Source organism: Pleurodeles waltl, chromosome 1_1 (assembly GCF_031143425.1).
Source record: "Pleurodeles waltl isolate 20211129_DDA chromosome 1_1, aPleWal1.hap1.20221129, whole genome shotgun sequence".
Classification (NCBI taxonomy): Eukaryota; Metazoa; Chordata; class Amphibia; order Caudata; family Salamandridae; genus Pleurodeles; species Pleurodeles waltl.
The window spans coordinates 210,058,868-211,212,300 of NC_090436.1; the positions used below are offsets into that span (position 1 = coordinate 210,058,868).

At 46.0% G+C, this 1,153,433-nt stretch overlaps 2 protein-coding genes across 4 annotated transcripts; both read left to right on the forward strand.

Annotated features, from left to right (window-relative positions):
* Window positions 1-29,068: 29,068 nt before the first annotated feature.
* SPEF2 (sperm flagellar 2) lies at window positions 29,069-765,398 on the forward strand. 3 transcript variants are annotated; one of them, XM_069220893.1, is made up of 35 exons: window positions 29,069-29,219; window positions 85,459-85,561; window positions 103,887-104,139; window positions 118,164-118,334; window positions 124,340-124,480; window positions 133,655-133,734; window positions 139,115-139,310; window positions 142,505-142,693; window positions 147,356-147,543; window positions 160,342-160,510; window positions 206,248-206,467; window positions 216,963-217,093; window positions 228,556-228,659; window positions 254,091-254,347; window positions 276,160-276,199; window positions 299,089-299,246; window positions 318,481-318,636; window positions 321,940-322,020; window positions 335,560-335,699; window positions 343,058-343,185; window positions 343,304-343,442; window positions 360,037-360,174; window positions 389,679-389,839; window positions 398,650-398,833; window positions 443,303-443,459; window positions 452,892-453,011; window positions 537,879-538,017; window positions 579,354-579,583; window positions 591,701-591,807; window positions 657,995-658,177; window positions 684,574-684,666; window positions 710,888-711,064; window positions 718,618-718,809; window positions 721,011-721,133; window positions 764,949-765,398. In XM_069220893.1, the coding sequence occupies exons 1-35, from the start codon at window positions 29,162-29,164 to the stop codon at window positions 765,027-765,029; spliced, it is 5,187 nt and encodes a 1,728-aa protein (XP_069076994.1). In that variant the 5' UTR covers window positions 29,069-29,161; the 3' UTR covers window positions 765,030-765,398. The 3 variants fall into 3 exon arrangements, with proteins under 3 accessions (XP_069076994.1, XP_069077002.1, XP_069077008.1); XM_069220901.1 differs by lacking the exons at window positions 343,058-343,185; window positions 343,304-343,442 and having other exon boundaries at window positions 764,949-765,172; XM_069220907.1 differs by lacking the exons at window positions 206,248-206,467; window positions 216,963-217,093; window positions 228,556-228,659; ... (20 more) ...; window positions 721,011-721,133; window positions 764,949-765,398 and adding an exon at window positions 175,629-175,697.
* A 132,922-nt stretch (window positions 765,399-898,320) lies between these two features.
* On the forward strand, window positions 898,321-978,931 carry LOC138282903 (uncharacterized). The gene is made up of 2 exons (XM_069220919.1): window positions 898,321-899,013; window positions 974,854-978,931. The coding sequence occupies exons 1-2, from the start codon at window positions 898,500-898,502 to the stop codon at window positions 975,066-975,068; spliced, it is 729 nt and encodes a 242-aa protein (XP_069077020.1). The 5' UTR covers window positions 898,321-898,499; the 3' UTR covers window positions 975,069-978,931.
* The last annotated feature ends 174,502 nt before the right edge of the window (window positions 978,932-1,153,433 follow it).

The window sequence follows — 1,153,433 nt, forward strand, 5'->3', positions numbered from 1 at the left end:
CCATTTAAACATGAAAGTGGGTTGCCCTTACAAGTTTTACTGTGAAGAGTTAACTAACTAACCCTTACATTCAGAAGGTTTCATGACAGCTGAAGTTTACAAGGTGCCAAATGTAGTATTGTTCAATAAAAATAGTTTTTTTCTTTTGCAGGTTAACAGTGAGGCTTGGCTGCTGTTTGCCATAACTGATTGGTTGTCCATTTCCTAGGTTTTACTCCACAGACAAGTGGCAAAAAACCTTGCTAACGTCCACATGTGGTATTTGACTTTTACACCGCCTGCACTTTCTAAGTGTGCATTTAGAACAGACGTTCACAAGAGTCAAATAGATATGTTAATCACTCGAAATAGTTTGAATAGTCTAGAGAAAATTTCATGCACTAAAGGGCTGTTTATCAGTTTCTCACTCCCCAGAAACACCTCTAGCTAGGTAGTCAGGGCAACAATGCAAAAAGTTTGATTTGCAACCAACGTCTCTCCCACAGATGAAGGTCAGCATGGAACAACCCACCTACTTGGAGATTTTTGTCAGAAAAGGGGGGCAAATGTCACTATAGACATTAAAGGCAGTAAACCAGAAGCAGAAGTTAAAGACAGAGCAAGGAAAATTAACCTCTTATGCTTCCTTTTAGAAATGTGGTATCTAGTTGACAGACCATTTACACCCTGTCCAAGTAGGGACCCTCACTCTAGTCAGGGAACGGAAGGTACACAGCTCAGATAGCCCCTGCTCACCCCTTTGGTAGCTTGGCACTAGCAGTCAGGCTTATCTCAGAGGCAATGCGTAAAGTATTTGTACCAACACACACAGTAACACAGTGTAAACACCACAAAATGACTCCACACTAGTTTAAAAAATAACCAATATTTATCTAAATCACAGAAGACCAAAACAACAAACATCCAACATACACAAGCAGAAAATATTACGTACCGAAAAACCCACTTACAAACACAATAGCTCCAACTGGGGCTACCACGACGTTGTTGACAGAGTCGTTCCCCACAATTCAACGCTACTCACCGGTTATGAAGTTGCACTGACCCCCAGGTGCAGCACCTTTGGTAGTGGGCAAAACAAGCACGTTCACAGAGTCAGGGAGGTGAGGCGTCACTGGATCTGATGCAACATCCAGTCCTTACTGCAGAACAGGGGAGGTAATTCGGCATCAGGGCAAGGCTTTGGTTCCTTACGATCCGGCAGGGTCATTGAATCCGATGGGTCAAGAACCCGTGGGGCGACCTCTTGGGATTGCGGTCACGCCACTGGGATACAAGTACTGCAGCGGGTCGGGTGTCACAGCACTCAGGACTCACGATGTTGCAGGATTTCAGCGAGGCTGCGGCAGCATCAGTTGGGATTGTCGCACTCCAGCGGGGACCACAGCTTTGAGTTGAAGGCAGCTGCACAGAGTCGTGCAGCGGTGCCGGTTCTGGAGTCATCCTGTCGGTGTGTCTGTTCTTTCTTGGTTTCATGCCAACTTTCACTCCCAAGGGCTAAGGTACTGGATTGGCACCACTTGGCAAGTCAGGGTCCTCAGCAGGAGTACCCAGGTGCTGACAGGTGAAGTCTTTGATGTCCCTGAGACCTCTTAACAGGGTGCAAGCTCAGTTCAAGTCCTTGGAGAAACTTCACAAGTAGGATTTCAGAAAGCAAAGTCCAGGCCTTTCCCTCTTAAGGCAGAAGCAGCAGCAGGCAAGCACAGCAAAGCAACAGGCATAGTGACAGGTCCTTCTCAAGAATCAAGCTCTTCTCCTTGGCAGAGGTTCCTCTTGATCCAGAAGTAATCTGAAGTTGTGGGGTCAGCAGTCCAATACGTATACTAATTTCTGCCTTTGAAATAGGCAAACTTCAAAGGAAAGTCAAAGTCAAAGGAAAGTCTTTATAGTAGTATAGTCTGCCTCTGCCTCTTCCTTGCCCTGCCCCAGACACACACTAGGAGGTTAGGGACTGTATTGTGAGAGGACAGGCACAGCCCTTTCAAGTTCAGGTGTCAGCTCCTCCCTCCCACTCTAGCCCAGGAAGACTCATCAGGACATGTAGAACACACCCCGGCTCCCTTTGTGTCACTGTCTAGAGTGAATTCACAAATGGCCCAACTGTCAGTCTGACCCAGACAAATATTCAGCAGCCAAGCAGAGGCACAAAATGGTTACGCAAGAAAATGCCCACTTTCTAAAAGCAGCATTTTCAAACTTACAATCTAAAAAACAACTTTACCAAAAGCTGTATTTTAAATTGTGAGTTCAGAAACCCCATATCGCTATCTGCTCCCAATGGGAAATTATACATAAAAGATATTTAAAGGCAAGCCCCATGTTAACCTATGGGAGAGAAAGGCCTTGCAATAGTGGAACACAGACTTGGCAGTATTTCACTATCAGGACATGTAAATCACCCGAGCACATACCCTACCTTTTAATTACACTGCACCCTGCCCAAGGGGATACTCAAGGCCTACCTTAGGGGTGACTTACATGGAGTAAAGGTGAAGGTTTTGGCCTTGCAAGTGGAAAAACGTGCCTGGTTGAATTGGCGGTACAAAACTGCACACACAGGCCCTGCAATGGCAGGCCTGAGACATGTTTACAGGGCTACTGTTGTATTGTGCACAAACATGTAACCAAGAGAATTGGAGTTGGAACGTTGGGGATAGAGTGTTGAGTAGTGGCAGCTGCTTGCTTGTAAGCTGCCCTGCTGAATGTGAGGACTTGTACTTGCAAACAAAGCAAAATAAAGAAACTTACCAGGAGTGCCGGTACTTCTCATCAGGTGGCGACGAGTTAGAGCTACGCGTTCCAACAGGGCGGCGGTTCGTTCCATTATTATTATTCTCTTTTTTTGGGGAGCGGAAGTCATTTTTGATGAATACGTTGGATGATCCTCGACTTTTCCTTTGGCCACGGAAGGAGCTACTGCGGAGGTGAGAAGTACCATTTTTATTTTGGGACGTTGTCCATTTTTCCCGTTTTGGGGTGAGGATCCGTCCAGCTCTGAGAGCGGCTCATGGGAGAGGAGCAAGCGCATGTTGGCTTCAGCTCGTTACGGAGGAACTAGTGCGTGACAACAGCTGTTGCCACGACTACGAGGAACACGTGCTGTGCTTCCAGGACAACAAAGAATGCATTTCCTGGAACAACGAGGAGTGTGGTGCAACGGCAAGAGAGACGTGAGCAGCGCGTGGTGGGTGATGCGTGTGGGTGTTGCCAGACTTACTGAATGCGTTACTTGGTTGCCAAGGTTATTGGTAACCCTGGCTGTGTGGTCCGTGCAGTCACCTTCTTTCCTTGAACACGTTACTTGGTTGCAAAGGTTATTGGGAACGCTGGCTGTGCGCTCCATGCAGTCACCTTCTTTTCTTTGAAAGTCCTTTCCTGGAAGTCTATATCGGCGTTTCAGGCTTCTAGCTACCCGGGAGAGACAGCGTCAAAATCGTAATCAAGCAGCAAGTAACGTGCATTTCCTCTATGGTTGTTTGGTTTGTATTCTGCATAACTTAGAGTGGATTCTTCTTTTGCTGCATGGGTTTCATTCTATTGCTCATTTAACCAGCATATGGAAGTCTGCATATCTCAGGTGTTGATTGCATATCTCTGTACATTTTGTTTTAAAATAAGAAAAAAAAATGCAGCAAGCTGTGATGCCTCCAATTCCATTTTTGTCCTCACCTGGACTACCTCCTATAGAATGGGAGCAATGGAAAGATGGTTTTGAGGCATATTTGGATGCAATTGAAGGAGAAGTTTTCACGCAGAGAAATAAATTCGCTTTGTTGAAACATTCATTGGGTATGGCGGGCAGGAAAATTTTGAAACATGAGTATGCAGCAGCTATAAAGGCTTTGGACGTTCGTTTCAAGAGAAGAAGAAATGTCATAATGGAACGTCATAAATTTTATAGGAGGTCGCAGATGCCAGATGAACCTTTTGAGAGTTCTGTGAGTGAACTCAGAATTCTAGCTGTGGCGTGTGACTTTAAAACTTTGAGGATGAGGTTATTCGAGACCAAGTAGTGGAAAAGTCAAGGTTCAAGAGAAGTTGCTTACAATTGAGAACCTCACGCTGGATAAAGCCATAGAAATTGCTAGCATCATTGAGTCCACGACTAAGTATATGGAACAAATTAATTTGAAGGGTGAAGTGCAAAGTGTGCAGACGATTGGCAGCAACAAACAAAAAGAGAAATGTGTTGGGGGAACTAGTGAGAAGAGGAAGTCCTTGAAATGTTATAGTTGTGGGAGTAAGAAGCATTTGGAGAACTCACAGTCTTGTCGTGCAGTTGATAAATGGTGCAACAAGTGTAAGAATAAAGGCCGTTTTATGAGAGTATGTAAAGGAGAATGGATAAAGGACACTAGGAATGTCAAATCGGTTAATGATGTGGGGGCATATTCAGCGACAAGAAGTCAAAGTGACTCTAGCAATGAAAATGTTGTACTAGTGGTGGAAAAAAAAGTGAAATTGAGGGGGGACACGGTTGAAGTCTCACAAATTCTTTAAAAAAAACGTTGTGGGCTCTATTGAAATTAATGGTGTCAGCTACAGGATGATGGCTGATTCTGGTTCATTATTCACTTTGATCAATCTGGAAGAATATAACAAGTTACACTGTATTGACTTGAAACAATCTGTAGTCAAACCTGTGGCATATGGGGGTAAATCGATCGATGTGGGGGAAGAGTTTGGAGCGTGTTTGGGTTTTAAAGGTAATCAAACACAAACTACTGTGTATGTGGCACGTACCGGAGGAAATTTGTTGGGGTGGATGGACCAAAGAAAATTGGAAATTGTTTTGGATCCTAATAGCAAGGAGCAAGTAATGTTACGCAAAGACATGGTGAATTTGATTTCTGTGGAAAGTAGTAACTGGGCTGAAGACTTTCCAGAAGTATTTAATAACAGATTGGGTAAGATTAAGGGATTTACACATCAAATTCAATTGAAGGCCGGTGTGAAGCCTGTGGTCCACAAACCCAGACACGTTCCAATAGCCATGAGAGAAGAATTAAAAAGGGAATTGCAGAGATTGTGTGATAATGATGTGATATAACCCAATGACTGTTCTGAATGGCTTTCTCCCATAGTTTTAGCAAAGAAATCTAATGGAGACCGGAGGATGTACATCAATTTAAGAGATTTGAATGAGAGAATTTGGGTTGATCGGCATCCTTTGCCCAATATTACTGAGATGATAACAATGATTAAGGGGGCAAGGTTGTTTGCAACATTAGATTTATCATCAGCTTATCATCAGGTAGTGTTGCACAAGGATTCTCGACATTTGACGTTGTTTGTCACACGATATGGAGCGTATTGTTTTAAGGGAATGCCATTTGGTTTGGCTTCGGCTTCTTCTGTTTTCCAGAGAATTATGGAGGCTATATTCAAGGGCTTAGACAAGGTTAAGTGTTTTCAGGATGATATTCTGATTTGGGGAGCTGATAGGGAAGAGCTGGACAGAATTTTGAGGGAAGTGCTAAGCATACTGAAAGAAAGAGGAGTCACCTTGGAATATAGCAAGTGCAAGTTTGATATGGATTATTTGGGTCACACTTTATCAGAAAGGGGTGTAGAGCCAAAATGAAGTTTGGTGAAAGCCATAAGAGAATGTCCTGCGCCACTGGACAAGGATCAACTAAAATCGTTTTTTAGAATGGTGGAATTTTATGTGAGATTTTTCCCAAATGTGCGGTAAGGACGAAGGGATTGCGAGAGTTATTACAGAATAGAACCAAGTTTGAATGGACTAAGGATAGGGATCAGGAATTTAACAAGATTAAATGTGAATTGGCAGCTGCTATACCATTGAATCCGTTTGATACAAGTGATTGTAGCATTTTTGTGATGGATACAGCCAGTTTGGGTTAGGAACTGTGTTAATGCAGTCCAGGAATGGCAAGGATGAAGTTGTGGCTTTCGGGTCCCGATCTTTGAGAGGGGCTGAGAGTGCTTATTCAGTTATAGAGAAGGAAGCGTTAGCGTGTTGGTGGGGTGTGAATTATTTTAGGAATTTTTTATGGGGAACCGAATTCATTGTGAGGACTGATAATAAACCCCTAGTTAATCTGTTTTCGACTAGAGGGGCATGTAAAGCGACACCTTGGATTGCCAAATGGCATTACAGGTTGCAAGAATTTCAGTTCAAGTTGGAGTATATTGCTGGTGTCAAAAACTATTTTGCGGATTGTTTATCACGGCTTCTCGTAAATGAGGGTGAAGGTGAAGATGTTAGTGATGATCTCCAGGTGGTGTTGTGTACTATGTTGGATGAGAAAGGATGTATTGATGAGGGGGAGTGGAAGGAAACGTTCAGACAGGATCAGGTGTTGTGAGAGTTGATTGGATGTTTGAGTAATGGATGGAGCACGAATGAGATGTGTGATGAAGTGAAGATGTACAAGGAGATATTTCAGGAGTTAGGTTGGTCTGATGGCATAATAAGAAGAGGACATTTATTGGTTGTGCCTCAGACAATGTGTAGGAATGTGTTAAATTTGCACATGAGGGGCATGTAGGAATGAATGCAATGAAAAGGAGGATAAGGGAAACTTTTTGGTCGCCAGGGGTAGACAGACGGGTCAAACATTGAGTGAGAGAATGCATGTCTTGTGCGTTGAGTGACAAATCACAAGTAATAACATCCAGTTCTTTGGAGGCTGTGTCTTTTCCGGCGAAACTCTGGTATAAGTTAGGTATGGACATAATTGGCCCCATGAATATGTTGGAGGGAAAAACACAGATTTGGAATTGTGTTGGTTGATTTTTATTCACATTGGCTTGAGGTTGAATGGGTCAGGATGCCAAATACAAGTGAAGTGACCAGATTTTTGAGGAAATTGTTCATGAGCGAAGGTTGTCCATCTGAAATAGTCACTGACAATGGAGTACAATCTGTGTCTCATCAATTTAAGAAATTTGTGGAGAATTGGGGAGTGAAGCATTTTACAACGTCTTTATACCATCCAAGAAGTCATGGTTTGGTGGAGAGATAAAACCGTGTGGTTAAGGATAACATACAGTTGTCTGTGGTGAATGGTTTGGAATAGAAGAAGGAGTTGGAGGAATTATTGTGGGCGTTATGTACAACGCCCAATGCTGTCACTGGTGTTTCACCGTTTGCCTTACTTAAAGGCAGGGTAAAGCAAGTTGGTGCGTCCATGGATGTGTGATGAGAAGTCGTTTGAAGAAAGGAAAAAATGTGTATTGGACAGGCGAGAGCATGCTCAAAGTAAGTATTTGAATCTGAGGAAGTGCCAAAAGCAAAATGTTAGGGTAGGTGATTGGGTTCGTATCATACTACCGGGAATTATTGTCAAAGAGAGTTCCAAATTTTCTGTTCCTAAGAGGGTGGTGTGTGTGAAAAGGTGCTTAGTCAAGTTGGAGGATAGTAAGTGGTGGAATAAAGCGAGAGTAGCTGTTCAAAAGTATGAGGAAGGTGTTTCAAGGATGTTGGGTGGAAATGGTGGAGTGGTCAGAAACGTTGGTGATAAACAACCTATGAATCAATCAGTGGAATGCAGAAGTTCGGGAAGGGAACGGAAAAAACCTGCATGGTTGCAGAAATATGTTGAATAACTTGTGTAATAAGGTAATGGGACAAATTTAGTTTAGTTTCCATTTTTCTTTTAGAATTCAACTTTTGTTATATCTGTATTTGGTTGTGATTATTATTATTATTATTATTATTATTATTATTATTATTATTATTGTGTCCATATTTCTTTCTTTTGTTTAAAGGGGAAAAGATGTGTTGTATTGTGCACGAGCATGTAACAAAGGGAATGGGAGTTGGAACGTTGGGGATAGAGTGTTGAGTAGTGGCAGGTGCTTGCTTGTAAGCTGCCCTGCTGGATGTGAGGACTTGTACTTCCAAATAAAGCACAATGAAGAAACTTACCAGGAGTACAGGTACTTCTCATCAGCTACTCGTGTGGGTGGCACAATCAGTGCTGTAGGCTCACTAGTAGCATTTGCTTTACAGGCCCTGGGCACACGTGGCGCACTATAATAGGGACTTACCAGTAAATCCAATGTTCCCATCATGGAAAATCAATTACCAATACCTTTTAGCCAGAGTGCACTTACACCTTAGCACTGGTTAGCAGTGTTAATGTACCCAGAGTATCAAAATCAGCAAAAACGAATTACAGCACAGGGTCCAAAAACAGGAGGTCAGAAGTAAAAAGGACAGGGAAACCAAACCAAGATCTGCCAGGTCTAACAATTCCCATGTTTTTAAATCCTACTTTTACATCTGTGCAATGTATACACTGTTCTGGAGGGACTTTGTGACACTGAATATTTCCTAGAAACACATGAACTAAAACTTCAAGATGGGACCTTGCCCGGACAAATGTGGAACTCTCGTTTGTCACTCTGGTGAAGGTATGTCTTAAACTGCAACTGCAAACAAAATCTTCCTTAGTTAGCACTTGGGCCAAGCCACCCAGAGGCTGCACATACCATCTATGTTGGCTTGTCAGATGGAAGGTAAAAAAAAGTGTCAGGGATCCATACAGAAGCAGATGTTTCATCAACAGGCACAATGTAGACATTCGTTCACCTCCTCCGCTTCATGTGAGAGCCCGCAGTACTCTGAACTCCGCAGAAGAGGGATTTATAAGTGCGAGGTTCTGGCAGCCTTATTTACAGATGTGCACACCATTTGCACTGTGGATGAACGCGAGACCATATTCATGTGGTTTGAAGTTTGCATTGTATTTGGAATATAGCTTTACCAATGACCTTTTCGCACCAGGGGCCATATTTATACTCCGTTTGCGCCGAAATTGCGTCGTTTTTTTTGACGCAATTTCGACGCAAAACTAACGCCAACTAACGCCATATTTATACTATGGCGTTAGAGGCGAATAGCGCCAAAGTTCCCGGAATGTGCGTCATTTTTTAGCGTGAACCCCTTCCTTGCGTTAATGATATGCAAGGGAGGCGTTCCCGTCTAAAAAATGACTCCCAGGCCTTTACGTGGTATTTATACTCCCGGGCAAAAGAGACGCCCGGGAGTTGGCGTGGCTAAAAACGGCGCATTTGCGCCGCTTTTTAACGCCTGGGTCAGGCATGGCGTTAAGGGACAAGTGGGCTCAAAATGAGCCCAGAGTGCCCTCCCCTGCCCCCAGGGACCCCCCCTGCCACCCTTGCCCACCCCAGGAGGACACCCAAGGCTGGAGGGACCCACCCCAGGGACATTCAGGTAAGTTCAGGTAAGTATTTATTTTTTTTTTTTTAATAATATTTTGTGGCATAGGGGGGCCTGATTTGTGCCCCCCTACATGCCACTATGCCCAATGACCATGCCCAGGGGACAGAAGTCCCCTGGGCATGGCCATTGGGCAAGGGGGCATGACTCCTATCTTTACAATGATAGGAGTCATGTTGATGGGGGATGGGCGTCGTTAAAAAATGGCGCAAGTCGGGTTAAGACGATTTTTTCGACGTAACCTGACTTGCCCCATTTTAAGACGCCCATGCGCCATTTTCCCCCTACGCCGGCGCTGTCTGGTCTACGTGGTTTTTTCCCACGCAAACCAGGCAGCGCCGGTCTGATTGCGCCGTCTAACGCCATTCCATAAATACGGCGCCCGCATGGTGCTTCAGAATGGCGTTAGACGGCGCAAAACTTTTTGACGCTAAACTGCGTTAGCGCAGTTTAGCGTCAAAAAGTATAAATATGGGCCCAGGTTCTATCATTCAAAGGTCAGAGATTAATGACAATATTCCATTATTCTAACTGGGACACTCTGCAGATTGTCTGTCAGAAAACATATACAAGCTAGAATCATATAATTTTAAGTGGTTTCCTCTGCTATCACTTCCCATAACTGTACTCTGGACATGTCAGGAACTGCAGCCTCGCTGTGGCTGTTGTCTGTTGGACTGCCACTGCTGGGACTGTGGGCACAGCAGTGTGCTGCTCAGTACTGCTTGTGTCTTTGTCCGTATCTGTGGTAAGGCCTATTAAAGGAGCCCTGGTTGTGGCATTAGTGCAGCCAACTACTAATCGAGGGTCATGCTGCAAGCATCAGGAACTTCTCTCTTGAGGCTTCAAGTTCCTGCAGCAGGTGATATCCATTTGACTATGAGTGTGCGATAACAGACAGCCGCACCCTCTCAAATTTCCTCAGCTTCTCATGTTCCAGGTTGAAGGTGGCAGCAATCAGGTGACGCTCCATTTGCATAGACTCTGAACACATGCAGGAAGCAGTCATCTCTGGTAGCCAGTTGCAGTAGTGACACCCTGGTCTGTTCCAAAATCTCAGTGGAAGTACAGCAGTGAGTCTCTGTATGGACATTACAGTGTCTAACACATACTACAGTGTTGAGGTGGCCCATGAGGACATTTTTGAGTAGTTTGTGTGCTTGATAATTCCCTGAACATTGTGTATGCATGTTCCGGCCACTGTAATGTGATGGCTGTGATGGAGCAGGCCACTTGCGCCGAAACATTGTCCAGTGCTGTTCAATAGGCATTGATGAAAAAAAGAATCCTTTGTTAACATTAACCATGCACAGCAGCACATTCCAAGCAGATATTAAAAGATCCACATCCTAAACATTGTGTATAATTGATTTTGAAGGAACACTGTAGATACCTTGTATCACAGTTTAGTATACAAGGTTTATGAAAGATATTTCGAAGAATCACTACTAACACTCTAAGCTCCAATTGGTAACTCTGGGCCATATGTACGAAAGCTTTTTCCCATAGACACAGAATGGGTAAAATCCTTTCGTACATCTGGCCCTCTGTCTTTTCAGCCTGGTGTTCCCTACTTTGAGGTGATGACAATTCTTTACTTCAAGCTTTTAAGTAGATGATAAGCATCATGTTGTTGCAAGTAAATGTATAATTGTTTTGGGGGATATCTGGGCCCTTATTATGCATAGGGCTCACTTTTCCTGTTTGCGCCATGGTGCCATGGCGCACCTTTAAATAGGGGGGCTGGGTGCAAACAGGGAAATTGAGTCCTAATACAGTGAATGCAATGCCCTCAGGGCACCCACGACCCATGCTGTCCTAGGGACAGTGCATGCAAATGAAATACGGAGGGCTGCTTCAAGGCCGCTCTGTGTCTCACAATTTATGGGGCACTTGCCTGCACTTTAAAGAGGAATTAGAGATCCCTTTGGAGAGAGGTGCAGTAAGTGACTGCACTTGCCTGTAAGGGTATGTCTTGGGTGAGGAGGAGGGCCCATGGACCACAGGGGCCTGCCATCACGGAGTGCACCACTAGTGCATCACCTGTTTGGGGCACACTTTCAGTGCACCTTGTGACAGCTTCTTTATCTCCATGCCTGTGTCCATAATACGACGCGGGCACAGAGGAAGAGAGATTCCCTCATTTACAAAGAGCCACACCCTTTTGAGATAGCACTGGTGCTACATGTGTGCCAGCACTATCTGTATTAAAAGAGGGGCCACACAAGTGTGTGCGGCCCCTCCTGTAATACTAAAATGCCCTGGGGCGCACAAAGTGGGCACACATGTCCGTTATGCTCCCAGGCACTTTCTGTAATACAGCCCCTGGTGCCTGATTCTTTGATCTCGTTTTATAAATCCATTTCTGATATGCAGCAAACAGAGTCAGTGCTGCCAACAGGTGGGCTTGTGAAAGGCGTGCTGCTCCTGAAAAATCCAACCCCAAAAAGAGCATATACCGACAGGGCAGGAAAGATAAATTGGGCGATGTAATTATTAGACAGGCTATTGACCTGATGTGCTATCACAGTTCAAAACCAGGGAAATGCAAAGTGCACACAAGGCCCTCATGTATGAAGAATGGATTAGCTCAAAGGGGGTCTCCATCTGCGCTCCGACTTTTACCAAATGCATTCTTATTTTGCTAACCAACCTATGTATTAATAGGTTGGTTCACAAAATACAGAATTGTGGTGGGTCGCAATTAGACTTACTCATAAATATTAAAGAGGGAGGTCACAAATTGCGACCCACTAAGATTGGCTACAATCAGAGGCTTGGTGGCCTGCTGTGGTCAGCCGACCACCATGTCTGAGATGGCTTTTAAATAAACCAATCTTTTTTAAATAGAGTGCATATTCCTGAAAGGAAAATGGGATGTGTTTAAAAAACATAAAAATGTTCACAAACTATTTTTTTAAGATTAGGTGCTGCTCTTAAAAAAAAAAAAATTCACCATTCAGAAAGGGGAATAGGTCCCTTGGGATTCTCTTCACTTTATGAATGGGTTACCTTCTCCTTTGATTTGGTTGTAAAATGTTAATATTTTCCGACCAGACTTTGTTTGCAAAACATTAATACATACATTAGGGAAACAGTATTTGTAAGGGACTCCCTTAAAACTCTTCTCCCAAATAGTGGTTCCCTAGTGTTTCCTAAAACTGCATTCTGTTTGGAATTACATCTGAGGGAGCAGGCAGCGGTTCTGTGGACCACTTCCTGGCCCTCCTGAAGGTGCAGACATGTTCCACAATGGGGAAGTTATCCCTTGAAACCTCAATTCAGGGGTCAGTAACTGATCTCAATTGCGTCCTCAATTGTGCTCGGAAACATTGATCCATCCCATTCCAAACAGTAAATATGACTGGGTGTTTCTTTCAGGCCCCCTCTTATTAATGAATCAGAAAGGGTTGAAAAGCCTTTTTACAAGATGGAATGGCTTTCCCAACTCATAAAAGGGCTTTTTAGCTTTGTAAAGGGCCGTTTTGCATTTGCAAACCCTATAACCGCAAAAGGGATTTGCACATCTGGCCCTATGTTGAGTAGTGTTGGCTAGATACTCCTTCATGATTCCTTTCCCAGAGAGATCTTGCCTTTTTGCACTACAGCTTTTTATCCACGTACTTACCTTATCTCTGCATGCAAGAGACTCTCTCTTCTTAGGTACTAACTGCTCATCTATCTCCTTCTGCCCTGTTTGTGATCCTGTTTGTGATCCCCACATATACACCGCGAACACGGCCTACAAGGCAATGATGCAAAAACACAAGGCAGTTAAAAGACACGGAAATGAAAACACGAGACTGTGAAACATTTAAGAATAGAAAAACAAAGGATTTACATAAGGCAGGGGTGTAAGAATCCAAGGACGTAAAAGGTCAAGGATGTAAATAACGAAAAATGTAAATAAAAAAAAACTAAACATAAAAAAAAAATGAGGCTCTGAAAATCTATGCAAAATGGCATGATGGGTGGGAGCAGGGCAAAAAATTATTTGTTCATGCAAAGCCAGATCAACTAAAATCACAAAGTAACATGACCTGGCATTGAGTGGAATGCTGGGTATTGGCATGGACGTCAAAACACCAAAATGCCAGGGGTAGCCGAAGTGACATCACACGCCCTTTTACCTCCACTTTCACTCACTGGCGCATACTTACACATACACACAAATCCACACTTACACACACTCTCGCACATAAACACGCTCTCACCCGCAAGCACGCACAGAACATACATTTCAAAACATTTTTACTTACCTGAGCTGCCATGAGAGGGCACATTTATATTACACAAATAGTGAATAATATGTTATTATGCACTATTAGTGTAATAAAAAGTTGACAGAAAGCAAACAGAGCGGAGCCCCAACTGACGTCCATAACAACGAGCTGACTCTGTGATCCTGGCACTGAATTTGCCACCTCTGAAGCCAGGGGTCGCAAAGGGGAAGCCAGGGGTCGCAAAGGCCAAGCCAGGGATTCCTTGAGTATTGGTCTGCACGTAGAGGTTTGTACTAATGGTGTGAAAAACCCATGCAAGACATTCTTGCTCGCCTTCAGCCTATGGTTCTAAAGCAGGGTTCGTGTGGGCAAACAGGGCTTTTTAATAGGAGCGTCAGTGATGACATCGTCAGAACGACATGGTGCAAATGTGGCGATGGGTAATATGTTGCCACAATTCAGCGCTGCGTATTTCTACACATCGTTGCACAAATCTTAATACATCTGGGCCTAAAGATGTAAGAAAGTCAAGGGGGTACAAAAACATGGTTGTAAAAAAACAAGGACGAAAAAAGTAAGTAAATATAAAAAATCAGTGCAGAAAAAGCAAAGTTGTAAGAAATAAAAGTTGTAAAAAACCCCAAGGGTATAAAAAACCACAAACATAAACAATAAGGATGTACACAACACAAGATGTAAAAAAACAAGTTGCGGTCGTACTACAGCCCTCCCTGCTACCTAGGAATTATAGGCCCTCATTACAAAATTGACGGTAAATCCCGCTTACCGCTGTGCAGAAGAATGCCAACACAACGCTGCGGCAGCGGAATTCCGCTACAGCTATTACGACCCACAGCTCGGAATCCGCCATAATCCAGACACCCACCCAAGTCCGCCACACCAAAGGTCAGTGATAAACTGGCGATAACAAAACCTCCACTATCACACCAACAGGAATACGCCCACACTATTATGACCCACGAATCCATGCAGCGGTCTTTCAACCGCGGTATTCCATTGGCGGTACACACCGCCGCGCTCAAAATACACACACATTTACAGGACACAATCACATTGGACAATTCAAAATACACACACCTGATACACATACACACACCACTCCCACACACCCAATCCAATGTAAAACACACACCCACATCACCCACAAACCCTTACTACCAACATTTTGAAAGAAGGCCAGAGAGAGACACCACCAGAAACAACACTAGCATCCAGAGACACACAACATCATCACTCACACAACATCCACGCACCTTAAACAACACACAATAACACATCCCCTCACACATCACAACACACACAACCTCACTCATCACCCACACCACATCATGGCACCTCAACGACACCCCAGGTTCTCTGAGGAGGAGCTCAGGGTCATGGTGGAGGAAATCATCCGGGTAGAGCCACAGCTATTGGGATCACAGGTACAGCACACCTCCATTGCCAGGAAGATGGAGCTATGGCGCAGAATCGTCGACAGGGTCAACGCAGTGGGACAGCATCCAAGAACTAGGGATGACATCAGGAAGAAGTGGAAAGACCTACGGGGGAAGGTGCGTTCTATGGTCTCCAGACACCAGATTGCAGTACAGAGGACTGGCGGTGGACCCCCACCTCCTCCCCCACAACTAACAACATGGGAGGAGCAAGTCTTGGCAATACTGCATCCTGAGGGCCTCGCAGGAGAATGGACTCTGGTAAGTCAACTCTTAACTATTATCTCCCCCACCCTACCTGCATGCCATCACATATCCCCACACTCACCCCATCACTCCAACACCTCACATATGTCCCACTATCACAACTCACCCATCCCAACACCAAGCCCTGCATGCAACACCAAAGCATGGACACCCATCACCAAAACATGTCCACTACAGATACCCACACAGGCCCCAAACCAAATATCACACAAGGACCTAGTCAAGAATGCAAGCACTGGAGTACAGGGTCACTCACCCATTGCACACGATGGCACACACAGATGCAATAATCATGCCTTTACACCCCTGCAGGACCCCTACCCAACGTCACCGGACAGGAGGTTCCAGACATATCCAGTCCCCCAACAGAAGAGGCCCACAGTGATGACAGCAGCTCTGCACAACTGGATCAAGATGAGCAGCCCGGCCCATCTGGGACCTCGGGACAGTCAGTTCCCCTGACACTGACACAAGCCACCACAGAGCCTCCCCCCTCATGAAACACCACCACAGCACCCACCCAGCGGGCCCATCCCTCTGTCCCCAGGACACGTCAAGCAGCAGTGTGTCCACCAATACAGGGAACCCAGGTAAACCCACCACCCCAAGAAAATCAGGGACCTGGGGGCAGTGGCAGTGGGCACACGGTTCAGTGGACAGAGGAACAGGAAAACAGGGGAACTGGAGGACTGCTGTGCGACAGGGGGAGGACAGGCCCAGGGAACCCACTCTCCATGAGACACTATCCAACATCATGGGAGCGTACCATCATTCCCAGGAGACGATGGCAACGGTACTGGCCAACTTTCAGGAGACCCAGCGGCTGCAGGAGGAACACTATCTGGGGATCAGGGAGGAACTGAAGTCCATTAACACCACCCTGGTCACCATTGTAGGGGTGCTGCAGGACCTTGTCAACACCAGGAAGGAAACTGTGGCCCAACAAGGGGCCCCTGACACTAGTCTGGATGATGAACAGCCCTCCACCGGCGCTAGTGGACAGGAGGCACCACCACAGGACCAAGACACCAGCACCCCACCCCCTGCAGATGGACAGCCACCCCGCAAACGGTCCCTGAGATCCAGGAACAAGACAGAGAACATTGCCAAGATCCCCGCCAGGAAATGAGACCCCCCTGAATGTCACCCTTCTGTCCCACTTTGTCACCCTGTCCATCCTTCAACTGCCCTTGCTCCACTTCCTATGCCCCTTTGGACAATGCACCTGTGAAACAAATAGACTGGACTCTGCCACGGACATTCCTCCACCATCACCCCTGCCCATTTTACAACCCCCTCCACTTATTTGCACAGAAATAAACACACATCAATCACAAAACAATCTGGAGTCAGTCTGTGCTTTCACAAATGTGTAATTGCAATAACTATGGAATATAGCAATGTCAATTTAATTGTCCACATACCGATGAAACACAGCTGTAGGGCTGGAGGAAATATAGCAGAGGTCACAAAGTGGGACCAACATCTGTTAAATGGAAAGGCAAAGTGACAAGTCAGGGTCCATACACTGAGTGAAAATGACAGACTTATGATAGCTCAAACAATAGTATGAGATGTGTGAGGCAGTGACATCTTCTTACCTGTGTCTCACTGGATGTATTGCTGGATAACGTTGTTTCTGTTGTCAATATCCTCTTCTTCTGCCTCCTCTTCTTCACTGTCCACAGGCTCCACAGCTGCCACAAGACCTCCAACTGGACCATCCTGCTGCAGAAAAGGCACCTGTTGTCGCAAAGCCAGGTTGTGCAGCACACAGCAGGCCACGATCATCTGGCACACCTTCTTTGGTGAGTAGTAGAGAGAGAACCACCTGTCACATGGAGGCACCGGAACCTGGCCTTCAGGAGGCCGAAGGTCCGTTTGATCACCCTCCTAGTTCGCCCATGTGCCTCATTGTAGCGTTCCTCTGCCTTTGTCCTGGGATTTCTCACTGGGGTCAGTAGCCATGACAGGTTGGGGTACCCAGAGTCACCTGCAAATTTAGAGGGACAACTGTTAAACACTCACTAACCCGTAGGGACAACCCCATACCCAGACAACTATTCACACTGTATAGGGTCCTTGTCCTCACCTATTAGCCACACACTGTGCCTCTGGAGTTTCCCCATCACATAAGGGGTGCTGCTATTCCTCAGAATGTAAGCGTCATGCACTGAGCCAGGAAATTTGGCATTCACATGGGAGATGTACTGGTTGGCCAAACACACCATCTGCACATTCATCGAATGGTAGCTCTTCCGGTTTCTGTACACCTGTTCACTCCTGCGTGGGGGTACCAAGGCCACATGTGTCCCATCAATGGCACCTATGATGTTGGGGATATGTCCCTGGGCATAGAAGTCACCTTTCACTGCAGGCAAATCCTCCACCTGAGGGAAAACGAGGTAGCTGCGCATGTGTTTCAGCAGGGCAGACAACAATCTGGACAGCACGTTAGAGAACATTGGCTGGGACATCCCTGATTCAATGGCCACCGTTGTTTGAAAAGACCCACTTGACAGGAATGGAGTACTGACAGGACCTGCACTAGAGGGGGTATCCCTGTGGGATGGCGGATAGCTGACATCAGGTCTGGCTCCACTGGGCACACAGTTCATGGATTGTTGCACGATCAAGTCTGTAGGTGACTATTACGTGTCTCTATTCCATTGTCGACAGGTCCACCAGCAGTCTGTACACTGGAGGATGCCGCCATCTCATCACCTGCCCCAGCAGACGTGCCCTGTGGAGGAGAACAGCGAGCAGAGAGTCAGCCAACACTGAGGTATCACAAAATGTAATTTGCACACATTTATTAATCTGCAATGTGCCTGTTACTGTGTGTATGCAAGGCCTAGATAGGTGTGACGCAGTTATTATTAATGACATGTGGCCCCCTGAAATAGCGGCTGCCTGACCTGTAAGGAGGGACAAGGGGATATGAGGTAACTGCATTGGCGTTCTACACCGTCACGGTAGGCGGTCGAAGACCGCGGCACAATCCTGCATTGGTTAACATTGGACCCTATGGGTCCTAGGAGCCAATGACGATGTACGCCGGCAGTGACGGTACGCTCCACCGCGGGCGTGACCGCTATTTTCTGTCTGTTCACTCACATGATACCTGACCTTCAACAGGAGAGGACCTACACTGAAAGTGCTACTGTGACCTGTTCTGGAAGCGACAATGGCTCATGTGTCTGGGGAAAAGGCCCCTGCCTCACTTCGGAGGAGTTGGAGAAACCAGTGGATGGGGTCCTCCCCAAGTACACACAACTGTACGGTCCTCCAGACAAACAGGTGAGTACACTGTGAGCATGCTGCATGGGAAATGCCTGTTTGGAGTGGTGTGGATGGAAGATACATGGGGTGGGGGCTGAGGCCTGCATGAGCGGACGGTGAGTGTATGTGCATGAGGGCAAGGGTGGGAACGTGGGCCAATGAGTATGACGGTCCGGACGGGTAAAGATTTTCCTTTTCCCCTGTACTATTCCTCTAGGTCAGTGCCCACCAGAAGAAGGATATTTGGTGTGCCATCACCAAGTACGTCCGGACCCTGGGGGTCCACCACAAAAGGGGGCACCCACTGCCGGAAAAGATGGGAGGACCTTCGCCACTGGAGCAAGGAGACGGCGGAGGCCCAGATAGGGATGGCCTCCCAACGTGGGAGGGGTGCCCATCGCACCATGACCCCCCTGATGTTCCGGATCCTGGCGGTGGCGTATCCGGAGTTGGATGGGCGCTTGAGGGCATCACAGCAGCCACAAGGGGGTGAGTACAGTCACATTCATCTGATTGTGCGCGTATTACGAGCTGTCTGGGTGGGGGAGGCAGGCAAGGTCCCTTGTGAGGCAGGTTCAGTGGAACCCCAACCCCACTAGTGGTTAGTGCCATCTACACCTAGTCAGGCTCCTGTGACTTCCATGTGTGCAGCAATCAGGCTTAGGCCTTCTACCCCATGGGCATGTGAATAATCTAGGAACTATAAGTGCATGGCGTAGTGCAGAGGGCTGCTGTGTCTGTAGTGTCCGCCAACGGTACTGGTGTTGTATGCACTGAACATGTCTTTTTTCTGTCTCCCCCCCTTTTAGTGGTCTCCCTGTTCTTGTGTGCAATAGCATCATCAGGCGGAGGAGCAGTGGCACCGGAGCAGGAGGGCGCTGCATCCCACTTGGCCCTGGAGGGCGAAACGACGGAGTCTGAAGCCACCAGTGGGACGGTGGGCGAGGGGAGCTCCATGGCGGGGACAGGAGATTACAGCAGTGACAGCGACTCCTCCTCTGATGGGAGCTCTCTTGTGGTGGCGGGCCCCTCTGTGCCCCCGCATCAACAGGTACAGCTCCCACCCCCCCTACCAGCACCGCACTCCCAGCAGCCCCTCAGCGTGTGTCCTGTCCCCGCTCACCCAGGAGGGTGGGCATCTCCTTCGCCCCAGGCACCTCAGGCCCTGCCCCAGTCAGCCCTGTTGCCCTCAGTGAGGAGGCTATTGACCTCCTGAGATCCATACTGTTGGGCAGTCTGCCATTGTGAATGCCATTCACGGTGTTGAGAGGCATTTGCAACAAACAAATGCATACCTGGAGGGCATTCATTCTGGCCAGGCAGCCCAACAGAGAGCATTTCAGGCTCTGGCCTCAGCACTGATGGCAGCCATTGTCCCTGTGTCCAGCCTCCCCCTCCTACTTCCTCCACCCAGACCCAATCCCCTGTACCTCAGCCTATCCCAAGCACACCATCAGACCAGCATGCACACACCTCAACACACAAAAGTGGCTCAGGTAAATATAAGCACCACACATCCAACAGGCACTCACACAAGCATCATGCCCATGCAGACATACCAACATCCACTGCCTCCACTGTGTCCCCCTCCTCCACGTCTCCCTCCTCCCTCCCAGTCTCCTCTCCACTCACACCTGCATGCACTACATCTTCAGCCACTACCTTCATCTCCAGCATGCGCATCACCACACACCGCTTACGTGCACTCACCACCCCCACTACCATTCACACATCCCCTGTGCCCTCTCCCAGTGTGTCAGTGAGCCCTCCTCCCAAAGTACACAAACTCAGGCACACACCCACCCAACAGCCATCCACCTCACAACAGCCTCCGGCCAATGCACCTTCACCCAAATTGAGCAGACGTACACCTCCTACAACCACTACCTCTTCCTCCACTCCCAAATCCCCTCCATCTACCCATCCCAGTGTGTCTAAAAAACGTTTCCTGGCTAATATTGACCTCTTCCCTACACCTCCCCCCGTCCATCCCCTAGGGCCAGGCTTTCCAGGTCCCAACCCAGCACCTCAGCCACCACATCCCCAGCCAAAGTGGTGCCAGCAACTGCGGGCTATTGGAGTACGCCAACCATCAGGGCTGCCAGTGTGCCACGGAGCGAGGGCAAGGACATTCCGCCACCTGCCAAGCTAAAAAAGATGCCCACATCCCGGAGGGAGAAGCAGAAAACACCTGCCACCAAGGTGTCAGGGAAAACGAAAGGGCATAGTGGCAAGACAGCTGCACCACCATCAAAGGTGGGGAAGGGCCAGAAACTGAAGGGCAGGTCAGGAGAGGGCATGGTGGCACCAACTGATGGACCACTGTCACACCTTCTTTCCACGTCGACGCCAACCTGTACGGCGGAGAAGACCACCACTTGCACCGCCACCTGCACCGCCACAGACCCCGCCGCCAGCACCGTTGTCACAGACCCCACCACCAGCACCGCCGCCACAGACCCCGCCACCAGCACTGCCGCCACAGAGCCCGCCGCCAGCACCGCTGCCACAGAGCCCGCCGCAAGCACCGCTGCCACAGAGCTCGCCGCAAGCACCGCTGCCACAGAGACCGCCGCCAGCACCGCTGCCACAGAGCCCGCAACCAGCACCGCCGCCACAGAGCCCATCGCCAGCACCGCTGCCACAGAGCCTGCCACAAGCACCGCCGCGGCCCCGCAACATCCTGAGCCAGTGGCACCACCGCAGACATGGCTTCCATCCCCAGTGGTCAGTCGTCCATGAAGCATCACTTTCAGTGGAGAAAGGCATCCGCTACCTCAGTCCTTGGCAGGATGAAGCACTCTGGGCACCAAGCCCCTTCCAGAACCAGTGGAGAGATACATCCACTACCTCAGTCCTTGGCAGGATGAAGCACTCTGGGCACCAAGCCCCCTCCAGAACCAGTGGCGAGATACATCCACTACCTCAGTCCTTGGCAGGATGAAGCACTCTGGGCATAAAGCCCCCTCCAGAACCAGTGGAGACTGTTATCCACTTGAGAGATTGTGGCTTTGCACTCCCCCGGATGCAGCAGTGGGAAAACCACCCACTGGAGAGACTTGAGAGACTGTGGCTTTGCACTCCTCAGGATGCAGCAGTGGGCAAACCACCCACTGTAAAGACTTGAGAGACTGTGGCTTTGCACTCCCCAGGATGCAGCAGTGGGCAAACCACCCACTGTAAAGACTTGAGAGATTGTGGCTTTGCACTCCCCAGGATACATCAATGGGCATGTAGCCCCCTCGTGGAGCAGTGGCATCGTGCGTTCATCAGGCTGAGGTGCCCCCCCTCCCCCTGAGGTGCCTGTATATTTTCTATGTGATGCCCCTCCAGTGCTCTCTCCGTTTGGAGTCAGGTATGTAGTGTGGGCCTCGCCCATGCATTTTGGACCCAGTGGTCCACGGACAATGATTGGTGCACTATTCCTACTTGTGTAGTTGGTGTACATAATTGTATATACTGGATTTTGAGTTTTGACTGATGGATTCTTTTTATTACAATCATTCAGATCATTTCCTTTTGTCCTTGCGTTATTCAAGGTGGGGGTGGGGGTGTATATGTAATGTTACAGCATGTATTTGTGTGTATGGTGTTGTAGGTGAGGGTGGGGGTGTTGCATGTTGCGTGTGTGTCACTCTCTTTTCCCTCCCCCCTCTCCTGTGTTGTAGGTGCAGTACTCACCGTGGTCGTCGCCGCCGTCGGTGGAGCTCCTGATAGAGGAGCAGGAAGACCATCACCGGCAGGATCTGCAGTTCTGGCTCGATGGCGTCCTTGTTCCTCGTGGGATGTGGAGAGGTAAGTGTTTTTCCTTCTGTGTACTGTTTCTGCCGTGTTTTTATTCGCGTTGGTTCTGCCCTGGAAAAGGTGGCAGATAGCTGTGTTGTGATAGGGTGGGCGGTACATTGTCTTCCGTCTGTCTGTTGGTGGTGTCCGCCACGCTGTTTGTTTGTACCACTGTGGCGGTCAGAGTGTTAAAGTGACTGTCTATGTTGGCGGTTTCCCCCACGGTCGTAATCCCATTTTTATCCGCCGGCCTGTTTGCGGTATTACTGCCGCTTTAACACCGACCGCCAGGGTTGTAATGAGGGCCAAAATGTATTGTACTCGTCGTTAGTATATTAAAAAGACAGCATAATCAATCATGCTTGTGTATTAAAATGACAGCATGCCCTTATGAAATACTTTAACAGAAAATATTTTATTGTCACAGAAGTCAACATAAAGACCCACAGAAGCCCGGAGTAAAGTGGTGAAGGTCTGTGACAGGTGAAGCCTATAATTCTTCTCCTCATCTAACCAATTTACAGCGACCAGTCAGCTTTCTACTCTCCCTCAGGTGCGCCCAGCCAAAGTGACAAAACCGAGACTCTCTCTGATGATCCTCAACCCAAAAGGCTAGAGGGTCATTCTCTTCCAAGGAAGTGGCATTTAAATGTAAATTAAATGTAACTGATTTAAATGACCTTCCACACATGATAGTGTTCTTGCAAACAGCAGTCCTATCTCTAAGATGCGTTTTCCATTTCAGTTATTTCAGAAAGCCTACATTAGTTCATAAAATGTTACTGGAAGTAGTACTCGACTCTACCACCACCAGTTTTCTTCCCAGTGATAGCAGTTCCAGCCTCAGCAGGCGAGTGCAGCGAGGGGGCCTGACATCTCCTAGGAGAATCCAGGACGGACTGTGCAAACTTTGAAAAATAGTGCATTTTAAAACACGTTGTCGTACATTTGTTAATACAGCCATATTCTCTAAAAGAGAAGTAATTTATTATTCAAGTACTTTCATGATGTGGTACGTCGGTGTAGCCTGATGCTTCCCCTGTGTTCGCCCTATCCTTTCCAAACTGTGGCATTGGTGCCCCATACCTCAGTAATAATCAGGGCCACTGGAATTATGCGATTGGGAGGCTGCGACGATTTTCGCATAATTACAAATGTGCTGCATTTGCCACATAATCCACTATCTGGCGCATAATCTGCATCCCAGTTGAAGGCCCTTCCTAAAGTTAAATGTTTGTTGCTATATTGCTAAAATTGGGTGTTAACCAGATACTAATGAGTTCCAACAATGCCCAGACAATGTTAACACGTTTGAAAATTAAATTACAAAATAATTGAGTATTACTATCACAAAATGTGCCGCGTTATCCTGCATTTGCCTTTCTTGCCGCATAATTTACTCAACCCTGACACATAATTCGTGTAATAATTACATACAATATTCCGTTGTGAGGATTTTTTCAATTGATGCCATCCATTCGCCATGTCTGGACCAACAGTTTGGCATAATTGCACCCGGGACCATGTGTGTCCTACCTTATGCCACGAAATACCAATTACTTTCAATATGCTGGCACCAGCACTTTGCACAGTTGCCTCATATGCCAGGATTTTCTTCTAATATACCAGTGGAAGTATTTTAATACCCCAAAAAGGCTTCGTGTGTTGCACATCTTCTTGTAGGAACCCTTTGTGATTTCCTTTAATCTTTACAATTGCATGGGCATGCCACAAAGAAATATCCGCCGGGGGCTACATTCATATGACCAGCGCATGGCACCCCCTTTCAAAGGGCGTGTCGTGTGCACTACCAAAAAAGGCCTGTGCCCACTTCATTTACATATTCCAAAAGTTATTATGAACCTCAGTCTACCAAAATCGGAGTTCGTATTGACTGACGATCTTTGTAAATTCATTATTGCATTTTAATTGTATAAACTTTGGAAGACGTCGATTTTTTAGGATTCATCGCTAAACTACATAGCATAATACCTGATGTTCAGTCCACGCCCCTACACATTGCAGCTGTTTAATTCTACTGATCATATATCCCAGAAAGGAGGATAAGGGTAAAGATTTTGCATCCATACCCATGTAATGGAAAGTGAGAAAAAAAGTTTGTGGAGGCCTCCACTAGGTGACCGAATGTGGTGCGTATACTATACCTGTTATTAGAGGGTGAATAATGACTGCATGGTAAATGACTAGGTAAACATCAATTAAACGTAAATTGCATGTTCAAAGCAAGTTTCCATGGGCTTAGTAGTTTCATGGAGGTGTTACACCCACCCAGTGCTTTAAATGGAAAAATAGAAGTGCAGGTACTCTGTGCCAGAGTACCTGCTTGTTTCTGAGAAGTGCCTGTACTCTCCAATTAAAAGTATTACGTTTTTCTTGAGATGTGCCGGTACTCTCCCTCTCAAAATAAAAAAGTGCCGGTACTCAGTTCCGGACAGTACCGGCCCATTTAAAGCACTGCACCCACCCCTAATAAATGAATTACCTAGCGAACAGTTGGATCCAGGTGTTTTCGGGAATTGAGAAGTGGCTGTCGGATTTCACCTAGGATTTTTAAATGAACATACAGACGAAAACACACACTCTCTTGCTCTCTCTGTTCTCTGTTTTAAAGTTCTTAAAAAATGTTGATTATTTTACAAAATATTTTGTTTTAAGCACCACTAACAACCCGCACTGCTCTCTCTTTCCATTGCCCCTTAACCTCCCCCCATGTCCTATTTCTCAGATAATGTATTTTACCATGATATGCCAGTATGATTGTTGGGGAATCTGAAGCTCAAACAGCACCCCCCCCCCCAAAAAAAAAAACGCCCCAACCCCAATCGCCCCTCCTAGTGTTTTTTTGCTGAGGCGGTCATTGCCAGATTAAGACAGCTCAAGGGTGAAACATGCATGAGTGCTCGTAACATATAGAATCCAGTATTCAGATCACATCACACCACATCACTTCACATCATATCATATTACGCTATATCCTGATGAAATACATGCAATATCACGTACAAGGCCTCTAATTGCTGACTACCGACATCATTTTGGGAAATATATCCCTTGATAGTTTCGTAGTCTGCATTTAAGCATCACTTGTCACGCAAGCACTGTTTCTACATGTTTTTCACATATTGAGTACTGGAAGACTAGCTAAGGTTGTTTGCTTTTGATATGGCGCATGCTTCTTCAGGTACGGAGAGCAAAAAATGTTTGCATGTGTTGTTCTTGATCTTAGCAGCCTCATTGGATGAGCTGTATTTTTATCACCAGTCAGGAACACACATACTTACAGCCTGTCCATGCATGCCATGAGTGCTAACTGTGTAACCCCAAACGCAGAATTATTTCAGTGCTAAATGTGACAACTGGATTCTATGTCATGAACATTCATACATGGTACATGCATGGGCTCTTTTATTCTGTTTATGATCATTTGCATTTACTCTTACACACGGGCTCGTTCTCATTTTACTTACTCACACTCACTCTTACTCACTCATTACCTCTTTCTTATTTCTTCACACTCTTACATTCAGTTTCACTTATTCATTCTCACCCACTCCCACTCACTTCCACTCATGCTCACTTTCACTTACGTTTACTCTCACTCACTGGTTCTCAGTCACACTTATTCTCACCCTGACTGACTCATACACACTGTCACTCACTTTTACTCATCCTCACTTGCTCCCTGTCACTCATTCTCACTCACTTTCGCTCACACACTCTTACTTACACATGTTCACACATAGACACACAAACACATGCGCTTACATATATCTGTGCTCTCTCAAACACACACCCTCACCCACGTGCATACACAAAATTTGATAACATTTTTTAGTTACCTCAGCTGCTTGTGCAGGTTCTGTTTCTGCTCTCGGTTTGCCATTGACCTTCAGGGCGAGCACACAGTTCCCCCTGCCTTCACCCCACAGTTGCCTAACCTGCTGATGAACTGTGGAAGCATGGGGTGACAAGCTGATCACTGTGTAGCCCCAGGCTCTGCAGGGCTTAAGTCTAAAGCACTCAGGGCTACATTTACCATTGATGGTTCAGTGTGTCACAAATGGAGAGGCACTGAGGAATGGTAGGCCCTTTGGGCCAGGGATTGGAAGTTCGCTTGCTCTAAACAATATGCCTCAAGGCTGGTGCAGGTGCCTCTTTGCACCTGGGCTAGCCAGACAGATGTCAGTCTCTGCCTCAGGCGGCGGCCTGACACACGCTCTTAGTGGCGAGGGTCAACATTTTTTTTAAATAACACTAATAGTGAATAATTTAATGCCCATTATTAGTACAAAAAGCAGCATAAAACAGTGACAGCAGAATCTCAGTGCCACTAAGGACGAGTCAGACCTGGTCAAAGCCTCTCCAGTACCAGGTTTGAATGAAGTTGGTTACAATAGTCAGGCCTGGGTCCTTGTGAGTAGCCTGACTATTGTCCACTTTGCTCGGCTACCCACAGCGTGTGAACTCCATAACAATGGAGTTGAAACATTGTTCTTGATAATGCAATAATGACAATTTTGCATTTGTACGCCTGATCTTTCGATGCATGGTGGACTTTTGGTTGGTTGAATATCAAGCTGGTGACAAGTGCCTCGTGAACCATAATCGTAAAAGTTCGGTATAGACATGGGATTATGCTTTTTCGGGTGTTCGGCTCCTAGTGGTGTATTGATTGAAGCATTCAGTGAGTCGGGCCAGGCCCATGCTGGGTGACCATGCCTCCTTTGTCAATTGGACTGTCTTGCTTAATGACTTTTGACTGCCGTGCAATATGAGAACAGGCCTTTGTTACAAAATAGAGAGGAACTTATTAGAAACAGTGGCATGGTCACTGACCCCTCTGCCTGTGAGCAGCTGTTCAGGGTTCCTTTAGTCCTGGCTCTCAGGACGTGGTGTGGACTTTGTTCGTGCTCTACCTGGTCGATTGTGGCACTCCTGGTTGATGCAAGACTGTGACCTGGATGGAAGAAAGGATGCAAAGAGGAGGTCCTTCTGGCAGCTGCCACCCCAAGGAAGTGCTGATATTTTGAAGGCGAAGGAGTGGTTAGGCTTAAATATGTTGCTATTTAATATGGTCACAAGACAGTGCTTTGCTTTCCAACACATGTATCGTTCATCATCTGCAATAAAGAACTACCAACATTGCATCCTCCAGTCATTGACATCCATGTAATTTGCTTAAGCAACATGTCAATTGATGGCATGAAATAGGGGCTTGCTGTCTTGAGAATAAGGGCCTAATTTAGATTTCGACGGAGGGGTTACTCGGTCATACCAGTGACAGATAGCCCGTCCATTGAAATTTAAATCCCATTGTTTCTAATGGGATTTAAATTTAGGCAGACAGGATATTCGTCACAATTGACGGGGTAACCCCTTCACTAAATCAGGCCCTAAGTTATATGTTTGGCCTGTTTTAGGAGGATTACTTAATATATGACTTATTGAGGTAAAATGCATGTAACACTGTAGCTGGCCATGCCTAGGAACAAACGAAGGAAATAAGTGTTTGAAGAATCCAGGGTTAATTCTAAACTCTTCACTTTTTCAGGCTCTGGCATAACTTGATCTAAGAAAATGCTGCCATAAAGCATTAATGCTTTTTAATTGAGAGTAGGGCTGGTTTTCATAAGGACACTGCTAAGTTTCACAAATGTGTCATCCTGCTCCTGAATGTTTTTACCAAATACGAAGCATTTGGTGCTATAATTGAGGTAATTTGAAATGCTTTTGATCACCCTTCTTATTTCTTGTTGGAAGACATCTGCTGCAGACAAGACACCAAAAGGTAAACACTTGCATCTAAGTAGCCACATGCATATGGAAAAGGTGATGACATAGCATGATGATTTCCCTAGGTCTGAGGGTAACTTTTGTTGAAGTCAAGTTCTGGGGAGGAATTGAGCCACATTAAGTTGATGTATCGTGTACTGAATACAAGGGCAAAGTGTCTCTCACTTTCGATAGCAAGGTGGGGCTACACCATACCTCTCTGACTGTCTATTGAAGCAAACTGTCCATTGGGCACAGGGATTGTCGAGAAGACCCTTGTAGTGGGTTCCAGTATTGGCTTACTTATCTTCTTTTGTAATAGACTCCAGATCCACCTACTACTGGATGCTGAGGGGTATCAGAAAAGTGTTGAGTAACTGACCTAACATAGTCATTAATGTGTATCTCTGTGTACCTGTCCCTTCATTTATTAAGTCTTTCAAAACCCTCTGCAACAGTTTCCCTACTCTTTCATTGTCCTAATGTTGCCAAAAGGGTTCAATTAGGTATAAATCAATTCTTATTATCTAAGAGAACACACAACCCTGGTGTCACCAAGCACTCTTAAACTATACTCCCTACCAGTATGGATGACATGAGACTTCTACACCTTGTAGTGCTATGGCTTATGTAACATTTCTATACACTCATTTACACACTTAAGATTGATTGTCTCAGTGTAATGTGTGTGTGGTGTAAAGTGCTCTGACACCCTACACGGGAATGAGTTGCGCTCCAAAAACCAATTAAATGCATCTGAAAGAGAGAGGTTATGGAGGCTTGAAGGCCACTGCTAAAGGGTGGTAGTGAGGGGCTCCGTGGCGGAGGAAGTCATTGGGTGCGCCAACAAACGTAGCACAGGGCGCCTCCGGCGCCAAAGCCGGCCTGGGCAAACGTATGGCGAAACCATTACGTCGTATTGTCAATGACAATGCTGAAGGTGCCGCTGCAAAACAGCACAGCAGATGGCGCTGTGATTTCCATCCGCATCTCGCGGAAGAGGTAGGCAGCTCTTTCACGACCAGCTCGTCAACGTCCATCACCTTGGTAACGAGACGCGCCTCTGTGCCCAGGGGTACTCTGGAGTTTTTATTCCTGGACAATAACTTCGCCGCGCCCGCTGTACCCCTGGCAGTCACATCATGTCGGACATCATGTGCCAGTGGCTGAACGAGGAGCTGCGGCTATCCCGGCCTGTGGGTGAGTGAGGCGATGAAAGCCAATTTACCGTGGCGAGCTGTCTTGTCCAGCATGGAGTCCTCAGGGGTCTTGAACACAACTGCATTTTAGGATGGGGTACACTCTCACCGTGTAAGCGAGGCTTCTGTGAACCTAGTTTCAGTGACCAAACAGTAGCCCGGCGTTTTGTGAGTACAAATATAAAATGGAACAGATGGGCAATTGCCTCGCTTTCTTTTCCCCAGGGAAAGCATAACACAAACGGGGACCAAAAACAAATGAAGTAGCAGGAGAAACAGGAAAAGCCATTATAGAATCTGTTTTTCATTTAGTTACAAAGCGTCCATATTGAATCGTTAAGCCAGCTATATTTCTGCTGGGGTTCGCATCTAATTTGTTTGCCTTTCGTTGTGGTAGGATTTCTCAACAACCTAAACAAGATGGCCACTCCATTGACATGTTTCAAGTGGAATTGCAGGTATACATGCCAGTGTTTTGTTACTGTGGAAACTCTTTGACGCTGTTGAACTACGTGCCCAGTCATTGGTGGAAATTCTTATGTCTGCTAAGACCCGCACCACTGGTGGGTCTAATTGGGAAACGCCCCCCTCTACTGGTATCAGGCAGAGGCCTCGTATTTAGCGTATGCTGTTTGTCATCTCGCATGTGTGTTAAATTGAAACCACATTAAATGAGCTTTGCTTTTAAAGATATTTTAAACATCTTGTCTGTTGTTGCAGTTACAATCTTTACCCACCATAACCGCTAGTTTTAATTTCGAATTATTATAGTACTTGGGGAAAATGTACCTCGCTAAGTGGGATTTGTTTGTGATGAAAACAGATTTTGCTAGGTATTGTGAAGGAAAGTGTTGATTTAATTAACTTCAGACAAATATTATGTATCTTATTTTTACTTTATCAAAATAATGGCAAGACACTACACTTCAGGACGATCCCCTCTTTCACGTAATGGTGATAAAGTATAATGGTGAAAGGCTGCACCTTGACTTTTTTAAGTTTGCAACAGTATGAATTAGGGATTCTCCCCCCTGAATCAGGTCTGTTGGCATGTATGTCATTTTGGTGAAAAATATGCCTCCATAAAATTCGTAGTTGTCTCCCGCGTTTCATCCGGCCTTATCCTCAAAAAACCTGTTCGTTCTCCATCTTAAAAATCTGAATTCATTCTCTTCTTAGAGGCAACAGGTTTGCATGTAGATACGTGATAAGTTCGTGCTTGTGCGTACAGAGGAATGGATCAACAGTAAATTATGCACACAGACCACCTCTAAAGACCCAACAGTCCCGTAAACAGACACCTACCTACAAGTACCCATGCCCACAATCAAGAGACAGGTTATGTTGGTTGCGTATATATATGAATTACGCCATCGCAAAATTCTAGAGGTGCAGAAAAGTGCAAATTAGACTACTAGAGAGTGAATCGTAAAACTCCTTGGGAAAGAAATGATATTCCTCAAAATGAAGCATTAGTGAATGCAACCGCCTTATGCGTGTATTTGATTATTTATTTAATTATGCAGTTTTCTATTGAGCAGACATGTCCCAGAGGCATTAGAACAGCTTACAAAGGCGATACGTTACATCTAGTAGTATATAGAATCAATCAACCGTGTGAAATCCAGGATAAAATCAACAGCAATCAATGATCAGTGACTTATAACATTACCAACAAGATAGAGATGAACAGCCTGAGGAGTGGGCAAATATGGAAGACGAGTTCAACAATGTAAAGGAAGAGGAAAAGCTAAAAGATGAAACACAAGATAGGTAGAAAGAGTTAGAGGGGCGAAAATACTTGAACAGCAAGGGGGAGACTGAATAACATGTGGCCGATCAATGGATTCAGTTATAGGGATTTGATATAAAAAGAGTAGATAATGATCACAATCTCAATCCAAGCGTCTTAGATCCAAGAGAAGTTTAACTTCCTTTTTAAAAGGTAGGAATTGCTAACGTAAGTAAAACTGTAAACTTCGCACTTCTCACCCGTTAGGGTCTTAAGGCGCTGTATGCATACCGCTGTGGAACCCCTCTTGGCTTTTCCCTGTGAGGCGCCCACTCCTGGACAGCCCCAGGGTGAAGCCAGGCCTCCAAGCACTGTGAGGAGATTAAGCAAGCAACCAGAGTGGGACCCATTACTTAGATTAGGCACTGAGGCAAGAATTATCTGGTCTAAGGGAATTGAGCCCAAGACCCGCTGAGGTGGGAATTGATCCCTGGTCCCGGACCAGATCTCTGCATCAGGGTCTGCCGCTCTAACCATTGTGCCACACTTCTCCAAGTGAACTCCAAATCCTTTTGGTGCTGCCAGAGAAACATTGCTTCATACATTGTTTCCATTTATAAATGGAGGAAGCTGAAGTAGGAGAGAGTCTACATTTCTCAAGCCCCCATTGATCATTGGAGACTTTCAAATTCTCAGCCAGAAATCCATGTGAGCATAGCGGTCAATTGACCAGTAGGATGGATTTTTTAGATTGATTACAGAAACTCAGTTTTAGAGGGGGTGGGTGTTATGATTCAGTATCGATCTTTGGATGTTTTTCCAGGGTGTTAAATCTTTAAAATTGCATTTCTCTGATTCAACTGATCTGATCTGATCTGATCTGATTTTTTTTTCTTTTTGGTATTGTTTTATGAATTAAAATTACTCTATGTTTCTAAATTGATGTGGGATTGTTCTTGTGTTGCATTTTCACTCCATTACTGTACTATAAATACTTTACACATTGCTTCTAAGTCCGAGGTCTTCAAACTGGGGGCGCACACCCCCCTGGGGGTCCATGACTGTTTTCCCAGGTGGGAGCAAATGCCTTTACATTTGCTTGTAATTGAAGATAGCCCCGAAGCGCATTTCCAGGCTGTCTTCATTTGCATGTAGTTGAAGAGTAAAAAAAAATAAGTGTAGGACTTTTACACTTAGGGCCTCCTCATTACGAGGCTGGTGGTCTATAGACCGCTGGCCCTGCGGTGGCCCCCAGGACCGCTGCTGCTGTGGCAGTCCGGCTGCCACATAAAGACCCTGGAGGTCAAACCGCCAGAGTTCCGCCAGCACCGCAAGGATCCATGATCCCAGCAGCCTGGTGGTGGCGGAGATCGTCATCTGCGGGGGCAGCGCTGAATGCAGCGCTGCCCTGCAGATTACAACCTCATTCTCTACCAGCCTTTTCATGACGCTTTTACTGCCATGAAAAGGCTGGCAGGCAACAGGTGCAGGGGAGCCATGGCGGGGGGGCCTACACTGCCCGTACACCTGGCATGAGCAGTGCAGGGGTTACCGTGCCCTGCACCTTCGCAGTGTTCATTGTCTGCTGGTGTTGGTGATCCAGCTCGATTATGAGGCAAAAACAATGCTGCTGCGTGCTTCCCGCCAGGCTGGCGGGGAGAGACCTCAGTTTCTGGCCACAAGCCTAGCGGGAATCTCTTAATGGGTCAGACGGGGAGGTAGCCAGTGTGGCCGCAACCTCCCCGTCGGAAGTTCAGCGGACGGTGTAAACCATCCGCTGAACTCCTAATGAGGCCCTTAGTGCCATTGGGACAGTGTCAGTGAGTGTGGAGACAGGGTCAAAGAGGTGGCTAAAAAGAAGTCAGCCGGTTCTGGGACTGCCGCCTCGCCCACTGATTGCCTGTTTTCTCAACTACAGAGATCGGGATGCGATATTGCAATACTACCGGAACAAAGGCCCGATACGACACAAGGGGACTTCTATTACGGCCTATCTGGGTTTCACCGCAGAAGTGCATGTCAGCGTTACTCCTACATGAAGGTCAAACAATGTCTCCGTGAGCACAACATTAAATATGCCCTGATGTTCCCTGCTAAGCTCCGGGTAGTTGCGGAGGACCGCGCTTATGTCTTCGCTACACCAGCTGATGCTTGGACATAGATGCACGCAAAAGGTATTGCCAAACCATCGCAGCAGATGGGGATCGTGGTGAATGGCTGACCTCGCCGGCTCGCAGGAAACCAAGGAGACGCTCCAGAGCGCAACCCACGTGAATGCAGGCAGCTTTTGAGCAGGCAAAGGTGCTGCGAGAGGCGTCGCTGCACACTCATAACTCTTTCACGGTGCTCCGGATCCCCTCGGAGAGCAAACGGATTCGGACTCTGGGGGATCTGATTCGACCGTCACAGATGTGCTGAAGGGACCTGTGATTACACCTAGGACTGCAGATGAGTTGTGACACCTGGTCAGTTCTCTTCCAAACTGATGGGACCCATACGTAGGATTCTGATTGACTTGGAGATGTGGTGATCTGCACCTAGGGCTCTGGGGCAACGAGATCTGTATCTAGGATGGACACCCGGTTGGCCCTTGACTGGAGTCCTCGGGGATGTGTTGCCCCTGGTTGTTTGCAGTGGCACTGGTCTCCTCTTGGTCCGTGGAGTCAGATAGACAGCAACATGGATGTATCTGTTGGAGGCGCCAACACTGACTTTTACTGTCCAACAAGGAGGGCCCCTCAAAAGGGCCTTCATGAATAGTTACCATGCTCCCCCAGATGGTATCCATATGGACAAAGTTTTTTGGTACTCAAGATATGTTTTATTTTTTGTTCTCATTGGTGGGGCTCAAAGAGGCATATCTGTGCCACCATTTTTGGGGGTTGAGGGTGTTGTTGTGGGGGTGGTGGGATACCTTTACTATGTTTAACTGGATCACAATGCATGTTTTTCCATTTACCAGACAGATGCCTTCTCCAGGACTGTAGTCCTATATCCGTACTGGGGGTTACCCCTTGGGCACAGCAAACACACATATATTGCCTATCATGTGTTGGGCTGTCGCGAGCTGCGCACTATGCAGGTCTATAACATTATTACATGGAATGTGCACAGGATGGCTGCACTGGGTAAGAGACATCGTATACACACTTATCTGAAGCGCCAAAGGGTGCACTTTGCTATATTGCAGGAAACACACCTGTTGGGGGGGTGACATACAGGCACTAAAAAAACATTGGCGCGGACAAGTTTATGGCACAACTTTCTCAGCTTATGCGAGGAGAGTATTAGTGTGGATAGCCGCAGGGGTACCGTACATCCAGCATGCACACAAGATAGATGAGGGGGGCAGGTACGCGGTGATAGAGGGACAGTTCGATGGCAGACCGCTCGCTATAATAGGGATTTACACTCCCAATAACGTGTTATCTGAATTCCTCCAAACACTGACCCCAGCACTACTGACAGACCCTGCAGCGCCTGCCATCTGGGGTGGGGACTTTAACTGTGTCCCAGATGTACTGTTGGATCGATCGGCGTTGCCCTAGCAGGGAGCGGCGAGCAGACACAACTCCACCTTGTTGACAGCTTGGGCCGGTGACATCGGGGTGTATGATATGTGGCATGTGGGTCACCCGACACATAGGGAGTACTCATTTTACTCTGCACTTCATAAACTCCACACTAGAATAGACTTGCTGTGGGGAACTCCGGCCATGTGCTCCTTGATCAAAGAATCGAGCTACCTGGCCAGGACATTGTCCGATCACTCTCCACTGCTATTAACTGTACAGTGGGTCAGAAAGCACTCCACGATTCCCACTTGGCGCTTACAGAGTGAGGCACTGTTGGACCAACCCTTTAGAGAAGATTTAAATGCCTGTATCCGGCAGTATTGGGACTTAAACGCGGGGTCAACGGACTCGAGGGCGATGGAGTGGGATGCACTTAAGGTCGTGGTGAGGGGTCATTGTCTCTCAACTTCTTGGGGACCGCGTCGCTCATTGCACATCAAGGTCGTTGCCTTGGAAAAAGAGCTGCGGGCCCTGGAGGTGGCAGTGGCACAAAACGGGGTGTCGCTGGAAACTCTCCGGGCCAAGCGTGGGATGTATGAGGAGGCGGATCAACGCCGTCGTCGACACGATTACAATTATCACCTTACGCGTCTACAGATGGAGGGTGACTGCTCGGGGAGATTGCTAGCATGGCTGCTGAGGGACGATGAGAACAGACCCCTGTTGGAGCCATACAGCTGGGCAACGGAAATTTGGCCACCACACAGGAAGCAATCAATAATGCTTTCAAGGAATATTATTTGGGACTGTATCAGGGGCAAACGACATGTGATATCTGGCAATTAGAGGCCTTCCTTAGCGGAACGCCTTTTCCGCAGTTGTCAACAGAGGACACGGCAGCACTGGACACACCCCTGCCAATAGAGAAGATAGGCGTAGCCATAGCACAAATAGCCCGTAGTAAGACCCCGGGGACGGATGGCTTGCCGATAGAGTACTATGTCAATTACGCACAGCACCTGTTGTCAGTGTTCGAGAAAGCGTGGACCTCCTGGATACTCCCGTTGTCTCAAAGAGAGGCGTTGGTTGTGGTCCTACCCAAGCAGGGTCGTGATCCCACGGACGTGAGGTCATACAGACAGCTGTCTCTCCTTAACCTAGACTGCAAAATTCTGGGTGAGGTGCTGGCTAACAGACTCGCCCCTATAATACGCACCTTCATCTATGAAGATCAGAATGGCTTTATGCCAAAGCGGAATACGTTCCTGAATATTCGCAGACTCTTAAGTATTATTGGTGATACTCCACCTGAGGCATATGACAATGTGGCAATGTCGTTGGACATTGAGAAGGCATTTGACACGTTAGCCTGGGATTTCTTATTCGCTACAATGCATGGTATGGGGTTTGGGCCGGGCTTTATACGCTGGGTACAGACCCTTAACGCTGGGCCTACGGCTAGGGTGAAAATGGGAGGAGTAATATCAGACAGCTTTCCCATCGGCAGAGGAACTAGACAGGGATGGCCCCTATCGCCTCTACTATTTGCCATCGCAGAGGAACTAATGGTGATCCGACTGAGAGCACTGGCCGAACAATGGGGGATATGCCATATGGGGACACATCATATTATTTCATTAATTGCTGACAATGCATTAATTTACCTGGAGAATGGCTGGACGACGCTTCCTGCTGTAATGTCCCTGTTAGATGCATATGGGGAGATCTCGGGGTTAAGGGTAAACTGGACTAAATCCTGTTTGTTCCCTTTGACTGTTCTGCCTGTGAGGGTGAGAGAGGATGCTCCTGTGGGGAGGGTAAAGTGGTGTTATGACACGTTCAAATACTTGGGGGTGCATATATATCACAAACCTGAGGACTTAAGGGATGGCAATTTGGGTCGCACGCTGAGCTCTGTGAAGGGTTCGCTTCGGTTCTGATGCTCGCTTTCTTTGTCTCTGTTGGGCAGGGTAGCAGTTGCAAGGATGTTAGTACTCCCACGGTTCCTTTATTATTTAGCTGCTTTGCCCATAGTAGTGCCCAGGAGCTTCTTCCACAAACTGAATAGACTGTTGTCGAAACTCATATGGGGGAGTGGGAGAACACATGTGGCACTTGCTACTCTTCAACACCCGTTATGTGAGGGGGGTTTGGGTGCACCGAACTATGAACATTACTATGCTACTGCACAATTGCAATGAATACTGTATTGGATACGCAGGCCTGAATCGTTGGAGGCACTGTGGGTTCACGCACAATTGCAAGGTGTTCCTGTTTATACGTGGCTGACGGAACTCACGGTGAAATATAACACCAGCAACTCTTTATTGAGTGCAGCTCATGCCTGTTGGAGGCGATATGTGCAAAAGGGAGGAAAAGGTTCCCCATATTCACCTCTCATTCCCCTGGCTCAGATACGGGGTGGCACACATTTGCTTGGTTCTCAATTTTTTGCCCCATGGACAGAAGAAGGGATAGAAACAGAAGGTGATTGTTTTGACGATGGTGTCCTGATGTCATTTGAGGCCATCAGAGACCTTACCTCAGTGGGATCGAGTCGTTTCATGTCGTATTACTCCAATTGTCATTTAATAAGAAGTGCATGGATGAGGGGCGATCAGGTGCCTATTACTTCTCCCCCACTACATTATTTGCTCTCAGATAACGGCCTCACAAAAGTGATTACAAATTTGTATAAAGCCCTAAACGAAGGGGATGTCAACAGATTGGTGATTGCAAGACAGAGATGGAACACAATTCTCCTGGTGCCCTTGACTCCCGGAGATTGGTCGATTGCCCTTCAGCAGGTACGGCGCGTATCACGAAACCCCAGGTTCCGGTATACCCAATTTCATTTTGTCCACCAGACATATCTTTCTCCATCCCGTATTCAGCGTATGTACCCTGCCTCCAGTCCGTCGTGCCCCCGATATGGCTCCCTGGTGGCTTATTTCTACCACATGGTATGGGAATGTGGGCCCCTCCAGACAGTATAGCATGACACAGTGGCTGACGTTACTGACATTACGGAACACTCGTTCCCACTGGAACCGAGATCTTGTCTCTTGGGGATACGGAGCAGGAATAAACAACACATTTATATCCATAGGTTGCCGACTTGGCATTTATCATGTTTAAAAGGATGATTGCCATGAACTGGAAGGCGTCCAGGGCGCCGGACATCCAGGGGTGGCGTACCATAACATTGCGCTGGGCTCGGACGGAGTCCCAGGTGCTGCAGGCATTGCAGGATAGGGGGCAGGCACATACAGTACATGACACTTGGGAAACGCTTGTCACTAGACTGGAAACTAAGAATGATGAACGCCCGCCGTGAAACAAAGAAATAAAGAAATATGAAGGCTATGCTTAGGGGGTGGTGTGCTGGGTGCTTTTGCACAGAATGGGGGGGTACCGAGCAGTTGTAAGAAGCCTCTTGCATATTGTATATGTTAATGTGCTGATGTTGTACTCCCGGAACACCAATAACAAATTGCCTGTACCCAGCTGATTAAATCCCCACGGGTAAACAGATTTATAATAACCAAGCCATATAGACGCACATGCAAGGGTAGATGTGCAATAGAATAGATCCACACAACACATACAAGCAGCAGGAAGTGACACATGTTATTGAATTGTACCTTGCCACTATTTTAGTCTGTGAGTGTAACACCTGCAACCCCCCGAAAAGTTTGTGCAATGAATCAATAACTGATTGTGCTATTGACTTTTGGAGAATGAAATGCTTGGATCCAGTTTTTGACATTTTGATATTTGTATTTGTAACTGATTGCATATGTTGAAAACAATAAAACAGATATATTAAAGTAAAAAGGACTGTAAGGCCTACTAGAGGGGTGACTTACCTATGCCACGGGCAGTATTTTTTGTGCATGGCATCCTGAGGGGGATGCCATGTCGACTTTGCCTTTTTCTCCCCACCAACATACACAGTCTGCAATGGCAGTGTGCATGTGTTAGGTGAGGGGTCCCTTAGGGTGGCACAACACATGCTGCAGCCCCTAGGGACCTTCCCTGGTCACAGGGCCCTTGGTACCACTACCACTGGTACCTTTTACAAGGGATTTCTCCGTGTGCCAGGGGTGTGCCAATTGTGGAAACAATGGTTCATTTTTATTGAAAGAACACTGGTGCTGGTGCCTGGTTAGCAGGGTCCCAGTACACTCCTCAGTCAAGTCAGCATCAATATCAGGCAAAAAGCGGGGGGTAACTGCAACAGGGAGCCATTTTACTACAGATAGTTTAATAAAACAGAGACTCATGAGCATCTAATCAAACAACTTATATAGAAACTATGCAATGATCTATCAACACGTAAAGCACAGAATAATGTATATATTTAATCATAAGTACGTGTGTATATATATATATATATATATTTTTTTAAACATAGTTAATATACATATTTGTACAAGAAATATACATGTCAAGATATATAAATATAATCAAATTATACATGTTTACTTACACAGGGATATGCTGTACAATGCTGTTTGAGTTTGGTGGTTATGTATGAAAGAGCCAACTCTTGAGTAGTCTTCTGAAGATAAGATAGTTATCCCTGGATCTGATATTTGGGGATAATTAATTCCATAGGTATTCTTGTATGGTGGGGTTTTAAGCCGCAGTGCCAATCTTTAGAGGAGGTTGCTTTGTTGAATGCATTTGGTGATTTCATTCCTGATGAAAAGTCGTCCTGTTCCATGTATTGCTCTGTGGGTGACACAAAGCAGATTGAAGGTGGATCTTCTGGGAACCAGTTACCAATGTGGGGCCCTCTAGGCAGGGGAGATGTGGGCTTGTGGCTTTACAGGTAAGAGTAGTCTGGCAGCAGAGTCCTGAATCCATTGTAGTCTTTTAATAGTAGATAGAGATGATCCATGGTAGAGGTCATTGGCATAATCCAGTTTAGACAGTACAAGAGAGATAGTAGCCTGGACCTTTTGTGGAAATCCCAGGTGGAGAAGATGCATTGTAGACTTTTCATGGTGATGAAGGTTGATTTTGCTAATTTGTTCACTTGGGCAATCACTGTTAACTTGGAGTCCATGGTAATTCCAAGTTTTCTTACTTCCTTAGATACTTTAGGTGGTCGTCCCAGATCATCAGGCAAGGCACAGAGTGGGTCATAATTTTACCAGTCATCACATTTAAGTATTTCCGTTTTGGAAGTGCTCAGTTTGAGATGGCTCTGTCATCCACTGATCCAAGGCTCTGAGGCATCTGAAGATTTGTGAATTCTCAATGTCTTAGGGGCTTTCCAGTTTAAGGAGTATTTGTGTGTCCTCTGCATAGCTGTAGCATGTGAGTTGAAATTCACGGATCATTGCCGGTTATTACTTCATGTAGATGATGAAAAGCATGGTTGAAATGGGACCCCTGTTTTTGTGAAGTACAGTTTGGATGAGAAAAGGGGAGTATGGATGTCATTTGTTCTGTTTTGATGGTAGTATGTGATCCAGTCAAGAGCATTCCCCTCTATTCCGACTTTGTAAAGTCTTTGCATTAGGGTGTCATGGTCAACTGTGTCAAAGGCAGCTGAGATGTCCAAGACAAGTAGTACAGCAACTCCATTGCGGTCTACTGTGTTTTTAAGGTCATCCCTTATGGCGATGAAGGCAGATTCTGTGCCTCATCCTGGCGGAATCCAGTTTGGTAGTCTGAAAGTATGGAGTTTTCTTCAATGCATTGTGACATCTGGACGGAAGCTGCTCTTTCTATCAGTTGCCCAGGAAAGGTCCATTAGTAATCGGTCTGTAGTTGTTGGGGTCATGTGGGTCCAGGTTTTTATTTTTTTAATACTGGGTGTATGTATGCCTTTTTTTTAGGTCTTCTGGAAAGATTCCCATAGTTGAAGAATTATTGATGATTCTTCTTACTGGTGTGGCAGCAGGGGTAGATAAAAGAATGTTCTGGTGGACAAGGGTCAAAAGGGCTGCCACAAGGCCTGCTTGCTTTGACCAGATCCATAAATTCACTTAGTGATATTTGTTTGAAGGAATGCAGAGACTGGGTTGGCTTACTCTTAGAGGGGATTTTTGGAAGCAGGTTGGTGCTGGTGGATCTTCTTTGTTTTAAATAGGAGTCCAATGTATCTGCCTTGGTTAATCATGTAAATCACAATGCTTTTACAGTGATGATCATGACGTTACAGCCTTTTTGTATAACGTTCGATTTGTAGTTTGGGCACGATTTTATGTATCAGTATAAGTGTCCAACACTTCCACAATTGGAAAAAAAACGGTATTAACATTCACATGGTATGTCAGTGCCTCTTTTTGTTTCATGCACCATACAAGTCTTACAATATGCTAATCGTTAGTACTGTAAAGAGAGTAAAAGTTGCAGCATTCTATCAAGTCTATATTAACCGTGTTCACATTTAAAATAGTGTCAGCAGATCCTGTATATATGGTAACAACAATTATAACAAATAAACCAGTTTGCAATAAGGTTATTGCAAGGGCATCTACATCAGGGCCGAACCACTAAAAAGAAAAGGTGACATTACAAATACAAAAAGAAAGGAACATTTAATTGGTGTTATATGCATTTAAGGGCCAAGCATGCTGTTACCTCTGTGAGTGTACAGGTAATCAACTGGTGGGTGGGTGAATCGTATGGTGTGGCTAGACAGCTGAGGTCTAGCCAGTTGAACTATGAGCTAATATTCAGATTAGGTTCCATTAATGAATGGATTTTTGTTTGCGGTTACTTACGTGGGGACAAGTGTTCTTCCACATCTGTGGTGTTTTCCCATTAGTGAACCAGATTTGTGTGTGGGCACGTTAGATAAAGGTGTATGTAGGTCTATGAGTATTGAGTCTCAATTAGTGGTTATGGGGTACTTATGAAGACCGAGAGCATCCTCCCTGTGTAAGGCAGTACTTTCTGCCTGTGCCTAGATTGTCATTGATTATAGCTAGGATTTATATGTGGGGGAGGGGGTTTCTGGTGACTGCCATCTACTAGTAATGAGCCTCTTTGCTTGTATGAATCCTAAATCTAGAAATCTCGTAGTGACCCGGTATTTGTTAGCCCTTTGGAAGAGCCCCAATATACAGGTTCCACACGTTATCAGAATTGTATGCTTCACACTGTGTTGTAATCATTGTCCTACCACATCCCGGTAGTATGACCGGTGGTATGACCACATCATATGTAGTAGGGCTGTATTTAGTAAGTGGGAGCGTGGGCAGTCTGCATCAGTACTGTGGAAATATTGATTGATTTTTGCAGGTGTCAAGTAGGCACATTGTATAATATAGGATGGGATAAGACCAAATCTACTGTTGCGTGGTACCTTCGCTGGGCTGTCCAACAAGTTGTCCCATTGTTTCTCTGTGCACAGTGTGCCCTGAGCAGTTTCCCAATTGTGATGGAGTGATGTGAGTGGTGTCTTAGGGACTCTGCCAGCCAGTGCACCAAGTGTCTACCAGTTCCAAACACATGTAAATACTGCATTGTAAGATGCGTGGAAGGTTTGGAAGTCATTTCTCCCCATGTTTTCCTCAGTGTGCTGATGATGGAGAGGTGTAGTAGGAACACTCCAGGAGGCAAATCACTCTCTTCTCTCAAGGAGTTATAGGGGAGGAGAGTGTGGTTGTCATACATATCCCTCAATGTTTGGATTCCAACTTCCTTCCATAAAGCCAATTCCGCAGTTGAGGTCATGCACATACTATGTGGTGTCCCTAGTAATGCAATAGCTGGTGCATAAGGGGTTGTTTCTCTAGTGAGATAAAGGCTCCTGCGGAAGCAGTGATATGCCACATGCAGTAACGGGACTTTTGGTGCAGTGGGTTGTACGCATGGGTGGAGCAAACGTATGTCTAGAAGTCTCCAAAGTGGGGATGATGTGGCCATGTTGTGTAGATTTCGGGTGGCCAGCCATCGAGATATCCACTGTAACTGAGCTGCTAGGTAGTAGTCCTCGAAGTTAGGGAGGGCCAACCCACCCTGGTCTGTAGCTCTCTACAGTTCAGTTAGTGCTACACTGCATCTAGAGTTATGTGACATAAATTCATGGATGGTTTGTTTGAGTGCATGAAAAAAGGAGGTGGAATGTGTGGGGGCAAGTTTGCAAAAAAGTAGAATAGGCGAGGTAAAGCTACCACTTTTAAAAGGGCTACTCGGCCCATTACCAACAACGGTAGGGTCTTTCAACATGCCATCTAGGATTTTAAGTTTGTCTTGATTGCTGTTTTGTTTTGAGCCAGGTTCATTGCAGTCTTCTGGTTTGTGTGATCTTTTTTAGTTCTGTATTTCTCCAAGGTGCTTGTTTTCCTTTGTCCTGTTTTGCTGTTCTTAGTTGTATCAGGATATTCAAAGCTTCCTGTAGCCACTCAGAATGCTATTGAACTGATATATTGTGCCTAGATCAGTGTTGACTGTTGGTTGTGTTTATAAGTATTCAAAATTTAGTTTGTTCCATGAGCGATAGGTGGATGCATGTAAGATGGTCTTGGGTATGTTTTATTTGTCGTGTTTTATGTTGAAAAGCTACTGAATGGTGGTCTGGGTAATCCTTTGAAGGTAACCAGCTCAGATTTTCAAAAATGACATCTAGGATATGCCCAGTGATGTATGTGGGATTGTATATGATCTGAATGGGGCATATTACGTTTGACAAACCAAATGTTTAGGTCCCCAAGAATACATAGTTTGGATTTTAGTGTTATAAGGTTTGAAACTGTGTCTAGAAACATGTATGGGAGTGTTTCATTGCTAGGTAGTGGTCTGTAAAGGAGGAGGAAGTTAAAGGAGGAAATTGGTATAGGGTTGTATCTGGTGATGAGGGTCTCAAAACCTTGTATGGAGATGTCGTCAGTTTTGGTAAAATTTATTGTTTGTTTGAGTTGTTTGGATTTTGTGTGATAGTTTGAAGGAACAGCTTCAAGCAAAACTGGAGCCATGTTATCTCCCAAGCATGAATCAGTTCAGAAGAGTGTTAGACCTGACAGCCTTATGTTGGTCATCCCCCAACGTTTTGCCTGCCTGCCTCCCTCCACTTTTCTGACAATGTTTTTGCTGGCTTTAAGACTCTTCACACTTTACCACTGCTAAACAGTGCTAAAGTGCATATGCTCTCTCCCTAAAACATGGTAACCTTGATTCATTCCCAATTGGCATATTTAATTTACTTGTAAGTCCCTAGTACAGTGCACTACTTGTGCCCAGGGCCTATAAATGAAATGCTACTAGTGGTCCTGCAGCACTGATTGTGCCACCCACATAGGTAGCCCCTTAACCATGTCCCAGGCCTGCCATTGCAAGTCTTGTGTGTGCAGTTTCACTGCTACTTTGACTTGGCATTTAGAAGTACTTGCCAAGCCTTAAACTCCCCTTTTTCTACATATAAGTCACCCCTAAGGAAGTCCTAGGGTAGGGTGCTGTGTTGGTAAAAGGCAGGACTTATACAGGTGAGTTTTATACAGGGAGTGCAGAATTATTAGGCAAGTTGTATTTTTGAGGATTCATTTTATTATTGAACAACAACCATGTTCTCAATGAACCCAAAAAACTCATTAATATCAAAACTGAATATTTTTGGAAGTAGTTTTTAGTTTGTTTTTAGTTTTAGCTATGTTAGGGGGATATCTGTGTGTGCAGGTGACTATCACTGTGCATAATTATTAGGCAACTTAACAAAAAAAAATATATACCCATTTCAATTATTTATCATTACCAGTGAAACCAATATAACATCTCAACATTCACAAATATACATTTCTGACATTCAAAAACAAAACAAAAACAAATCAGTGACCAATATAGCCACCTTTCTTTGCAAGGACACTCAAAAGCCTGCCAGCCATGGATTCTGTCAGTGTTTTGATCTGTTCACCATCAACATTGCGTGCAGCAGCAACCACAGCCTCCCAGACACTGTTCAGAGAGGTGTACTGTTTTCCCTCCTTGTAAATCTCACATTTGATGATGGACCACAGGTTCTCAATGGGGTTCAGATCAGGTGAACAAGGAGGCCATGTCATTAGATTTCCTTCTTTTATACCCTTTCTTGCCAGCCACGCTGTGGAGTACTTGGACGCGTGTGATGGAGCATTGTCCTGCATGAAAATCATGTTTTTCTTGAAGGATGCAGACTTCTTCCTGTACCACTGCTTGAAGAAGGTGTCTTCCAGGAACTGGCAGTAGGACTGGGAGTTGAGCTTGACTCCATCCTCAACCCGAAAAGGCCCCACAAGCTCATCTTTGATGATACCAGCCCAAACCAGTACTCCACCTCCACCTTGCTGGCGTCTGAGTCGGACTGGAGCTCTCTGCCCTTTACCAATCCAGCCACGGGCCAATCCATCTGGCCCATCAAGACTCACTCTCATTTCATCAGTCCATAAAACCTTAGAAAAATCAGTCTTGAGATATTTCTTGGCCCAGTCTTGACATTTCAGCTTATGTGTCTTGTTCAGTGGTGGTCGTCTTTCAGCCTTTCTTACCTTGGCCATGTCTCTGAGTATTGCACACCTTGTGCTTTTGGGCACTCCAGTGATGTTGCAGCTCTGAAATATGGCCAAACTGGTGGCAAGTGGCATCGTGGCAGCTGCACGCTTGACTTTTCTCAGTTCATGGGCAGTTATTTTGCGCCTTGGTTTTTCCACACGCTTCTTGCGACCCTGTTGACTATTTTGAATGAAACGCTTGATTGTTCGATGATCACGCTTCAGAAGCTTTGCAATTTTAAGAGTGCTGCATCCCTCTGCAAGATATCTCACTATTTTTGACTTTTCTGAGCCTGTCAAGTCCTTCTTTTGACCCATTTTGCCAAAGGAAAGGAAGTTGCCTAATAATTATGCACACCTGATATAGGGTGTTGATGTCATTAGACCACACCCCTTCTCATTACAGAGATGCACATCACCTAATATGCTTAATTGGTAGTAGGCTTTCGAGCCTATACAGCTTGGAGTAAGACAACATGCATAAAGAGGATGATGTGGTCAAAATACTCATTTGCCTAATAATTCTGCACTCCCTGTATATCCTGGTAGTGGGAAAACTCCTAAGTTCGTTTTCCACTGCTGTGAGGCCTGCTCCTTTCATAGGCTAACATTAGGGCTACCCTCCTATATTGTTTGAGTGGCAGATTCTGATCAGAAAGGAGTAGACAGGCCATATTTAGTATGGCCAGAATGGTAATACAGAATCCTGCTGACTGGTGAGGTTGGATATTATATTACTCTTTTAGAAATGCCACTTTTAGAAAGTGAGCATTTCTCTACACTTAAAATCCTTCTGTGCCTTACACCCTGTCTCCAATCCACATCTGGGCTGGGCTGGTTGACCGGTCCCTTGTGCATTTCACCCAGACAACCACAAACACAGGCTGCTCAGTCACACTTGCACACATCTGCATACTGAATGGGTCTTCCTGGCCTGAAAGGGTGGAGGACCTTACACTTACATTTCAAAGGAGAGTGGCCTGCCCTCATACAAAGGACTGCAAAACCCCCTACTGGGACCCTGGCAGACAGGGTTGTAATGAAAGGGGGCCTTGTGCACTTCAAAACCACTCTTGGAAGTCTCCCCCACTTCAAATGCACTTTTGGGTATATGAACTGGGTCCTTGACCCTACCAACTCAGACACTTCTGGACCTGAGCCTGCAACCTGTTAGGAGGAACTGCCTGGCTGCCCAACGGACCCATCTGGACTGCTTTGCTGTGAAGGACTGCTGCCCTGCTGTTGCCCTGTTGCCCTTTGACTTTGCTGAGAAGTGCTCCCCAAAGGCTTGGATTGAGCTTGCCTGCTGTTTTCTGAAGTCTCAGGGCTAAAAAGACTTCATCTCTTCAAGGAACTCCTTGTGTGCCAAAAATCGACTCACAGTCTGCCGGAAACGATGCACAGCCTTGCCTAAGACAAGAAAATCGCCGCATGGCTGAACCGAAACGGAACAGCCCGACTTCCAAGTGTAGAAACGACACATCGCATGCCTTGCGGTTGTAACTCCAAAGCACAGCCCCACCGGATCGACCCACAGCCAAACTGGAACGACGCAGCCTGACTTCCCGAGTGAAGGATCGTTGCAGCACCTGCTGTGTGACAGAAAATTAAACGCATCGCCTACCGGACCGACGCAATGCCTGTGACTTCGGCCCGCAGGCCTAGAATTTCCCCGCATCATCCCTGAACGTCAAAGAGAAACCCGCATCGCAGTGATGAACCAAGCCTTCACGCCGGAAATCGACGCAAGCCCCTTGTAGCATGGAAATAAACAACACATAGTCTGTGTCGTGCCGGAAAATCCAACGCACACCTTATTTTTAGACGCATCTCCTCCTCTGCAGTCTACGTGCATGTAATTCCTGATGCAAACCAGGTACTTTGTGAAACCAAGAGACCATTGTTGATTTCTAATATCTAAGACTCTTTTTAATCTTGTAAAAGTGATATTTCAACTTGTATGTATTGAATCTTTATGGTTTTGACCTTAATTTAACCAGATAAATATCTTATATATTTCTAAACACTGGTGTATTTTTGTGGTGTTTTCACTGTGTTACTCTATGTTTATTGCACAAATACTTTAGACATTGCCTTCTAAGTTAAGCCTGACTGCGCAGTGCCAAGCTACAAGAGGGTGGGCACAGGATAATTTGGATTGTGTGTGATTACCCTGACTAGAGTGAGGGTCCTTGCTTGGACAGGGGATAACCTGACTGCCAACCAGAGACCCCATTTATAACATTGGTGATCAGCGGTGAGGTTAGGACTTGTGTTTGTGCAGTAACATACAAAAGCTATGTGTACACTACCTACCCAGAGTTAAAAGTCAACTTGATTTTTTTCTCTTTCTCTGCAATTTCGTTTTTCTACTTAACATTTTAACCTAATCCTCATACAACATGTCTGTGTCTGGGTCTGAAGGTGGAGCTGGAGAATTTGACCTAGCCAAGCTGGAGACATACACTGTCAGCCAGCCGAAAGGGTTCTGCAAGGGGATGGGAGTTCCTATCCGGGGTGCCTCCAGGAAGGAGGAATACCAAAAGGTACTGAGGGCCTGGGCAGAAGCCCGTACACAAGAGAATGTTGAGGTGGAGGAGCCAGAGGATGCCCCCTCAGATGATTTGCCACCAGCAGTGGGGGATGTTACCCCTGGAACTGTGCCCCCTGCTGAACCAGGGAGCAGTGTCTCTAGCCATGGCCTGACCGCAGAGGAAAGGAGGGAAAAGAGAGAGAGTTTCAATTGCAAATGGCAAGGTTAAACAGGGAGGCAGACAAGAGGAAGGCTGTAAGGGAAGCCAAACAGACTGAAGCTGAGGCTGAATGGACCTTGGCTGAGGAGAAACGTCTTCTGGCTCATGAACTGAGTCTCAAAGAGCTGGACCTCAAGTCTAAGCTGTCTGAGTCCAGCAGTGATGGTGACAGCATACGTGCAGGACCTGCTGGAGAAAGGAATGTTTGTATACCCAAAAATGTGGTGCCAAGTTATGTGGTGGGAGATGACATTGATAAGTGGTTAGCTGCTTATGAAGTTGCACTAAGGGCTCATGGGGTTCCTGAAGAGCAATGGGGGGCAGGTTTGTGGGGATATATGCCAGTCGTGGGGAGGGACACACCTCTCACATTAGAACCAAAGGTTCAGAACACATACTCGCCCATGAAAACCACTTTACTTGCCAAGTTTGGGCTGACACCTGAGAAGTGCCGTCAGAGGTTCAGGGACAGCACCAACATCTCAACACACACTTGGTTAGACTTTTTTGATTTTTCCAGTAAGGCACTGAATGAATGGATGGGTGTGGGGCAGCAAAGTAAATGATTACACAGGGTTGTACAATTTGATTCTGAGAGAGCATATGCTCAGTATTTGTTTAATAGAGTTGCGCCAGTACTTGGTAGACAGTAAGCTGACTGATCCCAGGAAGGTTTCTGAGGAGGCGGACCTCTGGGCTAGCACCAGAGTGTCCAAAAAGGTATCTGGGGGGACACCCACAAAGGTGGTCAGGGGCCTCAACAGAAGAAGGAGGGGGGAGAAAACTTAAGAATAAGGAGTTCTCAAAAGGTCTCCAAAATAGTTCCCAAGGGAACACCGGTAACCAGTCCCAGTCTGATTCTAAAAAGAAAGGGTTTGTGGATCATAATACAGGGAGGTTTGTACCCCTTTGTGCAGAGTGCTCCAGGTATGGTCACTCTAAAGGCAACTCCAAGTGTCCCAAGAGGGCACAGCCCACCACTGGAGGGCAGACACCTTAATTGGCTAGTGTAGCGCTCGGGGAGGAGGTAGTCCCAGTTAGCTTTGGGGAACAGATAGAGGTAACCCTAGTGTCCCAGGGTGATGCAGAGATGGTGCCAATAGCCCACATTCCTGCCAATACTTCCAAGCATAAGCAGTGGGTCACCATCAATGGACAACGAGTGGAGGCTCTGCGTGACACCGGAGCCAGCATGACCACTGTCAGGGTGTCAGCAGAGCAGGTCTTCCCTAATACACTCCACCAAGTCATAGTCACCGACAATTGTGAGAGCCACCTACCGGTAGCTCGGGTTCCCTTTGAGTGGGGGGGGGGGGGGTCTCTGGTACTATGAAAGTAGCTGTGAGTCCTGCCATGCCTCTAGATTGTCTGTTAGGCAACAACCTTGAGCACACTACCTGGAAGGAGGTAACTTGAAAATGTTGGGATTCCCTGAGTGGCTCTGCATGACCACACGGTCCATTGCTGCCCGGGGGGAAGTCAAGGGAGTCTGGAGCCTGGAAGAATGGACCAAACTGTGATGTTGAGCTTAACCGCGGCGTCTCTGTTTACTACTGCGGTCGGACAGCGCCTCCGATTGTTGGAGCGCCGTCCTCCACGTTTTTGTCCTCCTTTTGTGATACGTGCCAAGAATCATTTTTTATGCTCCCGGTCGCGCCGTTCTTACCTGTCCTTGTAATATTTTTTTTCCCTGTCAGTGGTGGACTCCTTCCTTTTTTCTTTTTCTTCTTTTCTTATGTCTTTTCTGTGCTCTTGTCTTTTTCTTCTTTTTGATCTCCATGATGTCTTCCTGCAGGGATCCATGTTGTCTTGTTCTGTTCCTTTTTCCTAGCATGCCTTTTTTCTCTTATACTGCTACTTTTTTCTCAATCTTTTCTATGGGCCTTTTCCCAATTCAAGATGGTGTTGTTTCCTTTTCCTGTGTTGTCACTTCCTGTCTTCCTGTATATAAGTCACTCAGTCCTGATCTGCGTTGCGTTGCAAACACTTCCTCTTGGTGGTGATCTTCGCACCTGTTCATCGTTTGTTTTCCAGTTCCTGCTACTCTGTTTGCAAATTTTTATTCTTTTTTCCAGCATTCATTTCTGTTTTTTCCTCTGTTTCAGGCGTTCCTGTTTTAGAGGTTTTTTCCATTTTTTTTGTTTTTTTTCCTCTGGGACTCCTTCTGGAGGGTACGGTCTGCCTTGGCATTTCTCTGTCAAGCAGCATCGTGGCTACTAGAAAGGGTCGCCCCTATCTTGGTCTATCCAGAACCAGCAGAAGACCGGGTGCTCTTTCAAACCCTTCCATCAAAGGTGAGAAGCATTGTGCAGACCGTGACACAGAGAGCCACCAAGGAGAGGTGAAAGGGGCGTGGGAAACTGGTCCTGGAAATTCCCACGATGGTTGACCAGGTTCTTGAGGAGGAGGCCCCTGAGACAACTGGGGAAGACATTGCTGCCCTGGGTGACATACCTGAGCTTGCTGGCTGGCAAGTTGAGGATGGGCCCACCAGGGAGGAATTCTGCAAGGCTCTGAAAGAGTGTCCCACTCTTGTGGGTGTAAGGCAACAGGCCTCAGCCCAAGCAGCAGGTGAAGCCTCTGGTGATCGCCTGACCTATTGCGAGAATGATCTCCTTTATAGTGAGCTTAGGGTTCCGGAGGCTGAGGCAACACATGTGCTGGTGGTCCCCCAGTGTCACCGGGACTTCCTACTGGGTCTTGCTCATGACATTCTCCTGGCAGGACATTTGGGGCAAGAGAAGACCTTTGCCAGGCTTGTCACCCACTTCTATTGGTCTCGGATGAGGACAAACTCAGATGCTTTCTGTAGGTCCTGTCCTACCTGCCAGGCCAGTGGGAAGACAGGAAAAGGCTAAGAGCCCCCCTGATCCTACTTCCTGTCGTTGGCACCCCCTTTGAAAGGGTGGCATCGGCATTGTTGGTCCATTGGACACCACAACCGCCGTAGGCAACAGGCTTATCCTGCTTTTGGTGGACCATGCCACCCCCTACCTAGAGGCAATCCCTCTGAGGACGGTGACTGCACCGGTGGTGACCAGAACTCTGATGGGGATATTTACCCATGTGGGATTCCCAAAGGAGATTGTGTCTGACAGAGGCACTAACTTCATGTCTGCATACATGAAATCCATGTAGGATGCATGTGGGGTAACCTACAAGTTCACCACACCGTATCACCCCCAAACCGATGGTCTTGTGGAAAGTTCAACAAAACCTTGAAAGGCATGATCACAGGCCACCCTGAGGCATAAGTGGGACGTCCTCTTACCATGCCTTCTCTTTGCTTACAGAGAGGTACCCCAGAAGGGAGTAGGGTTCAGACCCTTTGAGCTTTTCCATGGGTGCCCTGTCAGGGGACCCTTAAGCATTGTCAAGGAGGGGTGGGAGAAAGCTCCGACGGCACCCCCTCAGGATGTGGTCAGCTACATGCTGGCCCTCAGCAACCGGATCCACTGCTTCTGGAAGACAGTAAAAGTAACCTTAAGGCCAGTCAAGAGGTAATGAAATGCTGGTATGACCAGAAGACCACCCTGGTTGAGTTTCAACATGGAGACAAAGTGTGGGTAATGGAGCCAGCAGAGCCTAGAGCTCTCCAGGACCGCTGGTCTGGCCCATTTGAAGTCAAGGAGTGGAAAGGGGAGGCCACTTACCTAGTGGACCTCCAATCCCCTAGGGACCCCTTAAGGGTGCTCCATGTCAACTGACTGAAGCCTCATTTTGAGAGGACAGAAGTCAACATGCATCTGGTGACAGATGAGGGTGTGGAGGAGGAGAGTGAGCTGCTCCCTGACCTCTCTGCCAAGGAAGGTGATGGGTCAGTGGAGGGTGTTAATCTGTCTGACTCCCTGACCCTGGACCAGGGAGGGGACTGCTACCAGTTACTGGAGCAGTACTCCTCTCTGTTTTCTCTCACCCCTGGACTCACACACCTGTGTGTCCACAGTATTGACACAGGAGACAGTCCCCCTGTAAAAAACACATTTTACAGGTTGTAAGACAGGGTGAAGACCAGCATCAAGGAGGAAGTTGCCAAGATGCTGGCTATGGGGGTGATTGAGAAGTCCAGTAGTCCCTCGGCCAGCACTGTGGTGCTGGTACCCAAGGCTGCAGCACCCGGTGCCAAGCCAGAACTGAGGTTCTGCGTTTGGGTCTCAGCTCAGTCACACGGACTGATGCTCACCCTATCCCCCGAGCTGATGAGCTCATAGACAGGCTAGGCGCTGCCAAGTTCCTCAGTACTTTTCATCTCACATCAAGGTACTGGCAGATCACCTTGACTGAAGGGTCTAAAGAGAGATCAGCTTTTTCAACTCCTGAGGGACATTACCAGTTCCGGGTGATGCCCTTTGGACTGCAGAATGCCCCCGCTACCTTCCAACGGTCGGTTAATGGGGTCCTGGCTGGTAAGAATGCGTTCTGGCAGCCTACCTGGACGACATTGCCATCTACAGTTCCAAGTGGGAGGAACACCTGCTCCACCTCTCAAAGGTGCTCCAGGCCCTGCAACAGGCAGGCCTGACAATCAAGGCCAGTAAGTGCCACATTGGGCACGGTTCTGTGGTGTACTTGGGATACCTAGTAGGTGGTGACAACGTGCAGACACTCCAGGCTAAGATTGAGACAATCATGGCCTGGCAACCACCTAGAACCCAGACTGGGGTGAGGGCCTTCTTTGGCTTCGTTGGGTATTACCGTAGATTCGTTAAGGGTTATGGCACCGTGGTGGCCCCCTTAAAAGAACTCATTTATAAGAAACAACCTAGGTTGGTGAATTGGACAGAGGCTTGTCAGAAAGCCTTTGACTCACTGAAGGAAGCCATGTGCACGGCACCCGTACTCAAGGCCCCTGACTACTCCAAGGAGTTTATTGTGCAGACAGACACTTCAGAGCATGGCATAGGGGTGGTTCTAGTACAGCTGAATGAGGAGGGCCTCGACCAACCAGTAGTCTTTATTAGCAGAAGACCATTACCACGGGAACAGAGGTGGAGTGCCATAGAAAGAGAAGCATTTGCTGTGGTCTGGGCACTGAAGAAGCTGAGGCCCTACCTGTTTTTGACTCACTTCCTGGTTCAGACAGACCACAGGCCCCTCAGAAGGCTCATGCAGATGAGGGGTGTAAATCCTAAACTTTTGAGGTGGTCCATTTCCCTACAGGGATTGGATTTTACGGTGGAGCATCGTCCGGGTACTGTCCAAGCCAATGCTGATGGTCTCTCCAGATACGTCAGCCTTAGCTATGAGAGCTCCCAAGAGGTTGGGTAGCTCCCCCTACTTTCAGCTGGGGGACACACATGTTAGACCTGACAGCCTTAGGGTGGTCATCCCCCAACTTTTTGCCTAGCTCCCTATAATTTTCCGACACTGTTTTTGCTGGCTTTAAGACTCTGTGCACTTTACCACTGCTAAACAGTGATAAAGTGCATATGCTCTCTCCCTAAAACATGGTAACATTGGTTCATTCCCAATTGGCAAAATTGATTTACTTGTAAGTCCCTAATACAGTGCACTGCATGTGCCCAGGGCCTGTAAATTAAATGCCAGTAGTGGGCCTGCAGCACTGATTGTGCCATCCCCATAAGTAGCCCCTTAACTATGTCTCAGGTCTTCCATTGCAAGGGCTGTGTGTGCAGTTTCACTGCCACTTCGACTTGGCATTTAGAAGTACTTGCCAAGTCTTAAACTCCCCTTTTTTTCTACACATAAGTCACCCCTAAGGTAGGCCCTAGGTAACCCATAGGGTTTTATATAGAAAAATATGTTTTCTTAATTTATTTTTAGTACCACAAGTTCAAGATTTGAAGTAAATACATAAAATGCAAGACACTCCACACAGGTAAGTTAGGAACTTTGAATTAGAGCAATATCATATACAGTTTTTGTTGAAATGGCAATAAGCTATTTTAAAAGTAGACAGTGCAAAGATCAACAGTTCCTGGGGGGGGGTGTAAGTATTGACTAGATTGTGAGGTAAGTAAGACACGTCTCAGTTCCTGGGTATAGGCAGTCCACCGTTGGGGGTTCAAGGCAACCCCAAAGTTACCAGGCCAGCAGCTCAGGGCCGGTCAGGTGCAGAGGTCAAAGAGGTGCCCAAAACACATAGGCGCCTATGAGAACAGGGGTGCTCCAGTTTCGGTCTGCCAGCAGGTAAGTACCCGCGTCCTTGGGGGCAGACCAGGGGGATTTTGTAGAGCACTGGGGGGGCACAAGTAGGCACACAAAACACACCCTCAGCGGCACAGGAGTGGCCAGGTGCAGTGTGCAAAGCAGGCGTCGGGCTTTGTATTGGTTTCAATGGAGGGACCCGGGGGTCACTCTAGTGGTGCAAGCAGGGCACAGGGGGGCTTCTCTGGCCAGCCACCACCTGGGCTAGGCAGAGTGTCGCCTGGGGGTCACTCCTGAACTGAAGTTCGGTTCCTTCTGGTTCCTGGGGGCTGCGGGTGCAGTGCTGGTCCAGGCATCTGGTCCCTTGTTACAGGCAGTCGCGGTCAGGGGGAGCCTCTGGATTCTCTCTGCAGGCATCACTGTGGAGGTCCAGAGGGGTCGTCTCGGGCTACTCACTGGGTCGCAGTTGCCTGGGAGTCCTCCCTGTGGTGTTGGTTCTCTGGATCTCGAGCCGGGGGCATCGGGTGCAGAGTATGAAGTCTCACGCTTCCGGCGGGAAGAGGAAGGACTTTAAAAGTTGTAGAAAAGTTGCAAGAATGTTGTTGGTTGTTGAGCAGAGACGCTGTTCATGGGAGTTTCTTGGTCCTGGGGTTCAGGGCAGTCCTCTGAGGCTTCAGAGGTCGCTGGTCCCTGTTGGATGCCTCGCTGGTTGCAGGTTTTTGAGTCAGGAGACAAGCCGGTAGGGCTGGGGCCAAAGCAGTTGTCGTCTTCCGTTGTCTCTGCAGGCTTGTAGGTCAGCAGTCCTTCTTTTTAGTTCAGGTTGCAAGAATCTGATTTCCTGGGTTCTGGGGTGCCCCTAAATACTAAATTTAGGGTTGTGTTTAGGTCTGGGAGGTCAGTCGCCAATGACTACTGTCCTGAGGGTGGCTACACCCTCTTTGTGCCTTCTCCCTGAGGGGAGGGGGGCACATCCCTAATCTTGCTGGGGGAATCCTCCAAACTTAAGATGGAGGATTTCTAACGGCAGGGGTCACCTGAGCTCAAGACACCTTAGGGGCTGTCCTGACTGGTGGGTAACCCCTCCTTGTTTTTCTCATTATCTCCTCCAGCCTTGCCGCCAAAAGTGGGGGCAGTGGCCGGAGGAGCGGGCATCTCCACTAGCTGGGATGCCCTTTGGCACTGTAACAAAAGGGGTGAGCCTTTGAGGCTCACCGCCAGGTGTTACAATTCCTGCAGGGGGAGGTGAGAAGCACCTCCACCCAGTACAGGCTTAGTTCCTGGCCACAGAGTGACAAAGACACTCTCCCTATGTGGCCAACAACTCGTCTGGTTGTGGCAGGCTGGCAGAAACTGGTCAACCTAACACTAGAGGTCGGATTGGTATTCAGGGGACATCTCTAAGTTGCCCTCTGGGTGCATTTTTACAATAAATTCCACTCTGGCATCAGTGTGCATTTATTGTGCTGAGAAGTTTGATACTAAACTTCCCAGATTTCATTGTAGCCATTATGGAACTGTGGTGTTTGTGTTTGACAAACTCCCAGACCATAAACTCTTATGGCATCCCTGCACTTACAATATCTAAGGTTTTGCTTAGACACTGTAGGGGCATAGTGCTCATGCACATATGCCCTCACTTGTGGTATAGTACACCCTGCCTTAGGGCTGTGAGGCCTACTAGAGGGGTGACTTACCTATGCCACAGGCAGTGTGAGGTTGGCATGGCACTTTGAGGGGAGTGCCATGTCGACTTTGTCTTTTTCTCCCCACCAGCACACACAAGCTGTGAGGCAGTGTGCATGTGCTGAGTGAGGGGTCCCCAGGGTGGCATAAGACATGCTGTAGCCCTTAGAGACCTTCCCTGGCATCAGGACCCTTGGTACCAGGTGTACCATTTACAAAGGACTTATCTAAGTGCCAGGTCTGTGCCAATTGTGGAAGCAAAGGTACAGTTTAGGGAAAGAACACTGGTGCTGGTGCCTGGTTAGCAGGGTCCCAGCATACTTTCAATCATAACTTGGCATCAGCAAAAGGCAAAAAGTCAGGGGGTAACCATGCCAAGGAGGCATTTCCTTACAGTCGTGGTGTCTGTCTCGTGCCAATGGTTTTGTAGTTGTAAAGGGTTGTGGGTAATGTGAGTGTGTGTTTTATAGTGGTGTGGGTGTGTGGGTGTGGGTGTGGTGTGTGCATGGGTGTCAGGTGTGTGTTGTTTGAATTGTCCAATGTGGTGTTGTTTTGTTTGAGTGTGTGTATTTTGAGTGCGGCGGTATGTACCGCCATGGTTTACCACAGTTGAATGTCCGCCGTGGTGATTCGTGTGTCGTAATGTGGTGGGCGTTGTTCTGTTGGCGTAAAAGTGTGGGTTTTGAAACCACCAGTTTATCACGGACCTTTGGACTGGTGGATTTGTGTATGTGGCTGAATAGTGATGGATTGGTGTGTGTGTGTCATAATATGGTGAAAGGATATCCGCCGCGGCAGCGGTATGGTGGCAGCAGTCAGCGTGGCGGTAAGTGGGATTTACCGCCAATGTCATAATGAGGGCCCTAATCTCTTCAAGGAACTCCTTGTGCGCTGCAAATCGACGCACAGCCTGCCTGAAACGACGCACAGCCTTGCCTGCGACAAGAAAATTGCAGCACAGGCAAACCGGAACGGCGTAGCCCGACTTCCATGTGAAGAAACAACGCATCGCCTGCCTTGCGGCTGGAACTTCAACGCACAGCCCTACCAGATCGACGCACAGCTGAACCGGAACAATGCAGCCTGACTTCCCAAGTGAAGGATCGATGCAGCGCCTGCTGTGCGACAGAAAATTAGACGCATAGCATACCGGTTCAACGCAACGCCTGTGACATCGTCCCGCACGCCCAGGATTTCCCCCCATCTTCCCTGGGTGTTGCAAAGTATCCCACATTGCTTTGAGGAACCAAGCCTTTGCGCTGGAAATCAACACAAGCCCCTTGTAGCTTGAAAAAAAACGACACATCATCTGTGTCACACCAGAAAATCCGATGCACACCTTATTTTTCCACCTATCTCCTCCTCTGCAGTCTCCGTGCGTGTAGTTCCTGACGCAAACCAGGTACTTTGTGAAACCAGGAGACCATTGTTGATTTCTAAGTTCTAAGACTCTTTTTAATCTTGCAAAAGTGATATTTCAACTTGTACTTATTGAATCCTTATTGTTTTGACCTTAATTTAACCAGATAAATATCTTATATTTTTCTAAACACTGTGTGGTGTATTTTTGTGGTGTTTTCACTGTGTTACCCAATTATTTATTGCATAACTACTTTACACATTGCATTCTAAGTTAAGCCTGACTGCTCGGTGCCAAGCTACCAGAGGGTGGGCACACTTACCCTGACTAGAGTGAGGGTCCTGGCTTTGACAGGGGGTAACCTGACTGCCAACTAAAGATCACATTTCTAACAAAGAGTAAGTCAGGTTGTGTGTCAGTGAGTATGTTGTAACTATAGTACTTGTTTTTAGAGAGTGTCAAGCATTAATTATTAGGCAGTTTAGAAATTAGGTTTTGATGGTGGTGTGACTTTGTTTTGTAGAAGAGTGAACAGTATATCTTGAACTTGTAGCAGTTGTGTCATTTCTGTTGATTTTAACTGTATAAGGTTCACTATACTGTTGTTTTTCTATATTGTGTTCCTCATCTGGCAGACTTAGAAGGTATTTTGTTGAGTCTGTGTGTGTCTGTGGTGGGCATGGTGGTTGAGAGTGAGATGGTGAGCTGTGTTGTTTTTGTAGAGTAACCTTGTTGTGTAATAGATGGGAATACGAAGAGGTGAAGAGTGTTGTTTATTTTGTTTGCATCTGCTTAGGGTGAAGGAGTATGGGTTAGGTGTGGTGGTGGAGGCTCTAAATTGTGCAGTGGAGGAGAGGGGGCTAATTCAGAGTTATTTTGATATATTTGTTGTTGGTAACAATAGAAAATTTGTGAGTAAGGATGGTCTAGGTTGTGTGTTATTTGTGTAGTCATAAGGGAGGGAGTGGGTGTAGCTTTCTAATTTGTGACAAAGTATTATGAAAGTGTGTGATTTTGTATGTTGGTGTGTGTGTTTTTGCTTTGTTTTGTGGAGTAGTGAGAGGAGATATTGATGTAGTGGTTTCTGAGAAGGATTTGTATGTAAAGTACTGTTGGTGAGCGGTATTTGAATTATACAGGGGGTGGTACTGTGTTTTGTAGAAGAGTATATTTGGTGTGTAAGAGGGGATGGACAAGAGCTATTAGTGCTAGTGTTAGATTTGATCACGGGAAGAGGTAATATGTGTGGTAGAGTGTAATTATTGTTTGATTGCATGTGTTTGATAAGAAGAGGAGGAGGATGTTGGTGGATGATATTATGGATGGCTGAATATAGGTTTTGTTGTGATAAAAGGGCCTGTTAGGAGGAAGTAGAGGATAGAGCTGGTGTTTTGTATGAACAGAATGTTTGTGTCTGGATGTATTATAGCTATGTATAATGTGGCTTTGTGCTTTGTTGGTGATGTGTGGAGTGGCATAGGACAGAGTTGTGTTTTGTGTGAGAATGAAGGTACCATATTGTGGTATTTGGTGTAGAAGTGTGTATAGGTGTAGTTTGTGGGATTTTGTAGTGGTTGTTCAGACATTGAAATCTGTATGAGGTTTGTTTGCAGTAAGTGAGTAGAATGCCTTTGCTGATATTGTGTTTGGATGTTTGTGGATGTGGAAGGCTTAAGGTGGTTGCGGTAAAGGAACAATTGGGCAGCATCTCTGGCCCTAGGCCTGACCTGGCTAGAAAAGCCCAAACGGGCAACTGCCCTTGCCCTCTTCACCCTTAGCTGAGATGCCCTGAACCCTAGGCTTAAATAACCCTATTGGCCAATGGGAACTCTAGCCCTATCCAATCAGAACCCTAGTCGTGGGGTTCCTTCCACAAACTTAAATAAGGGGCAGTGCAACTGTGGGAGGAGGGCTCAGGGTTGCCCGGGAGCTAGAGGGTCAATCAGCAAGCACAGGCTGCTGCAGCAGTGAGGTGCCCCTCTATTCACTATGTCCTTTGATACAGACATGCTCAGTCCACACTTTGAACCTTCCTGATTCAGCTCTACAGGTAAGGCCCAATTCTGAAACCACTAAAATACTGCTTATTCGCACAGTTAAAGGAATCACTTTTTCAAGTCCAAAACGAGTTCTTCATACACTTTCCAAGCACAGTTTAAACCATAAAGCAGATCAAGCAGTCTCTTAAACACACTCTGGTTAACCACTGGGGTGTATTTTGCCCATTCACCTTGTAGGCAGTGAGGGGCTTAATACAGTACAGGAAAAAAACTAGGACAGAAATTTAAATAGTTGCTGGTAGAAATGGGGCATTGTGACTCATTTTCCTTGCTGGCTTTACAGCAGAGGGCACCTTTGCTGCAAGAAGTGGGGGGCAAAATTCAGGAGGTCATTTCTTTTCAAAAAGGGACAGACAGCCTGTTTCTAGATTGAAGTGATGGTCCAGCAGTGTATGGAAGGGTGAGAAAAAGTAGAGAAGATTGCTTGCACTGCAGGGTGGCAGCTATCATTAGTGCAGCAGCTGCAGTTGCACTGTGGCCAAAGTGTATAAGGGACTGCCAGTACCACAATTATGGAGAGTAGTAGTTCTGATCAATTCAGTTTTGTTTAATGCATTTGCTCTTTTATAAGTCTTACATTTAGTGTGCATTGTGAGCTACAGGAATCAACCCCTGAAACGTTACCATAATCCCCACCCCCTGCGATCAGCCATGTCCCCTCACGCTCCCCCAATTTTTGCCATAAAGTTTTTGATGGGGGGCCCGACTTCAAACTTTATTGCACTGAGCCTCTACTAAGTAAAATGTTTTGAAGACTTCTGCTCTAAATTAAGCCTACCTGCTCTGTGCCAGGAACCCAGAGGCTAGAGCGCAGGTTAATTTGAGTTTTGATTTTGACTTCACACTGACAAGGATTGTGGTGGCTGCTTTTGTATGCTTTTACCCCCCTCAACCAGTAACCCAGTTTCTTACAGTTGCAGATTGATATTAATAGATACAGATGTTTCAATTTTAACAACTGGGGTTCTGTTTGACAGATAGGAGGTGAATCAGTATTATACTACAACTTCAATGCCTATCTATTCTTTTAGGATGAGACCGCCAGCCTCGTAGGACCGCAGCTGCAGTGGCGGTCGGATCGCCACATTATGACACGGTGGGTCAGACTGCCAGGGCACCGCCCTTTCCTCCAGGATCGACGATCCCAACGGGCTGATGGTGGCGGAGGTCTGAATCACCCAGGGTGACGCTGCATGCAGTGTCGCTCTGCTGATTGCGACCTGGTTCTCCCGGCCAGAGGGTGGGCCCCTCCACTGCCCAAGCACTTGTCATGAGAAGTGCAGGGGTCACCCTGCCCAGCACCCTCACAGTGCTCACTGTCTGCTGTGCAGAAACCTTGGTTTCTGCCCATCAGCCCAGTGGGAAAGTTGTAATGGGTCCAGCGGGAAGGTAGCCGGTATGGCAGAAACCTCCCCATCGGAAGTCTGCCGCTAGTCAGCACTGACCGCAGTGCTCTTCAGGAGCAACAAACAGGCTGGTAGAGTCCATGTTTCCGCCATACCTATTACGAGGTTGGACTCCGCCACTGTGAACACCACGGTCCAACCACCACAAAGCACCCGGGGGAAACGAGCAGTATAAAGGGAGACAGTCACCTGCACACTGCAATACACGTCCGGAGCCGCCATGGAGCCATACCTTAATGTCATGCCGCTGCTCGCCGAAAGACAGCTAATTCACGACAACAACCATAAGTGCACACACCTACATATATATTTTTTTCATTTTTATTAAACTTGTACCGGTATGGTGCTGGCTGGCAGGGGGAGCCAATGGAGTTCCATCAGGGTAGTGGTGATTTAATCGTATTTCTTCAGGCCCTGGATGAGACATACTGTGGTATATAGGATGCCCCTGGGGTGCCATTGTGGAATTTGAGAGGCAATAGTGTAGGGCATTACCCCTAATCAGATGATCGAACAGCAATTCTGATGTCACTTTCTGGAAGAACCACTTTGTCTTTCTTTAGACAAGAGAGCTGATACCAGGCAGTCTTTGTTTTTTGGTTGTGTGTTCTTTGAGGATGAGGTTGGTGTCCAGGGTGAATCCAAGTAGTTTAGCATTCGGTCAGAGATTGGGTTCAAAACCGTCAAGGTTCATGTCACTAAGCCAAGTTTGTGCTGTATCTTGTTTGTTGTTCTTGTCAAATAATAGGAATTGTGTCTTGGTTAGGTTGAGCTTCACTTAGACGTTGGACATGCAAGGCTGGATGATGTGCAAGCAGTTTTCAAGGTGTTGGATGTCTAAAGCATAGCAGGCTTTCAAGGAGAGTTGTGTGCCATTGGCACATTGGAGATTCTTGATTCTGGTATCTTTGAGTAGAGCACCAAGCAGCTCCATGTAAACGTTGAAGATGGCAGGAGATAGTATGGAACTCTGGGGGACTGCACATGTGATAGGGATCTTTTGTGACCCTGAGGTGGTCATGGGGACAAACTAGTGCTGGTTGCAAAGGTAGGAAGAGAGCCAGTGAATCACATTGCTGGTTAATTTGATTATCAAATCTAGGGTGCGTATGAGAGTGGGATGGCTGACCATGTCATAGGTAGCTGAGAGGTCCAGCAATATCAAGAAGCAGGGGCCATCTTTATCTGTGGTCAGGAGGGCACTGTCTGTGCTGTGTAAGGTGGCGGGCTCCATGCTGCAGCGTGAGCTAAAGTGAGACTAGTAGTCATGGGAAATGGCTAGAATTGATGTGATCTTGAAGTTGGACAAACTGCTTTTCAGTGATCTTACCGAAGAATGGTAGGTGAGTGATGGGCCAGTATTTGGTGAGGCTATCAGGGTCCAGATAAGGTTTACTTAGGAGTGGGAGTAGCTGACCAGCCCTGGCAGTTGCTGGGATGATGCCTTGAGGTATGAAGACATTGACAATGGTGGGTAGGGATAACAAAGCTTTCCCAGAGACTGCTTTGATGAAGATGATGGAAAGACAACACCTTCATAAGAAATGGATGTAAGAGACTTGAGTATATCAGCTAGATCTGGGAGAGATAGGACTTTGAAGGCTGCCCATTGTGGGATGTACAGGAAAGGGTGGATGTGAGAGATGAAGCAGGCTTGGTATCATTGATATGCTGTCAGAACTTAGGTATTTTTCACTCAAGAAGAGGTTGATGAAATTGCACTTTTCTGTGCTGTGAGGAATAGTTGGGTCTGGCAAGAGGTTGATGTAGTGCTTGATTGCCTTGAAAGTATTCTAGTTCTGTTTGTGGCTTGATTGATGGTGATGTTATAGTAGTTTGCTTTGGCCGATGTGATGAGATGTATGTGTTGCACAGAAGGCCTTCAGTATCAAGAGGTCCCCAGGAGTTCTGTTTTTCTTCCATTTTCTTTAATGTCTGCAAATGGATCATTAATTGTCAGCAAGATCTTTGGAATGCCAGGGTGCTCAAGGCCGCTTGCACTTGCATGTTCTAATTGAGGCTGGGACATTCACAAAGCTTTCCAAACAATTGTTGAAGTTGTTTAGAAGAGGTTGGCATAAGATATGGAGTTGATAGGGTGAGAGATGAGTTCCAGCATTAGGTTGTCTATGGATTAGTCTTTGAAGGATCTGAAGGCTTAGTCTTTTCTTTGTGTTGTACCTTTGTTGGTAGTATGTTGAATAGGGATATAGGGATGACAGAGTGGTCAGTCTAGTCCAAGGCTATGGGTGGTTTGTATTAGATTGTTGCTAATGCTGAAAAGACAAGATCTATGATGATGATGTGGCCTTTGGAGTTTGTTGGTTGTGTGACATGCTATGCATAAATAAGGTTTAAGAGAGGGGCTCTTTTTTAACTTTCATTGTCTGGGAGGTTAAAATCAACCAAGAGGGTAGTATGGGCATGTTGGATGGATGAGGTGATGGGGAGATGTTGAGAATTCATTAAAGACGTCCTTGTTCTGCTCAGGAGGCCTGAAGATACAATGGAATGTGGTGGCTTGAATTGCAGAGAGAGAGAGAAATGGCATGTTAGCAGCTCCAGCTCCATTGAGTTGAGTATTGCTTGCATGACGTGCAGAACCAGGAGGACTTATGGAAGCCAGCGAGGCCTCCTCCCTTCTCATATGTACGGTCCATACAATAATGTGTAGCCTGTAGGAAGAAGGACGTCAAGGATGTGAGAAGATGGGATGAACCATGTTTCTGGAATGAGAGGGCACCATGCTTGTGATGAGTGATGACGTCTGTGATGTCTTGTGCATGAAGTACTGTAGAGTGAGCATTAATGAGCAGGATTTAGAATTCTCTTCTGTTGTTGGAGGGTATGTGGTAGTTAGCAGAGTTGGGTCTATGTGTTGTGCAAAAGATATCTGAGTATCTGGGCTCTCTATGTATGGGTGCGATTGTGTAGAATGGCCGTATGGGGTGATGAATGAGGTGCATGATTATAATCTTACCTTGTAGGTTTTACTGCAAAAGGGGGCCTGGCCCAAGGCCTTCCTGGCCATTGCAAGTAATACCCTTGTCTGTGTCTACCCTATGCTTGCGATGCCCAGGTGATTGGACGCCATGACGAGTTGATTGAAATAGGGAGAAGGAAGTAAGTTATGGCACTTCCTGTGCAGATGGATGATGGGAAACCCAGTGATGTCCACTTCCTGTGCAGATGTATAATGGGAAATTAAGTCTTCTTGCTTGGCTTCTTCTTTTAAAGACGGTTTTGGTGGGAAAACAGGGACATCACTTCCTGTGCAGATGGATGATGTGAAATGCAGTGATGTCACTTCCCGTGCTAGTGGATAATGGGAAATGAAGTCCTCATTGTTGGGTTCTTTTTTTAAAGATTGTCTTGGTGGGAAACCCGTGTTTTTACATAGTGTACAGATGAATGATGGGAAATCCAGTGATGTAATTTCCTGGCCTGGCGGATGATGGAAAATGCAGGAATGTTGTTTCTGGTGCTGATGGATGATAGGAAATGAAGTCCTCTTGCTTGGCTTCTTCTTTTAAAGATGGTTTTGATAGATAATCCAGTAATGTCACTTCCTGTGCAAATGAATGATGGGAAATGCAATGAAGGCTGCACATCTATCTACTGGTGGTCAGTGAAGTGCTTGCAGAGTAGTACATGTGATTGCATGGATGAATGTGTAGTTTTGTTGCATATTTTATTCTTTGTAATCATCCGACTAGTATTAACAAGGCCACAAATAGAGTCTATTTGCATATTAAAAGATACACATGTTGAGGACAAAGGTAACCCAAAAAATCTTGGGTACGCCTTATTGAGGGAAGATACATTGGAGAGATGGCATAGTGGAGATGATGCCTCTTGTCACTTGGTTCACTAGGGAACCATAGACATGCTGGACTCCTTGAACACTCCCAAGATTCTCACTTGCATCAATGTTTCTGGTGCCCCATAATCCTAGGTTGGTAGCTTTTCCGTTCTTCTATATTTAAGGTGATGCCCCAGTCAGTGTTCCTTTCCTGGGCATCTAGATCCCTGAGGATGGATTTCTTTGTCTAGGTCCTTATTGGTTAGTCTCTTTAGAATGATCTGAGTATTGTTGGTGTAGCTGTAGCATATTAGGCTCAAGGCCTTCATGAGATTAAGTAGCTGGCTAAAGTAGTCGTCAAAGAGGGTTGGTCAGATGACATAGCTTTGAGGTATGCTAGAGTTGGTGCTGAAAGGCAACAATGTTAACTGAGTCTGTGAAATGATGCTAGATATGTCATGTAGAATAATAATAAATATTCATTTGTTTGTTCTTGTGTCGCCTGTACTGCTTGTAAAGTTGATGATATATGACTCATTTTACTTTATGGGGTAGGCTTTCCAGCAGACTCAGAGAGTTGTTCTGTATAGGCTGGTCTTCTCCATGCTCTTTGCTGGTAGATCTGTGAAAAAAGTGAAGGATGATGTATGATGAAGGATATGGTGGGGAGACCTCAACGTCATTTCTTGTCGCTCAAGGAGCTTTGCCAAGGATTCCAATGCAGAGCCAGCGGGTGCCCAACTTTGCGTGCCAATTCATCTTGTGATTCTGGGTGATTATGGATGCAGTCAGGTGAGTGTAAAAAATTGGGTTGTTGGATGACTGGGCTGTGAGTCCTAGTCAACCAGCAACCACAATGCTGGTCTGGGTAGGATACAAGCAAACCTCAGATTAACCTGTGCTCACTCCTTTGATAGCTTGGGACAGAGTAGTAAGGCTTAACTTAGAAGCAACATGTAAAGTATTTGTGCAATACCTCAAACAGCAAAACAGAGTTTGAATAACAGAGCGGACTGTAATAAATGAAACAAGACCAAAATTACAAAAATCCAATTAGTAGAACCGGAGCTATTGATTTTTAAAGCTTTTCGTGAAAATGGCACCACGAGGCATAAAGTGCTAACTGTGGGTATCTGGTCACCACCAACTGGGACAAAATCACAAGTTCAGGCTGACTGCAATGGAGCTACAGGGACCCAGTTAGGCCCGCCGGAGAAAAGTGCCTTGAATCCAGATTTGCGGAATGTTGTGTGGATCCACGTTGAAGATGTACCACGCAGGTGAGGTGATGTGTCTGTTCTGAGATGCAGGGGGGCTGCGATTCAAGGGCCTGTTGCATTCTCACTAAAGGTACCATCAGCGAGTCTTACGATGAGTACTCCGGAATCAGGGATGCGGTGCACAGTTGAGGCAGTGCGTCGGTTCCAAAGTGCTGCAAAGTGCTGCAAAGCTGCGATGCGGAGTTTGGCGTCGTCGATGTTGCCGTGGACGAGGGGTGTGAGGGCCAGCTCTGTGGATGCGCCCCACAGCAATGGTTCCAAATGCAATGTAGGCTGCAGCAGTGATGTGGGTCTTTACAACAGTTCCAATCAATGTAGCAGTGGAGATACGTCTTTTCTGCTCAGGGTCGTGCAGCACAGCAGAGGAGATGCATCAGTTCTGCTGGATCCACAGAGGCTGGCAAAGCACCTTAAACCTGCTTACAAGGGTCCAGGACTGGGGTGGCACCACTTGGCTGGGTAGACCCATAGATGGCAGAGTCCAGGTGCAGATGCAAGTTTGTTGGAAGCCTGTTGTGTGCCTGAGGCTTCAGGTCAGGAGGCAAGCCAGCTGGTCTTTGGAGACACTCTGGGTTCTCGGTTCAAGAGATGCAGGTCCAGTCCTTCTCACCCAAAGAAAGAGCAGCAGGCAGAAGGTCAGCAATCCAGGACTCCAGGAGAGTGCAGTCTTTTAGCAGCATAGCAGTCCTTCTTCATAGTTTCATATCCACTGGTCCAGAAGTGTACTGAAGAGGTTGTGTCTGAGGTCCCATTATTATAACCTGGTGCCCTGACTCTAGAATGTAGGAGAAGCATCTAGACAGTGACTCTGAAGTGCAGAGAATTCCCTGCCTCCAATGCTGTGGCTCCAGGCTGGCTGAAATAACAATTTAGGGTTGTTAGGGCCTTTGTATGGAGACAGGACACATCCTATTCAGGTGTAACTGGGACTGTGACCTGCTCCTCCCTATCATCCTGCCAGTGATGGTCCATCAAGTCAAACCTAAGATCCCATTGTGTGTGGCTGTGTACACAAATCCCAACTGCCAACTACATCCATTTATGTGACCAAAGACAGACTGCAGGCACCACATGGCTAAGAAAAGAAAATGCAAACTTTCTAAAAGTGGTATTTTTAGAAGTGTACTTTAAAATCCGACTTCACCATAAGTTAAGATTTTAAATTAGGATTCCAGAGACACCAACCGTGATTTGAAAATCCCTTCCAATTTGGAAATTACTCTTATAAAATGTAATAAGGCAACTCCAAAGTTATCCTATGGGAGAGACAGCCGTAGCAGTGAAAAACTAATTTAATAGTTTTTCACTACCTCACTACCAGGACATGTCAAACTTGAAAGTACTTGTCCTACTTTTTAAATATGTTGCACTCTTCCCTTTGGGCTGTCCAAGGACTACCATAGAGGTGTCTTATATGTATTAAAAAGAAAGGTTTGGGCCTTGCAAACGGTTTATTTTGCCAGGTGGAAATGACAGTTTAAAACTGCACACACAGGCTCAGCAATGGTAGGTCTGAGACATGTTTAAAGAGCTACTTTAGTGGGTGGCACAATCAGTGCTGCATGCCAACGGGTAGCATGTAATTTTCAGGCCCTTGATACATGTAGTACAACTTAACTGGGGACTTATAAGTAAATTAAATATGCCAATTGGCGATGAGCCACTATTACCATGTTTTAGTAAGTAAGCACATGCCATTCAGCACTGGCTACCAGTGGTAAAGTGTGCAGAGTCCTCATGTCAACAAAAACAAGATCAACAAAAATGGAGGAGGTAGGCAAAACGTTGATGGGAAGACCACCCTAAGGCTGGCAGATCTAACATTGAACGAGTAAGTTAGTGGGTGAGGGGCCACTAGTCTGCCCAGTAATACAGTGCGGACTGGTCTACCTGCCTTTTATGCACCACTTCTACCCTGTCCCTGATCTCAGGGACCACAGACATGTATTGTGCTGGCTTGTTATAAGCCAACAGAATATTTCCACAACTCATGTTGGGCCAACATTGTGCTTGTAGGTGACTCTTGAGTATCGGGTACAATGCCAGCTTTATCATCCACAGATGGTGATCGGCTCTAATATTCATGGATTTCTGATAACTTAGTTGCCAAACCATCTTGTCCTCCATATCCTGAACATGTAAAGGTATAACGTTCTCTGATTGGATCTGGGCCTTGACTTCATCCCTTACATCAAGTGGCTCTATATGGCTGGGTGCGAAGAGGCACATGCTTGCAGATGCATTAGATTTGCTGTGATCTGCTGTGTGGGCTGCGTTGACATGTATTGTGGCTTTTTTGAGTTGACAGGTTTTCAGTTAGCTGAGGTGGCACTGGCTTCAGCTGAGGTAGCATGGTAGGTTGTGTATGACAGCCTTCTCCCTGTCACCTTCTATCAAATTTTGCCTTACAATCTTCTTGTCCCTTTTTTGCAAATAAACACATTATCCAAAAACGCTCTCATGGACTCAACTGGTATTTTATTTATACATTCTGCTAATGCACTCAGCCTCGGTGTGTGAGAATACTTTACATGACATTGAATGAAGTAGGACTTCACAGTACAAAAAAGCTTAGTAGGACATAACATGACCACAGCAATCAAGAAAGATGGTGAAAGAAGATTTCAAAACGGGATGAAACAGGAGGGAAAGACGTAAAAGAGGGTTGAAACTGAACTGTATGAGGCAAGATGTAGAGTAAGTAGTACTAGAGAGATTAAGAAGCAAGGAATTTGCGGGAGAAAGTAAGGAGTGTCTAGTTAACTAGCAGAGATGAGAAGAGAGAAGAAATGTGCACGGAAAGAGTTAGGATAAGGTGAGAAAAACACGAAAGGTAGCTAGGAGAGGGGGAAAAAGGGAGGAAAAGATGGGACCAAGAAAGGCACTTCGTGAACAAGTATTAGTAAAAATGAATTATCCAGATCATAATTTGTTAATAATACAGATTTGGTTCACGTGTAAGTTAAATAAGATGGTGTTCATTTATGATTAGATGCAGCACTATTTGCCATGTGCAATCTGGCACAAGCTATCATCACTTAGTCAAGCCCAGCACAAATGCTCACATTATGTCCACTTCATTGCGTATTATTCACTGTTCCATTGGGCCATGCCTTATGTGTGCATGGGGTTACTACGCAGAGGCCATATTACTCTGTGTAAATGAATGAACATCCTTTTGTTTGGTCTTGGGAGCCTCCGGTCTTTGATGGCTTCCTCAATTGCAGACATTGTTGATGCCCCAATCACCTTCTCCTCCTAAGTTAATAACATGTAAGATGATGGTTAAAACCCCTGTGGCTATTGTCTCACACTTTTGCCGTGCTGTGATGTCGTGGACCAACCCTTACATCCTCCACATCCCATGGACACGAGGATACTGCCTTCACTTTCTGAAAGATTTCCTTCCAGAGTCTCATGTACGTTTTGGGTGGAGTTGAGCCTAAGGTGACCTAATAAACGAGCGAGGTTGCTGACGTCCTCCTGTGCCTGTACTTCGAGTTCAAGATGATAAAACCAATGTTTTCTGGCAGCCATTCTTGTGAAGTGGGGATGCTTTCAACTTCTGATGTTGGATGGTGGTGGAGGATGATGATGGATCCTTCCTGCCGGTTTACTCGCTGTGCGCTATTCACAAAATGGCTGCCCCCTTTGCCTGCGTGTGATTTGGTGGTGGTTAGAATGCTTCTTGGTATCAAAATATGATATCTGGGTTGTAGAGTGTGTGTTTCTGGCTCCTGTAGGCCGTCGTTGAGAACAATGATTTCCGCAGGCTCTGCACATTCATGTTTTATTCTGTATGTGGTATATTTTCATGTGGTATATTTTCATGTGGTATTTTACACACGTTTGATATGCAAAGCATGTGAAATGTATTGGACGTGATATATAGTGATGCTGCAGGGCTGTGAAAAATGCAGACTAAAGCGCAATTCATCCTGCAGTATTGATATTTTCTGGATGTGTTTTCTATTTTGCCTACCTTTGCAGCGAAACTTGTAATCAAGTAGTGAAAGTGTTGTGACAGTACTCTCATTTTACCATTCTCTGGTGATCTGGCAATCACCAATGTATGTCAAAGTTTAGGTCAAAGAGTTCTTTGTTCATAAGTAAAGGGTGTTCAAGAAAGCATGAATTCATTACATCAGGATTCAGACGTGCGCTGCGTCAGAACCGAAGGGCGCGCTGTCATACTGATTTCTTTTTAGGTTTCGCCTGCACTGTGAAACATATTGGCCCTCATTACAACCCTGGCGGTTGGTGTTAAAGCAACGGTAGTACCGCCAACAGATCGGCGGTAACAAAAATGGAATCACGACCACAGCGGAAACCGCCAACACAGACAGCCACTTTAACACTCCGACGGCCATGGCAGTAGCAACAAACACCGCAGCGGTAACCCCCAACAGACAGGCGGAAGACAATGTACCGCCCACCCCATTACAACCCGCCCATCCACCAGCTTTTCCCGGGCTGTACCAACGCCATCAAAAGCACAGAGTAAACAGTACTTGGAAGGGAAACCACTCACCTCTCGACACACAAGGAAGAACCAGGACGCCATGGAGCCCGAACTACAGGTGTTACCCATGCTGGTGTATCTTCTCATCTACCAGGAGTACCAACGGCGGTGGCGATGACCACGATGAGTACTGCACTTAGAATAAAAGGGGGGTAGGAAAAAGAGAGTGACACACACATACGCAACACCCCCACCCCAACACCATACACACAAACACATGCATCAACATTACATATGCACCCCGTAACCCTCTGGAAGAACGCAAAGACAAAAGGAATGGAGTCAAATGAGTGTTATATTAGAAATTGTCAGACATACGTTATAAATTCAAAAACAGTATTTACAAAATATACAATATGTACAAAAGGCAATACAATGTCCGTGGCCACTGGGCCAAAATGCATAGGCCAAGCCCACACTTGACTCCTGCCTCAATACGGAGAGAACACTGCAAGGGCATCAGGTCGAAAACACACAGGCACCTCAGGGGGACGGGGAAGGGGGGCACCTCAGCCGGAAGAGGGTACTGCTCCTGGGGGGAGCTCCATGCCCACAGCGATGTCCTGGGGAGTGCAAGGCCACAGTCTCTCAAGTCTCTCAAGTGGGTGGGTTGCCCACTGCTTGGTCCTGGGGAGTGCAAAGCCACAGTCTCTCAAGTCTCTCAAGTGGGTGGGTTGCCCTCTGCCTGCTCCTGGGGAGTGCAAAGCAACAGTACCCACTCTAGTGGGTGCCTTTCTCCACTGGTTCTGGAGGGGGCTCTGTGCCCAGTGTGCTTCATCCTGCCAAGGATAGGGTGAGTGGATGCCTTTCTCCACTGGTTCTGGAGAGGGCTCTGTGCCCAGTGATGCAGCACCTGGGTGGTGCCACGTCACAGTCCCTCACCTGGGTGTCAGAGCCACGAGATTTTCAGTGACCAGGATGCATGATAGTCCATTGAGGCAGGGCGAGAGTACATCCGGCGGGGGCTACAGCTGCACAGTGGTGGTAGTGCCGGTGCTAGTGAGGGTGCTGCCAGTGGTGGGGGAAGGCTCCAGCCCCTCTCCTGCAGCCTTGGACGGGTGGCCACTGGGGATGCTGCTGCTGGCAGTGGTGCTACTATCAGCGGTGCAGGTGGCGGTGCTTGCAGCGGGGCTTGCGGCGGTGCTTGCGGTGGTGCAGGTGCCGGTGCTGCCAGTGGTGGGGGGAGGCTCCAGCCCCTCTCCAGAAGCCTTGGACGGCTGCCCACTGGGGCTGCTGCTGACAGTAGTGGTGCTAGCGGCGGTGCTGCTGGCGGTGCTGGCGGTGCTGGGTGTGGTGCAGGTGGCAGTGCTGGCGGTTGTGCTGGTAGCCACCAGGCGTTCACCTGCAGCCTCGGACCGCTGAAGTGCCTTGCTTGTTTTTTTTGTGCCCCTTCCTGCCCTTGGCAGCTGGTGGTGTCACCTTGGGTCTGGCAGCTGGAGTCTTTGAGGTGGCCTTGATGGGTGGTTGTGGCTTCTTCCCCTTGCTGGATGCAGTCCCCTTCTTCACCTTGCCAGGTGGCGGAATGGTCTTTGCCTGGGCAGGGCTTGGTGGCACACTGGCTGGGCTGACGGGTGCCCCCTTTGAGCCTCTGACAGCTACAGGAGCCACAGCGGACGTGGACTTTGTGGCTGAGGTGCTGGGCTAGGTTTTCGCCACCCTGGCCAGAGAGGAAGGACAGGTGGGGGGGAGAGGTAGGTAAGAGGTCAATGTTTGCCAGGAAAAGCTTCTTAGGGACATTGGGGTGGGAAGAGGGAGAAGGTTTGGGAGTGGAGGAAGAGGGAGTGCTTCTAGGAGGTGTCAGTCTGTTTTGTTTGGGTGCAGGTGCATGAGCTGGATGCTGTTGTGAGGTGGATGGCTGTTGGGTGGTTGTGTGCTTGTGTTTGTGTAATATGGGAGGAGGGGTCACAGACACAGTGGGAGAGTACACAGGGGACGTATGCATGGTTGTAGGGGTGGTGACTGCCAGTGAGGGGTGTGTAGTGATAGGTGTGCTGGTGATAGAGGTAGTGGATGAGGATGTAGTGCATGCAGGTGTGAGTAGAGACGCTACTGGGAGGGATGTGGACGAGGAGGCAGTGGGGGACACAGTGGAGGCAGTGGATGTTGGTGTGTCTGCATGGGGATGGTGCTTGTGTGAGTGCCTGTGAGATGAAGTGTGGTGCTTTTGTTTGCCCAAGCCACTTCTGTGTGTTGATTTGTGTGAATGCTGGTCTGAAAGTGTGCTTGGGATATACTGGGGTTGAGGGGATTGGGTCTGGGTAGAGGAAGTTGGAGGGGGGAGGCTAGAGACAGAGACAGGGACAATGGCTGCCATCAGGGAAATGCTCTCTGTTGGTCTGCCACGCCAGAGTGAATGCCCTCCAGGTATGCATTTGTTTGTTGTAAATGCCTCTCAACACCCTGGATGGCATTCAGAATGGGTGACTACCCAACAGTGAGGGATCTCAGGAGGTCAATAGCCTCCTCACTGAGGGCAGCAGGGCTGACTGAGGCAGGGCCTGAGGTGCCTGGGGCAAAGGAGAGCGGGCAGAGGAAACACGCTGCGGGGCTGCTGGGCTGCTGGGAGGGTGGTGCTGGTAGGGGGGGGGGGTGGCAGATCTACCTGTTGTTGGGGTGGGCACAGAGGTGTCCGCCACTGCCAGGGAGCTTCCATCGGAGGAGGAGTCGCTGCCTGTAGTGTCCCCTCCTCTCTCCGTCGTATTGCTCCCCTCGCCCTCCATCCCACTGGTGCCCTCACCCTCGGTGGATTCGGCCTCCAGGCCCATGTGGGATGCAGCTCCCTCCGTGCCTCTGCTCCACTGCCAGGTGATGCTAATGCACACAAGGACAGGGTGACAAAACAAAAAGGGGTGGGGGGGGAGGACAGAGGATACACTTAGTCAATGCCAGCAACAACTCTACCATTGGCGTACACAACACACAGGGAACAGCCCTATGCACTATCCCATGCACTACCAGTTACAATGCTAGTCACCAGCCCATGGGGTACAATGCCTAACGCCATCAGCTGCACACCTGAAACAAACAGAGCCCTGACCAGTAGTAGATGCCCACTAACACTATTGGGGTTGGAGTGCTTCAGGATCCACCCTAGCATGTTTGCCCTGGCCTAGGGGCACCAACAGCCCACATCCCCCACCCAGGTAAAACCTTAACGCGTGCGTGCAAAGTCATGAATCTGAATCTGTACTCACCCCCTTGTGACTGCTTTGATGCCCTCAAGCACCCATCCAACTCCGGATAGGCCACTGCCAGGATGCGGATCATCAGGGGGATCAGGGTACAATGGGTACCCCTTCCTCGTTGGGAGGCCAGCCCCAGCTAGGCCTCCGCCATCTTCCTTTCCCAGCGGCGCAGTTCCTCCCACCATTAGCGTCAGTGGGTGCTCCGCCTGTCAAAGACCTCCAGGGTCCGCACCTCCTTGACGATGGCACTACAAATAGCCTTTTTCTGATGGGTTCTGACCTTCAGGAAAAATACAGCAGGAAAGGGATTAGTTAACCATCCGGACCGTCACACTCATGGCCCACCATATCCCTCCCATCCCCTGATGCACATACATTGACCAGCAGACATGCAGCATTCTGCCCAGGACCCCTCAACTTCCCCCTACCTGTGGCTTACACACACAGCACTCCATACATTCATGGCCCACGCATCATGCTCACAGTGTACTCACCTGTTTGTCTGGAGGACCGTAGAGTAAAGTGTACTGGGGTAAGACCCCATCCACCAGTCTGTCCAACTCCTCTGCAGTAAAGGCAGGGGCCCTTTCCCAAGACACTCGAGCCATTATCGCTTCCAGACACAGGTCACAGCAGCACTTGCAGTGTAGGTCCTATCCTGTTGAAGGTCAGGTAGCAAGTGAGTGAATAGATAGAAAATGGCAGTCACGTCCGCAGCAGGTGCGTACCATCACCGCCGGCGTACATCGCCATTGGCTCCTGGAACCCATAGGGCCCAATGATAACCTATGCGAAGTTGCACGGCGGCCATCGACCGCCTACTGCAACAGTGCACAACGCCTGTGGAATTACCTCATTTCCACTTGTCCCTCCTCACGGGTCAGACAGCCGCCATTTCAGGGGGGCACAGGCCATGGCACCTAACAACATCACAGCAGACGTTGGCACAGCAACTGACTCTCGGATTCACATACTGGTTCTGTAAATGAAGAAATGCATCATTATTGCAATAGATGTGTGAATATGACCCTCTGCTCACCGTTTTCCTCCATAGGCTTCAACCGATGAGGATGAATATGAGATGGAGACATCCTCCAGTGTACAGACCCCTGGTGGACCTTACGACAATGGAGGACAGACACATTATACTAACATACAGACTTGATCGGGCCACAATCCAAGAACTGTGTGCCCAATTGGAGCCAGACCTGATGTCAGCTATCCTCCAGCCCACAGGTATCCCCCCTCTAGTGCAGGTCCTGTCATTGCTCCATTTCCTGGCAAGTGATTCCATCCAAACAGCAGTGGCCATGGCATCAGGGATGTCTCAGACAATGTTCTCCAACGTTTTGACCGGAGTGTTGTCTGCCCTGCTGAAACACATGCGCAGCTACATCGTATTCCCCCAGGTGGAGGATTTGGCCACAGTGAAAGCTGACTTTTATGCCCTGGGACATGCCCCCAACATCATTGGTGCCATTGATGGTACACATGTAGCATTTGACCCCTCCCCCATAGAAATGAACAAGTGTTCAGGAATGGAAAAAGCTAGCACTTTCTGAATGTGCAGATGGTGTGTTTGGCGGACTGGTACATCTCCCTTGTGAATGCCAAATATCCTAGCTCTGTGCATGATGCCTTTATCTTGAGGAATAGCAACATCCCATATGTGATGGCCCAACTCCAGAGGCACCGGGTGTGGCTAATAGGTGAGCCCAAGGTCCCTACCCAGTATATGTTGTTGTCTGGGTATGGGGTGGTCCCTAAGGGTTGGTGTGTGTCTAACAGGTATCCCTTGGTATTTGCAGGTGACTCTGGTTACCCCAACCTCTCATGGCTACTGACCCCAGTGAGGAACGCCAGGACAAGGGCAGAGGAACGTTACAATAATGCACATGGGCAAACAAGGAGGATAATTGAGAGAACCTTCGGCCTCCTGAAGGCCAGGTTCATGTGCCCCCATCTGACAGGTGGATCCCTATACGACTCACCCAAGAAGATGTGCCAGATCGTGGTTGCATGTTGCACAACCTGGCCTTGAGACGCCAGGTGCCTTTTCTGCAGGAGGATGAGCCTGGAGATGGTCTTGTGGAAGCAGTGGAGCCTGTGGACAGTGAGGAAGAGGAGGCAGAGGATGAAGATGTGGACAGCAGAAGTACTATCATACAGCAGTACTTCCAGTGATTCACAGGTAAGGCACTGTAACTTCACTTATCATTTCAGTTTTGTGTTGGACATTGGACATGGCAGCATGATTTCCCTATGTCTATGTCCACTTACTGTACCCTTTGGCATCTCTTTTCAGATCTCTGTTGCCGACTCTGGCTCCTGGTGTGTTTACCGCTGCCAACCACAGGTCATGCCAATGTATACATAACTGTACATATGAGTTGAAATGTTTTCTGATTGTTGTATTAATACAAATTCCAATCAGTTGATAGACTCCAGATTTGTATTTGTTCCAAGGGTGTTTATTTAAGTGCTAATAAGTAGAGGGGGATGCGCAATGGGCTGGGGTGATGGTGGAGGAATGTCCAGTTAGAGTCCAGTCTATTTGTATCACAGGTGTATTGTCCAAGTGGGCATAGGAAGGGGAGCAATGGCAGTTGAAGGTGGACAGGGTGACAGAGTGGGACACAAGGGTGACATTCAGGATAGTCTTATTTCCTGGCGGGGGTCTTGGCAATGTTTCTGGCTTGTGCCTGAATTGCAGGGACCGTTTGCGGGGTGGTTCTGCAGGGGGTGGGGTGCTGGTGGCCTGTTGTTCCTGTGGCAGGGCCTCCTGTCCACTAGCGCCGGGGCGGAGGTGAAGGGCTGTTCTTCGGTGTGGCTAGTGTCAGGGGCTCGTTGGTGTGCCACTGCCTCCCTCATGGTTTTGGACATATATGCCAGCACCCCTGCAATGGTGACCAGGGTGGTGTGTATGTCCCTCAGGTCCTCCCTGATCCCCAGGTCCTGTCCCTCCTGCAGCCGCTGGGTCTCCTGCAACTTGTCCAGTATCTGGCCCATCGTCTCCTGGGAATGGTGGTATGCTCCCAGGATGTTGGTGAGTGCCTTGTGGAGAGTAGGTTCCCTGGGCCTGTCCTCCCCCTGTCGCACAGCAGTCCTCCCAGTTTCCCTGTTGTCCTGTGCCTCTGTCCTCTGAACCGTGTGCCCACTGCCACTGACCCCAGGTCCCTGATTGTCCTGTGTTTATGGGGTTGCCTAGGGTCCCTGTAGTGGTGGACACCCTGCTGATTGACGTGTCCTGGGGACAGTGGTATGGGCCCGCTGGGTGGGTGCTGTGCTGGTGTTACCTGAGGGGGGAGGCTCTGTGGTGGTATGTGACTGTGCCTGGGACACCGACTCTCTGGAGGTCCCTGATGGGCCAAGTTGATCATTCAGATCCAGGTGTGCAGAGCTGCTGTCATCACTGTGGGCCTCTTCTGTGGGGGGACTGGATGTTGGTGGCACCTCCTCTCCGGTGACGTGGAGTGGGTGTCCTGTGGGGATGTAAATGCAGTGTTATTGTATTTGCGTGTGCCATCTTGTGCATGGGTGTGTTTCCCTGTATGGTTGTGATAGCCCTGTCAGCTTTGCCTTGTGTGCATGGTGATTCTCTCTAATGGGCATGCTTTGGTGACTGGTGTCCATGCAGGTCTGTGATGGGTGTCCATGTATAGGTGTTGCATGCAGGGCTTGGTATTGGGGTGGGTGGGTTGTGATAGTGGGGTATATATGAGGTGGTGGAGTGATGGGGGTGAGGGTAGGGGTTTGTGATGGCATGCAGGTAGGGTGGGGGACATAGTAGTAAAGATTTGACTTACCAGAGTCCATTCCTCCTGCTACTCCTGCCAGGCCCTCAGGATGCATGATTGCCAAGATTTGCTCCTCCCATGTTGTTAGTTGTGGGGGAGGAGGTGGGGGTCCACCGCCAGTCCTCTGTACTGCTACCTCGTGTCTTGATAACACGGAACGCATCTTTCCCCGTAGGTCGTTCCACCTCTTCCTGATGTCATCCCTTGTTCTGGGGTGCTGACCCATGGCATTGACCCTGTCCACGACTCTCCGCCATAGCTCCATCTTCCTTGCAATGGATGTCTGCTGCACCTGTGATCCGAATAGCTGTGGCTGTACCCAGATGATTTCCTCCACCATGACCCTTAGCTCCTCCTCTGAAAACCTGGGGTGTCTTTGTGGTGCCACGGATGTGTGGGGTGATGTGTTGGGGTGTGTGCTGTGAGGTGCGTGGATGGTATATGGGTGACAGTGTTTTGTGGCTCTGATTGAGTGGGTGCTCCTGGCTTGTCTCTGTTTGCTATCTTTTTTTTTGGTAGAGAGGGTTGTGGGTAATGTGGGTGTGTGAGTTTTAAACTCTACCTAAAAAGTTGCCAACTTCAGCCCTGTAGTGTTCTGTTCTGATTGGCCAGTCTCTGGCACCTTGATGAGCTGCGAAGTAGCTTGGGCTGAGCACAAACAGATGTGCCGGGGGGAAGAGAACTTCCCTCAGCAGATGGAGAAAGCAGGAAGCGGGGAGGGCTGCCAAACTGGTCTTCAAAGCAGGGGACATTTAGAGCAACCCAGCACCTCCCTCACATCCTGCAAACTCAGGCAATTAGGTGTCCCCTTGATTAGATTAGGAGAGGGCAGGACAGGGGTGTGTTTAGGATTTTTAGCCACACCAGTGGGTGGGCTCAGCCAGATGTACCCTCCAAAAATCATTTTCAGCCATGATGGATTTTTGAGGAATATTGTTCCCTGGGATTAATTTTTTTCCACACTTCCCAGGAAGTGGTCATCACAGGGGGAAGGACCCTGCACCTGACTGGAGAACCAGGACCCCCTTGTTTTTCACCCAGGAGCAAGGATAAAACTGGCAGACCTGCACCCACACCTCAGATCCCTACAAGGAAGAACTACCGGAGAAGAAGGACTGCCCTGCTGGACCCTTGACCTGCACCTGGACACTGCACTCTGGAGGACTGCACCAGCTGCACATTTGGGCTTCACCACAAGAAGGACTTTGCCTGGCTTCAAATGGTTCACAGAGGTGTCACGTAGGCTCTCATTATTCTAATGAGACTACTGGATTTTGAGCAGCAGAATCGCCCGCGGTGTGGGAGACTAAGGGGGTGATTCTGATATTGGCTGGCGGCGGGAGCCGCCCGCCAAGCGGGAACCGCCAGAAGACCGTACCGCGGTCGAAAGACCGCGGCGGTCATTCTGGGTTTCCCACTGGGCTGGCGGGCGACCGCCAAAAGGCCGCCCGCCAGCCCAGTGGGAAACAGCCTTCCCACGAGGACGCCGGCTCAGAATTGAGCCGGCGGAGTGGGAAGGTGCGACGGGTGCAGTGGCACCCGTCGCGTATTTCAGTGTCTGCATAGCAGACACTGAAATACTTTGTGGGGCCCTCTTACGGGGGCCCCTGCAGTGCCCATGCCATTGGCATGGGCACTGCAGGGGCCACCAGGGGCCCCGCGGCACCCCCTACCGCCATCCTGTTCCTGGCGGGAGACCCATGGCGGGCAGCGGAAAGTCGGCGGTACACCGCCGACTTTCAGTTTCTGGCCGCGGCTGAACCGCCGCGGTCAGAATGCCCAGCGGTGCTACCGCCAACCTCCGCCATGGCAGTAATTACCGCCAGGGTCAGAATGACCCCCTAAGTCTAATCCACTGCGGGTGACACCTGTCGCTCCAATCCGGGTTTTGCTCCGGCTAACTGGGCAGCCGAGCGCATGACATACCTGGCTTCTCAGGGAAGTCGTGGTCACTCAGGTCTCATCTGTTTCTCTCATTAACAATGCAGTCTCATATATAAATGACGAAGAGAGGCAGTATATGTTTTAATAATCAATTTAATAAAACAACTGCATCTTAGGTAGCAAAGCGTGAACTGCAATAACCAGGACGACACAGCATGACAGTATTAAAATTGTGACGAGAAGAGTGAAGCATAAAAACAACGCCATCATATTGTCACTACAATCAATGGACTAATTCCTACCTAGGCTATGATAGAGCACATCATGTTACTCTCTAATTCCCTGGGAAGACATCGACCCCCATATCAGAGCAAAGGCCTGCGGTCTGCGTTAGAATCTGAAGCATTCAGCAATCAGCATACAGTCGTGGTTCACTGGCTGGAATCTCCCTCTGACGTGTAAGGGACAAGGACATGTTTTTATAACAGCACATCTGATGTTCTGAGAAAATGTCCCTACGTAAGTATGTGTGTTTTCTACGAATGTTGGAGACTAAACTTCTACCACATTTACCAACATTGTACTGTGCAGTAGCCTTTGAAGAAGCACAGAGTGATCAAGAATGTTTGTTTGAGAACAGAGTGCTGGCCTAGGCAAAAACAGTTAGATAAACAGAAAATAAAACAAGACCGTAAAAATGGTTAGTGTAACAATAATAAGATGAAGCTGAATAAAATATAACTAGGTTAAGGTGCACAGCAGCCTAGTGTGTTAGAATAACGTGCATGGAGCTATAACCAAAATGGCTACACAACAGTGGGACTCCCTGTTTGCTACAGGTGAAAAATTGCTAACCAGAGTCCCCTGCACCAACTCCTGAAGAAACTGAGGAGCTAACCACTGTCCAGTGACCAAATTGGACTTTGTGCCAAGTGCATTTTGGGAGTTGTATTCCGCACCCTCGAGGAGCATCTCTGGAACCTTGGGGTGAGCTGTGGACCTAAAAAACCTTAAAAGAACATCTGTGAGAAGATCCAGAAGTTTAGAGAACTTTTGGAAAAAAGGGACCAACCCACTGCGACAACTCTAGCTGGCTTGCCTCGTCCCGGTGAAGAAAATCTCTGAAAAAGTGACTATGTCCGAATGTAGAAAGTTGACCGGGATCTCCCAGGCAGTGTATCCGAAGAGGGCTCCAACGATGTCGGATTTAGAATCAGGTTTGCTCCGGTTGAAGGATTTTCATCTCGCACAAACGACTTAAGTCCGAAGGTAAAAATCTCCACCGAGGGCTCCCGCGACGCATATCTGAGGAAGAGTTCCAGGAAGTCGGATTGGAATGGCTACTTAGTCTCGCTGAAAAGAATCTTCAAGAAAACTACTAAGTCCGAAGATAAACTTTTGACTGAGGCCTCCCCTGGGCTGTAGCCGAGCAGGGCTCCATCGCGGTCAGCCTTTAACTTTGACTTTGCCCCGGTCGAGGTGCGACCAGATCACCAGATTGGCACTTTGTTTGTTTCTAAGTGCTGAAAAGCATTAATTCTTTAAAAATTAATATCTCCGGTTCCCTTTATCCGATTTTATTTGTTTTGGTGTCATTGTAAAGCTAAAAATACTTCCTATTGTTATAAATTGGTTTTGGATTTTGAAACTGTTTCATATGTTTTTTTTTTATTACTGTTTTGTGATATTTGAATGCTTTACTTTTTGTCTCCTAACGCCTTGTCGCTCGTTGCCGTTGTCGCTCATTGCCAAGCTACCAAGGGTTGAGCTAGGTTTTATTTATTGAGACCTAACTGGACCTAAGTGGACGTTAGTGGTTGTTAGAAATGGGTCTTTGGTTGGCAGTCAGGTTACCCTTTGTCCAAGCAAGGACCCTCAACCTAATCATGGTACATCACACACAATCCATATTATCCTGTGCCCACCCTCTGGTAGCTTGGTACTGAGCAGTCAGGCTTAACTTAGAAGGCAATGTGTAAAGTGTTTGTGCAATAAATCATATACTAACACCATATAGCACCACCAAATAAATACACCACACAGTGTTTAGAAAAATATATAATATTTATCTGGATAAGGGCAGGTCAAAACGATTAAAATGCAACAAGTAAATGTTGATATATCACTGAAAAGTGATCTAAAGTGTCTTAAGTCTTTTAAAAGCAAACAAAGGCCCTAATTTTAACCCTGGCGGTCGGTGACCTGGGGATTTTGGCTTCCCTTAACGCCAGCCTGTCCGTGGCGGTGAATACGCCATGGAAAGGCTGGCGGTAAGGGGACTCAGGGGGCCCCTGCACTGCCCATGCACTTTGCATGGGCAGTGCAGGGGCCCTAGGCACAGCCCCATCACGATTTCCACTGTCTGCTTGGCAGACAGTGGAAAGCGCCACGGGTGCTGCTGCAGCGGGGATGTCCAAATGCAGCCAGCAGGTTCCTGGACGCATAGGCGACTGTCCATCCAATATTGGCGGTCGGCCTCGGCCAAACACCAATGTTGAAATGAGGGCCAAAGTCTCCTTCAAACACAAAATATACCTGGTTTGCGTGAAAAATCTCCACAAAAAAACGCAGAGGAGGAGATGCGTGGAAAGAAAGGGGTGTGCATCGAATTCTCGGGCCGCACACGGCGATGCGTTCTTTCGTTTTCACGCAGGGATGGCTGTGCGTCGATTTCCGGCACTCGGTCGTGGATCCTCTTCGGGTTGTGGGGTTTTCAAACACCCCGGGGACGATGCGTGGATTTCCTGCGCTGGCAAAACGAAGTCACAGAAGCTGCATCGATCCGGTGGGCGTTGCATTGAATTTTCTACTGCACTGCAGGCTCTGCGTTGATTCCTCTCTGGAAGTCAGGTTGCGTCTTTCCGGCGCGGCTGTGCGTTGATCCAGTGGGCCGTTCACTGAATTTCTGGTCGCTACTCTGGTGCTGCATCGATCTTCTCATTGCTAAGTCGGGCCTCGTTGTTCTGGTTTGGCGTGCAGTGAAATTTTCACCATGGTGCAGGCTGTGCGTTGTTTCTGGCAGGCTGTGCATCGAATTTCGCCGCACAAGGAGTCCTTCTTGTAGAGGTGAAGTCTTTTTGGTCCAAGCCTTTGGAGAGCACTTCTTCACCTCAGCCAGAGAGCAGCAAGGCAGCAGGGCAACAGCAAGGCAGCAGTCCTTAACAGAAGGCAGACAAGTGAGTCCTTTGGGCAGCCAGGCAGTTCTTCTTGGCAGGATGCAGGTTCTGGATCAAGTTTCTTCTCCAGGAAGTGTCTGTGAGGTAGAGTGTCTGCCCCAAGAAGTGTCTAAGCCGGTAGGGTCAGAGACCCTGCTTAAATACCCAAATGTGCCTTGAAGTGGGGGAGACTTCAAAGAGTGGCTTAGAAGTGCACAAGGTCCCCTTTCAGTTCCATCCTGTCTGCCAGTGTCCCAGTAGGGGGTGTGGCAGTCCTTTGTGGGTGGGCAGGCTACTGTCCTTTGACATGTAAGTGTCAAGCCCTCCACCCTCCCAGCCCAGGAAGACCCATTCAAAATGCAGATGTATACAAGTGAGGCTGAGTATCCTGTGTTTGGGGTGTGATTGAGTGAATGCACAAGGGAGCTGTCAACTAAACATAGCCAGACGTGGATGGGAAGGCACAGAAAGATTTAAGTGTAGAGAAATGCTCACTTTCTAAAAGCAGCATTTCTAAAATAGTAATATATAATATCCAACTTCACCAGTCAGCAGGATTTTGTATTACCATTCTGGCCATACTAAATATGACCTTCCTACTCCTTTCAGATCAGGAGCTACCACCCAAACAATATATGAGGGTAGCCCCAATGTTAGCCTATGAAGGGAGCAGGCCTCACAGCAGTGTAAAAACGAAGTTAGGAGTTTTACACTACTAGGACATATAGAACACACACGTACATGTCCTGCCTTTTACCTACATAGCAGCCTACCTTAGGGGTGTCTTATATGTAGAAAAAGGGGAGTTTAAGGCTTGGCAAGTACTTTTAAATGCCAAGTCGAAGTGGCAGTGAAACTGCACACACAGGCACTGCAGAAGCAGGCCTGAGACATGGTTAAGGGGCTACTTATATGGGTGGCACAACCAGTGCTGCAGGTTCACTAGTAGCATTTAATCTACAGGCCCTGGGCACATATAATGCACTCTACCAGGAACTCATAAATAAATGGGTATGATCCAATGTTACCATATTTTGAGGAGAGAGCATATGCACTTTAGTACTGATTAGCAGTGGGAAAGTGCGCAGAACCAGCAAAAATTAGGTCAGAAAAAGAGAAGGAGGAAGGCAACAGTGGCCTATGACTAAGTGTAGGTACTTACCAGTCCTTACCAATAACCCATTTTCCAACACAAGTCCACTGAGGAACAGAACCCAACACTTAAGTGCCATGCAAATTAAGTCACAGTGATGGGGACATTGTTTGCAGCGATACGAGTAATGACTGAAGAAATACCTCTCATGACAGTTTAAACTATTTGTATTACGATTTTCATAGATTATCATGTGCGATATCAAATTCCCTTTTCAGGCATGAATATGTATTAAAAAAAAAAAAAAGCCCGTACGGCAGCCATCATCCAATGTGCTGGTGGTGCACACAGCAGAACACGCCAGCAGCCACCCTTCTTGCAGGCTGGTCACCTGCTCTGTGCACAAGAACCACTTAGGCATGAACTTACTAATAAATAGCTGACAGATGGTACAGCGGGGTCACTCGTTTCTTTTTGGGGATTACATTGTTTCTTGTTTTCTCCTTCCGTTCTACTTGTTTGGAGAGCAGGTTCTGTAACTGTGGGCAGCGTCGCCGTACCTGACTTTCTGCTCCCAAAATGACCCAGTTGTAATTGAGGAGGGCAAATCACATGAAATAGTCGAAGGTTGTTCTTTTGTTATTTGGAGGTTGCTCAATGCACCAGGGAGCTTTTGAAATACTTGTGTAAGTTTAAACTATGCGTGAATTTTTTTTTATTTATCACACGGTTGCTTGATCCATTCACTGGCAGCAGATGGGAAACTATACTGTTTCCTTTATTTTTGTAAATAGCCATGCTTTGGAACATGTCCTGGTTTGTTGATGTTGCCTAGAACACTTGTCGGTGTTGCATGCTGTTACTTTTAGGGGTGCTTGTGGCAAGTGCACATGCAGCAGAATATGGAGAAAGGAGAGGCTGGAGGTCACTGGGGGCAGAAAGACAGCTATATTGTCTTCATTTTAAGTTAATATCAAAATGCGGTCCCCACAAAGCCAGGGTTTGCTTCTGTGTGCACATGGATAACATCCAGCTGACCTTTGGGTTCTTTCATGACTTGCAGCAGGGCGTCCAGTTGTACAGCGCACTCATCAGTTGCTTATTTCTCACTCACTAGTGGCATGGTGCTTACTACACCGGGAGGTGTTGAAGGGACCGCAATGTAAAAAAAAAGCATTACGTGAACTGTGGGTATCACTAAAATCTATATTTTGAAAGCACCATGTTTATCTTTAAACAGTTTACGCATTTTGTAGCAGTGTATCTTATACTGTGTGTAGTACAAGTTTAAAATAATAAATTACATATACACATTGCTTTCTGTCACAGGTTTGTCACAGGCTGTGACATTGTAGCACTAAAAATGCTCACCAACCTAATCTTAGCACACACAAAAAAAAAAAATTATTCACATAGGAGGAACCTAATGTATTTACTGATGCTTGTTATAGCCAGCCACCACCTAATACCAGAACTGGGAATCTGTTACTGTAGATGAAAATAGTCACAATTTCCCATCACCTCACTATGGATAGTTACAAATCAAACGCCTATATGTTGGTACCATTATCTTTAATATATTTCATTAGGCAACTTTAAAATTGAATTGTATTATTTAAAGGTGGGCGCTGAACTTCGCTCCACACGCGGTTTGCAGTTTTTCCCACTTCATGCTCCTGTTAAGGCACGGAGTTCAAAAAACTCTGCATCGCAGAGTTTTTTTTCCTCATTCACGCTCGCCAACGTTAAGTCGACGAGCAAGGAACATCTTACACAGACCACCTCCCAGCGAGATTTCTCAATGCGGGCGATCACGGATGGTTGCTACCGCTCGCGTTGAGAAACTTTCCGGGCCCGCTCAAGTAGAAAATCTATTCGAGTGGCAGAAAAGAAGCAGTGCCCTCTTGTGCTGTGTGTGGTGTGGTTTGCGCTGATTTTTCAGCACGGGACAAACACCCAGTGCTAAAAATAGGCGCGAAAGACGTGAACTAATGCACTCTGCAGCTTGCAGAACTCCTCGTTGCTTGGCAACGTTTTTGGACACTGTGCGAAGTTCCACATAGTGGAACTCCACAAACTTCGCTCAGGCCTAGTATTATTCTGTTACTGTTTTAAGTTTACTTGCCAAACTCTTTTTGTCAACTAACTGCTCAAGTAATCTTTTCTCTCTTTCTAAATAACTACATTCTTGCCTTCTGTCTCTTCCCAAGGGAATACAATATGGTTTAATAAAGACTGAGCCCATTGTTGCCAGGGTCAGTCAGTCTTGTACACAGCACATGTGTCCATTGCCTATAATCTTCATATATTTAAGCCATCTTGTTAGTTTGCTCCTCCCTACTCCTACAACTGGGGTCTCCCTGTGCTTTGTAGCTTCTACGCTTATTTCAGTCTAACTTCTGTTTTGTATTTTTCCCACAGATCCGAAGTCATTCGCTAAGGATTTTGCCACTGGTTACCTCATTGGAGAAGTTCTATACAAATATCAACTCCAGGATGATTTTGATCAGTTTTCACAAAGTCGGTTAGTATGCTTTCAATTACAGTAAGCTAAAAATCTTAGTTTCAGTATCTAGTATTTCGTTGATGCTAAAACAAATTGCAGATTTGTCAAAGAATCTTTTGAAATGTGACTTCACCAGCTCATGTTTTTAAATGCAGTGGTTGTGTAGTGATGCACAGGATTGTTGTATTGGTCATGTACTGAAACAATAGGTTAGTGTGAATGCTTTTCGGCATGTTTTTAGGGTCTGTTGTTATATGCTAATGTCACTGATCATCAGCCTTACTGTGCACCGCCATATCGTAGATGTTTACAAGTTTACACAGTGTGCTGCTGAATTCACATTAAGGGATTTGACCTGACATAAAAAGTGCCTGTAATTTAAGATGCATGGATGAATGACGCCACTATGTGGCACAATATGCGCCTGTATTATTACCCATTTAATAAGAATGCAAACTATGCACGTGTCATTTGGTAATGCTTGTTTTTTACTGCAAGCGTTCGCTATCATCACTCAATGCGAGCAGAATTGGGCTCCTTCTGTGTATCAGATATGCCCGATGCCAAGGACTTTGATCTGTACAACATAAAACCCCCTGTGTCTAAACCTCAAATTTCATAGCTTGCTCTGTTCACATAATAAACATCAAATTTACATTGAGTTACTTAAAGGAGACTTCACATGAATATAAATGTTTATTGTAATAGTTAATTAAAACTCTCCCTCGCTCTCTCTCTCTCTATATATATATATATATATATATATATATATTCTCATCCAAATGCTCAATACTGAGCTCAATCAACCCTAGAGGGGTTGTGCAAAAAGACCCCCACAAGCAGACCGGTAATAAATAAGCCAAAAGAAAATGAATAATATTCGCACACTCAGGGTTCGAGGAAAAGCAAAAATCCTTTAATCACAAACACAAAGCGTTTCGACTGACACAGCAGCCTTGGTCACGTGATAATTACCACCAATAGACATCTACTAAATATTGCCACTTCATAGACATAGAAATTAGACAAAAATAAATAACCATAAGAAACAAAAATCGACTATCAAAGTACATACTTGAAAAATACTAATTTGTCTGTCACATTATATTATGCTGAGTATAAATATATATAAACAATATACTGGTTCATATAAAAATATAGTACACAAAACCTCACGGAGGTAAAACTCCTTCACGTGTTACCTCCAAATTGAAACTAGAGGACCTGCTCTAATTATCAATACGTGGAACTTTATATATAAATATTAATATATATTAGCAAAGAAAAGGGGTGCGATATTACACAGATTATACTCCACTGGACCATAATATAAATAATCAAATATCGTCAATTTAAGCCCAGTGGTGGTAATCACAATTAATAAAACGCACTCCCTCTAAGCCAGAATTCCTAACCAAAGTGACCCCGTACTGATAATAGTCATCATATTCAATTATACTCGCAAATTTGTAATAAAGGTCAATAATAATAAGACAGAAAAACAAACTATCAAATATATAATTGAAAATCATTTTCTTATCTGTGAATTTGCAATAAAAAATCATCACCCTGTTATAACGTGCAATATAGAGAAAACGTTTGCAAGCAGGGCTCAGTAGTTTTCCATCCGGCCCACAACATCTCTTTGGGAATGATCCTATCAAATTGTGCGTTATTAAGTTGACGCATAACTTCCTCAATATATTTTTGTTCATCCATGAGCACTATGTTCCCACCTTTGTCGGTCGAACAGACAATGGTTTCACTATCACCGGCCAACGTTTTAATCATGGTTCTCTGAGTCAGATTTTGATTACATCTAGGTTTAAACCATGTTTTATGTCAAATTGAACAAGATCTTTAACCACCATATCATAAAATGTATCGATATTATCATGGTTCATTATAGGGAAAAATTTTGATTTAGGTTTAAATCTAGTTGGAACAGATAAATCATAGGTAATATTCAACTCATCAAGAATTTGATAGACGTTATTCATTGCATTGGGATCTAACTCAGTTTTCTCCAGTTCATACAATACTATTAACGAGTGAACATCACTGATACTTAACACATCGTTTTGATCATCTTTTTGGAATCCTCCATCACCAACATCAGGGGAATTTTTCAATTTGAACCATGTTCTCAACTTCAATTTCCTAATAAATTTGAAGAGATCAATCCGTGTCTCAGCGTAGTTGAAACGTTCAGTAGGACAGAATGAAAGACCTAGACATAATGTCAATTTATCACTCTCAGATAGTACAAAATTAGATAAATTTACAATTGTTCTATTCACCATATTGATATCCATTATGTCTGCAAGTTGGAGCTTCTTGTGTTTTTTTTCCACTTGCCCCATGTTGAGATCTGTTCTTATTGCGATTTCTGAGTCTTTCTCGCCTGTTCTGACTCCGCCCGTCTTCCTCTTCGGCCGGATGTCCTGCCTTTGTAGTTTGAAATTTGTCCTTGTTGATTCGTGGATACTTCCCTGCCCCATCACAGCAGGCGGTATTCGTCTAAAGGAGTTGCTGGTTTGTTGATAACTTCATCAGTAGACTTCTCACTCTCCGTAGAACTAGGAGTGTCAGACTCCTTCATACTTTCCACTTCACTTTCCGAAATAGACTGTCTATCATCTATTAGGTGGAAAGCAGAGGATGATTTGTATAAATGATCAAAGTTCCTACTAAAAGTCAGAATTCTTCCACTTTCATAATCGCCTATGTCTCTATGCAATTTCTGTTGTTTCTTAATTTTGATATCATCCTCGTATTTTCTCAATCTTACATTTATTGTCTCCAAAGATTTCGATATAGTTTCCTTTTCTGATCGTAGATCAAAATCATCCTTCAATTTCTTAATGTCCCCTAATAAAGCTTCCCGATCCTGCCATGCATATTTGATAAGTATCTGAAGAATATGTCTTGAACTGAGGGCTGAGTTGTCTGCCCATTCCTTTAGCATCTCCGGATTAGGTGTTTCATAAGAAGGTGTAATAAAGATACGAAGGTCCCTTGGGACCATTTGTTGATCAACACACTTTTGCAGGGATGTGGCTTCCCACCATTTAGATATTTCAGGTTTGCATAATTTCTCCAATTTATGTAACAAAATATTCAAATCATTACTACTTTCCTGGCTGCTGGTATGGGGACTCCTCTTGAATGCATTTTTGGAAAATAATGTTTGTGCTGCCAACCGCCTCTCATTTTCTACATCATCATTCATTGCACAACAATCCTGCAACAAATTATGATTAAAACAGAAGTTCGTAATTACCTAGAGTCCCCTAGGAAAATTCCTAGTTTCCCTTGCCTAAATAACCAAAAAATAATACTGTTATAGCTGTAACAAGTTCAGTTCTGACTGCGGCAGTCAAAGTTATAAGATTTATCAAGTGCGTTCCAACAATGAATAAACAACCGTCATTATTACTTCCTCGAAAAGAGTCTTTATGAACCATGATAATATCGATACATTTTATGATATGGTGGTTAAAGATCTTGTTCAATTTCGACATAAAACATGGTTTAAACCTAGATGTAATCAAAATCTGACTCAGACTCAGAGAAACATGATTAAAACGTTGGCCGGTGATAGTGAAACTATTGTCTGTTCGGCCGACAATGGTACGAACATAGTGCTCATGGATAAACAAAAATATATGGAGGAAGTTATGCGTCAACTTAATAACGCACAATTTAACAGGATCATTACCAAAGAGATGTTGTGGGCCGGATGGAAAACTACTGAGCCCTGCTTGCCAACTTTTTCTCTATATTGCACGTTATTACTGGGTGATGATTTTTTATTGCAAATTCTCAGATAAGAAAATTATTTTCATTTATATATTTTATAGTTTGTTTTTCTGTCCTATTATTATTTACTTTTATTACAAATTTGCGAGTATAATTGAATATGATGACTATTATCAGTACGGGGTCACTTTGGTTAGGAATTCTGGCTTAGAGGGAGTAGGTTTTATTAATTATGATTACCACCATTGGGCTTAAATTGACGATATTTTATTATTTATATTATGGTCCAGTTGAGTATAATCTGCGTAATATTGCACCCTTTTTCTTTGCTAATATATATTAATGTTTATATATAAATATTATTGATAATTAGACCAGGTCCTCTAGTTTCAATTTGGAGGTATCACATGATGGAGTTTTTCCTCTGTGAGGTGTTTTGTACTATATTTTTATATGAACCAGTATATTGTGTATATATATTTATACTCAACATAATATAATGTGACAGACAAATTATTATTTTTCAAGTATGTATTTTGATAGTGGATTTTTGTTTCTTATGGTTATTTATTTTTTGTCTCATTTCTATGTCTATGAAGTGGCAATATTTAGTAGATGTCTATTGGTGGAAATTATCACGTGACCAAGGCTGCTGTGTCAGCTGAAACGTGTTGTGTTTGTGATTAAAGGATTTTTGCTTTACCTTGAGCCCTGAGTGTGTGAATATTATTCATTTTTTTTTGGCATACATATATATCAAACCAAGGCCCTTTCAGGGTTAGAGTGACGCATAAATTATGCAAAAAACAAAGGAGAACTCTGGGAAGTTCCCAATTTAGGTGGAGAGCTGCTCTAGTAAGGAGCACTCTGCAACACCAGCGACACTCTAGATTTGCTCACCTCAAATGTCTGCTTATCTAGCAAAGTTTTTAAGCATAGGATCAGCACAGTGCTATCCTCGCCGAGCTAGATAGTGACAAAGTCTTTTGCCACTTGTACAGCAAAATCTTTAAGCATAGGATTGACATAGTGTCATCCTCGCCGAGCTGTAAAATGACAAAAGTCATTTACCACTCCAGGCAAAGTATTAGAGCTTTGGACTGGTCAAATACCGTCCAAGCCAACCTGGAATGAGTAAAGCAATCACTATCTAGCTCTGCGAGGATAGCACTGTGCTGATCCTATGCTTAAAAACTTTGCTAGATAAGCAGACATTTGAGGTGAGCAAATCTAGAGTGTCGCTGGTGTTGCAGAGTGCTCCTTACTAGAGCAGCTCTCCACCTAAATTGGGAACTTCCCAGAGTTCTCCTTTGTTTTTTATATATATATATATATATATATATATATATATATATATATATATATAGTGTTAAAATATGTACAAGTTGCACACCAGAACATAAAACACAATTACAAATGGTGTCAGTTCACGTTTACTTGCATATGTACTATGATAAGAATTCATTATAATGTGTTAATCAATAAAAGCAGACAGTATATAATATTATTGCATCTTGCATCACCTTAACATGACTCAGCTTATAATTGTGAGCTAGTCTTAAAACATCATTATCATAATCTTTATTTGGTTTACCAGTAGAACCATAAAAGACAACAGCCCTACAACATTAAAAACATTATACATCTGATAAGAATTTACGTTTTCTGACGGCACCTAATGAAAAGTTAGCCAAATAGATGCACGTTTGCACATCAGATAACATTAAATAAAGCAAAGCAGGTCGTATTTGAACACAGTGGGTTCCATCTGGCAAAGGTACAATAAAAGAATTATGACCTTTTTTTCATAAAAAATAACAAACATTGTAAAGTGCAATGTGTTGAGGTGCCATTACAGTTACGTAGAGTCAAAACAGAGTCAAATTAGCTACCACGAGGAATGGTCAACAGGGAATGAATACAATTTAACCCAAAGCAGGTCAAAAGAAAACAATGGTGGTTTGACATGTAAAAAGGTAAGTAAGGCTCAATAAAAGGCGTAGCTGGACCGATAACCCAGAAGAAGAAGCTGCATCCGCAGGATGTCATCTAAGAACCATAGACCAAGTACCTCATGGATAATAAAGGATGGGAGCCTTGAGGAAGGCATAAGGCCTTAATTTATTCACTACTACTAATAACCCCTTCTGTGCCGCGGATTTAATGGGTACGTCCTGCGGCACAGTGCTGCTGTGCCCAGGACGTAACCATTACGTCCTGGGCACACAGCCCAGAGGGAGCGCTAGGGCTCCCTCTGGGGTGTTCCCCCTCCAACCCCCCCAAGTCAGGGATGGAAGGGAAAGCCCTTCCCCTTCCACCCCCGACCCCCCCCACCCCCGTGACGCCAGCGCATGCTGATTGTCACAGAGCCTCCCCCATCACGATCAGAAGAGAAATGCTTTGCATTTCTCTTCCGATCACGTGGGGGAGGCCGAAAGAGGCTTCAAAGGGAAAAAAAGTTATTTCCTTCCCTTTGAAGTCTCTCTCTGCGTTTTGGCAGCCGGATTGAAAGCAATCCGGCTGTCAAAACGCCCACTAGACACCAGGGATATCTTTTTAAAAATGAAATGGACATAAGGGAGTGACCCCTTGGGCAAGGGTCGCTCCCAGGGGCGGCATTTTTTTTTAAGGCTATGCAGAAACCTCTAGGCACCAGGGATAATTTTGTTTTTTTTGTTTTGTTTTTTGTTTTAGAGGTGGAGAGTGACCCCTTAGGCAAGGGTTGCTCCCATAGGGGGGAAATTATATTTAGGCCATTTCTGCCCCCCTTGGGGGCAGATTGGCCTATTTTTATGAGGCCAATCTGCCCCCAAGGGGGACAGAAACCACTAGACACCAGGGAGTTTTTTTTTTTTGTTCGTGAATTTCACGTAAGGGGAGCGACCCCTTAGGCAAGGGTCGTTCCCCTGGCGGGCAAATTTATTTTAGGCCATTTCTGCCCCCAGGGGGCATATCGGGCTATTGTTATTAGGCCGATCTGCCCCCCGGGGCAGAAACCTCTAGGCGCCAGGGATCCTTTTTTTTTTTGCGCCGTCACACAAGGGGAGCGACCCCGTAGCCACGGTCACTCCGCGGGGGGTCTGGGGGGAGCAAATTTATTTTAGGCCATTTCTACCCCCCCTGGGGGCAGATCGGCCTATTGTTATTAGGAGATCTGCCCCCGGTGGGGCAGAAACCTCTAGGCGCCAGGGCTGATTTTTTTTTTGTGTTTTTTTTTTTGTTTGTTTGTTTTTTTAGAGATGGGGAGCGACCCCTTAGGCAAGGGTCGCTCCCCTGGAGGGGCAAATTGTATTTAGACCATTTCTACCCCCCTTGGGGGCAAATCGGCCGATTTTAGGTGAATCTGCCCACAAGGGGGGCAGAAACCACTAGGCACTGGGGATCTTTTTTTTTGCGTCTTCACGCAAGGGGAGCGACCCCGTAGGCAAGGGTCGCTCCCCGGGGGGGCTGGGTGGGCAAATTTATTTTAGGCCATTTCTGCCCCCCCTGGGGCCGGCTGAGCTAGAGGCCAAAATCCAAAGGTAGGCACTTTGCAAAAAACACCTCTGTTTTCTGTGAAAAATGTGATGTGTCCACGTTGTGTTTTGGGCCATTTCCTTTTGTAGGCGCTAGGCCCACCCACACAAGTGAGGTACCATTTTTATCGGGAGACTTGGGGGAACGCTGGGCGGAAGGACATTTGTGGCTCCTCTCAGATTCCAGAACTTTCTGTCACCGAAATGTGAGGAAAATGTGTTTTTTTTAGCCAAATTTTGAGGTTTGCAAAGGATTCTGGGTAACAGAACCTGGTCAGAGCCCCACAAGTCACCCCATCTTGGATTCCCCTAGGTGTCTAGTTTTCAGAAGTGTGCTGGTTTGGTATGTTTCCTTAGGTGCCGGCTGAGCTGGAGGCCAAAATCTACAGGTAGGCACTTTGCAAAAACCTCTGTTTTCTGTCAAAAAATGGGATGTGTCCAAGTTGTGTTTTGGGGCATTTCCTGTCACAGGCGCTAGGCCTACCCACACAAGTGAGGTATCATTTTTATCAGGAGTCTTGGGGGAACGCTGGGTGGAAGGAAATTTGTGTCTCCTCTCAGATTCCAGAACTTTCTGTCACCGAAATGTGAGGAAAATGTGTTTTTTTTAGCCACATTTTGAGGTTTGCAAAGGATTCTGGGTAACAGAACCTGGTCAGAGCCCCACAAGTCACCCCATCTTGGATTCCCCTAGGTCTCTAGTTTTCGAAAATGCATAGGTTTGGTAGGTTTCCCTAGGTGCCGGCTGAGCTAGGGGCCACAATCTACAGCTAGGCACTTTGCAGAAAACACCTCTGTTTTCTGTAAAACAAAAATGGGATGTGTCCATGTTGTGTTTTGGGCCATTTCCTTTCGTGGGCGCTAGGCCTACCCACACAAGTGAGGTACCATTTTTATTGGGAGACTTGGGGGAACGCTGGGTGGAAGGAAATTTGTGACTCCTCTCAGATTCCAGAACTTTCTGTCACTGAAATGTGGGGAAAATTAGTTTTTTTTCAGCCAAATTTTGAGGTTCGCAAAGGATTCTGGGTAACAGAACCTGGTCAGAGCCCCACAAGTCACCCCATCTTGGATTACCCTAGGTCTCTAGTTTTTAAAAATGTGCTGGTTTGGTAGGTTTCCCTAGGTGCCGGCTGAGCTAGGGGCCAAAATCTACAGGTAGGCACTTTGCAAAAAACACCTCTGTTTTCTGTCAAAAAATGGGATGTGTCCACGTTGGGTTTTGGGCCATTTCCTTTCGTGGGCGCTAGGCCTACCCACACAAGTAAGGTACCATTTGTATCGGGAGACTTGGGGGAACGCTGGGTGGAAGGAAATTTGTGACTCTTCTCAGATTCCAAAACTTTCTGTCACCAAATTGTGAGGAAAATTTGTTTTTCTAGCCAAACTTTGAGGTTTGCAAAGGATTCTGGGTAACAGAACCTGGTCAGAGCCCCACAAGTCACCCCATCTTGGATTCCCCTAGGTCTCTAGTTTTCAGAAATGCACAGGTTTGGTAGGTTTCCCTATGTGCCGGCTGAGCTAGGGGCCAAAATCTACAGGTAGGCACTTTGCAAAAAACACCTATGTTTTCTGTAGAACAAATGGGATGTGTCCACGTTGTGTTTTGGGCCATTTCCTTTCGTGGCGCTACCCACACAAGTGAGGTACCATTTTTATTGGGAGACTTGGGGGAACGCTGGGTGGAAGGAAATTTGCGGTTCCTCTCAGATTCCAGAACTTTCTGTCACCGAAATGTGAGGAAAACGTGTTTTTTTAGCCAAATTCGGAGGTTTGCAAAGGATTCTGGGTAACAGAACCTGGTCAGAGCCCCACAAGTCACCCCATCTTGGATTCCCGTAGGTCACTAGTTTTAAAAAATGCACAGGTTTGGTAGGTTTCCCTAGGTGCCGGCTGAGCTAGAGGCCAAAATCTACAGGTAGGCACTTTGCAAAAAACACCTCTGTTTTCTGTCAAAAAATGGGATGTGTCCACGTTGTGTTTTGGGGCATTTCCTGTCGCGGGCACTAGGCCTACCCACACAAGTGAGGTATCATTTCTATCGGGAGACTTGGGGGAACATAGAATAGCAAAACAAGTGTTATAGCCCCTTGTCTTTCTCTACATGCTTTCCTTCCAAATATAAGAGAGTGTGTAAAAAAGACGTCTATTTGAGAAATGCCCTGTAATTCACATGCTAGTATGTGCACCCCAGAATTCAGAGATGTGCAAATAACCACTGCTCCTCAACACCTTATCTTGTGCCCATTTTGGAAATACAAAGGTTTTCTTGATAGCTATTTTTTACTCTTTATATTTCAGAAAATGAATTGCTGTATACCCGGTATAGAATGAAAACCCAAGGCAGGGTGCAGGGCATTTATTGGCTCTGGGTACCTAGAGTTCTTGATGAACCTACAAGCCCTATATATCCCCGCAACCATAAGAGTCCAGCAGACGTAACGGTATATTGCTTTCAAAAATCTGACATTGCAGTAAAAAGTTACAGAGTAAAACGTAGAGAAAAATTGCAGATTTGTTCACCTCAATTTCAATATCTTTTTTTTCAGTTGTTATTTGCTGTAGGAAACCCTTGTAGGATCTACACAAATTACCCCTTGCTGAATTCAGAATTGTGTCTACTCTTCAGAAATGTTTCGGTTTCTGGGATCTAGCATTGGTTTTATGCCCATTTCTGTCACTGACTGGAAGGAGGCTGAAAGCACAAAAAATCGTAAAAATGGGGTATGTCCCAGTTAAATCGCAAGATTGTGTTGAAAAAGTGGGTTTTCTGATTCAAGTCTGCCTGTTCCTGAAAGCTGGGAAGCTGGTGACTTTAGCACCACAAACCCTTTGTTGATGCCATTTTCAGGGAAAAAAACACAAGCCTTCTTCTGCAGCCCCTTTTTCCCATTTTTTTGAATAAAACAAAATTTTCACTGTATTTTGGCTAATTTCTTGGCCTTCTTCCGGGGAACCCACAAAGTCTAGGTACCTCTAGAATCCCTAGGATGTTGGAAAAAAAGGACGCAAATTTGGCGTGGGTAGCTTATGTGAACAAAAGGTCAAGGTTGTCCATAAAGTGCACAAAGGAGTTAAGCAGATGTTCCAGCCTCAGTGCAGTTCTGGAAGTAAGGATAGCGTCATCTTCATAGAGTTTCACAGGGATCGAAAACTTAGCAATCAGGGCATATCAGTGCCACTGTCAATAAGAACCTTCTCCAAGTTTTTAATGTAAAGGGTAAAAAGAAATAGAGAAAGAATGCAGCCTTGTCAAACTCCCTCCCCCCCGCTTTAATTTAAAGTGCTCAATGCATTGCCCATGAGGCCAAAATCGAGCGGAAGCAGAGATATTAAAATGAAGATCATGCAAGAGTAAGACTAGGTTAGGTTCCACACCAAGACACAGCATACTGTTCCATAATTTTTCCTTATTAACACTATCAAATGTGGTACTCCGATCCATAAAAGCCAAATGTAGAGCCCCTTGCTCGACAACTGTGTATTTGTTAATAATAAGGTAGAGATTGGGCCATTGATAAATCGTCCCTAAACCAGGCTGAAACTCATATTAACTATCAGATAAAATGCCATTTTAACGACCCAAATCCTCTACCCTATTCAAAACTACCTAGCTAAAAAACCTTGATCACAGAACAGATCAGAGAGATAAGTTGGTAATATTAATATTGGCAAGATTACTTTTTTTTAAAACAGGTACTATCTCCGAATGGGACCATAACTTCGGTATAGGCTTAGGAGGAATCACATTAAGGTATAATGCAATGAAGAAGGGTCAAGGTGCTATATTGGATTTAAACACATCAAAAGGGACTCCATCCAAGCCAGGAACCTTGTTATGGGGAAGAGCTTGGATAGCCACAAAAATCTCATCATAAGAAAAATTGACGGGGCATTGTGGACATCGAGCACAGAAAACTCCAGAGGACTAGAAGTAGGTATGGGCTCAGCATATATACTCTCAAAATGTCTTACGTAGACCTCAGGCAAAATTGTGGAGAGCAAAGCAGGTTCAACTGCAGGCCTCAGGATAGGTTGATTATTAATCTCCCAAAATTGTGAACTGTACCGTAGCCTGCTGGCACAGAGCAGTTCTTTCCATGCCTCCTCGTGTAAGGATTTTTTGCGCTCATCTAATATTCTCTTGTATAAAATCTCTCGGGGTAGCCTGTATAGCCTCCAACAAGGGACAGTGAGCCCTAGAGCAATTTGCATCAAACCATTTGTAGGGCTTAGGTCCCTTAGATCTAAAATTACTATTCAACAGGGATTAGGCTTGTAGATGTAAAATTGCTAGTCAACAGGGATTTAATGTTATTATTGCAAATGACAGAAAATAAACTGAGATTCTGAGAATCTGTGGGATTACTATTGAAGCAAATATTTAACTCAGGATAATAACTTCTGAACAGATTTAAAAGAAAAATGTTAGGAAGGACACTCTTCCAATCAATTCCATCATCTGCATCTTACCCACTTTATCCATAACAAAGCATGTAGAAGAAGCTTTGTTGAAGTTCAAACTAGATGAAGCTGTTAAAGAATTATGGTCACTCAAAGAACTCTCGACCACCTCAAAATCTAATAAGAAACTAACCATAGATGAGACAAAAATATAATCAATTACACTAGCAGCATCTCTATCAACAAATTTAGGTACCAGCACTTCAGACTGAGTCTCAGCCAAGGAGGGAGAGATAGAAACAAAAATAAGCTTGGCAAAATCAAATTTAATAAGGTTTCACTCAAATGCGTATAGGAAATGCATAGACTCAAGATCAAAATGATCAATAGCACTATGCTGATTAAAGCATGCTTGCAAAGGGTGCAAGTTGAAATCACCAACTAACACGATAAAGCTAATTTCTAACATGGATTTAAGCAAACTGTCAATGACATTTTTAAGGGCATGAACTTGACCAGAGCTTCCATGCTGAGAGAAAGCATTATAATAATTAATTCATTATAAGTAAATTGGGAAAATTATGAAATTCCATCAAAGTGTAGCTAGGTTGGGTGAACTTGTGTGAATCACTTTGGTTGTGCACCCTAAAGTCAAAGAGCCCAAAATAAGAAGACCATCAGATGATGGGATAGCTTGGACAAAAAAGGAAGAGTAACCATGAAAATGGAAATTAGTATCAATAGACCGAGTTTCTTGTAAACACAGAAATTTAAATCTCTGTAAGAGAAAATAAATAGCCTCATTCCCCATTTGTTGGAAAGCCCTGCAGTATTCCAGCTTAAAAGCGTACGAGTGTCCAAAGTTCCCAAACACGGCCAGGAATCAGCTTGACATCAGGACGCGGCCAGAAAGGGTCTCCCGCCGGTTTACCACTGCCCTTGTGAATCCTCCATGGCGGCGGAGCGCGCTCCGCTGCCATGGGGATTCTGACACCCCGTACCGCCATCCTGTTCCTGGCGGGTCTCCCGCCAGGAACAGGATGGCGGTAGGGGTGCCGCGGGGCCCCTGGGGGCCCCTGCAGTGCCCATGCCAATGGCATGGGCACTGCAGGGGCCCCCGTAAGAGGGCCCCACAAAGTATTTCAGTGTCTGCAAAGCAGACACTGAAATACGCGACGGGTGCAACTGCACCCGTCGCACCTTCCCACTACGCCGGCTCCATTCGGAGCCGGCGTCCTCGTGGGAAGGTCGATTTGCCCTGGGCTGGCGGGCGGCCTTTTGGCGGCCGCCCACCATCCCAGGGCAAATCTCAAAATACCCTCAGCGGTCTTGTGACTGCGGAGCGGTATTTTGACGGGGGAACATTGGCGGGCGGCCTCCGCCGCCCGCCAATGTTAGAATGACCCCCAATGTACCTTTGTGGTTTTTCAAATGTAGTATAACTAAGCTTGAGTTGCTAATTGAGAAATAGCTACCCTTAAAATTAAACTGTCTGTGTACGAGTTTCCATTTTAGTGCATCCAAATTACAGAAAGCTTTAACTTAGTAAACTTGTGACCATAGAACATGGTAGCATTGTAATATGCTCACAATAACAGGACAACCAAAGCTCCTACAAAAAGGGATCAGAGGCATTTAAACCCATACACATTCTTCTAGACTTACCCACTGGAAAGGTAACTTCACGAGTGACCATCTTAGGAATTCCATGATTTGTTTACATAAAGAAGGAAGCAAGTTTTGTAAGCTTTAAGGCCCCTAACATTCCTCTATGTAATTTACTGCAAAAGGTAGTAAGGTCCCACAAGAGCCTCATGATTGATCTAGAGATGTGTTCTCCACTTGTACACACACATAGCAATGCACCAGCACATTTAAACTTCCTCCTTAATTGACTCGCTACATCATTATGGCACATGTCACGATCCCATACACCTATAGCTCATATGCACAAGTGTAGCTTTTGAGTAGTACCTGACAGTCACAATACTTTAATGATAACATGAAGACCTACCATTAGGTAAGGAAAAAAAGATCTAAGTCCAAGGTACCAAACAGTCAGAAATACCTTGATGCCCTTCTACATTGGCCCATCTCCTTTGTGGGTCTCAGGCACAGGCTTCTGTATGAGAACCAGGATACCAAGCCGGTTTCCCCCCTTCCACATTTGACCATCATGTAGAATTTAACACGTGAAAGAAACATATTATTATTGTCTTATAGGAAAAGTGCTGTAAGCAATGGCAGACCTACCACCCTTTGGGTCTATGGACGTAAACTTAAGAATAATTTACTATTGAGTTAAACCCTTGTGAACCCAGAATTCCAATCCTAGTCAACAGAGCTCTTTAAGTTAGTATGCACTTTCAAGGCAACTACATATCACCACTTTTAGTTACCTAAATCAGGGTGTTTTCTGTGCTTTGGAAAGGATGCTTGTTTTAGTATTAAAATGAGTTGTAAGGAATAAATGAGCAAATTGATGGCTTGGTGGGTCGCTGAATGATGATGCAAAACTGTCAAATTAATAATACGACATGTGTACATGTGGGTTGAATTTAAGAATGTACTTATTCCAAACTAAACAGTATATAATAGGAGCACTTGGACAACGGGCAATATATTTTCTTTCATTCTACCTGCTGAACAGTATCTGCATCCTGGTGCTAACACGTGGTATGTCTGTATAACTGATTACTCAACAGCTTTCATTATTGAAAGATAGAATTTGGTTTTGGCAAAAATTAAACACTAGTGGAAAAATGTCTCACTGTTATCAGTAATATTTGCATACAGATCACACTTGGAACAGATAACACTGGCCCAAGCGTTTTCAGACTAATCTCATTAAAAACAGAAGTACCTGACTATATCTTATATTAAAACTATAGTCAGCGACCTCAATGTAGAGCTGGAAAATAGGTGTGCTACAACTGTAAGAAATATTATGTGTGCACATGACACTATTGTACTGACCAGAAGGCAGGTAGACCTCTACATTATGCAACTTCAATCATTGTAGAGGATTAACATTACACTTATTCACAACCAAAAGTGGTATTTAGCCACTGCAAGTCAAGCTTCACTAGCCTGGAGGTGGAATCACCATCATGCACAACATCAGCTGCACCACCTCCACAGACACATCATACTCCAAAATGGAAAGCTTGTTGAATTTATTGTCATAGCCAACTTCACTTTAAGCGCCACTCTCATCTACAGACCACGGAAAACATTCACCAACTTCACCTATACCATCACGGATGTCATCGCATCACTCATACTCAACACAAGCTATTAGAGCTTGCTCCCAGACCTGAACTTCTAACTTGAATACCACACTGACCCCAACTCAAAAGCACTCATTGCAGACCTCTGAAGCCTGGACCTCACCCATTGAGTAAGGGACACCATCAACAACATCAGAGTCCATTGCCCCATACCAACTTTGGACAGACCATACCTTCAGGTTTAGCATCCCTGGCCGTGTCCAATACACAAGCACCATTGCCAGAGCAACCTGCAGAAACTGGAACAGCATCACTGGCAATGACTGGAATGCCACTCTCAACACCCACTGGCCCAAACACAGCTATAGTCTCCCTCAAGCCATCAAGAATTTCAACAATTGCATCACCTCCTTTGCTGACTCCCTGCCCCTTTAAGATCTAGACTCATGCCAGTTGATACATGAGGGAACTCAGACTGATGAAATGCCACTACAAACAACTGGAGTGAAAATGGAGAATGAGCCAGAACATGCAGACAGGAACATGTTCAAATTCGCCCTGAGACATAAACAACCACCAAATAATCCAGACCACCAAAAGAGCCACTCTAGTGGAGCGCATCCATTCTTGCACCAACAGAAGCAAACAAATCTTCGCCAAAATGAAGTATTTAATCTCACCAGCGGTTACCTTTAATTTGATTGCCCCTTTGCAGGGCCTCTGTGACAGTCTCTGTCAATTCTTCAGCAACAGAGTCACCGCCATTCAAAGCAACTTCAACCTGCAACAGATGTCTCCACAAATCCCCCGATCTAATTCTTAGAACCGATCCTAACTATATGGCGTGTCACCACCCCTGAAGGAACAGCCACTACCATGAAGTCCATCCACTCAGGGACACCATCAGAACCATGCCCCCATCATGCCTACTCCGAAGGACTGCAACCTATTAGTGCCACGCCCACACCCATTCTAAATTCCTCACCTCTTCTGTGACCTTCCCAGATGCTTGGAAACATGCAACAATCCTGCCATTGCTGTAGAACCCTCATGACCTCTCCATCGCTTGCCAACTAAAGACCAATCTCCCTGCTACCACCCTAGGAAAAGGTCTTAGAAAAAATCATCAACATATACCTCACCAAATACCTCCATGACAACCATCTCCTTGACACCACTCAGTCTGGTTTCAAACCCAACCACAGCACAGAAACTGCCCTCATTGTCACCAGCATGTCATCTGCATGGCTAGATGGAGGTGACATGGAGGTCCTCATCCTGTTGGACCTCTCTGCAAGTTTGACACAGTCTCCCACTCCATCCTTTTCTAATGCCTACACAACATCCGAATCCAAGAATACACATTCTGATGGATCTGCTACTTCCTGACTGGAAGGACCCAGTCAGTCAGCCTGGCACTGTGAACCTCAGATATCAGCGATCTCATCTGTGGAGTTCAGCAAGGTTCTTTACTGAACCCAACCCTCTTCAACATTCTTTCCTATATTGACAGCATGCAACAGGTTCCCTCCCATATGAGCAAGGCACCCAATGCCCGAATCAAGTTCAATACATGTATGATTGAAGTCGCTCACTGGATGACGGGCAGCTGTCTCAAACAGAATATCGACAAGACCGAAATCATGAACTTTGGGAAGAACACGTCACAATGGGGACTCCACCAGGTGGCCAACAGATCTAGGACCCACCCCCTCCACCCTTGCAAAGAACCTTAAGATCTTCAGCAACAGCAGCCTCAACATGACTGCCCAAGTCCACTGCCACTGCCTCATGCTTCCATAACCTGGCTCCCCATACACAAACGAATACAATTCAAGCTCCTATCCACACTTTCAAGGCACTACATAACACTGGCCCAGCATACCTCAAAAATCGCATCTGCTTTTAGAGACCTTCCAGATGTTTCCAATCGTCTGGACTCCAACATGCACACATCCAGATCAGGTGGCCAAGCCTTCTGCTACATTGCTCTTAAAGTGTGGAACGACCTGCTGCTACCTATAAAATCCTCCTCCTGTAAGAGCGTAATGCAGGCCCAGCAGCCCCTGCAGCGCAGGGGGTCCCAACCCTACCGGGGGCCAGCAACCCTTGAAAGGAGGCCCTATTCAGACAGCGCCCATGGATATCTGTGAGGTATGGGAGACTAGAGGGGTGGCCCTTGTCATATTCTGCCGTAGGGCCCCATCATTTTGCGTTTCAATACTGTCCTCACTTCTTGAATTCCGGAAGAAGCTAAACATCTGTTTTTTCAGGTAGTCCCACAAGGCCCTAGATTTAGCTATACTCAGGTCTTGTCAGTGCCAGGATACCTTCCTGGGTGATAGTGCACCTCTACAAATTTGCATAACATAACAACCCCCATATGGCATTTGTTCACAACAAATCTAGTCCTACAAACACTTGGGAGTTAATCCAAATTTTTGACCTAGGAAACTCAAATGGTAGTAAAGTAAAAACCAATGTCAGTAGCCTATGGGGTTGAGGTTCAACAGAACACACACAGACCACTATATGGCGTATAACATTACAACTTAACCGATGCAATTTTCTTTCTGTTTCTCCTTCCCAAAGTAAGGCTGTCCCTTAGTGCAGCTGACGCTCAGTGCTGTTAATTTGCCTTGTCGTAATAATGTTTATTAGGCTTAGTTTTCCATAAGACAAAACAATACATTCTTTTATCATCGCCACAATTAAATCACTATAATGACAGGAACATTAATTATATTAAAGCATATTATCTTACATAAATTGTGCATAAAGACTCAGTATTAAAATCAGTACATACATTGTGCATAAAGACTCACTATTCAAATCAGTATGTAGTTAATAGCAAGCCCTTCTTGCAAGCATTAAAAAACACACGGCCACCAGCACGGCAACCCCATGTGAATCCAACAAAAAAAAAAATCATAATGTGGCATTGATGCCAGTGTGTTGGTGTTATGGACTGATGCTGTCCTTCTGTATGGGAGACACCCTCGTAAATGGACCAGATGGATTTACTAAGCTGTATAGATTTCCTCGCATTTCGTATCACCTTTGCAGTGGCACACTGTTATTCATCATTTTAGATTTGTTTTTCATATTTCAAATACTTATTATATTTCGTAATCATTATGTCTTAGTTATCCCTATAACTTTCATACTGCAGACGCGTGCGCTTCGTCTTTGTACATAGACATACTCTAGATAGGTACACGCTTGCTATCTGCCTTAATTATTTGCAGTATGTTTATTTAAGTGAATATATAAAGCCCTAACCCATTCTGCTGAGCAGCAAAGACCAGTACAAGAAAGGGAGGTGGGATACCGTGCTTCTGAGATTACAAATAAGTAGCTTTTTGGTGGCCACTCTCAATTGACGTAGATTTTCAGATGTTGATGTTTTTTGTGTATGTTTTCCTACAACAGAGCGACCCACTCAAAGCTTAATAACTTTTCCCGCATGGAGCCAACGCTTAACCTTCTGGGTGTGCAGTTTGATCAGAATGTGGCTCAAGCCATCATGTCAGAGCAGCATGGAGCTGCCACCCGCCTTCTGTACCAATTGTACATTGTTCTGCAGAAAAAGAAGAAGGCGGGGCTAACCGGCGTTGCCCTGGAAACTATGCGAGCTCAGGCCCCCGCAAAACTTCAGGCCATTCAGACTGAAATATATCGAGAGGTAAGCGTGCTATAACGTGTGGACCCCCAAATGCTTTTCAAATAGTTACATTATTTTTCTTTTTCCAACTTATGTTTGCTTCATATGATTGTGCTTTCTGAAATGCTGAGTTCCTATTACAAGGTTTCAAATTTGCAACCCTTATATTTGATGTTGTCAACATGTTCCTTAATCACCGCAGCTGTGTTCCTGTTTGTTCTGCATGTGGTTAAATATATTTAATTACACGCCCCGCAAAAGTCTTCTCTTACATGCTCGTTTTCTAAACGGAGAGTGCAAGCACAAATATCTTTGGCAGTTTTTCTTTAATTCACACGTATCAGCACTAAGACAATACTTCAATTGTAAATGTGACTATTGTCCTACATGAGGTACAGAGACTTAATAAAACAGCGAAAAGAGGTATATGACACAACAAACTGGGAAACTGGTAACTACACAATCCAAGGACGCTTTATATCCATGGGGGATGGGGGGGGGGGGGGGGGGGGTTGAGAAACTGAGCACGTGTAGGAACAATCAGTGCTTAATTAAAAAAAAGAGTTCCTCTGTCCAAAAACGCTGTTCAGAATCCCTCGGCTGGCGCTAATAAATGGCAACACGCCCAATACTAAGGCTCCATTGTCCTGAATCTACATCAGGCCTCTTTAATCTTCTGTCAGCCACTCCCTGCCCTTTATCTCACTCTTACAGGCTCCTACTGTCTCCTTTGGTATTGTTTTACCTGCCTTTCTCTTCCTCCTTTATTCGCGTGTGTTTGTTTTTAACCCTCTTACTCTTGAGAAATAGCTGATGAGTAAAAATAAGCACTGGTCCACAAAAATGAGTGCTGGTGTCTCCCACTGGCAACCACTGGCTCAAATTAAGCATTGTTAACAATGTAGGTTAAAAAAGAGTGGGTGTGTGAAATTGGGTTACTGATTGAGGAGAGTGAAAGCAGCCTACACTATCCCTGTCTGGGTGAAACACAAACAAACCCCAAATTAACCTGTGTTTAACCCTCTGGAACTTGGCACAAAGCACCACGGCTTAATTTAGAGGCAATAGGTAAAGTGTTTCAAACAGTAATAAAGTGAAAACACAGCACAAGAAAAATAGCATACCAATTTAGAAAAACGGAGTGAAATTTAATAAATTATTTGTGACCTAAACAACAAAAATCCAGTTATTAGATATGCAATTTTAATGATTAAGTGAAAATAGCACTTAAAAGCACAAAGCGCCGGCTGTGGTTATCTGGTTGAGCCAGACTGGGACAAATTCACAATTTCAGGCCGACCGCAATAGAGTGTGGACCTGATAGAGGGAACCAATTCAAGCCCTCTGTTTTATGAAGGAAGTCCTTCCATTATAGGAAATTCTGTTCTCCATGCCTATAGAAGTGCCTTCCCAGGGTGTTTTTGTGTTTTGAGTGTCTGCCATTTAGTGCAGTATTATACCTCTACCTGTATTTTGTACTCGTTTGTAACATGCACACGGCACCTTTCCTTTTCAACGTATCATTTGCTACCTCTTTTATCTTGTTTGCTTTTGATACATGCACAACGGCCACCACTGCCTCATGTAACGTAACTATTGTTTTAGTGCTTTGAGTGTCTACCATTGATTGCAACTTTTTTTACCTCTATTCGTACTTTATTTGCTCTTGTAACCTGCACACGTCACTTTTTCCTCTCATAACGTATCGTTTGCTACCTCGTTTATTTTTTGCTCTTGATACGTGCACAATTATCACGATTGCCTCATGTAATGTAACGCTTGTTTTTGTAACAGGCTCACTTGTATTTCTTCTCCTCTTGTAAGTTTACTTTGCCTATTGTGAAGCGCTCTGACACCTTCGGGTAAAGTCTGCGCTATATAAAAACGCATTAAATAAAATAAATTTAAAAAAAACCATGTTAGGCCTGCTGAACAAAGTACCTTAAATCCTAGTTGTGGAGTGGTACAAGATCCTGCATCGAGGATGCTTTGCGCAGTGGCTGTTCCAAGGACCATCGGGCTGCAGTGAAAGGTCCTGAGTTGTTGTAGAGGTTGTCATCGATGGGAAGCTTGTGATGTGTAAGGCCTGTATTGAGAATGCATTGCGCAGCTGCAGTCATGAGGAGTTGTACGCTGCAAGGCGAAGTCCTGCATTGTTGTTGAGGATGCTGTCAACAAGGGGCTTGGGATGCAAAGTCCTGCATCAACGATGCATCGTGCAGCAGCTATTCCGATGGGGGGCTGCGTAGAGATACTCTGCGCTACATCAGTTCTCCCCACAGGACCACAGCTGGACTGGTGGAGCACCTTGAGGCCCTATTCAAAGGGCCTAGGGGCACCAGTTGGGGGCATGACTCACATCTGACCGAGTCTAGCTGCTGGGTTCAAGGTGGTTGTAGCATTTTCTGGTACTGAGGCTTTGATCAGGAGGTCTAGCCCTTGAAGTCATTCTGGTGGTCCTTGGTTCAAGATGCAGGTCCAGTCCTTCTCACTTAGGCAACAGGGCAGCAGATTAAGAGTCCGTCTGGCAGAATAGTAGCAGTCCTTCTGGCGGCAGAGCAGCACAGCAGTCCTGAGTCCTCCACAGGCCCACATGTCTCTAGAGTTGGGTCTCTGGGTCCAATAAAGGAGAAAGTTATGGAGGTTTCCACTTCCAAAGGTATTCGGAATTTCCTGCCTCCCTACGCTGGCCCCAGCTAGTCTGGAGGCACAGAATACTAATGTCAAACCCTCTGTGATTGCACTCAAGCAGAAGCTTTGTGATGTGCATGTGCAGTAGGTCACAGCTGCTCCCCCGTATCAAGTCAGAGTTGGTCCATCTTGCCAACATCTATTCCCCCTCCATCTCACTGTCTGGGAGCAAAATAGAAAGTAAAGTATACAAAAAAACATGGATGGAATCTTTGAATTAATCTCTGCCACTGATAATCACTCAGGCCGCATAACAATTCATTGTTATTTTGCTCACTGTGCCACCTTAGTTCGGACCCAGCTATGTTCAAATCAGTCTTGACCCATCTCCAATGGAAACAGTATAGCCCAAACTGCCAAGCCAGGTCCTCTGTGAACTGGAACATAAGCAACACAGAACTGGTTTTACCCTTGTTATAGGCTCATCAGCCAGGTAGAGCTTGGTTCCAGTAACAAAGTGTACACAGGACCCACTTCTGGGCATATCCGTCTCACTTAGGGCGGCATACTAAAGTTTACAAAAAGTGATAGATGGATTCCTTGATTTATCTCAACCACTGGTAATTACTCAGGCCAAATCCCAGTCCTTCGTTATTTCGCACACATGCCACTTCAGTTTGGACCCAGCTATATGCAAATCAGTCTTGACTCTGCTCTATAGTGAACAGTCCAGCCTGAACTGTCAAGGCATGTCCTCCCTGAACTGAAACACAACCAACCCAGGACCTGTTTTGCCCTTGTTGTGGACTCATCAGCCAGGTATACCTTGGTCCCAGTGACAAAGTGTGCATGGGCCCACATCTGGGCATACCCATACCACTTATGGTGGCATACTAAAGTGTACAAAAAGTGATGGATGGAATGCTTGAACTATTCTCAGCCACTGGTAAGTACTCAGAACACAAGCAACCCAGGACCTGTTTTGCTCTGGCGCAGCAGTTTGGGTTGGACTGTTAGTATGAGGAGGTCCAGGGTGAACTGGACACATGGATGAGATGAGAATATGGTATGTGGTGGAGTGCTGAGGGTATGGCCTTAGAGCTAGGACTGCCAACTTTAGAAATGGGGAACCAGGGTCTCTGTGTCATCGACTCAACATCATTTGAGTCTTCACATATAGCGGTTTGTTCTCTTGCTTAGAAAAATGAACGTAACCTTGTGCAGTGTAACTGATGCTCAATTAAAGTGCTCTAATGCACCTTGGGATGGGTTGCTGCTATGTATATTAAAAAAAACAAAATAAGAATGAGCAATATGGGTGGGATGGGGAGGACAAAAGCACACAGGTGAAACACAAGCATTGGGGTTGCACAGAGGCACACAGTGTTTGGGAGCAACATGGGGGTTAGAGAGAAGCATATAAGGGAGACAACAAACTAAAACATGCACTCTCAGGGAGTCAGCGAAAAAATAAAAATCCCAAAAAGCAAGCACTCGAGGAAGAAATGAAGAAGCCAGTCAGAGAGGTGGTAAGGAGGCTATCCTCTTCGAGAGGGTAAAAGACATACTGTAGGGGCTAAGACAGATAGAGGCAGTGAATAGAATGAACATAACTGTGAGTGACATAACATAAAGCCATTAGTAATCAGTGAGCAAATGCTTTACTAAGTAAACTTTCAGCATGTGTCTATTATGGCTTTTCAACCAGACAGCTATGCTGGATTAGATATTAAATATCATTATGATTTCATTGAGTTTATTTCTATCGCATGTTCACCCTCCAGCATAGATAACACCATTTTTCATTCCCCACAGTGCCAGATCTCATGTGTGTGTATGTATGTATGTGTCTGTTTGCATGTAGTTGCATGTGCATACACATTCTTTTCTGTATGAATTTGTGCATATGCGTTGTGTGTGTATTTGTGCACTTGCATGTGCATGTTGTTAGGGAAAAGTGTGTACCCATGGAAAAGCTTAACAGATGAGCTCAATGCCATGGGCTAGGTGAGCTGCCTGAAGACAGTGATTGTGTCAGGAGTGAGGAAGTTAGAGGCAATCTGGTTAAGGCTGCATTGATCATTGTTGTTGAAAAAACTAATAATCTGGCCTCGTTTTGGTGTCACTTGATAGAGTAGATCTTTGGAGGAAAAGGGCAAGTATGAGGGGCAGGCCAGGGCTGGCATGCCACCAGTTCATGAAAAACATAAGGCAGTAGTCTTCATAAAAACAATCAAATTAGAGGCATGTGTAAAGTACTAACTTATCTCTTGGAAGCAGATTACAGACTGTGGCCATTAGGAAGTCTTGACCTACCAGACAGTAGGTCAGAGCTCTGCTAGTTAAACCAGATGCACTCTGGGAAGAAAATGATTTTCAAGGTATCTCAGGATCAAGGAACCCTTTCGCTTGTAATTGAAAAGTATGTTTAAGGAGGCCTCTTCCTGAGTTGAGAAACATTAATTAAATATAAATGGATCTATATAATGTTATATGCTGAGGAGTTAGAGGTCTCAATTAGGTGTAAATCAGTACTGCTTGTGAGTGTGGAGGCTAAAGCAAAAATGGTTACTGGTGTAACTGAAAACAGAATTAAATGCAGTGTGTCAACAGTACCTAAGACCATTTATATTCAGGAATAGTTAGATAGTTTTTGAGTTGGTTATGTTAGCTGGCTATTAACAATTAAACATATTGGTAAAGTTGCATTCCTACTGTTCCTACAGCTTCTACCTCTGGATTATTCAAGCAAACACATATAACATGACCTTTTGAGGCCAGCGACAAAGCGCTGCCTGGGAAGTAAGCTCATGTACTTAACAAATTCCACCACAAGTGTGTTTTTTTGCCAACATGCATGTGAGTTCACCACACAATGCTGCTGAAACCCGGCATCCCAACCTCTTGGCCAAACTCTTGAATCCATTAATTACTTATTATTACTTTTCTTGTCTTCATGGCCTTTTGGTAACACATGCAGAGGGTTTCAAAATGTGCATATTAATGGAAGGGGTGAGAAGGTAATCTTGTGTGTGACAAATCACAGATCAGCAAGGGCTCAGAACAACACTATGTGATGTAGGCAATAAAACACATTGTACACATCATGCCTTACACTATGCCAGGCAGCAGGAGTGTAAAAAGCATGTTATTCCTAGGCCCCATGCTTGCCTATTTACTCTTAAGGTGCAATAACTTGATAAGAGGTTCAGTAACTTGATAAGAGTGACTGGCAGTTTATATCAGTTTATGTCAGCCTTCAATCAGGAGTGTCACACACAGGCTGTACAACATGCAGACTCATCTTAAAACAAAAGCATGCTGCTAGACAAAACATGGACTTATAGACCAGTTTTCACAATTTGTGCAATTGCAGCTCAAAATGCAATTCTGACAGAGTAGCGCCAAGAAAACATCTCTGAAAAAAATTCCACTGTCTTCACTGCCAATCTGTGGCTAGACTATAGGCAGAGCGAGTGCAGTATATTGCGGTCTCGGTGAGAAGTGCCTGACCCTTTGGGCTAGTCACAGCTCCCCGGCCACTCCACGGCCCTCTTGCCTGCCGCTGACAGCTCCGCCATAATTGCTGAGCCTGATGGTGACAGCTCCGCCTGCAATCCCGAGCCTGATTGCAACAGCTCTGCCCACATTCCTGAGCCTGACTGCGTGTGCTGACTCCCCTGCCGATGCCTCCTTCGCGCTATCTGATCCCACCCTTCCCACCTCCCACCCTGCCCCCTCCCGCCTCCCAGGACATATAATGGAGGCTGCAGCGCAGTCTCGGTGAGAAGTGCCTGACCCTTTGGGCCAGTCACAGCTCCCCAGCCACTCCACGGCCCTCCTGCCTGCCGCTGACAGCTCCACCCACATTGCTGAGCCTTACTGCAACAGCTCCGCCTACATTCCTGAGCCTGACTTCAACAGCTCCGCCTACATTCCTGAGCCTGACTGTGTCTGCTGACGGCCATGCCAACGCCTCCTTCGCACCACTGCTGCTCCGACCCTTCCAGCCTCCCACCCTGGACCTTCCCACCGCCCAGCACAAATAATGGAGGCCACAACGCAGTCTCCATGAGAACTGCCTGACCTTTTGGGCCAGTCAACAGCTCCCCAGCCGCTCTACTGCCATCCTGCCTGCTGCTGACAGCTCCACCTGCATTGCTGAGCCTGACTGCGACCGCTCCACCTGCATTCCTGAGCCTGTGTGCGTCTGCTGACGCCCCTGCCAATGCCTCCTTCGCTTCACTGCCCCTCCCGCCTTCCTGCCCCTGTCCCTCCCACGTCACATGACATATATTGAAGGCTGCAGTGCTGCCGCACAGTGGCCACACCACCAGCGCACCAAAGGCAGGCCTGTCTGCACCAGTCTGCGCCTGGACTGTGCCCAGCGCCAGGACCCCTGGTCCTCCCACCCCCACCTCTACACCACCGAGGAGCTCCAGGACCTGAACGTCGGACACCCCATCAATAGCTGCTTCACAGCCTCCCCACCCTCATCCAAAGGACTTTTCACCTGCCTTCTCTGTCCTTTCAATGCGGGCCCTCCTGCATTCACACTGCACCCACACAGAAGACTAGGAAAAACCAACCACCACTCCAGTGCACCCTGCTAAATGCCCATTCCATATGCAAGCATGCCATAGAAATCTGGGACACCATCAACACCCAAGACCCAGATGTCGCCTTCATCACTGAGACATGGCTAACACCCTCCTCAAACCCGACAGCGCCACAGCCCCCCCTGACGGCTACTAAATGATACATCAAGACCACACCAACAAAAATGGCAGGGGCATCACCATCATCTTCAAGGAATCCATCCAATGCACCATCACTGATGACGACCCAATGTCCCTCATGGAGAACCTCAATTTCTGACTCCAGCTGATGCCAACACCACAGTGCGAGGCACCCATGCATACAGACCCCCGGGCCCACGCCCAGCCTTCAACAACACCATTGATAACCTCAGCACCCCCCCTGGCCATCGACTCCCTCTACTACTTCTACTCGGCAAAACCTACATTTCCACCTTAACGACCCCAATGACACCAGCTCCACTTCCTTCCTAGAGAACCTCAGCAACATCAGCCTCACCCAACTGGTCACCAAACCCGCACACAAAGCCAGACAGACAGTGAATGCTTCCAGAGACAGAATTAATTTCACCCACGTGACTTAACTCACCTGGACCAACTATGGCCCTCATTCTGACCTTGGCGGTCGGCGGAGAGGCGGCGGTCGGACCGCGAACAGACCGGCGGTCAGAAAAATGGCATTCTGACCGCGGCGGTCACCGCCGCGATCGACCGCCACTTCCCCACTCCGACCGCCTAGGCGGTCATGACCGGCGGGCTGGAGTTTGCGCACTCCGGCCCGGCGGTCGTCCCAAGACCGCCAACGGTATCATGACCCTGCCTACCGCCGCGGTTTCTGGCGGTCGGGAACCGCCATGCGAACCATGGCGGTAAGCACTATCGGGGCCAGGGAATTCCTTCCCTGCCACTGATAGGGGTCTCCCCCACCCCCCACTTCCCACCCGAGTCCTCCCCCCACACCCTCCACCCCCCTGCCACCCCCCAGAGGTGGTACGAACCCCCTCCCCACCCCCACCCCGACATGCACATACATGCACCCCGACATGCACACACCCCCAACATGCACATATACACACCCCCTACACACACATACACAACGGGGACACATACCCGCACACATACATGCAGACATGCGCACCTGCCGAACAGCACACATTACCCATAGACACAGCAGCACCCCCCGCCCGCATACACGCACTCACACACCCCCTCTACACACTCACACGCACACCCCCATGCACGCCCACATCACACAACACCCCCCCTCCCCCTCCCCTCACGGACGGTCAACTTACCTTGTGCGTTGGTCCTCCTGGAGGCGACGGGAGCCATGGGGAGGTGACCGCCAACAGAACACCGCCAACAGAAGACCGCCACACAGATATGTGGGTCGTAATTCTGTGGGCAGTGTTCTGCTGGCGTGGCGGTGGAGGTTGACCAGTCTCCACTTTTCCGCCGACCGCCAGTGTGGCTGCTGGCGGTTTCCCGGCGGAACGCTCCCAGCGGTCGGAATGCGCACAGCGGCATACCGCCGCGGTCGGCGGTCTTCACCGCGGCGGTAACTCGGCGGTCTCGCGAAAAGACCGCCAAGGTCAGAATGAGGGCCTATGTCATCATTCACTTTACTATCTCCAATTGCCAGCACACCATCTCCAAGGTACCTCAGCACTCCACTTCGAAGCTGGGGCAGGGTAACCAAGACTCTGTGGGCACAGGCCGTAGGCACCACACAACCAGAGCACATGGTAGACCTCGACCTCTTTCAGCCCGTCCAAAATTTCCCCACATGGATCAAGAATCAGTTGACAGAGTCGCCCTGCTGAAACCAGCTAAAACCAACAACACCTCCAAGCCAGCGAGATAGTACACTCTGGATCTCAGAAACTCCAAACGCGACTGGCACTGACTTGAAAAACAATGGTGCGTGACAAAGGACCCCTCTGACAGACCCACCTGCAATACAGTCCTCAACAACTATCATCACCACATCAAGGGAGCAAAAAGAGCAGCAATCAATGCCCGCATCCACACCACAGCCAACCATATGAAATAACTCTTCAGAATCATCAAGGAATTCTCTAACCCGATAGGCACAGAGACCACTATCCTCACATCCCAATGAACTCTGCAACACCCTCTCAGACTACTTCCACAGCAAGATCACCACCATATACAACTATGTCGACCAGCAACCCTCCACGTCAAGCTTAGACAACATCTCCCAAGCTGTGAACACCAGCCACACGATGACCTCCTGGTCCATGATTACCACACAGACCACTGCAGCCATCATGTCATCCATCCACTCCGGCGCACCCACTGTCCTCTGCCCCCACCAGCTTTTCAACCTTGGAGCCAACACTATTAGCACAGAACTAACCCACATCTTCAACATCTCCATCTCCACAGCAACCTTCCCAGATGAATAGAAGCACACAGAGGCCAGACCCCTCGTAAAGAAACCCTCCACCGACCCCAGTGACCTCAAATACTACAGACCAATCTCCCTGCTCCCCTTCCCAGCAAAAGGGCTTGAGTAAACCATCAGTCAACAGCTCACCGACTACCTGGAATGAAACCACCTTCTCAACACCTCGCAATCAGGATTCCATTCCAAACATAGCATGGAGACGGCACTGATTGCCGCCTTGGACTTTATCAGTACTCTCCGCGACCGAGGAGAGTCAGCAGCTCTGATCCTTCTGGAACTCTCCACAGTGTTCAATACAGTCTCCCACCACACTCTCCTCAACAGACTCCACAACATAGGCATTCAACAAAATGCCCTGAAGTGGGTCACCTCTTTCCTCTCAGGCGACACGCAGAGTATCTACCTCCGCCCCTTAACTTCTACACCCAAGAACATCACCTGTGGCATACCCCAAGGATTCCCCCCTCAGCCCAACCCTGTTGAACATCTACATGACCCCCCCTCGCAGCCATTTTCAAATCGTACAGACTCAATATAGTCTCCTACATCGACAACACTCAACTAGTCCTCTCACTCACCTAAGACCCCCACAATGCCAATATACTGCGGAGGAAGTGTACGTGTTGGGCATTAAAGTGCTCCCATTAGGCTTTTTTTTTATTCCTCCTGCCAAGGTCAAAGGCTAGGGGGTCATAGCCATGTGTATCCCACAAACAGGAGCAAATTAAACCCACGCAATAGAGGACCTGTAGCGCACTTGAGTTGAGGAACAGATTTCAACACTTTGAGAATCTAGAATGTAATGATTGACTTAGAGTAGAATCGAGATGCCCCAACCCCCTCCAGAGTTTAGTCAAGTCTATTGCTGAGGTCCAGGATAAGCAACCACTCTTTTTAAGATTTGTATTTGGAACATCGCTGGGGTGGGCAGTAAAAGCGAAAACAAAGTTTGGCTAGAAGAATTAGAGAATTTGAAGTAGTGGGAGTGCAAGAGACCTGGGAACCAGAACATCGTTTTCATCTAGATGAATATATCTCTTTTTCTGTACCGGCAGAACCTTCATCGGAAGGCACAGCAAAGGGTGGTTTGTTTATGTTGATTTCCCTGGGCATTGGGTGTACCCCTATGCAGAGTATGCCCAATACGAGCAATCTGCAGGTTGTCAAAATAGATTTTGAGGCTTTAGCTAGCATTTTATTGTTACATTTTTATAATTCTTATGATTGAAAATCCCCTACAGAACATTTATGTACCCAACGTTCCTTTTTACAGACCTTCGAGGGGAAATACAAATCCCACTATTCAGTTGTTTTATTGGGTGATTTCAACTTACATCTATGTCCACTGAGTTGTTATGGCACTGAATGTACTTTTGATTTAGGTTCCAAACAGGGTAATCTCTTTGAACATTCTCCTGAGGGTAGTATGCCGGATGATGTTTTGGCACATTCTAATCTAGTAGACGCTAGCGGGGGCTTGGAAGGGCCTATTGTCTCATCTTTCAAGGGAAGGGGGCCAATAGGATTATTGATTACGTGTTTGTTCGGGCCTACCTGGTTCAGTTTGTGTATAGTTTTGAAGTACAGTGGTTTGAATTTAGTGACCATAACCCTATAATTATTTTTTTGGATTGGGGAAGTCCAAAGCTCGTGGTGACCGATACTGGCCCTACTAATAAAGAGATTAGGGGCGCTGGTTAAAATGGAGTAAGGCCCCACATGACACCTTCCTAAATTCTCTCTATGATATATGTGATATGGATTTTCAACTGTGTCTGTGTGACACTCAGAATGATGAGATATTTGTAGAGACATTTTGAAGAATTTTTAAGCAAATTAATAACTATTGCGGGCCGCAAGCAGTCTTGGCCAATGTACAGATGATATATGGTTTGATTCTAACTTCTTTAAGGTCCACCATAACATGAAAATGGCTTTTAAGAAAAACCCCGGATGCAGGACAGAGATAGCAAGGAGACGGAAGGAGTATAAGCTTGCTATGCTAGCCCACAAGAGAGAGATTAAGGAGAAAGCTTGGGAGGATCTTGTGAACCCTCTTGCATTAAGTAACAGTGTCATATTTTGGGATATTATTAATTGTATCTTTTTGTCTGGTAAAGCAAATAGAGTGGTAGACTGTACAATTCCAACTGATGCATGGGTAAAGCATTTTTCAGGGATTTATGGTGAACTAGAGGTGACTGTGTCTACTGAATCTCTGGGTACACCCCAGAGGATGCTGTAGCTTGTTTTACAGAGAAGGAGGTTGGTGCTGCCATTGTAACTATTTCTATGAATAAGGCCCCATAGCCTGATGGATTCCCCACTGATTTATTTAATTTTGACACTCTGGTTTGGATGACAATATTATCATGTGTATTTCACATAGCTTGGAGGACAGGTCCCCTCACTTCTTGGCGATGTTCGGTTATTGTCCCTGTCATTATGAAGGGAGACAGGTTGGACCCCAGGTGTTATAGGCCAATTTTTTTAATTGATTCCTCTGTTAAGATCCTGGGCAGGATGATTTTGGCCAGGTTAGCAAATTGCTTGGAACAAAGAAATGTGATCTCTTGCTTTCAGTCCGGGTTTAGGCAAGGGGAAAGGAACACATGAACAATGTCTTAACATGCACTTGATATTTGGAAAATACACTGTGGCCAAAAGAGGGTGGATATACATAGCCTTTATGGATCTGTCACCGGCCTTTGAATGAGACCAAATTATGGTTGATGCTCATTGATATAGGCTTTGACCATAGCATTATTAGTTTCCTACCTGACATTCATCAGGATCTCACAGCCACAGTCAGATTTAATCATGAAGGGTCCCTGGCAGTGCCAATAAAAATACTTAAAAGGGTGAGGCAAGTTTGTATTTTGACCCAACTATTGTTTACCCTATATATTAACACTCTGATCCCGTTCTTGTGTATGGCTACTAAGGATATCCCCCGGGTTGGATTGCTGCTAATTCCTGCACTTGTCAGTCAGTTTTTGTAAAGTGCAGCTATTCACCCATGAGGGTCTCAAGGTGCTGGGGGGAGGGGAGGGCCCTGATCCGAAGAGCCATGTCTTGAGGTTCTTCCTAAAGATGGTGAGCGACGGGCTTTGTCTGAGGTGCAGACGGGTTTTGTCTTGTATATGCAGATGACACAGTTATGGTAGCCAGAACTGCGGTGGGCCTTCAAAGACTTCTCAACTCTTTTATAGAGTTCATTGCCTCTTTTGATATGGATATAAACTATTTTAAGTCTTATACCATGGTTATTGGGCAATTGAATAAGCGTTATAAGAGACTTTACGGGGGTGATCAGGAGATGACAAGAGTTACTACCTTCCCATACTTAGGGGTTATCTTTGATGAGAGAGGATCTTGGGCCCCACAAACAAGTGTTAAAAGAAATTTGTTGGCCAGGTCAGTAGCCTCAGTTTTCGACTTTGCGAGTAGATTGGCTGCCAGACCGACACAGGCACTGGTGAAAGTTTACCAAGCCAAATGCCTGTCAATTGGTAATTATGGAAGTGATCTATGAAGCTATAAAGACTGTGGTGAGAAACAGAGAGTCGAGAATGACTTTAGAAGAAGACTGAAGTCTCTCCCACAGTCGGTTGCTACTTTTACAGTACATCAAGAATTGGGTCTGGCTATATTTCGGACAAGTTGGCCCTCTCCGATATAGTTAGATGGCTCAAAATCTGATCAAGTACTGAATTGGGATTGAACTAGGCAAGAAATTGTCTTGCTTTGGATAAAGGCCTTAGTATTCCTTGCTGGCGTTATATTAACGCCTGTCTGGGGAAATTGTGCTGTGCTGCCCTTTTTGGGGCACCTGATCAAATTAAGAAAAATTATGTGCCCTGGATTAAAAATCAATTTATGGCAAGAGCCAAAACTGGGAGAGAAGAAAGAGAACTTCAAACATCTAGGGCTAGGGTGTACATACCTTTGAAAACAATTTAAGTATGCAGCCCTACCTGTGCATGGTGACTTCACCCAATCACTATTTCCTTTATCTTTATGCCTTGAAAAAGTCCGTGTGGACGAAACACGTGTTGGCTGTCTCTGAACATTGATGTGATTTTTCTCAAACATGAGGAAATAGCTGTCTCTGAACATTGATTTGGTATTTCTCAACATAAGGAAATAAAGAAATCTGCATCTTGCTTCATCGTGGACTTATTACTCGGAGTGCCCTGGTTTTGTTTTGTCTTCAAAGATTATTAACTGACTGAGAGATGTAAAATGCAGATCTTTTTAGAAACGCCATTTTGCTAAATGCATTTCAGGGCAAATTAGTTTGTATAATTGGGGCATTCTACAAATGTATAGTGGTAAACGGGGTAAGTGGTGCTGCAAATTCATTTCTTTCAATTCATATTTAGCGCCTGAAGACTATTGTGCCTCGACAGACTGATTTGAACCTGCAAAATGTAACTGACCAATTTGAACAGAAGACTAGAGAGATTGATGAGAAGATGACTCGGCTGCAGAATGAAGAATTGAGAAAAGTTAAACAAATACAAGACGAGTTGAGATTTCAAGACATAGAAAAGGTATCCATAAGCTTAAAGGCACTAAGATTACTGAAGTGTGCTTGTTTTAAATGTGAATCTGTTGTACTGTCTAAGAATTGTGTCATCTTCATCAACACAAAATATGATTGCACGTATTTTCTAATAAATCACCCTAAAAGGCACTTCTGTTCACAAAGACATCCAATATGCATGTTTAAGATTTACGAATTCATAGATTTAGGTGGCGGCGAAAACGTAAAATCCAGCAATCATAGTTCAGAGACATGATGAGTCCCCCAGGGAAACAGTACTTATGGAGAGCTCAGCCTAGCAAATCATGAGTCTTCTGTGGGAACAATGCTGAACTGCTCCCTGATTCAGAGTCAGAAGCACTGCATAGGGAGGAGCTGGGGCTGGCAACAGGTCTGCTGGTATGAATGAAGTTACAGAGAGGACTGCATCTTGTCTTCCGTCGAGGGCCTGCTGCGGAAAGGGGTTGCTGTGCTTTCCCTTTTGACAGAGTGGTCTCTTATGTCCACTCAAATGTGGACCTCGTGGTCTCAGGCCTCCGGGAGTTTGAAAAATGTTGCTCCAACCAATCCCATGCTTCTTCTGTGACATCAAATGTCTTCGGTTTGTGAAGCACTTTGAGTCTATCCGGGAACCTGAGGGCGTATGAGACCAGTCGTGTGGAGTTGTTGTTTGACAGCTTTAAAGGAGGCTCATTTATGCTGAACTGCAAGCGTATAGTCAGGAAAGGCAGAGATGTGGCTTTGTCCAGTAAGATTGGCACTTTTTCCCTGGTATTACGAAGAACTATGTCTCTATCTCTGTAATTCAGTATGGATGTAACCAGTGCTTTAAATGGAAAAATAGAAGTGCAGGTACTCTGTAATAGAGTACCTGCTTGTTTCTGAGAAGTGCCGGTACTCTCCAATTAAAAGTATTACGTTTTGCTCGAGATATGCCGGTACTCTCCCTCTCAAAATAAAAAAGTGCCGGTACTCAGTACCGGAGAGTACCGGCCCATTTAAAGCACTGGATGTAACAGATGGTCTGGGTGGTGTGCCCGGGGCAGGTCTTCTCATCAGAACTCGGTGCACCCGCTCCACCACAAACAGATCAGACAGACCTTCTCTTGCCACTTTAGTGTGGAGCCGGTCTTCAATATATTGCGTGGCATTGGGGCCTTCTATGCCTCCAGCATGCTAACAATTCTGACATTATTACGACCTCCCGCCATTCCACATCTTCAGCATGCTCTTGCAGCAGCTCTACCTGTAGCTGAAGGAGTGCCACTGTGGTTGATTGTTCCTTTTTCCACGGGAGCAATGAAGAGAGGGTACATTCAGTTGTTTTGACCCTGTTGTTTAATTTTTTTATGGTAGTCTTTAGGATACTGAGATCCGTGGTGAGTGATCCAAGATGTTGTTCAATGCCAGTCTAGAGAATCCTAGTTTGTTTTAATGGGATAACAGGAGTTAGCTTAGCTTTCGCTCGCAGACTCGTGCCCCCGTCATTTAACCTACTTAGCTTGATCTGTCTTAGACCATTGAGTTAATTAAATCTTTTAAGATGGCTGCCTTGTTTATAGTTAGTCCCTTTTGTTTAGAGTTATGTTATCAGTGTCACCTCGCTAAGGCGTCAACTCATATAACAAAGACAAACAAACTATAGGGGCTCACATTAGAAGTTACTGTCCCAAGCATGCAACGTTATCTATTGTTTTGGAACAACCTACGTCAGGGGTCCAATTTCCTGTAAAATGATGTCTAACTTGTGCACAGAGGGGTTCAGCATGGTCGGTGGGTCATCCAGTGTTGTCACCGAAGAGCATTCAGACAGGGGAGACGGCGTGTGGGACATATCTGTGGTTCAGCCTTTTTGGCCTTTGCATGACAAATATCATGACAGGGTGTTTGTTTGTGCAGGCGCTAAGGTGCTCGTCTTATGCCAGTGGGGTGTTCACATCCACTGTGTTGTAGGTAAGGAGTATGGATAGAGGTGGGATCACGCCACCCAGTCACAAGGTACTACTCCTAAAAGGGTTAAGCCCTGGAGTAAGCATCCAGCCTAGCAGAATTATTGTAGGTGCCACCTTTATGGTTAAAATGGTGCTGGTGCTGCTGCTGTCAGCTTGTGTCCAGTGGTGAGGCAGGTGAGGAGTCAGTGGGATGTCGCCCCAGTCAATCTCTGCTGGTCAAGATTGCACCTCAAGTAATAGCCACAGGGAATATGTTTAGTTGCTGCTTCCTCTCCAGGTATTGCAGAGGAGAGGTGGCATGGACCAGGCTGCTGGTATAAAGGTTTTGTGTGTAAGCCACAAGTGTTCACCCAAATCCACACCCTCAGTGCATAGCCTCACCAATTCGCAATTGCACATACCTGCATTCTAGTTGGGTGGTCAATTTCAGCTAACTTCCAGCCTCATTCAAATCTGGCATGGCCGCACCCCCGGCCATCATTCTTAAAGGCCCCAGAAACTCCATTCCACACCAGGGCATCGTGGGTTGGCAAGCAGCTCAGCGCAGCATAGGAGCACAGGAAATGCCCAACAATAGTTCTGTGTGCATGCAACCTTCCTCCAGTACATAGCTGCTCCCGCTTACTCACAAGCAAGCCTGCTCACACCTGGGCCTGCTCACCACCACCGCCTCTCACCTCGCTGCCCACAGGGTAATGCCATGATGTCTCCACAGCTCTGGTCCGTCCTGCAAGTTTTTTTCAGCAGCCCCCTGATGTAGGCATGTCGCAGCTCGGGGTACCAAAGTCCCAGGCCGCTGGTCACCGGTCTTCTGCCAAATCCCGGGCCCCACAAAGCCCTGCCAGGACCGAGCTGGGTCGCAGTCCCAGAAGTGATATGCTGGGTATCCATGTGCCTCATCTTGCATATGGATGCCGCAGGTTCATACAGAGGCACCAATCTGTTGCACAGCAGGTGCCTCAAAATCTAACCAGCTCTCCTATGGCGTGGCGGCTCCGGCCACTTGGGCCGTAGGTCCCAGGCAGCAGGCTGCAGCACTAAGCCAGCACGGGGCCGTCAGCTGAGCCTCCCAGTCCGCTGCCACTCTGTGAGCTCAGGGAGCTGTCAGTGGTCACCAGGGACGGTGTTAGGTGAAGGCACGATACTTGGAAACCGCTCATCTTATTTCGATAAAGTGAGATAGCTGGGCTGGGCTGGGAGCTCAGTGCTTATGCTGCTGCTGTCTTCGCCATTTAGCCATGCCCCCACGGCTCATCACCTGATATAATATCCAAGTCGTCTGTGAGGCCATGATAGAACCTCCATTTCCTCCCAGATATTATCAAATTTCCTGGGGAAGCCCCTGCTTTCATGCACAGCCCCCTCTGCCTCCATGCAACAGCTCATACCGTCACTCCACATGTTTCTTGTGGGAACACTCCCTCCCCCCCCACCACCAAAAGCAGGCCAGCTCTTTTTTAGGAACAACAAAGCCCATCATACAGAACTGTAATTGCTTCCTTGAGAAGTCCACCTCATTAGTTATACCTAGTACAATCCATTGAGGTGTCATGGAAATAACAGTACCCACCACCTTCTCCAATTCTTTAACAATGAACTCCAAAAAATGTGTTGTACCTTTCTGTCCTAAGGTCTGAAGTAGAGGATTCTCTACATTATCCCTCTAGCAGTCGGTCCTTCAGATTTGCCTAATTTCAGCTTCTTGTATACTTTAAACCTTTTTCTTACATGGTGGTCTACGGAGTGAGTAGAGGTATGCACAAGCTCCATTCTTGTTTCAGTTACACCAAATACGGAAAAAACATTTCCATTCAGATTTCAAGAAACCCATAGAAGTGTCTGCTATTGTATTATTTAGTCCCTCTGATGTGGATCTGAGCAAGGCCAGTTATAGTCATAGAGTCTATGGGAAAGGATGCTGCTTCTCTGGCTTGTTGATGTAAGCTCCGGAAAATAGGTTACAATTGAGCACATGTGTTGTTTTAAACCTGAGAGCCCCATGTTAGGGTTAAGCAGTCCTGGCATCTAAGCTCTAAAGGCTGGCCATGCTCTTGAGTGCATTTTGTACACAAAAATACCCATGCTGACTTGCAGCACAGCCTGTGCTGCATGTAACATTATCCACACATTTATTGAATCTATGCATCACATGCTAAGGGCTTTGGAATTTAAGTATCAGCAACGAGAAGCCAAGAAAGTGCTTCAAGGGCTGAAGAGATGTGGTGGCATAGATAAACATGTAGCAGTAGTCTTTCTGTGGCATTCTGGATTCTTTGTAAACAACTGGGCTGGCGTTTTGTTGATGAGATGAAGTTCTAGCATCTTAGCTTTTGTCATAAAGTTATCTTTGCTGGTGTTTCAAAAATGTTGAGACGGAGACGTTTTTGCCATGTTGCACTCCCAGGGGTGGGATTCTGTAAAGATCTGAATGTTCCTGGTGATGCAATTGGTTTTGGAGATCAAGTTCAAATACTGCAGTCTTCTTGCACTTTTGAGTATGGATTTGTAAATCCTATTGAATTGCTGGAGGCAGATTTTGTTAGGCACGTTTCTGCATTTCTTCCATTGACACTGGAGCGCAGCTATTTCTAAATGTTATCTCCTTTATTCCTCCATTTCTCCTTGGTCTCTTATGTCATTGTTTAGGGTGCCTGGATGTTTTGTGAGGGCTGAGTTTGTTAAAAGCTCTGTAAAATTAGTTAAACAGTTGGTTGCCATCTTTTTTTATGGCAATGGAGAGTGCTGAGAGGTGGGAGTTGCGTTCAAAGAGGTTAACTTTACTCCAGGTTCTGTAAATGATTAATGTTGGTGTGGTAGTAGTGTTTGGTATTGAGGAGAGCTCGCCCATGAAGGAGGCTTTGTGGTATTGGTGGTATTGCTCCAGTACGTAGGTTTGTTCTCTATGAATGAGAGTGTGAGAGAGAGATAGAGTGAGGGAGAGAGAGGTCTCTAGATACGTAGGAAGCACACAAGACAGTAGAAGTGGGTGCACAAGTGGACTAGAATAGATTAGCAATTTGTCAAAAACTTGTCTTCAGTGTTGGTGTGCTGTAATGAGTCTATGAAGATAACATCTTTCCTCTGGCAGTTATGTATTATGGAGTCTGTAGTTTGGTTCAAATGCATCGTGAACAATCAGTGAAGTGTCATCTCCAAGCTGTGTTTCAAAGGGTAGGTGTGGTGTTCAGTTTGATATCAAGTCAAAGGTATTTTGTCAGAAAGGAGATGTTTGAAGAAGATTGGGAGGAGATGGGAGCTAGGAGAGAGAGAGAGACAACTGGAAGTTCAACAAGAGGATAGGATGAGTGATCTTCCTGCTCGAGAAGGTTGAGCAAATACTTAGCCTAGTTAGAGTTGGCAAGTAAGGCGGTGGCATGTCATTGAATGGTGAATGAGAATGTAGGATGTAGGATAGCCATGTGTGTTTGCTTAGGCTGCAGGGGTTTGTGGTGGGGAACATTGGAGGGAAGGAAAAGACAGCTGATTAGAGGAAAAGAGAACGTTGGTTAAAAAGGGTTTACTGGAGGAGGGAAGAGGTGAAGACAGCGTGGATCAGCCATTACATTTTGCACCCGGTACGGATGGTGTGGCGTATGGGTTAGGGAAAAGGAAGATCACGAGAAAGTTGACGATTGTGCCATTAGTGGAAGGCTGAGATGGAGGGATAGAAAGCACGTTGATTAACCCTTTAACGACCAATAGGTCTTAAGTTCGAAAGCAGACTAGAAGTGCACTTAGATTCGTTCTTCAAACCCAACAGTACATCTGCCTCCATTGATTCACATGAACAAACATGGAATCACCTTTTCTGTACACCTTTAGGTACAGCTTCACAAATAATTAGCATATGGTTCCTCCTTAGTATGCTACAATGCATCGGACATTTGGATATGTTGGAAGAGGTACTTGCTAAGGAAACTCTTTTACACTGTAAAAATAACTGCTTTATCTCAGGGGAGTATGTCAGCTAGATTAAAGGAGGCAGAAGAACAACTTTGTAGCGCCAGTTTGCATTGGATTGAAATACAGGTGCAAATAACAAGCGGTTTTGTTTATTTAGCTGCGACAAGCAAGAAGGAAACAGAATGAAATTATGGCACGAATTCAAGCAGCTATTGTACAGATCCCTAAACCACCTGCGAATCGCACCTTGAAAGCACTTGATGCTCAGAAACAGTTGAAAAAGAAAAAGGAAGCAGAGGTGAGATGTTACAGTGACTGTAAAAATACTTAACTTATGGCAGTGTTCGTCATAAAACATCTGTTTATTTGCTACTTTAATTTATGTTTTCTTTGTAGACAACTTCAATCCAACATGCATTGGCACAGCTATCAGGGCTGGCATTGGTCGTAAGCCTTTTTGGTTTGTCAGGGCATGTTTTTATTTTGCCATGATCTTTGCAAAACGTTATTGGTAGGCAAGCGTCTGGATCCTCGTCAATCTAAAAAAAAAAATGCCTAAAAGCAAAATATTTTTTTGTTCCAAACACACATTACCAAAGTAGTCCTTGGAACTTAGGGGACTACTTTGTGTGTGGATGCGCTGCTTGTGAAAGGGGAAAATTCCGTCACTCACTTTGAAGTTAGACAGCGGCGGACGTAGGCTGACTCTTTCACAATGCTGTACTCTGCAGTGGGCAGAAGAAAAGTGTGAAGGACACAATAACAGACCAATGAATAAATAAGGCTGGCTAGAAGCCCCTATAAGTAACAAATATTATACATATAATTTTAGTAAAGTGAAAACGTTTTGGCTAACGCTAGATCTAACAAGGACCTGTAAAAGCAGCTTTGTGATTTCTTTATGTAACTCACTGGACAGACACTGTGTTTTGGACCTCATCTGCTCTCCGGTGTGTTAACAATTTTTGGTACTCCTAAGCAAAAGTGTGAGTCCATTTTCTTGCCATCTAGTGACAGTGATATGTGATTCATGTTTAAAAAACTATCATGCTCCCTGACACTGGCACGTTCGTGTGTTACTATCTTGTCTATGAGGATTCCGCAACGCCAGGGTTCAGTACCCTCTGTCTCAGCTGACAGGGGTTCTGCCCTTCAGTTTTCACGTCAGCAGGACTTGCTTATTTGACTTTACCAGCATGCAAAGAGATTGATTTAGGCAGATCGGGCTCCATTTACTATGCTTTGTGCTTTTCCAGTGTAGCACAGTGGGCATGACTTCGTCCCCAGATTTCTTACTCTTCCCTATGCTCTTGCTATAAAACCCTTCCTTGTAAAACAGCCTTATCACGTCGTCCCTTGTTTGAGAACTACACTTCATATCGGTCTCTTTTCTCACCCACTCAGAGATTAAATGCTTCGGTCTTGGGTCATGGGAATTCTGAAACACTGTTATGTCTTTCATCTGTGTTGTTCATTAGCAGTCAGAATTATTGTCATTGCTTCCGAGTTGTGAACGTAGTGATTCAGCTTTACATTTTTTTCCAGATAAAAGTATCCGTATGAGCCTCAGCATCTTGTCAGTGTAGCACTGGGACAGCAGAAAAAGGTTCCAGGCACCAAAACGGAAGTCACCCATATTTGTGAACACAGTACTTACTATAATGGTCCACGGTTGCAGTACGAGGCAACTCTGAATGTTTTAAGACATGCTATGTGTGTGCTTTGTGAGGGGAATCCCCACACATCAATGCCTGCTGCAGGCAATGTTTGTGGTAATATTAGACGTGCTGTAGTGAACTTTACAGTGCTCCTCTTGTATAAAAACAAACTTAAAAACAGTAACATATCCTACTTTTACACCCAGAACATGCTTGGTGTGAACAGCATTCTCAACACACCCTCATTCTGTCAATCTTTTCACCTCCTGGTCCCACTTTCCAATCTTAAATCGGCCCCAGCTGTGAGGTGACTGCTTCATTTTAGGATTTGAGTATCTGACGGGATTGTTATCCATAGTGCTTCGAAGCAGGCACGTATAGATATTTAATGGTTATTTAAACATGCAAGCAGGTTACACACAAACCTCTTTAACCTGTGCATAAAGAACCTGAGCTATTATAGAAACATTAAGGGCAGTTGCTGGTTGCACACAGATTATTTTTGGAACTGGTGTGATAATGCCATAAACCAGTTTACCAGAAGACACACTCGAACAGCAGATATGGTTGTTAAGGTACCTCAGTAGTCAATGTTGCTATTGTGGTTATCTGAAGGCAACCTGGAGATGGCAGGGTTGAATTGTGTTGCTGCAAGCTTCTTTTAGGAGGAATGAAATAAGCATCACTAAGTGGGCACCAGTAACACTTGTGTTGCTGTTGCCACCTTAGCCTTATATTCATCTACTGTGAATGAAATAGGCACCACTGGGTGAATGAAATAAGCACTACTGAGTTGATTTACAGTATCTCCTATTAACATTGCTACTAAACTGCAAAACTCTAGCAACAAGAGTTAAGTAGACACACACATGATGGTTGACGATTGTCCATCTGTGTCTCCATACACCTACTTCTGAAAAAAAAGTTTTGCAAAAGTTTGTTTCATTTTCAGGTTCTCGTAATTTCCAGATTTCGTTTTCAAAAGTGCCAACACCATCTCTGGCAAATCTGATACCACCCTAAAAATATTTCCGAGACTGAGAGGTCAGCCACATTGCCCTGCAGTCTCTATTTCTCCCTTCTATAATGGTGTCTGTGGGTGACATCTGCCAGTTTGGAAGATAGAAAGTAGGGACAAAGCATCGTGGTGGATGACACAGGCTGCACCTATCACCTCTCTTAGAATCAGACTGGCAACCCTTACTCACCTAAATTAATAAAAAATTTTTTACGAGTGGATGGAAAATTAACAACAACATACAGACCAGGTGTAATTTTGTAAAATATGTTTTTTGCAGTACCCGACTGCACGTGAATCGGGCAGCAGTCGCCCTCAAAACATGGCAAGCAGATGATGCAATCAAAGTCAAAAGGGACCAAGAGGGCAGCCTGCCTTAGTGACTTTATAGTATATTCTGAGCTCATTTTATCCTCAGAAAATACTGTCCAGTTAAATGGGAAGATGGAAAGAGACAGCAAGGGGAATAGCCTGGGGCCATACCACATCTGTATTTTTTTTAAAAAGTTTTTATTTCAAGTTTTCAAAATAAAGAAATGTACAATACTAACATGCCAGCAGCGTAACATTGCAGCATTACTCCAGCGATTAAATACACCGATCCCATGGACCCCTTACTAGTGACAAGTGGGGAGGAGGGGGCGGTAGGGAGGTGGGTGTCGAGGGGAGGTGATTCCATCGTACCACATCTTTATGAACGAAAGGGTATACCAATTGAGCCCAGGCCTGCAGGCCCTGCGTATATCTTCTTCAACGGCCACTCTACGGAGCTCGCACACCCAACAATCTGCAGTTAGAACTCAAACCTACACAACCACTTCAGGGGGGCACTGGAATGTTGCTCCCCTTCTCTTGTGCCTCGTCTACCAACCGTTCCAACATCTCAGCCTAAGGCTCCAATTCATGTTCCGTGTATTTGTCTACTCACACCTTTTTATAGTCTGCATTCCTCCGCTACAGCCCACTCCTGCAAGTATGCACACCACCTCTTAAAACTGATATCCATCCTAGTAGGGGATGCATGTTCTCTTGTCGCTGCCCCACAGAAAATAGTAGGTAGTGGTAAAGGAAGAGAGCATTACCTCGGGCTATAGCATTGCAGCTGTAAAGCTGCAGGCAGCCATATGATTGTTGTATATCTGTGGTTCTTAACCTTTTGACTCCTGTTGACCCCCCACTTAACCTTTATTGGAACTCATGATCTCCCACTGAATCATCATTGGAATCTGGGGACCCCACTGCGTTATTAGGGGAAACCTGGATCAGGACCTAAGCATTTTCAGTGATTTGAACCACAAAACAGTACACAAAAATACAGAAATAAGCATTAATCAAACAAATACGTACAAAAATTAAAGCTTTTATTTAATATGCAAATAAAAAAATCAAAATTTCAATTTTAATAGGAAGGTCGGAGCGTCTCTAAATTTGAGCAACACATTATCCATACTATATTCTGTTTGATGCACTTTCACTGCTCCCACGAATCAATCTGAGAATACTAACTTAATTTTCAGCCTCCAGTTTGAAACTCTTTCATATTAATTAGGGGTGGTTGGAACTCGCAGAGTTGTACTTCGCAGAATTCCGTGGAATTAACTAAAAACTCAGCAGAATTCCCCAGGGTTCTGCAAGCGGCAGAATTATGTTCCACGGCGCTGCTTAGCAAACAAAACAACTACAGTGCACTCCGGTGAGTGAGACTGTGAGCGCACATCAGCAGTGTCTAACTGAGGATGTCTCCTAACACCCTTCTCCCCAAGAGGATGCCTCAATGAATTCACAGAGAGTGACAGACAATAAAACTCCACAATAAACCTCCAGAGACTGGCAAGTATATCGCCACACTGTCCATGGATGGCACGCACAAGATTATAATGGACTCAATACACGCAGCCATTATTTCTACTACTCTACTCCACGTGCATGTCTCTTTTGCCCCCAGACAGACAAACTGGCAGGTTCACCCCGTCTGTTACACCATCTCCCCCACAAAACAATAACTCTCGCCTTTCCCTTCCATGCCACCCCCACCTGTGCTGTTTCAGTGCTCTCCTTCTCAGACGGTGCTGGGCGTGGCTGAAGCTCACTCACCTTCACCCTCTCCTCCGCTGGTGGCACAGCCTGAGCACCTCTGTGTCCGGGACAGGTCAGTTGTTTCACGTGCTGACCTCCGGCGCACGACCTCTGACTGGTGCTGGCAGTGGATGGGGGACGGGGGACATACTGCCACTTTCAGGGGAAGAGCGCTAGGGGCAGAGACATAAAAGAAAGACTGTCGGACAGAGTCACCTCAACATGCATTGGCATGGCAATGCACTTATGCAAGAGGCATGCCTGCTATGCTGCTATCAAAATGTTAGGCATACATGTGAGCAGTCAGCATATTGGTGTGATTTGGAGGTCCATGCATCTCACATGTTTGTTGATGACTAATTACAGAGCACTGTAAAACATTGTTGGCAGGGATTTGCTTACGAAAAAAACACAAAGTGGTGACCACATATCCCATTGCATCACCCCGCAGCAACCGCACTCCTGTGGACAAAAAGCCCCTCCCACAAAGCGACCCGCCAAAAGACTAGTAGTATATAGTGGAACTAGTAGTATATAATGGAACTTATTGGTTGTGATTAACAATGTTACTTTCTAAAACTGACACATATTTATATATTCAGAAGGATGGCTGCTAAACTCCACCACGCGACGAAGCCGTAGTTTTTGCCAAACTCCGTGTTCTAAGCGGAGCATGTAGTGGGTAAAACACTGAAACCTTCACCAGCAGAGCGCAGTTCACCACCCACCCCTAATATTAATGGAACGTTTTAATATTTTAATTTGCACATTTTGCTTCTTTATTTATATACTCTTTAGTAATCTATTAATATTTAATTTCCTTAGCAGCTGAGGATGCCCTCAGTATGCGCTATGGACCCCCCCAGGAGTCCCCGACACAAGTTAAGAAGCACTGTTTTATGTCTCCCCTTTCTGATCATGTCTAGCTATTAGGCACATTTAGTAGATGCTCCCCTGTTTTTCTCCAGTCAGCCTCCTGTGTGTGGGACTTCTAGACCAAAGGCATGAACATTGCACCAAGGATATCCTGGAAGAGGATTCTGTCCTGTAGCATTTTACCAGCTCTTTCTTTCCTTTTTTTAACTTCACTGGTCTGCAGAGAAAGCACTTTACCATCCTCCATGCAAGTATGGCAGAGGGGACCTGCAAGGCAGGAGATGGTGGGGAGAAGAAGGCAGGAAGAAACAAAAACATAGGGAGAGAAATTGAGGATGAGCAAAAAGATATATAACACATGAGGAAAAGGCAAAGAGATGGGGCAAGGGAAAGCATTAGGGGGAGGGTTGGTCATCTGACGTGTGAGACTAATTTCCTTGCTATTCTAGGGACTATAGCAACAATGTTACACCACTGTGTAGTTCAGTACCAGTCAAGAGTTTCATTACTGGCACAGTGGCATAGGTTAGCAGAGCCTGCTCATTATTATTGTATATCTTTGCAACCTAAACATCATTGAAGATTTTGACACTCTAGGCTCCTTTCCATTTAAAGGCCCCTGTGGAAGTCCTAGTACATATTGAAAAGAAAGTAACTTATGCATAGATACACATTCATTTTTCCCACCCTTGTGTCTTGCTAGACCTGTCAGCTTTAGGATGGTCTTCCCTCAAACATTTTGCTTTACTACTCCTGGTTTTGCTGAATCATTTTTGTTGGTCCTAGGACTCTGCACAGTTTCCACTGATTGTGTTCTCTTCTTTAAACATGGTAAAGTTGGCTTATACCCAACTGGCACATTCAATTTACTTGGTAATGCACGTACTCAGGGCCTGTAAATCACATGCTACTAGTGGGCCTGCAGCACTAATTGTGCCATCCACATAAATAGGCTTTAACATATCTCAGACCTGCACTGCAGCCAGTTTGTGCAGTTTTAAACTGCTGTTTCAACCTGGCAAGAAAACCCCCTTGCCAGGCCCAAACCTTCCTTTTTAATACAATTAAGTCACCCTTAGGGTTAACCCTAAACAGCCCCCAGGGCAGGGTGCAGTGTAGTTAAAAGGTTTGACATGTACTTTTAAGTTTTACTTATCTCATAAATGCATTTTCACTTCTGTGAGGCCTTCCTTCTCCATAGGATAGTATTGTATTCCCTTATTATATTTAATAAGTGGGAACTTTAATTTGGGAGCAAGTAGGAAATCAAGTTTGGCCGCTAAAGAAGTTTAATTTAAAACCCTCTTTAATGTTAAATTGAATTTTAAATCGCATATCTGAAAGTGACACTTTTACAAAGTTAGCATTTTCTTGTCCTAATCATTTGATGCTTGCAACCTTTACCTTGGGTCTCACGACTAGGTGTAGCTGGCAGTTGCTCTTTGTGTGTTACTCCCATACAGTGAGACAAAGGGGGAATAGATGTTGGCAAGATGGGCCATCTCTGTCAGGATGAGAGGGAGGAGCTGTCACCTACCATACTTGCACATCACAAGGACTCTGCCTCAACACACTAACAAAGAGTTTCACACCAGTATATCATGCCCCCAGATAAGCCAGGGCTCGAAGGCAGTAAATTCCAGACATGTCTGTAAGGAGAGGACTTTAGAAGCTTTTCCCACTTGAAAGCTGGCACTGAGTATTAATATTGGCTCTTCAGACCCAATTCTTCAGTGTACTTTTCTGGATCTGTGGAAGATTCAGAAGAAGGACTGTTGTGATGCTCTGCTGCAAGAATGACTTCTCTACTGCCCTGATGCCCGAATGAGAAGAACTGGTCCTGCATCTACAACCCAGAACCACCAGAGTCACTCCAAGGTCTTGTTGGCTGGCCTCCAGATCAGAGCCTTAGGGACAGAAAAGGATCCTGGACTCTTCCACTGTGAGACCTAACTCCCCCAAGTGATGCTCCTCTAGTCTTGAACTCTTGGAAGCGGAGATAAACGTGTTCTGCCAGGCCAGCTGCGGTCACATCAAAACTGACGCAGCCCGATGCAAGCCAACGCAGCTCTTCGCAGTGCCTCATTGGAACCAATGCAGTGTTATGCAGCCTCGACAGAAGCCCGCATTGCAGCCTTCACAGCTCATTCTCACTGCCGCTGCGCAACCCACGCTTAACGCTCAGCTTCTCATTGGAACCACTGCAGCACAACTCAGCCCTGCTCCCTGCATTGGCTATCCCTCTTTGAAAAAAACAACAAAGACACATTGAAAAATGTCCTAAATTGTTTCCCAAGGGATTGTGTATGGGTTTTTCTAGCAGAAGCCGAAAATAGCTTCTGGTTATCCACAGTTTTGCTATTACCTATAGTCACTTGGACTGAAGGGGAGCTATTGTGTCCTTAAGATAAAGTTTTAAATGCCATTTTCAGCCTTCTGTGCAGCAGCACACGTATCCACCAAGAGAAACAATTGACTCGGAAATGACCTCTCAACCTCATGTTCCTGGCTGCTCTTTGGTTTGAAAAAACCTGACCACAGGTGGGCAGTTGCTCTAGCTCCCAGTAAACAAGTGCATGGTTTTTAAATCAAGGTGCATTTTGCACTTAGTTGCTTGTCAATTTTCTCCATCTTTTGTGGCACACATGTTTGCTGTGCTCAGTACACACTTTCCCTACATATCCCCTAACTCAGAAGGCCCGAGTCGTAGATAGAGCTTTCAGGATTACAGCCAGTCCAATATGAGAACTCCTTTTCCCCTTTCTAGTGGACAAAATACTCTACCTCCTTTGTCTTTAGAAATCTCTTACAAACCTACCTCCCGTGATGTGACAAATTGCGCACCAACATTTTGCAAATTGAAAATAATTTTGCAAACTAACCAATATACTAAAAGATTTAGTTAGGGTTTGCAGAATTCCGAATTGCGGGGGTTCATAATGCTACCTACCACATCAATATTAATCATGTAGGTCGGATTGCGACTCACTTTGATTGAATACCATCACTGATGTGGTGGCCTGGTGGAGTCAGGAGACTACTATGTCTGTGGTCGCATTTAATTTTTAAATGCAGCCCGTTTTTCTTAAAGATAATGGGACTGCATTTAAAAAGTAAAGTTAATTACTTTCTTAAAGTCTGTTTGAGAGTTGTAAGTAGTCCCCTGTACCACTGCATATTCCCCAACAATTTTAGTTTTGCATTCAGAAAGGGGAATTGGACCCCTTTCCTTTTACGAATGTGTTACCATTCTAACTTGCGAGTTGATAGCTTCTAAATGTTTTGTGACTAGATTATGGTTGCAAAACATTGATACATCCATCTAACGATTATTTGGAAGGGACACCCTAAACACTCCTTTTCCAAATAGCTATTTGTTATGGGTTTCAAAACCCATTTTTCTATTGAGTAGCCAGTTACTGAACTGTAAAATGGGTTTACTACATAGGAAATAGCCATGTTGTGGCCGCAAACCCTGTCATTTGAGGGAATCACAGGATTTACGACTGTAAAATGGCTTTGTACAGGCCCAAATTTCTTTGGGAAAGAAGTAGACATTTGGAGTTTCCAACTCTGAAGGCTGTCACTTGGCCTGATATGGATGCTGCTCAATTTGAGCATCAAATAATGGCTGTAACAATCTAAGGTGGTCATGCTGTGCAGAATGCCCTTTTTAAGCTGCACATAATGCACCACACTCATTACTCTCATTGGAAGAATACTATGCACTAGGCTTATAGAAGGTCATAGACACACATGACACTTTCCAAAGTATGCTGTCCATCAATTTTGTCAATGTTTTAATTGCTTTTGTTTAAAGAAATATTTGTGCTGTTTTCTGAAGGATGTGTACACTGAGATTATGAAGTTTGAAAAGCAGCAGAAGAAAGACAGTCCATCAAGCAGCATCCAGTCTCCGGAAAGGTAATTGTTGGATAACTAACTTAATCTTATGCAGCTGCCCCACAAGTACATTGAGGACATGTTACGACTAGTGTTTGAAACTGTTAAAGTGAAGTGTGTTTGAACAAACGTTATATTGCTGCACACAGTACAAAAGAAGTTGGCTGAACAAGAATTTCTGATTGTGCACCAAAGAAGGTTGAATGTGTTAATGCTCTAATCAGTTTGACATTAAACAAAATGTTTGGGTAGAAGCTAAAAACACATACAAATGTTGATAAGAACAAGATTCTGTTATCCTCCTCAATATAAAAGCAGAGATAGCCGGTCTTGGCAGAATCTTTTTGTACCTCTTACCTACAGTTAGTTTTAGCTGTATGTTGTCCAAGAGCTATTGTCTATAATAAATAGCGTGGCCTTTGGGTCAGCCATTTGCTAATGACTTGGATGGCCTTCTTATCTATCATTGTTTGATGCTTCTGATTTACTGACTTTGCTCCCTATTCTTGGTTTTGTCCCACCTCTGAATAATAACTTATTTACAAACATTTTGATTGGTTAACTTGTATCTTTCAATTGCTGATATCAGGGAAGTGTTTTTATAATTTCTATTTTAGCACTTTATGAGAGTGCATAGCTTTCCTGGCTCTCTATCTGTCCGCTCTCTTCCTGCTGCTTATGACTCCTCACACTAGCCTATTGCCCTAGAATATTTGAGGAAGTTCAATCTTCCCCAAAATATCACAGGAGATACATTTACTATTTTAACTCAAGTCCTCCCACTGTTTCTAAACAAACAAGAATTGGCAACACCAGTAGCCCAGTGCCTGCATTGACTTTGCTAATGCTTGTGTTATGTGCATGCAAAATAAACTTTTTTTTAAATACAATGAATGTATACTCAAAGTGTTGTATTAAAAGAAATCAATCTCATGCAAAACATTTCCAATATTTAGAAGACTTTGTATTAAAAAATGTAAAATGCAATATGTTTTTTTTTTTTTCTAAACAGTATTTTGCAAAGTTTGGCCAGAGAATGAGAAGCTGTCTCTAAGGTTCCCAACTCTGTTCAGCCAGAGGCAAATATGTTAGCCCTTGTTAAGTGATTTCTTTGTTAGAGAAACTGCATCTTTCCTATTTTTGCAGTAACTCATTGTTTTGTGTGCTCTTCTAAAACCCCATTGCAAAGGGAGGTGGTATACTGAATTGCTATTCCTCCTCTTGCAAGTACTGATTCACATCCATCTATAATTCGGGAATGCAGGAATACAGGATTCGAGACAGCCCCTGAGAAATGTAGAATAGCATGCGTGAATCTGTGATCTCGTTCTTGGGCCTTTTTTCACTGGACAGTTCACCAGGCCTGAGTAGGTGAAATGTTGCGGTGAAAAACTTGGGAGCTGCAGTTTTCCGGCAACAGTTGTAAATCTTGATGCACTAGATAATAGGAAATGTAGGCCGCATCAGGAATTATGTGCCTCTCGTAATTAGGGCAGAATATTTTTTTGTCAATCAGGCCAGCTTTAATAAACATTGATTAGCAAAAAGGATGGACACTCAATATGTGTTTTCCTCCAACATTGGACTGTTCATATATTGACATGCTTAAATCATTTCCCATTAACAGGTTGGGAATCTTCAGTAATTTTAAGTAGCAGTAAACGCTGTTAAAGTGGCCATAACCCTGAACAACAGTGTTTTTTTAGTAGCACATCCACTTCATTTGAAGCAATCTGAATTTTAGCCAATGAGGGGAACGTGTCAGCTCTCCTAAATCCCCTAGAGACTACCAGAGCTCAGATTTCTACTGCATGTCATGTGAGGGAGACCGTAGGCAAAACTCTGCTCTAATCTTTCAGTGAAATTAGTTTTTTTTATTTTCTTGCTCTACCCCAGGACTGAATTTGCTCTGTCTTCAGCTACCAAAGTACTGTTAGTTGTTTTTAGGAAAATGTGGTATATTTGCTGGAAAAGGAGAATTTCCCTCCTTCTAAGGTGGATACCCCTTCATCAGGGGAGCTTCTGTGAAAAATGCTCCACCAAGCACTTCCATGAAGGCAGCACTGAAAAGGTAACTTGTTCAGTTTCCTGAATTTGACTTATTTGGTATAGCCCTTGATGCTATCTCCTCACAAAGAAAACCTGGAGCTGGAAAACAATTCAGAAAAAAGATTCTTTGTCTGCACAGAAAACTACACTGCTACTACGGGGAAAAAATCATCAGCACTCCATCAGCAACAGCCATAGAAAGGACCTTGTTGACAGCTACATCGTTGAGGACAATCATACTGTCAATGGCAGCACCTTCTGTGCCTCCCCTAGTGCTGTCAGGAACACTTATGGTTTTGGTGACGATGTCAACAGCAAAACCTACGACTTCTTATCCATTGACAACACCATTGATGACGATATCAACAACACCGTCAATACTGTCGACGAGGGCACAGTTGAAAACAGTACTTACTACACCTGTTTTTCCAACGTTAAAGGAAACAACATTGATAAATTCTGGAATAAGCGCAGGAAGAGGATGCTAGTGACTTGGCATCACACACTGCATACAGACCAACATAACTGGTTGTACACTACGTCAAAGATTTTCAGGATGCAATGGATGAGGAGGACATTTTGCATGAATATGGTTACCAGCAAGATTATGTTCCTCATTATTCACATTCCTATGTACCTACTTGATACAGCAGGAAGTCATAGGTGTCTTAAGTATCTGTGACTTTTATGAATACATTGCAACAAATGATGGAAACTTTCAGAAGAATCCTACAAAAGTATCCCGCAGGTCGCTTCTTCAACCAAAAAGACCTGCTGTACCTATCCCACCACCTCATCCACCTGCCCCTTTGCCATCTAACATCCTCCCTTACCTGCACCTTCACCACTCCCTTCACCTCCAGGGGAACCATCTCCCAGACCAGCCAGGAAGCCACTTGTCCCTCCAACTCATGAGGACATGGAGGGTAACGTAAATATTTATAAATATATATATTCAGATACATACGAGGAGGATGGAAAACGTTCAAAGAGATAGTAGACGTAGTAATCAAGGAAATGACTTTCACTCCTAAGGAAGATAATAACCAGTCGAGTCCTCCAGATTCGTCAGATGATATAATCTGCTTTCACTCTTTAATGGAAAGGGCTGTCAAGATGTTCACCCTACCAATGGCATCAGTAGAAAAGCTATGTTTTCTTTATGACTTTAAGAAATAATCCTGAAAATCTATAAGACCTATACCAATCCGTGGTGTTGTCTAGCCTGAAGGTGTTGACACCTGCTACCATTCCAGCTTTAATACTATGTCAGGAGAAAAAAGTACAGAGCCTCAGATTCAGCAAGATCTGAAGCTGGACTCATTGATAACACAGACAGCTCAGCGGAGGTCTAAGAACATCTTTACACCATCCTCTAGTCCTCCAGACAATGATAGTAGACGTATTGATAATCTGGGATGAAGAAGTAGTTTAGTGACAGCAACCTCTACTAAAGCAGCCAATGCACTGGAAATTTTGGGATGTTATGATTACCAGATTTGGCATAACATTGCAACATTGCTCGACCCCTGAGACTAAATAGAGACTGCTAAAGCTATCCTCAAAGAGGGACAAATTACTTCAGCAGCCAATACTGATGCCGCAATGGACACTTTTTACAGAAAAAGTGTTTTGACTTCTTTTCTTTAAACCATGCACTTCATTTCCTGTATTTTTCGCTAATCCAACAGCTCCAGCAAAGCAGTCTATGTAAATAGTAGATGTTAAGCAGGCTTTGAGATATTACCAAGATAAAAATAAAAGGCTAAGCAAAAGTAAACAGTATTTTGTCTCTTACTCTGATCCAGGACAGAGCTTCAGTTTCTAAACTGGGAACAGAAAGATTTACAGTATCTTGCATTGCTTGCATTATCAAAATGTAGGCAGTTGTAATTTAATTGTAGTTCTTTGGCATGGGGATTCCGATTATGAATAAGTGAGAAGTCAGTAGTTGTCTCAAAAAGCTTCAAATGGCATTGAAGTTTGTTCCTGCTGAAGGGAATTGTGAGGGCTACAGAGCTGACAGTTTAGAGGATGAGTATTCCAGGATCCCGCTGGAATAATTCTATTGGTCGTCAATGAGAAGAATTCCCATCACAGAGAACAGAAACGGGTACGAAAGGTTTCCTTATTTTTTTATTCCGATTTCAGTTCTCCAAAACTTTGATTCACTGAATCAGGATTTGAAGAATTTTGAACCAACAATCCACTAACAATCATATAATTCGATAACTGTAACATATGTATTACATTTCAATGAGGAGATTGGGCACTGAAGCAGGTGCGAGTGTTGCCATTGGAAATGTGAAAATGTATGAAGTTGCCACTTTGTGCATATCCACAAACATTCCTGATGGCTTCTCATTCCTAATCCGCCTGCCTATGTCTAGTGGTAAAAATACTTCAAATTGCATATAAAAGCACCCCAAGCAACATTATCTTGGTTGTTGAGAAAGTATTTCTCTGCATACAGGGCTGTTTGTATATCATTTAAACGAGTACCTTCATAACAACCCTGAACATAAATATACACCTATTGTTTTTTTTTTTTGTCTAACCATGCCACCCCAGTTTGGACCCAACCATATGCAAATTAGTCTTGACCCTGATCCCCATGGGAAAAGACCAGTCTGAACTGCCAGGCCAGGTCCTCCCTGATGCTCAAACAAGCATCATGGGACCCGTTTCAGGGTTCCCCCCTCATCAGGCAGGGCCTGGCAGTTCTGGCTGGGCTGTTCCAATGGGGATCAGGGCCAAGACTGATTTGCGCATGGCTGGGTCCAAACTGGGGTGGCACACTGTGCAAAAAAACAAACAGATTCAAGCCCAGATCTATGACGGGGGGTGAATGTTTTAAATTGTTCAGCATTCTGTCCATCATCTGTTCTTTTTGCATTTGTCGCCTTATGTGCGCCGGGTATGCCCAGACGTGGGTTCCAGGCTCACTGTGCCACTGGATGCAAGCGCTTGGCTGATGAGGGGTGATCCGGTGAAAGATTGTTCTCCCTTTTAGGCATTACTTTGTTTTTGCCTTATGCACACACATCCTGTCTACTATGACTATAGGGTACTTAATCTTTTGTCTCAAGGCACCTTAGTATAGTATTCTTTCACTCATTTGCACATTCATGAATATGCTTTCCAATATTGCCCTACTTTTCTGGAACCCCCCCGAGGTGGCTATTTTGTTCATTATAGAAATCAGTAAATATATTATAGAATGTGCCAATGTATATATGATTTCTTTTTTTTAAAACACATCTCTGGTCTATGCTTTCTACATCTGCTAGTTAAAAGTTAAGTCTCCAGTTTTTGCTGAAAACTTTATCTTTCTGAATTATTTCTTTCGTAGATGTATTCAAACAAAAGTTTTAGGAAAATTGTCTCCAAGAACAACCACTATTGATCTGGTCAAGCCAGATTCAACTGATGAATACATTAAAAAAATTCAGAAACGTTTGGAAGAAGATGTGTTTGCTCAGGAACAGCGGGAGAAAAGGAGACGCAAAATGTTAGTGGAACAACTTAAAGCTCATGAGATGCAAGAGGTAGGTGGAGAACTGTATACAAGTCGATTTGATAATTATACACTGTGGTGCAAACCTTTTAATGTATTGCTTGTTTAACTTTTAACTTGCAGCAACACTAGGAAATAGGGTTTATTTAGATCCTGGTGAAAGATCTAAGCTGCCACAGTGGCGTAGCTTAGTCAGTGAGAGTCGGGGTGTGAATCTCAAATTTCTCAACTAAAACCTCATTGGGCCACGGGGTGATTGTGTCAGGTGACCAAGGTTTTGGGATGGACTATTCCCACGAGGGAAAAGATCAGTACTGATTGTATTAGATGGGCCTCTGTGGCTGATTTAGTGTTTGGTAGACAGGGCATCTGTTGCTACTGTGACAAACCCTGTCTGATAAACTCAAGCTCCCCCACATGATTTTGAGTCGGGTGGACCACAGGTTTTACACTAGTGGAGTAAAATTTACTCTGTCAGTTAAAACGTCTTTCGACGGCCAGACGGAGGAAAGGCAATCAGTAGTAAGCCATCCGACTGTTTGCCCTGTTTAGAGTGGATGATCAGATGGCTGATTCTTTTCCTTTTTACTGACTGTCAGGGACAGTAAGAAAAGAAAAGTGACCCTCCACACCATTGGAGATATCTGGTGTGGGGGGTTAGTTTTTGTTTATTTTTGAAAAACAAACTCCTGCTTTGGGAGTTTGTTTTTGAAGCATAAAACACTTTGGAAAAGTTTAACTGCCAGCCATCATATTTGACAGAGCAGTCCGTTAACCCTTTCCTACGTTAACAGGAAATGCCATGACGGCAGTTCATGTCAATGTACAGAGATGTTTGCTAGGCTGGCAGACCGCTCCAAATGTGGCAAGCAGAGTAAAGACAGCAATGTCCTCCACCACCCTGTCTGCCTTTATTCAGTCTGCAAAATCCTTGATCAAGCCCTCTACCTAGAGTTGCGCAGTGGGTGAAAAACAATGATCTGGAGTACTGCCTCAAGGAATTGGCAGTGGTTATGCTATTTGCGCCTCAACGCCTTTTGTGTGTTTGATTACCAGTAGTATGCCTGGAAACCTGAGTCTGGCATAGCTTTCCAAGTCTATTACCGCCAAGGTTGATGAATTCTAAAAAAAAGTCGCAAATTTGTACCCATTCAAGAAATACTTCTAGGGGTGAAGATTTGCTACGATTTTGGTAAACCTGCCATTAAGGGGCATATTTACAAAAATGTGATGCAATGCAGACCCACAAAGTTGCTGCTCTGCTTCATCTGAAGAGAGCAGAACTGCGCCATATTTTCAAAGAAATGGCACACTTCTACTCTCTCCATGAGGTGGCACACTTTACGCTGTCTAGCACCTACATAGCCACCCTTTCACCATAGTGCGAGAGTGTATGCTTTGGTCTGGATAGATTTTGGTAAGGAAGGCCTTTCTGTACAAAAAACTACCCTTGGAGGCTCTTTTTTCTTTTTTCCTCTTTCCTCGACCAGGACTCTAGCAGACAGCCCACCATTTTTAAAATACACTGACACATGGGCGGAGCATTTCTGTAAAAAGTTCTTGCCATGAAAAACTGAGAGCACTTGAGTCAGAACTTCTTCTTCTCAGAAACAAACACCCATAGTAGTGTCAGGTGGAAAAAGTGTGTATTGAAAAGACTGCCTTAAATAGGGAAGGCCTGCTGATGCATTGATCCAGCATCCCTTTGATGGATGTGTTTACCAGGTCTTGCGTTTTCAACAGCAGAGGCAACTGATGCTTCATTGTCTTAAATCTTGCAAATCCCCTGCCTTTAACTAATTGGTTTAGTACAGCATTTTAACTTCTACATGCCTTACATCTATCCTCTCTCTACACCCATGTTATCTCATGTGTCATCATACTTTATGTTACTGAGCTCAGTACCTAAGAAAAAACTACAAGCAGTTAACTCTACAGATTACATATATAACTCAGAAGTATCCCATTGTCTATATCAATTGTAACATAGTTGATTCATAAAGGAACATTTTACATAAATTGTACAAATCAAAATGTATAACTTAAATTCATAATTTATTTGCACAATTACTTATTTTCGTTTCCCATATACATAATAATTTATGTTATTCAGCATGTTTGCTAAATCTAAGAAATTCACAGTAGGAATACGGACTCCAAAAAAACACTACTCTCTCCCTTAAGCCTCACCCACCTATTTAAGAACATGAGAAACTCTACCACCTGTCTCAATCATTCACACTTATTTCAAGCCACAATAACATCAGATGAAAAACTGTATTTTCTTCTTTGATTCAAATGCATTGACCTCTACTGTGTTATTCTTTATTCAATAATCATAATACCATTACATGAACAACTGAATATCCTAATACAATCAATTTTCTCCTATTATCACTTTATTGTGATATTGTGATTCATTGTGTTTTGCTGCGTGACCGCCTGGGCCATACACCTTCCTGAGGGCACTGTATTTCAGAGAGCAGAAGATAAGATATAGGAGAGAAGATACACGTTGTTCTAACGAAATGAGTGCAAAAGGCAATCTGATGCTTTCAGGTTCAGGTTCCATTTGTCTGATGCCTTTTTAAGCTTCAACTGTGAAGATAATAAAACAGGAGCACATTCTTTCAGTAGCACAATTCGGTCCCCTACATTTCACATGCCTGGCCTGCTTTTGCCTGGGGGGCCCATTTATCCTTCTATGGGTAGGTCTGCCAGGAACTTCTGTAATAAGAAGGTGTAGATTATGGTGAAAAAACCTGCTTTTCAATGCCTAGGCTCCATTCCATTACTTGGCCAGTCTATCAGTTTGTGGACCTACTTAATTTCCTACATCTTTTGCAGCAAGAAATGTGTTCTGAATTAGTCTTGCACAGCATTCCTCAAAATCTCTATATCCTATTCCCCTATATACCTAGTTGGCTTAAAACGAGAGGGATAGCTGACAATCTGCACTGTTCATTTTTCACGCATTGGGCCTTTCTGTGCGTCAACTCTGATCAGATCAGAAAACTGTGCAGTGGGCTCACTGGATACCTCTAAAAAGAGAGGACACAAATATAGGGAAAATTAACAATGATTGCAGCTTCTTAGTCAAGGATAATATTCTGGATAACAAATTAGAAAAAAGTCTACGTAACTGGTTTCTGCTGTGTTGGTTTAGCATCGTATATGCCAGCAAGCCCATTATGTAGTTTTCATGTACGCCATTTTGTCTATCAGGAGGCTTACCGGGAGGAGCAGCTCATCAATCGATTGATGAGGCAATCCCAGCAGGAGCGCCGGATCGCAGTGCAGCTGATGCATGTTCGGCATGAAAAGAATGTCTTATGGCAGAACAGGATTTTCAGAGAAAAACAATATGAGGAAAGACGACTGAAAGATTTCCAGGATGCACTCGATAGAGATGCGGTAATAATTAATTATTGTTTACTATATTCACCTCTGTTTTTCCCCCACAAAGTTAGGTTCATTGCTGGTTTCCACACATTGCCCATGTTCTAACCTAGCATTGTGTGGATAATGTTCTGTTTGTCCCGCCTCATGGTCCGGCCACTTACTGCAATTTGATTCCTAAGAATAAAGGTATGTTTGTATGTAATGTGTGTAGAAAAAGTACCAACATAAATGAGCAGCAGCAGAGTACTGGTCAGCTTGCAAGGTCACTGGCATACTGCCCAAGGTCAGTCACAAGAACTGGGTAATGAGTGGGTTCCTGCTGCTGAACAAAACTCTGTCTCACATTTTTGAGGAGTTTTGAAGTGTTTTATGGCAAAAGAGCATAATATTTGGCGCATCACAAAGTGCACCAGATAGAGGTTCCCCCCTTATTGGTATATGGAGACAAACTCCCCAAGATGCACATTTATACTGTATTACAGGGAGTTTCTAATATCGATCACATGATTAAAGTCTCAGCAACAATACGAGTAGGTGCATAGTTGACTTCATCCAACTTATTACATGGCCTTCAAAAGTGGCAATACGTTAAACATTTTAGCTGACCGGCTAGTTTGCAAAATCTACATCTCGACTGATAAGGGACGGGTTGCCGCAGCTGGAGATGGGTGCATTCAGTGAGCAGAGTTAGCATGAGCAAGAAAACACTGTACTTACATGTTTCTATAGTCAAGCATCAGATTTTAAAATTTCCCATTATTGTGTAGGACAGTTGTGTTTTTTGAAGAGCGGTGTCTAGTTTGTTTTGGAAGAGCTGGGTGGTTGGAACAATTCTGACTTTGACAGGTGAATTATTCCACATTCTAGGTGTGTAGATGTAAATCCTTTTTCATCCTCCAGTCTGGTATTGGTTGGTCTACTGGTGTGGTACTGTTTGCATGAGGTTGTTAGTTTCGTGGCACATATGAGGTGTTGCTTCTAATGGACTTGGAAGTCATGGAACTTGTCTTGATGATGATGATGGCGACCTAGAGCAGGAGATACTGTAATTCCTTCAGTGTCACTGAAGGCAGAAGACACCTTCTTTTCTCTTGAGACCTGGACGCATTCCGACTTCTAAGTGCACTTTGTTTCAGATGCCAGTGATTGCCGTTTTTCACTCATTTGAAATTATGAGGTCAATACAGTACTTGTTCAAAACAGATTAAATCCCTGGGGGAGAATAAGGAAGTTGAACCCTTAAATATGGATTACATGCAGCAATTCCTCAGAGGATTCTTGGGGTTCATTTGGAATCCCCCTTAATTCTGTATCCTTCTAGTTAAACGGACTCCGGCAGAATTGAGATTCCTGCATCTAGGAACGTTGCAATGAGGCCCTGTGAAATCAATGTCCTTGAACTAGCCACTTTTGTAGTTGAGCAATAAACCAGAGGTGTGGAATGATGCATCCTTCTCTGCCTCATCAATTTTATTAAGCGACCATAAACTATCAGGCAGCAACAGTTCTATTGATATTTCAGCTTTCAACTGAAAGCATTCTCCTTGCTCCTCTGCTTCTTCTATCAATGCACAAGAACAGGACAGACTGGGGTGCCTCGGGGTTGTCAGAGTTTTACATGACTTTCCTGGAGTGTCTTTAAACTGAGTAGGGTACTCGTGGCTGAAGGTTTATCGACTAGTTTTGTACCTGCTTACTTGACAATATATGTCTGGTGAGGCGTAAGGGCATTTGGAGTAGGGGTGGACAAAACAGCTGGGAATTGGAAATGTTTTGTTAAACCTTTGCTCTGTTATCCTTCACTTACATCACTTCTGAATACTTTTAGCACGTCATCATGAAAGTGTCATAAAATGGCAATAAGGATAAAGCATTCGTGTATTGTATGTCAGCTGTAGACCCAAAATGACCAAGCAATGTCAACTTTCATCACAGAACTGATGAGGATGCATTTATTATACTGCACAGCTATTGAAATATTAGCGGGCAATCTAAGTGTTTCTCCGGAACCAAGAAATTGGAATGATGAATACATATTTACAAGTGGGGACCTTATCAATGCCAGTTTACTTGATTTATTGACTAAACCTAAATGGTTAACCATATGACATTTTGCATTTATGCCCAGCTTTAGATCTGTTCCAGAAAAAATAGTTAAAATTGGTAAATAACTTTGAAATGAAAACAAGGACTTGGAGTAAATCATTACATAAAGATAATATATCTGGATTTTTACATTGGGGAGTCTTGAATCTGCGACAAAACCCAGTGTATTAATGAGCATCAAAGGGCTTATCTGATGGGTTCAAAAGTTAGAGAATTTGCAAATCTAATAGATTCTCTGTTGAGGGCACATAATAATTCATAAATAAAATTAAAATGTGGAGACTGGTTTGATGAAGAGTGTCTTTGAGTAGAGGCAAAGCGCAGAGAGGTTGCCCTTCTACCACCATTTCGGGAGTTCCATTAGTATGCTTAACACCTGGTTAAACGCAAGAAAGGAGCATCCCCATTCAGGGACTGACATTTGATGCTCACAGCAAAAATGTTAGGTCACTTAAACATTTCGATGCAAGAGGAAAATGCAAAAAACAAAACATTAATGTCAGTGGTGCTTTTTTTCTCCCCAGAAGATTGAATATAAGGGCATTTGAGGAGACATCTGCTCTCACTTATTATCTGCAAGCAAGATTTAAAGTTCGCTTTATGTGATACATTTCACAAGGTAGGTGGCTCAGATAGAACCCCAGTTCCTCAGCTGAGACTCAATGGAGGATGGTTAGCAAGATTTCTACCTCCCAAATAATACAACATTAACTGTAGGTAAGATACCTGGCCATTGCCACAACATTTTACTGCTTTGATTTTTTTTTTTTTAAATGAGCATCTTACAACTCCGGGTACAATTACAAAAATATAGAAAGTTTCAGTTGTAGCTGTCCTTGGCTGATTCACATACACTTCAGAATTGTAAGGAAATCACAGATGTCCCTAAGAGTCTGCCCATTAATCTGTGCAAAGACAGAGTTCCTGGCACTGGCGACAATCCACGGGAGGAAGAAATGGCACAAATGTGCATTCATATATGTAACTATTTTTACTCCTCTTGAAAAAAAACTCATGTAGAATAAATTCCTTAATACAATCCATGAAACTTGAGGGTTTTGAGGCTTCTCATACAAAATGTGTCCAGTTACTCAACATTTCATAGCACTTGAATTAAGTGTACATGTGGTGTTTCAGTAGGCATTAGACATAGTTGCAATTGTAAAGAAAAATATGCCTTTGTGTTCACCACATTCCCAATAGATGTTTCTTGGCAAACATTTGAATCCCACCGTTAGCCCTAAATATACAGATGCCGAATTCTGTCATGCTTGAAAAAATGCATATTCACGTATAAAAGCAAATGTTATTGACACCACGGAGGAGGGCACATCAATACTGGGCCATCCGCTCCATCAACGTTGTCTGAACCTATTGCTGTAGAACAGTTGACAGGACTAGGGTGCATCCTACTCCTCAGCTTTGCCGATGCTGTTCGAGGTGCACCAGTGGTAACTATACTCTCAGGCAGTGCTTAACTTGAGCCAGTGGTTTCTGGTGCTCAGCACCAGCACTTAATTCTGAGTATGTGCACTAATGACAGTCCACCACATGGTGGTGCTGTCTGTCTGAATTTGAGATGAGCAAAACAAAAGTGTTTAATAATTCAGTATACATTAAAAATGACAGTTCAGACTAGTCAACGCGTGGCCTAGAATAGTCTGAATTGTAACACTTGTAGGAGTGAGGAGCAATGAATGGTGCACGCTGCAATACCCTCCTTAGAAGGGCCCTAGCACTTTTTTTATTAACTTGTTTTTAATGTGTTGTGCAAATTAAGTGCAGTGAAAGTCCAAGATTGTTTGAATGCACCTGTATGTTTGACTTATAGAGTACCATCCTAGCTGCAGAGCAACAGAGTGCTGCACACTGTGTGTGATAGTCCAAGCAGAGGATGTTTGGAGAGTAAGGATACAGCATCAATGCACAGGTTTAGAGTGGAGGGTTTACAAATAGTTTATAGAGTGCACAGCTGCTTCTGAAGCGGGTTAAGGGGGAGTGTTGACTAGCTGTGGCTTACAAGGACTTTCTGGTCTGTAGTGGAGTGATAGAGCTGCAGGGGCAGAGGAGACTGGATGAGAAGGGGTGGGAATGAACTTTTCAGGGGTGATCCCTCATCTTGTTAAATGCGCTGTCCAAGGTGTTGTTTGAAGAGATCGATTTTCAGCTCCCTGTAGAAGAGAAGAATGGATGGAACCCGGACGATCCATATTGGAATAATGTTCTAGACATGAAGCATAGGAAAAGGAAACCTGGTGTCTCGGCTAATCCTCACTCCATTTCCCGATTTCTAATCTGCTAATGTGTTTTGCGAGCTCCATGAAACCTCTTAATCTTGGTTACCAATTACCATGAAAAGCTGTTATCCATAATTTTTAAAGATATGTGTATATTTAAATTTTTTTAAATACTCCATCATAACGTCTCAAACTTTAGACTGGGAGCAATGTTTCTTGCTTGTTTGTCTTTAAACCTATAATTATAGTGGAGAATACAATGCATGTTCAAGATGAAATAAAATGTTTTCATAAATATTTAACTTACTGTATTTTGTTTGATTTTATTCAGGCTATATTGAAGCAAGCAAAACTTGACAACGAGGAACAAGCGCGGAGAGATTTAGAACTCCACGATAAATTAGCTGCGGAGCGAGTGGAGGCTCGATATAGGAAGCATCATTCTATATGTAAGGAAATATTAGACCAGATAATTGACATGGTAACTAAAGTCGGAGAATATCGAACACTATCAAACAAGTGAGTAGAGTTTTGTATATCTTAGAGGCAAAGATCTTAAAAGCCAAACAGTAAAAATAAAGAGATTGTAAAGGAGGAAGTAAATATATAAAACCCGACGATGAGGGTTTAAACGTCGTCACCTTGTAGTTCATTTGTTGGTTGCCATAACTTTCAGGTTAATAGTCCAGGACAATAGTATATGTCAGGTGATGGTCTTTTGTCGTTTCCCAGAAGTAAACTGCCGTTTCTGCTAAAATAACAACTGGAGTGATTTCGATGAAATAGCAGCCAATTTCATCTTTGCTTTAGACATTTCTAACAATGTTGGGCATTAATTGTGGACTTTTTGGATCTCAGATTTATTTACATAATACTACAAGTTATAAAGAGTACTCAGCAGTACTTTTACGAATTCTTACAGAGGTAGATAATACCACCTGTTTACAGCACCAACATGGGTGAAGAGTCATACTAAAATAACTTGGAAAATATAAATGAAATAGTTTATGTAATACTCTTTTAAGGGGTACTTCGCCATTCCATCTCATCTGGTGTATATCGGTAAACTGTGCATATTTAACTTGCAATTTAAGTTTATGGCACTTCGTCCCAGAAAGACTCATGTATTTATGGTTTGCACACAACAGATTTGTCATGGATTTACAAGGCTCCAGATATCACGGGATCAAGCACGGTCTGCTCCTTTTTTAAGTTCATGGTGCTCTTTGTAAGTTTAAGAAGCTTCTGGAGCACGTTGCAAATATGTATGACCTTCACAAAGGTGTGATCGAAATTCTTAATCGCCCACATTTCTTGTCTGAAATTCTTTCACATTTTCACCTTAACTAGTCTTTGGATTTGCCAGCGTTTTTGTCACCTTCTAAGAAGTATTTGCATGCCAATAGTGTTGGGGTGTGTGCGCATTATAAATTGGGTGTGATTTAGAACCTAATGTTCTAAAGACAGCTCTTTATTTAGTTTCTCTTGGTTTGTGTGGTTTCTAACCTTGCCAGAACTACTATGCACGCACATTTTCATATTTGAGCTTGTTTCTATGAACTGAACGTCGTAATGATTAATAATTTTAAGAAGGCGCTCTGGTAACATTCTACAGTGTATTTGTGTTGCTACTGGCATGTCCCTGGATATGTACAACAATTTCACCCCATCTACACGCTGTTAGAAACTCATTCGGTTTCTTTTTATTAGATGTTTCTACGTGCTAATAAAACATGCATGTGTCAAACAATGACATCATTACCGTGTATATTTTAGGGTGACATGCTGTTTTAGATATTTTTTTAAATTTTATTAGTATTTTGTTTATGTTTGAAAAAATACATGCCTCACTAAGGGGTTGATTATAAGTTTGGCAGACGTAAAAGCCTGTCCGCAAAACTCACTACGGTCAGGTTGCCGCCAGTGCGGCCGCCTTCCCGCAAGCCTTATAACAAGTTTCTCCTTGGCCCTGCAGGAAACAGCCTAATTGAGCCGATGGCAATGCTGTAGTGCGACGGTTACGGGAGCACCGGTCACGATTTTGACTGTTAAGTGCATGGGCAGTGCAATGCCCCCATCTCCGTCAGTTTTTACATGGCGGTGGTACTGCCATGTAATCGACGAAGGAAAGACTGATCGTAATCTGCAGGGCAGCACTGCTTCGATCGCTGCCCTGGCGGATTGAGACCGCCATTCTGTTGGGTGGTGAAAAAGTGACAGTGCTGGCAGCCCAACCGTGGAGCTTTCACCACGGTCGTAATGTGGCTTTCAGACGGTGTTGGAAAACCGCGCTATGTGGGGTTTGCATCCTTATCAACAGCCACAAATGGGTGTTGTCATTTCTACAGCCGCGATGCATTGATCTCCCAGCCGCAATGCAGGTGGAGCATTGATTTCAGCCAGGAAGTGGGTGATGGGTCGTTTATCAGCTGCGTTGCAGATGCTGCATTGAAAATATCCCTTCATTGTGTTCTGTGCGTGGATTTCAGTCCTTGTTCTGCCAACTTCACCTTTTTAGGGCCCAGGGACTGTATAGGGCACCACTTGGCAGGGCAGGAGTCTCAGCAGAGAGTCCAGGTGCTGGCAGAGGAAGCTTTGATGGCCCTGAGACTTCAAAACAGGAAGCAAGCTCAGTCCAAGCCCTTGGAGATTCTTCTCAAGCAGGAATGCACAACAAAGTCCAGTCTAGCTCAGATTGCTCATCAGGATATGCAGGCTACACCCCAGCTCTCTTTGTGTCACTGTCTAGAGTAGATTCACAAACAGCCAAACTGTCAGTCTGACCCAGACAGGGAATCCACAAACAGGCAGTCACAGAATGGTTTAAGCAAGAAAATGGCTACTTTCTAAAAGTGTGATTTTCAAACTAACAATCTAAAAACTAACTTCACTAACAGATATATTTTTAGATTGTGAGTTCAGAGATCCCAAACTCCATAATTCTATCTGCTGTCCAACGGACACTGCACTTTAAGAATATTTCAAGGCAGACCCCATTGTTAACCTACACGAAAAATAACTCTGGGAGGGATAGGCTCCTAACCTTGAGGGGTGAGGAGGCAGACTCATACCCCAGTATGAAGAGATGCTTGACTAAAAAGTTTGGTCTGACCCCAGAGCAGCATAGGCTCAAGTTTAGGGACACCCAAAAGGCAAGCACCCAGTCCTGGGTGGACTTTGTGGACATTTCAGTAAAAGCACTAGAGGGCTGGATACAGGGCAACAAGGTAAGTACCTTTGAGGGGCTGTACAATTTGATTATGAGGGAGCACCTTCTAACCAATTGTGTCCAAGAGAAGCTCCGCCAGTATCTAGTTGACTCTAAGTTGACCAACCCCAGAGAGCTGGGGGAGGCAGCAGATGACTGGTTAAGAACTAGGGTTAACCAGAAACCCCCAGGGGGTGATCAGAAAAAGGGAGGACATGGTTCTTCTCAGGGGAAGAACCAAGGGAAAGATGATAAAAAGCCCAAGGAGTCCTCACAAGAGTTCCCAAAAACGTCTCAGGGTGGGGGAGCCCCGAGCCATTCCACTTCTAAGGGGGAAGGGTATCAGGGAAAGAATTATGATCCTGCTAAAGCAGGAAGGTTTCAGGAGCTTGCTAAGGCCGACAAGTGTTTTGAGTGTCATCAACCTGGACACAAAAGAGGAGATGCTATCTGCCCCAAGAAGCCCCCCACTGGTGGGCAATCCCAGGGGATTGCTAGTGTAGGCTTGGGGGTGGAAGTTGGCCCAGGGCTGGGATCAGGGTACACAGAGGTCACCTTAGTATCTGTGGGTGGGGTGGACATTGCAACTATGGCCACCTTACCTCCCAGCATGGAGAGGTATAGGCAGAGGCCTAAACTCAATGGGACTGAGGTGGAAGCTTTGAGAGATACAGGAGCCAGTGTGACAATGGTCACAGAGAAGCTGGTTTCTCCAGAACAGGTCTTACCTGGTGTCTTCCAACAAGTGACTTATGCAGATAGCAGAACCAAACTCCATCCCATGGCTATGGTGAGTCTGGAATGGGGAGGTGTGACTGGCCCTAAGAAGGTAGCTGTAGCTCCTGCCCTCCCAGTAGAGTGTCTGCTGGGAAATGATCTTGAAGCATCTGAATGGTCAGATGTGGAGAGAAGGGTCCATGCACAGATGCTGGACCTCCCTGAATGGGTGTGTGCTGTGACCAGGTCACAGGCAGCACAACAGGGAGGTGCTGGACACTTGGACCCTGGAACAATGGGCCAAGCCTCCAAGAAGAAGAGAAAGGGCACTGGGTCTGGCTTGCCAGCCCCTACAAGTATAGAGGGTCAGGAGGAATCCAACCCTGAGGGGGAGGATCTGACCTCTGAGGGAGGGACACTTCCCCTGCAAGCTCTGCCTGACTTGGCAGAACTGCAAGGGGCAGGTGGCCCACTAGAGAAGAGTTGTGCCAGGGACAAAGAGTGTGTCCCACTCTTGAGGGCCTGAGGCAGACTGCTGCCAGGCAAGAACAAGGGGATACCAGTGAGACCCACAAGGTTTACTGGGAGGATAGAGTTCTCTACACTGGCAAGGGCCCTTAAACCAGGGCCCACCAGGAGAGTAGTGGTCCCCCAGAAGTATAGAGAATTCCTCCTTACCTTAAGCCATGATATCCCCTTAGCTGGACATTTGGGACAGACCAAGACCTGGAACAGGCTGGTCAACCATTTTTATTGGCCCCAAATGTCAGAAAAAGTCAAGGGGTTTTGCAGCTCCTGTGTCACCTGCCAAGCCAGTGGCAAGACAGGGGGCAAGCCAAAGGCTCCCTTGATACCACAGCCAGTGGTTGGGACTCCCTTTGAGCGGGTGGGGATTGACATTGTTGGTCCCCTAGACCCACCAACTGCCTCAGGTAACAGGTACATTTTGGTGGTTGTGGACCATGCCACCAGGTACCCTGAGGCAATACCCCTCCGGACAGTCACTGCTCCCACAGTGGCTAGGGCCCTACTTGGTGTGTTCACCAGAGTGGGGTTCCCAAAGGAGGTGGTCTCATATAGGGGCACAAACTTTATGTCAGCCTATCTGGAAGCCATGTGGGATGAGTGTGGTGTTACTTATAAGTTCACCACCCCTATCATCCACAGACCAATGGTCTGGTGGAAAGATTTTATAAGACCCTGAAGGGCATGATCATGGGTTTGTCTGACAAACTCAGGAGGAGATGGGATGTTCTCCTCCCATGCCTGCTGTTTGCCTACAGAGAGGTGCCACAGAAGGGGGTTGGATTCAGCCCCTTTGAGTTACTGTTTGGGCACCCTGTAAGAGGCCCATTGTGCTTGGTGAGAGAGTCTTGGGAAAGGCCTCTCAGAGAGTCCAAGGAGAATGTGCTAGATTATGTGCTGGGCCTGCGGTCACGCATGGCTGAGTACATGAAGAAGGCAAGCAGAAACCTGGAAGCCAGCCAGGAGCTCATGAAGCTCTGGCATGATCAGAAGGCTACCATGCCTGAGTATCACCCAGGACAGCTGGTGTGCGTTTTGGAGCCCACGGCTCCTAGGGCACTTCAGGCCAAATGGACTGGGCCCTATCCAATTCTGGAGAAAAAGGGTGAGGTCACCTACTTGGTAGACCTTGGCACCCCCAGGAATCCTCATAGGATCCTGCATGTTAACAGTCTGAAACCCCACCAGGACAGGGCAGACATGACCATGCTGATGGTCACTGATGAAGGGAAGGAGGAGAGTGAACCTCTGCCAGACCTCCTGTCCTCAAATGCACAAGATGGGTCAGTGGAGGGAGTGGTACTCTCTCCCAAGTTGACAGACCAGCAACAAAAAAGACTGCAAACAAGTTTTGGAACAGTTTGCTAGTCTGTTCTCTCGGACCCCTGTACTCACCAATTGGTGTGTCCATGACGTTGACACTGGTGACAGCTTGCCTGTCAAGAACAAGCTGTACAGGGTGTCTGACCAGGTCAAGGCCAACATCAAAGCTGAAGTGGCTAAGATGTTGGAGCTCAAGGTAATTGAGCCCTCTGACAGTCCTTGGTCCAGTCCAGTGGTACTGGTGCCCAAACCTAATCCCCAAGGTGGGAAAAAAGAATTGAGATTTTGTGTGGACTACAGAGGTCTAAACGCAGTCACTAGGACTGATGCTCACCCCATACCTAGAGCTGATGAGCTCATTGATAGGTTGGGGGCTGCCAAATTCCTGAGCACGTTTGATCTGACCTCAGGATACTGGCAGATTGCCTTAAGTCCAGGAGCTAAGGAGAGGTCAGCATTTTCCACACCAGAGGGCCACTTTCAGTTCAAGGTGATGCCTTTTGGCCTGAAAAATGCTCCTGCCACCTTCCAACGGTTGGTGAATAGAGTCCTGTCTGGGTTGAAATCAGTGCAGCTTAGCTGGATGATATAGCTGTATTTAGTTCCACCTGGGAGGACCACCTGGTCCACCTGAAGGAAGTTCTTCAGGCCCTGCTTCAAGCAGGCCTGACTATCAAGGCAAGCAAGTGCCAGATAGGGCAAAGCTCAGTGGTGTACCTGGGCCACCTTGTTGGTGGAGGTCATGTACAACCTCTCCAGCCCAAGATCCAGACTATACTGGATTGGGAGGCACCTAAAACCCAGACTCATGTCAGGGCCTTTCTTGGCCTGACTGGGTACTACAGGAGGTTTGTTCAGAATTATGGGACCATAGTGGCCCCTCTGACTGAGCTTACCTCCAAGAAACAGCCCAAGAAGGTAATTTGGACCCCAGAGTGTCAGAAAGCTTTTGACGCCCTAAAACAGGCTATGTGTTCAGCACCAGTGTTACTGGCCCCTGACTATAGCAAGGAGTTTATAGTGCAAACAGATGCTTCAGAGGAAGGGATTGGGGCAGTGTTAGCACAAGTTAATGAAGAGGGCCAAGATCAACCAGTTGCCTTCATCAGCAGGCGACTACTCCCCAGAGAGAAAAGATGGAGTGCCATTGAGAGGGAGGCCTTTGCTGTGGTCTGGTCCCTGAAGAAATTGAGGCCTTACTTGTTTGGCACTCACTTCCGTGTACAAACTGACCACAGACCTCTCAGATGGTTGATGCAGATGAGGGGGGAGAACCCAAAACTGTTAAGGTGGTCCATTTCCCTACAGGGGACGGACTTCACAGTGGAGCACAGACCTGGGGCTGCCCATGCCAATGCAGATGGCCTTTCCAGGTTTTTCCACTTAGCTGATGAGGACTACCAGGGTGTAGGTTAGTACCCATCACCTTTCATCTGGGGGGGGGGCAGTGTAGGAAAGTCCTCCTTTTTGCCCTGGTCACCCCACACTTTTTGGACAGGTACTGGTGGTTACTGACTCTTGGCTGTGCCCTGGGCACTGCTTACCAGTCCCAGGGCCAGTGCTCTGTGGAAAATGGATATGCAAATTAGGCTAATTATAATTGGCTAAGTTAACCTACCTATAAGTCCCTAGTATATGGTAGGGCATGTAGGTTTAGGGACCACAGCATAGGTAGTGCACCCATAGGTGTACTGCTGAGGTGCCCAGTGTCATTTTAAAGGCAGGCCTGCCTTCCTGGCTGCTTTTAAATTAAAGTTATATGCAAATTCGACTTTGGAATTAAAAGTAGTTCCAAAGTCTTAAACTACCTTATTTTGTACATATAAGTCACCCCTAAGGTGTGCCCTATGTGCCCCTAGGGCTGGGTGCCATGTAACTATAAGCAGGGGCTTTATAAAAATAGTTTTATAAGCCCTGGTGAGGTAAAAACAGCCAAATTCGTTTTTCCCTCATTGTAGTAAATGGCCTTCATAGGCTAGAATGGGGAGACTTTATTTTAAATTTTAAAGTCTCCTTAAATGTTGCATACCAAGAATTTGGTATCAAATTAATTGTTGTAATAAATCCCACAACTTCCAGTTGTGGGATTTAATATAACTTGTTCAGGTAAAGAGTTTTAAACTTTACCTGAAAAGTTGCCACTTTCAGCCCTGCATTGTTTTTGCTGCTGTGTTCTGATTGGCCAGCCTCTAGCAGCTTGGCCAAGCTGCCTTGATGAGGTGTGAAGTGGCCTGGCTTCACACAAAGGAATGTGCCTGTGGGAAGGAATCTCCCCTCAGCAGATGGTGAGGCACGAAGGGGGAGGGCTTCCAAACTGGTCTTCAAAGGCAGAGAAGGACATTTGGAGCAACCAGCAACACCCCCACATCCTGCAACCCCAGACAACTAGGTGCCCCCTTGATTAGATTAGGAGAGGGCAGGAGAGGGGTGTCTTTATGATTTTTAGCCACACCAGTGGGTGGACTCAGCCAGATGTAACCTCCAAAAATCAGATTCAGCCATGATGGATTTTTAGAGAATGTTGCCTCCTGGGATTGATTTTTGCCACACTTCCCAGGAAGTGGTCATCACAGGGGGAAGGACCCTACACCTGATTGGAGAACCAGGACCCCCCTGCTTTTAACCCAGGAGCAAGGATAAAACTGGCAGACCTGCACCCACACCTCAGTTCCCTACCACATCCAACAAGGAAGAACAACAGAAAAAGAAGGACTGCCCTGCTGGACCCCTGGCCTGCACCTGGAACCTGCCCTCAGAAGGACTGCACCAGCTGCACACTTGGGCGTCACCACAAGAAGGACTTTGCCTGGCTTCAACTGGTTCAAGGAGGGAGCGCCTAGAAACAAAAAGCGCCAATCGGGTCATCTGGTTGCACCTCGACCGGGGCAAAGTCAAAGTTTCAGGCCGACCGCGATGGAGCCCTGCTCGGCTACAGGCCGCGGGAGGCCTCGGTTAAAAGTTTACCTTCACACTTAGGGCCTGATTCTAACTTTGGAGGACGGTGTTAAACCGTCCCAAAAGTGGCGGATATACCACCTACCGTATTACGAGTTCCATAGGATATAATGGACTCGTAATACGGTAGGTGGTATATCCGCCACTTTTGGGACGGTTTAACACCGTCCTCCAAAGTTAGAATCAGGCCCTTAGTCTCTTTTTCGACGATTTTCTTCAGCGGGACGAACCTGCCAGTCCAATCCGACCTCCTGGAGCCCTCCTCCGGATACGCAATGCAGGAATCCTCCGTGGAGATTTTTACCTTCGGACTTAGTAGTTTTTTCGAGGTGAAAATCCTTCGACCGAGGTAAACCTGGATCTTGATCCGACGTCCGTGGAACCCTCCTCGGATACGCTGGCTGGGAGGTTCCGGTCAACTTTTTACCTTCGGACTTAGTCTCGGAGATTTTCTTTACCGGGACGAACCAGCAAATCAGGCCGGGTCGCGGTTGAGGCAAGCCGGCTAGAGCTGCCGCGGCGGGTCAGACCCTCTATGGAGCTTTTTTACAAAAGTTTTCCAAATTTCTCCAAACTTCTGGGGCTTCTCCCAGATGTCCTTTTAAGGTTCTTTTGGGGTCCACAGCTCACCCCAAGGGTCCAGAAGTTCTGAGATGGTCCTTGGGGGGTGCGGACTACAACTCTCAGAATGCACCTGGCGCAAACTCCTTTTTGGCCACTGGAGAGTGGTCAGCTGGTGGCTTTCTTCAGGAGTTGGTGCAGGACACTTTAGATAGCAATTTTTCACTTGTAGCAAACAGGGAGCTAAAAAAAAAAAAATTCTTTAAAAATTCATATCTCCGGTTCCCCTTATCTGATTTTATTCGTTTTGGTGTCATTTTAAAGATAAAAATATAATCTATTTTTATAAATTGGTTTTAGATTTTTAAACTGTTTCCTGTGTTTTATTTAATTACTGTTTTGTGATATTTGAATGCTTTACACTCTGTCTCCTTAGTTAAGCCTTGATGCTCGTTGCCAAGCTACCAAGGGTTGAGCTGGGTTTAATTTACTGAGACCTAACTGGACCTTAACAATCGATTTACAGGCCCTGGGCACCTCTAGTGCACTTTACTAGGGACTTGACAATAAATCTAATATGCCACTCATGGAAAAAACAATTGTCAGAAGTGGTAAAATGCCCAGAGTAACAAAAACAGCAAAAACAGAGTCCAGCACACATCAGCAACCTGGGAAGCAGAGGCAAAAAGTTACGGGAGACCATACCAAGGATTCCAGGTCTAACACATAGCAATTCCACTAATCAGCTGTTTGAGGGGGCTTATCAAGGCATCACTTTGTAAGCAAGAGCCTACATTAGCAATGCATTTGTAAATAGAGGTAACCTACTCATCTCAACCACCCCCCACCTGTATTGCCGCTAATCAACATCCTAACATAACAAGACAATGGAACATTAAATAAGAATTTACATATTTCAGAAAATGCCACCCCATCAAGTCATGATTGACAGGCACATGTAGGTAAATGACACATGCATGCAAGTTTATGTTGGGTGTGTGCAATAAATGCCTCAATGAATGAAGCTGCAGAAGTGTATAGAAGAGAGCAATATGGAAAAAGGGAGTGAGAGGGGGGTGAACAATGCAGTTATATAAAAAAGTCGTATTTGGTAGTAGATTTACAAATGTTTATAAATTCTAATTTATCCTACACATGAGTAACAAATGAATGCATAGGGATAGTGAACCCCCCCCCGAATATATATGTGAGTGACCAAAAGTCCTGATAAGTGTTGGCACCGCTCAGTACTTTTTCTTCTACCCTTTGTGAATCAGCTGCAGTATACAGGTACGGTACGGTAAAACTACCATAGTACACTAAGGCCCTCATTTCAACCTCAGCGGTCTTTTTCCAAGACCGGCGAGGTTCCTCCAGGCCGAAGACCGCTAGTGGTGGCGGTCTTCCGGCAACCATATCATGACTGATGGCAGCCCTCCGCCCTTTTTCAGACGGAGAGCCGCCAGCAGCCATACTGGCGGTCGGCGGTGAAGTGGAGGCTGATCCACTGTCACTGCCACATCATCAGAACACCCCCCACTGAATTACGTCCCAGTATTCGGCGTGGCAGTGTACTGGTGACGGGGTGCTGGCAGCAGAGCAGCCCCCATGGATCCCGTTCCCTACTGGAGGATCACAGGGAAGGTGATCGTCGGTTAGCGGACGGGGTGGGGGCGTGTTGTGTGGTATGTGCGTTCATGGGGTTGTGTGTATGAGTGGTTAGAGGGGTTGTGTGAGTGCGTGTATGCATGCGGGGGGTGTAATGTGTGTATGGGAAATGTGACGTGTATGTATGTGTGCGTGTGTGCAGGTATGTGTGTGAGTGGTGTAAGCGTGCGTGTAGGGGGTGTGTGTGGGGGTTTCTGTGGGTGGGGGGTTCCTACCACCTTTGGGAGGTGGTAGGGGGGCCGTGGGTGTTGGGGGAGGACTCAGGGGAGACCCCAATCAGTGCCAGAGATTGAATTCCCTGGCACTGATAGTGCCTACCAACATGGATTTCGGGGCAGCACAAAACCCCACGAAATCCATGGCTGTATGCGGGGTCCTGATACCGCCAGTGGTCTAGTGACGGCCGCCGGGCTGGAGACCGAAATCTCCAGCCCTGCGGTCGGTGTGTGAAAGTGGCGCTTTTGCCTGGCGGTAACCGCCATGCTCAAAATCCCTTTTTTTCCGCCGGCCTGTTGGCGGTATTACAGCCGCTTTCACACCGACCGCCAGGGTTGTAATGAGGGCTTAAATGTTGTTCAGTAGAGTATAATGCATGTAGCTGGTATCTACACTATGTTATTGATTTTGTTAACCAGTTCTTTGCCATATGTGGCTCATTAGCTCAGACCAACTTACCTAAAGCACTTCACAACAGCACAACCCAGAAATATCACATGGCATTATTATCATGGGAAATATAATGTTCAAATGCAAAACGTAGCATCGGCTGCCCTAGTTTGATTAGCAGTGTATTCTAGATGATGTCTGCCTGCACTAAGAATGACCAGCCTCCTCTTCTCTGTTTTCTATACTTGAGATCCACAGCAATTCAGGATTACAAGGTTGAGGGTCAAACATTGTGCAGTCCATCTCAAATATTGTGCAACTAAAGGAAAACTATTGCTTATTGTACAGTCTGTGAATAGCACAAAGGCTTTGAGCATCAGCATTGCCAAGTAGGCAACCAGTGCAGCAAGGCCATTTCTGGAGTGATGTGTCATGTGGGGCTCCATGTCAAACTAGGAATGCTGTAGTTTTCTGCAAATGTTGGAATAACTGTAGCATATAGGCAGCTCCCCATGCTGTTATGCTAATTGGTAGCATAGTCAGTTTGAACAATGTAAAACTGAGAAGGAGATAAATCCACAAAGCTCCTTCAGATAGAAAAACTCTTATTTGTCACACCATTAAATTGGGAAATTGGCAACATTTCTGTATTGAGCTGTGTATCTGGAATATTAACTGGGTGAATGCTTAACAAGCACAGGATAGCTATTCACTGGGGCAAAATGCATTTGGTCAGGTATGTATTGTCAGCCCTACCATTAAAATGTCCATTTCAGAGCCAATTATTTGGCTGACTGACAATAGCAACCAGGGTGAGGGCTCCTAATGCAACTACCAGCTGCATGTGTATAACTAATTGGGACCAGTGGGAGAAGGTAGAGGTTTATGCTCCAACGTCTATGGTTTCCTTGTGGTTAACACGGCCAACATCATGCATAAAGTCATCCAACAATGGGGCAACACCTTTACTCTGGTCTTCAGAGAGGTGGGAAACTGGTTTGTGCAGAATGTTCTTTGATTCAATATAGTCCCGAAGTTCAAGAACCTTTGCACTTGCCAATGATTTTCGCAGGGAAGCCTGGCATGGTTTTGGGAAACAGAATAGTCTGAAAAGTCAGTATGGAGCTTGCACAGAAGAGGTGTAACAATAGCACACCTCAGCTGTGAGTGTACTGGCCAAATGAGAGGCAGGTATTACTAAAGGATATCAGTCTGAATAATGTGAGTTAATTGAATACCTGTAGGAGATGCTTTATTTTAGCATTTTTTTTTATAATTAAAATTATGTTTTTAAATATTTTCCTGGCTCTCCTCAGAGTGTTTATGGAACTGTTTCCATTTAAACATAAAGCAGTTCTATTTAAAAACATAATTTGACTCCAGAAATCTGTTCAGTATGCTTACGTTGCTTTAATATTTAACTCAGAAATGCTATGCAGTTAGGCGGGTTAGAAAAAGATGCAATTTCTGGTGATGAATGTTGCATATTGTGACATGCATGCTGAATATGTCATGTTTGCACTGATACAGAAGATAGTCAGCATGGGAGTGTAGCTCACGAGAACATTTTGTGATGTGCTTGAAGGGTGTAGTGTTTCTCAAATGGTAACAATAACTTTATTTTGGTTGCTATAACTATGCTTTCTTAAGATGTATTTTACAAATGATACTCAGAATAAGACATGCCATGCAAATGACAAGACCACCCTATATTGGCACTTGTAGATTTATTTTACAAAAAGTATTTTTTGCAGCCTGATCCCAGTTAAGGTGATGCGTGAGTGGAAGGAGATTTTCTTTGCCGGGCAACCACTCTACGAGCAAGCCTCTATCGACTCATTACCACCTGATCCAAGTCCAGAGCAGCTGCTAGAACTGGAAAAAATGGTCTTGTTGGATGAGCAAGACTTTGAGGAATATAAGGTACATTATTTATTTTTTACCATTTTGTTAATTAAATGAAGACTGCTTTTACTATAAAATAATAATAGTTTTTAACATATTTCTGTAGATATTTTAGAAAATAAACTATTGTTTCTGGTAACAAATTAATAAAAAGTATACAATCTTCCCATTATTGTTTGTGTTGCCATTGAAATTTTCTAGGCTAGTAGATTAGAAATAGTGGTGGTGTGATTGCCACATGGGTTAAATTAGGGGGCAGACATTACACTTACTTGCTGACATGGTGTCCCTGAACTAAGTTCATTTTTCTTTCTAACTTAAGAGGACATATCAGGTTCAAAACCCACCTTGGGAAAAGGCCCTGGGGACATTCATCAAGGCCATACCTGGAGGAGTTTTTTTTCACAACCTGTGGTGTCTGCCCATGCATATTTCACCTCATTCAGAAACTGAACTCTGATGAAAAAGCATTTGCAACTGACTCTAGTTCTATCCTAGCAATTGGATTGAGGTTGCAAAGTGTCTCATGATAGCTAGGAGTGTGTAACATGGGCAGAGAAGCAAAAGTTGGCAGTTCTTAAGCAAAACAATCAGAACTAAAAATTGGGCCTGATTATGAGTTAAGTTGACCGGATCACCCGTCTGTCGAACTTCTGACAGTGAGGCTGACGCCTTACTGGCTACCTCCCCACCGGGCCCATTATGACCTTCCTGGGGGGCCACCATGAAAAGGATGGTGGGGAACAAGGTTGTAATCAGCAGGGTGGCTGACTATAGGTCTGATTCTGACCTCCGCCACCATCAGATGGTGGTAGGTTGGCAGGACTGCCCGCCAACCAGGTAGTGTGACAGTCGGACTACCACAACCGCAGCAGTCCGACAGCCACTGCGAATGTGGTGGTCCAGGGACTGCCACACTCCTTATCAGGCCCATTGTTTCTAGCGGATGAGGTGGTACACATAGTGATTGGGACACCATATTTAACCCATTCGCTGCCAGGCCTTTTCCCCCTCAGGTGCCAGGCCTTTTTTTTGACTATTTGGGGCAGGGCGTGCTTAGGCCCTTATAACCTTTTGTCCACATAAGCTACCCACGCCAAATTTGCGTCCTTTTTTTCCAACATCCTAGGGATTCTAGAGGTACCCATACTTTGTGGGTTCCCCTGAAGGAGGCGAAGAAAATAGCCAAAATATAGTGACCATTTCGTGTTTTTAAAAAAAATAGGAAAAAAGGGCTGCAGAAGAAGGCTTGTGTTTTTTTCCATGAAATTGGCATCAACAAAGGGTTTGCAGTGCTAAAATCACCAGCTTCCCAGCTTTCAGGAACAGGCAGACTTGAATCAGAAAACCCAATTTTTCAACACAATTTTGGCATTTTACTGGGACATACCCCATTTTTACGATTTTTTTGTGCTTTCAGCCTCCTTCCAGTCAGTGACAGAAATGGGTGTGAAACCAATGCTGGGTCCAAGAAACCTAAACATTTCCGAAAAGTATACAAAATTCTGAATTTCAGCAATGGGTAATTTCTGTAGATCCTACAAGGGTTTCCTACAGAAAAAAACAACTGAAATAAAAAAATATTGAAATTGAGGTGAAAAAAAAACAGCAATTTATCTCTACGTTTTACTCTGTAACTTTTTCCTGCAATGTCAGATTTTTGAAAGCAATACACCGTTACATCTGCTGGACTCTTCTGGTTGCGGGGATATATAGGGCTTGTAGGTTCATCAAGAACTCTAGGTACCCAGAGCCAATAAATGAGCTGCACCTTGCAGTGGGTTTTCATTCTACACCGGGTATACAGCAATACATTTGCTGAAATATAAAGATTGAAAAATAGATATCAAGAAAACCTTTGTATTTCCAAAATGGGCACAAGATAAGGTGTTGAGGAGCAGTGGTTATTTGCACATCTCTGAATTCTGGGGTGCCCATACTAGCATGTGAATTATAGGGCATTTCTCAAATAGATGTCTTTTTTACACACTGTCTTATATTTGGAAGGATACAAATATAGAGAAAGACAAGGGGCAATAACACTTGTTGTGCTATTCTATGTTTCCCCAAGTCTCCCGATAAAAATGGTACCTCACTTGTGTGGGTAGGCCTAGCGCCCGCGTCAGGAAATGCCCCAAAATACAACGTGGACACATCACACTTTCCCCAAGAAAACAGAGGTGTTTTTTGCAAAGTGCCTACCTATGGATTTTGGCCTCTAGCTCAGCAGGCACCTAGGGAAACCCACCAAACCTGTGAATTTTTTTAAAACTAGGGACTTAGGGGAATCCAAGATGGGGTGACTTGTGGGGCTCTCACCAGGTTCTGTGACCCAGAATCCTTTACAAACCTCAAAATGTGGCTAAAAAAACACTTTTTCCTCACATTTCGGTGACCGAAAGTTCTGGAATCTGAGAGGAGCAACAAATTTCCTTCCACCCCAGCCTTCCCCCAAGTTTCCCGATACAAATGGTACCTCACTTGTTTGGGTAGGCCTAGTGCCCGCGACAGGAAATGCCCCAAAACACAAAGTGGACACATCACATTTTCTCAAAGAAAATATAGGTGTTTTTTGCAAAGTGCCTACCTGTGGATTTTGGCCTCTAGCTCAGCCGGCACCTAGGAAAACCTACCAAACCTGTGCATTTTTTGAAAACTAGAGATGTAGGGGAATCCAAGAAGGGGTGACTTGTGGGGCTCTCACCAGGTTCTGTTACCCAGAATCCTTTGCAAACCTCAAAGTTTGGCTAAAAAAACACTTTCCCCTCACATTTCGGTGACAGAAAGTTCTGGAATCTGAGAGGAGCCACACATTTCCTTCCACCCAGCATTCCCCCAAGTCTCCTGATAAAAATTATACCTCACTTGTGTGGGTGGGCCAGGTGCCTGCAACAGAAAAAGGCCCAAAACTTGTAGAGATAGAGGGGATAGCACAGCGAGTTGATAAGGACATATTCTTCTTTTCTACATCTTTAGGCTGACTCTGCTTTGGGGATCCACACAAATGAGGTGTCATTGTACTTGGGAGACTGAGGGGAACGCTGGGGAGTAGGAATTTTGTGCTGGAGCGGTGATCCTACTAAGAAAAGTCAGGAAAATATGCTTTTTTAAGCAAATTTTGAGGTTTGCAGATGAGTCTGGGTAGGAAAATTTGGGGGGATCCACGCAAGCCACACCTCCCTGGACTCCTTGGGGTGCCTAGTTTTAAAAAATGTCTGTGTTTGGTAGGTTTCCCTAGATGAAGGCCGCACGCACCCCCCAAACACAGTTAGTTTAGCAATATATAATTTTGATGTGTCCACGTACGTCCGTGATGTGCCAAACACAAAAATTGTGAAAAGAAACGCACTTAGGTTATGTGAAAAAAGACCCCTCACCCACCAACCAAGTTGGTGGCATGCTTAATCATCGGGGTCCCACCTGAGACACCTAGCGTGTCACAAGTGTGCTGCGACGCCTGATCATAGCGGTGCAGGTTTTGTAATTTGTACCACACATACTGGTTGGATTTGGCACTAGGGTGAGTGATGGTTCAGTAAATCACATTTTATTAACAAGAGATGTCACAAAAGTGAAATGCACTGTTAATAACTGAAAGGCCAAAAAACTGAACCAACGACTCACAGCTCGTGAGCTGTAAAGCCGCGTCAAGGCACCAACTGTTTTACAGTCCATTCACACACCTTTCATACATGACATGCACAAGACCATTCACGCCGCTAGCCACGGGCCCAGCACATTACAACACTCGCATCGACAGACAGCACCACTCAAGGGTCCATCACTTACATATGCCCACATACCGGATACAGCAGTCACACTAGCTGATGGGAGTGTGTGGACTGACGTTTGGCCACCCCAAGCACACGCCAGCCAAGCGCCACCCCACGCACACCGCCAGCCAAGCGCCACCCCAAGCACACCGCCAGCCAAGCGCCACCCCACACACACAGCCATCACTTTTTTTTTGTTTATAAATAACAAAGAAATCACTAAATAATTATAAAATAAGTACTAAACTACAAACACAAAAGCTCTAACTAAATACATGATAGTAATGCCAACCGTGAAACTGAACATTTGAAAATATAAAATAGGCAGTTTCCGTTTACGGTATTTCCCAAAAAATGTTCTGAAACAGCCGGGCACACAAAGCCCAGGCTTTGAAAGGTAATCGGGGCAGTACATCCGGCTTTCCCTCCGGATACCTCTTCGGGCACATACTCTACATTTCTTAGTGGGTAAGTCTTTTTTGGGAGTGGGAAGAATGTGATCTGGAAAGTGGAGATCTTTCAATCTAGCCACAGCCTCCTTCACTGCTACTCTAGGAACTCTTGCCTGTTCCACCACAATAGGGCTCTCTATCACTGACTCCTGAAATGTAACAAATTTCATCCTTGACTCAGGTGAACAATCCTTGAACACAATAAAAGCATTAAAAGTTGCCAAATGAAATAAATGTAGGGCCAACTTTTTATACCACACGTAAGACTTATGAAGAGCAGTGTAAGGTTCCAACCTCTGATCTACTCTATCAACACCACCCATGTGCATATTGTAGTCCAAAATGCACGCAGGTTTGCGTACTTCAGCAACCTGACCCCAAATTGTCACAGGGGAAGTACTCTCATCATGGATGGTAGATAGCACGTACACATCCCTCCTGTCTGAAAATTTCAGAGCTAGCAGCTCATTATTCCGCAAGGCACTGCACTGTCCCCTCTAAAGTTTTTTTACAGACAAGCTCCCTTGGATAGCCTTTCCGGTTAGAACGGATTGTGCCACAAGCAACAGTGTCCACTCTAAACAACTCCTTGAACAACTGCACTCCAGTGTAAAAATTATCTACGTACAAATGGTGACCTTTGTTAAACAGTCATCTACCAAGTTCCCACACAATTTTTTCGCTAACTCCAAAAGTGGCCGGACAACCAGGAGGGTCAATACTGAAATCCCTACCAGTGTAGCCCCGGAAATTATACACGTATCCTGTACTGCTTTCTGACAGCATATACAATTTAATCCCATACCATGCCCTCTTACTAGCAATGTACTGCTTAAAAACTAAACGCCCTTTGAAAAGGACCAAAGGCTCGTCCACACTTATCTCTTTGCCTGGAACATAGACCTCTGAAAACCGATCTACAAAATGATCAAGGACAGGCCTAATCTTAAAAAGACGGTCACAATCAGGGTAATCTCGTGGCAAGGCTAAAGCATTGTCTACAAAATGTAGCATACGAAGAAGAAGCAAATAGCGATTACATGTCATAGTTGCAGGAAATATAGCCGTTGCCATCAAGGGACTAATAGACCAATAAGAAGCCAGTGACAGCTTCCTTTTCAACCCCATCAAAAAAGTCAAACCTAATAACTTTTTCATCTCTTCCAGATATGTGGGAACCCACTGAGTAGCTATAGACTGAGGCCTAAGTCAAGCAGCGTTGTCCCTCAAATATTACTCAGCATACAAATTAGTCTGCCCCACAATCTCTTCTAAAAATACATTGTCCATAAACAAGTGAAAGAAGTTGACAGGCAGAAAGTTTTCCGTATTGACTCTACACCCTGGGAGACCAGTAAATGCAGGTAACTGTGGCTGCTCCATGTTTGGGGCAATCCAGGTGTCAGGTCCTCTAATGGGAAACCCTTCAACCCCAGGCTGCTGCACTCTTGGCACATCAATGTCCTCCTCTAAAACAGGCCTTTCATCTGCACTGAGAGTAGCTTCCTCATCTGAAGAATACTCTTGGACAGAAAACTCACTGCCAGAATCTCTCACTTTCTACTCTGCCTCAGATGCAGAGTCAGTCTTGTAATCATGGTCTGAAGACGACGCTAAAAGCATGCCAACAACCTGCTGAGTGGTCACTCTGCAGCTAGCCATGATCTTCACTAACAACAAATGGATTGCCAACAACAACTAGCACTAAAACAAGTAATAAACAAAGTGTAGCTTTATCACAAAGAGTTATGTTCTAAAAAACTATACCACTCACTTGCCTGAAAAAGCTACTCACCAGCAACTACTCTACACAGACACAGCAATTACCAATGATATCCCACTAAAAAGAAAAAAGAAAACTACATATATGACAACACAAATATCATTGTGCTCAAATATAAGGACAATTTCACACATAATACTGCATTTAGTACACCACCTACAAACATGCCATTCATGCATGTCTACAATACTCCTTTGGAGTAAATTGCTTTCACTTACCTAAAACATGCAACTATGCAACCTCAGGACAACTACTGCCAAAACCGCAAGGATCCACAGCACAGGAAGCAAAAGCTTTGAACTAGAACAAAAAGAAGAACTAAACTGTTATAATCACAAATACAAATACTTTGCCATTTGACAAACACCCCGCCACCAAGAACTTAGAAATTGTGCCGGGTGCCTAAGTGGCTTCAGCCCCCCTTGGGGGAAGATGGGCCTAAAATAAAATCGGCTGATCTGCCCCCAAGGGGGGCAGAAATGGGCAACACCTCTGTACCCTGTTTGAGGGGGGCGACCCTTGTCAAAGGGGACGAGGGGGCACCCCCAGCACAAAAAACTAAGGGGAGAAAAAAAATATATATATTCCCTCATGTCTTAGTGGCTTATGCCCCCTTGGGGGCAGATAGGCCTAAAAAGAATAGCCTGATCTATGTGCCCCCTTTAGGGGGCGACCCTTGCCAGAGGGGGCAAAAGGGGGCACCCCAGCACAAAACAAAAAAAGGGGAACAAAAAAAAAAAGAATCCCTGGCGTACTTGTGGTTTCTGTCCCCCTTGGGGGCAGATAGGCCTAAAACAAATAGCCCGATCTGCCCCCAAGGGGAACAGAAATGGTCGTCAGTAATGTGCCCCCTTTGGGGAGCGACGCTTGCCAAAGGGGCCGCTCCCCCACCCACATAAAACACACACACAAGATCCCTGGTGCCTAAGTGGATTCTGCCCTCTTGGGGCAGATGGGTCTAAAAAAATAGGCCAATCTGCCCCCAAAGGGGGCAGAAATGGCCAACAGCTCTGTGCCCCCTTTAGGCGGCGGCCCTTGCCAAAGGGGGCAAAAGGGGGCACCCCCAGCATAAAACAAAAAAAAGGGGAACAAAAAAAAGAAATCCCTGGCGTATTGGTGGTTTCTGCTCCCAAGGGGGGCAGATATGGCCAATACTCATTTTTCCCCCTTTGGGGGGCGACCCTTGCCCAAGGGGTGCCCCCAAACACACAAAACAAACACACATACCACATAATCCCTGTCGCCTAGTGGGTTTCGACCCCCCCCCCCACCCCGGGGGCGAGATCGGTCAAAAACATGGCCAATCTAGCCCCGTGGGGGCGAAACACATAATAAATTAGTGCTCCTGGGGCAGCGACCCTTGCCTAAGGGGTCGCTGCCCAAAAACTTACTGAAAACAAAATCTTTGGTGTTCTAGTAGTTTTCGACACCCCCCACCCCCTGGGGGGCAGATCGTCCAAAAAAACGGCCGATCTGCCCCCATGGGGGGCCAAAATAGGAAAAATAATGGCCCGAGGTGAGCGGCCCTTTCCCAAGAGGTCGCTCCCCAAAATAAAACCATAAGAAAATCCCTGGTACCTAGTGAGGATTCCTGGTCCAAGATCGCGGGCCCCGTCCGCGATCGTGGACCAGGAATCCACTGAAAACAGGCACAGGGGGAAAGGAAAAACTCTTTCCTTTCCCCCCGTGTCTTTCTTCCCCCCTCAAAACCCCCCAGGAGAAGGACTTACCTGAAGGGGCGTCCTCTCTTCCCTCACGCTGGAAGCAAATGGCTTCCAGCGCGTCCTTAGCAGCTTCTGATGACATTGGTGCGCTGTGAGCACGCTGACATCATCAGATTGCCGAGGGGGGGTCGGGGGTGGAAGGGGAAGAGATTCCCCTTCGATCCTTGACTTGGGGGTGTGGGTGGGAGGCCCATGAAGGGAGCGCTAGCGCTCCCCGTGGGCCGGGTACAGGACGAGCTGGTCTGGTTCAGGGCCTACAGGAACAGTGTGCCTGGACAAGACCAGCTCGTCCCAGGCACTGAGGGGGTTAAAAAGCTAGTAGCGATAACAAACAAATAAGTGCAACTTCCCCCCCCCACACACTTCTAGTAGAGTACAAAACGGCCTGTAAGAATCTCAACAAACAGGTACCTGGTGCCGCAGACAGAGCACGCTCTCCATCGGCTGCTCCATAATACAGATCGGTCCCCGCGTCAATTCCATCCCAGTGAGAAAAAACATGCGAGAATGGACTGGATTCTTGGTCTCTTCAATTTAGTGTTATTGGTACATAAAATGGAATGGTCTGGTTAGTTATGGTAAAATAGACAAGCACAAACTGCAACGCTGCTTGTTAATATATGAAATTATATATCTAAGCTTTAATGATAAATGCAAACAGTATATCAACTGTGCTTTCAATGGGCAGGTACTCACCAGCACTCAGTACTAGCACTTATTATTTTCCTTCCTTTCAGTTCCTACACTTTTCCTTGCACAAGAAGAGTACCGGTACCCATGAAATTGGAGTGCGGCATGAATAGGGACGATGGGAAGGGATTATAATGTTGAGTCTGCCAGAGGTCTATTTGTCCTCCTTTCTGACAGCTGAATGCCAGTGTGCTTGCACCCAGCTGAGCCGGAGCTGAATAATCCAGTTGTGGCTCTTTTTCATAGAGACAGGGTGGCTCACTGATACGGACATTGTAGGTGCTGCATCACACTGACTTTCAGCACCATAATCAATCAAACTCTGTGCTAACTTCGGGTGTGCTGTCTACCATGTCACTTGACACACAGGCTATTCTAATACTTGATGTTAGTTTACAGAGTGTAGGCTGAATACTGTTCGTATGTATGAGCATCTGCTAGTGTGTGTGTAAGAGAGAGAGAGTGTGTGTGTGTGTCTCGTGCCTAGTTTTCACCCCTGATAAAATTATGACAAAGGCACCAAAGTGCAGCCATGAAGGCCTGCCTCATAATACAGAAGCACACCATTCCAGGTAACACACACCTATCATGGTCTTCTGCTAGTGTATGGACTTAACCTGTGAGCTCTTGCCACTTAAAGCCATTGACATCAGGTCCAACATAAACAGACAAGGTGTCCGGTCCTTAAGCCAGTGAAGGGGATATGTAGAGGAATTCTGAGAGGATTGGGAGGTGAAGCTGAAGAGTCACTCGGAATCTGAAGGACATTCATAACTCATTAGCAGGAGCACCACACCAGGAGAGTACAGGACCAGAGATCACACTTCACCCTGCATGTCCCACATTCAAGTCTTTAATTGACTCTCTCTGTGACCATAAGAGTGCCATTCACTACCCTATGTATCCAGCTTGTGAAAGTAGCCCACTTATCACACTACATGTGCCTCACTCAGCCCTTCCCTCTGAGGAAGCCATGAGCAGTATCCACTCATTGCCCTGCTTGTACAGCTCCTTACTGATTCACTGACTGTTTGACTGGGGAAATTCACTTCGTACTTTTCGCTTCTATCTCCTGACAGTGCCAAGGACCACGTACCACCCTGTGTATCCAACACCTGACTCAAAGACTGACTCCCTGGGTAGCCTGAAGCCAGCCTCCTTACCACGCATATGTGTCCAACTAAGATACTGGCTAATATTGGATATCACCACCCACCACTTTGGAAGTGGTGGGTGGTAATATCCACCTCTGATGTACGCCCTGGACATCAGATGCCATTCAGTGGCCCTATCCTTGCCCTTCTCTAAATCTAATCACTAACCCCATCCCAAACTCTGCTATACCCCAATTCCAAACCCTGCCCTATCCCCACAACCTCTTATTTGTGTGAGTACCTGTGCTTCTGTTTTACCAATTAAAGCCCTGCGGTATGTATAAAATCAATCACTATCATTTGAAAAAAGGGACACAGATGTTCTTACAGGGAAAGTTTAGGATAGATACTAACCTAATTATACTTAAATTAAAACTTTGCATACAAGTCTATGGGCCAAATTACGAGTTTGGCAGTCCGAGAACTGCCAAACTTACTGTGGCAGTCGGACCACCGCACTCCTGGCAGTCGGACTGCCAGCTTGCGACACTGGCAGTCAGACCGTCAGGGGGACCACTGTCAGCGCCAGGATCATGGTTGCCAACAGACAGTCAGAGTTGTGGTTAGCCACGGCAGCACTGAGTTCAGCACCGCCATGCTGATCATGAGCCCCCTTTCCACAAGCCTTTTCATGGTGGGGTTCTGCCATGGAAAGGCTGGTGAAAAGACAGTGCTGGGGGCCACTGGGGGGCCCCACAATGCCCATGCCTGCCCCCCTGCCAGTACCCTTGGAATGTGCACAGAATGCGTACTGTCTGCTCAGTGCGCATTCCGAGGGTGCTATTGTAGACAGCATTGGCCTCAGCTCCCATAAGTGGCCAATGCAAATGTCGTAATATGATGTTTCTGCCGGTCAGCCCAGTAGAAACATCAAAATACGACTTGGGGGGAGGCTGCCTAAATGACAGCATCCTCCTCACCATGGCTTTGGTAGTTGGCTCTTCGACCGCCAAAGTTGTAATTAGGCCCTATGTGTTTACACAGGGCAAATGGAAAACGAAATGCATTTCATATCTCAGAAGGGGATTTCATTTACAAATAACTAACCTACAAAGATGCATACAGCTACAGTATCTAGTACAGAGATGAGCATATGTTCTTTTGTCTTTTTATATTGGTGACCATTGAACAAGTGTGAACAGAAAATCACTTGGTCTACATAGTACACCATAGGGAATATAAGCATCACTTAATAAGATGAAGAAGAACAAGGAACGAAAGCCCACACATGCCTTGAATGAAGGATTCTCCAAATTTATTTCAGGAATTATCTGCTCCCGATTTCTTGTGGTTGGCTACTCTCATTCCTGGATATAGATGACAGTCTGGATGAAATCTAGACATCACAGGATTAATAAAGCATAACGAGCTGTTGAGAATGTGGGAAGCATTGTCTTACTCCACTTTAGATGTTTCTGAAGCTAGGTTCATCCCTGTACTATCTTCCTTTTAACACTTTACTCCTGTGTCTCACAATGATGTACCAGGTGGATTAAACTGATTAACTCAAATTCACAAACCGTAGTCCCTGAACTTCAGCAGCTTATTAGTGCCCCACTGTGTACTAACTGTTCCTTCTGACTTAAAGAAAACTGTAGTTATACCAATTGACTCCCTATTTTAAACGTACCTTGTCTTACCTTAGGGAACTTGATGCACAGTTTTCTAGCAGGCACTTATATGGCTGTCCTTCATGCAACCTCCTACTTGATCCCTCCCAGGCAAGGTTTAAGCGAAATTAGGAAGCAAATATGGTGTAGTTAGCCTTTGTTGATGAGCTTCTTCAACTATGAACTTTTTTTTTTTTTTTTTTTTAAATCTGCTTGCGCCATTTGATATTGTTGGCCACTCCATTTAATCCTGTGGAATAAAGGGAATAGAGTAAGGGCAGCAGCCCTTAGTTTAATTTTCCCCTTTTGTTACTAGACCTCTTGCACCTTTTCTCTCAGATGAGTAAATTTCTGACTTACAGAATCTCACAGTGCCCGCCCTTACGTCTATCACTTATTCGATGTCTACGTCACCCCTTTAACAAAACCTATTCCAAGTTTTGGGCTAAATTACATTACATATATTTGATGGTACACAGATGTTATTTCTGCACATTGATGCTACTAATCCATCTGCTGTCACAGCATTTCGATTTTCCCTAGAAGCCACTCCTTGTTGAATGTACCATAATTTTCGTATGTTAAATGACACGGAGTAGTGTAGTAGGTTCAGTGACAAAGTATCAAAGACACAAATATCGTGTCACAAAAATATTGTGTCAAAATATTGATCACAAAAATATCATTTTCCTATACATATAATAGTAAGTTTAAAAATATCGCAAAAAAATATAGTTTTACATTAATATTCAAAAATATATTCAAAAGTATCGTTTTTTTAAGGTATATATAGTTCAAAATAGTAAATATCAAATATATTAACATGTAACATTAATATAATGTAAATTATATTTAAATAATATAGAAAATATATATAAGTATATATGTAAATATAAACATATTTAAACAAACACACATATATGTATGTATTTATGTACACATATATAATGCCAAATTATTATTAAAATAATGATTATAATTTATATTATAATTTTCTTTTTAAATGTAATAATATAACAAATATATATATTTATATATGTATATATAAATATATAAATATATATATATATCGATATATTACAACACTCGCCTCTCCTCTGCAGAAAAGAACGTCTGAGACGCTCCTGAATTGTGCATATCACCAGTTTATTCATGCCCTAACACGTTTTGACGCCACTGGGCCTTTCTCATGGGTGTAACGCAAGTTCATTTCTCACAGTGAATATATGTTTACAACTAACACAATAGAAGGACTAACTCAGCATGGATGAGTTTGTAAGATTACAATGAGCGCTATATTGAAATGTCACTGAATTAAAGTGTTGCGAGTAATTAACAAGTATGGGACGTGTTACATGAGCACCATCCAAGTGAAGAGAACTGTGTTAAATCTCAAGGGAGTATAAGACTGCATATTAATATTTTTCAATCACATCTTCGCACGGATGAGTTTGTAAGATTACCATGAACGTTATATTGAAATGTTACTGAATTACAGTGTAGCGAGTAAGTAACAAGTATGGGATGTGTTACATATGAGCACCATCCAAGTGAACAGAACCTTGTTAAATCTCTAGGGAGTATAAGACTGCATATTAATATTTTTCAATCAAAGCCCTCGTCGGATACACATCGTGGGAGGGCTTGGTCCAGGTTCCTACGTTCAGACTTGGAAACTTTATTGTGATGGAAATCTTTGTCTGGGACGAAGTCAAAAGTTGAAACCAGCCTCGATGGACCCCTGCTCGGATACACTGCACAGAAAGCCTCAATCAAACTTATATCTTCAAACTTAGAAACTTTTTTGGAGCTTTTCTTCCCCGACGTCGGAGGACCCTCCACAGCATGCCGATTTTATGCTAGGTCGTCAGATTGCCTCTCCACGACCCCCCTGTGAAGTCTTGGAACACTGGGGCTCCGGCTGTCTATGTCCCTCACTGGTAGGTACATATGGCAGGCCCTGGTCTCTATAGGCTGAGCATACAGAACCTACATGACACTCACATTTCATTTACTTCCATGCATAAAAGTACATCATGTGCCAATCCTCTATGTGGGTTGTGGCTTGTGTGGCACTCTGAAGGGCACAGTTATTTCTATACGGTTCGATACAACAGTTTGCTAAGGCCAGATGTGGGCTGAGTGCTCTTGGGCACTATACACATTATTAACAAGATCCTGAGGGACTCAAACAGTATACATACACAGCTCATGCTGTGATCACGTATATCAACACAAAAGGATGATGGGCTGAGTGCTGAACAATGCAAACACTCACCCCCAGTCACAGATCTCGGTTTAATCCATCAATCTTTTGCTCACCATGCCACCCCAGTTTGGTCCCAGCCATATGCAAATCAGTCTTGACCCTGTTACTCATGGGAACAGTCCAGCCCGAACTGCCAAACGAGGTCCTCCCTGGACCGGAAACAAGCATCGTAGGACCGGTTTCAGGGTATCACCCTTCATCAGCCAGGCTAGCTTGAATCCAGTGGCACGATGAGCACTGCACCCACGTCTGACTGATGGATTAAACCCGGATCTGTGACTGGGGGTGAATGTTTGATTTGTTCTACATTCCATCCATCAACTGTTCGTTTTGTATTTGTTGCCCTAAGTGGGAAGGGTATGCCCAGGCGTTGGTCCCGTGCTCAGTATGCCACCAGATTCAAGCTAGCTTGGCTGAAGGGGGGTGATACCCTGAAACCGGTCCCAGGATGCTTGTTTCTGGTCCAGGGAGGACATGGCCTGGCAGTTTGGGCTGGACTGTCCCCATGGGGAACAGGGTCAAGACTGATTTGCATATGGCTGGGCCCACACTGGAAAGGCATGGTGAGCAAAAAAACTGATGGATTAAACCCAGATCTGTGACTGGGGGTGAATGTTTGGTTTGGTCTACATTCCGTCCATCAACTGTTCTTTGTGAATCACATATATGGCATTAGACATTTACAATCATATCTACAGATATGTCATTGTATGGCTGTAAAGTCTCCTTTCCTAGATATATGAATGCAACACAAGTAAGATCTACGACTTATCACACATCGCACAATACAATGTTAATCTGAAAAACGTAGAGTACTTTTCTCCACTACCTGCACAATGCACATCCCACGTATGGTACACAAAATGTGGCAACAATCACCCAGAAAGTCTAACTGGCACACACAGACATATTGTAGCCTATGAGGAAGGAAAGGATGGTGTTGAACAGAATCAAATATGCCTACCTGCTCCTCTGGTGAGCCATAGAGCTGACCATACAAGAGAAGGACCTCCTTAACTGGCCTCTCCAGCTCCTCAGGAGAGAAGGAAGGGACCTTTTCACCTGCTTGGCCTGGCATTACTGCTCCCAGAGGCGGCGACACACAGCAGCTGAAGTGGTGGAGGTGTTGATGGCAGCAGTGTCAGGAATCAAGTGAGTGAATTTGCAAAACGTGGCATACATGTATGCCACGTATGCGATCATCACTGCCGACGGCCACAGCCATTGGCCCTCGTCTGTCACAGGCAAGAATGTTAGCCTATTGCTGTGTCCACCACAGTTGGATCCATTCACTGCTCAGTCAACTTCCACCAGCTGCCATTCCTAATGTCCATTGAAGTAGGTCAGACATTTGCCATTTTGCTGGTTCAAAATACAGGATGGGCCCCTGATAAATGTTTCACAACACCAGTATGTGTGTTTTTGGCATACTCTGAACAGAGTGTTACGTTTTTAGGGCAATTGAGGAGCAGATAGTTGGGTGTTGCCCAAATCCATGTTGTGGACACATGTGTTGACAACCATGGAGGTCACATTTGACCATTGTGTAGTTAACAGCTGTGATGTGTACTGGGTGTAATGTATTTCTAGTCAGTAAAGCTTGGCCTCTTGATTTTGTTGCTATACATCAGGTATGTTGGTGTGGACACAATGAATAATGCTCCAAATCATGTTTTTTCAGAAATAGATACCCTGGGAGTGGGAGGAGGCAAGAACATCCATTGTACCGTCCAGTGCCAGACCCTCAAACCATGGAAGAAAGTTACATCATCAAACAGTACGATCTGAATAGGAATACAATTGTGGATTTATTTTGTTAGTTGGAGCCAGATCTGATGCCTGCAAATACTAATCCGACATGCATACCACACATCGTTCAACTCATGGCAGTATTACACTTCCTGGCCACAGGGCCCTTCCATTATGCAGTGGCCATATGTGGTGGTATGTCCCAACCTAACTTCAGTGTTGTGTTAAGAGATGTGCTATCAGCAATGATGAAACACATTGAAAGCTATATCAGGTTCCCCAGGCGTGAGGGTTTAGCCAATGTGAAGGCTTACTTCTATGGTTTTGCTCGCCTCCCACATGTGGTGGGACCCATTGATGGCACACGTTGCCTTGGTGCCACCGCAGGCCATTAAACAAGTCTATATCAGCAGGAAACACTTCCATTCTATCAACGTGCAAGTTGTCTGCTTGTTGGACCTGTACATCCCAAACATCTGTGCATGGTTCCCAGGTTCAGGCCATGATTCCTTTGTAATGAAGATCAGCACCATACCCCAGCTGAAATCACAGCTAGGAACCAGAGAACTGCAACCAGAGAGGGCCTGGCTGGTTGGTAAATCACACCTGTCCTGATTTTGTGTGTGCAATGACAGGTGCTGCAATCATGAAGTGTGGGACTCATTGTTGCACTTATGTCTCCTTCCTTAACAGGAGAATCAGCATATCCAAACTGATTTTGGCTATTGATGCCTCTGAAGATTCCAACTATGACAGGGAAAGTCCGCTTCATTGAAGCCCATGGAAGAACACAGCAGGCAGTGGAGTGGTATTTTAGGCTCCCGAATGCCAGATTTTGCTGCCTGAACAAAACTAGGGGAGCCCTCCTCTATTCACCCGGGAAAGTGTGTAAAAAAACTGTGGCATGCTGTCTGCTCCATAAAATAGCCCTGCAGAAGAATATCCCTTACATCCCAGAGGAGGGGAGCCTGAGGTGCCACTGGGTGAGAATCCTGAAATGCCAACTGAAGATGATAGTGGTGAAGAAGAAGGAGCTGAGTTGCAACAAGATCTTATCAACAGCTTCTTCTCATGAATTTAAGTATGTTATGAGATGTCATGACTTTGACTGTACAGTGAACTGAATTTGTGCTAATGTAAGGAGTTCATTCTTGGAAATAGTTAAGGAGCTTATGCTCTGGAAAAATTACCCAAAGGGTGTTTGATTAGGTAGCTTTTGACACATCCACATCTTGATTAAGCTGCTTTGTGTGTCAGATTTATTGTAATGTACTGTTCTCCAGATGCTTGCTATGTGACTTGTATCAGATGTATGGTTTAATGCCTATACTCCTCGTTTTGTTCTTTGTTCAGGTACCTTTACCATGGCATCTTCATGTGGGCATTTCAGTGTTGTCTTATTGGCAGGTATGTGACATACCAAGTGGACATGGATTGTTCCTGGGAATGCAGGGCACAGACTTTGGGTGTAGAAGACCTGTGACAAGACCCCTTGCACAGTGATAGGATGGAAGTGCCAAAGACTCCATTGGACTTGTTCCTTGGTGTGTGGTGACCCCGATGCATCATGTGCGTTATCATGCAGTCAGAAAATATGTAGGCCTACTCCAATTTCATCTTATTTTCACTTCACATTGGCTAAACACTCTTTGTGTGAACTGTATGTAGCTTTTGATGTGTTTCACCACTGTAGGCCAACGTGCCTGTGCCACATCACTGACATTTCTTTGTGTCATACCACCAGATGCAGAAGCACTGGATTGTAATGACCCTGTGATCAGAAACAGGTTGTACTGCCATCTTCCTGAGTTATGCATTATAGGGTGTTGGATTACTTTTGTGTGGTAGGCTATATGGCTCCTGCTGTTGACATCAACCACTTTAATGTTTGCATACTCTATAGGACAATGTCTGGTAAATCCCTTCCTTCTATGGTCTGGAAGTCTGTACCCGTAGATTTGAACATTTACCCAGTATGATTCAATAATGTATGATTTGCTATATTTAAGACATAATGTAATACAATGTCTTCTTTGACAAGACACTTGTATGTTTGTGTGGAATGGTTGTACTGCTGAGCTGGACACTTCATGTGTGCAACACATCCCTGCTTGCACAAGTACCTTGGATCATCATTGTATGCTTCATATGGTCTGACATATCTATGTGGCTAAATGTAAAATTTAAGACAGCGGACAATGAGTTTGTGATAGGTGAATTTATTTCAATGCTACTACATACAAAAATATTTGTGACAGAAAGAAACAAAAATATAGAGTGAAGGGATCAGTCATGGTGAATGCAATTATTGGAGTAGATGTCACACCCCTTGAAGCCCAAAGTCCAGAGTATTGTTCCCATTGGAAATGGAACATAGTACAGGATTAGTCCACAGAGTGTATGTATGACACACAAAGAAGGACATTAAGGAAGAGGTTTATTGCTGGCAGTGGTGGATGTCTTCCTATCCACATCTTCTGGGTTCTTTGCTGACACCCCCGCTTGGGGGGAAGAGTGGGGGGGTTGGATCAGCCACTGCAGAGGCAGGGGTGTCTGGGTGGTTGCACCTCCGGCAGAGCCTGTGCCTGCAGCAGATGTACTTGGGTGTGATATCGTTGCCACACAGGAAGGGGTAGACAGTGGGGTGAAAGCCCTGCTCAGGGTAGTGTTGATTTCCCTCAACACCTCTGTTAGGGTGCCCATGTTGTTGTTATTGGCATCCATTATTTCTATCATGACCCTGTGAAGCTGCTTCATTACCCGGAGTTCAGTCAACACATGGCCTATCATGCCTTGGGACTCCTGATAGATCCCCAAGACGTGACTTATGGTGTCCTGGCCGACAGCAGCCCCAGTGGCCTCACTCCGCTGGCCCACAGCAACCCTCCCACGCACCGTAACCCCATGAGTCTGTGCCCTTGGCACAGGGTGCCCTCTCTAACTAGGTCCTGAACCCTCAGTGCCAGTAGTGTTGAGTTGCACCTCAGGATGTAGGACAAGGGGGAACAAGATGGTGGAAACTGCTAGGTACACAGGGTGGGGGTGCGTATCATTGTTTGAGATGTTGATGCAGCGGCGCTGGAAGGTGACATTGTGGCCACAGTGAGACTCACTGTTGCCATCAGACCATGTTGCCCAGATGGGCCAGTACCACAAGTACATTTCCAGTTAGCGTTGTTTTTCATTCAAGCTCTATGCAACTCCCAGCCTCTACTCTTTCACAAGCAACTATTGCATCTGTTTAAATTGGTACAGATTACAACAATATTTAGAAGTTGCAGGTACTTAGCTGATTATGAGTCTCAGCGTGTTGGAATCACGTACTATGGAGGCTACACTTCGAGGGAAAGTTATCATGATATTGTGTCCAGGATAGCACATCGGCGTAATTGGACTACACTACAACTCGCAGAGTGCTCCTTGATGAATTATAAATAGCACAGCATGACTGACAGACTTATTTATGCTTTTTAAAATTCCATTTGAGAATATATAAGGTTGAAACGCGTTGTGGATAAAGAGATGATATAGATGGATGAAAAATGCAATGCATGGAGACTATTGCTAATAAATAAGGATTAACTATTCCCGGGAGTGCAGCTGTATTTTTGTGTGGAAGTATTATTGGGGTTGGTCAATCCCCGCCGTTTGCACCAGCAGTTAGGCGCACTGCCATGTGGCCACCATTGTTGTTATATATATATATATATATATAACAACATGTATGCATGTTATAATATGTATGCATTGAAAATATATATATATATATATATATATATAGATATATATATATATATTTTTTTTCAATGCATACATATTCATTGTTGATGCATTGTACGTTTTATGCCTGACATTGTTTAACTGCTGTGAAAATTTTAGCCTTTACACGTGTTTTGCTGCATTCAAGTTAAATGTTCATGTTCATATCTTTGTGTGCATTTATTTGCTATCTGGGAAGTGCCTTAATAAATTCATTACTCAAAATAGGAGTGCTGCATTCCTTGGCGTCATTTTCTTCTTGGTTTGAAACAAAGCAGAACACACACACTAAACAATTATTGGGTGATACATACCTGTAGACAGACTGCATTTAGGTTTGAGCATACATTTACATGTTAAGACATACCATGAGTCCCAGGATGCTTTTTGATATTGAAAGACTTACAGGCACCATTTCGACTTATGGCATGTCATGGGCCGTGGTAGCTGTGTTGTTGGGTCCAACAATACACATGACAGTGTTACATCTCAGATACTCTGGGTATTGAATGTTCGTGAAGTACATGAACAACACAGTGGCAAAAGCTGAGCTGTGAGCACGCAGGACATTGCAATTTTGTGACAGTTTTTTAAATAACTTTTATTTAACTGGCTTTTCAATTAAAGTTCAGTCAGGTACATCACTCACTTGATATTCTGTACATCACACTACATAATATATGTATATACGTTGCATTTATGTTACACAGGTCAAGTGTAGTTACACCGTCATATGCTAGTACCTTTGAATTGCTGAAATGGTCACCCCTTTACATGTATATCTAATGTATGGAAATGTTCAGTGGTTTTCTATAACTTTCTTAAGTAGTGTGGGGGCGGTGGGCAGGGACGATCGAGTTCTTGCAATCCTTTAGCCAATGTCTATCATAGTGTGCCCAACTGCAGGGTTTCCCCACCTGCTCATGTTTTGCATCGCGCTTCCAGTGGGGATAATCAGGATCTAAGCCAACAACATAACAGAACCAAGAATAATAAAAAAAAATAAAAAAAACAACAATCTGCCCATGGTCCCTAGGTATATATGGTCAGTACGTGTAGTATCATTGAACGTGAACAACTGCACTCAGGGACTGTGTCCGGGGCTGCGTACCGACTGGGTGTGCAAGGGGGAGGGACTACTTACTCCTGTATCATGACTCTTAGGTACCAAGGGCACCACTGAGGTATCTTTCCTACCATCCCTTCTAGAAGCTCATCTCAGAGCTATCCGTATTATTCTCGGAATCGGATTAAACTCCAGTGGCTCTATTCACCCAGCTGTCCATCACTTCAGACCATAGGGGGGGGCCATTGGTCTGCGCCTCATCCCTCAACTTTCCTCTCTCTTCAGGGCACTAACCTCCGCTCTCCCCCATCTCGTGACATCCTGTGTCCATTCCTGGAGGCTAGGACCTTCAGCGCTCTTCCAAGGTATGGGTATTCTGCGTTTGGCCAGTGCCAGTGCTAGATCTACAAATCTATTGCCTACTTTCTTGGTGCGTGGCCGATTAAAGAGTCCCAGGAGGCATATTTCCATTGTGGATTCTAGGTGTCTATGTAGTGTACTGTTAATTTTATGTATAGCCCCCCTCCAAAACTGTTGCAGCTGAGAGCATTCCCATGTCATGTGTCCAAACCCAGCGTCTGATAGACAGCACCGTGGGCAGCCCATTCCAGGCCTTCCATAAATGAGTAAGAGTCGCCATGGGGTGAGGTAGGTCCTATGTGAGTAATTGTATTGTATATATTTCAGTCGGGTGTTTCGGGAGACCAGTGGAGCATATGCAAGGATTCTACCCCACTCCTCGTCTGTGAGGTGCCTACCCAGGTCAGTCTCCCACCGGGCCCGCAGGCCATCCAGTGGGTGCTGTATCGTATTAAATAGTGATTTGTACAACCAGTAGACCAGGTGTGAGCCTCCCCCAATGGAGAACATAGTATGTAACACCTTGTGTGTGGGGGGCTCGCCCATCATCTTTTTCCAGAGGGTTCAGATAGCTCCTGATAGTTCCACATAAGTCAAGAACTGTCCTTGGGGCAAGCCAGTCTGACCGCGAGGTCCTCAAACGGTATCAGCGATCCCTGGTCGTACAGTGCCCCCAGTGTGGTCATTCCCGCAGCCGTCCAACAGCGCAGTCTTCCCTGTGCAAAGCTAACAAGAGGGTCCCTGCAAGGCATTCCCACCAGCAAAATAGCCATGGCATAGGGTACTTCTGTTTGTGTTCTTATAAGGGCTCTCACCCAGTTGGCAAGGGCCGTCTTCAGCAATACTTGTCTCTTAATGCCTTGTACGGCAGGTCAGAGCAATCCTGTCACTAGTCCAGGATCGTTGGGCACCCCTCCATCTATCCCCAGCTCCTCCAGCCCCACTCCATGGAGCCATCTCGCCAGCCACTGTAGCTGGGCAGCCAGGAAGTAGAGCTCAAAGTCAGGGACCCCGAGTCTCCCGGCATCTCTGGGCAGTCTCAGAGTGGTTAATGCCACTCGTTGTCTTCCACCGTCCCATATCAGTTCCCTGAGCAGCGTGTCCAGCGGTCGAAACCATGAGGGGGAGAGGGTGACAGGCAAGTTAACAAAATAGTATAGCAATCTAGGCAGTGCCACCATCTTTATAAGAGACACTCGCGCCATGGTCGGGAGACGCAGGGAGCGCCAGAAGGCAACACTGGACCGCAAGGCTCTAACCGCTGGGGCCAAGTTTCCCTTTCTGAGGTCCCACGTCTCATGGTATATCTGTATCCCCAGGTAGCGGAAAGTATGCGTTGCCCAGGTCACCTCTTCAGGGCATGAGTGCCGTCAGCCCGGCCCCCAAACTAGCAGAAAAACATACGTTATACGCCTGTTGATGCGAAGGCCTGAGCAGGCCCCAAATTCCTCTAACAGCTGAAACACCTGGGGCAGTGTCTCCGGGCCGTCACGGAGGTAAATAAGCAGATCATCTGTATGTAGAGATACTACACGAAAAGCTCCTTACCGATAAATACCCCATTCCTGGGCCTTGCCCCTGAGCCTTGCCGCAAGAGGATTAATGGCAATGGCAAACAACAAGGGGGACAGAGGGCACCCCTGACGGGGTCCTCTGTATATCTCGAGGATATCTACAGGAGATCGTTCTTCCCGTTTTAACCCAGGCTGCTGGCTGCGTGTACAGTAATATGACCCAGGCACCCCAGTTCTCCCCCAGTCCAAATCTCGTCATAGCTGCATCTAGGAATTCCCAACTTATTGTGTCGAAGGCCTTTTCAAAGTCCAGTGACACGATCATTTCTGTAGGGTGTTGGGGGGGTGGGGGTCATCGTGTAATAAGGAGTATAACCGACGTAGATTGTTAGAGGTGCTACGGACAGGGATGAACACATGCTGATCCGGGTGTATGAGGGTATTCATATTCGGTAATAGTCTTGCAGCCAATGTTTTGCTGAGGATCTTAAAGTCTGTATTAAGCATGGACAAGGGTCTAAAGTCCGTGACACGTCAGTCAATCTGTGTGGTCTTGGGCAAAGGGATCACTATGGCCTCCCTAGTAGTGGCCGGCAAGAGCCTAATTTCGAGGGCCTCAGCGTACATCTCTGCCAACCTAGGGGCCAGAACCTCACACCCCAGCCTAAAAAAAGTCCGGAGGTAAGCCATCTGCACCTGGAGTCCTGCCCGTCGCTAGTGTCTTAATGGCCTCCTTAATCTCTCCTACAGAGATTCAGTCCGCTAGCCCCTCCCTAGTTGTGTCAGTCAGTGCTATGCCATATAGAGCGTCCAGAAACCTCTCTCTTGCGGCGTCGGGGTCCACAGGAGTATAGCTATACAGTGATTGATAGTATTCCCTAAATTTGGAGTTGATTTGGGAAGGTGTATAAATTACGATTCCCTCCTCATTCAACAGGCGGGTGATCTGTCCCGCTCCAGCGTCCGGGTGAGTGAGCCACGCCAATAGCCTCCCGGCTTTACCTTCGTCATATTGTATTTTGGTCAGGTAGGTCCTATAGTCATGGCACCTAAGACGTTTCAGCGCTGTGGCATATTTCCCTCGAAGTTCAAGTATCCTGTCCCGTGTGTCTGGCAAACCATCTAAGTCGTTGTTGGCTTTGTGTAAGTAATCTTCTAATTGTGAGATGTCACGCTCAAGGTCACGACGAATACGTATGGACTTCCCCAAGCAATGGCCTCTCACCACCACCTTTAGGGCCTCCCACTCAATGCCCCTACTGGTTGCCGAGCCAGAGTTCAGCGTCAGATAGTCTGATATCTTATTGAGTAATTTTGTGCGGAATACTTCATCTTCTAGTACTGTTAGATTCAGGCGCCACGTCGGGATAGGCTGTCGCTTCTCGGTCATGGCCAAGTGGATCAGCACTGGACTATGGTCTGAGACAGTCCGGCCCAGGAATTCCGAGTATAGCGTCAAGCCCCTAAGGGAAGCCGAGCAGAGCATTCTGTCTATTCTGGTATGCACCCGGTAGAGGTGGGACTAGTAGGAGTAGTCTCTTTCAAGAGGATGCTGGATACGCCAGACATCCACCAGGTTCCAGTGTGCGATCCAGTCCCTCATGCCCTTAGCAACCCTGACCGTAGTTGCCCCCGACAGCGGAGCGGTAGAGCGGTCTAGGTCCGGGTCTAGCACCCCGTTGAAGTCTCCCCCAAGCAATAACAGGGTGTCTGCAAAACGTGCCAGCTGGGCAGATAATTTGTGTAGGAATTGAAGCTGATCCTGGTTTGGGGCATAAATACTCCCCATAACCAGTGGTCTGCCATATAATAGCCCTTCTACTAATACATAGCTACCCTCTTTGTCAATGTCGGTGTGTATGGGCTCAAATGGGACTCCGACTCTCACCAACACCGCTGCCCCCCTTGCATAGGCTGAGTATGTTGTTGCAAACAGTTGCCCCCTCTAACGTCTACGCAATCAGTCCGATTCCATCTGTGTGGGCTGGGATTCCTGCAGCATGGCAATCTGCACCCTCCGCCGCTTCATATAATCCAGTATTTTGTGCCGTTTCGCCATCGAGCCCATACCTCGGACATTCCAGGACAATACTTTAGATAAAGGACGTGATATAGCAGTATCTTTTTAGTGGTCCGTCAGGAGGCTCGTACCCTCCCCTCCCGGGTCTCCGCACTGGCAGTTGCAATAGCATGTCACATTTGTCAGAGGCACCATAGGCAAAAACAAACAGTTTTAACATTTCCCAACTCCCCATCCCAAGAGCAGGTGAGCAACTGACTCCCGCCCCAACTATAGTAACCAATGTACAAACAGTGACTGTCGTCGTCCGGCCGGGGCTTCCGGTGGGCGATGTGGTGGCAAGCATAACACGCAAAACTGAACCATCAGTGCTCCTGCCGGCCCACCATTAATCTGTTGAGGAGCGACAGGGCCGGGAGCTCGCCGACCCCTCAAGCTCAGATGATGTCCCCAGACGTCTGAGGGGTCACATGGGGAGGCCCTCCGCCACGCTGATCCTGGATTCTGTATCTGTAGAGTCTTCTCCGTTCAAGGACTCAGGTTCAGATCTCAGGCCATCTTTGGAGCTTCTCGTCTCCTTCAGGGAGGCCGTTGCCTGCAGTGCGGCCCTCTTTCCCTGGTGTGCCTGTTGGCTCGTAGGTTTCATCACTGGGCGATCTTTCTGAGAGTCACGGGCATGCTGCTTCTTACCTCGGCGGCGAGGCTGCTTGTGTTCCGTCTGAGTGACATCTGTATACCCCTAATGGTAGGCCTCTAACCAGGTCCACACCTCATCAGACTCTTGGAAGAAGTGTGTGTTACCATCCAGTATAACCTTCAACTTAGATGGGAACAGTAACGAATAGCGGAGACCTTCCTCTCGTAAGGCACGTTTCACCTCTAGAAAAGTGGCCCGCCGTGTTTGTACTGCCAATGTGAAGTCCGGGAAGAAGGTGGCACTGCCCCCGTCCACCTGAAAGGGACCTTTCTCGTGAGCCAACTGTAGCAGTAGGTCTCGGTCACAATAGTGTAGAAGTCTCGCTACTATTGGTCTGGGTGATCTTCCCGTCTCCAGTCTACGGCTAGGGACTCGGTGTGCTCTCTCCAGTGCGAAGAAGGGCGTGAGGGGTCGTCCAGCCGTGATAGTACGCAGCCATGTCTCTAGGTAGGCCACTGCATCTGCGCCTTCCACGCCCTCCGGCAGTCCAACGATCCGTATGTTGTTTGCTTCGACTACGCCCTTCGGCATCCTTCTCCCGTCGTTCTAGGACCTGAACTCGTTCGGATGGGCCTGTAACCTGTGCCTGGAGGGCCCTGTGTGCGGGCTGCAGCTCCTCCAGCGAGGTTTCAATAGTTGTTACCCTGTCCACTAACTTGTGGTGATCTGATCGTAAGTGACTCAGTTCAGAGGAGACTTTCCCGATTTCCTGACTGAGGGTTAACTTAGTGTCTTCGATCGCTCCAAGGATTTTATTCAGTGCATCCTGCATCTTACTGGGCACTGCCCCCTACCCCCCGACCGGTTCACTGCTGATCGACGGACGCTCAAATCCCCGCTCCGCTGAGGGTGAACCCTGTATCCTATGCCTAAGTTTCCCCATTGTTCAGTGGGCGCGCGGGGCGACCAAGTGTTATCGCCCGTCAATGACAGAGGAGATGATTGAGCCTCACCGCCTAGGGCCCTGGTGGCCCCTCGTCACAAAGTCTCTTTTTCTAACAGGGGGACTCCCTCTGGCAGCTCTTCACATGAGAATTAGGCCTTCACCCCTATGACAGCCTCCTCAGGCCCCTCCAGTCCACACTGAGTCAGATCTGCCGGCCACCTGAGGCTACCACGAGGCCCACTGCAACTTCAGGCGCCTCCGCCAGCACCTCCCGCTAAAGCTCTCCGACGTCTGCAGGAGGAGGCAGGGCAAAGGGCACCCCCCCAACGATCCTCAGAGGTGGCCTCCTCTCCACCAATTCCCCTCCACTTCCGGGCAACACTGTCCAGGGGATACCCTCTGCCGCCACTCAGCCTCCTCACTTGGCAGCAGGGATCACTCGCTCCCCACCTCTGTGTCCGCGGAGGGCCACCTATCTCCACCCCTCCGTCAGCCCTTGATGCGGGTCAGTCCTGTGCACAGTCTCAAAGTCTCACTAGCTGAGAACAAGGCTTTGTCGCACTCTGCAATGGGGCCGTGTCCGTCTCTCAAAGCAATCCAGGGTTGAGTGGCCACAGCAGCTGCCTCCGGGTGCCACCAGGACCCAGACAGGTCCCACCATTAATACTTCACTGCACAGGGCTATAGGCAGTACAACACTTTCCACCGCACTACCGCGGTTCTTCAGGGGCCGCTGTGCACTTCCGCGACCTACTCGGGTCTCTTCAGCTCGCTTCTAGGTAGGGCTGCCCATCAACTTAGAGTCGCCACGGGGTCCACCGCCGCCCCAGGCGCCTCTTCCGATTCCCCCCGTTCAGGCCCCCGACATCTGCAGGGGGGGCATGGTAGAGGACACTCCTCAGCAGACTCCAGAGGGGGCCCCCCCACAAAGCCTCCCCTGCTTCGGGCCACACAGTCCAGGGGTCCCCCACCAACACAATTCAGCCTCCTCACCGACTGGTATGGGTCACTGGTACTCCGCTTTGGTCCTGCGGGGGGCTTCCCATCCCCCTTCCGCCGTTCGCTCGCGATGTGAGGGGTTGGTCTTGTGGTCATTCACGGTGCCTCCTCTTCTGGGCCCAAGGCATCAGCGCGCACCTCGATGGAGCAGTACTCGACTCCCAAGGCCGTCATGGGCCCAACAGTCGCATCGGTCGCTCCCGGGGGCCCCCGGGATTCAGTCGGGCCCCCTGTCTGTATATTGTTGGCCTGGGCCGCAGGCAGCGCAATACTTTCTACCTCGCCACTGTGGCCCCTCAGGTGTCGCCCTGCACATATGGCCTGTGTTCGCCTCAGCGTCCGCAGTCTGCAGCCGCTCCCCGGGTCCACGTACCACTTGGCCGACCAGCCGGCGCGCCCTTCAGACCCCCGCCGTCCTCCGCAGGGGGTCTGCAGCTCCCGGGGTTGCACCATCCAAGTCTGTTCCTGTTGGGGGGCCTCTCCCCGTGTAGTGGAGCTCAGGGGGTCCTCCAGCTGCCGATATTACAGGAGCTCCAGTTTTAGGTGGCCGCCATCTTAGGCCGTCAAGCCACCGCAGTTTTGTGACAGTTGTGTGTAGTAACTTACTAGACTCCACTCCCCAAGGTATTGCTGTCAAGCCCTCAGGATGCAGGATGGCCAAGACCTTCTCCTCCCAGGGAAAGAGTATTAATGAGACAGTGGGAGGGCTACCGCCAGTCTTGTTGGCCTCCAATCTGTTGCCTGGAGGCCAGGGAACGCACCTTGCCCCACAGGTCGTTTCATCTCTTCCTAATGTCCTCCTTTGTGTGCAGGGTGATACATACAGCATTCACTCTATTGATGATCCTTTGCCACAGTTACATTTTCCTACTGAGAGGAGTATGCTGGACTTAGGTGCCAAACAAATGTGGGTATACTCTTATAATTAGATCCACTAGGACTCTCAACTCATCTTCAGAAAAACATGGATTTTTGGGACGTGACATGGTGGACAACTAAAGTGAGTGACAGCCTCTTAATTAACAGGGGAAGTGCAATAGGGAGTGCATGGGCAAAAGTGTGTGCAAGGTGTTAAATGTAATGTTGAAAAAAAGATAAGCAATATACACTTAACCCTTTCTCCAGCCCTTGAAAAGCTGTAAAAACAGTTCCTTAGCCCCTTGTACAAAAACAGCCTTTATCCTTGCGGTGGATGAATTACATACCATTCTAGATCTGGAGAATTCTGCTGCTTTTATTGCACTCAATCTCTTGGCAGCATTTGATGTGGTGTCTCCTGAAATACCACACATCTGACCAACATTGGCATGAGAGGGTCACTCAGCCTGTTTTTTTTGTCTTTTCATGAAGGACAAACCCAAGCAGTGACCTTTTGATCACTCCCATTACCCACTGTTTCGATCATCCTAATTTCTTGTCACATGGTATCATAGAGGGCACCTCTATTTCCCCAAATACATTTTTTATCTATGTGCGCATTTTGAGTGATTTAATTGGATCTTTTTTCTGCCTTGCGATCTCTTAATCAGATAATACTTAGATGGTTGTGCGTCTCAGCCACCAGGTACTGTATTTCACCAATGAGTTTACTTCCCTTTTCCTAGAAGTTAAACTGTGGATATCATAAAAATTGCTTAAGCTCAGTGCCAGTCAAATTGAGGTCCTGTGGGTGAAACATACCAGCAAATGATGGCTCAGTACCGTCCATTGCAATAAAGGTGAAGGCCTTAGGAGTTATTTTGTTTGAAGATCCCTCTCTGAAAGCCCAGATCATTTCTGCCATACCTTCCACACCACTTGCACACACAGGTAGTCTCTGTAATCCCAGAATTGATTATTGCATTCTTTTGTACTAGGGCCTTCCAGAATCCTGATCAAACACAGGAGGGTCCACAACTACACGGTCCGGCTGGCAAGCATCCTGTGTAAATCTGATCACTTAACCCAGACATAGACCCATTTACATTGACTTTCGATAATGTTCTCCCTTTTGCTCATGGTCTTTCACCAAGTTGAAGCATATCCCTTGTCTCAATATTTTACTTGTTAGATCCCAGAGGGAAGCCTAATGTCCACTGAGCAGCTTCAGTTCTCGGTTTCTGATTTTAAACAGTTAAGCCTTGGCAGTTATGACATTCACCTGCTGGGGTTTTCTTTGTTTTGTTTTTCCGTGTATTTTACTTTAGTCCCAAGATTGCCTATGTTGGTGAACAAGGGTTCTACAAATAATAAATCAAACCAAATCTTTCTCTATAAGATAAAGACATCAAGGTAACAAGAGGGGTTATGTTTGATAGTACTTTTTAAATGTAAAGTAGTCCCTCATGCATTACAATATGAGCACTTAACCCAAGGGGCTGCCCCCTTAAAGAAAACACACACACACACCAATCCCTGGTGCCTAAGTGGTTTCTGCCCCCCCGGGGGCAGATCGGCCTAATAGAAATACGCTGATATGCCCCCAAGGGGAGCAGAAATGGCCTAAAATAACCCCCCCCCCCCCCAGGAGAGCGATCCTTGCCTAAAGGGTCTCTCCCCTTGTGTGAAATTGGCGCAAAAAATAAAATCATCGGTGTCTAGTGGTAACTGCTCGCCAGGGGGGCAGATTGGCCTAACAAAAATCAGCCAGTCTGCCACTAAGGGGGGAAGAAATGGTCTAAATACAATTTGCCCCCCCCCAGGGTAGCAACCATTGCCTAAGGGGTTGCTCCCCACCTCTAAAAAGCTTCCCCTTCCTTCCCTGCCTTGGGGGGTGGGAGGAAAGCCCAGAGAGGCCAGTGCCGAGGACGTAAACATTACGTCCCCGGCAAAGAAGGGGTTAATAGGCAACAGAGTTGTATACAAAACAGTCAACAACATTATGGTGAGAGAGAAGTACTCGTGTGCTGATCTGTGATGTGATTAACAATGCCAGGAGCCAGTGGGTGAGTGTGGCTGGTCCAAAGGCAAAGTAGGTTTTGCAGAGAACTGCGCTCTCAAATCACAACTGCACCATCAACTAGAACGAAAAGAGGGTGGTATAGTATGTGAAATGGCATGCTTTAAGATTGGTGAGTCTGATAGAAACATCTAGTTGCAGATTCTTTACTTTAGAATTTCCCACAGTCGTCATTCTAGATCCAGAGATTTTTCTTGAGCAGTACCCCTGCTTGCCATTAGGTGGCATCAATTGGTTCTGCGTGTGTTGCCGATGTCATCCATGCCAGATATGATGTTGCAGGCTCTATATAGGCAACACGCTAGGTAAGCGCCACAGAATGCTTCCTTATCAGCCAGGACCCTGTTAACCAAACTTTGGAAGGTAGCAGGGGCATTCTTCAAGCTAAAGGGCATTAGCCGGAACTGGTAATGTCTCTCAGGGGTTGAGAATGCGGGCCTTTCTTTTGCCCCCTCAGTCAAGGCGATCTGCCAGTACCCTGATGTTAAATAAAAGGTACTGAGGAATTTGGCAGCACTTAACCTGTCAATGAGCTCATCAGCTCGGGCGATGAGGTGTGTGTCAGTTTTAGTGATGGAGTTGAAACCTCAGTAGGCTACACAAAACTGAAGTTCTGGTTTGGCGCTCCGTGGGGCAGCCTTAGGTACCAGCACCACAGGGTTGGACCAACGACTGTTGGAGGTTTCAATCACCTCTAAATCTAGAATTTTGGCAACTTCTTCCTTGATGCTGTCCTTCACCCTGTCTGACAACCTGTACCCTTGTTCCTTACAGGGGGACTGTTTGCCCTGTCAATATCATGGACACACAGATGCGTGAGTCCAGGGATGAGAGAAAACAGAGAGGAGGACTGTTCCAGTAACTGGTAACAGTCACCTCGCTCGTCTAGGGCAAGGGAGTCAGCGAGGTTGACACTCTCCACTGACCCATCACTATGTTGTGCAGAGAGGAGGTCTGGGAGAAGTTCAGTCTCCTCTTCCAATCTCCCGTTGGTCACAAGGAGCATGCTGACTTCATATCTCTCAAAGTGAGTCTTTAACCTGTTTACATGAAGCACCCTTAGGGGGTTTCTAGGGATCTGGATGTCCACTAAGTGGCCTCCCCCTTTCGCTCCTTTACTTCATATGGGCTGGTACAACGATTCTGGATAGCCCTGGGCTCTGCTGATTCCATGACCCATACTTTGAAGCCAGGCTGAAACTATACCAGAGTGGCCTTCTGGTCATACCAGCATTTGATTACCTCTTGACTGGCCTCAATGTTGCTTTTGGCCTTTTTCCAGAATCAGTGCATCTGATTGCAGGAGGGCCAACATGTGGCAGATCATATCCTGGAGGGGTTTCCCAGGAACTTTCTCCCACCCCTCCCCGACAGTGCATAGGGGGACCCTAACAGGGTAGCCATAGAGAAGCTCAAAGTTACTGAACTGTACCCCTTCTGGGACACCTCTCTGTAAGCAAAGAGAGGGCATGGCAACAGGGCATCCTACATACACCTCATGGCCTCAGGTAGGCCTGTGATCATGCCCTTTAAGGTCTTGTTGAATCTCTCAACTATACCATTGGATTGAGGGTGATATGGTATGATGAACCTGTATGTTAAACCACACGCATCCCACATGGACTTCATGTATGCAGACATGAAGTTCGTGCCTCTGTCAGACATTATGGGCCTCATTACGACCCTGGTGGCCGGCGGAACACTGGCGGTAACACCGCCAACAGGCTGGCAGTGTTCCGCCAGCATAATATGACCGTGGCGCATTTGCCACGTTCATACCGCCGGGCCCTCCACTATACCTCCAGGCTTCCGCAGGGGGGTCATAATCCCCACGGCAGCATTGCCTTGGGGATTATGAGTCCCAAACCGCCAGCCTGTCCGTGGTGGTAAACACCGCCATGGAAAGGCTGGCGGTAAGGGGGACTCGGGGTGCCCCTGGGGGCCCCTGCACTGCCCATGCACTTGGCATGGGCAATGAAGGGACCCCCAGGCACAGCCCCATCGCGCATTTCACTGCCCGAATTTTGGGCAGTGAAATGCAAGATGGGTGCTGCTGCACCCGCTGCACATCAACATTGCCTCCAGCTCTATTATGAGCCGGCTTCAATGTTAATATGACTTTTCCGCTGGCCCAGCGGAAAAGTCATAATAGGGGACCAGCCATACTGCCAGCACTGGCGGTATGTTGGCTCCTGCGGCTTCGGCGTTCTTTTTGAAAGACCGCCAAATTTGTAATGAGGGCCTATCTCTTTGGGGAATCCCACACGGGCAAAAATCAACACCAAAGCTCTGATCACCATAGGTGCAGTCACCGTCCTTAGAGTAATTGCCTGTGGGTAGCATGTGGCATGGTCCACCAAGACCAGGATGAACCTGTTGGCTGGGGCTGTCTTGGGGTCCAATGGGCCAATGACGTCCATGCCCTCCCTTTCAATGGAGCTGCCAATGATGGGAAGTGGAAGTAGGGGAGCCTTCAGCTTTTTTCCTGACTTCCCACTGGCCTGGCAGGTGGGACAGGACTACAGAATGTATCTGAGGCTGCCTTCATTCTGAGCCAATAAAAGTGGGTGACAAGCCTGGCAAAGGTCTCGTCTTGCTCTAAATGTCCTGAAAGGGGTATGTCATGAGCCAAACCCAGTAAGAAGGCCCAGCAACACTGGGGGACCACCAGCACACTGCTGCCTAGTACCCAGAGAATTAGGCTCACTTTATAGGAGATATTTCTCCCAGTAGATCAGGTGATCCCCCCCAGAGTCTTCGCCTGCTGCATGTGCTGAGGTCTGTTGCCTCAAGCCCTCAAGAGTGAGACACTCTTTCTGTGCTTTGCAGAATTCCTCCCTGGTGGGCCCACCCTCAGCTTGCCAACCAGCAAGCTCAGGCAGGCCACCTAGGGTGGACATATCTTCCCCGGTTGGCTCAGGAGCCTCCTCCTCCGAGACCCCATCAACCTCCACCACACAAACTCCAGGGGCTGGTTTCCCAAGCACCTGCCCCTGTCCTTGGCAGCTGTCGGGCCATTCTTCCAGGCTCCAGACGCCCTTAACTCCCTTCCTGGGAAGCCATGGGCCGTGTGGTCATGCAGACCCACTCAGGAAATCACATCATCTCCAAGTGAGACCTGAGCTCTACCCCTCTCCAGTTACTGAGCTTTAGGTCATTGCCTAACAGACAATCTTCAGGCATGGCAGGACTCACAACTACTTTCCGACTGCCAGAGACCCCCCCCCACACTCAAAGGGAACCAGGGCCACTGGTAGATGGCTCTCGTGATTGTTTGTGACTATGACTTGGTGGAATGTGTTTGGTAGGACCTGCTGTGCTGACACCAGCTGACCTTTGACAGTAGTCATGCTGGCTCCTGTGTCACGCAGAGTCTTCACCTGCTGCCCATTAATGGTGACCCACTGCCTATACTTAGAAGTAATGGCAGGCATGTGGACTTTTGGCTCTATTTTCGCATCCCCCAGTGACACTAGGGTTACCTCTGCCTGTTCCCCAAAACTAACTGGGTCTACCTCCTCCCCAAGCGCTACACTAACCAACCCAGGTATTTGCCCACCAGTGGGGGGCTGTGCCCTCTTTGGATTTTTTGAGTCGCCCTTAGAGTGACCATACTTGGAGCACTCTGCACATTGATGTACAAACCTTCCTGTCTTATGATCAAAGGACCCCTTCCTCTTAGGATCAGACTGGGACTGGTTACCACTATTCCCTTTAGCATTATTTTGGGCACCTTTAGAGGACTCCTTATTTTTAAGATTTTCTCCCCTCTCTTTCTTCTGTTGGGAACCCTGACCACCTTTGTGGAACCCCCCACCCCAGATATCTTTTTAGATACTCTGGTGCTAGCCCAGATGTCCGCCTCCTCAGCAAGCTTCCGAGGATCAGTCAGCTTACTGACAACTAGGTGGTGGTGCAACTCTGTAAAGCAAATACTTAGCATATGCTCTCTCAGAATTAAATTGTACAACCCAACTTAATCACTGACTTTGCGTCCCATACCCAGCCATTCACTACCTTACTGGAAAAATCAATGACGTTTACCCAGGTTTGGTTGCTACTGTCCCTGAATCTTTGGTGATATTTTCCAGGGGTCTGTCCAAATTTGGCTATTAAAATGGTTTTCATGGGAGTATACTTGTTCTGGTCCCCAACCTTTAATGTTAGAAGTGTGTCCCTCCCAAGTGTAGGCACGTGTTTCCACAAACCAGTGCTCTTCAGGAACTCCGTGTGCCCTCAGTGCAACTTCATAAGCAATAAAACACTTGTCAATGTCATCTCCCACCACATAACTGGGCACCAAATCCTTGAGTAAATAAACCTTCTTGTCTCCATCAGGTACTGTACATAGGCTGCCACCATCACTCCCGGGTTCAGGCTGCCTAGCTTTGAGCTCCAGCTCTTTCAGATTCAGTTCATGAGCCAAGATAAGTTTCTTCTCAGCTAAGGCTCTCTCCTTTCCTCTGCGGTCGGGCCGTGACTTGAGGCGCGGCTCCCTGGTATTGCAGGGGGAACATATCAGGGTGTCATCCCCCACTGCTGTTGGCAGTTCCTCTGGAAAGCCATCCACTTGCTTCCCCAACTCATCATGCTCTTGTGAGCAGGCTTCTGCCCAGGCCCTCAGCGTCTTTTGGTACTCCTCCTTCTTGGAGGCTCCAAGGGTAGGTACCTTCACCCCCTTACAAAAGCCCTTCAGCTGGCTAAGAGTGTATCCCTCCAGTTTGGCCAGGTCAAACTCCTCAGCTCCACTTGCTGACCCAGCCAGAGACATGTTTATAGGATTGATTAGAAAATGTCAAGCAGGGAAAGGGTAGCAAAAAGAAAACAAATCAAATTGATCTTTAACTGTGGGTAGGTAGTGTACACGTAGCTATTGTATGGCACTGCACAAACACAAGTCCTATCCTCACCACTGATCACCAGTGTTAGAAATTGGGTTTCTAGTTGGCAGAAGTATGCACCCTTGTCCAAGTAGGGACCACAATCCCAGTTAGGATAAGTCACAGCACAACCTAAATTATTCAGTGCTCACTGTCCTGTAGCCTGGCACAGAGCAGGCAGACTTACCTTAGAAGGCAATATGTAAAGTATTTGTGCAATACATCATACAGTAACACAGTGAAAACACCACAACACTACATCACACAAGTTTAGAAAAATAGATAATACTTAACTGAATAAAATAAGGTAAAAACAACAAAAATCCAATAAGCCCAATCTGTAATATCACTTTTAAAAGGTTTAAAAGTGTCTCAATCCTTGGAAATCAATAGTTGTTTCTTTTTAACAAACAGTACCTGGGATGCATCAAAAATAACAATGCATAGAGGCCGCAGAGGAGGCGATGCGTGGCAAAATAAGGTGTTGCTTCAGATTTTCCAGCGCGGTACAGACGATGTGTCGTGTCATTTTTCAGGAGCACAGTCTTGGTTCCTCACTGCAATGCGGGGATATTTTGATGCCCAGGGACAATACGTTGAAAATCCTTGACATGCTGGTAGGAGGAGCAGGTGCTGCATCAATCCGGTAGGCGATACGTCTATTTTTCCGTCGCAAGGCAGGCTGCGTCGAATTTCCCGTTGCGAAGTTGGTGCTGTGTTGTTCCAGTCGGCGATGCAGACTTTGCATTGATGTTTCGACGCATGAGGATTTTCTTGAAGAGGTGAAGTATTTGTTGGTCCTATGCCTTTAGAAACAGGAGGGAGGCTCAATCCAACTCCTTGGAGAGCACTTTAGAAAGAAGGCAAAGTCCTTTCAGCAGAATCAGGAGCACCAGGCAGCAGGGCAACATACAGGAAAGCTGTCCTTCAGCAAAACAGTCCATATGAGTCGTTTGGACAGGCAGGCAGTCTCTCTGACAGAGTCCAGGTGTAGGTCCAGAAGTGTCCGCTTTGATGGGGTCAGAGACCCAGTTTATATACCCAAAAATGCCTTTGAAGTGAGGGAAACTTCAAAGAGTGGTTTTGAAGTGCAAAGGTTCCCCTTTCAGCTCCATCCTGTCTGCCAGGATCCCTATGGGGATTATCCTTTGTGTGAGGGCAGGCCATTGGACTTTGAAATGTAAGAGACAGCCTATCCACCCTTCTTGTCCAAAGATACCCATTCAGCATGGAGATGAATGCAGATGTGACTGAGTGTTCTGTGTTTATGGCTGTCTGGGTGGAATGCACAGGGGAGCTGTCAAACAGCACAGATCAGGCATGGTTTGGAGACAGGCTGTAGATGGCAGTAAATGCAGAGAAATGGCTACTTTCTAAAAGTGGCATTTCTAACAATATTAAGTCCAACTTTACCAGTAAGCAGGATTTTCTGTCACCATTCTGGCAATACTCAACACTTCCAGATCAGAATCTACCACTCAAAAGTATATGAGGGCAGTTCTAATGCTAGTCTATGAGAAGAGCAGGCCTCACAGTAGTGGAAAACAAATGTATGAGTTTTTCACTACCAGAACATGTAAAACACATAAGTACATGTCCTGCCTTTAACCTACATAGCACCCTTCTCTGTGGGTCGCCTAGGGCCTACCTTAGAAGTGACGTATACGTAGAAAAGGGGAGTTTAAGGCTTGGCAAGTAATTTTAAATGCCAAGTCGAAGTTGCAATGAAACTACACACACCGGCCTTGCAATGGCAGACCTAAGACATGGTTAAAGGGCTACTAATGTAGGTGGCACAATCAATGCTGCAACCCACTGGTAGCATTTAATTTACAGACCCTGGGCACATGCAGTGCACTTTACTAGGGACTTCCAGGTAAAAATAAATAACGCCAATTTGATAGAAACCAATGTTACAATGTTTAGATGAGAGAGCATATGCACTTTAGCACTGGACAGCAGTGGTAAAGTACAGAAAGTCCTAAAACTATCAAAAACAGGGTCAGAAAAATGGAGGGCGGCAGGCAAGAAGTTGGGGGATGACCACCCTAAGGCTGTCAGGTCTAACATGCACCTTATGTGCCAGTGGTGTCTGGAGTGTGACCATGACCCAAAGTGCTCTGAGTGCTGGACCATTAAACCGAAGGCTTTGAGTAAGTGGACCACAGGAGGGAGGCTCAATCCAACTCCTTGGAGAGCACTTTAGAAAGAAGGCAGAGTCCTTTCAGCAGAATCAGGAGCACCAGGCAGCAGGGCAACATACAGGAAAGCTGTCCTTCAGCAAAACAGTCCATATGAGTCGTTTGGACAGGCAGGCAGTCTCTCTGACAGAGTCCAGGTGTAGGTCCAGAAGTGTCCGCTTTGATGGGGTCAGAGACCCAGTTTATATACCCAAAAATGCCTTTGAAGTGAGGGAAACTTCAAAGAGTGGTTTTGAAGTGCAAAGGTTCCCCTTTCAGCTCCATCCTGTCTGCCAGGATCCCTATGGGGATTATCCTTTGTGTGAGGGCAGGCCATTGGACTTTGAAATGTAAGAGACAGCCTATCCACCCTTCTTGTCCAAAGATACCCATTCAGCATGGAGATGAATGCAGATGTGACTGAGTGTTCTGTGTTTATGGCTGTCTGGGTGGAATGCACAGGGGAGCTGTCAAACAGCACAGATCAGGCATGGTTTGGAGACAGGCTGTAGATGGCAGTAAATGCAGAGAAATGGCTACTTTCTAAAAGTGGCATTTCTAACAATATTAAGTCCAACTTTACCAGTAAGCAGGATTTTCTGTCACCATTCTGGCAATACTCAACACTTCCAGATCAGAATCTACCACTCAAAAGTATATGAGGGCAGTTCTAATGCTAGTCTATGAGAAGAGCAGGCCTCACAGTAGTGGAAAACAAATGTATGAGTTTTTCACTACCAGAACATGTAAAACACACAAGTACATGTCCTGCCTTTAACCTACATAGCACCCTTCTCTGTGGGTCGCCTAGGGCCTACCTTAGAAGTGACGTATATGTAGAAAAGGGGAGTTTAAGGCTTGGCAAGTAATTTTAAATGCCAAGTCGAAGTTGCAATGAAACTACACACACCGGCCTTGCAATGGCAGACCTAAGACATGGTTAAAGGGCTACTAATGTAGGTGGCACAATCAATGCTGCAACCCACTGGTAGCATTTAATTTACAGACCCTGGGCACATGCAGTGCACTTTACTAGGGACTTCCAGGTAAAAATAAATAACGCCAATTTGATAGAAACCAATGTTACAATGTTTAGATGAGAGAGCATATGCACTTTAGCACTGGACAGCAGTGGTAAAGTACAGAAAGTCCTAAAACTATCAAAAACAGGGTCAGAAAAATGGAGGGCGGCAGGCAAGAAGTTGGGGGATGACCACCCTAAGGCTGTCAGGTCTAACATGCACCTTATGTGCCAGTGGTGTCTGGAGTGTGACCATGACCCAAAGTGCTCTGAGTGCTGGACCATTAAACCGAAGGCTTTGAGTAAGTGGACCAATCCCTCAAAGCCTTTGGACTAAAGCCGAAGGCAGCTCTGCACTCGGCTGCAGGTAAGTCCCGATCTTGTCCGAGAAAAAAGTCTCGGAGCCTCTCATCTTCTTCATCCCACTCCAAGCCCTGGGGACATTCTGGTAAGTTGAGGCATAAGAAGAAGTCACAGAAGCCGAAACGTTCTTCGACCTCACCTTGTCTGTCGACCGACGAGACATGGGAGCAGCAGTATTGTGGATCGAGGCCTGCATCTGCAGAGCCTGCTTCTGGGCTGACTTTGCACTTCCCTGGGTTTCTGGAAGCCAGAGAGACCCCCTGGCCAACTTAGTGAATTTTATGAGGCCATGCACCTTGTTTTTGGGCATTCCGACTCCACTGACGTGCCTTCTGGCCCCGCGGAGTCAAAAGGGGCCCCTCCGTGTTCCGCAGCAGCAGCTTTGGCTTCAAGGGGCACCCAAGGATTCATTCAATATGACCTTCCCCAGCACCGGTTCTGACATCGACACTCCAGGCCCTGCCCCCCTTCCTCATTGCCAACGCCGACATGGAGCAAGATGGGCATCGTATGACGCAGACTCCAGCGCCGGTAGGGGCCTTGCCACCTATATCGGACCTTGAACTGTATTACTATGGGCTAGGCTACAGTGAGTAAGGGGAGGGATAGCTGGGCCCCTTAGGATACCAGTTGCAAGATCCCAGTGTATGGACCTGGGTGAAGCCAATGCACTGGATACATCCCCAGATACTGGCATGCTCTCTCTCCCTACTATGGCTACGGAGGAGGGAACTTCATATTCAGTGGTGGTGAGGAGAGCAGCTTGTGGTCCTGGACCTTGAGCTGCCTTTATTGACAGTCAGGACTAACCTCCTGACAGAGGTCTTTCAGCCTGGGGCTTCATCCACTGAACCCCTGCTTCCCTTAAATGAAGCCCACATGGATGTCCTTCTGGGTACCGGATCTAAACTCAACACATGGGCTCCTGTGAACAGGACAATTGCTCACCGCCATCTCTCTGCACTGGATGACCCAGGGTTCCTCACGCAACACCCTACCCCTGACAGCTTGGTTATCCAAGCCTCTACTTCAAGGGGGGGGGGGCTCTTTCACACCCCCGATAGGGAATCCTAGATGCTGGGCACACTTGGGAAGAAGATGTTTTCTTCTGCTAGCTTGCCATTGCAGTTGATGAGCACCTCATGCCTTTTAGGCCATTATTCCCACATGCTGTAGGATGCAATTGCACAAGTGTTGTCACAGGTACTGGAGGAGGCCTGTGCTATATTTTCCCAAGCAGTTGCTGATGGGAGAGACACAGCAACGTTCTCGACCTGATGTGGGCTTGACATGATCGACTTACTGGGCAGAGCAGTTGCTTTGACAGTGGCCTTGAGGCGCTACGCCTAGGTGAGGGCACCTGGCTTTTCGGGGGATGTCCAAGCTAACACTATGGACATGCCCTTTTATGGCACCCATCTCTTCAGAGAGAAAGCAGACTTGGCTCATGAACGCTTCAAAGATTCTCGTGCTAAGGCCAGGTCCTTGGGCCCCAGCAGTGGCCCCTCGTCCTCCTCAGTCTGCTTTTCGCCCCTTTCGCTGCTAGTGGCACGGTTGCTGCCCAGCATCTGCGTGTCCGGGCACGTGCGATCCATTAGCATGGATCAGGGAGCCAGCGGGCTGGCCAGTCATGCAGCTTCTTCCAAACATTACCAGTCTGTCACTTCACCACCAGGGACCAGTCGGAAACAGGATCTGTCGTCACCTGCTCTGAAGGCAGTCCATCACATCGGACAGGTGGGTTTTGCAGATAGTCTGAATGGGCTACTTCCTCCCCTTTAAGTCTGCCCTTCCATCCATGCCACCATCCTACGATCGAATGATGGAGGATCACTTGGTACTTTTCCAAGAGAACGTTATGGCTCTCTTGGCCAAGGGAGCCATAGAGAGGGTCCCTGTGCCAGAAGTAGGTTGTGATAGCTCTTCCTGCTTCCTTCTGGTGCCTAATTCTCTTTCTCAAGAAGGAGAAGTTCAAAATGCTCATTCTGGCTCAGGTTTTATCTGCTCTCAACCCAGGAGACTGGATGGTAGTGTTGGACTTGCAGTATGCTTATTTCCATATTCTCGTCCTGCCTGCCCACAGCCGTTACTTGTGGTTCATGGTGGGCCACGAGCACTTTCAGTTTATCGTGATCCCCTTTGGCCTTACCAGCACCCTTCAGGTGTTCACCAAGATGATGGTGGTGGTCACAGCTCATCTGTGCAGGTCAGGAATGTCAGTCTTCCCCTACCTCAATGACTGGCTGTTGAAGGCGGGCTTGCCCCAGACTGTCATCTCCCACCTCCAGACTATGGCAGACCTGCTGCATTATCTGGGGTTCACAATAAATGTGCCAAAGTCACACCTGACTCCCTCTCAGACGCTTCCTTTCATTGGAGCTGCTATGGACACAGTGCAGGTTCTGGCTTATCTTCCTGAGAAGCGAATCCAGCATTTTCAGGCTATGATACCGATGTTTCAACCTCTACCCTGGATTGCAATGAGAATAACTCTGAGACTGCTCGGCCTCATGGCCTCTTGCATCCTGTTGGTGACACGTGGCAGATTGCATATGCAGGCTCTGCAGTGGGCATAGCATCAGGAAAATCTCTCCGACATGGTCCAGATCTCAGAGGGAACTGCACAAGATTTGCACTGGTGGTTAACGAACTGAGATTCGGTCAGAGGCAGATCTTTCTCTCTTCCCCCACCAAATCTAACAGTAGTGAGAGATGCGTCACTCCTGGGTTCTCCGGCCGAGTACGAACTCCATATCATATCTAGGCCATCAGGCTGGCATTGAAAGCAATTCTACACTCTCTCAAGGGGAAGGTGGTACAGGTGTTCACGACAACACCACCACCATGTGGTACTGCAGTAAGCAGGACGGAGTGGGGACAATGGACTCTTTGTCAAGAGGCTCTTCAACTCTGGAGATGGCTGCATCATCAAGGCATTTCCCTGATGGTTCAACATCTGTTGGCTCTTGTCAGAGCAGGTGAACTCAACAATTCTTAGTCGATCACGAATGCCTTCTCCATCTGGACGTGGGGCAAGGTATCATTCAGAAGTGGGAAGAGCATTGGTTAGATCTGTTTGCCTCCGCAGAGAACGTGCAGTGTTAGCAGTATTGTGCATGTGAGTTTCTGAACCAGCACTCGCTCTGCAACACTTTTTGTCTCGAGTGGAATTCAGCCCTCCTGTACACCTTTCTGCCCAGACCACTTCTGCCCAGAGTTCTTAGGAAGATCAAGAACAACCGGGCCTAAGTGATCCTTGTGGCTTTGGACTGGGCATGAAGAGTCTGCTATCCTTAGCTATTGAGCATGGCGATCAATCCTCCAAACATACTGCCCATTTGGGAGGATCTTCTGTCACATCAGCAGGGTAGGATTCTTTACCCAAATATATCCAGTCTCTGCCTTCTTGCATAGAGATTAAGCAGCAGCAGTTGACAGCTTTAGACATTTTCCCAGAGTCTGTAATGTTCCCTTGGCAGCCAGGCATGCCTCCACCAAAATGGTATATGCCTTCCGTTGAAAAAAAGTTATGGCATGGTGCACAGTCAAGTCTGACCCTCTTTATGCCCCTTTTTCTGAGGTCCTATGTTTATCCTTTCTGTGGCCCAGTGGGGCTCTGCTTTGGGCACTCTCAAATGTTATTTATCTGCTATTTCTTCATTTTTTGAGGTTGCCTGAATAACCTTCTTTGTTTAAGTTTCCTATTGTTTCTAGGTTCCTAAAAGACCTTACTCCATCCCCATTCATTATGCCCCAATGGGATTTTAATTTGGTTCTGACATTCCTAATGTGCACTCCTTTTGGGCCTCCTCACAAGTATCCTTTCAGGCTTCTGACATTAAAAACAGCCTTCCATGTAGCCGTTACCTCTGCCTGCAGGCATTGTCATCCAAGCCACCCTACCTTTCCATCTATCCTGATAAAGTGTGGCTTCATTTTTGCCAAAAGTGGTCACGCCCTTTAATGTAGGTGAATCCATCACTTTATCTACTTTTTATGCACCCCGACATCCTTCTAAGGAAGAGGAGAGACTATGTTGCCTGGACCCCAAAATAATGTTGGCGTTTGTTGGACTTTTTTGCTTATGCAGGGTCATCACCAATCTTTTTGCCTCCTGCCTCCTATTGTTTCTGACCTGTTGCTGTTGGCTTTTGAACTCTGAGCACTTTACCACTGCTGACCAGGGCTAAAGTGCTTATGCTCTCTGTGTAAATTATATTGTTGATTGGTTTAGCCATGAGTGGCATATTTGATTTACTGGTAAGTCCCTAGTAAAGTGCACTAGAGGTGCCATGGCCTGTAAATCAAATGCTACTAGTGGGCCTGCAGCACTGGTTGTGCCACCCACATAAGTAGCTCTGTAATCATATCTCAGACCTGCCACTGCAGTGTCTGTGTGTGCAGTTTTAACTGTAAATTCGACTTGTCAAGTGTACCCACTTGCCAGGCCTAAACCTTCCCCTTTCTTACATGTAAGACACCCCCAAGGTAGGCCCTAGGCAGCCCCCAGGGTAGGGTGCAGTGTATGGTTAAGGTAGGACATATAGGCCCTCATTATGACCCTGGCGGTGTTGCACCGCCAGGGCCAACGGGGGCGGGAGCACCGCCGACAGGCCGGCGGTGCTCCCTTGGGCATTCTGACCGCGGCGCTTTGGCCGCGGTCAGAACTGGAAAACCGGCGGTCTCCCGCCGGTTTTCCGTTGCCCATTTGAATCCCCCATGGCGGCGCAGCTCGCTGCGCCGCCATGGGGGATTCTGACACCCCCTACCGCCATCCTGTTCCTGGCGGTTCGCCCGCCAGGAACAGGATGGCGGTAGGGGGTGTCGCGGGGCCCCTGGGGGCCCCTGCATTGCCCATGCCAATGGCATGGGCACTGCAGGGGCCCCCGTAAGAGGGCCCGCTAGTATTTCACTGTCTGCATAGCAGACAGTGAAATACGCGACGGGTGCAGTAGCACCCGTCGCACCTTCCCACTCCGCCGGCTCGATTACGAGCCGGCTTCATGGTGGGAAGGTCGTTTTCCCCTGGGCTGGCGGGCGGCCTTTCGGCGGCCGCCCGTCAGCCCAGGGGAAAAGTCAAAATACCCGCCGCGGTCTTGCGACCGCGGTACGGTATTTTGACGGCGGGACTTTGGCGGGCGGCCTCCGCCGCCCGCCAAGGTCCGAATGAGGGCCAAAGTAATGTGTTTTATCTGTCCTGACAGTGAAATATTGCTAAATTCGTTTTTCACTGTTGCAAGGCCTGTCCCTCTCATAGGTTAACACGGGGCTACCTTAAATCTGATTGAAATGTAGATTCCCTATGGGAGTGGATGGACATGTGGAGTTTGGGGTCTCTGAGCTCACAACTTAAAAATATTTTTTTTAGTAAAGTTGATTTTAAGATTGTGTGTTTGAAAATGCCACTTTTAGAAAGTGAGCATTTTCTTGCTTATACCATTTCTGGGACTCTGCCTGTTTGTGGATTCCCTGTCTGGGTCAGTTTGACAGTTGAGCTGGTTGCACCTCACACTAGACAGTGACACAAAGGGAGCTGGGGTGTAGTCTGCATTTCCTGACGAGCCATCTGTGCAAGGAGGGAGGGGAGCAGTGGTCACTCACACCTGAAAGGGCTGTGCCTGCCCTCACACAATGCAGTCTCCAACCCCCCAGTGAGTGTCTGTGGCCTGGCCTGGGCAAGGCAGGATTTCACATTTAAAAGAGACTTTACTTTGAAGTAGGCCTACTTCGAAGGAGAAAATGGGTATAAGAAGGGCACTCAAAACCACAGACTTTAGAACACTTCTGGAAACCAAGAGGAACCTCTGCCTGGAGAAGAGCTGAGGAAGAAGAGCTGCCCTGCCTGTGACTGTGCTTTGTGGAGCTATCCTGCAGTTGCTGCTTCTGCCAGAGTAAGAGGGCAAAGACTGGACTTTGTGTGCCTTCCATCTTGAGAAGAACTCTCCAAGGGCTTGACTTAGAGCTTGCCTCCTGTTGTTTGAAGTCTCAGGGACATCAAAGACTTCTCTCTGCCAGCACCTGGAGTCTCTGGAGAGACTCCTACTCTGCCCTGTGGTGCCCATCCAGTTCCTGGGACCCTGAAAGGAGAAGCTGGCAGCCTAAAAGGAGGAAATCCACGCACAGAGCGCCATGCGGGGAAAAGATCGCCGCAACTCCAATCTACGGCTGAAGAAACGAGGCGCCGCCGGCTCCGCGGCTAAAAATCAACGAATTGAAGAATCGACGCACGGAGCTGGAGAAATGACACGCAGCATTGCTGACGGAGGCTGGGAGAGCACAACCCGCGCTGCGTGGATTTCGGATCATCGTGCATCTGGATTTCCAATGCAAGCACCGCTGGGCGTGTAAAATACAACGCAAGGCCTGCCCGGACCCGAGAGCGCTGACCGGATCGACGCATCGCTCTCCTGCGGAGAGCAGAAACGATGCGCCCCGACCTGACGAAAGGAGAAACGACGCAAGGTCTCACTCGTGAGTGAAATCGACGCATCGCAAGCCCTTTTTGACACACACTCGTCTGTGCGGAGTTATTTTTTACGCACCTAAGTTAAATTTTCACGCTAACAGTGTTAGTGTGTGTTTTAAACTACATAAAGACTCTTTTTGCTTTTTAATTGATAACTTGACTTGTGTATTGTGGATTTTTGTCGTTTTGGTTTTGTTTTGTTTAGATAAATATTTTCTATTTTTCTAAACCTGTGTTGTGTCATTTTTGTAGTTTTTTCATAAATTTTCTGTGTGTGTTGGTACAAATTCTTTACACCTAGCACTCTGAAGTTAAGCCTACTGCTCGTGCCAAGCTACCAATGGGGTAAGCAGGGGTTAGCTGAGGGTGATTCTCTTTTACCCTGACTACAGTGAGGGTCCTTGCTTGGACAGGGGGTAACCCGACTGCCAACCAAAGACCCCCCTTTCTAACAGAGTTCTACCTTGATCGTACAAAAGAGTTCCGGGTGGATGATCAGCTCATTGTCAGTTATCTGGGTGCAAATAAAGGTTGGGCAGTGCAGAAGAGAACCATCTCCCAATGGGTCATACTCTTCATTAAAATGTGCTACACACTGGCTAGGAAGCAACCCTCTGAGGGTTTGCATGCTCATTCTACCAGAGCTAAAGCTGCAACCTCTGCATTAGCACGCGGGGCTCTAGTCCTTGACCTCTGTCAGGTGGCAACATGGGCGTCTCTGCACATGTTTACTAAACACTACTGCCTAGACAGTCAGGTCTGTAGGGACGGGCACTTTGGGCAGTTTCGGTCCTGCAGGACTTTCTTGTATGATCTTAGTTGGCATCCCACCTCTGGGGATGATATTGCCTGGGTATCTATTTTAAGGTAAGGAATCTGCAACTAGATGTCTCTATCAGATGGACAAGTTATCTTCAGTAAACCCTCATCTGGTAGAGACAATAACTAGTTGCAGATTCCTTACTTTAGAATATCTCCCAGATGTCAGTCTGGACCTGGAGATTTTTCTTGAGTAGTACCCCTGTGCACGGTTAAGTAGTGCAGACCTTTAAGAGTTGCATATGCATCATGTGCATAGAAAGTTTTACTATATTAGCAAGATATCTGCTAATTGTATTGGTGCATGCTCTTGAAGGACTCTCTTTATTGTGTGTGCTATGGGATCATCTTTTTTTGTAATTTGGTTATCAATGCATGGTAACAGCTGATTTAGCTGCACAATATAGTACAACTTGTTTATATATACTTTTTTGTACTTTATGCACATGAAAATAAAGGATATTCAACAAAACAAATATTGTCACATGTACTTTGCACCATATAAGTTCTGTTTTTCACATGAACGATTATTACATTAGAACATGCTGCTTAAATATTCTCTTCATGTTTTCATTTTTCGTAGACTATGACAGGGGAGTGGATCCCTTTTGAAGATGTGAGTGTGAAAAGCCATGCAACCAACAACAATATTTTGGGCTATGTGATTCGTAGGATAATGGAAATTATTAACCCACCTGAACCTATTGCTCCACCACCCGTGTTCCCTCCGGTCCCTTTCAAGGGATGTATCTTGGGGAAAGTGTTGTCTGGGAAAAGCTCCTGCCTGAAATACTTGGAAAAAGGTATTGTTTGATTCCTTATTTATTTTTTGCAGCCATAAAATCTATTAGCTTCTATCCTTACAAAGCTCTGTATATACTAGATCAAAATGAGTGCACAGAGTCCAGCGGTTCCCCAGAGGCTTCACAGAGGCTAAAGTAGATAATACTAAAGCTCTTTTTTGTGGTAGTGTGGTCGAGCAGTTAGGCTTATCAGAGGGTAGTTCAAAGCATTTGTTGTAAACACATAGTCAATAAATTAGGCACACACTCAATGACTAACTCCAGGCCAATTATTTTTTTATAGCAAAAATAGATTTTGTTACTTTATTACTAGAACCAGAAGAATTTTGTTGCAGGTAAGTTCAGTTGCAAGTAGGTATCAAGCACATGTATGAAATGTACTTTGTTTGGTATTATCAGATAAAGCAGTTTACAAGTAAGTAGAAAATTTATATTTCAGAAGGTGACACAGTGCAATTTTCCATAGGAGTCCATAGAGTTCTAGGGTGAGAAAAGTATTAGAATAGACAACAAGTAAGTACACAACTTACAATTCCAGTTTTGGGGTTTTAGGATGTCCACTGGTCAAGGTTTAGGCTGACCCTAAAAGTGCAGCCCCAGCAACACAGGCCGGCTGGGTGTAGAGATCAAAGTTAGCATCGGGTTTACAATGGAATTTTATGTGGACAGGGGGTTGCTTAGAAGAGATCTGCCTGCAGGTAAGTACCCGCGTCTTCGGAGGGCAGACCTGGGGGATTTAGGCAACCACTGGAAGGGTCACAGGTTAGCACTAAACACACACCCTCAGTGGCACAGGGGCAGCCGGGTGCAAACAAAGCGTTGGTCTCCCAATGCTTTTCAATAGGGGGACACCAGGGGTCACCAAGATACTGCAGACTGGGTCCGGGTGGTAGGTCCCGGGACACGACAGGCTGGACAAGGAGGAGGCCTGCCTACTGAACATTGCTGGACCAGTGGTCAGATTCACCAAAGCCAGGGGGCTGCGAGTGCAGGGGTACCTTTGGGCATCGGGTATCTTCATCCAGTTTGCTTGTGTTCTTGGGGGTACTTTGGATTTAGGCTGCAGGTGTCATAGTGTTGGCCAGGAGGGGTCAGCCCAGGGTGGACACAAAGTCAGAATCGCCTGGGGACCTACTCTGGACACAGGACATGGGAGTCTGGTGCAGAGTGGGCAGGACTCGCGGATCCGAGGCGGTTATGGAGTCCTTTCATGGAGTTTCTTGTGGACAGGGCCACTGTACTTGGGCGTTCTTGGTCCCCTGGTGAGCAGGCAGTCCTCTGGGGGTTTTGGGAGGTTGCTGGTCCTACAGAATGCATCGCCTTTCGCTTCTGAAGCTGCAGACAGACAGGTAGGGCTGGGGCCCAGTCAGTTGGTGTCTGGAGTCTTCTGTGCTGGGGTCAGCTTTTAGCAGTCCTTATTCTAGCTTCTTTCTTCGTTTCTTCCTACGATCGCCAGGAATCTGGTGAGCTAGGTTCAGGTGAGCCCTTAAATCCTAGATTTAGGAGTGTTACAGGAGTCAGAGGGCAGTAGCCAATGGCTCCTGTCCCTGAGGGTGGCTACACCCTTCCTGTGCCCACTCCCTTTGGAGGCACACTCCTAACCCTACTGGTCCCTGTCCTCGAAACCAAGATGAAAGATTCTGCAGGGGGGTTACTTCAGCTCTGGACCCCTTACCTGTGGTCCTAGCTGGAGTGGTCTCTCTTTCCTTTTTACCTAATTTTTGTGCTGGACTTGCCGCCAAAAGTAGGGCTTCATCCGGGGAGCAGGCATCTCCTCTAGCTAGAGTGCCCTGGGGTACTGTAAATGGAGGCCTGAGCCTTTGATGCTTATTGCCAAGTGTTACAGTTCTTGCGGGGGGAGAGGTGTGAAGCACCTCCACCCAGAACAGGCTTTGTTTCTGGCCTAAGAGAGCACAAAGGCTTTTAACCCATGAGGTCAGAAACCTGTCTTTTAGTGGCAGGCTTACACAGACTGATTAGCCTCACACTAAAGGGTTGGTTAAAATACTGGGGACATCTTTACAATGCCCTCTTGATGCATTGCACAATAAATCCAACACTGGCAGCAGTGTGGGTTTATTGTGCTGTGAAGTTTGATACCAAACTTCCCAGCCTTCAGTGAAGCCATCATGGAGCTGTGGCGTTCATGATGACAAACTCCCAGCCCATGTACGTAATATGGCCACACTGCACTTACAATGTCTAAGAATGGAGTTAGACACTGTAGGGGCATATTGCTCATGCAGCTATGCCCTCACTCGTTGTATAGTACACCCTTCCTTAGGGCTGTAAGGCCTGCTGGAGGCGTGACTTAACTATGCCACAGGAAGTGGTTTGTGGGCATGGCACCCTGTGAGGGATGCCATGTCAACTTTACCCTTTTCTCTCCACCAGTACACACAATCTGTAATGGCAGTGTGCATGGGTTTGGTGAGGGGTCTCTTAGGGTGGCACGGTATGTGCTGCAGCCCTTGGGGACCCTCCCTGGTCACAGGACCCTTGGTACCACTGGTACCTTTTACAAGGGACTTATCTGTGTGCCAGGAGCGTGCCAATTGTAGAAACAATGATACCGTTTTAGGGAAAGAACACTTGTGCTGGGGCCTGGTAGCAGGATCCCAGCACACTCTCAGTCAAGTTAACATCAATATCAGGCAAAAAGTGGGGAGGTGACCATGCCAAAAGGGCACTTTCCTACACCTTTATAATCATCATGAAGGAGATGCTGCTTGTTATCCTTAATATGCTTTAAATTTAAAATAAGAGTTGATTGTAATAGTAATGTGTAAAAAAAGAATTTCTAGTAAATGGACTCTCACTTCTCAACAGAAGGCACTGGAGAAGTATAAACACTAGTGTTCATGCACCTGATACCAGCCACCCAACTATGAAGTCTCCATTTAGTAAGTGGAGATATCATGATTAAGCCAGCTGGTGGCAGCTTTACACTCATACACATTCAGTGTGATGACACACTTGATGGAATGTGTTTGGCATGGAGTGGTGCAACAGTTCTTGTAGTATGTGATGTCATCTGGAATTACAAAAGAACAAAAGGTAATTATGGTAATGTGACAATGAAGCAGTTGAAATAAAAAAAGGCTAGATCGGACTGAAGAATTAGAGGGGGTGGATGAAAGAGAGAAGCAAGGCAGTAGTGAATTGCTGGAGGAAAATAATGGTGGGCAGGATATGGGTTGATGTAATAGAGTTGCATATAGAACCATGAAAGAAGGATTAGTTAAGGACACCAAAATGAATAAGAGGTACAGAAGAGTATAATGCTGCTATAGAAGAGGTGGTTTGGAGTATGGTACTTTCGTCCCTATAAGATTTTGAAATAGTTTGTGCCAAACCTAAGGTTCCATAGAAAAGGATCTAATTAATGTGTTGCCAGTGCTGTGAATGCGGGGAGAGACAGGGAAAGGGAGGGAGAAGAATTAGGTTCCCAAATAGAATTGTCTCAGGGATAACAGTGTGCAACCTCTGTGTTATGGAGTTCTCTCCAGTTTAAAAACAGAGGACAAGTGAATATATTGAATCCACAGGCGAGAATAGGTGATCAAAGATAAAGATAAAAGCTTACTGATTTTGACAGTGGAGGTTATCGTATTTAGCCTAGGGCCAACAAGGATCCCAGCTGTAAACACCAGGACACTGCTGTAAACACACTGGTAATCTAGAACTATAAGAGGCAAACACAGCAACAAAATGTAATGAGGAAAAGGGAACTAGGGAAAGACAGCAAGGATCAAGGTGGGCCTGCAGCACTGATTGTGCCAACCACATATGTAGCCCTGTAAACATGGCTCAGACCTGTCACTGCAGTGTCTGTGTGTGCAGTTTCAAACTGCCAATTCGACCTGGCAAGTGACTAAAACCTTCCCTTTTGGTACATATATGGCACCCCTAAGGTAGGCCCTAGGTAGCCACATCGGCAGGGTGCAGTGTATGTTAAAGGTAGGACATGTACTTGTGTCGTACTTGTGTCTTTTTACATGTCCTAACAGTGAAATACTGCCAAAGTCAGTTTTCTGTGTTGCAAGACCTATCTCTATCATAGGTTAACACGGTAGCTGCCTTTAAATATCCTTAGAGTGTAGTTTCCCTTTGAGAGCAGATAGAAATGCGGAGTTTGGGGTCTCTGAACTCACAATTTAAAAATGCATCTGTTAGTGAAGTTGGTTTTTGGATTGTGTTAGAGATAGGGTTTTTGGTTGGCAGTCAGGTTACACTCTGTCCAAGCAAGAACCCTCACTCTAGTCAGGATAAGTCACACACAATCCAAAATTAGCCTGTGCCCACCCTCTGGTAGCTTGGCACGAGCAGTCAGGCTTAACTTAGAAGGCAATGTGTAAAGTATTTGTGCAATAAATCATACAATACCACCATATAGCACCACAAAAATACACCACACAGTGTTTAGAAAAATATATAATATTTATCAGGATAATTGTAGGTCAAAACTAATAAAGTTGCAATGTGAATTTGTAGAGATATCACTGAAAAGTGATATGAAGTGTCTTAAGTCTTTAAAAAGCAAACAAAGTCTCTTTCAAGCACAAAGTACCTGGTTTAGAGTGGAAAATCTCCTCAGAGGGCCACAGAAGAAGAGATACATGGAAAAAGGGTGTGTGCGTCGATTTCTCCCCAGCACACACGGACTTGCGTCGTTATTTTCCACGCGGGGAAGTCGTGCGTCGTTTTCCGGCGCGCGGGCAGTCTCTTTCTGTGGATCGCGAGGATTACCAGATGTCCCGGGTCTGTGCGTGGATTTTCCTGCTTGTTTTCCGGCTGCGCGTCGTTCTGCGGGGCTGAGCATCAAAATTTCGATCTCACAGCAGGTGTTGCGTCGATTTCTCCTCTGGAGGTCGGGCGCATTGTCCTTGCGAAGCCATGCGTCGAAGTTCCGGTCGTCCCGAAGGTGTCGCGTCAATCAGCGTCAGTGTGCAGCGTTTTTCTCGCCGCGGAACAAGCTGTGCATCGAAAATTTCGGCGCACGGAGCGTCCAAGTGAAAAAGAGAAGTCTTTTTGGTCCTGAGACTTCAGGGAACAGGAGGCAAGCTCTATCCAAGCCCTTGGAGAGCACTTTCACAGCCAGACAAGAGTTTAGCAAGGCAGCAGTCCTTTGTAGAAAGCAGACAGGTGAGTCCTTTGAGCAGCCAGGCAGTTCTTCTTGGCAGGATGTAGTTTCTGGTTCAGGTTTCTTCTCCAGCAAGTGTCTGATGAGGTAGGGCAGAGGCCCTGTTTTATACCCAAATGTGCCTTTGAAGTGGGGGAGACTTCAAAGAGTGGCTAAGAAGTGGACCAGGTCCCCTTTCAGATCAATCCTGTCTGCCAGGGTCCCAGTAGGGGGTGTGGCATTCCTTTGTGTGAGAGCAGGCCCTCCACCCTCCCAGCCCAGGAAGACCCATTCAAAATGCATATGTATGCAAGTGAGGCTGAGTACCCTGTGTTTGGGGTGTGTCTGAGTGAATGCACAAGGAGCTGTCAACCAAACCCAGCCAGACGTGGATTGTAAGGCACAGAAAGATTTAAGTGCAAAGAAATGCTCACTTTCTAAAAGTGCCATTTCTAGAATAGTAATATTAAATCCGACTTCAACAGGCAGCAGGATTTTGTATTACCATTCTGGCCATACTAAATATGACCCTCCTGCTCCTTTCAGATCAGCAGCTGCCACTTCAACAATGTATGAGGGCATCCCCAATGTTAGCCTATGAAGGGAGCAGGCCTCACAGTAGTGTAAAAACGAATTTAGGAGTTTTACACTACCAGGACATATAACTACACAGGTACATGTCCTGCCTTTTACCTACACAGCACCCTGCTCTAGGTGTTACCTAGGGCACACATTAGGGGTGACTTATATGTAGAAAAAGGGGAGTTCTAGGCTTGGCAAGTACTTTTAAATGCCAAGTCGAAGTGGCAGTGAAACTGCACACACAGGCCTTGCAATGGGAAGCCTGAGACAAGGTTAAGGGGGCTACTTAAGTGGGTGGCACAACCAGTGCTGCAGGTCCACTATTAGCATTTAATCTACAGGCCCTAGGCACATATAGTGCACATTATCAGGGACTTATAAGTAAATTAAATAGTCCAATCAGGTATGATCCAAAGTTACCATGTTTAAAAAGGGTGAGAGCATATGCACTTTAGCACTGGTTAGCAGTGGTAAAGTGCGCAGAGTCTAAAAGCCAGCAAAACAGGGTCCAAAAAGTGGAGGGAGGCAGGCAAAAAGTTAGGGGTGACCACCCTAAGGCATGTCAGGTCTAACAGATTGTTAGATTGAAAATGCCACTTTTAGAAAATAGACATTTTCTTGCTTAAACCATTCTGTGACTCTGCCTGTTTATTTATTTCCTGTCTGGGTCCGACTGACAGTTGGGCTGTTTGTGAACCTCCTCTAGACAGTGACACAAAGGGAGCTAGGGTGTAGCCTGCACATCCTGACTAGCCTATCTGGGCTAGAGTGGAGGGAGGAATGGTCACTTACACCTGAATGGGCTGTGTCTGCCCTTACACAGTGCAGTCTCCAACCCACTGGTATGTGTCTGGGACCTGGCCTGGGCAAGGCAGGATCCTGTAAACAACAGAGACTTCTCTTTGAAGTTGGGCAACTCCAAAGGCAGAAAGGGGTATAAGTATTGGACCCAAAACCCCAGACTTTAGACCACTTCTGGATTCCAAAAGGAACCTCTGCCAAGAAGAAGAGCTGAAGAGCTCAGGAGAAGGGCTGCCCTGCCTGTGAAAGGAGACAAAAACTGCACTTTGTTGTGCATTCCTGCTTGCGAGCTATCTCCAAGTGCTCGGACTGAGCTCCTGTTTTTCAAGCCTCCGGGACAGCAAAGTCTTCACGAACCAGTCTCTGAGTGTGCATTCTGTAGACTCTAGCTTGCCACATGGTGCCATTCCAGTTCCTGGGCCCCTGAGAGTGAATTTCTGGTGAAATCTAGTGAAACGAGGGCAGATGACACAGTGCGACTTCCTAAGGACGCCGCTGCGCGGAACCCGTAACACCACCTGCACCTGAAGACGTGGACCTTGCAGAAGTGCGATGACCCCACTGACCTCGCAGGCCCTGCATCACCTACGCAGCTGACTTCTCAAGAACTCACAAGATCGGAGTGTCGTAGCACCGATGTTCGTGACACCCGACTCTGTCGCAGCTCCTGTGACGTGAACGCAACCCCATAGGGTCACCCCGCCGCATTGCGACTTCGCCGGATTTCGACTTTGCTGGAAGTACCGCAGGACCGACTCCTCACCTCCACCGCTCCGCATCAAGGACCTGACGCTTCCGCTCCTTTGCGTTGCAGCACCGGAACTGACGCTGCCACAGATCCGGCAACACCTCCCACTACGACTCCATGCCCTGGCCTGTTTTCCACACTTTTGCTAAGGTTCTGTACCTGGGGTCCGTGTGACTCTGTAAACGGCTCCAGTGGCATTGCATTGTGGGAAACAACTCCGTCACAACGCCACTTAACATCAAATTGCAACATTGCTGCTTCTAGGCACTATTTTTGTGTTTTAATTGCTAAAATCATTTTTAATTGTGTACTGTGGATATTTTTTATATTTGGTCTTGTTTATTTAGATGAATGTTTATTATTTTTCTAATCCTGTGTGGTGTCCATTTTGTAATGTTTCACAGTATTACTGTATATGTTGTTACAAATACTTTACACATTGATTTTGGGTTAAGCCTTTCTGCTTGTGCAGAGCTACCAAGGGGCTGGGTGGGGGTTAACCAGGTGTGTTTCTCCTTAAACCTCACTAGAGTGAGAGTCCTTGCTTGGACAGGGGGGAACTTGACTGCCAACCAAAGACCCCATTTCTAACACTGACAGATCATGTTACAGTCCACAGATTATCTGGATGGTCAGTTCTCATGGTCTCTGTTCACATCATATCCACTTGGTCATGGCCCCAAAGCTCCCAAATGCACCCTAGAGTCTGGAGCAAAGGGGTATGTAAGAGGGGCAGTCAGAAGGGCTAGCAGCCCAAGTAATATAACATTTAAATGATATCCTTTTAGTAGAACACTTAGGAGCTATTCAGTGGAGTTATCAGGGAATCTGACCTGTGGGCCGAAAATGAGACAATTGTGAATAACTAACAAGGACCATATCACCTCATGAAGATAGACCCATGGCCATCGTGGGTGCAGGTTGGGCAGGAGTGAGGCAGGCTACAGTATAAGTGAAATGTAAGTTAACCAGGGAATCAGTGCCTCATGCTATGTGACTTTCACAAAATGTTCCTGTGAGAAAATACCCATTTTTGGGGTGGTCGCTTGACCTTATACCATGGCCAATAGGGGTGCTCTGACCCCTGCAACATGTACAAAGTTGCTGATTACTAATTGCTATATTTAACTCTCATATAAGACCATAGTGTGCAGTGCAGAAATACACCCATGAGATGGAAAGCTAAATTTCACTTGTGATTTCAGTGCCTGTTGTGCCACCCACTAGCTTCAGGCCTCTTTTTGACAGGGAAAACCTCCCTTTTAAATATTAGTAAGTCACCCATCTGGGCTTTGTAGCCCACAAGGTAGGGTGCATGGTGCATTGTGTATTTAGAAGTGGGGCATGTAGAAATGTGATGTTACCGTATCACTACAGGGACAAGGCCCCAAAAACTATTTTCGCTGTGGGAAGGCACTGAGTTGTCATGAAATATTAGGATTTAGTTTCACACGCCCTCTTCAAATTGCAGTGCAAGCAGTTCCTGCCATCTAGTCCAGAGACATGTCGGGGTTGGACTTGAGAATTTAAATTAATAAAAGTACCATGTAGACAAGATACCACTCCTCTATATTGTCCTTAGATTTTGAACTATTTTCTGACGCAGGACCATGGAGGTGAGTAGGAAGTATCACCCAGTCTAGTTCCCACACAGTTACATTTCCAGATGTGATACGTGTGTAAACCAAATTCTACACAATGGTGACCAACCAGCAGCAGATCCCCTGAAGAATGGATCCCTGCCTCTCCCCACATTGGCCACTGCCGTTCTCAGGTCATCAAGTCTCAGCCAGGCCTTGCCCCATAGAGGCGCAGTTAAGTGACTCTGGAATCACCCAGGAGTTTGTATCACTGCGCAATACAAGAGCTGTCACGCGAAGGAAGGGGTTATTGCTCACAGAAGGCTTGCGGTTTTGCCATACATCAAATCTAGATCATATTTTTGTGGAAAGAAGCTGCAAACTGAGGTTTGCTCGTACATGTCGGCAGCAAATGCGAAGTGAAGGCCCGTTGTGCACCGTTAATTGTATCCGCATTCTAGGGAATTGTGAAGTTTACAAGGTGATATGTGTGCTGTATGTAGAAACTGTTTCTCAATGTATGAATTAAATATTCGTCCAACGGGAAATCTAAGGTCATATGAGTGTTTAATATGAAGGCTCGTCCTTCTGCCTGATAATGCCAATAACCTCTGAATTTTGAGTAACTTGCATTAAAAGCTGACACACTGATGAGAAGCCTCGGGCCTTAACTGACATCTGTCACAGTCTCTGTGACCTGTTGAGCAGCACTGGCATTTCTAGACTTTGCCCTCGGCAGGTGGACATATTGAGTATCTTATTTAAAAAGATTTTGGGCAGCACTTTAACCATTAACTGTCAGGTCACATTTTCGGGCCCATCAGTCGTGACGCGCCGTTAACTGGAACTTGAACAGCGGTGATCATTATTTCTGGCCCAGTATTTCAAAATAGCATTTATTTTTCTCTACAGGATTCCCCATTCCCATTGTTTTTCCTCTGGGCACGCTGAATCAGAAAGATAATCAAAGTTGGCACTGTAATGCACTTTCATCATTAACACATCCGTGAATTACAGTGATCGAGAAATATTGCTGTTGGGTACTGTTGGTTAAGTTTTGGAATTTGCTACTAGTTCTGCTTCACAACAACCTGTAAAACTCATAGCTGTGCAGCCAACGCAGTTGGAAATTGTGCTGCAGAATGCACGGTTTGGCGTTCATTTTTCCATTTTTTTAAAAACGATAAACGTGCCTGAGCGCAATCAGAAAATTCATGCTCTTGGTATAATGTGGGTCTGGAATGAACATTTTTGAAAGTTTGAAAGTAAGTGCCAGTTCCTGCCCTGATAAGGCATTGCACATCTGCATTCAACTTGTTCTCCGCGACAAACTTGTTGAAGATATATATCACACACATATATATAACGTATATATACCGTATTGCGAAAGTTAAACTTTTAGAGAAAGGTTTTGCATTTGCCATCGTTTGACTAGAGTGGAAATTATTTTGGAATCCACTGGAAGACTTCCACTGATGAAAGCGAACGTCAGCCAAGAGGTTTAGCAAACTTTGCACATTTGAAAATCAAGACTTTCTCTAGTTTAAAAAACGTTGCACTTTCCCAGTTTAAACCCCTTTTCTAGTGTACTGTGATATGTTTATGGTCAATGTGTCCTGTAAAAATGAAGCCTGCATTAACCCTATTCCCTGTTTGTGTTAGCGCTCTCCGTTCACGTGGTCGACATCGATCGTTTGGTTGAAGAAGCTATCGGGGCATTCAGCGACAAAGAGGCAGAAAGTGAAAAGCCTGAAACGGAACAAGAACAGAATGGCAGTGGGAATAATCAGAATGTAAGGCTCTTTTAAGCTTACATATGGAGCTAAAAATATGTTACCCCACGTTTTAGAAGAATGATCACTATGTCAACCATTTCCTTAGGCACCGAACAAGCGATTTGTCAGATGGGTTTTCTTTGCTCTCATTCCCTACCCCTCTAGTAAAGTGTGACTTTTTATCACTGCCTCCCCCCGCAACTTGACATTGGAAGGCATTATATGCGCCTGAATGCTTAAGTATTTACATTTGACATTTTCTTTCTGATTCAGACGTCTAGCTGCAGATTCCTCACCTTTTCAATATTCCCAAAGGCATCAGAATGGATGGGGAACTTTTCAGCAATATCTGCATGTCATTTCTGGAGCGGAATGGCATCTGTTCAGAGCCACACAGCGCCACCTTCTGGCACACAGAGGTACTGCTGAAAAGTTTCATGATCCAGTCTGGCACCTTGGCAATACTCAAAAGGTGAGAAATCTGCGGCTAGACCGAGTCTCAACCAAAAAAAAATCAGCAAATGTAATTAAGTGTTAACTTTAGCAACAGCACTTCCTGGTTTCATTAGAAATATTAGTGCAGCATCTCGTCATTCAGCTCTCAATCCTTGAAACAAAAATTAGAGTTTATATTATTTTTCACGAAATCTGTTTTTTTAAACAAACGCTTATGAGCTTATGTAAAATTTCTAGCAAGTATCAAAATGATTCAGTACAACTAAAAATCATAGTATGTGTTCTTTACTTGAGGAACCAGTTCTCTCCTTTTCTCTTAAATGTATCTGCCAAAAGATCAAACCAGTATTGGTGTTCCATTACAGACTTTAAGCCCTTCCCTTACCCTGGTCATGCATTTGCATCTACCAGTGCAGCTGACAGTAGCTTGATATTGGTTCCATACATGACAGTGAAAAATACTGCAAGGCTGCAACTCGGAGTTTATTTTTGGGTGTAAATGCGTGTATTCTCAAGGATCAAACTTAGGGTTCCATCTATAAGTTGAGCTGGGCAGGTGCTAAGACAAGGCATGGCGGTTACCCCTCTTAGAGAGAAAAGAAAAAACAACTCTGGAACTCTAAAGTCTGCGCACAGCTCCAAAATATAGATGATCTTGTCATGGTCAATTGTATCGGAAGCCATTAATTTACCTTAATGGGACGACAACATGTTAGTCCCCTTGGTCCAAGGTGCAATGCACACTATTCAGAATCTTCATTGTTGCTGTTTCAAACCTAAAACCAGAGGGAAGCACAAATGGCAGTCTGCCACCTGATGTCCCACACTAAACAAACACAGACAACCAGGGCAGATTTTTCTAAATGTCGTAATTCCCATGAGCAGAATAAAAAAAAAGTTTGAAATAGACGCCTTACCCACAATTTATTGTAGCATGCTTCATCATAGGCGTCAATCCACACCATGGCAGATGCATACCACCATGGTGGACTCAACCACCTGTGGGAGTTCTTTGATAAAATACTACTGGATTTGGCGCAGGGATCCAGAAAAGTAAAAATGTTTTATGGTAACACAGCAAAACCACTGCAAAAATACACAGCACTCGTGAGCATGCGTTCTTTTGCTTATTCATGCTGAATGCAAAATGTCCATTCCTACTCCGTACCTTTATTTTGGGGTGATTCCGGAATCATGCGGGTAAATCAGGGAGGCACTCCCCTGGAGTCACACACTTGCACAAGATAAACTATCTCAGTTATCTTTAAGGGTTGGTATATGCTGCTGTTTATAAGGAGGGGGCGATTTCCCTCATTGCGGCTACTATTAAGCTTACATATTCATAAGCAAACTGCTCCCTTTGAGTAATAGTATAACGCATTTAACATGCCCTCATTGTTGAACACATGGTGCGCAAATCATTATGTCGAATGGGTGTACATGTTATTATTTGTTAATCTGGTGCCTTCTTGGGGTTCCTTAGAAGGAACCCTTTGTACACTGTTTGTCAAGGTAATGTGACTCACACAGTTCCTACTTACTTTGTCAAAGTGGCAGTGCCTGCTTCTGAACCTAACTCGTCCCCGTATATACCAACCGCCGATGGAATAGTCAGGTCAGGTATTTTAAAGGGGAAGAGGCCGGCTTGCTCCTGAATAGAGTGACGTCATGACGCGATCACTTGTGATAACATCATATAGTGTGCATTTTCTCACACATTGTAGAGATGATGCTTAATTAAGTCTTGATTACGGGAAGCGCAATGTGCGTGTACTTTTAGTCCGCAGTATTACTACCACTCGTGTGTTAGTGAGACCGTTTCCCTGTTTTGAATGCCCAGAAATGCCTAATCTTGCCTAATCTTGCTTTTTCACAGATGACCCATTTCAATAAAGTGGCACATTAATTTTGTGATCCTTTTTTGCACCTAAAGGTGCTTCTGTGTTCATTAAATCGCGTACAGCTCTTCCTTGTTGTCATGCCAACATACTTTAAACTACATGGGCAGACTAGGATATAGATTACATTTGTAGAATAACAGTTTGTTTGGTGTTTCAGTGACCAAGGTGTTTTACATTTTGGTCCAGTACTTTTACTTGCTTTTTGAAAAGGCAGATATTACAACAGCCACATGGGTAATGTCCTAATACTGGGGCAGATTCCAAAGTGACTGTATGGTAGTTTTTTGTGTTTAGGATGGTTTCAATCTTGTATGCACTAGTGAATCCCTTAGCGACCTAACACGCATATGTTCCTGACAGTCAAGGATACCTGACGTGATGACCCTCCAGTGTCTATTGCTTATTTTCTTCATTTCGTTTGAGTATGTACCATAGGTGGTGACACAGATAAGGCGTTCATTCTTAGGTTTGTAGTAGTGATTGCCTAGGGTTGTTGTGGGCTCTTTTTCTGAACTTCTTTATAAAATTGATAGGGTATTTTTTTACCTGTATTTTGTTAGTCAGTAGCCTCGCATGCTGGTCGTAGTCATTTTTTATTGTACAATTCCGCCCCACTCAAAAAAAATTGGCCTATTTGTAAATTATCTCTTAGGGCCGCATGTACAAATGTTTGGAATTGCTATTTCCTAATTGTGATTCCATGAGAATAAGCGAAGGCCATGCCGCAAACCACAGTTCAACGATCATCAGTGTCAAGGCAAAAATCTATTTCTCAGTCGACTGCAACCAGGTGCCGTTCAAGGTCGAGACACACTTCACTTCTGCCATCACACTCAACTTCAAGGCATCACTCGATGTCGAGACATGAACATTTACGTTCTCCGCCGACGACCATACAACGTCGTTCAATGTCGAGTCACTGCTCACCGGCAAGGATTTCTTCACCTACTATTTCTCTATTTATTTCAGTAATCCAAACTGCGACCAGACATGATTCACCTTCAGCCAAAACTATAGGAAGTAGATTTTCTCTGGCATCCTCAAGAGCTTCCTCCCATTCAGATACAGGAGAACAGTTATCTCCAATTAATATGTCACCAAGATGGCTAGAAAGCCTTCCTAAGGGCCCGGACCCACGCATTCTGGACTCGCAATATTCAAAATGTTTTCATCAACACGGTCGCCCCCAAGGACACCTTCACCAACGCCTCAGACACAAAAAACTGGTCGTACAACAACACCTGGTTCCACAGTTCATTCCGGACTACAAAGAACAGACAGGACTCCTCCTCACACACAAGGAGCAGAACACCACAAAGATTTAGAGCAAGGTCACCCTCTCCTACCAGGAGATCTCAAAGTTCTCTATCATGTCATCGAAGACACAGATGGTAGGAACCTGGCTTGTTGTGTGGTGAGCATCTATGGTGTCATCACCTTATACCAGGTCCAGGTATCCCCTATTAGTGAGGTGTAGACAGTGTCTATGAAGCACAGGCTCTCTAGAGATAGCTGTGGATGAGCAGCCAAGACTTATCTAGGAGACATGCAAAGCTTATGCAGTACCACTATAGTCACACAGCACTTAGACACATGAAAGAACTACACAGTGTAACAAAAATAAAGGTACTTTATTATGGTAATACAAATACTAAAATAAAATACTGTATAGGCAATACTCCACTAAGAGGTGAGTAAACACTCTATTATATTCACATTATAAGTCAGTGATTAGCATAGAAAGCAATAGTAAACAGTAAAATAATAAAAAATAGTGGAGGCCCTGGGGAAGACCGAGCCATATACTAAGTAGGTGGAATGTGAAAGGCAGCCCCCCACCCAAGGTATTCGAATCAGTAGAGGAGAGTTAGAGGAACTAGGAACCCCAAAAGGTAAGTACCAGAGTGCCCCCCAGCGACCAGGAGAGAAGAGGTAAGTACCTGTTTTTTCCCCAAACCCACAGGAGAACTTTGGAAAAGGTCTGTGCAAGACCCAGACAAGACTGGAAGAAACCTTGCTTTCTTGATTTTTCAGCGGTGGGTGGTGGTTGTGGCTCTGAAAGAGGCTAGGTCTTTGCTGGTTTGGCTGTTCCTCCATTTTGTCTCTAAACATCTGCGGGTACGCTTTGATTCTTGGAGTTCGGTGGTGAACCAGCTGGCTTTCTTAGGTATGCATTTGGCCGATGTCAGCCGGAGGGGGGCTAGAGTGTTGGCACATTCGGTGATCCATGCGTTGAGATTGACGACGCTTAGACAGCAGCATGCAGAGAGAAGGATTTGGTGAGAGATGGGGTGAGTTGCTCGTTGGTGATTTCGTTCCATTTCCTGTGGGGGTTCTGGGGGTACGGGTGCAGCTGCTGAGTGCAGTGATTGTGAAGGGTATGCAGCGGTGGTGGGTCCAGTCTGGGGTGGAGATGGTCTCAATGGTGATCAGGTTACTTGAGGTGAAGATGGGGTCCAATGTGTGTCCTGTGATGTGTGTGGGTGCAGAGACCAGCTGTCTGAGGCCGAGGGTGGCAAGGTTGTCGAGTAGAGGAGTATTTTTTTGATCCGTGCGGTCCTCATGGTGGAAATTCAGGTCGCCGAGGAAGAGGTAGTCATCTGATGCCAGGGCCTGGGCGGTAGCAAGGTCTACAACGTCATCTATGAAAGCTGGGCAGGGGCTGGGTGGCCTGTACACCAGGGTGCCATGGATGGAGGAGTTGTGGTTGGAGTGGACCAGGAAGTGAAGGTGTTCCATGGTGGTGCATTGTTCTTCTGGGACAGTCTTGACATGTAGTGAGGACTTGTGTACGATGGTGAGTCCTCCGACCCGGGCAGGAGGGCCGGTATTTCCTTAGGATGCTGTATCCATCAGGAATGGCGATGGCGATGTCTGGTCCAGAGGTGGGGTTGGTCCAGGTCTCGGTAAGGAAGGTGATGTCCGGTCGGGCAGTGTCAATCAAATCCCAGAGTTCGGTGGCGTGTTTGTGGAGGGAGCAGATGTTCAGGAGCAGACAGTTGATGGGGTTGTGGAGGTTGTTGGTGTCTCTGTGTGTGGAGAGTACCTTCAGCTTGTTGAGGCTGGCGCTGAAGTTGCAGTTCCTGCAGGTGAAAGGTCCGTGGGTGTCTTTTGGGGGAGATGATGCAGCAGTTGCTGAGACTTCTAGTGTTGAGGCGGAGGAGGGTCTTGGCGTTGTACTGGTGGCAGGCCATGGGCTGGTTTGACGGAGATTCAGGGTTCCTGGTGCTGGAAGTGGTCCGTGCATGGACCGGCGCAGATGAGCTTGCCTTTGGTGCGCCAACGGCGCTCCTGCTGCGCGCGGCCCACTGCGGCTGCCATTAAGAAGGGGAGAGGGGTGGGTGGAGTGGTCAGCTGGGAAGCAGGGGGTGGGAAAGGTGCTTCACGGGAGGGCACCGGGGCTGGAGCGACGCAGGAGGGGGGCAGAGGAAAGGAGGGGAGATGGAAAAGAAAGGATAAACAAGTGGAAAAAGGCAGAAAGAGCAGGGGTGATTGAGGGCAGAGGAAAGGAGGAGAGATGAAAAAGAAAGGAAAAACGAATGGACAAAGGCAGAAAGAGCAAGAGTGAAATAGGGCAGAGGAAAGGAGGAGAGATGGAAAAGAAAAGGAAAAACAACTGAGAAAAGGCAGAAAAAGCAAGAGAGCAAGAGCGACAGAGAGAAAATCCTTACTAGACCAACAGGGATGAAGCACAGGGACGAGCCTGCGGGTGGAGGAGGGCCTCGAACTGAGAGTCAGGAGGCTCTCAGTTCATCCCAGGCAAAAGGCAGAGGCAGCATCAGCCAGAGGAGCTGGTGAGGACAGCAGACGCTGACTAGGAGGTCAGTAAGGTTGCCCTCTCACAGGGCTCTGGCCGCCATTAAGAAGGGGAGGTGGGTGGGGGAGCGGTCAGCTGGAAGGCAGGAGGGCAGGAAAGGTGGGGCCATAGGGGCCGGAACGGTGTGGGAGAAGGGCAGAGGAAAGGAGGGGAGATGGAAAAGTAAGGAATAAAAACGAGTGAAAAAAAGGCAGAAAAGCAAGAATGAAAGAGGGCAGAGGAAAGAGGAAAGAGGGAGGGATGGAAAAGAAAGGAAAATGAGTGGAAAAAGGCAGAAAGAGCAAGAGTGAAGAGGGCATAGGAAAGGAGGAGGGATGGAAAAGAAAAGGAAAAACAACTGAGAAAAGGCAAAAAAAAGCAAGATTGAAAGAGCGACAGAGAGAAAATACCTACTTGTGATGGCCACTAGACCATCAGGGATGAGGCACAGGGACAAGCCTACAGGTGGAGGAGGGCCTTGAAATGAGAGTCAAGAGGCTCTCAGTTCGTCCCAGGCAAAAGGCAGAGGTAGCAGCAGCCAGAGGAGCTGGAAAGGGCAGCATACGCTGACCAGGAGGTCAGTCCAGTTGCCCTCTCACAGCGCTGCCATTAATAAGGGGTGGGGGGAGCGGTCAGCTGGGAGGTGGAAGGGCAGGACAGAGTTGCTTCGCGTGGGGGGGTGGTCCACAGGGGCTGGAGCCATGAGGGAGGGGGCAGAGGAAAGGAGGGTAGCTACTCACCCATGAGGGTCTGAAGGCGCTGGGGCGGGGCCTCATCTGAAGAGCCACGTCTTGAGGTTCTTCCTGAAGATGGTGATCGATGGGCTTTGTCTGAGGAGCAGGGAGAGGTTGTTCCAGCTCTTTGCTGCGATGTAGGTGAAGGATCATCCTCCGGCGGTGATTTTACGAATTTGAGGGATGGTGGCCAGGGCCAGCTGGGCGGAGCGGAGGGATCTGGTGGGGGTGTGGAAGTTTTACAATTGTGCTGTTCTGTGTATTTTGGTGCAAGCATTCATGTGTTAATGAATACTTACATCAAAATAATATTTGTGTAATGCAGCAGATGTTTGTAATGCAGGGGCGTCTTCAATAATGTTTTGCAGTCATATACGTCATGAGTTAGGAAAAAATAATACTATGTCGTATATGACTGCACTGGTTCTGAGATGATGTTAGGTGCTAACACAATGTTCACAAGCCATACAAAATGTTTAACTTTGAGTCCAGTGATGGTGGGGTCGTGCGTCCTACGTAGTCCAGTGGCAGAAGAGATGCAGGTCGTGTCCAGTCGAAAACAGTAGTGGAAAAAAGTAGGTTTTTACCTCATTTACTTTCTGATTGGCCAAATTAAATATGGAGGTATTCCCATCACAGTTTGCTTGGCGGGCAGGCACATCCAATTGTGCTTGGCGGGAAGACTGGCTGGAGTCCCACTGTCAGTCGCTTTCTCCTATGGCGCCGTCAACATGGTTGGGAATTTCTGGCAAAGTAGCGGGACTCGGGCGGGTTATCGGCTATGGTCCTGCCAACATCTCAATTGGGTGGGCAGACTGCCTATTAGGTGGATGGGTTTTCCATTGAAAAAATCAATGGCTGAACCGCTACCATCAGGTTCTAAATCAGGCCCCTAGCTCTCTGCAGTGGTGGAACACACAAAACTTGTTACAAGGGTGGCCATTTCTCGACCCTGTTTCGAAAATTGTTCTCCCAATGGACACCTCTCGCACAGGATGGGGTGCTCACCTACAGGATCTCACAGTTCAGGGTCCCTGGGACACCTTACACCAGGGTCCCCACATCAACTACCTTGAGCTTCAAGTTGTTCACCTGGCACTGAAAGTGTTCTACCTCATCTGATAGGTCATGTTGTCTTATTCCGGACAAACAATATAGCAGCCATGTATCACACCTATCTCAGATCATTTGGCATTGGGCAATATTTCACAACATCCACGTGTTAGTGGAACCCCTCCCAGGGACGGACAACAACTTTGCTAACCTCTTCAGCAGGATGTGGGAACAAGTCCACGAGTGGGAACCCCACCCTGAGTCCTGCTCCTAAACTTCCTCAAGTGAGAGTTTCCACATATAGACCTGTTTGCAACCGCAGACAACACAAAATGCCAAAACTTCACCTCCAAGTTCCCGCACCCACTATACAAGTGCAGTGCTCTAGGGATGAACTAGTCAGGGATATTTCACCCACACTTTTCCGCCTCTCCCTCTTCTTCCATTTGTGATTCGAAGGCTCAGGCAAACATCTCTCACCCTCATTCTAGTAGCTCCCACTTGGGCTCGCCAACCATGGTTCACCACACTACTTGAACTCTCTGTAGTTCCCCATGAGAAGCTTAATCTCAACCCGGAGCTTCTCACTCAGAACCACAGAGAAATCAGGCATCCAAATCCAAGGGAACTAAACATTGCGACTTGGCTCCTGAGGTCATAGAATTTGGTTATCTGAATCTCCCACCTGAATGCATGACCATTCTTAAAGAGGCGTGTAGGCCTACAACTAGAGCATGTTATGCAGCTAATTGGAAAAGATTTGTCTTTAACTGCTGCAATAAGCACATTGATCCATTGATTGCAACTGCAAAGCATTGTTTCCTACCTTCTTCATTTACAGCTCTCTGGCTTTTCCTACACTTCCATATGTTTACATCTTGCTGCACTGGCTGCCCGTCTTCAAAACAGGCAATACTTATCTTTGTTCAAAGTGCCAATTATTAAGGCCTTTATGGAGGGCCTTAAAAGAGTAATCCCACCCAGAATTCCACCTGCACCCACATGGAATCTCAGTATTGTCCCCACCAGACGTATGGGTCTACCTTTTGAACCATTATATAATTGTCCCCTCCAATTCATATCTTGGAAGGTCATTTTTTGGTTGCCATTACTTCACATAGGCATGTCAGTGAGCTCCAGACACTAAATGTAGGAGTAATTTTCTTCCAACTGCACAGGGATAGGGTAGTCCTTTGCAGCAACCCACAATTTCTTCCAAAGGTGGTTTTCCCTTTCCACCTTAGCCAATTAGTTGGGTCACCTGTTTTTTTCCTCAACCAGACACAATTGCAGGAAAGGACCCTTCATACACTAGTTTTTAAAAGAGCTCTAATGTATTACCTTGACAGAACCAAAGATTTCCGTAAAACCAAACAACTCTTTATTGCTTTTTCGCCCACTCACAAAAGAAAGCCCATATCTAAATTAGGTATTTCTAGATGGATACTTAAATGTATCCAGTCATATAATGCCAAAGCTTAAAGGACTCTACCTACACCCCCCAGAGCACACTCTACTTGTAAAATATGGGCTTCAATGGCTTTCCTGGACAATATCCCAATAGCTGGCATATGTAAGGCAGCTACAAGGTCTACACCACACACTTTCTCTAAACATTATTGTGTGGATGGTCTAGCATGCCAACAAGCTAATGTAGGTCAGGCAGTGCTACGTACACTTTTCCAAACAACTGCAACACAGACTGGTTAGCCACCGCTTTTGGAGGTTACTGCTTTATAGTCTGTGCAAAGCATGTGTATCTACAACCACAGATGCCTCAAACGGATTATGTTACTTACCCTGTAAGCATCTGTCGTGGCAAGTAGTGCTGTAGATTCACATGCACTCACCACCCTTCCCAGACACCTGTGGCTGTTGCAGTTCGTTATTACTATATCATTTGGATGGACATCTCCTTACTAATACTTACTCACACTCCATTCTCCCCCGCCTCCGGGAAAACAATCTAATAATGGAGTTGATGCTCATGCGCATTATCACCAGGAGGAGGAGTCACTTTAGCTGGTTACTCGAAAGACTTCTTCCAAGAAAAATAACATGCACACATCTGGACCCAACAATAGATAGCAGGAATATGCAAAGCATGTGAAGCTACAGCACTACATGCTTCAAACAGATGCTTACAGGATTAGTAACATAATCCTTCTTTCTGAGGCCAGTGTTTTGTTTTCGTTTATCTCCACCTATCATAGGCTGATTGGCGAAAAAAAAAAAAACAGAGAGTCAGATGCAGCAAAAAAAATCAGCCAGTTCCGTCCTCAGGTGGAAAATTTCAGGTTTGGGTGTAAAGTGTAGGGTCGAAGCCTAGGCCTTTGCTTAATACGTGGATTTGCTGTTCTGCAAAGATATGATCTCTCAGGTTAACGATTCCGTTTGTGCTTTGCTCATCTCTGGTGGGAATCAGTGTTCTTTTGTTTTCGGTGTTGTTTTTCCCATTGCATTCTCTGCTTTCTTTTTTTCCACGGCCTCTGCTTAAAAAATGGTTATCCGGTTGTTGCCAGCAAAAAACAGGTTGTACCCTGGGATAAGGCGGTTGTCTATAGGTATTCCACCCAAAGAAAGGTTAGAGGTACTATGTTTGGATGTAGGGTCTTGGATTCCCTGATGTTCCTTGGCAATGAAGATGTTGAGTTGATTAGCAGAGTTTCCTTCCATGACTTTACCTGGCCAGGGTAGATAAGAAATAGGACAAACTGTCACAGATCAAAATTAATTTTCTTTTTGATTATGGGGGTAAATTGTTTTATCTTTTAAATGTCTTGTATGGCTCAGTGGAAGAATGAATCTTTAATGAGGCCATACCAATTGCATCTGAAGATATCTGTTGACATTTGCTGAAGATGCATAAGGCATCATTTGTTCAGCTTGAGGTTATGACTATGGAAGGCATGTCTGGAAGGTGTCCCATTTCTATGATTTTAGGTAAGCAAACACAATTCAGTAATAACTCAGAACTGATTTTGTTTCTGATGGCATATATTTTATCAATGAACAAATAGAGGAATTCCTCTTATTGAGAGTAAGATAGTAGAATAGTGGCGTTAGGCTGGGGAGTGAAGTTGGATCTTATGCACCAGAAAAGGAATCAGATAATGTTGGGATAGGTTGGAAAAGGTGGAAGATATGCTTTGTTCCTCAATGAAGCATGATTTGACTGATAAAAATAACTCCTTGTAGTCTTACTCCATTTAAGGTCTGACCTTTAAGACCGTTTTAACTGTCTTACCATCCCAATGTTATTTTTAAATATATCTTTATAATATGGGATGCATACATACAGTGGTTTTTGGTTGCCCTCTTCCTCCAGTATTATGCAAGAGCTCTTGTTGCGATTCACAGAAATATACGTTGAATCAAAGTCTAAGGAATAGGTCTGTGACTCCTTGATTAAACATATTACTGTATCCCTCTTATGCTTTCCCAGTCTTAAACATATGACTTGTGTTATTTTAATGCCATGCTAGATTTTACTGCCAAAATGCAAGAGTTTACGTTCTTTTTGTCTATTGTTTCCCACAGCTATCTCTCCGTGCTAGGTTGGGTGAATCAGCGTTGAAATCATTGAATATGGGCCTAAGTGTCTCCGATGAATTACTGATGGACATTATCGTGCTAGGCATTAAGTAAGAATGGATTATTATTTGTTTATTAACATGTTGGTAAAATGAATGCTTTATTTGCAGATTGCATAAAGCACTGATTAAAAGTGTCATATTGCAAGCATACCCATAAATCCTTTGAAACAGTTGCACATTTTGCATGTTATTACACGTGTATTGCATCAACAAGCTGTTACTTGTTTTAGTGTACACACTTCCACAGAGAGGCAGCAAGGCCAATAAAGAGCACTGTAGATTTCCTCAACATTATGGGGGTTATTACAACTTTGGAGGAGGTGTTAATCTGTCCCAAATGTGACGGATATACCACCAGCCGTATTACGAGTTCCATAGAATATAATGGACTCGTAATACGGCTGGTGGTATATCCGTCACTTTACCGTCACTTTTGGGACGGATTAACACCTCCTCCAAAGTTGTAATAACCCCCTATGTGCAATGGGAGTGCTTGGGAAGACTCTAGCAGCTTAGAGCAAGTCCTCATCAGAGGTCATAATCTCCAGGGTATCTGGCTGCTATGTTGTAACACACCATACAGGACCAATTGAGCACGTTTGATTTATCTGATTTGAATTTCTTCACCTAGCACAACTCAGCAAGCCCAAGTTGCCCGACAGTATTCTCAACTGTGCGGTCATTAGTGTCTGTATAGACACTGACTTCTTGATAGATTAGCAGTGTTGCTTGCAATAATCTTTAAATTAATCATTATCATTATTTCTGCAGTGCATATCATAAACTGAAGCGTCTCTTAGTGATGCAATCATAGGTTCAGTAATACCGTACCCAAAAGTATTCGTTTAATTTACATTAGTTTGAGGAAAACACACACTTGACACAACTGATGCAACTCTCTCACATACACACACAAACACACAACCAATACTCAAACACACACCTAAGACCAGAAGACCTCTGGTGGAGTGTATTTAAAAAACAAATACATTGATCAGTGCTTTGCAGAAAATTATCTTATTAAGGGCACATCCCTGTCAAAAGTTTAGTCTTGGACATACACAATCAGCAGACACAGAAATGTAATCAACAGACACAGAAATTAAACGAAGTTCATTTTTCACAGTGCAAGGCACTGTTCTGGTCCATTATTCTGTTTAGGTTCTCCATCAAAAGTGAAGGTTTGAAAAACATTTTCGTTTCAATACTTGACCTCACCCTAGTTTTCTGCCAGGACACAAAATGTAGGGCTGGCAGTGTCAGTAGATGTAGTTCCTTCCTCTGCCATACGGCTGGTACAATGTACTGGCATGTCAGTACAAGAGGCCACTGATAATCGAACAAGTATTCCAAGCCTAAATAAAGTAGCTTAGATGGGCTCAAAATACCCAACAAGAGATTCAGAAATGTTTGAGAATAGTGCAAGTTAATGATGATGCTATCACCATCACTTGCCAGTTACAGACAAATTAACTCCTTGGCTGCCAGGCCTTTTCCCCCTCAGGTGCCAGGCCTTTTTTTGGCTATTTGGGGCAGTTCGCGCTTAGACCCTCATAACTTTTTGTCCACATAAGCTACCCACGCCAAATTTGCATCCTATTTTTTCCAACATCCTAGGGATTCTAGAGGTACACTCGAGTTTGTGGGTTCCCCTGGAGGACACCAATAAATTAGCCAAAATACAGCGAAAATTTCGTTTAAAAAAAAAAGAAAATAGGGAAAAAAGGGCTGCAGAAGAAGGCTTGTGTTTTTTTCCATGAAAATGGCATCAACAAAGGCTTTGCGGTGCTAACATCACAATTTTCCCAGCTTTCATGAACAGGTTGACTTGAATCAGAAAAACATATTTTCAACACAATTTTGGCATTTTACTGGGACATGCCCCATTTTTACTATATTTTGTGCTTTCAGCCTCCTTCCTGTTATTGACAGAAATGGGTGTGAAACCAATGCTGGATTCCGGAAAGCTAAACATTTCTGAAAAGTTGACAAAATTCTGAATTGAGCATGGGGTAATTTGTGTAGATCCTACAAGGTTTTCCTACAGAAAATAACAGCTGAAAATATTGAAATTGAGGTAAAAAAACAACAATTTTTCTCTACGTTTTACTCTGTAACTTTTTCCTGCGATGTCAGGTTTTGGAAAGCAATATACCATTACGTTTGCTGGACTCTTCTGGTTGCGAGGATATACAAGGCTTGTAGGTTCATCAAGAACCCTAGGTACCCAGAGCCAATAAATGAGCTGCACCTTGCAATGGGTTTTCATTGTATACCGGCTATACTGCAATTCATTTGCCGAAATATAAAGACGGAAAAATAGGAATCAAGGAAACCTTTGTATTTCCAAAATGGGCACAAGATAAGGTGTTGAGAAGCAGTGGTTATTTGCACATCTGTGAATTCAGGGGTCCCTATATTAGCATGTGAACTACAGGGAATTTCTCAAATAGACCTCTTTTTTACACAGTGACTTGCATTTGGAAGGAAAAAATGTAGAGAAAGACAAGGGGCAATTACACTTGTTCTTCTATTCTGTGTTCTCCCAAGTCTCCCAATAAAAATGGAACCTCACTTGGGTGGCCTAGTGCCTGCAACCGGAAACGCAACATGGACACATCACATTTTTACATTGAAATCTGACGTATTTGCCTAGCTGTGGATTTTGGCCTGTGCATTTTTTTTAACTAGATACCTAGGGGAATCCAGGATGGGTTGACTTGCGGGGGCTTTCACCAGGTTCTGTTACGCAGAATCCTTTGCATACCTCAATGTGGCCAAAAAAACACTTTTTCCTTACATTTCGGTGACCGAAAGTTCTGGAATCTGAGAGGAGCCACAAATTTCCTTACACACAGTTCCCTCAAGTCTCCTGATAAATGGTACCTCACTTTCGTGGGTAGGAAATGCCCCAAAACACTGTGTGGACACTTCAAAATTATCAAATACAAAACTACCTGTTTTTGAAGGGGCGGGGGAACTCCTGTGTTTTTCGTCCTGGGCTCAGCAGCCATATAGGGAATCCTGCCAAACTTGAACATTTCTGAAAAGTAGACACCCAAGGGAGTCCAGGGAGGTGTGACTTGTGTGGATCCCCCATTGTTTTCTTACCCAGAATCCTCAGCACACCTCAAATGTAGCAAAAAAATATATTTTTTCTCACATTTCTGTGTGGGATCAGCGCACCGGGACAAATTTCCTACCATCCAACGTTCCCCCTTAGTCTCCCAGTAAAAATGATACCTCAATTGTGTAGGTGGTCCAAGTGCCTGTGACAGGGAAGAGCCAAAAACATGTCGAAATTGAGGGGGACCCAAAGTGTGTCCAAAAGGGCAGTTTGAAATAAAACATTTTTAGGCTGACAAGTGGGTCAGAATTTTTATCGGCATACATGCAACAATGTTAAGTGGTAGGAATTTTGTGGATTCCTGCAGATTCCGGAAGGTTCCATCACAAAAATGTGGGGAAAATGTGTGATTTCCAGCAAAGTTGGAGGTTTGCAGGGCGTTGTGGGTAAGAAAATGGTGTGGGGTGCATGTGAAGCACACCATTCTGGACTCACCCAGATGTTTAGTTTTCAGCTGTGTCTAGGTCTTGTGGATTTTTCTACATGGCAGCGTCCCATAGTCCAAAAAGTGCAGCCCTCATCATTCCAAGTAGACACTTTTGAGAGTTAGACAAGCTCTCATGGCACAAATGTAAAACCAAAACCCCAAATAATCAAATGTCCTCTTGCCGTGGTATAACATGTTTATGTGTGCAGGGGAGAGCTGAAAGACTGTTACCCCCTTCAGTTGGGATGGGGGCATAACCATGCCCATCCTGGTTGGTAGCACCACCCCACTATTTTTTTTTTTAATTCCCTGGCATCTAGTAGGCTTTATGCTCCTCTGGGGAGTGGATTTGGGGTAATTGTCAACTTTGGCCCCATTTATTTGGGGTGGGAGTATGGCCAAACCCCCACCCTCTTTTTTTTTTAAAAGAAAAAATCTTCCCTGTTCTCTGGTGGGCTTTCTACCCATCTTTGGGGCAGGTGGGCCTTCCAAAAATAGACCGATCTGCCCCCAAGGGAGGCAGATAAGGCCAACAGAAATGTGTCCCCATGGGGAGTGACCCTTGTCCGAGGGGCTGCCCCCCCAAACAAAACACACACATACACACACACTAATCCCTGGTGCCTACGTGGTTTCTGACCCCCAGAGGCAGATCGGCCTAATAAAAATAGGCCGATCTGGTCCCAGGGTGGTAGTAATGGCCTAAAATAAAATTGTCAACCAGGGGAACGACCCTTGCCTAATGGGTCGCTCCCCACGTCTAAAAAAAATAAAACAGCAAAAAAATGATCCCTAGTGCCTAGATGTTTGTACCCCCAGGTGAGGAAGAAATGGCCTAAAACAAATTTGCCCCCCCCCCCCATGGGAGCGACCCTTCCTAAGGGGTCGCTCCCCTAGCGAAAAAAATCCCTGGTGTCTAATGGTTTCGGCAGAAGATTGGCCTAATAAAAATAGGACGATATGCCCCCAAGGGGGGCAGAAATGGCCTAAAAAGATTTTTTCCCCCAGGGGAGCAAAAGTTGCCTAAGGTGTCACTCCCCACTTCTAAAAAAAAAAAAAAAACATTTTTTAAAAAGGTGCCTAGAGGTTTCTGCCCCCCTGGGGGCAGATCTGGCTAATTCCAATAGGCCTGTCAGCCCCCAAGGGGGGCATAAATGGCCTAAAACAAATTTCCCCCCTAAGGGGAGCTACCCTTGCCTAAGGGGTCGCTCCCCTCATGTGAAACTGACCTAAAAAAAAACTGTGGTGTCTAGTGGTTTCTTCCCCCCATGGGGGCAGATTGGGCTAATAAAAATAAGCCGATCTGCCCCCAAGGGGGACAAAAATGTCCTAAAGTTAATATTGCCCCCAGGGGAGCGACCCTTTCCTAAGGGGTCGCTCTCCACATCTAAAAAAACATAAAAGAAAAAAATAATAATAATCCCTGGTTTCTAGCGGTTTCTGCTCCCTCTGGTGGCAGATCAGCCTAATTACAATAGGCTGATCTGCCCCAAAGAGTGGCAGAAATGACCTAAAATAAATTTGCCCCCCCTCCAGGGGAGCGACCCTTGACTGAAATTGACAAAAAAAAAATCCCTGGTGTCTAATGTTTTCTGCCTCCCTTGGGGGCAGATTGGCCTAATAAAAATAGGCTGATATGCCCCCAAGGGGGGCAGAAATGTCCTAAAAAGGTTTTCCCCCCAGGGGAGCGACCCTTGCCTACGGGTTGCTCCGCACGTCTAAAAAAACCCCCAAAAAAAAGATCCCTGGTGCCTAGAGATTTCTGCCCCCCCACCCGGGGCAGATTGGCCTAATTAAAATAGGCTGATCAGCCCCCAAGGGTGGCAGAAAAGGCCTAAAACAAATTTGCCCCCCCACCCCCAGGGGAGCGACCCTTTCCTAAGAGGCCGTCCCCTCACATGAAACTGACCTAAAAAAAAAATCTCTGTTTTCGGTGGTTTCTACCCCTCTTGGGGGAAGATTGGGCTGATAAAAATAGGCCGATTTGCCCCCAAGGGGGGCAGAAATGGCCTAAAGTTAATTTTGCCGCCAGGGCAGCGACCCTTGCCTAAAGTCCCCCATCTAAAAAACATAAAAGAAAAAAATATATATCCCTAGTGACTAGCGGTTTTTGCTCCCCCTAGGGGCAGATTAGCATAATTAGAAAAGGCTGATCTGCCCCCAGGGGGGCAGAAATGGCCCTAAAATAATTTATCCCCCTGAGGAGCGACCTTTGCCCAAGGTGCCACTCCTCTTATTACATACATAAAAAAATAAAAACTCCCTTGTGTCTAGTGGGCATTTCTGATGCCCAATCTCGATCAGGCAGCAGAAATGCTGAGAGTCATCAAAAGAAAGGAAAGGCCTTTCTTTTCCTTTGATGCCTCTCTCGCCCCACGTGATCAGAGGAGAAATGCTTTTGCGTTTACTTTAATAGTACAGAGTTTTTTGATAACTCTGCAGAATTCTGCGGAGTAGAACTCCGTTCGCTCTGCCCACCCCTAGTATAAATGCTATAGCTTAACAAAAATGTACTCATGACAAAAGCAGCCCCTAATATCTTGATAAAAGTCACAATTGTTTGAAAGTGGAAATGAAAATGTGTGCCCATAAGAAAAAGAATAAAATAACAGTTGTGATGGTAAACACCCGATCACTCAGTGAATCCATATAACCTGAGAAGAAGTGCTCCCAACATGCAGTTCCAATGGTTATATGTGTGTTTTAGTATACACAAAGTGTTGCATTTAGATGTATAAGCAATGGAATGTGGAATGGTGGGATGGAATGGAAGAGTGTTGTGGATTCTTGGGATGGCAGTTGAAAGGATTGCTGGAGGAAATGCTTACGATCTTCAAGAATAAATATTTTATTACCTTATTTGAGAATATATAGATTTATCAGTGGCAATGAGTTGGTGCCCTCTGGCATACTTTCACAGACTTCCAAGATGGATGCAGCTCATAAGACATACTGCTGTTTCAACGTCGGCTCTGGAGCAGAGTGATCCAGTGGCTGTGTGGCAGCGTAATTCTGGAGTTATCTTGCAGGTGGTCTGATGTTCTGATATGTTGTGAGGTGGTTAAAGGGTGACTTTATATTAAACTGATGAGGGGAGACAGCATTTTCAGTGTTACCAAGCACCATTGAATACATGCTGTATTGATATGCACATTCATGCCATTTGTGTTAATTAAGTGGCCTTCTTTTATGCCAGACTTGTTTGAACACATTTATATGATCTGCGTCTGCTGTGATTTCTTGAACGGATGGGAAATTGATACAACATTTCTGCGTTGCTGCGCGCTCACTAATTAACGTGCTGTGTTGGAGCGTTTGGGAGCAGTTGCATGCTGATTTATTCAGCGGGTGTCAATGTTGCTGGCAGCTCCTTTGTGATGCAGCAAAACAGTGGCAAAGCATTGTTTCCTGACTTCCCTCACAGAGTGAGATTGAGGCCTTTGTTAATGCAGCAGGCAGTGGTCAAAGTACTGTTGCCTGACTTCTGTCACAGAATGAAGTGAGACCTGAGCATTCATTTGTATTCTGTGCAGCCGGCCCATTGTAAGTCATGCAGCAGGGAATATGTCAGGACATCTTACCTGATTATCATGGATGAAGGCCTCAGGCAACATTAAAACTTGATCGATCTTATTGACCCCATTGCTATTTCCACTCGGTTTGGTTGGATGCCTCCTGAATCGCACAGGTCGTTTTCCATTGACCCCAGGACACGTGGGCCTTTGCTCTTCGGGGCCTTCAGTGAACCTTAGACGTTTCTCCCCCATCTTGTTCACATGGTGATAATACAGAATCCTTTCAGCTACTGTCCTCTGTGTCATGCTAAATACCCTCTGATGGATCTCCATCAGGTCTGTAATATGTGTGTCTCCACCAAGCTGAACAAGGCTGACTGCAACACTTGCTACTCCTTCCATTTGAAGAAAACTCTTCATGACCATTGGGCCCAATGACTCAAAATGTCATGGAGAAGCAGAGACAACACACCAGACCTTTTTTGGTACTGAGGACATATAGGGGGAACATCATGTTCAAGCATCGGCCATGGATGAAGGGTCCTTGTTCTCAGATGACAACTCCGGCTCTGACCTGGAAGTCCAGGCTATTCCGCTAGCACAGCCATACATGAGTACTATACCCCACCTCCTGAACACCAACCCCACTCAGAGCAACCCTTCTCAAAGGTGCAAAAAGTTACACTGGAGCACCAAAGACAGAACGCTGGGCCAACACTGCCTTCGGGCTGTGGTCGGCACTGACCAACAACTTCGGACATAACACCCACCCCCAGCTCAGTGCTGAAAAAATCATCGAGGTAGCATCAGCCACTCCAGCCTCAGAGTCAACAATTTTGGCGTTGAAGCAGGAACCGGTGTCAGAGTTGAGACCATTAGTGTCAGAGCTCAGACCATCAGAGTCTGAGCCAAACCTTTGGTGCCCATCAGCAAGACCAGCCACGGATCAGGGACTGTCCAACCGATTCTTCATAAATTACAAAAAGAAATCGACAACTGCCAAAAACACCTGATGATCTATCCACATACAGGCCGAATTATCACCCGCCTTTCTTGATCTTCTGCTAACCATCGAAATGGCAACTGTTCTCTGAAGAGGCCTTGGTCATGTCGACTCCACCAAAGCAGCTCAAGAGAATGGAGAAGATTACAAGTCCTTTACTATTCCACCACCCCTACCCTCTCCACAGCACTCACCCTCACCTCCTGCTTTTCCAGGTGTCCCTATATCATACACACGTCAAGGGTCACCTCATTTAGATATAGGGGGACAGGGCCATGGGGACACTTTTACATCTCACCACAGGTTGACCCCTGGCATAGCTCTGACACAGATCCACCAGCGGATACAAATCCTGTCCTATATCCTGCAAAACCCTCCCCTACCGATGATACCACTTCCTACCACAGCCTCATTGGTATGGCTGCCACCTTCCATAAAGTGGACCTGCATACTGAGCCCTTAGAGGATGATTTCCTTTTTAAAACCCTTTTCGTCACATACAGGGAGTGCAGAATTATTAGGCAAATGAGTATTTTGACCACATCATCCTCTTTATGCATGTTGTCTTACTCCAAGCTGTATAGGCTCGAAAGCCTACTACCAATTAAGCATATTAGGTGATGTGCATCTCTGTAATGAGAAGGGGTGTGGTCTAATGACATCAACACCCTATATCAGGTGTGCATAATTATTAGCAACTTCCTTTCCTTTGGCAAAATGGGTCAAAAGAAGGACTTGACAGGCTCCGAAAAGTCAAAAATAGTGAGATATCTTGCAGAGGGATGCAGCACTCTTAAAATTGCAAAGCTTCTGAAGCGTGATCATCGAACAATCAAGCGTTTCATTCAAAATAGTCAACAGGGTCGCAAGAAGCGTGTGGAAAAACCAAGGCGCAAAATAACTGCCCATGAACTGAGAAAAGTCAAGCGTGCAGCTGCCACGATGCCACTTGCCACCAGTTTGGCCATATTTCAGAGCTGCAACATCACTGGAGTGCCCAAAAGCACAAGGTGTGCAATACTTAGAGACATGGCCAAGGTAAGAAAGGCTGAAAGACGACCACCAATGAACAAGACACACAAGCTGAAACGTCAAGACTGGGCCAATAAATATCTCAAGACTGATTTTTCTAAGGTTTTATGGACTGATGAAATGAGAGTGAGTCTTGATGGGCCAGATGGATGGGCCCGTGGCTGGATTGGTAAAGGGCAGAGAGCTCCAGTCCGACTCAGACGCCAGCAAGGTGGAGGTGGAGTACTGGTTTGGGCTGGTATCATCAAAGATGAGCTTGTGGGGCCTTTTCGGGTTGAGGATGGAGTCAAGCTCAACTCCCAGTCCTACTGCCAGTTCCTGGAAGACACCTTCTTCAAGCAGTGGTACAGGAAGAAGTCTGCATCCTTCAAGAAAAACATGATTTTCATGCAGGACAATGCTCCATCACACGCGTCCAAGTACTCCACAGCGTGGCTGGCAAGAAAGGGTATAAAAGAAGGAAATCTAATGACATGGCCTCCTTGTTCACCTGATCTGAACCCCATTGAGAACCTGTGGTCCATCATCAAATGTGAGATTTACAAGGAGGGAAAACAGTACACCTCTCTGAACAGTGTCTGGGAGGCTGTGGTTGCTGCTGCACGCAATGTTGATGGTGAACAGATCAAAACACTGACAGAATCCATGGATGGCAGGCTTTTGAGTGTCCTTGCAAAGAAAGGTGGCTATATTGGTCACTGTTTTGTTTTTGTTTTGTTTTTGAATGTCAGAAATTTATATTTGTGAATGTTGAGATGTTATATTGGTTTCACTGGTAATAATAAATAATTGAAATGGGTATTTATTTATTTTTTGTTAAGTTGCCTAATAATTATGCACAGTAATAGTCACCTGCACACACAGATATCCCCCTAACATAGCTAAAACTAAAAACAAACTAAAAACTACTTCCAAAAATATTCAGCTTTGATATTAATGAGTTTTTTGGGTTCATTGAGAACATGGTTGTTGTTCAATAATAAAATTAATCCTCAAAAATACAACTTGCCTAATAATTCTGCACTCCCTGTAATGTTCTGCTCAGTACCTCTCCATGCTCAAAGCCATGCTCCATCACAAACTCGATATCTTCCACAACCCAGTTTTAGCTAGGGTCATTAAATCAAGGGTGGATAAGAAATACAAGGCCTCCCCAAGTGACCCATTCTACATCCGGGCCAGATTACACCTGATTCACTAGTGGTAGCTACTGCACGAAAAAGAGGCAAACCTCAAGGCACTGGTGATGCCCCTCCACCAGATGAGAGTAAAAGGATAGATGCTGCAGGCAAAAGGGTAGCTGCATAATCAGCCAATCATTGGATTGCCGATTCCATTGGGCTGCTTTGTCAATATGACTGAGTCTCGATGTAAGCATATGGAAATGAAGGAACTTCTCCAGTACTTCCCAGATAAACACAAGAGAGGATATGAGATTGTCTCTGAAGGGAAGCATATCTCAAACACCACCATATGCTGTACCCTCAATGCCGTGGATACTGCTGCTATGAAGTTTAATTCTACCGTCCTTTTGCGTAGGCATGCACGGCTCCATGTCTCCTGGTTCAAACCAGAAGTCCAGCAAAATCTACCTAATCTGCCTTTGGATGGAGAACATCTTTTTGTCCCACAGGTAGATACCTTAGTAGAGAAAATTAAGAAAGACAATGTAACAGCGAAACCAATGAGTGCCCTCCAAATGCCCTCCTATTGCGGCTCCTTTTACCGCTCATTATACCATGGAGGTTCCAAGACCACTTCTCACTAAATCTCCACATCATACCACAAACTTTAAACACTTCTCCCACAGGTTATTCTCGGGGCTCCTACAGAGGGGACAATTTAAAAGGCATAGGTAAAGGTGGATCTCCCAAAGGATCTGCCACCACCACTAAGCCCGACTTACCTCTCAACCACTCCCCGATCACATAACACCAGTCGCAGGCCATCTTCAAGTGGTATTTCTGATGGCTACAACTACCTGTGGATTTCTCACCTTATGAATTCTCCCAATGCGCCAGCATTCGACTGAAACTTTCTTCCCAGCTCTTCACGTTGACGAGGACTTCACAATTGCACGCCTCCGCACGCGACTCTGTCTGATGTCATTGTGGCAATAAGAAGTCCTCGTCAGCGTGCTGACGTCAGTTCCCTTTTTTCTGTGCCTTCAATGCTAATGGTTTTTCCTGGCTCTTGAACAGCTACTGTTTTGAAGGTGTCTTGCTGTACTTGTTACAATGTCTCCACCAAAGAAATCAGGTTTTAAGCCTTGTCGTGAGTGCGGGGGTCGAATGTCAGTCACAGATCCTCATGAAGACTGCTTGAGGTGCCTATGTTTGGACCACGACATGGAGGGTTACGTGTCCTGCCAGAGGATGAACCCAAAGGCCTTAAAAGAAAGAGAGGCTAAGCTCTTCTTAGCAAAAGCTAAGAGGGGACACAAGGGTCATCGAAGATCTAAGGCGAGGGACTCTTCTTCTCACAATTCCTCAAGATCTCATAAGAAGTGGCGCAGGCACGATTCTCAACGCCTTTCTTCCAGAGATCGGTCTCGGTCCCCTCCAAGACGATGTCGTACAACGTGGGAGGTCAGTTCAACGATCACTCCCCAGCCTCAGAGTCCACAGGCTTCTCTGGCGCCGTCACTGATTGAGGTTGTCAAGTCCCCGGCAAGTCCTCCGACTCCCTTTTCACCCGTGTTGGCTCAGGAGCCGGTGGCGCAAGTTTCGGATCCAACCAAAGCACCTCAAGATGAGCAGAGGTTTCCTCCCTTCCCTACCCTGGGAGTGGATCTAGCGGCTTTCCTTAATACTCTGTTTAGCATTTTCAACAAGGCTGTGGCCCCTGCTGGTGCACCGGCTGGTCCCACGGGTCCATTAGCGTTCTCTTTGGGTTCGCCGGCGCCGTACAAACAGGCTCTGTTTGTACCCTTCTGTCCTGCTGAGAGTGCTGGTTCGGCACCGATGATGTCGTCGCCTCAGACGATGGTGATGCCGGTGCCGGATGGATCCCGGTCGGGATGCAGTGTATCTCCACCATCTCCTCCACCACTTCCATCTGCCTTGAAGCCGGCGTTGTCGACGTCGGCTAACTCTGTCAACGCTGAGATTGGAGGCCAGATTGAGATCAAGGAGGGAGAGCCTTGAGGCTCTTGGTGGAGCAGGAATATCAGCAACACCTGTTGGTGGAAGGAGAGATTCCTGAGCCTATGGGGGAGTTTCAGAGTCTAGACTCTGCAAGTGGACTGGATACATCCCCTGAGTGGGATCTTTCATCCCCGGTTGAATTTATAGAGGAGGCAGCATCCTATCACACTGTAATAAGGAAGACTGCTGAATTTTTAGAACTTCCGTTACCAGCATCGGAAGTGAAGACAAACATCTTGACGGAGGTGTTGCATGCTTACTCTACTTCTGCAGAGCCCATACTCCCTTTTAATGATGTCCTTACTGAGCCAATTTTAGACATTTGGACAAAACCTGTCGTGACTCCAGCAGTTTCCAGGACTGTGGCTAGGAGGTACAGGGTTGCTCCTGGGGATCCTCAATTTTTATCTCAACATCCGACTCCTGAGAGCTTGGTGGTTCAAGCTTCTTGTTCTGCCTGATCTGCACCTGGCTCGTTTCCTGCTACTACATCGGGCAGGGAGTTCAAGAGAATGGAGCAAGCAGCCAAGAAACTCTTCTCCTCATGTAGTATGGCCCTGAAATCGGTCAATGCTACCTGTGTGCTGGGGAGGTATGTTCATACCCTGATGGACACGGCAAGAGCTGTGGTGCCAAGCTTGCCTCAGGATGTGTAAGGGCAGTTTGATGAGCTGCTTTGGACACTCAATCGGTGGCCAAACAGATTATCCAGTCAGGTCTGGATACTGCGGATTCAGTGGCTAGGGCAATGGGCCCTTCGGTGGCGATCAGGAGGCATCAGTGGCTTAGGTCTTCTGGCCTTTCCACGGATGTTCAAACAACTCTGTTGGACCTTCCGTTTGATGGCGAAAAGTTGTTTGGTCCAAGGCCGACTCTGCTTTGGAACGTTTTAAAGACAGCAGGGCTACTGCAGGATCCTTGGGGCTACAGGCTTCAGCATCCACACCCTTTAGATCCTATCGGAGGTTTAGGGGGTTTGGTCGTGGATCCTCCTTTCGTGGAAGGCCACAGTCCAATACTCAACAGGCTGCCAACCCTCTCAATAGGTCTTTTAGAGGGCAGGGGATGGTTAGAACACGAGGAGCCTCCCAACAACATCCTGCCTCACCCTCTTCCTCTGGGGGAACCCAACAAGGAAAGCAGCCCTAGTTTTCTATCCATCTTGGATCATGCTTCTCCCGTAGGGGACAGGATATTTCATTTTCTCCACGATTGGGAGCTAGTCACATCGGACTCTTGGGTACTAAATATTGTGGGGAAAGTTTATGCCCTTCCTTTTCGGGAGTTTCCTCCTCCCATCCCTTCCCTTCATTCCTTTTGTTCGAAAGATCATCTCCTGTTGCTTCAGCAGGAGGTACAAGTCCTTTTGTTAAAGGGTTCAATGGAGTTGGTTCCAGAGCAGGGGTCAGGGATGCTATTCGTGATATTTCCTGATTCCCAAGAAGGATGTTTGATTGAGGCCTATCCTGGACCTGAAGATTTTGAATTGGTTCCTCAAATAGGAGAAATTCAAAATGCTGACTCTAGCACAGGTATTTCTGGCGTTGAACAAGGAAGACTGGATGGTGTCTGTCGCCTTGCAGGATGCTTATTTTCATATCCCCATTCTGAAGTCGCACAGGAAGTGTCTCCGGTCTACCAGTTTGCAGTCCTTCCTTTTGGTCTTACTTCCACACCTCGTGTCTTCACGAAGGTGATGGCAGTGGTTGCAGCGGACATCAAAAGGAAGGGAATATCTGTATTCCCTTACCTGGACAATTGGCTAATAAAAGCCAAGTTCCCAGAGCTTGCAAATGACAACACGGTTGTTGTTCAACCTGGGCTTTACGGTAAACGTGCCCAAGTCCCACTTGGAATCCTCTCAGTGCCTCCTGTTCATAGGGGCAGTACTGGATACCACATTGAATCGGGCCTATCCTCCGCCTCAGCGGATTCAGGACATTCAGGCGTTGATTCCAGTGTTTCAGAATGGAGCGGTTGTTCCAGTCCTCAGGGTCCTACGTCTGCTCAGTCTGTTCGCATCTTGCATTCTGTTGGTCACTCATGCACGTTGGCACTTGAAGGCTCTCCAATGGTGCCTCCGCAAGCAGTGGTTTCAACACAAAGGGTATCTTGAAGAGTCGATAATGATCTCCAGAGATGCTGCAACGGTTCTACGATGGTGGGCTGTGGATGGAAACCTTTCACAAGGAAGGCCGTTTTGTCTACCACCTCCGCTGGCCACGGTCATAACGGATGCTTCCACTCTAGGGTGGGGAGCTCATCTGGGGGACCTGGAAGATCAAAGGTCGTTGGTCTCCAGTGGAACAGATGTTTCACATCAATCTGTTAAAATTACGGGCGATACAAGGCCTTCCTCCCGTCCCTTCGCGGTCAGTGAGCTCAAGTCTTGACGGACAACATTACCGCCATGTGGTACATCAACGAGCAGGGAGGAGTGGGGTTGTGCCTTCTCTGCAGAGAGACTCTGCAGCTCTGGTCCTGGGCACAGGACAATCAGATTTGCATAGTAACAAACCATCTGGCCGGGGTTCTCAACGTACGTACGTGTGGACAGTCTCAGTTGACATTTCTCTGTTGATCACAAGTGGCGTCTCCCATCCAGACCTGGTTTTTCACACCTTTCCACAGATAGACCTGTTTGCCACTCGGGAGAACACACACTGCCCGTCGTTCTGCAACCTCCAGTATCTGGCATTGGGGGACGCATTTCAGATGTCTTGGTGCGACCAGTTACTTTACACATTTTCCCCCCATACCCTTGATTCCTCGGGCTCTGAGGAAGATTCGTCAAGATCGGGCCCAAGTCATTTTAATAGCTCCGGATTGGCCAAGAAGGGTGCGGTACTCAGACCTTCTCCAACTCTCACAGGGCAGACCTCCTCTCGCAGTTGTAGGGGTAGATGCTACACCCCCATCTCCAGAGCATGCACCTACATTCCTGGAGACTGAACGGGCAATCTGAGTTCTTTTTCTCTCCCTCCAGAAGTGGTGGATGTTATCTTATCGGCCACACTTCACCAAATCTGTCTATGCAAACACATGGGAAAAATTGTTACTTGGTGTGGAGAGAGGCAAATTGATCCCTTAAAGGCCCATTTGTCTGATGTTTTGCTTTTTGCCCTTTCCTTGTCACAGAGAGGTTGTGCAGTTGCGACTCTGAAAGGTTATTTATCGGCGCTGTCGGCCTTTCTGTGCCTTCCTGATCAGCCTTCCTTATTTAAGTCTCCTGTTTTTGAGAGGCCTGCATAACAAGTTTCCTCCCACTCCGTTTCTCATACCTCAGTAGAATTTGAATTTGGGGCCAGATGTAGGTAAGAGACAAATTGCGACTTGCAATTTGTGAGTCAAAGCGACTCGCAAATTGCAACTCGCAATTCACGGTGCAGAAAGGTGTCTCAGACACCTTCTGCGACTCGCAATGGGGTCGCAAAGACCCACCTCATAAATATTTATGAGGTGGGTCGCAGTTTGCGACCCCATAGCGAGTCTAGGCACTCACGGGGATGGTGGCCTGCTGGAGACAGCAGACCACAATGTCCGTGACTGCTTTTAAATAAACCATTTTTTTTTTCTATTTGCAGCTCGTTTTCCTTAAAGGAAAACGAGCTGCAAATAGAAAAAATACCGAAACCTTTTTGTTTCGTTTTTTATTTCAGAGTAGGCAGTGGACCCCTCCCTGTTTGCGAATGAGTTACCATCCAAGCATCCCGGGACCGGTTTCAGGGTTTCACCCCTCATCAGCCAGGCTAGCTTGAATCCAGTGGCACAGTGAGCCCGGGTCCCACGTCTGGGCATACCTGGCGCACTTAGGGCGGCAAAAGCAAAGCAAAACACAAACGCTGTGGGATAGCGTAACTATAAAAAAACTGATGGATTAAACCCAGATCTGTGACTGGGGGGTGAATGTTTGATTTGTTCTGCATTCCGTCCATCAACTATTCTTTTTGCATTTGTCGCCCCAAGTGGGAAGGGTATGCCCAGATGTGGGTCCCGTGCTCACTATGCCACCAGATTCAAGCTAGCCTGGCTGAAGAGGGGTGATACCCCGAAACTGGTCCCAGGATGCTTGTTTCTGGTCCAGGAAGGACCTGGTATGGCAGTTCGGCTGGACTGTTCCCATGGGGAACAGGGTCAAGACTAATTTGCATATGGCTGGGTCCAAACTGGAATGGCATGGTGAGCAAAAAAACTGATGGATTAAACCCAGATCTGTGACTGGGGGTGAATGTTTGATTTGTTCTGCATTCCGTCCATAACTATTCTTTTTGCATTTGTCGCAAATAGGAAGGACACACCCCTTCCTATTTGCGAGTCGGAAACACATTTTGCGAGTCGGTACCGACTCACAATATGTGTTTCTGCATCGCGTGAGGGCATTTACGCCTCGCAAATGGCATTTTTCCCTGTTTGCGAGGCGCAAATGCCTTCCTACATCTGGCCCTTGGTTCTTTCTTTTTTAATGGGTTCACCGTTTGAGCCTATGCATTCTTGCTCGTTGAGATTTTTAGTTCTGAAAACATTTTTTCTTACTGCCATCACGTCTGCTAGGCATGTGAGTTTGCTCCAGGCTCTTAGTGTGAAACCTCCTTTGACCTCATTTCATGCTGACAAAGTGGTTCTGAGAACCAGGGCGGCTTTACTTCCCAAGGTTATTACTACCTTTCATATGGGGCAATCTATAACGCTGCCTTCCTTTTACCCTCTTCCTCATCCTTCAAAGGAGGAGGATAGACTTCATCGCCAAATCCAGGAAGGGCTTTGAGTTTTTACATTGAAAGGACAAAAGACTTTCGTATTGAGGATCAAATCTTCATTGGATATGTGGGCAAGAGGAAGGGCAAAGCCGTCCACAAGAGAACCCTTTCCAGGTGGGTCATTCTTTGCATAAAGGTTTGTTATTCACTGGCAAAGAAGGTTCTTCCTGAGGGTATTAGGGCCCATTCCACCAGGGCTAAGTCTGCCACTTCAGCCTTGGCTAGAGGTGTGCTAGTTGTGGATATTTGTAAGGCAGCAACTTGGGCTTCCCTTCATACTTTCGCAAAACATTATTGTTTGGATTCGGAAGTTAGGAGGGACGGCCATTTTGCACGTTCTGTGTTGCAGGATTTCTCGGTGTGACCGGCCAGGCACCCACCTCCGAGTGCGGAACTGCTTTGGGATTCAATTCATAAGGTGAGGAATCCACAGGTAGTTGTATCCATCAGAAGAACAAGTTACTTACCTTCGACAACACTTTTTCTGGTGAATACAGTAGCTACCTGTGGATCCCTCAAAGTCCCATCCACCTCCCAGTTGCCTGTCTGGTCATACCAAGACCTTTTATTATATATATATACGTTTATACGTTTTAGGTGTTTCTATATAAACAAATATTGTGGTTTATATTTGTATTTGGATTGGTATATATAGTGTACTTGTGAAATCGGTTTTCACCTGTTCGCCTCAAAGGCTTGTAAGAAATGGTGAAACTGACATCAGCACGCCGGCGAAGACTTCTTATTGCCACAATGACGTCAGATGGAGGCGTGTGCGGAACCGTGCAATTGTGACGTCCTCGTTGACATGAAGAGCTGGGAAGGACGTTTCCGTCGAATGCTGGCGCATTGGAAGAATTCATAAGGTGAGGAATTCACAGGTAGCTATTGTATCCACCAGGAAAAGCGTTACCGCAGGTAAGTAACTTGTTCTTCACACTTGGTGGAATGTCACCTCTAAGTAGTTGGTTTTGGATACTATCCAACATGGTTATTGTCTGAAGCTCACTTCCAAGCCTCCCAACATTCCTCCTTGTAAACATAAACTCTTCCCACAAAAAACTACTCAGGGAAGAAGTCCAAGCGCTCCTCCACAAAGAAAACATAGAGCCTGTCCCTCACATAAACAGGGTACAGGGGATTACTCTCTATACTTCGTCATTCCCAGAATGGATGGGTCCCTGTGGCTAATTTCGAAACTCAGGTCCTTAAAAAAATACATCCTCTTAGAGCATTTTCACATGGTCACTCTTCAGGATGTCATCCCGCTACTACAACAAGGCAACTTCATGCCACACTTGACCTCAAGGATGCGTATTTCCACATTCCAATCCGTCCAGCAAATCGCTGGTACCTCAGATTTGAAGTAGGAGAACAGCATTATCAGTTCAAATTGCTTCCCTTCAGAGTCAAAACCGCACACATGCTCTTCCCCAAATGCCTTATGGTGGTGGCTGCTCTACTACGCAGACAAGTCATCCACATCTTTCCCTATATGGATGACTGGGTCATCAAAACTGCCACCCCTCTAAAACGTCACCAATTAACTTTGGTCACCATCAGTCTACTTCACAAAGTAGGCTTTACGTTTAACGCTTCAAAATCTCATCTCCAACCCCTTCAGAACTAACCTTATCTAGGGGCAGTTCTCAATTCAGAGATGGGCATAGCCTACACAAATGCCGCCAAGATAAAGTTCTTTCAGGCACTCATTCCTCTATTTCAGCTAAATCAACAGATTACAGTCAGGACAGTTATGCGCCTCCTCAGCATGATGGCCTCATGCATCGCTACAGTTCTCCATACCAGATTACACATGCGTCCATTACAGTAGTGCTTAGTGCACCAACGATCTCAAGCAAAGTGTCAATAGAAAGATCTGGTGTTGGTCGGCTATCAAACTTGCCACTGTCTGCAATAGTGGAACACCAACAACTTGTTAAATGGGCGTCCATTCCTAGACCCAGTTCCACAGAGGACCATAACAACGAAAGCTTAATTTATGGGATGGGGAGCCCTCTCACAGAATTTGACTGTCCAAGTTAGAGGAATCCCAGTCAATGAACTCTCCATATTAATCACCTAGAGCTACTAGCTGTTCACCTTGCGTTGAAAGCTTTCACGAAAGTAGTTAAAAGAGTTATTCCTCCTTATGCCCACCAGCCCCAACATGGAATCTTTACATTGTATTCACAAGACTAATGCATTTTCCATTTAAATGTCTTCACTCCAGCCTCCTCCAGGTTCTGTCCTGGAAGGTAACATTTTTGAATGCCATCACTCCCCTTAGATGTGTCAGTGAGCTTCAGTCATTACCCTTGGAAGAACCCTTCTTCCAAATACACACAGATAGAGTTGTACTCTGCACCACCCCTAAGTTCCTCCCAAACTTCACCTTATTCACTCTATTGAACGTCCTGTAATTTTCCCTCAACCTCACTCGGTTGTGGATCGGACTCTCCATACATTAGATGTTAAAAGAGCCCTTGTGTATTATATTGGCAGAACTAAATATTTTAGAAAACCCCACCAGCTTTTTGTTGCTTTTTCTAAATCAGGGATTGGTAGATGGATTATTAAATGCATCCAGACATGCTATTCTAAAGCTAAAAGGACCATAACTATCCCTCTATCCTTCCTATAGCCCGTTTCACTAGGAAAAAAGGAGCCTCTATGGGTTTCCATGGGAATATTCCTATTGCTGATGATTGTAAAGCAGCTTCATGTCTACATCACATCACATACTTTTACAAAACATTATTGTGTGGATGTACTGGCTTGCCAACAAGTCAGACAGGGTTGGTAAGGCAGATCTACGTACACTTTTCTAAACCACTGCAACTCCCACAGGCTAGCCACTGCTATTTTGGGAGGACAGAATGTGCATCTACAACCACAAATACCTCGATCAGAGAATGTTACATACCCAGTATGCATCTGTTTGTGGTGTGTAGTGCTGTAGATTAACATGCGCCCACCCTCCTATCTGGACACCTTTGTTAGTTGCAGTCAATTTAATATTTCTAAATTTCCTCTTTGCATAGACATCTCCCTATACTACGCTTCACTTAATATTTCATCCTCACCCTCCTTGTTGGAAAACAATCTAACAATGGAGTTGACGACCACGTACATTACCAGAAAGAGGAGGAGTCACAATATGTTGTGACTCAAAATAGTTTCTTCAAAGAAAAACAACTTGCACACATCCAAACTGTAAGGAAATGCCTCCTTGGGATGGTTACCCCCTGACATTTAGCTTTTTGTTGATGCCAGTTATGATTGAAAGTGTGCTGGGACCCTGCTAACCAGGCCCCACCACCAGTGTTCTTTCCCCAAACTGTACCTTTGTTCCCACAATTGGCACAGCCCTGGCAGTCAGATAAGTCCTTTGTAAATGGTACCCCTGGTACCAAGGGCCCTGATGCCAGGGAAGGTCTCTAAGGGCTGCAGCATGTCTTATGCCACCCTGGGGACCCCTCACTCAGCACAAGCACACTGCCTCACAGCTTGTGTGTGCTGGTGGGGAGAAAATAACTAAGTCGACATGGCACTCCCCTCAGGGTGCCATGCCCACCTCACACTGCCTGTGGCATAGGTACGTCACCCCTCTAGCAGGCCTTTCAGCCTTAAGGCTGGGCGCACTATACCACAGGTCAGGGCATATGTGCATGAGCACTATGCCCCTACAGTGTCTAAGCAAAACCTTAGACATTGTAAGTGCAGGGTAGCCATAAAGAGTATATGGTCTGGGGGTTTGTCAAACTCTAACTCCACAGGTCCATAATGGCTACACTGAAATCTGGGAAGTTTGGTACCAAAATTCTCAGCACAATAAATGCACACTGATGCCAGTGTGGGATTTATTGTAAAATGCACACAGAGGGCATCTTAGAGATTTGCCCCACAATACCAGTCCGACTCCTAGTGCTAGGCTGACCAGTTTCTGCCAACCTGCCACAACCAGACGAGTTTCTGGACACATAGGGAGAGTGCCTTTGTCACTCTGTGGCCAGGAACAAAGCCTGTACTGGGTAGAGATGCTTCTCACCTCCCCCTGCAGGAACTGTAACACCCAGCGGTGAGCCTCAAAGGCTCATGCCTTATGTTACATCACCCCAGGGCAACCCAGCTAGTGGAGATGCCCGCCCCTCTGGCCACTGCCCCCACTTTTGGCAGCAAGGCAGGAGAGGATAATGAGAAAAACAAGGAGTCACCCACCAGTCAGGACAGCCCCTAAGGTGTCCTGAGCTGAGGTGACCCCTGCCTGGGGAAATCCTCCATCTTGAGTTTGGAGGATTCCCACAATAGGATTAGGGATGTGCCCCTCCTCTCCTCCAGGAAAGTAGCCATTAGCTACTGCCCTCTTGACCTAAACACAACCCTAAATTTAGTATTTAGGGGCGACCCAGAACCCAGGAAATAAGATTCCTGTAACCTACACAAAAAAGGACTGCTGACCTGAAAGCCCTGCAGAGACGACGGAGAAGACAACTGACTTGGCCCCAGCCCTACCGGCCTGTCTCCAGACTCAAAAAACCTGCACAGCGACGCATCCAACAGGGACCAGCGACCTCTGAAGACTCAGAGGACTGCCCTGAACCGAAGGACCAACTCCCGAGAACAACGGCACTGTTCACCAAAACTGCAACATTTTTACATCTTTGAAGCAACTTTTAAAGAACTCACTCTTCCCACCAGAAGCATGATACTTCATACTCTGCACCCAACGCCCCCGTCTCGAGCTCATGAGAACCAACACTGCAGATAGGACTCCCAGGCGACTGCGACCTCATGAGTAACCTGAGATGACCCCCCTGCAGCCCCACAGCAACGCCTGCAGAGAGGATCCAGAGGCTCCCCCTGACCGCGACTGCCTGGAACAAAGAATCCGATGCCTGGACCAAGCACTGCACCCGCAGCCCTCAGTACCGAGAGGAACCAAACTCCAGTGCAGGAGTGACCATCAGGCAGCCCTCTTCCTAGCCCAGTTGGTGGCTGGCCCGAGAAGCCCCTGTGCCCTGCCTGCATCGCCTAAGTGACCCCCGGGTCCCTCCATTGTTTTCTATAGCAAACCCGACGCCAACTTTGCACACTGCACCCGGCCGCCCCTGTGCCACTGAGGGTGTGTTTTGTGTGCCTGTTTGTGTCCCCCCCAGTGCTCTTCAAAAAAACCCTGGTCTGTTCCCCGAGGACGCAGGTACTTACCTGCCAGCAGACCGGAACTGGAGCACCCCTGTTCTCCATAGGCGCCTATGTGTTTTGGGCCCTCCTTTGACCTCTGCACCTGACTGGCCCTGTGTTGACTTTGGGGTTGCCTTGAACACCCAACGGTGGGCTGCCTATGCCCAGGGGACTGAACTTGTAAGTGCTTTATTTACCTCAGAAACTTAACCATGCTTACTTCCCCAGGAACTGTTGATTTTTTGCACTTTTAAAATAGATTACTGCCATTTTAACCTATACTGTGTGTTCTACTGCTTTAATTCAAAGTTCCATACTTACCTGTGTGGAGTACCTTGCATTTTATGGTTTTACTTCAAAGCTTGAATCTTGTGATTTTAAAATAAATTAAGAAAATATATTTTTCTATATAAAAACTATTGGCCTGGAGTTAAATCTTTGAGTGTGTGTTCCTCATTTATTGCCTGTATGTGTACAACAAATGCTTAACACTACCCTTTGATAAGCCTATTGCTCGACCACACTACCACGAAATAAAGCATTAGAATGATATAATTTTGCCACTATCAACCTCTAAGGGGAAACCTTGGACTCTGTTCATACTATCTCTCACTTTGAGATAGTATATACAGAGCCAACTTCCTACACAAGCCCAACACTAGATGGCAGGATTATGCACAGCATGTGAATATACCACACTACATGCCACAAACAGACATTTACTGGGTGAGCAACATTTTTCTTTTTGGCATTCATCTATTATTCTTTATAATGGCAAATCTAAAATTCATAATGCCTCCTCCTGCATTTTTGCCTTTTCCTGGTGATCCCTCAGTGTTATGGGAAGACTGGTGTGAGGCTTTAAAAACATATTTAGAGGCTTTTCGAGGAGAGAAAAAAACACAGTCGGTGCACCGCCACACAAAAGCACATGTAGTGTAGATTCAAAGAAGAGTCCAGTGCTCCAATGATGCAGAAGAATATTTCCTTCTTTTTAGTATTCCTGGACAAGTTCAGTGCTTGATATTTTCAAACTCCGTAAATGAGGTACGTAAGGCAATGGATAGACAGCCAACGCGTTTCGCCCACTGTTGGGGCTTCTTCAGGGCTGTAATGTAACATGAAAACAATATGTACAATATACACTAGATAACAAGAGCCAAGTTGCATAAAGAAAAAATGTGATTCAGAATAGAAAAGGCAACTGAAGAACCTACTGCGTACCAACACAAATGTAAATGACAGTGAGACTGGATAAGGACATACAAAGATCATAAGTACACCCAAAACAAATACATGTTACAAATGTTAAAAATATGTGATATGTATATAGTCCTGGACTCCGAGCACTGAGTATAAATGGACAAACCCGAAGTGATAAGACAGAGTCCAAGAGGTTACTGACGTCAAAGGAATAAACATGTAAAGAGAAACGTTTGTGGGAAGAAGGAAAAAAGAAAGAAGGGGGGATGTGCCCATATTTCAAGAAACCAGTGAGTACAAAGGATCCCAGTGTGTTAAGAAACCAGAAACAAAATAGGTGTAGGAGATAGTGCGTATAAAGTGAAACATACCGTAATGGAATCCAGTCAGTCACAGGAGCAAATGGTAACAGTATGTTTTTAGTACCTAGCAGAGAAGACACCCATAAGTCGAAATGCAAACAAATATAGAAGAGCCAAAGGTAGAGGGGGGGGAAGGGGAATACATATAGTGGCCATGTACTCATCAAAGTACGTAGTGAGTATATTCAAAGGGAAAGGTGAAAAGGGCCAAAAAGACGCCCAATATCGACACCTAGAACCAGTGAAGCAAAAAAATATATAGAAACACTGAGATATATTATTAAGAGAACCGCCGAAAAGTCAACAAATTGAGTATCACCATCAAGGGAGAGTATAAACCGAAATAGACCAAATTAAAAGTGAGTACAAACAAGAACAAGTCTGTGTAATATCTGAATGAAAGGCTAAATGCAGTAAATCTAGAATAGCTTTTCGAGGAGAGGTATTTTTACCCAAGTGCAAATTGGCCATTTTAAAGCATAATTTGCTGGTTAAAGGAAGAAAAGTTTTGAAACAGTTACCTATTCTTCCTCATGATTCAGAAGGAAATGAATATGAGATGGATATAGAGGATGAGGATGATGAATGTTTGCAAGCCATGTGGGCATTGGAGGATAATTAAAAGGCCAAAACACATATTGCAGCAGAGTTGCATAATTTGTTTTCTTGTGGATAATTGGTGGGAGAGTCTGTGGATCAATATATTGCTTTATTTAGAATGTTAGAATCTACATGTGAATTTAAAGAACCGTGGGATGAAATTATCAAAAAACAATTGGTGAATAAGACCACCAATAGTAAAATTGAAGAAAAAACTTCCTAATATAAAAGAATCATCTCTTGAAAAGGGTATTATGATGGCAAAAAGAGTTGCGTGTACGTACCTCCCAGTATGTGAAGGAGTTACAGCAGCATGAACAAGATAGGGAGTGCGCGTCATCTACTGTTGTAGGGATGGTCCAGAAAAATAAGAAGTTGGAGTTGAAGCGGATGAGTTTGCATATTGATAAACTGAGAATTTAAACAAAGGTCGAGCAGAATGAAGAAAATAAATTGTGATGTAAATGCTACAGTTGTGGTAGTGAAAAGCATGTTGCCTGAGCTGCTATCTGTCCAGTTGTTGGTGTTAGATGTTTCAAATGTGAACAAATGAGTCATTTGTCTCGAGGCTGTAAGAGGCAAGAACAGGACGATAGAATGAATGCTGTAAGTAATGAGGAAGAACCAAGAGTGAAAATGATGAAGTGCAGGTGGTTGCTGAGTTGGAAGTTAACTCCTTGATAGAATCATATTGTCCACCCAAGTGTGAGATTCATTTTCAAGGAAAGCTTACTGAGGTTTGGGCGGATTCTTACTCTACATACAGTATACTTGATGAGGCAACATTCAAGACGTCGGGTTAAATCTAATTATTGGAAGTCAAGATAAATGCTGTAGGTTATTGTGGGAAAAGTACTTTTGTTGGGGTGTTTTATTACTGACATTCACTTTGACGTTAGAATATATTGATTAGCTCAACAATTTAAGCACTCAGTGTTGGAATCCTTGTATGTCTTGAAATCCATAATTTAGAATGTTCGTTGGTTAATTTCCTGTTTCATTCTTTCAAAAGATGGTACTTGGATTAAGGTAAAAAAATTTACAAGTACACCTGCTTTTTTTTACCGCGCTTTGCAATATAAACACTGCGGTAGTGCTTCATAGTTTGCTTTTATCATTTTAGTGGTATTCCTGAAAACACTGGATGGATTATGGATGGATTCCCATTGACGATTGATCAGGCAAAACTGCTTGAAAAAGCTCTCACCGGGGTTGATCCTGTCAAGGAAGAGTACAAGGGTAAAAAGAAAAAAAGTTCCAGATTGGTAACTGATGTTACAGCGGCTAATGACCCTCCTGCTCCGCCCCCGGCTCTTGATTTTGCAGTTGTGATTGATATTTCTGACAGAGAGGTGCTACGTCGTATTTCAGAATCGAAAGGTATGGTTGGAATTAATTGGATTAATTTTAATGTCTCTAGTACAGTAATAGTAAAAAAAAAAAGCTTGTTTATGATGCTACTTTACCGTTAATACTATGCGTAAAATGATATCTGACATTGTATCAGTCTATTCCAATAGGTATTCGACTATGCAAACCTTGTATGTTAAAGTTGGACTTTTAATGCTACAAACTGCGTTTGTCAGAATTAACCTTTAGTTGTGAGATAAAATAGTTGGCTTGGGAAACTTTGTTTTTGTACACTGGAAATTAGAAAAATGAAACGCACTGAGCTGTACCTGGCATGTGTTCTGGAGAGATATGGTTCTTGTAACAACTTAGAAGAATATGACAACCAGGCAATGACAAAATAAATATACAAGGTTGGAGTAATCCTTCTAATGAAAGTTCACAAAATATCTTCACTTCTTTATACATTTCCTCACCCAAACCATTCCCCTTCCCTGGTGAATGGTATGTCTTGGAAGCCATCTCACTTGTACTCAGCTAAACCGTATTGTGGGGCCCTGCCCTGATAACTTTATTTTTTTAAATATGTTTTTGGTTTTCTTTTTTTTCTATACTCTTTGTCGAGATAGGGTATCTTATCCCTCAACATTCCAGTTTTAAGACTTGAATGTCATGTCATCAACCATTTTCGACAGCTAGCCTGCAAAACCTCTTCATTGTCTGGTCTGCCATTATTACAAGATCGCTCCAAAGTTACATGCAGACTCATGGTACACAAATGGCACTGCAGATGGTGACTATATCATTATGGCGATGATTCAGAAGGCGGGTAAAGGTTCTCATGCACCAAGTGTGATACAGAGTATCCCTCCTGCTTTAAGATAGCGAGGCATACCCCTCCCCCCCAACTGATGACTTCACACTCCTGCTAGCGCCCAACAAAAATGATGCAAGTAACCCAGGGGAAGACAAAAGCTTCTGGTCACAAGATGTTTTCTCTTTGGTGCTTTCAGTCAGATGCCGTTTGTTACATTCCACGGAGAGGTAGTCAAGAGCTCAGGGCCCTTTTGGGGACCAAATGCTGTCTTGATCTGGAGAGTTAAAGCACATTTTTGTCTGTGTCCAAAAGTTCCATACCTGCACTGAACAAATCCATCCAATGCGGGCAGGAAAACAGGTGAAAAGTCCACTCCCAGCTGGCGGGAGCATTGTTCATGCCTGCTGGAGTGGACTTAGTGATTGTTCCCACTTGGTAGGAATTTCGAAATTGCTACCACCAAGCAAAAGCAAGCACAGGTTTTCCCGTCCACACAGGTGCGAGCAGGGAAAACGCTATGTCCCTGAGTGAGCACCCTGGGACATAGCAGATGGTGACCCTGGGATGTGGGTTCGTCAGGGCCATTAATGGCTCAGAGGGGAGCCCACACAGCTCCCCTCTCTTTTGAAATTGCGGCTAGGCCCTGGGGGATGGGGCCCCCAGGGCTGAAATCAGCCTGGGCAGAGGAGCTGCATGGTCGTCCTCCCCATTACTAATATGGCCAGGCCTGGTGGATAGAGTCCCTGATGCCAAAGTTTGCCCAGAGGGGCTGCGTGCCCCCTTTTTAAGTATGGCCAGGCCCTGGGAGAGGAGAGAGGCAGCATGCCCCCTCTCAGTGAAAGAATGAATGAATGAATCTTTATTGTACAGTTAATTAAAACCATTACAATGATGTGCAAAATATTGTCAACATAAAAACAGAAACTTTTTTACATGTAAAAATATGTAACTATTACATTTAATAAATACGGTTTAAAAAGGTAAAAATTATACAAAACCCTCTTCTTTGTTTGTCCCCCTCCTATCTCGTTGTTCTATTAATTTCCCTAAACGTTTCTTCTCAGCCTTTTTAATTTTTTTTTTACCATATGTGCATTCAAGATTGGATCACCTGGTTTTAGGCATGCTATTACTGCTTGTCTGCATGACCTTATGCCACGTTGATTAAAAAGGGATTTTAGCAAGCATTTCCTCTCTTGCTCTAAGTCAGGGCACAGACATAAAAGGTGAGTTATATTTCACTTCCCCTTATTACATAACCTGCACATTTCCTTAGGGCTCTCCTTCCCCCCTACATAATCCTTTTCATCACCAGGAAACTTTCCTAGTCGGATATACAGAAATTCCATTCTCAGAGCAGGGGATCAGCCTTCTTCAAAATAGAGCTGCTGTCATAGACATTTATACTCATTTAGTACCCCCCAAGCATGCGATCTTTTCGATAATATTTCTCTGTCCTTCAGTAGAGATAACATCTTGATTTTATTCTTTACTACTCTTTTGAAACATGCTACCGTTAGATTGCTTTCCCAGCTTTCATTCAGCCCTAATTCATTTATTGCCTTTTTCAGATAGAGCGCAGCTGGGTGCTCACCATTTTTTTTGCAGTTCTTGCCACAAGCCCTGACACAGGTCATTCCTCTTATTGGTTTTTATTCTGTGCCAAGTTTTCATATAGGCCCCTTTTCTTTCTATTGTTTGATTTATTAGCCCGAACTCCAATTGTATCTGTGCTGGTGATGCATATGGAGGTATACAAAATAACTGTCTGTACGTTCTTATTATACTCGTATTTAAACATAGTTCATCACGTCCTCTTAATGCAGCACTGCCATATGTTAAACTAGGTGCCAGCTTGGCTGATATCACCTTTAGTAATGGTAAAATGCTCGGACCGTTCAAAGTTCTTTTTAGTTTTGAGAACGCAATGCAAAGTATTAGACCTTTCCTTTTCAACTCCTCCCTATGTTGGGTAAAGCACCCCCTTTCATCAAATGGCACCCCCAGGTAGCAATAGGAGTGGACTAATTCCACCTGTTCCTCATTCATGAACCATCTATATTTTTTGTTTATCCTACGACTACATTCCATTACTTTCGTCTTTTCTAGGTTTACTGTCAAACCATTTTGCTTTGAATAATTTGCTAGACCTCCCAGTAGTCTTTGAAGCCCAACTTGTATTTGACTCATCAAAACAACATCATCTGAATATAGAAGATTAGATATCGTTATTTGGCCTAAACTCAGTGCATGAGACTGTACGGCTTTTAGTTCTTCTGATAAATCTGCTAAAAACAAATTAAAAAGATATGGTGCAAGGACACAGCCTTGCTTTAGTCCTTGAAAGGTGTCTATTTTTCTTGATAAGACAGATCCGTCCACTATCCGTATCCTCACCCAGGTGTCAGGGTACAGGAGCTGTATAGCTTTCAGAAGACTCGCTGGAATGTCCAGTTCTATAAGCTTCCTCCATAGCAAGTTTCGATTTACAGTGTCAAAGGCTGATTTAAAATCAACAAAACAAAGATATATTGGTAGCTTCTTTTGAGTTTGTTTATCCATTAACATAGATAATGCTAATATGTTAGTTTCTGGTCCTATTCCTTTTGTGAAACCAGTTTGATTTAGCGGGACTATATTTCTATCCGTTGCCCAATCTCGTGGTTCCTTTAGAAGTAGGGTAGCAAAAAATGTAGCTTCTATATCTTGTAACGTAATTAGTCGGTAATTTTCTGGTGCATCTCTGTTACCTTTCTTATAAACAGGGTTTATTATAGACCCCCGCCATGAATCTGGTACTATCTGTAGCTGTAGCACACAGTTATAAACTGTGGTTAGTACCGGTATCCATAAATCAGTATTTGACAAATATAAAACTTGAGGAAGACCATTTGGTCCTGGAGCGCCGTCCTTCCTGGATTTTAATACTATTTCCCTTATTTGATTCTCCTGGAAGGTGTCTTTAATGCTATTGTTATTTCCTTTGGCCCCATTCCTGATGTCTTCATTTTTTTACTTTTCCTCTCTAGGCCCTTTAGTTATTGGTTTAAATATTTCATTTAAAAATTGAACCCATGTCTGTTCTGCCATGTTTGAATTTACTACTGGTCTTTGTGGCTGATTTATTCCATTTACTGTTTTCCAGCACTGCCGTGCACTGTTTTGTTTAGCCAAAAATAGTATCTTAGCCCAGATCTCATAGTTTCTTTCCCTTTTCCTTCCCAGACTAGTCTTTGCAGACTCTTGTTTACTTTCTGGAAGCTATGTTGTAAATCTTTGTTTTGTGGGTCTTTCCTGATTTTCCTTTGCATTTTGTTCCTTTCTTTTCTTAACTTCTGAACGGCTGTAGTTAACTTTATTCTTCCCCGGGTCTCCTCCACTATTTTTCCTCGCTGGCCCCTATGGGGTTTCTTTGCAACTCCCTTTTTTATTATACTATTAAGAAAAATCCCCCACTGTTTAACTTTATTACCATATCCGTTTGCTAGAGTTTCCTTTACTAAAGTTTCAGCCATCTCTTTTACTTGGGCGCTCACTTCACTAGTCCATATTAACCTTTGATAATTTATTGTTGTGTCTTCCCCTGCCCACATGGGTATTTGTTGGTAATATTGTATTTGTGTTGAAAGCACCACACTCTGTTGTCCGTGTTCGCTACTTGAAGTTTTTTTTATATTGAAAGATTTTATCCTTCCTCAAAGATTTATCGTTACTATTGTGTAGTCTATTATCGAGCAGGAGGCGAGTGAGTAATAGGTCCACTCCGAAGGAGTATCTGATTGAAATCTCCCATTTAGGGTTCTCATCCCTAGGGACTCCAAGTCCTTTATTAGGGAGTTCGCCCTTTTATCATAAGTTTTTCTTGAGTGGTCCCTATTCCTTTGAGGGGGAATTGACCATACATAATCTTGGTGGATTAATTGCTCTTCACGCTCCGATGTGTGCATCAAGTCCATATTAAAATCTCCTGTTAGTATTATGTCTGGAGCATTTTGTTCCTGTAATACGCCTATTATTACCTCACGTAGCTCATTCGCGATCGTAGACTTTATTTTTTCGTTTGGGGGAAAGAACACATTCATTATATACAAGGGATTATGTGTCTCTTCCCTCCAACTATTTAGTTTTAGTATCAGGATATTATCATTTGCTATGGGTACCTGAACTACTTCTATTCTGAGCGCTGTCAATAAAAATTGCTAAGCCTCCTTTTGGTCTGCCCTGTTTGTTACTTTTTGTTGCTAGTCTATAATATCCTGCATACCCCACTATATCGAAAGGTTCTGTCACCCACGTTTCCTGGAGGCATATTATTTGACTTCCTTTTAGCATCACAGCTATATCTTTCTTCTGGGACTTGGTTTGGGCTCCATTTATGTTCCATGAGCTAATGTCTAAAACGTTGTTCCTTCTATTTTCCCCTCTATACTCATTAGTTCATGTCCTACACTTTCCATGTAGTGCCTCAGTAATCCAACCTGCGTTGACCATTATTGGTCTTTCCTTACCCTCTATGATGTTTACCTCTTGACTCTCCACCAGCTTTTCCATCCTTCCTTTCGCCTCTCTAAGAACTGAGTATGATTGGCCTCCCCCGTTCTTGGGTCTTGTTATCATAAACGGTGCTGGATACATATCTTTTGGGGGTAATGATATTTGTATTCCCCAGGCTGCGAATATACATTTTTCTCTCATCACTGCCTGGGCCAGTGGTCTATTTTGAAATGTGGCTGTAGTGGCTTCCTGTACACTCCCCGCCGTAAGCTTCAGAAATTCAGTTGACACTATATCGTACGATGTTATATTTATCAGTGATGGAATTGCATGCAATAAATTTAATATGTTACCCCTGTTCAAAATGTCATGTGCACCTCTAGATTTATATGTGGGTATTGTTATAAATTGGGTTTTTGGTTGGCAGTCAGGTTACCCCCTGTCCAAGCAAAAGCCCTCACTCTAGTCAGGGTAAGTCACACACAATCCAAGATTATCCTGTGCCCACCCTCTGGTAGCTTGGCACGAGCAGTCAGGCTTAACTTAGAAGGCAATGTGTAAAGTATTTGTGCAATAAATCATACAATACCACCATATAGCACCACAAAAATACACCACACAGTGTTTAGAAAAATATATAATATTTATCAGGATAATTGTAGGTCAAAAAGAATAAAGTTGCAATGGGAAATTGTAGAGATATCACTGAAAAGTGATATAAAGTGTCTTAAGTCTTTAAAAGGTAAACAAAGTCTTTCTCAAGCACAAGTACCTGGTTTAGAGTGGAAAATCTCCTCAGAGGGCCACAAAAGAAGAGAGGCGTGGAAAAAGGGTGTGTGCGTCGATTTCTCCCCAGCACACACGGACTTGCGTCGTTATTTTTCACGCGGGGAGTCGGGCGTCGTTTTCCGGCGCACGGACAGTCTCTTTCTGTGGATCGCGGGGATTACCAGATGTCCCGGGTCTGTGCGTGGATTTTCCTGCTTGTTTTCCGGCTGCGCGTCGTTCTGCGGGGCTGCGTGTCGAAATTACGATCTCACGGCAGGCGTCGATTTCTCCTCTAGAGGTCGGGCGGCGTTGTCCTTGCGAAGCCGTGCGTCAGATTTCCGGTCGTCCCGAAGGCGTCACATCGATCAGCGTCGGTGTGCGGCGTTTTTCTCGCCGCGGAACAAGCTGTGCGTCGAAATTTTCGGCGCACGGAGCGTCCAAGTGAAAAAGAGAAGTCTTTTTGGTCCTGAGACTTCAGGGAACAGGAGGCAAGCTCTATCCAAGCCCTGGGAGAGCACTTTCACAGCCTGACAAGATTTCAGCAAGGCAGCAGGCCAACAGCAAGGCAGCAGTCCTTTGTAGAAAGCAGACAGGTGAGTCCTTTGAGCAGCCAGGCAGTTCTTCTTGGCAGGATGTAGTTTCTGGTTCAGGTTTCTTCTCCAGCAAGTGTCTGATGAGGTAGGGCAGAGGCCCTGTTTTATACCCAAATGTGCCTTTGAAGTGGGGGAGACTTCAAAGAGTGGCTAAGAAGTGCACCAGGTCCCCTTTCAGTTCAATCCTGTCTGCCAGGGTCCCAGTAGGGGGTGTGGCAGTCCTTTGTGTGAGAGCAGGCCCTCCACCCTCCCAGCCCAGGAAGACCCATTCAAAATGCAGATGTATGCAAGTGAGGCTGAGTACCCTGTGTTTGGGGTGTGTCTGAGTGAATGCACAAGGAGCTGTCAACCAAGCCCAGCCAGACGTGGATTGTAAGGCACAGAAAGATTTAAGTGCAAAGAAATGCTCACTTTCTAAAAGTGGCATTTCTAGAATAGTAATATTAAATCCGACTTCACCAGTCAGCAGGATTTTGTATTACCATTCTCGCCATACTAAATATGACCTTCCTGCTCCTTTCAGAACAGCAGCTGCCACTTCAACAGTGTATGAGGGCAGCCCCAATGTTAGCCTATGAAGGGAGCAGGCCTCACAGTAGTGTAAAAACTATTTTAGGAGTTTTACACTACCAGGACATATAACTACCCAGGTACATGTCCTGCCTTTTACCTACACAGCACCCTGCTCTAGGGGTTACCTAGGGCACACATTAAGGGTGACTTATATGTAGAAAAAGGGGAGTTCTAGGCTTGGCAAGTACTTTTAAATGCCAAGTCGAGGTGGTAGTGAAACTGCACACACAGGCCTTGCAATGGCAGGCCTGAGACAAGGACAAGGGGCTACTTAAGTGGGTGGCACAACCAGTGCTGCAGGCCCACTAGTAGCATTTAATTTACCAGCCCATTATGTGCACCTTACTAGGGACTTATAAGTAAATTAATAGTCCAATCAGGTATGATTCAAGGTTACCATGTTTTAAGGGAGAGAGCATATGCACTTTAGCACTGGTTAGCAGTGGTAAAGTGCGCAGAGTCTAAAAACCAGCAAAAACAATGTCCAAAAAGTGGAGGGAGGCAGGCAAAAAGTTAGGGGTGACTACCCTAAGGCTGTCAGGTCTAACAGGTATAAAAACTAGTTTATCTAAAATATTCGAACTTTCTATGTCAATGTTCTGGTCTTCTCTTCCCCATGAGCTTCTTCCTGTGGCTTCCGTCCCATCACCTTTTCCCCATTTCCTGCTTCCTTCCTCTTCATTATCCGATAGTCGGCACATCATGTTTTTTCCAATTATACTTTGCATTTTTGATGCATCCTCATTTATGCCCCAAAATTGCTTATTCCTATCCTTGTTCTTCCCCTTGCTGTTTACCTGCTGAGGTTGGTTATTAAATCCTTTATTTCCTGTGATTCCCATATTTCTGGGAGTTTCATTTAGCTGCTGTTTTTATGGGCTCAATTCAAGAATCGTGTTTCCCCCATCTTTTACGGGAATTGTAATGAGAGTCTTCTCTGTTCCCATTGTGGTGTTTGCAGGTTTAGCTCCCCTAATTGATTTTACATCTGCTTTCTTTCCGGTGTTATCCTCATCTCCCTTCTCATACTTTTGAAAGATTGGGAAAGATTTTATTTGTTCCCTTTCCTGTTTCACTGTTTCTAGTGTTGACTCACAGGTTTTCTGCGTCTTTTGCCTTGTGATTAGGAGTTCTAATTTAGCTGTGCTTATTTGTTGCTTTTTTCTTGCTTTATGCAATTTCTTCCTCTGTTTTTTTGTTGTCCCCCCGTCGGTGTATGATTTTTTTCTGGTTGCTTAAGTACCGTGGATTTTCCCAGATTTTCTGGCTCGTCATTTTGTTTATTGCTCTCCTTTTTTCCTATAGTGCTCTGTTTAATACCTACATTGAGATTTGCAGGGGAGTCAGCTTTGTCGCCTCTTATTGTTTCATTTACTTCCATATTTATTTCATGATCTTTCCTCCTTGGGTAGTAACACATGTCCCTTTCGTTCTCTGTTTTATTTCTGTGTCCTGTAGGATTATTCTTTTTTATATCATCTATAATAGTGCTTAAGACTTCCAAAATTTGTTTCAGTTTTTCCACTATCGGAGCACATGAACATTCCATATTTGTTGTTTCTACCAGGTTTTGTGCTCGAATAATCAAATTATTTAGATTCATCAATTTCTGTTCAATACCTGATATTGACGTTGCTATTATGTTTAGGAGATCTATCTGGACATCCATTTTATTTGCTTGGCATGTTAGTGCCTCAAGTGTCAGTTGTGATGTTTTAAAAACCACTTCCCATATGTCTACCGTCTTACTTTGTTGGTCTGCTGAACTTTCTTGCCTAGCATGTGTGGCAAATGACTCTTGTCGCACTTTCGTCTTTATGCTGTTTTGGTGAGACACATGATTTTCCCTTTCTTCGCCTTCACACTCCATATCCCTTTCAATTATTTCTGTTTTATCCTTTCCCTCTGATTTTAATACTTGTCCCTTTGTTTCGCCTATTTTGTTCCCAGTCACTTCCACAATCACTTCTATAGGCGCTGGCTCCCCATTTCTCAGCAGGACGCTTTTATTCTCCCTTTTGCTATTTTGCTGGAAGGGGGATTCTGGCAAAATTGATAAAAGGTCTGTGTCACTTACCGACCCCCACCCTAGAACTACACTATCTTCCATTTCCTCCTTATTTTCTTGTTGTCGCTTGGTTGCTGCACTTTCCAGCTCAGTTTGCTGCGAGCTCTCTCTTACATTGATTTTTAGCTCCTTCGCTTTCACTGGGCTGGATTTTATTGGAGTAATTGGAGCAGTAAGTACGTTTGTATCCTTTGGGGTGGAGAAGATTATCCCTACTGGGTCTTTCAGGAAGTTGAATTTTTCTGGGATTTTCTGTACCTTGTCAAACATTCTTGCGACGGGTGATATTAGGGCTGTATTTTCCCTTGCTACGTTTGCCTTTACTTTTTTTGAGGTTTCGCCCGTCTGCATCCCTCTCCTTTTGTTTGCTCTTGTAGTAACTTGTCTTTCACGTCCTGACCTCATTTTAGTGGGTGTGCTGCTGTTGTTTAACTGTTCTCTAATGGCGATGGCCCGCTCTCCTCCCGTAGTAGTCCTGTACCTAGGCAATCACACAGTACCCCCCACTAGAACCCCCCTCTAGAACACCTGCAAGCTGCACCCAACGTTATCGGGCCGCTTCCGCTGTGCTCTATACTGTACTGCAGTGCTGCCTACCCCTCTTCCTTGTGGTGGTGGCCCGGGTTGCGTGGGCGCTTAGTTGTATGGTTGTATGGCTGTATGGTGATATATCGTGATGCTGGGGGTAGATGGGGGTGGCAGAGACTGCTGGTCACTCAATCTTCCTCCCCTTACCGACCCCCCACCTACCCCTCTTCTCCTAACCACCTCACCTCCTCACTGCTGTCGTGGTCCTCTTTGCTTCTCCCTGCTTCTTACTGGCTCTCGATGGCTGTTACAGTAGCTCCACACACCTTGCTTGCCCCTGCCTTTGTCGCTGAACGTCCTTTGCTTGGTTACTGCCTTCGGCTAGGCTCGTCTCCTTCTGGCGCCTCAATACTCTTTAGACTGCCTTTGTGCGGTAGGGGCCACACCCCCCCCCCATGGCTCCTGCGGTCTCACTCCTTAACCCGTATTTGGCACTCTGTGAAATCTGTCCTGACAATGGGGCAGCGGTACAGCGGCTGTGCCAGCTGTGCCAGCTCAACCACCGTAGGTAGATTCTGCAGGCCCATGCTCCTACCAAAACCCCTCCTTCCGCCACTTCCCCCAACCTTCCTTGAGGGGGGCAGCAGGGCAGAGGTCCTCAGCGGTAATGTTGTGCCGTCCCCCCTCCGCACCTTGTTGGGGCGCTTCGGTATGGGTCCGCGGGAGGAGCCACAAGCCATTCCGCCACGCTCCTGTGGCCCTCTGACCCTCTGCCTCACTCCAAGCCTCAGAGCCTTAGGGGCCGGGTGCCGTGACGGGTGCCGCGGCTTACAGTCTGCTGCGGGACCCCCGGGGGTCTGGCCTAACGGTGCGGATATTGTGCCGGGTGCACTGCTGCAAGCGCCGGCTCCGATGTTCCACGGCATCTCCCGGAATCTCCCTGATGCGTTTTGATGTTTCCGGTTCCGGATCCTGGGTTCTCGCACAAGTGTTCCTCTGTCTCGTCTCGTTACCTCAGAGCAAGCGGTAACCCCCTTCTCAGTGTATTTTTAAGGCAGGACCCCGGTGGGTTGGGTCCCTGTTGCTGAAATTGGCCCAGGGGGGCACATGGCCCGTCTGCTCCTACTTGTAATCAGCTAGGCCCCACAGGATAGGATCCCCAGGGCCAAAATCGGCCTGGGGAGGGGTCCACACACGCCTCCCTTCCCCCAAAAATGTAGATTGTTCCAGCCAGGACCTGGCCCACCTGAGGGGCAAAAAAAAACCAAGATACTGCACTTGTTTTTATTTTTTCATTTTGTCACAGATCCTCCACGAAACCACCACAGACTTTAAAAAAAATAATAATTAGGACCGTAGGCCTCGGGGTTTAGGATATTTCTAACCTGCCCCCTTTTTTATTCATGTTTTTTCTCGGGACTCGGCCGAGTCCCAGTCCTATGATGACTGCCACCACTTCCTAGTTGAAGTGGTGCAGCCAATCAGGGCATTGCTGTGTGCACATGGATCCGCTGCATAAATATACATAAATCATTTTTCTTTGGTAGCTCCAAAAGTACTGAACAGATTTACACTAGATTACAAAAATAGATCTTTCTGGACCATGATATACCTTTCTACAAAATTTGGAGTAATTCCATTCAGTGGTTTGGGCTGTAGTCTTGTCTAAAATCCCTATAGGAAACTGCATGGGGAAAACACATTTTGGACCCTCCCCACTTGTTCTCGGCCCCCGCTTGACGAACCACCTTAAAACTTTCCAGACAGCAGGTGAAGTGAGTGGCAATTGCTTTTACTATGGAAACTAGGTCCTTACTATAACTACTTACTGATGTGTATATATGTATGTGTGTATATATATATATATATATATATATATATATATATATTCACTGAAAAAAACAACGGTTACAGGGATGTTATAGTTAGTTTCTGAATTTACTTGCACAAAACCTTAGAAATTCAGCAGTTATAGTTATGTTTAACTATAACTCACGCCCTAAGGTAACTATAACTTACGCCCCCACAATGCACATTTTCCGCATCAATAATTTTATTGCAAATGTTGCAGTAATAATATCAATGATGCCATAGAATGTGTCATCAATGATGTAATATGATGTAATATGTGGAGTAATTAGCTGTGCATGGCGAAGGCGCAAGATATAGTCACCTTAGGGCGCGAGTTATAGTTACTTGAGTTACCCATAACTATACATGCTGAATTTCTAAGGTTTTGTGCAAGTAAATTCCGAACTTAACTATAACGTCCCTGTAACCTTTGTTTTTTCAGTGAATTTCTATGTTTTTTTTATCATGCACAGACGTAGATATAAGCAGAGCGCCGCACACTGCCTTTGGGCATGCGTGGTGGGTGTTGGCCACAGGGCCTGGCCTATGGCCAGACCCGGAGGCCGACTCTCCTGCATGCACCCAAACCGAAGCTGCGTACGGCCTCTGGCTGTGCGCAGAAGTAGTTTGGATGCAGTCGGTGGGTTTTTTTCTAAAAAAAAAATCTGGATTTGCGGATCCACAAGTGAATTTGTGAATCCGGGAACCATAGACCCACTCGTGGTTCCGGGAATTCACTAATTGGATGAAAAGAAAAAACGAATTGGGCAATTTTGCCTACAAAAGGGACCCCTGTATGTATCGTATGGGGTCAGGGTACCTGTATCCTGACCCCTTATCTGTTTTTACACTCTTCTTTTCCCACCCCAGAGCCGATTCTACAAAAAAAATATGGCAGCTGCAATTTTTCTGTCAGGTGGCGGCAGTCAATCAAGGCCTTGCTTTTCCCCCGAATCAATGAATCCAAATCCCCGGTGCTAAATATCTATATTTTCTAAACCATAATATCTCAGAAACTACTGAACAGATTTACACCAAATCACAATAAGCACAATCTGCGGACTACGATCTAGCTTCCTGCCAAATTTGGTGTGATTCTGTTCAGAAGTAACCGTGTCTAAAGAATGTAAAATCCCAATAGACACAGAATCAGAAAAAAGTGTTTTGGGAGCCCCTCCATTATTTTGGTCCCTGTTTTATGGATCACCCTGAAACTTTGAAGACAGCAGCAGAACTGACCAAAGTATACTTGTTAGAAATGGGGTATTTGGTTGGCAGTCAGGTTACCCCCTGTCCAAGCAAGGACCCTCACTCTAGTCAGGGTAAGTCACACACAATCCAAATTATCCTGTGCTCACCCTTTGGTAGCTTGGCCCTGAGCAGTCAGGCTTAACTCAGAAGACAGTCTGTAAAGTATTTGTGCAATGAATCATGCAATAACACAGTATAACACCACAAAAATACACCACACAAGTTTAGAAAAATATAGAATATTTATCCTGTTAAAATAAGGTCAAAACGATCAAGATTTGATAAGTTCAAGTTGAAGTATCACTTTTGTAATGAAAAATATACTCTTTAGTTCTTAAAAAGCAATAAGTGTCTCTTGCAAGCACAAAGTACCTGGTTTGCATCTAAATCATCCACACGGGACCGCACAGGAGGAGATACATGGAAAACGGGGAGGTGTGCGTCAGTTTCTCCGGGCGCACACAGACTTGGATCCTCTTCGGGTTGTGGGTATTTGGACATCCCGGGGATGATGCAGAGAAATCCTGGGTGTGTAGGGCAAAGTTACAGGGGCTGCGTCGATCCGTTGGGCGATGCAGTGAAATTTATATCGCACAGCAAGCGCAGCGTTGATTTCTCTTGCAGGAAGTCGAGCTGATTCATTCCGGCTCAGCTATGCGTCGATCCAGTGGGCCGTGCGTCGAAGTTCCAGTCTCAATGCTGGCGCTGCGTCGATCTCCACTCGGGGAGCCAGGCTGGATCGTTCCGGTTCGGCGTTGCAGTGATCTTCTCACCGCACAGCAGACTGTGCATCGAATTTCGCCACACAAGGAGTTCTTTGCAGAGATGAAGTGTTTTTGGCCCTGAGGCTTCAGAAAACAGGACGCAAGCGCAATCCAAGCCCATGGAGAGCCCTTCTCAGCAGAGCCAGAGGGCAGCAAGGCAGCAGGGCAACAGCAAGGCAGCAGTGCTTTACAGCAAAGCAGTCAGGTAAGTCCTTTGGGCAGGCAGGCAGCTTCTCTTAGCAGGTTGCAGGTTCTGGTTCAGAGTTCCTTTCCCAGTAGGTATCTTGTTAAGAAGTGTCTGAGCTGGTAGGGTCAGAGACCCAGTTTAAAATGTGCCTTTGAAGTGGGGTAGACTTCAAAGAGTGGTGTAGAAGTGCACAAGGTCCTCTTTCAGTTCCATCCTGTCTGTCAGGGTACCAGTAGGGGGTTTGGCAGTCCATTGTGTGAGCGCAGGCCACTGTCCTTTCAAATCTAAGTGTCAGGCCCTCAACCCTTCCAGCCCAGGAAGACCCATTCAGTATGAAGATGTGTGCAGGTGTGACTGAGCATCCTGTGTTTGGGGTTGTCTGAGTGAAATGCCCAAGAGAGCTGTCAACTAACCTTGCCAGACGTGGATTGTAAGGCACAGAAGGATTTAAGTGTAGAGAAATGCTCACTTTCTATAAGTGGCATTTCTAGAATAGTAATATTAAACCCAACTTCACCAATAAGCAGGATTTTCTATTGCCATTCTGCCCATACTAAATATGACATGGTTACTCCTTTCAGATCAGAATTTACCACTCAAACAGTGTATGAGGGTAGCCCTAATGCTATCCTATGAAAGGAGCAGGCCAATTTGCGACCCCCTTGTGATTCCCTGCACTCACAGGGATGGTGGCCCGCTGGAGACAGCAGACCTCCATGTCTGTGACTGCTTTTTTAATAAAGCAGTTTTTTTTTTTGTATTGCAGCCCGTTTTCCTTAAACGAAAACGAGTTGCAATACAAAAGAAAAAATGAAACCATTTGGTTTCGTTTTTTCAGAGTAGGCAGTGGTCCATTGGACCATTGCCTGCTCTGAAAAAATATTTATAGCGACATTCACAAAGGGGAAGGGGTCCCATGGGGACCCCTTCCCTTTTGCGAATGAGTTAGAACCCACTTGACATGGGTGCTAACTGCGAATTGCTTTGCGACTGCGTTCACAGTCACAAAGCAACTGCATTGCGGTGCAAATTCATAAATTGGAAGGGAACACCCCTTCCTATTTGCAAGTCGCAGTCCCATTTTGCGAGTCGGAACCAACTCGCAAAATGGGATTGTGCATCGCGATGCACGTTTTGCAAGGCGCAAACTGCGAATTTCGTAGTTTGCACCACACAAAACGCTTCGTACATCTGGCCCAAAGTCTTTTACCATTTGTACAGGAAAATCTTTAAGCATGGATCTAGAGTGTAGCTTGTGTTGCAAGGTGCTCCTTACTGGAGCTGCTCTCCACCTAAATTTGTGAACTACCCAGCGTTCTCTCTTCTTTTTTGCATATACGCATATTTGCATATATATATGTGTGTATATATATATATATATATATATATATATGTATATAACCTACTGCCAATAGCCAGTAGGTAGTTTTAGTTAGGGCCAACTTTTCCCATGGATGAAGTGTTTTTTGTTTTGCTACTAACTAACTGCTGAACGGAATTAAACCAAATTTGTCAGAAAGGTAGATCTTGGTCTAGAAAGAGCCCTTTTTGTAATTTAGTGTAGATCTGTTCAGTACCTTCAGAGTAATTAAAGGAAATAGAATATAGATATCTAGGGATGTGGATCCTTTGCGGATCTACCTGAGGGGGATCTGCGGATCCAGGGTAAAAAGCAAGGCCCTGATTGACTGGCCGCAACCTGATAGGAAATTGGAAGCCTCCATTTTGTTGTCGCTTGGACCAGGGGAGGGAAATAGAGTGAAAACACATAAGGGGTAAGGACACAGGTATCCTGACCCCATAGGACAGATGGAGTACGCCTCATGGGCAAGAAAGTGGCCAAAATGTTTTTTGGGCCCGATCCACATGGCTCAGCGCAGCCCCTAGTGTAACTTTGCAAAAGATCCACAGATCTGAGGCACAATACAAACACAAAAACCAAAATAAATACACCCACTCCCACTCAAGGCCCTGCGCAGCAGTGTTGTATTAAGGTACAGTGATTATATAGTACTTTACGTTAAAAAAACATAGAAATTCACTGAAAAAAAAATGAAGGTTACTGGGACGTTATTGTTAGGTTGACATTTTACCCACGCAAAGCCATAGAACTTCAGCGTTTACAGTTATCCTTATAGTTATACGTATCTGGAGACACTATAACTCATGCTGTAAAGTAACTTTAGGTCATGAGTTGCTGTTTCATAACATAAGTAAAACTATAAGTATAAATATAATTGCTGAATTTCTATGGTTTTGCATGGGTAAAACGTCATCCTAACTGTAACATTCCTATCTATATGTATAAATAAATATCATACAATAGCGGTCGTAAGGGATGTTTAAGTTTCAGGTATCTTATGTTATGTTGTGCAGATTTGTAGAGCACACTCTCACCCGAGAAAGTGACTTAGCACTGAGCAGGTGTAAGTCTAGCCATACCAAGGGCCGTAAAATTCCTGTCAAAAGGTTGCACTATGAGACTCATTAAATCTCTAAAATGTTCTCTCCTATCTCTAAACTTGCTTATCAGCCCCTTACCATTCCCCCGTTCCCTGGACCATATCTTCAGTGTCTCCTTCAACCAACTGTAACTCTTTTCAATCCTTAGACCTTTTAGCTCTCACTACTTAGCTGTCTGTTGCCAAATGTCTGACCTCTGACATCAAAAAGCAGTACAAAGAAGTCTAGAAAAAGTGTGTGCTTTGGCTAAGCCCTCTTCAGCCATTGCCTTTTATGCGTTTTCCATGGTTGCTGTTGGTTGAATGGGTTATCTGTCAAGCATTTTGAGAATGGTTAAAGTGACTTAGTTGTTTTTCCATTAGATTTTGGTGAGGGGATCGAGTAGGTATGCAACGTGTTGTGCAATTAGAAATTAATACCTGATGTGTCTTTTATGAGTTTATTTTGCTGGCACTATGGCATTCTAACCCGTTTGCTGCCCGGCTTTTTCCCCATCAGGTGCCAGGCCTTTTTTTGGCTATTTGGAGCAGTTCACGCTTAGGCCCTCATAACTTTTTGTCCACATAAGCTACCCAGGCCAAAAATGCATCCCTTTTTTCACAACATCCTTAGAATTCTAGCAATACCCAGAGTTTGTGGGTTCCCCTGAAGGAGACCAAGAAATTAGCCAAAATACAGCAAAATGTTCGTTTTTTTTAAAAAAAAAAGGGGAAAAGGGGCTGCAGAAGAAAGCTAGTGATTTTTTCCCTGAAAATGGCATCAACAAAGGTTTCGCGGTTTTGAAATAACCAGCTTCCCAGCTTTCAGGAACAGGCAGACTTGAGTCACAAAACCACATTTTTCTACACAATTTTAGCATTTTACTGGGACATACCCCATTTTTACTATTTTTTGTGCTTTTAGCCTCCTTCCAGTTAGTGACAGAAATGGGTATGAAACCAATGGTGGATCCCAGAATGCAAAGTATTTCTGAAAAGTAGAATTCTGAATTCAGCAAGGGGTCATTTGTGTAGATCCTACAAGGTTTTCCTACAGAAAATAACAGCTGAAATAAAAAGAATATTGAAATTGAGTTGAAAAAAACTGCCATTTTTCTCAATGTTTTACTCTGTAACTTTTTCCTGCAATGTCAGATTTTTTAAAGCAATATAGGGCTTGTAAGTTCATCAAGAACCATAGGTACCCAGAGCCAATAAATGAGTTGCACCTTGCAATGGGTTTTCATTCTATTCCGGGTATAAATCAATTCATTTGCTGAAATATAAAGAGCGAAAAATAGGTATCAAGAAAATCTTTGTATTTCCAAAATGGGCACAAGATAAGGTGTTGAGAATCGGTGGTCATTTGCACATCTCCGAATTCCAGGGTTCCCATTCTAGCATGTGAATTACCAGGCATTTGTCAAATAAACGTTTTTTTTACACACTGTCTTACATTTGAAAGGAACAAATGTAGAGAAACATAAGGGACAATAACACTTGTTCTGCTATTATGTGTTTCCCCAAGTCTCCCAATAAAAATGGTACCTCACTTGCGTGTGTAGGCCTAATGCTCGCAACATGAAAATACAGCATGGACACCTCACATTTTTACATTGAAATCTGACATGTTTTTTGCAGAGTGTCTAGCTGTAGATTTTGGCCTCTAGTTCATCAGGCACCTAGGGAAACCTACCAAACCTGTGCATTTTCTAAAACTAGACACTTAGGGGAATCCAGGATGGGATGACTTGTGGGGCTCTCACCAGTTTTGTTACCCAGAATTCTTTGCAAACCTCAAAATGTTTCCAAAAAAACACCTTTTCCTCATATTTTGGTGACAGAAAGTTATGAAATGTGAGAGGAGCCATAAATTTCCTTCCACTCAGCGTTCCCCCATCTGGACACATCAAAAAAATCAAATACAAAACGACCTGTTTTTGCGAGAGGGGCAACTGCGTTTTTGGTCCTGTGCTCAGCAGCAATCTAGGGAAACCTACCAAACCCAGACATTTCTCAAAACTAGACACCCAAGGGAGTCCAGCGAAGTGTGACTTGCGTGGATCCCCCAGTGTTTTCTTACCCAGAATCCTCAGCAAAGCTTAATTTTAGCTAAAAAAAAATCAAATTTTCCCACATTTCTGTGTGGGTTCACTGCACCGGGACAAATTTCCTATCAGCCAACGTTCCCTTGAGTCTCCCGGTATAAATGATACCTCACTTGTGTAGGTGGGCCAAGTGTCTGTGACAGGGAAGAGCCAAAAACATGTCGAAATTGACAGGGAACCAAAGCGGGTCCAAAAGGGCAGTTTGAGAAAAAAAAGATTTAGGCTGACAAGTGCAGCAGAATAATCGGTATAGATGAGAAAATACTAGGGGGTAGACATTTTGTGGATTCCTGCAGATTCCGGAAGCTTCCATCACACAAATGTGGGAAAAATGTATGATTTCCAGCAAAGTTGGAGGTTTGCAGGGCATTGTTAAGAAAATAGTGCGGGTGCATGTGAAGCACACCACCCTGGAATCACCCAGATGTTTTGTTTTCAGATGTGTCTAGGTCTTGTGGATTTTTCTACATGGCAGTATCCCAAAGTCCAAAAAGTGCAGCCCTCACCATTCCAAGTGGGACAATTTTGAGAGTTAACCAATCTCATGGCCCAAATGTAAAACCAAAACCCAAAATATTCAAATGTCCTCTTGCTTGCTGTAGGATAAGGTGTTTTAGTGTGCAGGGGAGAGCTGAAAGACTGTTACCCCCTTTAGCTGGGGTGGGGACATAACCAGGCCCATACTGATTGGGGTGTGGATCGGGGGTAATTGCCTCATCTGCCTACTGGTGGATAGAACAACTTTGGCCCCATTTATTTGGGGTGGGGTTATGGCCATACCCCCACCTTCTTATTTTGAAAAAAAATCTTCCCTTGTCTCTGGTGGGGGCAGATATAGGCAACTGTAATGTGCCCCAATGGGGAGCGGCCCTTGCCCAAGGGGCTGCCCCACCAAACAAAACATACACACACACACCAATCCCTGGTGCCTAAGTGGTATCTGCCCCTACCGGGGGCAGACCGGCCTAATAGAAATAGGCCGATCTGCCCCCAAGAAGAGCAGAAATGGCCTAAAATAAATTTGCCCCCCCCCAGGGGAACAACCCTTGCCTAAGGAGTCGTTCCCCTTGCGTGAAATTGGCGCAAAAAAAAAAATCCGTGGTGCCTAGTGTTTAAAAAAAAATAATAATAAATAAATAAAGATCCCTGGTGTCTCCCGGGGGCAGATCGGCCTAATTATTAAAGGCCTCAAAATATTCTGCCCCCCTGGGGAGTGGCCCTTGTCCAAGGGGCTGCTCACCTCATTCACAAATAGCAAACAATTTCCCTGGTGTCTAGTGTCATTTCTGCAATCGGGCAGCAGAAATGCAGATTGAGATATGAAAGGAGAGGAAAGGCCTTTCCTCTCCTTTCATGCCTCTCTCGCCCCCTCCAGTGATCGGAGGAGAAATGCTTTTGCATTTCCCCTCTGATCCGTGCTGGAAGCTGAGCTTTCAGTGCGGAGGGGTAGGTCTCTGATGAGGTCAGCGCCTGATCGCATGCTGACATCATCAGACACCATGGGGGGGGGGTCAGAGGAGGGGGTGTGCTTGGAAGGGGAAGGGATTCCCCTTCATCCCTGCCCAGGGGATGGGGGTGCCAGGCCCTCGGGGAGCGCTAGCGCTTCCCCCAAGGGCTGGTAGCTGGAAGAGGTGGTTACGTCCCTGGCGCCTCAGCGCCACAGCAGCGGACGTAACCACCTCGACCTGGGCACCCCAAGGGTTAATTGCTGATATATGACTTTACGTCTTGCTGTTTGATTGCCTAAGACTAACTCACATAACTTTTCTATCCTCTAATTGTCCTTGAGCTTGTGTTTGAATTACTTTACTGTCATAAAACCATATTATTTTACGTTGTTTTGTTCACAAAGTAAAAAAATGTTTTTTTGAAATGCACAAAAAATAATGTCCATTTTTTAAAAACATCTACCATGCAATATTTATTTTGCTGGTTATGTCTTTTATGTTCACCACTTTCAACACCAATTTCATCTTCTGTCTCAAATTCTTAACACACTTCTTTGAGGGTGCAGCTTAACTCTGTTAATGCAGTCTATGCAGTAAAAGAGCCCTTTTTAATCATTATCAATTTTGTAAATGACCAATCTTTTGCTTCTCCTACGGGACTTGTTCTTTTTATATTTCAAACTATGAATTATACTTAGCAAGTATAAATAGTTTACAACATTAAATATGATATACCACTCATCTCTAAGCAGGAAAAGTCTGCTTTACCTCTTTCATCTCCTCATTAATAATCTTATGATGTGCAAGCAAGAAGTGTTACAAAATGTTTTAATATTGCACCTTTAAAAAAACAGAAAAAAATGTTTTGTCCTACTCTACCTAACCAATTGCACGTTACCTAGCCTACCGTTTGTAACCTACCATACCAACCTGCTGTACCTTCCTACCATTCCTAATCTATACTACCTGATTTACCTACCACATCTGTCTACTATACCTACCAAGATTACCTACTATACTTACCTACTGTACGTACTTACCATACTTAAACTAACATATTTTACCTTACCTACCATACCTAATCTATTACACCTTCCATCCCTATCATACGTATCTACCATATCTAACCTATAATACTTAACCTATCATACCTACCTGCCATGTCTGCCAAGTCTAACACCCATAACTACTTACCTACTATACCTACTTCCTTACCATACCAACAATACCTACTCACCATACCTATCTACGTAGCTACAATACCTTACCTTCTATAACTTGCCTAACCTACCTCATTTAACCCACCATAATACCTACTTGCCATGCCTAACCTTCCACACCTAATGTACAAACCGTACACCTAACCAGCTGTACCTAACATGCCCAACCTACCATTTCAAAACTACCTTGAATTCTGCAGTGTGTGTATATCTTCCATTTTATTTTTTTAAAAGGCAGATGACAAGTTCATGAGAATCTCTTGTAGCGGCGCAAGGTCATGCAAGTCAACAATAGGAAAGTGAGGATTGTAACTTGTGAATGCCCCTTTTTGTTTAAAAATACTGTTTGCTGTGGCAAAATGTATTTTCATTTAGCCATTCCTTCCTTTCTCCTTATTTTCAGTGTGCAATCGGTCTTTTTACATTTCTGACACTTGCCACTGTATAATTTATGTACTAGGAACTGTTTGGGACCCTACCCTGTGTTTCACTGACCTCTCTATTACACTGTATTATGTTGTAAAGCACCTTCTTGAACAATTAGGTTGCACTACATAAAATAAAGGTACACAGTAAGATATACAAATAGTAACCCTAGTGTTTTCCCACTAGTATATATTTGTAAATGTTTTAGCCATACAGAATGGCTCTCATGTTTAAACTATTGACTAAATGTTGTGCACCAATTCCACATACGGCATTTATATGGAAGCTACTTTTTATCCCAACAGATGACTCAATGTTCGGTCGATTTCAGGAACTACAGCACAGGTAAATTATGCCAAGTAACCATAATTTAAGAACTCTGTTTTATTATTACTAATATGATCCTAATATAAGTGGACAATTTCCACATACTCTCCCTCTCTTTCTTTCCCTGTTCTGCTCCCTAGAGCCACAACCTTTTTCTGAGACATAAAGCTATTGGAAAGGAGAATGAATTGTATTTGTTAATGTAGTGTTACATGCAACGTGTAAGGATCTTTATGAAATATCAGTGGGCAGCAGATGACGATGGGGAGGGGAAGTTGGCATGGGAAGGGAAAACTGCCACGCCCCAGCCACCACTGGCCTCTGAACACGGACCGGAGGTGGCCATAGAACCAGGCAGTAAGACTGCATAAAGCATAGGCACAGATACATTGAATAATAACAGAGATGCAATTTAAGAAGACAGTTATAATCATTTCTTTCAGTTATTGAGCATATTTCCGTAATGGTATTGAAAGTTGCACAGCTGTTCACTGCTTACACGCTATGTTAGTAAAAGTATTACATGTGCTGCCTTAACTAGACATTTTACCACACATCATCCTTCAAGGGTAAGCATTGAGTGCTCTAGTTCACTCCCCCTAAAAGCCAATCTCTAAAATGAAAGTACTTGTAATTTTAGGGAACATTCTCTAGTATTTACTTTAGGGCACAGTGGCAGTCAAATCAATTGTTTGTCTGCCTTAGAGTCACACAAACTTCGAGGAAGTACCCTGACAAAGGCAAGTTTTCTCATATTACAAGATCCGGGTAAATTTGTATCCCTGCTCAAATGGAAATTGGCACACCGATCACAATTCTAAGTTGTGCGATAGTTATTACACTCTTCCTGTTATGGCCTGACAGATTTCACCAAGTAAAACCTGGCAACATATATCATGGGTAAATGCCTAGTAAAAAGCTAAATATGATAGATTCCAAACAATAAAATCTGCTTGTTAAGCCTCATTATGATGTGGGGAACTCAGAATGAAATATATTTCCTGCACCTGGGTAATACCCAGGCTGAGGGTATCAGTAGTTACTTTGGGCCAGATGTAGGAAGATAGCAAATTGCGAGTTGCAAATTGTGAGTACTTCCGACTCGCAATTTGCAACTCGCAAGTTGCTATGCAGAAAGGTGTCTCAGACACCGACTGCGACTCGCTATGGGGTCGCAAAGACCCACCTCATTAATATTAATGAGGTGGGTCGCAGTTTGCGACCCCATAGCGAGTCTGGGCACTCACGTGGATGGTGGCCTGCTGGAGACAGCAGACCACCATGTCCGTGACTGCTTTTAAATAAAGCAGGTTTTTTTTTCTATCTGCAGCCCGTTTTCCTTAAAGGAAAACGAGCTGCACATAGAAAAAAATACCGAAACCTTTTGTTTCGTTTTTTTTCAGAGTAGGCAGTGGTCCATAGGAACCACTCGCGGTGCGAGTCGCAAATAGGGAACAGGAAGGGAACACCCCTTCCTATTTGTGAGTCGGAAACGCATTTTGCGAGTTGGTTCTGACTCGCAAAATGTGTTTCTGCATCGCGTGCGGGCATTAGCGCCTCACAAACTGCGTTACTCGCCGTTTGCAAGGCGCTAATGCCTTGCTACATCTGGCCCTTTGTGTGGTAAATACCTCACCGTATTGTGCCCTACTTTGAATCATGCCCTCAGAGCTTATCTATTGTCAGGCTTCCATTGTAATATTGAACTTCTCTGAAGCAGCTAGAATGATGTGACTTTTCAACAGGGCAAGCTCAGGTCTAAATTTATGGCTTTGATAAACAGACTAAGGGCCTGATTACAACCTTGGCAAGTGGGATACTACATCAAAAACATGACGTCTATCCCGCCTGCTGTTTTACAAGTTCCAAAGGATATAATGGAACTTGTAATACGGTGGGATATCTGCCACGTTTGTGACAGAGTATCCCATCCACTAAGGTTGTAATCAGGCCCTGAGTCTTTGAGAAAGGAAATGTCCCTAGAGTTGTACCTCAGTTTTCCAAATTAAATTAGGATTTGAAGGCATAGAGAAGTCTGTGAGAGATCTTTTAATCACATACAGTTTTCAATGTTGTCACCTTAGTTTTATTGTGATGTGCAAAGAAAATGTTGCAATCATGATCCAGAAAGAAGATAGCACATTTGCTTTCTATTTTTGGGCAGAGGAGTCCTTGGATACATTTAAAGAAAATCAGATTCCAATTATCAGAACACAGATACTACAGATAAAGTTTGTCATCTGTAGAGACTTCTAGCTGCAGATTACTTACCTTAGAATTTCCTGGTGTCAGCTTTGAATCTGGATTTTTTTGCTGAGCAGTACCCTGCGTGCGCCATCGTTCCGATCCATGTGGCATCATCGGTGTCATTGGAGCCGTCGGTGTCATCATTGTCGCCGATAAAGGCACCATCCCAGCGTGCGTACATTAGTTCTTTTTCTTCTTCACCAGTTAAGCGCAGGTCTGGATTTGAGCTACCCTCAGACATTGAGGAAGACTGGGTTCAAATCGTGTGTTGCATGCCATTGCGCCATGTCGGTGACGGACCCCCATCAGGTATGTCTCTGGTGCCACTGGGAGCCCAACTCATTCTGTGTGTTTTTTTCCCTCTGTGTCATCACAGTCACCTTACTTTTTGATGTTCATTTTGAAACCATTCTGTATATTCTGTATATTTCTGTGTTAGGCATGTTGGATTTAAAGTCTGATGGGGTTAAAGGCCAGCAACCTAATGTCATTCTCTTACATCAATAAATTCAATGGAAATCCATTTAGCTTAGATGGATGGATATGGATATTCATAACAAAAAAGGGTAGCTCAACAATATGTGGTCAGAATGAAAGGGGATAGGATGCATCAGCACATTAAATCCTTATGAGTATTAGTACCTTCAGTAACATTAGTTGAGGTTCCCATCTTTACCTGGACCAATATGTGGAAGTGCATTTCCATTAATATTTGCAAAAGAGTAAATAGGCCTGTAATAATATGCACCAAAATAGTAATCTATGTATTGCTGCAGTGCCACCAAAACAACCAGTAGAGTTTGCTTACATTTTTCCGTTCTTTGGTACCATGTATGTTTGAAGTAAAATGTTTAGGACCAATTTATTATTTGCTGTAAAAGTGATGAGAAAGGTTGAGCTCAATTCTTGTACTTTGATAAGCATTTAACACGAAGACTTCAAGAATGTAATCAAGTTCCCCTTCAACAAAGAGGACATCACTTCTGCCTTAATGGCTGCTGTGCTTTGTTAAAATGATTTACCAAGCTTTCACTCATGTTAAGAATTACTTTTGAGAATGAGAGGCTATCAGATCCTGGTACTTACAAAGTTTTCCTTTTCTTCATTTACTGGATATTTTTCACTACTGTTGCTGGAACAACATCACTGGTCACCCGATCGGATACACTTTGCTATAATTCCAGAATTATTATTTGTGATTAATATTTATGGTATGCATCTAGCCTCCTAATATATACAGTCCATTTTGTAACCCCAATGAAACTTTTTTTCTCAACTAAACATAAAGATCTAGCTACACATTAACAAAACTCCCTGCTACAGTTGTCGCTTATTGCCATCTGATCTTTGATCTATTTGTGAGATTGAACTTGACTTCCACTTTGGTTTGCTGTTGTTTCCTAGTTCCTCCTACTATTATTTTCCACTTAATTTCAATGATTGTGATGATGAAGCCCCGGGACATTTTTCTTTCTTGTACTCATCACATCCCTCATGTTTTTCCTTTTATTCCTTCACTGACAGGTAAAGTCACTTAATGGGAAATTATTTTTTTATAATGCAATGCACACAGCAATTAGAGTGAACCAGCCCTTAAGGACCATTATATAGGTTGTTGGTTTATATTAAAATCTTCACATTGACCTCAAAGGTTCACTGTTCAATGTAAAAACTGAATAGTGACTACCAATGAGGACACAATGTTACAAAGGTCATAACCTCTACAGATCTAATTAGTATGTGAAGATATTTGGCTCCTGATCTGAGTATTTGTTCCTGGGTTGCACATGAAGGCCTATCATTAGATATGACATGATTTAAAGAGGTGAGCAACGTAGCATTACATTTCCCTTTTTGTTGTGACTAACCTACTTGGATCAACAGTATTGCTACACTTCATTCATCAAATATGATGCAAAACCTGCATTCACATTAGAATTATCCACTAACCTAATTTTAGCGATAGGATGATGTAGTACTCTTTTCATACTGACTTAGTGCACAACTAAAAATCGTATTTTTCTAACTCCAAGGCAGTATGTAAACCTTAATTATAGTTAATTCTTCAATATTCAGTGAGCCTCACACAACATTTCTATTACTTCTAATAATGATAGACAATTAGTATCTCATTTAGCCACTGACAGTCTGGTCTTAGCAGAGTTGCTAACAATACTTTTGCAAGTTCTTTTTCCAAAGAGGAAGCAGGACCTCAGTGCATAAAAATGGTAGATAATGATAGGATTTAAACATCCAAACTTTTGTAAGCATATCACATCACAATCCAATATTGTTTCATTTTTGCCCATACATTACTGTCCAAACCCATAGTATTCAAGTTCTAGTTATAGAGGTTAAGAATAAATCTTCACTATCCAATTTTCTGAGGGAATAGTGGAAGGAAGCCAGTTTCAGGTTTCTAAATTCTATTTACAAGAATTAGAGACCAATAAAAAGTACTGACTAGACAAGGATGGACTGCCTTACATTATTTACTGTGGTTTTTATCTTAGATTGTGACTATGGGGGTCATTACAACATTGGCGGTAAAAGCCAATGTTGTAATGACCGCCAACACACCGCCACGGCCGCGGAATTCCGCTACAGCTATTATGACCCACAGCTCGGAATCCGCCAAAATTCAGACACCCACACAACTCCGCCACACCAAAGGTCAGTGCTAAACTGGCGAAAACAAAACCTCCACCGTCACGCCAACAGAAACACGTCCATGCTATTACGACCCACGAATCCACGTGGCGGTCTTTCAACCGCCGTATTCCATTGGCGGTACACACCGCCGCACTCAAAATACACACACATCTCCAAAATACCGCCACATTGGACAATTCGAAATACACACACCTGATACACATACACACACCACTCCCACACACCCAACACTATATAAAACACACACCCACATCACCCACAAACCCCTATGACCAATTAATCTGAAAGAAGGCCTGAGAGAGACAACAGCAATAGACAACCCCACCACACAAAGGCACACAACACCATCACCCATACAACATCCACGCTCAAAACACCCCACACCGCCACACATCACCACACTCATCAACACATACACCACCCCACACATCACCTACACCACCCCATGTCACGCCAAAGACACCCCAGGTTTTCCAAGGAGGAGCTCAGGGTTATGGTGGAGGAAATCCTACGGGTAGAGCCACAGCTATTTGGAGCACAGGTGCAGCACACCTCCATAGCCAGGAAGATGGAGCTATGGCGAAGAATCTTCGACAGGGTCAACGCTGTGGGACAACATCCAAGAAATCGGGAGGACATCTGGAAGAGGTGGAATGACCTACGGGGGAAGGTGCGTTCCGTGATATCCAGGCACAACATCGCGATTGAGCAGACTGGCGGCGGACTCCCACCTCCTCCCCCACAACTAACAACATGGGAGGAGCAGGTCTTGACCATCATGCATCCTGAGGGCCTCGGAGGAGTCGGTGGAGGAATGCACACTGGTAAGTCAAATCTTAACTATCATATCCCCACCCTACCTGCATGCTATCACACACCCCCACCCTCACCCCCTCCCCTATCACGCCAAATCCTCACTAATGTACTCATAACACAAACCACACATCCCAACACCAAGCACAAGCATGCAACACCAAAGCATGGTCACCCCTCACTAAAGCATGCCCACAGCACATACCCTTTACACTCCCCCAACCATCATCACACAAGCCCCCACACTGGAATGCTAGCACTGGGGTACACGCTCACCCACCCATTGCACACCATGACACACACACATGCAATAATCATGCTTTTATACCCCTGCAGGACCACTACCCAACGTCACCAGACAGGAGGGTCCAGACATCTCTACCCCACCCACAGAAGAGGCCCACAGTGATGACAGCAGCTCTGGCCAACTGGATCCAGATGACCAGCCCGCACCATCGTGGGCCTCGGGACAGTCGGTTCCCCTTGCACAGGCACAGCCCAACACTGACCTTCCACCCTCTGGTAACACCAGCACAGCACCCACCCAGCGGGTCCATACCTCCGTACCCAGGACACGTCAATCAGTGGTGTGTCCACCACTACAGGGAACCCAGGATAACCCACCACCCCAACAACAACAAGGACCTGGGGGCAGTGGTAGTGGGCACACGGTCCAGGGGACGGAGGCACAGGAACACAGGGGAACTGGGAGGGCTGCTATACGTCGGGGGGCGACAGGCCAAGGGAACTCACTCTCCACGAGGCCCTCTCCTCCATCATGGGAGCATACCACCACTCCCAGGAGACGATGGCGACGGTCCTGGCCAAGTTTCAGGAGACCCAGCGCCTGCAGGATGAACAGTATTTGGGTTTCAGGGAGGAGCTTAGAACCATCAGCTCCGCCCTGGGCACCATCGTAGGGGTGCTGAAGGACATACAACATACCATGAGGGACACCGTGGCACTCCAAGGGGCCCCTGACACTAGCATGGACGATGAACTGCCCACCACCTCCGCCGGCGCTAGTGGACAGGATGCCCCGCCACAGGACCACCCCACCCCCTGCAGACTGAGAACCACCCCGCAAGCATTCCTTGAGATCCAGGAACAGGACAGAGCAAGATGGCAAGACCCCCGCCAGGAAATGAGACCACCCTGATTGTCCTCCCAATGTCCCACTTTGTTACTCTGTCCAGATTGGAACTGCCCCAGCTCCACTTCCTATGCCCATATGGGCAATGCACCTGTGTGACTAATAGACTGGACTCTGCCATGGACATTCCTCCACCATCACCCATCACCATTTTGCCACCCCCTCCAATAATTAGCACTTAAATAAACACCCTTGAACCACAAAACAATTTGGAGTCAGTCTGTGATTTTGAAAATGTGTATTAACTATGACAATGGCAAAATCCGTTCGAAAATGTAATGTCAACATACCTATGTCACACATCACAAGTCCATGAAGGATGCAAGCAGATGACACACGTTGGTAACCCCACCTGTGAAACCGTAATGGAAATGTACAACTCAGTTACCATATACTGCTACTAATTGACAGACAGGATAGAGGTAGAAGTGTGAAAGTGAATGTGATATGAAAATAATTGTTCTCACCTGTGTGTCACTGGAAATATTGATGTATGACTGACTCCCTGTTGTCTATGTCTTCTTCATCAGCTTCATCCTCATCACTGTCCACAGGCTCCACAGCTGCCACAACACCGTCATCTGGGCCATCCTCCTGCAGAAAAGGCACCTGGCGTCGCAAAGCAAGATTGTGAAGCATGGAGCAGGCGATGATGATCTGGCACACCTTCCTTGGTGAGTAGAATAGGGAACCACCTGTCATATGGAGGCACCTGAACCTGGCCTTCAGGAGGCCGAAGGTGCGTTCGATCACCCTCCTAGTCCGCCCATGGGCCTCATTGTAGCGTTCCTCTGCCCTGGTCCTGGGATTCCTCACTGGGGTCAGTAGCCATGACAGGTTGGGGTAACCAGAGTCCCCTAATAGCCACACATGGTGCCTCTGGAGTTGACCCATCCCATACGGGATGCTGCTATTCTGCAGGATGTAGGCGTCATGCACTGAGCCAGGGAACATAGCATTCACCTGGGAGATGTACTGGTCTGCCAAACATACCATCTGTACATTCATGGAATGATAACTCTTCCGGTTCCTTTACACCTGTTCACTCCTGCGTGGGGGTGCCACAGCTACATGGGTGCCATCAATAGCACCTATGATGTTGGGGATATGTCCCAGGGCATAGAAGTCACCCTTCACTTTAGCCAAATCCTCCACCTGAGGGAAAACGATGTAGCTCCTTACGTGTTTCAGCAGGGCAGACAACACTCTGGACAGCACTTTGGAAAACATAGGCTGGGACATCCCTGATGCCATGGCCACTGTTGTTTGAAATGATCCACTTGCAAGGAAATGGAGCACTGATAGCACCTGCACGTCAGGGGGTATTCCTATGGGATGGCGGATTGGTGTACACAGTTCCTGGATTGTGGCACGGTCAAACCTGTAGGTGATGATCAAATGTCGCTCCTCCATTGTTAACAGGTCCACCAGTGGTTGGTACACCGGAGGATTCCGCCATCTCCTCAAATGTCCCAACTGACGGTGCCTAAGAAGGACAACAGCGACCACAGAGTCAACAAAATCCCAGGTATGTACCCACAGTTACACAGAACACAACACCAAATATAAAACTCATCCTTTATGTGTGTTGAGTGTAGGCCTAGGTATGTGTGACGCAGTAGTAAATGAAGCCATGTGGGCCCCTGAAATGGCGGCTGCCTGACCTCTAAAGTGGGACAATGGGGTGTGAGGTATCTGCGCTGGCGTTGTACACCGTTGCGGTAGGTGGTCGTAGACTGCGGCGCAATGCTGCATTGGTTAACATTGGACCCCATGGGTCCCAGGAGCCAATGATGAAGTGCGCCGGCGGTGATGATACGCACCGCCGCGAACGTGACCGCCATTTTCTGTTCAATCACTTGATACCTGATCTTCGACAGGAGAGGACCTATACTGCAAGTGCTTCCGTGACCTCGGTCTGGAAGAGACAATGGCTGCTGCGTCTGGGGAAAGGGCCGCTGCCTTCACTGCTCAGGAGTTGGAGAAGCTAGTCGACGGGGTCCTCCCCCAGTACACGCTACTCTACGGTCCTCCAGACCAACAGGTAAGTACACAGGGAGCACGTTGTATGGGCTATGCTGGGTGGAGAGGGCTGGATATCAGTAGCAAGGGGGCAGAGTTAAGCGACCATGAAGGACTGTGAATGCATGTGCCACATAGCAAGGGTAGGGATGGGGGCCACTCACTTCGACGGTGCACTTGTTAATGACTTCTCTTCTTCCCCCGTACATGTCATGTAGGTCAGCGCCCACCAGAAGAAGGACATTTGGCATGCCATCGCCAAGGACGTCCGGACCCTGGGGGTCCACCAGAGACGGGGCACCCACTGCCGTAAAAGATGGGAGGACATTTGCCGCTGGAGCAAGAAGACGGCGGAGGCTCAGCTGGGGATGGCCTCCCAATGTGGGAGGGGTGCCCGTCGCACCATGACCCCCCTGATGTTCCGGATCCTGGCGGTGGCCTACCCTGAGTTGGATGGGCGCTTGAGGGCATCACAGCAGACACAACGGGGTGAGTACAACATCATTCTGTGGACTTTGCGCACAGTGGAGGGGTCTGGGTGGGGGAGGAGGGCTGTGGGTTCCCCTAGGCCAGGGCGAGTTAGGTAGGCTAGGCCCCTCCGTAATGCATGCCATGTGGCACTCCACCCCACCTCTGTAGAGTGCCAAGTACAGGTATACATGCCCCTGTGTCATATATGTGTGCAGATGTCCACCATAGCCATGTAGGCCAGATCCCAGGAATTACATCTGTAGAGGCCAAGAGCACGGCGTAGTGCAGGGGGCTGCTGTGTCTGTATTGTCCGGCAATGGTAGCGGTAAGCTATGCACTCAACCTGTCTTTCTTCTGTTTCCCCACCCCTTTTTGTGCATCAGCATCATCAGGCGGAGGTACAGTGGCACCGGAGCACGAGGGAGCTGCATCCCACATGGCCATGGAGGGCCACACCACAGACTCTGAATACACCAGTGGGACAGAGGGCGAGGGGAGCTTCACGTCGGTCACTGGATCACCAGACAGCGACACAGACTTGTCCGCCGATGGGAGCTCCCTTGTGGTGGCGGCACCATCTGTGCCCCCCACTTCTACAGGTACAGCCGCCACCCCCCCTACCAGCACCGCCCTTTCAGCACCGCCCTTTCAGCAGCCCCTCAGCCTTTGCTCCGTGCCCGCTCACCCAGGAGGGTGGGCATCACCTTCGCCCCAGGCACCTCAGGACCTGCCCCAGTCACCCCTGCTGCCCTCAGTGAGTAGGCCATTGACCTCCTCAGGTCACTCACTGTTGGGCATTCTACCATTGTGAATGCCATCCAGGGTGTAGAAAGGGAGTTGCAACATGGTAATACATTCCTGGAGGGCATTCATTCTGGTCTGGCTGCCCTTCATCGAACCCTGCAATCTCTGGCCTCAGCACTGATGGCAGCCATTGTCCCTGTGTCTAGCCTCCCCCCTCCAACTTCCTCCACCCAGACCCAATCCCCTGTACCCCAGCCTATCCCAAGCACACCATCATACAAGCATGCACACACCCTAACACACAAAAGTAGCTCAGGGAAACATAAGCACCACACATCCCACAGGCACTCACGCAAGCATCACCCACATACAGACACAGCAACATCCACTGCCTCCACTGTGTCCCCCTCCTCATCGTCTCCCTCCTCCCTCCCAGTGTCGTCTACACTCTCACCTGCATGCACTACATCTACAGGCACTAGGACTCGCACCAGAACACCCAGCACCACACCCCGCTCACCTGCACTCACCACCCCCACTACCATTTACATGTCCCCTGTGTCCTTGAGACCCTTGCGGGTATGTAGCGCGCTTTACAAATGCAGTGATTGATTGATTGATTGTCCACTCCCAGTGTGTCTGTGATGCCCCTTCCCAAAGTACACAAACGTGGGCACCCACACACACAACATCAATCCACCTCACAACAGCCTCCGGTATCTGCACCTGCACCCAAATCACCTAAAGTGACACCTCCTACAACCACCTCCTCTTCCTCCACACCCAGACCCCCAACAGCTACCCATCCCAGTGTTCGCCAGAAACTCTTCCTCAGCGACGTTGAACTCTTTCCCACCACCCCCACCCCTCCAATTCATAGGTCCCGTAGTAGCACCTCAGCCAAAAAAAGTCCGGTACCAGTGGTGCATGTTAAAGGTGTGTGGAGTGCACCGGGCACCAGGGCAGCCAGTGTGACACGGAGCCATAGCACTGCCAGTCCACTCCCTGTAAAGCACCTTAAGTTGGAAAGTGGCCGACGGGAGAGGGTGAAAACTCCTGGCGGAAAAACAGCTCACAAGGGTCCCGGGGGGAGTGCTGAGTCTGCTGTGACTCCTCCCAAGGTGTTGAAGGGGCAAAAGAAGTCTCCAAAGTCTGGGAAGAGCAGCACGGCGGAGAAGGCCGCCATCCTCCCCACCGGCCGGGACGCCACCGCCAGCAGGTCAGGAGACCACCGCCGGAGTCAGTGCCCTGGAGGGCACCAGTATCGTCACAGGTCAGGAGACCACCGCCGGAGTCAGTGCCCTGGAGGGCACCAGTATCGTCACAGGTCAGCAGACCACCGCCAGCGTCAGTGACCTGGAGGACCCCGGCAGCCACAGCCCTGCTGGGCACTGAGGGACCGTAATGCCACACACCGCTGCACAGGTCAGAGACAGCAAAGCACCGCTGAACAGGACAAAGACCGCCATGGTGAAGACCGCTGAACAGGGTAAAGCACCGCCATGGTGAAGACCGCTGAACAGAGCAAAGCACCGCCATGGCAAAGCACCGCTGAACAGGCCAAAGACCGACATGGAGAAGACCGCTGAACAGGGCAAAGACCGCCATGGTGAAGACCGCTGAACAGGGCAAAGCACCGCCATGGCAAAGCACGCTGAACAGGGCAAAGACTGACATAGTGAAGACCGCTGAGCAGGGCAAAGCACCGCCAAATCAAGCATTGTTAGCCCATGTGCAGCTGGGACAGTGACGGAACAGTGACCGTCACGGGGAGCGTGATGCACTCTGGGCACCAGTCCCCCTCCAGAACCAGTGGAGACCTGCATCCACTCTGTATGTCCTTCACAGGATGAAGCACTCTGGGCACCAGTCCCCCTCCAGAACCAGTGGAGACTGTTATCCACTTGAGAGACTGTGGCTTTGCACTCCCCAGGATGGTACAGTGGGCAAGCCACCCACTGTAGAGACTTGAGAGACTGTGGCTTTGCACTCCCCAGGATGGTGCAGTGGGCAACCCACCCACTGTAGAGACTTGAGAGACTGTGGCTTTGCACTCCCAGGATACATCAATGGGCATGGAGCCCCGTCGTGGATCTGGTGTGGTGCTGTAATCCGGCTGAGGTGCCCCCCCTTCCCTTCTCCCTGAGGTGCCTGTTGTATTTCTATCTGATGCCCCTGCAGTGTTCTCTCCGTTTGTGGACAGGTATCTAGTGTGGGCCTCGCCCATGCATTTTGGGCCCAGTGGTCCACGGACATTGAAATGTGCATACCTGCACTACTAATCGTGATGTATATATTTGGAAAGTGTATATCTATCTGTATATAGTAGGTTACTGTATTTTGATACATTACAATGTTTGAACTGATTTTGTTTTGTCTTTGCATTCTTCCGGGGGGGTTGGGGGTTGTTACTGTGCTGTTTGGAACTGCATTGGTGTGTGTGTGTTGTAGTGTGCGAGGGTTGGGTTGGGGGTGGGGGTGGGGGTGTTGCGCGTGTGTCCCCCTGACTTTTGCCTCCCCTATGTCGTAGGTGCAGTACTCACCGTTGTCTTCGGCGCCTACGTTGCTGGTGATCGTAGATGAGCAGGAAGACAAGCGCAGGGAGTATTTGTAGTTCGGGGTCCATGGTAGCCTCCTTCCTCGTGGAGTGTGTTAAGGTGAGCGTTTTCCCATTACAAAAGCTGTTTCCGCCGTGCTTTTATCCACGGTGAATCCGCCCCGGAAAAGGTGGCAGATTTACGGGTTGTGATACTGTGGGCGGTACATTGTCTTCTGCCTATCTGTTGGCGGTGACCTCCACGCTGCTTGTCTGTACCGCCGTGTTAAAGTGGCTGTCTATGTTGGTGGTTTCTGCCACGGTCATAATTCCTTTTTTTGTCCGCCGGTCTGTTTGCGGTATTACCGCAGCTTTAACACTGTCCGCCAGGGTTGTAATGACCACCTATGTGCTTTCCCGGGCAACAGTTATCTTGCCATGCTTATTTTTTCATGTCAATTGACAACGTAGACTCGGTTGTTTCTCACTTCATTTAACATGTTTTTCAAAATCTCTACAAGACTAGTTTAAACAAAAGTTATCAATTCTATTTATATGACTTTCGTATTGCAGTACCATGGTACCAGTTGTTAGTGATTTACATGTTACAGCTGCCCAAGAGTGAAGCTACACTTGGGAGTTGCATTTTTCAACATCCCTACTATTCAAACCTCGGAGAAGAAGAATTGTGTGAAGGATCACAAGAACTTTGAACCAGTTTAACTGAAAAGACAATTTAAAATAGCATTTTCACAATTTGTACATTAACAGAATTGCTTTAAAAATATTAAAAGAAATATTAACAGTCTTCAAGATTACTCTAAAAGCCTCTCTTAATAGAACAAAACTTTTTTAGAACCCAGAATGCTATTTAATTACTTGTTGGATCTTCCCTTTGCGAATGTCTCACAGAAACACTCCTTCTCTTCCAGGGGATCCTCATCAATAGTCATAAACACTGAACATTCACGCCCACGTGTGGGGACCCCGGAGCATATACAAACACACATGTATATGTATGAAATATCTATGAAAAAAACATTTTTTTAGAGAATTTCAATACAAATATAATAATATATACATGTGTAAACAGCAATGCAGTCTATGTTGAGAAACAGGCTAACAATGCTTTATTTTGTGGACTTTTTGTATTTTAAAACATAAATGTAAATCTTCAATTAAATCTAAAAACTTTCTGTAGTCAAAGTAGAAGGCATAGAAAGTATAAGCAATCCATTTTAAAAGAGAAAGACTACATTGAAAATAAAGGAGCATCATTAGCCAATAGGCTGCATGCAGGTTAACACAGCAGAACCAAAAAGTTGGCACTGTGCCTTTCAGACCTTGAGCACCTCCAGTATCCCACCATGCCTCAGGGGTGAGAGTGAGGTGACAGATGGTTCACAGTTAGGTGAGTTCTTTTTTCCGGCTTCTTCTGTGAGGATCCTGGAGCATTGAACTCTCATTTTTTTGGTTATTTGGCTAGAAAAATTACCTAGATTGTGTTTTTATCTGATTTATTCGACGATTCTAAATTTTTCCTGAGTGAGAGACAAGTTTTTTCTCACAAAAATGCCTTCATTGTTCTTTAAATGTCCTTCCTGTGGGAAGAAGAATGCCCCGTCAGACCCACACTCTGTGTGCATAGGCTGTTTGCCTCAGAGTCACTCTACTGACACCTGCAGACTTTGCAACAATCTGTCCAAAAGGACTCTTAAGGACAGAAAGAGGATTCAACTTCATTGTCTGCATGAAAGAGAGAAAGTTTCCAAGGAATCCACACAACGGCGAGCCAGATTGACGTCAGCCGGTATGAAGGTTCCTACTGTTGACGTCGTCCCTTCCATCGTCGCATCACTGGGTCTCAAAGAGCACACCACCGCCAACTCTAGCGATGTTGAAAGAAAAGACGTCAAAGCTTTTACCTACTCATCGGGGTAGTTCTCCGTCAACGGTTGCACACTGATCGACGTCAAGCAGGCACATCTGTTCTCACACACCATCAAGAACTAGGTTGAGGTCCCCTCATTGTGCGACGTCGAGACACTCAATGTCAAGGCATTCAACGTCGAGGCACATTCCTGGTGCGGATCACCACGCGTCGTCGAAGCATGTGGCGTCGAGACCTGAGAAGACGGGAAGGTCTCGCTCGACGGCAGAAACCCATGGATCCCTGTTGACGGCAACACAGCATCGATCGACGTTGAGACAACCTTCTCCTGTAACATCTGTCTTGCACAGGGTTTCTCTGCATACCAGCCCCCATCAAAGGTCACCTACAAATCCTGAGACTGGCCTTCTTCACCAAGACCCAGTAGTCACGGTTCAGAGTGAATCTTCAAGGGCATCTAGAGCTTCATCAGCACATATATCGCCTATAAGCCTGTCTCCAAGGTGGTTAGAAAGCCTGAATAAAACTCCGGCTTCTCCGGATTCTCAATACTCGAGACCCTACTCATCATCGGCTTCTTTGCCTCGTACGCCTTGCCAACAGCTCTATCTGAACATGTAAGACCTGCTGCTGACCTCAACGCAGTCCGTCAAGGGCATACACAAGAAGTAGATCATGATCCAGGAGAAGGTCTAGATCTAGATCCAGATCCTCTAGATCACGACAAAGTCGGCGAAGATCTCCCTCATGGTCTACGGCATCTGAGTCCTCCATAAGAGACTATTCACCTATCTTGACTAACTCCCCTCTAGCAAGAGTATCGCCAATTGATGATATTACTACCTTCAATGAGGATTTGGTCAGAGGGGCCCAAAAACTGAACATGGAAATTCCAGAGCCAACTACGTCATCGTCAGTGATCTTTGAAACCCTACATCAACGTGCCTCCTCCAGGCAATTACTGCCTCTTGCTCCTTGTCTTTTACAACCAGCTATGGACACATTTCTTACTCCAGCTAGCCTTCGTTCAGCTCTGGCTCGGATACTAAAGAAATATAAAGCCCCAGACCAGGATCCTTTGTTTCTTAGAGTCGATCCTCCTCCGGACTCTGTGATTTTGGCTGCTGACTGTAAAACTCATTCCCTGGCGACGTCATCTACGGTCCCTCCAGACAAGGAGAGTAAACATTTAGACTCATTGGGCAGGAAAATGTGTGGCACTTCAGCAGCATACATGAAGGTGTCCAGTGCTTCTGCGCTACTGGGAAGGTACGACTGTCCCTTGTGGGACTCTTTCAACAGATTTGTTGACAAATTGCCTATGGAAGATAGGCAAGATTTTCAGGAGATCCTGCAAGAGGGGAGTTTAGTATCCAACCAGGTGATTAGTGCTGCTGCAGACGGAGCGGATTTGGCTGCTCATGGCTACGCACATGGCATTTGTGCAAGGAGGTCCTCATGGCTTAGCCTCACAGGGTTGAGGTAGGAGGCACAATACCGCATCTTGAAGCTTCCGTTTAATGGGACCTCATTATTTGGATCTCCCACTGACGATGAGAGGGCAAGGATGAAATCGGGGGTAGACACTATGAAGGCGGCAGGCCTGGATAGTTGAAGAGAATATAGAAGGAGGTACAGGCCTTTATGACAAGTGCCCTTTTCAGCAGAGTGTTCAAGCCCCTCACTGGTCCCAGAGGCCTAAACAAAAACAAGGGCGGCCTTTCTTTCAACCATGCAAAACTGCGAGAGACCGTGCTCCAAGTAGACCACATCAGTCTACTCCCAAGGCAGCAGAAAAACAATGAGGATTTGCTTCCCCTAACCCCGTCCACCACTTCAGTGGGGGGAAGTATTACCAGTTACGCTCACGAGTGGAACACCGTTACAAAAGACAAATGGCTGCTAAACTTTGTAGAGAATGGTTACTCTCCTCGGTTCAAATCTTCTCCACCGTCTCTGCTGCCAACGAGGTCAGCGCCTGCTCATTACTCGGTACTGCGAAAAGAAGTTTGCATCCTGTTGCAGAAAAGAGCGATAGAAAAGGTTCCATTCGCTCAACGGAGAAAAGGAGTGTATTCCCAATATTTTCTGGTGAGGAAGAAAGGCCAAGAAGGGGTCTTCGGACCCATTCTAGATCTGAGACATCTGAACAAATATTTCTGAAAAGAAAAATTCAGAATGCTGGCCCTTCATCAGATTTTCCCTCAGCTACATCGAGGAGACTGGATGTGCTCCATAGATCTACAGGATGCGTACTTTCACATTCCAATCGTACCCAAACATCGGAAATGTCTTCGGTTCATAGTGGCATAACAACACTACCAGTTCAAAGTGCTGCCCCTCAGACGTTCTCCAAATGTTTGGCAGTGATTGCGGCTCACTTGACAAAACAGAATATCTTTTTTTATCCATACCTAGACGACTGGCTGCTTAAAGCTGCCACCGCTGAGCAGGCTGTAAACCATCTCAACCTGGTTCTGAACACTTTCAGCTCTCTAGGTTTGCAGGTCAAGTCCACTCTCATTCCAACTCTGACCCTCCATTATCTGGGGGCAATACTGGATACAAAACTAGAAAGAGTGTATCCTTCGGAGGAACGACTATCATCAATAACAAAGAAGTGTCACACTCTTCTCCACACTCTCAGACCTACGGTCCGTCAGGTAGCATCTCTGTTGGGCTCCATGGCCTCCTGCATTTTCATTGTCCCGAATGCCGGGCTACATATGAGGCCTCTTCAAGAGGCTCTAGAGGATCAGTGGAATCAACACACAGCCCAATGGGAGGACAGAATAGCTCTTTCAACCGGGGCTCTAGCATCATTACAATGGTGGATGCGCAGACATCACCTATTGCTGGGGGCTCCTTTTCACCAGTCCACTCCTTCCTACACCCTGGTAACGGATGCATCGCTACAGGGATGGGGAGCTCACCTGGGCCCCCTCCAGGCTCAGGGCCTATGGTCCAGCAAGCAACAGAGATACCACATCAACCTACTGGAACTGAGAGCAGTTCACCTTGCTCTCAAAGTGTTTGCCCCCTCGATCAAAGGAAAATACCTTCTGGTCCAGACGGACAAAACAACTTTGATGTATTATCTAAAGAAGCAAGGGGGCACGAGATCTTGTTCCCTGTCTCGGGAATCTCAAACCACCTGGCACTGGCTAATAGCGAGGGGAATGTCCCTTCCAGCGGTCCATCTCCCGGGACAGCAAAATCAAAAGCAGATTTCCTAAGCCGAAGTCTTATAGACTCCCACAATTGGGTCCTTCACGACGAGGTCGTAGCAGATATCTTCCAACGGTGGGGTCAGCCTCAATTAGATATATTTGCAGACGTCAACAAGAAATGGCCAGACTTCGCATCCAGGTTCTACCGTCCGGGGACGCAAGGGAATGCCCTGTTGATAGACTGGTCAGGGATATTTCTCTACGCTTTTCCACCGATTCCCGATACCTGCTGTAATCAACAAGTTTTACAGATCCAAAGCCAGGATGATACTCATAGCCCCACAATGGCCTCGACAATACTGGTACACAGATCTCCTCCTGTTATCAGAGCAACCGCACAAGAGGATGCCGTGCAGACCGGATCTCCTCCACAGATTAGGGGGAAAATTCTACATCCCAACCTCCCCTCACTGAGCTTGCCAGCATGGCTCCTGAATTCCTGCAATATGGAAATCTAGGGCTCTCGCAGGAATGTATGAACATTTTAAAGGAGTCTAAAAGACCGTCTACACGAAGCTCCTACGCGTTCAAGTAGAAAAGGTTCTACATGTGGTGCCGGCAGCACAATCACAATCCTATTTTGGCCCAGGAGGAGGTTATCTTGCCTTACCTGTTACATCTTGCGAGGTCAGGACTGCAGTTCTCTTTTATTAAGGTACATTTATCTGCCTTTACAGCTTATCGTAAATCACCCTCTCAGAGATCCTTCTTTGCTATGCCAGTAGTTAAGGATTTCTTAGAGAGCTTGAAGAAAGTCTTTCTACCAATTCAGAAACCCTCACCTCCATGGGAATTGAATGTGGCCTTGTCTAGACTCATGGCCTCCCCTTTCGAATCAATCCACAATGCTTCTTTACAACAACTTACGTGGAAGACAGCTTTTCTGGTAGCCATTACCTCTGCTAGAAGGGTCAATGTTCGAGGGAACCCTTCACGGTTTTCTATGATAACAGAGTGGTTCTGAGAACACATCCATCGTTCTTGCCTAAGGTGGTGTCCAACTTCCACATTAATCAGACGATATCTCCTCCAATGTTTTTCCCTAATCCTGTTACTCCGGCGGAGAAAGCCTTGCACTCCCTGGACCTTAAGATGGTGCTCAAATTTTACCTTAATAAGACTAGGTCAATTAGACAATCTGATCGTCTATTTGTTAACTATGGACATATGTAGACAGGGGAAGCTGCTTCAAAACAAACCATTTCTAGATGGATAGTTGCACGTATTTTGACTACTTATCAATTGGCTAACAAACAATTATCAGGTAGGCCTAAGGCTCACTCAACGAGAGGGAAGGTGGCGACTGTAGCCGTTCTTAAGAATGTACCCATCTCTGAGATTTGCAAAGCTGCCACATGGAGATCTGTACATAATTTTACCAGGTACTACTGTATAGATTCAGATGCCAAAACAGGCACTCAAGTGGGTCAAGCTTCTCTAAGAAATTTATTTGCATAGCGTATGGTTTTTTTCCTGCACTTCTGTCATTCCATCAGCAGAGGTTTGGAATGGGCTTGCTAATCTATTCAGTGTTTATGACTATTGATGAGGATCCCCTGGAAGAGAAGGATAAGTTAATTACCTGTAAATCCTTGTTCTCTTCCAGTGGTATCCTCACCAAAGTCATAAACAATCCACCCTCCTCCCCGGACACGATTTTTAGAAGTGCAGCGATACTCATGTGTCTATTCTATTGCTCATTATCACAGAAAAAAAGTACTGACCTAACTATGAACCAACTGTCACCTCACTCTCACCCCTGAGGCATGGTGGGATACTGGAGGTGCTCAGGGTCTTAAAGGCACAGTGCAATTTTTTGGTTCTGCTGTGTTAACCTGCATGCAGACTATTGGCCAATAATGTTCCTTTATTTTCGATGTAGTTTTTCTCTTTTAAAATGGATTACTTGTACTTTCTATGCCTTCTACTTTGACTACAGAAAGTTTTTACCTTTAATTGAAGATTTTAATTTATGTTTTAAAAAGAAAAGTCTGAAAATAAAGCATTTTTAGACTGTTTCTCAAAATAGACTGCATTGCTGTTTACACATGTATATATTATATTTGTATTGAAATTCTCTACAAAAATGTTATTTTTCATGGATATTTCATACATATACATGTGTGTTTGTATATGCTCTGGGGTCCCCCACATGGGCGGGAATATTCACTGTTTATGACTTTGATGAGGATACCCCTGGAAGAGAACTAGGATTTACAGGTAAGTAACTTATCCTTCAGGAGGATGTTTTATTCTTATCATGTAGTGTTTGGAAACATTATGTTTGACTCCTGGCTATGTATTAGGTGTTACTGCATCCATGTGTTTTTAGATTTGGCTTTAAAATGTAGTTGTCAACAAGACCTATTGTCACCAATTCTTTAAAATTTATACAGAGTGAGATTTGGTTTCTACCAGTGGAATATGTCTCTCACTCCACACCCTTTTGGGTGTTTGGTGTTTTATTCCACCTCCTATGGAGTGCTCACAGGACAATACATGAATGGCCAATTTGCATCTCAAAAGTACATGGAATGATCACGCATTAAGGGCCTAATTACAAGTTTAGCAGTCCACGGACCATCAAACTTGCGGTTGCGGTCAGACTGACGTAATCCTTGAGGTCCGACCACCGGATTATGATCCTTGCAGTTTGACTTCCAGGAGACCGCCACCTCCACTGGGATCAGGGATTCTGACGGGCTGGTGGCGGTCAAAGTCATGGTCATCCTCGGCGGTGTTGACTTCAGCAACACTGTGCTGATCATGACTGTGCTTTTCACCAGCCTTTTCAATGCCCATGACTGTGCAGTGGGTAGTGTAGGGCACACACCCCACAGCCAGCACCTTCAGAATGATATGGCAGACTTTGTGCATTCCAAGGGTGCTGTGTGCGAAGGCATACGCCTCTGCTTCATAATGGAGCCATGTCCAATGCCCTGCACTGTTTCCACCGGGCAGACTGACAGAATAGTCATAATACGACGGTCAGCCCGGAGGAAACTTCGTAATATGACGTTTGTGAGGCCACCGGCTTGATGGCCGCCTCAACACCGCCGTATTGGAGTTATAGTAGTTCATCCACCCAACTCGCAATAGGGCCCTGGATTCTTAATCTCAGAGATACATTTTTATTAAAAACTTGTTTCTTGTTTTGTTTTTTACTGCAGCAAGCCTTCTTAATTATTTATTTAGGAGTCAAATTGCAACCCAGGCGTTTTGGCTTTGCCAGGGCTTGTTTTGTTGCGAGAACTCTTTCCTAACCAGATGAGATGTGGGTAGAGTGAGACATCAGAAAAATCAATAATTAACCTAACAGCGAGAATACCACCAATATCATAATGGCTTTCTGCACTTTTGCACAGGGGACGAGGGGTACTGTGCACCAGTTTTTTTTAATTTTTTTATAGAAATTACAGTATAAAGAGCATCAACTCTATCCATGAGTAACCACATACTCTGCAGACAGCACAATTTGGAACCATGCAGCAGCGTTTCCCTCTTTCTGTTTCAAGAGTGCATGCTCCAGCTTACTCAATTAATGCATGACCCACATTTCTTAAAATACAGAGATGCAGCTCAGTTCTGCATCTGTGTACAGGAGTAGAATGATTTTAGAATACTTCCATGTAGTCTTGTCATTGGTTTTCACGCCATCACTATGGCTTGGCCACCAGCCGTAAATGGCTTAAGTTGTCCGACTGATGTGTATTGTTGCAAAAGAAAATAATGGAACAGGGATAGCATAGTTAGTGACCTATGTGGAAATGGATGAGTTTGCATGGAGAAAAACACAAAAGTGAATTCCCTTTTCAATAGTTAAAGATACTTAGGGGGTCATTCTGACCGCCAGGGCCACCGACCACGGGAGCACCGCCAACAGGCTGGCGGTGCTCCCACGAGCATTCTGACCGCGGCGGTTCAGCCGCGGTCAGAAGCGGAAAGTCAGCGGTCTCCCGCCGACTTTCCGCTGCTCGGGGGAATCCTCCATGGCTGCGGAGCGCGCTCCGCAGCCATGGGGATTCTGACACCCCCTACCGCCATCCGGAACAGGATGGCGGTAGGGGGTGCCGCGGGGCCCCTGGGTGCCCCTGCAGTGCCCATGCCCATGGCATGGGCACTGCAGGGGCCCCCGTAAGAGGGCCCCGCAAAGTATTTCAGTGTCTGCCATGCAGACACTGAAATACGCGACGGGTGCAACTGCACCCGTCGCACCCCTGCAACTACGCCGGCTCAATTCTGAGCCGGCGTCCTCGTTGCAGGGGCATTTCCTCTGGGCCGGCGGGCGCTCTTTTGGAGAGCGCCCGCCGGCCCAGAGGAAATGTTAGAATGGCCGCCGCGGTCTTGTGACCGCGGTGCGGTCATTTGGCGGCGGAACCTTGGCGGACGGCCTCCGCCGTCCGCCAAGGTTAGAATCAGGCCCTTAGTTGGCTGAAAAACACATTTTGACCTCTTTACTGCATGAAGGTAAGGGAGGCCTTAAAGTACCATAATCAGCATGGTGGTAATTTTACCTTATTCAAATGTTCCTCTCTACCTGCTTCTCATCTGTTTACGGACACATCCTTAATGTAGAGAAGCTTTACAGTTTCAATTTGTACTGTGTACCTTATTCCAGTTGGAGACATCTGTCTGTCCATTAAGCCCACCCTCCAAAGAGATATTGATACTAGGGGTACAAGTACCTCAGGGAGACTGGGGGAGCATAGTTAACATAGATAACCAAGTGTACCCTGAGATTCTCCTTAGCAATAAAGATTTTTTGTGGAAATCTGTAACTCTGGGACTGATTCATCAGTGACCCCTCATTTTACACCAGAGTTAAACCAGAGATTTCTTATGGAGATTCTGCTTCCATCAGGTGTCCACTGGGGCTGGTAACAGTCGTTACTGACCTCTTTGGGATTACTACAGAGCTTGTAGTGAAGTACTATATGTTCTCCTTTGCTCCATGGACATGGTTTGAATGAATCTTTGTCATTTTAATTAATTACTCCACACAGACGGCATGCAGATGATCACATATTTAATAATGTATTACATGCATGTATTCAAATAGTATGTCATTGTAAAATATCAGCCTCATAAGTAGATTTTAGGTTTTTAAGATGCACTTAATTTTTACAGAATAGGAAGCTTCACTGACAACTGGCAACAATTAGAAACCTGGTTTTCTGAGCAGCAAAATATTCTTATTAAAGTGAATGGGGAGATGGAGATGGAGGAATTATGCAAAAGGGTCGAAGAAGTAATTTTGGAAGCAATTTTTAAAAAACACAATAAAGGTAAGATTAGAATTATTAACTTGAGTTTGGCATGTCTACTTTCATTTGTGCAATTGTTTACATTCGCTTATATTCATTGAAAAGGCCAGAGGTCAAAGCAACGTTATAGTTAGGTATTGAAAGTAATTAAAAACTAACCGAAACAGTGAAATTCCACAGTTACAGTTCTGTGTAACATATGACCTGACATATTCCATCACTCATGACATGTTACATGACATGATTGATTCCATCACCTGTGACATCATCCAAGCTATTGGTCCTCAAATTATTCTGTAAACCACTAGATCATATTGGAAAAGAATGTAAGCAGCAAAGTGTCCACAAACATACAGCATAGATTGACTGTATGTACATGTGTGCATCTATGAAATATGAATATAGTAGTCCTGGAGAAAAGTCTGATTCAATATGGCAACATTTATATTGTGCACATTTTAACTACTGGTAAATCTTTAAGTGCAAACAGTACTTCAGTTAAAGAAGGCAGAGACTGAGCACATCTACTGTGTGCTGCAAACATATGTTACAAATAGATTGTGACTTAAATCAAAGTCCTGTTGATAAAACATCTGGAAAAACTAAAGCATATCATTACAATACATTATTCACATGTGGATTTCTGTGTACATGCTGACATTAAAGAGTTGTCATATGGTGTAATTGACAATTTTTATAGGAAAATGAGATTTATAACATGCACTTATTTATTGCAGACCTTCAGTGAAAATTCTGAGACATTCTGCATTGTTGAAGAATGTGTAATGTGTAGGTGACTCACAAATGGTTCAACTCGCGGTATGACTGTATTAATGGTGTACACCATTCTATTCATTTCAGAATAAGTCTAAAGTAATTTGTATAAATATGCCTTATGCACAGACATGTAGCTGTTGACTTAACATCTATACCATATAGGTACTTTAGAAGTATATCTCATTAAGTTAAATAAAGTCCAAGCACTCTTCTGAATAGTATTCAAAGATTAATAAATTGCTGATCACATTCATTTCTAAAGAGACATTATGGGGACGTGTTAAGACCTCCAGGGGCGCAGTGGCAGTTGGATCGCTGCCAATGTGGTGTTCCGACCGCTGCATTACGACTATGGCGGTAGCGCCACAGTTGGACTGCCAGCACCACCAGATTAAGAGTTTTTGTCGGTCTGGCGCTGCTGGTGGTCCTAATCCATCAGAGCAGCGCTGCAAGAAGCGCTGCCTGGGGGATTGCGAGTCCCTTCTCTGCCATCGATTAAGTGGAGGTAGCACTGCCATGTAAAGAATGGCGGAGATGGGCTGCTGGGGGCCCCTGCACTGTCCATGCACTGGGCATGGGCAGTTATAGCATACAAAGAGTGGCTGAGCAAATGGTTTGCACTTCTTATGTGTAAGAAGAGTAAAACAAATCACAATAGATTAATGCATAGGTAGTTCTTCCGAGGGTGCCAAGCTGGTGTCACACCCAGGCACTGGGGGTGTGGTCTTGTCAACCAGAGATAGTCAACACGTAGTAATACAATGTTCAAAATACCATGGCACACCACAACATATTCTGGTAGTCCATTCAGAAATGAGTTAAAAGTAGTGTACGTGCTGAAATTTAATTCTTCCAAGATTCAGGAAACTGTAAAACGAACAACTAATCCGATGAAAAAACAGCTGACACGTGTTTCATCACATAGACTTTCTCAAGGCTAGATGTGTTGTCTCCCAATAAAAAAAACCACAAGGGCGCAGAATCCAGAACACACTATACTCCCAGTGTGCACAATATGGGGATGTCCAAGTGTGATGTGTGTCAGTATCTGACTGCGATATGTGTCACAGAGAAAGTTATATATGCGAGACCATGATAATACGTGTATATAAGTATATCTACCTTGAAGGTAGATGAATGCAAAATAAGGCCTGGGCATGGGCAGTGCAGGGGCCCCTCTAGCCAGCCCCGTCGCGATGTTCACTGTCTGCTTTGCTGGTGCACCCTACGTACTACAGCATTGCTGCCAGCTCTATTATGAGCCGGAGACAATGCTGTAGGTCGTTTCCCACTGGGCCAGCAGGCAGAAACACCGTTTCCGCCTGTTGACCCAGCGGGAAACTCCTAATGGGGCCTGCAGGAAGGCAGCCACACTAGCGGCAATCTGCCCGTCTGGACTTTGGCGGGCAGGCTTTTCCATTCACCGAACTTACACACCTAAATTACAGTGAAAACTAAATGTAGATATTTTCATTGATATGCTCCATGTCCTGCATGTTTTGAAAAGTTACACCCATTACTACTACAGTGGTGATAGAACATTAGGTCTAGGTGTAACACACTTAGCACCTTCTAGTATGAAATGAACATTACAAACTGTAACATTCATTGGATAATTTTATCAGTGATGTCATCAATGGTGTCATTTGAGATGTCATCATTGATCTCATCAATGATGTAATTTACCATGTCATGAATGATGTAATATTTGAGGTCATAAGCAGTGCATGTAGGGGGCAGAAATTATAGTTTGCTCACTGGGCTATAACTGGTGAGTTTCAATGGTCCTTTGGTTTTTAAATGTTTCTTTTTTTAGCTAATTCAAAACCGAACTATAATGTTCCTTTAAACTTTGTTTTGTGAGTGATTTTTTTAGGGTTTTTAATCATTTGTTAAGTGGGGCCAAACTTAAAAATCAGAACACACCTTTCCTCTGTTTACTGTGGACTGATTGTTTGATTTAGGATTTTTGCTACCTTTGTTATTTTTGTACATGCAAATGTATATATACAGCTTTTGAAAACCTGGGCTGTAAGTACTTGAGATTGATAGAAGTGCTTGTGTATTTGTCTCCGTCTGTGTGATATTGAGGATATATTTGCAATATGAACCCCACCAATGTAGTTCAACACAAATCAACTGCTGTGATGGCAGGTGTATTTTGTACATATTGTTGTAAGTAACAAAATACTCTGTTGCCCTTAATGGTTGCTTAGCTGATTTGCCAAATTTAAATTTTCATAGATGTAAGGCTCACCTACAGTTCGGTACTGCCTTTTGCTCCAATTTTAGCTGAGTATTACTGTTATAGAGCTGTGTAACAATTTACCTTCTTCAAAGCACTTCCACTGAGACAGAGCTTTAGTAATTTTTTTTACAGTAATGCCATCTGTGTTCCAGAAAGCAGTTCTTAAAAGCAGTTTTAAAAGGGAAGAAAGAAAAGATTGCTTCCAGTTTCACATCATGTATGCTTTAATTTACAAATGTGGGTTCGCAAATCCCACATTATTTTATCTAGAACCCTCTGCATTTTAAGCATGTCTAGAACGGAACTGTTGCAGGTGGATTTACAGGATGCAAAGGTACAGTATGGGTGCACTCTGGGGGCGAGGCAACCTCCCTCGCCGGCTTGGCCCCTGTCATTTTAAGTGTTTTGGGTGGCTCGGACAAGATATACTTTAGGGGCCTAGTCTAAGAAGAGCTTTGTATTTTATTGCCAATTCCTGCTAATTCAAGCCCCATGATGCCAAACAATACTGTAGGAAGCTGACTCTTTATGTGGTATATCTGCTGTGCAAAGAGTCCTGGGGTTGATTGGACAGGGCTTGTTATGCAATCCCAAAGTGCTCTGTTTGGAGGTAGTGTGGTTGAGCAGTCTTAGGCTTAACACAGAGGAGTGCAAGACATCCACAAATACACACAGTGGTCAATAAATGAGACACACGACTCAAAAAGGAGATCCACACCAATTTATAAAAATAGCATGTATCTTTATATATGTTTAGGCATTAGAAGAAACTTGTTCATATAAGTATGTTTTTAAATATACATTCTTTTCACTTTCAAAAGAGGACACTACCATTTCTGAGTCTTGCAATGTTATTTTATGGGAGGAAGAACTCGTCCTGCAAACAGGTAGAGTACAGTGACTTACAAGCCCAATCTCCAGGAGTTAAGGTGAGTGGTGGGCAAGGTCCAAGGCAGCACCATCAGTACACCACCAGTGGCCCGGGGGCTGCCGAGTGCAGGGTGCAAAACAGCGGTGGGTGCCCAATGCATTTCAATGGAGATTGGTCACTGCGAAAAGAGGCTGCAGGCTCTGGCCAGGAAGCCAGTCGAGCTGAACCAACAGCTAGGCTGAGGTCTCACGATGCTCGGGCACATGTAGCCACCTTTGGTCCTCTTCTCCATGGCTCAGGGGCAATGGGTGCAGAGGTATCTTCAGGTGTCGGGGTTTCCTTACCAAAGCAGTTGCGGTAGAGGGGGCTGCATGCAGAGGCTGTAGATGTCATTGAGTAGTCCAGGAGGGATGAAATCATGATGGACTCAGACTCTGGAGTACTGGAGAACCTTGCTGGCACCGGTGGTGCACTTCAGCTCGGGTCGGAGACGGCAGGTGCTGTGGTGACTCTGGGTGTTGGGTTTTAGTGGTTCCTGAAGCTTCAAAGTCCCGTCTTTGGAGTTTGCTGGAGAAAAGGTCTGCTGTTCACAGGAGGTCTCGAGTCTTTTTCAAAGGCAGACAGTCCTCCCGGGTTTCTGGAGACACAACTGTAGTACAACTCGACTTTGGTGCTGATTTCGACAAAGGATGCAGACATGCCAGCGGGGCTGGTACCAGGTCAGCTGCTTCTTTCTCTTCTACTGCTTTCGTGGCTCTTCAGGGTCCTTGGGATTCTTAGGTCATCAAGATCTGCTTCTGTGGTGCCAGGGGCTCCCATAAACACTGAATTTAGGGGCATTGCGGGGAGTGTAGGATAGTAGCCAGTGGGCTACTTACTCCTGGTATCACTACACCCTCTATATGACCACTTCCTATGGGAAGTGGACATAACCCTGTCCCAGAATTCCTAATTCTGCCAGCACCAATATGGCAGATTTTGAAACGTAATGTCCACATCAGGCAGCTCCCCTTGGGGGTGGGATTGATCTGAGGGACTGACACAACTCTCTGAATACAAATTTCCTGCATGTCCAGGTGCCAAATGGGCCCTGGAGCACGATGGTCGGCATTTTCTTGTGAGGGAAGCCAGAGATTCATAGCAAGTATGGCAGGCTTGTTTGAAGCTTCCCTCCTTGGAATGTAGATTTGCAGGTAATCCTGTTGGGTGGGGTTGTGTAACGGCCCCCAAAGCAGGCTTTTTGTTTGACCACCCGAGAGCAAAGGCTCTCACCTTAGGGGATCGGACTCCTCTCTAGTGGTAGCAGGCTGGCTCAAGCTAGTCAGCAAGCACACCATAAGCTGATAGGTTTTCAGGGGCACCTCTAAGGTGCCCACTGGGTGTATGTACTGATAAGTCAATCAGTGGGCCTATCAATACGAGATGTTTGATACCAAATATCACTATCTTCAGAGAAGCCATCATATAGCTGGGGAACTCGAATTGACGAGTGTCCAGCACATGCATTTAAAATGGCTTCCCTGTCCACTTACTGCACCTGAAGAATTGACAAGAGATAGCAAGGGCATATCTGGTCCTGCAGGAATGCCCTCACATTTAATTTATATGTCAGGCCTGTTGTAGGGATGACTTACATATTGCATGCAGTGTTAGGGGACTTGGCACACAGGTATGTGTGGCATGTGTTTTCACTTTTGTCTGCAGCAAGGCATGCAGCTTGCAATGGCAGCCTGATGTGCTTGGTGAGGGGTCCCTTAGATTGGCACAATTCGTGCTGCAGTCCTTTGGGACTCTTTTTAGTACCTCAAGTTCTAGGTACAAGGGGTATCATTTACTAGGGACTTACAGACGGTGCTAAAGGAGTTGCTAATTGGGGAAACAACTGTTCAGTTTTGGGGAAGAGATCTGTCACTGATGACCTGGTTAGCAGGAACCCAGTGCACTTTCAGTCAAAATCACATCAGATAGCAGTCAAAAAGTGGGGGTAACCTTGTCAAAAAGAGTCCGTTTTCTACATGGCCCTCTACCAAACGAAAGAGGATGAAACTCACCTTTCCCAAGAGAGTCTTCATTTGCTAAGTGGAAGAACTTGGAAAGGCCATTGCATTGGCATGGTCAGTCCCAGGTCTGTGCTCTATGGTAAAGTCCAATAAAAAGCATTGGCTGGAAGGTGCCTTGTCTGTGTCAGACCTGTGCTGCCACAGAAGGGTTAAAAAGCACCCAAAGTGTCCAGTTCACTTCATTTCCTGTACACAAGCAGGCGTTCCTTGTTCCTGCAGGCACATGCACTGAGGGACCACAAGTCAGGGGCCAATGCCTATCCTCACTGGAAGTTAAACAAGCATTTGCAATGCAATGGGTCTCACATTTGCTCGAGTTAGAGCTATTGGCGTTGTAAATTCCTAACGGGACTTTTCTTGGCACATAATTTGACAATGAAAAGTAAAACAGTTGACATAAGCGAGCCGATTCAAAGCACCACGCCCGCCATGAGCATGAGCGCAAAGGAGAAACACAAAAGGAAAAAGCAGTTCGCTCGCAGTCATACATATCGGCAAAAGCGTAGTTATCCATGAAACAGGGTCGATTGCCAAGACGGTAGCAAAACTCCCCAAAGAACAACAAATGTAGAGCATTTACCAATGATAACAAAGGATTTTTGAAAGGCAAGCCCATGAACGAGTGATAGTGATGGGCGTGCGGTGGGCGTGGTCAAAAGTCCACCGATTTATTACAACACATCAGAGCACTTGTGCGCTCGACCGAAAAAGGTGGCAAGCAAAGCAGATATTAAGTGGCTATCTGCCTGCAGGCCAACTAGTGCATAATCGCTGATTTCAACCTAATGACCAGTAAAATAGTGCATAATTTCGGCTATTCAGCCAGAGGTCAGCTAAATATCTGAAACTTGATTGTTTATCTGTCCGCAAGCTACTTTGTAGAGTTAGTGTAAAGAGATGGGCCAGGTTTAACTGATAACCCATCTCTCTCTGTCCCCTTCCACCCCGCTCTCTCATAAAATAAATAAAACGTTCCTGTTGAAGGAACCTGGACTTTAATTTAGGCAAATGTTCTTGCAAAATGTTATGCACTCAGAATTGGTGCGCTCTTTGTTTATAGATAAATAACAGAAGGCGCAGGGTTCCTTGGGAAAACTACATTTGAGACTGAATAGCAAAACATGTCACTGATTCATTCGAGCTGTTGGCAAAAAAACAGATTAGCAAACACTCACGGTATTATTTTCACTGATGATTTAGAATTATACAATTTAATTCTTGCACAGCAGATATTGCTGTCTATAAATTGCAGGAAACCAGCAAGCACCTGTGTGTAATCTATTTTTTCTTTGCTATTATCTAGAATTGCATTTCTGATCACTGAAGCATAGAGGCAAAAGGGTCCTGTCAAACTGCAAACCGGCCACAGGCGTTCATTCGTGTGTGTGTGTGTGTGTGTGTGTGTGTGTGTGTGTGTGTCTGTGTTCAAACGTGCACGCACAGCAGAGAAAGCAGAATAAACTTAGTCACAACGTTTAAGTCACGTCTACAAAACACATTTGAGTGCTTATTCTGTTCCGTATTTAAACCATCAACATTTTATTACTTCCCCAGGTAATTTGAGGCAAATTTGAAATACTTCCTCCTTGGATCTCGGGTGCAAGTACAAATATACTCACCGTTTATTTGTTTAACTGATTTGTGGTACTGCGCCGGTCAGTGCTTAGTTTGTAAATAAAAACGTGCCGGTACCCAAAGCCCTCCGCTTAAGCATGCGGCTGCTGCAATTAAATGTGCGAACACAGAATACTGAGGCAGCTAAACTTGAAGCCATCTCGGGACTCTTCAGTCCGTTTAAAGCCACTCCCTGCCCCTTAAACACACTCTTGGAGCTTTCTGCTTTCTCCCATTGTGTTGCTTTTTCGTTTTCCTCTTCCTCCATCCCACATGTGTCTTTTGCTCGCCGTAAATGCTTGAAGCAGAAAAATAAGTGCCAGCCCTAAAAAATAAGTGCAGGTGCTCCGCACCAGAAACAAGTACAAATTAAGCACTTGCACTGGTACTGTAATGTCGCATTAGGTCTATGCGAATGTATGATGGAACAATGAATGCTGGAACCACGCATGCCTGAACAACATGGTCGGAAGAACGACCGCGTTGTTTTTCGTTGGAAAAGCATGCCTAGTAAAGGCATGTGTGCGAATGGCATGCGTGGTTCTAGCATGCGACCCCCACTTGCCCTAAGGCCCAGAAGTACCCCACCCCTAATACTAAAACTACCCTGACCCCCCACCCCTAAAACAAAACTATCCCAGATACCTTCCACCTGCCCTGAGCCCTCAACCCTTCCCCGACCACCCCCAACCGCCCTAAAAACAACTGCCCCCACCACCTCTAAAAACTAAACTACCCTGATCCCCCTCACCCCACCCCCAAAAACCAAACTACCCCGATCCCCCTGCCCTACCCTTAAAAACAAAATCACCCCGATCTCCCCACCCACCCCTAAAAACCTAACTACCCTGATCCCCCCACCCCAAATTCAAAAGTACCCCGATCCCCCCATCCCGGCCCTAAAAACCTAACTACTCTGATCTCCATACCCAAACCCCCACCTCCAAAAACCAAACTACCTAGCTCCTCCCACCCCAAAAACCAAACTACCTCGATCCCCCACCCCCAAAAACAAAAGTATCCCAACCCCCACCCCCAAAACAAAACTGCCCTGCCCCTAAAAGCAGAACTACCCCGATCACCACCCCGCCCCTAAAAACAGAACTACTCAGATCCCCCCATCCCGCCCCTAAAAACCAAACAAACCCGACCCCCCCCTTGCCCAGCCCCCCAAAAAAAAAAACTAACCCGACCCCCCCACCCCAAGGCCTTAATCCACTCCCACCCCTAAAAACGACCCCCTAACCCTGCCCCAGCCCCACTTACCTGACCACGTCCTCTCCCAATGCACTTTCCTTTTCTCTCTGCCTTAACCACGCATGTGCATTGTTTAGCACATGCGTGGTTAAGGCAGAGAAAAAGGAAGTCATTGTTAACGCAATTGTGGTTCCGCTTGCGTTAACAGACGTAATCGTTGTTCCGGAGTCGTCGTTCTGGACGTTTCCTGGTCTATGCTGGGTACCGCAGGGCTGCCTATTTCGCACTGCAGTACCACCCTCCCAGGGCCGTGCGAGCGGTGCCACCACATCGGGTTCTGACCTGGATTGGGGGCGCAGGCCTCAAGGGGCTGCTGTTTTTAGCAAAGACTTACGAAACTTGCGATTTAAAAGCACCTGCTTAAAAGTTCCTTGTGCGTCCAGCCTTCAGGAACCAATTCAAATGTCAAGATACCTCTTGTAATTAATGTTCCTGCTAGGGAGAGAGATGGGAGTTTTCTCTAGCGGCAGCTTTGACTCGCCATAAAGTAGCTTGGAGGGTTAATGTGCCTGCTGCAAAGAACGGAACTATATTTTATGTGTAAAGCCATCCTTTACAAGCGCTTTAAAACAAATTTCAGAGCACTCAAAGAGCTGATGTGAAACCTGGGCTAGGGTCTGCATGAGAGATGAGGGGCACATTTGCTTGGTGTTAGTGAGGGAATCCAAGGAGGTGTTCATAGGGTTGGGGTCACCATAAAAGACTGTCACACAGGGCGCCACCAGTGCTAAAGCCGGCCCTGGACCTGCCCAAATTATTTTGTTTTTAGCCTACTTGGAGGGGGGGGGAGTCCCCCTACAGACCACCTTACATGGCCCTGGGGTCAGGGTGTGCCCATTCTCACCCATTATGGGTTTTTGCAAAACAATTCAGGCCTCAGGGACAGGGACCCAAAGTCCTGTGATTGCGACTACAGCATTTTGTTTTTAGCTGCAGCCAGCCTTTCGATACCGCAGTATCAGCCTTGGTTTGTATGTACTGAAATGGAAAAAAGGCTCCCTATGCCAACCAGAGAGACCGTTTAAAAAAACACAAATAATGGTCCTGAGGTGCCAACTGTTCATATATCTCTAGCTTTTTAACCTCATCATGACCATCCAAGCACCTCTTTAATAAATACATTTCATATTTATGCAAAGTCTGATGCAGATTTCTTCAGTGGTCTGGACTGTTAAGACCCAGTAATCGAAGTGACAAAAGAATAAGACAGGCTACCTCAAGAAATTATGACGACCTTTTGCCAGAGGATTTCTAATTAGTTTGTCCTCAACAATGGCAGTTGGTAGATAAGAAGGAAGGGAAGTCAGAGGATTCTGTTTTCAAGAGTGAGAATGTTTCTAGGTAGGGCCTGAACTTTTGCCTGTCTCTGATCATTTCTTTAGGAAGGCTGACAACAGCCAGTTGCATAGACTTCACACATCATTGTACTTATGTTCTAGATACTCCTTGGAAACAGACTCCTCACTACCTCTGCGAGAGCTATCACCTTGCACAAGGACCTTACCAGCATTGTAGACAGAAAATGAAATTTGAAAGGACCCATTCCAAAAAGTTCCATGACCTTAGATAGTGGATCCAGATCCCCTCTCTGGAAATGACGTATAAGAGTCAGAAACAATTCACTCCACTTTGTTCCAATTCCATGTTTTTCTTGACCAAGTAAGGGAATGCTTTGCAGAGTACTCAAAGACCTTGTCCCAGAGCTGAAGGGATATAATCTGAAGCCTGTATCACTTGCTGGAGAAGCTGTTGATCTGCCTAGAACATTGATGCCTTACTGCCTTCTCATAGAGGTAAGGGTAGTACCTGGCCCTGCAGGAGACAAGGTTATCAAGAAGGCAAAGCCCAGCTGTTAGATCTGACAGCCTTAGGGTGGTCACCCCTAACCTTTTCCCTGCCTCCCTCCACTTTTTGGATACTGTTTTTGCTGGTTTTAAGACTCTGCACACTTTACCACTGCTAACCAGTGCTAAAGTGCATATGCTCTCTCCCTTTAAACATGATAACATTAGATCATACCCAATTGGATTATTTAATTTACTTATAAGTCCCTAGTAAAGTGCACTATATGTGCCCAGGGCCTGTAGATTAAATGCTACTAGTGGGCCTGCAGCACTGATTGTGCCACCCACTTAAGGAGCTCCATAACCATATCAGGCCTGCCATAGCAAGGCCTGTGTGTGAAGCTTCACTGCCAATTCGTCTTGGCATTTAAAAGTACTTGCCAAGCCTAAAACTCCCCTTTTTCTACATATAAGTCACCCCTAAGGTATGCCCTAGGTAACCAATAGGACAGGGTGCTGTGTAGGCAAAAGGCAGGACATGTACATGTGTAGTTTACATGCCCTGGTAGTGTAAAACCCCTACATTTATTTTTACACTGCTGTGAGGCCTACTTCTTTCATAGGCTAACATTGGGGCTACCGTCATATACTGTTTGAGTGGTAGCTGCTGATCTGAAAGGAGTAGGAAGGTCATGTTTAGTATGGCCAGAATGGTGATACAAAATCCCGCTGACTGGAAAAGTTGGATTTACTATTACTATTATAGAAATGCCACTTTTAGAAAGATAGCATTTCTCTGCACTTAAACCCTTCTGTGCCTTACAATGCACACCTGGCTGGGTTCAGTTGACAGCTCCCTTGTGCATTCACTCAGACACACCCCAAACACAGGATACTCAACCTCACTTGCATACATCTGCATTTTGAATGGGTCTTCCTGGGCTGGGAGGGTTAAGGGCTTGACACTTACATGTCAAAGTACAGTAGCCTGCCCTCACACAAAGGACTGCCACACCCCCTACTGGGACCCTGGCGGACAGGATTTAACTGAAAGGGGACCTTGTGCACTTCTAAGCCACACTTTGAAGTCTCCCCCACTTCAAAGGCACATTTGGGTATGCGCCCCTACCAATTCAGACACTTCCTGGAGAAGAGAACCTGTAGCAGAATCTGCAATCTGCCCAGAAGAACTGCTTGGCTGCCCAAAGGATTCACCTGACTGCTTTCTGTAAAGGACTGCTGCCTTGCTGTTCTCTGGCTGTGCTGAGAAGTGCTCTCCAAGGGCTTGGATAGAGCTTGCCTCCTGTTCCCTAAAGTCTCAGGACCAAAAAGTCTTCATCTCTACAAGAAGGACTCCTTGCGCAGCGAAAATCGACACATAGCCTGCCAGAAACAACTCACAGCTTACATCGGGGGGAAATATTCACCACATGCCAAACCTGAACGATGCAGCTCGACTTCGAAACAAGAAGATTGATGCAGCACCAGCGTAGCAACCGGAAATTCGCATCACGGCCCACTGGATCGACTCACAGCTGAGCCGGAACAACGCAGCCCAACTTCCAGAGTGGAATCGACGCAGCGCCTGCCATGCAGTAGAAAGTTTCACGCAGTGCCCACTGGATCGATGCAGCCCATGTGACTACTTCCTGTCAGTGGCAGAAATCCACACATCGTCCCCGGGGCATCCAAAAACCTGCAACCCGAAGAAGATCCATGACCGAGTGCCGGAAATCGACGCAAAGCCTTCCCTGCATGAAAACTAAACAACGCATCGCTGTGTGCTGCCTGAGAAATCAACACACACCTCCCTGTTTTCCACGCATCTCCTCCTCTGCGGTTCTCCCTGGAGATTTTGAACGCAAACCAGGTACTTTGTGCATGAAAGAGACATTTATTGCTTTTAAGAGACTAAAGACTATCATTTTTACAGTGATGTTCCAAAATATACTTATTGCATATTAATCGTTTCGACCTGCATCTTATCAGATAAATATTATATATTTTTCTAAACACTGTGGTGTATTTTTGTTGTGTTCTACTGTGTTACTGCATGATTTATTGCATAAATACTTTACACATTGCCTTCTAAGTTAAGCCTGACTGCTCAGTGCTAAGCTACCAGAGGGTGGGCACAGGATAATTTGGATTGTGTGTGACTTACCCTGACTAAAGTGAGGGTCCTTGCTTGGACAGGGGGTAACCTGACTGCCAACCAAAGACCTCATTTCTAACACTAGCCATTTTCCAGATTGTGGAGGGCTCAGAAGAAGCTGACTGCTATCAGGAGTGAAGCTGATGCAGCTTCAAATCGTAAATGATTGTCTGGTCTCCCAAAACGTGGTCAACTGTGTGAAAATAATGAATGCTAGAACAACAGTACATCACTGGGCAGCACAGCAGCATGACCAGAAGACTGGTGCTGCCACTGCTAAATGTGTGGTGTATTCTGTGAGGAGCTATAATAATCTCCAAAGCAGAAGATCTGTCCCATGGGCCAGAGCCGCAAAGTGCCAAAAGAGCACTCACAGATCAAGCCTTCCATGCTGATCTCTGATCACGGGCATTAGTCCAAGTGAAGATTTAGTTCATTGCCACTGGTCCAAGATTCATCTTTGGTGCCAAAGTGCAAGACCCGCTCATTGCTGAGAGGCCACTACTACAGTGCTTATCACCTCAGAAAGGCAAATGAGAAATAAGGTTTCTGCTTCCACTGTCAAGTAACTCCGGAAAAGACACTGATGGGTGACCCCATGAGTACATCATCCAGCACTTTAAGAGCTTCATCTCAGTTGAGCAGGTAACATGAGGCCTGTGCATGTAAGATGATTAGACAGTGTCTTGAACACTCAAAGATAATTCTGCCATTAGGAAGCTAACCATTTGCCAATATGAACTCTTTGGCTCAAGAAGTATTTGAACTGACCGATGAACTACCAATATAGTGATTGCTTTGTAAATTTGCACTTGTGCCTAATCTTTGCCTATGTCCATACCTCCAAGAATTCACTATAGATACTGGGGTAACACCTTAGAGTGCACCATAGTTGCTGTAGTGCTCATCAAGGTGCCCGTACTTAAGACTCTATACCCTGTAGCTATAACGCATAGAATTGTGCAGTATTTCATTTTGCTGTGCTAGTAAAATACTTTATTTTACTAAAGACAAACACAGTGACAGCAATATATTGTGCCTGTTCTTTAACTGTTTGAATTCTGAGTCTCTGCCTTCACACTACTTCCCTGAGAAGCCTTTGAGTGCTCACCCTTTCTACCCTAAGTCAGGTTTGAAAAGTGCATGCTTGGCCCTGTTTACAGAGTCATAGTATAGGACGGACCGCATAACACCAGTGGCAAATGACCCATACCACTACATTGTGACCCAGTAGTCCCTCTCTGCCTCTTTGCCCCCTGAATGTGGTCTTACACTCACCTAACAACCTGAATGAAGTCACATAAACTGAATCAACAAAAGGTCTTTTACCTATGACGACGAACATACAGGAATGTCCTGTATTTCCGGCCTCTGACATCTCTTGCCCCAAAAGTGCCCACACAGTCTCTGCTTAGATGCTTCACCTCTGAGAGAGTCTTTTTTTCCCAGAGTTTGCACAAAAAATACGTTTAGATACCTTGTCTATCCAAGACGGAGTTTCTCTGTGCACAAGAGAAACCAGCACCCAAAAGCCAAATCAGGTAAGCATAAGGTTAATCTGCAGAAATAATGAGAAAGTGGAGTAAACATGATAGGTAACTTGGGGAGCGTGGCTAACTGCAGATGTGGTGAGACTTGAAACCCCCGGATCCTTCTGAAAGATCTCCCATCCACGACCATCTTGCCCACTAATTTTCTCCGACACGGTCGCTGGGCCTCCTGCTGTACCTCCCTTGCTCGAGGACCTCACTATTGCACACTCTATGGCAACAGACGAGGAGAAAGACGCCCCTGCTGGCCCTGAGATGGAGCCATGGTTCCAATATGTCGGCATGCAGTGCTCCAGACCGCGCGGAGAAGTGAGAGGACGCCCGCTGAAGCCACAGGAGAGCAGAGTGAGTCGGTGTTGCAGGACCCCAAGAGGCTTGGGGTCCCTGTCCTGCTGAGAGTCCTGAGATCTGGCTGAGAGCAAGAAGACTTCAAGGGTCCACAGAGCTGAGTGCACAATATCCCCGGGGCCTGGATATGACAGACGAGCCTGAGGAGAGGTAAGGAGGCCTAGCAGACCTGATGGCGAATGAAGCTGATTAAGGGGAACGCGGCCCACAAGCTGGTGAATATCAGGCCCTCATCTGCCCTGTGAGGTCTGTGGCGGCAGCCCCTCCCGCCGTGGGACCATGAAGCCCCCATAGTGAACAGACAGAAAACGCGATGTTTGGCTTTATCGTCTGCACACTGGGATAGCCGTTGAGCTCACTGGCTTTCCATTGTGGAAGAGCCTCGCCTCTGGGGTCGCAACAGACAGCGAGGCCCCTGCCCTTGATCCCACCACTCTCTCTGGTTGAGATAGGACCCCGGAGGCCATCAGACGGCACCTTGAGGCTAAAGGACTGAGGCATCATACATGTAGGCCCCAAGGGGTGCACCCTTCCCCACCCCCTGTCGTTTGGCCTATCATTGGGGGACCACACGGAGGCCTAGCCGGGGAGTAGTGGAGAGCCCCTACCTCTGATCTGGGACGATTGACCAAACTGCAGGTCAAATAGCTCCCATTGAGTGTTCCTGAAAATTGATGTGTGCCAGAGGCAGCCCTGGAAGGTGCGAGGAGTACTTTATACACACGGAGGCTGGTGACGATAGGAGCCGGGAGTAGCCACAGCAGGCCATCGGTGCAGAGGCAGAGGGGCCAGTGAGGCCCCTGAGACATAACTTAGCCTGGGCTGGTTGGCTATGATGGCCTCGAATGACTGGTAGTGAGCGGCCACTGCAACTATGAGAAATAGGACCAGCTTACACCCCAAACTGTGCGTGGGCACAGCCTCGGACTGCTGGAACCCACTGGACCCCACCTGTTGAAAATGGGCAAAATTGCACAAAAGTGCGACCTGGACAGTGGCCATTACCCAATATTCTGTGGATAATACGATGGAGTGGGACACATTTAAAGTGGTACTCAGGGGCCAGTGCCTCACGGAAGACTCAGCTACAGGAGATTCTGACTGCTGCGGAAGCACTGAGTACACATGAGCAATGGTGACTGGGGCGCCCAGAATTGCAGACCGACCTCCTCAATGTGAAAAGAGAAAATGGTGGAAATGGTTAAGAAGCTGTGCTGCTTTGATTACCGAAATTATATGGTATGAGCCGATGCAGAGAGGGACCGTACCGGGCCAAATGAGGATCAGTGATTGTAGAGGTTGCCACTGACTAAAGGTCTAGGGCATATCAGCAGGAAGATATTAATCATGAATTTCACAAACATTACACCACTCTTTACAGCAGTAGCGCAGTGCATTCACTTGGCAGTATTGAGAACTTCCTGGCACCATTACATCTTCTGGCATGCCCATAGAGCCTGTTAAAACCTTAGGGGAAATATTACCATTCAAGAGATCAGAGCTGCGGTTAAGTCAGTGACCTTGAACAAGACACCTGGGACCAATGGGTTCCCCGTGGAATTCTACTCTACTTACACGGAGACCTTAGCCCCTAAACTGGTTGAAATGTATAACGTAGCTAAGGAAACTGGGCTACTGCCACTCTCCACCCGAGAAGCCCCAGTAGTGCCTTCGTTAAAACCTGGAAAGGAGCAATCTGATAAGCTTGCCTAAAGGCAGTTATCAATGTTAAACAATGACTATAAAATATTGAGTAGGATCCTGGCTACTCGCCTTTTGCCACATATGCCCACTTTTATCCACAGAGACCAAGCAGGATTTATTCCAAGCCGTAATAGGGTCAGAATGTCCGCTGATTATGCACAATACTAGTGGTTAACACCTACGATACAACAAGCGCAGTCATTTTCACAGTAGACATTGAGAAGGCCTTTGATAGCCTGGAGTGCCCATTTCTTTATGGCGCCATGGAACGTGATGGGCTAGGCCAAGGATTTATTGCCTGGACTCGGCTGCTCTACATGGACCCACCAGCTAGGGTTTGCACTGGGCGGACAGTCTTGGAGAGGGTAACCCAACAGAGTTGTCCCCTCTCTCCCTTGTGATGTGTCCTGGCTATGGAGCTGCTGGCATGCTATGCCCGGACAGGGGCTGTGTACCCTGATATTGAAGTTGAGGCCCAAGACCACCGTATAGCGCTAGATGCAGATGACTTGCTGCTATTCCTGCATCATACCCAGACCGCTTTGTGTAATGCCCAAAATCTGCTGGAGCGATTCAGATCCATATCTGGATTCCGAGTTAATTGGTGCAAATCACTGACACTTCTTTTTGCATGGCGCAGTCATTGCAGCCATCCACAAGCACTGGAAATTAGATGTGGCAGAGCAGCAACGAGCGGCATGCTGCTAATATGTGATGACTGCCTTCGGAACTTGTTTGTGTAGACAGTTGGGAGGGGACATAAGTTTGCCAACAATGGCACTGAAGGAACTGTGGGAGGCAGACCTTAATATGGGCATAGGGGAAGGAGAATGGGAATCTATCCTAAACAGTGCAGCAAAGGCCTCTAGAAATGCCAGATTCAAACATGTCAACTTCTGTGTCTTACACAGGACATTCCTGGGAGGATAAACAGATACTATGCCCTGGTGGATACGAAATGCCCCTGGCAGGAAAGGGTGGGGACAGAGTTTTTTCATATGCTTTGGGATTCTCTTGACCTACACCATTTTTGGGCGAATGTCACAGGGACTCTGGCCGTTGTCAATGAGAGGGAGATCTCGTGCACGACAGCACAATTTTCCTCATACCTCTAAGAATAAAATTATAAGCAAGTTCCAGTACTTGGCTTTTGCTCTTGCTAAAATGGAGATCATGAGGAACTGGAAATGCCTGACCCCAAACGACCATGTGGAGGAAAGAGCTCCTTAGGGAAGCAAAGCAAGACTTTGTGACGCTAAAAGGGGGCATGTCTCTATCGAAGTGGTCCAAGCCTGGAGACCCTGGTGAATACCATACAGGACCCGGATACCCAGACCCCGGATGGGGATTAATGTGTTTCCAACACTGTAACATTAGTTATCATGCGATGGCCATAGCCTTGGATGACATAGCTGTGCGAGACCTCTTGTTTCAGCACACTCCGATCACTGCACTACTATCTACCACTGAGCTGGTCATCATTAGAGTATAACCAGAGTGAATACTCCCCTAGGAGCAGGTACACCACAGGACACACACTGGGGGGGGGGGGAGGAGGGGATTGGGTGTAGAGACTGTTTGATGTTTGTATGACTTGGGAGGAACATGACAGCTGCAAGAATAGCCTATAGCTGACCACCTGCTTGAACTACAGTATAATTAACAGGAACTCTGTGTATTTATCACCCCTGTAATTATTGTGATTAATAATTATCCTCCTAAAAGGATGCGCAGAGCCCCCTTGGGAGCATGTACCTTGTACTGATGAAAATGCAATAAGGTTTGTTTAAAAAAAAAAATAATTATAGGTAACTTCAGCAGAGTGGCAGAACCTTATTTCAAACCAGTTTCCCATCAAAGTCAGAATAAATACCCGAAATTAAGTAATGCTTAAATAAACACCAGGGAAAATATTAATAAACCCGCCTGTGCCATCTCTAATTCATATTTCCATGAGACGTCTGTCATAACAAACTATCAGAGATCATTTTAACATGAAGACCAGCCTGTCTGAGGTAGTGTATACGTAAATGACAGAACACTGTGTTTGTGATGAAGCAGAGTTAATCCAGAAAGTAAGCACATCTGCTGCTGTGTTGAACATGCATCTGTGATGTTTTGTGATCAGTCATCTAACCACTGAGGTGGAGTTTATATGTGTTTGTAATGAAATGTTTAAGTGCTTCTGTGGATTTCTTTCTGTAGTGGATACTGAACACTTATCTGGAGCAAGATCTGGACTAGTGTTAGTGATACTAAAGCATGTTTTTGGAGTTGTTGTTGGAGGACTTCTAGGGCACGGTTTCCAGATTTTTCCAGTACTATGAGTATGGTCATAAGTCTGAGTTGGCGATCAGTGCATTATGGGTGGGAAGAAGTCAGTGTTTTATATGGGTACATGAACATGATGGTAAGGATAGTCCTTGGCGGTGCTGAGTGGGTGTATATAGATGGTCTCTGGTAAAATATGGATGTGTTTCTTTGTGCTATGGGCACATGTAGCATTGTGATAATAATGTCTAGATTGCTATTCTGTTATCTGTCTTCGACTCTATGGCTTCATAGTTTGGGTAATATAGATGGGTGCCCTAGCTTGAGGTGGCGGCTTTCTTAGAGAAAGTGGGTAGGTGTCTGGTAATGCACATCAGAAGTCAGCTTTGAGTGTGCACCTGAGGAATGGTATGGGCACACATCTGAGGGCAGGGTGTATGCATGCATCTGATACATGGTTTGGATGTCCCCACCTTGGGACTTTGTGATCAGGCTTAGGGGAGATGTTAATCTGGTTGTTTCTCACAGCAGTTTTAAAATAAAAGTGCTTTGTGGATTACATTTAACTTCCAATGATTCTTAAACCATTGTATCATATTTATGTAATCATTTTAAGGAAAAGAAGAAGAGAAGAAAGAAGATATTTCTGCGTCTGTACCACCACCACCACCAACTGAGGTACCCCCACCAGATCTAAGTAACCAGCTTGTTCCTCCATCACCCACACCTGAAGCAAATGGCAGAAAAGAATCCAAATCCAAATCCCCAAAAGGTGTGTTAATTAATGTTTACCTTCTAAAAGGTTCAAAAGAATATGCACTCTGTAAATTGTTATTATGAGATTGAATAGCCTAGATATAAATTATTTATTAATTATGTATTTGCTCTTATTATTGCCTTTATGCAATATCAACCAATGTTTACTTGGTAGAACTCAGTCTCAGACATGGACCATGACTGGTTGGGACTGCCTTGCTTTTTTCTGTGCATCTGTTTTAAGTCAGAAGGGGTGGTGGTATGGTACTTCCTGTGCACTGAGATGTTCATGTAAGGGTAACTGTAGGGAGCATTGTGTGCCTGCTGGAGATTCTACTTAGCATCCATGATGTTAGTGCACAAACATAGTGCCACTGAGGTTTGACCCTGTTACTTATCAGAACGAAACCACACTCAAACACAGAATAGTAAATGCTTAGTTATTGTTAAATCTCAGTTTCCAATAAGTGAGCATTTTTGGTTTGTTGATAAATTTGTCACATTTTGGCAAACTTGCACAGACTTTGCGACAAATAGCCTAAGTGACAATGTTTCAGCATGACAAGTTTCATGTGGATCAGAATAAATGGTGAATAGAAAACAGAATGTTTTAATTGAATTCCCATAGGAAATGTCGCTCTCCAGTACAACAAGATCTACTGTACCCAGAATGACATCATACTTGACATGAAAATAGAACAGTACTCATAGGAATGCCTTTGCTTGGTTTATTGTAAATGCATCCAGTTGTTTTTGAGAAGTAGTTGTAATTTGAGAAAGGCTTTTTTTATTATTTTGATTGCTAGTTCACTGATCTGAATCCTCCAAGAAAGCTACATTAGGAAACAAAACAAATTTGATTCGAAGAGGGAGCATTTTCACCCTTAGCTAACTGCAGGGCCCATGCAGAATCCAGACAATCAAACTGACTTTGGGAACTGAAAATTTGTAGTGGCCATTAAAGAATGCCAGACACTGAAACCCATTTTCTGGAGAAAAAAATGACTAGAGTTGACATAAGGTGTAGAGTGAGCATTGTGAATGTGCCAAGTTGTCGGTAGATCCATAATGTTTTTTAAAAATCCGTTATCTTATTTTTGTGCAGTTCCTGAAAAAATAAACCCAGAAAATAAAGTACACAGCATAACTTTGAATGGCAAAGACCATGCACAGTGAGTACTGATGACACTGTAAGCACGGCACTGTTCCCAGACCCTGTAATGCATAAGCCATAGGCTGTCCACAGATAGTTTGCAACACACAGCCTACACAGCAGCTTCTGATGAATAAAAGCAGGATCTGATGCATTTTTTGAAGTTCTTTTCAGAACACAGCCCATTAATGAGTTTTTCTATACCCACTGCAACTAAGGACTTAGTCAGTGTGCCCACTGGAGACATTAAAACCATTAGACTACAACCACCCTGCAACTCACTGAATTGTGCATTTTAGGTAGCAATTAGCCATGTGAGACCTCATAGGAATAGTTAGTGCAACCTTCTACATGAATAGGCACACTCACACACTAGAAACCTTAAAAAATATTTTCAAGATTTATGAAAATTAAAGTCCTATCCTACTGCAGAAGATTTGAAAAGAAACTATTATGCCTAAAAATAACCAAAATAGTGGTACTTATGCTTCTCAAAAGGAATTAGAATAGAAAACATTGTAACAGTGTGACAGTATTATACATCAATAGCCCCAACACTTCCTTTCCCTACACTAAATAAGTTAAACCTAGCACCAAAGAGGGGCGTACACAAGTTTCTTCAATGGTTCACACCGCATATGTTTTTTGAATAATCAAAGCAATGTTGAGCAAAGAAACAGCACATGCTTTTCTTGTCTCTATGCCCTGGTGGCTATGTTATTCTTAAGCCATCAGAAAAGCTGGTAAGAGATATGATGTGCCTCTTCCGTAGCCTTTAGCAAGGAAAGGTATTTATGGCTACTGGATAACTGTCTTGTTCCCCTGGATTGAAGTTCTCTCTATCTAATAACATTCTGTTCATGTTTATATACTCCGCTTATTGTTGAACATTTTCAGAATAAACAGGAACAATTCCCCTCCAACATTTTTTCTGATTATACTCTGTGGCACACTGCATTTGTTTGAAAACCACCAAGAAAACAGTATATCATGTTCAATAAAACCTTGCTCATTATTTAACATTAATTAGACAAACAATTCACATAATTCTAAAACATGAATATATTCAAGCAAACTGAATTATCAAGTTCAAATGAAAGATATATTTTATTGTCTCTGACATTTGTGCATTCACATTTAACACATACCCCTAATTAAATGAACATATATAAATCAAAAAGGGTGATACCTAAAACTAGAAAATATATGAAGATTGTAACAGCATAATGCATCGCTGTAGTCCTAGCCTAGCACCCAGAGCATGTCTTTCACTGCCAAATCCCTATGCAGCTGATTCAGCGGCACAGGCACTGGCTTATGGTCGGTTCCCAGAGACTGCTATGACTGGCCGAACACATACATGTCCATCACACAGCATAGCCAGACCTGAGAAGGAGGTTGTTTGTGTGACCTGGGGTTGTGCACAACAGGAGTTGGGTGCACAGGAGGTTGAGTTCAGGGCTGGGCTCAAAGACATGCGCAGCTGGTGTTGGACGCTTTGGAGGTTACTAACACACTGGTTTGAAGTATAGTATCAAACAAAAAACATTTCAGTGAAAAAAGACGTTAACATATATTTTAAAAAACTCAGAAATTCTAGAAACATTGTTGACTGTGAATTAGAGGAGGCTGCCATTGTTGCTGGTGTGGCTTACGTCTGCAAACCTAGATTTACCTACTATATGCTGGTCACCTTGATTAATGGGGAGTGGTATGACAATAACAATTGCTTATGTGTGAAAGGTAGCCAAGAAGCCTCATTGTGTGGCACAATTGGGTGGTGAGGCCTAATGACAGTCAGAGGTGGGTTTGGTAAATGGATGTCTTTTAATTACACTCCTGCACTCAAAATCATAGCTCTGTTTCCCAAAGATATTTTGTCTAGGACCTCCTAAAACACTGTAAAGATTTTTTTCCTGCAACAACTGCACTGACTCTAATCTTTTGCTGTCTGTGAACCAGAACCCGGATCGTGGCACCTGTGATTGTTTTTGGTAGCCGTATCACTTTGATGGTTAATGGTAGAAGATTTGTGAGGAGTATGTTTTGAAACGTTTTAACTGACTATACCTCATATATTATATTATATTATATGTATAATATGTGATTTGAAATATTTTTTAATGTATTGTATATCTTTATCTTTATTTGGTTTTCCTTTACAAGGATCTAAAACACGTACAGACTCAAAAGAAAAGAAATCAAAGAAAGGCGATTCTCCGTCAAGAAAGAAGTCTGGAAAACCAGGTACCATACATTTGTGGTTATTGCTGTTTATTTTTAGTATGTATGTCTTATTCATCCGTTATTGGACTCATACATTTCTCAGTATACCATGTAGTGATAGTTCCAATCTAATTTTCTAATCACTGAGCTAACAAATGGACCTCCTAATGAAGGACAGACCCCTGGTGTGCTGAGGATAGTTACTGTCTCTTCCTTCCTGATGGACTTTTTTCAATACCTATCTCCAGTGGAGAACTGCAAAGCCATTGTGAATCTATTAATAATTTCCAAGACCTTAAGAAACATACTGTCTCTGAACCTTAAACCTACACACAATGGTTTCATGTACTTGTCAACAATTTTTCATGATTATATGCATGGCATTTCACCAAAACACCAAGGGTAGGGAAAGTGACATCACCAAGATGTGGCATCAAAGAAAATAACATCACAAGACCTTTACTCTGATGACAATGTAACTAATGTGACATTTGGCCCTGATTTAATTTCAGCAAGTGAGATCATGGGCAATGTAAATCTGGTTTGCAATGTCCCCTTTTAGGTCTAGCCTCCTCTGAAGACAGCTTTAGTTGTCCTGGCAGACCTTTTTTAAGCTTAGCTGCTTTAGTCAGCCGTTGTCATCAAGGGAGCAGTTATGTTATGAGTCACACCTTGCTTCCTTCCACCACAACATATACCAGGGGGCAAAGAACTGTCTCCCTTCTATGGCAATGATGGCATTCTGTCTGTGAACAATGTGATCGTTCACACAGAGAGAAGTCTAAGCAGCTCGTTGGGCCTTTGTTGTGTTTTATATTATGCCTTTTTCATTTGAATTGTGGGAGCCCAGCAACTCTCGCACAATCCTACTTGCTTGTATTGGTATGTGTGCATACTTTATTTATTTTTTATCATCCCAAGATGGCCGTCTGTGCGTGCACATGCATGCTTATGTTTATGCACTCATCGGCAGCCATTTTGAAAGGCTTTTTTTGCTGTACAGTTTACAAAAAAAACAATCTTAAAGGCATATCTATGCATGCACATAGAAGCACATACGTATACAAGCACATGTGGATATCGGGGAATGGTTATTGTAAAAAAAGACTTTCAAGATGTCCATCGATGCATAACCACACACACATTTGGGTGGCCAGTCTGAAATACTTCTTAGCAAAAATTGTTCCAAACTGGTCCTCCATGTGTGGGCATGCACACACATGGCTGGTCATCTTGAAATACTTGTTTTACACTTTATTACAAACAGCATCCTACTGTATCTGGCTGTGTGTGCACATGTAGCCATCTTAAAATATTTTACTATACTTTATTAAAAAATGCATTCCAAGATTTCTTCACCTGTGTGCATATGTGTCTGCACTCACAGGTGGTCATTCGGGAATGATTGTTGCCATAAAGTATGTCAAAGGCAAATAAGCCTTGTTAGATATTGGGTCTCTAATTGGCAGAGGTATGCACCCTGTCCAAGTAGGGACCACAATCCTAGTCAGTCAAGTCAGTTACACAGCATGAATTAACCTGTGCTCACCTTCTGATACTTTGGCACAGAGCAGTAGGGCTAAGGCTTAATTAAGGAGACAATGTGTAAACTACTTGCACAACGCTTAAAACAGTAAAATAGTGAAAATACCAAACAAAAATAATCGACACCAGGTTAAAAAAATAGAGTTTAAATTAATGAACAAAACAACAGAAATCAAGTAGAATACGAGATATGAATTTTTAAAGAATATCTATAAATATAAGGCTTAGAAACTTAAAGCGCCAACCCAGGCTCTCTCGTTGCACTATACCAGGGTAAATTAAAAAATTCAGGCCGACCACAATGGAGCGCAGGCAGGCTACAGGGACCAACCTTGTCCTGCTGAAACAGTACCTTGTGTGGAGGATTGCGTTGACGTTGAAGATCTGATGCAAGGAGCAGTGGGGACTAATACGAAGGTGATGCATGGGTTCTGATCCGTACAGGCAAAGATGCATTATCTTCAAGCCACACAGTCATCGAAGCAATGACCTCGAACAGTGGTTTGGTGCTGAACTGTTTGCAATGAAGATGATGCTTAGTTGTCGAGGTGCACAGCAGGTGATGCAAACGCAATCCGCCGAGATTGAGGTTGATGCCCCAGTTCTGAGCTGTGCAGTTGGTGCTGCAATGTCCTCAGCAGCAGCGATGTATCTCCATCAAGGAGAGATGCAGTGGTTCCGATTTGTCAGTGACAGTGATGCCTGAATTTTTGTAGACAGCTGCAGAGCCCACCCCCAAGGGCCCAGGCCGGATTGTCACCAGTTGGCAGGGTGGGAATCACAGCTGGCCAGAGTCCAGAAGCTGTAGCAGAGTTGAGTGAAGTCTTTGATGCCCCCTGAGACTTCAGAACAGGAGGCAAGCCAGCAAGCCCATGGAGTCACTTTGGTACTGGAGATGTAGAGATGCAAGTCCAGTCCTTCATACTCTCAGGCAAGGAGGCAGCAGGCATCAGGGCAGGCACAGCAAAGCAGGAATCAAGCAACATTTAGCAGAGTTCCAGCAGAGTGACAGTCCCTTCAGCAGCACTGCAGTCCTTGTTCTTGGCAGAATGTTCTAAGGTCCAGAGGTGTACTGACTTGGTAGGGTCAGAAGTCCGGTTCTTATACGCAGTGATGCCTTTGAAGTGGGGTGACTTCAAAGAAAGGCCTTTGAAGCGCACAAAGTCCCTGCTCTTCCTGCCCTGGCTCCAGACACACTACAGGGCGTTATCAGCCCTTTGTGAGGGCACAGGACCCAGCCCATTCAGGTGTTAGTGTCAGCTCCTTCCTCCATCCTAGCCAGGATGGGCCATCACTAGCCAGCAGATAGCCACACCTAAGCTCCCTTTGTGTGTGACTGTCTGAATGGAATGCAAAAGAGCCCAGTTGTTATCCACCCAGACATGTATGCAGAGACAAGCAGAAGGCACTGGGCGACTTAAAGTAAGAAAATGCTAACTTTCTAAAAGTGACATTTTCAGAATTACAATTTAAAACCTGAGTTCACCAAAAGTTGTGATGTTAAATAGTGATTCCAAAGACACCAAACTAGTGGGTCCCATCTCTTCCCAATTGAAAATTACACTTACAAAATATAATAAGGCAATCCCAATATTAATCAAATCAATGGGAGGGATAGGTCTTGCAGTAGTGAAAGACAAATTTAAGAGTTTTTCACTACTTGGACATGTAAAGCGTAAAAGTACATGTCCAACGATTAAAATACACTGCACCCTGCCCTTGGGGCTATACATGGCCTACGTTAGGGGTGACTTATAGTTATAAAAAGGTAAGGTTTGGACCTGGCAAGAGGGCAACTTGCGAGGTTGGCATGGCAGTTTTAAAACTGCACACACATGCTCTCAAGGGCACTCCTGAGTCATGTGTAAAGGGCTATTTAAATGGGTGCCACAATCAGTTCTGTAGGCCTACTAGTAGCATTTAATTTATAGGCCCAGGGCACATGTAGTGCACTTGCCTAAAGTCTTATAAGTCTATTAAATATGACAATTGTGCCTAAGCCCATGGTAATGGTTTAGGGAAAGAGCTCATGCACTTTAGCACTGGTCAGCAGTGGTAAAGTGACCAGAGTTCTGAAGGAAGCAGAAGTGAAGTCAGCAAACATGAGGTCAGAAGGCACAAATTTCAGGGGAAAGCACGCCAAGGATGCCAGGTCTAACAAGCATGGTAAAACCAATAACTAATTGACTGAATATTAAATGTGAATCCTTGTTGCCCTTTTACATCCCCTATTTTGTGAATTCAGTGATTAGTTTGCTTGAGAAAGCATTGACACCTTGCAAGTTTAAAATTGTGTCTAGTTTAGAGAATTATGGCCCTCATTACAACCCTGGCGGTCGGTGATAAAGCGGCGGTAATACCGCCAACAGGCCATCGGTAAAAAAAAAAAAATTATGACCACGGCGGAAACCGCCAACACAGACAGACACTTTAACACACTGACCGCCACAGCGGTAGCAACAAGCACCGCCAACAGCCAGGTGGAAGACAATGTACCGCCCAAAATATTAAAACTGGCCTATCCGCCACCTTTTTTACGGGGCAGTACCAACGACATCAAAAGCACGACAGAAACAGTACACAGAAGGCAAAGGACTCACCACTGGAGACTCAGGGAAGAACCACAACACCATGGAGCCTGAACTGCAGATCTTCCCCATGCTGGTCTACCTCCTCCTACACCAGGAATACCAACGCCGGTGATGGCGATCACTGTGAGTACTGCCGCCTAGCACACAGGAGAGGGGGAGGAAAACGAGAGTGAAACACACACGTAACACCCCCACCCCCAGCACCATACACACAAACAGATGCAACAATATTACATATCCACCCCGCACCCCTCAGGAATAATGCAAGGACAAAATGAAGTGATTTAAAAGAGTGTAATAAGATAAAATACGAGAAATACACCTCAAAAATCAAAACAGTATTTACAGATATACAAATGGAGGGACACTGCCCAGTCCATAATGTCTGTGGGCCAGAGGGCCATATCACATAGGCCAAGGCCCCACTTGACTCCTTCCTAAACATGGAGAGAACACTGCTGGGGCATCAGGTCGAAGATACACAGGCACCTCAGGGGGAAGGGGAATGGGGGGCACCTCAGCCGACAGATGGTACAATGCCACTGGTCCTGGGGCAACATGCCCTCTGCGATGTCCTGGGGAGTGCAAAGCCACAGTCTCTCAAGTGGGTGGTTTGCCCACTGCTTGGTCCTGGGAAGTGCAAAGCCACAGTCCCTGAAGTGGGTGGTTTGCCCACTACTTGGTCCTGGAGAGTGCAAGGCCACAGTCTCTCTAGTGGGTGGTTTGCCCACCGCTTAGTCCTGGGGAGTGCAAGGCCACAATCTCTCAAGTGGGTGGTTTGCCCACTGCTTGCTCTTGGGGAGTGCAAGGCCACAGTCTCTGGTAGATGCCTTCTTCCACTGGTTCTGGAAGGGGCCTTGTGCCCAGTGTTCTTCATCCTGGCTAAGAGGGGGTGAGTGGATGGCATCTTCCATTGGTTCTGGAGGGGGCCTTGTGCCCAGTGTGCTTCATCCTGGCAAGGATGCGATGAGTGGATGGCTTATTCCACTGGTTCTGGAAGGGGCCTTGTGCCCAGTGTGCCTCATCCTGGCAATGATGCGGTGAGTGGATGCCTTTTTCCACCGGTTCTGGAGAGGGCCTTGTGACCAGTGTGCTTCATCCTGGCAAGGAGGTGGTAGGTGGATGCCTTCTTCCACTGGTTCTGGAGGGGGCCTTGTGCCCAGTGTGCTTCATACTGTCAAGGATGCGGTGAGTGGATGCCTTCCTCCACTGGTTCTGGAGGGGGCCTTGTGCCCAGTGTGCCTCATCCTGGCAAGGATGCGGTGAGTGGGTGCCTTCTTCCACTGGTTCTGGAGGGGGCCTTGTGCCCAGTGTGCCTCATCCTGGCAAGGATGCGGTGAGTGGATGCCTTCTTCCACTGGTTCTGGAGGGGGCCTTGTGCCAAGTGTGCTTCATCCTGGCATGGATGCAGTGAGTGGATGCCTTCTTCCACTGGTTCTGGAGGGGGCCTTGTGCCCAGTGTGCTTCATCCTGGCAAGGAGGGGGTGAGTGGATGCCTTCTTCCACTAGTTCTGGAGGGGGCCTTGTGCCCAGTGTGCTTCATCCTGGCAAGGAAGGGGTGAGTGGATGCCTTTGTCCACTGGTTCTGGAGGGGGCATTGTGCCCTGTGATGCAGATCTTGGAGAGTGCAAGGTCACAGTCTCTCACCTGGGTGTCATACCCACAAGGATTGCAGTGGGCAGGATGCATAACACTCCATGGAGGCAGGACTACAGTCCATCCGCCGGCAGCGACGGCTGCACAGTGGTGGCAGTGGTGGTGTTGGTGTCGGTGTTGCCAGTGGTGGGGGAGGCTCCAGCCCTTCCCCTGCAGCCTCGGACGCCTGTCCACTGGGGCTGCTGCTGCTGCCAGTGGTGCAGGTGGTGGTGCTGGTGGCGGTGCTGCCAGTGGTGGGGGGAGGCTCCTGCTCTTCCCCTGCAGCCTCAGACAGCTGAAGCGCCATGGTTTGTGGTGGGGGCTCAGATCCGGTCACAGCACCAGGCCTCCTGCCCCTCCTGCCTGCAGGCCCTTTGCCCTTGCCATTGGCAGCTGGTGGTTCCCGCCTTGCCCTTGGCAGCTGGTGGTGCTTCCTTGCCGTGTGGTGGTGCTTCCTTGCCCTTGCTGTGTGGTGGTGCCTCCTTGCCCTTGGCAGCTGGTGGTGCCTCTTTGCCCTTGCCGTGTGGTGGTGCCTCCTTGCCCCTCCCCCTTGGCAGCTGGTGCAGGCACACTGCCAGTGCTGATGGGTGTCTCCTTGGAGCCTCTCACACCTGCAGTAGCTGCCCAAACTACAGTGGCCGGGGACTGGGTGGCTAAGGTGCTGGCCTGGGTTCTGCCCACCCTGGCCCGAAGTGAAGGATGGAGAGAGGGGTAGGGAAGAGGTCAAGGGTGGAGAGGAAAAGCTTCTTAGGGACACTGGGACGGGAAGAGGGTGAAGGTTTGGGAGTGGAGGAAGAGGGAGTGGTTGTAGGAGGTGTCTTTCTAATGTGTTTGGGTGCAGGTGCATGGGCTGGATGCTGTTGTGAGGTGGATGGCTGTTGGGTGTCTGAGTGCTTGCATTTTTGTACTTTGGGAGGATAGGGCACAGAAACAGTGGGAGAGGACACAGGGGATGTGTGCATGGATGTGGGGGTGGTGACTGCCAGTGAGAGGCGTGTAGTGAGAGGCGTGATGGTGGTAGTGGATGAGGATGTAGTGCATGCAGGTGTGAGTGTAGATGCTACTGGGAGGGAGGTGGATGACGAGGAGGAGGGGGACACAGTGGAGGCAGTGGATGTTGATGTGTCTGCTTCGGGATGGTGTTTGTGTGAGTGCCTGTGGGATTATGTGTGGTGCTTGTGCTTGCCTGAGCCACTCCTGTGTGTTGTCTTGGGTGCATGGTCTGAATGTGTGCTTGAGATAGGTTGGGGTTCTGGGGAATGGGACGGGGTAGAGGAAGTTGGAGGGGGAGGCCAGGGACAGGTACAATGGCTGCCATCAGGGAGGAGGCCAGAGCCTGGAATGATCTATGTTGGGCCGCCACTCCAGAGTGAATGCCCTCCAGGAATGCATTTGGATGTTGCAAATGCCCTGCCAGCCCCAGGATGGCATTCACAATGGTTGACTGCCCAACAGAGATGGATTGCAGGAGGTCAATAGCCTCCTCACTCAGACAGCAGGGCTAACTGGGGCAGGGCCTGAGGTGCCTGGGGCGAAGGAGATGCCCACCCTCCTGGGTGAGCGGGCACAGGAAACTCGCTGAGGGGCCGCTGGGAGGACAGTGCTGGTATGGGGGTGGCAGCTGTACCTGTTGTTGGGGTGGCCACAGAGGTGTCCGCCACCACCAGGGAGCTTCCATCGGAGGAGGTATCACTTTCAGAACTGTCCCCTCCAGTCCCTGCCGTGGTGCTCCCCTCACTCTCTGTCCCACTGGTACCCTCACCGTCTGTGGATTCAGCCTCCTGGGCACTTGGGGTGGAGCTCCCTTCGTCGCTGGTGCCTCTGCTCCTCCGCCAGATGATGCTAAGGCACAGAAGGACAGGGTGACAAAACAAAAAGGGGGGAAAGAGACAGAGGATACACTTGGGCAATGCCAGCAACAACACCACCGTTGGCATACACAACACACAGGGGACAGCCTTACGCACTAGGCGATGCACTACCAGCCACAATGCTAGTCACCAGGCCATGGACAGGAATACCTAACGCCAGTTGCAGCATACCCGAGACCCACATATCCCTACCCAGTTGTGGATGCCCAATAGCTTGTTTAGGGGTGGAGTGCATCAGCCCCTGCCCAACATGGAACCTACCCTGCAATGTAGGTCCTGGCCTAGGGGCACCAACAGGTGCACATCCCCCACCCCGACACCACCCCTCCACGCCCAAGTAGTATATTAGGAACTGTACTCACCCTTTGTGGCTGCTGTGATGGCCTCAAGCGCCCATCCAGCTCCGGATAGGACACTGCCAGTATGCGGAACATCAGGGGGTCAGGAATTGACGGGCACCCCTTCCTCGTTGGGAGGCCATCCCCAGCTGGGCCTCCGCCATCTTCCTTGTCCAGAGTCTCAGGTCCTCCCACTGTTTGCGACAGTGGGTGGTCTGCCTGCCGTAGACCCCCAGGGTCCACACATCCTTGGTGATGGCACGCCATATACCCTTTTTCTGATGGGCGATGACCTGCAGAAAATTTTAAATAGAAAAAGGTATCAGTCATACTGTCTGGCCTGTTACCCTCGTGGCTCACCATATCCCTCCCATCCCCTTATGCACATACATTACCCACCATACATGCAGCAACCACCTCCCCCTTACATGAGGTCTTCACACACAGCACTCCATGCATTCATGCCCCATGCATCATGCACAAAGTGTACTCACCAGTTGGTCTGGAGGCCCATACAGCAATCGGTACTGGGGTAGGACCCCATCCACCAGTCTCTCCGACTCTGCAGCGGTGAAGGCAGGGGCCCTTTTCACAGTGACTCAAGCAATGGTCGGTTCCAGACACAGGTCACAGCAGCACTTGCTGTGTAGGTCCTCTCCTGTTGAAGGTCAGGTAGCAAGTGAGTGAACAGATAGAAAATGATGGTCATGTCCGCGTCGGTGCGTACCGTCACCACTGGCGTACATCACCATTGGCTACTGTAACCTGTAGGGCCCAATGATAACCAATGAGGAGTTGCATGGTGGTACTCAACCGCCTCCCGCAACGGCGCAAAACGTCAACGGCATTACCTCATTTCCACCTGTCCCTCCACACAGGACAGGCGTCCGTCATTTCAGGGGGGGCAGGCCATGGCTCCTAACTGCGTCCCAGCTGACATAAGCACATTTTGGGACTAAACATCAACATACTGTTTCTGTCACAACATGCAGTGCATTGTACATTGAGGAAATGTCAGAAACTGACCTGTTGCTCATTGTTTTGCCCCCTAGATTACAACCACTGAGGATGTATAGGAGATGGAGACATCCCCCCGTGTACACGCCCCTGGTGGACTTGGCAACATTGGAGGTTAGGCACATTATCCTCACCTACAGACTTGATAGGGCCACAATCCAAGAGCTGTGTGCCTAATTGGAGCCAAACCTGATCTCAGCTATCTGTCAGCCCACTAGGATCCCCCCTCTTGTGCAAGTGCTATCTGTGCTCCATTTCTTGGCAAGTGGCTCCTTCCAAGTGACAGTGGCCTTGGCAACAGGAATGTCACAGCCAGTGTTCTCAAACGTGATGACCAGAGTGTTGTCTGCCCTGATGAAACACATGTGCAGCTACATTGTTTTCCCCCACGTGGAGGATTTGGCACAGGGAAAGCTGACTTCTATGCTGTAGGACATATCCCCAAATTTGTTGGGGCAATTGATGGTACACATATTGCCTTTGTCAGCCCCCCCCCCCCCCCCCCCCCCCCCCCCGGAGAAATGAACAGGTGTTCAGAAATCGAAAGAGCTTTCACTCGATAAATGTTTATATAGTGTGCCGCTGGATCTCCTGCAACTTGGCCAGTATCTGGCCCATCGTCTTCTGGGAATGGGATATGCTCCCAGGATGTTGGTGAGTGTCTCCTGGAGAATTGGTTCCCTGGGCCTGGCCTCCCCCTGTCGCACAGCAGTCCTCCCAGCTTCCCTGTTGTCCTGTGCCTCTGTCCCCTGAACCGTGTGCCCACTGCCACTGTCCCCAGGTCCCTGATCATCCTGTGTTTGTGGGATGGCTTGGGGTCCCTGTAGTGGTGGACACACTGCTAATTGACGTGTCCTGGGGATAGAGGTATGGGCCCGCTGGGTGGGTGCTGTGGTGGTGTTTCCAGATGGGGGAGGCTCTGTGGTGGTGTGTTACTGTGCCTGGTTAACCAACTGTCCAGAGGTCCCTGATGGGCTAGGTTGGTCATCCAGGCGACCAGAGTTGCTGTCATCACTGTGGGCCTCTTCAGTTGGGGGACTGGATAGTGCTGGCACCTCTTCTGCGGTAACATTGGCTGTGTTACCTGTGGTGGTGTTTCCTAAGGGGGGAGGCTCTGTGGTGGTATCGGACTGTGGCTGGGTAACCAATTATCCAGAGGTCCCTGATGAGCCAGGTTGGTCATCCAGATCCAGGCGATCAGAGCTGCTGTCATCACGGTGGACCTCTTCTGGGGAGGGACTGGTTGTTGCTGGTACGTCCTCTCCGGTGACGTTGGGTGTGGGACCTGTGGGGATGTAAATGCAGTGTTAATGTTTCTGCGTGTGACATCTGGTGCATGGGTGTGTTGCCCTGTATGGTTGTGAGTGCCCTGTCAGCTTTGCCTTGTGTGAGTAGTTATTTTGTGGGCTAGGTGACTCTCTCTAGTGTGCATGCTGTGGTGATGGGTGGCCATGCAGAGCTGTGAGTGATGTCCATGCATTGGTGGTGCATGCAGTGCTAGGTACTGGGATGGGTGGGTTGTGATGGTGGGGTGTATGTGAGGTAGTGGGGTGATGGGGGTGAGGGTGGGGGGGTTATGTAATGGCATGCAGGTGGGGGGGGGGGGGGGGGGGGGGGGTGAAAGTACTAAAAGGTTGACTTACCAGAGTCCAAGTCCTCCTGCTACTCCTGCCAGGCCCTCAGGATGCAGTATTGCCAAGACTTGCTCCTCCCATGTTGTTAGTTGGGGGGGGGGTAGGGGTCCTCTGTACAGCTATCTGGTGTCTTGCAACCACAGAACACACCTTCCTCCGTAGGTCGTTCCACCTCTTCCTGATGTCATCCATTGGTCTGGAGTGCTGCCCCACGGCGTTGACCCTGTCCACTATTCTCCGCCATAGCTCTATCTTCCTTGCAATGGATGTCTGCTGCACCTGTGATCCGAATAGCTGTGGCTCTACCCGGATGATTTCCTCCACCATGACCCTTAGCTTTTCCTCTAAGAACCTGGGGAGTCTTTGTGGTGCCATGGGTGTAGTATGAGTGGTGTGTGTGTGGGATGATGTGTTAGGGTGTGTGCTGCGAGGTGCATGGATGGTGTATGGGTTGTGGGCAATGTGTGTGTGTGTTTTATAGTGGTGTGTGTATGCGTGTCAGGTGTGTGTAGTTTGAATTGTCCAATGTGGTGGTGTTTTGTTTGAGTGTGTGTATTTTGAGCGCAGCGGTATTACCGCCAATGGTTTACCGCGGTTGAATATCCGCCGCAGTGATTCGTGGGTCATAATGCTGTGGGCATAGTTCTGTTGGCGTAACGGTGTGGGTTTTGGTACTGCCATTATAGCACTGACCTTTGGGCTGGCGAACTTGTGTTTGTGTCTGTATAGTGACAGATTGCTATGTGTGTGTCATAATATGGGTAGCGGTATACCGCCGCGGTCATGGTATGTTGCCAGCCGTCGGCATGGCAGTAAGCGGGACTTACCGCCAATGTCATAATGAGGGCCTATATTTCTTTCATAATGCTTTCTTGACTTTTCCAACAAATTGCAAGTAGGTGGATGCCGCAAAATTAAGAAATGTTGACCACCACTTAAATAACTGCAAAAATAATGTTGGAAAATGGCTGTGCTCTGGAACAACATCCCCTTCCTTTGTCCGGGAATCAATTTGAACTTCTGCAACTGCAGACAGTACCGCAGAGTCACTCATACATGTTAACATAAGTTCTCTCAATCCTAGACATAATTATCTTTACCACCTAAACTTGGCAGGGAGACTTCTAGCATTACACATGTCCCTTTCTAAAAGAAAAAAATAGATCATATTTAATATTAAGAATTTTGTTTTAAGTTAAACAATAAAAATACATTATTTTTCATAGTAATCACTTCTATTATGCTCTAATTAGTTTAGAATTAATGTACATTTTCACTATGAGAAATATGTTATAGCGTTTGCTGCTGGTTTGGTTTAGGGGCCTGACCAGTGGGAATAATCGTGTTACTGCGTACAAATATTATATGCTACCAATGTGGTCAGTTATCAATATTTCTATAACTATTTTGAACCTGGTTTCTTGAACTGACTCCCTGCAGCACAGTGCTGCAGTTGCATGGATTGTACTGAGATGATGACATGCAGGTGCCTGAAGGCACACATGCACAGACGCACAGGCATCTTGAAATATTTGCTGTCACTACAATTTCAAAAGCATTTTACGACACTCCAATGTTGATCTCCAAAAAAGTAACACTAGTAATGTTCTTGATTACATACACAAATATCTGATATAGGTTGGAAGACAGTTATGATACAGAAGCAGACATAATTGAGAGAAGGCAAACTCATATGTCAATATTCATTTCAGGTTAACTCTAAAGCTAGCCTGCTTTTTGAAATGTATGATATATTGTAGACTTGGTAATAATGCCTGTTAAAGGGACCAAGGGCAAGATGTACAAAACTATTTTTACAGTCACAAAAACTGAGAATCAGTGTTAGCAACTGCAAACAGGTTTTCCTTTTGTGCCAATCCTATTTCAAGTGTCTGTAAAGTTTTAGCAACTCCGTAAAGGGGATTAACAACTGGATTGCATCCTGGGACCGGTTTCGGAGTATCACCCCTCATCTGCCAGGCTAGCTTGAATCCAGAGGCACAGTGAGCATGGGATCCACGTCTGGACATACCCTTCCCACTTAGGGTGACAAAGCAAAAAGAACAGGTGATAGATGGAACAAATCAAACATTCTCCCCCAGTCACAGATATGGATTTAATCCATCATTTTTTCTGCTCACCATGCCACACAGTTTGGACCCAGCCATATGCAAATCAGTCTTGACCCTGCTCCCCATAGCTTGAATCCAGTGGCACAGTAAGCACAGGTCTTTTTACATATGTAGCCCTGAGTGGGAAGGGCATGCCCATCAGATTCGAGCTAGTGTGGCTGATGAGGACTGCTCACTCCAAAACCAGTCCCAGGATGCTTGTTTCAGGGAGGTCCTGGCCTTGCAGTTTAGGGTGGACTGTTTCCATGGGAGCAGGGACAAGACTGGTTTGCATATAGCTATGTACAAACTGGAATAGCATGGCGAGCAAAAAATATGATGGAATAAATCCAGAACTGTGACTGGGGGTGAATGTTTGATTTGTTCCGCATTCTGTCCATCATCTGTTCTTTTTTCTATTTTCTTTTTAAGCTATTCCCAGTGGGTCACAAATTGTGACCTGTCTCATGAATATTGATGAGGCAGGTCCCTTGCGACCCATTTGGAAATCGCAGACAATGTCTCAGACACTTGTACATCACATTTTGCAAGTTCCTCATTGCGAGTCACAAAAAGTCGCAATTAGGAAGTTGCAAATTCATGCAATAGTACATGTGGCCCTAAATGTTGTTATCCCTTCAAGGACACATCTTGTGGTTACCGTCATTCAAAAAGGCAGTCATGTGGCATGCTAGAAACAAACTTACCTAACATCTAAGAGTGGAGGTAGTTGTGGTGCAATAAATTGCCATATGTTTTGAAATTGCTTTGTATGCAAATAATCATGATAGTGCCTTTTTTGTGCATGCATGTTTAAGATTCTCGAGGAAGATCACCCGGCAAGAAATCAAAACCTTCTACCCCTGACGAGCCACCTCCTCCTTCCGAACCCCCAGGACCTCCACCAATCCAACCGGGATCAAATGAATGGGTATACGTAAATGAACCACTTCCAAAGGTAATTCACTGAAGAACAAGTAGTACTTTATTGTACCTTACCTCTATCTTGTTTTAACCTCCTGTTTGTGTTAAAGCAAGTGTTTTTCCTTGTCTATCAATGCTTCACTGATAAAATTTTCATGATTCTATATGAGAAACATACATTCATTGTACACCATTAAAAAATGGAAAACCAGTCCAAGTATAATTGGTTAGAGCGGTATCTGACACAGTATCTGACACCAGAATACTGTTTCTAATAGGCTTCCCTACCTAGAGAGAAAAGATAATAGAGTTAGGGATATACAATCTTGTTATGCAGTACCCACAGTTCACAATAAAACATGCACCAGTTTCTCTTTTGTACCCCTGTAATGAGATGACATTTTCATTTTTAGCAGCCATAATATTAGGTTAGTAAGTCCGTAGCTAGGTATAAATAGCCATTTCCTTGTACTGCCTGCTAAATTTCTCCAGTGCTTATATATTGGGCTTGAGGATCAGTATGTCTTCTTATCCTGTCTTTCCCAGTTCAGTTGACAACTTTAAACACAAATCTAGCAAGTGATATGAATTACAAATTCCAGCCCTCCTTTACAGAGAAAGAGTAAGTTTGATTGCCCCATAAAAGTGGATCTTAAAATGGTCAGCACTAGACACAACCCTGACACAATCCCATGGGAAGCTTAAAGGGGGCCATTAAATGTCCATCTAGGTAAAAATAAACCCTTTGCTATGTGTTCCAAATAGAGTTGTGCCATAACTCCAAGTGGTAGTTTTAGCAACTATAATGTTGATTAAAGTTTGTCTGAGCCTTGTTGAATGATTGCCTAGCGTGACCTGTTGCCCGCAGCTGGCACTTTGCAGTGCTGAAATTTAATTAAAACTTTTAAAATTCCTGTCACAGGTTCCCCTTATTAGATTTTAGCCATTTTGGTATCATTTTGTTCATTAAAATATTAGTGATTGTTAAACATTTTGGAGTGGGATTTTATTATGTAGCCTGTCTGCTCTGTGCAATAGCTACCGGGGTTCGGCTCAGATTTAAATTACTGAAACCTTTACTGGACCTAACACAAATGGTGCATTTATTACTTGTGGTAGACTAAGATCTACCCCAACTAATTATTCGCTTTCTCTCATTATGCAAGCGTATGTTTGTTTGGTATCTAGAGCCTTGTCTTCACGGCCTGTTGTTTGCGTGTTAAGAAATAAATACAACTTCCTAAGTTATATGGCACATTGAAAGCCTGCTTGACACAGAGAACAAATGACTGGAATACGTGTGCTTTTTGGTATGTAAAAGTGTTTTCTGTTTTGAGAACAAATTGCACATTTGTACTACTAATAACTCACATGGGTTGTGTGATGTGTTAGGAACACTTAGGGAAATAGATCTTTCTGATAGTCTTCTACCCCAAGATTCCTCACCTTCTAAATATTTCCCTAGTGTTAGACTTGATCTGGAAACTTTTGAGCAGTACCTCTGCATGCTGGTAGGTGGTGCTGTGCGGCCCAACACTTATTCGATTCTGCTGCTGAAATTATCTGCGGGACCTATATAGCCTATCCGATGCCATGGCAAATTAAAGTGTTCCATGAAGCCATGCTCTGACTTGTCAGATCCTTACAGATTCCCTCTGGTGCATCTTCAGGCCCCAAGGAGCCGAGAGGCCCTCCACCTTGGAGTGCAACTCACTGCTTCACCCTCAGCATCAGTGGAACTCTCTGAATCTACCACTGGCCCGCCTATGCTCCTGTTTTGACTCCCCCTCCAGTGTTAAACTCCTCGCTGCTACCAGGAGCCTCAACGCCGATGCAAACTTCATCTCCACGTGAGGACTAGCTGCCCATTGTACTTTCTTGACTCCAAACTGCTATGACCACGACTGAGGCCACGCGTGACTTCCATTAATGCACCACCTCCTCAATTTGACTTGCCACCTCCACAAGGAAGGACACATACAGTGCATTTCTTATTTGGCGTGGATTCTGACAATGATTTCTATATGGGTGATGAAGGTGGGAAATTTTATCATAAGGAACATTGGTATGATGGCCTTCAAGAAGCCAATGGCCTAGTTACTTACCTTGAGTCGGGATCCACCTCACTCCCTAGTCCTGCTACTGAGGACAGCGCTTATTACACCAGGGTCATGTGTTGGGCAGCTTAAATTCTTGACCTCAAGCGTCCTACCTAAGAGGCCAAAACCAGTGCCTTACAGGAAATGCTTTAGCCAAGGCAAACATCTACTGAGCCTCTCTTGCCCTGCAATGAGGCATTTACAGATACCCTTTCGGGCCTTCAGCCAAACCTTGCTCTGGCCCCTGGTCAGTCGCCAAATTGTGAGACGCACCACCCCTTCCCAGAAGACCTAACATTTTTGTTTCAGCACCACTCCCCTGAAAGCTTGGGGGTGCTGGTGTCTACAAGTCAGATTAACCCAAATTTCTTTCTGACTACTCCTCCTGATAAGAAGTCTAAACGAGTACAGACCTTTGGGTAGAGGGTATTTTTTTTTCGACCAGCTTGGTCCTCAGATAAGTAAATGCCAGCTGCCTCATGGGATGCTATTTCCACGCTCCTTGGGATTTGGTGGCTCAAGTCCTATCAGGTGTCCCAGGAGACCTCCAACCTGTCCTCGCCCAAGCCATACAGGATGGTCAAGATTTGGCTGTTTTTACATTTCGTTGTGGCTTGGGCATGACAAATTCCAATAGGCGGGCCTTTTGCAAAAGCTTGCCATTCACTTTCACACCTGGCTGCGGTCAGCCAGATTTTTTAGGCAATGTCCAATCACCTCTTATGAACATGCCTTTTGAAGGGACTCACCTGTTTGGAGACAACAAAGATTCTGCTCTAGAGCTGTACAAGAAGAGCAGGACCACAGCATGCTTTCTGGGCTTGTTTGCCCTGCCAATTCATCCCTACCGTTCTTTTAGAAGCCTCTACGGAGATAGCCCATACCCTCAGCCAATTCAGCCCAAGCAAGGTTCCCAGCTGTTTCTGAGCTGAGACTGTGGTGCCCACTGCCCCTGTGGTTAGGGTCAGCATGCCTCTCCTACTCCTCCTCCCTGCAGCTGCACCTGCCAAAACCCTTTAGCATGCTCTTAGTGGAGCATAGCTATCTAGTTTCAGGCAAGATCCAAGGACCTTGCTTGGTTGGTAGACCATCACATCGAACATATGGTCCTCTAGATAGTATGGAAGGAATACACCATGCCTTTTATTCATTTTATTGCCCCTCAACCTCACTGTTCATCATCCACAGAGTCACTGCTGGAGGACCATCTGTCCATCTTAAAGCAGGAAGTGCAAGCCCCAAGGGGCAATCGAAAAGGTGCCTGTGCAAGAACTAGGTTGTGATTGTTATTCCTGCTACCTTTTTGGTGCAGAAGAAAGATGGTGGACTTTATCGTATTTTAGACCTGCGCCCTCTCAATGCCTTTTTCAGAAGGAAATATTAAACATGCTCACACTGTCCCTGGTCTTGGCTGCCCTCAACCCTGGAGACTGGATGGTGGTTTTAGACTTGCAGGATGCCGATTTAGATATACTCATCCAGCAGGCCCATCGGCGTACACTGTAGTTTAAGCCAGGACAAAGCATTTTTAATTTGCTCTTCTTCCCTTTGGTCTTACCAGTGCCCCTTGAATGTTCACAAAAGTAATTCGTGAGGTAGCAACACATCTTCAGAGGTCTAAGGTGCCAATCTTCCACTTCTTTGACAACTGGCTGTTGAAGGCTGGTTTGCCTCATGAACTTTAGGGTTCACTATCAATGTGCCAAAGTCACACCTGACTCGTTCTCACATGCTCTCTTTCATCAGAATTATTCTGGACACAGTTCTGTTTCATGCCTTTCTCCAAGAAAGGATAGTCCAGGACATGCAGGCTATCATCCTGATCTTTCAGCCTCTGTTATAGATTTCATTACGTTTGACTCTGAGGCTACTGGGACGGATGGCCTCTTGCATCATGGTGTTCAAGCACACCAGGTGGCATATGCAGGCTCTGCAGTGGGAGCTAAAGTCTCAGTGTGCCCAAAATCAAAAGGACCTCTCTGACCACCTCCATATTTCTGAGGAGATTGTGAATGATCTGCAGTGATAGCTTCAGGACCATGATTGGGTCAGTAACAGAACCCTCTCCCTACCCCACCCCGAGTTGACAGTGGTGATCGACATATCCCATCATGGTTGCAGCAGCCATCTAGTATAGGTAGAGATCTGAGGTCTCTGGTGAGGCCTGCACCATATCAACCTAATGGAGCGGAGCACCATTCGCTTGCTGTTGAAAGCCTTCCTTCTGCCCATCAACGGGAGGCAGGTAATGGTGCTTACAGACAACACGACTGCCATGTTGCATTGCAACATGCAGTGTGGTGTGAATCCCGGACCCTGTGCCAGGAGGCTCTACGCCTCTGGAAATTACTGGACCATCAAGGCATCTTCCTAGTGGTGAACTTTCTGACAGGATCTTTGAGTGCTAGGGTGAACATCTCATATGTCAATGCCTAGTTATACTCGGAGGTGGTGCAAGGTCTCTTCTGCGAATGGGAGGAACCTTGGCTTGATCTATCTGCTACCGCTGAAAAAACGCATGTCAGCAGTTCTGCAAGCTGAAGTTTCCAAGGCTCTTTCACTAGGAGTGGAACTCAGGACTTGGGTATGAAAAAGATCAGGAACAACTGCATCCAAGTAATGCTAGTGGCCCCGTATTTGGAACAGAGTGATATGATATCCAGAACACCTGGGCTTGAGCATCTGACCTCTGATCGGGCTGACCTCATTGCAGGACCTGCTGTTGCAACAACAGGGCAGAGTTTTACAATCTGGGCCTTCACAAACTCCACCTCATGCATGAAAATGGAGCATAACCAGCTGGACACCTTCAACCTTTCTCTGAAGGTGATTAATGTCAGCTTGGCAGCCAAACATCCCTTGACAAAAACTGTAAACACCTGTTATTGAAACAAATCTGCAGTTTGGTGGGACCCACAACAGAATGATCCCCTCCTGGCCAAGTTATCTGATGTTCTGTTGTTTGTTTTCTCTGCTGCCTGACAAGGCCTTACATTAGGACTATTTAAGGTGTTCCTTGCTGCTCTTTCAATCTTTCTGCAGTTGCCGGGACAGCCCTCATTGGTTAAGTCACTGGGTGTGAAAGAGTCTCCAACATTTGTTTCCACTATACTCCTTTCATCATGCCTCAGTGGGACTTAACTTGGTCCTCACCTATTTAATGTGCACTCCCTTTGAGCTGCTTCACAGATGTTCTTTACAGTTCCTTGCTCTTAAGACAGTGTTCATCTTCGCCATCACCTCAGCACAGCGAAAGAGTAAGCTTAAGGCTCTCTGTGTTAACCTACTGCACACCAACTTCTTCATATGCAGGTATCCTTTTACTAAAGATTGTGACACCTCTCCACTTTGGTCAAACCTTTACCCTGCCCTCGTTCTATATTCCACCTAACCCCTGTAAGGAGGAACAGAGGCTCCATGTCTTGAACCCCAAACGAGCCCTAAAACAATCATACAGGTGGGCAATCAGCTCTTGGTGGAGTTCACTGGGCTGAAAAAAGTTAAGCTTGTACAGAGGTGGAACGTCTCCCGTTGAATCGTACTGTGGATCAAGAGCTGCTATGCACAGGTGAAACAGCTGACTCTGGAAGGTCTGCAAGCCCATTCCACCAGGGTCAAAGCTGCTACCACTGTGTTGGCTCACAGAGCCCCGTACTATATTTCTGCTAAGTGGCCACTTGGGCGTCACTCCATATGTTCATGAACACTGCTGTATGGACAGCCAGGTACACCGAGAAGTGCATTTTGCCTGCTTGGTCCTACAGTACGTCTTGGTATGAGTCAATTCACAGACCTGCCTCCTAATAGTTACTGTTCTGGTATCTATTCAAATGTGAGGAATCTGCAGTTAGAAGTCTCTATCAGAAGAACAAGTCACTTACCTCTGGTAATGCTCTTTTTGATAGATACTCTAACCACAGATTCCCCACCGACCCTTCCATTCTCCCTGTTCTGTGAATTGGGCTCTACCTGTTCATAAGATCTCAATTCTAGAAATCTACACACTGGTCAGAGCCTATTTACTTTTCGGGCTCTGTGTCTGGGGAGGTGGACAACCTCTAAAGCAACTGATGTGGGGGCACAGGAGTTGCACCTATATAGGTCCTGGATGTATTTCCAAAGTGGAATGGCTGCACTGCTCCACCTACCAGTGCCCAGAAGTACTGCTTAAAAGTTTCCTGATCCAATCTAACTCATGCTGAATATTCAAAATGAGTGGAACCTGCGGTTAGATAGAGCCTCTACCAGAAAGACTGTTACTAAAGGTAGGTTACTTGTTCTTTGTGCATTTCTCAATGTACTCCTTGAGATTTATTTAAGACCCATGGAATTCAGAAATCTACTCCAAATGTAAGCTGAGTCCTAAAATAAGTAGATTTCCACCTAATGAGCAAATTATAAATGTCAGGGATCAGCAAATGGAATAGATTTGTTATAAAATAGGAAAACATTTTGATGTATTAGAAAACTGGAAAATATACTCTTTAAGACTTAGGCCCTCATTATGATCTCCTGCGCTGGTGGTCGACAGAAGACCACCAGAACGAAGAACCCCCGGCTGGCCACATAATGAACTTCCAGCTGGGCCGGCGGGTGGAAACAGTGTGTCCGCCCGCCAGCCCAGCTGGAAACAGGGCCTGAACATTGACGCTGGCCCCAAATGGAGCAGGCGCCAATGTGGCAGTGCGGCGGGTGCAGCAGCACCTGTCGTGCATTTCACTGCCCGTAATTCGGGCAGTGAAATGCGCAACGGGGCTGTGCATGGGGGCCCCTGCACTGCCCATGCCAATGCATGGGCAGTGCACGGGCCCAGAGGGGGGGCCCGAGTCACTCATTCTGCCAGCCTTTCCCTGACACTGTAAACCGCCAGGGAAAGGCTGGTGGAATCCCTGGCCTGGTGGCGGCAGCATTTCAACCGTAGCGGTTCATCCACATTCAGAATATGGTGGTCTGGACTGCTTTGCCGTTGGCGGCAGTGACCGCCGGCGTGGCGGTCCAGACCATCATGTTCTTTATGAGGGCTTTAATGACTCATATGCAACCTTTTAATGGGAAAATAGTATTTAAATATGCACAGAAACTTTTTTATCAATGGAACATGCAAAATACAAGTAGCTTTCTTAGTTGATGTTTGATGACTGCACTTTTTCGGCTAGTGATTCTGGGGGCCTTGCAGTGAAATGTATTAAATTGAAAATGAAGCTATGCTTCTTTTTCCAATGTATGCAGTGAAAGACCAACAAAGAAAAGTGTTTGGTATGAAATGTAATAATTGCTTAACTTAATTGCCTAGGAAATACCGGAGTACCTAGCACCATACTGGGAATCCGTGGAAGACACATATGCAAAGACTATAAAAGTTGTACTAAGGAACTTAAGATCAGAACGAGACAACGTAGTTTTATATCTACACGATATTAGGTAGGTTCATTTTAATGTAACATAATTTATGAAAATCTAATTCATTAAATAGTCTCTATTTTGACACTCATGTGACTGATCTTCAATGCTAAATCTGTTGCATTTTAACTCACCTCAGAGTGAATTTCAAGGAGTACCTTAGGCGTCCAGATCACAAACAGGAGTTTGTATCGCAGTGGCAAGCAGATTACAACTCTATTGCCGCAGACCTCTGGGAACAGGAAGGAACACAGGCAGAACTACACCAAAGAATCGATGTATGTAAAATGAACCCTGAACTCAGTGTAATTAAATGAATTACCTACCGAGCCAGTTTAAAACGTAGGCACGAATTTGCATGAAAATTGACATAATATGCAATGGCATGTATTAAGCATATCTTAAATATTTGATCTCAAACCAAATTGTTCTAATGTTTAGAAGCAATTTAGCGAAGCACTAGCTGAATTTAAATATTCTTTAGTAGGTTGTACTGCCTGGTGTTTCCTTTTGTTATTACATGCTCCCAAACATTTGATCGTCACAGCGGCACAACCACCATTAAAAAGATTGCTCCGCAAGTTAAACTCTTGACTGTGTGGTCATCTGCGCACCACAACTTCACATCGTGGCAGGCCTTCCATATTTCAGAGGTCGGTGAATAGAGTGAACTTTTTACTAAGGACGGAAGTGTGATATGAAAACAATTTATCATTATCCGTTTGAAGCAGTAGCCTGTAGAAGAGGTGAAGATGAGGTAAGATTATCTTACAATACGAACCAAAACGTCCACTGGTGGCGGGGACCAAAATAAAGAGGCCAGAAAGCCTCCCCTGTTCCCCTCCCCCCAGAGATCCTATCTATAAAAGCAAAAATAATGGCTCTAGCCAACCTGCAGTAAATGCAGCAGCTAATCTCCAAATGGGATCAGAGGTGTGGCCTGACCATGTCAGTTATCCCACAGAGGCAACATTAGTCAGGGAGGGAGCAGTAGAATTATCCTATGCTGCCTGGCCAAGCAATGTGCACAAATACAGGCAGCACCTTTTGATTAATGGGAAGAAAGTTGAAGTCCTGAGGGACACAGGAGCTACCATAGTATAGGCACTCGGTCCACTCACATCAGTTCCTAGTAGGGAAGTCTTATCCTCTCATTAATGCTGACAATGAGACAAAGCTCCATCCCGGTATATTAACTGCTTGGAAATGACCTGGAGCATTCCCCTTGGGCTGAAGTAGAACTGAAGACCCATGCAGCCACGATTGGATCCCAGAACGGGCCTGTGTCAAGACCAGGGCTCAGAATAAACTTCAGAGTGAATAGGAGAGTTGGATCTTGAAATAGTGGACCAGTATCCCAAGATAAAGGGCAGGAAGACTGGGGAACCAGCTTCAAATCAGATCACGAGTCAGAACCCCTCTTTCCAGGATGAGGACTTGCCCCCAGAGGGAACTAAGCCTGCAGAGCTTGGGCCTTACCACCCAGAGCTTTTGGGCCCAATGGTGGCCGTCTAGGTAGGACCTGTGCCAGGGGCAGAGACCCTGTCCCACTCTTGAAGGCCTGAAGCAGCATGCTGCACAGAAAGAAAAGGGTAGTGTCAGTGATACCCACAGGGCTTATTGGGAGGATGGGCTTTTATACAGTGAGGCCAGAGAATGCAGGCCTGGTGCAACCAGGAGGCTGGTATTACCTCAACAGTTCAGAGAGTTCCTCATCACCCTAGCCCATGACATTCCCCTATCTGGGTATTTGGGCCAAAATAAAACCTGGAGTAGGTTAGTCAACCACTTTTACTGGCCAGGAATGTCCAAAAAAGTGAAGGACCTTTTCCATTCCTGCACTACCTGCTAAGCCAATGGCAGGCAGGTGGACACTTAAAGACTCCCTTAATGCCACTGCCTGTGATTGTGGTTCCCTTTGAAAGGGTAGGGGTCTACAGTGTTGTCCCCCTTGACCCTCAAACAGCATTAGGACACAGATATATCATAGTGGTAGTGTATCATGAGGCTATACCCCTTAGGACCATTACTGCTGCTGCAGTTGAAAAAGCCCTCCTTGGTATTTTTACCGGAGTAGGGTTCCCTAAGGAGCTAGAATCAGACAGATGTTCTAACTTCATGTCTGCATACTTAAAAAATACACATGTGGAAGAAAGGTGGTGTTGGTTGGAAGGTTTAACCAAACCCTACAAGGCATGATTGGAGGACTCCCTGAAAAACTCAAAAGGAGATGGGATGTCTTACCTCTATGTCTGCTTTCTGCCTACTGGGAAGTTCCACAAAAGGGAGTAGGATGCTCTCCATTTGAACTATTGTTTGGGCATCATGTTAGGAGACAATTAAGTCTTATAAAGGAAGGCTGGGCGAGACCTCTCAAAGAGCCAAAACAAGACATAGTGGACTGTGTACTTGGCCTTGGTTCAAGGATGGCAAAGAACATGGAAACCTCCAGCCAGAAACGTCATGCCAGCCAGGAGCTGCAGAAGCTCTGGTATGACCACAAAGCTGCTATGGCAGAGTTCCAACTAGGGCAGAACGTTTGGGTGTTGGAGCCTGTTGCTTCAAGGGCTATCCAGTATAAATGGTCTTAAAAGGAAAGGGGAGGTCACCTACTTGGTAGACTTAGACAGTTGCAAAATTCCCAAAAGAATTCTACATGTCAACCTCCTAAAACCCTATTATGACAGAGCTGATGTGACCATGTTCAGCGCCTTGAGACCCTCATGGGTGAGTAGCCGTGCTTTACAAATATTGATTGATTGATTGATGCTCATGGTTACAGATGAGGGACAGGAAGAAGAGAGTGTCTCTCCCTGATCTCCTCTCTAGCAAACCACAAGATGGTGTTGTGGATGGAGTGGTCTTATCAGACACCCTCTCAGAACAACAGCAGGCTGCCTGCAAGCAAGTCCTCAACCAGTATGCTGGGTTATTCTGCCTGACCCCTGTCAAAAACAACATTTACAGACACTTGCACCATGTCAGGCAGAGCATACAAGCAGAAGTCAAACATTTGTTGGATTTGGGTGTGGTTGAACCCTCAGAGAGTCCTTGGGCTATCCCAGTAGGTTTAGTCCCCAAACCTCACTCTGAAGGAGAGAAAAAGGAAATTAGGTTTTGTTTGGATTACAGGGGCCTCAATTCAACTCACACCCAATCACGAGCTGACTAGGGGCAGCCAAGTATCTGAGTACTTTTGATTTAAAATCAGGGTACTGGCAGGTTGGCCAGACCACAGTAGCAAAAGAGAGGTCAGCAATCTCCACTCCTACTGGGCATTATCAGTTCACTGTCATGCCCTTTGGATTAAAGAATGCACCTGCACCTGCCACCTCTTTGGTGAACCAAGTCCTGGCTTGGCTGGAATCTTTTAGTGCAGCCTCCCTAGATTACATGACTGTCTACAGCCCCACCTGGCAGGATCACCTGATCCACCTAGAGAAGGCTTTTGAGGCTCTGCAGAATGCAGACCTCCCTATCAAGGCCATCAAGTGCCAGATAGTGCAGGGTAAAGTTGTTTACTTGGGTAACTGGTTAGTGGAGGCCAAGTTCAACCCCTCCAACCTAAGTTTCTGACCATTCTGGCTTGGGAAGCTCCCACAACCCAGACTCAGGTCAGGGCATTCCTTAGCTGGACTGGGTATTACATGTGATTTGTGAAGGATTATGGCACCATAGTTGCCCCCCTCACAGAGTTAACCTCCAAGCAAGTGCCCAAAAAGGTTAAATGGACAGTGAGTTGTCAGAAGGCCTTTGACTCTCTGAAGAATGCTATGTGCTCTGCTCCGGTTCTACAAGCTCCAGACTACTCAAAACAGTTTATTGTCCAAACAGATGCCTCAGAACTGGGGGTAGGAGCGGTCCTAGCCCAGAAAAATGATGATGGACATCACCAGCCTGTTGCTTGTATAAGCAGAAGACTACTTCCTAGGGAACAAAAATGGAGTGCCATAGAGAGGAAAGCCTTTGCTGTGGTTTGGGCCCTGAAGAAGCTGAAGCCATATCTGTTTGACTCTCACTTAATAGTTCAGACTGACCACAGACCTCTCAGATGGCTACAACAGATGAAAGGTGAAAATCCCAAACTGGTTAGGTGGTCCATTTCCCTACAGGGAATGGACTTTCAAGCAAAACACAGACCTGGGACTGCCCATGCCAATGCAGATCGCCTTTCCAGGTTTTTCCACTTAGATGATGAAGACTCACTAGGGAAAAGGTAGTCTCATCCTCTTTCGTTGGGGGTGGGGGGCGACAGTAGTGTGAGGCCTCTTTTTCATGGTTAGCCCCCCATTTTTGTGCCTGGTATTTGATGTGGTCTCAAAGTTGTTAGTGCCCAGGGCCCCCATTAACCAGTTTTCCTGGACCAAACCTCTTTCCCTAAAACTGTTGCTTTGGCACAAATGGCAACACCTTTAGCTGCTACTATAAGTCCCTAGTAAACAGTACTTAGGTACCCAGGGCATAGGGCACTAGGGGTAGGCCCTAAGGGCAGCAGCACAGATTGTGCCACCCTCTAAGGCCATGCATCCAGGTGCACCATGCACTGGCATTGCAGGCTGAGTGTCCTGGTGCAATCCTAAAATGCAAACTCAACATGACACACAACCTGTGTACCCTGTCCACTATACACTGCATGAGGTATAGGTACGTCACCCCTCTGGCAGGCCTTCCAGTCATAAGGCAGGGTGCACTAAACTGTATGTGTGGACATAAATGCACGAGCAATATGTCCCTACTGTGTCCTTGCCAAACCTAGGACATAGTAAGTGAACAGAGCAGCCATTTTTCAATCATGTGCTGGACACTGGTCAGTAAGTGTTTCACAGCTGCTTGGTGGCAAATCTGGACCCTGGGTTGTTTGGTATCAAACGGCTCAGAATGATAAATCCAAACTGGTACCGGTATTAGATTTATTGGAAATGGTACCCAGGGGCCACTTTAGAGGTGACCCCTGCATGGCTAACTAACCCTGGCATGGTTGCTGACTGGTCACAACCAGCCTGCCACCATCAGACAACATTCTGGAACCCTGAGGGGAGAGATCCTGTTCTCTGGGTCCCAGAACAAAGCCCTTCCTAGGCAGAGAAGACCTATCACACCTTCCTCCAAGAATGTATACTGCCCTGCTAGCGAGCTTCAAAGGACTTACCGCCCTTGGAACTCAACCCCCAAGCCTGCTGCTAGCAGCAGATGGCTGCCCTGTTCCAAACCCCCACTTTTGGCAGGAGCAATGGCAGGAAAACACAAACAAGGCAGGAGGCGTGAACAGCCCCAACTTGCAACACCCTAAGGTGTTGTATGCAAGGTGACCTCTCCATTTCATTTTCCTCCATTTTGCATGGAAGGAAAATAGCCACATAGGCATAGGGAAGTGTCCTCTGCATACAGAAAGAGGTCAGATGATTAATTGGTACCTACCAGTAGCTCCCCTAAATGCCCACTAAATACAGTATTTAGTGGGCATCTCCAGACCAGAGACTCATACCCCAAGGACAAAAGAAGACCAACAGCAAAAAAGACCCAAGGCTCATCAACTGAAGTCCTTCTGCAACAAGAAGAAGGCGCCAAACCCTGCCTGCTGCACCTAGGACTCGAAAATCACCGCTGAGGGCTTAGTCGGACATCAAACGGACTCCACAAACCCCAAAAGGACCTTCAGACTTCTGAAAATCACTGAAGATTTCCCTTCAGAGTGAAGGATCATTTTCCCGCAACAAAGACCAGAAGACCAGTGAAGTACACTTCATTGACCGGCTGCTAACCAGGGAACCAGATGCTGCAGCTGGACCAAACTCCACCCGACCCAGTTTGAGAACAAACCCCGCAAGTGTACTAAGTTTGGTGGCACTGCACCCTCCAGTGGCTGAACCATGCCATTGCCCCAGGTGCTGGTCACCTAACGCCGGATGACCGAAAGGACAGTCTACCCCGGACTGGAAAAGGGACCAGGAGGAAGCCCCACTTGAGGGGCTTCAGAAAACACCAGGACCTTTCGCCAGAGTGCCCCCGCTGACCTGCAAGAGACCCTCAACGCAACCTATCTCCTGCTTCCAAGGACACTTTTGTGCACTGGTCCTGGCTCACCGATTTGCTCTGCACCCGGCCGCCCTGTGCCCTGCACCAATGATCCAGCTGTACCCTAAGCGTTCCCCACACTTTGCGACCTTGACACTCCGGACTCACCATGAAGTGCACCCGTGCAACGCTTTTCCAGTGGCCTTGCACTAGCTCAAACAACTTTCTGCAGCTGCTCCTGCCGAAACCAGGAGCTGCCAAAACTTCTTCAGCTCGCCCACATGGCCCACCGAGGACCTCGACCTCTCTGCAAAAGGAGACATTGGTAAATGCATTGACTGATTGTATATGCATTTTTAGAGTATTTATCCATTGATTCCTATGGTGTGTAATTACGCACAGAACTGAGATGTTTTTCAAACTTTGAAAATTCATAACTTAAAAAGTACTTACCAGATTCTGATGATCCTCTTCTTCAAAATGTTATTAAACTCTGAAGTATTTTTGTGAATTGGTCTCAAGTTATTTTTTTGTGTGCGTGCCTTGGTTTATTGGTACTGTGAGTGCAAAAATGCTCTGCACTTCTCCAATATTAGCCTAACTGTTTGACAAGTTACCAGACAAATTAAAGAATTAGGTGGTCTAGGTTTTACCTGTGTAAACCATCATGTGGTTGCCTGGACCCTCTACACAGTGTACCTGATTTTTCACACATCCTACAAAAGAGGAGGAAGAAATGCAGTCACCACAACTAAAGAGAAAGGTCATGTGATATAAAAAGAACAGAAATTCTAGCTGTGTCAGCCTTTGGGATGGAGGAAGAGGAGAAGGAATGAGGGAACCATGAGAAAGGGCATGGGAGTGTGAAATTGAAACATTGTTAATTGTTGAGTGTACCTTTCTAAACACCTTTTTGCCCTTCATAGGATACTAAGCTCATTCAAGCATTGAGAATGCACGGCTTAATACCAAAGCAAACTTATAACCAAACGTTTTGAGAGATGTTTTTGTGCCAGGATTTTGTGACTCTTTTACTGTGTTGAGAACTTTCTAGAGCCAGACATCCTTTTATAATGCCCACATGATGGTCAGCTCTGAACACAGAGTTCCCGATGCCTCCGACATGGGGATCAGGGGCATGTGGAGCTAATGGTTGCTGAATGATTTGAGAGAACAATGTCGTGGTTCAACTGTCCAATAAACATTTTTCGTTAGTACAAATGCACGCCTGTGTAGGACCTGTTTACTTATTCTGGGTTTGGTTCCTGAAAAGTTACTGCTACATCTGGCTGCACGTTTTTCAGTGGTTCACCAAATCAGATCACACTTGTGTGTTTAAATCCCCTAAATGACATAAACGTGGAATAGCAGGTGTAAAATAAGGTGCGAAGGACAGGCCAGAATCAAATCACAGTAAATGGAAGCATTCTGGTCCGACTACAAAATGGACCTCTAAATAGCTACATGACTGTTTGTGTCTGCTGTAGGTTTCTCTGATTTGGGTGACATTCATGGCTCATTCCCAGGAGACTTTTTTTAATGTCAAGAAACTTCAAACCACTTCACTATTGTTCTTCATGCCGTTAAAGATCTCACTTAATTATTGCATGAAGTAGACATATCCTATCATTCCATGGAGATTTACAGCACTGCCCAGTGGGCTCTGACCTTAACACATAGCATAGGTGAGTTTAACCAGTGCATGAATATGGAAGGTACTGACTGCATACATGTCATAGCTAGAACTGTTATAAGAGTACAGCGGCCAAAATATTGCGAAGCAGTGTAAAACCCCCTTCTAAGCTTCCTACTAAGGAAATGTCACAGTTTAAACCATTATACTTGCCATGTCCTGGCTGAGGTTCCTAAGATGACAGCACAATATACTCAAGGCTGAGTGTACGCATCTGGGACTGCCTTTGTTCATGAGTAGAACTGAATATGTAACTCCCACTGCACTATAACAATACGTGCACTGCATCAAGATGTCTGATCCCTGCCATGGTAGGGTGATTGTAGCAGGAGTAACAGAACTTTGTTACGTACCATTTCTGTTCTGCTGACGTCTCGCATATGTAAAATTTAGGGCTGGATGTAATTCGGTGTAATAAACTGCACAGCACCTCAAAATGTAATCCTTCGCGTTAAACCTGTAATGCATTTCACCGCAGCTGGATGAATGATTTTTGCACAATGAAAATGGCTGCCGTATCCCAGATGCTTCACGACACAAGATGGTCCTACCCTTGCTGCCAAAGGCCGCGCGTGCCACATCTTATGTTATTTCATCACCTTTTATTTCTGCTCCTGCCATGGGACTTTATAAAATTTAGATCAGAAGAAATATGCCAGATTCTTTGTTTCATTAACACACTGAAAGTCCAGCAACTCACCTCGCCCTAATTATATTCTTGTGGGTAGATCCATACATCAGACATTGTAGAAGATGGAGTTGTAGTTTATAACATGTACTTTTCTGCAACACAAGGAGGACTAGCCACATTCTTTATTTTAATGTAGATTATATTGCGCTGACCCGTCCTCAACACTTTATTTAGGGCACTGACTACATGCACAGATGTATTGCTTACTAACGTAGTGGTGGAATACAAATAACACAAGGAATGGTGGTTACAAAGGCAAAGATCAAATAGATGCTTGAGTGCAAGAGCTACTTGTAATAGCAATAAAAACAACGCAGACCATTAACATAAGATCAAAGTTACTCAGACAAGTCAGAAGTCAGTTAACAACAAGGTTCAAGTCTACGCAGAAGAACCTCTCAAAAACATAAGCCCAAGCTTAGAGTAAAGGTCACTGTAGTAGGAGGCTGGCGTGGCAGCATATAAAACAAGCATTGACAAAGCCAATCGGTATTGCCTTTGGGACCTATTGGCTTTGCCAATTGTTTTTAAACATGCTACGCCATATCCCAGATGCTGTGCAGCAATAAAGAATATAAATAAAATCATTTCACGTGGCAAACTGTGTCATTTCGTAGACACGCGTACCACTCATTTGTGCGCCTACAAAAGGAAGTGGGGCTTTTTTCATTTTTTAGTTACCTGTTAAAGTTTGACGGTAACTAAAAAGAATAAAACATGCAGAATATTTTTTTTTAAAGCAGGTGAGCCTGAACAACACGCGGTGCGGAAAACAAAATGGGCTGGCGTGGGGGCAGAACCTATTCAGGGGGTGCAGGTGGGAGTACGGATTGGGCAGACAGAAGAAACATGTAACACAGGTCGGGGAAAACAGATGACAGAGAGAGAGAGAGAGACAGAGAGCAAAATGGAGTGCTGAGGCAGGAATGTGTGTAAGATAGGAATGTGTAGTAAGAGAAAAAGAAGCACATAGATGACAAAAGAACGGCGGTTAGTACATGAATGTGTACGCAACATGGGGTGGGAATAGAAAAAGTACATTGGTGACAGGTAGCAACATGGAGTACAGGGGCACAGTAGTGCACAGGAGAGACCGCTGGTAAACATATGCCCTGATATGGAGTTCTTAACCAAAACAAACAAGCATTGGCATAGCCAACAGTTCTCGCCTTTGGGACCTTATGAATTTTTAGCCATGCAGCAACTTATCATGGGTGCTACAATATCCCCTGTTACTTCACGTACCACTGGTGACGGCCACACGCACCCAACAATGGGCTTCCATGGTATTTCATGAAAATATGCATGGGACCTTATGAATATTTAGCCATGCAGCAACTTATCATGGGTGCTACAATATCCCCTGTTACTTCACGTACCACTGGTGACGGCCACACACACCCAACAATGGGCTTCCATGGTATTTCATGAAAATATGATAAAGTCTCTTTAAAATACAAAAAAGTGTATTTCTTTAACAAAGCTTTGACACTAATAGTCACATTATAGAACTGCATTGAGAAGTACATATTTAAAGTATTTTTTGTACAACTGGTAGTCAGAAGTTATATATCTGGAAGCCTAAATATGTGGAAATCTCTGATATCCTGGACGGAAAGTCTTTAGCTTGCATAAATGCTTGCATTTGAGGTATCAGTAATATGCATTTGATAAGATGAACATGTAAAAATGACAACATGAGCCCACACCGGTATAAGGCAATCTTTTCATTCGTCATTCTGTTTTACTGCATGTCAGGTATGAAAGTATATTTACAAATACACACTTTTTTCATTTTAAGCTTTTGACTCGTTTGAGCATCACTGGTGCTTAACTAATACACAAAAAGTCAACAGACATGAATGTCGTGTTTGTAGATGGGGTATATTGAATAAAAGCTGGGGAGCTGGCTGGATCACACCGGGCTTCATCATGAACCTTGCATTTGTGGACACGCTGCACTCGTTTTAACTATTTTTGGACATTATGGTGCAAACCAAAAGGACATAGGTAGAATAAAATAGATTTTTCTTAGTTTTTTTTTATATATAAATTTTACCCATAACTGGATTAGCCGAATTGCCTAAGCTCTACATTTGCACAATGACTACATATTTCTTTGTGACCCTTGGATTAAAATTACATCTTGTATCCTATTCTTATGGTACACATATCAAGCAAAGTGTCTTTGTATGGTTTGACTAGAACACAGACCCATTCAACTGCCAGGGCTGTGACATCTCCTCCTGTGATGAAGCAACATCCTTGCATTTTGCCTGCGATATTTAATCTCTCACTGATTTTTTAATCTTGTTCCCTGCTGTCCGGGTTCAAGGTATGGTAACAAAGGTGCTATACAAAAATAATACTTTAGAAGTTTATAAATATATCAGGACACTGTCAAAGTGCAGCTGATTCTGGATCTTTTTAATTAAAAATCAGGCACATGGTCATGTCTTCCTATAGAAGGAATGGGTTATTGGGTGTCATGTACCTCATATTACTTTGCATGCGTCCCACCAATACCTTGGTGAACCTGGGTCTCGTGGTTGTGGCACACCTGCACACCTGCCTTACAGAAGTATGAAGGCTGAATGAAGCACGCCCATATTTATGGGAGCGCCCTACCCTCGTCTCTTCGCACCCCTACATTGGCAAGGAGAAGCATGCAATATTAAAATAGTGACTGAATCTTTAACTAGAGACGGAAGGGGACATTTGTTTGGGCCTTTTAAACTCAACGAATAGGTGCATCCAGACGGGGTTTCAGGAGGAGTGGATGTGCAGTGAAAGTGGCTAGCCAGAGGTGTTCGCCAAAACTATTGGATAGATATTCTTTGCATAGATAGAACTGCTGGTTTGCGGCAAATGAATAATTAGCAGAAGTGTCCAATAACAAACAATTTTGGTGTCATAATTTGTAACTTTGGAAATAAAGGAAAGATCTTTCAGATCAGTCAGCCAGTTCCCAAATGCAATAATTTGGTATCCCCTTCCATTCCTAAAGATATCAGTCCGGTACAGTTTAGAGTGGAAGGTTTCAGAAGAGATTCCATGCTCAAAACCGTCAGCTCACCAGTTACACTAGACCTGAGCGTAGCATTAGGGTTGACAGCTCAACAATTTGCATTTAGCCAAAAAAAACAATGAAATTGTTAAATAATGCACTAACTGAATCCACAAGATGCCGATAACCAGTCAAAACACAGAATCAACTGAAATGTACTTGACTATAGTTCAGCAGATAGCAAAAATCCCAAAACACATTTATAAATGGGCAGCTGTGATTCCACTGTTTCTATCACATGGGAGGCTGTATCACAGCCACTACTGCCTCACACGGGCTCCCTTCAAATCAAAACCCCACCCGCATGGGCACCTTGCGGGTAGGAACTATGAGGGAGCACAGCAGGGATACAGCAGGATTGTATAGTGGTTCCCGAAAGACGCAGTAGAACTTGACAGGAAGTAAACAGGCCAAAGAAAAGCCTAAGTACACCTCAAGAACAGAATCTCGCTAAAATAAGAAAAACAATTGACATTCAACTATATGTTAATTCCAAAGTTAGGCTATCTTAACAACCACTGTAGATGGGAAGCAAAGTATCGTCCATAGTGCCACCGAGCTCATCATTTTTTCATACATTTCAACTCATAGGAGCAGTAGCATTTGTTGTGACATAAGAACAAGATTTACAGCCCTCTCTACAGCCTCAGAGCAAGTCACACACTATTTAAAAAAGGCACAGAAGACAGGAAGCATTGTATCGCACACGCTGCCCCCGAGCTCAGCAGAGCGACTGAAAACATTGATCTCTCGTATTTAGTGCTCTTAGACAATTAAAGTGGTGGTCCCTTTTCCATGTGCTAAAATGTAACAAGTGAAAGGCTGCAGGTACTGGGGTGCTGCTCCATGGGAGTGAACAACAGATGAAAAGAAAGGACAAATAGGAAAGATTACCACTTGGAAGCAAAGAGTTTTAAAGGGCACTAAAAGAAACAAATGAAAAGCAAGTGGCGGACTGTAAGCATGCAAGGTTGGGAAGATACATTGCAAGCACTTCCTAGGCTCAACCTAAAATGTACTGCTTGAAAGCAAGCAAGAGATGCAAGCATATAAACCACCCAATTAAAATAGATGGTTATGCTCAAAGGAATCTACAAACATAAGATTCACAAGCATTCACAAGATTCATAAGCAGGATACGAATAAGAAGGAGGCAAATGCGAGTGACAGGAAAGCCAACCAGTGGGCAGGCTCTAAGCCCCTGTATGTTCTTCTAAAGGCCACAATATGCCCCGCAACAGACCTAAAAATGCCATTGCACTACTTTTGTCCATTGGCAGGTTAACAAAAGACACATTAACTTTTTGTATTTACCTGCATCACTCACTTCCAGCCTAGTTGCTTCTTACCACAGAAAACAAGAGTGAATACTGTTACCAAAGTCCATGGTTCTCATGTTATTAACCTTTGATGGATTGTAGGACGAGTGAACCCCACAAGAGTTTGAGCTTAGGACAAAACAAATACACTAACATATGTTGTTAGGATTAAAAACTACAATTGACTGGATAAGGGCTTGGTATAGTGATGTATTAAGCCATTATACTAGGATTTTAGCTGCTGACTCGATCCACTGAGCAAACTGGAGGTAGCTGTTGACTACCAGTCGAAAGACACATGTTGGGTAGCTAACACCTCCTGAGGAATCACATGAGTAAGTATAACAAATGCCAGCCCGTGAGAGCACAATGCCAGATTCAAATTACTGTCATTGGTTTCATAATTCTAACTTCAAGATGCCAGCAGAACCTAATGCCGCTCCAACTTCTGTTGTAAACAAGCATTGGCAAAGCAAGTAGGTCTGGTGTCGTTTGGCAGCCTTCTGGCAATTCTTGTTTTGTCATGGATTTTTCAAAGTGGGCAAAGTTTATTGAAGTGCTATTGGTGGAACTGAGTTTAGAATTAGTGTGTTCTGAATAATTTTCCGCTTGTAAATCCACATGTATGATATTGCAGCTTTCAGTAACCTAATGGAAAGTGTTTCAAATGGAACCAGTCTGTTATGCTAAGACATACCAACAGTCAGACAGTAAATATAGGACACTTCAAAAGGAATTTACAAAAGCATTGACAGGAGACAGGAGCTGAAAAAACTTGGTATGTTCCTGTGCTCACATCTGGTATATCGTCCTACTTTAACAGCAGACTCTAAACAGAAAGGCAACATCAATGTAATACATTAAAGAAAAACACACACAGAAGGGAACTCACGTGTGTGGATGTGTGCTCCTTGTGAAAAGCAAAATGCAGTCACTCAAAGTGAAGTTATCCAGTGGCTATAATTGGCTGACCCCCTCCCCCATGCTGTGTGCTGTGGTGAGCGGAAACAAAATGTGAATGACACACCAACAGACCAATGGATGAAGAAATAACACTTTGGCAATTTTCATGAAAGCATTGAATAAGTATATTGTACAGGAAACACTGCTGAGTCCCCACTCACTTCCTCTGTCAGCAGCGTAGCAAGGATGCCTTGGATCTTGGTGCAAGCAAGCGGTACGAGGACCTCCTCACGATTCTGGCCCCAGTGCTACTGCACCTGCTGCACCAGTGGCAGCCACGCCCCTGCCCTCTGCACATTCACCTGTGCGAAAAGATTTCTGTGAGCTGCCTGAAGGTAGGTGTCCATCTCACTTGACAAAAGCTTCGGCAAATGGAGCAGGCCGCGCGCCTACCTCTCTGTCACCAAGCATTGTTTACCAACCACCTCAGGCATGTAACTGTGAAACAAAGTGAGTCCGTTTCTTTATTTTTACGGGAATGTTTTATCTTGTTAAAGTTATTTTTAGCTGAACATGAATACTGCCAAAGTATTTTAATGGCATATTTGGTGTCGTATTTTCCTGGAAAAAAAATTTAGTTCCTTCTCTTTTGTTTGCTTTATTGGGAAAAGGAGCAGCGGATGTGAGGGTGATGTGATTGTGTCGAGGTGAGGCAGAAGAGAGGCTTGAAAACACATGTACACTCAAGTGCCTAAGGAAAAAGAAACAAGCAATGGTAAAACCAATAGGTCTCGTCTATGGGATGGCTATTGGCTTTGGCAATCGGGTGCACGTTGACAACAGGAGGACAGGTGGGTGGGAACAGGATGTTAATTTTTTTTTTTTTAAAGCACGATGAAGTGGCCTGTGCTACCCGTGTCATAGCGCTTTTTTCCCTTATGGCTTTTGGAGGGGAAGAGAATAAGCAACAGGGACAACATGGGGTGGGCGATTGGAGGGGAATAAGAAGAATGAACAGGGTGGGAGGGGAAGAAACAAACTAGACGGGGTTGGGAGAAGAAGAAGCAACAGACAGACGTGGTGGGAGGGGAATAAGCAACACTGAAAGTGGTAGGAGGGAAAGAAGCAGCACCGGCAAGGGGGGTAAGAGGGGGAAAAAGCACACAGATGGGGTGGTAAGGGAAGAAGAAAGACATTTTAAAAAGTAGTATCTATCTCAACCACAGTGCCGGAAGTGGGAAAGCCCTAACCTAAATGAAGCAATCAGTAGCTGGTCCGTGCTTCAGCTGAAAGAAGAAGTGAAGCTAGCATGTGCTATCCAATTAGAAGGCAGCAAATGAGAATGACAATGAGGCCCGCTAAATGGTAAGCAATGGACGGATTCCAAACCCCTTGTAGAACATAGTATCTCTTGTAAGTGAGAGCGCATGAGTTAGCGGGTAAAACTTGAAAATGCAGTTCCCTAAAGTGAGCAGTGGTGGTAAAGGGCCTTTACTCCAGGGAAGGGACAAACACAAGATATACAAGGCAAGGGGTTGAATATGAGTCAAGCGAATGAAAGTGACCCATGGGTGGGCGTTAAGCCCAACCTAAGATGTTGGTGAACTGATGGTATGTCTTTTGTCAACAGATACCGTACACATTCTGGTAGTCTGTGTGCCTAATGAGGTTTATAAGTTCTTTCCAGAAGGACATCAGCATGTAGTCGACGAATCTGGTTACTTCCAAATATTTCATATATATAATAAATACAGACAAATGCAAGTTACATTATCTATTTCTAAACAATTATGAGTATGTAGTTGGCTTTCACACTACGAATTGGCCTTTCTTTCCTGTACCTATGCAAGCCTAAAAAGGTTGAGCAGGGCTTTCCCTTTCTGTGCCATACGCCTAGGACCTTACTAAAAGGTTACATGTGCCAAGTAAAATTAATCTATTTGTCACCAAGTTTTAGGGGTTAAGGTACATTCTACGGAGGTTGTTTAGCAGTTTCCCAGTGTCAAAATGCCACGAAAACCAGTCAGAAACGAAGGGGGGATCACAGAAAAAGTTGGCTGAAAGAGAAGTTGGAAGGTGCCCCGGTGCCCTCGGTGCTTGTCACTGCAAAGCAGTAATGCAGTAAAAGGGAATGTATTTGTACTTCTATTATTTTTTCAATACAACGCTGTCATGACGAAAGAACCAGAATCGAACGAATGAAGATATCTAGCCTTATATCCCGTAACACTCAAACTGTACTACGTTTTGATGACCTGGGTCCAGTTCTCATGTACCCACTGTAATTTGAAGGGTTTAGATTAAATCATACCGAGAAGGATTAACACGCGGCGTATTCCAATTTCGAGCCACACGGAGAGGCCCTGAAGTTGTTTGTAAAACGAAGATGTTTATTTTGCTTTAATAGACCCAAACCCAGCTCTAAACTCAGGAACAGCTAGACACGGGGTGGCCTTTAAATCTAAACTAGAGACCTGGTTTACTGAGCACAGCCCTAGTCTAGCCAGCAGAATGGTTTACTTAAATATCTACAGTTCGTAATATACACGATAAAAGGTAGTTATATGATAGTTCAAGTGAATGCTTATTTTTATAATTAGATCTTATATGCACTGCATTATTTATATGTGTTGTTTCACTGAGTATGTTTTAAAGGAATGCCTGTCTTTAAGGAATGCCTCTCTTTACATGCATTATTCATAAATGTTTTATATTATTTATGGTTTCATTTGCCTCATGAATTTTTAATTTGTTAGTTTCGTTGGGATGGGTCTGGCCATCTCATGTGGCACCTAGAAGAAATCGGGTCGAGTGGAGGAGCTAATATTAATATTAGGAATTTGATTTATATGGATTTGGGGTAATTCCCTGTTATCAATGAGGAAAAACACAGACCCAATACAGAATCTTTTATAAACCCGACAACTTTCTACCTCTGTTTCTGTCTAGGTGCATGAAGCTGAGATTGCGTCAGGGTTGGGTTCCCCCTCATTAGATGATCTCTCCATCCACACCAGGCATAGTCTATACTCAACATGTTAAAGGGTGGGGTGTTACAATGGAGGAATATCTACAACTGTTTATTACTTTTTTCATAATATTCCAAAAGATAAATTACCGCTGAAAGCTCAGTGCGATTGGAAATGCTCATAAGAACATACCTAAACTACGTTATTTCTTGTAGGACCTACGAGATCGCCTGTGGGACATTTGTGATAACCGGAAGGAGGAAGCTGAGCAGGAACGCAGTGACATCATAAATAGTGGCTGGCTGCAGGATCATTTTGGAATTCTCATCAACCACTTCCTTTCTCTCATGCAGGTAGGAGAGACAAGGTTTATTTTTGCATGTTTGACAGATGCCTTAAGAAACACATATCGGCATCCACACCTTGGTATAATAATCATAATCGCTCCTAGAAATAAAGAATCTTGTGATCTCACCTCAACGGACCTCATGAGGTGGTGTTGAATATAGACTGATTCCTCCAATCAAATATAGTTTTGTTTGTGATATAGGAACATAGGAACCCAAGAAAGAAGCTTTCAAGTTGCGAATGCGTTTTACTACCGAGCCTGTAGCATCTGTTTAAAAATAACAAGTAAAGACAGACTATAGCTGTGGATTTGTTTTAGTAGTAAAAAACTGTCTATTTTTAGCACAAAATGTGCTTGTTTTTCTATATTCTCCCATTATTGCCAGTGTCTAAATGCTGTGTAGCAAGTGACCAGTTTCCTCATGCAAAGTAACAAGAAAAACCTTTGTAAAGGTTACCCTCTACGAGGATGGCCAGGTAGCCACACGCCTCACAATAGGCAAGGCAGTCTGGTTATTATTAAAATTATATCTGAGTAACGAACATCACATTAAGAAAAGATTACAAGTCCCTGAGGGTAATTTTTTGTGACAAGGGATTGCAAGGATCTTAAATGGTATATGTCAGTGCCCATCTTAATTAGACAGAACCTTTTCTTTGCAGCTTTACTTTCGACCTAACATGGTAGATATGTAAGTGAGACTAATGCGCAGAGCAGGGGTCATTATTCATGTCTTATTTGAACTAGGTGCTTGCTGGACTGCAAGAGGTAACCTTCGGCCAGATGTATGAAAGCAAATGGTGCGAATGCCCATTTGCGAATGCAAAATGCCATTTTAGAATGTATGAGATACATTCTGAACGCAATTTTAAGGAATCACTAAAATATCGATTCCTTAAAATTGCGATCCTGTGTAGAGAGTCGCAAATTGCGACTCTCTAAATTAGAAATCGCAAATAAGGATTCCTTAATTGCGATTTCTTAGCACATGTATGAAGCCATTCCTAAATGCGATTTTGGCATTTAGGAATCGCTAATTACCACCAAGTTGAACTTGGTGGTAACCATGTGCAAAATTAAAAAATGCATTTAAAATGCATTTTTAAATTGTACATGTAAAGCACACATGCCCTTTTGGCATATGTGCACCTTACATGTTCCCCCAAAAACTTTTGGGGTGCAGCAGAGGCGGCCTTATCCCCCCAGCACCCTGGGGTTTTGCATCTCCAAAATTGCGATTTCTGGTTCCGAAATCACAATTTTGGAAATGCAAAAAATTCGCAGAAATGGGCCAACGGGCCCATAGGTGCGACTGGGGCCGGTATCGCAATTTGCGAATCGGTAATAACATTTGCGATTTTTAAGAAATCGCTATTACCTATTCGCAAATGTGATACATGGCACTTTGTGAGTCGGAAATAGCGATTGCTTAAAAATCGCTATTTCCGAATCGCAAAGGGCCGTGATGGTACATCTGGCCCCTTATCCCTAGTCATAGTTCACATATAGTGCACTTTACTAGTGACTTGTAAGTAAATTAAATATGCCAATTGCGATTAGGCCAATGTTACCATGATTTATGGGAGAGAGCACAAACACTTTAGCACTGTTTAGCAGTGGTAAAGTGCACATGGTCCTAAAACTAGTAAAAAGAGGTCAGAAAGTGGAGGGGGCATGCAAAAGTTGGGGGGAAGACCACCCTAGGGCTGTCAGGTCTAACAGGCAGACACTTGGAGTTAAACAGTGAAAACCGTCAACAACGTCCAGACCTTCATCAACACCTGTCTGAGGAAAATCCTCCAAATCCGCTGGCCAAACCCCATCAGCAACAACAACCTATGGAAGCAGATTTTCCAACTCCTTGCTCATAAAGAAATCCTGAAAAGACGCTGAGGCTGGATGGGTCACACACTCCTCAAGCCCGCATCAAAGTCCACCAAGCAGCCCCTGACCTGAAATCCTCAAGGGAAAAGGAAAAGAGGAAGGCCATGAGGCACCTGGTACGAGGCCTTGATGCTGACTGCAAGGAGATGGGTTACAATTAGAGGCAGATTGAAAGATTTACAGTTAATACTTTAAATGTAATGTACTTCACTTAGATACTTTAGGAACCTTGAATGAAAACAATATCATGTACAGTCTTTGTAAAAATGGCAATAAGCTATTTTCAAAGTGCAAAAATCAACAGTTCCTGGGGGAGGTAAGTAAATGTTAGATTAGGAGGTAAGTAAAACACTTAAAAGTCTCAGCCCTGGGGCATAGGTAGCCCACCGTTGGGGGTTCAGGGCAACCACAAAGGTACCACACCAGCAGCTCAGGGTTGGTCAGGTGCCGAGGTCAAAGAGGTGCCCAAAACACATAGGCGCCTATGGAGAACAGGGATGCTCCGGTTCCGGTCTGCCAGCAGGTAAGTACCTACGTCCTCGGGGGGGGGCAGACCAGGGGGGTTTTGTAGAGCACTGGGGTGGGGGGACACAAGTAGGCACAGAAAACACACCCTCAGCGGCACAGGGGAGGCCGGGTGCAGTGTGCAAAGCAGGTGTCTGGTTTCAGGTAGGAAACAATGGAGGGACACGGGGGTCACTCTAGCAGTGCAGGCAGGCACAGGGGTGGCTTCTCTGGACAGCCTCCAACAGGGCAAGGCAGAGGGTCGCCTGGGGGTCACTCCTGGGTTGAAGTTCAGTTCCTTCAGGTCCTGGGGGCTTAGTGACCTACCCTAGCATCAGGGCCCTTGGTACCAGGGGTACCAGATACAAGGGACTTACCTGAGTGCCAGGGTTGTGCCAATTGTGGAGACAAAGGTACAGTTTAGGGAAAGAACACTGGTGCTGGGGCATGGTTAGCAGGGTCCCAGCACTCTTTCAAATCATAACTTAGCATCGGCAAAGGCAAAGGTTAGGGGTTAACCATGCCAAGTAGGCATTTCCTTACACTAAGCATTAAACTTGATATGGAAACTTCTGATGAGCGGTACCACTGCACACTAGTAGGTGGCATTGTTCGGCTATGCGTGGCATCGTCCACCCTGGAAATTACATGTGTGGTACCTATATAGGCACCACACCAGCACATTGATTCCAGTTCTTTTCTTTCCAGTAAAACCAAGGGACCCAGTGGAGGATCAGGAGCAGCATGCCAGTTGAGCGACCTCGACCTTCCCCGGAACTGGTCCAGTGCCCATGCCCCCATGCCACTGATGCGCATCTGAGGCACTACCGCCATCATCATTCATGACTCCAACACAAAGCTGAACGGTCATCGCCTGACACCGGTTCTGGCACCAATTGGGGCACATTCCCAATGTCAAAACCAATGCCTTAATCTTATGACAGGCCTAGATTTGATGATTAATGGGAAGGGTCTTCAGACCTTTATGGTTATGCCCTGATAAGTCCGTGAAGACACCTGGTATGAAAATCTGGTGTATGCCAGTGAACTGGACACCTCACCAGACATGGCCTAGTATCTCCCCCTACCGTGGCTATGGAGGGGGGTGCCTTCTTTACTATGGTGGTGAGGAGGGAAACTGAGGTCTTAGACCTGTTATTGCTCTTGGTGCTAATAAAGACAAATTTCTTGGCAGAGGTGCTTCAACCGGGAGTCACCCCATCCAAACCACTTCTCCCAATTCACTGACATCCTGCTTGGACCTTGATCCAAGCCCTGCACAAGGGCTTCTGTGCATCGGAGAATTACTTTCCGCCATCACCCTGCCCCAGGGGACTCCAGTTTCCTCACCCAGCACCCCACCCCAGAGAGCTTGGTAATTGAGGCTTCCACCTTCAATATTAACCTCAGTGCATTCCCTACCACTGCAGTGGATAGGGATTCCAAGAGGATGATTACCTTTGGAAAAAGGATGTTCTCTTCTGCTAGCCTAGCACTGCGATCGGTGAACACCTCCTGACTTTTGGCCAAACCTGAGAGAGAGAAATTGAGAGAGAGAAAGCAATTTAGGCTTTGATGAATGATGTACTTAAAACGAGATATTTCCGGACAAGTTGAAAATAAAAATGTTTCTGTCAATTAAAAAGAGTGACATCACCTTTCACCATTAGGCCAGAAGGGACCCTTGTCTGCTGACCAATAAAAGGTCAGTACAACATTTGTGCCAAATATCTTGCTAGTTTGACGCTTTGAAGTTATTGCATGGAGTGACCATTACAATAACAATGTCTCTCTTTCTCTCTCTTCCATCCTATCATGGTATGGAAATGAGAGAGAGAGTGACAGGGCTGCAGTGGGAGCCTCTAGGCCCCCATTGTCCTAACCGGCTCCCTACGTCCTGCGGGAGCCGGCATTGCTCCCACAAGCAGGGAGCATATTTGTGTGCAGGGAAATAGGGGAGAACTCCACTTTCTGAACATGAGAGCTGTTTGACAGCCGTTTGCTCTGACTTGGTGGGAGCTGTCAAAGATCCCACAAAGTCAGAGCAAACAGCTATGTCCCGAGTGTGGGCACCCTAGGACATAGCAAGAGCCGGCACAGGTGGTTGGCGGTCCCCAGGGCCATCTATGGCTTCTGAAAGGGTGCTGCGCAGCCCCCCTCCAAAGTAAAATAGCCTCGGAGTTCTTGTGATCCCCTGGACCGTGGCTCCACAATGGACCCCCCCCACATTATTTCTGATTTCAGCCCCAGGAAGGTTACAATTCACGGGCTATTGGGGTCCGCACGGTCCCCCACATTCATTATGATTTAAGCCCTGGAGAGGAGGCGGTCCCCAGGGCATCAAAATGCCCTAGGAGAGGGGCCAGTGCTCCCCCCGCCTTTATTTCAACAACCCCCCCGGACCTGGCCCACCCATTACTATCTATCCTGTCATATGCTTTACCACTCATTTCTATTCATATGGCACCCAAATCTCTTTTGATCCTACAGTTGTGTATCAAATGACCTTTCTGGGGCAGAAGTGAAGTGCTAAGTGCCATTCGTGCAAAAAATCATCTAAAAGGGTATACTACACTGATGTCTCTCCATGTCTTACGAATTGGGTATCATCAGACCATTCAGGGACAGCCATAAAGTGCTCACAATTGTATATCAAATGACATATCAGGGACAAATGCTAAGTACCACTTGTGCAAAAATTCATCTGAAAGGATATATTGCACTATTCTAAAGCTATTGTTTTGGGGATGAGGATGCCAATGCTGTTATACTTCTCTATAGACGCCAATGCATTCATAAATAAGATATATCTATTTCAAGCCTATAGGTTCTTTAGATTTCCTGTATATCGTGCCCTCATCCATACCTATTTTAAAGTGTCCAGTGCCTCTATCCTACTAGAGTGGGAAATACAATTGTAAAATTGGCATATGCATTCTTTGCCTTTTCCCTTGTTAAATATTCATGAAGACCATATCACTCTAAGTGTATTTTGCTCTTATACAGTTGTACAATAACACAGCCTGAAGTACATCAACATTGCACTTCCCAGCATCCAAGATACACAAGCTACATCAGATAAACTCTAGCATAATACATTCTGGTACCCATTCTACTGAATTAAAGGACCACCCCACCTTCTTTGGGGTTTGAACTGTGATTTAACCCACAACTTATCCCATCATAAATGGACATGTAAGTCTGCATCTGCATTGAGTCCTCACTCTATCTCAGTGCCCATCAAGAAGATCCATTGATTCAGATCTTCTACAAGCAAGTCCCCGATCACCCCCTCTGGGCCCCTGCACCACATGTTGGATTCCATAGTACATCAATCCAATTTTGTTGCTATTATGGTGTTACCAAATATGTTTGGCCATAGAATAGGTTAAATCTTTGTTTTTGATGGCTCAAAGATACTTCAAAATCTGGTAATTTCAGTTTGTTAATGGTACTACCAACATACCTCTTTGCACAACTACACCATCACCTTGCCACTGTGCATATCAAATGATGTTTTATTTATCCCAATTGAGCATGCTTTGCATTTACGGGACCTCCAGAAACCTTGTTGTTTGCTAATTATTAGCATACATATATATATATATATATATATATATATATATATATATATATATATATATATATATATATATATATATATATATATATATAACCTACTAGCGGTCTGGCGTTATAGTTAGGACCTAGTTTCCATATGAAGAGCTTTTTTTTTGGCAATAACCTTGGCGCCACTTGACGAATCTTCACAAAATTTTGAAAACTCAAACTTTGCTTAATTCAGCTGCTGTTTTGAAAGTTTCGGGGTGATCCGTCTAGTGGGAGCCGACAAAAAAGGGGGGTTTCCAATACAGGTTTTCTCCATTCATTTTTCCATAGGATCTTTGGACACGCCTGCACCCCAAATTACTGAATGGAATTGCACCAAATTTGGCAGAAAGGTAGATCTGGGTGCTCAGATCGTGCTTGTTGTAATTTGGTGTAAATCTGTTCAGTTGTTTTGGAGATTTTGGGAGGCAAAAACTATAGATATCTAGGGGTGTGGATCCTTCACGGTTCCAACTGTCCCTCTGCTGATATCTGATTGGCTGCCAACACTTTAACAAGGAAGTGTTGGCAGCCATCTTGGGACCCGGCTTCTGCGGAGTCCCACAAAAATAGTAAGAAAATGAAAAAAGGGGCCAGGGTTAAAAAAGTATTCTAAAAAAATGTTGGTAGGATCTACTGAAGATTACCCCCAAAAAACCAAGCATGGGCTCCTGCCCTTGTTTCATTGAAGCCCCTGGGTGGGCCAGGTCCCAGGGGCATTGACATTTTGAATGGGGGAGGCCACCGGCCATGCCCGCATCCCCAGGGACTGTCACTTCCCTGGGGCAAAGTTTATAAATGCAGAGGGGACCACCCGAACCCACCCCCCACAGCACCGGGGGCCACCACCTCCTTGGGGCACAATGCTTCATCAAATGCGGGCATTCAGCTCTCACGCAGCTACGGCGACCACTACCTCCCCAGGGCACAGTGATTCATCAAATGTAGGGGGGCTGCCAAGCCCACCCATAGCCCCAGGGAGTGCCACCTCCTCAGGGCTACATTTAAAATAGATAGGGTGTCCATTTCGGACCAATGGCCCCAGCGACAGCCACCTCCCTGTGGCTATTTGTGTTAAAGAGGAGCCACAGATGGCCCTGGGTCCACCACTCCCCTCGGGCCAGGGCCGGCTCCTGCTATGTCCCTGTGTGCCAATCGCCAGGACATAGCTGTTTGTTGTGGCTTGGCAGGATCTTTGACAGCTCGAATCAAGTCAGAGCAAACACTCCGCTCGCAGCGATGGCAAGTTGTCAAACAGCACTTCCTCACTGTGAGCGGAGGTTTCCTCTGTTTCCATGCCCACAGAGATTCAGTCAGGGAAACTGAGGAAACATTGCTCTCAAAGAGAGGGAGCTGCTTTAGCAGCTCCCTCTCTGTGACAGCAGTGCTGGCTCCCACAGGAGCTGGGTAGCCGGCTGGGACCACGGGAGCCTTCAGGATCCACCCCCAGGGTACCCAACATTATGACAGGGTGCTGGGGGGACACCCAGGTCACATGGCCGGGCCCTGGGGTCCCTGTGGACGAGATCAGCCCTGGGGAGGGGGGCCGTGCAGTCCCCCTCCCCCCCCCCCAAGAAAAATGTCTAGGCCAGGCCCTATAACTATAACTCACACCCTAAGATAAATATAACTTGCAAGCTTGCTGTGCACTGCTAATTACCCCACAAATTACAGCACTCATTACATCTTTAATAACATCATTGATAATGACACTGTAACATCTGCAGTAAAATTATTGATCAGATAACTGTGCATAGCGGGGCGTGAGTCATATTTAACTTAGGGCGTGAGTTATAGTTACTTGAAAATACCTATAACCTTAACAGGTGACTTTCTATGTTTTTTTATGTGTAAAATGTGAGCCTAACTATAACATCGCAATAAGCTTTTTTCAGTGAATATCTATGGTTTTTTAACTCTATTTCCTAACTGTAACATCTCTGCAACCTTTGGTTTTTTTCAGTAAAAAAAAAAAATATATATATATATATTTATATATATATATATATATATATATATATATATATATATATATATATATATATGTGTGTGTGCCCAGCAGTGCTTAGAACGAGGAACAATGGTCTGCCAACTAAAGCTATTGGCTGCCTTGCACTTATATTAATTTAACCATGTTGAGCCCTTAAACTAAATCCTCAACTTGTAATATTTGAAAGCCAACAGGACCTTTCCTTTGCACCTATAATAATCATGTTTTCTTGTGATGTGCTTTCAAACTAAAAAGAGTTTTGCCTGCTAGGATGCACTCGAACTGTGCTACTCCTCTATTAAGATCCTATGCAATAAATATTTTCTTTTACATTTTTATGGGGCCTTTTCACATAAGCATTTGAGAGTATAGGAAGTAGTACTGTTGCATTCATTTACATACCCTTCATGCATTTGTAAAAAAAAAAGCCCCAAAACGTCAAATACATCATTAGTGAAAATGCAAAGAGGGTACAATCCTTTCCATTTGCCCTAATTGCATATGAACATTCTCTGACTATTCCCTCAAGATTCCTATTTCAGATTTTGTGGGCCTGTTCACAAATACATGCGAGAGTACATAAAGGTTTACTACTGGAGTATTACTTTACACGCTCCAAAATGCCATTGTGATTATGCCGTAGCTTATTTATTGCAAGCTCATTGTTGCAACATTGAGATGGCTGCATGCTTTCCTATTTTGTGCTTCTTTTTTGTCATATGCATGCAGTTAAAAACTAGAAACAAAATGTAAGCATCACACCAGCTTACTTATTACCTTTGCCAGCTCTTATTATTTTAAATAATAATCACTTCAAGAGTACTGAAGGCAGAAGAAGATTGCTTTAAAAAAAAATATAAACAAAACTATTTTGTAGTATTACTGTGCTCTGCTTAAAGCACTGAATGTAAATCTATGATTTTTTTCAATAAGTTCTTAATAAACATAAAAAGCTTTCCTTTTTTGAAAGCGTATGTACACAGAGGACCTGACAAAGGTAAACTGGCACTTTTGTAACGTTTACTTTTTTTTTTTTTTTTAATTCACAAACTACGAGTTAGACTCCCGAGTCTCCGCAGTGGTAAACGCACTGTTCTTCTGTGTCCAGCCAGAAATATTCCCTTTTTACCTTTCTGCTAGACAGTGTTCGTTTATGAGAGTTGTGACCACTTATTGTGAATGTGGTTTTGCTCACATTCCCAGGGGCTTGCACCACAGTTTTGTCAGTTAGAAGTATGACATCGACTTTGGTTTTTCAGTTGGGCAGGTGCCACATTGATGCATGCCGCTGAATGTATGCACTGTTGACTTACTCCAAGACGTACATTTGTTTTTCTCTTCTCAAAGATTACTTTTACAAGCAATTGTTAGATCATTGTAAAACAATGTATAACCCTGATGCCTATATAGCTTGTTGTACACTGTATTTTTAAATCTAAGCACGAGTTAGTTTGTGTGAATTTCCTTTCTTTTTTAGAAGCTATTACCTGAAGTCTTACGATAAAGACCCCTATGCTTAAAACAATCAGTGTTTTGTCTATTCGGCTACCTCTGAGATTTTATTTGTTGAAGAGCAATTCAGATCACGAATGCCTGGAGAGGACATGCCATGGCCTCCCTCGGCAAATATATTTAAAATCCCTCTTCATATATACCGTACTGTTTCAAAGGTTTGTGACTTAAGAGTCTTGGAACAGTTTGAAATTAGTGGTGAGGTGGGAGACTTTTTTGATCTCCATTGTCGTCTGCAGCCGATATTTGCTAACCCAGTGCCTCTGCTTAATTATCTGCATCAGCGTGGTGGTGTCTGGCTCCGCAGGAGTTTCCATCGTGTGTTATTTCTCTGATTATCTTTATCTGGAAGCGATTAAGCAGTAGTGGTCTGTGCTTCATCAGATACATGTTTATTCTTATTATGCAGCCTGTGCTGGAGAGGCAGGGCTGTTCTTGAGAGTATGGTATTTATTTTCCTTTGGACAGTGGGCCCTCCCTATATATCTCTTTGATCTCTACAGTTTTTAGGGGATGAACAGATGTAGCCTGTTCTGTAGATAATGACTGGAATAAATAATTATACTGTCCTACTTTGTTCATAAACAGCTTACAGCATGTGTGAAGATTATGAGAGATGTTTAAAGACTAGCCAAATATTAACTACATCATTTCAGCACCATTTATTACACGTTCTCTCTTGTCAATAAGAAAATGTTGCACGCTGGTCATTTTTATTGCACTCTTTAAATTGTTGTTTGAATCTTGCATCAAATAGACTAGAACTTTTGATAGGATACATGAAAACACAAAAGTCCCAGTGAGATGGTGAGACCTATTTTTGTCTACATAAATTCAAGCTAGTAGGCCTAGAGGTTTAGTAGAAGAAAGGGCATGGATGGCCTCATATGACCAGTGTTCATTTCTGTAAGCTTTTACATTGCAGCATGCTTGTGCTTTAAAATGCACAGTTTGTCCATAGAGGCTTCCATCTCTGGCGCTTCGCCTATATGGGTCTGGACAGAGTGGAATCGTCCTTACTGAAAGGAATTCCTAAACAAGGCCAGACAGATGATTGTTATTCTACAAAGTAACTGATGCTGTATGAAATTTCCACCTGTACGTATGGATAACAACCATGTCTGTTTTCAAATATTATTACATTTATCTGGCTTACACAGTGAAGACAGTGCTTCTCTGGTACACATGCTCGCCGCACAGTGATAGGTACTCCACTTTGCCAGCATCATTGTCATGCAGAGTACTAAGTGCAGATGCGTTGTAAAGTGGGGAGGCATTTGGGGAGGTGGGGGGGGGCAACATAGACTATTCTTTCTCAAGCCATTATTTGGATACACAATTTTCTTGAAAGAATAGGCAGATCTAATCTTGTATTCACAACTATCTTAAGATGGTTCTATCTCAAATGTCCCAAACAAAAATTATGTTACCCTCTTTTCCAGGGATTTAGGGCCAGATGTAGCAAAGGGTTTGCGCCTCGCAAACAGCGAAAATCGCCGTTTGCGAGGCGCAAAAGCCTCTTTGCTATTCAGAAATGCATATTGCGAGTCAGGACCGACTCGCAATATGCATTTCAGAATCGCAAATAGGAAGGGGTGTTCCCTTCCTATTTGCGATTCGGAGTGGAATGCAATTCCATTTGCGACCGCATATGCGGTCGCAAATGGAGTCGCAGTTACCATCCACTTGAAGTGGATGGTAACCCACTCGCAAATTGGAAGGGGTCCCCATGGGACCCCTTCCACTTTGTGAATGGACCCACAAATATTTTTTCAGGGCAGGGAGTGGTCCAAAGGACCACTCCCTGCCCTGAAAAAATACCGAAACTAAAGGTTTCGTTTTTTTTTTTTAAGTGCAGCTCGTTTTCCTTTAAGGAAAACGGGCTACACTTAAAAAAAAAAAACAGCTTTATTTAAAGCAGTCACGAACATGGAGGTCTGCTGACGACAGCAGGCCTCCATGTTTGCGAGTGCCTAGACTCGCTATGGGGCCGCAATTAGCGACCCACCTCATGAATATTAATGAGGTGGGTCATTGCGACCCCATAGCGAGTCGCAGTCGGTGTGTGAGACACCGTACTGCATACCAATTTGCGAGTTGCAAATTGCGAGTCGCAGGGACTCGCAATTTGCAAGTCGCAAATTGGCGTTTTGCTACATCTGGCCCTTAATTTCCTGTCTTAAGTAAATATAGCAAGCCTGTTCTTAATGATGGTGTGCCACAACCCTTTCTCCTGATTTTTCATTGTGTTTTTCACCGATTGCTATTCTTTTTGATTTGTGCATTTTTTTTCCATCAGGATTTTTCATGGGTTTCATCTTCAGAAAGACTTATGTTGGGCTCTTTCTTAGCCCTGACTCAAAGTGGTTTTAGTACCTCATTTATTCCACCTTAGTCTTGCTTCTCCATTACATTCAAGAAGCATTAGGATTGCCAAGTAGGGTTTTTGCCATTGTGTGTGTTACACCCTAGCCAGGACCCTTTTAAGTTGGCACCTTTCATGAGTGCCAAAGTGAAGGGTTGGCACCATGGTGATTTCATGTTGTCACACTTCCCTCATGCAATCAAGAAGAAAGTTAAAGAACCTCCTTTTCATTCAGTCCTTGACCATCTGTGACCATGTATGTCATACTACAGTCATCTCATCTTGTCTCCTAGTTGGTCAGAGTAGAAGAGAGTGTTTTATGCTGTGCGTTAGACCTGTTAGCCTTAGGGTGGTCTTTCCCCAAATGTTTTGCTTTCTTCCCTCCTGATTTACTGAAAATGCTTTTGTTGGCTTTAAGACTCGGTGCACTTTACCACTGCTAATCTGTGCTAAAATGCTTGTGCTCTCTCCCTAAAACATGGTAAAAGTGGCTTACACATGATTGGCATATTTAATTTACTTATAACTCCCTAGTAAAGTGGTATACCATATACTCTGGGCCCGTAAGTTAAATGGTACCAGTGAGCCTGCAGCCCTTATTGGGCAACTCACTTAAGTGGCCCCTAAAAACATGTCAAGGCCTACCATTGAAGCTTGTGAGCAGATGTAAACTGCCAATTCAGCTTGGCAAAATAAACCCCTTGCAAGGCCTAAACCTACCTTTTAACACATATAACACAGCCCAGAGGTCATAGTGTATTTAATCTAAAAACTGGGACCTGTACTTTTCAGTTTTACATGTCCTGGTGGTGTTTTTCACTACTGTGAGCCCTCCCTCGCCCATAGATTAACACTAGGTTACTTTATTACATTTAATGAGTGATACATTTTGTTTGGGAGTAGGTAGGTTTGGGGTCTAAGGAATTGTAATTTAAAATCTTTTTAATGGTAAAGTAAATTTTTAAGTCACAATTCTGAAAATATCACTTTTGGAAAGTTGCCATTTTCTTGTCCTAACCATTTGGTACCTGTAGCCTGTTTCCTGGACCTTGTGAAAAGGTATAGTTGGCTGTTGGCCTTTGCGTATTCCACTCAGACAGTCACACAATAGCTGGGCTGGAGATTGGCAGGATAGGCAATTCAAACAGAATGGAGACTGGAGCTGTACACATCCTCACTTGCACTTCAAAGACACTACCTCATCTCACACACTAAGAACTTCACACCAGCATATTGTGACTGCAGACACACTGGGACCAGGGCAGAGTTGCAGGAATTCCAGACCCCTCTGTGGGGGGGCAGGGGAAGGAGTCTCCAAACATTTCTTTCACTTCAATGCTGGCACCAGTTATAAAATCAGGACCATCAGATCCACGCTTCACTTCCACAACAAGGACTCTCGGAGGACTGCCCTGCTGCCTGTGGCCTGCGGTGTACTTCAGAGGACTACCCTGCTGCACCGAGATGATTGCCCTGCTGCCTAATACCTGCCTTATGCCCACAGGGGACTGCCCTGCTGCTTAAGACCTGCTTTCCTGCTTGAACCTATGACTTCCAGAGTGACTCCAAGGACTAGTTGGCTGACCTCCTTATCAGAGCCTCATGGACAGAAAAGGTACCAACCATCTTGAACTCACGCCTGGACCCAGCATGAGTGAGCCCGGACCCTCCAACTTTTGACCCTCCCAGGGAAGTGGTGCAAAAGGTGCCCAGGTAGCTAATATCAAAAAATTGGGACATTGAAAATTTTCTGCCAAAAACTGCTGTTAGAACTGAGAGGAGACCGGGACTTACATGCTCTCCAGTCTGCCCCAGGTGCATCGCTGGTCAGCCTGCCTTCACAGCAGCTTCCCTACTTTCTTCTCCACAGGAGCAAATCTTGCTCAGAGGCTCCTTGCAAAAGGGGTAGCTGGCCTTGTGGAACCCCGTTCTGCTACAGCCTGCATCTTTGTGCTGCTGGAGACTTTTGACTTCCATAAAAAAGGCAAAGTCTGAGCATAGAAATTTCACTTTGACTTTGTCCAACAGCTCCCCAACCATGATGCATCCCCCTCCCCGGACACCACCAGCTGCCGTACCTTCGCAGACATTTTTCTTCAAAATTTCTTAAAGTACAAAGGTAAGCAGAGAGTAGGTTGAATCCACCTTGTGTACCTGAACCTCCCTCTATCACTGTTCACCATAACTTTCAACTTTGCATCCGTGTCTCAAGTGACTAGATGTCTGCAGTTTGAGCTTTGATATGTTAGGCGCTATTTTTCACTTTAATCTTTAAAAATTAATAACTTTCTACAGGTTGGAATTTTGTTGTTTTGGTGTCTATTCATTTGTTGAAATTTACTCTGTTGTTCTAAATTGGTGTTGGATTGTTCTTGTATTGTGTCTGCACTTTATTCCTGTTTAAGAGCTGCACAAATACTTTACACATTTCTTCTATGTGAAGCCTGACTGTTTTTGTGCCAGGCCACTGTACGGATTAAGCATAGGTTAATTTTGTGACTTTTTGTGGATCTCTCTGATATAGACTGTGGCTCTTTCTTGAATTGGGGTTAACTTCCCCTCAACCAACAACCCAATTTCCCATGCTGTGAATTGACCTTCTCTTTCAATCTGAAAACAATATTATACTCCATTGCTCATTCTTCCCATCCCAGTCCTCTCACAGAAAGCCAATCAATTTAGAAGTCATTTATTTTATGCCTATAAGAGGAGACTTAAAACCAAATTCTACTCCACATAAGAGCTCATATTTTTGGCATTGAAGTGTCATGGTACCTGCACAGAGCTTGTTCAGGTTGCAATACAGCATTGTTCACTGCGGCCATGTTTAGATCACTGATTAGAGTGACTAAGGGCCTGATTACAACTTTGGAGAAAGTGTTAATCCGTCCCAAATGTGACGGATATACCACCAGCCGTATTACGAGTTCCATAGGATATAATGGACTCGTAATACAGCTGGTGGTATATCTGTCACTTTTGGGACAGATTAATACCTTCCTCCAAAGTTGTAATCAGGCCCTAAGTCATTTGATGGTGTAAATAAAATTGGTTTTAAGTTTAAATGTATCAGTGTACTAGCAGTATTTATTGAAACAGAGATGAAGGCAGTAGAAGTAGTTTCTGCTCATCCACTCTTTCAGACTGTGGAGCAATTTGTCCAATTATTATGCTTACTGTGGAGTGTGAAATGTGACATTTATTTGTTTATTGTCCACACACGAGTGAAGGATTCTGTTTGCTGTGAGGAAGGATGCTGATGAGGAGGGTGAAGAGTATGGTGACTGAAGTGACCTAGTCTTTGGATACCTTGTGGTGGGCACAAGCAAAATTGCTAGGTTGCCAGTTAGTCAACAGTCTTCTGAAGGAAAGTAATGATAAAAAGTTGCTGAGTGGGCAGTCAGGCTTTCATAAACATAGCAAATGTAAATCGTACAGAAAGAGTGGAGAATACACGAGCTACATAGTTTTACAGAAGAAAATGAAACAGTACATAGAAAACAATGTTACATGCAATACAGAGTTTATGATCTATGCTGTGTAATAGATTGTCAAAAAAAAATACAGTTACAAATATGGATCCTATTTGTGGAATGATATGGCAGTGCGAATAACAGAGGGAATGAAGAAAATACTATGGAAGCATTTCCCAAACTGTGGGTTGAAACCCAGTTGTATGTCATGAGCCCATTTTTGGTGGATCGCAAAAGTCCAAGCAACAAATTATTTATTCATCTTGTCACATTTGCTGCACTTTAAAGACAGAGGTCACATGTCAGGCTGTGTCTTCTGACAAATTTCTGCTTATTTTGTTAACATGGGGATTGGTGCTTATAAACCGCTCTTACTTTGCAGTCAGAAAAAGAAAAGTAAAGTGAATTGTGTGGCAAGTTTGCTGGAGTACAGGGAGTGTCAAAAGGTTTAAATGTAAATACTTGTAAATGGACTGTACACATTCAGCAGTTAGGAAAGCAAAACTGAAGCACATTTTCTTTTTACAATTCTGCAGTGTGATGGAAATAAAGATTTTAATAGGATCAAAACAAATCAAAGCACCTTACTTGATGATGCACAAATGATATAAAATATTTACTGAACCTCAATTCCCACACATTATCATTTGTGTACAAAATCATTTTATCAGTAAAATTGTATGTCTGTGCAATTTTAGTGGCTGTTGTAATGGAAAATGTGGTGTCTGTAAATGACAGTGTCCTACTAAACAGTGCTTTAGTTACATTAAAAACATACTACCCTGATGTACAGGAAAGCTAGGTGGGTCAATAACTTTTGTCTTACTAAAAATTAGGTTGTTATTCTAGCATGTTTGGGAAGCATTGCACTAAGATATACAGAGAGTTACTGATATGTAAATGGTGGTGATATAATATTGGAGCTACATCATTGTAATTTATTGAATATGAATGCAAAGGTTATTGTACATTTGTGATCTCAGGTTCAGGAATTGTGTGTTGTACAACTGTCATTCTATGAGCATTAAGTTATAATATATACCCTACCCTCAATTATGTAATGTGACCCAGGATATGGTAACCATGTATAAAATATTGCCATTCCTTGAAATTTGAGCATGTCATAGTTGAATCAAATACAGCTCTTGATGCATAATTTGAAAAAGGGGAGGGACTTAAAAGGCTATTGAATGGACAATGAAAACATTTTTCAATTTGTGTTTTGCATTTTAGAATTGAAACTTGTTGGCTTTACCATTGTTTGCTTCAATTCTGTAGCATTCCCATATCTCGAAGAATTTGATTAGTGGTTGACTGTGTCTGAAGTCACACATCCTTCTTAGTTCAGCATGTCTCAAGGTATTATTGGCTATAAATGTTACATGTCTCCTGCTCCTACAGATCATTTTTTCAGTTGAGAATCTTTAGAAGGCCCAGGGCTTGCTTTCTTTCTGTGCCAGTTATCTATTACTAGCCAGTCACAGACAAAAACATCCGCCAGAGGAAGTAGTTCTCACCAAGATATAAATTCTGAGCTGCTGGAGACAGGCTCATCTCTCAGATGACCTTGCCCAACTTAATGTACTCCATTCTGCACCTTGACCATCACTGAAGTGACCAACAAGAGCAAAACACTCATCAAAGCTGCTTTCAGAGCCTTCAGTCTAACCATCTGTTGACCAATGCAACACCATCAATCATTTCCTCAACAAGATTGGCAAAACAGATCCCACATGAGCAACTCAAACCAGAGACTTGCATTGCCTCCAGTGCCCTGTCACTCGGCTCCCAAGTTGACCGTCTTTGACCTCCTATTGAATGCTGAGCTTGCCACCATTCTCAATGTCATCAATTTCTCGCTGAGCCAAGGAGTCTTCCCAGATAGGTCATTCTAGTAGGAGTGGTATTGGCATAACTAATTTTACCTTTACCTTCACCATTGGGGCCTTTCCTCATAACTAAGAGACAAAACCAATTTTCTCTTATTATGTAAAAAGAAATCAACACTCAATACAGTAAAATTAATTCCAGCCTCAGGAGAAACCACAGTAGATGTTTCTGCTACATGCTGGATCATTTCAGTACAACAGGTTTGGTATTCAATCTTGTTGACCCGATGAGCATAAATTACAACACAGCGTGTAGCCTATTTGCAAATATTTTAGCTAAAATCTGACTTCTAACATTTAAAAGTGAAATGAGTGTATAGAAAGAGCAGTCTCAAGACGTTTTCCTGCTTTTGCAAAAAAAGAAATGGTCATGGTATTGCAGTAATATTATGATATTAGACTCAATTTGTCTGACTTATCCGTGGCAAATCCATGTAGTCTTTTCATCCTCTCATCCTCTAGTTAGACCTACCATCCTATCTCATTGATCATCCATTGTTAAATTGAAGCCTTGACATCACAACAGATTGTTCACTGCCAATTGGAACCTCACAAAATATGAAGAAGAAAAAGAAGAAGGGGAAAGGAGCAGGCAGGACAAATCTCTACCACATTCTATCTGAAGACATGTACACTAAAGACCACCAGTAGTAAGACATGACCTACAAACATGAACTGTGAGCTGGCCTCAGCTGTACCAGCAAATTATTCTCGGCTTATAGAAACCAATTATCCCTTATCTCATGTTAATTCGACACTTGAGGGAACAAAGTCAGAATCATCTCTGAGGGATGATCACCAAGGGCAAGTTTTATTTGGTTCAGCGAATATTGAGCTGCTACTCCAGGATCAGTCAATTCGAATCTGTCACTTTTGATTAGAGGATTTCTTAATGGGCCAGAAGGGCCTTTTCTCCCTCGTACCCCTCCTCAGTTATCTCTTGAACATGCTGTTCGCTGGTTCATGTTCTGCATGTGACCACTCATCCTTCCAGCCATTTTCATACCTTTTGGAGTGTCAGGAAACGCCATATTTTCCTCTGTGCTGTTGCTGTAAAACGTACTGAAAAAGCATCATATATTTAATTACCCGCTTCTGGAGTCTGCATTTCTTTGATTTGAAGGTGCAGAGTTGTTTCTGGGTTGTGTGAATGTCATCAGGCTCTTTGCTTCATCCATCCGTAATGGTCTATTTCTTATATTTGCCTGGAGAATGGCACTCCTGTCTCAAAAGTTAAAGATATTGAAAATTATTGTCCTAGAAAAATCCCTGAGATGGAACTGGAGCTCTTGAACCCATCGTACTGAAGGGAACACAAGAAACACCTTCAACTTCAGTTGACCAATGTAATATCAGGTTTTCAAATTATCGTTCTAGACTCTGACAATTGGCATGGTCAGGAATCCCTATTAGTAAGATGTTATTGCACCTCGAGTGCTCCTTTTTGTCTATCCACCTGCTGAAGTTTACTTTCAGGAGCTTAAGGTCAAGTAGCCCCTCAGTTGTGAAGTTATCAGTTGTGAAGTCCTTCAGTGCTACTGGAGCATCACTGATTGATGGTTCTTGCACCTGATCTATAGGCATTTGGTACTGGAATTTGTCCAGAGTTTGCATGGCTGAGCTTTTTAGAAAGGCCTATTCCTCCGGTCTATTTTGTGCCTGTGACTTAAGGACCCTATCTTGCCTCAGGTATGGTTATATATAACAATTTATTACAGGGCTCTACCACATCTCATATGAAGGGCCACACCAAGGCAGTGTGTCTTTTCTATGTGGACTGCCCTTTCAGCCGCAGAACAAGCCCTCCTTCCATCCACTGCAAACCATCCTGTTACAGTTATTAGATTGAGTATGTAGCCAAACCTCCAGCATACATTCTGAAGTTGGATAGTCATCCATTATATACCACTCTCTCTGTTCAAAGTCCATTTGCTTCCCTTCTCTGTGCTCCATACTGTCCTCTTGGGGGGGGGGGGGGGCGCAAGAACACCTGTTGGGCCAGATCAGGGAGCGCAGCTCATCACCAGAGAACACTTGGGTGTTCCTCTTCTGTTCCCGTAGTCCATGAGCTCCCCATCGTAACTGTTCCTTGGAAACCCAGGAGAGGCTTCTCTGCCTCAGCAACCGTGTGCGTAGAAGAGCACAGCCCCACACATTTCATTCAGAGTCCTTAGTTTAGGCCTCTTAGAGAGGGTTACATGCTCCTCCCCAATGGTGGCAGTAAATTTAAATGTTGTTCTACATGAGGAACACCAGTGTTCCCCCTGCCCACCCAGGTATCAGAGCGTCTCCACAGCACCTCATGCAATTTGGCTGTCTTATCAAATGGAGGACCAGCACTTCCAGGAAGGCAAGAAAGAAGAGTCCTGCCACAAGCCAGCCAATACCCACATAGCCTCTTCAGGGTTCTTGCAGCTTGTCAGCCTTTCAACCATCAGCCCTACTCTCCCACCTGTTAATCCAAAAGGACTTTCTAGTCCCTATCGCACTGGACATCAATAGAAAAGAGCAACTACTGCATTCTAGCACTGCAGAGTCCCCTTTACTACCAGGCACTTGGTGATCCTTTGTGTTATCAATTCTATTCTGGGTGCCCTTCCAGCCCCCCAGCTACTCCAAAGGGCTTCAGGGCTTCCTGACCCTCAGCTTGGCTCCCCAGGATGTGGCAGCCCACATGGATCTGACTCCTCTCTATGCTGCAAAGACCGTTCAGAGTAAAGGAGTGGGGTCCATAGCACTCTCCAGCTCTGTCAGTCTTACAATATTGCTGTTCCTAGTTCTTGAGACCTCCATCAACTACCCAGGTATTTGGTGATGAAAGGGATGTTTCTTTTCCCTTTAAAGGATACTGCAGAATGATGATAGCTTAAGATCTGACTTATGGTCTGGCAGCTGGGGGCTCATCTATTTTAAGCCATCTTGCTTATCTTCTAACTCACACCCGCTGTTTTTGGGAATCTTATTCAGAAGTGATCTACATTAGTGATTCTCATGTGACTCCTGGCTCTCAATATCTTAGACTTGTTCAAGTAGTTGAACGTGAGTATGCAGAATAAAACACTTGCTATTGTACCTACCTATTTATGACTGTTATCAATTCCATTTCATGAGGTTGTTTGACAAAATATCAGGAACGAAAATATTGTGATGCACAAGTACTGTTTTTACATACTTTGCATGTAATCAATGAAAATATTGATACAAAGATATTGTGGACCAGAATATCATAAAGAAAACAGGTACATATATTATTTGTAATGCAAAAACATTATATTTATTACTCTTACATATTAAAAGTTAATAATATGTTTCAAAAAATTAATCTAAAATACATTTAAAAAAATGAAACTAATGCTAAATGCTGTGTACAATTAAAACATTATTTAAATAATAAAATAAATGGCATTAAAAGTTAAGAACACTAGGAATTCCATGCAGGCATATCTATCTTTCTGTCTATCTATCTATCTACCTGTCTATCTATCTATCTATCTATCTATCTATCTATCTATCTATCTATCTATCTATCTATCTATCTATCTATGTTATAGATATAGGAATAGATATGTGTATATAAACGAAGACAAACTAATAATGCACTCTCTCAGCAACAAGTATAACAGTCTTCTGGTGATTTATTATCCACCGGAGGCCTTGATCACATAACCAGTAGAGCTTAGGGCTAACCTAAATACAGAGCAAAAGATAATAAACATAGACAGCAGAGTGGGTAAATGTAAAAGCAGGCGCAATCTTGGAACTATCTTCCAAACATACAAGAGTAGGCAAAATAACATATTGAAAGCAAAACGAAACACATACTGTTTGTCTGTTATTCCTTTTGGACAATTTTGGTATACTGGTGTGTGACTACAATTTAATCTAACAAAGCATGCTGATAATCGTGCTTGGACAAATCCAAGAGGTGTGTAACACATTATTGCATTATTGCATGTTGTCAAAAATCAAATAATTGATAGAGCCTAACATGGGAAGACGAATAAAATCAAAATGCCAAAAAATCATTAAGCCCAAGTGGGCAAAATGTATAATTTGTGTACACATCAAACAGTGCTGGGGACAGAAGACAGGCAAAGTATACCCCCCACTCAGGATCAACAACGTAGACCGATCGTACAGGAATAAAGAGGGCATGAACACCGTAAACAAATATCAAGGGGGATCAATCTGCAAAGATTGCAGACACAAGACAGAAGATGAACAAAATGAGAACAGGGTCTTAACTGTGCAGGAACCAAACATCGAGGTGCAGCTCAGAAGAAAAAGGTAGGGGGGGCCCACCAGGAGATAAGGGAGATTCCCTTCCTTTGTTCCTGAAATACAAATAAACATACAACTGTTAAAACCAAAGTGCAAATGGAAACTGAAAGCCCACAGAAGCTAATGAGCAGCAAAAATACATGGAAGAAATGGATACTATTCATCTCCTAAATGGATTTTAAATTATTCTTCTGTATTAAGGCCATCTTGACTCTTGGTCTTGAAATCTATAATGTATCTCAATTCTTTCCTTCTCAATATCAGAGTCATGTTGCCCCCATCTTGTTATGTGGGACCTGTTCTACAACAAAAAAGCTTAGCTTAGATCTGCTCCTCGTCAAAATGTCTGGCAACTAGATACTGGGGATCTGCCTTATCAATGGCTCTTGTGTTCGAGAACCCTTTTTAGGGTCGAGCCTGCGTTGCATGCGCTCGTGCATGCGTATCGCAGCAAGATGCTTTTGTATTTAGAAAAGGGCTCGGAGCCCTGTCAACTTCACGTCAGTGTTTTTTATTGGTTCATGGGCTTGCCTAATAAAATCTGCTTGCTTTCATTAGTCGAAGGCACGCATACGTCATGCCATTTCCGGTGACTAGCCCTCCTCGAGCGCAGCGACCAAGTACAGAAAACATGCGAGGCTTGCTATTTTCCATCGGGCTCGTGGACTTCTTTTTCTCTAATTCACGAGCGCGATCTCGCTTGGCAGAAGTCAAGCGCTTTACATAGTTAATTTCACTTTTTCGGGTTATGTACATAAATGCACTTTTGCCCGATAGGTGAAAAGTCGGGTTAAGAGTTTACAACGCGATCAGCTCTAACATGAGCAAACGTGAGACCCGCTGCATTGTAAATGCTTGTTAGGGTCGAGCCTGCGTTGCATGTGCTCGCGCATGCGTATCACAGCGAGAGGCTTTTGTATTTAGAAAAGGGCTCGAAGCCCTGTCAACTTCACGTCAGTGTTTTTTATTGGTTTGTGGGCTTGCCTAATAAAATCTGCTTGCTTTCATTAGTCGAAGGCACGCATACGTCATGCCTTTTCCGGTGGCTTGCCCTCCTCGAGCGCAGCGACCAAGTACAGAAAACATGCGAGGCTCGCTGTTTTCCATCGGGCTCGTGGACTTCTTTTTCTCTAATTTACGAGTGCGATCTCGCTTGGCAGAAGTCGAGCGCTTTACATAGTTAATTTCACTTTTTCGGGTTATGTACATAAATGCCCTTTTGCCCGATAGGTGAAAAGTCGGGTTAGGAGTTTACAACGCGATCCGCTCTAACATGAGCAAACGCGAGACCCCTTGCATTGTAAATGCTTGTCTTAATTTGACACCTCTTCCTCTTTCGATTTTTGCCTCCTTTCTTCATTTTCTGTCTCTCTCTAGGTGTGGGCCAACTTCACATAATGCAAAACACGTGCCGGACGCCAGGAATGAGTACTGGTGCGCGCAGTGCCTGCACAAATTAAGCACCCCTCTTTTAGGGTGTCAGTTTATTCCTAAAGAGACTTGTTTAGACACGGTAGTTTTCTAAAGTCTTGCACCTCGGCGCCCTTCTCTGCACATCCTGTGTGATCTTTGCCCCCTCCTTCCCGCACCGGGGTGCTTGCACAATTGTGGGGACCCCCAGAGACGCCTGTGGGAGGGGAGAAGTATGCGAGGGGCCCTCAGACGCCTCTGAAAGTCAGTAGTAAGCGGCAGAGCTGTAACCTGAGCCTATTTCCATCTCAGTCCCGAGCAGCGGCATTCTTTCTGGGGCTGGAATCTCTCGGGTATTCTGCTCTCGGGTACGCTACTCTGAGGTGTTCTACTCTCGGGTGTTCTGCTCTCAAGTATTCTGCTCTCGGGTACGCTACTATCGGGTGTTCTGCTCTCGGGTGTTCTACTCTTGGGTGTTCTGCTCTCAGGTGTTTTACTCTCGGGCATGCTAGTCCTGACTACAGAAGCAGGTACAAACCCGCGCAAAAGTATGTGAAAATATGCGCACCTGTTACCGAACAGCGGCGGGAAAAACTGCTGCACTCTGAAGTTAAAACCAACTCTGCAGAAACCTGTTTGTTTCTGAGATGAAAGTGCCAAACATAGTGAAGGTCTCTAAGTGCACCGCCGTGTTTATTTTGTACTTTTCGGGATGTATAGCAACCAAACTTATTGAATATCTAGCTATTGGGTGTGTGCGTCACAATGTAATGTCCCCTGAGCCCCCAGAGTACAGTCAGTCTTAGAATCACTCATCACATCTCTCAGCTCCGATGCCAGGGTCGGGCCACTCTCATCACCTTGCTCCAGATCCGCCCCCCCTACTTTGCACCTTCCTTCCATAAACTTCCTGATGTGCCCAGCCTGCACCCACTGAGCTATCTTTACATTAAAAAACTTCTCAGTGCATGCCAGCCTGCTTCTCTAGCCGCAGCGAGGAGCTGTCACAGTTGTTCCACCTCTTGGGCTTTGTTTTCTCCACTCCAAATCTGTTTATTTCGGATTCATGTACATAAACGGCAAAACAAATAAATACATATAATCACATACATTCACAGATTGGGATAAAAATAATTCGTTGAAACGTGCTAAATTGTGAAGTGCAGAGCCTCCATATGACTACAAAAGTGCACAGTCAATTAAAAGTTTAAAAACACATAAATGTTACATCCACACTCTGAGAATGGAAACTTAAAATATGCCTCTACAGACAAAATTCCGAAAATTGCAACGATGGTCAGGAGGTGTCACATAAAATTACACAGTTCAGGCCTTGTAGAGTGCTAATCCAGGCACATTTCATTGTATAGTGCAGCTGATGAAGGAAAAACACCCACCACAGGTGCGATTGACCCTGACAACCTACTTGCCACTAGGGAAGACTATTGGAACACTTAGGTTTCTTAGCGTGCTTTTGTTCTGTCTTCAGTCCAGCCTCCTGCACACAGGTTTAATGCTTTTCTTACATGGGGCCAAGTAGGCCATGCAAGAGTAAAGCCAGTGGTGCACAGTTTCGGGCTCCAATTTACATGAAGGACCCAAGGTGCACACACTGGTCTTATTCCCCCATTTACCTGAGAAGCTATAGATTGGTAAGGCCCCATATCTAAGGTTTAAATACAGGGAGTGCAGAATTATTAGGCAAATGAGTATTTTGACCACATCATCCTCTTTATGCATGTTGTCTTACTCCAAGCTGTATAGGCTCGAAAGCCTACTACCAATTAAGCATATTAGGTGATGTGCATCTCTGTAATGAGAAGGGGTGTGGTCTAATGACATCAACACCCTATATCAGGTGTGCATAATTATTAGGCAACTTCCTTTCCTTTGGCAAAATGGGTAAAAAGAAGGACTTGACAGGCTCAGAAAAGTCAAAAATAGTGAGATATCTTGCAGAGGGATGCAGCACTCTTAAAATTGCAAAGCTTCTGAAGCGTGATCATCGAACAATCAAGCGTTTCATTCAAAATAGTCAACAGGGTCGCAAGAAGCGTGTGGAAAAACCAAGGCGCAAAATAACTGCCCATGAACTGAGAAAAGTCAAGCGTGCAGCTGCCACGATGCCACTTGCCACCAGTTTGGCCATATTTCAGAGCTGCAACATCACTGGAGTGCCCAAAAGCACAAGGTGTGCAATACTCAGAGACATGGCCAAGGTAAGAAAGGCTGAAAGACGACCACCACTGAACAAGACACACAAGCTGAAACGTCAAGACTGGGCCAAGAAATATCTCAAGACTGATTTTTCTAAGGTTTATGGACTGATGAAATGAGAGTGAGTCTTGATGGGCCAGATGGATGGGCCCGTGGCTGGATTGGTAAAGGGCAGAGAGCTCCAGTCCGACTCAGACGCCAACAAGGTGGAGGTGGAGTACTGGTTTGGGCTGGTATCATCAAAGATTAGCTTGTGGGGCCTTTTCGGGTTGAGGATGGAGTCAAGCTCAACTCCCAGTCCTACTGCCAGTTCCTGGAAGACACCTTCTTCAAGCAGTGGTACAGGAAGAAGTCTGCATCCTTCAAGAAAAACATGATTTTCATGCAGGACAATGCTCCATCACACGCGTCCAAGTACTCCACAGCGTGGCTGGCAAGAAAGGGTATAAAAGAAGGAAATCTAATGACATGGCCTCCTTGTTCACCTGATCTGAACCCCATTGAGAACCTGTGGTCCATCATCAAATGTGAGATTTACAAGGAGGGAAAACAGTACACCTCTCTGAACAGTGTCTGGGAGGCTGTGGTTGCTGCTGCATGCAATGTTGATGGTGAACAGATCAAAACACTGACAGAATCCATGGATGGCAGGCTTTTGAGTGTCCTTGCAAAGAAAGGTGGCTATATTGGTCACTGATTTGTTTTTGTTTTGTTTTTGAATGTCAGAAATGTATATTTGTGAATGTTGAGATGTTATATTGGTTTCACTGGTAATAATAAATAATTGAAATGGGTATATATTTGTTTTTTGTTAAGTTGCCTAATAATTATGCACAGTAATAGTCACCTGCACACACAGATATCCCCCTAACATAGCTAAAACTAAAAACAAACTAAAAACTACTTCCAAAAATATTCAGCTTTGATATTAATGAGTTTTTTGGGTTCATTGAGAACATGGTTGTTGTTCAATAATAAAGTTAATCCTCAAAAATACAACTTGCCTAATAATTCTGCACTCCCTGTACAGCTGTTTAGGTAAAAGACCTGGGATGGAGCCAGAAGATGATCCGTATGCAGGGATATTTTTGTGAGCTAAGAATCTTTCTTCTCTCGTAGCTTCTCACCTGAGCCCGAGACATAACAAAAACATCTGCGTGAAATTTTGAAACTATCCAAGCATCGGTGGGAGATTTGTAAAATCTGTAGAAAAACTGTTGGCGAAATAAGAATATACTCTGTATACATGGACTGCCTTACATAAAAGGATGCCTGGTGCTCTCGGTCGGCATGATTATCACATAAGACAGCCATGGTGGTGGTCTGTGTTACTCAATGTGTGGGGAGATGGGGTCATAGCCCACGCAGCTGGTTGGACTGACTATTGGGCTTGTCTTCAATACGCTGTTGTTTTGTACTGGCTTTGGTTGTTGTTAGGTCCTGTCGGCCATAGGGGTGAGGGTTACCTGTGCTACTTTTGTCCTCAGCCTTTATAGCAGGACTTTTTTTAATGAAAGTATGAAAAACTTTATTTGAATGATTATTAAAAACCTTTACAAAGAGTACCATAGTAGACAATTAAATAAAACAGCGACCAAACTAAAGTTAATTTCATCATCGTACCATTACCTAAAGTTCTCTTACACTAGTGTGGACTTATAACTCTGAACTTGGCTATGGTTGTAGAATGCTAAATGACGTGTAGGTAATCTTTAAAAAGGTAACATACCCCCATCTTGCGATACATATTAGTTACTTGTGACATAAGAAAGATCTCCTGTCCCTATTAAAATTGTAGGATCTGGGTGCAGGACTCAGTTTGCGAAGACATTGATTATAATATTAACATGATACTCTTGACTCAGGAACCTGATATGGACCTTTTTGAATATTCTCCTGGCATTAACATTTCCCCCGGTCCTATTTCTTGCCCTAGAGAGATTACAGTGGTGCCCTGGGCTGGGAATGTGCTCTACCTACCCTTGATAAATGGAACATTAATTCTGATCTGCCCAGCAGAACCCTTAGCTTATTCTTTAGGTCAGTTTATTAGGCAGCGTATAACTGTTCCTTCATCAGTACCTGACATGGTGGGATAGCACTTGGAAGTTGTCTGCAAGACTTATTGCTTACAGTACGATTGGGCTGTGGGTGAGATCCATGCAACCATTTTTAGGTCGAGCGCACAAGCGCTTTTTGACCTGTTGTAAATATTCTGTTGGCTTTTAACCACACCCATCTCACGCCTGTCACTTTCACTCATTCGTGGCTTGCCTTTCTGAAATCCCTTGATGTCATTGGTAAATGTTTTACGTTTGTCCCTCCTTGGGGTAGTTTTGTTACCTCCTTGGCCATCGACCCTGTTACAGGATAATTGCACATTTGCCGATTCGTTTGACTGCGAGCGAACTTGTTTTTCCTTTTGTGTCTCTCCTTAGCGCTCATGGCGGCTGTGGCACTTTGAATCGGCTCGCTTATATAAACAGTTTTACTATTAAATTTCAATTTATATGGCAAGAAAAGTCCAATTAGGAATCTACAACGCTAATAGCTCTAAATCGAGGAAATGCAAGACCCGTTGCATTGCAAATGCTTGTTTTAACTGTCTGCACCGTGCTGCTCACATATCATTTATTATAGGGGCACTCAAGAATGTAGATGACGTACTAGGAACTACAAGTAAGGAACCCTCTAATTTTCACACTCTCTCTTCTATAGGGTATCTCAAATCCCCTTCTGTTTCAGTTGTTCTTGGATGCCCTACATCTGTCACAGGGGGAAAAACACTTCGGCAGATGATTGTTGGTGTTGTTCCTGGTGATAATGTCACTTTTGTCCAGAAAGTCCCTAAGTGAACGGCTTTCCTGTGATGTCACTGGGTTTATCCTCAATAGGCTTCCCAAAAATAATATTTTATAATCCCCTATAAAACAAACAACCCGCTACTAAATTAACAATTTCTAACTCAATTTAAAACATATTGTAAAAACTTACAACATATACTTAAAAAAGTGAAACACAAAGAATAATAATAACAATAATTATATAAAAATAAATTAACTCATTAATCAAATTAATGAAAAACTCATATTTTTACATCTATATTAAATAAAACAATATTATATACAACTATATTTGAAAAGCAATATTAAATATGTAAAAAGTAATATTCTTTCTTTCAATACTAAGTCCCACAATATTTTTGATATCATAATATTCTGGCCACAATATTTGTGTCCCAGGATTTTTTTGGAATTGATATTTTGTTTGAACACCCTTACATGAATGTCAACAGCTCACCCTGACAGATATTGTTTTTTCTTTGTAGGCAATCATGGTCTGCTGAGTCATTTCACTAATGCCCTCTTTATGGATCTGTTTTTGCCCCCATATTCAGAGGTTTAAATCCTGACTGGTTTGCATAGCCTTTCTTTGACCTGAGGGGGATAAAATGAATACTATTGAATCAGTTAATAATGAACATCTGTTATTTATGAATACACCAGGAGACTACAGATGCCTCTGTTACGTTACAAGGGTGTCAGGCATTTCATGGATTGCCTGAATTTGATAAAAAATTGTTTCCCTTGTTTCAAATATTGACAATTGTCAATCTTTAGTTATTATGGCCCTCATTACAACCAGACCGCTGAGGCAGAAGGTCCCAGAATACCGCCAGTGCTGACGGTATTTCTGGCTCCCTAGTTCGACTTTTCCGCTGGGCCAGTGGACGGTAACAGTGTTACCGTCTGCTGGCCCAGCGGAAAAGTCACATCAACATTGCTGCCGGCTCGTAATAGAGCCGGCGGCAATGCTGATGTGCAGCGGGTGCATAGCACCTGTCGCGCATTTCACTGCCTGAAATTCGGGCAGTGAAATGCGCGATGGGGCTATGACTGGGGGCCCCTGCACTGCTCATGCAAAGTGCATGGGCATTGCAAGGGCCCCCAGGGGCAGCGCAAGTCCCGCTTACCGCCAGCCTTTCCATGGCGGTGTTTACCACCGTGGCCAGGCTGGCGAGCGGGGACTCATAATCCCCAGGGCAGCGATGCTTGCGTTGCTGCCCTGGGGATTATGACCGCCAGACGAAAGCCTGGTGGTATAGTGGAGGGGCCGGCGGTATGGCCGTGGCTATTGCGCCACGCTCAAAACAGCTGGCGGAACACCGCCAGCCTGTTGGCAGTGGTACCGCCAGCTTACCACCGGCCGCCAGGGTCATAATGAGGCCCTATGTGTCTAAACTGTTCTTTCTAAGCCTTTTACTTTGTTAATGAATTCCCATTAGGCTATACCTGCCTTGATATTGCATAAGTGTGTATAAGGACTACTGCTATTGTTTTATAACAATTTTTTTTTTTTTTCGTGTGATTGAAGGTGGAAGTGGATCGCTTTCAGGACACCATGAGGCTTCTTTCTGATTATTACAGTGGAATGGCAGGGAAAATGCCAACTGAGAGTAACCATGAATTTGTTAGACTTTCTTTACTGGACATTGTTAACGGAGATCAGCTTGTGGATCCAGAGAAGCCAAAAAGGTAATCATTGCTCAGTGATCTAACCCACAGGATATAAATTACAATGGACTTCCAAATTATGGAGAGGGTTTTACTGAATGATGTAGTTAACATAATCAAATTATGGAGTACATTTTGGTCGGCGCACACTCTGTGGCATTACTATCTTCATATTGTGATATTTTAACACGTATGTGGGTGTGTTACAGTTACACTTTAGTAATTACATTACATTGCAGGTAAAGACATCAGGATGGTCATTACTTCACAGGAAAGTACCGTATGAGTATTTTCTTTGCGTGCATTTTGTAAGGAACTTTACTTTGTGAGTCTTTACTTCGCTGGAAAGGTTTTTTTGTGTGTATTTATTTATGTATATTTATCAACATTTAGGGCATTATTACGAGGCTGGCAGTCCGAAGACCGTCAGCCTAGCGGTGACAGTCAGACCCCAGCAGCTGTGACGGTCAGACAGCCACATTACGAGGTTGTGCTGACGGCAGTCCTGGTTGTAATCAGCCAGGGGTTGAACTCAGTGCCGCCCTGATGATTAGAACCTTATTCTCCGCAAGCCTTTTCATGGCGGCTTGACCACCATGAAAAGGCTGGCAGGGAACAAGTGCAGGGGGCCACAGGGTCCGTGTCCCCTGCCCAGCACCCTTGAAATGTGCACTGTCTGCTGTGCAGACAGGGTGCATTTTAACGGTGCTGGCGCACCCTTCATGCAGCAGCATTGCCGCTGGCTCAGTTATGAGCCTGGAACAATGGTGCTGCACTTTTCCCACCTGGCTGACAGGTGTGAACCTTGGTTTTCACCCGTCAGCTCAGTGGGAAACTAGTAGTAGGACCAGTGGAGAGACTTTACCTCAGTGGTGGTCTCCTCACCACGGGTCTGGTTTTCCAACCACCAAACCCGTAATCAGGCCCACAGTTTTATATCTGCCAAAAAAAGTAGGGAACCTTGAAAGTTCCCAAGTTTTAGGTGGAGAGCTGAAATACAATTTTGTAAGACACACACATAATGTTTTTAAGGTTGAGGGATGGGATGTGTAGTGTAATTGTAATTGTATTTATATAGCGCTTACTACCCGTGATGAGGCATTGAAACGCTTTTCTGTGAGTAGAACGCTACTCTGGAACACAAAAGGATTAGTGGTGGATTAGTATAGGGAAATATGAGTACAGTATTAGTGTAGGGAGGTATGAGTTAATTTGAGGGGAGTCCATGTGAGTCTGTTAGTTGGAGTGAATAGAATAATGGAGGGAAGAATGCAGAAGTGTTAATTGGGAGGTCATAGTAGTTGGATGAGGTTTGGGGGTGAGTAAAAGTGTGATGGAGGAGAGAAGAGTCTGTAGAAAGGGATTAGGGAGATCAAAGTGGTAAAATGGGGTTTGGGATGAGTCAAAGGAGAGATACATGAGGGAGAATTTAGTAGATTTGTTTGGGAGATCATAGTAGTAAACTGAGGTTTGGGGTGAGCCGGTGGGGTAGAAAAGCGAAGAGACTAGGAAGAGTTATTTTGGAGATCATAGTAGTTGAATGGGTTTGGGATGAGTCAGAGAGTGGACATAGAGGATAGTTCGATAGAGGTTTCGGGTGATGGTGAAGCAGGGTAAAGCTTTCAAAAGAGTAATTTATTCCTCCTGTACAGTAGAACTAAAGTTATATATATATATATATATATATATATATATATATATATATATATATACGTATATATATATATATATACGTATATATATATATATATACGTATATATATATATATATATATATATACACACAAATACATAGTAAGGGAATATATGTGTAAGAAATATATTATATTATAATTTAAAGTTGTATGGAATCAACATAGACTTTCAAGAATTGCAGTATTTGAAGTTAATTTATTTGTGTACTTTTATAACATTATTTAATCTTTCCTCAGAATTTCAATAGTAAAGAGCTTTTAGATAAATAGTTATGATAATATTTACCCATTGTGAAAGATGAAATAAACACAGACTCATATGCGTCTAATCAAATAGAGGTAGTAAGGAGCAGTTATGCCACGGAGACAGGTAGCCTATAGGGGTTTTTAAGTGTTCAGGGGTGGGTAGTGTATAGGGGTAGCACAGAGTATTTACAGTTAATGGATGGATAGTGTAAAGGTGTAATATGTTTTTTAGCATTCAGGACTGAGTGTTGTATAAGCGTACAAGCGGTTCTTAGGGTTCACGGTTGGGTAGTGTATGGGGTAATGATTAGCTGAACCTTTTTCAGGGATGAGGAGCCAAAAGGGGTTGTAAGGGATTTTATTGCTCAGGGATGGGTAGTGTATAGGGGTAATAAGGGGTTTTAAGGTTCAGGAATAGGTAGTGTTGGGATAGTGAGGGTGTTTTGTGATCTAAGGATGTGTATTGTACAGGTGGAATGAGGGGGGTTTAAGGTTTAGGGATAGGTGGTGTATCAAGGTAGTAAAGAGTTTTTGGGGCTGAGGGATGAATAGTGTAAAGGGGTAGAAATGGAATTAGAATGTATATATATGGATAATTTAAAATGAATATTTATTAACTAAAAATATGTACAATTTTAAAATTCTACAGCAGTAACATTAAGTATTTTTATATTCAGGGTGATCGGTCAAGAAGGGACTAAGAAAAAGGGGGTTTTAAACAGTGCTACATTGCAAATGGCTGGATGAAATTACATCAAATTTGGCAGAAAATGTGCTTTCTAGTCAATAGGTTTTGAGAAATTAAGGTTCAGAATGTATGTATTTCTAGATGGTTGAGTTCACATGACTCTCACATGAGTCCCGCAAGCATACAACTTGAAGTAATAGAGCAATCTGATTGGCTAAGAGTGCCCCAGCTGAGCTCCCAGCCTGATTGCCTGGCCTAAACACGAGGAGAAATGGTGCACCTGCCATTTCAGGACAGAGGGACTGAGTCCCCGTCTCCTGAAAAAAAAAAAAACTTTAAAAAAATATATATAATGCGGCAGGGTAGGGCTACTCTGACCCCCTGGAGTGTGTGGCGGGGTCCCAGGTGGACCCCCAGGCCAAATTTGAAAAAAAATGTTTTGGGTTGCTTTGATCCTGCAAAACTCTTGTGGTAGCCAGGAAGACCCCCTACTCCTGTTGCAGTGCTTAATTTGTAAATGGAAATGTGCCTGTGCCCAAAGCCCTCCTCTTAAACATGCGGCTGCTGCAATTAAATGTGCGAGCCCAGAATACTGAGGTAGCGTAATCTTGAAACCATCTCTGGCCTCTTCAATCTATTTAAAGCCACCCCCTGCCCCTTCAGCCCAAGCTTGCAGCTTTCTGCTTTCTCCCATTGTGACACTTTTTCATTTTTTTCTCTTCCTCCATCTTTCCCATAAGCATCTTTTGCTTGCAGTAAATGCTTGAGGCAGAAAAATAAGTACCAGCTCTCAAAAATAAGTTCCTGGTGCTCTGCACCGGAAACAACAGGTACAAATTAAGCACTGCTCCTGTGAGACTCCTTGTGGCGTGCAAAGAGCCATGTTGGCGCCTGTGAGAATCCCATGGAAGCAGAAAACAATTAGAAAAAAAGTGGGGTACATAAATGACTGTGGTGGGTTGGCTGCGTACTGGCAGTTGGCCCTGCAGCTAACCCATGCCACACACTGCCAAAGGCTGTCCTTGTCATGCACTGCTTATGAACTCACATTTTACACACTCAAGGTGTGGTCTATGACATCATTGATAACATCACAGACGGCATCTGAAATCACTGAACAGATTTACACCAACTCAAACAAGCATTTACAATGCAATAGGTCTCGCATTAGCGAGAGTTAGAGCTGTAGGTGTTGTAAATGATAACGACACCCTTGCATTTGGGACCTTATAAATATTTAGCCATGCCGCACATTAAATCTTTATCAGAAATAAACTGTGTTTGTGCATTTCTTTGAACAGTTGGCATTGGACTATAATCGTCGGAACAGCCCATATAGAGCACCAAATTAAAAATAGCATTCGCAAGAAACACGGTCATGTCCATTTAGTCAGCTCCTCGAGGGCATAATCACATGAAAAAAGAATGACAAAGAGCATTGCAGTGTAACCATATAATCAGCCCCTTGAGGGCATAGTGTATTACACATTTTCAGGCCTAGCAGGACTTTTAAATATGTAACTGTAGAGTCAGCGGCTCAAGGGTGCAGTGGCGCGGGTCACTACTAGATGTCCCTATAAAGTCAACAGTAGAAGGTGCAGTACCACCGGTCGTGGCTAGAGGCCCATGTAGAGTTTGTTGCAGAAGGTGCAGTACCACTTGTGGTGGCTAGGTGTCCCTGTAGAGTCAACAGCAGAAGGTGCTGTACCATCTAAATAAAAAGACCAGGCTGAAAACATGGAGCCTCGTATGTTTTCAGTAGTTGGCCGGTGCGCTTGAGGAGGGCTAAACACAGTAAGAGGCTTGCATGTATGCATGGCTTTCATTAATTAAATTAAGCAGATTTGAAAAGGCAAGCCCACAAGCCAATGAAAGTAACAGGCGTGACATGGGCGTGGTTAAAAGCCCAAAGAGAGATTACAACATGGACGGAGCGCTTGTGCGCTTGACCGTAAAAAGCAATCACAGACTTGGTGGTGTGCTGACCGCAGCGGACCACCATCCCAGTGATAGCAGCGAATCATAGTGCCTATCAATTCGACCACCCTCATTAATATTCATGTGGTAGGTCAAATTGTGACCCACTGCGACATGGTATTTTGTGAACTGACCTATTAGTACATAGATTAGTTCGTACAATACCAATGGATTCACTTAAAGTCAGTGTTTTGCTTTCACTAATCAAAACAAATCCGTTCCCTGCCGTCTGAGTACATTCTTATCAACCAAAGCCCTTGGTGAGAAAGAACACGAAAATAAGCACAGTTTACAATGTGGAAAAAAACAGACAACTTTAACATAGCAGTGTCTAATGCTACGATAAAGTCAATAGGGAGCTAAACTGAATACAAAATGTAATATGCAACTGGTGAACTCTGGACAACTAATCCAGGTGCAAAATGGTTCAACACAAAGTCAGTGGTCAAAGACACGTATTTCACTACAGTCGGTGAACAAATTGCGACCACTTTTAGTGAATCCAGTGTACGTACATTGCCCTTAAATCCATTAGGGGTATTAACATAATCTATAGGAAATTCTCATTGTTAGAAATGGGGTCTTTGGTTGGCAGTCAGGTTACCCCCTGTCCAAGCAAGGACCCTCACCCTAGTCAGGGTAAGTCACACACAATCCAAATTATCCTGTGCACACCCTCTGGTAGCTTGGCACTGAGCAGTCAGGCTTAACTTAGAAGGCAATGTGTAAAGTATGTGTGCAATAAATCATGCAATGACACAGTAAAACCCCACAAAAATACACCACAGTGTTTGGAACAATACATAATATTTATCTGGTAAGATGCAGGTCAAAACGATCAAGATCCAATAAGTACACGTTGAAATATCACTTAGAAGATTATATAAAGAGTCTTTAGTTCCTAAAAAGCAACAAATGCCTCTTGCAAGCACAAAGTACCTGGTTTGTGATCAAATTCTCCACAAGGGACCGCAGAGGAGGAGTTGCGTGGAAAAGGAGGAGGTGTGTCGATTTTTCTGGCACACAAAGAGTGAGTTTTCACCCAGGGCAGGCTTTGCGTCGATTTCCGGTGCAGAGACTGGGATCCTCTTCAGGTTGCGGGGTTTTCGGATGCCCCGGGGACGATGCGTCGAAATCCTGGGTGTGCAGGACAACATCACAGTGGCTGCGTCGATCCGGTGGGCTATACCTGGAAATTTATGCCGCACGGCAGGCGCTGCGTCGATTCCTCTCAGGAAATCGGACTGCATCATTCTGGCTCTGCTTTGCATCGATCCAGTGGGCCGTGCGTCGAATTTCCGGCTGCAACACTGGTGCTGCATCGATCTTCTCCTTGCGAAGTTGGGCTGTGTCGATCCGCTTCGGCATGCAGTGATTTTATCACCACAATGCAGGCTCTGTGTCGTTTCTTGCAGGCTGTGCGTCGATTGTTGCCGCACAAGGAGTTCTTTTGCAGGAATAAAGTCTTTTTGGTCCTAAGTCTTCAGGGAACAGGAGGCAAGCTCTATCCAAACCCTTGGGGGGCACTTCTCAGCACAGCCAGAGAGGAGCAAGGCAGCAGGACAACAGCAAGGCAGCAGTCCTTCTCAGAAAAGCAGTCCAGGTGAGTCCTTTGGGCAGCCAGGCAGTTCTTCTTGGTAGGTTGCAGGTTCTGGTTCAGGGTTTCTTCTCCAGGTAGTGTCTTTGAAGTAGAAGTGTCTACCTCAGAAACGTCTGAGTTGGTAGGGTCAGAGACCCTGCTTGAATACCCAAATGTGCCTTTGAAGTGGGGGAGACTTCAAAGAGTGGCTTCCATCCTGTCTGCCAGGGTCCCAGTAGGGGTTGTGGCAGTCCTTTGTGTGAGGGCAGGCTACTGTCTTTTGACTTGTAAGTGTCAGGCCTTCCATCCTCCCAGCCCAGGAAGACCCATTCAATATGCAGATGTATGCAAGTGTGACTGAGCATCCTATGTTTGGGGTTGTTTGAATAAATACACAAGGGAGCTGTCAACTAAACCTACCCAGACGTGGATTGTAAGGCACAGAATGATTTAAGTGCAGAGAAATGACTTGCATGTGGAAAAAGGGGAGTTTAAGGCTTGGCAAGTAGTTTTAAATGCCAAGTCGAAGTGACAGTGAAACTGCACACACAGGCCTTGCAATGGCAGGCCTGAGGCATGGTTAAGAGGCTACTTGTGTGGGTGGCACAATCAGTGCTGCAGGCCCACTAGTAGCATTTAATCTAAAGGCCCTGGGCACATGTAGTGCACTTAACTGGTGTCTTACAAGTAGATTAAATTAGCCAATTGGGTATTAACCAATGTCACCATGTTTTAAGGGAGAGAGCATATGCACTTTAGCACTGGTTAGCAGTGGTAAAGTGTGCAGGGTCCTAAAACCAGCAAAAACAGTGTCCAAAAAGTGGAGAAAGGCAGTGACCACCCTAAGGCTGTCAGGTCTAAAACTCATCTCTTTAGTATGTGGCCTTTTGAACTTTTGCAAAGTGTGAGCTTCAGTGTATTTTTTATACACTTTTCTTAGTAACTTCTAAATCAGTTGAGCTTGAAACAGTTGTTAGGATTTTTGCAGGTTAAGAAGCAGATAGTGGTTGATGTGGCGGATGCAGCAAATCCGTATCAGGAGAGTGATGTAGAAAGATTATAACTGAGAAAAGTGGTTGCAAATTGCACACAGGCTCATTGTAAATGCAATATGATTTTGTGAACTGACCTATGTACAAATAGGATAGTTCACAAAATATCGATTCTCAATGGGTCATTTACAGGAATAGTGGCCTGGCCAAATGGGAACCTGAAAGGAACCAGGCTACAAAAAAAGTATTGCATTTTGGAATTCTTCGGTGAGCATTCAGTGTTCCCCTAGACAATCGGCCACTCCTCATGAAGCTACTAAGCCGATTTCCTAAGGAGAAGGGTTCCAAAGTGGATCTCTTCCCCTTTGTTTTCTGAATCACAAAATGGGGTTAGCCCATCAGAATAGGTGATTAGCTGTCGCAAATCCTGTAATCTGGAGTTTCCAACTGCTCAATCACTTTGTTCAAGTCTGTTTGAATATGTACAATGTTTGTTGTTAATGTTCAACTCTGCATAAAATACTTAAGTTTGCTTTTGGTCATGTCACTTATATAACAGCAACCAGACGTGTCATAAATAATCTCTTTGCGGTAGAATCGTGGTTGCTTTTCACAAAGATTTTGTTTGTGAGTGTGACCTAGTCCAGAATGTTTGAGGAACAAGCCACATGTGTTTTGTCAGTTGGATTCAAGGTGTTTTGATAAGCACAATTAGGCATATACCAGTGCAGCCATTCACCACCCTTGGGACAACTTCCCTGCTATCACTGATGCAGCTCAGTTCGAAACTCAAGACCCAGATATCCTAACCTAGAGCTAGTTCATGCATTCCCGGTTTTTCAGTATGCATGTTTTTCTCCCCCCGTTTTTATAGTAATATGTTACAGTTATGTGTCATAATTAATCACAATGAACTCTATTTTGACTCCTTGTCTGTCGCCAAGATGCAATTTAGATCTACAATGTGCTCATTACAAGTGCAATAACCATAAACGTATTGCACTGCACACATCTGCATCACCTGCCTGGTTAGAACATCTCTAAAATTAAACTGAAATCCAGTGTATCAGGATTCCCACCAGTGAAGGCACATATGACACCATGTCTGTCCACTTTCTGCTTTCTGGACATTCTAGGGACACTCGGGTGATGTGGAGGGAAGAAATAGAGTCAATTATTTTCATAATCCTTCAGCTCTCAAGACTATTGTATTTTATGTGACTTGCCTAATTACTGAACCTGCCATTGAAGCAGCCCATGAGCTCTTTTCCATGAGTAAGAAAGTTGTTAATGTGTTAACCTACATAATATGTAAGTCCACTGCATTTTGTACATCTGAATACTTCCATAACGAGCAAGCCATGGTTGTAGTTGGGTGATTTATTTGGTAACCACCCAACAAAGTTTTTATTTTATTTAAATATTTGTGATTATTATTGCGAATGTTCAAGTGGGAACACATTATCTGTAGAGGGTTTGTTAAAGTGAATATGAAATATTGTTGCTTCTCAAAATATTGCATTACTGTCAATCTCTTCTATTTTAACTGATCATTTTTACGGATTTCCTTCTAGAGCACACTAAAATTTGATGATAATTTAGTGCGTAGCATCTTACAAATATTGCACACTAGTTTTGACCTGCATGTTTTTCAGAGTCCCTTTGGTGTCTCGAAGACCACAGTCTCCAGAACTAATTGCAAATAAACAAAAAAACCGAGCACCCCTGGCAAAGACCAAAGATGAGCCTACACCTGAGAGCCTCCTCATGTTTTTTGAGTCAGATGAAAAGCTTATTTTAGATACTCACCAATATGCAGTAACAGTGATTTCTAATATGGTAAGGCCTTTTTCATTGAATATCAAAATGATCGTTATATTTGTGTATGTCCTCGATTTTTACAACGTGTCCTCACATATTATAAGTCCTTCAATTACGTAGCAGTCTTCAACAATTTGCAGGGTTTGAGCCTCCTGTTGCAATGAAGGCTTATGCAAATGAAGAAGTGACTGAAAGTCAAACATATCTGATAAAGACTTCTAGTTGCAGATTCCTTACCTTAGAATTTCCCCCAGGCATAAGTCTGGATCCAGAGATTTTTCTTCCAGCAGCACGCCTGCGCGCTTTTAGGTGCGTTGGTCGACTCCACGTCTGTCATTGGTTTTGTGGTCGCCAGACATGACGTTGCGGGTTGTATATAGGTGCCACCCTAGCTCAGTGACGTCAGTTCTTTTCTTTTCGCGTCAACCTATGCACAGATCCAAAGAGAGCTACACCTACAATCGCCTTTTGACCTTTTGTCGAAGTTTTGTACTTCTTGGCGCGTTAAGAATGTTGTCACGAAAGACCAGCTTCAAGCCCTGCGTCTTCTGTCACCAGATGAGGTCGCTGATGGATCTGCACCTCGTGTGGTGTTTGGAGCTCGACCACGGGAAGTCATGCACCTGCTGCCGTGCCATGAACCTGAAGGTTTTGAGGAAGCGGTCCCTAAAGTTATTTGTGGCCCGGAGTCCGGCTCCGCATCGGTCTCGGTCAAGAGGAAGGTCCTGAGAACGCTCACAGAGCCATCACAACTCGTCGTCGTTCCATTCAAAGTTGTCTGGACAGTCGGGTAAACACAAGAAGAAGTCGAAGAAGCTCAAGCGCTCTTCGACTTCACCCCATCAGTCAGACGACATGATGCGGGACTAGGAGCATCGTCTCTCTAGGCCTCTGTCTTCGGAGCCTAATTCTGGGTCGGTTCCGTGCCTCCTCGAGTTTCCTTGAGCTGCAGCCACCCCTACCAAATTGAAGGAATTTTACAAGGCCATGCGCCTCATCTTTGGGTAGTCTGCCCATGTTGGAACACCTTTGAGCCTTGCAGGATCAGCAGGAGCCCCTTCAGGTTCCGCACCAGCGGCTTTGGCCTCAGCTCTGGGGGTCATCCAGGGATCCACTTCCGGATCTGAACCAGTGCCGTTCGACCCATTGTGCCCTTCCCCGAGAACGGTTCCGGCATCAACTTTCCTGATGCCACCCAGGCCCACGGCCAGCGTGGCCCCCCCCATACCCATTGCTAACTCTCACATGGAGCTGAAGCGGTGTTGCTCAACCCTGATTCCGACTTCGGAAGGGACCTTGCTTCCTAGGTCAGATCCTGACCCTTATTCTTATGGGTACGGGTTCGGTGAGAATATAGAGAGGTCGCTGGACCCTTAAGAATACCAGCTTGAAGATCCTATGGACTGGGCTCAGGAACTGGGTGAAGCCAGAGGTCTGGGTACCACCCCTGATCCTGGTATGCTTTCTCCCTCTACCATGGCTACAGAATAGGGGGCATCCTATTCTGTGGTGGTGCGGAGAACGGCCGAGGCCTTGGGCCTCAAGCTGCCTTTGGTGGCTGTCAGGACTAACCTCCTGACTGAGGTGCTGCAGGCTGGGGCTTCAGAACCCCTTTTGCCCTTTAATGAAGCCCTCACAGCTGGGGACCTGGTTCTAAACCCAGCACTGGGGCTCCTGCCAGCAGGACAATAGTCGGCTGCCATAGGCCTACTATAGAGAGCTTGGTCATCCAAGCCCCAACATCCCATGGCACATTCCCTTCCGCTCGTGCGGATAGAAAATCTAAGAGTCTGGCTCACTTTGGGAAGAAGCTGTTCTCTTCATCCAGCCTGGCATTGAGGTCTGTGAACCCACATAACTTTTGGGCCTCTACACCCATAATTTGTGTGACACGGTTGCGTAAGTCCTGCCCCTGGCCCAGAGGAGGCCTGGGCCATTCTCTCCCAAGCTGTTGCTGATGGGAGAGATGCAGCTAAGTTCACGATCAGATGCCGGCTGGATACAACCGACTCTCTAGGCAGATCAGTTGCTTCGACGGTGGCCTTGAAGCACCATGCCTGGGTAAGTACATCTGGCTTTTCTGGGGATGTCCATTCTACTTTGATGGAAATGCCCCTTGATGGCACCTGACTCTTTGGAGACTAAGCATACTCAGAGCTTGAGCGCTTTAGGGAGTCCCAGGTACCAGCCTGGTTTCTTGGCCTTGTGGCTGCCACACACCCACCTCAGTCTGCTTTTCACTCCTTTCGTGGCTATGGAAGGGGTGCCCAGCCACGTCGATTCCCTCCCAGCCGCTGCGCATGCTGCCCAGCCCCTGCGGGGCCAGGGACGTGGGATCCAGCATCAGGGAGCCAGAGATCTAGCCAGGCCCCCCCCGCCACAACCTCTAAACCTTTCTAGTCTGATGCTTACCCAACAGGGACCAGTAGGCATCAGGATTTGCCACCACCTGCCCTGCTGGCACACCATCACATCAGACAGGTGGGTAGTGCAAATAGTCCGAAGGGGTACTGCCTCCCCTTCGAGTCTACCCCTCCATCCATGTCACCATACTACAGTCGGATGACAGAGGATCACCTGGCTCTTCTCTGTGAGGAGGTTGCAGTTCTCTTGGCAAAGGGAGCCATAGAGAAGATCCCTGTGCCAGAAGTTGGTTGTGGTTGTTGTTCCTGCTACTTTCTGGTGCCCAAAAAGGACAAGGGCCTCTGCCCTATCCTAGACCTCCAGTCCCTCAATCTCTTTCTCAGGAAGGAGAAGTTCAAAATGCTCACTCTGGCTCAGGCTCTGCAACACTTTTTGTCTTGAGTGGAGTTCAGGCCTCATTTCCACCTTTCTGCCCAGAGTTTTGAAGAAGATCAGGGATGACCAGGCCCAAGTAATTCTTGTGGCTCTGGACTGGGCACGAAGAGTCATCCCAAGATATTGAGCATGACCATAAATCCTCAGATCAGACTGCCTCTTCGGGAGGAGCTTCTGTCCCAGCAGCGAGGGACGGTTCTCTACCTTAACCTCTCCTGTCTCTACCTTCTTGTGTGGAGATTAAGAGGTGGCAGTTGACATCTTTTGACCTTCCGCCCGAAATCTGTAATGTAACCTTGGCAGCCTGGCGTCCCTCCCCCAAAACGGTAACTGGGATTTTAACTTAGTTCTTACTTTTCAGCTGTGTGCTCCTTTTGAGCCACTTCACAACTGCCCACTTCGCCTGCTTACTCTGTAAACAGCCTTCCTGGTAGCCATCCCCTCTACCCGCAGAGTGAGTGAGCTGTAGGCTCTTTTCTCAAAGCCATCTTTTATCTATACCCATCCTGACAAAGTGGTGCTTCGTATTAGGGCTTCCTTTCTACCTAAAGTTGTCACGCCCTTTCATGTAGGCCAGTGTGTCACTTTGCCTACTTTTTTCACATCCCCACATCCTTCTAAAGAAGAAGAGAGACTCGAACACCTGGCCCCAAAAAGAGCGTTGGCATTCTATCTTTATCGTACTAAAGAGTTCTGGGTGGATAATCAACTCTTTGTGGGTTATGAAAGTGCGAAGAAAGGTTGGGTTGCGCAGAAGTTGGGTTGTTTTCAGCATTAAAGTGTGCTATGCATTGGTTAAAAAGAAACAGGCGGAGGGCTTGCACGCTCACTGTACCAGAGCAACAGCTTCCAGTCCTGGAAATCTGCCAGACTGCAACATGGGCATCCTGGTACACGTTTACCAAATACTACTGCCTGGACAGTCGGGTCCGAAGGAACGGTTACTTTGCCTGTTCAGTCATTCAAGACTTCCTAGTATGATCTTGGTTGGCAGACCCTTCTCCGGGGATGGTATTGCTTGGGTGTCTAGTCTAAGGTAAGGGATCTGCAACTAGAAGTCTCTATCAGATGAACATGTTATGTACCTTTTGCAACAATGTATCTGGTAGAGACATATTCTAGCTGAGGATTCCTTACCGGCCAACGCATTCTCCATACTCTGCAATCTGATTTCTAGGGTCAGGGACTTCCCTTTCTGGGACGTAGTTCTGGCACGCCAGGGTCAGTGTTCTTCAAGCTTTGCGCTTCTGGATTAGAAAGTCGTGAAAAGAAACTGATGTCAACGTGCTGGGCTGACACCTATAAAGGACCTGCAACATTATATCCAGCGCCCACGATGGAATGCAGAGTTGTCCAACGCCACCTAACGACATGCAGAGGTCCTGCTTGAAGAAATATCTCCAGATCCAGACTGAAGCCTGGGGGGAATTCTAAGGTAAGGAATCTGCAACTAGAATATGGGCCTGATTCTAACTTTGGAGGACGGTGTTAAACCGTCCCAAAAGTGGCGGACATACCACCTACCGTATTACGAGTCCATTATATCCTATGGAACTCGTAATACGGTAGGTGGTATATCCGCCACTTTTGGGACGGTTTAACACCGTCCTCCAAAGTTAGAATCAGGCCCTATGTCTCTATCAGACAATTTGGTACCGAAGTAAAGTAACCTGTTCTTCAAGTGGCATCAGAGAGTGGGATCTTGAATAACATGTCCATAAATGAATCTTTGTGTTGCTTTTACCTGTCAATAATTCCAATATGTAGTGTATAATACCATATGATAAGCAAGAAGGCTAAAACTGTTAATTTTTCGGGATGGAGAAGTATAATGGTGAAAGAAAAAATGTGTGTTGTTACCTTATTTTTTATATTATCATATTTAATTATTTGTACATTGAAATTCACAAGTATATCACTCTGTAGCCTTTGATGTAGTGGTATCACATTAAATACAATAATATTATTAAAGAAAGGCAGTTAAAAAAAATTGACGCTGGGCGTGGTTGCTTAATGCATGGTGAAAGAAGGGTAAGGTGCTGAAATGAAAAAGTGTATTGCTGCGGATGATACAGATTAGACTATTTCAGAGTATCTGCCACTAAAGAAGAAAAAGGTATGAAAGGCAGCTTATAATAATGGGTTGATGCATGAAGTTCGTATTACTTAAGGTGGCATCACAGTCTGTCGGCAGGGTAACTTCATTGATCACTGTGGCATGCAGGCAAACTGAGCTTCAGTCAGGGGAAAGACAAGTAAACTTATATAACACGTACAAAAGTGAAAACGTCCTTAAAGTCATTGATTTTCCTTAATAAATGGAGTAGATTGAGGACAATTTTAAATTCCGAGATATTCTTACTCGATCATGATTTTTCGGTCCTTCCTGCCCCTTGCTTACCATTTGTGGGCTACATTCTCTCTCTCATTTGCTGCCTTCTAATTGAGCAGTGCTAGCTGGCTTCACTTCTACTTCTTTCGGCTAGAGCACAGACCAAGGACTGATTGCTTCATCTCGATTAGGGTCCTTCCACTGCTGGTGCTGTGATTGAGGTACTGTTTTTCTTCCTTCTTTCCCTCCCACACCCGTCTGTGTGTCTTTTTCCCCTACCAGCCCTGGCCTGCGTTGCTTCAAGGGAAAAGAAAGCGCTGGCCGCTTCATAGTGCTTTTTAATTTATACTGTGATTTATAGGTCACAACCATGCAACTCTTGAGGTCTTTTAGGGACCACATATACCAAGGCCCTTCCGTAAAAGAATATACTTATAGTTAAGGGCCTACCAGTGAACAACTGCATGGCAGGGCACCAGATGGCTTTATGTGAAGGGGTAGTAATGGTGAAGATAGCCGCAATTCCAGGGGAGTAATCACAGTAATGGAAATTGTACAATAAAATATGGTGCAGGTGGTCAAGGTGCCTTACTACCCATAGGCACAGACAATGTGTAAGGCTATACATAAATAATATTGCGCAAAACAGACCACAGCACACAGTGCAACCAGCAGTATGATGTAGGTAATAGGATCTGCAGTGCGTGAGTTCCGTTAAACAGAAGAAGAAGGAGGCACGTAGGTATTCACATGTTCTTAGAAGAAAGTCTCTTTATTTGAAAGCGCAGTTAGATTCACTGAGAGAGAACATCCATCCAAACACAGCCAACACGTGTTTCGTCACGCAGGTGACTTTTTCAAGGCTGCAGGAAAACATATATATATACTCATACTTTATTTTGTTCTTAGCTGAACAGCATAAAGATAGAATCGCCAAATAGGAGATCAGAAAAAAGTCTAGGTCCCCAAATACAGAACCTAAGGTGAATGAAGAGCTCCGTCTAAAAGAACAGCTAAATAAAGAAAACGTGGACATGGCAAATCAAAAAGGCCTATAAAAGGCTGATAAATAATATGAAATCAAATATATGTACACACTAAAAACCGTTATTAACTACAACCACAATAAAAGAGAGAAAAAGGCCCATATTTGTTATACGGTATCAGGATGAAGAATTATACATATATAACAGAATGTACCTATACATATCATGATAAACAACCAATCCACTAATCCTCATACAGGTGAGTAACCAGTTCTTCTCCAGAGTTCAAACCTTTAGGTATCTTAGTTTCCAAATCCAAAATATATCTTGATTCCTTTTTACATAATATTTGTTCTCTGTTGCCACCTCTGTGGTATTGTGGCACATGTTCAATAGCAAAAAAAAGACAATAAAGAGCAATCAGAATTGTGTTGTTGCTCAAAATGTCTAGCTACTGGATAATGAGTGTCTTTAGATGTAATGGCTCGCATATGTTCCAGGACACGCTTCTTTGCACTATGTTTTGTACTCCCCACATAACATCTTTGACAGGGAAATTCAAGTATATAAATAGTAAAAGGAGTACTGCAGGTCAAAAATTGAAAAATCTGCTGCATGTTTCCTGGTTTACAGATAGAATATTCTTTCCGCATACTGCTATTGCGGCAAGCCTTACAATGACAACAGGGAAAAAAATCCCTGTAAATTATGTTCTCTGATTTGGGGAATAGTAGTGATATCATTCGATCTCAAGATATCACAAAAACTCCGTCCTCTCCCGTATGTAATTTTAGGTCTGTTTTGAATTGAGTTCCCAATAATGGGATCACTTCTCAAAATATTCCAATTTTTAGAAATAATTTTGTTAATATGAGGAGTATTCTCATTGTATGTTAAAATCAATCTAATACTGTCACTAACATCATCCTTTTTCTTGGATGTATTATATATATATATGTTTGTGTGCCTTTTGGAGCCTAACGTCAGGCTATAATGTATGAAATACATTTTTCATGGAAATATCATGCATATAATACTATTAGCTCAATTTGTTTCCTTAATTCTTTTTAAAGGGCAAAAGTAACTAGCATTGGCAAAGCCAATAGCTCTTGCCTATACATGAGGTATTGGCTTTGGCAATGTGTTTTGCCATGTAGTACAGCAGTGTGGCTGCTTTTCAGCATGGCTAAAAGTTAGTGAGGTTGAGTATCAGATTGGAGGTGGGAAGTACAGTGCTCTAGAGTGGAGTAGGGGAATAGAGTGTCATAGAGATGAGTAGAGGGCAGTGGGGTTCAGTGGTTCAGTTGCAGAGAGTGTTGAAGAGTGGGTTGGTGTGATGTGAAATAGGATGGAGTGGCTTGGAGTGGATTGAGGTACTGGGGTAGACTGGATTGGGGTAGAGTGAGGTGGATTGAGTGGAATGCAGTGGATTTTGTTAGGTGGATTGGATTGGAGTGGGGTGGGTTTAAATGGGGTGATGTGGATTGGACTGGGGTGGATTTTAGTGGGGTTTATTAGATTCAGGTGGGTGGTTTGGATTGGAGTGATAGGGCTGGGTGGGGTGGATTGACTGAGTGGGCTGGATTGGATTCACAGGAATGGAGTGGATGGATCGAAATGGACTGGGTGGATTGGAGTGGGGTAAGGTGGAGTGTGGTGGGCTGGATGGACTGGATCGGATTGGATTGGAGTGGGCTTAACTGGGATGAGATGGGTTGGATTGGATTGGATTGGATTGGATTTGATTGGAGTGGGGTGAGGTGGAGTGGGTTGGAGTGGACTGGAGTGGGGTGGGGTGGATTAGATTGGAGTGGGGTGAATTGAAACTGGGTGGGTGGATTGGATTGGGCCATGATGGGCTGCAGTTGTTAGAGTTTTGTGGGGTGGATTAGGGTGGAGTGGGATGGAGTGGATTGAGTGTGGTGGATTGAATTGGGGTGGACTGGAGTGGGGTGGGGTGGGGTGGATTGGGCTGGACTGGAGTGGATTGTGATCGATTGGACTGGAGTGGGGTGGATTGGACTGGAGTGGGGCAGGTTGGCTTGGTGTAGGGTAGACTGATTGCTGTGGGGTGGACTGAATTGGAGTGGAGTGGGTGGATTAAAATGGTTTGGAGTGGGGTGGATTGGACAGGAGTAGGGTGGATTCATGTGGACTGGATTGGACTGCAGTGGGTGTATTGGAGTGGGGTGGGGTGGACTGGGGTAGTGTGGGTGGATTGGAGTGGAGTGAGGTGGGTTTGGATAGCAGTGGACTTGATTGGAGTGGGTGGATTGGTTTGGACTGGAGTGGGTTGTTTGGTTTTGGCATGGGGAACGTTGGAGTGGGGCAGGTGGTTTTGAATTAAAGTGGGGCAGGTTGTTTTGCATTGAGGTGGGGCAGATTGGAGTGGGGTAGATTGTTTTGGATTGGAGTGAGGCAGATTGTTTTTGAATGGAGTGAGGTAGATTTGAGTGGTGCAGATTGTTTCGGATTGGAGTGGGGCAGACTGGAATGGGGAATATTGGATTGGGGCAGATTGTATTAGGGTGGGGTGGAGTGGAGTGGAGTTGGATGGATTGAGTTGGTGTGGGGTGGAATGGATAGTTGTGTAGTGGATTGGAGGCGATTTGGAGTGAAGCAGATTGTTTTGGATTGAAGTGGGGCAGGTTGTTTTGGATTGGAGGGCAGCAGTTTGCAGCAGGCCAATTATTTTGGATTGGACTGGGGCAGATTGTGTTGGACTGGAGTGGAGCAGATTGGAATGCAGTAGATGGGAGTGGGGCATATTGTTTTGGATTGGAGTGGAGCCTATTGTTTTGGATTGAAATATGGCAGATTGGAGTAGGGCAGATTGTTTTGGATTGGAGTGGGGCAGATTGTTTTGGATTTGAGTGTGGCAAATTGGAGTGGAGCAGATTAGATAGGGGTGGTTTGGGAGGATTGGAGTGGGGTGGGTTGGAGTGGATTGGATTGGAGTGGGGTGGATTTGTGTGGGGTGGGGTGAGGTTAGGTGGGGTGGATTGGGGTGTACTGCATGGTTATGTGTTAGAGCATCATTTCAGAAATTACACATAATAAACAAACAATGTAGCTTTGCAATATTTAGAACAAGATAATCATCATCTTTTAAGAAGAGTGTCCACAAGCAAAAAGAAAAGAAAACATGAGTGCAGTGAGAAAACACGACTTGGCAAAATAAAGCTACAAAAAATTTAACTATGCCATTATGTTTGTCCTACTGGGCACATTTTGCCATTCACAATCCTTCTGTTTCCAGGGCACTAGAAGTTAAAAAAAAAAAAAAAACAGTACTTCTGTCACATCGGGAGCAGCGGGTGGGCTCTGTTTAAATTGAATCAATCAGTGCTTGGTCCCTGTTTTACACGAGGAACAGAAATTATGATTGGCCTACAGTGACGAATTATGAGGGTGTAAAGAAAAGTGCCACTCGAGCCAACAAATTTTAAGCAACAGGCGGGCTCCAATTCCTCTACACAACAGAGTTGTGCAAGCAAGATGCATGCCCTAGCTAAAGTTGAAATAAGACACTGCACCCCTAAGGTATCTAGAAAATCCCCTCTCCGATAATGCCCTTACTAGCAGTTTCTGCAGCTCTTTTTTTCAGACTTCTTTGAAAGAATCCCTAACCTTTTCAGATTTTTGTGGAAGAAAAAGCCCTTTTTTAATCTAACTTGATTTCAGTTTACATTTTTTAACAGCAGCAGTTTTTTCTGATTGAGGGAGTCGTGGGTTCCAGGTAGGTGTCTTTCAGTCCTGGGGAAACCATTCTTCCCAATACTAAGGCTCTCATGTCAGCACAGTTTTTAATGGTGTTCCGACTCCCACTGTAGGTGGGTACCTAAATTTCCCATATGGGAAGGATACACAGCATTGCCTTCAGGTGAGAGGGACAAGCCACTATTCACCTTAGGTAATGGGACTGCAATATCTCAAAACCAGGCATATTTTCATGCTCTGATATCCCCACCCCAGCTCTCAGTCTAAGGTGCAGTCACAGGAGGACTCAGCTTCTATCAGTAAAGACACACTTGTACCCTTCTCCTTTAAATCCGAGCTGCAAAGCACCCTCCCATACCATAGAGGGCCCACCCATATAACAGAAGTTTCTCTAAGGCCCATATGGGCAGCACATGGCTCCCCTCAGTTTGGGAACATTTTCATGCCTTTAGGCTATCTGTTAATCAACAAAGTTACCCTCAAGATGGAAGATAACATTATCAGTCTTCAAACAAAATTCTTCTACTCTCACCTTTACCATTTCTAGGACCACATTCTGAAAAGGTTACTACTGCTCACGTCTGTACCCTGAGAGCGGTCACATGCATGGCAGTCCAGGACGTCTGAGGTTGATATGCAGCCACAAGCTACAGGGGGCTATGCCTTTATTCCTGTGAATACTAGGGGTATCCCATAATTTTATTTGGCTGCTGATTCAATAACGTACTGTGTTGGCATATGAGATTATAAAGATGAGTGCACAGTACACTCTTTTTTAATAAGTACTGTTGTCATTTTCTTTAAATACTGTGATGTTATATGAGAAGGCACACACATGTTTGGACCTAAAAAACTTGACATTTTATTGGTATATATAATTGAAAATAAAATGATTTAAAAAGGATAGTGTAGCTCTGTTTTAAACTTTCTGGACTCTAAAAGCCTTTTTAGCTTTGCCTTCATATGATATCTTAAGGACAGCCTTGACTTGGTTATGTTCATTTGTTTTGGGAAGAGCAGTGGTGTTCTCTCTACCACCTTTTAAATCAGCAATGTTTCCCATACCTTTTAGGTTGTCTCAGGGCTCAACCCTGTCCCTCATTTTGTTAAATGTGCATTTCCACCCTCTATGAAGATCAATAATTTCAAAATGTTAGCCTTATGCTGGCAACACACAGATCATTATTCAACTTCACCAATATTAATTAACAAGTAATTGTTTCTCAAACTGACTCCCTGCCATCTACTCCTGGATTGTCAAAACCTTCCTCTCACAGCAGTTTTGGCTTAAGTCACTGGGTTTCCCTCCAACTCCTTCTGAGAAAGGTAGACCCTTGGGATTTATATTAGACAACGTTTTTTTGTATGTCCTGGCAGATTAATGTAGTTGTCTCCTTTCGTTTTCCTCAAGTGCGCCTGCTGAACAAAATATTTCTCCCTCATACTCTCTAATCAGACAGTCTTGAAAGGATGGTTGTGCCCTTTTGGTTATGGGCCTCATTCACTGGACCTCGAACCTTCCTAGTCTTAGAGAAGACCTTGAAAACCTTCCTTTTGTGCTGACCTTTGGTTCTCCTGTCCTCGGTTAGTCCAGTCACATATCTAAGAAGCCTTCAGGTGTCACTTCTGTCGTAAAATTACACTAAATTGATGTGTAAGTATAACTACTGGTCTCTTCTTTAATCTTTCTTTCCTTAAACAACTACCCTCTCTTGATGATGGCCTATTATTCATAATTTTACCCCACTGTATTTTCTTAAAACTGTATAATTTTAACCATAATGTAATTCTTTCTTATTCACTCTCTACTAAGCCGCCCATAATGCCTTTTCACTCCTGGCTTTTCCACAAGTCTTGTCTTCCTTTATTTTTTCTGAATAATGCTCCTAAACGTTGCATTGCAGATCTGCGACAAATTGTGTCCTACCAAGAGCTTTTTTAAGTGAATTTCCCAATTGCAAGGTAGTTTTGCATTGGTGCCATGCTGTTTTAGCTTGATGGTAACCAGTCGGTGCAAAATGTTTTTTTGTGCTTTTGGGCTGGCCTTCTTATACAGCTAAAATTCCTTACAACAATCAGAATTCAGACAAAGTTTACACCCCACAGCATGAGGTAATCAATGTGATTACAATCTTAAAAAAATGTTAAACTATATTCTGCTAGTCCGAAATCTTGTCCGAAGAAAGATTTAACTTGGTCTTTATCGATAGGAACTGGGGACATCTTTACTTCAATTAAGTTGCATAGTGTTTTAATCCCATATTTAGACAACTTGGGTCGTAGATAAGTGACAGACCATCACAACAATTTGACATTTACTGCTTTTGATGAAGAGACCCACTTTCTTCAATTTTCCTGACATAACTCTCAGATATAAAGCATGGCTCTGCTCTGATTTCCAATAAACTAGAATGCCATCTTGGAAGCTGAACACATTTGGGAGAGCTTCTATAATATGCTTCATGATATGCTTTACTGCAGGGACAGGAAAATGAATCTGAGTGGCATCCTGCAGAATCTGTATGTTCCAAATTGGGTTATGAAGGCATTATGGGGCTCATTATGACCCCGGTGGTCGGTGTTAATGTTGCTGTGGTACTGTCAACAGGCTGGCGGTATATAAGGCCACATTATGACATTGTACCACAATGACCGCCATGGTGGTAGCAGCCACCGGGCTGGAGACAACAATCTCCAACCCGGCGGCCGCTACTGTACCGGCGGCGGCATTATGACCCTGCCTACCGCCATGGTTTTTGTGACGTTGGTAACGGTAGGACCTTCCCTGTCACTGGTAGGAGGTCCACCCACCCCAACTAACACTCCCCAGACAACCCCCACCCCTCCTCCATCCACACTCCCCCTCCTTCTAATCCTCCCCTGATACACGCACACTCGCAGGCACACACCACGCATTCACACACTCACTCACACAGGTATACACGCATTCATACACGCATGCATCCATTCATTCATGCACACATCCGTACACATACAAACTTACACACAGACACGCATTCACATTTGCATTCATACATGCATTCTCACACGCACACACATATGCAAGCAACACTACACACTCATTCGCATGCACGCACACACTCACACATTCATGCATACACACCCCTCCCCTGTTGGAAACCCGACTTACCTGAATCCAGGGGATCTTCTGGCAGGGGACGGGACGGAAATTATTTGACATAATAGGGCAGGCAGCGGTCTACTGGTGTGGCGCTGCTGGTGGTATCAGCGGCACTTTAATACCTTCCGCCAGCATGGCCACAGCTGGATTTCCGCCCTTCTTATGGCGGAAATCCGGCTGTGGTCATAATATGGCAGACAGACTTTAACTGCAGTGACGGTCTTTTGGCGGTCAACAGCACGGGGACAAAGAAGGTGCAAATGGAGGCCCATGAAGCATGACACAAAGGGATCGCAGATCACCGGAGAACCACTCAGGAAGCTGTGCCTCGCAGGATAGAGTTCTGGGGACTCCTGGTCTTACCCCTTTTCCAGTAAGTGACCCCGCTCAAATAAAATAATTTTACGAGGCCATGCATCTCGTTTTTAAGCGGGCTGCACCCTCGGGTGGGTCTTGGGGCACCGCGGGGTCAGCAGGGGCCCCTTTGGGTTCGCCGTCAGAGGCTTCGGTCTCAGCGCCGTTGGGGACGCCAGGATCTGATATAGAATCCGTCATCGACGCTTCCTCCACCACCGGCGCACACCGGTGATAGCCCCATCCTCATTGCGGATGATCCGGAGCGACGTCGTACGATGCCGACTCCGACTTTGACGTTGCTGATTCAGTCCAGATCATTGTCTGAGCATTATTCAGAACAGCCAGGCACAGGAGAGGAATGGGAGGGGTTTGAGGACCCTTTAGAATATGATCTAGAACAGGAGTGGTATGAGGATCTATGGGAGACCAGTGGACTGGAAACATCTCCAGATACTGGTATGCTCTCTCCTTCTAATGTGGCTACGGAGGAGAGAGCTTGTTATGCAATGGTGGTGCGTAGGACAGCTGAGGTCTTGGACCTAGCCTTGCCTATGGTGCAAGTCAGGACAAATCTCCTAACAGAGGTGCCTTAATCGGGGGTGACAACATCAGCGCCGATGTTGCCCTTCAATGAGGCCCTCACAGATGTCCTTCTGGGTACATGGTCCAAACCCAGCACGGGGCTCCTGTGAATAGGACAGTCGGCCGCTGCCATAGACCTGCTCCGAGCGACCCTAGTTTCCTGACCCAACACCCCACCCCGGAGAGCTTGGTGGTCCAAGCCTCTACTTCCAGTGGTGCCTTCCCTTCCGCACCCCCGGATAGGGAATATAAGACGCTGGATCAGCTTGGAAGGAAAATGTTTTCTTCCTCCACCCTGGCATTCAGGTCAGTAAACACCTCTTCCCTATTGGGCCATTTTTCCCATACTTTATGGGATAGGTTGCACAGGTGCTGAGGTAGGTCCCGGAGGGTGTACGGGACTCTCTCACCCAGGCTTTCAAGGATGGGAGAGATGCAGCCAAATTTACCACCAGGTGTGGATTGGACACAACCGACTCGCTGGGCAGAGCGATTGCATCATCAGTGGCCCTACGTCACCACACCTGGCTAGTTTCAACCGGCTTTTCAGGGGATGTCCAGTCAGGTTTGATGGACATGCCTTTTGATGTCTCTCACCTTTTTGGTGAGAAGACAGACTCCGCGCTTGAGAGGTTCAAGGATTCTCGCACTACAGCCAGATCCTTGGGCCTTTCAGCGCCATCACGACAGCAGTCTGTCTTTCGCCCCTTTCGAGGCTTTGGAAGGGGCATGGTACCACGCCAGCCACATTTTAGCCACCGCCCTCAGGCTTCACAACATCCCGGATGAGGACATGGTCGTGGTACCATCAGACCCAGAGGATCTGGCCAGAGGTCGGCCACCACACGGCCCCAAACCACTGCGCCCAAGCCCTCCTAGTGTGGTTCTGCAGGACCACGTCTGTCCAGTTGGAGGGAGGATTCCGTTTCATCTCCCTCACTGGCTTTCCATCACAACAGACAAGTGGGTTCTGCAGATCAAACGAAAGGGCTGTTCCCTCACCTTCCAGCCTTTCCCTCCCTCTTTCACTCCGACAAAAGAATGGCTAATGGAGGATCATTTGTTTTTTTCTCCACGAGGAAGTTGCGGCTTTCTTGGCCAAGGTAGCCATAGAAAGGATCCCGATGTCAGAAGTAGGCAGTGGTTGTTATTCCCGCTACTTTCTGATACCCAAAAAGAACAAGGGCCTTCACCCTATCCTGGATTTAAGGGACGTCAATCTCTTCCTCAAGAAGGAGAAATTCAAAATGCTTACTCTTGCTCAGGTCTTTTTTTCCCTAGATCAAGGAGACTGGCTGGTAGTGTTGGAATTGTAGGCTGCGTATTTTCATATCCCCATCCTGCCAGCCCACAGGCATTACCTACGGTTCAAGGTGGGCCACGAGCACTTTCAGTTTACCGTGCTCCCTTTCGGTCTCACCAGTGCCCCTCGGGTGTTCACAAAAGTGATGGTGGTGGCAGCACATTTGCGCAGGTCAGGGATTTCAGTTTTCCCCTACCTCAACAATTGGCTGTTGAAGGCTCCCACGCCCCAGGCTCTCGTCACCCATCTCCAGACGATAGCGAACTTCCTGCACTCGCTGGGGTTCACTATTAATGTTTCGAAGTCACACCTGACTCCCTCTCAGAAGCTCACTTTTATCGGAGCTGTCCTGGACACAATGCAGTATTGGTCCTATCCTCCCGAGCCCAGGATATTCAGGTTATGATACCAATGTTTTGGTCTCTCTCCTGGATTTCGGTGAGACTCTGAGGCTGCTGGGACTCATGGCTTCCTGCATCCTATTGGTCAAGCATGCCAGATGGCATATGAGGGCTCTGCAGTAGGACCTGAAGTTCCAATGGGACTTTGGAGGTGGTGCAAGGACTCTTTCAGCAGCAGGGAGAGCCTTGGTTAGATCTGTTCGCCTCCGTAGAGAATGCGCAATGTCAGCAGTTTTGCGTGTTGTAGTTTCCAAGGCGGCTATCGCTAGGCAACGCTTTTCGTTGCGAGTGGAGTTCAGGCCTTCTGTACACCTTTCCCCCCATACCACTTCTGCCCAGATTTCTTAAGAAAATCAAGAACGACCGGGCCCAAGTAATGCTTGTGGCTCTGTATTGGGCACGGAGAGTCTGGTATCCAGAGCTTCTCAAAATGAGCATCAGTCCTCCAATAAGGTTGTCTCTTGGGGAGAATCTTCTGTCACAGCAGCAGGGGAAGGTCCTTCACCCGAACCTGTCAGCTTTGCAGCTTCATGTGTGAAGGTTGAGCGGCGATAGTTGATGGTTTATGACCTCCCTTCCGAAGTATGTGATGTCATTCTGGAAGCCAGGCGTGCCTCTACTAAGTCGATTTACGCCTGCTGATGGGAACATTTTGTTTCATATTGTATAGAGAGGTCTATTGATCCTCTTTCTTCTTCTCGTTCTAATATCCTTTTGTTTATTCTATCTCTTGCCCAACAGGGTTCCTCCTTAGGGACCCCTAAGGGCTATCTTGCTGCCTTATCGGCTTTTCTACGCTTGCCCGATCAACCATCTTTGTTTAAGTCTCCCATAGTGCAAAGATTTTTGAAAGGGCTGGTGCATTTGTTTCCAACTGTGCCTTTTGTCATGCCTCAGTGGGATGTTAATTGTGTTCTTACCTTCCTAATGTGTGCTCCTTTAGAGCCCTTACATAACTGTCCTCTCCAGCTGCTCAGTATTAAAACAGCCTTTTTGGTGGCAATGACATCTGCCAGGAGAGTGAGGGAGCTGCAGGCTTTATCTTCAAAACCACCGTATCTCACGATATAGCCTGACAAGGTAGTATTAAGAACTCGTGCCTCTTTCCTCCCCAGGGTGGTGACCCCTTTCCATCTGGGTCAAAGTATCACCCTGCCCACCTTCTTTGCACTACCGCATCCCTCTAAGGAAGAGGAGCGTCTCCATCGGCTGGACCCAAAAAGCGTTATCGTTCTACCTTGACCACACAAAAGAGTTCCGGGTGGACGACCAACTCTTTGTGGGGTACGTTGCTACAAAGAAGGGTTGGGCAGTACAGAAACGGTCCATTTCGCGCTGGGTCGTTCTCTGTATAAAGATCTGCTACGCTTTGACCAAGAAGCAGCCTCCAGAGGGCTTGAAGGCTCACTCTACCAGAGGAAAAGCTGCTACCACTGCATTAGTTTGTGGTGTGCCAGTGCTTGACATCTGCCAAGCGGCAACGTGGGCTTCCATGCACACGTATGCGAGACACTACTGCCTGGATAGCCAAGTGAGAAGGGAGGAGCATTTTGCCTGTTCGGTCCTGCAGGACTTCCTGGTATAAAATATATCCTTAAGACCCACCGCCAGGAATTATAGCTTGGGTATCTATTCTAAGGTAAGGAATCTGCAGCTAGAAGTCTCTATCAGATGAACAAGTTACTTACCTTCCGTAACTAATTATCTGGAGAGACTCTATCTAGCTGCAGATTCCTTACACCCACCGAAGCCTCCCTGCTCTGCGGAGATATATATATATATATATATATATATATATATATATATATATATATATATATATATATGTTTCTGCCATTTTTGTCTTTCTTAAAGGCATGTAAAAAAATGTCTTAAAACAATCAAGTGAAAAAGCAAAAATAAATATTGTTAGGTCTCTAATGACTCTGCTTCTGGCGTGGAAAGTTGTGGCAAAAGAACTGACGTACACGCTCCGAGGTGGCATCTATATAGACGACGTGACATCATGGACTGCTCCAACGACGCTGACGACGCCACGTGGAGCCGGACAACGCACGCGGATCCGAGCAATGCCACCCGACGGCGCGTGCAGTGTACTGCTCAGCAGAAAAATTCCCGATTCGAAGCTGACGCCAGGGATTTCTAAGGTAAGGAATCTGAAGCTAGATAGAGTCTCTACCAGATCATTCGTTACCAAAGGTAAGTAACTTGTTCTTTTGTCAGTATGGTTGACTGTGTCACTGGGATCCTGCTAACCCGGCCCCCAGTGCTTATGCTCTCTCTGTTCCCAAAATTGGCATACTGGTCACCCCTTATAAGTCCCTAGTGTATGGTACTTAGGTACCCAGGGCATTGGGTTCCAGGGGATCCCTATGGGGCTGCTGCATTTATTTGGCCACCCATACGGAGCCCATACAAAGGCTTCTACAGGACTGCCATTGCAGCATGTGTGACATGGTGCATGCACCATTTCACAGCCATTTACTCTGCACCAGGTCACTTATAAGTCACCTATATGTCAGACCTTCCAACCTTGAAGGCTGCGTGCAAAGTACCTGTGTGTGAGGGCACCCCTGCACTAGCAGAGGTGCCTCCATGTCATCCAGGACCATATTCCCGGACTTTGTGAGTGAAGGGACGCCATTTTACGCTTGCACTAGACCTAGGTCAACACCTATGTCCAGCTTCACAATGGTAACTTCGAATATGGCCATGTAAGGTATCTAACAACTGGAAATTTTACCCCAATACTGATTCTAGTATTGTTTGTAAAATCCCATGCACTCTGGGGCTCCACAGTGGACCCCCAGTACTGCGATACCAGCCTTCTGAGGTTTTCAAGGCAGCCCCAGCTGCTGCCACCTCACAGACAGGTTTCTGTCCTCCGGTTGTTTGAGCAGCCTCAAGCCCAGGAAGGTAGAACAAATGATTTCCTTTGGGAGAGGGCTGTTACACCCTCTCCCTTCGGAAATAGGTGTTATATGCATGAGGGTGGGGAAATGCTTTAAAGGTGACAGATGGTGCCCTCCTTGCATAATCCAGTACACACCAGTTCAGGGACCCCCAGTCCCTGCTCTGGCACAAAACTGGACAAAGGAAAGCAGAGTGACTACTCCCCTGTCTGTCACCACCCCAGAGGTGGTGCCCAGAGCTCCTCCAGAGTGCCCCTGGGTTTTGCCATCTTGGATTCCAAGATGGTGGGCCCCCTGGGAGCATCTGAGTGGCCAGTGCCTGGAGGTGACATCAGAGCCCTCCCCTGATAGGTGCTTACTTGGTTAGGTGACCAGTCCCCCTTTCAGGGCTATTTAGGGTCTCTCCTCTGGATGTTTCTTCAGATTCAGATTGCAAAACTCCAGCAGGAATCCTCTGGATCCTTTACTTCATCTTCTACTGATGAAACCACAGCTGAACCCTCCAGGAACTTTACAAACTGCAACAAAGAAGCAAAGATGACTTCTGAAACATTGTAACTTCAGCTCCTGCCAGCAACTGCAACAGTTTCCAGGTCGTGCATCCTCCGAGGACTGCCTGTCTTCAGCCTGCCCCAGAAGAACTGATGGAATCTCCCATGGAGTGACAGAAGCACTTCCCTGCTTCAGCAGACACCTCTCTGCAGCAACAACAGGTGGGTTGGATCCCCTCTCCAGACGACTGGCGTGGATCCAGCAACACAGGTGTTGAACTAAAGTGACCCCAACAGGCCCAATGTCCAGCTGTCCAACTTTGGTGGAGTTAAGAGCTTGCCTCCCCACGCAAGACAGTACTCCCTTGAACCTCGTGACTTGCATATGCCAAGGCTTGTGTGCGACCTTCCAAGAAGTTCTTTGTGCAGAGCACAGCTTAGGCCCCCAGCACTCCATCCTGCGACGCACAGCTTCCTGAGTGGCTCTCCGGCGACGTGGGATCCCCTTATGTTGTGCTGCATGGGCCTCTATTTGCACCTTCTTAGTCCCCATGCTGAGGGACTCCTGTGTGCGCTGTCTGGCCTTCTAAGGGCTCTCTGGGTTGCTGAGAGCCCCCTCTGCCGCCCCCTCCTAGGTAGAGGCCACCAGGCCCCTCCTGGTCGGAGCAGCTCCATTTTCAGCTAACTGCTTGCTTTACGTATGCCAAGGCTTGTTGGCGGAATCAAGCAACGCAAACCAGAATGCAATCATCCATCCGGTGTGGGACATCTTCTGCACCCACCAGGAACCCGCATCTGTCTTCTTGAGTGCATAACTGACTTTGTCCTCTCACCGGTGGTTCTTCTTTTGCACCTTCATCCGGGTTAGCAGGGCTTCTGTTCTCCTTGGACTCTTTAGTGCTTCTTGGACTTGGTCCTCTTCTTCCACAGGTCTTTTTATCCAGGAATTGGTGTCTTTCAGGTTCTTCTGTTTCTTGCATAATCTTCTAATACAACTTCTTGTGTGTTTTAGGAAACTTACTGTGATTTACTCCTGTTTTCCTGGGCTCTGGGGTGGGGTCTATTACTTACCTTTGGTGTTTTCTTACACTCCCAGCGCCCCTCTATACACTACACTTGCCTAGGTGGGAAACAGACTTTCGCATTCCACTATTTTTGTATATGGTTTGTGTTCCCTCTAGGCCCATTGCAATCTATTGTAATTTTCATTATTTGCACTGTTACTAACTGTTTACTTACCTGTTTTTGGATTCTAGTGTGTATATACTGTGTATATTACTTACCTCCTAAGGGAGTATAGGGCCAGATGTAGGTATATTCCAATTTGCGACTTGCAAATTGTAAGTCAGAGCGACTCGCAATTTGCGAGTCACAAATTGGAATGTAGGATTCGCAAGGGAGTCGCAAAGGCCCACCTCATTAATATTAATGAGGTGGGTCGCAATTTGCGACCCCCTTGGCACTCGTGGCACTCACAGGGTTGGTGGCCTGCTGCAGACAGCAGACCACCATGTCTGTGACTGCTTTTAAATAAAGCAGTTCTTTTTTTTTTTGTAATGCAGCCCGTTTTCCTTAAAGGAAAACCAGATGCATTACAAAACTAAAAATGAAATGTTTTCGTTTCATTTTTCAGAGCATGCAGTGGTCCATAGGACCACTGCATGCTCTGGAAAAATGTTTTTAATGCCAATCACAAAGGGGAAGGGGTCCCATGGGGACCCCTTCCCTTTTGCGAATGGGTTAGCACCCATTTGAAATGGTTGCTAACTGCGATTGGTTTTTGACCACGTTCACGGTCACAAAGCAATCTGGCATTGCAATGCGACTCGCAATTAGGAAGGGGACTCCCTTCCTAATTCCAACTCGCAAACCTGTGTTGTGATTCGGTAACCAGGTTACCGAATCGTAAAAAGGGTTTTGTGCATTGCAGAGTGCAGTTTGCACGTCGCAAACAGCGACATTTGCTGTCTGCGACATGCAAACTGTTTGCTACATCTGGCCCATAGTCTCTAAGGTATTTTTGGCATTTGGGTCACCAAAATAAAGTACCTAATAAAGTAACACTGAGTATTTTCTTTCATGTGTGTGGGTACTGTGTGACTAAAGTGGTATTGCAAGAGCTTTGCATGTCTCCTAGTTCAGCCTTGGCTGCTCAGCTACAACTTCCCCTAGTCAGCCTGGCTTCTAGACACTGACTAGATTTCACTAATAAGGAATAACTGGACCTGCTATAAGGTGTAAGTACCTTTGGTACCCACTACAGTCCAGGCCAGCCTCCTACACTGGGCCATAGGCAGTCCCAAATCCTCCAGTCAATCCAGCGCCACATCCTCATCTATTTTCACATCCTCCTCCTCTGAGGTCACAGCTGCATCTCGGCCTTCCCACCAAGCCTTCAGTGGCTTTTGCAGCGTCACCTTCTTGATTAAACTCCTCATGAAAATCCCAAACCCTTGGCAGTAGGTTTTGAGCTGTTTCACAGTGTACTTCTCCAACTGGGCCAACTCAGCTCCTTGCATTGCTGCAGGTGCAGGTGGAGATGTAGGACCTCCAGGTAGAAACATGATTTTAGAAAAAAGGAAAAATGTCAATCACAGAGAATTAGAAGAATAAAAAAAATGCAAATTAAAGAGAGTAGGGAAAAAACAGATGCCAGTGAGGATCAAAGACAATTGATTGTAATCGGTCTTAGATGTGGGTAGTAGTGTGCACAAAATTACTGTAAGAAACTGCACAAACACAAGTTCTATCCTCACTGCTGATCACCAATGTGAGAAATTGGGTCTGTAGTTGGCAGAGGTATGCACCCTGTCCAAATAGGAACCACAATCCTAATCAGGGTAAGTCCAATGCACACCCTAAATTAACCCGTGCTCACTCTCTGGTAGCTTGGCACAGAGCAGTCAGACTTAACTTAAGAGGCAATGTTTAAACCCAACACTTAGACTCCAGTTTTAAAGAAATAGAGAATATTTATCTGAGTAAACAAAACCAAAATGACAACAATCCAATAAGTACAACTCAAGATATGATTATTTAAAGAATAAACCACAGTATAGAAGTCAACAGCACTAAAAGGTTACTTAAGGTCTCGCTAGACCTAAGTAAATCCAAACTTCTGATTGACTACGATGGAGGGCAGGCGGGCTACAGACCTTCCCAGGGCCCACTGAAAAGTACCTTGGATGGAGGGCTGCGTTGACATTGAGGAGGTGATGTGTCGGTTCTGATCCACACAGTCCGGGGGATACGTTGTCATCGAGTCATGAAGTAGTTGAAGCAGTGTCTTCAAAGTGTGGTGTCAAGCTCTCGGTGTTGGAGTTGATGCGTTGTCATCGAGAAGCGAAGGTGATGAGAAGTCCTTGACCTCAGCAGCGCTGCGTCGGTGTCGATGGAAAATGCAGCAGTTCAGATTAGAGGTCAATGCGTCACTTTTTGCAGAAAAACTACTGCAGAGTCCCTTTTTAAGGCCCAGGACTAGATTGGTACCTTTTGGCAGGACATGACTCGCAGTTGGCAGAGTCCAACCACAGAAGCAGAGTTGGAGGAGGTCTTTTATGGTCCTGAGATTTCAGAACAGGAGGCAAGCCAGCAAGCCCTTGGAGCCACTTGGTTCAGAGGATGATGAGGTGCATGTCCAGTCCTTTTCACTTCCAAGATAGGAGGGCAGCAGGGCAAGCACAGCAAAGCAGGAGTCCAGCAAAGTCCAGAAGAGTGGCAGTCCTTTCAGCAGCACAGCAGTCCTTCTTCCTAGCAGAGTATCCACAGGCACAGAAGAGTACCACACACAACAGTCCTACTCCTTCTAAATCAGGAATGACACTTTATAAAGGTATTAGGTAATCCCCAATGTTATCCAATTAGAGGGGTAGGCCTCACAGTAGTTACAAATGACTTTGGGAGTTTTTCACTACCAGGACATATAAAACTAGAAAAGTATATGTCCTGCTTTTTACTTACACTGCACCCTGCCCTGCGGGCTACCTAGGACCTACCTTAGGGGTGTCTTATGTGTAATAAAAGGAAAGTTTAAGGCTTGGCAAGGTGTTTGAATGCCAATTCGACATGGCAGTGAAACTGCACTGACAGGCTCTGTAGTGGCAGTCTGAGATATGTTTAAAAAGCTACTTAAGTGGGTGGCACAATCAGTTCTGCAGGGCCACTAGTAGCATTTAATTTACAGGCCCTGGGCACATATAGTAGACTTTACTAGGGATTTACAAGTAAATGTAATATACCAAATGTGGCTAAACTAATGTTACAATGTTTTAGGGGAGTGTGCACAGGCATTTCAGCACTGGTTGCCCAGAGTCCTAAGGCCAACAAAAGCCGAGCAGCAAACATGAGGCCAGGTAGGCAAACATTTTGAGTGAACACCACCGTAGGGCTGTCGGTTCTAACACCACCCAGCATAGCCTCCCTGTTGCACGTTTTCAGGTTTGAACCAGCAAAGCTGTCAGCTCTGGGAGGGTAGTCATTTATCTTGTACTGTACAGCCAAAATGTGAAGCTTAGGGGCTCCAGTGCCTGTCTGTTGGCCATCAGTTCCAGCTCCCTCTGTTCTGCGAAGGACCAGTCATTAACTTTTTGTAGTTGGGGCGCCCAATAGGAAAACTGTAGATCTGGTAAGGCAATACCTCCATCCATCCTCCATCTCATCAACTTTCCAAGAGCTATCCGTTGTGTACTTCCATCTCAAATAACGGTTCTAACCTCTACCTCCAATGTAAGCAAAATGTAGTTGGGGCCCTCGAACGCTGAATTTTGCAACACATGAAGGAATTTAGGGTGGTAGATCCTTTTATATAGGGCCTCCGTTCCCAGTAGGGAGAGGGGGAGCCGACACCAGTGTTCCACATTACTGCGGAAGTTCTGCAGGTTCCTCCCCACATTCTTGTCATAAATCAATTTATGATCTGTGGTCACATATATATTCCCAAATAGGTAAACCCAGTGCTAGTGGGGCAGGCATCTACCCCATGGTGTCCAGTGAGACAATGAGTATGCTATGGATTTTTCCCAGTTGGTTGTTATGCCGGTGAAGAGCCTGAAGAGGATCTTCAGAGTTCTCTGCAGAGTTTGTCTGAATTCACAAGGTACAGGAGGACATCATTCACTTATTAGGAGACCATGTCCCCTTAGTCTCCATCCCAGCGGAAGCCTCGTAGCAGTGCATCCAACCGAACCCAGTTCACCAGTGGTTCCATCGCCAACACAATGAGTAGATGGGAGAGGGGACATCCCTGCTGATTACCCCTGCCCACTTTAAATTACTCAGACATTGTAAATGTAGCTATACTCTCATCAGCCAATGATAGAGAAGGCTCACCCACGCCCAGTATATGGGGATGAAGCCCTTACATGCCCTTACGGCCTAGGAGGGCCATCAGGTGGGGCCATTCCAAAGAATGAAATGCCTTCTCTGCATCCAACGCCAGGAGTAGCGGTGGTTCCTGCACATGGAGTCATCTGACCAGGCAACCAAATAACCACCATAGATTGTGTCTTGTGGACCTATATGGCATGGGCCCGGGTTGGTCCAGAGCCACTACCCCATCTATCACTAGCAATAAGTGGTTGGCCAATACTTTCGCCAGTAATTTAATTTCCAAATTCAGAAAGGATATCAGCCTACATGAGGTACACTCCTCTGGAGGCTTTCCAGGTTTGTGGATTAACATAATCATTGCTTGCCTAAGGTCCTGAGGGAGCTCACCCAGAAACCTGGGCCTTGCAATACACAGCATACAGAGGTTTGATCACCTTCCTCTTAAAACATTAAAAAAATTCAGAGAAGAAGCCATTAGGACCTGGGCCTTCCCCTTACTGAACTGGACCAGGGCTTCTGTGATTTTTCTCTCTGTGATACCGGCCTCTAGTGAATTTCTATTCTCCCTACCTAGTTGTGACACCAGGAGATTGCTCACCAAATTGTACATGTCCTCCTCCACCTGTCTGGAGAGGCGTGAGGTACTTAAGTCCTTTAATTATCTTGGAAAGGTCTGGGCTATAGCAGTAGGTGTCTCTCCCACCTCCTCTTGATGCATGCAAACTTCTGGACTCCATCGCTGACCTTGCTCCTTCCTGGCTAGCCAGGCTAGCATTTTTTCCACTTTGATCCCTGTCTCATAGAGTCTGCTCTGCCACACTCTGTAAAGTATCCTAGCCTCCTGTGGACCAAACATCTATATTCCTCCCTGAGTCTAGGTAGTCTCAGTGTCTGCTCTGTGCCTGGTGCTTCCACATACTCTCATACATATATAGGGGTTTGCCCAGTTGTAACCCCCTTGAGTCTGGGCAATATACCAAATCATAAGAAAAAATGTCTCTCGAGGGATCAATTATCTAACATCTTTTGAATCAATAATACATAAATTATTATTGTACTACTTTATTATATATATATTTTTTTTATTATTCTTCATTTTCTTATATCCAACTCTGTGGGATATCCACCAATCATCACTGTAATTCCATCTTATTTGATATATAAATTTACAACTAACCTATACATGATTCAAAACATTTATAATATTGTCTGTACATTATCTTTATGTCTCAATTTCTTGACTGCCTTTATCCACAAAGATATCACATAATCCAGGTCCATCTGAGTAAATTTAGATGTCAAATAAAATAGAATTACAGTGATGATTGGGGTATATCCCACATAGTTTGATATAAGAAATTGAATAATAATGAAACAATATATATAGAAACAATAATAATAATTTTTGTAATATTGATTCAAAAGATGTTCAATAATTGATCCCTCATGAGTAATTTTTTCTTATGATTCAGTGCTTCTACATAGCCTGCCTCCCTGTATGACAGTTTCCTTTCCATTTCCACCCCAGTATGGAGTCTGTCCGTTTTCTTCCCCTACACATGTGCTATTAGGTGGCCTTGCATTACTGTCTTATAGGCCTCTCAGAGAACTGCCCCAAGGTCACTGATCCCTCATTCTCTCTGAAGTATAAGTTAGACACCTCCAGGATATTGCCTTGGGTGACCTAGTCCATTAGCTCCAATGGATCCAGGCACAAGCCCAGGCTGGGGCGGGAACCTTTTGCCCACAGCTCTGTGATTATTATGGTCCGGTCCAATATGGCCTTTGGAAAGTAGGTTGTGTTTATTTATCTGAGTCACTGGTACTCAGGCACCAAAATGTAGTCTAGTCAGGCTGGTGAACGGTACGCGTTGGTGCATGTGAGAACTGTCTGACCTCCAGGTGTGAGGTCTGCCAGAGGTCTTCAAGCCCTATGGCCCCCAGAAAAGAACTGAGCCGTTCTCTGGGTGTCGCCCGCTGTCTTCACCATGCAGTCCACCTCCTTGTGTAGGGTCGGATTGAGGTTGCCCCTATCAGTACCCACACCTCTGAAAATTCAGCAATGCTTTTCTCCATCCTCTCCAGTCAGGATCCCTGCAGGTGGGTGAAAAGTACCAGTAGGCTACTATCAGGTATTCCCCATGCCAGTTGCTTGTCACTGACGTCCAACATCCAGGCGATCTGTTCATGTTTTTGTGACCTGAAATGGGGTGGATCTCTGAATCAGGATTCCAGCCCCTCCACCCCGAATAGAATAGCCTACATGTACCTGTGTTTTGTACTGGTCCCTCCCTAGGAAGTTGCAGTGGGAGCCCCTCAAATGCATTTCCTGCAACAGGGTCAGGTCCAGCAAATTCCATACCAAATACCTCAGCACCACTCCTCTTTTCAATTTATTCCCAAGTCCATTAACATTTCATAAGATAATCCTAAGGGAGGTGAACCTTCCTAGTGGTTGGGAACCCATCTGTACCAATATCTGTGAGTGTCCTGAGTCATTCCATCCCTTCCCTGCCAGTGCTTTACCCCCTGTCAATTGAAGAGAGCTGTCCCACCACAGCTCTCTTCAGTTGTTGTCACCACCAACCCTCCCATCTCCTTGTGCTGTGAGTATATAACAATTTGTCCGCCAATGTCCAAAGTGCCTGTAACCCCCCTCAACTTTGTGTATGTATTACCATTGTGTCCAGCATGACAAACAGGAGTCGAGCATGACCTATCCAGCTGACTCAGACACCATCTGGAGAACTGTAACACCAACCAATCTTCACCACTCGCTCCCAAGACCCACCATGAGCCCATTGAACACTTAAAGCAACCTCATCCGCCATCATTGGAGTGACCCTCAGGAGATACAAATCCTCAATGTCTTCTCTTTAGCTAGTCGAGGCTTCATCCGACTTTCCCAAATCTCTGTCCAGGATTCCCCACCAGTTCACTGAGGGCTAAAGAAGGCCTTGTAGTTCTGTGACCAGCTTGTCCTGTTCTGTCTGTGCCTCAGCCTTTGTGGGTGTCACCCTGGATCTCCGACACAGTTGTTGTTGTGACTGCTGTATCCACCATTCTGAAGAGTGCTCTCTGTCTCAATCCAGTCACACTGGGTGGCCCTGCCTCTCCAGCTATTCCTACACCTCCCTTGCCTCGGTGAAAAAAGTGAGCTTCATTGCCCACCATAACTCAGAGACTGGTCGGAAACAGCATATTTGATATTAAGGTGCCATAAGTGTTTTCTGACCACCAGGAGTGTTTCATGCTGGTGCTGCACCAATGTGGTATAGTCCAGGTAGATGCTCCCCAGTCTGCCCTCGATCTGCCAGGGCCCATGAAAATGTGCAGATTGCATTATCTTGTCCCGGTTCCTGAAGTTGAGCAATCAAGCAACTATTGCCCTAGATGGCACTCCAGGTGCTGAGGACCAACCCAGGACCCTATACGCTCTTTCCACCGAGAAGAGTGTCAACACCTTATCCCCACCATCTCAGTGGATAACCACTGCTCTACATAGAGTTCTGTTGAGCGTTCCTCTGCCCTCTACGGCCCTTCTACCAAGCGTATATTATTTCATCGAGATTGCCCCTCAGCGTCCTTCACCATGGCAAAATGCCTGATCCTTGTCCACCAAGGTTGGTCTGCGCTGAGCCATGGTCGACTCAGTGTCCATAACCCTATATGCTAGTTTGGAATAGTCCACCCTCAGGAGGCCCAAATCGACCACCACCATCCCTTCTGTCTTTTGTTCCAGTGAGCCATTGGTATCACAGATGGCAGCGAGGATCATAGCCTTGTGGGCCTCCAAGTCCAGCTCAGTCCCCATTCAGACCAGGCCCTCAGCAGCAGCATATCCCCTGGTAGGCCACGGGCCTCCCTCTTTAATGCAAACCATGTTGATGGGAAGTGAGAGGTCGCCTGTGATCTCCAGAAGGGCCTCTGTCAGACATCGCAGCACTAATGCCACCCCCAGGCGTCGCCCAGTGGGTCCTCCACCATGAGCCAGGTGGGGTAAACACTCACTAGTCTCCTCTGGTCCCCTGACCTTCTCAGCCGCAGACCGAGTGCATGGCGACATCTGTGTGGCCCAAGTGAGGGCCTCACATGGGCCTCCCTGGTTGGTGTGCCTTGCTGTAGGAATTTGGCTCTGTATATACTATCTCAAAGTAAGAGATAGTGTGCACAGAGTCCAAGGGTTCCCTTTAGGGGTAAGATAGTGGCAAAATTAGATAATTCTAATGCTCTATTTTGTGGTAGTGTGGTCGAGCAGTAGGCTTATCAGAGGGTAGTGTTAAGCATTTGTTGTACACACACAGGCAATAAATGAGGAACACACACTCAAAGACAATTCCAGGCCAATAGTTTTTATATAGAAAAATATATTTTCTTAATTTATTTTTAGAACCACAAGTTCAAGATTTGAAGTAAATACATACAATGCAAGGTACTCCACACAGGTAAGTTAGGACCTTTGAATTAGAGCAATAACATATACAGTTTTTGTTAAAATGGCAATAAGCTATTATATACTGCAGAAATCAACAGTTCCTGGGGGAGGTAAGTATTGGTTAGATTGTGAGGTAAGTAAGACACTTACAAGTCTCAGTTCCTGGGCATAGGCAGCCCACCATTGGGGGTTCAAGGCAGCCCCAAAGTTACCACAACAGCAGCTCATGGCCGGTCAGGTGCAGAGGTCAAAGAGGTGCCCAAAACACATAGGCGCTTATGGAGAACAGGGGTGCTCCGGTTCCAGTCTGCCAGCAGGTAAGTACCTGCGTCCTCGGGGGGCAGACTAGGAGGGTTTTGTAGAGCACTGGTGGGGACACAAGTAGGCACACAAAACACACCCTCAGCGGCACAGGGGTGGCCAGGTGCAGTGTGCAAAGCAGCTGTCAGGTTTTGTATTGGTTTAAATGGAGGGACCCGGGAGTCACTCTAGCATTGCAGGCAGGGCTCAGGGGGACTTCTCGGGCCAGCCACCACCTGGGCTAGGCAGAGGGTCACCTGGAGGTCACTCCTGCACTGAGGTTCGGTTCCTCCTGATCCTGGGGTCTGCGGGTGCAGTGCTTGGTCCAGGCGTCTGGTCCCTTGTTACAGGCAGTCGCGGTCAGGGGGGTCGTCTCGGGCTACTAATGGAGTCGCAGTCGCCAGGGAATCCTCCCTGTGGTGTTGGTTCTCTGGTTCTCGAGCCGGGGGCATTGGGTGCAGAGTGTGAAGTCTCACGCTTCCGGGAAGAGGTAGGTCTTTGAAGTTGTAGAAAAGTTGCAAATTTGTTGCTGGTTGTTGAGCAGAGCTGCTGCTCACGGGAGTTTCTTGGTCCTGGGATTCAGGGCAGTCCTCTGAGGCTTCAGATGTCGCTGGTCCCTGTTGAATGCATCACTGGTTGCAGGTTTTCGAGTCAGGAGACAGGCCGGTAGGGCTGGGGCCAAAGCAGTTGTCGTCTTCCGTCGTCTCTGCAGGCTTGTAGGTCAGCAGTCCTTTTTGTTTCAGGTTGCAGGAATCTGATTTCTTGGGCTCTGGAGTGCCCCTAAATACTAAATTTAGGGGTGCGTTTAGGTCTGGGAGGCCAATGTCTACTGTCCTGGAGGGTGGCTACACCCTCTTTGTGCCTCCTCCCTGAGGGGAGGGGGGCACATCCCTAATCCTATTGGGGGACTCCTCCAAAACTAAGGTGGAGGATTTCTAAAGGCAGGGGTCACCTCAGCTCAGGGCACCTGACTGGTGGCTGTCCTGACTGGTGGGTGACTCCTCCTTGTTTTCCTAATTATCTCCTTGCCACCAAAAGTGGGGGCAGTGGCTGGAGGGGCAGGCATCTCCACTAGCTGGGATGCCCTGTGGCTCTGTAACAAAGGGGGTGAGCCTTTGAGGCTCACCACCAGGTGTTACAGTTCCTGCAGGGGTGGTGTGAAGCACCTCCACCCAATACAGGCTTTGTTCCTGGCCACAGAGTGACAAAGGCACTGTCCCCATGTGGCCAGCAACTCGACTGGTTGTGGCAGGCTGGCAGAAACTGGTCAGCCCCACACTAGAAGTCGGATTGGTATTCAGGAGGCATCTCTAAGATGCCCTCTGGGTGATTGTTACAATAAATTCCACACTGGCATCAATGTGCATTTATTGTGCTGGGACGTTTGATACTAAACTTCTCAGATTTCAGTGTAGCCATTATGGAACTATGGAGTTCGTGTTTGACAAACTCCCAGACCATATACTCTTAATGCTACCCTGCACTTACAATGTCTAAGGTTTTGCTTAGACACTGTAGGGGCATAGTGCTCATGCACATATGCCCTCACCTGTGGTATAGTGCACCCTGCCTTAGGGCTGTAAGGCCGGGTAGAGGGGTGACTTACCTATGCCACAGGCAATGTGAGGTTGGCATGGCACTCTGAGTGGAGTGCCATGTCGACTTAGTCATTTTCTCCCCACCAGCACACAAAAGCTGTGAGGCAGGGTGCATGTGCTGAGTGAGGGGTCCCCAGGGTGGCATAAGACATGCTGCAGCCCCTAGAGACCTTCCCTGGCATCAGGGCCCTTGGTACCAGGGGTACCAGTTACAAGGAACTTATCTGAGTGCCAGAGCTGTGCCAATTGTGGAAGCAAAGGTACAGTTTAGGGAAAGAACACTGGTGCTGGGGGCTGGTTAGCAGGCTCCCAGCACACTTTCAATCATAACTTAGCATCAGCAAAGACAAAAAGTCAGGGGGTAACCATGCCAAGGAGGCATTTCCCTACACTTGCCCTCAGTCCTGAGCCAGAGGCCCACACGTGGATGTCTCTGCTCCATAGCACCACCCCCTTCAAACCGGGCTGTCACCTCTGGGGTTCTTCCCACAGCCACTCAGCTCCTTTCAGCATCCCAGCGGTAGATGGGGGGACTCACATCCGTCATCTACCAGCGCCCATGATGCCCAGTAGACAGTCCTGTGGCTTTGCATACCTGTTGAGCTCCAGGGGCCTTTTCCCAACACAGCTGTACCCTTCAAAATTGCTCTGATTTCTCTGCAGAGTTCAGTATCACCTGGAGGTGCGTCCTTCAGGATTTCACTGCCGCCCGGCTCAAACTGCCGTGCCATAGTGCACATCTTCGGCCCAGATCTCAGGAGACACAGTACTGGTGACCGCCTCCTTACTGCTCCAGCCTCTCCACCCCCCCCCCAACATTTTAGGACAGGCAGCAGGATACCTTCGCTTTCAGATCGGCAGTGTCAGAGCTACAGGCTATGCTTCTGACTCCATTGCCACCATCGCCATGCCTCATTTATTAGTTCTTTCATCAAAAGAGGAAACGCCTTGGATTTTACTTTAATCTAATGTTGAAGGTTAGAAAGAAGTCTTAATATGTAAGAAAATACTTCATACAATTTTTTGCATACTTCTTACTTACAAAAACTTCTTTCCATGAGTAAAAGTTCATCAATTTCATTTGGATTTATTCTAATATGAAGTTCTTTTTTGGTCTCTAACCCAAAAGGTACGACCCTTGTTTTCCATTGTTTACCATGTCCATATTAGCCCTTCCCTTGAAATATAATCTCATTCTGACTAAGTTCTTCGACTGAATTAGGCCCTTTCTGTATCAACTAGGGTTGATTTCTGTTTTAAGACATAGCCTTTACCAAATGTTTCCTTTCAAAGATGCCATCATTATGTAAGTGGACAGTATGAATCATCAAAAACTCTAACCTTATGATCATGAAGGATCATATCACAACTGTGTAACTGTAGATTAGTATTGTTACTGCTAACCTATTCAATTCACCCAGATTTGTACAGCACTGCTAATCACTTGTGAGGGCATTCAGGCTTTGTGGCTTCAATGCATGCGTGGGGTGTGGACGAGGGAGGAGGGATTGCAGGTGCCTGGAGGATCAGTGGAAGTGCAGGCAGTGGTTGATGTATACTGGTCCTTGGTCGTGGAGGACTTTGTAGGAATGTATCAGCATCTTGAAGTGGTATCTCTTCTGGACGGGAAGCCAGTGGAGCTTCTTGAGGTGAGGGTGGTGTGGGTCCATTTAAGAAGGTTGAGGATGAGTCTAATGGCAGAGTCCTGTATCACCTGGAGTTGCTTTAAGAGTTTGGTGGTGATTCCTATGTATAATGCATTGTCATAAACTGGGTCCTTTGTGACTAGGGCTTGTGTGACAGGTTTCCTGTTGTTGATGGGAGCTATCTAAAGATTTTCCGGAGCAGGCAGAGAGTGAGGAGGCAGGCGGAAGAGACTGCATTCATCTGTGTTTTCATGGTGTGTTTGCTGTCCAGGATGATGCAAAGGTTTCGGGTGTGATCAGTCGGTGTGGGTGAGGGTCCGAGTTCTGAGGGCCAACAGGAGTCACTGCAGGGGGAGGAGTTGGTTCCAAAAATCAGCACTTCTGTTTTGTCCGTGTTGACCTTTAGGCAGTTGTTCTTCATCCAGTCAGCAGCAGTCTTCATGCACTTGAAGAAGCTGGATCTAGTGGTGGAGGGACCTTCTGAAAAACTATGGCGGTCATTACAACATTGGCGGTAAAAGCCGCTCACCGCCGTGCAGAAGACCGCCAACACACCGCCGCGGCTGCGGAATTCGGCCACAGCTATTATGACCCACATCTCGGAACCCGCCAAAATTCAGACACCCACACAAGTCCGCCACACTAAAGGTTAGTGATAAACTGGCGAAAACAAAACCTCCACCATCACGCCAACAGAAATACGCCCACACTATCACGACACACGAATCCACGCGGCGGTCTTTCAACCGCGGTATTCCATTGGCGGTACACACCGCCGTGCTCAAAATACACACACTCTTACAAAACACAGCCACATTGGAAAATTCTAAATACACACTCCTGATACACATACACACACCACTCCCACACACCCAATACAATATAAAACACACACCCACATCACCCACAAACCCCTACAACAAAAATTGAGAACGAAGCACAGAGAGAGACACCACCAGCAAGTACAACAGCATCCACAGGCACATAACACCATCACCCACACAACTTCCACGCACCTCACACAACACACCACTACATATCACCACACTTATCACCACACACACCACCCCACAAATCACCTACACCACCCCATGGCACAGCAAAGACACCTCAGGTTCTTGGAGGAGGAGCTCAGGGTCATGGTGGAGGAAATCGTCCGGGTAGAGCCACAGCTATTTGGAGCACAGGTGCAGCACACCTCAATTGCAAGGAAGATGGAGCTATGGCGAAGAATAGTGGACAGGGTCAATGCAGTGGGACAACACCCAAGAAATCGGGAGGACATCAGGAAAAGGTGGAACGACCTACGGGGGAAGGTGCGTTCCGTGGTCTCAAGACACCACCTGGTGGTTCAGCGGACTGGCGGCGGACCCCCACCTCCTCACCCACAACTAACAACATGGGAGGAGCAGGTCTTGGCGATTCTGCCTCCTGAGTGCCTCGCAGGAGTAGGTGGAGGAATGGACTCTGGTAAGTCAAATCTTAACTATTACATCCCCCACCCTACCTGCATGCTATCACATACCCCCACCCTCGCCCCCACCCCTATCACTCCAACTCCTCACAAATGTACCATCAAACCACACATCCCAACACCAAGCCCTGCATGCAACAACAAAGCATGGACACCCATCACCAAAGCATGCACACTGCACATAGCCATACACCCCCCTAAACCATCATCACACAAGCTCCCACACAAGAATGCCAGCACTGGGGTACACGGTCACCCACCCATTGCACACCATGCCACACACAGATGCAATACCCATGCCTTTCCACCCCTGCAGGACCCCTACCCAACGTCACCGGACAGGAGGGTCCAGACATGTCCATTCCACCCACAGAAGAGGCCCACAGTTATGACAGCACCTCTGTCCAACTGGATCTAGATGACCAGCCCGGACCATCGGGGGCCTTGGGACAGTCGTTCCCCTCTCACAGGCACAGGCCACCACAGACCTTCCCCCCTCTGGAAACTCCAGCACAGCACCCACCCAGCGGGCCCATACCTTCGTCCCCAGGACACGTCAATCAGCTGTGTGTCCACCACTACAGGGAACCCAGGATAACCCACCACCCCAACAACAACAGGGAACTGGGGGAAGTGGCAGTGGGCACACGGTCCAGGGGACGGAGGCCCAGGAACACAGGGGAACTGGGAGGGCTGCCGTATGACAGGGGGCGGACAGGCCAAGGGAACCCACTATCCACAAGGCCCTCTCCTCCATCATGGGAGCATACCACCACTCCCAGGGGACGATGGCAACGGTACTGGCCAAGTTTCAGGAGACCCAGCGCATGCAGGAGGAACAGTATATGGGCTTCAGGGAGGAACTCAGAACAATCAGCTCCACCCTGGGCACCATCGTAGGGGTGCTGAAGGAACTACTTAACAACGGGAGGGACACTGTGGCACTCCAAGGGGCCCCTGACACTAGCATGGACGATGAACTGCCCACCACCTCCGCCGGTGCTAGTGGGCAGGACGCCCCGCCACAGGACCACCACACCAGCACCCCACCCCCTGCAGAGGGAGAACCACCCCGCAAACAGTCCCTGAGATCCAGGAACAAGACAGAGCACGATGCCAAGACCCCCGCCAAGAAATTAGACCACCCTGATTGTCATCCCACTGTCCCACTTTGTCACCCTGTCCATAATTAACCTGCCCCAGCTCCACTTCCTATGCCCATATGGGCAATGCACCTGTGAGACTAATAGACTGGATTCTGCCATGGACACTCCTCCGCCATCACCATTTAACTTCCCCCTCCAATATTTTGCATTTAAATAAACACACCTAAAGCACAAAATGATCTGGAGTCTGTCTGTGATTTCGTAATAGTGTATTTGCAATTACAGTGACCAAATGTTCTTGAAATAGTAATGTCAACATACCAATGTCACACAGCTCTAGTCCATGAGGAATCTAAGCAGATGACACATGTTGGGACCCACATCTGTGAAACCGTAAGGCAAAGTGACAACTCAGTGACCATACACTGGGTGAAAACGACAGACAGTAGAGAGGTAGTAGTGTAAAAGTACATGTAGTAGGCAGGAATGTATTCTCACCTGTGTTTCACTGGAACAATTACTGGATCACTGAGTCCCTGGTCTGCATGTCTTCTTCCTCTGCTTCATCCTCATCACTTTCCACAGGCTCCACAGCTGCCACAACACCGCCATCTGGACCATCCTCCTGCAGAAAAGGCACCTGTTGTTGCAAAGCCAAGTTGTGAAGCATACAGCAGACCACGATGATCTGGCACACCTTCTTTGGTGAGTAGAATAGGGATCCACCTGTCATGTGGAGGCACCTGAACCTGGCCTTCAGGAGGCCAAAGGAACGCTCAATCACCCTCCTAGTTCGCCCATGGGCCTCATTGTAGTATTCCTCTGCCTTGGACCTGGGATTCCTCACTGGGTTCAGTAGCCATGACAGCTTGGGGTACCCAGAGTCACCTGCAAATGGCGAGGGACAACTGTTAGACACACACTAACCTGTAGGGATAACCCCAGACAACCATTCCCAATGTCTTGTTTCCAGGGGCTCACCTAATAGCCACACACGGTGCCTCTGGAGTTGACCCATCACATAAGGGATGCTGCTATTCCGCAGGATGTAAGCGTCATGCACTGAGCCCGGGAACATGGCATTCACAAGGAAGATGTACTGGTCGGCCAAACATACCATCTGTACATTCATGGAATGATAACTCTTCTGGTTTCTGTACACCTGTTCACTCCTGTGGGGAGGGGGACCAAAGCCACATGGGTCCCATCAATGGCACCTATGATGTTGGGGATATGTCCAAGGGCATAGAAGTCACCTTTCACTGTAGGCAAATCCTCCACCTGAGGGAAAACGATGTAGCTCTGCATGTGTTTCAGCAGGGCAGACAACACTCTGGACTATACGTTGGAAAACATAGGCTGGGACATCCCTGATGCCATGGCCACAGTTGTTTGAAATGACCCACTTGCAAGGAAATGGAGCACTGATAGCACCTGCACTTGACGGGGATTCCTGTGGGATGGCGGATTGCTGACATCAGGTCTGGCTCCAACTGGGTACACAGTTCCTGGATTGTGGCACAGTCAAACCTGTAGGTGATTATCAAATGTCTTTCCTCCATTGTCGACAGGTCCACCAGCGGTCGGTATACCGGAGGATGCCGCCATCTCCTCACATGTCCCAGCGGACAGTGCCTATGAAGGACAACAGCGAGCACAGAGTCAAACAACTCAGAGGTACGTACCCACAGTTTACACAGAACACCAATCATACACAAAAGGTGGCCTGTATGTGTGTTGAGACTAGGCCTAGGTATGTGTGACACAGTTGGAAATTAGGCCATGTGGGCCCATGAAATGGCGGCTGCCTGACCTCTAAAGTGGGACAATGGGATGTGAGGTAACAGCGCTGGCGTTGTACACTGTCGCAGTAGGCGGTCGGAGACCGCGACGCAATGCTGCATTGGTTAACATTGGACCCTATGGATCCCAGGAGCCAATGACGATGTACGCCGGCGGTGATGGTACGCACCGCCGCGGACGTGACCGCCATTTTCTATCTGTTGAATCACTCGATACCTGATCTTCGACAGGCGAGGACCTACACTGCAAGTGCAGCTGTGACCTCAGTCTGGAAGAGACAATGGCTTGTGCGTCTTGGGAAAGGGCCCCTGCCTTCACATCGGAGGAGTTAGAGAAGCTCGTTGATGGGATCCTCCCCCAGTACACAATACTCTACGGTCCTCCAGACAAACAGGTAAGTACACAAGGAGCATGTTGTATGGGCTATGCCTGTGTGGAGAGGGCTGGATGTAAGAAGGAAGGGGGCAGAGTTCTGCGTGCATGAAAGACGGTGGGTGCATGTGCCACATGGCAAGGTTAGGGATGTGGGCCACTCACTTTTACGGTGCTGTTGGTAATGACTTCTCTTCTTCCCCAGTACATTTCATGTAGGTCAGCGCCCACCAGAAGAAAGATATTTGGTGTGCCATCACCAAAGATGTCCGGACCCTGGGCGTCTACCACAGACGGAGCACCCACTGCCGGAAAAGATGGGAGGACATTCGCTGGAGCAAGAAGATGGCGGAGGCTCAGCTGGGGATGGCCTCCCAACGTGGGAGGGGTGCTCGTCGAACCATGACCCCCCTGATGTTCAGGATCCTGGCGGTGGCCTACCCGGAGTTGGAAGGGCGCCTGAGGGCATCACAGCAGACACAAGGGGGTGAGTACACTCTCATTCAGCTGACTTTGCGTGCAGTGGAGTTGTCTGGGTGGGGGAGGAGGGCTGTGGGTTTCCCTAGGCCAGGGCGAGTTCTGTAGGCTAGGCCCCTCTGTAAGGCATGGCCCTGTGGCCCCCCTTCCCCACCTCTGTAGAGTGCCAAGTACAGCTATTCATGCCCCTGTGTCATTTATGTGTGCAGATGTCGTCCATAGCCTTGTAGGCCATTTCCCAGGAATTGTACTGTAGAGCCCAAGAGCGCGGCGTAGAGCAGGGGGCTTCTGTGTCTGTCTTGTCCGCCAACGGTAGCGGTAATCCATGCACTCAACATGTCTTTATTCTGTCCCCCCCCCCTTTTTTGTGATCTCCCTGTTCTTGTGTGCATTAGCATCATCAGGCGGAGGAGTAGTGGCACCGGAGCACGAGGGAGCTGCATCTCACATGGCCATGGAGGGCCACACTACGGACTCTGAATTCACCAGTGGGACTGAGGGCGAGGAGAGCTCCACGGCGGGGTCAGAAGCTGAGACCAGCGACACGGACTCGTCCTCTGATGGGAGCTCCCTTGTGGTGGCATCTGTGCCCCCTCATCTACAGGTACAACCGCCACCCCCCCTACCAGCACCGCCCTCCCCGCAGCCCTTCAGCCTTCGCCCCATGCCCGCTCACCCAGGATGGTGGGCATCACCTTCCCCCCAGGCACCTCAGGCCCTGCCCCAGTCACCCCTGCTGCCCTCAGTGAGGAGGCCATTGACCTCCTCAGGTCCCTCACTGTTGGGCAGTCTACCATTTTGAATACCATCCAGGGTGTAGAAAGGCAGTTGCAACAAACTAATGCCTTCCTGGAGTGCATTCATTCTGGTCAGGTGGCCCTTCCCCGAGCCTTTCGAACTCTGGCCTCAGCACTGATGGCAGCCATTGTCCCTGTGTCTAGCCTCCCCCCTCCAACTTCCTCCACCCAGACCCAATCCCCTGTACCTCTGCCTATCCCAAGCACACCATCAGACCAGCCTGTACACACCTCACCACACAAGGGAAGCTCAGTCAAACATAAGCACCACACATCCCACAGGCACTCACGCAAGTATCAGACACATGCAGACACACCAACATCCACTGCCTCCACTGTGTCCCCCTCGTTGTTGTCTCCCTCCTCCTTCCCAGTCTCGTCTACACACACACCTGCATGCACTACCTCTACAGCCACTACGTCCCTCACCAGCACACCCACCAGCACACCCCGCTCACGTGCGGTCACCACCCCACTACTATTCACACGTCCCCTGTGTCCTCTCCCAGTGTGTCTGTGACGCCCCCTCCTAAGATACACAAACGCAGGCACACATCCTCTCAACAGCCATCCACCTCACGACAGCCTCCAGCGCATGCACCTGCACCCAAAGTCACCAAACGAACACCTCCTACTACCACCACCTCTTCCTCCACTCCCAAACCCCCTCCAGCTACCCGTCCCAGTGTGTCCCAAAAACTTTTCCTGTCCAGCCTTGACCTTTTTCCCACACCTCTCCCACCCCGTCCGTCTCATAGGACCCGAACTAGCACCTCAGCCACAACATCTCCGGGACCAGTGGTGCCTGTAGTCACAGGTATGTGGAGTGCACCGGCCACCAGGACAGCCAGTGTGGCACGGAGCCATAGCACAGCCAGTCCCCCCCCCCGTAAAGCATCAGAAGTTTACCAGTGTCCGGCGGGAGAGGGGGAAGACTCCAGCCACCAAAGCCGCTAACAGGGGTCCCGGTGGGAGTGTCGACTCAGCTGTGACACCTCCCAAGGTGGGGAAGGGCCACAACAAACCCGGCAAGTCTGGGAAGAGCAGCACGGCGAAGAAGACAGCCATCATCCCCGCTGCCCAGGAGGGCCCCGCCAGCCCCAGCCCAGCTGCCCAGGAGGGCCCCGCCAGCCCCAGCCCAGCAGCCCAGGAGGGCCCCGCCAGCCCCAGCCCAGCTGCCCAGGAGGCCACCGCCAGCCCCAGCCCAGCTGCCCAGGAGGGCCCCGCCAGTCCCAGCCCAGCTGCCCCGGAGGCCACTGCCAGCCCCCGCCCAGCTGCCCAGGAGGGCCCTGCCAGCCCCAACCCAGCTGCCCAGGAGGCCTCCGCCAGCCCCAGCCCAGCTGCCCAGGAGTCCACCACCAGCCCATCCCAGCTGCCCGGGAGGGCCCCGCCAGCCCCAGCCCAGCTGCCCAGGAGGGCCCCGTCTGCCCCAGCCCAGCGGCCCAGGAGGGCCCCACCAGCCCCAGCCCAGCTGCCCAGGGGGGCCCCGCCAGCCCCAGCCCAGCTGCCCAGGAGGCCACCGCCAGCCCCAGCCCAGCTGCCCAGGAGGCCACCGCCAGCCCCAGCCCAGCTGCCCAGGAGACCACCGCCAGCCCCAGCCCAGCTGCCCAGGAGGCCACCGCCAGCACAAGCCCCGCTGGGCCATGAAGGACCGCCAGCACAAGCCCCGCTGGGCCATGAAGGACCGCCAGCACAAGCCCCTCTGGGCCATGAAGGACAGCCAGCACAAGCCCCGCTGGGCCATGAAGCTACTGCCAGCACAAGCCCCGCTGGGCCATGAAGGACCGCCAACTCAAGCACCGCTGAACAGGGCACCGCCAAATCAAGCACGGCTGAACAGGGCACCGCCAACTCAAGCACCGCTGAACCCAACTCAAGCACCGCTGAAAAGGGCACCGCCAACTCAAGCACCGCTGAACAGGGCACCGCCAACTCAAGCACAGCTGAACAGGGCACCGCCAACTCAAGCACCGCTGAACAGGGCACCGCCAACTCAAGCACAGCTGAACAGGGCACTGCCAAATCAAGCACCGCTGAACAGGGCACCGCCAAATCAAGCACCGCTAGCCCATGAGCAGCAGGGGCACTGACGCAACTGGGACCGTCACGGGGTGAGCGATGCACTCTGGGCACCAGTCCCCCTCCAGAAACAGTGGAGAGATCCATCCACTACCTCTGTCCTTCACAGGATGAAGCACTCTGGGCACCAGTACCCCTCCGGAACCAGTGGAGAGATCCATCCACTACCTCTGTCCTTCACAGGATGAAGCACTCTGAGCACCAGTCCCCCTCCAGAACCAGTGGAAATATCCATCCACTACCTCTGTCCTTCACAGGATGAAGCTCTCTGGGCACCAGTCCTCCTCCAGAACCAGTGGAAACATCCATCCACTACCTCTGTCCTTCACAGGATGAAGCACTCTGGGCACCAGTCCCCCTCCAGAACCAGTGGAGACATCCATCCTCTACCTCTGTCCTTCACAGGATGAAGCACTCTGGGCACCAGTCCCCCTCCAGAACCAGTGGAGACTGTTATCAACTTGAGAGACTGTGGATTTGCACTCCCCAGGATGGAACAGTGGGCAAACCACCCACTGCAGAGACTTGAGAGACTGTGGCTTTGCACTCCCCAGGATGGAACAGTGGGCAAACCACCCACTGTAGAGACTTGAGAGACTGTGGCTTTGCACTCCCCAGGATTGAACAGTGGGCAAACCACCCACTGTAGAGACTTGAGAGACTGTGGTTTTGCACTCCCCTGGATTGAGCAGTGGGCATTGAGCCCCCTCGTGGATCTGGTGTTGTGCACTCATCCGGCTGAGGTGCCCCCCTTCCCTTCCCCCTGAGGTGTCTGTTGTATTTCTATCTGATGCCCCTGCAGTGTTCTCTCTGTTTTGATCTGGTATCGAGTGTGGGCCTCGCCCATGCAATTTGGGCCTAGTGGTCCACTGACTATAAATGGTGCAATACCTGGACTTGTATTATTGGTTTATATATTTGTTTGTAGTGTATATATATTTTATAGTACTGTATTTTAATAGATTACAATGGTTACAATCATTTCCTTTGGTCTTTGCATTCTTCCGGGGGGTTTGGGGGTGTAACTATAATATATAGATATGTATTAGTGTGTGTGTTGTAGTGGGTGAGGGTGGGGGTGGGCTTGTTGCATGTGTGTGTCCCTGTATTTTCCCTCCCCCTCCCCTGTGTCGTAGGTGCAGTACTCACTGTGGTCTTCGCGCCGGCGTTCGTGCTCCTGGTACAGGAGCAGGAAGACTATTGCAGGTAGAATTTGGAGTTCCGGGTCCATGGTGTCCTCGTTCCTCGTGGAGTGTGTAGAGGTGAGCGGTTTCCCTTCGAAATTCCTGTTTCCGCCGTGTTTTTATCCGCGGTGAATCCGCCCTGGAAAAGGTGGCGGATTGGCCTGTCATAATAGTGTGGGCGGTACATTGTCTTCCGCCTGTCTGTTGGCGGTGACCGCTGCGCTGTTTGTTTGTACCCCCGTGGCGGTCGGAGTATTAAAGTGGCTGTCTTTGTTGGCGGTTTCCGCTATGGTCGTAATTGCAGATTTTTTACCGCCGGCCTGTTGGCGGTCTTACCGCCGCTTTAACACCGTCCGTCAGGGTTGTAATGAGGGCCTATGTTCTTTACCGCCTTCTCAATTGACTGTACAATATTCATACTCCTACCACCCATTTTCTTGCATGCCCTCACCAAGTATCCTCTTTTCCCACATTCCCTGCAGGAGGAATTTTTTTGGGGAAAAGCATTTGTTGTTTTTAACAATGACTCTACATTTTTGCTTCAGTAACACTTAAATGTGTCATTGTCACAGTTTTGCTTAGTTCATGATGCTCTGGTTTCTTTAATTTTAACACAATCCCATTGTTGCTTATTCAACAAATTTGCTAGCCTGGTGCCTTCATTTCTCTTACACAGTCCTATGAGTTCTGCACTTCCTTAGTAATATCAATAGCATTTTTCAGGTAATGATTGAGAGTCAAAAGGTTCTCATATATGCGAGAACTGTTGGTGAATTGTACAAACTTGTCATGGATTAAAAACTCATATTGTGCCCTAGACTACCATGAGTTACACAAACCCCTTAAAATAACAATGGTGCTTTCAACTTTTTTTTACCCTGAACTCTATTGAGAAAAGTATGTCTCCCCAAAATGGTCTTCTTGTTTTTTTGTTTTTTAATGTCACTGGAAACACATCGGGTTGTGCATTACCTACATTTCCTCTTTCTCTAACTTAGACCCGTAAACTTTGATAGATGTTCTTGCCATCTATTCTTAAATTGTGGATTAAAATGTGTTGTTTTCTTGAAGGCAAAACATCTCTCCTTCTACAGGAATAAGGTGGGATTCAAACAGTTTAACCCATTGTTTCCAGAGTACTGTGGACTCCCATCACTCATAAAGGAGTGGTCGAGGTTGCAACATGCTGGTAACTGCCATGATGACAAAGCAATGTTTGAACGGCACTAACAATTTCTGTTTAGCATAGTAAACATAACAGAATATTACGAAAACAGGAAATCAGAAGCATAGAAGAACAGTGTTAAAAGTGCAGAATATGGCATTGCTTCTACATTTATAGAGCATGGTATAGCAGTGCACTTTAATAGAATAGCAAAGTGAATAGAATAACACTGAGTTAATCAATATTGAAGCACAAGTCTTGTACAATGTATGTAGATCCTGGATGAAGAACCTTGACATTCTCCAGAATGTGAAAATGTCCTTGAATTGCAGAAGCTGGAGCTTCTTGAAGTTTGGGGATGCTGACGACACGGTGCTTGCAACCTTGTCCTGCTGTCCTGCCCTCAGTACTATGGCTGGAGCAGCTCTTTCAGCGCTGAGGAAAGTAATTGCTCTTTGTCGTCTTTGCTGAGGAAAAACATGCTGTATATAACGAGCCTATGACGAAAGGAAATTTCCTGTTGGGAGTCAGAGTCAGAAGATGTTTGCAGTGCCATTCATGACGGGGAAGGGGTCCCCTGGGGACCCCTTCCCTTTTGCGAATGGGTTTCCACCCATTTCAAAAGGGTGCAAACTGTGATTGGTTTGCTACCGCGTTCGCGGTCACAAAGCAATCCTGCATTGCACTGCGACTTGCAGTTAGGAAGGGAACACCCCTTCCTAATTGCGACTCGCAAACCCGTTTTGCGATTCGGTAACCAGGTTACTGAATCGCAAACAGGGTTTGTGAATTGCAAAGTGCTCTTTGCACGTTGGAAACAGCAAAATTTGCTGTTTGCAACGTGCAAAAAGCTTTGTACATCTGGTCCTAAGTTCGTCTCCAAGAAGCAGTATGCAGGAAGTAATCGGCTGAATGAGATGCACTTCAAATAGTGGTGAACCACAGTGTAAGGACTACCAAGATGCCAAATACCCAGATATAACTATTGCCAAGGTGATGAACCTCATAGAGAGTTTGATGAAAATGCTGAGCACTGCACAGCTTAACCTTGTTGCCAATTTTACATATGTTTCCAAATGAAGAGAAAACTCCCAAGGAATATGAATTCTGTTCAGGTTTACTTTTCTAAGGCTTTCTCTTATTCACCTTGTTAGCTACCTGTTTGGAACCAGTAACTAATGATATTGGAAGGCTCTGGTAAAATCAAACAGAATAGCCTATTCTGTAAGAAGCCTGGGTAGTGAAGGAAAGGGGGAAGATACCAAGGTTGGAAGAAAAAAAGGTTAGGGGTGGAAGAGAAAAATATCAAAGGTAGAAAACTTACAAATTCCATAGATACAATGTAGTTAATGTAACAGTAGATCATTGCAAAATTGCCTACCAAGAGTACAAAATTACCCAGCGCGAAATGTACGTGATCTGGAATTAAATCTCTCTATGATCAATATTAACTGGGATATTTATTTTCTTCCCCTGCTGAGCTTGATATTTTTTCCCCTCCCCATTGCCCTAATTTCTGAGTAGTCTTCAGCACTGCTCAACTTTGCAAACACATAAACTTTTTTTTCAATATATATAGGCCCTTCAGTAAAACGACTCTGAAGTCGCCAACAAGCTAGTGAAGTTAAATCAAACTTGTTTCTTGTGAAGGAAAATTCCTAGAAGGCTGATAATACAATTTAACATATTCTTCCTTAGCTGGCTGGAGAAGTACAACTAAAGGAAGCAGAGGAAGAAAAAGAGCGCCAACAGATGGAAATTAAAGAAAAAGAGCGTGTAAAAGTTTCCAAGACAGCTTCTCGAATGAGTGTTAAAGATGCTAAGAAAAAATCAAAATCCCCTAACAAAAAGAAAGGTAAATATGATTTTACCAGGCGTATTGTAATGCACCTAGAAAATAAAGCAATTTGTCTGGCTCATGACCAGTATTTGAAACACAGTGCTATAGTAACAAAGTGTTAATAGTAAGAGGTTTCGTTTGCTTCCGATTGTTCGATTTGTACAATGCCATAGCGTAGCCTCAAAGATCCTCTTCTGCAAAGTAATAGAAATTTAGAAGTAAATCGCTGCATCTTTCGTAATCTTCCTCCATTTAGATTAAATGTCACTGCTGGTTTCACTAGATCAATAAACATTGCCCTGACTGTATTTTATGGTATTGAATCACCTGTCGAATCTGTATTTCTCCTGATCCTCCTCCATATTCATTGGTGAGAAAATATGAGAACATAGCTGGTGGAATCCTTCAGCAAGTCACAGACTGCTGCATTATTCCCTTTTCCAGCTACCAAGGTCCCAACTGAATCCATTTTACTCAAACTAATTAACCTTTGTTTCTCAGGTGTCCCTTTTGAGTTCCCCATTACTCTTTCTCCCAGCAACCTGCCGGGCCATTGGTTCCTTGGCATCCAGCGTCTGTCTTCCCCCTGTGTCCTTCCAGGTAACGGGCTCCTTGGAGTCCAGCATCTGGTGCAGCTCATTTCGGTAATTGTCTCGCTGCATGCAATTGTAATTGTTTTGTTTACTTCCTCAGTGTAACACGGATGATCGGTGACCAAAATGAATCTGAAGGTGAGAAGATTTCACAGCTGAAATCTGATTCTGATCAGTATCTTTCCATGAGTTAACAGTGACCAGAAGGTAACCACTCTGGAATGGGGTATTAACTGCCAGACCCAGAATTACAGGTCTTTTAACTCAGATTTTCCCCGATTCCAGGTAGTGTAACACTCCTACTTATCACTTACTCTGAACAGAAAGTAAATATCTGCAGGAGCTGGTGTAGGTCACTGGGGTGTTGATAGAGGCAGGGGCGGGGACGTGGCCGCTCTAGGGAAGCATTGTCTGCTTTCCCTTGCTCCTCTCATGGTGCTAGAGGGCAAGGGCAGGGCTATCCCTCTTCTTGCAGCCCTTGCCCTGCTCTAACTGCACTTTTACAAAGTGTGGGTTTGTACCTGAATTATTCGTGTCTTGTGTTTCCAGGTCCAGAGAATCTTTTGGGCTGCAGCATTTCTTTTTCCACCCATACGAAGCCAATGCAAAGGCTTCTACAGGACTGCCATTGCAGCCTGTGTGAAATGGTGCATGTACCCTTTCACAGCCATTTACACTGCACCAGGTCACATATAAGTCACCCATATACCAGGCCTTCCTACCCTGAAGGCTGGGTGCAGAGTACCTGTGTCTGAGGGCACCTCTGCATTAGCAGAGGTTCCCCCACATCATCCATGACCATTTTCCCAGACTTTGTGAGTGCGGGGACATCATTTTATGCGTCCACTATACATAGGTCACTACCTATGTACAGCTTCACAATGGTAACTCCAAATATGGCCATGCTTGATATCAAACATGTTTGAATAAAACCTCAAGGCTTTTGCAAGCAGTGGTTGTATGATTCCATGCACTCTGGGGGCTCCTAGTACTGCCACTACAGCCTTCTGAGGTTTTGCAGACTGCCCCCGCTGCTGCCACCTCACAGACAGATTTCTGCCATCCTGTTGCTTGAACAGCTCAAGCCCAGGAAGTCTGAACAAAGGATTTCCTTTAGGAGAGCGATGTTAAACCTCCCCTTGGAAATAGGTGTTACAGGCATTGGAGGGGTAACCTCCCAGAGTCTCTGGTAATGCTTTGAAGGGCACAGATGGTGCTGCCCTTGCATAATTCCATCTACACTGGTTCAGGGATTCCCAGTCCCTACTCTGGCGTGAAAGTGGACAAAGGAAAGGGGAGTGACCACTCCCCTCTCCATCCCCACCCCAGGGGTGGTGCTCAGAGCTCCTCTAGAGTGTCCCTGGGTTTTGCCATCTTGGATTCCAAGTTGTCAGGGTACTCTGGGAGCATCTGAGTGGCCAGTGCCAGCAGGCGACATCAGAGTCCTCCCCTGATAGGTGCTTACCTGTTAGCTGACCAATCCCCCTTTCAGGGCTATTTAGGGTCTCTCTCTTGGGTGTTTCTTCAGGTTCAGGTTGCAAGACTCCAGCAGGAATCCTCTGCATCCTTTACTTCACCTTCCTACCGAAGAAACTGCATCTGGAGCGTCCAGGAGCTCCACAACTGCAACAAAGAAGCAAAAACGACTTCTGCAAGATAGTACCTTCTGCTCCTGCCAGCAACTGCAACTGTTTCCTGGTCGTGTATCCTCAGAGGACAGCCAGTCTTTAGCCTGTACCAGAAGAACAAAGGAAGCTCCCTTAAAGTGAAGGAGACACTTCCCTGCTTCAGCAGGCACCCCTCCACCACAGGACGTCTTGTGGCTTGGGTACCCTCTCCTGAAGACGTGTGTGGATCCAGCAACACAGGTGGGGGACTGAAGTGGTTCCGATGGTCCTGAAGTGCAGCTGTCCAACTTTGTTGAAGGTAAGAGCTTGCCTCACCACACAAGACAGTTCCCCCTGTGCACCATGTATTTTGCAGTTGCCAAGGCTTGTTGGCATCCTTCCACAAAGTTCTTCATGCACCGTGCAGCTCCGGCCCCCAGCACTACTTCTTGCGACGCATAGCCTCCTGCGTGGTTCTCCAGCGGTGTGGGATCCCTTTGTGTAGTGCTGCATGGGCCTCCTTTTGCACCTTCTTTGTCCCCGTGCTGTGGGACTCCTGTGTGCGGTGCCTCGTCTTCCGAGGGCTCTCTGAGTTGCTGAGAACCCCCTCAGTCTTCCCCTCCTGGGTAGAGGCCACCAAGTCCCTCCTGGTCCTGGGCAGTGTCATTTTCCACTAACCGTGAGCTTTGTGCGTATCGAGGCTTGTTGGCGGAATCCAGCGACGCAAACCAGACTGCAATCATCCACCCGGCAAGGAACAGCATCTGCACCAACCAAGAACCCACAGCCGTCTTCTTGGGTCCAGTACTGACTGTTCTTCTTCACCTGTGGTTTCTTCTTTTGCAACTTCATCCAGGTTAGCAGGGGCTCCTGTTCTCCCTGGAGTCTTCAGTGCTTCTTGGACTTGGTCCCATTCTTCCACAGGTCTTCAGGTCCAGGAATCCATTGTTGGTGTCTTGCAGTCTCTTCTGGTTCTTGCAAAATCTTCTATCATGTGCTCTTGTGTGTTCTAGGAAAGTTACTGTGATTTACTCCTGCTTACATGTGCTCTGGGGTGGTGTCTATTACTTGCCTTTGGTATTTTCTAATACTCTGGGCGCCCCTCTACACATTACACTTGCCTAGGTGGGAAACAGACTTTCGCATTCCATTATTTTGGTATATGGTTTGTGTTCCCACTAGGCCCATTTCTACCTATTGTGATTTTCACTAGTTACACTCTTTTCCAACTGTTTTTACAGCTATTTCTGCATTCTAATGTATATACTGTGTATATTACTTACCTCCTAAGGGAATATAGTCTCTAAGGTATTTTTGGCATTTGTGTCCCCAAAATAAAGTACATTTATTTTTGTAACACTGAGTATTTTCTTTCATGTGTGTGAGTACTGTGTGACTACAGTGGTATTGCATTAGCTTTGCATGTCTCCTAGTTAGTCCTTGGCTGCTCAACCACAATACCCCTAGCGAGCCTGGCTTTTAGACACTGACTAAATTTCACTAATAAGGGATAACTGGACCTGGTATAAGGTGTAAGTACCTTAGGTACTCACTACAACCCAGGCCAGCCTCCTTTACACAACAATAGTCCTTCCCCACTCTGTCTCCATCATATAAAAATCAAGATTGTTTATTATTATTTTGTAGAAATACCTTCCGACAGTCTATTACTCATATAACAAGTCATATACATACGGTAAAAACAAAGATTAAAACATACCTTCTTCACAGTTCATCATACCCTATTACATTTACAATTGACAAGCAATATTACCCCTGTATCATTGTTCATATAACCATATTTCAAACATTCAGGGATGTAGAATTCCTATCACCTGGAACATATTGTTTGGGGTCAAGGGCAACAAGTTTTCATGTTTATTTTGTCCTTGGGACAAGTAGGCCCAACCCCCTGCAGAACAAACCCTTAGGCTGCCAGTTTACAGAGAAGTGAATTGTCTGCAGTTGAGGTAGTATGTGTGTCCATAGGTGTTAGAAATGGGATCTTTGGTTGGCAGTCAGGTTACCCTCTGTCCAAGCAAGGACCCTCTCTCTAGTCAGAGTAAGTCACACACAATCCAAATTATCCTGGGCCCTCCCTCTGGTAGCTCGGCACTGAGCAGTCAGGCTTAACTTAGAAGGCAATATGTAAAGTACTTGTGCAATAAATCATGCAATAACACAGTATAACACCACAAAAAATACACCACACAGTGTTTAGAAAAACATATATTTATCTGATAAGATGCACGTCAAAACAATTAGATTGTAAAAGTGATATAAAGTTTCTTTAGTCTTTGAAAACCAATAAATGTTTCTTTCAAGCACAAAGTACCTGGTTCGCATTCAAAATCTCCGCAAAGAACCGCAGAGGAGGAGATGCGTGGAAAACAAGGGGGTGTGCGTCGATTTCTCAGGCCGCACACGGCAATGCGTCATTTAGCTTTCATGCAGGGACGGCTGTGCTTCGATTTCTGGTGCTCGGTCTTGGATCCTCTTCGGGTTGCAAGGTTTTGGGACGCACCGGGGATAATGCGTGGATTTCCGGCGCTGACAGGATGAAGTCACACAGGCTGCGTCGATCCAGTGGGCGTTGCGTGGAAATTTCTACTGCACGGCAGGCGCTGTGTCGATTCCTCCCTGGAAGTTGGGCTGCGTCGGTCCGGCTCAGCTGTGCGTCGATCCAATGGGCTGTGCGTCATATTTCCGGTCGCTACACTGACGCTGCGTCGATCTTCTCGTTGCAAAGTCGGGCTGCATCATTCCGGTTCGGCGTGCAGTGAATCTTTTACTGCGGTGCAGGTTGTGCATCAATTTTCACCAGACAAGAAGTCCTTCTTGTAGAGATGAAGTCTTTTTGGTCCTGAGACTTCAGCGAACAGGAAACAAGCTCTATCCAAGCACTTGGAGAGCACTTCTCACCACAGCCAGAGAGTAGCAAGGCAGCAGGGCAACAGCAAAGCAGCAGCCCTTCACAGAAAGCAGTCAGGTGAGTAGTTTGGGCAGCCAGACAGGCCTTCTTGGCAGGATGCAGGTTCTGGTTCAGGCTCTCTTCTCCAGGAAGTGTCTGAGTTGGTAGGGGCAGTGTAGGAGGCTGGCCTGGCTTGTAGTGGGTACCAATGGTACTTACACCTTATGCCAGGTTCAGTTATCCCTTATTAGTAGAGTGTAGTAGTGTTCTAGCAGCTTAGGCTGATAAAGGTAGTTATAGCAGAGCAGCCAAGGCTGAACTAGGAGACATGGAAAGCTCATGCAATACCACTTATATCATATAGGTACTATATCATAAGAAAGACAATACTCATAGTTAGTCAAAATAAAGGTACTTTATTTTAGTGACAATGTGCCAAAAATATCTGAGGATATACTCCCTTAGGAGGTATTAACATACACAAAATATACACAACTAACCAAGTCAGGTAAGGAAAACAGTCAGAAAGTAGTGCAAACACTGTAAAACACAATAGGATGCAATAGGCCTACGGGCAACTCAAACCATACACTAATTAAATTCATAGGGATTTCCCCCTCCCCTCATTAACCATTCAAACAATGCAGTTTTTGAGAGACGGTGAAGTAGGGAAGTTGTTTATCTCACTTGACTGTGAGATGTTTAATTCTCTCGTGGTGTTGTCAGAGGAATCCATGAATGGCTCAAGCACACGCTAGAATTATAAACTGGACTGTGCCACGGCATCGATTTTAGTTTTACATAGGAGCAGCTGTGTCACCAAGAAATAGTTCAGACCATGACAGTCTGGTTTAGCGCTGTCCTAAAAAACAGAAAGAGACCCTGGCTTTTTGTCGATATCTCCACTGAATCCAGCTTGAGGTTTTCTGTCTTACGTTTGAATGACTTACAAGCCTGCAAAAGCCTAAAACATTTAGGAGGCAGAATGGACAGAAATTTCTTACGGAATCCCCGGATTCGAAGATAGACGACATTTCGAAAGTCCTTTCTTACCCCCACCACCTTCAGAAACACACTGAAATACTTCATTTCTTCCTTACCCTTAAAGTCAGTACCAGCCCCGTGAGTAACCTGACTCCAGCTACACAGCAAACACCAGCTGATGACCAGCAGACTTTCTGTGGTTTGAAATTTTTATGATGACTGGGAAATATCATAATCCATCTGTACCTTGTGTACACGAGGTCTGTATTTACGAAGTGAGAGACACGTTCCATCACTGGTATACGTGGCCAGAGAAAGTTAATTAAATTCAACACATTCTATTAGAAGTCAATAAAGGCACTTAAGTGGAAGGCCAATCCACAATTAATTTCCATTGTCCAAACAGGCGCTATTTAAAGATGGTAGCAGTGGTTATCTGTTTCCAGATTTAATGTGGGGACATGACATTCATGTGAATAATCTTTGGATAAAAACAAGAATATGCTTCTGCATTGACCCTAAGAATCAATGAAATACACTGAACAAATATAGATCGGGAATATTTCGCAATCTCTTCCCACATACATGAGTACGTTGATTGTTTTTCAATTTGTGACAGTTACTGCTGAGGTACCCTGTCTGCACTGAAGATATGACCTCTGAATCCCTTTGTAAATTACAGAGGATACTCGTATCATCACTGTACACATAAACGCAGAAGTCTCTGATTTGGATGAGGGTAGCAAATGGCTTGAATTATAAGCTGAAAAGGCTTGGAGGACGAGAAGATCACTGCTTCTCTTTTATCATTCAAAATTGTGTTCATCATCTCATAGTTGACACCGTTTTACAAACTGGACCCGTCTGATTTGCCTTTCTGATCTCTGACATTTTCCTGTGACTTCTTTATTGGTTAACTGGTTCTTCTGCTCTCCACTACTCAACTCCTGCAATTGCTCTCTGTTGAGCTCCCGTCCCTCCTGCAATTTAAACCTGTTCTTCTCCAGATGCGTAGCTTGGTCACTAAGGTTGGGGGGGTAGGTGAGCTTCAGATGTTCCAACAATCGCAGTGTCATATCATGATAATATACATTGTCCGAGAAACAGGGCATGGAGGGCTAAAGGGGCAGTGGAAAGGGAGAGCAGTGCGGATTGTTAGTGTGGTACGTAAAACTAAATATTTTGTAAAATAATCAACGTTTTTAAGAACCTCAAAACAGAGAGAAGGGAGCAAAAGAGTTTCTGTGTTTCAGTTCGTGTTCATGAAAAAATCCCAGGTGAACTCCGACATACACTTCATCATACCCAACTGAAAGCACATGTACCCAACTACTTACTAGGTAATACCATTACTAGCGGGGTGTAACACCCCAAACACCGCACACCCCCATGGAGCTACGCCCTTGGTCTTCTCCCCTTATGATCTCGTGTAACCAGCTCTCTTTCCTTTTCATGTTTGCTTAAAAACTTTAATTACGTACTGCCTTATTTGATTCATGTTGGTCCTTGGTATTAAATATTGTTTGCCTCTCCCTTTCTCTCTTGTAAAGCAGTCCTCTTTCATTGGCTGACATTGCTCTTACAACAATGGTTTGCTTATTGCTTGCAAGTTTACAATAATATGTATTTGTTTCTGCTATTTGTTCTTCAAGCGTCTTTTCACTTGAATATTCTGTGTGTAGTATTGTCACTTGTTGCTTTTTCTGTGCATTTGAAAGTTTGATATTGAATATGCAGTGCTCTTATGTGCATTCATTTTGCCTTTTCGCACATAAATAGGCAATACATGCATGCTGGTTCTTTCACTATGAAATGGTGCTATTCTCAATGAAATGTTGGCTATAATGTGATATTTAATGCTAGTATTAATCTTACTAACAGTACTACACCTAGAGCTGTAAGTGCTACAACAAGCAGTGACTATAGAAAACACATATTTCATTAACTCACCTAGTTAAATGTGTATGTTTCTTTCAACTGTGAAGCTCTTGACAGTCATAAAATGTGTGAACAGGAGGGGCAATGCCAGTTATTACAATCTCTTTTGTGACATTAACATTTGTAAAGCAAGCCTTCAACCTGGTACGCTTAATGGGATAATGAAGCACTAGAGTGTTTGTGGTGCATTTATGACGTGGTCCCTCTTTGTCAAGTGGCCTTCTCTAACATTTAATAGTGACTATTTGAAAACTCACCTTTGTCTATCTACACGTCCGAATAACAAACATTGTGGCGGGCCGGATATGGGGCCAGATGTAGCAAAAAAACAATTTGCAAGTCACAACTTGCTATGCAGTACGGTGTCTCAGACACCGACTGCAACTCGCAATGGGATCGCAATGACCCACCTCATGAATATTCATGAGGTGGGTCGCAAATTGCGGCCCCATTGCGAGTATAGGCACTCGCTAACATGGAGGCCTGCTGACGTCAGCAGACCTCCATGTTAGCGACCTGCTTTTAAATAAAGCAGTTTTTTTTTTTTGACGTGTAGCCCGTTTTCCTTAAGGGAAAACGAGCTGCACTTCAAAAAAAAACCGAAACCTTTAGTTTCGGTTTTTTTTCAGGGCAGGGAGTGGTCCCTTGGACCACTCCCTGCCCTGAAAAAATATTTTGGGGTCCAGTCACAAACTGGGGACCCCTTCCAATTTGCGATTGGGTTACCATCCACTTGAAGTGGATGGTAACTGCGATGCCATTTGCGACCGCATATGCGGTCGCAAATGGTATTGCATCCCAATGCGACTCGCAAATAGGAAGGGAACACCCCTTCCTATTTGCGAGTCGGAAATGCATATTGCGAGTCGGTAACGACTCGCAATATGCATTTCTGAATTGCAAACCCACGTTTGCGAGTCGCAAACGGCGATTTTCGCCGTTTGCGAGTCGCAAACGGGTTGCTACATCTGGCCCATGGCTGCTTAATACAGATGGACATCTCCATCACATGATTGTCTGTAAAGACTCGTTTGATGTAATTACATTGCTACTAGCTTTTGGCGCCTATGCAAGTAGTGTTACCATTTGTCTTGTGCAGACGACCTGGTAACCTTTCATGGTTTTTCATTATATTATCTACCACAATTCAGTAATGCGGAAGTACTACATTACATAACAAGTCTAGTGTTCTTATTATTACGAATGTTTTTTTTTTCAATTTTCCTCACACATTTGCACCAATTACCATTTTTTATTTATGATTCTTTTTAAGATTGTTCTTTGCTTTTTCAGCAGTAAGATAATTATTGCCGTGCCCTGGTAAAAATGCATGTAAAAAATCATTCTTGCCAGAAAATGCCCGTCATTTTCACATTTTTAAATATTTACATTTCATGTATGTTTTTGTCACAAGATCGAACACCAGAACCGTCTGCTCCTGTAGCTAACCCAGAAGAAAGTGCTGCAAATCAAAAGAAACAAGAATTACATAACAGGATCCAACAGGAATACATCGCTGCACTAGAGTTTGAAGGTTAGTTACAGTTTTTAAAGGCATTAGCAACAGAGCAAAATATGCATAATGTTTGCAAATGTTCTGGTTTATGCATTTTTACCAGCTATTCAGAGAACTATCTTAATTAAGAATTGTTATGGTTAATTGGTTTTGTATAACCCACAACGTATTCATGAAATGCCGTGCTGCTCAGTGTTTAAGTGTTATTTAATAAAGGATCACATCTGTATCTTTGTCTGATTTGGTGGCAAACAGAGTTTGTGTGACCGGTTGTCTTTCCGATATATTGCAAGTCTGAGCTTGCATGTGCGATTGCCTACGTCAAATTTAATCTGAGCATGTGTATGTGGCTGGTACAGTGCATAGTTGTATTGTGGTTTAAGTTATGTGGTCTCCTTATTAAATTGTGGCCAAGCAACAATCGGCATGCTTTGTTGCCTTGTCTGATTTGGTGCAAGATGAAGTTGTCTTCTTGTATCCATCCCCAGACCAGGTGAAATGGACTGAACGAGTGTGCAACATCATGGTTAAAGCATATTGCATAACCATATACAATGTAGTGTGTCTGTCCATGGTCGACACACTTCACTCTGCATCCAGTAAAACTTTAGAGTCTGCCACAGTGTGAAATAAAGAATACATCAGACTTGAAGGGGATAATTTAGGTTAGTAAATTTTTCCGCAGTCCAAGAACCTTTGTTAGCTTCCTCATTAACATCAGTCAAAAGTGTAGTGTTCTGAATGGAAAAAATGCCACCACTCTTATGGCGTTTCTTGGTGCTAGGGATTAGAAGTGATCAAGCCATATTAGATGTGTGGGTGCTTTTTGATAAGTGCATAAGTTTTGTTGGAAGAAAAAGACATATACACTGTTGATTGCCTGTTGCAAAATACAGTCCTTGTAGAACTGATGAGATGAGGTTCCAAGGTAGGAGGTGGAGAAATAACCTGTCCACGTGTAGGATCTGCTAGAGCTGATAAGGAAGATAGGCAGGAGATGCCAAGTAGATGCTGTTGGCATAGTCTTGCAGGAAGAGGATGATTGTCTCGACCCACTGAGGAAACTTCAGGAAGGGAGAAAAGTGTTAGCATCCAGAGTGACCTGATGGCTTGTTGGCTTGAGGGGGAAAGTTAAGCTTCGCACCCATGTTACCACCAGTGTCCCTAATCTTGCTGGCTAGAATTGATGGATTATCAGTTTTTTTGGTCACTGGGTAAAAATGTGGATGGTTGGCCAGTCCTCTCAAGTGAGGATTTCTGTTTTTGCTTAAGTTTAGTGTGGTTGCCATTCATCCATTTTGAGACTGTTAGCCGTCATGGGGAGAGGGCACAGTGAGCGTATTTCTTCGAATTAACAATGATTTGTGTGAATTGATGATTTCTTGGCGTGGTCTGACATAAGTAGTATGAGTTAAATGTTGAATACCAGGTGCTCCATTTTGCCGTTTAAACATGATGATTTGTGGGGAGTGGGTTAATGATTTGATGCTTTCTTGCAAGGATTGATTAGATCCGGTATAAAACAATCAATTCTCAGCCTCCAAAATGCATGTGGTACTGTGAGGTTGTGGACTGTATTACATGTATCTGAGAGATCTAGATTTAGGAGAGATAGAACTGTTGAGTTGAAATGGCAGTTAATATGGTCTCAGTGTGTGTCCACAAACAAAACCAGAAACAATAACAAAGTCCACAAGGTATTGCTAAAATAATAAAATGTATTTCAGTCAACAATGACACTCTTTTAAATATCAACCTGAGCTCAATGTAAAAAAAACTAACGTGGAAACTACAAATATAGAAATTATGTTCTATGAAATTAGAATATATATATATTACTTTATATGTATAATTAATTAAAACATGCATGTTAAACTCAGTAAAACAAAACCACAGAAAAATTACATAATTACAGACATTCATCAGTCTTTAAAAATAGTCACATCTCTCATAATACCTCACTATACAATAATGATCCACTTTCCGTGTTAAATTGTTCAATGCTGTTAGATTGTGAAATCTAGATCATCCATGTAGCTCAGTGGGATGATCTTATACTATGGACCTTCTTCGGGACATTTAATTATTTTGATATTCTGTTGGTCATATTAACACGTAGTATACAGAAACAATCTAAAATAATATAAACAACACTTAGACGAATACCAATGCATACAACAGATATTTCCCCAATTAAACAACAAATGGTATTACTTTTGTTTACTCTCAATGGTATAACAAGAACAAAAAAGTGTTGTTTTCCGAGAACAAAGATATTTCACAAAATCCCTAAAGGTGGATTTTCTTGCTTAGTGAAAAAATGAGTTACACTTTCTTACTATTCTGTATAAGTTGCCTTATTGCATATTCACAGGTCACTAAAGGGAAGCATCCTTTAACGTATACATAAGTCCTTATCGACTAAAGTCGCATGCTTCATCACTGGGCTGCGCTCCTCGCCGTGTACTACAGTGCACAGTGGGCCACGATGGTCTCAATCTCAGTCGAGAGGAAGGTACCAGGATCGGTCGTGGAGTCTGAGATCTTTGTCGCACTCAAAGTTTTTGGGCCACTCAGGTAAGTCCTACAGCAAGAAAGAGTATCCCATATATTGAAGTTATCCACTGAGATGCGACAGTGTGGTCATTCGAGGCCTGGCTCTGCAGTTGAGCCATCACCTGGGTTCGTGCTTTCCCACGTTTCCAGGAGCTGGAGTGACCCCTGCCCAACTCTGTGAGTTTTATGAGGCCCTGCCACTCATATTCGGGTGGCCGTATCTTCCAGCGTGCCTTTGGGCCCTGCAGATTCAGGATGTGCCCCTAGTGAATCTCCGACCAATAGGTCTGCCGCTAATGGGGACCCTTGAATCCACTGATGAATCCAGACCGGCGCCAGTCATACCAGCCAATACCTTCCCTGGTGTCAGTCCTGATGGTGCTGCTCCTGGTGCCGCCAGCGCTCCCTGCTGGCACCATCCTTATTCTCATCCCCAACTCCAACATAGAGCTGGAAGGGCATCACCTGATGCCAGCTCTGCCGCGACTGGGGCCATGCCTCCCAGGCAGCATCCCGAGCCCTGTTCTTGGACTCCAAGAGGAGTGGGAGGGGTTGCTGGACCCTAAAGAATATCAGCCCCCAATTTCCATCTTGGACTGTTGTGAGGATCTGTTTGACGGCAGTGGACTGGATACTTCTCCAGATACTGGAATATTCTCTCCTTCTACTTTGGCTACAGAGGAGGGAGCCTCATTTACAATGGTGGTGAAAAGGAAAGTTGAGGTCCTTGACCTTCGGTTGCCTTCAGTCACAGTCAAGACTAATGTCTTGACCGAGGTGCTGCAGCCAGGAATGACTCCCTCAGAACTGTTTTTCCAATTTAACAAAGCCCTCGCGGACGTTCCACTAGAGTCTTGGTCCAAACACTGCACAGGAGCTTCTGTGAACAGGATGATTGTCCGTTGCCCCAGTTTCCTCACTCAATATCCTACTCCGGAGAGCTTGGAGTTCCAAGCCTCAACCTCCTGTGTAAATCCTGGTGCATTCCACACATTCCCACTGTACAGGGAATCCAAGAGGCTGAACACCTTGGGAAAGAAAATGTTTTCTTCCACCAGCCTGGCACTGCATTGTGTGAACACTGCACGCCTTTTGGGGTATTACTACCACTCACTGTGGGATACGGTTGTGCAGGTACTGCCAATGGTTCCAGAGGAGGCCTGGGCAGTATTCTCCCAAGCTGTTGCTGACAAGAAAGATGCAGCCAAGTTCACAATCTGATGTGGACTGGACACCACTTAATCTCTGGCCAAATCGGTTTCATCATTGATGGTGTTATGACACCACGCCTGGCTGAGGATGACTGGCTTTTCAGGGGATGTCCAAGCATTGCTTATGCACATGCCCTTTGATGACACCCGTCTCTTCGGAGACAAGGTAGGCTCAGCTCTGGAGTGCCGCAATTATAGTAGGGCTGTGGCCAGATCCTTGGGCCTATCCATGGCCGCTTGCCAAACCCAGTCCACCTTGCTCCTTTTGTGACCTTCGAAGGGACTTCCAGCCAAGTCTTTACCCACCATGTCACTACAGTGCACACGCTTCCCAACCTCTGTGTGGCTGAGGACACAGTACCCACAGAACTCGTTTGTCAGGCAGCCAGATGTTGGGCCAGTTCACCACTCACTCAGCAACAGCAGCCTTTAAACCCCTTTAGTTTGCCCTTAATTTATGATGGGCACCCAGTGGGAGGCAGGATACACCATCACCTGCCCCACTGTTGGTCTATAATGTCAGATTCTTCAAATTGTCTTAAAGGGCCCCTTCCTCCACTTCATGACCTCTCCTCTACCCATGCCACCCACTTCCGAAAGACTGACGGAGGACCACCTCTTCTTTCTCTGCCAGAAAGTGACAGCTCTCTTGGCCAAAGGAGCCATAGAGAAGGTGGGACCACCAGAAATAGGTTGTAGTTGCTATTCCCACTACATTGTGGTGCCCAAAAAGGACAGAGACCTTCATCCTGTCTTATGCCTGCACCCTCTCAACTTTTTCTCCAAGAAGGAGAAATTCTAAATGCTCACCCTCGCTCAAGTCCTACCTGCCCTGGACTCGGGAGATTGGATGATAGCGTTGGACTTGCATGATGCTTATTTTTGCATTCCTGCCCTGCCTGCCCACATGCATTACCTGCTGTTCATGGTAGGCCATTAACACTTTCAGTTCACCATACTTCCCTTTGGCCTTACCAGCCAAGGAGATGGCTGAGTTTGTAGCTAATCTGCAGAAATCAGGGGTCTAGTCTTCTATCTTGATGACTGGCTGTTAAAGGCAGGCTCGCCTCAGGCCATTGCCTTTCAGCACCAGACACTGCACTCGCTGGGCTTCACTATAAATGCACTGAAGTCAAAGCTGTCTCCCTCTCAGTTGCTCTCTTTCATCGAAGCTGTCCTGAACACCGAGGGGTTTTGGGCATGTCATCCCGAACTGTAAGTTCAGGATATTCAGGCATTGATACCAATGTTTCTGCCTCCATCCTGGGTTTAGGTTGGACTGACTGAGGCTGTTGGGCCTCACAGCCTTCTGCATACTGCTTATGTCACATGCCTACTAGCATATGTGGGTTAAGCAGTGGGACCCTAGGTTCCAGTGGGAGCAGCATCAGGGGAATCTCTCCAACATGGTCCAGATCTTGGAGGGAACTACAAAGAATCTGCAGTGGTGGCTAACGAACCGCGATTGGGTCAGTGGCAGACCCTTCTTTCTTCCTCAACCATGTATAGAATTGTCACTGCTGGGATGGGACGGACATCTGGGAGAGGTAGAGATCAGAGGGCTCTTTGCCTGTTCGGTCTTGCAAGACCTTTGGTATAATCTATCTGGCCGACCCACCTCCATGGATTTATTGCTTGGGTATCTATTCAAAGGTAAGGAAGCTGCAGCTAGAAGTCTGTATCAGATGAACAAGTTAATTTCCTTCAGTAACGCCTTATGTGGTAGAATCTCTGTCTAGCTACAGATTCCTTACCGACCCACCCATCCTCCCCACTCTGTGAGCAGATTATTGGGTCAGGGCGGTTCCCCTTTCAGAGCCCTTGTGTTCTACACCAGGAGTCAGTGTTCTTCGTGGCTCTGCGCTCCTGGGATGGAAAGTCGTAAAAGAAACTGACGTCAGCATGCTGGGTTGGTGCCTGTATAGGCAATGCACATGACACCCAGGTGCAAAATGAGTCCAATGATGCCACTCAGAGTTGATCGACTCCATCTAGTGGAGCGCAGGGGCACTGCTCACTAAAAAAAATTCCAGATCCATTCTGATGCCTGAGGAAAATTCTATGGTAAGGAATTTATGGCTAGATAGAGTCTCTACCAGATAAGGCATTACTGAAGATAAGTAACTTGTTCTTCATTTCTACCATTTCTAAGCTCTTAGGTTTTGAGGCCCTGAGTTTGTTGGTGAATTATCTAGGTTTCCGCTGTTTTATTTAGGCCAGTGTTCTATGGCAGGGCATAGGCCAAGAAAGGGTAAAAGGTCATCCAAGGATCAAAGCCCGCACTTAGAGCCAAATGGCCATGGCATTATGACTCTGCCCACCGCCATGGTTTCCTTGGCTTCTGTACCGCCACGAAAACCTTGGCGGTAGGCACTATCAGTGCCAGGGAATTCGTTCCCTGGCACTGTTAGGGGTCTCCCCCACCCCCTCACCCACCCTCCACCTCGCCCTCCTGACCCCCCACATACACACACCTACATGCACATACATACACACTCATACACACACGAGTACCCACATTCACCCACGCATGCGTACATTCATACACACACACACACAGCAACACTTGCAAACATATACTAGCACACACGCAATCACACACCACAACATACATGTACACTTACACCTATTCATGCACATACGCACTACATACGCCTCACACCCGCATGAACGCACACAAGCACAATCACATACACACACAATACCCGCCACCCCCATTGGAGAACCCGACTTACGTGCTTGCAGGGGGTTCTCGGCCAGGCGACGGGACGCGGCGCTGCTGCCAGCAGCCTGAAATTGAGTTAACCTGCCAGGTGGGCTTACAAGTTACATCCCTGCGGTCATTTATTAATATATTGTAGGTATTCTTACATGGGCAAGGTACTTTTCTTTGCCGTGTATACTGCATTATGTTTTAAATGCAGCCCAGCCAGAGCACAGTAGTGCTCCTGGCTGTTATAATTGTTTGTCACCAGATGTGTTTTGTATAAATACACACATCTGATAGAGACTTCTAGTTGCAGATTCCTTACCTTAGAATTTCTCCAGGCGTCAGACTGGATCCAGAGACTTTTCTTGGAGCAGTACCCTCGTTGGTGCCGTGGTCGCTGTGATAACATTAGGGTCGAATGTAGGCGCCACCTTAGTGCAGTGACATCAGTTTCTTTTCACGACTTTCCACACCAAAGTGTGGAGCCATGAAGAAAGCTGAAGTGGTGCACCAGAGCTAAGGCCCTAAAGGGGGAAACTATGTCCATAGAAATCGGTTTGCAAGTGGGGAGGATGGGTAGGCCGGTAAGGAATCTGCAACTAGAATATGTCTCTACCAGATAACTCGTCACCTAAGGTAAGTAACTTGTTCATCTAATAGAGACGAGGGGGGGCCACACATTCAATGACACATGCCTTGCCTCTCGCCACTGCTGCTCGCAACCCGCCCTGCCTTGTGAGACCTTGCTAAATTGCTGACTGGGTCCTCAGAGATGAGCCCTCCTGCATAATGACCTCATGGAGTCCAACGCAGCCTCACTGTTTTGACCAGCGCTCCGATTCAGCTGGTCCCTACCTGCTGCCTGGTCGTCCTCCTCGATCTGCATCACAGCTCTCCACTGTGGCGCTTTGTCTCCTGGCTCGCTTACTCAACAGTCCTGCAGGTAAGTGGCCTCTCCCTGAGGCCAATTAGCTGCTGTCTCTGGATGAGTTAAGGAATCTGCCTTAACATCCACATCAGCAGATTCACCACAACTGGGGGTGCCATAACATAAATGGGAAAAAAACAGAAATAGAGAGGAAACTGTGTGCGGACCTATGAGGAGACATAGAATTGTGTACATCTCACCAAAGTGAGCTGCTACAGAGAGACGCAGAGACGCATGTTCCCATAGTCCCTGGCTACATAGTGCCAGGTCTGCTGTTGCTGCACCCTCCACCCTCGCTGCTCTATGGGGATAGTACCACCAGCCTCCACCTCATGCGCTGTGGCTGCCCAGAGGGCCCCCAGACTACAACCGGCCGCATACTGCTACCCACTGCCATCTGGAATGGGCAACATACCCGCCATCCAGAATTTCATGACAACAGGGGCACCAGCCACACAGGCTGCCGTCTGGAAAGCCTGGCTTGAACGCCCTGAGACCTATTGTGAAGCCATTAGTGTTGCTGATGAAAGAAAACTTTCCACTATTCCTACACCTGGGAGGTCTGGTCATTCATAAAACCTCGAACACTGTCACTGAATAGACACTGCACGTACACCACTCTGAGGAATGCCATCACGTTGCACTTTAAGCCTTATGCCAATCCTGGCTACGAGAGATGTCTACTGCGACCTGCACACCAGAAGCCAGAAAAGTCAGTGGATGATTTCCACGCCCATTTAAAAGAGCTGGCCAGCACCTGCATGCTTCCGAACGAGGAAGGTGAAGTAACAGCCCAATTCATCCAAGGGTCTGCGCCCTTGAAACTAAGTGAGCACATCCTCCAGGACCCCAACATGAGTATGAACGTACGTCCTTACGCTGGGACAGTCTAAAGAGCTGTCCAAAGCCCGTGCAGTGCACATGGAAGAAGCACCACCCCGTAGTCAAGTCTGAACCAGTCAATGCTGTACTCAAGGACTTCACCAAGCCCAAGACTGAACGGCCCAGACCAAAGGCTAAGAACCGTTCCTGCAGATGGTGTGGAGGTCCACTATCCCATCCTGGTGATTGCCCTGCAAAAGGAAAGACATGCAGCCCATGTAGAAAGTTGAACCATTTCTCAAAATTGTACCGCTCGACACCCCGGGCGGTACCAACCAGCTCCTGGAAGCCTGTAAGAGCCATTGCCGCTTCCCCCTCCTCATGTTCTGACAGCGACATGGACGATGACCAGGAAGTGGCCCACCTGGTGAAGACAGTGAGCTCTGCCCGTGCTCATCTGCGGACACTATCCATATGCCAATTGATAGTACATGGACACCCCATATCAGCTCTGACACCAGAGCTTCAATTAACCTCATGTGTACGCAGTGTACAAGCACCTGCCGGATCCCCCAACCTTCGGCCAACCAGGGTACAAGTGTACGCTTTTGGAAATGCCCAACCACTACAAATGCATGGCATTTTCACAACAAACATTCCCCATGAGTCCACCAGTACGACTACCAAAATATATGTGTCGCAGGAAGGGTCCGGATTCCTACTGGGCTGCCAGACAGCGCAAAGATTGAGCCTTGTCCAGTTTGCATTCAGCCTTCCTGCCAGTGACCTGGAGATCCTTGTTTAAGAGTTCGCTGTCATCTTCGAGGGCATAGGGTGCCTTCAGGGTCCTCGCTCTGACTACACATTGACAAGTCTTTCAACCCAGGCGCACTGAGGCACCGAAGGATCGCCTTTCACCTCTGCCCAAAATGAGAAAAGGAACTGCAGCTCCTAGAAGAAGCCAGGGTCATTGAGAAGGTGTCAGGGCCAACCCTGTGGTTGTCTCTGATAGTCGTCACCAAGAAACCAAAGCAGCCTGATGCAGTGCGCATCTGTGCAGATATGCGACTACCAAATCAAGCCATCAAACAGGGGATACATCTGACCTTGACTGTCGACTACATGATGGGTAAGTTGTCTGGCTCGAATTGGTTCTGGAAAGTGGGAAGATGATCAGGAGTGTGCGTTTCGGAATACCAAAGAAGCTCTCTCAGCTACCACTACACTTGTATACTTCAACCTGCAGCGGGAGTCTCAGCTGGTCATTGATTCTAGTCCTACCAGACTTAGTTATGTGCTAGCCCAGAGGCAGGACTGAGGTGAATGGTTGCCTGTGGCCTAAGCCAGTAGAACTCTGACACCCACTGAACAGCGATGCTCCCAGATAGAAAGAGAAGCCATCGCCATCCACTGAGGGTGCAGACTCTTCCATCTGTACCTGTATGGAAACCCTTCACCGTCCTCACTGGCCACAAACTGCTCCTCCCACTCTTCAAAGAATCACCCTCCAAGGCACCCCGAGGATAGATTAATGGATTTTACAATTGCAAGAATTTGATTTCACCTTCGACTATCAACCAATGATGTGCAATCCGGCTGACTTAATCTGAAGACACACTCGTCCGGCCATGCCACAGGAGAGCAGAGAAGCACAAGACACGGAGGAATATGTCAGACTCATAGTAGAACGCGCAAGACCACTTCCCATACCCCTCACGGAAGTGATAGAAGCCACCTTCCTGGACGACTGTTTGCAGCTGGCTGTTGAGGCCATCCGGTCAGGCGACTGGTGGCCAATACAACACCTGGCGGCCTTCCACACCCTGGAACCCAGGTCTACCCTCCAGGCATTCTACCATGCCTGGCATGAACTCCATCAGTGAAGATGGTTGCCTTCTGAGGGGCCCCTTCCTTGTCCTCCCAGCAAGCCTGAGGTCCTGCACCGTTGAACTCGCTCACGGCACCCACCAGGGTATCGTGAAATCAAAGAGTAGACTCCGGAGCAAGGTGTGGTTCCTGGGCCTTGAGCAACAAGTGGAGGAGGTCGTTAAGAGCTGTGTAGTCTGCATAGCAATGGGACAGCCTGATCCACCGGTACCTGTCTTCACAGAGGATTGTCCTACAGTTCTGTGGCAGCAAGCCATTGCTTACTTTGAGAGTCTCCCCGATGGATCCTACATGCTGATAGTCATGGATGACTACTCCCGCTACCCAGAGGAATGGGCCGAGTTTCTACAAAACTGCATCACGCATCACACCCCGGTGGTCCCAAGCCAATGGGGACGTGGAGCGTTTTGTTAGAACACTGTCAACGACTGTTCAAATAGCTCTGGAAGAAACTCGAAATGTGGAACGAGCTACCTACAACTTCCTCAGGGAGTACAGGGTAACTCCCCACGCTACGATCGGAGTCGCCCCAAGCAAGCTTCATTTTTCCGCAAGCAGTAATAGATTAGATACCCCATCATCCTGTGTGGGTTGCCCAACCCAATCCTGTGAATTGGTCAGAGGCCCACAGGTCTTGCAACATTGACTATGCGTCGAGGAGGAGGCGAGCAGAATAAAGTACCATTCAAACGGATGACCTAGTGCTGGTGAGAGACCGCCACCCGGGCAGCTAATTCCAGCTGCCTTTCGAGAGGAACCCCTGGACAGTGGTCGACATGAAAAGCACCATGGTGACAGCGGAAAGGAGGGGTGATGTTGTCACGAGAAATGCGTCTCTGTCTAAGAGGCTGCTACCCCTTTTGCCACGGAAGAACCAAGCGAGGTCCTGTCAAGTGACGATCTGTGGGATGATCCCCCTCCAGCGAGTCCCTCTCTGGGGGGCTCGACTACCAAAGGCCGCATCCCAAAAGCCACAACCCCGTCTGAGTCACCAGCCCTCCCAGGAACACTTGCATCGAACTTGCTGCCCGATCAAGTCCCTACCGCGAGTGGGGTCGCCGGGAGATCCTCTGAAAGAGCAGGGGCCAAACATTACCACCTCCTGTCCAACCCGGACTGCTCCAGGTGATACGCTGACTTCTTGATGCCGATCCCCTGTTACTGGGGTGCTACGTTTTAGTTAGAGTTTGTGTGTATAATTGGTGTTCCCATTTGTTCCCATTTGTGCTGTTTGTTTTCTTTTAGGGGGCAAGGAATGTAGTGTCATCCTTTGCAGGGAACGCCAAGTGCAGCAGACCCACGGGTGAAATCCCTGCGACACCCTCTGGTCTCTTCCCCATGCTGCTCTACACACAACTTAACATGCATGTGGGCTGGCTACCCTACACCCAGTGAACAATGATTCCCAGCTGCACCAGCAGCCCAGATCTGAGGACCACGGTCCCTGAAACTAGGTTCTGTAAATAGACTATGACAGTACAACTGAACGCTAAACGTAAAGCTTGTTTAAATGGGAACCAAAAGCTGTGAGCACTAAATATTGCATCCCTTCTCACTTTGTACCCAAGTCCAAATGTATCTGTTTGTCCTTCTCTACCACCGAATTTCTGAACTTTAAATTGCATTTGCAGATGTTTATTTCTGGTAACTGATTTCACCTCTTGAATCTTACCCATGACGCTCCTCTGACTTGAGCCCAAGCTGGCAGGCACTCTTTTCAGTGCCAGTCTCTGGAAAACCTTGCTTGCATTTTGTAGGATGTTGGCTCTGTATGTGCTATTTCAAAGTAAGGAATAGCATGCACAGAGTCCAAGGGTTCCCCTTAGAGGTAAGATAGTGGCAAAAAGAGATAATTCTAATGCTTTATTTTGCGGTAGTGTGGTCGAGCAGTAGGCTTATCAGAGGGTAGTGTTAAGCATTTGTTGTACACACACAGGCAATAAATGAGGAACACACACTCAGAGACAATTCCAGGCCAATAGGTTTTTGTATAGAAAAATATATTTTCTTAGTTTATTTTAAGAACCACAGGTTCAAGATTTACAAGTAATACTTTAAATGAAAGGTAATTCACTTAGGAACTTTAGGAACTTTGAATTAGCAAAATAGCATATACAGTTTTCACATAAATGACATATAGCTATTTTAAAACTAGACACAATGCAATTTTCATCAGTTCCTGGGGGAGGTAAGTGTTTGTTAGTTTTTGCAGGTAAGTAAACCACCTATAGGGTTCAAAATTGAGTCCAAGGTAGCCCACTGTTGGGGGTTCAGGGCAACCCCAAAGTTACCACACCAGCAGCTCAGGGCCGGTCAGGTGCAGAGGTCAAAGTGGTGCCCAAAACGCATAGGCTTCAATGGAGAAGGGGGTGCCCTGGTTCCAGTCTGCCAGCAGGTCAGTACCCGCGTCTTCGGAGGGAAGACCGGGGGGTATTGTAGGGCACCGGGGGGGACACAAGTCAGCACAAAAAGTACACCCTCAGCGGCACGGGGGTGGCCGGGTGCAGTGTGCAAACAAGCGTCAGGTTCGCAATAGGTTTCAATGGGAGACCAAGGGGTCTCTTCTGCGGTGCAAGCAGGCAAGGGGGGGGCTCCTCGGGGTAGCCACCACCTGGGCAAGGGAGAGGGCCACCTGGGGGTGGCTCCTGCACTGGAGGTCGGATCCTTCGGGTCCTGGGGGATGCGGATGCAGAGTCTTTACCAGGTGTCGGGTCTTTGAAGCAGGCAGTCGCGGTCAGGGGGAGCCTCGGGATTCCCTCTGCAGGCGTCGCTGTAGGGGCTCAGGGGGGTCAACTCTGGCTACTCACAGTCTCGTAGTCGCCGGGGAGTCCTCCCTGTGGTGTTTGTTCTCCACAAGTCGAGCCGGGGGTTTCGGGTGCAGAGTGCAAAGTCTCACGCTTCCGGCGGGAAACGTGGGTTGGTTCAAAGTTGCTTCTTTGTTGCAAAGTTGCAGTCTTTGTGGAACAGAGCCGCTGTCCTCGGGAGTTCTTGGTCCTTCTAGATGCAGGGCAGTCCTCTGAGGCTTCAGAGCTCGCTGGTCCCTGTGGAACGTGTCGCTGGAGCAGTGTCTTTAGAAGTGGGGAGTCAGGCCGGTAGAGCTGGGGCCAAAGCAGTTGGTATCTCCGTCTTCTCTGCAGGGTTTTTCAGCTCAGCAGTCCTTCTTCGTCTTAGGTTACAGGAATCTATCTTGCTGTGTTCTGGGAGCCCCTAAATACTCAATTTAGGGGTGTGTTTAGGTCTGGGGGGTTAGTAGCCAATGGCTACTAGCCCTGAGGGTGGCTATACCCTCTTTGCGCCTCCTCCCTGAGGGGAGGGGGGCAAATTCCTATCCCTATTGTGGGAATCCTCCATCTGCAAGATGGAGGATTTCTAAAAGTCAGAGTCACCTCAGCTCAGGACACCTTAGGGGCTGTCCTGACTGGCCAGTGACTCCTCCTTGTTTTTCTCATTATTTCCTCCGGCCTTGCCGCCAAAAGTGGGGCCGTAGCCGGAGGGGGCGGGCAACTCCACTAGCTGGAATGCCCTGGGCTGCTGTAAAAAAGGGGTGAGCCTTTGAGGCTCACCGCCAGGTGTTACAGTTCCTGCAGGGGGAGGTGAGAAGCATCTCCACCCAGTACAGGCTTTGTTACTAGCCACAGAGTGACAAAGGCACTCTCCCCATGTGGCCAGCAACATGTCTGGTGTGTGGCAGGCTGCTAAAACCAGTCAGCCTACACGGGTAGTCGGTTAAGGTTTCAGAGGGCACCTCTAAGGTGTCCTCTGGGGTGTATGTTACAATAAAATGTACACTGGCATCAGTGTGCATTTATTGTGCTGATAAGTTTGATACCAAACTTCACAGTTTTCAGTGTAGCCATTATGGTGCTGTGGAGTTCGTGTATGACAGACTCCCAGACCATATACTCTTATGGCTGCACTTACAATGTCTAAGGTTTTGCTTAGGCACTGTAGTGTAGTGCTCATGCACTTATGCCCTCACCTATGGTATAGTGCACCCTGCCTTAGGGCTGTAAGGCCTGCTAGAGGGGTGACCTATCTATACCTGTAGGCAGTATGAGGTTGGCATGGCACCCTGAGGGGAGTGCCATGTCGACTTAGGGCGTCTTTCTGACCCTGGCGGTAAAAACCGCCAGGGCCAACGACCGCGGGAGAACCGCCAACAGGCTGGCGGTGCTCCCTTGGGCATTCTGACCGCGGCGGTACAGCCACGGTCAGAAACGGAAAACCGGCGGTGTACCGCCGGTTTTCCGCTGCCCTGGGGGATTCCGACCCCCATACCGCCATCCTGTTCCTGGCGGTTTTGGCCGCCAGGAACAGGATGGCGGTATGGGGTGTCGTGGGGCCCCTGGGGGCCCCTGCAGTGCCCATGCCAATGGCATGGGCACTGCAGGAGCCCCCGTAAGAGGGCCCCACCATGATTTTCAGTGTCTGCCATGCAGACACTGAAAATCGCGACGGGTGCAACTGCACCCGTCGCACCCCTTCCACTCCGCCGGCTCCATTCGGAGCCGGCATCCTCATGGAAGGGTGTTTCCTGCTGGGCTGGCGGGCGGCCTTCTGGCGGTCGCCCGCCAGCCCAGCGGGAAACCCAGCATACCCGCGGCGGTCTTTTGACCGCGCAGCGGTATTCTGGCGGTCCCAGCCAGGCCGGCGGCTTCCGCCGCCGGCCGGGGTCAGAATGACCCCCTTAGGGGGTTATTCTAACTTTGGAGGAGTGTTAATCCGTCCCAAAAGTTACGGTAAAGTCACGGATATACCACCAGCCGTATTACGAGTTCCATAGGATATAATGGACTCGTAATACGGCTGGTGGTAAATCCGTCACTTTTCCGTCACTTTTGGGACGGATTAACACCTCCTTCAAAGTTAGAATAACCCCCTTAGTCTTTTTATCCCCACTAGCACACACAAGCTTGCAAGCAGTGTGTCTGTGCTGAGTGAGAGGTCCCCAGGGTGGCATAAGATATGCTGCAGCCCTTAGAGACCTTCCCTGGCATCAGGGCCCTTGGTACCAGGGGTACCAGTTACAAGGGACTTACCTGGATGCCAGGGTGTGCCAATTGTGGAAACAAAAGTATAGGTTAGGGAAAGAACACTGGTGCTGGGGCTTGGTTAGCAGGCCTCAGCACACTTTCAAATCATAACTTGGCATCAGCAAAGGCAAAAAGTCAGGGGGTAACCGTGCCAAGGAGGGATTTCCTTACACATTTAGATTAAGATAGCCTGGCCCACAGATCTGTGTTTTTTCAGACTCAGATCTACTTCATGACATGTGTGCATAGTTGGCCAGTGAAAAAGACAACAAGGCTGTGTAGGTTGGAACTCGGCAATAACCTTTAATCTGATAAAGACTTCTAGCTGCAGATTCCCTACCTTAGTGCTACCCACTGCCATCTGGAATGGGCAACATACCCGCCATCCAGAATTTCATGACAACAGGGGCACCAGCCACACAGGCTGCCGTCTGGAAAGCCTGGCTTGAACGCCCTGAGACCTATTGTGAAGCCATTAGTGTTGCTGATGAAAGAAAACTTTCCACTATTCCTACACCTGGGAGGTCTGGTCATTCATAAAACCTCGAACACTGTCACTGAATAGACACTGCACGTACACCACTCTGAGGAATGCCATCACGTTGCACTTTAAGCCTTATGCCAATCCTGGCTACGAGAGATGTCTACTGCGACCTGCACACCAGAAGCCAGAAAAGTCAGTGGATGATTTCCACGCCCATTTAAAAGAGCTGGCCAGCACCTGCATGCTTCCGAACGAGGAAGGTGAAGTAACAGCCCAATTCATCCAAGGGTCTGCGCCCTTGAAACTAAGTGAGCACATCCTCCAGGACCCCAACATGAGTATGAACGTACGTCCTTACGCTGGGACAGTCTAAAGAGCTGTCCAAAGCCCGTGCAGTGCACATGGAAGAAGCACCACCCCGTAGTCAAGTCTGAACCAGTCAATGCTGTACTCAAGGACTTCACCAAGCCCAAGACTGAACGGCCCAGACCAAAGGCTAAGAACCGTTCCTGCAGATGGTGTGGAGGTCCACTATCCCATCCTGGTGATTGCCCTGCAAAAGGAAAGACATGCAGCCCATGTAGAAAGTTGAACCATTTCTCAAAATTGTACCGCTCGACACCCCGGGCGGTACCAACCAGCTCCTGGAAGCCTGTAAGAGCCATTGCCGCTTCCCCCTCCTCATGTTCTGACAGCGACATGGACGATGACCAGGAAGTGGCCCACCTGGTGAAGACAGTGAGCTCTGCCCGTGCTCATCTGCGGACACTATCCATATGCCAATTGATAGTACATGGACACCCCATATCAGCTCTGACACCAGAGCTTCAATTAACCTCATGTGTACGCAGTGTACAAGCACCTGCCGGATCCCCCAACCTTCGGCCAACCAGGGTACAAGTGTACGCTTTTGGAAATGCCCAACCACTACAAATGCATGGCATTTTCACAACAAACATTCCCCATGAGTCCACCAGTACGACTACCAAAATATATGTGTCGCAGGAAGGGTCCGGATTCCTACTGGGCTGCCAGACAGCGCAAAGATTGAGCCTTGTCCAGTTTGCATTCAGCCTTCCTGCCAGTGACCTGGAGATCCTTGTTTAAGAGTTCGCTGTCATCTTCGAGGGCATAGGGTGCCTTCAGGGTCCTCGCTCTGACTACACATTGACAAGTCTTTCAACCCAGGCGCACTGAGGCACCGAAGGATCGCCTTTCACCTCTGCCCAAAATGAGAAAAGGAACTGCAGCTCCTAGAAGAAGCCAGGGTCATTGAGAAGGTGTCAGGGCCAACCCTGTGGTTGTCTCTGATAGTCGTCACCAAGAAACCAAAGCAGCCTGATGCAGTGCGCATCTGTGCAGATATGCGACTACCAAATCAAGCCATCAAACAGGGGATACATCTGACCTTGACTGTCGACTACATGATGGGTAAGTTGTCTGGCTCGAATTGGTTCTGGAAAGTGGGAAGATGATCAGGAGTGTGCGTTTCGGAATACCAAAGAAGCTCTCTCAGCTACCACTACACTTGTATACTTCAACCTGCAGCGGGAGTCTCAGCTGGTCATTGATTCTAGTCCTACCAGACTTAGTTATGTGCTAGCCCAGAGGCAGGACTGAGGTGAATGGTTGCCTGTGGCCTAAGCCAGTAGAACTCTGACACCCACTGAACAGCGATGCTCCCAGATAGAAAGAGAAGCCATCGCCATCCACTGAGGGTGCAGACTCTTCCATCTGTACCTGTATGGAAACCCTTCACCGTCCTCACTGGCCACAAACTGCTCCTCCCACTCTTCAAAGAATCACCCTCCAAGGCACCCCGAGGATAGATTAATGGATTTTACAATTGCAAGAATTTGATTTCACCTTCGACTATCAACCAATGATGTGCAATCCGGCTGACTTAATCTGAAGACACACTCGTCCGGCCATGCCACAGGAGAGCAGAGAAGCACAAGACACGGAGGAATATGTCAGACTCATAGTAGAACGCGCAAGACCACTTCCCATACCCCTCACGGAAGTGATAGAAGCCACCTTCCTGGACGACTGTTTGCAGCTGGCTGTTGAGGCCATCCGGTCAGGCGACTGGTGGCCAATACAACACCTGGCGGCCTTCCACACCCTGGAACCCAGGTCTACCCTCCAGGCATTCTACCATGCCTGGCATGAACTCCATCAGTGAAGATGGTTGCCTTCTGAGGGGCCCCTTCCTTGTCCTCCCAGCAAGCCTGAGGTCCTGCACCGTTGAACTCGCTCACGGCACCCACCAGGGTATCGTGAAATCAAAGAGTAGACTCCGGAGCAAGGTGTGGTTCCTGGGCCTTGAGCAACAAGTGGAGGAGGTCGTTAAGAGCTGTGTAGTCTGCATAGCAATGGGACAGCCTGATCCACCGGTACCTGTCTTCACAGAGGATTGTCCTACAGTTCTGTGGCAGCAAGCCATTGCTTACTTTGAGAGTCTCCCCGATGGATCCTACATGCTGATAGTCATGGATGACTACTCCCGCTACCCAGAGGAATGGGCCGAGTTTCTACAAAACTGCATCACGCATCACACCCCGGTGGTCCCAAGCCAATGGGGACGTGGAGCGTTTTGTTAGAACACTGTCAACGACTGTTCAAATAGCTCTGGAAGAAACTCGAAATGTGGAACGAGCTACCTACAACTTCCTCAGGGAGTACAGGGTAACTCCCCACGCTACGATCGGAGTCGCCCCAAGCAAGCTTCATTTTTCCGCAAGCAGTAATAGATTAGATACCCCATCATCCTGTGTGGGTTGCCCAACCCAATCCTGTGAATTGGTCAGAGGCCCACAGGTCTTGCAACATTGACTATGCGTCGAGGAGGAGGCGAGCAGAATAAAGTACCATTCAAACGGATGACCTAGTGCTGGTGAGAGACCGCCACCCGGGCAGCTAATTCCAGCTGCCTTTCGAGAGGAACCCCTGGACAGTGGTCGACATGAAAAGCACCATGGTGACAGCGGAAAGGAGGGGTGATGTTGTCACGAGAAATGCGTCTCTGTCTAAGAGGCTGCTACCCCTTTTGCCACGGAAGAACCAAGCGAGGTCCTGTCAAGTGACGATCTGTGGGATGATCCCCCTCCAGCGAGTCCCTCTCTGGGGGGCTCGACTACCAAAGGCCGCATCCCAAAAGCCACAACCCCGTCTGAGTCACCAGCCCTCCCAGGAACACTTGCATCGAACTTGCTGCCCGATCAAGTCCCTACCGCGAGTGGGGTCGCCGGGAGATCCTCTGAAAGAGCAGGGGCCAAACATTACCACCTCCTGTCCAACCCGGACTGCTCCAGGTGATACGCTGACTTCTTGATGCCGATCCCCTGTTACTGGGGTGCTACGTTTTAGTTAGAGTTTGTGTGTATAATTGGTGTTCCCATTTGTTCCCATTTGTGCTGTTTGTTTTCTTTTAGGGGGCAAGGAATGTAGTGTCATCCTTTGCAGGGAACGCCAAGTGCAGCAGACCCACGGGTGAAATCCCTGCGACACCCTCTGGTCTCTTCCCCATGCTGCTCTACACACAACTTAACATGCATGTGGGCTGGCTACCCTACACCCAGTGAACAATGATTCCCAGCTGCACCAGCAGCCCAGATCTGAGGACCACGGTCCCTGAAACTAGGTTCTGTAAATAGACTATGACAGTACAACTGAACGCTAAACGTAAAGCTTGTTTAAATGGGAACCAAAAGCTGTGAGCACTAAATATTGCATCCCTTCTCACTTTGTACCCAAGTCCAAATGTATCTGTTTGTCCTTCTCTACCACCGAATTTCTGAACTTTAAATTGCATTTGCAGATGTTTATTTCTGGTAACTGATTTCACCTCTTGAATCTTACCCATGACGCTCCTCTGACTTGAGCCCAAGCTGGCAGGCACTCTTTTCAGTGCCAGTCTCTGGAAAACCTTGCTTGCATTTTGTAGGATGTTGGCTCTGTATGTGCTATTTCAAAGTAAGGAATAGCATGCACAGAGTCCAAGGGTTCCCCTTAGAGGTAAGATAGTGGCAAAAAGAGATAATTCTAATGCTTTATTTTGCGGTAGTGTGGTCGAGCAGTAGGCTTATCAGAGGGTAGTGTTAAGCATTTGTTGTACACACACAGGCAATAAATGAGGAACACACACTCAGAGACAATTCCAGGCCAATAGGTTTTTGTATAGAAAAATATATTTTCTTAGTTTATTTTAAGAACCACAGGTTCAAGATTTACAAGTAATACTTTAAATGAAAGGTAATTCACTTAGGAACTTTCGGAACTTTGAATTAGCAAAATAGCATATACAGTTTTCACATAAATGACATATAGCTATTTTAAAACTAGACACAATGCAATTTTCATCAGTTCCTGGGGGAGGTAAGTGTTTGTTAGTTTTTGCAGGTAAGTAAACCACCTATAGGGTTCAAAATTGAGTCCAAGGTAGCCCACTGTTGGGGGTTCAGGGCAACCCCAAAGTTACCACACCAGCAGCTCAGGGCCGGTCAGGTGCAGAGGTCAAAGTGGTGCCCAAAACGCATAGGCTTCAATGGAGAAGGGGGTGCCCTGGTTCCAGTCTGCCAGCAGGTCAGTACCCGCGTCTTCGGAGGGAAGACCGGGGGGTATTGTAGGGCACCGGGGGGGACACAAGTCAGCACAAAAAGTACACCCTCAGCGGCACGGGGGTGGCCGGGTGCAGTGTGCAAACAAGCGTCAGGTTCGCAATAGGTTTCAATGGGAGACCAAGGGGTCTCTTCTGCGGTGCAAGCAGGCAAGGGGGGGGCTCCTCGGGGTAGCCACCACCTGGGCAAGGGAGAGGGCCACCTGGGGGTGGCTCCTGCACTGGAGGTCGGATCCTTCGGGTCCTGGGGGATGCGGATGCAGAGTCTTTACCAGGTGTCGGGTCTTTGAAGCAGGCAGTCGCGGTCAGGGGGAGCCTCGGGATTCCCTCTGCAGGCGTCGCTGTAGGGGCTCAGGGGGGTCAACTCTGGCTACTCACAGTCTCGTAGTCGCCGGGGAGTCCTCCCTGTGGTGTTTGTTCTCCACAAGTCGAGCCGGGGGTTTCGGGTGCAGAGTGCAAAGTCTCACGCTTCCGGCGGGAAACGTGGGTTGGTTCAAAGTTGCTTCTTTGTTGCAAAGTTGCAGTCTTTGTGGAACAGAGCCGCTGTCCTCGGGAGTTCTTGGTCCTTCTAGATGCAGGGCAGTCCTCTGAGGCTTCAGAGCTCGCTGGTCCCTGTGGAACGTGTCGCTGGAGCAGTGTCTTTAGAAGTGGGGAGTCAGGCCGGTAGAGCTGGGGCCAAAGCAGTTGGTATCTCCGTCTTCTCTGCAGGGTTTTTCAGCTCAGCAGTCCTTCTTCGTCTTAGGTTACAGGAATCTATCTTGCTGTGTTCTGGGAGCCCCTAAATACTCAATTTAGGGGTGTGTTTAGGTCTGGGGGGTTAGTAGCCAATGGCTACTAGCCCTGAGGGTGGCTATACCCTCTTTGCGCCTCCTCCCTGAGGGGAGGGGGGCAAATTCCTATCCCTATTGTGGGAATCCTCCATCTGCAAGATGGAGGATTTCTAAAAGTCAGAGTCACCTCAGCTCAGGACACCTTAGGGGCTGTCCTGACTGGCCAGTGACTCCTCCTTGTTTTTCTCATTATTTCCTCCGGCCTTGCCGCCAAAAGTGGGGCCGTAGCCGGAGGGGGCGGGCAACTCCACTAGCTGGAATGCCCTGGGCTGCTGTAAAAAAGGGGTGAGCCTTTGAGGCTCACCGCCAGGTGTTACAGTTCCTGCAGGGGGAGGTGAGAAGCATCTCCACCCAGTACAGGCTTTGTTACTAGCCACAGAGTGACAAAGGCACTCTCCCCATGTGGCCAGCAACATGTCTGGTGTGTGGCAGGCTGCTAAAACCAGTCAGCCTACACGGGTAGTCGGTTAAGGTTTCAGAGGGCACCTCTAAGGTGTCCTCTGGGGTGTATGTTACAATAAAATGTACACTGGCATCAGTGTGCATTTATTGTGCTGATAAGTTTGATACCAAACTTCACAGTTTTCAGTGTAGCCATTATGGTGCTGTGGAGTTCGTGTATGACAGACTCCCAGACCATATACTCTTATGGCTGCACTTACAATGTCTAAGGTTTTGCTTAGGCACTGTAGTGTAGTGCTCATGCACTTATGCCCTCACCTATGGTATAGTGCACCCTGCCTTAGGGCTGTAAGGCCTGCTAGAGGGGTGACCTATCTATACCTGTAGGCAGTATGAGGTTGGCATGGCACCCTGAGGGGAGTGCCATGTCGACTTAGGGCGTCTTTCTGACCCTGGCGGTAAAAACCGCCAGGGCCAACGACCGCGGGAGAACCGCCAACAGGCTGGCGGTGCTCCCTTGGGCATTCTGACCGCGGCGGTACAGCCACGGTCAGAAACGGAAAACCGGCGGTGTACCGCCGGTTTTCCGCTGCCCTGGGGGATTCCGACCCCCATACCGCCATCCTGTTCCTGGCGGTTTTGGCCGCCAGGAACAGGATGGCGGTATGGGGTGTCGTGGGGCCCCTGGGGGCCCCTGCAGTGCCCATGCCAATGGCATGGGCACTGCAGGAGCCCCCGTAAGAGGGCCCCACCATGATTTTCAGTGTCTGCCATGCAGACACTGAAAATCGCGACGGGTGCAACTGCACCCGTCGCACCCCTTCCACTCCGCCGGCTCCATTCGGAGCCGGCATCCTCATGGAAGGGTGTTTCCTGCTGGGCTGGCGGGCGGCCTTCTGGCGGTCGCCCGCCAGCCCAGCGGGAAACCCAGCATACCCGCGGCGGTCTTTTGACCGCGCAGCGGTATTCTGGCGGTCCCAGCCAGGCCGGCGGCTTCCGCCGCCGGCCGGGGTCAGAATGACCCCCTTAGGGGGTTATTCTAACTTTGGAGGAGTGTTAATCCGTCCCAAAAGTTACGGTAAAGTCACGGATATACCACCAGCCGTATTACGAGTTCCATAGGATATAATGGACTCGTAATACGGCTGGTGGTAAATCCGTCACTTTTCCGTCACTTTTGGGACGGATTAACACCTCCTTCAAAGTTAGAATAACCCCCTTAGTCTTTTTATCCCCACTAGCACACACAAGCTTGCAAGCAGTGTGTCTGTGCTGAGTGAGAGGTCCCCAGGGTGGCATAAGATATGCTGCAGCCCTTAGAGACCTTCCCTGGCATCAGGGCCCTTGGTACCAGGGGTACCAGTTACAAGGGACTTACCTGGATGCCAGGGTGTGCCAATTGTGGAAACAAAAGTATAGGTTAGGGAAAGAACACTGGTGCTGGGGCTTGGTTAGCAGGCCTCAGCACACTTTCAAATCATAACTTGGCATCAGCAAAGGCAAAAAGTCAGGGGGTAACCGTGCCAAGGAGGGATTTCCTTACACATTTAGATTAAGATAGCCTGGCCCACAGATCTGTGTTTTTTCAGACTCAGATCTACTTCATGACATGTGTGCATAGTTGGCCAGTGAAAAAGACAACAAGGCTGTGTAGGTTGGAACTCGGCAATAACCTTTAATCTGATAAAGACTTCTAGCTGCAGATTCCCTACCTTAGAATTCCCTGGCGTCAGCTTCGAATCCAGAATTTTAGTGCTGAGCAGTACACTGCGCACACCGTCAGGTGGTGTCGTTCGGATCCGCGTGCGTCATCTGGCTCCGCGTGGCGTTGTCAGTGTCGGTCAAGCCATCTATGATGTCACGGTTGTCTATATAGACGCCATCTCGGCGCACGTGCATCAGTTCTTTTCCTTCCGCGCCAGTTAAGGGCAGATCCGGATTAGCGCTACCTTTCTTCGACTTATGTCAAGGTTTTTTTTAACCTTTTTGACTGTTTCAAGTCATGTCTTTGAGAAAGACTGGGTTCAAGTCATGTGGTGCATGTCATCGCACCATGTTGGTAATGGACCCGCACCGAGTTTGCCTTTGGTACCTCGAGAAGGATCACGACTCCACCTCGTTCTCCGACTTTCGGGCCATGGCTCCGAAGGCCTTGAGGGAGAGATCTCTCAAGCTTCTTGCGACCCGACAGCCGTCTTCAGTTGGCGCGACTCCGAGGAGGTCACAGTCCCGCAGTAGGAGGAGGTCGCAGCACCACTCCCGGAGCCCCAAGTCCTCTTCCTCGCATTCAAGGTCATCTGATCATTTAGGTAAGAAGAAGAAGAAGTCAAAGCGGACTTCGACTTCACCACGCCCGTCGGCCGACGATGCATCTAGGGAATCTTGACGTTCTTAGCACGGTTTCGCAGAGCCGTCGCCGGGGTCAACTCCACCTCTTCCCTCTTTTCAAGGGACCGGAGCGACCCCCGCTCAAATTAAAGAGTTTTACGAGGCCAGGGGTCTCATTTTTGTGAGCGGGCTGCACCCTCAGTGGGTCTTTAGGTCCCGAGGGGGGTCAGCAGGAGCCCCTTCGGGTTTGACGTCTGCAGCTTCGGCCTCTGCGCCGTTGGGGACCCCAAGCTCCAATACCGGGACCAGGGCCGGTCCCTCACAGTCGGCCTCCTCCGGCCCTGGGTCCGTCGTCGATGCTTCCTCCACCACTGGCGCCCACCGGTGGTAGCCCCATCCTCATTCCGGATGATCCGGAGCGACATCGTACGACGCCGACTTCGAGGGCGCTGATTCGGCCCAAATCATTGTCTGAACATTATTCAGAACTGCCAGACACAGAAGAGGAATGGGAGGGGTATGTGGACCCTTTGGCATATGACCTGGAACAGGACTGGTACGAGGATCTAGGGGAGGCCAGTGGACTGGACACATCTCCAGATACTGGTATGCTCTCTCCTCCTAATGTGGCAACGGAGGAGGGAGCTTCTTATGCTATGGTGGTGCTTAGGGCAGCTGAGGTCTTGGACCTAGACCTGCCTACGGTGCCAGTCAGGAGGAATATCCTGACAGAGGTGCTTCAACCAGGGGTGACAACATCAGAGCCGATGCTGCCCTTTAATGAGGCCCTAACGGACGTCTTTCTAGGTCCATGGTCCAAACCCAGCACAGGGGCTCCTGTGAATAGGACGGTCGGCCGCCACCATAGCCCCACTCCGAGCGACCCTAGTTTCCTGATCCAATACCCCACCCTGGAGAGCTTGGTGGTCCAAGCCTCTACGTCCCATGGTGCCTTCCCTTCCACTCCGGGGTTAGGGAATCCAAGAGGCTAGACCAGCTTGGAAAGAAAATGTTTTCTTCCACCAGCCTGGCATTGAGGTCGTAAACACCTCTTGCCTATTGGGCCGTTTTTCCCATACTTTATGGGATACGGTGGCACAGGTGCAGCCCCAGGTCCCGGAGGGCATACAGGACCCTCTCACCCAGGCTGTCAAGGATGGGAGAGATGCAGCCAAGTTTACGATCAGGTGTGGATTGGACACGACTGACTCGCTGGGCAGAGCAATTTAATCGTCAGTGGCCCTATGTCCCCATGCCTGGCTACATTCAACTGCCTTTTTGGGGGATGTCCAGTCAAGTTTGATGGACATGCCTTTTGATGGTTCTCGCCTTTTTGGTGAGAAGGCAGACTCCGCGCTTGAGAGGTTCAAGGATTCACGAGCTACGGCCAGATTCTTGGACCTTTCAGTGCAAACAGGACAGCAGTCTATCTTTCGCCCCTTTCGAGGCTTCGGAAAGGGGCATGGTACCATGCCAGCCACAGTTTGGCCACCGTCCTCAGGCTTCACAAAATCCCGGAAGAGGATGTGGTTGTGGTACCATCAGACCCTGAGGGTCTGGCCTCAGTTCGGCCACCACACAGCCCCCCTCCACTGCGCCCAAGCCCTCCTAATGTGGTTCTGCAGGACCACGTCCGTCCAGTTGGAGGGAGGATTCAATTTTATCTCCCTTACTGACTTTCCATCACAACGGATGTAGGAAAATGGCTCCCTGTTGCAGTTACCTCCCACTTTTTGCCTGATATTGATGCTGACTTGACTGAGAAGTGTGCTGGGACCCTGCTAACCAGGCCCCAGCTCCAGTGTTCTTTCACTTAAAAATTGACCATTGATCCACAATTGGCACATCCCTAGCACATAGATAAGTCCCTTGTAAAAGGTACCAGTGGTACCAAGGGCCCTGTGACCAGGGAGGGTCCCTAAGGGCTGCAGCATGTGTTGTGCCACCCTAAGGGTCCCCTCACCTAACACATGCACACTGCCATTGCAGACTGTATGTGTTGGTGGGGAGAAAAAGGCAAAGTCGACATGGCATCCCCCTCAGGATGCCATGCATACAAAATACTGCCTGTGGCAGAGGTAAGTAACCCCTCTAGCAGGCCTTATAGCCCTAAGGCAGGGTGCACTATACACAGGTGAGGGCATAGCTGCATGAGCAATATGCCCCTACAGTGTCTAAGTCTATTCTTAGACATTGTAAGTACACTGTGGCCATATTAGGTATATGGTCTGGGAGTTTGTCAAAACGAACTCCACAGCTCCATATTGGCTACACTGAATACTGGGAAGTTTTGTATCAAACTTCACAGAATAATAAACCCACACTGATGCCAGTGCTGGATTTATTAACAAATGCACACAGAGGACATCTTAGAAAATGCCCCCTGTATTTTACCCAATCCTTCAGTGCAGGGCTGACTGGTCTGGGCCAGCCTGACACTACTGAGACAAGTTTCTGACCCCCTGGGGTGAGAGCCTTTGTTCTCTCTGAGGCCAGAAACAAAGCCTGCACTGGGTGGAGGTGCTTCACACCTCCCCCTGCAGGAACTGTAACACCTAGCAGTGAGCCTCAAAGGCTCAGGCTTTGTGTTACAATGCCCCAGGGCACTCCAGTTAATGGAGATGCCCGCCCCCTGGACACAGCCCCCACTTTTGGTGGCAAGTCTAGAGGAGATAATGAGAAAATGAAGGAGGAGTCACCCTCCAGCCAGGACAGCCCCTAAGGTGTCCTGAGCTGAGGTGACCCCTACCTTAGGAAATCCTCCATCTTGTTTTGGAGGATTCCCCCCAATAGGATTAAGGATGTGCCCCCTCCCCACAGGGAGGAGGCGCAAAGAGGGTGTAGCCACCCTCAAGGACAGTAGCCATTGGCTACTGCCCACCAAACCTAAACACACCCCTAAATTGAGTATTTAGGGCTGACCCTGAACCCAGGAAATGAGATTCCTGCCACCTGAAGAAAGAAGAAGGACTGCTGACCTGAATTCCCCGCAGAGATGACAGAGACACCAACTGACTTGGCCCCAGCCCTACTGGTCCGTCTCCAGACTCAAAGAACCTGCACAGCGACGCATCCGACAGGGACCAGCGACCTCTGCGGACTCAGAGGACAGCCCTGAACCTAAAGGACCAAGAAACTCCAGAGAACAGCGGCACTGTACAGAACCTGCAACAACTTTTCAACAAAGAAGCAACTTTTAAAAAGACTCTCCCTTCCCGCCGGAAGTGTGAGACTTCACACTCTGCACCCGATGCCCCCGGCTCAGGTTCAGGAGAACCAACACTGCAGAGAGGACTCCCAGGCGACTCCAACGACGTGGACACCCTGAGTTGACCTCACTGCACCCCCACAGCGACGCCTACTTTGCCTATTACACCCGGTCGCCCCTGTGCTGCTGAGGGTGTGTTTTGTGGGCTTATGTGTGTGTGTCCCCCAGTGCTTTACAAAACCCCCCTGGTCTGCTCCCCGAGGACGCAGGAACTTACCTGTAAGCAGACTAGGACCGGAGCACCCCTGTTCTTCATAGGCACCTATATGTGTTTCGGGCCCTCCTTTGACCGCTGCACCTGACCGGCCCTGTGTTGCTGGTGCTGTGGCTTTGGGGTTGCCTTGAACCCCCAACGATAGGCTGCCTATGCCCAGGAGACTTACTGTGTAAGTGCTTTACTTACTTGAGAAACCTAACCAAATTTACCTCCCCCCAGGAACTGTTGATTTTTGCACTTTGTCTATGCACTATGTCCACTTTTAAAATAGCTTATTGTCATTTTAACCAAAACTGTGTAGTACTGTTTTAAATCAAAGTTCTATACTTACTGTGTGAAGTACCTCAAATCTTGAATCTTGTGGTTCTAAAATAAATTAAGAAAATATATTTTTCTGTAGAAAAACTATTGGCCTGGAGTTAAGTCTTTGAGTGTGTGTTCCTCATTTATTGCCTGTTTGTGTACAACAAATGCTTAACACTACACTCTGATAAGCCTACTGCTCGAACACACTACCACAAAATAGAGTATTAGTATTATCTAATTTTGCCACTATCAAACTCCAAGGGCAACCCTTGGACTCTGTGCACACTATCTCTCACTTTTAGATAGTATCTACAGAGCCAACTTCCTACAATGGACCAATGGGTTCTGCAGATCATATGGAAGGGCTATTCCCTCCCTTTCCAGTCTTTCCCTCCCTCTATCCCTCCGACAAAACAATGTCTCTCTTGGCCAAGGGAGCCATAGAAAGGGTCCAGATGTCAGAAGTAGGCCGTGGTTGTTATTCCCGCTACTTTCTGATTCCCTTCGCCCTATCCTGGATTTAAGGGACATCAATCTCTTCCTCAAGAAGGAGAAATTCAAGATGCTCACTCTTGCTCAGGTCTTGTCTGCCCTAGGTCAAGGAGACTGGATGGTAGCGTTGGACTTGCAGGACGCGCATTTTCATATCTCCATCCTGCCAGCCCACAGGCGTTATCTGCGGTTCAAGGTGGGCCACAAGCACTTTCAATTTACCGTGCTCACCTGTGCCCCTTGGGTGTTCACGAAGGTGATGGCGGTGGTGGCAGCGCATTTGCGCAGGTCAGGGATTTCAGTCTTCCCCTACCTCGACGACTGGCTGTTAAAGGCTCCTACGCCCCAGGCTCTTGTCACCCATCTCCAGATGACGGCGAACCTCCTGCACTCGCAGGGGTTCACTATCATTGTGCGAAGTTACACCTGACTCCCTCTCAGAAGCTCCCTTTTATCGGAGCTGTTCTGGACACAGTGCAGTATCGGGCCTATCATCCCGAGCAGCGAGTCCAGGATATTCAGGTTATGATACCGATGTTTCGGCCTTTATCCTGGATTTTGGTGAGACAGACTCTGAGACTGCTGAGACTCAGGCCTCCTGCATCCTATTGGTCAAGCATGCCAGATGGCATATGAGGGCTCTGCAGTGGGACCTGAAGTTCCAATGGGCCCAGCATTAGGGGAATCTTATTGACGTGGTTCAGATCTCGGAGGGAACTGCAAAGGATCTGCGGTGGTGGTTAGTGAACTGTGATTGGGTTAAAGGCAGACTCCTCTCCCTTCCCCAGCCAGATCTCACAGTAGTGACAGATGCATCACTTGTGGGATGGGGCGGCCATCTGGGAGAGGTAGAGATCAGAGGTCACTGGTCTCCGGCAGAATCCAGGCTCCATATCAACTTGTTGGAGCTTCGGGCGATCCGGCTAGCATTAAAAGCATTTCTTCCTATTGTGAAAGGGAAGGTTGTGCAGGTGTTCACAGACAACACCACCGCACTGTGGGACTGCAACAAGCAGGGCACGGTGGGATCGTGGACCCTTTGTCAAGAGGCTCTGTGTCTCTGGACATGGCTGGAACATCAGGGCATAACTCTGCCCTAATGTTCTGGTGGTTCAACACCTGGCTGGTTCTCTGAACGCCAGGGCGGACGAGCTCAGCCGAAAATGCTTAGCGGGTTACGAATGGTATCTCCATCCGGAGGTGACGCAAGGACTCTTTCAGCAGACGAGAGAGCCTTGGTTAGATCTGTTCGCCTCCACAGAGAACGTGCAGTGTCAGCAGTTTTGCGCGTTGGAGTTTCCAAGGGGGTTGTCGCTAGGCGACGCTTCTCGTCGCGAATGTACGCCTTTCCGCCCATACCACTTCTGCCCAGAGTTCTAAAGAAAATCAAGAACAACCGGGCCCAAGTAATCCTAGTGGCTCCGAATTGGGCACAGAGAGTCTGGTATCCAGAGCTTCTCAAAATGAGTATCAGTCCTCCAATCAGGTTGCCTCTTCAGGAGGATCTTCTGTCGCAGCAGCAGGGGAAGGTTCTTCCCCCAAACCTGTCAACTTTGCGGCTTCATGCGTGGAGGTTGAGCGGCGACAGTTGATGGTTTATGACCTCCCTTCTGAAGTCTGTGATGTCATTCTGGCAGACAGGCGTGCCTCGACTAAGTCGATTTAGGCCTGCCGATGGAAACGTTTTGTTTCATATTGTACATAGAGGACAATTGATCCTCTTTCTTCTTCTCTTTATAATATCCTTTTGTTTATTTTATCTCTTGCCCAACAGGGTTCCTGTTTAGGGACCCTTAAGGGCTATCTTGCTGCCTTATCGGCTTTTTCACGTTTGCCCGATCAACCATCTTTGTTTAAGTCTCCCATTGTACAGAGATTCTTAAAAGGGCTTGTACATATGTTTCCACCTGTGCTTTTTGTGATGCCCCAGTGGGACCTTAATCTAGTACTCACGTTTCTAATGTGTGCTCCTTTTGAGTTCTTACATAACTGTCCTCTCCGGCTGCTCACTATTAAAACAGCCTTTTTGGGGGCAATTACATCTGCCAGGAGAGTGAGTGAGCTGCATGCTTTATCTTCAAAACCACTGTATCTCACGATATATCCTGACAAGGTATTATTAAGAGCTCGTGCCTCTTTCCTCCCCAAGAAGGTTGCCCCTTTCCATCTGGGTTAAAATATCACCCTGCCTACCTCCTTTGCACCACCGCATCCCTCTAAGGAAGAGGAGCGTCTCCATCGTCTGGACCCAAAAAGAGCATTATCGTTCTACCTTGACCACACAAAAGAGTTCCGGGTGGACGACCAACTCTTTGTGGGGTACGTTGGTGCAAAGAAGGGTCGGGCAGTACAGAAATGGTCCATTTCAAGCTGGGTCGTTCTCTGTATAAAGATCTGCTGCACTTTGGCCAAGAAGCAGCCTCCAGAGGGCTTGAGGGCTCAGTCTACTAGAGGGAAAGTTGCTACCACTGCGTTAGCTCGTGGTGTGCCGGAGATTGACATCTGCCAAGCGACAACTTGGGCTTCCTTGCACACGTTTGCGAGACACTACTGCGTGGATAGCCAAGTGAGAAGGGAGTGGCATTTTGCCTGCTCAGTCCTGCAGGACTTCCTAGTATAAAATATATCCTCCAGACCCACTGCCAGGGATTATAGCTTGGGTATCTATTCTAAGGTAAGGAATCTGCAGCTAGAAGTCTCTGTCAGATGAACAAGTTACTTACCTTTGGTAACAAATTATCTGGTAGAGACTATGGCCCTCATTCTGACGCCCGCCAAAGTCCCGCCGTCAGGTTACCGTTCCGCGGTCGAAAGACCGCGGCGGTAATTCTGACATTCCCGCTGGGCTGGCAGGCGGCCGCCTTCAGGCCGCCCGCCAGCCCAGAGGGAAAGAGGCTTCCACGATGAAGCCGGCTCGGAATCGAGCCGGCGGAGTGAAAGCTGTGCGACGGGTGCAGTTGCACCCGTCGCGTATTTCACTGTCTGCGCAGCAGACAGTGAAATACATTTAGGGGCCCTCTTACGGGGGCCCCTGCAGTGCCCATGCCAGTGGCATGGGCACTGCAGGGGCCCCCAGGGGCCCCGCGACCCCCCCTACCGCCATCCGGTTCCCGGCGGGCGGACCGCCGGGAACTGGATGGCGGTAGGGGGGGGTCGGAATCCCCTCGGCGGCGCAGCTAGCTGCGCCGCCTTGGAGGATTCCAATGGGCGGCGGTACACTGGCGGGTGACCGCCAGTGTTGCCGGTCCGACCGCGGCTTTACCGCCGCGGTCGGAATGCCCATTGGAGCACCGCCGGCCTGTCGGCGGTGCTCCCGCGGTCCTCCAACCCGGCGGTCATGGACCGCCAGGGTTGGAATGACCACCTATATCTAGCTGCAGATTCCTTACACCCACTTAAGCCTCCCCGCTCTGCGGAGATATATATATATATATATATATATATATATATATATATATATATATATGTTTTTGTCATTTTTGCCTTTGTTAAAGGCATGTAATATTTTTTCTTCAAACAGTCAAGTGAAAAAGGTAAACAACATACTGTTAGTTCTTCTATGACTTCTGGCGTGGAAAGTTGTGGGAAAAGAACTGACGTACGTGCGCTGAGGTGGCATCTATATAGACAACTGTGACATCATAGACTGCTCCAACGATGCCACGCGGAGCCGGACGACGCACGTGGATCCGAACGACGCCACCCGACAGCGCGTGCAGGTTACTGCTCAGAAGAAAAATTCCGGATTTGAAGCTGAAGCCAGGGAATTCTAAGGTAAGGAATCTGCAGCTAGATAGAGTCTCTACCCGATAATTCGTTACCAAAGGTAAGTAACTTGTTCTTCTCTTAAACACTTGCCCTAAAGACCCTGCCTATTCTGGGTCGCCCTAATTTATCCCCGTCCCTGGCATAGTTCCTGGCCGGCAGCATGCAGAAGAGGCCAGAAGGGGTTACAGGCATTTCACCTGTGGGTTAGCTGCACTTGGTGTCACCCATGAAGGACAATACTACAGTGTGCATGGAGGTCTCCTTGGCTTTCACAGATGTACTGTGTAGTCTCTTCTTTAGTTTCAATATTTTCTACACTGCTGCTTCCCTTGCTGTCCTGTGAGTATTCCTGTGAATGAAGCACGATCTTAAATTCACTTACCACTACCATACACCCTCCGTAGCTTTATGGCTGATCTAAGAAAACTCATAACAGCATAACAGATTTCCGGTGAGGCAGCAAATTGCAAATATCTCATGCCATCTTTATATGATTCTAATTAGGTACCTAGGGAATTGATGTACAATAAAAATTAAAATGGGGCGAAGATACAGCCTTGTCTCACACGTCTGGACACCCTAATTGGGTTTGTGCATTCCCCAGAGAGTGTGTAATGCACCTTTGTAGTTGTATCTGTATATAGTATTTGCACCAGATGCACAAATGAATGATCAATACCAGCCTTATCTATTAGATCCCATAGGATGACATGGCCCACTAAGTCAAAGGCACAGGAGAAGTCCATAATGCCATATGGAGGGCACCTCTCCTGGCTTTGACATATTTACCCCAAATGACCCCCCTTTTTAAAGCTTGCTGTACTGTCCCTAGACTAGGTCTGAAGCCATATTGTAGCAGGGAGAAGAAAGTGGTGGCCTCTGCCCAGGTTTCTAACTTATTGAGAATTACCTGACCAAGAATCTTTACTGTGGAATCTAATAGGGAGATCAGACGATAACAAATAGGTGAGCTCCGATCTCCTTTTTTAACCCCTTCGCTGCCAGGCTTTTTCCCCCTCCTGTGCCGGGCCTTTTTTTGCCTATTTGGGGCAGTTCGCGCTTAGGCCCTCATAACTTTTTGTCCACATAAGCTAACCAAGCCAAATTTGCGTCCTTTTTTTCCAACATCCTAGGGATTCTAGAGGTACCCAGACTTTGTGGGTTCCCTTGAAGGAGGCCAAGAAATTGGCCAAAATACAGTGAAAATTTCGTTTTTTTGGGAAAAAGTGGCTGCAGAAAAAGGCTTGTGGTTTTCCCCCTGAAAATGGCATCAACAAAGGGTTTGCGGTGCTAAACTCAGCAGCTTCCCAGCTTTCAGGAACAGGCAGACTTGAATCAGAAAACCCAATTTTTCAACACAATTTTGGCATTTTACTGGGGCATACCCCATTTTTGCAGTTTTTTGTGCTTTCAGCCTCCTTCCTGTCAGTGACAGAAATGGGCATGAAACCAATGCTGGATCCCAGAAACCTAAACATTTCTGAAAAGTAGACAAAATTCTGAATTCAGCAAGGGGTCATTTGTGTAGATCCTACAAGGGTTTCCTACAGAAAATAACAACTGAAAAAGAAAAATATTGAAATTGAGGTGAAAAAAACATAAATGTTTCTCTACGTTTTACTCTGTAACTTTTCCCTGCAATGTCAGATTATCGAAAGCAATATACCGTTACGTCTGCTGGACTCCTCTGGTTGCGGGGATATATAGGGCTTGTAGGTTCATCAAGAACCCAAGGAACCCAGAGCCAATAAATGAGCTGCACCCTGACGTGCGTTTTCAATCTATACCGGGTATAAAGCAATTCATTTGCTGAAATATAAAGAGTAAAAAATTGCTATCAAGAAAACCTTTGTATTTCCAAAAAGGGCACAAGATAAGGTGTTGAGGAGCAGTGGTTATTTGCACATATCTGAATTCCGGGGTGACCAAACTAGCATGTGAATTACAGGGCATTTCTCAAATAGATGTCTTTTTTACACACTCTCCTATATTTGGAAGGAAAAAATGTAGAGAAAGACAAGGGGCAATAACACTTGTTTTGCTAATCTATGTTCCCCCAAGTCTCCCGATAAAAAAGATACCTCACTTGTGTGGGTAGGCCTAGCGCCCGCGACAGGAAACGCCCCAAAGCGCAACGTGGACACATCCAAATTTTTGGAAGAAAACAGAGGTGTTTTTTGCGAAGTGCCTACCTGTAGATTTTGGCCTCTAGCTCAGCCGGCACCTATGGAAACCTACCAAACCTGTGCATTTCTGAAAACTAGAGACCTAGGGGAATCCAAGGAGGGGTGACTTGCGGGGCTCGGACCAGGTTCTGTTACCCAGAATCCTTTGCAAACCTCAAAATTTGGCTAAAAAAACACATGTTCCTCACATTTCTGTGGCAGAAAGGTCTGGAATCTGAGAGGAGCTACAAATTTCCTTCCACCCAGCGTTCCCCCAAGTCTCCCGATAAAAATGATACCTCACTTGCGTGGGTAGGCCTAGCGCCGGCGACAGGAAACACCCCAAAGCGCAACGTGGACACATCCTAAATTTTGGAAAAAAACAGAGGTGTTTTTTGCGAAGTGCCTACCTGTAGATTTTGGCCTCTAGCTCAGCCGGCACCTAGGGAAACCTACCAAACCTGTGCATTTCTGAAAACTAGAGACCTAGGGGAATCCAAGGAGGGGTGACTTGCGGGGCTCGGACCAGGTTCTGTTACCCAGAATCCTTTGCAAACCTCAAAATTTGGCTAAAAAAACACATGTCCCTCACATTTTTGTGGCAGAAACTTCTGGAATCTGAGAGGAGCTACAAATTTCCTTCCGCCCAGCGTTCCCCCAAGTCTCCCGATACAAATGATACCTCACTTGCGTGGGTAGGCCTAGCGCCGGCGACAGGAAACACCCCAAAGCGCAACGTGGACACATCCTAAATTTTGGAAAAAAACAGAGGTGTTTTTTGCAAAGTGCCTACCTGTAGATTTTGGCCTCTAGCTCAGCCGGCACCTAGGGAAACCTACCAAACCTGTGCATTTCTGAAAACTAGAGACCTAGGGGAATCTAAGGAGGGGTGACTTGCGGGGCTCGGACCAGGTTCTGTTACCCAGAATCCTTTGCAAACCTCAAAATTTGGCTAAAAAAACACATTTCCCTCACATTTCTGTGGCAGAAAGTTCTGGAATCTGAGAGGAGCTACAAATTTCCTTCCACCCAGCCTTCCCCCAAGTCTCCCGATAAAAATGACACCTCACTTGCGTGGGTAGGCCTAGCGCCGGCGACAGGAAACACCCCAAAGCGCAACGTGGACACAACCTAAATTTTGGAAAAAAACAGAGGTGTTTTTTGCGAAGTGCCTACCTGTAGATTTTGGCCTCTAGCTCAGCCGGCACCTAGGGAAACCTACCAAACCTGTGCATTTCTGAAAACTAGAGACGTAGGGGAATCCAAGGAGGGGTGACTTGCGGGGCTCGGACCAGGTTCTATTACCCAGAATCCTTTGCAAACCTCAAAATTTGGCTAACAAAACACATGTCCCTCACATTTTTGTGGCAGAAAGTTCTGGAATCTGAGAGGAGCTACAAATTTCCTTCCACCCAGCGTTCCCCCAAGTCTCCCGATAAAAATGATACCTCACTTGCGTGGGTAGGCCTAGCGCCGGAGACAGGAAACACCCCAAAGCGCAACGTGGACACATCCTAAATTTTGGAAAAAAACAGAGGTGTTTTTTGCGAAGTGCCTACCTGTAGATTTTGGCCTCTAGCTCAGCCGGCACCTAGGGAAACCTACCAAACCTGTGCATTTCTGAAAACTAGAGACCTAGGGGAATCCAAGGAGGGGTGACTTGCGGGGCTCGGACCAGGTTCTGTTACCCAGAATCCTTTGCAAACCTCAAAATTTGGCTAAAAAAACACATGTCCCTCACATTTCTGTGGCAGAAAGTTCTGGAATCTGAGAGGAGCTACAAATTTCCTTCCACCCAGCGTTCCCCCAAGTCTCCCGATAAAAATGATACCTCACTTGCGTGGGTAGGCCTAGCGCCGGCGACAGGAAACACCCCAAAGCGCAACGTGGACACATCCTAAATTTTGGAAAAAACAGAGGTGTTTTTTGCGAAGTGCCTACCTGTAGATTTTGGCCTCTAGCTCAGCCGGCACCTAGGGAAACCTACCAAACCTGTGCATTTCTGAAAACTAGAGACCTAGGGGAATCCAAGGAGGGGTGACTTGCGGGGCTCGGACCAGGTTCTGTTACCCAGAATCCTTTGCAAACCTCAAAATTTGGCTAAAAAAACACATGTCCCTCACATTTCTGAGGCAGAAAGTTCTGGAATCTGAGAGGAGCTACAAATTTCCTTCTTGACACCTCACTTGCGTGGGTAGGCCTAGCGCCGGCGACAGGAAACACCCCAAAGCGCAACGTGGACACATCCTAAATTTTGGAAAAAAACAGAGGTGTTTTTTGCGAAGTGCCTACCTGTAGATTTTGGCCTCTAGCTCAGCCGGCACCTAGGGAAACCTACCAAACCTGTGCATTTCTGAAAACTAGAGACCTAGGGGAATCCAAGGAGGGGTGACTTGCGGGGCTCGGACCAGGTTCTGTTACCCAGAATCCTTTGCAAACCTCAAAATTTGGCTAAAAAAACACATGTTCCTCACATTTCTGTGGCAGAAAGTTCTACAATCTGAGAGGAGCCACAAATTTCCTTCCACCCAGCGTTCCCCCACGTCTCCCGATAAAAATGATACCTCACTTGTGTGGTAGGCCTAGCGCTCGCGACAGGAAATGGCCCAAAACACAACGTGGACACATCACATTTTTTCATAGAAAACAGTGCCTACGTGTGGATTTTGGCCTCTAGCTCAGCCGGCACCTGGGGAAACCTAGCAAACCAGCGCATTTTTGAAAACTAGAGACCTAGGGGAATCCAAGATGGGGTGATTTGCGGGGCTCTGACCTGGTTCTGTTACCCAGAATTCTTTGCAAACATCAAAATCTGGCTAAAAAACACTTTTTCCTCTCATTTCGGTGACAGAAAGTTCTGGAATCTGAGAGGAGCCACAAATTTCCTTCCACCCAGCGTTCCCCTAAGTCTCTCCATAAAAATGGTACCTCACTTGTGTGGGTAGGCCTAGCGCCCACAAAAGGAAATGGCCCAAAACACAACATATTTTTTCACAGAAAACAGAGGTGTTTTTTGCAAAGTGCCTACCTGTGGATTTTGGCCTCTAGCTCAGCCGGCCCCGGGGGGGGGGTGGGGGGGGGGGGGAATTGCCCTAAAATAAATTTGACCCCCCACCCCCCCAAACCCCCCCTGCCCAGGTGCGACCCTTGCCTACGGGGTCGCTACCCCTGCGTGACATTGGCGCCAAAAAACAAATTCCCGGTGCCTAGTGGTTTCTGCCCCCTTGGGGGCAGATTGACCTAAAATCAACCAATCTGCCCCCAAGGGGGGCAGAAATGGTCTAAACACAGTTTGCCCCCCAGGGGAGCGACCCTTGCCTGATGGGTCGCTCCCCATCTCTAAAAAAACAAACATACAAAAAAAAAAAACACACAAAAAAAATTTGCCCTGGTGCCTAGAGGTTTCTGCCCCCCCCCTGGTGGCAGAAATGGCCTAAAATAAATTTGCCCCCCGAACATCCACCCCCCGCCCCCGGAGCGACCCTTGCCTATGGGGTCGCTCCCCCTGCGTGACATTGGCGCCAAAAAACAAATCCCCGGTGCCTAGTGGTTTCTGCCCCCTTGGGGCAGATTGACCTAAAATCTACCAATCTGCCCCCAAGGGGGGCAGAAATGGTCTAAACACAATTTGCCCCCCAGGGGAGCGACCCTTGCCTGATGGGTCGCTCCCCATCTCAAAAAAAAAAAAAAACAAACAAAAAAAAAAAACACACAAAAAAAATTTGCCCTGGCAACAAGAGGTTTCTGCCCCCCCTGGGGGCAGATCGGCCTAATAATAGGCCGATCTGCCCCCAGGGGGGGCAGAAATGGCCTAAAATAAATTTGCCCCCCGAACACCCACTCCCCCCCCCCCCCCGGAGGGACCCTTGCCTACGGGGTCGCTCCCCCTGCGTGACATTGGCGCCAAAAAACAAATCCCCGGTGCCTAGTGGTTTCCGCCCCCTTGGGGCAGATTGACCTAAAATCTACCAATCTGCCCCCAAGGGGGGCAGAAATGGTCTAAACACAATTTGCCCCCCAGGGGAGCGACCCTTGCCTGATGGGTCGCTCCCCATCTCTAAAAAAAACCAAACAAACAAAAAAAAAACACAATTTTTTTTTTTGCCCTGGCAACAAGAGGTTTCTGCCTCCCCTGGGGGCAGATTGGCCTAATAATAGGCCGATCTGCCCCCAGGGGGGCAGAAATGGCCTAAAATAAATTTGCCCCCTGAACCCCCACCCCCCCCCCCCCGAAGCGACCATTGCCTACGGGGTCGCTCCCCCTGCGTGACATTGGCGCCAAAAAACAAATCCCCGGTGCCTAGTGGTTTCTGCCCCCTTGGGCCAGATTGACCTAAAATCGACCAATCTGCCCCAAGGGGGGCAGAAATGGGCTAAACACAATTTCCCCCACAGGGGAGCGACCCTTGCCTGATGGGTCGCTCCCCTTCTCTAAAAAAAAACACCAAACCAATAAAAAAAACATTAAAAAAAAAATTGCCCTGGCGCCTAGAGGTTTCTGCCCCCCCTGGGGGTAGACCGGCCTAATACCAATAGGCCGATCTGCCCCCAGGGGGGGCAGAGATGGCCTAAAATAATTTTGCCCCCCCCACCCCTACCCCCCCCCGGGGAGCGACCCTTGACTACAAGGTCGCTCCCCTTGTGTGACGGCGCAAAAAAAAGATCCCTGGTGCCTAGTGGTGGCAGATTGACCTAAAATCGGCCGATCTGCCCCCAAAGCGGGCAGAAATGGCCTGAATACATTTTGCCCCTCCAGGGGAGCGACCCTTGTCCAAGGGGGTCGCTCCCCATCTGTAAAACAGAAAAACAAAAAAATCCCTGGTGTTCCTAGTGGTTTCTGCCCCCCTTGGGGGCAGATCAGCCGAATCAAAATAGGCTGATCTACCCCCCCTAGGGGGGCAGAAATGGCCTAAAATAATCCCCCCCCCCCCCCCCCCCCAGGGAGCGACCCTTGCCTAAGGGGTCGCTCCCCATGCGTGAAATTCACGCAAAAAAAAAAAACTCCCTGGTGTCTAATGGTTTCTGCCCCCCTTGGGGGCAGATTGGCCTCATCAAAATAGGCCAATCTGCCCCCAAGGGGGGCAGAAATGGCCTAAATATAATTTGCCCCCTAGGGGAGCGACCCTTGCCTAAGGGGTCGCTCCCCACCTAAAAAAAAAAGAAAACATAACAAAAAGAAAAAAAAAAAAAAAAGATCCCTGGTGCCTAGAGGTTTCTGCCCCCCCTGGGGGTAGATCGGCCTAATAATAGGCCGATCTGTCCCCAGGGGGGGCAGAAAAGGCCTTCCCAAAAAATTGCCCCCCCTGGGAGCGACCCTTGCCAAAGGGGTCGCTTTGTTGCGTGACATACGCGCGCAAAAACAAACTCCCTGGTGTCTAATGGTTTCTGCCCCCCTTGGGGGCAGATTGGCCTTATCAAAATAGGCCAATCTGCCCCCAAGGGGGGCAGAAATGGCCTAAATATATATTGCACCGTAGGGGAGCGACCCTTGCCTAAGGGATCGCTCCCCACCTAAAAAAAAAGAAATCATCACAAAAAAAAAAAAAGGTCCCTGGTGCCTAGAGGTTTCTGCCCCCCCTGGGGGCAGATCGGCCTAATAATAGGCCAATCTGCCCCCAGGGGGGGCAGAAAAGGCCTTCCTAAAAAAATGCCCCCCTGGGAGCGACCCTTGCCCAAGGGGTCGCTCCCTTTTGCCAATTTCAAGGAAAAAAAAAAAAATCCCTGGTGTCTAGTGGGGTTTCAAAAGCCGGATTGCAAGCAATCCGGCTTTTGAAACCTGTGAGAGACTTCAAAGGGAAGGAAATACATTTCCTTCCCTTTGAAGCCTCTCGGGGCCTCCCCCATGGGATTGAAAAAGAAATGCAAAAGCATTTCTTTTTCAATCGCGCTGGAAGCTCTGCTTCCAGCGCGATGGGGGAGACCCTGTGACTAATCAGCGCGCGCTCGCGCGCTGACGTCACAGGGGGGGTTGGGGGGGGGTCGGGGTGGGAGGGGAAGGGCTTCCCCTTCCATCCCTGACTTGGGGGGGTGGGGGGGAACCCCTCAGAGGGAGCGAGAGCGCTCCCTCTGGGCTCTGTGCACAGGACGTAATGGTTACGTCCTGGGCACAGCAGCACTGTGCCTCAGGACGTAACCATTACGTCCTGGGCACAGAAGGGGTTAAATATCTCTTCAGCTGACAATAATGGCCTCTTTCCATGAGTTCCTCAGATTGCCTTTAACGGTTGCCATAAGGACATAAGTCAATAGAGGGGCCCAGAAGTTAATATTATGTTTGTACAAATCAATTGGGATCCCATCTGGGCCTGGTGCCTTACTATTGACCGCACTCTGGATTGCATTAATTACAGAGACTGGATTAATGAGGTCATCTAACCATTCCTCCCCAGCTGGAGTGGACGGGAAGACTAGGATGTCCTGTTGGGTGGAAAAACCATATCAGAAATATCAGAGAAGTAGTCAGTCCTGTCCTGATTGCTGATGTGACACTCAATTCTGGCGGAAAAATCATTCATAAAAAAATGGAAGACCATTGATCTCCCAAAAGAGTTTACCATCTTTTAGATTAGCCGCTTTATCTGGATCCTCCCATGCCTTAATCCTCAGCTCATGCTTCCTTTTTAATAAGGCCTGTTTATAGGCCCTTCTAGAGCTAGTTATAACCTCTTGGTTACATGGTATATGAGCATTAGCCTTTTTAAGCACTTTGAGCGCCATAGTGCACTCATTATTGGACCAAGATTTCATTGGGAACTTTTTTAGCTGTTTTTACAGGTTAATTGGCTTGCTACCTCGCCACTGATATTACTAAAACTCTTGAGGATGTCTTCCGGAGGTCTATCAAATGACAAACAACAGAGAAAATCAGACTCCATATTTATAATAATTAGATTATTATAAAAAATTACCCGGGTTAACATTGTTCTACTTTAAACGGGCCCCTATATTTTTTGTGTGAGTAATAGGGAGACAAATAGACCTTCTGGTGTTACTGAATAATTGCCAGTCAAACCGATATGGATTGGGTTGTGCTCACTAAATGGCAGCCAATGAACTTTGAAATATCTCAGATTGTGCACCAAATCAGGGGATATCAGGACAAAGCCAATCGTTCTGCCTCTACCTCTCCTTATAAATGTAGGGGTTGTATTATCATCTTTATCCAACACGTCTGAGGTGTCAACCAGGCTATAGGACAAAGTCAATTTATTTATAGCTTCACCATATATAAAATGTAGAAAATGACCACTAATATTCTCTTGTAAATTAGAATACCTTCCTCACTGAATTGGCATTTCACAATATTAAAGTCGCCTGCCCAAATTATCAAAATGGACACATAATTTTGTGTGCTGCGGAAAGCTGCAAGCTTCTTCTCTAAATTCTCAACAATATCTGCAGTTTGCGATGAAAATTGGTTTTAATAATAATTAATTAGAATCACGTTGAATGTTTTAGCTATTTGCAAATACACATTTTGAAAATTGTGAGTGGACGCAACCACAGTAATCTCAAGATTGTCTAAGGCACAAGAATGAAAAATTGCTAAACCTCCCTTTCCTCTTCCAGCCAATGAAGGTGTGGCTGGTGAGCTGTTGGAAAATGGGTTATTGGTAAGGGCAGGTAGGTACCTACACCCAGCAACAAGCCACTAACCTCCACTTAGGTCCAGTTAGGTCTCAGTAAATTAACCCCAGCTCAACCCTTGGTAGCTTGGCAACGAGCGTCAAGGCTTAACTTAGGAGACAGTGTGTAAAGCATTCAAATATCACAAAACAGTAATTAAATAAAACACAGGAAACAGTTTAAAAATCCAAAACCAATTTATAAAAATAGTTTATATTTTTATCTTTAAAATGACACAAAAACGAATAAAATCGGATAAAGGGAACCGGAGATATGAATTTTTAAAGAATTATTATTTTTCTAGCGCTTAGAAACAAAAAGCGCCAATCGGGTCATCTGGTTGCACCTCGACCGGGGCAAAGTCAAAGTTTCAGGACGACCGCGATGGAGCCCTGCTCGGCTACAGGTCGCGGGAGGCCTCAGTTAAAAAGTTACCTTCTGACTTAGGGGGTTATTCTAACTTTGGAGGAGGTGTTAATCCGTCCCAAAAGTGACGGAAAAGTGACGGATTTACCACCAGCCGTATTACGAGTCCATTATATCCTATGGAACTCGTAATACGGCTGGTGGTATATCCGTCACTTTACCGTCACTTTTGGGACGGATTAACACTCCTCCAAAGTTAGAATAACCCCCTTAGTCTTTATTTTGAAGATTTTCTTCAGAGGGACGAACCTGCCAGTCGAATCCGACCTCCTGGAGCCCTTCTCCGGATACGCGATGCTGGATTCCTCGGTGGAGATTTTTACCTTCGGACTTAGTCGTTTTTTCGAGGTGAAAATCCTTCGACCGGGGTAAACCTGGATCTTGATCCGACGTCCATGGAGCCCTTCTCGGATACGATGGCTGGGAGGTCCCGGTCAACTTTTTACCTTCGGACTTAGTCCCTTTTTCTGAGATTTTTCTTTACCGGGACGAACCACCAAGTCAGGCCGGGTCGCGGTTGAGGCAAGCCGGCTAGAATTTCCGCGGCGGGTCAGTCCCTCTCTGGAGCTTTTTTACAAAAATTCTCAAATCTTCTCCAAACTTCTGGGGCTTCACCCAGATGTTCTTTTAAGGTTCTTTTGGGGTCCACAGCTTACCCCAAGGGTCCAGAAGTTCTGAGATGGTCCTTGGGGGGTGCGGACTTCAACTCCCAGAATGCACCTGGCGCAAACTCCTTTTTGGCCACTGGACAGTGGTCAGCTGGTCACTTTTTTCAGAAGTTGGTGCAGGGGACTCTGGATAGCAATTTTTCACCTGTAGCAAACAGGGAGTCCCCCCTTGAACCAGTTGAAGCCAGGCAAAGTCCTTCTTGTGGTGAAGCCCAAGTGTGCAGCTGGTGCAGTCCTTCTGAGTGCAGGTTCCAGGTGCAGGCCAGGGGTCCAGCAGGGCAGTCCTTCTTCTCCTTTAGTTATTTTCTTGTAGAAATCTGATGGGGATCTGAGGTGTGGGTGCAGGTCTGCCAGTTGTATCCTTGCTCCTGGGTGAAAAGCAGGGGGGTCCTGGTTCTCCAATCAGGTACAGGGTCGTCCCCCTGTGATGACCACTTCCTGGGAAGTGTGGCAAAAATCCATCCCAAAAGGCAACATTCTCTAAAAATCCAACATGGCTGAATCTGATTTTTGGAGGTTACATCTGGCTGAGCCCACCCACTGGTGTGGCTAAAAATCATAAACACACCCCTCTCCTGCCCTCTCCTAATCTAATCAAGGGGGCACCTAGTTGTCTGGGGTTGCAGGATGTGGGGGTGTTGCTGGTTGCTCCAAATGTCCTTCTCTGCCTTTGAAGACCAGTTTGGCAGCCCTCCCCCTTCCTGCCTCACCATCTGCCACAAGCACATTCCTTTGTGTGAAGCCAGGCCACTTCACACCTCATCAAGGCAGCTTGGCTAAGCTGCTGCAGGCTGGCCAATCAGAGCACAGCAGCAAAAACAATGCAGGGCTGAAATTGGCAACTTTTTAGGTAAAGTCTAAAACTTTTTACCTGAACAAGTTATATTAAATCCAACAACTGGAAGTTGTGGGATTTATTACAATTAATTTGATACCACATTCTTGGTATGCAACATTTAAGGAGCCTTTAAAATTTAAAATAAAGTCTCCCCATTCTAGCCTATGAAGGCCATTTACTTCAATGAGGGAAAAACGAATTTGGCTGTTTTTACCTCACCAGGGTTTATAAATCTATTTTTATAAAGTCCCTGCTTATAGTTACATGGCACCCAGCCCTAGGGGCACATAGGGCACACCTTAGGGGTGACTTATATGTAAAAATAAGGTAGTTTAAGACTTTGGAACTACTTTTAATTCCAAAGTCGAATTTGCATATAACTTTAATTTAAAAGCAGCCAGCAAGGCAGGCCTGCCTTTAAAATGACACTGGGCACCTCAGCAGTGCACCTAGGTGTGCACCACCTATGCTGTGGTCCCTAAACCTACATGCCCTACCATATACTAGGGACTTATAGGTAGGTTAACTTAGCCAATTATAATTAGCCTAATTTGCATATCCATTTTACACAGAGCACTGGCCCAGGGACTGGTAAGCAGTACCCAGGGCACAGCCAAGAGTCAGTAACCACCAGTACCTGTCCAAAAAGTGTGGGGGTGACCAGGGCAAAAAGGAGGACTTTCCTACACTGCCCCCCCCCAGATGAAAGGTGATGGGTACTAACCTACACCCTGGTAGTCCTCATCAGCTAAGTGGAAAAACCTGGAAAGGCCATCTGCATTGGCATGGGCAGTCCCAGGTCTGTGCTCCACTGTGAAGTCCATCCCCTGTAGGGAAATGGACCACCTTAACAGTTTTGGGTTCTCCCCCCTCATCTGCATCAACCATCTAAGAGGTCTGTGGTCAGTTTGTACACGGAAGTGAGTGCCAAACACGTAAGGCCTCAACTTCTTCAGGGACCAGACCACAGCAAAGGCCTCCCTCTCAATGGCACTCCATTTTTTCTCTCTGGGGAGTAGTCGCCTGCTGATGAAGGCAACTGGGTGATCTTGGCCCTCTTCATTAACTTGTGCTAACACTGCCCCAATCCCTTCCTCTGAAGCATCTGTTTGCACTATAAACTCCTTGCTATAGTCAGGGGCCAGTAACACTGGTGCTGAACACATAGCCTGTTTTAGGGTGTCAAAAGCTTTCTGACACTCTGGGGTCCAAATGACCTTCTTGGGCTGTTTCTTGGAGGTAAGCTCAGTCAGAGGGGCCACTATGGTCCCAAAATTCTGAACAAACCTCCGGTAGTACCCAGTCAGGCCAAGAAAGGCCCTGACTTGAGTCTGGGTTTTAGGAGTCTCCCAATCCAGGATAGTCTGGATCTTGGGCTGGAGAGGTTGTACATGGCCTCCACCAACAAGGTGGCCCAGGTACACAACTGAGCTTTGCCCTATCTGGCACTTGCTTGCCTTGATAGTCAGGCCTGCTTGAAGCAGGGCCTGAAGCACTTCCTTCAGGTGGACCAGGTGGTCCTTCCAGGTGGAACTAAATACAGCTATATCACCCAGATAAGCTGCACTGAAAGATTCCAACCCAGATAGGACTCTATTCACCAACCGTTGGAAGGTGGCAGGAGCATTTTTCATGCCAAAGGGCATCACCTTGAACTGAAAGTGGCCCTCTGGTGTGGAAAATGCTGACCTCTCCTTAGCTCCTGGACTTAAGGCAATCTGCCAATATCCTGAGGTCAGATCAAATGTGCTCAGGAATTTGGCAGCCCCCAGCCTGTCAATGAGCTCATCAGCTCTAGGTATGGGGTGAGCATCAGTCCTAGTGACTGCGTTTAGACCTCTGTAGTCCACACAAAATCTCAATTCTTTCTTCCCACCTTGGGGATTAGGTTTGGGCACCAGTACCACTGGACTGGACCAAGGACTATCAGAGGGCTCAATTACCTTGAGCTCCAACATCTTAGCCACTTCAGCTTTGATGTTGGCCTTGACCTGGTCAGACAGCCTGTGCAGCTTGTTCTTGACAGGCAAGCTGTCACCAGTGTCAACATCATGGACACACCAATTGGTGAGTCCAGTGGTCAGGGAGAACAGACTAGCAAACTGTTCCAAAACTTGTTTGCAGTCTTTTTGTTGCTGATCTGTCAATTTGGGAGAGAGTACCACTCCCTCCACTGACCCATCTTGTGCCTTTGAGGACAGGAGGTCTGGCAGAGGTTCACCCTCCTCCTCCTTCCCTTCATCAGTGACCATCAGCATGGTCATGTCTGCCCTGTCCTGGTGGGGTTTCATCCTGTTAACATGCAGGATCCTGTGAGGATTCCTGGGGGTGCCAAGGTCCACCAAGTAGGTGACCTCACCTTTTTTCTCCAGAATTGGATAGGGCCCAGTCCATTTGGCCTGAAGTGCCCTAGGAGCCATGGGCTCCAAAACCCACACCAGCTGTCCTGGGTGATACTCAGGCATGGTAGCCTTCTGATCATGCCAGAGCTTCATGAGCTCCTGGCTGGCCTCCAGGTTTCTGCTTGCCTTCTTCATGTACTCAGCCATGCTTGACCGCAGGCCCAGCACATAATCTAGCACATTCTCCTTGGACTCTTTGAGAGGCTTTTCCCAAGACTCTCTCACCAAGCACAATGGGCCTCTTACAGGGTGCCCAAACAGTAACTCAAAGGGGCTGAATCCAACCCCCTTCTGTGGCACCTCTCTGTAGGCAAACAGCAGGCATGGGAGGAGGACATCCCATCTCCTCCTGAGTTTGTCAGACAGACCCATGATCATGCCCTTCAGGGTCTTATTAAATCTTTCCACCAGACCATTGGTCTGTGGATGATAGGGGGTGGTGAACTTATAAGTAACACCACATTCATCCCACATGGCTTTCAGATAGGCTGACATAAAGTTTGTGCCCCTATCTGAGACCACCTCCTTTGGGAACCCCACTCTGGTGAAAACACCAAGTAGGGCCCTAGCCACTGTGGGAGCAGTGACTGTCCGGAGGGGTATTGCCTCAGGGTACCTGGTGGCATGGTCCACAACCACCACAATGTACCTGTTACCTGAGGCAGTTGGTGGGTCTAGGGGACCAACAATGTCAATCCCCACCCGCTCAAAAGGAGTCCCAACCACTGGCAGTGGTATCAAGGGAGCCTTTGGCTTGCCCCCTGTCTTGCCACTGGCTTGGCAGGTGACACAGGAGCTGCAAAACTCCTTGACTTTTTCTGACATTTGGGGCCAATAAAAATGGTTGACCAGCCTGTTCCAGGTCTTGGTCTGTCCCAAATGTCCAGCTAAGGGGATATTATGGCTTAAGGTAAGGAGGAATTCTCTATACTTCTGGGGGACCACAACTCTCCTAGTAGCCCCTGGTTTGAGGGCCCTTGCCTCAGTGTAGAGAACTCCATCCTCCCAATAAACCTTGTGGGTCCCACTGGTATCCCCTTGTTCTTGCCTGGCAGCAGTCTGCCTCAGGCCCTCAAGAGTGGGACACTCTCTTTGTCCCTGGCACAAATCTTCTCTGGTGGGCCCACCTGCCCCTTGCAGTTCTGCCAAGTCAGGCAGAGTTTGCAGGGAAAGTGTCCCTCCCTCAGAGTTCAGATCCTCCCCCTCAGGGTTGGATTCTTCCTGACCCTCTGTACTTGTAGGGGCTGGCAAGCCAGACCCAGTGCCCTTTCTCTTCTTCTTGGAGGCTTGGCCCATTGTTCTAGGGTCCAAGTGTCTAGCACTTCCCTGTTGTGCTCCCTGTGACCTGGTCACAGCACACACCCATTCAGGGAGGTCCAGCATCTGTGCATGGACCCTTCTCTCCACTTCTGACCATTCAGATGCTTCAAGATCATTTCCCAGCAGACACTCTACTGGGAGGGCAGGAGCTACAGCTACCTTCTTAGGGCCAGTCACAACTCCCCATTCCAGACTCACCATGGCCATGGGATGGAGTTTGGTTCTGCTATCTGCATAAGTCACTTGGTGGAAGACACCAGGTAAGACCTGTTCTGGAGAAACCAGCTTCTCTGTGACCATTGTCACACTGGCTCCTGTATCTCTCAGAGCTTCCACCTCAGTCCCATTGACTTTAGGCCTCTGCCTATACCTCTCCATGATGGGAGGTAAGGTGGCCATAGTTGCAATGTCCACCCCACCCACGGATACTAAGGTGACCTCTGTGTACCCTGATTCCAGCCCTGGACCAACTTCCACCCCCAACCCTACACTAGCAATCCCCTGGGATTGCCCACCAGTGGGGGGCTTCTTGGAGCAGATAGCATCTCCTCTTTTGTGTCCAGGTTGATGACAGTCAAAACACTTGCCGGCCTTAGCAAGCTCTTGAAACCTTCCTGCTTTAGCAGGATCATAATTCTTTCCCTGATACCCTTTCCCTTTAAAAGTGAAATGGCTCGGGGCTCCCCCTCCCTGAGAAGTTTTTGGGGACTCTTGTGAGGACTCCTTGGGCTTTTTATCATCTTTCCCTTGGTTCTTCCCCTGAGAAGAACCATGTCCTCCCTTTTTCTGATCACCCCCTGGGGGTTTCTGGTTAACCCTAGTTCTTAACCAGTCATCTGCTGCCTCCCCCAGCTCTCTGGGGTTGGTCAACTTAGAGTCAACTAGATACTGGCGGAGCTTCTCTTGAACAGAATTGGTTAGAAGGTGCTCCCTCATAATCAAATTGTATAGCCCCTCAAAGGTACTTACCTTGTTGCCCTGTATCCAGCCCTCCAGTGCCTTTACTGAAATGTCCACAAAGTCCACCCAGGACTGGGTGCTTGTCTTTTGGGTGTCCCTAAACTTGAGCCTATACTGCTCTGGGGTCAGACCAAACTTTTTAGTCAAGCAACTCTTCATACTGGGGTATGAGTCTGCATCCTCCCCCCTCATGGTTAGGAGCCTATCCCTCCCAGAGTTGGGAACTAACTCCCAAAGAAGTGAACCCCAGTACTGAGGCTTGACTCTCCTCATCTGGAGGGCCCTCTCAAAGGCCCCCAGCCACTTATCTATATCATCCCCCTCTACATAGGCAGGAACCACCCCTTTGGGTAATCTGGGGGAAAAACCCCCACCCAGGGACACCTCAGCTTCTTTATCGCTGCCACCATCTCTTTTCTCCCTGTTTGCCCACTTTTTCTTTTCTAGGACCAGCTTGTCTGCTTCCAAAGCTATGTATGCTAGCTGGGCCTCCAGCTCTCTTTCTCTGATGGATGGGTTCTCTTCTCCTGAAAGGACCCCCTTCCCACCACTAGCTTTGGGTCTGCCCCTAGTGACTGTATTTACTGAGGACCGTTCTTCCTCATCCTCACTTAGGCTCAGATGCCTTCCCTCCCCTGAGTGGTTAGAGCTAGCATCCTCCCCTTTTTCTCCCTCCTCTGGAGCTTCCTCTGAGCCTAGCTCATGGGCCTCAGCCCATGCTATCAGGGATTTGATCAGGATTTGCTTCCTGAGGTCTGTGGTTGCAGGCAACCCTCTTTCAGTACACAACCCCCTAAGCTGGACTACTGTCAGTGTGGGTAGGCTAGCCAGATCAAGCTCCATGGTTCCCTAGTTTTGTATCAACAAAAACTTTTTGCAAAAATTGGAAACAAGAATTTTTGAAAAATTACAAAAATTCAATAATTGAAATTAATCCAAATTAATTAAAAAAAAATAAAAAAAGTAAAAAAATGTTTTTTTGCACTAGGACAATTTAAAGGATTTTTAATTTGTTTTACTCAAAACTGTAACGTGATACTGAACACAAGTACAGGATCCCACCGCTGCCACCAAAAATGTTGGAAAATGGGTTATTGGTAAGGGCAGGTAGGTACCTACACCCAGCAACAAGCCACTAACCTCCACTTAGGTCCAGTTAGGTCTTAGTAAATTAACCCCAGCTCAACCCTTGGTAGCTTGGCAACGAGCGTCAAGGCTTAATTTAGGAGACAGTGTGTAAAGCATTCAAATATCACAAAACAGTAATTAAATAAAACACAGGAAACAGTTTAAAAATCCAAAACCAATTTATAAAAATAGTTTATATTTTTATCTTTAAAATGACACAAAAACGAATAAAATCGGATAAAGGAAACCGGAGATATGAATTTTTAAAGAATTATTATTTTTCTAGCGCTTAGAAACAAAAAGCGCCAATCGGGTCATCTGGTTGCACCTCGACCGGGGCAAAGTCAAAGTTTCAGGCCGACCGCGATGGAGCCCTGCTCGGCTACAGGTCGCGGGAGGCCTCAGTTAAAAAGTTACCTTCTGACTTAGTCTTTATTTTGAAGATTTTCTTCAGAGGGACGAACCTGCCAGTCGAATCCGACCTCCTGGAGCCCTTCTCCGGATATGCGATGCTGGATTCCTCGGTGGAGATTTTTACCTTCGGACTTAGTCGTTTTTTCGAGGTGAAAATCCTTCGACCGGGGTAAACCTGGATCTTGATCCGACGTCCGTGGAGCCCTTCTCGGATACGATGGCTGGGAGGTCCCGGTCAACTTTTTACCTTCGGACTTAGTCTCTTTTTCGGAGATTTTTCTTTACCGGGACGAACCACCAAGTCAGGCCGGGTCGCGGTTGAGGCAAGCCGGCTAGAATTTCCGCGGCGGGTCGGTCCCTCTCTGGAGCTTTTTTACAAAAATTCTCAAATCTTCTCCAAACTTCTGGGGCTTCACCCAGATGTTCTTTTAAGGTTCTTTTGGGGTCCACAGCTTACCCCAAGGGTCCAGAAGTTCTGAGATGGTCCTTGGGGGGTGCGGACTTCAACTCCCAGAATGCACCTGGCACAAACTCCTTTTTGGCCACTGGACAGTGGTCAGCTGGTCACTTTTTTCAGGAGTTGGTGCAGGGGACTCTGGATAGCAATTTTTCACCTGTAGCAAACAGGGAGTCCCTCCTTGAACCAGTTGAAGCCAGGCAAAGTCCTTCTTGTGGTGAAGCCCAAGTGTGCAGCTGGTGCAGTCCTTCTGAGTGCAGGTTCCAGGTGCAGGCCAGGGGTCCAGCAGAGCAGTCCTTCTTCTCCTTTAGTTCTTTTCTTGTAGAAATCTGATGGGGATCTGAGGTGTGGGTGCAGGTCTGCCAGTTTTATCCTTGCTCCTGGGTGAAAAGCAGGGGGGTCCTGGTTCTCCAATCAGGTACAGGGTCGTCCCCCTGTGATGACCACTTCCTGGGAAGTGTGGCAAAAATCCATCCCAAAAGGCAACATTCTCTAAAAAATCCAACATGGCTGAATCTGATTTTTGGAGGTTACATCTGGCTGAGCCCACCCACTGGTGTGGCTAAAAATCATAAACACACCCCTCTCCTGCCCTCTCCTAATCTAATCAAGGGGGCACCTAGTTGTCTGGGGTTGCAGGATGTGGGGGTGTTGCTGGTTGCTCCAAATGTCCTTCTCTGCCTTTGAAGACCAGTTTGGCAGCCCTCCCCCTTCCTGCCTCACCATCTGCCACAAGCACATTCCTTTGTGTGAAGCCAGGCCACTTCACACCTCATCAAGGCAGCTTGGCTAAGCTGCTGCAGGCTGGCCAATCAGAGCACAGCAGCAAAAACAATGCAGGGCTGAAATTGGCAACTTTTTAGGTAAAGTCTAAAACTTTTTACCTGAACAAGCTATATTAAATCCAACAACTGGAAGTTGTGGGATTTATTACAACAATTAATTTGATACCAAATTCTTGGTATGCAACATTTAAGGAGACTTTAAAATTTAAAATAAAGTCTCCCCATTCTAGCCTATGAAGGCCATTTACTTCAATGAGGGAAAAACGAATTTGGCTGTTTTTACCTCACCAGGGTTTATAAATCTATTTTTATAAAGTCCCTGCTTATAGTTACATGGCACCCAGCCCTAGGGGCATATAGCGCACACCTTAGGGGTGACGTATATGTAAAAATAAGGTAGTTTAAGACTTTGGAACTACTTTTAATTCCAAAGTCGAATTTGCATATAACTTTAATTTAAAAGCAGCCAGCAAAGCAGGCCTGCCTTTAAAATGACACTGGGCACCTCAGCAGTGCACCTAGGTGTGCACCACCTATGCTGTGGTCCCTAAACCTACATGCCCTACCATATACTAGGGACTTATAGGTAGGTTAACTTAGCCAATTATAATTAGCCTAATTTGCAAATCCATTTTACACAGAGCACTGGCCCAGGGACTGGTAAGCAGTACCCAGGGCACAGCCAAGAGTGAGTAACCACCAGTACCTGTCCAAAAAGTGTGGGGGTGACCAGGGCAAAAAGGAGGACTTTCCTACATGAGCAATAAGAAATATACCCATTCAATGATACAGGATTGAGAGACCAGGTTTCCTGACAGCATATACTGTCGTTATTTGCAACTTATTTCAGGCAATCCTTATTGATAAGTTTATCTCTTACCCCAGTCAGATTCCAGGATAAAAACTGCAAACCCTGAGTGTTTCCTAAACTATTCATATCAACGGGAGTCACTGAAAGCGAACTGCTAGGAGCAGGGTAGGGGTCTCTAACGGACATATGTACACAGGCCTTAAAATGAATCACCTAAGTACGGACAAAGCAGCGAATGCTTAATTGCCTTGTTTTCAGAGATGAAGGAGAAACACTGCTTTTGATCTGATTTAATTCAATGATTTCTGAGAGGTTTACAAATCGTACTTCAGCCTTAACAGAGCAGGTTCCAAAGGATTATAAAGCATGCTCAGCCCATGATTGCAGTTTATCAACCACTGTGAAAGGCATGCTGCTGGTGCTAAAAGTTTTTTATGATTAGGCGTAACCTGTTGCCATATCACCCTCATGCTACTCTAATGGTATGGTGCTGGGATTTTTTGCGGATGTCTAGAACTTGTAGCCAGGAACTCCCATTTTAAAGTGTGACCCTATCATGGTAGGCACCCTAGTCACTGACCGCACACTTCACTTGAATGAGTCCTTGCTAACCTTTTCCATCTCCTCTTGCTCTTCATTTCAGTCTCCTTCTGCACCTCGCTTCCCAGTCGACTTAGTAGTCCTTGCACTGTAAGATTTTTGAATGGTTAAAGCACACAAATGGAACAAAGACATAAAGTGATAATTAACCAAGGTAGCAGGGTGTTTCTTGTAAGAGCACCATTTTTGTCTAGAACAGAATAGATAGTGTGAATACTATTGTTTCCCATACTGCCTCGCACAAATTATTGGGCGAATGTGCAACTTGGCTCTCTCCCTGCTACCGCTGTAATAGTAACCCCAACATGTTTTGCTGAGATCTCTAATTGTTTCACTTTGCACTACACTTGTTGCTGAGTTCGTCTCCCTTTTGGCTTCACTAGTTGGATTGTTGGTGATCTTAAACTGAGCAGAACTTTGCTGTACAGTTCCCGATTGGTTAGGGTGTGCTGAGTATGAGAGTCTGGTCTTAGCAGAAGAACTAAGCAGGTCGATTTCTCCGAAATGTGACTCTAAAGGTGGGGATTTCATTGTCCTGTGGAATGTGGTGGCAAGTTTGATTGGGTGCAACCCAGAAGGGTTTCCTGTTAGGTACTTGTGTTATTTCTTTATTACTTTGTCAGTTGCTTCCAGAAACCGATGGGGTAGCACGGTGGTTAAACAAATTAAATGAGGATTTGTGTGAGACAGGCAGATCACACTTGGGTTCTGGATAAGACATCTCAGACTTTAAAACTGACATTGCTGATTATAATAATTCAAGCTGCTAGTGTCAGGCGCAATACACCGACTAATATACCACTGTTCATTTGACTAAGGGGTATTTCCTGGCACTTGAAATATTGTAGGAAGAGTCATACTTAAAACATGTTCTTGAAACAGTAGTACTCAGCTGTATGAGAGGATCCTCAGGTTCAGAAATTTGGAGTGTGTGTGGGGGAAGCTGCTATCTGCTGAATGATAAAAGAATTCCTCACGCAACTGCGTGGCCTTAGTCAACCCTAGGGCTGGCACACCAGGTAATTTTTGCATTCAGTGTATGGCATCGTGTATTTTTTTGTTTAAAAAAAAAATGATTTTATGCATGTCAAGAACTGTAGCTTTCCGGGTGTCGGTTGTGAGGAGCACCCTAAATCTTCCACTGACTCGGACACCTAAAGTGTGTTCTGTGCAAATGTAGCCATCTTCAGGCTCCTGAGAACAGGGGGCAGTGAAAATCTGTAGAGCCAAGTCTCCCATTCCCAATCCGCTGCAAGGGGCTCTCCGATGGAATAGAGAAGGAACCTGCACAGCTACTTTTCAGCTTCAAGTTTAAAACAAATACACATCACCTTGCCCTGTGCCCTCTAAAGAGTATTACTTACAGGTCCCTCATTTCCTGGACAATCTCTATGCTGATACTGCATAGGATAGAGAGGAATTCGGCAGGCTCTTTGCCACCAGGATCTTTGAGGGAGCCATGAAAAGAGGTCCTAAGGTAGGGCCAGGGACAAATATAGAACTATTTCACAACCCCCTCAGCTAGGAGAGTCTCAACTCCTGTGTGTCACAGTAATAGCAAGTACATGTCAAACATCCTGGATGTCAACCTTCATGAGACAGCAAATCCTGGTAAACAACAAAAAAAGAAACTCGGCTAGCTCGTGGGTGTGACCATAAGAGGAGTATAGAAAAGGAGTTCCTCCATATAGCACATCTAAAACAATACAAAAGGGTGAAAGAAAGAAAGATATGCATCTAAACTCAATTCACTGCAGAGTTTGTATTATGGCAAAGACAAAGAAGACTTCTGGGTGAAAGGTCAGATATTTATGTCCTCATGGAAAGGGGAGAAGTTAAAAAATGTTGTTAAATGTAGAGAGGTAGAGTTTGCCTCATTCACAGCTAAATAAAGTGAAAAATCATCTGCAGATTACTTAGTTTAGGAGCTCCTGCAATAGGCGGACAGATAGATTGATCCCGACGTATGAGGCAAGCTAGCAGTTCTATAAATAGTGTAAATAAGATAGGAGACATCGGGCACCCTTGATAAGTGCCACACTTCATAACTATTTCGCCAGCCAGCGAGTTATTTACAATTATGGAAGCTCTGGCCATGGGGGGAGGCGTGGCTTGAGGAGCCAACATGGAGGATGCAAGTTAGAGGAGCTCTGCAACACCACCAACTTATCCTGATACAAGCGTCCGCGTCTTGAGGCGATGCCCACCAGCACGCATGCGTCGCTGAGTGGCTGTGGCACTGGGCGCTATCTCTTTTGAGCGACTGATAACTGGAAGAGACATCCCAAAACAGCCACTGGGACCAGGAAGCAAAATGGCATGCTAAGATATGGGCAGCCTGGAGGTGAGCCTGGGCTCGCCCCCTCACCCAGACATTTGAGTGGAGCCTGAGAGTCACCGTCGGTGAGGGGAAGAAGTGTTGGAGAATCGCATGCAAGACAGTGGGGGCACGACTGCCAAGCGGAGAGCCGCAGAGGTGTGATCGGTGAGGCCTCCATGGACCGGGCCACGACCATGGATGTGAGGATGTGCGGAGGCTAGGAGCGAGTTAATGACAGAGCGGGAGCTCTGTTGCGAGGCAGGGAACGAGGGACTCCTGACGTGTTTGACGCCTGTGGGGCAGACCCGACCGTTCCGCCAAACCTGCTGCAGCGGTGTACTGGGAATGGAGCTGTTGGCGTGGGGGCGCATTCTATGTTCCAGATTTGCGCACCCCTATACTCTGGGTGCCCTAATTTACCCTGTTGGAGATACAGTGATGACAATGCGGTGGGTAAGCGCAGTGGGCAGTACTGGATCCTACAGCGCAGCCACTGGACAGGACCCGCTGAGCAAGATTATTTTAAAAGCGCTACATGCTCTGTCCTATCTGACGCAATCAATGGAGCAGAGCAGGACCTGGTAGCGCAAAATACATGATAGAGTTGGGGCGCTGTGCTGTGATAAACGGGGTAAGCACTGACAAGCGTACTATCGAGACTGGATGTGAGGCACACTGTTTGCAATTCTGTACGCCCGTGCCTGGCATGTGAGGCACATACGTGACAGATCAGCTATTTTCTGTACCATGATAAGAGCTGCTTTATTTGTTGCAAGCTACCTAGGTGCTGACTGGCAGACATCGATCTCCCTGTCTTGCTTCATCACCCCTAAAAAGCGATACACCATAGGCCATGGGTCGCCAGCGAGCTATGGGACAGCCGGCTGAATCCCAGTGTCGAGCATCCACACCACAATCAATGACTGCTATGACCAATCTGGTGCAGCCCAGCATGTTGGAGGACAAATGAGATGCTGTATTGCTGGCCATCGACAACACGCAGACCTCACTCGAGTCCAAAATAGACATGATTGCCTCGGATCTGGCCCTACTGCATGCGGATCACAGAAAACTGGCGGATAAGGTTTCACTGGCGGAGCAAACTGTCGCAATGCTGCTGCCCAGAACAACCACCCTGGAATCTTCTTTGAAGGAACTAATTGACAGAGTACGAATACTGGAGCAACATGCAGAGGACACATAAGGCAGGTCCAGTAGAAATAATGTTCGACTGGTGAGTTTACCAAAGGGTACTGAGGGATAGAACTCAGTGAAGTATATTGAGGACTGGTTGCGTACTGTTCTCTCCCCAGGTGCTCTTTCCCAGTTTGTCTCCATCGAAAGGGCGCATCGGGTCCCTGCCAGGCGGCCCCTGGCGGGTGCCAACCTGCAACCAATGGTGATACATTTTCTCCATTACCACGACAGGGACATAGACCCTCATTACGACTTTGGCAGTCTTCCATAGCCGCAGGTGCCAGGAGACTGCCAGCGCTGGCAGTCTCCCACCCACCATGTCACGGGTACTGCCGGATTTCAGCCACACTTTGGGCAGAAATTCATCAGTAGTTGTGCTGGTGGGTGGAGGCGGTCTGGCGGTTCCACCACCTGCCAGCCCCTCCAGTAGGATACCTCTGCTGTATTATGGGCCATAATACGGCCTGGCGGTGTCCTGCTGGCGGGGCGCTGCCAGCGGTGTAAGCACCCCTTCCCGTTACCTGCCGGTCAACCTTCTCCCTGGAACAGGTAAGGTGATCGTCCGACATGTGAGGGGTTGGGAGGGTCGGGTGTTGTGTATGAGTGTGTGGTGTCTGCATGAATGTGTGAATGCGTGGTTGTATGCGTGTCTAAAAGTTGAAGTGAGTGCATGTGCATGTAAGTGTGTATGCGTGTTTGGATGCATGTGAGTATGCATGCTTGAATGTGGGTATAAATGTTGTTGGAAATGGGTGTATGGATGCGTGCTTGAATACGACACCCGTAGTGTTAAAAGAGACACGCTCACTAACAGATATGCAGGTGGACAATGCCAAAGCGATATTCCTTCCGGACTATACGATTGCCATGCAGAAACAGCGTAATACCTTCCTAGCAGTGAAGCGACAACTACGTGAAATGGGACTGAATTACTCTCTCGCTAACCTTCGTGTGGTAGCTGACACCACCACACATTTGTATACCACTCCTGAGGAAGCATGGCACTGGATTGAAGGCTCTGATGCCCGTACCACCCACTCAGCGCAACTGGAGAAGACAAGGGAGGACAATTCTGCGCAGAACCAAGGGGGGTAGCGTAGGCTGAAGCCACGAACAGTCAGGGACCTTTCTGCAGTCCCAGATTTGGAACAGAGAATCCAGGACTGGCACAACACCTTACAGCAGGCAGCCGCACTCTCGGCTTTGGGGCCCTGCTCCAGTCGGATGTCCTGGGTTCCCCCTCCTCAGATAGAGGGAGCTCCATTGCTACATGGCCCTCTGTGCAAAGCTCTCATATTCCCCCTAACATAACTCTGCAGACATCAGACACTATTATTTGAGTTAGATTATTTCTTAAATTACCTCCATGCAATCGCAGCCACTGTTAGCGCATAATGCTCCACATGTGTTCGTGAATGCTATGTTCTCAGATAGGTGGGTTGCAATGTGTTCCTACTATCACTATATACTGTGGACACTCATTTGGTCACCCCAGCTGTAAAGTCAACTATCTTTCTGTTGTAGTTAACACTACTTGGTTTGGGTGGCCACTTCTTCTAGTGTGCAACTCTTTTGGTATTGGCTATGTTACTGTTGTTGTTACTAGTATGTTGTTTGCTGCTACCCTCCCAATACCCTGTTCTCCACTAAGCAACCCATGATGTTACTTACTGCACTTTGCTTTGCTCCCCAGCATGCACTATTGGTACTGGCAGCTGTGCTGCTATAATGCGCAACGTCTACATTTACTAACTCTACACAAGATGGCGCACATTAACGTAATGACATGAAAAATTCGCGGCATGCACACTCCAGTACGCAGATACGCCATATACTCCTATCTGAAGCGCCGCAAGGCTTATATCATCATGTTACAAGAGTCTCACCTACCGAGTTCAGAGGTAGCCACAGTTTGAAGAAAGTGGCGAGGCCAGGTATTCCTTACAGGCTACTCATCATATGCACAGGGGTGTTAATATGGGTTCGACCTGGGGTCCCATTTGAACTGATAGAAGAGGTCGTAGATGTTGATGGCCGGTATGTGTTTATCCGAACACGGCTAAGCGGTCACCACATTCTCATTGGTAACATATGTGCCCCCATCCTGGACCAGGCTCCTCTTTTAAACACACACATCTAGACAGGTCCTTTCCACCTTTGGCGCGCACTACTGCCACTTCAAACGCTCGCTTGTTAGAGGCCTGGCTATACCACTGGCAGTTAACAGGCATCTGGTGCCATTATAACGCTACTATCAGAGTGCATTCATTTTATTCGGCCCCTCATGATCTACATGTCCGGCTTGTTTTACTACTTTGCACATCCAGCTTGATCCCAGTAGTTGTGCAGACAGATTACCTGGGATGTAGTCATTCTGACCACAACCCTCAATAACTTCAATGTGACTGCCCAACCTTCTGTTCCCAGGTGTTGGCTACAACCTGCGACCTTGGAGGACTAGATCATTCCGTGAGTCGACCGAACAACAGATCGCTAATTACTTCAAACTCAACGTAGATACAGCCTCATCTCGTTCAGTGGAATGGTATGCGTTTAAGGCTGCATTGTGTGGTTTCTGTCTGGGACTCAATTAGGGCATGCACAAACAACTGGACAAAGAGGTGTCCGTTGTGAAGCTGTAACTATTGCATCATGAGACAGAAGTAGTGCGGAATCCCAATAATCTGCCTCAATAAGAGGCCATGCATAAAACGAATTTAGAACTCCTTGAATGGTTGGGATGTCTAAATTATGCAGCGTACTCAGCTAATGCGCATTCAAAGGCAGACATACAGGGAGTGCAGAATTATTAGGCAAATGAGTATTTTGACCACATCATCCTCTTTATGCATGTTATCTTACTCCAAGCTGTATAGGCTCGAAAGCCTACTACCAATTAAGCATATTAGGTGATGTGCATCTCTGTAATGAGAAGGGGTGTGGTCTAATGACATCAACACCCTATATCAGGTGTGCATAATTATTAGGCAACTTCCTTTCCTTTGGCAAAATGGGTCAAAAGAAGGACTTGACAGGCTCAGAAAAGTCAAAAATAGTGAGATATCTTGCAGAGGGATGCAGCACTCTTAAAATTGCAAAGCTTCTGAAGCGTGTTCATCGAACAATCAAGCGTTTAATTCAAAATAGTCAACAGGGTCGCAAGAAGCGTGTGGAAAAACCAAGGCGCAAAATAACTGCCCATGAACTGAGAAAAGTCAAGCGTGCAGCTGCCACGATGCCACTTGCCACCAGTTTGGCCATATTTCAGAGCTGCAACATCACTGGAGTGCCCAAAAGCACAAGGTGTGCAATACTCAGAGACATGGCCAAGGTAAGAAAGGCTGAAAGACGACCACCACTGAACAAGACACACAAGCTGAAACGTCAAGACTGCGCCAAGAAATATCTCAAGACTGATTTTTCTAAGGTTTTATGGACTGATGAAATGAGAGTGAGTCTTGATGGGCCAGATGGATGGGCCCGTGGCTGGATTGGTAAAGGGCAGAGAGCTCCAGTCCGACTCAGACGCCAGCAAGGTGGAGGTGGAGTACTGGTTTGGGCTGGTATCATCAAAGATGAGCTTGTGGGGCCTTTTCGGGTTGAGGATGGAGTCAAGCTCAACTCCCAGTCCTACTGCCAGTTCCTGGAAGACACCTTCTTCAAGCAGTGGTACAGGAAGAAGTCTGCATCCTTCAAGAAAAACATGATTTTCATGCAGGACAATGCTCCATCACACGCGTCCAAGTACTCCACAGGGTGGCTGGCAAGAAAGGGTATAAAAGAAGGAAATCTAATGACATGGCCTCCTTGTTCACCTGATCTGAACCCCATTGAGAACCTGTGGTCCATCATCAAATGTGAGATTTACAAGGAGGGAAAACAGTACACCTCTCTGAACAGTGTCTGGGAGGCTGTGGTTGCTGCTGCACGCAATGTTGATGGTGAACAGATCAAAACACTGACAGAATCCATGGATGGCAGGCTTTTGAGTGTCCTTGCAAAGAAAGGTGGCTATATTGGTCACTGATTTGTTTTTGTTTTGTTTTTGAATGTCAGAAATGTATATTTGTGAATGTTGAGATGTTATATTGGTTTCACTGGTAATAATAAATAATTGAAATGGGTATATATTTTTTTTTGTTAAGTTGCCTCATAATTATGCACAGTAATAGTCACCTGCACACACAGATATCCCCCTAACATAGCTAAAACTAAAAACAAACTAAAAACTACTTCCAAAAATATTCAGCTTTGATATTAATGAGTTTTTTGGGTTCATTGAGAACATGGTTGTTGTTCAATAATAAAATTAATCCTCAAAAATACAACTTGCCTAATAATTCTGCACTCCCTGTAGGGGGGACTCTACTTGCCTGGTGAATAAGACAAGAGACTTCCCCCAGTTTGATACTGTCTCTTCGTGCATAGTCAGGCGATTTGATGTATACTCAGGATACAATTCATGAAACATTTCATGCACATTATGAGTCATTATACAGCTCTATTTCACCCCCTTCCCTAAGCGATATCGACCTATTCCTTGCTGAGTTGCCTCTACCCCAAATCATGGCCGATCAATGTTCCGAACTCAAAGGTCCTGTATTACTCTCTGAGATACAAGAAGCCATCCGCTCACTCGCTAATGGCAAAACACCTGGCCCTGATGGGCTACCGGCTGAATTCTATAAGACATACTCAGCTCAACTCGCACCCAAACTGTTTACTTTATATGAGGAACCCCTAAGCCTGGTGCATTTACCCCCTACACTACGGGAGGCCATGCTGGTTTCCCTTCTAAAGCCGCATATAGACCCTACTAGTCTACATTCCTACAGACCGTTAGCGCTCTTAAACACTGATTATTAAGATATTGGCCAAAGTTGTTGCAATGAGACTTGCCCTACTTGTGCCTGCATTAGTGCATGAAGATCAGAATGGATTTGTGCTGTTTCATACAACATCCCTTAACATACTCTGATTTGTCCATACATTGCGTTATGCTCCCCGTCACTGGCCACAAGCAAGCTGCCTTGTGATAGATTTAGAGAAGGCGTTTGACTCACTGGAATGGCCTTTTCTCTTTAAAGTTCTGCCAAAATATGGTTTGGGCCCTCGTTTTATGCAGCTGGTGAAGTTATTATACACACTCCCAAAAACCCAGACCAAAACTGGGTGCCTTATATCGCCCCCAATTCAGATTGAAAGGGGCATGCCCCCCCGGTCTTTGCTCTTGCAGTAGAACCACTGGTGGTCGAATTCCATAAGGCAGGGCATACTTGGGGAATACTGCAGAGGGATGGAAATCATGCGGTCTCTTTATATGCAGATGACCTTCTAGTGTATATTAGAGACCTAGCAGACTTCCCAGCTACATAATACCATTGTTTAACACACATGCAAAGGTCTCCGGCTTGCGAGTTAACTCGGCCAAGTCCTGTGTTTTCCCATTGTTACCCGCTATGTCTGGTCCAGGCCTTACATCAGTTGCCCCTGACCTGACATCTCAATCAAGCACATTCACATATCTTGGAATACAGATATATCATGCGGGCTCTGTTTTGAGTTTGCGCTGCCAGATGACGTTTTGGAAGACATTGCCACTGACAGTAATGGGTAGGGTGGACCTTGTCTAGATGATTATCCTGCCCCGATTGTTATATTATTTTGTAAATTTGCCACTATATATTCCAGCCTCCTTGCCTCCTTCTTTCACTCCAATGAACGGGATGTGCGTAATTTCATTTGGAATACCTCCCGTTGCAGAGTGGCCCTTTCTAAACTCTACCACCCAATGAACCTGGGAGGGTTGTCACTGCCAAATTTGGAGCACTACTATCTGGTTACGCAATTTCAGTGGGTGGCTCATTGGTTCTCATCTCAACATTTATCAGACACTGCCACTGATCTACCAGCATGGTCACATTATAAATAACTTTATTTATTTCACCCTTGTACCAAATCCCCGGTACCAACGCCCATGTTACTAAACCTAGTATACTGCTGCTATAGTAGATGCTGTTACCTCACCAGGGACACTAACTTATGCACCAGTCATACCACTGTTAGGGACATGTATCACATTACCCACAGAGTTGGCCTCTTGGCATGAAGCGGAGATATACACCCAAGGAGATCTTTACACTGATTGCACTCTCCACACCCATGACACACTGAAGGAACCTGCTGGTCTGCACCCAGTAATCTTCCTATTATATTGCGCCCTTAACCATACCTTGCAACGCGCATAGGGGGACCTAACAAGGGAACCCCAAATACATTTTACGCTACAGTATCTGCACATGTTTGGGGAGGGGAGGCACTTAGTACGCTGGATGGCACACACTCTGCGACTACTTACATCAGGCCCACTCACAACTTTTTGCAGGCGGTGGTAGGGGGCAAGGGGGGGGGGGGGCTTTCACTGATAAGGAATGAGCTCTTAAACACTGATTATTAAGATATTGGCCAAAGTTGTTGCAATGAGACTTGCCCTACTTGTGCCTGCATTAGTGCATGAAGATCAGAATGGATTTGTGCCGGTTCATACAACATCCCTTAACATACGCCGATTTTTCCATACATTGCATAATGCTCCCCGTCACTGGCCACAAGCAGGCAGCCTTGTGATAGATTTAGAGAAGGCGTTTGACTCACTGTAATGGCCTTTTCTCTTTAAAGTTCTTCCAAAATATGGTTTGGGCCCTCGTTTTATGCAGCTGGTGAAGTTATTATACACACTCCCAACATCCCAGACCAAAACTGAGTGCCTCATATCACCCCCAATTCAGATTGAAAGGGGCATGCCCCCCTGGTCTTTGCTCTTGCAGTAGAACCACTGGTGGTCGAATTCAATAAGGCAGGGCATACTTGGGGAATACTGCAGAGGGATGGAAATCATGCGGTCTCTTTATATGCAGATGACCTTCTAGTGTATATTAGAGACCTAGCAGACTTCCCAGCTACATAATACCATTGTTTAACACACATGCAAAGGTCTCCGGCTTGCGAATTAACTCGGCCAAGTCCTGTGTTTTCCCATTGTTACCCGCTATGTCTGGTCCAGGCCTTACATCCGTTGCCCCTGACCTGACATCTCAATCAAGCACATTCAGATATCTTGGAATACAGATATATCATGCGGACTCTGTTTCGAGTTTGCGCCGCCAGATGACGTTTTGGAAGACATTGCCACTGACAGTAATGGGTAGGGTGGACCTTGTCAAGATGATAATCCTGCCCCGATTGTTATATTATTTTGTAAATTTGCCACTATATATTCCAGCCTCCTTCTTTCACTCCAAGGAACGGGATGTGCGTAATTTCATTTGGAATACCTCCCGTTGCAGAGTGGCCCTTTCTAAACTCTACCACCCAATGAACCTGGGAGGGTTGTCACTACCAAATTTTGAGCACTACTATCTGGTTACGCAATTTCAGTGGGTGGCTCATTGGTTCTCATTTCGACATTTATCAGACACTGCCACTGATCTACCAGCATGGTCGCATTATAAATAACTTTATTTATTTCACCCTTGTACCAAATCCCCGGTACCAACGCCCATGTTACTAAACCTAGCATACCGCTGCTATCGTAGATGCTGTTACCTCACTAGGGACACTATAACTTATGCACCAGTCATACCACTGTTAGGGACGTGTATCACATTACCCACAGAGTTGGCCTCTTGGCATGAAGCGGAGATATACACCCAAGGAGATCTTTACACTGATGGCACTCTCCACACCCATGACACACTGAAGGAAACTACTGGTCTGCATCCAGGAACCTTCCTATTATATTGCTCCCTTAACCATACCTTACAACGCGCATAGGGGGACCTAACAAGGGAACCCCAAATACATTTTACGCTACACTATCTGCACATGTTTGGGGAGGGGAGGCACTTAGTACGCTGGACGGCAGACTCTCTGCGACTACTTACATCAGGCCCACTCACGACTTTTTGCAGGCGGTGGTAGGGGGCAAGGGGGAGACCTTTCACTGATGAGGAATGAGCGACTGTGCTGGAAACTCCCATGCATGTTCCTCGCAATATGCGATTCCGCCGCATACAATATTCTGTTACCCAGAGAGCCTATCTCGCACCTGAGAAGATTAACAGATACTTTAGCCGCACAGATGCTTCTTGCCCGGGCTGTCAGAGGTTGGGAGCAGACCTACTGCATATGATGTGGTCGTGCCCAACTCTGAGTTACTATCGGTCTGCAATCCTGGCACGCTTAATGCACTGCGTGGACCGGACTCTACCGCAGACATGGGAAGCGTGCATTCTGGGATTGTTCCCTAGGGGTAAAACACTGAAATCCACATCCCGTTTTCTAGCTCTAGGTTTATTGTTGGCTAAACGCCTCATAACTCGTAAATGGCGATCCCTCATCCACCAACATATGAAGCGTGGGTACAATCACTGACTGTCTGGGCGAGAGCAGAGAGCACTGCTCTTCGACATGAAGATGTACTGGGATTACGCAAATATGCACTTGCGTCTCAATGGGAGTTAATGCTAACATCCCTTTGCACCCCATTTGTGCCCGCGCACTCAGTCTTGACCCCCCTCCGCTGCAGACAGTGGATGCCTGTAACGTAATGTCTTCAACATAGCATGCCACATCCCTGTCTGCATGAGGAAACTAGATAGGCAGTCTGCCGTGGACTGCATACTAACGCGCCAGACACAAGCCATACAGAACGTGCATGTAGGGACAGCCTGATGAGCGCATATGATATTTTAATAATAGTCATACTAATTCTGAACTGTAAGTACATGGATATGTTCTGCCTGCAAGTCCTCCCCACATGTTTGTTGTTGTAAATTGAAGTTGACTGCAAGCATGTGGTCTACACGTATTTTTGTTCTGATATATGACAATTGTATGTACTGAAACATAAATGCAATAAAGAAATTTAAATAAAAAATGGAAGCTCTGGTACTGGTATATAACTTTGTTAGCAAGCTGAGACACTTGAAGAATTGCAAATAATACTTCCCCTTAAACTAAATTGAATGCTTTTACCACGTCAAGCATTCTAGCAGCGGCTTTCACCTTCTGATTAGAAAAAAGTCAGTAGCTTGCACCAAACGTTTGTATTCGAAGACCTAAACTTCCCGGTAAAACCCATTTTGGGCACCATGAGTAATCAAAGAAGTTACGGAAGAAATCATGTTTGCCATTATTTTGGTAAACAGCTTGTAGTCGCTATTTAGTAGGCTTATGGGGCGGTAAGATTTTGGATCAACCTCTGGTTTATCCTTTTGAAGGAAGCTGACTACCACCGAGTTGGTAAAAGAACCAGGTAGAGGACATCCCTGAAGAATCTGGTTAAAAAGTCGAACAAGGAATGGAGCGAATTGCTGCAAAATTACTGTATAGAATTCTGCACAGACTTTGGTATTAGTTGTAGATTTAATTGCTATAATTGCTAGCTGTACCTCTTTAAGAGTTACGGGTGCTGCTACAGAATCCGCCTGTTTTGAGGTCAGGGTGGGAATTTGAATCTTTCCCAACCAGCCCTTGATAATCGAGCTCGAGTTACCTTGGGTTTCGGAATATATTTTAGCATAATGTTGTAAAAATATCTGCACAATCTCAGATGACTGCATATGATTTGTTTTGGACTGAGGATCATGAACTTTTTTTATGATGTAGGCATTGGCTCTACATTTCAAAGATCAGGCCAGATATTTACCTATAAATTCATTTTCATCATATCTTCTCTGGAGGTAGGATGTTTGATTGACTATTTCTTTAGCAGTAAAACTCTCCCAAAATTTATGGCTAGCATTAGCTAAAGTCTCTGTATAGTGTCTTTTGTCTTGCTGTATTTGAGCTGCCAAAAAAAATGCCTGACCTCTAAAAAACACCTTTAAATCCTCCTTTACTGAGAAGTCGGAAGCTGTGTCTACATTAAACTTTAGGAATTCGTCCAAATTACTTTCCATCTGAGAGATCCAAATAGTCTCTGTGAGAGGTGTTTTATTAAAGCAATATTTTGTTCTTTGTGTGCATGTTGCTACTGGCATTACAGCTAAGCTAATCAAGGAGTGATCAGAGAATGCATTGTTCAATATAGCAGCTTCTCCCTATGAAACCGAGTGTGATATTAAAAAGAAATCTATCCACAAAGCAGTGCTATAACGTTTCGAGTGACGCGTAAATTAACTCGTCAAATTGTTTTGTGCCCTCCATGGATTGATGAGAGCAAAGACACTAATAAGAGTTTGTAACGCCAGATTTGGGCTTGTTTTGATGTTAATTTGCATTTGAAGTGTCTAACAGCAAATCCTGAATTAAATTAAAATCCCAACCTATTATTAAATGTGCTGTCTCTTTTTGTAAAAGGGAATAAAAATCATACAGTGGAGAGGGTTCATCCAATGTGGGGCGTGTAAGGAAAGGCCTCCTTGGCATGGTTACCCCCTGACGTTTTGCCTTTGCTGATGCTAGGTTATGATTTGAAAGTGTGCTGGGACCCTGCTAACCAGGCCCCAGCACCAGTGTTCTTTCCCTAAACTGTACCTTTTTCTACACAATTGGCACAGCCCTGGCACTCAGGTAAGTCCCTTGTAACTGGTACCCCTGGTACCAAGGGCCCTGATGCCAGGGAAGGTCTCTAAGGGCTGCAGCATGTCTTATGCCACCCTAGGGACCCCTCACTCAGCACATGCACACTGCCTCACAGCTTGTGTGTGCTGGTGGGGAGCAAATTACTAAGTCGACATGACACTCCCCTCAGAGTGCCATGCCAACCTCAAACTGCCTGTGGCATAGGTAAGTCACCCCTCTAGCAGGCCTTACAGCCCTAAGGCAGGGTGCACTATACTACAGGTCAGGGCATATGTGCATGAGCCCTATGCCCCTACAGTGTCTAAGCAAAACCTTAGACATTGTAAGTGCAGGGTAGCCATAAGAGTATATGGTCTGGGAGTTTGTCAAACACGATCTCCACAGTTCCATACTGGCTACACTGAAAACTGGGAAGTTTGTTATCAAACTTCTCAGCAGAATAAATGCACACTGATGCCAGTGTGCAATTTATTGTAAAATACACCCAGAGGGCATCTTAGAGATGCCCCCTGAAAACATAGTAGCTGACTAGTTTCTGCCAGCCTGCCACACACCAGACATGTTGCTGGCCACATGGGGAGAGTGCCTTTGTCACTCTGTGGCCAGGAACAAAGCCTGTACTGGGTGGAGGTGCTTCTCACTTCCCCCTGCAGGAACTGTAACACCTGGCGGTGAGCCTCAAAGGCTCACCCCTTTTGTTACAGCACCACAGGGCATCCCAGCTAGTGGAGATGCCCGCCCCTCCGGCCTCTGCTCCCACTTTCGGCTGCAAGGCTGGAGGAGATAATTAGAAAAACAAGGAGGAGTCACCCACCAGTCAGGACAGCCCCTAAGGTGTCCTGAGCTGAGGTGACCCTTACTTTTAGAAATCCTCCATCTTGTGAGTGGAGGATTCCCCCAATAGAATTAGGGATGTGCTCCCCCTCCCCACAGGGAGGAGACACAAGGAGAGTGTAGCCACCCTCAGGGACAGTAGCCATTGGCTACTGCCCTCCCAGACCTAAACACCCCCCTAAATTCAGTATTTTTGCAGAACCTAGGAAACTAGATTCCTGCAACCTTAACAAGAAGAAGGACTGCTGACCTGAAGCCCTGCAGTGAAGACGGAGACGGCAACTGATTTGGCCCCAGCCCTACCGGCCTGTCTCCCAACTTCAAAGAAAACTGCAACAGAAATGCATCCAACAGGGACCAGCGACCTCTGAAGCCTCAGAGGGCTGCCCTGCAACCAAGGACCAAGAAACTCCTGTGAACAGCGGCCCTGTGCAACAACCTGCAACTTTCTTGCAACAAAGAAACAACTTCATATTTCCCGCCGGAAGCGTGAGACTTTCCACTCTGCACCCGACGCCCTGGCTTGACCTGCGGAAAACCAACACTACAGGGAGGACTCCCCGGCAACTCCAAGCCAGGGACAACCCACCTGTGCCCCCACAGTGACGCCTGCAGAGGAAACCCAGAGGCTCCCCCTGACTGCGACTGCCTGTAACAAGGGACCCGATGTCTGGAACCAACACTGCACCCACAGCTCCCAGGACCTGAAGGAACTGAACTCCAGTGCAGGAGTGACCCCCAGGCGACCCTCTGCCTAGCCCAGGTGGTGGCTACCCCGAGGAGCCCCCCCTGTGCCTGCCTGCATCGTTGAAGTGACCCCCGGGTCCCTCTATTACTTCCTATCTAAAACCCGACGCCTGTTTGCACACTGCACCCGGCTGCCACTGAGGGTATACTTTCTGTGCCTTCTTGTGTCCCCCCCGGTGCCCTACAAAACCCCCCCTGGTCTGCCCCCGAGGACGCGTGTACTTACCTGCTGGCAGACTGGAACCGGGGCACCCCTGTTCTCTATTGAAGCATATGTTTTTTTGGCACCTCTTTGACCTCCGCACCTGACCGACCCTGAGCTGCTGGTGTGGTAACTTTGGGGTTGCCTTGAACCCCCAATGGTGGGCTACCTATGCCCCAACTTTGAGACTTATAAGTGTATTACTTACCTGCAAAACTAACCTTTACTTACCTACCCCAGGAGCTGTTGATTTTTGCAGTGTGTCCACTTTTAAAATAGCTTATTGCCATTTTTACAAAGACTGTACATGATATTGTGTTCATTCAAAGTTCCTCGAGTATCTAAGTGAAATACCTTTCATTTGAAGTATTACTTGTAAATCTTGAACCTGTGGTTCTTAAAAATAAACTAAGAAAATATATTTTTCACTATAAAAACCTATTGGCCTGGAGTAAGACTTTGAATGTGTGATCCTCATTTATTGCCTGTGTTTGTACAACACATACTACCCTCTGATAAGCCTACTGCTCGACCACACTACCACAAAATAGAGCATTAGAATTATCTCTTTTTGCCACTATCTTACCTCTAAGTAGAACCCTTGGACTCTGTGCACACTATTTCTTACTTTGAAATAGTATAAACAGAGCCAACTTCCTACATTGGTGGATCAGCGGTGGGGTCTAAGACTTTGCATTTGCTGGACTACTCAGCCAATACCTGATCCCACAGCTAAATTCCCAAAATTGTCATTAAAAACTGATTTTTGAAATTTGAACTATTTTTCTAAAAGTCCTGCTAGGGCCTTGTGTTAGTCCCCTGTTAGCATTTCTTTTTAGAGTTTAGAAGTTTTGTAAAAGTTTGGATTAAGTCCTAGAGATAGTTTTAGATTCTTAAAAAGTATCCCAACTGCATCTAAGGATGTCAGAGTTAAGGACTCTGTAAAATAAAACATATAAAAACTGGATCAAACCCTACCAAAGTACAGCTCCAGGAGCTTTTGGTAGAGTTTGCTAGAGACCACCCCTCTGAAGACAACCTTATAGAGGGGGAAACTAGTGACCTGGAGGATAACTCCCTCCCTCCTGTCCTAGTTATGGAGACCAGGGTCCCTCAAACCCTGACTCCACAAGTGATAGTCAGAGATGCTGCTTCTCCCACAGGGGAGTCCAGCAACTCTGGAAGAATTGAGGGCAGCCTCAATGAAGATGACCTCCTGTTAGCCAGGATGGCCAAAAGATTGGCTTTGGAGAGACAGCTCCTAGCCATAGAGAGGGAAAGACAAGAGATGGGGTTAGCTCCCATCAATGGTGGCAGCAACTTAAATAGGATCAGAGAGAATACTGACATGCTAAAAATCCCCAAAGGGATTGTAACAAAATATGAAGATGGTGATCACATCACCAAATGGTTCACAGCTTTTGAGAGGGCTTGTGGAACCAGAAAAGTAAACAAATCTCACTGGGGAGCTCTCCTTTAGGAAATCTTCACTGGAAAGTGTAGGGATAGACTCCTCACACTCTCTGGTAAAGATGCAGAATCCTATGACCTCATGAAGGCTACCCTGATTGACGGCTTTGGATTCTCAACTACAGAGTACAGGATTAGGTTCAGGGGGCTCAAAATTCTTCCAGCCAGACCTGGGTTGATTTTGTTGACTTCTCAGTCAAAACACTGGATGGTTGGATTAATGGCAGTGCTGTAAATGATTATGAAGGGCTGTATAATTTGTTTATGCAGGAACACCTTTTAAGTAATTGTTTCAATGATAAACTGCATCAGCATCTGGTAGACCTAGGTCCAATTTTTCCCCAAGAATTGGGAAAGAAGGCAGACCATTGGGTCAAGACCAGGGTGACCAAGACTTCCACAGGGGGTGACCAAAAGAAAGGGGTCACAAAGCCTGCCCAGGGGAAGAGTGTTGAGACATCCAAGGGAAAAAGTAGAGAGTCTTCTACAGGGCCCCAAAAACCCGCTCAGGAGGGTGGGTCCAAAGCCTCTTCACAATCTTCATTTGGGTACAAGGGTAAAAACTTTGATCCCAAAAAGGCCTGGTGTCGTAGCTGTAATCAGCAGGGACACCAAACTGGAGACAAGGCCTGTCCCAAGAAAGGTTCCACTTCTACTACTACTCCACTGGAATAGCCAGTCTCCAGGTGGGATCAACAGTGTGCCCAGAGCAAATCAGGGTCCACACTGAAGCTACATTAGTCTCTGAGGGTGGGTGGACCTAGCCACACTAGCTGTCTGGCCCCCTAACATGCAGAAATACAGGCAGCAGCTCTTTATTAATGGGACTAGAGTAGAAGCCCCGAGGGATACAGATGCCAGTGTCACAATGGTGACAGACTAACTGATTTTCCCAGGACAATACCTGACTGGACAAACTCATCCAGTCACCAACGCTGACAATCAGACTAAAGTCCATCCCATGGCTATGGTAACTTTAGAATGGGGAGGGGTCACTGGCCTGAAACAGGTGGTAGTCTCCTCTGCTATACCAGTAGACTGTCTGCTTGGAAATGATCTATGATCTATGAAATAGTATACACAGAGCCAACTTCCTACAGGGCGGTAATAGCTTATAAGGTTACATAATTAATTTTCCATTCAATTTATTATTATTTTTAACTGTTTTTATTGAATTTTTGATAACTGTAACTAAAACAGTACAGTGCAGGCCGTGCAATACAAAATATTCATACTGTATTCCAGTACAATAGTAGTATCGAGCATGTACCAACCAGAGGCCAAACCTATCCAGTAGACGGGTGAAACCCCACCCCCCTTCTCCCCACCATGATACACATGAAACCAATCTGAAAATGCATGCTATGAAAGATGGATAAATGACGTAACAACAGTTGGTCGTCACCAATTCAACAGGCTCATTGTGAGATGTCCCCACTCTCATTCTCCGAGTTGTATACGGAGCACCTGTCATCCACACCCGAGAACCGGTCCAGTAATGTGCCCCAAACCTCCAGATCTGTGAGTGCCTTGTCATCCCTGCATATGTAGCACATATGTTGCTCTTCAGCCACACCCCACTCCATGAGGTCCCGTATCCAATCAGGGAGCACTGAACTCCGAGCACTCATCCATCGAATAGCTACCCTGTGCTTAGCCAGTACCAACGCTAGCTGGGCTAACTTATAGGGAATGTTCCGACCCCGTGGCCTCTGAACCACACCCAATAGACAGGCCATTGGTGTCGCCTCTATCCCCAAACCTGTCACTTCCACTGCTTCCACCAACACTTAGTGCCAAAAATCGTTCACCATCCTACAATTCCAAGCCAGTTGCAAGAAGGAAGTGTCCAGCACACCACATCTTGGACATCCTGCTTTACGCGCTGGGTCAATCTTATTTAAACGACTGGGCTTAAGGTACGTCCTGTGTACAAAATTAAAATGCAGTAACTTGAATATATTATTACAAGACACCCTACGCACCATGGAGAAAGCTAGATCCCAATCAGAATCCGACAGGGGTGCCCCCAGGTCTCCCTCCCAGGCCCTGTGACTCACTCCCACTATTTACGACTGATCCTCCCGGAGTGCTTTATAAAACCGAGTGATCAAATGCAACCCATGACCCCAGTTAATCAAACCGTGTAGGATCGAGGAAGGAGCAGGAGCCATTGGGAAACCACTCCAGATCTCACGTGCCAGACTTTCAAGCTTAGCGTTTTGGAGGAATTGACCAGATCCCACACTGAACAATTCCCTGGCCTCAGTAAAGGAAATTAACTCCCCTTTGGGATAAAGATCCCCAACTACTTTGCACCCAGCCAGTCTCCAGGCCTCCACAGACATGAACTGTTTCATTTCCTGAAATAGCGGAAGATCCCACATTCTCAGTTCCCGGTCGAAGGGGGACTGTTGAAGCACACGTTTGACTGCTTGCTCCCAGACCCCTGCAGTGAACCTCGCCAAATGGGGAACATCAGTAGTGGACCTACCCCCGCCATCAAGAGATACACCAGCGCCTGCCTATCCAAAACTCCAGAAAACAGTCTCTTCTCCCAATTATCGGTATCTGTCATCCATTTAGCTGCGAATTGAAGATGCGCTGCATAATAATAATGCCTGATATTAGGAATCGCCAGCCCACCTCCCTCAAGGTCACCCTGCAGAACCGACAAAGGTAATTTATTCCAGAAAGATACCGAGCGCTCCAAACCAGTAATCACCCGCTCAACATTATGGGCCTGATTACAACTTTGGCGGAGGGTGTTAATCCGTCCCAAATGTGACGGATATCCTACCCACTGTATTCCGAGTTCCATAGGATATAATGGACTCGTAATATGGCGGGTGGTATATCCGTCACATTTGGGACGGATTAACACCCTCCGCCAAAGTTGTAATCAGGCCCTATGTGTATTGTGTGCAGCCATAGTGTGCGTAACCCAGATGCCCAAGTAACGGAAACTCTCAACCTCCCACCGCAGAGATGCCTCCGGCAATTCAGCCCAAGGGATACCACAGAGAGACCCCATGGGAAACAGGAGCGATTATTTTCTGGTTAACCTTGAGGCCAGAAACCACCCCAATGCCTCCATCCTCTGTAACAACAGCAGACCCAAGACACTAGGTTCCCGGAGATACACCAGGCCATCATCAGTATACAGAGAAACCACATGGGGAACCTGCCCCATCCCGATCCTCCATGGGGCCAAGCCTTCCCGCAGCCATATCGCCAATGACTCCACAGCAAGAGCAAAGAGGAGAGGCGAAAGCGGACATCCCTGCCTTGTGCCCCTACCAATCTCCCAGGCATCAGAAAGTTCCCCCCCCCACCGGACCCAAGCAGTGCGAGCAGTGTATAGTAGCCGCACCCAGGCACAGAAACCAGGATCAAACCCATTACTACGTAACACCTCCAGCAGATACCCCCACTCAACCATCTCAAAACCTTCTCAGTATCCAGAGAGACCAGTGCCATTTCAGTTTCTCACCCACAGTCTCATGCAGGACATGGGCCAGACGGTGCAGATTGTAAGTTGTGCTGCGACCAGGGATAAACCCACACTGATCCTCGTGCACCAGTCCCTGAATCACCCCACAAAGTCTAGAGGCCAGGATTTTGCACAGGATCTTAATGTCACTATTTAACTTAGTGAGCAGGCGATATGATGAAGGATCATCTGCCCCCCCCCCCACCGGCTTAAGCAGCAAACAGACTATGCCCTGTCGCATGGATTCTGGCAACCTTCCACACTCGTGGGCCTCCTCAAATACTTCCAGAAGATTCTCATGCAAAGTCAACGAAAACGTCTGGTACAATTCAACAGGAAACCCGTCACCACCTGGAGACTTAGACATCACAGCAATCGCATTGCTCACTTCCTCCACAGTAATCAATGCATCCAGAGCATCTCTGCTCTCTGCACTCAACTTTGGGAGGCTCATCTGCTTCAGAAACCCCCCCACACCCTCTCCCGGAGGAACCGGACCAGCCCCCGAGAACAACCGCAGATGCTCCCCCAGGACCCTCAAAATATCTGCACGTGTTGTAACTGTCTCACCCTTCTCATTTAGAATATGCAGTATAGGAGGGGAATCCACTTCTCTCCTCAGAATCCATGCCAGAAGTTTGCCAGGCTTATCCCCTTCTCTGTGTAGGCGCTGCCTATAGGCTCTAAGGGTGACACAACTCAAAGTATTCCAGCACTCGTCAACTTCATTATATAATCTAAGTTCCTCCCTTTTAGCTGCCCTTGTTGTAGGGAGCATACGCTGCAATGCCCCTAGTCTCTCCTCCAGCCCAGTGAGCTCACCCTCCATACTCCTGCGCACTCCACACACTATACCAATGCAGACCCCGGCACCATAGCCTTCATGGCCTCCTACTCCAATCCCCTAGAATCCATTGTATTCCAATTCAAGTTCATGTATCCAGTAATGGCCTCCCCCACATCATCCCTGCACCCCGCATCAGCAAGAAATTCTGCTGGTAACCGCCAACTGCGCACAGCACTAGCATCGTCCCCCTCGCCCCCATTGCAGGTGCATCAAAACAGGAGCATGATCAGACAGAAACCGACTCAAGTGTGAGACCTTCAAGACCTGGGAGCCGTGAAGACCAGCTAAAAGAAACCTATCCAATCAGACATGGGTAGTATGGGTTCTAGAGTGACAGGTAAACTCTTTACCCTCCGGATGCAACTCCCTCCAACTGTCCAATAACCCCAACTGTCTCTTCACATCCGGGGCTTGGTCCCTAGCTTCGGCGGAAGGCGATCCAGCTCCCCGTTCAATATACAGTTGTAATCCCCAGCCCAAATAGTAGGCTTATCTACACTCACCCCAAGGATCTCCGGGATGTTGGTGTAAAAAGAGGGGTCATCCACGTTGGGTGCATACGTGTTAAGAATAATGATGGGTGAGCCATCCAGCATACCCTCAATTAGAATATACCTCCCCTCCACATCGGCCTCACTATAAGTGTGGGTAAAATGAACGCCTGGAGCCACACACACTGCTACCCTCCTCGCATAAGAGGAAAAGGAGGACAAAAACATTTGACCCCGCCATTTCTTAGAGAGCTTTTGAGCCTCTTCCTCCGTCATGTGCGTCTCTTGGAGACAGGCAATGTGTACCTTCTGCCTTTTTAAAAAGGAGTGTACCCTGTATCGTTTGGTGAAACTCTTCAACCCCCTGATATTCCAAGACAACATATTAATCTGGTGACCCATACGGACAGTGAATTATCAACTCCCCCATTCTCACACCTCCCACTGGCGGCCATCCACAAAAGAAAGGGTAAGAAAGACATCTCATACCCGTCACTCCATAATATCTGCACTGTAAACCTAACAACAAACATTGTCAAACTAAGTCAATTAAACCCCATAAACAATGTGCACCCACCCCGGACATACAGTATAACAACTGAAACAAACCACGATACTGCAGATCCAATCCGTAAATGCTGCCAGGACAACAGCCTAACCCCAGCTCCCCCATGAGTGACCTACCACAAACATGGAGCGATCTACCCCACCCCGGCTTCCAGATAGCATTGCTCACCTGTAGGTGGCTGGCCTGGCTTGTAGTGGGTACCAAGGGGTACTTACACTCTGTACCAGGTCCAGTTATCCCTTATTAGTGTAGAAGAGGTGTTTCTAGCAGCTTAGGCTGATAGAAGGTAGCTATAGCAGAGCAGCTTAGGCTGAACTAGGAGACATGCAAAGCTCCTACTATACCACTGGTGTCATATGCACAATATCATAAGAAAACACAATATACAGATATACTCAAAATAAAGGTACTTTATTTTTATGACAATATGCCAAAAGTATCTCAGTGAGTACCCTCAGTATGAGGATGCCAAATATACACAAGATATATGTACACAATACCAAAAATATGCAGTAATAGCAAAAGGAAGTAATGCAATCAATGTAAAGTTACAGTAGATTGCAATAGGAGCACATAGGTATAGGGGCAACACAAACCATACTGTATACTCCAAAATTGGAATGCGAACCACGAATGGACCCCAAACCTATGTGAGCTTGTAGAGGGTCGCTGGGACTGTAAGAAAACAGTGAGGGTTAGAAAAATAGCCCACCCCAAGACCCTGAAAGGTAGGTGTAAAGTGCACCTACAACCCCCAGAGAGCACAGAAGTTGTGATAGGGGGATTCTGCAAGGAAGACCAACACCAGCAAAGTAACAACAGTGGATTTCCGGACCTGAGTACCTGTAAGACAAGGGGACCAAGTCCTAGAGTCGTGACAGTGTCGAGAGTGGGCAGATGCCCAGGAAATGCCAGCTGAGGATGCAAGGAAGCTGCCACTGGGTGGAAGAAGCTCGGTGTTCTGCAAGAACGAAGAGGACTAGGAACTTCCCCTTTGGAGGATGGATGTCCCACGTCGTGAAGAAGCTTGCAGAGGTGTTCCCACGCAGAAAGACCGCAAACAAGCCTTGCTAGCTGCAAGGGTCACGGTTGGGGTTTTTGGATGCTGCTGTGGCCCAGGAGGGACCAGGATGTCGCCACTTGGATGAGGAGACAGAGGGGGCGCCCAGCAAGTCAGGGAGCCCTCACAGAAGCAGGCAGCACCCGCAGAAGTACCGGAACAGGCACTTGGAAGAGGAGTGAACCGGAGTCCACCCGAAGTCAGAAAAGGGAGTCCCACGACGCCGGAGGACAACTCAGAAGGTTGTGCACTGCAGGTTAGTGTGTCAGGACCCAGGCTTGGCTGTGCACGAAGGAAATCCTGGAAGAGTGCACAGGAGCCGGAGCAGCTGCAAATCACGCGGTACCCAGCAATGCAGTCTAGCGTGGGGAGGCAAGGACTTACCTCCACCAAACTTGGACTGAAGAGTCACTGGACTGTGGGAGTCACTTGGACAGAGTTGCTGAGTTCCAGGGACCATGCTCGTCGTGCTGAGAGGGGACCCAGAGGACAGGTGATGCAGTCTTTTGTTGCCTGCGGTTGCAAGGTGAAGATTCCGTCGACCCACGGGAGATTTCTTCAGAGCTCCTGGTGCAAGAAGGAGGCAGGCTACCCCCAGAGCATGCACCACCAGGAAACATGCGAGAAACCCGGCAGGATGAAGCGATACAAGGTTGCAGTAGTCGTCTTTGCTACTTTGTTGCAGTTTTGCAGGCGTCCTGAGCAGTCAGCGGTCGATCCTTTGGCAGAAGGTGAAGAGAGAAGTGCAGAGGAACTCTGGTGAGCTCTTGCATTCGGTATCTGAAGAATTCCCCAAAGCAGAGACCCTAAATAGCCAGAAAAGGAGGTTTGGCTACCTAGGAAGGAGGATAGGCTAGTAACACAGGTAAGAGCCTATCAGAAGGAGTCTCTGACGTCACCTGCTGGCCCTGGCCACTCAGAGCAGTCCAGTGTGCCAGCACACCTCTGAATCCAAGATGGCAGTGGTCTGGGGCACGCTGGAGGAGCTCTGGGCACCTCCCCTGGGAGGTGCAGGTCAGGGGAGTGGTCACTCCCCTTTCCTTTGTCCAGTTTCACGCCAGAGCATGGCTGGGGGATCCCTGAACCGGTGTAGACTGGCTTATGCAGAGATGGGCAGCATCTGTGCCCATCAAAGCATTTCCAGAGGCTGGGGGAGGCTACTCCTCCCCAGCCTTCACACCTATATCCAAAGGGAGAGGGTGTCACACCCTCTCTCAAAGGAAATCCTTTGTTCTGCCTTCCTGGGCCAGGGCTCCCTGGACCCCAGGGGGGCAGAAACCTGTCTGAGGGGTTGGCAGCAGCTGCAGTGGAGCCCCCGGAAAGGCAGTTTGGCAGTACCCAGGTTCTGTGCTAGAGACACGATGGATCATGAAATTGTCTCCCCAGTGCCAGAATGGCATTGGGGTGACAATTCCATGATCTTAGACATGTTACATGGCCATGTTCGGAGTTACCATTGTGACGCTATACATAGGTAGTGACCTATGTATAGTGCACGCGTGAAATGGTGACCCCGCACTCACAAAGTCCGGGAAATTTGCCCTGAACGATGTGGGGGCACCTTGGCTAGTGCCAGGGTGCCCACACACTAAGTAACTTTGCACCCAACCTTCACCAGGTGAAGGTTTGACATATAGGTGACTTATAAGTTACTTAAGTGCAGTGGTAAATGGCTGTGAAATAACGTGGACGTTATTTCACTCAGGCTGCACTGGCAGGCCTGTGTAAGATTTGTCAGATCTCCCTATGGGTGGCAAAAGAAATGCTGCAGCCCATAGGGATCTCCTGGAACCCCAATACCCTGGGTACCTCAGTACCATATACTAGGGAATTATAAGGGTGTTCCAGTATGCCAATGTGAATTGGTGAAATTGGTCACTAGCCTGTTAGTGACAATTTGGAAAGCAGAGAGAGCATAACCACTGAGGTTCTGGTTAGCAGAGCCTCAGTGAGACAGTTAGGCATCACACAGGGAACACATACATATAGGCCACAAACTTATGAGCACTGGGGTCCTGGCTAGCAGGATCCCAGTGACACATAACAAACATACTGACAACATAGGGTTTTCACTATGAGCACCGGGCCCTGGTTAGCAGGATCCCAGTGAGACAGTGAAAAACACCCTGACATATACTCACAAACAGGCCAAAAGTGGGGGTAACAAGGCTAGAAAGAGGCTACTTTCTCACATCACCCATAAACCATCAGGGCAGCATGTCATTGCCCACCCCATAAAATCCGACCATATCCATATGACAACAGAGCCCCAGCAGAGCCCAGTACACCATCACCGAGCATCACTGTCTGGAAGCAGACCTCTCTCATGCAGGACCAGGCCCCCCCAACAGAGGGCACTGCAGGTAGAAAGTCAGTCCTTCGTGGAGGCCAGCAAGGAGTCCAAGTCCGGCCTACCACCAGAGCCATCCACCGACTCGGCATGAATCACCGCCATTGTCCCATCTTGTTGTATCTTGATCCGGAGGGCAGGGTCCACATCCAACCCCCAAGCCACAGTGTCCTCCAACAAGTCACCCTCGCGGATCCGCCAGTCAGGGCCATCAGCTCTAGAAGCCCGAGGAGCCACTCCACCAGATCTAGTTAGCCTGCTCGGTGTCGCCTTATCCCACATTTCCAGCCATCTCCAAACCTCTTCTGGTTGTTCAAAAAAAGGGACCTGCCTCCAAAAAGCACCTTCAAACGCGCTGGGTATAACAGCATATATCTGATATTCATGGGCCGGAGCTTCGCCTTTACCTCTAAAAAACTCTTCCGGGAGTTCTGCACCTTGGTGTAATCAGGATAAATGGAAATCTTCTCATTCTCGAACACCACCTTGTCCGAATCACGAGCTGCACATAGAAGACAGTCCCTATCCCTGTAATTTAGGAGAAGGGCGATGATGGCCCTGGGGGGCGCACCAGGCCGTGGCGGAGCCACAAGTGCCCTATGAGCCATTTCCACCACAAACATCCTGGAGAGGCCCACCGGCTGCAGTACATCCCTGATCCAATTTTCTAAGAACGTTTCGGCCGTGGACCCCTCCACCCGCTCCGGGAATCTAAGCAGTCTGATATTATTCCGCGAGAGCGGCCTTCAGCATCCTCCAGTCGCGCCTCCAATCTGCCCACCGTGGAGTTGGCCTGCGCCATCTGCTTACGTAGAGCCCCTATCTCCACCTGTAGCTCCACAATAGAGCCCTCCGCCACCTTGACCTTGTCCGATACCTTCCTGAGGTCCGCCCTGAGGAGGTTGACCTCCACCGCCACAGTTTCTATTTTGCCTTCAGGTGCCACTCTTGAACCCTGAATAGCGGCAAGAATCTTGGCTCGCGACAGTTCTTCGGGCGGCGGCAGCCCACTCTGGCCTTCCTCAGTCCCACCCAGCCGTGCAGCATGCTGCAGCAAGGGCCCAACAGTGGTATATTGTTCCATAGTGTTGCCCTGCAACACATCAGTCTGCCTATGCCGCCCCATCCCAGGGCAGTCGTTGTACAAACTGTGTCTCCTGCCTTGAAGCCGCATAAGACAAAGAGACGTCCGCAGCTTACAGTGGTCAAGGCCCAACCATAACCTCCGTGGCCTCATAGATCAAACATACCCCAGCAGCTGTTAGAAAGTCCAGAGCAGGTGAGCCACGCACCACACAGGCCACTCTCTAGGCCAGCCACCCTCCAGTCCAGCAGACACAAGCAGGAGTCTTGAAAAAGTCTATAAACCCAGGATATCCAGAGGGGGGAGACACCCCTCTTCCAGTAGCACTCCAATCTGTTCTCCAACGTCTAGGCACCCCCACCAAGGGTCACAAGCGACAGTGCTGAGCTCCCAATCGGGCACCGTCCCATACCTGCAGCCACTGCCTCCTTTGTGGCTCACAGGCGTCTCCCAAGTGCCGCGGGTCCCCCCTCTCAACAGGTTTGCAGGCTACTCCAGCTCCAGGCCACCAGGGCTCCAGGCCGCGCCCAGGCCCAGCCGAGCCGACCGGACCGGACTCACTCCTCCTCAGTGCAGGCTCCAGGAGTCGGCAAGCGCTTCCAGCCAACCATCGGGCATCCAACACGGAATGATCCAGGAGAAGGATCCCCCTACCGGGACCAGACGCTGGGCAGGGCCTCAACCGCGTCCCAGCGCCACCAGCCCGCGCTGTGCCACGCACTCGGCAGCCAGCACCTCCGCAGTCTGGCCAAATTCCACCGGTGACTGCAACCCACGGCCCCCAAGGGTCCCGCAGACACCACTGACGGGGTGTATGATACCAGGGCAGCCCAGGAGAATAATAGGATTCGCCGGGATGGCGGGAGCTCACTAGGAGCACGTCCCGCCGGCCATCTTACTTGGCCACACCCCAATTTTCCATTCAAATTTTAACAAAAATGTATCTAGTCCCCGGATCGCAAACTACTTAAGATCCTTTGAATGGGCTTTGTGCGTGATTCAAATTACCACCCCTCGGTGTGAGGCCTGTGAAGAGGCAAAATTGTGTGTTGTATATTCGAAGGCATGTAAGGAAGGCGACCACTATCCTTTAGGTGTGTCTCCTGCAAAACTATTAATTCTGCCTTTAAGGAGGTAGTCCAAGCGAACATGCCTTGACATTTTACTGTATTATTTAAGCCATTCACATTGCGTGACACTAGTCTCAGCTTATTGCAAGGCATTGCAAAATATCTTTACTTGCCCTTCCTCTACTGCAGATTTTCCTATTGTCTTTCCCTCCTGTCCCCCCATTAATTGTGACTCACCTCCCCTGCCTTACCCATTTGATCCCTGGAGCCCGACCCGTCCCAAGCTCCCTCCTATCCCTCTGCTCCCTCCTATACAAACCCCAGTGCCCCAAACCCACATCCCCCCTACCCTTAGCTTGCTGCAGTGACATGGCACCAAGAGATCCTCTGAGGCTGCCAAAGCCACCTGCAAAAAAAAGAAAAAGAAAAAAGGGAACCCCCTGAGAAGAAACCAACCGCATTCTATACCCCTTCAAGAGGAAAGCAAAATAAAAGATAGCATTTTCCCCCACCTGACATTGCTACAGTGGCAGAACAATATTTTGATAATTATTTTCACATTATTATACCAATTAACATTTAATGCATTGCCCCCCACGTGTTGGATATAGTGCTACTGCTCATTCCCCCACCCTCTTTCCACCCTGACTGCTAAATTGACTGCAGGAAATCCAGTGCTGAATTAAAAATTCTGAAGTTCTTAAATTATTTTCTGCGGTGTGCTGCCATAGCGGACATATTGGAAAAATTCTTGAAGGCAAAGTCACCTGGAATCTGATCAAATGTATATTTTATACTTTAGAGAGGATCTGCTCCTTAATCCGATTGTCCCCAAAATTTACAAGTATTGTCAGAGGATACTTGGCATTAGAAGGTTGTACATTAAGAACATGATGTGCTTGTGTAATAGTTAGCTCCAGGTCATGAGCCTCCACTTCTGGATAGACATATTTTTTCACTAGATCAGCAATTAGTTTAATTACAGTTTGTCAATTTTCTCCTCCTTCCAGGGCACGAGTAAACTTTACGTTTTTGCGGCGAGATCTATACTCTGCATCATCAATTTTAGACTGCAGATCCATCAGCTCGGCTTGAAGTTTAGCAGTGGAGGTGTCCTGCTGTGCTCTTACATTCTCTAAATCTGATACCTGCTGTTCAACCTCTGATAAACGTGTATTTAAATTCTGCATGTTCTGAGGTTGAGCTGTTGTTCGGTCTTTTTGTTAGCCTCATCCTATGAGATCTTCATTGTCCTTTTTTCATCCAGAATTTGAAGGAGAAGAGACTCTGGGCGAAGTATTACCTTTTTCTGTTTTATCCGCTTGCCTTGCTATGTGGCAGCACTCAATGTCGGACACACTCATTTAGCCTGTAAGATAACATTGTTCGATTCCAGTTGACTCTCCAACCTCTTTGGCGACACTAAAACAGGATGTGTCATAGATGCCTGCTGAAGGTTGATATTACTACCTATTTTATGAGGAGCTAAATTACTCTCAATCTGGTCAGGCATAGCAGAATTATTATTCGCCTCAGGGAGGCTTCCTCCTTAAGGGTTTTTTTTAACGTAGACCACGCGAATGAAGGATAAGTCTGGCCCTTTGTAGTCTCCTTATTTACTGCTTTTTTCGCCCCTACTGGAGCTGCTGTTGTATAATTGCTGTCTCTGTTATAGACTTAAGAGCAGGACTGGGGTCTGGAGGTCTTGTAGCAGAAACCAAGGATACGTCTTCTCTTTCTATGAAATCTGTCATGCCAAACCCACTTTTAATTCCGCTTGTAAGTCCTCATTTTCCTGCCCAACGAATGAGTATAGTGAAAGATCAAGGGAGGAGAAGGGCGGTTGTATTCCTGTTGCCATAGTTCCGAGCCCCTGAGCCTTCTCTGCTAGGTTGTTTTGCTACTTAAATGCTGATATTGTATATGCTTTGGACCCTTTAGCAGAAATAGATTTGTGAGGGTTTGGAAAATGAGTCACAAGAAATCCTCTTCATCATAAATAGCTCTGTTTGCAACGGACATGCATGAGGATTCCTCCTGGAAGCCATACCCGTGACTACACATGCCCCTTCCCTAGCAACCAGGAATCCTCTCTCTCTTGGGGTTCAATGCTGCAATCCTTTTTCAATTGTAAGTTCCGCAGTAGAATGGCAGAATTAATTTGTCCAGCCCCCCCTCAGCAAAATCAGGTAGGTATTATCGACAAATCAAGTATAGTAGATTCATGAGCCAACCAGGCTAGTCAAGCTGAAGTCTCATATTACTCCAGCGTGGGGAGGTGGTTTTATGTGACCGTAGCTGATCACAGAATATTTGTGGGCAAGGTTTTGAAATTCTCCCACAGCTCGTAGCCACATCCTCGAGTCTTAAAACGAATCTTCGGCTGTCATCAGATGTCTTATCTGGGGAGTGTGACAGGAGTTCCATATGCAGCACTGTCAATCTCAAACTCGAGTTATCCGTCTCATAATGTAGTGATTGTGACAGGAGGAGTACCCAGCTGGTAATGTGCACCTTCTCCCCAACCAAAATTATTTACTTCCCTTTCCTTGTTTACTTCCATCACCTCACCACCCTTGTCTGTCATCCAGACTGAGTTTTTCTATACAACCTGCCTTCCTCTCCTTTCACCAAATAGTTAGGTGCATTGTTTAAGTCCATCATGCATGACATCATTAATTACAGCTACTGTCACATATCAGGGCTCTTATCAGTATTCTAAAGTGCTCTGTCCAGATCAGTAATGTAAAGCACTTAGTCAATTATAATGAAAACTCTTGTATTCAGAATCATTCACTGACGGCTCCTGGTAACCCTCTGCCGTAACATGCCAGCATACTGCTCTTTGGTTCTTATGCTTACCAAAATCCATCTGGGTGCTGTATGCGAACCCCCACCACTCCACATGCTTGTTTCAGTCCTTTTGAGTGACTTAGTTCACTTCTCTGGAACATCTGTTCTATCCAGCTGAGAGCCGCCCTCATTATACTTCATCTATCATTCCATTGGTTAAACTCCCTACTACTATTGGTAGCCCACTCCCCAAGAAATATACACAAGTCTTCATTGTTAACTTCTCATAGCCTTTGTTTCATTTTTCTTCTCTGTGGGTGTAGTATGTTGTCCATGTCTTCATACACATTACTCAGCTCCATGTATCATCCACTATCCTATGTGTAACTGCACAGTTTCTATTGAGCATATGTATAGACTTGTTACTATGTATGGTAGTTCTGTGTGAAGGGATTTCAGCATAAGTAAATGCAGGCCTCTTTAGTCCCAGACATAGAAAATTATTAATTTATTATTACGGATTGCTGATATTTATATAACATGAGCCCCACCCCGGCTAGTGGAATGCAAATAACGTAACAAGGCGCTAACAAGGGACATCAATAGTAGAAGGTGGTACTTCAGGGAAGACAGCTCAAAAAAGGAGGGGGTGTTAGCACTGCACATGTGACTTAAAAATGTATGGCCTCATTCAGAGTTTGGCAGAGCAGTTTATCCTCCAAAGGGTTGTTATGGTGCAATTTTAATTAGGCCGATGGGACATCTGCTATTTTTTGGCAGTGACCCTGCATCTGATCAGCTCTAGGTAAGTACCTAATGTATAAAGTGCCATTCCCACAAGACCCTTTAGGTTTCATACACAATGCATACTTTGAACTGATGGCACAATTCGATTCATTTCAAGAGGAATTTAGAGGAAGTTTGTGGTAGGGAAGAGGCAGTCACTAACAATGCAAACAAAAATATAATAATGACATATGAAACAAAATACTACCCGCCCAAAGCATAATAGGCTCAATAAGTGACACTAAATGACCAGCACTAGAAGATGATAGAGACTAAATCAATATAAAGTAACAGGAAATCCTAATAACATTACTAAAGGTAATTATTTCTAACTTGCTCTTACTCCTATTAATTGCATAATAAACTTGGAATATCAATCAGTGTATGAAAATTGAGGTATGTTCATGGTAATTACTAAGTTTCCATCAAATGTCCCTGTTCTACTGATTTCAAACTGATCCTGTGCTTGCATTGTAAAGTGCTGTGTCTAATCTGTTTGTTTGTCACGGGCTATCATTTTCAACAGTGGCTGCTACAAAATCCAGACTTGAACTAATAAAATCAAAAGCACTAGCAGTTCAACAGGAGTTGGTAGCAAAATCAGAAGATGCTTCCAAAGACATGGAAAAATGGCTGGGAGCGAGATATCTGGCTGAAATGGCGAGGTAAAGTAAATATTAAGCAAGGGATAGATGATCATGAACAGGGTTTATATGAATTACATATTGCATTCATGGCAGGTTTGTACCCATTTTTCTGAGGATGTTGTGACTTACTGACACAGTCTTGCACCATTTTGTTTTTTAAGCATTATGTTCTTGCTTTTCATGCGATGATGGGTGCATGATGGAACCAGGATATCATCAGACAGAAATATTGTATCCTACATAACACCACATTGGAGTTAAAATAGAAGATCTACATCCAATGGGACACTAATTTTGCAAGCGATATTTTGGACAGTTTGGGTCAGTTTCACAAACTACATTTTTCAATATGTAAATAGTAATCGATAATTACTGCTTACCTACTTCAAAATGCAACTCAAAAACCTATGTGTAGAGATTCCCATCTCCGCTACTCCTATCTCTTCCATTTTGAGATCTCGGCCTGGAGTGCCGAGATATCCACACACATAGGTCAATCTTTTAGTAGTAAATGTGGGAGGGACAGGAGAAGTTGGATGGCAGTTGGGAAATATTTCCACCTAAATATGAGGGGCTTGGGGCATGGTAAGGAAGGGTTTAAGTTGTAGCGGCTTGTACTTTAGGGCACCAGATTACGCCCCCCCCTTGAAGTGCAGGCATGTTTATTGTTCATCTTTCTCGAACATATCACTTTTGAAGTACCTCACTAATTGGATGCCAGGCCCAATAATCATTGCGAAACAGACCCTGACATGCCAGTCGTGTGCGTTCATGTATGCATCAAACTCGATGGCCAGGTGACGTCATTATGCTGAGCTTACCTCTTTACAGTCTGTGTTTCCCATGGGGAGAACTGGGGCCATATTATAATAGGTGCCTCGGGCGCAAAGGGCACGCAAGCCCGCTTTGTGTCCCCCGGGGCTCTTTGGTATTACAGAAAGGGCTGCAAATGCTTGTATGGCCCTTTCTGTAATACAGATAGCGCAGGTGCACACATGGGGCCAGCACTATCACCAAAGGGTGTTCCCACATTTGCATGGGGGTGTGGCCCCATGCAAATGAAGGAATCACTTTGCCTCTGTACCCGCTCCATATTATAGACGTGAGCGCAAAGGCTAAGAAGGTGTCAGGAGGCGCACTGTAGTGGGCCACCTGCAAGGTGGCACACTGTCAGTGAGCTCCCTGATGGAAGCCCTCTGGAGGGGAAATATGGGATCCGATGGACCTCCCGGATATCCCCTTGCAGTTGGGTGTAGTCACTCATTGCACCCGCCTGCAAGGTGATCTCTAATATAGCCTTATAGCCCACCATAGTGGCCTATAGTGGCCATTAAAGGCCCGCTCTAGCGTTAAATGACCGAGCCAAAAGCAAGGGCCTTGAACAGGGGACTGGGACTTTAATCCAGGTATAGCCCAGCTATGTAGGGCTAAAAGGCTATTAGAACATTCTGCCACTAGAGGGCAGAATGTTATAGTAAATAAAACAAAGGCCTCACGGAGCCCGAGGGGACTGAAACCCCCTCGGGCTCTGTGAGGCCTTCGTTCACAGCAACAGCTGTGAACAAAAACATTGGAATTTTGAAGTTCCTGGCTTCTACCGGCCATTAGAAGCCTAGAGCACTCCATTGTTTTCAATGGAGCTCCCAACATTCCAATGTCCTAATCCCCCTTAAAAGTGCAGACGGGTTGCCACCTGCACAGTGAAACATGGAGTGGCTGGTTCAAAGCCGCTCCTTTTTAGGGTAGCGTGTGTAAGCGCTGTGGAGCCTGTTGTAATCTCTCTCTAGGCTTTTAACCATGTCCACTCTTGCTATTCTTTCTTTGTTGTGCTTGTCTTAAATGTTTTTTTTTTATTGATGCATTATGTCAAATGTCCCTCCTTTGTGTGCTGAGTTCCCTCCCCTGTTATATTAACTAAATGAATATTCCTGAATATTTCAGTTGGCCATCACACTACGTCACACTTCCTCCTGTTACAGCGTGTGATGGACCATCCTAAAATTTCGGTTGGCCTTTCATCCGAGTCGGGATCCTTCCTAGATATTCAGACAGGTAGTTAATATGCCAAGATATCACAGACCACTTAGATTTGAGTACAGCTGTTTGTGGAATAAGGTAAGAGAGCATCCCTTCCTCCGTACTCTGTATGCTTTTGAAGTACATTGCTCACACGTTGGTGTTGCCTCGGGGTGGGATTAATGGTGAGACGCCATCTCAGTTTTCAGCTGAATCTGTCATTAAATAGAAGCGTGTGTTTGCTTGTTTATTCGTTCTTTATTTGGCAACTGTAGTGTTGTACCCCGGGTGGCACCATGTAAGAGGCAGAACCCGGGGGAGTCTAAAGGTCAACCCTTCTGTGGTGATTTCGTTGGTTCTGGACATTGCTTGTGTGGAGAGAGGGATTGTAGGAGGCTGGGGCCGTTTGTAGTGGGTACCTAAGGTACTTACACCTTATATAGGGTCCATTTATACCTTATTAGTGAAATGTAGACAGTATCTAGGAGCCAGGCTCTCTAGGGGTAGTGTGGATGAGAAACCACGGCCTAACTAGGAGACATGCAAAGTTCATGCAATAACACTGTAGTCACACAGTACTCACACAAATGAAAGAAAATACTCAGTATTACAAATATAAAGGTATTTTATTTTGGTGACCCGAATGCTAAAAATACCAGAGACTATACTCCCTTAGGAAGTAAGTAATACACAAATTATATACACTAGTATGAAGAAATAGCTGTAAAAACAGTTAGACAGCAGTGCAAATAGTGAAACTCACAATACTTAGAAATGGGCTTGGGGGAACACAAACCATATACTAAGAAAGTGGAATGTGAAAGTCGGTTTTCCACCAAGGCACGTATAGTGTTTACAAGGGCGCTGGGAGCATTAGAAAACACGAAAGGTAAGTAATAGAACCCACCCCAGAGCCCAGGAGAGCAGGAGTAAATCACAGTAACTTTCCTAGAACACACAACAACACGAGAAAGAAGATTATGCAAGAACCAAATGAGACTGCAAGACACCAACAATGGATTCCTGGACCTGAAGACCTGTGGGAGAAGGGGACCAAGTCCAATAAGCACTGAAGAGTCGAAGAAGAACAGGAGCCCCTGTTAACCCAGATGAAGGTGCAAAAGAAGAACCACTGGTGAAGAACAACAGTCAGTACTGCACCCAAAAAGAGGGATGCGGGTTCTGGTTGGTGCAAATGATGTCCCACGCCCAATGGATGACTGCAGTCTGGTTTGTGTCACTGAATTCCGCTAACAAGCCTTGGCACACGCAGAGTTCGCAGATAGCGGGAAATGACGCTGCCCAGGACCAGGCGGGACCTGGTGGACTCTACCCAGTAGGGAGACACAGAGGGGGCTCTTAGCAACTCAGAGAGCCCTCAGAAGATCAGGCAGTGCGCACAGGAGTCCCACAGCACGGGGACAAAGAAGGTGGAAAAGGAGGCCCATACAGCACTACCACCAGAGAACCACGCAGGAGACTGTGTGTCACAGGAAGGAGTGCTGGGTGCTGGAGCTGCACGGTGCATAAAAAAGTTTGTGGAAAGAAGCCAACAAGCCATGGCAACTGCAAAACACGTGGTGCACAGGGGTACTGTCTTGCATGGGGAGGCAAGTTCTTACGTCCACCAAAGTTGGACAGTTGGACGTTTGGACCATTGGGACCACTTCAGTTCACCACCCTTGATGCTAGATCCATGCACTTCATCAGGAGAGGGGACCCAAGCCACTGGTCGTCGCTGCAGAGGGGTGCCCGCTGAAGCAGGGAAGTGACTTCTTCACTTCAAGGGAGATTCCTTTGTTCTTCTGGTGCAGGCTGAAGACTGGCTGTCCTCTGAGGATGCCCAACTGGGATACAGTTGCAGTTGCTGGTAGGAGCTGAAGATACAATGTTGCAGAAGTTGTCTTAGCTTCTTTGTTGCAGTTTGTAGAGTTCCTGGAGGGTCCAGATGCAGTTTCTTTCGGTAATAAGGTTAAGTAAAGGATGCAGAGGATTCCTGCTGGAGTCTTGCAATCCGAATCTGAAGAACCACCCAAGAGAGATACCCTAAATAGCCCTGAAAGGGGGATTCGTCAGCTACACAGGTAAGCACCTATCAGGGGAGGATTCTGATGTCACCTGCTGGCACCGGCCACTCAGATGTTCCCAGAGTCCCTGCCACCTTGGAAACCAAGATGGCAAAACCCAGGGACCCTCTGGAGGAGCTGCTCTGAGCACTACCCCTGGGGTGATGATGGACAGGGGAGTGGTTACTCCCTTTTCCTTTGTCCAGTTTCCCACCGGAGCAGGGACTGGGGGTCCCTGAACCAGTGTAGACTGGATTATGCAAGGAGGGCACCATCTGTGCCATTCAAAGTATTTCCAGAGGCTCTGTGAGGCTAACCCTCTCTTGACTTTAACACCTATTTCCAAGGGGAGAGGGTGTAACATCCTGCACAGTGAAACATGGAGTGGCTGGTTCAAAGCCGCTCCTTTTTAGGATAGTGTGCGTAAGCGCTGTAGAGCCTGTTGTAATCTCTCTCTAGGCTTTTAACCATGTCCACTCTTGCTATTCTTTCTTTGTTGTGCTTGTCTTAAATGTTTTTTTTTTATTGATGCAATATGTCAAATGTCCCTCCTTTGTGTGCTGAGTTCCCTCCCCTGGTATTTTAACTAAGTGAACATTCCTGAATATTTCAGTTGGCCATCACACTACGTCACGCTTCCTCCTGTTACAGCGTGTGATGGACCATCCTAAAGTTTCGGTTGGCCTTTCATCCGATTCGGGATCCTTCCTAGATATTCAGACAGGTAGTTAATATGCCAAGATATCACAGACCACTTAGATTTGAGTACAGCTGTTTGTGGAATAAGGTAAGAGAGCATCCCTTCCTCCGTACTCTGTATGCTTTTGAAGTACATTGCCCACACGTTGGTGTTGCCTCAGGGTGGGATTAATGGTGAGACGCCATCTCAGTTTTCAGCTGAATCTGTCATTAAATAGAAGCGTGTGTTTGCTTGTTCATTCGTTCTTTATTTGGCAACTGTAGTGTTGTACGCCGGGTGGCACCATGTAAGACGCAGAACCCGGGGGAGTCTAAAGGTCAACCCCTCTGTGGTGACTTTGTTTGTGCTGGACATTGCTTGTGTGGAGAGAGGGATTGTAGGAGGCTGGCCTCGTTTGTAGTGGGTACCTAAGGTACTTACACCTTATACAAGGTCCATTTATACCTTATTAGTGAAATGTAGACAGTGTATAGGAGCCAGGCTCTCTAGGGGTAGTGTGGATGAGCAACCAAGGCCTAAATTGGAGACATGCAAAGTTCATGCAATACCACTGTAGTTACACAGTACTCACACACATGAAAGAAAATACTCAGTATTACAAATATAAAGGTACTTTATTTTGGTGACACAAATGCTAAAAATACCAGAGACTATACTCCCTTAGGAAGTAAGTAATACACAAATTATATACACTAGTATGAAGAAATAGCTGTAAAAACAGTTAGACAGCAGTGCAAATAGTGAAAATCACAATACTTAGAAACGGGCTTGGAGGAACACAAACCATATACTAAGAAAGTGGAATGTGAAAGTCGGTTTTCCACCAAGGCACACATAGGGGGTCATTCTGACCCCGGCGGGCGGCGGGAGCCGCCCGCCTGGAGGGAACCGCCAGAAGACCGTACCGCGGTCAAAAGACCGCGGCGGTCATTCTGGGTTTCCCACTGGGCTGGCGGGCGACCGCCAAAAGGCCGCCCGCCAGCCCAGTGGGAAACAGCCCTCCATGAGGATGCCGGCTCCGAATGGAGCCGGCGGAGTGGAGGATGTGCGACGGGTGCAGTGGCACCCGTCGCGTATTTCAGTGTCTGCAATGCAGACACTGAAATACGAGGTGGGGCCCTCTTACGGGGGCCCCTGCAGTGCCCATGCCATTGGCATGGGCACTGCAGGGGCCCCCAGGGGCCCCGCGGCACCCCATACCGCCATCCTGTTCCTGGCGGGAGACCCACCAGGAACAGGATGGCGGTATGGGGTGTCAGAATCCCCATGGCGGCGGAGCGCGCTCCGCCGCCATGGAGGATTCACATGGGCAGCGGAAAACCAGCGGGAGACCGCCGGTTTTCCGCATCTGACCGCGGCTGAACCGCCGTGGTCAGAATGCCCTGCGGGGCACCGCCGGCCTGTCGGCGGTGCTCCCGCCGACCCTGGCCCCGGCGGTCTCCGACCGCCGGGGTCAGAATGACCCCCATAGTATTTACAAGGGCGCTGGGAGCATTAGAAAACACGAAAGGTAAGTAATAGAACCCACCCCAGAGCCCAGGAGAGCAGGAGTAAATCACAGTAACTTTCCTAGAACACACAACAACACGAGAAAGAAGATTATGCAAGAACCAAAAGAGACTGCAAGACACCAACAATGGATTCCTGGACCTGAAGACCTGTGGGAGAAGGGGACCAAGTCCAATAAGCACTGAAGAGTTGAAGAAGAACAGGAGCCCCTGTTAACCCAGATGAAGGTGCAAAAGAAGAACCACTGGTGAAGAACAACAGTCAGTACCGCACCCAAAAAGAGGGATGCGGGTTCCTGGTTGGTGCAGATGATGTCCCATGCCGGATGGATGATTGCAGTCTGGTTTGTGTCACTGAATTCCGCCAACAAGCCTTGGCACACGCAAAGCTTGCAGATAGCGGAAAATGGCGCTGCCCGGGACCAGGAGGGACCTGGTGGACTCTACCCAGTAGGGAGACACAGAGGGGGCTCTTAGCAACTCAGAGAGCCCTCAGAAGACCAGGCAGTGCGCACAGGAGTCCCACAGCACGGGGACAAAAAGGTGCAAAAGGAGGCCCATACAGCACTACACAAAGGGATCCCACGCCACCAGAGAACCATGCAGGAGACTGTGTGTCACAGGAAGGAGTGCTGGGGGCTGGAGCTGCACGGTGCATGAAAAAGTTTGGGGAAAGAAGCCCACAAGCCATGGCAACTGCAAAACACGGGGTGTACAGGGGTACCGTCTTGAGTGGGGAGGCAAATTCTTACCTTCACCAAAGTTGGACAGTAGGACGTTTGGACCGTTGGGACCACTTCAGTTCACCACCCGTGATGCTAGATCCATGCACTTCATCAGGAGAGGGGACCCAAGCCACAGGTCGTCATTGCAGAGGGGTGCTCGCTGAAGCAGGGAAGTGACTTCTTCACTTCAAGGGAGATTCCTTCGTTCTTCTGGTGCAGGCTGAAGACTGGCTGTCCTCTGCCCAACCGGGATACAGTTGCAGTTGCTGGTAGGAGCTGAAGATACAATGTTGCAGAAGTCGTCTTAGCTTCTTTGTTGCAGTTTGTAGAGTTCCTGGAGGGTCCGGATGCAGTTTCTTCGGTAATAAGGTTAAGTAAAGGATGCAGAGGATTCCTGCTGGAGTCTTGCAATCCGAATCTGAAGAACCACCCAAGAGAGATACCCTAAATAGCCCTGAAAGGGGGATTCGTCAGCTACACAGGTAAGCACCTATCAGGGGAGGATTCTGATGTCACCTGATGTCACCGGCCACTCAGATGTTTCCAGAGTCCCTGCCACCTTGGAAACCAAGATGGCAAAACCCAGGGACCCTCTGGAGGAGCTCTGAGCACTACCCCTGGGGTGGTGATGGGCAGGGGAGTGGTCACTCCCTTTTCCTTTGTCCAGTTTCCCACCGGATCAGGGACTGGGGGTCCCTGAACCAGTGTAGACTGGAATATGCAAGGAGGGCACCATCTGTGCCATTCAAAGTATTTCCAGAGGCTCTGTGAGGCTAACCCTCTCTTGACTTTAACACCTATTTCCAAGGGGAGAGGGTGTAACATCCCTCTCCCAAAGGAAATCCCATGTTCTGCCTTCCTGGTCTTGTGCAACAGGAGGGCAGAAACCTGTCTGTGAGGTAGCAGCAGCTGGGGCTGCCTGAAAAACCTCAGAAGGCTGTAATGGCAGTACTTGGGGTCCTCTAAGGAGCCCCCAGACTGCATGGAATCATACAACTAATGCTTGCAAAAGCCTTGAGGTATGATTCCGACATGTTGGTACAAAACATGGCCATATTCGGAGTTACCATTTTGAGGCTGGACATAGGTGGTGACCTATGTCCAGTGCACATGCAAAATGGTGTCCCGCACTCACGAAGTCCGGGAAAATGGTCCTCGGGGTCGTGGGGACACTTCTGCTAGTGCAGGGGTGCCCTCACACACAGGTACTCTGCACCCATCCTTCAGGGCTGGAGGGCCTGCAATGTGGGTGACTTATATGTGACCTGGTGCAGTGTAAACAGTAGTGAAAGAGTGCATGCACCATTTCACACAGGCTGCAATGGCAGTCCTATAGAAGCCTTTGCAAGGGCTCCCTATGGGTGGCAAACGAAATGCTGCAGCCCATAGGAATCCCCTGGAACCCCAATGCCATAAGTACCATATACTAGGGACTTATACAAGGGCACCAGTATGCTAATTGTGGGTGGAATACTGTATTAGCAGTATCCTATAACCATAATTTAAGGCAGAGAGCATAACTACTGGGGTCCTGATTAGCAGGATCTCAGTACAAACAGTCAAATACACTGAAAAACAGGAAAAAAGTGGGGGTAACCATGCTAGAAAGAGGCTACTTTCCTACAGGGATGCCCCAGAACAGACGGGGTCGGTAGAGATGAGAGGTCCACCTCATTCGTATTGCCACGGCCTTTACAGCAACAGTGCTTGTTTTCCATGTTACATTTACAACGCGACACATACAAACACAACTACCCCTGTGTAGTAATAAGAAAGAAATGCTGTCCCTCTCACTGTGTATTTTTTCCATTTGCTCACAGAAGCCATTCTTAATTCTGCACGTTTGTAAGAAGTACAATGGAGGTTTGTGGAGGTAGGGTGTTTGAGAGGACAGGTTTCTCTGGTGCAAACAAAAGTGTCAAAAGATCAAGGAAATCGCAAACACGGTGAACAAGCTCGGATGTCGGTAGCCACGTTTCATGCAGGGCACGGGAAATGCCCTAGTTACAACTCACTGAAAGAAAATTTGTTGCTCATACAGGTTCCTATGCATGCAAGTTTCTGAAATGCCGTAAATGTACAACTCCCAACTACTGGTGCGTACAAATGTTTGAGCACGTCCCAGCACTATAAGAAGAATGCTAATACAATTAAACACTTGTAGTTTACACAGTCGTTTTTCCGTTTACGGTCGCAAATTTACTGCAGCATTTTCGGCATTTCGATGCAAGCTACAAGCTAAGTTATAGGAAATATGCCATATACATTAAACACGCCCACAGCCACCATAGGAAATCGGACATGGAAGACATTCTGTGGCCAACGCAGCACGCGATAAACTGCTCCATTTAAATATGTAGTTCTATTTTTGTAATATGCTGCAATTCATAAACAAATGGTGGGTTAGCCCCACTACAGTCTGTCAGTGAATTTATGTAAGTCTTTTGTTCTGTGAAAGAAACTGAGTTAAAACTGCTTTGTGTAAGTTTGGTTGTGCATTTGAACACAAATACTTAATTGGTGTTGTTACAAACAACTGATGCCTCGTGTTTTCTTTCTTAAAATGCAACAGTTAAATAAAAATGCATTGTCTAAATTATAAAAAATTAAGTTATCCAAAGAACGAAATAAAAAATGTACTTGTATTCGGCGTGTGCTCCGCATAAAGAGCATTGAGTGCTTTAGCTATAGCCTTTTCTCTTATACAGCCACCAAAGGTGAAAGGAGACAGGTCATTGTTTCATTACGATTTAGAGAGATTACATTACTATTTCACTTCGATAAGGACCGAGCAGGCAAAATATCTTCGATCTGGCAATACATTTGTTTAACTTTTAAATTGGTGTTATTTATTTATTTTCTTGAATTGCAAGAAGGACTTAGCAACACAGTACGATAATGCATACCACCTTACCATAGACGATTGTTTTAACACAATTGGATATCCATCTAGGTTTATCCCCAAATTCCAAGCATTTTGTTCAAATCTTATGCACAAAGGCAGTTCAAAGGGACACTAACATCAGTAGTACAAGGATATACCTTCCATCAAACTTCTGACAGGTGCCTCTCCCCGTGATGACCTAGGCAATGACATTGGCACTGATGTGGGTCCCTCCGCCCCGTGCTGACGTAGGCACTGATATAGGTGTAGGTGAGCCATGTGGGTTGTGACATGGTGTGATGCCGTGTTAGTCACGTGATCTGATGCTGTCCCTAGTGTGTAGGTGAAATGGCATCTGTGCAGGTGTGCGGCATGCTTCATGGCCTAAGAGGACAAGTCTGGGGATGTCAGACATTCAGGACCAAGTGGCTGCTTGTGAGAGCCACCTCACAGGGCAGAGCATTGGGATTGTAAGGCCAAACCTCCACACTGCTGGCTAATCCTAAAAGAGGGGCTGGGCAAATGCTGCAAATGTCGTGACATATGATTAGCGGTACGTGTAACCTTCAACGTACTAGATTCATCAAGGAGAGCATGTGACCACTATGTGTTGTAGAGGCGTATGCCCTTTTTTAACCATTGAATACATATAAGGGACTGGTTAGAGCAGCATGCCAAATTGTGAACCATTGCTAAAATAGGTTGTCAAGGCAATATGAAGAGATACAATTTACTCACCAAAAAAGCCGCCGCCCCAGGGGCCCAGAACACCATCAATAGATATTATCGGACCCTAACACCTCTGGTGTTAGATGAGAATGCACAGCAGGCTGCCCCTAGCAGGGCGTTCCAACATTACCGGTTTTCATTAGGAACTTTGCCAGCGGCTTGAAAAGCTCAGCCTCAAGGATTTGCTGCAACTGATATCCCCTATTAAGGTTGACAGCAGCGGCAACAAGGCCTCAAAAGACGAAATAAATGATGCAATCAACTTCATCAACACTGAAGATGAGGAAGAAGGTATAGCACCACCGAATTCGCCAGTCTATGAAGACATGGGCTTTCAGGAGGACCCTGATCCAGAGGCAGTCATCGTACAGCCGTCAAGTCTAAACTCCGAAGCCGCTTATACACCAATGGACCTAAGCGATTCGCAAGATTTCAGAGCAGCTGCTGAGTGTAGCGAAAATGCTGAGGTTAGTAAAAAAAAAACTCTATAGACAATTATCGTGTATACGCTGATATCATACTTTTAACCAATAGTTTGTCTTTTCTTTCTGTTTGAACCGTAGAAAACAACTGCAAAAAGAGATGCTCAAGAGGAGTCTACGCCAAAGGTTAACAACATACATTTTTACTGCTTATTCTATTCCAGGCAGTCTGAAAGTATTACAAGCCAGAACAAAGAGCTGCGTAAGAAATGTGTTTGCACCTACAATAGCATCGATTTTGAAAAGGAAACTCCGTGCGTACCCTATGACGCCATATGGGCTGTTAAAAGGTTTTGCAGCAACAGTTGTGAACACGTGTTAAACCTGAGTATTATAACCTGTGTTACGGGCATAAAATTAATGAGCCACAGCAGGAGGCTCACGACTGTCTATACGAGTCGTACACTGCAAGAACAATTTAACACATATGTAGCCGGTTAAACCCACACAAGTTATATAAGTTGTTAAGGGTGGTGTACGGGTTGTCAGCTGTGAAGAAATGTGTCCACACTGATATGATTAAGGTCTTGCAGCCGCGGTCAATAGGATCCGATACGCTGTTGAGCCCTGCTCAAAACTCGAACCTATGCAAGGGCTGTGCACCTATTTTAACAACCGCTTGATAGAAAAGGTCATAAAAACACGAATGTGTGATATTTATTATAAAAATAGAAGAATGAGGTCTTTAGCCCCACAAAGTTGTTTTAAAAAAAACAAAAAATACAGAGGTCGTGGATAGCAGGCCATAACTGTGTTATTTAACGCCACATACTTACTCACTTTTAAGGTGAGAATCAGAGTGTTGCGGTGCAAGATGTCTATGAGTTACACCCGGGATACATCTGTATCGAGAGATTGATATATGTGCTGGTTAAAGAAAGGATAGCTGAAATACACCTTTTGACTCTGAACATTTCGGAACCTTCGGCTACGTTGCAGTGCAACAGCCCTGTGTTTATCGCCAACTGGTGTATCAACACGTGGCTACCCTCAATGGATCAATACTGGAGCGCACACAAAGATCATGCGCGTGAGTTAAGACTTTCACCATTGGCTGGGCAACACCGTGCTTTAGAACTCATGACTAAAGATTATTTCACAAATAAAAGTTCTGTATTGTCCGACCTAGAACTGTATGAACTGTTGAATGCTGTCAGTATCCTGAGGGCCCAGTGTTATAGGCGGGGGAATGGGAAGTGATGTCTAGAGCTATTGAGTGTATAGCTATAAAAATATCAAAGCTTGTGACGCTGAGATCTAGTAAAAGAAACGGCTCTGAGTAATATGTGTAACATGTCAAGTACACTGTGTTTATGTTGTGCTGACACACTTATTTTTTCATGTTTAATAAAAACGACCTTGCACAAAACAAACATCTTTGATTTCATGGTTGTGGTGTATGACAGCATGACGGGGGCTGGTTTAAGGAAGCTTTATTATGATACACTAGGGTTTGGAAGCTTCGGAAGCGCCGAAGCTCTGTTTAGAGGGGCTCGAGTTGAAAATGAATCTGTAAACCGATCAGGGCTGAAGACTTAGTTATCGTGGTAAGAAGCATATTCACTCCACAAACCAGCCAGGAGATGTTTTAAGAGAAGTGCTACAGTTGTTAGCACGCAGCTAGATTATCAGTGGCAGGCTGACATAATCAGTCTTCAAGATCTAGCAAAGCATAACAACGGCGCAATGTATATATTAACAGTAATAGGTGTATTGTCCAAGTACGCCTATGCAGAAGCGTTAAATGATAAAAGTGGTACCAGCGTCACCGCCGTCTTTAAAATCATCTTCGCAAGAGGTCAGGTACCTCAAAAACTACAAACATACGCTGGAACAGAATTTTCAAACAAACTTTTTCAGAAATTATTAAAGCAGCACGCTGTTCAGTATTTTGGAACGCACACTGAGGTAAAAGCGGCAGTTGTAGAGCATTTTAACAGAACTGTAAAATAAAAGATGTGGTAAAATTTCACGGCCAACAATACCTACAGATACGTGGATTTTCTACAGGCTTTTATAGATGTTTATAACGCCAGTTACCATAGCACCATCAAAATGTCTCCCGTGGAGGTAACGGCTGATAATTTGTTAATGGTGTGGAGAACTGTTTATGGGAGTCGTCTTGCGGCAAAGGTAAAAAAAACTGTTTTAAAAAAAGGGGATCATGTCAGGGTTTCAAAGCTGAAGGGTGTCTTCACCAAAGGCTACCAACAGACATTTGGCAACAAGATATTTATAGTGGAAAGTGCGGCGTTTAAAGAAGGGGTATATATTTACAAGTTGAAGGACTATGACGGGGAAAAGGTAACGGGTGTCTTTTACAACAAAGGTTTTCAAAAGGTGCCCTATGATCCGAACAGGGTTTACAGGGTTGAAAAGGTTCTGAAAAGGAAAGGCAGCAGAGCTAAGAGACAGGCGCTGGTCAAATGGCAGGGATGGCCCAAGAAATTTGACAGTTGGGTTTTGGACAGCTCGCTGCACAGGTGTGAGATTGCACTGTAAACTCCGAGATGGAGACCTTACCTTTTTATATTACGCTACTGTCTAAAGCCTCAAAGGACATGTTCCCTGACAATCAGACTTCTAATTATATGGTCCACCTGGCTAAACCGGTGGACCTGAAATGGTCCTGGGAGGTGGCCCTAATGGAGATACAGTACCCTAGAACGTGGAATACATTTACAAAGCATGAGGCTAAATTTATCATAAGGCGCTCTCAGGACTTCTTGAGCTTCCCCGTGAGTTTCCCACACGGGTATTACACCACCGTCGTGGCGGTGGTCGATGCCATCAACAGAGACATAGCCGGCGTTGAAGAGTATACGAATATACATCTGGTGTCGGATAACGTTAGAACAAATGTGTTTCTTAAAGCCTCGGAGCTCGATACCAGGTTTACCTGTACTGGTAAATTGCAAAGGATTTTAGGGACTGTACAACATGTGAAAAGACAGGTGGATCTAGACCCTACGTGTCCCAGTATTAACGGCGGATTTTATACACTACGTGTAAAGCGACATCGTAGAACCTCAGAGGATAGGGGATAGTTATTCACCGTTGTTGAGATGGCTCCCGGTGAAGGGAGAAAATAACACAATGGTTAATATACAACATCACAAATTCGACTACGTGGCAATTTCCAAAAAACATTTTGACACTATAACTATCATAGTCTACAACGATCAGTCAGAGCCGTGGCCTTTAAATAAGAGAAAGTTATTGTTAAGCTTCATTTAAGGCCGCACTGCGACAGTGACTATTAGGTAGTTGCATTGGTCATCGTGACAACATACGGGGATCCCTTTATGTTCAGGGACTATTATAAAGTTCAGGCCAGCTATAGAGAACCGCCGCCAAACTTTCAAGGGGCCCCTGTTATGTATGGGGCCGAACTGGGGGGCTTCTTTCAGAGTTTGTTTAGAAGAGCCATGCCTTTTTTGAGAAGAGGGTAAGAAATTGCAAAACCTCACGTTAAAGCGGCTGCTACGAACATAGCCCATGACGTTGTGGGCTCTGTAACATTGGCTGTCGCGAGCACATGAACAAACAGCCCCAAGAAGAAGCTGGGTTGTTGTACAAGGCACGTGCGGGTGTTAAAAGGAAGCGAAGGGCTTTGAGGCGCAGGGGCCCGCCAATGCTTTATAAAAAACGGAGGACTTCTTCAAAAGGCTGACACAAAAGAAGAGTCTTAAGATGGAAGTGATCTTCCAAAAAGAAGAAGAGAACACACTCTAGTACGAATATTTTTTAAATCGGCTGTCATGGACTTCGTACACTGCTCCTCGGGTGAATGCGCCAAATCTGAGCTAGATTTTTTTCTCTTAAACCAACACAGACCAGCATCTCAAACAGTTTCTTCATGGAAGTATCATCTCTAGCCGCTCTGACGCCGATGGAGTTTTATGTGTCGGCGCCCACGGATATGTATTTAGATCTCAACAACACTCTGCTACACCTCGTCTGCAAAATAAAAAAAGCAAACGGCACCAACATCGAGGCTGATGCTAAAGTGGTGCCGATCGCCCTACCCCGTCCCAACCATGTTTAATCAAGTGGACTTTAACCTGGGCAATCGACTCGTCACGCAAAGTCATAACATGTTCGCTTACAGGGCCTACATAGAGAGTATTCTAAATTACAGTAGCGAAGTCCTAGACACACAGCTTTCAGCAGGGCTCTTCTACAAAGATACTCAAGCGTATTTTGAGGACACAGTTTGGACGGGGGCAACAATGGTTTTTAAAAAAGAGCCAGCTTTGCCGCTGGCAGTAGACAGTTTGACCTCCTGGGGCGCATACATTTAGACCTTTTCTTCCAAGATAAGCTTCTTGTCACCGGTATAGATCTTAAGATCAAACTCAACTGCGACAAGGACGCATTCTGTCTCAGCAGCAACAATGCGGAGAAGTATAAACTGGGTATATTGTCCAGGAGCCTGTTTGTAAAGAGAGTGAAAGTGTCACCGAGCGTCAGACTGGCCCACGCCAAAGCTTTACAACTATCGAACGCCAAGTACACCATTGAAAGAGTGGCTCTGAAGATATTCAGCATCCCCGCCGGTACTAGATTAACGCAGCAGCAAAATCTATTTCTGGAGCAAATCCCAAAACTCATCATCATAGGGTTTGTGGACAATGTAGCTTTTAGCGGGCTCTATACCGCTTACACTTTCAACTTCAAGCAGTACGACATAATCTACGTCGCTTTGCTCCACGAGGGAGCTGTTATCCCCGCAAAACCGTTCACTCCAAGTTTTGGAATATCCAATTTTGTCAGGAAATATCTCGGTCTGGTCTTGATAATGGGGAAACACCTGCGTGACTCAGGAGTCGGTTTTTAAAGAGAGAGGTATGGGGCTGGCTACACGCTGTTTGCGTTCGACCTGACTCCTGACATGGAAGACGGTGACCACCACAACTTGATTAAAAACAGAAATCTAGATGCTGAAATACGCTTTACACAGGCGCTGGCTACCAACATGAACATGGTTGTATTCTCTGTATTCAACAGCGTCATCCAAGTCAATCATGCCCAACAGATTATGTTTGACTATCATTAAAAGATTGTCAAATGGACACTGTGCAGATACATGACTTCTTAAGCAGGCATAAATACTCGAAGAAATACTTTTTAGGTGTATTTCCTAGCGACGGGCTACCAGGGGAGATAGGCCCAGAAAGACCCACATCCTAGTCTTTAACACCTACCCGCATTACAAGGTTGGTCACATTGGGCGGCCCTGTTTCTGGACGTAGACAAGGTTATAGTGTTTGACAGTTTAGCGGAGTTCCCAGAGCATACCATTTATACAAAACCGATATTCAAATATGTAAAAAAAGCATTGCCCACGGTCTAGTATAACAAGATGCATGTCCAGGATTCTCTAGCCATCACATGCGGGGAACATTGTATATATTTTATTAATAAAATGTCTGAGGGTATGACGTTTAGAAACTTTTAAAATCTGTATTCCGCCGATCTGGTAAACGATTGTATTGTTATGAAATAGATGAATGAAAACTCAAGGACTATGTTGAGCGTTGTTGAAAAAGAATACGGTGTTTGTCAAAAGTGTAAGGCCTTGTAACGCCTCTATTTTTACTGATGACTGTCTACAATAAAAAAGAAATTAAACACAAATTCAGACTATACATTTTTTTATTCACCCACCACACATTTTAAACCATTTTTAAAAAGATGACTGACAACTGTTGGAAAGTTAAAAGTGTTTATTACAAACAGTTTTCAGCACAAACATTTACACGGGTAAAGAAATAAATGAAGCAAAATTCTTTCGAGACGTGAACCTTTTGACAAAACTGTACAACTGTTCAAATGTCATGATAACAGTAGAGTGGTTGCCAAGTGCTCATTTTGAACAGTCTCTTTTTAGGCTCCATATGTAGAGCATCTCTGCTCCTAGACGGTGTTAGCTGTGGAAATAAAGGCGATGTCGACATGGTGGGACTCATGGTAAAAACACCAGGGGTTGGATCTTTCAAACTTTCAAGCCTTCGCCGGTGGTCGGCGTTACCGACGATCGTGGAAGGAATGTTGAGTTCTGCTCCTCTTGGAGCGTTTTGTGTTGATAGTGTTTTGCTGTGCGTGAGACCTCTGACCAGATCGTACATGTCTGATCCAGCAACCGGTTGTCCCTTGTAAACGAATTCACCCCGCTCGTTCCAAGAGGTCAGGTCTTTAGTAGCAGTCATTTTACTGAGCAGCATTTGCTCCTCTATACCTCTGACTTATATTTTTTAAAAGGTCTTTGACAAAGGCGTCCGGAGGGGCTGGGGGTCCTGGGTCTTGAGGCGCTACTGGGTCTGCCGACGACTGTTCCGTGTCGGGGATATACAGAGTCAATTTGTTTTTTTCAGCGTTCCATTGTTTGTAATACTTATGTTTGTAAAAAGTTTTGAAGGGGCGGCCTGAGTAAAGATGTGCTTTGTCGCGTGATTTTAAATGGGTTCTGTTCAAAATGGTTTTGATCTCAGCATCAAGACACTGCGTCTTGTTTCTGCGTATGTCCCAGATGTCGGTGGTAGAAGGGCCCAACTGTTCCAGCTGTTGCACAAGGTACATTGTTTGGGCGTGCTCCATCAGCTCCTCGATAGGAGACCTGTAATTATGGGTACAGCTATACCCAGCAGCACCCCTATTAACCCTCCAGACTGTTTGACCAGTTTCTTTTTAGAAAGAAGCAACGCCTTTTTATTGCTGAGCTTCTTAATAATGTGGCGCTTCTTCAGCACAAGGACCTGGCTCGTTGATATCAGGACATTACCTTTTTAGGGTGTTTAGAGTTATAGAGGGACTGCTTTTACCTTTGTAAAACAAGTTCTGCACAATGTAGCATTTGCTTAGATTACGATGATTTGAATATCGAGTAAAAGCCTTCTTGATCTTGGGGTGGTCCCCACCTTCGCGCATGAGATCGTCCATAATGACCATGTTTAGATGATGTTTAGGTAACAAGTCGTCGTCGTTGAGATTACTCGGGATGCCTTCTGTAAGTCGGATGTGTGGTAACTTTAGAGATAGTTCTGTGTAAAGATCTTGCCAGCAGGAATAAAGCTGTACCATGTTGTTAGGGGTCTGAGATAAAACACCAGGAGCGTTTTCTTTATAAAATAACTGTTACCGCTATTTGAGGGACCTGCTAAAACACAGGAGAATGGGTGTTGCAGCCTGGTGTCCATAGCGGTTGGGGTTCGCCCCTCTAATGTCTTTTAATAACCATACAGCAGTGCTTTGTAGTCCTTGGTCAGGACCCTTTTATCAAACACTACTTGCAGGGTTTTATACCACGGCTGTGTTGTAATTTCCCACCTTTTTTTGGACCTGACTATGCTAGGGTGATTTACGACTACTGCTTTATTATTTTCGCGATCGCTCAATGCGCAGTACTCATGCAACAGACCATTCAGACCATTCAGACTGTCAACATTTATTTTAACCTTATTGCTGATGTTTAAAGTGATACCTTTGACTTTCATGCAAACCTTGTTGTTAGAGGTTTTGTAACTATAGGTCTTGGGGTCAGAGGAGGTGTATTTGAGTATGAACTCATACTTTTTGAGCTCGCTGGTCAAATCTCCTAGATAATCACCTAGCGCAGGATCATCATTACCCTCTTTACTCACAAAAATAACAGAGTTGGTGTTGTGGTACAAACAACGATCCTGAAGCTTATCCAGCAACCTGTAAAGCTCTAGACAAGCGTGAGCGGTTGTGAAGATGTTTATATTGTTACACGTTGTATGGTGCTCTTTGGTTTATTTCCAACATAGAACAACTGTCTCATCGTCAATAAATTCACAACTGGACACGTCGTAAGACGGGGCAAATAGATACTTAAAAAGATCATCTGTGACGATGGATGTGTTTGACAAATTGGTACGCTGTGTGAATTTTTCCCATGAGGAATTGAGACAGAGCTGAGCTAACTGGCGTGTGACGGGGTTAACCTTAATGAACTCGGGTCTCAGCATAATACCCTCGTGATCGTGGTAATCAGTGATATACTTTTGTTTTGAGGGCTCATCGACGCACCAGTCGGGATACCCCAATGCCTCCTGTTTGTCTCGGAGAAACAAGTTGATGTACTCAGAAAAGAGTTTGGTTGTGGTGTATGGAAAGTGCCAAATTTCCAGTATTTTACTGAGGCCATACCCTTTCTCAAGGGCTGTTTGTACCTCGTTGGTACACCATGTCCCCTCTAGCAGCCTTTGCTCATCACTATGTCTACACTCACTAGTCTGTTTACTTTGAGCGCATGTTCGACATAGGGGGGAACATTAGCTTGCCGTTGACTCTGTACGGAAGCACTGGGAAGTAAAGCTTCCGCAGAGGGCGGATTTGACACTTAACGAGACCAAAGTACTTAAAGTTCCTATGTTTGATCGTAGGATGCCCCACTGGGTACAACTTCACCTTTTTCACAAACTGGTACAGACTGGTGTAGTCGTAGTAGTGTATTTTCTCACCCTCACCATCAACCCGGTACAGCTGTATGGCGTTTGTACGACCGGCGAATAAGGCGTTGCGGGGTTCCAATGGTGCTAGTAACTGCCAGCTCTTAATGAAAGCGCCACATTCCTCATCTTTTGTTAGTTCGTCTAACCACTTGTGTTCCCAGACGGTTCTCTGAACAAAGCCGCTGTTTTCAATATACTGTGCCTTCGCCAGAGTACGACAATGCAGATGTTCAAACTTGGTGTCCTGCAGTCTAATAAACTTGTGGGGTTTGTAACAACACAGACACCCGTGGTGAAAGCAACTGTTGAACTCAAAGGCGATTGGTACCCCGTTAGTTAACTCATACCCTTCAAGGTAGTAGCAGCCCTAGCAGTATTCGCTGCCCTGCAGCGCGTGTTGAATGAAGATGTTGTCTTTCTCCGCGATGTACATGAGACACTGAATAGACGGGGTGGAGTAACGTTTCTGTTTACCGTTATAGAGGTCAGGCGGTACTAGAGCTATGGTTTCAGGTTTTAAAAATGTGCTGATAAATAGACATTCACCTGAAAGCCAGAGTAATGTTCTTAAATGGGTCTAGGTATTCCTTGATTTCTTTCCTCTTACGGGATTTGGTTTTGATAATCCTGACTCGTTTCATCATCTCCACCACAACATCTCTGAAAAGGCTGCACGCTTTTCGCAAGATCATTACATCCTCCTGACAGTAAGCTTTCAACTCTGTTTGAAAATGAAACCGATTTTCACTGTTTCCATCGTACCACTGTAGAAAGCTCTCTTTCTCAGACGGCATCATGTACTCGACGCCGTAACTTTTGGGCAGAGGCATAGGACCACTGTAATGCTGATTAGCCCATGTATTAAAAAACTGAGGGAAATAACCTTTAGAGCTTTTAAAACTAAAGGCTTTTGGCATCTTGCTCAACTTCATGGGCAGAAAATTCAAGGTGTCTATGAACCTAATTTCAAAAGGCACAACCTTTAATAGCATTGTTTTGGAACCCTGGGTGATGAGCTCCGCGTTCAGCTTTTCACGAATCAGGTCCCAGGGAATAAAGAACAAGTCGTACGTGTAAGGAAATGCCTCCTTGGCTTGGTTACCCCCTAACTTTTTGCCTTTGCTGATGCTAAGTTATGATTTGAAAGTGGGCTGGGACCCTGCTAACCAGGCCCCAGCACCAGTGTTCTTTCCCTAAACTGTACCTTTGTCTCCACCACTGGCACAACCCTGGTACTAAGGTAAGTCCCTTGTAACTAGTACCCCTGGTACCAAGGGCCCTGATGCCAGGGAAGGTCTCTAAGGTCTGCAGCATGTCTTATGCCACCCTGGGGACCCCTCACTCAGCACATGCACACTGTCTCACAGCTTGTGTGTGCTGGTGGGGAGAAAATGACTAAGTTGACATGGCACTCTCCTCAGAGTGCCGTGCCAACCTCACACTGCCTGTGGCATAGGTAAGTCACCCCTCTAGCAGGCCTTACAGTCCTAAGGCAGGGCGCACTATACCACAGGTGTGAGGGCATATGTGCATGAGCACTATGCCCCTACAGTGTCTTAGCAAATCCTTAGACACTGTAAGTGCAGGGTAGCCATAAGAGTATATGGTCTGGGAGTTTGTCAAACACGAACTCCACAGTTCCATAATGGCTACACTGAAAACTGGGAAGTTTGGTATCAAACTTCTCAGCACAATAAATGCACACTGATGCCAGGGTGCAATTTATTGTAACATACACACAGAGGGCATCTTAGAGATGCCCCCTGAGTACCTACCTGACTTCTAGTGTAGGCTGACCAGTTTCAGCCAGCCTGCCACACACCAGACATGTTGCTGGCCACATGGGGAGAGTGCCTTTGTCACTGTGTGGCCAGGAACAAAGCCTGTACTGGGTGGAGGTGCTTCTCACCTCCCCCTGCAGGAACTATAACATCTGGTGGTGAGCCGCAAAGGTGGAGATGCCCGCCCCTCCGGCCACTGCCCCTACTTTTGGCCTCAAGGCTGGAGGAGATAATGAGAAAAACAAGGAGGAGTCACCCACCAGTCAGGACAGCCCCTAAGGTGTCCTGAGCTGAGGTGACCCCTACCATGAGAAATTCTCCATCTTGAGTTTGGAGGATCCCTCCAATAGGATTAGGGATGTGCCACCCTCCCCACAGGGAGGAGGCACAAAGAGGGTGCAGCCACCCTCAAGGACAGTAAACATTGGCTACTGCCCTCACAGTCCTAAACACACCCCTAAATTCAGTATTGAGGGCCTCCCCAGATCCCAGGGAATCAGATTCCTGCAGCCTGCAGAAACAAGGAGGACTGCTGACCTACAAGCCTGCAGAGAAGGAGGAAGACGACAACTGCTTTGGCCCCAGCCCTACCGGCCTGTCTCCAACTTCGAAAATCTGCTCCAGCGACGCATCCGACAGGGACCAGCGACCTCTGAAGCCTCAGAGGACTACCCTGGACTAAAGGACCAAGAAACTCCTGTTAACAGCGGCCCTGTTCAAAACCAGCTACTTCTTTGCAACAAAGAAACAACTTCCAAAGATTTCACGTTTCCCGCCGGAAGCGTGAGACTTCCCACTCTGCACCTGACGCCCCCGGCTCGAGATCCCGAGAACCAACACCCCGGTGACTGCGAGCCCATGAGTAACCAGAGACGAACCCCCTGAGCCCCCACAGCGACACCTGCAGACAGATTCCAGAGGCTCCCCCTGACCGCCTGTAACAAGGGACCCGACGCCTGGAACCATTACTGCACCTGCAGCCCCCAGGACCTGAAGGAACCGAACTCCAGCGCTGGAGTGACCCCCAGGTGACCCTCTGCCTAGCCCAGGTGATGGCTGTCCCGAGAAGCCCCCCCTGTGCTTGCCTGCACTGCTAGAGTGACCCCCGGGTCCCTCCATTGATTCCTACCTGAAACTGCACCCGGCCGCCCCTGTGCCGCTGAGGGTGTGTTTTGTGTGCCTACTTGTGTGTCCCCCCAGTGCTCGACAAAACCCCCCTGGTCTGCCCCCGGAGGACGCAGGTACTTACCTGCTGGCAGACTGGAACTGGAGCACCCCTGTTCTCCATAGGTGTCTATGTGTCTATGTGTTTTGGGCACCTCTTTGACCTCTGCACCTGACCGGCCCTGAGCTGTTGGTGTGGTAACTTTGGGGTTGCCTTGAACCCCCAACGGTGGGCTGCCTATGTCCCTGAACTGAGATTTGTAAGTGTTTTACTTACCTCCTAATCTAACCTTTACTTACCTCCACCAGGAACTGCTGATTTTTGCACTGTGTCCACTTTGAAAATAGCTTATTGCCATTTTTACAAAGACTGTACATGATATTGTTTTCATTCAAAGTTCCTAAAGTATCTAAGTGAAGTACCTTACACTCAAAGTGTTTGATGTTAATCTTGAACCTGTGGTTCTTAAAATAAACTAAGAAAATATATTTTTCAATATAAAAACCTATTGGCCTGGAGAAAGTCTTTGAGTGTGTGTTCCTCATTTATTGCCTGTGTGTGTACAACAAATGCTTAACACTACCCTCTGATAAGCCTACTGCTCGCCCACACTACCACACTACCACAAAATAGAGCATTAGAATTATCTACTTCTGCCACTATCTTACCTCTAAGGGGAAACCATGGACTCTGTGCACACTATTTCTTACTTTGAAATAGTATATACAGAGCCAACTTCCTACATTGGTGGCAGCGGTGGAATCTAAGACTTTTGCATTTGCTGGACTACTCAGCCAATACCTGATCACACGACTAAATTCCACAAATTGTCATTAGAAACAGATTTTTGCAATTTGAGCTATTTTTCTAAATTTGTAAAAGTCCTTCTAGGGCCTGGTGTAAGTCCCTGTTAGCATTTCTTTTAGAGTTTTGTAAAAGTTTGGATTAAGTTCTAGCAATAGTTTTAGATTCTTAAAAAGTATCCAAACTTTTAGAAAAATAATGTCTAGCACAGAAGAGATGGTGGTGGAACTCAACCTCACCCATTACCTGTATCTAGGGATGTCAGAGTTAAGGACTCTCTGTAAGCTAAAAAAAAATATAAAGACTGGGTCAAACCCTACCAAAATTAAGCTCCGGGAGCTTTTGGCAGAGTTTGCAAGAGACCACCCCTCTGAAGATAACCTTCAGATGGAGAAACTAGTGACCTGGAGGATAGTTCCCTCCCTCCTGTCCTAGTTAGGGAGGCCAGGGTCCCTCAAACCCTGACTCCACAAGTGATAGTCGAAGATGCTAGTTCTCCCACTGGGGAGTCCAGTTACTCTGGAAGCATTGAGGGCACCCTTACTGAAGTTGACCTCCTGTTAGCCAGGATGGCTAAAAGATTGGCTTTGGAGAGACAGCTCCTAGCCATAGAGAGGGAAAGACAAGAGATGGGTTTAGCTCCCATCAATGGTGGCAGCAACCTAAATAGGGTCAGAGAGAATACTGACATGCTAAAAATCCCAAAAGGGATTGTAACAAAATATGAAGATGGTGATGACATCACCAAATGGTTCAAAGCTTTTGAGGGGGCTTGAGCAACCAGAAAAGTAAACAGATCACACTGGGGTGCTTTGGGAAATGTTCACTGGAAAGTGTAGGAATAGACTGCTCACACTCTCTGGAAAAGATGCAGAATCCTATGACCTCATGAAGGCTACCCTGATTGAGGGCTTTGGATTCTCAACTCAAGAGTAGAGGATTAGGTTCAGGGGGGCTCAACCATCCTCGATGCAGACTTGGGTTGATTTTGTTGACTTCTCAGTGAAAACACTAGATGGTTGGATTAATGGCAGTGGTGTAAATGATTATGAAGGGCTGTATAACTTGTTTATGAAGGAACACCTTTTAAGTAATTGTTTCAATGATAAACTGCATCAGCATCTGGTAGACCTAGGTCCAATTTCTCCCCAAGAATTGGGAAAGAAGGCAGACCACTAGGTCAAGACAAGGGTGACCAAGACTTCCACAGGGGGTGACCAAAATTAAGGGGTCACAAAGTCTCCCCAGGGGAAGAGTGTTGAGACATCCAAGGGAAAATGTAAAGAGTCTTCTACAGGGCCCCAAAAACCTGCACAGGAGGGTGGGTCCAAAGCCTCTTCACAATCCTCATTTGGGTACAAGGGCAAAAACTTTGGTCCCAAAAAGGCCTGGTGTCACAGCTGTAGTCAGCATGGACACCAAACTGGAGACAAGGCCTGTCCCAAGAAAGGTTCCACTTCAACTACTACTCCAGTTAGCACTGGAATAGCCAGTCTCCAAGTGGGATCAACAGTGTGCCCAGAGCAAATCAGGGTCCACACTGAAGCTACATTCGTCTCAGAGGGTGGGGTGGACTTAGCCACACTAGCTGCCTAGCCGCCCAACATTCAAAAATACAGGCAGCAGCTCTTTATTAATCGGACTAGAGTAGAGGCCCTGAGGGATACTGGTGCCAGTGTCACTATGGTGACAGGCAAACTGGTTTCCCCAGTACAATACCTGACTGGACAAACTTATACCTGACAGGACAATTCCTGACTTGACCATTGATGACAATCAGACTAAAGTACATCCCATGGCTATGGTAACTTTAGAATGGGGAGGGGTCACTGCCCTGAAATAGGCGGTAGTCTCTTCTGCTATACCAGTAGAATGCCTGCTTGGAAATGTTCTAGAGTCCTCAGCATGGCTGAGGTAGAACTCAAAACCCATGCAGCCATGCTGGGTATCCCTGAACTGGTTTATGTCAAGACTAGGGCACAGTGCAGAGCTCAGGGTGAAAAAGAGGTGTTGGAGTCTGAAATAATGGCTCAACCCTCCAAGAGAAAAGGAAAGAAGACGGGGGAAATAGCTTCAGCACAGAAAAAGAAACAGAACATCTCTTCTCAGGAAGAAGTTATATCACCTGAGGGAACTGAGCCTATGGAGTTAGACCCTTACCAGCTTGAGCTCTTGGGCCCAGGGGGATCCTCAAGGGAACAGTTCTGCGAGGGGCAAGAAACTTGTCCCTCTCTTGAAGGCCTAAGGCAGCAAGCTGCTGAACAAGAAAAAGGAATTGTCAGTCGAACACACATGGGGGGTCATTCTGACCCTGGCGGTCATCGACCGCCAGGGCCAACGACCACGGAAGCACCGCCAACAGGCTGGCGGTGCTTCCTGGCCAATTCTGACCGCGGCAGTAAAGCCGCGGTCAGAAAAGGGAAACCGGCGGTTTCCCGCCGGTTTTCCCCTGGCCAAAGGAATCCTCCATGGCGGCGCTGAAAGCAGCGCCACCATGGGGATTCCGACCCCCTTCCGCCAGCCTGTTCCTGGCGGTTTACACCGCCAGGAAGAGGCTGGCGGGAACGGGTGTCGTGGGGCCCCTGGGGGCCCATAAAGATTTTCAGTATCTGCTTGGCAGACACTGAAAATCGCGATGGGTGCCACTGCACCCGTCGCACCGCAGCAAATCCGCCGGCTCCATTCGGAGCCGGCTTCATCTTTGCTGGGGCTTTCCCGCTGGGCCGGCGGGCGATCTTTTGCAAATCGCCCGCCGGCCCAGCGGGAAAGTCGGAATGCCCCCCGCGGTCATCTGACCGCGGGGCGGTGTTTGGGCGGTTTCCGCCCGCCGGGCGGCGCCTGCCGCCCGCCGGAGTCGGAATGACCCCCATGGTCTATTGGGAAGATGGACTCCTTTACACTGAGGCAACCGATCCCAAACCTGGTGCCACTAGGAGAGTGGTAGTGCCTCAGGAGTTTAGGGAGTTCATTCTGACCTTAGCCCATAACATTCCCCTTGCTGGGCATTTGGGACAAACCAAGACATGGGAGAGGTTAGTCAACCATTTCTATTGTCCCAATATGTCCCAGAAGTTAAATTAGTTTTGTGCCTCCTGTGCCACCTGTCAAGCCAGTGGTAAGACAGGTGGCTATCCAAAGCCCCCCCTCATTCCACTTCCAGTGGTGGGGGTCCCCTTTGAAAGAGTGGGAGTGGATATAGTGGGTCCACTTGAACCTCCCACAGCATCAGGGAATCAGTATATCCTAGTAGTAGTGGATCATGCTACTAGGTACCCTGAAGCAATTCCCCTTAGGTCCACTACTGCCCCTGCAGTAGCCAAAGCACTCATTGGTATTTTTACCAGAGTGGGATTTCCTAACGATGTGGTTTCTGACAGAGGCACCAACTTCATGTCAGCTTACATGAAACATATGTGGAATGAGTGTGGGGTGACTTAAAATTCACACCATACCATCCACAAACCAATGGTCTTGTTGAGAGATTTAACAAGACATTGAAGGGCATGATCATGGGGCTCCCTGAAAAACTCAAAAGGAGATGGGATGTCCTCTTGCCATGCCTGCTTTTTGCCTACAGAGAGGGGCCTCAGAATGGAGTAGGGTTTTCCCCCTTTGAACTTCTGTTTGGCTATCCTGTTAGGGGACAACTAGCCCTTGTGGAAGAAGGCTGGGAGAGACCTCTCCATGAGCCTAAGCAAGATATAGTGGACTATGTTCTAGGCCTACGTTCAAGGATGGCAGAGTGCATAGAAAAGGCAAGTACAAACCTTAAGGCCAGCCAACAACTCCAGAAGATGTGGTATGACCAAAAGGCTGCTGTGGTTGAGTTTCAGCCAGGGCAGAAAGTCTGGGTTCTGGAGCCTGTGGCTCCCATGGCACTTAAGGACAAATGGAGTGGCCCTTGCCCAGTGCTAGAGAAAAAGAGTCAGGTCACCTACCTAGTGGACCTAGGCACTAGCAGGACCCCCAAGAGGGTGATCCATGTTAACCGCCTAAAACTCTTCCATGACAGGGCAGATGTAAACATGTTAATGGTTACAGATGAGGACCAGGGAGCAGAGAGTGAACCTCTCCCTGATCTCCTCTCCACTGACACTAAAGATGGCACAGTAGATGGAGTGATCTACTCAGACACGCTCTCTGGCCAACAGCAAGCTGACTGCAGGAAAGCCTTCCAGCAGTTTGCTGAGCTCCTTTCCCTAACCCCTGGTCAGACACACCTGTGTACCCATGATATGGACAAAGGAGACAGCATGGCTGTCAAAAACAAAATCTTCAGACAGTCTGACCAAGTTAAGGAAACCATCAAAGTGGAAGTCCACAAGATGCTGGAGTTGGGAGTGATTGAGCACTCTGACAGACCTTGGGCTAGCCCAATGGTCTTGGTCTCCAAACCACACACCAAAGATGGCAAGAGAGAGGTGAGGTTCTGTGTGGACTACAGAGGGCTTAATTCTGTCACCAAGACAGATGCTCACCCCATTCCAAGGGCAGATGAGCTGATTGGCAAATTGAGTGCTGCCAAATACTTGAGTACCTTTGACTTGACAGCAGGGTACTGGCAAATAAGAATGGCACCAGAAGCAAAAGAGAAAACAGCATTCTCTACACCTGATGGACACTACCAGTTTACTGTGATGCCCTTTCGCTTAACGAATGCCCCTGCCACCTTCCAAAGGTTGATTAATTAAGTCCTTGCTGGCTTGAAGTCCTTTAGTGCAGCTTATCTTGATGATATTGTTGTCTTTAGCTCCAGCTGGCAGGATCACCTGGTCTACCTGAAGAAGGTTTTGCAGGCCCTGCAAGCAGCAGGCCTCTCTATCAAGGCATCTAAATGTCAGATAGGGCAGGGTACTGTGGTTTACTTGGGACACCTTGTAGGTGGAGGCCAAGTTCAGCCACTTCAACCCAAGATCCAGACTATTCTGGACTGGCTAGCTCCAAAAACCCAGACTCAAGTCAGGGCATTCCTTGGCTTGACTTGTTACTATAGAAGGTTTGTGACGGATTATGGATCAATAGTGACACCTCTCGCAGAACTTACCTCCGAGAAAATGCCCAAGAAAGTTAACTGGACCTTGGACTGTCAAACGGCCTTTGATACCCTGAAGCAAGCAATGTGCACAGCACCAGTTTTGAAAGCTCCAGATTACTCTAAGCAGTTCATTGTGCAGACAGATGCCTCTGAACATGGGATAGGAGCAGTCCTAGCTCAAACAAATGATGATGGCCTTGACCAGCCTGTTCTTTCATTAGCAGGAGGTTACTCCCCAGGGAGCAGCGTTGGAGTGCCATTGAGAGGAAGGCCTTTGCTGTGGTCTGGTCCCTGAAGAAGTTTCGGCCATACCTTTTTGGCACTCACTTCATAGTTCAAACTGACCACATACCTCTCAGATGGCTAATGCAAATGAAAGGAGAAAACCCTAAACTGTTGAGGTGGTCCATATCCCTACAGGGATTGGACTTTATAGTGGAACACAGACCTGGGACTGCCCATGCCAATGCAGATGACCTTTCCAGGTTCTTTTACTTGGAAAATGAAGACTCTCTTGGGAAAGGTTAGTCTCATCCTCTTTCGTTTTGGGGGGTTGTGTAAGGAAATGCCTCCTTGGTATGGTTACCCCCTAGCTTTTTGCCTTTGCTGATGCTAAGTTATGATTTAAAAGTGTGCTGGGACCCTGCTAACCAGGCCCCAGCACCAGTGTTATTTCCCTAAACTGTACCTTTGGCTCCACAATTGGCAACAACCCTGGCACTCAGGTAAGTCCCTTCTAACTAGTACCCCTGGTACTAAGGGCCCTGATGCCAGGGAAGGTCTCTAAGGGCTGCAGCATGTCTTATGCCACCCTGGGGACCCCTCACTCAGCACATGCACACTGCCTCACAGTTTGTGTGTGCTGGTGGGGAGAAAATTACTAAGTCGACATGGCACTCCCCTCAGAGTGCCATGCCAACCTCACACTGCCTGTGGCATAGGTAAATCACCCCTCTAGCAGGCCTTACAGTCCTAAGGCAGGGCGCACTATACCACAGGTGTGAGGGCATATGTGCATGAGCACTATGCCCCTACAGTGGCTAAGCAAAACCTTAGACATTGAAAGTACAGGGTAGCCATAAGAGTATATGGTCTCGGAGTTTGTCAAACACAAACTCCACAGTTCCTTAATGGCTACTGAAAACTGGGAAGTTTGGTATCAAACTTCTCAGCACAATAAATGCACACTGATGCCAGTGTGCAATTTATTGTAACATGCACTCAGAGGGCATCTTAGAGATGCCCCCTGAGTCCCAACCTGACTTCTAGTGTAGGCTGACCAGTTTCAGCCAGCCTGCCACACACCAGACATGTTGCTGGCCACATGGGGAGAGTGCCTTTGTCACTCTGTGGCCAGGAACAAAGCCTGTACTGGGTGGAGGTGTTTCTCACCTCCCCCTGCAGGAACTATAACATCTGGTGGTGAGCCGCAAAGGCTCACCCCTTTTGTTACAGCGCCCAAGGGCATCCCAGCTAGTGGAGATGCCTGCCACTCCGGCCACTGCCCCTACTTTTGGCAGCAAGGCTGGAGGAGATAATGAGAAAAACAAGGAGGAGTCACCCACCAGTCAGGACAGCCCCTAAGGTGTCCTGAGCTGAGGTGACATCTACCTTGAGAAATTCTCCATCTTGAGTTTTGAGGATTCCTCCAATAGGATTAGGGATGTGCCACCCTCCCCACAGGGAGGAGGCACAAAGAGGGTGCAGCCATCCTCAAGGACAGTAACATTGGCTACTGCCCTCACAGACCTAAACACACCCCTAAATTCAGTATTTTGGGGCTCCTCAGATCCCAGGAAATCAGATTCCTGCTACCTGAAGAAACAAGAAGGGCTTCTGACCTACAAGCCTGCAGAGAAGGAGGAAAACGACAACTGCTTTGGCCCCAGCCCTACCGGCCTGTCTCTAACTTCGAAAACCTGCTCCAGCGACTCATCTGACAGGGACCAGTGACCTCTGAAGCCTCAGAGGACTGCCCTGGACTAAAAGACCCAGAAACTCCAGTTAACAGCGGCCCTGTTCAAAACCAGCTACTTCTTTGCAACAAAGAAGCAACTTCCAAAGACTTCACGTTTCCTGCCGGAAGCGTGAGACTTCCCACTCTGCAACCAACACCCCAGGGAGGACTCCCCGGCGACTGCGAGCCCGTGAGTATCTAGAGATGACCCCCCTGAGCCCCCACAGCAACGCCTGCAGAGAGAATCCAGAGGCTCCCCTGACCACAACTGCCTGTAACAAGGGACCCGATGCCTGGAACCGTCACTGCACCTGCCGCCCCCAGGACCTAAAGGAACCGAACTCCAGCACAGGAGTGACCCCCAGGCGACCCTCTGCCTAGCCCAGGTGGTAACTGTCCAGAGAAGCCCCCCTGTGCCTGCCTGCACCGCTAGAATGACCCCCGGGTCCCTCCATTGATTACTACCTGAAACCCGACGCCTGCTTTGCACACTTCACCCAGCCGCCCCTGTGCCGCTGAGGGTGTGTTTTGTGTGCCTACTTGTGTCCCCCGCCAGTGCTCTACAAAACCCCCCTGGTCTGCCCCCCGAGGACGCAGGTACTTACCTGCCGGCAGACTGGAACCGGAGCACCCCTGTTCTCCATAGGCCCCTATGTGTTTTGGGTACCTCTTTGACCTCTACACCTGACCGGCCCTGAGCTGCTGGTGTGGTAACTTTGGAGTTGCCTTGAACCCCCAACGGTGGGCTGCCCATGTCCCCGAACTGAGACTTGTGTTTTACTTACCTCCTAATCTAACCTTTACTTCCCCACCCCCCACCCCCCCAGGAACTGTTGATTTTTTCACTGTGTCCACTTTGAAAATAGCTTATTGCCATTTTTACAAAGCCTGTACATGATATTGTTTTCATTCAAAGTTCCTAAAGTATCTAAGTGAAGTACCTTACATTTAAAGTGTTTGATGTAAATCGTGAACCTGTGGTTCTTAAAATAAACTAAGAAAATATATTTTTCAATATAAAAACCTATTGGCCTGGAGTAAGTCTTTGAGTGTGTGTTCCTCATTTATTACCTGTGTGTGTACAACAAATGCTTAACACTATCCTCTGATAAGCCTACTACCCGACCACACTACCATAAAATAGAGCTTTAGAATGATCTTCTTTTGCCACTATCTTCCCTCTAAGGGGAACCCTTGGACTCTGTGCACACTATTTCTTACTTTGATATTGTATATATAGAGCCAACTTCCTACAGTATGCTTTCGAGTTGTGAGCCAGCATTGTATACTCGTAGTATTTCGGCTGCCTGAACGTGTTGAGGAAATTGTTCGCGCACAACCAGCCTTCAAACTCAAACTCACAGTTTTCATCGGATGTTAGATGATGGGCATAAATGTAGTTAGGCTGATGAACACCCATCTCCTGTGTACACTCTATATCGAATACAATATAGTCTTCTGTTTTTTTCTGGGGGAAGCCTTCGAGCATGTAACACTTGTGTGCTATTCTGGCTATAAAATACGCTTTACACCTGGGACATTGCATACCTTTACAATCTTGGTTGGTGGCCTTGTAGCGCCCGCAGTCTGATTTACGGCCGCACTGTGCGATGCTGATGTGTACGTTCAAGCAGTCTTACGACCGACAAAACATCTTACACATTGAGCATTTCACCTTCTGAGTGTCGTCATCGACGCACCCGTCTCTCTGACACATTTTACAGTTCATTTCACACTGGTGTCTGGTCCAGTTGTATATGTGGTTGCAATGCTCACACACGTACTTGGCTCCTAGAAAACCCTTCAGGTTCGATACCGTAACAGTGGTTTTCGTGATGTAGCACATAAACGGTCTTGTTTTTCACACGCTCATCAGTAGTGAAGTACTTCCAAGAACCACTGTGGTACAGAACTTTTACCGTAACTGCAAAATGGTTCTCAAAAAGGCCCAGGTCCCCAAAACCAACCAGTCTGTCAGGTGATATTTGAAGCCGTCACAATAGACATAGGTGGTCATTCTGACCCTGGCGGTCTTTGACCGCCAGGGCGGAGGACCGCGGGAGCACCGCCGACAGGCCGGCGGTGCTCCAATGGGGATTCCGACCGCGGCGGTAAAGCCGCGGTCGGACCGGCACCACTGGCGGGGTCCCGCCAGTGTACCGCGGCCCCATTGAATCCTCTGCGGCGGCGCAGCTTGCTGCACCGCCGCGGGGATTCCGACCCCCCCTACCGCCATCCAGATCCCGGCGGTCGGACCGCCGAGATCCGGATGGCGGTAGGGGGGGTCGCGGGGCCCCTGGGGGCCCCTGCAGTGCCCATGCCACTGGCATGGGCATTGCAGGGGCCCCCGTAAGAGGGCCCCTACATGTATTTCACTGTCTGCTGCGCAGACAGTGAAATACGCGACGGGTGCAACTGCACCCGTCGCACAGCTTCCACTCCGCCGGCTCGATTCCGAGCCGGCTTCATCGTGGAAGCCTCTTTCCCGCTGGGCTGGCTGGCGGTCTGAAGGCGACCGCCCGCCAGCCCAGCGGGAAAGTCAGAATTACCGCCGCGGTCTTTCGACCGCGGAATGGTAACCTGACGGCGGGACTTTGGCGGGCGGCCTCCGCCGCCCGCCAAGGTCAGAATGAGGGCCATAATGACATTGTCTGGGGTAGCTCGGTCCACCAACAACCCAGCGATGCTCACTGCCAGACACATATTGGTAGCTCCTGTGTTAAAGTCGAGCAACCATCGATATTTCTTGCCAATAATTTTACTGTACATGACGCTCTTTAAGGTTCTGGAAGCACTGCCATCGCAACCCCTAACAATGAGGGCGATGATTCTGAAGGTCCCATACGCCATTAATTCAGCCTTGCTCTGTAAAAGCTTAGATAGGTTTTCTAGAAACATCACAGTGTCAAACACATCTCGAGACGACAGTCTGGTGAACAGAGGACTGTTGAAACCCTGCCCCTTAAAACGTAGCTGGAAGAAATTGTTAGGCCCCACATCGTGTAACAATTGTTCTATGAGCGTTTCACGGCCTGGTGTATACTATAACACCCTGATCGGAGGAGTTTAGACAGTCTAGATTAACAAACCTAAACTCCTCATAGTGCTCTGTAGCGTTAAACCTCTCTACAGTATGACTGCAACTTCTGACACTTTCTGAAAACACTGGTTCTGAATCCTCAGCTTGAGGAACGCCGCAGGATGGAGGGCTCCTTGGGGTATCATTTGGTGGTAGTTGACTACGGCTCATTGTTGGGGTATTTTTATGCCTCCTTGTAACGCTTAGTCTAGCTTTCTTTAATTTTCTTATTAAAAGCTTACGGTTTCTAGCGCTACTAGCCCACTTCTGTTTCTTACAAGCCCAGCTGTTTTTAGGCAACCAACCACATCCTATTTGAACAATAGTTGGTGTATTTACAGGAGGTGTCCTTGCCATTTCACCTACACCCCACAATACGGGCGGGGGTCCTTCAGGATGTTTTGCGTTAAGCCGGCTCTGAACTTTACCCCTTGAGACCCTGAAAATGCCTATAGTCTCTCCTAACGTTATATTTTGAGGCCTTAGGTGTTGAGGGTGCTGTTTTTAGGAGTTTTAAACAGTTGAGGTCTGGCACTCGCAGCTTTTTGGTTTCGAGCACTGGTAAAACACGTAGAGCTTTATTGAGTCTTCTTTTTATATTTAGACCTAAGGTCAACCTAAGGACAACAGTATTAATAAATGTGGCTCTTATATTCCTTAGGTCGTCCTGCATGCCTAGTCACACAGGTATATTACTTATGTCTACAGCTGCTGAATCGCAAGATTGGACCACCTCGCTTCTACGCTGTGCCAACCTCTGTATTAAAGCCCTCACGGTGGCTCTGGAGGACGCAGAATAGCGTCTAGTCTTACCCAGTTTTAAAGTCTTCAGCTGTAGTCTGAATTTTAGCTGCCTAGCAGATTGGTGTATTTCTTTTATATACGTGTCCAGGACTCTAGACTGTCCAAAGCGCCTTGTTCTGGGGCATTAATTGAGGCATTAGATATGTGGTTTACATTTCCCTGAGCCACCCCAGCTATAGGTCCGCTGTTAACATTATTACCCCATTTCTGAATGGATGGACCAGAATGGGTCAAAAAAGCAGGGCAGTAACTCATCTAGAAAACTACATAACTGTCTGAAGACACCCATGAGTCATTTCGACTTGCAAAGAACCTAGGTTGAAAGTTTGCTGTTTGACGGAAGCAGTAACCACTGGGCCAGATAAGATACAAGAAGTGGTGGTCAGCAACTCCTCTACAAACTACGTATCGGTCTGAAGACCCCCATGTGGCCTGTTAGGGCACACTTATCTCCCCCTTACACTCAGCTAACTCCCTTAGGTAACTGTGACTTGTGATTTTAAAGGTCATGTTGTATGTCCATATACACCCTGCTTGGCCCTTTCTGTGCCTGTGGGCTTCGAGGTTATTCTTTTTGTTTTTTAAAAAGGTCACCATTGTACATTCCCTCTTGGTTATGCAAGGCTCTGGGGAGGGTGGGTGGAGGCTCTGTACTTCCACCACTCCTCCTGCTGAGGAAGCACATTGCAGCCCAACCACCCTGCCGGCATGAACATGCCCAGACTTGTCCTCGTAGGCCATGAAGCACGCTGCACACCTGCACAGCCGCCATTTCACACAGCCTTTAGACCTACACTCTAGGGACAGCATCAGGACACGTGACTAACACGGCATCACACCATGTCACAACCCACGTGACTCACCTACACCTACATCAGTGCCTACGTCACCACTGGGCGGGGCAGCCACGTCAGTGCCTACGTCATTCCCTCCGTCATCACGGGGTGGGGCACCTGTCAAATCTTTGATGGAAGGTATCCCCTTATACTACTCACATCCTTCTAAACATATTTCAAAACCCTTGCATTTGTGCCGGTTTCTCTTTAAACCTGCTACCGAGGTTTCCCTTTGCCAGGCATGAATATGTCAGACACATTGTAATAAATTGCATGCTTTTGGTTTTAGTTACCATTATTCCTGACTGGATACATATTATCTCCAGTTGACCAGCCCATTCTAGACATATATTTTGCTAACATGATTAGCCACCAAAATCGTATGGTGAAGTGAATGCAAAATGTACTTCCATTCGCTAAATATTTCACACCCACATATCTTATGATACATTTAAATCTAGAAAGCATATGCAAGGCAATTGCAAATTCTCCCCTGCATCTAACCTCAGACATGTCTATGCAATCCATAAATTAAACTGTAACAATTCATTAATAGTTTTACTTTAGTGAGAGATTACACCATAGATATTATAAAATTGGCAAAGGGTAAATTCTTAACGTCCCAGTGTCTTGAAACCTAATGCTTCTAAATGTTAATGTTATATGCTCAATATAGCCTCCATTACTGTATCTGCCTTTATAGATGTTTCATGATAGCTGTCCCATGTCCATGTCCTTTCTGCTTTTAGGCCCCTGTTGTAATCTCTCTGTGGGCTTTTAACCACACCTATGAGCTTGGTTGGTTCGTGGGCTTGCCTTTAAAATTTGCTTGATTTCACTAGTGAAAGGCATGCATACGTCATGCCTTTTCTGGTGTTTAGCCATCCTCAAAGAGCACCGGTAAACTACTGAAAACATATGGGGCTCCATGTTTTCCTCATGGCTTCTGGACTACTTTTTATTTTTATTTCCTATGCAGCGCAATATTGCTGAGCAGTAGTCGAGCACTTTGCATGACATCGAGCCTGTTACATGGATAATTGCACTTTTGTCAGTTACATGTATAATGGCATTTTTGCCGATACGTTTGACTGCGACTGAACTTCTGTTTCCTTTTCTGTGCCTCCTTCAGGCCATCGGTTTGCTTATGTGAAACTGTTTTACTTTTCATTTTCAGTTTATGTGGCAAGAAAAGTCCTGTTAAGAGTTTACTACGCGAATAGCTCTAACTCAAGCAAATGCGAGACCCGTTGCATTTCAAATGCTTGTTTCACTTGAATGAACTGCCCCCAGGGCATAGCGAGTTCGTGGCAGCGCATCCAGCACAATAGGTACACTTTCTGTGTTTGCTGCCTGCGCACCTGTTTTAAGGTGCACCATGGTGCAGAGACAGTGCACACTATGTGTAATAGGGCCCCTGGAGTCATTGTGTTGTTCAGCACAAATGCACTTAAGCCTGGTTGGCACTGCACTCTGGAGCCCTCCGTGCTATAAACGATGTCATTCATGAGCAGTGTCTCCACTGGTCAGACTATATGATCACATTGTTCACCGCATTATGGCAGTCGGTCATCACTTTTTTCTATAAAACAGACAGCCATTTGGGACTAAACTACTTGATGACAGTGGGTACACCAACAGAGCTGTCCAGGGTAAGACTTTGAGCAGGAGCATGTAACGTATTGCAATAGACAGCCTGGGAGCTAGGTCAATCTGCTCTCCATCGAGTCAATGCCACTATAATTAAATAGTGCTTTTTCGGCTCTTCCTGCTATTTAGTCCAAAATATCTCTTGCCTTTAAATAATAGCAGCTAAGATAGATTTTAATTAATGAAAAATAACTGAAGAGGCCTCAAAGTCCCAGCTCACTCAAATACAAATTGGCTCAGTCACAACCGCCTCTTCTCGGCTCGGAAAACCGTGTATGAGAACATCTTTCTGTGGTCAGCGCGGTCATCCTTTATGGGCGCACACTCTGTCTCTCTCCTCTTCAAGAAATAAACCTAACGATCTTTGTGACTGGGGCAGGGATGAAATATTGCACGTGCTGACAGCGGTCTTCGAGAGCGGTTCTTGAGCTCAATGTATTGTGGTCTGTGTCTAAGCGTCCAGTTCCGTCTGAGAAGACAATGTCCACTGTGTTGTGAAAAGACCTTCCAAGGCTTGACTTCAGCCTCTTGAAATCATGTCATTGATCCAATCTGTATACATTCCCAACTCTTCCTTATGTGTGCGCTTAGTGGGAAAAAAGTTGGCGTTTGAGGGTTACGGTGACATTTTTTAACAGATGGATTCCAGACCTCTGATTTGCATCTCTATGTGAACGAGCTCTGTCGAGTTACAGGTTCTTTCTGAATGTCTGTTTTAAGATAATTGGCTGATATACAATTCGTGGGTGATATTTTAACTTCTCTAAGTTTCTTTGGAGTGCAACCAAAAATAAAGAAAGCAGGAAAAAGTGAAATTAGTCCGTGGACCAGGTAACAATAAGGTAGCTCAGTGGAATAGTGTGTTGATGCAGAGAACTGTGTGCACTGCGAAGCTGGAATGTCAGCAGACTGTCTGAGGCTGCTGCTTACCACTGCACCGTATAATGCCAACCTCTGTTTGGTTTAGTGCCTAGATTATTTAGTTTATTAGCCTTGTGATCTGTTGTCTAGGATTTTCATTATGCTGCTCAAACTCCAGTGAGTGCAAATGCATAGGTGTTACTTTATGTTCACTGTAGCCATGTATGTATTTATTTAATCACTCGGAGTGGACTCACCTTTAGGGCCTATTTGTGATATTTTTGGCTATCTTTATTGATAAAGGTTTCATCATGTTATTAACAGTACTGTCTGAACCGTTAGCATGTAAGAGTGATGTAATTTGTCTGCTGTCTGATCATTTAATTTCTTTCTAATAGCACTGCTTAGTGAGCATCTGAGAATGTCTCGCTATTTTGTCTATTGCATCCAATTGTGAGATTCGAATGATTTTTGACTCGGTCACCCTAACCCTTCCGTGTAGAAGCTCAGCCACAACATCCGACTGAGGACCTACTTCCAAGAGACAGACTGGGGAAATTAAGTGAACAAAGATGCTTTTGAAAATCGATAGGCCAGGATGACTTCAAGTACCCTGTTTTCGGTACTGCCTGGAACGCACTTAGCTGTAACCCACTTTTTACGGAAATTTAGGGTTTTCCTTCATTTTGCGATGATTTTCTTGGCGATGTTCAAGACCTTTTGTGAAGGTAAATCTAATTTGCCCAACGCGATGGAGTCTCTTGAGAACAACTCTTTTATTTAAACAACTGTGTATGTAAATTGTATTGTAAATGCCCCATTTTCTCTGTTTTTTTCAAATGTTATCAGTGCAGTGTTATCACTAGCTTACTTGCTCCAGTTTGAGGAAGGAACTTACACCCCACGTTTTCAAAGTTCAGAAACCCCCACTGCACTTAAGGAGGGGCATTCAATTGCAAGCATTTACCCATACAAGAGTAAACCCATTGTTGTTCCCAAACTGTACTTTTAAATTTACTATAGCCAAGAGGGTCCCAAAACAGTAATGGATACACTCCAGCCCAGCTTTAGAGTAGGCCCAGCACTACACATATCTTGTCACAGCTACTGCAACACACTCCCATAGCAAATGATGGAAGCAGGGGCTTAACATAATAACCCTTAAGAAATAAGGTGGTTCAGAGGCAATGCCATTCTCATACTGGGCCCCCCTCGCAGCTTCACCAGGGCACCTCCAGGCTAACATTCATCGACACTGGAACGCCAATACTAAGTTCCACGCATAGCTCCATTAACATACCTAACTTCTGACCTTGTGTGCCCGTTACTATTTCAGTACTGCAGCCCACATAACTCTGTCAGTGCACCACAACCCTAACCTACAGTGCTCCATTATTCCAATACCAGGAATTAGATGGTGCTCCGTATCTCATTCCTCATCCGCTGCCCTTCTGTTATTCCAGCACTGGGTTGGTGCACAGCTCTGTCTCTACCCCCAATCCTGACCTGAAGTGTCCCAATATTGCTGTGTCAGGGTTTCAGATAAATCTATGCTAATGTCCCTCCTGCTGTTCTGCAGTGTCCCCTGCTGTTCCACACTCTGACTTCTGTTTGAGGACGTGGGGGAGCCAATTAAATCTATTCTTGCTGCCATCTTTATTTGGCAGGGTCTGTTTTACCTATCTCACTTTGTTCTTTCTTTTACTCCCCCACTTTTCTCTTTCCAGCTCCTAAAATCCACACATTAACAGTTTTTCTTTCAACTGTTTATTTCTCCTCCTCTCCCTTATTTAATTTCCCTCTTCCTCTTGCTACCTCCTCTTTCAAACTCGCCAAAACTTGGTTATTCCGTTTCTTGTTTCATTCCTCTCTTTTTTCTTCATCAGGCATTCATTCTTCCACAATTTTTTTCTTTTCTCTTCTTTCTTTGTCTTTTTTATTTGCTCTTTCCTTTGACTCTGTATGTGTCCTTTCATTTTTTTTAAGATCTTTCTTCCTTTTACTATAAATCCCTCTTTTTCCCATCTGTATAAGGAAGCCACAAGTTACTTGTTGGGACCCGAAGTGTCAAAGTGGTTTTCCCATTCTGTGTCTTTGGGAAATGTGTCAGTACATGCAGTCCCTGGTTCTTTCGCTGCTTGTTTCTCTCACCATCTCTCTTTTTTTCTCTAATGTTAATTTTTCTCTTTCTTTTCACACTTCTTTCATTATTTTTTCCTATTTATCTTTCGTTTGGTAGCTTCCTTCCCTTTTTTCTTTTGTCTCACACGTCTGCTGTGTTTCTTCTCTTAGATATTTTCATGTTTTCTTTCCCTTTTTTCTTTTATTTCTTTGCAACCCCTTCTCTTTCTTCCTTTTGTTTGTTGTTTACCTTTCCCTTCTCTTTTTCTTCCCCACCCGCTTTCTCTCCGGAGGCCTAGTTATCAATGGAGCAACAGGTGCAGTGGCACCGGGCCCAGAGACCTACAGACCTCACTCAACTCTAATTACTGCTGTATTTTCCTACCAAAATTGCTGTCAACCATTTTCCTTTCCTTTCACCCTCGAATCTGTCCCAAATTATATTTTTGTTATGGAGTTTGGAGAATTACACTCTAATGCCAAACGTTTATTTCTCATAAAGGTTTACATGATAATTGTGTATGTTTTAAGATAGAGGAAGAAGGTAAATGGAAGGGCTTTTGCTAAATGCTGGGCCACTGTAATTATATGGCAATAAAAGACTAAATTATGAGGCAGTGTTGACAAGTTTATGTGGCAAGAAAAGTCCAGTTAAGACCTATTGCATTGCAAATTTTTATTTACTGTTTCTTACTGCCAGGTAAAACCTTCGTGTTAAGGAACAGTAAAAACATTTTAATGCTCTCCCCCCCATGAAAGGCTTCTCTCATGGCGAAAGAAGCATTACTTTTTCATTTACAAAAAGAAAGTCCTGTTTCTTGATTTTGTTTTTGAAAATTAAAAAAAAAGGTTACTGTTTAATACCGGGCTGTGTCTTTCCGACTCAGCCATGCAGCAAACATTAAAATGCATTGACAGGAACTACTGTGACGCAGGCTCCTGTTAATGGCTTTATAAATGAATGCCTGTTAGGTGGTAATTTATAACTTTGGTGGGCAGAGTAGACTCAGCCTGGCGGACGTAAAGTCCTCAGCCAAGCCAATGGTGACTACCCTGTCTGCCCATAATTAAATTGGGCCCTCTGTTGGTATCCTCAGATTGATTTGTGGGAGTAGTGCAAGCGCATCAAACAGAATGGAGTTTGGACGATGCGCGTTCTCAATTGAATTTAGAAGAGCTCCAGCCTTCCTATAAAAATTATTAAAATGATTTTTCACATTTGTTTGTGAATTAAATAAAATATTTAATTATTTGTGCATTTATTTGATGAATCCTTGCTTCTGTATTTGTGTGTCTTGTTCAGTGGTTTAAATAATTGAAATTGCTTAGGCTGGGGTCACCAGTTTCCCATATTGACTCAGTGGGGGTCCCCAGACTTCGGTAATGATTAAGTAGGGGTCCACATTTTGTTGCAACCTTTTACAAATGCAAATGTAAATAATTCAGTGTACTAGGTTTACCTCCACCAAGTCAATGAAAGTTGTTCCTTAACCTAAAGAAACTGTACTCTTCATGATCAATAAATACTCTTTAGTCTAACACCTCTGCAGTATTTCTTTTTAGTAATTATTATTTTCAGTGTCACGTTCTTTACTGTATATTGTCATATAAATATTTGCCTGCAGTTAAAAATATATTGTCGATATGACGGATAAAAAAATCTTTCTTTGATAGCATTGACCAGCTGACTCAGATTGCTCGCCATCACGTTGAGACTGCTACAAAGATCGAATATGAGCTGGTTTTAAGAAAGGAAGAATTTTACATTAACGGGGATGTAAAAGTAGTCCCGGATGCAGTCCCTCCACCATGTCCTCCGCTTATTGAGACGGCCCTAAATGGCACATTGACTATTTCACAACTCAATCACCTCTATCCACAGTTTATGGCAGTGTCTCCGGCAGGTAAGAAAACAGCTGTTCCTCATTTTCAAAATTATTCTAATTATTAGTTCTTTAATTAACTTAAGAGATGGGAACAGTTACATATGGTAATGCTCTTCCTGGTAGATACCACACATTCTTCTCTTAGAAATGACCCTAAGCATCAGCCTGGACCTGGAAAGGCCAGGTCCAGGCTGATGATCCCGCATGCCACAAGGTGGTTCCATGCTGCTCCGTGTTTACTACATACTGGCATAAAATTGACAGAGCGGAGCCGCATATAAGCCTCACTCTGTGCACTGATGTTAGTTTCTTGCTTTCCTCTTTCTGTGCTCTTAAAGAACACACTGTGAATAATTGGTAGTACCATTGTGCACATGTCTGATTTGGCACTTTCTTAGATATTAAAAAGAGGGCACTCCACAGAATGGGATGGAGGAAGGGTAATGAGGAGTATGCAGTTAGATGGAATATCCACCAGAAAGAACATCGGCAAAGGCAAGTAACTTTTTCTTCTGATGGATACTTTTAACTTCAGATTCCTCGTCTAAGATTAGATACCAAAGCAATTCCTTCGCAAACTGAATTGTCTGTGGAGTGGGCTCAGACTAAAAAGTCCTGCAGGACCATATGGCTGAAATATCCTTCCCATCGGACCAGGTTGTCAAGTCATTAGTGCTTGATGAATATGTGCAATGATGCCTATGTCACATGCCAGCAGGTTTTAGAACATAAACACTGCATGTCAACACAGTGGTAGCAGGATGGGGTATGATGGAATGGGCTCCATCACCTTCTTAAAGCTGTCTCTTGACTAGTGCATAGCAGATCTAAATTCAAAGAACTATCCACCTCAATATGGTCCTGTTTTACGTTGCCATCCTGTTCACTGCCCGGAGAACTCCACAAAAAACGATCAGCCACCCAATGGTCCTTTATGTGATCATTGTAAAAGTTAAAACCCCATTTGGGTTCCAGCACAGGATGAATATCCTCCTCTTTTGAGGGGTGATAAGGGAAGAACACTTGTAGGGTGATGAATTGTCCAACTTTGAAGGGAGTCGCAGCTTCAGGCAAAAGTCCTCAACACCAGTTTTTCAGGGGAAAAGCTATGTAAGACGCCTGTTTCAACAGTGCCTGATGGTCAATTGTGTAACTTGTTGATTTGATACAATGAGGAAGTTGGTCTTTATAGTCAAAAGACAGAACAGGCATCTGTGATCCAGCACCAAATGTTTACAAATGAGAAATGTTAAGACCAAGTTAAGGGCCCACTTTGGCATCGCAAACAATTTGGAAGGGTACATGTGTGTCAAATCTTAAATAACCTGCATCGAATAAGGCAATGTAAACAAGGATGGTTGTTCCAGCAAATGCAGAAAGAGCCAACAAATAACCTTCAGTAGGGCCCGTCGCAATACCTTGTAGGGCCGAAGGCATAAGAAACAATAAAACATCTGACAGTTTGGCTTGTAAAGGTTTGTGTTGCCAACTCCACACTAGGCCACAAATTTGTCACAGTGACTGGCATAGGATGGGTACATATTGGCAAGGATAACATCTAGTATTTCAGGTGGCAGTTAACTGCCACCGTTTAATTTTCACGCCTGGAGGTATAAATTGCACAGGTTTGGATGAAAGATCCTGCCCTTCTGCTGCAACAGAAGATCTTCCCAAGGTGGTAGCCTGATTGAAGCGCAGATGTTCAGACGTTCCAGGTACAACACTCTCCTGTTCACGACCACAGTGAAAAGATCTAGCCAGGGTTCTCCCACTGTCAGAGGATGCCCTGCGCCACCTTGCAATGTAGATGCCATTTATGATCTTCCAGATACCACTGCCTGAGCTTATCCACCCTGGAACTCAAGGATCTGGCCAGGTGGTTCACGATTAGGCAAATTCCCTGACTCCAGTCAACCCAGTGGCTCAAATCCACCTAGCAGAGACCATGACCCCACTCTGCCATGCTTGTTGGGGTACCACGAGACAGTGGTGTTGTCCGTTAAAACCTGTACTAGTCTCCGTGGAACAGCAGGAAGGTCTTCAACGCCAGATCTATGGCCCACAACTCCAACAAATGTATATGGAACTGGGTTTGCACTGGAAACCAGGGTCTGCTCACCTATACTCTCCAGATGACTTCCCACAACCAAGCCGTGACGCCTGTGTCACCACCATCAGCTCTGGGTGGAGAAGGTAGAGGGCCTGCCTATGGTCCATTTGAGGTCAAGCAGCCACCAAACAAAAGACATCACGGTAACTGTGGAACAATGAAGGCACCTTGGTTCACAATTTGCTCACGATAGAGTGCATCCTGCTCTGAAATTTGGGATCTAATAGGTTTCGGCACTGCACCCATTAAAACTTTAAATTTAATTGCACAACCCATATATTCCATCTGGTGTAGTCAACAGAGAGAATGCAGGAGGCTAAAAGGCCTAGAAGACTCGGAGCTACTCTCACTGATATTCAGAACCGAGGCTGAAATATTGTGATCATAGTATGAATGTCCTGAACTTATTGCAACATGGGAAAGGCCCTTTACAGGACACATGAAAGAAAGCTTCTTTGAAAGAGCCATAAGCAACTTCAGCTCATTGATTGTGAACCTCAATGATGTCAGGAGGTTTGCTGTCATCTGGAGGTGGTCTGCAACTGACTGTGGCAAGCTCGCCTTCAGCAGCCAGTCATCGAGGTAGAGGAAAACTGGCATTCCCAACCTCATAAGATGGGGAAGAACCACTGCAATCACTATCAGATAGAGACCTCTAACACAGGTTCCTTATCTTAGAATAATCCCAAGATGTCAAACTGGATCCAGAAAATTATTGAGCAGTACTTCTCCGACCAGTAGCTGGCATCATTCGGCTCCTCGTGGCGTTGTCCGTGTCGTCCGCACCGGAAGTGGCATGTGCAGTACCTACATGGGCACCACCTTGGCATTCTGTCATCACATCTTTCCTTCCTGCACCAGATTGCACTGATTCAGTCTGAGTGGCCCCTCAATCGCTTTTGACGGCCTTTTTCATTGTTTGGAGCACCTTTTTTTGAGATTTTTCTCCTGGTGTGAAAAGATATTTCCAAGAAATTGTCTGTTTTCAAACCATGTGGGGCCTATCATGGGGAAATGTCTTGACAGACCCTCACTTGGTGTGTTTGTGGTGTCTGGAGCAGGACCAAGATTCCAAGGCCTGCAGTGACTGCTGTGCCATGTATCCCAAAGCACTGAGGAAGTGGCGCCTTAAGCTCCTCGCCACCCATTGTCAGCCAATTCCACAATGCTCAGGGTCCCATTCACGCAGAAGGTCCCAGAACCATTCCCGGAGCCCTTCTTGACATTTGTCATCGCATTTCAAGTCATTGGGGAAGTTGGGTGCATCTCACAAACACAAGAAATCAAAGAGGTCTTTGACTTCACCACGTCCGTTGAAGTCTTCCGATGAGAAACAGGAACGTTGGCTCTCCAGGGGTCTACAGAACTAGATCCTTAGTCCACTACGCATTTCCTCCATTTTCCCAAAGCAACCCCTGCCCACCTGAAAGAGTTTTATGAGGCTATGAGCCTCATATTTGGGCAGCGCAACGCCTCTGAAGCCCCTTTGGCCCCATGGGTGAGGGAATGGTCCCTACTGGATGGGTGCGCCCTTGGCACCAGTCAGGCTCCACATACCCCTTGTTGGATCCCCTTTGAAATTGTTGACAAGACCAAGACCTTCTTCGACTCCTGCACCAGAGCTGACACTCCCGGTGCCGTCATCCACATCATTATTCATAACTGACACAGAGCTGGAGCAGCGTTGACTGCGTTGATGCTTCTTGGAGTGGATCCAGAGCCTTATTTATTTGACAGGCCTCGAGAGGAAGACAAATGGAAGGGGATTATGGATGGACCATTAAGATGTCCAGCCCCCTGAAGAAGAACAACGATAACTGGTATAGGGAACTGGTGGAGGCCAGTGGGTTAGACATCTCACCCAACACTAGCTTGGTCTCTAGTTCTACAGTGGCTACAGAGGGACCTTCTTCTGCGATGGTGGTGCATAGGGCAGCTGAGACTTTGGACCTTCATCTGCCCACATTGGCAGCCAAGGCAAACAGAGGTGCTTCTGCCAAGAGTTTTCCATTCTGAACCCCATCTCCCATTCAGTTGAGCCCTTACAGATGTCCTACTTGGGGCCTAGTCCAAGCCCTCCATAGTGGCTCCAGCACATAGGATGATTACCCACCGCCATCACCCCGCTCCTGGGGATCCCAGTTTTTCTCACCCAGCACCCCACCTAGGAGAGCTTGATGGTCCAAGCCTCCACATCCAGGATTAACCCTGGCCTGTTTCCTGCCACTCCTCCAGATAGGGAATTCAAGAGGCTGGACAACTTTGGCAAGAGAATGTTCTGTTCTGCCAACCTAGCACTGTGGTCGGTGAACATTGCATGCCTTTAGGGCCATTATTCCCATACAATATGTAAATCAGTTGAACAAGGGTTGCCTATGGTCTTGGCCAGGGCCATGCTCACCCAGGCTATTGCTGATGGATGTGATGAAGCAAATTTCAACATAAGGTGGGGGCTGAACATGACGGACTCACTGGGCAGAACATTTTCTTTGTCAGTGGCCTTGCGGCACCATGCCTGGCTTAGAACATTTGGTTTTTCATGGGATGTCCAGTCTTCCCTCGTGGACATGCCCTTTGATATCTCTCACCTGTTTTTAGAGAAGGTAAACTCAGCACTGGAGCGCTTTGAGGACAGCAGGGCTATGGGCAGGTCTTTGGACTTGTCTACGGCTCCTCATCAACCCCAATCCACCTTCTGCCCCTTACTTGGCCACAAAAGGTGTCTCTAACCGTGTCCTTACCCTTTCAGGCACCAGGACCAACAGGCTTCCCATCCTTTTCATGGCTAAGGGTGCCAGTTCCACAGACAGCGTGGAACAAGTGGCCAGCGTTCAAGTCAGTCCACCCCCCAGCAGCCACTGCCTCCAAGCCTCTTTAGCTTACCCTCTGACCATCATGGGCATCCAGTGGGAGGCAGAATGCGCCACTACCTGCCCTACTGGTGGTCAGACTGCTGGGTTCTTCAGATCATCTAATTGGGCGTCTCCTTTCCCTTTGTGACCCCTACCACACATGCCTACCACTTACGATCGGCTGACTAAGGACTGTCTCTCCTTGCTCCTTCAAGGAGTGCAGGCTCTCTTGACCAAAAGAGCCATAGACAGGGTGCCTGCATCTGAAATAGGTTGTGGTTGTTATTCCTGCTACTTTCTGGTGCCCAAGAATGACAGTGGACTTCGTCCTGTCCTAGATCTGCTCCTTCTCAAACTCTTCTTGAGAAAAAAGAAATTCAGAATGCTAATGCTCACCCAAGTTCTGTCTGCCCTCGATGTGGGAGACTGGATGATAGCATTGGACTTGCAGGATGTACCACCTCTATGGGTGGAGATTGAGCGGCACAGTTGATGGCTTTCAACCTTCCTCCTGAAGTCTGTAATATTATTCTAGCAGCCAGATGTCCCTCCACCAAATTGGTATATACCTGCTGTTGGGACAAGTTTTTGTCATGGTATGCTTCCTACAATAATAACCCCCTCTCTGCAACTCTACCAAAACGTCTCTTGTTTGCATTGTCTTTGACCCAGCAGGGCTCTTATTTGAGTACAGTTAAGGGTTGCATTTCTGCTATTACAACATTCTTGCGGTTTCCAAGCCAACCTTCTTTCTTTAAGTCACCTGTAGTGTCAATCTTCCTTATTGATGTGCAGCATATGTTTCCGTCTACACCCTGCATCATGCCTCAGTGGAACCTCAACCTGGTCCTCACCTTTTTAATTAGTGCACCATTCAAACCTCTGCGCAACTGTCCTCTTAGGCTCTTGACTATAAAAACATTTTAGTGGCTATAGCATCGGCCAAGAGGGTTAGCGAACTGCAAGTGCAGTGTGCACACCTTCCTTAGACCACCTTTTACCCAGGCAAGTTAGTTCTCCATGCGCATACCTTCTTCCTTCTGAAGGCAAGAACATCACCCTGCCTACTTTCTTTGCTCCGCTTTATCTGGACAAAAAATGTGCATTGTCTTTGTACCTTCACCACACAAAAGAATGCCAGGTAGACAATCAACTCTTTGTGGGCTATGTGGGGACAAAAAAAGGGAAAGCAGTGCAGAAAAGCACCATCTTGTGACAAATTGCCTATTCATTAAGATCTAATACGCTTTGGCCAAGAAGCATCATCCCAAGGGTTTGTGAGCTGACTCAACCTGCGTCAAGGCTGTGACTACTGCCTTAGCATGCAGCATTAAGGTCCTGGACATCTGCTAGGAAGCAACGTGGGCCTCACTGCACATGTTCACCAAGCACTACTGTCTTAACACTCAGATCTGTTGTGATGGGCACTTTCCCAGTCGGCCCTGCAGGACATTCTGATCTAACTGGTTGCTCAATCCCACCTCTGGGGAGGTATTTTTTGGGTATCTATTCTAAGGGAAGGATCTGCGGCTAGAAGTCTCTGTCATATGAACAAGTTACTTACCTTTAGTAACACCTTACCTAGTAGAGACAAACTAAGCCAATGATTCCTTACCAACCCTACCATCCTCCATGTTGTGCGAACCAATTGCATTGTAGAGAACACCCTTTAAAAGACCTTAGTTTGTCACACCAGTGGTCAGTGCTGATTGTAGCTTCGTGCTCCTGGCATGGAAAGTTGCTAAACTAACTGACGTCAGCGCGCTGAGGTAGAGGCTATATAGGTACTCCGTACCTCACTTACAGTGCGGACGCCGCCGACGATACCACATAAAGTCGAACGACGCCACTTACCAGTGTGCAGGGGTACTGCTCAGAAAATGTGATGATTCCATCTGACGCCTGGGGATTATTCTAAGAAAAGGAATCTGCGGCTATATAGAGTCTACCAGATAAGGTGTTACCAAAGGTCAGTAGCTACCTCTTCATGAACACTTGAGGAGCACTAGTAGGTCCAACGAGGAGCACAGCAAACTTAAAATTATCCTGGCCAACTTTGAACTGCAAGTAAGTTGCTGGGACCACAAAAGAGGTATAGCAAATTATGTGTCCTGCAGATCCATAGGCACAATCTTGTCACTCGTGTCCAGGACAGGAAGAATACGGAGATGCCTGCATGAGTATTTGTCCTCTGCAGTAAGGCATTCACAGGACAAAGATCTAAGATGGTCTGAAGATCCTCCTCCTTCTTTGTCACTAGGAAACAGCAATAGTAGCAACCCTACATTATTTCTGATTCTGGAACCCTCCGATAGTTCCTTTGGAACGTAAAACTCGCACCTTTTTTAACAGAATTGACAGGTGTTCCCCTGAGGTTTGCTCTGATGTGAGAGGAAGATTTGGTGGAACAAAAAGATAGGGGATGGCATAGCCATGCTGAACGATATGAAGGGCCCATCTGCCGAACGTGATGGTTCACCACCCTTGGAGAAAGTGATAGATCCTCTCTTCCACTGAGTTGTCATGTGTCATCAATAGCAAGCTAAAGCGGACTGGTGCCTGTTTCCAAAAGGGACGGAGAGTGGGAGGACTGATGGCTTTTGTGATCTACATGTTGCCTGCCAGATCCACGTCCCCTGAAAGGACTAGGGTGATTGCAGCAGAAGCTGGGGAGACTAATGTTGCTTATTTGTCAGCTCACTATAGTAGCCTTAGAATGTCTTTAGACATGAGAGTCCTATACATCTCCAGAGAATCGAGGGAACACAACACTGGTACCAACTGCCCTTACCACAAATCAGTGGGGTTAAGGCCAGCATGAATCACATATTCAACAGCATCTTGACCATCCTGCATTATTTGAGCCAATGATGCCCTAAAGTCTTACAACTGCCTGTAAGTACTCTCTGACCATGTCCCAAAGGGAATGAATATATTGACCCAATAATCAAACTGCATTAACCAATCTCAGTGCTAGGCTAGCCAAAGGGAACATTTTCTGAATCCATCAATCCTGTTAGACTCCCTATCTGGAGAGACGTCATGGGGAATGAATTGGGTGTCACCTTGCTGCTTGAAATATAAACAACAAGACTCTCTGGAATAGGATGCTTTGTGAGGAAATCAGGGTCTTCAGTTGCTGGTCTGTGACGTCTGGCCACCTGCCCATTCACATGTGGGAAAGAACAGGACTTTGACAAGGTGCCCATTAAGGTCCCTGTGAAAGCTTTATTAAAAGGGAGCAAGGACACAGATGTGGCTGGGCCACGCTGAAAGATTTCCATAAGGACATTTGTCTTAACCTCAACATAGGACAGTTGTTGACCGAAGACCTCAGCTGCTGGGGAATCAACTATGTATCTTGGGAAATATCAAATACACTAGCCTCCTGTTATCCCGTGTAAAAATGGTCAAATCATCCCAAACCCCAGCATCCTCATCGCTGAGTGGTGCTAAGCTTTGATCAGAATCAGAGCCAAAAAGATAATGGAGCCTCAGATGAAGCATCTGCTCTAGCAGGGGCATAGTATTGGAATCAGGCTGAATGGTGGCGGTTGTGCTTTAGCAATTTCGTAGCAATCCATTGGTCTCGATTGTGCTGAAGACGGTGCGGGGTCAGACCACAGTACCGGCACCAAATCCAATACCGATGTCGATAAGGGAGAGACAGATGCAGGTCATGGAACGGGGTGTGGGGTGTGAAGTCTGTACTGGAGTGAATAAGGAGCCCTAAACAGGTCCAAGGAGTCAAACGGTTTCAAGGACAAATCCATAAGTAACCCAACTGAGGACCCCTGTGGATCCTTGGGGCCTGGATGCCCACTTGAGTTAGCTGGAAAAGTGCCATATATTTGTAACATGACCTCCTTGAAAGGCTTTGATCTACTGCTGCATCACCGATGGCAAAGAAAATTCAGGGCTCACTGGAATCACTGGAAAAGGCTCAGCAACCAGAGATCTAGAAGAGGACTATCTGACATTGTGAAACCCTCAAACCTTCTCTTTAGATAAATACTGGCGAAGTTGATGGGAGTGACCTCAAGAGTGAGTCTGCACCCTTGACTTGGAGCAGAACTTTTGCAAGATCAGCAACTTTCTCTTTTGTTTGGTTAAGTACAGCTTCATTATTCGGTCCTGGATCATTTTTAGTTGCATGAGGGTGCAAACAAGAGAGTCACACCCTGTGCAGATCTATGGCTGACATCATCCCCAGAAGGCTGATGACAATGGGAGTGGACTTCCAAATTAGCGGTGGAAGACACGAAAAGAAAGCAACTGACTTCACTGTTCAGGGGTATCATCTCTATTCAGCTCCACTCCATCACTTCCATGGCACATGTTGCCACCTAATAGCATTGCAAGTAAAAGCTATCAGGATCTGGTTTGGCACTGGGGGGGATTCTTAGGTGAGAAATCTGTGGGCAGAAGTAGTAGTTTCCTCCAGAAAAGTCTGTTTCTTGTTTCTTTATCCTTAAAAAAACATTTGCTACTGATAAAGTTGATAATGCTTTGAGTTTTGGTTGTGATGGCTTTGTAAATGATGTAGTTGTTTTTAAAGATGGCATAAGCTGACAAGTAAAGCCAGTGAAGGTCCATCAGGATGTCAGTGATGTGATCCTATTTCTTCGGGCTGTGGATGACAAATGTTGCAGTTGATAGGATTCCTTTAATGGGGAACAGTATAGAGTCTGAAAGGCAACGAAGATGGTATTGCCAGCATATAGATGGGAGAGTATGGAAGCTGGAACAGCAGTTCTCAAGTCACTGAATGGGAGGAATGGTTTCACATTTTTAGTAGGGAGGGCTGCCTTTGTTTTCGTGGCAGTTTGTTACTTCAGGGTGAAGTTGTTAACCAGAGACTATTCAAGTAATATGGTTTTGGTTGAAAGTTGAGGTTTCAAGGTTCATGTAATCGAGCCTTTTTTGCACTAGTGTTGCTTGTTGTTCTCTGCAAATAACAGGAATTCTTGGTCGGTTGATCTCCAAGTAGTTTATGGATATGGAGGTTTGAAAGAGGCGCAGGCAGTGTTTGAGGCACGGATTGTCTCGATGAGGCTTTCCAGTAGAGTTGTGTAGTTCAGCATATTAGTGAATTTTGATGCTGTTATTTGTTTATCGGTGAGTACAAGTGGGACTTTTACTGGGGCTTACTTGGGTGATGCCAAGGGGCATAACTTACACTGTGACCGCAACAGGTAATTGTTTAGTTATACCACTTCAGGTCTGTCGCATTTGGACTGTTTGTGCAGTTTCAGGTGAAATATGAGTCTGGTTGCCTTGTTGTAAACGGTTAGCAGGTTTGAGATTAAACGTTTGGGGACAGCAATATAAAGAGGACAGCAATATTTAAAAACCTGGAAGAGATTTGTACTCTCAAAAGGTAGGTTCTCAACATAAATATTAATTTAAAAAAAGGTGATTTAAGCTCCTCATGAGGATTACAGAATGCCAGCAACAAGTCTGGAATCTCATCCTTTATCTCGAAATTGACGCTAGTTGCTAGTGCCTCACCTTTTACACTTCAGTTAATTGAGTTTTCTTTGGTGTTCAGTGAAGTATATAACTTACCATTTCATAGTTAACCTGTCGAGTTATATTTGTAACAAAGACAATTATATTCACTGTTGACCATTACGCTGCCTTATACCTGTCTCATTGTTTCATTAAATGCGTTTGCTGGCATGTGATTTCAAAGTCTGATGTAGGATCTTCATGTAAGTGATTGTACAGGTGCTTACACGATTGAAGGCATTTCTACACCACGATGGTGTACCTAATAGCTGTTTTCAGTTCCTTTCTTCTCATTTTTCTTTGCTCGGGTTTCCTGTCCTTTATATTCCTATTCATTGTCATTGCTGTTTTGTTGATTTATTGATGAACTTAGCACATTTCATAGAAAGTAGTATATAGGCTCTGGAGAGTTGTATAGAACAAAAGTACGCACGTGTGATGGCTCATAGCTGCAAAAACAATAAAATGTAATTCTGCACTGAAAAAATGCCTTTAAGTATTATTGATGTAAGCATTTCATTTCATAACTATGTTTCTCAACCACTCACCCTGAGTAGCACAGCTATATTAGGCACATATCATTTACTTAGCTATGCTGCAATAAGGCTCAATGAGGATGAAACATGGCCGATGTTTCAAATTTTTCTGTGCAGAGGTGACCTGACCAAGCAGTTCGATTTATCCTACTCCTTTTAGGAGAGGATTTAAACTGGCTTCTGTATTGGCGCTCTTCTTCTGTGATGACACAGAAAAGTAGAAAAATGACTTTAAAGAAATACTACTGAAAGTAACTAGTGATTAAGAATAATTGAAGCATTGCTATCCGTCAATTTTTGTTTAGACAATACTGTTTAATAACTAAGGACTTGTACTACAGGATGCTGGAAAGCAAGCGCAGGTTCTACTGCAAAATGCACAGAAATGGGCCAGAAACAATGACCGTGTACTGCTGATCCTTGGAGGCAAAGAAGTTGTCTTTATGTCACTAGTGCCCCAGTTAACTGGCAACAATCCTTATTTTTTAATCTTCATACTATGGACCGCACCTTTGGCATCCACTATTCTATGCGATGTGCTTGGCATTTAGGCCTAGCACAGTACACTACTAACATGTTCATACAAAGGAACAGTATCTGCTGGCAATACACGCCTGCCAATGAGCTTTAGGCAGTAACTGATTGTTTGCGGTGACCCTTAAGGTCCTTCCTGAAGGAATGTAGTGTGAGGAGTCTTTTGGGTCTATTTTAAGAGTTTAAGGCTATGTCTATTGAAGTGTTGTCTCCTCTTTTACTGTGTCCTTGATTGGTGAATCTAAGAATGTGGTTGTGACTGGAATTGGTGGAATCATTTTTGTTTTATGGGATGTGTTGTTTCAGATGTACAGTGGGGCAGTGCCACATAGACATTTATATGGCAAACTGCATTAGGTAAGATGCCAGGTATGTTTGTATTTATGTAGCCGAAATGTATTAACAAAAGTGTTGTTTTTCTAGCTGCCGTGTTTAGAGCTCTCCGAAGTTTATCTGGTTTACCTGCAATAACAGCTAGGGTAACACTACTACAATCCAGCTCTCAAACGCCCAGATTACTAGTCTATGAAACTGGCCTATTTATGCTTCAAGCACATGTCCAAAATCATAAATTATTCTGTTTTTCCTGCAGGGTTCATACCAGCAAAAACGTTTTGTGATATTCTGCTTGATCTACTTAGTTTGGACCTTGGAAATGATATCCTTCCTGATATCTGGAGGCGCATCACAAGTTCTGATGTAAGTTTGTACTAGAATTGTATATAAACATATTACATTAAACAGCTATGATTGCCACTGTGTACTTATGGTTCAGCCACACTTCCCATTGAAAAGGCACTTTGCTGATGGCCTATGAAAAAAAAGCTGTCTACCAAGAGCAAAACATTTCAAATGCCATGAATTACAGTAGCATTGGGTGACTGGCCTACCGTACCTGGTGAATTCCAGAGATTTTTTTATACATGCATTCGCAGAACCATAACTAACCTTTACTTGTGTTTTTTTCAGAACTGTTTGATAGAAAAATGAATGTGGTTTGTGATACATATGCATAAGAATAAAGAAAATGAAATTCACATATTGTTTTACTACAGAAATTATGAAACGTGATCATTCAGAACCATCAGCAATAAAGTGTTTTTATTTCAGTCATTTATTGACATCTTGATATAATAATACTGCATTTCATGGTCACTTCAACTGAAGGCTGACATTGTGTATTCTGTATTCTGCTCATAGGCATTTCCTGTTCTTAAACTAGCTCATTCTGATTTCTTCAGATGCATCACTTACCCTACTGCCCTTTTAAAAATACTTTTGTTTTTACTAACGTGACAAAGGGGCATTGTGCCTATTATCTGGTAGAAGATACTTTATAGAATGAGGCCTATGCCATCCACAAAACTGGTACAAATGCCAGAGATTATACACAGTGCTCATTTACTTAAAACTAAATCGTGTGCGTATCTTGAACGTTTTAACAGTAAGATAACGTTTTGCAACACAATACAATTTTGTACAAGGCTTAAGAAAAGCATCCTGCCAACACTCAGAGCCATATTTAATGTTTTTGGCAATTACAAATCCCCTAATTGGTAAATCAGAGGGTTTGCGGCCGCTAAAACATTGTTAGAATGTGCTAAACCCATTTAGTGATTTAGAAAAGTTCGTCCGAATAGTTAAATGGATTTAGAAATAAATATCTATTAGCTGTTTGGAAGGGGCATGTTATGGAGGTCTCTTCCAAATTCCAAACAGATAGCCTATTTGTGAGAAAGTCATTCTTTTTGCCCTGATCACCCCGTTTTTAGATTGATAGTGGTAGTTTCCGAGTCTGTGCCCTGGGCTCTGCTAACCAGACCCAGGGCCAGTGCTTTGTATAAAGCTGTATGGTAATTAGGTGTAATTAGAATTGGTATGCCAGTCTATCTGTAAGTCTCTAGTATATGGTAGGGAATGTAGGATTAGAGGCCCAGTAGATTTAATGCAGTTAATTGTGCACTGTAGTGGTACCTGCGGTCATTTTAAAGGCAGCCCTGCTTTTTAGATTGCTTTTAAAATATAAACTAAATTATATGCAAATTCGGCTTTGGAATTAAAGGTACTTCCAAAGTCTTAAACTACATTATTTTTACATTTACACCAACCCTAAAGCCTCCCCTAGACACCTAAGGAGTATGGTGCCTAGTAACTATAAGCAGGGGCATTATTATAAAATATGTTGTATAAGCCCTGGTGAGGGGAAAACTGCCAATTTAGTTTTTTCCCCATTGTTATGCATTAGATCCATAGCCTAACATGGGAATACTTTTTAAAGTATAACTATTGATCGGAATGAGCTAAAAATATAATTCAGAGACTTACAATTATAGAATAAATGCAACACTTTGTTACTGTTAGATTTATTATAACTATTACAGACAAGAAGTTATAGAATGTGCTTTTCTGATGAGCCAAAATCCAGCCTTCCAGTAGCCCTTCTCTCTGCCAGGCTGAGTCAAGCTGTCTTAATTAGGTGTGTAGTGGCCTGTGTTGAGACAAAGGACATGTGGTGGGTGGAGATCTGCAAGCTGCAGATCAAAAGGCAGGAAGAGGGCTGGGTAGCCAAACTGATCTTCAGAAAGGATAGGATAGGACACAGGCTCACCCCCACTTCCTGCACCCCAGCCAGATAGGAGCCCAGTAATTCAATTAGCACAGGGGCTGGAAAGGGAGCGTTAGGGAAATTTAGCCACACCAGTGTAATGGTTTAGCCAGATCTTAACCTCCAGGAGAGAGTTTCTCTATTTTGGATTTTGAAAGAATAGTGCTTTCTGGGACAAGAATATACCACACTTTGGAGGAAGTTGTCATACTTCTTGGTGTCACCTGCCACCCCACTGGGCACTGGTGCTCTCCTGCTTGCCGCCCAGTAACACTGGATACACATGGAAGACTTGCCCAGCAACTCAGATCCCTGCCTGGAACTTCAAGGAGAAATAGGACTGCCCTCCTGGAACCCTGGTCGGCACCACAAAGGACTGTACTTTGGATAGCTGCATCTGAGGCACACTGTGGAACTACTGCCCTAAGTACTTTGCCTTGCTTCGAGAAGTGAACGAGTGGACTCCCTGACAGCAACAGGTTAACCGAGATCCACTTGCACCATCTCCATCAAGAAGGACCCAGCTGGACAGCCTTCAGTGGACTTTGAAGGAAGTGGCCAGGTGCATTCTGGGAAACATAGTCCCAACATCCATAAGACCACCTCAGAGCTTCTAGACTCTTGGATTTGTGCTTTGGACCTTTGGGGACCCAAAGGAAAAAGTCTGGAAGAAAATCCAAAAGTTTGGAGAAGATTTGAGAATTCTTGTAAAAAGCTCCATAAGGTGACTGACCTGTCGACGAGAGTCAAGCCATTGACGTTGAAACGCGACCTGGCCTGAAATCCAGGTTTGCCCCATTGAAGCTCCAGAGCTTTTAATTGTCAACAAGACTTTCAGGAGCTGACCAAGGCATCACTCAGGCCCAAGCAGCCAATGTGGACTTGAAACCCGGCCTGACAAGGAGCGTCGGCCCATGATGAGAGAAAAAGCTCCAGAAAAGTGAGAAGGTAAAAGCTTGACTGGGCCCTAAGTGTATCCAACCCACGCTCCACCGGGGTTGGCCTGAAACTTTGACTTTGTCCTGGTCAAGCGCGACCAAATGTGCTAAAGTGGTGCTTTTGGTTATAGGCAGTAAAAAATATTTAGGGCCTGATTATCACTTTGGCGGATGCGAAACTCAGTCACAAATGTGACGGATATCCCGCCCGCTGTTTTACAAGTTCCATAGGATATAATGAAACTTGTAATACGGGGTACGGGATATCCAGCACATTTTTGACGGAGTATCCCATCCGCCAAGGTCGTAATCAGGTCCTTAATCTTTAAAATCCATATCTTTGGTTCCCTACTTTGGAGTTTTGTTGTTTTGGTGTCATTTTACTCATAAAATATTAAATATTTCTTATTTTTATGAAGTGGTGTTGGATTTTTATTGTGTTTTCCTTACTTATTTAATGTATTGGTGTTTTTAAATGCTTTACACGCCTGTCTCCTAAATTAAGCTTGCCTGCTCGATGCCAGCTACCAATGGTTGAGCAAGGGAATAATTTATTGCGACCTTGACTGAAACTTATATTGTGATTGTGGCCTTATTACTAGTGGTAGGTACCTACCAACCCCTACTAATGAACTAATTTCCAACATTAGGTATCAATGGTTTGCAACTGGTCGCAAACTATTGATAAGTTACTGATTCCCAAGTTGGGGTGGTAACACATTTACAAAACTGAAGGGGTCATCTTTGGACTATTTCCTCATGGTTAATTGGGTTATCAGCTTCAGGGAGAGCAGGCAGTGACTCGGGGGACCACAGCCAACTCTCACTGAAGTTTTTCAAAACTGATAACCTTTTTTTAAAGCATTCCCATTTCCTCTATCATTCTTTAAAAAAACTGTTTTCAGTTTTGAAATACAAAGAATGGCATTGTGGCCTGCTGTCCCTTGCAGGTCCCCATCCCTGTCGTTTCAGCTAGTTGCAGAGTTGCAATTTGCAACCTGCCTGCTGAATATTATTTAGGCAGGTAATTCTGCAATGCCCTCTGATTTGCCATTAAAGTAATATACTGGTCACAAAAAGTTGGGTTGCAAATTTCATCCAGTTTTGCAACCCGTATCTTTGTACAGCTTGTTTAGGATATTTGACCCTGGGACTGGGACTCTTGTAATACAATTTTATAAAGGCTGTCTTGATTGTATGCAATTAAAAGGTAATTTGCATGAAAAAGAAACTGTACACGCGTAGTGCCTTCATCAATTGCCACTGTAATGGAAAATTATTTTTGTACTGACCTCAGTACCTAGGTCTGCACACTAAAGCAGAAAAGCTGTCACTACTACATTTTCTGTTCCTGTTTTAATGGATGATTGTGATCTTTGTTTCAAGTGAAGAGGGTGAAAGTTCTTGATAGCAGATCTAAACTGGGCTCTATCTATGTCTGCTTAAAATGTTTTTCCGCTCTACAAAAGAGCCTAATGTTCATTCTGACAACTGGCTATTCCTCAGCCACATAGTTTGGTCTTATCCCTGAAGATGACTGATTGATTTCTCTAAGAAACAAAGCACCAAGATTCTAAAATAATAACAAATGGTCTTTTGAGTGTCACCTTCTCCTTCGCCATAACAGCAGTTATGGTTATCCTAACATTGCCAGTGTGTCTCCAACTCAATTGTTTATGTCATCCCTGTAAATCCAGTGTCATGCACGTCACCAGAGATACTAATATCTCTGTTACTTTAATGTCCCTACTCTTCTGTATTTAACACCAACTAATGTGCATGCCTCCTGCTCTCTTTACTAGTAATGTTAATGAAGGTTTGTACCCTTGAGGTAGCTTAGATGTTTAATTTCAGTTTGAATTATTCATCTACATCTTTTTTATGTGTCTCTCCAGTTTTCTCAGTTTCTATTTTACTGGTAAGCAGAGGTTGGTGTTTTTTCCCCAAAAAGTGAATAAGGAGGTATGTGCCTTATTTTAAAGTCTATCAAAAAAGAAAGGGACTGGGAGAATTGTGGTCCAGTGTAAGGTCTCCCACGACCTTAATGTTTAAATAAAAATAGTACACTGTTCCAATCTGGTCAACATGTTTCGCGCCTCTATTGGCAAAAGCTAGTCCCTTGGCACTTCATCAGGACCGTAACAACTACTTCTCCTATTTATCTAAGGAATAATAAGTGCTGGAAAGTCACTTACTGAACGAGGACTACTTGTCACCGTCAATAGGTTAATAGGTCGCCCAACCCATAGTAGAGGATAGGCATCATAGGAACACGCAAGCCTCAAACCAAAGGAGAATTATTGTGTCTCCCTCCGGTCCCTCAGTGAACCTGCCCTGAGTTGCGTGCCTGTAGACTACACTTGCGTGTTCCTATGATGCCTATTCTCTTCTATGGGTTGGGCGACCTATTGACGGTGACAAGTAGTCCTCGTTCAGTAAGTGACTTTCCAGCACTAGAGGCGCGAAACATGTTGACCAGATTGTGCTAGGACTAGGTACACTACCTTTTTCCTTCCATGGAGTATAGTGGGACATTATTCCCCGCATTTACTCCCCTCTTTTCTTTTTTTAATCTTGGCCTGATCCTTTTCCTGAGTCATTAAATTATGATGCTTAAGGCTCAGAGCCAATTTTAACTTATTTGTCTCTCCTACTTTTTTCTAATAGTCAGTTTTTTTCTGCAGACCTAACCACATTCGCTACACTATCTTCGGTTGAGTACCACAGCCTTGATTGGGGTGGTCCGCCAGACATTACAGTACCGGTCTGACGAGGAGATTGCCCATTGATGAAGCTCAGCATCCAAGTGGATGTTTGAGGGCTCTCCTGAAAATACTGGCATTTCCTGGCTCTGCATACATATGTATTGGAACAGTGTACTATTTTTATTTAAACCTTATTTTAAAGTCACCTGTGAGCGTTGTTCAGCTAAAAAAACTGGAAAATCCCTCCGTGAATGAAAAAAAAGAGTTGGAATCTACAGGAAAAACCCTTATGTTTGGCTGCATGTCACTCTACAGACCACATAATATTCTGGAAAGCATAGGCTGTCTAATTGGCTCCTCAGCAGACTCCAATTAGAATGATCTAAACAAAGACACCAATTCTGATTAACTTAATAAAACTATTTCATAACTCTGATTGACTTCACTCAATCAGAACATGTCTCTGTGGTGTTTGATGGTGCAAGATGCAGTTGTGATTTTTTGTCTGTCTATCGGTTTGCAAGCAAATCCGAGATTCTGAAGTACTTCTGGCATTTATCTTTGGCGTAGCATATAGGAAACAATTATGTATGGCTCCAGCTGTTCAGGGGACTTTGTTAAAGAAAACATTACCCTGCATATGTTAACTGATTATAATCTTGAATTTGTTAGTGTGTAGGACAGACCGTATCCCAATGACCTGTAGAGGTTTTACCCCTTTCTTACCTACTACCAAGTTTGTTACCTGGTGTAAAACTGGAGGAAATCCCTTGCAAATAACTTCAAACCTTATGGTAATTCAGATAGATAGGCCACCAACTTCACCAAATCATCTAAATATAGTCCAGTGTGCTGAGTGTGGCCTGCTGAAGTCTAAACATCTCCACTGGCAGCACTCAACCAATTCTGCAATTTCTTGCATGGAAAGTGGTGATAGTCAAATTATCATGCTTATTCTATATATTATGAAAAGTGTGGATAGTAGAATACATAGCCTGGTGCCAATACCATTCCCCTTTTCTATGCTTCAAACAATTATGCACCCTTATAGAAGGTTGATTTTGACAACATTTTTGCCAACTGAATTATTAATAAAAGATTATTATTAGTCGTATGTGTTTCCAGTTAAGTAATCCACATGAATCCACTGACTGTTAAGCAATCTTCTTTATTAATGATTACTGGATTCCAAACAGACGTAGCTTAATCTACTCTCAAACAATGGGTCTTGTTATAGTGTAGCATTCATTGCTACCCCTGACACATATTTCACAGAAGCCGGCTTTTTGAAAGCTGTTATGAATATAGGAAAGCAATATAACTATACTGGCTGACCAAAAGTTTGAAAAACGTCAGCCAAAAACTTAAAACAAAATTAAAGTTATATACAAAAAACTTCACAAAAATACATCGCCAAATAAACTCAAATAGTCACATCACAATTTAATTCTTTAGATATAGTCAAAAACATCTTTTTGATCAAACATGTCTTCCACAACATGAACAACTACAAAATAACACAACACAGGCTTAGAAAAATAGGTACTATGTATCTAAACAAAACAAGAACAAAACAAAAAAATCCAACATACACAAGTCAAGATATGAACTTTCAAAACAATAAGAGTCTTAATCCTTAGAAAACAGTAAGAATGCTGTTGTTACACAAAGTACCTGGTTAGAGTAAAAAATAAAGCCACAGAAGAGTCAGCGATATGTCGATTCCTTACTCACAAGTGAGGCCGTGTGTCGTTTCCTTCTCTGGTCGGGTCGGCGATGCATCGTATTTCTACCTCGCACTAGCTCAGCTTCCAGCGCGGATCGGAGGAGAAATGCAAGAGCATTTCTCCTCCGATCACATGGAGGGGCAAGAGAAGCATGAAAGTAGGGGAAAGGTGTTTCCTCTCCTTTCATGTCTCTCTCTGCATTTCTGCTGCCCGATTGCGATGCAATCGGGCAGCAGAAATGCCACTAGACACAGGGAATTTTTGTGTTACTCCAGTATTGGAACTTTCATAGATTCACATGCTTGAATCCTTCCCCGTCGTCGAGATGGGAGCCCCCGGTAAATCAAAACAGTTATACACATAAGCTACTGCAATGAAAAAAGGCCTAAAGGCTTTCACTTTAGTAGCCTATCCTTATTACTATGAGCAAAAGGACCAAAGCAAGGCCCAGCCAATGAGGCTTCCCCTCCCTCTAGAACCCTCCTGAGAGGAGCTCCCTTCCCTCAGATTTTCTACCGCACGTCATGCTAGGGAGTCTCCATTGAGCTCTGCTCAGTCAAATCTTTAGAGAAGTTCATTTCAACTATTTTTTTCTTCAGAAAAAATAATTTCCTACAGCAAGTAAGGTGTCATCTTCTTACTTTACTTAAGGGAACTCTATTTTGAGGAGAATTCATCATGTCTGATAAAGAAAAGAAAAGCCTTTTCAGAGCCTGTAAGACCTGTGGGAAGAAAAGACTTCACTTTGGTGACCCACACAAGGACTGTATTTATTGCCTCAACCCTGACCATGTGACCAAAGACTGCAAGGTTTGCAGGACCTTTTCCAACAAAACCCTCAAAGACAGAGAGGGTAGGCTACTAATTTGGCTCCAGAAGTTGAAGTCCAGATCTAATCCAGTGTCTGGTTCTGACAGTGAGGAATCTACAACTTCCTCCAGAAAACCACTCAAAGGATCTTCCTAAAAAGGCTCATAAAAAGACCAAACGGGTGTCCTTTAAAGCTGGCAGTCCTTCCAGTTCTCCTCACAGGAGTTCTTTTTGTTCTAAAAGACACTCTAAAGAAAGATCTGTCTCCTCAGAGCGCAGCAAAAGAGCCTTTTCTGAGCCTCCAAAGTCACCTCTTGTGGTAAAACATGTCTTTATGAGGCCATCTGAAAAATCTGGGATGACGACACCATTGACGACATCGTCGTCGAGAGCACCGCCGATGGCGGTGTCTAAAGGTGTCTTTACAGCCTCGTTGTTGACTGCTACAACATCTACAGTCTCTACGGCGGCGTCTTCCTCATCGACGATCATCTTGATGACTTCCTCGTCAACGGCGGTAATGGTTGCTTCACCCATCGCCTCTCCTTCATTGATGCTGCCGCCGGTGAGACCGTCTACGTTGATTCTACCGTTGTCGGCTTCCTCGTCGATGAGAATTTCTCCATCGTCAGTGATATCTCCATTGATGACCCCATCGGCGCTGCCGTCGACAATGCTCTTGATGATGCTGATACCATCGATGATGCCGCCGGTGATGCCGACGACGTTGCCAGCTACGTTCCCGTCGACGATGCCATCCACGTTGCCCTCAACTATGCCGTCGACGAGGGTTAAAGTACATAAGAAGTCTGATTTCCTTTCGCCATTGTTGACATCTCCAAGTAGGGTTTCAGCCTTGGTACCTACACATTTACTAGCACATGAGGATTCAGATGATGAAGGGCCTTTTGGGGTTGCTCATAGCCTATCAGAACTGCATGTCAAGTGCCAGGATCTAGAGGAAGACACCCAGCATGATCTGCACTCAAATTATCCGCAATCACACCAGTATCCCTATCAGGAGCAGATGGTTTCTTTGCCAGGATCATACATAGCTGATCTGCAACACATGTTGGATGACTACAGAAGGCGTTTTCCACCAGCTGGCTTGGAAGTTCAGCAGCCTTCTGTCGCACCCTCTGTGCCTTCTACTCCGGTTCATCCAGGGGTCCAGCCATTACACGTGCCACCACAGACACCAATTTCCATCCCTACACAGGATTTCTCCTCTTCTGATGATGATGACAGAGAGGAGGGAGAATTGCCGGATGCCATAACAGAGTGGGACGACTATCAAATTCCTACTCCGTCCTCGTACTCTCCGGTTCCTGTGGATTCCCCTCCTGGTGACATTGGTGGTTTTCACAACTTGCTTGAAATAGCTGCCAAGAGGTTTGAGTTGCCCATGCCCACGAAGCAGAGGGACTGCTTTTTGTATGATTTCAAGGAACCATTTCAAAAGAGTGTAAAATCCATGCCGATTGTGGACTATATCTGGAATGAGGGCATAAAAGTAATGAAGAACCCACCCACGGTCACTCCGGTTCTACCTCGCCTTCTTGACAAAATGTATAAGGCGCCTGAAGACTCTCTGGCCTGCCTCATGGGCCATCCCAGACCCGACTTAGTTATTGCCCAGGCCACACAGAGCAGATCTAGGAACCCTTCAGCACCAATCTCTGCCCCTCCTGACAAGGAGGGTAGGAGGCTAGATAATATAGGAAAATGCACCTCTTTTAATGGCTTCGCTTATTATAAGGGCTTCTAATTCTTTGGCAGATATGATAGACAGCTATGGGCGCCCTATTTGGATCAACTGCCAGAGGATTCTAAATTAGAAGCCAGAAAAGTCTTGCAAGAAGGGGAGAGGTCTTATGCCGAAATCATAGACTGTGCTATGGATATTGCCACCACGGCTTTCCGTCAGATGGCAGGTGCCGCGGTTCTCAGAAGGCAGGGTTGGGTCCGGGCGACTTCGTTTAGACCCGAAGTCCAAAACAAAATTCTAGACCTCCCTTTTGATGGTGAAGCCCTAATCGGGAAGCACATTGATGTTGCGCTTCAGTCAATAAAGACGGACACTGACACCGCCAGGTCCCTTTGAACCGTGCAGTTTAAAAGACAGCTTTTTTGAGGAGCTAGAGGCAGAGGATACCCATCGTATAGACCAGGTTTCCAGCAGTATAGATAGCCCTCTGTCTCTGCAGCATCCCATTCCTCAGTTTCCCTCAGTTTCAACAGAGAATGCCTCCACAGGTGGCCTATTCGAGAGCTTCCCAGAGAGGAAAGGCCGGAAGACAACTGAAAGATACAGGCCGTAGACAATGACTTGCTATTGTCTCCAGCTACGAAGCTTCCCTTGGGCACAGACTAGGGGGAAGGATTTCCCTCTATTTTCACAATTGGCAGAAGATAACATCAGACCAATGGGTCCTAAATCTCATTCAATTTGGCCATACTCTGGAGTTCCTGCACTTCCCTCCTACACAACCTCCCCTCCCTCGAAAGGTGAAGCACTTGCATCTGCTCAAGCAGGAGGCCGAGTCCATGCTTCTCAAGGGAGCTATAGAAAGGGTTCCAAATCAGGACAGAGGAAAGGGTTACTACTCCCAATTCTTCCTAGTTCGAAAGAAGCAGAAAGGTTGGCATCCAATTTTAGACCTTAGGGACCTCAACACTTATCTAAAAAAACAACCATTCCATATGATCACCCTATCAGACATTCTGTTGCTTCTAAATCAGGGGGATTACATGGCCACCCTTGATTTGCAGGACGCACACTTCCATATCCCTATTCACCTTTCCCACAGAAAGTACCTCAGATTTGCAGTAGCCGGAGACCATTTTCAGTTCAAAGTCTTACCCTTCAGCCTGAAATCGGCCCCCAGGACCTTCACCAAATGCTTGGCTCCGGTGGCAGCTTTCCTCAGATGGCAGAATCATCAAGTCTTCCCGTATCTGGACTATTGGCTGGTCAAAGCCAGATCCAGGTCTCAGACGCGCAAGTCCACAAGCGCTTGTATCGAGCTGTTCACGAGCCTGGGCCTAACAGTCAATCGAGAAAAGTCAGCATTCCAACCCTTAAAGATGAAAACCTTTTTAGGGGCAATACTGGACACTTCCACCAACAATGCAACTCCTACAGAGGACAGAAGGAGAAAGCTTATTTCCCTTGTGAGGCGTTTGCAAAACAGAAAGTACGTTTCAGTTCACCTCTTCAAGTCCCTGTTAGGGATGATGTCTTCCTGCATTCCTCTGGTGCCCTTCTGTCATCTAAAAATGAGGCCCCTGCAGGAGCAGTTAGATCTTCAGTGGATGCAATCCATGGGGTCTTTCGACGATACCATCAGTGTAACGAATACCATCTCTAGCCTGATGGACTCAGGAGTCTCACTTAGCGAAGGGGCTTTCTTTTCTTCCCCAAAAAACACCTCGGGTGATAACTACGGATGCTTCTCTCAGGGATGGGGTGCCTTCCTCCAGCACCTACGAGGCAGGGGCAAATGGAAGCCACATCAGAAGTTCTTTCACATCAATTACCTCGAATTGAAAGCTGTTTGACTGGCGCTTTGCACTTTTCTCCCAAGAATAAGAGGTTCCTCCGTTCTCATCCGGACGGACAACACAACGACAATGCATTATATCAACAAGCAGGGAGGAACCAGGTCTTTACTTTTATTGAGAGAATCTCATCGCAGTTGGGAATGGTTTATCAGCCACAAGGTAAGCCTTCGAGCGGAACATGTCCCAGGCGTGCCGAACATCATTGCGGATTCCCTGAGCAGATCACGGTCGTCCAACCACAAATGGGAATTGGACCAAGAAGTCTTGAATCAATGGGGGAAATGGAACCTGGATCTCTTTGCCACCCCGCAGAATGCGAAATACCGTTTCTTCGCAAGTCGGGATCAACATCGGGGCTCTTGGGGGAATGCGTTTTCCATGGCATGGTCAGGAATTTATGCTTACGCTTTTCCTCCCATTCCCCAGATTCCAAGAGTTTTGGCAAAGATCAAGATCGAACGCTGCAAGCTCCCTCTGATTGCTCCTGCATTGCCTCATCAGTTTTGCTATATGGAACTCCTTCACCTTTTGCAGAGCCGCAGCATCCCTCTACCAGTTATGCTCTCCCTGCTTACGTTGAACGAGGGCCAAGTTCTCTACCCGGATCCGGCTTCACTTCAGTTGACAGCCTGGCTCCTAAACACCATGAGTTTGCGCATCTAGCTATACCTTCTGATTGCAGAGACATCCTCGCCAGAGCTGCAGCTGAGAGTACCAGCAAATGTTATCATCTAAAGTGGAGGAGATTTTGCTCATGGTGTGTACAGGTTCAAGTGCATCCCTTTTCTTCATCACTGCAGCAGATACTACCTTATCTTCTACTCCTGGCCAGATCGGGTTTGGCTATTTCCTTGATTAAGGTCCACCTGGCAGCGATTTACTGTTATAGGCGTACGGAGAACGGGCCTCCTCTGTGGTCGGCGAGGGTCATAAAGCGGTTTATTAAGGGTCTATTCAGGTCCTTTCCCCCAGTTCGGCCTCCACCTCCATCATGGCACCTTAAATTGGTCTTGTCTCAATTAATGAAACCACTGTTTGAGCCAATCCACAAAGCGGATTTGAAGTTCCTATCCTGGAAGGTCTCTCTCCTTCTTGCCGCCGACTCAGTCAGAAGAGTGAGCGATATATAGGCATTCACTATGCAGGATCCTTTCTTACAATTCAAAAGGGATAGGGTAATTTTGCGAACAAATCCAATATTCATACCTAAGGTCCCGTCAGATTTTCATATAAACCAACCGGTGATACTGAAAACAAACTTTCCTAATCCATCAACGCAAGCTCTACATTCTTTGGACGTTTAGAGGTGCCTGAAGTTTTATCTGGACAGAACTAAACAGTTTAGGTAATCTAACCAACATTTTGTGGCTTTCAGTGCTCTGTGTAAGGAACGAGCATTATCTAAACAGGGAATTGCGAGGTGGATAGCCTTTGCTATTAACTATTGTCATACAGCGGCAGGAAAACCCTTGCAGAATCCAGCGCGTGCACATTCTACAAGAAAAATGGCTGCATCCATGGCACTTTTGCAGGAGTGCCCATTCAGAACATCTGCAGGCACGTGGAAGTCTGTACATACTTTCGCAAGGCATTACTGTTTGGAGGAAACTCAGCAAGGTGATATGGCAGTAGGACAAGTGGTGTTAAGGCATCTTTTCCAGTAACGGTGAGCTGTTCTATTTCTTTATTCCTTTTTTCCCACCAGCTCAGTTTAATTTGCGCACATTGTATAGGTTTGTTTCTTCCTTTACTGCTGTGATATTTCTTGTTTTACCTATTCCGGGTAACGTTCTTTTGTCATATTTATTGCTTATCTAATATGGTATATTTCCTACATAATCTTTTTCTTTAAGGATGTTGCTGATATATGTATGTTCCAGGAATATATTTTATATATACATTTATATATATATATATATATATGTGTGTATATATATATATATATATATATATATCACAACAGGTATACATATGGATTGATCCTATACAATGTGCTTCATTACTGCTTGCTATTCTGATTCAAGCATGTGAATCTATGAAAGTTCCAATACTGGAGTAAGAAATTAAGTTACTGTTGTATCCAAAAGAAGAGAAAAACAGAGAAGGAATATTCCTGAACACGAAGTTTATTTCCACATCAACACCAACGTCCTCACAGCTCCAAGTACAGCAACTGACTCTGGAGCCGATGAAGTCATCAGAACTCCACGCACCCAGCATTCCATAAAGGTACACTGCCCACCCCCAACGACAAATTACAATTGCACATTTTAAAACACAACACATCTTCCCCCTTAACAAACAGAACAAATATTAACACATATGCTACACATTCCCTTCTATGCTACAATAAAATATACAAAAGATACATTGGAAATGAAAAATCCCAATAAACATTCTAAACCTTCCATACATAGACTAAGAAATGAAAAACAAGTTATACTTAGGCCATAACGGCAAGTTGTACATAAGCAATAAAGGCAATATCCCACTGCCTCCTGAAATACCTAGTACGTCACAAACTGATTTAAATATTTGGGTCTAACAGCATTTCTTTTGGGCCTACCCATCACGCCCTCCAGATTAGCACCTTCCTCCAACCTTTCAACTTCACCCTCACCCATCACCCCCACAGTATTTCCTATGCCAAAATTTCCACGACCGTCATGCATGTTATTTTCTCGTATGTCTTCTCCTGACCCTCTTCCTAGATCACTAAATTGCCCAGAAAACACACATCCTCTTTCATGTGGAGAACTACCACACCCCACATTCTCACCTGATCCTCTACCTAAAGCACCGCCATCATAACCACTATCTTTCAACTCAACATCAGCCCAAACACCTGAATGTTTTACCCCAGGGGCTACATCTGTCACTTTCGCCACATTCCTCTTATTCCACCATTTGCCACCCTCAACCATAACAGAATGTTTGGATACTCTGACCACCCTGGCAGTGGGAAAAAAACTTGACAATCCCTTTCCCTTCCCCTGAGGTTTTTTTACTCTAACTACATCACCTATACCAAATTGAACCTCCTTAACTCTTTTCAGATCGTCATATCTCAATTTGCTCTTGACCTGTTGCTTAATCACCTTGTCTTTCACCTGATTGATATCAGAAGCAACAACACCTCCTAAAGTTTCCTGTACAACCCACTCTGGAGACAGTTCATTGCAAGAATGTCTACTCTTCAAAAGTACAAAAGGAGCAACACCAGTAGAAGAATGTGGCGTGTTGTGATAATACCATATCCTTTCTGACACCATCTCCTGTATACTCTTCCCTGACCTGATGGCCAATTGAATAATTTCCTTGAGTAATCTATTTACTCTCTCCACAAGCCCATTACCCTGCGGACTATACAATGCAGTTGTAAGATGCTTAATATTAAGTCTTCTCAGAAATTCAACCATCTGGTGCGATACAAATTGCACCCCGTTATCTGTGACCAAAAACCTGGGAATACCTTCCCAATGAAAGATCTCTTTTAAAAATCCAATCACATTGGTGGTGTTAGTTTCTCTTAAAAACTTGTACGAAACCCATTTGGAATGATAATCTACTGCAACCAACACATATTTCTTCCCGTCATTATAACCCCCAACTGGACCAATGAAATCCAATCCCAATTTCTGCCAAGGTTTATCAGGAAACGGTACAGGACACAAAGGCACTTCTCTAGTATGCAAACCTTTATCCGCCCCCTTGCAAATGCTACAATTCTTAACTGCAAATTCCACCTCTGTGTCCATACCCGGCCACCAATAATATAAACGCAACCTCTTCCTTGTGCCAGTGATTCCAACATGCCCATCATGAGCCAGCTGTATCAACTTGTGCCTTAATTCATTAGGAGGTACCAAACGTTCCCCCCTCATGACAAGGTCGTCCTCCACATTCAATTCCTCTCTAACCTTACAAAAAGGTTTTATTACTTCTAAAACACCATTCCCTGCCGGCCAACCCTCACAAATATATTTTTTAAGAAGCAATAGAGAATTGTCCTTGTTCATAGCTTCCGCCCAAACCTGCCTGGAAATGACTTCCCCAGAAACAAACACTCCGTCTATCATTCCCACCATGACATCCTCATCCTCCATTTGCTTCCCCTCAATTGGATTGTGAACCGGACACCTGGAAAAAAAATCTGCTCTACCATTGTTCTCCCCAGGAATATGTTTCATTTTCATATTAAACTCATAAAGTTTAGCCAACAACCTGGTCAATCTAGGACTAGTCTTATTGAAAATGTTGTCATCCAATAGATAAACCAATGGCTTGTGATCTGTTACCAAAGTAAATTCTCTCCCCCAAACATACATTGAAAAATGGTTGACACCCCAAACACAAGCTAGTGCCTCCCTCTCGATTGTGCTATAATTCACTTCGGCCTCAGAAAGTCGTCTGGACGCAAAAGCAATGGTAAATTCCTTGCCTCCTATCATTTGACTTAAAACAGCTCCTAGGCCAATCCCACTCGCATCCACAGTAATGACAGAAGGTACGTCTTCATTGAAAGGATGAAGAGCAGGAGCCTCAATTATGAGAGTCTTAAGAGTTAAGAAGGCTTGAGCCTGCTCATCCTGCCACAGAAATTTCTCACCCTTCCTCAACAACTTCCTTAATGGCTCTGTCAGATACGCAAAATTGTGAACAAATCGCGAGTAGTACTCACAAAGACCCAAAAAGGATCTCAACTGGTCTTTAACATTAGGAGATGGAGCATTTCCAATAGCCCCTAATAAGTCCTTCTTGGGTAGGATTCCCTGTGCACAAATTGTGTGACCTAAATATTCAACCGTCTCAACCATGAATTTACATTTCTCTTTTCTCACCGTAATCCCGTGCTCTTCCAGAATTTCAAGGACTTTATCAAGTTTGTGTATGTGTTCCTGAATAGACTCTGAGCCTATCAGAATATCGTCCTGATATGCCAACACTCCGTGTACTTCCCCAAACAATTGATACATTAGCTTCTGAAACACAGATGCTGCGGAAGCTAAACCGAAAGGCATCCGCAAAAATCTGTAAGCCCCAAATGGAGTGACAAATGTTGTAAGAGAACGAGACTCCCTACTCAACTCAACTTGATGATAGGCGGACTTGAGGTCAATCGTGGAGAACACTTTCATACCCCCCAATCGTGCCAATAACTCCTGTATTTTGGGCAGCGGGAAACAATCAACTAGAATATTTTTGTTCAAAGACCTCAAGTCCACACATAATCGCAAATCCCCCGTTTTCTTAACTGCAACCACAATCGGAGAAACCCATTGAGACGAATTAGTCGATTCAATGATTCCATCAGCACATAGCTCACGTAGGTGCTCCTTTAACTTCCCTCTGATGCTCAAGGGCACGTTACGCACCTTGTGTACCACAGGTATCGCATCAGGTTTGAGAATTATTTTATGCTCATAACCTTTTACAGAGCCTAGTTTATCCCTGAAAATCACAGTATGCTTGTCTAGGACATCTTTAAGAGTATCAAGTTTTATGTCCACTTTCTCAATCAGGGTGATAGGTCGTTCAGTACCCGGTCTCAGAACCATCCCAAATTGTCCTTGATCTTTCCACCCCAGAATATTGTACCCTCTCTTGGCTACATATATTTTTGTACTAATAGTCTTCTGCTGATAACAAATCCTTTCTAAGAAATACCCCATCATATCAATTTCTTGACCATCAAAAGCTACTGTTTTTATGTCAGGAGCTGACAAGGGAAGGTTACTCCAATGTGAATGATAATTTGTATCAGATACAATTGATATAGGTGAGCCTGAATCCACAGTGACTCTTAGCTTGACTTCTCCAATTTTAACCTCACATACTGGATCCTTAGAAAATTTGCAATCAGAATTAATATCATCGACAATCAAAACACATCTTTTTGAAAAGTCCACCTCCCCTCCATCTGTCAGCTTGTCAATGGCTTGCTGATGCTCAACTACCATTACTTTTTGCGATTGCTTGCATACACGAGCAAAATGACCAGACTTCCTGCATTTTATGCACACTTTCCCCAGTGCAGGACAATTTGAGGAATTGGCAACATGTGACTTAGAACCACATCTGAAGCATAGTGAACATTTAACATTATTTTTTTTTAAATCTGGAGTGCCCGACATAACTGTCTTAGACTTCTGTAAAACTATGTTCACATTTTCTGCCTGACTTACTTTCATTTTGCTTAACTCTCTGGAAGCTGTTACTGAACGCTCGATGCCTCTAGCAATTTCTAGTGTTTCACACAAAGATGGATTTCTACAACATAAATTTTTTTCTTGGATTCTAGAATCATAACAATTCACCACTAACTGATCTCTTAGGTACTGATCGAGGGGTCCTAAAAATTCACAAGTGGCTGCTAATACCCTAAGCTCAGCTACAAAATTATCAATCGATTCGTGTTGGAATTGTTTTCGAGTAAAAAATTTGTGTCTTTCAACTATTATACTAAGGTCATCCTTAAAATGATTTTCTAACCTCTTTACAGCTTCAGTAAAAACATCCCAACCATCACTGGATGAAGGTTGCACTTGGGGTTGATGATCAAAAATTCTCTGACCTTCTGTACCAAGGCAATTATACAAAATCGCCCTCTTTCGAACCGCAGAAAAATTTACCCCATCTATCGCCACTAAGTAACTTTCAAAAGACTTGAACCAGTGTTGCCATTTTATCATGGGAATACCGGGTTCAGGCAAAAATGCCAGTGGCAAATTTGCTGTTTGCATACCGAGGAATAGACACTGTATGAACGTGTATATGACTTATAAGACACCACTAAAGATAAAAATTGAATAAGTGTGCGAATCAATGTACAACTCTGCAACCGCCTTCAATGTAGAGTAGTCGTGATACGTGCGTGAAATATTGCAAACAGATTCACAGGTCTGCAGATCCAGAAAAGCAGATGAATGTGCGAATCACTGTGCGCATAACATTTTAAGTCCCCATGTCCATACAATTTGTACTTTCACTGTAAATTCACAGTCAGAATAGAAGTGTGCGAATCACTGAAAAGATCCGCAATTGCGTAGAAATATCTTCCATTCAATAGCAACAGTGAAATAAATACCAGAATATGTACAAATCCGCAAGGTGCAATTAAAATGAAGAGTGCGCCAATTACTGTGCACCTGTCCGCGTGATAGTGGATTCTTATTTTCTCGCAGTCAGAATAGAAGTGTGCGAATCACTGAAAAGATCCGCAATTGCGTAGAAATATCCTCCATCCAATAGCAACAGTGAAATAAATACCAGAATATGTACGAATCCACAAGGTGCACTTAAAATGAAGAGTGCGCGAATTACTGTGCACCTGTCCGCATGATAGTGGATTCTTATTTTCTGGTGCAGAAAGTCCAGCACAGGTTTTCTTTGTTTATGTGAATAAACACAGTAGAGGCACACAGAATTCCTCTGACGATTTGCGGATTTATATATCACTATTTGTAAACCAAAACATACACTACAGTAACCAGAATTTGCTCCACGTTGTTTAAAAATATGTAGATTTCAATCTCTGTAAAGAAAATATTCTTGATGTCTTAACCCAATGTCGCATTAACTACAGCAACAAAGAAGAGTTAAACCGGTTCCTCTGAGTAAAATGTTTGTTGATCAGGCGTAACTAGGCAACAGGAACTGAAACCAGAGGACTTCGCCGGGCGCAAGCAGGCAAAGGCCCTTAACAAAATACCTGAACGTAATCTGCTTTAAAATAGATTTAAAAACACCAGCATACTCTGTCAGCTGAAAGATTTCCGCTTAATATAACCATGAAGTAAACAAGTGTGAGGACAAGAAATAAATATCATAACAGTTACGTGGGTCCGAATGGTGTTGATAGAAGCTCGTCGCCAATTTATGTTGTATCCAAAAGAAGAGAAAAACAGAGAAGGAATATTCCTGAACACGAAGTTTATTTCCACATCAACACCAACGTCCTCACAGCTCCAAGTACAGCAACTGACTCTGGAGACGATGAAGTCATCAGAACTCCACGCACCCAGCATTCCATAAAGGTACACTGCCCACCCCCAACGACAAATTACAATTGCACATTTTAAAACACAACAGTTACTTACCTGTAACTGTAGTTCTCCAGTATAGGAATCTTTCATAGATTCACATGCATCCCTCTCTCCCCCCTGGGAAGCTCACCTTTTCCTGTCTTCTTCAGATACTATAGCACTCGTGCTTGAGAAAATCTGAGGGAAAGGAGCTCCTCTCAGGTGGGTTCTAGAGGGAGGGGAAGCCTGATTGGCTGGGCCTTGCTTTGGTCCTTTTGCTCATAGTAATAAGGCTAGGCTACTAAAGTGAAAGCCTTTAGGCCTTTTTTCATTGCTGTAGCTTATGTGTATAGCTGTTTTGATTTACCGGAGGCTCCCATATCGACTACGGGGAAGGATTCAAGCATGTGAATCTATGAAAGATTCCAGTACTGGAGAACTACTGTTACAGGTAAGTAACTTATTTTCTTTTGTTTATTTGTGAATGAGGGGAGCGGCCCCTTGGGCAAGGGCCGCTCTCCAGGGAGGCAAAATATTTGTAGGCCTTTTCTGCCCCCCCGGGGGCAGATCTGCCTATCATAATTAGGCTGATCTGCCCCCAGGGTGGCAGAAATCATTAAACACCAGGGATATTTTTTTTTGTTTCTTTTATTTTTTTTAAATGTGGGGAGCGACCTCTTAGGCAAGAGTTGCTCCCCTGGGGGCAAAATTAATTTTAGGCCATTTCCGCCCCTCTTGGGGGCAGATTGGCCTATTTTTATTTGGCCAATCTGCCCCCAAGGGGGGCAGAAACCACTAGACACCAGGGATTTAAAAAATATATATTTATACATAAGGGGAGCGGCCCTTTAGGCAAGAGCAGCTCCCCAGGGGGGCAATTGTTTTTAATCCATTTCTGCCCCCCGGGGGCAGATCGGCTTATTATAATCAGGCTGATCTGCCCACAGGGGGTAGAAACTCCTAGACACTGGAGGATCTTTTTTTTTATTTTTTACTTTTTTATATGTGGTGAGTGACCCATTAGGCAAGGGTCACTCCCCTGGGGGCAAAATTAACTCTAGGCCATTTCTGCCACCCTTGGGGGCAGATCGGCCTAAACCAGTAGACACCAGGGATTTTTTTTTTTATCATTTTCACGTGCAGACGTGAGGGGAGCGACCCCTTAATCAAGGGTCGCTCACAGGGGAGGGTATTTGTTTTAGATCATTCCTGGACACCAGAGATTTATTTTTTTTGCTTATTTAATTTTTTTATATGTGGGGAGAGACCCCTTAGGCAAGGGTCGCTCCCCTGGGGGGCAAATGGTCCTTAGGCCACTTCTGCCACCCTTGGGAGTAGATCGGCCTATTTTTATTACGCCAATCTGCCCCCAAGGGGGGCAGAAACCAATAGACACCAGGGATTATTATTTTTTTGCACCAATTTCACGCAGACCCCTTAGGCAAGGGTCGCTCCCCTGCAGGGGGCAACATTATTTTAGGTCATTTCTGCTCTCCTTGGGGGCAGATAGGCCTATTTTTATTAGCCCGATCTGCCACCGGTAGCGGGGCAGAAACCACATAACCACTGGGGATTGGTGTGTGTGTGTGTATTTTGTTTGGGGGACAGTCCCTTGGCGATGGTCGCTCCCCATGGGGGCACACTACTGTTGGCCATATCTGCCCCCCTTGCAGATCGGCCTTTTTTTGGAAGGACCATCTGCCCCCATGGGGGCAGGAAGCCCACCAGAGACAAGGGAAGATTTGTTTTCAAAATAAGAGGGTGGGGGTATGGTCATAACCCCACCCCAAATAAATGGGGCTAAAGTTGGTCTGCTACCAGGGGGCAGATGGGGCAATTACCCCTTATCCACATCAGAGGGGGAAAGTCTACTAGGTGCCAGGGAATTTTAAAAAACATAAAATAGTAGGCTGGTGGCTACCAACCAGTATGGGCATGGTTATGCCCCCACCCCAACTGAAGGGGGCAACAGTCTTTCAGCTCACCCCGCACACTAAAACATGTTATCCCACGGCAAGCAAGAGGACATTTGATTATTCTGGGTTTTGGTTTTACATTTAGGCCATGATAGCTTGGTTAACTCTTAAAATCATCTCACTTGGAATGGTGAGGGCTGCACTTTTTGGACTTTGGGACGCTGCCATGTAGAAAAATCCACAAGACCTAGACACATCTGAAAACTAATCATCTGGGTGAGTCCAGGGTGGTGTGCTTCACATGCACCTGCACCATTTTCTTACCCACAATGCCCTGCAAACCTCCAACTTTGCTGTAAATCACAAATTTTTTCCACATATTTGTGATGGACCCTTCCAGAATCTGCAGGAATCCACAAAATTCCTACCACCCAGCATTGTCTCATGTATACCGATAAAAACGTCTGCTCCACTTGTCAGCCTAGAATATTATTTTTTTTCAAATTGCCCTTTTGGACCCTCTTTGGTTCCCCCTCAATTTTGACATGTTTTTGGCTCTTCCCTGTCACAGGCACTTGGCCCACACACACAGGTGAGGTATCATTTTTACCAGGAGACTGAGGGGAACTGAGTTGGGTGGTAGGAAATTTGTCCCAATGTGGTGATCCCACTCAAAAATGTGGGAAAAATGTGATTTTTTTAGCTACATTTGAGGTTTGCTGAGGATTCTGGGTAAGAAAACACAGGGGGATCCACGCAAGTCACACCTCCCTGGACTCCCTCGGGTGTCTAGTTTTCAGAAATGTCTGGGTTTTCCCCATATGGCTGCTGAGCCCAGGACCAAAAACACAGGTGTCCCCCCCAAAAATGGTAGTTTTGTATTTGATCATTTTGATGTGTCCAGATAGTGTTTTGAGGCGTTTCCTTTACTAGGCACTAGGCCTCCCCACACAAGTGAGGTACCATTTTTATCGAGAGACTTTAGGGAACGCTGGATGGAAGGAAATTTGTGGCTCCTCTCAGATTCCAGAACTTTCAGTCACCAAAATGTGAGGAAAAAGGTTTTTTCTGGCCGAATTTTGAGGTTTGCAAAGGATTCTGGGTAACAGAACCTGGTGAGAGCCCCACAAGTCACCCTATCTTGGATTCCCCTAGGTGTCTAGTTTGCAAAACTGCACATGTTTGGTAGGTTTCCCTAGGTGCTGTCTGAGCTAGAGATCAAAATCCACAGCTAGGCACTTTCCAAAAAACAGGTCAGTTTACAATGTAAAAATGTGATGTGTCCATGTGGCGTTTCCTGTCGGGCGCATTAGGCTTACCCACGCCAGTGAGGTACTATTTTTATCAGGAGACTTTGGAGAACACAGAATAGCAGAACAAGTGTGATTGCCCTTTGACTTTCTCTACATTATTTCCTTCCAAATGTAAGCCAGTGTTTAAAGAAGACGTTTACTTGAGAAATGCCCTGTAATTTACATGCTAGTATGGGCACCCCGGAATTCAGAGATGTACAAATAACCACTGCTTCTCAACACCTTATCTTGGGCCCATTTTGGAAGTACAAAGGTTTTCTTGATACCTATTTTTCACTCTTTATATTTCAGCAAATGAATTGCTGTATACCCCGTATAGAATGAAAACCATTTGCAAGGTGCAGCTCATTTATTGGATCTGGGTACTTAGTGCTCTTGATAAACCTACAAGCCCTATTCCCCGCAGCCAGAAGAGTCCAGGAGATGAAACAGTATGTTGCTTTCACAAATCTAGCATTGCAGGAAAAAGTTACAGAGTTCAGGTCAATTTCTATATTTTTTAATTTCAGCTGTTATTTTCTGTAGGAAAACCTTGTAGGATCTACAAAAATGACCCCTTGCTGAATTCAGAATTTTAGCCCTCATTACGACTGTGGCAGTGGGTGATAAAGTGGTGGTAATACCGCCAACAGTCTGGCGGTAAGTGCCGCCAAATTATGACCATGGCGGTGATATCTCCGATAGACAGCCAATGTACCACACCGACCGCCAGGGCGGAAACAACAGGCACCACGGCAGTAGCCGCCTACAGCCAGGCGGAATTCAAAGTACTACCCACCATATTATGCGAAGACATTCTGCCACCTTTTCTGGGGTGGTACCAATGCCATCAAAAGCCTGGCAGAAACACTGCACAGAAGTGAAAGTACACAGGGAAGAACCACGCCGCCATGGAACCAGAACTGCAAGTCTTCCCGATGATATTCTACGTCCTGGTCCACCAAAGCCGGCGCAGACGTCAACGGTGAGTACAGCCGCCTAGCACACAAGGGAGGGGGGGGGAAACGAGAGTGACACACAGACGACCATACACACCCCACACACACACCATACACACAACCAGCTGCCCAAGAAAACAAATAAATCCCCATAAATCGGCTGAATAATGCAAGGACAACATGAATTGACTAAAGTGACTGTAATAAGATCAACACAGTATAAATAATAATTTTGCCAATGCAACAGATATGTACAAATGTACAGAAAGGGACACTGCCCAGTCCTCAGTTCGCGTGGGCCACATGGCCACAAGGCAAAGTCCAAGGCCCCACTTGTTACCTGCATCAATACAAAGAGAACACTGCAGGGGCATCAGGTGGCAAATAGGCAGGCACCTCTGGGGAGTGGGGGCCCTCAGCCGGATGCGGAAACAAGACCACTGGTTCCGGAGTGGGCAACATGACCTGTGCTTGGTCCTGGGGAGTAGAAGGCCACTGTCTCTGGAGTGGGTGTCTTCCCCACTGTTTTTTTTTTTTTTTCTTTTTTTTTTTTTTAGTATTTATTTATAATTTTATAAAAACAGCATACAACAAAAACAGGAAATACCCACTTCTGCCTTAACGATTATAACTCAGAGACATTTAGCAATGGTGTACCCTCAGCGCTACAAAAATTTCCCCATGTCTCAAATCTCAAAAGTTCTCAACATTCAAGCTGTTAGTCCAAAGAGCAGTGTTCAGTATATGTGTGCAGCAGTCCCCTGCCAAGCAAATTTGGCAGGTCGTCAAGCCCAAGGGCTGGACTCTAAACATATAAGGGAGAGAGAGAGAAACAGAAATCCCAACACAAAGAAGGAAATATAGGAGGAAAGAGCCGGGAGGAGCTACCCATTCTCTCAACAACCATTCCACCAGATTTCAACCAATATAAGCGGGAACCGCACTCAACACCTCAAGATGCCCATCTGTGTCAGGCTTTTCAAACAGACATAGATTCGAAGTATAATCGCAGAGACGCCCAGATATCTCGTGGCCTAGAGCCGGCCGGCATCAGCTCCCAGTAATTCGTTAATTGCTCCTGGCAGTATGCAGCATCTCGCAGCCAATCCGAGGCCCGAGGAGACCGAACCCGGCCCCAGCAAATTGCCACCCTGCGCTTAGCCAGCAGCAACATCATGCCAGCCAGGCGTCGCATCGCAGTCTGCACTCCACTCATCTTACCCAGCAGCGCCATCACGGGAGACGGATAAATCTCCTGACCAATCATCTCAGAAATTGCACAGAAAACCGTCTTCCAGTAAGCATACACCTCCGGGCAGGCCCACTCCAAATGCAGAAAATCAGCAGCAGGGGCCCGGCATCTCACACATACGTCATCCGCCCGTAGTCCCATAGCACATAGACCTCGAGGGGTGTAATACAGACGGTGCAGGAACTTAAAATGTATAAGTCGTAACCTGTAGTTGGGTGACAGCTCTTTCATATGCGCAGAGCACACTCTCCAGGCATCCTCTGTAATGTTCTCCCCTACATCCCTCACCCACTTCACCCTTGCTGACAACCCCGTCTTCTCCCCTTGCTCCTGTACACAGCCATACAGCTTTGTGATAAGCCTCTTAGGAGACCGCGCACTCCACAGTGCCTCCAGTGCGCTGCAGGACGCCGGGGCCGCAGGCGAGCTGAGAAAGCGAGCGGGCAGCATGGCACATATCCGCAGAACATAGAAGCAATTAACCTCTTCTGTGCCTTGGACGAGATGATCTCGTCCAAGGCTACAGTTCCCCTGTGCCTTGGACGAGATCATCTCGTCCATGGCACAGGGGAACTTGGGGGCGCGCTAGCGCGCCCCCCGTGCACCCCCCTTCCCCCCCCAAGTCGGGGATGGAAGGGGAAGACCTTCCCCTTCCACCCCCAACCCCCCCCACCCCCCCCTGTGACGTCAGCGCGCGCGCGCGCGCTGATGTGTCACAGGGGCCTCCCTCGTCGCGCTGGAAGCTCTGCTTCCAGCGCGATTGAAAAAGAAATGCAAATGCATTTCTTTTTCAATCACTTGGGAGGCCCGGAGGGGCTTCAAAGGGAAGGAAAAGTATTTCCTTCCCTTTGAAGTCCCTCCGAGGGTTTCAAAAGCCGGATTGCTTGCAATCCGGTTTTTGAAACCCCACTAGACACCAGGGATTTTTTTTTTTTTCGTAGAAATTGACAAAAGGGAGCGACCCCTTGGGCAAGGGTCGCTCCCAGGGGGGGCATTTTTTTGAAAAGGCCTTTTCTGCCCCCCCTGGGGGCAGATCGGCCTTATTAGGCCGATCTGCCCCCAGGGGGGGCAGAAACCTCTAGGCACCAGGGACCATTTTTTTTTTTTTTTCATTTTTTTTTTATTGAGGTGGGGAGCGACCCCTTAGGCAAGGGTCGTTCCCCTTGGGGGAAAATTATATTTTGGCCATTTCTGCCCCCCTTGGGGGCAGATTGGCCTATTTTGATGAGGCCAATCTGCCCCCAAGGGGGGTAGAAACCACTAGACACCAGGGATTTTTTTTATTTTTTATTGTTATTGACAAAAGGGAGCGACCCCTTGGGCAAGGGTCGCTCCCAGGGGGGCATATTTTCGGGAAGGCCTTTTCTGCCCCCCCTGGGGGCAGATCGGCCTACTATTAGGCCGATCTGCCCCCAGGGGGGGCAGAAACCTCTAGGCACCAGGGACCATTTTTATTTTTTTTGTTTCATTTTTATTTTTTTTGGTGGGGAGCGACCCCTTAGGCAAGGGTCGCTCCCCTTGGGGGAAAATTATATTTTGCCCATTTCTGCCCCCCTTGGGGGCAGATTGGCCTATTTTGATGAGGCCAATCTGCCCCCAAGGGGGGTAGAAACCACTAGACACCAGGGAGTTTTTTCTTTGCGTGAATTTCACGCAAAGGGAGCGACCACTTAGGCAAGGGTCGCTCCCTGGGGGGAGGGGAATTTATTTTAGGCCATTTCTGCCCCCCCTGGGGGCAGATCGGCCTATTATTAGGCCGATCTGCCCCCAGGGGGGGAAGAAACCTCTAGGCGCCAGGGCAAATTTTTTTTTTGTGTTTTTATTTTTTGTTCTTTTTTTTTTTTTTAGAGATGGGGAGCGACCCATCAGGCAAGGGTCGCTCCCCTGGGGGGCAAATTGTATTTAGACCATTTCTGCCCCCCTGGGGGCAGATTGGCCGATTTTAGGTCAATCTGCCCCCAAGGGGGCAGAAACCACTAGGCACCGGGGATTTGTTTTTTGGCGCCAATGTCACGCAGGGGGAGCGACCCCGTAGGCAAGGGTCGCTCCCGGGGGGGGGGGGGGTTGGGGGTTGGGGGGGCAAATTTATTTTAGGCCATTTATGCCCCCCCGGGGGACAGATCGGCCTATTATTAGGCCGAACTGCCCCCGGGGGGGGGCAGAACACTCTAGGCGCCAGGGCAATTTTTTTTGTGTGTGTTTTTTTTTTGTTGTTTCTTTTTTTAGAGATGGGGAGCGACCCATCAGGCAAGGGTCGCTCCCCTGGGGGGGGCAAATTGTATTTAGACCATTTCTGCCCCCCTGGGGGCAGATTGGCCAATTTTAGGTCAATCTGCCCCCAAGGGGGCAGAAACCACTAGGCACCGGGGATTTGTTTTTTGGCGCCAATGTCACGCAGGGGGAGCGACCCCGTAGGCAAGGGTCGCTCCCGGGGGGGGGGGGTGGGGGTTAGGGGTGCAAATTTATTTTAGGCCATTTCTGCCCCCCCGGGGGACAGATCGGCCTATTATTAGGCCGAACTGCCCCCGGGGGGGGGGCAGAACACTCTAGGCGCCAGGGCAATTTTTTTTTTTTTTTTTTTTTTTTTTTGTTGTTTCTTTTTTTAGAGATGGGGAGCGACCCATCAGGCAAGGGTCACTCCCCCGGGGGGGCAAATTGTATTTAGACCATTTCTGCCCCCCTGGGGGCAGATTGGCCAATTTTAGGTCAATCTGCCCCCAAGGGGGCAGAAATCACTAGGCACCGGGGATTTGTTTTTTGGCGCCAATGTCACGCAGGGGGAGCGACCCCGTAGGCAAGGGTCGCTCCGGGGGGGGGGGGGGTGGGGGTTGGGGGGGCAAATTTATTTTAGGCCATTTCTGCCCCCCCGGGGGACAGATCGGCCTATTATTAGGCCGAACTGCCCCCGGGGGGGGGGGCAGAACACTCTAGGCGCCAGGGCAATTTTTTTTTTGTGTTTTTTTTTGTTGTTGTTGTTTCTTTTTTTAGAGATGGGGAGCGACCCATCAGGCAAGGGTCGCTCCCCTGGGAGGGCAAATTGTATTTAGACCATTTCTGCCCCCCTGGGGGCAGATTGGCCAATTTTAGGTCAATCTGCCCCCAAGGGGGCAGAAATCACTAGGCACCGGGGATTTGTTTTTTGGCGCCAATGTCACGCAGGGGGAGCGACCCCGTAGGCAAGGGTCGCTCCCGGGGGGGGGGGGGGGGGGTTGGGGGGGCAAATTTATTTTAGGCCATTTCTGCCCCCCCGGGGGACAGATCGGCCTATTATTAGGCCGAACTGCCCCCGGGGGGTGGGCAGAACACTCTAGGCGCCAGGGCAATTTTTTTTGTGTGTGTTTTTTTTTTGTTGTTTCTTTTTTTAGAGATGGGGAGCGACCCATCAGGCAAGGGTCGCTCCCCTGGGGGGGCAAATTGTATTTAGACCATTTCTGCCCCCCTGGGGGCAGATTGGCCAATTTTAGGTCAATCTGCCCCCAAGGGGGCAGAAATCACTAGGCACCGGGGATTTGTTTTTTGGCGCCAATGTCACGCAGGGGGAGCGACCCCGTAGGCAAGGGTCGCTCCCGGGGGGGGGGGTGGGGGTTGGGGGGGCAAATTTATTTTAGGCCATTTCTGCCCCCCCGGGGGACAGATCGGCCTATTATTAGGCCGAACTGCCCCCGGGGGGTGGGCAGAACACTCTAGGCGCCAGGGGAATTTTTCTTTTTTTTCTTTGTTTTTTTTTTTTAGAGATGGGGAGCGACCCATCAGGCAAAAGTCGCTCCCCTGGGGGACAAATTGTATTTAGGCCATTTCTGCCCCCCTTGGGGGCAGATTAGCTGAGTTTAGGTCAACCTGCCCCCAAGGGGGCAGAAACCACTAGGCACCGGGGATTTGTTTTTTGGTGCCAATGTCACGCAGGGGAAGCGACCCCGTAGGCAAGGGTCGCTCCCGGCGGGGGAGGGTGGGGGTTGGGGGGCAAATTTATTTTAGGGCATTTCTGCCCCCCCCACCCCCTGGGGCCGGCTGAGCTACAGGCCAAACACCACAGGTAGGCACCTTGCAAAAAACACCTCTGTTTTCTGCGAAAAAATATGTTGTTTCCACGTTGTGTTTTGGGCTATTTCCTTTTGTGGGCGCTAGGCCTACCCACAGAAGTGATGTACCATTTTTATCGAGAGACTTAGGGGAACGCTGGGTGGAAGGAAATTTGTGGCTCCTCTCAGATTCTAGAACTTTCTGCCACAGAAATGTGAGTAACATGTGTATTTTTAGCCAAATTTTGAGGTTTGCAAAGGATTCTGGGTAACAGAACCTGGTCCGAGCCCCGCAAGTCACCCCTCCTTGGATTCCCCTAGGTCTCTAGTTTTCAGAAATGCACAGGTTTGGTAGGTTTCCCTAGGTGCCGGCTGAGCTAGAGGCCAAAATCTACAGGTAGGCACTTTGCAAAAAACACCTCTGTTTTCTGTGATATGTCCACGTTGTGTTTTGGGGCATATCCTGTCGCGGGCGCTAGGCCTACCCACACAAGTGAGGTATCATTTTTATCGGGAGACGTGGGGGAACGCTGGGTGGAAGGAAATTTGTGGCTCCTCTCAGATTCCAGAACTTTCTGCCACAGAAATGTGAGGAACATGTGTTTTTTTAGCCAAATTTTGAGATTTGCAAAGGATTCTGGGTAACAGAACCTGGTCTGAGCCCCGCAAGTCACCCCTCCTTGGATTCCCCTAGGTCTCTAGTTTTCAGAAATGCACAGGTTTGGTAGGTTTCCCTAGGTGGCGGCTGAGCTAGAGGCCAAAATCTACAGGTAGTCACTTTGCTAAAAACAGCTCTGTTTTCTGTGATATGTCCACGTTGTGTTTTGGGGCATATCCTGTTGCGGGCGCTAGGCCTACCCACACAAGTGAGGTATCATTTTTATCGGGAGACGTGGGGGAACGCTGGGTGGAAGGAAATTTGTGGCTCCTCTCAGATTCCAGAACTTTCTGCCACAGAAATGTGAGGAACATGTGTTTTTTTAGCCAAATTTTGAGGTTTGCAAAGGATTCTGGGTAACAGAACCTGGTCCGAGCCCCGCAAGTCACCCCTCCTTGGATTCCCCTAGGTCTCTAGTTTTCAGAAATGCACAGGTTTGGTAGGTTTCCCTAGGTGGCGGCTGAGCTAGAGGCCAAAATCTACAGGTAGTCACTTTGCTAAAAACAGCTCTGTTTTCTGTGATATGTCCAAGTTGTGTTTTGGGGCATATCCTGTCGCGGGCGCTAGGCCTACCCACACAAGTGAGGTATCATTTTTATCGGGAGACGTGGGGGAACGCTGGGTGGAAGGAAATTTGTGGCTCCTCTCAGATTCCAGAACTTTCTGCCACAGAAATGTGAGGGACATGTGTTTTTTTAGCCAAATTTTGAGGTTTGCAAAGGATTCTGGGTAACAGAACCTGGTCCGAGCCCCGCAAGTCACCCCTCCTTGGATTCCCCTAGGTCTCTAGTTTTCAGAAATGCACAGGTTTGGTAGGTTTCCCTAGGTGCCGGCTGAGCTAGAGGCCAAAATCTACAGGTAGGCACTTCGCAAAAAACACCTCTGTTTTTTTCCAAAATTTAGGATGTGTCCACGTTGCGCTTTGGGGTGTTTCCTGTCGCCGGCGCTAGGCCTACCCACGCAAGTGAGGTATCATTTTTATCGGGAGACGTGGGGGAACGCTGGGTGGAAGGAAATTTGTGGCTCCTCTCAGATTCCAGAACTTTCTGCCACAGAAATGTGAGGAACATGTGTTTTTTTAGCCAAATTTTGAGGTTTGCAAAGGATTCTGGGTAACAGAACCTGGTCCAAGCCACACAAGTCACTCCTCCTTGGATTCCCCTAGGTCTCTAGTTTTCAGAAATGTACAGGTTTGGTAGGTTTCCCTAGGTGGCGGCTGAGCTAGAGGCCAAAATCTACAGGTAGTCACTTTGCTAAAAACAGCTCTGTTTTCTGTGATGTGTCCACGTTGTGTTTTGGGGCATATCCTGTCGCGGGTGCTAGGCCTACCCACACAAGTGAGGTATCATTTTTATCGGGAGACGTGGGGGAACGCTGGGTGGAAGGAAATTTGTGGCTCCTCTCAGATTCCAGAACTTTCTGCCACAGAAGTGTGAGGAACATGTGTTTTTTTAGCCAAATTTTGAGGTTTGCAAAGGATTCTGGGTAACAGAACCTGGTCCGAGCCACACAAGTCACCCCTCCTTGGATTCCCCTAGGTCTCTAGTTTTCAGAAATGCACAGGTTTGGTAGGTTTCCCTAGGTGGCGGCTGAGCTAGAGGCCAAAATCTACAGGTAGTCACTTTGCTAAAAACAGCTCTGTTTTCTGTGATGTGTCCACGTTGTGTTTTGGGGCATATCCTGTCGCGGGTGCTAGGCCTACCCACACAAGTGAGGTACCATTTTTATCGGGAGACTTGGGGGAACATAGATTAGCAAAACAAGTACTATTGCCCCTTGTCTTTCTCTACATTTTTTCCTTCCAAATATAGGAGTGTGTGTAAAAAAGACATCTATTTGAGAAATTCCCTGTAATTCACGTGCTACTATGGTCACCCCGGAATTCAGAGATGTGCAAATAACCACTGCTCCTCAACACCTTATCTTGTGCCCTTTTTGGAAATGCAAAGGTTTTCTTGATAGCAATTTTTTACTCCTTATATTTCAGCAAATGAATTGCTGTATACCCGGTATAGAATGAAAACGCACTGCAGGGTGCAGCTCATTTATTGGCTCTGGGTTCCTCGGGTTCTTGATGAACCTACAAACCCTATATATCCCCGCAACCAGGGGAGTCCAGCAGACGTAACGGTATATTGCTTTCGATAATCTAACATTGCAGGGAAAAGTTACAGAGTAAAACGTAGAGAAAAATTGATGTTTTTTTCACCTCAATTTCAATATTTTTCTTTTTCAGCTGTTATTTTCTGTAGGAAACCCTTGTAGGATCTACACAAATGACCCCTTGCTGAATTCAGAATTTTGTCTACTTTTCAGAAATGTTTAGGTTTCTGGGATCCAGCATTGGTTTCACACCCATTCCTGTCACTGACTGGAAGGAGGCTGAAAGCACAAAAAAGTGCACAAATGGGGTATGCCCCAGTAAAATGCCAAAATTGTGTTGAAAAATTGGGTTTTCGGATTCAAGTCTGCCTGTTCCTGAAAGCTGGGAAGCTGCTGAGTTTAGCACCGCAGACCCTTTGTTGATGCCATTTTCAGGGGAAAAACCACAAGCCTTCTTCTGCAGCCCCTTTTTCCAATTTTTTTGAAAAAAACGAAATTTTCACTGTATTTTTTGTCCAATTTCTTGGCCTCGTTCAGGGGAACCCACAAAGTCTGGGTACCTTTAGAATCCCTAGGATGTTGGAAAAAAAGGACGCAAATTTGGCTTGGTTAGCTTATGTGGACAAAAAGTTATGAGGGCCTAAGCGCGAACTGCCCCAAATAGGCAAAAAAGGGCCTGGCACAGGAGGGGGAAAAGGCCTGGCAGCGAAGGGGTTAAGCGCAGTGGCAGGTCTATCGCCCAAGACCTCCCCGGGGGACATCAGTCTATCTTCAGCAAACCAGTCATCCAGAGTTGTCAAATCAAAAGCCTGAAGGAAGCTCCGGAGCTGCGAGTCTCGAAACATCATCTCATCACCCGCAGCCACCACATGCATAGAGGGCGCAAACGACACATTCGTTCCAGAACGCTTCAATATGTTCGACCAGGCCCAGACTGTGGAAGCCACCATCTCTATGCCCTGAGGCCGAGCTCTGTCCAGACAGCCCAACACCCGTTCAAGACTGTCAGGCCACACCGCATCGCTTTCAGGAGCCAGGTGCGGCAGACATCGGATCGGCCTGATCCAATAGTACGCAAATAGAGCCTGCGCACAGTAATAGTATAGCTCCAAATCAGGGGCTGCGAGTCCTCCCATCTCAAATGGCAGCACTAATGTTTTCCAAGCTATGCGGGGTTGACCCCCCCCGCCCACACCAATCTGATCATCTCGGAACGAAGTCGCTGTAAGAAACTAACCGTAAGCACCAGAGGGAGGTTAATAAACAAATACAAAAATGTGGGTAATACAATCATCTTTGCCACCGCAATCCACCCAGTCAAAGACAATGGCAATGAGCGCCATGCTGTAATTCTGTCCTCCAGCCAAGCCATTTCTTTACCATAATTGGCCAACCAGAGCGTCTCAATATCACAGCTCAGCCAAAGACCTAAGTATCTTACAGGCCCATCTGCCCTCACAATGGGATATCGGGATCGACATTCGGCCGTTCCAGACGACAGAGGTAACACAACCGACTTAGTCCAATTTATTGCCACTCCAGAAATACCTCCAAACCTGACAATCTCGTCTAACATCACGTCTAGGTTGCGTGCAGGGTCGCGCACATACAGTGCCACATCGTCGGCATACATGGAAATCAGAATCGCTCTCTGGCGGAACGGCAGCCCCCGCTCGCTGTGATGCTGTCTCAAAAAAGCCACCAGAGGCTCCATTGCAATTGCAAAAAGCAATGGCGACAGGGGGCATCCCTGCCTGGTTCCGCGCACCACCGAGAAGGGCTCCGACACACATCCGTTCACCCGTAAGCGGGCCACCCGTTGCGAATATAATAAGCGAATCCAATTCACAAAACGTCTGCTCATTCCCACCCTTTCCAGAAGCACAAACAGGTATTGCCACAACAATGAGTCAAACGCCTTAGTGGCATCAAGAAACACCGCCGCAGCCGCCTCGTCAGCGGAAACTGAACCAGCAACTGCAAAAAATGTGCACAGGTTGCACGCCTTGGACCGCCCCGGAATGAACCCCGATTGATCCGGCAACACCAGTCTCGTCATGAGAGGCTGCAGCCGGGCCGCTATTATCTTAGCCAGTATCTTGTTATCAGTATTAATCATCAATAGAGGTCGATACGAATCACGGCTAGCCGCAGCCTCACCCGGTTTGAGAATCGTGACAATAAGCGCCTCACGCAGAGAGGCCGGGAGTACACCCTCCAGCAGAGCCTCATCATACATCGCCAGCAGATAGGGCGCCAGTATGTCAGCATATTCGTTGTAAAACGCCGGTGTCAGCCCATCCAACCCAGGGGCCTTGTCTCCCAGAAGGCTCCTAATTGCAGCCCTTACCTCTTCTATAGAGAAGGGAACATCCAAATATTCCCTATGCGCCCTGTCAAACCAGAGGAGACTAATGTCCGAGAAATATTTCTGAATTACCTCCTCAGGAATTACAGAAGGGGCAGAATAGAGGTCCCGAAAAAATGCAGTGAAGAACCTCAAAACCTCAGACGTACCCACCACTCGCTCCCCACTCGGGTCATCCATCTCGGTCATGTAGCTGCTAGCCCATGGCCTGCGGAATAAACTCGCCAAAGTGCGCCCAGCTCTGTCGCCCTCTCCATAGCGCCTGGCCCGTGCAAATTTCCCCCAAAAATGTAATTCTCTCAGAGAGGCCTCCTCGTACGCGGAGACCGCAGTCCGCAAGGCTGCCAATGTATCTCCCGACCAGTCCGACACCAGCCTGGTCTCCAGATCAGCAATCTGGCCCTCTAGTTCTGTCAGTTCACGTCGCAGTGCGTGTAATACTCCATGCTGCTTTGAAATACACATCCTGCGTACAACCACCTTAAAGGCTTCCCACAGCGTGCCAGCAGACCCCACCGAGCCCGTGTTCTGTTCAAAATAAAGATTAATGTCTCGGTGTAGCTCCTCACGAAATATCTCATCACTGTTGGCAGCCTCCAAACATGAGTCTGAGCTGGCCCACCAGGTATCTCCAGCTCCACCCGCACCGGGGAGTGGTCCGAAAGAGTATGAGCCAAATGGTCAACGCAACGGGTCCATAAAGCCACATCGCGCAAGCCTATCCAGCGATCGAGGCGCGACCAACTATTATGCACATAATTTACACAGGTGCCCTCCCGGACCGCAGGATGTCTCATTCACCACAGGTCAATTAACGACGCATCCTCCATTACTGCGGACAAGACGCGAGCAGCGGCAGAACGCTGCACCCGAGCCGCACTTTCTCTATCAAGAACAGGATCAAGGGTCACATTAAAGTCCCCTCCCCATATCACCGCTACTCCCCCCAGAGACTCAATCAATCGCCAGACCTCACTGAAGAACTCAGGGTCATCTGTATTAGGTCCATACACCGTCGTGAGGCGGCACGGCTTATCCATCAACACCCCACTAAGCAATATACCGTCCAATCGGGTCAACAATCACCTTACTAGTACGCCGCTGTAACGCCTTTCGTATCAAGATGCCTGCGCCTCTAGCATAGCGCGAATACACAGAGCCATGGCACTCCCCAATCCATCCCGCCTTTAAGTAATGCAAGGTGCTTGGTCCTGGGGAGTGCAAGGCCACAGTCTCTGGAGTGGGTGTCTTCCCCACTGGTTCTGGAGTAGGCAACATGGCCTGTGCTTGGTCCTGGGGCGTGCAAGGTCACAGTCTCTGGAGTGGGTGTCTTCCCCACTGGTTCTGGAGGGGACAGGCCTCACAGCAGCCCATGGAGGCAGGATCACATTTTGTTTGCCAGCTGTGATGGCTGCACTGTGGTGGTGGTGGGAGGCTCCTGCACAGCCCCCACACCCTGCGATGGCTGCACAACCACGTTTGGTGGTGGGGGCTCAGTAACAGCTGCTGGTGCAGCGTCCTTCCCCTTCTTGCCTGCTGGTGCAGGCACCTTCCCTTTCTTGCTGCCATGTGCAGGCTCCTTCCCCTTCTTGCTGGCTGGTGCAGGCTCCTTCCCCTTCAGTATTTGTGGCCTGGAATCCTTTCCACCACCAGTAGTTGAGGATGGATCTGGGCCCGTGGATTGTGTGGTTGAGGTGCTTGGCTGGGTTCTTGACACCCTGGCCATACATGCAGGACAGGGGGTAGGGGTAGGGAGTAGGGAAGAGGTCAATGGTGGAAAGGAAAAGCTTTTTAGGGACATTGGGGCGGGAAGAGGGAGACGTAATGGGAGTGGAGGATGAGGGAGTGGTTGTTGGAGGTGTTTGTTTGCTGGATTTGGGTGCAGGTGTATGGGCTGTATGCTGTTGTGAGGTGGATGGCTGTTGGGTGTCTGAGTGCTTGCGTTTGTGTACTTTGGGGAGGGCAGACTCAGTGGGAGAGGACACAGGGGACGTGTGCATGGATGTTGTGGAGGTGTCTGCCAGTGAGGTGTGTGTTCTGCTTGGTGTGGTGATGATGCAGGTAGTGGATGTTGATGTAGTGCATGCAGGTGTGAGTGTGGATGTAACTGGGTGGGAGGTGGAGGAGGAGGAGGAAGAGGGGGAGACAGTGGGAATAGTGGATGTTGTTGTGTCTGCAATTGGATGGTGTTTGTGTGAGTGCCAGTGGGATGAAGTGTGGTGCTTGTGTTTGGTTGTGACACTCTTGGGTGTTGTCCTGTGTACATGCCCATCTGGCTGTGTACTTAAGATGGGTTGGCGTTGAGGAGAATAGGACTGGGAGGTGGAAGCTGGAGGGGAGACGGTAGAAACAGGGACAATGGCTGCCATGAGAGAGGAGACCAGAGCCTGGATCAATCTCTGTTCGGCCACCAATCCAGTGTGAATGCCCTCCAGGGATGCATTAGATTGTTGCATCTGGGCTGCCAGCCCCTGGATGGCATTCACAATGGTTGACTGCCCTACAAAGATGGATCTCAGGAGGTCAGTCGCCTCCTCACTAGGGCAGCAGGGCTCACTGGGGCAGGGCCTGAGGTGCCTGGGGCGAAGGAGATGCCCACCCTCCTGGGTGAGCGAGCACGGGCAACTTGTTGAGGGGCTGCTGGGAGGGACGTGCTGGTACATGGGTGGCAGCTGTACCTGTAGCTGGGGTGGTCACAGAGGAGTCCGCCACCACCAGGGAGCTCCCATCGGAGGAGGTATCCGAGTCTGTATTGTCCCCTCTAGTCTCCCCTGCTCCCCTTGCCCTCTGTCCCACTGGTTCCCTCAGCGTCGGTGGACTCTGCCTCCTGGGCCCTGTGGGATGCAGCTCCCTCCGGTGCCTCTGCTCCTCCGCCAGATGATGCTAATGCACATAAGGGCAGGATGACAAAACAAGAAATGGGGAGAGAGAGACAAAGGATGCACTGGGTCAATGACTGCACCAACACCACTGCTGGCGTACACAGCACCCTCACTCACAGGGAACAGGTCTACGCACTGTGCATTGCACCACCACTGATATTGCTCGCCACCAAGGCATGAGGAGGGGCACACACCGCCAACTGCAGCACACCTGGGACCCATGCAGCCTTGCCAGTGGATGCTAACAAGCTAGCTAGGCAGTATTATCCCTTATGCCAGTATGCAAGCCATCAGGGGGGTCAGGGTTCGAGGGGCACCTCTTCCTCGTTGGGAGGCCATCCCCAGCTGGGCCTCCGCAGTCTTCCGTGCCCAGCGTCTCAGGTCCTCCCACCGTTTGCGACAGTGGATGCTCCGCCTGCCTAGAACCACAAGGTCCGCACCTTCTTGGCGTTGGCACGCCATATACCCTTCTTTTGATGGGCGCTGAACTGCAGAGGCAATACACACAGGAAAACACCATTAGACAAACAGTCCAGCCAGCTACACATATGGGCCACCATACCCTTTTATAGCATTATTGGAACACACATAGCCCAGCACTCAATGTGTACCCAGCCAGGAGGACATCCCTCGCTCCTTACACGGAGCTGTCACACACACCTCCATACATGCATGCTGTAGGAAAGTACCATCTTGCCTGGCATGTTACCCCCATTTTCACTGTATGTATGTTTGTTTTAGCCCTTGTGTCACTGGGATCCTGCTAGGCAGGACCCCAGTGCTCATAGTATGTGCCCTGAATGTGTTCCCTGTGTGGTGCCTAACTGTATCACTGAGGCTCTGCTAACAAGAACCTCAGTGGTTATGCTCTCTCTGCTTTCTAAATTTGTCACTGCAGGCTTGTGACTAAATTTACCAATGCTCATTGGCACACTGGTACACCCATATAATTCCCTTTTATATGGTACTTAGGTACCCAGGGTATTGGAGTTCCAGGAGATCCCTATGGACTGCAGCATTTATTTTGCCACCCATAGGGAGCTCAGTCAATTCTCACACAGGCCTGCCACTGCAGCCTGAGTGAAATAACGTCCACGTTATTTCACAGCCATTTTTCACTGCACGTAAGTAACTTATAAGTCACCTATATGTCTAACCCTCACTTGGTGAAGGTTGGGTGCCAAGTTAATGTGTGGGCACCCTGGCACTAGCCAAGGTGCCACCACATCGTTCAGGGCAATTTCCCCGGACTTTGTGAGTGCGGGGACACCATTAAACGCGTGCACTATACATAGGTCGCTACCTATGTATGGCGTCACAATGGTAACTCCGAACATGGCCATGTAACATGTCTAAGATCATGGAATTGTCACCCCAATACCATTCTGGTATTGGGGTGACAATTCCATGATCGCCCGGGTCTCTAGCACAGAACTAGGGTACTGCCAAAGTGCCTTTCCAGGGTTTCCACTGCAGCTGCTGCTGCTGCCAACCCCTCAGACAGGATTCTGCCCTCCTGGGGTCTGTGCAGCCCCGGCCGAGGAAGGCAGAACAAACGATTTCCTCTGAGAGAGTGTGTTACACCCTCTCCCTTTGGTAATAGGTGTGAAGGGCTGGGGAGGTGTAGCCTCCCCCAGCCTCTGGAAATGCTTTGATGGGCACAGATGGTGCCCATCTCTGCATAAGCCAGTCTACACCGGTTCAGGGACCCCCCAGCCCTGCTCTGGCGCGGAACTGGACAAAGGAAAGGGGAGTGGCCACTCCCCTGACCAGTACCTCCCAGGGGAGGTGCCCAGTGTGTCCCAGACCTCTGCCATCTTAGATTCAGAGGTGTTGGGGGCACACTGGACTGCTCTGAGTGGACAGTGCCAGCAGGTGACGTCAGAGACCCCCTCTGATAGGCTCTTACCTCACTTGGTAGCCAATCCTCCTTTCTTGGTAGCCAAACCGCCTTTTCTGGCTATTTAGGGTCTCTCCTCTGGGGTATTCTTCAGATAACTAATGCAAGAGCTCACCAGAGTTCCTCTTCACTTCCTTCTTCGACTTCTGCCAAGGATCGACTACTGACTGCTCCAGGACGCCTGCAAAACCGCAACAAAGTAGCCAGACGACTACCAGCAACATTGTAGCGCCAAATCCTGCCGGCTTTCTCGACTGCTTCCTGGTGGTGCATGCTCTGAGGGCTGTCTGCCTTCACCCTGCACTGGAAATCCCAAAGAAATCTCCCGTGGGTTGACGGAGTCTTCCTCCTGCTAACGCAGGCACCAAACGTCTGCATTACCAGTCCTCTCGGTCCCCTCTCATCTCGACAAGCGTGGTCCCTGGAACACAGGAGCTATATCCAAGTGACCCCCACAGTCCAGTGATCCTTCAGTCCAAGTTTGGTGGAGGTAAGTCCTTGCTTCCACACGCTAAACTGCAAACCTGTGCACTGCGTGATTTGCAGCTGCTCTGGCTTCTGTGCACTTCTCCAAGGATTCCTTTGTGCACAGCCTAGGCTGGGTCCCTAGCACTCCGTCCTGCAGTGCACAGCCCTCTAAGTTGGACTCCGACTTTGTGGGACCCTCCTTTGTAACTCTGAGTGGACTCTGGTTCACAAATCTTCTAAGTGCCTGCTCCGGTACTTCTGCGGGTGCTGCCTGCTTCTGTGGGGGCTCTCTGAGTTGCTGAGCGCCCCCTCTGTCTCCTCCTCCAAGGGGCAACATCCTGGTCCTTCCCGGTCCCCAGCAGCTCCCAAAAACCTATACCGAGACCCTTGCAGCTAGCAGTGCTTGTTTGCAGTATTTATGTGTGGAAACACTTCTGCAGCCTCCAGCACGCCGTGGGACATCTTCCATCCAAAGGAGAAGCTCCTAGCCCGTTTCGTTGGTGCAGAATCCCTGGCTTCTTCCACCCAGAGACATCCTTCTTGCACCTTCATCTGGGGTTTCCTGGGCTCATGCCCCCCTGGACACTATCGCAACTCTTGGACTTGGTCCCCTTGCCTTGCAGGTCCTCAGGTCCAGGAATCCGTCTTCAGTGCTTTGCTTGTGTTTGTGGTTCTTGCAGAATCCCCCTATCATAGGTCTGGGGTCCATTCGTGATTCGCATTCCACTTTTGGAGTATATGGTTTGTGTTGCCCCTAGACCTATGTTCACCTATTGCATCCTATTGTAATTCTACACTGTTTGCATTACTTTTCTTAGTACTACTTACCTGTTTTGGGTTTTTGTACATATAACCTGTGTATATTGCTTACCTTCTAACTGAGGGTACTCACTGAGATACTTGTGGCATATTGTCATAAAAATAAAGTACCTTTATTTTTAGTAACTCTGAGTATTGTGTTTTCTTATGATATTGTGCTATATGATATAAGTGGTATAGTAGGAGCTTTGCATGTCTCCTAGTTCAGCCTAAGCTGCTTTGCCATAGCTACCTTCTATCAGCCTAAGCTGCTAGAAACACCTTTATTCTACTAATAAGGGATAACTGGAGCTGGCACAGGTACCCACTATAAGCCAGGCCAGCCTCCTACACATGCCACATGCATCGTGCCCACGATGTACTCACCTGTTGGTCTAGAGGCCCATACAGCAGTCCGTATTGGGGTAGGACCCCATCCACCAGTCTCTCCAACTCCTCCGAAGTGAAGCCCTTTCCCCGGTCACACGGCCATGGTAGGTTCCAGACACAGGTCACAGCAGTACATACAGTGTAGGTCCTCTCCTATGGAAGGTCAGGTAACAAGTGAGGAATCAGATAGAAAATGGCGGTCATGTCCGCAGTGGTGCATACCCTCACCTCTGGCGTAGATCACCGTTGGCCACTGTACCCCATAGGGCCCAATATTAATCAATGAGGAATTGCACGGCGGCTCCTGGCCGCCTCCTGCCACGGCACATAACGTCAGCGCAATTACCTCACTTCCACCTGTCCCTCCGCACAGGACAGGCAGACGCCATTTCGGGGGGGGGGGGGGCAGGCCTACGGAATTATGCTGCGTCACAGGAGAAATAGGCACATACTGGAAAAATCACACTGACCCATGACATGTATACAGCATGCGAACTACTGTTGTGACTCCATTGTTCAGTTTGTGACAGGCTCCTAACTCTTTTGTCCCATAGGTTCCCACTGCTGCGGCTGAATAGGAGATGGAGACTTACGCCTGTGGTCAAACCCCTGGTGGGCTTCGCTACACTGGAGGACAGGCACATTATCCTCACCTATAGACTTGACAGGGTCACAATCACAGAGCTATGTGCCCAATTGGAACCTGTCTTGATATCTGCTATCCGTCACCCCACTGGGATCCCCCCTCTTGTGCAAGTGCTATCTGTACTCCATTTCCTGGCAACTGGTTCTTTCCAAGCAACAGTGGGCTTGGCAGCAGTAATGTCACAGCCAATGTTCTCAATAGTGGTGACAAGAGTGTTGTCTTCCCTGATAAAACACATGTGCAGCTACATTGCTTGCCCCAGGTTGTGGATTTGGCCACAATGAAGGCTGAGTTTTATGCAGTGGGACATATCCCAAATATCATTGGGGCGATTGACGGAACACATATTGCATTTGTTCCCCCCGTCAGAATGAACAGGTGTTCAGGAATCATAAGAGTTTCCACTCCATGTATGTGCAGATGGTGTGCTTGGCGGACCAGTACATCTCCCACGTCAATGCAAAGTATCCTGGGTCGGTGCATGATGCCTTTGTCCTGAGGAATAGCAGCATCCCAAATGTGATGGTCCAACTACAGAGGCACATGGTGTGGCTAATAGGTGAGCCCTGGTTCCCACCCAGTATATGTTGGTGTATGGGTATGGTGTTGGCCATATAGGGTAGTGGGTGGCTAAATGTTGTCCCTCAATATTTGCAGGTGACTCTGGTTACCCAAACCTATCATGGCTGCTGACACCTGTGAGGAATGCCAGCACAAGGGCAGAAGAACTTTATAATGAGGCACATGGGGGAACCAGAAGGATAATTGAGAGAACCTTTGGCCTCCTGAAGGCCAGGTTCCCGTGCCTCCATTTAACAGGTGGATCCCTGTGGTAGTCACCAAAGAAGGTCTGCCAGATAGTAGTGGCATTCTGCATGTTGCACACCCTGGCCCTCAGACACCATGTCCCTCTTCTGCACTAGGAGGAGACAGGAGATGCCCCTGTGGCAGCAGTAGACCCTTTGGACAGTGAGGATGAGGAGGCAGAGGATGACGATGAGGACAACAGAACACCTGTGATCCGTCAATACTTCCAATGACACACATGTAAGACATTGTAACTTTACATTTCAATGACTATGGTTGTTATCTGTGTGGCAATGGCATGCTGGTATTTCCCACTTCTATGCCCACTTACTGTTCCCTCTGGATATTCATTTTACAGATGTTGGTGATTTGACAAATACTCCTGGTGTGATAACTACAGCCAGCTACAGGTCATTTATCTATGCTCATTCTATGTACAGTTCATTTACAATGGTTGTACCTGTTTAAAAAAATACATATTTGACATACGTGACATACTCCAAATAGATTTTTTCAAAGGAGTTTTATTGAAGTGCTTACATATAGGGGGAAAGTGCAATGGGATGGGGTGATGATGGAGGAAAGTCCAGGGTATTGTTCCAGTCTTTTCGTAGCACAGGTGCATTGTCCAAGGGGACATAGGAAGAGGAGCAACAGCAGTTCAAGGTGGACAAGGTGACTGAGTGAGACACATGGGGGGGCAATCAGGAGAGTCTCATTTCCTGGCGGTGGTCTTGGCAAGTGTCTCTGGCTTCTGTCTGGTTCGCAGGGAACGTTTGTGGGGTAGTTCACCTTCTGCAGGGGGAGGGGTGCTGGTGGCCTGTGAGTCCTGTGGCGGGGCTTCCTGGCACTAGCAGCAACGGAAGTGGAAGGCTGTTCAGATGACTGGCTAGTGGCAGGGGCCCGTTGGTGTGAGATTGCCTCCCTCATAATGTTGGCCATGTTTGCCAGCACCCCTGCTTTGGAAATCAGGGTGTTGTTGATGGCCTGCAAGTCCTCCCTGATCTCCTGGTACTGTCCCTCCTGCAGCCGCCGCCTGTTCTCCTGCACGTTGTCCAGGATCTGGCCCATTGTGTCCTGGGAATGTTGATAGGCTCCCAGGATCTCAGAGAGTGCCTCCTGGAGAGTCGGTTCCCTTGATCTGTCCTCCCCCTGGTGCACAGAAGTCTTCCTAGTGTCCATGGTGGCCTGTGCCTCTTTCCACTACACTGTGTGCCCACTGCCACTGACCCCAGGTTCCTGATTGTCTTGTGTGCAAATGTGGCCTGGGGTCCCTGTAGAGGTGGACATACTGCTGATTGACGTGCCCTGGGGACAGAGGTGTGGGTACACTGGGTGGGTGCTGTGGTGGTGTTTCTTGATGGGGGAGGCTCTGTGGTGGTGTGTGACTGGGCTTGGGAAACCAGCTGTCCAGTGGTCCCTGATGAGCCAGGTAGATCGTCCAGATTCTGAAGACCAGAGTTACCGTCATTACTGTGGGCTTCTTCTGTTGGGGGACTGGATAGTGGTGGCACCTCTCTGGTGACATTGGCTGGGGTACCTGTGGGGATGTAAATGATGTATTATGGTTCATGTGTATGACATATTGTACATCCCTGGCTTCCCCTCTGTAATCGTTGTTGCCCTGCCAGCTTTTACTTGTGTATGTTGGTGTATGGTGGGATTGTTAGTTCTCTATGCTGTGCATTCTTTAGTACAGGGTGTCCATGCAGGGCTGTGAGGGGTGTCCATGCATTGGTACAGCATTCATGGCTTGGGATTGGGATTAGTGAGATATGATGGTGGAGTGTGTGGGTTGTAGTGGAGTGATGGGAGTGAGGATGAGGGTATGTGATGGCATTCGGGGGGGATGATAGTAGTAGAGAGTTGACTTACCAGAGACCAGTCCTCCTCCCACTCCAGCCAGGCCCTCAGGATGCAGTATTGCCAAGACTTGCTCCTCCCATGCTGTGAGTTGTGGGGGAGGAGGTGGGGGTCCACCGCCAGTCCTCTGGATAGCGAGCTGGTGTCTTGCTGCTATGGAACGTACTTTCCCCTATAGGTCGTTCCACCTTTTCCTGATGTTGTCCCTTGTTCTGGGGTATTGGCCCACAGCTGACCCTGTCCACGATTCTCCACCATAGCTCCATCTTCCTAGCTATAGATATTTGCTGCACCTGTGCTCCAAAGAGCTGTGGCTCTACCCTGACAATTTCCTCCAACATGACCCTTAACTCCTCCTCTGTGAAACAGGCGTGTCTTTGTGGTGCCATGGGTGTTATGTGAGGTGTGTGGGTGAGGGTGTTTTGGGTGATGTGGTGGGGTGTGTATTGTGGAGTGCGTGAGCGATGTATGGGTGTGAGTGGTGTGTGGCTCTAGTTGGCTAGTTGGTCTTGGTGTCAGTATGGTGGTGCTTATTACTATTCGTAAAGGGTTGTGGGTACTGTGGGTGTGTGTTTTATAGTGGTGTGGGTGTGGTGTGTGTATGATTGTCAGGTGTGTGTTGTTTGAATTGTCCAATGTGGTGGTGTTTTGTCTGTGGGTGTCCATTGTGAGCGCAGCGGTATCTACCGCCAATTGTTTACCGCCGCTGAATGTCTGCTGTGGTGATTCGTGGGTTATAATGTGATGGGTGTTGTTCTGTTGGTGTAACGGTGTGTTTTTTTTTCAATTTCAGCTTTATTTCGGTAAAACAATACCATAAAAGCATGCCGACACAATTCATACATTTCTAAAAGAAAACAAAGGTAATTTGGTAAAAACAGTAAAACCAGACCCATCATAAGATTAAAAAAAAATAAATCCAGGACTCCCCCAAGGCCATACAGTACAGTTAAATAAAAAAAAAAGAATAAGCAATTGATCGATTAAAACACTATAGAAATACACAGTACACATCACTTTACAAATCACCATAAGAATATTATAGAATAACCATGAATACAATCTATGTGCACAAAACAAATGGGATTGATATCTGACTGTTAATAGCAACGGCTGTGTACTGGCAAGAAAGTTCACTTGGTCTCTAGAACTATAAGTAAGCACAAATAATGACCATTATGAAAATAGAATTTCGTGCTTCTTTTGTAAGACATTAGTCCCTAGCATACCAAGGTGCCTCTAAGATTCTTGGCAATGTGCCTACCATCATCACAACGATTTCTTTTTCCCATACATGCCTATATTCGGCTGAAAGCCATAAAAGGCAAACGATCAAGTATTATAAAAGACACATTATTCCAACAACAATTAATATTCATTTAGCTACTAAAAACCGACTGTCTGGATAAAAGCGAATATTAATCTTAAAAGCTATAAATAGGAATCAATTACAGTATTACATTTTTATAAAGCCCTTAGAATTTGCCTCCAGTGCCATCAGGCACTTATTTTGCTTTGGTAAGGGAGGACTATTTAAAATAAAATTAATAAATAACTAAATCCTAGAGCCTTAGGCCCACCTTGTCTCTAATAAATGAGATTGCTAGTAAAAACCGGCTTAAACCAAAAACAACATATGGTATCGTACTAGATCTCAAGAATCTTGCTGCTTCATTATAGTTCCTGATTCCAACGTTCCTGCAAATAGGTCGAAGCCATTTCCTCCTTGGTTTATCATAGGCATTGCAGTTTAAAAGGACATGGTCCGTCGTTTCAGGAGTCTCCATATTACACAGCCCACAAATCACCTCTTGTCTTCTCCCATTGAAGGGGCCCCATTTAGAAGTAAAAGCCTTAACCTGGAGAGTCCCATATCGAAGCTTCATAAATAAAACTTTTGCTCGTCTAGGTTGGATAGTATCTATCCATTCCTCAGCATACGGTAATGGTTTAATATCCAGGAAACTTAAAGTAAGTCTACCTAGATCCTTGCTGTAAAGAGGGCTGTTTAGGGTAAAGTCCCAAAATACTTGTTTTAGTTGATTCTTAGATTGTTTTGTTAGTGTTTGTGGTTCTTCCCAGTAAAATTTCAGGCCAAGAGTGTAAAAGCATTGTCTTATATAATGGAGCCACGGGAGGGAAATTGCCTTGTCCAAGTCTATAATCTCAATTAGCGCTTGCCTATAATGGATTAATTCAGGGGTTAAAGGAATCAGTGGAGTAGATGGAGGGAGACCCAGTATCCCCCTCATAAAATTATTTTCCTGGGTAACCAATGGAGTTAGATTTATGAATCCCCAGAGTTCAGCACCATATAGGGCAGCAACCTGTGCTTTGCACCTATAAATCTCAAATACTGGTGAAACAATACTAGATCTTGAGCATTTGTAATTTTTGCCAATTGCCATGGAGCTATGCGCTAAGGAAATAGCAGCTTTGTTAACATGCGGTGCCCATGACAATTTGGCATCAAGGAGTATCCCTAGATAGTTGAAATTTATTACTCGTTCCAATGCCTGCCCTCTAATCCGAATGTTTCTCTTGAGTGCTTTATGAGGGTTAACAGTCAGGTATTTGGTCTTGTTTGTATTAATTTCTAATCCCTTCAGGCTGCAATACTCGCTAAATTTATCTAATAGAGTTTGCAAGCCCATGGGAGTTTGGGATAATAGGATGGTATCATCTGCAAAGAGGAGGGCGGGGACAGGATCACCGTTCAATCTTGGTGAGTCATGGTTGCTTTGTTTCAGATAATGAACCAGATCATTAATGTATAGTGAGAATAGGGTTGGGGCAAGCACACAACCCTGTCTCACCCCCCTCTTGATAGGTATTGGGTCTGTCAACTCACCCTTTGGCCCCCACCGAACCTTTGCAAATGTATTTTCGTGTAGTCTCTCTAGCTGGCTCAAGAGGTTCCCTGGCATACCCTGTTTCCCTAGTGCAGCCCATAAGGAGTCTCTTGGCACTAGATCAAAAGCTGCACGCAGATCCACAAATGCGATATAGAGATGGCCTTTCGTTAGTCTAGTATATTTCCACATTATCGTCAATAGCCTAAAGGCCTGATCGACTGTGCTCGTCTGCTGTCTAAAGCCAGCTTGGTATATAGTCAGTATGCTGTTTCCATCTATCCAGCTGTTAATCCTATTCAGCAGCTGTCTAGCATATACTTTTTGCGTGACATCTAAGAGGCTAATTGGTCTATAGTTCCCTGGTTCATCCCTGGAACCTTTTTTGAAGACTGGGATTATTTCTGCCCCTTTCCATGTCTCGGGCACAAGACCTCCCCTTGCTATAGCGTTACTTAAAAGATTTAGATAAGGTGCCCAAATTTCTAAACTATGTTTGAACAGATCCCCCGGGATCTTGTCCAAACCGGGGGCTTTCCCCAGCTTGATTGCTTCAATGGCGTTCACCGTCTCCTCCAGGCTAAATTGTAACTCGGATAAGATGCCCAGAGTAGCTAAGGTTTTATGTCTTGAGGGATAGAGATCAAGGCTGGGGGGATCAGAATAAAGGTGTGTAAAATAGTTAACCCATGTATTGGGATCTATATGATGATCAGTAGAAATTATCCCCTCTTTGCTACCATGGGAAACTATTTTCCAGAAGATCCTAGCGTCACTGGTTTTTGCTGCTTCCAGGAGATCTTGCCATTTTTGATCCTCCCAGTTACTTTGGGCAGTTGCCAGTGTTTTCTTGTAACTGGTCCTTACCTGTTGTATGGCCAATTGGTTCTTTTGCTTTAGAGCCTCTATCAGCTCTCTTTTCCTCTCCCTACATTTGGTAGTGTACCATGGGCTGCTTGGGGTGATCTGCACCTTCTCATTTTTGGGCTTGTACCGTGGCTGTTTGGTCAGGAAGGGTCTTAGTGCAATACTCATTGATTGGTGAATGGCCGTGATGGGGATATCAGTAAGTTCATTTTCAACATAAGGCTCTAGGAGATTAGAATATGTATGGTAAATATTTGTCATAGTCTCCAGATTGCCTATTATTGCAGGCCATTTTATATCCCGTCTGTTGTTACTGAGGAAGGGTTGTAACTCCACCTTGTTATGTTCTACATATTCCAAATCCAAATCTAGGAGGTGGGCGCTAAGTTCAATTATTAGCGGGAAGTGGTCGCTTTCCCTTCTTTTATCTATTTTAAAAGTCACTATTCTTCCCCATGTACTTATACTATGTAAAATATAATCTATTTTCGAGGTAGAGTTGCCTCTCTGGAAGGTATCCAAATTAAGGCCTCCTTCACCCACTCTACCATTACATGCCCTTAGTCCATGTTTTAATGTAAGGCCCATAAGTTGCAATGCAGCCACTGTGCCTGGAACAGTTTTTTCTATTGTTAAATAAGGAATTGCTCTGGCTCGATCTTCTTCTTCTGCTAAATGTTCAAATCCAGTTATGGGTTCATAATTACAATTAAGGTCACCCCCTATCATAATTGTCTCTCCTCCTGGGATCTTTTTAAGCAGGTCGTCTAATAGAGTTATTTCAGGCGACTCCAAGTTTGTCCTTCTAGGTCTTATGTATACATTGAACAAGTGGGATATTATCTTATTTTTTCCCCCCATTACCAACCATAAAATGTCATCTGACTCTGTGGCTTGCATACGTATCTGAACATTTAGTGAGATTTTCACCCAAACAGCCTGTCCCCCCGACGGTCTCCCTCTGGCAGCTGAAATTGCACTAATAAAGTAGGTTTTATATCCTAGCTTATACGGCGGGTCTTTAAGCCAAGTCTCTTGAAAGAGACAGACATGGTATTGATCAATATAGTCCTGCCATTCCGGGTCTGTAAGCTTATTTTTTAAGCCTGCTACATTCCAGGAGATCATAGTGATAGGACCCCTCCCGTTTGGGGTTGTAACATTAGAAGTAGGGCTCAAATATGCTGTCGAGTCTTTCCTACGGGGCAAAGACTCCACTACATTCCCTGCCCCTGTAACATGAGGATCAAACCCTATGTGGGGCTCACCTACTGTTGGGTCCCCAATTGGTCCCACTTGTGCCTGATCGATCTGGAGTAGTCAATCTACTCTTTCAAGATTGGAATCACAGTTTCTCTTTTGCAATCCCTCCATGTCATTATACTTAGGCCTCGGGACTAGGGGTTTGGTAATGAAAGGATCTGAACTGAACCTCATGGCATTGATCGTGGGGGCAGGGGTTCTCTGTTCCATGTCAATCAGGCCTCTGGATAAGCTTCCATCCTTAAATGTTAATGCAATAACATCATGTTGCCCCATCCCTCCTGAGATTCTTTCTGCCCTCTTAATATCTGAATGAATTATGGATAGACAGTGTCTTTTGGTCCTAATCCAGTGTGTAAGCTTATTCTTTAGGGAATCTTCGTCTTCACTACTATCTAGGGCCAATTTTGGAACATTTAACAGATAAACGACATTGGTCCTAATGGGAAACCTATCCCCCACAGAATGTCGATTCCATGTAGTATAATGGTAACGGTCATGAGACACTTGGGGATGGGGGATCTGAGTGAGCTCCACATTCCCTTTTTCGGGCCCTTTTACCAAGCGGGATTCTCTTCGTGGATTCCCTATTTTTTGGCATAAATCACTAGCATTACTTCTAGGGTAGTTGCGTGGACCAGCATTTTCCCCGTTTACCCCTCTCGTGTATCCCTGCGGATGCTGTAAAATCTTGGCTGTAGCTGGGGTAGGGTTGGGGTTAGTATTCGAATTTTGAGAACGTGTGGATCTACCTTGTGGCTGAAATGATATAAGGGGGGTCTCCTTTTCGCACTGAGCTTTGTGGGTACCCCTACCCCCCTCCTTTTCCACAATATCTGATAGGGTTCTTACTTCAAGTTTCAGGTCCTTAACTTCCTGTATTAATCCAGAGAGTAGGTCATAGAGGTCTGCATAGTTCTTGTTTTATGTTTTGGAGGGTTCACTGGTTCTAAGTTGCATGGAGAGATCCTCTCTCTAGGTAACTGTACAATTGGAATAGTTGGGTATGACTCATCCAGCAATTCCCCCTCTTGTGTATTCTGTACTTTATTACTATCAAGTTCTGCCAAGACTGCATATTTATTAAAACATACAACTTCACACTCCTGCATGTGGCCCTTCTTCCTAGTACTATCTATGGTGCATGGATGTCTGGATCGAGTTGTAGCATCCTTAGGGCTACCAGTCCTAATATCAGGTGATACCTCCCCCTCTTGCTGACTAATAGTCTCTATCACTTTATCTTCCTCTAGTTCAACTTTCTTCGTGTAGTAAGAGGTAATCTTTTTATCAGGTCCCTCCCGGACAGTGGCCCTACTACATAATATTGACTCTACCTCCTCAATAAGATCATCAATTTAGTCTATAGTGCAGTTCTCGCCCGCATTCCTGAGTTTTTTTTGTAGATTTCTCTTTCCCCCTTGGGGGTTCTGATGCCTTACGTTTTCCCATACTTTGAGCCACCTATATGATACTTCGGCTCTAATGGAACCAGAGGACAAATATGTATTTATGGACAAGAATAGAAGTAGGTCTAGTGGGGGTAAGCCTAAATGATAAATACTGACAATGAATATGACAAGTATTTAAGTAAAGATTTTACACTCAAGATTACAGGTAAACTTCTTGCAATAAAGTAGAGAGACAGCGGCCCGGCCCCACTTCAAATCTAGCATGTAATAGTAAGAAAAGCACTATGCTGGGAAAGGATGACTTCCGTCCTAAGGCCCTCTATAAAAGGACCTTTTTTAGGGGTAGGTATTGGCACAGTACCTTCAGGCGGCCAGCTACTTATGAGCTGCCTAAACCGAGCGTCTTGATGTGAAAGTTAGGGGGGTGGCCCTGCCCTGCCTCTTCCTGGCAATGACGGGCAAGGACGGGCCCGCCCTTGGCCCGGGCTTCGCCCGGGCGCCGCCCGCGCGCGTCCCGCGACGGCGGGAGCGCTGTAGGAAATTAAAGGGCTCCTGCCCCTGGACACACCTCTCGACGCGCTTCCCGCGACGGCGGGAGCGCTGTAGGAAATTAAAGGGCTCCTGCCCCTGGACACACCTCTCGACGCGCTTCCCGCGACGGCGGGAGCGCTGTAGGAAATTAAAGGGCTCCTGCCCCTGGACACACCTCTCGACGCGCTTCCCTCTCGACGTGTGGGTTTTGATACAGCCACTTTATCATTGACCTTTGGGCTGGCGGATTTGTGTATGTGGCTGAATTCTGTCGGATTGGTGTGTGTAATAATGGTGTGTCATAATATGGTGAACGGATATCTGCTGCCGCGGCGGTAAGTTGGCAGTCGTCAGCTTGGCGGTAAGCAGGATTTACCACCAATGTCATAATGAGGGCCTTTGCCTACTTTTTAGGAATGTTTAGCTCTCTGGGATCCAGCATTGGTTTCATACCCATTTCTGGAAGGAGGTTAAAACACAAAAAATAGTAAAATAGTAAAAATGGGGTATGTCCCAGTAAAATGCCAAAATTGTGTTAAAAAATGTGGTTTCTGATTCAAGTCTGCCTGTTCCTGAAAGCTGGAAAGATGGTGATTTTAGCACAGCACACCCTTTGTTGATGGCAGTTTCAGGGAAAAAATCACAAGCCTTCTTCTGCAGCTCTTTAAAAAATAATAATAATAATTTCGCTGTATTTTGGCTAATTTCTTGGTCTCCTTCAGGGTAACCCACAAACTCTGGGTGCCTCTAGAATCCCTAGAATGTTGGAAAAAAAGGATGCAAATTTGAAGTGGGTAGCTTATGTGGACAAAAAGTTATGAGGGTCTAAGTGCGAACTGCCCCAAATAGCCAAAAAAAAAAGCCTGGCATCTGAGGGAGAAAGGGCCTGGCAGCGAAGGGGTTAACAACATTTTAAAGGCAGCCCCCACGTTAACCTATGAGAGGGATAGGCCTTGCAACATTGAAAAACGAATTTGGCAGTATTTCACTTTTAGGACATGTAACACACATAAGTACATATCCCATCTTTAAAATACAGTGCACCCTGCCCATGGGACTACCTAGGGCCTTACATGTATAAAAAGGGAAGGTTTAGGCCTGGCAAGTGGGTACACTTGCCAAGTCGAATTGGCAGCGCAAGACTGCAAGGTCTGAGACATGTTTAGAGGGCTACTTATGTGGGTGGCTCCATCAGTACTGCAGGCCCTCTAGTAGCATTTGATTTACAGGTCATGGGCTCCTCTAGAGCACTGTACTAGGGACTTACTAGTAAATCAAATATGCCAATCCTGGAAAGCCAATTAAACATATATTTTACATAGGAACACTTGCACTTTAGCACTGGATAGTAGTAGTAAAGTGCCCAGAGTATCAAAAACAGAGTCCAGCACACATCAACAACCTGGGAAACAGAGGCAAAAAGTTAGGGGAGACTAAGGCAAGGATGCCAAGTCTAACAACGATGAATACTTCTTCCTGCAGGTTCCTCACCTTTTGAATATCTCAGGCGTCATACTAAATCCAAAAGCTTTTCAATAGTTCCCCAATCTGATAGGAGGCACTGTCTACACTCCAGTGCCAGAAGCAGTTTCCCTGTGACATCAAAGGAGCCATAAAGCACCCCCTTTGGAATAATATGTTTCCTTTTATCCATGCAATCAATGGAAATCTAGAGCTCGTATCTCCTCAGGAGTTACTCTTTTCTCAAAGAAATCTTTATTTAGGTGAAGTTTTTTTTTTAACTGTGTAACTATCCTAAGGGTCAGGTTTCATATTCTGTAGGGACTGTGATGGTCAAATATCCATGCTCACGAAATCTGTGTTTGATGCTTGGAGCCCGGCCATGATGTTATGACCAGTGGCTCTTATTGAAAGGTGCATCCCAAGGCCGTAAAGGGGAGAGAAGAAAATATATTTATGGCCCAGATGTGGGATGACCTTAGATGACATTGAAAATCCAGGTCGAGGACGCAGGGGTCACTGCTGTCATCAAAATAATCAAAGAAAAAAAGAAGTAAAACAACAACATGAATCAGGAAAACACCACTTACCTACAAGTAAAACAACAACATGAATCAGGAAAACACCACTTACCTACAAGCCACTGCATCAGAGCCCCAATCAGTGGAAGATACCATGGAGGATCTGTCACCTGCTGATCCATCGGTCCCGATGCTGATCCTGGAGATGCTACCACCTGTGGTGGCAACTACAAGGCACCAGCCCGCTCAGCCTTATTCGGATTTCCCCACTGCGGGAGCAGATCTAGCCATATTCCTCAGTGCGATGTATGACATCTTCAGGTGATCCATGGTTCCGTCTGAAGTGCTGGCTGACCCCATTGGTTGTCACTTTTGGGGCCATGCCGACTTCATACTAGCCGTCACCCTTCTTATCATTTGTGCCTTTGTCAACAGTCACTTGGGCTCTGACTTCAAAAACACCCCCGCCCCAGCCTTCAAGTTTGCCTTCATGAATTCCACCTCTCCAATAACTATTTCTTCATCTTCGCCTTCAGCAACAGATCCCATCGCCTCCTCAGCACTGTAGTTGACTCCATCAGCACCACAGTGGATGCTGACGGCTCTGCAACCTTTAACTCTGGCTGCTGAGCTGACTCCACAAGTTTCCAACCATCTTGTCCAGAGTCATTGCCCTTGTTAAAATTTCCATGCCAGCGCTCTCAGAGTAAGGCTTAATGGTTGATGGAAGAGAGAAGATTCTTTTTGGAGACCCAGATCCACAAGAATAACCTAAGCAAAATGATGATGGCAGTGGACAGTCCGATACTCTAGACCCTGATTCCCCAGGGCTGAGAGATGGCAGTGGTCTGGTTACCTCTCTGGAGTGAAAGCTTTATTCCTTAACAGGACTTCCTCTGTCTGAAGTTAAGACTTACCATTTGTAATGAAAAAGCAGCTGAGATATTGGAACTTCAGCTACTCCCAGCAGAAACAAAAGCTAACATTATTACTGAGGTTTTGTACACATCTCCCCATACCGCAGACCCCTTGGTCCCCTGTAATGAGACCAATACTTATGGTCTGGGAGAAAACAACTATGTTCACCGCAGTGCAATGATCTATTACAGTGTTCCAGAACGGCCCCTAGAGAGCCAGTATGTCTATCTTCACATCTGTCTCCAAAAAGCAATGTGGTTCAAACCTATTGCTCCTCCAAGTTGTCACCAGGCACTTTCCTCACCACACCCTCCAATAGTGAGTCTAAAAAATGGAACATTTCATAAAGCCGGTGTTTTCAGCAGGGTGCATATCCCTACAATTCCTCAAAGTCACCTACCTCCTTAGCCATGATTTATATGGCCTTTGTGACAAAGCACAAAAGATTCTCCTCAATCTGCCAGAACAACTGCAAAGTCACATTTTAGAATTGGTAGAAGACAGCCAAGCAGAAGCAGAGCAAGTGATTCAATCTGGCCTAGGCACAGTGGATTCTGTTGCAAGAGCTATGGGGACTCCTCTCTCTGTGTCATCACACATGGCTGGGAAATGTGTTGTTTTCCCAGGATATCCAGACAACATTCATGGATTATCCATTCAATGACTCCCGCCTCTTTGAAATGAAAGCTGACTCTGCCTTGGAGAGTTTAAGGACAGTAAAGGCACAGCCGGGTCACTGAGTCTTTAAACTCAGCCAATTTAAGTCTGAAATTTAAGAGGTTTTGAGTCTTCCGTATGGACGTTTTCCTTGAGGCTGACAACAACAGACCCAATAACATCAGCAGCAGCAGGCAAACCCACTGTACAGGCAGTATAAAGGATTAAGCAAAGAAAGAATACAACTCCTTACATTACTTCTCTTTTCCTCCAACTCATTGAAGGCCACTTTAGAAGGTAACTTTTTCAGCAGGACTAACCTGGTCCCCTGTATCCAGCCCACGATCCATCGCGGTCAGCCTGAACTTGTGACTTTCACCCAGCCTCTCACGACCAGACAAAAATTACTATAAATCTTTAAAATTGCAAATTTCTTGCTCTATTGATTGTATTTGTGTCTTTTTGGTCTCACATAGTTTATTAAACTGTACTCTGATTTTCTAAATTGGTTTGTGATTTACTATTCTGTGTTCTGTTTTCACTCTATTACTGTTTGTGTGCTGCATACAGATTTTTCACATTGCCTTTAAGTTAAGCCTGACTGCTTTTGTGTCAAGCCACCAGACAGTTAAGCACTGGTGAATTTAGTGACTTCTGTGGATCACCAGGACAAGGATTGTGGCCGTTCCTTGAGAAGGGCTCACATCGCCCTCAAGCAATAAGCAATTTCTCACACCACATATGTCTTACAACAGGAGGTTGCAATGGAGTAGGTTCCAGAGCAGGACCGGGGTAAGGGATGCTACTCCCAATACTTCACAGATTCAAAGAACCACAGCAGTATTTGGCTGATCATATACCTCAGAATTCTGAACCGGTTCAGCAAAAAGGAAAAGTTCAAGATGCTTCCCCTTGCTCAGGTTCTACTTGGTCTAATAGCATGAGACTGGACAGTGTCAGTCGGTTTGCAGGATACCTATATTTGCATCCATATCCTGCAGTCACACAGGAAGTATCTTTGCTTTACAGTGGAAACCAAACACTACCAGTTTGCGGTCCTCCCATTTGGCCTGACGTCTGCACCTTGAGCATTCATAAACCTGATGGCGGTGGTAGCGTACCATCATAGACATGCAGGAATACTAGTTTTCCCATACCTGGACAACTGACTCATCAGCCAAGTCTCCAGAGATAGTGTCATGCCTCCTGAAGACAACAGCCACATTGCTGTTCTGTCTTGGCTTTTCCATCAACTGACACATGCCAGTCCTGATTATCTTATGCATGCTATGTATGTTAGCTTTCTGCAATCTGTCACTCACCAATGCTGACCATGAGGGCCCTCCAGTGGTGTCTCCACAGGCTCTGGTTCCAACACGATGGAGACAAAGAAGTATCTGATAGAGACTTCTAGCTGCAGATTCCCTACCTTAGAATTCCCTGGTGTCAGCTTCAAATCCGGAACTTTTCTGCTGAGCAGTACCCTGTGCGCCCCTGTCGGGTGGCGTCGTTCGGATCCATGTGGTTGTCCGGCTCCGCATGGCGTCGTCAGCGTCATATAGGCACCACCCTGGCCTACTTCAGTTCTTTTCCTTCTGCCCCGGTGAAGCACAGATCTGGAAAGAGCTACCCTTTTTTCGACGGTTTTGTCAAAGATTTTTCTATTGTCTGAGCGATGTCTTCGAGAAAGACTGGATTTAAACAGTGTGGTGCATGTCATCGCACCATGTCTGTTACGGATCCACACCAGGTGTGTCTCTGGTGCCTTGAAAAGGACCATGATTCAAAGTGGTGTTCTGACTGTCGGGCCATGGCTCTGAAGGCCTTGAGAGAGAGATCCCTCAAGCTTCTAGTGGCCCGGCAGCTGTCTTTGGTTAGCACGACTCCAAGGAGATCACGGTCCTGCTCTAGGAGGAGGTCGCGGCACCGCTCCAGGAGCCCCAAGTCATCTTCCTTGCATTCAAGGTTTTCGGGGCACTCAGGAATGAGGCACAAAAAGAAGAGGAAGTCCAAGCGGACTTCGACTTCAGCACACCCGTTGGCCAACGAGGCATCCAGGGAACATCGACGTTCCGAGCACAGCTCCGTGGAGCCGTCGAAAGGGCCGACTCCATGTCTTCCCCCCTTTCTGGGAACCGGGGTGACCCCCGCTCAAATGAAATAATTTTACGAAGCTATGCACCTTGTTTTTAAGCTGTCTGCACCCTCAGGTGGGTCTTCAGGCCCCAGTGGGTCTGCAGGGGCCCCATCGGATTTGACGTCAGCGGCTTCGGCCTCAGCGCCTTTGGGGACCCCGGGATCCGATAGCAGACCGGGGCCGACGCTGGTTTCTCACAGTTGACCTTCTCTGGCGCCAGGCCTGACGCCGCCGCTCCCTCCACCACCTCATTCCAGATGTTCAGGAGCCGGACCACGTCGTACAACGCCAATTCCGACCTCAACAGCACCGATTAGGCCCAGATCAGTGCCTGAGGCTTATTCAGAACAGCAAGGCATAGGAGAGGAGTGGGGGGGTCTGAGGACCCATTAGAATATGGACTGGAGCATGAACAGGACTGGTCTGAGGATCTAGGGGAGGCCAGTGGACTGGATACTTATCTAGATGCTGGCATGCTCTCTCCTCCTGCTGTGGCTACGGGGAAAGGTGCATCTTATGCCATGGTGGTGTGTAGGGCAGCTGAGGTATTGGACCTAGACTTGCCTACAGTGCCAGTTAGGACTAATCTTCTGACAGAGGTGCTTCAGCTGGGGGTTGCTACATCCGAGCCGATGTTACCCTTCAATGAAGCCCTCACAGATGTCCTTCTGTGAACATGGTCCAAACCCATCACAGGGGCTCCTGTGAATAGGGCAATCAGCCGCTGCCATAGACCTGCTCCAAACAACCCTACCTTTCTCACCCAACACCCCACCCCCCTGGAGAGCTTGGTGGTCCAAGCCTCTACTTCCCGTGGTGCTTTCCCTTCCGCCCCTCTGGATAGGGAATCCAAGAGGCTGGACCAACTTGGAAAGAATTTGTTTTCTTCCTCCAGCCTAGCATTCAGGTCGGTACACACCTCTTACTTATTGGGCCATTTTTCTCAAACTTTATGGGCTACGGTGGCCCAGGTGCTGCCCCAGATCCCGGAGGGCGTATGGGACACTTTAACCCAGGCTGTCAAGGATGGGAGAGATGCAGCCAAGTTTGCCCTCAGGTGTGGCTTCGACATGACCGACTCGCTGGGCAGGGCGATTTCTTCGACAGTGGCCCTCCGTCGCCACGCCTGGATACGTTCTACTGGCTTTTCGGGGGATGTCCAGTCGAGTTTGATGGACATTCCTTTTGATGGCTCTCACCTTTTTGGTGAGAAGGCAGACTCAAGCTACGGCCAGATCCTTGGGCCTTTCAGCGCCGGCTCATCAGCAGTCTTAGACAGGTTAGTCACCGTCCTCCGGCTTCACAGCATCCCGTGCGAGGATGAGGTCATGGTACCTTCAGACCCAGGGGGTCTGGCCAGGGGTCAGCTACCACCCAGCCCCCATCTTCCGCAGCACCCAAGCCCTCCTAGTATGGTTCTGCAAGACCATGTCTGTCCATTTGGAGGGAGGATTCAATTTCATCTCCCTCACTGGCGGTCCATAACATCAGACAAATGGGTCTTGCAGATCATACAGAAGGTCTATTCCTTCCCCTTCCAGTCTTTTTATCCCTCCAGCAAAAGAACGGCTGATGGAGGACCATTTGATCTTACTCCGCGAGGAAGTTACGGCTCTCTTGGCCAAGAGAGCCATAGAAAGGGTCCCGATGTCAGAAGGAGGCAGTGGTTATTATTTCCGCTACGTTCTGATTCTCAAAAAGAATAAGGGCCTTCACCCTATCCTGGATTTAAGGGACGTCAATCTCTTCCTCAAGAAAGAGAAATTCAAGTCGGACAGTCCAGAAACAAACCATTTCGCGCTGGGTTGTTCTCTGTATTAAAATCTGCTACACATTGGCTAAGAAGCAGCCTCCTGAGGGCTTGAGAGCTCCCTCTACAAGAGGGAAAGCTGCTACCACAGCGTTAGCTAGAGGCGTGCTGGTTCTAGACATCTGACAGGTGGCAACGTGGGCTTCCTTGCACACGTTCGCAAGACACTACTGCCTGGATAGACAGGTGAGAAGAGAGGGGCATTTTGCTCGCTCGGTCCTACATGACTTCCTTGTGTAAAGTATATCTTCGCAGCCCACCGCCAGGAGGTTATAGCTTGGGTATCTATTCTAAGGTAAGGAATCTGCAGCTAGAAGTCTCTATCAGATGAATAAATTACTTAACATCGGTAACAAATTATCTGGTAGAGACTCTACCTGGCTGCAGATTCCTTACATCCACCCAGGCCTCTCTGCTCTGCGGATATATACTATTTTTTTTTTTTTTTAGATTTTTACCCTTTTTCTTGGGCATGTCCTTTTGCTCAGACAATTAGAAAAAAGTTGTTTCTTCCATGTCTGCGCTTCTGGCATGGGAAGTTGTGAAAAAGAACTGACATATGCGTGCTGGGGTCGTGCCTATATAGAAGGCCATGACTTCACAGGCGGCTCCAACGACGCTGACGACGCCACGCAAAGCTGGACGATGCATGCAGATCTGAACGAAGCCACCCGACAGCGCGCGCAGGGTACAGCTCAGCAGAAAAATTCCTGATTCAAAGCTGACGCCAGGGAATTCTAAGGTAAGGAATCTGCAGCTATATAGAGTCTCTACCAGATAATTTGTTACCGAAGGTAAGCAACTTGTTAATCATGACCTCCAGGGATACTGCAGTGGATCTCCATTGAGGGAGCATGGAAGGGAAAGGCATTCCAACTTCCTCAATTGGTGGCAGCAGTTATCACAGATGCCTTCTCCTTCGAGTTGAAAGCTCATCTGGAGCACCATGGGCCTCCCTCCATACGTTTGCAGACCATTACTGCTTTGGCGCTTAAGTGAGGAGGGAAGGCCATTTTGCACACACAATCCTTCAAGATTTTCTGATATAACCAGCCATGCACCCACCTCCAGAATTAATATGGCTTGGGGAATCTATTGAAAAGTTGAGGAATCTGCAGGTAGAAGTATCCATTAGAAAAAAAAGTTACTTGCCTTTGGTAACCATCTTTTTTGCGGATACTGTGTCTACCCACAGCTTCCTGACCGATCCAACTGCCTCCCGGTTGCATGGCTGATTATTAGGCATGTCCTAATTAGAACCCAATATCATAGAAATACTGCACCTGTCTCGCTGATGTTATTCTCATCCTTATTCCTGGAAGGCTCATAAAAATGGATGGGAAACTGATGTCAGTATGCCAGTGGGGCACTTTATGATTCCAGTGACATCACCAAGACCCCACTTCCAGCACCGAAGAGGATCCAGCACCCACTACCAGTAAGAAGAGCTATAGAAAATTTTCTGGATTCAGACTGACACCTGGGATATTTAAAAAGTAAGGAATCTGCAAGTGGATAAACTAACCACCAGAATGTTAAGTAACTTTCTTTTCCTATAAAATAAAAATCATAACCGGGAAACAAACCCTTACCATTAATGATCAGTATTACTCTCATTAGCTATGTGTGCCATCTTGGTGCTGTTATGGAAGAGAAAAATCATCAGTCTTATTTAACAAGAATGGAAAAATAGGATTGTCCATATCCAAAATGAATCATTGGATCCCAGAGCATATGTGTGTCTGCCTAGCTTATTTCATAAGAAAATACAAAGCAAGAAGAGAAAAAGAAAGGTCTTTTAGTGCTATTCAAAACTCAGAATATAAGCTTTCCCATATGTGTCTTTTAATCACAGTAAATGCTTGACGCAGAAAAATAAGTGCAGGCCCTCAAAAATAAGTGCTGATGCCCCACACTGGAAACCACGGCTCAAATTAAGCACTGTTCTGTATGAAGGGGAGAGCAGAGTACATTTGAAGTCGATGAGCCCAAAGCACTGGGGAGGAAGGTTTTTCTAATTGTTGATGAAACCTGGTAGGAACTGCACTGGCACAACAGTTTATTATCCTCTTTAGTGAAATGTAAACATTATAAGGTTGCTAACTAAATTTTGATCTGTGGTGGCCAAAAGTGATTTAGAATCATGCACCCCACGATATGTAGCAACAGGCACGGCTCCCCCACCAGCAGCAGCAGCTGCTGCAAATCACCTTTAACAAACAAAACGATAATAAACTATGTTTATTATCGTTTTGTTTATTAAAGGGGCAGAGCATTGGGGATGACGACGATGAGGGGAGTGCACTGTACACTCCCCTCAGTGAGCATGTATGTTTGGCCGGCTGTCTCAGGCCCACCGAACATACATGTGCAGTAGGCTTTCTCCAGCCCAGCATCACAGTTGCCGGGCTGGAAAGAGCAGGCACAGGCTCCCAGTCTGACTGGGAGCTCCCTAACCCTGCTTTGAGCAGTGTCAGGATTGGCCGCAGGGCAGGCTGGGAGCCTGTGCCAGCAGTGCAGCAGAGGAAAAGTGTGGTGGTGGTGGCAGCAGCGGAGAAGCAGGTAAGTTATTTTTTAAAATTGTTTTTTATTAATTCGCCCTCCTGCGCCGCACCGCCCAACCCCTACAATGCCCTGTGAGACGCTCCTGTGTAGCAGCCAACCACAAGACACTGTTTGAGAATTTTGTTTCTATTATTTCAAGGAGAAAATATTTAGTTATTCATATATAACAGAAAGGCATAACACAGTTCTCGAAATGCTTTCCCACCTTCTAAGCCTGCTTGCTCAGTGCCCATGGAAGTGCTTTCCACTAAAGTGGCGGTTGGTGCTTTAACTCAACAAGCCACGTGCACATTGGGAAGGAGGGTTTGGAGCTCTCACATTTAAACAGAAGTGAGTGTACTGAGAAAATTGCACTTTAGAGAGAATCCATCAACATTGGGCTAGTAGCAACAATTTTGTAGAGGTTGTATTTATAGTTCTACGAAGGTTTCATCCATCAAAAGATTTGTAGTTGGGAATTGTGTGTGTGCTGTGCCTGGCAACTTGAAAAGGTTTAAGTTGAATGAACTAATTTATTTATTTATACCACACACAGAAATCTGCAAAGAATTCCTAGACACCAATGATTATTTATTTCTCTTCTTAAAGAGGTAATTGCTCCATAATCTGAGAACCTAGTAGGGTTGTAGTGGGTGTGATTGTAATACTTTGGGAAGTTCCAATTTAGCCTTACAAAGGCACTTAAACTGCATGCTCTGCTCAAGTGCTAGCCAATGCAAGTCTCTCAAAGTCTCTGACACATAAACCTGTAGAGAGATTTTGCTACTCAAAACAGCAATATCCAATGGAAGATTGGACTATATTCAATGGAAGATAAACATGCCGATCCAAGCAAAGGCAAAGTCAGTATTCAATTCCTGAATATAGACATGAGGCAACTGCGGAGGCATGCATGTCCTTAAGGAGAAAAGGAGGAACTGTTCTCAATGAGCAAAAAGAAGCAATACCTGTCTATAGATTTAACTTCCAGTTTTAAGGAAACGTCATGATCTAGAATCACACGTAGAGCCATAGACTTGGGGTCAAAGATGTAGGAACCCTGTAGGGGAAAGCCTCAAACTCGTCTCCCAATGAGAAGGATGATGCTCAGTTTTACTTGTGTTAAGGTTTGATTATTTGTGCCATATGCACTATTGGACAGTAAGCAGCCAAGTAGACCCATATCTAGGACATGATTTCCTACTTCAGGGTGAACATAGTTGTTGAGTTCTGGAAAACTATTCCGTGCCGTGCAAATCCAGGGCCAAAAAATGTTTTCAAAATCATGGCACAATAGCAATGTTAGTAACCTCTTGTAATTCATTTGTGAATACAAACTTTAAAATAATACATATTGTAAGCTTCACAATATGATGTTTATGGAAAAATTTGATTTTGTGTTCTTTTGGTTTCCACATACATCATAGGCCATGAGCCCAGACCACAAATAAAGGCCATTGGTACCACTCAGAGGGATGGGTTTGAACATAATTTTTTTGCAAGGTATGGATGCCTAGAGATAGAAAATATGTGATAGTAGATCATCACTCTTTGCCTGTTGTCTGATATTATTGGATTAGCAACCATAGCCAAAAAAATAATGGTTTTCATATTTTTGATAAATAGTATACAAATCCATCATAATATGTGGAAAAATAAATCTAAATGCACCAGATTGGTTACATTTAATATAAAGTAGAAATAATCATGATTATTAATTGTAATATTAACAGTATAGTACTTTAAAGTGGGTTCTCGATTCTTTTGGATCTCCAGGATTTTGAATGCACTTACTTTTCCTTTTCCCGCAAATGCGCTTACTGTGGCGCATCCGGGAAACATATGGAGACCTATCATAGCTCAACAGAGTTGAAGCTATTTTCTCAGTGTCAAGGACTTGCATGTGTATTTTAGTACCACATTTCAAAATCAATTTAGCCATGATTCTGTCATGGAATCCCAAACACATAATAAACACATCAGTGTAATCTGAGCTTATCATAACTGCGTCATACCCCTCGTAAGCAGCTTGTGCAGCATGCAGGAACAAACAACCCTCTGCTTCCTTATGTGTACTGTTGAGATCGGGCTCTTCGTGGCTCCCTCCAGATATGATTTTGTATCATTTATCTTCACAGTTCGCAAACAGTGTTTTATTCTCAAGTTTTACAAAATACTCTGGTTTCCTCCATTTGTTAACAAGAAATGCAATGAGAGTTGTTTTTTTCTTACATGTCCTAAGAATTTCCTCCACTGTCTGACAATCTGGGAAGGTGAGATGCTCTGTAGCTGGTGCCTGAGTTCTTCCCCTCTGATTGTCCTTTCGCTGTTCTCAATATACGTCTCATTGTATGTATCAAACAAAACAATGATTCTTTGACTCCTATTTCCTTCCCACAAAGCCATGGACAAGACAGACATAGCTGTATGTATCAAATACAACATTGATTCTTTGACTTTTATTTCCTTCCCGCAAAGCCATAAACAAGACAGACATAGCCACCTCACCAAAGTTTGATTCCTCTCCTTTTACTCTCTGAACAAGAACCATACCATCAATCAGCATGACTGAATTTCCAAGTATTTCCTCAGCAGGGATATAATTTTTCTGCAACAAACCTTCCGGAGTTGCTAAAGCCCATGGTAAAGATCCTAAGGATGAGAGAGTACTTCTGCCATTTGAAGGAACAAGTAGTGCTTTGCTTTCATGATGATTGTCCTGCCGTTGCGGTTCACTGCCTTCTTCTTGGACATGTTAGTGAAGGTTTTCAGTTTGTTCATTTTCATTGGGTCATGAAACTTCTTAATAGGTGGATTATTCTCAAGTCGCTCAAGTTTGAAGTCTGTATAGCACTGTTTATCTACTTATTATGTAGGATACTATACATTGAGATGCCTTTTTGTGGGGAGAGACTAATGAGATCATATGGCCCAACAAATTGGTTTATTTAGCTTTGAAACAGACTAACCACTATCGTAACAGTATCTTTGTCTTTTTCAATTCGCGACTTATGCATGTAGGTCTGCATGAGTAAGATCTGATCTGTTGTTTCGAACTATTTCCCTTATATGACCAAATGGCACTTTTTTTCAGCCGTTAAATAATATAACAGCACCCACCTTGAGGTTTAACCTTGTGGTACCACCTGGAGTTTGTGAGTCTTTGTTGACTGTTACCTCTATCGCTTGATCATTCGGAATTCGTCCAAATGGATTAAGATCTGACAGTTGAACTGAAAAGCCTCCATTGATGAAGTTGTGGTGTATCTCTGGATGTTTCACTGCAAGTAATGTCATTTTGGCATTGTATACAAAAAGATATTTAGCGTAGTTCATCCTGTCATACGCAAAACACCATGGGATCATAGAGCATATGGCAGTATGATGTAAATGCCAATTTCCTTCTCAAGCAGCACCAAGCAGAACCAGCAAGACATTTTGAACAATATCCACATACGACATCCAAAATGCAGAGAGATCTCCATTGTCATGATGAAGATGTTCCAGGAATACATCCCAAAGCTGAGAGTGTGAATGATTTCAACATTGCGTGTCAGCATTTCTATGACGTATGGGATAAACAAACGCTTGGGGGTTTCTGCTCGCCATTTGCGACTGCATTTATAAGGTCCTGACTGAATGATTGCATAAGTAAGGTGAACCTTTTGGGTTTGTGTTTTCTGGATCTTCAGTTAGAGGTCCTAAAAGGAACCGTTTAAGGTAATCAGGCACTGTAAATAAATATTTATCAAAATCTAATGGATAATATGGCCATGGTGTTGATGTCAAGTTAGTTTTAATCATTGTTCTTATGTGTGATGATGTTTGATCAAGGTTCTTGTTCATGTCTGTTGCCTTAACCTTTTTAAACTGATAATTCTCTTTCAAACTCTGGTTTTCTCCTACAACATCCTGTAGCATGACACTATTAGGTTGGGGCAATCATTTTCCTTGGTTGTCTGGGAATATGTGGAGGCTGTCACTGAACTTGGGAGTCCAGTTTTCTTCTAATATGCTTCTTGGTCGATTCATCTATTCCATGTATTCCTCTGCGTGTCATGAGGGTTTCTAGCCTTTCAGTGAGAGTCGTCACACGTATTACCTCTTTGCCAGGAATAATCACAGTTCTAAGTTTATGAAATAGTTCATCATATGCTTCATTTTTCATATTTTTGTGGTGTCCATCGGTTTGAATGTTAGATGCATGATCTTCCTCCTTTGCTTTAACCCTTGCAGTTTCTATAGCAAGATGCTTAATAATGGGCTTCTGCAGCCACTATGTCCCTACTAACAACTGCTAAGATCTTTGAATCACAATGGTTGCACACTCTCAAAGCCTTTTGTCAACTCTAAGCTCCGTGGCCTTTATTAATTTCTCACGTGTTGATGTTCTCTTGTAGCATCTTATCTTTCCACAAAATATACATTCTTCAGCATACACGTTTGACTTTAATGATGTTCTTCTGTTTAATCGTTTATCCGTGCACTAACTTGTTCCAGCATATTCAATGACACTTGCTTCAGCTTTTTGCTTATTAGTCTGTAAATTTCTCTTCATAGTAAGCACCTCCTGTGGTAAAATACTTGGGGAACCGAGTTGCTTTCCACATTTCTGACAGTATCTGACAGTGGAATGTGATTCCTTACTTGAACTGCCTCTACCAAAGTTTTCCATGATGAGTAGTCCTGTGTGCTTGTCAGCGTAACTCCATGTTGGACATTTGACCAGGATGTGCTTGTTGAAGTCTTCTTCATGATGCTGCACGGTCATTTACTACCAGCTTTAGAAAAATTAATTAATTAAAACATTTATAAATTTTACTTGGTGTACTTAATATAATCATAATTACTATTATAATCATCAATTTATATAATCACATTTACTGTAATTGTAATTTTTAATAATAAAATTCACAATGATAAAAATTATGAAAACATTTCCATTTACATCAAGGTATCTTGGGAGTGGAGTGGCAACTCACAAAAGACGAAGAGTTGACTTGCTATCACATATTTTCCACCTCCAGGCGTCCATACCTTGCCAATAAATCATATTAGAACCCATCATAATATTGCTTCCAACCTAAAGAATTGCTTTGTGATATTATAACAAAATATTGTTTTCCTTGCCGCAGGAACAATTTATCTCTTAGCTTTCATGTTAGCTTTCATGTTAGCTTTCATGTGTTCCTAGAATAATTATTATTTTTAAACCTCAGGTGCAAGATCTAGCTACAGCTTTAACACTGAATGCTGACCTTATTGACTGGAAGAAATTCTTATTATCAGCAATGCTGCCATGGCCACACCCCTCCCTTGAACAGCTGCTGCATACCCTGGAGAAGTTTAAGGAAATCGATCATGCTGGAGAAGGCACGGTAACTGAGGAAGAATATAACCAGGTCTAGTAGCACTTTATTTACACAACACCCTCTTCTCCTTAGATCACACAGTTGTGTGTGTGCATATAGATATATTTTCACTGAAAAAGACAACAGTTGAAGGGACAATATAGTTGGGAGAAAATGTCAGTTAAAACATACTGTTTTAAGTTAAGAAAACCACAGAATTCACCATTATATTTCATTCAAGTAACTATAATGTGTTGCCTTAAAATAAACTATAACTTGCACCACCCCCTTGTACAGTGTTGGCATGAATTATGTCATTTCAGATGTTGCAATCATGTTATTATTATTATTATTATTATTATTATTATATAATCTTATAGAGCGCACAGCTACCCATATAGGGTTTCCTGGCGCTGAGCAAAAGGAAGTGATGACAAATTCACATCTTAAGGTCTTCAAGCCTTTATGGAATACAAGTTAAGTAGTGCAGTTTCTCAGCAGTCTGCGAGGGAGTTCCATAATTTCAGACCCAGAATTGAAAAGGAGCATCCCCCCATATGAGCCAAGTGAAATCTAGTCACAGGACGCAAGGGCAGGTTCTGTGATCTGAGCACATGTGAAGGCTTATAGGGCATCACGAGATCCTGCATGTAACATGGGCCTTTTCCAGGTCCAACTTTGAACTTATATTACAGCGCTTTAAATTGAATGCACTTTATAACCATGAGCCAATGAAGCTCTTGGAAAAGGTGAGAAACCAAGACATGCTTCGGGAGCAGAAACAGAAGTCTTGCCACAGCGTTCAGAGCTGTGAAGGCAGCAGATAGATGCTTGATCTATTTCTAATTAAAGTACTTCTCCATATTTCAATCTGGCAAAGATAAGGGCTTGGATCACTGTCCTTTGAGTTGATAGGGAATTCATCCAGATGATCTTTTTCAGCCACTTAAGCACAGCGAAACACGTGGCGGTAACCATAGCCAGCTGAGGCTTCATGGAGATATTCTCATCCAGTACAAAGTCAAATTCTTCACATTTTGGGGACACAACAGGAAGAGTCCCTAGGTTGTCCAGCCAGTGTTGTGGGCCCCAGAGTTGTGGATTCTTAGCCAGGATAATGACCTCCGTCTTATCACCATTTAGGTTGAGAGAGTTATTGTTGATCCAAGAGGCAATTCGACTCAAGCCCAGGTTGAGATCAGGTGGTCCATGGCCCTGTGCAGATGACAAAGAAAAGATCATTGGTGTGTCGTCTGCATAAGAGAAAAGGGTCAGGCCACAACTTCCCACTACATCTTCCAGTGGGTGGACATAGATATTAAACAACATTGGGCTTTGCACTGAGCCCAGCGGGACTCCCGAAGTTAGGGACTGTGCCTCCAACGTAGCATTGGCTCAAAACGACTTGAAAAAATGATCTTTTAGGAATTATGTTATCCAGGCCAGAGCTGTTTCTTTAAGACCCAATGCTTCCAGCCTCCCGTTCAAGATGGAATGGGACACAGTATCATAGGCCATGCAAAGATCTAGTAAAATAAGAGTGGCTGTTCCACCACGGTCCAGGAGACGTCTAAGAGAGTCTGTGACTCCTAGGAGGGCAGATTTAGTGCTATGCCCAGCCCTGAAGCTCAACTGAAAAGGATGTAGACATTTCTGAGTCTCCGCATAAGATGAAGCAGCACATTCACATGTTTCTCCAAAATTTTGGAGAGACTGGACGTCAGGGGGGAAATAGAACAAAAGTTCAACCAATTGGTTGAGCCAATATTTGGTTTTTTTTTTAAGAGTGGACAAACCACATTGTGCTTTCAGCTCGGTGGAACAGAGCTCAGTGGAATACAGAGAAGTTAAGAAGATTCTCCACCACCTGTAGTAACTCCGGATCCAATAGGCTGAACTTAGAAGCTGGGTTGGGGATCCAGCGGGGGAGCCTGATTTAATAGACTGTAAAATAGTCAAAAAGGTAGACCTATCCAGAAGGGTCCATGACTTCGGTTTAGAGGTGGGATCCGGCACAGGCATGCTGCTGTTGTGCTCACTGTGGGTGTGGTTAAAAGTGCAGCCAAGAACAGCAGGGTCCAGAGAAATTACTCCACCCTTAAGGTCCTTGGACAGCTGAAAGTGGAGATCTAACACTTTTTTTAAATGAAAAAAGGGCCACCCTCACACTGAGTCTGCTGGTGACATTTTGCAAGGGTCAGAACATTCTTTAACCACATTGAAGAGCATCTTAGGACAATTTTGGGCATTGGTGATTTCATCAGAGTACAATAATGCTTGTGCTTTTCTACATAGCCCATGGTAGTTTTTTTTATTGCTGTGCTGTAGTTAACTGTAGACTCCTCATCATAATCCTCCAAAATCTTTCCAAGCCCTTGCAATGTTTTGTCTCTAGCCGCAGTATTTCATTGAACCAGGGAGCTGGTGGGTTAGATCTAGCAGATTGACTGGGTGTAACCGGTAGAGATACTTCCAGAGCATTCAGTATCTAACTATCTATCAGCCCCTGATCAGAGTCAACTGTCTTCTTAAAAGCAGGTTTGGTACTAAGAAGTTGTGGGTTCGAGGCCGAGACATTCAGTTTTGACCAGTTCCTGGACCTAGTTGTAGGTTTAGTCAGCCCTAACGATGAAGTCGCCTGGTTTTTGATAGCAAATGGAACTGCTAAATGGTCTGACCAGAGTAATGATATAGGAGGATCTGTAAACATTGAACCAGGAAGCAGGTGGGTTAGATCAACATGAGTGACTAGATGTAACCGGTAGAATTACTTCCAGGGCATTCAATATCCAACTATCTATCAGCACCTGATCACCGTCAACTGTGTGCTTAAGAACAGGTTTGGTATTCAGAAGTTGTTAGTTAAAGGCCGAGACATCCAGTTTTGACCAGTTCCTGGGCTTAGTTGTAGGTTTAGTCAGCTCTAACGACGAGGTTGCCAGGATTTTGATAGCAAATGGAACTGCTAAATGGTCTGACCCGAGTAGGGGTATAGGAGGATCTGTAGATTGGTCCTTCACTTTGGAAAAAAAATTGTATCCAAGAGGTTTAAAGCCCCTTGAGTAAAACCTAAGTTGCCAAGGGACAAATTAAGGACACCCAAATCCTCAATAAGAAAACTTCCAGGCTACAACCCGGGTCTTTCAAGTGCATGTTAAAATCTCCAAGCAACGTAAAATTTGTGGATTTCGAATTATATGGGGCCAATAGGTCAGGAATGGTGGCACACTAATTCCCAGCATAACCAGGAGGCTGGCAAATCAAAGCCCCAGATAAGAAAAATGTGGGTGTGTGGGACAGAGAGAAGAGCAAGGCCTCACAGGCATGGAAGGGAAGTTCTTCTATTTTGCTTTGTATACATTGTTGAAAACAATAGCAACCCCCGTCCCCCTGCCTTTCCTACCGTGTCTTTCTTTCCTAACAATGGAGAAGTTAGGCAGCACTGTAGCAATCACATCAGGCAGTGAACCATCCTGAAGCCATGTCTCGGTTAGAAACAGAGCATCTGGTTTATGTTCCCATAGCAAATTAAATTAGTGTTGCTGATGCCTAGGAAGAAAATGGCAGTTAGTGCTGAGAAAATGAATTTAATTAATGTCACTACTCACTAGATGCATTACTGTATCAGAGTGGTCTGCCTTACTTATCCCCATATTGTCTTGTGTCCCCTGGTTGAAAGGAAAAGTCGCAGGAGTTACGTATTTGCGGGCCCACCCTTGGTCTGTGATCTGGCAGCTAACCGGACGGATAGGCTGAAATGTCAAAAGTTGCCCAAAGGAATACATCAGCCTTTTTGACTGGAAAGGCCCCGATCAGATGTGGATGGGGGCAGGCGGGCTAGGGTAGGCTGCATTTCATGGGCTTGGAGCTCTGACTGACTCCCCCCGCCTCCCAATTGGAATCCCTGCCAACTGATGTGATTCAAGTATGATGCACCCCCAACTCAAGAAACCAGCGCAGGTAAAGATACGAGGCAAGCAGCGAATTCTGGCACAACAAAGTTAAAAGTGCACAAGGCAGTGCAGGTTTAAAACACAAAGGCTAACACTGTCTCTAATGTGAGCGCAGTCGTGCTACAGGCTGCATTTCAAGGGCTTGGAGCTCTGACTGACTCCACCCCCTGCCTCCCGATTGGATCCCCCCCAGCCAATGGGTTTTAAGTATGGTGCGTCCCCCCAAATCAAGCAGCCAGCACAGGCTGTTGATCCAGAAGAAGCAGCAAATTCGGGCATTATCAATGATGTCAAAGAACATGTCCTGAGTAATGTAATATGTGTGGTAGTTAGCAGGGAAATATGTATGTATATATATATATATATATATATATATAGAGAGAGAGAGAGAGAGAGAGAGAGAGAGAGAGAGAGAGAGAGAGAGAGAGAGAGTGTGAGAGAATGAGAGAGATAGATATAGATATAGATATAGATCTATATATAGATATAGTAAATGGCCTTATATGGAACATTAGCTGGTGTTCAGTGTGGAGTAATCATTGTGCCACATTGAACAAAGCCTTAATACAGGATTGTCATTCCTGTGAACTGGGTGTGAAGATTCCCTAGATCTCTTACATCAGGATAGGATTTGGGTAGTCCTGACGGATCATCTTCATTCAACAGTCCCCAGGGAATATCATGCACTAGTAAAACATGGGTAAGGAACACCTTTAAGGACGCTTGGAGGACGAAGAGAGGTGCACAGGATGTTAGCGAACCCAGGAATAGGAATTATGAGGTAATCAAAACTTCTACTGGTTTGGAACCGTATTTAGACCTGATTATCAATTGGTAGGAACATTCATTCCGTAGTTTAGGTTCGGAATGGACTGTATTCGTTGGCAACTTAGCTTCCATTTGAATAAATTTCATACTGTCTTAGTGTCGAATGTGCGCCACAGAGTTTCTATCTTGTTGTATACATTTTATAGAGTTTTTTCTCAGAGGTTTTTGTTACCGATTATAAAGGGCAAAGGTTTTAGAAAATGTGAGAGGGCCTACATTTTTTTGCAAATGCTTTTATAACTGGTTTTGTGTAGCAGAGCCTATCATTTGTTAAAATCAGCAATTCATTACTGTAAGGCTCTGAAATATACTTAAGAATTGTCTTTCTATTATCTGTATTATTCTGTTTTCATGATGTATCACAATGAAATGTCGCACCTTTTTAAAATCTTTATTGTTATGTTTTTGACCCGTCTCACCCAACATGAGTACAAAAGAATGTTTTAACGTTTAACGAAGTGAACAATTAAAGATCGGGGTTAACATCCAACACCTCGTAGCAAAAACACTTCAAGGGTTATGATATGAAAAGGGTACAAGGTGGAATAGTAAAAGCATCAAGAAGTAGATTGAAGAAAGGAAGGCTGTGGTGATGGAAATAGGAAAGAGAGAAGCAAGGAAAGCAATAGTGGAACAAATGGCCCATAAGGCAAAACAAGAGACTGCTAAGAGAATGCTTACACCTCATCATAAAACATTAGTTTACAGAAAAGCAATACAGACTACAGGGAATGCTAAGTTCACTTCCGGAAGCCTATATTCAAAGTATAACATTCTTGATGATATCTGTTTGGGCAGTAATTTCCCCCGCATGGCTGTCAGGCAGCACTAACCTTTGTGCACAGAATCCAGTGCTGGTGATGTATCTCACACTATTCCCGTCAGTGATTACATGCACAGAAATATGACATACTCTGAGAGAAGCAAGGAAAGAGGTATGGAAAAAGAGACAAAACACAGAAATCCATCACTCTGGCTGTAGTGAATATCTACAAGACAAGAGCTATCTTTAGTAACTTGCCATTAAGGTTGATATGCTTAACTGTAATAGTAAATGGATATATCTTAGTAATATTTCTGGGTAATCAACACTGTCCTTTGATGTGAATCTGCGAAAACCAAACACGGGAACCTCAAATATATATATATATATATATATATATATATATATATATATATATACAGGGAGTGCAGAATTATTAGGCAAGTTGTATTTTTGAGGATTAATTTTATTATTGAACAACAACCATGTTCTCAATGAACCCAAAAAACTCATTAATATCAAAGCTGAATATTTTTGGAAGTAGTTTTTAGTTTGTTTTTAGTTTTAGCTATGTTAGGGGGATATCTGTGTGTGCAGGTGACTATTACTGTGCATAATTATTAGGCAACTTAACAAAAAATAAATAAATACCCATTTCAATTATTTATTATTACCAGTGAAACCAATATAACATCTCAACATTCACAAATATACATTTCTGACATTCAAAAACAAATCAGTGACCAATATAGCCACCTTTCTTTGCAAGGACACTCAAAAGCCTGCCATCCATGGATTCTGTCAGTGTTTTGATCTGTTCACCATCAACATTGCGTGCAGCAGCAACCACAGCCTCCCAGACACTGTTCAGAGAGGTGTACTGTTTTCCCTCCTTGTAAATCTCACATTTGATGATGGACCACAGGTTCTCAATGGGATTCAGATCAGGTGAACAAGGAGGCCATGTCATTAGATTTCCTTCTTTTATACCCTTTCTTGCCAGCCACGCTGTGGAGTACTTGGACGCGTGTGATGGAGCATTGTCCTGCATGAAAATCATGTTTTTCTTGAAGGATGCAGACTTCTTCCTGTACCACTGCTTGAAGAAGGTGTCTTCCAGGAACTGGCAGTAGGACTGGGAGTTGAGCTTGACTCCATCCTCAACCCGAAAAGGCCCCACAAGCTCATCTTTGATGATACCAGCCCAAACCAGTACTCCACCTCCACCTTGCTGGCGTCTGAGTCGGACTGGAGCTCTCTGCCCTTTACCAATCCAGCCACGGGCCCATCCATCTGGCCCATCAAGACTCACTCTCATTTCATCAGTCCATAAAACCTTAGAAAAATCAGTCTTGAGATATTTATTGGCCCAGTCTTGACGTTTCAGCTTGTGTGTCTTGTTCAGTGGTGGTCGTCTTTCAGCCTTTCTTACCTTGGCCATGTCTCTAAGTATTGCACACCTTGTGCTTTTGGGCACTCCAGTGATGTTGCAGCTCTGAAATATGGCCAAACTGGTGGCAAGTGGCATCGTGGCAGCTGCACGCTTGACTTTTCTCAGTTCATGGGCAGTTATTTTGCGCCTTGGTTTTTCCACACGCTTCTTGCGACCCTGTTGACTATTTTGAATGAAACGATTGATTGTTCGATGATCACGCTTCAGAAGCTTTGCAATTTTAAGAGTGCTGCATCCCTCTGCAAGATATCTCACTATTTTTGACTTTTCGGAGCCTGTCAAGTCCTTCTTTTGACCCATTTTGCCAAAGGAAAGGAAGTTGCCTAATAATTATGCACACCTGATATAGGGTGTTGATGTCATTAGACCACACCCCTTCTCATTACAGAGATGCACATCACCTAATATGCTTAATTGGTAGTAGGCTTTCGAGCCTATACAGCTTGGAGTAAGACAACATGCATAAAGAGGATGATGTGGTCAAAATACTCATTTGCCTAATAATTCTGCACTCCCTGTACATACACACACACATATATATATATATATATATATATATATATATATATATACAGGGAGTGCAGAATTATTAGGCAAATGAGTATTTTGACCACATCATCCTCTTTATGCATGTTGTCTTACTCCCTGTACATACACACACACATATATATATATATATATATATATATATATATATATATACAGGGAGTGCAGAATTATTAGGCAAATGAGTATTTTGACCACATCATCCTCTTTATGCATGTTGTCTTACTCCAAGCTGTATAGGCTCGAAAGCCTACTACCAATTAAGCATATTAGGTGATGTGCATCTCTGTAATGAGAAGGGGTGTGGTCTAATGACATCAACACCCTATATCAGGTGTGCATAATTATTAGGCAACTTCCTTTCCTTTGGCAAAATGGGTCAAAAGAAGGACTTGACAGGCTCAGAAAAGTCAAAAAAAGTGAGATATCTTGCAGAGGGATGCAGCACTCTTAAAATTGCAAAGCTTCTGAAGCATGATCATCGAACAATCAAGCGTTTCATTCAAAATAGTCAACAGGGTCGCAAGAAGCGTGTGGAAAAACCAAGGCGCAAAATAACTGCCCATGAACTGAGAAAAGTCAAGCGTGCAGCTGCCACGATGCCACTTGCCACCAGTTTGGCCATATTTCAGAGCTGCAACATCACTGGAGTGCCCAAAAGCACAAGGTGTGCAATACTCAGAGACATGGCCAAGGTAAGAAAGGCTGAAAGACGACCACCACTGAACAAGACACACAAGCTGAAACGTCAAGACTGGGCCAAGAAATATCTCAAGACTGATTTTTCTAAGGTTTTATGGACTGATGAAATGAGAGTGAGTCTTGATGGGCCAGATTGATGGGCCCGTGGCTGGATTGGTAAAGGGCAGAGAGCTCCAGTCCGACTCAGACGCCAGCAAGGTGGAGGTGGAGTACTGGTTTGGGCTGGTATCATCAAAGATGAGCTTGTGGGGCCTTTTCGGGTTGAGGATGGAGTCAAGCTCAACTCCCAGTCCTACTGCCAGTTCCTGGAAGACACCTTCTTCAAGCAGTGGTACAGGAAGAAGTCTGCATCCTTCAAGAAAAACATGATTTTCATGCAGGACAATGCTCCATCACACGCGTCCAAGTACTCCACAGCGTGGCTGGCAAGAAAGGGTATAAAAGAAGGAAATCTAATGACATGGCCTCCTTGTTCACCTGATCTGAACCCCATTGAGAACCTGTGGTCCATCATCAAATGTGAGATTTACAAGGAGGGAAAACAGTACACCTCTCTGAACAGTGTCTGGGAGGCTGTGGTTGCTGCTGCACGCAATGTTGATGGTGAACAGATCAAAACACTGACAGAATCCATGGATGGCAGGCTTTTGAGTGTCCTTGCAAAGAAAGGTGGCTATATTGGTCACTGATTTTTTTTTGTTTTGTTTTTGAATGTCAGAAATGTATATTTGTGAATGTTGAGATGTTATATTGGTTTCACTGGTAATAATAAATAATTGAAATGGGTATATATTTTTTTTAGTTGAGTTGCCTAATAATTATGCACAGTAATAGTCACCTGCACACACAGATATCCCCCTAACATAGCTAAAACTAAAAACAAACTAAAAACTACTTCCAAAAATATTCAGCTTTGATATTAATGAGTTTTTTGGGTTCATTGAGAACATGGTTGTTGTTCAATAATAAAATTAATCCTCAAAAATACAACTTGCCTAATAATTCTGCACTCCCTGTATATATATATATATATATGCACACATTAACACTTCTCTCCGTGTTTTGAAATCCTACCTTAAACTCTGCTACTTTGCACTCACTTAGGAAAAATGTTATAGTTTGTACTTAACATCTGTAGAACTGCAAAAAAAGCCCACATGGCTAATACTCTGGTGTTCTCTTTTAGCAATTTGTTTTATATTTAATATAGGTTTTAAATCTTGTGTGTGTCTACCAAATCTTCCTATTGCATCACATGATATCCATTAGCAGAATGTAACAAGCCCAGTTCATAGATGAGGTCAAATATAATGTTGAAGAAATAGTTCAGTCTGTTTTCTTCACAGAACTTTTCTGACTGCTTCTCTATATTCCAAATGTCTATCGATACAAATCCTTATGAAACAATATGTAATGCCAAGGAGAATTTGACCTCCATATAGTGAGGTCCTTGCTGAAACAACATTGTATCACAATTTCCCAGCAAAGATGCCTTAAAGTACAAAGGCTGTGGTAGCCAATATTCCCTGATGCCTCCTGCCTCTGTGCTTCACTGTTGCAGCCTAGGTATCCATTTTGTACCTCTAGTGTGAATGATACATAAGAGGGAAGTTTGAGTGAGCTTTCCCGAAAGAAATGTGAATTGCAAAGGTCTTCCAAAGCATTCCTCAGATCCTTTGAAATGGACCAGACCGTAGGGTATAGAGAACACAATACAGAGGATTATTTTGAAGTGTAGGAATACTCCTTACCCCCTTACTGCTCCATTCCATGATAGAGGCAGAGTTAACGGCGATGCCGCCTGCGGTCAGATTGGTCCAGTTCGATCAGTCTCTGGTGTCTATGCTGCCTGATTGCAATTCCCCTGGCCCAGGGTCAGATGCAGCTGCATTTTCTCCTTGGCGGCAGCCCTCTCCTGGGTGCCTTTAGGCCCCATGAGGCCATACGACATGCTCATGTTCATGCTCTTCGTGCCATCTCAAATGTTTTTCATAGCTGACCCTTTGGCCTCCGGCTCCAGCCACAGTCTCTTCCTGCTGGCTCAAAGATATGCAGCAGAGCTGCCACTGCCAAAGGCACCACCCTGATGCTGCTGATACTGCCCCCCATTCTTCTTGGTTCCCTCTGAAGCAGAGTCCTGAGCCGCCATTGACACTTCTAGTGTTTGGGGGCAGACCAAGTGAACCCCTGAAAGGGCACAGATTTAGGAGAGAAGAGCAAACATTATTGGAGGAAGAGAGGTATCATCACACTATCCATCCTCCTTTTGGGTCCAGTTCTGATCCCCTACATTGCAGTATGGTCCTCTTGACACAGATGTTGATTTCACTGGCCTCATTCAGTTCTTATCCTTGAGATAGAAATTGAGTTTCCTTTGGGCTTCCACCTGCTGAGATTACATCTTCCACTCTGTTGGAAGGAAGGTGGTGGATGTTACTCCAGTATTGGAATTTTCCTAGGTTCACATGCTTGAATTATTCCCCATCATTGAGATGGGACTCCCCGTTACAATGTAATAGTAATACCATAATAATACTATGTTGTAAGGAAATGCCTTCCTTGGCGTGATTACTCCCTAACTTTTTGCCTTTTGTTGATGCCAGTTGTGATTGAACGTGTGCTGGGACCCTGCTAACCAGGCCCCAGCAGCAGTGTTCTTTCCCTAAACTGTACATTCTGATGGATACAAGTACCTGTGGATTCCTCACTCATTGAATTTTCCCCCTGCGTCAGCTTTCGATGGAAATTTTCTTCCTAGCTTCTGCACATCGCCGAGGACGTCACAATTGCCCACGCGACGCCGTCTTACGTCATACAGGCAATAAGAGGTCCTCGGCGACGTGCCGACGTCGGTTCCCTTTTATCCGTGCCTTCTAACTACGGTTATTCTTCGAGGGAGCTACTGTTTCTACTCTGCGTAGTTACATTTAATGGTACTGTTTCTTTCTTCGAAAAGAAAGCATGTCTCAATGAAAGTCGGGTTTTAAACCCTGCAGGGAGTGTGGAGGCAAAATGTCGGTGACAGACCCACATGTAGACTGCTTGTGGTGTCTCAGCTCCAACCACGACGTGGAGAAATGTGACTCAACGGATGAACCCGAAGGCGTTGAAGGAGCGTGAGGCGAAACTCTTTTTGGCGAAATCCAAGAAGAGGGAGAAGCGGCATCGGCGCAAGTCATCTTCTAAGTCCCATCAGCGTCATCGTGACTCCCGGCGTCATCGCGAATCTCGGCGCCGGTCGAGTAGGGAGCGGTCGCGCTCGAGGTCGGCTTCTGTCCGACGCCGAAAGACATGGGAGGCTAGTCCCACCATCACTCCGCAGCCGCCTCCTGTATCACCGGCTTCGCTGACTTGGCCTTTGAATCCAACATCTGTTTTTGAGGTTCCTCAACATCAGGAGTTCTCACCGGCTTCTCAGACACCGGGGCCGGCACCAATGTCACCTCGAGCCCAGGCTCCGCAGTATCCGGCTTTCCCGGCCCCAGGTGCTGACAATTCCGCATTTTTAAATGCGATGTTTGCCATTTTTCAACAAATGGCTCCAGGTGGTGGACCGGCTGGTCCTTCGGGGCCATTGGCCTTCAATATGGGTGCTCCGGCTCCTTTACGACCGGCACCTTTTATGCCCTTCCTTCCAATGGGAGGTGCTGGCTCAGCGCCGGTTCCTTTGGCGTCGACTTCACAGCCTGTGACGCCGAGTAGATCTGCTGGTCCGGCGCCGGAGAGTTCTCCTGTTCATCCTTTGCCTCATACGGCGCTGAAAAAGTCCACGGAGCCGATGGATCTGGCGTCAGACGGATCCGAGGATCAGCGTCAGACATCGACGTCGGCTGACGCCCTGTCGACGCCAAGGATTGAAGCCAGGCTACATTCAAGAAGGCTTGCTCTTCGCCTCCTTGAGGAGCAGGAGTATCAGAAGCAGGCCCTGGAGGAAGGGGAGATTGAAGAACCTCTGGGAGATCTCCAGGGTTTGGATACGGCAAGTGGCTTAGACACCTCTCCAGAATGGGACTTAACATCTCCTGGAGAATATACAGAGGAGGCAGCTTCATTCCACTCTGTAATAAAGAAAGCAGCTGACATTTTGGACCTTCCCTTGCAGGTGTCTGAATCTAAACCCAATATATTGACTGAGGTGTTACATCCTGCTTCAACGGTTGCAGAGCCACTTCTGCCATTTAATGAGGCTCTGTTAGAACCAATTTTAGAGATCTGGAAGAAGCCGGTGTCATCTTCGGCCGTTAATAGATCAGTGGCACGCAGGTATCGTGTGGCTCCTGCGGATCCAGGCTTTTTGTCTAGGCACCCGAACCCAGGCTTCATGTTCATCTCTGACTGCCCCAGGCTCTTTTCCGGGGGTGCCTTCGGACAGAGACTCAAGAAAATGGACCAATCTTCCAAGAAAGCTTTCTCATCATGCAAGTTGGCTCTCAAGTCTACTAATGCCACATGCATTTTGGGCAGATACATCTACGCCCTAATGGAAGAGTCATGGACCGGCAGGGCCGGGGACCGCGGATGCACCGCCTACAGGCTGGCGGTGCATCCAGGCCAATTCTGACCGCGGCGGTAAAGCCGCGGTCAGAAAAGGGAAACCGGCGGTTTCCCGACGGTTTTCCCCTGGCCTGCAGAATCCTCCATGGCGGCGCTGCAGGCAGCGCCGCCATGGGGATTCCGACCCCCTTACCGCCAGCCTGGTTCTGGCGGTTGTGACCGCCAGAACCTGGCTGGCGGTAACGGGTGTCGTGAGGCCCCTGGGGGCCCCTGCAGTGCCCATGCCACTGGTATAGGCACTGCAGGGGCCCCCTAACAGGGCCCCACAAAGATTTTCAGTGTCTGCCAAGCAGACACTGAAAATCGCGACGGGTGCCACTGCACCCGTTGCACGCCTTCAACTCCGCCGGCTCCATTCGGAGCCGGCTTCCTCGTTGAAGGCGCTTTCCCGTTGGGCTGGCGGGCGGCCTTCTGGCGGTCGCCCGCCAGCCCAGCGGGAAAGCCAGAATGGCTGCAGCGGTCATTTGACCGCAGTGCGGTCATTCGGCGGCTCCCGCCGGCCCTGCGGTTACTGCGGCCGGCGGGAGTCAGAATGACCCCCAAAGTCATCCCATATGGAGGTGCCTCAGGAGGTGTTGAGTCTGGTTTCAGATGCTCAAGCTGCGGCAACCCAAGTAATCCAGTAGGGGCTGGACACTACTGATTCTGTGGCCAGGGCTATGGGCATTGCTGTTGCTATGAGGAGACAGGCCTGGCTTCGTTCCTCTGGATTTTCATCTGATGTCCAGTCAGCCCTGCTGGATCTTCCCTTTGATGGGGATAAACTTTTTGGATCCAAGGCGGACTCTGCCCTTGAGAGATTTAAGGAGAGTAGGGCCACGGCGAAGTCATTAGGCTTACAGGCCTCCTCTTCTGCTTCTTCAAGACTGTTCAGAAGATTTAGGGGGTTTGGTCGTGGCTCATCCTCCTCCTTTTGAGGCAGATTTCAACAGCAACCCGCCACTGCTCTCCCCTACAGATCATACAGGGGCAGGGGTAGGGTCCAAACCAGAGGAGCCACCCAGCAGCACTCTGCCTCTTCCTCTTCCTATGGAGGGGTGCAGCATGGTAAGCAGCCTTAGTCTTCCACCAGGATATAACATCAGACTCCTGGGTCACCAGCATTGTGGGGAAAGGCTATGCCCTTCCCTTTCGGGAGTTTCCTCCCCCCATCCCGCCCCGCCCATCCTACTGTTCAGAAGAGCATCTCCTGTTACTAGAACAGGAGGTTCTAGTCCTCCTTTCAAAGGGTGCAGTGGAGTTGGTTCCAGAGCAGGAGAGGGGTCAGGGTTGTTACTCAAGATACTTCCTGATCCCCAAGAAGGATGGTCGGTTGAGACCAATCCTGGACCTGAGGATTTTGAATTGGTTCCTCAAACAGGAAAAGTTCAAGATGCTGACCTTGGCTCAGGTGCTTTTGGCGTTGAACGAAGGAGATTGGATGGTGTCTGTCGACTTGCAGGATGGTTACTTTCATATCCCGATACTCAAGTCGCACAGGAAGTATCTCTGGTTTGTAGTGGGATCGCAGCACTATCAGTTTGCGGTCCTTCCGTTTGGTCTTACTTCAGCACCTTGAGTCTTCACAAAGGTGATGGCGGTGGTTGCAGCAGAGCTCAGAAGGAAGGGGATAGCGGTATTTCCTTACCTGGACGATTGGTTGATCAAAGCCAAGCCTCCGTAGCTCGTGCTACGTCACCTGCAGTCGTCAACCCAGTTGTTGTTCGACCTGGGTTTTTAGGTGAACGTGCCCAAATCTCACCTGGAGCCCTCTCACTGCCTCCTGTTCATAGGGGCAGTACTGGATAAAACATTGAATTGCGCCTTTCCTCCGCCTCAGCGGATTCAGGACATTCAGGCGTTGGTTCCAATGTTTCAAATTGGAGCGGTCATTCCAGTCCTCAAGGTCCTACGTCTGCTCGGTCTGTTTGCTTCTTGCATTCTGTTGGTCACTCACGCTCGCTGGCACATGAGGGCTCTTCAGTGTTGCCTCCGAAAGCAGTGGCCTCAGCACAAAGGAGATCTCGAGGGATCGGTAAAGATCTCCAGGGGCCCTGCAGTGGATCTAAGATGGTGGGTTGCGGATGGCAATCTTTCCCAAGGAAGGCCGTTCTCGCAGCCTCCGCCGGTGACCACAGTAATAACGGATGCTTCCACTCTAGGGTGGGGAGCTCATCTGGAGGACCTGGAGGTCAAAGGTCATTGGTCTCCAGTGGAACAGATGTTTCATATAAATACGTCTGGCTCTCAAGGCCTTCCTCCCTTCCCTTCGCGGTCAGTCGGTTCAGGTCCTGACGGACAATACTACCACAATGTGGTATATAAACAAACAGGGAGGAGTAGGGTCATACCTTCTCTGCAGAGAAGAACTGCGACTATGGTCCTGGGCAAGGGACCATTGGATTTGCTTGGTAGCAAACCATCTGGCCGGAGTCTTGAACGTGCGTGCGGACAGTCTCAGTCGGCACTTCTCAACCGATCACGAGTGGCGTCTTCATCCAGATCTAGTCCGGCAAATCTTCCAGATGTGGGGAATCCCTTAGGTAGATCTTTTTGCCACTCGGGAGAACACGCACTGCCCGTTGTTCTGCAGCCTCCAGTATCCGGTGCAAGGAACGTTGGGGGACAGGTTTCAGATGTCCTGGTGCGACCAGTTGCTCTCCGCGTTTCTCCCCATACCTTTGATTCCACGGATTCTGAGGAAAATTCTCCAAGACCGAGCCCAAGTCATATTAATAGCTCCAGATTGGCCAAGGAGGGTATGGTATTCAGATCTTCTCCAACTCTCTCTGTGCCCCCCACTCCATCTCCCTCACAGGGCAGACCTTCTCTCGCAATCGCAGGGGCAGGTTTTACACCCCCACCTCCAGAGCCTGCACCTTCATGCCTGGAGATTGAACGGGGCAACCTGAGTTCCTTTTCTCTCCCACCCGAGGTAGTGGATGTTATTTTTTATCGGCCAGGCGACACTCCACTAAATCTTTCTACGCTAGCAGGTGGGCTAAATTTGTGTGTTGGTGTGGAGAGAGGCAAATTGATCCCTTACGTGCCCACTTATCAGATGTCTTGTCTTTTGCGTTGTCCCTGGCACAGAGGGGTTGTGCAGTGGCTACAATCAAGGGCTATTTGTCGGCCCTGTCAGCCTTTCTGTGTCTTCCAGACCAACCTTCTTTATTTAAATCTCCTTTAGTATTAAGATTTTTAAAAGGCCTCATTAATAAGTTTCCTCCCACTCCTTTCATTATGCTTCAGTGGGATTTAAATTTAGTCTTAACGTTTCTTATGGGCTCACCGTTTGAGCCTATGCATTCTTGCCCCATAAGGTTATTGGTTTTGAAGACTGTTTTCCTTGTTGCAATTACTTCAGCTAGAAGAGTGAGTGAGCTGCAGGCTCTTTCTGTTAAACCCCCATATACATCCTTCTATGTAGACAAGGTGGTGTTGAGGACCAAAGCTGCTTTCTTGCCGAAGGTTGTTTCACCCTTCCATTTGGGTCAGACTATTACTCTCTCCTCTTTTTATCCTCCGCCTCATCCTTCGAAAGAGGAAGAAAGGTTGCATCGTTTAGACCCGAGAAGAGCGCTAAGCTTCTACGTGGACAGAAAGAAAGAGTTTAGATTGGAGGATCAACTCTTCATCGGGTATGTGGGAAAGAGGAGAGGAAGGGCAGTCCACAAGAGAACACTCTCCAGGTGGGTCATTCTTTGCATTAAGCTGTGTTATTCTCTGGCAAAGAAAGAACCCCCTGATGGAATAAGAGCTCATTCCACCAGAGCTAAGTCGACCTCTTCGGCCATGGCTAGGGGTGTTCCTGTGGTTGACATCTGCAAGGCCGCAACTTGGTCATCCCTCCACACTTTTGCAAAGCATTACTGCTTGGATTCGGAGGTTAGGAGGGATGGCCATTTTGCACAGTCGGTGCTGCAGGATTTCTTGGTTTGACCATTCAGGCACCTTCCACTGAGTGCGGTACTGCTTTGGGACTCTATTCAATGAGTGAGGAATCTACAGGTAGTTGTATCCATCAGAAGAACGAGTTACTTACCTTTGGTAACGCCTTTTCTGGTGGATACACTAGCTACCTGTGGATTCCTCACGGTCCCTCCCGCCTCCCCGTTGCCTGTCTGGTCTTACCAAATTATCCTTGGATGAGCTCCTCTTGGTAGTTTATGGCTTTCATATATAGTGTATATATTTATGTATATAAGTACATGTTTTAAAAATAAAAAATAAAAAGAAGAGAAAGGAATTTGTGAGATTGCTGTACATAGTATGTATGTATATAATTTTGTGTATTGACATTTTTTGAGCTGATGTTTTTATCTATTTGGTATAATTAAATATTGTTGTATAAATATTTGTTTCAATTGCCTATTCGTCTCAGAGGAACGTAAAAAATTTTGGTACTGACGTCGGCACGTTGGCGAGGACCTCTTATTGCCTGTATGACGTCAGAAGGCATCGCGTGGGCAATTGTGACGTCCTCGTCGACGTGCAGAAGCTAGGAATAAAATTTCCGTCGAAAGCTGGCGCAGGGAGAAAATTCAATGAGTGAGGAATCCACAGGTAGCTAGTGTATCCACCAGAAAAGGCGTTACCGAAGGTAAGTAACTCGTTCTTTGTTCCCACAATTGGCACAGCCCTGGCACACAGATAAGTCCCTTGTAAATGGTACCCCTGGTACCAAGGGCCCTGTGGCCAAGGAAGGTCTCTAAGGGCTGCAGCAAATATTATGCCACCTCGGGGACCCCTCACTCAGCACATGCACACTGCCTCACAGCCTGTGTGTGCTGGTGGAGAGAAAAAGACTATGTCGACATGGCACTCCCCACAGAGTGCCATGCCCACAACCCACTGCCTGTGGCATAGGTAAGTCACCCCTCTAGCAGGCCTTACAGCCCTAAGGCAGGGTGCACTATACAACAGGTGAGGTCATAGTTGCATGAGCACTATGCCCCTACAGTGTCTAAGCCAAATCTTAGACATTGTAAGTGCAGGGTAGCCATAAAGAGTATATGGTCTGGGAGTCTGTCAGTTGCAAACTCCACAGTTCCATAATGGCTACATTGAAATCTGGGAAGTTTGGTATCAAACTTCTCAGCACAGTAAATGCACACTGATGCCAGTGTGGAATTTATTGTAAAATACACCCAGAGGGCATCTTAGAGATGCCCCCTGAATACCAGTCCAACTTCTAGTGCTAGGCTGACCAGTTTCTGCCAGCCTGCCACAACCAGACGAGTTTCTGGCCACATGGGGTGAGTGCCTTTGTCACTCTGTGGCCAGGAACAAAGCCTGCACTCGGTGGAGGTGCTTCTCACCTCCCCCTGCAGGAACTGTAACACCTGGCGGTGAGCCTCAAAGGCTCCTGCCTGTTGTTACAGCACCCCAGGACATCCCAGCTAGTGTAGATGCCTGCCCCTCCGGACACAGCACCCACTTTTGGCGGCAAGTCCAGAGGAGATAATGAGAAAAACAAGGAGGAGTCACCTACCACTCAGGACAGCCCCTAAGGTGCCCTGAGCTGAGGTGACCCCTGCCTTTAGAAATCCCCCATCTTGAGTTTGGAGGATTCCCCCAATAGGAATAGGGATGTGTCCCCCTCCCTGCAGGGAGGAGGCACAAAGAGGGTGTAGCGACCCTCAAGGACAGTAGCCATTAGCTACTGCCCCCCAGACCTAAACACACCCCTAAGTTTAGTATTTAGGGGCGACTCTGAACCCAGGAAATCTAATTCCTGCAAACTGAAGAAAGAAGGACTGCTGACCTGAAAGCCCCGCAGAGACAGCGGAGACACCAACTGACCTGGCACCAGCCCTACTGGCCTGACTCCAAACTCAAAGAACCTGACAAAAAATAGGGCATTAGTATTATCTAATTTTGCCACTATCAACCTCTAAGATGATCCTTTGGACTCTGTGCACACTATCTCTCACTTTGAGACAGTATATACAGAGCCAACTTCCTACACCATGTAATAGTAATACCATAGTAATACCATGTTAAAGATGGTGGGGTGCTCGTCGTCAGCGTGTCGTCAGGCGGAGCTGAGGAAGGGTTTTTGAAAGTATGGGAGACCTTAGTAGGTGGTGTAGGCGGCTCAGAGGAGGATTGTTTACCCCTTTCAGAGGAGGTGGAATGTTCTTTTCTCTTCTTTACTGATGCATGTCAGAATCTGTGGGGAGACCGGGAAGGGCTGCAGCCTTTGTAAGACCAAGAAGCAGTGTTTTTGAGGCTTTTGTGAGCTGCCATGAGGAGGATCTAGCATGCAGTGATCTCTCTCTATTGTGGGATCTCCTGAAAGACGTAAACGAGTCCTCACTGTCAGAGTCTGAATCTGGGTCTTTCATGGATTTAAGCTTTTGTAGCCAGATAAGCAGCCTTCCTTCTCTGTCCTTTAATGTTTTTGTAGAAAAGGTATGACATACCTTATGGACTTCTGCAGAGTGATCCGGGTGGGGGCAATAAATGCAATCCTGATGCGGGTCCTCAGAGTGTAACTTCTTTTTGTCCCAAGTATTACAAGGTCTGAAGATACTTTTCCTTTCCTTGTAAACATGATGTTAGCCTTTGACAAGGTGAAACTGTGACTAAAGGTAGAAACCTTCCGAGCAATAGAGAAATATGACTATAGTCTTGAAAAAGACCTACATGTTGGGAAGCTGAGCAGAGCTCAGTGAAGACTCCCTAGCACAACGTGCAGGAGAAGTTCTGAGGAACTGGAGCTTCTCTCAGGAGTGCTCTAAAGAGCATTGCAGCCTGATTGGCTGAGGAATAGGTTTGGTCTCTTTTTTAAATTGACTATGACAAACTGCAAAATGGAATAGCCTAGGGCCTTCGTGCTCTATCTTTAACATGGTATTTCTATTACATGGTACTGGGGGCCTTCCATCTCAACGACAGGGAATGATTCAAGCATGTGAATTTATTAAAGATTACAATACTGGAGAACTACAGTTACAGAGAAGTCACCTGTTTTCTTTTGGAGTTACCGCTCTCTGCAATTGAAAAAATAAATCTCACTAAGTTTCTTCAGCTTGCTGCCCCAACTTCTGAACCATTGCTGCCTTTTAATGAGGCCTCACCAAACCTGGTACTTTCAGCATCAGATAAACTCGCTTCTGGGCCAGCAGCAAATAGATGTTTGGCAAGACACCATCGCCCTGCCCCGGGAAACCACTCTCTTCTTGTCCACCCATCCTTCTCCAAAGAGCTTTGTAATTCAAGCTAATTGCCCTTTGAGACAGTTCTCAGAAACTTTCCTACCCACTGCATCAGACAGAGAGTCAAAACTCATGGAGGCATAGGTCAGGAAATGATTTTCTGCCGGAAGTATGACACTGAAATCTTTGAATACTATCTGCCTTTTGCAATATATGCACATGACTTGTGCCATTTGGTCCATGTCCTTGATGATGATTATGATGGTGAGGATGCTTCATGGCAAATAATCAAATCAGACTTTGATACTGTCAACTCCGTAGCACAGGCTGGGGGCTCCTCTTTGACTCTGAACCATCATGCTTCACACATCTGAGTTTTCTTCAAATGTGCAGGCTACTCTCATGGACCTTCTTTTGATGTAATCCGTTTGTTCGGAGATAACTTATTTCAGATAAGGTTGATTTAGGCCTACTATGACCAATACCCCACCTTATCTTGCAGAGAAGCTCGCCATCTCTGGTGGATCTCAGCACACCTGCAGCCAGGACACCTTCAAACTGAAGACTAAGAAGTGCAAAAAAATAAAAAACAAGACAACAGGCCTTTTCCATCTGTGCACCCAAGATCTGGAAAAACATCCCTGTATCAATCAGAAATGCACCTCTTTGAAGAACACTACATCATACTATGTTAACTTTCCAAAACACAGCTTCTTCTCCTCATACTGTTGCCTTTATGCTCATCTTTGTCAATATACAGCACTCCTCTGCCTTTCGGTTCAGTTTGCTTTATAGAAAAACATACATATGCATGCACACATACATATACAACTCTTTAGGCCTACAACAACATCTGCTTTGCAGGTATAGTAGGCAGTTTTGCAGCTTTTAAGGCTTTCAGACAAGCTTCAACATTCATCAATGACAATTTTCTTAGACACAGCAGTGGCAAACCCTAAAGTGTCCTTGTCAAACAATGCAAGGCCGGAGGTAAAGGTAAGGGCTGAGGGTCTCACATCCAGCATCTCAGTATCTATTCCTCCTCCCCAGCGCCACCAGGGAAGCAGCTCTAGTTTCCTTTTATCTGAGCACAAGGTGCCTGAACGAAGCCGAGTGTCCTAATTTCTATGGATTCAGAAGGCTGTCATTTTACATCAGTGGGTTCTACAGCTAGTGGAAAGGGGGTTTGCTTTATCCTTCTGACAGCCACTTTCTCCACCCTTCCCCAGGCCTCCTTCATTTCCGAAAGTCACTTCACCATCTTGCAGCAGAAGGTGGCAGCACTACATCTAAAGGGAGCAGTGGAATTGATGCCAGAGCAGGAAATTGACAAGGGGTGCTATTTGGGATTCTCCCCTGTTTCCAAGAAGGAAAAATCCGCTCCCTACCAATTCTCAGTAATTTTAGCTGGCTTGACATCGGCACCTCAGGTCTTCACCAAGGTAAGTGGCAATGGGTGAAGCACATTTCAGCTAGTCTAGTAACTCAGTTTTCTCAAACCTTGATTGCTACAGTTCTGCTGCTGGACAATACCTTTCTCCTAACCTTTCCTCCTCCTCAGAGGATCAGCGACATTCAGTCGATAGTTCCATCCTTCCGGGAAGGTGCTCAAATTTTAGTGTTAATGGTCCTGTCCCTGCTAAGTCTGCTGCCTATATTCTCCTGGTCATGCACACTCAGTGGCACTTGAGGGCTCTGCAGTGGTGCCTCCACAGGCAGAGGTTCCAGCATTGGGGAGATCTGTCGCACACCATGGTGGTCTCCTGGAATGTTGTGGTAGATGTGGTTTGATGTGATAGAGACCCGAGGAGAACCTTCTTCAGGGACTTTATTCTATCTCCCTCCAATTATAGCCATATTAGTAATGGATTCCTCCATTCCCAGGTAGGGAGCCCATCTAGAGTGTCTCAAGAGTAGGAATCTCTGGTCTCAAGAGGAGCAGGTGCTTCATATCAACCTGCTAGAGCTGCAGGCAATTTGGCTGGCATTCAAAGCCTTCCTCCCCGTGTGCATCTGGTTCGTCCAGATCTTGACAGACACTACAACCATGTCTCCCTCAGCCCTGATTAAATACCAGTGTTCCAGAATGTAGGCCCAGTGTCCTCTTTAAGAAGATAAGTTGAAAAGGGTTGTGGTGATTACTAGCAATATTACGAAGTAACCCATGCCATATTTGCACAGACTCAGAGTTTGTCCTCTCAGAAGGTCCATGAGATACAGATGGTGGAAGCATATAAGCACTTTGTCCTTCCTCTATGAATCTGTAAGCCCTAGAGAATGGGATTGACACATCTAAATATGGACCCACCTCAGGGCCCCTTCCCCAGCAACGAAGGCATAATTTAATGCAATCTCTGCTAGAAACAGTCAAAAAGGCATGGGGGAAGCAGACCACAGCCCCTGTTGTCAGCAGAACAATGGTGAGGCACTACAAGCCGGCTCCTAGGGACTGAGCTTTTCTTTTGGTTCACCCTTCCCCAGAAATTGTAGTCATGCAGACCTCCTTTTCAGCCAAATTGAACCCAGGCTCCTTCCCTATAAATCCACCAGGTAGAGATTCAAATAAATTGATAAGGATAGGCAAAAAAAGTCTTCCCCACGTATAGCTGGCGCTGTGCTTCTTCAGTACTGCAACATTATTGGAGGAATACAACCATGTTCTATGGGGTATTGCTGCCATGGTAGGGCCCAACCTCCCTGACCATCTTTGCAACCTTTTTGCTGATATGGTTGAGAATGGTCAGGATTATTCCAAGTACCAAATCCAAAAGCGGGCTGGATTCTGCAGACTCTGTGGCCAGGGTAATGAGGTCCTCCGTGGTGCTATGTCATCATGCCTGTGTGCTTAACTGTTTTTTCAGGGGGCGTCCAAAATACCCTGATGGGCATGGCTACCATTGGAAAATGTCTCCTTGGATACAAGGTACATGCAGCCTGAGAAAGATTTATGGTGGGAAGAGCAACAGCCAGATCCCTGTGACTACAATCCTCCTCCAAGGACTTTTTCCTTTTTCAGAGTTTTAAGGGGTTTGCAATGAGCTTCCACAGCAAGCAGCACCAGCCAGGCTAACCATCTCTTCAGTAGCAAAACCTCTTGCGCAGCAGAACAACAACTGAGTCATGGGCAGAGGCCTTGGCACAACCAGGGAAGCTGCTATAGTTAATCCCAGAAGGAGCTATTGATAGTAGGAGGTTGAGTGTCTTTCTACGGGCCTGGATGGTCATTACATTAGACCAGTGAGTCCTTCAAGTTGTAGAAAAGAGGTACCCTTACAACAGCACCCCCCCCCCCACACACACTCCTCCAGCATTCCCTTTTGGCAGAGGACCACCTGTGGATACTGCAGCAGGTGGCAGTCCTGCTGGAGAAAGGAGTGCTGGAGTTGGTCCCAAAGCAGAGAATTGGGAATGGTGTTACTACTGGTACTTTCTTGATCCCGTCAGATCCTAGATCTCAGGCCCGTAAATGTTTACCTACACAATGAAAAGTTCAAAATCCTATCCCTGACTCGGGCTATTTTTGACCCTTGAAGGAAAAGACTGAATAATGTCCTTTGGCTTGCAGGACATGTACTTTCATATACCAGTCCTGCAGTCACACAGCAGAAATTTGCACTTCATGGTAGAGAGGTCTGTTTCCTTTTCGCATCAGCACGTTGAGCCTTCAAAAAGGTGATGCCAGTGGTTGCAACCTACGTCATCAGTTCAGGTTTCCTAGTGTTCCTGTACGTAGGCGCCTAGCTGCTCAAAACTAGATCGTCACAGATAGTGTCATGTCACTTGCATGTAGCACTGTCCGAGCTGTTCGATCTGGTTTTTCCATCAATGTGCCCATTTCTCACCTGTAGCCCTCTCAGTACTCCTGTTCATAAGGGCCATACTGGATACAACATCGCTCCAAACTCTCCTCAACAGAGGTCCTCAGTGGTGCTATGTCATCATGCCTGTGTGCTTAACTGTTTTTTCTCATTTGAAGGAACAAGGGATCAGAGGCTTGTAGTCTACAGAGGCACAAGCTTTAAACATCAGCCTGCTTGAACTATTTGCAATTCTGTAAGCACCCAAGGCCTTCCTCCCTTCGCTTTGTGGCTGTTCTTCCAAATTTTGTTGCAAAATATGATGTGACATGGAATGTCAATTAGCAGGAAGGAGTGGGGCCTCATCTACTCTGCTGAGAAGCTCTTATGTTCTGGGTCTGGGTGCGCCAGAAAGGACTTTGGCTGGCTGCCAACCATCTGACCTGCTCTTTGAACACCAGGGCCAATACCCTAAGTTAATATCATCTTTGTGACTACAAGTTTTATCTCCATCCAGAGGAGATTCAGGACACATTTGCCAAGCGGGGCATGCCTCAGGTAGATCAGGATCCCACTCACAACAATGCCCATTGTTCCATGTCCCACTCTATAATCCACGGTCTGTTACAGGGAGCTTTAAGAGATGTATCTCAGTTGAGCTGGAAGTTTCCAATTGATACTCATTTCCTCCCATACCCTTGATTTGTCAGGCTCTGAGGAAGGTTTGCCATGCGCAGGCCCTGGTAATCCAATTTGCCCCACACAGACCCCCCACCCTGTTTATGGTGACTCTATTAGATATTCTGTACTTCTCTTTTCATGTCAACAGAGTGTGAACAGTTTCTGAAGAGACTAATAAATGTCCCCCCCCGGTTCCTTTTGTCATTCTCCAGTGGGACTTGTACCATGCTCTTACCTTTTTGACGGGTGCTTCATATGAGATCTACATTGGTTGATTTGCTTGCTAATACTGACAACAGTTTTTCAGTCTGCTTGCTTTAACTCTGTCAGTGGGGACTCTGTTCCATCTGGGTAAATCTATCACTCTGCCCACTTTGTATCCCCATCTCATCCAACTATGGAGTAGGAGCATTTACACAGACTCCAATCATGCAGTCAGTTATTATACTGACCTGCTCTCTGTACGGTACACAGGCAGCAAAAAAGGAAAGCCAGTTCGGAGATATTGTCCCTACTGGATTATAAAATGCACCACAATGTGCTGTGCAACTGCAAGGAAGAAGCCACCTGAGGGAATCCGTGTCCACTCACGAGGGCAAAATCATCCTCCTCAACCTTGGCCAGAGGTAAAGAACAGAAGCATGGTCTTCCCTTCATAACTTCAAGAAAAATTATTGTCTGGACTCAGACAATAAAAGTTAGAAAGGGTTGCCATTTGTACTCACTCAGTTCTCCAGCATTTCCTCATCTGGTCTTCCTACAGACCGTCCTCCACTTGTGAATACTTCTTTGAAATCTACTCAGATGTGAGGAATTTGATGATAGAGGCATCCATCAGAAGAAAATGTTACCTTCGATAATGATTTGTTTGCTAGATAATCTAACTGGAGATTCCTTACTGACGCTATCCTCCTCCCCATTTTATTGGAAGGTCTCTTATTGAAATACCAATATAGATTGCTGCACTGCACTGTCTCAACTACTGATGTCTTACATTGTCTGCACCTTGAAAGGCATGATTAAATATTGTTGAAAACTGACCTCAAGGTGCTATGGGGCACATTTGCAAGCCCCTAGCACCACAGGAGCATCACTTTTTGTGACGCTTCAGTGGCGATGTGCACTGCGCCGTATTTATAAGGCAGCTTTAAGCCTTGTGAATACACTCCCTTCACACGCTCAGCACTTTGCGTGGAAGGGGCATACAATGGGTGTTGCTGTGGGCATTCCACAGCAACACCACTGCATTTTGATCCCGCCCCAGATTTATGAGATTTCGTAAACCTGAGGCAGTCCCAAAATCTAACGCTACCCCAGGGTTGGTGTTAGCATGGCACAATGAGAAGAAATTCTGCATTCTGCACTATACATAGAAAGAGTAAATCGCCATTGAATCTCCCCTGCAACTCAGCAAGCCTTGCACCATGGCGCAAGGGTGGCTGCGTTGGCGCTCGGCAGCTAATTTAGCACCAGCACAGGGGAAAACACAGGGATGTGCAGTGTTGTAGTAAATATGGTGCATCCCTGCGTTTTAGAAGTGAGGCAGCGCTGTGCTGCCAATTTTGGCGCAGTGCCCGCGCTGTGCCACTTCCTGTAAATATGCCCCATTTGTGGCTCAGTAACTTCATTCTGACTCCCTTACCTGTGTGGACATGGAGCCAGTGCCACAGAAGGGCTATATCAGGGGTTTCCAGATCTAGGATCCAGGCACCTAGGATATTCAGAGGTGAGGAATCTGCAGGTAGATAGAGTATACATCAGAAGGATCACTACCAAAGGTAAATAACATTTTCTTACTGAGCTTTTTAGTGTTATACTAAAATGAGATACTAGTTGAGTCAAGAAAATTGATTGTAAGTGGATAAATTCATCTCTCAGTGTGACCCGTGGGCATGGAACTATACATTCCCATTTTCATGTTTTTTAACTTTTAAAATATGACTATTTGACAAACCAAGACTGGTAACGTATTTGGTAGTGTAGTTTAGAATACAGATTTGATGACAAGACACGTTTTCTGTCTTGCAGGTTGAACTGTGGTTCTCAACAAATACGGATGAACCTACTTCGGAAAAAGAGTGTAAACCTTTGCCATTTAACAGACTGGAGCACTGCAAAAAGGTTAATTTGGAACTATTTTACAAAGCAATATCTCCTACCTTATTATCATGTTTGGCAGGGAGGGTTTTAGCTGTTGGCAGAGCTTATACCAACAAGGCACAGAGAGGCAATAGATAAGTTTTCCTCAGCCTTTGATTGTTGTAAATGTCATTCACATTTTGATCAGCGCACATTACAGTCATTGGTTGTTCCAACTTTCATTCATTATAAATGAATTATTTCCATCTGAAGGGCATATATACATTTAATTGATACAGCAGAAGTATAAGTCCACCTAGGAAGGGCTTTATTTCTAATGCATTTAGAGAGAAGTGTCCACGTGCTGCAGTGGACGCACAGTTCATACCATCTATGAAAAATGGAAACGTTGCTGTGGTTGGACGTTAAGCTTTCCACTGGTATCCACCTCACACATGGATGCTTGCTCAGTGCAATTTTCCTGCACATGTGCCATATAACCATGATTTCTCTGCATTTATTGATGCCTGCTGGTGTCTTGTTATGCATGTGAGCATGGTTACATCCCAGCCATATATGTAATATGTATTTGTGGAGCGCAAACCAAACTAAAGAACAACACAGTGGGGAACAATGATAGAAGCCCTAAGATACGATTCTTGATCATTGATAATGAAGCTGATTATTTGGAGATGGTTGGAGCCTTATTGTGTAAGAAATCGCTCATATCTGCCAACCAGTTGACACTCAAATGAGAGAGATGACTAATGTTTACACCGGTAAATCCATTAAATCGAATGTAAAGAAAAATATTTTTGAATGAAAATGCAGGTTTGCAAAGCGTGTGATCTTATGGACTTATACAGAGGCATGATGCTTTGTAGGAGGGTGTATATCATTGAAAAGCAGGTGACATCCACCAAATAAGGGTGAATTGACAGGTATGATACTGTTCTATACATAGGCAAGTTTTCAGCTTTTCTGGATTGCAGGAGGATAGGGGCCGTTCTGAAGCTGGGTGTTATTAATTTCTTGGGTACCTAGATGGGGAAGGTCAGTTTTATGGTTTTTTAAATTATTTCATTTTTGCATTTTATTCTTTCCAGTGTACCTATGGCTTGGCTTTTAGCATAATCTTGATGGTTATTTTCTTGCCGAAGTATACAGGAGCGGTAATTTCTGATGGCCTTATGTGTTGCAATTATTATACAGATGATGTGGGCTCAAAGGAAAGGCTGGATGTGCTAAAAGCTGGTCAAAATTTGTGACTAGTAAAGAATTTTATGAACCAATCTATATAATGATAAGTTTGTTTGTAATATTTTGATTTGGCGTGTGTCGCAATCCAACCTACCTCATGATTTTTTCCCACCGAGATTTTATTGATTTTTCAAAGTGTAAATCACTCAGAGAGTGAGCTCAACACACCTCTGTAATCAGAAATAAGCATACTCTACACTAAATTGTTAAGAAGAAACTCCTACTCTCCTCCTACCTGGCGAGCAATCAGACAACTTAAATCAACTTATAGTCTACCAAAGCATGCTACTGGCTGTTCTATCTATGTTCCATCTCATTAAGTGCCCATGTCTACTTTTCAATGGCCAGCAACAACTAGAGCACGTCTGCCCATTCTTGAATAGTTTGAATGACCAGAGACTTACAGCTCAATGTCAGTTGTTGTTATGGGGCTAAAAGCATATTGGTTATTGATTTCCACTCTGTTTAGACATGTTTATGATTTATATTGGTCTACAGCCAAGGTTGTCAGTTGCAGGGTTGGACCCTAGTGAGTAGCCCACAATGCCCTTAAAGTTGCTAAAGATTTTGTTCCAAACAATTGTTAGCCTTGAGCATTTCCACAACCCATGTAACACATCTGCTTCGAGCCCACATCCCCTCCAGCATTGTCTGTCTTCTATACCTTAGATTTGTTTTAGTCTGGATTGAGTAACATGCCATATCATCATAGGTACATATTTTTCCTGTTCTGCACACTTTTTCATAGGGAAAGGAGGTCGGACCAGAGCTTTTGCTATTACGTCATTAAAACAAGGTTTCCTAGGATTTGGATCCATCTTCTCATGTAGGCCAATTCCGTGTGTGTCTGGGCTAATTTCTGCAAATGTTGGAAAGTAGGCCTTTGAGGCCAGATTAGGGTGTGAAAAGCATTTCCCATCCTGTTACTGCCATTTTGTTCTCATGAAAAGGGCAAGTGACGTAGCTGAAAGAAGCATATATGGTCAGTTTTGCTAACTTTTTTATCTTGTTTACATTAATTGAATGCCTTGATGTTATCCCCCCGAAATAGGTCTTTTAGCATCCTACACCCACTTTCTGATCAATTTGCAGTGTTGCACTTCACCGCCTCTAGAAAGAAAAAAGGGGAAAGTGGTTAATCTATGATTTCTGCTTAGTGACTTCCATACTTCCATTGTCGGTTTCAAGATATCAGAGTAGTAACAGACTGGAAGTCTTTTGTGTTGTAGTACTAGGACCTGGTCCTAGGAGCGCAGCCCATCACTGCTGCATCCATATGGATCCAGTGGTGCTTGGTCTCTTAGAGTCATTTCTTAAAAATAATTCTGAATTGGGAAGCCTGATAGTATTTCTTTATTTCAGGTACACCCAACCCATTAGACTGCTTTAATGCTTTCAAGGTTTTCCCAGAGATATGTGCTTTCTTTACAGCCCACATAAAGGAGTCTATGCTATTTTATAAGGCTTTTATATCTCTCTCAGTGAGTTTGCCCGGTCGAGCCAGAAAAAGATATAGAGTCTGAACAAAATGTTGTGTTTAATTACTGTCACTCTGCTAAACCAGGTTATAAAGAGATTCCTCCATTTATAAATGTAATAATTTTTAATACCCTTAAGTAGGCAATGATAAATTGCTGCATAAAGCAAGCAATGCTTTGGTGTGACATATATACCCAGGTACTTAGGTTTTTTATTATTGGCTCAACCAACACAAGGGAGTTCCGGTTGAAAGCTTGTTTGGAATTTGGAGGTGACAGGCCTGTACTGAGCATCTCTTTTCATTGTTGACCCTAATACCTGTCACCCTCTCATAAACCTTTGAGACCTCCATTACCTTTAGAATATGAACTTTTTGAATCTCTTAATGAAAAGGAGAACACCATCATTGAATAAGTAAATTGCATGTTGTTTACCATTGAAGGGCATTCCTCTACTGTCTGGTTGGTGGTGAATGGTAGCTGTCAGTGGTTCAATACAGGAACAAATAAAAGGGAAGAAAGTTGGGAGTCCTGTCTTGTCCATCTGGTTAGATATATTTCTCAGTTAACAATTACTCTTGCTGTTGGCCATTTTGAGCCAGCTGCTACCCACAACTGCATATGGGGGCCCAGGCCTAATGCCTCAAGAATTCAGGAGAGGAAGACCCAAACTGACCCTGTCAAATGTTTTTTTCAGCATCTAATACTAAGATCTCCACAGGGATCCATCTAAGATTGGTCTTTTCTATTACATGGAGTACCCGTCTACTGTTGTTTGCTGCCTACCTCTGGGGGGTGACTGACCCAGGTCTGCAAGGTAGAGTAACTAAGGCATAAGCCTATTAGCCAAACCTTTGTGAAAATGTGTGAAACAGAGTTTAGTAGCACTATAGGTTAGTAGGACTCACATTTACAATTTAATTCATTTTTTTTTTTTTTTTTTGTAAAATCGGTTTATTAGCCCTATCTGGCCCCAGCAGTTTGTAGGGTTGAAAACCTAGGATCACTTTGGAGATCTCGTTTGTAACCAGCTCTTCTCAATTTGTCTCTATTGCCATAAGTTAGTTTTGCAGGATGAGCCACAGTAATAAAGACCTCCACTTCCTCCGATTGGATGGGATCTTCATTATACAATGCAGGATAGATGTCTTGGAAGGCCCTGAGTTTATCCCTGTTTTTACTGATAGCATTAATGCTGCCACCGAGTAGATAAGGAATTTTTCTAGAACCTTCCTATGTCCTCAGCAACCTTGCTAGAAGTGAACCATTCTTATCGGCCTGTGCATAAAATCTTTGCTTTAAGAACAAAAGTGTTTTCTCAATTTGTGTGTGGTCAAAAGGTCTTATCCTGCCCTTCAGAGAGGTGCCCTCTTGCAGGGCATTCAAGGAGCAAATGTTACTATGTTGCTGTATCGCTGATTTCAAATCTGCCTTTCAAGAGATACAGTAGGCTTTGCTTGTGTGATGTTCTGCTTTCACCACAATACATATCCCTCTAGAGATTGCTTGTAAGCAATCAATAGTGCATTTGGAGTTAAATATTCTGTATCATTTTCTGAAAAATATTGTAACCCTTAAATCCTGCCTGATAAGTCAGTTTTTTTGTATGGATTTATCAAATTCACAAGCAGGGCTCTTATTTGGGTTTGCTTGCCGCTACCCTTCCATGTTACAATACTGTGGTCCAATACTGCTAGTGTGTTTAATGTGATGGAGCCTGTACCTTCTAACGTTTTCTGTGTGCTTCATATCAGACCAGTCTTAGAAAAAGGATCTATGTGCAAGTGAGAAAAGGGTGAACTCTTGCCTACCCGGATGTTTCCTTCTTCATAGGTACATAAGGCTGAGGTCCCTCATCCCTTATGTCAGCTCTTTTGATATTACCCCCTGTAAATACCTATCCTATTTGTGATTTTCTAACAGCGCATTCAGTGCTAAATTGAAGTCACCAACCAGAACAAGCTCACCTGATCCTACTCTCCAGTTTTCAACAGAATTTGGAGTAGGCAATGGTCCTGACCCTGGTTGGACGCATATTCATTAAGAATATTGAGAGGAGACCCCTGATGCCAACCTTCTACGTATAAGTAACACCCCTCTATCTTATCTTTATTCAAAAAAAATTCCTTGAAGTGGAAATCTTTATGAATGCCAATCATGCACGCCGTTTTCTCATTGTTAACAGCTGCAAAGTGTAGGTTGGTGTAGAGCCTGTGTTTCATTAGGTAAGTATAGATGGTTTCTAGGTCCAGAAGAGCCTCTCTCACCTCCCTTTAAAGTTTATGGTGCTTGACTAGGAAGCTCACACCATTTATATTCCATTATACAATTGTATCCATTGTTCTGTTCATAAAAGGTAGCCTACAAAGCTATTGACAAGTGCTTGGCACTCCCTATAAAACACACTTGATAACGAGGAAATAATGAAGGAACTTTAAAGCAACAACAGTCAAAATAGTGTGATAACCTGCCAGAGTTCCAAATCAACCATATCCTCCTCTCTTCCCCCGGTCCCTATTTTCCCCATTCCTAATGAATTCCTACAACTGTCTCCAGCCATTGTGGAGAAAGGATTAGAAATATCTCTAGCTCAGTGATGAGTCACTTTGTGACCCGCTTCCCTCCCCTTCACCCTCCATGGCCCGTGGCTTTTTGTTTCTTCTCCTAGTAACTAACCTTCAAGAGCATGTGAACACCACACAGCAGTTTATTTTGTGACCTGTGAACCTTATTATTTCAAAGCTCTTGCAGGCGCACCCCAACTTCATTGGTAACATAGTTCTCATACACTCAAAGCATTAATGGGTTCCTGCTGAATGCAAATATTCAAGTTTATGTAACTTAAGTTCACCAGCTTGGGGTTGTGCATAGATTACATTCATAGCAATAATGCAATAAGACAATGGCTCTATGTCATTTGTGCAGTGTGTTGTTTTATGTTTCTCCCATTTTTCTTTGGGTTCCAAATGGAAATCATTCCCCTCCTTCATCTGTGACTGTGGATGCTCTCTTGATTGTCCCAGTATTTCCCGTTCATTCTTTGGCCTGCATGCTGTGTACAAATCTAAATCAATCAATCTAGAATCATAATGCAAATTGGAAAGCCCCCCTTTAGTGGATTTGTTGCTTAAAGAGTTCAACTATCACTGAGGCCAGTGTTAGTTTCTTATCCAGAGTGGTTTAAAAAAAGGTCCTGAAATATGTTGTTTTTGGAAAGGTGAGCTGGTCAGTTTTTCTGGCCTACCTAAATATATTGTCCTTTAGCTGTGAGGAGCCCAGCTTAGCTATAATGTCTCTCAGTCATGCCCACTTGCAGATGTCAGCACCCCACCTTTATGCTCTTGAACAATTTAGATCTTGCAAGTTTTGATTCTCTTTGAGTATTAAGCTGAACAGAGAATTGCAGAACTGAACCATATTGCCACCTTCCTCATGTTCCCAGACACTGGAAAGGCTGATATTCTCATTCCTTGACCTATTATCTAAACCAGTAAATTTGTTTCCTTAGCATTTTGACTTTTGGATTCCTGTGTTTTTTTTTTAAGTTCATGACTCATGGCAATGATGTAATCTTCGTTGGTGGGCACACAGTCACCTAGTGGTGAATTTCTTTAGTGGCATCAGAGACGTGAGTTGCTAATTCTGCTTTCAGGCCTTGCATTTGTGTGATAGCCATGTACGAGATTTCATCACATAGATTGCCTAGGCAGGCCTGTGCATCTCCTGTGATAGGTGCCCCAGCTTCTTCTTTTTTTAGAGGACATTGTTTTTGTACCACTGTCAAGGGTAAGATATCAGGCACAGCCGTCACTGTAGAGAGTCCTTGTCCCCGGCTATTACTGATTTTACTTTAAGTTGTTTGCCTCTTATTCATGAACAGACCAATGAGAGTCCTGTCACAAACATATCACCTGTGTTCCACCCCAAGAGCCAGGAGTATGTTAGCACTGACCGCGATCTTCCTCATCAGTGACCAGTCACTGACTCAACAAAATGAGCAGGCAGCCAGGCCAAAACAATCTATGAGTCTAAGGAAACGCCTGCAGCTCAGCATATAGCCAGCATTAGTGTTGGCACAGAGACAGTTAATCATATATTCTGAGGTGACAGCTCCCACAGCATGGTATGTAGTTACTGGTGGTGATCAAGTAATCCATGTGTTCTATTTTACCAAAGAGTGGATTTTTGGGGCATGTTGAACATTCAGTGCCCGGATACATGGGTGATAAGTCGCTCTCTACTAATCCATATAACATAAAAATATTATGGTTAATAAAAAAACAGCCCATCTTTATGCTTGGGTTGGTGTGATAATGCACTCCTAGATTCTGTTAGTCTTGGGGCACCTCTGAAACAATCTGTTGCTCTATGGGGCCACGGGGGCAGCCCGAGGTCTGGCATGCTGGTCACACTCCTATTGGCCCCCTGACTCGCTCAAAGTAGGCCTCATTGCCAGTATCACTGGGCATCAGTAGGCCCAAGATGGCCACCACTAGACGTGTGTTTCCAAGGGACCATCTTCTCTCCCTACAGATTGTGATTTCTCTCCATAGTCTATAAAATCGGCTACCAAACCACACCTCACTGCTTTGCCGCCATGCAGCCTGCTTTTCTTAAAGGAAAAAGTGCTGTGTTTAAAAATTAGGTTTGCTTTAAAATTGGCTGTAGTCATTTGGACCACTGCGTATTCCCCAATAAACTCTGTTTTTTTAAATTCAAAAAGGGAAAGGGATCCCAAAGGAACATTTTATGTTTTGCAAATGGCTTACTACCCCATCTTCATAGTCAAGTTTTGCGACCATATTTATATCACAAAACATTGATACATCTCATACCAAATCATTATTTGGAAGGGATACTTGCAACACATTAGTTACAAAAAGTTATTTGGTATGGATTCGCAAACTACTTTTAATTTACTGACTCCTAAAATGTCATTAGTACATGGCAAAACATTTTTTTGCTGTCACATTCAGCAATTTGGATAGTTTGAAACTGTAAAAATGTTTGTTACTTTACCTTTGGAGTGCTGCAGTTGAACTTCATGACTTTGAAGATGCTTATTGCAGCATGCTGGAGGCCTGTGTGTAGTGGGGGTGGCACAGATTTGCCTACATCCAAGGGAGATAGGGCTAATGCTTTGAACTTAGATCTAAAGCTAGTGTCAGGTCCAAAAAGTTTCCATTTTTGTCAGAAGAGAGAACTGCTATCTTCTCATTGTTTGGCAATAGGTTGAAGATGTTGATGTTCAAGATGCATCGAAATGATTTATCTCAGGTTGTCAATGGGGGTGAAACGGCCCAGGTACATTTTAGAAAGCCAAGCTTGCATATGTATTTGTTTGATAATAGTGGTGCTCAGTAGAAAATGGTCTGTGAAATAAAGGGCCAGGTGAAGATTGGTGACATGGTTGGGACGGTCAACAGCAAGCAGGCTGAGCAGATTGAAGTGATAAAATAAAGAAATTACTGCTAGGCTCATCGTCCTTGAAGCCACTTTAGAAACTCCCTGAAAAAAGGAGGAAGATCAACATCCACCAATATACAAATAGAAGAGAGTATACCTTTCTAGCACCAACAAAAGCTGCATAGATCACAAAGTACAAGATAAAGGGTTTTGAGACAAGTGAGCAAAGATTCAAGCTCTTCTTACACAGGAGTTATAGGAAGTGGAGCACATAGGAGCTTTGAGTGGTGGCTGCATGATCCTGGCAGACCTGGGCAGACATCTGTTGTTATTCTGATGGATACTTCTAATTAAACATTCCTCACCTTAAGAATTTTCCCAAGGCATCAGACTAGATCCAGACATTTTTTAGCAATGGTCCTGCACACCACTAAGTGCTGCAGTGTGGCTTCTCGCTGGCTTCTTTCCACCCTGGAATTGACATAGCAGAGCTATATAAAAGCAATATCCCTGTGTGGTGACATCAGTTTTTTTCTTTCCATGCCTTCGTATATGGATCCGAGCTCCCCTCCCTTTTTGTCAGTTGACAAACTCCTGTAAAAGATGTATCTCCAGTGTACAAGGGAAGATGTCCCCATTGAAGACTACATGGTTCAAGCTGTGCTGTGACTCCCAAAAACAGACATCGGTGACTGGCTCACATGAGGTGTGCCTCTATTGTTTGGACTTGACGCACAACTCCAAGTTGTGCAAACAATGTGACCTTATGTATCAGAAAATGTTCCAGGACCATAATACAAAGCTGTATGTCGCTGAACACCAGAAGAAGTCACGGACATAATGTAAGTCCCGATCGAAGAGCTGGTTCTTCAACTGGTCCCATTGTGCCCCTTAGTCCATTGGTGATGCTGCAGCATGTTGAGGCCTTTAAGGAGATTAAGACCCTGACTTATACTTTTTGACGCAAACCTGCGTTAGCGCAGGTTTGCGTCAAAATGTATACCACCGGCTAGGGCCATTCCTGGATGCCAGCCAGGCATCATATTTAAGCTATTACACTAGCTGGCAGTAAGGCCCAGTTAGCGTTAAAATTATTGACGCTAACCGGGTGGGGGAGGCATAGGGGAAACTGGATGTTGTGAGTGAAAGAATGGAGCTAGTCAGGTTAGAATAAAAAAAAAATCTCTACCCTGATTAGCATCATTATTTCCACGCACAACCCCCATGGACATGACTCCTGTCTAAGTAAAGACAGAAGTCATGCCCCCCGGCCCAATGGCCATGCCCAGGGGACCTAAGTCCCATGGGCATGGCCATTGGGCACAGTGCCATGTATGGGGGGCCCACATTAGGCCACTCTATGGCAGTTTGCAAAAAAAATAATAATACTTACCTGGAATTACCTGGGATGGGTCCCCCCCACCCTTCGGTGTCCTCAAGGTGTGGGTGTGGCAGGGTAGGGGGTGTCCCTGGGGGCAGGGAAGGGCACCTGTGGGCTGTTTCCGGGGTCTCTGACCATGGAAAAAGGCCCACAGGTCCCCTAACGCCTGCCCTGACCCAGGCATTAAATAATGGTGCTAAGCAGGCTTAGCGCCGTTATTTAAGGCCCTCTTCCTCTCGTGTGTGATTTTTGTACTGTAAGGTAAATAAGGCGCTAGGGCCCTTGAGTAATTTTTTTGCCCGGGAATGCCTACCTTGCATCTCATTGACGCAAGGTAGTTTTCCGCAGGCAAAAAATTACTTTAACTCCAATATTTTGGTGCTAGACATGTCTAGCGTCAAAATAGAAATATGGAGTTAAGTTTGCGCCGGATTTGCGAGAAAAAAAATTACGCGAACCCGGCACAAACAGAATAAATATGCCCCTAAAAGGCATATTTTGTGTATTCTTATATTCTTAGAGTTTTCTTTGGCAAATTTTCGGGCCCCAAGAATTCACAGGGGCCTCCAGTCAGGCTACAGCTAGTGGACCTGTCCTCAACATTATCTGTGCCCCTTTAACCTGCCTCGGGTTCCACACTGACTCTGATGTACACTTCTATTCTTCATATTTTGCACCAGTTCTTTCTGCACTCACACCGGTTCCGACAGCGCCAGAGGTCATGCTCCTGCCAACTGTAGTTTATGACCCCGAGCGGAACCTGCCTCAATCCTTGATTCCACTGCAGTGCACGACATACGTTCTGATACTGACAAAACACTTCTCTTACAAGAGGCCCTCCTCAGAGGCTTCTGAATTGTGGCTCAGATTGTAATCAATCCGATACTGATAGTGGTGATCATGGTGATGATTTAACCCCTCATTGTAGGAGGCTGGGCTGGTGTGTGGTGGGTACCTATGATACTTGCACCTTATACCAGGTCCAGGTATCCCTTATTAATGTGGTGTAGTCAGTGTGTAGAAGCCAGACTCTCTAGAGGTAGCTGTGGATGAGCAGCAAGGATTATCTAGGAGACCTGCAAAGCTCATGCAATACCACTGTAGTCACACAGTACTCACACACATGAAATAAAACACTCAGTGTTACACAAATAAAGGTACTTTCTTTTGCTGATGCAAATACCAAAATTATCATAGAGACTATACTCCCTTAGGAGATAAGTGATACACAAATGATATACACTAGTATACAGAAATAGGCATAAAAACAGTTAGAAAACAGTGCAATTAGTGAAAATCACAATGGATAGAAATAGCCCTGGGGGAAACAAAAACCATGTACTAAAAAAGTGGAATGCGAAAGTCGGTCCCCCACCTAGGTAAGTGTATTGTGTAGATGGGAGCTGGGAGTATTAGGAAATCCCAAAGGTAAGTACCACAAACCACCCCAGCGACCATGAAAGCAGGAGTAAATCACTGTAAATTCCCAAGATCACACAAAGAGAAGGAAAGAAGAAGAATGCAAAAACCAGAAGAGACTGCAATACACTAACAGTGGATTTCTAGACAAGAGGACCTGTGGAAGAAGAGGACCAAGTCCAGGGAGCACAGCAGAGTCCAGGAAAGGCAGAAGCCCCTACTCACCATACTGAAGGTGCAAGAGGTGAGTCGACGGTGAAGGAGAGTCAGCACTGCACCCAAGATGACGAGGTCGAGTTCCTGGAGGATGCAGGTGATGTCCCACACCGGAAGGAGGATTGCAGTCAGATTTGCGCCTTCAGATTCTGCCCACGAGCCTTGGCAAAAGCAAAACTTGCGGTTAGCAGAAAGTGGAGCTACCAGGAAGGACCAGGTGGACTTTACCCAGGAGGGGGAATCAGAGGGGGCCCTCAGCAACACCGAGAGTCCACATAAAATCGGGCAGCACCCACAGAAGTCCCGCAGGATGGGTACAGGAACATTGCAGAAGAGGCCCACGGAGCCCTACGAAAAAGGCTCCCACGCCGCGGGAGAACCACTCAGGGAGCTGTGCATCGCAGGAATGATTTCTGATGGCTGGAGCTTCAAGATGCCTGGAGATCTTATGGAAAAGATGCCAACAAGCCTTGGCAGCTGTAAAGGACGCAGTGCACAGGGGTACTGTCCTGCGTGGGAAGGCAAAGGCTTACCTCCATCAAGGTTGGACAGCTGAAAGAGAGCACCATCAGAACCTCTTCAGTCCACCCCCTGTGATGCAGGATCCACACAGCTCAGCAGGAGAGGGGATCCACGCAGCCGGTCATTGATGCTGTTGGTGCCTGCAGAAGCATGGGAGTGACTACTTCACCCCAAGGGAGATTCCTTCTTCCTTCTGATGTAGGCTGAAGGCGGGCTGTCCTCCGAGGATGCACGACTGGGGAAATGTTGCAGTTGCTGGAAGGGCCCGAAGATACAATGTTGCAGGAGGCGTCCTGCTTCTTTTTTGCAACTTGTAAGGTCCTCAAGAGTCCAGATGCAGTTTCTTCGGTCGGAAGTCGAAGTGGAGGTTGCCGAGGAATCCTGCTGGAGTCTTGAAATTCGAATCTGAAGAACCACCCAAGAGAGAGACCATAAATAGCCCTGAAAGAGGAATTAGTCACCTAGCTGGGTGACCACCTATCAGGAGGGAGCTTTGTCATCATCTGCTGGCACTGGCCACACAGATGCTTTCAAAGTTCCCTGCCAATCTGGAATCCAAGATGGCAAAACCCGGGGACCCTCTGGAGGAGCTCTGAGCACCACTCCTGGGGTGGTGATGACCGGGGAGTGGACACTCCCCTTTTCTTTGTCCAGTTTCATGCCAGAGCGGGGACTGCGGGTCCCTGAACCGGTGTGAGCTAGTTTATGTAAGGAGGACACCAAATGTGCCCTTTAAAGCATTGCCAGTGGCTTGGGGGGGCTGCCCCTCCCAAGCCTGTAACACCTATTTCCAAAGGGACAACATGTACACCCCTCTCCCAAAGGAAATCCTTTGTTCTGCCTTCCTGGGCTTGAGCTTCTCATGCAACAGGAGGACAGAAACCTGTCTGGGAGGTGGCAGCAGCTTGGGCTGCCTAGAAACCCTCAGAAGGCTGTAATAGCAATACCGGGGGTCCTCTAAGGAGCCCCCAGAGTGCATGGAATCATACAACCAATGCTTGCAAAAGCCTTGAGGTATGATTCCAACGTGTTTGACACCAAACATGCCTATGTTCGGAGTTACCCTTATTTAGCTGGACATAGATATTGACCTATGTCCAGTACACGCATAAAACGGTGTCCCCGCACTCACGAAGTCTGGGAAAATGGGCCTGGAGTTCGTGGGAGCACCTCTGCTAGTACAGGGGTGCCCTCACACACAGGTACTTTGTACCCTACTCTCAGGGCTAGAAGGCCTGCCATAGGGTTGACTTATAAGTGACTTGGTGCTGTGAAAAGTAGCAGTGAAAGGGTGCTATGGTAGTCCTGCAGAACCCTCTGCTTGGGCTCCCTATGGGTGGCAAAATATATGCTGCAGCACATGGGGATACCCTGGAACTCCAATGCCCTGGGTACCTAGGTACCATATACTAGGGACTTATAATGGGTCACCAGTGTGCCGATTGTGGATGAAATACAGAGTTTTGGGATAGAGAGCATAATCAGCCAGAAAAAGGGGGTAGCCATCCCACTAGAGAGGGTACTTTCCTACACTCATTATGATGACGATATCTACTTGTATTTTCAGGAGGCCAGTGGGCTAGATTTGGGACTGGATTCCTCATTGGACCCCCAACAGAGATAAGTGATTTATTTGCCGTAGTGAGTAAGCGTGCAGCTGCGGTCCTTGGTGTACATCTTTCATCTGTTGAAGTCAAAACGTATGTGCTTCTTCTGAGTTCTTACTCCCATTTATTGAAGTCCAACACCATTGAACAGTCAACTGGCTATGTGTCACAGACTGGCACCAAAGAATTAGACTTTCCCACACAGTACCCAACTCCTGAGAGTTTGGTGGTCCAGTTTTACAGCAGCAAGGAGAATCCTAACGTGTTGGGTGGATACAATCTGCTGGATTTTCTGGGGACATGGAGATGTCTCTAATGAATATACATTTTGGTGGGTCCCACCATTTTGACAAAAATGCTGGTTCTGCTCTCAAACACTTTCAAGAAAGCAGAGCCACAGCACATTCCTTGGGTCTTTCAATGCCAGTTTTGCCAGACATTTTGCCCCTTTTGCTGCAACTCCAGAGGGCTGGTGTATAAGCACCACCAGGCCCCACCACAGCGGTCACCACAGTTCTTTCATGGCTGTGGTTTGAGACTCATCTGACATCACGCAGGTCATCAGAGAAAATGCTGTGCTCTGCCCTTGCAGCATTAACCTTCAAGCTGCTTTAGTTTGCTATAAGTGACACATGACCACCATTTGGGAGACGAAGATCAGACATTTTCTCCCAGAGTGGCAGTTCTTCATAACCAACAGATGAGTCCTCTAGATTGTCTAGCAGGGCTGCGCCCTCCCATTCCTCATCCTTCCAAATCAGCTTCTGACATCTGAGCAGCTTTTAGAGGAACAACTTTCGATTTTGCTACAAGCGTTGCAAGCCCTACTGTGCAAAAGGGCCATTAAGAGGGCTCCAGCATCAAAAATAGGGCCCGGTTGTCACGTCCCCTATTTTCTTGGGATGAAGAAGGATGGAAGCCTTCACTCTATTTTAGATATCTGCCTTCTGCATGCCTTCTTGCAGAAGGACAAACTTAAAAAGCTCACACTGGCCCAGGTTCTCTCTACCCTGGATCTGGGCGACTGGATGGTTCCCCTGGACCTGCAGGATGCATGCTCTCATGTGCCAGTCCTGCAGTCCCATAGACGTTAACTGCATTTCAAGGTTTGCCAGGAGCATTTTCAGTTTGCTGTGCTCCCTTTCGGCCATACAAGCACCCCTAGAGTGTTCATGAAAATGATGGCAAGTGTCACCACCCATTTCTGGAGGTCGGGTATTTCAAGTTTTCCCTGCCTCAATGACTGGCTATTAAAAACGGGCTCACCAAAGTCAATCAAAGAACACTTGTAGGTGACTTCAAACCTCCTGACATCGTTTGTCTTCTTGATCAACTAGCCAAAATCTCATCTGACTCCTTCGCAGAGGCTCTCCTGTATTGGGGCCATTCTGAACATGATGTAGTTCAGTACCTTTCTTCCGCTGCAACAAATTAACAGCATTCGGGCAATGATTACGATGTTTCAGCCTCAGTCATGGATCTTGGTGAGAGTGGCAATGAAACATCTTGGACTGTTGACCTCATGCATCCTTCTTGTTCCCTAAGCCAGATGCCACATGTGGGTCATAAGTCTCAGTCCAGCAACCATTCACTTTATTTTTTCCGGACAAACTGGTCCTTCTGACAAAGGTGGCTTTCCTGCTGAAGGTAGTTACACCCTTCCTAATAGGGCAATCTATCATGTCACCACTCCATCTCACTCCTCAGGAGCAGCTCAAGAGGGCTCTTAGTTTTCATATCATTTGCACCAGAGACTATCAACAAGATGACCAGCTTTGTATGGGCTCTCTGGATCAAAGAAGGGGTAAATGTGGTGCAGAAGAGAACCATTTTGTGACAGTTTGGTCTATTCATAAAACAATCTATCATAGGCTGGCTAAGAAACAGACTCTATAAATGAAGGCACACGTCCCACCAATGTCCATTAACAGTCCATCTCCAAATTTTATTGCATGGTGCTCTTCTCTTCACAGCATAGCTTCCAATTGGGATCTGCTATTATCACCAACCAATCTTGCCAACACGTGTTTCGGCTGGGAAATCTCCCATAGACTTCATCAGGGCTGCAATTACATATAAGATATTACATAATATAATATATCCTGATACCCTAGTGACAATTGATACACCTCTGTGAACCTTGGGGAAATCGATACATATTATACAACAATTTCCTTATCCTCCCAGTGAATTAAGTGGTCATCCAACTGAATATATTTATATCCAGACTAGTACATAACTGCACTTATCTTGCATCAATTTAAACCATTAATAAAACATGTTCCCCCTGTGTATATGCACACACGTGTGAGACTCCACTATATAGTCAATTCTTATATCTCAATAAAGTTTATTGTAGAACTAATCCTCATTAGATACCTGTAATCCAATCTGTAATCCACCAGAGTGTTACCCACTAGTAATTCAAATGTACACCTTTCTTCCTCATGTAAATATACTCGTTTTCATATCACATAGATTCCTTCCACAATTGTTGAAATCGCAATTATCAATATCATTTTGTTAAGTACCCGCGTTATTAAATTCCCCAATCTCATCACATTGTGCCCTCAGTCACTGCAGTTATATCCGGTAATATTACGCACTATAATATTAATCTCAGTCCCTCTTTCACCTGTCCCCACACCAAGTGCCTAATTGTACTCTTCATTTCTTTAATTACCCTATTGCATATTACCATCCACATATAACTTCCTCCACGGTTTCTTACTTGTACTACATATTATTATTTTGTCACTCTCCAAAATATCGTACTGCTCGTATCGCCAGCGCCAGTCCCATGCCGGAAGATAATTAGCCTGCTTAACTCTCTCAAGTCGCTTACCCGCCTTGTTGGTGTGAATCCGCGAGTACGCTTCTTAGTTTCGACAGGAGAACGCTTCCAAGTATCCAACCAGTCCATACTCACCCTCTTCTATTTAAATATCCTCCTTAACGCAAGCGACGTTAACCGCACTTCCTCTCCTGGTAATAAGTCCTATTTCTATGTCATCTGTTCACTATTCCTTAAGCTATAGACATAAACATAAACATAGACATAGACATAAAAAGGAGACTGCTTTGCCATACCAACTCTAACTATATTGTGTTCACCCAGTATTTTAATGACCCATTATTTTACATTAAATTACAGAAGTTATTCTAATAATACACAAACTTATTTAATTCTTACTTTATATCCATCCTATATTAATTATCCTCATTATAATATAACTCCTGGCCACTTCCCAAATCCTCTAGAGTTCTACATGTCAATAGTTGAGTCATTAGCATGTGTGTGCAAGTACCTATACAAATCTTACCCATCAAAGTTTCATCATTCATGTCAAAATTATATACAAATTAATCGAATCAAACCATTATTCATACTGAACATTAGGAAACATCGACTTCACGACCCAATCAACTATCTGTTTTTATGTTCCTAAAAAATATTCCAATTTGTGGTCCGTGTTCAATCCCTCTTCAACAGCTTGTAGCTTCATGATCCATAGGGACTCCCTTCGTCTTAAATATAATTCCTAAGAAATAGCCCCAGATGGTTTGCACACTCATTCTACCAGAGCAAAGGGTGCTGCCCCTGCAGTGGTGTGCACTGTGCAAGTGATTGATATCTGCCATGCTGATATGTGGGCTTCCTGTCACATGTCACTAAGCATTACTGCCTGGATAACCAATCCCAGTGAGACGGACATTTCACCCGATCTGTTGTGCAGGATTTCCTAGTTTGAGTCATTCCACAGACCTACAAGCTGAGGAAATACTGCTTTGATATCTAATTACAACATGAGGAATCTGCATTTATAAGTCTTTATCAGAAGAGCAAGCTGCTTACCTTCGGGAATGCTTTTTCTAGAAAAGACTAACTGCAGATTCTTCACTGACCCAACCTCCTTCCCGTTCGGTGGAAAGGATTCACACAATCCATTACGAAGATCCCAAAACTGAAACACCTGCATACTGCCCTTTCGATTTCAATTGCTCCATGTCCAACAGTGTGCATAGGGATCAGAAAGAAACTGACAACAATGTCCAGAGTTGGTGGTCTAAAAGTAGCGCTGATGTCACATCCGGAATCGATGAACTCGATTTGGAGCTAAACAATATTACTACACAACGCATGAGGGAATTTCTATGACAATTTCCAGATCAAAGCCTGATGAAATTCAGAAGGTTAGGAATCTGCAGTTAGATAGAGTCTGTACCTGAAAAGGCATTACTGAAGATAAGTAACTTGTTCTTTAAAACTCAAAAAATTGGCCAGAAAAAAAAACTTTTGATGGCCCCTTTATAGCTCACTTTCCATCTAAATTCTTTCAAGCTTTTTGGGATGCTCACCTCCTGCACCCATAGTTCCAGCACCACGTATTGTTTTGTAATGATGTATGCTATATGAGGAGCATTAGCTATTGCAAAATGGGCATCAGTAAGCATGAGGAACAGGGTGTGACATGAGTGCTTGTGGGTCATCAGGTTCTGGATGTTGGCTAAAGGGGTAGGGGGGCTGTGGATGTGTTGAACTGGTAGTGAGCTGCGGGAAACTGGTGTGTTCTGGTAGGTATGACGCAGGTGTTGTGAAAGGAGTACCTCAAAGGCAAAAGTTCTGGTTGCAGACTCTTCCTGGCCCAAACACCAGTTGCTAGCGAAATAGCTTGGCTGTGATTTGCTGGTAGAACTCTAATTCTTCCAGAGCTACCCCAGCCATGCCTCTAAAATCGATAATTGCTAGTAAATGGAGCATGTAAACGTAACACCTTCCATTTATAGTGCTTGAAATTCCTAAATGAAAGTATAAGTGTTCAAAGTACTGGGTCTACATAAAAATCACTTTCAAACCATTGCAGCTGTAGTAAACATGTTTTTTTATAATGTTCAAAGTACTAGCTGCAACTATTGGTTTATTGCACGGAGTGAAGAGAATAACTTCACTTGCCAAACTGCAAAGAGACCAGGGGCCAGACCCATGCAACTTAACTCATATTTAGCCCATGATGTAATAACCAAATTGTGCCTGCCCTCAGGTAAATCCATTGGATCTTTGTTAAACAGATAATTAAATGCAAAACCATTTCCATCATACCCTAGTCAGTCCAGTCACTCCCCAGTCACCCAACCTAACACATTTGGTCTTCCAACTTCCAGTGCAAGAACTGCATTCCTGAACTTAATGGCTACCTACTTGCATATGCCTAGTATTTGGGAGATCACTCCATGTACATTGATGTGTTCTATAGAATGTCCCTCTCACTCCTCAGGTACCCTCATCTCAAAAAACTCTTTTTTTCTCCTCACCTTCTACAAGAAGTCAATTCTAACTCTGCTCCTGTATGGCAGCCATTTCCCCAGGCCACACTGTCAGTCCCTGAGATGTGAGATTATTTGTTGAGGAGGTGCACATCATATTGTACTTGCAGTGGCTGGCCCATTGTCATTCTGCACATGACAATGAGCCGTCTGGCTTCGCTAATACAGTCAGACTAACTCTTTAAGGCTGCAGCAGACTTTTGAGTTGTGCACTAGCAGCCAAGCCAGCCTAAGCAAAGAGCCCAGTTTGCCTACATTAATGAAAACAAATAATTTCACCAACTGGCCCGGCCATAGGCCCGTTGTTCAAGTGTGGATTTTCCACCTTTCCTACTTGAGCCTAGCCCCAGCCATGGGCCTCATAGCACGTTAGTTTTGCAGGGTGTGCTACTTTTTAATGTCACATTGCAGAACACTTTGCACACACAGAAACATAATGAAAGGTTATGGGTACTCAGGGACTATTAGACAAAGAACACATATTTTGGTGTTTCAATACAAAAACCACCTGCTCTAAACCAGTCCCTTTTTAAAAGACAGAGCAATGCTGACTGGATAGGGTGTCAGTTGGGTATTAGTAATGCAACACATTATATTGAGTTCCAGTACCTTTTTTGCCTCCTAGAGTAAGCTTTGACTGCTTGTAATTGCCACCTTTGAAGAGACACATTTCTAAAATGAATAACTCTTAACCAAATGAAATTGTCAGTTCTTGAACAGCAATCATAAACAATAGTGTCCTTCACAGATGCTGCTTAGACACTAATTGCCCCTGACCAAAGAAAAGATCACTCAATATACTTCTGCTTTTTTTCTTTAACATAAAAACACTTGAGAAAAAAGTAGCAAAGAAATGTCAGAAGATGCTCCAAAGTTTTGAGCCTGCTGAAGATTATTTGTGAAGAGCAACAACCACAGCATTTTTAGGTTTTTACATTGGTATTAACCAATAACAAGGCAAGCTAGATACTGCAAAGGGAGGTCAGGGGAGGAGTTATGGTCTATGGCTCTCCGGTCAGGACATGTTCAGGAAAAGGTCCCACTGGGGTGAGATATAATAGAAGGGTCAAGAGGAGCAGCAATACAGTACCCAGAGAGCAGGCTGAAATTCAGCAGAATCATTGAGGACTGTTGAAGATCACAACCCTTTGTGAAGGATTACACATGCATCTCAAAACTAAGGCAACTTATTTTATTTTTTTTACATGGAAAATAAAGAGGTATGGAATTGAAAAATTCAGCAGGAGGCTCAACAGACTTAGAAGCACAGACTGGTCCAAGGGCATTTTTACCTATTCTCCAGCCTCAATTTGTGCTGATTCTGCCCACTTTCATCCACCTCTTCCTTCCATGCCCTACTTTTCCCCGAATCTCATGCCCAGCCTATTACCTACTTGTAAGAAATTGTGTTACTGATTGAAGGGGGTCAAACCCTACTCAAGCAGCAACCACAATCCTTGTCAGGGTGAAGTCACAGAAAACCCCAAGGTAAACTTTGCTCAACCCTCTTGTATCTTGGCACAGAGCTGTCAGGTTTAACTTAAGAGGCAATGTATAAAGTGTTTATGCAGCAATTCACAGAGCAGTAAGTGAAAACACATCACAAGAACAATCACATACCAATTTAGAAAAATATTGTAAATTGTAATAAATGAAACAAGATCAAAATAACAAAAATCCAATTGGTAGAACCAGGGATTTGCAAGTTTACAGATTTCAGTGAATGTAATGCAAAAAAGCACAAAGTTCCAACAGTGGTTATTTGGTTCTGACAGTCCGGGACAAAGTCATAAGTTCAGGACAAGTGTGGGCTGGCTAAAGGGACCCAGTTAGGCTATCTAAACAAGAGTACCTTAAATCCCTGTTGCGTAGTGTTGTAAGGTCCTGCGTTGAGGATGCTCCAGACTGCTGAGACGATGTGATGTCCTGGTTCAGGGGACCAGTAATGCAAGGCTGTGCATCATCGTCGAGGAGGCTGTCAATGAAGGGGCCTGCGATGCAAAGTCCTGTGTCGAGGATGCATTGTGCACTGGCTGGTTCTGGAGAACCTGCAGGGCTTGTGATGCGGAGTCCTGCATCATCATCGATGCTGCTGTTGATGAGAGGCTTTAGATGCAAGGGCCTGCATCTAGAATGTGTCATGCAGTGGTGGTTCCAATGAGGCTGCATGCTGCAAGTGTGATGCAAAGTCCTTGTAATGGGAAAGTCGACGCAGCAGAGGCTATGCGTCCACTGTGCTCAGGGTTGCACAGTGAAGGAGATGTGTTGATTCTTCTGGGTCCATGGATAGGATGCAGAGCACCTTCAGGCCCACTTCAAAGGATCCAGGACTGGCGTGGCACTACCTGGCAGGGCAAGACTCACAGTTGCTGAGTCCCGGTGCTGGTTACAAGAGATTAACCCCTCGAGTCACTCTGATGGTCCTGAGTACAGGTTGCAGGTCCTTCTCACCCAGGCAAAGAGGCAGCACAACAGGTCAGCAGTCCTTGAAGGCAGCAGTCCAGCAGAGTGGAAGTCCTTTCAGCAGCACATCAGTCCTTCTTCCTGGTAGAGTCTTCCACAGGCCCAGAAGTGTTCTGATTTACCACTGGTTAGAAGAGGTAAAGTGCATAGAATCTGATGGCCAACAGAAACGAAATCAGAAAAATATGGATAAGTAAACCAAAAAGTTTGGTGGCAGACCACCACAAGGCTGACAGCCTTTCTGGTTTAGCCCCCTCCTATATACACATCTCTTCTCCATACACTGCCCTTTACTATTCTTCTCCCCTAGCCTCTTACCTTGTTTCATCTGTTGTCTTCCATTACATCAACCTCTCCCATTCCACCCTTCCACTCTCTGAAATATTTAAACATTACTCCCTTTTGCTTCCTATTACAGGTATATGAGCCACTGAAAACTCAAGCCAGAGGCCTGGCTCTGCTCAGCTCAAGGTGCTCTTGGAACGTCAATCCCAAAATGAGCAGAGATTTCACATGAGTAGATATGGCCTAGTGGCTACAGCTGCCCACCATGCAATATGGAGAGCCAAGCTTGGTTTCTGGCCTCGGCTCAGCATCCTGTGAACCCAGGCAAATCTGTGCAGCAGAAAAGTCAATGTGGTCTTTGTTGTGAAGCGCTCTTATGTCAATTGGCAAAGCTTGTGCAATGTAAAACTGGCAAATATTCAATGTGGACCATGCCTGTCACCCATGCTCTAGTCTCATCCTCCAAGAATTATTGTTAAAGCAGTAAGCTTTAATGACAGCTTTCCTGCCTGACAAAATTGTGTGATCCTAGGCAAATGCCTTATTTCACCAACCTCCATTCTGTCCACTATCACACGTCCGAGCACTTTCAAATAATGATTCAGGGAGTTGGGTGTACAGACACCTGCGCTGATTGCTGTAAAAGTCCATATTTTGCTCCCTTTAATGAGAATCTATCACGCATAAAGGGTGCATGAACCCTGACATGCCTCTTAGTCAGGGCCAGTGGAATTTTATGATTTTGCTGTTGCTGCGTTTTCGGCATAATTGTGGATTATGGATCAGTTTTATTTGTCACATAATTCATCTGCTGCATAATCTGCAGCTTTTAATAAAAACTCAATTTTGTTTTTTGCTCCAACTGATCAAACTTTACTAAAAACACAGCAACACATGTTACTGTGTAGTGGAAAGCCTTCACAAAGGTAGACTGCCACCTTTCTGTTGCATATTGCTGTATTTGATTGTCATACTGGTACTAATAAGATCAAACATTTGCGTAGATATAACAACATGGGGAAAATGACAAAACAATGAGGTGATATCACAAAATGTGCCACATTATGCCACATAATTTGCTGTTTCTTGCCACATAATTTATTAAACCCTGCAGCTTGATTTAGTCCTTTCCTGGTGCATAATTCTAGTGGCCCTACTCTTAGATCACTAATACCAATATCATCAGGGCAGGGCTGGAATGTTTCTTAGTTAATGTTTAAAAACTCTCACTTTTACTAAATACATCTCAATGCAGGGATATTATCCATCGTACTACGGTAAAATGCTTCTGTGTGTTAAAGAAATGTGTTTCTTTGCTTTTTGGAATTTTGAGGAGCCCTACAAGCCCTTCCTATTAATTTTTTGACTTGCCCACCTCTACATGCTATTCCTCATTTCCCATTTTTCCCTACATTCTAAGTGAGTAGTGCCCATTGGAGATGGGACATGATTATTTATTTTGTTGTGCGCTCTGCAGGACACCTTGCTTGTTATTCTGGCAGGGCCTGGGTCACTTCACACTGAAGGGCACTCCAAGTAGCGATATATTTGCCTGCAGATGCAGCGATTAGGTTTCTAGAACCCTTTTTGCCCATGGATGTGAGGCCCATGGGATAGGGCCAGGGACGGACTGGATAACAAAATCGGCCTAGGTGCCAAAATAAATGTTGCCTCCTTTAGCGAACCAGATAACTAACTAAAAGTAGCACACATTTGCATATCAGACCAGTTTTGAACTGATAAAGACACGTATGGGTATTTTGCAAGATATGGGGACTGACTGCATTTGTGTTTGCAGCTGACAATATTTGAGGTAATATGAGGAAAACCAAAATTAAAAACCGCCCTAACTGTCCATAAGATAAACCCACAAACTGTTAAAAAAAAAAATGGCCTGTACACTGATCTGTAAGACGCGCCTGTCGGACACTGCCTGCCAGAGGGAGAAGCATGCCCGACCCCGGAGGTGGACTCCTCCCTTCGGCCTACCAGACATACACGACTGCTGCTCTGTGGGCCTTGTAACACTGGGATATTTTTTGAAGGTAGTGCTCTGTGCGGGTCGTCTGGTTTTGACCTGGGGTGGGCCCTGTGCAGCTGCCTGTGCCCAGCACTGGCCCCGATGTGCACATAAAGTGGTGGAGCACGCCCTAGACTTGGGTCCATCAGTGCTTGCACAGCACTGAGCGCTAGCTCCTATGAGCCACGACTTGCAGCAGAATAGTCTCTTCTGTTTCAGGAGTAGGCACCCTTTGCCACTTTTACCTGACTCTCTATGGGTGATCCTACACATGTCAGCCTTATAGCTTCTTGGAGGGTGATGTGCCTGCGTAAAATGCTGTGGTTTCTGTGCCTGCAGATGGCAGTCAAGGGTGGCGACGGGGCAAAATGGCAGGGTGGTGGGGGGAGCAAAACGAAAGCAATACATTTTTTTTCCAAAAACGTACCTTGTCCCCGCCTGCCTTGCGGCCAATCCTGACACTGCTGTCATGCTGCTGGCTCTGACTTTTTACTCCCAGGCAGAAGGGGAGCATGTGCCTGCTCTCTTCAACCTGGCAACAGAGTGCCACATTGGAGAGAGCTCAGTGCGCATGTGTGTTTGCCCGATGTTTATTGTCGTTTTATTTTTTATGTTTTACAGCTGCTGCTTCTGGCAAGGGGTGATGCTCCTCCACCATAGGGGAGGAGCCGCCGCTGGCAGATGGACTCCTATGATTCCTGACAGTGCTCACTCTATTGAGGCAAGCCCAGATGTAACAGGCAAAATACTGTCACTCATGATGACTGACACCACAGTAAAGATTGGTTAGCCTCTGGGTTTATCCAAAATATTCATGACACTGCCTAGAAAGGGACGGCTGAAGGGAGTTGGCCCTTTGCTCCACTCTTTGCATCCTCTGGTGGGGTGATTCAAAATGTGAATGACACATCAACAACTCAATAAATTGAGGAGGATTACCACAAGCCCTTCTCTATTTGCTATTATTTGTTATTTACATGAACTGTAGCAAAGCGGGACTTAAAAAGGGCATGTGTTCACTATATAAATATTGGAAGTGGTGCAAATAAGTTATATGGGGCCAGATGCAGGAAACTATTTGCGAGTCGCAAACGGCAAAAAATGCCGTTTGCGAGTCGCAAATTCCAGTTTCCAATGCAGAAATGCATATTGCGAGTCAGGACCGACTCGCAATATGCATTTCAGAATCACAACTAGGAAGGGGTGTTCCCTTCCTATTTGCGATTCGGAGTGGTATACAATACCATTTGCGACCGCATGTGCGGTCGCAAAGGGTGTCGCAGTTACCATCCACTTGAAGTGGATGGTAACCCACTCGCAAATTGGAAGGGGTCCCCATGGGACCCCTTCCACTTTGTGAATGGACCCAAAACTATTTTTTTAGGGCAGGTAGTGGTCCAAGGGACCACTACCTGCCCTGAAAAAATACCGAAACTAAAGGTTTCGTTTTTTTTTTTTAAGTGCAGCTCGTTTTCCTTTAAGGAAAACGGGCTACACTTTAAAAAAAAAAAAACTGCTTTAATTAAAAGCAGTCACGAACATGGAGGTCTGCTGACTACAGCAGGCCTCCATGTTTGCGAGTGCCTAGACTCGCTATGGGGCCGCAATTTGCGACCCACCTCATTAATATTAATGAGGTGGGTCATTGCGACCCCATAGCGACTCGCAGACGTTGTCTGAGAAACAGTTCTGCATACCAATTTGCGAGTTGCAAATTGCGAGTCGCAGGGACTCGCAATTTGCAAGTCGCAAATTGCCTTTTTGCTACATCTGGCCCTTAATGTCACATTGCAAAAGAGCAGATTTTTTAAAATTAAAACTAAGAAATAAAGACATCCATACAAGATACCAGGACTTAGCTAGTGAGATGGCTAGTTAAGTTGGGTGACTGGGCGAGCTAAACCACAAGGCTCCCAAACCGTCTCACAGAGTCCTTTGGTAAAGCACTCTTTTTTACCTGGCATCGCGGTGGTGTCTGAGGAACATGCGATGGGATATTCATCTTGGCACCCTGTCAACCTGTAAGCTTTCGTGATCCTGTAAGGGTTCATAATGGATGGTGCACAGCAGCAGTTTCATCAATTTGCTGTCACAACGGATACACATCTAAAACTGCAGCTTCTGCTCCCATCCTTTGATAGAAATAATGTACACAATTGGGTTGTGGAACCAGTGGTTGAAAAAATGTAGTTATTGTTAGTGAAGAATATTGTTTTATTGTGGATCACAACGCTAATGTGGGGTTAGCAGTGATATTTTTATAGGGAACGTTAAGAAAATACGGGTACCGAATAACTATGTCACAATATCAAGTACAAAATATTGTCTAAAACAGCATTATGAACGTTAATCTACTTAATCATTATTACTATTACTATCAAAATAAAAAATCACCACAGATTCATATTATATATGTCAATCTTCAAGCTAGATATAAGTAAGCATAGATGCACTATTGTTAATTCCGCATCCACATACCAAGAAGACACATACATATGTATATATATATGTGTGTTTACATACATATATATGGTTTAAGAATAGTACATCTGCACTTACATGTATGCCCTTACCTTCAAAATATTGTGTTAGTCGATGCTACAATATTTTTAGAAAGCAATATTTAAAAAACAGTGTTCTGCTAACACACCCTTTTTAGTTGTGCTGAATAATGAAACAGTATATTATAACATATTAATTATATTTGACAGATCCATTCTACCTACACATTGTATCATCTTTCTTAGAATGTGGGTGGCAAGCCGCTTCTGCATTTCTAGCTTGCATCTTGTTTTCTGTTCCTCAACACTTTCTATAATCTCTTGGTTGCTGTTTCCTTCTTTGTATAACACGTGTAATGTTCATTCTTTCTTTTTTGAAGTTTTTCTTTACATTGTTTGCTGATCGAAGGAACAGCCCGCCGCAGCTGAAGTACACTGAAATGTTGCTGTACTTTGCTTGTCATCCTGACCCCGTTGAAGGCTTTTATCGAGCTTTTAGTGTTGTGACTGGAAAGCCAATTATCAAGAAGAAAAAAAAGAATGCAGACTTACTCAAGGTACGTTTATATACACCACAGATGCAATGCAAAAGCTGTATAATTTACTATTTGCTTATTTGATAACTGGGGGCCAGATGTAGGAACCGGTTTGCATGTCGCAAACTGCAAAAAACGCAGTTTGCGACATGCAAAACGGCCATCGCGATGCTGATTCACATTTTACGAGTCTGTACCGACTCGCAAAATGTGAATCCGACTCGCTAATAGGAAGGGGTGTTCCCTTCCTATTTGCGACTCGCACCGCGATGTAGAATTGCTTTGTGACTGCGAAAGCGGTCGCAAAGCAATTTGCAGTTAACACCTACTTGAAGTGGGTGGTAACTCATTCGCAAATGTCACTGAAAATATTTTTTTCAGAGCAGGCAGTGGTCGAATGGACCACTGCCTACTCTGACAAAATGAAACCAAATGGTTTCATTATTTTTTTGAATTGCAACTCTTTTCCATTTTATGGAAAACGTGCTGCAATAAAAAATAAAAAAAACAGCTTTATTAAAAAAGCAGTCACAGACATGGAGGTCTGCTGTCTCCAGCAGGCCACCATCCCTGTGAGTGCAGGGACTCGCTATGGGGAGTGCAATTTGCGACCCACCTCATTAATATTCATGAGGTGGGTCTTTGCGACCCCATAGCGAGTCGCAGAAGGTGTCTGAGACACCTTTCTGCATACAATTTTGCGAGTTGCAAATTGCAAGTCGGTATGACTCGCAATTTGCAACTTGCAAAATTTTCTTTTCCTACATCTGGCCCTAAATGTACTCCTTTATCCATTACTGGGATTTAACCCACTACAAACAAAGAAAACACAAACTCAAATAAGGGACTCAGTCAAGAGATGCGTTTCTTGAAATAAGGTATAAAATAATATGTTGTGCTGCACAGGTCCCAAAGTCAAGTAACTTATTAATACCGGGCTTGATGGCTGATCCCACATCATTTAATGGTTTTCTGTTTTCATTGTGGTAGCGTGCGGTGCGTACCTTTCCATTATCCAGGGAGGCAGGCCTGGCATATCAATCTAGCACACATCTGCCATTCCAGCATCCGTGGCTACTGGCAGCTGCACGTTGTAGAACCTGAAGGTTGCATCGAAGGGCGAGTCTAAGGCTCGTTAATCAGTAGCCAGTTGGGCTACTCATAAACCTTTATGAAGAGGTGCGTCTTCAGTGCTTTCCAAATCGAGGGGACCTTCAGCTGTACCATTTTAAAGGAGAAGGGCTTTCCAAAGACAAGGGGCCAGAGAAGCGAGAGTCAAACCAGCAAACAGCATCTCCTGGTTATCTCTAGGGAAAATAAACCTGAGGCTCATTTCTTGCAACACCTTCCTGATGTACTGTGGACCAGTAACCGAAACGACTGTATGAGAAAGCAGGCATTCTCTGGTCGAGCCCTTATGTCGTCTTACAGATCATTAGTGTAGGTACAATGTAATACACAATATAATACGTTTACTTGATGTAGTCATGCACAATAAACAAGGAGTTGGATCGAAGGATTTCATGAAATGACAATCAAAGATAATAATATAAAAATGAACACAGCAGCCAGGTTTTACGTCGCTAGTAACGTATAGTTCTAATGCATTGCTATATTTAACCCCTTAGCTGCTGGACCTCCCCCCCACCCTCCTCAGTGCTGAGCCCTTTTTTGGCTATCTGGGGTAGTCCGCACTTAGGCCTTAATAACTTTCAGCCTCTTTCCAGTTAGTGACAGAAATGGGTGTGAAACCGATGCTGGATCCAGGGAAGCTAAACATTTATGAAAGGTAGACAAAATTCTGAATTCAGCAAGGTGTCATTTGTGTAGATCCTAAAAGGTTTTCCTACAGAAAATAACAGCTGAAATAAAAACAATTGAAATTGAGGTAAAAAAAACAGCCATTTTTGTAATTTTTTCCTGAAATGTCAGATTTTTTAAAGCAATATACTGTTACATCTGCTGGACTGGTTGCAGGGATATATATGGCTTGTAGGTTGATCAAGATCCCTAGGTACCTAAAGCCAATAAATGAGCTGCACCTTGCAATGGTTTTTCATTCTATACCGGGTATACAGCAATTCATTTGCTGAAGTATAAAGAGGGAAACATAGGTATCAATAAAACCTTTGTATATCCAAAATGGGCACAAGATAAGGTGAGGAGAAGCCAGTGGTTATTTGCACGTCTCTGAATTCCGAAGTGCCAATACTAGCATGTGAATTAAATGGCATTTCTCAAATAGACGTCTTTTTTTACAAACTGGCTAATGTTTGGAAGAGAAAAATGTAGAGAAAGACAAGGGGCAATAACACTTGTTCTGCTATTCTGTGTTCCCCCAAGTCTCCCGATAAAAATGGTACCTCACTTGCGTGGGTAGACCTAATGCCCGTGATAGGAAATGCAACATGGACACATCACATTTTTACATTGAAAATTGACGTGTTTTTTGGAAAGTGCCTAGCTGTGGATTTTGGTCTCTAGCTCATCCAGCACCTAGGGAAACCTACCAAACCTGTAAATTTTTTAAAACTAGACATTTAGGGGAATCCAAGATGGGGTGACTTATGGGGCTCTCACCAGGTTCTGTTACCCAGAATCCTTTGCAAACCTCAATATTTGGCAAAAAAAACACTTTTTGCTCACATTTTGGTAATAGAAAGTTCTGGAATCTGAGAGGAGCCACAAATTTCCTTCCACTCAGCATTCCCCCAAGTCTCCCGATTAAAATGGTACCTCACTTGTGTGGGTAGGCCTAGTGCCCACAAAAGGAATAGATCACACAACGGTCAATGTTGGTCCTTACATGAGGGCAACTGTTGACCCTTGGGTGATCCATTTCTGACGCAGGCACTAGGTACAGGCACTCAAGTGGGGCAGCGTTTTTATCAGGACAGTTGTGGAAACCCTGGGTGGTAGGAGTTTTGTGGATCCCAGCATATTCCTGTAGTTTGTATGACAGAAATGCAAGAACAAATAGAGTTTTTATTCAACATTTCAGCTTTGCAGGGTATTCTGGATAGGAAAACTTTGGGGAATCCACACCTCTGTGGACTCCCCCTGAAGTCTACTTTCCAGAAATGTCTGGGTTTGGTATGTTTCCCTATATGGCCGCTGAGCCCAGGACCAAAAACGCAGGGGCTGAACTAAATTGGGGAACTGCCAAGAGAGCACTCTATGTGCCTGCTGCCGCACGCATCTGCTCTCTGGGTTGGGCTAACCCGCTATTGTCCTGCTGCACAGACTGTGCTTGCGAAGGGACAGCAGGACTGACCTCACCACCTTCCTCATAATTACTGGAAGAGGAGTTATCAACTGGAACTGCTCTGACTGAAAAATTACTCCCAGAGTCTGCGCCATTGCCCTGTCCCTCAGATGCTGTCTCAGTATCTGCTGTCTCAGTCTCTGATACTATGTCAGAGCTGTCCTCTATAACCTGAATTAGGGCTTGAGCAGCAGTCATCCAACGAGATGCCTTCTCTGTTACTGGCTAAAACACTAGCCTATGAAGACAGTCACAAAATTGCTGGTGGGTGTGTGTGATACCTGCAGCAATACAGGTCACCTTGCCTTCGCTTCTTCCCTCAATCAGCATGTTCTCTCAAGATACTCAAAAAAACTAAAAAGACACCCTATCACATCACCTTGTCACATACCAATCGTCACAGTCTTTAGCGCCCAGTACAACAATCATTATTGGTTCTCCCACTCCCATTACCTCTTCCTCCGATTCCCGAACTACCACTCAGCAAAAGTGCATTTCATCTCTTCATAGCTCCCCTTGGACATACATTTTATTTGTATTATAGTGCAGGTAATGGCTGGCTTTACTAATCCACTCAGCTATTCACATATAATACAGTTTCAATCCTTTCAGCTATTCACATATAATACAGTTTCAATCCTTTCAGTAGGCATATAAACCTTCTGCGCTACTTTATGGCATCAAAACTGCCACTAGACAAAAGTCAGATCCTTTTCTAACAGAAACATAATCACAAGAGTTACTTGAGACTTTTTTATTACTGCCTGAAAGCTACAGTTGAAACGCCTCTGTTGAAGTATGTGCATTGCTTTCAAGATGCAAGCTGCAACTGCAAGAGAACTGGTGATGAAAATATTTATATGTTTTATATATATATATAATGTAATGAGATGACTTTTATACTTGGATGTGGTTTTCCTGGGGGCCCGTCGCAGCCCCCAGGGAAACCACACACGTTGACAAAAGTGATCGGGGTAAACCTACCTTTAAAAAAAATATATGGCCCCAGGGGGGAGGGGGTGGCCATTTACCGAGGGGGCCGACCCCCCCCCCCCAAGTGAAATCCCTGGTGTACAGCTGCGAGCGAGGGCCAGGAAGCCCGTTCAGGAAGGCCTCGTTTGAAAGGGGAGAATCTCCCCTTTCAAGCAAGGCCTTCCCGAACGTCGGGAAGGCCATTTGGGGCTGTTTTCCCCACTGGAGCAGGAAGCGGCCGCACTAAAGCGGTTAAGACAATAGCAAAATTAAAGAGGTGAGGCATTTTAACAGTACTTATTGATATGAAGTAGCAGCAATGCAAATAAATGCACTTTGATACGAGCAAGTTAGCATGCACCTTTCCTCTGAGGATCACCTACAATCAAGCACAAAGGCTAGCAAGGGGAGCTTCAATGCCCAGTGGTCCTGTTTCTAAGGGTGATTATGTTTTTAACTGAGTATGGAAGAGAGAAACACTCTAAGGATTACTGTCCTGGGAAGGTCTGTTTCAGCTAAGTGTTGGTAACTTGTCACCATCTAGTCTTGACAAGCCGCCAAACATTTGGTGCTTCTTCAATAAAATTTGCATGGTGTTCACCCCAACTAAGTGTGACATCACATACCAGATAAAGAAACTGAAGTTTGGCGTAGCATAGGAATAAAGTTGAAAGGGAATACTGTGATGATCGCAAAAACCCTGCATCACAAGTAAACATTCCATATGTTTTAGAAATGCTAACATTTTCAAATGTAAATATTGACAAGTTGTACAGACAAATAACTGCACCAGAAAACACTCTAAGATGGAAATGTCAGGATGCATTAGCATTAGGCAGGGAAGTACTGCCTCTGTGCCATATTCAAAGAGGGTAGTGATGTGGCCTACATTGTTTTGCACATAAATTCCCTATTCAGAAATAAATTGCGTGAACATAACCTTTCACAAAGATGAATTGAAAGCCATATTTGATAAATAATAGCTTTTGTGTTTTATTTTAGACCTGCCTCAGTCTTTGGTGGACTGAGACAGAAAAAAGCATCATTGCAGGGGGAAAGTTACTGCACGTCAATGCCACTGACTTTTGCTTCTGTAGAAATCAATCACTTCACTGAGTGTTATTTTTTGCAAAACCAAAAATATACTAGCTGGCCACTCCATGATCCTTTGGCCACCCGAATTACATTTTAGTCAGAAATGCTGCCTCCAAATTGGTAGGGATTCTTTTCAGAGTTCCAGTAGTGGTCAGCAATTTGAGTGTTCGGGGGGTTGGCCACACTTGCACACACACCCATCTACATGCATGCTTACTGACATCCCCATGGATTCACAAGCACACACACACACCTATTAACAGCACACACAAATACATACATTCATACACGCACATACACATCACAAGTTTGAGAAAAAAATAACTTACCGGCTACAGCAGTGATGTCAGCTTCCAAGATTCCTTGAGAATTGGGATTGCCACGTCCTCTCATTGGCTGACTTTTCTCAGCCTGACAGACACTCTATTTATGTTGGCCAGAAGATGAAGGGATGAGGCTCCTCGGCTCTTAAGGATCAGCTGCTGCTCAAGGGTTCCCCAAATTTGGTAGGCAGTCCTTTGTTGGGCTGGATGCTATGAGATTTCCACCACATCAGTGGGCTGGCAGGATGCTCACTGAACTTAAAATTATATGAGGTGGCGGTGAGGGTTGAATAATTCTATCAATCATCTGTACACAGACAACATTTAGTCACATTTCCAAATTGTAGGATGTTATGAAGCCCATTCTAAATGCTAATTAAAATATTGGGGTCCTTGTGCACTGTGGTTTCCCATGGGGTAACCAGGAAACCCACAAGGGTGTTAATTAACTCAGATGGAGGAGATGTTTTTACCAACCCAGACCACTGGTTCTTAGCTGGTAGGTGATATAACCCCACATCCAAGTAACCCTGGGTAGACAGCCAGATCCATTGCCCAATTTTTAGGATAGCTACCTAATGTACATATATATACAGCTGATCTAAATACAGTTAATTGTCAGTGATTATCATAAAGCAGGTGTAGATCCATCTCTTTGGACCTTATTTGAACAAACCTTGGGCTAACCAATATCCTTGCATTTGATTTAAAAAAGCAGAAGAATATAGTCTCCTCACAATCATCTTGGAAACTGGAACCTTTGTCAAAAGATTTTACTACTCCCGTGGGAATTTGGATTGTTAATCCGTGGGGTAGACAGGCCAGAATTTTGATGTGAGCTGTGAGGAGGCTCCCATAATGCCCAGGCAATGTAACCCATGAAAGATTGGTGAGACTTTCTTGACTTACCCATGCTAGCTTGGCTCAAGCATAAATGCCTTTCCACAGAAGTTCACGTGAAACTCATATACAAGAACAACCAAAACAATAATAGAATTAAGAAAAAAACTGTAAAGGTCCAAAGTATTAGTTAAACAGGCACACGTTTGATATGTTGAAAGTCCACACGAAAATGTTATTTAGGGCACATACCTTAGGGCGAAATAAATTGCGGGCTCTCTTTAATGGGATAGACCTTTCATCAGTATTTTCTATTGCAGGCTATAAAAAGTTGCTCTGTGTTCTCAAGATTAATTATCCGCTATTATTCTGCCAAATAAGATTGAAACTAGATCTTGGAAACCCATGGCTGATTATGGCTAGATGGCATGGATTGAGGTAGGAAGCAGCACATGAGGGAGAGAGCGTGAAAACACATGCAGCCATGCAGTGCTGAAAGTAAAAGAGAAAAGTAGCTCTCTGAAATGGATACCAGAACTAGAACGTGCATGGCAGATGTTCGGCTATGTCACTTTATTGCATCATTATTAATGAAAGTAGGTTGCATGAGCTTTGAGGTACTTTTTTATTCAGCATATTATTTTGAAAAGATTACACCAAAACCTATTTGTGTCTTTACATGAACTTTAGGTACTTTTATTGAGCATGTAATTTCGAAAAGATAACACCTGTTTTGTGCCTTTGGTTTAACCCTTTCTTCGTTTTGTTGAGTGAATTTGTGTGATGTGGGGTGCATGGTCTTTGAGCTGAAATGGTGTGCAGAAAGGATTTCAGATATGTGCACTAAGTTTTGAACTTTAACTCTAGTAAAATAATAAGACAGAGGTGATCTGCAAGTGAGAATTAGTGCTAGTAGCCAATTATCTGCCCAGTTGATTTTCTTTCACCTTAAACACCATTTATACTTCTAATGTTTGACTAATTATGTGTGGTCACTTGTTTTGACATGACAATTAACTGCTACCTTGCCTACTGTGCAACCCCTCTGTTAATTAATTAGGTTTCTCTGTTACCTTTAGTCCATTCCGCTAATTGACCAATTCCGTCCGGCAAAGGAGGAACTTGGAGAGAGTAAAGATACTTCTTCCAGCACCAATAAGACCCTCATTTCCCTGTCAGCTCTGATTACAGTGTTCTCGCTAGGAGCAAGTGATAAAGGAGACAACTACAGGTTCTTCAGTGAGCACAACAAAGATGCCACTTTTTTTAAGGTAGGTGAATGGAATACCTTCTGCGAAATATACAGACCTGGAGTCTACTTTCCTAAGTAGCACATTGAGCTACTTCCTGAATATGCATTTGTAGATTTTGGACAGCATAATTTCGGAATTTGTTCTGAGACACACCCCTTGAGCTCTGCAATAACCACTGATGTGCTCTGATCTGAGCGAAGTAAATTTTGAGCAACGCGCAAAAGGTTTGCCATAAAATATTAAGAGTTAAGAAAATAGTATATTATGGCCCCGAAGAAGTGGTGCTGATGCCGTGAAACACGTGTTGGCTGTAGAAAGATATTTATACATTGATGGATAACAACTTTGAAGTATGGAGTTCAGGACACATTTATTTTCTCATCCGTTGTATGGCAATCATGATGTTGATGTGAAAAAAACACAATAATTAATTAATTGGAGGCTTATTGAGGTGCATGACTGTTGATTTGTGATAATTCGGCATCTATACCGTGATAAAATATAAAAACATCAAGAAGCATGCAATATTATGCACTGTTGTTGCTCCCCATGCTGAACTGTTGTATATGGATTTAATTATGAACCAGAGAGATTACTGGCTCCGTGCATGAGCGGCGCAGGTACTATAATTTCAGTTACCCCTAAAACTGAAACTTGTATACAATAAAAAAAAGGCTGGGGTGGCAGATCTTTCAGGAGTTAGAGCCCCAAACTGTGGAATGCCCATCCTGTGGTATACATTTGACCTTCACTTTCACCCTCTTCCTGGAAAAACTAAAAACACATCTTTTTGGTTAACTGTTTGCCTTCCTGTGTCCTACCCTCTCTTTCTTGTGTGACTGCCTTAGGGCCATGATGCACTTTAACAGTAAATAACTAAGTTAATTAAATAATTATAATAAATAATTAATTAACAATGTGCCTATATTCATGAGCCTGAGATGGTGACTGTAGTAGCCCTCTTTCTTTCATGTCTCATTGGAGAACGCAGTGAAAGCCACACTTAGAAATTGCTAGTTGTAATGAAAAAGGTGATTTTATTTTTAGCTAGGACAGGTCTTTGCGGAATTCTTTTCACAATTGTATCAAGTTGTTAATTCTAAACCGTATACGGCCTTTTTAAGTCCTTCAGATAACAAATAACCTAAACTCTTCAATCTCAATCACCTTTCCGCCTTTTTCTTGATCTGGAAGTAGACCTATCAGCTCTCCTCCAGCATACCCCTTCCAAATCTCAATAATTCTGCTTTTCTTTAGCTTTCTGCTACAGTTTTGCTTGTTCAGCCAGCCTACCTACCATTGTAAACTTTAACACATCCTCCCTTCCAAAGCTCCCGCTCTGACATCAGTGGTTCCATAAACCACCAAACCCCCATTGAGTACCTTCCTGGATGAGTGACATCTGCCTGCTGATTCTCTGAAGAGCATTACTCTGAAGTATTAATGCTCTTGCTAGAGGGTGTTATTTGCACCCAGAATAGGGCTATACAACACTTCGCCATTGCTGTGCCCTTTATTTGCCATGAACTTTGGATCAGGTGACCAAAGTCATCAGCCATTCTCTCCCTGTGAGGTGGTGATGTACCCCATTCCTTGCATTTACTACCAATAGCAGCATCCTGTCACTCGTTCACCAAGAGCGTCACTGACAACTCCACATAACATACCTCTGCTTGATGTCCTAGGACATTTCTAGGTTTCGATTTCCCCTCTACAGGTGCATCTCCTGTGTGGGTCCTGCCCCCTCATTTGCATCATAGGACTCACAGCTGCCCTCCTGCTGACCACTCTGTCCATCTTTGCAGCTGCCTGGTGGGTTCCCTTACCTTGTGGGGTCTCGTCCTCTGATTACACATCCAACGTTTCACCCCATGTTTGACACTGCCTTCTCGGGTGGGTCCGTCTTGGCAAGCATGATTTAGCAGCTGTCTGAAGAAAAGGTATTTCTCCTTGGTTGCTCTTCTAGTCTGTTATAAGTGCACCTACTATAGCTAGACGTCGGATGCAGAGGCTGCTTCCTTCCAATCCATTACAATACCACATTATGGACTTAAAGGAATTCATGTAATGTAATCAATCACTCAGTTACTAACACTATGAGTGTTATTTTAATATGAGGAATGGGGCAGGGTCTAGAGTTGTGTGCCTAAACATAGCTGTGTATTTTACAGAATCACACATTTCGTAATCAAAATAATAAAATGTCTCTTGTCTTGCAGCGATTACCACACATTTTCATTGAAATGGGCTCAGTTGATATGGAACCTATTCCTATTGAGCGACTTCTACATCATCCTTTCATCGAAGATGTCATTGAAAACGATCTTCAGTACAAACTTCCGGTGAGTATATCACTTGTAGTGTTGCTCAGTGAACAGCAGATATGTGAAAAATAATTAAATGTATTAAAACGTTTGAATTAGAGTATTAGAATTCATTTACTTGAATATACTTCATGGGGCGATGCTAAATCCAGTCTTCTGAATAAACGACAATATTAATTAACTTAAATGCTAGATCCATTGAGATTCCATTGATAAATCTTGCTTTACTGCTTTTATAATATAATTGATCTCTCCACCTTTTCTCACTTCAGACCCACACAAACAGGCTTCATTCAAGGCCTCTCTTTGCTCCACTGTCTCTACATGGCATTTTCAGTATCCATGTTCCCACACTCACAACCTCACTGCATGGTCTCTACCTTCTCCTATCCCCGCACAGCTTCTGCTTTCTCCAGTCGCCTCATGCAGTTTTATTCATTCTCCAGTCCTCCCAGCATCCACTATTGCACTGTCTCTAGATGTGTAGTCTTACCTCCCTCCAGAACCTCACACTTAAAGCTGCTATGCACTGCTTCTTACTTCATTCCCTCCTGCGTACTCACAGCTGCCTTCCATGCCGAGAACTTTCTTGAATGGCCTCTTTTTTGTCCATAACCTATCCTTCGTACCTCATTGAAAGACTATATTCAAGGCCATCCACATCTCCAGTCCCACAATACTGACTTACATTCACAAATTCCTCAGTAGTCATAGCACCCTTCAAAACAAAGATTGTGGAAGATCTATCATCTGCATCAAATTATTTGTTGGTCTTGGCCAACTGTGCCCCTCCTTCCTTTTAGCCTCATTGGTGAAACAGAAAAAATCTCTCTCTCACACACTCTCTCACACTCTCTCGCTCTCTCTCCCATGGTCTCTTCTTTCCCACTCATTCATAAACCAGTTCTCTGGACTTCATGCTAATATTGAACTAACTCAACCACTTTGAGGCTACTTGTGGTCCATCACACTTGTTCATTTATCCATCAGTACACTACCTCAAACCAAGAACTATGTTTCCTATCTCAAAAATAAAAATTGCCAATCTCCATCCCCTCACAGCTCAACCTTGCTGTACAAACAATCTCCTAATTCCTCCATAATTCCTTCCTTTCAAGCCATACTCTATCTTTCATACCATCTAACCCTTCTTCACCTTTACTGTTACTGCCTCCCTCTTGATTCCTGGATATCCGCTTTCTCAAGAATATGTGATGGAACAACTAGGTCCCAAACAACTACTTGCCTAAACCACTACTGCTAAACAACTAAAAAGTCTCTACAACGAAGTACTGAACAACTACTGTCTAAACAACGATTTTGCCTGAATAACGATTGCCTGAACAACAAATTTTAAGGTAAGTTTTTCTTTTTTTCTAATAGTTTATTAGTTGTTTAGAAAATATATATATATATATATCTCAATCAATTCTCATATATATATATATATATATATATCCAAGAAAGAAGTGACACAAACAGATGATCTCATTAAAGAACAAAAATATATTTCTACTACAACGTTCGGGATCCAGATTTTTGCCCTGGCTGGCTGTTGTTTTCTTGTGATCCTGCATCTTCCAGTATATATATATATATATATATATATATAAATTCTAAACAACTAATAAACCATAAAAACAAAGAAAATCTTACCTTAAAATGTGTTGTTCAGGCAAGCGTTATTCAGGCAAAATGTTGTTTAGACAGTAGTTGTTCAGTACTTCGTTGTACAAACTTTTTAGTTGTTTAGCAGTAGTTGTTTAGGCATGTAGTTGTTTAGGACCTAGTTGTTCAGGATGTTTCCCTTTCTCAAAGCAATCATTCCTACTCACCTGGACTGACCTCAAACATCACACAACAATGAACATCTCAAGGAATACAATTAGGTACTTATTTATTTAATACTTAATTATATTCAGTGTTGCATGGGTAAAGGAACACATCAAAGCATAAGGCTAAGAGGCACATAACAAAAAAAATGATTTGAGGTTAGCTCTACCTTTATGTTATGGTCTTTCGGAGTTGTACCTGTGGACCAGGAGAAAAGAGGCTGAACAAGGGTTGCTGCAACTTCATTGCAGCCATCATTGAAGGGTGTTTTCAGTACTTCAAAGATATAATAATTTCACTTATACTATACCCTAAATAGCTGGCCTTTATTGACAACTCGGTTTATACCACTGTTACCTAACTTTCAACCTCTGAGCCAACAACATTGCTGCATTATTTCACCTGAAGCTCAACAAAATTAGAACTACTGTCGCAACTCTCCTGAGAGCCCTACATACAACTCACATTCACTACCAGGCCTTCTGATCCATTCAGCCACTTTCTGGGTCTTCTCCACTACATCATAAAGCAAAATACTTCCCAAACCAAAACCTGCCAGCCACCTTTTTAGTTCCAATCCTTTATAAAATTATGAAATCCTGTGTTCTATCCTCAGCATTTGGGACTACCAAAAATGCTTCAAAGTCATCTTGGAATCATCATTTACTTAAACAAAACATAATCTTATAGCATCTACCTTGTTTTAGAAAATAACTCTTGAGAAGTTGATCCTCAACCAGCTCACAGCCTATAACTCTTGAGAAGTTGACCCTCAACCAGCTCACAGCCCGTCCCCTGAACTGAGGCAGCTGTCTCACACATTTCTACTTCGATCATTTTTGCTCACTATAATCGACTCTTATCTACCTCACCAACTCAACTGGTGAACTTATTAGCATGTTTGTTCAGTTGAACAACCGTACTTAACCTCAGTCCTTATTCACTTAGCAATAATGGAAACTGCTTCTGTATGGTTGTTCTCTTATCTCTCTCATTGGACCTTCTGAGTTTCCTGGGGCTTGCCTCAGTGCCAACCCAAACCTGCTCCCTTTCATGTTTCCTAAGAATTTGTCCTGTGCTAAATACTATCTTTCATCCTTCAGCTTTTATTTTAAGTAAATCTTTTTTGATTTACTTAGCCATGCATTATTGTTAAGTTTCATATATAACATTCCATTCATTTTTTTGCTAAGTTTTTTCAGTTGTGTTCTTAGTTGACAAATATTATGCTTTTTGCACACTTTCAAGAATAAATAAATTGAAAATCAGTGCAACACTTTGAACAATAAACATTGTTTTTTCTAACATGCCAATGCGTAGCCTAATTTGTGTGTGTGGTGCCTTGTGACAACTGCAGTCTGTCCATCACACGTTATTGGCTTTTTACCAGCTCTTTTGCATGCCCTGTGAGCGGCTATACCTCTGTCTATTGATACATGGTAAAACAAGGTACCAGAGCCATAACCCAGCTTTCCTCCAATATGAGGCATGCCTGTTATCAAGTGTTTGGCAAATGTGTTATCCCTTGAGCCCTTGCAAAACATTTCCATTTGGAGAAGTTTCATGTTGACTATGGTAGACATGACGTAGTTTAGGCACTGGTAATATTGTGTCATATCAGTGGAGACATAAGGCCCAATTCGATCTTGGAGGATGGCCAGTCCTCCACCAGGGTGATGGAGTAAATGACTCTTTCACCTTGATAGAGCTGACACCCATCAAATTTCTTAAATGACAATCGGGCCAGCAGACATTTTAAAGATTGTTAGGTTGTTGCCATCAAACATGATGGAGCCATACTGCAGGAAGTAATTTTTTTATTTTAATTTTGAAAAAGAAAATCCAAAGGGGGGTGCAGCTAACACCTGACAGGAATAGACACGTAGGATCAGAGCTCCAGACCCAAGTGGTTCATGATCATGGAAAACATCTGCTAGGGGGCGCTCACCTACCCATTTGGATATACCATTGTGGTCGGCAACTGGGCGCCCCAGATGCAGTTATCGGAGTGCCTGTTGAAGCAAGTGCCTCCCCTCTCTTCGCCATCCATGAAACCCATGGTGGAGGCCAACTCAGTTTCCTAGATGGCACCTGTGACCTCTGGCCCTTGCCTTGTTTCCTAATCAATCGGACTGGCTGCCAAAATACGAGGCGCACAGCTGAGCTGCACTTTTATTGGTAGGAGAGCGTAATAAAAACATGTATTGCCCACATGCTGAGTGCTTTGCTCCCCCACTGGTCCTACTTCACTGAGATGAGTCTCCTTGTGGCTAAGGAGTAGATTTCTATCTGGAAACTGCATACATGCCTAACTTTTGCAAGGAGAATAGCTTGTTCTTGCAGACACAATGTTACAATCAACGCTGATGAGACTCAAGTTGCTTCTCTCTTGTGGACATAAGTAGGTTTACCTTTTTATGTGCCTAGATGAAAATGTTGCTGACATTTTGTTGTTTTCATACTGCTCACACATAGTGTGTATCTCAGAGTTTATCAGTACACATATCTGGTAGCTGGAGGATATTCCATACATACTCTCAATTTACAATTTGCCTACACATCCCGTCTTGTAGTCATCTTGCTTTTTTGGGCTCTACTCTTTGTGCCATCTCCTGCGCATACCTGCTGTGCTACAGACCTTAGATCACCACAAGCCCACTCTAGCCCAAGGGGCTCTCAATAATAGCTGACACGAGTGACAAAGATTTACAGGAGGAGCACAAAGGCACCAAGGAATTTAAATACTGAACCTGACCCTCCCTTATCAGACTCTCCAATAAACAGTAAACAAGATCTGTCTAATAGTATACAAATCATACTACTGTGGCTCAACATATTATACCATCTGGCCCAGTCAACAAATTCTAACACAGAAAATCTTCAGGTTAAAATGCTGGGTCTAAGGCAAGATGTTAAGGCCCTAGCTGATCACATGGAGGAGGCAGAATCTAGGATCAGCAGGGCAGAAGATAAACAGAACTCACTGATGAAAAAATCGGATCTAATGTCACGTAAGGTAGTGTCCCTGGAAAGGGAGCTACGCGATTTGGAAGATTGTTTGGGGTACGAAAAATTAGCAGATGCAAGGCAGGGATACATTATTTAGAGCATGTATTATCCCTGTGCAGATGATTTTCCTCAATGACACAGTACAACAGACTAGCTGTTTGGGCTTGGCGACAATTAGAGAGTTGAATTTGCCTAGTATACCTGTCCCTTCCAAATTAAACAACTGGCAGCACTATGTGAATGCTACTTTTAGTGAATTTACACATTGGGTCCAGAATGGTACGCTTAACACTTCATCGTTACATCCGGGCGGGTGGTTATTATGGCCTGTAGACGCTAATAAGTGTCATCAACGTTTTGTCACCTCTTCAGGGGGGTTCAGGACTAGTAGGGCAGACCCTCGTTACATTTCACCAGAACATGCTGATATTATAACTACGTACAGCGTTGGGAAGCTTTGTCAACAATGGTTGAAGTCATCCACGCTGGATGCAGTTAAGTCACATCTCAAATTACTGTCTAATGGTACTGATTTACAAGATTTTTTGGCAGGTCCCAAGGTACCACGGAAGAAAAGGTTTTTATACGAAGTTTATAATGAGATTTGGAAACTTTCACAACCGGAGGCTGCAGCCCGGTTGAGGCAGATTGATCAGGAAAATCTGCTGCAGACTTTGTCTGTTGTTGATAATGGCATGCATACCCTTTCTGACCGTGTTTACAGGATTGACAGCATTGTTTCCTCTGCTATTGACATTATTAAATCGGACATGTCTTCTTTATATCATGGGCAGAGTCAGACGCGGTCCATCATGCAGCTGGGTTGGACTCTTCAAACCTTGAAGGCGGGTCACGTTCCATGGCAGCACATTCGTGCCAGAGAGATCTTTATCTCATTCAATTTGACTCGTCAACAACAGTTGATGGCTAAAAAGGAAGCGACATATGTTATGTTGAATATTGAGAAATTGGAGAAACTGCCTTTCACGGTGGCTGAGATTCCGTCAGCTGAGTGGTTGATTCATGGGGTTATTAATTTGCCTATCTCCACTCTGCAATTTACTTCTTGTTTGAAGCACATTCTGGTGGGTAGATATGAACTATTGGGAGACAGTTACATACGCGAGGTGTGGGAGCTTCCCTTTCAATACAGATGTGTTAATGGTTTGAGGGAGGTTTTTCTTAGCGTTAGCGAATGCGAAGCTTCTGTCAGCCATTCCATGGTTTGTAAACAGCTGTCAGCTGTCGCATGGGCTCTCATTATCCTAAATGAGACCACTGGATTTCTAGGCAGCAGGATCGATAACGGTGTGGGGGACTGAGTCTGACCCACTTGTAAAGAACTCTGTCACCCTAAATCCGTTTTTTGCTCCGGCTAACTAGCAGTGCCTCATTTCTCCCATGGGGAAGAAATGATTAGGCAGCCGAGCGCATGACATCTTTGGAACTTCTCAGGGAAGTCGTGGTCACTCAGATCCAAACCAACTCTCTCATTTACAATATGGTCTCATATACAAATGAGAAAGACAGTATAAGTTTTATATAGGGGGTTATTACAACTTTGGAGGAGGTGTTAATCCGTCCCAAAAGTGACGGTAAAGTGACAGATATACCACCAGCCGTATTACGAGTCCATTATATCCTATGGAACTCGTAATACGGCTGGTGGTATATCCGTCACTTTACCGTCACTTTTGGGACAGATTAACACCTCCTCCTAAGTTGTAATAACCCCCATAATGTTTTAATAAAACGACTGTATTTTAGATAATAAGGCGTGAGTCGCAATAACCAGAACGATACAACATAGTAGGATTGAAATAGTCACCAGGAGAGTAAAACATAAGAGCAAAGCTATCATATTGCCTAACAGTTTCTACTCTCCCTCTGCTTGTTCTATTTAGAGCACAGCATGTTAAGCTTCTAGCTTGCCTTTCTGAATCACTGGGGAGACATAAGCCCTCATACCTGAGCAAAGGCCTGTGATCTGGTTCAGCATCTGCAACGAGGCAGTCAGCGTCTAGTTGTGGGTCTCTGGTCGGAATCTCCCTCTTGCATGTATTGGTACAAGGAAGTGATTTTATAACTAACATGTCATCGTGATCACAAAATGTCCCTACGCAGGAATGCCAAATCTAAACTCGTACCACGTCTATCGGCAATGTACCAGACTGTATCCTTGACTGAAGCACAGAGTGAATATGTTATGAAGAACTCCAGTGCTGAAGTAGGCAAAACAGTGTGATATGAATAAAAAACAACACCGTAGAACTGGCTATTTGAAAAATAACAGTACGAAGCCTAATAAAAAGCATTTAGAGCAAAGTGCACAGAGGCTCTAAGCTGTCAGCAAATGAATAAAATACATTCAGGCCAAAGTGCACAAAGGCCTAAAGCCTGAAGCTAATGCGCAAAGTATACGTAAAACTAACCACACTACACCCTCCCCTTGTCGGTAGCAAGTGGTTCCAATAATATAAAAGCATGCCCCAAATATAAACAATATATATTTCGACAAGGTAAGAAGACAACAAGGTCATAAATTTTAGAAACATGTGACGATAAAGCCAAATTCAATATAGTGTCAATTTTGCCGAAGAAAAAAAATCGAATTGTCAGACAGAAGCAATAGAACGTAGGAGCTCCTCCACTTCGATATATGTTAATATCGGAAGATCCACGCCACAAAGTACCATGGAGCAGGTGTGTTCCAAAGCCCCAAAACCATTCAGGGCGGCACCCCGTGCAGGGCCTATGAAAGAGACAATACCATCTTCCTCCAGGAAGGGAATCTCATAAACCGCCTCACGAAGCAAACGCAACCGTAGTGCACAAGTCTGGGAATGAGCCCTAATCGGGAACATCAACAGATCAGGATCGACCACCGGAGGGTGCTGCAGTGAGAGACAGAAAGCCAGTGCATGTTCAAACGAGCACCAAAGGCACCGAAACACGGGTTGCACACAATCCAAAACCGGTCTGAATGACAGACACCAGTCACACTCCAAATGGCCCAGGAGTGTAGCTCCAAAATGCTGCATCATGCGTTCACGACACAGCTGCGCTGACGGGAGCAGCAATATAGGATCTCGTCGTGGCGGGACAGCCATTGCGAAAAAATAGCAACAATAGCAAGACTCCAGCCAACAAAGCCAAAGTAATCGGGAAACCCCCAAAAATGCTTCAAAAAATAGAGTGTATAGCCGAAGTTATCAAACCGAATATGGAAGAGAAGGTGTGAGCGAAACCAACACCAACGGCTTTGAAAAAATGAGCAATACCAGCAGTGCTGGATGCATTAAATATACGTCCCACAAGTTCACCGAAGTGACTTGGAAAGTTAGTATTCAAAAGGGACTGTATCTCCGCCGATGACCTTGCCACCTGAAGTGCGTAGGTCTTGCTAGCAGATGTAAGGGCCACATGCTTTTGAAACAATAAAGCTTTCAGCTGACTCAACTTGTCGAAATCAACCTTGGAAGTAGCAATATGAGGCCAGATGTCCGCTACCTCCCTAATTTGAGTGGGGGGAAACAACACATTCCCACAGCACGTAACGGCCTTGTTGACAACGACAACGTAAACTATTCAGGCACGCATGCACCCCACGACTACACCCCAGCTCCCTTCGTGTCACTGTCTACTGTGAGGTGCAACCAGCTCAACTGTCAAACTGACCCAGACAGGGAATCCACAAACAGGCAGAGTCACAGAAATGGTGTAAGCAAGGAAATGCTCTCACTTTCTAAAAGTGGCATTTTCAAACACACAATCTTAAAATCAACTTCACTAAAAGATGTATTTTTGAATTGTGAGCTCAGAGCCACCAAACTCCACATGTCCATCTGCTCCCAAAGGGAATCTACACTTTAATCATATCTAAAGGTAGTCCCCATGCTAACCTATGAGAGTGGACAGTCCTTGCAACAGTGAAAAACGAATTTAGCAATATTTCACTGTCAGGACATATAAAACACATTACTATATGTCCTACCTTACCCATTCACTGCACCCTGCCCTTGGGGCTACCTAAGGCCTACCTTAGGGGTGCCTTACATGTAAGAAAAGGGAAGGTTTAGGCCTGGCTAGTGTACACTTGCCAAGTCGAATTTACAGTTAAAAACTGCACACACAGACACTGCAGTGGCAGGTCTGAGACATGATTACAGAGCTACTTGTGTGGGTGGCACAACCAGTGCTGCAGGACCACTTGTAACATTTAATTTACAGGCCCTGGGCACCTCTAGTGCACTGTACTAGGGACATACTAATAAATCAAATATGCCAATCATGAATAAGGCAATTACATACACATTTTGTATAGGAGCACTTGCACTTTAGCACTGGTTAGCAGTGGTAAAGTGCCCAGAGTGACAGAAACAGCACCATCAGAGTCCATGCACACATCAACAACCTGGGAAACAGAGGCAAAAAGTTAAGGGAGGCCACACCAAGGATGAAAAGTCTAACACATACGCTGATGATGCCTTAATTTTTTCGGCTGAAGTGGATTTGGAAGTTCTTCTCATCTATAAGTACGCTTTGATGTCGGGATACTCCTTAAAAAAGAAACAATTGAGATCTCCCCCTTGAATGTGCTTTGTCTACCATCGATAGCCATTCAAGCTAACCTAAAATATCAACCTGCTAGATTGAAATATCTAGGTATTGAATTTGCAAACTCAATTGAAGCCAGTAGAATGCAAATAGAGGAGACTCTATTAACTAAGATTAAAAAAACGAAGTGAAACGTGGTTATCTAAATTCATTATGTGTTGGGGTCGTATTGAAATGTTTAAGATAATGCTAGCCCTGCAAATTATTCTGTTAATACACTGTTGTCATATTTTATTTTGAACGATAAGACAGCAAAGGTCTCATTGCGGAAACTCCAAACAAACAAAATTATGTTGGCCTGAGTTTTCCTAATTTTAAAAAGATCAAATCACATTTCTGGCAAGACAATCTTTCTGGTGGCTTAGTTTGAAATGTCTTACTTGACTGGCATAGGTAGACACTGAATCCGAACTAGTGAGTTCTTTCTCTCTCTCTTATCAGTACCTGACAATTAAACAGCTTAAAGTCCCTCGCTCCTTTCAAATTATTTGAGACTCAATACTGATGACAAAATATCTGGACAGATGCTTCATCCACAAAACAAAAGGTTCAGAATATTCCTCTCTGTCCTTCAATAGCACCTTTTGGATGGATAGAGCTGTTCTTGGTATACTTTATGCGAAAGATAATGGCGAGCTCGGTGATCCCCTTTCCTTTGCTATGTTGTCCAAAGGATTCAGCCTGCAGCCAGATGACTTCTACAACTTCAAGTCACATTGTTTCAGGCATCCCCACCCTGCAGATTGCCTAAGTTTCCTTGAGAAACGTTTGTTCAAACCTCATACCGCTTCACAAATTTATAGAATCTTTCAAAAGCATTCCAAACCGACACTGAACATACTCAACAAGTATGGGAGGATTCCTGCTCTAAGTACAATATCCCATTCTTCAACCTCCTTGAAAAAAAATCTGGAATTCCCTTCTGCATCACAAAATATCCCCTCTAATCCTACAAACATAAATTATCTACCTCAGCCACATACGGGCATTGTGATCATCCCTCTGGTGAGCTTGAACATTTACTATTTTACTGCAAACATGTTTAGCCTCTTTGGAGAACAATTGGGGAAACTTCCAACAATATTTTTGATATTAAACTTACCCTAAATCACTTATTAGTTACACTTAGGAAATCATCTTGTTCAGAAGCCCCCTTATTAGACTCCCTAAGTAATCGGGACTGTCTCTTGATATACTACTATCTATCTGTAAAAAGACCATCCTTTCCAACTTGAAAAATTTTAACATGATTTCACATCATGCATGGTGGGCGTGGGTATGTTTTATTAGACGGTCAGACAACAGTCTACACAATGGTGATTTTAATAACAAATCCTCACGCTTACTGTAATCGGAATTGAACTTGTACCAGCAAAAATGTAATAACCCTTGTTTTACGCCTGCATATGATTCAGTCGTTTAGTTTGCCTATCATAGCACAATGGGCCTAATTCCGACCTTAGCGGGTGGGATATTCCGTCACAAACATGACAGATATTCAGCCGACCATTTTACAAGTATCATAGGATGTAATGGAACTTGCAATACAGCAGACAGGATATCCGTCAAGTATGTGACAGAGTATCCCATCCACCGAAATCATGCCCTATGTCTTTTAATTCCTTCCTCCCTTCCTTTTTCTTTCTTCTCTATAATCTTAATTTCCATTACTTACTTTCCATTTCTTTCTTTGTCTTTTGGGGCTTAAAATCTATTTTCAATTATCTTATTTTGATACATTTAATTAGTTCAGCACATTTGTATAATGTATTTTTTATTGTTAGATTGATTTTCTCTTTTTTTTGCTGGCTGTTTGAAATAAGTGCTAACTATGCTGTCAGTTTGCATGTCATGCTCTTAAATCCTACTGTAATTTCTGTTGATGAACCTCTCGAATAAAAAAAACTTCTTGAATTGGAAAATTAAAAAAATTCCTTCAGCACCATGGGTGTTCTTCCAGTGGCTGGCAAGGGGGCATTGAGCCCTCAGTACCCCATACCACCAGGTTTTCCTAGCGATTACAGGCATTGAAAAACTGCTGTATGTCTGCCCATCTAAATTAGGTGGGCGGACATATAGCCAAATCTCCAACTACCCTTACTCCATTGGGCAGTCGGAGAAGTTTGACAGCAGAGATGGAGTAGTCCTGCTGTCATCAAACTATGGTCCTTTCAAATCAAAATCAGGCTGGTGAACCATATGGTTGGTGGGTGGGATGCGTTAGGAACTCCCATCATCAATGTCACGTAGATCCTTCTGCGCCAAAATTTAAATGAGGCCCTTAATGGTGGACTTTATGGCCAGTTCTGATATGATCATATCCTAAGCGGGGTGTGGGAGGGATAGTCTTTCTACTCCTCCAACAAGATACAATTATGGAAGTGATTTTCTGCTTCAGTTCATCAGTACAGCTCAGCCAGCCAACCAGAAAGTATCAACATCAGAGGTAGTTTCCACAACATGAAAATCTACTTTTGGCCAAGTCATCAAGCCTAGTTAGCAATTAGTCACAATAGGCATTCTTCAGGTTTGTGACTGTTGGGTTCCTATATGAACCATGATACTCTTTCTCCAATTTGAATCCTGTACTCTTCTATTAAAAGATAAATCCATATAGTGTGTTAGAGGCCTGCCTCTTCTACCCAGGTATCATGAGCCCCTGAGTATTTGCTATTAAGGTGTTTGAGTATTGGCTACATTTGATGTAAATAGTGAAACTGCATGCTGAAACATGCATCTTTCAAAACCTATCCTGTGACTCTAGAGTTATTGTGTATTCCATAGCAGTGAATTTTCCTTAGCATTCTTAATCCATCCATGTTAGTCTTGGATAAATCCAACATTTCTTAATATTTCTTAATATACTACAACACTGTCCTTGTATTTTTCCCTTCATAAGCACCAACTGTCGAGCACCGTGCGTCGATGGCTCCTTTGTTCTGTATCTCCCGGTTAAACACATTGTATACCTGTGTAACAGTCGAGGCTCACAGAAGGGGTGAGGTGGCGGGGACGGGACTCACATTACATTATAAAAAATATTTTTTTTAAACACCTCGATCCTCGACGCACCACTCTACTCTTCCGTTTCGCTGCAGACACTAGCTCCCAGCCTACGCTGCAGCCAATCCTGATGCTGCTCAGAGCAGCATCAGGATTGGCTGGGAGCACTGAGCCAGGGCGCTCCCAGGCAGACTGGAAGCCTGTGCAGGCTCTCCCCAGCCATCCCTGTCTGATACCACACCCCCAACAACCAAGGTAATGGCACTGTTATCTGTTTCAAGCAAGTATTTCCTCCCCAAAACCCATAATTCTTAATACTGTAAGTAAATAGTCCCGCCTGAGAGTGATGAAAGCTTTCTCTATGTTAAGAGAAGGCTCCTCCATCAAGGGCACTAACCATCAGTGTAAAAAGCCTTTGTATATTTGGAGATCTTACAACCAAATCAAACTGCCTTGGTCTTGATGAATTATTCTCTGCAAAATATTGAGCAGGTATATTCTCAACATGTTCCCCAAGACTTGCAGTCTAAAATTAACATGGAGAGTGGGTGTGTTTTTTTAGAATGAAGCTTATTTTGGCTTAGACAGTAAAGCAGTTTAGCAGCATTTGCTGCGTTATATCAAATGCTGTGCACACTCCTGCCATCTAGTGGTGGACATGGATGTTACAAGAAGTTTTTCTTTCAACCAGTTCAGATCTTACTGGAATCATTAATTGTAAGGCTAGACTGTATGAGAATGACTAATGTGGGGGTGGTGGGAAGGGGGCTGTATGGAGAATGCACCTTTTAAATTCAGCCCTAACTGCTACGATAAGTTCCTATGACCGGAGCGGCATATGTTCCATAACCTCTGTCTCTTGATGGGGCGCAATAGGTTGGCTTGTCAGGCCTGTAAAGTCCCATGGTCTAAAAAAAAAAAAAAAAAAAAAGACTATCCAGCACCAAAGGGATCAAGGGTGAGCACATTATAAGTTGCAGTGCAGAGACTTTCAAAAACCATCTTCTGGACACGTGTGTTGTCAAATATGTTGATATGTTGAGGAAACTTACTGATGAAAGGGATGGGTCCTACGGTAGTGTAAATATCCGTGGAAAGGGGACTCTGGAATATGTTTAATCTCTAAGGTATCTCAGCTCAGCATAAGAAACATATCATACCCTACTGAATGAGCTTCAACGCAGAGACAGTCAGTCTCAGCACTAAGACCATACACAGCTTAACTTGGAATTGAGAATGACTCTGAGGTCAATCTTGAAGCCAGGCTCTTGCTCAGCTCTGGACCTTCTGAAGAGGACAAAGTTGATGAATCTGCTGTGCAGAATTGAAAGATTTTCATAGATCCAGTCTTCGGCCACCTGCAATTGATCAAGCTCACACCACAAAATGTTGCCTCAGGCTTCAGAAGGCAATATCAGAGGAGCTCAGGGAATATCCCATTCCCAAAAAAAACAAGCCTAGAGAACACATGCAACAAACTGCACCGTTACCCTCATGATCATATTCCTGGCAAAGTCTCTATAATTCATACTTAGGTTAGGACCTCACTACTGATCATCCAAATCCTTATGAGGACTAAACACCTACTGATTATGGAGACGACCAATGCATGACTATAATGTGGACCCTTAGACGACCCATCTTTGGAGCCTTAGCCATTCAAGCTATCCACATCTGATGGCACAAGTGCATACCATGTGATAATCCAGAGTGCGGCAGACTTCCACAAGGAAAAGGTCCATATCTCAAAGGAGGACTTTATCATTGAGACACTGTCAGAGATAGAGTAGTTATTGCAGTTCCTACCAATGTTAAAGACCATACTCAAATGTTGTACAAGGAACGTCAAGGAAATCAAGGGATGTCACACCAGTGAAGGAAAAGAAATAAAAGCCTGCACCACAACACTCCATCTACATTAGAGGCCATGCACCACTGTGCTCATTTATAGTACATACGACATAGAAGAGAGGTTTCATGCTGACTACCAGGGATACCTCTCCATTGGACAAAGAAAGGAAGAGAATTGATGCTGAAGGGGAAATGATTAGCTGTGAGGGCCACAACGCAGTGGTATGTTGCCAACTCAGATGGCCTGCTCTAATGGTATATCAGATACCATTGGGAGAAAATGGAGGACCTAATAAAGCACCTTTCTAATGCTTGCAAAAAGCGAGGAAAAGAGATCATCCATCAAGGGAAAATGACTCCCAAGACCAGCATTAGGTGCCCTCTACATGCTGCCGACCCTGCTTCCAGAGACCAATACCAGCATTCTCTTCAGCCATCATATGTGGCTTAGGGTATCAACTTACCAGCCAGAAGTGCAATAGAGCATTATTTGTTTGTGTTTGGATGGGGCACACTTTCATCAGGTGGTTGGTTGAGTTCATGTTAGAACAAAATCAAAAACAATACAGATACAGCAAACTCTATGGGTGCATCCAGAACCTACCTCTAAAGTAGGGGTTTTGTGGGCAGCAGCAAAGCCAGTAGTCACTGCCCAACACCTTCCATACTGGATGCAGCAGTCCATTCAGAAAGGTCAGACATCTAAGTCATACTTGAGAGGCAGACATCAGAAAAACAGTCGCGGAAAGGCCAGAGGCACCCAATGCAAGGGCGCCTCTACCTCCAAAGAATGAACTTCAGTTATTTCCCCCATACCACTCAACATTTGTCAGGAGATGCATCAGGTTATACCTTCCTCAGTGGAAGATCATAATTGCAGACAAGTTAATGCATTCTCTCATTGCCCAAACTATTGCATGGAATTTCATACCACACCACCATATATTCCACCACTCCAGCACAGCAACAGCCAAGACCACCAGCTGCTGCAAGAGGAAGTGCAGATATTGCTCCAAATGAGAGCTATTCCAGCTGTCTCCACACACCACCAATGACAGGGCATCTATTCTTGTACTTACTTAACCGCAAGAAAGACAGGACATTGTGGCTGATTCTTGACCTACAAGTGGTCTAGATGAGTACTCAAGATGTTATTCTGCTGTTCTGCAACTGGGACTTCTGGCAACCCTCGATGTCAAGGACTCCTGCTTCCACATCCCCATCCAATTAGCTGACCATATGTACATCAAGTCTGTGATCATGGAAGTTAACTATTAAGTCAAAATCCTACCGTATGGGGGCTTCTCAGATGTTTACCAAATGTCTGTCAGTGGTAGCAGCTTATCTTCAGCACAATGGCATGCATGTCTTTCCATACCTGGATGATTGGCTGGTGAAGAGCAGCAGCCGAGCGCAATGCCTTGCTCATAATCAACAAGCTGTCTCACTCCTCCTCACGTTGCCAAAGCCATCCTACTACTCCACTTCCAGTGCCATGAAATCTCACCTTTGCTCCCAACAAATGCAACTGTTTCTGGAAACTATATTCAATGCGCTGTCAGAGAAAGCCTACCACAGCAGCAGGAAGGTGATGGTCTTTCAAAGAGGTTTTCCCCTTTAGCAAATATTGCTTCTTCAGACAGTAAGAATGATATTGAAACTGTTTGGGATGATAATATCATACATGAAACTATTCCGTAGTGCTTGATTGCAGATGCATGCTCTTCAAGAATGGCTTGTGAGACAGTGCTCACAAGCGAAGTGATCAATTGTTGGATTCTATAGTAGTGAAACAACAAGAACTTGTTACTGTGCAGATTGTTTCTTGGCCCACTGCCGCAAGTAACTGTCAGCTCATAAGCCTCTCTCAAGTGACAGCAGCACACTTTGGCCAGCTCCCAATTCAGGACCAATGCTCTCCTCAGCAATGACACTAGCACATCAGTATGTTGAAACTGCTAGCAGTTCAGCTGGTGCTATGTTTCTCAGCTTCTTCACAACACAACAGTGCTCTCTCTCACAGACAACATGACCACAATGTATCATTTTACAAAAGTAGGAAGATAAGCACTCACCACGGTTGTCCACCATAGTGAGAACAGTTTGAAACTAGGTCATTCATCACCAGCTCCTCCTTCTTGTGGAACACCTACCTGGAGTGAACAACAACTTTGTAGACCTGCTCAGAAGAACGCATGATTCCCCAAAAGGGGAATTAACACCCAGGTTCTTTAACAATACTTCCAACACTGGGGGCCCCAGCAGTAGACCACACATAAGAACTCAAAGTTCTAAAATCTCACCTCCAGGTACTTACAATCCATGGACAATGTACTGGTTCAACTGGTTATGGATATATGCTTACGCCTTTCTCTCTATTACTATTCATTCCGAATATGTAATCAGAAACATTAGGCAAGTACCAAGAAGAACATAGCAGCCATGGTACTCACTACTTCTGGAAATGCAGATGCAGCCATACCAAATGCTACTGCAATGCCCAGACTTCCTGACACAGCATCAAGTACAACTGCAAAACCCCAACGCTCAGTGCACTAAATCTTGTGATTTGGCAACCGAGGACTTAGAATTTTACTACTTACAAGTGCATGCTAATTCTTAAACAAGTATATTTGACCAGTAGACTACCATTTTACATAGCTAAATGGAAAAGATATGTCCACTATTGTAGCAACTCTCTGATAAGCTACAGTGCAGGACTTTATATAGTACTTGCTGCACTAACAAAAATCAGGATTAGCATATTCATCCATAAGAGTACATCTAGTTGTGGCAATGATTTAACTGCAAAGCAGAGAACACCAGTCAGTATTTGAAATTCCTTTTGTCAAAGCCTTTATAGAAGGCCTTAGAAAGTGTATCACCAGACCCATCATGAGACTTAAGCAGTGTCCTTACACAGCTTATAGGACATCTATTTGAACCATTGCAGTTCCTTTCTTGGAAAATGGGCTTCCTCATTGCAATCACTTCCCTTCACTGTGTTAGTAATTGGCAAGCCTTAATAGTAGAGAAGCCATTTCTCCAAGCAAACAGATATCGAACTTTCCACAGAGCCCATCCTCTGCCTTTCCGTGTCAATCCCATGCAGTCACAATTATGGATTTACTTTGATTTCCCTCAAGCATAGTTGGTTGCAGAATGGGCCTTGAATGGGTCTTTTAACACTTCAGATGTTAAAAGACCCATGGCATATAGGGCCTGATTACAACTTTGGAGGAGGTGTTAATCCGTCCCAAATGTGACGGATATACCACCAGCCGTATTACGAGTTCCATAGGATATAATGGACTCGTAATACTGCTGCTGGTAAATCCGTCACTTTACCGTCACTTTTGGGACGGATTAAAACCTCCTCCAAAGTTGTAATCAGGCCCATAATGTTTATCATACCATGCAAAATTCTTCAGGATAGCTGAGCAGCTTTTGTCACTCCTGGCCCTCTTTAACTGGGGAAATCAAGTTTCCAAAGTGATGCTTACCAGATTGATTGTCATGCGAAAGCAAAACGCACAGTACACTCTGTTCCAATGACACATTCAATGGTAAAAAAGGGAGCTACTGTGGTTTTTCTTGTCAAAATCTGTAAAGTGATTTAATATCAACACAGACACAATACTTTACTGTATGAATATTCAGGCTCCTCAAAAAGCCCAAGTCAGACAAACTGTACTTAAGATAAAAAGTGTTTGGTTGTTGCTCGCAACACATTGCTTTAGAAAGATGGGTACTGCTTTTCATTCTATGCACAGCATATAATATACAGCAGCACAACCAGCAAACAGAGAATTTTGTTTACCTATACCAACTGATTTGCAGTGGGTAGTGCTGTAGATTCACATGCAGTCTCCTACTATGTTATTAAGCACATTTGTCTACCAGTATGGATAATATTATTGGATTTGCCTTCCTACACCTATTTACTCTTACCCGAAGCAGAAAAACCCAGTCTAAGATGTGGTCTGTGTCCTGGTGCATTGTGGGTTTTGGTGGCGGTATCATGATTTACCTCGAAACCTCCACTTCCTTTCTTAAGGAAAACAACTTGTATCATTCATGTCCAACAGTGTAAGGCAGGAGTGTGCATAGCATGTGTATCTACAGAACTAAAAGCTGCAAACCAGTTGTTACTAGGGAAGTAACATTTTCCCTATTGATTTTCAGGTGGCTAGTGGTAATGAAATCCATTTTGCATAGCAAAATTAGATATCTGAGGAGTTGGCAAGACATTAATTCTTGAATGTGTCATAAAATTAAACTGGTCATCTATCAGACCCAGAGGTCTTACCATTTGACAGTTGCTCAGCTGCCTGTGAGAACAATGCTTCCAGACATCCCATTTGCTCTTGAAACAGAATTGGGACACCAGGTTGGTGAGGAAATGTGTGTAACACCTGGTTACTCAAAAATGCTTCCTCCCTAGGCATGTCAAATATTTAGTTTTACACTGTTGCAACAACGTCATCTAGTCTGGGCTGTTAGCTACCCCATTTTTGAGAGCTCTCAGTTCTCCTAATTGGAAAGTTTATCTTTGGAGAACCATTTTAACCACACATAAAATTTTGATTCATATGACTCTCATTGCCACTTTAAATGCCTCACAATTTGATCAGTGTTTCTTCCCACACATTCCTCACCTTATGAATATCCTCCAAATGCCAGTCTTGAGCTGGAAAACTTTTATTTTTGTAATATCTTTCTAAAGGTGCCATGCGGCACAAGTCACAGTTCTATCCACCCCTGTCACGGCTCTATCCACCCATCTGGCAGGAAACAACACTTCCTCTTGTTTATGGGCCTTACGGACATGGGTCCAAAGTGCTTCTTCAGTGCCTGCCAAATACATTTACCAGTAATTTCAACAGCAACTTGGGCAAATATCACCTCCAAGGGCCTTAAAGCTTACAGCCTAATGAAGGTGTTGTCACATGGATGTCTTTATAGGAATCACCCAACATTTGCCTGTGGTACCTAGTTCAAGACAAGACCCTTCAGCTGGCAACTCCTGAATGTCCATGCGTCTGAGGGCAACAAAGAAGCAGGAGAGCATGTTACTTTTCATAATGGCCCATAAGGGTGCTCTAAACAGGTCATCATCCCTCCTTCAGGTATGTCTCCAGAGAGGAAACAATTAAAAAAGGGCAAATAAAATTCCACCAGACGGAAATGTTCTCTTTGGAGAATCAACACAACAGTTCCCCAACTATTCCTCATTATCTTCTGAGTTAATCCCAATTCTCAGAAAGTTCGAACATGAGTTACCAGCTCTATCAATGGTTCTTAGGCCAAGCTTTCCAAAAGGTCATGGTAGGCATCTTCAAAATTGCCCTGAATCCCTCTGAACTAACGCTGGTTCAGCGATTCTAGTGTCTCCAACACAATGCTCCCTGGCTTCACAGACTCTGACCTCCACATTACTTTCAGAGAAGTGTTTGCATTCTAAGGCTCTGACTCATCTGCTTCCAGCACCGCTCATAGCCCTATCAATGGCATCGCCTTTAGAGCCACTTTTGGCAGCACCTCAGCCCTCACAGTTTACTCATATTATTTGAGTAGCAAAAGATAGTTTTTGAGTTCCCTTCAAGGACTGACTACTGGAGGAGATATTCGGCTCAGGCGATAATGCCTTAGATATAGCCAGCAGAGATTATAGGTTTAAAGAGGAAGATGATTTGGAGGCTCACAACCTCTTCCTTCGTTATTACATGGACGATGAACTTTACTAATACCTCTTACATGTTAGTGATCTTGACATCTCCAGACTGCAAAATTTCTTCTTGGCCCTCCTTCAGATGAAGTCTGCTTCTTTATGTCCTATCCAACATCTTAACAGAAATCCTGCAGCAGTCTTTGGCTGACTGTATGCTGGAGTGTGAGCAGGGTGCTCCCTTTCTGGTTTTACTGTTTAAGAAGGCTCCCTTGAGCCAACGAGCTGACAAGCTCTGGTTGAAGCACCTGCGTGCCAGTGAGTGGTACACAAACCTGAGAGGACTTTTGGCAGCAGCTCCAGCAACCCCACAGACAAAGCTGCTCTCTGCTGATGAAGGGATTACCCAGAAACATGTGTCCAGAGATTTACAGCACTTGCTGCACCTTCTAAGGTGAAAAGTTTACTTTATGGATTAAAAATGAAATTGTACTGCATTTACCTTGATGCACTGGGGCTGACTTATGCTGGAGTGTGAGCAGGGTGCTCCCTTTCTGGGTTTTTTCAGCAGTCTTTGACTGCTCTGGAACTTGTTGTGCCATACAACAAATCTTTGTTGGACTCTGCGCTTCTTGCTTGGGAGTAACCCGTTTTGCATGTGGCATTTGACAGACTGATTGTCTGTTGTCATTGGCCCATCCTCTTGTCTACACATCCTTTCACAGATCGCTTGGTCATTCAGGCATAATCAGCTAAGTTGAATCTTAAAGCCTTTCCTGCTGCTTCTCTAAACAACAAGAGCAAATGAATTGAATCAATTGGCTGAAACGATTTCGCCTCAACCTTTTTAGCTATATGCAATATTGGAGCAGGTATCTTCTTGGAAGGTATGTCCTTATCTTTTGGGAATTGACAAAGATGGCTTACCACATGAAGAAACCCCTTGAGGAATGATGGTTTGGATGCCTCTAGATGGATTCTAAAATTCAGCCTGGATCCAGCTTATATGAAGACTCGATCCTATCCTGATAGCCACTCTCTAGTATCTAAAATGCAGCCTGAATTTTGCGGATTTGATGTCTAGATATTTGGCTACAACAGTCACTCTACACAGGCAAATTTCTTCAGAGAAAATGCCTTTTCTTTCTTGGAACGTTTGAGGACAGCCATGCCACAGCTCATGTGTTGTGCCTTGCATTCTTGGCAAAAGAGTTCCACCTGCTGTGCCATTAATTCCGGATCCAGGGAGCAACACTAATTGCAAACTTCCCAGTCAGTCCAGACACTGAAACAGTTGTATCTGTCCTTTTGTGGGAGAGGTGGGCCTAAGGGACAGTACTTTAAGCAGTTCCAGTCTCCCAGTCGTCCTCTGACTCTGCTGCCTTACAGCCCCTTTGAGTTTCCTTCCTACTTTACTGCTGACTGGAAGATGATCATGGTGGACTACTAGGTGCTCCAGCTTATCTGCAAGTGTTCTCCTTTCTTTCTTCTCTCCTGAACTACCCTCCCTCTGCAGGATGGTGGTCTTTGGTGTATGCTCAATCTTGGAGGTGGAGGTTCATGCTCTGCAAAATGGTGCTGTTCGAAGAGAGGGACATACATTTTTACTCCCTTTACTTCTTGGCTCCATAGATTAGCCACAGATTCAAATATCTCCAGGTGTCAGACTGGACCCAGAAGAGTTTCAAGCAGTACCCCTCTGCACCGGTAGGTGGCATCATTCAGCTTCACATGGGCGTCTTCAGCACCACAAGTGATGTGTGCAGTACCGATTCAGGAGCCATCTCGGAGCCCTGACGCCAGATAGTGCTTATCCAGATTGATCTACCTCTAAGCCATATTTTGACTGCCCTTTTTTCACTTGTTATCGGAAAAAAAATCTGAGATTTAATTTCCTGGTGTGAGGATGTAACCCAAGACACCGGCTGGTTTCAAGCCATGTGGAGACTGTCACAGGCCAATATCAGTGACAGATCCCCACTTGGTGTGTTTCTGGTGCCTGGAGCCAGGACATGACTCCAAGGCACCTGAGGATTGCCGCGCCTTGCACCCAAAAGCACTGAGGGAGTGATTCCTCAAGCTCCTTTCCCCCTGACGTTGGTCAGCTCTGTGACACTCGAGGTCCCTTTCACATGGTAGGTCCCAGGACTGTCTGCGGAGCCCCTTCTGACGTTCCTTGTCTCACCCGAAGTTGTCAGGGAAGTCCAAACAAGCACAAAAAGTTGAAGAAATCCAGACACTTAAACTTCCCTACACCCGTCGAAGTCACCTGACAGTGCTCAAGGAGAAACGTTTTCAAGATCTACCAGATGATACAGACTTTAACAGAATTTCTGTGACTCTATCCTTCAATGTTCCTTCATTCTCTCTGACATAATTGACTATCTTATCTCTGATTGCTCCCACTTAAGGCTGTATCCTGGATGGCAGATTGTTGAAGGGTTGGGGTGCAATGGTAGTATGCTAGTAAGTCTGACATAATTAACTAACGTATCTCTGATTGTCCCCCTTAAGGCTGCACCCTGGATAGCAGATTCTTGCACAGTTGAGGCCCCATGATAGTAAGCTAGTGAGTCTCCCTCCCTATTGTAGACCCAAAAATAATGGGTCATGATCTGCTCTCGTCCTACAGTGAATTCTGAGTTAGATACCAGATTTTTCAGTTGTGCTGTATTTAGGAGCATGCCCAGTCTCATGTAAATCATGTAGTGTTGTGTAGTAAGAATGTTATCTGTCCCATAGCTGTGTATCCTTCCAGGTATTAGTCGCCAATGTAAAATCCATTCTTCAAACTCCCTAGTTTCCCCTCCTCCTTCCAGTGCTGCACTCACCTGATTAGCCAAGGAGTCATTCAGTGGTGTGAATAAGTATATTTGTAAAGTATTGGAGCCTGTACACCAAGACCAATGGTTCCCGATCCCCATTCTTAAGCTTAATACCCTCTTCCTTCAGGAAGTGCAGGAATGCTATATAGGTTCTCTTTACTTGAGGTAGCTTATTCTAAGTGGCGCTTAAGTGTGATGGCCAGCGCACATACATTCTTGAGTGTTGCTTTACTGGAGTGGCCAGCTTGCATACCTTCTGTGTCATAAAGGTGTATCCAAGTAGGATCCTTTTATTTGTAAATAAATTTCTGTATTTTGGGCCCCCTTTCACTTGCATCTTCTCCTTCAGCTTCCCAGATACAAAACATATTCGTCTTTCAAATACTGAATAACTGTATTCAAAATGCCAACTATCTGGCCATTATCCACCCTTGAATGAAATTACTCTTTAATGTATCTCATCGCAAAAAGGAAAATATTTATTTTTCAGCTTCTCCCAATACCACACCTTTGACAATAGATATTTATTTTTCTATTGATATCCTTACCCCCATTGTTCTCAGCAAGAAACTTTGGAATGCTATTAAATTGCAAGATGTGCCTAGAATCTGTAACTTCCACAGCCACACTGGCAATTTTGCAGCTGCTCCATATTAAAGAGGTTCATCTTTATTACCTGTTGCAAAATACCAAAACAGGCGTTAACACGTGCCCTTCCATTTGAGCTCAGAGTCACGCTCCCTCTAAAACCGTCAGGTTTGTTTTCAAATTGTATATCATCAGTTTAAAAGTACCACTTACACCCTTGCCTAATATGTATACTCCATACTGACGAACCAACCCATGTAATGCACTGTTGCTACCTTCTCATCACAAACCAAAGTATCTCTGAGAAATATATAAATAACTCTTTCTGTGTATTGCCTATTGTTCCTGGACCTTCCGAAGCCAAATACAACTTTGAGCTCACTCAATTGCCAAGTACCTACTGTTTATTCTTTGACGTTTAAGGGTAGGTAGGCCAGATAGCCAAGGCTTACTCATGGAGAGTTACCAAAACGATAACATGCAATAATTATATGTCTGGCATGCATTATTGACTTCTAGAAAATAGATAAAAGCGTGTATTCATATTAGGTTCAGTTGCATAGCATAAAGGATCTCGGTTATGTTATGTTAAGTTAAATGGTTAGCACAGGGTTTAGGGGGTCACACAGAGTTTTCTGCACTCACGAATCGCTGACAGAATCATCAGCAAGCATTTGCAATGCAGTGGGTCTCGCATTTATTCGAGTTAAAGCCATTAGCGTTGTAAACTCCTAACCGGAGTTTTCTTGCCACATAAACTGAAAAGTAAAACTTTGTAGTCAATTAGGCCCAGATTTATGCTAAAGTGGTGCAGCGTGGTGCTGCGCCATAAATAGGAGTGCCGCACTGCGCCACTTTTGAAACGCTGGGGTGCGCCGTATTTAGATGAATACTGCCCATCCCTGCGTTTCCCCCCCACACTGGAGCTGAATTAAGCGGTCTGGTGCCAACTCAGGCATCCTTGCACCATAGTGCAAGGGTGTCTGTGTTGAGGGGATAGATTATTTATGTGCAGGAAGGTGTTCCTTCCTGCTCATAAACAATCTATAATGGCGATTTGGTACTTCTATGTGTGCTGCAAAATGCAGCAGACATAGAAGTACCAAAGCGTCATTTTCAGTGATTGTTTATGTGCAGGAAGGTGTCCCTTCCTGCACGTAAACAATGGTCCATGGCATTTTGCTTCTCCAGCACACATAGAAAAAGCAAAAAACGAGGAGGAATAAAAGCATTCCTTGCAGGTTTGCCATGCTAACAGCACCCCTAGGGTGGCGTTAGTTTTTGATGCTGCCTCAGGTTTACGACAATTCGTAAATCTGAGGCAGCGTCAAAAGCAGTGGGTGTTGCAGTGGAACGTCCACAGTAACACCCATTGCACGACCCTCTGATGCAGAAAACTGCATCAGAGGGCCCCATTTCTACAAGGAAGCGTAACGCACAAAAAAGTGGAGCATTGCTGAGCGCCACTAAAGTGACGCTCCTTTGGCACTAGGGGGGCTCTTAAATATGCCCCTGAGTTTGCACACCAGCACGTTAGTGTCTGTCAATAATACTAAAAGGTCTCTCAACAGGTCAGGAATCACAGAGGGAATGCCGTCAATTTAACATCTGTCCGCAAATGTGGGGTTATGGGCAGAGCTACACCACACATGAAGTATACAAAGACTACCGTATTTGCAGTGGTCGGTCAGCAGTTTTCAAGATCCATACCAGGGAAGGGTTATAAATACAAACGGGCCACACCCATCGCAGTCTGCATCTCTGGGCAGTACCATTAAAGGAGGAGTAAGAAGATGTTGGGTAGGGCGCGTCTCACCAGTGGCCCAGCCTAGCTCATAGGTTCTTCAACTCTTTCATTGCTCACTTAGTAATGCGTTAAATGTAATTTCTTGTCCTATTTCAGGAAGAAGTAGAGGTTTTGAGAACAGCTCAGTTTTTTCAAAATCATGATTTTGAGTATGGTTTAGGGGGTAGTAACTGGTCTTTGGTCTTGGAATTTTGCTGTAAGCAGAAGACCACACAGCAGGACATATCACAACTTGACATTAGTTCTGGACTGAAGTAAGCTTCTCAGCACACCAGGCTGTCTACCTCCTTTTAAGATCAACAGCAGTTGTGTTTGCTCATTTCTCTCTGAGGGGAGACATTGAGTCAAGATTTCCTGAGTTCTGTTCTTTCTTCTCTCCTGCTGTAGAGATAACCTTGCAGTAGAAAGGGAAACATTAATACCTGGTCACAGCACCAGCTAATATTCAGTGAAAAAAGTGACAGTTTGGGTCCACACTAACTGGCCACTCAAATTCAAAATTCAATTACTTCTTCTAAACTTAGAGGGGAAAAAATCAGTTTTAGACACATCTTACTGCAAGTACTGTTTAGCTGCATGGAAACTAGGGCCCATATTTATACTTTTTGTTGCGTCGCAGTTGCGTTTTTTGACACAAGAGTGGCTCAAACTTACAAAATATAATTGTAATTGCAAGGAGCACAGTCTATCTGATTTCCTTGATGATGTCAAGCATCTGCTAATGTGCACAAGATATGTGTACCACACCCAGGCAACCCCAACAAATCAGGGCCTGGTGAGGTGTTTCTTCTTTTTTCTTTGGGCAGGACTAGACTTAAGATGTTTGGAATGGGAGGTATCCCATCACCGAAGGTGTTCTGCAACAGAAAGGCTTTCTGCCAGTACTTTGTTCACCTATCCCATCTTCCAGAGAAGAGAGTTACCGGCTAAAACTCAACCCTATGAATCACCCAGAGGGCTGGGGCTATGCATATTCAAGGTCCCCTTACCTGGTAATCCACCACCTCCACTATCCAAATATTTCTCATACACACCTCACTCTGATGGGTTCTATTGTATTTATTTTAGTTATTTTGGAGCTTTATAAAGCGTGACCATGATGCAAGAGTACCAAAGCAGTGTACGGAGTAAGATAGGTATACAAATACAGAGAATGGAGTATTTACAGGTAGATAGCATCTTAAGCGTATTGGTTACATAAGTAGTTAAGTAAGTCTATTACAGTAAGATGCTATGTATTTATGTTAGTTTGATCATGCAAAATAAACATATATTACAATATGTACATAGGTTTCAAAGTAGGCCAAGATTACTCATTGTTGTTAGAATTTGAGTGATCACTGTACTGGATATATATAAAAAAGTAGTTTTCACCTACTACCTGAAAGTCTGAGGGGAGGAGGTTGTGCGGATATCCAGAGGTAGGGAGTTGCATATCCTAGTTGCCTTACCAGTAAAGGTCCAAGAGTTGGTACATTGTTTTATTTATTTTAGTCTCTAGTCATGAAAGGCTTCCCACATTTTTTCAGAGAAAGCCAGAACTTAGTCCCCCTCTTAAAAAGTGTGGTTAAAAAGGCCATCAATAATTAATCTTGTCATGGCCTGGTATTGGAGACGGTAGACATCCATGATGAAAAGTGTTCAGAGCACGGGTGATGAGCAATATTAAATCATGTACAGTGCTTGTCGGGTGACTTATGATACCAGACGTCTATGCAGGAAAACATACTATGTCGACCAGAATGATGAAATGATAATTAGGACAGCACATGTCAGCCGTTACAGGTGCTTTCATCCAGACATTCCTGTATGTGTGTAGCCTCACATTCATGTAGTCTTTTGCCTCATTGACCATTATAATTTGTTAATGTTTAGCAATCACTGAAACTGATATTGTGCTAGGTATTAATTATCCATTGCTTTGTAAAAGGCTTCTGTATAAAATGCGCTGAGGTTACTATAAATTAATAAAAGATCCTCCCTCCGCCCTCCCTGAACACCCTTTAACTCTCCAGGCCCCACACAGAGGCCTCCATTCATGACCTCTTGTCCCTCAAACCGCAAACTGACATTCTTCCTTGTAGCTTCTCCTTCTTCTGTCTTCGCACATCATCCCTGTGCAGTATCTATACTATGGAAGTACTGGCAGTGATCCACTAAAAGACACTGCTTACCTCTGATATCAATGACTTTGCTATTTTGGAATGTGAATCAATACTTGTTCAGTGCTCTCTTTTCATGACCTATTCCATCTCATTAATTCTAATCTGTTGACTACCCCTACAAAAAGCAACAATGGAATATGCTCTTCCAGACTCAGTAGTTGCTACTGTTATGGAGTACAAGAACATTCATGTCCTATGGGGGGGCTTAATATCTGGTTCCACCTGCCTTCTCTCCAACATTAAAACACTTGGCTTCCATCACTTGGTCTCAAGTCCAACCCATTCAGCTTGCAACACCCTTGATGCTGTATGTGTCCCAATAAACTTAATCTCAGCCCAAATGCATTTGCGAAACAGGAGTTTTTGACATGGTAACTCTTCTTGAAACCATACTCTTGCATCCTAACTGAAGGCAATGTCATTGACTCAACTCTGACGTAAACCGTAAAACCAGAAACCAGATCACTTGGAAAACTTTGAATGAAAACACTTAACTTTCATGATTAAAAGTGGCTCCAAAGTGATATAAACTCTACTGAACCTCCATCAAAAGAAGTTGTGGGGTATATCCATAGTACCTAAAATTCACAAGTACTTCTCAAAACCGCCTTCAAATGCCACAATTTTACAGCGCCAAAAAGGCTGAGAGGACACACTGCACACAAGCATCTCGTTCACTACATGCCCAAACAAAGAGGTCTTTAGAATTGTTTATGCATTTCGCTCCCCGCTCCGCCTTTCCGCGCTCCATCCCGTTTTTCCACCGCGCCTTCAGCCAGTTTCCCGCCACTGCGTCCCCTGCCCCCTCCCCCCTCCTTCTCACCGCTCCTTTAGCCAGTTTCCCGCCGCTGCGTCCCCTGCGGCCCCTCCCCCCTCCTTCTCACCGCTCCTTTAGCCAGTTTCCCGCCGCTGCGTCCCCTGCGGCCTCTCCCCCCAGCCCTCCCATTGGACAGGCCCTCCCGCCTCCCAGCTGCCACACCCACCCTCCCCTCCTCTTATGCCAGCCGCGGCACTGTGACAGGGAGCAACCTTTGACCCTGCTACTGCAGGAAGGTCACTCCTCACTCCGCCTTTCCGCGCTCCATCCCGTTTTTCCACCGCTCCTTCAGCCAGTTTCCTGCCGCTGCATCCCCTGCGGCCCTCCCCCCTCCTTCTCACCGCTCCTTTAGTCAGTTTCCCGCTGCTGCATTCCCTGCGGCCCCTGCCCCCTCCTTCTCACCGCTCCTTTAGCCAGTTTCCCGCCGCTGCGTCCCTTGCGGTCCCTCCCCCCCAGCCCTCCCATTGGACAGCCTCCCAGCTGCCACAACCACAACCACCCTCCCCTCCTCTTATGCCAGCCGCGGCGCGGTGACAGGGGGCAACCTTTGACCCTGCTACTGCAGGCAGGTCACTCCCCGCTCCGCCTTTCCGCACTCCATCCCGTTTTTCCACCGCTCCTTCAGCCAGGTTCCTGCCGCTCTGTCCCCTGCGGCCCCTCCCCCCTCCTTCTCACTGCTCCTTTAGCCAGTTTCCCGCCACTGTGTCCCCTGCGGCCCCTACCCCCTCCTTCTCACCGCTCCTTTAGCCAGTTTCCCGCCGCTGCGTCCCCTGCGGCCCCTCCCCCTAGCCCTCCCATTGGACAGGCCCTCCCGCCTCCCAGCTGCCACACCCACCCTCCCCTCCTCTTATGCTAGCCGCGGCACGGGCTAGCATAAGAGGAGGGGAGGGTGGGTGTGTCTGCGCCCGTCCACCCCCCGGTCCGTGAGACCCCTGCACCTCCAGACGACGCTACACGACCGACCACCTCAACGCCCTCAACCCCAGCCACATCACAGCATGCTCCCAGCCCTCACCAAGGAACACCCACGGACCCTTCGCATGCCGCACCTGCAGATTCACCTGCGACAGAACAACGAAACCAACAAAGACCGAAACTAACCACCTCCACTGCATACTCCACAACACCCGCTACGCACGCAAGCACTCCATCGAGCTCTGGGACCTGCTCGACTCCACCGCCCCAGACGTAGCCTTCCTTACCGAAACCTGGTGGAACGACTCCTCGGCACCCGACATCGCAATAGCCATCCCGGACGGCTACAAGATCATCCGTAGGGACCACAAAAACGGAATCGGAGGAGGCATAGCCATCGCCCACAAATCCTCCCTCAAGGTCGACACCCACACTGACGACTCCCTCAAGACCGCCGAACACCTACACTTCCGCATCCACACCGACCCCAACACCACTCTCAGAGGAATGCTCATCTACAGACCCCCCGGACCACGAGCACCATTCAGCGAATCCCTCGCCGACTTCACCAGCACCCACGCACTCACCTCAACGGATTACATCCTCCTCAGGGACCTAAATTTCCACCTGGAGAACAACAACGACACCAACTCCACTACCCTGATCGACAACCTCACCAACCACGGCCTCAGCCAACTCGTCAACACACCAACCTACATCGCCGGCCACACGCTTGATCCCATCTTCTCCTCAAGCGCCCACGTCACCTTCAACCATACCACCGTACTCCACTGGACCGACCACCACTGCATCCACTTCACCTACAAGAAACCTACCAAGCACCACCGCACCCAACAACCACCCCGCCGATGCTGGAGCAAAGTTACGGAAGTCCAGCTTACCAACGCCCTCGCCCAGAACCCACCCCCGACTCCACCGACCCAGACACCGCCGCCAACAACCTCACCCTGTGGATCAACGACTGCGCCAACACCCTTGCGCCACTCAAAAAACCCACCGACAACCAAGCCAGAAGAAAAGCCACCTGGTTCACCGACGAGCTCCTAAATTCCAAGTGCGACTGTCAGAAGCTAAAAAGGGAATGGCTCCTCAAACGCACATCTGACAGCCTCACAGCCCACAAGGACGCCACCCGCAAGCACCACCAACTCATCAGACAAACCAAACGATCTCACTTCAAGGACCGCCTGGACAACAACACACACGACAGCAAAGAGCTCTTCAGCATCGTGAAAGAACTCTCCAACCCCAGCGCCAACATCAACCACATACCTCCATCCCAAGAACTCTGCAACGCATTGTCCACCTTCTTCCACCGGAAGATCACCGATATCCATGACAGCTTTGATGCCACGCCAGACCCCACCCCCGAACACTCCACCTGTGCAAACCTCCTGGACCAACGGGAACGACACAGAGACACGCAAGATCATGAACTCCATCCACTCAGGATCTCTGTCAGACCCCTGCCCTCACCACGTATACAACAAAGCCGACTCCACCATCGCCCCCCAACTACGGAAGGTCATCAACATCTCCTTCGAAACGGCGACATTCCCTGAAAAATGGAAACACGCCGAAATCCGCGCCCTCCTCAAGAAGCCCAAAGCAGACCCCAACAACCTCAAGAACTTTCGACCCATCTCCCTGCTCCCTTTCCCAGCAAAGGTGATTGAAAAAATCGTCAACAAACAACTAACCAGCCACCTCGAAGACAACGGCATCCTAGACCCCTCCCAGTCCAGCTTCAGACGAAACCACAGCACCGAAACTGCCCTTCTCTCCGCCACAGACGACATCAGATGCCAAATGGACAACGGCGAAACATCAGCTCTCATCCTCCTGGACCTATCTGCCGCCTTCGACACAGTCTGTCACCACACCCTGAAATCACGCCTCCACGAAACCGGAATTCAAGGTAAAGCCCTCGACTGGATCGTCTCATTCCTCTCCGGCAGAACCCAGAGAGTCCGGCTCCCCCCCTTCCGCTCTGAAGCCACCGACATCATCTGCGGCGTCCCCCAAGGCTCATCCCTCAGCCCGACGCTGTTCAACATCTACATGGCCCCCCTCGCTCAAGTGGCCCGACAACACAACCTCAACATCCTCACCTACGCCGATGACACCCAGCTCATCCTCTCACTCACCAAAGACCCCCACACCGCCAAAACCAACCTCCACAAGGGAATGAAATCCAGCGCCGATTGGATGAGAAACAACCGTCTGAAACTGAACTCGGACAACACGGAGGTCCTCATCCTCGGACCCACCCCCTCCGTCTGGAACGACTCCTGGTGGTCCACCGCACTAGGAACCCCGCCGACACCATCCGACCACTCTCACAACCTGGGCTTCATCCTCATCTCCTCCCTCACCATGTCTAAACAGGTCAACGCAGTTTCCTCCTCCTGCTACAACACACTCCGCATGCTCAGCAGAATCTACAAGTGGATCCCGACAGAAACAAGAAGAACAGTGACACAGGCCCTCGTCAGCAGCAGGCTGGACTACGGCAACACACTCTATACAGGCATCCCAGCAAAAGACCTGCTACGCCTCCAATGTATCCAAAACGCCTCCGCCCGGCTAATCCTCAACATACCCCACAACAGCCACATCTCCCACCACCTGAGAAACCTTCACTGGCTCCCAGTGTACAAAAGGATCACTTTCAAGCTTCTTACCCACGCTCACAAAGTGCTCCACGACACCGGACCAGCCTACCTAAACAACAGACTCAGCTTCTACTCCCCCACCCGTCAGCTCCGCTCCACTAACCTCGCCCTCGCCGTAGTCCCCCGCATCCGAAGAAAGACCTCCTGCGGCAGATCCTTTTCATACCTCGCCGCCAAAACCTGGAACACCCTCCCCACCAACCTGCGACAGACTCAACACCTACTCACCTTCAGAAGACTCCTCAAGACCTGGCTCTTCGACCAGTAACACTAGCTCTCCCCCCCTCCCCCAGCGCCTTGAAACCCTCACGGGTACGTAGCGCGCTTTATAAATTCAATGATTGATTGATTGATTCTGTAATCCTTTCCATACTTTGACTAATGTAAAATGCTTGCATTAACTCAGTAGTGCCTTAACACAACCACTTCACTAAGAATGCTGTTTGCTTTAAAATTTGCTTCTTCCCAAAATTAAGCAACATTTCCTCAGAACCTCTCCCACCAAATCTGACTTCCTTAAGCCCCTGCACCTATGTAATCCACTAGTACAAAAAGCAATTGTCAAACTAATTAAAGCCAAAAACATGGTTGGTTGCCTAGCAAACCTTTGCCCACCAAAGATTTTCCACCGGTTCTTCTTGAGCCCTCTGCTGCCATAATGGAGAAAGAAATCTTCAAATTTTCAGTTGATGGGTTCCCTAGTGACCTGAAGACACCATATATTAAACCTGCTCTAAAGAAACAGATACTTGACCAGGCTGACCCAGCTTATTGCTGATCAGAAGCAAATGGATCTTTTTTAGGTAAACACATTGAAACGGTAGCCTTAATCCTGATATCAGCATTCATCAAACATCTTAATCTGATGTCTGACAGAATAAATTCATACTGGGAAGAAGTACTGAGCTAGCGCTAATCTCCGTTTGTGAGGAACTTAAAGTCTCTTGAAACCCCAGTAGGGTCACTGCTCTACCACTACGTGACCTGTCATCAGCCTTTGACACAGTTGACCACCAGATACTAGCCCAGTGGTTGTATGACACTGAAATACAGAGTACAGTATTCAACTTAATAACATTTTTCCTCAAGAAAAGCCCACAAATGGCCTCCCTATCACCTTTGTTTTTTCCATCATGCCACAGTTCAGTAGGTACCAGACAGCTTGGAATTGTCCTTGCCTTCTGCAAAACATTTTGAACCAGAGCTTGCAACCCTCCTTATCAGCCCGCCATTCAATTACAACTTCTTGGACTTTGCCATGGGTGCATGGGAGCCACGCTTTTAAATCCCACAGTTCACAGAAAGCCATTTGCCATAGGCCTGCTCTTGGTAAGTTTTTGTCCTCTCACCCATTACTGGAAAGTGAAACACCAACATACTTGGATACATTTCACTAGTTTTGTTAATGATGCTCAATGCATACTCATGCAGTTCACAAAAGGCAAACTAGAGCACTTCAAAAATAGGAGAGCTATGGCTTGTACGCTGAGTCACGCCTCCCCAGTGTGGCAATCCCACCAACAATATAGAATGTTTTTGGCTACTCCAGGGCAGTACCGACTTCATAGCCTGTGTAGACACCCCAAGGCCCATTCTGCTCCTTCTAAGACAGGGATGGATCTAGGAGAAGAAAACAGCAACATAAGCAGATGCAGTCTCCACCATCCTCTGCTGGATCTGCTGCCTCAAAGCCGCTCAGATCCCCCTCACCTAAGCCATTATCTTCTGTTGAAGCTTGGGGTCCCCCACTTTGTCACCAAATAGGATGTAATTCCATATTTCACTGCTCATCCAACTAACCTACAAGGGCTATGCCCTACCTTTCCTTACCCTTCCTCAGGGCCACCGTCCTTCTGCCATTTTATGTTTTCCAATAAACATTTCAATTTTAGAAATGGACACCCTTGCCCTGTTAGGCAAAGGTGCAATAGAGTTGGTGCCTTTAGAGGAAATAGGCACAGGATTCTATTCCCTGTCATTCTTGGACCCTAAGAAAGACAGGGGTCTGAGATCCATCCTAGCTCTTTGCTATCTGAACCAGTTAATTCTACAGGACAAGTGCAAGATGCTTGCCTGAACCAAGTCGTGCTGTCCTTGAATGTTGGAGAGTAGCTAGCATCCTTGGAACTTCAGGATGACTACTTCATCTACTGATTCTTCCTGCCCACTGATATTACCCTAGGTTCATAGTGGGATACAATATCATTTCACAGTTCTACCATTCAGACTTGTCTTTTAAAAAGTGCTAGCAGTTGTGGTGGCTTTCCTGCAGGTGCTTTTACATACTCTGATGATTGGCTGGTGCTCGTGGAGTAGCCAGTGCTCGTCAGGGATCACTGGCAGTGGACAATTACTCTCCTTCATGGCTCTTACTTTATTGTTAACATCCAACAATCCCATCTCTAACTCACATAACTAACCTTTATTTGGGTGGGAGTGTACATAATCCACATAAAGGCTTTTCCTCCTCTTAGGAGGATTGCAGATATTGGGGAAATTACTTCAAGATTTCTAACTCAAGCTTGGATCCCTCTTATGCACGCTTGCATCTGCTTTCCATCTTGGCTTCGTGCATTATTTTGGTGCCTCACACCCTATGGTGTCTTAGCTCTCTGTAGCTCCACCATCAGGATAGCCTCAAAGCTCGTGTGCAGATCCTACACTCTATTCCTCCACATCTGACCTAGTGAGTGGACCCCTGCTACATTTTGTAAAGTCGGTCCTTCAGCTGTCCACAGGCAGAGACTCTCTGATCATGGCCGCCTAATGCTTGAGTCAGTGGTTGCATTTGGGGTCCACCAGCACTCAGAGAAAAAAAAAACACAAAATGAGGAATAAAGGAGGAAAAGAAAAACGGAAAAAAGGGTGACAACGAACACACAGATGAAAAAAGAACCTGAACGAGTGAGATAAAATGACATAGAGTGTTTGATGGTAGATGGAATAGGCATACAGTGGAATCAAAACTATGCTGTCTAAGTCTTTTGCCATGATATGGGATAGCATGGGCCACAGGCACCTGTGCAAAAACATTGGACCCGACATATATTTTTACAAATCAAGCAGTGTGTGGACCTCTTTGCTGTGTTTGGGTGCCTATTTGGGTGACATGGCTGACATCCTTTCAGTGTTGGAACAGCACTTGCACATAGATATGCTCAAGCTGCAGGTAATCCATTTAGTCTTTATGGCATTTCTTCCTTCCATCTCAGGGAGCACCATCCAGATTTTTGTCAGATAACACCTCCACCATCCTTAATATCAATTGATAGGGCAGTGTGGGGGTCACAGACCTTATGTTGGGAGGTGAATAGTGCTCAGTTGTGGGGAAATTTTCCAGTAGTGGCCCACATAGCAGACTGCGTTAGTGTGATGGCTGGTGCTCTCAGTTACTTTTCAGTGTAGGCCCATGAGTGAAAGCAGCATCCTGAAATGATCTTCACCATGTGGTTTGCATTTGTGGATCTCTTTGGCACAGCTCAGAACAGAAGGTGTCCTCAATATTGTGCAATACTGTTCCCTCTTAATGATTCCTTCAGGGATATTCTTCAGGTTCAACTCGTGTTAGGGTCTGCAGTACTTATTTTCAATGATTCCGTTTGCGGACCTGTTAGCACTCTGCACTGCTTCCTCTCCTTTGTGGAGCAGACATGCTTTTGCAACAGGATCATCAATGTTGGGGTGGGACTGTCCCCTGCATGGTGAATTTTACCCCTGCTTTGAGTGCCCAAAAACATGTGAAACTGTCAATCTGACTTTTATTTTGATCTTTTCTTCATGCTAATCTAGCATCTCCACAGAGACCAGGCCTATCCTTCTCAGTGTGAGGGCGAGGATTTGTCCTGTGATCTCTAGGGGCACACAACCCCTATTTTAGAGTGGCAGTGTTTTGTGAATCCATAATATGACCAGCCTTTTTTGTCTGTGTCAGGAGAGTGTAGCCTAGTGATCCCTCTTGTATAACATGTATAACATGTTGTTGTGTGAAGTATAGAACTTTGAGCTTGCATCCCCTTTGTTTGTTTGTTGAGTATCTGATGGAAACCTTTAGCTGCAGATTCCTTACCTTAGAATATTCCCCAGGCATCAGACTGGATCCTGGAATTTTCAAGCAGTAGCTCTGCGTGCCAGTAGATGTTGTTGATTGGCTCCGCTTCAGCGTCATCTACTTCAGAAGTGGCATGCACGGTGCATATATAGGCACCAACCCAGTGTACTGACATCATTTTTTTTCTTTCCACTCCATCAGCGCAGAACCTGAAAAGCCACCAGTCTGTTTTTTGGACTATTTTTTCAGAGTTTTTTGAGTTCGTCTCCAAGTGGGCTTATGGATGTCCCCTAGAAAACCTGTGGATTTAAGCCCTGTGGTTCCTGTCTGTGACAGGCCCCTACCTGGTTTGCCTATAGTGCCTGATGCCGGGCCATGATTCCAAGGCTTGTGAAGACTCTTGCACCATGAACCCTAGGGAGCTCCAGGAGCGGTCCCTCAAGCTTCTGGTTGCCCAACCCCATTTGACTCCATGACTCTCCAGGTCCCGCTTGAGCAGTTCCTGGTGGTTGTGATCGCGCCCGAAGTCTTTATCGAGTAAGTGTAGGAAGGTAGCCTCTTTCTAGCCTTGTTACCCCCACTTTTGGCCTGTTTGTGAGTATATGTCAGGGTGTTTTTACTGTCTCACTGGGATCCTGCTAGCCAGGGCCCAGTGCTCATAGTGAAAAACCCTATGTTGTCATTATGTTTGATATGTGTCACTGGGATCCTGCTAGTCAGGACCCCAGTGCTCATACGTTTATGGCCTATATATGTTCCTTGTGTGGTGCCTAACTGGATCACTGAGGCTCTGCTAACCAGAACCTCAGTGTTTATGCTGTCTCTGCTTTTAAAATTGTCACTGCAGGCTAGTGACCGATTTTACCAATTCTGATTGGCAGAGGCAGACTGGAACACCCTTATAAATCCCTAGTATATGGTACCTAGGTACCCAGGGTATTGGGTTTCCAGGAGCTCCCTATGGGCTGCAGCATTTCTTTTGCCACCCATAGGGAGCTCAGACAATTCTTACACAGGACTGCCACTGCAGCCTGTGTGAAATAACGTCCACGTTATTTCACAGCCATTTTACACTGCACATAAGTAACTTATAAGTCACCTATATGTCTAACCCCCACTTAGTGTGAGGGCACCCTGGCACTAGCCAAGGTGCCCCCACATTGTTCAGGGCAATTTCCCCGGACTTTGTGAGTGCGGGGACACCATTACACTTGTGCACTACATATAGGTCAATACCTATATGTAGTGTCACCATGGTAACTCCAAACATGGCCATGTAACATGTCTAGGATCATGGAATTGCCACCCCAATACCATTCTGGTATTGGGGGGACAATTCCATGCATCCCCGGGTCTCCAGCATGGAGCCCGGGTACTGCCAAACTAACTTTCCAGGGTTTTCTCTGCAGCTACCGCTGATGCCAACCCTCAGCCCAGTCCCAGGAAGGCAGAACAAAGGATTTCCTCTCCCTCTCCCTTTGGAAATAGGTGTGAAGGGCCTGAGAGGAGTAGCCTCTCCTGGCCTCTGGAAATGCTTTGAAGGGCACAGATGGTGCCCTCCTTGCATAATCCAGTCTACACCGGTTCAGGGATCCCCCCAGCCCTGCTGTGGCGTGAAACTGGACAAAGGAAAGGGGAGTGACCACTCCCCTGACCAGAACCTCCCGGGGGAGGTGCCCAGAGCTCCTCCATTGTGTCCCAGACCTCTGCCATCTTGGATGCAGAGGTGTGAGGGCACAATGGACAGCTCTAAGTGGCCAGTGCCATGCGGGTGACATCAGAGACCCCTCCTGATAGGTGCTTACCTTTCTCTGTAGCCAGTCCTCCTCTGAGGGCTATTTAGGGTCTCTCCTGTGGGTATCTCACCAGATAATGAATGCAAGAGCTCACCAGAGTTCCTCTGCACTTCCCTCTTTGACTTCTGGTAAGTATTGACCGCTGACTGCTCCAGGATGCCTGCAAAACCACAACAAAGTAGCAAGAAGACTACCAGCAACATTGTAGCGCCTCATCCTGCCAGCCTTCTCGACTGTTTCCTGGTGGTGCATGCTCTGAGGGCTGTCTGCCTTCACCCTGCACTGGAAGCCAAGAAGAAATCTCCCGTGGGTCGACGGAATCATCCTCCTGCAGGCACCAAACTTCTGCATCACCAGTCCTCTGGGTGACTCTTGGACTCTGTCCCCTTCCTTTGCAGGTCCTCAGGTCCAGGAATCCGTCTTCTGTGCTTTCCAGTCAGTTGTTGTCTTTGCAGAATCCCCTATCCTGACTTTACTGTCTTTCTGGGGTAGTAGGGTAACTTTACTCCTACTTTTCAGGGTCTTGGGGTGGGGTATCTTGGACACCCTTAGTGTTTTCTTACACCCCCAGCGACCCTCTACAAACTACACTAGGCCTTCGGTCCATTCGTGGTTCGCATTCCACTTGGGGAGTATATGGTTTGTGTTGCCCCTAGGCCTATTGTCTCCTATTGCATTCTATTGTGTTCTACACTGTTTGCACTACTTTTCTAACTGTTACTTACCTGATTTTGGTTTGTGTGTGTATATTTTGTGTATATTACTTACCTCCTAAGGGAGTATATCCTCTGAGATACTTTTGGCATATAGTCACTAAAATAAAGTACCTTTATTTTTAGTAACTCTGAGTATTGTATTGTCTTTTGATATAGTACTAAGTGATATAAGTGGTATAGTAGGAGCTTTGCATGTCTCCTAGTTCAGCTTAAGCTGCTCTGCTATAGATACCTCTATCAGCCTAAACTGCTAGAACACCTCTAATCTACTAATAAGGGATAACTGGACCTGGCACAAGGTGTAAGTACCACAAGGTACCCACTATATAAGCCAGGCCAGCCTCCTACAGTAAGTCCCTCAAAAAGTCTAAAAAATTTAGGAAGTCAAGCACTCTTTGACTCAGCCACACCAGTCTAAGTATTCAGACGAGGCATGGGAACGATAACACAAATCTAGCTGGGCCGTATTCCACTGCATTAGCTGCAGACCCTGAGCCTGGGTCTGATCTGCACCTCCCAGAGTTTCCCAGAGCGACACAACCAACTAAAGGACTTCTATGAGGCCATGCACCTCATATTTGGCAGGCCGGCCCCTCTGGAGTGCCTTCGGATCACTTTCTGGTGACCAAGAAGGATGGAGGCCTCTGCCTTATATTAGACCTGCACACTCAACTTTTTCCTGAAGAAGGAGAAATGTAAGATTCTCAAGTTGGCTCATTTCCTGTCTACCCTGAACCCTGGAGACTGGATGGTAGCATTGTACTTGCTGGATGCCTATCTTCACATCCCTGCCCTGGCTACCCACAGACATTACCTGCAGTTCATGGTGGGAAAAGAGCACTTCCAGTCCCCTTTTGTCTTACCAGCTGTTGCAGCCCATCCGCGGAAGTTGAGGGTTCCAGTCTTTCCCTACCTCTGTGACTGGTTGTTGAAGGCCGGCTTGCAGCAGGCTGTCCTTCCCACCTCCAGACTAAGGTGGACTATCTTTCGCTGGGGTTCACTGTCAAAGTACCGAAGTCACACCTGACTTCCTCTCAGGCATTCCCTTTTATCGAAGCCATTCTGGAAACATTGCTGTTTCAGGCCTATCCTCTGGAGCAGCGAGTTCAGGATAATCAGGCTAAAATTGCAATGCTTCAACCTCTTTCCTGGATTTAGGTGAGACTGACTCTGAGGCTGCTTTGCCTCATGGCAGCCTGCGTTTTGCTGGAGACACATGTCTGCTGGCATATGCAGGCTCTGCGATGAGGCCTGCTGTCCCAGTGGGCACAGTATCAGGGGAACCTCTCTGACATGGTTCAGATATCAGAGGGAACTACAAAAGATATCAGAGGGAACTACCAAAGATATCTGAGGGAACTACAAAAGAACTGTAGTGGCAGACCCCTCTCCCTTCCCCGCCCAGAACTCACAGCGGTGACAGGTGCGTCACTCCTGGGTTGGGGCGGCCCTCTGGGAGAGAAGATCAGAGGGCTCTGGGTTGCAATGGAGTCTCATCCCTACATAAACCCATTGGAGGTGAGAGTGATTTCCCTGGCATTAAAAGCCTTTCATCCTTCCGTCAAGGGAAGGCTGGTTCAGGTGTTTACAGACTACGCCACCGCCATGTGGTATTGCAACAAACAGAGTGGGGTGGGATTGTGAACCCTATGTCAAGAGGCCTGCCATCTCTGGACATGGCTGGGACTTCTAGACATTTTCCTGGTCGTTCAACCCCTTGCAGGATCTCTAAATGCCAAGGAAGTTGAATTCAGGCTTCAGTGCCTCATAGATCACAAATAGTGTTTTGACCTTGAGGTGGTGCAAGGTCTCTTCCATGATTGGGAAGAATCTTGGTTAGGTCTATCTGCCACCGCAGAGAAATGAAGTGTCAACACTTCTGCGTGCTCGAGTTTTCAAGGTGGGTGTCACTCAGACGCATTTCATCTCAAGTGGAATTCTGGCCTCCTATATGTCATTCCATTGATACCACGCCTGTCCAGCGTTCTCAAGTTCTCACACTGCTGACCTTCTTTTCTCTGCCTTACCCTTCCAAAGAGGGGGAAAAACTCCATCGCCTGGACTGAAAAGGAGCGTTATCATTCTACATTGATTGTACTAAGGAACATCACGTGGATGATCAACTCTTCATAGGGTTTACCGGAGTGAAGCAAGGAAAGGCTGTGCAGAAAAAAAAACATCTCCATCTCCAAATGGATTGTATTCTGCATTATGATCTCCTGTGCACTGGGCTAAAAGCAACCACCAGAGTCAAGGCTGCAACCACTGTATAAGCTTGCAGAGTCCCTGTCCTGGACATCTGCCAGGCTTATATTTCAGCCTCTCTACACACTTTCATAAAGCATTACTGCCCAGACAGGCAGGTCTGTTGTGACAGGCATTTTCTCCATTCCGTTCTCCAAGAATTTCTGGTCTGAATTTGTTTGTGGACCCACCTCTGGGTAGGTATCGCTTGAACATCTAGGCTAAGGTAAAGAATCTGCTTCTAGAGAGACTCTATGTAGCCACAGATTCCTTACCAGCCCTTCCATCCTATCCACTACAGGGAGTGGTCCCTGTAGGTCCGTAGGCCCATATTCATAGTTTTTGGTGCAAAACTGCGCTAACACAGGTTTGCATCAAAAACGTAACCGCTAGCTTGCTTCATTCTCAGACGCATGCCAGGGGTCATACTTATAGAAAAGCGCCAGCCAAAGGTAAGGCCCGGCTAGTGTCCTGAAAAACAATGCTAGCCGGGTGGGGGTGCCAGTAGGGAAGGGGGAAGGTGTGCCTCAAAAAATGATGCTAGCCTGGTTAGAGGTAAAAAAAAGGCCTGTAACCAGACTAGTGCCATTTCCTGGCGCAGAACCACCAAAATATGACTCCCATCTTAGGAAAGGATGGAGTCATGCCCACCACCCCAGTGGCCAGCACAGGGGACAAGTGTCCTCTGGGCATTGTCATTGCACCCTGTTAGGGCTCCCAATGGCAACAGAAAATGATTAAAAATGCTTACCTGGACTTACCTGGGATGGGTTCCCCCATCTACCGGTGTCCCTCTGGTGGGGCTGGGGGTGTTCCTGGGGCTTGGGGTGGGCACCTGTGGACCCATTCCATGGTGTTTAACCATGGAAATGGGCCCACGGGTCCCCTAAAGCCTGTCTGATCCAGGCGTTAAATAATGGTGCTAAGCAAGCTTAGCACCAATATTTAGCCCTGCCTCCCATTTTAGCACCAGGATAAATATGGCGCTATGGGGATAGCACCATTTTTTGAATGGGAACGCCTACCTTGCATCTTATTGATGCAGAGTAGGTTCACGCATCACAAAAATGGTGCAAACTCCAACATTTTTACGCTAGACGTGTCTACTGTCAAAATGTAAATGTGGAGTTAAGTTTGCGCCAAATTTGTGTTAAAATAAATGACGCAAATTAGGCGCAACTAGGTATAAACATGCCCCTTAGTGTCTACACACTGGTTTGCCAGCATTCTTTTGTGGCAATGGGCTTCTGGTGCAGAAATGTAATGAAAACAAACTGATATCAGGGCACCCATGCAGGTACAATTCATGTCACTTCCAAAACAGATGACGCCAACATGGAGCCAGTCAACGTCATTTCCGACACACAGAGGTACTGCTCGAAAATTGCTGTATCCAGTTTGATGCCTGGGGAATATTCTGATGTAAGGAATCTGCCATTAGATGTGCCTCTACCAGATTAAGCGTTACTGAAGGTAAGTAGCTTGTTCGTGAGCTTCCCCAGGCAGTTGAGGTATAATTTCTTCCTGCCTGTGACTTGAAGGTGGTGACCCAGACACTCAAGTGAGGAGAATTGAGACAGGGCTACCTTTAGGAATTCACTGAACTGTGTTAGGAAGCAGCAGCTGATTAGCTATGCTTAAACAATGCCATTTGAAAACCAGATGTTTCACTTCCAAATCATATGAATTGTTAAAGACAGTCCACAAATGTATCTATCACTGTACCTCCCATACCATTTCATGGTAGTCATAACTTAAAGGTAAGCCCTTCATTTACTCTAAAACACAGCGAAATGCATTTTCTCCTGACCTTTCAGATCCTGTATTAGCTATTATACTTCACCAAAAATGAGTTCTAATAAAAAAGTGTCTAGAAATGTGCATGTTTTTTTTAAAAACAACATGCAAATCCTGCATCACTAGTCTAAAAGTGCCTTATTGTGCTAGGCAGGTGCAGTACGAATGATTGTAAACAAAAACAAAAATATGATTCAAAATTATTGTGGCTACAGTACATTGAGTCAGACGTTCATCATATTTCCGACTAATCAGCATATTTAAATTGGGTAATGAGTTCCCATTGCTAAAATTAAAGACAGATGAACAATTGGAGGAACGACTAAGGGTTGTACACAGTTAAAAAATCCGAAAAGCAATATGTTCATTTTTATTTTGATTATTCATAAGGAAACATCATGAAACATGAAAACGTGTATTTCATAATAAATGAATTGGAAATTGTAGCATTAGGGGTGACAGTGGGGTTAGAACTAGCTGTTTCAAGGGCCAAGCTATGACTAACTTTATTGGATAGGGTCGGGGCGAAGTCAGGTTTATGATCAAATTCTGAATTTGGAGAAGTGAAAAGGTCATTTCTTGGGCTAGGGCTTTCGTTATGACTAGATCAAGCGATAGGGCTATGGATTGTTGAAAGGGATGTTATTTATTCTCGGTTTCACTATTATGATGTCAATCTAATGCAAAATCCTCTATGAGTCATCGTTATCAGTTCTTGGTACTAACTTCATCATAAGTGTAATTGATCATTTTGGTATTCTTCATTACATTACCTCACTGTCCTATAGTTCATGAGGAACATTGAACTTTTTCTTTGATATTCTTACAATCAATTGCCATGTGTCACTTTTTAGATCGAGCATAGCAGCGGTCAAGCGCTGCTTTTCCAACATGTTGGTACTATCTGGGCTTTTAACCACGCCCACCGCATGCCCATCACTATCACTCGTTCATGGGCTTACGTTGGTAAATGCTTTTCGTTTGTCCCTCCTTGGGGTGGTTGTTTTACCGCCTTGGCCATCGACTCTGTTACATGGATAATTGCACTTCTGCCGATAACTCTGACTGGAAGCAAACTTCTTTTTCCTTTTGTGTCTCTCCTTGGCGCTCACGTTCATGGCGGCTGTGGCACTTTGAATCGGCTCGCTTATGTCAACTATTTTACTTTTTATTTTCAGCTTGTGTGGCAAGAAAAGTCCAGTTAGGAATTTACAACGCTGTTAGCTCTAACTCGAGCAAACGTGAGACCCATTGTATTGCAAATGCTTGTTAACTTTTTCTGCCCGAATACCACCATCTTTAGCGTTTCAGACTCTAAATTCCAATGTCCCCAGCTGTTTGTTTCATATTAATTATTGAATTACTAGACAGTAGATACATAATGAATGCACCACAGTATTACAATGTGTATTGATATTCCTTACATCGTTTCCTATAGGTCATTCAGTCAATACTTCTGAAAATCAAGCAAGCAAACGAAGGTGACGTTCAGGCAGCTGTCACTAACAAGGCCGAATAAAGCGCGGGAAAGCATCGGAAGACCATGCAGGCGTTATTATGCGTGAAAGAAGGAAATATTTGTCCATGCCTATTGACTTATGGTAGCTATGTTACAGCAGATACATTCTGAAGAGTTTACATATGTAATGTGTTCGAAACATTAGTGTTTAACTGGCGAAATGCGCCTGTATAAAAACACCGAAAAACAAAATGGGGACACTCTTATGAGATCAATGTCTACTGAATCTTTCTGAATGTTTGATTCTGGAAGCCATTTTAAATCCTTGAGAAGTATATTGCACCGACGTCCAAACAGCTCAAGGGCATAAAGATATATATAGTATGCTAAAGATTATTATCAGTTAATAAAGAAATGTTACAAGGCAAATGGGTGTCATGATGACTCGTATGTACCTTAAATAACTGCAATCGCCTGTTCTGGACATTTTACCTGCTGAAATAAGTATGGAGCTCTCCGCCAGTATGCGGTTCATTTTATGCTGTAGTCGGCTTCCTAATCACCGCCCCTGCAATGTGGGAACATACACCGTAAACGGTACGGGAGGGGGGTGGCATAATAATAGTCCATTGTGAGGGAGAACGCAGACCTGATTAAAAACCAACAAAACATATGAGACGGAGGTACTTGGACACCGGAAGACAAACAAAAACAAGGAAAAGGGCAAGGAGCTTGCACCATGGTGAAAGTTTGCAGAGCCAATACTATCCTCGTTTCTGGCTTGCAGCATATATCCTTGGTTCCATGGACGTCGTCGGCTAACTGTCAGGGTTTGCCCCTTCTCCATGTCAAACGGGAAGATGTAAGGACCGCAAAAAAGTAACAAGACGGGAAGAGCAACAGTAAGGGTAGCACAGAAGCCACACGTGGGGTACAAAGTAGCAGTCAATGGTGACGTGTGTATGATAGCATCCTGAGCCGTATACATTTAGAATCCTCAAGACGTATCTGTGCTAGCAGAGAGAAATGTCTGAAACGCTCAATTTTGAACTCGTGTATAAGGTGAGGTGTATTATTTCTGTACGCCTCCTATTGGGTTCTATGTCAAAATAATGACCTTTCAGTACTGGCAAGCCAAAATATCTGCTCCAAAATGTCAATTACCACATTATTATGAAGCTACACATACATAGGTAAATATAGATTGACATATTCAACTCCACATGAATCTTTTTGAAGATATTAAGAATACTAAACCTTACTTCCTTACGCATAGTTATGTTCATGATATTGTGATAGAGTCATGAAATGGAAGGACACATCAGAAAAGACTTACTTAGCCCCTAGGGGATTTAGCTTATCACACCCCTTCAGGAGAAAAGGCAAATGGGTAAGTGTCTCACTCTATGTGAGTTATGCTTATCTAGATCCAGAGTACCATAAGTCAGACAACTCTGCCAGAAAGCTATCGTCTGCAGGTGTTATTTGTAGATGTATGGACCCTCATCCGATCCCTGAAAGCAGCAGACACACGCATCTGTCGGTCTTTTATACTAGTAGGTTAATTATGGTGTACAGTCAGCATACAAAACCTGTATAACAGAATGATGGAAATTATTATAGTAATCTCAGCAGCCACAGTATGAAATACGATGAACATTAGAAAACCCCAAAGTATTTTATATCACATATACCTGCTGTAAGAAATGGTAGTATTAGTTGAGAGGGATGAAAACCCACCCATCAGGATGAATCACAAAAATCACTAATTAAACCCGTGCTTAAGCCCCCGGTAGCTATGGCACTGAGCAGCCAGGCTTAATTTAAAGGCAATCTGTAAAGCATTTATGGAGTACTCAAACAGTAATAAACTGAAAACACAACACAAGAAAAATCCCAAACTAATTTAGAAAAATAGAGAACTTTCTTTTAAATTAAATAACACCAAAACAAAAAAATCAATAAATAGATCAAGAATTATGAGTTTTTAAAGTTTGCATTTAAAAATAGAACAAACAAGCACTAAGGCCCTCATTCTGACCTTGGCGGGCGGCGGAGGCCGCCCGCCAAAGTCCCGCCGTCAGATTACCGTTCCGCGGTCAAAAGACCGCGGCGGTAATTCTGACTTTCCCGCTGGGCTGGCGGGCGGTCGCCTTCAGACCGCCCGCCAGCCCAGCGGGAAAGAGGCTTCCACGATGAAGCCGGCTCGGAATCGAGCCGGCGGAGTGGAAGCTGTGCGACGGGTGCAGTTGCACCCGTCGCGTATTTCACTGTCTGCGCAGCAGACAGTGAAATACATGTAGGGGCCCTCTTACGGGGGCCCCTGCAATGCCCATGCCAGTGGCATGGGCACTGCAGGGGCCCCCAGGGGCCCCGCGACCCCCCCTACCGCCATCCGGATCCCGGCGGTCCGACCGCCGGGATCTGGATGGCGGTAGGGGGGGTCGGAATCCCCGCGGCGGTGCAGCAAGCTGCGCCGCCGCGGAGGATTCAATGGGGCGGCGGTACACTGGCGGGACCCCGCCAGTGGTGCCGGTCCGACCGCGGCTTTACCGCCGCGGTCGGAATCCCCATTGGAGCACCGCCGGCCTGTCGGCGGTGCTCCCGCGGTCCTCCGCCCTGGCGGTCAAAGACCGCCAGGGTCAGAATGACCACCTAAGTGCCAACCTTGGGCAACTGCTCTTGCTGGACTGGGATAATGGTAAGACTTCAGGCTAACCGCAATGGAGGACAGGTTGGATGCAAGGACAAGGTTTGGCCTGGTCACAAAGTTACGGTCTCACTTAGAAAATGTTATGGAGGTAGAAAGACTTCAACTGGAGTAGGAAGGTGATTAGATCCAAGGAGGGGGTCAGTGTTGTCAGGGAGCTGCTGTGCAAGGTCTTGAAGTCAATTGGAGGCTGCTTGACATTGGTCCAGTGAAGCTGTTGATACAGGTTGTTTGCATTGCTCTGGATGCGGTTCGGCATCGAGTAAGACTTCAATCGGTTGCTGCTGGGGGTCGAGTTCAGGGAAGCCCTCAACAAAGGTTATCTGATAATGACTTCTAGCTACAGATTCCTTACCTTTGAATTCCCTGGCGTCAGCTTCAAATCTGGAATTTTTTGCTGAGCAATACCCTGCCCGTGCCGTCGGGTGGATACGTTCGGATCCACGTGCGTCATTTGGCTTCGCGTGACTTTTTCCGCGTTGCTGGAGCCACCTGTGACGTCACGGTCTCCTTTAAAGACACTACCCCGGCACGCATACGTCAGTTCTTTTCCTTTCGTGCCGGTTAAGCACAGGTCTGGGATCGAGCTACCCTCTGCCTTTTTTGGCAGGCCTTTTTTCGACTGTTTTGTCGAAGATTTTTCTTGTCTGTGTGAGTATGTCATTGAGGAAGACGGGGTTCAAGTCGTGTGGTGCCTGCCATCGCAACATGTTGGTGACAGACCCCCACCAGGTATGTCTCTGGTGCCTCAGCAGAGACCACGACACAAAGTCGTGCTGCGAGTGCCGGGTCATAACCCGAAAGCTTTGAGAGAGTTGGCGTGACTCCTATGAGGTCACGGTCCCGCTCGAAGAGGAGGTCGCAGGACCACTCCAGGAGCTCCAACTCCTCTTCTTCGCACTCGAGGTCCTTGGGGCACTCAGGGAAGAGGCACAAGAAGAGGAAGAAGTCCAAGTGGACTTCGACTTCACCACGCCCGCTGGCCAACTAGGCGTCAAGGGAATGTCGACGTTCCCTAGCACGGTTCTGCAGAGCCAATGCCAGGGCCAGCTTCCCCCCACCTTATCCGGGAGCAGGAGCGATCCTCGCTCAAATTAAATACTTTTACAAAGCCTCATTTTGGAGTGGGCTGCCCCCGCAGGTGGGTCTTCGGACCCCGTGGGGTCAGCAGGGGCCCCATCAGGTTCAACGCTGGCAGCTTGGGCTTCGGCACTGGACCCTGGGATCTGATATCAGATCCGGACTCGCGCCAGATTCACACAGTCGGCCTCCTCTGGCACCGATTCCGACATCCACGCTCCTCCCACCGCCGGCACCCACAGGTGGTGTGAGCCCCATCCTTCATTCCATATGATCCAGAGCTGGAATGACATCCTACAATGCTGATTTCGACCTTGACGGCGCCAACACAGGCCAGGTCAGTGCCTGAGGCTTATTTGGAACAGCCAGGCACAGGTGAGGAATGGGAGGGGCCTGAGGACCCTTAGGGTATGGATTAGAGAAGCAGGACTGGTATGAGGATCTAGGGCAAGCCAGTGGACTGGATACTTCTCCAGAAGCTGGTATGCTCTCACCTCCTTTTGTGGCTACAGAAGAGGGAGCGTCATATGCTATGGTGGTGTGTAGAGCAACTGAGGTCTTGGACCTAGACTTGCCTACGGTGCCGGTCAGGACTAACATCCTGACAAAGGTGCTTCAGCAGGTGGTTGCTACCCTGGAGCCGATGATACCCTTCAATGTAGCCCTTACTGATGTCCTGCTGGGGACTTGGTCCAAACCCAGCACAGGGGCTCTTGTAAATAGGACAATTGACCAGCTCCTACCGACCCTAGTTTCCTTACCCAACACCCCACCCCGGAGGGCTTGGTGGTCCAAGCCTCCACTTCCCATGGTGCCTTCCTTTCCACTCCCCCGGATATGGAATCCAAGAGGCTGGACCAATTTGGGAAGAAGATGTTTTATTCCTCCAGCCTGGCATTGAGGTCCGTAAACACCTCATGCCTATTGGGCTGTTTTTCCCATACTTTATGGGATACTGTGGACAGGTGCTGCCCAGGTCCCGGAGGGCCTACAGGACACTCTCACTCAGGCTGTCACGGAGAGATGCAGCCAAGTTTACGATTTGGTGTGGTTTGGACACGACCGACCCGCTGGGCAGAGCGATTTCATCAACAGTGGCCCTTCGTCTTCACACCTGGTTTCGTACCACTGGCTTTTCTGGGGATGTCCAAGCAAATCTAATGGACATGCTCTTCAATGGCTCACACCTTTTTGGAGAAAAGGCAGACTCAGTGCTTAAGCGCTTCAAGGACTCTCGAGCTATGGCAAGATCCTTGGACCTCTCTGTGCCTGCTTGCCAGCAGTCTGCCTTTTGCCTTTGGACTTGTAGGATGTGTATGTTCACATTCCCATCCTGCCCGCCCAAAGGCATTATTTGCAGTTCAAGGTGGGCTATGAGCACTTTCAGTTTACTTTACTCACCTTCGGTGTCTCACCAGTGATCCTCGAGTGTTCACCAAGGTGATGGCGGTGGTAGCAGCTCATCTGCGCAGGGTAGAGATTTCAGTCTTCCCCTACTTCGACGACTGGCTGTTGAAGGCTCCTACGCCCCAGGCTCTCGTCACCTCCTTCAGACTATGGCAGACCTCCTGCATTCGCTAGGGTTCACTATAAACGTGCCGAAGTCACACCTGACTCCCTCTCAAAAGCGCCCTTTCATCGGGCTGTTCTGGACACAGTGCAGTTTCGGGTTTATCCTCCAGAGCAGCGAGTCCAGGATATTCAGGTTATGATACCAATGTTTCAGCCTCTATCCTGGATTTCAGTGAGACAGACTCTGAGGCTGTTGGGACTCATGGCCTCCTGCATCCTGTTAGTCAAACATGCTAGATGGCATTTGAGGGCTCTGTAGTGGGACCTGAAGTTCCAGTGGGCACAGCATCAGGGAAATCTTACCAACACGGTTCAGATCTCGGAAGGAACTTCAAAAGACCTGCAGTGGTGGTTAGTGAAGTGTGATTGGGTCAGAGGCAGACTCCTCTCCCTTCCCCAGCCAGATCTCACGGTAGTGACAGATGCATCACTTCTGGGATGGGGCGACCATCTGTGAGAGGCAGAGATCAGAGGCTTCTGGTCTCTGGCAGAATCCGAACTCCATATCGACCTGCTGGAGCTCCAGGCGATCTGACTGGCATTGAAAGCATTTCTTCCCATTGTGAAAGGGAAGATAGTGCAGGTGTTCATGGACAACACCACTGTGATGTAGTTCAACAACAAGCAAAGCGGTGCGGAGTCGCGGACCCTTTGTCAAGAGGCTCTGCCATTCTGGGCATGGCTAGAAAAGCAGGGCATAGCCCTGGTGGTTCAACACCTGGCAGGTTCTCTGAACACCAGGGCAGACAACTCAGCTGTTGATGCCTAGTGGATCACAAATGATAACTCCATCCGGAGGTGGCGCAAGGACTCTTTCAGTAGTGGGGAGAGCCTTGGTTAGATCTGTTTGCCAATGCAGAGAACGCACAATGTCAGCAGTATTGAGTGTTGGAGTTTCCAAGGTGACAATAACTCGGTGACACTTTTCGTCGGAAGTGGAGTTCAGGCCTCCTGTACGCTTTTCTGCCCATACCACTTCTGTCCAGAGTTCTCAAGATGATCAAGGACAACTGGGAACAAGTCATCCTAGTGGCTCCAGAGAGTCTGGTATCCCAAGCTTCTCAAAATGAGCATCAGTCCTCCGATCAGGCTGCCGCTTCGGGAGGATCTTCTGTCGCAGGAGCAGGGGAGGGTTTCCCACCGAACCTGTCAACTCTGTGCCTTCATGTGTGGAGATTGAGCTGAGGCAGTTGATGGCTTTTGACCTTCCTCCCGAAGTCTGTAGAGTTATTTGGCAGCCAGAGGTCCCTCCACTAAAACGATAAAAGCCTGCCTTTGGAAAGGCTTTGTATATTATTATACAAGAAAGGTCTATTGATCCTCTTCCTGCTTCTCTTTCTGATTTCCTTCTGTTTATACTTTTCCTTGCCCAGCAGGGTTCTGCCTTGGGTACTCTCAAGAGCTATCTTTCTGCCTAATCGGCATTCCTTCGGCTACCTGACCAGCCTTCACTTTTCAAATCCCCATTGTACATACATTCTTCAAAGGGCTTGTACATATGTTTCCCCCTACGCTCTTTGTTATGCCCCAATGCCGTTACGCAACTGTCCCCTTTGGCTGCTCACCATCAAGACAGCCTTCTTAGTGGCAATAACATCTGCCAGGAGGTTGAGTGAGATGGAAGCTCTGTCATCAAAGCCACCATATCTCACTATTGATCCAGACAAGGTGGTACTCAGAACCCGTGCCTCTTTCCTCCCCAAGGTGGTGACCCGATTTCATCTGGGTCAGAAGATCACCCTGCCCCCTTCTTTGCTACACCGCATCCCTCTAAGGAAGAGGAGTGACTCCAATGACTGGACCTAACAAGAGCATTGTCATTCTACCTTGACCGCACAAAAGAGTTCCGGGTGGATGACCAACTCTGAGGTACGTTGGAGCAAAGAAGGGTCAGGCAGTGCCAGAAGCAAACCATTTCGTGCTGGGTCGTTTTCTGCATAAAGATCTGCTACGCATTGGCAAGGAAGCAGCCTCCTGTGGGCTTGAGGGCTCATTCTATCAGGGGCAAAGCTGCTACCACTGCACTAGGTCGGGATGTTCCAGTCCTGGAGATTTGTCAGGTGGCAACATGGGCATCTTTGCACACGTTTGAAAAACATTACTACCTGAACAATCAGGTACGAGAGACGGGCACTTTGCCAGTTCAGTCCTACAGGATTTTTTTGTCCGCAGCCCACCGCCAGGAGGTTATGGCTTGGGTATCTGTTCAAAGGTAAGGAATCTGCAGCTAGAAGTCTTTCAGATGAACAAGTTACTTACCTTCGGTAACGCATTATCTGGTAGAGACTCTATCTAGCTGCATATTCCTTTACACCTACCCATGTCTCCCCGCTCTGCGGATATGTCTAGTAGGGTTAGGGTTTATCCCTTTCAGGGCCCTAGTTTTGCACAGTCAAAATGTTGGTTCTATCCATGACTCTGCGCTTCTGGCGTGGAAGTTTGTGGGTAAAAGAACTGTGGTTTGCACACGGGTGGTGCCTTTATAGGCGACAATGATGTCATAGACGGCTCCAACGATTCTGAGAAAGCCAAGCAGAGCTGAACGACGCAAGCAGATCCGAAAAATGCCACCGACGGCGTGTGCAGGGTATTGCTCAGCATAAAATTCCAGTTTCGAAGCTGACACCAGGGAATTCAAAGGTAAGGAAGCATCTAGATAGAGTCTCTACCAGATAATACATTACCGAAGTTAAGTAACTTGTTCATTGCGTCGATGCTCGGCATCGAATCAGGTGAAGCTTTCAGTTTGGCAGGGAGGAGTACAAGTGTCCAAGACATTGGAGACAGTACTTGGGGGACAGGACTCACTCCAACAGAAGCAGGCAAAGGGACCATGACTGGTACAGTGGGGGCTGGTCAGCTGGAAAGCAGAAAAGGCCTTATGGAAGCTTGTTGTAGCTCAGTAGCTCAAATATGAGGTCAGCCAACTGACCCCTGGAGTCACTTCTTGGGTCCTGGATTCAAGGCAAGCAGGTCCAGTCTTCCTTCAGGATCTTCAGACAGGAGGGCAGTCCTTCTGATTCTTCTCACATCCAGTAGTGTTCTGAGGAAGGTACAGGGGATGCCAAATGTATGCCCAGTGTCAGACTGTGGATGAGGGTAACCACTAGCCACACCCTAGACAATGAGGTAAGAGGTGACACTACTCACGTTTTGTCAACGGAAGGCCAACACCTTCCTATGTGCAAGCCCTTCATCTTTTCTCTGGCAGCAATCCAGTCTCAACACTGGGAAGCCATCAGCAGCCATGTTAAGAGTTTGAAAACTGGCAATAATGTCTCCAGAAGTACCTTTTCCAACATACTTAATCAAAACTCAAACTCACGATTAAATGGGATTTTGAATAACTTCTAAAAAGTATCCTTGAAATATGTTCTTAGCTTCTTCCAACCCAAAATTTTCATTATGAGGTGTTAAAATTTAATCCACTGTTTTCCTATGGGCTGCTAAGACTGACCTGAAAAGGGCTTTTTCTGCCAATATGTTTCTACATGTCCCACTTTTAAATACTATGGCCCTCATTATGAACCTTGCGGCAATCACCACCGACCTCCGTGCTGACAGTGAACAAAAGACAGCCAGTAGCGGTGAACTGCATACCGCTGTATAACAATGCCAAAAAGACACACCTCCAAAAATCTTGCAACCTCCACCCACAACCAGGGCCAACGACGGCCCTGGTGGCAGTACACCTCACCCTGCCACCGCCATGCAGACAAATCTCTCGCCCACCAAATAATGATGCACAAATCAGCTCGGCGGACAGCGAATGTTGAATGACCATTGGCGGTACAGACCACCACGGCCAGCAATGGGACCCGCCAACAACAAATGCACACATTGGCAAGTTCGAAAAGCACACACCTGACACACATCCACAACACTTTAGAACGCACACATACACGCCACACAATCCTTTGCAACGCCAATAGCACAACAGATATTGACACCACAATACGCATACACTGAAGTAACCATCACACAAGTCACACACAAAAAACACCACCAAAACTCATACATTGCTCATCCACTATCACAAGCCACACATCCAACCACACAACAGCACCCTCACCAATACACCTACAACACACCACCCCCAACACACACCATGGCACCCCCTAAACTCCCCCGCTTCACAGACAGGGAGCTAAGGACCATGGTTGACGAAATACTCAGGGTTGAGCCACACCTATTCGGGGCACAGCTGCAGCAGACACCCTTGGCCAGGAACATGGAGCTATGGCAGAGGATAGTCAACAAGGTCAATGCCGTGGGAAACCATCCACGCACAAGGGATGACACCAGGAGATGGAATGACCTGCGCGGCAAGGTGCGTTCCATGGCATCCAGACACAACATCGCCATACAGAAGACTGGTTATGGTCCCCCCCACCTCCTCCCCCCGAATACACCAACTGTGGGGAGAAAGTCCTTGCTCTACTGCACCCAGAGGGCCTCACTGGATTCACTGGAGGACTGGACTCGGGTAAGTCAACTACAATACCTTAACAGTCACCACACCTATAATGCATGTATCACCCCATCCCTCTCACTACCACCAGGACCCCATTCGCTACCCAGTCCACAACACCCACACACTCACATCCAAGTCATCTGCATGCCCACAATCCCCCATACAAATCACTATCCATCCTCCTGTGCACAGTCACCAACCCATTTATGTAATCCTATTAGCACTACAACACCCACAATGCACCACCACCCCCTCAATAAATGCATCAAAATGTACATGAAGGGACCTTGCATGCCACTACATGGGAATTCAACCACCAATTACTGCTGACCAGTGCTGCAATTGACAAGAAAGTGCAGGACACCCACATCTCTTTTCTCTCACACACAGGCACCACCACCTATGCCACCCGGACAGAGACGTCAAGGTGTGCCAGTCCTCCACCTGAAGACGAAGGCCCCACTCAGGAAAGTGCAGAGGGATGTCTGGACACAGAGGAAATCCCTGACCCATCTCACACACCTGGACAGTCACCCTCCAGAAGCCCCACCCAGGACACCACTGACACCGCTAACACTCAGCCACCACCATCAGCTCTAGCCAAACAACCCCACACCAGTGTCACCAGGCCACGGACTGGCTGTCCACATGTATAGAGGCCCGAGTCTCCACCCACCAACAGGCAGGATGATGAAGGGCCAACTGCAAGTGGGACTGCCAGACCTGTGCAGGGGTCACATGTACAGGGGGCTTGGGCCAGTGGGAGGGCATCAGTGGCCCATGGGGGTGGCCCAAGGAGGGATGCTGCCCCGCAGGAGGTGAGTTCTGAGGTCCTGGGAGTTTACCATCATTCCTAGGACAGGATGAGCCAGATCCTGGCCACCTTGGAGCAGAATCAGAGGCTGCAGGTAGCACACCACCAGGAGGCCATGGAGCAATGGAAACAGCTCAATGCTACCATGGCCTCCATTGCAGGGGTGCTGCAGTGCCAAACAAACATCCAGCCTGAGTCCTCCACCCACCTGCAGGCCCCTTACACTAGCCAGGACACTGCCCTGCCATCTACATCTGCATCATCTACTGGGCTGGTGGCACTGCCAGAGGACTCAGAGGACACCAGCACCCATACCCCTGCAGCCCAGCTTCACCCTCGCAAACGTGCCCTCAAACCCAGAAATCCCACTGAAACACCAGTCAACACCAAGCCCAGCGCCAGGAAGTGGCTCTGCCCTGAACTGTCTCCCTTGTGTGCCACTGTGCTAACTCGTTGACATGCCACTGCCATCTCACCATCTTCCAATGGCCCCATGGACCATACCCCTGTGCAACCAACAGCATATGTACTTGAGTATGTTGTTCATCATGTGCCCACTCCCTTTAACTGTCCCATTACTCATGAATGTTTTGACTTGGAATAATACACCTGTGCACTCAAAATATAATTCCTTAATCAATATGAGCTATCAATTGTGAATGTGAATGCATTAGCCAGTTACCATCATAATGCCGCTTTTATTGCAGGAGGGGGTCTAACAGACTGTAGTGTCTGAATTATGTCACACTGTACATTCCATTGCATTAACTGGCATCTGCCACTTCAGTCATGATTTTGCCTTATCACTGGTAAAGGACACCACAGTACTTACTACATGAGTCAGCCTGAAACAATGCAGTGAAGCCATCAGCATCATAGGAAATGTACCTGAGAGTCACTGGAAGTATAGCCGGATTAGCTGGGTCCTGGAGGTGATGTCTTCCCCCTCTTCTTCACCATCACTCTCATCCCTCCTCTGAGGTGGCAGGGCTAGTTGGACAGTATCCTCCTCTTCCAGAAGTGGGATAGCTTTCCTCACAGCCAAGTTGTGTGGCATGCAGCAGGCCACCGCTATATTACACACCTTGTCAGGGACATGGCACAGGGATCCTCCAGAGAGATGGAGGCAACAAAATGTTGCTTTCAGGAGTCCTATGGTCCGCTCAATCACCCTCCTAGTATGACCATGTGCCTCATTAGAATTCCTTTCTGCATCTGTCCTGGGATCCTCACAGGTGTCAGGAGCCATTGCATGTTGGCTTAGCCAGAATCCCCTGCAAAAGTGGGTAAAAGAGGATTGAAACACACACAAGTTACTTGCATACAGCCTGGCTGTCAGTTATGTAACTGATCCAGTGTCATACATACTCACCTATGAGCCAAGCTCTGTCCCACTGTAGTTGTCCCATCATGTGTGGCACACTGCTGTTTCTCAGGACAAATGAATCATGGACTGATCCTGGGAACCTTGCATTGACATGTGAAATGTACTGATCAACAGTACATACCAAATGGACATTCATGGAGTGATAGTTTTTATGATTCCGAGACACCTGTTTATATACTCTTGGGGGTATGAGGGCTATGTTGGTACCATCAATGGCACCCATCACATGGGGGATATTTGCAAAGGCATAGAATCCTGATTTGATGGCTGTGAGATCAGCCCTTTGGGAAAACTGGACATAACTTTGCAAGTGTTGAACGAATGCATTCAGGAAATTGGACAGGATGTGACTGAACACTGGCTGAGATACCCCTGCAGCCATGCCCACTGTCACTTGGAATGAACCTGTGGCCAAAATATGGAGCACAGACAGTACCTGCACAGTTGTAGCTTTGGCATGGTGATTCCTATAAGCCGGCTTCAGAACAGGATCCTTTTCTGCACAGAAGTCAAGGATTTTAGCTCGATTAAGTTAGTAAGTTATGATGATGTGACGTTCCTCCATGGTGGCCAGATCTACCAGGGGTCTGTAAACCGATGGGGCTCTCCCTCACCACATGGGTCTGTACCTAAGGGTAAGGAAGGAACACACCTTGAGTTTGGACATACACTTGCATCACATGGTGACACAATTCATGTTTTCAATGCAACATATATGTAATGCACACAAAGACAAAGAATGAGGTAATCCTGTCAGGCTAATGTGTGGTGAGGTGTCTCAGTCATAATGGCATCACAGTGTAGACACACTTCCCACCTTGATTACATGTGGGGGACCAGTACTCATGTCAGTACTCGACGAAGGGGAGAGGGAATGGAGCCATGAAGCTATGGAGGTGTGGTGGATGCAAAATGGCAGTCTCCTGCCATCCAGGTAGTGTAGTGTGGAAGTGACTTCCTTCCGCTGGCGTAACTTGTCATGGTGGTAGGCGGTGTTCACCGCTGTGCATCTGATCATTGGATAACATGGCTGTCAATGGGGAACTTGGGACAATCATGATCCCCTCTGGCGGTGACGGTGCACACCGCTGCGGTATCTACCACCATTTTGACAGCCCCTTGACACCTGACTCCTTCACTATGAGAAGGGAAGAACTCCACTGCGTGTGCTGCTGTGTCCTGATAGATGGCACGTGTCACAGAGGAACGGGTCCCGGCCTTCACCGCAGAGGAGCTGGAGAAGCTGGTGGACGAGGTCCTACCCCTGTATGCCAAGCTGTACGGGTGACCAGAGGAGCAGGTGAGTTGGGATTTGTCCTCCTTATATGTGTGTGAATGCAGGAAGCGGTGGGAGGACCTAAGGCGCTGGGTCAGGAAGACCGGAGAGGCCCAGCTGAGGAAGGCCTCCCAACGAGGGAGGGGTGTCCATTGGACCCTGACCACCCTAATAGCCCGCATTCTGACTGTGGCCTATCCAGATTTGGATAGGCACTTGATGGCAGCACAGCAGCCACAAGGGGGTGAGTACCAAGACTGTTGTGATGCCACTATGATGAGTGTATGTAGATGCTAAGGGGTGCATGCATAGTAGTGTCAGGCACATAGACAGGTGTGTCCCTGCAGTCCTACCCCCGTCCATGGGATAGTGTCATAGATAGTTTTGGCAGGGTCTGTAGGTCTGTGAGGGGTCCCCTGTTTAGCCCATTGTATTCAATGTAGCCTCATGAACTTGCAGATGTGTTGGCTTGGCATTGTCTCTCATTGGTTCACTTCACAAAGTTTATCAGAGTAGTGGGCCAGGATGGGAATATAGTGTACTGTGGGGTCATGCCTACCCGTCAGGGGCACATTCATAACATGTGTTATGTCTGCTGAGGGTTTGTGCCTGAGCTGGGTGGGAGTGTATGTGTCCCAACATGTGCATATTTCACAGAATTGACATGCTTTTTTCTTGTTTTGTTTTGCCACCCCTGTGCTCTTGTCTCCCTGTGTACATTAGCATCATCTGGCGAGGGAGCTGTGGCACTGGCAAGTGGGGACATTGCAGCCCACAGGACCCATGTGGCAGAGTCCCCCGACGCCAAGGGGACCAGTGGGTTGGAGGTCGAGGGGAGTACCACGGGGAAGGCAACTACCACTGGTGATAGTGACTTCGATACCTCCTCTGATGGCAGCCCACTGGTGGTGGCGGACACTACTGGGCCCACCCCTTCTTTGTCATCTTCCACCACCCCCATACCATCACCTTTTCACTGTGGGGGTGTGGTGTGCACTGGTGTGTGCATTGGTGTAGGTGTTGGTTGGTGTGTGTTACTGGTAAGTACATCTTGTTATGGTACGTATTGCTTGGGATGGTGGGAGGGCTTGGGAGTGTATTGGGGTGTGGGTGGGGTGGGTTGGTGTGTAACTGTGCCCTTTCCTCCCATGTATACTAGGCTGCGGTACTTACTGTCGTCGTCGGTCACGGTCCTGGAGAAATATGTCAAGGAGAAGCACTGGGATTATTTCCAACTCTCGCTTCATGTCTGCGTTGGCATGTGTTCTGTGTGCCTACGGTGAGTTTTTCCCTTCATATGGGTTGTTCCACCACGCTTTGCCTGGCAGTGGTTCCTGCCCTGGAACTGATGGTGATGTGGTGTTTCATAATTTGGTGGGTAAGCCTCCCCGTTGTTGTCAGGAATACCAATATGGCGGTGGGTGGATGGGCTGCTGCTTGTTTCTCATGTGCTTCATTATTTGGCGGACCGGACCGCCAGCCTGCTGGCGGTAGTTACCGCCACTGCCGGCGGTGTGGTGTTTACCGCCATGTTCATAATGACCACCTATGTACCCTGCCTCATTTGGTATTACGGTCTATTTTAGGGGTGACCTAAAATATTTTAAAAGGAAGGATTAAGTCTCTCAAAAGAGTGATTTTAACAGGTCGAATTGTCACTTTACAAACTGCATAGTGAGGCTGCAGTGACTGGCTTTGACACATGCTTTTTAATATAACCGGAGTGGGTTGCACAATGGGTGCTGCAGCCCTATAGTAATTTGATTTAATTGACAGGCCCTGAGTACATGTAGTACTATGTACTGGGGATGTATAAGTAGATTAAATGTGTGAATCAGGGGTATGCCAATTTCAACACATTTTCAGGGAGAACACAGCACTATTTAGCAGAAGTAAAGTGCACAGAGTCCTAAAGCCAATAAAAACAGTTCAGGCACAAATTTGGGGGAACACCTCACAAAATATAGTAATTTCCAACTTAGGTCCCATCCAGCAAAAGGCAAAGAGAACTACCCACTCTCATGAGAGTTCTCCTTGCTGAGGCAGAAGAACAATCAGCACTACTGTGGTCAGTCATAAGGTAATGTTCCACCACAAAGTCCATTTCCTGTAGGGAGATGGACCATCTTAACAGTTTTGATTTTCACCCAGCATTTGCATTAGCCACCTGAGGGGTCTGTCTGAACCTGGAAATGAGTCCCAAACATATATGTTCTCAACTTCTTCCCTGGAAGTTACCTACTGCTGCTAAAGGCTACAAGGTGGTCCACGCCCTTATCATTCAGCTACAAGAGAACAGCCTGTCAGTGACGGCTACTATTGGCTAAAAACAGTGGGGCGGGTTTCAGCGTGATGCCCAAAAAACTGACCCATGCTGTGTCTCTCCTCCTTGAGTCCTGGGTGACACACAGGAAGGTGTTTCACGACTTCTTGTTGTGCCAACAACCAATCCTGGAGCTGCTCTTATGCTGTTTTCACCATGTGCGCAGCTCCAGGATTGGTTGGAGCAGGCTAACCTAGTGCTCATTTTGAGGCTGGTGGCCTGTGCCAGAAATCCCCCAGCTGTTTCTCAGTCCTGGGATTGCTGCGTCTACAGTGCACATGCTGCATAGGTCGGCTATAGACAGCCGGCCTATTCAACATGCGCACTGAGCACTGACAGCAGTCAATCAATCATATAAGCTTTATTCGGTCAAAAAGACAATCATCAAAGCATAAAATCACAACAATCATAAATATCTGCACAGAATAAATACAAAGATATAAAAAAAAATATCACTAGTAAAATGCATTTTTTTAAAACAAGATTGTATATGCCATGCAGCCACAAGGAACTTGCTAACCGCACAAATTAAGATAAGAGAGGTATTGCTCTGCAATATCATTAAGGCAGCTTTACATTATCTTATGCTCATACTCCTACAGACAGGTCATATCCATTTTTGCCTAACAGAGGCATAAGCTGGACAAAAAAACATAAAATGTACTACAGATTCAGTTACACAATTACAGCTAGGACACAAATCAAGTGTTAATGATGATCGCCAGCTACATGTAAAGTACTTTAACGGTAGACACCCAAATCTAAAACGAGCATTCAAGCTTTACCTAGTAAATCAGGAATTAAGTCCAAATAAGATTCAAACTGGGGATGCCATTTAAAAGCAAGAAATTGTGTTGTCAATTGACCATAAGATGTACATAAAAGATAATCATTTTTTACGTGAGACCAGTAAACAGATTTCAAAAGTTGTTTCTGGGCCCTCCCCAAATTGTGCGGGTTCTCCCAAAAATATCCAAGTCCCAACATGTAAAACCACTTGGAAACATGCTTGAGCCAAGGAATAGAGACAGCATTAGGTCTATCTAAGATATCTTGAAGGGAGTCCCTGTAAACGGTGAGCTCAGGGGTGGTCCAAATTTGTACCCAGAATAGTAAGGGTCTTAAGGCTGTCACATCAGAAATGCGATGAAGTCCAAGGTCCAAAAAGACCGGGATCAATGGTGTACTGTGAGGACATGCAAGAAGAGCTCTTGCAAAATTATTCTCGCCCATGGTCAGTTTGTTGGTGTTAGGACCCCATACCTCAGCGCCATAAATCGCTGCACCCTGCGCCTTTGCTAAATACATTTTAATAGCTGGAGAAACAGCTTTCACAATAGTGGTATTATAAAAGCACAGAATGGCACCTGACCTATGCTGAAGAAGTGAAACACTCTTACCAATCTGATCCTCTCACTGCATATTGTTTGTAATTCTTACTCCCAGGTAATCTATAGAACATACCTTACTCAAGGGAGCCCCATCTACAGTAATAGTACATCTCCTAGCAGGGCCCATACTTATTACCATTAATTTGGTTTTGCTGGCATTAAGTTCCAAACCATGGTCCGCACAAAAAGCATTGAACCTGTCAACCAAAATCTGCAGACCCATGGGGGTTTTAGAGATCAGGAGAGAGTCATCTGCAAATAGCAAAATAGGGATTTTTTGCGCATTCAGCGAGGGGGCATCATTTTGGCAAGAAGACACAACATGCACCACCTCGTTAATAAACAAGGTAAAAAGGGTTGGTGCAAGGACACAGCCCTGGCGAACCCCCCGCCGAATGGCTATGTGATCGGTTAACTCTCCCTGACTACCCCATCTCACCTGTGTTCTCATGCAGCCTTTGTAATAAGTGTACCATATTACCAGGAATGCCTATTCTATATAGAACTTCCCATAACTTCTCTCTAGGGACCAAATCAAAAGCAAACCGAAGGTCCACAAAAGCAACATATAAATTTTGTTTTGCCAGGATTACATATTTCCAATGTAAAAGAGTCATCCTAAAAACCTGATCCACCGTACTGATTTTGCGGGTGAAAACCCGTCTGAAATGGAGACAATACCTGATGAACATGGACCCAGTACCCCAACCATATAAATAATACCACCTTTTCTCCTTAGGCCTCGACCCCTATTCTCAACAACAAATCGACTTGCCCCAACATGATATAAACCCTCATCAGATATCTTAGAAGAACCAGTAGGGGGATTCTGAAGTCCAGCATACGCCTGAATACCTGTTACTCCCCAAGAACCAGTAGCAGGATGAGTCGATTGAATTGTGTGCCGTTTCCCTAAACCACAGGTATTCCCATCCTTGGGACCCGAAATATACTTCTGGACAGTTGTTGTTTACACAGTCAGACAAATATCTATACAATTAGCAGACGCGCTAACAAAAGGTGCAGAAGAAACCGACCCCAGAGGAGACTTATCCTTTTGAGTGCAAATTTCTATTTCAGGGGGAACAGGGGTCGCCCCTCCTGAGGCAAGCATAAACTCACCCCCACTAACCCTTTGACAGTTAAATGCATTCCTCTGTGCCTGTTCACCCACTAATTTGTTCTGTACTAATAGCAGCAGACTCTTTAGATCATTCAACTTCTGGGAGATAAAGGCCAAATCAAATTCCCCACTTGATTGCACTTGTCCATCCTGAGTCTGAGATGAGTGGGGTATGGAATTCCCTCCTTGGGAAACTTCAGGTAGTGGGTGTAAATCACAAGCTAGTGGTGCTCTAGATTCAGTCAAAACGTCATAACGTCATAACGATTGGAGCATAAAATATCTGACGACACCACAACCTCTGGGCGTAAAGGAAGAGAAGATACCTTTCTCCCATTTATAGGATACTCAACAATCCTGCCGTGTGGGGGAATACTCGTCGTGAGGGGGGATGTAGATACCAGAGTCAGAGGGGTCATGAATGGTTCGACCTCTGTTGGCAGGTTAGATGATTGAGACAATTGGGGCCTTTTCCTGAAGATATCTGGAATCTTTTTGGAGGGCATAGTAACTTGGCATATGGGAGATTGAATTTGATTGCTCCTCAAAATGGCTTCCACCTCTTCAAATAAAGTGTCTATTTCTTCTAGCGGATTTCTACCTTTATTGGGCTGGCCGCTCATTTTTACATTCAACCGTTTTTTGGGTTTCTTAGTGTTAATTGAAGGCGCAGGTGGTTCCACTGCCTTCCATTTCCCCATGCCTGGTCAGACTAATGTTAGGAGCAAGATAAAAAATCAACAGCTGCCTTACCAGATGAACTTGCTGCCCAGGGCCAAAAGGGGTGTCCAGCCCAGGCGCTGCGCGTCTCGAGCCCCCCTATAAGCACCAGGGGTTTGCAAGGACTGCTGTGGGATGTAGTCCCTTCCCCAGCACTCCTTCAGCAGTGTGTCCCGTGCTGTGCGTCTCGAGCCCCCTATAAGCACCAGGGGTTTGCAAGGACTTCTAGGGGATATGGTCCTTTCCCCAGCAAGAGCAGCCCAGAGTCTCCATCAGCAGCGCATCTTGCGCTGCGTGTCTCGAGCCCCCCTATAAACACCTGGGTTTTGCAAGGACTGCTGGGGGTTGTGGTTCCTTCCCCAGCAAGAGCAGCCCAGAATCTCCTTCAGCAGCACGTCCGCCCTGCGCGTCTCGAGCCCCCCTATAAGCACCAGGGGTTTGCAAGGACTGCTGGGGGTTGTGGTCCCTTCCCCAGCAAGAGCAGCCCAGAGTCTCCTTCAGCAGCACGTCCCCTGCTCTTTCGTTCTTGCTGCCTCTTTAAAGGGTTACACAGGAAGAATACCCATTCAGCGGGAATTACATGATAACTTTTCTATTGGGGCTGCAGGGCTAGCCTCGGTATGCTCACTTGGGATCCTCTGCTGCGCCTGAGCAGTGCCGGCACCCACTGCCCTGGAGACCCTGCCGTCATGCAGCGGGTGAGGCCGTCCCTCTTGCTCCTCGGCCATGGAAAGCAGAGCCCCCGCCTCCTGTAGTGGAGCAGGAGCGCCGTCTATGGTGCCTCCCTGGCCCGCTGCTCCCCGCCTCACACGCTACTCCCGCAGTGGGAGTGCGCCATGAATGGGGGAGGGACTGCAGCCGCCACTTCCTGTCATCATGCTGCTATCACGGCCCCACCCTCACATGCACACTATAACAGCAGAGCGGGCTGGCACTGTAGCAGCACACAGAATAATAAAATGATAATGACAATTTTATTATTCTGTGTGTTTACCTGTGGGGTCCGCTGCAGCCCCTATTTCATGTTCTGAAGCACCTGTTCAGACTAGGAATTCCTTGGAGAACTCAGGTGCCTTCAGCCCTGTTGCTGTATACAAGGCTTCCTTCACCTTTTGGACTGCTTCTTGGAAGTCAGCTCTGTTAAGCAGGCAAAAAATGTGCCATACCCCTTAATAATTCTCTGTACTACTGAGTGAGGTCCAAAAAAACTCTCACCTGGGTCTGGGTCTTGGGAACTTCCCAACCCATGATGGCCTGTATCTTGGGCTAAAGAGGCTGCACATGGCCTCCACTGATTTGGTGGTATACTATTGATCCCTGTCCTGCCTAGTACTTACTGGCCTACATAGTCAGGCCTGCCTGGTGCAGTGCCTGATGCATCTCCTAGAGATGGGACAGGTGGTCATCCCATCTGGTGATGAAACTAGCAATGTCATCCATGTAGGCTGCACTGAAGTTCTCTAGTCCAGGACCCGGTTGACTAACCCTTGGAAGGTGGCATTATTATTTTTATTATTATTAGTATTAGAATCTTATATAGCACTCAGCTACCCACACAGGGTTTCCCAGTACTTTGGCAGCAGGTTGAGTCTGGCAAGGCCACCACTGACTCAGAACATCCATGCCTTCAACTGTTTTTGGAATATGGTCAAAGAGGTGCAGCTTCTCAATGGTTCAGGTAGAGCATTACAACTATGCACAAAGACAAGGGAGGAGCTGGCTGAAATGAACTTACCAGTTCTTGAAGATATTGTGGACTGACAACTGACCTTGCTCTTTGCACATAGCACAAAACTTTACATTTATTCTAGTTTTCCACCGTGAGCCAGTGAAGCTCATGGAGGAGGGTAGATGTCGATGTACCCTTGGGGAGTCTATAGAGTAGCCTGGCAGCTGAGTTCTGGACTACTTGCTGGAGGCTTTTTCTGCCCCCAGTTAAAGGATGTTGCTGTAGTCAAACCTCAACAGAATAAGGGGGTCATTCCAACCCTGGCGGTCGGTGTTAAACCAGCGGCCAAACCGCAAACAGGCTGGTGGGAAAAAAAATGGAATTCCGACCCTGGCGGAAACCGCCAGCAGAGACCGCCACATTACCACACCGCCCGCCACGGCGGCACAAACAAACAGCGCGGCGGTCACCGCCAACAGACAGGCGGGAGACAATGTACCGCCCACTGTATCACAACCTACCAATCCGCCACCTTTTCTGGGGCGGTAGCCCCGCCGATAAAACACGGCGGAAACAGCCATTTCAAAGGGAAAATGCTCACCTCCATACAGCCCACGAGGAATAAGGACAGCATGGAACCCGAACTCCACATACTCCCAGCGATTGTGTGCCTACTCCTCTACCAGGAGCACGAACGCCGGCGCAGAAGACAACGGTGAGTACTGCACCTACGACACAGGGGAGGGGGGTGGAGAAAATATTACGGGTACACACATACACGACACACCCACCCCCACCCTCACCCACTACAACACACACATCAATGCGTATCAACACATCAGAGTGACACCCCCCAAACCCCCCGGAAGAATGCAAACACAAAAGGAAATGATTCTAAACATAGGAATATATTGTATTACTGGCTTAAAAATATAATTCTACATCAAAAACTGTTATATACATAAATGTACAAGTTCGAGCATTGTAGCATGTATTGTCCGTGGACCACTGGGCCCAAATCACATGGGCAAAGCCCACACAAGATACCTGACTCCAATGGAGAGAACACTGCAGGGGCATCAGATAGCAAAACTACAGGCACCTCAGGGGGAAGGGAAGGGGGGGCACCTCAGCCAGATAAGTCCACGACGCCAGATCCACGAGGGGCCTCCATGGCCACTGTTCAATCCTGGGGAGTGCTAAGCCACAGTCTCTCAACTCCGGACAGTGGGTGGGTTGCCCGCTGTTCAATCCTGGGGAGTGCAAAGCCACAGTCTCTCAAGTCTCTACAGTGGGTGGGTTGCCCACTGTTACATCCTGGGGAGTGCAAAGCCACAGTCTCACAAGTGGATAACAGTCTCCACTGGTTCTGGGTGGGGCCTGGTGCCCAGACTGCTTCGTGCAGCCCTGCCCGACTAAGATGCGGGCCAGCCCCTGGCGCTCATGGTTCAGCGGTGCTTGAGACCGCGGTGCCCAGTTCAGCGGTGCTTGAGACCGCGGTGCCCAGTTCAGCGGTGCTTGAGATGAAGAGCCCAGTTCAGCGGTGCTTGAGATGAAGGGCCCAGTTCAGTGGTACTTGAGATGAAGAGCCCAGTTCAGCTGTGCTTGAGACGGCGGTGCCCAGTTCAGCGGTGCTTGAGACGGCGGTGCCCAGTTCAGCGGTGCTTGAGATGAAGGGCCCAGTTCAGCGGTGCTTGAGATGAAGAGCCCAGTTCAGCGGTGCTTGAGATGAAGAGCCCAGTTCAGCGGTGCTTGAGACGGTGGTGCCCAGTTCAGCGGTGCTTGAGACAGCGGTGCCCAGTTCAGCGGTGCTTGAGATGAAGGGCCCAGTTCAGCGGTGCTTGAGATGAAGGGCCCAGTTCAGCGGTGCTTGAGACGGCGGTGCCCAGTTCAGCAGTGCTTGAGATGAAGGGCCCAGTTCAGCGGTGCTTGAGATGAAGGGCCCAGTTCAGCGGTGCTTGAGACGGCGGTGCCCAGTTCAGCAGTGCTTGAGATGAAGGGCCCAGTTCAGCGGTGCTTGAGATGAAGAGCCCAGTTCAGCGGTGCTTGAGACGGCGGTGCCCAGTTCAGCGGTGCTTGAGACGGCGGTGCCCAGTTCAGCGGTGCTTGAGATGAAGGGCCCAGTTCAGCGGTGCTTGAGATGAAGAGCCCAGTTCAGCGGTGCTTGAGACGGCGGTGCCCAGTTCAGCGGTGTTTGAGACGGCGGTGCCAGTTCAGCGGTGCTTGAGACGGCGGTGCCCAGTTCAGCAGTGCTTGAGATGAAGAGCCCAGTTCAGCGGTGCTTGAGACGGTGGTTCCCAGTTCAGCGGTGCTTGAGATGGCGGTGCCCAGTTCAGCGGTGCTTGAGATGAAGGGCCCAGTTCAGCGGTGCTTGAGATGAAGGGCCCAGTTCAGCGGTGCTTGAGACGGCGGTGCCCAGTTCAGCGGTGCTTGAGATGAAGGGCCCAGTTCAGCGGTGCTTGAGATGAAGAGCCCAGTTCAGCGGTGCTTGAGACGGCGGTGCCCAGTTCAGCGGTGCTTGAGATGAAGGGCCCAGTTCAGCGGTGCTTGAGATGAAGAGCCCAGTTCAGCAGTGCTTGAGACGGCGGTGCCCAGTTCAGCGGTGTTTGAGACGGCGGTGCCAGTTCAGCGGTGCTTGAGACGTCGGTGCCCAGTTCAGCGGTGCTTGAGATGAAGGGCCCAGTTCAGCGGTGCTTGAGATGAAGAGCCCAGTTCAGCGGTGCTTGAGACGGCGGTGCCCAGTTCAGCAGTGCTTGAGACGGCGGTGCCCAGTTCAGCGGTGCTTGAGATGAAGGGCCCAGTTCAGCGGTGCTTGAGACGGCGGTGCCAAGTTCAGTGGTGCTTGAGACGGCGGTGCCCAATTAACCGGTGCTTGAGATGAAGGGCCCAGTTCAGCGGTGCTTGAGACGGCGGTGCCCAGTTCAGCGGTGCTTGAGATGAAGGGCCCAGTTCAGTGGTTCTTGAGATGAAGGGCCTAATTCAGCGGTGCTTGAGATGAAGGGCCCAGTTCAGCGGTGCTTTAGATGAAGAGCCCAGTTCAGCGGATCTGGCCATGGCGTGGAGCTCATTTGCCACCTGTCCTGTGGCTGGCGGTGCCTTCCTGCCCATCTGTCCTGTGGCTGGCGGGGCCCTCCTGGGCTGCAGTGCCGGGCATGTTGGTGGCCTCCTGCCCACCTTGGATGGGGCTGGCGGGGCCCTCCTGGGCTGCAGTGCCGGGCATGTTGGTGGCCTCCTGCCCACCTGGGATGGGGCTGGCGGGGCCCTCCTGGCCAGCTGGGCTGATGGCGGTCTTGTCGGGCGTGCAGCCCTTCCCAGCCTTCCCTGATTGCCTGTGGCCCTTCCCCACCTTGGGCGGTGTGACAGCTGTCTCCACACCTCCTGCCGGAGCCATGGTAGGGGTTTTTGTGCCTGGTGTCTTCACCCTCTCGCGCCGGCCACTGCCTATCTTTGATTGTTTCTCCGGGGGTGGGCTGCCTGTGCCTTGGCTCCATATTGAACTGGCTGCCCTGGAGGGTGGGGGACTCCATAGTCCATGGCAGACTGTCATGACAGAGCCCAGTTTTGTGGTGGCTGAGGTGCTGACTGGAGTCCTATGACATGGACGGGGTGGGGGAGTTGGAGGAAAGAGGTTAAGTTTGGACAGGAAAAGCTTTTTACGAGCAATGGGAGGGGTAGGTGTAGTGGGTATGGGAGTGGAGGAAGAGGATGTGGTTGTAGGAGTTTGAAGTCTGGTGTCTTTGGGTGCAGGTGCTTGGGCTGGAGGCTGTCGTGAGGTGGATGGCTGTTGGGTGGGTGGCTGCCTGCGTTTGTGTATCTTGGAAGAGGGGGTCACAGACACACTGGGAGAGGACACAGGGGACGTGTAAATGGCAGTGGGGGTGGTGACTGCACGTGTGCGGGGGGTTCTGGTGTGTGTGTTGGTGATGGACGTAGTGGCTGAAGATGTAGTGCATGCAGGTGTGAGTGGAGACATGACAGGGAGGGAGGAGGTAGACGAGGAGGAGGGGGACACAGTGGAGGCAGTGGGTGTTGGTATATCTGTATGTGGATGTTGCTTGGGTGAATGCCTGTGTGATGTGTGGTGCTTATGTCTGCCTGAGCTTCCCTTGGGTGTTGAGGTGTGTGCAGGCTGGTCTGATGGTGTGCCTGGGATAGACAGAGGTACAGGTGATAGGGTCTGGGTGGAGGAAGTTGGAGGGGGGAGGCTAGAGACAGGAACAATGGCTGCCATCAGTGCTGAGGCCAGAGTGTTGAACGATCGCTGAAGGGCAGCCTGACCAGAATGAATGCCCTCCAGGTATGCATTACTCTGGTGCACCTCTCTTTCGACACCCTGGATGGCATTCAATATGGTAGACTGCCCAACAGTGAGCGTCCTCAGGAGGTCAATGATCTCCTCACTGAGGGCAGCAGGGGTGACTGGGGCAGGGCCTTAGGTGCCTGGGGCGAAGGAGATGCCACCTTCCTGGGTGAGCGGGCACGGGGCAAATGCTGAGGGGCTGCTGGGAGGGCGGTGCTGGTGCCCTGGGTGGCGGCTGTACCTGTTGTTGCGGGGGGCACAGATGTTGCCGCCACCACAAGGGAGCTCCCTTCAGAGGACGAGTCCGTGTCACTTATGTCTGCCGAGTCCCCGCTGTGGAGCTCCCCTCGCCCTCCATCCCACTGGTGAAATCGGAATCCGTTGCATGGCCCTCCATGGCCATGTGGGATGCAGCTCCCTCGTGCTCCGATGCCACTTCTCCTCCGCCTGATGATGCTAATGCACACATGAACAGGAAAACCACAAAAAAGGGGGGGGGGAATAAAGACATGTTGAGTGCATGCATTGGCGACACCGTTGGCGGACAGGACAGACACAGAAGCCCCCTGCACTACGCCGCGCACTTGGGGTCCACTACTCAATCCGTGGGACATGGCCTACAAGCCTATGGAGGACATCTGCACACATAGATGACACAGGGCCATGAATAGCTGTACTTGGCACCCTACAGAGGTGGGGGGTGGGGGCACAGGGCCATGCCTTACGGAGGGGCCTAGCCTACAGAAATCGCCCTGGCCTAGGGATACCCACAGCCCTCCTCCCCCACCCAGACACCTCCACTGCGCGCAAAGTCACCAGAATAAGAGTGTACTCACCCCCTTGTGTCTGCTGTGATGTCCTCACGCGCCCATCCAAATCGGGGTAGGCCACCGCCAGGATCCGGAACATCAGGGGGGTCAAAGTCCGACTGGCACCCCTCCCACGTTGGGAGGCCATCCACAGCTGAGCCTCTGCCGTCTTCCTGCTCCAGCGTCGGATGTCCTCCCATCTCTTCCGGCAGTGGGTGCCCCGTCTGTGGTGGACCCCCAGGGTCCGGACGTCCTTGGCGATGGCACGCCAAATATCAATCTTCTGGTGGGCGCTGACCTATGTGAAATGTACAGGGGGAGAAAAAGAGTCATCACCTTCTGCACCCTCAATGTGAGTGGCCCCCCATCCCTACCCCTGCCATGTGGCACATGCTCTCATCCGTCGTTTGATGCATGCCTCAATCGCTCCCCTCCCCACCTTTCATCCACCCCACTCAACACAGGCATTGGCCACTAAGCATGGCCCCAGTGTACCTACCTGTTGGTCTGGAGGACCGTAGAGTAACGCATACTGGGGGAGGACCCCATCCACGAGTTTATCCAATTCCTGAGCAGTGAAGGCAGGGGCCCTTTCCCCAGTCGCATGAGCCATTGTCTCTTCCAGACCGAGTTCACAGCAGCACTTGCAGTGTAGGTCCTCTCCTGTCGAAGATCAGGTATCGAGTGATTAAGCCGATAGAAAATGGCGGTCACGCCCGCGGCGGTGCGTACTGCGGCGGTGTGTACCGCGACCGCCGGCGCACATCGTCATTGGCTCCTGAGACCCATAGGGTTCAATGATAACCAATGCTGCTTAGCGCCGCGGTCTTTGACCGCCTACCGCCACGGTGTGCCACGCCAGCGCATTTACCTCACATCCCATTGTCGCACTTCACAGTTCAGGCAGCCGCCATTTCAAGGGCCCACATGGCTTACTTTTTACTGCGTCACACATACCTAGGCCTTGCATCAACACTCATACAAGCCATTCAATGCATTGGGAATCGTGTTTTGTGCAAGCTGTGGTTACGTACCTGTGGGTTGATTGACTCTGTGCTCGCTGTTGTCCTTCATAGGCACCGTCCGCTGGGACATGCGAGGAGATAGAGGAATCTTCCCGTGTACAGACCGCTGGTAGACCTGTCGACAATGGAGGAAAGACATGTCATACTGACATACAGGCTTGACCGAGCCACTATTCATGAACTGTGTGCCCAGCTGGAGCCAGACCTGATGTCACCAATCCGCCAACCCACAGGGATCCCCCCTCTAGTGCAGGTGCTGTCAGTACTCCATTTCTTTGCAAGTGGGTCATTTCAAACAACAGTGGCCATATCATCAGGGATGTCCCAGCCTATGTTTTCCAAGGTGTTGTCCAGAGTGTTGTCTGCCCTGCTGAAACACATGCGGAGCTACATCGTTTTCCCTGAGGTGGGGGATTTGCCTACAGTGAAGGGTGATTTCTATGCCCTTGGACATATCCCCAACATCATAGGTGCCATTGATGGAACCCATGTGGCTTTAGTACCCTCCAGCAGGAGTGAACAAGTGTACAGAAACAGGAAGAGTTATCATTCTATGAATGTACAGATGGTGTGTTTGGCAGACCAGTACATCTCCCATGTTAATGCTAAGTTCCCTGGCTCAGTGCATGACGCATACATCATGCGGAATAGCAGCATCCCTTACGTGATGGGTCAACTCCAGAGGCAACGTGTGTGGCTAATTGGTGACTCGGGTTACCCCAACCTGTCATGGCTACTGACCCCAGTGAGGAATCCCAGGACAAGGGCAGAGGAACGGTACAATGAGGCCCATGGGAGAACTAGGAGGGTGATCGAGCGGACCTTCGGCATCCTGAAGGCCAGGTTCAGGTGCCTCCATATGACAGGTGGATCCCTATTGTACTCACCAAAGAAGGTGTGCCAGATCATCGTGGCCTGCTGTATGCTTCACAACCTGGCTTTGCGACGCCAGGTGCCTTTTCTGCAGGAGGAAGGTCCAGATGGTGGTGTTGTAGCAGCTGTGGAGCCTGTGGAGAGTGAAGACGAGGAAGCCGAAGAGGACGACATAGACAACAGGAACGCAGTAATACAGCAGTATTTTCAATGACACACAGGTAAGATTCCAACCCGGCATATTACATATACTTAACCCCTACTACCTCTCTACTGTCTGACCTTTTCCCCCAGTGTATGGTAACTGAGTTGTGACTTTCCCTTCCAATTTCAGAGATGTGGGCCCCAGTGCGTGACATCTGCTTTGTTTCCCCATGGACTACAGCTGTGTGACAGTGGTATGTTGGCATCACAATGTAAATATGCATTTTTGGCACGGTAATGTCTAATACATGTGTACAAACTCACAGCCAGACTCCTGATTGTTTTGTGCAATAACTGTGTTTATTTCAGTGCTCTATATTGGTGGGTGATTGCAAATCGGTGAGGGGTGATGGTGGAGGATTGTCCATGGCAGAGTCCAGACTATTAGTATCAGAGGTGCATTGTCCAAATACCTGTGGAAAGTGGAGCATGGGCAGTATAAGGATGGACAGGGTGTCAATGTGGGACAGTGGGATGACAATCAGGGAGGTATCCTTTCCTGGCGGGGGTCTTGGCATCTTACTCTGTCTTCTTCCTGGATCTCAAGGCCCGCTTGCGGGGTGGTTCTCCTTCTGCAGGGGGTGGGGTGCTGGTGGCCTGTTGGTCCTGTGGCGGGGCCTCCTGTCCACTAGCGCCGGCAGAGGTGGTAGGCAGTTCTTGGTCCATGCTAGTGTCAGGGGCCCTTTGTGGTGCCACAGTGTTCCGCAATGTGGTGACTACCTGATTCAGAGCCCCTATAATGGTGGCCAGGGCGGAACTGATGTTTCGTAGTTCCTCCCTGAACCCCAAATACTGTTCCTCCTGCAGAAGCTGGATCTCCTGAAACCTGGACAGGACCGTCTCCATCGTCTCCTGGGAGTGGTGGTAGGCTCCCATGATGGAGGAGAGGGCCTCGTGGAGAGTGGGTTCCCTGGGCCTGTCCCCCCCCCTGTCGCACAGTAGCCCTCCCAGTTCCCCTGTTTCCCTGGGCCTCTGTCCCCTGGACCGTGTGCCCACTACCACTGCCCCCAGGTCCCTGTTGTTGTTGGGGTGGTGGGTTAACCTGGGTGCCCTGTAGTGGTGGACACACCGCTGATTGATGTGTCCTGGGGACAGAGGTATGGGCCCGCTGGGTGGGTGCTGTGCTGGTGTTCCCAGAGGGGGGAAGGTCTGCTACGGGCTGTGGCTGTCTGAGGGGAACTGACTGTCCAGAGGTCCCCGATGGGCCGGGCTGGTCATCTAGATCCAGGTCGACAGAGCTGCTGTCCTCACTGTGGGCCTCTTCTGGGGGTGGAGTGGACATTTGTGGACCCTCCTGCGCGGTGACGTGGCGTTCGGGTCCTGCAGGGGTATAAAAGTATGGTTTTAGCATTTGTGTGTGCCATAGCGTGCAATGGGTGGGTGCCCGTGTACCCCAGCGCTGGCATTCCCATGTGGGGGCTTTTGTGACGGTGGTTTGGGGGGGATGGGTATGTGCAGTGGGCATGCTTTGTTGATGGGTGTCCATGCTTTGTGGTCGCATGCAGGGCTTGGGGTTGGGATGGGTGAGCTGTGATGGGGAGACATTTGCAAGGAGCAGGATGTGATGGGGGTGAGGGTGGGGGTATGAGTTGGCATGCTGGTGGGGTGGGGGGGATGAAGTAGTGAAGAGACTTACCAGAGTCCATTCCTCCTCCTACTCCTGCGAGGCCCTCAGGATGCAGGATCGCCAAGACCTGCTCCTCCCATGTTGTAAATTCTGGGGGAGGAGGTGGGGGTCCGCTGCACTGCGATGTTGTGCCTGGATACCATTGAACGCACCTTCCCCCATAGGTCGTTCCAGCGCTTCCTGATGTCGTCCCTATTTCTTGGGTGCTGTCCCACAGCGTTGACCCTATTGACTATTCTGCTCCATAGCTCCATCTTCCTGGCAATGGTGGTGTGCTGCACCTGTGTTCCGAAGAGCTGTGGCTCTACCCATACAATTTCCTCCACCATGACCCTGAGTTCATCCTCCGAGAACCTGGGGTGTCTTTGTGGTGCCATGGGGTGGTGTGGGTGATGTGTGGGGTGGATTGTGTGGTGATGTGTATTGGTGTGTTGTGTGAAGTGCGTGGAAATATTGCTGGGTGAAAGTAAAATGTGCGTCTGGGTGCTCAGTTCTCTTTTTCTCAGTGCGTGGTCCCGATTCTGTAGGAGTGGGGGTTTGAGGGTGATGTGGGTGTGTGTTTTATATTGTGTTGGGTGTGTGGGAGTGGTGTGTGTATGTGTATCAGGTGTGTGTATTTTGAATTGTCCAATGTGGCTGTGTTTTGTAAGTGTGTGTGTATTTTGAGCGCGCCGGTGTGTACCGCCAATGGTATACCGCGGTTGAAACACAGCCGCGTGGATTTGTGTGTCGTGATAGTGTGGGCGTATTTCTGTTGGCGTGACGGTGGAGGTTTGGTCATCGCCGGTTTCTCGCTGCCCTTTGGTGTTGCGGACTTTTGTGGATGTCTGTATTTTGGCGGTTTGCCTGTTGTGGGTCAGAATGACCGTGGCGGTTTGCCGCTGCGGTATGTTGGCGGTCTTCTGACAGCGGTAAGCGGCTTTTACCGCCAAGGTTGGAATGACCACCTAAGTGTCTAGATGACCATCCTTTGGGCTGAGAATGGAAATAACCAGATGATTTTCTCCAGTCATTTCAAATCTCCAAAACAGGTGGTGGCCACCTTCGCCACCTAAGGCTTCATGGACAGTTCTCATCCAGCAGAAAGCCAAGGTTCTTTACCATGGGGACTGGGTGTGGAAGAACACCCAAGGTTTCAGGCCAATGCAATGGCCTCAAAGCAAGGGGCCATTTCCCAGCACCAATATCACAGTCTTATCTCGGTTGAGTTTGAGCAAGCTGTTTTTCATCCACGTAGCCAATAACCCAAACAGGAGTTCAAGGCCACAGAGTTGTGGTCCTGTGCAGATGACAAGGAAAAAACGATGTGCGTGTTATCTGCATATGAAAATTAAGTGAGACCACAACTTTCCACCAAGTCAGCAAGTGAGCGGACATAGATGTTAAATAATGTGAGATTTAGTGCTGATCCTTGGGGAACTCCAGAGATAAGGGTTTAAAAGTGGCACTAGCTGAGAAAACCTGAAAGGTAAGGTCTTTTTAAAACAATGTCATCCAGGATAGGGCTGTTGCTTGCAGACCCAGGTTTATCAGCAGCTCTAGAAGTGTGGCATGTGACACAGTATCGAAGGCCACTATCAGATCAAGTAGAATCAGCGCAACCATCTCACCTTCATCCAGTAGCCGTCTGAGATGTTCTGTGACTCCTAGAAGAGTTGATTCTGTACCGTGTCCTGCTCTGAATTCTCATTGGGAGGTATGTAAAAATTTCTGAAACTCCACAATGGTGGAAAGTTGTTTATTAACATGTTTCCTTATTATTTTGGACATAAAGGAAAGCACTGAAATTGGCCTATAATTAGACCAATTGGAACTGTCCAAATTGGGTTTCTTCAAGAGTGAGAGGACCATAGAATGCTTCCATGTTTGTGAAACAAACCCCTCTTGTAAAGAGGAGTTGAGGAGTCCCACCAAAAGCATCATGATATCAGGATCTAAGATGCTGAGCTTAGCTGGAGTGCGGGGAACCAGACTTTATTGAGTGGAGCACTGACAAAAACAAAGGAGGGGTTGAGTGTGGCCCATGAATTCCATTTTTGGCAAGCTTGTGCAGGAACTACAACTCTTAATTCCCCGGTGACCAAAGACATCATGCTGATGCTTGGGGGAGAAGCTTGCCTACAACTAGCCTTCAATGAATATTGAATGTCCATAACCTTTTTCATGAAAAAAGTGCCAATTCCTCACATTGTAGCCAAGACAGTACCAGTGCTGGCGAGACATTGTTAGTGTTGGACAGTTCCTTGACTACCCTGAAAAGAGTTTTAGGACTGTTTTGTGCCTTAGTGATAAAGAATCCTGAGGCACGCATGGGAATTCTTTAGTCCGGAAGACATCACTTTGAACTGAAAGTGGCCCTCTGGGGAAGAGAATGCCAACCTCCCCTTGCCCCTTTCAGCTTTGTCAATCTGCCAATACTCTGAGAACTAAGTCAAAAGTACTGAGGAGCTTGGCAGCCCCCTGCCGATCAATGAACTCATCAGCTCTGGTCATAGATTGAGCATCAGCTTCCTTGACTGCATTGAGACCCCTATAGTCCACACAGAACCTCAGGTCAGAGGGGAGTGTTTGGTGGGAGAGCCTTGGGTACCAGTACCACTGGATCTGACCAGGGACTACAGGAGGGCTAAATCACCACCTAGGCCCTCATTATGACATTGGTGGTAAATTCCGAATACCGTAGTGATGACTGCCTCCAACATACCGCCGCGGACGCAAACATCCATCTGCCAGATTATGACAAACACACACAAAACCGACAGAAACCAGCCACAACCACAAATCCGCCAGACCCAACAAATGTAATTGTTGAACTTTTTTCCTTTTGCAGATAAAGGCGGTCATTATGAACGTGGCGGTAAACCCCGTTCCCTGCCGTGGCGATGCTGAACAGAATCCCGCCATTGGCGGTGAACAGAAACCCGCCCTATAAAGATGCAAAAATCTGAATCCGTCAAAATTTTCCCAGCCACCAGTCACTGCCAGGACCTCATCGGCGGAAATGCAGGACATCCCACCCCGCCACCGCCGAGCACACAAACTCCCTGCCCTCCAAATAATGATGCACAAATCACTGCGTCGGTGGGTGGAAGTCGAACGACCATTGGAGGTACAGACCGCCACGGAAAGCAGTGGGACCCAACAGTAAGAAATACACACATTGGCAAGTTTGAAACCCACACACCTGACACACATCCACAACACTATATAACACTCACAGACACACCCCACAATCCTTTGCAATGCAATTAGGACAACTGAGATAGAGAACTCCACAAGCAGACACTGAACACCACAACAGACGAATCACACACCCAACCACACAACAGCACCCTCACCTAGATCCACACACCACTCACAACACACACCATGGCATCCCCCAAAAACCAGCGCTTCACAGAAAGGGAGCTTAGGACCCTGCTGGATGAGAGACTGAAGATCGAGCCACAATTATTCACACAGGTTCAGCAAACACCCATCGCCAGGCAGATGGAGTTATGGCAGACAATAGTGAACAAGGTCAACGCAGTGGGACACCATCCACACACGAGCGACGACATCTGCAAGAGATGGAACAACCTGCATGGGAAGGTGAGGTCCATGGCATCCCGGCACAACATTGCAGTCCAGAAGACTGGGGGAGGACCACCACCAACACCACCTGACTACACTGACTAGGAGGAAAAGGTACTGGACATTCTGCTCCCTGAGGGCCTCACTGGACTCTCTGGAGGAATGGACTCAGGTAAGATGTCTACAATTGCACCTTATCCACCACACCTGTAATGCATGTACCACCCCACCCCTCCAACATCCACCAGGACCACTACCCCACCCAGGCCACAGTCACTATATCCAGTCACCCTGCATGCCCACATACCCCCCTGTGTACACCACCCACAATGCACCACCACATCCTAAGCAAAATGCAATGGCAACCTCACAAAGGCACCCTGCATGGCCCAAAAGTGGAAGACCAGCACTAAACAGCCCTGCCCTGTACCCCCATCTGAGTATGCAGCTCTAACAGACATGTCCATTCCCCCCAACAGGCACCACCACCTATGCCACCCTGACGGACAGGACAAGGAGTGGCAGTGCCCCACATGGAGACAGAGGCACCACCCAGGACACTGGAACCCTGGACAGTGAGGAATACCCTGGCCCCTCACACAGTCCTGGACTGTCAGCATCCAGCAGCCCCATCCAGGACACCACTGACACCCCTACCACCCAGCCACCAACATCAGGCCAGGGCAACCAGCCCCATACCTGTGCATCCAGGCTAAAGACTGGTGGAACACAAGGACAGAGGCCACAATCACCACCTACCAACAGGCAGGAAGATGATGGCCCCAGTACAAGTGGTACCGCCAGACCTGTGCAGGGGACACAGGCACAGGGGGCTAAGCCCAGTGGGAGGGCATCAGTGGCCCAGGGGGGAGGCCACAGGATGGATGCTGCAGCCCAGGACGTGATCTCTGAGGTCCTAGGAGCATACCACCATACCCAGGACAGATTGGCCCAGATTGTTGCCACCCTGGAGCAGAGTGAACGGTTGCAGAGAGCCCAACACCAAGTGACCATGGAGCAGTGGAAACTGCACAATACCACCATGGCCACCATAGCAGGTGCGCTGCTGTACCTTGTCCCAACCCAGCCTGAGACCCCCACAGACCAGGAAGCCCCTACTACAGGCCAGGATACAGACCGGCCCACAACAGCAGCAGCAGCAACTAGACTTGTGCCACCATCCCAGGCCACACAGGAGACCTGCACCTTAAGCTGTACAGGACAACACCAGGCACCCAAATGGTCCCTCAGGCCCAGATATGGCACTGGAACACCTGCCAAGACCAAAGAAGTGACTCTGACAAGAACTGTCCTCCATAACAGATGGACATATAACCACTGCCAACAATCGCTGAGACCATGTAGCCAATATGGACATCCACCAGTAGCCCACTCCCATCACTGTAAAGAGCACCATGGCATCCCTGACACCAAATAAAACATCTGTTCACCAATGTAAATGTCCCCTGTCATTATGTAGAATGAAATCGAAGTGTGCATGCAATTGTCTCTGAAATCATTTATTCATATCTTAATAGCAGGGATGGCACCCCACGCATAACATATGGTAGTGCCAACAGAATTGTCAAACAAGTTGTCCATACGGTCACATGTCTCATGCAAACCTGGCCACACTGACAATGTCTGTAGACCCAACACCCCCATAGAGGATAAGGCATACTGACAGTATGCTGCACAGACAGCAACAGCATCAAATAAGACCACTGAGTTACTGGAAGTACAGTTGGATCAGTTGGTTCCTGGAGTGTGTACATCTTCCCCCTCCTCATCATCACCATCACTCTCATCCCCTCTCTGAGGAAGCTGGTCTGGATATACAGCCACCTCCTCCTCCAAGAGGGGAATAGATTTCCACACAGCCACGTTGTGCAGCATGCAGCAGGCCAACACTATTCTACACCCCTTTTCAGGCTCATAGGCCAGGGATCCCCCAGAGATATGGAGGCAACAGAATCTAGCCTTCAGGAGACCTATTGTGCGCTCTATCACCCTCCAAGTACGTCCATGGGCCTGATTGTAATTCGTCTCTGCATCTGTCCTAGGATTCCTCACTGGTGTCAGGAGCTAACGCATATTGGGGTAGCCAGAATCACCTGAAAAAGAGGGCAAAACGGGACTGTCTCTGACAAGCCTCAGTTGCAGACAGCCTAGCTGTCTGCTATGTGCCAAAAAGTGTCAGAAACACTTACCTATGATCCATCCTCTGTCCCCAAGGAGTTGTTCCATCATGTGTGGCACACTGCTGTTCCTCAGCACAAAGGAATCATGGACTGATCCAGAGAACATGACATTCACATGTGAGATGTACTGGTCTGCAGTACACACCAACTGAATGTTCATGGAGTGAAAGTTCTTCCTGTTTCTGTACACCTGTTCACTTACTTGTGGGGGATGAGAGCTATGTGGGTTCCATTGATGGCACCTATCACATGGGGAATGTTGGCACAGGCATAGAAGTCAGACGATGGCAGGGAGGTCAGCACTTTGGGGAAACCTCACATAGGACTGCAGGTGTCGTACAAATGCATTCAGGAACCTGGACAGTATAATTCTAAGCATTGGCTGTGAAAAACCTCCACCCATGCCCACTGTCACTTGAAATGAGCCTGTGGCCAGGAAATGGAGTGCAGAGAGCACTTGCACTTCACTAGGGATGGAATGCTGATTCCGATTAGCCGGTCTCAGTGCTGGATCCTGTAATGCACAAAGTTCATGAATAGTAGCACAGTTGAGTCTGTAATTGATAATGATCTGACGCTCCCCTATGGTCCCCAAATCCACGAGTGGTCTATACACCGATGGGGCCCTCCCTCGCCAAATGGGTCTGTACCTAGGAGGAGTGGAGAACACATAAATCTGCCCACAATGTTAAATATTCAGCACTGCTGGCATACTAGTCGACAATACATATGCATAGTAGGATGTTAAACTGGAGTGACATGTCTTCAATGATACATGAGGACTGCTGTGGTTAGTAAATGTATATTTGTTAATGCCTATGGGGGTTGGGGACAATAGGGCCTGCATGGGGCAAATGAGGAATTAAAAACTGCATAGTAATGGCCAAAATGTCTGCCCCCTGTAATCCAGAAATGTTGTAGTGGAAGTGACCTCATACCGCTAGCGGTTGGCGTATTAGCTTAAGGCGGTGTTCACCGCCATGCGATCATTTATTGGTTAACACGGTTGTCAATGGGTATTTTTTTCGTATCATGATCGCCGCCGGCGGTGATGGTGCACACCGCCGCGCAGCGTACGTCATCTCGTCACCCAAACTTCACTTGTCTCCCAGATTACGTGTATGCAGGTACTCCACTGAGTGTGCTGCTGTGTCCTGCCTCTGGTCCTGGAAATGGCAGGAGAAGCAGGGGAAAGGGCCCCGGCCTTCACTAGCGAAGAACTGGACAAACTTGTGGACAGGGTCCTGCCCCTGTACGCCAAGCTCTACTGTTGACCAGAGGTACAGGTGAGTAGGTGGATTGGGGGGCATGGATGTGTGTAATGTTGGTAGATGGCTGTAAACATGTGTGCACGTTTGACACTGTACAGTTGTGGGATTCATGACATACTGCGTGTGTGAGGTCCTGTTATGCTGTTGTGAGTGTCCGTCCCAAAGGGGACGTATAGCCAACTGTATGTAATGGCCATAGTCTGACCTCTGTGTTAATTTTTCTGTGTGTCCCATATAGCTCAGCGCCCATCAGAAGAGGAGACTCTGGCATGCCATCGCCAGGGAGGTGCTGACCCTGGGTTTCTACAACCGGCCGAGCACCCACTGCAGGAAGCGGTGGGGAGGACCTGTGGCGCTGAGCGAGGTAGACCTGTGAGGCCCAGCTGGGGAAGTTCTCCCAGCGAAGAAGGGATGCCCTTTGGGCACTGACCCCCCTAATGCGGCGTATTCTGGAGGTGGCGTATTCGGACCTGGATGGGCGCTGGAAGGCTGCACAGCAGACACAAGGGGGTGAGTACAGAAACCATTGTATACCTCCTTGATGGATGTGTGAGTTTGCTGTGGTATGTATGCTGTCTAGTGGCAGGGATTCTGACTGATGTCCTTTTACATAATGGCCCCCGTGGGGAGTTGGGTTGTAAGGGTCAGGTCTGCAGAACTTCAGGTCCTTCAGTGATGTAGGGAATGGCTGTAGAGCAGGGTTGTGGCCACTAGTCAAGGGGCATAGCCATGTGTATGGCTGTAGGTTCTGCATGGTGGAATATTTGCAGGGTGGGTGTTTGTGTGAACCAGTTATGTACCTCCATTCAGCTATTTACAAGTGTCTCTCCTGTTTTGTCTCCCCATCCCTGTTCTCTTGTGTTGTCTGTGTATATCAGCATCATCTGGCGAGGGAGCCGAGGCACCAGCAAGTGGGGATGCAGTAGCCCATGGTTCCACGGAGTCGAGTGACGCCAGGGGGACCAGTGGGTTGGAGGGTGAGGGGAGTACCACAGGGGAGGCAACTACCACTGGAGGTAGTGACTTCAATACCTCCTCCGATGGGAGCTCCTTGGCGGTGGCGGACCCTAGTAGGCCCACCCATTCCGTGTCATCTTCCGCCACCCCGCATACCATCACCGCCCTCCAATTTGCTCCCCACCAAGTTGCCCATGCCCGCTCACCCAGAAGGGTGGGCGTCTCCTTCGCCCCAGGCACCTCATCCCCTGCCCCAGTCAGCCCTGCTGCCCTCACGGAGGAGGCTATTGACCTACTGAGGACCATTTCTGTAAGGCAGACAACCATTGTCAATGCTGTGTCTGGCTCCAGAGATCTTTTCAGGCTCTGGCCTCCTCTTTGACGGCAGCCAGTATCCCTGGTCATTCCGTCCCCCCTCCAACCACCTCTACCCCTTCCAGTACCACACTCCCTTCACCCGTCCAAAGCACACATTCTGACAGCCATGCACACACCTCAACACACAAGAAGCACACTGCAAAACACAAGCACCACACTTCCCACCACAGGCATACACACAGCCAACATACAAAGGCACACACAACAACATCCACTTCCCCCCCAGTGTGTCCACCTCTTCCGCCTCCCTGTCTGTCACCTCTACATGCACACTCACAGGCACCGCACCCTCATTCACTGTTGCTGACCCCATTCTTGCAGTCACCACAAAATCAGACATCCATTCATGCAACCCAGACACCACACCTGTACTCACCACAATGACTTTGGTTGACACGTGCAGCACACTCACTAAACTTGCAGACACACAGACAACATACATTTACACTGGCAGCTTGTCTTGTCCCACTGTGTCCACCCCCCTCCTCCCAAGACACTGAAACGCTCCAAGACACCCACCTAACACACATCCACCACACCTCAGCATACTGTACAGTCACCTGCACCCACATCATGCACACCTACACCTGTCACAACCAATCCCTCTACCTCCACTCCCACGCCTTCTTCAAGGTCCACCCCGATTGCCCCTAATAGCTTTTCCTATCCTGTGCTGACCTATTTGAACCCACTGGACCACCCTGTCTCGTCCCTAAACGTGCCCACAGCATTGCCCTGTCCACTACTCCCACATCACAGCCCACCCCTGTCCGCCCTTCCCATTCTCGTGCTACCTCACCTGTGAGCAAGAGACCCCATGCTGGCCCAGGAACCTCTGCTGCATCCCAGTCCCAGGCCGCCTCACCAGCTTCTAAGACCAAAACCAACCCCCCTCCACCTCCCAAACGTAAAGCCAAGCCACCCTCCCAGTCTTAAGTCCCCACCCCCACCACCCCCTGCCCCTGAGGTGCCTGGATGCCCCATTTGTGCCCCTATGAGGTGGAGTACCTTTGCACTTGTGAGAGTCAAGTTGGGGCCATTGGCCTTCTGTTGGACTTCTGTTGCTCATGGAGCTTCATTAAAGTTTGTGTTGACAGTGTTGATTTTGGCACACTCAGGATCCGTGGTTCATAGTTTCTTTGTGTGGGGGTGTTGTGCACGTGTGTACTTTGGGCAGGTTTAATTTGCCTTGTGTCGGGTAAGTACCTCTTGATGTGGGTGTATGGCCTATGCTGTTGCGAGGGGTTGTGGGTGCGTTGCGGGGTAACTGTGCCCTTTCTGCCCTTGTTTAGTAGGTTGCAGTACTTACCATCATCGTCTTCGTCAGCGGTCTCGGTCGTGGAGGTATATGGCAAGGAGCAGGGTTGGCATGATTTGCAACTCTCTATCCATGTCTGCTTTGGCTTGTTGTGTGTGCCTACGGTGAGTGTTTCCTTTTATTTGGTTAATTTCTGCCTGGCTTTGCGTGGCGGTGGTTCCCAGCCCGGAAATGATCGCGGTCTAGTGCTTCATTATTTGGTGGGTGGGTAGGGCCTTTCCATCGACCTGTGGGCGGCCTCTGCAGTCGTTGCCGGCACTCCTCTGCTGGCGGTCAGTGGTTTTCAGGCTGCCTGTTTTTCAGGTGGTTCTTTACTCGGCGGTCCAGACCGCCTGACTGTTGGCGGTAGTTACCGCCAGTGGAGCGGTGTTTACCGCCATGTTCATAATGAGGGCCAAACTGTCAGAACTAGCACCTATACCGTTATGCCACCAAAACAACATACACCAAATAATGACCCACGAATCACCACAGCGGACATTTAACGGCAGTAAACCATTGGCGGTGCACACCACTGAGACTGTAATGGCCACCCAAAAACAAGACAACATTGGCCAGAACAAAAACCCCACACCTGACACAAATACACACACACCACACACCCACCAACAACACTATAAAACACCGCCCCACATCACCCACAAACCTTTGCAAAAAGAAGACCGCTACACCTTGCCACGCCAATCCCAGAGAGAACTGAACACAAACACACCATAAATACCCATTCATTCGTCATGCACCACACACCCTACCACATCACTCAATACCCTCTGCACAACACACACACCACGCAACACCAATGTCCCCACAAAGGCACCCCCATTTCATTGATGAGAAGTTGCTGGTGAAGGGGAGGAAATAGTCAGGGTAGAGCCACAGCTGTTTGGAGCACAGATACAGCAGATCTCTATTGCCAGGAAGATGGAGCTATGGCGGAGAATTGGGGACAGGGTGAATCCCCCCACCCCTGCAGAAGGCGGGCCACCCTGCAAATGTTCCCTGTGATCCAGACAGACACCAGAGACAGTTGCCAACACCAAAACCTCTGCCAGGAAATGAGCTCCTCCAGAATGTCCTTGGTTTCCACTGAGTCACCTTGTTCACGTTGGACTGCCATTGCTCCTCTTCCTATGGCCCCTTGGACACTCTACCTGTGCTACAAACAGACTGGCCCACTATACTGGACTATTCCCAAACATCACCCCACTCTATAGCACTTTGCATTGAATATCTTATTTACAAATAAATGCCCTTGAATACAACTTGAGTGATAGTGCTTTATCAGAAAGAAATGTGCAATGTATTGAACTGTATTGAACTGCATGATTCTGTGCAAATGTCCTGTAATGTGTGAATCCATCCAACAAATGTGTATCAGCAGTCTGTAGTCATCACTTCTGTACACTGTTGTAACCACACCACCATCTGCAATAAGAGAAGGCATAGGTGTCAGTCTGTTGGGATGCAAAGGTAGTGACTGGCACAACACTACAGCCACATAGCACTTTACTAAAATGGAGTCATGTATAGATCAACAGCCTTACCTGAGTGTCATTGAAAGTACTGCTGAATAACACGTGTCCTGTTGTTCACATCCTCCTCTTCCCCCTCCTCCTGCAGATAGGGCACATGGCGTCTGAGGGCCAAATTGTGCAGCATGCAGCACACCGCCACAAACTGAAAAAACTTCTCAGGGGAGTAGCATAGGGATCCACCTGTCAAATGGAGGCACCTGAAACTGGCTTTCAGGAGTCCGAAGGTGAGTTCCACAATCCTCCTGGTACACCCATGAGCATCATTGTACTGATTTTCAGCCCCTTTTCTCAGATTCCTGACAGGGATCAACAACCAGGACAGGTTTGGCTAGCCGGAGTCACCTGGAAGAAGTGAGGGACAAACCTTAGCCATGCACAATGGCATGGGGTATGACTTCAATAGGCATACACAGACATACATTGGGTGAGGGCTCAAGCTCACCAATGAGCCACACACTCTGCCTCTGAAGTCGTGCCATCACATGTGGGACGCTGCTATTCCTCAAGACAAAGGCATCATGCACAGATCCAGGATCCTCGGTAGTGACGTGGGAGATGTACTGGTCAGCAAGGCACACCGTCTGGACATTGAGAGAGTGGAAACTCTTCCGATTCCCGTACACCTGCTCATTTGCCCAGGGAGGGACTAAGGCAATATGGGTCCTGTCAATGGCCTCGATCACATGTGGTATGCATCCCATTGCGTAGAATCCAGCCTTCACAGTGGTCAAATCATCAACCCTGGAGGAATGAGAAAGAGCTGCCCATTTGTTTGAGCAAGGCAGCCAGAACCCTTCCAAGCACATTCGAGAACATTGGCTGTGACATTCCTGCAATCAAGCCCACAGTCACCTGGAATGAACCAGCTGCCAGGAAATGGAGCGCTGACAGTACCTGCACAAGAGGGGGAATTACTGTGGTGCAACGAATAGCAGGTAGCAGATCAGGCTCCAGTTGTGCACACAGCTCTGTGATAGTGGCCCTGTCCAGACGATACGTGAGTATGATGTGCCTGTCCTCCAATGTAGCCAATTCCATAAAGGATCTGTACACGGGTGCTTGCCTCCTCTTTCTATTCCTCCTCAGTGGTTGGTATCTAAGAGAGTCAAAAGTAAAATGCGTTTGACAACAGGACCTATGGACACACAACATCAGAGTACACAGAGCATGTATGTATGTAGGACACTAGTATTGTCTAGGTGTGTACAGTTGACACCAGTAACGCACATCTTAATTCATTACATGAGAACTAGCAATAGCAAATGGCAACCGCCTGTCCTGTATGCAGAAACAGGTGGACGTGACCTTACTCCCCCGGCGTTAGGCGTCATGGCGGAAGGCTATCTGCACTGCCGTGTAATTCCTCATTGGCTAACATGGGGCTCTATGGAGTACGGGAACCAATAATGATCAATGCCGGCGGAGACGGTGTTCACCGCAGCGGCCGTGAGCGCCATTTTCTTTCTACCACTTCACTTGATTCCTGACTTTCCACTCAACCACATCTCCACTGCGTGTGCTGCTGTGACCTGTGTCTGGAACCTGCCATAGCCCGTGGAACAAGGGAAAGGGACCCAGCCTTCATGTCGGAGGAGTTGGAGAGGCTCGTGGATGGGGTCCTACCCCTGTGTGGGCCTCCAGACCAATAGGTGAGTACATCATGGATACATTGCATGTAACATGGCTGCATGTAGATGTATGTGTGTGCTAGCAGTGTGTCATTTGGGGGTATGGCTGCAGGCAATGTGAATGCAGAGGTTCGGGTCATTTGTGTGCTTGATAAGTGGCAAATGCAGTATGTAGGCCATTTATATGTCAGGCTGGATTGTATGGTTCATGGTGTTCTTCTGTCTGTGTTTCCTCTGCAGGTCAGAGCCCATCAGAAGAAGGGGTTGTGGCGTGCCATCGCCAAGGATGTGCAGATCCTGGGGGTCTGTGGCAGGTGGAGCACCCACTGCAGGAAGTGGTGGGAGGACCTGAGATGCTGGGCCCGGAAGATCGCAGAGGCCCAGTGGAGGACGACCTCCCAACAAGGGAGGGGTGCCTGTCGGAGCCTGACCACCCTAATGGCCCGCATACTGGCGGAGGCCAATCCTGAGTTGAATGGGTGCTTGAGGGCAGCACAGCAGCCACAAGGGTGTGAGTACAGTGTGTGTGTATTCATTATTTGTTGCCTGGCATGGGGTTTGAGTGCACGGTTCTAGTCAGTGGATGCCCTAATATGCCGGTTTAGACATTCCTGCGTGTTCCTGCTTAGCTATGTAGGGTGGAATGCATTTTTGGGATTGCTAGGAAGCTAGCTTGCCATGGCTGACAGGGCTTAGTTGGTCCCAGTAGGTGTGCAGATGATAGTGTTTGGATTCCCACCTGCTGTAGTACCTAGGCAATGGTTTGTCACTGTGGTCCATACTGCCCAATCTTAGTCCTAGTGAGTGATTGTTATGTGTATGCCATCTGTGCTGTTGGTGCTGTGATTGACCCTGTGCTCCCTTTCTTTCTCCCCCCCTCCTTAAGTCATCCTGTCAATGTGTACATTAGCATCATCTGGTGAAGGAGCAGGGGCATCGCCGAGTGAGAGAGCTGCAGCCCACGGGACCCAGGAGGCAGGGTCCACCAACTCCGAGGGGACCAGTGGGACGGAGGGCGAGGGGCGCACCAGAGGGAGATTGGAACTGATACAACTGACTCTGATTCCTCCGCCGATGAAAGCTCCGTGGTGGTGGTGGACCACTCATGGACCAGCCCAGCTACTTCATCTTCTGCCATCCCATTACCAGTATCGCCGTCCCAGTAGCCCCCCACCCAGTTGCCCGTGCCTGCTCACCCAGGAGGTTAGGTGTCTCCTTCGCCCCAGGCACCTCAGGCCCTGCCCCAGTCAGCCCTGCTGCCCTCACAGAGGAGGCTATTGACCGCCTGAGATCCATCTCTGAAGGGCAGTCAACCATTGTGAATGCCATCCAGGAGCTGGCATCCTAGATGCAGCAATGCAGTGCTTCCTGGATGGCATTCACAGTGGTTTGGCGGCCCTACAGAGATTGTTTCAAGCTCTGGCCACCTCTCTGACGGCAGCTAGTGTCTTCCCAGTCCCTGTCTCCTCTTCCCCAACCCATCCCATGCACACATTCTGATAACCATGCACCCAAAACAACAGGCAGGACTCACACAGACAAACACAGGCACCACACGTCACTCCAGAAGCACACACACAGCCAACACACAGATGCACACACAACAGCCACTGCCTCCACTGTCTCCCCCTCCTCTTCCTCCCTCACAGTCACATCAGCACTCACACCTGCATGCACTGCATCAACAGTCCCTGATCCTGCCACCTGTACAGCCTTGCCCAGTCACCACAACAGCAGACCCGCAAATATGCACCCCGCACACCACCTGCACAGTCACCACCATCACCACCTCATGCAGCACACCTACCTCACTTGCAGACACCACCACAACATCCATCCACATGTCCTGTTTGTCTTCCCCCATTCTGTCTGCCCCCCTCCAAAGACACATAAACTCTCCCACTTAGACCCCCAACCACCATCCACCTAACACACGAACACTGTCCATGCACCTGCACCCAAGTACAGCATACCTCCTCCTCCTCCAACAACTACTTCCACTCCCATACCTCCTCCCACAACCCACCCATTGGTCCTAAGAAACTTTTCCTTTCCCGCCTTGACCTCTTCCCTCCCCATCCTGCCCATAAGAGAAAAGTCCCACACCCCAGCCCAGTACCTCCAGCTCCAGATCAACTCCTGTTCCTCCCCCTAAGAGTTCACCTGCCACTAAGGGGCACAAGAGTGGCACTCTGCACCCCGCCCCAAGCCTACTCCTCCATACCCTAAACAGAAGGGTAACGACCCGCCCCCTCCCAAGCCCAAGGAGCCCCTTCCCAAAAAGAACTACCCCAGCAACCCTCACCTCCTGAGGTGCCTGCCTATTTTCAACATGATGCCCCTGCCCAGTGGAGTGACCGGTCTGTCAGGAGTCAAGTTGCGTCTTGGACGTTGCCCTGTGGCTAATGGCTGACACTGGAATGGCCAATGGCCCTTTGAATATCGTTGCCACAATTGTTGTGGACGCAGCTCCAGCAAAATACAGAGGTTGGACCTAAGGTATGTGTCCCGGCTTTCTTTACTTATGGCTGATGTTGCTGTTGTTAACTCTGCAGATTGTTCTGGGTGTGTGGTGTGTGTGTGTGTGTATGGTGTGTGTTGTGTGTGTGTGTCACTCTCCCCTCCCTCCCTTGTGTGCTAGACAGCTGTACTCACCGCCCTTGTCTTTGTCGGCGTTGGTGCTCCTGGACGGCCATTGCATGGTACAGCATTGGTAAGACTGCCAGTTCTGGTTCCATGGCAGCCGTGGACTCCTCTAAATCCCTGGAGGTGAGTGTCTCCTTTTATATGATGTGTTTCCGCCAGACTTTTGGTGGCATTGCTAAGACCCTGGAAATTCTGGCAGTCTGCTATGTCATAATATGGTGGGCGGATCCTTGTCTTCCGTCTGCCTGGAAAGGGCTAGCGCCATGTTCAGTGTTCATACCGCACTGGCGTTTGGGGTGGTACATTGCTGGCTATGGGAGGGATCACCGCCATGCTCATAATATGGCGGTCATTTCCGCCAGCCTGGCGAGGTTACTACCGCCATCGCCAGAGTGGCGGTCAGCTGACCGCCAATGTCATAATGACCACCCTAATCTTTGATATTGGCTCTCACTTTCTCCAACAGCCTGTAAATCTTATTTTTGACAGGGATGCCGTCCCCCATGTCTTCACTAATCAGTGAGCCTTTGGGTAGGTAAGAATAGAGGTGAAAACTGCCCTAGCAACTGGCAACAGTCTCTGTGTTGGACAGAATTACTCCTTCCATTGACCCATTGTGTTCCTTGGAAGACAGGAGGACTGGGATGGGTTTACTTGCCTCCTCCTCATTACCATCTCATTACCATCTGTCACCAAGAAAATAGTGACTTCAGACCGCTCAAAGTGGGACTTGAGGCGGTTCACATGCAACACCCTTAGGGAGTTGCTGGAAGTTTTGAGGTCCACCAGGTAGGTACCCCCCCTTTTTTCTCTTTCACCTCGTATGGCTCCGTCCACCTGTCTGGCTAGGCCAGAGGCTCCATAACCCACACCTTTTGGTCAGGCTAAGACTCCACCAGTAGCCTTCTGGTCATACCATTGCTTCATGAGCTCCTGGCTGGCTTCCAGGTTCTCAGTGGCCTCTCTGCAGAAGTGCATCATCTGAGACCCGAGGGCTAACGAGTAGCTCACTACATCCTGTGGGGGTTTCCTGGGTTTGCTCCCATCCCCCCTGGAGAAGAATGAGAGATCCTCATACAGGATGGCCAAACAAGTTCAAAGGTACTGAACCACGCTCCCTTCTAAAGGCACTTTCCAGCAGGCATGTTAAGAGGATGCCCCACTTACATCTCCAGGGTTCAGTTAGGCCCATAATCATGCCTCTCAGGGGCATATTTATAATCCTCTAGCGCCAACATGCACAACATTAGTGTAATTATTTATGACGTTAATGTGGCCCAAAGAAGCCGAAATCCCCGTGATGCATTTACAGAGTGGCAAAATGCATGCATTGCCCCACTCTGTAACTCTTTGCGCTACATTATGCCTGCACCATGCATAATGTATGCAAAGGGGCGAGTATCTATGAGATTTCCTTGCACCATTTTTTACGGCACTTTTAACGGCTGCTCAGAGCAGGCGTTAAAAGGGGGCTTCCATTATTTACAATGGACCCCTGTCCCTGTATACTTTGCAGGAGTAGCGCCAACATTTTGGCGCTACTCCTGAAGAGTACATCAATCTCATCACATTGAATGACACTATTGCCCCCTACCCTGTGCTATGGTGCGCAGTATTTTAAATACGGTGCACACATGGTGGCAGTAGGGGGGCACTAAGGGGCACTGGGAAAGTGGCACTGCGCTTGGTGCTGCGCCACTTTCCATAAATCTGCCCCTCAGTGTCTTGCTAAATCTCTCTATGAGCCCATTGGTCTGGAGATGGTATGGTGTGGAGAACTTGTAAGCTACCACACACTTATCCCACATTGACTTAATGCACGCTGATATAAAGTTGTTGCCCCTGTCTGGCACAACCTCTTTGGGAAAACACACACAAAATATCACCATTAGTATGCTTGCCACCACCAGTGCAGTCACTGACCTCAGGGGTATGACTTCAGAGAACCGAGTGGCGTGGTCACGAAGACCAGTATAAATTTGTTGCCTAAGGCTGTCTTTGGGTCCAGAGGCCCCACAATGTTGAGTCTCTCGTAGGGGATCCCTATTGATAGTCATACGCATTTGAATAGTTCCGCCCACGAGCGTATCCAGACGCACTTCTTTACATAGGTGGTTATTATGAACATGGCGGTGTGGCCCGCCATGCCGGCGTTGGCAGGAAAACCCGCCAGCCAGCATGGCGGGCCATACCACCACATAATGTACCCATGGAGGGCCCCCATAGGTGCCCCTCACTCACTGCCAGGCTGCCTCCATCTGGCAGCCTGGCGGCAGTCAGTATCATTATCCGACAGGGCAGCGGTGCTTCCCCTCGGATAGTGAACCTTAGCCTCCAGGGTTTCCCCGCCAGGGAAAGGCTGGTGGAAGGGGTGCACCGGGGCACCCCTAGGGGCCCCTACACTGCCCATGCACTTGGCATGTGCAGTGCAGGGGCCCCTATGCAGTGCCCCATCGCGCAGGTCACTGCCCGATATACTGCCGCCGTCAATGTCCCGACCAGGTATTTCTCTGGGCCGGCGGGGCGGAAACAATGTTCACAATACGGCCGGCGGGGTTCAGGTTGAGCTGGCGGTCGCTAGAAAGTCCGCCAGCATGAACACAGTGGTTTCGACCGCCGTGTTCATTATGAGGGCCACAGTCTCTTCTCAAGTATAGACGTTCGCCTTACTTCAGGGAGGCCTGCAGAGACACTTAAGAAAGAACATAATATACAGCCTAGGTAAACAGGCTACAGTGGTGTAATTCGTAGAAAAAAGGGTTAAAAACACCCTCATAAAAGTATAATTTGAGGTAAATACATACACCAGACCTCAAGTCTCCTTCACAAGAATAGAAAGGCAGAGTAGCCCCATAGGCTGCTATTATGTAAGTGGAAAATAGTGACTGTGCCTTTAAGGCTGCAGAGCCCACCAGTATCCCATCATGCTCAGCAGGTGGCAGTTGCCTCAGTTCTTTTTTTTGGTACCCGGTGACAGGATCCTGGAGCAATGAACTCAGCTCTTTAGACTTTTTTCTTCAAAATTCACCTGTGACTTTTCATTTAAATTGGTTCATTCAACGTTTTTTATCAGTCTCTTGCCTTCTACGCCTTTTCTGACAGGATTTTGAGGCATGTTTTACGTTTATCATGCCATCCTAGTTTGACAGGTGTCCTTACTGTGGAAGACAAAAGGCACAAACAGACTTCCACAGCATCTGCATCCTTTACCTTCCATCAAATCATTATCCAGGGCAGTGACCTCACTGCAAGAAGTTTTTCACCGTACCCTGAGAGAGACAGAAGATTCTCCTTCATGGCAACACTGTTTTGGGATTTGCTGAACATGGCTACCGATTCAATTTTAAGGAAACAAAAATTGCTTTTCTCAGTATCCTGTTCTTGGAATACAAGCTTTCAAATGAAGCTTACAACCACCAAATACCATTAAAATACTACAATCCTGGTTAGGATTTTTCAACTTCGGCAGGACCTATATACCAGGTTTGCACAGTGCATAAACCACTGTACAATTTATGTGGTCCAGATTTCGTCTAGTAAATATTGAACACAAGAACCAACACAAATACTCAGATCACTACAGGCTGGCATGCTTGAGGCAAAACACCTACACACATGTGAAAACAAAAGAAGTGTGGCCATCCGGATAATTCCAGGTGCCATTGGCTATACCTATGTCACATTCAATTAGGGTGACACAGTGCCGACTACATATAAACCACATTTATATTCCAATGCTAAAATATGTTTTGCATCCACTGAAAAAATATTGACTGCAGTTCAGATGGCTGTCATTAAGGAATTATCATTGGCTGAGGGAAAACGCATTATTGTCTTCAGCCCAATCCCAGCCTCAAAGGCTATCACAAAGACTAGCATTCCAAATGCAAAATCCTTATGTCCCATATGGGTACAATGAGCCACTTCCTTGACTGCCGCTGATGTAGATTATGGGGGTCATTATGACCCCGGCGGTCTGAGACCGCCGTGGCCAGGGTCGGCGGGAGCACCGCCGACAGACCGGCGGTGCCCCGCAGGGCATTCTGACCGCGGCGGTTCGGCCGCGGTCAGATGCGGGAAACCGGCGGTCTGCCGCCGGTTTCCCGCTGCCCTGCAGAATCCTCCATGGCGGCAGAGCGCGCTCCGCCGCCATGGGGATTCTGACACCCCCTACCGCCATCCTGTTCCTGGCGGGTCTCCCGCCAGGAACAGGATGGCGGTAGGGGGTGCCGCGGGGCCCCTGGGGGCCCCTGCAGTGCCCATGCCAATGGCATGACTTTTATGCCTTGGGACATATCCCCAACATCATTGGTGCCATTAATGGTGCACATGTCGCATTTGTACCCCCCCGGAGAAATGAACAAGTTTTCAGGAATAGAAAAAGCCATCACTCTATGAATGTGCAGATGGTGTGTTTGGCGGACCAGTACATCTCCCATGTGAATGCCAAATATCCTGGCTCTGTGCATGACACCTTTATCTTGAGGAATAGCAGCATCCCATATGTGATGGGCCAACTCCAGAAGCACCGGGTGTGGCTAATAGGTGAGACCAAGGTCCCCACCCAGTAAAAGTAGGTGTCTGGGTATGGGGTTGTCCCTAAGGGTTAGTGTGTGTCTAACAGTTGTCCCTCGATATTTTTAGGTGACTCTGGTTACTCCGACCTCTCATGGCTACTGACCCCAGTGAGGAATGCCAGGACAAGGGCAGAGGAGCGTTACAATGAGGCACATGGGCCTACAAGGAGGATTACTGAAAGGACCTTCGGCCTCCTGAAGGCCAGGTTCCGGTGCCTCCATCTGACAGGTGGATCCCTGTACTAAATACTTCAAAAAAGAGGGGGGAAAAAAAGGAGGATTAGGCGGTCCAGTGTACACCCTCCCAACAATGTGCTAATAAAATATGGTACACTGTTCCGAAATGAAGAAAAGAGGAAAGAGAAAGAGTCCTGATAATCAGGAGCAATAGTCCTCACACACCGTATTTGGTGTCATGCTTCATCATCGGACAGCTCCTCGTCAGACCGGCGCTGCAATGTCTGACGGCCACCCCCCGAGGGGGGGCTCTTTGCCAGAGATCTTTTTTAATATACTCGATGATGCAGCGGAGCCAAATATGGGTCCGAGAGAGGAAAAAATACACAGAAAAAAGTCAAATTGGCTCAGATCCCTCACTCAATAGTTTATTACTTGCTGTTGGGAAATGGTCAAGATTAAAAAGAAATAGAGGGAGTGAAACTAGAGACAATGCTCGGACACTCACACAGAAACAATCAAAATTAAGGAGGACGGAGATGATCCAACACTCCTTAGTATGCGGTCGACATGTTTCGCGTCGTTTTTGGTCCAACAGGATCCCGTGACGCTTCTTCAGGACCTACTCAATCATAGAGTTTCTCAAAAAAAAAAAATATATATACCTACACTCCTGCTGACTAACGCTCACAGTCAGGGCGTCATCAGTCACTTACTAGGACTAAACCGGACTGGTTTTCCTTTCCTGTCAGTCGCCCATCTCCACTAAAGAATAGGCTCCATGGGGTCACGCTGGCCCATCGCCCAGTTCACAGAAAATTTCCGTGGTCGCCGGTGTCTGCAGCAGCACCTACCCAGGGGCCGCGTTCCCGGATAACTCACCCAAGAAGGTGTGCCAGATCATCGTGGCATGTTGCACAACCTGGCCTTGAGATACCAGGTGCCTTTTCTGCAGGAGGGTGTACCTGGAGATGGTCTTGTGGCAGCGGTGGAGACTGTGGACAGTGACGAAGAGGAGGCAGAGACAATATAATTCAGCAGTACTTCCAGTGATACACAGGTAAGACACTGTAACTTCACTTAACTTTTCAGTTTTCTGTTGGACATTGTACATGGCAGCCTGTTTCCCTAAGTCTATGGCCACTGACTACCCTTTGGCATCTCTATTTTCAGATCTCTGTGCCCCACTCTGGCTCCTGCTATGTGTACCTCTGCCCACCAAAGGTCATTCCAAAGTATATTTAACTGTACATTTGACTTGCAATGATTTAATAATGTTGAACTAATACATATTTAAATCATTTGACAGACTCCAGATTAGTATTTGCTCCCAGAGTGTTTATTTACGTGCACATAAGTAGAGGGGTATGTGCAATGGGCTGGGCTGATGGTGGAGGAAAGTCAAGGCTAGAGTCCAGTCTCTTGGTATCACAGGTGCATTGTCCAATGGGGCATAGGTAGGGGAGTAATGGCAGTTCAAGGTGGACAGGGTGATAGAGTGGACCAGAAGGGTGACAATCAGGAGAGTCTTATTTCCTGGCGGGGTCTTGGCCATGTTCTCTGGCTTCTGTCTGGATCACAGGGACCGTTTGCGGGGTAGTTCTCCTTCTGCAGGGGGTGGGGTGCTGGTGGCCTTTTGTTCCTGTGGTGAGGCCTCCTGTCCACTAACGCCAGCGGAGGTGGAAGGCTGTTCATTGGTTTGGATAGTGTCAGGGGCCCGTTGGTGGGCCACTGCCTCCCTCATGGTCTTGCCCATGTCAGCCAGCACCCCTGCAATGGTGACCAGGATGGTGTAGATGTGTTTGAGGTCCTCCCTGATCCCCAGGTACTGTCCCTCCAGCAGCCGCTGGGTCTCCTGCAACTTGGCCAGTATCTGGCCCATGGTCTCCTGGGAATGGTGGAATGCTCCCAGGATGTTTGTGAGTGCCTCCTGGAGAATGGGTTCCCTGGGCCTGTCCTCCCCATGTCGCACAGCAGTCCTCCCAGATTCCCTGTTGTCATGTGCTTCTGTCCCCTGAACCATGTGCCTACTGCCACTGACCCCAGGTCCCTGATCATCCTGGGTCTGTAGGGTTGCATGGGGTCCCTGTAGTGGTGGACACACTGCTGATTGACGTGTCCTGGGAACAGTGGCATGGGCCCGCAGGGTGGGTGCTATGCTGGTGTTTCCTGAGGGGGGAGGCTCTGTGGTGGGTTGGGACTGTGGCAGGAGAACCGACTGTCCAGTGGTCCCTGATGGGCCAGGTTAGTCATCCTGATCCAGACGTGCAGAGCTGCTGTCGTCACTGTGGGCCTCTTTAGGGGGGGGACTGGATGTAGCTGGCACCTCCTCTCCGGTGAAGTTGTGTATGGGTCCTGTGGGGATGCAAATGCAGTGTTGGTGTATCTCCGTGTGCCATCTTGTGCATGGGTGTGTTTCCCTGTATGATTGTGATTTCCCTGTCAGCTTTGCCTTGTGTAAGTAGTGATTTTGTTTCCTGGGTGAGTCTCTCTACTGGGCATGCTGTGGTGATGGGTGTCCATGCAGGTCTGTGATGGGGGTCCATGCATTGGTGTTACATGCAGGGCTTGGTATTGGGATGGGTGGGTTGTGATGGTGGGGTATGTGTGAGGTGGTGGAGTGATGGGGGTGAGGGTAGGGGTAGGAGTTTGTGATGGCATTCAGGTAGGGTCGGGGGATAAAGTAATAAATATTTGACTTACCAGAGGAGGTGGGGGTCCACCGCCAGTCCTCTGTACGGCTACCTGGTGTCTTGCAACCACGGAACGCACCTTCCCCCGTAGGTCGTTCCACCTCTTCCTGATGTCATCCCTTATTCTTGTATGCTGTCCTACGGCGTTGACCCTGTCCACGATCCTCTGCCGTAACCCCAGCTTCCTTGCAATGGACGTCTGCTGCACCTGTGATCCGAATAGCTGTGGCTCTACCCGGATGACTTCCTCCACCATGACCTTTAGCTCCTCCTCTGAAAACCTGGGGTGTCTTTGGGGTGCCATGGATGTGGTGTGAGTGATATGTGTGAGGACGTGTGGAGTGATGTGTTGGGGTGTGTGCTGTGAGGTGCATGGATGGTGTATGGGTGATGGTGTTCTGTGGCTCAGATTGAGTGGGGGCTCCTGGCTTGTGTCTCTCTGTTGGCAATCTTTTTTTTATTTGAAAGGGTTGTGGGTAATGTGGGTGTGTGTTTTATATTGTTGTGAGTGTGTGGTGTGTGTATGTTTGTCAGGTGTGTGTAGTTTGAATTGTCCAATGTGGTGGTGTTTTGTAAATGTATGTGGATTTTGAGCGCAGCAGTGTGTACCGCCAATGGTTTACCACGGTTGAAAGACTGCTGCAGTGATTTGTGGGTCGGGATACTGTAGGCGTATTCCTGTTGGCGTAATAATGTGGGTTTTGCTATCGCCAGTTTATCACTGACCTTTGGTCTGGCAGAGTTGTGTGGGTGTCTGTATAGTGGCGGATTTCTCTGTGTGGGTCATAATACCCGTAGCGGAATACCACCGCGGTCACGGTATGTTGGTGGCCGTCAGCACGGCAGTAGGCGGCATTTACCGCCAGGGTTGTAATGAGGGCCTATGTCTTTAGTTGTGACATTTGCCAATAAATTAAAGGTTCTAGCGTCAAGTGCCCACCGCAGACACGCTTCCTGGTCTCCAACAAGCCCTTTCAGTGTGCATACCTGGGCCATTGCAGCCCTTTGAATTGGGATGGTGCATTCCAATATATCCTACTTGCTGTAGATTCTTAGTCCAGATTTATTTGGGTGTGGCCACAGAAATCAGTAAACGCTTGCCCTGTTATTAAAGATTTGAAAGTCTTCATCTGGACATAGGCAGTAGATCCATTCCACTCAGACGAGGGCCCTGCTTTTGCCTCCAAAGCAGACAGGGACGCCATAGGAACCCTGGGAGTAGCTGTGCATTATTCTTCCCTCTATCATCCTGAGGGAAATTCAATAGTGGGGAGGAAAGGCCAAGATTTTAAGCAAACCTTAATATCTAGAGTATTAGGTTACCTATGTTACATTCAGTACCTTTTCTTCCAACTTTGAGGCATTGGAGAGGTTCCTGAAGTTGGCGCTTGTAGGTTCTTGTCTGTCTGAGGTAAGGGTGACCATTCCCAGTAGCCACGGTGCTGCTGACGGAGAACGTCAGAGCAGACTGTGCCCTCCTGAAGGAGTCCCAAAGAGGAAAAAACCCATAGGGAAGAATCTCTGCTGCAGGCAGGAACTCCTGGAGGAAGAAGATGACAAAAAAGGAGGTCAAAGAGAGGCCAGTAGGTATCAGCAAGAGTAAACCAGAGCAGAAGACAGAATATAACAGAAGACTCCAAAAGACTTCAAAAGAACAGGTAGCACCAACAAGGAACAAAGATACACCAGACAGGAGTCGGGTGCACTAACAGGAGTAAGAACACACCAGCAGAAACAAAGAGTGTTGCAACGCAAAGGAAATGAAAGATTCAGCCCTTTATATACCCATAGAAAGGAAGTGATGGAACAGGAAGTAAATAAACGTCCATCTTGGATAGGGAAACAGTAATAAAGAAAATAGAAAAGATCGCCATGTTAGAATGGTGAAAACAAAAACTATTCCCCAGGCATTCTGGGAACACGATTGGATTATGGGAAGAGGAAGGAGAAGAACCAGCAAGAAACATGGCCTCCAGGAGGTGAGGTAAGTGTAAGGGCCCCAAATTAATATAATGTAGGAAGGTTCCAAACTGGAGCCGTAGCACTCCAAGAACTCAGATTACGGGCCGCTGCGCAGACCTGTGGGGTGCCCAACAGAAAACAGAAGCAGGCATCAAGGAATGCGTCTGTGATGCCAAAACAGGCATGCTGGACAGAACCGCAGCGTCCCCCCCGAAGAAGAGGGAGGGCACTGTGGGCCGTGTCGCAGTCCACAGAGGTAAAAAGGGAAGCATCACAGGCTGAAGCGTAGTCCGCCGCACAACAACCTGTATGGATTCCAGAAAGCATTAAATAATCTGTCTAGAAGATCTTTGGGTGGCCATATTCCCTATGTGGTCCTGTTTGGCATCTAGATGTATGTCCCAGATCTTGATTGTCCTGGCGTAGTGGTGTCAGAAACACCTTTTGACATAAAAGAACGTCTCACTGTCTTACCGGAACTCCAAAACTTCTGAGATGAGCATTCTACTTTACATGCCACTGCTGTGGGAATGAGGGATAGAGGGTGACACCAGCAACCACTGGTTGTATTCCAAAATGTGGGACTCTATTCTGGGAAAAGACTGTAGTGAAGAAATATTTGGCTCATGATTCTCTGCCAGTCCTTGGAATTCAAGGTAACAGAACAGTGATATTGCCACTGCTTGCTGGTTGTAAAGAAAAATACTTTTTCTCCATTGATCAAGTCATATTGCATCATGTGGCTGATCCCTCACAGTAGGCCTTGAGGATTTCTGGATAGACCCTATCCCCTCTCAGTACCATACATGAAATACCTCTTCAAGCGTTGAGCAACACCAACATTGTGGTACTTATCTTTTGATTGCAAGTGTATGAGTAAGGGAAAGAATGTCTTTCTCAGTAGTAGTGAACTACAGTAAGCCACTCAAGTGATTTTTAAACAGGTGACTATGCACTGCGATTGCAATGCGTCAGAGGCCAGTTTGGCATTGTACAAGAAGGGAGTTCCCGTCTCATTGATTCACACAGTATTTCAGTTACTTGCGAACTGATCTTACTTGATGCTGAGCGATCAAGGCTGTTGTGGGATGAGAGGAGGTTTTGCATATGTGTTTCTGTTTATCAGATAGTGACCTGCTGTGTTAATGTACATTTCCCCTTGCATGAGATTAGGGTAGCAAGTTTGTGGCCTTCCATTCCTACTTATAATGTTAATTTAACAAGCTGAGCAGACTAAAAGCACTATTGTTTCAAAAACATGTGGTACTCGCATCTGCCCATGAAACATTTGAACTGCAAGTGGCGAGGTCATCCATCAGATACAGTTGCTTTAAATAACAATTTTCCAGGGCACTTTTTTTAACTTGTGAGCCGTATTTTTAATACCTCTAACACCGTGAGCATTGTACAGTTTTTCAAGTGATTGGTTCTGGCTTTGTCAGCACATTCCAGACTGTCTTTGGAGAAATTCTATCCTTTATACACTCTCTGTTTTCGAGTGTATTTGGAGGCATACCACTTGTGTTGTTCTAATTGGTGGTATTTTGTTACTGCTTTTCTTCTTCGCAATGGAAGTTCCATTTCAAAGCCCAGTGATGATGGAACTACAACCTGTCCAGCTGTGTCGTGAATGCATGATACAGTATTTTGTAGTACCTTTGTTGGATGAACTACATGACAACTGGTCCTTATCTTTCCGACCAGTATGGTTCTACTGAGTGCAGCCTGTGTACCACTGTCTTTGGCGCCCTCTCTAATGCACACTGGATGTGTGTCTTGCACAGCAATTGATACTATCTACAGACATAGATCCTGTGAAGTTCCTTATTAGGGTTCATTTTCGGAGTGGTCTTATGAGACTATGGTTGCTTCAAGATGCTTTTATGAGCCACCTTACATGGATGTGGGTGCTGCAGCTGAAGGCATTGTGCAGGATGCTTCTTCCACGGCTGAGGCTCTCAATCATGTATGTTCCTTGGACTTACTAATTGAGGCATTGGTGGTTATGTAGGATGCAGGGCCCCTCTTGGATTTCATCCCCACTGATGTTTTGGATGGGAACGGATTGCCTCCGATGACTTCTAAAATTCGACCTTCTGTTTTTAAGAAATGTTATGTTCTAATTGCTTTGTTTTTATTTTTGGTTTGCTCTGTTTGTTGGTATGAAAAGCGTAATGCCTTTTTAGTACTTTATATGGCTTTTTTTTAGAATCTGTCTTTCTGGCATGACAAGGGGAGTGTGTCATGAGGACTCCCCCCATGTTTTAGCTTTGTTTTATATTTCAAATACATTTGTTTTAGTTAGGTTGTTTTTAGCAAAACTTTTTACATATTTTTTCAGCTGGCTTTTATTCTTGTAATATAAAAAATGCACTGCTTGTTTAGTTAGTCTTTGCATGACATGTAATCAGTACTTTCTGTCCACGGTTAAGACCACTGTACACGATATGCTAGTTTTGATGCCTTGTCAGAGAACAGCTTCTAACACCTAGACACAGCATTGCATCAGGACTGTGCTTCCAATGCAGTATGGTTTCTTACATAAGAGATGCACTGACCCGAGAGAAGTAGAGATCATTCCGACCACAACTGTCATGGGACAAATGCTGTTTGACATACTGTTCAGCTGATGCTAATCTACCAGCCCCTGAGAGGATTGCCACATACACAGCAGGCAGACTCCTGACACTGTCTTCAGGTATGGGGCTGGTGGCTAATCACTTAGATCGGGCCAGGCAGAAGGGTACACCTGCTATGCTCTTGAGAATACTCTTAGGGTTAGTGGGAATGTCTACAACCTCTAGACCATCTAGAGTCACAATCACCATGGTTGGATTGGTTATCTTCTTTACCATATTTTTAATGCTGATTTATTTGCATTGTTTCATCTGGCTAATTATCGCGACACAGCATTGCATCAGGACTGTGCTTCCAATGCAGTATGGTTTCTTACATAAGAGATGCACTGACCCGAGAGAAGTAGAGATCATTCCAACCACAACTGTCCTGGGACAAATGCTGTTTGACATACTGTTCAGCTGATGCTAATCTACCAGCCCCTGAGAGGATTGCCACATACACAGCAGGCAGACTCCTGACACTGTCTTCAGGTATGGGGCTGGGGGCTAATCACTTAGATCGGGCCAGGCAGAAGGGTACAACTGCTATGCTCTTGAGAATACGCTTAGGGTTAGTGGGAATGTCTACAACCTCTAGACCATCTAGAGTCACAATCACCATGGTTGGATTGGTTATCTTCTTTACCATATTTTTAATGCTGATTTATTTGCATTGTTTCATCTGGCTAATTATCGCAGCTTATTTGCTTTATGCTAGATTGCGAATGTTTCAATAAATGTATTGAAAACTTATCTTGCATCTCTTTGTGTCTCACCTTGGCATGCATGGGTAATAAAACAAAAGGGTAAGATCTATTTTGATGGCTTCCCTGGGGAGTCAGAGTGTCATGTCCAGTTTTCTACAATCACCTTCTACCCCAGTTGGTTTTGGGTTCAGGTGAGTCACTGTGAGCTAGCCAGGAGTAGGGCCAACAGTTTCAGATGGTGTGGATGGACTCAGTCTCCCACACTCTGAAGTTCTGTTGTCCTAATGCGCAGCCCTATTATCATAGTAGGAGCAGTATAACAGATCTACACTAGACAAATGTAATTCAGTATATCTAGGAGTGATAGAGCCCCTCCTGAACTGCCTATAACTACTTCAGAATCAAGTCACTGAACTTACATTAGGAGCTTAATGCAGAAGCCATTCTCAGAACTTACCAAGATCATTGGCTTGGTGTCCTATAAGTCATTGGGTTTCCTTTAAAACGATCTGGCTTACCCATAAATACTTTGAAGGCATGCTATCTCTTTTTCTGAGTAAAAGACTCATGGAGTACTGGCTTCAGGGTACCCTACGTTCCACTAACAAACTGCTTCTTGCCGTACTAGACTTACCAGAGTTGGAATTTGAGCTTTTTTGTTCTCACACCTTCACTACAGAATGCTTTCCTCTTTGAGCTGCATATGATATCTTCTTATGAGACTTTCAAGAAAAACCTAAATAAAAGTGGCTATTTAGCTCATAATATACACTTCTCACATACATTTCTAATGCCAGGAGATTTTCTTGATTTGACAATGCACTTTAGAAAAATCCCATTAACAAATCACAAAACTAACCGTCAAAACCAAGTGACCCCACCATGTTAAGCTAAAGACAATGGCATTTGTAACCTGTGCATAGAGGTTGCTCTGATTAGCTGGAGTGCACACAGTGAAAGGCAGCAACGTGAAAGTTACACATTCACCTTAGCTGAAGTAATCTACCTCTTACTGAAGGCTGTTACCATCGCCAGAAGAGGAGGCATCTCAGCAACAGTTGCATAAATGTGTATCACAACCTCTCTGGGTTTGATGAGGAACTACTGGCAGTTTTCAAATATAGGCCTTCATAATTTGACATAGTTTGTATCACCTATTAAAAGTGACCAGGACAGTGATGCTTTTGTTGGCAAAATACAGTCTGAAAACAATACCGCTGAACTGAATGATGCAAAGGTATCTGTTTCGGCTCCTGGCTCGTTGGTGTAAAAAGATATGGGGTTTGAGTTTTTTTGGGATTCCTGATGTTGCTATTTTAAAGGAGCGGGTGTCGCGCCACATGGTGCGGCGCGAGCCGAACATTCGGCTCGGGCCGCACAGCGCGTTTTTAGGACGCGGCGCGCCCCTAGCCTTTCCTGCACATTACGAGGCCCCAGAATTGGCATGGGGCCTCGCTCTGCTTTTCTACTCCGCATTTCTTGTGCCTCCTGACCCCTCTTACCTGTTCTTGTTCCTCCTTTTTTCTTTTCTTCTTTTCTTGGGTCTTTTTGTTGTACCTTCCTTTATGTCTTTTCCCCCTTCCCATGTTACCTTTTTCTTCCCAGCATTCCTTGTTCCCTATTCTCTATGGTTCCTACTCTATTCTGTTCTATGTACTTTTCCCTATCTAAGATGGTGTCCTTTTACTTCCTGTTGGTCACTTCCTGTTTTTTGGTATTTAAGGGATGTGTTTTCTTCCTTTCTTTGCGCTGCAACACTTTCTGTTCGGATGGTGTCTTCGCTCCTGATTCCTTGCCTTTTGGTTCTGGACTTCGCCAATTCTGTGTTACCTGAATTTTGTTTCTTTTGATTCCTGTTCTTTTGTTCTTGTTTTCAGGAATCATTCTGTTTGGAGGTTTTTTCCCCTTTTTTAGTTTTTTTTCCCTCTGGCGCTATTTCTGAAGGGCACGGTCTGTTCTTGGCGTTTCCATTGCCTACAGCACCGTGGCTACCAGAAAGAGTCGCCCCTTTCTGGGCCAAAGCCTAACACTCAAGACCCACGCCACTCGATCTGCGGATTCCAGGCGCAAGCAGCACGTGAGTCGTGACAGCGGGAGGCATCCTCTGTTGGACGTAATGTATCTATACCTCTGAACAACTCTCGGGAAGGATGGGCTGTATATGAACAAGCATAATACTCTACCATGAGTAAAGATTTTTACTGTATATATTTAAATCTACACTAATATTTTTTTCTTGATTCAGAAAGCATAAGTGAAATAGTTCAGTGTCTAGAGCCGACATATTAATGCTGTTAATGTTGACTACCTATGGTGTACAAACACACTGAAAAGTATACCACCCAAAACCTCTAAGGGATGGGTTTATTTTGATAAGACTGAAATTTATATGTCGTGTTACAGAAAAAAAAGAACGATATTAAGCAGGATTCCCAAACGTCAAACATCAAGAACTATCTATTGATTATGTTTTAGTTAGAACCTCTAAAAGGTTGTAGTGTTATGACTGTTGTGTAACTATTGAGGGAAACAATGCGCACCCCCCTATAATTCAGATTTTGTCAAACTCTTTTAGAGAAACCCATTAAGCATAAAGCTTCCCAGGAAACAGCAGTACAAATATACTATACTAAATAATCTATGATGACGGATAAATATGTTTACAACAGCCATCCCTTAACTCAAGAATGGCAGAAATAAGAACAACCAAGAAAGAAAGAAATGAAAATAGTTCTTTAGAAACTCTCCTTTCATTTAAGTCCCAATATTTATTTTTCCATCAGTCTTCCATTATACTCAGTCCTTCAGTGTCCGTGCAAGCCTCCTGGTATTCAGTAATGTATTCATTACATTCTTACGTTTTCTTAAAACTACAAACATCTTGACTAAATTCTATACAAGTTAATTACAGGTTGTGTGTACAGCTTGTCTCATTGTCCTTCATTTACGAAGAGATGACATATCGTGTCACTGCCTTCCAGGGTCTAGTGTCTTCATTCAGTCCCATACTCCAATATTTACAGTCCTCACTTATCTCTGCATTGTAATTCTATAGTGCACACTTAGCTGGGGAGCAGTGGAGCTCTCTTCATCCAGGGGATGGCAGATGATTCATGATTGTATATAACAAGCATGGCAGGGATGAAGGAGCATCATGTGTGTTATAACTAGATATGGGGGAAGGTTTCTTATTGATGACTAGTGTGCTGTTTTTAATTAGCTGTACATCAATTTCTTCTAAAATATTTCCTTCTGAATATTTTCTCCAGCCACACGTTTACCCTGTCGTTTGCTACGTCTAATATATGTTACATTCAACAACTTAAGGTTATAAGTCGGAACTGCTTCCTATCACTCAAAATGGAAATACCGGACCTGTTTATTATAGTTTTGCATCACCCTTACAACAAGCAAGGGCACGCAGGGCAACGCAAAACCTAGATTCTGATTTACCAAGCTACGCAAAGCCACCTTCCACAGCTTGATAAATCTGGTATAACACAAGGCACTGCAAAACGCTGCCTTGCACTGTGTGGTGGGGGTGTTTCCACTCATCCACCCATGTATTCTGATGCATTTCAAGATTCAACAACACTGGTAGAACTGGGAATGTGTCAGAATTGTATGCCTTGCTATCAGAGGCACAAAAAAGAGAAATACCTTCATGTATCCTTGTTGTTTCCGCTTTCTAAGTGTGCTGCATTCTGAGGATTGTTTTGCCCTTTCCTGCACAAAAACAATCCTGCCTACAACACAGCCACTTTTCCACCACAATGCAAGGGTGCTTGCTTTGGTGCAAGGCAGAACATTGTGCGCCAGCTCAGACCAAGGGCAGGAACTCACCATCTACTGATAAATATGGAGCTTTCCTGCACTCAGAACCTCAAAATATATTGCTGCGTTGCATGAAAGTATGCTAAATCTGCCCCACAATATCTGACATCATCATTTCCCAAGGCAATCTTAGTAGTTCTCTGAAGATAATTGGCAGTGTTAGTGTTTGTTTTAAACCAGTCTTTCTACCACACCATCTAAATGAGGCAACCAGCAGTTACCTTAGAGGAGGTCTCAGAACCTTACTTCCCCTTTCATTGCACCTACAGAGAGGGAAGGAAAGTGCCTGCACATGCTTCGGCAATGGGTTTCTGACATGGCTGCAACACCAATCAGAGCTGCTAAGTCGCTTTCCGTTCTTGACAGGTACAATAGACACATATGGTTGGGCATCTCAACATTTCTTGACTCTACCAAAGACAAATGAACAGAGGCTAAGGCAATTGTACTAGAGAGAGAGAGGGCTTAGTCGACAGAAATGAATTCTGCCAGGAATGTTGCTGCAACAGGTTTCAGGCAGTGGCCTAAAGCAACAGTGATACACAGTCAAGGCTACTCCATTGCATTTCTTTCTGACCAGAGGTCCAGAGGAGAATCATAATTATACATTTCATGACAAATTACTCTTTGAGAGGCATGTGGGTGGAATATGTCAGAAGACTAAAGAGGACCCAAATAGGGCAAATATATTGGTTGCGCCGGAAAAGAAGCATTTGAAGCCTTTTGGGGTCCCAGGTATAGAGTCCAACCACCTTGCAGAGAGAGATACCAACTTTACTGCTATCAATTCCATCAGGTACAGCAGCAGGGTTATTGCCAGTCCAGCAATATTAAAGGGGTCTACCCACACTTGTTGATATAACTGACAACTCGGATTGGACGAGCTCTATTTCTTCTTACGACATAATTTGTCTACAGGAGACTTGGTCTAAGGATACATTCCTCCTGGAAGGATTTACTTCTCTTTGTCAGCCAGCTATAACCTCTCCAATGGGGAGAGCACGTGGCGGCATTTTAGTTCTCGTATCCTTACATCTCCCTTTATTGAATGTGTCCTTAATTTGGTCTTCTCCTTATTTTATGGTCGTTCTAGTATCTATCAGAGGACGGAAAGGTATTTTGATTTTACATTTTTATAACAACATCCCCTGGGGTCTCCTTATGGGATGCCTGGAGGAGGTAGCAGATTTTATTGATTCATCAAATGATTTGCAGGTTAGTGATCTAATTGTATTATGGGTTGGCGATTTCAACACTCCTCTGTGTTGTAAGGAAACTTTTGAAATGTGTGCCTTTCCCGATGAGGGCAGAGAGTCATCAATCCATTTCACTCATTCTGCTGAATGAGATGATCTAAATTACTTTATATGTAAGTTTGATTTGGTACACGTTATGGAGAAACTGGCTGCTGATGCCTGCAATATACCAACCTTCACAGGGAAACCGAAGGGGAGTATCATTGATTATATACTTATTGGCTCCTCAGACTATCATCTAATACAGGAATTTAAGATCACGCCTCACTGTGCCAGTGACCACAATCCCCTTAGCATTAATTTGGACTTAAATATTAATCAGGTTCCTAAGAATAAAAGTTTGAGAGCTAGTACTGTTTATAATTCAAATTGTGGCTTACGCTTAAAATGGGACAAAATAAACCCAAAATGATTTAATCAGGAAATTATAAGAACTAGGATTGATTCTATTAATATGTGTCTGTCCCAGCAGTTAGATCATGAACGTATAGTCCATGAATTTGAACTTTTAAGTACTGATATCTCGCAAGCCTTGGTGGTGGATAGGCCCTTGAAGGGCCCAGTTGTTTATAGATGGTTTGATTCTGTGTGTTCTTCTGCTCATAAAAAACTTAAAGATGCTCTTAAAGTAGTTCCCCCCTCTTGCCAATTAGTTAAATTAGCTAGAGCCGAATATAAGGCTGCTCTTGAAAAAGGGAAATCAGAAATTAGGTCCAAGGCTTGGGACGAACTTCTGGCTGCCTCTAAGCTGAAGGACACTTCCAAATTCTGGAAGGTGGTAAATCACCCATATATTTCAGATAATAACACTAAGGCTGATGATTGCCTTATTGCAGAGGATGTATGGGTGACTCATTTTAGGAAAGTATTTTGCCCAGGATATGATGACAACAAGAACCTGTATATGGAGGATAACTTTATTGCACACCCTATCTCAGACTCCAATATTAAGGCCCTAGATATTACCTTTGATCTTCATGAGGTCCTAGGTGCCATCAATTGGCTACGGCAGGGAAAGGCTCCTGGCCCTGATGGGGTCCCTGTTGATCTTTTTAAATCTGAAATTGATCTTTGGGGCCCTTTAGTTACAAATGTGTTGAGAAGTGTTGTAAATAGTAACGTACCTACTTCATGGAAATCGGCTACTATTGTTCCCATTTTCAAAAAAGGAAACAGACAAGATCCTTCCTGTTACAGACCAATTTCTCTTATTGATTCAACAGCTAAGATTTTGGGAAGTGTGATCTTATCTCGTTTAGAAGATTGGGTGACTGAGGCACAGATTTTATCCCCAATTCAGTTTGGTTTTAGACTATGTCTAGGCACAGTTGAGCAAGTTTTAAACTTGCATTTGATACTTAGTAAATATGTGACTGCCAAAAAGGAGTCTATTCACATGGCATTTATTGAATTAACAAGTGCTTTTGATGTGGTCAATAGGTCGAAGTTATGGCAAATTCTGGGAGCTTTAGGTTGTGATACCTCCCTTTTGGAGCTTATTAAACGCCTTCATACAGATTTAACTGTTTCAGTTCAGACTGGCTCATCTGGTCAGAGAACTTCTCCTATTCCATCAACAAAGGGCGTAAGACAGGGATGTATTCTAGTGCCTTTTCTTTTCTTGATATATATAAATGGGCTTTATGATTCATTGGTAAAACACGGTAAGGATGTACCAAAGATGGGCCAGAGACTGCTCCCAGTTTTATTATATGCTGATGATGCCGTTTAATTGCTCGTACTGCAAATGGTTTACAGGGTCTTCTGGACCTTTTTTATAAATTTATGTTGGATCTTGACCTGAAAGTAAATTATTCTAAGACTTTTGTTATGACTTGCGGCCCACATAATACAAGGTCCAAACAATTTATCATGGGAGGACATATTTTAAATAAGGTAAAAAACATGTGTTATATAGGTATGTATATGAGTTCCTCTTTGTCCTGGAAGACTCACATTAATTTTAAGTTTCAACAGATGATAAGGAATAATGAAGTGATTTTTCGCTTTACTCGCAAATTAGGTCACAGACCCCTTGCTCAGATGAAAACACTTTATAATTCTAAGTGTGTTGCAGCAGTCTTATACGGGGCAGGTGTTTGGGGCTATAACAAAGTACCCTCCCTCCAAAGTGCTGAAAATAAATTCCTGCGCAGATTACTGATGGTACCAAAGTGTATAGCAAACATCATCAGTCATGAGGAAATTGGTCAATGTTTTTTGGAGGACAGGGTTTCTATTGCCCCGTTATTGCTCTGGATTAGATGTTGGCTGAACCCAGCGGCAAAACTTGTTCAAGACTGTATTTCTGACTGTTTACAGTTGGACAACTCAAATAGGATTCCCTGGCTTGCGTTTTTGCTCAATTCTTTTGAGAAGCTAGGGCTCAGGTACATGTTTGAAAAACCCCAACTGTTAACTACAAATTCTAGGACTATCTTGAAATCAACTTATTTGGAGAATACATCAGATTTGAGATTTTATAGCTCCCTGAAACTGAAATCTTTTGATCCCTATATCTGGATTGCAACGGTTCCATGTCTGGAACCTTATTTGATCTGGTTTTCATGTTCTAGAATAAGCTCTCTTCTAACCTTTTTTACATTTAATCTGATTAATTTTAAGGTAGCCTTTCCTAAACCATGTATTTGGCAAAAGGATTTACCACCCTGCCCCTGTGATTCCAAATCAAAGCAGAGTACCTCTCTAATTTTTTTCTTTTTTGTTCTTTATATGCTACTCCCAGAAAGGCCTTTATTTTACCCATCTTATGTCATCTTAGACCTATCCATTATAAGGAAGCTCTACTATATTTTCAGAGACTGACAGATATTCAAACCTGTCATCATGTACTAAATTTTGTTATAGCTTCTTTAAGTATTAGGAAAAGGATTATTTCGTTCTAATCCCTATACATTTGTGAGAGATTTCTGCATAATATTACAAAGTAGTTTCTGTTCTGAGATTACATCTGCAAATTTTGTATTTTTGTGATCTTTAATTGTGTCTAGTATACCTATTTGCCATCTGTCAAGGGTTTTTTGGATTGGATGTTTATATGTTGTTTTTATATAATGCTTTTATGGTATCTAAATGTGTTTTATACTATTTATAGATTTGTAATATGTGTCTTTGTATGCACTTTTATGGCAACCGCCGAATAAAGTTCTCTGACTGACTGACTGATATAACGCAGGCTCCACATTGAAAATGTGGAATGCAGTCCATGTCACAAGATGCTGGCAGACGACACTAACTTCCTGCACTCACACGCCACAACATCCCTTCCTTTCCTACCAGAAGCCCCTGATCTCATGACGTTGGGTCAAATTCACTCAGAGACTTACACCAAGTGCAGGCCGACATATCAGCATCTATGCAAGCCAGCAAGCTGAGATCTTCTCCGTGGTAAAATTCATCCCAGAATCACAAGTGACGGAGGCAGACCAATCTTGTACCTTCAGCAGCCGACCAAAATCCATCAGATAACAATTGTTTTGCATATTTTTATTCTAAAATAGTCTTCGGGTCCTTATGGAAGCAGAGTTCAAGACATAGTTAGATCTTCGGGGTGTGTGCTTCTGCATTCCAATCCACCTTAAATATTGCAAGTACTTGCAATCCAAAGTGTCAGGTTGTAAATATGAATTGAAGCTGCTTCCCTTTGGCCTCAAGTCCCTTTGGTAGGTGGAGACCTACTGCATAAGCCATGGTCACCTGGTGTTTTCCTACCAGGACGACTGGCTGGTAAAAGAGATACAATTTCAATCCAACAATGCATCCACTAAAGCTTGTCTAAAGCTTCCATGAAGAGGGTGTTTCACTCAACAAAGAAAAATCATCACTTACCACTCACAAAGAGTTACAGTTCCTAACAACCATTCTGGTTGCAGATAGTGGGAGAACCTTTGCATCAATGTTGTAAATATTGTAATTACACAGCTACCCCGATGACTCTTAAACAAAGTCACAGTACTGCACTTTCAGCATCGCAGATTTCTGAGGCTCTTGCTTTAAAAATAAAATGTTCCAACGGTGGCTGAAGCACGTCATTTGTTAATTTGTCCCGCAAATGAAATACCTTGCCAGTTTTTAGATTATTTTTAATGTTTTTAAAACGTGTGCTAAAATGGATTATATTAATGGTGTGCTGGTATGGTGTTTTCCCAAGTAGAACACATTAGAGATCCGAATCTTGAATAAAGAATAATGTAATTGAATTGCTTATACATTGCTCTCGCACAGAAAGCTAAAACTACTATAGAAGCCTTTATTGCGTCCTTACACCAGCCAGAAGAATTCATTTCACAAGCACACTATATACACAGAAACACGTTTCTGCAGATATAAGGCTTGCTGATAACTGGTGGGCGGCCTCCATTAAAGCCACTGCCTTTTTAAGTAAGAAATAATGTATTAATACTGGAATCTAAACTGGAGATCACAAAAACGAACAGGTGACTAAACCTCTGCACTATATTAAAATAGGAGGACCGTAGTCCTGAAAACAGGTTTTTCTCCGATTACGCAATATGAATATTAAAATCTACTACTGGTGCCACAGGTGTTTTCTGCCAGTAGATGGGAAGAAACACATTACTTACCTATAGCTACAGTTCTCCATCATTGATATCTTTCACAGATTTACATGTAGAGCCTGAAAAGGTTTGCACTTTGCACCCTTAGTAGCACAAACGCCTTGTTGGAAAAAGAACCAGGCTTTAGTAATTGAGATGAGAGCCTAGTGAACTTTATTCCTCCCAGAGGCCATCATTCCTCAGGTGTTGTAGGGCAAATGTTTAAGGATCTCATAACTTAGATTAACCTCTACTTAGGAGGAGACTGGGCCCCATGTGCATCTATGACCGGTACTAATGCTGAAGAATTGTAATTGCAGATAAATAACGTTTTTTCTCCAGCATTTCACCTTTCATACATTTTTCATGCGTCCATCAGCATAGCAAGCAGTGTGTTGCGTTGTGTTGTGTTATGTGTTCTGTTATGTGTTATTTAACCATTATGTTATGTGTTATGTTATATGTTATGTTATATGTTAAGTGTTATGTTCAGTGGCGGCTGCCGCAGATATCAGGGGGAGGAGCAGGGAATGGGGGAATTAAAAAAAAATTACTGTTCGTCGCTGCCGTCCTCTCCTGCCACCTCGTTCATCCTCCTTTCCTGTTCTTGTTTTCCAGCATGCGCTGGGACACAAGAAGAGGGTCCCCAGCAATCCTGATGCTGCTTACATGCGAACCATAGCATGTAAGCAGCATCGGGATTAGTCTGAGCGGCAGTGACTACCGCTCAGACACAATCCTGGGACCTGTGCAGTTTCTCCAGCCTGACTGTGTATACAAGCATGTGTGTTTGAACGACCGTCTTAGGCCATCCAAACACACATGCACACTTGTGCACACAATTCCTTATCCCCCCTCCCACTTCCCATGGCCCAGCCCCGCCCCTCCCTGCACCTGCTGGCTGAGACAACAGCAAAAAAATAAAACAATATTAAAATATCATTTTATTTTTCTGCTTCTGGCTCTTAGCTAGTGGGGCAACGCTCCTCCGCCATTGCGGAGGAGCCGCTTTTGGTTATGTGATGTTGATTTGTAAAGTGCAGCTTATCACCCGGTAGGATTTCTAGAAGCTGGGGTAGGCATATAAGTGTGGGACTAAGGGTGTAGTGAGGCAGCCTCAGAGAATTAGTTGGAGAGCCAGGTCTTCAGTTTCTTGCAGAATTCAAGAAGTAAGGAGGAGGCCCCGATGCGTAAAGAGAGGTAATTCCAGGTTTTGGGTGCAATGTTGGAGAGTGCTAGATCTACTGTTCTGCTTTTATGGGTACAAGTGGTGCATGCAAGTGAGACTGAGCGCATGTGTCTGGTGGGTTGATGGAACTGAAGGGGAGTTGTTAAAGTATGTTGATCCTATGTTGTGCAGTGCCTTGTATGCATGCGTGAAGAGTCTGAATTGGTAATGTTTATGCAGGGGGAGGCAATGGAACTCTCTAAGATGTGGTGTGATGTGGGTGTGCTGTGGGTGTTCTAGGATATGTCTTGATGCAGTGTTTTGGATGGTCTGGAGTCAGTGGAGGAAGTTGTTGGAGATTCTGGCATAGAATGCATTGCTGTAGTCTAGTCTGTTTACAATGATGAGGGCTTCTCTGGCAGTCCGTCTGGTATTCAGAAGTATCAATTTGAAAACATTGTGAAGCATGCAGCATAAATGAAAGCAGGAGGCGTTGACTGCATTGACCTATGCTGTCATTTTCAGTTTCTCGTTGAGGATGATTCCATGGGTTCTTGATTGGTTGGTTTGTGTGGGTATGGGTCCGAACTCTGGTGGTCACCAGGTGGAGTTCTTGTTCACGAAGATCAACACTCCCATCTTGTTAAAACTGAGTTTCAGGCAACTGGCTTTCATCCAAGCTGCTATGTTGATCATGCAGTCAAAGAAGTTGACTCTGGTGGTAGTGGACTAGTCAGACAGTGATAGGGTGAGTTGATTGTCATCGGCGTATGAAATTATGGATACGCCATGTCCTCTGAAGATGTTGGTGAGCAGAGTCATGTAAATATTAAATAGTTTTGGGCTGAACGATGAACCATGGTGGACTCTGTTCTTCCTGTGAGGAAGTAGCATTTCCATTTGAGGGCCAGAGCTTGGATGTCTTCATCATGCAGTCTCCTGATGAGGATGTAGTGTGATACTTTATCAAGAGCAGTGGCGAGGTCGAGTAGAATGGGCGGCAGATGTTTCTCCATGTTCCAGTACTGGGGGGATTTTGGCCGTGGCCACAATGAGTGCTGTTTCTGTGCTGTGATTGTTCTGAAAAACTGTACCACTTTAGCCGGGTACTGAACAGGGGAATGGGTCAGAAGGTGGTCAGCTCGCTGGGGTGGGCCTATAGTTTTTTGAGGAAGACATTGACTGCTGCATGTTTCCACTCTTCAGGGAAGGCAGCTGATTGAATGGAGGAGTTGATGGTGTAAGCAAAAATTTTGCTGATCTGTGGTCCTCCCATGTTGTAGATGTGATGAGGGCCAGGGTCCGTTGGGGCAGTGAGTGGACTGTTTGAATGATTGCTGTGGTGTTTTCCTCTGTGAGTGTTTTCTAGCAGGTTATGTGTGTATCTTGCTTGTCAGTGGGCAGGTTGTGAATGAGATTATTGGGTTGAGCTGTTGTTCAAAGTTGCTGTAAATATTTTTGATTTTGTTGTGAAAGAATTTGGATAGATTGTTGCAGAGTTCCTGTGATAGTGAGATGGTGTTGGCTGTAGTTTCTGGTGTGGTAAACTCATTGATGATTGAGATGATCTCTTTGCAGCTGTTGAAGCTTGCTTCTATATCTTTAGTTAGGGCTCTTCTCTTGGCGTTTCTCAGGAGAGGGTGGCAGTGCCTGAGTGCAGCCTTGTAGGTGGTTCTGGCATTGGCATTGTGGTTGGATTTCCAATTTTTTCTGGCTGTTAGCAATGGTGTTTGGAATCCTGGAGGTTGTTTGTATACTATCTAGCCTGTTAGTTGTTTTTTCTTTGTCTGTTAAGGTTGATGGGTGTGAGTGAGAATGCACAGCTCTTGATCTATTGGTTGATGTTGGTGATGTCCTTGTCTACAATGTTAGTGGTATTGGTTTGGTCTGTTTCAAGGGCTTTGCACCAGTTCCCCTCTGTTATTTTGTACCAGTTCCAGCTGGCAGGTTGATGCCAGTGGGTGCGTGGGCTTGTGTCCTTTGTTGGTAGCTGATTCCGCCCAAGCCCCAAGTGCTTGACATGTCAGTGAAAAGGCTCCAGACATAACAGCCTTTCAGAAGTATTGATGTGAAAAGTGAATACCTGTTTCCCTACCAAATTAGTTACACAGGGGCATCAATATGACATGCAAGTTGCCCCTAGCCTTGATTATGCTTTCCAGTCTTGCATAGACACATACTGGATATCTGACCAAATCCACCCTATGTGTCCTGGCTTGCAGGAACCCCCTGCCCCGTCAGCTGATTGACTGTGCCCATCCCTTCAGCTCCCACAACCATTAGCCTGACTAAAGACTGACTGTCCCAGCCCCACAAGCCTTTAAGAAGCAATGGTTATATATTTGATTGTATCCTCCATAACTGCATGACCGTGAAGTGTTGTACGTATTACGTTAAACATTCTGTGCCCCACTTTTACTAGCTGTCTGTAGGCGCACTGCTGTGGGCGGAAAATAACTCCATAATGGGTACTCAGGCACTCTAGAGAAACTGGCATGGACCTGAAATATCTTAGACATACCACCCTCTTATTTGATCAACGCTGACCCAGAATTAACAGGGTCTTTAAACACTAGACATAAAGATCGCCTCTTGTCCCTACACACTGTCCTCTCACAGGTGAATCACGCATGTAATTAGTTCTACTCCAAGATTTCATGCTTTCTTATCTGTTCCTGTGAAGTGACAGACTCAAAGCCTGGCATGCCATGCCGAAGACCCTCTACCCTATCGGGGCAACCCCTACCCCCAATTATAATATCTTTTATCCTTTCATCTCACCTGACACGCTCCAGTGTGTGCTGTGGATAAATGTCCCATGGAGACCTGGATGACATGTTCATGAATGTTCAATTAGTGCTTCATTCAAGGGTGGACAGGACTATTTGTTCCTTATAACTGTCTTTACAACACAGAAGCAGATATCCCTTGCTACGATATATTTGGGCGCAATATTTTTGAGCCTCGTTCTCACACACAGGAAGATGACGTGATTCTTGATCATTGAAAGTTTTCATCTATATTATTTTAACTATCAATATGTTTTTATATATGTTTGTTAGTTATATTAAACTTAGCTAACACAATATACCCAACCTGAACTATTTAGCTTCCTAAAGACCATTGTTCTGTATTTATTGGTCCTCTTTGTTGTATGCGCTTAGCCTACCTTTCCTGATTATTATAAAAAATAAGAACCTAACATACTGAACGAAAAATGCATGAAGTTTCATTATTATCTCGACCTGTAGACCAGGCCTTCTGCACAAGGATGAGATGGACCGGGAAGAGCTGACAGATATGATGGAAAGACCATCACTGTCACAACTGACTGCATTAGAACTGTATCCTGCCATTCACTGTGGGCCAGATTTAAGAAAAGTGGTGATGTACTCAGAGCAGCACCACTTTTCTTGCACCCCCTAACGCCACCATGTGTGCACCATATCTACGATACGGCACACCATGGCGGTAGTTAGGGAACTAGCATCAGACTTTTTGACGCTAGTTCGGAGCTCTGCAGGATTAGCATAAAAAATGTTGACGCTAATCCTGCAAAGCCCACTGAGGCCCATTGTAAGCAATGGTGTGCCTCCTTTTAACGCCTGCTCTGAGCAGGCGTTAAAAGTGCTGAAAAAAATGACGCAAAGAAATCTCTAAGATTTCTTTGCGCCATTTTTTCAGCCCTTCTAACGGGGGAACGCCCCCTCTGCATACATTATGCCTGGCGCAGACATAATGTAGCGCAAAAGGTTACAAAGTGGTGCAATGCATGCTTTGATCCACTTTGTAAATATGGTGCAGGGAAAAGGCCACCTTAGCATCATAAAAATGACGCTGAGACGGCGCTAAAGTGGCGCTAGGCCCTCTTAAATCAGGGCCTACTACTGGTAAATCCTCGCTAGTGTTATATTGTAGTGGCACCGCTTGATATTTTGCTGAGTTCAATCACATTTTGGATGAAAAATTGTAATCCAGTGTTTGAAGACCCAGGTATCATTTTAAATCTGACAGAAAAATCTACGTTAAATATACTTTTCAGGCAGAAACGTGCCTGCATCGTAAAGGCAAGCATATTTTCAGAAACGGATATAGCGTGGGGGGCTGATGAGTGTTCAAGGACCATTGCCCGATCGGAGTAGCATGAGCTGTAGGTTACATTCTCAAATTGTTTGTCTATTCGTGTGTCCCTGCTGGACCGAAAGAGGCTGCGTCCGCACATTCTAAAGCTTGTTGAATGGTTGTTTCAAACGTCTTCAATAAAAATACAAAACAAAGTGTGAGATGCCTTATGCTGGTAGCTAGCTAAACGGCAGCTTTTTCGCATCCATGGGTTTGGTTTTAAAAGAATATAATAGTTGGACATCATTCACCCTCTTAAAGTATTTCATTTCACTTGACAGTCTCTAAAGTGCTCCCCGCCCGTTACTTCTTATGTGGTACAGATGCCAAGAAAACGAGTTTAATCTTGTTTTAGATTTATGTAGCATTGCTTAAGCATCGCGTCTTTCTCTGGGTTCCAGGTTGGTTTGTGTCTGTCTTTATCTGCTTCTAACCCGCATCCACCTACCCAGCAGTTTGCCACTGTGTCTGAAGTGGGTGTTTTAGCTATCCTCTCATCCTTGGTCGTTTACACCTTCCCGGTACATAGCGCCGCTGCTTTGCAACTAGTTTCAATGTACAGAAAACTACACACAAATCCGATGCCCCCGACATTTTACTTGTTTTGTGTCATGGACGTCTGCCTAATCCTGCTCTACTTGACTTGATGGATGCATTTATATGAACTTCGAGAATTCATTTGTGAAATAACAGGTAAATAATTTTTGGTGCAATTCGGTAACACTTAACAGATCTTGTTTTCCCTTAGAGTTCAGTTTCATAAAAGAGAATTTATTTAAAACAAGAAAAGAGACGGATATAGCCTCCCTGCGCTCCCATAAACCATCTCAAAACCACCACTTCCTTCCAAGTTCAGTAAACAAACCTAACATCCTAATCTCGCAGAACATCTCGTGTTTTGCTACCTTTCTTACCATAATTCCTGTTCAACATTGAGGTTCAACAAGACCTCAAAGGCGATCCAAATCTTTTAAAAACGCCGGTTCATCTTGTAAATTGTTGACAAACTTTCCTTTTCTTTTTACGACTGATGCCTATTCACTTGGTTAAAGCTATCAAACATAGCAACGAGCACTTCAGATGTCAATGTTATAGAATAATCTGGCATGTATTGAAGTTCACATAAAACATGGTAAATACGCATTTTACACTTTCATTTTTATTACAAAAACACTCAAAGCACACATACCACCTCCCCCCATTCAGAGCGAAGACTCCCACTCTTGGAGCAAATCCTAATTTCATTTAATTTAATCCTCTAAATGCTGATTACATGACACTGCATCCCAATGACATCTGTCTTTTATTCCCATCCCGAGGTTTATTTCACTTGCTGCCATACGAGCCTCTGGCACCCTTTTTATACGACTGCCTGACACCCTGGCAAGACAAAATCACAACGTTAAAGGAGTTGTATGCAATGGGTAGCATTGGATACTGATGGGTGCCAAGAGTCCATGCAGATTCCCATCATTGGCTATAGGATAAATACAGGGCTCCCCATTTGGTAAAAGAAAACAAGTATGCCAATATGGGTATTGCCTATGTAAGGAAACATTTTGGTTACAGAAAACTGTTGTGCTGATTGGCCCAAATGTAATGAATGGGCTGGGGGAGGTATCACTTACTAATCAGTGGTCAACACACAGAGGCTCAGATGCTCTGGCAAGGAGTCTGATGGGCACTGTCCAGTTGCTGTGGAAGCTGCAAACAGGAGCTACAAGAAGGGACTGGAGTGGAAGAAGACATTCAGAGCAGGGTCAGACTGCCCTAGTGGGTTCTCTGAGAATGCTACAAGGGATAGTCTGGCAGGTCAGTGTGTGAGCCATTTCTGAAAGAGAACTCTAGCAGCAGATTTCTCACATTTTGAATATTCTCCAGGCGGTAGGTCACATCTGGAAACTTTTCAGCAGTACCTCTGTATGTCGGAAGATGGCGCCTTCCAGCTCTGCACTGACGCCATTGCGTTCAGGAAATTATGTGTAAGGCCTATATAGGTGTCATTCCCGCGCGCTGTCAGTTCCTTTGTTTCCATGCCACCAGATTGGATCTGGAACTCTCTCCTATCTTTCAGAGACATTTACCTCGATTTTTCTCAAAATTTCTCAAAATTCCTTCTGCAAGGGATGTCACACCATAAATTGACAAGTTTAAGCTCTCTAGGGATTGTCTGTGTCTGTGACAGATCCCCATCAGGGGTGCCTGTGATGCCTGTAGTAGAGCCACAACAACAATGCTTGCAGAGACTGCATGTCGTTGAACCTGAAGGCCATCAGGGATCGTGAGGTGGAACTCTACGTCTCCAAGCATAAGGAGACTCTGTAACAGGACATTCAAAGTCCCGCTCTGCCTCCAAACTTTATACTTGTCCCATTCTCGTCCTCAAAGATGCAGCTCGATTGCTGTTCTGATGCTGACTCAGTGCTGGTCTGACCTCGGCTTTTGTCATGCCTGAACCTGAAAGAGTCGCTGCTTCCCTGTTTGATTGACAGCCTAGACAACGTTCTCTCTGGAAGGCACATGGGCTTTATGCACCATCTCCACATCACCCACGGTCACTAGGGTAACCTCACTGACCCCTGCCACTGACTGGGAAACACCTACCCAAGCACCACACTTGCCACCCCTGTTGTCTTTACTCCAGTGGGAGGCAGTGCCCTCTTAGGACACTTGTAATGCCCATACTCATAGCACTTAGAGCACTTGGGAGACTTGTTCTGACTCTTGTCAGGGAAACTCTTTCTCTGGTGGCCAGATTGGGAATGGGACGCTTTCCCTTGAGAGTTTTTTTGGGGGCCTGGACAGAACTCCTTCTTCTATTCTCCCCTGTCCTCCTTTTGGTGGGAACCTTGACCACCTTTTTGGGCCCCACCCTCCTGCCTTCTTGGACACTCTGGTGCTGACCCAGAGGTCCTCCTCTTCAGCAAGCTTCCTGGGGTCAGTCAGCGTGCTCTCAACTAGCTGTTGACGCACTGCTGGAAAACAGAAATCAAACATGTACTTCCTCAGAATGAGGTTGTACGTGTTAGAACCCACCTGGCTCCTGTAACGCATCCCACCATCTATGGCCTCCTTTGGACCAGAGCTGTGGAGGCCAGGAGGGAGAAAACACATACTCTTTACACGCACTCCCAATACAAACACGCCCAGACACATGCACAACACAAGGTCATCCAATCACACAACAGACATGCCCACGCACAACACAAGCTGATCCAATCACACCACAGACACAGCCCTTCACATTGCATGCATACCCACTCATATTGCAGAAACTTCCATGCACACTACAGACAAGCCACTCACACAACAGCGTCATGCTTTTACCCCTTCCAGTCCTTTAGGAGGTGTCACCTAATAGGTGTTTCCAAAGCCACGTGAGACTTGGAAGTCTCTGCAGCCATTCTGGGTCGCAAGGCCACAAAAGGCCACGCCTCGGACGATGCCTTGCTTGGCAATCCAGCTCCTGCAGAAGCAAGACCTCCAGAGTTTTCTGACTTACATGCATCAGTGAATCCCAGTCCTGCACAGCAATAGCATCTATCCTCCAGTTTCAGCCATGACAACTCCAGGGTCCTGACACAATAACCCTAAAGGAGAAAGAAGACAGAGATAAGTACACATTAGACAAGCATGCATGCAGGTTTTGCACAATTCAAGGATATACAGAGCAAGCGAGAAGACACAGATAGAAGACTGGAAGCACTGCTATGAGGCACAGATAAAAAACTGTAAGCATTGCTACCTAACAGCGATAAAAGACTGCAAGCATTGCCCCTTAGCACACATAGAGACTGCAATCCTGAATGTAGAATTGGTGGAACTTACATTGCAGCCTGTTTTGGGGACATTTGAATACTGGCAACGAGGCTGGTACAAGGGTTGGCCCTTCCAAGGCACAAGAGTATAAAACAAGCAACTCAAGCCACACAATACCTTGACTGTGGTGGGCAGCAGCATCCATGTGTGGTATTTCTTAAGAACAAGACACCTGGAGGGTGGGCATAGGTGGATTAAAGCAGACACATGAGCAGTTTCCCTTCCCCTACTTACCTTGTTATTTTCCCCCCTTTCCCATAGGTGCTTCCTCGTGGTGGATTGTTTGAATACTCGCCAGGGTTAGCAAGGTTGGGTATTGGCGGATTAATCCTTAGTCCATTGCTCCCTCTTGGTACAAGACAAGATCCGTGCTTCCTATTGAGAGTTACAGTAATGAATAACCTGCAAGCACAGTGAAATCATCTACCTTGCTGCTCTTCACCCAGCCCTTCAGTCCCTTGCTGGAATAATCTAGGAAGTCCATTCAGGTCTGTATGGGAAGCTTGTGGCTCCTCCTGAATCTCTGTCTATACCTTTCAGGAGTTGGCCCAGGAGTTACCTATTGATAAGTATTGCCCTCATAGGTGTAGTGTTCCTAATACAGAATTGTCAACCCTATATCGCAATTCGTTAATAGGTTAGCGACTCACAAAATAGGGATAGTACGTGACAAAATACTTTTTAGAGGTCATGAGTGGCCCAATTCTGTGACTCGGACCCCTTGCAACCGCTAAAGACCTTTGTACATCTGGACCCAGGTGCTGTAGGTGATGAGTTGGAAGTCTTTTTTGTCCCTTAGGCTTCAGAATAAAAGGAGGCAAGCCAGCAAGGCCTTGGAGTCACTCTGGTTCTGGGTTGTGTTGGTGTGGGTCCAGTCCTTCTCACCCAGGCAAGGAGAGAAGCAAGCAGCAGGTCAGTCCAGCAGAATAGTAGTCCTTGTAGCAACACAGCAGTCTCTTCCTGGCAGAGTACCCACAGGTCCAAAGGTGTACTGAGTTGTTAGGGTTAGAAGTGAAGTTTTTATACCAAGTGAAATCTTTGAGGCGGGGAAGGCTTCGTAAAAGGGCTCTGGGGTGCACAGAGGTCCTCCCTTCCTGTCCTGGTTCCAGACTCGCTACAGGAGGGTAAGCAGTCCTTTGTGCTGGGACAGGACATAATCTATTCAGGTATAAGTGTGAGGTTAGGCCCAGCTCCTCCCTCCTATCTTGCCCAGGATGGCTATCAGGATGTTGATGACAATTATTCACACTTAAGCTCCCTTGAGATGTGTGACTGTCCCTTTGTGTGTGACTGTCTAGAGGGAATGCACGAAGCCCAGCTGTCACCCCACCCAGACGTGTAGTGGAGACATGCTGCAGGCACACAGGGCTAACAGCAGGAAAATGACAACTAAAAGTGACATTATCCAAATTATAATAAAAAATCTGACTTTATCATTAAAGAGGATTTATCCTTGCAATTCCATAGGTACTAAATATGACAGCTCTACCCCTTCCCAATCAGGAATCACAGCTTATTAAATGGAATAAGGAATGCCCAATGTTATCTTATAGAGGGGTGGCCCTCAGAGTACCGGAAAACAAATGTGTGAGTTTTTCTCTACCAGGACAGGTACCACTTAAAAGAATACGCTCTGCCTTAATTACATAGCACCCTTCCTCAAGGGCTACCTAGGGCATACCTTAGGGGTGACATATATCTAATTAAAGGGGCGTTTAAGGCTTAGCAAGGGGTTTTAAATGCCAAGTTGACATGGCGGTGTAACACTGCATTCGGGCAGCAATGGAAGGCCCGGGACATGTTTAAAGCACTATTTAGGAGGTGGCACAAGCATTACTGTAAGCCCACTAGTAGCATTTCACTTACAGGTCCTCAGCACATGTAGTGCACTTTACTAGGGAAGTATAAGTAAATTAAATATGCCAATTTGATATTTACCAATCAAACTATGTTTTAGTAAGAGAGCACATGCACGTTAGCACTTGTCTGCAGTGGTAAAGTGCTCAGAGTCTGCCAAGAAAAATAAATCAGCAAAATATGAGGCAAAAATGTTTGTGGGAAGACACTCTAAAACTTTTAGGTTGAACACTCTCCATTCCCTCTTTGGGACTGACTCCGAAAATGATAATGACCTGGATGATGAGTTCACTCAGTCCTACCAAGATGGCAATTGGTACGAGGACTTACAGGAGACTTGTGGCCTCAATACTTCTCTGGAGACAGGTTTGTTCTGTCCCAATGGCACCGCCTCAGAATATATCTCCAATGCCATGGTAATGCATAGGGCAGTCAAAGTGCTTGATGTCCAGCTCCCACCATGGAAATTAAAACTATTGATGAAAGTCCTCCAAATGGGGCAAATGTCCTCTGAGCTCCCTCTTCTCTTTAACGAGGCACTGACAGATACCCTATAGGGGACCAGAGCAAAACCTGTCTCTGGCCCCCAGTCAATAGAAAAATGCCAGGTGCCATCACCCTTCTCCTTGCAAACCAGTTTGTCTTTTGCCGAGGCACTGACAGATACCCTATTGGGGACCAGAGCAAAACCTTGCTCTGGCCCCCAGTCAATAGAAAAATGCTAGGTGCCAACACCCTTCTCCTTGCAAACCAGCTTGTCTTTTGCCCCACCCTTTGCGAGAAAGCCAAGTGGTGCAAACTTCCACCAGCCCTCTAATCCCATCACATTTCCCACCACTTGCTTAGGTAATCTAAGCAAGTGGGAACATCTGGCAAACACATTTTTTCTTCTGCCAGCTTGGTCCTTTGATCTGTCAACTCTAGCTGTTTGTTAGGACGATACTCTCTGGGCCTCTCCTACTGCAACAGTTCCAATGTTCTTTTCATGACTTTGGCTGAGGTGTCCCTTACTGCCAGCCCACCGAGGACCCAAGCTGTTTCACTGTAGAAGCTGTCCAGCTCACAGCCCCTTGGTGGCCTACTTGCTAAATCTCTTAAGCCTGCCCTTGTAGTAACACTGCCACCTGGAGGGAGGCATAATCCACTGGTTTTTACCGAGCTGGCAGGCAGGATACGCATTACCCCTTATTGCCCACAGCACTTTCAACCGTCCCATTAGCGACTGACGGAAGACCATCTCTTCAATTTGCAACATTAAGTGGAAGCCCTTTTGGACAAAAACACTTTTAAAACAGTTCCAGGGCATGGTTGTTATTCAAGCTACTTTCTTGTGCCCCAGAAGGACAAGGTCTTTATGAGGAGAAGTTTGTTGTGTTGCCATTTCAGTTATAGCTCCATGCACGTTATTTTAGCAAAACCGGCCTGCCGCTGTGCACTTTATCCTAGATATATTTTATTCAGCTTTGTTTATTATTTTAACAATAGCCACATTTGCTTGTTTTTTTTCTTTCTATTTAGCTGTTCTTTGCCTAAGCCAGCACTGCGTTCTTAAACAAGACATTTCTTTCACTCTGTGCTTCTCTCAAGGCTGCAGAAAGGGAGGTTGCCGGTAAACGTGGTAACGTTTTGTCTCTGGTATTCATAGAAACGTACACATCGTTGCGTAGGGACATTTTCTCAGAACATCAGCTGTTTTATTATAAAAACACTTCCCTGTCCCATACACGTTAGAGGGAGATTCCAGCCAGATGACCACGACTGTATGCTGATTGCTGAACGCTTCACTACAGCTGCTTACGCAGACTCCAGGCCTTTGCTCAGGTATGGGGGATGATGTCTTTCCAGGGGAGCCTGAAGGGCAGAACTAGAGCTTAACATTCTGTGCTCTAATATAGCCTAGGTAGGAATTTGTCTATTGACTCTAGTGACAACATGGTAGCATTATTTTTATGTTTCACTCTCCTTTTCACAATTTTGATCCTGTCATGCTTCTCGTCCTGGTTATTGCAGTACATGCTTTAGTATCTAAGATGCAGTTGCTTCATTAAAAACCTTATTAAAACATATACTGCCTCTGATTGTCCTTGTATATGTGAGACTAATGTAACTGAGAGAAATGGATGCGATCTGAGTGACCACGATTTCCCTGAGGAGTCAATTGTGTTGTGCGCTCGGCTGCCCAATCATCCCTGCTCTTGGGTAGAGATAAGGTACTGCTAGGAAGCCTGAACAAAACCCGGATTGGGTCGACAGGTGTCACCTGTAGTGGGTTAGACGCAATCTCCCCACACCGCAGGCGATTCTGCCGCCCAAATCCAGTAGTCTCATAAGAATAATGAGAGCCTACGCAACAAGTTCAAAATGGCTCACCCTGACCCAGGTGTTGTCTGCCTTGGCGTTGGACCTGGCAGATGCCTGTTTTCATATTCCTGTTACTGGACCATGATTGGGTCAATTGTATTCTATTGTATTGTAATAGTATTTATATAGCGCTTACTACCCCTGACAAGTTTTCAAAGCACTTTTCGGCGAGTAGCATGCTACTCTGGAACCCAAAAGGAATTAGTGGTGGGTTAGTACAGGTAAATATGAGTACAGTTTTAGTATTATTATGAGTTATTTTGAGCTGCGGATATGTGAGTTTGTTAGTTGGATTGAATGGAGATTGACTGGAGTAATGGAGGGGTGGAGGAGGGAAGAATCCAGAAGTGTTAATTGGAAGTTAATGGTAATAGGATTTAGGCTTGGGATGAGTAAATGGAGGATGGGGGAGGGAAGAGTCTGTGGAAAGGGTTAGGGAGATCATAGTAGCAGGAGAGGTTTTGGATGAGTTAAAGGTGAGATAAATGAGGGAGAATTTAGTAGGGTTGTTTGGGAGATCATGGTAGTAAAGTGAGGTTTGGGTGAGTTAGATGTGGAAGAGGAGGGAAGAGCTTAGGCAGGGTTATTTAGGAGATGAAAGTAGTAGAATGGATTTATGATGAGTCAGAGTGGGAATGGAGGATAGATTGATAGAGACATGACATATGGTGATGGGTAGACAAAGTGTGATATAAAATTAGAGCAGGGATTCATAAGTATCTAATATAACAACTTATCTAGGAACTAAGCAATGACCTATGAACATGTTAAGCATAGAATAACATATATATATACATGCACACATGAATACACACACATATGCACACATATATGTACATACATATACATATTTAGACCATGAGTAAATATACATTAGTTGAACAGGTTTAAAGAGTATGTGTGTAGTTTATTATTATGGCATAGTAGCGATACATATTTTCTAAAGAACTATATAAAACTAGAATATACACATAATAAGATTAAAAATATTTATCAACATAGGCATATGCCGTCCATAGCTGTTTGAATATGGTGGTTATGAAGGAAAGATCATAACTCTTGAGTAGTTTTCTGAAGACAAGATAGTTATCTGTGGCTCTTATAGTTGGGGTAATGAATTCCATAGTTTGGCTGCTTGAACGGAGAAGGATGTACCACCTATAGTCTTTTTCGTGTATGGTGGTGTTCTAAGGCAGGGTGCCAATCTTGAGCGGAGGTTTCTTTGTTGAATGTATTTGGTTATTTTGTTCCTGATTGTTGGACTGTTTTGCTTATGCACGGTCATCCAAAATGTTTTTGCCTCCTGCCTCCTATTTCTTCTGACCTGTTGCTGTTGGCTATTGAACTCTGAGCACTTTACCACTGCTAACCAGTGCTAAAATGCATATGCTCTCTGTGTAAGATTGTATGTAATTTGTTTATCCATGATTGGCATCACCCACTCAAGTAGCTCTGTAATCGTGTCTCAGACCTGCCACTGCAGTGTGTGTCCCTTTTCTGACATGTCAGACACCCCTAAGGTAGGCCCTAGGTAGCCCAAAGGGCAGGGCGCAGTGTATGGTTAAGGTAGGACATATAGTAATGTGTTTTATATGTCCTGACAGTGAAATATTGCTAAATTCATTTTTCACTGTTGCATGGCCTGTCCCTCTCACAGGTTAACATAGGGGCTACCTTTAAATCTGATTAAAATGTAGCTTCCCGTTGGGAGTGATGGACATGTGGAGGTTGGGGTGTCTGAGCTCACAATTTAAAAATGCATCTTTTAGTAAAGTTGATTTTAAGATTGTGTGTTTGAAAATGCCACTTTTAGAAGGTGAGCATTTTCTTGCTTATACCATTTCTGTGACTCTGCCTGTTTGTGGATTCCCTGTCTGGGTCAGTTTGACAGTTGGACTGGTTGCACCTCACACTAGACACTGACACAAAGGGAGCTGGGGTGTAGTCTGCATTTCCTGATGAGCCATCTGTGCTAGGAGGGAGGGGAGAAGTGGTCACTTACACCTGAAAGGGCTGTGCCTGTCCTCCCACAATGCAGTCTCCGACCCCCTGGTTAGTGTCTGGGGCCTGGCCTGGGCAAGGCAGGATTTCACATTCAAAAGAGACTTTGCTTTGAAGTAGGTCTACTTCAAAGGCGAAACTGGGTATAAGAAGGGCACCCAAAACCACAGGCTTTACAAACCCTTCTGGAAACAAGAGGAACCTCTGCCTGGAGAAGAGCTGAGGAAGAAGAGCTGCCCTGCCTGTGACTGTGCTTTGTGGAGCTATCCTGCAGTTGCTGCTTCTCCCAGAGTAAGAGGGCAAAGACTGGACTTTGTGTGCCTTCCATCTCTAGAAGAAATCTCCAAGGGCTTGATCTAGAGCTTGCCTCCTGTTGTTTGAAGTCTCAGGGACAGCAAAGACTTCTCTCTGCCAGCACCTGGAGTCTCTGGAGAGACTCCTACTCTGCCCTTTGGTGCCCATTCAGGTCCTGGGACCCTGAAAGGAGAAGCTGGCAGCCTAAAGACAAGGAAATCCACGCACAGAGCGCCGTGCGGGGAAAAGATCGACGCGACTCCGATCTGCAGATGAAGAAACGACGCTCCGCAGCTGAGAGACGACGCTCGCAGGAAACGTGACCGAAGAATCGACGCACGGAGCAGGAGAAAAGATGCGCTGCATTGCTGACGGAGGCTGGGAGATCACAACCCACGCTGCAGGGTTTTCGGATCATCATGCGGCTGGATTGCTGACTCAAGTACCTCTGTGCGTGGAAAAACAACGCAAGCCCTGCCCGGAGCCGAGAGTGCTGACCAGATTGACGCATCGCTCTCCTGCGGAGAGAAGAAAGGACATGCCCCGACCCGGCGAAAGGAGAAACGACGCATGGTCCTGCTCGTGAGTAGAATCAACGCCTCACAAGCCCTTTTTGACGCACCCGTGCGGGGTTATTTTTGGCGCGCCCAAGGTACTTTTTCACGCTGACAGCGTTAGCGTGTGTTTGAAACTACTTAAAGACTCTTTTTGCATTTTTATTGATAACTTGACTTGTGTATTGTGGATTTTTGTCGTTGTGGTCTTGGTTTGTTTAGATAAATATTTCCTATTTTTCTAAACAGGTGTTGTTTCATTTTGTAGTGTTTTCATTGAGTTACTGTGTGTGTTGGTACAAATACGTTACACCTAGCACTCTGAAGTTAAGCCTACTGCTCTGCCAAGCTACCAAGGGGGTAAACAGGGGTTAGCTGAGGGTGATTCTCTTTTACCCTGACTAGAGTGAGGGTCCTTGCTTGAATATGGGGTAACCTGACTGTCAACCAAAGACCCCATTTCTAACACTGATAAAAAGCGGTTCTGTTCCATGTATAGCTTTGTGGGTGATACAAAGCAGCTTGAAGGTGCATCTTCTGGCAACGGGTAACCAGTGTGGTGCTCTCAAGGCAAGGGAGATGTGGGCTTGTGGCTTTACATGTAATAGTAGCCTGGCTGCGGAGTTCTGAATACGTTGTAGTTTTTTCAGAATAGATAGAGATGATCCATGGTAGAGGCCATTGCCATAATCCAGTTTTGATAGTACAAGCGAGATAGTAGCTTGCATCTTGTGTAGAAATCCGAGGTGGGGGAAGATGCGTTGTAGAGCCTTCAAAGTGATGAAGCTTGTTCGTGCTAATTTGTCCACTTGGGCATTCTAAGTTAACTTGGAGTCCATGGTGATTCCAAGGTTTTTAACTTCCTTGAATAATTGAGGAGGTGGTCCTAGATCGTCAGGCCAGGCGCACAGTTGGTCATAATTTTTCCAGTCACCACATGAGTATTTCTGTTTTGGAGGCATTTCGTTTGAGATGGCTCCAAGTCATCCACTGATCAACGGCTCTGAGGCAACTGAAGATTAGTGAGTTTTTGGGGGCATTCTAATTTAAGTACTATTTGGGTGTCATCTGCATAGTTGTAGCATGTGAGATGAAAATCATTGATCAGTTCTGGTAATGACATCATGTAGATGTTGAAAAGCAAAGATGAGATGATTGATCCTTGGGGGACCCCTGCTTTTGTGAGGTAGGGTTTGGACGAGAGAGGGGGGACTAGATGATATTAGTTCTTTTTTAAAGGTAGGATGTAATCCAGTCGAGAACAGTCCCTTCTATGCTGGCTTCGTGGAGCCTTTGAATTAGGATGTCATGGTCAACTGTATCCAACCGTATCCAAGGCAGCCGAGAGGTCCAAGAGAATTAGTGCAGCAACTCCATTGCAGTCGACTGTGTTTTTAAGATCATCCCAGATTGCTATGAGTGCCGATTCAGTGCCTCTTCCTTGCCGGAATCCAGTTTGGAAGTCTGAAAGTATAGAATTGTCTTCAATGAATTGTGACTTCTGGGTGAATGCTGCTCTTTCTATCAGTTTGGCCAGGAAAGGTCCATTTGTGATTGGTCTGTAGTTGTTGGGGTCTTGCAGGTCTAGGTTTGTTTTCTTTAATACGGTCGTATGTATGCCTTTTTCAGGTCTACAGGAAAAGTTCCTGTAGTTAAAGAGTTGTTGAAGATTCTTCTTACAGGTGTGGCAGCAGAAGTAGATAAAAGAATGTCATTGAAGATGTGTGGTGGGAAAGGGTCAGAAGGGCAACTGGAAGATCTGCTTGCTTTGACCAAATCCAGAAATTCACCTTGTGATATTCGTTTGAAGGACTGTAGAGGCTCGGTTTGTTTATTCTTAGAGGGTATTTTAGGAAAGGGGTTGGTGCTGATGGTTTCCTTCTGTTTTAAATAGGAGTCCAATGTGTCTGCCTTGGTTGTGTAATGAGTTGCTAGTTTGTTTGTGGAATCTTGAGTAGTGGGATGACTTCCTTCAATGCAATTAGGTTTTCGAAATTCATTGAGAATTTTATAAAATTCTTTGGTTGCATATTTAGCATTTTGTATTCTGTGTAGTACCTTTTTTAACTTTTTTGATTGATGATTTGTATATTCTGTTAAGTTTGTGTAGCTGCAGTTTGTCTTGACTGTTGTTTGTTTTGAGCCAGGTCCGCTGCATCTTTCTGCTTTGTTGCTTTATCTTTTTAAGTTCTGTGTTTCTCCAAGGTGTTGTTTTTTTTTGTTGTCCTGTGTTGTTTTTCTGAGTGGTATTAGGATATCAAAAGCTTCCTGTAGCCACTCATAAAGGTTTGGAACAGAAGTAATTGTATACAGATCTGTGTTGGCTATTAATAGTTTTTCAAAGTCATCAAAATTGAGTTTGCTCCAAGGTCGATAGGTGCATGAATGTAAGTAGCTGTGGGGTATGTTGATTTGTGGTGGTTTATGTCGGAAAGTTATCAAATGGTGGTCTGACCATGTGATTGGCGTGATGCTATGAACGGTAACTAGTTCAGGATTAGCAAAAATGACATCTAGGATGTGTTGAGCGATGTGTGTGGGATTGTGTACAATATGATGTAGGTTCAATGCGACTAGGCCAGTGGTGGTAGCTTTTGGATATTGGGTTTGTCAAACCAAATGTTTAGGTCCCCAAGAATGCATAGGTTTGAGTATAATGTAATAAGGTTTGAGACTGTATCTAGAAAAGTGTCTGGGAATGTAGAGTTGTTAGTTGGAGGTCTGTAAAGGAGTAGAAAGTAACAGGAGGAAGTTGGAGTAGGGTGGCATCTGGTGAGCAGGGCTTCACAACCTTGTATGGAAATGCTGTCTGTTTTACTGAGATGTATTGCCTGTTTGAATATAATAGCTAGTCCACCTCCTCCTCTTGCCTATACAGTTTTGTGTGATGGTTTGATAGTCCGGAGGAAGGGCTTCATGCAACACTGGGGCCATGTCATCTCCCAACCATGATTATGTTATGAATAGTAAGTCAGGTTGTGTGTCTGTGAACAGGTCTTGGATGTGGTGCTTGTTTTTTTAGAATGACCGAGCATTTATGAGCTGGCAGTTTAGAAAAAGTGTGTTAGTGGTGCTGTTGTTTTGTTTAGGAGAAGGGTGAAGAGTATATTTTGAGCTTGTAGCAGGTGTGTTGTTAATTGTGATAACTGTGTGAGGGTCACAATTGTCTTGTTTTCAATATAGTGTTCCTCTCTCAGCAGGTTTAGGAGGCATTTTGTTGGGTCTGTGTATGTGGGTGGTGGACTTGGTGGCTGAGAGAGACATGAAGAGTGTACTGTTTTTGGTAGGGTAGCCTTATTATGTAATAGACAAGTGATGCAAAGTTGTTAAGAGTGGCATGTTGTTTATTTTGTTTGCGTCTGTTTAGTGTGGATGGAGTATGGGTTAGGGGTGGTGGAGGAGCATGTGGATCATAATGTAAGGCTCTAAATTGTGCAATGGATGAGAGGCTGGTGAATGAATGTTGCTGTGTTAGGGTGCTTGTGGTAGATGTTTGTTAAAAGTGAGAATGTAGGGGTAAAGATTGGACAGGATTTGTATTCTTTGTGTAGTCATGAGGGTGGGAGTGGGTGTGACAATCAGTATAATGAAAGTTTGTGTTGATTTGATGTGCTTATGTGTGTGGTCTGTATTGTTTTTGTGGAATAGTGAGAGGGGATATTGAGGTAGTGGTTTTCGGTGAGGGATTTATATGTGAGTTAGTGCTGGGGAGTGGAATTAGAGTATTACAAGTGTGTTGATGTGTTCTGGAGATGAATGTATGAGGTGTGTAAGAGGGGATGTATGTGTGTCGGGGAGTATGTGTTGGTTGTGATGACTGGAAGAGGTAATATGTGTGGTGGAGTGGAGTGTGAGGATTGTACGGCTGAGTGTAATTGGTGAAGAGAGGGCAATGGCATTTGGAGATGGTGTGTTGGAAGGCTGGGTTTAGGAATTGTCATGATGAAAGGTGGTCTGTGTGGAGCAAATAGAGGATAGTGTTGTTGGTTTGTATGAACAGGGAGAATGTATCTAGAAGGCTAAAAGTAATGTATAGTGTGGTTTTGTGTTGTGTGGGTGATGGCAGGTGGTGTTTGTGGGAGTGGACAAAGTAGTGTTTGCTGTGAGAATGAAGGTTTCTTACTGTTGTAGTTGTGGTAGATATGTGTATAGGTGTTGTATATGGGGTATTGTATTGGATGATGGGACAATGCAATCTGTATGCGGTCAGTTTGTGAAACAGGAGTTGGATTTCTTTGCAGATAATGTGTTTGCATGTTGATGGCTGTGAAGGGAGTAGGTTCCTTTCGGAATAAATGGATAATTGGGCAGCATTTCTGACCCTAGGCCCGACCAGTCCCGAATAGGCCCAAACAGGCAGCTGCCCTTGTCCTCTCCGCCCTGAGCCCTAGGCTTAAATAGCCCTACTGGCCAACAGAAACCTAGTCCCAACCCTAACCAATCAGATTTGTAACCCTAATTCAAACAACCAATGGAAGACCCAGCCCTAGTCAGCAATTATACCCCTAATCCTGACAACCAATCACAACCCCAACCCTAGAACCAGGAACCAATCAGAATCTCAGCCGTACTACCAATCACAAGCCCAGCCCTAAAAACCAGGACCCAATCAGAATCTCAGACTTACTACCAATCACAAACCCAGCCCTAAAAAAACAGGAACCAATCGGAATCTCAGCCCTACTACCAATTACAAGCCCAACTCTAATCCCTAAGCCAATAGAAAGACCAGCCCCCAACAACCTAACACAACACCATATGCAACAACCAATAGAAACTTATATAAGGGCCAAGTTAACTGAAGCCCAGTCCCTGTGGGAAGGGAGGAGGCAGCTGCTGCTCTATTCAGAATCTCCTTGGATACAGACAGGCCGAATCCACACTTCCAAGCTAGCAGAGTCTACTTTCCAGGTAAGGGAGAGATTGTAAAAAAACCACTGAAATACTGCTTGTCGCGCACTCTCAAATGTGGCTTTTTTAATGACCGAACCATCTGCTTTTCCCACCCAGAGCTGACAGTGGTGACTTATGAATAGCTTCTGGGTTGGGACGGCCAAGTGGGAGAGGTGGAAATCAGAGGTCTCTGGGCTCCACCTCCACACTTAACTTCTGCAGCTAAGGGTCATCAGCTTAGTACTGCTACCCTTCCTTCTGTCTATCAAAGAGATGCTGGTCCAGGTGCTCAAGTACAATGCCACTGCTATGCAGTGGCATAGCATATCTTAAGCCCCCCCCCCTGCACAGTACATGGAGGGACCTCCCTCCAGACTCATGTAGGAGCTCTTAGGCCAGGGTACTGTGCTGAGGGTGCCCTCTGGAGTTCAGGCTCCCCAGCACCATGGAGGCTGCAGACGCTTTTGTTACGGCAGTGCCACCATGTGGTAGTACAACAAACAAAGTGTGGTTTGGTCACAGATCATGTGTCAAGAGACTTTGTGCCTGTGGAAATGGCTGGACCTCTAGGAATTTCCTGGTGGTGAACCACTTGACAGAATGATTGAATGCCAGGGAGGAAGAGCTCAGTCAATAATGTCTAGTGGATCATGAGTGGCAGCTACACCTGGAGGTGCCGCAAGGTCTCTTCCATGATTGGGAAGAACCTTGGCTTGATCTATCAGCCACAAATGCACAATGTCAGCACTTCTACTTGTTGGAGTTTCCCACGATTCTGTCTCTCTCAGCAATGCATCCTGCTTCAAGTGGAAACCGGGACTCCTGTTTGCCTTTTCACTGATGTCACTCCTGCCCTGAGGTCTCAAGAAGATTAGGACAGGCCAGGTCCAAGTCATTCTTGTGGCTCCTTATTGGGCATGGAGAGTGGTATCCAGAACTCTTGGGCTTAAGCATGGATTTTCCACTTAGGCTATCCCTCTGTTGTTCTAACAGCAGGGCAGGGTTCTGCACCGGGGCCTTAGCAATCACCACCTTCATGCATGCACATTGAGCAGTGACAGTTGAACAACCTAGACTTTCTTCCAGAGGTGGATCACATCAATCTGCTAGTCGTTCCTCAACAAAAACAGTATAAGCCTGTCATTGGGACAAATGTATAGCTTGGTACCCATAATTCAAATTTACCCTCTGCAGGCCACGTAATCTGATGTTCTGTTATTTGTTCTGTCTCTTGCCCAGCAAGGCTTTGCTTTGGGCATGGTTAGGGTTATCTTTCAGCCCTATTAACCTTCTAAAGGTTGCCAGATCAGCCCTTGTTTTGTAAGTCACTGGTTGTTATTTTTTTTTTCTTAAAGGGCTGCAACGCGTTTTCTCTTCTCCTTTAGTCATGCCCCATTCTGACCTTAATCTGGTCCTGACTTTTCTGATGGGCACTACATATGGGACACTTCACAGCTGTTCCTTATGGCACCACAGTCTCAAGACTGCATTCCTCAATGCCATTGTCTTGGCACAGTGTGTGAATGAGTTTCAGGCTCTTTGTGTCAATCAACTATACGCTTTCTTCTTCCCAGACAAACTGAATCTGCAGACTCAGGCATCTTTTCTGCTGAAAGTTATGACATCATTCCATGTCAGTCAAATCATCATCCTGTCAGCGTTCCATGCTCTGGCTCACCCCTCTAAAAAGGAGGAGAGACTTCATCACTTGACCATACACAGACCCACCCCAAACTGGCATTTCTTTGGTATATATTTAAAAGGAATCTGTGGCTAGATGCTTCGATCAGAACTTACCTTCAGTAATGCTCTTTCTGGAAGAGGCTCTATCCAGCACAGATTCCTCATTCACCCTCCCATCCACCCTGTTCTGTGGTAGGCCTCTATCCATTAACAAGATCCCAAGTCCAGGAATCTGCACACAGTCTGCCATATTGGTTTTGGGGCTTTTTGTCTGAGGGCGTGGAGAGTCTTGAAAGTAAATGACATCAACATGCGGGAGTGGGACCTATACAGGCCATGCACACCATTTCGAGAGTGGAACTGTGCTGCTGCAGAGCCGCAAGGCACTACCTTCTGGCTTACAGAGGTACTGCTTAAAGGTTTATGGATCCAGTCTGACACCTAGGGAATATTCAAAAGATGAGGAATATGTGGCCAGATAGAGTCTATCGGAAATAACGTCACCAAAGGTAAGTAAGTTGTTCTTTTTGGCTCTCTGTGGGTCTATTTTATGGTCTAATGTGCCAGTTTTTTTCACTGGTTTCCCCGGTATCGGTGCAAACATTGCTGGCAGCAAGTACTACTGCATGCAGTCTCCCATACCTTGCAAATCACACAGTGTGTCTTTCGAATTTCAATCTCGGCAGATTTGGAAATGTGAGTCCCTTTTTGAGCTATCTGATTCGTTAATTGGGGTCACTTTTATTTTGGTGCCTGGGCTATTTTCTGTCCAGTCCATGAGGACCATGATTCAAGCAAAGTTATTGGTTTGCCAAACAGTTTGGCACAGTTTTTCAGCTTTCCAGCAGGGCTTTCAGCAGACAATAGAGCCCCTATAAGCAAAAATATTATCTTTTTGCAGAAGTGCTTCTTATATTGGTAATTTCGATACCTAGGTTGTGAGAGATGATCAAGTCTTTTTTGCAGAAACAGGAACGAATTTAGGTGAACGGGTAACATTAGCCTGTGGATTAGAAACCTGTGCACCAATTAGCCATTTGCAGCATTAATAGTGTAGATAGATAACAGGAGTACAGTCCAGGGATCTAAAGCGTCCCTGTGGGTAGATCCACTGGAGGAAATATACCACAATCGCAAAACCACCCGCTTGCGCATCCTCTCTGTGCCCCCGGCCCTCTCCTACTACCATTGTGGTCAACAGATCAATATAAATACTGCTCCAAAGTTGCGTACTCTGCGACATTGCCATATATACCCGTGGGTAGTCATTCACAGAACCGGAGACACTGCCTTAAGTGGTTTAATGAGACTTTCACTGTGCGCACACCACAAAACCATTGCACAGACATGGAACATTCCATTATGTATTAAGAGAGGTTGGGGAGGAAAGAGGCAAGGTATGCTTTATTTCTTCGCAAAATTGGCATGAAAGCTTAGCCTGCATACAGTTAAGTAGGAAATAAACTCATTTCGAGAAACAGGCTACTGTCAGCCATCCTAATGGAGGGCACCCAGGCGGAAGTTTATTTATTCCCTAAAAAGGCACAGTTGGTTTGAAACAGGGAGGGGTGATGGGCAAGACTACTCTATGGCCAGGGTATGAGGTTAATGATGGAGACCAGGTCACCGAAGGCATGAGATGACAAGAACATATATGTACAACATGATCAGGAAACCCTCAGCAATGTGGTCATTTTTTCCACACAGAAAAACAGTTAGAAAGACAAATAGAAAGGGCACAGTTCTAGGAAGCTACCGTATCCTTTTCCAAATGGACTCAGAAAACACCAAAATCTCATCAGGCTGAAGGACAACACTGGCAGTGAAGGAAAGTACCTAATGTGTCAAACATATTCGCCAATGGAGGAAAGCTTTCTCAGCCTTAAAATAAACAATAATGAATGTAATGGCTGGTGGGGCTACCTGCAGTTTCTGTTCTTTTGCATGTCCTGCTTATTTTTCAGCCCCACTTAAAACGTAGTACTTATCTTTAATGTGAATCTCCCTTGGGTCCGCATAAACTTTGTGACTGGTGGTAGGCGGACTCTAGCGGACGGACAGTGCTCTAGAGCAGTGCATGCTCCGCCGATGTAATTCACTGCATGTGAATATTTTTTTAAGTAAGCCCAGTCTCTTTAAGAGCACAGGCCCGTTTTTTAAAATAAGTTTCGGTTTCACATGCAGGGAATAATGAGGCAGAGATGCATGTCGGTTGTCTCTTGCAGACCTCCACCTACCACTGCCTTTGCAGCCAGTCTCAGGGAAAAAGGTGCCTCTTTTCTTATAAATATTAATGAAAAAGGTGGTTTGAGAACTCCTGCAAATACGTATTTTGTAATGCGACTGATTAGTACATCAGTTGCATCGCAAGATAAAGTCATGAACGCAAGTGTGCTAATAACATTAACTGCTTGTGGCCTGTGCTTCCTTCACTAGGTCCATAGAACCAAGCTGAATAGAGGACTGTTAGTGTTACTTGAGCGCACTGACTATTGTAACATCATATGCAAGGCTTTCCCCAAGAAAACTAGAGATAGGCTGCACAAAATACAGAATGAAGCGGAAAAACGTTGTCTCAGACTCAAGAAACAAGGCTCCTTCTTAACATGGCACTGACACCACTTACATAGACTCCCAGTAGAATGATGAGTTAAATTCAGTGCCTAATGCACCACTCATCAGGCCTCGTTAGGCAAAGGCCTGGGTTATAAAACTGTCCCTCACTACGTCTCAACTAAGGATCTTCAATCAGTTACCTCTAACCTGAATCAACAAGAAGGCTTTAAATAGTTAAAGCAGGGCTGAAGTTCCTTCAGTGTTCAAGGACCCAAAATCTATAAAGTGTCTTGCTCAGGGCTGAACCCACCCACCTACACTTCAGAAAACACCTGTAAATAGCCTTCATCTAAGTACAATATCAAGTATACAAACTGATACATGCTGGATAGGGATACTTTGTTTTTTAGACTGTTTCAACCCTACCAAATTTCTACTTCCTATTGTACTATCTCAGTTATAGTCAAGGCCACTGGAATTATGAGTCAGGAATGGGCCAAATAAAGTGGCAGGGTTGAGTAAATTATGCGGCCTAGAAAAGGCTAATTAGGTGGCATAACGCTGCACATATTGTAAAAGTAGTCCTTTATTTTTTCGGCTTTTTTAAATTTGGTAACACTGCCTGGGCATTGGTTGGACCTCATTAGTGTAATTTTAATACCCAAATATGGCAATAAGCAACCAAGTGGCCAGTCCAGCTTTCCAAAGGGCCTTTGCGTGCACAGCAACCCCATTTGCTGCATTTTTAGTAACTTTTGAACCATTTGAGCTAGAAACATTTTTTTTGTGAAAATCTGCAGATTATGTGGCTGATGATGGATTATGTGCCAAATCGTTAATTATGTAAAAATCGTAGAGGCCGTACAATCGCATAATTACAATGGCCCTGGTTATATTTAACCTTTTCCCTGCCCTTATGAAGTGTCAGCTCATCATCAAAGGGTGCCTCCAGGGCACCCTTATGATATTATTTATCTTTCTATAGCTCTCTCTCTCTCTTTCTCTCTCTCTCTCTCTCTCTCTCTCTCTATATATATATATATATATATATATCACTCAGCCCGGCGAAGAGTAAATCAGCAAAGACAAGCCCCAGACCCTCCTTCGTTGAACACAAAATGTTTTTTTTTTTTATCTGCCATTACGCGTTTTGGCCGTGGAAAAGCCTTGATCGTAACACGCCACAGGGAAACTCAATACATAAACATGAAAAAAATACTTTCCACTGTAAGTGCTGTGCAAATAATAAATAAATAAAAAGTATATATATATTGACTTAAAAAAACAAAGGTCCAGGGATGTTATAGTTAGGCTCACATTTAGAACGTACCAAACCAGAGAAATTCACCAGTTATAGTTAGTTATCCCAAGTAACTATAGCTCGTGCCCTAAGGTAATTATAACTCGCGCCATCGTCATGCACGGTTTTCTGCTAAATAATTTTACTGCAAGTGTTTCATTGATGTTGTCAATTATGTTATCAAAGATGTAATGAGTGATGCATTATGCGGGGTAATTAGCAGTGCATGGTGAGGGTGCAAGTTCTAGTTACAGTAGGGTTGTTATAGGGACTGTGGCCAGTACCTATAACAACCTAAACCAGCACAGTTACCCCTGCCCAGGCCGATCTTGGCCCCGGGGACCGCATCCCTGAGGGCCCAGCCTAAATATTACATTTTTTTGGGTGGGGGAGGGAGGCAACGCGGCCCCCAGGCCAATCTTGGCCTCAGGGATCCCATCCACCGGGACTTGGCTACAATATTTTGTTTTTGGGGGGGGGGCACACAGCCCCTGGAGAACAGCCTAAACATTATATTATTTTTTGGAACGGGGACGTGTGGCCAGCCCCTCCTCAGGTAGATCTCTGCCCCGGGGAACCCATCCCCCGAAGTCTGGCCTAAGTATTCTTTTTTAGGGGAGAGGGCCATGCAGCCCCCCTCCCCAGGCCGATCTTGGCCCTATGCACCCCATACCCTGGGGCACGGCCGAATTATTTATATTTTTTTCAGGTAAGGGGGGCTATGCGGCCCCCTCCCCAGGCCTATCTTGGCCCCAGGAACCCCATCCCCAGGGGCGCCGCTTAAATATTTATTTTTGGGGGCAGAAGGGGGACCCCCTTCATTGAATTTCATAATAGCCCTGGGGAGGTGGTGGTCTCCGGGGTTGCGGGGGAGTGGACCGTGCAGACCCTCTGCATTGAATTATAATGCCCTGCAACCTTTGTTTTTTGTATCGAATTTCTATGTTGTTTCAAATTCTATTTCTTCACTATAATGTCCTTTTAACCTTTTGCTTTTTCAGTGAATTTCTATGAGTTTTTTAACATAAAGTAATTTTAATTACTATACGTTAATCCAACCATAGCCACGCACAGCCTTTGACTGTGTGCAGCTGGAGTTGGCCGCAGGGTCTGCAGACAACCCCCTATAACCACCAAACTCTACATGTATAAGTCTCCGAGTGGGTCTGTGAGTGTTTGCATGAGTACCTCAATGGTCTGTCAGTGGGTGCATGGGTCTCTGACTGGGTCTGTGAGTAGGTGCATGAGTAGCTGAGTAGATGTATGAATAGATGCATGACTCTTTGAGTAGTCTGTGAGTGGATGCATGACTGTCTCAGTGTGTCTGTGAGTAGTTACATGATTGTCTGTGTGGGTCTGTGATTGGATGCATGAGTGTCCGAGTGGGTGAATGAGGGTCTGAGTGGGTCTGTGAGTGGGTGCACGAGTGTCTGAGCAAGTGTCTGAGTGCGTCTGTGAGTGGGTGTGTGAGTTTCTGTGTGTGTATGTCAGTAGCTGTGTGAGTGACTCAGCCAAAAAGGAACCTCACCTGCCCTTTTATCAAACACGAGGCCACAGTTTTGCACAAAATGTCTACACAAGTGAAGGTTCTTTCTACCTCCTTGGGTAAATGTTCATAACATATTCTACACCACAGCTGCATAGTGGACCATGAGAAAATGGCTCCAGCGACCTTGTGTGAATTCAGTAATGTGATTATGACTCATGTATCTTTCTCCTACAGAGACGCCAACAAAACTACAAAGACATACATCTCCAGCAAACCCGGGTCCTTACTCTTATCTATATGGTGTAAGTGCTTCATTGTTTTGTGGAAATGTCCTCATATCCCTCGGCATGAAGAACGCGCCACCAAAATCGGCAGCAAATGCACTGGGAGGCCCTTTCGTAAGCTGTCTATCACCCTGTCAAAAGGCTGGAAGACCTTTTATTATTATTTAAAGAAATGGGGGAGAGGGAGCTGCGTGGCTCCTCAGCCTCAGGCAATTTCGGCTCGGGGACCCCATCCCCTAGGGTCCAACACAATTCAATCAGGGAGGGGGACCTCTCAGCCCCTCTCCCTGGGTCGATTTTGGCCCAGCGGACCCCATCCCCTGGGGCCCACCACAATTTAATGGGGAAGGAGGTTGCACAGCCCCCCTTCCCAGGCCGATTTCAGCTCCTGGGATCCCATTCTCCAGGGTCTGGCCATGTCTCCTGGATGCCCCCCATGGCACAGAGTGTGCAATGGGACCGCAGGGGGATCTTCAAGGCTGCTACAGTCCCTATCTGCTCCCCGCCTCCTGCGGGAGCCAGCATTGCTATTGCACACAGGAAGCTGCTAAATATACAGCTCCCAATGTGTAACAGCAATAGTTGAATCTCTTTCCCTGCCCGCATGTCTGTGGAGAGGGAAAGAGGTGAAACCTCAGCTTCCAGTGGGCGATAGTATTTTAACAGCTCTCACAAGCTGAAACTGGAATGTTTGTTCCGTTTGACCCCTCTCCTTTAGTTTTCAGGGCTGGCCCGGGGAAGCAGTGGTCCCCGTGCTGTATGTGGCCCCAGAAAGGGCCCCTCTTCCATTCTTTAGAACATTTGGCCCTGAAGAAGTGGTGGTCCCTGGGGTGCAGGGGGGTCCAAAGGGCGTAGGGGGGTCCGCAGGGCCCTCTACTACATTTTATTTACCCCAAGGGAGATGGTGGTCTAAATAAATCCCAGGGTAGGTGGTAGTCAACGGGCTCCAAGAGCCTCATGAGGGGGACCACATACACCCCATCCTTGTTTTAAATAATGATCCCGGGACCGTCCTACTCAGGCGATTTGTTAAAAAAAAGTGTGGGAGTTCGTGCTTGTTTTTTTGGTTTTTTTGCCAGTCATGGATCTGCTGCGATTTTCAGTGCAAATAAATGTGTTTTTGCCCTGGTGGGGTCTCTCTGGGACCCCCACCAACAGAGATAAGGGGTCAGGGTGTCCCTACCCTGGCCCCTTTTCTTTTTTTTTTTATCAGGACTCAGCTGAAGCAGAGTCTCAAGAGGGCTGTCAACACTTCCTGGTTGTAGAGGAATGTCACATGAATAGCAGGAGATGGCGAGAGAGCGAATTATAGTGACCTTAGGGCATGAGTTATATTTACTTGAGATAACAATAACTGGTGCATACCAGTGGTTGTTTGAGTGTACAGCATTTAGGACCTGATTAAGGTTGTGGCAGAGTGATACTCCATAACAAACGTGATGGATATCCTGTCAGCCGTATAATGATCCCCATGGGAGATAATGGGATCATAATACAGTGGACGGGATATCCGTAACTTTTATGACAGAGTATCTTCCTCCACCAGACTAAATCATGCCCAAAGTTGTTAAAAAAAAGTTTCACTGAACTATAACGTCACTTTAATCTTTTTTTTCAGTGAATTTCTAGGGTTCTTTTAATGCAAAGTAATATCCTATTACATACACAAAGTCAATCCCCGAAGCGCACGGCCTTTGGCATTAGTCCCCCCAGCCACTAAGGGCCGGGAACCTATCCTCTGTTTTTAAATTAAGAGGAAGGGGCACACTGCATGCCTCCCTGAGCCACACACGGGCCCCAGGTACACCATCCCTCCAAACCACTACACTGGGAGCCACAGGGGGCCCGAGTGGCCCCTTAGTTTGCTGGCTTCCCAGCCAGCAACATACTGGGTGCTGACAGGACCTGGCACCTTTCAGTTGCTCCGCCTGGGTAGGAGCAGCATTTTGTTACTGCTACTGCCGGGCAGGACCAAAGTAGAGTTCTGCCTGGGAGAATGCGGGAGAGGTATGCCTGCACTCTCCCTGACAGGGAACCCTAGTGTCCCAGGGGTGGGTTACCTGAGGCACTGTGTAATATCACACACGGAGTTTGACAAATCTTCACAAATCCTTACAAAAAAACAAGGTTACTCAACCTCAGCTCCTTTCTAGAAAGTTTTGGGGTGATCCTTCAAGCAGAGCTCCAGACAAATATGGGGGGGTTCCCATAACACAATTTCCCTAAGCAATTTCTATAGGGATTTTTGAACAGCGCTACAGGCCTAACGGCTGAACAGAATTACACCAAATTTGGCAGAAAACTGGATTTCCACCCAGAAAGCATGCTTTTGCGATTAGGTGTGATTCTGTTTATTAGTTTTGATGAATTAACGTTAAATATGTATAGATATCTGGAGGCTTTGTTGAAATTTAAAAATTCAAGCCTTATGATTGACTGAGAGGGGGTCATTTATTATTCACTTCCCCCAGCTAGTAGAACCCTATAATGCCCTTTTTGGGCAAATTTACATACTTCTCCCTGCGTTCTGTGGGGGTGTAAATGTTATTAATGCTTTTAGTGACCCAGATGTCAGTTGAAGGTGACAAATTAGGTCTTATGTTAACAACCTAAAGTAGAAAAGGCTACTATTAATATTAATATTAGTATATTAACAACACATTCATATTTAATAGTACACACTTTCAAAATGAAAATACTTTAAATATCTTTTTTTCTACTTTTCAATGCCACCTTAAACGTTCTAAGGATTTCATTTGTGATGGTCAAAAATGTTTAATGTGTGATTTATGAGTTTTAAATAGATATGCCCCAAAAAATAAATGCACTTCTCTGTTATATCTAATGTGATGCATTAACAATGTTTTACAGTTTATAATGAAATGTTTTACTTATTCTGATGGTATATTATTAATGCTGAATTTACAAGTTTCCATATTATGTGTGTGTTTTATTAACAAGTATTTTAATGCATTTATATTCCTTGTGTTAGCATAACTAGGCTTGCAGGACTCATATTTTACAGTCATATAAAATTATGAATTATTCTTCTTTCTCACATGAAATGTTCCTCTCGGTTCTGTTCCCATGAGATGCTTTGCAGTAGCAATAAATTCTTTGTTCGATTGCATGAGACTTTTAGTTTAGCAGTCTTGAAAAAGGAACATCCAGCTCTGTGAACATAACCTGAGATAAATTGTTTCAACTAACATGCAGATTCACATGGGACTGAGACAAGACCATTGTACAGCCGGGAAAGAAACTGGAATGTTGCAAGTGAAAATAAATTGTTATTGAACACTTTGGATTCACACGGAAAGAGGACGTGATTCCAGACCGAACATGAGGAAATTCCGGACTGTTGCAAATTGATATTTTATTGATTTTTGATTGCATGATGTGAGGTCACTGAACTGACAAATCAGAGCCATTTGTGTGCTTTTGCATAGGAATGGACTTCATAAATTTCAGTCAGTCTTTCCTTGGCTCTTGAGAACTCTTGGCTCTGTGCAGTTTTCTTTCTGCCTGACTGGACGTTGCTGCTGATCTAATGCTTTGATGATGAAGAATCCTTGAATGTTTTTCCTTGGAGAGGTATATCTCCCTGCTGATTGCTATGTCCCTTGACATGTCCTTCTTTTCTGAAATAGGAGCTAGCATGCTGACACTCACTCTTTCTACTTTTCTAGTTAGTAATTTATACCCCTAGATATATTCTTTCCAAATTATTTGTTGTCTTCTTTTGTTTTTTGACTGCACATGTTTGTCCCTGCACAAGCATTTCCTAATTTGGTTAGCTGAAGGGACAACATATGTCAAGCGCAAAAGCTGCATACTCTGCTTATTTGAACTTGACTAATATTGATACAATCTGACTTGAGACATATTTTGGTACATCAAATTCCTTCCTTAATGATATGTATTATTTCACTTGAATACTTAATTGTGTTAATGCTAACTGAACTGAACAGTCCTTTTGGCCAGCGTCCATCTCTCCCCCTGCGTGGCCACTGCTGCTGCAGTCTCTCTCCTCACAGAGCCTCCTGGCTCTGTGTTTGAAGCATCTGTCAGGTGTGTCTGCCTTTCATCTTTATTCCTTTCTTTTTTGCTCTACTTTGCCTCTTTCTGCCTTTTAACTTTCTTTCTTTATTGTTGTACTTTGCAGATTTTTCCTCTCTTTTGCTCCCCGTTTTGCTCCTGGTGCTTTCCCTGCCACTGCTGACCCTGCGGCCCCACCCTCGCAGTGCTTCCCGCCCTCCCGCCTCCCAGCTGACCAATCCCCTCTCCTTCCCCTTCTTAAGGGTGGCTGCTGAGCAGCAACTGAACTGACCTTTTGACTAGCGTCCATCGCTCCCACTTCATGGCCACTGCTGCTGCTGCCTGTCTCCTCACAGAGCCTGCCAGCTCTGTGTTCGAGGAGTCTGTCAGGTCTGTCTGCCTTTCATCTATATTACTTTTTTTTTGCTCTACGTTGTCTCTTTCTGCCTTTTAACTTTCTTTCTTTCTTTACTGCTGTACTTTGCTGCTTTTTCCTCTCTTTCATTCTCTGTTTCGCTCATCGCGTTTTCCCTGCCGCTGCTGCCCCTATGTCCCTGCCCTTGGAGTGCTTCCCGCCCTCCCACCTCCCAGCTGATCAATCCCCCCCTCCCATTGTTAAGGGTTGCTCCTCCCCTCTAAGGGTTACTGAACTGACCTTGTGGCCAGCGTCCGTCACTCCCCCTGCATGGCCACTGCTGCTGCTGCTGCCGCCTGTCTCCTCACAGAGCCTGCAGGCACTGTGTTCGAGACGTCTGTCAGGTCTGTCTGCCTTTCATCTTCATCCTCTCTTTTTTGCTCTGCTTTGCCTCTTTCTGCATTTTAACTTTATTTATTTCTTTATTGCTGTACTTTGCCACTTTTTCCTCTCTCTCGCTCCCAGTTTCACTTCTCGTGCTTTCCCTGCCGCAGCTGATCCCTGGGCCCTGCCCCCACCCTCATAGCGCTTCCTATCCTCCCAGCTGACCAATACTCCCTCCCTCCTCTTCTCAAGGGTAGCTGCTGTGTGGCCACGCTGATGGCATGGCAAAGCCCATCTGTTCCCGTCCGCGGTTGGATCGTGCCCAGCGCCCCGGACCCTGAATTTCGCACCACCCAACAATCCAACGCCAAGACCCTCCACACTCTGAACCCCAGACACCAGAGAGACTGTCACTCTGCCCCCCCCAAGAACACTTATGGACCTTTCTCCTGTCGCCAGTGCCACCTCACTTGCTCCGCTCACGAAAAGCCAACCACAACAACTCAAGAACCATCAGGTTGTCACCAGTCGTCAGCCTGCTGGTGCCTGCGGTCTTAATCCACCAGGGACTTTCCTTTTTTGTCTACCATAATATCTTTCCTCATGAGAGACCTTAGCGTTGTCTTCTTCACTCTTCTCTAGGCAGGCAACCAAGGGCCCTGAACGGAGGCACTTCTTAAGCTCATTTCTAGCCTTAGAGCTGCCTCTGAAATTGCGGAATTAACAGAGGTAATGTATCTTAAAGCTCGCCCTTCAATTACATTTAGGAATCCCCATTTAGCTAAGTCACTCGGCTCCAATGCATAGAGTAGCGAGACAGGAATTTTCATTCGGTAAACCTATAGGAGGAGGGAAAAATATCTCCTACTAGTTGCCCTATGGAGGGCACCCAGTCCTTTGGCCTCGCACTCTGCTTTGCTCATTTTATTATCAATATCAGCCATATCACTAAGGTTACCACACACTATCTTCCCCAAAAAGGTATAAGATTTTATTATTTGTAACCTTTGGGAACCCAGGGACCAAGATAAACTAGTGTATTTAGGTTTCTTCTTACCATGAGAACACATTTATTTTAGAAGTGTTTATCATTAAATGACGTGTGTTGGCGAATTGTTGCAAAGCCTCCAGGCGACGGTTTGGACCTTTAAGTGTAAAGTCCAAAATTATGTCATCCACCAATGGTTGGAGCTATACGCTTACTCTGAATTAATAGGGTCGGGCGATCCGAAATGTACAAAGAGAAGAGTAATGGGGTTAGAAGACATCCTTGGTTTAGACCATTTTGGGTTGCTATTTCCTTAGGCAGGCCCGACCATCCCCTAGCAGTACCTTGCACCAGGTAGATGCATGAAGTGCAACTTCTAGATCAAGAAAGGTGGCCGGCATACCCATCCCAGTGAGCTTTCTCCACAGCAATGACCGGTCTACATTGTCAAAAGCTGTAAAGAAGTCTATGAATGCCACATAGATCACTCCACCTCTTACTTCTACGTATTTCTCATTGATCAACTGTAGGATCACTATACTATCGATAGTACCATGATTTCTCCTGAAACCCGTTTGCTCGAGTGGTATAATTTTATTAACTTCAGTCCACTCACTTACCTGAGACTATAGATACTTTGAGAAGGCTTTGCCCACAGTATCTAGAAGGGCAATCTAACAATAATTCCCTGGCAATTTGTGGTCTCCCTTCTTGAATAACAGGACTATAATACTTCCAGTCTAGGAAGGGGAAACTCTCCTGTTCATATAACAGTATTTAAAGACCGGGAACAATATTTTTCTCCAAAGGATTGCTTCCTGTTTTATGACAGAAATTGGGGCTTCATCAGGGCCCATTGCAGCAGAGGCATGCATTCCTGATTGATTACCCCTTTCTAACTTGGTATGATCCCCCCCTACATTTGCTGCTTAGAGGTTTGTGATAAACTTGATCCAACTAGCTTCCTCAATTGATGAGGGAAATGATCGAACTCTTGACCCACAGCCCTCTGCTACTAAAGCCCAACAAGACATCATCTGACCCTTAACATCACCCTCCCTTTGATCTATCCATAGGCGGTCACTCGCCTCATTTTTTAGGCGTGCCTTTAACCAGCACCTTCACCTCTTTAATAGGGACACCCTTGAACTCCTCTCGGGAGAATACTGCAAACATTGTTTCTTAACTAGGGCATATATTTCTCTATTCAGTAAAAGAACTGAGAGAGGAATAGCCTTAAAATTGCCCTTATGTTGCTTTCAACTGGCACTTGTTACTATCCGCTTCGTGAACATGCCAAAGCCATCCAATATATCTCCCCCACAAGCGTCTAGATATTTAAGTGCGTTTGCTAATTTACACTTTAGGCCATTAATCATTCTATGATCCCACAGGGTTCTCCCTGTTTTTGTTATCAAATTTGGAGGAGGTCCCATCAAACCTCCATTGGCAAACGGGAGGCATATTTAATTCCAGGGAGAAAATCAACAAACAATGGTCACTAATGGAAGTATCCAATACCTTCAAGTCACCCAACAAGTGAAATGTGCTACATCCAACTATCACATGGTCCAAAATGGCCCCTCCCCTCGGAGATTTATGCATGTATTAGGCAAGTAAGTCAGAGGAGAATTTCCCATTAGCAATAAGGCAATCATTACTTCTCAAATGGTTACATAAAAGCTTCCCTCTCTTATCAGTTCTTATTTTGTCCGAAAAGGCATTTGAGGGTATACACAAGGTCTCCACTTATTCATCATCACGTAATTGGTGAAGAGCATAATTAGATATTTTACAATTTAAGTCCCCTACCAATAAAACATGTAGGACCCGTTCCTTTACTACAGAGTTTTTAATAAAAGACCTTGATCAGAAGGGCATCATCAGGTGGAATATATGCATTTACTAAACGGAGAGGTAGAGCACCAGGCTTGCCCTTGGGGATGAACAATGTTACTGCCATAAATAGATCAGATGGATCTCTATAACAAACGTAATTCCATTTAAGTGTGTTGGACAGAAGAAAGGCAACCCCCCCTTTTGCGTGACCCCTCCTAGAGGGCAAATGCTTTACAGTCAAAAGTAAAATAATCTTCACACTGCAGCTCTCCATCACAGCAAGTCTCCTGGAGGCAGCTCACATCTGCCTTTAGCTTACTTGAACATTGCAACTTCTCCCTACTGTTCTTTATTTCTGCTGCGTTCCAGGAGATAAATTTTAGCTCAATGCTAGTTACCGAGCATCAATGGCCAACTAGATGTACACTGTTTAAAATGCCAGGTAACCAGTTCCACATTTGAATGTCACCATTTACCTGTTCAACCATAACTTTTTGGGGTTCCCTCAGTGACATCTACCATTTTTCCCAAAGTGGACTGGAAGCCCTGAAGGTCTACCAACAGATCACATTTAAGAGGGAAGGGAAAGCACCACCCTATCAACCCTTTTGCTTATGTATCGTCTACTTCCTCTCCACCACCTTCTTCAAACACCAGGAAAACACCAATCCCTCTGCCTTGCAGAATTTCACAATTTGTAATATCATATTTACAATAATTTTAAAATGAAAGGAAACCCTAGAAGTTATTCCTAACTCTGCAGATAATAACTAAACCAGAGCAATATCTCTGCTTTGGATTAAATTCAGTCTTGAACTCTGAAAAATATGCAAGTAGGGAGAACCAATTCAAGATTGAATCAGGATCACAGAGTGGAATAAAATCGAATATGCACACATCAACATCACAGTAGATATCTTCTGAATTAGTCAATACTGGGAGACCCTTCTTCTTACTGAAGTCCAAGAAAGGAACGCCTTCAGGGTTCAGACTGGAAAGGGTGGAAGATGTCTGACCTGTTGACAGTGCTACCATTGGCTCCACTACATTCCTTACACTTGGAAACTAGAAATTACATGTGAAGGGCCTGCCACCTGGGAGACTACTTACAGATTTTGTGCCAATACGTCTGACCTTTGATGAAAGTCTGCATCATCTCTAAATCACAGTTTTCTATGTTCTCTTTTTGTAATTTGGTGAATGGATCTTCTCTCCCCTCTCCATTTTTTAGTCCCGCCTTTAGACTTAACTTGGTGTGGACACAGAGAGGCTTCATTTTGATCCTGTCTAGGACTAGACTGGTTCCTGGTTTGTGTGCTAAATTTTCTCGGCGGGTCTCCTGACTTTGAGATTATCCGAGTTAGAATCAAAAATGGAAGTGATCGTGCAAGTTGGACTTTCAGTAGTGGTGGCTTTTTTAGAGGTAGCTTTACATTGTGGCTTTCCTGCTTGAGAGCAGAAATCAGCTTGAGTATGCGCCTCATTGAGGACACCCTCTAAATCTGTTGCTGAGGTCAACTCCGCTGAGGCTATTTAGCCAAACCCATACAGGCCATTTTGTACTGCCTTTCCCTAATTTTTCTTTCCATTAATCAGTTCTTTCAGAATCGCTGTCCACCTACAAATTTTTCAAGAAGGGCCAAAATGGAGGATAAGAGTCTGCCTATGCAAAGTAGTGAAGCAGAGGCTATAACCTCCTGATACTGGAGGTGACCTAACTGATCGCCAGTTACTTCCAAGTCTGACATAGCAGATAATAAGGAGGAGTGATTTGAAGGCATACCACTAAACAGTTGCAGGAAGTCGAAACTGACCGATGAGGAGAGTCTAATGGCAGAAATGTATACGCTTTGAATGTATGTCGGAACAACGCATGCTGGAACAACGCATGTCTTAACAACGCGGTCGGAACAACGACCGCGTTGTTACAACTAAGGCCTTTACCACGAATGCCTTAACAACAATTTTTTGTTGTAAAGGCATTCCTGGTAAAGGCATTAGTGAATGGCATGCATGGTTCAAGCATGCATCCCCTCTGGCCCCCCACCCCTGTCCCCTAAAAATTACCATGACCCCCCTCCCACTCCCCAACCCCTAAAACCTAAAACCACCCCAACCCCTCACCCCTGCCCCTAAAACTACCCCAACCCCCCACCCTGCCCCTAAAATTACCATGAACCCCACCCCGCCCCTAAAACCTAAAACCATCCCAACCCGCCCCTAACACCTAAAACAATACCAATCCCCCACCCCGTCCCTAAAACCTAAAACCAATCCAACCCCCACTCCCACACTCCTGCCCTTAAAATTACCCAAGCCCCTCACCCCCAAAACCTAAAACTACCCCACCCCGCCCCTAAAATTACCCCACCCCTCACCCCACCCCTAAAACCTAAAACCACCCCAACCCCACACCCTGCCCCTAAAATTACCGCAACACCCACCCCACCCCAAAAACCTAAAACCACTGCAACCCCCCACCCCACCCCTAAAACCTAAAACCACCCCAACCCCCACCCCTAAAATTACCGCAACCACCCACCCCACACCTAAAACCACCCAAACCCCCCACCGTGCCCCTAAAACCTAAGGCACCCCGACGCCCCACCCTGCCACTAAAACTAAAAATACCCCGACCCCCCGTCTCCCGCCCCTAAACCGCCCCCTAAAACTAAAAATACCCCAACCCCCCACCCTGCCCCTAAAACTAAAAATACCCCAACCCCGCCCCTAAAACAGCCCCACTTACCTGATCACGTCATCCTCCTCAGCCGACTCCCTTCTTCTGTGCCTTAACCATGCATGTGCGTGGTTCAGCACATGCGTGGTTAAGGCACCAAACAAGGAAGTTGTGCTTAACGAAAGCGTTGTTCCGCTTTTGTTGTCCATGACTTCGTTGTTAGGGAGCTGAGGTTAAGGCCTCTTCCCATACGCTTTATCTTGTGACCTGTACTTCCTACATAATCTAAGTCAATATCTGGGAGTGTAAAATCCTCAATTACAATACCAGAAGCTTCTCCTTGGAGAGGACTCTAACAAGGCATTGCTGTTAACTTGCCTCCTCACAGAGGTTTTTTTATTGGCATATCTGGGGTTAGACACCATGGCGAGGATGGTTTAGGAGAAAGGATAGAGTCCGCACTAGATGAACCTGGTACTTCTTCTTGTGATGGATTCACATGGAATGTTGCTGTTACCTTGTCCTCCTCCCCAAATGTTACTTTTGGCGCAAACGCAGCAGAGATTTACGCACAGGAGCGATTGAATAGGCCCAGTTTGCACTAAATCGGTGCTCATATTGTCCTTTGGTTTCGCTTGGGTTATCTTTTTCCCAGAAAGAGAAAAGTTGATCATTGACTTTTAATGCAATGCCAGGGGTGCTTTGTTTCATAATGAATTCGATTTTGTTTTAGTGCATGCCCTCCCCATTAACAGGCGTCCCAATTTTATTTTCCTTGCCATCATTATAGTGTACTCCACCAGTACCACAAATATTATAATCCCACTTCTTGAGGTTCAGCGGTCAAAGTAGCCACCTTAATCATTTTAGTGCAGTGCTTCAGACACTATTTGAACCAAGGGACACCCAGCACAGTCCAAGCAGGGTCATTTTGCTTAGGGCCTTCACTGTTCTCAAGGGCACACTGTGAACTTCCAAAAACCCTGTACCTTGAAAGGCGCCTACATGGTTTAGCACTGGCGCTCAACAATGAATATTTAGACACTTTCGAAGACAACTGGCCCCTTCTTGTCATGGAGCTCACAAATGTACTAGGCCTGAGTCGCCAATAGAGCGTTCTCGTGGACTAAGGTCAGTCAGTCAGCCAGCAGAGCAGTACGTAGGGGTAGCCACAAATCTGAGGGCGACTATTGTTTTAAAGTCCCAAAGTTGGTGTGGCCTTCAAAACCAGTAACCGGAGAGGCAGGCACCGTTTGTGAACCAGCAGGCTCAACAAGGCTCAGCAAGGCTCATAGTCGGCAGTCAAATCTGGGGGCAGGGCGGGTCACCCCTTGCAGCCTGAGTGTGCATTTTTTTAAACTGCTAATTCGACCTGGCAAAAGAAACCTTTTGCTACCACGATGGAGCTGTCTTTAGCAAGGCTGTAAAAACGTTTCTGGAGCAGTTCAATTACAGAAGGTTTTGGGGCACTCCTGGGAACAACATGTTGTGCTATTGACTGACCACTGGCACAGAGGCTAAAAAGACATTACCAAGAATACTGCCTTCCTGTCTAATGTAGTGGATTTCCAACCTTTGGCATTAAAAATGCCAAATTAAAAGTGGGACATTTTGGCAAGATAGTCATACGTAGTAAAATCATGTAACACTGATTTGCTTTGTGTTAGTTTTTGGTAACTGTTGAAACATTTCGAAAATGTATTGTTATGTGTGAGCTCATAGCAAGGCATTTCCTGGGTATGACAATTCAAGTGTGGACATTCATTGTTTTGTCTGTGAATCATGTTCACGGAGGTGGAAATAACTGCTTTTCAAAAGGCAGGTAAAGTGGCATAAATGAGCTGGGAAGCAGATATTAGCCCCTGCAATGTTGAAAATGTGTCATACCCAATATCTTTTCATCATAGCAGGGGCTAAAACCTGCTTTGCTAGATAATCACATTTCTGCAGGCAACCAGGAATAAATGTTATGGTTCGATCCAATGTGTAGGCCAGGATGAACTCCCCCAGAATTAACTTGTGGGTGTACATGAGAAATTTAGCTTAGCACATGACTTTTTGTGTGTGAATTGGGACTTCACAATCCCGCCATAAACTTGTCGTGAGATTTGCCCAATTGGTGGAAACAGCCCTGGGTCATTGCTGGCCTTTTTAAATCCTGTATGTAAGGATAGGTCATAACATGAGGTTTTAAAAAACAAAACATAAGCCCAGAGGTACCTGCAATATTTTTTGCAGACAGGATAGGCAGTTGTTTGGTCCTATGTATAGGAAACCTCCACAGGACAACCCCACTGTGCAGAGAATGCATTAATGTCCCTAGAACACGAAACTAACATTCATCTGATAGTGATCTCAGACCACGCACCAATTGACTTCCTTTTACACTGGAATTTTCCAATTTCTCCACTGGGACGATATATAATGCATCTACCACTACTTCAGGACCCAGTCCAGAGACCTGACATTCAGTGTCATACAACTTAATGCTTCCAGTTGACCGATCTCAGCAAGTGGGACTCCAGTGCTACTGGGATGCCTTTAAGGCAAGTCCATGGGGTCTGTGGCCAACATGAAAAAATGGGAAACAGGGAAAGAGATCTCCAGGAAACTTAGGCCCATATTTATACTTTTTTAGCACCGCATTTGCGTCGTTTTTTGACGCAAAATCGGCGCAAACTTACAAAATACAATGGTATTTTTTAAGTTTGCGCCGATTTTGCGTAAAAAAACGACGCAAATGCGGAGCTAAAAAAGTATAAATATGGGCCTTAACTTTTTGACACTGCACACCAAGCAAACCCTAGCATTACTTCCTTTGACAGGTCAAATACTTTAAAGTCAAACTGAACGCAATGGCCATGATTAAGAGGGGGATTTGCCAGTATGGCGCTGAGTGCAGTTGCACTGGCATGAGGCTCCTGCTTGTCCTGCATTGATCCTGCCAAGTTCCAGCCCAGAGAGGCCTGTTGGACCTCACAAATAACACAATGGCCCGCCCCCCCAAATGCACTTGTAAGGCTTGTGCTGACAGCCGTTTAACTGCTGGGGTGGTGATGCAGAGGCCGGTGTGTGAGGCCTGGTCCGCGGGAAGACGGCTAGGGTGACCCAAAGTGGCCCACAGTCATCAGGGTCAAGAGTGTGCATTGCATGGATGTGCTGGGGTTGAAGCGAAGGACCAGTGGAGGCTGGCATCAGGGATCCACGTTGCTCCACAATGCAGAGAGCAGCCACGCCTACATTGAGAAGTCTGCTGGTGATGCACAAGGCCCTGGGGCAGATTGTACGGAGTGCGCCCTCCCAGCCGGCAGATCGTTGTGGGCCCAGATGAGGGCCATGTGAGTCAGCAGATGCAGTGAGGGTCTGCAGGCCAGAGAAGCAGAGCTGGTGCCCCAGCCCAATGACTTAGTGGGTTGAGAAATTGTGGAGTCCGGTGGTAGACGTAGTGACTGTGTGGGACCTCTGAGGGAGTCGTCTTGCATTGTAGTGGGGCCGTGCTGGTGGTAGTCACCTCTTGGAGTGGGGGAACCTGAAGGGAACAGCGCTTGGTGTCGGCTTAGTGTCAGCTCTGAATGGCAAAGCAGAACAGGCATGTGGAGTGCAGGACCAAGATAGGATGGGGGACACAGGCTAAAGGCCCCCTCATATGGGACAGGCTACGGCACAGTGAGGGGCGCTGAGAAGCCCTGGTTCCCCTCTACGCAGTGGGCTCCGGAGACTCTGCTCTTCCCAGGGGATGGGTGGCGCCTGTGGGTGCTGTATGTAAAGGCGTGTGTGACCCCGAAGTTCTTCTCCATTGAATGGGCACATAGCGTCCTTGGCCGCCTTCCCCACTTGAGACCCCAGGTGCTGGTTGCTCAACTTCAGGGAGCAGAATCTGCTGTTGCAGTTGTTTTGGCCCAAAAACCCCATGACAGCCTATCCAGGCTACACAGCTGAGGTCCAAAGGAAATAGAACACCTTCAGAGCAGTCAAGGTGCAGCTCCATACTTTAGGATTGTCGTCTGGATTGCTGTTCCTGTCTAAAATCTGGGTGGTCGACTCGGAGATCTCCCATTTTTTTCACACACCGAAGGAAGCCTTGATGTGGCTAAGATTCAAGGGGGTGAAGGATCCGCTGGGGTATGAAGAAGGGTGACTTGGGTGGTTGGGGCAAAAGTAGGCCTTACTGTCACTGCCCCTGCCGGCCATGTGCCCACCCATCAGAAGAACAGGCAGCCAGAGAACGAGCACAGGTGGTGGTGGAGCTCACCTTAGAGGGCTCCAAAAGGTATGAGGTCCTAGCACCCGAGATAGACTTGGGATCGACGGCAGGGGCTTCTGAAGTGGCGACCTTGGATGTGGAGGCTATAGGTCCCCAGAGGGATCGAAGATTGCGCAGATGTCAGAGCACTATTTTTTACTGGGATGGTGCATAGTAAGTTGACTTTTTGCCTTGGTTTTAAGTGGGGGTACAAGCCAGGCCCCGCACAGCCCTGGGTGGTTGACATGCTAGGGTGTAACTGTTCACTAAGCGGGCCAGAGGTACTTACCTGGTGACTGCTTTTAAGTAGACTTATCGTAAAGACACTGTTCACTATGGTGTGAGGGACAATGGCACAATGCACATTTGCGTTTATGCCAAGGGTATGGGAGTTTTGTTGTTGTTTTTTGCTTATGGTTAACTTTGTGGGGGTGGCACAGAAGGGGAGGTGGGAAGGGCGGAACTGTAGTCCTACAAGATCCCACATGGGGGACATACCTACTGCACCCCACACATTGCAATGGCTGTGACAAATAATGTGTTGACCTGGAATATCAGGGGCTTGGCGATGCCGGTGTGACGCCAAAGGGTGTAGGCCGACCTTAGATGTTGACACATACACATTGCATGCCTTCATGAGCCTCACCTCATGGGGGAGAGGCTGGGGAAGGTGGCCAGGTATATGAGATGGGTTACTCGGCCTAAACTCTTTGTACACAACAGGGTGATAATCGACGCAGAAGGAAGGTATGTGCTCTTGGAGGGAGTGCTAGATGGTAGGCCATTGTCAATTGTTGTGGTCTGTGCCCCAAACACACTTCAAGGGGAGTTCTTTGACACACTGACCCCATACCTCATTTGTGCTCTCAGGTGCCTGGGATCTGGGAAGTGATTTCAGTTGAATCAATAATAAGGAAGCGGATCGCTCGGTGCCACCTCTTTCCGGGTACACAGGGCATCAGGGCAACTATGTGCTTTTGGCAGTAGACAGAGGTGGTACAGCTCCTTGATGTGTGGCATCTGGACCACTCAGAGGACTCTGAGTTCTCGTATTATGGCGCAGGCTATCAGGCTCACACTAGACTAGACTATATTTTGCAGAATGCTGAGTTCTGGCCCAACGTGACTGCCCCAGAATATTTAGGGTGGAATTTATCAGTTCATTGGCCGTGATGTTTCAGTGGGGGGAATCCGTGCCCTGATACCCATGTGGCGATTGAGCCTGAAAGCCCTCTCGGAAGTGTCCTTCTGGGAAGACAAAGGATCACACTTGCAACAATACTTTGAGGCCAATGATGGGTCAGTGGAGAGGAGGAGGACAGAGTGGCATACACTAAAAATGGTCATGAGGGGTCACTGTATTAAGACCAGAAGGGGCACCAGGATTTCCCTCCTCCATAACTTGGAGGCAGAGGAGGGACAGCTGAGGGCGGCTGAGAGAGAAGCAGTGACAAGTGTGGAGGACCAAGCATGATTTGGGGTGCTATGAAAGCTGTGTGGGGACACAGTGCGGCAGTTCAATGACATTGGCTACAAAGCACATTAGCCCCGCTTCACGCTGAGGGTGACAAACCGAGATGGGTATTGGCCTGGCTGCAGAAATATGAAATTCCCAGGACCATGATAGGGATGATCCACCATTCTAGTGGGCAGACAAACAACACCCAGGCAGATATCAACGCGTTATTCGCAGACTACTATGAAGCATTCTATATCCCCAGGCCAGACCTGGATTGGATCTGAGCATATGTGAGGTCAGCTGCCCTCACGCAGATGACCCCATTGCAAGTGAAGGAGATGGATGTACCCCCGAAGCTGGTCAAGCTGTGGGCAGCCATCTGCCCGATGATCCACAACAAGGTACCAGCCACCAATGGGTTCCCGGTGGAGTATTATGCCGTGTAGAGCGTGAATCTTGCTCCCAGATTGCTTGAAGTGTACAGCGAGGTGCTCAGGGAGAGAGTCCTGCCTCACACCCTCTGTGAGGCCCTAATCGTTGTGCTCCACAAGGCTAGTAAAGAACCCCTGGAGGTAGGCTCCTATCGCTCACTGTCAATGCTTAATATAGGCTCCAAGTTCTTGAGCAAAGTTCTCACTAACAGATTGTTGCCAATGCTGATACACTCTGGTTAGAATGACTTTATTCCTCACAGAGCTACCTTCTACAACACCCATAGGCGCAGTCATATTATAGGGGCCTTTGAGGAAACTAAGGTACTGCTGGTGATGGTTTCCTTGGATACTGAGAAGGCATTGGGGTGGCCTAACCTGCTGCTTGTATTAGAGGACCTGGGGGTGGGTCCTGCGTCCCTTAGGTGGGTCAAATTACTGTACACTGCCCCAATGACTAGGGCTAAAACAGGTTGCCAGTTCTCCCGCAAATTCACAATCAGTCGGGGCACCTGACAGGGCTTATCGACCATCATTTTTGCTCTGGGGATGGAGCCCCTGGCCTGGCTGCTTAGGGCACAGGTAAAGGACCGGGATATAGCAGTGGGGCCAGATTGGCATATAATATCTTTGTATGCCAAAGACACACTTATTTTGTATTCAGGATTAATATCGAGACTTTCCTCTCACTGCTTTAACTTTTGAAGTGCTTTGGTGAAATGACTGATCTCCAGATTAACTGCCTGTACCCTCTGAAGGTTCTGGAACAGGCAAACAGAAAGGGACTATGGACCGAGCGATGGCCCTGGTGTCGGATAACTTTTCACTATCTGGGGTTCAACATATACGACTCAGACAGGGACCTCCTCAATGGTCACCTAGGCAGGGTGCTAACTGCAACGCGCCAGTCTTTTGCCTTTTGTAATCGACTCCTGCTTTTTCCCATAGGCCGGGTATCCATAGCAAAGATATTGGTCCTCCCTCTCTTCTTGTATCTCTTTGTGGTCATACAGCTAGTGCCTCCAAATTCCTTTTTTAAACAACTGCAGAGCCTGATTTCAGAAGTGATCTGGTGAGTGGGCTGTCGGACGGTGTCAATTGCCACACTTCAGAGACCCTTGGTGGTGGGAGGCCTGGGGTGCCTGTCCTTGAGCTTTATTTTGCCAGGGCACAGCTTCAGTGGCCAATGTGATGGCCATTTGACAATGAGATTCCCGAGGGCTGGGGTATCCGAGAGGAGCTCCTTGGTACCAAGATACTAGGCTGGCTTCTGGACCGGGGTAGTCCCATGTGGGATCTAATTAGGCTGGTGCACACAGCCAAGCTCTGTTAGAATAGATATATCCAGCCCTGGCACAGGCAGGTGGCATATGCACTGGGGTTGCCGCTATGGAGTGTGTTGAAGGTGAAGGATGTACCGCATATACACAATTCATCCCCTTTGCAAGAAGCTGGGATTACCCAGGTGAAGGACCTTTACAGTGATGGGTGTTACAGTACTTCCCTGATCAGCAGTCCACACACGACCTCGGGGTTGGGCCTTTCCTTTGCTTGGCTTGCCACATATGTGATGGTGGTGCAGGACACTTGGGGAATGGGGCGAGAGGAACTGGTATTGCATGAAGGGCTCCAATGTTTCCTAACCCATGGGTAGGAAAGGAGGCAATTACAATATTGTATAATGTCTTGCTGACTAAAGATAAATTCCAGTGCCAGCGTAGCAAACCAAAGTGGCAGGGCTGCCTGGGGTTCAGCCTATCCATTAACCAATGGGAGATGGCGCTGGAGTATATAAAGTATGTCACCCATTTGAAATTCAAACAATTCACTTACTTGCACCAGGGCTATCTCATGCCCCATAGGGTGCATAAGATGTTTCCACACTCGTCACCCCGGAGTGCCCATGATGCAAACACCTAGGTCCAACATTTGTACATATGGTACGGGAGAGCCCAGTGTTGGCTCTGATTTGGGTGAGAGTGATGGAGATGGTATTGGAGGTGGTAGATGTCCAGTTGGCCCCGGACCCCTTGCTGCGCCTGTTGGGGATCACAAAGAGAACAAAACACACAATACACTACATGAGGCTTGTAGACCTGGCCATGGTACTCTTCAAGTGGCAGATAGTGATGGCCTGGAAGGCAGCCGTGCCGCTGCAGGAGCTGACCTGGATTAAAATAGTACACAGATGGGCAGTGGCGGATGCTATGTCCCAGGATGCACAGCGGAGGGACGATACCGGTGCTGCCACCCTGTATGACACTTATGTAGCTAAACTGATGAGCAAAATGGGCGATCCCCGATATGCAGACCTTCTCTAGTTAGATCTTGAGTACACAGCCACGTTCTGACCTGGTGGGTGCTCGGGCTCCAGGTCCTCTCCCCTTTCTTTCTCGAGTGTGTATTTTGCTGAATACTTGTCACTCCCTCAAACCTGGTTGAAGTTATGTTAATGTTGTGTTTGCTATATCATGTTGCACTTACTGGTTTACATTGTCCACGAGGCCACTGCTTTGCACCCCAGTTGCCACTCCTAGGCACTCTTCGGTAGATGGGCAACTAGATTGTTTGCTGTATTATGATTTATGTATGTTTGTGCCTGTGTTGGTGGAACTGTGTCCTCTGCTTGAACAATACGTGGGATTTGCTTTTTGAATGCTTGGTTGTAAACAAAAATGCAATAAAGACATATTTCAACCAAAGAATGTCCACAAGTGAAGCAGAGCTGGCTCTGTTCCACCTTAGGGAAACCTTGTGTGATCATGGCAATAATGTGAGATCGCACCCCCCAAAACAGTTGAGAGAAAAGCTAGACATACAAATCCCTGCATCCCCAACTCTCACCGTATAAGAAGAGAAGCTAGAAGCTTTCTGGGATGCTACTTTATATTTTCCTGGGGTTCTGACCATTTATATTTGTTCTGCATCGATCCATCGATTGACTCAAGATCAGAGAAACTCCTTAGAAGAAGCCATTACTCAATTAGGAATGGTAGCAGCTCTTAAACATATAAAAACTGCACACAGTGCTAGGCCCACATGGTCTTACTGGAGGTTTTTATAAAACTTTTGCTATCTATTTAGTGTTCTGCTTGACTATCTTCTTTAACATATATCATCCACAATGGATGAGGCCAGCATTTATGTAATTCCAAAGCCTAGTAAAAATCCAAAACTATGTGCCTCGTACAAACTGATAGCACTTCTCAATTTGGAAGTTAAACTATAAAGAAAAACTCTTGCAACTACCTGTCGAGGGGTCTCCCGTACCTCTCAAACCCCACATGACTACAAGATCTCTGCCTGGTTACATACTGAGACTGAGCTCATGATGCACCTCCTCGATCCTAGGGTGGTTAAGGCGATTATATTATTGTGTTATTCCCACATATAGTTACAACTGCCTTCCATGGAGAAGTTTACTTCACAGGTCACACTGGTCGACATATACATTTGGGTTTTTGAGCAGATGGTAGAGGGGAGGGATATTATAGTATTTAGAAATGGGCAAAGACCCCCCTAAATTTAAATTCCTCTCACTCAATTGTAGGCCACTAGTCAAGCACAGGATTGAAATTCATGACTTCATTGAGGAACTTAAGCCAGACAGATTTATTAACCAAAGCATGACTCAATTAGGACTCCTCTCGGGACATGCTGCAGCCCATTCCACAAGGTTACTTGATTGTCAGGCAAGACAGACTGTTATAGAGAGAAGTGGTCCTTAAGTCTTTAGGGGAGAACTTAAATGTTCTTTCTCTGACCTCCCTATTGAGGGCTGTGAAGCTTCTTTTCTCTCTTTGACCCTCTGTAAAATGTTGTGGTCCAGGAGTTTTTCTTTATCGTCCTAAGGGCCGGTGTTAAATATTTCCAACTCATTAGCAGACACAATGTCAGAGGCGGTTTCTCTGTGAGGGTGGGGAAGCGTCGCCTCCCTCCCATTGTGAGCCACGGGTGAAAAAACATAAAATGGCAATGCATGATTTCATTGCTATTTTATTTTTTATCCCAGATGTGCACGCTGCCGATAGTGCCCCTGAGGCAAAAGACATGGGGGCGTGTCCTCTTCTGCCGATTGGCAGCAGAGTACTGGAGCAGTGGCTCACTAGACACTCCAAAGTGCGCATGTCACTTTGGCTGGCTGTTTTTCGCTGGCCAAAGTGACAAGCACACTTTGAAGCTCTCCACTCAGCTGTCTTAAGACAGCTGGGTGGAGAGAAAGCACAAGCCTCAAGGGCCTGAAAGAGCATTCGGCCAGCCTGCTCCATCCAACCCAGGCACTTCTCCCATGCTGGTGAACAGCATGAGAACAGTGTCTAGATTGGTCAGGGAAGCTCCCAGGCAGACTGCAGTTTCCAGAACACCGAGGACATGTTGCGGTTGATAAGTACCTTTTATTTTAATTGAACATGGTACTTTTATCCTGGGGTTTTGGAGGGAGGGGTTGTTATATTATGGGCTTTTAGAGGAAGAAGGTATTTTATCTTGGGCTTTTGAGTGAGGGGACATTTTATTAAAGGGCTTCTGGTGGGAGGGGTGTATTATTTTCTATTTGGGGGACTGTTGGGGCACTTTGCTCACCCCACCACTTTTTAAGGTTACCAGGCACCTCTGCACAATCTCCTCTTGAGCTTTGTGTTACGCTGCTATGTTGGTGTTGGGCAACTTTAATATTAATTTCGATGATACAGATTGTCAGATAGCAAACACTTTAACTGGTGACTTTCAAGACAAAAGCCCTCAGCTGAGTGGTTTAATGATGAACTCTTTGATTCTAAAAAGGAGTATAATAGGCTTGAGCACCTCTGGAGAAAGAATTATGACCCCTGTTGTGAGGTGAATTATAAGATGGAGCTAGAAGCATAACACCAGCTTATTTTACAGTCCAAGCGTGCATACTACTCACAGAAGATCTCAGCTGCTAATAATTCTTTGCGTGAAATTTTTCAGGTTGTAAAAACTCTCATATCATTAGCTTCTTATTCACTTTCCTCTTTGCCCCCTGAAGATAGTTGTAATGAACTAGCATCCTTCTTCCCTGAAAAAGTAGAGAAAATCTATGCTTTCTTTCCTATAGAAGCCAGAGGTCACTCCCAACTGAAGATGCAGTTTGACTCGGCCGCCACCAGTGTCAAGCTATAGCAATTTAGCCCAATCTCCACTACTGAATTGACTTTCCTCTGTTCCGTAGTTAAATCTGGTTCTCCAATGCATTCAATTTCTCCTGCCATCTTGGAACTGGGCTGCGAGATTATCCAACCTGTGGTTGGTAAAATGAATAATCTTTCCCTGTTCTCTGGTTGTTTTCCCCAGCAATGGAAACACAGCTATAGGGTCCATTGGGGCCTAAAAATTAACAGCCCATATCATTGTTGCTCCTTTTTTTGCAAGTTAGCAGAAAAGCATTTAAACTGACAGCTATCCAACTTTTTGTAGGATAATAAACTCTTACAAAGAACTCAATCAGGCTTTCGCCCCTCTTATAGCAAGGAGTCAATCTTGCTGCTGGCCTCAGAATCTGCAAGGCAGATTATGGATGCGGGCAACACCATGGCCATTCTTATGCTGCTCTTAGTGCTGCATTTGCCACTGTATCTCACAATATTTTGGTCAAGCGGCTCTGGAGCATTGGCATCAGATGCACAGCACTGTGTTGGTTGACCTCATTCTTGAAGGAACGCACCTTCCAGGTGTCAAAAAAAAATAATCAGTCATTGATTTGCTTTCTGCAGCAATGAGTTCTTCAGGGCTCATCTTTGAGTCCAACTCTTTTTAATGTTTAGGTCAGCCCTCTGGCTGGGGTCATTGAGCAGTAGGGTTTTACTATTATCTCATATGCTGAGGACACAGAGCTTGCCGCAATAGCAAGCCAATGGTCTCCTCCCTTCCGGTGTGTTTGGTGGATGTTGCCACTTGGACAAACTTAATTATTTAAAACTGAATGCTGAGAAGACTGAGGTTCTGGTACGCTGCAAGGTTCTCAACATCTGGCCCAAAGCTTGGTGCCCACATAACCTTGGCCTTTTACCCTCTCCCAAGTCCAAGGTTAATAATCTGGGCATCTGGTTTGATGAGACGTTTTTTCAATGCCAAGGCTAATGCATTCGCAAGAAAGTGCTTTGGGGCATTAAAATCCCTCAAAAAAATTCTTCACCTCCTTACTGAGTCGGCAAACAAAACAGTAGTCCAGGTGCTAGGTATATCCAGACAGAACTTCTGCAACGTTCTGTATCTGGGTGTTACACAATCGCATTTGTATGGGCTTCAATGTGTGCAGAAAGCCACAGCTCGGACGCTGTTTGGGCTCTCAAGACGAGCATCTATTAACACCACACTGAAGAAACTGCAGTGGTTACCAGTGAAACAGAGAATCACTTTTAAGGCTCTCTGTTATTGTTATAAAGTGCTTGTCAAGGTCCTGCTTACCTGCAGGCTATGGTTACTCCCTATGCTCCAGACAGAAATCTGAGATCGGCGACGGCCAACTTGGCCTCTGTTCCTAGATTTAAAAAGCCAGAAATGGTAGCTGTGGCTTCTGTCACCTTACTCCTAAAATGTGAAACTCATTACCTGTGGAACTTCAGCTAGCCCCCTCTGAACTGATGCTGTGACACTTTGAGTAACGTTGCCATGAGCTTTAGAAATGGAATTCATATTGTTGTTATTATTATTATTATTATTAAAAGCATACTTTGCAAATATGGGTCTTATTGAAATGTACTCCTCCTAATAATGTCATAATTGCAGTAATGGTTTGCTCCACACCAGTGGCGGCCAGCAGCTTTAGGAGGGAGGGGGGCGGACAGGAAGCACACACTCATTCTTTCACACACACACACGCACGCACGCACATACATCCATTAACAACACTCATAACATTCAAACATGCACGCACCAAACATTCATTTTAAAAGATCACACACACACACTCATTCTTTCACACACACATGCATGCACATCCATTAACAACACTCATAACATTCAAACATGCACGCACGCACCAAACATTAATTTTAAAAGATCACACACACACTTACCTTCAGCCTCGGAGGTCCCAGGAGGGTTGGGACTGCTGCCTTCCCTCATTGGCTGACCTTATTTCGGCCAATGAGGGAAGGCAGCAGTCCCAGCCTAGTCACAGAGTGGGATGGGGTCAGTGAGACTGCTGACCCCACCCCCCTCGGTGACGAAGTGTCCCTGATTGACACTCCCCCTGGGCGCTTCAGGGTTTAAACCTGAAGCGCCCAGGTCGAAGTCAATGGGTGATGCTTCCCTCGTCACCCGGGGGAGGGCCTCGCAGCACCTTTGCTGAGCGCGAGGAGGTCACGCCCAAAGGAGCTGTGACCTCCTCAGCCCAGCAAAGCTCAGCTCAGGCAGCCAGGCGGTGGCGCAAATCGTGCATGTCTGCTCCTGGCTGCCTGACCTGAACATGAAGAGTATCTGTAAGGCTGACCTTTGTTCAGTCTGACCGGCACTCTTCATGAGGGGCAAAAGATGGGGCGGGCCTGGCAGCTCCTGCCCCACATGCTGTAATTTATCTCGTACTTGAAAACCCAACAGAAGCGACGTGTATTAAAAAAGCGGCAGAAGTGCGGTCTGAGGATTTTTATAAACATCAAGTAATTGGAGCTCTGGAGCAATCATAGGGGAACATGTAGAAATATACAAAACATGCCAAACATAAATTATTAAACAGTTATTCTAGAAGCAATCTTGAATAATTTAGACGCAGGCCAGCAAGAGTTGTTCTATTTGCATACACTGCTAAGGAGTGGGGAGAAAGAATAGTGTGTTTATGGTGCTGTTTGGAGAGAGGAAAGAAGTGTTTGGTACTGAGGAAGAGAAAGAAAAGAAGGGTGAGAGGTTTTGAAAAATTAAAGGAAGTGTAAAGGCAAGAAATTAAAAGTAAGCAGAATAGGAAAAAAGACGAAATAATGATAAGAAGGTGCACAAATACGTGCTGCGAAATATGAAGGATTGAAATCAGTGGGAGGGAGTGCAAGGAGGTTGAATTAAATGACAAAAGTCTGGAGAAGATTAATTAGAGTGTTAAATAAGGAGGAGAAGATGAATATTAAAAGAAAAGTTATGTGAAACAAGGAAGGGCGGTGGAATGGAAGAACTGCGTATACATTAATTGACATAAAGATTGATGCCATAAGTTAAATAAAAGGCAACACTTTCTATACGGAAGATGAAAGATGGTGATGTCAAAAACAGAACAAAGGAATTAGGAAGATACAAAATAATGACCTGAAGTACCTTAGTGGCATTTCACTGGAACTAGCCTCTGAATTAACAGCCAAGAGTAGACGGTAGAAGTAAATGTTGAAGTCATAATAAATAAGTAGAAAGGAAGGGTTGGTTGAGGGTCCTTTTTGGGCGGTCCTTAGTAGCCTGTCTGCAGCCATCACGAGATTTGACTTCTTCAGTGTCAAAGGTGCTACAAAGCGGACCACTTGCCTATTGAAGAAGAGGAGTAAAAGTCTGAGTGCACTGTGTTAGAGATGGTTTTTGATCCGTCTGATTATCATGGGCTGCATGCATGTATGCTTGTTTGATAAAGATTACCAGTTCTACTTATACCAATTAAGACACAAGTACCAAACAGAAACACTATATTGCTGCACAACCGCTGGCAACATTTTCTCAGTAATTTCCCTCCCTGGCACTGGATTTAACCAGGTAACTGTTATGGCTGTTATTAAGTGGTTTGGGGCTGTCTTAGACTATTCTGCTGGCGTACGTGCACTCTGTAAAATAAATAAATAAATGAAACACAACTGCTAAATCATCTGCCAAGAACAATTTATTAGGTTCAGCCCTAATAAGATATAATCCAAAACACAACATGGAGCAGTTGTGCTGCACATTTATTCTAGATGGCACACTGAAGATCCTAGATGGGGCAATGCTTGTTTACTGATTTTAGGTGATCACTTTGTGACATTTGACACAATTAACCTCATCTCAGTACTACACATTCATCATTCCAAAATGGAGATCAATGGAGCAGTCCTGAACAGGCTCCAGTTATTTCTCTCTGCAAGATCTGTGTGTAAAGTTGGACTCCTCTGAATCCACATCATTCCCTCTAAGATGAAGCATCCAGCAGGTTACAATCTTGTCAACGTACCTATTCAATCTATATTGAGAGATCATTCACTTTATGATTCAGTACACACGCATATTGTTCACAAGTATGGTGATACACAAATCTTCCTAAGATTATCCAATCTGGCCTAAATAACTGACTTGAAACTATTCCTAGTTAGACTATTGAATTGGATAAACAGAGTATAACTAAGGTAAAAACCCACAAAAAATCGAGACCCATATTTATACTTTTTGACGCAAATCAGCGCCAGGGCAGATTTGCGTCAAAAAGTTTAGCGCCGGCTGACGCCATTCCAATGCACCAGCCGGGCGCCTTATTTATGGAATGACTGGTTAGCGTCAAAATAAATGATGGTAACCGGGCAGCGGAGGCGAAGGGAAGACCGGGGGTTGTGCGCCAAAGAATGGGGCAAGTCAGGTCAGAGTCAAAAATATTGGCTCTAAGCTGACTTGCACCATTTTTTGACACACAACCCCCATGGAAATGACTCCTGTCTCAGCAAAGACAGGTGTCATGCCCCCCTGCCAAATGGCCATGCCCAGGGGACTCCTGTCCCCTGGGCATGGCCATTGGGCACGGTGGCATGGAGGGGGGGCCCAAGTTAGGCCCCCCTATGCCACTAATAATAATTATACTTACCTGCACTCACCATGGATGGGTCCCCCCATCCATGGGTGTCCTCCGGGGGTGGGCTAGGGTGGCAGGGGGTGTCCCTGGGTGCAGGGAAGGGCACCTGTGGACTGCTTCCATGGTCTCCCACCATGGAAATGAGCCCACGGGTCCCTTAATGCCTGCCCTGACCCAGGTGTTAAAAAACGGCACAAATCCGTCTGGGTGCCATGTTTTAAGGCCCACCTCCTCCTGTGCGTCATTTTGACGCCAGAGGATAAATAAGGCGAACATGCCTTAGTAATTTTTTGCACGGGAACGCCTACCTTGCATGTCATTAGCGCAAGGTAGGTTTTCACGTCCAAAAAATGACTCATACTCCATAACTTTTTTACGCTGACGGGTCTAGCGGCAAAGTATAAATATGGAGTAAAGTTTGCGCCAAATATGCGTAAAAAAAATGATGCAAATCCGGTGCAAACAGAGTATAAATATGGGCCTGAATTCTTTCTCACCTACCCCAAAGGCTCTCCCCTCCAGGTCAGAAATGGCTAAATACCCTTTCACCTCTGGGAAGCGTTTAGAGTAGCTAAACCTGACAAGTTTACCTATTGTTCAATTTGTAATCGATCAATAGCTAAACCTGTCTGGACACCAAGAAAATCACCAAAACAGTCTAATTCTAAAATCACCTACTGAGAAAACTAAAGCCTCCCATCGAAGCATCAGACTGGAAAGTAGCAATGAAAGCCTTAATGCTTTCACAACCAGCTGGCAGTAATTCTGCATTTTCTGCCATTTCTTATGTGACAACATTCATCTCAGACCTATCCTACAAGCAGTGACCAGGTTAGTAAGCCAAAAATCAGACCATGCTACCATTATATGCCTACTTTGGCTCCCTCTGGTAGCCAGGTTTAAATTAAAAAACACCGGCATAACTCAAGATTATCCATGCAAGTTTTCTTCCATGTCTATAACTATAAACTCCACATCACTGGCAGTGAGAGGCCGACAATAAAATTAACTCTGAAAACAACTACAGTGAAGAAAATGCGAAATATCAACCAAGCTTCCTTGTGTATGGCACCTACATGGTGGAAAAGCTTCCCAGAAAACATAAGAATGAAATTAAAGTTTCTCAATTTATGAAATAATTTTAAACATATCTCTCCAATATCTAAATTTCCCAGCAAAATTCTAACCTCTTTCTGTTTTCCTATCTATATTCTCCTTTCATATGTTGCTACTGTTGAAATGTATCTGACATTGAATTATTTTGCTGTAAAGCGCTCTGATGCCCAAGCGGCCACATTCACACTGTATAAATACAACAAATAAATAAATTGAATAAAGAACAATGGCTCAGGCCTCAACTGGTATTGAAAGCCATGAAGAGTTTCAACAATGTGCAACCTAGTCCTTCATCATACTTGCGAGCCAAGAGTAAGCCTTGGAGAAAGCCTGGCAGGTGGCCAACATCTTAATCCTGGTTATGCTACCAGTGGCAACAGATACAATTCTGAGAACTGAGATGGAGAAGTTCCTGAATACCTGATGTCGATGGTGACCAATCAATTTTAAAAAAAAGGTCATTAAATTGGCATCCCGTAAATCATGACCTACAGGGGAGTGAGGATGGGATGATGTTAGTCATGTTTTAGGAGTAGCTTAAAAAAAACAGATAAAGGGCCTGATCTAAATCTCGGCAGAGGGGTTATTCCATCGCAACAGTGACAAATATCCAGTCCACCGAAATCTAAATACCATAGAAAACAATATTATTTAGATTTTGGTGGATGGGATATCCGTCACTGCTGCAGCAGAGTAATCTTTCTGCCAAGATCTAAATCAGGCCCAACATTCTAACAATGGCCTCTCTCAAGAAAGATATATAGCAATTGGGAGCTTGCAATTCCTCTATAAAAGCCTGTCTCTGATTTCCTTATGACAGGCAACTTGTGACTTTTCTAGTAAGTAGTGCCAGCTTTAGGGTGGTGTGAGCGGTGCAGCCGCACCAGGTGCTGACCTGGACTGGGGGGCGGTGACCTCAATGGGGGCGCTGTGTTTAGCAATAATTTACTAAACTTGCAATTTAAAAGCACCTGCTCAAAAGTTCCTTGTGCGTCCAACCTTCAGGAAACAATTAAAATGTCAAGATATCTCTTGTGATTAATGTTCCTGCTATGGAGAGAGATGGGGGATTTCGTCTAAGGGCAGCTTTGACTCGCCATAAAGTAGCGTAGGTGATTAATGTACTTGCTGCAAAGAACAGAACTATATTTTAAGTGGATAGCTGAGTGGATTAGTAAAGGCAGCCTTTACGAGTGCTTTAAAACAAGTAAATGTAAATGTGAAATGGGGGGCTATGGAGAGATAAGGGACAAATTTGAGGGAATTCAAGAAGGCAGTCATGCGGTGGGAGGAAACCAAAAAAGACTGCCACACAGGGCGCCACCAGCGCTAAAGCTGGACCTGCTAGTAACCGCTCAACTGTAAAAACTTGTTACAGTTGATTTCTGATGTCACAATGTCTGCTACCAGCAGCCAGGGTCAACGGCATATCACCGAGCATAATTGCAGGAGTTGTTTAAAGAACGGGAGTCGAAATTGCATTTTTTTTTCTTTCGATGTCTTTTTCTAAAATGGAAAGCATTCAGCAGAAAGGAGATATTTATATTTAACGGTTTATTTGTACCCATGTTATAGAACATTATGGGAAAGACAGAAACTCTACATGTGGCAAACAGTGTTTTTTATTCTAATTTACATGAAAGTGATTCTAATATCTTTTGACAAATATCACTAACTAGTGTGTTTAATTTTGCAGTCCAGATTCTGCTTTTATTCTCTGTGTCTGCAACAAACAGGAAAGAGCAAGTCATTAAAGGGCATATTTACAAGAAAGAGGTGCATCATAGATGATGCACCACTTTTTTTGCACCTAACGACACCATGTTTGCGCTGTATATACAATACAAAATTTTGAATGCTAGTATAGCAAAGTGCCAACGTTTTTGACACTATTGTGGTGCTTTGCTATACTAGCATCAAAAATGTGGACGCTAGTGCAGCAAAGCACAGGGAGGCCCATTGAATATAATGGGCCTCCCTGGGCATCATTTTAGCGCCTGCTCTGAGCACGTGTTAAAAACGACAGAAAAAAATGGCGCAGTGAAATGTTGTAAATTTCACTGCACCATTTTTTTGAGCCTCCCTGTGCTGGAATGCCTCCCTTGCATACATTTTGACTTACACAAGCATAATGTGTCTCAAGGGGTCTTCCCCCACCTATAGCACAGCCCCACCCGCCCCTCCCTGCACATGCTGGCTGAGCCATCACCTGAAAAATAAAACAATAATAAAATATTCTTTTATTTTTCAGCTGCTGGCTCAGCCTGTGGGGCGATGCACAGGCCTCCAACACTACATTTGCAGACATTGAAAAATTCTCAAGTCAGATCTAGCCTCATTAATATTAATGAAACATGCATTCTGTCATTTTTATACTCTGACAGATTAGTAGATCCTGTACAGTGCAAACATATTTTTGGTTTCCATCGCAGATCGACAAAAAATAGCTTATGCTATTTTATGCAGAAATGTAGATCAGGTCTCCTGTTTTCTTTTACAAACTTATTTCGATCATTGCTCTGTTCTTTTTGAGCTGTACTAATATCTGTATTCATATCTGTTGAATAAATGAATAGTTTATTTCTATCCATATGAATATTTTAGTCAGAGCCTAATCAGTGCCCAGTGATATATTTATCCAGAAAAGCATAAAGATCACATAAAACCTGATATAAGGACAGCGCATGCGAAAAAAAGACTACTAAAGGAACATTATGAAAATTATAGCTACAGGATAAAAAACATAATCTAGAGATCTCAAAGATTTTGGTGCAGTTATTATTCATTTGCCTTTTCTTTTTTAAACATGACTGTTTTGCATGTGCTCCTAACCCTGTCACCGAGGACGTAATATGGACCAGACAGAGAATTTCAATTACATTATATTACACTACATTACATTACCACTATGCCATGCTCCTCACCAGGTCAGTTCCAGCCCGGCCTCTGAAGATCAAAGTGCCGTGTATAGCAAAGGAACATTAGCCACACCAAGGATGCTTGCCCCTGAGCCTCATCTCCTGTAATTGGTTTCAGACATACGTGTTCAAACAGTCTTCAGTTAACAAAAAAAACCTCAGACCAATATTAGCAAACCAGAACACTTTGACTTGTTTAATTTAAGGCTCTAGAATACTAAGGTGTTGAGTGAAATATTCAGAAAAAAGTAACAAACACACCACACTGTGATATAGCTAAGGGCCCAATAAGGTGGCCCTTGTAGAGAACCACTTGGGCGCTATAATACTTTGTAGCCCAAAAGGTCGCGAAGGCGGGCTTCGGGCAGAAGGTAATAAACAAGGGCAGCTGCAACCCGGGAGTCTTCCCCCAGTGTTGGCGTAAACAACATCGAGTCTCTCTACTGCTGCGCCGTGCTCACGTTTTACAGTGGCAACAAGGTGGGATCGGGACACCACAGCCTAAGGTGTCCGTGTCGGAGACCTCTGACACAACAAAGCGGCGTGCTGCAGCGCGAATAATTAACCAGCGCTGGAGCTCGTTTGAGAGGGAAAAAAAAACACAAAGCCGGTGCGGCCTACCCTGAAGAGGTGCACCGGTCCACTGGACAGAAGGGAAGAACGATGCATCAGTCTGCTGTAGGAATTTATCTGGCCTCTACACGGCAGAAGCGTCCCCTCCCCCAAGAGACACTGAGCACAAAGACCTGCTGAGTTGCCCACACAACTGCCTATAGGAATACCAGCAACACAAGGTGAGAGACAGTAAAGGCCCTTATTCCCTGCACTCTGCTTCAGCACCCAGTACAACCTGACGTTTAGGCCACCTAAGGCTAGAACGGCGCCAATTAAACCCAGAGTGGGCAAGATACAACGTGAAGGGTCTCTGATTTTGGGGCTGCGTACTGACTATCGCAAGATCCCGGTAAAGGGTGAGACACCAGAGAGGGTCCGCGGTATCATACTCCATACCAAGGAAAATAAAACAAATCACCTGCGACGATGAGCTTGCCGGAGCAACAAACCCCACAGCCGCCATCAGGAGCTAATTCGTCGGTTGCGGCATTGCCACCATTTAGTCAGCTGGCGGATCCGGCTATGGCTGCACCACGATGGCGCCTGTGGCTTGGCTGGTTAGAAAACTATTTTTGCGCCACGCGAGAAAAAGATGGCGCTGTGCGTAGGTCATTGATGCTACATATGGGAGGTGATGAGCTCCACAAGCTATTTGACTCTCTACCTGACACAGAAGATCGGATGGATTTTGATGCTGTGGTTACAGCGATAAAAAAGTATTTTGATCCTCAACTGAATCCCGACCAGGAGAGGTTCAAGCTGCGACAGGCCCAGCAGACTGAGACGGAGTTGGTGGACATGTTCTACGCAAGACTGTGAAAACTGGCCAAAACATGCGTAGGACTGAACCAGCATGAAGAAATAAGGGCACAGATAATTCAAGGGTGCTGGTCAAACCTATTGTGAAAACTGATCATGCGGCAGCCGGGGATATCCCTCAACGAGATCCTCATCCTTGCGGGCTCAAATGAATTATCCACTGTACGTGCGGATGCCATGGCTGTGGTAAGAGGACAGACCATGGCGGCCGCACCATCATCAAGAACCATGACTGTCAAAGACAAACAAGTAGACGCCATTCAGACTTGCCCAAGCCCAGGACGACAACCCAGCACTCCCAGACATGGCGAAGAGGCCTGTGGCAGCTGTGGGTATGAATACAAGACTCCAGGCAACTGTCCTGCAAACTGCAAAGAATGTAACAAATGTGGGAAGGCGAATCACTTTGCGAAAGTGTGCAGGATGGGGAAAGGCAAGCCATGAGTTCTCAGAGGGAAGACAGAAGCAGTCAAGCACATAGAAAAAGAAGTACATGCAATCCAAGCACAAGAAGACACAAAACCACTGATGTATGATGAAGAAGAAGAGGAAGACGTGTTTGTCATATCATTCACAGGAGGAAGGCAGCATAAACGACAGCCACCCCCCATGAGTACGGTCAAGATCAACAACACCCAGGCCACGGAACTCATCGACACAGGGGCATCAGTCAATTATAGCACCCAAGCCAAATTTTACATGGTGAAAGGAGATCGTGGCACTTTGCTGGGGTGCCATACAGCAGAAGACCTTGAGCTAGTATTTTTTGCACAACAAGTGTACGAGTCATATGCCAAGTCCATCCTTCAGGATTTGTCCCAGATATTCACCGGGCTGGGAAAACTCAGGGGGAAGCAGGTGAAGGTGCATATCGACGGAACTGTGACACCGGTAGCACTGAGGCATAGAAGCGTGCCTTTTCATCTGCGCCCAGCTGTGGAGAAGGAACTACTGACGCTGGAAAACTAAGGTGTGATTGAGAAAGTGGATGGGCCCACACCCTGGGTCTCATCACTGGTGATCGCGCCGAAGCCAAAACAGCCAGGGGCTATCCGCCTCTGCGTGGATATGCACTTACCCAATCGGGCGATCAAGTGGGAACGCCCCATCACACCCACGATGGACGACATCATTGCGGACCGCAGTGGTGCATGGTGGTTCTCGAAGTTGGATCTCAATTCGGGCTATCACCAACTGGAACTGGAGCCCGACAGTAGGAATATCACCACCATCTCCACACACGTTGGACTCCGACGGTTCAAACGGCTCAATTTCAGAGTCTCATCTGCAGCAGAAGTCTTCCAGAATGCCATCCGAGAGACACTGTCCGGACTGGCGGGAGTAATTAACCCCAAGTGATGACATTCTGATTAACTTGGAGACGAAGGAAGAGCATCACCTCCGCCTTAAAGGAACAAGTGTGCCTTTTATCGCTCATCCATTGATTTTTTTCGGATACATCTTCTCGAAAGATGGGCTACAGGTAGATCCAAAGAAAGTGGAAGCCATCCGCCAAGCAACAACTCCACAAAATGCCACAGAAGTCAGGAGTTTCCTGGGGATGGCCACTTACTGTGGCAGGTTCATTCCCCAACTAGCCACGATGGCTGAGCCGCTACGACAATTGACAAAGGTCAATCATAGATGAGAATTGATTGCTGAAGCAGACAGAGCCTTCCAGGACATCAAAGGAGCACTGCTAGATAAAGTAACCATGGCGTAATTCCACCCAGAGAAAAGGACGGAAGTGGTGGTGAATGAAAGCCCAGTAGGGCTGGGAGCAGTCCTCATGCAAGAACAGAGCCCCCAAGAATGGACCCCAGTTGCATATGCCAGCAGAGCTCTGTCAGCAGTAGAGCTGCGGTATGCCCAGGTGGAATGAGAGGCACTGGCTATCAGATCGGCGTGCAAACACTTCCATCTTTATCTGTATGGCCAAGAATTCCATGTCATCACAGACCACATGCCGCTCATATCTCTGTTCACTAGCTCAATGAGATTAGCTCCCCCAAGAATAGAGAGGTGGGCAGTCCTGTTACAGCTGTACCGCTTCACAGTCATCTACCACCCAGGAGCAAGTAACTCCGCAGATTATTTGTCGAGGCATCCACAGACGACTTCCAGTGGGACTTTGGAGAACGAAGATGAAGAAAAGATGGAAAGCTTCGTCAACTTGTTAATCCAGGCAGCGTGTCTGGTAGCCTTGACCATGGCAGAACTGGCGGAGGAGTCGAACAAGGACCGTGTCATCACCCGGGCGAAGGAGGCCATGGGGCAAAATAAGTGGAAGCATTTCCTGGAAGGACTGAAAGCATACGATTCAGAAGAAAGGGTAGCAATGCAAGGATTGTGGAAAGTCCGGGAAGAGTTGTCTGTCGGGGGCGATGGTCTTCTGCTACGGGGTCAGAAGATAGTAATTCCCCACAGTCTGTGGGACCAAGTGGTGAAATTAGCTCATCAAGGCCATCAAGGAGCAGCAAAAACAAAAGCGAGACTGCGAGCGAAAGTATGGTTCCCAGCCATGGACACAAGAGTAGACGCTTTTGTGGGGAACTGCCACTCGTGTATCATAACATCTATCGACCCTCCCATCACACCCCTGGTCAAAAGTGAGCATGGATTTTGGGAGTTTTCCAGATGGCAAGCTCACAGTGGTATTGGTTGACTCATTCACAAAATTCCCTGTAGTAGAAACGGTGTTATCCACCTCGTTCGAGAACCTGAGGCCGGTGCTGGAGAGAGCCTTTGCCACATTTGGCCTTCCGGAGAAAATCCGCACTGATAATGGGTACCCATTCCAAGGGCAAGACTTTAAGACCTTTTTAGATGAACTAGCTATACCCCATCATAAAATAACGCCATACTGGCCACGGGCCAATGGCGACGTGGAAAGGTTTATGCGCACTTTGAATCGAGCATTGAGAATCGTAGAAAGGAGCGATGCTCTCGAATGTAGTCTCCAATTCCTGCGGGCCTATCGGCAAACACCACACAGCACCCCGGGGTGTGCTCCCGCCGCCCTGCTATTCAAAGTTGCCCCGCGTGACTGCATCCCAGCACGAGCTTGCTGGGGGCCGACAGCACTGGATGTGGCCGTCACGCAACAACGGCGAAAACAAGTCAACGACCGGGCCACGGCCCAAAGACGAACTCAATCCCAGAGCTTTCAGGTGGGTGACAAGGTGGTGGTGAGAAACCGACGACTAGGACTCCGTTTGAACCTGAGGTGTGGAGAGTGGTGCAAACCCAAGGGTCCATGGTGACCGCCCGAGGTGGTGACAGACAGGTGACAAGAAACATTTCGCATTTCAAATGAGCGGGTGTGCCAGCGGAAGACTATCCAGAAACCGAAGAAGAAGATACCGTTCGAGAAGCTGATGAAGGAGTCAACGAGGGGTCAGTAGACCAAGCGACACCCAGCCGGGCAGTACCCTAGCCAGCCGAAAAAGACCCAGAGATGAGGTTGAGTAGTCAGAGTGAGAGGTATCATCTTCTGCCCAACCCGGCTCCGAGTCAGCGGCTTTGTGATTATGCATGCTAAGAGACACTGCAGTATAAGGTGACGTGTGCCAGGCATGGATGACGACTCGAAGAGACTGTGAGCTGTGTTGTCTACAACTGAGTTAGCTGGAGCTTGGCCGGCCATCGTGATGGCCCGGATACGAGATGCGCAAAGAACGTTTATCAACTCGTAGATATACCTCGGTCTATCTCTCTTTCTCTTTTCCCCCTTGCTATACTTTTCTATCTATCCCCCTTTACACCCCTCTGGCCCTGTTGGTTACTCCTTCCCATACACTCATATCTCTAGCCCGTTTTGACCTATTCTTCTGTCTCTATTGGTTATGCTTATTTTGCTGTGACAGTCGTAGTTGCGACTAGTTCATTCTGTTGGTTGTGCTGTGAAATAAAATCCTGGAGGGATGTAGAGAGCCACTCAAGCTCTATAATACTTTGTAGCCCGAAAAGTTGCGAAGGCGGGCTTCGGGCGGAAGGTAATAAACGAGGGGAGCTGCGACCCGGGAGTCTTCCCTCAGTGTTGGTGCAAACAACAGCGTCCGCGAGTCTCTCTGTTGCCGCACCACGCTCACGTTTTACAGCCCTCACTATACCAAGATATCTTAAGGATCCCTGGTCCTGAGGGACCTCTCAAACTACAAATTCTCCTTGCCCGGGAACCCCTTTGTTGTGTCCTGAGACAGAGGGGTCTGTCATTCTTGTAATACTCGGTTTTGTGGCCATAGAAAAACTGATGCTAGGAAGCCTAAAAGCTTCTCTGTTTCACTTAAGTCTAGTGGCTTAAGGCAGACCATGTCTCTTTGCGTTTATTTCTTCAATGCTTGAATTACTTGCAAATGTTCTATGCATACTTTTTGCAGTATTAACTGTGAATATCCTGATGATAAATGCTGCCCACAGAGTATAAAACGGACAGCCATGTCCCTCCCCTTGTTCTTTATTCCCTGGCCTTTCTTTCCAGGTTTTCCTAGAGATGACTACTCAAGATTACCTAGCAGAGATGGCCGTTCGGTGGTGTCACTGGCTCAGTGCATGTTGGTGGTGGCTACTACACTGCATTCTGTGAAGAAGGCAAGGGATGGTATTTCTAGAAATCCCTCTAAATCTCTGCTGATTGCCTGAACTTTGAACATTTCTATGATGCATACATTAGGGTAGGCAGTGGGTATGATAACTGAACTTGGGACTTCCTCACCACCCAGCGTATGGAACTCCATTTTGGACACAGACTATCAAGGACCCTGAGGTTATGAACGTGAAGCAGAGTGCTGTTTTTTTCCTCCTGTCTATGAGCAAGCTCTGCTGGCCCGTTGCTGATGACTTTGCTTGTGTGGAAGCCTCCAGCCAACACAAGTAGTCCCGAGATGCAGATGCAGCGCCTTAAAACTGTGCACTCCTAACCAAAGGCGTTCGGAGGGCTGTCTAAAAAAACATACTGGCTTATTTACAAGCCCCTTGCACCACAAGGCAATCCTCTGCAGTGCGCCACATTTACAAACTGGCATAATGGGGCCATGGCGCTGGTTTGTAAAGCCTTGCACCACATTATACCTATGCAAGGTCTAATGTATGCAAGGTGGGCATTCCCCTGTTAGAAGCCACGCAGAACTGGCAGAGTGAAATCTACAAGATTTCACCGCGGCGTTCGGTCCCTTCACTGTGTCAAAAATTTAAAGTCTGCTTAGAGCAGGCATTAAACTGATGCAGGGCTTTTTCCTAAGGGGGGCCCCATTGCATTGCTAGAGTAGCGTCATTTTTTTACGCTAGTCCAGCAATGCGTCACTTTAGTGCCATAGATGTATCAGAATTTTGGACGCACCTGAGGAAACGTGCACAACGGCGCTACCATGGTGTCATTAGGGGAGCGCAGGGCAATGCAAGAAATCTGACGCATCGGAGCTGATGTGTCAGATTCTTGTAAATGAGGCCCATACTGCTCTAAGCCATCTGTTAAAGATACAAAATGGATATCATGTACAGAATTTGTTAGAAAATAATCAACAATTTGCCCCGTTTAAGTATTTAATCATGTAATAATTTGATACTTAAAAGCTTGTCTCTTCCCTTATCCTTTTTCTCTTTTTCCTTATAAAACTCATACTATTTTACATTTTAGTCTGTGTTACTTGCAGACATGACAACATGTTAGAAGAGGAAAGGGGGAGATTTAAAAAATTAATCGGGAGAATGTGTTTCCCCCATTGTCTTTTATTGAAGGAGAGGTAATTGCAGGTGGAAGACAGCCAGGAGAAAGCCATTTTTAGCTACAAAAATCGGGAGGATCCCGCCTAAAACGGGTAAAATTGGCATGTATGTATTTGTGTTTTCCGAATTAAAAAACATGTTAATTGCTGTAATTTCATTCAAAAGGCATTCCTCAGTGCTCATGAGGAAGCGGCGCCCAAAGTAAATCCACAGAAAGGTAAAAGAGAGTTGACACCATGGCTGCCTATATCCGGGAGTTGCCAAGATAGATTTGTAAATAAACAAGCTTTTTGAAAATGGTTACTAAGGAGCTATTAAGGCCAGCAATTGTATAACAACCTCAGGGCGACTGAGCAACAGAAGCTGCAGTCAACAGCACCAGAGCACGGCCAACAAAAGCCTCTAGCTGCAGTTGAACATATTATCAAATTTCCAAGTTTTAACATCAACAGGGACGAGGAGCATTGCATTCATCTAGAGAAGATCACACCGCAGTCATCCCAACCTACAATGTGGACCACGAGAGAGCCTGCCTACTTCATGAAAGGAGGAGCGTCGAACGCAGTCACGAGATCACATTCGAAGAGGAACATAAGACCACCTTTTTGTGGAGAACCATATTTCCCCAAATCTGTTTTCATGACGGAACCCCGTTTGCCAGCCATGAGCAGCCCCCTCTGCGTCCGTCGGACCCGTGTCCCGACGAACTCTGCTGTCTGCGGTAGGTCAGGCCGCTTCCAAGACCTGCTCCCGGATGTCTGCTCCGCAGTTTGGTTATCAGCAAAATGTCCCCAGTTTACCGGAGAGGAAGTGGAGCAAAAACTCCAACGTGGGGACATTTACCGAGGCGTGGTGCCGCGTCAGAGTCAAAAACCGCAGAGCGATGACTACGATCTTCCAGAAACCCCAGATGAACAAAGTCGTCACTGGGGACCTAAAAATCAACGTAAAAGCTTCGCGCCCGACAGACCTTCAGAGCTTTTTTTCTCCCACATAAGTCACCTTCAAGACCATCTGGTTTCAGGTGATTTTAAATATATGTTACATAAACATTTTGATCTCTCTATTAAAAAAAATTGCAACAATGGGAGAAACATACAATTAACTATCAGTAGTAATGTTTTTTTTAGAAAAATGAACAGTACGGATGACTGTTTTCATATGTTATATTTCACAAACTGTTTTTGGTTTCAAAAGGCTGGAGTTCACGATTAGTAAAACGAAGTTTCAGTTTACATTGCAATACTATATTCTTGTATCGGCTATGTGTGTTTATAGTATTCATGAGAGGGTGTGATGTAAGGTTCAAAGCTGCTGACGTTGGATGCAGGGGCACCAGGTTCGGGTCCAGGCTCAACATCCTGTGGTTTGGGGCAAATCACCTAATCGCTCCCGGGCTAGCAAGAAATGAAAGATACCTTGTGAAATGTAGACGGATGCTCATGTAAAGCCTCCAATACATATGGGTTGAGTTCCAGCTGTATAAAAACCTCAAAAAATCGTATGGGCAATGCCAATAGGTCTGGTTTTAAAGGAATGCTGTATGGTAATGTGAAGCATTACTAGTAAAATAGCATGGGAATAAATATATATTTGTGTGGAAGCAAAGAACTGTAGAATAATATTGGTATAGGTTGAAACATCAGGTAACAGCTGCTCAGTCAAGACCGACTTAAACATCCATGTAGGTTTATGACTGCCCTCCTCCCCGCTAGGCTGGTGCCAAAGAAAAACAACATAAATTATCTAGTTATCTAAGACACCTTAATAGCACTCCAATGCCATGTATGTTCCCCTGAGGGTAAATAAAATGATCTCAGCTGTGGAGGGTAAGTTTGTGGAAGCACACAACATCTGACCATTCAAAACATGTACCCCTGGCTCCCAACATATGGGTGGAGCCAACGCCCCTCTAGTTGAAGCTCACATAATTGGCTGGAGACAAATGCCTTGTCAAGCCAGACCATAAAAAGTTTAAAGAGGGTACAGTCTTCTCCAACAAGTAGCTCAGGGCTACCGGTGCTCATCAGCTACATATAAGTAGCTCACTTGTATGCAGCTTAGCCCACTATATTAGAAACTTTTCTTTGACAGAATTAACACATGTATGCCAAATCAAAAAGTCTCTATGTGAGACGAAAATGTGTATATTTTCAGGACTCATAAGTTAATGTTTTCAGAAAAATGAATGACTTTCCAACATATATTTGAAGCTGATATTTGAGTGATAAATCATATGGTGCCAGTGAAACTTATTAGTAAAATTATTTCCTAGGTGCCAGGGGCACCGAAGCAATTGCTGTCATGTATTACCCATGATGCACTAGGGTGACCGATGCTGGTACATTTGCATACGACAACCATTAACGTATGTTATGCTGTGCTGTTCTAGGTTGGAAAGGCAAATCTTGTCAACCCTCTGCCAGATTTTTGCTCACTTTGCATACCTGTCTTTTTTGTGCTATCTTTCTCAAACATGAGCACTCCGACTCACACATTCACATCTTATGGTGGTACTCCCTTCTGGAAGTCAATTAGGCATTGCTTGAGTTCTACAGATTGGTCCCTGTGGTGAGCACTGGTACTCATCTTTAGAGACAAGGATTTATTTTTTTATTCTCAGACTTTGACCTAGAGCAAAGGAAAGAAATGTAGAAAAAGGGACAAGGAGTCAGAGAACAGTAAGGACAAAGGATCAGGATTTTAAGGATCAGGACCCAGGATTTAAAAAAAACTGCAAGAGTGACTTAAAGAGACAAGAAGTGTAGGGTGCTGAAAGAGTCAAGAGATGGAATGAAAACTAGGAAGCCCTAGAATTAGGGGTAGCACAGATTAGTTATTGTTGCCTCTCACTTGCCCTTTGATGCCCCTGGCACTACCCTTGTCATTGGGTTGTGAGGGCAGTGGCAGGAATAAAACAAAATAAATTAAACATGACCGTACATTCTGTGTTTATAGATTTTGTAGTTTGCAGTTCTTGAATTTCACTAACAATTCAGCAGCAAATAGAAGGTTGATGGGCTAAGGGTAATATGAAATTTCAACCCTGTGATGTCATTGGTGGTCAAAGGATGTGTGATGTCACTTCTGTTAGTTTGGGCATTTTGGTGAGATCTAAGTCCATGCCATCTCTACACTCACACTTTTTCACTATTTAATACAGTCCAGAAATGCTTATCACTCAATGGACCCATCAACCCCGACAAAGCACATAGACGGTGATGCCTGTCACTTTCAGGTCAACCGAGATAGTGGCAAGTGCTAGTTATACACAGAATGTCAGCAGTCACAATAATTTAAGAATATTTAGACTAATTTGTTCTTCAGAAATACTGGGCCTTAAAACAAAATACCTTCATGATGTAGATTTAACAAATTGTAAGGAACTCTTAGAATCCACTCTGTATTAAATTTGTTTTGTAGTTAACATTGTTAAGTAGAGTAGGTAACACAATGTCAGAGGTTTTTTAGGTTTTCCCTGTACCAAAATTCTTAACATGAATAACATCTGTGCAAATTACAAGGGGAGGCAGAATACAAATATACTTTGAAGCAGCTATCATCAAGGTCAGGCAAAGAATAGGTGACTGCATGCTTAATTCTGAAAGATAGTGTAATTGAGCATACAAATTATGAAGCGCGTTTCAAAGTGTCCAAGCAGCTTTAGGTGAAAAAGTCACAAACAAATACTGATCTGATGAATCACATAATGTTAATTAACATTATATCACTTAATATAATAGAACAATAGACGCTCTGCAATTCTGGTTAGTTCAGAGTTTCCATTGAAAATCCATTTGAAATTATTGTCTACAGACTGCTTCAGCTGTTGGACAAGGACTTTTGCTGCCAGACAACACACACACTACACAACACACAATACTCAACATTCACTCACACATACATTATACATAAACATACATGCAAATACATATACAGAAACATACCTTGATCATCCTCTTTCAGTCATTGGCCATAGTAGTTCAGCTGGCTCAGACATTGGCTAAAAGGGATGGCCATCAGTGTTGGTATAAGTCTACTGCATTTTGCAGATGTTAACGTCCTAAAAATAGTACCTCTCAACACTGGCTGCCCCCTGTTGTCTATTGCTCTTTGGTGAGCTTATTTCCCCACTCATCTCATTTGGCTCCCCAGGTGAGGGTTTGCGAGGGCAGATTCTGCTGCAGTGTGCAGCCACTCCTTCTCGTTAATCCTGTTGTATCCTTTTAACTGATGCCAGTGCTTTGTTTCTGTAAAGAACGAGGCATAGAGAGGAACGACAGGTCCTCCGCTATGGCAGAGGAGCGTCACTCCCCCGCGAGCAGCAGCAGCTGCAAGCCTTTAACAACGAAACAGTAATAAAGGGACGGTGCCATGGGGCTGATGGGGACGAGGGGAGTGCACTGTGCCCTCCCATCAGTACGCATGTATGTTTGTCCGTCTGTCTCGGACCAGCCAAACGCACATGCACACTGTGCTCTCTCCAGCCTGGCATTGTGTTGCCGGGCTGGAGAGAGCAGGCACAAGCTTCCAGTCTGCCTGGGAGCGCCCTGGCAAGGCAATCCAGCCAATCCTAACGCTGCTCTGAGCAGCCTCAGGATTGGCTGCAGAGCAGGCTGGGAGCCTGTGCTTGCAGTGACAGCGGAAAGAGGAGCAGCGCGTCAGCAGAGCAGGTACATTTTTATTTATTTATTTATTCAATGTTTTTGCCCCCCCTCTGTGCGCCGCCTGCCCCTCTAGAGCACAGCGAGCCACGACTGATAGAGAGTCACCAGAATTAAATAAACAAGTACAATATGTGCAACTTTCACTGCAGTAAAAGGGAAATCCTTTTATGCAAGATGGTTGTAGCACCAATTGCAATGTTGTGGTGATTTTCAGTGCAGAGAGTCAACCTGCAATACAGAGGCAGTGGAGCGGTTTTAGATCATCCCAGGTCACTGCAGTAGTAAAAAGTAAGCAGTGTTTGGTTGCAGAAGGATTCTTTTGGTGGGCAAAAAATAATAGACTAGATTGCGGGCAAGCATAATTACTGGTGGCAAAGACTGATTCAAGCAATCTACCCACCCCTTTTATGCATTCCTTTTCTAAGGGGCTCTCCATGGCCATGAGACACAAACTGTCATGGGCACAATGGGCAAATGTGCCTACTTTTTATGTCCCTCTGGTGCTTTGGTATTATAGACAGGGCTGGAGATGCTTGTGCAGCCCCTTCTGTAAAACAGATTACGACATTGCACAAAAAGCACTGGTGCAATCTCGGGGGAGCTTTCTCTCATTTGCATAGGTGCATGGACCCATTTAAGTGAGGAAACATATGTATGGTAGACATGGGCACACAGGAAAATAAGTTTTCATGGAGCACACTGACTGTGCCACACAGAGGTGGTGCACAATTAGTATGCTTCTCTGGCTCACCCTGCCAGCAGCTAGTCCTCCTTTGTCTCACTGTCTGGGAGGGATACACAAAGGCCAACTGCACCTGGTCACATGGCCCAGGACAGAGGCTGTGGGAACAAAATAGTTAGGACATGAAAATGCTAACTTTACTAAAGTTTCAGATTTTTGACTTATAGTCCAACTTTACAATTAAAGAGGGCTTTAAATTACAAATTATTTGAGTGAAAACCTGACATTCTACTTCTCCCCATCAAAATGTATAATTTATTAAATGTAATAATAAGGGTAACCCTATGTTTTCTAATGGGAGAGATAGGCCTTACAGTAGTGAAAAAACTATTTAGGAGTTTTTCACTATGAGGACATATAAAACAGAAATACACATGTCCTACTTTTTAAATACAATGCACCCTGCCCAATGGGCTGCTTAGGGCCTACATTACGGATGACTTATGAGTATTAAAAAGGAAGGCTTAGGCCGGTTTTATTTTGCCAGGTTGAAATGGCAGTTTAAAGCTGCACTACAGGCTGCAGTGGAAGGTCTGAAGCATGTTTTAAATGGTTAGTTTAAGTGGTGGCACAATGAGTGCTGCAGGCCCACTAGCCACATTTAATTTAAAGGCCCTGGATACATGTGGTACCAGTTACAAAGAGCGTGCATGTAAATTAAATGTGCTAATTAGGTGTAAGGTTATTGTACTATGTTTTAGGGAGAGACACATGCAATTTAGGCATGGTTAGCATTGGCAAAGTGCAGAGGGTCCTAAAGTAAACAACCATAAGTTGAGTAATACCAGCAAGGTGAATGCAAATCATTTGGGGGACTACCACCCAAGGGTGTCATGTCTAACATGTGCCCCCCAAGCTGAAAGTATGGAGAACTATCCACCCTCATGGGAGCTCTCATCACTAAGAAGAACCTTGTGAGACCATCAGCATTGGAGGGGTCAGTCCCAGCATGATGTTCCACCACAAAGTCCATTCCCTGTAGGGAGATGTACCACCTCAACAGTTTGGGATTATCTCCCATCATTTGCATGAGCAACCATAAGAGTCTGCGGTCTGTCTGAACCCAGAAGTGAGTCCCAACTTATTCAGTGCCCTGACCACTGCACATTGTTGCATTTCTATGACACTCCATCGCAGTTCATTGAGAAGTAGCCTCTTGCTGATGGAGACCACAAGTTGTTGTAGACCCTCTTCATTTAGCTGTGACAGCATCATCCCCAGGCAGGGGCATCTGAGGTGTCTGTTTGGACGATACATTCCTTAGAGAAGTTGGACACCAGGAGCATTGGTGCTGTTCACATGGTCTCCTTCAAGGTGTTGAAGTCTTTTGGGCACACCTCTGTCCAGATCACCTTCTTGGGCTGCTTTTTTGAAGTCAGCTCAGTCAAGCTGGCAACAATGGTGCTGTAACCCTTGGCAAATCTCCTGTAGTAGCTGGTGAGGCCCAGGAATGCTCTCACCTCTTTCTGGGTTTTGGGTGGGCTCCCAAGTCAGGATGGTCTGAATTTTGGATGAACGAGCAGCACTTTGCCCCCACAGTCTTGGTGACCCACAAAGACCATGGAACCCGGCCTTCTGTAGGACCTGAAACACTGGGTCAGGGGCTCCTCTCAGCTAGAACTAAAGACTGCAATGTCATCCAAGTAGATGGCACTGAAGTCCTCCAACCCTGCCATGACCCAGTTGACCAGTCTCTAGAAGTGGCAGGGGCTTTCTCTAATCCAAAGGGCATCCCCCTGAACTGAAAGTGGCCCTCTGGGTTGGAGAATGCAGACCTCTCCTTGCCCTCCTCGGTTAGGGCAATCTGGCAGTAGCCTGATGTCAAATGAAAGGCGCTCAGGAACTTGGCAGCCCACAGCTGATCAATGAGGTAATTAGCTCGAGGGATGGGGTGTGCATCAGTCTTGGTTAATTACAGAACTGTACTTCTGTGGGAGGAGTAGGTGGGGTGACCTTGGGTACCAGCTTTTCCTGTGGCTCTTGGAATGCTCAATTACCACTTGTTCTATAGCTATTTTAGCCGTATTTTAAACATGTTATTTTAGCAAACTAAGCCTGCTGTTGTGCACTTTAGCCCAGTTACATTTCATTCAGCATAAATTTATTTTCGAGCATTAGCCACATTTGCGGTGTTGTTGTATTTCTTCTATCTGTTCCTTCACCTAGGAAAGCATCATGTTCTTAGCATTTCACTTTGTGCTTTCCTCAAGTCTGCAGTCAGATAGGGTTGCTGGCAAAAGTGGTACGCTGGGTCTCCAACATTTACACTCCTATGTGGGGACCCTTTCTTAGATTCTTAGAATGTCAGCAGTTTATTATAAAAACACTCCTTTGTCCCATACAAGTTAGAGGGAGATTGCAGCCAGATGACCACAATTGCAGCTGATTGCCTTGCTACAGCTGCGTGCTTAGACTGCCGAACCCCTGGCCTTCATGGGGACGGTGTCTCTCTAGACTACAGGCTTCCTTTCTCAAGAATGAGGGATGTCTTCCCAGGGGTGAAACCTGAAGGGCAAATTAGGCTTATTATGCTGTGTTCTTACATAGTTTAATTATATGGATTATATATCCCTCTAGTGACAGTATGGTGGGAATATGTTTGTGTTTCACTCTCCTTGTCACAATCTTGCTTTTATTGTGTTTTATCATCCTAGTTATTGCAATACATGCCATTTTATCTAAGATGCAGTTATTTCAATAAATCCTTATTGAACCATATTCTGCCTCTGTTGTCTTTGCCTTTGTGAGACTAATGTAACTGAGAGAAAGGGACTAGATCTGATCGACCATGATTCCTCTGAGGAGTCTTTCTTGTCATGCGCCCGGTTGCCACAATCATCCCTGCCCTCGGACAGGGATGAGGTGCTGCTAGTTAGCCGAAAAACCTGGATTAGGCTGACTGGCGTCACATGGTCTGGAATTGTACTTAGTACCCCACAGTGTATGTGATTCTGCCGGCCAAATCCAGTAGCCTCATTAGGATAATAAGAACCTACAGGACATGGCTCCACCAACGTTTGGTCAGGCACTAATTTTCGGATCCTCCTAAGTATCTCAGTCTCACTAAAGTCTAAAGACACCTCAATACTATATACGGAGACATCCGTGGTATTGAGGATTTCCTCCTCAGTTAGATAGATAGTACCTATCCAACGCTGTAGGTTGTTCAAGGTTGAACCGTAAAAGGATCAATCCCCAGTTGGTGTCTGTTAGAAATTGGGTTTTTGGTTGGCAGTCAGGTTACCCGATGTCCAAGCAAGAACCCTCACTCTAGTCAGGGTAAGTCACACACAATCCAAATTATCCTGTGCCCACCCTCTGGTAGCTTGGCACTGAGCAGTCAGCCTTAACTTAGAAGGCAATGTGTAAAGTATTTGTGCAATAAATCATACAATAACACAATAAAGCACCACAAAAATACACCACACAGTGTTTAGAAAAATATATAATATTTATCTGAGTATTTGTAGGTCAAAATGATAAAAGATGCAATATGAAATTGTAAAGATGTCACTGAAAAGTGATATAAAGTGTCTTAAGCCTTTAAAAAGCAAACAAAGTCTCTTTCAAGCACAAAGTACCTGGTTTGGAGTGGAAAATCTCCGCAGAGGGCCGCAGAGGAGGAGATATGTGGAAAAATGGTGTGTGCGTCGGTTTCGCCCCTTCACACACAGACTTGCGTTGTTATTTTTCATGCGGGGAAGTCGTGCGTCATTTTCCGGCGCGCGGACAGTCTCCTTCTGTGGTTCGCAGGATTACCAGATGTCCCGGGGTCTGTGCTTGGAATCCTGAGCTTGTTATCTGGCTGTGTGTCGTTCCGGTGGGATGTGCGTGGAATCTTCTCCCTCACGGCAGGCGTTGCGTCGATTTACTCTCTGGAAGTTGGGTGGCGTTGTCCAGGCGAGGCTGTGCGTCGAAGTTCCGGTTGCACCGCAGGCGTCGCGTCGAGCGGCGTCTTTCCGAATCGGCGTGCAGTGAATTTTTCACCGCGGAGCAAGCTGTGCATCGAATTTTTCGGCGCACAAGGAGTCCAGTTGAAAAAGAGAAGTCTTTTTGGTCCTGAGACTTCAGGGAACAGGAGGCAAGCTCTATCCAAGCCCTTGGAGAGCACTTCTGCAGCAAGGCAAGAGTTCAGCAAGGCAGCAGGGCAACAGCAAGGCAGCAGTCCTTTGTAGAAAGCAGTCAGGTGAGTCCTTTAGGCAGCCAGGCAGTTCTTCTTGACAGGATGCAGGTTCTGGTTCAGGTTTCTTCTCCAGCAAGTGACTGAGGTGGTATGGCAGAGGCCCTGTTTTATACCCAAATGTGCCTTTGAAGTGGGAGAGACTTCAAAGAGTGGCTAAGAAGTGCACCAGGTCCCCTTTCAGTTCAATTCTGTCTGCCAGGGTCCCAGTAGGGGGTGTGGCAGTCCTTTGTGTGAGAGCAGGCCCTCCACCCTCCCAGCCCAGGAAGACCCATTCAAAATGCAGATGTATGCAAGTGAGGCTGAATATCCTGTGTGTGTCTGAGTGAATGCACAAGGAGCTGTCAACTAAACCCAGCCAGACGTGGATTGTAAGGCACAGAAGGATTTAAGTGCACAGAAATGCTCACTTTCTAAAAGTGGCATTTCTAGAATAGAAATATTAAATCCAACTTCACCAGTCAGCAGGATTTTGTATTACCATTCTGGCCATACTAAATATGACCTTCCTACTCCTTTCCGATCTGCAGCTACCACTTCAATAATGTATGAGGGCAGCCCCAATGTTAGCCTATGAAGGGAGCAGGCCTGATAGTAGTGTAAAAACGAATTTAGGAGTTTTACAGTACCAGGACATTTAAACTACACAGATACATGTCCTGCCTTTCACCCACACAGCACCCTGCTCTAGGGGTTACCTAGGGCACACATTAGCGGTGACTTATATGTGGAGAAAGGGGAGGTTTAGGCTTGGCAAGTACTTTTAAATGCCAAGTCGAGGTGACAGTGAAACTGCACACACAGGCCTTGCAATGGCAGGCCTGAGACAAGGTAAAGGGGCTACTTAAGTGGGTGGCACAACCAGTGCTCCAGGCCCACTAGTAGCATTTAATCTACAGGCCCTAGGCACATATAGTGCACATTACTAGGGACTTATAAGTAAATTAAATAGTCCAATCAGGTATGATCCAAGGTTACCATGTTTAGAGGGAGAGAGCATATGCACTTTAGCACGGTTTAGCAGTGGTAAAGTGCGCAGAGTCTAAAAACCAGCAAAAATGAGGTCAGAAAAAGAGAAGGAGGAAGGCAAAAAGTCTGGGGATAACCCTGCAGAAGGTCCATTTCCAACAGTGTCCTTATTTCTGAACAAACACTTTTATCATTAACATGGCAAATCCGCAACGGGTAGCAATTGCAGTAAAAATGCGTCCGCCCCTCACTGCACGCTTATTGGCAAATGGCCTAACGGCCCAGGGGGGTCAAGTCACATTTTTTGTTGAGGCTCATCCAGCCTATAGAACAGAAACATTTTATTTTTGGAGCACGTTTCCAGCAGTTGATGGGAACTCAAACAAATGTCATCACTATACACCTGCAAACAAACCAGCACAATACACAGCTTATGCATATTTAGAAATACCTTTATCTAATCAAGACCATAATTATTAGCTTGATGGCGCCCTATCACATACAGTATTTTACGTTAGGTTAGGTTCTCTGAGCAATGACGGCCCAACCTGACCTTTATTGGCCACATATACACCACATACTGATGCAGCAACCTTAGCAGTAGCTGAGGTTTGCTGTTTATATGCAGAGCTCACTGGAATATACAGACGGTTAGTACAGTTTGGAATGCAAACATTAAATACTAACCCAGCATGTGCTGCCCCAGCGCAACCACATGCAGTTACACCAGGAATTATTCCTGCAACTGTACATTAAATCATGGGTAAAGCACCCACCAAGCGGGTGGAAATTCTGTTTTGGTTAGCTCAAAAAATAAATGCGCTGTAAGCATTCTTTCCCCATACGGATCCTCAGGACAAACATAGAATCCTCACTCTGCGCTTGCCATTTGGGATGGTTCTCGCAGTAGTTAATTGCCACACATTGGGCATAGTATTTGCCAATCTCTATACTATCGCACATTGTACACCAACACTTGCCAACCTTCTGGAGGTGTTAAAACAAATTCAAGATGAATATCTGGCTGCCACAGCCCTAGACTTGAAGATCCCAGCAAACTATTGTGACCTCTGCTGCACTGTCTAGCAATGGTAGTGCCCACTTCCTGTTCTTCAGTAAAGCTCTCTTCCTGAGTGGCATGTTGTATTGCAACAGCTGCCACCTTTTTCTTTTTGAACTGGGGCTTTTGTTGGGGAACTTTCCCTTGTTTCCTAACAGAAACGTCAGACGAGCGTTGATCTTCAAGAGCATCTGGAGGTGAAAGCAAGTGATGACTTCTTACAGGTTGAGACTGTGGACATGTGTGTCTCCATACTCGGCAGGGTGCATAAAGTAACTATACAGTTGGAGGGAGACATTGAACGCACAATCAACGCTATCTTTTGGGACCCCGTCGTCACTATTTAAGATATTTTACTGGCGAAAAAGATTGGCTACCAGAATTTGTCCATGATCTCCCATATGGAGAAGAGATTATTGAAAAATCTTTCTCGCCCCTTGTTCCCGGAAAGCTCATAGAAATACACTCCATTGACTGGGCAGTGGCGCACGCACCTGGGTTATACTGCAGCCGCGTAGGTTGGGATAAAGATTCCCCCTATCATTTAATACCAATTAAATCCCAACCTCAACTGCAATATCCAATAAAACATGAAGCTAAAGCAACTGTGAGGGATATCCTCAAACAATTAGAGTACCAGAGAGTAATTGAACCCTGTGTCTCACCAATGAATAATCCATTGATCCCTTTCGCTAAACCCGACCATTCCTACAGAATAGTTTTAGACTATAGACAGTTAAACAGTCACACACGCACATTTGCCACACAAAGTGCACACAGCATAGCACCTATCAACAATTTAGTGCACAAAAAATACAAAACAACCCTGGATATATCCAAGTGTTATTCTGCCAAAATATAGCGCCTGAAAGTAGGCACTTAACAAGTTTTAGCGCTTTAGACTCTCAGAAAAAATTCTGCCGACTTCCACAAGGGTACAAGAACATTCCAAGTCTGTTTCCAGTTTGTGTTACATCTATTTTACACGACATTGACCCTGAGGTGTTGTCATACGTGAATGATATCTACCTTACGAATGACGACCTCATGCAACATATTGTCAGGGCTACATTTCCACAGGGTCTGTATGAAGCTCAACAGGGCCCACCTCCAGATACCTCCAAATCAGAATGCTCTTATAGCACAGAATTTTGGAGTGATCTGATGAGAGGAAGGGTGTGGGATGGGATCAGCAGGGAAGAAGATCTGAGAAAACAAAGGGTCACAGGAAAACAATACAAAGCACGTTATCAATTCTGCACAGACTTGAACTGCAGTCTAGCGTAAGAGTTTCAGATTACTTTTAATTTTGGGTTACAGTATGGAAAGATGATTGAGAAAATGAAAAGGCATCAGGACTTTCAGCAGTGGGTTTTTTCGAGCCTTTCCCTAATAAACATGCAATTGGTTGTCTAATGATACCTTCTTTAATGTAATATATATGCCACAACATTTACCCACTTGCGCTATGCTTGGATCATAAGCATCATAAGTCAGCAATAAAATTCTTCACCTTGTAATCCTATTTATCATGTTTATAAAACTCTTGACTTCAGAGTTAGTTGCAGGCTAAACAATATTTTCATAAGAATTCAGTGTGCTTTTAATTGTATGAAAACATTCTGCCTGGAAGATGCTGAACTCAGAGTGACCCTGTAATAAAGATTAATGAGCAAGATGACTGCAGCTGATAACAGGAGAGACGCCACACAAAAGCTGCGATGACAGCTGCCTGAATGGGTTGAGGAAAATAGCCTTAGAATGGGTTGAGGAAAATACCCTTAGGAATGCCTTCACCGAAATGAGAGCAAACTGGACTGCCACCAGGGAGCCCCAGAACAATAATGAGCATTGTTTGCTGGGCGGGCCTGTTTTATACTAGGTGCCACGCACAAGATGGTGGCTGTACAGCCTGCTGAGAATTGTAGTCCCTTTCAGACTACTACAATGAAGCAGCACAACACTAGCAAACAGCTATATAGAGGAACAAACATGTATTTAACATTCAAGACATGCCATATAATACCATAAAATATCTCATAGGGTAATAACACAGTTTAATAAGAAAATGAACAACGAGAGCACCAGTTAGCTTTGCAGGCGGCCTTGTGAGCTTTCCCACAAGATGGTTTGGCACACAATGGTAACAATGAGCGCACAGGTAACTTAGCTGGGACGGGCCCTAGATCGCGCACCAACCGTGTTCTGACACATATAAGACGGGTAGCCCACATTTTTGTAGGATTTGCCGAATTCAGCTACAAATTTAACTTCCGAAAAACAAAAATAGCCTTCCTTAGTGTCCTGGTCCTGGGATACAAATTATCAGATGAAGGCAAGAGCTTTGCGCCCCAATTTTTGAAACAATGAGCACAATTACATCCTCCAAACACAATAAAAAAGCTCCAGTCTTTATTGGGCTTTTTACATTTTGGCAGAACATACATTCCATACTAGGCACAACGCATTAAACCATTATATGACTTAATACGTCCTGACTTTACCAGCAAATACTGGACAGTCGAACACACATGCGTTCTTTGAGCGTTACAAAAAGACATGCTTGAAGCAAAACACCTACATACAAAGGACGACAAAAAACATTTGGCCATCAAAGTAAGTGCTGGTGCCATTGGTTTCACTTATGCAACATTGAATGAGGGTGAGACCGTCCCAATAGCATACAAAACACATTTGTACTCTACAGCAGAGAAACACTTTTCTCCCAGTTCTGTTCAGATGGCTGTCATCAAAGAGAAACCACTGGCCCAGGGGAAACACATTTATTGTTGTAGCCCCCATTCCCGCCCTAGAGGCTGTTACTAAAGCTAGCATTCCTAACGCTAAAACATTACATCCACGTTGGATGTAATGATCAATATTTCTAACGGCCACTGATGTTGACTATATTTTTGACTCAGAATTACAAACCCATGAGTTTTTGCACTATGAACTTGAATATCCAGTTCCAGCAAACACATTGCCTACTGAACAATATCAAATAATTTTGTACACTGACAGTTCAGCCCAACCAGCTATAGGCACTAAACATCAATATTCCGCCGCTTGCGCAGTCGTGAGTGGATACATAAAAGATGGCAAGTTCCATCCATAACATATGTATAAGTAGTGTTAGAACTGGGGTCTTTGGTTGGCAGTCAGGTTACCCCCTGCCAAGCAAGGCCCACACTTAAGTCAGGGTAAAGGAGAATCACACTCAGTTAACCTCCGCTCACCCCCTTGGTAGCTTGTCACGAGCAGGCAGGCTTAACTTCAGAAGCAATGTGTAAAGTATTTGTACGAACACATCCAGTAATGCAGTGAACCACTACAAAATGACACAGTACAGGTTTAGAAACATAAGTAATATTTATCTAAACAAAATAATATCAAAACGATAAAAACCCAAATGCCCAAGTCAATATATGAATTTTTTAAAGAACAAGAGTCTTAGGGACACATGTAGCAACAATCAGAATTGTGACCCGCAAATTGCGCGTCAGTGCGACTCTCAATTTGCGAGTTGCAATTCTGAATGTTGGATGGTGTCCCTGACACCATCTGCGATTCTCAAGGGGGTCGCAAATGCTCACCTTATGAATAATCATGAGGTGGGTCGCAATTTGCGACCACCTTGCGAATGGCGGCCCTCACAGGGCTGGTGGCATGCTGCGGACAGCAGACCACCATGTCTCTGACTGCTTTTTAATAAAGCAGTTTTATTTTTTTGTAATGCAGCCCGTTTCCCTTAAGGGAAAATGAGATGCATTACAAAAATAAAAAATGAAATAATTTATTTCATTTTTTCAGAGCAGGCAGTGGTCCATAGGACCACTGCCTGCTCTGAAAAAATGTTTACAGTGCCATTCACAACGGGAGGAGGTCCCATGGGGACCCTTTCCCTTTTGCGAATGGGTTACCACCCATTTGAAAAGGGTGCAAAATGCGATTGGTTTGCGACCACGTTCGCGGTCACAAACCAATCCTACATTGCACTGCTACTCGCAATTAGGAAGGGAACACCCCCTTCCTAATTGCGACTCGCAAACCCGTTTTGCGATTCGGTAACCAGGTTACCGAATTGCAAAACGGGGTTTTTGCATTGCGATGTGCTTTTTGCACGTCGCAATCAGCAAAATTTGCTGTTTGCGACGTGCAAAAAGCTTGCTACATCTGGCCCCATGTCTTTAGAGAACAGTGAGAATGCTGTTGTTACACAAAGTACATGGTTAGCGTCAAAAATAAAGCCGCAGGGGCGAGTGTTCATCGGAAAAGTCAACAATGCGTCAATTCCTTACTCGCAAGTGAGGCTGTGCTTTGTTTCCTTCTCCGGTCCGGTCTGCGATGCGTCATTTTTCTCCCTTGCAAGAGAGCGAATAGTCGATTTCTGGACAGTGCACCTCGGATCCACGCAGTCAGGTTGAGCTGGACGCCCAGGGACGATGCGTGGCAAAATCCAGTTGCACGGTGTTAGAAAACTGCACTGCGTGGGGCTTGCCTCATTATCAGCCTCTGTAAGCAGGTGTTCTGCGTCGTTGCTCCAGCCACAATGCGTCGATCTCCCATCCGCAATGCAGGTGGAGCATTGATTTCAGCTGCGAAGCCGGCAGCGCGTCGTTTATCAGCCGTGTCGTGGAAGGTGCGTCGTAAATTTCCCCGCACGGCGTTCTGTGCGTGGATTTTCAGTTCTTGTCTGCCAGCTTCACCTCTCAAGGGCCCAGGGACTGGATAGCACACCACTTGGCAGGGCAGGTGTCTCAGCAGAGAGGCCAGGCGCTGGCAGGGGAAGTCTTTGATGGCTCTGAGACTTCAACAACAGGAGGCAAGTTCAGTTCAATACCTTGGAGACTCTTCTCAAGCAGAAATGCACAACAAAGTCCAGTCTTTGTCACTTTTCTCAGGCAGAAGCAGCAACTGCAGGATAGCCCAACAAAGCACAGGCAGGGGCAGCACTTCACCTCAGCTCTTCTCCTTGGCAGAGGTTCCCCTTGAATCCAGAAGTGATCTAATCTTCAGGCATTTTGGGTCCACTACTTATACCCCTTTCTGCCTTTGGAGTAGGCAAACTCTTGTTTGTAAGATCCTGCCTTGCCTAGGTCAGGCCCCAGACACATACCAGGGGGTCGGAGACTGCATTGTGTGAGTGCAGGCACAGCCCTTTCAGGTGTGAGTGAGCACTCCTCCCCTCCCTCCCAACACAGATGGCTCATCAGGATATGTAGTCCACACCAGGCTCCCTTTGTGTCACTGTCTAGAGGAGAGATGCAAACAGCCCAACTGTCAAACTGACCAGACAGGGAATCCACAAACAAGCAGAGTCCCAGAATGGTTTATGCAAGAAAATGCCTACTTTCTAAAAGTGGTATTTTCAAACCCACAATCTAAAAACAACCTTTACTAAATGATGTAGTTTTAAATTGTGAGTTCAGAGACACCAAACTCCTTATTCCGATCTGCTCCCAAAGAGAATCTGCACTTTAATAATATTTAAAGGCAGCCCCCATGTTAACCTATGCAAGAGATAGGCCTTGCAACAGTGAAAAACGAATTTGGCAGTATTTCACTGTCAGGATATGTAAAACACATAAGTACATGTCCCATGTTTAACAAACAGTGCACCCTACCCATGGGGCTACCTAGGGCCTACCTTTGGGGTTCCTTACATGTATAAAAAGGGAAGGTTTAGGCCTGGCAAGTTGGTACACTTGCCAGGTTGAATTGGCAGGTTAACCCTGCACACACAGACACTGCAGTGGTAGGTCTGAGCCATGTTTACAGGGCTACTCATGTGGGTGGCACAACCAGTGCTGCAGATCCACTAGTAGCATTTGATTTACAGCCCCTGGGCACCTCTTGTGCACTGTACAAGGCTTTACTAGTAACTCAAATATGTCAATCATGGAAAGCCAATTACACATACATTTTACGTAGGAGCACTTGCACTTTAGCACTGGATAGCAGTGGTAAAGTGCCCAGAGTATCAAAAGCAGCAAAACAGAGTCCAGCAAACATCAACAACCTGGGAAACAGAGGCAAAAAGTGAGGAGAGACCACGCCAAAGATGCCAAGTCTTACACGCAGACCTTAAGGGACTGCACTGCACAATTTGCAGAGCTCAGGCTCTGGTGATGGCACTGGAACATACGGATCCTCAACAGCTGACACTAATTGTCTATGATTTGTATTATTGTGTCCAGCCCTTTAATGAATATCTGCATTACTGGCACCAGAATGGGTTCAGAGATTCAAAAGGAAACACTATTAAACACAGACTTCTGTGGGGGAAAGTAGCGGATCTGAAGGAAACGCTACCTAATGTCCATGCTGTACATAGACTAGGACATCAGCGTTTTGGAATGCATGTTGCAGGCAACACTTTGGCTGATGAAGCCGCCAAATCAGCAGTAGCTATGGCTTCTGTTACTGCAGTAACTCGTTCTACAACAAAATTGGATGTTGAAACACTGGCAGCTGTGAAAGCTTCAGCTGATGGCACGCCATTACTAAAATCATATCTGCTAAATATTCCTACTGCATATCATGCCTCAATACCACCCTAGCAGTAATACCAGGGGTGGGTAATCGTGTGATTCCCAACAAAGATCAAAGCAGCGCATGAAGGAGTTGCTTCTGCCTATGCTGGTGTGGTGGCTACCATATCATTGTTACAAGCACATTACTGGTGGCCAGGTCTCTACAAACCGACCAAGCAGTATGTCTTATGTTGTGACACCTCCCACGGTCAAACGCTCACCGCAGACACTCCTCCTAATTTCAAACAAACCGTTACAATGTATGTACTTGGATCAGTGTGGACCCCTAACACCTCATAGTGCATACAAATACATTTTAGTCGCTGTTGACTCATGCTCCAGATTTCTATGGGTTTGGCCACAACGCTCAGCTGACGCTCTAACTGTTATTAAAGATTTGCAAGTCTTTATTGGCAAATATGCTGTTGCGGCTTTCCACTTGGACCAGGGCCCTTCTTTTGCCTCAAGGGCTTTCAAGGATGCCATGGCTTTGTTAGGGGTCCAACTGCATTACTCATCTTCATTTCATCCCAAGGGAAATATTGTCATGGAGCGACAAAACTGAGATTTAAAGTAACCCTTAACAGCAAGAGTATTAAGCATGGGTTGTAGTTGGCTTACACACCTGTTTGGAGTCCAGAGAGCACCTAACAATCTGCCCAGAAGGTCCCTGGGGGGCGTACTTCATACGAATGCCTGTTCGGAACACAAATGTATGTTCCAGACCTTGAGGGTCCTGGTGCGGAGGCAGCAGATACACCTTTTGACATAAATTAATATTTCACTGTCTTGCCGGACTTACAACAGTTCCGAGATGACAACGCATCTGCCACTACTGCTTTCTTGGGAATAAGGGATGTACCACATAACACCCACCAGCTGGATTCTAAAAGTTGAGGATCTAGTATGAGAAAAGATTGCTGTGAAAAAGGAGTTTGGTCCTCTTATCGTGCACCGGTTCCAGTCCTGGAAATACACGGTACCAGAACTGTCATTCTACCACCGTTGCCTGGTTCTAAGGAAAATCACTTCGTCCCCATTGACAATGTCAAGCTACACCATATGGCCAAGAGCATAGTGGCCTCGGACCTTTCGCAGTGTGGTTTGAGGCGGTTAATGTGCAGGACCCTTACATCCACCATATAGGTGACCTCCCCCTTGTGCTCCTTTACCTCATATGCTGTAGCCCACTAGTCATGCAAGTCCCAGGGCTCCATCCCCATATCTTGTGAGCATGTTGAAACTCAACTAGAGTGACCTTTTGGTAATACCAGAGTTTCAAGCTTTCCTGGCTGTCTGCTAAATTCTCAGTTGCGGTCTTCCAAAACTGCTTCATCTGTGATCTTAGAGCCAACATGTAGCTGAGTACATCCTGGGCAGGTTCCTCACCTCTCTTTACAAGGTTGAGAGGCCCTCTGACAGTCTGGCCATACAGAAGCTCAAAGGGGCTGAAACAGACTCCCTACTGAGTCACCGCCCTCTAAACAAACAGCAGGAATAGCAAAAGGATGTCCCACTTCTGCCTCAGGGGCTCTGATAGGAGCTTGATCATGCCTGTCAGGATCTTGGTGGATATCTCAACAGGCTTATTGATTTGGGGATGATAAGGACAGGAGAACTTGTAGGGTACCCCACACTCATCCCACATTGAATTCATGTATGCAAACGTAAAGTTGGTGCCTTGGTCAGACACCACTTCCTTAGAGAAACCCACTTGAGTAAAGATCTCCATCAGTGCCCTGGCCACAGCGGGCACAGTCACTGTTCTTAGAGAAATAGCTTATGGGTACCAGATGGCATAGTCCACCGAGAGCAGGACCAACCTTTTGCACAAGGCTGTCTTGGGGTCCAAAGTCCCACAATATCAACAGACACCCTTTCAAAGTAGGTACCAACCACAGGAAGGTGAGCCAAGGAGCTTTCGGATTTCCCCTTGCCTTCCTACTAGCTTGGGAGGTAGGACAGGACCTAAAAACATATCTGAAGACTTTCTCACATGGTGCCAATAAAGTGGGTCACCAGCCGTTCAAAGGTCTTGGTCTGCCCCAGATGTCCTGCCAGGGACACCTCATGAGCCAGTCCCAATAGAAAGGCCCTGTAGTGCTAGGGGACTTGCTATACAACAGGTAATTCTCTCAATAGATGAGTTGAGCATCAGTGTGTCTCCATTTGCCTGGGCTTTGGCCTGACAACAAACACCTTTGAGAGTACGGCACTTCTTCAGTTTGTCAACCGGCTAGTTCAGGTACATCTCCCAGTGCAGAAGTGACTTCCCCTGTTGATTCCTGAACTTCCCCTTCAGGTTCTGCTTCTGCCTGAATCATGGGAATCTCTAGGGTGGGTTTCCCATGCCCTCTGCTCCTCCTCATCTTGGCAGGCGCAGTCAGGCACACCCACTCAGGTAATGCTAATGTTTCCAAGTGTTACCAGAGTTCCACCTCCTTCTAGATGGTGTGCTCCATATCATTACCCAACAAACAGTCCACAGGCATAGCTGGACTCACAGCTACCTTCAAGGAACCTGAGACCCCTTCCCCCCAATTCAAAGGAAACCAGAGGCACTGTGTAGTAACTCTTGTGGTTGTCAGCAGTAACTACCTAAAGTGCTAGATTAAGAAGTACCTGCTCTAAGGACCCCAGATGATATCTGTTTTACCCTCTGCCCATATTTCTTAGTTTTACTTAGTTTTACTAGGCTTGTGAGTCTTTGGAACTTTCTCTCTGCCTCCCAGGGACACTAAGGTGACCTCTGCACTATCCGCGTACTAACTGGGACGACCTCCTCTCAGCGCATTAACCTCGCCATCCCCACGGCCTGCCCACCAGTAGGGAGGCTACTGCATTTTTGAGAAGTTAGTGTCACCCTTTGACTGAACCAGTACAAAAGCTTTCCACCTGGACTTGTTAAAATCCAAACTTTCGCTATGTGGCTGCTTTATTATCAATCTAAGAACAACAGATATAACTTTGATATCAAAAGCAACCATTTATTCTCCAACCAAAATATTTAGGGCCTGATTCAGACCTTGGCGGACGGCGGAGGCCGTCCGCCAAGGTTCCGCCGCCGAATGACCGCGGCGGCCATTCAGACATTTCCGCTGGGCCGGCGGGCGCTCTCCAAAAGAGCGCCCGCCGGCCCAGCAGAAATGCCCCTGCAACGAGGACGCCGGCTCAGAATTGAGCCGGCGTAGTTGCAGGGGTGCGACGGGTGCAGACACTGAAATACTTTGCGGGGCCCTCTTACGGGGGCCCCTGCAGTGCCCATGCCATTGGCATGGGCACTGCAGGGGCCCCCAGGGTCCCCGCGGCAACCCCTACCGCCATCCTGTTCATGGCGGGTTTCCCGCCATGAACAGGATGGCGGTAGGGGGTGTCTGAATCCCCATGGCGGCGGAGCGCGCTCCGCCGCCATGGAGGATTCATTGGGGCAGCGGTAAACCGGCGGGAGACCGCCGGTTTACCCTTTCTGACCGCAGCTGAACCGCCGCGGTCAGAATGCCCTCGGGAGCACCGCCAGCCTGTTGGCGGTGCTCCCGTGGTTGGTGACCCTGGCGGTCACCGGCCGCCAGGGTCAGAATGACCCCCTTAGTCTTATAAATATTTAATATTTAATGTCATACAATAACCTTTTTTAGAACTTTGATGGTATACAGTTTTGTTTTTTTTGTGTTGTATTTTTTTTTTTTATTGTTAATTGCATCATATTACATAGTATAGTGAACAGTCTGTTAACCTAAGCCATTTCTGTTTCCAATCAGGTTTTCTCATAGGGAAGACAACAAGTAAAGTTTTACATTCTGTGAGTCATTATCAATACACATGTCTGTTTTTTCTAGGCATTATACATGTACAATTGTTATTTTATATCTCTCTTGTCTATTGCTATGCCATTTGCCATAGTTGCGGCTTTTTTCTTATAATAATGCATATACAATCAGAGATATGTTAAACGATTCAATGAAACCAACTTATAAAAGAGGAGGGAGAGAACAAAAAAAACAAGGATCCATTTGCTCCATGATGTCCTCGTTATATAATTCTACTGTAATAACAGCCGGGGTCAATACTAACCAGGTGTCCCATTTGCCATATCCTTGAGTCTCCCAGGAATATGCTCCTAGTCATTTAAAGAGTGTGAGTCATAATGTTTTGTGGTAAGGGTGGGATACGGTCAAGGGTAGTGGGGGACCATTAGGAGTGTACTGAGGGATATAAAGAAAAGTAGTGATTAGTGTGGGTTGTGAGAATGGGAGAAGGAAGGGGGGTGGCGGATGAGGGGGAGAGGTGTCTGGGTAGGAATCTAAGTGTATAGAAAATGTAGAGTAGGGAGGAAGGGTATGGAAGGGGTAAGGGGAAAGAGGGCGTATATATGGATTGTATTAGTGTCCATGGTGTCTAATAGGCAGAAGAAGAATAAGGAAGTGGCAACGATAGTAACAATAAAAATCACTGTAATAATAATGATGTTAATATTAGTAGTGATATTAGTAGTGATAGCGATAGTGACCAAGGGGAGGGGGCCGTGTGAATTCAAAAGGCAAATCATTATAGTGGCTGCTTCCATATGAAGAGAAAAATAGAGCCAGACTATAAAGTGTTATAAAATGTTTTGGGGCAGGGGGGTGTGGTGGGGGGGGAATGGATCGGGGAATGACACGGTGATATGAACATCAATAATATGTATAAGGATTGGGATATGAATAACGGAATAGGTTATGCCAAAAAGGTCAATGAATAGTGGATGGTGAGCAGCGGTTTTTATCATAGGTTATACAGTAGCTTTCTACCTTTCTACCAGGGGGGTGGCGGGGGTCATCTGAGTCCAGGAGGGGAGGGATAGTGTGTTAGGTATGGGTGGATGTACCTGCATGGGTATGATAGCAGGAATGGTATATTCCCACTACGTGGTATTTTGTGGAGTTCTCTAGGGGTAATCTGGTCCTAGTGTCCGGAGATGAAGGATGACCAGGTCTGGAGAAACACCTCCGTTCTGTCCTGTAAACTGTAGATAAGTCGTTCGTGTGTGGCTGCTTGGTACATTGCTGTCAACCATTCATCATGGGAGGGGACGGTCGGTGCACGCCAGTGTCTAAGGATGCATAATTTGGCCGTTGCTAGTGCGGTGTGTAGGAGTCTACTTTGAGTTTGTGTGATCTTATGGAGTTCTCCCATGTCGTGTAGCAATAGGAGAGATGGGGTGAGAAGTGGTGGGACGGGTAGGGATTCTCGGAGGGTGTTTCCCACTGTTCTCCAAAAAGGTTGTACGGCTGCGCAATCGTGTAGGATATGGAGTAAGTCGCAGTGTGTGTGTGGGCACCTCCAGCAGTTTGCATGGGGGAGAAGTCTTGCCATATGTAATTTTGGTGGGGTCCAATACCAATCATGTAGTGTCTTAAAGAGGCAGAATTTCAGACGAGCCTCGCGTGCTCCGCGGTCCCTGGCTTCGATCAGGTCAGTCCAGTCCTCCAGGTCATATTCAGTTTGTAGGTGCGTCTGCCATTTGTTTTTGAGGGAAGTCAGGAGTGGGAGTGAGAAGAGGTGGAGATTCAGCAATGCCTGGAGTCCCGATATCGCACCTTTCATCTTCCCCCATGTCTCTAGATAGTGTAGTATAGGAGACCGCGCGAGCTGTCGGGGAAGGGCACCTAGTCTCTGTTTAAGACAATGTCTGAGTTGGAGGTAACGCCATGAGTGGTATTCCGGGAGGTTGCATTCCACCTGTAGGTCCCTAAAAGTTTTCCAGGTTTCCCCTGATATAAGTTGGTCCACTCGTCTGATGCCTCGTTGACCCCAATCCTTCCAGGTAATAGTTTTCCCTTCAATTTGGAACCCTTTGTTGCCCCATAACGGAGCCCTGTCATGCAAGTGGGGGTCTATCTTAAGGAGCCGATGTACCCGCTGCCAGGTTTTCTTCATGGCTCCTATCATAGGATTGGTGGGTCGGGGGCATTTTTGGCTCGTATCGTATAATAGCTGGAGGCCGTAGGGGACCCCTGTAAGGGCTCGTTCTACGTCCACCCATAGCGGCGGGGTTATTACAGTCGGGAGTAGGAGGGCCATTTGTGAAAGATGTAACGCGGACGAATAGTGTTCGATCGAGGGAAGGCTTAGTCCACCGCATTCCCGACGGGCTATCAAGGTGGTTTTGGGTAGTCGTGGGTGCATGGATCCCCAAGCAAAGGAGCGGATACAGCGGTCTATCTCTCTTAATACAGGTAAGGGGATCTGTAAGGGGAGCATGCCTAGGACATATAGGAACCTCGGCAAGGTTACCATCCGCACCGCCTGTGCTCTGCCCCACATGGAGAGGTTCAGTTGGCCCCATTTCTCAAAGTCCTGTTTCATGGTATTGATCAGTGGGTCTATATTGTCTGACACCACATTGACCAACCCTGTATTTACGTCAATTCCTAGATATCTTAGTCGGGAGTGTTTCCATTTAATCGGTAAGCCTTGTATGGAGGCACTCAGTGTGACTGGGGAAAGTGGTAGAGCTTCGCACTTGTCCCAATTGATTCGATATCCTGATATGCATTCAAATTCCGTTAGAATCTCCCTCAGGGCAGTGATGGAAGTGGGCAGGTCAGTGAGGGTAAGTAAGATATCGTCTGCGTGTAAATATATGTCAGATTTTCCCCCTGGTAGCGGGATTCCTGATATGAGGTTGGAACTACGGATGGCTGCCGCCAGAGGCTCCACCGCGAGTAGAAATAGGAGGGGTGATAGTGGGCATCCTTGACGTGTCCCTCTCCGGATCTCAAAAGTGTCCGACAGGAACCCCCCACAGTTTACCTGTGCTGTCGGGGAGCCATATAGGAGGCGCACCTTGTTAATGAAGCCTTCTCCTAACCCAAATCGTTTCAAGATTTCGAAGAGGTACCACCATTCTATTCGGTCGAACGTTTTCTCGGCATCCAACGAGAGGGCTAGAGCTTCTTCTCGTGTATCGCGGGCGGCCCAAATGGCATGGAAAAGTGTGCAGAGGTGATTCCTGGAGGAGCGGCCCGGTACAAAGCCTATTTGGGAGTGATGGATTAACGAGGGAATAACTTTTTTAAGGCGAGTGGCCAGTATTCCCGCTAATATTTTAATATCTCCATTTAATAAGGAGATAGGGCGATAGCTTCCGCTAAGAAGTGGGTCTTTTCCGGGTTTCGGCAAGACTGTGATAGTGGCTTTATTAGACATAGGATGTATGGAGCCTTCCCTTTCGGCCCCTTGAAATGCCTCGTATAAGACATCTACAGTGTCGGTTCCCGTCCATTTATAGAATTCAGATGTAAACCCATCCTCCCCCGGTGCTTTGTGATATGATAGATTAGCTATTGCTTGTTGTATCTCTTCCTTACTAATATCCCCTTCTAGAAGAGCCCTGCCTTCATCTGTAAGATGGGGGATGTGCGTCCTCTGCAGGAATGCGTCTAAGCGGGCAGTGTCTTTCGATGTTTCTGAGGAATATAAAGTTTGGTAGTACCGGCCGAATTCTTCTGCAATCGCCTGGGGGGGGTGTAATGAGTAAGTTATCCTGGGTGCGTAGTGCCGGTATAGCAAGTGCTGTTTCCCGTTGGCGTAGTTGGGCAGCCAGTAAGCGTGTGTTGTCGGGCCCGTCTATGGGCATTGGAGATAGCTGCATCTCTCATTAATTGCCCTCTGATAGTTGCTTTCGCCGCAGCCCAGAGAAGTTGTGGTGGGGTCACTGAGCCTTTATTGTCCTTCAAATATGTGGCCATATGGGTCTTAAGTTGTTCCTTCCCAGTCGGGAATCAGTATCTAGTGATAGGGAGGCACCAGGGTTTACGGCCGGGTGTAATCATTCCGAGTTCCAGGGCTATTACTACCGGAGAGTGGTCTGATAGTGCGGCTACCAGTATTTCTATTGACTTAACCGCTTGTAGTATTCTATGATTAAGTAAGAAATAGTCTAGCCATGACTGGGTCCTGTGGACCGAAGAGACAAAAGTGTATTCACTATTGGAAGGGTGGGAGAGACGCAAACAATCTATTAGGCCATGATCTGAGAGGATGTCTTTGAAAACGGCTCTATCTGCATTGTTACCCGCGTCAAGACCAATTGATCGGTCTAGAATGGCATCTTGGACTATGTTCCAGTCCCCCCCAAGAATATATTGTGAGGCACCTATCTGTGTCAGAAGACGGTTGAGGGAGAGGAAAAAGGTGCGCTTCGAGCCGGTGGGGGCGTATATGGAGCCTATGCATATTGTGGAGGATCCCACCACTAGCGTAGCCAGTACGTAGCGTCCCTCTGGGTCATGCCATGTTTTAATTAGTCGAAATTGCAGGGAGGGACGCAGGAGTATTGCCACTCCACATTTTCTTCCCGTTCCCTGTGTACCTGCCAACATGGGTGGTGTTCCGCTGTATATTACTTTTCCCACCCAATCTCTACGTAGTTTCTATGATTCCGTCGAGGAGAGGTGTGTTTCCTGTAGTAGAGCAATGTCGGTATGTTTGGAGCGGAAATAGGACAGTATCTTCTGTCGTTTAATATAATGGGTCATGCTGTGTACATTCCAGGAATCAGTGGGGTTGTCGATCCCGAGGGCGCCGGGTGTGTCATGGTTTATGGTGTATTGAATATGTTATGGTCCGTGAGGTGGGACCAGGAAGTAAGTAAGGACTGGGCTGAGAGGCGAGGAATATGGATTTCTTGTTCAGTTAGGCCTTGGGAGGTTGGGAGAGTTCCCCTTGGTCACAATACGAAAAATATACAAGAGAAGGGAAAAGAAAAGAAAGGGAGGGAGGAGAGGAATAGCGTGGAATGTGCAGAGAGAGACGGACAACGATTAAGTATAATTGATAAAAGTAATAAAGAATAAATAGGAAAAGGAAAAAGGAATAGCAAATGGAGATTGGTCAGAGGATGAAAACACTCACTACTGTCTAAAACCTTCTAATCTGCAGGTCTAACCTGTAAGGCCCGTGCGCCGGTAGGGTATTATATCAATGGGGCATGATAAGGGAATAGATGCTTCGTTCCTGGTATCATGGGACCTCCCAGGGGGGGAGGGGCCCTCAGTCATGTGGGTGCATAAATGGGTGCATGAGGTGCCGGGGTGGGCTGGGCACGAGCCCGGAGTAGATGTTATGGTCCAAGAACGAGGAGGGAGGGGGGAGGGGGAGAGGGACGGGCCCAGGGCCATGTGCCACAGGACCTCCCGCTACACGTTCTATGCTTATCATCTGTTAAGACATCTTAGAATATGAGAATTCTTAGTATCTTATGATGGCCTGCGGTGTTGCATTTTGAGTGTTCATCCGGGAGCATGCCCCTTGTGGTAGTCTTGGAGCTGCCATGACCCCGAGTTGTGTTAGTCTGATTACTCTCTTCAGTGCGATTGTTATATGCCTGAGAGTTAACTGTGCTGTTCTACAAGTATACCTATGTGTTACATTGTGGCAATAAGCATTTGATAAATGTGTTTTTAGTAGGTCCCCACTCCCCTATTGGGTGAGCAGCAGATGTGGTGAATGGGTATGTCACTTATCTGTCCCAAGGTGAAGAGTAGATGTTCTAGAAGCGGGTCCGGATCTCCGGGGCAGCTGTCCTACTATGGGTTTAGTGTTCAGCATGCTGATCTTCTGATGGTGGTTTCAGGGGGGAGCGGGATTTGTCTCTGCCCGTGTCTTGAGTGTGATCAACCACTGCTTGCAGGATGTGCTCCCGGGATTCCTGTGTCTTTGGTGACCGATCATATCCTCGGCCTCTTTTTTGCGAAGGGGGACGTTGAGTCTGGGGCCATGGAGTTGACAGACTAATAGCAGTTTCTGTATGCGCCGCTGAGGAGTACGGACGGCCGGGGGCGGTGTCCATAGATTGTGGGGTCACACTATGTAGATAAGCGCTGAGGTCCTCGGGTCAGTGAAGTCTCTGGATGTGCCGTGGTGTGTGATCCACATACGTGCTGGTTCAAAAAGACCATACTTGATGTCTAGAGATCTTAGTTGCGGACGTAGGGCAAGAAATGCTCTTCTTCTGTCATTCGTTAACCTCGAGAAGGATGCTGCCACTCTGATTTCGTGTCCATCCAGTGATATCGGTTGTTGTGTTTTAGCTGTTGAGATGACCTGGCGGGCTTGTTCATGGCGCAGGAAGCATGCGATAATAGGGCGCGGTTTATTTGCAGACGCTTTGTGTGAAGGACCAATTCACCCTCTGAAATTCTGGAGGTGGTGAAAACTCTATGCCGAAGTGGTTGGTCAGCAGTGAGCTAAGAAAGGTTTTGATATCGGATCCTTCTTTTTGTTCAGGTATACCGAAAAAGCGTACATTGTCTCTACGACTTCGGTCCTCCAGTTCAGTAAGTTTAGCTCTGAGCGACTTTAGTTCTTCTTCCTGATCAGGGGTTGTCGCTATATGGTCTTCTACTGCCGACAGGCGCTGATATAGGTTATTTGCTGTTTCTCTGAAGCCTGCTATATCAGCGCGGATTGTGGAGGATGCTAAAGTTAAATCTGTTATTTTTAAGTCCATTGCCTCCAGGCGTCGTCCAACTGAGGCAATCTCTTGCAGTATACGGTCTGTGGCGTCTAGTGCGGGTTGATCTACCGGGGGAGATGTATGCCCCTGTGGTGCCGTTTGTGCCGTCATAGCTTTGGGTTGAGCATTGGCTTCCGAGAATAGCAGTTGACGAGAATGTTTACTTGCGGTCTTGTCATTGGGCATTGTTCTCAAGGGGTGGAAAGCAATTAGGAGATATTATTTTAAGAGCTAGCACTTGTAGGTCCACGGAAAGTTTCCTCGACTTCCAAGGATGGGTCAGACCTTGGAGTATAGGATCTGCTGTGGTCTGCTAAGCTTTAGAGCGTGATCTATAGAGGATTAGAATATGCTCAGTTTCTGATAGAGGTCCATTGATATAAAGCTGAAGAGAGATCAATGAATTTGAGTGTGATGCAGCGTGCAATAGGGGGGGGTATCTTGTCTATGTTTTATTTTAGATCAGTCTCTTATTGTTTGGTTGGAGGGTCGGGTTGCGTAGTGCGACACGTGTTGTTCTACTCTTCTTTCTTCTTCCTATTCCGGCTTTCCTCCCCCTTCTTTGCTTCTTTATCGTTCCTTATGTGAGAAATCTTTGTCCCTCTGTTGCTCTTTGAGATCCTTTCTCTGTCTCCCTTTTGTCTTCCTTCCCCCTTTTCCTCTGCCTCCCCTCTGGGTGTCGTGGAGATTTTTATTCTTTGCGCGCTAGGTCATAAACAGGGGGGGGGGGAATATGTCCTTTGTTTGCTGCTGGTGGTGTCGCTAGATAATGTTGTTTGAGGGGTCTCACCGTCTCAGCGTGCGGTCTCCTTCAGGCACTGTTTAGTCCTCGTGTGATATTGCTTCTTTTCCTTTCCGCCGTGGTCGTTGTGGTCGTCCTCAGGCCTAGGCTCCTCAGTGATCCATCCTCCTCGGGGTCCCCTCTCCCTCCATCCGCATGAGGGGGCAGTGCGGTGCTCCAGCGCCCGGGGAGCCGAGGCGGAAGAGGGCCGATCCGGGCGCCTCCCTCGCGACGCGTCCCGGGCCCATGTGGCACCGCACCTTAGTCCGCGGCTCCGCGGAAGCTCGGAGGCCGCATTTGCTCTCGCATCTCCGGACGTGTCTGCCATCGCTCTGGTCCCACAACTTTGCCCCTCCGGAGGCCCCCTCCCTCCGCCAGCCGGGACGCCACACTAGGGGTCAGGATCGCAGGGGGAAGACCCTCTGTTTGCCAGCTTGACCTGCCCGGCGCGCGGAGATCTTTTCTCAGGCGGCCATTTTCTTCGACGGCCAGACCACGCCCCCCCGGTATACAGTTTTTTATGCTATTTTTGGACTTATCGTTTTGAATGATGTATCTAGTCCAGTGGATGATGCATCATATTAACAAATGTCAACAGTAACCACCTAATAGGCTAGATTTGGAAGTACTTGTTCTAAGGACACCAGATTATATCTGACGTTAGTCATGCTGACTTCTGTGTCTTTCAGAGCCTTCACCCTTTGCCCATTGATGGTGACACACTGTCTATATTTCTTAGTATTACGAGGCATGTGAGTCTCCAGAACCTTCTCCCTGTCTCCCAGGGACCCTAAGGTGACCTTTGCACTACCCCTGTACTACCTCCTCTCTGAGCGCTACACTAGCCATTCCCAGACCTGCCCAGAAGAGGCGGGATGCTGTCTTTTCAGAAAGTTGCTGTCACCCTTTGACTGAACCAGTGCAAACATTTTTAAAATCCAATCTTTCGCTTTGTTTATGCTTAATTGTCAACCTAAGAAAAACAGATATAACTTTTGTAAGGAAATGCCTCCTTGGCATGGTTACCCCCTGACTTTTTGATTTTGCTGATGCCAGTTATGATTGAAAGTGTGCTGGGATCCTGCTAACCAGGCCCCAGCACCAGTGTTCTTTCTCTAAACTGTACCTTTGTTCCCACAATTGGCACAGCCCTGGCACCCAGATAAGTCCCTTGTAATTGGTACCCCTTGTACCAAGGGCCAGGTGCTGGTGGGGAAAAAATGACTAAGTCGACATGGCACTCCCCTCAGAGTGCCATGCCAACCTCACACTACCTGTGGCATAGGTAAGTCACCCCTCTAGCAGGCCAAGGCAGGGTGCACTATACCACAGGTGAGGGCATATGTGCATGAGCACTATGCCCCTACAGTGTCTAAGCAAAACCTTAGACATTGTAAGTGCAGGGTAGCCATAAAGAGTATATCGTCTGGGGGTTTGTCAAATACGAACTCCACAGTTCCATAATGGCTAAACAAATCTGGGAAGTTTGGTATCAAACTTCTCAGCACAATAAATGCACACTGAAGCCAGTGTGGAATTTATTGTAAAATGCACCCAGAAGGCATCTTAGAGATGCCCCTTGAATACCAGTCCGACTCTTAGTGCTAGGCTGACCAGTTTCTGCCGGCCTGCCACAACCAGACGAGTTGCTGGCCACATGGGGAGAGTGCCTTTGTCACTCTGTGGCCAGGAACAAAGCCTGTACTGGGTGGAGGTGCTTCTCACCTCCCCCTGCAGGAACTGTAACACCTGGCGGTGAGCCTCAAAGGCTCATGCCTTTTGTTACAGCACCCCAGGGCATCCCAGCTAGTGGAGATGCCCGCCCCTCCGGCCACTGCCCCCACTTTTGGCGGCAAGGCTGGAGGAGATAATGAGAAAAACAAGGAGGAGTCACCCACCAGTCAGGACAGCCCCTAAGGTGTCCTGAGCTGAGGTGGCCCCTGCCTTTAGAAATCCTCCATCTTGAGATTGGAGGATTACCCGAATAGGATTAGGGATGTGCCCGTCCTCCCCTCAGGGAGGAGGCACAAAGAGGTGTAGCCAACCTCCAGGACAGTAGCCATTGGCTACTACCCTCCTGACCTAAGCACCCCCCGAATGGACTGCCCTGAAATCCGAAGGACCAAGAAACTCCAGAGAACAGTGACACTGTTCACCTACAGCAACATTTTTGCAACTTTCTAATAACTTTTAAAGAACTCACTCTTCCCGCCGGAAGCGTGAGACTTTACCCTCTGCACCTGACGCCCCCGGCTCGAGCTCCAGAGAACTAACACTACAGGGAGGACTCCCAGGCGACTGCGACTCCGTGAGTAGCCCAAGATGACCCCCCTGAACCCCCCAGCGACGCATTCAGAGAGAATCCAGAGGCTCCCCCTGACCGCGACTTCCTGTAACAAGGCGCTGATATAGGTTATTTGCTGTTTCTCTGAAGCCTGCTATATCAGCGCGGATTGAGGAGGATGCTAAAGTTAAGTCTGTTATTTTTAAGTCCATTGCCTCCAGGCGTCGTCCAACTGAGGCAATCTCTTGCAGTATACGGTCTGTGGCGTCTAGTGCGGGTTGATCTACCGGGGGAGATGTATGCCCCTGTGATGCCGTTTGTGGCGTCATAGCTTTGGGTTGAGCAATGGCTTCCGAGAATAGCAGTTGATGAGAATGTTTACTTGTGGTCTTGTCGTTGGGCATTGTTCTCAAGGGGTGGAAATCAATTAGGAGATATTATTTTAAGAGCTAGCACTTGTAGGTCCACGGAAAGTTTCCTCGACTTCCAAGGATGGGTCAGACCTCGGAGTATAGGATCTGCTGTGGTCTGCTAAGCTTTAGAGCGTGATCTATAGAGGATTAGAATATGCTCAGTTTCTGATAGAGGTCCATTGATATAAAGCTGAAGAGAGATCAATGAATTTGAGTGTGATGCAGCGTGCAATGGGGGGGGTATCTTGTCTATGTTTTATTTTAGATCAGTGTCTTATTGTTTGTTTAGAGGGTCGGGTTGTGTAGTGCGACACGTGTTGTTCTACTCTTCTTTCTTCTTCCTATTCCGCCTTTCCTCCCCCTTCTTTGCTTCTTTATCATTCCTTATGTGAGAAATCTTTGTCCCTCTGTTGCTCTTTGAGATCCTTTCTCTGTCTCCCTTTTGTCTTCCTTCCCCCTTTTCCTCTGCCTCCCCTCTGGGTGTCGTGGAGATTTTTATTCTTTGCGCGCTAGGTCATAAACAAGGGGGGGGGAATATGTCCTTTGTTTGCTGCTGGTGGTGTCGCTAGATAATGTTGTTTGAGGGGTCTCACCGTCTCAGCGTGCGGTCCCCTTCAGGCACTATTTAGTCCTCGTGTGATATTGCTTCTTTTCCTTTCCGCCGTGGTCGTTGTGGTCGTCCTTAGGCATAGGCTCCTCAGTGATCCATCCTCCTCGGGGTCCCCTCTCCCTCCATCCGCATGAGGGGGCAGTGCGGCGCCCAGGGAGCTGAGGCGGAAGAGGGCCGATCCGGGCGCCTCCCTCGCGACGCGTCCCGGGCCCGTGTGGCACCGCACCTTAGTCTGCGGCTCCGCGGAAGCTCGGAGGCCACATTTGCTCTCGCGTCTCCAGACGTGTCTGCCGTCGCTCTGGTCTCACAACTTTCCCCTCCGGAGGCCCCCTCCCTCCGCCAGCCGGGAGGCCACACTAGGGGTCAGGATCGCAGGGGGAAGACCCTCTGTTTGCCAGCTTGACCTGCCCGGCGCGCGGAGATCTTTTCTCAGGTGGCCATTTTCTTCGATGGCCAGACCATGCCCCCCCGGTATACAGTTTTTCATGCTATTTTTGGACTAATCGTTTTGAATGATGTATCTAGTCCAGTGGATGATGCATCATATTAACAAATGTCAACAGTAACCACCTAATAGGCTAGATTTGGAAGTACTTGTTCTAAGGACAGCAGATTATATCTGACGTTAGTCATGCTGACTTCTGTGTCTTTCAGAGCCTTCACCCTTTGCCCATTGATGGTGACACACTGTCTATATTTCTTAGTATTACGAGGCATGTGAGTCTCCAGAACCTTCTCTCTGTCTCCCAGGGACCCTAAGGTGAACTTTGCACTACCCCTGTACTACCTCCTCTCTGAGCGCTACACTAGCCATTCCCAGACCTGCCCAGAAGAGGGGGGATGCTGTCTTTTCAGAAAGTTGCTGTCACCCTTTGACTGAACCAGTGCAAACATTTTTAAAATCCAATCTTTCGCTTTGTTTATGCTTAATTGTCAACCTAAGAAAAACAGATATAACTTTTGTAAGGAAATGCCTCCTTGGCATGGTTACCCCCTGACTTTTTGCCTTTTGCTGATGGCAGTTATGATTGAAAGTGTGCTGGGATCCTGCTAACCAGGCCCCAGCACCAGTGTTCTTTCTCTAAACTGTACCTTTGTTCCCACAATTGGCACAGCCCTGGCACCCAGATAAGTCCCTTGTAATTGGTACCCCTGGTACCAAGGGCCAGGTGCTGGTGGGGAAAAAATGACAAAGTCGACATGGCACTCCCCTCAGAGTGCCATGCCAACCTCACACTACCTGTGGCATAGGTAAGTCACCCCTCTAGCAGGCCTTACAGCCCTAAGGCAGGGTGCACTATACCACAGCTGAGGGCATATGTGCATGAGCACTATGCCCCTACAGTGTCTAAGCAAAACCTTAGACATTGTAAGTGCAGGGTAGCCATAAAGAGTATATCGTCTGGGAGTTTGTCAAATACGAACTCCACAGTTCCATAATGGCTAAACAAATCTGGGAAGTTTGGTATCAAACTTCTCAGCACAATAAATGCACACTGAAGCCAGTGTGGAATTTATTGTAAAATGCACCCAGAAGGCATCTTAGAGATGCCCCTTGAATACCAGTCCGACTCTTAGTGCTAGGCTGACCAGTTTCTGCCGGCCTGCCACAACCAGACGAGTTGCTGGCCACATGGTGAGAGTGCCTTTGTCACTCTGTGGCCAGGAACAAAGCCTGTACTGGGTGGAGGTGCTTCTCACTTCCCCCTGCAGGAACCCTAACACCTGGCGGTGAGCCTCAAAGGCTCATGCCTTATGTTACAGCACCCCAGGGCATCCCAGCTAGTGGAGATGCCCGCCCCTCCGGCCACTGCCCCCAGTTTTGGCGGCAAGGCTGGAGGAGATAATGAGAAAAACAAGGAGGAGTCACCCACCAGTCAGGACAGCCCCTAAGGTGTCCTGAGCTGAGGTGGCCCCTGCTTTTAGAAATCCTCCATCTTGAGATTGGAGGATTACCCGAATAGGATTAGGGATGTGCCCGTCCTCCCCTCAGCGAGGAGGCACAAAGAGGTGTAGCCAACCTCCAGGACAGTAGCCATTGGCTACTACCCTCCTGACCTAAACACCCCCCCGAATGGACTGCCCTGAAATCCGAAGGACCAAGAAACTCCAGAGAACAGTGACACTGTTCACCTACAGCAACATTTTTGCAACTTTCTAATAACTTTTAAAGAACTCACTCTTCCCGCCGGAAGCGTGAGACTTTACCCTCTGCACTTGACGCCCCCCGGCTCGAGCTCCAGAGAACTAACACTACAGGGAGGACTCCTAAGCGACTGCGACTCCGTGAGTAGCCCAAGATGACCCCCCTGAACCCCCCAGCGACGCATTCAGAGAGAATCCAGAGGCTCCTCCTGACCGCGACTTCCTGTAACAAGGAACCCGGCGCCTGGACCAAGCACTGCAGCCGCAGCCCCCGGGACCAGAAGGAACCGAACTTCAGTGCAGGAGTGACCATCAGGCAACCCTCTGCCTAGCCCAGTCAGTGGCTGGCCCGAGAAGCCCCCGTGCCCTGCCAGCACCGCTAGAATGACCCCCGGATCCCTCCATTGATTTCTATTACAAACCCGATGCCTGTTTTGCACACTGCACCCGGCTGCCCCTGTGCCGCTGAGGGTGTGTTTTGTGTGCCTACTTGTGTCCCCCCCAGTGCTCTACAAAACCCCCCTGGTCTGCCTTCCGGGGACTTACCTGCTGGCAGACTGGAACCGGAGCACCCCTGTTCTTCATAGGCGCCTATGTGTTTTGGGCCCTCATTTGACCTCTGCACCTGACCGGCCCTGTGTTGCTGGTGCAGTGACTTTAGGGTTGCCTTGAACCCCCAACGGTGGCCTGCCTATGCCCAGGAACTTGAACTTGTAAGTGCCTTACCTACCTGAAAAACTAACTATTACTTACCTTCCCCAGGATCTGTTGATTTTTGCACAGTGTCCACTTTTAAAATAGCTTATTGCCATTTTAACTAAAACTGTGTATGTTACTGCTCTAATTGAAAGTTCTTAACTTACCTGTGTGGAGTGCCTTGCATTTTATGTATTTACTTCAAATATTGAACTTATGGTTCTAAAATAAATTAAAAAAATATATTTTTCTACATAAAAACTATTGGCCTGGAGTTAAGTCTTTGAGTGTGTGTTCCTCATTTATTGGCTGTGTGTGTACAGCAAATGCTTAACACTACCCTCTGATAAGCCTACTGCTCGACCACACTACCACAACATAGAGCATTAGAATTATCTAATTTTGGCACTATAATACCTCTAAGGGGAACCCTTGGACTCTGTGCACACTATCTCTTACTTTGATATAGTATATACAGAGCCAACTTCCTACAACTTTGATATAAAAAATAACCAGCTATGCTCCAACTACAATATTTAGAAGCTCATAAATGTTGAGGGGCAGATTTATGTATGGGTTTTGTTGCTTTTGCACCACGTTATGGAGTGCAAACTAGAAGCAACCCTTAAGTGGGATTTATGAAGCCACTCAAGACCACATTGCGTGGCCCAGCGTGGCTTGATAAATCCAGAGTAAATGCTATGCAGCGCAAATCACTGTGTTGCATTACTCTGCCCCAGGGAGGCACTCCACAGGTATTGCGTGCCATGTTCTTACGCAACGCCCATGGGTTTTGACGCATACCCAGATTTACCATAAGTGGTAGACCTAGAAATGCGCCCAACTGCTACGTCTCCCCCAAATGAGAGGTAACAGGGAGAAATATGTTTATTTCTCCTTGTTATTTTCTCTTTCTGTGTTCTGTATTCTGCAGCACACATAGGAAGAGAAAGATGTCTCAGGAGATTGTTACCTTCCTGCACAAAAACAATCCTGCTTACAACCCAGGTACACTTTTATCATGGTGCTAGAGTGCCTGTGTTGGCACTAAGCAGAACATTGTGTGCCAGCGCTGGGAAAAGGCAGGAATGTGCCTTATAATGTTACATACAGACAACCTTCCTGCCCTTGTCCTGTCATGCAGCACAGCACAGCAAGATGGATTGTTGTGCTGCAAGACCTTTTGATAAATGCACCCCTCAATAGTTAATGAAACACAATAACCTTTTTGTAGCACTTTGATTGTATACAGTTGCTTTTTTACGTTATTTTTGGACAAAACATTTTGGATGATGTAGATAGTCAAATGGATGATGAATTATAGTAACATATTCCAATAGTATTTCATGTGTATTTTATTAAATATTTATGAGATTCTAAATATTGTGGTTGAAGCATAATTGGTTACTTTTGATATTGACGTTCTATCTGTTGTTCTTAGGTACATAAGCAACCACATAGCAAGACTGGATTTTAACAACGAGTCCAAGGCAAAACCTTTTTAATTGGTTTGGGTGAACCCTATCCCTTGTGCCTTTGTGAAAGAGATCAGACCTTATATTGTTGATGTTGCCCTTTGATGGGCATTGTGGTAGGTCGTTGCTAGAGCTTTGCGTTGGCAGTCACCAAAAGCTGTTGTTGCTATAGTGTGAAGCGCAGATCTCACATTGCCTGTCATCACTGGCAGTTGCTGTAGGGCAAACTGTTGGGTTCACAGGAGCTTTGCATTGGCGATCGTCACGGGTGGCAGAGTCTTGGCCTGACCGGACCATTTGTGGTCATGAAGAGCCCAAAACTTTGGATTTCTCCCTTTTCCTGGCAGAGGAGTACACTCGGATGCCAGCCAAGGGTCCAGGACCTGAGGACCTCTTGGGGATCAGGGGCTCACTGTAGAGTGGCCAGCAAGACTCAGGCAGGTCTAGTTGCAGCAGGTCAGGTGGGTCATACAGGGAGGTCTTTGGAGTCCTCCTTCTTTAGACAGCAGGGTAGCAAGGAAGTTCTATCAGCACCAGGGCAGCTGGGCAGTCCCTCTGGCAGCTAGGCAGTGGAGCAATCCTTCTTCTGAATCTTCACAGGTCTAAGAGTGTATTGAAGAATGGCTGTGAGGGTCACATACCTATGTCTGGTGCCAGACTTTGTGAGTGTGTAGGCAATCTGTTAAGTTTTTCCCTTCCCCCTTCAAGGCTCCAAACTGTCTGAGGTGACAAAGGGATTCTGTCAGGCTCCTTTCTGTATGATGGAGACAGGCCCCTTGTAGTGTAAGTAGGGCAGACTGCATCTCAACCACCAGGCATCCTGACAGAATGGCTGATCCTGCCCACATCTAGACCCCTTTGAGGCACTGTCTGGTAGGAACACACAAACCCTAACAGCAGAGCCATTCATTGTCATGTGAACCAGGATACTGGCAGCAGGCACAAAATGACAAGGACAAACACATGGCAACTTCCAAAAAGTGGCAGTTTCAGAATTGTGATTTGAAAACTGGCTTTACCATTAAGGAGGACTTCAAATTGCAATTAATTTGAGTGTACACAACATATCTCAATCTGCTTCCTGCCTAAAGTTAGCAGTCACTAAATGTAATAAGCCCTCACAGGATTTGTGCGAATCCCTCGCCACCTTCTTCCACCGCAAGATCAGCGACCTCCACGACAGCTTCGGACACCAGACCCAACCTAACATCACCGAACCCGCACCCACGGCCTTCACCCTCAACAACTGGACCCACATCAACACTGAAGAAACCAAATCCATCATGAACTCTATCCACTCCGGTGCCCCTTCGGACCCCTGCCCTCACTTCATCTTTAATAAAGCCGACGACATCATCGCCCCGCACCTCCAGGCCGTCATCAACTCTTCTTTTTCTTCTGCTACCTTCCCCGAATGCTGGAAACACGCCAAAGTCAACGCCCTCCTAAAGAAACCTACGGCTGACCCGAGCGACCTGAAAAACATCCGCCCCATCTCTCTCCTGCCTTTCCCAGCCAAGGTAATAGAGAAGACCGTCAACAAACAGCTGACCACCTTCCTGGAAAACAACAACCTGCTCGACCCTTCACAAACCGGATTCCGAACCAACCACAGCACGGAAACCGCCCTCATCTCAGTCACAGACGACATCAGAACCCTGATGGACAATGGTGAAACAGTCGCCCTCATTCTCCTCGACCTCTCGGCGGCCTTCGACACCGTCTGTCACCGCACCCTAATCACCCGCCTCCGCTCCACCGGGATCCAAGGCCAGGCCCTGGACTGGATCGCCTCCTTCCTCTCAAACCGTTCCCAAAGAGTTTACCTCCCACCGTTTCGCTCAGAACCCACCGAGATCATCTGCGGCGTACCTCAAGGCTCATCGCTCAGCCCGACACTCTTCAATGTCTACATGAGCCCCCTCTCCAACATCGTACGCAAGCACGACATCATCATCACCTCCTACGCGGACGACACCCAACTTATACTCTCCCTCACCAAGGACCCCGCCAGCGCCAAGACCAACCTACAAGAGGGTATGAAGGACGTCACAGATTGGATGAGGCTCAGCCGCCTAAAGCTGAACTCTGACAAAACGGAAGTCCTCATCCTCGGCAACACCCCGTCCGCCTGGGACGACTCCTGGTGGCCCACGGCCCTCGGCACCGCACCGACCCCCACAGACCACGCCCGCAAGCTCGGCTTCATCTTGGACCCCCTTCTCACCATGACCAAGCAAGTCAACGCTGTGTCCTCCGCCTGCTTCCTCACCCTCCGCATGCTCCGCAAGATCTTCCGCTGGATCCCCGCCGACACTAGAAAAACCGTGACTCACGCCCTCGTCACGAGCCACCTGGACTACGGCAACACCCTCTACGCTGGGACCAACACCAAACTCCAAAATCACCTGCAACGCATTCAAAACGCCTCGGCCCGCCTCATCCTCGACGTACCCCGCAACAGCCACATCTCCGCACACCTGAGACACCTGCACTGGCTCCCAGTCAGCAAAAGGATCACCTTTCGACTTCTCACCCACGCACACAAAGCCCTCCACAACAAGGGACCGGAATACCTCAACCGACGCCTCAGCTTCTACGTCCCCACCCGCCTCCTCCGTTCCTCTGGTCTCGCGCTCGCTGCCGTCCCTCGCATCCACCGCTCCACGGCGGGTGGGAGGTCTTTCTCCTTCCTGGCAGCCAAGACCTGGAACTCCCTCCCCACCAGCCTCAGGACCACCCAGGACCACTCCGCATTCCGGAGACTCCTAAAAACCTGGCTTTTCGAGCAGCAGTAACCCCCCCCCCCTTTCCCCTAGCGCCTTGAGACCTGCACGGGTGAGTAGCGCGCTTTATAAATGTTAATGATTTGATTTGATTTGATTTGATTTTATTTGATTTGATAAGGTAACCAAGTCGTTATCAATGGGAGAGATTTGCCTTACAACAGTAAAAAACAACATTAGGAGTTTTACACTTCCAGGGTCATGTAAAACTTAAGTACACATGCCCTACTTTTTAAATACTATGCACACTGCCCTAGGAGTTCTTAGGGCTTGCCATAGGGCGTGATTTCTAAGTATTAAAAAGAAAGGTTTTAGCCTGGTGAAAGGTTTATTCTGGCAGGTTCAAATAGCAGTTTTAAACATCAGTACAGGTCGCAGTGGCAGGCATGATATATGTTTTAAAGGGCTACTGGTCGCTGATACAATGAGTGCTCCAGGCCGACTATTAGCATTTAATTTTACAGGTCCTGGGTACATGTAGTACCCCGTACTAGGGGCTCACAAGTAAATTATATGTACCAATTGGGGGTAGGTCAATTTCACCAACAAAAGAAAATTCAGCAAAAATAGGGGAGGTGAAGGCAAAAGGTTTGGTGGACTACCACCCAAGGATATCAGGTCTAACACATAAACAATGTTCTGGTAATCTGACGAGAAAAAGCTGAAACAGCCCAGTAATTTGCAACTATATTAATATACAAGACACAGCACATTCTGAAAATTCACCTACACCATGTCTCCATATCACTGCTGTTAAAAGGTCTAACAATTTCCCCTCAAGAATGGGCACTAACCACCACTGTATATCACAAACCCAAAGTCTAGAATAGTTTGCTATTTTTCAACAGCTTTCTCCACACACTGCTTGAGAAAACCTTTTTGTAGGACAATTCCTCCATGTCCGCCACAACCGTACATCCAGCAGAGATTTTGGAGGTGAGGTTCATATACTAATGAAAAAACATATGATCAGAGGGATACCTAAGACAAAGCCACTAAGAGAGTAGGAACAACAATAGACAACCATTATTGGAAACACACCTAAAAACCGAGGAAGAGCAACTTTTTTGTGTCACAGCATACTCTACTTTGTCCAGTACTATAAAAAAGATTCACACAACACACTTTAGAGATATTATGCCCCAATACAATAAACCCATCCAAACAAATGTTTTCATTCAAGAAATATGCTAATTTATGCATTCTTCTGGTCCTCACGAGGCCAAGAATGTCAAGACCATTGAAAAACCTCACAATGTGGGGCATTATCCTCATCAAAGTGCATTACACTACACAAGCTGCAGTGTTTGCAAATTAACCTCAGCATCAAAGAGCATAGAACTAGGTCTTAAATCTCCATGCATTATCAACCAACACACTAACTGCAATTCTGAGGAAGTTATTTACCTAATAACATGCCCCTATGGTCTAAGTTATGTAGAAATTACTGCTTGAAAAATAAAAACTCACACAGGTGAACAAAGAAGCACTAAATGATGTGGAAGATCAGCCATTATGCTAACAAACTAGTACTTTCCGAATTATCACTTTAGGAATGATCTTCATTCGATCATCGTTGACAAACTCTGTATTCCAGTCAATAGTACAAATTCCAAACACATACTTCTGGAAGAAGAATAAGCTGGATTTACAAACTTAATGATGACATTTCATGACATTTCCTAAAAACATCAAGATAACTCCACCTTACTTTTGGGTTTGATATCAGTGGGTGTGTGTGTACATATACACATGTACAAATTAAATGCAGCAAATTTGGGAAAGCTCATAGTATACCTAAAGGTACCATTTCGATTTCCCTGGAGATCAATGTAATGGGGCACAAAAACCAACAGACTTAAAAGCAATTTAAGTTCAAAGATAAGTGGCCAAGGTCCAATTCTCCCTTCCTCAGGACTGCCCTATTTTGCTGTTTAACAGTGGGTAATCAATTTGGGGATGGACCAGTTTGCCCCAAGTTGAAAAAGAAGATCCAAAAGAATCAAGAACCCACATTCAAGGTATGAAGATTATTATGATGTTTCAGATCATGTTCAAGCAATGATACGTCATCCACGTGTTCAGTTTAAGTGCATTTATTGTTCCCATACATAGAGATTTTTTCAGGGAATACAAGAAGAGACAGCAGACACGTGTTTCGCCCCCTTGTGGTGTGTTCACCTGGGGCTTTTTCAAGGCTGCAAATAATGAGAGGTGATCAGATCTGAGTAATACTACTGTCAAGATTAATAGGTTTGAGTATTAGTGAAAACCCCATAGAGGTGCCACTCATTGGTGCAAGTTGAAAAGTGTACGGGGGAAGAGAAAGAACATATCCAGGTAATAGTCCTGTAGCCTAGCCCAAAATGGTGGAAGGGTAGATAAATAAAAATCCGTGACGGATGATTTCAGAGATGCATGCTCATAAACTTGTAACATTGGAAAAATAAGTGCAATATGAAAATAGAAGTGTGAATTTAAATTTCTGTTTAAAATTCAAAATTCAGAGTGAGGTTAGTGCTGGCACTATGAAACTTAGACTAGCAAACACATTAGTATTTTTTATAATAGTCAAAAATGGTTAAAGATATAGAATAATGATTACAGTAAAAAAACATCACACCATTTGCGTTGTACATGTGGGAAAATACATTTCTAAATGCAGATGGTCTAGGTGGAAGCAAGGGGTAAGATGAATATGCTATACACATTTGCCTGATTGTTAATAGAATACACATATTCAGTATAAATGAGACAGGACCTAGTAGTAGAAAGGTTGTAGGTACATGTCCTTAGACATTTCTATAGAAATCGCCAATTCTGTCTGAAACAACAAGATAAAGACATACATGAATATACTACAAATTAGCAAATTACCCAATCAAAATTCAGAATGTTGTTGATATTATCCAGCAAAATATAACCCCTAGATAAGGTATTCAAAATCCTCTAATAACATTACTAGTCAAGAGCAAAAAACGTTGTTCAACAAAAACAAAAGAATGTATAATGCAAGAAATCTGGAGAGTCACTCCCTATCAGATTGAAAAATTATGTGTCTCATATGTGGCTTGCCAGATGGCATGTAAAGAGAAAAATATACAGTCTGTGGGGAGAAGACATGCCAAGTCTAAAGTAGTTCCCCAAGGTTAACAGTGTCTGGTACTATGATAATAGAAGTTACATAAAACGTGTTTAGCAAGTATGTTACGTTTTTGTCAATTGCCCTAATTATGCAATCGGATGTTATAAGAGAGTTCAAAAGGAATAGTCAGACCGTCCATATATATGTGTTGTTAATTATACCATGGGACATATCCCTTACCTTGTTTATTTTGAGAAAGTCCACGGTTTGATCCTAAGATCATTGTCACGGCGTTCTAAGCGGGCGCCATGTTAGGTTAGGAAATCATCCATTTGAGCCCTCCTACTATTTATATGGTAACAGTAAAGAAATAATACAGTCCTATTTTTATTCCCATGCCGTGTTAGGTGAGGGAGCGGCTTCGCAAGCCCCTCAACTCTTTTAGTTGTGAGGCTAATATGAGCGCAGTCCTTCTTCTATGTCCATGATGTTGCATCGGACTAGGAAAGAAAAATATATAATGGCGTTGGCCATATTGATCAGGCATTGTACATGGTTGAGTGCTAATCTAAACGGATTAGAAGTATGGAAATAACATACTTTTCTTAAATGTTATTAATGCGATATAAACATGATCTGTCCTTCTTTTTGATTTCTGACCCCAAACGGAAGGGCGATTGGAATGTTATCTAAGTCCTATTTCTATGTCTATGAATCCACATCAGACTTATCAAAAGATATTGCAAACATGTATATATAGGTATGGAAACAGAAGATAATTAGTCATAAATTGATCATTATATATGTGGAAACATTATGGCCCTCATTACAACTTTGACGGGCGGCGGAAAACCGGCGGGAGACCGCCGGTTTTCCTGCACTGACCACGGCCAAAGCGCCGCGGTCAGAATGCCCTAAGGGGCACCGCCAGGCTGTCGGCGGTGCTCCCGCCAACCGCGAGCCTGGCGGTCACAGACCGCCAGGCTCGTAATGAGGGCCTATATGTTATAAGCTAAGACTAAGCTACATGATACCAAAACTGTATGGATATGTCGGGACAGGGAAGCGAACTGAGGTTAAACAGGCAAATAGAATGATTTTTTCAAATTTGTATAAATAGTAAGTGATGTTAGGTCATAGAGTTTTCATTGTATATCCAGACAGATCACATATGGTGCTCACAGTCTAAAGTACCAAAGTACTAGGATTTTTTACGGCTTGATCAAACCAACAGAACACAAACATATAAATATAATTATCGACACTAGAAATTGCAAGTGCAGTTCATTGGTGAAGCCAGTAATGCCATTCTGGGTCCTTGTTGAGGCCTTGTCGTACAGTGTTGAAACGAATAATAAGTTTACTCTCATTCTGTCATAGTTGGAGTTCAAGGTTACCTCCCTGAGGGTGTTGGTTGAGTTACATTAGGCCACAGAATGCAAAGGAATGCGTATGTGGATGACATTTTACAAAATGTTCAACCAATGGGAATTTTGTGTCATCCTTCTGGATGTTGCGATAGTGTTCCTGTATTCGTATTTTGAGTGCTCTAGTTGTACTTCCTATGTAAGCCTTATTACATGGACAAGTAATAAGATAGATTATGTTGATACTCTCACAGTTAATAAAGTCACATATTACAAACGGTTGATCATTGATCAGAATTCTTTTGGATTTTGTCAAACCAAGTTTACAAATGGAACACTTTATACAAATATAGAAGCCAGATGGAGCTTCGAGTAGGTGGTTTTTCTTGATAGAAAAAGGAACATAGTTTGTCACAGAGATTAGGGGCTCTTCTAAAGCCGATCTGTGGGAAGGAAGAAATATCTTGAGTGATGGAATGATTCTTGTGAACTAAGTACCAATGTTTGCGGAGTAATTTTCTAAATGTATTTTTGATCTTTGTGGAAATGGTAATGAAGCGAATGGGAGTCCTCTGAGTGATTGTTTTGGTCTTCTTAAGGATTATATTACGATCTGTTTTGGCATACTGTTCCATAGTGTTTTTTAGACTGGAAGTATTATATCCTCTAGTGGAGAGTCGTTCAAAAATTTCAGAGGATATTGGGCCTGATTACAACTTTGGAGGAGGTGTTAATCTGTCCCAAATGTGACGGATATACCACCAGCCGTATTACGAGTTCCATAGGATATAATGGACTCGTAATACGGCTGGTGGTATATCCGTCACTTTACCGTCACTTTTGGGACGGATTAACACCTCCTCCAAAGTTGTAATCAGGCCCATTGTCTCATAGTTGACTTTTTTGCCACAGTTGAGTCTAGCCAGTCTGAATTCTCCTGCTGGTATGTTTCGAATTGCTCTATATGGATGGCAGCTAAATGCTTGTAAGATAGAATTGGCTGCTTTACTTTTTCCATGAAATCGGGTGTGTAGTCTATTATTGTTGATATACAGTGTGAGATCCAAGTATTCAAGTGTGGTTTTGGAGAGTTGATAGGTTATTTCAATATTCCACCTATTAGTTGTGAGAGAATTGAGAAAATGTTGGGGAAGTGACTCTTGACCCAGCTAGATAAGTAGGATGTCGTCAATATAGCAGCCCAAGAAGATGATATGTTGTGAGAGATATTCCTGGTCGTCATTCCAGAGCCAGTGTCATTCGACTGCGCCCATAACAAAAACATGCGTACGGTGGCGCGAATTGAGCTTCCATCACTGTGCCTTGTAGTTGAAGAAAATTTGTCCTTTAAAAAGGAAAAAGTTGTTTGTAATACAAAAGGATAGACTTTCGATAATCATTTTGTTTCTTTCAAGTAGGTGTACTGATCGTGTTGATAGACAGCTCCAGACAGCCTCAATCCCATTGTGATGTTTAATGGAAGTGTACAGGCTGACTACATCTATGGTTGCAAGTATATAGTCGGGTTGCCAGTCAATGTTTTGCAGTTTCTGCAAAATGTCTTTAGTGTCTTTAATAAACAAGGGTAGATTCTTCATGAAAGGTTGTAATTCAGAGTCAATAAAAATACCCAGATTGGAGCAAATAGAGTTAATACCAGAAATAATAGGTCTCCTTTTGGGAGGGTGGTCACCCTGATGTATTTTGGGTAAGAGATATAGGCCCTCATTACAAACTTGGCGGGCGGCCGCCAATGGTTTCCACCCAGCGGGGATCTCGGCCGCAACATGGGAGCCGACTCCAAATGGAGCCGGCGGTGTTGCGGCTGTGCGACGGGTGCAGTTGCACCCATCGCGCTTTTCACTGTCTGCTGTGCAGACAGTGAAAAGCTGCATGTGGCCGTGGCAGGGGGCCCCGCGACTCCCCTTTCCGCCAGCCAAGAAAAGGCTGGCGGGAGGGGGACTCGTAATCCCCTGGGCAGCGCTGCCCTGGGGGATTTAAACCGCCGGGACAAAAGTGTCGGGAAACTGCCAGTCCCGGCGGTGCGACGGCGGCGCTTCCACCGCAGTCGTAATTCCCAAGGAAGCACCGTCACCCTGTTGGCGGTGCTTCCGTCAAACAGCCCTGGCGGTCAAAGACCGCCAGGGTTGTAATGACCCCCATCGAGTGGGAGTAGTAGAATGTTGAATAAATATAAAATTTCTCTCTTCTGGGTGAGGATGTGCCTTGAACACCAGTGATCCAATAGATCCTTAAGTTTGGCTTGAATCTCCCTTGTAGGATTTGATGGAAGTTTTTTGTAACAGGTGGTATCATTAATTTGTCTGTAAATGTCTTTCAATTAGTCCCTTTTATTGAGACTGACAATATTTCCTCCCTTATCTGCTTCTTTTATGAGAATAGTATTGTCCTGTTGTAATTCTTGGATTGCCTTTCTTTGTGCAGATGAATATTAGACAAAAGATATTGCTGTTTTTTAAGCATATTTTCGGTATTCTTGGTCAAGATCCTCCATCATGGCTGTAAGAAACAGGTCTATAGAGTTACCTGCAGGTAATATAGGGGTAAAAGTAGATTTGTTTGGTAAATCAAAATGTTGATGAAGTGCTGTGTCAATGTTGAGTTCATTGGCTATTTCAGTAAGTGATTGTTCTTGCTCCTAGTTTTTCTCGAGAGATTGCTAAGTAATTGTATTGTCTCCAGATCCTGGACTGTAAATTCACTTGAGGTATGTTGTAGATGTGGGTTAGGTTTGGGTTGTAAAGTGGAGAAATAAGATTTGAGTTTAAGTTTACGTGTAAATTTGAACAGGTCTATTTTGGTTTGCACTAAGTCCCAGAGGTGAGTTGGGCAGAAAGAAAGGCCCTTGCTTAATATGTCAATTTGAGGTGTCGATAAAGTAATGTCGGATAGATTGACAATTAGTTCTTTGTTTGATCTTTGTGTCTGGCTTCCTTGCTGCGAGCTCTTGTCTGTATACCAAGCGTTTTTGGCTCTTGTGTTATAGTACCCAGTGGTTTTGTACGACTGTTTTGTGCCGTGCCAAGACGATGTCTTCTGACTTCTTCGAAAAAATGTACTGTTGGTTTGCTTTATTGTCGTCTTTGCATTTCTTCTGGAGATTCTATCTCGCATGAGGGTAATGTCTCGGAGCAGCTAGGTAATTTTGTAGCCGAATTTGGTGCCTGATATTGTCGTGCTGTTTGCCAAAAGTGTACACTCTGCTGAGTTGGTCGTCAGTGAGGTCTTTTGTTGAGGATATCCTAATTTTTCATGGAGACATCACCCCAGTTGGCCTCCTTGATTTGTTTATTGAGAGTGTGTACTTCCTGGCGCTGTCAATGTTTTTCATATTCCTCTTGAGCTATGTCTATTAGTTGTCTTATCATGTTATTGGAATCCGTCTGCAAGTTAGCTTCCTACTGTTGAAGTCTTTCTTGAGATGCAGTGTCAATTGGAGGGAATTTTCCACCAGGGACTTTTTTTCCAACATTACAAGTTTATGAGCATGCATCTCTGAAATCAACCGTCACGGATTTTTATTTATCTACCCTTCCACCATTTTGGGCTAGGCTACAGGACTATTACCTGGATATGTTCTTTCTCTTCCCTCCGTACACTTTTCAACTTGCACCAATGGGTGGCACCTCTGTAGGGTTTTCACTAATACTCAAACCTATTAATCTTGATAGTAGTATTACTCTGATCCGATCAACTCTCATTATTTGCAGCCTTGAAAAAGCCCCAGGTGAACACACCACAAGGAGAGAAACACGTGTCAGCTGTCTCTTCTTGCATTCCCTGAAAAAATCTCTATGCATGGGACCAATAAATGCACTTAAACTGAACACGTGGATTCGACGTATCATTGCTTGAACGTGATCTGAAACATCATAATAATCTTGATACCTTGAATGTGGGTTCTTGATTCTTTTGGATCTGCAATTTAAATTCAGACTCCTAAATATTTTAGTCTTTTACAGATGGGCTACACCCAAGGGCCATTAATAACATTAATTGTACATACATAAATAATGTTGTGGTCCAGCTCATTCTCATGAAAGCAAGCACCCCAGCAGAGTACATTTCTTTACACAACACAACATGGCCTCTTGATGTGTTCTCGTGTATCGATGCAAACATGACCAGATGTCACACATCACGTTTCATGATGCATGTAGGTGACACATTCAGGAAATAAATGCAGATAAGGGAGTATAAATACAAGCCAGCTAGCTTAGGTGGCATCAGTGGCATCAGCTGAGGCATTACAGGGCACTTGCCCACGGCAATTACCCCTTGACAAAGTAAGTCACACCTTTTACGAGGTTACACTTCTGGATACCTACTCTCCCCAAGAATATTTATGCTCTACCTTTTTTCACCTAACTTTTGTCTTGTCTCTAATGCACCATTCTAGGGTGCATTCAGTTGAAGACCAGGAGCCCTATTCATCCATCCTTTTTAGAGATGACTGATGCTTTCCTATCCTGAAAACTTTAGTGTGCCACTATCCCATTAACATTATTTTGATAGAACAAATAATCTAACCATGCTGAGGTGCCTCATCTTTCAGTGTGTGACTACTGGGAAACGTTAACCCAATCCCTCTGGTGTGAAAAATATTCTCAACAATTGACTGAACATGTAAATAATGTGTTGACTGTTCGAATGACACACGTTTCTTCTTGTTGTGTGGCGTGCCCCACTGTCACCACACACACAATCCAACATGAAAAATGTGTTCAGTCTGGGAAAAATATGCTAAATAAATTACTCACTTCAAGGGTCAATTCTTGCTGGGTACTCCAAGCCCTAGGACGCTTCCTGGCAGTTTTCGCACCAGGAGGCCACTGCACAGGTGGAGGGGGAGGAGTCACTAACACCCGCTAGAGCTTGAAGCACCACAAATACTCCTGCAGCACAGACCATCTTTGCGGGGGACTCCAAGTCCCAGAGCGCTTTGCTGCCAGTTTTCACACCAGGTGGAGGTGAAGGAGGCACTAACACCCCCCAGCCCTTGTAGCACTACAAACAGTCCGACAACCAGGGACACACGTGGGCCATGCCGGGGCAAAGCCTGGGCCAAGGGTGGGCCTGTCTTGCACCCATCAGCGACAGGAAGAGGCGGGGCGGGGCCACCCTCATTCGCTCGTCTGAGGGTGGCATTCTGTAGCTCCTGGGACTGATTTGACAGCTGTGAACAGTTGCCTTGGACCACAGCGTACTTGGAGATTCTAGTCTACATTTCTTTTTTGCCAACTGCTTTGTAGTAGCGTGCAGGGGTCTGTCCTCGTTATTAGAGCTTGGTTAAGTGTGCAGCTGGGAGGGGCCGATGGTATTAAAGGGTGTAAATAGCATGGGGAAAAGTAAAGTGACTTCTACCATGGTGCTTTCTGAGTCGGATGGTAAGGATGGTATCCAAAGAAATTGAGCTATCAGAAAGAAGGCTCTCCTTGTCAAGGGACAGCCTCCCCTTACCCCCCCCCACTCCTCGCCTGATTGTAGTGGGGCAATGGGAACACCATATGACAGGCCTGTTATATGTGCCCTGGTCTGCCAGGAGGAGGGTCAGGAGGGGGAGAGGTGGGGCAAATCGAAACCCTTACCCCCTCACTTCCGGTGGTTAGCCCTAGATGCATGCGAAAAAAGGCGAGGCCCTGTCACAACACAATGTAACTCCTGGGTTAATGCATCAACCCAAACTGATCATAATCCCATTTGTGTAGAGGGAAGCCACCAAGGATTTATTAACTCAGCTAAAGGTGATCTTGAATGCAAATCTTGACCTAATTTTGTCCAGGCTCACTCACATTGAGGCCCGAGTAGGGGAGATTCTGGTCTATGCAAACTCGGGGAGGGAGATGCTGCTGGAGCAGTCCAATTGTACAGACAAATTTCACCAAGCCTGTTCACCTCGCCCTCGCACTAGGTTCCAGTTCCAGCGGGTTGTCTGTGGTGATGGGTTCTTCTCTGACTGCCCCCAAGCCCCTTAGCTCGATAGAGTAACCTCACACAGCCTGTCACTCCCTAGCTGTATCGAGCTAGGCTGACAGCTCACGTGTCCCGGCTCCTTATCTCTCTATTAACGCTGGTGTTGTGCTCAATTTGCTTCTGGAGGTGACTCCCTGTGTTGTGGTTATAGGGAATGTCCCACCTCGACCCAACCTAGCCGCAGAGACCTACCTTGAGTTGAAAAATAAGGTGGTACATTGGTTCAGTTTACATTCTTAAAGTGGTTGTGGGCTATCGGAATCCATTTTAGTGACCCAGAGAGTCGGGTGAGTGGGCCCAGATGAGAAAATATGGGCAGGGGATTGTGTGGTGGTTAATTTTAACAACCCTTGGATTGTTGCAGGTGTTTTGTCTGCCTTTTCCCCTCCGAGGATAAGTAACCCACCTGGCATAGTTGCTCTCACGTTTTATTTTTTTTAATAAGCCAGATAAGGTTTGCCACACCCCGTGTCTCAGGCAGATGAGGGAGTGGCTCCCCCATCTAGTGTGTGTACAGTAAATAGGTAGCTTTCACCTTTGAGCGCTTCAAACAGATTTAACCCCCGAGCAACTTAGAGTTGTGCGACTGACTGGGTTCCTTTGATTTCCCCTTGCCATCCCCAGTGCCTTTTACAACTCCATTGGCTACACCACTATCATTTAATGGGTGGAATCTTTTATCATGGAACATTGCAGGACTTTCTGCTAAGTTCAGTGACCCTAGTTGGTTACAGTTTATAGAAACCTACCAGATTTCTTGTCTCTAGGAAACTTGGGAGGTTGAGAACAGCTTTGTCCTGGAGGGCTATACTACTTACTTTCACCCAGCAGAGACCTTGGTGGCAGGGAGGGCTCAGGGGCATGGGGGGGTGAGTTTGATCACATTATTGAGTGAGTACACTCGTGATCTGTACTTGCGGGGCACAGATGTTGCAGAGGTTGCTGATATCAATGCTAGATTCCCCTCCAATAGCCTTAGTTAATTTTTATAATGCCAGAGTGGGACTTGATATGGACACTAGTTTTTTCATCTTAGTTTGGCCCTGAATGCATTGCGAGAGAGGGGTACAGGGAGAGGATTAATTGTGCTTGCAGGGGATTTTAATTGCCACTTATGTGACTGTCCTCTTGATCTTGATGTTTTAAAACCCAACTGTTCGCTTTCCAAGGGGCTCCAATTTATCTATTCTAAGGAGTTCCTTGAGCTTGGTGCAATCTTGGACTTACACAACTTGGTATTTGCCCTTGACAAATTGATCTACTCTCCCAATCTCACCAGTGCTCCTACCTTTAAGGGGAGAGGCTGTATGTCATTTTTTGTCTTTATATTTGTTTTCCATGGTGGATCAGGGTAGAAGGCTGAATTGGTCTCTGGTGGATGCTTAGTGCTTTAAAGCCTCCCTTTTTGACAAGTGTGTACAGGAGTTTGCTATTTGTCTAGACATAGATGCTGCAGGAAGGGAGCTCCTGCAAGCTTTTGATTGTGTCACTCAGGGTGCTCTTAACCTACTATTCCCAATACCGGCCCCAAAGATCCAAAATGGTTTGACAGAGACTGTGCGAGGTCCCTTCGGCATCTGAAGGCTGCACTTAAGCTGTTACCTAGGGATAGGAGACTGGTTGTAGGGGATAGGCAGGCCTATAAGAAAGCACTAGACAACCGTAAATCTACTCTGAGGGAGATGGCTTGGGAGGAACTTTGTCAGGCTTGTGAAGTGGAAACAACTCCCTCTTTTGGAAAGTGGTAAACAGGCCCTCGCTTGTGCACTGTCCTGCCCCCCATCATACCATCATATTTCTGAGCAACAGTGGATCAACCACTTCAAAGTCATCTATAACCAGGTGGGGGCAAGGGATCAATGATTGGGCAGCAGTGGTTCCAGCTAACTGTTCTTTGGAAGGAGTTACCAAGGGCATCTTAGCGTTATCTCTGCAATAAGGTCCCAGGCCTGGATGGAATTCCCCTAGACCTGTTTAGGACCGAAGTGGAAGTATGGGGGTCTCTCCTGGCCCAGGTTTTGAATGCAGCTGCTCGGGAGGGGGTGATGCACTCATGGTCCACAGCTGTGATTGTGCCAGCTTTTAAGAAGGGGAACAAGGACAATCCTCAATGTTACCACCTGATATTGTTAACAGACGTAGTGATAAAGGTTCTGGGGAAGTTAATTCTCAATAGGCTGCTGGAATGAGCAGATAAGAACAACATCATGAGAGATGTTCAATACCGTTTTAGGTCTGGCAGGTCCACCTCTGATCAGTGATTGAAACCTTATCTCATTATTAACAAATACACGGTGACCCGGTCTGAATCTTTGCACCTAGCTTTTATGGACTTGACATCCATGCTCAACAGGGTAAACCGTGTTAAACTCTGGGCCTTGCTCTTTAAATCAACTTTTGACATTTGTTGCTGTTCTGCAGTCTGTGGTGAAGCTTGGCCTAAACAAACCTAACATGCTGCACGCTTGTGGTGGTCAGTTTACCTGTAGCACTTCCTCTTGACATTGATTGACATCAGTTTCCTGTGCAAACATTTGAAGATAAAAAAAGCCTTCATCGGTCGCAGGCGATGTGACTTGCAATGCAGCATCTTGAAACCACAGAGTGGAATCTGTCTTGTTTCCTTTTGCTTTGTTTGCTTGTTATCGCTGAACTGGCCCCTTCCTTCCTGTCACCACTGAATCCAGCTCGCAGGTTTTAGGTGTCTTCACTATAGAAGTATTGATGTCAGTCAGCTCTCAATCCTATCCCTTCCTGCTCAATCACCGAACAATGTAAAAGTCAGGACACATCTAATTGACAGATGCCCCTATTTTTGATGCATGTGCATTGGAAGCATATCCAGCACTGGAATCAACTTGCATGTGACCTAGACTCAGCCCCTCTCTCTGTCTGTTGTTACATCCTCACACAAGAATCGCTTCTCAGTCTTGACAGTAAACACAACTCAATGTTCCATCTTAACTCTCGATATCCCCTGCCTCCACCAGTCTAACTATGCATATGCTTTGCATATTTTATGGTTTTTATCCACCTAATATCTCTTAATCATCATTTCCATGATTCATACTCTGCCTTGATCGTCATATTTCCTGGCTCAACTGTAATTTGATTTTCCTTCTCTAAACTCCATTGGTTGCTCAATAAATAAAGAAATGTAAATCATCTCAATGTTGTTTAAAGGCCTTTTCATTTGCACTTCAGTAAAAGACTAAATTGATTTGCTCAGCAGCATAGTATCTAGTGACAAGGGCAAGGCTTGCATTTATATTGAAAGAAGTTGACAACATCGTGTCTCTATCCAAGTGGTACAGTATTCTTGGTTTTCCTTGTGGCAGTGTTCAGAAGGATGAGACAGTCAACTTTTTAAAATAAGGATGAGCTAAGTTGGGCGTATCATATAATTATTTTATGACATCTGCTCTGATAGTTGCATGTCTCATAAGTTCTTGAAGAATCCCTCCCTGAACATCTACAATGAAATCCTTCTTTTTACCTATTTCCCCCCATTTTCTTGCCCTGGGCGTCTGTTGGTAGATGTGAACGTTTTTATGAGATGGTTTGGGACAGGAATTTCTCCTGCATTGTATACAGCCTGTCCCCCTGCCCTGGGTGCCCCACAGTGTGTATATCTGGTGTCCTGACTTATATTTTTGGCCGAGTGTCACACTAACCACAGAGTAGAGCCCTATGCCTCTCTATGAGAGGTCCTGTGACCTGGAGGGGCGCACAAAGCATACTCTCAGTATTAACAGTGGATTACTGCTACTGTCATTGACATAGTTCATAGAGCAGTAGTTAAAGCATTCACTTGTTAAAATAAAATAAATAGTATGATGAGATCTTTTATCTGGGTCACTTGTGTTCAGGCCTACTGGCCCACCAGTATAAAGTTCTGAGTTTGTAATTATACCCAGATCCCTCTGCTGACATCCAGTATGCCTGTTGGCGCTCGTGCATGTGTAGCAAGTGTAGCACATGCATGCTGAATGATGAGTCAGAGTAATGGAGGCCAGTGACATATATTTTGAATATTCTTGGCCTGGCCTCTCGCAAGACAGAATGTGAGTACCATACCCTTCATCAATTCCATGAGGAGTTTTATCAATGCCATGAGGAGCTAATGATTAGTCTTCCTGATAATTGCATTAGATGGATGGTATGGGTGGTACTGCAGACTCTGTTGTGGAAGGTGAGGCCTATGCTTTTATCTTTCACTGGTTACTCCTTCAGTTGGACTCATGACAGCCAGGTGCGGAAACTTTACATTTATTTGTGCCTCTGTTGATGGTGCTTCAGGATGGAAATAGCCCCAATGGTACCTACTGTTAGAAGCCTCACTCTACATAAAGGTTGGCTGTGTCTGGAGAACTGCATGGAAAGGATACTTGAAAAGGGATCCATCCCAAGCCAATTCTACAATTTGAGACAGTAGATCCACATTCCTTTTCTAGAAGCTGTGTAAAAAGTGAGACCCAAACCACCCCACTTTTTTCCAGTTCCAAGTTTTTAATGACCAAGGAAGGGAGTGCTCTGCAGAGTGCTCAAACTACTGCTGTTCAACCAGAAAAAGTGTCTACCTGATACTCCCAGTGGTGAGCTGACATCACCTGAAGTTGGATTTCCTGCTGGATGAGCGGTATGCCTACCCTAATGCACCTAGAGGGCTCTCTGCTTGCTGAAAGAGAGTTGCTACTTTATGGGGCAACCCATTGAACTGGCAGAGCAGGAACTTCAAAAATTAAAAATGACTGACCACTGTCACCAAAGTTTTGTCCTCCAAATAAGAAACCAGCAAGCAACACCAGGAATCAAACTAAAGTTTGAAACCACAACAAATCCGGATTGATCGAACAAAGTGCTTCTGAAGGCAGATGTTAATGGAAATGGTTGAATAGACATTTTTGAGGGGAGCACTATTTTTCCAAACCGAACTTTGTTGTTTTTGTAAGATAAAAGGGAAACCACCAAAACCACTGCATAGGAAATAACTTCCAAATAATACAGCACAGATAAATTGAGCATTTCTACTGTGTTATCCTCATATAGCAGTTCTCACTTGCTTGGCTTGTCCGTCATATGTATGTGTGGCCAGGGTATGCCTCCCCACCCACAGCTTATCCCCTAAGTGACCTTTAGCATTAAGTCCACCCATTCTATATCTTGCTAATGTTCCAGGAGCATCCCGGCCTTATATATGTCCCTTTCATAAGGGCACATCTGTCTATCTCCAGGATGCATACTCTCCGGGTTGATGCCATCTCAGTACCCCAGTTGTGAGCTTTAACCTGTTTGGCCAAGTTGAAACCAATCCCACCAACATACAGGTGCTGTGTGTGCTGCTTTCATCTTCTAGAAGTCTAAGAAGAGCCATCTTGGGAGTGAGTCTTAGTGGCATGCCCAGTGTTAAAGCCAGTGCTGATTCTATTTGGTACCAATAACCTTGGATTACTGGATTAGACCAGTTATAGGGCGGAAAAAGCCCTCCTCATTTGAGCAACAGGGTCATGTGGGCTCTGATCTATAGCATATCTTCTAAAGTTAAACTGTACAAAAGTATTTCAATTGGATGAGGCAAAGTTGAGCCAAGATTGCCAGAACCTTCAGCGCCGCTTCGGCCTCCCTCCATTCATCGTTATCTAATATTCCCAGATCTAATATCTGCCTTTGTTGTTTTTGGGCCACAAGTGGCTTGGATGTATGTGCTGCTAGGGAGCGATATAAATGTGATATGCCCCGTCATTTCATAGGTCCAAATATATATGAGCTTCACCGCTAATGGATTATTTTCTGCAAGAGGCTCTGAGTGCAGCACCAGCAAGTACAGTAAGCCCCTGAATTCTGGCAACCCAAAGAATAGTGATTCATGTAGGTCAAATTTGGTACTGATCTTTGTATATGATTTCTCTTATACAAGTCCCCCAATTGTGATATGCCTATGCAATCACATCCTATAAAGCTTTGTTCCATTTCTGAACTAGCTATCCAATTGCCTTCCCATAATAGCGTTGCTTGTGTGGGTTTATGGAACCACACAATGTGGTTTAGCGCCATCTGCCAGACCCGTAGTGTGGTTTTGGTGGCTTCCGAAAGTTCTTAGGGATCGTAGAGTAGTAAAAAAGATGTGTCACCACGTTCTCAAAATAAGATCTCGAGTCTGTATACACAATCACCATTGTCAACAAACAGCCAGTTGTTAATAATTGTTACAAGTGCCACCCAATAATAAAACTGAATATCAGTTGCACATAAACCACCATTGTATGTGCCCATAATGCACTTGATCAGTGAGATACTCCCCCTCTAACTGGGACAAGGAATAATTCAGTCCAGTTAAACACTAAACTTGATACTGACTCAAATATATCTTGGATTTCCCTGAATCTGTTCCGAGGATGATGAGGGTCTTGCAAATACAGCAGGGCATCATCAGCATATAGCACAATACGATCTTCTAGTAGTTTCATCTCATGGTTTAGTACGGAAATGGTCCTATAGGAACTACACATGTCTGGGGGCCACTCAGGTGTAGAAATTACAATTTCAAGGGAGCACTTTTGAAGACAGATGAGGATCATTAATATCCATTTCGTCTTCCTTGAGTTCAGTCCAGCAGCCAAAAAATGTATTTTTTTTCAAGTCGCTCAAGAGAACATTGCAAACAAAAGATAAACAGGCAGAGTCTTCACACATACCAGATGGAAAGAACAATTGCATATAACCTTGTAAAAATGGGAACACCAAACTGCTGAGGAATCTTCAGATCTAAGGATTTTAATTTAATTCTGAAACAAAAAAACACAACTGAGGGCTTTGACCCGAAATTAAAACACGGTTTCTGATGAGAGGAACTATGAGTAAATATTTTTGTCACTTAAACAGTACAGCCTTGAAACCGACAGTTTGTGAGGTACTGGAAAACACTCAGCTCTCAGGAGTTGAGGGACAGGCTGTAACTACATGCTCTAAGTAGGGGTTACCTTAGATTTACAAATGTGTTTTGCTGAAGGCACTGTCTTGATCCTGTCTGTTTGGTGGATCTAATTCTACTTGTTGCTTTGTAGATATAAAGGGGGTCATTACAACATTGGTGGTAAAAGCCGCTTACCGCCATGCAGAAGACCGCCAACACACCGCCGCGGAATTCCGCCACGGTCATTATGACCCACAGCTCGGAATCTGCCAAAATCCAGACACCCACACAAGTCCGCCACACTAAAGATCAGTGATAAACTGGCGATAACAAAACCTCCACCGTCACGCCAACAGGAATACGCCCACACTATCACGACCCACGAATCCACGTGGCGGTCTTTCAACTGCGGAATTCAATTGGCGGTACACACCACCACGCTCAAAATACACACACATTTACAAAACACATCCACATTGGACAATTCGAAATACACACACCTGATACACATACACACACCACCCCCACACATCCAATACAATATAAAACACACACCCACATCACCCACAAACCCTTACGTCAACAATTGCGACAGAAGGCCAAAGAGAGACACCACCAGAAAGAACAATAGCATCCACAGGCGTAGGGTACACCATCACTCACACAACATCCAAGCACCTCACACAACACACCTCTAAATATCACCCCACACATCACAACACACACCACCCCACACATCACCCACACCACCCCATGGCCCCTCAAAGAAACCCCAGGTTCTCTGAGGAGGAGCTCAGGGTCATGGTGGAGGAAATCATCCGGGTAGAGCCACAGCTATTCGGATCACAGGTGCAGCACACCACCATAGCTAGGAAGATGGAGCTATGGCGAAGAATCGTGGGCAGGGTCAACGCAGTGGGACAGCAAGAACACGGGATGACATCAGGAAGAGGTGGAACGACCTACGGGGGAAGGTGCGTTCCGTGGTCTCAAGACACCACCTTGCGGTTCAGAGGACTGGCGGTGGACCCCCACCTCCTCCCCCAGAACTCACTACATGGGAGGAGCAGGTCTTGGCTATACTGCATCCTGAGGGCCTCGCAGGAGTAGATGGAGGAATGGACTCTGGTAAGGCAAATCTTTCACTACTTCATCCCCCACCCACCTGCATGCTATCACATACCCCCACCCTCGCCCTCACCCCCATCACTCCAACTCCTCACGTATGTCCCAATATCACAAACCACACATCCCAAACCCAGGCCCTGCATGTAACACCAAAGCATGGACACCCATCACCAAAGCATGTCCACTGCACATACCCATACACCCCCCTAAACCATTATCACACAAGGTCCTACACAGGAATGCAAGCACTGGGGTACAGGGTCACCCACCCATTGCACACCATGGCACACACAAATGCAATAATCATGCCTTTACACCCCTGCAGGACCCCTACCCAACGTCACCGGACAGGAGGGTCCAGACATGTCCACTCCACCCACAGAAGAGGCCCACAGTGATGACAGCAGCTCTGTCCACCTGGATCAAGATGACCTGCCCGGCCCATCTTGGACCTCGGGACAGTCGGTTCCCCTCACACTGGCACAGGCCACTACAGAGCTACCCCCTTCTGGAAACACCAGCACAGCACCCACCTAGCGGGCCCATCCCTCTGTCCCCAGGACACGTCAATCAGCAGTGTGTCCACCACTACAGGGAACCCAGGCTAACCCACCACCCCAACAACAACAGGGACCTGGGGGCAGTGGGCACACGGTTCAGGGGACAGAGGCCCAGGAACACAGACGAACTGGGAGGGCTGCTGTGCGACAGGGGGAGGACAGGCCCAGGGAACCCACTCTCCATGAGGCCCTCTCCAACATCATGGGAGCCTACCACCATTCCCAGGAGACGATGGCAACGGTACTGGCCAAGTTTCAGGAGACCCAGCGGCTGCAGGAGGAACAGTATCTGGGCTTCAGGGAGGAACTAAAATCCATCAATTTCACCCTGGGCACCATTGTAGGGGTGCTGAAGGAACTTGTCAACACCAGGAGGGACACTGTGGCACAACAAGGGGCCCCTGACACTAGCCTGGACGATGAACTGTCCACCACCTCTGCCGGCGCTAGTGGACAGGAGGCACCGCCACAGGACCACGACACCAGCACCTCACCCCCTGCAGATAGAGAATCACCCGCAAGCGGTCCCTGAGATCCAGGACAAAGACAGAGAACAATGCCAGGACCCCCCCCAAGAAATGAGACCACCCTGAATGTCATCCTTCTGTCCCACTTTGTCACCCTGTCCATACTTAAACTGCCCCAGCTACACTTCCTATGCCTCTTTGGACAATGCACCTGTGAGACTAATAGACTGTACTCTGCCATGGACATTCCTCCACCATCACCCCTGACCATTTTACAATCCCCTCCACTATTTAGCACTTAAATAAACACCCTTAAATCACAAAACAATCGGGAGTCAGTCTGTGCTTTCACAATTGTGTATTTGCAATAACTGAGAGAAATAGCAATGTCCATTGTATTGTCAACATACCTATGCCACACAGCTCTAGTCCACGTGGAAACAAAGCAGATGTCACACAGTGGGACCCACATCTGTGAAATCGTAAGGGAAAGTGACAACTCAGTGACCATACACTGGGTGAAAATGACAGACTGATGAGAGGTAGTAGAATTAAATCAGATGTAGCAGGCAGTGTTGTCTTCTTACCTGTGTCTCACTGGAAGTATTGGTGGATAACTGTGTTCCTGTTGTCTATGTCCTCTTCTTCTGCTTCCTCGTCTTCACTGTCCACAGGCTCCACAGCTACCACAACACCTCCATTTGGACCATCCTCCTGCAGAAAAGGCACCTGTCGTCGCAAAGCCAAGTTGTGAAGCATACAGCAGGCCACGATGATCTGGCATACCTTCTTTGGTGAGTAGAATAGGGAACCACCTGTCATATGGAGGCACCGGAACCTGGCCTTCAGGAGGCCGAAGGTCCTCTCTATAATCCTCCTAGTTCACCCATGGGCCTCATTGTAGCGTTCCTCTGCCCTTGTCCTGGGATTCCTCACAGGGGTCAGTAGCCATGACAGTTTGTGGTAACCAGAGTTACCTGCAAATGGTGAGGGACAATGTTAGACACACACTAACTCATAGGGACATCCCCAGACCCAGACACCTATTCACACTGTATAGGGTCCATGTCCTCACCTAATAGCCACACATGGTGCCTCTGGAGTTGCCCCATCACATAAGGGATGCTGCTGTTCCTCAGAATGTAAGCGTCATGCACTGAGCCAGGAAATTTGGCATTCACATGGGAGATGTACTGGTCGGCCAAACACACCATCTGCACATTCATCGAATGGTAACTCTTCCGGTTTCTGTACACCTGTTCACTCCTGCGTGGGAGTACCAAGGCCACATGTGTCCCATCAATGGCACCTATGATGTTGGGGATATGTCCCAGGGCATAGAAGTTACCTTTCACTGTAGGCTAATCCTCCCCCTTAGGAAAATTATGTAACTCCGCATGTGTTTTAGCAGGGCAGACAACATTCTGGACAACACGTTGGAAAAATTAGGCTGGGACATCCCTGATGCTATGGCCACTGTTGTTTGAAAAGACCCACTTGCTAGGAAATGGAAGACTGACAGCACCTGTACTAGAGGGGAGATTCCTGTGGGATGGCGGATAGCTGACATCAGGTCTGGCCCCAACTGGGCACACAGTTCCAGGATTGTGGTACGATCAAGTCTGTAGGTGATGATCACATGTTGCTCCTCCATTGTCGACAGGTCCACTAGCGGTATGTACACCGGAGGATGCCGCCATCTCCTCACCTGCCCCTGCAGACGTTGCCTATGGAGGAGAACAGCGAGCAGAGAGTCAACCAACTCTGAGGTACGTAAACACAAATTAATCAGAAAATGTTTGCAAATCGACATAGGGCTGTATTAGTGTTTAAGCAAGGCTTAGATATGTGTGATGCAGTCCAAAATAATGCCATGTGGGCCCCTGAAATGGCGTCTGCCTGACCTGTAAAGTGGGACAAGGGGATATGAGGTAACTGCGCTGGCGTTGTACACCATTGCGGTAGGCGGTCGAAGACCGCGGCGCAATCCTGCATTGGTTAACATTGGACCCTATGGGTCCCAGGAGCCAATGACGATGTACGCCGGCGGTGACGGCACGCACCACCGCGGACGTGACCACCATTTTCTCTCTGTTCAATCACTTGATACCTAATCTTTGACAGGAGAGGACCTACACTGCAAGTGCTGCTGTGAACTCAGTCTGGAAGAGACAATGGCTCGTGTGTCTGGGGAAAGGGCCCCTGCCTTCAGCACGGAGGAGTTGGAGAAACTAGTGGATGGGGTCCTCCCCCAGTACACGCTACTCTACGGTCCTCCAGACAAACAGGTGAGTACACTGTGAGCATGCTGTGTGGGCAATGGCTGTTTGGAGTGGTGTGGATAAAAGATGGGGGGGAGAATGAGGCGTGCATGAAACGACGGTGAGTGCATGTGCGTCATGGCAAGGGTAGGGATGCGGGCCAATGACTGTAACGGTGCGGACGGATATATCTTCTCCTTTTCCCCTGTACTATTCCTGTAGGTCAGCGCCCACCAGAAGAAGGATATTTGGCGTGCCAAGGAAGTCTGGACCCTGGGGGGTCTACCACAGACAGAGCACCCACTGCCGGAAAAGATGGGAGGACATTCACTGCTGGAGCAAGAAGACGGCGGAGGCCCAGCTGGGAATGGCCTCCCAACGTGGGAGGGGTGCTCGTCGCGCCATGACCCCCCTGATGTTCCGGATCCTGACGGTGGCGTACCCGGAGTTGGATGGGCGCTTGAGGGCATCACAGCAGCCACAAGGTGGTGAGTACACTCTCATTCAGCTGATTCAGCGCGCATTGTAGGTGTCTGGGTGGGGAAGGTGGGCTGTGGGTTCCCCTAGGCCAGGGCGAGTTTAGTAGGCAAGGTCCCTTCTGAAGGCAAGCCCTGTGGCACCCCACCCCACCTGTGTACAGAGCCAACTACACCTAGTCAGGCTCTTGTGACATCCATGTGTGCAGCAATCGGGCATAGCCTTGTAACCCATGTCCCTGTGATTGATTAGTGAACTCCAAGTGCACGGCGTAGTGCAGGGGGCTTCTGTGTCTGTAGTGTCCGCCAACGGTAGCGGTCTTGCATGCACTCAACATGTCTTTCTTCTTTCTTCCCCCCCCTTTTGTGGTCTCCCTGTTCTTGTGTGAATTAGCATCATCAGGCGGAGGAGCAGTGGCACCAGAGCAGGAGGGAGCTGCATCCCACATGGCCCTGGAGGACGACACAACGGAGTCTGAATTCACCAGTGGGACGGAGGGTGAGGGGAGCTCCATGGCGGGGACAGGAGCTGAGACCAGTGATACGGACTCCTCCTTTGATGGGAGCTCCCTTGCGGTGGCGGGCCCATCTGTGCCCCCGCATCTACAGGTACAGCCACCACCCCCCCCCCCACCAGCACCGCCCTCCCAGCAGCCCCTCAGCGTTTGCCCCGTGGCCGCTCACCCAGGAGGGTGGGCATCTCCTTCGCCCCAGGCACCTCAGCCCCTGCTCCTCTCACCCCTGCTGCCCTCAGTGAGGAGGCCATTGACCTCCTCAGGTCCCTCACTGTTGGGCAGTCTACCATTTTGAATGCCATCCAGGGTGTAGAGAGGCAGTTGCAACAAACCAATGCATACCTGGAGGGCATTCATTCTGGTCAGGCAGCCCAACAGCGAGCTTTTCAGACTCTGGCAGCCATTGTCCCTGTCTCTAGCCTCCCCTCTCCAACTTCCTCCACCCAGACCCAAACCTCTGTACCTCAGCCTATCACAAGCACACCATCAGACCAGCATGCACACACTCAACACACAAGGGAAGCTCAGGCAAACATAAGCACCACACATCCCACAGGCACTCACGCAAGCATCATACACATGCAGACATACCAACATCCACTGCCTCCACTGTGTCCCCCTCCTCCTCGTCTCCCTCCTCCCTCCCTGTCTCGTCTCCACTCACACCTGCATGCACTACATCGTCAGCCACTACCTCCATCACCAGCAGGCCCATCACCACACACCGCTCACATGCAGTCACCACCCCCACTACCATTCACACATCCCCTGTGTCCTCTCCCACTGTGTCTGTGAGCCCAACTCCCAAGGTACCCCATCGCAGCCACACACCCACCCAACAGCCATCCACCTCACGACAGCCTCCAGCCCATGCACCTTCACCCAAAGTGAGCAAACGTACACCTCCTACAACCACTACCTCTTCCTCCACTCCCAAACCCCCTCCATCTACCCGTCCCAATGTGCCCAAAAAACTTTTCCTGTCCAACCTTGACCTCTTTCCCTCACTTCCCCCACCCCTTCAGTCTCCAGGTCCCAACCCAGCGCCTCAGCCACAACATTTGGGGGAACAGTGGTGCCAGTAGTAACCGGCTTCTGGAGTGTGCCAGGCAGCAGGGCAGCCAGTGTGTCAAGGAGCCAGAGCACGGACAGTCCCCCACCTCAAAAGTATAAAAAGTTGGCCAGTTCACGGACGGGAAAGAGGAAAGAAATCTGCCACCAAAGCTGCTCCCAGGGGTACAGTTGGGGGTGTGGAGACAGCTGTGCCACCATCCAAGGTGGGGAAGGGGCACAGTAAAACCGGCAAGTCTGGGAAAACCTGCACGGCGGACAAGACCGCAACAAGCACCACTGCCAAGGACACTGCCGCCATCAGCACCGCTGCCAAGGACACCGCCGCCACCAGCACCGCTGAGCAGGACACCACCGCCACCAGCACCACTGCCAAGGACACCACCCCCACCAGCACCGCTGAACAGGACACCGCCGCCACCAGCACTGCTGCCAAGGACACTGCCGCCACCAAAACCAGTGGAGAAAGGCATCCACTACCTCAGTCCTTGGCAGGATGAAGCACTCTGGGCACAAAGCCCCCTCCAGAACCAGTGGAGAGATCCATCCACTACCTCAGTCCTTGGCAGGATAAAGCACTCTGGGCACCAAGCCCCCTCCAAAACCAGTGGAGAGATCCATCCACTACCTCAGTCCTTGGCAGGATGAAGCACTCTGGGCACAAAGCCCCCTCCAGAACCAGTGGAGAAAGGTATCCACTGCCTCAGTCCTTGGCAGGATGAAGCACTCTGGGCACAAAGCCCCCTCCAGAACCAGTGGAGACTGTTATCCACTTGACAGACTGTGGCTTTGCACTCCCCAGGATGTAGCAGTGGGCAAACCACCCAATGTAGAGACTTGAGAGACTGCAGCTTTGCAGTCCCCAGGATGCAGCAGTGGGCAACCCACCCACTGTAGAGACTTGAGGGTCTGTGGCTTTGCACTCCCGAGGATAAAGCAGTGGGCAACCCACTCCCCAGGATAAAGCAGTGGGCAACCCACCCACTGGAGAGACTTGAGAGACTGTGGCTTTGCACTCCCCAGGATTCATCAATGGGCATGGAGCCCCCTCGTGGATCTGGCGTCGTGCACTCATCCGGCTGAGGTTCCCACCCTTCCCTTCCCCCTGAGGTGCCTGTTTTATTTCTATCTGATGCCCCAGCAGTGTTCTCTCCGTCTTGTTCGGGTATTGAGTGTGGGCCTCGCCCATGCATTTTGGGCCCAGTGGTCCATGGGCTATGATGGTGGAATCCCTTGGACTTGTATTCTTGGTGTATATATTTGTTTATAGTGTGAATATCTTTATATATGTATATATTTTTGATTCATGTATTTGAATATATTACAATCATTCGACTCATTTCCTTTTGTCCTTGCATTCTTCCAGAGGGGGTTGGGGGGTGTAACTGTAATGTATCATGATGTATTAGTGTGTGTGTTGCCGTGGGTGAGGGTGTGGGTGGGGGTGTTGCGTGTGTGTGTCACTCTCTTTTCCCTCCCCCCTCCCCTGTGTCGTAGGTGCAGTACTCACCGTGGTCTTTGCCGCCGTCTTTGTTGTTCCTGGTAGAGAAGCAGGAAGATAAAGGCTGGCAGTATCTGGAGCACGGGTTCCATGGTGTCCTGATTCCTCTTGGGGTGTGTAGAGGTGAGCGTTTTCCCTTCCAAGTCCTGTTTTTGTTCGCGGTGAATCCACCCCGGAAAAGGTGGCGGATTGGACTGTTGTAATTCTGTGGGCGGTACATTGTCCTCCGCCTGTCTGTTGGCGGTTACCGCCGCAGTGTTTGTACCACCTTGGCGGTCAGAGTGTTAAAGTGGCTGTCTATGTCGGCGGTTTCCGCCACGGTCGGGATTCCAATTTTTTTTGCCACTAGCCTGTTGGCGGTTTTGCCGCCGCTTTAACACCGACCGCCAGGGTTGTAATGACCATGAAAGTTCCTTAAGCTTGGGTGGGGTCCCCATACTAGTGCGTTATGGGTAATGTACATTGCAGGTGGCTCTTTCTTCTATTGGTAGCCAGAGGAAAGATCGCAGAGGTGCTGCACCAAGGGCCTAATAACACATGGCATTATTAAACTGCAATCCCCTTCACTAACTCCTGTTTCATTTCATTAACTTTCGGCAAGTCAAACCTGCCTCAATTTAACTATAGGAACAGGCCCAGTATTTTCCAGGACAAGTAGGTGTTGGTGCTGTAAGCACCCAAATATGCTTGTTATTCCTCCAAAACTCAGAATACATGATAACCATTACATCCAAATAAATTCCAAACGCCTGGGTGCCAGAATTTTATCTACTCTAACCAGGGCCTAAGATGGGTATCAGGTCCACGAGGTGCAAGCTGAGCATAATTGAGTATAACTTTGCTGAGCATGTCCAGCTGAAGGTGTTTACTCCTTGTGTACCCATTCATTTGCAGGGTAAAGGTGAGAACCTGCTGTTCACTTGCAAGGTGAAGGAGCCAGGTTGGTGTCCACTTACGGTGGATGGTGAGGTATTCGGTATGCCTAAATTACTGGCTTTGGTTGCAGGAATGCCAGGCTGGCCAATAAAATTGTCCTTTGCATGGAATCACTTTACCAAAAAATAAAAGTAACAGAGTGTAGTGTCTTGTGAGTTAGCTATGACAGGACCCATTTGGTTCCTCATGGACTCTAGAAATGTGAGGTAAGTGGTAAGGTGTGGATAATAGATTTTATGTTTAGAATGTTGAGTTCACACTTGCATGCAGAAGAAAAAAGATGTGGAAGACCATTTTCCATGTGTGGCATGTTCATTTTCGAGTGCCCATGCTGGGGAGGACACTACAACTGGTGACAAAATAGGGGATACGGAACCCAAAAAACAGTGCTCTCCCGGAGAGTATGCTGTAGCACAGAAAACTGCTTGTGCGTTTCATACGTGCCTCAGTTGAAGTGAAGATCGATGTTTGGCATATGTGGAGTCAGCCAGTGATGAGCTTTCGAAAAGATGAAGGCCCCACAGAAGGATTTCTGCAACATTGGCCAGGAACCTCCAGATGAGGCCATAAAAGAGATACACAAAGAGCTTTAAGATATATGGAACAATAACGCTAAAGGCAGCGGTCATCAAGTATAGAGACGTGCTAGAGGCAGCGATAGTTGAGTGTAAAGAAACGCTAAATGCTTTAACAATCAGAAATGTAAAACATGGTGAACAGTGACAGACAGATGCAAGAGAACACTGTGAGTGGAAGCAAATAAATGGAAAGAAACATTAGAGGTGCTGATAACCAGATATTTAGAGAATACGATTACGCTTACCCGAACTGATGTAAAGGCAGCCATCTGACCTCTGCACCAGGAGCTGCAACTCAAAGGAAAGCATGGGGGTTGTGTTTACAAAGTGGTCAATTCTTTAAGAGGGTTCAAGAGTGGGGCTCAGTGCAACTCAAAAAGTCTTCGTGTACTTTAAGGGTTCTAATGGCCATGAAGAAACAGTCCACAAGACTTCAAATCCATGACAACCCTGATGCCAGCACGTTGCAGAGCCCTAGAGAGGTGTGAATGAAGCAGGATCCAGCAGACAGCAGATGGTGCTGGAGAGAACCCCACTTTCAATGTCAGTAAGTTCCACAAATGGTTATAATGCTGCTTCCTTCTTAAAACCACAACTAACGTTTGATATAGCCAAACAGCAAAATATTGATGACAGATGGACTGCCTTGATAGAAACTTTTGATGATTTCATCAATGCTCTGGAAGAAAAAGACAACAAAAAGATTGTCAAATACCTCAAGAATCTTGCCAGTGAGGGAGTAAAAGAAGTAATAAAGAAAATACCACATGCTGATTAAGTATTATACTGTCAAATGAAAGAAGCGCTAAATCTCAAGTTCAATCCAATGCTGAATGTTGATTACGAAAGATAATGCGAAAGACAATGAGCTGGGGAAATGATGGACAAATTTGCTGAGATACTTGATATGCTAATCAAACATTATAAGTTCAATGAAATCAATGATGAAGAAGCCGCACATCTCTAAAATTCATTCAGATGACAAATGCTGACAGAAACACTAAGGGCCTCATTTACTCCAAACTGGAGCATCGCTCACGATGCTCCAATTTGCTTGCACCACCCTACGCCCCCCTAACGACACCATGATACAGTGCACGTTGGTGTTGGTTAGTACAGCTGTGTCAGAATTTCTGACGCAGCTGTGGCGCTTTGCTGGACTGTCAGAAATTTTTATGCTTGTCCAGCAAAGCGCAGGGAGGCCCATAGAACAAAGCACAGTTTCTAGAATGATGCAGTGAACTCGTGGATTTCACTGCTCCATACCTAAGGGCTTACTAGTGGGGGGAATGCCTCCCTTGCATACATTATACCTGGTGCAGGATAATGTGGCACAAGGGTTTACAAACCAAACTGGTGCAATGGTCCCATTGTACCCGTTTGTAACTGCAGCATGGGGTGGGGGACTGTTCTGTGCAGCCGTAGCGTCAGAAAAAATCACAGTACCGCAGCACAAGGCACTTGTAAATGAGCCCCTTAGTGTGGAGCAAGTACTCATGTCTGCTGGAGCTGAGAAAAGTGCAGATCGACAAGTAAGCAAAAACACAAGGCTGAAGAACCATTTTGTTAAGGTTTTCAAAACTAAGGGCCTCATTTACAAGAAAGTGGCATAGCGCTGCTGTGCCAAAAATTGGCAGAGCCGTGCTGCATCACTTTAGAAATGCAGGGATGTGCCATAATATGAAAATACCACGCAGCCCTGTGTTTCCCCTAGCACTGGCGCTAAAATTAGCTGCATAGCACTAACGCAGGCCCTTTGTTCCATAGTGCAAGGGTGCCTGTGTTGCAGGGAATTATTGTCGAAGTGCAGGAAGGTGTCCCTTTTTGCACATAAACAATCAATAATGGTGATTTGTTACTTCTATGTGTTCTGCAGAATGCAGCACACATAGAAGTAGCAAATTCCCATCATTTAATGATTCTTTTTGTTCAGGAAGGTGTCTGTTCCTGCACATAAACAATCATTCATGGCAATTTGCTCTTTCTATGTGTGCTGCAGAAAAATAAAAAATGAGGAGAAATAAAAGTATTTTTTCTCTTTGCGCCATGCTAATGCCACCCTTTAGGGTGGTGTTAGTTTTTGTAGCTGCCTCCGGTTTACAAATCCTCGTAAATCTGGGGCAGCATCAAAATGCAATTGGTGTTGTAGTGGAATGCCCACAGCAACACCCACTACACGCTCCTCAGCTGCTGAAAACTGGTCGGGGCCCATATTAACAAGGTGGCATTAAGCCACGCAAGTGGCACAGCCCCACCGGAGCATCGCTAAGAGTGATGCTCCAGAGGCACTAGGGGCTTGTAAATAAGCCCCTATGAACCTCATTTACTAGAATCTGGCGCATCAGAATCCATGCACCAGTTTTCTTGCACAAGCCCTGGACCCCCTAAAGACGCCATGGTAGCACTGTATTTATGATACATCGCTCCGTGGTGCACGTTTCCACAGATACGTCAGAAATTTTGAAGCATCTGTGACGCTAAACTGATGCATTGCTGGACTAGCATGAAAAAAGATGACGCTTCTCCAGCAATGCAAGGAGGATCCAATGTAAAAAAAATACTGCCTCACTTTATCACTTGCTCTGAGCAAGCGTTAAAAAAGTGACGCTGTGAAGGAGCTGAATGGTGCAGGGAAATCTTCTAGATTTCGCTGCACCAGTTCTGCGGGGCTTTTAACGGGGGAACACCTACCATACATACATGATACCTGACGCAGGCATAATGTGGCGCAAGGATTTACAAACTGGTGCAGTGGTCACATTGCTCCAGTTTGTAAATGTTGCATAGTGTAGGGGACTGCTTGCACCATTGCAGCGTAAAAAAAAGTGACGCTACGGCAGCGCAAGTAGCTTGTATACAAGCCCCTAAGTGCGTAACGCCGAGAACACAAAATCGACTCCCAAACGTTCTAGAAGCAACTTTCTATGTGCACCAACAAGGCCAAGTGCCAATATCAGCCAGCTGATGCAAATTGACACTAAATGAAGTTGATCGTCACCTGAATCTTCATCCAACAGTTCTTCAGTTTCAGTGTCAAGGGACACTGAGAAAGATGGATGTGTGATGTTGATGTTTACTTCATAAAAATTTGTACCTGTCGGGCTGGCCACATGCGAAGAAATATACTAGTTAAAGGAAAATTACACTAAAGATAAACAGCTATTCCATACATTTTTTATTGACAGTGGTGCATCAATGAACATTATGCCTGAGGAAAACTACAGTGAGCTATCCCCATTGCCCCATCTCACACTGTTGAAGTCCCAAGTGTACATGGGCTGCATCAACTCCATTAAAGAGTCAATGTTCATCTGTAGCCACCCTGAAACAAAAAAAGACAAAGGTACAAGCATGTACTGCGTCAAGTGCTGTTTACTCAGTTTTAATACTGCTGCTGGTGTGGGACTGATATCTGTGAACTACAACATGAGTGCTCATCACAAAATAGTAAGTAAATTCCCTTCATTGTTTCATGGATTAGGAAAGCTCAAGAACATGAAAGTGAAACTGCATATCAATAAGGACATTCGTCCTGTTGCTCAAAGACATAGATGAATTGCATTTCATTGACAAGAAGCTGTTGAGAAAGAGCTTGGAACACTACTAAAGCATGATATCATTGATCGATCTGTTGGTCCGACTCCGTGGGTTTCCCCCATAGTGGTAATACAGAAAAAGGACATTGAAGGAGTTGTTTGCATCTGTTTTGATATGCGTCAAGCTAACAAGACAATTGAAAATGAACGGTATCCCAGTCCGTACATTTCCGACATGGTCACACAGATAAATTATGCCAAAGACTTCTCTTGCCTCGATCTGAACAAAGGGTATCAATTGTAACTTGAAAAAAATTGCAGGTACATAACTAACTTTTCAACGCACATTGGTTTATTCAAATATAAAAGCTTTGGTGTGTCATCAGCTGCAGAACTTTTTCAAGATGCTATTCGACGTCTAATCCAGCCTGTAACAAATGCTTTCATCAGTGATGATATATTAGTATTGGGGGCCACACAAAAAGAACATGGTAAAGCCCTTGCACAAGTTTATGACTACTTGCTGATGCAGATCTGACCTTGAATACAGAGAAGTGTGAGTTCCCCAAAACATGTTTCAGGTTCTTTGAACATATCTTTTCTCATGGGGGTATGACGTCAGATACAACTAAAGTTTGAGCCTTGTAAGCCACCAATCCACCAATCCCCCACAAGATGTTACCATGATTTGTTCATCGCTTGCCATAGCCAGTTACTGTTCTAGATACATAAGTGGCTCTGCCACAGTAAGTGCTCCCTTAACAGACTTAACAAAAAAAATGTTCCATTTTACTGGTTACATGAATGTGAACTAAGTTTTTAGAAAATCAAACATGCAATTGAGAAGGCCACTGAAATGGCCTACTTTGATCCAAAGTTACACACAGAGGTTGTTGTTGACGCAAGCGCAGTTGGATTGGGCACAATCCTTCCTATCACAGTGGACACCCAAATGCTCGAAGGTATATTGTGCATATGCAAGCAGAGGTTTGTCACAAACTGAACGTGCCTACTCACAATCTGTAAAAGAAAGCTTAGTAATCGTGTGGGCTTGTGAACATTTCTGTGTATTCTGATATGGAAAACCTTTCACACTCGTACCCGATCATCATGCATTGCTTCCCATCTTAGGCAATCCAAAGCCAGGAAGCCTCCCAGAATTGAACGTTGGGGTTTGAGGCTACAGGAAAATGACTACACTATTGTGCACCGACCAGCGAAAGATCAGAGCCCTGCTGACTATGTTTCATGAGTGCCAGTACAGTGTTACAGTTCCGCTTCCAAAGTGACCGAAGCCTACCTTAACTTCATCGTAAAGTAAATCACCTCTGCTGCTATTTCTTTGGAACAAATTATTACTGCAATGAGCAAAGACAATGACATGCTGATACTTAAGGACATTCTTGTACATCAGTCCTGGAAACAACACACTCGACCTCTCACACGTGACAACGATTATCAGAAGTTCAAGAATGTAAAAGATAGGGGGGTCATTACAACCCTGGCGGAAGGCGGAGAAGCGGCGGTAAGACCGCCAACAGGCTGGTGGTCTTTTTTTTGCACGGCCGCCGTCACTATACCGCCGGCGGTATTTGGACCCGGCTGACCGCCATGGATTTCCTGCGGTTTGAAACCACCATGAAATCCATGGCGGTAAGCACTATCAGTGCCAGGGAATTCCTTCCCTGGCACTGATAGGGGTCTCCCCCACCCCCCACCCCCACCCGACTCCCTCCTCTACACCCCCCACCACCCCTGCCACCCCCAAAGGTGGCAGGGCCCCCCTCCCCACCCCGACCCCCAACATCACATTACACAGTCACACATGACACTCACGCAGGCACCACCAACACACATACATGCACACACACTGACATACATGCCAACATCCACACACACAGTCAGACACGCACACCCACATTCAAACATACACGCACACATCCATACAGACATACCCACAGACATACACGCACTCATTCACATACACACAACACCCCCACAAGCCTACACGCACTCACACACCCCCTCTACATACACAAACGCACACCCCCATGCATGCACACAACACACAACACCCCCCCACCCCCCTCCCCTAACGGACAATCGACTTACCTGGTCCGTCGATCCTCCGGGAGGGGACGGGAGCCATGGGGGCTGCTCCGCCGACACCACACCGCCAACAGAACACCGCCACGCTGAATCACAGGACGTGATTCGGTGGGCGGTGTTCTGTTAGCGTGGCGGTGGAGGTGGAGCAACCTCCACTTCCCCGCCGCCCGCCAGTATGGCTGTTGGCGGCTCTCCGTCTGAAAAAGGACGGAGAGCAGCCAACAGTCATAATACGCCGAGCGGAAAACCGCCACCACTGGCGGTCTTCAGCACGGCGGTCCCCCACGGTCTTTTCAAAAGACCGCCGAGGTCATAATGACCCCCAAAGTGTCCTTTACTCAAGAATGCATTGTCTTAAGAGGTTCAAGAATTTTCATACCAGAGTATCTGCAACAAAAAGTAATTGAAGTAGCCCATGAAGGACATTGTGGAATTGTTGCCACTAAATGAGCGCTCCGAGATCCAATTTTGATGCCTTGACTTGACAGAGTTTAAAAATAATTGAAGGCTTGTTATTTGTGCGATTGCTTATCTCCCAAAGTCACTGAACATACCTTGAACATGTCATATTTACCAAGACAATTGTGGGAGAGAAGTGCTTTTGATTTCTTTGGTCCTCTTGACAATGGACATCACCTGATGGTGATTATAGATGAATACTCTGTCTTCCACTAATAGAAGATTCCTCATCTATTACTCAAGAAAACTTAATTGAGAGATTAGATGGCATTTTTGCAATAGCGAGTGTCCCTTCAATTTTAAAGTCTGACAATGGTCCACCTTTCAACAGTTGAGAATTCCAAGAATTTATTTCTCATCTCAATGTGAAGCATCAGAAAATGACACTTCTTTGACCACAAGCAAACTGTGTTGTCAGTCACTTTATGAACACACTCAAAAAGACTGTTCAGTCTGCTAAGTTTGAGAAGCTTAAACTGAAGTCAGCTCTCCATGCTACTCTTCAAGCTTATTGGTCTACTCCTCATGAAATGACAGGTGAAAGTCCTGCCACATTTATATTTGGGAGAGCCATGATGACCAAGTTACCACAATGGACCAACAGGAGATCTACAACAGATGGTAAACTTCAACGAAAAGTATATATGTTTGTAAAAAAAATGTATTTTTTATTAAACAAGCGGGAGATGTATTGTCTTGTGAGTTAGCGATGAGGGGACTATTTTGGTTCCTGATGGACTCCGAAGAACTGTGACGTAAGTGATAAGGTGTGGTGAATAGATTTCATGTTAGAATGTTGAGTTTGTGCTTGCATGCAGACAAATAAAGACATGTAAGACCAAGCACCTTGTGTGGCCTTTTTATTTATGAGTAGAGTACCCATGCTGGGGAGGATGTGTAGTGAATCCTAGTTTGTTTAATAGGATAACAGGAGTTAGCTTAGCCTTTGGCTTGTCGACTCGTGCCCTGTCACCTAGCGACTTTTAACCTACTTAGCTTGCTCTGTCTTAGACCATTTATTTAATTAATTCTTCTAAGATGGCTGCCTTGTTTATAGTTAGGCCCCTTTTGTTTAGAGTTATGTTATCAGTGTCACCGCGCTAAAGCGTCCACTCATGCGACAAAGACAAACAAACTGTAGGTGCTCACATTATAAATTACCGTCCCAAGCATGCGGTGTTATCTATTGTTGTGGAACAACCTACATCAGGGGTCCAAGTAGATCTATATAAATACATCACACTTTAGACAGATAATCAGAGGGATTCCGACCAGATACCATTGCTGCAATCGATGCTGCACGCCGCCTTGATGCTGACCCGGACCTCGTGTTCTTCTGAAGTCACAGCTCGAGACCTCATTTCAAGGTAGCCAGGGTTGGGGGCTCTTTCCAGGGACATGGCATTGGCAGATTAGGTTTAACATACCAAGCTCTCCTTTAGGTAGGAGTTTAGGCCTATCACGATAGGGTATTGGGACATATTATACACTTTATGTCTTTCCATGCTAACGCAAGATGGTGGGGGTCTTCGTAATCATGACTCTCGTCTTTACAATTCTATTTCTTGCATTGTTCATTATCCTAATCATTGCAGCCCATGCGGTTTACCGTATTGTATTTAATAAAACCTATTGAAACATTACTGCATCTTCGTTATTGCCTGTGTTTGGATGAGACATGATATATCTGTGAGGGGTAATCTCCGTTTAACCACGACACTCCCTGAGATGTCATACTTCTGAGTCCATGCGTAACGGCTGCCACAAATCACCTTTAACTGTTTGGGTTATTGGTGAGGTACTGCTAGTGAGCCGGAACGGTTGGGACAACAGTTGCGACTTGTTGTAGGATAGGCATAGTCGCCTACAAAAATAAGTATTGTCATCCTTGAACCAGCAGTCTTGCCCAGAGCAAGAGCCCAAACTACGACAGATGCTACACAGAGTACCATACTCTGAAGCTGGTGATTCAAAGAGCAAAAACAATCAGTGCAATAGTTTCAGAAACAATAGGGAAAGAATCAGGAACTCAGATGATATAAAATAATGCCAAGATGCAGACTGTCATAGACAGGCAACAGAATAATCGATTTAATTTAAATACCAGTGAATTTTCTTTTTACCATAATCAATTTTTTCAGGTGGAGAAACCTCATCGGCTATACCCCCATGAAATAGAGGGGTACTGCCTATCCAGCACCAATTTAGAAACAAAAGTACTCCCGTTTGTAAGAGTAAATTTACATATGTTGCCAAGCTGGGAAAAGCTATGCCAAGGTTTAGACTTTTTCGATGTTACAGTCTTTAAACATGATCACCCTGCAGAATGGCTTTCTTCTCATCTGAAACAAACATACTGCTGCAAATATTCTACTGTAATAGAGATTTTTCTTTTTCTTCTGTGGTTACTGGAATTTACAGTCAGGAAAGCCCAAAATTCTGATCCTCTGTATCATGAATTTCTAACTGAGACTGCAAACCCATTTTTCGTAAATATGCAGGGGCGGCTCCTCTGCAATGGCGAAGGAGCGTCGCCCCAAACGATAGCTTACTATTGTTTTATGTTTCATCTGCTGGCTCAGCCAGCAGTGCAGGGAGTGGCGGGGCTGGACCACGGGAGGATGGAGAGGTGTGCGGGGAGGGGATGGAGGAGAGAGTGCATCTAAGTGTGCATGTGTGTTTGGCTGGCCGTCTTAGGCCGGCCAAACACACATGCACACTTAGCTTTCTCCAAACCAGCCATGTTGAGCAGCCGGGCTGGAGAAGCTGCACAGGGCAGTGTCTGAGCGGCAGTCCAAGCTGCTTAGACCAGTCCTGATGTTGCTCTTATGCTTGGTTTATCATGATAGAAGTGCCAGGATTGCTGGGGAGCCTGTGCTGGTGTCCCAGTAAATGCAGGGACACCAGAAGAGGAGCGAGGCGGCAGGAGGTGGTGATGAGAATGGTAAGTGGTTTTTTTTTTTTTTTAGTTATTTCCCCTGTCCCCGTTGTCCCTCCGCCCTACTGCCACTGCATATATGTTGCACAAAAGTGTTCAATATATTTTATGACTCCTGCTCACCCACTCTAAAATATAAACTCCATTATTTGATACCCAGATTATTGTGAGTAATAGTGTCTAATAGAAAACCACACAAATGCCCACTTTCCGAGAGATGTCACTATCATATTGTAAAACATGTTGTTACAATTTCTGGAAACCCTGCTAATGCTACAATTATTTTGAGGTTTCTAGCTTCACTGTGGTTTGTAAGTAAGTTTTTATGTGATCTTCAAAGTAATTACCAGACAAACTGCCTATACCCACTTTGATAAAATAATCCTTGTGACAATTTACTTTCATAATACACAGTGTTTTTGTGCTTTGCTTTTGATGAACAACTTTTCTGATGAAATGCCTTAGTTTTTTTCCATACCCCAACCTCACAGCCATTCCCTGCATTCCATTTCTCTTTTTCCCCATCCCTTTTTTCATGCGTCTGTCTCTTCTCTTCTTCTTTGTGACCTTCAGCTACTATCTTAATGGGAAAACTGGGTAACTCTTTTTTCTCCTGACTCTCGCATCTATCCATTCATTCTCCTTTCCCAAACATTATTCTCTACTCTGTTAATGAGGTTTGATTATTTGTCAATTAAGTGATTCCTTGTGTTAGGATTTCATTAAACTGCATTTTCGAGGTTGGTAGAATTGGTAGGGAAACATATTCTAGAAAAAACAAGCCAATTATTTATACTACAATACACAGATGTATTTAAACTGCCTACATATATATTCCATTAATCTATTAACCATTAACCTCTTAAGAACTTCCTCTAGATTGCATATGAAATGATATTTTTGTTGTCATGAAGTTGCCTGTTAATGGCAGGGACAGTGAATAAAACATTAATACACAAAACTAAATTATGCTTTGCTTAGTCTTTGTCACAAGTAAACGTTGCTGTGGAGACGTTCCATTGTGTGTGATCCTTATCCCACAAATCTAAAGACGTGCATAGTGCACTGCACAGACGTCCTTAACTCAGTTCATTATATGAATAAACAACATACTTTCTTTGTTTGTCTAAGGTCAAAGCCCACACAGATTCTTTGTAAAGAAGAGTGATGTCCTTCCAAACTGGACCAGTGAGAAGCCACCCTCAGGTGAATCAAGAGTTCGTCAAGAAAAAGTAAATGCTGTCGCTAAGATGTCCTCCCAGAACCACGAGCCACTGCTACCTCCGATTGTGAGCGTGTGGATTCAAAAGGATGCAATGCACAGAGCAATCACACTACAGCTGTAATTGGATGTGTCTAGAATGCACCTCCTGAGCAGACTCAGAACTCAGTGTTTACAAGGGAAGCAAAGTGATGTGATGTTCCTTTGTGTTTTTGTAGTCCGATTCTTCCATTGGTATGGCTTTATGGGTTGTACAGGGTCGGACTGGGGCAAAAAGTAGGCCCAGACACCAAAATAAACGTTCTCCTACGAGTGCATCAAATAGCAAAAAAGTGGTTTACATTTGCAAGCTGTATAGGTGTTTTGCAAGGTGTGACACAATGCATGGACTTGTGCTTGGAGCACAAATTTGTGACAATATCAGAGAAATTAACAGAACTTTTTTCCTATCAGACAGTAAAACATGTCCACAAACACCCCATAAATTAACCCATACTGACATGTCAGACCGGCAGTACTGGCGCTGCCAGATTGCCATATAGAGCAGTCCGACCATGGAGTTATATGTCAGAATATCGATACCAAAAATGTTATCTGACTTAATATTGTGGTGAATAACATTTACAAAAATATAATTCCATTAGGCATAGATTATCTATTAATAACTCCAATAGAAGGATTATTAGATAAACAGCATTTAGGATATTATGTTCAGCTACCATACTGGCTAGCTGTTACCATAGGCTCTGTTGAGTGTGTGTCTCAATATTGATGTGGATAGTTTTTTTTTTGCAGAGCACATTCTGTTTAGGGAATGCCCTCTCCATCGTACATGCCCATATTCAATACCCTTTTAGTCCATGATTATAAGTTCCAATGTCCGAAGTACCTTGGCTGTATCTCCCATGCCTGTGATTCCTAAGGTTCATGTTTCCTGTATCTATTAGTTTCTTTAAATCCTACTGTCTCAATATGCTTGTCTCTGGCAGTGTTTATGTCTACCCTGGTCATTCTGTTCCACTGGTTTGGTTGTATGAGTTTATTACAACGCAAGTCTTTACCATGCATGCTTTTACCACGCATAGTTTTTCCACACAGATGTCTTTGCCTTTACCGTGCATATCTTCACCACATACAGTAAGTATAATTAAGGTTAGTAAAACCTATACACATAAACACCCCCAAACACATGCATGCACACACACACACATATTTAAATGTAATGTTACATTTAATTTTTGTTTATTTTCTGGGAATACAGATTACCCACCTCAAATCCTAAAATTACCCTTACCACCCTTTACCATTGCCTACCCCTAAACTCTAAAATTACCCATGCAACCCTAAATACTAAAATTACCCTTACTACCATTTCCCCTTACCCTCCACTAAACCCTAAACTACCCTTACCACCCTGTACCACTACCTACCCATACATCTTAAAATTATCCTTAGCATCTCTTAACCCTAAAATGATTCTTACCTCCCATTACCACTACCCACCCTAAGATTAACCATCCTTAAAACCTAACCACTACTGTTGGGTTTGACCCTCTCTGCAGGGTCGTCTCCAAACTTTTAGCCTTCACCCTCCTGTTTTCTGAACCCGTTTTTTGGCTTTTAGGTCTCTGTGCACTTTACCATACTAAACCACTGCTAAAGTACTTGTGCTCTCTGCTTTAAACATGGTAAGATAGAGTTACTCACAATTGGCACATTTAATTTATACACAAGTCCCTGGTAAAGTAGCACTACATGTAACTAGGACCTGTAATGTAAATGCTACTTGTGGGTCTGCAGTACTGATTTTGCCATCCACTTAAGTAGACTTTTAAACATGTCTTAAGCCTGCCATTGCAACCTGTGTGTGCACTTATAATTAACCATTTCAAACCTATTGCTGTGCCTAAACCTTACCTTTTCAAATGTATATGTCACCCTTTTTGTAGACATTAAACAGCCCATAGGGCAGGGTGCAATGTATTTAAACAGTTGGATATGCACGTTTAACTTTTATATGTCCTGGCATTTTGTTTTTCATTACTGCAAGGCCCATTTCTCCCACAAGATAGCATTTGGTTATTTTATTACATTTAATAGGTGATAAATTTCAACCTGGGACAAAAAGGAATATCAGGTTTAGTGTTTTAAGACTTTTCTAATTTAAAAATCTCTTTAAAGGGAAAGTTGGATTTACTTTTAAAATTTCTGAAAATGTCACTTTTAGAAAATTTGCATTTTCTTGTCCGAACCATTTGGTCTTTGTATGTTACTCCCAAACAGTGAGACAAAGGGGGAATAGATGTTGGCAGGGTGGGCCATCTCTTGCTTGATCAGGGGGTGGAGCTGTCACCTGCAACACTTGCACATCACAAAAGCTCTACCTCAGCATTCTCACATAGGGTTTTACACTTGTCTTTTGTACTCCCAAACAAGCTGATTTCAGGCCAGGGAGGAAGGAAATTCCAAACACCCCTGGGGGTGAAACCCTCTAGAGAGTTCGCCTGTTTCAAAGCTGAGACCAAATATAAATATTGGACGTTCAGACCCAACTGTTCAGTTCACCTCTGGACCTGTGGACGACACAGAAGAACTACTGTGCTTCTCTGATGAAAGGACTGCTACTCTGCTGACATGCTGCCCTGCTGCCTGAGTAGGAAGGACTGTACCTGCATCTTGAACCCCAGACAACTAGTGTGACTCCAAGGGCTAATTGGCTGGCCTCCCGATCAGAGCATCAGAGATAGAAAAGGTTCCAACCACCTTGAGCCCGCCACGTAGACTCTGCCTGCTGTGAGTCTTGCCTTCCCAAGTGGTGCACCCCCCTAAGTCCTGGATGCATGAAAGTGGGCCAGAAGGTGCTCTGCCAGTCCAGCTGTGTACTTGAGCAGAACCAACACAGTGCAACGCATCTTCTCCTTGAATCAGAACTGCCACTGCATGATTCATCACCGAAGCAGGGACCGCAGCACCTCAGAACTGCAGCTACACATCTCATCCTCAATGCAAAAGCTAGCATTTCAGCCCTGCAGCTTCTTGTGACTGCCTCTGCACAACACACCCTCGAGGCAGGACTCCACATCACACCCACAGCTCCTAAGAACCGCTGTGTGATGCATAATTGGCATGTAATCTCACAACTCTCCTCAACTAGGATTTAAGGTCCTTTGTTCAGTATGCCTCAGTAGGTCCATGTATGTGGCCCCTGCTCCATCACAGTAGGCCTGAACTTCTGATTTTGTCGCATACCGACGCAACCAGGCATTTTTAAAAATCTCGTAACTCCATTTCTATTGATTGGAGTTTTGTCATTTTGGTCTCAAACCATTTGTTAAATTTAACTTTATTTGTCTAAATTAGTGTGAGGATGTTCTTGTATTGTGCTTGCACTTTTACCACTGTTTGTGTACTGCATAAATACTTTACACGTTGTCTCTAGGTTAAGCCTGACTACTATGTGCTCAGCTACCAGAGGTTTAAGCACAGGTTAAGTTGGGGTTTGTTTCAGTTTCAAGCTAACAAGAATTGTTGTTGCTGCTTATGCAGGGCTATACCCCCCCAATCAGTAATCCAATTTCCTACAATAACCCAACCTTAAAAAATTCTAAAATTACTCTTACGACCCTTTACATTTAGCCACCCCAAGATTTCAAATCCATGGTGACCCGGATGCAGCACATTGCAGGGCCTTAGAGATGGTATGAATTAAGCAGGTCCCAGTGGACAGAAAATGATGCTGGAGAGAACCCTCCTTTCAACCTCAGTAAGTTCCACAAATGGTTATCATCCTGCTTTCTTCTTAAAACCACAACTTCCATTCAATATAGCCAAACAGCAAAGAAGTAATGAAGAAAATACAACATGCTTATGAAGTATCATACTGTCAAATCAAAGAAGTGTTAAATCTCAAGTTCAATCCAATGCTGAATGTTAATTACGAAAGATAACATGAAAGACAAGGAGCTGGTGAACCAATTGACATATTTGTTGAGAGACATGATATGATCATCAAACATTGGTTGTTCAATTAATTAAATGATGAAGAAGCCATACGTCTCAGAGTTATAGATGGTTGTTTGTCATATTAATTTAGAAAATGCTGAGAGAAATACTTAGGCCCTGATTTATTCTTTTTGGTGCAAAACTGCACTAACACAGTTTTGCACCAAAATGTTTAGCACCGGCTTGCACCATTTCTGTGCACCAGCCGGGCACCATATTTATGGAATGTTGCAAGCCGGTGCAAAGGGCGGGCTAGCGTAAAAAAAAACTGACGTTAGTCTGGTGGGGCTGGCGGTATGGAAGAAGGGGGTTTTGCACCAAAAAATGACGTTAGGCTGGTTAGAGTAAAAAAATGACTCTGACCTGCTTAGAGTCACTTTCTGACACAAAACCATCCATGCCACATGACTCCTGTCTTAGAAAACACAGGGGTCATGCCCACCACCCCAATGGCCAGCACAGGGGACCAGGGTCCCCTGGGTATGGCCATTGCACCCAGTGCCATGTAGGGTGGGCCATTTCAGGAGCCCCAAAGGCACTTTAAAAAATAAAAAAAAATACTTACCTGTACTTACCTATATTTACCTGGGATGGGGTACCCCATCCTCCGCTGTCCCTCTGGTGTGGGTGGGGGTGTCCCTGAGGCCTGGGGAGGGCACCTGTGGGCTTATTCCATGGTGTTCTACCATGGATATAGGCCCACAGGTCCCCTAATGCCTGCCCAGACCCAGGCGTTAAAAAATTTAGCAAAACAAGCTTTGCCCCACGTTTTGCCCCCTCCTCCCTCCTGTGTGTGATTTTAGCACAGGGGATAAATATGGCGCTAAGGCCTTTGAGTCATTTTTTGCACAGGAATGCCTATTGTGCATATCAGTGATGCAAAGTAGGTTTCCACGTCCCAAAAATGACTTTAACTGCATAAATTTGGCGCTAGACGGGTCTAACGCCAATGTATAAATATGGAGTTAGTTTTGCACCGAATTTGCGTAAAAATAATGACGCAAATTTGGCTCAAAATAAGTATAAATATGCCCCTTAGTCTGGAGCAAGTACTCATGGCTGCCAGACCTGAGAAAAGTGCAGATCGACAAGTTGCTGACAATGAGGCCGGAGTTGCCTACACTTAGTCAGTCATGAACATGAAAAGTAAGCAAAAGCACAAGGCTGAAGGCTGAAGGACACAAGGTGATGTCTCCAAAGAAAAGGAAACTGTGCTTCAGATGTGAATATTTGTTTCCACATGAAGGTAAGTGTCCTGCCATTAGACAAATATGGGCTGCGGAAAAGAGAACCATTTTGTAAAGGTTTGCAAAGCAAAGGAAAAACTAAGGGCCTCATTTACAAGAAACTGGCACATCCCAGTAGATGCACCAGTTTTCTTGCGCCAGCCCTGGACCCCTAAAGACACCATGGTAGTGCTTTATTTATGATACAGTGCTCCATGGGGCATGTTTCCACAGATGTGTGAGAAATTCTGATGCATCTGTGGGACTAAACCGATGCATTGCTGGACTAGCGTCCAAAAAGATGACGCTACTCCAGCAATAGAAGGGAGGTCCAAAGTAAAAAGCCCAACGTCATTTTAACGCCTGCTCTGAGCAACCGTTAAAAAATTGACGCTGTGAAGGCGCAACATGGTGCAGTGAAATCTTGTAGATGTCACTGTGCCAGTTCTACATGGCTTGTAACGTGGGAATGCCTACCTTGCATACATTATACCTGGTGCAGTTATAATGTGACGCAAGCTTTACATACAGGTGCAGTGGTCCCATTGCACCAGTTTGTCAATGTCACTCAGTGTAGGGGACTGCTTGCACCACAGCAGCATCAATAAGTCCCTAAGTGCATCACTCAGAGAACACAAAGTAGACTCCTGAATGTTCCAGAAGCGACGTTCTATGTGCGTCAACAATGCCAAGCGACACATCAGCTGAGGCGAATTGAATCTGAACGAAGCTGATCGTTTTCTAAATTTTCATCTAACAGTTCTTCAGTTTCAGTATCAAGTGACAGTGAGAAAGATGGATGTGCAATGTCGATGTTTACTTCATAAAAATGTGCTCATGTCAGACTGGCTGCATGCAAAGATATATACAAATTGAAGAAAACGTGACAGAAAAATCACAAGTCATTCAAACATTTTCCAAAAATGACACGAAAGATAAACAGCCACTCCATACCTTTTTTATTGACAGCGGTGCATCGATAAACATTATGGCTGAGGAGAACTACAATTAGCTATCCCCACTGCCCCATCTCACACTGTCAAAGTCCAAAGTGTAAACATGGGCTACATCAACGCCATTAAAGAGTCAAGGTTCATGTGTAGCCACCACGAAACAAAAAAAGACAAAAGTACAAGCACCCATTCAAGGTACTGCATCAAGTGCTTGTTTACTCAGTTTCAATACTGCTGCTGAAATGGGACTGATATCTGTGAACTACAAGATGAGTGCTCATCACAGAATACTAAATCAATTCCCTTAGTTGTTGCATGGATTAGGAAAGCTCAAGATCATGAAAGTGAAACTGCATATCAATGAGGACATTCGTCCTGTTGCTCAAAGACATGGATTAATTGCATTTAATTGACAAGAATCTGTGAGAAAGAGCTTGGAACACTACTCAAGCATGATATTATTGAGCTACCTATTGGTCCAACTCCGTGGGTTTCGCCCATAGTAGTAATAGTGAAAAAGGACAGTGAAGAAGCTGTATGCATCTGTTTTGATATGCATCAAGCTAACAAGACAATTGAAAAAGAATGGCTTTCTAGTCCACACATTTCTGACATGATCAGACAGTTAAATGGTGCCATTGTCTTCTCCCACCTTGATCTGAACAAAAGGTATCATCAACTGGAACTTGAAAAAAATTTCAGGTACATAACTACCTTTTCTACATATATTGGTTAATTCAAATATAGAAGTTTTGGTGTGTCATCAGCTACAAAACCTTTTCAAGATGTTATTCGACGTCTAATCCAGCCTGTGACAAATGCTTTCAGCAGTGATGATATATTTGTATTTGGGGCCACACAAAAAGAACATGATAAAGCCTTTTTACAAGTTTGTTGACTACTTGCTGATGCAGATCTGACCTTGAATGCAGAGAAGTGTGAGTTCCACTGAACATGACTCAGGTTCTTTGACCATATCATTTCTCATGGGGTATGTTGCCCGATCCAGCTAAAGTCCAAGCCTTGTAATCCACAAATCCACGACAAGATGTTACCATGATATGTTCATTCCTTGGCATGGCAAGTTACTATTGTAGATACATGACTTTGCCACAGTGAGTGCTCCCTTAACAGATTTAACTAAAATAAATGTTCTATTTAACTGCTCATATGAATGTGAACTAAGTTTTAAGAAAATCAAACATGCGATTGAAAACACCACTGAAATGGCCTACTTTGATCCGAACCTATATACAGAGGTTGTTGTTGGTCAAGTTGGGCATATACGAGCAGAGTTATGCCATAAACTGAGCATGCCTATTCACAATCTGAAAAAGAAAGCTTAGCAATTGTGTAGGCTTTTGAGCATTTCCATGTATTCTTATATGGAAAACCTTTCACTCTTGTAATTGATCATCAAGCATTGCTTACAGTGTTTGACCATCCAAAAGCCAGGGTGCCTCCAAGAATTGAATATTGGGTTCTGGCCATACGGGCATGGAAATCCTTTTCCTTAGAAGTTACCAAAATTTGGTGAGACACCTTGGGCCGCTATATTGCTGTTGGGGGCATATTGGAGGGAGGAACACTAGCACCTATTAGTGTGAATGACCACTAGGCCTCCAAACAAACATGTTACGGGTCCTCAGCAGATTAGTGACAAAGTTTCCACATGCATTAAGGATAATGGGAGGTGATTTTAATATGCTCATGGACCCTGTTATAGATAGGACCAATACCAGCACATGAAAGTACCATACGAACGGACTATTAGCTGATTCACCAGAGCCCTGGGTATGGTAGCCGTGTGGGGAACACTTCACCGTAACACTGCAGTGTACTCTCATCACTGCGGTACACACAACATCCAGTACCATATCGATTATATTTTTACCCCTTGCACTAACTCTACACAGGTGTTCAAGCGCACAGTTTTGGGCATGTGGAGTGTCAGATCACTCCCCGCTTGAGATAAAGATACAGACATACACAGAGAGTAGATGGACACCTGGCAAATGGCGACACGGAGGATCACTTCCCTGCAGGAAGTAGACAGACTGTCCAAAGTCACAGATTATTATTTTAAAGAGAATGAAGGCAAGGAAGTGGATTATACGGTCCTGGGAGAGGCCTATAAAATGACATTAAGGGAGAGGGGGAGATTATAGGCGATGAAGTAGCAGATAAAAGAAAGAGAACTCAAAAATGTGATTAATTAGAACAGCAAATTAGCATGTTGAAAGCTTAATATGCTCAAACGAGGTTTCTGAGGTAGAACGACAACTAGGGAGGACTGGGGCAGAATACAGTGCAACAGCTACAAACAAGGTAAAACTTATATACCAGGCCCAATAACACTGTACATATGAGAGTGGGGACACATCTGGGAAGCTGCTGGCACGGTTGGCGCACAGGGATACTGTGAGGACATACATTACAGTAATGATTGACCCCCAGGGAGTCAAAATACATACTAACATCGGCATAGAGTCGGTAGAGAAGTATGTGGGAGACCACTATAAGGGAGGGGATGAGAGTTCCAGTTGGGCCCCCAGTACTTTGTGAATGACTGCCCCTGTAGGAGACTGGATGAGTCGATGGCTAAGGCACTGGTGGAGGAGGTAATGGAAGAGGTAATAGGCACAGCACTAGCTCAGTTGCAAAGTGGGAAGACACCAGGCCTTAGTGGACTCCCAGTGGAGTTCTTCCGTAGTATGGCGGATAATGTGGTCCCCCACTACATAAAATGTACACCAAGGCATACAGCACTTGAGTAATGCCTGAAGATCTAAGGACAGCAATAGTAATCCCTGTGTTAAAGCCTGTGAAACAAGCTGACAAATGGGACTCATACAGACCATTGTCGATGCTGTGCGTGGATGCCAAGATCTTAGCTAAAGCTCTAACGAACTGTCTCCCAGAGGTGATTACAGAGCTCATACACCTGGATCAAAACGGCTTTATGCCACATCGCTACACCAGATTCAACCTCAGATGACTATATAGCAACCTGGCAATGACATCGAGGATGGAGACTCCATTGGCGGTGGCCTCCCTAGATGTCCAAAAAGTCTTCAACCCGGTGAAGTAGCCATACATGTTTGCCATATTAGCTAAGATGGGATTTGGTCTCAAATTCCTACAATTGGTCCAGTTATTATACACAAAACCATAAGAGAGGGTGAGGGTGAACGGGGTGCTGTCTCAGGTTTTTCCAATCGAGCGAGGGATGCAACAGGGTTGCCCCCTGTCGCCGTTGCTTTTTGCTCTAGTCATGGAGCTGTTGACCGAATGGATATGTAGAGATGCACAGATAGAAGGTTGGAGGTGGGGTACAACATGGGAGACAAGAATATCATTGTATGCGAACTTCAAATAAACTGGGACAAGTCCTTGATCTTCCCAGTGGGTAACTGGACAGTGGAGTCGACCCTTCCTATGCCACTCGTTGAAAGAACTCATTTTAAATACTTTGGTTTGTGGATATCCATGTCCTCTACCATACATTTTGAGGACAATATCATGCCACTAGTCCAGGGTTTGTCAGACACTGAGAGACCCTACCATTATCAATGCTGGGGAAAGCAGCACTTTTTAAAATGATAGCGCTGCCTGAATTCCTCTATATACTGCTGTACATGCCATATGGGATGCCTAATAGCTTCTTTAGGGAAGTGGGCACGCTGCTTTGACTGCTTCTGTGGCAGGGTGGAGCACCAAGAATAGCGCTTCCTCATCTTCAGTGATAAGATATTACAAGGCAGCACACCTTTCCATAATTAATGAATGGGCTTTTGCTCCACGAACGCATCCAGCACTCCAAATGGATAGGGAGGTGATGGGGACTAGAGACTACTTACATGTCCTCTATGGAGTGAAACTGAGGAAGGACGTCCCTCCAACCAAAAGACTGACTGTGGAATTGTGGCATCAACTGCATTGGACAGTGGGATGGAAGGGTCGACTGACACCAAGCACCCCTCTATGGGTGGGAAATAGGCTGCCAGGGGTAATGGCATTTGAGGGCTTCAAGCAATGGGACCTAATAGGGATCAGCACATAGACGGATGTCTAGGATGCCAATGGCATGGCTCCGTTCATACACTTCTGAACGTAATACGATGTGCACCCCTCACAACATTACAGATACCTCCAATTGAGTCATGCATTAAAAGCACAGATTACAGCGGAGGAAGATACCATGGAGTCCACACCCGAGAAACTAGTTTGCTAGACGCACCTCTTAAATGAAGATGATATCAAAAACGTACAAGACACTTATGAGGAACACTCCGAAAGACATACAGACACTGAGGCACAAAGGGATCTGGATAACTTAGAAGATGATGAGTGGGCAGATACGCTGCAATTCCCCAAACAAGTAGCGATCAAAGCCAAACTCATCCAGTAAAAAATACTGAGAGTTTATGATACCAGAGCACAACCAAACACTATAGGAAAGCTCCCTGACTCACTCTGCCTACGACAGTGTAGACAGGACAGAAAGGTATATCATACATTGTGGGACTGTCCGAAGCTGACAAGATTCTGGGAGAACACTTGGAAGGGACTACAGGTATCTGGTTGGGCATGTTAGCGAGAAGAGCACTGCTGGGACAATGACCAGAGACGGAGGCCAATTCATGTCAATGAATATTGATAAATCTAGGACCCCTATTGGCTAAAAGGGAAATAGCACTCAAATGGGGAGCAGCTGGACCCTTTAAGATGGTAAATTGAGAACGGGAGAGAAGGAGATCTATAAAGGCAGAGGATGTCCCAAGAAATTTTATCAAGTATAGGCAGGATGGATCAGTGCATTGGATTTTGAGCATGGCAACTTGGTGGAGTGAGGTTGGGGAGGTGAGGGAGGGATTTGTGGTTTTTACAGACTTTTTGCTGTTATTATAAAATCAATAACATACTATTTAAAGAAAAAAGAATTGAACATTGGGGTTTGAGACTACAGGATTATGACAACACTATTGTGCACCAACCAGGAAATGATCAGAACCCTGCTCCTGCTGACTACTTTTCATGAGTGCCAGTACAGTGTCATGGTACCTCTCCAAAAGTGACTGAAGCCTACATTAACTCCATTGTAAAGTCAAACACCCCTGCTGCTATTTCTTTGGAACAAATTGTTACTGCAACGAGCAAAAACAGTGACATGCTGATACTGAAGGACATTATTGTACATCAATCATGGAAACAACACACTTGAACTCTCACACATGACGGCGATTATCAAAAGTTCAAGAATGTAAAAAATGAAGGTCCATATTTAAGAATAATTATGCACAACTGCGCTAGCGCAGTTGTGCGTCATTTGTCTTAACGTATGCTAACGCCATCCCCTAATGCCATCCGTGCGCCATATTTACAAAATGACACACAGTGGTGCTAAAGAATGGCTAGAGTCTCAAAAAAAGATGCTAGCCGGTGCCAGATGGCGTTAGGGAAAGTGGCGCTAGTGGGTGAAAAATGACGGAAGGCTGATTAGCAGCAAAATATCTCCTGCTGGTCAGCCTAGCATCATTGTTTGACGCACAAGCAGCCAGAAAATGACTCACAGAAGTCATTCCCATTACCCCAATGCTCACCACTGGGGACCAGTGTCCCCAGGGCAAGCCCAACATACTGTTTTGCTTTACTCTTGACTGAGGCAAAATACACACTCTGAAAGGAGTTGAAAAGATTCTATGTAATGCACTTCTTAATCTGAAGAAGACATTTATTATAGCTTTTCACAAGGCTCATGAAGGAATTGAATAGCCAAAAGTGTATTTTTTAAATGTGCAACAATGAAGTAAGACCATGTACAAAGAATCTTCAATATATAAACAGCAGATATATACATGCAAGGATACAAATACACAATATATATATATTCATACACAATTCAAAGCAAATATTTAATAAAAATGCATCACTGTAGGGCTTGTCAGGTACTTCATCTTTCTCCTGCCAGCAAGCCGATTACCCCATTTGACTGCGAGAATGAGAGAACTCTACTGTCACGGGAAATATATATCAGGCATTCAACGTCTAAAATCCTGATTGAGATCTCTGAATCTCCCACTGTCGATCTGGGTCTCTTATATATTTTAAACAAATGAGGAAGGAGCTTTCTGGAAAAGCCCCTCCTGCTTGCACAAGAAGTATTAAAAAATGCTGGCTATTTTAAATCAGGGTGGAAAGAAACAGGTTGGAACTGGCCAGTTTCCCAAGGTGTCTCTCCCAAGATTAAGCCGTTTCCTGCAGTACCATAAACATCAGTCTAGTACATCCTTATCATGCTGACTGACTGACTCCTCCAAATTAGGTTCTAGCTCTTCAGTGATATGTCCTAGCTCTTCGGTGAGAAAGAGAACACACAGAATAGAAAACATGTTGCATAACATGTTTGTACGGAAAAGTACTCGTACCCTTAACGTGGCAGTGAAGCTAAGGCTAACCTGAATGCAAAATAGAGTCTGTAACTGGTGATCACTAATGTGAAGGTGGACAGCTAAGCCAAGTGCAAAGTGGTGCGACACGAAGTAAGTGGTCAAAATACAAATATTACTACACATATCCATTGCCAGCCAGATGGCCCCATGTAAGGGGCCCCCAGTGACACACCACACTTACCTACAAACACTTGCCTGCTACTTATCTGGGATGGGCTCCCCTTTCAGTGGTGTCAGTGGTTGTGATGCTGGAGGTTGGGGTGGGCATCTATGTGCCCATTCCATGATGTTTCCTCACGGAAATGGGACTACCTGCTCATTAATGCCTGGTCTGACCAGGCGTTAAATAATGGCACTAAGCAGGCTTATCGCCATTATTTAGGTCTGTGTCCAACTTGCACGTTGTTTCAGCGTTGGGTGTTACTTATGGCGCTGGGGGGCTTGCATCTTTTTTAGGACAGGAACACCTACCTTGCATCTCATTGACGCAAGGTGGGTTGGCACTTCCTAGAAATGGTGCTAACTCTTATATTTTGAAGCTAGACGGGTCTAGCGTCAAAATATAAATATGGAGTTAAGTTAGCGTCGCTTTAGCATCAAAACAAATGATGCTAAGGCGATGCTTACTTTCCATAAATATGAGCCGAAGTGTCCCTTACTCAAGAAGGCATTGTCTTACGAGGTTCAAGAATTGTCATATCAGAGTATCTGCAACAACAAGTAATTGAAGTAGCCTCTGAAGGACATTGTGGAATTGTTGCCACTAAATTAACGCTCCGAGACCCAGTTTCGTTCCCTTGACTTGAGAGAGTTTAAAAAGAATTGAAGGCTTGTCATTTGTGCAATTGCTTATCTCCCAAAGTCACTGAACATACCTTGAACATGTCAGATTTTCCAAGTTAATTGTGGGAGAGAAGTGATGTTGATTTCTTTGGTCCTCTTGACAATGGACATCACCTGATGTTGATTATGGATGAATACTACATCTTCCGCTAGTAGATGATCCCTTGTCTATTACTCGAGAAAACATCATTGAGAGATTAAATGGCATTTTTACAATATGGGGTGTACCTTCAGTTCTAAAGTCTAACAATGGTCCGTCTTTCAACAGTTGAGAATTCTGAGAATTTCTTACTTATCTCATTGTGAAGCATCAGAAAATCACACCTCTTTGGCCACAAGTAAATGGTGTTGTTAAACGCTTTATGAACACACATAAAAAGACTATTCAGCCTGCTAGGTGGGAGAAGCCTAAACTGAAGTCAGCTCTTCATGCTGCTCTTGAAGCTTATCGGTTGACTTCTCGTTCAACAACATATGAAAGTCCTGCCACACCGATGTTTGAGAGAGCAATGGCTACCCAGTTACCAGAATGGACCAATAGGAGATCTACAACAGATGGTAAACTTTGTCGAAAAGACTTGGGCCCATATTTATACTTTTTGATGCAAAACTGCGCCAACGCAGTTTTGCGTCAAAAAAATTAGCGCCGGCTAACGCCATTCTGAAGCACCATGCGGGCGCCGTATTTATTGAATGACGTTAGCCGCCGTCGCCGTCTGGTGTGCGTTAAAAAAAATGACGTACACCAAGCAGCGTCGGCGTAGGGGGAAATGGGGCTTGGGCGTCAAGAAATGGGGCAAGTCAGGTTGAGGCAATTTTTTCGCCTCAACCCGATTTGCGCCATTTTTTACGACTCCCAACCCCCATAGAAATGACTCCTGTCTTAGCAAAGACAGGAGTCATGCCCCCTTGCCCAATGGCCATGCCCAGGGGACTTCTGTCCCCTGGACATGGTCATTGGGCATAGTGGCATGTAGGGGGGCACAAATCAGGCCCCCCTATGCCACAAAAAAATAAAAATAAAAATACTTACCTGAACTTACCTTAATGTCCCTGGGATGGGTCCCTCCAGCCTTGGGTGTACTCCTGGGGTGGTCAAGGGTGACAGGGGGTGTCCCTGGGGGCATGGGAGGGCACCTCTGGGCTCCTTCAGAGCCCACAGGTCCCTTAACGCGTGCCTTTTGCAGGCGCTACAAAACGGCGCAAAAGCGGCCGTACGTCATTTTTTTTGACCCGCCCACTCCCGGGCGTGATTTTTGCCCGGGAGTATAAATCCGACGCACATGCCTCGGAGTCGATTTTTTAGACGGGAAAGCCTACCTTGCATATAATTAACGCAAAGTAGGTGTCCACGCTAAAAAATGACGCTAACTCCATGGACTTTGGCGCTAGACGCGTCTAACGCCAAAGTATAAATATGGAGTTAGTTTTGCGTCGAAATTGGACTGGTTGTGTAGTTAGAGCTCCAAAACGACTTATCAAAGAATTGTAAAATATATATAGATATATATATCTATATATGTATATACATACATATATATATATATATATATATATATATATAGATATAGATATATATATCTATATACATATATATATGTACAGAAAATATATACAAATTTAAATATATAAATATAGATATATATATGTACAGAAATATATATAACTATATAAATATATAACTATATAAATATATATATTATATATATAAATAATATATGTTTGTAAAAAATGTATTTTTTATTTACCAAGGGGGTGTAGTGTGTTGTAAGTTAGCGATGACTGGACCCTTTTGGTTCCTGATGGACTGCGAAGAACTGTGTAGTAAGTGGTAACTTGGTGAATAGATTTCATGTTAGAATGTTGCAATTCCGCTTGCATGCAGAATAATAAAGACATGTAAGACCAAGCTCCATATGTGGCATGTTCATTTATGAGAAGAGTACCCATGCTGGGAGGATGCTACACAGAGTACTTGAAGCTCATGCTTCAAAGAGCAAAAAACAATAAGGCAATAGATTCAGAAACAGTTGGAAAAGAATCAGAAACTCGGATGATACAAAATAATGCTAAGATGCAGACTGTCATATAGACTTGAATAGACTCAAGTTAAATACCAGTCATTTTTCTTTTTACCCTATTCATTTTTTCAGATGGAGAAACCTCATTGGCTTTACCCCCATTAAATAGAAGGGGGCTGCCTATCCAGCATCACTTTAGAAACAAAAGTACTCCTATTTGTAACAGTGAATTTGCATATGTTTCCAAGCTGTGAAAAGTTAGGCCAAACAACAGGTTTTGGCTTTTTTTTATGTTACAATCTTTAAACATGACCACCCTGCAGAACGGCTTCCTTATCACCCGAAATAAAGACATACTACTGCAAATATTCTCCCATAAAAGAGGTTTTTCTTCTGTAGTCACTAGAATTTACAGTCAGAAAAGGCCCAAATTCTGATCATCTCTATCAGGATTTTCTAACTCATAACGCAGACCCATTTTTCGCAAATATGTTGTACATAAGTTTGCAATATATTTTATGATTCGAGCTCACCCACTCCAAAATATTAACTCCATTATTTGATACCCAGATTATTGTGAGTAATAGTGTCTAATAGAAAACTGCACAAATGCCCACTTTCCGTAAGAAGTCACCATCATATTGTAAGACATGTTGTTACAATTTCTGGAAACCCTGCTAATGCTACAATTATTTTGAGGTTTCAGGCTTCACAGTGGTTTACAAGTGTGTTTTTATGTGGTCTTCAAAGTAATTACCTGACAAACTGCCTATACCCACGTTGTTAAAATAGGCCTTGTGACAAATTACTTGTATACTACACAGTGAACAACTTTTCTGATGAAACGCCTTAGTTTTTTCCATACCCCAACCTCACACCCATTCCCTGCATTCCATTTCTCTTTTTTTCCCATCCCTTATTTCAAGAGTCTGTCTCTTCCCTTCTTCTTTGTGACCTTCCACTACAATCTTAGTAGGAAAATCTCCTGACTCTCGCATCCATCCACTCATCCTCCTTTCCCAAACATTCTTCTCTACTCTTTTAATGAAGCCTGATTATTTGTCAACTAAGTGATTCCTTGTGTTAGGATTTCATTCAACTGCATTCGCCAGCTTGGTAGAATTGGCAGGGCAACACATTCTATAACAAACAAGGCAGTTGTTCAAACTACAACACACAGATGTGTTTGAACTGTCTACACATATATTCCATTCATCTATTAACAATTAAGCTCTTAAGAACTTCCTCTAGATTGCATATGAAAAGATGATCTATTTGTCATGAAGGTGCCCGTTAGTGGCAGGGCCAGCGAATAAAACACTAATACACAAAACTAAATCATGCTATGGTAAGTCTGTACCACAAATAAACATTGCTGTAGGATGTTCCATTTTATGTGATCCTCATCCCAAAGATCTACAGCCGTTGCTATGTATGGTGCACCACATGGGGGTCCTTAACTCTATTCACTAATATGAATAAACAACATACTTTCTTTGTTTGTCTAAGGTCAAAGCCCACGCAGACTTTTTGTAAGGAGGAGTGATGTCCTTCCAAACCAGACCAATGAGAAGCCACCCCCAGAAGAATCAAGGGTTCATCAAGAAAAATGTGAATATAGTCGCTAAGATATCCTCCCAGAGCCATGAGCCACTGCTACCTCTCATTTTGAGCGCGTTGATTCAAAGGTATGCAATGCACAGAGCAATCACGATACAGCTGTTATTGGAAGTGTCTAGCGTGCACTTCCTGACTCACAACTTAGGGGCATATTTAAGAAAAGTGGCACCGCTTAGCGCCCCCTAACGCCACCATGTGTGCGCCATATTTAATATATGGCGCCCCACGGAGATAGGGGACTAGCATCAGAATTTTGTACGCTAGTCCAGCGCTTTGCAGGATTAGGGTAAAACATGTTAACCCTAACCTTGCAAAGCACCCAGAGGCCCGTTGTAACCAATGGAAGCCTCCTTTTAACGCCTCCTCTGAGCAGGCATTAAAAGTGCCAAAAAAAATGACGCAAAGAAATCTCTTAGATGGAGGAACGTCCCCTTTGCATACATTATGCCTGCCGCAGGTGGTAAAATGACTCTTACCACCCATTACCATTGCTCACTTTATAAATATGGTGCAACGTTTTTGGCCTTCTAACGCCACATTAGCATAAAAGAAATGACGCTAATGGGGCATTAGAATGGTGCTAGGGGCTCTTACTAAGGCCCTCAGTGTTTACAAGGGAAGCAAAGTCGTGGTATGTTCTTTTGTGTACCTATAGTCCGATTCTGCCATTGGTATGGCTTTATGGGTTGTGCAGGGTTCGATTGGGACAGAAAGTAGGCCCGGTCACCAAAATAATAGTTGCTCCCATTTGTGAATCAAATAGCAGAAAAGTGGGTTCACATTTGCGTGCTGTATAGATGTTTTGCAAGGTATGACACAATGCATGGACTTGTGCAGACCATAAAACACGCCCACAAACACCCAAAAAAATAACCCATACTGACCTGTCAGACCAGCCATTCTGGGGCTGCCAGATTGCCGTATAGACCAGCCTGACTATGGGGTTATATGTCAGAATATCCATACCAAAAATGTTGTCTGACATAAATATTGTGGCGAATAACATTTACAAAAATATAATTCCATGCGGCATAGATTATCTATTAATAACTTAATTAGAAGGATAATTAGATAACCAGCATTTAGGATATTATATTATGCTACCTTACTGGCTTGGTGTTACTGTGGGCTCTCTTGAGTGTGTGTTTCACTATTGATGTGGGTGGGGTTTCTTGCAAAGCAGATTCTGTTCAGGGGAATGCCGACTCCATCGTACAAGCCCATATTCAATACTCTTTCAGTCCGTGATTTTAAGTTCCAATGTCAGAGGTACCTTGGCAGTATCTCCCATGCCTGTGATTCCTAAGGTTCATGTTTCCTGTATCTATTAGTTCCTTTGAATCCTACTGTCTCAATATACTTGTCTCTGGCAGTGTTTATGTCTTCCCTGGCCATGTCTGTTCCACTGGTTGGATTATATGAGTTTATACAACGCATGCCTTTACCAAGCATACCTTCACCACGTATAGCAAGTACATTTAAGGTAAGTAAAACCTAATAACACACACACACACGCACAAAAACACACATATATTTAAATGTAATGTTACATTAAATTTTTGTTTATTTTCTGGAAGAAACCCTTCCAAAGCTTGACTCTTTTAATTTACTCCTCACCTTTGTTTACAACTACCTACCACAAATCCATAATTTACACTTACCACCATTCGCCACTGCCTACCCCTACACTCTAAAATTACCCATACCACCCCTAAATACTAAAATTACCCTTACTACCCTTTACTCTTACCCCAAACCCTAAATTACCCCTACCACCCTTTACCACTACCCACCCCTAGACCCTAAAATTATTGTTACCATCTCTAAACCCTAAAATGACTCTTACCACCCATTACCATTACTCACCCTAAAATTAACCTTAGCAACCTAACCACTACAGTTGGGTTTGGCCCACTCTGCAGGGTCATCCTCGCACTTTTTGCATTCACCCTCCTGTTTTTTTTTTTAACCTGTTTTTTGGCTTTTAGGACATGGTGCACTTAACCACTAATAAAGTACTTGTGCTCTCTGCTTTAAACATGGTAAAATAGAGTTACACCCAACTGGCACTTTAATTTACACATAAGTCCCTAGTAAAGTGGCACTACATGTAACCAGAGCCTGTAAATTAGATGCTACTAGTGGGCCTGCAGCACAAGTGCCATCCACTCAAGTAGCCTTTTAAACATGTCTCAAGCCTGCCATACATATATATATATATATATATATATATGTCACCCGTATGGTAGGCTTTAAACAGGCAGTAAGGCAGGGCACAATGTATTTGAAAAGTTGGACATGCACTTTTCACTTTTACATGTCCTTGTAGTGAAAAACTCTTACATTCATTTTTCACGACTGCAAGGCCTACTTCTCCTACAGGATAGCATTTGGGGCCAGATGTAGCAAGGCTTTTACGCCTCGCAAACAGCGAAAATTGCTGTTTGCGAGGCACAAAACCCACATCGCGATGCCTATTCCCATTTTGCGAGTCGGTAACCTGGTTACCAACTCGCAAAATGGGACTGCGAGTCGAGGGGTGTTCCCCTTCCTATTTGTGAGTCGCAGCGCGATGTAAGATTGCTTTGTGACCGCAAACGCGGTCACAAAGCAATCGCAGTTACCACCAGTGTCACACTGGTGGTAACCCATTCGCAAAAGGGAAGGGGTCCCCATGGGGCCCCTTCCCCTTTGTGAATGGCCTTGAAAAAAAGTTTTCAGAGCAGGCAGTGGTCCTATGGACCACTGCCTGCTCTGAAAAAATTAAACTGACACGTTTCATTTTTTTGTTTGTAATGCATTTCGTTTTCCTTTAAGGAAAACGGGCTGCATTACAAAAAAAAAAATGCTTTATTTAAAAGCAGTCACAGACATGGTGGTCTGCTGTCTCCAGCAGGCCCCCATCCCTGTGAGTGCTGCGACTCGCAAGGGGGTTGCAAATTGTGACCCACCTCATTAATATTAATGAGGTGGGCCTTTGCGACCCTCTTGTGACTCGCAGATGGTGTCAGGGACACCATCCTGCATCCGGCATTGCGAATCGCAAATTGTGAGTCGCTCAGACTTGCAATTTGCAAGTCGCAATGCCGGAGTTTCCTACATCTGGCCCTTGGTTACCTTATTACATTTAATAGGTGATAACTTTCAGTTGGCAGCAGGTAGGAATATCAGGCTTAGTGCCGTAAGAACTTTGTGATTTAAGCATCTCTTTAATGGTAAAGTCGTTTTTTAAGTCACTATTCTGAAAATGTCACTTTTAGAAGATTGGCATTTTTTTGTCCGAACCATTTGGTGCCTATATCCTGGGTCAAATGAGTAGGTGTATCTGGCAGTTGGTCTTTGTGTTTTACTCCAAGACAGTGAGACAAAGGGGGAATAAATGTTGGCAGGATGGGCCATATCTGACTTGATGAGGAGGTGGAGCTATCACCTGAAACACAAATAGTTTTACACTAGTCTTTTGTGCCTCCAAAGAAGCTGATTCTAGGCCTAGAAGGAAGGAAATTTCAAACACCTCTGGGGTGGAACCCTCTAAAAAGATCTCCTGTTTTAAAGCTGACACCAAGTATAAATATTGGACCTTCAGACCCAACTCTTCAGTACACCTCTGGACTTATGGAAGACACAGAAGGACTACTGTGCTGCTCTGATGAAAGAAGGACTGGTACTCTGATGACATGCTGACTTACTGCTTGATTGAGAAGCACTGTACCTGCATCTTCAAGCAAGGACAATCATATTGACTCTAATGGCTAGTTGGCTGGCCTCCTGATCAGAACATCAGAGATAGAAAAGGCTAGAACCACCTTGAGCCCTCCACATGGAATTTGCCTGCTGTGAGTCTTGTCCTCCCAAGTGGTGACCCCGTCAGTCCTGGACCCTTGGGAGTGGGCCCGAAGGTGCTCTGTCTGTCCAGCTGTGGACTTGAGCAGAACCGACACAGTGTGATGCATCTCCTCGCAGCTTCACTTCAGAACTGCCACTGCATGACTCATCACCAAATCGGGGACCAACAGAACCCCAGAACTGCCGCTGCGCGGCTCATCCTCAATTAAAAAATTAGCATTGCAGCCCTGTAGCTTCTCGTAACTGCCATTGCACAACTCATCCTCGAGGCTGGACTCTACATCACACCTGCAGGTCCTTAGAACCACTGCTGTGTGACCCATCCTTGGCACGTGATCTCACAACTCTCCTCAACGAGAATTGAAGGTCCTTTGTTCACCAAGCCTAACTTGGTCCATGTATCTTGCCCCTGCTCAATCACAGTCAGCCTGAATTTCTGATCTTGTCATGGACCGACGGAACCAGATAACAACAGTTGGCGCTTTGTGCTTTTAGGCATTATTTTTACCTAAACATTTATAATCTCATATCACCAGTTCTATTGACTGGATTTTTGTCATTTTGGTCTCAAATAATTTGTTAAGTTTGACTATGTCTAAATAGGTGTTGGATTTTTCTTGCATTGTGTTTCCCCTTTTATCACTGTCTGTGTGCTGCATAAATGCTCTACACAGTGGCACTAAGTTAAGTCTGACTGCTTTGTGCCCATCTAGCAGAGGATTAAGCACAGGTTAATTTGGGGTTTACTTCAGTTTCACCCTAATAAGAATTGTGGTTGCTGCTTGAGTAGGGCTTCACCCCCTCAATCTGTAACCCAGTTTTCTACAATTACCCACCCCTAAACCACAAAATGATCCTTACCACCTTTACATTTACCCACCTCATAACCTTAAAATTACCCTTGGCACTCTTTACCATGACCGACTCCTAAACCCTACTATTACCCTTTCTACCCCTAAACCCTAAAATTACCCTTATGACCCTATACTACTACACACCTCTAAACCTTAAAATTACCCTTACAATAATTTACCACTTACCACCTTCAACCCCTATAATTACCCTAACACCCTTTGCCAATACCCACTGCTTAACCCTAAAATTACCCTTATTATACACACGCACATGCATAGACACACACACACACACACACACACACATACATATCATTACCTTAAATATACTTACCATGCATGGTAAATGCATGCATGGTAGAGGCATCTGCGTGGTAGGGACATTGCATGTAAAGGCTGCATTGTAAAGGCAGATTTCCCACTGGTTCTGTCTTCATCGGTGTCAATGTCTCCTTAAAGGTGTTTCTCAGTGTCTGAGCACCATACACGTGTGTCTCTTTTACTTTAGATCACTGGTTCTGGGGGTCTGCAATGCCTATTCTGGGGTCTGCAATTGTCAGAAAATTCAAAAATATTAAGATTAATAACACACATATATATATATATATATGATGAAGGAACAATGAAAATGTAAAAATTTAAATCAATCTGTAAATGCGTTGGAATTTGGAATTGGAAGATTAAAATTACTTTGGTATCCTTACTCGATCCGTTGGAGCAGAGCAAGCAAAACAAACAGAATATATAATAGATTGCCGGCGTCAATTGAAACAGCGTCAAAAAGAGAGCATGCATAAGGAGCAAAATAAACAGAGGGATATGCTAGAATTTACCATAGCTCTTCATCTCTAGGTATTTAAAAAACAAATTTAGAAAAACGCCAACCTTCCTATTAAAATTAGAAATTCACATTTTCTATATTTGATTGTGAATGATTTCAATATTTGTGCATTTGTTTGATTTATAATTGTTTTTTTTTGTATTGTTTTGAGATTCAAATCATAGAAATTGCATAGGTTGATGAAGTCCAATTCCAGTAATGACTCAGGGGCTCATTCCGAGTTTGGCGGTAACCGAACAGCCACGCCGATAGCGGTCTTGTGACCGCCGGCAGGGTGGCGGTGCAGACCGCCCAATAATGAGTAACATGGTGAATCCAACGCAATACAGACAACTCACCGCCATCCCCACCACCGCCGACAAGCCGCAACCGCCGGCAGAAGACAACATCAGGCAGGAGGCAGACACACACATCACAACATCCCCATGGCCCCAACCATCTATCAAGCACATGCAACAACACAGAAACATTCCACACACAGACACCACACAGCCTTGCATACAGATGTCACACCACAATGTTGAAGGAAACCAGGACAAGTATCTCAGCTTGCCAACCACAGCAATGTGGGCAGTTGTATTTGAACAAAAAACTATATACAAAGGTGCCAATGGCAAATTCTAATGTCCAATTTTGCAGGACATAGGGGGTGATTCTCACCCTGGCGGGCGGCGGAGGCCGCCCACCAGAGTTCCCCCCTCCAGAATACTGCACTGCGGTCATTAGACCGCTGCGGGTATTCTGGGTTTTACACTGGGCTGGCGGGCGACCGCCAAAAGGCCGCCCGCCAGCCCAGTGTAAAACAACCTTCCCACGAGGACGCCGGTTCTGAATGGAGCCGGCGGAGTGGGAAGGTGCGACGGGTGCAGTGGCACCCGTCGCGAATTTCACTGTCTGCAATGCAGACAGTGAAATTCATTGTGGGGCCCTCTTACGGGGGCCCCTGCAGTGCCCATGCCATTGGCATGGGCACTGCAGGGGCCCCCAGGGGCCCCACGACACCCCATACCGCCATCCTGTTCCTGGCAGGCGAACCGCCAGGAACAGGATGGCGGTATGGGGTGTCTGAATCCCCATGGCGGCGCAGCGAGCTGCGCCGCCATGGAGGATTCAGAAGGGCAGCGGAAAACCGGCGGGAGACCGCCGGTTTTCCACTTCTGACAGCAGCCGAACCGCCGCGGTCAGAATGCCCTGCGGGGCACCGCCAGCCTGTTGGCGGTGCCCCCGTCATTTTAGCCCTGGCGGTCGACGACCGCCAGGGTTAGAATGACCCCCATAGTGTCCATGAAGAATGGCCCAACCTGACTCCTCACTGAAGCTAGGCCTCCACTACATAGAGGCAGCAATGGGACAGGTAGGCACCTCAGGAGTGTGGGGGTGATGGGGGAGGCTTGAAAGTGGAAGGGGCATGTTTTGCCTTGGGCTTGAGAGGGGTGACTTTAGCACTGGGAGGGTTGGATGTTTTGCTGGGTTAAGGAGCAGGGGAACCCAAGGAATGGGAGGTGGAAGGGCCTGAGAGGGGTAGGGGGACATGCTGTTTATGGGGAAGACGGGGTGGGAGAGTAGGGAAGAGGTCAAGGGCTGCAAGGAAAACTCTCTTAGGTACAAAGGGTGGTCACATAATCTAGGGTTGGGAGTGGAGGTAAAGGGAGTGCTCGTCTGACGTGTCTGTGTGCTGTACGTGGATGCTGGTGTGTGCAGTGTCTGCATATGTGTGGTGGCTGAATGTTGGGTGGGTGAGTGGGTACGTATGCATCTCTTGGGAGAGGGGCAGAGAAGCAGGGAGAGGGAATGGGTGATGTGTGAGTGAATGTTGAAGTGGTGTGTGCAAGTGAGGTGGATGTGCTGCAGGTGGCAGAGACGGTAGTCGTGGTAAGTGCAGATGCAGGTGTGTGGGGTGTGTGACTGTGAGTCTGCTGTTGTGGTGATTGTGGGGATAACAGGAATGACAGCAGGACCAGTGTGTGATGATACTGTGTTGGCATGTATGAGTGGGGATGTGACTGTACGGGAAGAGGTGGTGGGAGAAGTGTCTGTTGTGTCTGCACTTGTGTGTTGTGTGTGTGCATGCCTGTGTGAACGTCTGTGATGCCCATGTCTGTCTTTGCACACCTTGTCTGTTGTACTGGGTGTATGCATGTGTATTGGTGTGCTTTGGAGGGGTGTAGGGAGAGGGCATGTGGATTGGGAACAGGTAGCTGGAGGAGGGACGAAAGATGAAGGGACACTGACTGCTGTCAATGAGGAGGCCAGAGCCTGAAACGATCTCTGGAGGCCAGAAAAGGCACAGTGAATGCCTTCCAGGAACGCATTGGTCTGCTGCATCTGGGATGCCAGTCCCTGGATGGCATTCATGATCGTTTTCTACCCCCACAGAGATGGACCTCAGGAGGTCAATAGGCTCCTCAGTGAGGGCAGCAGGGCTGACTGGGGCAAGAGCAGAGGTGCCTGTGGTGAAGAAGACACCCACCCTCCTGGGTGAGCAGGCACAGGCAACTGGATGGGGTGCTACAGGGAGGGCAGTGCTTGAAAGGGGGGGCAGAAAACAATGATGTTGGTGTGGTACCAGAAGGGTCTGCCACTGCCAGGGAGCCTCCATCGGAGGATGTTTCTGAGTCAGATGTTGTGGTAGCTCCAGTCTCTGCCGTGGTGCTCCCCTTGCCCTCCGTCCCACTGGTCCCATCGGTTTCACTGCTGGTCGCCTCCTGGGTCCTGTGGGCTGCAGCATTCCCACTCGCTGGTGCCCTTCCTTCCTCGCCAGATGATGCTAATGCACACATAGACAGGGGAGAAGAGAGAAAAGGAGGGTGGCAGAAACAGAAAGGGAGGAAAATATTAGAACACACACATCCACTTCACATACTTACAATGCAGAAAACAGTCCATGCCTGCCAAACACTGGATAATTTAGCAGTTATTACCAAAAACAGTCATGCAAGCTATGTCCAAACCCATCCCAACCCTGCAGACCAAACCCCTGCATGGAGACACCTACATGCCCATCATTGCCAAAATGACCACTCTTGGGGCCAGATGTAGGTAGCATTTAGCATGGCGCAAACTGCAAAAATTGCGCCATGCAAAACGTGCATCTCGATGCTCATTCCCATTTTGCGAGTCGGTACCGACTCGCAAAATGGTAATGCGACTCGCAAATAGGAAGGGGTGTCCCCTTCCTATTTGCGACTCGCACCGCGATACAAAATTGCTTTGTGACCGCGAACGTGGTCGCAAAGCAATTCGCAGTTACCACCAGTGTCACACTGGTGGTAACCCATTCGCAAAAGGGAAGGGGTCCCCATGGGACCCCTTCCCCTTTGTGAATGTTGCCATAAATGTTTTTTCAGAGCAGGCAGTGGTCCAATGGACCACTGCCTGCTCTGAAAAAAAAAAGCCAAATGGTTTCGTTATTTTTTTGTATTGCAAGTCGTTTTCCTTTAAGGAAAACGGGCTGCAATACAAAAAGAAAAAAACTGCTTTATTTAAAAAGCAGTCACAGACATGGAGGTCTGCTGTCTCCAGCAGGCCACCATCCCTGAGAGTGCAGGGAATCGCAATGGGACCCACCTCATTAATATTAATGAGGTGGGTCTTTGCGACCCCATTGCGATTCGCAGACGGTGTCGGAGACACCGTTCTGCATCCGAATTTGTGATTCTGAAATTGCGAGTTGCACTGACTCGCAATTTCCGAATCGCAAATTCGGAATTTGCTACATCTGGCCCCTAGAATCATGCCCTGGACTATAGCCAATCACATGTCATCCACTTCAGGACGATATTGATCTAAGCAGAGAGGGACTCGAACACTAACTAACGGATGGGAATGTGAGGAGTACATGTGGTACAGAGGATCTATTGATGTAGGAAGTGATGCAACTGCAACCCTCACGTAACATGCCTGTCATTACCCATATACAGTGCCATCATGACCAACTCAAACTACTACAGTACACGTAAAGATGGAGGGTGCAGCCATTTACATGATAGCAGACTAGAGAGAACCATACCTAGAGCAGAACATGTGTCACTGTACCACCACTACTCATCCTACATGGCTCAACATAGCATCCAGCACACACTCCTACCTGATGGATGTGGCAACCAGGACTGTACATTCCCTATATCTGATCTGACTACATTCATTCCAAGTCCAAGGAGGGTGACAGTGCACAACCATGCAGTAGTGACCTGACAGTCAACACTTACCCCTTGTGGTTGCTGTGCTGCCTTCAAGTGCCCATCCAACTCAGGGTACCCCACTGCCAGTATGCGGGCCATTAGGGGGGTCAGGGTCCGACGTGCACCCCTCCCACGTTGGGAGGCCATCCCCAGCTGGGCCTCTGCAGTCTTCCGGGCCCAGCGACACAGGTCCTCCCACCGCTTCCTGCAGTGGGTGGTCCGCAGGAAATGGACCCCCAGGGTCCGCACTTCCTTGGCGATGGCTCACCACAACCCTTTCTTCTGGTGGGCGCTAGCCTGATTGGGAAACAATCAGAAAAGAGGGGACATGATGTCCAATGATAACAATCCAGCAGTGAGCGTAGGTGACACACAACAACCACTGCACACAGACACCACAGAGCATATCGTTACACATACCCACAACTACAAACAGCACACCTACAATCCCTGCACACCATACACCTCCACCCACAACACAACCACCATGGCACCACAAAATAAAAACAGATTCACTGAAGAGGAGCTCAGGGTAATGGTCGAGGAAATTGTCAAAGTGGAGCCGAGACTGTTTGGAGCACTGGTCCAGCAGACATCTATAGCCTGGAAGAACGACCTATGGCAGAGGATAGTCAACAGAGTGAATGCAGTGGGGAACCTTCCACACACAAGTCAGGACACTAGGAAGAGTTGGAACGACCTGAGGGGGAAGGTACGGGCCATGGCCTCAAGGCACCAAGTGGTAGTCATGAGGATTGGTGGCAGACCCCCACCAACTCCCCAAGAAATGGCACCATGGGAGGAGATGTCCCGGCCATACTACATCAGAAAGGGCTACGGAAATTGCTACTGGACTGGACACTGGTAGGTCCACTGTATTCACTGGCCACCATGTCACTGTACATAGCATGTACCCCCACCACCTTCTCACCCCCTCAAACCACCCAAACGTGCATAATCTAATCATTGGCCCCATACCCACACTTGCATGTCACATCTCCCCACTGATGCCATTCACACACAGCCCAACCTAGTGCATGCATGCCTCACACAGCAGAAAGTACCACAGCTACAACAATGCAACACTCCCTACCCTTGTCTGACTGCTACATCCATATCACATCTCTGCAATTGCACGTTAAACCATGTCACTTCCCATCACCAATATGTTGTAGGAATGCACATCAGTACATGGCAATGACAGTAGCAAGACAAATGTAAACTGTACTGCAAATTAGGACCATTGCAACCTTCCACTGATGGGAACACAAGCATTGACTGCAAACTGTCAATGCCAGTACTGCCCTTCAAATACAGTGAATGAGGGAACACAACCATGTGTGTCACCGCATAAATAACATCATCTGACACAATACCTCTCATCTCACAGATCTCCCAAGTACTGACACACAACAGAGAAGCCCAGTGACAGGAAGCCCAGTCCTGGATGCAGCACAAATAGGGGACGATCCACATGCAAGTTTGGATTCAGACAATGAACCTGGCCAATCAGATATGAGTGGTCAGTCCACCACTACCTGCCTTACCCTGCCCACACCCCAACCCACCTCCCCTGTGGCAGCCAGTGCTCAGCAGAGCCCACCTTCCCATACCTGTGTCCCAAGGTCACATCAATAATCAGTGTGCCCCACAGGACAGGGACAGGAGTCAACGTTGCAAACCCAAGACAATGTCTGTCCTGGTGTCAGTCGGAGGGGGCACACTGCACCATGGCACTGGCACAGGGGGCAATGGCCAGTGGGAGGACAATCGTGGGACAAGGGATGAGGCAGGGCCAGGACACCACTGGCCAGGAGGCTGTCTCCAAGGTCCTGGGAGCCTACCAGCAAACCCAGGACCAACTGGGCCAGATACTCACCACCTTGCAAGACAGACAGAGGCTGCAGGAGGATCACCACCAGGAAGCCAGGCAGCAGTGGCAGGCACACAATGCCACCATGGCCTCCATATTAGAGGAGTGCAAGGAACTCAACTGCATCCTGCGGACATTCTCCACTCAACAGCAGGCCCCATCCACTAGTCAGTCAGCACCACTGCCCTCAACATCAGCACCTGGTACTGGAATGGAGGCACAGCCAGAGGACCCACAGGACAACAGCACCCCTACCCCTGCAGCTGAGTAACCCCCTGTAAAAGAGGTCGCCCATCCAGGCATCCTGAGGGACTCGAAGCCAAGACCAATCCCCCCACCAGGAAGTGATCCCTCTTCACATATGTCACCCTTGTGTGCCACTGTACCACCCTGTTGGCTGTCCAAAACCAAGGTCACATCATTCCGAGGATAATGGTCACAGGACCTATGAACCTAACAGCTGGACCACCCACTCTGGTCATCACCTAGACCACTATCCCACTCCTCTGGACTGTGAAATTCAACACTAAATAAACACCTATAATCACAAGTCCTGGTGCATGTCTTTTTATTGTTAGTATTGGCAAATATGTTGAAGAACAAAAACATAATACACAGGTAAACAAAACACAGAATCCGAAGTTACATATGTATTGTGATACTCCAGCAGGTGTGTAAATACATCCATTTTGTTTTCACATCCACTGTCAACTACACCAGCAGGCAAATACAGCAAGCAGACTGCAAACAGAGATGCCACCTAAAGAGGGATAAATAAATGGAATAAGGTACAAGGTGGTAGGAATGTAAACTACAGTCATACTTCAACAGCAGTTGAGCACAAACACAGGTTGAGTGTCCCAGCAGCTATGCTGCACCATAAACGAGGGACTGCATTGGCATTCACACACGTGTGGGACAGGAAAGATGATACATAGGTAACATCCACAAATGCACAACTCCCTGAGTAGTCACAAACAGGTACCTGACACCCAGCAGATGTCAAAGCATGATATGCCCACCCAGTAGGACAAGAGTGAAGAGTCCCCCAAACATAACCCAAAATGGGCAATCTGAGGACCCTAAACCTTCACAACAACTGTAAGGCTGTACCGCAATAGCACCAGCATACCACAACACCTGGACTGTAGGAGGGATGGCATAGGGATTCTTCAACTCCGGCAGCAGGACCAGTTCCCTGATGCACATACCGTTCAGTCGATAGGTCAGGATGATGTGGTGCTCTTCCATGGTTTCCAGATCAACGAGTGGCCAGAAAATTGGTGGATTCATCCTCACTCCATTCTGGCCAAATCTGTGCGGGCATAGAAACAACAATCAGGATGTCTGTCACAATGTAGGCTATACAGTATGATAGATGACAGTCATTATGCACTACTCATGCAAGTTGCATTTAATGAATGTGTCAGTACACATTACTCTAAGATCCATACCTAACCAGACGATGGCATATGATTACTGTGTGGATGGACGTATACAGGACATGAACACTTACACCTTTCCTATGTTTTACCTTACTGGTCAAATATGCCGACAATTGTTGTGCCAAATATGTACATTTCACTAGACACAAACTACATGTGTTCATATTCACCATGTCAGACCTGGATTATGTTTATGTGTTGACAGGCAGGTAGTGAAGCTGTGTAAATTCAGGACAGTAATGTCACAAACTAAAATGGCATTCACATGTCCGGCATGCATTGGACTGCTTGAAGTGACCTTGCTCCGCCGGCGGAAGTCGTCATTGTGGAGTGCGGTCAGAACCGCCGTGCAGCTCCTCACTGGTTAACATTGATGTCAATGCGAGACTGCGACCAATGACGATCACCACCGGCGGTGACGGTCATGACTGCTGCAGTCGTAACCGCCATTTTGTATGAGACAGCTCACTTGTCTCCTGGCATTCGGGTGATACAGACCTCCACTTTGTGCGCTGCTGTGTCCCATCTCTTGGAGCAACGATGGCACGCACTGCAGCGGAAAGGGCCCCAGCCTTCTCAACAGAGGAGCTGGAAAAGCTGGTGGAAGGGGTCCTACCCTTGTATGGGCGGTTGTATGGAGCTCCAGGACAACAGGTCAGAACAACGTCCATGGTTCCACAAGTTGTGTGTAGTTTGACGATGTATGTGTGTGCTCATTCACATGTCATGACTGACCAGGTGTGTAGCATGCACATGATATGTATGGGACATTGCCAGTGGTATGTTGTGTGCTGCATGCTTTGTGTGATGGTGCCTGTGGTATTTAGGTGCAGTGCCTCCTTTTAGTGTGTTTGTCTCTCACTCTATCTGGGTTTAAATTTGCAAAGGGTTCTGGGTATGTGTGGATGTGTGCTTTGTAGTGCTGTGGACAGGCGTGTGTATGTGTTTCAGGTGTTGTCCTATCTGGTGCAGTGTTGCTGCGGTGGTGGCTACTTATTTTCCCGCAGTGGTTTGTACCACCAATGGATTACCGCTGTGTTGGTTTCCGCGGTGCTGATTTGTGTGTTGGAATTTGGCAGGTGGCATTTTCTCGGCGTGGCGGTGGTGGTGGGGCAACCGCCTTCTTCTTTCCATCATTTGGGCCGACGGTGTTGTTTTTCTATTCCAAATTTGACAGTGTTGTGTTGGTCACTCGTGATATGGTGGACTTCACTCTGCCATCGCTGGCGGTGTTTCGGCTGCCTTTTGCACATCGGTCTTTGGGTATGACCGCCAAACTCGGAATGAGCACCTCAGTATGATTCCCCGTATTACAGTAATGAGTTAGAAGAGGGTCACAGAAGTCAAATTGTTAAGCACTGCTGCTTTAGGTTGCCTCTTTTATAGTAGGGTATATTACACTTTACAATATCAGTGGAGCCAATTAGCAGTGTAATACAACTTTGCAATCCAATTACTCCTGAAGACTATTATAGAGGCCACCCTTGGGATCACCTCAGTGGAGCTGGTTGGTCATTTTGCTACAGTAAAGGTGACTTACAAGTCTAGAAACCATCTTATGTATCATATAGGACTTCAGGTAGAACACTTTACTCAGAGGGCTTCAATTGCTTAAGAATATACTGCACTTCAGAGTGGTTAGAGGTGGACAAACTTTCTTTATGGTAAGCGTCTTCCATGGAATTGATTCCAGTTTGCTTGTGGTGACATGCTCATACATGATTTAGAAGGCAGGAGAAATCAGTACTCATCATTCCAAACATTTACACATGCATAACTCTACATGCAGGGGTGTGGCTTTCATTGGAGTGGCAGGTACATGGCAGCAGGGCACAAATGCTTGAAGGGGACCTACTAAAACTTGATTAGGGCCAAACAGTGACCTGGGAGCACATTTCCTTCCTTTCATCAGGGCCACAGACACACTGCCTATACCACTGTCTACACTGTATGCATTTAAACATGTTTAATGCCTACCAAAATTGAATTCACCCTTGCTAACAATTTTTTTGTTTTTGTTTTCTATGGACATACAATTTTCCTTCTGGACAAACCCCTTCCCACTCATCCCCATGAATTTGTGGGTTATTCCCTCCTCATTAATACCATACATACAAATGTACTTCAGACTTTGACAGCCTTTTGGCATATCAGGGGTTTCCATGATATCCCCATCATGGAATGCACTGTTCCAGCCCTCTGTTCCAGATATACCACAATGTAAAGTTACTCTGGTATCCTTAGAAGGGTGCAATGTTCTGAGATGGGACTTCTCAGAACCATGATCTCAGAATGAAGGAGAAGAATTTGAGGAGGACAGAGGGATTGGTTGCTGGCTGAGGCCATTTAACCTAAAACTATGATTAAAGTCTCTTGAAAGAAACCACCAGCAGTCAGAGAAGCTTTATTTCCAACATGTGGTGACGAGGAGGAAAACTTATCATAGACCTCAACAATTGTCTTCAGAGTCATTCCCCCAGTCATTCATTCACTCTTTTCAAGTGGGTTTGGTAGCTTTCCTGTGACTTTGGCATTGATCGGCGGGATACTGCTGCTGCTGTTCCTGATATGCAGTGGTTGTGCCTTCCCAGCTAAACGGAGTGATGGAGGTACTACCACCAACCTTGCTGTGCCGTGATCGCATGGTGCAGTTCTTTGGTGCTCCATTGCTGAAAGAATTGGAGCATGATTGGTCACTGTCATTCCGACCAGTTATGGTGTGTGCAACGAGTCTTTCATTGCACCTGGTGCCTCTTCGAACATCTACCTTCGGTGTGCCTTGCTGTTCTGCCAGTGCCCCCTGTTTACCATGAACTGCTAATGTTACAGATGATGGTCCATTCACAGTCGTGCCCATGAGACTGTGGCTGATTCGCAAGGCTACTTAGGAGTCGCCCTTGGTGGACCATCTGGCTCCTTCAGGCACTGGGCACTACTGCTCTGTGGATCCATCTGCCAATCCTGTCATCGATCTAACATCTGACGATGTGGATTAATTCCTGGATGCCGTTCCTTTTGATAAATTCTGAGACATTCCTCAAGGTCATGACTATTGTGTTAAATGAATTTGATCATTGGCTTTATTCTAAAATTTCAAAGTCATGCCAAAAATTGCCTTTTGACCGAATTGGCTTTGGCCTGCTGTGCTTGTCATGGTTGGCATTTTGTCTCTGTATATTGTAGCTATTTTTAACTGGTTTTTAATTAGATTTTAATAGTATTTTAAGAATTTTAGTTTGTTTATAGTTCAGAACATTTTAGCTTCTGCTCACGCACCTTCTCAGGCATCATCAGTGTGGTGTCATACTTGTTCCGGCAGTGGGGAGGATGTAGTGGATCCTATTTAGATTTTATTGGGAATCAGGAGTTTGCTTAGCCTTCTGGCTTGCATGTCTGTGCCTCGTCACCTAGCGACTTTTAAGCAACTTAACCTGCTCTGTTTTAGCGCATTTATTCACATCAAGTTCCTTTCCCACTTACGTGTGACAGGAACTTAATGTACTTTTTTAGGGAATTGTTTATATAATTGCCGCCCCAAGCATGCCTTCTTATCTATTGTTTGGGAACATACCTGCGTCAGAGGTCCTACATGATCTGTGTAAATACATCTTAACCAGACAAGGTTATCAGAGGGATTCTTACCAGATGCCATCAACGCTATCTATGCTGCACGTTGCCTTGATGCAGACCCAGCCTTCGTGTCCCCACAGAGTCTTATCTAGAGACCTCATTCCAAGGTAACAAGGGTCAGGGGGAGCTTCTCGTGGACATGGTACTTGCAGATAGGGTTTAACACACCTAGGGGGTCATTCTGACCCTGTGCCACCGACCACGGGAGCACCACCAACAGGCTGGCGGTGCTCCCATGAGCATTCTGACCGCGGCGGTTCAGCCGCGGTCAGAAGCGGCAAGTCGGCGGGCTCCCGCCGACTTACCGCTGCTCGGGGGAATCCTTCATGGCGGCGGAGCGCGCTCCGCCGCCATGAGGATTCTGACCCCCCCTACCGCCATCCTGTTCATGGCGGGAAAGCCGCCATGAACAGGATGGCGGTAGGGGGGGTCGCGGGGCCCCCGTAAGAGGGCCTCGCAAAGTATTTCAGTGTCTGCCTTGCAGACACTGAAATACGCGACGGGTGCCACTGCACCCGTCGCACCTTCCCACTCCGCCGGCTCGATTACGAGCCGGCATCCTCGTGGGAAGGGAGTTTTTCCCTGGGCTGGCGGGCGGTCTTTTGGAGACCGCCCGCCAGCCCAGGGAAAAACTCATAATACCCTCCGCGGTCTTCTGACCGCGGAGCGGTATAATGGGGGCGGAATTCTGGCGGGCGGCCTCCGCCGCCCGCCAGAATCAGAATCACCCCCCTAGTTAGGGTTCCTAAATCACTTGGTTACTTGTTGGGTTGTTTACTCTGAAACTATAATTAAGCCTCCATCAAAAATCAGGGAACCTTTTTTCACCACAATTACACAAGGGTTGTGTAACTTTATGGTTAAGTGATAGGATTAAACATATATACAATTATGTTTTGGTTTCCATGTTGTTTTGTTTGAATCCAAATGTCAATTCACACTCATAAATCATTTAATTTGCACAGCTAATCTGAACTAATTGGGCATTCATATCTTATGTGGATTTGTTTAAAAATCTGGCTTAAGTAAGCATTAAATCATAACAAAAATTCAGTGCTAAACACTAAACAGGTTCTATGCATAAGGCGTGTTGTGTGGTTGTCACAGGTGGCCATTCTTGACTTGTGAGAACTATTCCATATGATATTACAATTTTTGATGCCATAGAACATTTTGCCTGTGCATCTTCCTAGTCACCAAAGGCATTAAGAGCACCATCAGGCTATCCCTTCTCCTACCCAAAAGACTTCCCTTTGTCCAGACACAGGCCTTTCCTCTTCTCCCAGGCCTCCTATCTCAGTTTAAAGGCTCTACCATTCCCCCACCCAACAGGCTTTCCCTCTTCCCACTGTTACATGTTTTGCCTCCTTCAGGTTTCCCCTCTTCACACTGAATTTTGTACAAGGCAATATGCTTTATAGGCTTGGCAAATAATATTCAAGTTAATGCACAGAATGCCTAAAATACTTAAAATCCTCCTTTTCATAACACTTCTTTGCCTCCTCCAGTGACCCTGGAAAAGCAGATCTAAGTCTCCAGCTAATATTGCATGGCACAGGGTGACAAGGATCAAGCCTAGTAGAAAGAGTAGGAGACTGAACTGATTGTCACGCCAATAGATTGACACATTGTGGCATGGCTCCAGGAGCAGGGAGACCATCTGTATATCACAGTACTGCTCCAAGAATGACAAACAGACAGGTAACATAGGTACAAGCACACATGGATAGACAGATAACATACTGCTATGATTACACGGTCCCCTCAGTAGTAGGTAAATGAGAGCTTTTATTTACTTTAATTTGGGTGCAGACACAGGTCTAGTTTCAGGATATGCCCTACCAGGAGCATGATGACTCTTGTTTAGCCCATCCTGGAATGACCTTTTCTTATTGATCAGTGTGGAACACACATGCATTCCACACTCTTAACATTGACCTCACTTGCAAGCATGTACGAAGGACGACAAGACATATCACATACTTACAGGCACACATGCACAGATGAACACCATACATACAGGCCGATATGTACCCACAGATAACATGCACATACTAGTCTCAAATGTACAGGGCATAAATATCCACAAGCACAGTGAAACACAGAGACACATACAGGCAACATGTACACAGCAGAACTATATGTAGACAAATCTGCAGACACCCATGCTCTCATATAGCAAAGATGTGGTGATAACACATAGAGGTAAACATAAAGGCACATGAAGAAAGCATACAGACATGCACACATTCACACAGACTTGCGTGCATGCAGAAGATACATTCATTCATACATACTTTAATAACACAGATACAAGTACCTAGGCAGTGGCAGGTAACTGAATAATGGAGTGGAAGGAACGCATCAGGAGACTATTGTAGTACAGAAGTAGGTGATTTTATTTTTTAAGTCATAGTGGGGAGTGAAGACACAACAATAAGTGAATGGATACATAAAAAATGAATGTATAAATGAATACATGAATCATGTATAAAAACAAATCCACAACACACCTTGCAAACCAGATCACCTTTACCACTTGGAAATATTTAGGCACATCAATAATACCCATCCACACACTGCACAGGAAAAGGAGGAATGGCTGATGCTCCTATAAACTCCAGGGAACCACCGAGTAGGAAAACAAAGCAAGGTTCTTAAAAATTGCCATCACCCGCTAGTCGTGCATGCTTCATCATCGGGCTTGCCACAACATCGCTCACTAATGTCAGGGATGGAGCAAAAGGGAGGGGTAAAAACAATACAATACATAAAGCTAGGGATCTACTCTGCAGAACACGCATGCATGTACAAGTTAAAACTATCTCATAAGTGTCTAATACAACCTTTATTCATGGACTTCCTGGATAGGGTTCAAATTGGATCACAGTGGTGAAGCCGGGATATTACTCCTTATGATCTGCAACAGATGATAGCGGTTAACTCTATACATCGCTTTTATGCAGGCCCCAGAAGTGGCACTGGAAAGATGAAAAAAATACCTGAGTTCACCTCTGTACATAGAGTACACAGAGAAAAGCCTGATATACAAAACTGATGAAGGACCATGCATAGCAAATTATCATACATTGTCTAACGAAAACAACAACAAAATGCCAAAAAGCAAGTTGTGAGCATCCAGTAGCCCCCAGCAATTTCAACCATAGTAGCAAAGGGTGATTATGTAAAATATCAAGTTGTAAATATTGTTTTAAGCTTTTATCTTTTATTAAAGAAAATCTAATGTAGGTTGAATACTTTTGTTTAGATATGTTATATTTCATTAAATAATTTGCAAACATTTTTATAAAATTGGTTACATTTGAATGTAAATAGTATGATTTAACATAGTTTTGTCAAGATGTGTTGTACTGTAATAGGAATAGTAAGTCTGGCCTCTTTGGTAACTGTCTTAAAGATGGCTTAGGTTGTAGTGGAAATAGTACATTTGACCCCTTTAGTCTCCAAAACGTTCCTCAAATGGCCTAGATTTGAGTGGGAATAGTAAACTTGACCACTTAAGTGCCCAACTCTTTCACCAAAATGAATTAGATTGGAGTAGGCATACTAAATCTGACCACTTCAGTGTCCAACACCTTCTCGAAGGTGGTTTATATTGGGGTAGAAATAGTAAATCTTACTCTTTTAGTGGTACGCACTTTCCCCAAGATGCGTTAGATTGGATTGGGAATAGTAAATCTGGTCCCTTTAGTGTCCAATACTGACCCCAAAATGCATTAAGGTGGAAATATCAAATCTGACCCTTCCAGTGACTAACACCTACCCCAAGGAGGTTTATATTGTAGTGTGAATAGTGACTATGACTCCTTTAGTTTCTAAAACTTTCCCCAAAATGGCTTAGAGTAGAAATAATACATTTTAGCTCTTCAGTGTTGAACACATTCCCGAAAGTTGTTTATATTGAAGTGAGAATAGTTAATCTTACTCATTTAGTGCCCAACAATTTCCCTAAAATAGCTTAGATTGGAGTGGGAATAATAAATCTGAACCCTTGAATGTCCACCACTTTTCCCAACATGGATTAGAGTGGCATTATGTTGTTTGGTCATGTGTGTTTATTTTATACTATAAAAGTTTTGTAGATTTTTTTTTTACTTTAGTGCTTTATTTTTGGCTATGTTTGCTTTGTAATAAATACAATACCAGATCTTATAATTGTATAAATTTTTATACACAAATGTTCATATTCTCTTCAATCACTTATTAAATGATATACATGAATAATTAATATTTCTGGTTGTAAACAAGTATACTGCATATTTCTGCTACTTTTTATTGATATACAGTTTTATATTTAGATTATAAACATAATAGACATTTTGACATGTAATTATTTTTGTACATTTGCTTTATAGAAAGTGCATGGGCATTATTTAACATATCTTATTCATTTTTTTAACATGCGTATTTTAACAAGGGGTTTGTATATAAGACATATATACACATATATATATATATATACATATATATATATATGCATACATTTCTAACATTTTTACATATTTTCACTTGCATGTGGAATGCATTTATTATACATTTTGTCATTATTTCCATTTATTTTCTAAGTAAATAGTCTTTTTTAGTTTTATTAGGTGGACATTTTTCCTCAGTACGTCTATTTTGTATTCAGTTCACATTATTGTTTGGTGGTTTTCGATTCAATCGGTCACGTTGCCTGCTGCTCATAATCTTCTAAGGTAAGACTTTTTTCAATTTACTTTTTAGGGACTATAAGGTTCGAGGAGACCAGATAGGTATAGTACTGAGTATAGCATGGTTTTGTAGTGGAGGTAGTTAGCATTGTAGTATAATGTTGTATAATGCATTATAGAATTCCACCTGAGCCCAAATCTGTATTAAAAAGCCAGGACATCGTTCTAAATAAGGATCTATCTATGGTGGCTTGAGCTCAGAAGGTATTGGTCGCTTGTTTTGAGCTTTTATGATCTTTAAGATATTGAGATGGCTACCGCAGGACTGAAGGAGACTTGTTATCCAGGGTTTGATCTTGTCTCAGCTGGATTATGGCAATTTTCTGTTTGTGGGCAGTCCAGCCTTTGTCATAAAAAAGCTGCAGATTATTCAAAATGCTGCAGCCAGTTTACTTTTAGGAATTCCAAAGAGACAATCAGACGGTCCAGCATTAGCCCAATTACACTAGTTACAGATGAAAAGGAGAATAGATTTCAGTGCTCTTTGTTTTGTTCGTAAATTGAAATATTCAGAAAGTACTCATTCATTGATCACCCCTCATATGGCCACGAGAAAATTAAGATTTAATAATCTCTCCCTCCTTGAAGTACCAAGAATTAAGAGAGAAAGAGGAGGTGGCAGATCCTTTGCATACAGGGCAGCTTTACTCTGGAATGCCCTCCCTCTCAAGCTATGATCTAACAGCAATATACAGAATTTTAGAAAGCAAATAAAAAACTATCTATTTACATAGGTTGGGTGTGCACTACAAATACAGAGGTTCTGTGCTTTTCTAGAGCGCTGGAAAGCCTAGTATTGGGTAGCTGTTGCACCTTATAAGAGCCGTATACCATAACATAACAGGTCTAAATATAGGGGGTCATTCTAACCCTGGCGGTAAAAACCACCAGGGCGAATGACCGCGGTAGCACCGCCAACAGGCTGGCGGTGCACCGCTGGGCATTCTGACCGCGGCGGTTCAGCCGCGGCCAGAAACGGAAAGTCGGCGGTGTACCGCCGACTTTCCGCTGCCCTTGAGAATCCTCCATGGCGGAGGAGCGCGCTCCGCCGCCATGGGGATTCTGACACCCCCTACCGCCATCCTGTTCCTGGCGGGTCTCCCGCCAGGAACAGGATGGCGGTAGGGGGTGCCGCGGGGCCCCTGGGGGCCCCTGCAGTGCCCATGCCAATGGCATGGGCACTGCAGGGGCCCCCGTAAGAGGGCCCCAAAAAGAATTTCAGTGTCTGCCTAGCAGACACTGAAATTCGTGACGGGTGCTACTGCACCCGTCGCACTCCAGCAACTCTGCCGGCTCCATTCGGAGCCGGCTTCATCGTTGCTGGGTCTTTCCCGCTGTGCTGGCGGGCGGCTTTTTGGCGGTCGCCCGCCAGCACAGCGGGAAAGCCAGAATGGCCGCCGCGGTCTTGTGACCGCGGTGCGGTCATTTGGCGGTAACCGCATGGCGGGCGGCGACCGCCGCCCGCCGCGGTTAGAATCACCGCCATAGTGTTTGAAGTGTAAATTGGTGTTATAACTAATGTATATATGTTTTATCTCATGTCATGGGGTAATGTTTATATGCGGTTTGCCTGTTTTATGTGTATTGTGGGTGGGTGTTTTCTTTTTACTGCAGGTTTTCAAGTCTTAGTATGATATCTGTACCTGCCTTTTGATTTTAAATACCAGGAATATATATTGGTTCTGTTTTTCAACACAATCCTTTTATATTTTCTTTTATTTTCTGGGTGCCCAGGAGTTTCAGGTTTTTTAGGATTGCCTTGGAGTACTGGATTTTTACTCATTTTAACTGGTTTAAAAAAAGAAAAGAAATGTATGTTGGTTATGCTGATAATTATGAATATGTCTGTCGATCTCTCTCTCTATCTATCTATATATCTATCTATATATCAATCTATAGATTCCTTTTTTTCAATTTTTTGAAGTTTTAATCTTTGATTATTTTTTCGAATTTTAATAAATACCTTCTAATATTAATATTATTTATTTTCTCCATTTTTGGGTTACTTTTTTAAATATATTTGTGGATTTATTTGTGTATGAGTGAAGACGGAACCAAGATTCCTGCAACAAACTCATGAGTATTTTTTTGTATGATTATTTGGGGATGGAAAAATCATTTGTTAGTCAAATTTTTCTGTTGCCTTTTGTTTCTGAATTATGCTCTAGGAGTCATGCTTTTGTAATAAAGATTTACTTTGCAAAGAAATGTGTGAAATGTATTGTTTTGGAATTTATAAAATATTATCACATATAATATTCGTATTTATCAGTATCATTGTTTATTGGTAAAGTTGATTCTTTTACCGATAAATGAATACATTATTTTTTATAATTATTCTTAAATGATATTGTTTTTTCTTATCTACCTTGTTCGCTTTGTTGTCTCTTTATATTGATAGTTTGTTTACAGGATTGATGTAGTTAGTTTTAGGAAGTATAGCCCTGGGTTATTTACAAAGAGATTTACTTCACATTGCAGCATTCCATGCTCCTCTTGTTCACATAGAGATTTTAAGCTGTAGTTGATTTACTGATTGCTGTATTCCTAGTTCTTGGTAACTTTATTCTTTTTGAAGGCTTTCTAAACATTTTTATAGGGTTGGGTGCCTTCTGCCGAAGTGAGGCTTGATGGAAGTTATGCCATAATTAGGGCACTGTTCTAAACTTTCCACCATGGGATTTGAAGCTTGGGTTGGTGTCTGTGCCCACCTGTGAACACATCACCAAACACCTGCAAGACGTCCTCTGGCTCCCCATCAAGAAAAGGATCAACTTCAGACTCTTCGTCCACACATACAAGACTATCCATGACCTAGGACCTACCTACCTTAACCAATGCATCACCTTTCACTCCCCTGTTAGACCTCTCTGCTCTGCTCCGCAGGCATTAGCCACGGTACCCCGCATACGAAAGACCTCAGGCTGGGGGTAGATACTTCGCCTACCTCACGGCAAAGAGCTGGAACACCTTGCCTCTTCACTTCAGGCAGCCACCATTGTTACCTCAATTCAGGGAGGACCTTAAGACCTCGCTCTTCGACTGAAGCACAGAGGACTGATGCCTCACAGCGCCTTGAGACCCTTAAGGGTGAGTAGTGTGCTTTAAAAATTCTGATTGATTGATTGCCCAGAGCTGTGCAGGCTGCCAATCCAAGTGTAGTTCATAAGGGGACTTAATTTTGTTTCATGTGTATGGGGATTCAGTTAGTAAATTGTAATGGTGAGCAACTTCAGTGACAGGCATGAATGCCAGGGCTATTGGTTTTACACCTTTTAAAGCAAAATCCACTGTTTGTTGTGTAGTCACCACTTGTGCAGGTTTTTGCAGAGGTCTCCAGATGCTTAGGTTTAAGTGGTAATAGTAGTGTTGTATGGCTGTGTGTGGGTATACCTTTAGTATGGCATGGATAATTGACTGTGCAAAATTGATTGTTATTTTCTAACGGTAAAAATTACTGATGTGGGTTTAAAGTTGATTTAAAAATTCATAGCAAGTTGCAGTTTGTTTTTTAAGTATTAGTGCATACAGTTGGGGAATGCTAGTTTCCTTATGTTGGCCATGGATTTTACATATTTGTGTGAATGGTGGAGTGAAAGATTTTAAGGCGCTATCCTTCATCTATGTTTCACATTGTGTGGGTTTTTTATAATTATTCTAAAGTGATAGTTCTTTTTCTTATCTATCTTGTTGGTTTTATTGTTTCTTTGAACTGACAGTTTGCTAACAGGATTGATATAGTTATTAGTTCTAGGAAGTATAGCCCTGGGTTATTTACAAAGAGATTTACTTTACATCGCAGCTTTAGATACCTTCTGTTTATTTAAAGATTTTAGGCTGTAGTTAATTTACTGATTGTTGAATTCTAAGCTCTTGCCAGCTTGTATGGCATAAATTATTATTCCTGTCATTGTTTCTATTGTCATGCAGGAGTAAGGGATTTCATGGTGTGTATTAGTTAGGTATTCTGGTATATTAATGTCTTCGTATGTTCTAAGTGCACCAGGCATTTGGCTTGTGGCTTTCCTAAAGAATGCATTTAATCTTTTTAGATTTTAGAATCTTTTTAGATATGGGTTTGCTGGTAGTTGTCCCAATAGGTGTGCAGGAACGTTTGAGAAGTACAGTAGTTTAATAATCCTGCTTGTGGGTTCATGAAAGCTTGTACTTGCTTGTCTTGTATCTTGTAGGAAATGTCTCACTTCTGTTTTACTCATATGACGGTGCTGGTTGTAGATCCTGGTGTGCAGATTAACGCAAAACAGAGAATTACATTGCGTTGTGTTTCTCCAGATGTACCAATCAATGCAAGGCCACCTATGGTGTCCTTGCATTCCTTTGTAAATCTGACTTAAGTATTGCGTTGCCCATGTGGCACCAATGAGTGAAACAAAGGCACTGCAATCCAGTAACACAGCTAGGCCTTAGTTAGATTTTGGGCCATGGTCTACCATTATATTTTGCATTATACCATGGTACATGACGATAACAAGCAAGTTTACAATTGAGTAATGGCTCTTTGTAAAGAATATAAAAGCAGCCATATTGTCTTTACTACGTGTTGACTGTGTTCAGAGTTAGTGCCTTAGATATAGGTAAGTAGTAGATCCCCCCATTATCAATTTATTTAAAAGGTAATAGGTAGGGAAAATTATTTTTATATATATATATTTTTTTAAATAAGTTTATGTCATGTACCACAGTAGTTTCACGAACGATTATGACATTCTATGAATGTTCCACAATGACAAATATCACTAAGTTTAAATACCTTATAATTTAAACAATACTTACAATTCTTAGCTGCAGTACCAAAAAGCATTGTAGCTGCACCATACTGTATAATTATGCCAAATTTCATATAAATCCATTCAGCCGTTTTCGCACTGTCAAATGGAATAGTCTATGGAAACTTCGTTAATGGAAAAATGCAGTTTGGGAACCCCTGTTATCTTTGCACTCTCTTAAGTATTCACCACAAACATTTACATCATCTCAAAATGTAAAATATGCTATAGGTCTGGAAAGTTTTGTCATGATTCGTCGAACTGGTGGAAAGTTATTAGGGTAATATCTGAGGAAATTCCTATCTTTGGGAATACTAACTATAACTGCAAAGTCGCAATCATAGTTAATGTGATTTCCTTCTTTTTATCTATTGTCTATGCTTTTGTTTCTTGATGTGCATAATCATGTGACCATAAATGTGTCTTTTAGTTGTTTGTGTGGTAATTCTGAAACTTTACCTATGCAATCTAGTTTATTTTGTGGGCTAGCTTGCTACTTTTAGTAGAATTGTAATACATATGAAACCCAAAGTGAATGAAAGCCTGTCATAGTTGGTATAAAAATTAAGGTTAATATTTTTTTTCCTAATGGCCAATTATCATCTCCTCCATATAGTAGTTTGTGTAGCTCACTGTTCGGTCACTTTTTCATTTTCTTGCAGTAGTACATAAGGAAGGTAGTTTATGTTTGGCTTGCTGGGCACAGTTTTATTTAGTGAACCAGAGAGCATGGAAAGAAAACGTATGTAGAGTGAAATGTGCTCTCTTTGTTATGCATTTCTTTATAGATTTCTATTAGCATGTGACCATAAATGGGTCTTTCAGTTGTTAATCTAGTGAATCTGAAACTTTACATATGCAGTCTGATTTATTCTTTGGACTTCCTTGCCACTTTTAGAAGGATTCTGCTACGTGTGAAGGCCAAAGTGAATGAAAGACAATTATTGTTATTGTTATAAACATTGAGAGTATTCTTTTTTTCTAGTGGCCAATTATCGTATCCTCCAAATAGTAGTTTGTGTGGCTCACTGCTAGCAACATTTTTCATTCTGTTGCACAGGGGTGCATAAAAAATATGTTTTTTTGGCTTGCTGTGCCACTTTTATTTTGTGTGCCAGAGAGCATGCAGAGAAATGTTATGTAGTTAAAGATATATTCTATTCAATATGTGTTTGCTTATAGGTCTTTCATTAGCATGTGATCATAAATGGGCCTTTCAGTTGTTCATCTAGTTAATCTGAAATTGTACATATGCAGTCTAGTTTAGTTTTTATGCTTCCTTTGTACCTTTATTAGGATTGTGCTAAATATGAAACCCAAAGTGAATGAAAGACAGTCATAGTGGTTATAAAAATTAAGTTTAATATTTTTTTCCTAATGGCCAGTTATCATCTCCTCCATATATTAGTTTGTGTAGCTCATTGTTAGGTCAATTTTCCATTCTGTTGCACAGGAGTACATAAGGAAGATAGTTTATGTTTGGCTTGTTGGGAACAGTTTTATTTAGTGAGCCAGAGAGCATGGAAAGAAAACTTATGTAGAGTAAGATGTTCTCTAGTTGTTATGCATTCCTTTATAGATTTCCATTAGCATCTGACCATAAATGGGTCTTTCAGTTTTTCATGTAGTAAATCTGAAACTTTACATATGTAGTCTAGTTTATATTTTGGGCTGACTTAATAATACTAAAAATTCTGAAGGGTGTTTTATAGATAACGGCGCTCATGATATCTTACCAAAGTCTCAAATGCACATAAGTATGCACGGTGCTCCTGGAAGGGAAGAACCACCCAACTCCCCCAAAAATTCCCCTAATGGGTAATAACTAATAAAATACAATCCAAGGCACTCATCTCAAGTAAATTAAAAGTCAATATCAACATCCTGTGTGTTCTCCAATTCAAGTTGTTTTTATTTCATTCCTTTGAAGTCTTCTTTTGACACTAGATCATGGTTCTTCACAACTTTGTCAACATTTCAGTTTCCTTAAGGTATCTGTTGACATTTCAGCCAATTTTCTGTTAACACCAACACATGTTTCGTCTTGCGAAAAATAATCGCTATGACTTCATCAAGGCTGTAAAGTAACATATATTACCACCATTGTAATCCTAGTTTGTAATTATATTCCATATGATATATAACCCATCTCCATGTCAGAGTTATTTGTATACCTGTGATATATAATCACATGTCAATCATCCAAACAGTGCTCTCACCATATTAAAAAATGGTGGGTCATATATTAACAATCCACTCATTGGTGTCATGTAAAGAGGAACACTATTCAAGAAGAAAAAAGAGAGGCTCCATTTGTGCTGAACCCATAACAAAATAAATGTCCAATCCAATCACCATATATTGACCTCTATTGGTTATAAGTGCCTACTATATCATGCATGTCAAAACTATAACTTGCCCATTTCAGCAATTTTCAAGAATTAATAATCCAAATTCATCAGAAAACGTGTTTATAGTCTTCTTAGTTCCTTAATTTGGATCACAACAGAGACAAAAGGGAAACAATGATAATCTAAATAAACTGAATGACCATGCTAATCAAAACAACAGTTGGCCCATAATGGCCTATATGCGCTTTGTGCAAAATTCAATAGAAGAAATCATAAGAAACAAATTCTGTCCATCCTTTACTCACCAATATCATCATTTTCTCTCATATCTGTTGGCGTTGCAGTGCAGACGTGTACGCTTTAAAGTCGTCTGCCTGGGCACCATCTTTGACCCCATTTATATGTATAAAAATAAAAAAGGGACTACATAAACCCATATCATCCACCATATTGGAAAGCTTTTCAAGGCACTGTTTGTTCATTCAACATTGGAAAGAGGACAAAGCGTATATGACATATAAATAATGTGAACGAAACAGATACTATGAGTCATGTTATCCTGACAAATTTCCAAAATTATTTGTTCTACGTGTCAGTACAGACATTTATATATTTAAATCGTCTGCCTTGACGTCATCAATTAGACCCATATCCTCGTACTAAAATAGAGGAAGGATTGCATATCACCAACATTGTCCGCCATAAAGGAAAGTATTCAATAATCTATATTTGTATATCCCAAAAATAAAGAAAGAACCACATTCTATCAATATCATCTATTGTAATGGGAAAAAACCCTTTTAAAACTGTCCATCTTCCTTCTCTCCAACAAAATCATAATTATAAATATTTCAAATGACCACCAAAACCACTGTCAATTTCAATATTAACATAAGTAATATAATCATAAGTATATTGAAAAATGTCCCTATTAGTAAAATATTACTTTTATATTCATTCCAAAACCCCGTCTAAATGCATTGTCTATCTGGGAAATCATTATTCCATCTTATGATTGTGCCACTAAAATATATCGGACCAGCACACATGGAAAATTATTGATTAGCAGTTAACTTATGACAATAGTTTGTTACGAAATATACATTAGTGATAGACAGTGTTTCTCTTCATTAATATGTTGGCTTAAGACATCATTATTATATTTAAATTCTACATTTTCCCCTTGATCTATCCTCCCCCATGTTTAAGAACTCGTCAATAAATGTAGTCTCAATACATCTGCAGACTCATTCTCCCAAAAAGAATTCAAGCTCATGATTAGTATTCAAACCCTCCTCTACTGCTCTCAATTTTAGGATCCAAATACATTCTCTTCTTCTAAGGAACAATTCTCTATTACTCCCTCGGGGATCCTTTTTCACTTGTTCCAGACCAAAAAATTGAAAGTTCTTGGTCAATCCTTGTGCTGGACATTGTTTCAGATGTGTACAACAATGGGATACCTTGTATCATCGTGTCTTAAACCTCTGTAATGCTCACTAATTCTTTGTCTTAAAGGTCTAATAGTACTTCCCACATATATGCGGTCACATTTGCATATAATGGCATATACCACATAATTACTGTTGCACATGATGTTAGTTAGCATCTGAAATTTTACCCCTATATTATTCTCAAATGTACATATACCATCCCGGGCCCAAAAACACAAACGCTGTGAAACTTTCAGTACTCCCTCAATGAAATGGGGCAGAAGGTCTGCTAAGTTTAGCGAACATTCGTCAAATGGGTGTAAAATGACTAAGGGACAAAAATCCAAAAGCCCTTTTCTCACTGCTAACTATTACTACAGCCAGTAGGTTTTATAGTATATATAGTATGGCATTTATATTAGGGACAACATTTCCCATAGACAAAGCATTTTTTTGTTTTACTAATAATTTTGGCGCCGTTTGACGAATCTTTTCAAAAGTATTGTACTTGTTACTTTAGCTGCTGTCTTGAAATTTTCGTGCTGATTCATCAAGCAGGGCCAAGCAATAGGGGAGGTCGTCGCGAAACACTTTTTCTCGTTGCAACATCTATGGGGATTTTGGAATTTTTAGACACGGCTACACCCCAAACCCTTGCACGGAATCACACCAAATTTCACAGCAAGCTAGATCTTGGTCTAGAAGAGGCCCCTTTTGTAATTTGGTGTGAGTCTGTTTAGTAGGTACAGATATCTAGGGAAGTGGATCCTTTATGGATTTGCGAATACCCACAGGTACCCGCCCAGATTAGCTGGCCCCCAACCTGAACGGAAAGTCGCGGCCACAATTCTATTTCTTGTCTTGGCCCGCAGGGAGAAAAACTAACTAAAAGCACAAATAAGGGGTCAGGAAAGAGAGATCCTGATCCAGTGGAACACATGGAGAGATCTCTAAGGGCCCCCTCATGGGCAAGAAATTGACCCATTTTTTTGAGGGGACTGATCCCTGGGTCCATGAATCCACCACAGTGCACATTGTGACCCCCAGTGTAAATCCACAATGTGTCCTCGGATCCAAAGCCCAATGGAAAAAAACTCACCCACTCACACCCCATGCCCCTGCTGTGCAGGGCCAGAGGCTGTGCACGGTGGAGGTTGTATACATGTACGGCATTTATATATTACTTTACGTTATAGAAACCATAGAAATTCAATGAAAAAAACAAGTGCCGTAAAGTAACTTTAGACTATGAGTTATAGTTTTTTATCATAAGTATTACTATAAGTATAACTATAACTGCTGAATTTCTATGGTTTTGTGTGGGTAAAACGTGAACCTAACTAACGTCCCTCTAACCTTTGTTTTGATCAGTCGCCAGTAAGTAGTTATAGTCAGGACCTAATTTCCATAGACAGAGTGGTTTTTGATTTACTAATAACTTTGGCGCCGTTTGACGAATCTTCCCAAAATTTTCAAAACAAATTTGCCATTCACTTCAGCTGCTGTCTCTAAAGTTTCAGGGTGATTCATCAAGCAGGGGCTGGGAAATAGGGGGGTCCCAAAACACATTTTTCCCATGCACTGTCTCATAGGGATTTTGAACATGACTACAGTCCGACCCTCTGAACGGAATTGCACCAAATTTGTAAGGAGGTTAGATCTTTTTCCTTAAAAAGTGCTTTTTATAATTTTACGTAAATACGTACAGTAGTTTTTGAGTAATTAAAGAAAAAGGATTTATGTATATCTAGGTAAGGGGAGAGTCCGTGGATCCCAGAGAGAGCTTTAAATGAGATCTGATTGACTACCACCACTTCAACCAGGAAGTGGTGGTAGTCATCTTGGGACTCGGACTCATCCAAATCCCAAGAAAAAAAATGCAAAAAAAAGAAGGAGGCAGGGTAGGAATAACCTGACCCGCTAGCCCTGTTGGTGGAGTACAACAGGGACCCAGCAGGGGCAAAGTATATTTCTTTTTTCAATTTTGTCAGGAAAAATAGGAGGATCCACAGATCCCGGCAAAATAAAAAATAAAAAATGCAAGCACAGTTTCCCTTGCTTGCTTTTCTTTGCCCCCGGGGTGGGCCAGATCCGAGAGGAAATACATTTTATATAAAGGGGTCTCATCTAGCCCCTCCTCCTCAAGTATGATTATGATGCTGGGGACCCAATCCAGTGGGGTTTAGACGATTTCATTAATGGGGAGGGGGCCACCCTTCCAAGCCAATTACAGTCCCTGGGATCCCATTCCCCAGGGCCCAGCTAAATAAGAATACAGGTAGGGGAGCCACATGGCCCCGATTCTGGGCCAAATTCAGCCCCGGAGAACCCATCTCCCAGGCCTCGGCCTGAAGACAAATGCAGAAGGGGGCCATGTGGCCCTCCTACCCAGACTGCGTTTGGCCCTGGAGACACCATCCTCTGGGGCCCAGCTGTGTATAGGTAAGGGGGTACAAGCAGGTGCCTTCCTGAAGCCATTAATGGCTCTGGAGAGCCCAGGGCTGGGCTCCTGCTATGTCCTGGCTTGACTACACTGGGGGCATATTGTGTTTCCTCTTGCTTGATGGTAGCAATTTTAACACTCCAGCCAAGCAAGAGCAAAAACACTGAGGGCAAACACTGAGGGCCTCATTATGAGTTTGACGGTCTTAGGACCACCCTGTTGGCAGTCATACCGCCAACAGGCTGGCGGAGAAGACTGCCAAAATATGACCATGGCAGGATTCCTATCAGAATACAGCCAAAGCACTGTCGGTACTGCCACTTCAGTCAGACTGCAACGGATTATGGAAGGCACCTGCAGGCCAGCAGATACCTTGTTACCACAGGACAGATTATGAGGCAGCACACTGCCAGCATTTCCGTCGAGGTCGCACCGCCATGGTAACCCAGGCATAAACAAACTGCATAAAAGAAAACACTCACCTTCAGGAAGACATACGCGTCTGGAGCCACCATAGAACGTCATCCCACTGCTCCTGCTCGCACAAAGACAATGGAATCTTTGCCGACGAGGATGACACCAACCGTAAGTACACACACATACCTGTAACTGTTGTATATTGTCAATGTATGTACACACACAATACACCATCGGGAAGGAGGTGCGATGGCAGAAATCACACGCTGCAACATACTGACACGCACACTCACATACGCACACACCCGCACATACACAGGACACACACTATGTCCAACACACACACGTCAAAAACACACACTTACGCACAGAAACACAGCACAGGCCCAGTTACACACAATAACACACACCACCACAACATGTCACAACAACACCACAACCACACCTTCGTCAATATTAAATATATTTTAAAGAATTTCGGAATAGTAAATATCAAAGGCCATAGGCCAGTCCAAATACAAAAGTTAGGTAGGGGCATCAAGGGGGCAGGCAGGCACCTAAGGGATTTTTAGGGGGGGAGGATGGGGTTTGGGCTTAGGTTTGGGAGAGGGGCCGTTGGAATGTGACTTGGGAGGGGGGTTTAAGTTTAGGCTTAGGGGAAGGTTAGCTTTTTTGGGAGGGGTAGACTTCTTGGCAGGGGAAGGGGCATGGGTACTTGCGGGGGCAGGGGAGGCCTTAGAGGAAGAAGGCGCGGACTTGGCGAGCTAAGCAACATTTTTAGGGGTCTCACAGGGGAGGAGTAGGGAAAAGGGAAAACTCTGAAAGGAAAGCTTTTTTAGACACATGGGGATGGTCATAGCAAAAGATTTTGGGTGTGGAGGGAGAGGGAGTGGTTGTCTGAGGTGTTTGTGAGGATGTCTTGGGTGCATGTTTCTGGGAGGTAGGCTTGTGGGTGTCTGTTGGTTGGGTGAGTGAGGGTGTTTATGTGTCTTGGGATGAACAGGGGTGGAGGTGCTGGAGGATGCCGTAGTGGTTGGGTGACTGTCTGTTGCGGGTGGTGACTGCATGTATGGTAGATGTGCTACACGTAGGAGTGTCAGTGGTTCTGGTGTCTGCAGGTGTGGGGACTGGGATGGATGTCGGAGGGTCTGCTGTGGTGCTGTCTGTGGGTAGGATAGGTGTAGTGGCTGGATCTGTGAATGTTGGTGTGGTGTCTGCAGGTGGGCTGTCTCTGATGCTAGGGGTTGTGGGGGTGTCAGAGCAGGTTGTGACTGTTGCTGTGCGTGCATCTGAATGTTGCTTGTGTGCATGCCGGTTGTGTGTCTTGTGGCGCTTATGTCTTTCTGAGCTACCCTTGGATGTTAAAGTGGATGCATGCCTGTCTGTTTGTGTGCTTTGGCTGAGCCTGGGAAGAGGGGTTTGGGATTGGGAAGAGGACGGTGGAGGGGACACGGTTGGCAAAGCGTTACTGGGTGCTGTCAGTGTGGAGGACAGAGCTTGAAAGTATCTCTGTTGGCCAGCCAGTGCACCATAAATGCCCGCCAGTTGGATTTGAGTTGCAAGTCCCTGGATGGCATTCACGATGGTAGACTGACCTAAAGAGATGGATCTCAGGAGGTCAGTAGCTAGGGGCCTCGGGGCACGCAGCATCACGGTTCTGGGCTAGCAGCATCAGCTCTCAGGGTTATTGGATTCATCCCACTCAGGGAGGTCCACGGCCTTGGGGCAAGCAGTGTCACGGTTCCGGGCAGCAGTGTCCTTTGCGAAGTCGCACAGCTTCGTCCGGCGTCTTTAGACTGTTTTTTCTCCGGGAATTCTCTTCCAGGGGTCCAGGAACTGCAATGGCACCCTCTGGCAAGCTACAGTCCACAGCAAGTAGACTCGGATCTGGTTGGTGAAGCCTTTGCTGTCCCTGAGAATTCAAAACAGGAGGCAAGCTCTACTCCAAGTCCCTGAAGTCACTTCTCAAGCAGGAATGCAACAAAGTCCAGTCTCTGTCCCCTTGCACAGGCAGAAGCAGCAACTGCATGATAGCCCAGTTCAGCCCAGTCACAGGCCAGGGCAGCACTTCTCCTCAGCTCTTCCACTCTATTCCAGGCAGAGGTTCCTCTTGAATCCTTGAAGTAATCTAAAGTCTGGGGTTTTGGGTCCAATACTTATACCCCTTTCTGCATTTGAAGTTGGCAAACTTCAAAGTAAAGTCTCAAGTGTTTGTAAGACCCTTGCTTGTCCAGGCCAAGCCCCAGCCACACACCAGGGGGTTGGAGACTGCACTGTGTGAGGGCAGGAAAAGCCCATTCAGGTGTGAGTGACCACTCCTCCCCTACCTTCTAGCACAGATGGCTCATCAGGATATGTGGGCTGCACCCAAGCCCCCTTTATGTCACTATCTAGAGAGAGGTGCAAACAGCCCAACTGACAAACTGACCCTGACAGGGAATCCACAAACAGACAGAGCCACAGAATGGTTTAAGCAAGAAAATGCCTACTTTCTAGAAGTGGCATTTTCAAGCACACAATCTAAAGACCACCTTCACTAAAAGATGTATTTTTAAATTGTGAGCTCAGAGACCCTAAACTCCATAGTTCTATCTGCTCCCAAAGGGAATCTGCGCTTTAATAACATTTAAAGGCAGCCCCATGATAACCTATGAAAGAGATATGCATTGCAACAATGAACACCGAATCTGGCAGTATTTCACTGTCAGGACATGTAAAACACATAAGTACATACTTTAACATACACTGCACCCTGCCCATGGGGCTACCTAGGGCCTATCTTAGGGGTGCCTTACATGTATAAAAAGGGAAGGTTTAGGCCTGGTAAGTGTGTACACTTGCCAGGTCGAATTGGCTGTGCAAGACTGCACACACAGACACTACAGTGGCAGGTCTGAGACAGGTTTACAGGGCTACTTATGTTGGTGGCACAACCTGTGCTGCAGACTCACTAGTAGCATTTGATTTACAGGTCCTGGGCATCTCTAGTGCACTGTACTAGGGACTTACTACTAAATCAAATTTGCCAATCATGGAAAGCCAATCACACATACATTTGACATAGGAGAACATACACTTTAGCACTGGGTAGCAGTGGTAAAGTGCCCAGAGTTTCGAAAACAGCAAATACAGAGTCCAGCACACATCAACAACCTGGGGAACAGAGGCAAAAAGTTAGGGGAGACCATGCCAAGGATGCCAAGTCTAACAGAATTCCATACCAAAAGTCATCAAAACATATCCTCAATTGCAAAAGTAAGAATGTTGAAGGTGCATCACAATGTTGATATATGTCTGAACCTAATAATGTACACATGATGTTGGCAAAAACCAGTTCAGATTGTACCAATTACCAAGATGTAGTGGCCTATTTAGCATGCCCACAACAACATTGGAATAGGAAATAATTGTGTAGTCACTTGCCATCTGAGGAACATGTACATGGTACTACTATTCTGACCTTTTGTATCAATTATATTGTTTGCACTAGGAGTCTAGTCATACCACCATGGATTAGTACATGGAGGATGTCCATTCTATGAAAACATCATACATGCCAATGTGTAGTCCTCACGTACCAATGGGGACATCTCCTAACAGATCTGAGCAGGTGCAGCAAGTGTGGCATGTGAAATGTCATTGAGATCACAGCCTCACAAAATTTTAACACTCATTGGAAAACCCTGGAATATTAGGCATCTACTCCACTTGCCAGACTCAATGTTGCACATAGAGATGGATCAAGGGGCAACTAAATGGACAGAGGGCAAAGACCAGGACAACTTACCATCAGGATTTTGGGAGTATGGATCTGTAGGTGGTGAGGAACAACCAGCAGGTACTAAGAGCAGTATAATGGAACACATATGACACAGGCCCTAATTCTAACCTTGGCGGACGGCGGAGGCCGTCCGCCAAGGTACCGCCGTCAGAACACCGCACCGCGGTCGAAAGACCGCTGCACTGATTCTGACATTTGCCCTGGGCTGGCGGGCGGCCGCCAAAAGGCCGCCCGCCAGTCCAGGGCAAATCGACCTTCCCACTAGGATGCCGGCTCAGAATTGAGCCGGCGGAGTGGGAAGGTGCGACGGGTGCAGTTGCACCCATCGCGTATTTCAGTGTCTGCTAGGCAGACACTGAAATACTTTGTGGGGCCCTCTTACGGGGGCCCCTCGGCACCCCCTACCGCCATCCTGTTCCTGGCGGGCGAACCGCCAGGAACAGGATGGCGGTAGGGGGTGTCAGAATCCCCCATGGCGGCGCAGCAAGCTGCGCCGCCATGGGGGATTCTAAGGGCAGCGGTAAACCGGCGGGAGACCGCCGGTTTACCCTTTCTGGCCGCGGCTGAACCGCCGCGGTCAGAATGCCCTGCGGGGCACCGCCGGCCTGTCGGCGGTGCTCCCGCCGACCCTGGCCCCGGCGGTCTTAGACCGCCGGGGTCAGAATGACCCCCACAGTCACATGTACATTATCAATTGCTATTGTACAGAACGGATGACATAGGTGAGTAATATTTACCTATACACAATACTATGTGTACACCTCTATACCAATGTTGAGGACTCCACATTTAGGTTTTCTGAGGATACATTTAACCTTTTGCACTTACCACATTGTCACAGCTTAGAGTCTTTTACATCATACACTGACCTTGCAGAGGAATGTAAATGAGTTTAGTCAGTACTAACCCCCTTGTGGCTGCTGTTCTACCCTCAAATGCCCATCCAACTCAGGGTAGGCCACCACCAATATGTAGGTCATTAGAGGGGTCAAGGTCAGACGGGCACCCCTTCGTCATTGGGAGGACATCCCCAGCTGGGCCTCAGCGGACTTATGGGCCCAACGTCTCAGGTTCTCCCACCCCTTTCAACAGTGTATGCTCCACCAGATGTGGACCCCCAGGGTCCTCACTTTCTTGGGGATGACACCCTAGATCCCCTTTTTCTGATGGGCATTGATGTGCACGGATGACATAGACAAAAGGGGAAAGTCATGTCCGCATGCTCCATTCCAAAACAAGTAGGGTGTAAAAGCAAGTTAGTGTAAGTTGGCAAACATACCATGCCTCACACTTCAAACTGTTTAGCAAGACACCCTCTGCAGTCAGGCCATGTGTGAAGTGGAGTCAGACATACAACATGCATACCCATTACCAGGTTTTGGCTAGAAAGTTAGGACAAGACCCCAAGTATGTCCTTAAAATAGTACATCTCTACAACTATTTGTCACTCCAAGATTGAAGTAAATGCTGTAATGTACATATGTAGATCAGACAACATACATCACAAACTACCTACTATTTACCAGGGGTAACAGTCTTCCTATGCACATGTACACATAACCATCTACCCACACATGATAACTCGCCCCTTCATTCATGCATATTTAATCTACCTCCACAAACACTCTACCTTTCACCTATTGGTATTGCATTGGACTCACCTGCTCCTCTGGTGCACCATATAGCTGTTCATACAGGGGTAGTACCTTCTCTACAAGCTTCACCAGATCTTTGGGAGAGAAGGTAGGGGCCCTGTCACCTGCAGGATGTGGCATGATTGCTCCCAGAGGCAGCACACAGCAGCTCAAGTTGTGGAGGTGTTGCTGACAGCAGGATCAAGAGTCAAGTGAGGGATTGTGAAGGAGATGGTGGTCACGTCCTCCATGCACAGGACCGCCACTGCCAACGTACTTCACAATTGGCCCAAGGCTGCAAAAGGCAGCAATGTGTTCCAATGCCAATGTCCACCACGGCTGTAACCGCCTACAGCCATGACGACATCCGCCGGCAAAGACAGGACCTGATGTCCAGTACAGTAGGTCAGGCAGCTGCCATTTTAGTGCTTAAATATGTATGATGAAATTATTAAGGTTTTGTCATTTACTGAAACCTCATATCTATGGCAGTGTGTGAAGTGAAGGCTTACTGTTTGCAAGTATTTATGCATGTCATTAGTAGAGGAAGTGAAATTAGCTATTTTGGGTTTTGTACATGAAACAGTATTGTCACCATACTAATGACAATCTGAAAATGATATAGGTGCAAAAAATATGTGTTACATGTCTACAGGGTTGATGTAACTTTCACTGTCAGTGACATGTATCTCCATGTGGAGTACATGAAGGGTTTAGGGGATTAGATTCCGGTACACCTTCATATTTTGGCTCGCTATGTGCTGAATACCACATATTCAGTGTTTCATGTGACATGATTTCGATATATGTGTGACGCTGTTGTGATCATACTTATGATGTATGGATTGAGTCATTCACATACATTCTTGTGTTGTCCCACATAGTTACCCTGGCCTGAGAGCAAGACAGCCTCCAGACAACCTCCAGTGTACCGTCCACTAGCAGCCCTGCAGAGTTTGAGCCAGATCTGATGCCTGTCATTCGCAATCCCAGGAGCATACCTCCCATTGTTTGTCATGTCAGTGCTGCACTTCCTGGCCACTGGGTCCTTTCTGAATACAGTGGCCCTAACTGCAGGGATTTCTCAGCCCATATTCAGACTTGTTTTTGGAGGCTGTACTGTCTGCATTGTTAAAACACCTGGACAGCTACATCGATTTCCCTAACATGAGTATCTGGCCCATGTGACGGCAGATTTCTATGCTTTGGCACACATTCCACATGTGGCTGGAGCCATAGATGGCACCCATGTTGCCTTGGTTCCCCCAAGTGCAAATGAACAGGTATATAGGAACAACAAAAACGTCAACTCCATAAACATCCAAGAGGTCTGTTTGGCTGACCTCTACATATCACAAGTTTTGTGCAAGGTATCCAGGATCAGTCGATGATTCCTTCATTGCGCAGAACAGTAATATCCCACTGCTGATGACACGACTATACACAGAAAGGCCTGGCTAGCTGGTAAGTCATTTATGTCATGTGTGTCAGTACCTTTTTTCCTGCTACCATATATTTAGATATGCAAGATTAAATTATGGAGTGGTGTAACTATACCTTACAGGGTACTCTGGCTACCCAAACCATCTTTGGTTATTGACACCAGTGAGGTACCCAACCACGCCAGGGGATATCTGCTTCAATGAGCCCCACAGAAGGACAAGGCGTGTCGTGGAGCAGACTTTTGGGCTCTTAAAGGCAAGATTTTGCTACATAGACAAATATGGAGGAGCCCTCCTCTACTCACCCTGTGACAAATAATTGCTGCCTGCTCCATAACCTTACCCTGAGACTTCAGATACCATCCATACCAGATGAGGGGGAGTCAGCAGATCCTGTGGGTGGAAACAGAGGTATGTCAAAGTTAGGATGAGCGTGATGAGGATGAAGCTGGAGATACGGAGCAGATGTCATCATTCAGTACTTCAACTGACTCAATGTATGTGATGTGAGGTTGCAATAGAGATTCCATGGGGTATTGCTGAGGTTATGTATGCCATGTAATGTTCTTTTTAGCACCATCAGTGTGGTCTTAAGTGGCTCCAAAGCCCATGACTCGGATGTGCATGCTGGATGTTTCTTTGAGTTGTATACAGAATTGTAATGTACATAATCATTTGTTTAGAAAATGCACAATCAAAGTCACATTTATAGTTATGAATAGACAATGTGATGTGTGTGTTCCACTCTGTCCCATACCTTATCTTTGTCAAACACAGATTTGCACATTGGCTGTTTGGCTCATCCTCATTTGGCATTGTCAGACAGTGTCACAGGCAGATGGGAATTACAGACTGACATGAGCAATGAACATGAATTAGACCAGTTACTGTTTTGCATGAGATTTGTGGTGTGTGAATTCTATGCCCAGACTGTCAGGACAGTGGTTAGGAAGTCTCTTTTTCAAGCAATATAGACCAATTGGTATTGGAGGGGGCTCACATAGTGGCATGTGTGTGTCCATTTGTGTCTGACACATGTCATAATGTGGTGTCAAGACACTCTACCATCATTATGTGTTGTTATTAACCTAACTTGTGTATAGCTGTAAGTGTGTTTCCCCATTGCAGAACCATGTGCATGTGTCTGAAGACTGACATCGATGAGTGGCAAGCCTACAGACACCTGGCCATGGTTAATGGAAGGTTCCATGGCTGGGGAGATTAGTACAGACCATTGTCTGTTTCATGGGGTATGGTCATTTGGGAGGATACAGCTTTAGCTGATGATACATTGACCCAATCTGTCTGCCTCTTGTGATGGTGATATACTGACATGTCCCTAATGTCTGTATTCTGTGGTTTAGCAGTGAATGACACCTAAGCTGAAACACTGGAGTCCACAGTATGACTTGACAATGTGCTGTTTGCCATTCCCAAAATAAAGATGTGGAGATGTACAATACAGATGACTTGTGTCATGTGTATGTTACAATCCCAATGTAATATGTCTCCTGGTTGACCAGTACATGTGTGATGATCATAACATTGAAGAGGGACATTTAGGTGCACTAGTTGTCATACATGTATGTTGTTAATGGTTGATACATCACACTTACACAGGATCTGTGAATAAGTAGTATTTATTGGGGAGTGAACAACATAAGTGAATTGAAACAGAAATGAAATAAAGTTAACAGTGAAGGGTTCAGCCATGGTGGATGAAATCATCAGGGTAGCTGCTACACCATTTGGAAACATAAGTCCAGTGTATTTGCACCATAGGAAAATGGAGTTAGGTATCGGAACAGTCAACAAGGTGTATCGGTCACACACAAGGGAAACCAATCAGGAGAGGTTCACTTCCTGGTAGTGGGTTTAGTCTTGGCATCTGCTGGATGTCTGGGTGGACGTCCATGTTTGCGGGGGGTTCTTCTGCTACAGAGGGGCGGGTGTCTGAGGCATTCCCTTCCCCTAGCAGGGCCTCAATTCCTGTAGCAGCCAGAGATATCGAGGGGCCTGATGTCGAGGGACTAGTGAAAGAGGCCTGATGTTGGGTACCAAAACTACTCAGGATAGTGTTCATGTCCCTCAGCACCCCATCAATGGAAGCCAGGATGGTATTTTGGGCCTGCCACTACTGCATGGCTTCCTGGTGGTTGTCCCTCTGCAGCTGTCTGATCTCCCCATCATGGTCAGTACCTGGCCTATCATGCCTGGGGAATTTTGGTAGCCTCCCAAGATATTGGAGATGGTCTCCTAGTCAGTTGTGTCCCTTGGAGCCCCCATCCACTGGCCCACACCATCCCTCCCACACATCGTACCCCCACGTACCTGTGCCCCTGGCACAGTGTGCCCACTCCCACTGGTGGCAGGACCATCATTGTCAGGGGTGACATTAGGATACACGGGTACAATGCACAATGGAAGAGACTGTGCTTCTGGCACAGGTTTGGGGGTGAATGGGTGCCTGTGATGTAGTTGCAACAGGGCTAGGAGGAGTCACTGTGGGCAGGGTGAGGCTGACAGCTGTTGACTGATCAGGTGTCTCTGATGGGCCAGCTACGTCCTCAGAGTCCAGACATCCAGGGCTGTTTTTATCATTGGGGCCTTCATCCAGAGGGATAGTGTCTGTCTTGGGTATCCTCTCCATGTTGGAGATTGCAAGGTTACCTGTAGGAGAAGTGGTACACACCATTTGTTGTAAGTGATGCAACAAGTGTTGTATTAATTAGACAACTAAACATGGTATGTGAGTTGCACACACTGCCTTTACATGATCCCCTGACACGACAATGACAGTTGCTACTAGATCTGGGTTTGTGGGACACAAAGATTTGCAATTTCAAACAGCATGCTCTTGGAGTATGTTGGTGTTTAAATGGCTGCATATACCCTCATATCTTGTTTGGTGAAGCCATGACAATGTACTTTTCTCTCCTAGTAAGGTGTATGGCATCACTGAGCCAACTAAAAGCTTTACAATGCACAATGATGTCAGATCTAGCACACAGAATTGTTGTTAGAATTTCCCCTGGGCTCTGTCAGGTTGTACTGCAAGCGTGTCCAGTTTGCCATTTAGGTGTCCACCCCAGGTGAGTATATGACATTATTAGGGAAGTTTTCTCAGAGTCCGGTTTGGTATGTGACACAGCTGTAGCTGTGATTAGCTTGTAATGGTAGTGGGACATTGGATAGCTGTCATTGCCATGAAGTGTTAAATGATGGTCCATTCAGGTTGGTCAACTTTGATTGTTAGTTTCACATGCAAGACATTTCATATTTGGTGCACAGCTCTGGTTTTGTTAATGTTGGAACAGTGGCTTCTCGGAGTTGTAGTGCTGTCAGTTGCCAAGACTCCACTTGCCCTTCCCAAGCGCTGTGGCCAAGGTGAGTCTACTTGACATGTGGCAGGACAGTGAGGTGTATTTGGAGATTTGGACAGGGGATGGTGGGTGGTGTGGTCAATGGTGTGGGGAAAGGTGATGGGTGAACATGCAAGACAAAACTGTATGGCGACATTAATGTTGTTATTACTTACCCACCTCCACTCCCTCAGGTATTCTTGTCAGGCTCTAAGGATACAGAATGTCCAAGACCTTCTCCTCCCATAATGTGAATGGTGGGGAAAGAGATGGGCCCCCACTGCCAGCCTTGAGTACCGCCAGCTGGTACCTGGATGCCATGGAATAGACTTTCGTCCTTTCCCACCTCTTCCTGATGTCCTCCTTTGTACGTGGGTAACTGCCTACTGCATTCACCCTGTTGACTATTCTTTGCCACAACTCCATTTCCCGGGCTATTGATGTTTGCTGGACCTGTGCTCTGAATAGATATGGCTCTACCCTGACAATTTTGTCCACCAGGACCCTCAACTCATTTGTGAAACGTGGGTGTTTTTGTGGGGACATGGTAGTGGTGGTAAAGATGGTGAGGTTGTGAATTAAAGGATGTAAATTGTTTGTGATGAGGTGTGAGTGATGTGATGTGAGTTGGTGACGATTGCGTATTGTGTGGCTTTGTAATTTGTGCATTGTGTATGTAGTGCAAATGTGGGATGTGTTCTGAGTGATGTGGAGGGGTGCCTATTGTCTGTTTGGCTAGTTATCTTAATTTTGGTTAGTGTCTGGCTGTGAGCGGCATTCTGGTTGCAAAGGATTGTGGGCTGTGTAGGGGTGTGTTTTATAGTGCAGTGTGTAGGTGTATCAGGTATGTGAATATGTGTCAAGTGTAGGATATTCGAACTATCCAGTGTGGTTCACTGTTCTGACTGATTTGAGTTCAGACCGCAGTGGTTCACACCGCCAAAGGTTTTCTGCCATGGAAGAACCGCTCTTGTGATTTGTGGATCATAATTAGATCGGTTGATATTTGTCGGGCTGGCGGTGCTGGTGGTCTGACTGCCTTTTTCCTGTCCTGTCCTGGTGGTTTCAGGAATTAGGCTGTTTTTTGGCAGTCTGTGCTGTGTATCTCTTAATACAGCAGTCGGATGACCGCCAACATGGTGGTCCTTTGGCAGCCACAACTGTGACGGTCTTACCATCAGACTGTCAAAGTCGTAATAAGGCAATAAGTCTGCTCCCGTGGTGGGAACATGTAGAATGCTCCTGCCTATTGGGAGCAGACTTTTCAGCTGTGAAGCACGCAGGGAAACAGATGGAAAAAGTGCTTCCACCTGCAGGGAGTGGCTTGCTTAGCTGTTCTCAGTGGGTGGTAGCAATTTCGGCAGGGAGCTGGCTGAGGCCAAAGGGGCATTGAAGCTCTCCCCGTAGCCTCCATCAAAAAGGAAGTGGGTGCCTTGGGTGGGCTCCAGGGCACCCACCTGTCAGTGGCCAGCCCACAGGGGATGAGGTCCCCAGGGCCTATATTGACCCAGGGAGGGCAGCTGCATGCCTCCCTCCCCATTGATATTGTGGTCAGGCCCCAGCAGATGGGGTACCTGAGGCAAAACTCAGTCCAAGGAGGGGGCCGCGGAGCTCTCCTCCCCAAATATTAATTATATAAGCCCCAGGTGATGGGCACCCGAGACCAATATTGGCCTAGAGAAGGGGGTTGCATGACACCCTCCCATTTTTGCTGATGTAGTGTGTGCCCTGGGTGGGCTCCAGGGGACCCACCATTTATGGGATGGCCCCAGGGGATAGGGTCCCTGGGGCCAAAATTGGCCAGGGGAGGGGGGCTGCATGCCCACACTTCCTTTTAAATATGCAGTGGGTGCATTAAGTGGGGCCCAGGGCACCCACCATTTACTGTCCGGGCCTCGGGGAATGGTGTCCTGCAGTCAATATTGGCTTGAAGAGGGGGCTGTGTGTCTCCTTCACCCTTATAAATATGGCAAGGCCCTGGGAAATGAGGTCTCTGGGGCCACAATCAGGCACAGGGAAGGGGGCACATACTCCTGTTCCCTAAAAAATTGTGCAAGACCCTGGAGGATGGGGTCCATGGGGCTAATATTTGCCCAGGGAGGGTGCTGCGTTCTCCCTTCTCCATTGATAATGTCACCAGGTCCCGAAGAGAGGGTCTCTGAGGCAGAACATGGGCCAGGGAGGGGGCCTCGCGGCTCCCCTCCCCAAATATTATGAATTATATAGGCCCTGGGGATGGGGATCCCAGGGATAATATTGGCTTGGGGAGGGGGGATGTTTGCCACACTCCCACTTTCGATGATGTAGTGAGTGCCCAGGGTGTGCTCCAGGCCACCCACAATTTACTGGGAAAGCCACTGGGAATGGGGTCCTTGGGACAATATTGGTCTGGGAAGTGTGACTGCGTGGTGGTTCCTTGTGTCAGTGGATGTTGATTGTGAAACTGACTGAGCACGGTTGGTCCAGGTGAAGGGCTGGATGTGTGGATCATGATGCACAATAGGATGCACTGATCTTGGCACAAACCCCACCCTCCATCACGGTCATCAAGTCCAACACATACCGACACATACCGATGCTGGATTCTTCCTTCTGTTGTTAGCATTTAGGCTGGGCTCAGAATTGTTGATCATTTTCAGAATCTCCCACCTTGTTATTTGCAACCAGTGGGCATTTGCTTTTGTCTGTAGGGTGAATAAGGGTATGGACTCTCCTGCGTTTACTTGAGCGTCAGTGAATAGTCTAGTTCTTCTTGAATGTCCTTGTACTGAGCCCAGCCAAAATAATTAGCAGTTCGTTTTGCTGGAGCCTGATGCAACAAAGTTGTTTTCTTCTGTAGAGGGTGTTGGAAAAACTCATAAATTATTTTACAAGTATCACCATGGTCGGGATGTGTATGGTCATGGGGAGCAGAGGCCCCCCCATCCAGGGACAAGCTGAGCCTAGGCAAATTCTCCACACTGCTAGTAGAAGTCCATCAGTGCAGAGGTGCCCCAGTGCTGCAGTATTGCTTCGCAATTTTCATTTGTGCTGAGCAGGGGCGTCCCCTTTGCCTCTGAAACTCTAGGAATACGATGTAAGTTTCTGTACAATTGGGGGTTGTCCCTTCCATTCTAACCACATATACCTATATATCTCAGCATCCCATATTTCCTGACATGGGGTACCTATGCTGGTATTCAGTCCTCCCCTATGAGACTCATTTCCTCTTGTATCATTGAGGTGGATGGCCTTACACAGGAACTTCATGCCTGGGGTCTATTTGTTATTAAGGAAGTCTGCCCCAGGTACACTAAGGGCCAACCTGGGACCACAGATGGAGGCAGGACCGGATGTGTTTGTCCACTGGTACAGTGGTTTTGCTACCTCCAAGAACCTTTTTTCTGGAAAGTATCCTCCCCTGCAGTGTCTCACCTACGCATCCTATCCAAGTCAGTTTGAATAGCGCTAGGCTTGGTGTAAAGGTAAAGGGTGGTGGAATTGGTCTCATGTTGAGTTATGTTTACTACCACCCTATGGGTTCCACTCTACTAGGTTGTAATTTGGCCCTAATTCTACATAGGTACAGATGGATGAGACATTTTGCTTTCTCTGGCTGGGGCTATCTCCTGGGACAAATAACGCCTATCTGCGCCTACGGCATGTGGTATCAGTGAACAGATATGGCATGGTCGGGCTGACGCCTGGGTGCCCACGGCGGTCATGTACTGATACCATGTGTTGTGAAAGAGTGTGCTAAGTAGTGCGTGTAGGATGCTAACATTAGGTTCAGTGTAATTGTAAGTGATGTGGGAAAGTTCCCTACGCAAGAGATGTAGAAATGTCATGGTAGGCTCCATGGCCCGTATTTATACTTTTTTTAGCGCCGCATTTGCGCCGCTTTTTGATGCAAAACGGCGCAAACCTACCAAATACAATGGTATTTTGCAAGTTTGCGCCGTTTGTGCGTCAAAAAACGACGCAAATGCGGCGCAAAAAAAGTATAAATACGGGCCCATATGTCTAGGCAGATTTCTGGCTATGGTTGGATGTGGCCATACCCACAGCAAACAGAGAGTATCCATTGGTGCAAAAATACATAACTTTTGGAATTTTGCAGGTCTCAGGATAGCTTCCTTGGGAAATATCTGCGGTCTTTTGGCGATCGGGGTGTCTCTGCTCTGGCAAGGTGCCGAGGTACGGGGGGTGCCTTTGCTTTTGGAAAAAGAGTTTGTAGAAGAATGTCTGTAAAAGTAAACAGTGCAAGACAGTCTGTTGTCTTCGTCTTGCACACTTGGGTCTTGTTGGGGCTCTGGAAGTTGATGCTGAAAGGTTGTGGGCCGCTGTAAAGGTGGTGCACTTGTGGCTTGGTTGCAGACCTGTTGGAGAAGAGCTGCGGATTGTAGGTTAACTTTAGAAAACATGCAACATTATTTCGTCTTGGGAGAGTCCTGGGCCTTTCTTTTTTTCACATATGTTCTGTACAGTTATTTTGAAGGGGGGTCCAGTTGGGGCAACTATTTTTAGGGAGTGGTGAGTGTTTTAGTTATGGATCACCTGAGTTTTATTTTGCGGGCCATTTGGCCCTCTCCTCTCACCATAACAGAGGAGAGTGTTTCTATGTGGTGATCTTTGTGGGATTATTCCTTTTTCCTTGCTATTTTCCCTAACATGTGTGTGTGCTTTACCGATGTGGCCTACCTTTTGACCTACACGTGCATGGAGCGATGTGACAGGAAGGGGTCGTGTCACAATTTAAGGTTTGCTGGTGATTGCAACGTGCTCTGAGGACATGTGTTTGCCCTTCTAGTCCCTGCACGTGGCGTGCAATGAGGTTCTCACTAATGGAGTTAAGTGTCTTGGCTGCTCCCTTTTTCTGGAAGCTTCGCTTTGAGCTACTTTTTGTGTGTCTTTGGGTGCATCCCTAGATCTACATTATTTGCTGTTTTTTATTGTGGTATAAAGAAGGAGTTCGGAGATGTCCTCTGTGGCCCCCCGTTTGATTTTGATGCAGCAATGATTGGGATTGGACCTATTGCTTCCTTGGGCAGTGTGTGGGAGGCATAAGGCCTCTGTGCACCCTGCATGGGGCTGTGAAGGTCATATACAGAATTTCTTTTTCTCCTGGCACGCTCTCCCTTGGATCCAGGCTGTTTCGGATCTGCTGCCCCAGCTGGCAACAGTGACTTCAACCTGGTGACACACTACTCTCACCGTTTTGGAGGGACATTTTCCGTTGAGCAGTATTTGGACATTTGGGAGCCTTTTGGGGAGAGAAGGAGGCAGAGTATTTGCTTACAATGGGAGTCAGGTGGACGGTCAGGACTCGTCTAAATTTGCCTTACATGAGTGATGAACTGGGGCAGCTGATTGCTGTAGTGAATTTCCCTCTTGACTTGGTGCCATGTTGTTGGTTCGTAATCTGTTGGATTCGTGCATGGACTTGGAGTTTTTATGGGAACATCATTATCCCAAGTGTGCGGGAAACCTGGCTCCTGGCACTGGAACATCACTTTGTTTTGGAACCAAAGGTGGGTCTCCATTGGCCTGAAGGCTACTGCTTTTGGAAGTGCTGCAGTTAGGACTATGCACCTTGAGGGAAATTTTGTCCCGGGCTAGGTGTCCTAGAATGGGGACCGTTTGATCTGGTTATTGGAACCCATCCCAGCTGGACTTTGGTGAGGGGTCCTGGGTGCTTGCTTTTATGCACTGGTCGGGGACCGCCTTGCCCCCTCGTCAGACTCCCCTCCCTCCATGGAGTCACCAGCCAACCCTGCCCTGGGGGACTAGCAGCAAAGTGGGCCCAGGTCCCTGTAGGCACCCAAATGGTGGACTCTAGTGTGGATTCCCAATCAACAAAGTGTACAGCAGCACTGAGTATTTCCCAAACACAAGTAAAGACATGAGTTTTCTCCTAATGTTGTAACTAGTCTTTATTTTTTAGATGAGTTTTGAAGTGGGTATGATGTGAATGTAAACTTACTGTGGGTTTTGTACTAACTGCATATCTGAATTGTGTGATTGTGTAAGGGCATTGCCTCCTCAGACAGTTACCCCTCCCTGCCAAGGTTGTGGCCCTGGTCCATGCTTGCCTGGGTTCCCTGTCTGCACTGCTGTTGCTGTGTGTTTGACCAACCACCTGCTCCCTGCTGTAGTGGTGTGGTGGCTGCCTGATTTCCCTGTGGCTGGAAGTAGGATGCATTTGGGTTGACCTGGTCTTGGTTTTGTGGATGAGGATTTAGTGAGGATTTGCCTGGGCTTATCGCTCTTTGCTCGTGATACGCCTTTAGGTGGCATCAGTCAGCCATGTTGCCCATTTTGTGGCAATAGTAGCACTCTCAAAGGCCTGGCTACCACCAGCCTCCCTGACCTATGCCATTAGGATTAGGTGGAAACCACCTAGGGTTCTGAGGCGGAGCTCCCTTCATGACTGGTGCCACTTGCATGCTTGTGGTCAATCCAACTTTCTCTAGGGAGGTCTTTTTGAATTTATGTTGGCCCAGCTTAGCGGCGTCTCTTTGGATTTGCTCCTGCTTTTCTCTGTCCTTTTTCTTTCTGTAGTGTAATATGTGGACCTGTATTTCCTACCTAGGTTTGGTGTCTAATCCTACTACGCTGTCCAGTCCACTCTATTTCGGTGGGCAGCCCCTTTTTGAGATTATTGCAAAAGAATGCAACTTGGGGGCCCGTGTCGGTCCATGGCTGTCCTGTCTCTTGTCTCTATCATTCCCTCATTCTGTCTAGAAAATCTGTCATGGTTTCACCAGGCCTCATGCTCTCTGCAATCAATCCTTCTACATCAGGGCAGTCAGGGAACATTTACATTAGGGATGTCCATTTCTGGTATCTGAATGAACTGAATACGGCCTGTCATGCTCAGTGTTAGTCAGTGTAACTGCTGGAATGCAGGCTCGAGAAAACACTGTGTTAGTCTGCTTTCTGATGAGGCTGCTGAGCAGACTCTTGACATCACCTATTGCTAGGTTTATTCCTGCTGTGATTTTCTCAACAATGAGATTTCATTTTCATGCCGCATTCATCAATGGGGGCATTTTGGTACTGAGCCCTTCTTTGGCCATCTGTGCCCATGGCACATAGATGATTCTGACATACCCTTCTGTAACAACTGGCACATTTTGGCTTGGAGCAACTTCGCTGTTTTTTCCTTAACCTAGCGCTCCCATCTTCTTAGGCATTCCTGAATTTAGGGGAAGTTCCATTTTGGATCTCCCCCTCTGTACTGTATGCAGTCTTCTGCGATAGCCATGTCCACTGGTTCAAAGGATTCCTCCTCCAGCCAGGATTTATCATACTAGCCCTCCCTTTCAGTCCAGTGGGCCAGTAGGTGACAAAGATCCTGTTCTTTTCTGGAAACTATCTCTGTAGGGGTCAGTTTGTCTGACTGGCATGTTAGGGGGGAGTGGCAGAGGATTTTGTCACTGCTCTCCTCGTGCATGCGTAAAGGTGCCATTCTGCTTCATCTATGCCTTAATTGGGTTTGGACTAGACTACTTTGGTCTCTTATTTCTTAGTCGGGCCCTCTCCTACGCTGACGATCTGGTGGGGTTAGGGGCTTCCCTTCTGGTTCTACTTTGGATTCTTCTTCTTGTGGAGCCTGGGGACTGACTCTGCTCTCCTATGGGAGAGGGTGCGCTGTTCTGCTTTCCCTTTGCACTTCCCAGGCAACAGCTCTCTCTCTCTCTCTCTCTCTCTCTCTCCTTAACCTGCACCTCTCTTTTAAATCCCACCTGGGCTGCCTTTGTCGCTCGGTGCTGTGCACAGTTCTCCTTAGTGGCAACATGCCCTCAAGCTCACATTCTGTCATCTCTCCCATTGAGCGGGCACACCATGGAGGAGTGCACCCCGTGGCCCCCCCTCAATGTCGGACCCTGGAAGGCTGGGACCTTTTTCTTCACCCCGCTGGTGGTGTCACTGTCCAGGACTACTCTGAACCTGCGAGTCACCTCCGAGTGCTCCACCTGACAGGTTGGAGTACATGCTCCCCACGCTGCTGGGGTTGGAACAATTGAACGTGACCTGGAATGGGCCTGGAACCATCTAGGTCTGCTGGTCTGGCAACCCCCCAGCCCTGGATCCAGTGACTCGCTGTTTAGCAGGGGCCCTCCGGGCCCCATAACCAACAGATTGGTGTAACCTAGTACCAGAATGTCTGTAATAGCAGGCATCAGAGAGAGCTGTAAACTACAGCTGTAAAGTCAGTAGTAATAGTAACCTGATGGCTGTGTACAATTTATGGGGGGGAGGTGTGGAAACCTTGCTTGCAGGCTCTGGGTGGTTGCAGGTCTGGGCCACCTCGAAGATGGCTCATAGTTCTAACAGTGCCTTTCTTTTATCCTTCTTTCACCATAAAAATTTGGTCTGAGTGTGTGTCCTTGTGTGTTCTATTATGTTGGTTTCTTAGTATGTGCGAGCCTTTCACAGCAAAATTTATCTAGGTTATTAGCATACATGAGGAATCTGGTTTGCATGCGATTTAATGGCAACTCCATGATTGGTTGGGAACTTCTTTCAAGGGACTGATATAAATCTAACTTTCTTGAGTTTGAAAACATCCTAAATTCTACTCTGATTGTGGGGAAATATGTACCCGGGATTATGCCAGCAATAACTATTAGCTATGAGCTCAACTTTAGACACAGATGCCTCAAAAAGACTTTTCACAATGCATAAAACAACACATATGAAGGGTCACAACCTGAAAGAAAGTGCAATGGTTAATTCAAAACATAATGAACCATTTATTTTTATTTTGCAACGGAATAACAGATATGGAATAATGATTTGTGAGAGAAAGATAGGAACTATTTCATGTGCACATTAAATCATTTAACGAGACATAACATTTTAACAGGAAATATAGTTGCAATAGTTTATCAGCACCACAACATCAACAGTGCAACAATTGAAAACCACAATGAAAATAAAAGAGAGGAGAGAAAAAAGTGACAGAGGAATGATGACTTTGACCATAAAAGAAACAATTAGCTCACTCCTAGCGCATGCTGCTTGATGTCGAGTTGAAGCTCTGTGCTGTACACGGGACCAAGGGAGACCCAAAGTCTGTCAATATCGGCTCAGGACAAATATAGCAATAATTTACGTTGAGAATGAACAACTCGATAACTACAGGCCCTCCTTGGCCTAGCAAAAACTACACCTAATCTCCAAGATCCAAATCTTTCCCTAATGTCCTAATTACACCCTATATCATACCTAGGGGTCATGCGTACCATCTGGGTCATGCCCAGTGGTCCAAGCAAATAACAACTCTCACTTCTATGGCACTGAGAAAACCCTTTTAGACTAAAAAAAAAGATTGAGGTGTTGGCCTTATATCACACCTAGGGCCTATGTGTACTGTCTGTGTTATGCCCAATCAATCAATCAATCAACATTTGTAAAGCATGGCTACTCACCTGTGAGGGTCTCAAGGTGCTGGAGGGGAGGGGCCTCATCTGAAGAGCCACATCTTGAGGTTCTTCCTGACGATGGTGAGCGACGGGCTTTGTCTGAGGTGCAGGGGGAGGTTGTTCCAGCTCTTTGCTGCAGTGTAGGTGAAGGATCATTCAGTGGTCTAAGTGGTACCCTGTGTCATACCCAGGGGTCAAGCGTACTATCTGAGTCACACCCAGTGGTCGGAGCGACTAAACAACACTTTCACCTTTCCTAGCCGTGTGCTGACTATCATAAAAGGGTGATCTCCACAGGGACGCCTCCGAGGCTGCCTTGCAACTGTTCAGTTCGAACACATGAAATGTGCAATATGTCAGATTTCTGTCAGTGGCAAGGCGCTCAGTTTAAATTTTTACGCTTCTTCCTAGTTTGCCATATGCCAAATGCTGGGACTAAGGATCAGATGTAGTCTTTTACCCACTGACAGAGACTTCAGGATGGACTTCCACCCAGCAAATTCAGCAGAACTTTCAATCAATTGCGGCGTCTGCGCACCTCTTTTGTTGTGCAGATGTGAATCCGTGAGGATGGGGTCCTTTTCCTTTGACTGGAGTCGGGTTCGAAAAGCCGCTACCCTATCTGGCACACTAGAATGTTGTTTGAATGTGGATTTACCTTAACAAATGAAAGGCAAGAGGCATTTTGCAAAACAGGAACAGTTGGTTTAATCAAATGCAGCAGCTGGAAACGCAGTACAGAGTTGGGGTCTGAGGACTGTCTCAAAGTACATTGGTTCTGAGCACCATTATAAACATTTCTCAAAGCGTCATGAAACAGTTGTATGCCTTCTTTGGAGAAAGGAATCTGAGCACCATTATATACATTTCTCGAAGTGTCATAAAACAGTTGTATGCCTTCTTTGGAGAAAGGAATCCAGGTCTATTCACTGAGTCATAAATTTGACCATCTGATAAAGTGCGCAGTTGGGACTTGACCTTGCGTGGACATAATGCGGGCTATTAGGTAACATGTCCAGATGTCTGGCATGGAGAGCGCAGGATCGGTGTGTGTTGTGTGTGTGATGTGTTCTGAATGACTGAGTGTTCCTAACTTCATGTGGCATCTCACTTTTATGGTGTTTTGGGAACGTGCACCTCTCTGGTCAAATGTATTTTATTGGGGGCCAATCTCCTAGGACCATTGTTGTGTTGCTGCCTATCTGAGGAATCGATCTGGGTTTTCCTGTTTGTGTGTTTGTCTATGGGCTCCATGTCACCTCACCTGTGATCTGTCAATCGATTGCTTCAGGCCTAGGTGGCAGGACTTGCCTGACCACAAATTTATGACTCAGGGTAGATGAAGAGATCACATTGGGTGGATTCGACAACAGTGATTCAAGTTCGTTGTTGTGTGTACACATATTATGGCGTACATTGAAATTGTTTTTATCAATGTTAACAGTAGCATGCTTGCTGTGCGAGTGGATGTTAAGGGCCATACATGATATTGGTAGTTGTGTGTGTGTGTTTGTTGGCAGGTGCTTTGGTGGATGTGGTGTTTGTTGAGATGGGTTTGATTTTGAGGGGTGTTGAAATGTGGTGGTGAAGGTGAAGTAGCAGGAGGAGCAGGTAAAAGCTCCCTATGTGGGCTGTGATGTGGCGTGCCATTAGAGAGTAAACTGGCATCAGGCGTTTATTGCATGATGTAGTGGGGGTAGCAGTGGTTCGGTGGAGGATCAGGGCTCCTGGTGCTGTGCACAGTCCAGGCGTGGACAGGTGCAGATGGGCTTATCTTTGGCACACCAGTGGCACATCCACTGCAGGCAACCTCCATGCATATCCGTGTTGTGGCCACCATTAAGTAGGTCCTGGAAGGGAAGGGAGGAGCACAGAGGGCAGTAGGCGGAGTGAGAGGTGTGAAGATCTAATAAGGAGTGGGGGAGGTGGTAGGCACAGAGAGGGCAGTGAAGGGGATCCAGAAGTGGCACACAGAGGCAAAGAAAGTGGGCAAAGACAATAAAAGCAGAGGAGCAGACCACTGACAGGATATTAAAGAATGAGAAAGAAACTCCATAAAGGGTCCCAAAAATGAAAAGCATAAAAAGCCCACAAAGAGAGGAAAAGAGCCACATTATAAAAGTATGTATATACTTCAAATTTAATGTTAAAAAGTCAACATAAATCATAAATAAGTAAAAATGTATTTTAAACATATTTTAATTATTTTTAGAAATAAATGTAAAGGTGAGTTAATAGTTAAACTAATTAAATTACTTCTATTCATAACTGTTAGTAACTCTAACTAATAATAAATAAATACATACATTTTATTTCAGGTGGATTTTCTTTCCTAAATACATTTTTAACAAAACATAATTTAATTTAATATACTAAAATTTAATTAATGCACTTAACAGTGCTATAGAATTTGTTACATTTCCGCTACTTTTACAATAAGTATTATAACATTAACATTTACAATAAAGATATTCAATTTTTTTTTTACTTTAATAAACTTTCAAACTTTTCCCCACACTTACCTTAGGAATATATCCTCCCCGATTGCAGAAGTCTCTGCCAGATGTGTAGAATGTAAACTACAGCTGTAAAGTCACTACTAATAGTAACCTGATGGTTGTGTATGACTTTTTTACTGACTCCACCCCACTTTTCAGAGGGTGGTGGCATGTAAGGCGACACTTCTGAGTGACTTTACACTCGGTAACAGTGAATAATCAAAAACGGTTATATAAAAGTGTGGCTTTAGTTACTTAGAATCACCTTTGTACATACCCCATTGTTTATATTACTTGAATCACATAGAGTATTACAGTATTGCTGAAGAAGTGGAAGTGAATGTCTACTGATGAGAGTGAAAGTACAATACTAATGAGTATCCATAATGTTAGAGCTGATGAACTATGTGTGTTGAAAATCATTCAGATCACTGACTTGATTTCAAACTCACTGGAGGTAGTTATAGAAATAAGAATGTGTATTACAGTTTAGGTTATTCCATAAATTATTTATAAAGGTTATTTATATCTTTCAGCTCTAATACATCATAGAGTTATACAGAGATTTTTACAAAGTGTATCAAACGTCTTAGTAGAAATAACTAACTGTAATATCCTTGACCAAATACTAATTATTGTAGATATCAATGCCATGCAGGGCATGTTGAGTATAACAGTAAGGCCAGGTAAGGTAAAAAATATCATGTGTCTTTGTTCCTCTCTCTCTCTCGTTCCATTCTCCTTTTCCTTGATTTATTACTGGTCAGTATGGTGGTCAGATGATTCAGAGAAGTGAGCATTCTAAAATTATTCCTTTTAGATCTGGACTGCCAGGATAATGCAGCTGTGGCACTCATATAACACCTGTGGTAGTTTGAGAGTTCCTCCTCCAGTGACCTTAATGGCCATAGCTGAAACAGGGAGACTTCTCTGGTGGGGTAAACCCACCCACTTCTTTTCTTTGATCCCATGCTTTAAAATCTGCAAATAATCTACCACCTTTGCATTTCCTTCCTACTGCCTGCTGAAACAAATGCACCTGAAGGGACATTAATGTGGCTTCTTTATTTCTTTCCTGGGTCACCAAACAGTGGTTAGATACAGCAACTATATCTTACAAGCAATGTTCCCTATAAGGCGCGAGCGCGCGCGCACCTTTCCTTCCCCCATCGCGCAGGCCCCTTCGGCAAGCGCGCACGTTAATAAGCCTTTTAGAGCGATATACGTGCTTCCCTAAGGCAGATAATGCTCATATTTGAATCTGGATTGAAGTGAATGAAGACAGCGTTTAAATGCCGCGGGGAGTGTTTTAAACATCATTTGGCGTACTTTAGCATACAAGCGAGCAAGTGATATTTATGTTGAAAATTAATGGTTAATGAGCTAGGAAATGCTTCAGAAAAGTAGGAAATGTGCTGTTATCAACTTTTCCATCATTGTCATACTTCATAGTTGTTTATATGCATTATCACTTTCTCAGCTCAAATAAGCCTTTTAGAGCGATAGTCGTGCTCTCCTATTGCAGAAAATGCTCATATTTGAATCTGGATTGAAGTCAATGAAAACAGCGTTTAAAGGCCGCGGGAGTGTTTTAAACATCATTTGGCGTACTTTAGCATACAAGCGAGCAAGTGATATTTATGTTGAAAATTAATGGTTAATGAGCTAGGAAATGCTTCAGAACAGTAGGAAATGTGCTGTTATCAACTTTTCCATCATTGTCATACTTCATAGTTGTTTATATGCATTATCACTTTCTCAGCTCAAATAAGCCTTTTAGAGCGATAGTCGTGCTCTTCTATTGCAGAAAATGCTCATATTTGAATCTGGATTGAAGTCAATGAAAACAGCGTTTAAAGGCCGCTGGGAGTGTTTTAAACATCATTTGGCGTACTTTAGCATACAAGCGAGCAAGTGATATTTATGTTGAAAATTTATGGTTAATGAGCTAGGAAATGCCTCAGAACAGTAGGAAATGTGCTGTTATCAACTTTTCCATCATTGTCATACTTCATAGTTGTTTATATGCATTATCACTTTCTCAGCTCAAATAAGCCTTTTAGAGCGATAGTCGTGCTCTCCTATTGCAGAAAATGCTCATATTTGAATCTGGATTGAAGTCAATGAAAACAGCGTTTAAAGGCCGCGGGCAATGTTCCTCTGTTTTCTCTAACTGGGGTGTAGGTGGCACTTAACAGGTCATGTCCTTGGGGTGTGCAACCAGGTCACAAAACTGCCTTGATGCCCTATTGCATGGAGCAATGATATCCCTTTTTTGCTTTAGTGGTATGGAGAGGCTAATGCCAAAGATCTTGGCTAGTTATGTGCTGCGAGCGCGTGAATGGTCAATTTCTTGGCGCACGTATCCTTGGCTGCAGCGCACAGAGACTGCACACTGCCGCACACAGTGGAAAAAAATTAGAGGGAACATTGCTTACAAGCCTCTATTTTTGGAACAGACATAACCTTTACTCAAGTTTTAATATATTTTAGAGAGTGGTCCCTGAAAAAGACCATTCCCCACAGCCCCTGCGGACTCTGCAGCTGTCTCTGAAGCATTTTGAAGGCAAGAATTTCAAACAGATCAGATATTTCATTAAATCTGAATAAGGAGGCAACCGGCGATCCCACTTTAATGTGCTCAAGCTAGCTTTTTTGATCTAGTCCGTTGTTTTTGGCACATTTCTGTTACTACATCAACAAGATTATCTCTACTTCTCTGTAAAGTATTTTTGGCACTAGGAGTCAGTTGTAACCAATTGGCTTTTGTGGGCAATCATTCTCTCACCTCTGTGATCCTCAGTAACTAGGTAAGGCCATTTCATTGCTTTTCTAACCTTCATAAAAAAAGGTCAGGTGCTTTTTGTTGAACATCTAGAAGTATTCTATACCATTAGGAAATGTTCTAATGAAGTTTAGGAGGTTCCCAGACAATGATTTTCTCCCTAACCCTCTCCCCTTGAGTACTACTAAAATGTTAACCGGGAGAGGACTTGCTTTATGGTGTTTTCACTGTCTTCCTCTTTGTTTGCACATGTGAAGGGCTCTCACTATACCCTACTCCTAACCCACCTGTCACTGGCTGGTTTGAGAGTGCCATGGTTACTGCTAAAAGAAGGTACCTATCTACTCTGGTTACTAGTTCCTGGTTGGAGACATAGGAACTGCTTTGTGACAGTGGGTAGTAAAATGAGATGTTTTAGTGGTAGTATTTTGTTGTGTCCTAACACTCACTGTGTCACAGTTCACTCTGGCCCCATTTGCTGCACCGAAACCTGTTGAACTTGTCTGTCCTCATTTATTTGAGTTGCCCCTCCATGCGCTGAGTTACCATCTTGTGATCCTCCTGGTACATCTACTAGTGCACTATCCTGCTTCCATCAGGAGATACGGGTAGCATATCTAGGAAATCAAACCTCACCACTATCTTCCCTGATCATTTCCTAAATAACTGTGATAAAATAAAAGGGGAGGTGGTGTGCTAGGGAAGCAGGCTCTGATTTTATTCTTGATTTGGCTTCTGTTTGATTTTCCTAGGTATTTTAAGGGCCCTAGCTTGTGATTCTTCTCAATATTCCAAGGCTTCCTCATGCCAATATAGGGTTGGGGTTATTGATTGGGTGCAATTTTCTGTTTTGATCTGTCCAATAAAAATTTAGGATTTGTGTTGCTGACCATATCAGATGGTACCTTCTAAAGGAAAGATTGTTGTCAGTGCACCTACCCAGATTCTTTAAATACACATTCTGTTATCATACTGGGTTATATATAAAAAAGGGTCGGAGTCTACTTATAGGGATGCACTATCACATTAGCGCTTCAGTTCCCATTTTACCAGATATTACCCAATCATATCAGGGAAAATTATTCGTTGGCTGTCAACCAATTACATTTCAGACCCTGGGAGGGAGGTATGACATTTCCTGACTAAGAAAAAGGGATTAGGTCACCTGTCAATAAATGACAGTTTATACCTAGAGGAGGGTGGAAAGTAGTCAAGCCACTATGTTCCACTAGTCACTTTACATTTGAGAAATCCCTGGCCATGACTGGTGGGTTTTGCAGAGTTTGCATCAGGAGGTGGGACTGGAGGTTCTGCTTAATGCCCTTATGGATGGAATCTGTACTCCAAATCCTCTTTTACCGAAAGCCTTTTTGCAAAGTAAAAGCTAGAAGTCATCATAAAGTGATTGTGCTGTCTAGACACACTACATGGCATCCTGCTACCAATAAACTAAGGTTCCCAGCAAGACACAAAATATTGCTTTTCCCAGAGAGATGGTGGCCATCTTGGATTAGTGTCCTCGTGATTCAGAGTGTCCTTAGCTAGCCCATTGTGCTATAAGGTTGTTTCAGCCAGGACTTTGCTACACTGATTCCAAGTTTTTTCAATGTTTCTGCTGTTGATGAAGCAAACTGTGATCTATTTTGGCTGGAGTAACTTGCAAGGTCATACTAATCCACATATATATTTAAGATACCTATTTGTTTTTTCATAAACTACCTATCACATATTGAAGAAAAGAGAATTGATTATACAGGGCTAAATCTTAGGTCTATCCATTCACAATTACAGTTATGCATTGTGATATGAATGGCAAGACACTTAGGACATCTTTTGTCTTGTAGGGTTTCACTACTTTCTGCAGACCTCATTGACCAACCAAGTGACTAGGCAGTTTCTATTTTATTTTTTATACCATTCTCTTACACACATCTGTCACTAGCCTTCGTATTTCTGTATATGTGGCATTTGGTTACAGTGAAAGATTAAAAAAAGCATTGCTTCCATTACTTCATGCACACACAGTTAGTTCAACCTCACAGACAGCTGAAACAGTTTCTTGTAGCAAATGGCATTTATCCAATATGGTCTCTACTGGGATCATAGAGATATACAATGGCCCTTTGAAGCCTACTTTTTCATTGGATTTCATTCATGCCATACATTTTAATACTCTGTACTCCCCCCATTCCTACCAATTTCTAATCTAGTTCATCCCTTGGACTTGTTACATCCAGGCTGTTCAGATAGGCAAGCAAATACTTATTTATGCCAATATATACAAATACAGACTCTCATGTAAAAATAAGAATCGAGAAACTTTCTGACCTGGATGATGAGCTAAGGGCTAAACTGTCTTTCACTCAAGTACCTTCATGAAGAGACCTCTGTCTTCCCTATGTTGTGTCTTGAATCATAGAACAGAGGGCCAGTTAAATCCCACCCATCCCTCTTGATCTAACTGTTGCAAGTCTGACATCAAGTACCAAGACTGTCAAACTCTTCATTACTCTACATTTGGGTTACATATGTAAAAAGTTATGATCACAAAAATTGTTTGTTTCCGCCTGGGATTTGCCTAGGAGAGAAGATGAGGTTACAGACACACGTATAGCTGTTATCAAAATCTAGAATTGCATTGCAGAGTTAAACTTTAGTTACTCTAGGTGGCAAGTACAAAAATGAGATCATGAGAAGCAGTGAAACTGAGAGTGTCTTTCAACAGTATCTAAACATAAAGTTAAGCACCTTGCTATTTTACTTGCACATCAGATTCAGAAAATGTGCATCTTGGTTGCCAAGATATAAATCTCTGCTTTTTTTATGAGATGAGGGCTTCTATCTAATACATTGATTGGCCTAATAAAAGTTGGGTACTGCAAGTGACATAGTTAGACGTTAGCATAACTATATTTGAACACTCTAAAACTGTGTGCATGTGTGGCTCTTTGTCTGCTGGTCCTTGCACTTGGAAAGGTGTTTTGCCTGTATAGTTGCATGTATGCGCCACCTAGGTCAAATTGTGAATGAATATTATGTCTCTGCGTGTATGCACTATAAGATAGTCAAACCTTTTGTATTTGCCAATGCTTATTTGCATTATGACCTTTGTTCCCTTAAGCGATATTGATTGCAATTCCAGCACACTAAGAAAGTAAACCATCTGATCTCAATGATTTGAAGGAGAAATCCTGCTTCATAAATCTTAAAAAGTAGGATTTCTATGAAGGCTTGTGAACAGCTCCTTTGCTTTGCGCTGTATTCATATATCCATTACAATACCAAAACCAGGCCAGCTTGCAGTGAAGAAGCTGAGCAGACAGCAGCGTGCTGAGATCCAACCAGAAATTATAACTTGACGTACGATCTTTGGCTGTACTTCTCTGCACTGTAGATCAATTGTCACTTTTTTACCAATACATTACTCTACACATAAGTACACGCCAGAATACTGGCCTGGTCACTTACTGGTAATCTTCATTACTCGAAATCCTGGCCTTCCTCATTACAAGGACTACAAATGAGGCTTCTGACATCTAAACAGAACTAGCTTATCAGCCTGAAAATCCTCAATTTTTTTTTAAAAGATAGCACACCTTTCAAAATTTGTCAGGTGGTTCCACCCTCATCAACCCACAATATAAGGTGGAGGTTAACTACCCGCTTCCTATTAAGAGCAAACTTTCTGTTTTTTAATGACTTTGGACTACAAACATTTTGCAGAGGGGAGCAATGGTTTATAGCAGTGCTATGAGAAAAACCAGAAGTTGGAGTAATGAAGAATACTCCTAAGCAAATAAGTCAAGATGACAGCGGGAAAGATAACTAACTTTGCACAAACCCGGAACTCCAGGCAGTTCTTGTCTTGAACTGCAACTAAAATCATAAATCCAGTCACATATCAATGACAGGGAAACTGATTTTGCCCCACAGAAATGACAAAGAGGAGGAATTTTGCAAACCATAAAGGTTTACTTGCTAATTAGTAAAGTTAAAATCTCAAATTGAATCTGTTGAATCATAAATCAATAATCACCTGAATACAGCACGTCAATTAGCAAATGCAAGAACAACAGGCCCGGCTCCCCCGCTAGGACGGAGGAGCGTTGGCCCCCTACCAGCAGCAGCAGCTTAAACATTTTACTACAAAATGATAATAAACTGTGTTTATTATCGTTTTGTAGTAAAAGGGACAGGGCCACAGGCTGTGCCGAGCACTGAGGGGAGGGCACTGTGCACTCCCCTTGATGCACGTGTATGTTTGGCCGGCTGTCTTGGGCCGTCCAAACACACATACGCACAGGGCTCTCTCCAGCCGCAGGGTCAGGCTCCCAGTTTGGCTGAGAGCGTACTGGCTGGGTGCTCCCAGCCAATCCTAAAGCTGCTCTAAGCAGCATCAGGATTAGCCGCAGGGCAGGCTGGGAACCTGCAGCAGAGGAGCCAGAGGAGCAGCACGGTGGTGGTGGCATCGGCGGCGGCAATGATCCAGGTAAGAGGTTTTTTTTTAAATTAATTTCCAGCACGCCACCCGACAACCCCCCCCCGCCCCTAGAAAGCACCACAAACCACTCCTGAAGAATAATTTGTTTAAAAGTCAACATATGCAAATGCTAGAATCCCTGTTCCCCTGAAGGGACTTTCCCCCATTCTAATCTAAGGTTGTAGACGAATCAGGGAAATTTAGAAGCTGTTGGTATCAGCAAATATAAAATTTTTAGCAGAACCAAATGAAGGCTCTGATTAGAATAAGAAGGAATGTGCTTGCTCTCGAGAGTAAATCTATGAGTAGAAAAATAAAGAGTATTGGGTCTCAAGGGAAAGAAAACTACACCTGCCTGCAAAGTTAGACAGAGGCAAGTCTAACTGAAGATAGATCCACACAGTTAAACACAAAATTATGTCTAAAAGATTGTCGCGTGGGCTCTCATTATCCTAAATGAGACTACTGGATTTCTAGGCAGCAGGATCGATAACAGTGTGGGGGACTGAGTCTGACCCACGTGTAAGGAATTCTGTCACCCTAAATCCGGTTTTTGCTCCGGCTAACTAGCAGTGCCTCATTTCTCCCACGGGGAAGAGATGATTGGGCAGCCGAGCGCATGACATCTTTGGAACTTCTCAGGGAAGTCGTGGTCACTCAGATCCAAACCAACTCTCTCATTTACAATAGGATCTCATATACAAATGACAAACACAGTATAAGTTTTATATAATGATTTAATAAAACAACTGTATTTTAGATAATAAGGCATGAGCCGCAATAACCAGAACCATACAACACAGTAGGATTGAAATAGTTACCAGGAGAGTAAAACATAAGAACAAAGCGATAATCGTGTATAATAGTTTCTACTCTCCCTCTGCTTGTTCTATTTCGAGCACAGCGTGTTAAGCTTCTAGCTTGCCTGTCTGTATCACTGGGGAGACATCAGCCCTCATACCTGAGCAAAGGCCTGTGATCTTGGTTCAGCATCTGCAACGAGGCAGTCAGCGTCTAGTTGTGGTTCCCTGGTCGGAATCTTCCTCTTGCGTGTATTGGGACAAGGAAGTGATTTTATAATTAACATGTCAGCGTGATCACAAAATGTTCCTACGCAGGAATGCCAAGTCTAAACTCCTACCACGTCTATCGGCAATGTACCAGACTGTATCCTTGACTGAAGCACAGAGTGAATGTGTTATGGAGAACTCCAGTGCCGAAGTAGGCAAAACAGTGTGATATGAATAAAAAACAAAACCGTAGAACTGGCTATTTGAAAAATAACAGTACGATGCCTAATAAAAAGCATTTAGAGCAAAGTGCACAGAGGCTCTAAGCTGCCAGCAAATGAATAAAATACATCCAGGGCAAAGTGCACAAAGGCCTAAAGCCTGAAGCTAACGCGCAAAGGATACTTAAAACCAACCACACTACACCCTCCCCTTGTCGGTAGCAAGTGGTTCCAATAATATAAAAATATGCCCCAGATATAAACAATACCTAAAACTATATACATATTTCGACAAGGTCAGAAGACAACAAAGTCATAAATTTAGAAAACATGCGACAATAAAGCCAAATTCAATATAATGTCAATTTTGCAGGAGAGGAAAAAAAAAATCCAATTGTTAAACAGAAGCAATAGAGAGTAGGAGCTCCTCCACTTCGATATATGTCAATATCGGAAGATCCACGCCACAAAGTACCATGGAGCAGGTGTGTTCCAAAGCCCCAAAACCATTCAGGGAGGCACCCCGTGCAGGGCCTATGAATGAGACAAAACCATCTTCCTCCAGGAAGGGAATCTCATAAACTGCCTCACGAAGCAAACGCAACCGTAGTGCACAAGTCTGGGAATGAGCCCTAATCAGGAACATCAACAGATCAGGATCGACCACTGGAGGGCGCCGCAGTGAGAGACAGAGAGCCAGTGCATGTTCAAACGAGCACCAAAGGCACCGAAACACGGGTTGCACACAATCCAAAACTGGTCTGAATGACAGAGACCAGTCACACTCCAAATGGCCCAGGAGTGTTGCTCCAAAATGCTGCATCATGCGTTCACGACACAGCTGCGCTGACGGGTGCAGCAATATAGGATCTCGTCGTGGTGGGACAGCCATTGCGAAAAAATAGCAACAACAGCAAGACTCCAGCCAATAAAGCCAAAGTAATCGGGAAACCCCCAAAAATGCTTCCGAAAATAGAGTGCATAGCCGAAGGTATCAAACCGAATATGGAAGAGAAGGTGTGAGCAAAACCAACACCAACTGCTTTGAAAAAATGTGCAATACCAGCAGTGATGGATGCATTAAATATACGTCCCACAAGTTCACCGAAGTGACTTGGAAAGTTAGTATTCAAAATGGACTGTATCTCCACCGATGACCTTGCCACCTGAAGTGCGTAGGTCTCGCTAGCAGATGTAAGGGCCACATGCTTTTGAAACAATAAAGCTTTTAGCCGACTCAACTTGTCGAAATTAACCTTGGAAGTAGCAATATGAGGCCAGATGTCCGCTACCTCCCTAATTTGAGTGGGGGGAAACAACACATTTCCGCAGCACGTAACGGCCTTGTTGACAACGACAACGTAAACTATTCCGGCACGCATGCCACAGCAGCGTTCGCTGTTAAGAACAATGTAACTGCTGTTAGAAAGCACCTGGAAAGTGTTTTTAATAACCAGGACTGGAACTCCCTTCAGATAACAAGCTAAGTTAGCAATCGAAGCGTTACACGCTCCATGCAAGGACAGCTGTTTACAAACCATAGAATGGCTGACAGAAGTTTCGCATTCACTACCGCTAAGAAAAGCCTCCCTCAAACCATTAACACATCTGTATTGAAAGGGAAGCTCCCACACCTCGTGTATGTAACTGTCTCTCAATAGTTCATATCTACCCACCGGAATGTGCTTCAAACAAGAAGTAAATTGCAGAGTGGAGATAGGCAGATTAATAACCCCATCAATCAACCACTCAGCTGACGGAATCTCAGCCACCGTGAAAGGCAGTTTCTCCAATTTCTCAATATTCAACATAACATACGTCGCTTCCTTTTTAGCCATCAGCTGTTGTTGACGAGTCAAATTAAAGGAGACAAAGATCTCTCTGGCACGAATGTGCTGCCATGGAACGCGACCTGCCTTCAAGGTCTGAAGAGTCCAACCCAGCTGCATGATGGACCGCGTCTGACTCTGCCCATGATATAAAGAAGACATGTCCGATTTAATAATGTCAATAGCAGAGGAAACAATGCTATCAATTGTGTAAACACGGTCAGAAAGGGTATGCATGCCATTATCAACAACAGACAAAGTCTGCATCAGGTTTTCCTGATCAATCTGCCTCAACCGGGCTGCAGCCTCCTGTTGGGAAAGCTTCCAAATCTCATTATAAACTTCGTATAAAAATCTTTTCTTCCGTGGTACCTTGGGACCTGACAAAAAATCTTGTAAATCAGTATCATTAGACAGTAACATGAGATGTGACTTAACTGCATCCAGCGTGGATGACTTCAACCATTGCTGACAAAGCTTCCCCACACTGTATGTAGTTATAATATCAGCATGTTCTGGTGAAATGTAACAAGGGTCTGCCCTACTAGTCCTGAACCCCCCTGAATAGGTGACAAAACGTTGATGGCACTTATTAGTGTCTACAGGCCATAATAACCACCCGCCTGGATGTATCGATGAAGTGTTAAGCGTACCATTCTGGACCCAATGTGTAAATTCACTAAAAGTAGCATTCACATAGTGCTGCCAGTTGTTTAATTTGGAAGGGACAGGTATACTAGGCAAATTTAACTCTCTAATTGTTGCCAAGCCCAAACAGCTAGTCTGTTGTACTGTGTCATTGAGGAAAACCATCTGCACAGGGATAATACATGCTCTAAATAATGTGTCCCTGCCTTGCATCTGCCAATTTTTCGTACCCCAAACACTTTTCAAGTCAACAGTCTTAAACCAGTATTCATACCCCTCGACCGAAAGTTTAGATACAAACAAACTGGAATACAGTAATTTAGTATCGGTCAATAACATTTGCTTATTAGAATACAGAGTAACTTTAAAATAGTAAGACTTAGCATTTCGTTGATTATGCCCAGAAAAATATGCAAATTTATCATAATAAGTTTTCGAACTCCCTTGTGGAGGAGTCGAGCAATGTTCCCATTGCACATAATTAAATATGGACTTAGGGCTACTCGCTTTATGAATAAAGTGGTGTCCATAATAGTTGTAGCAAAACATGTCACCATGATTATCTTTAAATTGGTAAGCATCTTCATCGTCATAGACAGTATAATATTGCAAATCAGTCAGCATAGAATCCACTGTCTTCACATCCCAATCATCAGAAACAATGCCTGGTATAACAATATCATTCATTGATAACTTGAGGACATACGGTATTTGAATCAATTCAGTGGGACCATATATATCAAACATGACTTTATCCCACACAATCCCATCCGGAATCGGTATTGCAGAAATGTTTACATTGGACAAGTCTCTTCGAACCATATGAGACGAAAAATGTGGTTTTAACACAGTCTCCACGTGCTCAATGTCAGATCGATCAGGAAGAAAATGACCATGTATTACCAGAAAAAAAGTAACCACAAATCCCAACCACAAAAAAAGAGTCATTACAGCCATAAAAAGCCACAAATAGTTCCAAGGAAAAACAAAATATGTGCGTTTAAGCCAACACAGCAGCTTACGTGGACCCCGGACTGTAGACATCGAGGATGAGGAGCTGGACACAGCATCATCAGTGTCGTTGAAGCAACCAGAGGCAGTTCTTGCAAAAGGTGCAACTGTGAACAAAGAAGCTGATGGAGGCTCTCGCCTAGGCACGCTATAAACCACATGTTCAGAAACATCAGTAGAACGTACAGCAATTTGATCAAAAGATTCCATATTAATCGTCGTCTGTGGAACAATCGCGAGATCATCATCCACCCTCCCCAAGCTCGGAGAGGAAACAGTGTCTGTGTAAATCACCTGCAGCGGGACTTCTTCCCCAGTAGTGAGAGGGATTCCGGAACTACTGGGTGTCCCTCTTGGTCTGCTGTGCAGAATCGGCCACATGTTCTAACTTGACATTATCAATGGAAACAAAGCTATTTCCTTTGGCCCCTCGCAGCGGCGGTAAAATCACAGTTCTCGTGCCGCTTACCCCTAACACAGGGACAGGTGCTCGATAAGAAGGACCAAATTCTTTCTTTACTGCGACCTTTTCACGCATCAGATCCCCAATCCTGGGTATCCAACCAGTAGGTGTCACTGGCTCATCCTTAATTCCTGAGGAGGCAGCACTTGCAGAAGAGTTATCTTCACGGAATTGTTGTAAATCCTGCAAAACAGTGACACGATAATTTATGTCAAAGGGCGTATCTGCCGCCTCCACACCAGGACCATCTAGATCAGGAACATACATTCGTGTTCCAAACAGGCACTCATATGAAGTACGACCCCCCCAGTGACCGTCTAGGCAAGTTATTAAGTGCTCTCTGTACTCCATATAGGTGGGCTAGCCAACTACGACCCGTACCTATAACCCTGACCGTTAAGGATTGCTTTAAATCACGATTTAAACGCTCCACGACAGAATTTCCCTCGGGATGAAATGGAGACGAGAATTGGAGTTGGACCCCCAACGAAGCCATGGTGTCCCTGAATGCCTTAGAGGCAAAAGCAGGGCCCTGGTCCGAATGAAAAGCAGCAACTGCAAATGTATTGACAAAGATGCGCAAATCTTTAATAACAGTACGAGCGTCAGCCGAGCGTTGTGGCCAGACCCACACAAATCTGGAGCACGAATCTACAGCAACCAAAATATATTTGTATGCACTATCTGGTGTCAGCGTACCACAATGATCCAAATACACACACTGTAAAGGTTTATTTGAAATCAGAAGGGGCGTCTGCTGCGGGCGTCTAGCCGACGAAGCTTTAATCTGTTGACAAACGTCACAACAAAGGACATATTGCTTTGTCTCTTTATAGAGACCAGGCCACCAGTAACGAGCCTGTAAAAGTGAAATCGTGGCAGCCACACCAGCATGTGCAGACGCCACCCCCTCATGTGCTGCAGAAATTAATCGAGGTCTCTCAATTTTATTGGGTAGTTCACGTACACCAATGCCTGGAATATTAACAACAGCATTTAGCGCACTACTCAAGCAGTAACTATATTTAGAAGGAAACCCTTTAGGAAATGGCGTGCCATCAGCCGTAGCTTTTATGGCAGCCGAAACCTCTGTGTCTGGTTTGGAACTCGAACGAGTCACTGCGGCCACAGTGGCGACAGTCACTGCTGATTTCGTGGCTTCATCAGCCAAAGTATTCCCAGCAACGTGTATACCAACGCGCTGGTGTCCAAGTGTATGTACAACATGGAACTTAGGAAGCGTCTCCTTCAGATCCGCAACCTTACCCCACATCAATTTGTGTTTAATGGTGTTGCCTTTAGAATCTCTGAACCCATTCATCTTCCAATAGTGTAGATATTCATTGAAAGACTGTACACAGTAGTAGGAGTCACAGACCAGCAAGGTTAAAATCGCCGGATCCCCGTGCTCCAACGCTAACAATAGAGCTTTGAGCTCAGCCAGCTGTGCCGTGCAATCTCCCATGGTTTTAGTATAAGTATGTCGGGGGCAGAACACTTCCCCCTCCATCGTGCCGCTCACCACGCACATGCAGCAGAATACTGCTGTTTAGTCCCAACCGCTGGTTGCGCAGAGCCATCGGTATACATGACCACCTGATATTGGTCAATAGGCAATGTGCCAGCAGGGACCGGGTACTCTATTTCATATTGAAGAAATTCTTGAGTCTGCAGTTTAGGGTCAAATATGTAATCTACATCAGTGGCTGTCAAAGACGTAGCCCATTGAATCCATCGCGGGTGTAAAGCTTTCGAATTAGGAACACTCGCTTTTGTAACAGCCTCTAAGGCCGGAATCGGGGAAACAACAACAATGCGTTGTCCCTGGGCAAGCGGTCTTTCTTTAATCACAGCCATCTGTACTGCAGTGAGTAGTTTTTCACTCTGTGCAAATCGTTGTTCTGCAGCAGAATACAAGTGGGACTTGTATGCAATCAGGACTGTCTCACCCTCATTAAAGGTGACATATGTAAACCCAACAGCCTCAGGTATCACCCTGATGACTAAATGTGTCTTATTGTCCCGTGTGTGTAAATGTTTAACTGTTAAGAGATCAGTTTGCAAATCTCGTAGTATATGTGTATGCTCAATCGTCCAAAATCTACTCGAAAAATTCGGACGAATCAACTCGTATAAGGGTTTTATACGCGTAGCATAATCAGGAATGTAAGTTCTGCCAAAATTCAGAAACCCCAACAATGACTGGAGCTTCCAAACCATATTAGGAGGCTGCAATAAAGCACATTTCTCAAAAAAATGTGGCGCTAAGCTCTTGCCCTCACTCGACAACTCATATCCCAGGAAAATGACGCTGAGGAAGGCAATCTTCGATTTCTTAAAATTAAACTTATAGCCAATATCAGCAAACCCCACAACAATGCGTGATACACGCCTTAGATGTTGCAGAATCTCATCGTCTGTCAGATATATGTCATCAACATATGATACCACTTCAGGGTCCAACTCGTGCAGCATTTCAGTCACACGAGCCGAAAACAGTCCTGGGCTATTCTTATACCCCTGAGGCAAACGACAAAACTTTTTCTGAGAGCCAAACGCACTGAAACTGGTATAGTCCCGACTTTCGGGCGCTATATTTTGGCAGAAAAATCCATTTGAGATATCTAACGTTGTTTTGTATTTCTTACGCACTATATTATTCATAAGCGCTGCGCTATGTGAATTCTGTATTGCATATGTGCGTGTATGACCATTTAAATGTCTGTAATCCACCACTATCCTATATGAATGGTCTGGTTTAGCAACTGGAAATAAGGGATTATTCATCGCCGAGACACAGGGCTCAATTACACCCTGGTACTCCAATTGTGTAAGAATTTTCCTAACCGATGCCCTTGCCTCAAATTTGATAGGATACTGCGGCTGTGGCTGAGTTTCGCCCTTTATTGGAATTACATGATAAGGTGATTGTTTATCCCACCCCACGTTATTTCTATATAGGGCGGGAGCCTGTGCTAGAGCCCATGTTTTACTATAGGACTCCGCTAGTTCTCTCGGAACAAGTGGTGAGGAGGAAGGTGCAATAACCTCCTCCCCAACCGGACAGTCGCGAACAAAGTCAGGTGGCCAATCCTGTTCGGCCAGTAGAACATCATATGATTTTACCACATGGTCCCAAAATATGGCGTGTACAATGCGGTCAATGTCCCCTTCTAATCGCAGAGTCACTTTATATACTCTATCAGGATCAGAGGCTCGCATATCCGCCTTTTCGATTTGTATGAAGTCATCAGTTGCTTTCACCTCCAGATGCTCTAGAAGACTCCGGCGAACTATTGTGACCTCTGCCGCGCTCTCTAACAGTGCCAACGTCCACATCTTGTTCGTCAAGAGAACTCTCTTCTTGAGCGGCATGTCTAACTGAGACTGCTGCCACTTTCTTCTTTTTAAGTTATTGTTTTTGTTGCAGCGGTTTCTCTTCTTGTTTAATAGAAACCTCTGTTGAGCGTTGTGAATCCTGTCTTGGTTTCACGTACTCCGTTCTCCGCTCTGACCGCCCACCTCTCTCACTTCTCTTCTCTGAGGAGTCCTGAAAGGAACGAGATTGGCGTGTATCAGTATATTGATATCTATCAGGCGTCTTCAAATTATCCCTATTCCTGAGATTATACCTATTCTGTGGGGTCTCCGGTTGCGGAGACTGTCCCCCATCTTTCTTAGGTGTTTGCTGTTTCTTTTCCCAGTGCTTCTTAGTACCCTCAGGTTGCTGTTGTTTAGCATTGTCTTTATTATTTTTACCCTGTAATTGGGGTTTTTGCGGTCTAGCCCCTAGGCTATCGAGACCAATACTGGAATATGTCTCTGCTATTATTCTCGGAAGTTCCCGCTCCTGATTAATCTGCGGAACATCCCGAAGACGCATTCGCACTGCTAGTGCTACTGCCTCTCCCTTGAGATTACTCAAAATAATAGAAGAAACTGCGGCAAAATTGCCCATTAACTGCATGCCCAAATCTAAGGCAGGGGCAGCCCCATATTCATCTTGAATTTGTTTAAGCACTTCCGGTAAATTAGCTAATGTCGGTGTACCGTGTGCCGTAGTGTAGAGCGTGGCAAACACCGTGCCCCAGGTATTACAAAGGTCCACCGGAGGAACCATCCCATACGGCAAACACATCGTCAATATTCTATGTTTATCCTGAGGTCCCGTATGGGGAAATACTGCTTCCAGCGTATTAATTTTCTGCGCCAGCCAAAATGGAGTCTCCTCACGTTTAGCCGGTACTTTACCCATAACTGAGTGCACAGTGGCTGGATTAATACCCGGAACCACTGCTTGTGGGTGCGCCGGAACAGCACGCGCTGCGTTTGTATTTAGTGTCTGCATTACAAACTGAACTAATCATCTATATGTAGCCATTAAGTCTGTATATAAACGACGAACTTCAACCACTGTCATTTGAGCAGCCGCAGGATGGTGTATATGTAGCCAATAAAGGCCAGGTAGGACCATCATTACTCAGTGGACCTAACCTAACTTGTGCTACTGTGTGTGGGAGGGCGCCATCAAGCCATTTATGGTGTTCTTGATAAGATAAAGGTATCTCTAAATATGCATAAGCCCTGTATTGTCCAGGGACATTCGCAACAGTGTATTCGTGAAAAGTGTTTGTACCCCCATCAACTGCTGGAAATACGACCCAAGAATAAAAAAGTTCTGTTCTATAGGCTGGATGGGCGTCCACCACAAAAGTGACCGGACCCCACTGGACCGTCAGGCCATGTGCCACCAGATGTCCTGTGAGCGGTTGTCACATATTGATTGTTATATTCACTACATTAGGATTCGCCATTTGTAAAAAATAGATCTAGGTCAGAGAAGGCACACCAATATCGGGGTTTTTCCTTTCAAAGTTCAAGCTTGAACAACCAACCACTAAGTAATAGCATGTACCTATCCCGTGGTGGCGGAAACCCTTTGCCCCACGGACGTCTCCGCTTACGGAACCGAGGAGTAAAAATATATATGAGACCGAGAGAGTCAGTCGGACCTAAATATTAGAGCCAGACCAATCGTTGGCGGCGCCATGTCGCGTGGGCTTTCATTATCCTAAATGAGACTACTGGATTTCTAGGCAGCAGGATCGATAACAGTGTGGGGGACTGAGTCTGACCCACGTGTAAGGAACTCTGTCACCCTAAATCCGGTTTTTGCTCCGGCTAACTAGCAGTGCCTCATCTCTCCCACGGGGAAGAGATGATTGGGCAGCCGAGCGCATGACATCTTTGGAACTTCTCAGGGAAGTCGTGGTCACTCAGATCCAAACCAACTCTCTCATTTACAATATGATCTCATATACAAATGACAAAGACAGTATAAGTTTTATATAATGATTTAATAAAACAACTGTATTTGAGATAATAAGGCATGAGCCGCAATAACCAGAACCATACAACACAGTAGGATTGAAATAGTTACCAGGAGAGTAAAACATAAGAACAAAGCGATCATTGTGTATAATAGTTTCTACTCTCCCTCTGCTTGTTCTATTTCGAGCACAGCGTGTTAAGCTTCTAGCTTGCCTGTCTGTATCACTGGGGAGACATCAGCCCTCATACCTGAGCAAAGGCCTGTGATCTTGGTTCAGTATCTGCAACGAGGCAGTCAGCGTCTAGTTGTGGTTCCCTGGTCGGAATCTCCCTCTTGCGTGTATTGGGACAAGGAAGTGATTTTATAACTAACATGTCAGCGTGATCACAAAATGTTCCTATGCAGGAATGCCAAGTCTAAACTCCTACCACGTCTATCGGCAATGTACCAGACTGTATCCTTGACTGAAGCACAGAGTGAATGTGTTATGGAGAACTCCAGTGCCGAAGTAGGCAAAACAGTGTGATATGAATAAAAAACAAAACCGTAGAACTGGCTATTTGAAAAATAACAGTACGATACCTAATAAAAAGTATTTAGAGCAAAGTGTACAGAGGCTCTAAGCTGCCAGCAAATGAATAAAATACATCCAGGGCAAAGTGCACAAAGGCCTAAAGCCTGAAGCTAACGCGCAAAGGATACGTAAAACCAACCACACTACAAGATAAACTGTACAGATTCTCACCAAGGAGAAACCAATCAAAATGAAGTATTCAATGTGAGTTTGATGTTTGTCTCCTTCCCATGATCAAGTTCAAATGAAAAACCAGTTCCAGTCTTGTGGCCTTTGTAGATATCAAACAAACGGAAGATATGTTTTTTTCATCTGACTCCCCTTCCCAGGTGGTAATGGCCAACATTCAATTGATTGAGTTACAAAACGACCTTCACATAAAGTTTCAATGATAACATTCCACGCGTACAAGATCACTGTAGCTATGGGTCCCTGGAACAAGAAAAAGATTATACACAGCAAGCAGAAATACAGCATTTCATTTTAAAATGGAGTCAGTCTTTCTCAGGCCTCCCATAACTCACGCTAACTTAGTATGAATATACCCTAACTACAGGTAATCATTATGTAAAACGTATTATTGTTAATCTAAATGCAAATGTTATGTATACATAATGGACATGTTGATTAAAAATGTTATACAATGAAATGCTATTAAATGCAATTGCAAATAGTGACTTAGCGTCATCAGTCATTACCTCCTTGTCTGTCTTCCTAGTTCCAGCCCTTACAACATTAAGATATACTATTGCTGTAGACCTAAACAACAGAGATGAAGAAATAACTTCAACACAAAGAGTTACTGAAGCACACATGTAATTTTAATAAACTAGAAACAAAGATTCTCTACAGACCAAGTCTATGAAGGAGCTTCTGTTCCTCCGAAGAATTGGAAGGAAAAAAACAGGTAGAACCAAATCTTAGGAGCAATGAAGAGAGGAAGGATGTTTTGGAACAAAAGATAGGCTGGGTCCAAGACCTATCTTAGCGGGTAAGAACCTTTGAAAAGGGGGAATACATTGAAGTGGCCATGGTTCACTTATACGTCATCCAGAGCACATGGCTACAGAAAAATAACTTTTGCTGTCAGAAACTTCAATTCTACTGTTTCTAAAGGTTCAAAATTGAAAGTTGTAGTCTTTGTGAAACCAGTGTAGGACCCCAAGATGGCACTGGGCAATGGACCGCTAGACACAGAAAACATCACTGTTCTGAGAAGCTAAACCAGCTATCCACACAATCTCAGAATCCCTGAAAACATGGATGGCAGCCTATTTAAGTCTTAAGATGGACACTGCCAGACTGTTTACCTTTAACAGAGCCTGCACGACACCTCCTTGTGGATGTATCAACATTGAGGCATAGTAGTGCAAACAGTTAATGGCAACAGTAACTATCTGACCTAGAGGTGCCTGAAGTAAATTGTGCATTATTAAAAAAGCTAGCAGGGTAGCATGTCTTGTTATATCATGTGAAAAGGCAACCTGGCACCTGCATCAGTCAGGTGAGTTTTAAGGTCCTCTGTATTACATTATAATAAGGCACAAACATTATAAGCTTTGTATTCCTGCAGCCAACCCCTAAAGTGCAAGAGTAGTAATTTTAGTTTTACTGAATTGGTGGGAAAGGGGTTGTAATGCAGGTTACTGGTGTAGGGTGTATATGCAAGGACTGGCATAAGGATAAGTGTGTTTAATTACATCAAAATAACAAGCTATTATAATTGATTTATGGGATTTGTGTGCATGCAAACATAAATCTGTTCCAGACTGAAGTGTTTTTCCAGAGCTATAACCAAGCTTCAGTTTCACTACGTAATATGAGGGAATGCCAAAGCTCAAGAGTGAAGTGCCCCAGAAAACTCTTTTACCTGTCAGAATCGGTATGATTCAGTCATAGCTTAACATGGTTTAATGAAGGTCAGGGTAACCATTTGACTCCAAATCACAAAGACATAACTTTTTCAATACTGGATTTTCCTTTTGCGAATTATAATTTCCAGGAGAGATTAATAATGGGATCAATTAAACTAAATCACCACAACATGCCACAGAATGAATTATAGTGGTAAACAACAGTTTAAGACTGGGAACAGAAGTCTTCATGACAGGGATCATATTTTATCCCTAGAGGTGAATGTGTAGTTTTATGTACTCACAGTGGTGTTACAGGTCAGGATTGAAGTGCACTGTTGGTGCAGTGTGGGCCCCAGTACTAGGGGCTATAATTGTTGGTTTTTGGGGCACGGCAGTGCAGCAAGTCACCTTGCTGCCCTGTGCCAAAGGAGAAGGGCAGGACATATGCTGTATCTATGGCATACAGTGTATTCCTGTTCTTTACAACTACGCTGGTGCCACTTTGGCAGTCTAGCACCAATGCAAGCACTCTTGCATCATAGTGCAAGGGTGCTGCATTGTAGGCAGGAATGTTTTTGTGCAGGAAGGGGCACCTGCCTGCTCAAAAACAATTCTGGGAAACTTTTTCCTCTTTCTATGTGTGCCGCAGAATGCACCTCCCTGGGGAGGCTTAAGGTTTTGGCGCATCCTCAGGTTTACAAGGTCTTGTAAATCTGGATATGCGTCAACATCCAAGAGTGTCGAATGGGAACACCAACCATAGCACCCATGGAATGCTTCCCGTGCGCATTTTAAGGCAAAGTAGAGTTTTTCTCTGATTTGACTTACTACAGATCTATGAGGCCATTCAAAGCCACACAAGTGGCTATACGTGGCCTCACAGATATGACTTCGAGGTTTGTGCTGCCTTTGCATTACAAAAAGGATATGCAACTGTGGTGCAAGGGGCTCACAAATATGCCCCTAGATTTGTAGGTCAGTCTTTGGACACATTGGCGGTCATTCTGACCCTGGCGGTCTTGGACTGCCAGGGTCAGGAATGACGGAAGCACCGCCAACAGGCTGGCGGTGCCTCACATGCCATTCTGACCGCGGCGGTAAAGCCGCGGTCGCCCCGCCGGGGCCGGCGGTTTTCCGCCGTTTTTGCCCCGGCTGGGAGAATCCGCCAGGGCAGCGCTGCAAGCAGCGCTGCCCTGGGGATTCTGACCCCCTTACCGCCAGCCTGTTTCTGGCGGTTTTCACTGCCAGGAAGAGGCTGGCGGTAAGGAGTGTCCTGGGGCCCCTGGGGGCCCCTGCACTGCCCATGCCACTAGCATGGGCAGTGCAGGGGTCCCCTAACAGGGCCCCGGCCAGCTTTTCACTGTCTGCATAGCAGACAGTGAAAAGCGCTACGGGTGGAACTGCACCCGTCGCACGCCGCAACACCGCCGGCTCCATTCGGAGCCAGCTCCTGTGTTGCAGGCCTCATTCCCACTGGGCCGGCGGGCGCTAACTTGGTTAGCGCCCGCCGGCCCAGCGGGACTGTTGAAATGGGGGCAGCGGTATTTTGGCCGCATGGCGGCCAAATGGCGGTTCCCGCCAGGGTTGGAATCACCCCCTATGTCACAGTTGGATGGACCCATGTACAAACTCTCATTCATTCCCTGGGGCAGTCAGTGGTAAGTAGCCAGTTATATTGTGCTTAAGTGTTGTTTATTAATTGGGTCTAAGTGTCCTGGGTATTGTTGTACTGCACAAGTATTCTTATATAGCTTAGTTGAGCATTTAATGTATAGTGTAGGAAGGGATGAGAATCTGGAATTCTGATCCAGTAACACATAAATACATAGCACTCACTAATTTCTATTGTTCATTAAGGGCTATGTACAAGAGATCTGTCTAGAGTAACATGATGAACAGCAAAAATAAATACTAACACTTAAACAAAAGGTTCTGCTGCCTTCTGGAGTGGGAATACTACCCTAAAAAGATTCATAACCCTTACACGGTAAGGGAGTACAGTTCGGAACAGCATGGGCATCAATGCACAATGTTATTTTAAAGTAAAAATATTGTGGACTTCATTCGTGAAGCTATTTTGCACATGTAAGTCAAACTCAGTTCAATATCATGAGTGCCATTTACTTGCCCAGTAAAGTTAGAAGATTTTTGTTATTTTTAAACAATGTAGTTTGATGGTTTTTGTAAACTGTTTTCTTGTGCATATAGCACAGCTATATGTACAGTTCATATATGTATGCCATGGTGTTAAAATATCCTCCGGATACCACACACAAAGGCTACACCACTTCATACCATGGCTGCCCCCTAGATAACGCATGGGTGGTGACTAATCTAGGTTTTATCTGCATTAGTTTTTTTCTTACTATTTTTTTAATCTTGCACTTATTGTATTTTAGTGATGTCACATCTTGTGATGTCATCGGGGTCAAATGTCATGAGGCGACACTTTCTGGAAAGTCATGGGAAAAAGGGTGTATGATCTCTTTTTTGCTAGCCCTGGCATTTTGGTGAATTGAAGATCTATGACATGATCAAATGATGTTCAAAGCCAGTTGTTTTAGCATGTCATGTTTGTAAGGTCTTGTATTGGCAGAGTTATAACATATGTCGGAGGTGTACTCATAATTAACTGAAGAATAAAGGTACTTCAGGATTTGATGTATATTTTGCTGATTCTTTATTCTAGTAAGAAATGACACAACCAGCAGGGCGGCACAAGGAACGGCAACAGTTTCCCTTCAAAGTTACACATTCCACCCACCAACCTTCTACATTCCAGCCCACGTCATGGTCTCCCCAAGCTGCCTACCCCACATTCAATTCTAAACACGAGCCAAACTCAAGATTAACATATTTATAAACGTGTGTTTTTTGTTATGTTTAATTATCTAAAAACGTCTTGTAAAAACATAAATTGCTTTGTTCAACTGCAACGTGTGAAATAAAATGTGGTGTCATTGTCAGTTATTATATTAATAATTACCTTTTGATTTTAGAGCTTATAAGGGTTCTGTAAGCAAGTATTGCCACATTGTGGCTGACCTACCAAAACCTCTCTCTCTGGCTTACGTCAATGCTCGGAAAGGTACAAACAGAGGTTTTCCTCTTTTGGAACATGCCCAAACAAATGTCACAGTGCAAATCGACCCTCTTGTGTGGTCTTTGATTTAAGAGTAGCAATAGCTAACTAAACTCTCACGTACACATTTCACAACGTGGCTGGTGACACGACAATCAGACAGAAGACACTGCATGTTATTGTAAGTAACACCAGCGCCACGTACGCTGTTCTGTCTCACCGGTGCGATCCAGATTATGCTTTTCCAGCAAGAGGAAGTCACGCCTTTTCACAGTGGGGTCGGTAGACCACGATGTTCTAATGAGGGCCTGGAAACTGTTTTCAGAAACACGGAAACATGCAGTGGCCTATTCACAAACTACACCTTTTGTAATACGTTTTGTTGTACTACTTAATCTACTGCAGATTCTATTCTCAAATTTAGGTGCGAAATTTAAGCCTTCACTTCTCCCACTTCATATATGTACGGAGGTATCCAGCCCAACTGCAGAGTCTCCACAAACATTAGTATACTTTTTAGTAATAAATGTGGGAGGGGTTCAGAGGAGTTGCTGTGAAAAGGGGGCTACGTCCAAAAATAAGGGAGTGGTAAAGGGAGGAGTTTATGGAGGGCCACTTAGGGAGGGTTGTCAACCCCACCACAAAACACTAAACCGATATCTATTCACAAACTGCACATCTATAGTTGCTACAGCCAGTGGCGTAGCGTGGGGGGTGCAGTGGGGGCCGGCCGCACCGGGCACAACATCTGGGGGGGGCGCGCTCGCACTCGCGAGTGCTAAAATCCACGGGTTAGGGGGCGCAAATTACTTGCCTTGCCCCGGGTGCTGACAACCCACGCTACGCCACTGGTTACAGCCAAAAAGCAGTAAAGCAGTAGTAAAGTGCCCCAGTCCAGAGCTGAAGTAAGTCTAACACTACACATGACCAGTCACTGGTACTGGAACCCCTCTTGTTTAAAACAAGGAAGTTAGTGAATTAACATGCAAAGTCATAGTAAAAAATGATAAATTAAATTGTTAAAAATAGTTAAACATATAAATAAATGTAACCTAATGTTAACAATAATTTATAAAAAAGAGATAATTTGTTTAATTTAAATAGAAATAGTTTAATAACCTTTTTATTCAAAGGTTAATGTAACACTAGATTTTATTAAAATGTAATTAAATTACTGTTGGAAATGACCATTATTTTGTGGTATTCCTTCAGATGTTTGCCCCAGGAACACCCCCACCCACACCAGAGGAACACCAGAGGAAGGGGGACCCTATCCCACGTAAGTAGGGTAAGTAGAGGTAAGTATTTTAAATAAAAAATTAAGTGCCATTGGGGGCCCTGAAATGGGCCCCCCTGCATGGCACAGGGTGCAATGGCCATGCCCAGGGACCCTTGTCCCCTGTGCTGACCATTGGCGTGGTGGGTATGACTCCTGTCTTTTATAAGACAGGAGTCATGTGGTACGGATGGTTTTGCGTCAAGGAATGACACTAGGCTGATGAAAGGCATTTATTTTGTCTCTAACCAGCCTAGTGTAATTGTTTGGTGCAAAACCCCCTTCCCCATACCGCCACTCCCATCCGGCTAACTTCATTTTCCCAGACGCTAGCCCACCCTTTGTGCCAGCTTGCAGTATTCCATAAATTTGGCGTCCGGCTGGCACTCTGGAATGACGCAATCCAATGCTATACTTTTTAACACAAAACTGTGTTTGCGCTGTTGTGCATCAAGAAGTATAAATATGGGCCACAATATTTTAGTTAGGACTCCACAAAAATTGCACATATATGCTTTGTAATAACATCATAGGAAACTCCCTCAATGTTGCATAAGACATTTTAAAAAAATGCTTCACTTAAACGCATTGTTATGAAGTGGTCTTTAAAGAGGGGAGGCTTCAACGCTTGACAAATTTGGAACAGTGTTGGGGCAGACCTGATGGACATGATGATGTTCCAAATCCTTGGTCTGTAGGCTGAAATGGCCTTTTTCCTTTTGTACACTTCTTAGTCCGCAGTGTGATGGTGTGTGTCGAAAACTACTGGAGGTGTTGAGCTTGTCTACAACATAAGTGGGTGTACTGGTTGTGATGACAGAAGAAACAAGCATAGGCAAAGCCAGTAGGTCTCGCCTATACAAGAGCTATTGGCTTTGTTTTGCCATGTTGGACAACAGTGTGGCTCCTGTTCAGCATGGCTAAAGGTTAGTGCCATGGAGTATCAGAGTGGAGTGGGGGGGTAGAGTGTCATAGAGTGAATTTGTCTGAATACTGTAGAGTGGAGTAGGAGTATTAGAGTGTCGATTCAGTGGCAGAGAGTGTTGTGGAGTGGGGTGGAATAGGGTGAAGTGGTTTGGAGTGGATTGAGGTAGTGTGGTGGATTGGACTGGAGTAGAATGGGGTGGATTGGATTGAGGTTGATTGGATTGGAATGGGCGGAATTGAAATGGGGTGAGGTGGGTGGGACTGGGGTGGATTCGAGTGGGGTGAATTAGATTGGATTGGGTGGGTGGGTTGGATTGGAGTGATGGGGTGGGATGGAGTGTAATTGAGTGGGGTGGGGTGGATTGGAGTGGGATGTGTTGGATTGGATTGCTGTGGATTGGATTGGGGTGGATTGAAGTGGGGTGGATTGCATGGCGGTGGGTGGATTGGAGTACAGTGTGGTGGACGGATTGGATTGAAGTGGGGTGGGCTGAACTGGACTAGGATGGGATGGATTGGATTGGACTAGAGTGGATTGTAGTGGAGTGGATTGTGTGTGAGTGGGGTGCATTGGAGTGGGGTAGGCTGGATGGATTGGATTGGAGAGCTATTGACCGAACTGGGATGGGATGGGATGAAATGGGGTAGAGTGTGGTGGGTTGGAGAGGAATGAGATGGATTGGAGTGGGGAGGACTAGAGAAGGTGGATTGGATTGGGGTGAGGTCATGTGGACTGGACCGGGTGGACTGAACTGAGGCAAGGTAGATTGGATTGGCATGGGGTAAATTGGACTGCAGTGGGGTGTATTAGAGTGGGGTGGACTGGAGTGGGGTGTATTGGATTGGGGTGGAGAGAGTGAGGTGCATTGGACTGAGTGGGATGGATTAGAGTAGGATGGGGTGGATTGAGTGTGGTAGATTGGATTGGATAGGGGTAGGGTGGGGTGGGGTGTAATGGTTTGGGGTGTGGTGAATTGGATTGAATGAGGTTGGAATGGATTGGAGTGGAGTGGATTGTCATGGATTGGACTGGAGTGGAGTAGATTGGATTGGTGGAGGTGGATTGGATTGTGTGGGATGGATTGATTGGAGAGTGCTGTACTGGATTGAAGTGGGGTAGATTAAGGTGGTTTGGAATGGGGTCGTTTGACTGGAGTAGGGTGGATTAATATGGACTGGATTGGACTGAGTGGGATGGATTAGAGTGGATTGTATTGGAGTGGGGTGAATTGTTTTGGAGTGAGGTGGATTGGGTAGGAATGGCCTTGATTGGAGTGGGGTGGATTAGATTGGAGTGGTGTGGGTCGGAGTGGGGTGGGGTGGGTTGGATTGGAGTTGGGTGGGTTGAATTTGACTGGGGTGGGATGATTGGAGTGAGTGGGATGAATGGAATGGGTGGGGTTGGATTGGAGTGGGCTGGGGTGGGTTTGCGTAGGGTGGGTTGGTTTGGAGTAGGGTGGATTGGACTGCAGTGGGGTGGACTGGACTGGAGTGGAATGGGGTGTGGTGGATTGGGGTGAGGTGCAGTGGACTGGAGTGGGGTAGATTGGACTGGGCTGGATTGGGGTGGATTGGACTGTGACGGGTGGATTGGATTGGTGTGGGATGGACTGGGATTGGGAGGGAGTGGGTTGGATTGGGGTGAGGTAGATTGGGTTGGAGTGGGAGAGAATATATGGCATTGTAGTGAGGCAGGTTGGAGTAGGACAGGTTGTTTTGGATTGGAGTGTGGTCAAATTGGAGTGGGCAGATTGGAATTAATTGGAGTGGGGCAGGGTGTTTTGGATTGAAGTGGGCAGATTGGAGTAGGAAGACTTTTGGATTGGAGTGTGGTCAAATTGGAGTGGGGCAGATTGTTTTGGATTGGAGTGAGGAAGATTGTTGTAGATTGGAATGGGGCAGATTGGAGTGGGCCCAATTGGTGTGGGGCAGATTGTTTTGGATTGGAGTGGGCAGATTGTTTTGGATTGGAGTGGGGCAGATTGTATTAGGGTGGATTAAAGTGGGGTGGATTTGGTTAGTGTGTGGTTGATTAGATGGGAGTAGGGTGGACTGGAGTAGGGTGAATTGCGATGGAGTGGGGTGGATTTAAGAGGGGTGAGGTGGATTGGATTGGGGTGGGGCATAATGTTTTGGATTGGAGTGAGGCAGACTGGAGTGAGGTGGACTGTTTTCGATTGGAGTGGGGCAGACTGGAGTGTGGTGCATTGTAGTGGAGCAGATTGTTTTGGATTGGAGTGGGGCAGATTGGGGTGGGGCAGATTCGCTTGGGACTGATTGTTTTGGATTGAAGTGGGGCAGATGGGAGTGGGGTGCATTGGATTGGGTCAGATTGTTTTGGATTGCAGTGGGGAAGATTGTTTTAAATTGCCGTGGGGCAGATTGTTTTGGGTTGGAGTGCAGCAGGTTGCAGTGGGGCAGACTGGAGTGGGGCATATTGTTTTGGATTGGAGTGAGGCATATTGTTTTAGATTAGAGTGGGGCAGATTGGAGTAGGGCAGATTGTTTTGGAGTGATACAGATTGTTTTTGATTAGAGGGGGTCAATTGGAGTGGGGCAGATTACATTGGGGTGGGTTCTGAGGATTGAAGAGGGATGGACTGATATGGGGAAAAGTGGTTGAACTGGAGTGCATAGTAGTGAGGTGGATTGAGTGGGGTGAATTGGGATGTATTGCATGATTATGTGTTAAAGCATCATTTCAGTGATAACACATAATAAAGAAACACTGTTGCTTTGAAATAGTTCAAACAAGTTAATTGGGGTCTTTTGACAACAGCGCCCACGAGCAAAAACAAAAGAAAACATGAGTGGAAACTGAGAAAAGACGACTTGGTAAAATAAAAGAAAGTTAGCTTAAAAAATAAAAAAATTCAATTTTGTTTGTCCTGCTGGGCACGTCTTTGCCAGTCACAAGCCTTCTATTAGGGGGTATTAGAAGTTAAGAAAAACAAATAGTACCTCAATCACATCAGGAGCAGTGGAGGGGCACTAATTAAGTTGAATCAATTAGTGCTTCATCCCTGCTCCAGACAGAGGAACGGAAATGATGCCAGGCATGCTCTGATGATTTACAAGGCTGTAAAGAAGAGTACCATGCAAACCAACAAATGGTGAGCGACAGGTGGCTTCTAAGCCCTTTACTGAACACAACAGTCATTAAAAGGGAATTGAGAAATTGCTTTGTGATTAGTAATCTAAAAAGTACTGTTAATGCAAGAAACTAGATTAAATAAGTTAGTATGGTCACAAGATCACTGTTTTGGGACAAAATGTATACCAATGGTATGCCACTTTTACTTTAAATGATTCTTCTGTCTGCTGCTAGAAAAAGTGTGTTTGAATGTCTTTGTGTGATTAAGGCTGAACTACCTTCTCATGTCTATGAGGCAGCATTGAGAAAAATAGATAAATAAATAAACCCAGATGATGACACACAGGTCCCCACAAAGTCAATTATTAAAAAGCTATGAAAATGTGCATGAACATTTTCTAAAGTTAGTGTCTATGATTTAAAAGACATTGCCTTGTGGGGACTTGGGTTCAGGTCCACACAGTAAAATTAATCCCCACAACATGACTGAGTTATCATACCCAACTCCTCACAAGGATGGTAACACAAACACTTGCACAGAAACACACAAGCGTACAAATGTACACATAAATGGAATGCAGTCCCTCTTAATCCTTGCTTTCACTTCACAGGGAACCTTTAGTATAATATACAATCCTGGTCTTATGAGATCAGATAAATGTTCAAGGATATAGTTCAAAGTTTATTATCATAACACACAAGTTTTTCAGAGTACATCTCTAATCAAAATATCCATCAAAACAGTCCTTTAGGAAGCAACTGTTCTTGGCGAGGGAAAGTTGAGATCCATGTGCAAGATGTTGGCTTCAACAAAATTGTAGCACAAGATGCTGTGAACCACAAGGAAAGCCATACCATAAAATACAACACACACACACACACACACACACAGAAGAAACAACCGAGACGGTTATTACTGTACCTCCGAGCCCTACCGTTGTCTCAGTGAATGACTGGGTAATTGAAACAAGACTGCCACTTTGCATAATTAAGTCCTTGCTTCACAGGCACCCAGCTGCATTCCAAATATTTTATACCCCAAAATGGTAGCTTGAATAGTATTGGCGTTTTGTTGTTTTCATCATTATACGTCCTTATCCATGAATGCCTGTGATGCTATGCTACCATGCTACCAGATGTCAAATCCACCACCCTCAAGGCATCAATTCATATATAAGAGGCAAACTTAAAGTGTTTGCCCATGATTTCAAGCCAATATCCACATTGTTTAACCTCGATATATAGTTAATGACAACCTGAAAACTCAGGAGGAAGGACTGTTATGTTGTAAGAATAGGTGCCAGTGGGAAGAAAAAAGGTTGATACAAAATGTCATCTCTTGAGAGAAATCACCCCGCTTTTAACCACATTATCCTCTAGGGTGGCATTTTCTGAGGCAACTGTGATTTTTCTGGTAAAGCTAGGCATGCATGCTCTTTCATCGTGCATTAAAATTCATTGTCACCTACTTGCCAAACCAGAGAATTTCTCAGGCTTCAAAACCATTAATTGTCATACTGATGACATTGCAGAAAATCACACTACATGAAATAGGATCCCGACAAGCCAAAATGATCGACAGCCTTCTGATCTAGACAACTTCATAAGATCTAAATTGTGTGGCATAAATGCCAGAGAACTGATCACCAAGGCCAGCTGAAAATTCACTCACACAGTGTCACATAGTAGGTCCAACATCAGCATTAACAAACCATTTCAAAACACTGTACGACCTTCAATGGACTATTGGTAATTTGTTTCCTTCTTAGAGAGCTAAGATTTACCTGTTAACAGTTACAATCTACAGCTTTCGCAAACGCAGTAGGCCAGCTTGATAATTAGGTAGTCTGTAGTCATAGTAAAAGGAGAAACTTACCGTGTGGATCCGTAGCATTGGAAAGTATACATCAATTGCCTTCTAAGAGTCTGTTGTTTCTCCAGAACCAGGGGAATCGAAAATATGACGGGTTATTTTCCATCTTGCAGGAGAATGTCCCTGATACAAGGACGCATGGGGGAAGCCAGCAACAGAGCATGTTGGTATCTTCTAAAAACATATTTTTGTATGACAAACACCATGAATGTGGGGGCATTTTCTTGCAAGGTAGTGTTCTGAAATAAGCAACGGCTACTTTGTGGAAGGCATTGCAGGGAAATGCCTGGACAGTACAGCGTCCACATTGGCTTGCGTCTTCACTTATGGTTGTTCACAAGCTCTTGTGACTAGACCTGAAGTAGCAGGCCAGCATTTACAATCTGCAATATCGAGGATGCAGTTGCACCATACTGATGCATAGAAGTCAATTTGCACAGCCTCTTGTAGACTGATAAATGGAGTTCTTGAGTATCTAGGTCGTATCCTTCTCTTCTCCTGACTCTTGTTTTCTTTCTGCAGACTCTAAAAGAGACCTTCCGGTGATTTTCAGTACATTTTTGCCTATCCATGTTCTAATGAACTGTTCAAAAATTCCCTACTGAGAAGTTCAGCACACATATACATTGGAAAAGTATCCAACATGCCTGCTGATATCTCATGTTACCTTCCTAAACCAGCACTGGATCGTCCAGTCTTCCAACAAATCCTATTGTGCAATGCACATACCCATGCTTCCAAGACATGGCATGTAAATCAGACAGCGCTTCCCACTTAAAGAGGGCACTGGATATCATGCTACTATGAAAGCAAGTTCCATGGCTGCTTCAGCATGCACAGAAAGCCAGACTACAGCAGGGCACAGGGAAAAAGACAATGACCTGTTGGGAGTGGGAAGGGCATGAGAGGAGGAAGGAATGCTGTGTTTGGTTGGTGTGAGCAAAGCTCAGCTATTGCAGTAATGAGGATATGGAAACTTGTTAGACTAATGCCGGAGAGTCTCACACCCTCCTCTTGCTGAAAAATCAGTCATGTAAGTCAGGGTGGCCAGTCGCCCTATGACCGATAAATGACCAGACCTGTGCCATAAACAGCTTTGGAAGGAAATGCATGAAATCGTTAAAAAACACATTTGAAAACTTGCAAACCACAACTAATAGACACCTCTGACTATTTGACTGACAAGCTCACCACCCCTGATGCCTCTCGACACACCAGGACACCACCACACTGGAAGCAAAGTGCAAAAACTGAAAAACAAGTCAATTGGCCTTCAATATCTGTGCACCTAAGATCTGAAAAAGCATGTGCATATTCACCAGTACATCCTCAACCCTGCTCCAATTGAGATAAAAATGGCACACCTCTTTAAAGAAGACTACATCATGTTGCATTAATAGTGTACTTTACACTTAGAAACCGGCTACTCCTCCAGCACATGCTGATTATGTCTTTGCCTTGTACACTGTACAATATGCTGCTGCCTTTCAGCTAGGCCATGTTGCATTAATACCTCATACCCACATAGGTACATAAAGTACATGCCTGAGGTGGTCGTAAGTTCATGCTTAAAATGCACTCAGACGTGCTAATAGTCTTTATACAACCATAAGGATTTGGATGACATCATGACATCGTATATGATAATGATAGATTATGTATGGGTACAATTGTAATATTGTTTTAAACACTAAAAGTGTGAACCTGAATATTTCATACTTTAGGGAGGGCTTTGCACCAGGAACTAACTTTTCTGTATGTGCCTATATGTTGCAAAAAGTGGAATGAAGTCAAGGGACAAAAATAATAAATTTGATTGCTGTTGTTTACCTTGACACAACGTGCATTGACTATCAGCAATCACTGACTAGTAAAGACTAGAACTCCCAAACAGCACCTTGAAGGTATGCTTCACTCTCAGGCATGCGAGCCACTGCTGAAGGGCTGGGAGGCATAAACTGTAGCTTCATCAGCACCCCTCAAAAAATCCACACAACACTCTGTGCTGAAGAAACTATGTGACTGTCGAAACTAATAACCTGAACCCAATCATATCTCTGAAATCTGCCTTGATGCTCAGCAGGTTTCGTGTTGCTAAACAAAGGAAAATGTGCACCCGTGTTACTACAAGCCACTTCCTGTCTTTAGAGCTTATTGTTCTGAAAAAGTGGTTTTCAAAAACCAAAACATGCCTTCTATCAAGCATTTGATTGTACAAAAAAGACGAACTAATCAGAAATGTTTAACACCGTGAGTATAAACAAAAGCAAATATTGCGTAAAATACTTTGAAGGGAATTAAGCAATGTTTGTGTGTTGTGGCCTTCACCATAACATACTTTTAAATATAAATGAATTCTCATAACGTTGGCGTAAATCTTTAACATGGAATATTTTAACAGCAACAGACACTGAAGGGGTGAGGTTGAGTATTCCAACACCAAGCTGAAACCACCTTGGGGAAGGTGCAGGACACTGATGGGATGAGATTTACTATTCAAACTCCAGACTAAGGGCCTGATGTAGAGTTTTGCACACAGGTTACTCCATCACAAATTTGACAGATATCCTGCCCGCCGTATTACAACTCCCATAGGATACAATCGGATCATAATGGCAGGTGGGATATCAGTCACGTTTGTGAAGGAGTAAACCCATCTGCCAAACTCTAAATTAGACCCTAAGCCATCTCTGGGAATATCCTGGACCCTACTGGGATACAATTTTCAATTCCAACTCCAAACAAAGCTATCTCTGGGAAGGTCTTGGACCCTAAAGGGTTGAGATTTTCTATTCCAACTCCAGACCATGGCATCTTGGGGGAGGCCCTGGTCACTCAATGGATGAGATTTGCTATCCATCTCCAGCCTAAGCCGTCAGGTAAGATACTGGACACTCTCAGGGAAGGTGTTGAATACTCATGGGTTTAGATTTTCTAGTCCACCGTAGCACTTCCTTGTGTTACTTTGCATCAGGTAGGCATTTATTTTGATACAAATCCAGATTTACAAAGACTTGTAAATCTGGATTTGGGCCAAAATGGTGTGTCAACCTGACAGACGTGTAACAAGGTGTTAATAGGTGTAACGTAGGCACCCTTAAACTACGGTGCCAGGGTGCCTGCATTGGCGCCAGGTAGCACACAGTGCGCTTTCACAAGGTGAGAGCAGAAATGCTCCATATTTTGTTAAATATTGAATATTTTTGCCTTATATAGAGCATTTTTGACTTCTCTCCCTCAGGCAATGTTGAACCGGCATACGTGAAATAATAGTAAATGCACTCCCCCCCCCAAGTTACCTGGTGCTACCTCCAGTGAACCGTGTGGCTCGGTTTTGTGGGAGGCAGCCCAGACTATTCCCATGCATGTCGCATGTTGCTAGTAGTGTGCTCACAGTACCAAATTTTCGAAGAATGGTGCAAAGAAAAAAACAGGTGAATAATAGAATATTAAAACACTAGCATCTACCTTTCTAAGTATGTATAAGTAATTAAATGTATTACTGAAATAAAAATGTATTAATTGAAGTAATAACTATATAAATTTAATTATATATGTAATATATTTAATTGCTTATGCCCTATGAGAACATTTGTAAAGGAATAGATAGTTCACGCAGCAGAGATTCATTAATTTACAAGCGATTTAAAAAATCTCACATATTTCTTTTGAATAGTGGTTTTCCCTTATTTTTCTTAAATACATTGTCTTTCATTAATCATGTACAAACATGAGACATTTATTAATAAAATTAATACATTATGAAGAGATAAATTGTAATCTATTTTTAGAAGGAAATCCTGAAAAAATTAATATAATGTATAGAGAATACCGTTGGAAAATGTAATTTTTCACCTCAAAACAAAGCCAGCTTAGAGAAGGTAGTGGACACTGAGGGGCATATTTATGAAGCCCTTGACCTGCCATTGCATCACTTTGGCACAAACCTTGAAATCATATCTATGAGGCTGCACACAGCCACTTTGTGTGGCTTGGAAAAGCCTCATGGATATGGAGTAAGGCAAGGCACGCAAATCACTGCATTGCCTTTCTCTGCTCAAAGTAGGTGTTCAGTGGGCATTGCAGTTGGTGTTCCCATGTGAAACCCATGGATTTCAATGCATCCCCAGATTTACAAGACCTTGTAAATCTGGGGGTCATCAAAACCTTACGCCTCCACAGGAGAGGTGCAATGAGGAGAAATATCACACTTTCTCCTTGTTTTTTCCTTTTTCTATGTGTGCTGCTTCCCGCTGCACACATAGAAAGAGGAAACAGCCTCCCAGGATTGTTTTTGTGTGAGAAGGTGCCTCTTCCTGCACAACAACAATCTTGCCTACAGTGCAGACACCCTTGCACCGTGGTGCATGGGTGCTTGCATTGGCGCTAGGCTGCCAAAACGATGCCAGTGCAGTGGGAAAGGACAGGAAAGCACCCTTTGCAATAGATACAGGGCATTCCTGCCCTTTCCATTTGACGCAGAGCAGGGCCTCAAGGGGACTTGCTGTGCTGCGCTGTGCCAAGAGCCCATAAATATTGGCCTGAATATGTCAGGTCTACTATACCAACTCCAGACTAAAACTAACTTCGGGAAGGTGCAGGACACTTAAGGGGTGAGACTCCAAACTGAAACCAACTCAAGGAAGAACACTTTAGGAGTAAGTTTTACTATTCCAACTCCAGACTGAGGGCCTAATTTGGAGTCTGACGTTCAACAGACCGCCAGACTCATGGTGGCAGTAATGACCGCTGCCGGTTTGGTGGTCTGACTGCCAAATTAAGAGTTTGGTGGTTGGACCACCAAAAGACCGCCGTCTTCATTGGGACAATGTTCCTCATGGGCTGACGGTAGGTGCAGGTTATAATCAGCCAGAGCGGCGCTGAACTCAGCACCACCCTTCTGATTATAACCTGGTTCTCCGCCAGCCTTTTCATGGTGGTTTCACTTTCATGAAAAGGCTGGTGGAGAACAGGTGCAGAAGCTTACAGGGGAACCCCTGCACTGCCTATGCTCATTGCATGGGCATAACAAGGGTCCCTCTACCCAGCACCCTCGTAATGCGCACTGTCTGCTGTACAACATTACGAGAGTGCTGATGCCCCCTGCGGGCTGCAGCATTGCTGCCTGCTTGATTACGAGCCGGCAACAATGGTGCTGCCACTTTCCTCGTGGGCGGATGGGTTTCCGCCCATCAGCCCAGCGGGAAAGTCGTAATGGGGTGGGCAGGGAGGTAGCCAGTAGGACGGCAACCTCCACGTCAGACGTTGGGCAGATGGGTCTTCCTGTCCACCAAACTCATAATCGGGCACTTAGCCTTCTCAGTGAAGGTCCCCGACACTTAAAGGGTAAGGTTTGCTATTCCAACTTCCAACAAACCCATCTTGGGTAAGGTCCTGGACACCCAAAAGGGTGAGATTTACTATTGCAACTCCATAAATTGTACTACTTAGGAGTACTGCAATCCGGAGATTCTGTCTTCTTTATTCTTTTTCAAAGTTTTATTCATGTAGAATGAATACATGATAAAAACTTGATGAAAAAATAGGTTATCATATATTTTGTAAAAGTAAAAACACATCCAATTAGAACCTTTTTTTAAAATATAAAAAATATTGTCAACCTGCACAATCCCATATGAAAGCAATATGTTTGAGGATGTAAAACTGGTTCAAACATAAAATACATGCAATGCACTTTTAGTTAACACATTACTACCGCCCTACCATTTTCCTTAAAATAAATGCCCAACTTATATGGTATTTTAAGTGAATTAGATAGTTCTTAGCTGACCACAGCTCTTCTGAGCTTCACATCTTGACTGCGGCACTCCACCGGCTGTGGAGACTGACAACCAACCAAGAATGTCAAGCTGAAAAGTAAAACAAACAAGGACTATTTCTGCCATAATAATGAGTTGGAAATCGTGGGAAAATATTTTTTAAATGATTATTTTACTACTAATATAATTATAGATAAATGCCTATATATTTTGCGAAAATGAAAAATGTATTTAATAAATAAAAGCTTTTGAAATGCTTTAAACTGTAAACATTTTGTTTAAATAAAAACATATTTTTAAAATAAATGTCTTGTGTGTTTTATTTTTATTTTTTTAGTTAAAAATATTTTTATCAAACTAATAAAATGTTAGATATTTTTAAAGTAATGTTTATTATATATTTTTTAAAATAGTTCTAATTTTACATTTTAAATTTATAGTTATAATTTAATTAACTTTTTTTCATTTTATAACATATAATGCTCAGGTTTGTTAATTAATACCTGGCCATTAATACACTTCCCTGACCATTACACCTAGATCCCTTGTGTCTTGTTCCTCAAAAATATTTCCCATGTTTAAAACAAATATGCAATATAATGTATACCTGTATAAACTAGAATACTCACATATTTAATCGCTACCTGAGCATTAATATACACTTTTCCACCGATTAGCCCTAGATTCCCACTCCTTAAAATAGCTTTCCATGTTTTAAACATAATGAACAAATATTCACTATAATTTAAATATGTATAACCTAATTAAAAATGTTAATACCAAATATTTAAATTATCATCTGAGCATTAATACACTTCCTCCTCCATTGCCTCTACACCCCTTACATGCCACTCCTAAACAATTATTTTGCATGATATAAAGAAATATGTGCTAAAATTGTAATAAAAGAAAATACATATATTTATATTCAAGTATTTTAATTATTACATGAGTATTATTACACTTCAACGCCCTAGATCCCTTAATTATGGTCATATAAAATGATTTTAAATTTTATGAATTAATTGATTATATTAATACATGAGTATTTTAATTAAAACTTGAGTATTAATACACTTTCCAATTCAATACTCCTAGATCCCTAATAGCCCACTCCTAAAAAATTGCTTTACATTTTTAAAAAATTATTATGGATTATATTTCAAATAATAAATCTGTTAGATATAATAATACATAAGTAATCTATTTTCTATGCATTCACTTTTCAATTACATTACATTACAATTGTAAACACATTTAAAAAAGATGTGTGCAACATTAAAATATAATACATTTTAATTATATAAATTTAAATTCAGTTTTATCATGCAATTCAATTATTCAATAACACCTAATTTGTTTTTTCAAATAATTAAAAAACAATAACACAGTTATGCGTGGTAAAGTCATGAATGGTAAAGACATGCATGTGCAAGACCCATGCATTGTAAAAGACTGTGTGGTAAAGCCTGTTTCCCTTTCAATGCTGCTCTTATATATTTAGAGATATTTGTACTTTTATTTGTAAAGCAAGCACATCTTTATGTATACATTGGAAAACCTCTGTATTACTGTGGCCTTCACATTTCATCTGTGTCCTATTGGGAAAATCAGTTTGTCATTAGATAATGTTACAAAATTTCTTAAACATGCATTCAGCGAAAGATTAGTAAACACAGCTCTCCATGGTCAAAGAATTAGCAGCACTTTGTTAAACAAATGTGCCTGTCATAAGGAAGTTTGTACTTGAACACGCAGGAAATGCTTCTTGGCTAATAAATAAACGGTTCTTTGTTGTGAATTCTCCACTTGAACTCCAAGAATTTATAGTAGTGTGTGAAAGTGAGCATGCCACACACTAGAGGTAAGTTTCTTGAAGATGGTTTATTCAAAATGGACTCAAACACCTCAACCAGCTAGGCTCGACCTGGCTTCACGCCACCAACTCTGCAACTGATGACACTGGTTTAACTCTCCACATTCTTAGAATCTCCACTAGCCTAGCAAACGGCCAGGCACACACAGACTCATAGATTATGCCCTACATCACTAGGTCTGCATCACTAGATACCACACACCTTCTTCCCCTCTTAACAAAATGCAACAAACATTCCCTCTTTACAAGGAAAAATCCAAAATTCCAATATATACACTATTTCACAAAATCCTTTAAGTATGATGGCTTGACGATGGATCGTGCATTTTTTCTCAGACAATTCTGTTTTTCTCCACCCTTGTTGCATTCCGAGCTCTTTTTCTCCTTTTTCAAAATTCCACCATGTTGAATTTAGCAACTGTTCAAGTTCCATATTTTGTGGTCATCCATTTTTAAGCATTTGCAAACAAGTTGATAACCTTTATGAGCTAGCCAAATTTAGAAATTCCACCACTAGACCCAGTTTGATTCTTATCCAGTCTCTGACCTTTTTATCTGTCACCTTCACTTTGTTTCAAGTATCAAACTCTTCTTTCATTCTCCTCATTCTTTCTTCCACCCTACTCCTCCTTTCACACCATTTAATCTCCTCTTATTTACCTACCTAGGGCACATCACATTATTAGGTTTCCTTCCCCTAAAAAGCTCAAAAGGTACCACACCAGTAGCAGAATGAAGTATAAGCCTATATATCTTTACTTTATCCTAAATCTCCGTTATCCATGACTTATTGGTCATTCTTGAACACTTGATGGTTTCTTGCAACACTTTGTTAAATCTTTCAATGATGCCATTGCATTCTGGATGATAAATGGCTGATATTTTTTTAATGAATTATGCCTTTGTCTCTTAGAAAGTTGTCCACTTCTCTTGCTGTCAATTGTACTCCATTATCAGTCAACAGCACAGGAAGACAACCTTTTCAATCAAATAACTTTTCAAGGAATGTTGTTATAGTTCTTGTTTTCACTGAATTCACAACTGCCACTACTAGCCATCGTGAGTACGAATTGATGAAACTCAAAAAATATACTGGTCATCACTATCTGACCTAATGCGAACAACAATGTCAAGGTAAATATCTTCCTAAGGTGCAGAAGGCAACTTTCTCAGCACCATGGGTTGTGTCCTGCACTTTAAAATCCTATCACTAGCCAGTCACTCCACAAATTCCCTCACTTTTCTTTCAATCATTGTATCCATTCCAAGCCACCAGTATTCAGTTCTAATCCTCATTTTCGCCTTAGGCATCCCAAAGTGACTTTCATGTCCCGTTGAAATTATTTGGTTCCTTCACGTAGTGGGAGGAATCAACTTACTACCTCTTAAAAGAAACTCTACCCAAACCGACAACTACTCTCTCACTTCCCAAAAACCTCTCATTTCATGTTTACAATTTTCTTTTCTTGACCACCCTGACAATATCCATTGTTTCACCCACTGTGAATCCTGATAATTTTCCATCTCTTCAGCTCATTGTTCCTCAAGTATGGAACCTCCAGTGACTCCACAGACTTTAATTTCATCCTCATATAGCTCCCCCTGCAAAATGTAATTTTCTTCCTCAACAGGATGTTCTTCACCACCCATGGAAGATGGACAACCCGCTAATATGTTTCTAGCGCCTGACACATACACTACATCAATGTCAAAGTCTTGTAACACCATTACCCATTGGAAAATTCTAGTAGATACTGCATCGATGCCTTTAATCATACATTTCTCTCTCAAATGTTTACGATGACTCTTAATCATAAATGTGCTTCCCCATGAAAAGTTCCTTAGCTTCCTTATTGCCCAAAATGCTGCCAGTGCTTCCTTTTTAATAACTGAATAGTTCTTTTCTGCCCCTCTCAAACTCCTAGATACAACGAATATGGTTATTTCCTCACCATTAACTACTTGAAGCAGAATGACACCCAACCCTTTCGAACTGTCATCTGTCGTCAGTACTGTTTCCTCCCCTGGTTGAAAGCTTGACAAACTGGGAGCATACTTGAGTTTACGTTTTCTGGTCATAAATTCTTTTTGACAATCCTCATTCCATACTTTCTTTAGTAATCCTCTCATGCTAATCCTTTTTTTCTGCAAAGCCTGCTACTATAATACTCTGCCATTTCAAGAAATTGATTCAACTCTTCTTTGTTCTCAGGCATTGGCATATTACTAATTGCAGTCATCAGTTCCTCTCTAGGACTGATTCCACTGAAGGAGATTTTATGACCTAGGTACTCTATACTATCAACATTAAATGTATACTTGCTTAATTTGAAAGTGAGACCAAAAGCATCCAGCTAAGTAACAACAGCATGCAACTTCTTATTATGCTCTGCTGCTGAGCTCCCAAACAGTAATAAATCATCCAGGTATATCTTGAACCCAGTTATATCTTTCAAGACACCCTCCATTACTCTCTGAAACACTGTGGAGGCCGAGACTATCCCAAAGGGCATCCTTACATACCTAAATGTCCTAAACAGGATCACAAAGGACATTAAGGGCCAGATTCCGAACTTGGCAGCCACATCGACAGCCTGCGGTAGTTGAGAACAGGCCGCCAAGCTGGTGGCATCCTAACTACCGAATTCTGAGTTGCCTGCAGGGCTCGCAGAGTGTTGGTGCCACAGTCAGGGCACGCTTTGGCTCTAGTAACACCCTGAAGCCAGTGCCAGCTACGCTGCGGGCCTCCAGCCAGTCGGGTGCGCTTTGTCCTTACAGTATCTCTAACAAGTGATACAGTGCCTACACAAGACCAGCCAGCGTACAGGCGGCTGAGAGTGAGCAATAGCTCACATTACTGAAGGGTATAAATGTCCTAAGGCCATTGTTGTGGCCCTTTCCCTACCTTCCTGCTAACCTTCACGCAACGAGTACCCTGCTACATAAAGGTTGGCAAAACGGCAGGTTCTGCTCAGCCCTGCAGCTGATGTTGCAGGTCCGCCTCCATTGACTGCCTCCACTGCCACCGCTGCAGTAGCAGTGATGTCTATGGTGGCGGTGGTCCTGAGGCTAAGTCACCACCCAAATCATGATCGGGCAGTCAGACTGCTGAGGATGTGGTGGTCTGACCGACGAAAACTCAATGGCGGAACACTGCCCGCCAAGTTTGGAATCGGGCCGAAAGTCCTGAGACAAAGGATATAACCTTATCTGATGATAAGCTGACATTAAGTCCAGGGAAGAAAAACACTTTGGATCTCTTATTGAATTCATCATCCAAATTACGTTTAGCAAAGACTACCTGTCTAGTTCACGTAAATCGATGCATAACCTTGCATCACCATTCTCTTTCCTTGCCATGATCACATCCGCTTGCAGTACAAACACATTACAATCATCCTCTGATTCATACTCCACGTCTCTTAAAATTAGATGTGCAATGACCTTTTGTCTAAATTTTTTACAAATCCCCTGCCAGCCTGGGCAATCTTTGCAATTTGCTAGATGTGACAAAGTGTTGCAACAGAAACATCAAAGTTGTGTTTTCTTTACCATAATCCTTAACATCTTTATATTCATTCTTGTTTTCCTTAGTATTTTCTTTTTTATATGATTTAACTTTCACACGACAGATCTTATCATCATCACTCTTTTCATGCGTACTTGTTTCTTTCTTAATGGTATCAACACGCCATAGAATGTTTAAGCATTTTTGCTTTGACACCACACTCAAAGTAGGATTATCTTTCTGCCACAAAGCTTCTTTCAATTACACGCCCCAGCATAAATTGATCTCGTAATCATTCCTCACACAAAGCACCAAAACTATATGTTGCTGCCAACTTGCGTAATGCTGTTATATATTCTGCCACTGATTCATCGGACCTTTCCATGCACCTAACAAACTGATACCGTTCCAATACGGTTCCTCCTTAGGTAAGTTAATGTAAATCCAACTTTTTATACAGCTTTCAAACTCATTTAAATCTTCTGATTCAAGATCACTTAATTCAGGAAGATGTTCATAAACTTTGGGGGTCATTACAACCCTTGTGGACGGTGTTAAAGCGGCGGTAAGACACAAACAGGCCGGCAGGAAAAAAAGGGGAATTATGACCGTGTCGGAAACCGCCAACAAAGACAGCCACTTTAACACTCCGACCGCCACGGCGGTACAGACAAACAGTGCAGCGGTCACCGCCAACAGACAGGCGGGAGACAAAGTACCACCCACAGTATCACAACCTACCAATCCGTCACCTTTTCCGGGGCAGATTCACTGTGGATAAAAACACGGCAGAAACAGCCATTTCAATGGGAAAACGCTCACCTCTACACACTCCACGAGGAAGGAGGACACCATGGAACCGGAACTCCAAATACTCCCTGCGATAGTCTTCCTGCTCCTGTACGATCATCATCAACGCCGGCGCCGAAGACAACGGTGAGTACTGCACCTACGACATAGAGGAAGGGGGGATGCAAAAGTCAGACACACACACACGCAACACCCCCACCCCCACCCCGACCCTCACCCACTACAACACACACACCAATGCATATCCAAACATAACTTTAACAACCCCATAACCCCCCGGAAGAATGCAAAGACAAAAGGAAATGAGTGCAACCATTGTAATACATCAAAATACAGTAACCAAATATATACAGATATAATTTCACATTCAACAAAATATACATCACGATTAGTAGTGCAGGTAATGCACCATTCAATGTCCGTGGACCACTGGGCCCAAAATGCATGGGCGAGGCACACACACGATACCTGAGCAAAACAGAGAGAACACTGCTGGGGCATCAGATAGAAATACAACAGGCACCTCAGGGGGAAGGGAAGGGGGGGCACCTCAGCCGGATGACAGCACCACGCCAGATCCACGAGGGGGCTCCATGCCCATTGATGTATCCTGGGGAGTGCAAAGCCACAGTCTCTCAAGTCTCTACAGTGGGTGGGTTGCCCACTGTACCATCCTGTGGAGTGCAAAGCCACAGTCTCTCAAGTCTCTACAGTGGGTGGGTTGCCCACTGTTCAATCCTGGGGAGTGCAAAGCCACAGTCTCTCAAGTCTCTACAGTGGGTGGGTTGCCCACTGTACCATCCTGGGGAGCGCAAAGCCACAGTCTCTCAAGTCTCTACAGTGGGTGGGTTGCCCACTGTTCAATCCTGGGGAGCGCAAAGCCACAGTCTCTCAAGTCTCTACAGTGGGTGGGTTGCCCACTGTTCAATCCTGGGGAGTGCAAAGCCACAGTCTCTCAAGTCTCTACAGTGGGTGGGTTGCCCACTGTTCAATCCTGGGAAGTGCAAAGCCACAGTCTCTCAAGTCTCTACAGTGGGTGGGTTGCCCACTGTTCAATCATGGGGAGTGCAAATCCACAGTCTCTCAAGTCTCTGCAGTGGGTGGGTTGCCCACTGTACCATCCTGGGGAGTGCAAAGCCACAGTCTCTCAAGTCTCTACAGTGGGTGGGTTGCCCACTGTTCAATCATGGGGAGTGCAAAGCCGCAGTCTCTCAAGTCTCTACAGTGGGTTGGTTGCCCACTGTACCATCCTGGGGAGTGCAAAGCCACAGTCTCTCAAGTCGATAACAGTCTCCACTGGTTCTGGAGGGGGACTGGTGCCCAGAGTGCTTCATCCTGTTAAGGACTGACAGAGTGGATGCTGTTCTCCACTGGTTCTGGAGGGGGACTGGTGCCCAGAGTGCTTCATCCTGTTAAGGACAGAGTGCTTCATCCTGTTAAGGACAGACGGAGTGGATGCTGTTCTCCACTGGTTCTGGAGGGGGACTGGTGCCCAGAGTGCTTCATCCTGTTAAGGACAGACAGAGTGGATGCTGTTCTCCACTGGTTCTGGAGGGGGACTGGTGCCCAGAGTGCTTCATCCTGTTAAGGACTGAGGTAGTGGATGCATGTCTCCACTGGTTCTGGAGGGGGACTGGTGCCCAGAGTGCATCACTCTCCCCGTGACGGTCCCAGTTCCGTCACTGCCCCTGCCACACATGGGCTAGAGGTGCGTGAGTTTCCGGTGCTTGCCCTGTTCAGCTGTGCTTGCCCTGTTCAGCGGTGCTTGACTTTGCAGTCTCTGACCTGTTCAGCGGTGCTTGCCATGGCGGTCTTTGCCCTGTTCAGCGGTCTTTGCCCTGTTCAGCGGTGCTTGCTCTGTTCAGCGGTGCTTGACTTTGCTGTCTCTGACCTGTTCAGCGGTGCTTCCCATGGCGGTCTTTGCCCTGTTCAGCGGTCTTTGCCCTGTTCAGCGGTGCTTGACTTTGCTGTCTCTGACTTGTTCAGCGGTGCTTGCCATGGCGGTCTTTGCCCTGTTCAGCGGTCTTTGCCCTGTTCAGCGGTGCTTGCCCTGTTCAGCGGTGCTTGACTTTGCTGTCTCTGACCTGTTCAGCGGTGCTTGCCATGGCGGTCTCGGCCCTGTTCAGCGGTCTTTGCCCTGTTCAGCGGTGCTTGCCCTGTTCAGCGGTGCTTGAATTTGCTGTCTCTGACCTGTAAAGCGGTGTTTGCCATGGCGGTCCCTCATTGCCCAGCGGTGCTGTGGCTGCCGGGGCCCTCCTGTGCACTGATTCTGGCGGTGGCCTCCTGGCCACTGACGATGGGACTGCCCTCCTGGGCAATGACTCTGGCGGTGGCCTCCTGGGCAGCGGGGATGATGGCGGGCTTCTCCGCCGTGCTGCTCTTCCCAGACTTTGGCGCTTTCTTCTGCCCCTTCCCCACCTTGGGAGGAGTCACAGCTGAGTGGACAGTCCCCCGGGACCCTTGTGAGCGGCTTTGCCGGCTGGAGTCTTCCCCCTCTCCCGTCAGGCACTGTCCAACTTCTGGTGCTTCACAGGGGGGGACTGGCTGTGCTGTGGCTCCGTGTCACACTGGCTGCCCTGGTGCCCGGTGCACTCCACATACCTCTAACAGGCACCACTGGTACCGGAGATTTTTTGGCTGAGGTGGTAGTACGGGACCTATGAATTGGAGGGGGGGGTGGTGGGAAAGAGGTCAAGGTTGCTCAGGAAAAGTTTCTTACGAACACTGGGACGGGTAGCTGGAGGGTGTCTGGGAGTGGAGGAAGAGGAGGTGGTTGTAGGAGGTGTAACTTTTGTTGATTTGGGTGCAGGTGCATGCGCTGGAGGCTGTCGTGAGGTGGATGGATGTTGGGTGGGTGTGTGCCCGCGATTGTGTACTTTGGGAGGGGGCGTCACAGACACACTGGGAGAGGACACAGGGGACGTGTAAATGGTAGTGGGGTGGTGAGTGCAGGTGAGCGGGGTGTGGTGGTGGGTGTGCTGGTGCGGGACCTAGTGGCTGTAGTGGTAGTGCATGTGGAGTGTAGACGAGACTGGGAGGGAGGAGGCAGACGACGAGGAGGGGGACACAGTGGAGGCAGTGGATGTTGCTGTGTCTGTATGTGTGTGATGCTTGCGTGAGTGCCTGTGGGATGTGTGGTGCTTTTGTTTGCCTGAGCTTCCCTTGTATGTTGACGTGTGTGCAGGCTGGTCTGATGGTGTGCTTGGGATAGGCTGGGGTACAGGGGATTGGGTCTGGGTGGAGGAATATGGAGTGGGGAGGCTAGAGACAGGGACAATGGCTGCCATCAGTGCTGAGGCCAGAGATTGCAGGGTTCGATGAAGGGCAGCCTGACCAGAATGAATGCCCTCCAGGAATGCATTAGTGTGTTGCAACTCCCTTTCTACACCCTGGATGGCATTCAAAATGGTAGACTGCCCAACAGTGAGTGACCTGAGGAGGTCAATGGCCTCCTCACCGAGGGCAGCAGAGGTGACAGGGGCAGGGGCTGAGGTGCCTGGGACGAAGGTGATGCCCACCCTCCTGGGTGAGCGGGCACAGGGCGAAGGCTGAGGGGCTGCTGGGAGGGCGGTGCTGGTAGGGGGGTGGCGGCTGTACCTGTAAAAGTGGGGGGCACAGATTTTGCCGCCACCACAAGGGAGCTCCCATCGGAGGACGAGTCTGTGTCGCTGGTTGCTGATCCTGTGACCGCCGTGAAGCTCCCCTTGCCCTCCGTCCCACTGGTGTATTCAGAGTTCATGGTGTGGCCCTCCATGGCCATGTGGGATGCAGCTCCCTCGTGCTCCGGTGCCACTGTACCTCTGACTGATGATGCTGATGCACACAAGAACAGGGAGAGCACAAAAAGGGGGGGGGGAACGACAGAAGAAAGACAGGTTGAGTGCATGGCTTACCGCTACCATTGGCGGACAATACAGACACAGCAGCCCCCTGCACTACGCCACGCTGTTGGGCTCTACTGATGCAGTTCCAGGGATATGGCCTACAAGGCTATGGTGGACATCAGCACACATAGATGACACAGGGGCATGTATACCTGTACTTGGCACTCTACAGGTGGGGTGGAGTGCCACATGGCCTGCATTACTGAGGGGCCTAGCCTACGGAACTCGCCCTGGCCAGGGAAACCCATAGCCCTCCTCCCCCACCCAGACACCTTCACTGCGCGCAAAGTCCGCTGAATGAGAGTGTACTCACCCCCTTGTGTCTGCTGTGATGCCCTCAAGCGCCCATCCAACTCAGGGTAGGCCACCGCCAGGATCCGGAACATCAGGGGGGTTATGGTGCGACGGGCACCCCTCCCACGTTGGGAGGCCATCCCCAGCTGAGCCTCCGCCATCTTCTTGCTCCAGCGGCGAATGTCCTCCCATCTTTTACGGCAGTGGGTGCTCCGTCTCTGGTGGACCCCCAGGGTCCGGACGTCCTTGGCGATGGCACGCCAAATATCCTTCTTCTGGTGGGCGCTGACCTACATGACATCTACAGGGGAAGAAGAGAAGTCATTACCAACTGCACCGTCAAAGTGAGTGGTCCACATCCCTACCCTTGCCATGAGGCACATGCATTCACAGTCCTTCATGCTCGCAGAACTCTGCCCCCTTCCTTCTTACAACCAGCCCTCTCCACCCAGACATAGCCCATACAACTTGCTCCCTGTGTACTCACCTGTTGGTCTGGAGGACCGTAGAGTAGCGTGTACTGGGGGAGGACCCCGTCCACGAGCTTCTCCAACTCCTGTGCAGTGAAGGCAGGGGCCCTTTCCCCAGATGCACGAGCCATTGTCTCTTCCAGACCGAGGTCACAGCAGCACTTGCAGTATAGGTCCTCTCCTGTCGAAGATCAGGTATCGAGTGATTGAACCGATAGAAAATGGCGGTCACGTCCGCGGCGGTGACGTCCATGGCGGTGCGTATCATCACCGCCGGCGCACTTCGTCATTGGCTCCTGGGACCCATAGGGTCGAATGTTAACCAATGCAGCATTGCGCAGTGGTCTTCGACCGCCTACCGCAACGGTGTACAACGCCAGCGCAGTTACCTCACATCCCATTGTCCCAGTTTAGAGGTCAGGCAGCCGCCATTTCAGGGGCCCACATGGCTTCATTTTCAACTGCGTCACACATACCTAGGCCTGGACTCAACACACATACAGACAACTTTTTGGATTATGTTTTGTGTTCTGTGTAGCTGTGGGTACATACCTCTGAGTTGCTTGACTCTGTGGTCGCTGTTGTCCTTCCTAGGCACCGTCAGCTGGGACATGTGAGGAGATGGCGGAATCCTCCGGTGTACCGACCGCTGGTGGACCTGTTGACAATGGAGGAGTGACATTTAATCATCACCTACAGGTTTGACCGTGCCACAATCCAGGAACTGTGTACCCAGTTGGAGCCTGACCTGATGTCAGCTATCCGCCATCCCACAGGGATCCCCCCTCAAGTGCAGGTGCTATCAGTGCTCCATTTCCTTGCAAGTGGGTCTTTTCAAACAACAGTGGCCATGGCATCAGGTATGTCCCAGCCTATGTTTTCCAACGTGTTGTCCAGAGTGTTGTCTGCCCTGCTGAAACACATGAGGAGCTACATCGTTTTCCCTCAGGTGGAGGATTTGGCTACTGTTAAAGGTGACTTCTATGCACTGGGACATATCCCCAACATCATAGGTGCCATTGATGGGACCCATGTGGCTTTGGTCCCCCCCCCACAGGAGTGAACAGGTGTACAGGAACCGGAAGAGTTATCATTCCATGTACAGATGGTATGTTTGGCAGACCACTACATCTCCCAGGTAAATGCTATGTTCCCTGGCTCAGTGCATGACGCCTACATCCTGCGAAATAGCAGCATCCCTTATGTGATGGGTCAACTCCAGAGGCACCGTGTGTGGCTATTAGGTGAGTCGTGTTACCCCAACCTGTCATGGCTACTGACCCCAGTGAGGAATCCCAGGACCAGGGCAGAGGAACGCTACAATGAGGCCCATGGGCGGACTAGGAGGATGATCAAATGCACCTTCGGCCTCCTGAAGGCCAGGTTCAGGTGCCTCCATATGACAGGTGGTTCCCTATTCTACTCACCAAGGAAGTTGTGCCAGATCATCATCGCCTGCTGTATGCTTCACAGTCTTGCTTTGCGACGCAAGGTGCCTTTTCTGCAGGAGGATGGTCCAGATGACGGTGTTGTGGCAGCTGTGGAGCCTGTGGACAGTGATGAGGAGGAAGCAGAGGAAGAAGACATTGACAACAGGGACTCAGTCATCCAGCAATATTTCCAGTGACACACAGGTGAGAACACATACTTACCTACTACAAGTACTTTCACACTTCTACCTCTATCCTGTCTGTCAATTTCAAGCAGTATTTGGTAACTGAGTTGTACATTTCCATTACGGTTTCACAGGTGTGGTTACCAACGTGTGTCATCTGCTTACATTCTTCATGGACTTGTGATGTGTGACATAGGTATGTTGACATTACATTTGAGAACGGATTTTGTCACTGTCATAGCTAATACACATTTTCAAAATCACAGACTGACTCCAGATTGTTTTGTGCTTCAAGGGTGTTTATTGAAGTGCTAAATATTGGAGGGGGTGGTAAAATGGTGAGGGGTGATGGTGGAGGAATGTCCATGGCAGAGTCCAGTCTATTAGTCTCACAGGTGCACTGCCCATATGGGCATAGGAAGTGGAGCTGGGGTAGTTCCAATATGGACAGGGTTACAAAGTGGGACAGTGGGATGACAATCAGGGTGGTCTCATTTCTTGGCGGGGGTCTTGCCATCGTGCTCTGTCCTGTTCCTGGATCTCAGGGACCGCTTGCGGGGTGGTTCTCCGTCTGCGGGGGGTGGGGTGCTGGTGTGGTGGTCCTGTGGCGGGGCGTCCTGTCCACTAGCACCGGCGGAGGTGGTGGGCAGTTCATCGTCCATGCTAGTGTCAGGGGCCCCTTGGAGTGCCACGTGTCCCTCATGGTGTTCTGTATGTCCTTCAGCACCCCTACGATGGTGCCCAGGGCGGAGCTGATGGTTCTGAGTTCCTCCCTGAACCCCAAATACTGTTCCTCCTGCATGCGCTGGGTCTCCTGAAACTTGGCCAGGACCGTAGCCATCGTCTCCTGGGAGTGGTGGTATGCTCCCATGATGGAGGAGAGGGCCTCGTGGAGAGTGGGTTCCCTTGGCCTGTCCGCTCCCTGTCGCACAGCAGCCCTCCCAGTTCCCCTCTGTTCCTGTGCCTCCATCCCCTGGACCGTGTGCCCACTACCACTGCCCCCAGGTCCCTGTTGTTGTTGGGGTGGTGGGTTATCCAGGTTTCCCTGTAGTGGTGGACACACAGCTGATTGACGTGTCCTGGGGACGGAGGTATGGGCCCGCTGGGTGGGTGCTGTGCTGGTGTTTCCAGAGGGTGGAAGGTCTGTGTTGGGCTGTACCTGTGCGAGGGGAACCGACTGTCCCGAGGCCCACGATGGTCCGGGCTGGTCATATGGATCCAGTTGGACAGAGCTACTGTCATCACTGTGGGCCTCTTCTGTGGGTGGGGTAGAGATGTCTGGACCCTCCTGTCTGGTGACGTTGGGTAGTGGTCCTGCAGGGGTGTAAAAGCATGATTATTGCATCTGTGTGTGTCATGGTGTGCAAGGGGTGGGTGACCGTGTACCCCAGTGCTAGCATTCCTGTGTGGGGGCTTGTGTGATGATGGTTGGGGGGGTGTTATGGGTATTTGCAGTGGGCATGCTTTAGTGAGGGGTGTCCATGCTTTGTTGTGTCATGCAAGGCTTGGTGTTGGGATGTGTGGTTTGTGTTATTAGTACATTAGTGAGGAGTTGGAGTGATAGGGGAGGGGGTGAGGGTGGGGGTCTGTGATAGCATGCAGGTAAGGTGGGGGATATGATAGTTAAGATTTGACTTACCAGAGTCCATTCCTCCACTGACTCCTGCGAGGCCCTCAGGATGCATAATGGTCACGACCTGCTCCTCCCATGTTGTTAGTTGTGGGGGAGGAGGTGGGGGTCCGCTGCCAATTCGCTGTACCGCGATGTTGTGTCTTGAGACCACGGAACGCACCTTCCCCTGTAGGTCGTTCCACCTCTTCCTGATGTCGTCCCGATTTCTTGGGTGCTGTCCCACTGCGTTGACCCTGTTGACTATTCTTCACCATAGCTCCATCTTCCTAGCTATGGAGGTGTGCTGCACCTGTGATCCAAATAGCTGTGGCTCTACCCGTACGATTTCCTCCACCATGACCCTGAGCTCCTCCTCGGAAAACCTGGGGTGTCTTTGCCGTGCCATGTGGTGGTGTAGGTGATGTGTGGGGTGGTGTATGTGGGGATGAGTGTGGTGATGTGTAGTGGTGTGTGGTGTTTTGTGCGTGGATGTTGTGTGGGTGATGGTGTTGTGTGCCTCTGTGTGGTGGGGTTGTCTATGCTGTGCAGTCTCTCTGGCCTTCGTCAATAATTTTTGTCGTAGGGGTTTGTGGGTGATGTGGGTGTGTGTTTTATATTGTGTTGGGTGTGTGGGAGTGGTGTTTGTATGTGTATCAGGTGTGTGTATTTGGAATTGTCCAATGTGGCGGTGTTTTGGAGATGTGTGTATATTTTGAGCGCGGCGGTGTGTACCGCCAATGGAATACCACGGTTGAAAGACCGCTGCGTGGATTTGTGGGTCGTGATAGCATGGGTGTGTTTCTGTTGGCGTGACGGTAGAGGATTTGTTTTCGCCAGTTTATCACTGACCTTTGGTGTGGCGGACTTGTGTGGGTGTCTGAATTTCGGTGGATTCCGAGATGTGGGTCATAATAGCTGTGGCGGATTTCCGCGGCCGCGGCGGTGTATTGGCGGTCTTCTGCGCGGCGGTAAGCGGCTTTTACCGCCAATGTTGTAATGACCCCCTTTGTGTCCTTCTGAACCCCGACAGTGCATCAAAAGAGAAGTTTCACATTGTGCACTTAAAGTTGTGACACAAACCTTTGTATAGTGATTTTTTTTTTTCCATTTTCACCAACACAAAATTCGCTCCCCAGGTTTTGCTCTGCTGCACAACATAAACTGCTAACCGGCACCCTAAAAAATAAAAACCAAATTAGAATTTAATTTTAAATAACCACCTGTATATGATTAACACCGGAATATCCACCTGGCAGGAAAAAAATATGAGTTAAAAAACTTTGCAGACTAATTAAATACTTTTGTCCACTAAAGAAAGCACAATACAAATACAATTTCCTACAATTATTTTCTTTGCAAATTTTAGTGCTTGTACTGAGCAACAATCTATCCAGTGTTCATATAAATGAGCTAATCGCCAGCTCAGGGTGTCTTTAAACTTGAAATGTAGTGCCTTAAAAAATATAATTTTTTTAACAAATTGTGTGCGAGTCACTGAATATTCTGTGTTTGTCACTGTTGGACTGATGCAAGCAAATTTCTTTATTCCTTAGTTCTTGACCAGCTGAGCAAATCAGCGTAATATCGAAAAATTAAGATAGGCACAGATGTAGTTTCAGCAACGATAATTGGTGTGCAAATCACTGAAATAATTCGAGCATATCAGTGCCCGCTCACTCCAATACGATTACTACTGCTCCTCCCAATATGGCTGCCACGACCATGATAGGCGTTAAGAAGGATGTGTGTGACACTAAGAAAGTCTAATGCCAGTAACAGGTGACCATTCTAGCGTTAGCCAATGAGCGAGCTGCACACACCTGGGAGTCACGCAAGCTCATTAATAAAGCCTTGAGTTTGCCAAAGCGCAAGCTCATAAATGAAGCCTTGCTGATAATGCTAGCACAAGGTACTCACAATCATGAATTTCACACTGACAGGTTCTCAATTCAAACTGCAGTTGTTGAGGTGAACATGAAGTTGTTTCTGCTCGTTTCCATTGCGAAAGCGAGGAAATCACACACTAAAAGTAAATTTCTTGAAGATGGTTTATTTGAGATGGATTCAAACACCTCAGCCAGCTAGACTCGACCTGTCTTCACTCTGCCAGCTCTGCAACTGACACTGGCTTAAATCTCCACATTCTTAGAATCCCCACAAGCCTAGCAATGGGCCAGGTGCAGACATACCCAGAGATTATACCCTACATCACTAGGTATACATCACTAAATACCACATAGTACTACACCACCCTTTCACCCCTACTTCCAGGGCCACTAGCTGAAACTGTAAGTTGAGTGGTTTCAATAGTAATTAATACTAAGGCCTACATTTACCAAAGATTTTACATGCCCCTTCATGACAACACAATTTAGCTCTTCACTTGCTGGCTTCTACAATGGTAAATACATCTATGCTATTTTTGCCCATGTGTGCAAAACTTAAGTCAACTTAGGGCTAGATTTAAAGGGAAGAAATACAATGAAGTTCCAGTACTGACGCATAATGATCATGTTATTTGGAGACAGCCAGTCAGGCACTCTTGTGAATGGAGCCAATGCTCTGACCTCCTTCACTCTGATATGAGATCTCTCTTTTAAAGTCTGCACAAACCCAGCACACTAAACCATTTGCCACCTGATTTTGGGGAGGCTGGTTAACTTCCATTCCCATGAGTGCTGGTAAACTCAGGCTCATGAACAGGGATCTACCCACTACCGTTCTGGCAGGGGCGGTTCCTCCCAAAGAGCGGAGGAGCCCCAACTAGAGCGAGCACTGCAGGCAAACAAATAACTAAAATGGTGTAATTAACGCCATTTTATTTTGCCCTCATGATTGTGCTGTGTACAGCATGAACGTGAAGGCAGGGGCTGCATACTGCAATTGCAGGACGACTGCTGCCCCTTACAGTACACATGTCAGGTTGGCCTGCTTTCTAGCTACGGCCAACCCGATATGCACACTGTAGACCTAGCAATCCCCAGGCTGTGAAAGAGCCAGGAGATTGATGGCACAGGCTCCCAGCCTCAAAAGGAGTGCCGGGTTAGCCTGCCCCCACCAATCCTGAAGTTGCTCTCATGCTGAAAACAGCTCCAGGATTGGTTGGAATCTCATTCCACTGAGCAGGAAGGAAGTACTCCCATTCCTGCTTAGGATTACCTGCAGGCTGCTGCTGCTTTCTGGTCAAATATGACTTTACTCATGGTATTGTTAAAATGAAGGTAGGTATCAAACCTCTGTGGTCTTTGATGGTGTGATGATAGACCTGTAAAGAATACAGATCCTTTGAGCAACCAAACAGCCTAATATATTGCTGGGTATCAGCAGCAGAGCATTGCCACTCTACTCTAAACCACAAAAATGGCTGAAAAGAGCGAACCCAGGTAGATGTTGAATACTAAAGTGAACAGTGGGGTAATCTATGGGACTCTGCAAGTTGTCTTAGCTATTTCTGATAGAAAAGTTGATGATTTAAGTCCTCCAATAAAGAGTGAAAGCCATGTTTAGCAGTGGAGTTGACCATTGCTGTCATCATGGCATTTCTTCCCTTTCAATCAAAAGGGTCCTCATCTCCCTAGGGTGCACCCTACCAAAGATGGAGACCGCCGCTTGGAGTATGTATCTTCAGCTAATTGAAGGCTGGAGGCATTCATGTATGAAGTATCCCCTACCCCAGGTTCTCTGTGTTCATGAATTAAGTACATTATTGCTCATTTGCGCTATTTATTTATTTTAATGTTATAAAAATGTTTCTTGCTATATGTGTGGCATAAATCTGCCAATGGATTGTGGACCATTTACTTTCAAGGGAGGATGGCACCAGTTTATCTTTAGCCGTCCCTGAGGTTGACCTTTAGTACCATGAAGGGCCTATTTAAGAGAATATCATGATCCACTTTGTGAAATGCAACTGAGTGATCTAACAACACTAGGGGGAGGATTTATACATTGGTGGTACGGATACTCCCTCACAACAGCCAGTATAATGGTCTCTATTTATATGCAAATGGAGCTTTGATGAAACCACAGCGGAGACTTCTCCCATCTCCACCATGGTTGCACCCCTCTCATGGCCTAAGAGAGTAGAGGCAATTGGAGGTTGATCTCTATGTCCACCTAACTAAGTGAAATGGGCAGACATATAGGTCAGTATTCACTGACTGCCACTGCCAGGAAAGTAAAAACTGTGTAATGCCACCAATGCCATGGAAAATGACTTTCATGATGAGGGGAACATTATCTGAAATTTCTCTTTGAAGATAAAAAAATACTATGTGTGCCAGACAGCTCCATCATATTGACAGAGCCATGTGACAAACTTCTATGTGCCAGGAACTGCTGTGACAGGAACCACTGAGGCATTGTACCAGAAACCTAAAAGTAGCGTACAGTTCATACAGAAGTCAAAACTGAGCTCAAATATAGTAGGGGGCAATAATGAGGTTCCATGAAATATTGCAGCTGGTTAACTACTGCATTATCCCATAAGTAGCTACAAAAGACAGACATACATATGACTTTTTTTTACATCTTCATTGCAGTTTCAATGTAGTAATTTTGCACCTGAAGTTACAAAGCCTGGGGGCATTGATAATTTGGGTATGCAAAATAACATTGCCATCACATGAATTCCCTGAGAAGTGGAAAATAACAAGGAAATTTGGCATTACCATGCCAACTTTTACAGGTTACTCCCTATTTTGAGCAGATGTTCCGCACTGAAATTTCATCTGCTTTTTGAGGCTGGAATGTCCACGGGGATAATCTGCTGATCATTGGGCATATCAGTTTTCCATACTGATTGATCTCGTGGGACAGTGCAGAAAGGCGAAAGGATAGCCAGGCCCATCTGGGAGTAGGGCAGTCTGCCCTGGCCCCTTACAGCACAAGGGAAGAATGACCAAATGGCAAACAAAGAGCCTAGTGCCCTATCCCCACTAATCTGTTAGGAGGCCTCTGCTCGCTATGTGACAGAGGGGGAGTTCCTGGAGCCATTACTGGGCTTGAGTTGCAAATGAGCCCTCCTTGGGACTTCCAACACAGCCCTGACATCTGGAAAGATTCTTATGGTGCAATAGATGATCGGACTCAGATGACTGCCATCTGTTTGCACTATGTTTTTAAGGGAATTTCTGCTTGACCTTATAAGGGACCAGCTGGATGCGGACCAACACCACAGGCCAAGGCCGAAGCCGAGGCCAGGGCTAGTGTCTGGCCAGGTATGAGGGAGGCACAAGGAGCTCTTATGGGGCCTGGCTGGAGCTTTCAGCTCGGTCAAGCATCGGAAGACTATCCGGTTCTTTAGAGCCCTGTTCTTGGCTCTTTGTGACATGGCAAGCGAGCTAATGTAGCACCCCCCCCTCTCCTTTAGAAATAGGTGTCTCTAGGCTAGGGTTGGGGTGCTCATAAGCTCCACCAAACTTCTTTGAAGGGCACATTTGGTGTCCTTCTCCTAAAACTGGATTCTTCCAGTGCAGGAGCCCCCGAGCTCCCGCTCTGGTGTTTGACCGGGGAGTGACTACCCAACTGTCCAGCCCCTCCCCTAGGGAGATGCCCAGAGTTTTTCCAGGTGGCCACTTGGTCCTGCCATCTTGGAAATAGGATGGGCAGAGGCCCCTGGGAGCAGCTGACTGGTCAGTCCAGCAGAGTAGCATCGTTGACTCCCCCTTTATAGGTGGGTCACCATAGTAGTTGTCCAACCCCCTTCCTGGGTTATTTAAGGGCTCCCCTGAGGTTGGGATCCTAGATTCATCTTCATGACTTTTTCTGTGGACATAGGATTCTGCTGCTGGACTTTGCCGGGAACCAAGACAAGACTGCAACTGATAGGAGAGCTCCTCCGGCAACTTTGTCCTGGAGCATTGCAAGGGCTCTGCAACTTCCGTGGCTGTGCATCTTCCAGAGTCACAAGGGCTCTGCCTGCACTAAGGACATCCAGAAGGGATCTCTCTTGGAGTGAAAGAGTCACTCCCCTGCACCCGCAGGCATCTCAACATCTCCCAACTGTTTGTGGATCCTGCTATCCCACAAACTCCTCAAGGCTCAGCAACATAGGTGGTAGTTCTGTGGCTCTCTGGAGGTCTGACCTGTCTTCTTTGCGACTGGGAAGATGGTGGTCCCTCGTTGGAGCTGTTGGGATGGAACCCTGTGCACCGCATCTGTTGTTGTCACCATGACTTGTTGGCTCTTCAGCTCAAAGACCTCCTAGCTCCAAGAAGCCTCAGACTTAAGCATCATATAGTCCCAAGACTGACAACCTTACTGCAACCTCTGCAATGTGGGGATCCATCCTCTTTGTGATACTGAGGTCTCCTTGCGACTTCTTGTGCCTGCTGCCACAGGGTCCTCCTGGGGTCTGCTTTGATTGTGGAGTCCCTAGGACCTTGCTGGTTCCCACTACTGCAACTCTTTTTGGAACACTCCTGTTGCATTTGCCAAGGCTTGTGGTAGTCCTGCTGACCACAGACCCCTCTGCATGTGACAACCAGCATTTGAATGCTCATGGATGACTCCTGGGATCCTTCTGCATCGCCTGGGTGCTGCATCTGCATGTTCACCACAGCCGTCACACAGAGAAAGCATGCAGTAGAAGGTTGGGCATTGCCCTCCTGCACCCCCTGGGAATCTCCAAGTGGTCTGGATTCCATCCCTTCTCCTCACAGGTGCTCCTTGTCCAGAATTCACACCTAGGTTCCACCGACCTGGTCCATGGGTCACTGTAGCAGCTGGACAGCCGAGGTCCCAACGGAAGGTTCAACGACTTCAACTGGAGGTTCTGATACGACTTTATCCCTATGCACCCTATGCACCCAGGCTTCCTGGTGTAGGTACTCCACTTCTCCATGGGTGAAGGCATTCTTGAACCTTCCTTGTTTCAATGGGTTTCCTCAGGGTCCTCTGGGATGGGTTTGTTTCCAATCTTTTCCTAAACGCTACTTACCCAATGTTATCCTATCAGACACCCAACACTGGGTAACACCTCTTCACACGGGCTCCTGGGGAATACCTGCTACTTACCTCTGGTGTTTTAATACTTCCCTAGTCGTTAGGATACGTATGTGTTAGTCTGGGTTAGCTCTCTTTACTTACTTATTTTTTTTTTTAGTATTTGGCTTGGCCCCCTCATAGGGCTCATGTTTTTATATGCTTGTACCTACCTGTTTTGAAGTATATTTTTGTGGGTCCATATCTCCAGTTAGCAGCTATACCAAAGTTAGCTTAGTGCCTGTGTGGGTGAATAAATAATACTTTATTTTTCCAACACTTGGTGTGCTCCTATTGTATGTGTAAACTATTGACTGACTTTGTGGTCACTGCAATTGCTTTACACCCTCTCTGATAAGCCCTAGCTGCTCTCCACAGCTACCCGTTTTGAGAGCTTTGGTTATTGGAAATCCTCTAACCCTATCACTAAGTGTTGTATGGAATCTTTGCAGGGTGCATCACCCATAGGTGTGCACCATATACTGAGCCAGCCTCCTACAGTGACTAGGCTTTTTTGTAATCCTGGGGGGCAGAAGTGTGCTTCTGACCAGAGGCATCTGACCTCTTCTACCATCTGAGGAAAACAACCAGATGAAATGCAGGTCACACATTCCCTCTACCTATTAATGTTTAAGAACACCACTAGATTTTCTTATAAGCAGTGGACACTGGATAACAGATGGGGAGGTTCTGGTGAATGTTTCTAACCTCTTGGAGCCGAGACTGGGCTGGAACCTGCAAATGAGTCCTTATCGCAACTTGCATGGCAGCTCGGAATTGTGAATACTACTTCACGCACAGGTATCACATGTTTTATCTGTTTTTTTTTGTATACAAAACATCTCCAGTGATGTTTGCAGAACAGATTTTGCACACCTCTGGGCATGATAAATATCTCAGAGGCGTAATTTCACACATCCCTAATCAAGCCAATGTGATTCTTTTCATTTTAATGGCAAATCCCTGAAAATCAAACTCTTGTCCCCTGTTTTTTTGCCATCGGAATTGTATTGGAGTATTTTAGCACCAGAAGAGACCTTATGTGACAGTTGTGAACAGTCAGTATGTCCAGCCTACACTGTTTAAAATATATATATATATATCTTTATTGATTTTAACAATGAGAAAGGAATATTCAGATGCCATACATTAATGCAGTGATCTTATCATAGTGTACATCTAAGCATGAGAATGTCATACGTGCTAGGTGCTATTCAAGTGAAGACAGGAATCATGAGAAAGCAGTAATAATAGGTCTCTACACATCAAGTCAACCGATTCAGTTGACTATTAACTTCATACATAAATAATATACTCTCAGCAAAAACAAAAAAAGAAATCTGATGGTGTAGTAACCCCAAATGTAGTGTTATACATTTGCACACTGTTCAGATGCGGAGGAGGGTCCCCACAGGCATTGGGTGGGGGGGCAGAGGGGGTCATGGGAATGGCCACTATGGAGGGAGGCGTCCTCCAAGGTCCACAGATGGTGTATCAAACTGTCGCTGGGACTTGAAATTATGTGCTGTATCTATGGGGGTTGCTCCCGGGGTATGGATTTCAACCCTAACTTTTTGACCACACTTTCTTTACAGGCACTCTCCGGGATTCGCAAGCCGTGCATCAGTTAATTATGGGGGCCTACTGTCTGACTTGGCTTCCACCTTCTCTAAGTATTTTTGTCAGTCTGGGGGTGTAGCTGGTATCAACATCCTGGACCCCACTATACAAAGTGCTTATTGTTCTGCCAGGATGCCATAGCACAGGTCTATAAGCCACTTACAGACAAGAGGGGGCATTGTTGATTTACAGCACATAGCTATCCTCCGTTTTGCCAACACCAAAGCAAGTTCTATAAATTTGTTGATGGGCTTATGGACGGCGGAGTGAGAGGTAATGCCCAATATACAATGTATACTGTCTTTACGGACAGGGGTGTCCACCATCTCAGAAATTAACCTCCTCAACTCCTTCCAGTAAGCCGTCAATTGGGAGCAATCCCAGACCATGTGTATGAAGTTAGCGGCTGGAGACTGGCAGCAGGGGCAGGTAGCAGCAGTCCATGGGTACTTCCTCCCTAGGCACTCTGGGGGAAGGTATGTGTGATGTAGGTAGTTAAATTGTGAATATTATAGCCTGGCATTGATGGAGACCAATTTCAGGTACATTGTGCCCATTGTTTACCCGTAAGCGAGATGGTGAGGGTGTGACGGGCCGACGCGTCGGTCGGTCCTGTCGTACCCCTGGGGCACCGACGCTATGCAGATTCCCGACCCGGAAGTCCTCGGGGTGGGAACCAATCACCTGCCACTTCCGGGTGATGGTGGGCAGCAACAGCCACTTCGCGCCACCACCAGGATTGAAAAGGCGGAGGGCGGCGATTCCCGGAAGCGTGGCGAGTACGAGGAGGAAGAGAGGAAGATGGAGACGGGAAACATCACAGCAGCGACATGAACCCAGGAGGAGGCGAAGTCAGAGAACGAGGCAGTGGCGGGAGGAACAGCAGGAGCAGGTTGAAGAAAACCTTTCCTCGTCGCGAACACGGGAGACCCCAAGACCACCTCCAGCACCAAGGACGCTACAGAGGTCCAGGAGGCAGTGTGCCCAAATGCCAGCCATGCTCTGGGGAGAGCGTGGCCTCTGCAGGTGTGTGGACAGGGCTTACCTGTCAGGGAAGGGGAGGTGGTGGGAGGAAAGGGGATGATCCATTAAGATTATATGCCAAGTGAATGGGCCTTTAGTGGGGTGTAGATTCCCCCCCTGTTTTGCATTTGTATTTTATTATTATTATTATTATTATTATTATTATTATTATTATTATTATTTGGGCACCAAGGATTATAAGAAAGAGAGAAAGGTGCAGACAGAACGAGAACAGGGAAAACGGGGCACCCTGAACCCAAAATAGATAGAAGTAAGAACTGCTCCGGTAGAAGTTTTTTTTTTTTCATTCTTTTGGTCAGTTACTTTGTTGTATCTACATCAACCCTACGTACAGGAATGGAAGAGAAAAAGAAAGACATACGAGTAAAGCAGAAAAAAGGAAAGAAAACAGACTCAAAGATAGAAGCAGCAGAAAGGGAAAACTACAGGGAAAATCAAGAACAAACAGAAGAGAGGGAAAAGGAGAACAATCTAATAAACAGTAGAAAGAGAGGAAAAATAAAGTACTCACCCAGACACTTACCGTTCTCTCTCCATTTCTTCCCACATGTGCCTCCTGTGAGCCCACCTGTGAAGAAAGAAGGCAAAGGTGAACATTGGAGAAAGAACAGCTGAAACCACGTATTTCTAACACTGAACAACCCTTAATCATAAATAAAGACAGCTTATAAAACTATTTGACAATGGCCTGATTGTCATCATTGCAGAGGGCTTCGTCCCAGTAAGCCCGGAAGTGGTGTATGAGGACCTCCCTGTCAGCGCGTATGGCACCGTAAAGATGCGCTATAGCTTTGCACCCTCCTCCGTGCATCAGTAATGATTGGAAGGGTTGAGATGTTTCCTGTTCGTCATGCGTTTTATGGCAGACCGGGTAAAGGTAACATGTGAGAGTGACATACAATAGAAAGGAGCCTTGTGGGATCCCATAGCCATCTACCAAACTGTCAAAAGTGGTGAGGATCTTGTCTTTAAACAGCTCCCCCCAGAGAGTGGCTCCAGCCACAGTGCAGGCCGCTACATCAGGACGCAGTTGCAATATACAGCAGTCTGGCAGTGCCCATCGGGGGAAGTCTGGTGTGTATGAGGGATGGGCTAGCGCTTTAGTTAAGTATTTAGACCAGCAGAATTTAGCCACTCGCATAAGGGGATTTCCTCCCCTCCCAGATACATCTGTCTCGCAGCCCAGCAGCCACTGTACTACTGGGGGCAACGCCTCCTCACCAAACCAGTGACCTAGTTCTAGCATGTTTTGGCTGAAATCTACCGCCTTGGCCACTGGAGCTGGGATGCAGCATAATAATATTCATAGTTTGGGGTGCCGAACCTCCCCCATGCTCCAATGGAGCATGAAGGTTATTTAGTGCCACTAGACATCTGCTTTTCCCCATATCAACGCAGTTAGGAGCACATGTAAGTCCGCATAACTACTAGTGGGTAATTTCACTGGCAGTGCGGAGAAGAAAATACCGAAATTTAGGAAGAATTAACATCTTAGGGGCGGCCACTCTCCCAGTTGCTGACTATGGTAATGATGTCCAAAACAGGAGTGAGGACATTGCCTTATTTAGGGTCTTGCCTATATTGCCCTCTTAGAGATCTTTGTCAGAGTGGTACACCTGTACTCCTAGGTATTCAATGGAGTTGCAGGACCAGGGGAGCGGGTTGAGTGGGAACTCCCTCTGCTGAATCTCAGATTTGGCTGTCATTTAAACAGTTGGGATATGTCCCAATTCACTCTTAATCGCAAATGGTTCTGAGGTAATGGGCCCGGTTATCACTCAGGCGTGCGATGGTTGTTAAAAAGTGCTATCCACTGTAAAAACTTGGGTCCCATTCCTATCTTTGTAGGAATGCTACAAAAATAATCCCACCTGAGGGTGATGAATGGCTTTTCTATATCTAGAGAAGCAACCTAAGGGTGTGCTCCCGAGGTCCTTGCCCAGTCCATCAGCATTAACAGAAGGCATAGATTTAGGAAGTGTTAGACCTGACAGCCTTAGGGTAGTCACCCCTAACTTTTTGCCTGCCTCCCTCCACTTTTTGGATACTGTTTTTGCTGTTTTTTAGACTCTGCGCACTTTACCACTGCTAACCAGTGCTAAAGTGCATATGCTCTCTCCCTTTAAACATGGTAACTTTGGATCATACCTGATTGAACTATTTAACCTACTTATAAGACCCTAGTAATGTGCACTACAGGTGCCTAGGGCCTGTAGATTAAATGCTACTAGTGGATCTGCAGCACTATTTGTGCCACCCACTCAAGTAGCCCCCTTAACCTTGTCTCAGGCTTGCCATTGCAAGACCTGTGTGTGCAGTTTCACTGCCACCCCGACTTGGCATTTAAAAGTACTCGCCAAGCCTAGAACTCCCCTTTTTCTACATATAAGTCACCCCTAATGTGTGCCCTAGGTAGCCCCTAGAGCAGGGTGCTGTGTAGGTAAAAGGCAGGACATGTACCTATGTAGCTATATGTCCTGGTAGTGTAAAACTCCTAAATTCGTTTTTACACTACTGTGAGGCCTGCTCCCTTCATAGGCTAACATTGGGGCTGCCCTCATACACTGTTGAAGTGGCAGCTGCTGATCTGAAAGGAGCAGGAAGGTCATATTTAGTATGGCCAGAATGGTAATACAAAAATCCTGCTGACTGCTGAAGTCGGATTTAATATTACTATTCTAGAAATGCCACTTTTAGAAAATGAGCATTTCTTTGCACTTAAATCTTTCTGTGCCTTACAATCCACGTCTGGCTGGGCTTGGTTGACAGCTCCTTGTGCATTCACTCAGACACACCCCAAACACAGGGTACTCCGCCTCACTTGCATACATCTGCATTTTGAATGGGTCTTCCTGGGCTGGGAGGGTGGAGGGCCTGCTCTCACACAAAGGACTGCCACACCCCCTACTGGGACCCTGGCAGACAGGATTGAACTGAAAGGGGACCTGGTACAATTCTTAGCCACTCTTTGAAGTCTCCCCCACTTCAAAGGCACATTTGGGTATAAAACAGGGCCTCTGCCCTACCTCATCAGACACTTGCTGGAGAAGAAACCTGAACCAGAAACTACATCCTGCCAAGAAGAACTGCCTGGCTGCTCAAAGGACACACCTGTCTGCTTTCTACAAAGGACTGCTGCCTTTCTTTTGCCCTGCTGCCTTGCTGAACTCTTGTCTGGCTGTGAAAGTGCTCTCCAAGGGCTTGGATAGAGCTTGCCTCCTGTTCCCTGAAGTTTCAGGACCAAAAAGACTTCTCTTTTTCACTTGGACGATCCGTGCGCCGAACATTTCGACGCACAGCTTGTTCCGCGGCGAGAAAAACGCCGCACACCGACGCTGATCGACGCGACGCTCTTGGGACGACCGAAAATCCGACGCACAGCTTCGCAAGGACAACGCCGCCCGACCACTTGAGGAGAAATCGACGCGACGCCTGCCGTGAGATCGTAATTTCGACGCGCAGCCCCGCAGACCGACCTCCAGAGGAGAAATCGACGCGACGCCTGCCGTGAGAATGAAACTTCGACGGACAGCCCCGCCGAACGACGCACAGCTGGTAAACAAGCAGGAGAATCCACGCACAGACCCGGGACATCTGGTAATCCCCGCGATCCACAGAAAGAGACTGTCCGCGCGCCGGAAAACGACGCACGACTTCCCCGTGTGGAAAATAACGACGCAAGTCCGTGTGTGCTGGATAGAAATCGACGCACACACCCTTTTTCCACGCACCTCTTCCTTTGTGGCCCTCTGAGGAGATTTTTCCACTCCAAACCAGGTACTTGTGCTTGAAAGAGACTTTGTTTATATTCTAAAGACTTAAGACACTTTATATCACTTTTCAGTGCTATCTCTACAATTTCCCATTGCAACTTTATTCTTTTTGACCTACAATTATCCTGATAAATATTATATATATTTTTCTAAATACTGTGTGGTGTAGTTTTTGTGGTGCTATATGGTGGTATTGTATGATTTATTGCACAAATACTTTACACATTGCCTTCTAAGTTAAGCCTGACTGCTCGTGCCAAGCTACCAGAGGGTGGGCACAGGATAATCTTGGATTGTGTGTGACTTACCCTGACTAGAGTGAGGGCTTTTGCTTGGACAGGGGGTAACCTGACTGCCAACCAAAAACCCCATTTCTAACAGGAAGCCATCTAGAATTCCCTCCAGTACCGCATATCTCCCCTCTGGGTTGCCCTTGGTGTGTAAATCTTCCAGCTGTGTCCCCGGGGGCCACCTATATGAGCGCACCCATGGCGTATTGAGAATATGCAGTGCATACCAGCATGACCCGCCAGCACTTGTATATGCTATCAAGATCTGGCGATGACAAATGGGTTTCATGTAGAAAGTCACTTGTATGTTACGCCTGCGTAGGTATTGGTGTATTCAATATCTCTTACTATAGTTAGCCATCCCTCTAACATTCCAGGTCAGCAATAGGCATTGCATGCCCATTTTATTATCCTGTGTGTTTGCTTTTCACTCCCGTCCCACCTCATCCCCCCACCCGAAGCAACCCCTCCTACCAGTGCGTTGTACACCATCTGCTGAGAGCAATAAACATAATAGTAAAAGCATAGAAAGGTAATACATTTAAAACAGGTCCCAAACTCCCCGTCCCAGGCAGGTACACCAACGTGTGTCTAGACAATAGCACTTAAAATGCTGCAATAAAGATAATCCACAAACTAGTCAATTCCTAAGACACTGTTTTCCGTTAGGGCCAAGTCAGTAGACCAGTACCTACAACACTGCGCATGGTGTCCCCAGCCATGGCAGCTATGAAGTGGATCTCACCTATGTCTTTACAGCCTCTTCAGGATTATGCCTCAAGGTCTGTTAGCATGCCCCCTCCAAGTAGTTCATCTGCCAGCTCCAGGGGGATCTAAGAGGCTCTTAGTTAAGTTCATCTGTTTCCGTTCAATTAGGAGATGGGGTCAGCAATCTGTGCTCCACCTCGGCCACAAACTGCGCTCTCTCTTTTATCCGCTTGTTCTTTTGAGGGACCCATCTTTGGTGATTTGCAAGCTTGGCTGCACCTCTGAACCTTCCAAGCAGCAGAGGTGTCAGTCGTTCCCGGGGTGGGGTGGTTATGCCTTTAGGTTACAGCCAACACCAGGCCTCCTCTGGGTGGCACAAAAAAGGTTGTGCTCTTACCCTGCATTATCCTGAGTGTGGCTGGGAATTGTAGGGCATAGTTAATGTTGTGGTTGTGGAGACAGCCTTTCACAGGTAGGAAGATAGACCTTCGAAGTTGTACTTACAGGTGTAATCAGGGAAAGGATTAACCTGATTTTTCTACATTTGCCATGTGCCCTGCGCTTGAGTGATTTGTAAGATGTGGTCTCTGTCCCCGTAGTTGAAAAGACGGGCAACTACTGGGCATGGATGTGCATATGGGGGCGTTGGTCGACCCAGAACCCTGATGGCACGCTACACAGAAAAGAAGGATGAGTGTTTGCCTTGTAAAAGCATTGTGGAGAACAACTCCTCTAGGTACAGTTCAATATTGGGTCCCTCTACATGTTCCGACAGGCCCACGATCCATATGTTGTTGCGACAGTATCTGCCTTCTTGGTCATCAACAAGTTTCCTGAGGTAATCCATCTCATCCTGTAGGGCTTTAATATGCGTGGCAGTGTCAGACACCAGTGGTCTAAGCGTGGTGAATGTGGATTCTACACGTTCTTTTAAGTTTTTGAGGTCTTCCCTCAGTAGTCCCATATCTATTCACAGGGCATCGATTTTTGGTTCTAGCATTTTCTTAATGTTGAGCATCTCAGCGAAGATCTCATTGAATCTGTGCAAGTGTGCAGCCAATGTTGTCTCAAGTGAGCCTCTCACAGTGTGTTGAGGATCTCCTGACGTTGCCACTCCCGAGGCACAAGGTGCCATGGTCTGTCTTATCCTGCTTATTGCGGACCACTGAGGCAGTGGTCTAAGCCAGCTGAAGATGTAGGAGGGTAGTGTCACGCTGATATCCAATGCCAGTCTCCTAATGGTGGGGGGGCCACTTGGGGTTCTTACTGTTGTCGGGTAGTCAATAGGCCAAGGCAGTAGTTAGGGAATAAGTTATTGAGCTCAGTGTGTTGCTCCTACCCCTAAGGGGAAATGCTCAGGAGCTTCACTGTCTGTTGCATGGGTGAGTTCCTGTGGCTCCGGTCCCCCAAGTGGTATTCAGTCTTGGAGGGGCACGGGGACAACATCTATAGGGGTTGCAAATGATTTCCCTTTAAATATATCAGCACTCTGGTGCAGTCAGAGAAAGCGAGATTGGAGGGGGCCCAGAGACACATACCTGTCTGTTCTAAATGCAAAGAAGTGCCATCTCCGGTTGTTTTGAGCCACCAGACAATGCCTATAGCATGCATGTAGATCCCCCAGAGCAGCAGGCAACAGCTTTTGGTTTCTCGTGGACTGAAGGGGGTTCTCTGTGCTGTGTACCCATGCCCGGTTCTCTGCAGCAACACAATTGTGAGGGAAGGAGTACTCCTATTTCACATCAGGGGGCCCCAATCGACAAAGTCACTTGACGAGGGGGGAAAGGAGTAGGGGATGCTTGGGTGTTGCTCGGGCCTCCCGGTATGGGCCCTCTGCATGTATTGTGTTGATCCTCTCCACCTTGTGAAATCCTTATTTTGCAGCTGCCTTCCGCTGCTGCTGGCAATACAAACCAGGCTCTGTAATGGTGCTTCACTGTGCTGTTGCCGAAATGTTTGAGCAATGTGAGGGCACCTTTTGCCAATTGTTCTTCTTGGTGGGGGTCAGGCACCCCACAGCGCCTCATTGAGTCCAATCAGGCCGGGCGTCCGTGATGTGTGGTGCTGTGCCATTGAGGGTGCAGGAGGAGTGCAACACACCTGGACGCGGCACCATCCACCCTGAGGGTGTCCCTTGCAGAGCCCTCAGTATCTTTTCATCGCTGCAGAGCCACCCTCCACAGTCATGCAGCACCAGTGCAGTCGAGCCCAACAGGTAAAGCACCAGGCTGTTATAGTTCGTCAGGGGCTGCACTGTAAAAGTGAGTGCCGAACATCAATTCTGGTCACACCTAGATGGGTGTCTAGGTCCCGCCAGCCCCACCTGGGTTGGCACGTCTGTCGTTTCTAGGCTGGCCCACACTCACGTTTGCAGACATCTGCCAGGAGTGTTGCGCATCACCAGTAGAAGTCTGGAGAGTCCACAACACCTGTCCTCAGTGTCCAAGGGGGAGCGGCAAGTGTCGGCTGAAGTTGAGGGGTGGGGGAGCTTTTTACAGACACAGGATAATTATTAGGCCTGAGGGACGCAGAACTCCGTGTAGTGGGAATTACATGGTTGTCATCTTGGCCACGCCCCCTCACCTCACCTGCACTGTTTACCCTTAAGGTACTCATGGATGTCATTTAGGGGTCGCCCGGGGTAAAAGCTGGGACAGCTGACTTGTTCCTTGCGACCAAGGGCAGTGCATTTGTGATCCCTGGCCTCAGAGGTGGCAAAACACAGGGACAGCTCGTACTTATGAACATCGGTTGGGGCTAAAGTTTTCTTCTTTTTGTCAATTTTCTTTATTTTATTAATAACGAATAATTATATAGTATTCACTATTAGTGTCATGAAAATGGAGTACAATTAGCTGGAGTGTGATCCTCCCGAGCAGCAGATAGTTGTGTGCATCATTGCAGGTGAGAGTGTATTTATGTGAGGGCCTGTATGTGTGTGTATGTGTAGTCATATGCGTGTAAGTGAACGTACAGGTCAAATGGCATGTAATGTCACTTCCGCTACCCCTGGCCTTTTGGTGAACTGATGCTCACGAAGGCACTGTCAGTAACGTTAGTCACTGCATTAACCAAAATTCCTCCCACATAGACATAAAGATTCTGAACCAATAGCTAAGTTGTGAACAACAATGTTTTAGCAGATTATTTTTTGCCAGTTGAATTTACAGTCATAAAGAATTGGACTTGCATGAAATTGTCGTAATCACAACAGAAACAAATACCATCTGCAGGTTGAAGAGTGATTCTCTAATGGGTTTCCTGCAAGTGCTTGCTTAGACCTTTCAGACACCCTGATGGGAAAAGAACTAGACTTATGCGTGATTTGCAATGGAATGATAGGGTAAATCTAGTGACAATTCAGAGGAAGAGGTTGTATATCAAAGAGAGAGAAGAGAAATAGTCTAGGTGCAGAACTATGGTGGAGCCCCTCTGGTATCTGTCAATTTGGAGCTGGAGCCGAATCAAGAGAGTAAATATGTAGCATTATTTGTTATGTTTCTTTTCCTAAGGTTAACAAAATGCTTACATTTCTGTAGTGTAAAATCAGTGTTTTCTTTCTTAAGATGGAAACCAGCAAGTACCTCAGCCAGATCCTTTCTTCTGGGTGAGTGGGTAAGGAACAACCACACCACCAGAGGGAGAACGATCAGCACAATATTTCTAAGAAGAAAGACATATTAGCCAACTGCTGGCTTTCAGCATTCAAAACAATCAAGTCGTGTGACATAGATCCAGAGTTTCCAGACCTGCTGGAAACTACATAATGAAAATCTGGAGGACATATGATAGCAGCTAGATCCGAGTCCAAAGTAACTAAGTTGAGGATTGAGTTAAACTCACCATCTCACATTTCTAAGTGTTAACCCATCTTTGTTCTCACTTTCTTTTTACTTATTCATGTTATTTTAAGTTTCACATTTTGCTTTTAGATTTGGCCTTTATGTGCTGTGAGATAACTGTTTTTTGTTTCATCCAAAAATACTGCTATATTATGACATTCTTTCATATACCAGACCTTTCTTCAAAAACACTCACTTGATGAATATTCATCGGCCAGTTAGTAGATCTTCTATTTTCAAAGAATATTGCTGTGCAAAATAAATAATTGCTGTAGTATATTGGTTTTCCTAAAATAGTTTATTTAGGGAAAGGTGAGAATCTTAGGAATGAATTCGATTGAGGATGTGTAGCATATTCGAAACACCACATCAACTACAACTGTTTCCAATGTTTAGTAATTATACTCTTATATTCTCACAGAGTGATAAAAAATCATAATTAGATGTAAAGATAATTACATTAATCACATGTTGTGTCGGGATGAGATAACAGAAAAATGGAGGGTGAGTTGTTACTTCAGAAACAAGTGACATCTGCAATAGATAAGATTCATATGAACGTTCAAGACATTTAATAGCATTAATGAGAAAACATAATTTCTCACAGCATTAATTTGAAGTGCAAATTGGCAGCAACAAATGTGTTTTGGAATCCATTCTCATATCAACTGTTAGTAGGTACTTAGTTTAAAGAAAGACATTTGAAGTTTGGAATATACTGAAGAGGGTGTCACAATATTTTAAAATAAATTATTTCCCCATGTACTTCTCTCGTATTTCCTTAAAGGTACTAAAAGTTTTCCATGATTCTAGGAATCTCATTACCTAAACAAAAGTACACCTAATTTCTTGCCGCTATTGTTGTTCTCAAAAAATGCTTAATAGCACTTTCGGGAATGAATAAATACATTTATATTAGAAACTATGCGCTTACATACAGCACGTACTTGAAGGTTTACACAATTCCTGCTGTGCTCTAGTTACTAGATTTCTCTTGGCGAGCACCTTTCAAACCGAAGCACGTCGGCAGTATTTATGGGCGAAGCATGAACTGATCGAAGATGGCTCAAGACATATTAAAGAAGCAATCATTTGAGAAGCAAAGGTTGATAACAATTAGTAGGTCTTTTCCATTTTCTAAAGATTCCACCTTCTGCAATCGTTTAAAATATCCAAAGTGATTTGTTGATTTTTTTTTATGTGCACGGCAGTGACTGGTATGTTTACTGTTATATGATCATATGATGTTGATGGCAAATGAGGTGATGCAGGAACTCATTTAGGTCTTTGCGGACTGAGGGGAGTGCGGAAAGCTTCATGCAGGACCTCCAGGAAGAAAGAGGTGACACAGAGCTGCCTTGAGGTGCTTGCCAATTTACGGGAGTAAAAATGAGTTTCAGCATGGCCACCATGAAATTTGTCAGTCTGTAAAAAGGGGCTAGTATAAGTTCCATTCAAATCAATGATAATGAGATGGAGTGCATCCATGCAAGCGGAGGGAGTAGGGATGACGTTAGACTGTGTAAGAGGCCGGAGATGAGTAGAAGCAACATCTGGTAAGATTAGTTAATTGTCATTTCATGTGACAGGTGAGTGTAACTGATGAGTGCAAGTGTGAGTCCTGGTCATTTCCCAATCTGGAGCTATTGGTTTAATGCTACAGTGGAAAGCAGGATCCGTTTAAAATAAGGTGACATTAAAAGGGGAGTTTAATTCTATCACCACATTGTACTTCAATCATGACGGGAGTTAATTTTTATTTGATAAGATTTCCAGCTTAGTGACATTCGGAAAAAAAATATAAGATGCAGGTCATGCCATGGTCTTCTCATATTGGCAAAGCATAGAACCTGTGGTGTCCTAATGGCTCAATTCATTTACGATTACAATAACGTGTACCTTTTGATTTATTCATCAGCTGCTCCTTATTAGTTCATGGAAATAGAGAATAGTGGTACTTCACAAAGTGAATTACCAAAACAGCGGCAAACATAAGTAAGTGTAGCCATCACCAATGAGTGATATTGTAAGATAGGCTTTTTGTCATTGGCTGAAGAAGTTACGTAGAAAAGGATTTAGAGTCTGTAGGAAAAAAGCTAAGAAACCCTATAAAAAACGCCTTGTGTCTTTTGAAATGTAGGAACTTAGCACATTGTATGTATAAGAAAGAAAGAAACATAACCAATGGGCAATGTATAATTTAACGAGGCTGAAGATAAAAGTGAGCCATGCAAAAAAGAGAGATATGTTGAAATGTGATTTTAATGCTCAAGAAACAAGTGAGCCCATAAAAGGTTGCTATTGATGCCTAAAGCTGGTTCAGTACCTGAGTAAGGAAAATGATATCTTATAACATCAACCTTAATGTAACAGTAGCATTAAAACACTATATTGGACATCTGAACCTTGGTAAGATGGTTAATTGGAAATCATTTACTGAACTACTCTAAATTAAATTCCTCTCTCCACTGGCCCCTCTCCCCAACAAGTACTTATAGGTTAGATATTGCAATGAATTCTTTTCCTCAGTTGTTCTGTATCATTTAAAAGAAATAGACCATATATCCTGTTGTAGTGTCGATCTGTGGGTACACAACAAGCATGTGGTTTTCTTTGATGTGCATTCAGTGCTTTCTCGATGCACGCCAAACACGATGGAAACAAGCTCGGGTCTGCAGGTTCACAACAAGTTGTTGACACTTTGACTACATTTTGCTTAGGAAACACTTACCCAACATGCCACTTCTATATTTTTTCGTATATAAGATACAGTGCCCTATAATGTTAAACACTAATGTGCTTGCGAACCAATAACTGCTAACAACAAACTGTTGTCGCTGGGAAATTGTAGCCTCCCTCTTTACTAAAAGATACTTTTCTCTTCAAATAAATTCTGATTGCTCTATATGTCTTGCAAATAGCTTGTTGGTTTCTAAAGAAAGAATGCATGGGCTAAAAACAGTTAAAGAGACAGACGTGTGCGTGAGTACATCATCCCCTTTCCACATCTGTTTACTCAAACTATGTATCTTGTCAGTCGCTTAACATGTCCCTACTTTTATCATAGTAACATTTTGGTAGACAAATCTATCTATCTATCTATCTATCTATCTATCTATCTATCTATCTATCTATCTATCTATTGGACCTGGCCCTATCAACAGGGTCATTCCTCAAACCTTTTTGCCTTCTCCTAATTTCTCTGACCCTTTTTGGCTGACGTTATGACACTGGGCACTTTATCACTGCTAATCAGTGCTAAAGCGCATGTGTCCTTGTAAATTTGGTAGTGTTGGCTTATACCTGACTGGCACATTTAATTTACCTGTAAGTACCTTGTACAGTATTATCCCTATTCCCAGGGCATGTCATTTAAATGCTACTAGTGGGCCTGCAACGCTGATTGCGCCACCCACTGAAGTAGCCTTTCAAACCTGTCTCAGGCCTGCTAGCGCAGGATCTGCATGCACAGTGTGCTGTCAGAGGGACCTGGCATCTAAATCTAATTGCCAGGCCCAGAACTCCCCTTTTATTACATGTAAGTCACCCATAAGTTACGCCCTAGCTTGCCCTGTGGGCAGGGCGCTATATATGTAGAAGGCAGGACATGTAATTAGTAGCGTGGCCTGTCCTGGTAGTGACAGTCTATTTGGTAGTTCACTCCTGTGAGTGCTGCCTTCTCATAGGATTGCATTAGAAATGCCCTGCCTTTTGTCTAGGGGTTATTGTCTGATTTATGGAGGGTAGCGTAGGTATGTTTGATATGGTTGTAATGGTAGTGAGAAATGCTGCATACTGGTGTAGGTGGATTTTTCTTATTATTACAGAAATGCCACTTCTACAAAGTGAGCATTTCTCTGTGCTGATGATTCTGGTGTTATGCAGCTTGACTCCAATCCACGTCTGGGCAGAGTGACAGTTGGGCTTTGTGCATACTTTTCAGACAGCCTGTACACAGGGAGGGTGATAGTGTCACAGAGGTGCATCTGCATTTTGAATGGTCTTCCTGGGCTGAGAGAAGGGGGAGGCGGGGTACACATGCATCTGTAAAGGCTGTGCCCTGGCCTTACACAAAAGGGTTGTTTACCCCCAACTGATGTTTGGAGCCGTTGCTGGAGGAGAGAGGGGATACTCCCCTGACCAGTTGTAACTGGTTGAAATCCCCCTCCCCCTTATTGGAAATGCTTTGCAAAACTAGTATAAGTACAGGGGATTTTTTCCCACAATGTAGCCAAGAAACATAGTTGGAACTGGACACAGAACGCTGCTGGATGGCCTCACCAGGAACCGCCTTCTACTGCTGCTGTTGTGCTGACCTGTGAGGTGCTGGGTCACTGGGAGGATCTACCACTATCTGCAACCCTTTTGCTGGCCTGTTTGTTGGACCTTGCAACCCTGTGCTCCCTCTTTTTCTGTCTCCAGGGGCTGGGTGCTGTGGCCCCTGCCCCCTGCATCTACTTGCTTCTAAGCACAGGAGCGCTTTGTCATAGATTTCTGAAAGTGCAAAACAGAGCGCTTTATTTTCTGAGCAAGCACCTTGATAGCGCTTTTATTTGATGGCCGTAGCGGCATAGAGATTTGGGAGCACTTTTCAGTGTGACCTGAGGGAGCCTCACCACCACGACCCAAGTGGGTTAAGAAAATCTAGAGCTCATGAAGTGCGCTCGTGGGTTAGTACCCTCGGGGCACTGGAGCGCTGGAAGAGGAACTGCTCTTTGCTAAGTATCACTGCCGCGGCCCAGGGAGAAAGCAAGGTTGCCTGATGACTGGACAGGACAAAGGCACTGCCGAGGGGGGCTAGAGGTCAGGTTGGCCGCGCTCTAAAGAGACACAGGGCCGGTGTACCCACGACGGCAGTAGGAGCCCCCTGCTTCAGTTACAGTTTAGCAGCGACCCCGGGAAGCCCTGGGGAGGCTCCGGGTGCACTGTCTCCTGCAGCACTGGACCACGTGGTGAGCGCGATGGGGAGCTCCTCCTTTCCTCCCCCATTGCAGGGGTAAGCTCCTCGCCCCAACAATGTGGCCCGTGATCCACCGAGTAACCTCCCACACATATCAAGACTTCCCCAGTGTGAGGAGTGGGGGCATCCCAGTAAGAGCTGGGTGAGTGAGGCCCAGGCCTCAGTTGTTCGTTGGCACTGCTCGTGGGCTAGCAGGACGGGGAGGGGAACCCCAACGGAGGTCCCGTGCCTGCCAAGCCTTCTTGGGGGAAATTTCCATATTATAGATATCCAATTTGGCGATACTAGTTGTTAGACCTGACAGCCTTAGGGTGGTCACCCCTAACTTTTTGCCTGCTTCCCTCCACTTTTTGGGCACTGTTTTTGCTGGCTTTTAGACTCTGCGCACTTTACCACTGCTAACCAGTGCTAAAGTGCATATTATCTCTCCCTTAAAACATGGTAACCTTGAATCATACCTGATTGGACTATTTAATTTACTTATAAGTCCCTAGTAATGTGCACTCTATGTGCCTAGGGCCTGTAGATTAAATGCTACTAGTGGGCCTGCAGCACTGGTTGTGCCAACCACTTAAGTAGCCCCTTTTCCTTGTCTCAGGCCTGCCACTGCAAGGCCTGTGTGTGCAGTTTCACTGTCACCTCGACATGGCATTTAAAAGTACTTGCCAAGACTAAACCTCCCCTTTCTCCACATATAAGTCACCTCTAATGTGTGCCCTAGGTAACCCCTAGAGCAGGGTGCTGTGTGGGTGAAAGGCAGGACATGTACCTGTGTAGTTTACATGTCCTGGTAGTATAAAACTCCTAAATTCGTTTTTGCACTACTGTGAGATACAGTATTGAAGAGGTAGCTGATGATCTGAAAGGAGTAGGAAGGTCATATTTAGCATGGCCAGAATGGTAATATAAAATCCTGCTGACTGGTGAAGTTGGATTTAATATTACTATTCTAGAAATGCCACTTTTAGAAAGTGAGCATTTCTTTGCACTTAAATCTTTCTGTGCCTTACAATCCACGTCTGGCTGGGCTTAGTTGACAGCTCCTTGTGCATTCACTCAGAGACACCCCAAACACAGGGTACTCAGCCTCACTTGCATACATCTGCATGTTGAATGGGTCTTCCTGGGCTGGGAGGGTGGAGGGCCTGCTCTCACACAAAGGACTGCCACACCCCCTACTGGGACCCTGGCAGACAGGATTGAACTGAAAGGGGACCTGGTGCACTTCTTAGCCACTCTTTGAAGTCTCCCCCACTAAAAAGGCACATTTGGATATAAAACAGGGCCTCTGCCCTACCTCATCAGACACTTGCTGGAGAAGAAACCTGAACCGGAACCTGCATCCTGCCAAGAAGAACTGCCTGGCCGCCTAAAGGACTCACCTGACTGCTTTCTACAAAGGACTGCTGCCTTGCTGTTGCCCTGCTGCCTTGCTGAACTCTTGTCTGGCTGTAGAAGTGCTCTCCAAGGGCTTGGATAGAGCTTGCCTCCTGTTCCCTGAAGTCTCAGGACCAAAAAGACTTCTCTTTTTCACTTGGAAGCTTCGTGCGCCGAAATTTTCGACGCACAGGTTGTTCCACGGCGAGAAAAACAACACACACCGACGCTGATTGACGCAAAGCCTTCGGGACGATCGGAACTTCGACGCACGGCCTCGCAAGGACGACGCAGCCCGACCTCCAGAGGAGAAATCGACGCGACGCCTGGCGTGAGAGCGAAACTTTGATGCACAGCCCTGCAGAACGACGCACAGCCGGTAAACAAGCAGGAGAATCCACGCACAGACCCGGGACATCTGGTAATCCCCGCGATCCACAGAAAGAGACTGTCCGCGCGCCGGAAAACGATGCACGACTTCCCCGCGGGAAAAATAACGACGCAAGTTCGTGTGTGCTGGGGAGAAATCGACGCACACAAACTTTTTCCACGTATCTCTTCTTCTGTGGCCCTCTGAGGAGATTTTCCACTCCAAACCAGGTACTTTGTGCTTGAAAGAGACTTTGTTTGCTTTTTAAAGACTTAAGACACTTTTCAGTGATATCTCTACAAATTCACATTGCAACTTTATTCGTTTTGACCTACAATTATCCTGATAAATATTATATATTTTTCTAAACACTGTGTGGTGTATTTTTGTGGTGCTATATGGTGGTATTGTATGATTTATTGCAGAAATAATTTACACATTGCCTTCTAAGTTAAGCCTGACTGCTCGTGCCAAGCTACCAAAGGGTGGGCACAGGATAATCTTGGATTGTGTGTGACTTACCCTGACTAGAGTGAGGGCTTTTGCTTGGACAGGGGGTAACCTGACTGCCAACCAAAAACCCCATTTCTAACCTTGGTGATCAGCGGTGAGGATAGGACTTGTATTTGTGCAGTGACATACAGTAGCTAAGTATTTCACTACCTACCCACAGTTGAAGGTCAACTTGATTTTTATCTCTTTTTGCAAATTCGTTTTTTCCTGACAATTTTCAAAAACTAAATCCTCACTCAACATGTCTCTGACTGGGTCTCAGATAGGAGACTTTGACCTAGTCCTGTTGGATACATATACGGTCAAACAACTAAAAGGATTCTGCAGGGCAATGAGGGTACCCACCCAAGGGGCCTCCAAAAAGGAGGACTTTCAAGTGGCGCTGAGGGCCTGGGCAGAAGCCCATTTAGAAGAGGATGATGAGGAAGAGGAGCCAGAAAATGGCCCCTCAGAGGATTTGTTACTATCTGTGGATGGTGTTACCACTGCCATCGTGCCCCATTCCAGACAAGGGAGCAGTGTCTCTGTGCAAAGCCTGACCACAGAGGAAAGGAGAGAGGAAAGGGAGTTTCAATTGCAAATGGCAAAATTGAAAATTGAGGCTCAACAGGAGGAAAGAAGGGCAGAGAGAGAAACCAAGCAAGCTGAGGCTGAAAGAGCAGTCAAACAGATTGAAGCTGAAAGAGCTGAAGCTGCAGCTGAGAGAGCCTTGGCTGAAAATAAACTGTTATTGGCTCATTAATTGAGTCTCAAGGAGCTGGATCTCAAGGCAAAGCAGTCTGAATCCAACAATAATGGTGGCAGCATACTGACAGGACCTGCTAGAGAAAAGAAGGTTTGTATACCCAAAAATGTGGTGCCCGGTTTTGTGGTGGGAGATGACATAGATAAATGGTTAGCTGCTTATGAAGTTGCACTAAGGGCTCATGAGGTTCCTGAAGGGCAATGGGGGGTAGCTATGTGGGGTTATGTGCCGCCATTGGGGAGGGACACACTTCTCACATTGGATCAACCTGATCAAAACACATACCCACTTCAGAAAGCCACTTTACTTGCCAAGTTTGGGCTGACCCCTGAGGGATACCGTCAGAGGTTCAGGGACACCACCAAACAAACCACACAAACATGGGTAGATTTCTTCGACTTTTCCAGTAAGGCACTGAATGGATGGGTGGGGGGCAACAAAGTAGATGATTATAAAGGGTTATATGACTTGATTCTGAGAAAGCATATGCTTAATACTACTTTTACACAGTTGCGCCAGCACTTAGTGGATAGTAAGCTGACTGATCCCAGGAAGCTTGCTGAGGAGGCGGACCTCTGGGTTAGCACCAGAGTGTCCAAGAAGGTACCTCGGGGGGACACCCACAAAGGTGGTCAGGGTTCCCAACAGAAGAAAGAGGGGGGAGATAAACTTACAGATAAGGAACTCTCCAAAGGCCCCCAAAAGAATTCCCAGGGAGGGGGTGGCAACTATTCCTTTTCCAGATTTGGGAAAAAGCCAGGGACATATGATAGGTCAGGGAAATCCAACCCCAAATGCATGGAGTGTTACCAGTATGGGCACTATAAAGGCGACCCCCAGTGTTCCAAGAGAGCCCCGTCCACTACCGGACAGACACCTGGGTTGACTAATGTAGCGCTCGGGGGAGATGGACCCAGGTAGCTTTGGGGAACAGGTAGAGATTTCCCTAGTGTCCCTGGGAGAAGGGGACATGGTGCCCAAAGCCCACATGCCCCAAAATACTTCCAAGTACAGGCAGTGGGTCACCATTGATGGGCAGAAGGTGGAGGCTCTGCGTGACACAGGAGCCAGTATGACTACTATCAAGAGTCAGCTGGTGTCAGCAGAGCAGATAGTCCCTGATACATTCCACCAGGTCATAGTCGCTGACAATCGTGAGAGTCCTCTACCGGTGGCTCTGGTTCCCTTTGAGTGGGGGGGGGTCCCTGGTACTCTGAAAGTAGCTGTGAGTCCTGCCATCCCTGTAGATTGTCTGTTAGGCAAAGATCTTGAGCATACTGCTTGGAAAGAAGTGGAGCTCAGATCTCACCTGGAGATGTTAGGGTTACCTGAGTGGGTCAGCATGACCGTATGGTCCATGGCTGACCGAGAGGGAAGTCAAAGGCATCTGGAGCCTGGAACAATGGCCCAGAGAGCTGCCAAGAGGAGGGGCAAGGGGCGCGGGAAACCGGTCCCAGAAGTTCCTGCAGTGGTTGGCGGGGCTCCTGAGGAGGAGGCTCCCGAGCCAACTGGGGAAGACATTGCCACCCTAGGTGATCTACCTGAGCTTGCTGGCTGGCAAGTTGAGGGTGGACCCACCAGGGAGGAATTCTGCAAGGCGCAGAAAGAATGTCCCACTCTAGAGGGTCTGAGGAAGCAAGCCTCAGACCAGGCGGCAGGTGAAGCCTCTGGCGATCACCACATATATTGGGAGAATGATGTCCTCTACAGTGAGGCTAAGGTTCCGGCCTTTGGGGCAGCGCGTGCGCTGGTGGTCCCCCAGTGTTACCGAACCTTCCTACTGGGTCTGGCTCACGACATTCCCCTGGCAGGACATTTGGGGCAAGGCAAGACCTTTGACAGGCTTGTCACCCACTTTTATTGGCCCAGAATGAGGACAAACTCAGATAAGTTCTGTAGATCTTGTCCTACCTGCCAGGCCAGTGGTAAAGCAGGTAAAAGGGTTAAAACCCCCCTGATTCCACTTCCTGTCGTTGGCACCCCCTTTGAAAGGGTGGGCATCGACATTGTTGGTCCATTGGACCCCAAAACTGCCTTAGGCAACAGGTTCATCCTGGTTTTGGTGGACCATGCCACCCGTTACCCAGAGGCAATCCCTCTGAGGACCGTAACTGCACCGGTGGTGACCCAAACTCTGATGGGGATATTTACCCGTGTGGGATTCCCAATGGAGATAGTGTCTGACAGAGGCACTAACTTCATGTCTGCATACATGAAGTCTCTGTGGGATGCGTGTGGTGTAACCTACAAGTTCACCACACCCTATCACCCCCAATCTAATGGTCTTGTGGAGAGATTCAACAAGACCTTGAAAGGCATGATTGGTGGCCTCCCTGAGGCCATGAGGCGTAAGTGGGACGTCCTCTTACCATGCCTTCTCTTTGCTTACCGAGAGGTCCCCCAGAGGGGGGTGGGGTTCAGTCCCTTTGAGCTTCTCTATGGGTACCCTGTCAGGGGACCCTTAAGCATTGTCAAGGAGGGGTTGGAGAGAGCTCCAAAGGCGTCCCCTCAGTATGTGGTCAGCTACATGTTGGCCCTCCGCAACCAGATGACCCGCTTCTGGAAAGAGGCCCAAAGTAACCTTGAGGCCAGTCAAGAGGTAATGAAACACTGGTATGACCAGAAGGCCACCCTGGTAGAGTTTCAACCTGGAGACAAAGTGTGGGTAATGAAGCCAGTAGAGCCTAGAGCTCTTTAGGACTGCTGGTCTGGCCCATTTGAAGTAAAGGAGCGGAAAGGGGAGGCCACTTACCTAGTGGACCTCCAAACCCCTAGGAACTCCCTAAGGGTGCTCCATGTCAACCGATTAAAGGCTCATTTTGAGAGGTCTGAGGTCAGCATGCTTCTGGTCACAGATGAAGGAATGGAAGAGCAGAGTGAACCTCTCCCCGACCTCCTCTAAGCCCCAGAAGGTGATGGGTCAGTGAAAGGGGTCATCCTCTCTGACTCTAAACCAGAAAGGAGACTGCTATGAGCTGTTGGAGCAGTTCTCCCCCCTGTTCTCCATTACTCCTGGACTGACCCACCTCTGTGTTCATGACATTGACACCGGTGACAGTCTCCCTGTGAAGAACAAAATTTACAGGTTATCGGATAAGGTGAAAGCCAGCATCAAGGAGGAGGTCTCCAAGATGTTAGCTTTAAGGGTTATTGAGAAATCCAGTAGTCCCTGGGCCAGCGCAGTGGTGTTGGTCCCTAAGGCTACTGCCCCAGGTGCGAAGCCAGAACTCCGGTTCTGTGTGGACTACCGGGGTCTCAACTCAGTCACCCGGACTGATGCTCACCCCATCCCCCAAGCTGATGAGCTCGTTGACAGGATGGGCGCTACCAAGTTCCTGAGTACGTTTGATCTTACTTCAGGGTACTGGCAGATTGCCCTGACTGAGGGGGCTAAAGAGAGATCCGCATTTTCAACCCCTGATGGCCATTACCAGTTCCGGGTGATGCCATTTGGATTGAAAAATGCCCCCGCTACCTTCCAACGGTTGGTTAACGGGGTCCTAGCTGGCAAGGATGCCTTCTGTGCAGCCTACCTGGATGACATAGCTGTCTACAGTTCCAGCTGGGAGGAACACCTGCTCCACCTCAAGGAGGTGCTTCAGGCCCTGCAACAGGCAGGCCTGACCATCAAGGCTAGTAAGTGCCAGATTGGGCAGGGTTCTGTGGTGTACTTGGGACACCTAGTGGGTGGTGGCAAGGTGCAGCCACTCCAGGCAAAGATTGAAACTATCAAGGCCTGGCAACCACCTAGAACTCAGACTGAGGTGAGAGCCTTTTTAGGCCTCACAGGATACTACTGCTGATTTGTCAAGGGCTATGGTACCATTGTGTCACCCTTGACAGAACTCACTTCCAAGAAACAACCTAGGTTGGTGAATTGGACAGAGGCTTGTCAGAAAGCCTTTAACTCCCTGAAGGAAGCCATGTGCACGGCCCCTGTGCTCAAGGCCCCTGACTACTCCCAGGAATTTATCGTGCAGACAGATGCTTCAGAGCATGGCATAGGGGCGGTCCTAGCACAGCTAAATAAGGAGGGCCTAGACCAACCAGTAGTCTTTATTAGCAGAAGGCTATTACCACGGGAACAGAGGTGGAGTGCTATTGAAAGAGAAGCTTTTGCTGTGGTCTGGGCACTGACGAAGCTAAGACCCTACCTGTTTGGGGCTCACTTCCGGGTTCAGACAGACCACAGGCCCCTCAGATGGCTCATGCAGATGAGGGGTGAGAATCCAAAACTCTTGAGGTGGTCGATTTCCCTACAGGGGATGGACTTTACGGTGGAACATCGCCCTGGGGTTAACCACGCCAATGCTGATGGTCTCTCCAGATATTACCGCCTTAGCGATGAGAGCTCCCAGGAGGTCGGGTAGCTCTCCCCACTTTCAGCTGGGGGGGACACATGTTAGACCTGACAGCCTTAGGGTGGTCACCCCTAACTTTTTGCCTGCCTCCCTCCACTTTTTGGGCACTGTTTTTGCTGGCTTTTAGACTCTGCGCACTTCACCACTGCTAACCAGTGCTAAAGTGCATATGCTCTCTCCCTTAAAACATGGTAACCTTGAATCATACCTGATTGGACTATTTAATTTACTTATAAGTCCCTAGTAATGTGCACTCTATGTGCCTAGGGCCTGTAGATTAAATGCTACTAGTGGGCCTGCAGCACTGGTTGTGCCAACCACTTAAGTAGCCCCTTTTCCTTGTCTCAGGCCTGCCACTGCAAGGCCTGTGTGTGCAGTTTCACTGTCACCTCGACTTGGCATTTAAAAGTACTTGCCAAGCCTAAACCTCCCCTTTCTCCACATATAAGTCACCTCTAATGTGTGCCCTAGGTAACCCCTAGAGCAGGGTGCTGTGTGGGTGAAAGGCAGGACATGTACCTGTGTAGTTTACATGTCCTGGTAGTGTAAAACTCCTAAATTCGTTTTTGCACTACTGTGAGGCCTGCTCCCTTCATAGGCTAACATTGGGGCTGCCCTCATACAGTATTGAAGTGGTAGCTGCTGATCTGAAAGGAGTAGGAAGGTCATATTTAGTATGGCCAGAATGGTAATATAAAATCCTGCTGACTGGTGAAGTTGGATTTAATATTACTATTCTAGAAATGCCACTTTTAGAAAGTGAGCATTTCTTTGCACTTAAATCTTTCTGTGCCTTACAATCCACGTCTGGCTGGGCTTAGTTGACAGCTCCTTGTGCATTCACTCAGACACACCCCAAACACAGGGTACTCAGCCTCACTTGCATACATCTGCATTTTGAATGGGTCTTCCTAGGATGGGAGGGTGGAGGGCCTGCTCTCACACAAAGGACTGCCACACCCCCTACTGGGACCCTGGCAGACAGGATTGAACTGAAAGAGGACCTGGTGCACTTCTTAGCCACTCTTTGAAGTCTCCCCCACTTCAAAGGCACATTTGGGTATAAAACAGGGCCTCTGCCCTACCTCATCAGACACTTGCTGGAGAAGAAACCTGAACCGGAACCTGCATCCTGCCAAGAAGAACTGCCTGGCTGCCTAAAGGACTCACCTAACTGCTTTCTACAAAGGACTGCTGCCTTGCTGTTGCCCTGCTGCCTTGCTGTTGCCCTGCTGCCTTGCTGAACTCTTGTCTGGCTGTAAAAGTGCTCTCCAAGGGCTTGGATAGAGCTTGCCTCCTGTTCCCTGAAGTCTCAGGACCAAAAAGACTTCTCTTTTTCACTTGGACGCTTCGTGCGCCAAAATGTTTGACGCACAGGTTGTTCAGCGGCGAGAAAAACGCTGCACACCGACGCTGATCGACGCAACGCCTTCGGGACGACCGGAACTTCGACGCATGGCCTCGCAAGGACAACGCCGCCCGACCTCCAGAGGAGAAATCGACGCGACGCCTGCCGTGAGAGCGAAACTTCGACGCACAGCCCCGCCGAACTACGCACAGCTGGTAAACAAGCAGGAGAATCCACGCACAGACCCGGGACATCTGGTAATCCCTGCGATCCACAGAAAGAGACTGTCCGAGCTCCGGAAAACGACGCACGACTTCCCCGCGTGAAAAATAACGACGCAAGTCCGTGTGTGCTGGGGAGAAATCGACGCACACACCCTTTTTCCACGTATCTCTTCTTCTATGGCCCTCTGAGGAGATTTTCCACTCCAAACCAGGTACTTTGTGCTTGAAAGAGACTTTCTTTGCTTTTTAAAGACTTAAGACACTTTATATCACTTTTCAGTGATATCTCTACAAATTCACATTGCAACTTTATTCGTTTTGACCTACAATTATCCTGATAAATATTATATATTTTTCTAAACAGTGTGTGGTGTATTTTTGTGGTGCTATATGGTGGTATTGTGTGATTTATTGCACAAATACTTTACACATTGCCTTCTAAGTTAAGCCTGACTGCTCGTGCCAAGCTACCAGAGGGTGGGCACAGGATAATCTTGGATTGTGTGTGACTTACCCTGACTAGAGTGAGGGCTTTTGCTTGGACAGGGGGTAACCTGACTGCCAACCAAAAACCCAATTTCTAACACTAGTGACCTGCCATTTAGGGAAGGATGTTCACAATATGTGCAGCCATGATCTTGTTTGGCCTTGCTAGTGATATGGAGTGACCCTTAAGTGCATTCCTGATACTCATGTCTTCACAATTATGATACTGTGCTCATTTGGACATATGTCTAGTGGTGGATGTTTCCCCTAGTGTGCATTCGTAAAGTTGCCTAGGCATGCATGGTGGTACAGTTAGTGTGACCTGTACATTTATAGTAATGCTTACCTGACTACTGCTTATGTTGCAGAATCATGAGTAACCTGTGTGTTATGTGCAACTACTGCTGATTTCTGCAGAGTAACAGTATTATGTAATGTTCTGACAACTGCTTGAGTAGCAGGGTATTACTGACATTTTATGTTTGGTCTAATGCTGTTGTGTACAATACAGTTTATTTTTATATAACTTGGTGTTGTGTTTCCTTTGTGGTGCATTTATTGCATTATGTGTGCTGTGTGTTGTGCAAATGCTTTACACATTGCCTCTGTGTTAGGCCTGACTGCTCGTGCCAAGCTACCAAGGGGGTGAGCAGGGGTTATCTTGGACGTGTAACTCCCTTCCCTTGACTAGAGCGGGTGGGTTCTGCCTGGCTTAAGTGCATACCCTAGCCAACCAGAAACTCAATTTCTAACACTATCTATCTATCTATCTATCTATCTATCTATCTATCTGCCTGTCTGTTTCTTAGCTATCCAGACAGTGTCTGGAGAGAGAAGTCTCTGCAGGAAAAGCTGCGCATAGGAGTGAAGAAGGTATGAATCAGGTGCTTTCTCACTCATGTGTGCTTGATTGCCCAAAAGAGGGAGTGGGCTCTCCGTGGGGGATTCTGCATACTACAAAAAATGTTTGTAGTAGGTATTTTCCTGCCCATATGTGGTTTATTGCCCATGAGAGGTTGGCTATCCACAGAGTGTTTGGTACAGGACAAAGGCAGTAGGGTCTTGGCCAACAAACAGGGCTTGGGTGTCTGGAGGCTGTGGGTTCTCCATGAAGACTACTTCACAGGGTGAAGGCCATGTGCAGCAAGAGCATGCTCACCTGTGTCTTGTTAATTGCCCACATGAGTTCGTCCATCTACAAAATGTTCAATACAGAGCAAAGGCTGTTCATAGAAAGTGCTTGCTATAGGGGCTTGTGTGCCTGAAGGATAATTTGTGCTTTACATGTTTTTGCACCAGTTACTACTTATTTTCATATCTGAAAGCTTGTACTGCTTTATAGATTCATTTGAACAATAGGTTGAATGATGTAACTGAACATGTCATGAGTTGTAAGATCACAAGCAGTGCATGGGGAAAGTGTAAGTTATTGATTGGTGATATCACTGATAACACCTTTGTCATATACAGCATAAAAGTACTCAGTGTACACATGTGGGGACAGCATGGAACTAGTGTAATCCTTGGAGACAAGTGCAATTGTGCATTCTAAAAGTTATATGATGCACTGTTTACAAAACTCTAAAGTTTGAGGTAGAAAAGGTTCTCTATGTTAAACAAGGTTAAGGCTGAGCGCACCTGAAGTGGGTTCCAGTCATATGGTTGAAAGTAGGTTGCGGCGTAAGGCCAAAGCCTGTTCTAAAACACATCTGTGAGAAAGGCTAAAGTTGTTTTGGCAATACATTAGCCACCAGTGGTTTTCTGGGTATGTGCCTATGTTAATAAATTGCTACAGACAAACTCTATAAGCTGTGTATGTTTATTTCCCGAACTTCACTAAACGTTTTGAGACATTGCAGATGACTGAGTAATGTAGACTGTAGGGGTGCCCACTTAGAGGTGTTTTATCTCACACTGATGTAAGTATTGCTCTAAGATTGAATGTAATGAGGCTTATCTCAGGAATGTCTGTTGTTCAGTTTACTAAACTACAGAGTTTTATCCATGGGGGCCTGACACAAAGTGTATATACAGTGGCAAATACATTCCTGTCACCCTCTTAAAATGGAGGGGCATGTGAAGTCTTTTTTTAGGGTAATCCCATTAAGGTGAATTGAAAATTGTCCACAGTTGTAGCATGTTGAATTACCTTATGTCTACAACTGCATAAGACTATGTCACAATGATTGTATGATGTCATCACTAATGTCATCAATGATGTCAGTAAAGATGTCATCAGTGATGTCATCAATGATGTAATTTAATGTCATGACTGATGGAATATGTGAGGTCATAATCAGTGCATTGTGGAGGCACACATTACAGTTAGCTCAGTAAAATAAAACCGGTGAATGTCTGAGGTTCTGTGTGTTTTTTAAACATCAACTTTCACCTCATTTCAACGCCTAACTATAACTTCAATTTCTCCTTTGGTTTTTCAGTGAATGTACATATCTTTATGTACAGAAAAATTAAAAATAGTTTTTAACCATGCCTTCTTCCTGTTTCTTCTGTCGCCCCAGGAAGCATGGTAATCTGAACACATGTTGCATTTAGTTTTCTAGTAATGCATTCTGTATTTCTAGGAAGTCTTGCTATGTTGAGGTTTGAGCCACAGTATTTCTGCTTGAGCATGGACATGGGCAGTACCTCTATTGAAGTATATATGCACTTCATCAGTTCAGAGCCAACAGCTCCTAGAGACCTGTGGAAGCCACTTGTCAAAGGGGGTGGCAGGGAGTGGGGGGGTATTAAAAATGTTGTTTTCAAAACATTTAAAAAAACTTACCTCTATGTTAGGAGAGACGGGCCCGTCTCTCCCTCCATTCTCCTCGGACTCCCAGAAGCACAAGGCTTCCAGACTCCCCTCCAAGCACAACGCTGCTGTCAACAGCATGACAGCAGCATAGTGATTGGTCTGAGTGTCCTGCTTTGGCACTCAGACAGGGTGGAGGGCCCTGTGCACTTTCTCCTCCCGACTGTTCAATACAGGCAGGTGAAGAAACGCAAAGTGTGCATGACTGTTTGGACGGCCAAACACAGGGGTAGTTCTTATTTTCCTAACACAGATCCCATGGCAAATTCCTTGTAGAAGCGCTCTCTGCCCTGAAAGGTTGAGCCCACCCAGACACACTACTGTTCATTAGGTGCTCTGGGTGAGGACTCAGTGATGAAGCATGCTGTTAGCAAAAGTATGTGAGAGTCGTTTAAAATAAATCAGGAGAGACGTCATAGTGGTTCATCTTCCTCTTTGATTATTCTCTTTACATTTTGATTAATTAGAACAAGTAAATCCCAATTTTCTAAAAAGGGACCTTTTCAGAACTGTGACTTAAAATCTTGCTCCACCATCAAAGATGGCTTTAATTTACAATTCTTCAGACACTGGACATTCCTACTTGCTCCACCTTGAAAGCATTCACTTATTAAATGTAGTAAGGTAACACAATCTTATTCTAGGGGGGAGGTAGGCCTTGCAGTAGTGAAAAATGAATTTAAGAGTTTTTCACTACCAGGGCATGTATTACTTGTTACCATGTTCAAAGGAGAGAGCACAAGGCCCTCAGAACTGGTTAGCAGTGCTATAGGGAGCTAAGTCATAAAGCCTGCAAAAATGAAGTCTGCAAAAATCGGAGGAAAACTACTCCAAGGATGTCAGGTCTAACATATATTAATTCTTCTTTGATGATGATGCCCCTCAGACATCGGGTGCCACTGTTGCCCAACTGAAAAGAACTTTGAAGCCCAGGCTACAGTGTGCAGGGAAATTAGAAAACTATTGACCTAATGGCTGGATCCTCCTCATTTTTTGAAGATGATCTCTATTGCTCCATCTGTCTCTTTCATATTGATGACTGATGTCAGTTACTTGGTAAGGGGGGACTTTGGGGGGAAGTTCAAAGCAGGAACATTAGAGTTAATTTTAGAGAGTTCAGACATTAACAGAATGCCATCATCAATTATTTGTATTGAGGATTTAACTGGAGGAAAGTTAAAAAAAATATATTTTATAAAGATTAAGGGATTTGTACACTTGTGTATCTCCATTGAGTAGCAGCAACTTCATCCATCTACTTTGTACCAGACACAGTAAGGAGGCCAGTGCCACTGGCCCTGGAGAAACAGATCCACAGAAGTCCAACTCAGTACCAACCCAGAGTGTCCTGTCATTCCAGAAAGGGGTTAATCAACAAGGGGTCCTTCTGTCCTTGACACACCTTCACCATATCATTCCTGCACAGGCCAATCATGGCCAATGGTCACGGAATACTGAGAGCTTTAACCCCCACCCCCAAGGGCCATTACCAAACTGATCACTTCCCACCAAAACATTAAAGGGCATTCTGTAGGGAATGGAAACAAAGGTCTGGCTGCAGCCCTATGATTTCTCTAGATTTCTCTAGGAAGGCAATACCCCAGGATGCCAGACAATGTGAATGCAAATAACCTATGCAGATCCTACCTGGACCCTCTTCCTCTCCCAGGAACTGTGATGCCGTGCAGTCTCTTCATCAAGCTGCGGTCGGGCCGGCGGGCCGCGTTTCGGACCGCCTGCACCGCCACGACCCGTGTTTCTGTCTGCATTTTTCTGTAGTGCTACCCAGGAGGCACATTTCGTACTGTGGCTCGCGTCGCAGCCCCTGCCAGCCTCCCTGTTTTTTCTCTTACTTACCTCCTTGGGTTTTTTCTTTTCTTGCCTCCTTTTGATTGTTCTTTTTTCTTCTGTCTTCGTTTCTTCTTTTTCTTGGTGTCCATGTTGTTCCTTTTCCTTTTTTACTTGGTTTCTTTTCCTATTCTTTTCTATATGGTCTTTCCCAATCCAAGACGGTGTCGTACTTTCTTCCTGTTGTGTCACTTCCTGTTTTCTGGTATATAAGCACTTCAGTTCCTTTCTTCCTTGTGTTACAAACACTTCCGCTTTGGTGGTGATTTTGCTCCTGTTTTCTGTGTTTTTTCCATGTTCCTGTTTTTCCTGCAAGATTATATCCTATTTTTTCCTTTTTTCATTGTTTCTTTTTCCTTTTTTTCAGGTGTTCTTGTGGTAGAGGTTTTTTCCCAAATTTTGGGGTTTTTCCTCTGGGACTCTTTCTGGAGGGTACGGTCTGCCTTGGTGTCTTTTCCAGTCAGCAGCATCGTGGCTACTAGAAAGGATCGCCACTTTATTGGACAGTTCAGAACCAGTAAAATACTGGGTGTTCCTTCATGTTCTTTAGCCAACGGTGGTAAGAGACGTGCAGACTGTGACAGGAACAGGCTTAATCCTTCCTGGATTAGCCAGTTGTGTGGGGATAATTGTAATCTACCTACAAGTCAGCAGAGTAATTAATTGACCCTGCAGGGTAGTTCAAAACCCAAATCTAATTAAGAGACTGATTCAGAGAAATATGTCTAAACCCAAAGTACACAAAGAAGTGCAAATATGACTTAATTAATATTATATTTGAACTTTCTACCTTTATTTACCTATATAAACTAACATTAAATTCTTTTCTAGGTTCAGCCAATGCAAAGTTGCTGTTTTGGTGCAGTTTTGCTAGAGTGTGACCACAGTAAATCCTTATAGACATATAGTGAAACACTGCAGACTTACCCTATAATCAGAAGGAAATAGCAATATTTCTTTGTGAGAGGGCAATTAAATATTAAGGCCTGCACAGGCCATAAACAATTTACTAAAGGTTTCCTCTGGTTACCTATGTACAAATAACTTGCTCAGCCTGCACACTACACACATGTGTGCATGGATCGTGTGCAATTAGGCCAGAGTGTCTTTCCCCAGCCCAGATGCAGATGGCCATATTTTTAAAGGCAGACACTGGTGATTATCATTCACAACCATTTTACCTTAGCTTACAGTGTAAATGAAACTCACTCATAGAAGAAATCCAAAAATCAGGTGTCCCAAAAGCAAAAAATCCTAGGAGGGAGACTAAATGGTTCAGAACACCATTCCTCACACCTCAAGGTGAAATTTGATTTTTTATCTCCGTTCAAGCGCAAAATATTCTCAGCCATCCACCGCTTGATTCCCAACAGATCTTGTGCCATTTACATACCAGATTCTCCACCATTAAAAAGTTCAAATGCCATCTCTGTACCCATGGAATAATCCTAGAATGTCATGCTGGGAGACAATAAATAAGTCATCCAGGGGTTCTACAGCTCATTGTGGCCAAGCACAATTCCTCAAGTAACTCAAAAGTAACTTCTTCCAGTAGTGATGTACAGTCACCAATGCTCAACTGTGTCAAGGAAGGTTGTAAACTGCTTTTCGGTGACCACTAACACTCTAACGATCTCCTCCTTTCTCAGATTGATGATCTCATGCATTGAAGGTCAACAAAAGGTCCAACAATAGAAGCATATTAGCCATCCTCTATCAGCAGCCACTACGGCCCTCATTATGACATTGGTGGTGGCTGTTAAAGTGGCGGTAATACCTCCAACAGGTTGGCGGTACTTACCACCAAATTATGACCTTGGCAGTGATAACTCCCGTAGACGGTCAATGTACCACAACAACTGCCAGGGCGTTAACACCACTCACCACGCCGGTAGCCATCAACAGCCAGGCAGAAGACAAGGTACCGCCCACCATATTATGACACAGCACACTGCCACAATTTCCGGGGCTGTACGAAAGCCATCAAAAGCCTGGTGGAAACACATCACAGAAGACCAAAGACTCACCAACATAGACACAGAGAAGGCCAACGGCGCCATGGAACCAGAACTGCAAGTCTTCCTGATGCTCTTCTACGCCATCCTCCACCTTGAACACCAACGTCGATGAAGACGACGACGGTGAGTACAGCCGCCTAGCACACAAGGGAGGGAAGGAGGAAAAGGAGAGTGATACACACACACACACACACAACGCACACTATTCCCACACACCCCATACACACAACCAGCTGGGGACGTAAACCAATGGCACACGACACACAGCATAATAATACAAGGACTTCAGTTTGGCAGCACTGATATTGTAATAGCAAGGCAACACCCACCATATGAACCAATTTTAGAACAACAATACATGAACAATTGTCCAGAAAGGGACAATCCCCAGTCCAAATAACTTAAGGCCCACATGGCCACAGGGCACAGTCCAAGCCCCAAATTGATCCTGACGAATTCCGCACAACACTGTGCAGGGGCAACATTTTGGAAGTGGGCAGACACTTCAGGAGGAAGAAATGGGGAGCACCTCAGCTAAAGTCTGGAACTTGCCCACTGCTTCTGGAGGGGGCTCCATGCCCATTTCCCAATGCTGGGGAGTGCAAGGTCACAGTCACTGAGGTGGGGAACTTGCCTACTGCTTCTGGAGGGGGCTCCATGCCCATTTCCCAATGCTGGGAAGTGCAAGGTCACAGTCTCTGAGGTGGGGAACTTGCCCACTGCTTCTGGAGGGGGCTCAATGCCCATTTCCCAATGCTGGTGAGTGCAAGGTCACAGTCAACTTGGTGGGGAACTTCCCACTGCTTCTGGAGGGGGCTCCATTCCCATTTACCAATGCTGGGGAGTGCAATGTCACAGTCTCTGAGGTGGGGAACTTGCCCATTGCTTCTGGAGGGGGCTCTATGTCCATTTCCCAATGCTGGGGATTGCAAGGTCACAGTCACTGAGGTGGGGAACTTGCCCACTGCTTCTGGATGGGGCTCCTTGTACAACAGTCCCTGGAGGGTGGCCTACATGCCCTCTGCTGGATGTTAGGGCTGCTGTATCTCTGCTGGGGGAGGTGTCCCCTGGGCAGCCTCTGCTGGAGGTGAGGGCTGCATTGTCTCTGCTGGAGGAGGTGTCCCCTGGGCAGCCTCTGCTGGAGGTGAGGGCTGCATTGTCTCTGCTGGAGGAGGTGTCCCCTGGGCACCCTCTGCTGGAGGTGAGGGCTGCATTCTCTCTGCTGGAGGAGGTGTCCCCTGGGCAGCCTCTGCTGGAAGTGAGGACTGCATTATCTCTACTGGGGGAGGTGTCTCCTGGGCAGCCTCTGCTGGAGGTGATGGCTACATTGTCTCTGCTGGGGGAGTTGTCTCCTGGGCAGCCTCTGCTGGAGGTGAGGGCTTTGCCTGTCATTGGTGGTTGAGTGTGAAACGTTTCTGACATTGGTGGTTGAGTGGGAACCTCACCTCTTCTGACATTGGTGGGTGGTTGAGTGGGGACCTCTTCTGACATTGGTGGTTGATTGGGAATCTTTCTTGACATTGGTGGTTGAGTGGGAAACTTTTCTGACATTGGTGGTTAAGTGGGAACCTCTTCTGACATTCATGGTTGAGTGGGAATCTTATCTGACATTGGTGGTTGAGTGGGAACCTCTTCTGACATTGGTGGTTGAGTGGGAATCTTTTCTGACATTGGTGGTTGAGTGGGATCCTTCCCTTTCCTGGCTGGTGGAGTGGGATCCTTCTCTTTCCTGGCTGGTGGAGTGGGATCCTTCACTGTCTTGCCTCCTCGACTGGGAGGTTCCTCCACTGTCCCCTTGGACTGTTTGGCTGAGGTGCTGGGCTAGGTTGTTGGGACCCTGCTCTTACAGGCAGGACGGGGGGGAAAGAAGAGGTCAGGGCGTGCAAGGAAAATCTTCTTAGGGGTATTGGGGCAGGATGTGGGAGGAGGGATGGGAGTGGAGGTTGAGGGAGTGGTTATCGGAGGAGTACGTCTGCTGGACTTGGGTGCCTGTGCATGGGCAGTGTGCTAATGTGAGGTGGATGGCTGTTGGGTGTCTGAGTGCCTGCGTTTGTGTCCTTTAAGAAGGAGGGGACAGACAGGGTGGGAGAGGGCACAGGGGATGTGTGGATGGATGTTGTGGAGGTGTCTGCTAGTGAGGTGTGAGTGCTGCTTGGTGTGGTGCTGCTGGTGGTTGCTGTTGAAGCAGTGCATGCAGGTGTGAGTCTGGACGTGACTGTGAGGGAGGTGGAGGAAGAGGAGGGGAGACAGTGGAGGCAGTGGATGTGGATGTGTGTACAAGTGTCTGTTGTTTGTGTGAGTGCTTGTGGACTGAAGTGTGGTGCCTGTGTTTGACTGTGCAACTGTTGTGTGATGTCTTGTGTGCATGATCGTCTGTATGTGTGCATGGGATGGGTTGGGGTTGAGGAGATTGGGACTGGGAAGTGGTAGTTGGAGGGGGGACGGTAGGAACAGGGACAGTGGCTGCCATCAGAGAGGAGGCCAGAGCCTCAATCAATCTCTGTTGGGCCGCCAATCCACTGTGGGTGCCCTCCAGGAATGCATTGCATTGTTGCATCTGGAATGCCAGCCCCTGGATGGCATTCACAATGGTTGACTGCCCTACAGAGATGGATCTCAGGAGGTCAATAGCCTCCTCACTCAGGGCAGCAGGGTTCACTGGGGCAGGGCCTGAGGTGCCTGGGGCGAAGGAGATGCCCACCCTCCTGGGTGAGCGGGCATGGGCAACTCGCTGAGGGGCTACTGGGAGGGCAGTGCTGGTACGGGTTGGCCGCTGTACCTGCAGCTGGGGTGGTCACAGAGGTGTCCGCCACCACCAGGGAGCTTCCATTGGAGGAGATATCTGAGTCAGTGTTGTCACCTCCTGTCTCCGCGGTGGTGCTCCCCTCACCCTCTGTCCCACTGGTTCCCTCGGTGTTGGTGGACTCTGCCTCCTGGGTCTTGTGGGATGCAGCTCCCTCTGTCACCGGTGCCCCTGTTCCTCCGCCAGATGATGCTAATGCACACATGGACAGGATGACAGAAGGAGAAGGGGGGGAGGGACAGAAAGGGAGCCCTGGGTCAATTACAGCACCAACACCACAGTTGTCATACACAGTACCGTCACACACAGGGATCAGGATTGAGCACTATGCATTGCACTGGCATTGAATTGGCTAGATGCCACAACAAGATGAGGGCCAAACACCGCCAATTGCACACCTCCTGGGACCCACAAAGCCCTGACTGACATGGAATGCAAACAAGCTAGGTTACCTGCATTTGCCATACACCCATTGCCCTTGATCTGGATCACGCTGCAATGTCTGGCCTGGCATTAAGGGGCACCCACTAACTCACAACCACCACCCGTATCCCATGCAACCTAACAATTATTATAGTTAGGCCCAATGTACTCACCCTCTTGTGGCTGTTGTGATGCCCTCAAGCACCCATCCAGCTCTGGGCAGGCCACCACCAGTTTGCGGGCCATCAGGGGGGACAGGTTCTGACGGGCACCCTTTCCTTGTTGGGAGGCCATCACCAGCTGGGCCTCCGTGGTCTTCTGTGCCAGCGTCTCAGGTCCTCCACCGTTTCCTGCAGTAAGTGCTCCGCCTGCTGTAGACGCCCAGCCAAGGTCCACACATCCTTGGCGATGGCACACCACAATCCCTTCTTTTGACAGGCACTAACCTGCAGAGGGAATACAGACAGGAGGACAGCATTACACATACAATCCAGCCTGTCACACATATGGGCCGCAAGTCCCGTTTCCAACTCCATTGACACACATATCGCCCGCCGCACACCATGTACACTACCACCAGACATACCACCTCACATATGACACAATGACACACATTTCCATGCAACCCTTCCAAATGCATCATGGCCAAGGTGTACTCACCTGTTTGTCTGGAGGCCCATACAGCTGTCCATACTGGGGCAGGACCCCATCTACCAAGCGCTCCAACTCCATCGAAGTGAAGGCAGTGGCCCTTTCCTCAGTCACACGGGCCATGGTAGGTTCCAGACACAGGTCACAGTACCTCAAGCAGTGTAAGTGTTGTCCTGTGGAAAGTCAGAAATCAAGTGAGGTTATAGACAGGAAATGGCCGACACGTCCGTAGTGATGTACACCGTCACCACCAACGCTGATCACCATTGGCCACTGTACTCCATAGAGCCCATGTTAGCCAATTAGGGATTGCACGGCTGTGCAAGAACACCTTCGGCCACGTTGGCCAACGTCGGCAAAGTTACCTCACTTCCACCTGTCCCGAGATATAGGACAGGCGGTCACCATTTCATGGTGGTGGACTGCATACAGATGTTCCATAACTGTATCATTTATGGAAGTTGAACAGACATTGCCATTCCCACTGTCCCATCACATTAATGTATGCACACTGAGGTGGTGGTTTCATTGTACAAATTGTGACAGCCTACTCACTCTTATGTCCCTTAGATACCTACCACTGTGGATGAATAGGAAGGGGAGACAAACCCCCATGTACAGACCCTTGGTGGACTTGGCTACACTGGAGGACAGGCACATTCTACTCACCTATAAACTGGACAAGGCCATAATCACAGAGCTGTGTGCCCAATTGGAGCCTGACCTGATATCAACTATCCGTCATCCCACTGGGTTCCCTCCTCTTGTGCAGGTTCTATCAGTGCTCCATTTCCTGGCAACTGGTTCTTTCCAAGTGACAGTGGGCTTGGCAGCAGGAATGTCACAGCCAATGTTCTCAATCATGCTGGTAAGGGTTTTGTTTGCCCTGGTGAAACACATGTGCAGCTACATTTCTTTCCCCGAGGTGGAAGATTTGGCCACTCTGAAAGTGGGATTCTATGCAATGGGACATATTCCCAATATTATTGGGACGATTGACGGTACACATATTGCTTTTGTCCCCCCCGCCACAATAAACTGGTGTTCAGGAATCAAAGAGTTTAGACTTACTCAAGGTGCAAATGGTGTGCCTGGCGGACCAGTACATCTCTCACGTTACAGTATACTGGGTCGGTGCATGACGCCTTCGTTCTGAGGAATAGCAGCATCCCAAATGTGATGGCCCAACTACAAAGGCACAGGGTGTGGCTAATAGATGAGCCTGAGTCCCCATCCACTGTGTGTCAGTGTATGCCTTAATGTGTTATCCCCATTGCATTGTGAAAGGCAAAATGTTGTCCCTCAATACTTTCAGGTGACTCTGGCTACCCAAACCTATTGTGGCTCCTAACCCCTGTAAGAAATGCCAGGACAGGGGCTGAGAACCGTTATAATGATGCACATGGGCGAACCAGGAGAATAATCGAGATGCCCTTCGGCCTCCTGAAGGCCAGGTTCAGATGCCTGCCTCTGACAGGTGGATCCCTGTGCTACTGATCCAAGAAGGTCTGCCAGATAGTAGTGGCATGTTGCATGTTGCATAACCTGGCCCTCAGACAACATCTGCCTTTTCTGCAGGAGGAGGGGACTGGAGATGCCCCTGTGGCAGCAGTAGACCCTAAGGACAGTGAGAATGAGGAGGCAGAGGATAAGGATGAAGACAACAGAACACTAGTTATATGTCAATACTTCAAATGACACACAGGTGAGACAGTGGAACTGACCATTACTCTGACTATTGATGTTTTCTGTGTGGCTATAGCATGAAGGCAATCACTTCCTTTGCATCTCAACTTACTGTCACCTATGGCTTGTCCTTTTACAGATGTTGGTGATATGACAACAGTGTCCTGATGTGTTTACCGCAGACAGCTATAGGTCATTATTTGTATGCTATCGCAGTGTTCAGATCATTGCACTAAATGTGGCTGTTCCCATAAATGCACATTTTCAACACATAAAACGGTGTCACTCAAGTTGTGTTCAAGGGTGTTTATCGTAGTGCAAATCATTGACTGAAAAGTGCAATGGAATTGGATGATGGTAGAGGGAAGTCCAGGGTATTGTTCCAGTCTGTTTGTAGCACAGGTCCAGTGTCCAAGGGGCCATAGGAAGGGCAGCAAAGGCAGTTAAAGTGGACAATGTGACAGGGTGGGACACAAGGGGGACAATCAGGAGAGTCTCTGGCTTCTGCCTGGGTCGCAGGGAACATTTGCGTGGTGGTTCACCTTCTGCAGGGGAGGGGTGCTGTTGGCCTGTGGGACCTGTGGGGGGGCCTCCTGACCACTAGCGGCAGCGGAAGTGGAGGGCTGGTCAATAGACTGGCTAGTGGTAGGGGCCCGCTGGTGTGCTGTCAGTTCCCTCATGATGCTGCCAGCACTACTGCTATGGAGATCATGGCGGTGCTGAGAGCCTGCAAGTCCTCCCTGATATCATGATGGTGTTCCTCCTGCAACCACTTGTTCTCCTGCATGTTGTTAAGGATCTGGCTCATCGTGTCCTGGGATTATTGGTAGGCCCCCAGTATCTTGGTGAGTGCCTCCTGAACAGTCAGTTCCCTGGGTCTGTCCTTCCCCTGGTGCACAGTGGTCCTCCCAGTGTCCCTGTTGCCCTGTGCCTCTGTCCCCTGAATGGTGTGCCCACAGCCACTGACCCCAGGTCCCTGATTGTCTTGGGGGCGAGGTGTGGACTGGGGTCACTGTACAGGTAGGCACACTGCTGATTGATGTGTCCTGGGGACAGAGGTGTGGGGATGCTGGGTGGGTGCTGTGGTGTTGGATACTGATGGTGGAGGCTCTGTGATTGACTGTGAGTGGGCTGGGGTGACCAACTGACCAGTGGTCCCGAATTGGCCAGGTAGTTCATCCAGATCCAGAAGTCCAGAGTTACTGTCATCACTGGGGGCACCTTCTGTTGGGGGACTGGTTTGTGGTGGCACCTCCTCTCCGCTGAGATTGGCTGGGGCATCTGTGGGGATGTAAGTGATATATTATGCTTCATGCCTGTGACATATTGTACATCCCTAGCTTCCCCTCTATTGTTGCTGTTGCCCTGCCACCTTTGTTTGTGTATGGTGATGTATTGTGGGATTGTTAGTTCTCCATTCTGTGCATGCTTTTGTGATGGGTGTCGATGCAGTGCTGGGAGGACTGTCCATGCATTGGTATAGCATGCAGGGCTTGTCATTGGGGTTAGTCATTTGTGTAGGTGCAGTGTGTGTGGGATGGAGTGGAGTGATGGGAGTAAGAGTGAGGGTGTGAGATGGTATGCCGGTATGGGGGTGATAAGTAGTAAATTTAGACTCACCAGTTTCCAGTCCTCCGGCAACTCCAGTGAGTCCCTCAGGATGCAGCAATGTCAAGACTTGCTCCTCCCATGCTGTGAGCTGTGATGGAGGAGGTGGGGTCCACAGCCAGTACTCTGTATGGCGAGATGGTGCCTTGCTGCCACAGAACGTACATTCCCCCGTAGTTCGTTCCACCTCTTCCTGATGTCGTCCCTTGTTCTTGGATGCTGTCCCACGGCGTGCACCCTGTCCACGATTCTCCGCCATAGCTCTATCTTCCTGGCAATGGATATTTGCTGTACCTGTGCCCCAAACAGCTGTGGCTCTACCCTGACTATTTCCTCCACCATGACCCGAAACTACTCATCTGTGAAACGAGGGTGCCTTTGTGGGAACATGGGTGTTGTGTAGTGTGTGTAAGTATGTGGGTGTTGGGTACTGTGGTTAAGTGTGTGAAGCGGGGTGTGTGAGGGATGCATGGGTGTATGTGGTGTGTGTGTCTAGTTGTCGCAGTGGTCTTGGTGTCAGTCTGTTGGCAATAATTTGTATTCGTAAAGGGTTGTGGGTAATGTGGGTGGGTGTTTTATATTGCTGTGGGTGGGTGTGTGTGGTGTGTGTATGAGTGCCAGGTGTGTGTATTTGGTGTTGGGCAACGTTGTGTAGTTTAGTATATGGGTGTCTATTTTAAGCGCGCCGGTGTGTACCGCCAATGGTTTACCGCCATTGAATGTCCGCCGTGGTGATTCGTGGGTCATAATGTGGTGAGCGTAGTTTTGTTGGTGTAATGGTATGGGTGTTGGTATCGCCACTTTGGGACTGACCTCTGGGCTGGCGGATTTGTGTATGTGGCAGTATCCTGTCAGATTGGTGTGTGTGTGTGTCATAATTTGGCAAACGGATGTTTGCCTCCACAGTGGTATGTTGGCGGCCGTCACTGCGGCGGTAAGCGGCATTTACCACCAATGTCATAATGACCACCTATGTCTCCAGTCCTAAGAAATGTTGGACTTCTGTAAGAAACTAAAGGGGCTCAGCCTCCATGATATCCTCGCGTTTGCCCAGGACAACTCTAACGCCATCTACTGAGAAGGCATATCCATAAAATTCAAGTTCTATTTGTAGAAACTTACATTTGGGCTTATTCAATGTGAGACCCATGTTGCTGCTTCTTTGGAAGGTCAAGTTTAGCCTCTCTGGATGAGATGCTACCGTGGGGGCGAAGGTCAACATATCGTCACTCCTGATCATGACACCTTCTAGCCCAGAAAGTACCTCACAAATTGTATTTTCACAAACCTGCACCACTGAAGAAATTCCAAAGTTGCAACAGCAGTAATGTTAGAGGCCTGCATGAGAAACAAATTTGGAATTCAGATAGACTTTAGAAAACCAGCAAGCAACATTGAAGTAATTGATTACATCATTAATTTGCGGGTTGCTGTTTCTTCCTGATTGTCTTATTGGATGGCGCATGTTGATGCAAATTCTAATTCGGTCAGGTGCTTGTACTTGCTTGCAATGACAATGGACAATATCCACAGGGAGGACTCTTCAACTCTTTGAATGACCCTAGCGTCCTTAAGTGTCCTCCTCAACCCCTGAATGGAGTTGAAAAGGGATCCTGCGGTATTTGACTGCTACTGGTTAAACCATGGTGTCAATACGAAGAGACTTGGGAGGAACCTATAGTTTTCTAAAGCCCCTAAAAAGGTGCTAGAGCTTTTGGAGTGTCTACTCCAAGGCTCTGGATTTCACAGCAGCCACAAATTGGAGGATATAAAGATTCTCCATCATTGTGCAACTGAAAAGGGACTCAACTTCGTCTATGGCCACAAAGAAACTGGTGATGAACGTCAGCCCAGTGTAGGTCAAAGGACATTCAAAGACACCAGCAAGAGATAGAGTTAAGGTCCTACAATACTCGTATATCTTCACTCATGTATGCTAAGGAGTGGGTTTGGAAGGTAAAGCATCGAAGTCAATGAGGAAGACTACTGTCATTCCAAGCATCATCATTAACCTTAAGTCTGTTGTCTGTGTAAAAGTCTCCTGGTAGCCTTGTGAGGTCAGTGACTTGCGTGAGTGCTCTTGTTCCTTGGCATCATGAAGTACTTCTCGCTCAAGGTGATGACCATCCCTGCAGACCCTGGAATTTTTTTTAGGGTGGTGGCAATTGGAGCAAATTTTTCCCCTGGGTAGGCAATTTTGAAGCAGGTGAGGTGAGAGTCCCCAGTACCCACATTATATTCCTGGTTACGTGTCTGTGGGTGTGAGCCTTGAAGGTTCCCATGGCACCTGGCCCTTTCCAATTGCAGGGACGTCTTCTGTCTTTATGAGCAGTGTGGTGTAGAGGTTGGAGGTGGCGAATTCCATCTGCTCTGCGCAGTCACTGGACAGTTCATGGGACTTGGCCAGTGTGAGAATTTTGTCCAGAGGTAAGCCAGTCTTTCTAAGGATGTGATGTTTGAGAGCAGCAGCTTGGATGAACTGCACTCTGAGTTCTTTTTGGGGATCATCATCTGTGCATGTGCTGATTGGTTACGTAGTGTCACTTAGAAGAAATCAATAGATTCACCCGCTCATTGACAGGCGTGCCTTAGCTTAGCTTTCAAAGTCAGCATTCATTTGAGTATCCAAATAGGCATTGACAGCTGCAATGGACCCATCATAGTCAGCTTCACCACCGGTGTTGGATAGATTGATGAAGAGCCTAAATAATTCCTTGCTAGCCTGATGCAATTGTTCTCCACATCAGTCTATTTGGTGGCTTTAAACAAATTTTTCAGTCATGTGGCCAACATGCGTCAGTGGGACACCAATGTGGTGGGATCGCTGAGCTTGCTGAAGGGCAATAGGGAGTTGGCCACCCCTCCGATGAGATAGTGGGATCGATCCAGCTGAGGGCACATAGGGGGTTTACAAGAGCACTAGAAACAGGAGGTGCTTGGGGGTTAGCATAGGTGTTGCCTTGGTTCATGACAGCCAATTCCAACGAGTATTTGCCAGGTAGGTCAAAGCACACAGACACATGTGCGACCCACAGATGGAGGGGTGACAATTGTGACAAGAGTGATGGTACGAGCCCTGAAGGTGGGTGTCACAAGCAAGCACTGCCATAGTGCCACAGTACATGCTGCTGGAGTAATAAGTGACTGAATGGTAGGGTAGAGAGGGTAGCTGCAGGTGGCTGGCCAGTTAACATGTCCTTCAGGTATCCTGAATGCAGTTTTACAGCCTATTGTGCATGAGTGCTCTGGCATCTGCCCATTAGCTTGGGGCCGCAAATAGGCACTCAGTGCGCAAGTGTCAGCTGGTAAGCAGTGTATTATCAGGGGCCGTACTCTGGAGCTGATGCACCCCCTGGCAGACGTGCAGGGCACTGCATACAGTGCCGGTATAGAAGGGCAAACGGCAGAGCCAAGGGGCCGAAAACAGCAGTGACAGGCCAGTGAAGGAGCCATGGAGGACTGTGAAGGAGCATTGCAGCAGCTCCCACACTAGAGGAGGAGCAAGGTAGGAGGTGCCTCAACAGTGCTTCTGAGGCACACACACTGAATAGGAGGGCTGTTAGTGGTGCTGGGTCAGAGAACACAAAGTGGCCAGACCTGTGCTTGTCATGAATGTAGTAGGACTTTCTTTACCAGGTGTGAAGGCTCTTGGAATAAAGACTTGGACCCAGATGTCAGCTGTGGCTGTGGGAGACATCCAAGCGCAGGCCCAGGGTCACAATGTCTGCTTGCGTGAACCTGTCTCATCATGCGTGTCACGTAACACCAGAAGTACCCGTATGTCAGTTTCAGTTTCCCAAAGGTTTGCATTAGAGTTAAGTAACTATTGAAATGGTATAACACCCTTTTGAAAGTCCAATGTTGCCAGTGTTTTCATGGAAGTCGAAAACAGCAGCTCCAAAAACGGAAGGGCCCTAGGACCACTAGTATCCTGTGTGGATGCCTATTTTATGGAATAGGGGACTTAACCAGAGGACAGGGACCCACGTCCTCTAAGGCAAAACAGTATACAAAAAAGGTGAAGTCCCACTTTGAAGGTTCTTGATTTTATTGTTGTACAGACAATGTAGTCCCAGTTATACAATCAGTCACTGGTTAATAGAGCAGGATATACGGTCCAAAGTCCAAATATTATATAGTAACCAAGGGAAAAAGGAGGATCAGCCAACACGTGTTTCGCCCCCTCTGGCTATGTATTGGCCGGGGCTTTCTCAAGGCACGCGCAAAAGAGCAGACATGTATTAATTACAGACTGAAATAGTCCTTTTCTCAACGCTGCAGAGTTAGAATGCCGTGCAAATACGGCCGAAGAGCAAGGTGGAACACGGGGAAGTCAGCTGCCTTCACAGCACATGCACTGTAGCATCAGCAACACATTTTTCAATTTCCCCAGTAAGGCGTCAGAAAGCAAGCAGTGCAACAGGACAAAGCTGAGCACAGGTATGACCTGCTGCCTTAATCCAGCAATTATGTTTTTGCCAATAAAAAGTGGTGATTCCAGTGAGGCTGCATTTTTAAAGTATGCGTGGTTCTGCATTGAGAGCAACATTATTTATATAACTCAGGGCAAGAACTCCTAAATAAAGTATGTGAATGATTCCATTAGGTTGCAGCCTACCAGACAGCGCAGCTGTCTTCTCTGCTAAACACATCTTGGGGACTTTCAGAAAGTTGACCTAGGAATGCATTCTGCTCAGTGATTACCTTTGGCTTTGTAGTTTGTAACTCACACTTTCTTGCTTTCCATTTACTGGGTTTATTTGCTTTAGCCTCTCCTGGCTCAGTTTGTCCCCCCCATTGCCTGAACCATCTTTAATGAATCCTTCCATACACTTGCTTCCTGTTAACAAGCCTTTAAATCTTGTTCTTATCTCATCACATTTGCTGTGCATTTAAAGACCAAAGTCAAATGTCAGGCACTGTCTTCCAAGGGTACTTGTTTGCTTTTTTTTCTCTGACTTCAAAGTGAGAGGATTTATGTTGCAAGTAAGTATGTAAGTATTTCAGAATATATCAAAAGCATGAAGGTACAAATGAAACACACTTTTTGTTATTTCTAAAGTGTGTGGGAAACAAATACTTTAAGCTAATCAAATTGAATCATTAAATTAGGTGATACAATTTCCACACATTTTCATCTGTGCACTGTATACTTTTATTAGTAAAAAACTGTATGTCTGTGCAAAATGGAATGGGCATTTAAATTGAAAATGTGCAGTCTGTAATGGCAGTGTGCTACCACACCATGAATAATCTACGCCACTCTACTCTGTACCACACCACACCACTGCACTCTGCTCTGCACCACTTTACTTTACACCACTCCATACCGGTGCACTCTGCACCACTCCACTCTAGGCCACTGCCGTCTATGCCACTTCATGCTGCGCCTCCCTACTCTCCCCTGTACCACTCTAATCTATGCCCATGCACTATTTACCACTCTACTCTACACCACTGCACTCTTGCCACTGCACTCTACAACACTTCAGTTTATGCCACACCAATTTACTCTGCACAACTCCACTCTACGCCACTGTTATTTACACCACTATGCAACACTGCACTCTATACCACTGCATTTTACTCTGTAACACTCAACTCTATGTCCCTGCACTCTACGCCAGTCCACTGTACACCACTCTAATCTACTGAGCACTACTACATTCTATGCACTCAACGCCACTTTACTCTATGCCATTATACTCTATGCCTCTCTACACCAATGTCTCTACCCTGCACCACTCCACTTCACTCTACTGTGAAACAATCTACTCTACTCCACTGCATTTTACACCACTCCACTCCAATTTATGCCACTACACTATATGCCACTACACTCTACGTCACTCTACTCTTAACCACTGCACTCTATGCCAATACACTCTACACAATTGCACTCTATGTCACTGCACTCTACATCACTGCATCCGATTGGGCATTACTGTACTTTATGCCACTGCTCTCTATGCCACTCTACTCCACTCAACATCATTGCACTCTCACACTAATCTGCAGCACTGCACTCTCTGCCACTAAACGCTAAGCCACTCTTCTCTGCACTACTCTACTTTATGTCATTGCACTCTATGCTACTTCACTCTATGGCACTATGCTTTACTATGCACCACCCTATGCTCCTTTACTCTGCACCAGTCTATACCAATGCACTCTGTGCTGCTCGACTCTACTCTGCACTCTACACCATTGCAGTCTATGCCACTCGACTCTACTTTGCACTCTATGTCACTGCATTCTATGCCACTCAACTCTACTCCACACCACTGCCCTCTGCATCACTCAACTCTAAGCCACTCCACTCTGCACCACTGTACTCTATGCCACTCTACTCTACACAACTGGACTTTATGCCACTGCACTCTGTGCCACTCCACTCTACTCTGTGCCATTCCACTCTACTCTGCACAACTCCACTCTGCACCACTCCACTCTACTATGCACCACTCTAATCTAACCGACTGCATTGTATGCCGCTACATTCAATGTCACTGCACTCAATGCCACTGCACTCTACACCGCTATACTCTGAGACACCCTATGCCACTCTACGCTATGTCACTCCAGTGTATGACACTCTATGCGACTCCACACTATGCCACTCAAATACACAACACTCTTTGCCACTCCACTCTACATCACTCTACTCCACTATTCGCCATTCCAGTCTACGATACTTCACACCACTTTCCTCTATGCCACAAACTTTTAGCCATGCTGGTGAACAACATGCCTAAAACACAATGGCAAAACCAATAGCTCATTGCAAACGTGAGACCGATTGCCTTTGCCAATGCTTGTTTTGTCTTTGGAACAGCATGCATTTGCCACTTCGTTTGGAGACAGCAACCAGCCTGAGTCACAAGCATGCTGACGCTGCTGCCATGAGTCTGGAAGAGTTTTAGTGCAGAATACCCATCCTTAGTTATAGGTCGTTTCAAACCTTCTGAAAAAAGCCGTTGTGCTCTTGTTTTTTGGTTTTGATGCCCACGATAGCCTTTATCTTTCGAATCTGGGTGCAGTGTACAAATGAAGAGCTGTTGCAGCATTTTTATTAAACGTCGAGCAAATAATTATCTATTTGTCAACTGTGTTGCGGGTAGTAAATAAAAGAGGAAGGTGATGCCTCTTGCAATAAATGCTCTGTTACAACTACCAACACCTAAATGAAAGTTTTGAAAAGCTCCCCAAATATCCCTTGATGAGTATGAGTAATTCATTCAGTCCTCATGTGTTTGCTTTGTGATACCTATGCATCTGCATTTAAAATGGGGAAAGTAAAGCTACAAGTCAAGTCAAGTAAATATTGGTTGATTAATTAAAATCCTCCGATAATCAATAGAACCGTACAATTTGTCCTTGTGATCAAAGCCACGGTTTCCTATGCATGAGTGAAAATAGGTCTACCTGCTAACTTCATATACTTATTTGAAATTACTATTAAGAACAAAATCGTACTTTCACAGAAGCAGTTATAGGGGATATGGCACAAAGCACAGGTACGATGTTATACACCTTTCTTGAACCAGGTCTGCTTAGCCCAGAGCACATAATAAAAAATATTTGAGCACGCAGACATTGGAATTACTTCATGGGATTGGTTAAAAATTGAATGAGCATGGGGAGACATGGCCAGGCAAGATGGTGGCATGGACGTGCTAGTCCGGTGTTCTGGTAGGCCAGTGTAAAAAAATCTGTTGACATCCTTGGGCCTGAGCAATGGCATACACACCCCAACACCTGACTACCCCGTCCATAGGTGCTGCGGGGTTCGATTTTTTAACAGACTAGTCTGAGGGACTGACTGAACTGTGATGTCAGGTGATGGTTCGAAACTAACAACTTGATGGACACAATAGCAGCTGCAGTCGTGGATGGTGCTTGCTGAACTCCAGAGCACTGAGGGAGGGATGTTGTCGACTGGAGTTTCTCTGCAGAGACCGCAGTGCCTGCAGGAGTGGCGGAGAATGAAGCAGTCCCTGGGTGTTGGGGAGGAGCAGTTGTACTGGACTCCGTAAATTCGCAGAGCGGGCACTGGGGACATGATAGGAGGAAGCAACTGGAGAAGTAGTGATTCTCCTAGTGGGCAGTCTCAGTGCGGCTGCTGGCTTTCAGAGTGAATGGAAGTTGCTTCTCCAACAGTGAGATGTAAAGTCCTGCCTGCCCATAGAAAAGTGGGGAGCGGTCTCCCCTGCACAGAGGCTACTGGGCCTACTGGAACTAACAGACCGGCGGGGGACTGAAGTTACGGTGATGGGATGGTGAGATGGTAAGCCTACCTAGGTCTTGGGGCAAATTAAGAGAGGTCAGTATAAGGGTGTTGAAGGCGCCCTTGCTCTCTGGTTGCCTGCAGTCTTTGACGCCATGTCCTTTGCTGCAGCAGAAAAGGCACCCCGAGGGGTGAATGATCCTAGGTCCTGATAGGACATAAACTGAGAGGGGAGTGATGCTTGAGGGGTCAAGGATTGCTGCCCGATGTCTTACCCATAACCAGAAGGGACTCCGGTGAGTGTGGGCTGGCAACACTAGCAGCCTGAAAAAGTCGCCAAATGTAAACCTGGACCTAGCAGATGATAGAGGAGGATAAACAGCCCAGATTCTCTCATTAAGCTTGCATAGATCAACTTGGGGGAGGAACAAAATGGAGGCAGGTGTCCATAGAGGGGAGCATGAGGGGACCACATGCTGAACAGACCATGCCCACTGTAATACAGACCTCAGCAGGATGGAGTGCTCAAGTCAGGCCCTGGAACACAAAATCGATTTGATGGCCATGGAGGTCAACCTGTTCAAGGCGAACCTCCATAAGGTTTGGTAGAGGGTGCAGGAGACTCATCAGAATATGGAGGCCATACAGGAAGAAGTCAACGATCTGAGGCCATGGTCTGCATGCTCTTGCAGCTGATGCTCACTCTGCACTTCAGGGTGAAGGATGCAGAGGGTGGGTTGTAAAGGAACAACCTCTGTTTTGTGGACTTCCCAGAGTGGGCAGAGGGCACAACCTCAGAGTCATTCTTGGAGCAGTGGATCCAACAAGAAGTAAAACCTGAGGGCCTGTCTACGATGTTCATTATTGAGACGGAATTGACACCAGTACTGCTGCCAGGGACACCACCCAGAGCCTTCATATCCCACATCCTTAATTACAGGGATGTTATGCTCCAAAAGCTCAGGAAAATTAGGGAAGTTAAATTTGAGAACCCCACCATCCGTGTCTTCCCGGATTGCACGCAGAAAGTTAAGGGACTACATACATCCTTTCTTGCAATAAAAGATAAGCTTAGAGCCATGAACTTAAAATACTTGTTCCTTTTCCCAGCCAAGCTAAAGGTGATGCACCACAGGAAGGCCCACTTCCTTATTACACTAGTAGAGGCATGGGCCAGGATCTAATTGGGAGAGGGCCTGGTGCAGGCCTCGACACAGGACGGCTGAGGTGGTGGAAGAAATGCAAAAAGGCAGAGAGGTGATGAGGCAGCCAATTCTGGGAGATAGGGGACATAAGGGGTACCGACGGCCGGGTTGTGGTACAGGAGGATTGTACAATGTAACCTAAACACATCCAGTCAGACCTGACCACAAGGAT

Coding starts and splice junctions, on each gene's coding strand:
- SPEF2 (XM_069220893.1), top strand. CDS start 29,162: ATGTCGGACATCATGTGCCAGTGGCTGAACGAGGAGCTGCGGCTATCC. Junction 139,311..142,504: donor AAGCTCATGAGATGCAAGAG/GTAGGTGGAGAA, acceptor TTTGTCTATCAG/GAGGCTTACCGGGAGGAGCA. Junction 228,660..254,090: donor ATTATCGTGCTAGGCATTAA/GTAAGAATGGAT, acceptor TTATCATTTTAG/TGGTATTCCTGAAAACACTG.
- LOC138282903 (XM_069220919.1), top strand. CDS start 898,500: ATGTGGACCACGAGAGAGCCTGCCTACTTCATGAAAGGAGGAGCGTCG. Junction 899,014..974,853: donor TCAAGACCATCTGGTTTCAG/GTGATTTTAAAT, acceptor TGTTTGTCTAAG/GTCAAAGCCCACACAGATTC.